Source organism: Homo sapiens, chromosome 14 (assembly GCF_000001405.40).
Source record: "Homo sapiens chromosome 14, GRCh38.p14 Primary Assembly".
Classification (NCBI taxonomy): domain Eukaryota; kingdom Metazoa; phylum Chordata; class Mammalia; order Primates; family Hominidae; genus Homo; species Homo sapiens.
This window is the reverse complement of record NC_000014.9, coordinates 31,878,079-32,851,865: the sequence shown is the minus strand read 5'-3', so window position 1 is coordinate 32,851,865 and position 973,787 is coordinate 31,878,079. Positions and strand designations below refer to the sequence as shown.

The 973,787-nt window shown below is 38.8% G+C and overlaps 2 protein-coding genes, 4 long non-coding RNA genes, 2 other non-coding genes and 5 pseudogenes across 24 annotated transcripts, besides 25 other annotated features; 6 read left to right on the top strand and 7 right to left on the bottom strand.

The window, feature by feature from the left end:
- Positions 1 to 14,181: 14,181 nt before the first annotated feature.
- AKAP6 (A-kinase anchoring protein 6) lies at positions 14,182 to 522,568 on the bottom strand. 15 transcript variants are annotated; one of them, XM_047431969.1, is made up of 17 exons: positions 522,458 to 522,568; positions 511,388 to 511,480; positions 511,082 to 511,131; positions 506,499 to 506,567; positions 418,049 to 418,406; positions 316,061 to 316,312; positions 304,867 to 306,636; positions 274,624 to 274,746; positions 252,360 to 252,456; positions 251,074 to 251,237; positions 173,407 to 173,555; positions 155,756 to 155,876; positions 119,266 to 119,412; positions 115,984 to 116,208; positions 77,973 to 78,188; positions 27,051 to 30,464; positions 14,182 to 22,018 (listed from the first exon to the last, which is right to left on the bottom strand). In XM_047431969.1, the coding sequence occupies exons 5-16, from the start codon at positions 418,370 to 418,372 to the stop codon at positions 27,093 to 27,095; spliced, it is 6,960 nt and encodes a 2,319-aa protein (XP_047287925.1). In that variant the 5' UTR covers positions 418,373 to 418,406; positions 506,499 to 506,567; positions 511,082 to 511,131; positions 511,388 to 511,480; positions 522,458 to 522,568; the 3' UTR covers positions 14,182 to 22,018; positions 27,051 to 27,092. The 15 variants fall into 15 exon arrangements, with proteins under 15 accessions (XP_047287925.1, XP_047287922.1, XP_024305523.1 ...); XM_047431966.1 differs by lacking the exon at positions 506,499 to 506,567 and having other exon boundaries at positions 251,074 to 251,240; XM_024449755.2 differs by lacking the exons at positions 506,499 to 506,567; positions 511,082 to 511,131 and having other exon boundaries at positions 251,074 to 251,240.
- Positions 37,974 to 38,703: an enhancer, noted in NCBI's record as "OCT4-NANOG-H3K27ac hESC enhancer chr14:33282369-33283098 (GRCh37/hg19 assembly coordinates)". NCBI's record gives its function as "activates a minimal SCP1, AML or CMV promoter by ChIP-STARR-seq in primed H9 embryonic stem cells {active_cell/tissue: H9 hESC(primed)}" and the evidence as "EXISTENCE:reporter gene assay evidence [ECO:0000049][PMID:30033119]".
- Positions 38,704 to 39,433: an enhancer, noted in NCBI's record as "NANOG-H3K27ac hESC enhancer chr14:33281639-33282368 (GRCh37/hg19 assembly coordinates)". NCBI's record gives its function as "activates a minimal SCP1, AML or CMV promoter by ChIP-STARR-seq in primed H9 embryonic stem cells {active_cell/tissue: H9 hESC(primed)}" and the evidence as "EXISTENCE:reporter gene assay evidence [ECO:0000049][PMID:30033119]".
- On the top strand, positions 191,361 to 195,349 carry LOC124903298 (uncharacterized). Its single transcript, XR_007064109.1, has 3 exons — positions 191,361 to 191,449; positions 191,981 to 192,017; positions 195,261 to 195,349. It is a non-coding gene; the product is annotated as an uncharacterized LOC124903298 (long non-coding RNA).
- Positions 194,489 to 194,558: an enhancer, noted in NCBI's record as "active region_8241". NCBI's record gives its function as "activates an Ori minimal core promoter by ATAC-STARR-seq in GM12878 lymphoblastoid cells {active_cell/tissue: GM12878}" and the evidence as "EXISTENCE:reporter gene assay evidence [ECO:0000049][PMID:35858748]".
- MTCO1P2 (MT-CO1 pseudogene 2) lies at positions 366,744 to 367,773 on the top strand (annotated as a pseudogene).
- Positions 366,789 to 367,083: a silencer, noted in NCBI's record as "tiled region #11725; HepG2 Repressive DNase matched - State 23:Low". NCBI's record gives its function as "represses a minimal TATA promoter and a strong SV40 promoter by Sharpr-MPRA in HepG2 cells {active_cell/tissue: HepG2}" and the evidence as "EXISTENCE:reporter gene assay evidence [ECO:0000049][PMID:27701403]".
- Positions 409,227 to 409,525, bottom strand: RN7SL660P (RNA, 7SL, cytoplasmic 660, pseudogene; annotated as a pseudogene).
- Positions 453,309 to 453,603: a silencer, noted in NCBI's record as "tiled region #7175; HepG2 Repressive non-DNase unmatched - State 10:DNaseD". NCBI's record gives its function as "represses a minimal TATA promoter and a strong SV40 promoter by Sharpr-MPRA in HepG2 cells {active_cell/tissue: HepG2}" and the evidence as "EXISTENCE:reporter gene assay evidence [ECO:0000049][PMID:27701403]".
- Positions 520,309 to 520,603: an enhancer, noted in NCBI's record as "tiled region #12143; K562 Activating DNase matched - State 5:Enh". NCBI's record gives its function as "activates a minimal TATA promoter and a strong SV40 promoter by Sharpr-MPRA in K562 cells {active_cell/tissue: K562}" and the evidence as "EXISTENCE:reporter gene assay evidence [ECO:0000049][PMID:27701403]".
- Positions 564,936 to 565,136: a silencer, noted in NCBI's record as "peak2134 fragment used in MPRA reporter construct". NCBI's record gives its function as "represses an SCP1 promoter by STARR-seq MPRAs in K562 erythroleukemia cells {active_cell/tissue: K562}" and the evidence as "EXISTENCE:reporter gene assay evidence [ECO:0000049][PMID:32103011]".
- KIAA1143P1 (KIAA1143 pseudogene 1) lies at positions 579,563 to 580,521 on the top strand (annotated as a pseudogene).
- Positions 580,522 to 608,572: 28,051 nt separating this feature from the next.
- LOC100533787 (endogenous retrovirus group FRD member 1, envelope pseudogene) lies at positions 608,573 to 610,532 on the top strand (annotated as a pseudogene).
- Positions 645,407 to 645,566: an enhancer, noted in NCBI's record as "active region_8240". NCBI's record gives its function as "activates an Ori minimal core promoter by ATAC-STARR-seq in GM12878 lymphoblastoid cells {active_cell/tissue: GM12878}" and the evidence as "EXISTENCE:reporter gene assay evidence [ECO:0000049][PMID:35858748]".
- Positions 647,882 to 648,426: an enhancer, noted in NCBI's record as "H3K27ac hESC enhancer chr14:32672646-32673190 (GRCh37/hg19 assembly coordinates)". NCBI's record gives its function as "activates a minimal SCP1, AML or CMV promoter by ChIP-STARR-seq in primed H9 embryonic stem cells {active_cell/tissue: H9 hESC(primed)}" and the evidence as "EXISTENCE:reporter gene assay evidence [ECO:0000049][PMID:30033119]".
- Positions 648,427 to 648,972: an enhancer, noted in NCBI's record as "H3K27ac hESC enhancer chr14:32672100-32672645 (GRCh37/hg19 assembly coordinates)". NCBI's record gives its function as "activates a minimal SCP1, AML or CMV promoter by ChIP-STARR-seq in primed H9 embryonic stem cells {active_cell/tissue: H9 hESC(primed)}" and the evidence as "EXISTENCE:reporter gene assay evidence [ECO:0000049][PMID:30033119]".
- Positions 648,597 to 648,703, top strand: RNU6-8 (RNA, U6 small nuclear 8). The gene has a single exon (NR_104088.1). It is a non-coding gene; the product is annotated as an RNA, U6 small nuclear 8 (small nuclear RNA).
- Positions 648,613 to 648,792: a silencer, noted in NCBI's record as "silent region_5659". NCBI's record gives its function as "represses an Ori minimal core promoter by ATAC-STARR-seq in GM12878 lymphoblastoid cells {active_cell/tissue: GM12878}" and the evidence as "EXISTENCE:reporter gene assay evidence [ECO:0000049][PMID:35858748]".
- On the bottom strand, positions 649,715 to 649,821 carry RNU6-7 (RNA, U6 small nuclear 7). Its single transcript, NR_104084.1, has one exon. It is a non-coding gene; the product is annotated as an RNA, U6 small nuclear 7 (small nuclear RNA).
- Positions 650,070 to 650,129: an enhancer, noted in NCBI's record as "active region_8239". NCBI's record gives its function as "activates an Ori minimal core promoter by ATAC-STARR-seq in GM12878 lymphoblastoid cells {active_cell/tissue: GM12878}" and the evidence as "EXISTENCE:reporter gene assay evidence [ECO:0000049][PMID:35858748]".
- Positions 650,210 to 650,269: an enhancer, noted in NCBI's record as "active region_8238". NCBI's record gives its function as "activates an Ori minimal core promoter by ATAC-STARR-seq in GM12878 lymphoblastoid cells {active_cell/tissue: GM12878}" and the evidence as "EXISTENCE:reporter gene assay evidence [ECO:0000049][PMID:35858748]".
- Positions 692,138 to 774,562, bottom strand: ARHGAP5 (Rho GTPase activating protein 5). 2 transcript variants are annotated; one of them, NM_001030055.2, is made up of 7 exons: positions 774,431 to 774,562; positions 757,480 to 761,364; positions 734,579 to 734,726; positions 705,526 to 705,603; positions 701,833 to 701,964; positions 699,338 to 699,443; positions 692,138 to 697,245 (listed from the first exon to the last, which is right to left on the bottom strand). In NM_001030055.2, exons 2-7 carry the CDS (start codon positions 761,194 to 761,196, stop codon positions 696,918 to 696,920), a joined length of 4,509 nt encoding a protein of 1,502 aa, NP_001025226.1. In that variant the 5' UTR covers positions 761,197 to 761,364; positions 774,431 to 774,562; the 3' UTR covers positions 692,138 to 696,917. The 2 variants fall into 2 exon arrangements, with proteins under 2 accessions (NP_001025226.1, NP_001164.2); NM_001173.3 differs by having other exon boundaries at positions 734,579 to 734,723.
- Positions 723,795 to 724,745: an enhancer, noted in NCBI's record as "NANOG-H3K27ac hESC enhancer chr14:32596327-32597277 (GRCh37/hg19 assembly coordinates)". NCBI's record gives its function as "activates a minimal SCP1, AML or CMV promoter by ChIP-STARR-seq in naive H9 embryonic stem cells {active_cell/tissue: H9 hESC(naive)}" and the evidence as "EXISTENCE:reporter gene assay evidence [ECO:0000049][PMID:30033119]".
- Positions 774,209 to 774,503: a silencer, noted in NCBI's record as "tiled region #9862; K562 Repressive non-DNase unmatched - State 1:Tss". NCBI's record gives its function as "represses a minimal TATA promoter and a strong SV40 promoter by Sharpr-MPRA in K562 cells {active_cell/tissue: K562}" and the evidence as "EXISTENCE:reporter gene assay evidence [ECO:0000049][PMID:27701403]".
- Positions 774,209 to 774,521: a biological region, named in NCBI's record as "Sharpr-MPRA regulatory region 9862".
- Positions 774,302 to 774,521: a silencer, noted in NCBI's record as "silent region_5658". NCBI's record gives its function as "represses an Ori minimal core promoter by ATAC-STARR-seq in GM12878 lymphoblastoid cells {active_cell/tissue: GM12878}" and the evidence as "EXISTENCE:reporter gene assay evidence [ECO:0000049][PMID:35858748]".
- Positions 774,882 to 775,141: a silencer, noted in NCBI's record as "silent region_5657". NCBI's record gives its function as "represses an Ori minimal core promoter by ATAC-STARR-seq in GM12878 lymphoblastoid cells {active_cell/tissue: GM12878}" and the evidence as "EXISTENCE:reporter gene assay evidence [ECO:0000049][PMID:35858748]".
- On the top strand, positions 775,167 to 776,447 carry ARHGAP5-AS1 (ARHGAP5 antisense RNA 1 (head to head)). The gene has a single exon (NR_027263.1). It is a non-coding gene; the product is annotated as an ARHGAP5 antisense RNA 1 (head to head) (long non-coding RNA).
- Positions 776,448 to 794,485: 18,038 nt separating this feature from the next.
- On the bottom strand, positions 794,486 to 809,260 carry LOC105370440 (uncharacterized). 2 transcript variants are annotated; one of them, XR_943727.2, is made up of 4 exons: positions 807,837 to 809,260; positions 803,985 to 804,062; positions 801,584 to 801,989; positions 794,486 to 794,943 (listed from the first exon to the last, which is right to left on the bottom strand). It is a non-coding gene; the product is annotated as an uncharacterized LOC105370440 (long non-coding RNA). The 2 variants fall into 2 exon arrangements; XR_001750712.1 differs by having other exon boundaries at positions 801,584 to 804,062.
- Positions 830,394 to 831,593: an enhancer, noted in NCBI's record as "MED14-independent group 3 enhancer chr14:32489479-32490678 (GRCh37/hg19 assembly coordinates)". NCBI's record gives its function as "activates an origin of replication core promoter dependent on BRD2, BRD4, P300/CBP and CDK7 cofactors, and independent of MED14, by STARR-seq in HCT116 cells {active_cell/tissue: HCT116}" and the evidence as "EXISTENCE:reporter gene assay evidence [ECO:0000049][PMID:35650434]".
- Positions 854,647 to 854,847: a silencer, noted in NCBI's record as "peak2133 fragment used in MPRA reporter construct". NCBI's record gives its function as "represses an SCP1 promoter by STARR-seq MPRAs in K562 erythroleukemia cells {active_cell/tissue: K562}" and the evidence as "EXISTENCE:reporter gene assay evidence [ECO:0000049][PMID:32103011]".
- ZFAND2AP2 (ZFAND2A pseudogene 2) lies at positions 887,152 to 887,306 on the bottom strand (annotated as a pseudogene).
- Positions 900,512 to 901,131: an enhancer, noted in NCBI's record as "H3K4me1 hESC enhancer chr14:32419941-32420560 (GRCh37/hg19 assembly coordinates)". NCBI's record gives its function as "activates a minimal SCP1, AML or CMV promoter by ChIP-STARR-seq in naive H9 embryonic stem cells {active_cell/tissue: H9 hESC(naive)}" and the evidence as "EXISTENCE:reporter gene assay evidence [ECO:0000049][PMID:30033119]".
- On the bottom strand, positions 901,572 to 907,013 carry LINC02313 (long intergenic non-protein coding RNA 2313). Its single transcript, NR_146544.1, has 2 exons — positions 906,758 to 907,013; positions 901,572 to 901,777 (listed from the first exon to the last, which is right to left on the bottom strand). It is a non-coding gene; the product is annotated as a long intergenic non-protein coding RNA 2313 (long non-coding RNA).
- Positions 906,532 to 907,731: an enhancer, noted in NCBI's record as "CDK7 strongly-dependent group 2 enhancer chr14:32413341-32414540 (GRCh37/hg19 assembly coordinates)". NCBI's record gives its function as "activates an origin of replication core promoter dependent on BRD2, BRD4, P300/CBP, MED14 and CDK7 cofactors, with strong dependence on CDK7, by STARR-seq in HCT116 cells {active_cell/tissue: HCT116}" and the evidence as "EXISTENCE:reporter gene assay evidence [ECO:0000049][PMID:35650434]".
- Positions 916,665 to 917,321: an enhancer, noted in NCBI's record as "OCT4-NANOG hESC enhancer chr14:32403751-32404407 (GRCh37/hg19 assembly coordinates)". NCBI's record gives its function as "activates a minimal SCP1, AML or CMV promoter by ChIP-STARR-seq in naive and primed H9 embryonic stem cells {active_cell/tissue: H9 hESC(naive and primed)}" and the evidence as "EXISTENCE:reporter gene assay evidence [ECO:0000049][PMID:30033119]".
- Positions 916,869 to 917,163: an enhancer, noted in NCBI's record as "tiled region #2273; HepG2 Activating DNase matched - State 5:Enh, and K562 Activating DNase unmatched - State 12:CtcfO". NCBI's record gives its function as "activates a minimal TATA promoter and a strong SV40 promoter by Sharpr-MPRA in HepG2 and K562 cells {active_cell/tissue: HepG2 | K562}" and the evidence as "EXISTENCE:reporter gene assay evidence [ECO:0000049][PMID:27701403]".
- Positions 948,982 to 950,181: an enhancer, noted in NCBI's record as "CDK7 strongly-dependent group 2 enhancer chr14:32370891-32372090 (GRCh37/hg19 assembly coordinates)". NCBI's record gives its function as "activates an origin of replication core promoter dependent on BRD2, BRD4, P300/CBP, MED14 and CDK7 cofactors, with strong dependence on CDK7, by STARR-seq in HCT116 cells {active_cell/tissue: HCT116}" and the evidence as "EXISTENCE:reporter gene assay evidence [ECO:0000049][PMID:35650434]".

Genomic DNA, 973,787 nt, shown 5'->3' with positions numbered 1-973,787 from the left:
TCTCACACCAGTTAGAATGGCAATCATTAAAAAGTCAGGAAAGAACAGGCGCTGGAGAGGATGTGGAGAAATAGGAACACTTTTACACTGTTGGTGGGACTGTAATCTGGTTTAACCATTGTGGAAGTCAGTGTGGCGATTCCTCAGGGATCTAGAACTAGAAATACCATTTGACCCAGCCATCCCATTACTGGGTATATACCCAAAGGATTATAAATCATGCTGCTATAAAGACACATGCACACGTATGTTTATTGTGGCACTATTCACAATGGGAAAGACCTGGAACCAACCCAAATGTCCAACAAGGATAGACTGGATTAAGAAAATGTGGCACATGTATACCATGGAATACTATGCAGCCATAAAAAATGATGAGTTCATGTCCTTTGTAGGGACATGGATGAAGCTGGAAACCACCATTCTCAGCAAACTATCGCAAGGGCAAAAAACCAAACACCACATGTTCTCACTCATAGGTGGGAATTGAACGATGAGAACACATGGACACCGGAAGGGGAACATCACACACCAGGGACTGTTGTGGGGTGGGGGGAGGGGGGAGGGATAGCATTAGGAGATATACCTAATGCTAAATGACGAGTTAATGGGTGCAGCACACCAACATGGCACATGTATATATATGTAACAAACCTGCACGTTGCGCACATGTACCCTAAAACTTAAAGTATAATAATAATAAAATAAAATTTAAAAAAAAGGGAATTGACATCCAGAACACAACAACGATGCCCACTTTCACCACTGTTATTTAACATAGTACTGGAAGTCCTGGCTAGAGAAATTAGACAAGAAAAAGAAATAAAAGGCCTTCAAGTTGGAAAAGAAGAAGTCAAATAACCCTTGTTTTCAGGCGACATGAACTTATATTTGTAAAAACCTAAAGACTCTGTCAAAAAACTATTAGAACTGGTAAACAAATTCAGGAAAGTTGCAGGACAAAAAATCAACCTAGCCAGATCAGTAGCATTTCTATGTGCCAACAGTGAACAAAAGAAATCAGGAAAGTAATCTAATTTACAATAGCTACACATAGAATAAAATACCTAGGAGTTAACTTACTAAAGAAGTGAAATATCTCTAAAATGAAACCTATAAAAGATTGATGAAAGAAACTGAAGAGGACACCAAAAGATGGCAATACATTCCATGTTCATGGATTGAAAAAATCAATATTGTTTAAATGTTCATGCTACCCAAAATAATCTACAGAGTCAATGCAATCTCTATCAAAACACCAATGATATTCTTCATGGAAGTAGGAAAAAACAATTCTCAAATTTATATGGAATCACAAAAGACGCAGAATAGCCAAAGCTATCCTAAGCAAAAATAACAAAACTGGAGGAATCACATTACCTGACCTCAAAATATACCACAGAAATAGTAGTTAACCCAAACATCATGGTACAGTCATATAAACAGACACATAGACCAATGCAACAGAATAGAGAACCAAGAAACAAATCCATACATCTATAGTAAACTCATTTTTGACAAAGTTACCAAGACATACATTGGGAAAAGGACAATCTCTTTAATCAATGGTGCTGGGAAAACTGGATATCTATAAGTAGAAGAATAAAACTAGACCTCTCTCTTTTGCCATATACCAAAATAAAATCAAAATGAGTTAAATACTTAAATCTAAGACCTCAAACTGTGAAACTACTACAGGAGAACACTGGGGAAACTCTCCAGGGCATTGGACTGGGCAAAGACTAGCGGCCAAAGCAAAAATGGACAAGTGGGATCACATCAAGTTAAAAGACTTCTGCACCGCAATGGAAACAAGCAACAAAGTAAAGAGACAACACACAGAATGGGAGAAAATATTTGCAAATGAACCATCTGACAAGGGGTTAATAACCAGAATACATAAGGAGCTCAAACAACTCCGCAGGAAAAAATATATAATCTGATTTAAAAATGGGCAAAAGAACTGAATAGATAATTTATAAAAAGAAGACATACAAATGGCAAACAGGTTTATGAAAAGGTGCTAAACATCATTGATCATCAGAGAAATAAAAATTGAAACTACAATGAGATGTCATCTCACCCCAGTTAAAATGGCTTTTATCCCAAAGACAGGCAATAACAAATGCTGGTGAGGATGGGGAGAAAAGGGAGCTCTCATCCACTGTTGGCTGGAATGTAAATCAGCACGACTATTATAGAGAATAATTTGGAGGTTCCTCAAAGAACTAAAAATAGAACTGCCATATGACCCAGCAATCCTCACTGCTATGTATATAACGCTCCCTAAAAGGAAATCAGTATATCAAAGAGGTGTCTGCACTCCTATGTTTATTGAAGCACTATTTACAATAGCCAAGATTTGGAAGCAACCTAAGTGTCCATCAACAGACAAACGGATAAAGAAAATGTGGTACATATACACAGTGGAGTACTATTTGGCCATAAAAAAGAATCAGATCTTGTCATTTGCAACAACATGGGTAAAATTGGAGGTTATTACATTAAGTGAAATAAGCCAGGCACAGAAAGACAAACTTTGCACATTCTCACTCATGGGTAGGAGCTAAAGATTAAAACAATTGAACTCATGGAGATAGAGAGTAAGACAATCGGTATCAGAGGCTGGGAAGCGTAGTGGGGGTCAGGTAAGGGGTGATGGCTAATACGTACAAATATATACCTATTTGTGTGTATTATATATACAATGTATATATTGTATATTACATATTGTTTATATTATGTTACATATAATATATAATAGGTACAAAAATATAGTTACAATGAATGTGGTCTAGTATTTGATAGCACAGCAGGGTGACTACAGGCAACAATAATTTATCATACATTTCAAAATTACAAAAAGAATATAATTGGATTGTTTGTAACTCAAAGACAGGATAAATGCTTGAGGTTATGGATACCCCATTTACCCTGATGTTATTATTATGCATTACATGCCTGCATCAAAATATTTCCTGTACCCCATAAATATATACACCTACTATGTACCCATAAAAATAAAAAATAAAAAAAAGTAAAATAAAGTGAACTGACATCCACAGCAGGGTAACTACAGAAAGAACCAGAGTAAGGTATACAATGCAAGTCAGTATGACCGTCGTCATTCTGAACTAGAGTTCTTGAAAACAGTAAGGGGCAGTGGTCAGAGAATTAATCTGCTTAAATCCAAGATTGACTTTAGACAAGTTCCTAAAAGTTCCTGAGCTCCAGTTTCCTCAGCTATAAAATGGAAATGTAATGTATCTACCTGTTAGGTTGCTATGAGAATCACATGAAATAATATTTGTTAAGCACTATTAATTTAATAACAGCTGTGATCAATATTAGTATCGATAGTTTTATTATTTCAGGCCCTTTTTCACATGGTTTTCTCATCTGTCTGTTAAGAATAATTGTAACTAGTATCAATTGACTCAGCTTATAATGGGAAAATACACAAGACTTACTGTGGACTACAGTAAGAATTGAAGAAGCCCGTATATATGTACACAGTGATAGAGTTTTATAACATAATTTGTCAAACTTTGATTTCTGTATTTTTAAAAATATGTGAATAAATCACAGCGAATTTATAAAACCAAAAAATAAAAGAAGAGTAGATAAAATAAAATGAAATCTTTAGTAAATAAGAAACCAGCCCTGAAATAAACGATAGAAAGAATCGGCCTCATTTATGTGAAAAAAGACTGACAAGTGACCGGCTCAAAGCTTCAAAGATAGTTTTTCTGAGAATGTTGACTTTCATTTATGAGAAGATAAAAGTGCTGACTGGAGATATTGGAGATCAAATTGGGCAACATAAGGACTTTTAGACACAAACGATGTTCCCACAGCAGGACAGTCTCTCAACAGAGATAGTATAATAATGGCCTCTAGAAATCTTTAAACATTAACAATCACTGTTCTGAATGTTTAGTAATTAAATCTAATTTCTGGACATGAAAAACTGGAACTGATAACCACTTTCTACTCCAAAACTTTGATTTTATATATCACAGACCGAAGCCTCCCAAACTTAGTTAAGTGGAACACCAGAATGCAGTGTTACTGTTGTGCTGAGGTTGGACCTTCTTAGGCCCATGTTGGGCCCCCAGGAGGGACCACAGGGCCAGTCACCACAAGCAGCCTCCTCCATTTACCCCAGAGTATGACACCATCTCTTATGTATGCCATGAGGCAAAAAACATAAGGAATCGTAGACTTGGATGCATAATGTACTGAAAAATAACTGGTATCTAAATTCAAATATATTATCAATCAACTGAAAGCTTTTTGGAGGCCAAATACAATCCCTTTGTATACATAGGGGAGCCAGAACAGAAATGAGAAAATTAATGAATTTATAGCTTCCATTATTCAGACCGTCTAGGTGTTCTTTGTATTTTTCTCAGGAAAAGGACATTAGAGGAATCCAACTGGGATATTGCAATGGCTTGGCCAAAGTGACAAGGCCTGTATCTCCATGGCAAGTGCTGACAGAGCCAAACCATTTTCAACAATCCATACCTTGAAAGTCTCAAGTGATATGATTCCAAATTTCCTTGACAGAAAGCCAAAACAACTTCTTGAGCTGAAGGACACAGATCACATTCATCATGTTCTTTGAACTTTTGTCTCTTTCTTCTGTGCTTCCAAATTGTTTGGTTAGAAACTTTATATTTAATCATGACTAAAAGAAGGAAATACTTTTCCATGTATTCATCCATCTACCAGTCATTCATTCTTTCATCAAGCAAACATTTAGAGAAGGCGTATATTTATAGAATGACTGTGAAAGCGTTGAAGAATCTAATAAAATAGAAAGCTAATTCAAGCCATAAGATGTATGCAAACCTAACTATAATATAAGAGCATATAAAGAAGAGGCCTGAGGACAGATTAGGAAACAGGTTGTGGACAGTTGGGAGAGAGGTAAGAAATCAGCATGCAGCATACATGTCTGTGGATAAAATGCAGTCTCTCAATCAGTTAGGAGCACTTTAAGACTTTTCATGGAATTATTGATCCATCATTGGTCATTGAATCTATAAAGAGGCCTAAGTGTATGATCTCAACATAGATTCCAGACTTATAATTCTCTCTTGGAGCCATTACTGCTGGCAATATGGAACAAATTAACGTGGATAGGAAAGGCCTTCTTTTTGAGAGATGAAATGTCTATCTTAAATGGCATAAAACAGGGCTGGATCCCAAGTGCCCTCCTTTTAATTTTATAACTGAATAAGTTGGTTGTCTTTAGATGACCTAGCCACAGTGCGACAAGTACCTCTCATGTGTTGATGACATGCCTTCCTATATGATCACAGAAGTGGCTCTGACAAGCAGTTCAACCCACTGGCCAAAGTATATCAGGAAAAGCTGCTAAATATTATTTTTTCTAAAACTGAAATAATTAATTTTGGCAGACACACTTTGATGTCCAGATGGATAATATCAAATTATTCGGCTCAACTGACAGCCATAGTTAGTTCCTAAGGACCCCAACTGGTGATTTACCTGGTTAACCCTTGCGATGCAGTTGCATTTTACAGGAGTCATGTTAAGGATCTTCTCTAGTCAGGACAGACCTTTGGTACTGCTTACCCTCAAAAGCTTTCAAGACAGGCCAACTCTTTTGTGCCTTGTGGTACAGAGTTACGGCATTTGCATCAACAATTTGCGCAGACCCCAAAGTGTTTTGTGAGCATTGCACTTGATCCCTTTGAAAGTGCTCATTTGGCTCACTGTTGAGCCACAGGTGAAGTGACCTTCCATTAAAATAAAAATATCAGATAAGTCTGTTTATTTTCACAAGGAAACAACACCCTTGTCATCTTCACTTGGGATCTTTTTTCAGTCAGCAATGTGGGCTATCTGTGAGTAGAAATGGATAGTAATCTCAATTTCGAATTGTCTATTATTAATCTCCTGTCAAAAGCATAGCTGAAGCTAAGGGGGCCACCAATCACTCATCTTCAAGATTCTCCAAAATGCAACCATATTATGCCTTAAGTTCTCATGTAAGCTTATTCTATGAAGTAGCTCTATGTGGACTTCTTATAAAAAGGATTTAAATTATAGTATTCATCATGTCATTCAATGACCCTTAAAGCAAGACATATAGGGAGCATTCCTCCCAAAGTTCAGGTGCAAGAGAAAGTTGCTCCTTTTATTAGACAAAGAGTACTCCCATTGGTCATTTTTTCTCTTTACTTTAATGGGTAAGAAGCTCAGAGTAAATTTTTATGCTCAGTTTCAGTATTTGTTCTCTGTCTGGATTTTCATATCATTATTCCTTCACTACTTTTATTTCTTGGCTTGTGTCTTTCATTATATTAATGGTTTCCCACTTAACCATGATTTTTATTGTAAGCTGCCCCACATCACACATCACCTTTGGAAGTAGGCAGTGTCTAGATGCATATGAAAAATATTTCTTCAACATAGACTGGATACTAGAGCAGGCACCCCCTGGAGGACTGTCTAAAAGTGTGGTCAGTGTAATATCTAGAAAAGAATAACTTGGTAGTTATTCTAGTAATTCTGCAGATTCCTAGGCTCTATGCTACGTCTATTGAATTAGAATCAAGGTAGACTGGGAATCTGCCTTTTTGCAAGCAACGCAGATGAGTCTTCTACACACTAAAGACTGAGAACCACTGGCCTAGAATCATTCTCCAATTGATCCACGAGTTAATTGTGTCTCCCCAAGTTGGAAAATTGCCTTTAAGATGAGGATATACCTTATGTTTCACCAGCATTGTTCGCAGGTCTAGCAGGGGACAAATTTAGATATTCACTGTCAGTGACCCACAAATGAAAAAGGAATTAGGAAATATATATGTCTTTCTGTCTTTCTTTCTCTCTCTTTCTTTCTTTCATTTCTTTTTCTTTCTTTCTTTCATTTCTTTCTCTTTCTTTCTTTCTTTCTTTCTTTCCTTCTTTCTTTCCTTCTCTCTCTCTCTCTCTCTCTTTCTTTCTCAGAGACAGGGTCTCACTGTGTCACTCAAGCTGGTCTCAAACTCCTGGGCTCAAGCAACCCTTTCACCTTGGCCTCCCAAAGTGCTAGGATTACAGTCATGAGCCACCACACCCAGCCAGAATCAGGAAGTCATAGCCACCATGTAAAAATCATAGGAGTCTTGTCATCAGAGTGGGAATGGAAATGAAAAGTATTTAAAAGGGTTTCAAAATGTGGGGAAGAGCTTCAACCAGGACCTTTCTAGACACATTAGGGGATTTAGAGTGAGAGAAAGGAGGGGAGAGAGAGAGAGAAAAGAAGGAGAAGGAGAAGGAGAGAAAAACATCAGAGATATCCCAGAGTTTGAATCTTGAACAATTAGGAAAATGTGAATGCCATTACCTGAGATGGGAAATGTTATATGTAAGAGTAGAAAATCATGTTTGATTTTAAAGTATGAAGTCCTAAGGAAACCACCAAGTGGAAAGATGGACCTAGACCTGAGAAAAGTCAAGTTTAGAGATGAAATGCTGGAACTTTACACCTCGAGGTGAGCAGATAGTATAGGAATACAGAAATAACTCAGATAGGAACTACAGAGTGAAAAGAGAGGAAAGCTAAGAAGGAAACTGGAAGACATTTAGTAGATAAGGAAGGAGACACGTGTCAAAATGAAGGAGGGAAAAGAGAATTTTAGGATTCAGAAAACAAGAAAAAGGACTCTCAAGAAAGGTTTCAAGCACTAAAAGCTTCTTTGTGTTGGGTAGGATTAAGATTTCCTGAGGCATTGTGGTTGAGCAGTTACAGGAAAGGGAAGGGAGCAGAAATAGGACTGCAGAGGAAGAATGAATGGGAGGGATATGGCTAAGATGAAACTCTGAGAAGTCTGATTGTGTAGGGTGGACAGATGTGATGGTAACTCTACAGGGAAGGAGGGTTGAGGACAGGGCTGCTACTAGACTTTACAGTGTCTTTTTGAAAACTAAGAAAATGCATCCCTTCCTCTTGGAAGACATTTTTCAACATGTGAGCCAGCATGACTTGGCCAGATGAATATTGGATGGATTTCATCCTGACTGGCCTCTCCAGCTAGGAGTCTTTATGCAGTGTGCAAGCCCATGCTTAAATATCTGCTGCCATCCAAAACTTTCTCTCAACAGTGCGTGCACACTGCACTGGCCTAGGGAAAGTAGCCAGTTGTTGGCAGAGTGAGAGGGGCATCAAATTTAGTTAAGGGACAGGAGAATAGGGGTAACTGCCAGAGGAAAGTCAAAGAGAAGCATGAAAAGATGGACTTAAAGCACAGTTGCTCTTAGACAATGAACACAGCAGATATGGTCATTTATGCCAACACCTTTCTTGAAAAGTTTTTCTCATGTCATTAATCCTTTCACATAATACAGGCATGGAATGAAATCCAATCTCCTTTCATATTTTTTAAGGACCTCAAAAAGGTTGTGATATCAGTGTGTGTCACATAATTATAAAAGACTGAGAAAGATATCTATGAACTAATGTGGAGTGATTTCTAAAGGATATTAAATTTTAAACTCAAAGACAAAAAATACATTTAGTATGATACTTTTGAGGCTAGAAAGAAGGAAAATACAAAAATATACATATATCTCCTTATTATTACAGAAAGAAACCGAAGAAGAATCAGCCAGAAACAATGAATTTGTGTATTTACAAGGGCTGGGAGGAAATGGGATGGAAGAGATAGGGAAGGCAGTGATGGTTGTTTGAGTGCAGCTTTTTGTATAGTTTTAAGTTGGAAAGCACATGTGTTAGTCCATTTGTGTTGCTATGAAGGAATTACCCTGAGGCTGGGTAATTTATAAAGAAAAGAGGTTTATTTGACTCACCGTTCTGCTGGCTGCACAAGAAGCATGACTCCAGCATCCACTTCCAGTGGAGGCTTCAGGAAGCTTTCACTCATGGCAGTAGGCAAAGCAGAAGCAGGTGTGTCCCATGGTGAAAGAGGAGGCAAGGGAGATGCCAGGCTGTCTTCCTTCCTTCCTTTTTTCCTTCCTTCCTTCCTTCTTCCCTCCCTCCCTCTCTCTCTTTCTTTCTCTTTTTCTCCTTCCTTCCTTCCCTTCCCTTCATTTCCCTTCCCCTTCCTTCCTTCCTTCCTTTTGTCTCTCTTTCTCTTTCTTCTTTCTTTCTTTCTTTCTTTCTTTCTTTCTTTCTTTCTTTTATTTTTCTTTTTTTTCTTTCTTTCAACAGGATCTCAATCTGTTGCCCAGGCTGGAGTACAGTAGAGTGATCACTGCAGCCTTGACCACCTAGGCTGAAGCAATCCTCCCCCTTCAGCCTCCCAAATAGCTAGGACCACAGGCATGTGCCACCACACCCAGTGTCTAATTTTTTATTTTTTAATTTTTTGTAGAGACAAGGTCTCACTGCATTACCCGTGCTGGTCTTGAACTCCTGGGCTCCAGCAATCCTCCCACTTTGGCCTCCAAAAGTGCCAGGATTACAAGCATGAACCACTGCTCTTTTTAACAACTAGATATCATGTGAACTATCAGAGTGGGATTACTGCTGGGAGAGCACCAAGCCGTTCATGAGGGATACACCCCGGCCCACCTCCAATTTTGGAGGTCACATTTCAATGTAAGATTTGGAGGGGACAAATATTCAATCCATATCAGCATTCTACAGGTTCAAAAAATAAAATTAGAACAATAAGAATGGGAGGGAAGAAAAAAATAACCTAAACTGAAAGGAAACTGGAACAAATGGACTTAACTTTAATTATTTTAAATGAATGCCATAATTATATTGAAGGGAATAAAGAAATGAGGGAAGAAAGGAAGAGAGAAGGAAGGGAAGGGAAGGGAGGGGAGGGGAGGGGAGGAGGGGGGAGGGGAGGAGAGGAGAGGAAGAGGACAGGAGGGAGGGGAGGGGAGGGGGAGGGGAGGGGGAGGGGAGGGAGGGGAGGGGAGGGGAGGGAAGGGAAGGGGAGAAAGAAACCAATCCATGTAGCTTATGAACTTTGGAACACAGTATTTAACCACACACCCTTAGTATTGAATAGCACTTGGTATTTGGGAAGGGGAGGGTAGGAGATGGGATAATTGTAAATGAATCCTGAACTCTTTTAAGTAGGTTGATTATAATGGTTTTTAAGCAATTCTGACACTATTTTAAATGTATTATGCTATTTAGCAAATGGGTATATATGTTGATGTTGTTATCCATGGTTCTTATAGTGAAAGAAGGGAAATACAAATATGGAATCAGGGAAGTAAAGAAAGAATCCTGTGAGAATGGACTAAAATTGGAGACATTGATGTGAGCTCTTGATTTCTAAAATATGTGTGTATACACATTTATATGTGTGTATGAATATGCCTTTGTGCATATAAAATTGTATATATGTTTACATTAATGTGTATAGAAGTTCACGTATTTCCTAACCTTGTTGGCTGAAAGCATCAAGAAGCAAAGATACCCTAGTAGCAATAAACACACCTAACACTAAAATCTTGGCCTCTAATGCCAATCCCTATTAAAAAGAACCAGGGATCCTCAGAGACATGGCTGATTCAAGAGTTGGGACACTTAGGTGCAAGACCAGAGCACTTTGTAAGAAATTAAGAAATTGTTTAAAAGAGGTCACAAGGATACAAGACCCAGATTGAAGAGGCTCCCACTGGCCAAACCTGGGACAATTTGAGCCCAAAATAATTTAAGTAATAAATTATAAATAATTGGGGAAAAGGAATTCATAAGTTTCTGTCTATGATAAAGAGGTAAATAAGTAGGAGTGAAGGAAGGGATTTTACTGGGTAATACAAAGGGCCAAGTGATAAACGTGGACAGAGTACTAGAGTTGGAAAAACAATTTCACAACCATCTTGGTAAAGACTGATTAGACAAGAATTACCCATTGATGCTAAATATAGGAGAAAACTTGAAGAGGGCAGGATATTTGCATGGTTTTAAAGCATCTCTCCACAAAATGATCAAAATTAACATAACCTACGGGGGACAGATGGACATTGCATTTCTCCAGATATGATACTCTGAGGAGAGACCACCACCCATGCAACATTTCTGCTGAGAATGCGTAAATTCAATCTCATCCCAAGGAAAGGGCAAACAAAAACTGAAGAAAAATCTTGTCAAAAAGTGTGTGTGTGGGGGGGGGTGGGGGCGGGGGGGTCTATTCTTCAAAATTGTCAATGTCATAACAAGACAAAGAAAAGCTGGAAAAATGGCTCCAGATTAAAGGAGGCTAAAGAGATACGACACCTAAATTTAATACCCAAATCATGTACTGAAGGGGGGGAAATGCTATAAAAGATATTATTAGGAAAACTCACAAAATTGGAATGTGAAAGGATTCGATAGAAATAATGCATCAATGGAAATTTATAAAGTTGATAACTGTACTATGGTTATTTAAGAGAATATAAGTACATACGCATTAGGAAATATACAATGAAACATTCAGGGATAAAAGGCCATGATGTGTGCAACTTACCTTCAAATGGTTCAGAAAAGTAAAAAACAGATAAATACATAGACTGATAGAGAGACAGATACATAGACAGACAGGTAGATAGAGTTCATAAATGATAAAGCAAATGGGGTGAAATATTAAGAAAAGGTGAGTGTGGTTAAAGTGTACTATTTTTGGTTTTACAATATTTTATAAACCTAAAATAATTTTTAAAAAGTAAAAAAACAGTTGTCATTTGTTATTTTAAATGTTTATAGCAGATGTCCTGCCAGTGGTGAAAGTAGCAAATATGATGCACAAACTGTGCTATCTTAGGAAAGCAGCTCTTGAAAATAATGAGAAAGTTTGAATTAAACTTTTTGCGCACCGAGACTTTAGTATTTACTCTTAAAGCCAGAATGTCTTTGGGAGGAGAGGGGTGAAGTCTCATGTAAAGAAGAGTCACATAATAGGTGGTAGGAATACAGCAAAACCCACATTTTTATTTCACTAAATTGAAATTTATACTTCATAGAATTCTCTCTCTCCACCACCTCAGATATTAAACAAAATACACAATGAGAAGTTGCATGTTTTAAAGTATTTCTTGAGCAAAATGTAATGATAAAAATGTATGTTCGTACTAGAACATTAATCTCATTCTTCATAATGAAGTATTGCATTTTTCTTTCATCAGGCTCTGACCTTTAAGGTGTTCCTGTTGTGTGTGTTTTTAATGCCTAACTTTTCTGGAAAATGTGCAGAGGTCATAATGAGGCATAATTATATACAGTATACAATTTTCTTTGGCCTTTTTCAAGCGCTAATTTAGCTATCACTTCTCCTATAGAATTTTTATAAGAAATCCTTTTTAAAATGAAAGTCCTTTCTTCAGTTTTGGCATGAATTATATATTTAATAAGCATTTAATATAGGCAGGAAATTTAGCAAGGTATATGTGGATATTAAATGAGCACCATTCACTATAGTAATCCTCCCTTATCTTCGAAGGATACGTTCCAAGACCCCCAATGGATGCCTGAAATCTGGGATAGTATGAAATCCTATAGCTCAACCATGTTTTTCCCTACACATACATACCTATGATAAGGTTTAATTTGTAAATTAGGCACAGAAATTAACAACAACAATTAAATAGAACAATTACAACACTATACTGCAACAAAAGTTATTATACACTGTGGCTGTAACTTTTACAGTTTGTAACAGCAAAACTAGCTGGGATTTCTTTTTCTGCCTTCACAATTTCATGGATAGAAGATTTGCTCTTACCATAGATTGCAGCAACCTAGGCATACTATTTGTTATCTTTCCTTATTGAGAACTTTCATCTTTTCATTTAAAGGAAGCACTTGACAGCTTCTCTTTGGCATATCCGAATTGCCAGCATCACTACTCTTGCACTTTAGGTTCAAGGGTTGCTTCAACTCAAGCACTGTGATATCAAGACAGTCGCTCTGATAACCAAGATGCTACTGGGTGACTAATGATGGGCAGCACCTACAGAGTGAAGACACCGGACAGAGAGAGGATTCGCCTCCAGACGGGACAAGGAGGGACTGCAGGAGATGTCATTAAGCAACTCAGAACTGTATGCAATTTAAAATGTCTAAATGGTTTATTTCTGGAATTTCCCATTTAATATTTTGGGACTGCAGGTAACTGAAACTGCATGCAAAAAGAGACTGGGTAAGGGAGGACTACTGCAAATCCTTATTTATCTCGATTGCAAATGAGATAATTTCCTTATTATATAGAATGGATAGCACCAATCACAGAGTATTGTGAAGATTAAATTGAGTATGTAAAGTGCTTAGCACAGTGCCTGGCATATAGCAAGCACTCAAGGGATAATGATTTATTAGATTGATTTAAAAAATAATATCCAGAGTATGTTTACTTATTTAGCCTGATTTCCTATAATTTACTCATCTACAACACTAAACAATAATTGGTAATCATATGGTGAAGCTGAACCGTCAAGGATTAAGTTTTGTTTAAAACTGTTTGAGTTGCCAGTAAGTCACAAATGAGTTAAATAATCACACCCTAAGGTTGATAAGAATAGTCTGTTGTCCAATCATTCTGAATCAAACAGAATCTGTTTTGTCTTTTTAAAAAAAGTTTTACCCACTAGAGCATTATTTCATTCCTATAGAAAATGCCTCGGCTGGGCGCGGTGGCTCACGCCTGTAATCCCAGCACTTTGGGAGGCCGAGGTGGGCGGATCACGAGGTCAGGAGATCGAGACCATCCTGGCTAACACGGTGAAACCCCATCTCTACTAAAAATACAGAAAATTAGCCGGGCGAGGTGGCGGGCGCCTGTAGTCCCAGCTACTCAAAAGGCTGAGGCAGGAGAATGGCGGGAACCCGGGAGGCGGAGCCTGCAGTGAGCCGAGATCGCGCCACTGCACTCCAACCTGGGCGACAGCGAGACTCCGTCTCAAAAAAAAAAAAAAAAAAAAAAAAAGAAAATGCCTCAACCTGTAAATGATTAGTGATTTAACTTACTAAAAAATATTTTTAAATATAGTTTGCATGGGAAGATGTCACTGGTAAATTACAAAAGAATATATGGAACTTAGAACACTGATAGAAGTGTTTAGGAAAGAGGCAAATGGTACATATGTAAAAATAGAATTGTTTCCTGAAAAGTTAAGGCGTTTTCACTTTATAAAACCTTGCCGTAAGCATCATTAGTTATTTGAGATCGGCAGGGATAAGAGCACAAATATGAAGAATGATTTGATTTTCACATCATTTTAATGACAAGATAAATTCCACCAACTTGGCTTTCTATATAAAAAGACACTTTAAAATGAAACATATTTGCAAGCAAACAAACACACACAGAGGGAATTATTTGTTTTGAATTGCTGACTTAGTGTAAGTAACTTGATCAACTAACGGAACCAAACTAATTCTATAAACCTTAGAGTATTTTTTATAAACCAGTGGTTAGGGAATATTGGGATTTAAAAGAGGATCTTATGCATTTTTATGTTCCTAATGCCTTCAATCATTTTAAGTCCTTGAATAAATTTCACTGAATAATATTTGTTTTACGTCTGTAATGGCCCATTTGTTTATAGAGTTAGGTGTCTTTTAAAATGGCAGGTTAGGTTTAAGTAAGGACAAAGAAATGTTTTAATAATTTCAGGATTGTTTCTTATTACATCATATTTTTATGCATTTGTGTTAAATTAATAAAATCCATTATCATACATCTTAATGGTATGGAAAAATTACCAAATCTACATCTGGTGATCCTAGTCAAACGTCCCCATATAAAATGAATAAAGAAGGGAGAAAGAGCAATGGTACAGTCTAAAACGTTGATGAACATGACAGGTTACAAGGTATAGACACAAAAGGCTTTGGGTTTATCTGGAAAACCTTGATGTTCCATTATCATATGGCTCTGTAGTTAACAGTGGGCAAAGCAAGTTACCTCGACCAAGTCATCAGGACTGGCTATTTTTCCAACATCACTTTGAGGCCAAGTTCTGTTCCATTTTACATTTGCTTTTTGAATTCCTTTTTTTCTGAAGAACACACCAGGAAGCTCAAGTTCTTTGTGCCTGTGGATTACCTGGGGCAGCACATAAATGCACGATGGGGTTGATTCTCTTGTTCTTTGGGAGCCATCTCCCAGGTTTGGGAGCACCTCATTTCAAGCAAGAGAGTGCAAGCCTCAATAGCAGTGGCTCTTAAATATGGTGTCACAAGGGGTTTGTAACCCATAATAGAGTACCAAAATTTTGGAATACTTTTTTGAGTATGAATTAGATTGGCTTCAAAGTTACCCTTAAAGTAACGTCACTCCAATCTGCTGCCTTAAGATACTCTGCTTGAGTAGGAGAGAATGGGGCAGAGTATTCACTGGAAATTGTTTACTAATGTTTGGCAAAAGCCTGGAAGTGTCTATCACCTCAATATTTGTGTACCCCCAAAATTGGTATGTTGAAACCTAATCCCCAATGTGATCGTATTAAGAGATGGAGCCTTTGGGAGGTGATTAAGTTGTGAAGTCTTCATGAATGGAATTAGTGCTTTCGTAAAAGGGGCCCAAGGGAGCTTGTTCACTGCCCCTTCCACCAGATGAGGATGCAGTAAGGTGCATCAATGAAACAGAAAGTGAGCCCTCCTCAGACACTGAATCTGCTAGCATCTTGATCTTGAACTTCCCAGTCTCCAGAACTTTGAGCAGTAAATTCTGTTGTTTATAAACAACACAGTCCAAGCAGTCTGGGCAGACTAAGACAGTCTTACACGTATGAACACATTCCAACTCCTGTGTGTTGCAATGGAAAAGAGACAAAAGAGTTGCTTTATGCAGGCAATGATTTACTTCAAAATGCAAGGACAAATAAGCTCTGCGTAATTTCTGCTTTGGTGAGAACCCATTAATCAAGGGCCAGAATGGTCTTACGGCATTGGCCAAAATGCCTTTGCCAAAGAAACCATACTATTGTGGGCCTGACCTGCCCATGTCATCCTATTATTTTACTCTGGAAATGCAAATATGTGGCAACTCTCAAACTAAAGGGCCATTGTTATATAGAAGGTATGTGGCTGCTTTTAAAAAAGAAGTGGCTATACGGTTTCCTTGAACGTTCCCTTCCCAGAAGTGTGGCAGTGCTATCAAAGGTGAATTTAAGAAAGAAAAGAAGGACTATTCTTTTTGAACATCTTCTTTTTAATTAGAGTGTCCACCTATGGCCACACCAGGGTTTGTGGTGAATACTTAATTCCTTGGTAAATTCAGCAGTTGGGAACTGAAGGTGTACTATATACAATATTTTGATCATGGTTTTGCCTTTGAGTTGAAAAATGAATTTGAAAAAAACTGACTGTGAAATGGCCTGAATTTAATTCCTCGGATTGCTTTAGAAAAACATTTAAAGAAAGGATTCCAGTTTACTGGTGCATGGAAGTGAGTTTGTGTCAATTTTTCTGATGGTTTTGATTGAACTAATTATTTAGTCTGTAATTGACTAACCCTCTAAATCAATCAAAGCCAGGCAGTAATAGTGAACTAAATTTAAATCCTTAAACAAACTGTGGATGTGAAACAATCTTTAAGTGCACTTTATTTTTTAAGGTAATATGAAACAAGTTGAGAATGCAATAAAATCTAGGAAGTAAAAAGAAAAAAAAAACACAACTATTGCCGGTGTTTATGTCTTACACTGAATTTGCAAATGGAAATCTATCCTAAGAAAATGTGTCGGAATTTAGAATATCATAGACCAGGGATCAGAAAACTTTCTGTAATGATCCAGATAGTAAATGTTTTAGGTTTTGCAGGCCATATGGCTTTTGTTGCAAGTACGTAACTTTGTATAGTGTCAAAGCATCCGTAGACTATGGAAACAAATGTGCGTGGATGTGTTCTAATAAAACTTTATACATGGACACCAAAATTTAAATTTCATATGATTTTCACATGTCATGAAGTATTCTTTTGTTTAACTACTAAAAAATGTAAAAATTGTTTGAAGCTCGTCAATTGTTCAAATGGGTCAAACCAGAACAGGCAACGAGCTGAATTTGGCCCACGTGCCACAGTTTGCTGACCCTTGCCTTAGATGGATGAAGCATGGGCTGAAAGAGTAAGCTGTGAACTTTAAAACATATCAGGAATGTCAGTTATTCAATCAATCTTCATTAAAGAGTGGCTGTGAATGCAAAGTCACCTATGTATTTACTTGACAAAAAAAAGTTTACCCTGAGTTTAACAATGAGAAAACAACTAGACCCATCAAGATTGTGGATCATTCTGCAAAACTGGCCTGGACTTTTCAGAACTGTCGATGTTATAAAAGCCCAAAGAAAAATAGAGTAAAAGCACAGGGAAACTATGCAAGATTTAAAAAAAAAAAAAAAAAAAAAGACTTGGAAACTAAAAGCAGTGTGTGATCTTTGTTTGAATACTGTATTAAAACAAAAACAACTATAAGAGGACATAATTTGGGTAGTTAGAGAAACTTGAATATAAACTATCAGGTATTATTGTATTAATATTACATTTTTTTTTTTGAGACAAAATTTCACTCTTCTTGCCCAGGCTGGAGTGCAGTGGTGCAATCTCGGCTCACTGCAACCTCTGCCTCCTGGCTTCAAGCAATTCTCCTGCCTCAGCCTCCCAAGTAGCTGGGATTACAGCTACCACGCCTGGCTAATTTTTGTATTTTTAGTAGAGACGGGGTTTCACCATGTTGGCCAGGCTGATCTCGAACTCCTGACCTTAGGTGATCCACACGCCTTGGCCTCCCAAAGTGCTGGGATTACAGGCGTGAGCCACCATGACCAGCCAATGTTACATTTCTTGAGTATGAAGATGGTATTGTAGACTTGCAGAAGAATACCCATGTTCTCAGCTAACACATGCTGAAGTATTTGCAGATGAAGTATCATACTCTACAATTTAATTTCAAATGATTTAATCATACAAAAAAGTGTGTGTGTATACAGAGATGAAGTAAATATGGTGAAATATTAACAATAAATGAACCTGAGGGATGAGTACCAAGTATCTTTGTTCTACTCTCAACTTTTACATAGGTCTGAATTTTTTCAAAATGAAAATTGAAAAAAGAATATGTAGAAAAAAATATAGCGGTAAATTTAGTTGGTTCGATTTATATTTAAAATATAAGAATTATATGACACTTGAAAAGTGAGTTTTTCTTTAAAATTCTAAAAAATTTCAACTTCTTTTGGAAGCTAAAGCAAATTGACTTGTAAGACAGACCTGGATCATTTCATTGATATTTTCATCTAGTTTGTTTCTAGGAATTATAGAATGGGTGAAACCTAGTCCGGATGAACCAAACACAACAAAGTCATCAAACTCAGGTTTCCAGAAGCCCTAAATTTAGGTTGTTCTGTGTTGTATAAGATGCATATTTATTCAGTGACCAGAAATCTAACAAATATTTTTCTTTCTGTAATTAAAACCACTTTACTTTTTCTGGTAGTCAGATCCAGATGATTTTTTGTATACCGTTTTGCTCACTAGATTTTCTTAAATGTAGAGAAACTTCATCAGAAACTAAATGAGGTCATCATTTAATTGAGACAAAAGTCATAATCACTCTATTCAAGGACACAAAAGGCACTTTCAGAAGAAAAGCTGTAAACCTTTGGAGACAGATACCATGTGTTAGTTGCCTTTATATACCTAATGCCAAATATAGTGCCTCACATAGGTAGCCATTTAATAAATGTTTGCTGAATGGCTGAATAAATGAATAAATAAGCGGAGGGAGTGCCCTACTTGGAAACAGGTTAGGTTTGTATTCGATGTAAGGAGAAGATTCCAGATGACTTAGGCACTGGACTGGGCCACTGAAGGAAGTCATGGATTCTTATTTATTTATTGTTTGAAATTTACAATAATAGAATAAACATATCTTGAATATATTTCTAGAGAAAACTTCGCACTTAAATGTTCAGATTCTTTTCTACATGTATGATGATGAAGACAGTTCCTTAATGTGAAGAATTCTGTCTGTTAACATTCAGTCAGGTTGGAATGGATCTGAAAACCATGACATATGAAGGGCAGTTGAGGAAACAGTGGTTGGGAGATGATGAGTAACTGGCCTTGATTATCTTCAGGGTTGCCATGAGAAAGAGGGAGTAAAGATAATCTGGGCTGCTCCATAAGACAGAACAGGGTAGCGGGGTACTAGGCAGATTTTAGCAACCTAAGAAAGAACTTTCTAACAAAGAGATATGCCCAACAGTGGAACAGTTTGCCTTAACAGACAATGAGCCACTATCACTGGAAGTGTGTAGGCAGAGTTGGTGTGATCATTTTCTAAGGGTAATTGGGGAGGTAGTGCCTACATGGGGTGGGAGATTGAGGCTATTTTTCTTCTTCCAACCTGAAAAGGCATTGTTCAACAAACCTGAAAGTCATTCTACAAATTTAGTGTTAATACTAAGCAGATAATTAACAAATACTTTCAATACTGCACGGTCTTCCATGAGCATGTAACAAGTAGGTAGAACATCATTGTCAGTTTGTTCTTTGAATGTTTTACCAGTCGATGTAGACTTGACATTAGTTACTACCCAAAGAAAATTTAGGTTGTGTCAGTATGTAAAATAATACCATATCCCAACAGAGGTCTAGAATGCCCTTAGAAATTTCAAAGACTCTAGGATTTGTTCTTTCACTACATCCTGGGCCACTATACTTGTGTACTCTGTTATTGCAAACTTAGCTTATTTTCTCCAGCTGCCCCCTAACTAGACAATTATCTCTAATCTCTTTCCCCCATAATCCTCTTGAACACTGCAACTAGATGTCTGGCTAAAACCGCTTTTGAACAAATTACTACCTATTAAGAAGCCTAGAATAATTTATCCATTTAGAAATACATATGGAAAAGATCAGAAGGGGCATAAAAATACAAATAGTTATTAAAGTGGTAGAATTACAGATAAGCATCGTCTAAATGATCTTGGCGTGGCACTAATGATAAATAAAATCAGGTGCAAAACAGCCTGTACAAAGTGTCCTTATTACCTAGCATTTTACATACAGAAGCTCCAAGTTAACTTTTTAAAAGACCTTCCATTAAGTCCTCCCAATTTACTTTTTCTTCTATTACCCCTGCAATGAAGTTTCATGAATATTCCACTAACTTTCCACTCTCTGCAAGCCCTTTTTCTTCCTCCTTGTACCCACTGCTGCTTCTCTCATTGCGCTTCTATCACTACATTTGCTCTGTTCCTCAGCTCTGCAACAAATACTTCATGTCATTTGCGTGTTCACTTGTTCCTAATGCAGGACAGCCTTCTGAGGGCAGGGCTTTGTCTGTTTGTTCAACATTGCATCTTCTGGATCTAGAATAGTGCCTTGCAGATAAAAAGTGTTTCTGAACTATCTGTTGAATGATTGTCATTCCTGTGACTGCATGAACCCACAACATTCTTTACCTTTTAGAAATTTGATATATATTATCTATTGTGACTTTATATTGCATTGTACCTCTTTCTAGTTGTGTCCATGTTTTAGTGTCAAAATAAAGGGATAGATGTCACCATGTCACCTAATTTAATCCTTTAATTCAGTAAATTTTTATTGAATACCTACTGTGTCAGGCACTTAAGTAGGTGTTACGATATAAATTTAAAACTGCATTTAACAGGAGTCAGTAAAGGCCAGATGAAATATTTCTTTGTCAATTTCTTTTACACATATAAATATACCTGAAATCTATAAATAATAGTCAAATTTTCTGTACTTTTCTACTAGCTTTCTATCAAACTCATTCAAAATAAATATTTAAAATAAATTAAGACATACAAGGTACCTGAAATCCAACATTAAATCATTAATGATAAGTGGAAATAAAAAATCTAGTATAAATGTTTATTGGTTTAGGGGAACTGACATTTAATCATTTGCTGTTCCAAGATCTTTATAGTGACCAGAAAGATTTTGAAAACTGAAGGCTTTACGTCTAGTCTCTAGTTTAGGTAATGTTAAGCCTCTTAAGCAATATGAATATGTTTGGAAGCTGCTACATGCTATACTTTTTCAGAACCAGATGCAACAATTTGGTAAAGAACATAGTAGAAGAGATCACTAATTTTCCTTTTCCCCCAATAATCTGTGTTTATTATGCCAATTTTAATTACCATGCAATCTAATGGATTTAAGGCTTATATTTTCCACATCACTAGACATCACAAACATGAAAGCATTTTATACTGTCATTATACATCAATGTTTGTACTTGGTTATACATATATACAGAAATTATTCACACATCTTAACCTTGCTATTTCCTCCTTTCAAACCAACATAATTTTACCGTGAAAGCAGCTTTTTAATAAATGGTATAAGAAATACAGCAAGGCACACTTTTTTAAAAAACTTTTTTCTCATTACCACCTCAAGAAGCATAAAAAATGAAAATGTTGTACATAATTCAATAGTAGAATGTCACCAGTTTATAATATACAACACCATATGGTTGTTTCTTGAAATGCTGCATAGATTATTTTTTAAATGAAATAAATAAAATGGCGCTTTTAATAGTTGCTTAATTTTGAAAGAAGGACCAGTGTTTCTTCTCTATGCTGCAACCAATTCAAATGTTGGCTTTTTAGGTAAAACTCTTTCAATAAACACAGTCATTATACCGTTAAAAAAAAATCCAGATTGATACATGAAATTGGTCAAGTACTGGTGGGGGGGTCATTCTAGACAGGAGAATTTAATGGACTACCAGTTGGTGAACTGCAGAACTTTAAAGAGTGGAAGGGAAGGGAGGAGGCAAAGAGAAAAGTCTAGCTGGAGAGAGAGGGTTGGTAGAGGTAGCTTGGGACAGGAATCCATGGGAGAACAAGCAGCTTTGCTGAACTTCAAAGACGATCACCTAAAGAGAACCAGCGCACACATTCAGATCACAAGGCTTGTGTGGAGAAAACACATTTGGAAGGAAGATTCATCTTGGGAGAAGTCAATGTAATAAACGGCAGTGACAAACGTGATGGAACCAGAGGCCAGCCCAGGGCGGGAGGATGAGGCCACCCCTGAGTTGCAGCCAGGCGTATCTACAAGAAACAAAAAAGTGACAAGAAAAGGTTTCAGAAATGTATTTTTCATTAGCAAAACCAAGCCCTTTGAGGAACCATTGAAGGCTGCAATTGTGGGACTACTTGCTAATGTTCTGAAATATAAAGATACATAAAATATAAATAATTTTAATAGCCCAAGCTTCACATTACTGACAAAAAAAGTCTCAGCGTAGATGTGAAAAATACATTGATTTTTTTTTTTTTTTAAAAAGACGTGGTTTCAAAGAAAACAAGAAAAATCATCAAGTTTGACCTTTTCTCTGGATGTCATCCACTCTTTTGCCTGTGCACTCAGTTTGGAACATCAAAATAGCTTCAAACCAATATGAAAATGTGAGGCCACTGATGCCAAGTGATGCGGCAAAATATTTACAATGTACAATGATTCCACAGACTGGGAGCTGATAGGCTCTCAGGCTTAACCCTTCCTGCAGTGATTTTATGCATGATATCGAACAATTCCACTATTGTATAGTGGTGAAATATTCACAACATTGTGATTATCCTAAGTGTTTCAGCCTATAAAAAGATACAACTGGGGCTTCTAGCTCAAATAGTAATGCATTTCATTTAAGGTACATACAGCATTGTGGAAACGAGATGGATTCAATTATATTTGTACATCTCATGGCTATGATATAAATTTCTTCCAAACTTGATCCATTCTGCCTGTTTCTAAATGGCTAAAAGCAACTGGTCAAATGTGAGGAACACCTAAATACCAAGTTTAGGCAATGCAGGATGCAACTATTGTAAGTCCCCCTGACCAGCTCTCAAAGAAAGCAGGCTTTTGCTTGTCTGGGCTTAAACTGAGTTCTGATTTCTCATATCAGGTTGTTTTACTGTCCTTCAAGAACGAATATGCTCTTTGTCTTGCTCTCTGTTTTTCTACAATCTTTCAACTTAAGAGCCAGAAAAACCTTAACAAAAAGTGGTTTGGCTGGAGCCATGGGGAGTTGGAGAAAGAAGAAAAATTAGATAAAGAACTGGGGGAGACAGACAGAAACAGATGGGATGAAATTTGGTATAGTAAAATAATGCAGTAACACAAGAAAGCCCAGTGCATTGTTCAAATGCTGAGGACATGACTCATTTGAAATCTGGCCACAGAATAGGGATTCCCTAGGTGAGGCAAATCTGGTCTTACTAAATGCTGGCATTTAAATTCTCTCTAGGTAATCAATTCTTTCAACTTGGCCCACTTGGAAATGGGCAGGCCAATTGGCTGAGGCACAGATCTGGGGTGTGAGAGTGTGTGTGTGTGTGTGTGTGTGTGTGTGTGTGTGTGTGTGTGAGAGAGAGAGAGAGAGAGAGAGATAGATGATAGGTGATGCCCAGTAACATCCTTGTCATTTAGCATAGCAGGGCTAGTTATTCAGAAGTGCCAGATAATTTAAAGACACTTCACATCCAGCAAAACATTGGTTTATTAAAGTGATTTTAAAGGTAAGTTTGATAAGATTATACCTGTATTGTCTAGTGCAAAATTCATACACAATCACCAAAGGTAGTTTCTTAAACCTAGTTGACCAGCTTTGGAAAATATTAAGCACCTAATGTCAATCCAATTAACAGAATGGGAATTGTGCTGTGTGCATGAGAAATGTTTGCTCTTACAGCTTTCTCAGTTTGTAAAATCTGAGCAGCAGCATTTAAAACTCTTTATGTGCGTACTTGAGCATGCACAAATACAAGTAATTGCCTAAAATCTAAAATCTACTGGCCACCAACTATCACATTTACAGACCAATAAAGTAGAAAAGGCAATAAAGCTAAAAAGTTCTAAAGGAAATATATGCACTGTAAGTAAATACAGCTCCTCAACCCACCCCCCAAAACACCACACTCATACACATACACATAGTAAAACAAAACCCCAAATCACTAGAGCAGACCAAAAGGAAAAGAAAAAGCACACACTGGCCGCATATGATGAGTTAAATTTTTATACCACGGGATTTATCCAGCCTGAAGTTTAGGGTTAAACCATTCATCAAAGATCAGAGGCTTATGATGAGGATTATGAAGAAATAACTGTCAGAATACAGCAAAAAGATTAGCGCAAAGTACATCTCTGAGGCAGGTCCTAGGAGGCACTCCAGACATACATTATGTGCTTCCTCCAAATTAGGCAGAAAGATCTGGATCTATCCAGTTACCTTTCCTTTGATGTGATTTGCTGTAACTGACCCCTCTATTTTTATAGAAACATGACACAAAAATGAAAATAGTGAAAAGCACAGCAGTATGCCTGGAAATCAGTGCAAATGCATACTGTTAGATCATGTTAAAACTTCTCAAGCAGTTTCAGTGGGTTTTTAATTAGAACACAGTAAATAAAAAACATTTGAAAATCTGGAAAACATTTTTGTTACTGTTGCAGACTCTATCTGCTATTCTAAGTTATATCTCTTCTGGGTGGCATTATAATCATTTCATCATCTGAAAACTTAGTTCTGGAAAAAAAAAAAAACCAAGCAAATGGAATTTGGTGAATTTTACTGTCCTGATAAAAAGAGCATCACCACTGATGGTTTTCAAATGTCTTTAAAAAGCACAGCTTTTTCTTTTTCTTTTTCTGAACTTGTAGTAAGAACAATGACAACAATTAAGCTCTTGTAGACATGAAACCTCATATTTATCAAACAATTTTTACTATGTATTCTTGACATTAAATACTGAAGGCATGTCAACATTTTGAGATTAAATAATTTGTCCTGGTTGATAGTATTTTAACAATATGTGACTATTTATACCCAGTTATCCAATGCTAACGTCTGGTAAAAATTTCAGGCATCCAGATGTTTTGTCCACATGATACTGAAAAAAATCCTGAATAGGACCAGTAAATATGGCTATTTAAATGGCTCTAGGCCTATAACAAGTCACTTGGGGGCGATGTGAGTTCTGCAGAAGTAAAATCTGGCTGTTTCTCCCTTTGCCCGAGATAAGGCCAGGCATCACCGGGGCTTAACAAAAAATACTGCTGACTGGCAGACGGGCTGGCTGCTAGTTTGACATTGTCCCTGCTTGTAAAATGTGAGGGTTACACAGATCCACCAGCACATTCACTTCCTCCAAGTCTAAAGATGGAGCTGCTCATCATTTACATTTCATTTCAATTCTACGTCTATGTAAGAGAGAGAAGAAATTCCCAGAGGATCAAAAAAGGGAGAGTGCTTCGCAAAGGCTTCTCCAGTGCCAGAGCTTCTGGAGCTCCAGATCTCAGCATGACTGGTGACTTGAGGGTCACAGTCACATGATGTCATGCTCAGAGTGGTGTTGCTTTCAAGCCTTTATCCCCTTTCAGAAAACAAAATCAGCCAGGCTCTACCAGCCCTTCTGCGGAGGTTGGCAGAGCCAGCAGTACAATCGGTTCTAATAGGACTTGTTTTGAAGCAGCTTATGGAATTGCAGTTACTCTCCCTTAATGGTCAGTTTTACTGCATACTGATGGAGAATGTGATTATAGGGTGGACATGTTTCACAGAAAATACATTTCTCTCTCTCCTACTTTTGTTCTCACTTGCAGCCAATTGTAAATAGAGTCTGAAACACAGAAAATTAGTTGAGCTATATTAGTAAGTGGGATGCCTTTCTTCAATTTTGCATACTGAGTTTATTTTTAGGGTATATATGGTATAGATGCCCCCCCTTAGTCCCCATTTCTAGCAGCTCTACACAGAATCACACATTTTAATAAGCTTAGGGCACAGGTGTTGCAGGAAAAAAAAATAATGATGTTTGCCATTCATCTTTCAAATTAAATAATGTGTTTTTAAATAGTAACTTTTTTCATAATACATTATGGGAACAACATTTATCTGTCACATTTTAAAAGATGTATTTGTAATAAATGTAAATTACTTTTAGAAAATCAGTAATTAGGCTCATCAAAAAATAAACAATCTGCCACAAAAAAGATAATCTTTAGCATAGTTAAGTATAATAACTGTTATTTGAATAAGTTAACAAATTAGGGTAGATTGCTTCTGTAATTCATTTCCTATAGCACGAGTTTAGGTGACGGCATTAAGCTTCTGGAGTGGGGGGTGGAGGTGGCATTAGGCATCTCATACTTGGGTGAAATATGACTCTCACATTTGAAAGCTCAAATTTTCTTTAAACTTGATTGAGAAAGCATATTCATCACTGGGGCTTAGAAATGGGAAATAACAGAATCTTTGTGTCACTTTTAGAGACATATCATCATCTTGGAATTATCGATCAATAGCTGTCTTATTAAATGTGAAGAGTGGAATGACTTTCTTAAAAAATTTGATGGAAATCAGCCTGTCACCTTCAGGCAAAATTCAAAAATTCTGTTTTTATCAAAACGCCATTAACTTGTCATGTATTCTCTCTGCATTTGCTTTCTGAGCCTGTTCTCAATCTGTATGTGGATAAATAAGAGCCTCTTCTTTAACATCAACTTTCCCCTCCTGTTTGAATCCTTAGACATGGCCGTGATTAGGAGTTGTGACAGCACAGTCTTCCACTGGGGAAGCAAATGTGACGATAGTTACATTAGACAGAAGCATAAAAGGAAGGGCCAAATCAGGAGATGTGGCCTTTAGCCTAATCATTGTTCATCTGCAGGCACTGAAGAGAACGGACAGCTCTCTGTGCAGGAAACTGAAGTGGAGAGCATTGTTACTATGCATGCATTTTGATCATGGAGTATAATTGCGATTTGGATAAGCTTTTTATTCTCCCTCAATGGAAGAATTTGAGGCCTTAAATTGTTCAACTACTTCCTCAAATTTTGTATTCTTGCCAGAATTATGTAATAAAGATAATGTCACTAAGAATGTCAATTTTCCCTGTTTTTTTTTTCTTTTGCTTCACAGTTACTTTCATTGTTGAGAGCATTTCTTCTACCTAAATGTCTTATTCAGATAACTGTCTGCCGTAACTGGTCATTCTGACTAGCCTTTTCTCCTGCCATGGTTTTGCTGACCTGAACTCAATATTTTAAATACATATACGGCATGAGGACTATACGTACCTTTCAGTGAGATGATTTTCATGCTTGGGGAGGGGGTACATTCTACCTATGCATATTTCTATGTCGTTTTTCATGAAGGTTTAGAAGATTTTCTTCACAGGTTAAAGTTTTGGGGCTGGGATGCAATGCGGCCTTGTCTGTTGGCTGATTTGCCTTCAAGGAGAGGTCTTGAACTTTAGATTTGGCTGAAGCAGCATTATGTTCTTCTGGCATTCCAGATTCACCTGGTTTTCCGGAACTTTCCTTTTCACTGTCAAGCTTTGAAGGAGTAAACTCTAAGTTTTCTGCACAGCCACTGGAAGTTTGGGGCAAACCATTCACTTCCTTTCCAACCTCAGCTCTTTCCTGAGAGGAAGGACTTGAAAGAGCCACTGTATCTGCATCATCAGCTGAAAGAGAACTATCACTGAACTCAGAAGAACATGCTGTTGCTTGTAGTGGCATTGCAGCTTCGCTGGGAACTGCAGATTCATTTGGAGGAGCACTAGAGAAACAAGGCTCCTCTCCATCAGAGTCACCCTCAACACAGGCCTCAAAAAAGCATTCAATATCTTCCTTGTCATCTAAGCCCGAGTCAGTGGTGTCTAGTGGCAATGGAGTGCTGCTTTTCTCTTCTATGTAATTGGTGACCTCCCCACAATCACTGTCATGAGATGAGAGAGATAAGTACGAATAAAAGTCCCCTTTTCTCAGCTGGATGGGCCGGTGAGAATGCTCCAACACTTTCTCCTTGATTTGAGTTAATGAAGTAGGAGCAGCCACCTCGTTTTCAGGTTGAGATTTACTTTTTAGGGCTGTCGAAGCCATGTCAATGATTTCCTTAACAAAGTTGTGTACTGAACAATCTTCGGCATCTTTTTGATGGAAAACATCTGGCTCACAGTTGCAACAGGAAATGTTGCTGATAGAAGCATTTTCCTCTGTTCCGTTTTGTTCAAGTGCTAGGCAACAACCAGCAGATTTTCCAGCCATACTCGGTGCATCATCAGATGATTTCAGTGCATCAGAGTCTTGTCTGTTGTTAAACCTGGTTTCTAAAGCCAGTTCTGAGAAAGACTTCTCAGTGGGAGTAGAGGCAGTGCTTTGATTTTCAAAATGGTGGTGATTTGGACATTTCTTTGGAAGATGTCTAACATCTTGGGAAACAAATTCCTTGCCAGCAGTATTTGAATCATCTAAACTATCCATAAGTGCTTTACACTTACAATGCTCACTCTCTGAAATCTCTTTCCCATGTGAACCAAGATTTTCTGATACCTTTGAAGTCACATTCGGTTTTCCCTTTTGCCTTTCTGGAATACCTTCAATATTGCCATTTTCCATGTCAGCCACATATGGATCTTTATTAACTTTGAAAATAGTTTTCTTATTTTCACGCTTTGTCCCTAACTCATGGGTATGAGATGAATTCTTACCATTTCCATTATTTTCAGAGACACGTTTTACAGAGCCATTTAGAAGGGTCTCAATATTCAGAGTATCAGAGGGATTGGTCATCTCACTGCTACTTATATCTTTACTGCCCTTCATCTCATCACTGACATTGCACCTTTTCTTATCTCTTGTCAAAGACAATTTTGGCCTAATCCAGGTCTGTAATTCATTCTTTATGTAGTCTAGCCCTGACATCAAGGTGCAGTCTTCATAAATTTCATCATCTGTTGCAATACTGGAGTCGTCATCCTCATCTTTGATGCACAGCTCTTCTTCAGTCAAGGTAAGGGTAGAGCTGGAGAGCAGGTCGCTGTCATCTTCATCATCAGTGCAAGCAGAGGTGCAAGAGACATTAACAATCATGCTGACATTGACATCGCTTTCATCAGCCACTGAACGAGTCAGACGCTTCCTGAACGATGCATTCGATTCCGGGATCTTGTTCTTGTGTAACACAATATCCTCTGAGCAAAGAGAGAGCTCGTCACTGCTGCTAAGTTCTGTTAGAGATGCCGCTGAGTCTTCATTGATAGAAGATGCTATGTCCAATGACATCTGGCCAGTAAAGGACATCTTTTGGGAACTGCTTTGAAGAGTGATATCAGAAACACTTCGTTTTATCTTTTGCTCTGAGGGGCTCTGGATATTCTCCAAACGATTCAGGAGATCTAATGTTCTTTTACTTAGTTCACCAACTGAGCCACTGCTCACGCTTATATCCCCAGAGCTGTGACAGCTAAAGAGATCTTCATTGCTTTTATAGGAAGTCAACCAACTTTCTAAAGAAGTGCTTCGCTGGAGGCTGTCACTGCCATTTTTAAAGATGCCCAATCCAAATAAATCACCCCCTGGAGAAAGGGACTCAATAGATGAACTATGAGATAAAAGGGAGAGCTGTTTGGCATTCTGCATGCCAGTGAATGTCTTTTCTATATTGCCACTTTTATATGAAATGCGATCCATTTCATGAGATGCACTTGCCAAAATCCTTTCATGGGGAGGTACATCTGGTTGTAACTCTGTAGTCTGATGTTTAGATTTGCATGATTTTTTATCAAAATAAAAACCACGAAGCAGGGGATCCTCCACATGCGCTTTTTCGCTTTGTGACTGTTTCATTATCATTGGTAATTTGAGTTTTGAGCCTTGGAGGTATGAGTAATCATAAAATGTAAACACATCATGTTTTCCTTGTAATTCTTCTCCCAAACAGTCAGGGGTATGTTTGGTAATACTGTTTAAATCTCCAACTTTTCCATTTACACAACCCACTGGTGAAATGGACGACTGAGAGCTATTTGGAAGCTTAATGCTTTCCCCCTCATCTGTAAATTTTTGCTTTAACACGTTAACTGCATCTCCCATTTGTGGGTCCAGATGTTCAGTTTCAAGGTTACTTGGGGACCCATCCACTGCATTGAGCAAGCACATTTCAGAGTTGGTAGTGGTTTCTGTGTCTCCTTCACTGACAATTCCACTCTCACTGCCTGAATTCTGGCTCATGTCTCCTCCATGACATGCGCAGGGCTTTACCAAATTGGAACCACCTAGAAGATCTGGCAAAGATTTGGTAGATGAAAATGAAGAGTCTTTACTGAGACTCTTAGTTAAAACATTAGGCTGTGTCATGCCAGTGACCTTTGGATTGTTTTTCAGAAATGGCATGTGGTTGTCCTCATAGAGTTCAACATTGTGGAGGCTGTACACCTGGTAAATGTGTGGACTAGAGGGGGCAGTAATATTTGAGGCATACTGAGATCCCCCATGGTTATCAGCCTCCTCGTCATAACCAGGGTCCTCATTACTTGTCTCTCCAAGCTTCAAGGAAGGGATAACAGGTTGGAGTTCTTGATCAAGGTCATTTGATTCCTCATTCAAACTAATTAACTTGTTACTTATGTCCATTTCATCCCATTCCAGGGCATCCTCACTCATCCCATTTAGGTCCATCAAGCCAGGATCAATCACATTCAAAGTCTCCTGTGTGAGAGAAAGAAAAAGAAAAGGAGAAGAATTAGGGAACACAAGCATGAAAATTTTATCCATTGAAAATCTCTCAGAAGACTCAGGAAAGAAAACTGCCCCAAGCATGGACTTGAAAGACGGCCTAATTATCAACTCTATTCCTCTCTGAAATAACACCCAGAAATTACTGAAAGAGGCTTTTCTATCAATAGTAATTTGTTACTGAAGGCAATAACATAGACTAAAATGTAAGATTATTATTGTCAAATTGTAATTTATGGAATTAGCCATTTCCTATTGATTCATCTACATTTTGAATCTTGGATAGAGTGAAAACTATCAGGTGAATGAAGGTAAAAATAGTACAGCCTATGACATCTCCTAAGGTGCATTCACACTGATACTATTTCAGTTCTGGAGTCCATAGTAGAATACTATCTGCAGCCACACATGGCAAACTCCTTCTTGCCTCTATTCCTGGGTTCTCCATTTTAAGCAGCTTTTGCCTGGGGACTTAAAATAGAGTTGTAGCCACCATGTAGAGCACTTCATGGGCCAGAGGCACATGACTGTGTACCCCCCCTTCCTCTGTGTTCCTATTCAGGGATCTGTCTTTTCAGACTGTGGCCCTGCTCCCAATCAGACATAAGACTAGCAACACTTGACTATTCTCCTTAGCTGTATCTTCCTAGACCCTGAATGCTCCAGGGCAATTTCTTAGTCAAAGTTCTCTCAGCCCCTTTCTTTCCAGTCTCTATCTGTGACAGAGACTTCACTTTGGTCCTTGTTAACTTGGCTCACTACTTACTGTTAGTCCTTCCCCCATTTCTGATAGACAGGAACCTCTCACTCCAGCCCACACCAGCCCCAGAATAATTATTTGAAGACTTTCCTGACCACCCCAGGATGAAGTAGCCCAGATTCCCTTATGCTGCTCTCTGCCTGCCCACTTGGGACCCTTGATGTTTCCTTGGACTTCTTGGCTCTGCCTCTGTTTAGATAGAGCTTGACATATTTTGGGACACAGTAGCTGGCTAGGCTCCTGGACTCTGTTCAAATTCCTTCACTGTCCTTACTTGCTCTCCAGCTGTCTGAATTCATGCTAGAGCCAAGAAAGATTATATATATATATACATAGTGCAGAACTTGATGGGCTCACCTACAGACAGAAACACAAACAGAACTTCTAAGTTCAGCTTATGCTTATGCAGCGTAGCCAAGCAGATGAGTATGGCACTAGAACTTGCAGACTGGTTGAAGGGCTGACTTTGCTGCTTACCATATGCATGACCTTGGACAAGCTGCTTAATAACCTTTCTGAGCAACAGTCTCATTGCCTGTAAAATGGGGATAGCACTGTCAATTTTTCAAGATCATTCTGAGTATTAAACAAGCTAGTGCTTGCGAAGTGCTGAGAAGGCAGACAGTATTAGGTGGCCATACATATATATATATATGTATTTCTTTTTTTGACACAGTCTTGCTCTGTCGCTCAGGCTGGAGTGCAGTAGTGTAATCACAGCTCACTGCAGTCTCAACCTCCCAGGCTCAAACAATCCTTCCGCCTTAGCCTCCCAAGTATCTGGGACTACAGGTGCGTGCCACCGTACCTGGCTAATTTTTATTTTTTGTAGAGACAGGGTGTCACTATGTTGCCCAGGCTGGTCTTGAACTCCTGGATTCAAGTGATCCTCCCACTTTGGCCTCCCAAAGTGCTGGGATTACAGGTGTGAACCACCACATCCAGCCAGTAGCTATAATTCTTAATACATGCAGAATCGCTCTAGTGTGGTCTTGAGTCAATTCATAAAGGGTTTCCTCTGCCTGCTTCATTCTCTTCTTCACATCATACCTTCCAATTTGCTATTAAAACCACAAGGGATTCACGACTTGGCAGAAAGACAGAGGTATCACACAGCATAACAGGCTAGCATATTTGTATTAATGTCAGAATTATTTTAACTGTCTGGTTGAAAAACAGCCCATGATGCTTGTATTCCTCAGTAGTGGGGAAAAAGCGTCACCTGCAGCATGTTAGCAAACTTTCCTAAGAAGCCCTCAATCCTTCCTGAAACTAATAGTTAAAGGGTACCACACAAACACATTAAGTATAAAATACCCATTAGCACTTTATTATACTGGGTATGTAAGAGATTATCTGTATAGCCTACTTAAGTTTAAGAGTCCAGTTACAAGCTAAACATTAATTAAGGGAAATTTTTAAGTTTTCTAAGAGAAATCTTTCCCACTGCCAATGTTACAGCAGTTAATCTAGTACCCAGCAATCATCACAGTGGCTTAGGTACGGAGTACATTCACTGTGATGAATTTTTATTAGAATTTCTGTTTATTCTTTGCTTGCTGATAAAGGAAGTACTAATGACCAGTTAGTACGGCTAATGAATGTTAAAATCTTCAGCTGTAGGAACAATCAATCAGTCTAATCAAATAGTATATTAATTTCAAATACTATCTTGGCTGACACTGTACTCTGAGAGTGCTAATAAATAATTGAATTAGTCTTTCAAAGGAGCTCTTTTTGTAACTCTCTGGTTGACTTTAACATTTAGCAGCACAGATTTTCCACAAGGATCCCAAACCTAGGGGCTCACATGGAGAAGCGGGAATTGTGCCATCTGGATGGGCTGGGAGCTAAGCCCAAGTGGCACCTGCAAGTCAGACTCATCTTCCATGACACAGTCGTTTTCTGACCAAATGCTGCCTTTACGGCTTTACGAATTCAAGCCTAAGAAACTATAAAATTTATAGCAGCACCTAAAGGAAAAAATTCCTTTGCTCAGTAAAATATAGTTGGCCCTCCATATCCATGGGTTCCAAATTCATGAATTCAACCAACTGCAGATCAAATATATTTGTAAAAAAAAATTTCACGGTTACAAAAAAAAAAAACCCAAGTTTTCCCTGTGTCAAGTGATGTGTAGGCATTGTATGAACTACTGTAACTAATCTAGAGATGATTTAAAGTAAAGAGAGAGGATGACTGTAGGTTATATGCAAATAATAAACCATTTTATATCAGAGACTTGGGCATCTGAGGATTTTGGTATCTGTGTGTGTGTGTGGTGGGGAAGGAACACTGACAAACAGCTGTAGTTGGAATGGAAAATTTCCATAGGAAAAGATTAAACTTTTGGATGTAATACTGTTCTTTTATTAACTCTCTGCTCTTATAAACCTCTTATATTTATTGTGATTTCTGAAAATTTCTTGTATGGCAATTCCAGGAAATATCTGACAGGATTCATTAGAAAATCATTCACTTTAGACTTTAAATTTTTTCATATTAAAGAAGTGCTACTCACTCTGCCCTCGCTCACTCCCTTCCTGTTGTGGATTAAATTCTGTCAATATTTTCAATAAAATCTCCATTTCCTCAGGATTTAACTTCAACCATAAAATATACCCCTGGGGCAAGAAAGTGGGAAAAGTTTCCAAGAAAGATGTTAGAGTATTTATATAACTAAAAAAGTTCTCTTTGGGAAAAAAAAGATTTGCATATACAAAGATGTAACTGATAGGAAAATTATTTGGTTGAATGCTCTCTTTGATGATAGCCCAACACAACCAATAATGCTCAAGCTAATCAAACGTTTGTTTTTGTTGTTGTTGTTTTCCCAGAGGAGCTATTTGGTACTTTTTAAAAAAGGCACAATGTTCCTGTCTTTGATATAGTGATAAATCTAAATGAATTTAGACAAAATCTAAGAGTATTTGAATGAGACCAAATGGATAGGGAGTAATAAATGAGGTTCCAAAAGACAGCCTGCAATTCCAGAAATAATTCTGAATTAATTCATGCAAGGGTCTTCTATTCATAGACTTGCTGCATGGGTACAGAATTTTGGCCCAAACCAAGGCATTATATAAATAATTACACACACACACACACACACACACACACACAAACACAGACACACACACACACACACACACACACACACACAGCTATACAGATCTGCTCAAGAAACAAATGGAATTAAATAATGCTAGTTTATTTTATTATTTTTACACTTGGAAGCATTTTATTTATATTAGCACAACATATACAGAGAAAGCAATAAAAGTGGTGGAGAAATGATTATGATGATGACAAAAAAAGAAGAACCAAGATTCCAACCGTGGCAGGTAATACCCATCTCAATTAATACCCTCTGCATGTGTATGGCTTTAATTGAGTTAGGTCTCCCATGATTGCATTTCCAGGATTTTCTTACAATTTTAGCTTAAATGGTGGGTGTGTATAAGAGATGAGAAATACTTTATTACCTAAAGAGTAAAGATAAAGGAACTCGACAGTCTACAAAACAATAACCTAATAGAGAATTGATGTAGCCGCCTCTAGATACCTTTAATTTCCTTTCAAAAGTTGCATCTTTTGAAAGATTTTTTTCTAAAAAATCTCAAAAAGACTAGGATGAACTGAATGTTACAGTCAAACTTCTGGTACTCAGAATGTGCAGAACCTTTAAGAAGGTTTTGTAATATGTGCTCCCCCTGTTTATTCTAGATCCAGGAGTTTATTGGGCAGTACCACATGCAAAAACCAGGCAGGAGAGATTTATCTGGAGAAAAGTAGAACACAACAATAACATATAAATAAATAAAAGTGACAAAAACATAAGCAGCAATAACTGTAATTGAATAAAGGTGTACATATTTACCCCAGGGTGAAAAGCAGAACACACAGGTTTGAGGGGGTGATGGAGAGGTGGGAGAAAATAACATATACCTCAGTATAGATGAACCAATTTAAACTAGGGGAAATGCCAACATTCTATACTCTGCTTTTCTTGGCACCCTGTAACCCTGAACCTAAACCAAAGTGTCTGAGCATTAGTTACATAATTATTTTCCTAAATTAGACTTAGGTAGAAATTTTATAAAAACAAAAACAAAAGCAGGACAGGTACAGTGGCTCGTGCTTGTAATTCCAGCACTTTGAGAGGCTGAGGCAGGAGGATCGCTTGAACCCAGGAGTTTGAGACCAGCCTGGGAAACATAGTGAGACACTGTCTCAATGTAAAAATTTTTTAAAATTAGCCAGGCATGGTGGCATGTGCCTGTTGTCCTAGCTACTCTGGAGGCTGAGGTGGAAGGATTGCTTGAGGCCACGAGTTCAACACTGCAGTGAGCCATGATCATGCCACTGCACACCAGCTTGACAATACAGCAATACCCTGTCTCTAAACAAACAAACAAACAAACCATATAAGAGCAATGACAAACAGCTGCTTCCATCTCTGAAAATGGAAAGATAACTTTTAAGAGAACTCTGAGTTTGTAGTACTCTGCCTCTTATTGAGCAGAGAATGGATTCAGAGTCAGCAAGAAAAAACATAGAATAAAATAGAAATTAGGATAAAAAGAATAATGTTCAATGTTTATCAGCCATTTTGCAACTGGAGGAGGTACTCATACAGGTTTGGGTTTGAATCCTGGATCAGCCCTCCCATATGTTAGCTGTGTGATCCTGGACAAGTTATTTAACTTCTATATGCCTCAGTTCCATCATTTGTTTATCTTGGGACAATTACAGTACATTGTATCTGCCTTATAGACTGTTGGGAGCTTTAAATTACTAAAATGTACGTAAAGTCCTAGGGGAGAGCCCGGTACACAGCAGGGGTGGAATGACTGGCAGCCATCAGCATATATATTCCCTCTGGTGAAGTGAGGAGACGATAGTATGGCTGAATCCTAAATAACCGTTAACAGTGTTTAAGACTGGAGGTTGGTTGACTAATCTCTTTGGTACGACCAAAGAGTCAAAGAAAGAAACATTGATTAGGCCCCTTACTCACCTCTACTGCACTGTAAATGAGGTGATACATTTGTCTTTTCATATCCTAGCTGGACTTATCCCACAAAGATAACCAAATGAGAAAAGACACTTGCCCAGTCCTCAGCAAGGCCCATAGCTCAAGAACTTTCTATTTCCTGAAAATAACCTTTTTTTAAAAAAGGCAAGTCCATTGTCTGAAATTCTATCACAACTGACCCATTAGAGCAATCAAATCCTGCTCACTATCTATCAGATTGACAACAATGTTAAAGTAACTTGTCTCAGTTCAGAAAACGCTTTGAAAGTCTATCTCACACTAATGATCAAAAACTGTTCTAGTGAATGCTCTTTTTCAATAACAAAGCTGATCAGAAACTCAAAACAGACAAGTAAAATCCAAAGTCATCTCACAAATCTCACTAAAATCAGTACTGACACGGACACATTTCCTAGTCTTGACTACACAGATAATTCTGAAATAGTTGAAAATGAAAAATCCATTAGATGTTGTTTTAAAGTAAGTTTTATAACAGTAAAAATTGCCTTTGTTCTCAAAAGGGATCAGGGACAAAAGGGAGTCCAGTAATGGGAAGCAGGGGTTTTCTTCCCATAAATAAACTTCATGAGGACAGGTACTCTGACTGTCCTGTCTCCACTAGAGCCCCAGTACTTAAAATAGTGCCTGGCATGAAGCAGCTTCTTAAAAAGTGATTACTGATTGCCCAGGCATGGTGGCACATGACTGTAGTCCCAGCTACTCGTAAGGCTGAGGCAGGAGGACTGCTTGAGCCCAGGAGTTCAAGGCTGTAGTGAGCTATGATTGTACCACTGCATTCCAGCCTGGATGACACAGTGAGACCCTGTCCCCAAAAAATAAAAAAGAAAGAAAGGAAAAATTTACTGAGTGATCTGAAGGAAAAAAGTAAAAAGACTTGCCTGTTGTCTCAAGAACTGTTGAAGGGATCTGGAGAAAGGTTCTGAGGGTAAACTGTGCTGTGGCAAAATCACGTGGAAAATCCCTGACTTTCAACTGGTGCAAACTCTCAGTTGTAAAAGCTAATAGCCTCAAAAACATGTTTCATGAAAGAAGCCAGACATAATAAAGTCATATATTGTATGATTCCATTTATATAAAGTATCCAGAATAGGTAAATCTGCAGAGATGAATGAGACTGGTACTTTCCAGGGCCTGCGGGCGGGGAGGAAGGAATGGGATGCAACTGCTTTACAGGCTTGGGGTTTCCTTTTGGAGTGATGATAATGTTTGGAAGAAGTGGTGGTTGCACAACATGGTGAATGCCACAGAACTGCTCACTTTAAAATGATTTTAAAACTACTAAATGCCACAGAACTGCTCACTTTAAAGTGATTAACTTTATGTGAATTAAGGGAAAGCCACTGAATAAACGAAGAGAAAATCATCTGTAACCTTAGAGAGGGCAGGTGCTAGAGGCCAGTGCATGAAGAAACAAGTACAGGATGTGCTAGAAGGTAGCCTGAAAAAGTCCAGCTTCTCTGGCAAAATTTGAGTTGAAATTAGGAGTGTGGCCCTGTCAGGTACTGTTCAACACCTTGTTTGTCCCAGCACCAGTCTTGGAAGGAGAACACAATTGGAGAAACCACAGAGGTCATAGAATGTACAGGAAACCCTTCAATTGTTCTAATACCTCTACCCTCAAAGCACAGTAGCCCATCTCAACTCTACATAACAACCGCCCCCTGCAAAAAAAAAAAAAAAATCCTATCACTTTTGAATTTGATTTTGTGTGTGAAGAATAAGTTGCAAAGACCTTGAATGTTCTATAAACAGGATGATTGTGAAGTTGTAGGAAGGAATTCCGAGAAGAAAGAGCAATACAAAAAAATATAAGGATTTCTTTTCTTCCCTTTCTTACTGTAACTTCAGGTTCACTGGAGGGGCTGCCCACATAAGTGCTATTTTGATTAAGAAGCTGTGGTATAATAGGAAATATATTTGGCCTTTGTCCCAGTTCTCTGGCACAGAGCCCCTAAAGCCCTCGGAATTTCCTAAGCGATAGAATACCTTTTGTTATTCATAATGGCCCCTTTTGATCACAACAGAGTTTATGCTAATGAGAAAATTTAGGGCAGGGTCCTGAGATAGCCTCAGGTTGGGGGTGGTCACCAGAAAGACCAAGTGATTAGAGGGCTGGAACTTTCAGCTCCACCGAAGGACCTCTGGGAAAGGGGTTGGGGGGGGGGGTAGGGTTAGAGATGAAAACTGTAACTACTCTTCTTGAACAAAGAGATTTGATGAACTTCTAGGTTGCAGAACACCTGGAGATGCTAGGTGGGTAAGGTACCTGGAGAAATGTGGAAGCTTTGCCCGCCCCCTTACCCTGCACATTTCTTTTACGTCTGGTTTTTCTTGAGTTGTATCTTTAAATAAACTGGTAAATGTGAGTAAAGTGTTTCCTTGAGCTCTTCTAGCAATTCTAGCAAGTTATGGCTAGAATAACCTAAGGAAGGGTTGTGGGAATTTACAGCCCGTGGGTCAGAAGGATGGGAAATTGCGTGATTGGCATCTGAAGTGAAGGCAGTCTTGTGGGACTGAGCCCTTTCCCGTATGGGATCTGATGCTAACTCCAGATAGACACTGTCAAAGTTGGATTAAATAGTAGAACACCCAGCTCATGTCCAGAGAGCAGACAGTAGCTTGGTGTAAAAAAACCCCACACATTTGCTGTCTGAGTGTGTGCAGAGAAACTTTTAAGTGTGTGTAGAGAAACTTTTTATAGAGAAGCAATATATTTGTGCCAATAAATCAAAGAATTAGATACTGTCATAATTTCTAAAGAATTCTCAGGTGCAATAACCTCAGTGTTGATAGTATTATAGGTAGGTGGCAACAGATGAATCCCTTGCATCAGGCTCTGTTTTTCTTAAGCAAGTTAATTCTTGTGCAAATCATTATTCATAGTTGTTAAGCATCTACTGTAGAAAAAAGTTACTTTCCCACCTAACTCTGAATGTTTCACTAGAAGTAACTTGAAAAATAATCTACTTTTCACTGGCAAATAAATTATCTTGACTGTTGCTTTACATGTCAACACACTGAAATTTTTATTACACTGAGAAGAGCCTGAATAGGAGAACTGGTTTATTTTTTGTTTCTCAGTCACTATATTTGGTGTTTCCCTGGAATTTCCCCCCAGAGTTTCAAGAAAGTACCTAAATGTAGGACTGTTTAAAATGAATTTTTTAAAAATTTAGGAAGAGTTTTTCAATTAAAAGAATTTCTCTTTCTTACCTCTTTAGTATTACATAGAACTGAAACAAATAAAAGAAAGTTCAAGAGAAAAATAACATCAATGAAGTTGTAAAAATCCCAACTGCAATGAAATGGTGGCATTTTCTTCATTCTACCACATGGTAAATCTGTTTGAATGACAGTGACAGAACCACATGCAAAGTTGCATACATTCTTTTCTCCCAATGATAATATCTGGCCCCATTTTTTTTCCTGACATTGCTCAGGGATTGACATAACATGTGAGTTTTATACCCCTGGATGTAATTTTTGCCTCACCTTTGCCTAAGGGAAAAGTATACCCTTCTCCCTCCTTTATGAAAATGATCTTACGTTAATAAAAACTTACATTTTTTAAAACCTACAATGCATATTGGTAGAAAAGAGAAGGTGAATAGTCATGTAAACAAGTGAAGTTTTCTAACATACGAATTTTCCTGTGAGATAGACATAAGGTCCCAACTTGCAAACTCAGTTTCAAGAACACAAGATTCTTGGCATGATCCCGAGGTAGTCGAAGGTACAAGGAGAGCTTTGCCAACATGTGGGTTTACCTGAAAAGCCTTATATCAGATAATAGAGTTCACTCACGTTTAGGAACCGTGCCCTTTACAGTTCTGATATAAGGCTTCTCAAGTAAAAAAGCAACTGTCCACTCTCCAGACATGAGCTGGGTGTCTTACTATTTAATCCAACGTTGACACTATCTATCTGGAGTTAGTATCAGATCCCATACGTGAGAGGGCTCAGTCCCACAAGACTGCCTTCACTTCAGATGCCAATCACGCAAGTCCCCATCCTTCTGACCCATAGTTACAGTTGTAACCTAACCATGGGAACATATTTTATTTATTGAGAGCCTCTTGTGTCTTCATTCTCAATGAGGACAAATTGGGAGCCAACATTATGTCATTACTGTTCTTGTTTGCTCCTCTCAAATAAATAGAGTATGATTTTTGTTGTTTTTTAATAATGAGACTATGATTACAAGTCATTCAGAGAAAAAAAATAAAATGTTGGTCAGTTTGAATTAGCAAATTAAGAATGACCAAAAATGGCACACATTATCTTAGTCTGTTTTTCAACTTTTTTTTTTTTTTTCCTGAGACGGAGTCTCGCTCTGTCACCCAGGCTGGAGTGCAGTGGCGCAATCTCGGCTCACTGCAAGCTGCGCCTCCCGGGTTCATGCCATTCTCCTGCCTCAGCCTCCCCAGTAGCTGGGACAACAGGCGCCCACCACCATGCCCGGCTAATTTTTTGTATTTTTAGTAGAGACGGGGTTTCTCCATGTTAGCCAGGATGGTCTCGATCTCCTGACCTCGTGATCTGCCCACCTCAGCCTCCCAAAGTGCTGGGATTACAGGTGTGAGCCACCGCACCCAGCCAATCTCTTTTTCATCTTAACTAAGCCTGTCAAGGAAACTTGTCTTGCTTTCCTCATGCTTATCATTTGATTGGCCCAGGGTTTAAGCTAATTAATAGGTGGGTCAGCTATGAGTCATTTTCTTAAGATGGTCTAATCCTTGTTCTACATCTGATTTTATTTCATTTAACGTATCTGTGCTTTAATAGCCTCTCATAAAGATAACTGCTTTTAGATTTAGAGGAGATTAAAAAGCCTCAGAATTGCCAGAACACCTCTGTTGAGTCCCCTCCATAAAAACGACTGGGAAGTTCACAAGTTACACTGATGCTAGAAAGGTTGCTTGAAATTTTAGGATGAATTTTCCTAGAAGGCAATACACATTTTTGAAGTAAGTTTCCAAGAGATTTTATACTCTGATTCCTATGCTAGAGTCCCTAGACACGTTAAAAAACATAGACTCCCCTGGGAGGGTTTCTTTTTGCGACCTCAAGGGAAACACACTTAGGATCCTGAGATCCAATTAAATTTAAGAACTAAATCTTGACTGGAATAGAAGTTCTTGTCCTGGGCTCTTACACGGGCTCTTGAGAGTTTTAAATGTCAGGACCTTAATTCAAACTGTAACCCAAATCAAAGATTCCCAAATCAAAGAAATGCACATTTCAATATAGAGAAAAAGGATTTCAAAATGTGAATTCATTTTGTAAATTAAAAAAAAAAAACGAGCATTAGGGGGTTGGGGTCATTTTAATCTCCTAAAATTCTTTGCAAAAAATAATCAAAATAACTACAAGTCCCAAACTCTAAGATATGGGGCCTTGAGCTAGCAACTAAGAGACTATGACTGAGTTGATCGCACAGAGATGTAAGACACTGACCTGCTAGTGGAGTTGATTACCTGGGCCATGCCTGCTGAATTTATTTCTCCAGGCACTGGACAATGGTGGCATTTGTGAATATCTCTGCTTTGCTTGCTTCCAGCGCAGAGTGTAGGATACTTTGCACTACCTAAAGCTTGGTTGCTTTTTTCTCTTAATAAATAGCGAGCAATCAGGGAAATAAAATACCAGGTGACCTCCACCTTTTACCAAATCAACAATATTTCTCAAAGGCCTATTCTCCAAGACATTCTCCTGGCAAATGTCATGGCTGCGATTACTGAGCACAAGGAACACTTGGATAAACGGAGATCCCTTATGTTTACCTGCAGATAGTTTCCATCCTAAGCTGACAAAGGCTTTATTTTTTTCTCTCTAAAATTGAAGCCCCCTGCTCCCAACCCCACCAAATTAATCATTTTCCTTCGTTATTTAGTAAAGCCACTAGATGAGCTGTGTGTGACTCCATAAACTTTAGGAACTCATTTATTACGTTGCCTGATCAGACCTTGCATTTATTTACACAGTGTACCCATAAAACCCAGCTTTCATTAGTGCTGGGGAGGAACAGTCCTGCTCCCTTTGCTGGGGAAGGTGAAGCTGGAGAAGATAATTAACCATGAAACAATAAGGAGGCTTGCTGGGTAAGCAGTAGTGTGAAAACAGTTACTCCTCACAAAAGAGGGGAAATTAGCTTGCTGGATAAAAAAGGAAGTGTCAGATTGAAGACTGAAAGGCCTGCCAACAGAAGTAGATAGCTCTATGCATCATTAATGAAATTTTTTAACACTTAAACGCCACAGCTGTCCACATTTAAATGCATGTAAATGCCATGTGTTTCCAGAGATTAATACGCATGTTAAAATATTTCTTTCCCCTTAAACTTCTAGCTGTTGTCTCTGTCTGTTTTATTTCACCTACTTTCTTTCTAAGAATAAAAATGCGCCAGCTTTCTCAGCTTTATGTCCTCATTTCCAAAGCCCACGTACACTGAGCATCTTAGAGATGGGCAGCATGCTCATTATATTTTAACAAACACATTATTTTACATTCATAATACTGATATTTAAGTAAACAAAAAGTTTGTTTTGATTTTGCTGCTTCACAGAGTGAAGACTTATGATGTGCGTTTCCTTTCAAAACTTCCTCCTAGAGCATTAGTGCTCCCTGAAGCAGCCCCATTTTGGCAGAAATTCAGTTCTGTGCAGTGCCAAAAGAAATAGAATAAACAAACACTGCTCCATGCAGCTGGTGAGATAATTTACATATTACTGCACACCAAACATGAAGACCTGAATATGGATTAGAGCTACGGTGATGACACAAATGTCATATAGATAAAGAGAAACAAAATTCAACACATCGTTGTTTATTTTACCACTGCTACTGTATGAGTGCTGCTCAGAAAGAAAAAAAACGGAAGAATTGCTTTTGGAAAATTGGACTCCCTTCCCTATTTGAAGTGGGTTCTTTCGGACCGTAAAACAAGAAAAGAAAGGAGCAAAAAGCATGGATTATTTCGGATCTCTTAATATTCTCTACTTTTGCTTTGTGAGTTAAAACAATTTTAATGTGCATCAATTTAGACGAGGTGAGTTAGTAATCTTACAGGAATGACCTTTAAAATACAAAAACACCTGAAGTTTTACCCAGCCCTTTCTCCACCCTTGATAATTTCAGCTGAACACTGAGATTTTTAACTCAGAATGAGGTCCTTGGTTAGGAGGTGGAGTAGGCAATACGGGCCCATAAAAGTTCCATCAGGAAATAGCATCTCATGGACAGGAGTTGTCTTAGAGTGCTCAGCTAATGTGTCTTCTCTCTTCATCCCTGCATGTGCAGATTTATGCAAATCAATTGACCCTTTCTGACCTCAGCTAGATGTATAGGTGTTCTAGGAAAGAAGGGACAGCTCTCTGGATAATTATTGCTGTTAACTCCTTTTCTAATTATTGGGGATGACAAGATTCAAGAAAGTAACACAAATAATAATGATGGTGATAGGGTGAGGAATAAAGAGAATGTGAGATGTTTTAGTCCACACCAAATTAAAAATTCTTTAACCTGCATTGGACAAAGTTGACTTTTCTATATATGCAAAACTGCTCTTGAAATGCGGTTATTTTGGGAGCTTCTAGTCCTTTAATCTTTACAGGTACAGTGTTATTATGACCACTCTTTCTCAAGCGTAAAAACAAAGGGACAAGTCAGGCCCACATAGGTGAATCTAGTTATGTATCACTAAAGTTTAATAGTTAAGGAATGATCTTTAAAATTTAGGAAACAAACAATGTGAGAAGGTTCAAGGGAGTTGGTGATATTTCACGAGGTGAGTGAAAGTCTACTTCTTTTCTATAGTATTTGAAAAGTTATTGGACAGGAAAAGTTCTTTATTTCCACAACTCTAAAACTCGAGAAATGGAATGATATTGCCACAAGAAAAAATAGGTGAGATACACAAGAAGAAACCATTATTAAAAAGGCAATTTAATATTCTCACAGAGTCTCATGAAAATTGGTGAAAAACTCATCACTAGACTTTTTTCAGAACAGAAGAGACAACCATGTACTTAGGATAATCACATGAACCACTTTCAAACCAAGCTTCCTAAAACAAATCCTTTGGTTTTCTTCCCTCACTAGAGAACAAAAACAGAACCTAAACCCAGAACTTTCAGTGGATATTTTCTCTTCTAAATTACCCTGACTTTAAGGCATTCCATAATTTTGTCACATAAAATGAGTGAAATTTAAATCTTTTTTTTTTTTTTTTGAGACATGGTCTTGCTCTGTCATCCAGGATGGAGTGCAGTGGTGCAGTCATAGTTTACTACAGCCTTGAGCTCCTGCACTCAGGCAATCTTCTCCCATCAGCCTCTTGTGCCACCATGCCTGGCTAATTTTTTAAGTTTGTATGTAGAGGTGGGGTCTCACTACGTTGCCCAGGTTGGTCTGGAACTCCTAGCCTCAAGCGATCCTCCTGCCTTGGCCTTCCAAAGATGTGGGATTTTATATATATATATATATATTTCCCCCCCTTTCTTTGAGATGGAGTCTCGCTCTGTCACCCAGGCTGGAGTGCAGTGGGGCCATCATGGCTCACGGCAACCTCTGCCTCCTAGGTTCAAACGAGTCTCCCACCTCAGCCTCCCAAGTAGCTGGGACTACAAGTGTGAGCCACCATGCCCAGCCAACAAATATTTTTTGAATAATGAATGAATACATAAATGTGGTTTATACTACCCTTACCCCAATCTCTCAAAATTCAATCTTAAACTCCTTTAAAGATTTCTCTGCTAACCCAGATCTCAGTGATTTCCAGCTTATTTGATTCTTGCATTAGAGATAGAATCACATAATTTAGCACTTGCATTCATTTATGCATTCAACAAATGTTCACTGAGTTTTTTTGTGTGTGTAGGGGGACAGGGTTTTGCTCTGCTGCCCGGGCTGGAGTGTAGTGGTGCAATCTTGGCTCACTGCAACCTCTGCCTCCCAGACTCAAGCAATCCTCCCACCTCAGCCTTCTGAGTAGCTGGGACCACAGACACACACCAGCGCCCCTGGTTAATTTTTGTATTTTTAGTAGAGAAGGGGTTTTGCCATGTTGCTCAGACTGGTCTCTAATTCCTAGCCTCAAGCAATCCACCTGCCTCAGTCTCCCAAAGTGTTGGAATTAGAGGGGTGAGCCACTGCCCCAGGCCTCACTGAATATTTATTACATAGTACTGCCCAAGCACTGAGCAGATAAAAAGGTGAATCAAGCAGACTCACCTATCAAGTATCTAACAGTTTTGTATTTAGTTTTGTAATTGGTGCTGTCATTTCCATCCCAGACATAGTTTGGAATAACTACTGTCTCATCTATGTCAAAATTATCTTGCAAATTCTTTGGGTGTGAAGCTCATGTCCCGTTCTATTTCTGTGTAGGCAAATCCCAGAACAATGCTGAGCATATGGCAGGCACTCAAATGGTACTTCTTGATTATCTGCCCCCAGGTTCAGTTCCTTTCAATCCATGGAAACATACAACGAACCATCCTTGCAAATAGATTAAATATTCAGAATCCAATATTTGCATAATCAGCAGTGATACATTAATAGTACTAAGGCTATAGGAAGAATAGTTAATCAATACTAAAATAGCCTTCATACCATGGCCTCATGAGTTTGCTTGTACTGTATTGCACTGCTACTCTTCTCTATGCAATAATTAGCTTTTTCAATATTGGTATTTCAATGTTAACCCCCTGGATGTCTAAACATAGCATCTTTTGTTTGATATTCTGCAAACTTACCCATTTATATGTTAAAAATTCATAAACACAATTCAAGGGAAACAACAGACCTAAAATATTAGAACTAAATGAAAAAGAAAATTGGAGTAAATCTGATCTTCTATAGAGGGATAAGAAAATTATTTGACCCCAGTGGCATTTCCACTTAAATGTTTTCTCTTTAGTCAAAATTTAAATGTGACTGCTGCTTCATGATCAGGGAGTTGATACTGAGGCTTAATATCCATTATTTCTAGACCAATGCTTCTCAACCTTTTTCAAGTCATAACACACAGAAAATGTTATCATAGATTTGCATACTGGGAAGGAAGTTGCTCACCGCAGAAGGCAAATAGCCTATAGTTCTCCCAGGTCTCCCCTTCCCCACCCATCTCTCCTCCTACACGCAGGATGACAATTTCAATATCTTAGTCCACATCTAAATGAATCATGGTACATGGCTGGGCAACTCTGCATAAGATAAGTATAACTAGAGGTTTCTTTGGTTGGCAAAACCATGAATATATGAGAAGATGAAGGAATAGTTTAAGTAGTTCAATGTTGCGGGAAGTCAGGGACCCCGAACAGAGGGACCAGGCAGGAGCCGTGGCAGAGGAACATAAATTGGGAAGATTTCATGGACATTCATCAGTTCCCAAATAATACTCTTATAACTTCTTACGCCTGTCTTAATCTCTTAATCCTGTTATCTTCGTAAGCTGAGGATGTACACCTCAGGACCATTGTGATAATTGTGTTAACTGTACAAATTGATTGTAAAACATGTGTTTGAAAAATATGAAATCAGTGCACCTTGAAAAAGAATAGAATAACAGCGATTTTTAGGGAACAAGGGAAGACAACCATAAGGTCTGACTGCCTGTGGGGTTGGGCAAAAAGAGCCATATTTTTCTTCTTGCAGAGAGCCTATAAACAGACGTGCAAGTAGGGAAGATATCTCTAAATTCTTTTCCTAGCAAGGAATATTAATATTAATACCCTGGGAAAGGAATGCATTCCTGGGGGGAGGTCTATAAATGGCTGCTCTGGGAGTGTCTGTCTTACACGGTTGAGATAAGGACTGAGATATGCCCTGGTCTCCTACAGTACCCTCAGGCTTATTAGGGTGGGGAAAAACTCCACCCTGGTAAATTTGTGGTCAGACCGGTTCTCTGCTCTCGAACTCTGTTTTCTGTTGTTTAAGATGTTTATCAAGACAATATGTGCACAGCTGAACATAGACCCTTATCAGTAGTTCTGTTTTGCCTTTTGTCCTGTTCCCTCAGAAGCATGTGATCTTTGTTCTGCTTTTTGCCCTTTGAAGCATGTGATCTTTGTACCTACTCCCTGTTTTACACACTCTCCCCTTTTGAAACCCTTAATAAAAACTTGCTGGTCTGAGACTCAGGCGGGCTTCGTGGTCCTACCAATATGTGATGTCACCCCCAGCAGCCCAGCTGTAAAATTCCTCCCTTTGGAGGGTCTGGCCTGCAATGAGAAAGGTTATGTGCCTGGAGAAGCAGGTAAGATGGGATAATCAGATAGTGTTTTTGAAAGATTACATAGGCTTCAGTGTAGAGAACAGCTGGAAGTGGGTAAAAGTTGATGTGAGGAAGGCAATATTACAGGCTATAGGTAAGTGGCACAGATAAGTGGTACTGATAAGAATAGGAAGAATAACAACTAACATTTATTGGATACTTTCTTTGTGCCAAGCAATATCCTAAGCACTTTATAGGTATTAACTCATTTATGAGAGATTCTGGTAGGTTGGGCTAAGGTGGTGATACTGCAGTTATACAAAAGTAGATGGATTTACGAGCTCTTTAGAAAGTAAAACCAATCAGACCCATTAACGGACTAGATGGACTGATAATGAGTGAGTTGCCAAGGATGACCCATGATCTTGGGAAAGATTGAAGAGATTGTGCTATCTCTCCTTGAGAGCCAGAATAATGGAGAAGAATCAGTTTGTCAAGGAAGATCAGCAGTTTTGTTTTTGACAAACTGAGTTTGAAATGCCTTTAGGAAACCTCAGTAGAGCTGTGGAGCTGTATGTATGTGTTTAGAGCTCAGATGAGTAGTTCTTGAAGTTATGGGCATGAGTGAGATTGCCTAGAGCGAAAGAAGAGAATGAAAAGAGCATCTAGACTCAAAAGCTGGGTAGAGAAAGATAAACAGAGAAAATGGAAAGATCAATGTAAACAAAAGTAATCAGACTTCTAAGAAGTATCTCCGAAAAAAAATAAGAGTAGTCAGAAAGAAATTTGGGAAGAGGAGGTATTTGAGCTCGACTCTGGGAGTTAAGTAGGATTTTTAGAAGAACTTTTCTTCTATAAAACGATGCATTTTACAATTCTGTAGGAATTTTTTTAGCGCAGCAAAATATAAAGAAGAAAATAAAAATTATTCTTAATAACCCAGAGATAACACCTGTAAATATTTGATGGCTTGTTATGTATACCCGACATGATCAGCATTATATGCATATCTGCTTTTCATTCTTTGTGCATCAAAAATATTTGTTTTGTTTTTTTTTTTATAGAGACGGGGTTTCCCCATGTTGGCCAGGCTGGTCTTGAACTCCTGACCTCAGGTGATATGCCTGCCTTGGCCTCCCAAAGTGCTGGGATTACAGGCATGAGCCACCGTGCCTGGCCACAAATATTTCTTAATTCATAAAATATTTCCTTTTAAAAAATCTTTTAAGACAGATCTAAAAAATCTTTTTTAAGACAGAGACTCACTCTGTTGCCCAGGCTGGAGTGCAATCTTGGCTCACTGCAGCCTCTGCCTCCCGAGTTCAAGCAATTCACCTGCCTCAGTCTCCTGAGTAGCTAGGATTACAGGCATACACAACCACGCCTGGCTAATTTTTATATTTTTAGTAGAAATGAGGTTTCACCATATTGGCCAGGCTGGTCTTGAACTACTGACCTCAACTGATCTGCCCATCTTGGCGTCCCAAAGTGCTGGAATTACAGGTGTGAGCCACTGTGCCCAGCCTTCATAAAATATTTTTAAGAAACGTGATTTTTAAGGATGTTAAATACTCTTAAAGGCTTACTTAAAACCCATATTGTTAGAAATTCATATTTCCAATTTTTTTTGGTTTTGTAAATAAAGCATGATGAATATCTTTATATGCATAGCTCAGGTTATTTTCTGAGGGTAAATTTGATAAAGATAAATACTAGGCCAAAGGGTGTGAACACTTTTCAGGATATTGATAAATAGCTAAAGATTATGTGAATTTGCAACCGATTGCTACCTCTCTAACACTGAAATTTGTCTTTAATTTTCCCTCTTTTTGATGAGTAAACAAATAGCAAATGACAAACTGCCACTTTGCATTTCTTTCACTACTATTTGGATTGGATATTTATTTATAGGTTTAGTAACCTTTTGTATTTATTACTTTGTGAATCACTTGGTCATATCTTCTGCCCATTTCTGGGATACTTAGAACCAACTGGATAGGTAGGCTATTCTTGGGGCAAAATATTTATATAGTCACAGTGGTACCAGACTATGGAGGCTTGGAAGATTATGAACTTTGATTTACAAGCAAAATGAAGCCAAAACATATCCTTGCTGAGTGGTATAACATAATTACAATAAACAAAAAATTCCCAAACTGAAATGCAGAGAAAAAAGTAAAAAGAATAAAATATCCCAAGAACTGTGGGAAAATTTCTAATGGTATAACATACATATAATTGGGATACCAGAAAGCAAAGAAAGGATGGAGTAGAATATTTGAAGTGAAATGGTTGAGAGTATTTCAAAACTAATGACAGACAAATCTCAGAGCCAGGAAGCAGGATAAATACCAAAAAATCTATGCTTAGGCAAATCATACACAAATTGTAGAAAATGAAAGACAAAGAGAAAATCTTAAAAGATGCCAGAGGATAAAAAACTGTATCCATAGAGGAATAAGGATAAGAACTACAGTGGACTTCTCATCAGAAATCATTCAAGCAAGAAGAGAGTGAAGTGAAATATTTAAAGTGTTATAAGAAAAAAACCACCAAACTATAATTCCAAATCCACAAATTCTCCTTCAAAAGTGAGGGATAAATAAAAACTTTCTCAGGACAAACAAAACCTGGGTGGTTTCATTGCCAACAGAACTGCCCTACAAAAAATATTAAAAATAGTTATTTAGGGAGAAGGAAATAACAGAGGTAAGAAACCTGGATTGACATAAAGAAAGAATCCTCAGAGAAGAAATAAATAAGGTAAAATCAAATCTTTCAGTTCTCTTATTTTTAATTGATCTAAAAGAAAACTGTTTAAATTAACAGTAGTAACAACGTACTGGGTGATTAGGCCATACATATGAATAAAGTGATGACAGCAATGTTGTAAGAAATGGGAGGGAGGAATTGAGTATACTCTGTTATAAGTTAACCGCACTATACATGCGAAGCAGTATAGTATTGTTTGAAGGTAAACTCGGATTTGTTTAAAATGTTTATGGCAAGCTCTAGGATAACCTCTAAATTTTTTAAAGAGAAATATAATTGATACATTAAAAGAGGAAACAAAATGAAATGAAATAAAATGTTCATTTAAAATAAAAAAAGCAGAAAAAGAAGGAAAAAAGAAAGAACAAATGCAATGAATAAACATAGTTACTAATGTGATAGATATTAATCCAACTATATTAATAATCACTTTAAATATGAAGGGTCTAAATAATGCAATTAAAATATAGAGATTGCCAGAATAGACAAAAGAACAAGACCCAACTATATGCTGTCTATACAAACTCACTTTTTATTTATTTATTTATTTTTGAGACAGAGTGTCACTCTGTTGCCCAGGCTGGCACGTAGTGGTACAATCATGGCTCACTGCAGCCTGGACCTCCTGGGCTCAAGTGATCCTCTCACCTCTGTCTCTTGAGTAGCTGAGACCACAGGTATGCACCACTATGCCCAGCTAATTTTTGTATTTTTTTTGCATAGATGGGTTTTTGCTATGTTGCCCAGGTTGGTCTCGAATTTCTGAGCTCAAGCAATCTGGACACTTTGGCCTCCCAAAATGCTGGGATTACAGGCATGAGCCACAGCAACTGGCCCACAAACCCACTTTAAATACAAAGACTCTGCTATGTTAAAAGTAAGGAGATGAAGAAAAAGATAGCATGCTAACACTAATCAAAAGGAAGCTAGAGTGTTTATATTAATTTCAGGAAAAGCAGATTCAAAACAAGGAAAATTATCGGGGACAATGAAGGGTATTACACAATAATATATGAGTCAATTCTCTAAGAAAACATACAATTCTAAACATGTATGCACAAAGCAATGGAACATATTAAAATATGTGAAGCAAAAATTGAAAGAACTGCAAGGAGAAACAGAACACCCATTATTATTGCTCAATATTGCTTTTTTCTTTTTCTTTTTGAGACAAGGTCTCACTCTGCTGACCAGGCTGGACTGCAATGGTAGGATCTCAGCTCACTGCAACCTCTGCCTCCTAGGCTTGAGCAATCCTCCCACCTCAGCCTTCTGAGTAGCTGGGACTACAGGTGTGTACCACCATGCCTGGCTAATTTTTGTATATATATATTTTTGTATATGTATATATAGATGTGTGTATATATATGTATATATATGTGTATATATATATGTATATATATGTGTATATATATGTATATATGTGTGTATATATATGTGTGTATATATATGTGTATATATATTTCTATATATATATTTTGTATATATATATATTTCTATATATATAGAGAGAGAGAGAGAGAGAGAGACAGGGTTTTGCCATGTTGCCCAGGCTGGTCTTGAACATCTGGGCTCAAGCAGTCCGCCCACCTCGGCCTCCCAAAGTGCTGGGATTACAGGCATGAGCCACCACACTCAGCCTATTGTTGGATATTTCTACACCTCTCTTTTGGTAGGTGATAGATCCAGCAGGCAGAAAATCAATAGGTACATAGTTGAACTGAACAGCATTATCACTTGACTTGATCTAATTGACATTTATAGAATACTTGATCCAACAACAGAAGAATACAAACATTTTTCTCAAGTTCATATTGAACATTCACCAAGACATACTACAACGTGGGCCACAAAACACACCTTAACAAATTTAAAAGAATAGAAATCATACAACGAATGCTCTCCGACCATAATGAAATTAAACTAGAAATCATTAACAGAAAAGTAGCTGAAAATTTCCCAAATATTGAGAAATAAACAACACATTACTAAATAACACCTGAGTTAAAGAAGTCTCAATAAAAAATTTAAAATATTTTGAACTAAATAAAAACAAAAATACAACTTATCAAGATTGACGGGATGCAACAAAAGTAGTGCTTAGAGCTTAGAGGGAAACTTACAGCATTAAGTGCATATATTCGAAGATAAATTTAAAATCAACAACCTAATCTCCCACCTTAGGAAACTGAGAAAGAAAAACAATTTAAGCCTAAATGAAGCAGAAGAAAAAAATATTAAAAATAAGAGCATAAAAGTCAATGAAATGGAAAACAAGGAAACAGCAGAGAAAATCAACTATATCAGCCAGTACTGAAAGGGATACATCTAGAATAATTCAACTGGTTTAGCTTTGGCCCACTCTTGCTGAAAAGGAGGAGAGCAAGGATAAATGAAGTCTAACATGAAATCCATCACTTAAGACAGGATTTCCTCCTCTATTCACTTCTCTGTCATTTGTTCATATGTTTACTAAGCAAAAATATATTGTCTACTATGCCACACAACGTATTATTTCTAGACAATTACAAATATAAATAAGACTTAGTTACTACAATAGCATAACTAAACTAATAATAGCAATTAACATTCATTGACTATGTGGCAGCAGCTGTTCAAAACAGTTTTTACATATTAATTCATTTAAACCTCCCATTACCTATGAAGCAGGTATTATTTTTTTTTTTCCAACTTTTATTTTAGGTTCAGAAAGTACATGTGGTTTTGTTATGTGGTTAAATTGCATGTTGCAGGATTTTGGTGTACAGATTATTTTGTTACCCAGGTAATAAGTACAGTACCTGATAGGTAGTTTTTTTATTCTACCCTCTTCCCACCCTCCATTCTCAGGTAGTCCCCAGTGTCCATTGTTTCCTTTTTGTGTCCATGTGTACTCAATGTTTAGCTCCCACTTATAAGTAAGAACATTGTGGTATGTGGTTTTCTGTTCCTGTATTAATCCACTTAGGGTAATGGTCTCCAGTTCCATTCACATTGCTGCAAAAGACATATCTCATTCTTTTTTATGGCTGCATAGTATTCCATGGTATATATGTACCACATTTTCTTTATCCAGTCTATTGTTGATGGGCATTCAGGTTGATTCCATGTCTTTGCTATTGTGAATACTTCTGTGGGGAACATATGTATGTATCTTTACAGTAGTATGATTTGGGAACATACCCAGTAATGGGATTGCTGGGTCAAATGGTTTTAAGTTCTTTGAGAACTCTCCAAACTGCTTTCCACAGTGGGTGAACTAACTTACTTTCCCACCTGCAGTGTATAAGCTTTCCCTTTTCTCTGCAACCTTGCCAGCATCTATTATTTTTTGACTTTTTAATAATAGCCATTCTAACTGGTGTAAGATGGCATCTCATTGTGGTTTTGATTTGCATTTCTCTAATGATTAATGATATTGAACACTTTTTCATATGTTTGTTGGCTGCATACATGTTTTCTTTTGAGAAGTGTCTGTTCATGTCCTTTGCTCATTTTTTAAAAGGGGGTTGTTTGTTATTTTCTTGTTGATTTAAGTTCCTTCTAGATTCTGGATATTAGACCTTTGTCACATGCATAGTTTGCAGATCTTTTCTCCAATTCTGTAGGTTGTTTGCTCTGTTAATGGTTTTTTTTTTTTTTTCTGTGCAGAAGCATTTTAATTTAATTAGGTTCCATTGGTCAATTTTTGCTTTTAGCATCTTAGTTATGATGATATCTTTGCAAGGGCCTATGTCCAGAAAGGCATTTACTGTGTTTTCTTCTAGGGTTGTTTTTTTTTTCTTCAACTTTTAAGTTTATGGGTACATGTACAGGATGTGCAGGTTTGCTACATAGGTAAACATGTGCCATGGTGGTTTGCTGCACAGATCATCCCATCACCTAGGTATTAAGCTCAGCATCATTAGCTATTCATCCTGATGCTCTCCCTCTCCTCTCACTGCCCTCTGAAAGGCCCCAGCATGTGTTGTTTCACCCACATGTGTCTATGTGTTCTCATCATTTAGCCTTTTAGCTCCCACTTATAAGTAAGAACATGCAATGTTTGGTTTTCTGTTCCTGCATTACATTGCTGAGGATAACAGCTTTCAACTCCATCCATATCCCTGCAAAGGACATGGTCTCATTCCTTTTTATGGCTGCATAGTATTCCATGGTATATATCTACCACATATTCTTTATCTAGTCTATCACTGATAGGGTTTAGGTTGATTCCATGTCTTTGCTACTGTGAATAGTGCTGCAATGAATATATGCATGCATGTATCTTTTATATTCCTTTGGGTATATACACAGTAATAGGATTGCTGGGTCAAATGGTATTTCTGCCTCTAGGTCTTTGAGGAATTGCCACACTGTCTTCCACAATATTTGAGCTAATTTACACTCCCACCAACAGTGTAAAAGTGTTCCTTTTTCTCTGCAACCTTGCCAGCATCTGTTGTTTTTTTATTTTTAACAATAGTCATTCTGACTGGCGTGAGATGGTATCTCATTGTGGTTTTGATTTGCATTTCTCTAATGATCAGTGATGTTGAGCTTTTTTCATATTAGTTCACTGCATGTATGTCTTTTGAGAAGAGTCCTTTGCTCACTTTTTAATGGGGTTGTTTGATTTTTCTTGTAACTCTAAGTTCCTTGTAGACTCAGGGTATTAGACCTTTGTCAGATGGATAGATTGCAAAAACTTTCTCCCATTCTGTAGGTTGTCTGTTCACTCTGATGAGTTTCTTGTGCTATGCAGAAGCTCTCTTGGTTTAATTAGATCCCATGTGTGAATTTTTGCTTTAGTTGCAATTGCTTTCAGTGTTTGACGAAATCATTACCCATGGCTATGTCCTGAATGGTATGGCTATGTCCTGAATGGTATCGCCTAGATTTTCTCCTAGCGTTTTTATAGTTTTGGGTTTTACATTTAAGTCTTAATCCATCGGTTGAGTTAACCTTTGTAGATGGTATAAAAAAGAGGTCCAGTTTCAATTTTCTGCATATGGCTAGCCAGCTGTCCCAGCACCATTTATTAAATAGGGAGTCCTTTCCCCATTGCTGCTTTTTGTCAGGTTTGTCCAAGATCAGATGGTTGTAGGTGTGAAGTCTTAATCCTGAGTTCTCTATTCTGTTCCATTGATCTACGTGTCTGTTCTTGTACCAGTACCATGCATGCTGTTTTAGTTACTGTAGCCTTGCAGTATAGTTTGAAGTCAGGTAGCATGATGCCCCCAGCTTTGTTCCCTTTGCTTAGGATTGTCTTGGTTATTCAGCCTCTTTTTTGGTTCCATATGAATTTTTAAAGTTTTTTTCTAATTCTGTGAAGAATGTAAATAGTAGTTTAATGAGAATAGCATTAAATCTACAAATTACTTTGGGCAGTATGGCCATTTTCATAATACTGATTCTTCCTATCCATGAGCATGGAATGTTTCTCCATTTGTTTATGTACTCTCTGATTTGAGCAGTGGTTTATAGATCTCCTTGAGGAGGTCTTTCACTTCCCTTGTTAGCTATATTCCTACATATTTTATACTTTTTGTAGCAATTGTGATTGGAAGTTCATCCATGATTTGTCTATCTGCTTACCTGTTGTTGGTATATAGAAATGCTAGCAATTTTTGCAAATTGATTTTGTATCCTGAGACTGCTGAAATTGCTTATCAGTTTATGGAGCTTTTGAGCTGAGATGATGGGGTTCTCTAGGTATAGAATCATGTCATCTGCAAACAAAGATGATTTGACTTCCTCTCTTCCTATTTAAATGCCCTTTATTTCTTTCTCTTGCCTCACTGTGCTGGGCAGAACTTCCAGTACCATGTTGAATAGGAGTGGTGACAGAGGGCATCCTTGTCTTGTGCCAGTTTTTAACAAGAATGCTTCCAGCTTTTGCCCATTCAGCATGCTATTGATTTGTCATAAATGGCTCTTATTATTTTAAGGTATGTTCCTTTAATACCTAGTTTATTGACAGTTTTTAACATGAAGGGATACTGGATTTTATCAAAGGCTTTTTCTGTATCTATTGAGATAATCATGTAGATTTTTGTCTTTAGTTCTGTTTATGTGATGAATCACATTTATTGACTCACATATGTTGAACCAACCTTGCATCCTGGGGATAAAGGTGACTTGATTGTGGTGGATAAGCTTTTTGATGTGCTGCTGGCTGGATTCAGTTTGCCAGTAGTTTATTGAGGATTTTTGCATCTACATTCATCAAGGATATTAGCCTGAAGTTTTCTTTTTTTGTTGCATCTCTGCCAGGTTTTGGTATCAGGATGATGCTGACCTCACGGAATGAGTTAGGGAGAAGTCCCTCTTTTTCAATTTTTTTGGAATATTTTCTGTAGAAATGACACCAGCTCTTCTTTGTACCTCTGGTAGAATTCAGCTGTGAATCCAAATGGTCCTGGGCTTTTTTTGGTTGGTGGGCTATTTATTACTGCCTCAATTTCAGAACTCATTATTGGTCTATTCAGCGATTCAATTTCTTCCTGGTTCAGTCTTGTGAGGGTGCATGTGTCCAGGAATTTATCCATTTCTTCTAGATTTCTAGTTTATGTGCATAGAGGTGTTTATAGTATTTTCTAATGGTTGTATTTCTGTGGGGTCAGTGGTAATATGCCCCCTTATCATTTCTGATTGTGTGTATTTGATTGTTTTCTCTTTTCTTCTTTATTAGTCTAGCTAGTGGTCTCTTTTGTTAATTTAAAAAAAAATAGCTCTTGGATTCACTGATTTTTTGAAGAGGTTTTCATGTCTCTATCTCCTTCAGTTCAGCTCTGAATTTTGTTATTTCTTGTCTTCTGCTAGCTTTGCGGTTTGCTTGTTCTTCGTTCTCTAGTTTCTAGTTGAGATGCTAGGTTGTTAACCTGAGATCTTTCTAGCTTTTTGATATGGGCATTTAGTGCTAGAAATCTCCCTCTTAACATAGCTTTAGCAACCCAGAGATTCTGGTAAGTTGTCACTTTGTTCTCATTAGTTTTGAAGAACTATTTGTTTGTTTGTTTGTTTGTTTGAGATGCAGTCTCATTCTTTTGCCCAGGCTGGAATGCAGTGATGCAATCTCAGCTCACTGCAATATCTGCCTCCTGGGTTCAAGAGATTCTCGTGCCTCAGCCTCCCAAGTAATTGGGATTACAGATGGGCACCACCATGCATTGCTAATTTTTATATCTTTAGTAGAGATGAGTTTTCACCATGTTGGCCAGGCTGGTCTGAACTCCTGGCCTCAAGTGATCCTTCCACCTCAGCCTCCCAAAATGCTGGGATTACAGGTGTGAGCCACTGCAGCTGGCTAGCAAATAACTTCTTGATTTCTGCCTTAATTATTTACCCGAGTCATTCAGGAGCATGTTTTTCAATTTCCACGTAGTTGTGTGATTTTGAGTGAATTTCTCAATTTGACAGTGCTGTGGGTCTGATAGACTGTTTGTTATGATTTCAGTTTTTTGCATTTGCTGAGGAGTATTTTACCTCTGATTATGTGATCAATTTTAGAGTAAGTGCCATGCAGCACTGAGAAGAATGTATATTCTGTTGTTTTGGGGTGGAAAGTTCTGTAGATATCTATCAGGTCCACTTGATCCAGAGCTGAGTTCAGGCCCTGAATATTTTTGCTAATTTTCTGTCTCAATGATCTGTCTACTACTGTCAGTGGGGTGTTACAGTTTCCCACTATTATTGTGTGGGAGTTTGAGTCTCTTTGTAGATCTCCAAGAACTTGCTTTATGAATTTCGGTGCTTCTGTATAGGGTGCATATATATTTAGGATAGTCAGTTTTATTGAATTGAAGCCTTTACCATTATTTAATGCCCTTCTTTGTCTTTTTTAATCGTTGATGGTTTAAAGACTGTATATTCTGTTGTTTTGGGGTGGAAAGTTCTGTAGATATCTATGAGGTCCACTTGATCCAGAGCTGAGTTTGGGTCCTGAGTATCTTTGCTAATTTTCTGTCTCAGTGATCTCTCAAGTAGTGTCAGTGGGGTGTTACAGTCTCCTACTATTATTGTGTGGGAGTTTGAGTCTCTTTGTAGGTCTCCAAGAAATTTCTGTATGAGTTTGTGTGCTTCTGTATTGGGTGCATATATATTTAGGATAGTTAGCTTTTTTTTATTGAATTGAGCCCTTTACCATTATATAATGCCCTTCTTTATCTTTTTTAATCTTTGCTGGTTTAAACTCTGGTTTGTCAGAAACTGGGATTGCAACCCCTGATTTTTTCTGTTTTCCATTTGCTTGGTAAATTTTCCTCTATCCCTTTATTTTGAGCCTATGTGTGTCTCTGCATGTGAGATGGGTCTCTTGAAGACAGCATACTGATGGGTCTTGGCTCTTTATCCAGCTTGCATTCTGTCTTTTAATTGGGGCATTTAGTCCATTTACATTTAAGGTTAGTATTGTTATGTGTGAATTTGATCCTTTCATCATGATGATAGCTGGTTATTTTGTGGACTTGTTTATGTGGTTGCTTCATAATGTCACTGGTCTGTGTACTTCAGTGTGTTTTTGTAATGGCTGGTAACATTTTTTCCTTTCCATATTTAGTGCTTCCTTCAAGATCTTTTGTAAGGCAAGCCTGGTGGCGATGAATTCCCTCAGCATTTGCTTGCCTGAAAAGAATCTTATTTCTTCTTTGCTTATGAAGCTTAGTTTGGCCAGATATTAAATTCTGGGTTGAAAATTCTTTTATTAAGCCACATGATTATCTCAATAGAAGCAGAAAAGGCCTTCGATAAAATTCAACACTACTTCATGCTAAAAACACTCAATAAACTAGGTATTGATGAAACATATCTTAAAATAATAACTATTTATGACTAACCCATAGCCAATATCATATTGAATGGGCAAAAGCTAGAAGCATTCCCTTTGAAAACCAGCATAAGACAAGGATGCCTTCTCTCACCACTCCTATTCAACATAGTATTGGAAGTTCTGGCCAGGGCAATCAGGCAAGAGAAAGAAATAAAGGATATTCAAACAGTAAGGGAGGAAGTCAAATTACCTCTGTTTGCAGATGGCATGACTGTATATTTAGAAAACCCCATCGTCTCAGCCCAAAAACTGCTTAAGCTGATAAGCAGCTTCAACAAAGTCTCAGGATATAAAATCAATGTGCAAAAATCACAAGCATTCCTATACACCAATACTAGACAAAGAAAGAGCCAAATCATGAGTGATCCCATTCACAATTCCTACTAAGAAAATAAATACCTAGGAATATAACTTACAAGGGACGTGAAGGTCCTCTTCAGGGAGAACTACAAACCATTGCTCAAGGAAATAAGAGAGGACACAAACAAATGGAAAAACATTCCATGCTCATGGATAGGAAGAATCAATATCATGAAAATGGCCGTACTGTCCAAAGTAATTTACAGATTCAATGCTATTCCCATGAAGCTACCACTGAATTTCTTCACAGAACTAGAAAAAACTACTTTAAATTTCATATGGAACCAAAAAAGAGCCCACAGAGTCCAGACAATCCTAAGCAAAAAGAACAAAGCTAGAGGCATCATGCTACCTGACTTCAAACTATACTACAAGGCTACAGTAACCAAAACAGCATGGTACTGGTACCAAAACAGAGATATAGACCAATAGAAAAGAACAGAGGCCTCAGAAATAACACCACACATCTAAAACCATCTGATCTTGGACAAACCTGACAAAAAGAAGCAATGGGGAAAGGATTCCCTATATAATAAATGGTGCTGGGAAAACTGGCTAGCCATAAGCAGAAAACTGAAACTGGACCCCTTCCTTACATTTTACACAAAAATTAACTCAAGAAGGATTAAAGGCTTAAACACAAAACCAAAAACCATAAAAACCCTAGAAGAAAACCTAGGCAATATCATTCAGGACATAGGCATGGGCAAAGACTTCCTGACTAAAACACCAAAAGCAATTGCAACAAAAGCCAAAATTGACATATGGGGTCTAATTAAAGTAAAGAGCTTCTGCACAGCAAAAGAAACTATCACCAGAGTGAACAGGCAACCTACAGAATGGGAGAAAATTTTTGCAATCTATCCATCTGACTAATAGGGCTAATACCCAGAATCTACAAGGAACTTAAACAAGTTTAGAAGAAAAAAACGACCCACCCCATCAAAAAGTGGACAAAAGATATGAACAGACACTTCTCAAAAGAAGACATTTATGCAGCCAACAAACATATGAAAAAAAGCTCATCATGATTGGCCATTAGAGAAATGCAAATCAAAACCACAATGAGATACCATCTCATGACTGTTAGAATGGTGATCATTAAAAAGTCAGGAAACAATAGATGCTGGAGAGGCTCTGGAGAAATAGGAACGCTTTTATACTGTTGGTGGGAGTGTAAATTAGTTCAACCATTGTGGAAGACAGTGTAGTGATTCTTCAAGGATCTAGAACCAGAAACACCATTTGACCCAGCAATCCCATTACTGAGTTATACCCAAAGGATTATAAATCATTCTACTATAAAGACACAAGCACACATATGTTTATTGCAGCACTATTCGCAATAGCAAAGACTTGGAACCAATCCAAATGCCCACCAATGATAGACTGGATAAATAAAATGTGGCACATATACACCATGGAATACTATGCAGCCATAAAAAAGAATGAGTTCATGTCCTTTGCAGGGACATGAAAGAAGGTGGAAATCATCACTCTCAGCAGACTAACACAGGAACAGGAAACCAAAAACCACATGTTCTCACTCACAAGTGGAAGCTGAACAATGAGAACACATGGACACAGGGAGCAGAACATCACATATCGGGGTCTGCCAGGGAGTGGGGGGCAAGGGGATAGAGAGCATTAGGACAAACACCTAATGCATGAGGGGCTTAAAACCTAGATGACAGGTTGATGGCTGCAGCAAACCACCATGGCACATGTATACCTATGTAACAAACCTGCACGTTCTGCACATGTATCCCAGAACTTAAAGTATAATAAATAAATTAATTAAGAAAAGAAAATTATTTTCTTTAAGAATGTTGAACATTAGCCCCCAATCTCTTCTGACTTGTAGGGTTTCTGTTGAGAGGTCCACGGTTAGTCTGATGGGTTTCCCTTTGTAAGTGACCTGGCCTTTCTCTCTGGCTGCCCTTAACATTTTTTCTTTCATTTTGACCTTGCAGAATCTGATGATTATGTGTCTTGGGGTTGATCTTCTCATGGAATATCTTACTGGGGTTCTCTGCATTTCCTGAATTTGAACATTGACCTGTCTTGGTAGGTTGGGGAAGTTCTCCTGGATGAAAGCCTGTAGTATGTTTTCCAACTTGGTTCCATTCTCCCTGTCTCTTTCAAGTACCCCAATCAGTTGTAGATTCAGTCTCTTTACATAATCTCATATTTCTCAGAGGTTTTGTTCATTCCTTTTTGTTCTTTTTCCCTATTCTTGTCTGCCTGTATTATTTTAGAAAGATAGTCTTCAGGCTCTGAGATTCTTTCCTCCACTTGGTCTATTCTGCTATTGATACTTGTGATTGCATTGTGAAGTTATCATGTTGTGTTTTTCAGCTCCATTAGGTCAGTTATGTTCCTCTCTAAACTGGCTATTCTGGCTTTCAGCTCCTGTACTGTTTTGTCGTGATTCTTAGCTTCTTTGCATTGGGTTACAACATGCTCCTGTAGCTCAGCAACATTCATTATTACCCACCTCCTGAAGCCTACTTCTGTCAATTCAGCCATCTCAGCCCCAACCCAGTTCTGTGCCCTTGCTGGAGAGGTGTTGCAGTCATATGGAGAAGAGGCACTCTGGCTTTTTGAGTTTTCAGTATTCTTGCATCGATTCTTTCTCATTTTGTGGGCTTATCTACCTTTGATCTTTGAGGATACTAACTTGAACGGGGTTTTTGTAGGGTCTTTTTTGTTGATATTGTTGTTTTCTGTTTGTTTTTCTTTTAACGGTCAGGCCACTCTAGCATAGGGCTGCTGCGGTTTGCTGGGGGTCCACTCCAGGCCCTAGTTGGCTCGTTTTTTCCTGTAACTGGAGGTTTCACCAGTGAAGGCTGTGAAACAGCAAAGATGGCAGCCAGCTCCTTCCTCTGGAAGCTCCGTTCCAGTAGGGTACTGACCTGTTGCCGGCCCAACCACACCTGTAGAAGGTGGCTGGAGACCCCTGTTGGGAGGTCTCACCCAGTCAGGAGGAATGGGATCAGGGATCTACTTAAAGAAGCAGTCTGGCTGCTGTTTGGTAGAGCAGGTGTGTTGCGTTGGGAGAGACCCTTCCGCGTCCAGACAGTTTGTATTCTCCAAAGCTGGCAGGCTGGAATGGCTGAGTCAACTGAACTGCAGAGATGGCAGCTGCCCCTCCCCACAGGAGCTCTGTCCCAGGGAGAGATCAGAGCTCTGTCTGCAGAACCCTTGCTGGAGTGGCTAAAGCCTCCACAGGGAGATCCCACCCTGTGAGGAGGAATGGATCTAGGTTCCGCTTAAAGAAGCAGTCTCGCCATAATCTGGCAAGGCAGCCGTGCTGCATTGTGGAGGACCCTTCCTTGTTCATACGGTTTGTATTGTCCAAAGGTGGCAGGCTGGAATGGCTGAGTCTACCGAACCACATAGATGGTGGCCGACCCTCTCCCCAGGAACTCAGTCCTGTCTCAGGCAGACTCCAGCCTGTTGTTGGCTGGCTAGAATTCCAAGCCAGTAGGTCTTAACTTGTGAGGTGCCGTGGAAGTGGGGCCCGCAGAATGACGCTGCTTGGCTCCCTGAATTCAGCACCCTTCCTAGGGATATGAATGGATGGATTTCCCGCCTTGCCAGGGATGCCAGGGCCAGAATTGTAAAACTCCTGGGTCTCTGTTTGTGCCTGAGTGGCTGCTTTGCTGAGACGCCACACAGCTCTGTGTCTCGGACCCAAAGACCTGGTAGTTAGTGGGCTCACAAGAGGATCTCCTGATCCGCCGGTTGCAAAGATTCATGGGAGAAGCATGGTTTCCTGGGGGGGGTTGCACGCTCACTCACTGCTTCCCTTGGCTGAGGGTGGGGGTTCCTTTCGCTCCGTGCCACTCCCAGGTGGGCTGTTGCCCCCACCCCCTGCTTTTCTTCATTCTGCATGGGTTGAGTTGTTTGCTTAGTTAGTTTCAATGTGAGATCCTGGATATATAAGTTGAAGGTGCTGAATTCCCTTGCCCCTTTTCATTCCTTTCCGTGAGTTCCGCGGCCACAGACCACGGCTGCTTCTAATTGGCCATCTTGAACCTCCCTTCTAGGGTTTTTATAGTTTATCATTGTTATCTCTATCTTACAGATGAAGAAACTGAGGCACAGAAAAGTTAAATAATTTGCCATGATCACACAGCTACTAAGTGAGAGAGTCTGGCTCTAGCTCTTAATCACCATATTGTATTATAATACTCAAGAAAATTCCCAGCTTTCTTGAAAATCTACTCTGTCTACTGGAAACTGTCACATTAAGGATACATGTCTTATATTCTTATATTTAATACCAAGCCCTTCATGTGTAATTTAAAAATCATTTCTTCCTTCCCACCTTCTTTTTTTTTTTTTTTTTTTTTTGAGATGGGGTCTCACTCTGTTGCCCAGGCTAGAATGAAGTGGTATAATTACGGCTCATTGCATCCTTGAACTCCTGGGCTCAAGCAGTCCTCCTGTTTCAGCCTCCCAAGGATTTGGAATGACACATTTGTTTTTGGCTGTAATAAGTGGAAACAGGAGGGAGGGCATATAGATCTCTATGTAATGTACTTGCATATATTTGAAAAAAATGGTGAGGGATTTATAAAAGAAAAATAAATTTATTGGAGATTACTTTGAAAGAGCTTTTTGGTATTTGAAGCTTACCTAGAAATACTCTAAAGAAGAGAGCTGTTTTTGACATGCATAAAGACTTTTTTTAACAGCGATCTCTCTTGTAAGTAATTAAGTACAAGTAATTACATAATTACTTGATTATGTAGCAGCACTAAAATTTTACAGGAGGTTTTTCACTTAAACTCTAGCCTTATAAAAATAATTGCCACAAGTCAAAATTATTTTCTAAATGTAGTAATTCTTTTTGCTTTTAATTTTTTTGGGGGGGGTGAAATCTAGATCTATTTTTGTTCAGCAACCAAACCCAGATAAATATGTATTTAATAACGTGTCACTGTGTTCAGATACTGACTTAAAAACTTAGAATGAATCCCCAAGTTACAATGGCGAGGTACACCTAGATGGGAAATGAAATTATAAGCTGAGGTCACAATCTAGAGAATTTCTTTGGTCATACATTTCTGAAATCATTCGTCAGATTAAGATAAGAATGCTATTTATCTTAATATATGCATCACCAAATAATAAGATTGAGAGGCAGAAAAAGTGTGGGGTTCCCCCCCTTTCTTTCATTCTTTCCTTTCTTTTGTAAAGTGAGCTGTCTGATCATTGCAAATTTCCTCGAGTTCTTAGAACTCTAATTAAAATGTGGTAATTGGTTATGTTACCTCAATTACCATGATGCATGGACATTGATGCAAAGTGACACCAATTGAATCCTTTGGGTGTTTTACCCTGGGGCCATCCCATTTATCGTGGCCTTATTATTTTCAATTATGTGGCTAGATGTGTTATGTATTTTTGGGGCCAATAAATGTGTAAGGTTTCTCTAGACACGATGTTCTGTTTTCAATGCTGGAGTTCTGGAGTGCCAGAGCAAAAGAAAAAAATATATTTGTACAAAGAATAAAAACTTAAAACCCTAAATTCACAAAGGATTCAAAAGCACACTCTTTGAAATAAAAATATTTCAAAGGAATCCACATTATTTCTGTTTAAAACATTTAATTGAAAAGCAAGAATAATTTACTTGCTACTGATAACTACTTGTCTGAACTCAGAAAACAGTGATAGGACTATTCAGAGGACTTATATGAGAGTTAGAGAGGTAAGAAAACAGACAGGAAAGGCAAATTTTTCTTGCTTTTAAGATAAAGGTTTAGGCTGGGTGCTGTGGCTCATGCCTGTAATCCCAGCACTTTGGGAGGCCGAGGCAGGCAGATCACGAGGTCAGGAGATCGAAACCATCCTGGCTAACACGGTAAAACCCCATCTCTACTAAAAATAAAAAAATAAAATAAAATAAAATAATTAGCCGGGCGTGGTGGTGGGCGCCTGTAGTCCCAGCTACTCAGGAGGCTGGGGCAGGAGAATGGCATGCACCTGGGAGGTGGAGCTTGCAGTGAGCCAAGATGGCGCCACTGCACTCCAGCCTTGGCGACAGAGCAAGATTCCGTCTCAAAAAAAAAAAAAAAAAAAAAAAAAAAGATAAAGGTTTAGGTCTTTCAGAGGGCTAAGTAGAGCTGAAATGAGTATTTTACAGATGTATATTATCAGAGATCTGTCCTCAGAGCGAACATGAAAGTAACAGTGCACCAAAATGGTTACAGAACAAAGTGTTTTCCAATGGGGACGCTGCTGGCATTTGTGGAAAAATCTGTCTGCATACGGGGTTGTTTCATGCATTGTTACTGTCTCCCCAGATGCACCCACTCAATGGCAGTGGTGTCCTCAGTTGTTAGAAATGACCCCAGAACATTTTCCTAAAAAATCTGGGAGTGAATTGGACATTACTTGGGGACATCATCAATAAATGTAATACGACACTTTGTGAAATCATTTTCATTTTCTGAGAATGATACTTGTGTCTTCACCAGTTTTTTTTTAAATCACATTCTCATATTTCTGAAAACTAAAGAGAAATTTGTGTCCTTTTACTTATTAGTTTATGTCTTGGTTGGTTTGACTATGTCCAAATAAGTATAGCATTCGTTTATATGGTACAGATGACGTAAGAATCTGAACTGGGAAAGTTGTGAGAGAAAGAAGTTGTCCTGTACAAGATCTTTCAAAGACTGGCAAAGCAAGGATATTTATAGCAAAATCCCATACTACTTCCAACCAACACTCAAAGAGCCTTATATTTACAACACTTTGCAAGTACTTCCCCAACTAAGCTTCACACGTATATTAACTGTCAGATCAGTTTTCCCTTCATTTTCGTCTTTGGATTCAAGAAAACTGCCAACAGGAAACTCAAGAGAGTTTTACATAGAACTCATTCTATTACTTTTGGTAATATTTTAAAAGTAAAAAACATTGAATGATCATATATGATGATGTTATCCAAAGTATTTCATTCTTAAAAATATATATTAAAAATCTAAACTGTAACTTAATAATTATTCAAACTTTCTCAATTCAAAATTTAATTTTAAATTTCAATTATTCAAAAGAAATGTTTTCCCTCTCAAGATTTACTTTCTTTATTCTGTTATTTCTCATTCTTTGGTTTGAAATTTTTCCAAATAATACCAATAGTTAATTCTATTCATGTATTTCTTCTGATGAATCCAACTCTTTATGTAAGAGCCAATTTTCATTGGAAGGACATGCAATAGAGAAAAAAGAGCCAATGAACAAGAATGGAGGGAAGCACTGGATTTATTTCCAAATGGTGTTCTCTAATTCAATCCAGTCTAACTTGAGTCTGCAGATCTTTAATATGTCATGCCAAAGTCCTCAGAACTGACTAATGAATAGAAAACAGTATATTAACAAAAATTACTGTGCTATCAATCATTTATATGATTCTTCTTGTATTCAATTCAAAAAGGAATTCCAGGCAGTCTCCAATAAAAAGAATAACAATATAAATCATTAACCAAGATATACTAAACAACCAAAGTAGTCTTAGGGGGAAGAAAGGCAAGAAATTGTTGTCAATAAACCCTTTAAGAACTAAAAGAACTTTACATCTTGGAGTCAGATACGCCTGCGTCCACACCTTTCTCCGCCTACTGGCTGCATAACCTTGTATAATTTATGTAATCTATCAAAAATTTAGTTTCTTCATCTTTGGTTGTTATGAAGATTAAATAACACAACATATTAAAAGTGGTAACACAGCAACTGAGAAACAGTACATGTTCAATGCTGTTAGCAAGTAATACAACAGCCCCACTCTCTTGGTGAGTGACACTTAAGATATGCCACATGGCTTTTTAGAGGGATCTCCAACAGTAAGTTAGACAAACAAAACTAATATGGAAAAAAGTTAAAAACAGAAACATGTCTCCTCACAATGTATAACACCCTCTTGTGTTAGCAATTTTGCAGATTCCCCTGAGGAAATTGTGTATACTAGACTGAACCTGTTCAGTAGAGAGGTTTGTTAAGATGGCATTTGAGAAGAGAAATTTGATTTGTGGTATATACAAATCACTGCTGGAAAAGTGTCCTTCTTACTACAAATTCCATAAATGTCATGAGTTTCTGTGAAGCATGTGTGAATTTAATAAGAATTCCCATGGACTTATAGGAAATGCTTAAATAAGTGTCAGTGAACTATCAGTGGTCAACCAATTCACACAGCAGCCCAAATCCTCTTCTCTAGTTTCTCTAGCACATTGAAACAGAAAGTGCTTGCTTACGCCTTTTTCTTAAAGTTCTCATAAGAAATTATTGCTTTTCATAGCCCATTTAGATATAATTTTTGACAATTAAAACTTCTCCATATGTCACATGTGATACGAAAATTTGATCCATAATTTTCCAAAATATATTGAAAATAGAATCACCTAATTTCCAAATCTAAGTCACTTAATTTGTATTTATGAAAGTCTTGTTCATTTACTTGATTTAAAGGTGGCTGCATATGTACCATTCTTATCATTAAAGAAGGCTTTGTCTTAGAGAGGCAGTTTAGGTTGTTGATTCAGGACACTGACTCTGAAGCCAGAGCTCCCAGGTTCAAATCTCAGATGAGTTACAAACCAGGTGGTAACTCTGGAAAAATTGCTGAAATTTTCTTTGCCTCAATTTTTTTCTTCTGTAAAATAGAGGATAATGGCACGTAAATTATATGGTTATTAAGAGTCTTAAAGGACTGAACATTGCCTGATATATATCAAGTGCGATGTGTTAGCTGTTATTAGCATTGTTTGGTTCTTCAGAAAAGGAATGCCCATTTTCATTTACTTATACCAAGACAAGGATACTCACTGCCAGGCTTCAGGGTAATCTATCAACTCCTTTGTAATTAAAATTCTGAATATGTGTTTTTTTTAAACAGCTTTATTGAGGTATAATTTAAATAAAGTAAATTATACATATTACAATGTAAAATTTTATGCTTTGATATAAGAATATGCATACAAAATGATCACTACAAACAAGATCATGAATATTTCTATCACTCCCAAAAGATTTCTCGTTACCCTTTATTATTGCTCCAGTGATCACAAGATTTTACCCTATGATTTTTTTTCTAAAATTTTCTACATTTTACATTTAGGTCAATTATTTATCTTGCTTAATTTTTATATGGCACATTATACGGATCAATCTATGTCTGTGCATATGGAAATTCAATTGTTCCAGGATCATTTGTTCAAAAGACTATCCTTTCTTCATTGAATTGCCTTTGTACTTCTATTAAAAATTAATTGACCATTTATGTGTAGCTCTATTTCTGAAATATTTATTTTGTTCCATTGATGTATTTGTTGACCTTGACAGCAATGCCATACTTTCTTGACTACTGTAGCTTTATTATAACTCTTGATATCAGGAGGTATAAATCCTCCAATTTAACTCATCTTTCTCAAAGTTGCTTTGGGTATTCTATGTCCTTTGCATTTCCAAATGAATTTTAGAATCAGCTTACAAATTTTTACGAAAAAAAAAAATCACAGAGATTTTCATTGGGATTACATTAATTCTATAGATAAATTTGGGGAGATTTGATATCTTAATATTGTATCCTCTGATCCATGAATTCAGTATAGTCCACTATTAATTTAGTTATTATTTGTTAATAATTTCTCTCAGCAATATTTTGTAGCTGTTTGCATACAGTTCTTCCATATCTATTGTTAGATACATCCCTAAGCATTTCATGTACTATTAATATTATAAATTGAATGTTTAAAAATTTCAATTTATGACTATTTATCAGTAATATCTAGAATATAATTGACATTTATATATTGATCTTGTATCCTATAACCTTGTTAACTTCCCTTATTTGTTCTAGTATCTTTTTGTAGATTCTGTAGCAGTTTCTACATAGATGGTGATGGAATCTCTGAGTAAAAATAATTTTGCTTCTTAATTGACAAATGGCATGTCTTAAATTATTTTTCTTGCTTTATGGATCTGGCTAAAACTTCCAATACAATTTTGAATAGAAATGGTGAAATTGTACATCTTTGCCTTATTCCTGATCTTAGAGGAGAAGTATTCTGTTTTTTCCTATTGAGTATGATGTTAACTGTTTCTTAGCTGTGGATCCCCATTATTAAGTTTTTCCTTAGGTCTTTTCTTCCTTTCTTCCTTTCTTTTTCTTTCCCTTCCTCCCTCCCTCCCTCCCTCCCTCCCTTCCTTTCTTTCCTTTTTTTGAGACAGAGTTGCTCTCTGTCACCCAGGCTGGAATACAGTGGCGTGATCTCGGCTCACTGCAACCTCCACCACCCAGGTTGAAGCAATTCTCCTGCCTCAGCCTCCAGAGTAGCTGGGATTACAGGCGCGCACCACCATGCCCAGCTAAGTTTTTGTATTTTTAGTAGAGATGGGGGTTTCGCCATGTTGACCAGGCTGGTCTCGAACTCCTGGCCTCAAGTGATCCACCCACCTCGGCCTCCCAAAGTGCTGGGATTACAGGTGTGAGCCACCACACCTGGACATTTTTTCCTTAGGTTTCTGAGAGTTTTTATCAGGAAGGATATTGGATTTTGGCAAATGCTTTTTCAGCATTGAGATAATCAAATGGGTTTCCTGAGTGTGCAAATACGATGAATTACATTGATTGTTTTCAAGTATGAAACTACGTATTTCTAGGCTAAACCTCACAATATCATGATGTAGTTTCTATTTTATATACTTTTTATTTGATTTGATAAAATTTTGTTAAGAATCTTTTTATTGACATTCATAAGGGATATCATCCAGCAGTTTTCTTGTATTGCCTTTTTGACATCTGGGTAATGCTTGCCCAAGGAATGAGAATGAAAAATATTCTTTCCTTTTCAATTTCTGGACAACTTTGCATAAAATTAATATTATGTATTCTTTAAATGTTTGGTAGAATTCACCTATAAAGCCAACTAGGTCTGAAATTTTCTTTCTGGGGAGGTTTTAAACTAATGACTCAATGTATTTAGTAGACAAAAGATTATTCATAAAATTACCTTCATATTCTCTTTTTTTTTTTTTTTGAGAGTAAGTTTCACTCTTGTTGCCCAGGCTGGAGTGCAATGGCGCGATCTTGGCTGACAGTCTTCTTTCAGTATTGGTAGAAGCTGTAGTGATGTCTGTCTCTTATTCCTGATACTGATAATTTATTTTTCTCTTTTTTTCCCTAATCAATCTAGCTAGAGGTTTATCAATTTCATTGGTCTTCTCAAAAATAACCCCAGATTTTCATTTCATTGATTTTTTTCTTTATTATTTTTTCTGTCTTCTATTTCACTGATTTCTGCTTTGATTTTATTATTTTCTTTCTCCTATTTACTTTGGGTTTAATTTGGTCTTCTTTTTCTAGTTTCATAAGGTGAAAACTAAGATCTTAGTTTTGGTGGCATCCCACAGATTTTAATATTTTGTTACTATTCAATTAAAAATACTTTCTAATTTCCCTTTTCATTTCTTCTTTGGCCCATGAGTTGTATATAAGTGTGTTATTTAGCTTCCATGTATTTGAGGATTTTCCAAATATATTGCTATTACTTATTTTGAAACTAATTCTATTATAGTCAAATAACATACTTTGTATGACATGAGTTATTTTAACTTAAAAAAATAGATATGGAGTCTCGATATATTGCTCAGGCTAGTCTCAGGCTGAAGCCATCCTCTTGCTTCAGCCTCCCAAAGTGCTGGGCTTACAGGCATGAGCCACTGCACCTGGCTGAATTCTTTTAAATTTAAGACTTGTTTTGTGGCTCAGAAGAGAGTTTTAGTAGATGTTATGTGTGCACTTAAATGTATATTCTGCTGCTGCTGGATGACATGACTGATTTTTAAATGTATATATTGTGTACGACATGATGTTTTGATACATGTAGTGAAGTGACTTCTATATTCAAGCAAATTTACATATCCATCATCTCAGATTGTACATTAGATCTCTAGATTTTTTAATAGGACCATAACTCCAACTTCATATCTTTTGACCTACATCTTTCCATTTCCCTTCAGATTCTCTGTTTCTTTCTTTTTTTCTTTTTAGATTCCATATATAAGTGAGATCATGTAATATTTTTCTTTCTGTGTCTGGTTTATTTCACTTAGCATAATGTCCTCCAGTTTCATCCATGTTTTCACCAATAGCAGGATCTCCTTTTTTTTTAAGGCCAAATATTACATTGTGTGTGTATATGTGTATAAGCATGCATATATATATATATGTTTTTTTTTTCAATTTCTTTTTCCATTCATCTAATGGACACTTCAGTTGTTCCCATATCTTGGCTATGATAAATAATGATGCAATGAGCATGTGACTAAAGACATCCTTATGAGGCAGTGATTTCATTTCCTTTGGGTATAGACCTACAAGAGAGATTTCTGGGTCATACGGTAGTTCTATTTTCACTTTCTTTAGGAACCTCCATACTGCTTCCCACAGAGGCTACACCAATCTACATTCCTACCAACAGTGGACAAGGGTTCCCTTTTTTCTACACCCTCACCAACAATTGTTATTCATTATCCTTTTGATAAAAGCCTTGGATAGAGTGTTTTAAGTGCCAATTAAATTGCTTTATAGTATCATTCCAAGTCTTTTATATCTTTACTGATTTTTCTGGTCTATCAGCTATTGAGAAAAAGTAATGGAATCTCTGCCCAAAATGGTCTGTTTTTGTTGTCTCCTCACAGTTGTATCAATTTTTGCTTTATGTATTTTAAAGCTCTGTTTTAGAGCATAAACATTTAGTAATGTTGTCTTCTTGATTAATTGGCATCTTTATCATTAAGAATGAGCTTCTTTATAATTTGTAATCTTCTTTGCTCTGAAATCTACACTGTTTACTATTAATACAGCCACTCCAACTCTGTTTGTGTTAGCTTAATATATATATTTCCATCTCTTAGCTTTATTATATCTTTATGTTTAAAGTGGGTTTCCTTTGTTTTTTTTTTTTTTTTGGTCCTGAGACAGAGTCTCACTCTGTTGCCCAGGCTGGGGTACAGGGGCACAAACACTGTTCATGGTAGCCTCAACCTCCTGGGCTCAAGTGATCCTCCCACCTGAGCCTCCTGAGTAGTGGGCAGCTGAGACCACAGGTGCACTGCCACCATGCCTGGCTAATTTTTTATTTTTATTTTTTTGTAGTGACGGGGTTTCACCATGTTGCCCAGGCTGGTCTCAAACTCCTGGGGTTAAGTGATCCTGCTGCCTCAGCCTCCCAAAGTGCTGAAATTACAGGTGTGAGCCACCACATCTGGCCTAAATTGGGTTTCTCATAGGCAACATGTAACTCAGTAGAGCTTTATAAACCTAATCCGATCATTGTTCCTTTTTAATTGGGGCTTTTAGTCCATTCCCATTTAACAGGATTATTTATGCAGTTGTTTTAAGTCTTCCATCTTGCTATTCTTCTATTTATTGCATCTATTTTTTATTCTTTTTCTTTTATTTTTTTTTAAATGATTCTATTCATTTCCTCTGTTGGCCTACTCATTATAGCTTTTTGTTATGTTTTTAAAGAGTTATAAGCTAGGCATGGCGACTCATGCCTGTAATCCCAGCACTGTGGGAGGCCAAGGTGGGAGAACTGCTTGAGGCCAGGAGTTTGAGACTAGCCTGCGCAACATAGCGAGATCCCATCTCTCCAAAAAAAAAAAAAAAATTGCTGGGTATGCTGGCATGCTCCTGTATTCTCAGCTACTTGGAGACTGAGGCAGGAGACCTGCTTGCACCCAGGAGGTCAAGGCTACAGTGAGCCATGATTGTGCCATAGCATTGTAGCCTGAGCAACAGAGTAAGACCCCGTATCTAAAAATACAAACAAATAAAAAAAACCCAAAACCATATATTTTATCTTATCACATGTCTAATTTTTTCTTTAATCCTCTTTTCAAAAAAAAAAACTTTAAATGATATTATACCACCTCACATAGAATAAAAACCACATAGTTCCTGGCCGTTGCAATATTTTGTTGTCATACGTTTGACTTCTACATATGTTATAAATAGACAATAAGCTGTTATCAACTTGATTTAAGCAGTCTATTACCACTTAAAGAGATTTAAATAATACAAAAAAAATTTCATAGTAACCCACATAGTTACTATTTTCAGTCTTCTTCATTCCCTTGTGCTTATCCAGGTTTCCATCTGATATAATTTTCCATTTGGTTGAAGGACTGCCTTTAACATTTCTTGTGGTACAGGTCGATGGGTAATGAATATCCTCAGGTTTTAATGAATGAAAACTATTTTGTCTTCATTTTTGAATGATATTTTCTCTGTATATATAATTCTAGGTTATTTTATTCCACTATCTTTTTATTTTTATTTTTCTGAGACAGGGTCTGACTGTCATCCAGGCTAGAGTGCAGTGGCACAAACACAGCTCACTGCAGCCACAACCTCCCAGGCTCAAGTGATCCTCCTGCCTCTGTCTCCCAAGTAGCTGGGACTGCACGCATGTGTCTTCAGGCCTGCCTAATTTTTGTATTGTTTTGTAGAAATGAGGTCTTGCTATGTTGCCCAGGTTGGTCTTGAACTCCTGGCCTCAAGCAGTCCTCCCACCTCAGCCTACCAAAGTGCTGGAATTACATATGTGAGCAAGAGCACCCAGCTTCCACCTTCCTTTTATTATGGGATTCTAATTCTAATCTTCAATTAGGCTGCTTGAAGATACCTCAGAGCTCACTGATGCTCTGATTTTATTTTGCTCTGTCTTTTTTTCTTTCTGCTTCATTTTGCACAATTTTTATTGCTATGTTTTCAGGTTTACAAATTATTTCTTCTGTGATGTCTAATTGGCTGTTAATCTCATCCAGTGTATTTTTCATCTCAGTAATGATAGTTTTCCTCTTTATAATGTGATTTCAGGTAGATATTTTTAATGTCTCTACTTAATATGATCAATATTTTTTCCAGCTGCTTGAACATATGGAATGCGGGTATAATAACTTTTAATGTTTTTGTCTACCAATTCTATACTCTGTGACATTTCTGGATCAGTTTATATTGATTAATATTCATATTCACATCAGCTGACTATTCCTGCTTCTTTCCATTCCTGGTAGGTTTAGATTGGATGTCAGACACTATAAATTTTATAAATTTTAACTTGTTGTATGTTGGGTATTTGTATTCCTATAAATATTCTTGAGCTTTGTCCTGGGAGTATAGTTAAATTACTTTGAAACAGTTTGATCCTTTCAGGTCTTGCTTTTAAGTTTTTTTTGGGCAAGACCAGAGCAGCATTTAGTCTAAGTTTGCCCCATTACTAAGGCAAAAACTTTTCTTGGTACCCTATCACATGCCTTGTGAATGATGAGGGTTTCTACTATGAGTGAGGGAAAAGGGAATGATTTCTAGCTCTGTGCAAGCTCCAGGGAGTGTTCCCTCTAATCCTTTCAGGTGGTTCCTTCTGCTGAGTACTTGAGAGCATCCCTCTGTATATCTCCGGTGCGCCCTGTCTGTGTAGCCCTTTCCTCTTTGGCACTCTGCCCTGTAGCAATGTTAGCCACTTTAGCCTCCTTAGACTCCACTTAGAGACTGACAGTCTCCTTGAGTTTAGGAAACAGGTCTGAGAGTCTGGGGAGGCCTTATTAAGCAAGAAAGATTAAAGATCATCTTCTTGGTGTTCTTATAGAAACATAACACTCAGCTACTTTGTGAAAAAATGTAAAAATTTAGAATATAGATACAGTAACTCCAAATCAAATGCCAGAATGAAACAAAATTTATTAAATGAACACATGTACTCATTCATTCAGCAAATACTTATTTGTAGACCTACTATGTGCAAGTATTTCCCAGGCCCTGGGGGATATAGCAGTGTATTAGTCTGTTTTCACACTGCTGATAAAGACATACCCAAGACTGAATAATTTATAAAGAAAAAGAGGTTTAATGAACTCACAGTTCCATGTGGCTGGGGAGGCCTCACAATCATGGTGGAAGGCAAAAGGCACATCTTACATGGCAGCAGACAAGAGAGAATGACAACCAAGTGAAAGGGGTTTCCCCTTATAAAACCATCAGATCTAGTGAGACTTATTCACTACCATGAGAACAGTATGGGGGAAACCACCCCCATGATTCAATTATCTCCCACTCGGTCCCTCCCATAACATCTAGGAATTATGGGAGCTACAATTCAAGAGGAGATTTGGTTGGGGACACAGACAAACCATATCAAAGAAGTGAAAGTCCCAATGCACAAGCAAGGATGAAATGGGAGTGGGGACATATGATAACTGAAGAGCCAACTTAGAGGATTCTGATTCTCTGCAAAGGCAGCCTCCCACATTGGCAACTTCAAAGCAACCTGGACTCTTCACTCAACCAACAGAGATAAGAAGCAGAGAAATATCTCCCACTGAATGATGTACCCGGTGCTCACAGTATTTGTTGGCATTAGACCACTCTCTTCATTCCTTTTCTGACAGAGATTTTCAACTTTCAGCACAGAGGACCTTATTTGCTACCTTCATTTTTCCAGTCTACACATTCAGCAGTCACCTTAAACAAAAGGAAACACCTTTCTCTGTTTGGAATTTGTATCTACCTGTATGTAGTAGCTTGAACCTTTAAGAAGCAGCCAGGGTTGCCTCAAAGCTAAAGCTTGCCTTTACCATAGAAGTAGAATAAAAGGCTGAGTGCAGTGGCTTACACCTGCAACCCCAGCACATTGGGAGGCCAAGGTGGGAGGATCGCCAAGAATTTGAGACCAGCCTGGGCAACATAGTGAGACCATGTCTCTACAAAAAGTAAAATAAAAATTAGGCAGACATGCTGACACATGCCTGTAGTCCTAGCTACTTGAGAGGTTGAGGTGGGGGGATCACTTGAGCCCAGGAGTTTGAGGCTGCAGTAAGCTATGATCAGGCCACTGTACCCCAGTCTGGGAGATAGAGAAAGACTCCATCCTTGAAAAAAAAAAAAAAAGGATAAAAATGTCTACATCTAGTCTGCAGAGAACTGCTCTAGAACCCCTGATCATACGATTTCAAATAAATCCTCAAAGAAACACAACTTTGCCTCCTCCAAAGCAGTTTGAATGCTTCAAAAATTTCACAACTTTGCCTGCTGCAGTTGATTTTTGCATATATCTTATGGCCACTACCACGATTACAGGCTTAAAAGTATAGAAAGTAATAATAATAATCTCATCTGCCCTTCCAAACACTCTCAAAACAAACAAAAAACATGCCAGCTAAATAGCTTTACAAAAAAACAGGTCATTTCAAGAAAAGACATCTAATTATGTTGACTCTGATTACTAGTAATAACTTGGAAGTCTTAAGAAATTTAACAACTTCAGCTTAAAACAATTAAACAGAACTATTGACGATAAAATCACCCCCTAGACTCAATATATCTACAGATGCAAAAAGAATTAGATGGCTTGCTGATTCATTGTCCCTTCTGTTCCCAGTCCCAAGTGCCTAACACGTCAAAGAGCAGATATTAAGGCTTCGTTAAAATCAGAATTCATAGGAGGATTTTTCATGATTTTTACATTTGATTTTTCAATTTTGGATCCTGAACTTTCCAAAGTTATAGAACTGAAAAATATAAACATATAAGGAAAACTTTCCATTCTATGTATGTATGTATGTATGTATGTATGTATGCATTCCATTTATATAAGTCAAACATGGGAGTTGGGCCTTCAACTAATAGACATTGACCTCAAGGTCATTTGGAGTATGCAATCTTTTTTATCGATAAATTCTTTCCTAAAGGATATGAAGGCTCTCTGGACAAATATGCATCGTATATTACAAGGAAACAACTTCTAGTTATATCTATTTCCTTCATCTAGCAACAGCTTAAACCTGTACTCAATTTGGAAAATCCTTAAAAGGAATCTCTACTCACCACCTTGAGCACTGCATTAAAACTCTAAGAGGAAACTTGCCAATTCTCAGCAATGTAACTATCAGAAGAAGCTCTAAGCAGGAACACTAGGAGATTACTGTACAAATAGATGATGTTAACTCATGTCATGTCAGGGAAAAGTAAACAATGTACTTTATTTCGTTGTATTATCTGCAGAGCATACACATTACTCCATATGCTCTGACAGTACTAAGCTACTTTCTAGCAAAATATTCATGGGTTATTGTATGATTAATGAATATTGTTAGTGAAGGAATGATTGAAAGAATTAATGGCTTAGGTTGGTAAGGTTAAGCGAAATCTCCATGTGATTTTTTTCAAAAAGACAATGAGGTACACTAAAGGAATTTTAATAAAGCAAATAAATGTCAGTGTTATGACAAATGGAGTTTCATTTAGTGGACAGCTAGTTCGTAGTAAAACTATGAGCTTTAGTTAGTTAAAACCACTTGTAAGATGGCAAAACCACTTTAAGTTAGTTAGTAAAACCATTTATAAGATGAACACCGTTTCCAAGCCTGAAAGAATTATTTTTTGTCTGAGAAAATGACAGACAATTATGCTTAAAAAAAGCATCACTCACAGATTCCTTTCCCATCTTCTTTTGTAGACGTGTTTGCCACTGGACGGCTTGCATGACAATGGCTTCCCACCTTCTTTCAAGATTTACAATGATCAGCTGCATGGGCTGGTGGTCTGCATTCAGATTGCAAGTCTCCCGGTCATCCAAAAGATGCTGGCATAGTCGCAGAATGGAGGCAACTCCTCGACGTCGTTGCTTGATTTCACGACAGAGGGACTGCAACATAGAGAGAAACCAATCTATGAGTGTTTATAGGGCAGAGTTCCCTAAAACATGAAACACCTTCTTCCATCATAATTTCAAATTGTAGTGATACACTCAGCTACCAACAATAGGACAAGAAGAGCTCTGATGTCCCTTTTAGAATGGAGGCCTCCTACAGAAGTCCAATATGCTAAAGAATTTAGCTGCATCCCATTCCTCCACACTTTTCACTGATTTATCCCTCCGAAATGTAGGGTCCTCCCTAGACACCTGGGTAATTAACAATTTCTAGCCTAATGAAATAAATCATTTAGGTCACATGAATGCCAAACAGATTGACATGCTTTGACATAAGGTCGAAGGAAACGCAGAAGATAGAAAAATCCTCCGAAAAGAAATAGAATTTTTCCAAATTTACTCCTACATTCTTTGGAGGCAAAAAGTTCAGTTTTCTACTGGCTGAGAACAAGTTAAACAAGATTGCAAAGAATTTTTATATATAAAATCTATTATCTGAAAAAAAAAGATAAGCAATATTCCTCTTCCAAAGCTTGATTAACAAAGCAATAATGTTCTGAAAGCGAAAATTAAGATACTGGATTATTACTGCACTATTTGTTGGTTGCTGTGTTTCTTTTAATAGACATTCACACTATTTAAGAAGGACATGCCGGCACCAAAATAGCATTTTGCCCCCAGAAGCATTTGTATTGCTGCAGTGACCCTAAACTGAATGATTCAAGCAAAATAGTGGGTACACATGTCTAAAAATATTATATCCTTTCTTTGCCTACAGATAGTGTGTAAGTGATATTCTAATTCGGAGCCTTCAGGAGAAATGATGATTATATCCACAAACATCACTGAATTACTAATCTCCTTCTACTGCCACAATTGGACTGTTCTAACAGTTAACAGAGTGCTTATTAATCAACAAGGGTAAACAAGACAATGCAATTTCATTTAGTGTGAGAGTTTTAATGCCTGAAAGTATTTGTGCTTAAAATGTTAATCTAGATAAGGCTTCATTAGAAGAAATCTTAAAATGATTAAGTGTGGTGCGCTGAAATGTGCTTGGAGTGGGGGTATCAGATCAGCAGGTGGACATTTCATACAGATGTCCCACTTACTGATATAATGCATGCTAGAGCCATTTAAATGACCCTGACTCAGTAATGGCTGGAATTCTATTATTTCTGTAATGAGAGAACTCTGTACCTTTAATATTTCTGAATTTTAAATAAGGTGAATGACAAATTCCCAAACCTCTATTTATGGCAAAATATGACTAGAAATTTTATTATTCAATTTATACCAGCGCAGCAGTTTCAGTTATGTTTCTTGAACTTATCCTTATTTATTTTCCTAGAGTTCATTACTATTTTCCTATATAAGTCCTGATATAACCACCATGTCTGACAAATTTCTTTACTGCTGCTATTAATTGGTTCAGTGCTGAATGAGGAGAAATCCCTAAGACATTCAAAGATAAAACCTAAGCCTACTAAGGCAACCAGCATTGTTACCATCTCTTCCTACAACCCTGTCAAATGTCTCCCCTCAACCCCACGTGCATGTTCTCTTTCTCTCTCTCCCTCTCTGTCTCTTCTTTTCACTCAAACGCACAAACACACACACACACATCCACACACACCCTTCAATTTATCTCTTGCTCTAGAACGACTGTTGGGCAAGTCAAACTATGAAGGCCACCTAATACCTGCCAATTTGGGGCCCAATATTAAACACTTCAAGATAACATTACGGCCAAATGAAATTGGCCCAAGTGAGTCCTATAAATATTAATATTAAGGATTTGGGGTTTTCTTTCTGTTTTGTTAACTTGTTAAGCGTAAAGGCCTAGAAAAATCAAAAGAGATGTTTCTGTGCCATAGAACTGAATTTTGCAAAACTGTCTTTAAAATAAAGTTAACTAGCATAATAACTGTATTTCTTAAGCCAACAAAAAGTCCCAAAGTTCTTAGCCAAATGAAAATTTGCAATGGATGGCACTAAAGGTATGTGCAGAGTTAGCACAGGCCACATCAGGCAACATTTGCAAAGCACCCCAAACAGACTTCATTCACCTTATAGGCATTTTCAAAGTTCTGAAACAGGACATCTGAGGTTGCTAGGAGAAATTTTTCATAAAGATCATTGGCCATAAATTTTTTTGTAAGTATCTAGAATGTATCCAGTATTTTAAGTATCTAGGTGATCCCCACTCCTATCTTAAGATGAATAATCAAGATGAATACAGTGGTTTAAAAACTAAGAAGGCAATTACTGTTGATATTCAATATCTGATTTTTGGATATTCACAATTCTGCAGGGTTTTTTTTTTTTTTCCTTTAAATGAACACAGGGCTTAGTCTACATTCTGAATTAAAAATTTATCCTACATGTGCACTTGGGAAATAATGCTACTTTTAAAAAGGAGGGGAAAATTGGAAATTTTACATGACCAACATATTTTTCAGTACTTTTTTATACCTAGAAGATATAATTAATAAAATAACATTTTTCTACATAAATGGGCTTCCATGACAGCCATTAAAATATACATATGCATTCGTAATCAAAAATTCATAATAAAATCAGTGGATGTGCTGGCAACATTTCTTAGAATCAGTAGTTTATATTAATTCCATAATAAAATATGCATAGATAGAAACAATTATTATAACTATCTTTGGCTTCATTTCAGAGAAAATGTGCTTTGAAACAGAAACTCAAGGTAAGTAACCTAAGTAAAGCACAGAAATAAGACAAACACATCCCTACCTCCCTGATCTCCTCAAATGTGTACTGCACTTTCCATATGCTAGGCACCGTTTCAGGAATGAAGCTTTCAAAAAGGAGCAAGTTCCCTTTTACCCTCAAGGAGTTGAGAGTCTACTGGAAGTAAACTATACAAATAAGTATAATATCAAAGAGGAAGGTGCTAACAGAAGTATGTGCAAGTTGCTATTGAAGAGTCAATGAAATATTCAGGGGAATGGTGTGAACCAGATGGACCAAGATGGGTGGTGGTGGTTACATGGGTAGAAGGCTGAGAGGTATGTTAAAGTGGAAAACAAGTAAGTAGCCTCTGGCAGTGGGAGTGCCTGGTGTGTTGGGGAGAGACAGTGAAGCAGCTGAGCTGGAAAAGGAAGTAGGAAACAGAAAAGTTTGAAATGCTTTTCATTATTGCCATTTTTAAGCATTTTCCTTGATATCTAATGAGATCATGTTGGTTCCCATGCATAGTCATATTGCCTTCCTAGAAAACTATAAAGAAGAGGGAAACAAAATTTAAAAAGAAAGAAAAACACAACTATCAATATGCCTAAGAAAGGGATTGCAAGTGCTTTTATATTTACCTATAATTTGATAATCTTTAGGCAATTTCGTCTTGCAAGGTTAAATCTGTTAGAATGGAGGTCATTATCTGTCTTTTTTCCCCCTTTATAATGATCTCCGATCCACATTATAAGGTAGTTACCAACAGGCTTAAGGCTTTTGTTTCACATTTGTAAACCGTCAATTTGATTTTCAATTTACCAGTGGCAATGTGCAGGGGTGTTTTTTGGTTTATCTGGGTTTTATTCCTCTACTGACTTCCTCTGTCACTCTTTTCAACTGTTTAAACCAATCATATTATTGAGCAAATGTGCAATATTATTCCTCACATTGGCTTCAGTTTAACACCATTGAAGTTAAGACTTTCAATACTGGTATTTAGTCTTCATTATATATCAAATATGTGCATATATGCAAACAGATAGATATTTACTTATATTTACTTGTATACACATACTTGACATTGAATGTCATATAGTTTATAAAAGGATATAAATAAGCTTATAATAAAAGAACAGCTTTATTTACACCAAGAACTGTTACAGCAAATGAGATGTAAGAACCAGATCAGAAAAAAAGAGAGATGAGAAGGAAAATAATACTTTAAAAACACCAAAACTAAGTATATATTAAAAACAGAGAGAAACAAATTTAGCTGAGAAACTCCAAAGCAATTTGTCTCCAATATTTATTACATAATTTAACTTTGTAGGTTGATTAAACATCATTAGGTAGGCCAATATGAACAAAGTGGTGGGACTTTAGCTGATCTGTTAAAAAAAAAAAAAAAAAAAACCCATGAAGCAATTCCCACTTTCAGACTTCGCCTTCTAAACTGATCAACTGTTTAACATCAGTTGAGCATGGCTTCTATGTGGCAAGCACAACAAAGAAGGTATAATCTGCATATATGATAATGTACCTGCCTTCAATCTAGCTGGAGAGAGAAGGGAAGTGTGAACAAACACAGGTGACTTCTAGTTTAAATATTATCAAGAGGGGCCAGGCGCAGTGGCTCATATCTGTAATCCCAGCACTGTGGGAGGAGGAGGCAGGCGGATCACTTGAAGTCAGGAGTTCAAGACCAGCCTATCCAACACAGTGAAACCCCATCTCTATTAAAAATATAAAAATTAGCTGGGTGTGGTGGTGGGTGCCTGTAATCCCAGCTACTCGGGAGGCTGAGGCAGGAGAATGGCTTGAGCCCAGGAGGTGGAGGTTGCAGTGGGCCGAGATCGTGCCATTGCACTGCAGCCTGGGCTACAAGAGTGACACTCTGTCTCAAAAAAAAAAAAAAAAAAAAAAAAAAATCAAAAGAGCAGCTGCATCCCCTAGTTGTAAGTTTCCTAAAATTTTCCATGTGTTTTGCTGTCTCCTCTTTGTCTGCTACCTATGACCAGATTTTCTACAACAAGGGTCCTCAGAGTACGGTGCCCACGCCAAGCAGTATTCACATCACCCAGAAACTTGTTAGAACTGCAAATTCTCTGATGCTACTATACGTCTTCTGAATCAGGAATACTGGGGTGATGCCCAATGAACCATGCTTTAACAAGCAAGCCCTATAGGTGATTCCAATACATGCTAAAGTTTGAGAACACTAGTCTACAGGAAATAAAGAAACTTAGTTTTTAGGTAAGAGGATTAATCTAGCTGAGTAGACTTTTTAAAGTATAAAAATAGTAATAGAAATTTTATGTTCTAATTCTGGAATGAAACTGGTAGCCAAGAGCCTAGGGACCACAATTGTTGATGATCAATTACTTTCCTATTTTTATCAAATGACTGAAAAGAAATGAGTGAATCAATGAATAGATCTTTTCATCCAGTGATATCTTTATGTTACTAGTATTTTCTTGATGATCTCCAGAATTTCCAGTGCAATTATGTATTAGGTCATTTGGATCCAGTATTTGGTGATTTTACTCTTTTTTGTCATTTTTATCAAATAAGTCATTTGCTAATTAATGACTCTAATACATATGGCATTTTGCTAAGCTAAAAAGAAACTCTGCTCCCAGAAAGCACACATAATAAAGCAAAACAATGATGATTACTTGGAAGGTACAAGCTATTCAGGTACAGATAATGTTAATGCCTGAAGCTATACTCTAATAAGAAATAGAGCAAGTGGGGAAAATAAGAGGCTATTCTGGTACCTCTATGCTTCTTTAGAAGATGCATTTGTCTGGCTGCTTTGGGATCATTGTTTTGTGGGGGAAGGTTGGCAAATGATAATTTTCATAGCAAATAAGCATTCATTGGGCACCATTTATGTGCCAAACTTTATACTTTTCATTATGGAATTAGTGTTGGTGGATAAGAGGCATGTAATAAAATGTACCTGTTCTTAAGAGCTGGTGGCAAAGAGAAGACACTGATTCCTCAAAGTGAGAGAAATAAATACGAGGCAAAGGTTTTCTGTAAGACCATCAGGTTGTAGTAGGTTCTAAATAAGGTAAGGGAGGTGAATGTGCTTTGAGAATAGTGAGGCCATGACCCAAATGTAAGGTGTGATTGATATATATGCTAAACTATGGGCACTGAGTTTGAGAATAAAAAAGATCATTATTAACTGGAGTAGACAGATTAGGATTCATGGGACTAAAACCAGGCTGTGAAAGTTGCTGAAGGTAAGAAAGGTGGAGAGAAGAGAGGATAGGCATTACAGGTTGGGGAGCACACATTTAAAAAGGCCAAGAAGCCATAATTTTTGTAACATTTTAAAACAAGATGGAAGTTCAAGTGGGGTGTGGTAATAATCATTATTCAAGTATTGATCTATCCATCCAAATGTACTTATTGAGTGCCTTTTATTTGCCAAGCAGTGCTCTCAGTGGTGGGGATATAGCAGTGAGCAAGACACACAAAATGTCTACTTTCATAGAATTTACATTCACATTTGTATGCATGTGAATGATGAGAGGCTGGAAACAAAACATGAAATATACAAGAAAATATCAGATAGTGCTAAAAGCTATCAAATAAAACAGGGTGATATGACAGAAAGTGGCTTGGGAGTTATTTTCGTTTGGGTTTTCAATAAAGCTTCTCTGAGAAGGTGACTTCACATAATAACAAGTTCAATGTAGAAACAAAATATCACCTAGTGTTCTGATGCTGTAATAGTGTAGACAAGATAATGTTCATACAATCAAGACTAATTTATGCCATAAAAGACTTCTTTTACAGTTAATTATGGCATATTAAAGATTAAATATAAGATACCTTTCAATAAAATAAGTAAAATTAAAAAGCTCTGGTATAATTAAGTCAGGAAAGAATAGTTTTTTCAACAAATGGTGCTGAGACAACTGGATATCCACATGCAAAAGAATGAATTGAACCCCTATCCCACACCATCTACAAAACTAACACAAAATGGATCATACTCTTAATTGTAAGAGCTAAAACTATAAAAATCTTAGAAGAAAATATAGAGGTAAATATTCATCATGTTGGGTTAGACAATGATTTTGTAGATATTACATCAAAAGTAGAAACAGCTTTTGACTTCATAGGCAATGGCTTCTTCTTTATGACACAAAAGTATAAGCAACTTTTGGGCTTCATCAAAATTTAAAGCTTTTGCACTTCAGATGATACCATAGAAAAGTGAAAAGAAAAACCACAGAATGGGAGAAAATATCAAGACCAGTAACTCAATTTTTTAAATGGACAAAGTATTTGAATAGACATTTCTGCAAACACATACAAATGGCAAAAAAATATGAAAAAAGGCTCAACACAATCAGTCATCAGATAAATGCAAATGTAAGCCATGATTAGATATTACTTCACCCCCTAGTAGGATGGCTAAAAAGGAAATAACAAGTGTTAACAAGGATGTGGAGAAATTGGAACCCTCATCCATTAGTGGGATTGCAAAATGGTGCAGCCACATGAAAAAACAGTATGACATTTCCTCAAAAAGTTAAACATATAATTACTGTATGATCCAGCGATTTCCTTTTGAATATATACCCAAGAGAACTGAAAACATATGACCACATAAAAACCTACACACAAATATTCATAATGGCATTATTCATAAAGCCAAAAAGTGGAAACATGTCAAACACCCATCAACTGTGAGTGGATTAAAAAAATGCAGTAAATACATATAATGTAATATTATTTGGCATTTAAAAATGAAGTACTTATACATATCATAACATGGATGAACCTTGAGAACATCATATTAAGTGAAAGAAGACAGATACAAAAGGTCACATATTTTACGATTCCTTTTATATGAAATGTCCAGAATAGGCAAATACATAGAAACAGAAAGTGGAATAGTGATTGCCATGGCCTCCAGTGAGGGGCAAAAAGCGAGCTAATGGGTAAGGGGTTTCTTTTAAGAGTGGTGAAAACATTCTGAAATAAGATTTTCTGGTATGTAAATTATATCTCAATGAAAATATTATTTTAAGAAAACCTCTTGGTAAGGCCAGAAATATATTATCAACCCCATAAATGATTATACAATCAGAGAATTTACCATTCTGCTAGGGTGTGTCATACAACAGATGCTAATGATATAACTAATACCATACAATCACTATGGTTCTGCAACCATGGGTGGATACAAGGATTAATTTACCAATGCAAACTTGTAGGTTTTTTTTTTTTTTTTAAGTTATGGCTATAAAATGTCCTCGGATAGAGTCATTACTACATTATACATACATTCTGCCATATACATCTATGTATTTCTGCCAACAGATCAGACATTCTGCTGTATGATAAAAATAATGCAGTGTCATTTTTAATATAGCTGTCCTACTCCTAGAAATAGCATAAAACATAAACATAAAAGTAAACATAGAAGACTATGAATCTGAAAGAGGAGTTAAAGCAAATGTGGGAAATGAAGAATGTTAACTAAATCTAATTATTGCAGTGATGAATTTCATATATAATCATATACATCTTATGAAACTGTAATCTATTGTGGTGTTAGTATCAGTGCAAAAATGAGAGACCTGACATATCAGATGTGCTTCACATACTTTACCAAAGATCATTCTGAGTCGACTATATGCATCTGAACCAATACAAAATAAAAATAATGTTACATTCTCTTCAAATATTTCATCAAGATTCACTTGAAGCCGGGTGCGGTGGCTCACACCTGTAATCCCAGCACTTTGGGAGGCTGAGGCAGGCGGATCACGAGGTCAGGAGTTCAAGACCAGCCTGACCAACATGGTGAAACCCCGTCTCTACCATAAATACAAAAATTAGCTGGGCGTGGTGGCATGTACCTGTAATCCCAGCTACTCAGGAGGCTGAGGCAGGAGAATTGCTTGAACCTGGGAGGCAGAGGTTGCAGTGAGCCGAGATCGCACCACCGCATTCCAGCCCTGGTGACAGAGAGAGATTCCGTCTCAAAAAAAAAAAAAAAAAAAGATTCACTTGAATGCAAAATAATAGCCTATAATCATTGGGACTTATCAATTGCTGGAGCACTATTTTAAATAATATTTTCTTGGTTATTTTCACTAATCTCCAGCAGTAATGACCAACATTTTTTGTATATTTATGTGTGCCACACATTTTAAAAGGTACTTTATATGTATTGAATCATTTAATCCTCACAGCAACACTACAATATGTGTGTGTGCGTGTGTGTGTGTGTGTGTGTGTATTATTGTCATCTATCTATTTGACAAACGAGGAAATGGAGACACAGAGTGGTTAAGTAGCTGACCATAGGTACACAGCTAATAAGCAACAAAGGCAGGATTTTAACCCAGGCAGCCTGAATCCAAAGCTGATTCACAAAAACAATATGCTACATTGCTTTTCATAAGAAAGCTGAAGAAGCCTGTATGATTTCTACATTTTCAGACAATCTTGTCCCTGATTTCTAACCAGAAGTGGCCATAGCCATAAAGTTATTGTTAAGACAGCCAACAACCTCTTTCTGCAAAGGGAAGGAGATTGAACCTTTTTAGAGGTCCAATCTTCACAGGCCTGCAAATATGTAACAGTTAGTAATCTATACAGAATTTAAGCTCAGGGTGGTTATAATAACAGGGATGGGAAAAATACTGATTCATTCATTGAACAAATATTTATGGAACACTTTTCATAATAGACAGTGTTGTAAGTACTTCAGAATTTCAGTGAACAAAACAGACAAAACCTTTTCTCAAAGACCTCATATTCCTGGGGACAGTGGGAGTAATCTCTTTCCTGAGGAAGATGTAAATTATATAAATAATAAAGAAGAGATTAAAAAGGTAGGAAACATTCATTTAGGCAAGTGATTATCAACATTTCCAGCAAGGGGTCAGAAGCTCTTTTGGTCCTGATAGCTCTATTCTCTAGCCAATTATGTGTTTAACTATACCTTGCATATAAATGTTGCAAATAAGAATTTGTATCTTGGAATTGTAAGAAGTAATTCTTCAAAATAGCAAAACATTAAAATACCTCAAATGAAGTATGAATAATGACTTGCATATTTTAAAGAAAATATAGGCAAATGACATCTGGGTGTTTTAACTGATTACAAACTTAAAAGACAACGTCAGCCAATATAGAGATTCAGCTCAGTTGCAAACCCTGGAACTTAATCTATATTGAAGCTAAATATTCTATAAGCATGCAGTGAAGTGCAAAAAATAGCAATTGAAAAATGACATGATTAAATGGCACAACATGCAATCATTTGCTCTCAATTATATCAATGTATCTTCTTCATTTCTAGGAGTCAGGCAGAAATATTGTTTTTTAAAAGCCTCTATTAAATTGGTCACCAATAATAAAATAGATGAGAGTCCTAATAAGCTCATTTACATAACATACATCATATACTACAAAACTATTCTCTCCAAATAGTTTTGCTCATAGATTTGTCTCCTGGTTGTCATGAGTCTTTGCCACATTAGCAGATTTTAAAAGCATAACACTGTCTTCAGGACCATTTGTAGAAAAACGTTTATGAAACTTTTCTAGTTAACCCTTGGCAGGATCCTTATTGCTAATTATGGAAAAGGTATTGATATAATATCTTGGCTGTCACATTTTATTATGGTGATGGTAGAAGCAGAATCTAAGTTTGACATTTTGGAAATATCATCTAATTGCAAGTCAGAAACAGAGAATGACAGTTTTAAGTAGATTATGACTTCTTTCAAAACAGCAAACTGGTTTATTCAATGTAAAAGCTAGATTTTAAAAATAGCATTAAAGCTTCCTGAGTTGGTTCACCAAGCATATTTCTATTGGCTCTTGAAGAGGAGTTGGGTAGTGTGCCAAAATAGTTTCGACATTGTACATGATATTATAAGTCTAGATTCAAACACTAAATTATTTCTTATAACCATTTAAAATAAAAATATTTTCAGTAAGTCTTTTCATTTTTAAGAAAAATTACCTCCCCTCTGTTTGTTTACCCAGTCCACAAATAAGTGAGGTCTAAAGTTACCGCAATCACCTTTACCTCCATGGCCTTATTGAACTGACCTTTTGACCTAAAGATCTTAATTTTTCTTGCCATCTGGTATACTCACCAATCAAGTTGAATCATTAAGGGCAACCAGGATTATTAATTAATACTGTAAATTCTTGAAGATCCTTGGATGAATAGATACATCAAGGGAAAAGAATCATTCTTTTACAAACATTCACAATTTTGTTTTAATAGTTTGTATTTTTTTCTGTTGGAAAAAATATGTATTAATTTTACTTGGAAAGGGGCATTTCTATTCCTCTTGGCTTTTGTGTAGCTGAGGGCCAAAATATAATAACCATTCTAAAAATGTAGACCCTCAGTGAGTTATCCCACGAAAGCTGCGGTTATCTCTGTGTGGCATTCTTTAATTTCTTTGTTACTTTCCCTAAACTAAGTTACATACTTTTAAATATGTTTGTTTTTAAGAGTCAAGCTCAGTGGCCAGTCAAGCTCAGTGTTTAGTTCATATTCACATGTAATTAATAATATGTTATATCGTTCCTTTTCTAAATTAAAAACACTATTAAAATTCCAGACATATAAAACAATATGAAGATTAAGTTACTCTAAAGAAAACTGTAATAGCTTACAGATTGCTTGTATCATTACTAAAATGCTGGTATCTATTACAGAGTCTCCCTGGAATAAAGTATGCAATTTTAGCAATAATCTGTTAAAAACATGTCCATTATTGTTAAAATGCTCAAATAGATTGCAATTATAGGAAGGTAACTTTTAGTAGTAGGGGGAAAAAGGTGCTGGATATAAACACGACTTAGCCATTATACTACAAAATACTTTTCCTTAAAACCCCACAATCACACTTTTCCTAAGCAGATAAGCATTAATTGCCATTTATTTTTATATTATTATATTTTGAAATCTATTTACAACACCCACTGTGCTTTTTATCTTTTATTGATTCTGTGGGAATTAGTTCAAAGTAATTCTGGGGAATGGATGAAGGCATTTTCCTTCTCTAGATTATTTGTTGATCCTAGCTACCTGAAATCATCTTTGCTTTTAATAGATCTTGGGTATTCACTGGTCAGGTCAAAGGATATGCAGGACAGTCTTGAAGAAAGGAAGGAAATGATTCAGTATGAGAGGGTACGGTGCCATACACCCCGTCAGTAAACTCTCTGAAAAAAGAATCATAATAAAAGGCCACAAAAGGGTATGAAATAACATTAAGAAAGAAAGCAAGAGAACACAGGAGCTAGGATGATGACCCAAGAGGAATTCCTAGGGATAATGTAGAACACACAGGCGACCTGACTCATGGGAGAGGACAGATTATTTACTAATTAGTTTCATGACTTGCTCAACCCTGCTGCATGGTATTTTTCTTGCTCTCTCATCCATACGTAGTTGGCTATTCTCCACCCTTCTCCTCTAGCAAGCCTTATTTTTCCAGACTTATTTTTAGCTAATATATTCTTAATTTTCTAACAAGCCACTCCTAGAACTCGTCACAAAGTTCAGACTGTTACTTGAAGTATAAACGCTAGGAAAAGGTATTTTAGGAAAGTTTTCCTATTATTCCAGAATGCTACAGAAGGGAAATAAATGGATTCAAGAACTCTAGGGACATAACAAGAATGCAGGAAGAGAGTCAAGCATGGGGAAATAACACCTCTAAAAAGAAGGAAAATGATACTAGAGAGAAAAAGTCAACATTAGAAAAGACATACTGTTTATTCATTTACTCCTCTGTGACTCGGAAGAGGCAAAGGTAGAGATGGCTTTATAAACTTCATATTTCTGTTTTTATTTTCATAGCGTCTAAAATAAATAGTACATTTTCCTATGAGTTCGGACCACTGGGTATTTGCTTCTTAGCTCTTTCCTTTCCGTTTGTGGTGGAAGCTCAAGGCAACTTGATTCCTTTTCACCAGTTTTCAGTATTCCCAGATGTGTGGTAATACTCTCAGGGTCATTTAGAAGTTTAACCAATACATAACAGCAAAATACTCTTCAAATATGATATTAGGTAGTAGAGAGATATTGACTAAATATTAGTCAACTGGTAAATTGTTATAATGATTATTTAGCTTCAAGCAGTATTTCAACCCTGTGAAAAGGAAATATAATAACTTCATTCATCAAACACTCTTATAGCTAAAACAAAGTGAAGATCTAGGAGAATTTTTCAAGACCATTTTCTTGAATAAAGCTAATTTTCCTTTAGAGGAATAAATTTTATTTTCTTCTGGGAAAAGACACCACACCTCTCTCCTGCCTGCTCTCTCAAAGAAGATTGAATACACGGGAGGGTAGTACTTTCATTTATGCCATCTAACATTTTGGCAGCAAGACAGAACACAAGTCACTAATCATAAAGGTGTTTTATTTGAATATCTGAGAAGCAATGTGGATTGAAAAACAAACCACAACTTAAGAGTTTTCTCCTAGTTTGATAATAACTACTTGTGCAATCTCAGGTAAAACATGTAACTTCTATGTGCCCTCCATACTCTTTCTCTAAAATGCATTGATCCTTTAGGCTCTAACATCTTCTGGGATCAAATATTATATAACCTTATTCTGAGACAGGATAAATGTCCTCTGGTGATCTAAGATGGACTTTTAAAAAATAATTATAAAATACAATTTTGAATATCTCTCACATAAGATATAAGTTGGTTCTCATCTTCTCTGATTAACTTCTAGGGGTGTCAGAATATTAATTTCAATATGCCTTTATTGCTGGCTTTAACTGGATAAGTGTGTTGTTGCAATAATTTGCATGAAACAACCTTGTTTGGTCTCAGATTCCGTTCATGTCTTGGTCGTGTTCTAACACCTTCAAAGTCTAACTCCAAATAACATTATAGTGAGAACCACATGCGTAAGCAAAGCAAACAAGATTGAAAATGTAACTTCCATTGTTGCTTTGATAAAGTTTTGAAATTTGTTGCACCAGTATTTTATTAAGAGTTAGAATGGCATGTGACATAGTTTGGACAGCTGTCCCTGCCCAAATCTCATGTTGAAGTGTAATCCCCTATGCTGGAGGTGGGGCCTGGTGGGAGGTGTTTGGGTCATGGGGGAAGATCCCTCACGATTTGGTGCTGTCTTCATGACAGTGAATTATTGCAAGATATGGTCATTTAAAAGTGTGTGGCACCTCCCCATCCCCCTTGCTTGCTCTTGCTTTTGCCTTGTGTTGTGCCTGCTCCCCCTTTGCCTTCCACTATGATTGTAACTTCCTGAGTCCTCCCTAGAAGCTGAGCAGATGACAGCACCATGCTTCCTGTGAAGCCTGCAGAACTGTGAGCCAATTAAACCTCTTTTTTCTTTTTATAAATTACCCAGTCTCAGGTATCTCTTTATAGCAATGCAAGAATGGCTTCATACAGCATGACTAAACAGACACTCATTGGCTCTTTTGCTGGTGGTCTTGGCTTGGATAAGGAGTAAATGGGTCTTGAAACATCCTTCCATTTCCTAAAAGTCATTTCTCCCAATCATGACTAAAGAAAAATAAAGAAGGATATTTTGAGAAAAGGCAGAGGGCACGAGGAAAAAGGCAGAGGGCATGATGGAAAAGAGGAACCTAGGTTACTGCCTAGTCTATGCTTCTCAAAAGAACATTCAACATCAAACCTTTCAATCTATTATTACACTTATCCTAATAATATTAATTTCAAAAAAGAAAGAAAAATATCCTTGAGAAAAAAGAATGTGATATTCTAAATGTAGAGGGTATAACTTGGGATTTAATCAGCCATTTAGAGCACCAGTAAAATTAAAAGAGATAAGTTAGGCCATTTTTTTTCCCAGATGGGAATAATGATTTATGTCTCCGCCCTCTCTGAGAGGTTTTGGGAGGATTAATGAGCTAATGTCTGTAAAGCTCTTTAAGCTCCTTGTATGGAGGTGCAACATAAACACAAGGTGAAAAATGTTAGCAAACTCTATGCTGAGTTGAGCTCCCAAAAGTAAAGCCCCTGGGAACGAGAAACTGTTGCAAGTTGAGATGGTAAATCTCTGAGTTCCAATGCCAGAGGAGCCTTGGTCTGTTGTCATATGTGTTTTTAATTCTGTTTAAAATAGTACTTAGTAGTATTAATAAGCATTTCTATATTTCCTATTAATCATAGTAGCCCCTGTGATCATCATTTTTTGTTTGTTTGTTTTTTTGAGATGGAGTTTCACTCTTGTTGCCCAGGGTGGAGTGCAATGGTGCGATCTCGGCTCATGGCATCCTTCTCCTCCTGGGTTCAAGCGATTCTCCTGCCTCAGCCTCCCAAGCAGCTGGGATTACAGGCATGTGCCACCACGCCTGGATAATTTTGTATTTTTAGTAGAGATGGGGTTTCTCCATGTTGGTCAGGCTGATCTCAAACTCCTGACCTCAGGTGATCTGCCCGCCTCGGCCTCCCAAAGTGCTGGGATTACAGGCGTGAGCCATTGCACCCAGCCTCATTTTTTTTGTTTCTATGCATCAAATGATACAGGTTTATTACCTATATTTTACAGAGTAAAAATTGGGATGTGAAAGTTACAAAGCCATCAAGGATAACCCACAAGAAACCAATGGTTCAACGTTACTGGACTATGGCCTGGATTGGTATTCTGATGTAGGCTGCCAGCTGGCTCTGACTGTGTGATCCTGGGTGAGTCATTTAATTTATCAGAGATTTGGTTTTCTTCTCTTCGGAATAAGGAGGCTAAGTTAGCTAGATGAGCTCAGGTATCAATTGGTGAGGATATTCTACCATCTTCTAAGCACTTCTTGAGTATCTAGTGACTCCAAGGCATTGTCTATAATACTATAAAGGGCATGCAAAACAAATAAAACTTCAAGATACTTTCTAAAAGTTTATACTTTAGTCTGTTGACAAGATACACAGACTCATAAGTACACATATTTGAATAATATTCAAATAAGCACACAAAACAACACAGGAATTTCTTCCATCGCTTATCTCCAGGCCTCCACACATGCATATATTGTTCTGTTTCGTCCCCTCCACTTCAGATCTCATTTTATAGTCACTTATTCCAGGAATTTCCTCACTTCTCTTCACGAGAAAACACCCAAGCCCTCCCAGGAATGTCTTGTGCACTTCCATAGCACACTATGTTAACTCCCATCCAACCACATCCACATCCTACTCAACTTGCATGTTTCACTGTCTGTATCTCCGTTTAGCCTGTGTGTTCCTTGGAAGAGGACTATATATGGCTCACCACAGTATCCACCATGCCCAGCACTTGACACAGATGTTTGCTGAAGAGAAGGGTGTTGAATAAATTAAAAATATCTCTACTTATACTCCCCAAATCATCTTGAACTAGTTCTCATTTCTAACTACCAGAACCTCTCCATTCTTACATACATTCTATTACTTACAATGCCTTTCATTAAACATTCCCTTCCTTATTTAAAGGGGAGCCTGGGCTGATCCAACAGTTAGCATTCCAGGGACAGATGGACTTTTCATGGGAGTGAGGCGTTCTCAGAAGACCTCCTCCCTCTTCCCCACCCCTACCAACAAACCAGTTCAGAAATCCTATCATCTCTAACCTAGCCTCCTAGGAGGATGTCAGCAAGATGGCAAAATAGGACTTTCCAGTGCTCATCCCCTAAACAGACACATCAATTTGAACAACTATTCATACACAAACATACCTTCACAAGAGCTAAGGAAACCAGATGAGAGATTACAGCACTTGGGGGTAGCACAGAGACAAGAAAAGATGTATTGAAAAGGCTAGGAAGGAAACTTTTACATTATAGCTGTCTCTCCTTCCCCAAGCCTCGGCAGCACAACATGGAAAGACACCCACCATTTGAGGCAAGGAGAATGAATTGAGTACCTGACTTTATCTGGGACTCTAGCACCAGGCTAGCCCCTACAACCCCAGGCACCACTCTGGCCTTTGCAGCCCCAGACTACAGCTTGGCACTCATGGACCCAGTCTCCAAGCCTCCCCCACTGTCAGGCTGGCACATGCACACCCCAGCTCCAGGTCAGCACGTGCAACTTCAGACACCAGGATGGCACCCGTGATTCTAGGCAGGAGGCTGCTATCCACTGTCCCAGTCTCCAGGCCAGCCCCTGCAGCATCACACTGCAATGGACTCACAGTCAAAACCCATCCCAGGAGACCCTAGCACCAGGACAGCTACTGGGGAACCAGCCTTGGAGGCCTATTCCAGCATCAGGCTGGCCCCTGTGGCCTTAGGCTCTAAGCTAGCTCCTGCAGAGATAGCCTCCAGGCCATTATGCACAAACCCAGCCTCCACGCCCTACCCTGCAGAGCAAGGCTTCAGGTCAGCATCCATAGCCCCAGGTACCAGGCTAGAACCCATGGGCTGAAGCCAATGATAGAGGTTCCAGACCAACGCCTCATGGACCCAGGCTCCAGGCCAGTCACTGTTGCCTTAGGCTCCAGTGTGCCCTAATATACTCCAGCACTGGGCTGATACCCACACACTCAGGCTCCAGGATTACCCCTGTGAGCCCAGGATCCAGGCTCACCCTAGTACAGCTCCAGAAGCCAGGTCCACCTCCATGACTCAGACTCCAGGCCTATCCCCAAAGACCCAAGCACTGGCCTATCCCAGTGTTAGGCCAGCCCCCACAGACTCAGGCTCAAGGCCCACAGAGTACCAGGTTGACACTAGAGAACCCTGGCTGCACCCAGCCACCACAGACACAAGCTTCAGGCCTGTCCTGGTAGATTCTAGCTCCAGGCTCATCCCAGTGGACCTAGCTCCAGGCATGATCCTATAGACCCAGGCTCAAGGCAAGTCCCTATGAATCCAGGTGCCAAGCCCACCCACCTGCTGACCCAGGTAGCAGGCCAGCCTGGCCATGGACCCTACCAGATGTCACACTCAGAATCTCTAGACCAATTGACTGGTGAAGAGTTTTCCCTGATGAAGTGAGTCTGTAAAGACTGGAATAGGTGGCTACTTCTTGAAATGTGCAGGCACAAATGCCTAGCCCCAAGGATCACAAATAATCAGAGAAACATGACAGTACCAAACAAACAAAATAAACCATGAGTTAGTGGCCCTAAATGTCTTCTTGGCAAATAATTAAAAATAATTGTCTTGGCTGGGCTCATGCCTGTAATCCCAGCACTTTGGGAGAATCACTCGAGCCCAGGAGTTTGAGACCAGCTGGGCAACATGGTGAAACCTTGTCTGTACAAAAAATTCAAAAAGTTGCTGGGTGTGGTGGTATTCACCTGTAGTGTCAGCTACTCAGGAGGCTAAGGTGGAGGGAACCCTTGAGCCCAAGAGGTTGAAGCTGCAGTGACCCAAGATCATGCTGCTACACTACAGCCTGGGAGAGAGAGTGAGATCCTGTCTCAAAAATTAATAATAATAATAATAATAATAATAATTGCCTTAATCTCAGTGGGCTACAAGAGAACACAAATAAACAACTAAACAAAACAAACAACTAACAAAACTAACAAACAACAATAAAATTAAACAACTAAACAAAATCTGGTAAGCAATACACAAACAAAACTACAGTTCAACAAAAAGAAACAATAAAAATGAACCAAAGAGAAATTTTGGAGCTAAATAACATAATGACTGAACCAAAAAATTCCATAAAGAGCTTCAACAGCAGACTCAAGAAGAAGAAAAAAAACCACAGAGCTTGAAAACATTGTTTGAGATTACCTAGTAAGTAGAACAAAAAGAAAAAAATAATGAAAATGAGTGAAGAAAGCCAACAGTACTTATTGAGCCACACCAAGTGAACCAATGCATGCATATGAAAGTCTCAGAATAAGCAAAGCCAGAGAAGGGGGCAAAAAGCTTATTTAAAGAAACAGTGAGAGAAAATTTCCAAAATCTGAAGAGGGACATGAACATTCAGATCTAAGAATCTCAAAGAACCCCAAATCAATTAAATACAGATATCTTCACCAGGACAAATTATAATCAAATTCTCAAAAGTCAAAGACAAAGAGAGAATATTGAAAGCAGCATGAGAAAAGCAACTCATTATTTACAAGGGTAGCTTTAACACTATCAGCAGATTTTTCAGCAGAAACTTTGCGGGGCAGGAAAGAGTGGGAAGATATATTCAAAGTGCTAAAGGAAAAGAAAGTATTCTTGGCAACCAAGAATACCATATTTGGCAATGATGTCCTTCAGAAATAAAGGAGAGATAAGGATTTTCCTAGAGAAATAAAAGTTGTGGAAGTTCATCACCACTAAACCTGCCTTACAAGAAATGCTAAAGGAAGTTCAAGTTGAAACAAAAGGATGCTAAAAACATGAAAACACATGAAAGTATAAAACTTAGTGTAAATGTAAAGATAAAGTCAAATTCAGAATATTCCAATAAAGTGGTGGTGCATAAATCACTTGTAACTCTAGTATAAAAGGTAAAAGACAAAAGTAATAAAATAATTATAGCTAAAATAGTTTGGTAATGAATACATTTTACATTACATATGTAAGATATGTGAATTGTGACATCAGCAAAATGGGGGAGGAGGAGAAGTTAAAATGTAGTTTTTGTATGTGGTCACAGTTAAGCTGTTAACATCAGTTGCATACTCCATGCAAATGGTAACCAAAAGAGAGCAGGGTGGCTATACTTTTATCAGACAAAAACTTTCACAAGAGACAAAGATGGTCATTTTATAATGATAAAGGCGTAAATTCATCTAAAGGATATAACAATTATAAATATATATGCACCCAACACCAGAGCACCTTTATATCTAAAGCAAATATTGACAGAAACGAAGAGAGAAATAGCAATACAATTATAGTAGGAGCCTTCAATACCCTGCTTTCAATAATGGACAGATCAAAATTCCAATGACTTTTTCTATAGAAATAGAAAAAATAATTATAAAATTTATGTAGAACTACAAAAGACCCTATAGAGCCAAAATAATATTAAGCAAAAAGTAAAAAGCTGGAGAGATCACACTTCCTGATATCAAAATATACCACAAAGCTATAGTAATCAAAACAGCATGGTACTCACATTAAAAACAAACACATGTAGTCCAACTGAACAGAAGAGAGAGCCCCAAAATAAATCCACACATTCATGATCAATTTATTTTCAACAAAGGTAGCAAGAACACGCCATGGGAAAATAACAATCTCTTGAATAAATTGTTGGGAAAATTGAATATCCACATGCAGAAGAATGAAACTGGACCTTTATCTCACACCATATACAAGAATCAACTCAAAATGGATTAAAGACTTAAAAGTAAAACATAAAACCAAAATTGCTATAAACTTTCCCCCTAGAAAACATAGGGGAAAAGTTTCTTGACATTGGTCTGAACGAGTTTTGGGATATGACCTCGAAAACACAAGAAACAAAAACAGATTGATAGAATTACATCAAACTAAAAAGCTCTGCACAGAAAGGAAACAATCAACAGAGTGAAAAGACAACCTACTGAATGGAAGAAAATATTTACAAACCATACATCTGATAAGGGGTTAATATCCCAAATAGACAAGGAACTTAACCAAACAGCAAGAAAACAAATAATCCAAATAGGCAAAGTCCCTGAACAGATATTTCTCAACAGAAGACAGGTTTATGAAAAAATGCTCAACATCACTAATCATCAGAGAAATACAAATTAAAGCAATAAGGAGATATCACCTCACACCTGTTAGAATGGCTATTATCAAAAAGAGAAAAGATAGCAAGTGTTAGCAAGGATATGGAGAAAAGGGAACCCTTGTACACTGTTGTTGGGAATGTAAATTAATATAAATATGGAAAACAATATGAAGTTTCCTAAAAAAATTAAAAGCAGAACTACCACATGATCCAGCAATACCACTTCTGGATATATATCCTAAGGAAGTAAAATCAGTATGTCAAAAAGATGTCTGCACTACCATTTTCATTGCATTATTCATAATAATCAAGATATGGAAAAAACCAAACTGATCAATGGATATAGAAAATGTGGGATAAACACATTCATACACATACACACACTTACACACACACACATAATGAAATGCTATTCAGTCTTAAAAAAGAAAGAAATCCTGTCATTTGTGACAACATGGATGAACCTGGAAGACATTATATTAAGTGAAATAAGCCAGGCACAGAAAGACAAATACTGCGTGATCTCATTTATATGTAAAATTTTAATAAATTGAACTCAGAGAAGAGATTAGAATGGCAGTTGCCAGAGACTGGGCTAGGGGATGGGGGTGACAGGGGTGAAGAGATTTTAGTCAAAGGGTGACAAAGTTTCAGTTAGAAAGCAAGAAAAATGACAAGTATATGAGGTGATGGATATGCTAATTAGCTTGATTTAATCATGTCACGACATATACATATATCAAAACATCACAATGTACACTGTAAATATGTTCAATTCTTATTTGTCTGTTATACCTTAATAAAGCTGGGAGGTGGGGGGTGGAAATCCAATCTCTTCCCTCTCACTGTAATTGTCCCATATCAAACCCTCAGGGCATATCACCTAAGTTACAGAATAGCAACCTCCTAATAGGACTTTCTCCTTCCAGGTTGGTTGAAACATGCTCTGCAAGACCACCCTCCTGCTCTGGAACACTGAGGACATCCCTGGTAAATTAACAAAGAGTAGGCTACTTACTTTGCTTGCAGCCCCACTTGACATCAGACAGTTTACCCTATGCTTCAATATCAATAAACAATTTGCTATTCCGCACATATGGTGTTTCTCATCCCTGAATTTTAATAAAATTGAAGAAAATCTACAATTTCCCTTTGGTTTTTGTCTCAGACTGAAATATCTGTACAGGGAGCCATTTATATAATATTTCAAAGAGGATCTATCTCAACACCCAGTGTTAGAAAACAAAAACTCCTTAAAAAGGGACAGAAAAATCAACACACATCAACAGACACTGTAGTTCAAATGAGGGCCCAATTTGAAGACTCAGAACAATACTGAAATAAGTTAATACCAAAAAAGAGAAAACAATTCATGTCTTGAAAATATGCACAAGGATATTGCATTCATGGCACTGAGATAAGTTGGTACTTTTGAAGACAGAACAATTTAAGATCAGTAAAGATTGTATAAAAATGAAAAGAACTTCTGTTGAATTAAAAATTGCAATGAAAACAATGAATTACAAAATTAGGTTCTGCAGAAACAGAAAACAAGCTTGAGAATTCTACCAGAAGTCCCTAGATGAAGAAACAAAAATAAAAATAGATTTTTTTTTAAGTGAAGGCAAGATCTGGGAGATTCAATATGCGCAGAGCAGGACTTCCAAAAAGACGAAACTAAACATATAGAGAAATTACGATAATCAAACAGCGGGTAAAACTTTCCTGATCTAAAGCAGGATTTTCAAAATCATTTAGGACTCACCAAGTTCCCAGCAAAAAAAAAAAAAAAAAGTGAAAAGAGACAGATACCTAGTCCTACATAAATGAAACTAAAACAAAAGCTACAACTCACACATAAAAGAGAAGCATATCTTCTCTTTAATGACTATAAATTCCAAAAGAATCATTAGCAATTTTGATGACAAAAGATTATGCTGCCCTTAGAAAAATTTTATATTCAGCCAAGCTATTGTTTATATGTGAGGTAAAAGTAAAATACATTTTCTGACACACAAGGGTTTGGAAAAAATACTAGGAATGGACTTTTCCTGTGAAAATTATTAGAAGATGATCCAATAGCCAGTACTAAAAATACATTTTTAGTGGAAAGTTGTGATATGAAAAAAACTGAAGTTCAGCAATGAAAATAATATAATTAATTCTGAATTACTTTTATTTTTATTCATTAAAAAAAATTATTTAGCAACCCAGTCCCACTATCTTGCCCAGGCTAGAGTGCAGTATAAAGAATGAACAGGCTGGGTGCGGTGGCTCACGCCTGTAATCCCAGCACTTTGAGAGGCCAAGGGGGTGGATCACGAGGTCAGGAGATGGAGACCATCCTGGCTAACATGGTGAAACCCCATCTCTACTAAAAATACAAAAAAATTAGCCGGGCATGGTGGCAGGCGCCTGTAGTCCCAGCTACTCGGGAGGCTGAGGCAGGAGAATGGGGTGAACCCGGGCTTGCAGTGAGCCGAGATCACACCACTGCACTCCAGCGTGGGTGACAGAGTGAGACTCCATCTGAAAAAAAAACAAAAAAAAAAAAACAAAATTAATTTAGTGACCCAGTCCTGCTCTCTTGTCCAGGCTACAGTGCACAATTGTAGCTCACTGTACCCTTGAACCCCTGGGGTGAAGCAATCTTCTCACTTCAGCCTCCTAAGTATCTAAGACTACAGGCACCCACCACCACACTTAGATAATTGAGCACAATCTTTTTTTTTTTGTAGAGATGGGGTCTTACTATGTTGCCCAGGCTGGTCTCAAACTCCTGACGTCAAGTGATCCTACTGCTTTGGTCTCCGAAAGTGCTATGATTACAAGAATGAGCCTCCAAGCTAGACCTGAATTACTTTCAATATAATGCAAATGTCAAAAGAAATACTTGAAGGTGTGAAAAAGGACATAATTATATTAGTAAAATAATCATAAAACCTAAAAATTAAATCTAAGATTATATAATATCAACAAAAATAGGGAAATAGGCTGGAGGACACAGGAAAAAAAAGCTCATTTTTAAATTGTAAAAGTGGCATCTGATTCAATCTTGGCACTGTAAATAAAGAAAATACGTAATTAAAAAAAATCCTTCCAATTCACTGCAGTGGAAACAAAGAAAATAACATTCCATGTAGCAAAATATTTAAACTAGCCCATAATATAAGCTTTGTGGTATTGCTAAAACTCAGCCCAGTGCCTAAATGAAAGAATGTCATAAGATGAAAAAAGATCAGTAATCTTAATCAAGGAAATAAATATGAATGGGCTTAATATTCTTATTAGAAGATAGAAACTGTCAGATTTGGGTAGAATGCAATTTGTAAGAAACTTGCCTAAAATAATACAATGTGGAAAACTGATACCAAAAGGACAGGCAAGGATATACTATAAGCCTCTACATATATTGTGAAGGACTTCAAGTTACCTAAGAGATGAGAAAGGAAGAGGCTAGGCCTATGATTGTAGGGTTTCTGGTTAGTCCTTCCAGATTCAAATCCTCCATCTCTTCAACTTGGTCATTAATTTTAACTGAGAATTGTATGTCTTACATATCTTATAGATCTGTACATTTGTTTGCCATCACCGCACTAGCAGTTTATTAGTGTATTTCTTTTCACTTTAAAAACGACTCAATCAAACAAGTCTCTGTTAATTTATAAGCCAGTAAAAATATATTCACGTTATCAGTATGGCTATCCAGGCTGAAATTCATAAATGGGAAGACTTTTTACTTCCCTCTTTGGGCCAGTGTCTGTGCTGAATATTACAATGCTAGAAAGGAAATGGGTACAAAGAGAAAGACTGCTACCGTGTGCTAAAGGCAAGAACACTGCAATTTTAGTTCAAAAGATGCTTCTTTCCTTTTGCAGTATCATTTTCGATGAGGGAAACATAAATCCTGGTATACAGAATTGGCTATTGGCTGATCTACTTAAAATTTTGTGCCAAGCTGAAAGTGCTGTTTAAAGAAATTAAATGACATCTATAATTGAAAAATTTACCAATGGAAAAAGGTAGCTCTTACAGAATCACAAGAAGGCTAGCGTTGAAAGGAATCTTCTCAATCAAAAAAACCTAAATTTATAAATAGTCTCAGGCAAAGAAAACTTACTTCCTGAGATTACACAGCTGAAAGTCCTAGGTCATAGGGTTGCCAACTAACAGAAACTAGTGATGATACTCAATAAATACTATTAATTGGCCAATTATAAAAGAATCATGTTGTAGTAAAAGTTACAGAAGATGAATGGCAATTCAATATGGTCATTAAAATATAAATTTTGTTTCTCTCCTTAAATGAAGGTCTAATTGTGTGTGTATATGTGTGTGTGTGTACACTTGTGTGTGCACTCATAATGCAATAATTTTGGAGAAACAAGAGGTAAAAAGAGGGTTTACAAAAGAAGGTCATGGAGACAGAAGTTGGAGTAGAAAATGGACTCGAAGTAAATGGTGTGCCGCCTTGCTCAAAAGAGGAAAAGTAGCCTGAAAGTGAAGACCCACCCTTAATAATCTGGGACTTGGTTTTTACCACCCCAAAAGAGCTCTTCCTTCCCAGGTCAAAGGGCAAACTTGGGAGGTATACTGACTATCTCCTTTTTTCCTAGTCTTGGGAGGGAAAAAAGTTCTCTTATGGTTTTATCTAGGTAGTAAGCAGGTCAATGATCCAATTAATAGATAATTCAGTTCCTAGAGATCATACAACTCACCAAAGTAGGTGAAACCCCAAGGAATTTGCTTTATCTATTTACTATAACCCTGCTTTATTAAATGTTAATGCTTTTTTGAAAGTACAGTTTCATGCTTTAGAATTCTAATGCTGACTGCTAAAATATATTGAGCTCTTAGTAGGCAGGCCCTATTTTAAGCAGTCTTCATTTATATATTGTCTCATTTAACACTCACAACCACTTCTTAAGGTAAGTAATATCATTATCCCTGTTTGTAAGATAAGAAACCTGGAGCTTTCAGGAAGATGATCTGTCAGAAAGAGGTAGAGCTAGGACAAACCCAAGCAACTTGAATCCACACTTAAGCCTCTAAACTATGATGGATCAGATTCACTGTTCCCATCCTATACTTACTTGAGTGGAGAGCACTGAGATACCTTTGCAATTATGTTCTTCCAGTTTTTTCCTTATTTGAATGTACTAACAAAGAAAGTTACATTTAAGTAATTTAAGAGATCAGTTAAGAGTAGAAACATTCATTCTCTGGTTTCAGAGGCCAAATGCTGTTCTGTCTGATTTTCAAGACAATAAGTAAAGATGGGTGAGATCTCTCTTTCCTCTTTCTAGATTAGCATGACAGCCCTTGACTTCCATGAATCTGGTCTGTCTGACAGCAGCAGTGCAAACACCACATATAAAATGAGTACACAGCTGTATCTCTGCCTTCTCAAATCAAGGGCAGAACTCTCTACTTCATAGGAATCATTCAGCATCTTCTTCTAGCAAAATATGTAATCAGAAAGAATTGGGCTGCTATTCCATTTTCTTTTACTCTAGAAAACTGCACTGGGACTGCCTGTAAAAATGTTCTGTGGGTTTTCCCACCACCCTCAGACAGTAGTGTGAATAATATTTATTTATATTAAATCTACCTTTGAATTTCAACCTTAACCCAGCCAATTTTTCTTATAAGGCAGTCCTGAACTGTATCCAATTATTTAAAATTATTTCCAAAGAAGTGTTAGGTGACGGGTTTTTAATATGTGGTGGGGAAAAAACCTAATAAAAGACTGTTGATGAATATACGTGGTTTTCTTTTGATGGATATACGTGGTTAATATAATAGTTTTTTTAAATGTATCTATGATATGTAGAAAGGATTAAGTCCTGTTTGATGTCTATTGAATTTGAAAGTGTTTTGTATGCTTTTGTTATGGTTAGACTGAGTTACTGTAATTCTTTATTTGCAACTTTGCCAACAGCAACATTACTAAGTTTGTAATGGCTCCAAGTTAGAGCAGCAGGGATGATCCAGGCACCTGTAGGAATCATGGCTACTTTTCTTATACATCAAAACTGCTAAAACATTGTATCCTGTCTTTCAAACTCATCTCCTTTAAATGTGGTTTTGGGGTCAGAGGAAGTGAGATTACTTATGATACCATTTGAAATTGGTTATAGTGGACATGAGAAATTCCCCCTAAAAGACTTGATGAAATTGGTCTTATTTTTATTTCTGAAAATTATGCACTGAGGTTTTAGGAAACATTTCTTAAAGCATATGAACTGCTTAGCTCTTTTCTTCCTTTATTCTGTAAAAGTAAATCAGTGATACTCCTTTTCAGAGTAATTACTTGTCAATGGTGCACATTTTATTGTTAATTTGAAATCCTTTTAAAGGCCCTGTTCTATAAATTTTAATTTCCAAGACTTAAAATGTTGACTCCCTGACTTCCTCCAGCCGGCTGTCAAGTATTCAGAATGGAATAAGGAACAAAAGAGCAAACTATGTGCTTTTCTCTTTCAAGTAACAGATCTTTGACCTAGGGACTTTTGAGTCTACATAGGGGCAGATTCTGAAACGGTTTCTAGGTGTGACTATTGGCTCTATCACTTACTAACTTTATGACCTTGAGTAAGTTACTTCAATTTTCCCCACCTCAGTGTTCTCATCCATAATAGCGGATGGGGCAGAGCAAGATACCAGAATAGAAGGCTCCCTAATCATTCCCCTTGTACCTCTTGACAAGTACACCAATTTAATGATGATCCACTCTGACTGTCTTGCATCTCAGATACCAGCTCAACCACAGCAGGATAGGGCAGCAGTCAAAATTTTAAGGCCCCCGTTCCAGGACCTAGCTCCCAGATGACATCTCTAGACATGATCCTAGGCCAGAAGGAAACCCACTACCTTGAAAGGAAGGTCCAAGTCCTGGCAGCATTAATCACCTGCTAACTGTAGACCCTTTGAACCCTGAAAAACCAGCAGTAATACCCAGGTACTATGTAGAGGGCCTTGGATGAGTCCCTGAGACTTGCGGCTTCAGGTGAGACTTAGCAGATTTCCATGTGTGGTGGCTACAGGGCAAAACTCCTTCTGCTTGAGGAGAGCAGAGGGAAAAGTAAAGAGGACTTGGTCTCGCATCTTAGATATCAGCTTGGCTACAGAGGGGTAGAGTAACAAGTGGGCTCTTGGGGTCCCCAATTCCAGGACTTGACTCTTAGATGGCATTTCTGGACTTGCTCTGGGCCAGAGGGGAGCCCACTTCCCTGAAAGGTGAGTCCCAGGCCAGGCAGCATTCACCATAAGCTGACATAAGAGCCCTTGAATCTTAAGGGAACATCGGTGGTAGTCTGGCAGTACTCTCCATGGTCTGTGCTGGTGGCCATAGGGTGAGGCTCCCCTGGTTTTGGAAAGGGGATGGAAGAGTGGGAAGAACTGCATCTTGTGATTTGAGTGCCAGTGCAGCCACAGTAAAACAGAACACCTGGTAGACTTCTAAGGCTTTCAACTCTAGTCCCTGACTCCTGGAAGGCACCTCTTGGACCCAACAGGGGCCTGGGAGAACTTGCTGCCCTGAAGGGAAGCACACAGGTAGAGCTGGCTTTGCCACCTGCTGCCTGTAGAGCCCCAGGGCCTTGAGTAAACACAGGCAGTAGCCAGGGAGTGTTTGCAGCAGGCCTTGGGCGGGACCCAGTGCTGTGCTGGCTTCAGGTCTGAACCAGCACAGTCATAGTGGTGGTGGCCATAGGGATGCTTGTGTCACTCCACCCCCAGCTTTAGGTGGCTCATAACAGAGAGAGAGACAGACAGAGAGAGAGAGAGAGAGAGACAGAGAGAGAGAGAGAGAGAGAGAGAGAGAGAGAGAATGAATAAATATTTGTTTGGCAGAAAGTAAGGGAAAAAAACAAGAGTCTCTGCCTGGCAATCCAGAAATTATCCTAGACGTTGTCCAAGACCATCAAGCCAGTACCTCTTTGAGTCTGCAAGAACTACAGCATTACTGGGTTTAGGGTGCTCCCTAAAACAGATACAGCATAGATCACAACACCCTAGTCATTTCAAATATCTGGAAAGCCTTCCCAAGAAGAACAGGTACAAACAAGCCCAGACAGTAAAGATTACAATAAATACCTAACTCTTCAATGCCCAGATACCGAAGAACATCTACTAGAATCAACACATTCCAGGAAAACATGACCTCACCAAATGAACTAAATAAGGCACAAGAGACCAGTCCAGGAGAAACAGAGATATGTGACCTTTCAGACAAATAACTCAAAATTGCTGTGTTGCAAAAACTCAAAGAATTCAAGATAACACAGAGAAGGAATTCAGAATTCTACCAGATAAAGATTAAAATAATTAAAAAGAATCATGCAGAAATTCTGGATCTGAAAAAATGCAGTTGGCATACTGAAGAATGCATCAGGCTTTTAACAGCAGAATTTATCAAGCAGAAGAATTAGTGAGCTTGAAGACAGACTATTTGAAAATATACAGTCAGAGGAGACAACAGAAAAAGGAATAAAAACAATGAAGTAGGCCTCCAAGGTCCAGAAAATTGCCTCAAAAGGGCCAATCTAAGAGTTATTGGCCTTAAAGAGGAGGTAGAGAGATAGGAATAGAAAGTTCATTCAAAGGGATAATAAAAACAAAGAACTTCCCAAACCCAAAGAAAAATATCAATAAGTACAAGAATATTATACCAAGGACCGGGTGCAGTGGCTCATGCCTGTAATCCCAGTACTTTGGGGAGGCCAAGGAGGGCAGATCACGAGGTCAGGAGATCGAGACCATCCTGGCTAGTGCAGTGAAACCCTGTCTCTACCAAAGATACAAAGAATTGGCTGGGTGTGGTGGCGGGTGCCTGTAGTCCCAGCTACTCATGAGGCTGAGGCAGGACAATGGTGTGAACCCAGGAGGTGGAGTTTGCAGTGAGCCGAGATTGTGCCACTGCACTCTAGCCTGGGTGACAGAGCGAGACTCCATCTCAAAAATAAAATAAAATAAAATAAAATAATTAAAAAAAAAGAACAGAATATAACACCAAGCAGATTTAACCCAAAGAAGGCTACCTCAAGGCATTTAATAAACTCCCAAAGGTCAAGGATAAAGAAAGGATCCTAAAAGTGGCAAGAGAAAAGAAGCAAATAACATACAATGGAGCTCCAATATGGCAGGCAGCAGACTTTTCAGTGGAAACCTTACAGGCCAGGAGAAAGTGACATGACATATTTAAAGTGTTGAAGGAAAAAAACTTTTTAACCTAGAATAGTATATCTGGCAAAAATATCTTTCAAACATGAGGTAGAAATAGAGACTTTCCCAAACAAACAAAAGCTGAGGGATTTCATCAACACCAGACCTGTCCTACAAGAAATCCTAAGGGGAATACTTCAGTTAGAAAGAAAAGGACGTTAGTGAGCAACAAGTAATCACCTGAAGGTAAAAAACTCACTGGTTTCAGTAATTACACAGAAAAACAGAATATTTTAACAATGCAACTGTGGTATGTAAACTACTCATATCCTAATAGAAAGACTAAATGATGAACCAAAAAAAAATAATAACTACAACAACTTTTCAAGACACAGACAGTACAACAAAATATAAACAGAAACAACAAAAAGCTAAAAAGCAGGAGGAAGAAGTTAAGGTGTAGAGTTTTTATTAGTTTTCTTTTTGCTTGTTTGTTGGTTTATGCAAACAGTATTGTTGTTATCAGCTTAAAATAATGGGTTATAAGATAGTATTTCCAAGCCTCATGGTAACCTCAAACCAAAAAACACACAAATGGATACACAAACAATGAAAAGCAAGAAACTAAATCATATCATCAGAGAAAAACACCTTTACTAAAGGAAGACAGGAAGGAAAGAATGAGAAAGAGAAGACCACAAAACAATGAGGAAACAAATAACAAAATAGCAGGAGTAAGTCCTAACTTATCAATAATAATGCTGAATGTAACGGACTAAATTCTCCAATAAAAAGACACAGAGTGGCTGAAGGGATGAAAAAATAAAACCCATTGATCCGTTGCCTACAAGAAATACACTTTGACTATAAAGATACACATAGACTGAAAGTATAGGGACAGAAAAAGATTCCATGCCAGTGGAAACCAAAAAAGAGGAGGAGTAGCTATGTGTATATCAGACAAAATAGATTTCAAGGCAAAAACTATAAGAAGAGACCAAGAGGGTCACTATATAATGATAAAGGGGTCAATTCAGCAAGATGATACAATTTGAAAGATGTATGCACTCAATACTAGAGTACCCAGATCAATAAAGCAAATATTATTAGAGCTAAAGAGAGACATAGGCCCCAACACAGTAATAGCTGGAGACTTCAACTCACCCACTTTCAGCATCAGACAGATCTTCTAGACATAAAATCAAGAAAAAAACATTGGATTTAGCCTGCACTATAGACCAAATGGATCTAATAGATATTTTCAGAACTTTTCATCCAAGAGCTGCAAAATACACATTTTTTTCCTCAACACATGGATCATTCTCAAGGATAGACCATATGTTAGATCACAAAACGAGTCTTAAAACATTCCAAAAAAAGTAAATAATATCAAGCATCTTCTCTGACCATAATGGAATAAAACTAGAAATCAATAACAAGAAAAATTTTGGAAACTATACAAACACAAGGAAATTAAACAATACACTCCTGAATGACCAATGGGTCAATAAAGAAATTAAGAAGGAAATTGAAAAGTTTCTTGAAACAAATGATAATGGAAATACAACATACCAAAACCTATGGGATACAGTAAAAGCAGTACTAAGAGGGAATTTTGTAGTTATAAGTGCCTACATCAAAAAAAGAGGAAAAACTTCAAATAAACAATATAACAAAGCATCTTAAAGAACTAGAAAAGCATAAGCAAACCAAACCCAAAATTAGTAGAAGAAAAGAAATAATGAAGATCAGAGCAGAAATAAAAGAAATTGAAATGAAGAAAAAAATACAAAAGATCAAGGAAATAAAAAGTCATTTTTTTAAGTTCAACAAAATTGAAAAACCTTCAGGCAGACTAAGAAAAAGAGAGAAGATCCAAATAAATAAAATCATAAATGAAAAAAGAAACATTGTAAGTGATACTTCAGAAATTCAAAGGATCATTAGTGGCTACTATGAGCAACTATACGCCAATAAATTGGAGAACCTAGAAGAAATGAACAAATTCCTAGACACATACAACCTATCAAGATTGAACCAGGAAGAAATCCAAAACCTGAAGAGACCAATAACAAGTAATGAGATTGAAGCCATAATAAAAAATCCCCCAGTAAAGAAAAGCCAGGGACCCGATGGCTTCACTGCTGAATGTTACCAAACATTTAAAGAGAAACTAATACCAATCCTACTAAAATTATTCCAAAAAATAGAGGAGGGCATACTTCCAAACTCATTCTATGAGACCAGTATTACCCTGATACTGAAACCAGACAGAGACGCACTAAAAAAAAAAAAAAAAAAAAAAAAACCTACAGGCTAATATCTCTGATAAATACTGATGCAAAAACCCTCAACAAAATACTAGCAAACCAAATTCAATAATACATTAAAAAGATTATTCATCACGACCAAGGGGAATTTATCTGAAGGATGCAAGAATGGTTCAACATATGCAAATCAATCAATGTGATCCATCATATCAACAGAATGAAAGATAAAAACCATATGATCCTTTAAACTGATGCTGAAAAAGCACTGGATAGAATTCAACATCCCTACATGGTAAAAATCCTAAAAAAAAAATGGGGATGGATGGAACATATCTCAACATAATAAAAGCTATATACGACCGAGCCACAGGTAGTATCACATTGAACGGGAGAAAACTGAAAACCTTTCCTCCAAGATTTGGAACATGGCAAGAATGTCCACTTTCACTGTCACCAACATAGTTCTGGAAGTCCTAGCTAAAGCGATCAGACAAGAGAAAGAAATAGAGGCATCCAAATCAGAAAAGAAGATGTCAAATTATCTGCATTTGCAGATATTATCTTACATTTGAAAAAACCTAGACTCCTAAAAAACCTATTCAAACTGATAAATTCAGTAAAGTTGCGGGATACAAAATCAACATAACAAAATCAGTAGCGTTTCTATATGTCAACAGTGAACAATCTGAAAAAGAGATTAATAAAAGTGATACCATTTACAATAGCCTAAAATAAAATTAAATACCAGGAATTAACCAAAGAACTGAAAAATCTCTATGATTAAAATAACAAAACATTGATGAAAGAAATTGAAGAGAACACACACAAAAAAAAAAAAAGAAAAAAGGAAAGACACTCCATTTTCATGGATTGGAAGAATCAATATTATTAAAACATCCATACTATCCAAAGCAATCTACAAATTCAATACAATCTCTATCAAAATACCAATGACATTCTTCACAGAAATGGAAAAAACAATTTTAAAATGTATATGGAACCACAAAAGACCCAGAATAGCTAAAGCTATCCTGAGGAAAAAGAATAAAACTGTATACCTGACTTCAAAGTATACTACAGAATTAGTAGTTAACCAAATAGCATGGTACCAACCTAAAAATAGACACATAGACGAATGGAACAGAACAGAGAACCCAAAAATGAATTCACACACCTACAGTGAACTCATTTTCAACAAACTTGCCAAGAACATACACTGTGGAAGAGACAGTCTCTTCAATAAATGGTGCTGGGAAAACTGGATCTCTATATGCAGAAGATGAAACTAGACCCCTACCTCTCACCATATACAAAAATCAAATAAAAATGGATTAAGGACTTAAATCTAAGACCTCAAACTATGAAACTAATACAAGAAAACATTAGGGGAAATCTCTAGGGCATTGATCTGGGCAAATATTTCTGGGGCAATACCTCATAAGCACAAGCAACCTCAGCAAAAATGGACAAATGAGATCATATCAAGATAAAAAGCTACTGCATAGCAAAGGAAATAACAAGATGAAGACACAACCCACAGAATGGGAGAAAATATTTGCAAACTACCCATCTGACAAGGGATTAATAACCAGAATATACAAGGAGCTCAAACAACTGTATAGGGAAAAAATCTAATAATATGATCAAAAAATGGGCAAAAGGTTTGAATAGCCATTTCTCAAAAGAAGACATACAAATGGCAAACAGGCATATGAAAAGGGACTCAACATCATTGAGCATCAGAGAAATGAAAATTAAATCTACAATGAGATACCATCTCACTCCAGTTAAAATGGCTTTTATCCAAAAGACAGGCAATAACAAATGCTGGCGAGGATGTGGAGAAAAGGGAACTTTTGTTCACTGTTGGTGGGAATGTAAATTAGGACAACCACTATGGGGAACAGTTTGAAGGTTCTCCAAAAAACTAAAAATAGAGCTACCATATGATCCAACAATCCCACCGCTAGGTATATATCCAAAAGAAAGGAAATCAGTATATTGAAGAAATTTCTGCACTCTCATATTTGTTGCAGCACTATTCACAATAGCCAAGATTTGGAAGCCCAACCTAAGTATCCACCAACAGAAGAATGGATAAAGAAAATGTGGTACATATACATAATGGAATACTATTCAGCTATAAAAAAGAATGAGATCGTGTCATTTACAACAACATGGACCGAACCAGAGATCATTTTGTTAAGTGAAATAAGCCAGGAACAGAAAGACAAACATTGCATGTTCTCACTTATTTGTGGCCTCTAAAAATTAAAACAATTGAACTCACACATATAGAGAGTAGGGGGGATGGTTACCAGAGGCTGGAAAGGGTAGTAGGGGCAAACAGGGTGGTTAATGGGTACAAAGAAAAAAATAGAATGAATGAATAAGACCCAGTATTTGATAGCACAACAGGGGGACTATAGTCAATAGTAACTTAATTGTATATTTTTAAATAACTAAAAAAGTATAATTGGATTGTTTGTAACATAGAGGGTAAATACTTGAGGGGATGGATACCCCATTCTCCATGACGTGATTAGTACCCATTGCATGTCTGTAACAAAAAAACTCATGTGCTCCATAAATATATACACCTACTATGGACCCACGAATTTTCAAAATTTTAAAAATAAAAATAAAATATAAATAGCAGATCATACTATAATATGTCTCAGGATGGTGATGAGGAATAAGTAAGTGAATGCAGGTAAAACATTTAGAAAGTGTGCCTCATACATATTAGGTGTGGTTGTTACAATTATTAAAATAACTTTTTGTCCCCCTAATGCAATTGTAGCATGGTCTCCTTTCTTTAAAGATGACACAGACTGTATCTATTCCCATGCTTATAATAATTTTTGTAATCTAGAGCAGGGTCAGGAAACTATGGCCTCTAGGTCAAATCAAGCCCACTGCCCTACTTTTGTAAGTAGTTTTGTAAATTAGTTTTATTGAACACAGCCATACTTATTCATTTAGATATTGTCTGTGGCTGCTTTTGCACTATGATGGCAGAGCTGAGTAATTCATACAGAGATTATACTATTATCCGGCTTTTACAGAAAATGTTTGTCAACCCCTGATTTAAAGTAAAGCAAAGTTTCAAAGTGTATTTGAAAAGTCAGTGAATGACAGGATGGGAATTTGTACTTAAAGACAATCATTTTCCCTCTGTCTCTGCTGCTGGTTGCTATGGGGATTCAAATGAGTCACATTACCTTTCCACAACTCAAATTCTTCATTCATAAAGATAAATACCCACACATATAAGAAGGTCATCATAATTTTCTGACTTACATAATTAGTGTATATTTTAAGTATAACAATATGCATAAAAGTGCTTGGTCAAATTTAAATTATTAAAGCAGATTTCGGTTATTAATCATCAACAAGGTTATTAAATCTAATCCACTCATTCACCTTCTTGATGACAAAGTCTTGTAACAGGTCTAAACTTGCTCTTCCTCGACTCGTTTTGGGACCAGGCCAGCGCTGTGGCCTTCTTTAGCTGGTAATGAATAATATCTTCCCATTTGGAGTCTTTAGAATAATGAATTTGGTTATGGGATACAAGGAACATATGATTAAGTAATTATTTTCTTTTCTCTCTGAAGGGTCATCATTAAAAAGTAGTGCTTTCCAGCCAATGGCATTGAAGCTGCACACACACAGCTCAAAGGGACCCTTTGCCAGCTGGCCTCATTAAATCCCTGACATACTCTCCTGCATTTTGTTATCAGAGTGTGTTCATTCCTTGATAATTCTGCATTCCTATCCCAGAGCTCTTAGGACCACACCTTCATGTTTCTTCCCTCTTGCTGAGTTTGGACTCTTTCTTTGTTGGGTAGAATTTTCTTCTGTGTCTAATCCCATATTTCTCATACGTATTGCTTAAAGAAAAGGAAAATGTTCCACAATTGGTTTGTCCTTTTTTCTGAAAACTGAAGATCCTGATCCCTTGTCTCATCCCAGACCAATCTATTAGAAGGAAACGCAGTTCTGTCTACAAAGCTATGGGTTTTCCTTTTCATATGCAGCACCTTCCCTTCCATTCTCCTGGAGAGTACATTGTAGTTTATCTGTCATTACTCTTAGTGTCATATAAAGGACTTCAGTTATGTTAAAAGGCTGAGGATTTATAGGATAAAGAATCATAAAGCTAAACCTTGTAGATAAAGCCTGTCCTCTTCTGTGTGACCAGTCATGGCAGGAGACCTTTAGGAACCCACGAGAGGCAGAGCATGGCAGAGGGTTTCCCATATGTAAAAAGGTTCTTCAGTCACTCTCCTGTCTGAGCTGTTTCATCACTTAGAAAGGCAGAGTGTACCTGTTCTTTGGGTTTATGGCAAGTAAAAAATTGTTACTCTGTACATGCTTATTACCAATTATAATTTTGACAGGTTACAAACATTATATTACGTTATTATTATATTACAAACATTTGCTTCCATTCTTCCAGTGAATGTGGTAATACACAGAACACTGGATTAATCATATACCAAACACTAAGAGTAAATAGCTCAGAATTATTTAAAATTCTGGCTAGGAAAAAGATTTATTCCAACAGTCATGAATAAAATTTTCTTTAAAAACAATAAAAAGGTGCCATTATGCTAGATCCCCCTAACTCATCTGATCAAACTCCTCAAGGTCAACTTTAGAAAGGAACTAGTTTCAAGTCATAAAGAAAAATCATCAGGGCTCCATAATCTCAAAAAGTTTGAAAAGTTTCATTAAAAGATCTGAAGATTCCATCTCCCTGCAGTAGAGGTTAGGATGGGTCAAGTAGAGATAAAACAGCAAATCACCTGGGTATTAGATTTTAGACCATAAACCCATTTGCTTTGGCAAGACACTTTAACTTCCAGTTTAGTCTGTCAGTTAAGTGGCAGAAGAGGAGGTTTTCAATGAAAGCAAATTTACAGGTGTGCAATGCAGATAGTTTATTGGGAAGTATTGTGGTCTTGTCTTTGAGGGTGCCTCCACTAGGGTTATAGAGGTGAGCAAGATGACTCTGCCTGTTTGGCAGAGAGAAGGTGAATCACATGTGACTAAATTTTCTGACGGATTACTGGATGATTGCAGGCAAGGTGGGATGAATAAAACCTGGTCCTACGATGCTTTGAGAAGAAATGGTTGCTTGGTTCCAAAAAGTTCTTTCCTTCTTGGTTTTCCTTTTTCTCCTCTTTAAGATTTCTCATGATGAAGATTTATTGCCACCAAATTCAAATTCTGCAACCCCAAAGCCTCAGGCCAGCACTAGCCAGAACCCAAATAATGACTGCATTTATGGAAAGATTCAAGCAGTATGGGCTAGGTTGGGCAATAGGGGAAAACATTCTAATGTTAAATTGCTTTTAAATAGATATTGTGTAAACAATAGGAACAAACCAGGGGAAATGCCTCTCCATGGACATACAGTGAAAATGAATATTGTATTGCTCAGGTTGGTATATTCTATAATGGAATATGCCTGTAATGTGTGAACTTGTTTTACATTATTTCTTCCCTCCATAAATAGTTGACTCTTTCATATGTAAAAATTATGTTTCCTTTTGTTAGCAGTAATGGACTTCGATTAAATCATGTGTTTTTATCATATCAATTTGTGTAAGTATTTTTATCCAAGTTATTTACAGAACATTTAGGTCTGTCCTTCAAAGGCCTTAGTAATCTTTAGTGTTTGCTGGTCTGCTTTTAACTCATCAAAGTCCTCCCTCAACAAGCATTGCAAAAAACACACATGCAGCAGAGATTTCCCCTCTACAATGTATATGTGATATGCTTAATGTTCATCTTTATACACATAGAGACATATAAGAAATGTGGAGGTTGTCTATAAATTCAAGGAAACATTTAGGTGCACAGTGATACACAGATACATGGGTATAATACTTCATGTACTTGATAAATATTTCATCCCTACCATAAAAAGAGCTTTTTATCAACTTTGATTGTTTTTTTATTACCTTAAAGTATTGCAGTTGTTTCTCAGTATTCATTGTTCCTTCCTTTTCTTGTCTCAGACAGGAATTGAAGATGAAAAGCTCTGTATCTCTTAGCCATCCTTTCAGTTCTTTGATCCTGACCTCCAGCTGCCTTACCAGGCTTCCACTTTCAGGAGAGAGCAGGTCACGTGGACTCGACCCACTGTGCCCTGCCATTGTGTCCTGGATCTTCTCTCCTAGGGTTTTCTAATGCATCAGATTAAAAAACAAAAAATAAAACAAACAAACAAAAAAAAACCCCACGAACAACAAAAAAACAAAAACATAGATTAACTTAGGTACCAAAAACACACCACAGTTTTGTTGGTAACGAGAGCCACCTGGAAGAGTCCATCTATACCTGCCACCTCACTACTGACATTCAGTTCAGATTAGGTCATTGTTCCATTTAGTATTCGAATTCTCAGTGCAAGTTGTTCTGAGTACCAGCGGATACTTAAGAAGACCTCATTCACTTACTTTCCTTTAATAGAAAGGAGATTTAGCCCATAGTTCGCAAGATAAAAATTCATTTGAATTTTTTGGTCACAGAGAAAAATTCATTTGAATTATCATGATAGGAGTTTATAGTAAAAAACTCTCCACATAAAATGTCCAGGAGATGTAAGTTTAATAAATATACTAAAGAGGCCAAGAGTAGATCAAACACGGAGAATTAAATTCCATTTTTTGTTTTGTGACATATTTCCGAAACCATATAACTAAAGGGTTTTAAGAAAAGGAAGCCTCCTTGGTGATGTTGTTGATTTTACCTGACTTGGAAATTGTTCAATCCCACAATTCTTTCCATTTTGCATTTCTGGATGCTGGACTTTCTAATACCGAATATGTGTTAAAATAATCCCCAATTCACTACACTAGAAGCCTACTTAAATTAACCACTATGGCAGGAGAGTGTTGTCGGGGAGGGCTGTTTTCTTTTTTTCTTTTTGGTGGAAAGCAGTCCCAATCAATAGGATTTAAATCTATAATGATGCATTAAACCTACAAAAATAAGCTTTAAAACATAAATAAAATTAAGTCAACAAACATTCATCTGGTGTGTAGTGTTCTGTAAATAGTATCTTTAGGAGACTGTAGCAGAAAAATAGCCTTTCTTGGCAACACCCTTGTATTTTCATGGTGAAAATACTGATAATTTGAAGACCCTCAGTGGAATCCAGATTTAGCTATTGTTTTTACGCTGTAACAAAAGTAGCAGCAGGAGGTGAAATCAATGCCCTTGGAGGGTAGGGTCACAAAAAAGAATTTATTGCCACTTTTTTGTTCTGGAACAGTTTGCAATCATAAATTCTTCATAAACAGAATACTTCAGAGAATGGTCCGTCTTCATAAATATACGACAGAGGACATCAATTTCATTTAATTCACAATTTGTGTCAGCACAGCAGATGCCAATGCCTGCCTTGATAGGGTTGTTTAATATGCAATTGAGACAGAGTAATATGCAGCACAGGGGACACAATTTCACAGATTAAACTGTACGCACCACTGACATTTCATTCTAATGTATTTCCATTCCACACTGTTCACCTTAGATGAAAGTAATATTAAAAACCATATACCTCTATTTTACTATTGTTAGAAGTTAAAATCCTTGTCTTTAATTTTTTTCATGCCAATTAAAATGTAATCATGCCAATTAAAACAGTATGCCTGGTGGTGTTAGTGTGGTACAGGATTTAAAAAAATCTTCCCTCACCCTACTCTCTCACTGCAAACCTGCATGTTGTATTTGAATGATGTTTTTGTCAAAATGGCAACTATTTTTAAAGTCTCTGATTCATAAAGGATAGCTAAATATTATTTCTTTTTTCAAAATAATGTTGACTTAAAATTCTGTTGAGGAAGCAATACATGTGACATAACTTAAACAATTTTCTAAAAATATTATTGTTATTTATCAAATTACCAATGGATATATTAAAATGCAATGTAAACAGACTTATCGCTACTTTATCAAGCACATAAGGTTGCCATTCTTATCTATGTAGTAAACAACCTTTTAAAATGTCATACACTAACCACATTTCTCCTGTTTGAGATCAATGAATGCTGTAGAATACGGCAGGTTTTGATTTAAGTCACCGTATTATAAAGTGAAAGCCATTAATTATTATTAAAAGGCAACAATATGTTAGATGAAAAACTTTTAACATTTTAAGTTACTTTGCACAACTGCAGAGTGTAGTGAATTTAAATGAGAAACAAGGACTTAAACCTGCAGTTTTTTAATCTCCTAGATTAGGCATGGCATAAACAGAATACTGGCATTCCTCCAAATCATCAAGGTACATGAAGAGCTTTTTATTCAAAATATTTTTGGAGTATTATTTATCTAAAATTTTTTTTAAAAGGTAGAAAAATGGAAGGCATGCAAAATTATGCTCCATAACTGACATCGTCCATACTTGGCTGTTATAATTAATTATTTAGGTAATTGACAAATATAGCTTACCCTTGATTTGAAGTGAAGGCAATTTAGGAGAGAAGCTGATGAAAAAATACAGTTTAACTTTTCTCTCAGCTGTCTTCCAACAAAAGGACAGTACTGTCTCCTGCACAGTGCCATCCTGGTCTCTGGGTAACAGAATCTCTATATTGCCTTTTTGCCAGATTCTTGCATCTCAGTCTTTGGCTGAGACCCAGCCCATCATTGCGTGAAATGAATTACATGAAACTTTTTTTTTTTTTGGCTTTTGTTAAAAGTGAGCTGGAAATTGAGGCACAAAACACAGGCTGATTCAATTCTGCAATTCAGATTTGGGTCAAATTTGCATCTTTGTTTTGGTGGCTTTAGTGTGACTTGAAAGCTGTAGTGACAACTCCACTTTTCATCTTAAGGGTACAGTAAATAGTTAAACAGTAGATGTCTCTCACATGTACCTTCAGAATAAATTCTATTAACATTCATTCAAGCATGACAGTCAGTATATATCAGATATACTGTATTATAGTTGACTTGGTGCATACCCATAATACATGGCATATTTTACTTACTTTTTCATGTATTAAAGAACCAAAATTATTAAAATCTGAGAGGGGACAAGCTCAGAAAAAAAAAAAATCAACAGAAGAGGAAAAGCAGTGTCTTTCCCATAATAGCATGAATAGCTTGTTTGAAACGTAGGTAGTGAATTGAAAGAGAGAGATATTTGTGCCTCAAATTAGAAATCGGACAGAGTACTTCACTACGCAAAAAATGTACACATAACCTACAAACAGTAATAAAAATGCAAATACCCCAAGCAGTTCCCATTTTTCATTAATTGAATCCACTTTTTCAAGGAGATCATTTGGTAGTAAAACGCCACCTTTCTTCAAAGCTTCAACCTTACTAAGCAGCTCCGTCTTTTTCAGGTGTCTGATGGACATTTCCACACTGTATCGCTAAAATGAAAAGAGAAAAAGAGATATCATTAGGGAGAGAGGTGTTCTTAGAAAATCATTGAACACAGAATTTGTGATGCTTACGAGCATTAAAAGTTTTTGTTCCCAATAAAATTTATGGGGAGGCTAAACCTAAGTACTTTGAGTAGATGAAGAATATTGCTGAATATATTATATACACACACACACACACACAGTTATTACATTTAGTTGACTAAGATTTACTTCTTAAACTCAAGTTTATACACATATTTGATCTTTAAAATATTCTAAATAGGATAGTAACTGGTCTAGGGGGGTTTAATATTACAGTTAATTTTGGCCATTATTTGGTTCCAGAGTGCTGTCCACCTCTCATCTCTTCCCCTAAAGGACCAGTTTCAAAGTGAAAGAAAAAAAATTATTCATAAAGATTATGTAAGTTATCTGAATTCTCAGTTAACATTTTGTTTTCATTTTCTTTTCCTTAAAAACTCTGTGTGGGCTTGGAGAAAAGGTACATATATAGAGAAAAAGGAAAGCCAACATTTTAGGAGTAGTTACAAATCTATGCTTCTTTATTGATTACTGTAAAATATCCCCCAAATCATAGTTGACTACAGAACCCTCTCCCCCAGTATGTATTATATTCTAACAAACTGCCAAGAGAGTCTCTCCTAAAAGATGTTTTGCTGGAGATAATGTAAGTGCTATTTAATGTGACAGTTACTATGGTGATTCTCTTCAAATAACTCTATTTGGATAACTCCATAGTTAGTCCTATATTATGGATAGCCATAAATGACTATGACTGTACTTTATAAATGTACATGTAAAAACTCCTCTGAGTAGAAAATCTAGATTCTGGTTAAAATATTAAACATATTTTACATTTTCAGCACATTTCCAAGATATAATAGCAATTTTAAAACTTTTTTCTTCCAGGCACCAAATTTAGGTCACTGAGTTCCATGGTAGTATTTTGTTCTTTTGCCCTACATGACCAACGGTGCCCTAAGATAAGCACCTTTATCAGAGTTAATGAGAAAAACTTTTCTCTGGGCAAATAAATAAATCAATAAGTTCAAATGTCCCCAAGCACTTGGGTGATTTCACTCACCTTGAAAACATGATATTATATAAGATCCCAAACAAAAATACAATTGGAAGCAGATTAAAGGAAAAGAAGGTATGAAATCACTGTTTCGGTTAATAGATCTTCAGCATTTGCGTGCATATGTTTGCATACTTTTAGCTTCATATTTTAATCTTTCATTTACACTAAACATGCACATCACTTGTATTATGTAAACTTCTCCAAATGTTAGTCATTTGTGGATCACAGAACAAAATGTTTTAAATGAGGTGATTTAAAGCATTTCATATTATTAATGAATGTTGATCAGGGTGTCAGAGTATCCAAAATTACATGAATATGCATAGTGGAGAAAATCAAGGGTTGCTTTAGAGCGCTTTTAGAATCTGGCCTGTGATACAGGAGAAATTCTGATTGCGTTTTCTAATGGAAGGCAATTACCAGGACCATGTTACTCCAGCACTTAGGAAACACACTGTCCACTTGAATTTTCTGGATTCAATATTCAGGAGCATTCTAGAAACCTAGATAGTGTTTTATTTGTCAGAGCGATGATTGGAGGAGAGGACAATCTGCTTTATGTAATCAGGTTCCCATCTAAAATGATATAGCTGACAAAGATTTACATAATTAATTTGGTAAGATTTCCACATAATATTGGGGGAACCAGTATTTCAGGCAGGCAGGAAAATCTTATTCAAATATTTTACTTATGCCACATGGTATTACTCATTGACAGAAAGAGTCCTCTGGCTGTGCCACTTGGGAATGGCCTCTACCAGTTATCCCTTTAACTTGTGACAAGCTCATCCCCCCCTCTTCACCCCAACTTTAAACAGCTCTCACACAGCACATCAGTCAAGAAAGGAAACAGCTTAGATGTGTCCCATAAAAATGATAGTCTTACACAAATAAAAATATAAAAAGCAATTAATTTAATTTTAGATGTAATAAACCAATCTTCTCTGTTAAATGCGTATAAGTAGTCACTGCAATAGCTATTATAAAAGGTTATTACCTTTAAAAGAAACTTGTCTTTATGTGTGCTCTCAGTCTTTGTCACCATATAGCCGACTGTCTAAACAGCTTGATTTAAGATGTGATTGATGGACAATGCCTTCAAACTCTAATACAAAAGCTAAGAGTATCTAGTTAATTGTTAGATGTATTGATATATGGATGAAAGGTACTAAAATGTTATATAATTTAAGGTGAAAATATTTATTTTAATTTTTGAAGCATATTGAAGGTTAAATCTAATATGTTTAGGGGCTCAAGCTGTATGTGTAATAATGTCAGGAGCTTATATTTTTGTTGATGCTAGTATGTTTTTGCTCTTCTGTCTCTTAACATCTTTTCAGAAGCATTAGACTCAGAAAATCAACTGCCAGCTCTATCAGTTTTCGGTCATCCTATCAAGTGGGGCTACTTTATCCTGTGGTGAGAAGATAATTTAATCTTCATATTCATTCCACCCACAGCAGTAAGTGAGCAGAGGCTGCCCCATTGTGTCCTGTAGTCTGGGGATGTTATGATATAGACTACTCTTCAATAGGCAAAAATGAGATTAGCAAAGTTAAAGTCAGAAAGCTTTTCTTGAGTGCTAAGGTAAATAAGCATCCAGTATTTAATTTCCCCACAGCACCTGCTGTGGGCCTCTCTGTCTAGTCAAAAATAAAATATACTCTCTTGAAAGGCCATATTTACATTATTAAGTGTATTTGCTTGGCCAATTCAATTTTGACTAATGAAGCCTCCTAATAGATATGTGAATGATCTAAATTAAAGACACAGGACAGTACTATTCTAAATGCCATCCCTGTGTATATAAATACAAAGAAAAACTTTTAAAAAAAGGAGTTAAAAATAACTACAAACTCTAGCCCACCATTTTAACTAAGAACTAAAGAAGTTGTAGAAAATTCTTATTGAGTACTTACTTTTAGCACAAATGCTAAAACTGAATTATAAAACAAAGCCAGCAAAAACAGGAATTTCTGAAATAAATATACTTAGAAATGCATGAAGACTTGATTGAGATAACTTTTTTGACAGTTACGCTAAAGGCTTCCCCGCCACACCGAAGTCCCCCTCCTTTTTTTTTGTTAGAAATCACACCGAAAATTCTGCCCAAATGGAGACTGGAACAATGCCTTGAAACAGTGTTAATTGTCACCATGGAAACCAGAAGAATAAGCCATTTTGAAACTGGTATAGAAGGCACACATTGAGCAACTCAAGCATTTTTCTGCCTCCCTCAATGTTAAGGAACAAGATGCCTTGTCACTGTGAGGTCAGAGAAAGAAAACATCATGAAAGGGTTGTAGATGCTCACTGTCTGGTAAATAAAAAAAATAAAAAATAAACTATATACAGCTAATGCTATAAGACTCTACCGAGTGAATCTTTTTGAAATAGAGGGATCATCAAAAGATGGCCAGGATTGGGGGATGGCTTCCACCTAAGCAAAACTTGAGGGCTATATTATGTGAACCTTGCCCCCAAAGCTCCCTGGGAATTCTGCTGTTGTAATAAAACTTCAGAAGAGGAAAGAAAAAAGGCAGCATGATGGAATTCAAAATAATGCTCTAAAAGCACACAGAGAGATTAAGACATCCATTGTAAGACTTTTGTATGGTGCTTCTGTTGGTTATGCTGAAAAGAGACCAGACATTGCTGAACAGAGAGTGAAGCTTTGGCTGCGAGAAACACACAAATTAAACTAAAGACATTTCTTGATTATTAGAATAGGGCTGTTGTATTCTGTGTCATCAGGGTTTGAGCATTTACATCTTACACCATATTACTTTTAACTGAGCTTCAGTTGACTTTATATTAGGAAAAGTTAAAACAAGGAAAATGATCTAGTTATTAGAATGACAGGATTGAATGTCTTTCCTGGTACAAATATAATGCCACAAACACCTGTTTATCCAGCAAGATCCCCTTTCCCATATATGCATGATTGACTGATAGATACGATTGATAGATAGATAGATAGATAGATAGATAGATAGATAGATAGATAGAATACACTGAGAAAATAAAATATATCTTACTTAGTCTATCAGTAAGAAAGCAAATGCTAGGAACATACCAAAACACCAAACTACTGGCAAAATAATGTGTGAAAATATGCATTTTTGCAAAAAAAAAAAAAAAAAAAAAAAAAAAAAAATCCAGGGATGTGTCTATTTACAACTCTCACGTGTTTTCTGGCTAGTGTTTGCCCTCCTCATTCGAGGCTTCATGGTGGCCCCTCAGCAAGTCCATGCCTAATGCCATTCAGTGGTGAACAAAGAGTCTTTTTATATAAAAGTCCAGGGTCCAAGCTCAGCTGTCCATGCGGAGTGCAGGAATCTGCCAGAGGCCAGTGTTGCCTGTGCAGCAGCTCTTGTGCTGCCCCGCTTTTCAGAAGACTTGTGTGTAGCATCTCATAACGCATATGATGCTGCACATGGAGTCAGTACCACCAACACTTCAAGAAGATGTTCAAAACTGAAGAAAAGGGTTCAAGCCCAAGACAAATAATAGTTGTTATTTCTTGCAAACTCCTTGTATTTTACCAGTAGAATTTATGGTGAGTAATTGCATAGAGAAATTATAAAGACTCCTACAATTGTCCTTGTAAATTAATAATAGGTTTTCCTGATTGGGATAAATTTGCTGCTGAGCCTTTGGAAAAATTAAAAAGTGCAATGTCATTTAAAATTGCCAGAACTCGCACAGCAAATGACACCTGAGGTTAAGAATTGAGTTTTCCCCCTCTTCTAGCTTATTCCATTTGCATGATCTGGAAATCACATTACACTGGCCATGTACTGTTAATTGGACATAGATTGCATTATCTTTAATATAAATCAAACTACAAATATTAAAATGAATTGCAAATTCCCTAATAGAAGATCATAAAACAATCTTTTTTAAAGTATCTGCCATTAATAATTTAATTCCAATCATACCACTCAGAAAACTTAAGTAGGAGACCTGGCAACTTATTTCTCCAGTCATTTCTTTTAAATAACAAATATCTAAGCCTTTAAAAATAAATATAGCTAGACTAGAAGTCACTGTTACAGAACAAAAATAAAAACACAAATAACTGAAAACTTTCATGTCAATTTCATAAAAAATACTGCATAAGGACGCCAAGTCTACCTGTCTCCTTTCTTTCCTTCCCATGTCAAGGGTGAGAAAAAAGTCTCCTATAGGTAAAATTTAGTAAGTTTAAGAACTATCTTGATCATACCCTGTAAAATTATAATATTGATTATTATTTTTCTATTTACTTTTTAAAACGGTTCTCTATCCCCTTAGATATTTCCATAAATTTGATATCCTTCTGAAGCCTTTGTATGGCCTTTAATGAGTTTATATTAAATATTTAATACTGTTTAGGGCATATCCACTACTACCAAAAACAGTCATATTCCCAGCAGTCCCACTGTTTCAGGCAGAGGACTTGATTGATCCTCCTAGCCTGAATTGAGTAGAATGAAAAGAAGCAGTTGGAAAATAGCTGCAATCATTTAATGCAGATGACCTCTGACAGCCCCGCAGCTCTTCTATCTGAACAGAAATTTGCATGGGGTCTCTGTGCAGAGGAACAATGTAACCTAAATGGTAGACAATCTTTATTCTAATGAAGTGGGTGTCAAGGTCAATGTAAAACTGCAATGATAAATGGTGCACCACTAGGCAAGAGAAGTTGCATAGGCATTGTAGTGCTTTCACATTAATTGAAGACTGAAATGCACTGCGTGAAAAGCACAAGCCTCTCTTTTCACCATAACGTGTTAATGCGCCAATACCAAAATGATCTCTTCAAGATGTTTGCCTGTTGACATGTATCTTATTGCAAAAATAACACAAGTATAAAATTACGGCAAAAAATGGACATTTTTAGAATTTAGTGTTTTCCTGGAATCAAATTACAAAAATTAAACAAAACGCTCCCAAATGATGTCCTGACACCTAATGTAATTCCTTTGATCCCTTTTTCTTTTCTTTTTCTATTTAGACCTGTCTTTAATTAGTTTCAACCAAGCAACCTTTTACAGAACCCTTCATTTGGGTACTTTCATGTTGAGCAAACTGTAAAAGAAGACTGAGGAGAGAAGAATCACTCAAATATTATTTTTTCCCCTCACTTCTAAGTTTTCTCCTTAGTCTGCAGTAAAGATCTTCAGGTGTTGTTTGTCCTGAATGAAAATGTAATGAAAAGTCTATGGTGTGTAAAAGAAAATAACTATTTTCTAGTGTGGGAACTAGAAAACCTTAATCTGGTCGTTGGAAATTGCCAAAATGACTGCACAGAAATAATTACACCATGACTTCAGTTGGTCTAGCAATTTTGTGGCAGTCAATATTTTTCATCCCATAAAAATAAGGATAGTAAGCTGCTTTTTAAAAATCCTGATCTACTTAAGCCTGTAAAGGGGACATTGTTTGCTAATACACTCATTAGCAACCAAGGACTTTAACTTCATCAATTAAACAGGAAATGGAGTTGCATCATTTAGTTTCATAATTTGCTAAAATACGGATAAGAGCATATTATTAACCATTCAGGAAACATTTCCAGGCTCAACTCATAATACCTTATAAACTGCATTTTTATGGTTGATATTTTTTTCAGATTCTGGTAGACTCTATGATATAGCTACATTTCCAACACTACACTTCCTGTTACGAATAGATTTTAATAAAGCAATTACAGTTAGAATAGTCAGGAATGGTCTGTAGGTCTGCAGTCTTGGTGACAGAAGGCTATTAATATCCTTTACTATAAAATAAATGATATTGCTAGTCTGCAACTCTGATGTAAAAACAAATTGTCTCAAACGGAAATCAACATTCCTGAAATGGTAATTCAGAGAAAAAAAAATCTCAACATGAAGGAGGATAGTGAAAAAGAAAAAAAAGTTACTGATGAAACTGTTTAAAAAACTGTACAGCTTCATCTGTGTGTGATTTGTCAGGTCTGAAGCTTTGACGTGCCCAAGGGGCAGACCCCAGCGGGGAGTAGGCTGCCGAGCTAAATAGCTGTGAAAGAAGTCTTAATGTAGGATGGAATTCAAACTAACCTTGACATGACCTCGGGAAAAATATGCAAAAAGTAAAATGAATGCTCTCTGCAAGATACATCCTAATTTTGTGGTAGAGCTGGTTAGTTTTACAAACATAACTGAGACCTTAAAAGAAAAATAGAAAGCTAGTAAAAGGGGAAAAGTTTAGAATTCAGGCAAAAAACGTAAGCAGGCATGTGTTACTGTGAAGGCATGTGAACCATTTGGAGAGAATCCAAATAAAAACCCACACTGAACAATATTGTTGTCAGCCTGTCTATTCAGGAAAATTGTTTTTTTTTTTTTTTTTTTTTTTTTTTAGGTTGAATATAAATGACACAAAGCCAAGATGCCAAGATTACATCATTGCATTACAAAGTCTGTTGTGGCTTTTAGCTGAACAAGCCCCACGGATCTATTGGTTTAGGACAGTAATTCAGCAAGGAGGTTTTAATGTGCTATTTTTTCCTCCAGTGTCAATAAAAAATAGAGAAATTTAAGGAAGAAATATCCCGTGTGCTCTCTAGTCTATTTCTTGCTTTTGATCTGTATTTGATAAGCTGAACTCCAGTTTTTGTTGATGCATTCAGTCCTGATTTGACTCTATTATAAATTTTGCCTGTTTTGAAGTGATCGGCTTAGTAGGAAGGCATTTGCTCTAACTCCTTAGCCAAGAACTGGCTAACTCACTGGATATATGGAAATTTTAATTGAGTGTCAACTTGTATAGAAATTCAATCCTATTATCTTCTCAATGCAATTTTGTAGCAATACCAGTTATTTACTACACTACTAACCAGATTTTAAACATAATTAAATTGCTAAGAACATACACCCAAAATCTAATGACTTAAATCCCTTCACCAAGGATGTGAATTCCTGGATCAGGCGTATGCACTTCCAGTAGATTTTCATAAGCATAAAGTGAGCAGATGGATGCAATCATTTAGAAGCACGGAGAGTTTTACTGAATACCTGTTGAACAACCATATGTAAAGATCATTGTTTAATGGATGTTATGCCATAGGTCTCTTCTTTGGTCCATTCTTATTAAATATTTTATTAATGACATAGATAAAGAAAATATGAATATGGCATATTGATCAGATTGGCAGATTATACTAACGTCAATGATCAATAAAGTATAATATGCATTTTAGTTCAGAGATCATAAACTCAAATACCTAAATGTAGCAGTATGCTAGTAAACTGGTTCTCTAAGGAAAAAAAAAGAAGAAGAAGAAGAAAAAAAGACCTGATTTGTAATGTTCGTTGATTTCCCTGGTGTAAATACTCCCACTGTGGCTGATTCCAATCTACCAATGGTGGTTGCTGCTGGTAAAATTCCTGAATATTTAACAATATGCTCTCATAAGTCAGTATTAGCCAGCTCCAACACCTCACTACCAGGCAGATGATATCAAGGAATTGAGTAGGGCAAGGATAAATCCTCTTCTCTCTTTCATATTCTAACTATTGCTACTGTCATAAAAAAGAGAACTATTTTTTTAAATAAAGACAATGCATAAATGTGACTATTACTAATATCTAATATCAGTAAGAGATAAGCAGGCATAGTGTGAACTGTGGAGGATGGGAGAGCATATGCCTCATCTAAAAGGGGCAACCCTTAACTCAGTTCTGCCAGCTATTACCCTGTGGAAATACGGCTTCAACATGGGTTCAGTATGGCAAGACATATACATTTTAAAGCCTATACACACACACACACACACACACACACACACACATAAACACATACGCACACATATATATATTATGTGAAGTCTCAAAATTGTTCTATGTTGCATTAAAACTTTTTAACACTACACAGATCAAACTATGTCTCTGGATATGAATCTGCAGGCAACTACTTTATAATATCTATTTCAGATGATAATAGACTCTAAAAGGAACAAAACATGCTGCCATAATGAGTTAAATCTAAGAAGGAGAAATGACAAATGTAAAGTCAGGCAGAGTTAATAACCACCCCATTTCACCCCACTACCCCCACTCCAAAATGATAAAAAGTTTTAAACTGCATAAAGAATGGAGGTAACAAGGCTTCACTTGCCTTTAGGTTCAATGTGAGTCAACAGACAATAGAAGGTAGATGTAAATTTTTAAAAAAGTGAGACAGGAGAGTTCCCTTGACCCCTTCACAAGACTTGTGATAGAGGTGTGGCTCGTTTACTCGGCCACTTGCAGTTAAACCCCTTGCAGGAGGGGGAGCCCGCAGGTGAGCGGGTGCAGGAGCCAGGGCAAGTGACTTTGGGTGTCAGCAGGAAAAAACACTGCACTGGCCCGCGGCAGCATCTAGGGGTTGCCCATAACCTCTGGAGCCTCAGAGGGCACATGTTACAAACAATGTTCTTTTAGCATTTGCCATCCATGGATGGTGTTAAACAGCTTAGCGAAGAGTCAGCTTGATAGCCTTTTTGGGTTCCTGCACCCGGTGCATCCTGAATTCTTGTCCAGCATCCAGGAAGAATTAGGTCACACAAATGGATGGAAAGGTGATGTATGTGGAAGATTTTACTGAGTGATGGAAGTGGCTCTCACTGGGATGGGGAGCTGGGAAGGCGATGGAGTGAGAAGATAATCTTTCCCTAGAGTTTGGCCATCCCTGGCTGAACTCCTCTCTGTCCCCAGCCAGCCGAACTCCTCTTAACATTCAGACACTTCTCTTCTCTCCTTCTGTGCTGCACTGCTCTGCTCTGCCAGTGGAGCTTGGGGTTTTTACGGGTACAGGGTAGGGGGCGTGGTGGGCCAGGGTGGTTTTGGAAAAGGCAACATTCGGGCAGGAAAACAGGAATGCATGTTCTCATTTAGGGCTGCGGTTCCAGGCTTGAAGGTGGAGCCCTTGCCAGGGACCCTGCCCTCTTCTACCCAATATTTCCCTGCTTCCTGTCCATATTGAAAGGAAACATGATTTTGGATTGAATTAAGAAAAACACAGGGTTAAAAAAAGAAAGGTAATGGATATATTAGTTTGACTGTGATTTGCTAGGCCCCAACCTTGTACTGCTTGCATTCCATTTTCCAAAAGGGACCTAGACAATGTATTAAATGTTCCAAAAAAAAGCACTTCAGTAAGGGAGAAGATTCAATACTTCCCCAAGGGTCAAGCTGTTGAATGAGCTAAAGGTATTCAGCTAAGAGGGCAAATAAAAGTTAGAGGTGAAAGAAGAGAGGAAGGACATGTTAGAAGATTTTGAATATTTAGAGGACTTTTGCATAAAAAATATTAATTTGTTCCATCTGACCTCAGAGGTCAGACTGGGGGTCAAATGCTGAAGCTTGAGTAGGAACACAGCATGAGAGATAGTGGGTTCCCATTCATCAGAGGTGTTCAGGCAGAGATGAGAAGTCTACCTGGCTGGGATATATTATGGGCAAATGAAGCATTGAATGAGGATTGGCCTGGGAGATAGAGCCTAAATTTCCTCTCTGTTTTAGAAAGTTGAGCTTCTTTGGATCCACATTCATAAGATCAGCCATAACAATTACATTATCCCAGGTAAAAGAAATGCCAAGACTGAAAATCACCAAGTTAAGAAGAAGCTGTCACTCGCTAGAACAAGATTCAGAAACAAGATTCTCATGCAGAAAAACCTGAGAGAACAACAATGGAGCAAAGACACAACCACATAAAATGTAAGCTGTATAATCTAAGCTAAGATGGGCTACAGAGAACCAAAAGAAAGGGCAGGGTTAACTGAAAATTCTAAAACTGTCTTCAATCCATCCTACTTTAGAGAGGCGTTTCATTGAATTTGAGGTACAGAATGAAACTTTCAAGTCTTTTTATCTGATAAATACAGGAGACTTCTACTATAGAATTTATGTGGTTAGGTTCATATTTCAACAACGTCCTTCCTGTAAATTTTTTTAAAAGACATAAACTTCAAGATAAATATCACCCTCAAAAATTTCCTTCATCAATACAGACTTTCTTCGGTAGATATCGAAGATGTGCATTTTAATCCTTGCTACCAGCAGCATGGGCATAATTGCAATTTCTCCTCCATGCTATGAAACTTCAGAGTTGTGCTATATTACATTGAAAATCTACACATCTCAAAGGGTTTTCTGTGCATTCCAATGCACTTTAGTGACGATGTGGATCATTGCCATAATACATCATGACTACTCTAATTATGGTTTCATTATGATGCACCATATCAGGGCTGTTGTAATGTCATGTCTGCACATAGTAAAAATAGTTATGCAATTATGTAATATCTGTCAGAGTATGCAATGTAGGAAGGAAAAAAGACTTGAGGCGCAGCAATTAATGTAATGAAACTCAGTTTTCTCCTTTAAAAAAGGTTTCCAATGTAAAAGTTTCATTTATTTTGTTTTCCATTTCCCAACCTAAACAAACACCTCTAAACACAGCTATTTCTGTTGAATTTGGCACTACTACATAATTTTTTAAAGTTTTTTTTGAGACAGGTTCTTGCTGTGTTGCCCAGGCTGGAGTGCAGTTGGCTATTCACAGGCATGATGAACACACACTATAGCCTTGAGTTCCTGGGCTCAAGTAATCCACTTGCCTCAAGCCTCCTACGTAGCTGGGACTACAGGTGCATGCCACTGCACTCAGCACAACTACTTAATTTAGAATTTTCTAATAACACAAAATAAGATGAAAAGGAAAAGAAAAATCTTTGATTCTAGCTGTTCTCCAAACATAACAAAAGAAAACACTTACCTAATATGTGCTATAAGAAATCCAATAACAAGTTAAGTGTAGTAAATTAAAGTCCACTGAAGAATTACCATTATGCAAACTTCAAACACAACAGTCACATTCTTCTATCTTCCATGACCTCTTGTGTGGACAGACTACTATTTGCCTAAAACTTGATTGACCATCTATCTCCTAAGTTAACTATGATAATGAAATGAGATAAAGCAATGATATGCATATTTACATCTCTAAGCTACTAAAACCATAAATATTCACTTGCCTTTAGTCTAGGTGCTAAAATATACCCAAATATCTATAAAAACATAAATGTTATTTGCCTTGTAAATTTGAAGAATAAACTTTAAAAGATGGTGGCTATGTCTTCTTTAGTTGACCACAGAGTATCTTGAATATTTGAGACCCTCAGAAAGCCTTGAGTCAGTGAATAGTTTCTCAAACTAAGTGATGTATGAATTGCTGTTTGTTGTTTTAATATACAATCAAAGGAGAATTTATGTATCATAGGTTACCACATATCTTTATAGCTGAATTATAGGCCTGTTCAGTGCAAGTATTTATAATGAAAATGCTGAAGAAGCCTGAACTATGGATGTGTATGGTTGTGCAGCAGCAGCAGCCATTTCAAATATAGATTTATTTTTAGCATTAGGAGGCACCAAGTTTGTTTAAATCTGGACTTTTTTTTTTCTACAATTGCAAGTAATGTTAATAGCACACTGTAAATGTGAAGGCTAAGTGTGCAATGTCAAAATAGACTGGATCTCTCTGAAAATTGGAAATTCAGGCTTTTCAAACATAATCCAGATGTTTGGCTTTTATTCAGATTTCAAGAAAGAGGGAACTAATATGATATAAAATTCATACATGCATATTTCATTAGTGCCTTTTGTATCACTGAATTAAACATTCTGAAACGTGCTTTTCCCAAATCACATAGAGTTTTAAACCAAAGCAGTTGCCAAGATGCTCCACACCTCAAAAATAATGCCAAATTAATTTCATAAGGAAGAAACTATATATTTCTTATGTTAACTCTGTTGATATTTCCTCAAAGAGATATCTTGCTTTCTCTCTGAGGATAAGAAGAAAAATGAGAAGTAGAACACTGTAACCATTGTAGTTTATCAAAAAGGTGTTGCTGCAGAACATGGTGACTTTTGAAATCTATGAGAATCAGTTGCCTAAATAAAGGCTGAATGTATTATCGCCCTTACTGTCATCATCAAAAAACTATCTTTTCAAGTTTCATGCAAATGGGCATTCCCCAAGGACTAAGGACTCCAGCACTGAGAGGCTGCACCCAGAATTTACCATGCGATGGTAGGTGTTAAGACAGAGCTGATCAAAGCATTTCCAGGGTTGCCTGTTCCCAAAACACAATGCAAGTGCCATTATACCTTTATGTATTCACATTGTGACTTTTTTTTTGGCAGAGTATTTTTAATTTTCAAAGGGTTTTCACATCTATAATCTTAACAGATCCATAATGCTATGGAGTTTTTCTTGGTGACTGCTCAAATCCCTGTATAGTGAAAATATCTGATTTCTTATGCTACTTTTTAAGAATATCTCTGGTGCCTTCACTTCAGATGAGGATAAGTATGGTTTCAGAATTAGATTATAAGCTTCTACAAGGGACTGTAGGAGGTCAGAGACCACATGTCATTCACTCTTTACCCACTGTAATTCTTAGCATTATGGTTTAAATGTAGGAGGTTGTTGGAAAATATTTATTCATTTGAATTTCTCCCAAAAGAAAGTCCAGGCAGATATAGAGAGCTGTTGAAATATATGCCAGATACAGTGTTAGTACACAGAAATGAGTACAGTGTGATTGCTTTATCTTTGAGCTTCATTTTCTGTGAAAAACTTATTTGGTGAAACATCCAATACAGGAATATTATTCTCAATTTTCAGACAGAAACCATGAACAAAGTTAATTGTTTATCATGGCCATGAACGGTTAACACAAGAAAAGCTTCTGTGAAAACCTATCAAAGAAAAGAGGAAGGTGGCAGTAGTTCTTTGAATATTTTAAGGGCACCTTTTATGAGGCAGTGTTTTCTCATAGCAAGAACATTTGATCAGAATGCGAAAGGCTAAGTCTAATTTTTAGTTCCGATACCAGTATGCTACAGGCTTAAAAACCATTCTGTTCTACCCATCCCCTGACCCCTTGGGCCTTTTTGTTTCTTTTGGGTACCTACCCATATTTGTCAGAAAAATATTTTGACAAAATAAATTTTAGAGATTTTAGGCTTTAAGGCTTAAACGCTGCTGCTGCAGCCTCAGAAAGCTTGACTGTCATTTCAATGGATTGTTCTTTTTTTTGCTGTTCTCCTATGGCAAGCCCATGGGGAAAGTTAGTAATATTACTTCTGTCTTACAGATAAAAAATTGATACATAGAAGCTAAGTGACTTGCCCAAGGTCAGTAAGATTGTACTAAAATCCACAAATAGAATTTCAGGAGGAATTTCAGCTTAGCTTGGTAAGCCATACTACTGCTCTTGAAAATACATCTTTAGATCTCAGTCCAGAAGTCTGAAGAAATTGGTGGGCCCTAAGAGTATAATGTAAATAAAGTCAAGAATGCCATACAAAGTGACAATGGAGTGGCCAACACATACTTAAGAACCCTACTCTTGAACCTCTTTAGCCAGATTCATTTGGCGTAGGCTCATCCTCAAAAACCCAACAGATTTTTAATAGCCTGAGGTTGAGGCTAAAAGGGCAGATAGGAGAGTTCTCACTGATGGTCATGCCTGTCACTCAGAAGAATGACAGTTCACAGTTTAAAGAAGCTCTAGGGTACAAGTGGAAATTTGTTGGTATAAACTAAGACCATAGAGAACAAACCTTGGTTATAACTGCTTTTGAGCACTTTTTCAGCTATGTAAAGGAGTCTGCTATAAATATTCAAAGAAGTTTCTCTTACATCGAAGAGAAACAGAATGTGTGTGTGTGTGTGTGTGTGTGTGTGATAAGAGACAAGAGTGATAAAAGTAAAGAGGAGGAAGAAGTGAAAATTTGGAGAATGTAATGATGGAGATGCATAGATGCATGGAGAGAAAGTTAATAAGTAAATAGGGGAAGTTACAAAGGTTTCACCAGATAGGAAAAACAATTCCTAGTCTACAGGGAATAAATCCTAAAAACTACATAAAAATAAACAGCATTGCAGAAAAGGAAGCAAATTACAGCTGGAGAAAAGGTCTTAGTGAATGGCTTCCCTGAAATAAACAGATGACAGAATATGATGTTGATGACTTAAACATTTTGCATAAAGGCTGAAAAAAATTCATTAAGAGGATATTAGAACCAAAAGAAGCAGAAGTACAAGGATGTGGCCATTTAGCACAGCTTATAGCCACAACAAGGGATAACTTTTCAAGAAGATGTGAGTACCAAAACATGTGATTTTTGAGAATTTTCCCTAAGCACCTTCACTGGGCACCATCAATCCTGCAACTGTTACTTCTGCCTTTGTTCTCTTGGTGGCTTGCCACCTGATCCACCTGATCCACCTGCTCCAGGGAAGGTCATTTCATATTTCCATGGTCATCCCATCTGCAAAACAGGGACAAAGCTATCTTTGCCACTTGTCTAACACAGGTATTTTAAGAGGTAAATAGATCATACTTGTAAGAAATTTTAGATCCCGATATAAAATACACCATTAATAAGAAGTCTTTGATTTTAACACAGATGAGTTTTGTAATAAGATTTTTTGGTTTGCTACCGATGTGAAAGCAAGACTGCAAATTTCCCATGGTTTTTATTTTCTGTCTTAGAAATAATGTATTGTAACTATTGTTATTAGAGATTGGCCATATTAGAGAGTAAAAGAAATCACACATCAGGGTGAAGTCATTAGAAAGGTAAATACAGATAGATAGATAGATAGATAGATAGATAGATAGATAATGTATACCATATAATATATAATTAATATACATTATATAATGTAGATAATATATAATTATATATATTATGTATTTTCTAAAAGACAGGAATATATACATATTTAGAGAGAGTACATAGTATATAGTATATATGTAGTATATACTAAATACATAGTGTATACTATAGCATATACTAAATACATAGTGTATACTATAGTATATACTAAATGTAATTGTGGTTTTTGCCATTAAAAGCAATGGCAAAATCCCAATTACTTTTGCACCAGCCTAATAGGATATAGTACGTAATACATACAGTGCATATATATATACAGTGACAAAGTTTTACTATTTTTCTTGACTCTTAATGAAGGGAGGAGGGAGCTTGTTGATATTACCTATTAATACTACTTCTTAAAACCTATACATATGTAACCATTTAATCGCTCATGAGTGATTAAACATAAACATGGTGACAGAAACCATGCCAAACATTTTAATTTGTAAATCAATGAGATAAAAGGCTATTGATTAAGAAAATTAAAAAAATTAAATATATGCCTGGAATCAGACTGCCCATATTTAAACTTTGCTTGCATTGCTTACTAGCTGTGTGCTTCCCTGTGCCTTAGTTGCTCATTTGAGAATACTGTTAATACTTCATTAGGTTGCTGTGAGGATTGGATAAGCCAGTATCTGCAAAGATCCTAGAACAATTTCTGTTACATAGTAAAGACCATATACAAATGTTTGTTCAAAATTTTCTTAGCATGCAGAGTTGCATGCTAAGAAAATATGATCTCTGGCATAACTTTTCTCATCTCTTTTATGCCACTAATTCCTTATTTGTATATATAACTTCTCTTCACTATATGAAACATTGAATCTAGGAATTCACTAGAATTTTAAAAAAAAATCTTTCCTTTTATTGACTTTCACTGAACACATGGGATAAAAGCTATATGGTTTGTCACTGATTTTCCTCTTCTCCAGTTTGTCTTCCTGTTTTTGGTAAAATCCTAGGAACATGCCAAGCTATTTCCTAGATCTGAGGTTTTTTTCCCCCTAAAATGCATTATTTTGCAATGCATCTATCTCTATTCCAGTTATTTAAATTCTATCCAGTAAGGTTCAGTTCAAATATCATTTATTCCATGAGGACTTTCTAAGAAGACTAGCACTTATTTTTCATACCACATAAATTTGCTATCTTTGCTATTATTTCATGTTTTTTCGTTTTGCTTTTCTAAGTAGATTATAAATTACTTAAGGAAAAGGATAACCTCCCTTTATTTGGTTCTCCACAGCACACCATAGTATCCTAATGAATTCTTATTGTCTCATCCTCACAGTCACTAAAATGAGATAACATCATTCCTTATTCCTTTTAAGTAAAAGTAAAATAATTAGACCATTAATTCCTGATATATGTATTAGATGGACATATGTAATTTTCAAAATATATGTGATAAAATAAGAGAATTCAGGTGAAAAATGTCTTTGTGCTTAAACACACAGAAAGTGATGCAAACTTCATAAATTGTTAGTTGAATTTGACGCCAATTAGTACAGTTTGCAAGGTAGAAAAATTTGTAATCATTTTTTCCTCAAGCAAATATGAATCTGCCTTCGACCATATAGCTCTCCAGAGAAGCCTCCCCAGTAGGGAATTTGAAATTAGAGTGATTGCCTGTCACTAGGTCTCCCAGGGTGTAGACTTCGAATTCAAACGTGAGTCTGTTCTTTACCAAAATGCCTTAGGGACTATTCAGGTCCTTTCCTCATAGACAGCTAAATGTCTTTAGTCATATTTGCCATGACATCCAATGTGACAATTCAAATACTGTATAAACTACCAATGTGTGTACCACAATACAAGCAGAAGGTAAGAAAAGGTTGCTCATATATTATGAAATGACTTAGTTTCAATGGAAATGTAAGTGAATATATCTGTTCCATGCTGTGAAAAAAACTGAGGGGCATTTGGTAATTCTGCCTAAAGAAGAAGGTAGAAAAATTAAAATGTGTGGAAAATAAGACGTCAAAGAGAAAGCTGAATTTCCATTACAGGCAGCAAAAGACACTGCAGAGAATCCAATGGAAGTTATCTGCCACTGAAAAAAAGTAAAAGGAAAAGGAAAGTGTCTAAGAAGTTTCATAAAATATATATTTATGTTTTTATGGTCTGAAATGAACCAAAAGCAGTGTAGTATTTAGAAATTATACACTTTTTATGGTACTTTAAAAAAAATACAGGCATACTTGGTTTTATTATGCCTTACAGATACTACAATGTTTACAAATGGAAGGTTTGTGACAACCCTGTGTCAAGCAAGGCTATTGGCACAATTTTTCCATAGCATGTGCTCATTTTGTATCTCTGCGTTACATTTTAGTAATTTGGTCAATATTTCAAATTTTTCATTATTATTTTATCTGTTATGATGATCTGTGACCAGTGATCTTTGATGTTACTATTGTAATTGTTTTGAGGCACCACAAACCACACCCATATAAGACTGTGAACTTAATCCGTAAGTGCTGTGTATGTTCTCATTGCTCCACCCACCAGCAGTTCTCTCTGTTCCTCAGACCTTCCTATTCCTTGAGACACAACAATATTGAAATGCGGCCAAGTAATAATCCTACAATGGCCTCTAAGTACTCAAGTGAAAGAAAGAGTCACTCTAAATGAAAAGCTAGAAATAGCTAAGCTTTGTGAGCAATTCAGGTAAAAAGCTGAGATAGTCTGAAAACGAGGCCTCTTGTGCCAGTTAGCCAAGTTGTGAATGCAAAAGAAAAGTTCTTGAAGGAGATTAAAAGTGCTACTCCAGTGAGCACATAAATGAAAAGAAAGTAAAACAGCCTTATTGCTGATAGGGAAAAAGTTTTAGTGGTCTAGATAGAAGATCAAACCAGCCACAACATTCCCTCAAGCCAAACCTAATTCAGAGGAAGGCCCTAACTCATTTTAATTCTATGAAGGCTAAGAGAGGTGAGGAAGCTGCAGAAGAAATGTTGGACACTAACAGAGGTTGGTTCATGAGGTTTAAGGAAAGACACCATCTCCATAACATAAAAGTGCAAGGTGAAGCAGCAAGTGCTGATGGAGAAGCTGCAGCAAGTTCTCCAGAAGATCTAGCTAAGATCATTGATAAAGGTGGCCACACGAAATAACAGATTTTTCAGTGTAGACAAAACAGCCCTCTATTGGAAAAAAAAAAATGCCATCTAGGACTTTCATGGCTAGAGAGGAGAAGTCAATGCCTAGCTTCAAAGCTTCAAAGGAACGGCTGACCCTCTTGTGAGAGGCTAAAGCTGTTGATGACGTTGAGTTGAAGCCAGTGCTCATTTCCTATCCTGAAAATCCTAGGGCCCTTAAGAATTATGCTAACTCTACTCTGCCTGTGCTCTATCAGTGGAACAACAAAGCCTGGATGACAGTTTATCTGTTTACAGCACAGTTTACTATATATTTTAAGCCCATTGTGGGGACCTATGGCTCAGAATAAAAGATTCCTTTCAAAATATTACTGCTCGTTGACAATGCACTGGGTCACCCAAGAGCTCTGATGGAGATGTACAAGGAGATTACTACTGTTTTCATGCCTATTAACACAACATTCATTCTGTGGCCCATGGATCAAGGTGTAATCTTGACTTTCAAGTTGTCTTATTTAAGAAATACATTTTGTACGGCTATAGCTGCCATAGATAGTGATTCCTCTGATGGATCTGGACAAAGTCCATTGAAAACCTTCTGAAAAGGCTTCACCATTCTAGATGCCATTAACAACATTTGAAATTCATAGGAGGAGATCAAAATATCAACATTAACAGGAGTTTGGAAGAAGTTGATTCCAACCCTTATGGATGACTGAGGGGTTCAACACTTCAGTGGAGGAAGTAATAGCAGATGTGGTGGAAATAGCAAGAGAACTAGAATTGGAGGTAGAGCCTGAAGATGTGACAGAGTTGCTGCAATCGCAAGATAAAACTTGAACAAATGATGTGTTCCTTCTGAAGAATAAGCAAAGATAGTAGTTTCTTGAGATGGAATTTACTGCTGTTGAGAATGCTGTGAACACTGTTGAAATGACAGCAAAGGATTTAGAATATTACATAAGCTTAGTTGATAAAGCAGCGGCAGGGTTTGAGAGGATTAACTCCAATTTTGAAAGAAGTTCTACTGTGGGTAAAATGCTATCAAACGGCATTGTATGGTACAGAGAAATCCTTTGTGAAAGAGCCAATTAATGTGGCAAACTTCATTGCCTTATTTTAAGAAATTGCCGCAGCCACCCCAACTTTCAGCAACCACCACCCAGATTAGTCGGTAGCCATCAACACTGAGGCAAGACCTTCACCAGCAAAAAGATTATGACTTGCTGAAGGCTCAGATGATCTTTAGGATCTTTTTGCAATAAAATTTTTTTAAATTAAGTACATTTTTAGACATAATGCTATTGCACACTTAACAGCCTACAGTATAGTGTAAACGCAACTTTTATATGCACTGCGAAACCAAAAGATTCACGTGACTTGCTTTATTATGATATTTGCCTTATTATGGTGGTATGGACCTGAACTTGCAATATCTCTTAGGTATGCCTGTATTATATTTACCCATGAGTTTGTTCTTTTAGCCTGTGAAATTAAGTCTTAAAATTCTGATTTTGTCCAATTGCTTATAGGCAAAGTCAATTACTAATTGAAGTAATCTTTGATTTTTTTCACCAAAGAGAAAATACTGAAGTTGGAATGGACCTGAGAGACACTGAGTCCACCCCCCTCACTTTACAGATGAAGAAAATGAGGCCTGAGAGGATAAGAATAATTGCCCGAGGGGAATCTGGCCTCCTTCTCCAGGGCTTTATCACATGGCTTCTCAATCTTCCTTTGCTAACACTGGTCTTTAGTGAAGCTTAAAAATAAGATCAAAGAAAGCTCAAAGGGGGATCTATAGAATAAAATAACATAAACTGGGGCACTGAGATGAGGTCCATCCATTCCCTTCAAGGGAAATTAACATATAGAGATCTGAGCCTCTTTGGCCTTTGTCTTTTCCTGAGGAAGCTTCAAGATCAGTTAACTCTGTATACCTATGAGAGTGGGACTGAATCATGGCGAAGCTATTAGTGACAACCAAGCTTCTTTATTAAAAATCCATTTTGGTGTATGTGTGTGTGTATGCATTTAAAAGCATTAATTCATTTTATAAAAAGGTCCGTGTGAATCTATTTATGTTTCAAGGCCAAACATGAAGTGTAGGGTTCAATGAACAATTTCAGAGCAGTCAAGCCGCCAGAGAAGTGCCTGTGAGCACAGTGACAACCACAGTTGAAAGAAATGTATAGGATCCACTTTCTGATTTTCTTTGGTTACCAGAAGCACAACAGAGTATAGGAGGCCACCTGGTGGTGACATGAACCAATTAATCATTTAATGTTACACTGAAAAGCAAGCAAAACAGAGTTTGGGTTGTTACAAAAGGAAAATTAGAACCTGGGGCAAGAGGATCATAATCAACAGATATTACTGCAATATAGCAGATAGAAAATTGAATTGGGAAACCATTCAAGTCTGTACAATAATGGATATTCCTAAAGCGTTGCCATAATAGTTATTATTTATACCAGGGATTAGCGAACATTTTCTGTAAGGAGGCAGATAGTAAATAGTTTAGGCATGCTGGCCACATGGTCACTGTTCATGCTACTCAACTCTACCATTGCGTAAAAGCAGATATAGATATTTCATAAATGAATGTGCCTGGCAGTGTTCCAACAAAACTTTCTTTTAAAAATGAGTGGTAGGCTGCATGTGACCTGCAGGTCATAGTTGTCAGCCCCGATTCTGTTTTATCTTTTGAGCACATACTATTTACCAAGGACCAGGTGAAGCCCCTATATACATTACTTCATAGAATCCTAACAACAATCTTTCAAGGTAGGTGTTATTATCCCTACTTCCTACGTTTAACAACGGAAGCCTAAAATGTTTCAATGATCTGGAGGAAAAGGCACTAAGCCTCATTCATTAGAAACGCTTTGTGTAGCGCCATGGCTGTTTTTTTTCGTCTGTGATTGCGCACCCTTGTTCTCAACCTCCCTCCCATTTATCTTGCAGAGGCTGCTTTCGGTTTCCCTCAGTAGTGACTCTGCTCCTGTTTCTCCACCTCATGTTCCCTTGAAATGTTGTGTGTCTCTTAACATCTTTTTCTCCATCACTTCTTTTATGTTTAAAAACTTTATGTCAGTTTTCATAACAACAGATGTAAGCAAGCATGAAAAAGAGACAAAAGCAATGTATTAAAAATAGATAGCCACATATACAACAATAAGCCAAGGAAACTGTCATATTGTGTATGCTCCAAATGGAATGTGAGCCAAAAACACAATGCTCACTCCGACATAAATAATATATTACGCATCCACTGGGAGAAGAAGTAGCTCTGTCCCTAAATGGAAGAGGTTTTTTTTTTTTTTTGGGTCCATTTTTTATGTCATGTTCTTTTTCTTTTTAAATTTTTTTAAAGGCATATACTGTAAGTCATACCATCTCAGAAAAGCTACAGTCGTCTTCCAAACCATCCATGAACTATTTTATTAACTGTTAATAAGAGATAGTTGAAAAACCTGATGGAGAAATCCATGGAGCTTGTTAAAGCCTCTCAGATATATGGATTTACCAGCAGTCTTTCAATATTAGCATATTTTCTGCTACAAAAGAGGATGGAAGTGGTTTCAGTTAGATGGAGTGTAGACAAAACTGAAATAAATGACTTAAAAAAATTTTTTTCACCAACCAGTTTTGAGCACCAAAAAATTTTCTAACTTGAAACTGCAAAAGCTTGAGAAATGTGACTATACAGAAAACAGAAGAGCTAGTTACAGAGCATGGATTCTGGCTGATTTGACAATTAATACCACCAACAGAGAGGATTTACACTAGAAATAAGAAGACTTTCAGGAAAGGGAGAGTTAAACATTTTAATGGAAGGCTGTGGAATTCCCTCTGGAAAGATCTTTAATGGAGGACAAATTCTCTCCTATATGGAATGGATAAAAACAATCCTTGAAAGAGAAGGAATGAAATGAAGGTCTTTTCAAGGTACTTGCAGTCCTGGAACACCACTGAAATTCTCACTTTCCATGGAACTAAATAACTGTACAAAATCTCTTAGAGATCAACTTTGGAATATTCAGGAGAAGAATCATTAAGTAGGTGATTCAAATCAGAAAGTATTTACTGAGTGCCAAATATTACCTAGCACTGGGGAGATGTCCACCCCACCAGGGTATAGTTCTGAGCAGCAGTGTGGACAGCAGACGGGGAACACAATTATTCACTTCAGATTAAAAAAAAAAATCGTTGTGCTCCAATGCTCCAATCAGCTTTCTGGAACTATTTCCTGAACTTGGTGAGCTCAAAACTCCCACAAGAGCTGGCTGTCACATGAGATTTCTGGCATTACTCATGGTATCCCTGGATCTTTTTGTAAACAGAAAAGGCTTCTGACAGTGTTTCCATACTTTATTTCTTTTTCTAACCCAAACTTGGACGGATGGAGCCTAGTGAAACTATCATCAAAACTTGGATTATAAGATGCTAGCCAAATTTGAATTCTTTTGCGGTATTTCCAAGTTACAGAAAATATTTCAATTAGCTTAACCCTAGAGACTCATTTATACTTAAGTTAACATGAGGATTTTGGCTCCTGGTTTATAAGACATTACTTCACAGAATGGGTCTTTAGTACCACCAGGCAGATGAGAGTGAGGAAGAGGAGGGAAAAATCATACAGACAGGAATGTTTATCATGCATATTTTCAAACTGCAGCATGTCAGCTGAGGAAAGCTAAGGAGGAAGGACAAAGTTCAGTGGGAAAACAGTAAACCCAAAAGGATGTCAAGGTGGACACAAAGAGGGCCAAGAAGTGAAGTGATTACAAATCTGTCAGATGCTAATTTGAAATGATGCATCTTGTAACATTTTCTTAATTGTTTAAAATCATTAAAGTTCACAATTAATCACTAAGTAAAAAAAAATGACTAATGGCCATATATGATTATTTCTTAAAATTATGAATAGTATAATACTTTTTAAAAATGAAAATGTGGGAGAAAGTTTCAAAAGTGTTTCAGCCCTCTCCTGGTATTAGAGCAGTGACATTTAATTTTTAAATTTCCATATTCTGAATTAGCTAGCTACGGCTTTGGGAAGATAAGTCACTCTTTTACTCTCTCTCTTTCTCTCTCTTGCTCATTCTCTCTCTCTCTCTTTCTCTCACATGTGCACATGTCTCTCCCTCTCATCATAAACTTGGACTAAAGAGCCAGCCCAAGTCTAAGTCCCTTCTTGTTTTCCTCACTCCCTTACTGACGACATTTTCGGAAGCACACACTCATCTGAAGTCGTATCTAATTTTCTGCAATGAATATGTCAATAAACTCTCCTGCCAACTATGGTACAAGTACAAATTGTGCTTCTATACCTACCATTTCTAATTACTGTTGATATTCACCTACATCTATTGTCTGATTTTTAGGTTTCACATTTGCACAGCACATGTTACCTTCACATGTATAAATAATCATACCCGTATGTATCTAAATATTCAAGAATACACCAGAGAATACTATGGTTTGAGAGGCTGGAGACTAGCCATAGAATTATGGTGATTAGTTGTGGATTTCTGTACCATTTATGTCTCAGACATGGGTGTCTTTGTCCTTCCCTTCCTCTCTGCCTTATTCTTTCCCTACTACTTTCTCTTTCTCCCTGATATCAACCTGGCCAAGCCTGAGTACTCTTGGTATTAGGAACTGTCTTTACTGCACTTTGGTTTTGCCAGGAGAGAAATTTTTGTTTTATATATAAAAGAACATAAAGTTTTACATTCAATTATCACAGCATAAAAATAGACTGTTTTGTTGAAAAAGTAATGAATTGATAGCATAGTTCTGATTAATAGAGTTTAATTAACTATTGAATAAGCCTTGTTGAAAATATGTGTTTCAACATATATTTATTGAGTTTCTATTATGTGCCAGGCACTGTGCTTGGCACTGGAGATACATTAATAAATAATCAATAAATAACACGAATCCTCCACGTGGAGTGTGAAGTCTAACAAAAAATATAATCAATCATTCTCAAATTTGGCCTACTAAGTCCATATTTATGATCATTATTTTAAAATATGCATTTAACTAATAAACAAGTATTCACAGCTGAATAATCCCCAAGAAGAACTTTCACAGGGAGGCACTTTTGAGTACTAAAAGGGATAATACTGTTGTAATGAAGGTTGTAAAATCCAGTATGCCAAGATTTGTAACATGGAAATGTGCTCCAGACTGAAACTTGGCATATATGAAGGAATTTTGTACAGTTATTTATATATGCATGATTTAAATGTCTTGGGACTATAGCATATCTGATTCAAGGAATCTGGTTTCATTCAAATTCAATCTTGGTGAAAGATTTTTTTAAATTAAATAAGTTAATACTTTGTATACGTGTATATATGTATACACACATAAATGTATGTGAATAAACACATTTTATGTGTGTGTACTTCCTCCACAGACTTCCCAGTTTTTAAGGCTAAAATGAGATGACAAGGGGGATATTAAAATTCACACATTTTCTTTATGTAAATGTCTATAAGCATATGGAATCAACTACTTAGGAAAGCAGCTGAAATAGTAAGTTTAGATGAGTTTCAGTAGGGTATAGCTATCCTTCTGGAGAAAGGCTAGAGCTCTGTGGTTTGAGAAACTTTAGAAGTGAAATTGAAATCAACCCAAAGGCCATAAGAGCATTAGCCTGGTTGTTTCTTTCCTAGCTTGCATGTGTGTGTAGTGTGTTTGTGTGTTTTGTGTCTTATGTAAATGAATCAAGGTTCAGCAGGAAGACCACTCCTTCCTTCTTTGCTTACCCCAGTGTGCCTCATTAGGGATAGAGTGTCACAGAAGTGCTTAGTTTAAGAATGTATGAGTTTCACAAAAGCCCACATTATTAAAAATATGCTTAGGAAGGCTCTTGTTTCTGAGAACTGAAACTGCTTCCTCAACAGGACTGCAAAATGGTTTTTCTGCAAATGATATTCCTATAGAGCATCTCTCCATGGGGACCCTCCTTTAGTAACTTCCTTTGGCATAACGGGATCCAGGAGGTTGAATCATCTGAGGGCAATGCTGCCTTTAGTGCATCTCCCAAAAAGCATAAATGTTTTCATCCTTAGCTTTCCTGAATCTAACAAAATGCAGGAGGCCCCAGTGAGGCTCAGCATGGCAATACTTGCCCAGGGTATTGAGGTGCTTAAGAACATTTGGGGGCTTTCACAGAACAGCCTGATGATTAGCTAAAGAGCCAACCCAAGTCTATCATCTTTTCTTTGCAGATATACCTTCTAACATTTCTTTCTTCTATCTTAGCACAAAAAGTTCATACAGAGGGAGGAAATAACGTTCTTGCAAGAATCTACCTGTTGTAGAGAAGATGATATGGGGCAACAATGAGCAGGCGAGCAAAAGACCATGAGCATTGGAGCCACCCAGATTGGGTTCAAATCCCAACTTACTTAGTTCTTGTGGTAGTTATTAGCACAGCTCCACAAATATTTCTAGCTTTCTGCATTTCAGGCACATGGTAGGGCTGCATTTCCCCCATCTACTTTGAAGTTGGTTGTGGCCATGCAATTAGTTCTGGCCAAAAAATTTTGAGTGGAACTGACATGTGTTTCTTCCAGGTAGAAGGCTTAATGGCCAGAGTGAGACCCGCTAGAGCTCCCTTTTCTCTCTACCATAGTAAGGGAATATTTAAGACGGTGGCTGTGCCATTAGCCTAAGTCTAAGAGTGAGGACAATGCCAAGCAGAGCCAATAGCCAACATGTGATGGACATGTAGTATGCATGAGAAATAAATCTTTGCAGCTTTAAGCCTCTGAGATTTGGGGCATATTTGTTATCTTGGCATACCCTAGCCTAGCCTGACTAAGGGACAAGTTCTGTGCCTTTTTAGGCTAGCTTCCTAACCTCTTTATGTTTTTGGCTCAGGGTCTATGAATTAAGGAAAATAATCAAGATCCCTGTGAGCATTAAATAAGATAATGTGAATGGGGCACTGACACAATCAAATTTATTAGTAAAATCTTACTATTTGATAAGTTTCTTTCTCCCTCTATCCTACACCCATCTCAATACCAGAAAAACACACTCACATATACATACACATAAACACACTTCTCTTTTTATCAAATGTTGAAGAAGATAACATCTGTTTTTGTTCCCTTTTCTGGATTTCTTCTCTCTACCCACTCTCTTCCCTTCCCAATGCCTTTCTATTTTAGCTAGATATTAAAATTGATATTTAATTCAATATCATTCTCCTGCGCCTTCCCCACAGAATATCTGCATTCAGTAGAGTGCATTCTTCTTTACCCCAAAGAAATGAATCTTAAGAATGGGATTAAAGGCAGTATGGTCAGTTGGTAATGCAGCTAGCTGGGTTGGAGAATTCCCTAATACTCCAAATTGATATCCCTAGGACAACCACAAATGTGCTTCTTTCCAAAGTTAGACAATGTTATGAGATACGGACATAAAGGAAGTTAATGAGTTTAATGTGAAAGCACTATGGGAAAACTTTTCCCTTGCGCCTTACCATCTATTCTGAACAGGTACCAGGACTTCTTTTGAAATAACTGAAACGTTACCTAGGTACCTTTTAGCCCCACATTCCTGCTTTAGGAATACATTCAAGAAGTTCTAATAAACTATAAAAACTAGAACGATGATAAAAGACAAATTATTTAGACCAAATAGCATATGTACCTTATACATTTCCTTGTGGTTATAATTATGATAACCAATGCCTTCCTGATGTAATTACATGGAACATTAAGCCTATCATTTATCTTTTTTATATTAATACCTCTTTGTCAATGATAATATTTGGTTTTCATCTTTAAATTTTGATACTCTTTTTTTAAACAAAATAAATAACCCCATTCATACCATAGCTGTCTGTAAAGTTTAATCATACATCATATAATTTTTTGCCAGCCTCAAACCAGATTAGCCCCAATATGAATATAACCACTAAAGATAAGTAATTTAAAAACAGGACATACTAAAAAGTAGGTGAGGGTCACTGCTATGAAGTCACTAACCTGAAACATATACATAGTTTTGAGTAGTTCAGGAGCCAAAGATGGCAGTGATCCAAAAACCTTTTCTTATCAGAAATTTAAATGTTCCTCTACTTTCTTTTCTAGAAACTAGAAAGAAATCTACAAATATCTGGGGCTAAAGCAAAAGCTATCAGCTTAACAAAAGAGGGAATACTACGCATTCCCATCTAATTAAGTAAAAGTCATTTTTCAAAAAATTAAAGGCTGAAATTTTTTGCAACTTAATCCAAAATTTTATTAGCAAACTCTAATTATTATCCTGATTGGAAGTAATAAAATCTCCCAAACAGGTCAACTAATTTAAGTGCTATCTGTAATCATTTGGATTTTAACATGATGGTTATTACTTATTACCCTGAAACCAAGCAGCACAATGAGATATTGATTACTTTTAACCTTTAGATCCAAGGATTCAAGAAAGGTCAGAGGAGGGGAATACTCTACCTCTCTTGGCTGGCAAACGGATAGCCTTCAGGAGAATTCAAATGATTCCCGTTGGCCAAGTACATCCAAGATTAGTTTATTCTCTAGGCTAACAAGAAATGATGATACTTTAAAAAATAACACTCAGCACATATTTAGTGAGCATTACATTTACATAACCAACGGCCTCAGATGTGCTTCACATCACAGCAAGTCTCAGACTGTTAACCCTTTACCAAGTTTTGTCTGTGGAAGCCTCTTTACTGAAATGAGATAGTAAATATAGGAGCATTTATTGGAATAAACTTATCTCATTGAACTCAGAGTTCTTAGTAGATTCCAAAAGGCTGAATACAATCATTGGCCACTGTTGGCCACTAGCATTTCTTTTGGTTTTCTTTTTCCGTGACAGCATTTAGAAATATTTTTCACATTTGTGCTGCTAAAAGCATGAGTTCTAGGTAGGGTCCAGCAGAATTACAGGCAAGAGAAACATAACTGTTATGTGTTAGATTAATTTGCAGAACACTTGGCATTATTATTGCCAAGTCGTCAAATTGTTCCAAGTTGTTCCGGAAGGTTGTTATTAATAGTATGTTTTCTGAGGAAAGTTCTGTCTACTTTTGGAACTGCATTTCTGTTGCCAAGGAAACTCCTTTAAGCACAGTTTTCTAGGAGCACACTGCTGCTTTTGTTTGCCAGTGTCCTATTCATATCATCTAAGTAAGCGTTTTACGTGCTCCAGCCTTCAGTCCCAAATGTTGAAGTTTTAGCCCATTTAAGTTGCTTTTTCAAACATAGCTAATGCCTGCTATGATTTCCCTCTCTCCCTTTCTCTCCCCTCACTCTCCACTCTCCATCCAAGCCCCCCTCTCCCCGCCTTCTTCCCACTCTGCCTCCAACATGCCCAACTCTTACTATTCAAGTTTTATTTTTTTAAACAGTTGCATTAGGGCAGATAGTTTTCACAAGTTTTTGATAAATTAACTTCAATTTGAATAATAATTCCATAGGTTGTAGCATTAGTCCTTCAAGTGTTAATTATCTTTTCACTCTAAAATTAATGTACTCATTTCCTACTGACTCCTGTACCCCATTTATTGAAGTGCTGAGGAAAACATGTCATTGAGTCCTGAGCCAGCCCTGTTGTGATTAAGCGTGGTCACATGGCCCATCTCTGCCAAAAGGAGGGCCCTGAGAAAAGGTGACAAAGACAGTGATTTCCTGTCAGCAAAGAGTACGACAGGGCTGTCTAGAAGTGATGCAAATGAGGGGAACTTTCCCCACGGCTCGTTTGATCCACTCTAGGCCAGAGCCAGCCAGGCCAGGGAGAGAGGGAGCAGCACAATGCCTCAGAGGCCAGCCCAGAGAGCCAACGCACCTTCCGGACAGTAGCTCACCCGCTAGAGACAAAAACTGCTGGCGGGGCTTCCCTTCCTTGCCCCTCCACACACACAGCCAACTATTTCTTGGCATCCTATTCTCTTAACATCTTTTTTTTTTTCTTTTTAAAGAAGTGATTCAAATAGGAATTACAGGCTCCAGCATGAACAGTGTTTCAAACATTGTTGAGAAACCACATTCATCTACTTTTTCTTCCCCTAAACATTTTCAGGATAAGTTTTGCCCTCTCTCAAAAAAAGAAAAAAAAAAGGAAAAAAAATATATTCAAGTATTCATAGCAAACACTGATTCATCAAAGCTCAAATTAATATGACAGTTAATCTAAGGACTTTTCAAACTTTAATAAAAATGAAACAACAAATTCATTTCTAGATAAGCAGTGGAGACAGTCTAGATCTTTCCATTCTGATCACTTTTTAAATGACTAGATAATGTTATTTGAAATATTATAATGAATTTAAGCATATTCTTCTTATCTTAATGGAGTTTTAATCTAACATACTATTAAGCTATACAATTAATCTACCAGGAAAAGAGGTAAAAAATTACCATTAAATTCTTGTGCCTGATATATCTAGAACATTTTTACCTTGACTGCTTCAATAACTGTAATTTGTTTCATTTTGAACATCAGGGTAGAGATGTAACATTCAACACTGAAATTCCAATATAAGGCCTAATTAACAGAATTTAATTTTTTGACTCGTCCTTCTATTCTGTACACCACCATGTGAATTTTTTTTTAAAAAGTTAATGAATTGTCTTCTATTTCAAGTTTAGCTACTGTGACCTGGACCATGAACCAACCTAACATTACACTTTTAGGGGCTCAAGTTTAGTCATAAGAATATCAAATCACATCGGAAATTAGTTAGATCAATTTGGTCCAGAACAAAATAAAAGAGAGCTATTCCAGAAAGCTGAAATGTGTGAATTTATGAAATACAGGAATAGTGTGATTAATCTGTTTTCTGAGATTAGTTCATATCTATGACATCATTTTGATATCAATAGTTATAAAATAGCAAGTCAACTATGTTCCATACTTCTTCTTGTACTCTATATTTCCTATTCCTCAGAATTTCTAATTCTATTCCACACGTATTTATATTTAATAATTATTATGGTTAGAAATTTATTTACCATACCATTCTAAGCCCTTGTATTTTAAAAAAATCCTAAAAGAAAATGTTTTCACATCTAAGTATCAAAACAAAATTTCTTCAAAGGAAGTATTATCTCTTTTTCTTATAGAAAGTATACATTTTGCAACTGGACACATTTCCCTCTTTGCTTTCACTACCAGGAAACTCAAAATATAACATTGGGATCATGTTTTAGTAACTGTGTAGGGCTTTGCAGTTTATATACAGGCATATTAACTCTTCTTACAGATGCAACTTCTAGTCTATGTATATTTTCTCCAGTCTGATTTGTATTTATGTTTTTAAAATATTTATATTATTTTCATGTTGATTCTTATAAATAACCCCAAATTCATAGCAGGGTAAAAATGTAATTGATCTGTTTAGTAGCCATTGTATTATATAAATGAATGGTCCTTTTCCTTTTACACAGAGGACATGTTTGGACTTATATGAATGAAGCCATATGAGTAACTAACCTACAAAATTAAGTACAAAATCTTTAGTATAAATTCTCTGAAAGTACAAAGATCTCAGTTGAATTGGATACTTATTTAGTAGTATTTTTAAGCTGGAAGAGTTATTTTTAACCCTTTATAAATCATGTACAAATCATGTTGCTTAACAACGGGGTATGTTCTGAGAAATGTATATCCCTGCTATAATCTCTCCCTTTCTCCCCACCTCACTTTCTGGTCTCCATTCAAGCAGTGTTTCATGATTTTGTCACTGTGTGAACATCCTAGAGTGTACTTAGATAAACCTAGATGATAGAGTAGATGGTAGAGACTATTACACATCTTGGCTATACGGTAGAGCCTATTGCTCCTAGGCTACAAACCTGTACAGCATGTTACTATACTGAATACTGTAGGCAACCGTAACACAATGGTAAGTATTTGTGTACATAAATATAGAAAAGGTATAGTAAAAATATAGTATTATAATCTTATGGGATAACCATTGCATATGTAGTCCTTCAAAGGCCAAAAATCTTGTTATGCAGCCCATGACTATAATCTAATATTTTATTGATGAGGAGCAGGTAAGCTATCGTTCAAGGAACAAATATATAAGTGGGGTGTTTCAGTGAGCTTCATACTATCTGAAAACTCTTGTTTAATTATAACAATAATCACCAGGCTGCAACTTCTGAATTTGGCCCTTGAAATTAACCCTTGGAGTCTGGAATTCCAGACCAACTTCGGATCACTAGGAGATCTGTCATCTGTGCTCTGTAGGTAGCAGCGAACTGGCAGTCCTTTGTGCATAGGTAAGGAGCCTCTGATAGGGCACACCCTCACCATACTACAATGTCAGCTGTACCTGCTGGGGAGGACAGTGCAGCAGCAACAGCAGCAGTCTGAGCTATAACTCTCTAAACGTTGAAATGCTTCTAGGTCACTCAGTCTATAACACTTAGAGAATGGGGGAGGAGGTGTCATGAGCTTCCCCAAGCCCAAGAATAATGCCACCTTTGATCTGTAGAAATGAAAAAATGGAGCTTTTCCTTCACAAGTGGGTTTTAAATATTTCTCCATTAATAGTTAATGCACATGCAGACCAGCAGAGTGACAGCTCCCTGTGATTATGAATTCTGGCGTCGTAACTCTAGTCCAAATAGGAGCTGAACTTTCAAAATCATAGTGGTTACTTTTGACAAATTAAATTGTCCTACTTAGGAAGAGAGGAGGAATGACGAGAAAGAAAGTGAGAGAGTGGGTGCAAATTCTCCTTCGAGGTAATTCTCAGGTTGAGGAAGAAAAAATGAGAAAAGACTACATTTGTGTTTTCTAGGCTGACGATATTGCCAATGTTCATTAGAAAATAGATATAGAAGGCTCCTATTCAGAGGTAGAGCAAGACAGATAAGGGGGAAGGGAAGTCATTGGCAGTATAACTCACTGTCTCAAAACAAAGAAGAAAGTACATTTAAGGGAATGGTTAGTTTTTAATAGGAATTAGGTTGCTCTTGAGACTGCAGTTTAAAATTAACTCAAAAAATGATCTTAAATTTCTAACAATATAAAAATAACAAGAAATAGTTCAAATAGAAAGTCCACTTTATAGCCCATTGCAGTATTAATTAAGGTTTCTGAATGATGTTAAGTTGTACTAATGTAGTCTTTGCCCATTAAATCCAATTATTTGTCTTTATAAATTCCTTGTGTATTTTGCTGGCTTTGGATTAGCCTAAATATCACAATAGATGCTGTACTCAGGATATCTGCTGAGTGGATAGTCTAGGGTTTCTGTATTTCATACAATCTGTAGTTTCATGTTTAGGAGGTAAGGCTAGCTGATTTTCTAGTGCAAATCAGGATATAAAAATATATAGGTAAAGTCAGGAAGGTAATGCCTAATGTTGAAAAAGCTAAATAAGCTTCACTCTCACTGACTAGCATCTTATTAGATTTTATCTAACCTGACATTTCTAAACACATACCTTGGGGATCAACCTAGGACTTCATAAGTGCATGAGTCAGGGTTTGGGCATAAATACTCCAGGAAAGGGGTTGAGTGATGAAATACAGAGAGACACCCAGGGAGAGAAGAACAAAGGTTTTAAATGCTCTAATAGAAGGAATAAAGATTCGGTCCTGCTCTACAGTTTCCTAGGATTTTTGCCATCACTCAGCTGAAGATCTCCCTTAGAAGTTTCACCTCATCCTTTTCGTTAATACTAGGGATGATGAGCTTCATTTTCATCCTTGATTTTTAAACTCACAACTGTTGGTTCAATATCAGCTATATAAAGTGTTTGTTCAATAACGTTTACAGTACAAGTTTAAGGCATTTTCCTTGTTGTTATATAAGTATTTTAAGAAACAAAGATGGTATAGATATGTTGAGATGGACTGGGAAATGCTGTAAAATGGGTTGGGAGGTCTCGTTGAGTTGTCACAATGAGTGGGGAACATGAAGAGTAAATGTTCTGTAGTGTAAAAGACAGGCCCACAAACTAAAAAAAAATTGTTTCGCCCTAAATGTCAATGGTGCCCTTAATAAAAAAGGTTAATAAAGCACTGGTATCTTTTGGGGTCAACAAATACAAAGATTAGAGATAAATAAGGTAGTCTCAAATTGTATTTAAAACCTGGCAAGGCCTGGGCACCAATTGAAAAGCTTTACTCCTTCAGGGGTCTCTATGATCAACAGACCATAAATACCCCTTTCTCAAGGCATCAGTTCAGTTGATTCCTGGAAAAGCAGATTAGAACAGAGGAATAGGATATTGAAAATGTTGACTTAACCTGGAAATCCCTGAGGATTCTTGAGAAGACATGAAATTAATTCTTCTCATCAATTTTTCTAATTTAGGAGCCACCTGAAGTTCTACATGACTCCTCAGTCAATATCCTCAGGGTTATTCTGGAGGCTTCCAAGCCTCTGGAATAATTTGGGAGTGCACATAAAGAAAGACCCTACAGACTAGCAGCATTTTCTACTGGTTTCTAACTCAATCTTTAATTTTGCTTATAAGCCAAATGTAAAGTTAGTGCTGGTCTAATGAGCAGAGCTATGTTAAGCACCTAAAAGCAGAAGAATGGTGACAGGACGTGAGTCACAAATGAAAAATCACAGTACAGAAAATGTTTGGAAAAATACTATAACCCAGAAGTTCTGAGTGGGTGGAATAATGGCCTTCAATATGCCAGAATGGGAATTTTCAGGCAAAGCACTTATAAGGAAACTGCAAGAAAAAAGAAGACTGCATTTTTGTTCAATGATTTCCTATTAATTGTGATGTAAATTATATGAATGTGATTTTGACAAAGAATAGCACTGTTTCTGAAAAAATAGTGGCTTATGTGCAAAATAAAAAATGCATCAAGAAGAAAAGAAATATTATTTGGCATCATGAGTGCAATAAAGTCCGAGATAATGGCTTATGGTTAGGTAACCTTTTATATTTTTCCCATTTGGCTCAATTCTTAATACTTAAGTCTTAGGGATAAAATATTTTTCTATCACTAAATTAATAGAGATTTATATGCACGTTTTCATATGTAATTCCTGATCCTGATGTGAAATGTGAAGTCATCTAGTTTTTGTTAAATTAGGTTGAGACTGTTACTGTAACAATATGTTATGCCAGAAGATATATTAGATAGCTGTGTTGTTAATGTGGACAGCTACCCATACAGGAAACAGCTAACAGTCAACAAACTCAATTAAGGTTGGACTGCATTCTTTAGAGAATAAAATGTCCCCATTTGCTGGGTCCCTGGGGAGCTTATATCTTCTCTTAACTGAGATGATTCCTAGGGGACACTAATTAAAGTCAACCAGACCCTTGAAAAGTACAAATATCTCTCTTTAGAGGAGGTAAAAGTTAAAATCATTTATTAAAGAACGGTAATTTAAAATGATACCATTGAAGAAGAAAGAAGGCAACTTTTATTTGACCTTGAATGTACTTCTTATTCTATAAGAAATTTTTAAAAACTAGAAGGTAGTTGTTTCTTGTCATTATACTGTTGCTGATTCTGTGGTTAGTTATTAATTTTATTTTTTATGATTCACAATCTGCTCTTTGAAATATGCCATATGCTCAAAGCAATTCAAGGATGACAACTGTCAGAATTACTCCAATAAAAATTGCCTAAATGAGGAAGATTTACTGCAGTCTGATATTTCAGTGGAAAGTCCCTCTTCCCTCCCCCTGACAGCTTTTGCAGGCACTGTGAATCCTGCAACCATTTTTTTTTTTTTTAGGCAAAATCACATGATTGCTTTATAAGAACTGCTAAGACTATTTAAGTAGAATTGGTAAAATACAGTAGGTTAAGGGTGAATTAGCAAACATGGAAAACAATATAGATAGTTATTAGATGGATTGCCTACAATCAATACATGAGTTTCAAGCCAGTTTTCTTAAATCACATGGAAATGTATTGACTTAATATGACAACGTCTGCTCTATGTATCACTAATAAACATTAAATTGGATGAGGCCTGTACTTTGGCAGCAGCAAGCCAAACCAAAGGCAAATTTCTTTTTTCCCTGGGAAGATCTGAGGGGTAGATAGAATCCACCTGAGTGCTCCAATCGTACCACGTTTTGTTAAACATTACTAGTCCATTTATCCTTCATTTTGTTTCAGTCTATTTATGAATGCAGTTTCATTTATTGCTATTCATCTTGAAGATAAATCTTTGTCCTTCTATAGAATTACAGCAAATAGAATGTGATAAAGGGAACTTTCTTGCAATTATGATGTCGGTGCAGCCTGTCAGCACACAAGGGATGGAAATGAGTTTGGGGACAGGGAAGGGAATTCTAATAGACACCATGATACATACAATGAACGAAAAGATATCCTGAGAGAGAGAGAGAGACTTGTCAGGCTAATCAGATCTTCCACAGCAAGGTAAAGGCAGGAAGGGTAGCTCTAACCTTGTAAAGATGCTGCTGCTGCTCCTCTGACATCATCAGGTCGTGGCTGTCCATCACAAGGGACTCCATGTCAATCAGCCAATCCCAGAGCTCCTGATATTCTGAATCAAAGTCCAGAAGCCTGAAGATAAGGCGCAAAATGTAGTATGCATAAATACAGTGTAGTTGTTAAAATCTTATATTAGAATAATATATTCTTGAAAACCCATGATGTTTCTAGTGTTATCTACAATAAGAGAAGAGAAAATTTCTATGTTGTTACACACTGGGCAAAATAGAAACTCAAACCTGCGACACAGCCACCTCTTAGATTGTGAAAACGTAATATGCAATTCCAATGCTCATACCTGAGACACGTTATGGCTATTTCCATTTGCTAACCCTTTCTGAGGATTTGCAGCACTTGAACAAAAAGATCACCACTGCATCCTTAAAAAAGAGCACTGCCATTTAATAGACTGAGAAATAGAGAGTCAGTGACTTGTAGAAGGTTACATGGTCCTGAATTTTGGGTAAGAACAGCACTCTCAAAATTGGAACCCCTTTCCCCTCTACTAGATATTCTACAGATATTACTTCCTAATAGATTTATGATTAAGAATAACAATTTAACTAATTTCTGTATAAGGATCACTATCAGCTCCAAATATATTGATATATACTATCAGATCCAAAATACTGTTTTCACTGGGACATCACTCAATCATTTATCTGTCCCTCTGCTGTCTATCTGCCTATCTCTGCAAACATATATCCTACATTTATTGTTATGGATGAGTAGTCAGCATTTCAGCTTAACACTCAGAGATAGGCTTGAGTGACTCTGGTAAGCCAGTGAGAACCAGTGGCAGATCCAGTATTAGACAGGTGTTCCCCACAGACACGTAGGAAACAAAGGTAAGGACAGGAAGTCAAAACAATGAATCTTTGAATAGCCAGCAATCATTAAAATTCAAAGGAGGATCACTATGGTTTTCAACAAAATAAATCATTAGAATAAGGAGCTTAAAAGGATTAATGTGATTCTCTATTGAAAGCCTGGTGAATAAGTAAAGCCCAGATTCTTCTAAAACACTGTGATCTGAAAATGAAAGTACAGAATGAAAAACTATGACTTTGTCCTTTACCCCTCAAAATCACCCCACTAAAAGAAATCCTACAGTCTTGTGAAATTGTAACTGAGCAAAACCCTATCAGTACTAATGAGGCAGCAGCCTCAGGTATGAATCTGAATTTTTCAGTTGAGTATTTTATTACTACCTGTTCTTGTCTCTGTACATTAAACGACTGCTTTCCGTGAAAATGAAAATCCACTTTTAATAACTTATAATTTAATCTTAATAGATCTGTCAAAAAACTTAAGGTGTGCCTGGTGATGGGGTGGGGGGGAATAGATCTAGGATTGCCTATTTTATTTTAATTACTTTATCATAACTATAAAGATCCTTGATTAGAACTATAAGCACCCAAGGGCAAGCATCAACATTGGCTAACATGTGGAGTTTATTAATAAATGTTTACTGGATGCCAATGACGGTTATAGTTGATGTAGTTAAAACCTTTAGTAAGGCTATGGTGGCCTAGAGCAGTGTTTCTGAAACTACAATGCACATACGGTGAAACTGATCATCTTGTTATGAAGATATTGATTCAGTAACTGTTCTAGGGTGGGGCTTGAGATTCTTCATTTCTAACAAGTGTTGGCAACACTGCTGGTCCATGGACCACGCTTTTTTTTGTTTTTTTTTTTGAGACGGAGTCTCACTCTGTTATCCAGGCTGAAGTGCAGTGGCACAATCTCTGCCTACTGCAAGCTCCGCCTCCCGGGTTCACACCATTCTCCTGCCTCAGCCTCCCGAGTAGCTGGGACTACAGGCGCCCACCACCACGCTCGGCTAATTTTTTGTATTTTTGGTGGAGAAGGGGTTTCACCTTGTTAGCCAGGATGGTGTCGATCTCCTGACCTCATGATCCGCCCACCTCGGCCTCCCAAAGTGCTGGGATTACAGGCATGAGCCACCGCGCCTGGCCCCATGGACCACACTTTCTGAGTAGCAAAGACCTCCAGCATATATGTGAAATCTGAACTAGTATCCCATTTCGAAAGACTAAAACAAAACAAAACCCGACCACTATAAAAGAGACAAATAAAAAATAAACCATCTGGTTTTCTTTATTGACTCTGTGACTAATAAGGAATAACTAATAAACATTTCCTTGAGAGGTATAACCATTTAGAAATACTTCCTGAATTACAGTCCCTATTTCTCTCTCCTTGCACCCTCCTATATTTTAATCATACAGACAGAAAAAGTGGAATGCCACCCACAAAATTAGAAGAGTATCTGATTCAAGGGATTATTAAAGCAAAGGGGAAAGGAAGAGAAAGCTCACCCTTTCCACGTCAGAGGATTTGGAGAATAAAAAATAAGGCAGGAGGAGCAGGTGCTCAGATGTGTGTTCTCCTCTCTCCTGGCCTAAGACCTAGAAAGGAGGCATGTGAGACAGGTTGAGAAAAAAGCCCAAAGCATAAGGATGTCAACTTCATTTCCAGGTCAGAACTCTGCGAGGAAATTGCCTCATATATTGTCCCCACAATAACCTGGAGTGGGGATGTTGTAGACAGAGAGAGATCTTCGGTTAGAATTCTCTTTGCTCTGTTGTTCTCTCATTCTCCCAAGAAGAGACTCCAGGGTTCTTGAGAGGTCAGCTGGTGAACTTGACAGAGGCATTGCCATGACAACAAAGGCACAATGACGGCCTCTCCCCAACAAAAGGAGAGCCAGGTGGGCCTCTCAATCCAGACCACAGAGAGTTGGCAGGGTCAGTGAGGGCTGAGTTGAGGCTTAGTCAGCAAGAAATACCACCGGTCCCTGACCAAGCCAAGAGGTAACAACATAAGCTAGACCAGCTACAGCCCTCTGTGGGAGGAAGCCTCATAATATCCTTGACAAGACCCATTTCAATAAGCCCAGCCAGACTGTACCTAAGCACTGTGTTAAGCCAGGGGACTCCACTGCACCCCAGAATTACAAGATCATGTAAATCCCTATATGCTCAGATGTCATCTTGGAGAAAAGAATGGAGACAAATAGAAAATCTGAAAAACAGAGTATTGATCCCAAGAGAGTATTTCCTAAAGAGAATGTTAATTTATTAGAGAGGCTATAATGTGTCTAAGAGCCTGAACTCTGATCTTAAAGCAAGTATTTTTCTTGCTTTTCTAGGAAAGTGTGAGTGTAGGGTGCCTCATAAAAATGATCAATTGGCAAGACAAAAGAAAGAAGCTTGTTTCTTTTTCATACATGTGCACCACTGAAAAAGAAATTTTGATTATGACTAAGAAATTCAAGGGCAAGAGATAAATTTATTATCTTTGCATCCTCAGTGTCCAGCATAGTCCCTGGTGAATGATGATAAATGAATCTAGATAAAGAAAACAAAAACCTTCAGTGGGGCAAGAATGACTTCAGAAAAGCAGCATGTGTCAGCAGACACAACAGTATCTCATCGCCAAAGACCAATACCAATACAACCAGTGCAACATGAACAGGCTGCTTTACTCATTCTTTACGTGAGATTTTGTTTTTACTATATTAAAATGGTAAATTCACTTACTTAAAATGATTATATGTAGTAGATGTTAAATCAATGTTAATTGCCTTCCCCTTCCTTTCACCTCCTCCTCTTTTTATAGTGAAAGATAAAGGTTTATGAACATGAAAATTATTAATGAATAGTTTTCAAATAAATTAAAAAATATATAAAATAATAAAATGTTCTGAAGCATGGGAATTTTTTCACTGGCTTTTTAGCATGCATTTATATCTATTGAACTGTTTCCTTCTATTATTCTCCTTATCATGGGCCTTCGAACAAAAGTCACTTAAGACTTTTTCTCAAACAGTCTACACTGGAGACCTGCAAGTAGCAAATGAACCTAATACAGATACTCACCCTTTATCCAGTCTAGTTTGTTTTCATCCTAGCTGAGAATATTTAGACTTGATACTTGATTTGTTAGATACAGTAAATGCCTTGGTACCACATTTTGTTTCATTGGTACCCAATGAGCACCAATGTGCTAAACAACAAATTCTCACAAAGTCTCAAAACAGAAGACAAAAACTTTTTTCTTAAAAGTATTTGTGCCTGATTTCAGATTCTTGGCCATGTGTTAATCCACAAGTTGGAAAAGACCTGAGATTTTTCCACATTTAGTGAAATCAAACATATAACAGTGGCAAATCAAAGCCAGGCACAGTGGCTCACACCTGTAATCCCAGCACTTTGGGAGGCCCAGGCAGATAGATCACCTGAGGTCAGGAGTTTGAGACTAGCCTGGCCAACATGGTGAAACCCCGTCTCTATTAAAAATACAAAAATCAGCCAGGCATGGTGGCACATGCTTGTAGACCCAGCTACTTGGGAGGCTGAGGCAGGTGAATTGCTTGAACCCAGGAGGCAAAGGTTGCAGTGAGCTGAGGTCATGGCATTGTACTCCAGCCTGGGCGACACAGCAAGACTCTGTCTCAAAAAAAAACAGTGGCAAATCAGAAATAAATTATTGAATTTCTTTGTAGGTGCTTTTGAAAGATTCTGAAATGACCACAATTTAATGTCCCCAGTATTATAGGAAACTTCTTAAGTAAGGAAAGAGTTCACTTTCTTACATTTATATTAGCTGCAAAGGTGTGTTTTTTGAGTGATTTTATAAAAGACAATGTGCTCCAGGAAAAGCTCCAGCTACTCTGCAGGAAAACAGAGAAGATCATGAACAAATGAATTTATCAAGGGTAGGGGAGAACTAGTTAACAGTTCTATATTCCCTTGGAGAATATGCTGATTCTATCAGCTGAATTCAGAACCAGGATCTTCTCTTGAATTTCTCATGACAACTGCTCTCATCTCTCTCTTTTGAAGGGAGAGAGGTGATTAAAATTGTGGTGAGTAGCTTATAATCTTATAGGAATACAAATATAAGAACTATGAGTCCCTTTTGGAGGGACTTTCCTCATAAAATTTTCTTTGTAATTATGCTTGGGTTTATGTCAATGCATTCACTCTCATTTGTGAGCTCCTAGATGTTAAAAGGCCTGTTAGGATACCATTGTAATACTCTATGAATATGTTACATTTTCTATGAAAGTGTTATAAAGCAAACTCATATATACTCTATGAAAGTGTTATAAAGCAAACATTTAACCAAAATGTATTCTTTTTGATATTTCTTATTTAACTTGCCATACACTTGATCTTAAATGGGTTCACAATAAAGGAGTTGGACATTCTGATGTAGGTAGCTTAATCATGTTATGGGGAGAAAAAGTCTTCTAACTTGAAGTCAGTTTTTCTTAGACAAATATAGAACTATAAATGTATTTGTTTTATAGTTTAAGCATCTAAACAGACAAGGCTATAGAGAAATAGATGTGCGAAATTTTTCTTTAGTGTTTATTTTTAAGTTTGGGTTGAAGCACTATGGGTAATTGCTCTAAGTATTTCATAACATCTTACCCACCATTTTACTTTGCCTTATTTAAGGTTAAAAAAGATTCCAGGGCTTTTATAAATAAAAAAATACTAACAACCTTATTTAGTATCATTTTTCTGCAGATTTGATGGTAATATATTACTTGTGAGGCCAGCATAGTTTAAGAAATAATCCTTCCTCTAAACCCTGATGGGAGTTATATTTGACTAGCTAAGTGTTTGAATACATAAATGCATTCAGCCTTTGGTATTTAAAGTGAGCATCATTAACTCAACATTTCAACTTAAACTTTGCTTAAACGATAAAGTTTCACCCAAGTGAAATCAATGGGAGGTGTGTGTGTGTGAATATATGAGGTTTCAACTGGGCTCACTAAGGAATTTTGATGAAAACAGACAACCAAATTAAGAAATCATCAAAATAGAGCAATTATTGGTTGAAAAAAATATATAACACTAAAAGTCCTCACAGGTTTTCTACTTAAGGCTGAGTAATCGTGTGTGTGTGTGTGTGTGTGTGTGTGTGTGTGTGTGTGTGTGTATTTTGGGGCACTTAAGAATACATCTTTTGTATGCTTAATATTAATTCACACTAGGACATCTAAAAACACCAGACTGGTTCCTGAAATACCACCTGTCTATATTGGGAGTTCTATTAAATGATCCAATTTTCCTAGCTTCTTTAGCATATTGATTCCTTCCCCAAATATTCACTAAGTGTTCGCTGTTCACATTATTTGCCTAGGAAAGTTTGCCTCTGGCTTTCAAAAAAGACACGTAAAGGAGTGGTAACAAAATCTTGCAAAAATATAGTTTAAGTATTTTACTGAAGTAAAATACTAATAATAGATCAGAATTTCCCATCATCCTCTACTCCATGTGTCATATAAGCACAGAAGGGAGATATAATAGTGGTGCCTGTTATATCTCCAACCATAATATCATCAAAGAATAAAATGTAGCTTTCCAGACATGGAATCTGATATGCACAGTTGCATGTACAATCCCTTTCCACTCTAAACATATGAAAGTGTGGACACTAATTTACTATTTTGAATGAAAATTCATGAGCAACTTCCTCATGAGAAAAGCAGCCTGCCTTTGCCATTAATAAATAAAAGGAATATGGAGTTCTTTCTAGCAGTAATTTCCTCAGTTTTTATATATACCTACGTACATGTGAACAGGTCTAAGAAAAATAAAATCAAGCCTACAAACTTGTTAATAACTGGCCCCACTTTCTCGTGGACCATCTGTCCACCAACACCTATTATTGAAATAAAAAGCATAAAGCACCAAGATAATCCATTAAAAATTCTAACCAACGAGATAATCTATAACATTAGAAACATCAGTGTAGATTTCTGGGTGTATTTAGAGGATTCTGTTACACTATCAGGAAGTCAAAGGCTCATCCAAATTTTTAGATAATATGCTGGACTAAGTTCTAGCCAGGGAAACAGAAAACATTCTGAAGAATTTTTAAATCAGTAGTTGGAAGAACAAATGGAAAAATGTACTTCAAAAGACAAAGAGATGATTTTTTTAAAAGATAAACCGTCCTATGTTATCATTTGTGTGTTAAGAGGGGAATGGATCCAAACCTAATGGCACACTGGTGTGAGTTGGGCAGTTCACCATTTCATAAAAGGATTACCCTATTCTAGGCCTCACTAGTTTTCCAAGATGTAATAGGCAATATATCAACAACCTGTAAATAATTGTCTGTTGCCCAATCCTAACAAAAGCCTGGTAGCACAATTAACATGAAAAGTTATCCTTTATTCAGGCTGACCCTACCCAGAGAGTGCTATGCTTGGACTACAAGATTTTAGTTACTTACAGAACTGTTCTTACTGAATTGTGCTTTGACATCACTTCTGCAGCCTACACCAAAAAACTGCTTTGGGGATTTGACTTCTCTTGCACGGGTGTAGTATCACAGACACCTGTCTCTGCCTTAAAGAACTACAGGAGAAATTCCTCTCAGGTCTCAACAGCATAAGAAGTTGTGCGTCATCTGATATAGATTTATTTTTAATCATAGGACACTATGAATTCTCTGATAGATAAAATTTCATTTTATTCTTTGGGTATGGATAGCTCATAGCCAAATCATAGCCCTTCTTGAGGACATACATAACATACACATTTGTTTATTTTCTTACTTTACTTTTTCCTAAATTATTTCAGTCTAATATTTATTCTATTTTACTGTCAATATTTTTGTAAGTTGACTCAGATCCTTTGTTGAAGGAGATAGGGAAATGAATAAAGGAATACATTTTAAAGAAAAGAGCTAACCTCAGTATACTAAAATGAAATAAATCAGATTTGTTTTAGGTGCCTTCTCATTGTCCGTGTCGGCAACTTTCTCCTTTTATCAATAGGTCCCATCAACTCCCCAAAACAGTACAAAAATTGATCATTGTTATCATGAAAGACGTGTGTGTGTGGTGTGTGTGTATATATATACACACTATATTTTATATATATACTATATTATATATTTATGTCTTCATCAGTTGACTACACTGTTAACTTTGAAGTCATACTTCTCCCAAAAGCATGCTTCTCCCTCTCTGGTTTGCCTTTTGTTGGCTCTTGGCATGGATGTCATCAAATTAGCGAAGTCTAGGTCTACAATCGATTTAACGTTATTTCACATTAAAGGGGTGTAATAATATCATGACCCAAGTGAATACATTTCTACTGGTAAGATTTTTTTGTTTGTTTTAGTCCAGAAAGACCTATTTAAATACTTACATAGTGGTCAGAATATCATTTATCCAGGAAGCAGCCAGGCACATTTTAATCCTTTTGACTGTAGCCTACATTGTTACCTTACTATTTAACAGTTCCAGAGCACAAAAAGGGCCTGAATTGAACACTGATCTTCTATTAGACTGAGGTAAGGCAAGAGTCAAGGGAAGGAAGTAGAAATGCTGGATGGAAATAAGATTTCTTTGGGTTGTCTAGTGATTTAATCTATATGTGAGACTGTTATCAACATTGGCACACATAAGAATAGCACATCATTTTATGGCTGGTGTGCACCAAAAAGAAAACACTTTATGTAGCAGTGTTCTAAAAATACCCACCGTGTAGAAATTCAAAATGGTCACAGTGTGTGTGTTTGTAAGAGAGAGAGAAAAAAAAAAAAGAGAAAGAGAGAAAGAGAGAGAGAGAGAGAGAGAGAGAGAGAGAGAGAGAGAGATAGTTAGTATGACAGAGCATGAATATTTTGGCATGCTGCTCAACAGAAAACCAGAAAGATCACCCCATGGCAGGAAATCCAGGGTGATTATATCCCTTCTCATTTGGTTAAAGTCATTTGACATATCGTATTGCTTAATTAATTTAGATAAACAAATTTGGTCTTTAATCAAGTGATATTTTAAATCGTGATTCATTTGTTTTCACTTGTCAATATCACTTCTCTTTGGGGATGTTATATTTGTATATACTTTCACACACATATAGAGGCACTTCTTTTCCTAAAAGAAAATGAACTCCTCTTTCCTGCCAAACTTTTAGCCTATAATCCTATTTTAATTTAAAGTTCATTTTATTCAGCCTGTTGTGCTTGGGATTAACCTGTATATACTGTTTCTATTTGGGAAGAAAATTTATACTAAAGCCTTGCGTGATGAGGGATGAACTATTCCTGTGTTCTCAGATACAAGGCATAAACCTCAACTGTATCTCTATCTGTAGACATTGCCCAATTTCATCCACAGCCAGAGGAAGTCAGGCATACAGCTGATGAGACTGGGGTATCTTCTGGAACTTCACCACAGGAGTGGAAGTCCCTAAAAACTCTCTTGGAATCCTTCTAATTCCAGGAAGCAGAGTCAGAAATCACCTCCATGATCTTCTGCTTCAACAGCATCAAACTATTTGTAGTAAACTTCAACACATTCAGATACTCCCCCTACCTAGTTCCTGTCTTATGGCTGAAATCCTCTCCCTCCCTCTACATATCCCTCTTCTACTTTTTTTATTTATTTTAAAATTTTTATTTTTAATTTTTGTGGGTACATAGTACGTATATATATTTATGGAGTACATGAGATATTATGGTACAGGAGTGCAATAAGTAATAATCACATCATGGAAAATTGGGCATCTATCCTCTCAATATTTAGCCTCTGTGTTACAAACAATCCAATTATACTCTTTTCTTTATTTTAAAATGTACAATAAAGTTATTATTGACTATAGCCCCCCTGTTGTGCTATCAAGCGCTAGGTCTTATTCATTCTCTGTGTTTTATTTTAACCCATTAACCATCTACACCTCCCCAACTCTGATGCTCTACTACCCCTTCCCAGTCTCTAGTAACTGTCCTTCTCTGTCTCCATGATTTCAACTGTTCTGATTTTTAGATCCCAAAAAATAAAGTGAGACCATGCAATGTTTCACTTCTTGTGCCTGGCGAATTTCACTTAACATAATGACCTCCAGCTCCATCACGTCGTTGCAAATGACAGAAGTTCATTCTTTTTTATGGCTGAATAGTACTCTATCATGTATAAGTGCTATATTTTCTTTATACATTCATCTGCTGATGGACACTTAAGTTGCTTCCAAAGCTTGGCTATTGTGAACAATGCTGCAACAAACATGAGAGTAAAGATATTTCTTTCATATACTGATTTCCTGTCTTTGGAGTATATGCCCAGCAGTGGGATTGCTGGATTGTATGGTAGCCCTATTTTTAGCTTTTTGAGGAACCTCCAAACTGTTCTCCATAGTGGTTGTACGAATTTAGATTCCCACCAAGTGTATGAGGGTTCCCTTTGCTTTACATCCTCGCCAGCATTTGTTATTGCCTGACTTGAATAAAAGCCATTTGAACTGCACAGACCTCTTTTTTTTTTTTTTTTTTTTGAGATGGAGTCTCGCTCTGTCGCCCAGGCTGGAGTGCAATGGCATGGATATTGGCTCACTGCAAGCTCCGCCTCCAGGGTTCATGTCATTCTCCTGCCTCAGCCTCCCTAGTAGCTGGGAGTACAGGCGCCCACCACCATGCCTGGCTAATTTTTTGTATGTTTAGTAGAGATGGGGTTTCACCATGTTGGCCAGGATGGTCTCGATCTCCTGACCTCGTGATCCGCCCGCCTCGGCCTCCCAAAGTGCTGGGATTACAGGCATGTAATCCCACCGCACCCGGCCAGACCTCTTCTAATGGCTAAAATCTATGCATCCTTTAAGACAGCTCAGATGTTCCCTCCTCCACTAAGCCTTCTTGACCCCTTTCAGCTAGGCTGGATTAGGTAGCCCTTCTCAGTATTCCCATAACACTCTGTATCTTAAATTTTCCCCTTTCTTAATTAAGTAATTTATTTTTTGAGACATGGTTTCAGTCTGTCTCCCAGGTTGGAGTGCAGTGGCATTATCAAAGCTCACTGCAGCCTCAACCTCCTGGGCTCAAGCAATCCTCCTGCCTCAACCTCCTAGGTGGCTGGGACCATAGATGCAAACCACCATGCCCAGCTACTTAAAAAATTTTTTGTAGGTTTGGTAGGGGGGGGTCTTACTATGTTACCAAGGCTGGTCTTGAACTCCTGGGCTCAAATGATCCTCTTGCTTTGGCCTCCCAAAGTGCTGGGATTACAGGTGTGAGCCACTGTGCCCAGCCCCGCCCATTGTTCTATAAGGATGTATCTAAATGTCTCTCTCTCTCACTACACTGAATACCATAGAGATTAAGTCTTACGTATCTTTTTCATTGCTAGCATCTCATACTACTGTCTGCAACACAGTAGTTGGAAAATAAATATTTCGTTAATGATTTTTCATATTATTTATTGCATTCTAGGTATTTTAGATATTTTCCTACTATTGCATTTCCTTTCTCAAAAAAAAAAACATGAAGTACACTAGGATAATGATTCTCATTTTATAGACTGAGATATCATATCTTGGTGAGGTTAAATGTCCCAATCAAGGTTCCATAGCTAAAAAGTAGCAGAGAGCTAACTTGAATTCTATTCTTAATTTTTAATCTAGTTTCTCTCTCTCCTCTTAGGAAATTAGACTACAGTGAATGCATGACTTACCCCTAAAAATAAACATTATTTGTGTAGTTGGAAGCAATCTGAGCAGACTCAATGCAATCTTATATCTAGGATCAGGAGCTTTTTACCTACAGCTTTAAGAGAGAAAATAATAGTCAACCGTACTCCTCAATTCTGTCAATCAAGATACTACCTGGAATTCTCAATGGTGTAGTCTTTATTTTGTAATTCTTGCATATTACAGCAGGAAAAACTCTAACTGAAATGAAAATGTTCTGCTTACCTATAGTTTTAAAATAAGCATTCCTTAAAGACAATGTTATGTTCACCTGGCAGGGAGGGCATAGTTTACCACAAGGTAAATTCTTGGCTCTCTCAGCCTCTGCTACCCCATAGTTACCACACTGTCCTTAATGTTGGCTGAGGAAGCCAAAACATTTCTGAGCTCCAGTTCTGCTTCCTGGGTTTTTCTACTTGGATGCTTCAGAGACCATGGAAAGAACTATGTCTCAAATACTCTGCTTTTCCTCCCTGTTATTCTTCCTCTGCATTCCCCTCCTCAGTGAATGCCACATCTGTCTCCTAGAGTGCCCAAGTCTGAAATACGGAGGTCCATTCTCAAATAGCCCCTCCCTCAACAACCCCATCTACCCAGTAACCAAGGTTTGTCAATGCAGCTTCCTTCTTTCAGTTTCTATTGCTGTTGTCTTAGCTCAGGGACTATTTCTTATTTGAATGACTGGAAGAGCCTCTTATCTGAGCACTGTCTAGCCTAGGCCTAACCAATCTGTTCTCCACACAGTTAGCAGATAATTGTTGCAAACTACCAATCTAGTCATGCTGGGCATCACTTAGTGATTCTGGCTGTTTGCACACACTGCCTCCTCTGTGAGAAACACCCTTGTCATTTCTGACCCTGGGCCATCCTCCATGACACTTCTTCTGGAAGGTTTTCCTGATTTCCATATACCTATCACCTTTTGTGTCCCACTGCCTCTATGTCCCCAGTGCCTAACACAGCCTGCACTTAATAGGTGCTAAATAAATATCACATGCTGGATGACACCAAAGTCATTTGAATCCAAGTATTCCTGTTTTCTTTCTCTTTGAGCCAATAACTGGGGCATCAGAATGGTTCCTTCTCCCTCACTCTCTTCATCCTGTGGACCACTGAGGTTTACTGATACTTTCTGGCTTCAGTCTCCATCTAGTCTCCACATGCTCCATTAACTGTCAACCTAAAAGTCTCTAATGCCCAAAGCGGTGCTTCTCAAACTTCAGCATTAGATTCACCTGGGAGGGGCTGGGTGCGGTGGCTCACTCCTGTAATCTCAGCACTTTGGAGAGCTGAGGTGGGTGAATCACTTGAGGTTAGGAGTTCGAGACTAACCTGGGCAACATGACGAAACCCCGTCTCTACTAAAAATACAAAAATTAGCCAGGCATGGTGGTGTGCACCTGTAATCCCAGACACTTGAGAGACTGAGGGACAAGAATCGCTTGAACCCAAGAGGCGGAGGTTGCGGTGAGCCAAGATCACGCCACTGCACTCCAGCCTGGGCGACAGAGCAAGGCTTTGTCTCAAAAACAAAAAAAAAAGGAAGAAAAAAGAAAAAAAAAGAATCACCTGGGATGCTTGTTAAACAAAGATTGCTGGTCTCCACCCCTAGACTTTCTAGTTCAATAGGTCTGAAGTGAGACCTAGAAATGACATTTCTAACAAATTCCTAGGAGATACTGCTGCTGGTGGTCCAGAGACCATACTTTGAAAACCACTGAAGCAATGGTTCTCAACTGGTGGTGAGCATTAGAACCTAATCACTATCATCTTCTTCTGCCTACTGAATCAAAATTTTCAGTAGGGTCGGGCAGGCTGGCTTTTTTCTACTTAAAAGCTCCACAGGTCATCCTGATGCACTATCTCGGTTAAGAACCATGAATTCAATGATTAACTTCTGGCTCTGGACTTCACCTTCTTCCAAAGCCTTATTTTCCACACCTCCTCTAACTTCAATCCTCCTCTTCAGTCCTATGAAACAGCAAGCAGTCTGATGATTCCAGACCTTTCCTCCCTTTTAGCCCCAGATCAGTTTTATTTATTCATTCATGCATCCATTCATTTACTGGGTACCTAGCACTTGCCAGGCACTGCGCCAGATGCTGGAGAGAGTGCAGTGAACATGAAAGATGCAGCCCTGCCTGCGAGAGCTCATCCTGTTTGCTCTAAGTTCCCTAGCATTCTCTATTTCCCCTTCTCTCTCACTGCACAGATCAGTATCGGCTTCATGCCACACTCTCTTGCTAGACTGTAAATTCAATGAAGGCAGAGACTGTGGTATGTCTTTGTAGGTGCTCAATATGTGTTTTTCAGGTTAAATTGAGAAGCACTTCTGCCGACCTAGCCCTCTTTCAAAAACCATCTCCAGAGCCCTCTCTCTCTGCTGTCTTTCCTGACCTGCTCTAATTCTACTTGACACAGTCAGAATTGAGCTCTGCCTTCAATGAGCCCTCCCCTCTTCCCTACACATATTTCTAACTTGACACTTAAAATCCTTTACTCCACGCTGTTTACAGAGATCTGGTTCCTCCTAACAAACTGTGAGCTTCTGAAATGTAGGAACCATTTCATTTCCACCATTTTAATCTCTGCACTTCATAGAGCCTGACATATAGAAGGTACTTTAAAATGTTTGTCAAATTCAGCCTGGGCAACATGGTGAAACCTTGTCTCCACTAAAAGTACAAAAAATCAGCTGGGCATGGTGCCCCACCCCAGTAGTCCCAGTGACTCAGGAGGCTGAGGTGGGAGAATCACCTGAGCCAAGAAGCTGTGGCTGCAGTGAGCCAAGATCATGTCACTGCACTCCAGTCTGGGCAATGGGAATGAGACCCTATCTCAAAAAAAAAAAAAAAAAAATTTGTCAAATTAATGAATGAGTTAATTTTGTTTTGATTTAAACCTGCTCTGCAATGTTTTGCCCAAACTTCTGTGTGGTTTTAATGAACTCTACTTAAGACTTCCATTTCTCCATAGTAGGAAGATACCTTAGTTCAAATTTCATACAGTATGGAATATGCACAACACCAGATTTGGGGGAAAAGCTTATTAAGAGTCCAGATAAATCCTTACAGAGAGGGCAAAGAGTGACTTTATAGATTACCTTCTGCATTCTTGACCCAGAGTGCTGAGTCGAGGTCTTAGCTCCACTTTAAACTTTCTATCTTTGCCTCTCAGTTCTCTCCTTTACACAGACTGAAGAAAAGACATGGTTTTTAATCTACACTGAGTTCTGACATCAAGAATGATACTACTTAGCAAATTAAACTGAATCTTTGAAATTCATTAGAAAAATAAAGTCAGATAACCTCTCAATAGGAAAAGGTATCTGAAAAAGAGATGGTTATACTTTACAAAATATACAGAAAGTAATTGTTCTTGATAAACTATGCTCAGAGCATCATGCCATGCACATAGTAGGCCCTCAATGAATATTTATTGGATGAAAAAAAGGCAACTGATAAGTGCTTTCACCTAAATTGAAAAGCACTGACTTTTGCTACTGTTGATAATCACCGGAGACTCACACACTGCAGGTCCCTCCAGGAGCTATGGTTCCACTTTGGGATGCTGGAGCCAGTGCCAACTGTTCCCCACAGGTGAACAAACTCTGTTACTAGAACTCATACAGCCTCACATACGTTCAGGGAAAATCTTCCTATCACATATATTCATAACTGCTAACCACACAATTCATAGTTGTATACTATATAAGCTGTGATGTATCACCTTGATAACATACCTTTTTGTCAGGCTAAAGAGGTTATATATTCATTTCTAAAAGTTATTTTGGTTACATAAAATTCTCAGAAACTTAAGATCACCATTCAGTGTAGCAGCTCAGTCTTCCCTGGAGTAGTCTGATTCATTTTTCAGCTACATTAGTACATATAATCTTTTTAGCATGCTTGTAGGCATGAGAAGGAAATAAAATGATACGAATTGTATCACCAACTTAATTTTCTCTTTAGTGTATTGGATATATGCATGTGGAATGAAGATCCTTGAAAGCCCACACCATTCCCACAATTACTTATTGGAAACAATGTTCATTCTATGTAACAAAAAGAATGATTAATGAAGTTTATGTATCATTGGAGCAGATAATTTTACAAAGCTACTTTCTTAAGGCTTTAGAATTAAGGATTTGACTGTGGGAACAGACAGTTTTAAGGGCAGGACACCCCAGATAACCTCACTCACATGCATTTCTCAAACAATGCTTTTCTGTATGTAAACAGAAAATAGAAAGGAGTATATGGTTTTTGTCCTTAGTATTAAATAGCTGGCTTTCTTTCAGTGCACTCTTAAATTTCTGCACAATGCACAGCCTTCAGCACCCCAAGGAGCATAAACAAAGGATATCAGGCAAGTTCACCTACTCCCACTTCACAGAACAATGCTTGTTGTTAACTAAGCAATTCCCAGGGCAGATTTATGATTTGTGGAGCCCAGAGTGAGTGCTCAGATTGGGTCCCTGGAATCTGGGGTCAGAAGCACGTGGTACTGCTCAAACCCCAGGGCTTTTACAAAACATGAAAATGTGACCTAAAGTTTGTGCTTGCATGTACACCAGAGGCTATTTAGGCATTTAGAGAAATTAAAGCACATTAAGGCCTCAAAGCAGTTTATTGTTCATGCTTCAAGATTTAACCTTTTCTTTCTTATTTGCTGCTATGTTTTTCCTCTGGTGAATAAATGACTACTGAATCAAGTAAGATGAATTGACTACATATATAATATGTCTCATGTATTAAAATATACTGATGGAGCAACAAGTTATAGAAATAGGTAAATGTGAAAACTTGAAAACTCCCTTTTCATTTCCTAAACAGAATTATGACTCTCAATTATGACTCTGAATGACTAAGAATACAGGAGTTATTTCCTATATTCTTAGACAATGGGTTTTTACAATAAGAAAGAATTTTTCATCAGTGTACTTAATTTATCCCAAAACTTTATATGAGGATTGTAGTTCCAGTCAGAACTATAAGCACTTTAAAAAAATAAATGCAAACCAGTGCATGAAAAGGCCTCTTTCCTCTTGTCACTTTAAGAAATATTTTGGCTAGAGTTACATCCCATAGGTTTATATAATGTTATTAACATGTAATGTAACTTTGGGGAATAGTTTCTCCTTTGTGCTGTCTGGTACAAGTCTAAAAGTAAAATAGGTTACTGTTTCCATTTTTATGAGCATAACTATTATCAAATTATTAATACTCTGAAATAATTCAATTTCATCACTACCCTTTTACTCTCTAAAATCACCTATTAAATATTACAATTGGGCTGGAAAAAAGAAAAAATATATACACTTTTTAAAAATATACATATATACACACATATATTTAGCTTTGTAAAATTATCTGCTCCAATGATATAAATACACATATATTTAGACAACGTTCACATAATTTTAAAAGTCATTTGGAATTATCTAAATATGTGACTTGACTGTTCAATAGTATGAATAGTTAGTATAATATAAATACAGCTGTATGTCTCAGGCTGAATGAAATTGTTGATGGGTCACTGAAGGTGTTGGGTCCTTTCACATACCATAGATAATGCAAGAGCTAGTCTATTCCAATTGACTTCATGTGAAGCTAAGTGGCTAGCCCATGGTCTCTAAACAATTATTAAATTTCTACACTATTCAGGAAAATTATGTTCTTCTAAGTTTCCAAAATGGTTCTGGTGTTTAAAAGTCCTTAAATAGGCTTTAAAATAAAATTGTGAAACCTAAAAAAGAGCAAATACAAGGAAAAAATTTATAAAGAAGACAGATCAATACTAAAGGCACATCGTAGTCACAAAAACACTTATAAAATCACAACGCTGTATTTTAAAAATTAATAATGAGTCAGAAAGTTCTGGGTTAGATGGCAGAGGCTGATGAAATCCACAGTCTTCAATTCTGGCACAAATGGAAAAGAACATTAATGCCTAGTCTACTGAGCTTCTCCTTGTCGGTTTGCTAAAGAGGAAATACCTTCCTAACACCTACCAGTGGAAAATCATTGAAAAAATAGATTAGTGAGAATAAAACAACAAAAAGAATAGTTCCCTACCCATTGCTTCCCACTGAATGAACTTTTGACATATCAGCAAACTCTTCCTTTCGCTTGCTGCTGCTGGTATACTGCTCGCTGTACAGCTTGAGGGACATCTGCTCAACAGCATCTCTTTGTGCTTCCAGGTAGCATAGTTGAACCTCAGCCTGGAAAGAGAAACAAAGAGAAATTGCTGTTTTAATCCAGAAGGAATGCATTTCAAGTGAGGTGTAACAACTCAAAGAATGGGAATTCTTCACATCATTATAGTGCTCCTTTTCGAGTTGGATTTAATGGGATCAGTTGGGCATATTACAGAATTATATTTTAGATCTGAATCTTATAAGTTCCTCCTTAAAATATGACCTGAATAAATGAACCCTCAGAAGACTCTGTAAATATCACAAAATATCCCTGAGATCATAATACTGTATGATAAGACTTTACATAAAAATTCTGTGAAATTCCTTAATAATGTTCTTCCTTATGTTGTCACATATGTAGCACTTATTTTTTAAAAATCCCCCTCCAACCCACACATTTGCATGGACACATATTCTAAATATTTTTCTACTATTTTCCCTATGGAGAATAAAAAAGCCTAGTGTTAATTCTAATACCTCTTCAACAATCACAATAGACTTTACTACATTTTTTGGTTGTCTGTGTTACTGTCTTAATAATTTTAAAGTAATGCAAACAGTGATTTTATTTACATGCAGGTTTGAATTGTTACATCTTTCATACTTAGGGCTCACTGTAGTAAAGGAGAGGTAGTAAGTTCACCATGCTGTTTTCTATCAAACCAAGGCCAAAAGAATGCTGAATAATATTTGGCATGAAACTGTATTGAATAGATGCTTTATTTATTGCAGCTGTTGTGATTCCTGTGGCTTTCAGGTTCCCTAGAACATCAGATGAGACCGAGAATGATATCTTCTCAGGGACATGCTTGGCCATAGTAAAGGGAAAGGAGCAATGCTGAGTTCATGTACATTGTAGACCAAAGGACTCTTCTTTTGTGTGCTTCACTAAATCCAAGCATGCCCATTAACATTTCTGATAAACCTTGAAATCTCTACTTTACAATTTTATTATATATTCTAGGAAGAACATTTCTGGGTCAGCTGTTGAGTAGTCGCCAGAATTCCATAACACGTAAGAAGAAAAGTTGGGCCAGATGTGACCTTCTACTCTTAGTATCCACAGCTGACCAAGGCCTTTTGCCTGATCTCTAGTTTTATAGCCTCGACTACGGAGAAAAAGTGAATATTATAAAGTGGCAGCTGCTTAAATTCCAAATTAGGACTCTATAAAGGAAATGGGTAGCCTATGAAAAATGAGGTCTTGCAGGCCGGGTGCGGTGATGCATGCCTGCAATCCCAGCACTTTGGGAGGCTGAGGTGGGTGGATCACTTTAGGTCAGGAGTTTGAGACCAGCCTGGCCAACATGGCGAAACCCCGTCTCTACTAAAAATACAAAAATTACCCGGGCGCATGCCTGTAGTCCCAGCTACTTGGGAGGCTGAGGCAGGAGAATCACTTGTACCTGGGAGAAGGAAGTTGCAGTGAGCCAAGATTGCATGACTGCACTTCAGCCTGGGCAACAAAGTGAGACGCTTTCTCAATTTAAAAAAAGAAAAGAAAAAAAGAAAAATGAGGTCTCAAACCATTCCAGAATTCCTATGTTGTTGCTTTTTATAAGTACTTAATTATGAATGCTCTGGTTTGCTGAGAAAGAACTTAAAGAAACACTGCTAAAATAACTATAGTTATATAATTGAAGTTTCAGGAATCAGATCAAAACTGCAATCTATTTGTTGGTTCATGTGAACTGTTCTTGCCCAAACTAATTGACTTGAATAAGAAGACACTCAATTGGATTAAGAACTATGTCAAACACTATAAACAAAGGATAATGTCATATGGAGTACATTCAGCTGGGAGTAGGGGGTATGGCTGGTGGGAAGGCACAAAGAAAACGCTAGATCTAGTGATGTTAGTATCTTTATTGATGATGTGGAAGAGGAGGTATGCAGAATGTTAACAGCACATATAGAAGACTGCCAACTAAGAGGTTTGCAAACATCATGAAACCTGAAAGAATAATAACTACTGATGTAATAATATTTTATTTTTAAAAGGATAAAACTAAATGTAAAGAGTCAACAATCAGAAACACAACAGAAAAAATCTTTTAAAAGAACATACAAATTTTTATGAGAAAATTGAGATTACAGAGATATTGAGCAATAGTCAAAGAACAATACTCCTCTCAAATGCCACCCCTTTACTTCCACTGCAAAGCCACAAAGTTTAACGAGTATTATACCCACACTAAGTATTCCACTGACCCAATTAGAATAATGCATTTGTGCCATTAGGTACCAAGGGACGTGTTTGATATCTAAGGGTTCCTGTTAGTTTTTAGCCATCCTAAGTCACAAGCTTGATCATGATTCATTCTGGGTAATGACCTCACAAATGTGTGCCACTGGTCACAAAAACAATCCTAACGAGAGAAGTCAACTTCATCTAGACTCAACACCATTACAGAAAAATAATCTGCATTCATCTCTGTAATTCTCAGCCATTTCTGTGTACAAAGAGATATACTTCACATATGACAGGGATATGTGAAAAGAAGTTCAGAGAACAAAGCTGAGAGTAACTCGAAAAATAGTCACCTTACAAAATGATTGAAATGTTATAATCTATGACTTTTACTGCATAATATCTCACAAGCATTTGTCAAAGGAAACTTCCCTGCACTAACAAGGAGATGAATTAGATGGCCCAGGTCTTTCTTATCCATCTCTATTTCTATTTCTGTTTTCAGTGATTCATTCCCAAATGAGATGATAAAAATAGAACCAAAGTAGTTCCTCCTACTAAGGTTGAATGGCTTTGCCAGTCTAAATCTTTCTGCAGACTATCTTAACTTTTTATCAGACTATATTTTAGTCCAAAGATAAATTTTTAAGAGAAAGAGTTGAAGAAAATTTAGTTCTTTAAAAACAGTAACAATCTCTGGTTAAAAAAAATTATTAGCATCTATAACAATGGATACTTTAAAAAGTGACTATATTTTACACATGGAAACTTAGCATGATTAAATAATATTTAAGATGCACCATCAAAATACTTTGGCAACTTACTCATTAAATAGGGGGTTGGGGAAGAAGACTCGGTGATGGAATCCCCTCTTCCCTTCTAGGTCACTAAAAGACCCATGATGCCATCAATAGGAGTAGGAATATAGGAAGAGCAATTCAAGTGGATGGGAGAAATCGGCTGGATTTATATGAGTCTATTAATTTAAGGTACTGGTGGGATGCTCAGAATGAGATATTCAGCAAGCAAGTGGAAATATTAGTACTGAAATACAAACCTACAGGCAACGGTTGCCATTAGGAGATGAAGTGTGAATGCCATGGGAGAGAGCTGACAATGAGAAGAGAAAAAAGATCAGTTTTCACTTACTGTAGTCTAGGCCTTCATTACCACTGGCTCACCCAGTATAATGGATTATCAGTCATTCTCCCTCCCAAAATTCATTTTATTTATTGTTCAATGATCTTTTTGAATGACAGTTGACATCACTGGTGTGTTGTTGTTTGTGGGCTCAATTCTGGGCCACTTTTCTCTATCTATACTCTCTTCCATGGCTTTAAATGCCAACTAAGTAGTAACGCCTTCCAATCCTCTTCTCTAAGCTGCATACTTATATATCCAACCAATCACCTCCAATCACCTGACATCGCTACTTGGGTTTCTTTAGACCTTACTATTTAAAACAGAACCCTTCATTCTCATCCTTACCACATCCCCCAAACCTTTCTGTACTTAGGCCTTTAAATAAAATAAAACCTTTCGTTTTAAACAAATGGTACTGTCTATTGCTCATGTCAGAAACCTGAGAGTCATTCTTGACTCTTCCTCTTCTTCATTTCCTTTAGCAGGTTATTCCCTAAGTTGTTGACTCCTCTTCTAAAATGTCTCTGCAGTCTCCTTCTCCAATCTGCACTGCTTCCAGCCTACTCCAAGCTTTCATAATCTTTCACCTGCAGTACAGCAAATATCTTCTAACACGTATCTCCCTTCGCTCATTCTTAGACCTCTAATCTCTTCTCTTATAGTGGCCAAAGTAGTCTTTATAAAACATGAGCTGGTTTTAGACTGCATTCAGACCTAAAAAACAAAATTCTACCCATGGCCTAGGATATTTGGTTCCTGCTGACCTTAGGCCACGTTTCCTACCAGTCTCCCTCTTGATCACCATGCCCCTGTCATCCTTGCCTTATTTCAACACTTTAAACATTCTAGTTCTTTAAACAGCCCTTTCTTGCCTCAGGACCTTTGCACGTATTGTTCCCTTTCACTGGAACATTGTCTTGCTAATGTCTTCTCATCTTTCCAGCTCTCAGCTGATATGCTACTTCTCAGAGAGGCCTTGCCTAACTTATCAAAAGTAGATCCACTCTATTTTTCCTCTATTTCATATCCAGATTAATTTCCTTCATAACACATATCAAAATTTAAAATTCTTGCATTTGCTGGTTTACATTTTTTTCTGTCTCTTTTTCTAGACCCCAAACTCCATAAAGGATTGTTTCTGTCTCCTTTGCCATTTTGCATTCCCAGTACCCTGGCAATATCTGGAACATGACAGGGGCTCAGTAAATAATTGCTCAGTGGATGAGTTGTACATTCTTGCATTCATCCATTTATTATTATTATTTTGAGATGGAGTCTCACTCTACTGCCCAAGCTGGAGTGCAGTGACACAATCGTGGCTCACTGCAACCTCCACCTCCCAGGTTCAAGCGAATCTCCTACCTCAGCCTCCCAAGTAGCTGGGATTACAGGTGCCTGCTGCCACACCCAGCTAATTTTTGTATTTTTAGTAGAGATGGGGTTTCACCATGTTGGCCAGGCTGGTCTTGAACTCCTGGGCTCAGATGATCCACCTGCCTCAGCCTCCCAAAGTGCTGGGATTACAGGCATGAGCCACCACACCCAGCTGCATTCATCCATTTATTACTCATATGTTTACTGAGACTTTCTCATATCTCAAGAACTGTACCAAGAACTGTGGGAACAAGGAAGAAGAAAACTTAGTTACTTCTCCTGAGGCACCGCAGTGTGGTAGAAGAGAGAGCCATGCCAACAGATAACTACAAGTGTCCAAGTGAAATTATTGTAGGGAAGGATGAGAAATAAAAATAATTTATTGTTTGAAGGTGGGGGTTGGGGGTATGGAGCAGAGGCTTGACAGAAGTGGCATTGGAGCCAAAACTGAGATAATGGGTCTGACCTTGTCAGGTGAAGAAACAGATAGATATCTTCATAGACAGAGTAACTCATTTGTTCAGGGGCGCAGAGTTGTGAAAGGATGTGGCATGTTCAGAGAATGGTGGCTGGAGCTTTGGGGCATTTGGATATAGAGGCTAAAGTGGATAGACGATGGAGGATGCCAGGTTAGAAAATTTGTATGCTATCTTGGCCACAATGAAGTGCCAGCGGAAGCTATTGTCATTTCTGTGATGGCCTTAATCTTCCTCTATCTCTCTTTTTCTGTCATGACAAGATAGTCGCCTAATGGATTAGTCCAAATATGCTGGTATAGCTCCTACTGGCTGGTGTACTTGGAGAAAGTTGCATCAAGAAGTTGAATCAGCAGTTCCTATCAGGCTGGATGCCCACCATACCAAATAGTGGGAATGCCTAAGAGATTCTAGTAACTAGTACCTCTGGTAAACTTTTAACATAATATTATGGACTGAATTATGTCCCCTCACCCCCAAATTCCTATGTTGAAGCCCTAACCCCCAATGTGACTATATTTGGAGATAGAATCTTTAAGAAGGCAATAAAGGTTAAACGAGGTCACAAGGGTGGGGGTCCCAATCCAATAGAATTGGTGTCCTTGTAAGAAGAGGAAGAGATACCAGAAGTGTGCATGCACAGAGGAACAGCCATATGAGAACACAGCAAGAAGGTGGCCATCTGTGAGCCAAGGAGAGAGGCTTCACCTGAAATCAAACCTGCAGACACCTCAATCTTGGACTTCCAGCCTCCAGAACTGTGAGAAATAATTTCTGCTGTTTAGCCACCCAGTCTGTGGTATTTTGTTATGGCAGCCTAATCATGTTAGAAATGCTGCCTTCTCATCTGAGATTTAATACAATTGCTTTGCTATTTATCAATAACAGCATGTTTCCCCCCTTTATTTTGTATGCATTTAGCACCTAAATCACTAGAGATACTCCTTTTCAAATTCAGACTACAAATTAATACTTAATAATTTAATAAGGACACAAAATGCAGTTTGCTAAAATATTTTATGGAAATTTGGCTCGGTATGTGGTGACCCAAATTCAATGCCTGGATCATTACTCAGTCATATACTTCCCTCTGATCTTGTGTGTGTAACTAATAATAATATAGTGTATAACACATTTGGGGGAGGAAATTTCAGTCAATCTAATCAACTCGAAGGATTAAACACATAAGCACTTTTATAATCACATATAGACCTAATGCTTTATCTTTGTCATAAAAAGCAATTTTTAGTTTGCTTTTTGCTAATTTGACTGATTTATCACTTCACGTCCCAGAATTCTTTGTTGGGTTAAGCATCCTGAAAATATTAAAATCCATTTTACTTTTTCTTAACTCATACCATTGTAGATCTCCCTGTTCACTCATACTAGACTTCGTAGTTCTCACCACCTCTACTACTGCCTATCTGCATCTGGGTGCACGTCCTCTGCTATTCCTTCTGTTTCTACAGAAGCTGTCCATATTTCTAAGGCTAATCCCTTGCATTTTGGTACCAGACTTCCCTGACCTACACAAAGATGATCACCCCCCAAAATTGCCTTTCTTTCCTGCATCAAGTTTTTTCTTCTCTACTGTATTATTCCTATTGCACATTAGCCCAAAAAATGCCGTTGTTTTTCCATCGGTAAAAAAAAAAAATAGAGAGAAAAAGAAAAATAATCCATTGCCGCCAATCTATCTTCTAGTCATTTTTCCATTTCTCTGTTCTCCATTATAGCAAAACCATTTTTACTTGAATTGTTTATACTTGCTGTTTACAACAAACCTCCTCTTTCTCTCTTGAACACACCCCAATCAGATTTTGGTCCACATTCCTCATGCAGTGGTCAGTCCTTGGTCCTCAACCTAGTCTAGCCTGCTTCAGCAGGGCTGGTGGGTGTGCTCTCGGGGCATTTGCTTGTGTTTGCACGACAGCTCAGTCCCTCACTTCTCTCAAGTCTTTGCTGAGATAACCTCTTGCATCCAAGTCTTCCCTGACCTGCTACTTAAAACTACAACTCACCCCCACCCCTAGAAATCCCTATCCTCTTTCCTACATACTTATCACATGTAGCTGAACATGTCACTTTTTTTTATATTGTCCATCTTCCCTCAGTGAATTGAAAGCTCCATGAGGGCAGGAGGTTTTGTTTATGTGTTTACTGCTTTATCCCTAGCACCCAGCACAGCATATGTGATAAGACACTCAATACAAATTGAATAAATTTTACTGAGTTTGAACATCTAAAATGATTTCAAATGTACAAAGAAATAAAACAGTTAGTTTGAAGGCTGAAGCCTCAGCTTCATTTTAAAAATTGTTGGCTTTATTCTCCCTTAAGAAGGAGACTTTTTTCTTTGACAGAAAATAAAATAATTGAAATATAGAACTTGTTTACTATTCTTCCCAGGGAAAAAAAAAAGAAGAAAAAAAAGCTTCTTTAATTCATGAGCCATTTGGGCTTTTGGAGGAGACACCAACAATGGCAGAGTTTGTATTTGGAAGAGTCCACACTAGCTCAAGATCACAGGGATCCTTCAATATAATGGGAGGAAACCCTACTTTTTTGGTAATAATTTTGTTACTGGGGACATTTTCCTTCTTTTACTACACAATCTTTTTTACCTTCAATGCAGTATATCTAAGCACCTGTCTTTTCCTTTGCTTCCTTACAAAAATACTTACTATGTTTCCCTTCTTTCCTCCTAATAGTATCCCCTTTAGCAACTAGTCCAGAATGCTTCCTTCTTCTGGAAAGACCTTCAGGTCTCAAGACCCTCATGGACCCTCCCAAGGACTTCCAGGGTTGATTAGAATCTACACTTGGTGATATGGTTTGGCTGTGTCCCCACCTAAATCTCATCTTGAATTGTAGTTCCCATAATCCCCATGTGTCATGGGAGGGACCCAGTGGGATGTAATTTAATCCTGGGGGCATTTACCCTCCTGCTATTCTTGTGATAGTTTTCATGAGATCTGACAGTTTTATAAGGGGCTTTGTGATAGTTTTCATGAGATCTGACAGTTTTATAAGGGGCTTTTTTTTTTTTTTTTTGAGACAGAGTCTCACTCTGTCACTCAGGCCGCTGTACAGTGGCAAGATCTTGGCTCATTGCAACCTCAGCCTCCTGGGATCAAGCGATTCTCCTGCCTCAGCCTCCCCAGTAGCTGGGATTACAGGCATCCGCCACCATACCCAGCTAAGTTTTGTATTTTTAATAGAGACAGGATTTCACCATGTTGGCCAGGCTGGTCTCAAACTCCTGACCTCAAGTGATCTGCCCATCTCAGCCTCCCAAACCGCTGGGATTACAGGGGTGAGCCACCATGCCCACCTATGTTTTCCCCTTTTGCTCGGCACTTCTTCTTGCTGCCGCCATGTGAAGAAGGATGTGTTTACTTTCCTTTCTGCCATGATTGTAAGTTTCCTGAGGCCTCCCCAGCCATGCAGAACTGTGAGTCAATTAAACCTCTTTCCTTCATAAATTATTCAGTCTTGGGTATGTCTATTAGCAGCGTGAGAATGGATGAATACACTTGGAAATATCTACTCTTTTGTTTGGCAGAGTGCCCATACTCATTCCAGGATTTAGAATTATTACCTTTCCACTGCTTTTTTCTAAGATCATGTTTATTTTGTGTGTTTTTGCTTTTGTTGTCATTGTTGGTGGTTCATAATTTCCTAAAATAACTCACCTTATTCTAAGTGCACTTCCTTTGTCCAGAAACAAACTCTCTACAGGCATTTATTCACATACCATGATTAGCTACATTCTAGCTAAATACAAATAACATTTGGTATTACAATGAATGAGAATCTCATGTTGTTCTTCTAGTCCTGCATGGATGCCAAAGCTTCCTTCTACAGAATCAGAGCAGGGAGTCATAGGACTAAAGGAGCAATGTATTTATTTGGAGTAAAGTTGATTCAGGCCCTTCATTTATTCATTCAACAAATACATCTTGAGTGTCTCTTAGGGGTAAGACATTGTGCATGATACAAACAAATCTGGATCAGACACAGTATCAACCCTCAGGGAATGTATAACCTAGAATCACAGAAAAACTATACTACATAATAGTAGCTCAAATATTCATTCAAGGGTAAGACCAATATTATACTTCAAAGATATTGCCAAAGAAAGACTTACTAAGTTTGTTGGAATGTTATTTTAATTATTGTATAAGAGAGTTCTAAAAGTATTAAAAAATGTAAATATCTTCCCTTGTCAAAAATTAAGTATATATCAAAAATTTAATAATATCAAAGTTATTTCAATATTATTACTCAGCAAAGACCACTGCATATACTAATCTTTGTAGGTTAGGATATAAAACTAATCATAAAACTGATCATAAAACTATTATCAGAAGACTAATCATAATCACAAAACTAATCATAAAACTGATCATATTGGCAGTTCCAAAAAAACCTAGCCTTAGGTTCTCAAGGTTTATTTACAAATCTCATGTCTAATAAAGTCAGGACAACTGCAAAAGATAAATGATTTAAGTAAAAAATAATACATTACTTTAAAAATTCATTTTTATTTCTATTGACCTGTTGTTTGCAAATTATTAGAAACATTCACTATAATGTTTAGGAAATTCAATTTTAAAGCTGTTTCCTTAATGATATTTGTTAAATGGTAAACATTTAAACACAAAGTTGAGAAATTAACATTAACACCATTTCCATTATTTCTTCTTTTTGTGCATAAAGAAAAACATCCTTTCCTCCATTTTAATGACAGATGAGATGTTTATTAAAAGTAACAGCAACAAAACACCTCCACCTAACAAACATGAAGAACAAATATATCAAACAAACATATCAAACTATTGCATTTGTGAAGAGCTTTTATCTACTACCACCCTCTCCTTTTTGTAATGCCTGTAGTTAAAAATCATTAAAAATTCCGCATTTTATGTCATGAGCTAGGGTGGGAAGGGAGTGCAAATATACTGTGTGGACTGAAGACGATGATTAGAATTTTTGATGTCACTCCATTACTGTTTCCTTAGCAAATCTCTGCACAATGACATAGGCATCCTCTGTTTATATTCTATGGCAGCATCCTTACTCCCATCTTCTAAATTCCTCTACAGCAAATCCTTATTTACTTTCTGGTAGAAACTAAACATCAAAGATGTATAATAGGAAGATACAATCTTAGTTTCTCTTGCCCTGTAGAACTGGCACTTCCTTCCTAAGTACAATTATGCTGGCAAACACTGCTATTAACTCTATGACTGCAAGACATGCACACTAGTTCCTCTGAAATTCTATAAAATAGTTGTCCTTAAATGGTGATAGAGAGAAAAGAATGAAGCAGGAACAACAAGAATTACTTTACATACTAATAATAACAATTTATTTATCAAAACAGAACCAAACAAGTGTGCCTTTATACTGTTCTTTTAAAAATTTAGCCTCCTAGGGTTCTAATAATCAGGACCTATGGTTCAGGAATGCACAGTAGCACTCAGCTCAGTGCCTATATCCTCATTTCAAAGAGAATCATTCAAACCGACACCCACCCTGTCAAGAATCTCGACTTTGAGCTGCTAATGTAGAATAAAAATCAATATAAATTTTGATCATTTGATGAATATTTACTTCTTTCTTTAGTATTTGGGGATTTAGAATTGAAAAGTGCTGAATCAAGTCATTTTATTTTTTTGTGTTTGTGCCAACACCAATTTACTACCCTCCAGAAAGTTCCTGAACAAGATGTCTCAGGTGGCATGCATGTTGGTTTTTCCTGTCAATCATAACAGTGTGTCAGTAGGGAACCATAATCATTTCCCTTTCATACTCTTAGTGTTCCAAAAAGGAATATTTTGATTACTCCCTTGGAAAAGGTAAACTTTCTCATTTAGACACACTATTGTAAACCTGGGTGTCTGTTGTTTTTGGCATTCAGCTGAGCCTAAATTGATACAATCTATTAAAAGTTAAACACTCCATTTTAGGCTCCGAGGGTCATGCACGATAAACAGAATTTATAAATGGGTTCCTCTACAAGCAAATTTCAGTATTACCCTCAAAACAAAGAGCTTTTATAGAAGCTGCTATATTTCTCCATGCATTTTCTGAAAAATAACAAGAAAATATCAACTGACTGCTTATATAGCAGAAAGACATCACAATAAAAAGACTTCACTTTTTATTATAAATGAAAAGAAAATGCACTATAGACAAATGACATTAAAAAAGCTTAGCAATTAAAATATGATTCCTGTGTAAGGCTAGTTACATGAGTAGAGGAGCATACCACCATTTTCATTATAATTTGATATCTGTAGCAAAAGATTACTATTCTTACAAAATAATTCCATAGTGATTTTTAAAATGATGGTCTTTTCCAATTTGAAAAAAAGCCTAAATTAATTGCAAGCACCAAAAATGTAAGATATCCTCATTAAAAAATCTTATATATGACATAGTGGCATAAGACTCTATATTAAGGATGCATTTTTGATGGTTCCTTATAAATTAAATAAAAATGACAGCAGCTGCCTTTCTCAAGAATGATATACCCCTGGATAATCACTAGATATTATGTAGACAGATGTTTTAAATAAAATAAAGTATTTAGATTGCTAGATATGAAGGCAATTATAGGATGTCTTTGTTAAATTACATTTTTCATTTTTGTGAGAGGGGAAAAAAAGAATTGTCCTGGAAACAGTACCAACAGGAAATGATCCTATATCTAAAACAGCTGGAGACTGTAACTAATATAAATTTACTTGAAAATAAAAATGCTGTGTGCCTCTGGAGACATGCAGTAACATGCCATAAAAACAGATGAGAATATAAAAATATTTAAAAAGGAGAAAATACATTTTATCGAGATATTATACTGAGATGTGAGCCACTGATAAATGACAAACATATAAAGATGAAGAAAAGACAGAAAAATCAGATTAGCCATTTTAAAACTTATAATAGATATTTTATTTAAAACTATATTTGTAGAAAATATCAAAAATATTTTTCTTAGCAAAACCCTTTGCTTTTTAATATATTGGTTATTAACCAATTTACTGAAGTCATAATAATAATGTAAAGGCAAATAATTGTGTTTACTTAAAATTCTAATGGAAGCAGAAGATGCGTACTATGAGTAAGTTAAGGGCCTTAAATGTTAGATAAGAATATTCTAGTAATTCTCAAAGTCATATGTAACAGCCTCCACACAAAGGCTCCCCACTACATGTGTCCATCTCCACCTATCCCCATTCTTGTTAGCTGCTGAATTGGAAAGATATCTGATATACTAATTCATACCAAATATACACAGGCATTAACATCTTGCAGTGTTATGATATATACTGGTTTTCATCCAGAGCTCCTGGCTTCTAACTCCCATAGCCATTCCTTGGTTATAATGCTGGGTGTGTTAGGCCTCAGGGGCAGCCTCTGACTTTCTGCTCTGCTTTCACCTGCCCTAAAGCAGGACTCTAATGTTCGCCTGCCTTTCTGATTGTGAGTCTTAAGACTCTCCCATGAGAGGGTCCCACCCTATACTGTGGGGGAATGAATGCTGACATCATGAAGATTCCATAAAACCCCAAGAGGACAGAGTTCAGTGAATTTCCAGATAGCTGAACACATGGAGGTTACTGGAGGGTGACACGCCCAGGAAGGGCATGGGAGCCCTGTGCCCCTTACCCTATTTCTCGCCCTATGCATCTCTTCATCTGTATCCTTTACAATATCCTTTATAATAAATCAGTAAATGTAAATAAGTGTTTCCCGGAGCTCTGTGAGCTGCTCCAGCATATTAATCCAACCCAAAGAAGGGGTCATGGGAACCCCAACTTGAAGCCAAAAGTTTGGCACTTTGATTAGAATTTCTGGAGGGCCGAACTTTCGACTGGTGTGTTGGGGGTTGGGGGAAGTCTTGGGGACTGAGCCATCAATCTGTGGGATATGACACTGTCTCTGGGTAGATAATGTTGGAACTGAATTAGAGGCCTCTCAGTTGGTGTCCACTGCTTGGTGTATGGGGAGAACTCTCCCCACCCCCAAATATGGTCACAGAAGTCTTCTGTATTGATGATTATTGTGGTGTGAGAGTAGAGGAAAATCACAGTTCAAGTTTTCTCTACACATATCTTAACACAGAACATCTCCAAGTACATGAATTTCAATATTCTTCACTTAAAGATTGAAATGCATTAATCTACAAGACACTTTTAAGAAAAGCTATGGGTGGAAATCTATTTGCACAGCAGGGGTGAGTAGAGCATGAAAAAGTACCTCCAAGTCTTGAGTGTTTACCTCTCTTATCTATGCCTGAGACTCATCCTGGTCCAGTTCCTAGGGGTCTGGATCTCAGACAGGAGTAGACCATGTGAAGCTGAGACTTCCTATGGGGCCCTAATTTGCACAGTCAGAGAAGATCACAGAGCTTCAGAAGCTGGTGTATGCATGTCAGCTGGAGAGAAGACCCAATAAAGGAACACAGCGTGAACGGAATAAAGGCAGAATGGAAGAGGAAGGTGAAAAGAGCATGCGTGTATGATGAATGTGAATAACAATTATCACAAATATACCCATAGAACCCAAAAAGGAATGTTCTTAAACAAAATTGTGACTTAAAATTCTTTTGTAGGCTGACACTGCAGTAATATTTTCAAAAGTAAAACTCTAGAACCTAAATTAAAACTCAAAAAACATAACCAATATTCTTCAGTTTTCTCTACAAGTTCATCACATGTTAAAGGAAGCTACAGTATTTTCTGGTAGATCTGTGACAAAGCCACACACAAGCACACACACAAGCATGCACACACATACACACAACTCTACAACAATGATTCCCATGAATTTGTATCCTCTTTATCACTGTATAGATTGATCATCACTGCTGCTTAGACCTTGTAAAGCTTGACTTATTGCTTAGCTGTTCCTGAAAATTCTCACTACCTCTTTGCTATTATATTCAGAGGAGACTTAAAAAATACAAATATACATTTTTTTTCCTCTTCAATGTCATGGTTCCTATCCACTAGGCATATTGATATTCTAAGTAAGAGACAGGTTAAGCAAAATGATATCCTCCTGCTTTATCTCACTTTTGCTTATCTCAGTTATTATTTTTTTTCTGCTCCTTCTTTATTTTTGGGCTAGAGTGAAAACTCTTCCAAGCCAAAAGACTAATTATAAAAAGGTTCCATAACATTGATATTGTCCAAAGCAGACACATTTCAACAAAAATTGCTCCATTTATTATACTATTTCCCCCCCTTATGTAGGAAGACAACACAATGGTAGGTATTAGATGCTATGCTCAAAATCTATTTAAAGGAAAGATCTGACCTCAGCCTCAACCAGTGTGTTGCAGACATACCTCTCCTTGGGTATCTGAGTCTTCCAGGACTTGCCTTCTTTGGCCTTTGCTGTCCATCACGCCAGCCTCCTCCCTAGCTGCTCTTGCCTTTGCCCACACACAGATTCTCAGGTTCTTTCCATTTTAATTCCTTGAATGAACCTAGCTCCTTCCCACCTTGGACACGTTGTTTCTTCTGCCTGGAATTCTCCTCCTATCTTCTTCATGTGGCTAGCACCTATATATGCTTTAAGTTTCAGTTTAAGTGTTACTTCCCATGGTGATCTGTCCCTCTAATATAAAACATATCTCTCTTCACCTTATAGTACACAGGACTCCTCTGTCCTATTAGATTTTAGGCTCCCCAAGAGTATGATATGAACCAGATTTCTTTTGACATCACCCACAGATTCCTGACCCACAGCAGACACTCAATAAGTATGTACTGAAAGAATGAGTGAGGCAAGCAGGGGGTCTGATATGGCTTATTTCCATCTAGGAAGAGCTGAAGATACTATTTTTAAAATCCTTTTAAAAGGGAAGGCAGGGAAAGTATAAGGTGAGCCTGGGATATCTTCTTGTACTAGAAAACAAAGAAGCATTCCTTGACTAATAGGGATCTGTCAAAAGGACACAAGTGTCATATGAAGAGGCTCCCTTTTGGCAAATGTGGGAAATATAAGCACTAAAAAAGAAGAATTATTGTAATTGATTGTTGTATATTGAACAAATAAAAATCAATTAGCCTATAATTATACTGAAAAGAGAAAAAAACATGCCGCCATTGAGGGTGACAATTACACTAACTTCTTACCACCAAAATTGGTAAATAACGAGAAAAGCATTTCACTTACTTTTTAAAAGAGGAACTATAGCTCATCTGATGTTGGTAAGAGAAAGTCTACAGGAAAAAATGCCAAGTAAAAATGTGGGAGAAATAATAGAATTAGGATACCATCATTTTACCACCCCTAAAGAAAGAATTGATTCTAGCAAGAATCATCAATGTATTCTAAAACTCTTAAGCAAATATCTGACGGAAAACAGAACATTCACAGAATGCCCAAGCATTATCCTACAGATTACCTGCTAATTATAAAGAAAATCTCATCTATAGAAAGAGGTACTGTGTCTGGCCATCACCACATTAGCATCACAAACAGTGGATAGCCTGGCATAATGGGATGCCATTTGAAGTACACATGCCAAAAATGTTTAATCTGAATCCAAACAAGCCTCTGGACCACATTTCTAGTTTGTAGGGAATAGTGAATAGAGGAAAAAGTTAAGAGACACACCACGAGGAGACAATCAGACAAATCTAGAACATGAAACATTCTGATGATTCATCTGGTTTCTTCAGATTGGTATTTAACAACTGCTAGGACCTCAGTTTGAGTGAGGTTCTGAGATAGAATGAAATGTGTCAGAATAAAAGACAACAGTGAGAAATGAAGTCATGTTTTATATTGGCAATCTGCTACTTCACAGCTTGAGAGTCAGTCCTAAGAGAGAAGTGTATTTTTTTAAAATGACAAACATTCTACTGTTAGTCAGAATCCCATGCCCAAAATGAACCTCTCTGCCATTTTACAGGATATTTAAAGAGAACTATAAAATTTTATATTTTACATAATTATTTATATTTTATAGTTTCATTCCAAATAATCTATTATACTATGAAAGAAGTATTGATTTTGTCCTTTTATTTGCAAGAGTATGCAAATTAACAGATTCATTGGCTGTGGTAATCCTGGGTTCACCTACTTCAGTTCACTGTTCACTAGGTACCTAGATAAATGCTTAAATCATCATTGAGAGTCATATTCTGCTTGATCAGGAATCACTTGGTAATAGGATATTGATACTTTGATAATAACATTCATACTTTCATAACTTGTGATTTCATGTATATTATCTCATTTGATAATCCCAACAACCTTGTGCTATGCACAGGTAGATCAGGTGTCATTATCCCCATTTAGCAGATGCAGAAGCCAGAGGTCAAATAAATTACTTTGTCCAAAGTCACATAGATAATGAGAAGAAGAACCAGGGGTTTCTGGCTCCAACTCCAGTGCTTTTCTACTCACCATCCTAGGTATTGCCTCTAACCAGTAGTCCTGAAACCATGATTTCCAGTCTCTAGCTAGTCCCTGACTGAGGCTGCCAGCACAGACATGGACAACTAAAAGAGCCGGGGTATGGCATCAAGTCTACTGAGTAAGGTATGTACTTGGGTCACTTTCTGCAAGGCCCAATGTACTTGTCTTATGAGTCTTGGACTTAATCGAAACTCTCTGCTCCCACTGCCTCCAGGAATGACACTGATTCTGCACCTTTGGCAGTGTGCACAATCGTGCATTCCTTGTCTGCACACTCTGATTACCGTGCCCTGTTATAGCTTACCATGCAACCGCTTTGTCACTCCTTCCCTTTAAATATCCAGGGTGTGGTAAGCAATGAAGCCTCATTGTGAGAATTTTTCCTTTCCAATTCTGATTGCTAGTTCCCAATCAGCAGCAGGATTTATTATTATACAATTATCACGATTTACTGATATGTAGGATTTATAGGAGGTCCTGTAGTAATTTAGAAATTTAGGGCTGGAGTTGCAGCACATGTTGAGCCCTTGGCTTCTCTGCATTTTGACTTCCTACTATTCCTTTCTGGAGACACTATCCCTGTTCCTTCTGACCTCCTTTCTACCTATTTGTCACTATTTCTCTACATTTCCCAAAATGAAATGTTACTCTCCCAGTGCTGAGTCTTGAAAGATAGAGAGGTCATGAAAAGTTAGGTGATCCTTGTGAGAAAGCAGGAGAGGGAGCAATGAGATATAGACACACAAGGACAAATGGCTGGAATTGGGAGGGGGGGGGGTGGCGGGGAAGAAAATATATAGAGCTAGAAATAGCCAAAAAGCTTTTTAAATTTTATCTAGGTCCCAGAAAAGCCATAAGATAGTAAATTAAGAAACAGGAATGGTGAATTGAGTTGTTAAATACTCCACTTCCCTCACCCCAGTTTAATTAGCATTTCCATATTCTCTGTGAACATCTAACCTTTCCATATACTCTCAGAATCTCACGTTTTAAATAGTATTCATGAATCGAATATCTACCTAAAGTAGATTCCAGGTCCAGATAGGCCTCACAAACTCCTTTAAAAAGTTTGTTCTTATTTAGAACCTGGGGGGAAACAAATGAATGTTCCATAATTCATTTGGCCAGGCTCTAAAGTCACTTCTTTTCAGAATTCCCTCAAATTCCTGAACTAGAATTTATTGCTCTGACGAACTTCTTCCTCCCACCAACCAACACATTGAAGTTTCTTTCCAGGCTTTTTGAGTGATTGCCCACAATTAGGAACAACCCAGCATACCCATTAGGTTGTCACTTCCTACCAGATGTTGTCCAGCTGTTCTCAATTTCTTTTTGCTAATGCTCTGCCATCTGCTACCTTAATGGTGGCACAATGGGGAAAGGCTGCTTTGGTGACTTTGCTCTTCAAGTTATAAAGACCTGGCCCATTGCCTCATCCTGGAAAGTCTGATATGCACATCTGTCACATTCCTCCAACTGGTTGTTGCATTTATTCCATCTACTAACTAGCCAATGTTAAACCGGTGTGACATGAAATATGTGAGCTCTCACTACCAAATCTAAACCTGCATCACTCTTCATTAATGGACACATTCACGTCTTATTTCCAGCTATCATAGGTTCTGCCATTAAGACAACAGCTAACATCTTCTTGTCCAATCAATACGATTCCCTTTTACCTTTCTTTATATATATATTTTTTTTAACCAGCATGCCAATAGCACATCAGTACAGTAAGCAGTTATGTGTCTTTTGTGTCACCTTGTCGGTTACACCTTATACATGGAAATCTTATGTTTGTTTGTTATTCTCTACAGCTGAATGAAGACAAATCTTAGCCCTCTGAGACTGATGGTAAGTTATCAGAGTCAAAGTCTGCCAAGGCACAGCAGTTATCAATGCAGATTTCCAGGGACTGTAAATCAGTGTGTAATCTATTTGTATATACTTATTGAGGAGATTATTGCTCCCTTCAATTATGGAAACTATTTTTCTGAAACCATCATTATGCTAGATGTCGAAAAGGTTAGTACCATTAGCTCATAATCCCTTCCAAAGGCCCAGTGGGAATGGTTGTTATTGGGACTTTGGCAAACATAAAAATAAGTTCAGGAAAACTGATATCCATACTAATTACAATGTACTTGTCTCCAGTAATCTATATTTTTAATTAATTATTTTAAGATTTGAGCTGTCACCACGTGATGACTCCATGTCTTATCTTCCGAAATAACACCAACCCTTGATGGCTCTCTTAGATGGACAGCTTGTTTAAAGTATTTGTGCTTATGGTCACAAGGCAGATCTGCTTGCAGTACAGTCAGAATACAAATCTAGGACCAAAAGAGGATGTTAACATCATCCCTGACAGCACAAACACATGTTCTTTGGTTTCATAACACTATTTTTACTTGAACAGGTAACTTCTTCCCCATTCCAGCTTAGATTTAACAGAAATTAATGAAAACGCCAATCTTTTATTTGAAAAGCAATAAGATCTCAAACAGCAGCTTCATGTTTTACTTGGAGCAGCCATGAATGTAGCAACAGCGGAATCATCGTGTGCTAAAAGTTCACTCATATCCACTTTAGTCAATAAATGTACTTACTGGTTTTACAGACATTTAAAGAGTGTCTTCAACTTACAAAACATGCTAGTGTCTTGTCAAATGTGCTTGTCTTTGTAAGTGATAAAGACAAGGTGCTTCTAGTTAGCAAAGGACACAAATTCTAACAACTAACTATAATACAAAACAGAATAATATAAAATAAATAAGAACAACAAACTGAAGCTCTGGTAGTTGGTTGAGAATTGGAAAATACTTAATGGAAGAAGTGGTGTTTTCACTGGGTCTTGGTGAGTAAACAGAATTTTGGCCAGTAAACAAGAAAGAAATATAGTTAGGCTTTTTTTTTTTTTTTAAAGAAGACTTTAAAAATGAACCTACCAAACTCCACTGTGCTTCATATAATCACTGATATTTTGCACCCCTAAGAGTGTTATTTAAGTTTTCAATGCAGTTAATTGAAACCCTACTAGATGCAAATCAAAAGTTTCAGCCTTAATTGAGATATTTTGAAAATTGAACCCATTGCTTCAGGCAGGTGCTACATGAGATTCCATTAATATAGGTAATTAACATTAGCCTCTGCTTTAATTAACATGCATACTTTAATTAGCAAAGCATTAACCAACATTAAAAAATCTGATCTTCATGCATCACAAAAAACTGCAAAGTTATGACTACTATGTTATTTTTCTCCAAGGTTGTAAATCACAAAACAGTGATCACTTCTGAAGTACACATCAAATTTAGAATATTAAACAGGGAGATATGTACAATATGAGTGAAAACATCATTAAAATAAAAAAGGATGCTCTTTAGAAATTATAGAGCCAACAGCTTTCACATTTTAAACAGGAGTTACATTGTAATCTCTCAATGATCATTTGCAAGGCAGGAGACTTTTGGCTTGAAAAATCCCCATAGACTGTCGTCTTCCTTATATGTAATAAATCAATCACTATATAGAGTAGCATTATCTATGTGACCATCTACCTCCTAACCTCTTCTTATCTTTCTCAGGGATCAAAGAAAGCACCAGTTTCTGAAGACATTTAATACCTGAGGTCTCAGACTAGCACAAACTTCATTTTTAAAACAATCTACGTTGCCTTGTTTTATGTTTAAGATCCAAATGTGCTAGACTAGTTCTTTATTGTCAATCTACCATGTGTGCGACCACCAACAATTAAGGATGACTTTTGTTAAATATAAAATTGGCATTCATGTTCTTTCCTTACTATGATAATTAGATGTGCCAACTTTCAAATCCTGCTCATATGCTGTATAGATTTTTTTTATTACTTTAATGAAAACAGCATCATCATTATATGGAATAGAAGTACTGTAGAAATGGTATCCATGTAGCAGATCATTGTATTCTTTTATCCCAAGACATGATAAAATTATGGTAAAAAAAAAAATGGTGAGCTTTTAAAAACATGTACACTCACAGAAAAAGTAATCATATCCTTCCTGATTAAGCATTAAGAAAAACAATCATAATACTGCAGATAGATCAAAATTAAAAACAACAAAGTCTCTAGTAAGCCCGTGCTGGATATAAGGCAATATTTAGACACAGAGAAATCTGAAAGACCATGACAAAAAGTGTCCTGGATCTCATGAGCTTTCGTTTAAATCTAAACTGAAAATCTCAAAAATTAGGTCCATTGTGGTAAATGTTGGTGTAATGAGAGAAAAAGAGCTAGGGAGCAGCACTCACAGATTTGTAGGCTCATTTGCTGCTTTAAGCTGTTACTAACATTGGAATTGCTTCCATTGACTCTACCGAGGGTTGCGCTTCTCTCTTCTTGTTCCTGCCACGGGTTATTTCATCACAGCCACTACAGGGTCAGCATGAGTCAGCATCTTCTCTGTACTCCTTTTCAACTAACAAATGGGGAAATGAATGTTTCTTGGGTTTGCAAAGCCATACCCCAAGTTACAGTGATTTTCTTGACCTTTTTCCCTATGTCAAATCAGAGCCAGGGCTCCCAGGAGATCATGCAGGATCTGGCCATTCTTCTGGATCTGCGCTGAGGGCAGTACCCTGTAAATAGGTGCAAGGACACCTCTCAGTTCTGTTTACGTGAATTTGTGGAGTCTTTATCAAATTCTTCCCCTATTCTATAAACTGTATTATGACAAAATTCCATATATTGGATTGCCATATGTCAGTACTATTTATGCTCTGCTAATTAAATTCAGTTGGGCTTTCACTCAGGAAAGGTATAAGCAGGATAAACAGAGAGAAGCATATTTACAGCCAGGGCTTTAAGAAGCATAGAACCCTGCTTTATAAACATGTGACAAACCCTCACGAACTTCCTTGTAGGTTTTAAGTTCATAGGGCCTTCCTTAGAGAAGTCCTTCAGAGATGTAGGAGTGGAACAATAGCATCAACTACTGAGCCATTTACTTAACTGGGTATAAACACAGGCATTTACTTAACTGTCAATAATATTTAAAACAATTGCCTATGAGCGAAAGATTGCTCTACACTAAACGTATGTATTCCCCTTCATTCTAGGTCTCAGAAAGTAGTCTTCAGATTACCAGCTTCAGAATCAGCTGGTGGGTTCACTAAAATGCAGATTCCCAGGCCCAGTGAGGACTGAATAAATCTTAGTTTCCCAGGTGAGTCAGTTTTGGCTGGCACTCCCAGGTGATGCTTATTCAGAGTAAATCTGGAGAACTGCTAAGAAGGAGAGAAACCACTGTCTTCTATTTCTCATACTACAGGCAGTGGTCATGAAAGTGAGCAAAATACTCTGTACCTAATCTCATAACTTCTTTGTAGATCACTGTGGGAGAAGAAAATAGGTTTTGTTGGGACACAGCTTTCATTAAATAGAGTCACCTTTGATAATTAACTAAATTTGATGGGCAGATAATAAAAGTCACATAAAACAGAAAGATTTATGTTTATGTTTAATATATCTTTATAGTCATACACGCTATAAATATTGCTTCATGAGTGCATTTTAAGCATGAGATTTTTCCAAACACATTTATTTAAAAAAATCCAAATTAGTTCTGTTGGTATTCTACTTTTAATACTTACTTTATCACTAGATGGCTAGATTTTTATTATGTTTCATGTCAACCAACTCTGACTTTCACTGAAATATCTAGACGAGAGATATTTATCTTGAGAAAAACAGATAGATTTATCTTAAGAGAGACAGATCTAACATACATTGACTTTCTTTAGATTTCTGATTATATTCTATAACATGATCACCATAAATCTGGGACAATATGGTCCATGCAACCTACCTAGACAAAAAAGTTAGATTGGTAAAAAACGCTTTCCCCAGTCTGACCCTAATCTCCTTTTAAAATTTTATCTCTCATTACTTTCTACATAACCATCTTCCCCAGGCAATTTGTCTATTTATCACCAGCTCCCAAATAGAAAGGCTTCCTGACCCTGAGTTTTTGCAAATATTTCTTCTGCATGAAACGCTTTCTCTAATCTGCTCTCTTACTTCGATGAAACCAAAAAGTCCTCTAAGGGCCAACACGAACAACTCTTTCATTTCCCCAATTCTATGTCTCTATTCATCCACTATGTATCACTGACCACCTTGCATTGGCAGAGATCTATCTGCTAGTCTTAGCTTCCCAACTAAATTATGAGCTTCTTAAAGTTAAGGACTTCCCAATATATTTAGGACCCTGCCTGACACATCAGAGTTACTTGAAAACTTGACCTCAACATTTAAAAAGATTTACTAAGAGATTCAATAATAAATTGTTCAAATATACCATATGGTTTAACACTTAGTATCAGTTACAGTTAACATCTTGCATCTACGCTCTAGTGGAGAAATCACATCCAGTTTCACACAGTTTACTGGAGACATCAAGGTATAAGGAAAATAAAAGAATGTTAATGACTAGGTAAGTAGGGCCTTCATACCTTAACTGAAATAAAATTCATTTCTGTGGTGATACAGTCATTCTTTGGTACAGTCAATTGTTTCCTAATCTGCTGCATATTCACTCGTCTCCTGATAGTCAATATTTTTACTTCATTAATCAATTTTACTCATTAATATCTTATTCCTATTTGACGAATTTTTCTGAAAACAACTTCTCAGTTGTGATTTCCTCATGAAAATATTTTACCACCCAAAAATTGTGTAATAAACAAGATTGTGGTTGCAAATTCTGCAAACATTATTTTGTGACTTTATAGAAGTCCTTAAAGCATGATTTTTTTGTATCCTTTATATATTGTGTAAAAATAGCTCCTTCATAATACTTTTTTTTTTTATTCCTGAGACAGGGTCTCGCCCTGTCACCCAGACTGGAGTGCAGTGGTGCAAACACAGATCACTATAGCCTCGATATTCCAGGCTCAAGCTATCCTGCCGCCTCAGCCTCCTGAGTAGCTGGGACCACAAGCATGTGCCACCATGCCCAGCTAATTTTTTTTTTTTTTTTCAGTAGAGACAAGGTCTTGCCACGTTGCCAGGCTGGTCTTGAACTCCTGAGTTCAAGCAATCCCCTGCCTCGGCCTCTGAAAGTGCTGGGATTGCAGGCCTGAGCCAGCTGGCTCAGCCCATAATATTTCTAATTGTGTACAAGGTATCTTTTAAAAAGACTATCAGTCTGGTATATTTCACCCTACCTAATTAATTCACAGAATTGTGTGTTTTGTTTTGATTTAATTGGTTTGTTGCATTTGTGATTGGTTTCTTTTCAATACATTTTCTCACAGAGAAGAAAATTTTCATTTTAGTCAATGCCATTTCATTCCACAACAGAACATCCGCTAGGGTAGCCCTCAGGGTATGAGAAATATGCTGTGGGACTGTGTCAGAAAAACAGACCCAGAGTTTCAGTGGTGCAGGCTTCAGAGTCCAATTCTTGTGAAACTAGAGTTTGTAATGGCTTCACATAGCTCCCCCAGCCAGTTGCAAACAACACACCAATATTAAATTGAGTATGACATTTTTTGAAAGAGAAAATTACACAGCAGATATATAGCTGCTAAAAATTATGGGCATTTTATAGGGCAAAGTCTGATTTTTAATAAAGATCTGAAATAATGACTTTAAGTTTGAGCAATTAGTTAAGAGTTTAAGGTACAATGATTTCAAATTAGACTTGTGCGCATGGCAGAAGAACCCAAATGGCCCAAGACATGGGCCATCTGATTTGCTACTATGAGTCTGTATAGGTTTTTAATACGCAGAAACTCAGAAAGTGCCACTCATTCAACTTACATGAATGTGAAATGATGGAAATCAATTACTATGTTTTTCTGTTGAACTCAAATCATGACTATAAATAAAAATGAGGCAATATTTTATTTGCCCTAGTTTTACTAACACAAAGACCAGAGAAAGCAAATGAACGAATACAAACTTATTACTTAATACTTCTCGATTTCATTGTATTCTTCAAGATAATTATTATTATTCCCTTTTTATAGATAAGAAAATTGATGACAAACTGTACTAGGCAATTCTTGCATTGCTATAAATACTTAAGACTGGGTAATTAATAAAGAAAAGAGGATTAATTGGCTCATGGTTCTGCAGGCTTTACAGGAACCATGGTGCTCAGCTTCTAAGGAGGCCTCAGGAAACTTACAATCATGGTGGAAGATGAAGACGGAGCAGGTGTGTCACATGGAGAATGCAGGAGCAAGTGAGAGAGTGAGGGGAGGGGAGGTGTCAAACACTTTTAAATGACCAGATCTCATGAGAACTCACTATCAGAAAGATAGCACCAAGCCATGAGTGAGCCCTCATAATCTAAACACCTCCCACCAGGCCCTGCCTCCAGCATTGGGGATTACAATTCAACATGATATTTGGGTGGAGTTCAAATCTGACAAACACATAAATCCAAACTATATCACAACACTTATTAATAAATAAAAGGGAAAGGAGAAAAAATGGCCAAACATGGTAGCTAAATTTTTGATGACAGAATACCTAACTCGAGGCCAAACATATATGCCAACTAATTGAGTGACTCTTCCACACTTTAAATGTTATGACATGCAAAGTTGTCCCTGGCTGTAAATAAGTGGTGGATTTATTTATTTTTATTTTATTTTATTTGAGACAGGGTCTCGCTCTGTCACCCAGGCTGGAGTGTAGTGGCACAATCACAGTTCACTGCAGCCTTGACCTCTTGGCCTCAAGTGACCCTCCCACCTCAGCCTCCTGAGTAGCTGGGACTACAGGAATGTGCCACCATGGCCAGCTAATTTTTAAATTTTTTGTAGAGATGGGGTCTCCCTGTGTTGCCTAGGCTGGTTTCAAACTCCTGGGTTCAAGTATTCCTCCCACCTTGGCCTCCCAAAGTGTTGGGATTATACGCATGAGCCACTGCACCACTCTAATGATGGACATTTTAGAGATGTGCATTCAGAAAGAGGAATGGGAAGAAAATAGCAACTCAGGAGAAAGGTGAGCAAGCCTAGGGGATAGCAGTAGAGCTGTAGCTTGAATGGAGAGTAAAGTCTTCCTGGCTGGAAATGAAAAATTAATCTGGTGTGATGGCTGGCAGTATCTTTAAAGAAAATGCAAAATATATTTGATTTAATCTGATATGATTATAATGGATGGAATTTCCTTGTAAGAAATTTTGTGATTTTATAAAGATCAGAAGGCAAAAGAATGCTTAAAAATAATCCAGCTCCCTGATATTCTGGATTTCTAAGAAAGTGAAGGAAAATTGGGTAAGAGGCAGGTGGAGTAATCTAGACATAAATAGATAAAGGCCTGGGCTCCTAGGCCAGGTGGGGAAATAGAAAAACATAATCAGGCCAAGAGGCCTAGTCGAGGAAGATGCAGCAGTTCTTGGTGGCTGGTGGCTCCCATTTGGGAACAAAAGGGGAGAAGAACAGTGAAAATTATTTTCAGCTTCTATTGCTAAGGAGCCTGGCATGTTGGAAGGATAAAATGACGGAAAAGATGGGAGAAAAGAAAGTGGTAAACTTCATTATTATGGAAACTTTTAGGTGACAACAGTATATAAAACTAGCAGTCTTCTAGAGTCAATTGAGCATGGAACCATAGCATGCAAAGTGGGTGGACACTAAACCGAAGATGTAGATCCGGACACCACTGCCTATAGTGGTAGCTAAAATCATCCCAAATGATAAGATTCCTAAGGGAATATGCATACTATATAAGGAAGAACAGATGGTCTAGAATCCACAGCCAAAGGGTGGCAGGAAAAAGAGTACTCAATAAAAAATGGGCCTAAGATGTAAGGGGACCAAAAGGAAATTGCAATGATTTATTGTTAATAATCTCAACAGTAAGTGGATGTTCTACAATACATAGAGGTACAAGTAATCCACACTATGGTTTGAATGATGGTGTCCCCTTCAAAATTTATGCTGAAACTTACTCCCCAATGCAACAGTATTAAGAAGTGTGGCCTTAGGGAGGTAATTAAGTCATGAGGGCTTAGCATTCTTATATAAAGATTCAAGGTCAAAGGGAGTGTGCTCTTGCTTATCCATTCCTTCTGCCATGTGAGGACACAGAGTTCACCCTCTCTGGAGAATGTAGCCACCAGGCACCATCTTGGAAGTGAAGACTGGACCCTCATCAGACAACAAACCTGCCAGTGCCTTGACCTTGGACTTCACTTCCCAGCTTCCAGACTGTGAGAAAATAAACTTCTGTTCTTTATAAATTACTCAGTCTCAGGTATATTATTATAGTAAAACAAACAATGAATACAACCCTACATAGCATAGCCTAGACTATCCGCAACAATTAGATACTCCATTACCACCATAGTGACAAAGAGCCGGTCAAACAATTTAGAAGAGTGATGAACCTATTAAACCCATGATTCTTGGCTGCCGTGACACTACAATAATCATGAACACCTTGCTTAAAAACTAGAAAGTAGTGGGAATGTGGAGGAGTGAGCAAGGCAGACGTTGCATAGTTTATAATTGTGTCAGTGGGTACCCAAGGTGGGAGCCATTAAAATATATGTTAAAAGGCAAAGAGGCCTGCACAGATTCCTATGACCAGTCAGTATGAGGAGCACCAAATAACCTACACAAGTCCCAAAGCCCTCTGGTTCTTGCAACACAATCTCTAGTTGTCTCTCTGTATTTCAATCAAAGATGGAATAATTGGGTATCATGGATACTTTTTTCCTTCATATGTCTTACCTTACGGCTTAAAAGAAGCAAACTTTACAATCCTCTTTGGTGAGTCACAAGGACATTTATAAAAATCTACATTTATAAAAATATAAAATAGAGTAAATAGAGTTATCAGAACTACCCAGCCTAAACAAGTCTTTTAAACAGGTTTTGTTACTTTCTCAAAGTATTAAAAATCTATGCATAGTCTAGGTAAACGCAAAACAGGGTGAACAATGCCGCTTTCATTATTATTCCACCTCTTGGGGAACCCTGGTCCAGTTAAAACACATTTGAACTGGTCATTGGTTTACTTTTCTTTTTTAGGTGACATGAATTTTGGTAAATTAATGGTATTTAGCATTTATTTTTATTTTTTTATTTTTAAACAGAGTCTCACTCTGTTGCCCACGCTGGAGTACAGTGGCATGATCTTGGCTCACTGCAATCTCCACCTCCCAAGTTCAAGCAGTTCTCCTGCCTCAGCCTCCCAAGTAGCTGGGATTACAGGCATGCCACCACACCCGACTAATTTTTGTACTTTTAGTAGAAATGGAGTTTCACCGTGTTGGTCAGGCTGGTATTGAACTCCTGGCCTCAAGCAATCCGCCCGCCCCAGCCTCCCAAAATGCTGGGATTACAGGTGTGAGACACTGCGCCCGGCTGTATTTAGCATCTAGAAGTCAGAATGCCGCACTGGTATGTCTGAAAGACAAACCGCTATGCGTTATGTTGGGCTTCTTGCATGGTACACAGCTAAGGTGAATTAGGGGGAAGCAGCACAGGTTAAAACTGGATATCCTCATTTGCATGAACCACTACTTTAGTGTTTAGGGAGTTTCATTTTAGAAAGGAAGAACTAGAACCCAAAACAAGTTATCTTTTTTATCTCTGAAATTTATAGCTGTGAGACAAACTCAAATATACAAAATTAAAATAAAAATCCAAACCCTAGATAATTAATTCAACATCTTTATTGGGGAAAGGAAGAACAAGAGCCCTTTTCAGCCTCTGTTTCTAAAAGTGATCTATATAAAATATGAGCAGTGTGTGCTGCCTAGAGAAATCCAGTGTCACCATCAAAGAAAAGGAACTTTCCTCTACAACACAATCTTGTGCCTTCTCGTCATTTGTTAAACTGACTTAAAACCATTTACCAAACCAATTGCAAATCTAGCTTAGTGATCAACCAGCTCTTACTTTTTTATATTATTCTGATGAAATGGAGGTTACTTCAAAAAAGGGGCTATATATAAAATTAACCATAAATTATGTAAAGTGATTTATTATTGCACATTTGTTCCATGTTTGCATCCTAAATTTACAGACTAAAACTTATATTTTATTAATTCATATTTACAAAAAAAGAAACAATTCATAAGATTTGCAGTAAGGAAAAAGATGTCAGTTTAACTTTATAAATAATAAACACAAAATAACAACAAAATTACATTGGAGTTTATTGTAACTTTTCACTTTATGCCTTAGAAATATAAAGAAATTTCTAGAAATTTAATGAAAACTTTGTAGCATAATTAAATGTAAAATAAGTTTTAACATGCATTTCTCCTGCCAATCGGCATACATAATAGGAAAATGGTAGAGAATAGGTTAAACAGTCTAAAAGGATTTTAACCTTAAATTTGACAGAAGTTAAATGGCTGTGACATTGGGTTCTTCTGCTTTATTCCAGCTAGTAATCCACCCTCAAAGTTCCTGTCAGGTAAATGACCTTGTATTTCATTAACTGATAATTAAATGGATTTATTCCACTAACGGTTTTAATTAAAATGCTAGAAATATTGATTACCCCTCTCATCCTTATTCCCCCAGATGAAAAAAAGGTTTTAGGAATGTTTATTTAGAGAAGACAGAGAATTAAATTAGATTGAATCTCTATGAGACCCGAAGACTGGTTCTTTCATTTCTGCTGCTCAAGCAGAAAAAGGTTTCAATTTTTTGATGTTTGATTAATTATTTTGAAATCCATTTATGCTTACCTTGGTGTTTAATTAAAAATGTCATTTTTAGCATAATTAAATTGGCTATCTGTGGAAGACTAACTTCAAACTTATATTTTAAAAATGCAATGTCTTTTTTTTGGTAAAAGAAACTTTTTAGTTATTTGCTTTTTCAGTAGAGGTACCGCCTCATGAATGAAAAACTAAGGAGAGCTAGAGCTTAATTGGATTTCCTACATTTGAATATTAGGCCACATATGCTTATGACTAGTCTAAGTTTATTTGGCTGTGCTCTTTAATCTATTAGTGATTCATTCATCCTAACAAACACAGAGTATGCTTTTCCAAATGTGTTGGATTTCATAATGTTTACACTGACAAAATGTACCTCATAAAAGCTGTCTTCAGCATGCCTGGGTGCTTTTCTACAGCACTGATTCAAGTAAGCTAAGATACAGTTTCTACTGTCAGTTCTGTCAAAGCACATCTAGGCAATTGGAAACCATTTTCACTAAACATCAGAGCTGATAATGACAGAGTGAGAAGTGTAATAAACAAGAAAGGAAGACCCAATCCTTCTTGCTTAAGGTGCTTACCAAGAGGAATACCCTCCTATGTGCTCACCAAAAAGGCAATTCTGAAAATGATCACCGCTATTATTAACAACATAGTGCTAAAATACTAATTTCTATATAGGCAAATCATAATTCACAAGAAAGCCACAACCTGAGAGACAACCAATAGAAACAGAATATTACTCAAGAATGAGATATTTTTATTGTAATTTTTAAGCAAATCCAGCTCAAATAAACATTTTTCTAAAACGTCTGTTTTTGAAACAATTCCTTCTAAATTCTCCTCCAGCTAAGTGTGGGACTTAATGCATAGCTGGAAATTGCTGAAGTCACAGAAATGGGAACACATACAATTCTCATGCTTATGATACTGAGGCGAACTAACAGCCTCCTTTTGCATTACTTTAAATGAAAAGACAATTAAGGGAATTATACTGATCTAAAGACTCTTGATAAAGCCCTATTTTGGTACACTTCCTTTTGCACAATTTGCATTTTTTATATTGCTTAATGGTATACCTTTTTAGGGAATACTCTTGTGATGGAGAAAAGCCCGTACAGTCATGCTGATCATATGATACTTTGAATTGTTTGATTAACTTCAGGAGGGCTACTGATTATGTTTGTGCTCTGAATAACAAGGCATATTTCATAGAGTTGGGCAGACTAGAATTATGTTGGCCTAATGTCCCACAGGCATGAAGTCCTGTGTTTCAATTGCTCCAAAGAATAGTAACTTAGCACTCATGTGGTGCCAATATCTGTTGCCTAGATTTTAGCAGTCTGATTTCAACATTGTGGATTTTTTTTAAAGACTTAGAAATCATTGATGCCCCTTTATCCTGTCTTATTCATTATCAGAAGAAAACTTTGGCCAAAGCTTTTGCTAGACAGCTGCACTTAAAAGCTGAAGATGCCACTTAAATTCCGCTCAGTCTTCCTATTAGAAGATAAGGGAAAAGGGTAGGATGTATCCATTGGCAAAAAGAAGACTGCAAAAAGTGAAAGTGAGAGGGATTCTCAGCTCTTATTTTTCTTACCAGTTAAAGGAAACAGAAATGGTCATGTACCTCAGTTTTCTCATCTACCAAATGGAAACAATGCCTAAGGAGAACAATCTTCCAGCTCTGAAAGCACTGGCATCTGCAGATCTGAAGACCAATGAATACCATTTCTGAAATTACAATTGCATCAGAGGTTCAAATTTGCACAGAAGAACAAAGACTCAGAGATAAGGGATGTTGGCCTGAGCTAATATATACTTGGAAATTGTCACATTTCATTTTTATAATAATATATGAAGCACGGTTTTTCATAATACCTACTATTCCTGGTATTTAAACAGCATGCACTTGTCAAGATTACTAATGGTTCTACCATAAATTTACTTTCTTGACTATTGTTTTGGGATACAGTGACATGGTATGCCCTCAAATGCATATGGAAATACTTTCAAGATATCAAAATAGTTGTAGTGCCTTTCCTATGAACTTTAAGAAACTAGCAAGATTAGTAACTTTATTTTTACCAGTGATATATGACATATTTTAACTTGTCTATATACAAAAGTAGAGCTGTTAACAATTGCAACTTTCCTCAAGTATGCCATGAATCACTGTACTCCTTTTCCCTTTTTTCATGCACCATTGCCACTACCTTACCTTCAGCAGTTTTGCTAGATTTCAATGAAGATGGAACTAGAGGGCACACATTAGAATTTTATATCAGTTCAAGAAGGGGAGAAAAGAAAGACATATGAAGCCCGAATGACATTCATTGAAGGTTCCCTAGGGAAGATAACACATGTTTTTGTCTCTCACCTGCTAGGCATGCTAAATCAGTGCAATGATAAGCTAATTTATGAAATATATTTCATTGAAATCTGGACATCTTTACTGTTGCTAGTTCAGCCATTAGAATTTCAGGAATAATGGCAGCCTAATTTTTAAAACATAAAAGATTTGAATTTTCTGATATAACGCTTATGGTAGATCTTGCGTGCAGCTTCAGATTTCTAACGAAAATAATTGTTACTACACAGTTGCTTAGCCTAAACTCAGAATCTCTATTTATGTCTCTCTGAAACTTGTCATATTAGTGTTGAATACCATTATTTTTTTCATCACAGTGTCAAAATGATTGGGTTTGTGAGAATCTATATATCTGTTATGTACTATTATAGATCTATTATATCTTATTATGTATTATATATTATTATAGGTGTTCTCAGATACACAACTGACCTTTAGTTTTTTAAATGGTCCTTTATAATGTCTTATAGCTCCAATGTCCAAACTTAGCTTTTTACCCACTTTTTCAATACTCAATATTGACTCACTTTTCTTCAAAACTATGACTTTAACAAATCTATCAAGCAATCACAACCAGAAGAGTTGGCCTGCAGATGATAAGATGATTCCAGTGGTGCATGCTTCCATGTTTCCAGGTGGGCACCATTAAAATATAATGCCATCATGGTAGCCCTTGAAACCAATCTTGTTTCATTAGCAATAGAGCAGATAGTTTTTCATATAATCAATGCTTTCTCCGAGGAATGGCAAATTAAATGTGGATCAAATTAAAAGCATCTAAGCATAAAATTAGAGTCAAAACAAGAATTTTCCATTAAAAAGTGCTATTCAGCCTTGTGTGATATTTTTCTCAAAGACTCCTTTTCCCTGCCAGGCTCTGATCCTCCTGCCAGGTTCCCAAGAATTGTGTATAAACAGTGTCTGCCTCCTTTATCACCCACCTGCTCCTCTTGCCAGACTTACTTGAATTCAACACAGCCCTGGTTTGAGGCATGTGAGCTCATCAATACAGGAGTAAGTTCCCCTGTCACTCATTCTAGGCAGTGCCATCAAGAAATATACAATGTAGGTGGGTGTGGTGGCACAAGCCTGTAGTCCCAGCTACTCAGCAGGCTGAGGAAGGAGGATCACGTGAGCCCAGGAGTTCAAGTCCAGCTAGGGCAACAAGTGAGACTCCGTCTGTAAAAAATTAATAAATAAATTTAAAAAATAGAAACATAAATGACAAGAGGAGCCCAGTTATGAAATAGATTGTCTGTTTACCCACAAATATATTGACAATCAGCAATGATGGGAAAATAAATGCAACAAACATTACTGATAGCTTAATGGGATTCACATAAAATATTCGAGGTTGAAAATGTCCTCGGTGCTACGTTGCTCTTTTAAGTGTATTCCTTCTAGGACGAAATAGCTTTGCCTAATACTATATATACAAAAAATTATTGGGTTTTTATTTAATAACCTAATTTTCCTATATACAGAGTCAAAATTTAAATAGAATCTAACCTTTTAAGATCAGGTCCCTATAAAAAATAAACATTCTTTTTCTTTAGTTAGATAATAGCACCACCTTTAGCTGTGTACTAATGCATGTTTTATAGCAAAGATGATAGAAGATTTAGGCTGGTCACAGAAATAAATCCATAAATGAGAGAGGACTGGCTTGTAACTTCAGTGTTTGAATGATCCATTGATTATGGTATATATACCCGTTAGTCTGTCAAAGACCAGAAATATCATGCTGGCTTTTTAGAAAAGCAGAGGTCTATCCTGACAAAGACTGAAGGGAATTTTATTGGGTAATCATATGGAGAACTATTGAGCTCTTTGTGAATGCAATCAGGGACATTAATTGAGAAGGACAAAAATAAATTATATATTTAGAGAAATGCAGACATTTCAGTTTGTGATGGTTGGTGAGGAGAGAGAATAGAGAAAAGGAAACAGAGGCAGAGAGAAACAGAGGCTAAGGGATTAAAAAAAATGTTGGTCCCCAAAATGCAATAGAGAAATAAAGCCATCCACGGCCTTGTTATACAGACTTTGTGCAACTTTATAGCAAACTAGGAAAAAAGATTTTGAGTACTTAAAACCTTTTTTACTTCCTAGGTCAGCAGAACTCTCAGGAACATCCTAGAAACAAACTCCCCTGGGCACTATTTACAGAGATCAAATGGATGTCTCAAGAAACCAGCACCATGTTAATTCTTTGCTCCAGCATTGCCAGATACAACCTAGCTAGGTTAGAAATTACTGACAGCTTTCCTCTCTGATGCTAGCCTAGATACACTTGGTAGAGAGAGAGAGCAATGACCTTCACAGAAAATGTCACTTCTCTGGATATTATCTGACAGCATTTGGAGTAGCAATTTCTTATTCCTAACACCCCTTCAAATTCCTGAAGAATAACTCCAACTCCATTTGGACTAAGCTCTGTGTGGACATTGCACTTACAGTGCCTTTGTATCATTCTGTGGCAAATAGTAGATCACCAAACAAAATCAGACCATTTAACATCAAATGATCTGTTAGAAATGGTCTACTCCAGCAAACGTCTCATCCTCAAGGGTCTGCAACTGAGTAACTTTCATAAGTCAAAATTATGTGCTCTCTAAATGTACACACATGAGCATCACAAGACTCATTAATATTTCAGTGTGTCAGGTGAATATATCTACAAGAAATAGGGGGAAAAGGCAAATAACTGCAGTCAGCATTATGAGTTTATTTAAGCCTACAGATTGAATCCTAACAGAAGATGAAGAACTATGCATTTTTAATTTCTATCTCAGATGGCTTAGTCTGAGCAGAGAATCAAGACTAAGTATCAAGGTCAGTACAGTTCACATGTCCATTTTCATAAAGGACACGTCTCTGTCTTTATGTCTTCCTGATGACATACAGTTGGCATAAGGAAAACCTGTAACTCTTGTTAAATAGCTCAAATATTTAAAAACAACAACAAAGAAAACATGCTCATAAATCAGGAGGGAGAAAAGGAAAAGGGAAAAGGAGAAAAGCAGGTGATAAAGAATGTATGGGCCAGGTGTGGTGGCTCATGCCTGTAATCCCAACACTTTGGGAGGCCGAGGCGGGCAGATCACAAGGTCAGGAGTTCAAGACCAGCCTGACCAACATGGTGAAACCCCGTCTCTACTAAAGATACAAAAATTAGCTGGGCATGGTGGTGGGTGCCTATAATCCCAGCTACTCAGGAGGCTGAGGCGGGAGAATTACTTGAACCCGGGAGGCAGAGGTTGCAGTGAGCCGAGATCATGCCACTGCACTCCAGCCTGGGTGACAGAGTGAGACTCCGTCTAAAAAAAAAAAGAAAAGAAAAGAATGTATGAAGAAAATGAAGAAGGAGAGGCAAAACAAAAAGAAGAGAAGGTGGCAAACAGAATACCTTTCTCAAGATAATATCCATCCTGGTAGATGGGTTTTACCATTGATTCCTGCTTTCTACTTTCAGGGCTAGAAGATTTCAGTCATCCATTAGGACAACACAATGATTAATAGAGTCCCTTTTAAGAGATTCAGAGCATTAATCTTACTTATTACATTTGTTTCATAAGAGTTATATTGAAATGTACAGATTTGCTCTAGTTGTCCTAGTAAGTCTCGATTTATTCTTTTATGCTGTCATGAAAACTTTTTTTATTGTAATGAAAACATTCTAATACTATGTGAAACTCTAATTGTATTGCCAATTTCCTTGTCATATGGTATTCCCATGGTACAGTATTAATACTGATATACTTTAACTGTGCTTCATGTATAAATTTATACACACAAAGGCATATCCATTTTTTAATGGGATTTACCTGAGTAATGTTAATAGGGAATCACACATGTAAATCCTTGTGCATCGAAATGAAAATATATCTCTACATATTCTCAAATAAGGTTTCTTGAGGGATCATTTAATGTTTATGGGGAATTCATTTATATTTGTAACCAATTCTAATCACCTGAAGGTCACAGCATGTGGAGTATTTTTTAAATGCTCCTTTCTGCGGTGAATGAACGAAACAGACTATGCTCAAATTTGTTGCTCTCCTCTGAGCCCATTTAAAAATGAGATGCCTAATTTTAAGGACATTTTCCCTCTATGTAAAAAATAAATCAACTTAGTGAAAGAAAAAACTATACAGCTGCCAAGTATATGTAAGTTCAAAAGTTTTTATATTGCCTGAAATAGAGACGCATGAAATTACATTAAAGTTTTAAACAGAAACAGAAGTTTTCAGCCAACGTAGATCAAAATCTATTAGCGATAAAATTGTTTTGACAAAAACTGTGTAAATACAATGCCACTGGCTGCAAGCCTATTATTGAATGCAAGTGGAAAATAGGAAGAGCACTCCTGAAGGGGCATTGCTAAAGTGACACAAAATAAACACAACCATTTTGGTATAATTTTTCACATTAATTATGTTCTCTTATCATAGATGTATAACTAGCCAAGTATAACAACAATAACAAGATAGCACTGAAGTTATTTTGCAAACAGGAAAAAGCAAATAAAATAATACTGATATGCTAGTTATTAGATTACTAGCCTTTTATCTTGTGGAATAGCTTCCCTGAACAAGAAGACTATATTAATCATTTCTATTCCTCCAAGTAAATGATGTTATACTTTTGGAAAAATAATGTTAACAGTCTTTTTCCTTTAAGATATCTTCATGTATTTGCCGAGTTGCCATTTCCAAATCTCTAGTCACTGAGAACATTTTCAAAAACAACTTCTAGCATAAGAATATTCATTTTTTTCTCTTTCCACATTAAAATGCAATCCCCTAAAAACGTGTTCCCCTCCCCCATTTTCCTTAGATGGAATTTTTGTACCCATTCTTCACAATTTTATCAAGGAAATACCTAAAAATTACACCATTTTTAGTTTCCTCAAATAAACTGGCCTTTCCTTAAGTTCCAATTGTAGCTCTTGTTATTTCTCTCAGGGTAAAATTTAGGGACCACATGAAATTCAACCAGTCTCCATCACCAGTCTTCAAGGATTGTCCTCTGGAAGCCATTGTTTCTGTTCATTGCTCTTAGAAACAAGCCCAAATCTTAAGTCCAATAGACTTAGTTAACATAAGTCCTTCAGCTTTACTTAAAAAACAGCAAGAAAATTTCTTTTCTTTTCTTTTCTTTTTTTTTTTTTTTTTTTAGCAGGGTTTCACTATTTTGCCCAGGCTGGTCTTGAACTCCTGAGCTCTGGCAATCCTCCCATCTCGGCCTCTCAAAGTGCTGGGATTACAGGTGTGAGCCACCACACCCAGTCAAAATTTTCTTTTTCTTTGGCTAAAAGGTCCTAGTTTTCTGATTTCCTTTCTTGTATTGTATATTATTGTATATTCCACTTCTTCCATTTATATAATTTGCATTCTTCTTTTGCTTTCAGTTCTACCCTCTGAACACTAAGCATACCAGATTTAATCAAATGCACACCTGATTACTCATTACCATCATAGATGGAGAATGGGCATGTTTTTATCAGTCCCAAAACATTTTCAGTGAAAAAAAAATTCACAACGACCTTCCAGAGAGTAGAAGAGCAGTAATCTATTTCTCCTGCAGTCTCATTAAATATGGTATCCATGATGTGCCTTGAAAGAAATCTGAGGATTCTCTAGGTGGTACATCCAATTGCAGTAGTTTATGAAAACACATCACCAAAAGGTCATCAAAGGGAAATGGCAGCAGCTAATGATTCCTCACTTATGTATTTTACATCTTCAGACTTTTGTTTGTATATTTCTTTGTTTGTACATTTTTGTTTGCATATTTCTGTAACAGAGTCCTATGCTACTATTACACAGATTCTCAGTAGTATTTCTGTGTCATTTCTGAATCACATTCTTTGAAGCTTAGCATTCATAAGATTTAGAACCTTGATCTCTTTGGAGTATAAAAGGATATCAGAATATACTACTGGAGGTACCTAAGATTCTCAGTCAATCGAGGGTTATCTGTAAGGGCTAATGTGAGCACAGGCAAGAGCAAGTTGGTCTCTATTTACAATGTGAGGCATGTTGAATAACTGGCTTATTTTAAGAATTGATTACAACAGGTGTTTACATTTGCATTTTATTTACATAGACATTTATCAATTGTTACAAAAGAAAATTGTTTACTTTCATTTCCTTAAAATATGAGAATAAAAGACACGTTGAGAAGAAAATTGGCAGATCATGGACCCCAAAAAGAAATAACAGAACTCATTCCTCTCTAGGGCCTAAATCAAAGCTCTGGAGTGATTTTAAAATGTTTTTAAAATGCTTTTTAAAAATGATTTAATATAGTGAGTTGAGATACATTACATTAGATATAATTAGACCTAGACAGGAAAGGTGGTTCTGAGAAGCTAATGAAATATCATTAAGGTTGAATATAAGATTGTTGATTAGGATAAAGCTAATCCTGATTAGGATAAACAAGATAGGAGCTACAGATCTTATTTTTCCTCTTATTTATTTTATGAGTGAAGAAGAGGTGTGCTATCTTGCCTTTATTGAAAATAAAAAAAATGAAGAATATTATTTTTTGTATTCTGTTAAAATACTCTACCATAATAATGTCTTTTCCATTTTATTTCTGGGAAGGCATTTGCCTTGAGATGTATCTATATTAAGGTAAAATATATTAACAAAAATGGAGTTTACTTGCTGTGTATTTTGCCTTCAGAGTGAAGAACTACAAGGCCCCAAGCAATCTGGCTGCTCCTTCCATCCCAAATCTCACCCCACACCCAGTCCTACTTGCACTCTCTTCCAGTGCCATGGTCTTTCTCCAGTTTCATAATCACTAATACTCTTTCAGCCTGAAGACATTTTCAGTCCGCAGCCCCTTTCCCTGTTTAATGTCTAATCATTGTTTAGATCTTCCATTTTGCTTCCTTGGTGAACACTTGCCTAACCTCCCTGAGTGGATCAAATTAACTACTAGTTCTTCTAACACTTTGGACTTCTCCCTTGTGGTATTTTTCACAGGTGCAATTTTTTGTTTATTTGTGAAAATGTGATTACACTCTATCTTCCTCAAGCCTCATGAGGGGACAAATCCTGTCTGGTTTTGCTCACTATTGTTTCCACAAAAGCTTGGTGTGATTTCCAGCACATAGAAGATACTCAATGAACCCTTGACAACTGAATGAATAAATACACATATGAATGATTCTTTTTATTGGGATTGTTGTGCTATATAGACACATTTCACTTACTGTCACCCCAATAGTGCTAAATAGACAATTAATCATTAGCTCTTGTCTTGAGATAGATGAAGATGGCTATAGCATCCTTCCTCTAAAAATCTGACATATACTTGAAACCTTCTATTCTCTGAGAACAAATATCTCTATTCTTTAAGCACATATCAATGATTAGCCACAAACCATAAGTTCACGTACATTCATGCAAAAACAACGCAGATACTTCTGAATCATCTATAACTCCTTTAATCATCTTCAGGGCTTATTCCTAAGTGTTAATGGGTCATAACATTAGTGTGAACCACTCAATAGCAATAGCATTTAAATATCATATATTGTTTGTATGTCAATTATCCATGCTGTTGAAAGAAAACCAAAGTAAATCCTATATATATATGAAGTCACCTAGATTTTGAAATTTAGGAAGTGTTATTGCTATCTCAGAACCAAAATTCCCACTAAAACACACTAATTCATAAAGCATTTCATATTCTTTGTTTTTCCCCTATACTTCCATAAGATATCATTCATTCCCTCATTTTAGTCTATGTTTTTCTGGCATTATAGTTATATTATGTTGTATATTATAGTTATATATATTATGAATATTAACAAGTCTGTTTTCTTATCTATAACAATCTTAGGAGTAGGAACCAGGTTCTGTTCATTCTATACCACCCTTTACCCTCTACCCTACCAACAACCAAGAACAGTGCTTTGGTAGTTAAAACTCAATATATGTGTCTTATATGGAAAGGAGGAGAAAAAGAGAGGGAAAGAGAAAGAAAAAAAGAAAGAAAAGCGGTCTTCCTACTTATAATACCATTTTGTTTGGATCAGGCCATTAGATAATATCAACTTTTGCAGCAGTTATTTAACAAAAACAATTTTTTAAGGTTTCATGACAATATGCAATCATCTCCTGATTGTATGCTCATTTCTTCTCACTATTTCTCTCCCTCAAATATCTGGCTGAAATGCTAATACACGGTGAAATAGGAAAAACACTGGAAGCAGAAGAGAAAAAGAAACAAAACACTGGCATACAAAATAGAGTTGAATATATTGTCCGTTAGGCCACAGGCTGCTGACATTCTCCAGTGCCTCTGCCCTTATCAGAATGGAAGTTTGGGACCAGTTAACTCTACTATGCCTCTCATCCTTGCCGGTCTTCATCAGTACTCAAAGAGAGAGACCTTCTTATGTCTTTTCACTTACTCTCACCCAAGTAGTGCTCCCAGCTCATATTCCCCCTTGACATCCCCACTAGCCCTTTCCTTAGATGTAGAGGCTGCTCGGTCTTCCTCTCTCCACTCACCATAATATGCACAAGACAGTCAGTCTTTGTGTTCTTATAGCCTTTTCCAAGCCACTGTTTCTTTACCCTAATTTAAAAATATGTCCTTTGAAACTCATACTGAGTGTCTCTGTGTGACTCACTACTGGATTCATTGGTTGAAGATTATGGCACTTGCCCTGGGATCTTTGTTTCTCCCTCCTCCACCCACTCCCATTCTGCTTCCGACAATTCCAGTGTAAGTGATATTGATTCTTCCCACATCCCAGTTTCTTGGCTTCCTCAGTTCCGATGACCTACACCATTCTGCAATCAACTCCCATTATCATATTTTTGCCATATCTAGAATGTAAACTCCCATGTCCCACACTGTAACTACAAACTGATTCTCCCAACTCCCACTCTCCACCCTCATCTCATTGTTAATGCACTTATTCTTTCCAGACAGGTCCTAAGTAACTCTAATCCCTGCCTCTATATCAGCTCTCTTCTGCATTCCTGTTTTTTCAACTTAGATCTCATGGTTCATTATACCAATCTACCCCTTGTCACTACTTCTGGACTCTTGACTTGATTGCACATAGTCTTATATGTTACAAATACCCCAAAACAAAAACAAAAATAAAATAACAAAAAAACTTATCAAACATCTCCCTTTGGCTATGATATTATTTTCCTCCTTCCCTTCACAGTTAAATATCTTGTTAGAGTCATCTATCTTTTCTATAATTCTTCACTCTAAATTTTATTCCTGAACCTGCTACAATCTGGCTTCTGGCCTTCAGAATCAATCCTTCCTCTAAAATTACCTATCTCAGAATATAATGCTATTCACTCATTACTTCTTCAACAGCCTGCGCTGACTACATTCTTGCTTTCTTCCCATCAGTTACCCCATTCTGCTGATGTATTATGACATATCATAAGCTAATATTTATGAAATGTATTCTACGTACTAGGCCCTATGTTAAGTGGTGCTTTACATTTAATCCTTCCAACACAACCTATGGAGTACACAGTAGGAATAGTATTCCCATTTTACAGATACGGAAATTATAAATAGAGATGATAGGCTAGGCCAAGGACTTTTTACCTCCCTAACATCTCTTGGATCCATCCTGTCTTCTCTATATTGTCAGCGTTACTGCTTTGAGGCTCCACCTTCTCACTGCCTTCCCTGACTCCATTTTGTGTCCCCCAACCATCCTCTGCACTGCTGTTAGAGACCCCTCTAAATTGCACAGCTGATCATGCCACCCCCTGCTTAAGTACCTTCACAAGTGCCTCTTAACTATCAGTGGTGTCACACAAGTCCGTTCACAGTCTGCTCCTCTCTTGCCTCCTGGCCTCATCTTATGCCACTTACTCCTACTCCTACAGCCCAGTGGAATTACTTATTGTTTTCCTGCTAGTGTCATGCTGAACACTTTCTGAAGGCATTTTCACCTGACTAATTTTTATTCATTCTTTAAAATTTGATTCCAGCACACCCTTTCAGAAAGCTATGTGATTCCCAGTGTAGACATCCTTCTCTACCATTATGACTTACCACACTGCACTCACAGCACAGAGCTATATGTCACTCTCTCACACTCAGCTATGAGTAACTGTAGGGCTAGCAGGAACTTTCCCATCTTTGAACCACGAATGCCACTCTCAGCACCTATCTATATAGAAGAACTCGAATATTTACTTCTCAATCTCATCTAATTTAGCTGCCTTGATTTAAACTCACACATCAAAATAATGTTTTTCAAAATCTATCATACACCTAAGGAAATTTAAAAAGTAATTTTCCGGTACAACAAATTATGTTTTGATAAGTTAACATTCCTAATGAAGACAGCACCCATGAATCTGGAGTAAAACAGACATCATTTGCTTGTTCTGATGGGCAAGCAATTTGATTGCCAGCAATTATGTTGTATATGTATAGATGTTTCTGCACATGTACCATTTGCTGCATTTCAAAATCTGTTATTTTTAAAGGTATAGATTTTTGGTTTAAAATGTATAATAGGGAGCACGTTTATTTTAACTAATTTTAAAAATAAGTGCAAAACATTTCTGGGCAAAATACAAAGTCCTTACAAATACTAGTCTATATACAACTGGGAGAAGAGACCACTATTTGCATGTAAATCAGTAAGCTTAATAGTGGATTTCAGTCTCTTGAGAACTATCTAACATAAAGCAATGAATAAATTGAATGGTGCTGCACTGCTCTGACAAAAGCTAATAAACATGGCTTTATAATATCCTATTCTTTGAAGTAATCTTCTCTTCTACCATTATTTGGTTTAACCTATATATTCCTACAACCTTCACACATAGATTCATACTTTTAAAAAATAAGTTACAATTAATCACTCATTTTCAACATTCTTTATGTGTTTATTAAAATATGTCCATTGAACACATAATTTTCTCATAAAAATGTTCAACATTCTTTTCTCCCACTATAATTATCAATTACCTTGAACATATCCACTGTCTATTTTTACCAGTGTTATTTCAGTCAGATTTTGTGGTAATTCATTAATCTAATCTAGCTACAACAGTAGCTCCCAGCTCTAGGACAGCTTCCTAGCCACAGCTAAATAAATAAATGAGTTCTCTGTTGAGGGTAGTACTTTCTAAAATTACTTTCGATTTCATAATTACAGATGGATCAGTGATATGCTTGTATCATGTGATCCTTTCTTTTTAGTGATTGATACAAATTAGAATGGACAATAAAATATCCATATGGAGCCCCAGTTACTTATTTTGTCCATAACTTATGTAGATGTTAATCCCTGAAGCAAGGATTTTTACTCTAACTATGACTCATACAGCAAGCTTTTCGTAATTCCCTGTTCTTCACAGTTGCATAGAATTGGCAAGCTGCTTTTCCTTGCTCCTATTCCCCTACTAAAATAAATTGATTCCCAGAGTTTCCTGGAAAAGCTGTAATTTTATTTTCCAATCTGAAAATAATTAATAAAGTACTCAGCAGTGGGTCTCAAATAATACAACTTGACCTTGGCAGAACATACACTTTATTTAGCTAGGAATGATCTTCTCTTTCAAAATTCCCCTGATTAAACTCAGCAATACTGAGGGTCACTCTTGAGTTTACACTGAAAACTAACCCCATGATGGGTACACCAAAATCTCAGAAAGCGCCGCTAAAGAACTTACTCATGTAACTAATCACCACCCGTTCCCCAAAAACTTATTGAAATAAAAAAATTAAAAATTAAAAAAAAAGAAAAGAAAACTAATCCCAGTACAAGCCTCACTTAATATGTTTTTATCTTAACACCAAACCTCTTGTTATAACTACAGGATTCTTTCAAATTTTAGGTCTATTTAGGAAAAGACTTGGATGACATGACAGATGTCAACAATTTTCAGAGCTGCTTAAAAGTAATATTCTATTAAAACTATGGCCATTTCTGCACTGACTGCACCCCTACTCCCTATCACCACCCCTCCAAAAAAATAACTGGCTCTCAAAATGAATAACCTCAACAGGGTAAATATTATCGATTAATTAGACTGGATAGCCATGATGTCCTCAGCCTATAGGATACAGAGTAGGTTTAACTCACTGTTTGCCTTCAAGAAGATTAGAACCAGGGATAGCCTAATTCACAGGAAACAACAATGAGAAAGTAAAAGACACTATCAAAAAAATTGTAAGGGAAGACTTCATAGAGAAATAAACTTTGAACTCAAAGTTGAAGTTTGGTTAGGATTGAGATAAGTCAGAAGGCAAAAAAGCATTCCAGATAAAAGCAACAACCAGTTATCACTTCTTGAGCATTTACTATGAGACAGGTACCACACTAAGCATTTTATATGCCTAACATCAGTTAATATTATAGCCCTGTGAGTTGGGTACTCTTATTATCCTTCTTGAATTATCCAATTTTAAGGAAATTGAAGCTTAGATAGGTTGAGTAACTTGTTCAAGGTTACCCAGCTAGTTGGCACTGGGACCTGGGTTCAGTCCCAGGCTGAATCCAGAAGCTAGTTTTAACCACTGTATTCTACTGCTCTAAGCAGATGTGTAGAGATTGTGAGACAATGAGGAAACTGGCTCAACTAGTGATGGAGGCTGTGTGGAGTAAAAACAGAAAATAAGTTTGACACAGAAATTAGACTATAGGCTTGCCTTGGAAATAGACAAGTTTCACATTTAAAATAAGGAGCCATGGAAGATTTGTAAGCTTCCTTATTTGTGACACGAACGATATTGGAGGAAGACTTAGAGATGGGAGACATGAAGAAGTGCAGCCTGGTTTGCTGAGGTTGGGGAAACACATGGTCAAGCCTTTGGTTATTGTATTTGGTAGGCTTTGCTGCAGTAACAACCCTCCAATGTTAGAGGCATAGGAAAGCAAATGTTTACTTCTCACTTACATTACATGCCTGCTTAGGATGGCTGTGAGTGGGTTGCGGGTTTTCTCTATCTGTCTTCATTCTTCATTCCTGGATGCAGCTCCTATTTGGATATGCTATTCTTGTGTCAGAAGGAAAAGAGCCAGAGAGCTAGCGGAGACATGCAATGGCTCCTAAAGCATCTGCTCACTTACCATTGTCCAAAGCTCATACCAGCCAAGCTAAAAGTTGATGGGGCAGGGGTGCATCCTCCTCCACAGGAGGCCTGCAAGTCACATGGTAATAGACAGGGGTGTATAATCCTCTTACAGAAAAGGGGAGTGAATCATGGGAACAACAATGCAATCTACCAGAGTAACCCTGTGCTTTTTGCAGATGCTGTCACTATAAATTAAAGCAACAGACCAAAATGAGTAAACTTCGTAGAAGGGGATGAAATCTCTTGTTTTGCCTGGATAGAGGGCTCTGTCCTAAAGAGAACAACTACTGTTCTATTTCCATATTTTCTGATGTAAAAGCCTTATGCTGTATGATTTTATCATTTTGTGCTTAAAAATCTGTCAAAGACTGAAATGTGAATCAAAGACAGTTTATATGAATTGATGAGGTGGATATGAATCCTTTATACTGTTTCATTACAATTAAAATGAAATTAAATTAGAAAAAAGTAAACAGAGAAAAGACCCAGTTAACATGTGTCCATACTTTCTTGATTTTTCTATCCTAGATAGCATTACATTTAGAATGATTTTACTTGCTGATTCTTTGTGGCTGCTGATCCGATAAATTATTCCAGTCTCATACAAAATATATGTGATACAAATGAGTGATAGTTAAGAATCAACTAATCTAACCACATTTTGGTACAAACAAGTTACCCCCAAATATGCAAATGATTAAATCAAATAAAAATGATGTTCTTAGAAAGTCATTTCCAAGCCTTTCTTTGGAATTTTTTAAAACATATAAAGCTAGAGTCTGAATCTTAGCTTTATGCTCTCTGATTGGTTTTTCCTGTCCCAGTCTCTTGCCCCTGCTCGTCATTTATAGCTTTCAAGTCCTTTCCAAAAGGTCAGTGTTTCTATGGTCCAAAGCCCAGATTTTTGATCCCCTTTTCAGTTCCCCATCAAGCTCTCCTGTTTGGATTCTTGGATATAGATGCACATCTCTGCAAATTTATCATTTCCTCTGAGCATAAAGTTTGCTGATACTAGAACATTCTCTTTAAAGATTAATTTTGCCTGACATTTAATTAGAAAATGGTCTCTCTTCTTTCTTGCAATCCTACAAAATATTTTATAGGAGAAGCCCAAGTTCTCCCATGACACAAAACTTGAAAGTCTAGGGAAGACAACATATTAGGATGTATGGTAGGCATTAAATACTTAATAAACATTCATAGAATAAATGATTAGACAAAGGCTAAATGAATTGACTGATCATTCCAGCAGTTAAGATCCCCCTATACAGCAAGAGCTCCTAAACTTTTATATAAAGGCAATTAAAAATAATTCGACATATGTTTTTCACATAAGATGCTCACTAAATATTTGTTATTGTTTACCTGGACAAGAAAGGAAAAGTATAGTAAATGGTTCATAGCAAAACAGACATCCCAGTTACAACATCACTTCCTAACCTCCCTCATTAAAAACAAAAAACAAACAAACAGACAAACAAAACACCAAAAAATGTTTATAAGCCTTGAGGGAAAAGAATGAATATACTGCTGAAAATCCTAACATTGGGAAGAGAAAGTTGTCTCACGTCCATCTTCTAAAATGCCTTTTCCTAAAACTCTGTAGAATGCTAATACAATGTCATCAAGGTCCAAAAAGCCTTCTTTGGTATTATAATGATCTACTACATGTCACCATGCTTATGAAAGAACATTAACAACTCACAGCCTAACCACATCCAGAGTGTATTATATTTGCTTTCTTAAGACCTTTACCTAAATTGACAATCAAAATGTTGTTGTAAATTTTAAAATCATTTTAAACATCTCATTTACGTGGCAACTTCAACAGCTTATTCTAAGGCTACTTTCTGCAGAGTAACTCAACTAGCATCATGAGCTACATCTTACTGGTAAAATGCTATAGTGCTGGGTTCAATCATAGCAAAGAAATCTGAAGCACTGGAAGAATATAAATAGAATCCAATCTCTGTATGCGGTAATTACTGCTCTCAAGAGATCAATAAATGTATTTCTCCTGGTTTTGTACAACTACACAACTGTAATATCCAGTGTTTACTAACTTTCTTGCCATATTTGTAAAACCTATTTAAAATATAACCAATCTCAGCCTTAAAAAATTATAAACTATTCAATCATGAAATCCAATCAGGAAATCATAAAGTTTCCAAGAAGGCATTCTGGAAAGTGGAAAATCGATAAATATAAAACCTGTCATTATAACATCATGAGTTTGTTTGCATAAGCACAGAAGTGGTGCTAATCTTAATCTTACACACAGGGTGCTAATCTTAATCTTATATACGGGGCGCTCAAAGAATAATTTTTTAAAAATAACATGGTAAACAACAGATGAGGTATTTCATATGCCATATGAAATTTTAGTAAAATAAATATGAGAACAAATCTCTCAAACAAAACAAAATGTTATTTGTGGAAAATGAGACATGGAAAGTATATTTCTTAATAAAAATATGAAGTATAAAATATCTTGATCTAATTTAAATCTCTCCATGTAATCTGTGAATTTTTAAAAATTCAACAAAACTATTAGCAGTAGAAAGAAAGACCAGAAGGATCTTCAGAATGCTACATCAGAATGCTGTAATGGCTACAAAAGAAGCCAGAAGAATATCTGCTGACTACATCAGAATGTTAGCCAACCTTGTCATTTGGTGGTAAGATAGTTGTGATTTTATTTATTTTGTATTATTTTCTGTACTTTCCAGGTTTTCTTCAATGAGCATCTATTACTATTAATATCATAAAGAAAAATAAATTATTTAAAACATTAAAAGAACTAACCCCTTTGTATCAGGAAAGGGTTACATTGTTACATAGACTTTACACATGCCATGTAGAAGGGCTTACCTACCCTTTACCTCAAATTTCAAAGAACATTAGAGGCTCGCATAACAGGTTATAATTTCACTTCTGTTGGGATCATTGCTTGCTTCTAAGTCCTAGCAGGTGACAGCCTTGATAGGAATTTTTTCTCTCTGGTCCAAAAGTATCTCCTTTTTTCCCCTGAACTACTGTAAAAATTATTGCAAAATGTCTTGGAAAATAAAATCAATGCTGATACCCAATTCCATTGCATTAAAAAGTTTTTCATCAAATTCTACAAGTAATGCATTATATTGCCTTTTTTTCCTTACAATAGCAACATGTGGTAATTTCCAACATACTGTTATTATAGTTGAAAAAAAATCTTGCATTCTCTAATGTTGAACAATCAAATAAGCTGCTTATATTCTAACTGGGACTTTATTTCTAATTCCAATTTAAAGATGGTTTGAAGTAAATGAAGTGGGCCTATGAAATAAGATCTTCTCAAAGCCCAAGTTTAAGATGAAATGAGATCTTCAATTAAAACGTCTACGTGTTAAATTGTGACAACTTATTTAATGGGAACAAGAAGAGGCAGTTGAGAGCTGGTACTTTGGCCTGTACACTGGAGAAGAAAAATTCACACACCAGAATACATTTCCAGATCCCACACAGAAATGGTCATTTAAACCCAGCTATTGGGAGGCAGTTTTCTTTTCCTCTCATAATGAGGTCATTCCAAACTAACGCTTTAGTAAGTCAATGAATTATGGCAGAGTATTATCATTCTTTTTTAAAAAAATTTAATTTTCTGTAGAGACAGGGTCTTGCTTGTTGCCCAGGCCGGTCCTGGCCTCAAGAGATCCTCCTGCCTCAGCCTCTCAAAGTGTTCAGATTACAGGCATGAGCCACTGTGCCCGGCCAGAGTATTCTCATTCTTATAAAAGACATAATTTCAAGTCACACTGAAGTATTGAGTTATATTTAAAAATCCAGGTTCTAGTTCTTCTGGCTTCCTGACCAAAAAAAAAAAAAAAATGCTTATATGCAATTAGCTTCACTTGAACTTCTCATAATCTTACTTGTACATTCTCTTACTAGCAACAAAGCTTAGGGTTGGCCCCTCACATTTATAAGAGAGACCCACTTACAGCTGAGCATCCACAGATGTGTGGCTAGTTCAAGCGCCCAGTTCTACAGGCTCTTGGGGGAAAATATACTCAAATGGCTTTCACATTGTGGAAAAAAAAAAAAAAACATGACTGCCTTCTTTCTTTTTCTTTCCTTTTTTTTTTTTTTTTTTGAGAAACTCGCACTTCAGCAAAACACATTGTTATGCTGTGTTATGATGCATGATGTTTTCATAGTAATGTGACACGTTTAAATGACAAAATGCTGGCTATCTACCAAAAATGTAAAATAGCTTAAGTTCTTTTCCAAAGGAAAAAAGGCCATTATCAATTCTTCTAGCAAATATCTTTGCTGTAAATGGCAGCCAACCAACTTAACAGCGAATCTTCATAAAGTTTATGATTACAAAGAAACAAAGGGTTTTAGGTATGGACGATTTTGTTTATGAAATTGTTCACTACCCCAGCTCCTTCCTTGTTGGCTCACAGAGGTAAAATTATGAACCTCGAAATTATCTTTCTTTTGTTCCTGGAGGAGTAGTAATAGAAGATTCCCTCCTCAAACGGCACATCCCTCCCATTTCTCTAAGAGATCTGACTGCAGGTGGGTGGTTATTTTTATTTAGAAAACAGCTTATTTATAAATCACGAATGGTAAAGTTCTGGCATTAACTTTCATTTTTATTTGGCTTAACTTAAATATTTTAACAAAGTGTTCATTTTATTCTGACTTTTCACAGATACTGCTACCTTAATAGAAACAGCAACACACAGATGTGTTTAATTTTTAGGAAAGATAACATTCCTTAAAATTTAGAGAAAAAAAAATCTGGTGTTTTGGACTTTTTTTCTATTTCCATTGAGTTGCAGAGAAAGGAAAAAAGGAAGGAAGAGAAAAAGGGAGGAAAGGAGATATATATTATGTTTAAAGGCCTGGCAAATGCGTGCAAATCTAGCCATATAAACAGGCCTTTTCACCTTAAAAAAAATAAAAATAAAGGCAAAAACAAAAGACAGAACTTCCTTCCTTTCTTTTTTTCCCTAAACCTTTCAGTGGTCCAGGTTAAAATTATTTCCTAGAAATCTTTCACCCAGCCCTAATTCTAATAGAAGACTTCAGAGCAGCTTGTGTCTAATAACAGCTCTGTGGAGGCCCTTGAAATTCTAATAAAGACCCATCAACCTATCAAAAGAACATGTAATTTTATGTTCATTACTTCTTGGTGCCCGACTGTAGAATTTGGATGGTTGCACCTCAATTAAAAGTTGAATTGAAGTTAATATCATTTAAATAAAAACTTCAATAAAAAGTTAAACTTCTATTCTTAATAGCTTTAATACCCTCTAATGACTGCTACGGTCATTACCACCAGATAACTGACCTCCTTGACCCTTTCCTCACTGAGAAACCTGGCAACACAGTCAATTATTTAGCAGTAATGAGCACTCTGTGGAAGATTATTGTGTAATCAAGTACTTTGACTTACCACTTCTGTTATCTCCATTCTTCAACAACTGTTGCATTTTTCCATTACAGGTTCTTCTGTTTCTAAAAGAGAAAGCTGCTCAGGCTCCACATCCACCCCGCGTCCTTTGCCCTGCCATATAATCCTTCGCCATATAATTGGCAGAAATTTTAGATGTAATTAAAATGGTGTGAATTAGAGAGGTCTACTATTTGTGGACAGTAACTGCTGCCTGTTAAAGACCTTAATCCCCACCATTTGAGACCACTCTAAAAAAGAAAAAAAAATGAAAGCTTAAAAAGGAAGTTAAATGTGGCTTTCTAGATCTCTTTCTAACTGGGCTTTGCATGTGGTGTTAAACTTAGAAGTGTGGGAGACACAAAGAAAAGTCCAAACAGGTGATTTTAACAAGAGAGACTTCCAGGAATCCTTTAAGAACTTAATTTCCTGTTTTCCTTTCCTGGAAACTGCCATGAACTGAGGGTTGTGCTAGAAAAAAGAGAAGAGACACTAACCCATTGTTTTGCTAAACAATGTCTTGGAAGGCTCCTGAGAAGACTGAGAAATTCTCATTCCATAATATATATTTTTTAGGGGTACTGTTTAAGGAAAAAGAACAAACTCCTCATGATGCTGTGAAATTTTATATCTTAATGAAGAGTGGGCTGAGTTGGTAGCAAATAATTCTAATTTGTGGCAACTCAAACCCACAATCTTGGAAAAACAAAATAATACCATATATTGATTAATTTCCACTAATTTTCTTACAAGTCAAACTGGGCTACAAATTGAAGTGAAGCAATCCTGATATATGAGATACCCCAATTCAAAGTTCATTTATTTCGTTTTTCTGATTTTCACGCTGATTATTTACTTTAGTAAGAGATTATTCAAAGAATAAAGGCAAAATAATCTTTGATTCCTCTAAGGACAGATACAAGATGAATGAACTGAGCATTTGATGGTACATTCAGATGTAAGCAAAATAACTTATTAACAAAGATTTTTCCACTAGCATAATGTGTTGCTCTGAGGAAATATATAATCTCTTCTTCTATAAGTGTGTCAGGTATGTTTATATCTATAACCATGTTCATAAAGCCACAAATGTAGGGAAATTAAGTTGACAGTCTAACAATTCAGTGATTCCCAATTTCAAGATTAACAAAGTAGAAAGAAATATTGTTCATCCATTTGCCAATAAAGCAGCACCTATTACATGTTGTGTGAGGCACTGGTAAGAAAATGAAGATGAAAGGTATAGTTCCTGCCTTCAAGGAGCTTATAATCTAGTGAACATCATAGGATGACATATGTGAGAAACCACACCGAAGCAATGTGCTGAGGGGATGCATCAAATGCGATTAATTTTGACTGAGGGAGAATTAGGAAGAGCTTAATGGGTGAAGCAGTATTTGAACTGAATTTTGAAGAAATAGAGGTTGGATGAACAGAAAGTAGAGAAGAGCACCCACCCTGAGGAAACATCACACGTGCTGACTTGGACCTGCGGCTGAGTAGTGTTGGAGAAGCTGTGAGCAGGTCCAGTGGACTGAGGTATAGGAAATGCAATAGAACTAAGGGCCAATGAGCCTGGAGAAGCGATTTCGTGCTGGATCAAGGAAAATTGTCAACATCTTTTTAAGGATTTTGAGTTTATTCATTGGCAAGGCTTCTGAGCTGGAGTTTGAGTGATCCAACATGTATTTTAGGAAGATGACAATGAAGGTAGAGTGATTAGTATATTTTAAAAAAAGGAAAATTGAAGCTGAGAGCCAATTAAAAGCCAGTGACATAACTCGGCCCTAGCACTGTACATATGAAAGACCACTGGGGTTGGGGTAGACAATGCCAACATTAAGATTATAGTAAACAAGTCAGAATACACTTAGAAGCTCTTCTGTAAAATAAAAATTATTTGCGATGCAATGATTCTATATGTGAGAAACTAGGTTTCTAAGTAAGTCTGCAGTCCTATCTGACTTGACGATGAGGCCTGGACCAAGTATAACCAACCAGTGGGTATGAAAATGAGAGAAGACATAAGGGAAAACATCTCTGTGGCTCCACCAAATGTTAGTGCTTCCACGTATTTGTAAATAAAACCACCTTTGAACCATGCTGGTAAGAACCCAAGTTAGACACATATTTTGCCACTATAATGGGCTTCTTATTTAGTCCCTTTTGGCCTCTGTATATGTTAAACTAAAGCCAGGCTGAAATACAGTCACCTAAATAGCACCTGGAATGACCTCTGAAAGGCTGGTGAAATATTGTCCCTTTGGTTTAAAGGGTGCTTAACTCATATCTTTCCAACAAACGCCAGGAGCAGAAAGAGAAATGTTCCACACACAGCTGGTGCACAGGTATGACCACAGGTGAGGTTTCCACAGACCAAAAAGAAAAACTGTCAGGCAAATATTTTTACTACACTGAAAGAAAATGGAGTAAGAAGGGTTTTTTTTTTTTATTTGTATAAAATATATTGTTCTTCCAGGCTGCAGTGAAATAGTTTCTATTTAATTGCACAGAAATCCTAAGAAGGTTACAGCAGTGAAACATTAAAATTCTAAGGGCAACTAATAACATTAAAACTTTATAGCCCCAGATAGAATAATTTAGACAAAAACAACATGAACATATGTTTTGTGTAATAATAACAAACATTTATAGCTGTCAAGAGAGAAAAACACAGGTTTATGCACACCTTAATGGTGTGCAGGGGTGAGCATGAGTATATTTAAAACATAATATATTACAAAAATGACAGCAGGCATGGCTCTTCTGGGTACTATGTTAAATCAATGAATAAATTACCAAAAGTGAGCTGTGGCTGTTTGGATGTGTAATTGAGCTTAACGTATGTAGTGTTATTTCAAAAGAAACTGTTCAAGGAGTTTCCAGCCCAATCCACTCTGAATCTATCCTAGGCAGTTTACAAATAGCAATAAATGAAACCTTTTCACAGTGGGAAGGAAGTTTACTTATACACATTACTTAAATTGAGGAAAAGTTAATTTTAATATGCTTTGCAGGAATTGAAAACAAACTTATAATAATTTGCTTATGTTCACCAAACTGGAAATTGAAATGTTAATATTTGAATTTAAATTTATTTTAATTATTCACTGTATGACTCACAAAATCACTAGGAATTATCTGTTCAACTTAAAACAAATACACACACAAACCCTTCATAAATATATGTTTATTATTCTACTTGTTTTAATTACACGATTTGAATGTCACACTTTTTCAAAAAAATTATTAGGACTACAGAATATAAAATAAATTTTAAGCTTGTTTGTGCCAACAAGTTAATAGCAATTGGTAATAACTGAGCTGCAGACAAAGCCATTAATGTGATTTTTGAGAATAAAAATAACTTCTCATAATTTTCTTCCTAATTATAGGGTTGTTTGTCTTACTTAGCACTCTACCAAAGTATTGTGAAACAGGGAAAGAAGTATGTTTTCTTATATTTCTCTGCCTATATTTTTCTGGCCTTAATTGTCTCATACTCCTCTGTAATATATAAAATGCTCTGACTCTTTTACATAGGAAATCTGAAATAAGATTCCAGAAGAATTAAATCTTGAATCTTTTGAATTATACATCTTGCCAGGTAGCCAAAAGGGCCACTCAACAACTATATTTTCTCTTTAGGAGACTGCAACTTTAAGCAATTTAAAATGTTATTATGGGCTTAGGTAACAACCATCAACCATGCTGACTCCTTATTTTTCATTTCTTTTCTGTTAATGGGTCATTATATCATGGCAAATGCAGGATGCAGAAATGTCATATGTTTTAAGAAAAGAAGACTATTTTTCTTGAACAGCACATTTTCCTCTGTCCTATTAGTCCTGTGCTTTGTTGTCATTTACGACCACCTAATACAACAAGTATCTTCTAATACTCTCAGCAATTGTGTAGGTCCTTGACTCAAAAATCCAAAGACTTGCTTTTCATTATGCACTATGTGAATATCTTCTAATACTAAAAATAAGTTTTTACTTACCAAGATCTCTTTTTTTATTCCAAATCATAATAGTTAGATAGGAGGCCATCCCGCTGCATTTTCAGCACCACTTTTACTCATGTTATCACTGTTAATTCACTTTGCCACTCTACTCTCTTCTCCCAAAACTTTGCACAAACCAACCCATTTGCTGACTCTGCCAAACACTTATTCCCCCAGGGTTTCCATGCTTCCATGAGCAGATGATGACTAACACAGTCGGGGCAGTCAGATGCAGACAGACAGTGGAGCCCACTTACTGCTCAGTGCTTGTTAGGAGACAAAGATATGAAAATTATTAGGACAAGGAATACGGCTTTATGAACTGGAAGTTTAAAGACCTGGCCATATATGCTGAAACAGGTAAAGCTACCTAGAAAAATTTCCTTCTCTCACTCTCTTCTGAGTCTTCTCTAACTGCAAATTATGCCACGGTTCTCTGTCTCCAGGCTTGACCCCACAGAGGCATCACTGGTTTTTAAGCAGCAAGTGTCAAATATTTTGCAGAAGAGAATTTAGTGAGGCTTTTATGGGCAATGCCATAAGGTCCAGAGACTTTCTCTGACTATATTCATTTTAGGTGACTCATTTTCCTTTCCTGATTTAAAGTGAGTCCTACAGAATTAATGGGTAAGAAGTAGGGGGATGTGGGAAGTGAAAAGGGATAAGCAGGTAAGTCATTGTTAAGTCACCAGCCAATTGTCATGTTTCAAATATTAACCTATGGATACTAGAACTAACAAGAGTAAATCATAAGCACACAATCAGGGAAGCAATTTATTCTAGATCTCTAAATACATGTTAATTAGGTCTTAGCATCAAAGGCTCTTGACGAAGTATCATAATAATGATTTCCCACTAACAACAACAACAAATATTGAAAACATATTTCAAGATTTCAGATCCTGTATCTTTTAAGCCTCAAGATCTCATCACCTTAGGGTTTAATGCTGGAGCTTAAAAGTAGGAAGTCACAAACTGAACCTGTGGCATCTATAGGACCAGTATTTTAGCACTGAAGAGAAAGCCCAGGAATCATAGGATAGTGTGTGGAAGGCATGGCCTGTGCGGGGACTGATTTTTCACACACCCTACCACTACCACCACCACTGGTAGCACCCATGGTCCTATCGTGAGGCATCTGGCTCTGATTATTGGTGCCTCAAAGTGGTTCTCTCCAGGTTCTACTTCCTGTTTTTCTTTTCAGATTCATTCTCTCTGCTTCCTGTTGTAAACTCAGTCTTTACTTTAGACTGAACCATTAGTTCTCATGCCCACCTTCACCTTGGGTGCTATGATCCTCCTGTTCTATGTCCCACTCAAAGCTCCTCACTGTAGCCCAGCTCGTGGCCACAGCTCCCCACCTGCCTTTGCATGAGAACAAGAAGTCAGACTCCCACCCTGACAGCAACTATATGAGTTTAGAAATGTTGTATAGAACATTATTTGTCTTCTTAGCAACCAACTCCGATAATTTCATATATTTCATCTAATCAATTCAATAACCCTTTGAGGGAGGGAGAGAGGATTATCATTCATTTGCAGATGATGAAACAGATGCAGAGAAGGGATTCTTTAACTTCCTGGTCCCTAGGGTCAGCACCTTATATTTTTCTTATGGCTTATGGTTATATGGGCTTATTTGAAGCTCTCAATTATCTAGGTCTGTAATTATGTCTATTTGTCTCTATTATTATATCTAGTCTAGTCAAATCCTCCCCAGTGAAAATAACAGATAATATTGGTCTTGAAAAAAACATTAAAGTTTTCTTTCAAAGCATTTCAATCATTATATTATCACTACTATATCATGTGATATATTATTATAGTTTATTTGAAAGCTCATCAAATCAACATTCCCTTTCCTTGTCATCAGAATTATTTAAAAATATTGGTGACATACATTAAAATTATGAAGCAGTAAGTAGCTAAAACGAAATAGTAGGAACTAACTAGATAGTAGTACAGTGGTACATTCCTTCTTTCACCAACTTTTGGAATTTTTATTAAAATTAATGAAATTTTCAGGTACATTCTATTAAGGAATGATAATCTTACAAAAGTTATAGGAAACAGGAAAATAAATTTAAAAGGATATATGCCTTATTGAGACTACCTACATATTTGACTGTCCCCTCTGGGAGCTCAATAACAATTATAATACTTAAATGAAAATTAAGTGTTTAAAAATTAGAGTATTAGTACATCTGTCACACTTATCATTAATTCATAACTGGTATGCCTAGGATATCAGTGAGCTAACAAACTCATAAATAACCCTGCTTAAAATGTCCAAGTATGCAGCAACATAATAATAGTGGGTGACTTCAACTCTACTGATAGCACTAGACAAATCATTAAGGGAGAAAGTCAACAGAAAGACACTAGACTTAAACTGCACCAGAACAAATAGACCTAACAGATATTTACAGAACATTCTACCTAAGAACTGTATAATATACATTATTCTCGTCAGCACATGGAACATTCTCCAAGATAGACCATATGATAGGCCACAAAACAAGCCTCAATTTTTAAAAAATCAAAATACTATCTTCTGTAACTTATCAGACTACAGCAGAAAAAAACTAGAAATCAATCCAAAAAACCCCTTAAAATTATACAAACACATGGAAGTTAAATAATCTTCTCTTGAATGATTTTTGGGTTAACAATAAAACCAAGATGGAAATTTAAATTATTTGAAATGAATGATAACAGTAACACAAATTATAAAAACCTCTGGGATACAGCAAAAGCAATGGTAAGAGGAAAGCTCATAGCACTAAATGCCTACATCAAAAAGTCTAAAAGATCACAAATTGACAGTTTATTGCCACACCTCAAGAAAGTAGAGAAATAAGAACAAACCAAACTCAAACCTAGCAGAAGAAAAGAAATAAAAAAGACCAGATGAGAGCTAAATAAAATTAAAACAAGAAAAAACACAAAACACCAATGAAATGAAAAGTTAGTTCTTTGAAAAGAAAAATAAAATTGACAGACCATTAGCTAGATTAACCAAGAAAAGAAGCCATAAGCTCAAAAGTCAAAAGAAGAATAAGCTCAATTAGAAACGAAAATGGAGACATTATGACCAATACTGCAGAAATACAAATGATCATTCCAGACTACTATGAATAACTCTATGCACACAACTAAAAAATCTAGAGGAAATGGATAAATTCCAGGGAACTTATGACCCTCCTAGCTTGAATCAAGAATAAATAGAAATCCTGAACAGACCAATAACAAGCAGTGAGAATGAATCAATAATTAAAAAAAAAACTGCCAGTGAAAAAAAGCCCTGGGTCAAATGGATTCACAGCCAAATTCTACCAGATATTCAAAGAACTGGTCACAATCCTATGAAACTATTCTAAAAGATTGAGAAAGAAGGAATCCTCTCTAACTCATTCTATGAAGCCAGTATTACCCTAATACCAAAGCCAGAAAAGGACTTAACAAAAAAAGAAAACTACAGACCAATATCTCTGATGTACATAGATGCAAAAATCCTCAACAAAATTCTAGCAAACTGAACCCAACAGCACATCAAAAAGATAACTCATCATGATCAAGTGGGTTTCATCCTGAGGACACAGGATGATTCAACATACACAAGTCGATAAATGTGATTCATCATATAAACAGAATTAAAAACAAAAACCACATGATCATCTCAGTAGATGCAGAAAAAACATTCAATGAAATCCAGCATCCCTTTATGATAAAAACCCTCAACAAACTAGGCATAGAAGGAACATGTCGCAGAATAACAAAAGCCATATATAACAAAGCCATAGCCAATGTCATACCGAATGGGGAAAAGTTGAAAACATTCCCCCTGGGAACTGGAGCAAGACAAAAATGCCCACTTTCACCACTTCTATTCAACATAGTACTAGAAGTCCTACCCAGAGAAATAAGGTAAGAGAAAGAAATAAAGGGCATCCAAATTGGAAAATATGAGTTAAACTATCTCAGTTTGCCAACGTTTTGATCATAAAGAATCCTCCAAAAGACTCTTAGATTTGATAAATGAATTCAGTAAAGTCTCAGGTTACAAAATCAATGCATCCAAATGAGTAGCACCACTATACACCAACAATGGCCAAGCTGAGAATCAAATCAAGAACTCAATCCCTTTTATAATAGCTGCAAATGAAATAAAATAAAACAAAATATCCAGGAATATACTTAACCAAGGAGGTGAAAAATCTCTACAAGGAGAACTACAAAACACTGCTGAAAGAAATCATAGATGACACAAACAAATGAAAATACATTCCATGCTCATACATTGGAAGAATCAATATTGTGAAAATGACCATATTGCTCAAAGCAATCTACAGATTCAATGCAATTCCTATTAAATATCAACATCATTTTTCACAGAATTAGAAGAAAAAATCCTAAAATTCAAAGGGAACCAAAGAAGAGCCCAGATAGCCAAAACAATCCTAAGCAAAAAGAACAAATCTGGAGACATCACATTATGTGACTTCAAATTATACTACAAGGCTATAGTAAACAAAATAGCATGGTACTGGTATAAAAGTATATACATAGACCAATGGAACAGAATAGAGAATCCAGAAATAAAGGCAAATACTTACAACCAACTGATCTTCAACAAAGCATTCAAAAACATAAATTGGAGAAAGAACACACTATTGGTGCTGGGAAAACTGGATAGCCAAAGTAGAAGAATGAAACTGGATCCTTAACTCTCACTATATACAAAACTCAACTGAAGATGGATGAAAGACTTAAATTTAAGACCTGAAGCCATAAAAATTCTAGAAGAAAAACTAAGAAAAACTCTCCTGGATGTTGGCTTAGGCAAAGAATGTATGACTAAGACCCCGAAAGCAAACGCAACCAAAATAAAAATAAATAAATGGAACCTAATTAAACTAAAGAGCTCCTGTAGAGCAAAAGAAATAATCATCAGAGTAAACAGACAACCCACAGAATGGGAGAAAATGCTTGCAAACTATGCATCTGACAAAGGACTAATGTCAGGATTTACGAGAAACACAAATAACCAAGAAAAAAAAAACAAATAATCCCATTAAAAAGTAGGTAAATAATATGAATTGGTATTTCTCAAAAGAAGATGTACAAATGGCCAAGAAACACGAAAAAATGCTTAAAATCACTGATCATCAGGGAAATGCAAATTAAAATCACCTTACCCCAGCCAGAATGGCCATTATTAAAAGGTCAAAAAACAATAAATGTTGGCGTGGATGTGATGAAAAGGGAACACTTATACACTGCTGGTGGGAATGTAATTTAGTACAATCCCTGTGGAAAACAGCATGGAGATTTCTCAGAGAACTAAAAGTAGATCTATCATTCGATCCAGCAATCCCACTACTGGGTATCTACTCAAATGAAACAAAGTCATTATATCAAAAAGACAGCTGCATGAATATGTTTATCACAGCACAATTCACAGTTGCAAAGATATGGAACCAACCTAAGTACCCATCAACCAATGAGTAGATAAAGAAAATGTGACATACATACACCACGGAATACTACTCAGTCATAAAAAAGAACAAAATAATGTCTTTTGTACCAACTTGGATGGACGTGAGGGTTATTATTCCAAGTGAAGTAACTCAGGAATGGAAAACCAAATACCTCTGTCCTCACTTGTAAGTGGGGGCTAAGCTATGGGTATGCAAAGGCATACAGAGTAGCACAATAGACATTGGCGACTCAGAAGCAGGGAGGGTAGGACGAAGGAGAAGGATAAAAGAACTACATATTGGGTACAATGTATACTACTCTGGTGAAGGGTACACTAAAATCTCAGGTTTCACCACTATACAATTCATCCGTGTAAACAAAAACCGCTGGTATCCCTAAAGCTACTGAAAAATTTTTTTAATGGTAGAAAAAAGTAAAAATAAAATTTCCAAGTACAGACATAGTAGATTGCTTTGTTTTTCTTTCTTTTTTAGGCTGTGAAATGCAAAGATATAAAATATTTTGCATTAAAAAGTAGCTTTCCCTGTGTTTTATTTAATTGTTCTAGCTTCTATCATATAATGAAATTTAATTAAATCAATTTAGTCCTAGGTAATCTCAAAGAGTATGAATCAACTCACAAAAAAGGAACAAACGCTTAAAGAACTAAAAAAAAAATGACCTGAAGGGCTGGGTGTGGTGGCTCATGCCTGTAATCCTGGCATTTTGGGAGGCTGAGGCAGGCAGATCACTTGAGGCCAGGAGTTTGAGGCCAGCCTGCCAACATGGCGAAACCCTGTCTCTACTAAAAATACACAAAAATTAGCTGGGCGTGGTGGCACACACCTGTAGTCCCAGCTACTTGGGAGGCCAAGGCACAAGAATCACTCAAACCTGGGAGGCAAAGGTTGCAGTGAGTTGAAACTGTGCCACTGCACTACAGCCTGTGTGACAGAGCAAGACCCTGTCTCAAAACAAAACAAAACAACCTAAAGGACACACGTAATTTAAGGGTTTTGATTTGTGTTATAAATTGTTTGTCACTCAACAAGCATTTTGTTCAAGAATAGTCTTTGAGGGATATATTACGCTGAGCATTGCAGTGTGCAGAACAATGAACAGGAAATGGTTCCCCACCTTAAGAAGAATGCAGCTTGAGGAATATCTTTAATACAAAATTCAAAGACAGAATGTGATAAGTGCTATAAATGAGGTACAAATGCTGTGGGAATTGATAAAATTGAGAGTCATTTTGGTATAGATGGCTACTGGGTGGCAGACAGACCACCGAGATAAACCCTGATAATGGGGAGGATTAAACAGGTGGAGATGAGCAAAGATAGGGAGCTGAACAAGAAGAGCATAGCAACAAAAGATAAACTGGGACGTTTTGGAGACTAGAGGTACCCTCATGTGGCTATGGCAAAGGAAGAAAAGGGAGCATCAAAGGAACAAGGCTAGAAAGGAACTTTATAGATAGGCAATGGAAAGCCACTGAAGGATTCTGGATAGGAGAGGCACATAAAGTGCAAATGGAGAAGAGGCAGGAGAGGCACCGACAGTAAGGTTAAATTCAGAGGCTAGTTTTAGTACTATGTCCCATGGTACCTGTGAGCTTTGCAGAGGTCAGAGATAGGGAGGGCTACAAAAGTCGCAGGGGACAGTGAGCAAAGGGCAAAGCCCCCAGGTTTTCAGTTAACTGAAAAATTCCAACTGAATCAACTGAAAAATTCCACTGAGTTTATAAAACTCAAAAATTCCACTGAGTCAACTGAAAAATGCCACTCTGTTTATAAATATATACATATATGTTGGGCTTATAAGTAAGATTTAGTTTGAAAAAAGAGGCTAATTTTTTTTTAGTTTTATTTAAGTTCAGGGGTACATGTGCAGGTTTGTTATACAGGTAAACCTGTTATTGGGGTTTGTTGTACAGATTATTTTGTCATCCAGATGCTAAACCTTGTACCCATTAGTTATTTTTCCTAATGCTTTCCCTCCTCCCACCCTCCACCCTCCAAAAGGCTCCAATGTCTTTTGCTCCCCTCTATGTGTCCATGTGCTCTCATCATTTAGCTCCCACTTATAAGTGAGAACATATTTAGTTTTCTGTTCCTGTGTTAGTTTGCTAAGGATAATGGCCTCCAGATCCGTCTATGTTCCTGCAAAGGACATGATCTCTTTCTTTTATATGGCTGCATAGTATTCCATGGTGTTTATGTGCCACATTTTCTTTATCCAGTCTACAATTGATGGGCGTTTAGACTGATTCCATGTCTTTGCCATTGTGAATAGTGCTGCAGTGAACATACACATGCATGTGTCTTTATGATAGAACGATTAATATTCCTTTGGATATATACCCAGTAATGCGATTGCTGGGTTGAATGGTAGTTCCATTTTTATCTCTTTGAGAAATCCCTACACCGCTTTCCACAATGATCAAGCTAATTTACACTCCCACCAACACTGTATAAGTATTCCTTTTTATCTGCAATCTTGCTAACATCTGTTATTTTTTGTCTTTTTAATAATTGGCTAATAATTCTTAATTAAAAGCCACCAATCAATGATTTATAGAAAGGAATCTGAGGCTCAGGGACTTATTTGGTAACCAAGAAGTCATGAGGGAACATTGATGAGAATAATTTTAATAGCGTTAGTGTGAACAAAGTCACCATGTAGCATTAAGTTGAGAAGAGGTTAAAAAGTAATGGTTTAGGCTGGGCGCGGTGGCTCACGCCTGTAATCCCAGCACTTTGGGAGGCCGAGGTGGGCGGATCATGAGGTCAGGAGATCGAGACCATCCTGGCTAATATGGTGAAACCCCGTCTCTCTAAAAATACAAAAAATTAGCTGGGTGTGGTGGCGGGCGCCTGTAGTCCCAGCTATTTGGGAGGCTGAGGCAGGAGAATGGCGTGAACCTGAGAGGCGGAGCTTGCAGTGAGCAGATATCGTGCCACTGCACTCCAGCCTGGGTGACAGAGCAAGACTCTGTCTCAAAAAAAAAAAAAAAAAAAAAAGTAATGGTTTAGCATTGGGGGAAACATGTAAAAGGAAGTATTGTGAGATTCAATAGGTAGAGAAATATTCAAATTACATAATACTCAACAGATTACAATATTTCATTAAGAGAGAATTTGTTTTTGTCCCTAATAACAGAAAATTTCAGCTCCAACTAGAGGAAGGTTAAAAAAAAAAAAGAAGGAACTTATAAGAAGTGCTGAAGGTCAAACACCTCAAGAGTTGGTTCATTCAGCTGTTCAATGATATAAAGAACCCATTTTTCCCCTCTGCCATCCTTGGCATATTAAGCATTATCCTTGACCTAGCTCCATTTATAGTGACAAAATGGCTATAGCACCTCAGCTTGTTACCCTTGTGAAAGCATCCAGAGCTTGAAAGGGAACCTTTTCTTCTTGTTTATCTTTTTTTTTTTTTTTTTTTGAGACAGAGTCTTGCTCTGTTGCCAGGCTGAAGTGCAGCGGCACCATCTCGGCTCACTGCAACCTCTGCTGCCTGGATTTAAGTGATTCTCCTGCCTCAGCCTCCCAAGTAGCTAGGACTACAGGTGTGCACCACCACGCCCAGCTAATTTTTGTATTTTTAGTAGAGACGGGGTTTCACCATGTTGGCCAGGATGGTCTCGATCTCTTGACCTCATGATCTGCCCGCCTTGGCCTCCCAAAGTGCTGGGATAACAGGTGTGAGCCACCGCACCCAGCCTTGTTTATCTCTTTTTGAGAAAGAAAACCTTTCCCAAAGCCCCATAGACTCTCTTCATATCTCACTGGCCAGAAGTGCATCAATTAGCTGTGCAAAGGGAGCCCTTATGGTTGCCTCATGGACTAACTGTGATTCACTGGCTGGGCTGGGGAATAGGGTCCACTTCACCTGGACCACACACCATGAAAGAAAGTAGTATGTGGACAAAACAGGTGATGCTGTTAGGACAAAGGAGGAAAATGGCTATTGGTTAGGCAGTCCACAATGCCTGCCAAATAAAGCTTAATAAACATTATTTGATACTGCTGTTGCTGATTGTATCATTAGTGCAACATCCCCAACACACTCCCTTTTATGATGAGAAGTATATCTGTACTTCCTAATATCAAATTTTACCACTTATGAGAAGAAAGAACTATTGATTGCCTTGGAAAATTACACAAAACAAGAGCTTCTATTTCAAGGCATTGCACAAGACTGTTATGAGAGAAAGTCTGCTTAAAATGCAGGCTTTCCAGAGATTTCATCTTCAAACTCTTCTACCTGATTTCCCTTTTGTGTATTAGCCAATGGAGCATAGTCATTAAGCTTTTTGTGTACAACTGAGACAAAAAGTATCTGTAGATAATGATAAAAGATGCTATTTGCCAAAGGTCTGAAGCAGGACTTCAACTGAAAACCACCACACAATTGGAAAAAATACAAAAATAATAACAAGGAAGAACACTTAGAATATCAAATTTATTTTTATTCAGCGATATCTTTGTTCACATTACTGTTCTCTTTGTCCTGTATTATACAGTTAATAATTCTTAGCCTTCACCAAAAATGAGGGGAAATTTTCAATTACTGATTAATAGTAATAGTTAAAAAGTTCTCACTAGGAAATGAGATGATTTCACTCTAAAATGCAACCAAAATTAGTAGCAGCACTATTTGATGATAATTTTGAAAAATACATTTTGTTTTCTGTTCAGTCATATTTAGTCTAATTGACTTGAGAGAAAAAAACATTGTGTCCCAAGAACTTCATTTAAAAAGCTGGGTAGTGGTGCCCAGAAAGTTGCCATTTTAAACATGTGTATACACCTCTCAGAAGAGCTCGTTAAGAAGAGGAACAATGTGTGATCAAAAAAGTGGTCAGTGTGAAGGTGCTTGCTGGGTGTACGACAGGCCAGGTAAGAGAACCTCCAAAGTCTTAAGGAGGAAAATTCCAACACAGTAAGCAAGTTGGCATTACCCTACAACAGTCATTATCACTGATGCTATTGAGCCCGCTTAGCATCAGAATCACAAGTTTATATCATACTATTATTACCTTACTTTCAGCTAGAAAAGAAATGAAAGCTTTGGGGATGAGCAGCAGAAAAGAAGAAAAGAAATGAGACAGAGGAGTTTTCCAAAATTCCTCATAATTCAAAATGCATAGCCCCTCAAGTTATGAATAAACTTCAGAAGGTTTAAACACTGAAAGTTCAAATATGTTGATGAAGCTTAACTAATCATTTTCTAGTCTCAAAACTGGACCAAAAATTCCCATTAGAAATGGTCTAATTCCCTTAAAAATGAATGGTTTTAGCCACATGAAAGCATCCAGTGAAATTCCGTATTTGCTCGTCATCTATCTAATGATAGCTTGAGTATATACACGAGGTATCAAGTGAAAGACAGCAGGGAAATAAATGCCTGAGTGTTTGTGTTTGTGTCTAGTATAAAACAGAGAGACTGTGTTCCAGAAAAGCGACCCAGGTCATTTTACAAAGAAGAGAGCTCCCCAATCATATATTTCCTACAAATGTCTAGAAGTGTATAAACTACATTATGTTAGCTAAACCTCATTCATCATTTACTAGAAGGATGTGTATGTACACAAATTGCAATGGACCAAATATAATATGTCAGAAATTAGACTTTGATAGCGATTCAAATAGTGGTATGATCTAGTTCTGCCCTTTGAATTTATGTCAATTTAGAGACCTTTACCTTCTCAAGTTCAATCTCACCTAATCTTGTTAGAGAGCTTTGGAGCAAAGACTACAAATTTCATCAACCAGTGTGCTGGTCAGCTACCAAGTCATATTAGATGCTTTTAATGTTTTTCAAAGAAGCAACTCAGAGTATATCCTTTCAGCAAGGCTGTTTAAACAAAGGTTTTAAAAAATCTAACAATCTATTAACATAACCAACTAGACCTGCCTCAAGGAAGTATGAATATAATAATAAATTCACACTATAATAAAATCACATATTTAAGGTACAAATGCCTAGTTATTTGGGAAAAAATAGGTGAAATGGTTCTTCTAAAAGTTGATTTAAAGATTGTTTTATTTACAAAAAAAATAACAAGTGGCAAAGAAAATGGGAGAGAAGTGTAGAAAGGAAGAACAGATGTTAAGATGGGATTGTGCCATGATTTACACAGCTAAGATAAAGTATCATGAAAGATGAGATGATAAAGTAGGGTTCTGTCTTTAGCTTTAAAAAGGATATTATAACTACACATGATATTATTATAATCAAACAAAATTTACTAAAATACATTTTAAAGCTGAAATAACGTGTAAAGTGAGTAAAACAAAGCTTAGGAGGTAGTTGCTGCCCCAAGGAGTTTGCGGTCATGATGGATGGTAATCACTTGAAAAGTTAATTATGAAAGATATAAACAGAAATTCAAAACCACGATGAAACTGGTGTTTTACAAGGCTGTGTGAGATTAATCACCAAATGTAAGGTACAAACAGTAAATGAGAAGTTTAGAGGGCACAGTGATCACACAGGACTGGAAAATTTTAGGAAATCTCTTTTGAGAGGATAGGATTTGACTCCTACTCTGTTCTCTAGTCCCTCCTCAGCTTCAACCCTCCCTCTATTCAAATAATTGCTCCACTGACTAATCTCATGGGGTTTGTCTTCATTCTAAATTCTTTGGCTTCCTTCCCTCTTTCTGTCCTAACTCAGAAGATGTATCCTCCTTTCCTGAAAATCACAGATCCACTGATTCACTTCCTTTCCTTGTCTGAATCATTGTAGCAATAACTATCCATCTTTCTTGTCCCTGAAACTATCTTCTTCAAGTGTCCCTTTTTCACTAGTCCTATTCTTCAGTCTATAAACATGCTAAGTTCACTCTCGCTCCATGAAAAGTTCCTTTGACCTGCTATAATACCATTCCCCAGCTGCCAGCATTCTGGGCAACAGGGCCTGAAAGTTTCACTCCTCAGGTTGTAGATTCTCACTTAATCCCCAACTTTAATATGGTATCCTGGCTCTCAATTACCCTAGGCTTTCCTTAAAGTTCTATTGCACATCTACTTTATTCTCACACAATAGTCTCTTGTTAAAATCAACTTCCAAGGTTACAGCTATTATTTCTATTTGGACTACCAAACCTACATCCTTAACATTGACCTCTACTCTGAGCTTCAGGCTTGCATTTTCAACTGTTACACAAGAACACAGAGTTGATTTTCAAGTTTCTCCTCCTTACTAAATCTTTGTTCTCAAACTTTCCTGTACTTTAGAATCACCTGGGGAGGTTACAAAAATATCTATGCCCAGGTTACACACCTAGATATTCTTATTAATTGTGCATCAAGGTCACTGTACTAAACAGAGTTAATTATCTTCCCTTTCAAAGCTATTCCTTATCATAATGTGTCCAACCTCAGTTAATGGTAATACCATTCTCCTAACTGCTCATGCTCAATTCCTTTAAGTCATCGTTAACCCTTCCCTCAGGCTCCATCCCCTAGATACCAAATCCTATTATTTCTTCTTCCAGACTATCACTCTTACTTTTTTCCTTATATTAGAGCACAGCCACTGCTTTGCCTCGGCCTGCCTTTCATTATTGTAGTAGTTTCCTAATTCATTGTCTTGACTTTCAGTTCTTCCTCTTTCATCCTGCCTTTGCCATCTGTTTTCTATGACCAAATTCAATCATTAAAAACACACAGGGCACACCAGTAAAACACAACTCTTCAGCCTGATATCCAAAGCTGTCCAGTATATAGGTCAAACTTTTTCAGTATCTATCTTTCACTAAGTCCTCATCTCTTGCTTATAAACACATGGATACTGTATGCTCAAGAAGCCAAACTATTCACTGTTCACTTTCGATGTCCCTCATATTTTCCCTTTTCCATACTTTTGACCATGCTATTTCCTATGTTAGGAATGCTCTCCTTCCAACATCTTTCTACTACCAATTTTGCCAAATATTAGAGACCTCCACAAAATCCATCTTCTCTTAGGCCTTCCCAGGGCCCATCAGATTGAAATAACGTTCCCTCTCCCAGTTTCTGTATCTCTTGTATTCATCGCACAGTCTGCCTTAATTTAGAACTACATTTGTGCACATCTGTCTCCACTGCTAGGCAGTGAGCAAGAAGAGGTACAGTATCCTGTCCAGAGCTACATCATCATGTTGTAGTTACATTTTAAATATTTATCTATTCTAAGGATGAATAAAAGCAGTATAGATGGAGGGAATGAGAAAAGCCATGAGCAAGAGCAAAGAACAAAGAAAAGGAAAAATACATTTGGAAAAGGGTGGGTAAACTAGAAGAATTAAGAAATAAAACATTGACACAAATCTTAACTAAGCAGCTAGAATCAAATGATGGGCTAAGAAGTTTGTCCTTTCCCTTGTTATGGAGGGTGTCTAAGAAGACTCTCTCAATGATTATCTACTCCGTTTGGAACCTAAGTTTTTTTGTCAGTAAAGGGAAAGTAATAATAGGAGTTAGGACTCCTGGCATTGTTGGGAAGAATGAACAAGCACACCCAGGTAAAAGGCTTTACATGAACCTAAACTATAGTAAGCCCGTTGTGAGTGCTAACCGCATTAATAGAATATGTTATATAAACACACCCACACACAATGGTTACACAATAATATCTAAGATGTCAAAAGTAAAGAAAGTTTTTCTGCTTTTGATTTCCAGAGACTGAGAAAGGAATGAACGTGTGTGTGTGTGTGTGTGTGTGTGTGTGTGTGTGTGTGTGTCAGAGAGAGAGAGAGAGAGAGAGACCTCATGAATACACTAAGGTCCATGAAACAGACTTGGGCAGCCTGTGGAACCAATGCCCCTAAAGACAGCTGAGGCAATGTTTTTTAGCTTCTACCACATTTCACTGGACACATGCTTCGTTCTTTAATCTTTCTCCTCTGTTCCTTCACTCTCTTCTTTCTAGTCTCTCTTTTCTTTTGTCTTAGTGTCTTGATTTAGGCTTCCTTTTTTCCCTCTCCCTCTTCTCACTCAGGGAGGTCCACAACCTTGCTGAGCTCTGCAGGAGGCAAAGCTAAACAAGTGTTGGCCTCTGCAGGCCAAATGAGTATAAAAATGAGAAGCCACTGCCCCAGTCCAATGCAAAATGGCCTGGAACCTGCAGTGAGATGGTCCCTGAGCTCTGCCCGGCGGGACCTCCAATCTAGTTAATGTTTCCTGAGAAACATAAACCTTCATTTAGGCACAGTGGGAGCTAAGACTGGGAATGTTCTCTGAGTACAGAGCAAAGAGCAGTACAGTACCTTAAAAAACACTCTGTCTCTGGCAGCATCACAACCACATAAATGGGTATATTCCAACTGAATTCCAAAGAGAAAGAACAAGCAAAATGTGGACAACTCAATGCCATTTGACTACACTAGATGGGAGAGGTACTCTGGGTGTGAGAAAAGTTAAACAAGCATTTGGAGTATTTAGGGTGCTGAGTGCAGGTGTGTGTACATTTGAAAGCTGCCATTTAATAAGAAGGCCTAGATGACTCAATAAACCCAAAAGCCAGAGCGGAGTAATCCCTTTAGCAGGCAGGGCTCTCCCAGCTCAGCCTGCTCCCCTGCCAGAAACAACACATTCCAGGAAAAAGTGTAAGTCACACACTGAGGTAATTGTTTCACACTTTCAAAGAATTTACTTATTAGTTTTAAAGTGTTTTTTAGAAGCAATTCTGTATTTTGCCTTCTTTTTTTGTGCTTAAATACTTACATTAATAGATTTTTAAAATGTTTGACCTCCACTACCTAGCACAAAATGCTTCTAATGTGTTTACTCTATATTATATTTAAAATTGATCAGACTGAGGTACAAAATGTGAGATCTGCCAATAAAAATGGCTGCTTTCCACAGACTGTAAGTTTGTAAACAATACCAAGCATCTTTTCAACTTTAGTTATTGCAGATTCAGAGATTAGGCATTCTTGGACTAAATAGGAAAAAAGTAAGCTACCTATTCCTGTCAATGACTTTTCCCTGTGTTGATTAGAGACACCAAAGAATTTTACTCCCAGATTCTTGCTGAGCCAAATGTTTCTATTCTCAAGGCCACCAGCAATGGAAGTATAGTGTGAAAAACAAAATAAGCTATGCTTTTTTTTTTTTTTTTTTGAGACAGACTCTTGCTCTGTCACTCAGGCTGGAGTGCAGTGGCACAATCTCAGCTCACTGCAAACTCCATCTCCCAGGTTCAAGCGATCCTCCTGCCTCAGCCTCCTAAGTAGCTGGGACTACAGGCACACACCATGACACTTGGCTAATTTTTTATATTTTTAGTAGAGAGGGGGTTTCACCATATTGGCCAGGCTTGTCTCCTGACCTCATGGTCCACCCACCTCAGCCTCCCAAAATGCTGGGATTACAGGCATGAGCCACTGTGCTCGGTCTGCTATGCTCTTATACACTATATAGACCAAGAACATTAGCTGTCCTTTGACCTAGTGTATATTTTTATTTTCCCAACCATTTTTTTCAGTCATCTCAAGAGAGTGGCAGACCATTAAAAAATTCCTCATCTTAGATCCACCCATACATCTTATAATATGCAAATTTAAGTGCTTCAAGGAGATTAGAGAAACTATTTTCTATTGGATTCGATAACAAACTTAGTAACCACACTGATCTTCAAAGAAGTAACTCACTTTTGTTTCTGTCTTTCAAAAAATATTTTTGAAGAAAAGTTGCCCTTCTGATAACGAAAAAAAGGGGCTATTGAAAAATCCACAGTAGCAGAAAGAGTTCTCCCTAGGTACTGCAAATCAGGACTATGTTTATATAGTTCAGCAGGAAAGGAACCAGATCGGATACTGGCTTTTAGAAATATTTCTGCACAGAAGAGGTAGAATTGATAATGTATTTACTACTCATTTGCTTGCATCAAGAACCCCATTCCATTTCAATCTGCTAACATCCTAATTAAGATGATCTGAATCTTAGGTAATCTATTATTCTAGATCTCAGATAGCCCAAAATACATTAGACAAGTTGTTACACTATGTGCTTACACTGAAATGATAAGACCACTAAGCAGAAAAGCATGTCTTCTCTCATGTCTGGCCTGGCACTGGGCAGAGTGCAGAGTTCTCTGTCAGCACTCAATAAATAATGGCCAGGCCTTGGCCTGCTGTTTTTCTTTCCATTACTTTAGGCACAATTTAGTCTTACTAGATCATTTCTGGTTTCTTTCGATAACATATACCTGTGCTCTTGTTTGCATGAGGAAGACAGCAAAGTGTCTCAAGCAGTTCCTTACAAATATGTGCATCAGTATATGTGGGACTGACGACACATAAATGCAGTTCCCATTGATTGCATTAGCACTGTTTCGGAAGATCTTATATTAAGGAACATGCTAACTACATAAGCTTCTGAGCCAGAAAAGAAAAGAATGCAGATCCAATACTTTGTCTCACCAATGCTGTGGAAGAATCAGGATCAAGTTCTATTCTAAGAAAATATTAGCCAGTTGCGCTCTTACCCAAAACATCTTGCCAAGAAGCTCCCCAGATCGACTCCTTTATACCCCTTCAGTTAAAGAAAGTTACCCATAATTCATTAGCATAGATACTGGGTTAAGACTTGGGCATCTGGTAAACAAACAAACAAAAACACATGCTAACACTAGACTTGCCCTCTCTTGACATCTAAATAAAGGTCAGTTGGGTATATTGTAAGCAATATACCCAAGTCAAAGGCCACATAGATGTAAATTCTCAGCCAATATCTAACACTTTCATTCATAGGGCTGAGCAAACATATATCAGGAATATCCTTAAGCTTGCTGTTCTGTTATTGTTGAACAGATAACATTGATGACCTTCATAGTCTGATATCCATTTCCAAAGGAAGATGACTTCAATCTAAGAGCCTCAAAGAAGACAGATAAAATGAGCACAATCCTAGAGTTCAAAGCAGCTAACTCTCTGTCTCCTTTCACTAAAGAAATGAAGATGTTAGTTGGGACTCAGGCTAGGTCATCCTCGTAGTAGCTGTAAAGTTTTCTGAATTTACAATAAAATCTTCAAATATTCTTTGTTCTGGAAACTTATCTGTTTCTTTAAAAAGGGTGAAGGAACTGTTGTTGCATGCTTTCAGTGATGTAAGGTTGGATAAGTCATAGGGGGAAATCCTGGTCTCCATTATAAGACACCTGTAATAATGCATGCTTCGTAAGTGAAAAGTAAAGAAAGAGAAGATAAGAACATTTTAAAGGAGACAATGTATAAAATTTAAAGATGCTTTCTTGCTTTCAGATTTTTTGTTTTTTGCCTTGAAAGGTCAAAAAAATGTAGCTTTTGTTAGGTGTTGTTCACTATGTTTTGAAATCCCTCCAGCTGTAGACCATTAAAAAATTGAACATACTGAAAGCCTAATCTGAAGTGATAAACTTTCACCAATCTATCTTAAAGTAAAAATATATAATTATAAGCATATTTTCAATTCTTAGATGTGAGTGCTGAAGCTCTATTTCTAGAACTGGTGAATTCTATTCTCTATTTCCATGTATAAAAGATCTCACAGTCCTGGGAAAACACTTTTTTAAAAAATGAAATACAACAAATAAGGTATGCTGCTGAGTCCTAGGGGAGAAGTTTCCCAGAGTCTTTGAATTTCCTCCTATCCTCCTTCTTTACAAGATTTCTAAAACCAAGTCCTTTTCTGCAGTCTCTCAAACAAGGTAAAAAAGAAAAATACCCCCTAGATATATTCCTTAGATTTTCTATTATGCTTCTCAAGCTCCCAGTAGCTTCTGAAGTAAACCTAAGATGAATTCTGGAGTTATGTATTATCATGTTTTAATTTTAATTCCTCTTTAGGTCTAAGATGAAATAGATGATCATAACTGCTGTGCTTGGAGATGCATTTCATGGCACAATTTGTACATGACCTGTGCAAGGTCACGTCATGGAAAGAGGACTGACATAATGGCTAAGAAGCCAAATCCAGCTTTTAGTCATGGAGAACTTCAGGGTAACCTATTTAAGCTTGCTCGATTTATTGCAATATGACAATAAAAATTTTGGCTTAAACAATATGTTCAGGTTTATTGTGTATAGAGACCTCACTCTGGCTTGGATTATATTAATAGAGACATAGGAGGAATTATTGTCAAATCACTGATCATTAAGGATCATTTTTTGTCACATTGTTACGTCTTGGTGCAGTCTGTGGCAGGCTGGCCTACTCATCATCTGCAACAAGGTCCCAGGTTCCAGCCACACCACAGTTTTTACACCTCTCTATCTTTGTATATGCTATTCTCTCTGCCCATTATTTTCACCTTGGCAAAAATCCTGTCTACCTTTCATTTAAAACAAGAATGCCTCCCTGTAAATTGTTCTTTGATAGCCCAAGGTAGGGTTAGTTATTTCCTTCTCAGTGTATTTATAGCACTTTGTTCCTATCTCTATCAGAGTATTTATCAGATCCATTATAATATTTGTCTATTATTTATAATTTATTAAAATTATTTGTCTCTAGAAAATGAAGGCTTGTCCATTATCCTCAGCAAACTAACACAGGAACAGAAAACCAAACACCACATGTTCTCACTTATAAGTGGGAGCTGAACAATGTGAACACATAGATCCAGGGAGGGAAACAACACACACTGGGGCCTGTCAGTGAGGGGACAGGTGCGGGGAGAGCATCAGGAAAAAAAGCTAATGCATGCTGGGCTTAATACCTAGGTGATGGGTTAATAGGTGCAGCAAATCACTATGGCACATGTTTACCTATGTAACAAACTTGCACATCCCGCACATGTACCCAGAACTGTAAATAAAACAAGAAAATGAAGTCTTGTATATTTACTCCTACTTAGGATTTACTATGTGCTAGGTGCTGTTCTAAAGCACTTTAGGTATGTCAAGTCTTTTAAATCTGTATCACAACCCTTTGAGGCAGATATTATCATTACCTCTATTTTATAAATGAGAAAACGGAGGCACAGGGAAGTTAAATAATTTTCCCAGGAACACACAGCTAGTAAGTGCCAATCACTGAACTCAAGCAGTCTGGCTTCAGAATCTGAGCCTTTATATTATTATTATATGTGTTTGCCCAAGGGAGTAAAAGAAGCAGTTCATAAACATTAAACAAATAGAAAGCATGAGCATTCTGATTTTTTCATAGTTTCTTAAGCTTAAATTAATAAATATATTTTCTTTGTCTTAAATTGATTTCACATTCATCCTTGAGTATGGATGAGTTCATTTTTCCAGAGAAAATTCAGCCAAGATTGTGGAGAGAGAACTAGTTGGGAGGTAGAGGCCTGGGGTTTTGCTGGCTCAATCATGTCAAGATCTCAAACTCTCAGAGCCTCCTTCAACTTCTGCATCTGCGGATACCTACAAAAGCCTCTCCTTGTAGCTGCTTTTAGATGCACTATGCTGTGCACATAATGTGACATGAAAATGCTCTAGAATAGAAATACTATTAAAAAGGAAAGCACGAATGTTATTCTTGGTAAGCTGATGTGACTCAAGGTATTTTCACTTTTGGAATAATGTAAGTGGAGGGTTTTTGTTTGGTTTTCTCTTAAGAAGTAAGGCACCTTAATCATTAAGAACCAGATATATTTATTTTTCTTCTTGATATTTAAATTCATATCTCAAGTCCCTTAGCCCAACGTCACCTATTTTACCTCTTATCACTTTTTAATTCTTATATTTTTAAATGTATTCTTATTTTTTTATTTATAATAATTCTTGCTCGTTGAGAGGTTTGGAAAATTCAAAGATACTCAAAAATATATCATTGTATATCATAGGTATCCTCCAGTATTTCCAATTCTCTTCTAAAACATTATTTTTATGGTTATGTAACCATAACATTTCATTAGAATGAAATTTAGCATAATTTAATCAAACCATTCTTATTTTAAACATTTCAGTTGATGCCAATTGTTTGCTATTATAAGTAACAATGCAACAGACATTCTCTTATTCACGTTGGGTGAGGATCATGTAGTCCCTGCAGGAAAAGGGTCTTCTTGGTGCCTATTATAGAGGTTCTCCAAGAGCTTATTGGAATGCAGATTCTGGGGCCCCACCCATGAGGTTCTGATATGGTCTGAGGAAGAGCCTGGGTAGGCAGGTCCTCTTTTTGAGAAATGCTGACAATGTTTCTCCTCTGATAATACTTTCTCCTTCTCACTGTGTTATCAACTTCATTCTATCTCAATGCCTCCCTAAACAATAAGGTGATTTCAAAGTGTCCACTTCAAACTGGCCCTGGTGAATGTACTCCTTTTCAACATAGCTCTTTCATTAATTTAGGTCATTGTGCCATCTCTGCAGTCCACTTCGGCATACTCCCACCCTAGCCCCACTCATCCCACCCCACCCACTCATGTCCCATACCACAGCCAGTAAGAGGTTTTTAGAGTGCAACGCAATAATGTCACTTCTCTTCTTACTCCAAAAGCCTCCCCTTGTCCAACAACAGGGCACCCAGCTTCCCTTGCACACTTCTCCCTTTCTAACAACACTGGCCTGTTCACAGAATGACAATCCCTCCCTGATACCCTAATCTAGATCACTTCTCCTGGCCCAACCTCTTGTGACTCCCTTTTCTTTCCTTTCACGGCACATCACAATCTGTAAAGGCAGTTATTAAAATCTGTTGCTCACACTTCACCACAAGCTTCATGAGACAGGCACGGAAGCCAGCTGTTCATCTCTAACGCCTGGTCCCACACTTGGCCCTGAGCAGTGCCAGTGAAAGGCAGTATGCTAGGTGGTGATGAACACGGGCTCTGCGATCAAAGGGCTCCCAGCTCTGCTACTTAGCAGCTGTGCGACCTTAAGGAAGTTACCTAACCTCTCTTTGCCCTCCTTTTCTCCATCGGGGATTAAAATAGAACCACTTAAAAATTTGTCATGATAATTAAATGACATAATACAGAAGTGCTATAGAATAGCATCTGGCATGTAAAATGTAGCCAACACAGGATAGCTTTTAAAAAGTAGGCCCTCAGTGTATTCTTGTTAAATAAACAAAATACAATGAAGCTTTTTTAAAGTGATTTTCCCAACTCAGCCTCCTGAGTAGCTCAGATTATAGGCGCATGTCACCATACCCAGCTAAAATTAAGATTTTTGACTTGTTTTTTAGAGACAGGATCTCTCTCTGTTGCCCAGGTTGGAGTGCAGTGGTGTGATCCTAGCTCCCTGCAGCCTCAAACTCCTGGGCTGAAGCAATCTTCCTGTCTCAGCCTCCTGAGTAACTAGGACTGTAGGTGCATGCCACCATGCCTGGCTCATCTTTCACTTTTTGCAGAGATAAGGTCTTGCTATGTTGCCCAGGCTGGTCTCAAACTCCTGACCTCAAGTGATCCTCCTGCCTCAGCCTCCTACAACAAGTTTTTAACTGTGTCGTTTCTTATCATCTTTCCTCTCCCTACTTCCACACACAGCCAAAGCATTAGCCCAGTGAACTTCTCCCTACAGCCTACTCCTTAAAATAGCTCCGAGTTTGCCCTGAGAAATGTGCTGAATACAGTCTCCACTCTACATTATTAGTTCCAGCTTTGATCCTTTCATCACATCACTTCCTAAAATATGTGCTCATGTGCCAAGCCACCTCTCCTCCTTCCTTCAAGTACTTCCTGAAATGCAACCTTCTTCATGGAGGTTTCTTTAAGTGAAACTGAGCTCATCATTCTATCCTCTGTTTCCAACAAATAAGTTAAAGGCGTTGTTTGAGATTCAAAAGCTGTAAATTGTCTGAGCTTTTCACTGGCTGCATGGGTCTCAACATTGCAGGGCTGGATGGGTTTCTCCTCTGCCTGCATTTAAAAATGTGAGTCTAAGAGGGCAAAGTATTTGTTTAACTTGCTGTGTATACATTTAGCACAATGCCAATCTACATGGATGCTGAATAAATGTGACTTGATGATGATTTACTTACTTTGTCCAAGCCAGGAATAAAAACCATGAACTCTTAAATATGTTTCCCCCATGTTACAATAAGTTTTATTCTGGATTTATTATGAGGCAGGTTTTCTGTGTTTACTTCCACAAAGGAGCAGATGCAAAAGAAAGGAGTGATTACACGAAAATATCAAATTAATAACATTATTTTCCACATTATGAGCCCAAAGATACCTTTAGAACAGTGCCAGTCTGTATCAAAAGGTGCCTCATTTAAAGTTCAATTGCATATGTTTTATGGGTTATTTTGGACAACTAAAATGAATAACCAAAACACATCAGTACTCATTTTTAAAGTACTTGTTGTATTCGGTGCTTGTACCATTATGGAGAACTCACACTTGGAGCAAAAAGATTTGTAGCAAAGCATATGACCTTCTTCCCACTACAATGACCATCCCCTAATTAGGCAATGCATCTGATAGTCATTAACAGGAATGAGATAATGAATCACTTTCTCTCTTCTTTGTTAATTTGCTGTAACCAAGCGGCTAATGGATGTCAGAGCTGAGTGATTGCACTGATTATAGTGATTTATAGTTGCAACAAAACAATTTAAAACCATTCTGATTATTCATGTTAAAGATGCTTTATGTTTTGTTTACTAAATGTTTTATGTCCCCCTTTCTCTCACCCTTAAAGTACTGTCCCCCACCTACCCTGCCACTTTTCAAAAAAAGACCTCTTCCTGGAAAACTTGGAAGTTGAAGGCTTTATTGTTTTAAACTAAGGCATTTCATTTTGTTTATATATATATAGAGAGAGATATAAAGTTTACCCAGTAGAAACAAAAAGCCTTAGGGTTGGAAAGAAAACTTCAGTGGTGCCTAGTTCAAAAGAAGACAGAAATAAGAGGAAATAAGGCAAACTTCAAGCCACTTACCTTGGGGCTTCCAGTCCCTTCCTCATCCTCCACAGACACATCAGTAGCCAGTATCTCGGCTTTGATGGTATCCAGAGCCCTGAGAATCCAGCTGTGCTGCCGTTTGATTTGCCTCTGCAGCTCCTTCCATTGACTTGCAATCATCCGCAGCATGTCCTTCAGTCCTTCTCCAAAAGGAGGGGAAAGCAGAAGTTGTGGGCCTGAATGAATCTTTACTCATTATTTTTATTTAGTAAATTAGATGGCTATTTTAAACAATATAAATATTTTTAAATGACCATTACCATCACCTGCCATATCAGCATTTGTCACTCAGAATAGAGACAGGCAATTCTTAACATGAGGTATAAGGACACAAAAATGTGATAACCACATAGATGACTGGCTTGGAAACTGATTTAGACTCAGTATATTGACTTAAAAAAATACATGAGGAACAAAAATCACAATGTATAAAAATTAATAACATTACAGTTTCACATTCCAAATAAAAGGCTCTGTGTGTATCTGTGTAGAGACTTTATAATGATAAAAATTGTCTATGGAAATAGGTAAAGTCAATTCAATGAGAAATACAGTAAATAGGCCAGAATTAAGACGGCAGTCTTTAACATTAGTAAATCCAATTAATACTGTCTTTTTCCTATTTAGCTGTGCTAAGCTCAAACCTAGAGCCAAACTGTAAGTATCCTGTCTTACAGTCTTCTATTATCAGGATAAGTATAACCAAATGACAAAACTATTTTTTATTTATAATCTGTTCCTTATAAATATATTAATACTGGGGTAAGAATTGGTTGAAGGCCAAAAACTCTGCTAATGCAAAGACCAGCAAAGAACATGCAAAATGTTCTTGTGTGTGAAGCGGCAGGGAAATAATTTAGACTGCTTGCCTTATATCTGTAATGATATCTATAAGTACCCTAATGCGTATGCATTATAACTATATATACAGTTCTCATTCATTGTCTTAATGTTATTTCCAGAGCACCTACATCAAAAAGCATGTCAATGTGAAGTTTTCAAGAATGTAATTTCAATTGAAACTCAGGCAAACGGCAGCCCAAAATAAAATGAACAGACCATTTGGAGGCAGTATTTCATCTTATAAGTATCACAGCATTGTATGCAGTATATGAAACATTTATAAATCTTGAAGGTCAATCTGATAATGTAAATATTAATAATACATAAGGAAGTGAATATATGCAGTAATTTACAGCAATGCTTCTTCATTCTTAATAGTCTGGAGACGTAAAGACTTGCAATATTTCAGGAGGATTTACCTGCTTTGTGAGATGCAATAAGCTCAAGAAGTTGGTGTCCTTCCTCCTCCACAGCTTCCTTGAGAGCACAATGACTGTCTACATTCAACTTAAAACTCTGCAAGGAAAAATATGAACATTAAACCCTGGCAAGGCAGTTACACATAAAACATCCATATAAAATTACTTGCTACTTTTTATCAAGAACCACACAGCCCAATTTACCCAATAGACAAACTAATTTGCAATACTAAAAGCTATTGATATTTGGGATCTGGGCTCAAAATGTTTCCATTAGATTAGCTGAGTGCATCTGTTTGGAAACAGCTGACAAATCTAGAAATTCATTAGGTTTTTATGAAAAGTCACATCCCGTAGGCTATATCAAGAGTAGCAGTGTTCTATAAAATATACTGAATTTCTGCTAGCACATATGAGCTCTTTTCTTCATTTTTTAGAAATGTTAGTGATAGCACTATTTATGAAACCATAAAAAATTGGCAGCATAAAATATATTAGCCTTATGTGCACATATATAAATCCATTAATATAGTAGGGTTTGATTCAGTTCTGTTTCTCAGATATCACACAACAAAGAACACAGTTGGAGATTCAGGTGTTGCACTGAGGAGTTAAATGTCTTTCAGATCTTTGCTTTTTAAAAGTTTATTCCCTATAATATGACACTGCCTTGTAAACAAATACATCAAGCACAATCCGGCATTTTTCACTCATGATAGTTATCCAAAAGACAAAAACTGCTGTCATAGTTGAAATCTAACTCAGAGCCATTTCTTTCAGGGTGCCTTCCCTAATGCTTTATGTGGAATTAATTACTCCCCCCTCTCCGCTCCTTATATCTGCTTCTATTGTAAAATTTATCTTACTATATGCTGCTTTATTTCTATCCTTGGCTACCAAATTATAAGTAATTTGAAAAATTGCCAGTTTTACATTTATCTCCAATTCATGTCACATACAAGTTGTTCAATAGATGTTTGCAGGAATTGTGGATATCCATTGAACAATAACACTCTGAAGGGGAAGGTTTCCATTTAAATATTTCAAGAAACATAGATGGCTTTCCAAAGATTTTTCCATCTCTGTGATTACTGGAGAGTAATCACAGTAACCAATCTATTGAACCAATGGTTAATTTGGGGGGTGAAAATTCATTTCTTGACTAATTGGAGCAAGCATGGATTTTGAAATACTGTGTGGCCAAATTCTGGCATCTCCATGATAAGTCTCCAAAATATATATGTTTGCTCTCACTAAACATTTATTGAGAAGGTCTGCACTGCACTGTACTTGGTATTAAGAATATTTGATAGAAGTTTGAAACGATACAGTTCCAGGTAAAATATAATTTTGCGTTAAAGAAGTAAATCAATCATAAATTGTGAAATCATGTATTCATTCATTCATCCACTTAGAAACTATGTACTGTGCCCATTCTATACACTGTGCTGGGCAATAGAGATTTAGGGAATATAAAGCACGGCCTCTGGCCCCAAAGGGCAACTGAACATGTTACTAGAGAATGAAGTGTAGCCTGAGTCATCCTGGGTGGTCAGTGGTGAGTCTGAACTCTCCTTTTCTTAGCAGAGAAAATGGATCTTTTTAAAGTTCAGAATACTGAAACAATGATCAAAAGAACCTAGAAATGAAGGAGATAGAGATATGCAGATCAAGCCTTGAAGTATAAAGATAAGAATTATAAGTTATTATAATTGTAAGTCATTATTAAAAGATGAGTCCAGAATGATGAATCATTTCATCTGACTAGAGGCATAAGATACAATAAAGTTTCAGCAGCCAATATAACAGAAAGTGACAATATCAGGTTTCCCCAAGGCTGTTCACTATTTCTTGTACTGTCCTCTTTTAGCCACAGGTATCTGGTTGAATAAAATAAAATATGGCAATGTATGGGAAGCCTCATACTTCTGATCAATCCAAACTATATATTACCTATGAAAAATTAAATGTTTGTTATTTTATAGTCAAAACGTGCCTGCACTTACTTTTTGCCACTGCCACGGACATCCTCAACTCTGAAGCAATGCCATGCAGAATGAGATACATGTGTGTTTTAGGGAGCAGGGACAGGGTAAAGAGAACACTTAAGATCACCCAAGAGCACCAATATTTAGGAAGAAACTTATTGTAGAAATTTTCTCATAACTGTAAATTTAGCCTAGGGCTCTCTTTGATTCACTGTTTACTTACAATAGACCTGTTTTGAATAGTTGGCAATCATGAGCTTCCAAAGAGGTGCATGATGTCTATGTCTCAGAGCAAATGGGAATCTAAGGAACCGTAAGTAGGTTGAATAATTTGATATAATTGAAGCCAAGAGTATAGAATAGATGCAGCTGGAACTGGCTCTGCTTCAAGATGACATGGAAGCATTTGATTAGGAAATTGGAAAAGATGAGGTATTCATTATTAGGAAAAAGATAATCTGATAAGCTCGATGCTGTAGAAAAGAACCATTTAACATAACTATTACCCAAATGGTACAATATTGCTTGATTTTCAGGTGCACCCATTAACCATTAATAATATCAACTAAGGAATTCACAATGAGCCTCTGAGAAGGCAGACGAGCAGACACATTAACAAAATTGTCAATGAAATTTCTGGCTGCTAAAGGATTCTATAATAAGCTCTCGCCATTTTGTCCCCACCTTTTCCCAAGGGAAGGAAGCTTGGATGAAAGGGTTTTATTTTTTTGTTGCTGTTCTTTCCTTAAACTTGATACTTGAACACATTTCCATTATTCAGCAATGCCCTATGGTGTACAGTCCCTCTGCAATATCCATAGCACTCCCTGAAAATGCAGAGCATTCTCTGAAGAACAAATTTATGGCAAGAATATTGCCATAGGCACGTACCATGGTCCTATGGCACTGATTATATGAAATTCCATAAATATGAGTAATCTGGTTCCTGGATGACACCAGGTCTTTTTTAGCATCTTTAAAGCAGCACGTAGATGAATGACTAGAAAAGGATAACTAAGGAAATGGAAAAACATGATGACTGAAACAAGCACAGGATTATCAAAGATTCACCAATGGGCATTTCTATTACTATAACCTCTAGCATCACCAGCTTGCATATATCTGGATGTACTACTTATTGGCAGGACCAAACTTTGAGAATTCCCACTGATTGTACTTTGGTCATGATCAGATTTGCAAAGCAGATAAAATAATATGTCTAATCCTTTCCACTCATATTTCTGAATAGCCCAGTTGGATAGTCATGTGGACATAAAACCAAGGAAATATACGCCTTGATGGAAACAGATATCCTGGTACAAGAAAAAGTGGGAAAGATCATAAGCACATTCAAAAGCTTAAATGTCCAGAGTGGTTCAATCTTAGTAGTATCAAATCACGAACACAGACTTTCGATCACCTGATGGAAATACTGTTAGTTTTGCCAGGTGCACTGAGTTCCATTAGTCTTGTGATGTTCATGAACAAGCAGAAAAGCCAAAAAGAGAGTCTTTTCTGGTCTAATTTTTGTTTTTTTATAAGACATAAATTCATATAATAAATATTTATTGAGTAGTCTTTGTCAAGCCTATAGATATGAAAGTTAACAATACACAATCCTTATCCTCAAACAGCTTATATTCTATTGTGTAAAGGAGATAAGAAAACAAGTAGCTTTATAAGACCCAGCGTAGAATAAATGTGTGATTAGGGTTTAGTGTATAACACAGAGTGGTCGGGCCTTAAGCAAACTAAACAGTGATATGCCTTGCCCAATGGGATTCAAGTTTTTTTAAAAAATTTTATATAGGAATTATGCTGACCAAGCAAAAACAAGGCTAAATTAGCTGGGTGTGGTGGCATGCACATATAGTTCTGGCTACTCGGGAAGCTGAGGCGGGAAGACTGCTTGAGCCCAGGAGTTCAAGGTTACAGTGAGCTATGATCATACCACTGCACTCCAGCCTGGGCAATAGAGCAAGACTGTGTCTCTAACATAAAATAAAATACAAACAAGATGGAAGTTTATATTCTGTATAATAGCTGGATAGGGTTTGTGGGAGCCCATGCTGGGATCCAGGTTCAGCAGAGCCTAGCAGGGAGCTTGTGGAGAAAGAACTGATTTGTACACGGGCCTGAAGATAATCCTACATTATAGCATGAAGCAGGGAGCCACAAGCAGCTCAGTGTGGCTGGGGCAGGGTGCAAGCAGGAGAGACAGCAGCTATGGCTACACAGGACTTGACCCCAAGAACCATGAAAGAGTCATGGAAGAATATGCCAGTGACATGGGAGAGTGGCTGGTGCAAATCTGTGATCTAGAAATCTTTCTAGCTGTTGCATATAGTGTTGATTTTTAAAGGGCAGACTGGAGACAAGGAAGCCATTTAGGAAGCTGCTGTGGTAATACAGGCCAGATGTTTCTGCGTGCTCATATTTTTTTTAATTAAAAAAGGTATGCTTTTCCTTCTAAGTGAATAGAAGAAAAAATGGAGAAAATCTTCTGTCTTTTTAAGTTTTTCTCAGTGCGTGAGAGAAGCATGTGCCAGAATTTAGTTCTTTGGCTGTTCTGATGATAAATACCAGAGGTTATTAGTCAGGAGTCTCCAAATGTGAAAGACATATTGAACTGATGAACTTTTACTCCCACTGTCATTTTAAAGAGATGGTATATATGCTGATGAATAAGACACTTGACGACACTTTTTCTTCACACAAAAGATTTTTACTACCCTAAGAAAATGAAAACTTGCCTTTTTACAAGGGCAGGAGGAAGAATGTGTGTTCAGTCAGAAAAGCCAAGCCTTGAAAAGTCACCTGCTATCTGCCTCAGGCCATCTCTGCCCAGGCTCCACTCTGAGCTGTGCCCAGAACCACTCTCCATTCTCAGAGGGGCTCCTGGGGGAGAAGAAAGCCATGATCCTCTGTGTAGTTTCTCTTCTCCTCTCCACAATGCCATCCAAAGAGGATGGGCAGAGGTACCAGTCCTCAAAATATATCTTTAAAATGCCATATATACCAAGAATCGGAAGATTTCTATGAGTAAGCATTTAAGAACCTCCTGAAAACTTGATCAGACATTAGATAGCCATCAAAATGAAGACTAAACAATCATATGGAAAATACATAGAACATGCCACAAAAAATGAAGATTCCAAATTGTATCTATGATAAAATTACATATATGTAAGTAAATAGTCTTAGTACTTAGAAAAAGACTGCAAAAAATACAACAAAATGTTAATATAATTTGTACAGGGTTGAACTTGGAGTTACCATGGTCTGATCTTATGGAACAAGTTCTGGGTGCTTTAGTTTTCTGAAATATAAAATGGAAATCATACTATCTAACTTGCAGGCAGCTGTAAGAATTAGAGATAATGAATGTAAAGCATTAAAACACGGAGAATTGGAGATAATAAATATAAAGCGTTAAAGCAGTGCCAGGCAATGAGTGAGGCTAAAAAAATCATTACGAATTTTAAAATTCATTTTCTCTATTTTCCAAATAGTCTACGTAATAGATGGTACTTTGTGACATTTTCAGGTGATAAGGGTTCTTTATTGTTGAGGTTCTCTGAATTCCTCAAGGGCAGATACCAGGTTTCCTTTGCTGTGTGCTTCTACCCAGCACAGGCCTTCCCACAGAGGACCCCCCAAAACATAAATGCTGCTGTATGAGACATGGGGAAGAGCAAGCCCAGACTGATAATCCAATGATTGGGTATTCCTTTTGCCTCAAGTGTGTGCCCTGGGATGAGTCATTTAACCCACCGTGGCTTCTATTTCCTTATTTATCATCCAGGCATTTGGACTCAATATTTTCCAGCCCTTGAACACTTTGGTTTTATCTTCTCTAAGCCAGGCAGTTAAGCATAGGCAGCTTGGGAGAATTTTGATTTATTTTAAATCAGAGCATTTTCAAAAGGGGAAGAATCCCAAAGGCTATCTAACCACTCATCTACCCAAGGGCAGCTCTGTCTCTCAACCATCCCAGGCAGATGTGTCCCTTCTATTTTTAACCACCTCAAGGGAAGTCTCTTCTAATGTCTCATCCTGAGTCTGCAACATTTCTTGTAAGGAATTTAAGAGCTCTGTGAAGAGCAGTGTAAGCTTCCCACTGCTTCACATTCTTTTGCCAAGTCATCCCTCCAGTGCATGGGTTGGAAATCAGAAGCACTGTGAGAATATTCCAACAAGACCCACACATCCAATCAATCAACAAACCCTGACCATTTATTTCCCCTTCTTCATCTCTCCTTATTGACTGACACTGCCTTAGATTCAGGCTTTCATCATCATCCCTTGCCAGGTCAACTCGAATCACAACCCTCCTCAAAACTAGACTTATTTCTTATTTGTTGCATGTCTATGAAGGTGCAGGTAGTGTCTTAAGCTTGAAGGATATGGCTATAAACAAGATAGACATGGTCCCTGCCCTCACAGAGCTCACAGCTGTGTGTGTGTGTGTGTGTGTGTGTGTGTGTGTGTGTGTGTGTGTGTGTGTTGGGGTGGGGGTAGGGGACACTGTGTAAACAAGGAATTGCAGTCAGCTGTGTCAAGAGAGTTATGACATGCTGTAGAATGGGGCTGTTGACAAGCAAGGGCTCTGGAGCAGGACAGCCTGTGTTCAAATCCTGGCTCCTCCATCACTCACTGTGTAGCTTTGGCCAACCTCTGTGTACTCAGTTTCTTCATCTATAGATGACGGGAAATGTTAATACCTACTTCATGGGGTTTATTGTGAGGATGAAATGCCTTGATACATGCAGAATGGAGCCTGGCATACTGCAATAATGCAAGTGGCTTTATTATACAAAATGACCTTCCTACAAAACAGCTCTGACATTAAGACTCTCCAATGGCTTGCCAGGGTAGAGAATAAGACCCAGGCCCTGAGCATGACCTACAGGGCCCTCTGAGATGCCAGCTAATGCAACTTCACAGGCTACATATCTGCCTTGAAATGTACCTGGATTGCTTAAAGTTTCCAGCTCACACCAGCTGTCTTGCTCCGATTCTACTCTGGCTGGCACTTCTGCCTGGCAAGCTCTTCCCCTTGAAAAGCCCTGGGCATCCTTTAAGATTAATCTCAGGTGTGACCTTCTCTAGCAAGCTCTCCCTAACCATCTTCCACCTAACTGGTTTCCCCACCCTTGGCACCCATAGTACTTGTACAGAGCTCAAACCTTCACATACTACGTTGTGTTAAAATTATTGATGTGTCTGCTTCGCATAGATGAGTTCCTTGAGAGTAGAACTCTTTATTTTACTCATTTTTGTATCCTCAGTGTCTAGGACAGTGCCTGGCACACAGCACATAACTAGCAAATGTTCAGGGAAATGAATGCATGGAGATTTGTACAAAAAACCTCCCATGTAACTTTTAAACAGCTTGTGGCATTTTGGGAGACACTGATACAATCACTCTTCACTTGGAAGTAGTTGATAAATGTCCCCAAATTTTACTCAGTGAACACCATGTAAATGAGCTGTCATGTTCCTTCACTTACAAAATTACTTGCCAATTACAGTTAGATGATCCCAGCGTAATTGCCATGTAAACTGTACCCTGGCTGAGATAGCCCAAATCATCAATTAACTTTGCCCTCTCATCATGTGGTACTTACCACATAATTAAATAAATGGTCAGCCGCTACCACAATTGTCTATTTCCCCAACAAAATGAAGTGGCTACATTTGTCATTGATTTATCAGTTATGACAATCTGTAACACACCTCTAGGTATAAAAGCAGAAGCTTTAAAAAATAAAAGAACTCTGTACTCTTGAGAAAGATGTTCCAAGTTTTTGATCAAAAAGATAAGCATTATAAAACCTTTGTTTTCCTTTTGAAAAAAAAAAAAAAAAGAGAAGACACTGAGATATGAAGACAAAAAAATCCTCCTTCTTCCTGAGGAGACTTTCTTCCTGAAACCTCAGACAATAAAAACATTTCCAAGAATTTGAAAGTGAATTTAGCTCTTCAAACAAGTTACACAAGTTACAATTTATTTCAAACAAACAGTTGCTTTTTTTTTTTTTTTTGGTGCAAAGTAGATGCATCTTACTGAAGCTGACATTCTTTTCTGATAGACTGGCTAATATGTTATGCAAGAATTAGATAGAAGGGAGAGATCCTGAATGTTGACGGTGGCTCCAAGTGACAGAATTTTCATTTGCTTCTCTGGATGCCATCTCCACACCTGACACAGGTAATCACATTCACTTCCCAGCATGGCCACATTAGGCCAAATGGATTCCCAAACAGAGGTTCTGTCTAAAGGGACCATTTGACTTCCAGAGGCCCTGATTGAAAAGGAGGTCAGTGCTGGCCCAAATATTTCTCTACCCCCTGAGGTGGAATAATTGATGTGCAGCAGCCCCTACAGATGTGGATTCACAAGAGTGATAGATTGATATAAGTATATTATTCACACGTACAGCTGCTAATATACAGGTCCCAGTGCAAACACCAGGACTTAAGAATATTATGTGGATTTAGGACAATCCCTGAAGGACTCCAGTTCCATTAAAAATTTGTTTGGCAGCCTGGGGCAGATCTATTCCAACTCCCACATGTTTCATGCATTTGAGAGGGGGAACCAAACCACTTTAAAAATAAATTTAATAAATTTTGTAATGTCAAGTTATTAACATCCTGTCTAGTCATACCGTCTTCATATTTTAAAACAGTAACATTTACCTCTGAAATTAAAAAACATTCAAATATCGGAGTTAACATTTTATCTGAGAAGACATTCCTGGTGTTTTTTGTCAAAGGCGATAAATTGCATCCTGAAAACAGAAGAAAATATTCCTATTTTTCCCTCTAGAGATGTTTTTCTTGTCACAGATATACCAAACAATACCTAGAAAGCCCTGTGACAAGTCCATTTTGATTTGTAAATGGTAGAGGAAATAACTTGTAGACATGCTCAGTTATCGTTTGATGATTTATAACATTTGTTAGAATCTGTTGCCCACAGTGATTCTAACACTGCTTTTATAAATGTTCATTCATTCATTTAGCAGATTTTGTTTGTTTGTTTAGTTTTGTTTTGTTTTGTTTTGTTTCTGAGACAGAGTCTTGCCCAGCCACTCAGGCTGGTGTGCAGTTGTGCAATCTTGGCTCACTGCAACCACTGTGAGCCACTGTGCCCGGCCTTAGCAGATATTTTTAATACCTATCATGCATGTGCAAGGCTAGGAGTTGGGGGAGACACCAAAGAGACAAAAGCCATCCCTCAAGTAGGTGACAGCATCAAGAGAACAGCTGAGGGGAGGGTGGGCAGGGAGAATCTCAACTTGTCTAAGAACACCCAAGCTTCTCACACCAAATGTTCTTGGGTCTCTAAGGAAGATTCCCCCAAATGATAAAAGCATGCTCATCCTCACATAAAACATGTTTATTTCACCTTCACAACAACCCTATAGATATAGAATAGGCATTTTTCTGGCTAATGTAAAGATCTAGAATTTTAACTTAATATTATTTATATCAGGTGAATTATTTCAAGATTCCAAAATTCCACATAATGCAATAGAGAAGTAGGGTAAGCTCATGAATCTACACATGGAGAGAGATTGTAGGTGACCACACCCCAGCTCATGTGAGTCTCTCATCCATGCACAGTGTCCTTCAGCCTGTGCATGGAGCCTCATAGTGTGAGGCTTGTCTGTAAACTTTTTCTTCAATGCTTTGTATAATACTGCCCTAAATAGGAAGTGCTTAATAAATGCAGTGTTTCCCCGGCATTCTAATTAAAAACAATCATTATTTCCTAAAGAGAAAAATAAAGTAATAAATTAGTAAAATATCTGGGCACTAACAATTTTCAAAACAATAACTACTGGGTATTATGGCCCAAGAGTCCTTAAACTGAGACAGGCAAAAAGTACATTCCCAGGTGCTTTAAACAGTGCAGGAATCCTATTTAACTGAAAAGGGAAGCTAACACTATTTGTCTTCTAGATGCACAAAATTAGAGTTACATGAGTAAAGGAATGTAGTCCAAGACTTTCATATGTCCAAACTGAGCCTCCTACGCTACCATTCCCACATACCAACCTCAAAATGCCTGTATGCTATAAATTTCTGAAAGACCCTTCCATCCCTGTGCCACCAAAGGAAGAAACTCAAGGCCAGGATTTGAGTGGTATTCCAAGTCCACCAAAGAGAAGTAATGTTGCCACTTCCCACTAAACTCTCTGCGACTACCCTTAAACTGGTGGGAATCAAGGGGGACAAGCAAATGGGACTTCAAAGCCCGTGTAAGGCCACCAGCCTGCTCATCAAGGCTGAGGGAGGTGGGGGCAGTCCAGTGAAACTCTCATAGCTCATGCTTTTGAAGTTTGATCCACTGCTCCCATTAGCTGAGCAGCACAGCCAAATGACAGCTGCTGGTCTTGTGAAGCTTAACTTGCTGGGGCCTTGGCTGCCTATGGAGATGCTGGGAGAGATGGGCACCAGGAAGTGGGAAAAAGAAAACCCTGTCATCTCTTAACTTCAAGCAATGAAAAACGGAGCAGAGGTAGAGACAGGAAGGCAAGCAAGAGAAAAACAGCTGAAAGTATTTGGGGAAATTTTCCTGTATGGCTAAAAACTCTGTAAGAAGTATATTGGTTTTTCTTATGAGACAAACGAAAGCTGTTTAATCAGAAATATGATATAACATGAAGATCTAAAGAAATACAGATGATAAATGCATGCATATATCTTTGAGAATTTTTTTAGACACTTCATAATTAAATTGAATCTGTTTTTATAAGTATTTAGTATAATGACACAATAAGGAAACATTTTCAAACCCTTCACGGATACCAAGACTGTAAGCACTGTCTGTAGGAATTTGGTGCTTCTGTGCCACCATGTGGCAGTCACCTAAAATTGCAGGCATCAATCTTAAAAGGAACAACAAAGTTCAGGAAGGTGTGTTTTAAAAGTCTACTACTATAAACATGGCCTCAAAACTCATACACACACAAACGCCACTCATTTTTCAGGACTTAGAGAAAAAGCTGTCCCTGAAGTGGACAGATTGATTACAGAGAGTCTCTGAATTGCTGCTCTAGGCAGACACAAATGGGACAAGGAGGAAACTCTCAATTGGTGTTACAATAAAGTTCATTGAGTATTATTTGCAAAAGCATAAATAAGAAGGCAGTTTGAATGCCCATCATCATGGAAATGATTAAATAAACTGTGGCATATCCACACAATAAAATATTAAGGAGCTGCTAAAATGTGCAATAGATCTTCATATACTGATAGAAGAATATCTGTGACATATTTAGATAGAAAAAGCCAGTTGTTGAACAGCATGTATAATATGAACTAAATAATCCTTAAAGTGTATGCATTTTTCCATAAAAAGGTTCAAAAATGTATAGAACTATTTACATTGGTTACCCAAGGGAGGGTAAGACTTTTTACTTTTAATTTTATGCTGTTTAACACAATTTGATTTTTTTCCAGTAAGTATAATTTAATGTTTTTCTTTAAGCAAAGTTCCATAATTATAGAAGTTGTATAAAAGACAGCTTGCTCCACCTTTACCATGTACCCCTGATACTCACTGTACTTGTACGACATTTGCCCCTTCTTTTCCATGTAAATACTACTTATAATATCACGTTACCTGGTTTCACACACCCCTGGAATGGTCCTAGGGTCTTGGTCCTGCTCCATATACAGATAGAGAAGCTCTCAGCAATTTCTGCATCCTTTACTACACTCAAATCTTGCCCAGCTGTAGAGCAGTGGGCTGTCCTGTGCTATAGCCTTAGGGGAAACTAGGACAGACAAAACATGTTGGTCATGAGATTTCTGACTAGAAAAGAGTGAGCCTCAAAAAGAGAACGGCTGGCATGTCTCTCTAATCTGTTCCTCTTTCTTGAATCTATTCCCTCTTCTCTATTCTTAACTACCCCCACCTAGCCCTGATTCACCATTTCTCTCATTACTCCAACATTCTTTAACCCACTCATTTGATTATAACTACCCTGATCTTAAGCTTGTTCCTTCCTAGTCTAAGTAAGCAAACTCCCTAGAACACACTGGTCTTTCCAGAACTGGAATCCAAACGTGCTTTTGCCCCCTAGTAGAAACCCGTTACATGCTTATTAGCCTGGCCCTCCATGTCTGCCTAACCTTTGATTCCTCAAACTGTTGAGATATCCGTATGCTTTTAGAACAGAACCCCAGAATACTTTTTAAAAATTTCCTATTCACAGAGAAGAGACTAATTTCCTTAATATATAGAAAGCCCCTATAAATCCTGAAGCAAAAAAAACAATGACCAACAGAAAAACAGGCTAAGAATTTTAAAAATAGTTCTCAAAAAGGAAATACAGATGACTCTAAAAACATGGAGAGATATTCAATGCCACTTAGAAGACAAGAAATACAAACTAAACTACAGTAAGATGCCATCTGTAACTATCAGAGGGACAAAGTTCAACAAATGTAATAACATACTCTGATAGCAAGAATATGCAGAAATAGGCACTCTCATGCATTGTTGAGTATAAACTGGTAAAATCTCTATCAAGGACAGTTTGGTAATACGTTACAAATTTAAATATGCTTAAGCTTGACCTAGAAATTTCATATGAAAGGTATTTGTTCTAAGGATATACTTATAGTACCCAACATGATGAATTTCCAAGGATATTCACTAAAGCATCATTTGTAATAGAAAAAGACTGTAAACAACCTAAATTTCCATCACAAAGAACTGGTTATGTAAATTATGGCATATTTGTAAGTAGAATACTATGCAGCCATCCAAAAGGATGAAGTCATTCTATATTTATTGACTTCGAATTATTACTAATAGAAACTACAGGAACAAAGTTAAGTACATAGATATATTTCTTTGTGTTTTTTGAGACAGTCTCCCTCAGTCGCCCAGGCTGGAGTGCAGTGACGCAATCTCAGCTCAACCTCTGCAACCTCTGCCTTCCGGGTTCAAGAAATTCTCATGCCTCAGCCTCCTGAGCAGCTGGGACTACAGACACGCGCCACCACACCCAGCTAATTTTTGTGTTTTTGTAGAGACGAGGTTTCACCATATTGGCCAGGTTGGTCTCAAACTCCTGGACTCAAGTGATCTCCCTGCCTCCACCTCCCGAACTGCTAGGATTACAGGCATTAGCCACCATGGCCAGCCTGTTTCTAAATACCTGAAATAAATCAGAAATGATATAATGAAACAAGGAACATTGGTTGCCTCGAGGGAGGAGAATCAATGGGAACATGAGTAAAAAGGGGACTTACTGTTGACTTTAACCTTTTACTCCCTTTCTTTAATTTTTTAATTTAAACACAATTCATAAAACTGATAAAAGCTTGCCTGTACCAGCATATCCTTCAAATACTATACCCAAATCCATTTTCTTTCATGCACAGAGTTATTCTCTCACCTAAGCCACGAACCTCATCCAGTTAATCTATGAAGGCTGACCCTACCCCCATCAAATATATGGTTGATTTCATGTCGTTCTCCTGTTTTAAAACAAACCCGGACCTTCAATGAGTCCCCATTGCCCCCAGAGGAAAGTTTAATCCATTAAAAAGACATTCAAACTCCTTTACCACCCAGCCCCAACCTGTGAGACTCCAATCTAGTCTCAGCTACACCACATGGCTCACCATACCTCTCTCACCAAGCTTATAAATTTTCCTCCCATCTCCCATCCTCCCTTCCCTAACAAAATTACATATGGCCTTTGAGGTCTATATCAAATTACCTCTTTGAAGGTTCCCTACTCCCAGAAAGAACCAATAAAATTTTTCTCTGCACTCCTAAGAATACTTTGCTTATCCTACAAGAAGTTTACTGATTAAAATTGTTAGTCATTTATGGGTCTATAGATGACTACATATAATCTATCGTTACCTCTCTTAGACTGAAAATCCCTTAAAGAAAGAAACCAAGCTCATTCATCATGTATTCCTAGCACCTAAATAACCACTCACACTTACAGTTGTGTTGTACATACACACACACACACACACACACATATATATAGTTCATAGTCACCATTTTCCCCCACAGTCCTCATTTATCAAATTGAATTAAGAACCTTGTTTCTCCAAGGCTATTTCTATGTGGTTGGTTAACGTGTGTCCAGAATAACACGGTGCTATCTATGCAACTATACTTCCTAAGTTTAAGCCAGGCTCTTGTGGTTGATTGTTTTTCCTACATCTTGCACAGCTGTCTGGTATTGGTTTGACTTCACTTATTCTTACTGAATATACTGATTGGCTGCAGATAAAAGAAGCGCTGGTTTGTCTCCTTGTGAATGATTACATTTGATGAATTAGGTATGCATAACAACTTGGGAAATCAGAGTTACCATTTCAGGAGCAAATGGATATGAAATAAAATCTCTAGAGGGGGAAACTGCTGACCTGCTCTGCTGCTTTACTCTTAATTCTAAGGATACTATAAAATCTCTTAAAGGGGAAAAAAAAAAACTAGTTACCCAAGAACTATTTATGACAGTTATTCACTATGCTTCTATTTATTATGCTTCTACTCAAATATAGCTTTTAGTAACTCTGTTTCTTAAGGCAATAAAAAAGGTGTTGGGGAAAATGGCTTAAATGTCCATCAACAGGTGAATGGATAGAACAAATTGTGGTATATCCATACAATAGACTACTTCTCAGCAATACAAGAGAATTAATAATTGATACATGAAACAACATAACATATCCCAAAATAAGTACACTGAATGTAAGAAGACAGACCGAAAAAAATACATATTGTTTTATTAAATTTATATAAAATCCTAGGAAATGCAAACTAACCTAATAGTGTCATAAAGCAGATCAAGGATTGCTTAGGGATGGAGTAGAGGCCAGGGAGGGGTAGGAGGGAAGAATTACAACGTGTCATGAAGAACCTTTTGGGTGATAAGTATGTTCACTATCTTAATTGCAGTGATTGTTTCATGGGTGTATATATTTGTCAGATTGTCAAAACTCATAAAATTGTATACAGTAGTCCCCTTTATGCATGGTTTTGCATCTTCAGTTTCAGTTACCTGTGGTTAACCATGGTCTGAAAATATAAATGCAAAGCTCCAGACATAAAAAATTCATAAGTTTTAAATTGCACGCCATTCTGAGTTGTGTGGTGAAGTCTTGAACCATCCTGCTGTGTCCCACCTGGGGCGTGAATCATCCCTCTGCCCAGCATCTCTATGCTGTATATGCTACCTGCTCATTAGTCACTTAGTAATCATCCAGGTTATCAGATCAAAGACATGGTATACATGAGGTGTGGTGCTATCTGAGGTTTTAGGCACCCATTGTGGGGCTTGGAACACATCCGCCTCGAATAAGAGGGACCACTGTACTTTAAAATGTGCAATTTGGGTAGCAGCCAAGATGGCCAAATAGGAACAGCTCCGGTCTACAGCTCCCAGCGTGAGTGATGCAGAAGATGGGTGATTTCTGCATTTCCATCTGAGGCACCGGGTTCATCTCACTAGGGAGTGCCAGACAGTGGGCGCAGGACAGTGGGTGCAGCGCACCGTGCGCGAGCCAAAGCAGGGCGAGGCATTGCCTCCCTCGGGAATCGTGAGGGGTCAGGGAGTTCCCTTTCCTAGTCAAAGAAAGGAGTGACAGATGGCACCTGGAAAATCAGGTCACTCCCACCCTAATAATGCGCTTTTTCTGACGGGCTTAAAAAACGGCGCACCGGGAGATTATATCCCGCACCTGGCTCAGAGGGTCCTACGCCCACGGAGTCTCGCTGATTTCTAGCACAGCAGTCTGAGATCAAACTGCAAGGCAGCAGCGAGGCTGGGGGAGGGGCACCCGCCATTGCCCAGGCTTGCTTAGGTAAACAAAGCAGCCAGGAAGCTCGAACTGGGTGGAGCCCATCACAGCTCAAGAAGGCCTGCCTGCCTCTGTAGGCTCCACCTCTGGGGGCAGGGCACAGACAAACAAAAAGACAGCAGTAACCTCTGCAGACTTAAATGTCCCTGTCTGACACCTTTGAAGAGAGCAGTGGTGGAGATCTGAGAACGGGAAGACTGCCTCCTCAAATGGGTCCCTGACCCCTGACCCCCGAGCAGCCTAACTGGGAGGCACCCCCCAGTAGGGGCAGACTGACACCTCACACGGCCGGGTACTCCTCTGAGACAAAACTTCCGGAGGAACGATCACACAGCAGCATTCGCGGTTCACGAAAATCCGCTGTTCTGCAGCCACCGCTGCTGATACCCAGGCAAACAGGGTCTGGAGTGGACCTCTAGCAAACTCCAACAGACCTGCAGCTGAGGGTCCTGTCTATTAGAAGGAAAACTAACAAACAGAAAGGACACCTACACCAAAAACCCATCTGTACATCACCATCATCAAAGACCAAAAGTAGATAAAACCACAAAGATGGGGAAAAAACAGAGCAGAAAAACTGGAAACTCTAAAAAGCAGAGCGCCTCTCCTCCTCCAAAGGAACGCAGTTCCTCACCAGCAACAGAATAAAGCTGGTAGGAGAATGACTTTCACAAGTTGAGAGAAGAAGGCTTCAGATGATCAAACTACTCCGAGCTACAGGAGGAAATTCAAACCAAAGGCAAAGAAGTTAAAAACTTTGAAAAAAATTTAGACGAATGTATAACTAGAATAACCAATACAGAGAAGTGCTTAAAGGAGCTGATGGAGCTGAAAGCCAAGGCTCGAGAACTACGTGAAGAATGCAGAAGCCTCAGGAGCTGATGCGATCAACTGGAAGAAAGGGTATCAGTGATGGAAGATGAAATGAATGAAATGAAGCGAGAAGGGAAGTTTAGAGAAAAAAGAATAAAAAGAAATGAACAAAGCCCCCAAGAAATATGGGACTATGTGAAAAGACCAAATCTACGTCTGATTGGTGTACCTGAAAGTGACAGGGAGAATGGAACCAAGTTGGAAAACACTCTGCAGGATATTATCCTGGAGAACTTCCCCAGTCTAGCAAGGCAGGCCAACATTCAGGAAATACAGAGAACGCCACAAACATACTCCTCGAGAAGAGCAACTCCAAGACACATAATTGTCAGATTCACCAAAGTTGAAATGAAGGAAAAAATGTTAAGGGCAGCCAGAGAGAAAGGTCGGGTTACCCACAAAGGGAAGCCCATCAGACTAACAGCGGATCTCTCGGCAGAAACTCTACAAGCCAGAAGAGAGTGGGGGCCAATATTCAACATTCTTAAAGAAAAGAGTTTTCAACTCAGAATTTCATATCCATCCAAACTAAGCTTCATAAGTGAAGGAAAAATAAAATACTTTACAGACAAGCAAATGCTGAGAGATTTTGTCACCACCAGGCCTGCCCTAAAAGAGCTCCTGAAGGAAGCACTAAACATGGAAAGGAACAACCGGTACCAGCCACTGCAAAATCATGCCAAATTGTAAAGACCATCGAGGCTAGGAAGAAACTGCATCAACTAACGAGCAAAATAACCAGCTAACATCATAATGACAGGATCAAATTCACACATAACAATATTAACTTTAAATGTAAATGGACTAAATGCTCCAATTAAAAGACACAGACTGGCAAATTGGATAAAGTGTCAAGACCCATCCGTGTGCTGTATTCAGGAAACCCATCTCATGTGCAGAGACACACATAGGCTCAAAATAAAAGGATGGAGGAAGATCTACCAAGCAAATGGAAAACAAAAAAAGGCAGGGATTGCAATCCTAGTCTCTGATAAAACAGACTTTAAACCAACAAAGATCAAAAGAGACAAAGAAGGCCATTACATAATGGTAAAGGGACCAGTTCAACAAGAAGAGCTAACTGTCCTAAATATATATGCACCCAATACAGGAGCACCCAGATTCATAAAGCAAGTCCTGAGTGACCTACAAAGAGACTTAGATTCCCACACAATAATAATGGGAGACTTTAACAACCCACTGTCAACATTAGACAGATCAACGAGACAGAAAGTTAACAAGGATACCCAGGAATTGAACTCAGCTCTGCACCAAGCGGACCTAATAGACATCTACAGAACTCTCCACCCCAAATCAACAGAATATACATTTTTTTCAGCACCACACCATACCTACTCCAAAACTGACCACATAGTTGGAAGTAAAGCTCTCCTCAGCAAATGTAAAAGAACAGAAATTATAACAAACTGTCTCTCAGACCATAGTGCAATCAAACTAGAACTCAGGATTAAGAAACTCACTCAAAACCGCTCAACTACATGGAAACTGAACAACCTGCTCCTGAATAACTACTGGGTACATAACGAAATGAAGACAGAAAAGTCAGGAAACAACAGGTGCTGGAGAGGATGTGGAGAAACAGGAACACTTTTACACTGTTGGTGGGACTGTAAACTAGCTCAACCATTGTGGAAGTCAGTGTGGCAATTCCTCAGGGATCTAGAACTAGAAATACCACTTGACCCAGCCATCCCATTACTGGGTATATACCCAAAGGACTTTAAATCATGCTGCTATAAAGACACATGCACACGTATGTTTATTGCGGCACTATTCACAATAGCAAAGACTTGGAACCAACCCAAATGTCCAACAATGATAGACTGGATTAAGAAAATGTGGCACATATACACCATGGAATACTATGCAGCCATAAAAAATGATGAGTTCATGTTCTTTGCAGGGACATGGATGAAATTGGAAATCATCATTCTCAGTAAACTATCGCAAGGACAAAAAACGAACACCGCATGTTGTCACTCATAGGTGGGAATTGAACAATGAGAACACATGGACACAGGAAGGGGAACATCACACACTGGGGACTGTTGTGGGGTGGGGGGAGTGGGGAGGGATAGCATTAGGAGATATACCTAATGCTAAATGACAAGTTAATGGGTGCAGCATGCCAGCATGGCACATGTATACATAGGTAACTAACCTGCACGTTGTGCACATGTACCCTAAAACTTAAAGTATAATAATAATAAAATAAAATGAAGAGTGTGACTAAAGGGAAAAAAATGTGCAATTTATTATGTGTTAAATATACCTCAATAAAGCTGTTTTTTTAAGTGTAGGAGGAAGACAGAGGTGAGAGAAGGGAGAGAGATAGAAGTCTGTCCAAGAACATACCTATACAATTCTATCTTAAAGTGGTTTTCAAAGAAGAGGGAATGTTCAACACTTGCAAAATACCTTTCCAGAATGATATTTTCCTGAAAATGTCATTTTCTAGGCAGGTAGGAATTGTATTTTTGAAAGGAGCAGCCAGGTTGCAAGCAGATGATTAATTATCATGGAAAATCATTGATGTATCATTGCAATTTCACAGTGTTTCTTACAGTTAAAATAAAGCTCCTCCATATCTCTTATAAAGGTATTATAAAGCTTTAATTGATTTGTGTTGGTGAAAACCCTTGGTACCATCATGGAAAATAACTGAATTAAGTATCAAAGTATGAACATACAACTTTGAGTATGATTTTTATATTTTTCTTTATAATAAATATTGGAGGTTGCCAGCTAGTCTAACACATTAATAAACCAGGGAAGACTCAGACCCTAGAGGCTTGCATATCTGTTGATTTAATGTCAAATATAGAGTCTAGAGAGATGTTTAAAGAAACTTGTGTAGCTACCTCTACTACTGGATAATCTTGCAAATACCACTTGCCCCCTCATTAAAAAACAATAATGACTTATGCACGGTTAACTAAAGAATACAAATCTCTAGGCTTATTCATACATTTTCTTTTATGGGAAGGTTGAGAAGAATAACTTATCATTAATTCAGCATGACAGTAAAGAAATACAATAAAAATGACAATATTGATCAGGAGGACAATATAGACTCATATGGAAACAGGAAAACTAAGAATTTGATTGAAAGATGTTTGAGCCACAGGCTGTATCTAAAGTAACAGACACAGCATCCAGTGTAACAGTAGCTCTTGATTGCGCTTTAAGAATATCATTCAGTGGCAATACACACACACTAGGTCTTCAGTAACTGTTAGACATTATTATTCATTATTTTGGAAGTCAAATTTGAGACTGTAATTTAACATCCAGTCAACAGGTCTGTAGATCAAAGTCCCTCACTATTTGCAAAGTAGAAATAAAGAAGATGTTCTATGATATCTCTATTCCAATCAATATAATCAGACATGGGATAGTAGAGAAAACTCATCTAAGAAAATGTTGATCATTAGGCAGAAACAAGACTATTCTTTAAGAAATAAATATCTTAAGAAGGACTCTTTGCTGTGGATCTTTATACTGGTGGCCCACAGCAAACTGGAGAATAACTTCCACATTTTGGGATGAAAATGTCATTACGAGGCAGGTACAGATATTGCCGTTCGTTACGGTCACCTATAAAAAGCTGGCAATTTGTAAGGCTAGACAGAATACAGAAGTCACTAGCCACATGTGGCAATTTAAATTTAAATATGTCAAGTAAAATTAAAAACTCATTTCTTCAGTTGCATTAGCCACATTTCAAATGCACAATAGACACATGCAGTTAGTGGCCCCCACATAGGAGAGGGCAATATAGAATATTCCATCGTCACCAAAAGCTCCAGTGAACTGCATTGGGCTAGAAGGAAGTAGAGGCTAACATAAGGATGCCAAGTAAGAAACCCTGTAATACTGTATTTGAAAAAGAGAGTGCTCATTGGTTACAAAGAGGCCATATCATTCAACCTCCAAAGGGGAAAAAGGGACCTTGGGTCCATACTCTCCTAGCCCGGCTTTCAATAAATAGTCCAGAGTTAAAGTGCTCTTCATGCCCTTGTGCCCTCTGGGACCTCAAAAACTAAATGTGTGTTTTCCATAAAATATTAAGTCAAGAGAAAGTAAGACAGCACACTTAATGTGAAATAAAGTTCATATACTCCTGTTTAAACACAGATTAGAATTTCTGTCAGAACAATGCCAGTGAAAAGTTGACATTCTAATTAATACAATTTACATCATAAAGCACTGAATATCTTTATCTTGCTATTATGAAATGCCCTCTTTAAAAAAAAGTTGAAACTCTACTCAACAGGGAAATGAGTACTAAGGACAGTATATAAAAACCCATGTACAAGAGAGGTGGTTAGGGTCACTTGCATTTTTACACACCATCGACTCAGGTCTCTAAAAAGGGAAGCAATACACTCATCCTCTACCACACAGTTTTGTCATTCTTTATCATCTGCAAGGCTATTTGCATGCAGCAACAGGATTTTAAAGCTGTTTTTCTGTTATATAAACATGCTGCAAAAAACAAACACCAAAACCTGAAACATTATCTCTTTCCCCTCTTTTCTCCCTCTCCATCTCTCCCTTCTCTCTCTCACTTAACATCATAGAGAACAACAGTTCTGGAACCCTGTGAACTCGCATACAGGTAGGACTCCCACATAATGTTTATTCAATCCAAATTCTGAGTGTGTAAGAGGGGCAGAAAATCAACCCCACAGTTGAGTACCCAAGGATTCATGTTCATTGCCTTTGTCAATTTTATGCTATCAGTGAAAGGAATAAAGATGAGATCCTTACAGCTTGAATTTTCATTTCCTATGACACGTGCTTTTTCTTCATGCTTTATCACACTCCACTACTTAGTTTCCACCCCTTCATAATTGATATCGGCCATTTGAAGCATTCAGTAAAAACCCCACGAGGTTCATCGAATGTCCCCCAGTCTATAATTCTTGCTTTTAACATTCAGAAGCAAATTCATCTGAGTGTTTTCCACTTCCCCTCCATGGTTTTCTCTATGCACAGGGATGAGTGTAATGACAGTTGTATTAATTATATGCTGAAAAACCCACATAGCAGCAAAAATGATGGAGATCATCATTTTAAATATTTTATTAAAATAACCCAGTGTAGAACAGATAATGTAGACCCTCTTGATAATGAGAGGTTCATTAATTTTACAAGAATTCTAGAAAGCTTAGAATGGTCATCAAAATCATCTCTTTCATTTATTTGTTTTTAAGAAAGGGAAAACCTTCAGTTGCTGCTTTAGAGAACAAGGGTCTAATAAAATTTTCTAAGGTATTTTTAAATAATTACTTATCCTTCCAGGAAAAGCTTTGAAAAGGTAGCTTGAAACAGAGATGATTTAGGTTTCATAGTATTACTTGAAATGCCTGTAAATTTTCATCTTCTGTGACCCATTAAAATTTGGTTTCATTGACATATAGTAACCTTTGATAAATAAAATTGATATTTCTCATAAACAAACAAGCAGTACATTAAAATCCTTTGATTATTGACAGCAAGAACAACACAATCTTGCCTACCAAGTGTGTCTCCAGATACAGTTTAAGGTCATCCATCTCTGCTTTAGGGGGAGTCCAATTTTCTGTAGTTTCCATGGCTTCATTTAACCATTGAATGAATTCATCCAGTTTGTTTACAAACCCCTTGTGAAAGGAAAGAAAAGGGGAAAAAAAGGGGCAAGAAAGGCATGTTAGTTGGTTATTCTGTAAAAAGCCAATATTAAAAGTTCCAAATTTTATCCATGATCAAATCGATCCCACCGCACTCCTATCCTAGTTTCATCTTTGCTGTAATGGAATTTCCACTATTCCTGGACCTGAACTCTTACCAAAATGGGAAAGAAACTGTCAATGCTTCCCTCTCAGTTTTTCTCTAGAATCACTTTTCTGAGGAATTTGGATTGGATTGTGGGGTGTCACTGTATGGGTGACCTCAAAACATCAAAACATTTCTGGTGTCTGACAAGCATCCCCCTGCCAAAAAATCAGGTCAGGTCTGCTAGGAACACTCGTTGGCTTTGGGGGATTGCCAAATCCTTTACAGGGATTGGCATTCCTGTAAAGATGTTGTTCTTCACCCAGAAGCCTGTGGAGTTTAGTTGCCATAGCTGAACTAGAAATATATTTCAAAATTACATAAGTATTTACAGGTCCTTGGACGAGTTCTGTCCACAGCCCAAATGTCTGTGTCTGAGCCTGTGTGCTACAAAGGAAGGAAGCGTAGAAAGTGGGACCAATGAACAAACATAAATACTTGACTTCGGGTATGTACAGACATAAAGATATATTCTTGGCTAGGAAGCACAAATCACAATAACCTTGCAATTTTTCAAATAGTGGTTATAAAATTTTATTGGCCATTTAGAAGTATACATCTGTAGAAACAGAAAATATTTTGAAAATATGAAAGCCCAACTGCAAACCTAAGTGAAAGAAATGGGGCTGGGCTCCTGCTTTCCGTGTCTGGGTAAACAGCACCACCTGGAGGTCATAAGGAGCAAGGGCAGGCTTCCACACATAACTAGGAATGGGTTGAGATGCCGTTTCCCTATTAAACTTAACCCATTCTTCAGATGTGCCTTTCAAATAATCTTGATTAATATTTTTAATGCTTAACTGAGGATGTCCTGACACTGAAGTGGAAAGAGGTAAAAGTAAATATTTTTTATAATGTTTATCACAAGCTAGGTTTTGCCATTAGGGTTTTTCCTAGATAATATTTTAAGATTCATAAACCTTTAATTCAAGCAATTAGATTACCTCAAAAAAAATCATGAGAAAAAGAGAAAATGGAATTGTGGAGAGTGGTAAGTAAAAAAACAAATAACACTCAGGAACACAAATTGTTTATTAGAGGGGGACAAAGCAGAGATGTGGGCACAGAGTCCCATAGAGTCAGATCATACCATACTGCCATGCTCTGGTGTGTTGCCAACCTGTTTAGATAGAGCTCAGTCTATCATCCCACATAGTGGTACATCATATGGTTTCCCATATTCATACATGTTTCCAAAAGCTTTTCCTATTGAAAATCTCTCTATTGTACCAAGTCTCCAAGGAGAGTCACACCCAGGGATACATATCACAACCAGATTTCACAAATGCAAGATTTCTCATTTATATTCTTTCAAAAATCTATCCCAATTGGTTAGATTTGATAAAACTAATGAGAAATATCATCTTAGAGACATCATAATCACAAACTGAGACCTACACAATTGCAATTGGCTGAGCTGGGAACTATATGGTAGTTTAACATTCCTCCAGTCCTAGACTCCAACCCTAAACTGATTGACAACATCATTGAGGTTTCTGTTGGTCATCACTCAGAAGATTTTCTTCCAGGTGAGGTGAAAATATGTCCAACAGAGAAGGTTTCAGAAATTTCATACAATGTATTCCCTTACTAAGTGAATTTTCTGGTGATCTACCAAACTCAGCCTTTTTTTCTAATTTTCTCATATTGCAACTCTTTCCAAATGCCAAGAATCCATGCAAGATCATTCATTTTGCCCCTTCTCCTATCTTCAGGGTATCAGTTTGTCTGTTCTTTCGCCTTTCCTGCATTTGCATAAATTTGAGAGTTGCTTTGCTTTTCATTTCCTCCCAAATACTTGACTCTTTTAATATCGAAGTTACACTTACTCAAGCTCAGTCTTCTCAGTAGAGTGTCCCATGTGTTCAAAATGTTATTTCCTAAACTCCTTTATCTGGTAGACTACCTAGGGATCAGAATATTTCACAGGTTCATATCTGACTTGATGTTTACCATAGATCCCTTCAGATGTGTACAGTAAATCTGTGAGCAGAAATAAGGGCAGAGTCTGTTAGAACTCCAGTCCTAATTCTCGATACTCTCATAATTAAAATTTTCGTGAAAACTTAAGAGACCCTTTGCTGACCAGATGGACTTACAGAAGTATTGTCTGTCATCTGTGGATGCTAGTCAGAAAAGCAGAATTTAGATGGTTTATAAATGGGAGATGAAAATAGTACTTTATACTTCTTGCAGCATTAAACAGTTTTTACTATTGTATTTAGAATTGTGTTGTTATATCTGTACATATAAATTGGTTTGGGGAGAAAATTAAGTCAGAAAGTATATTATTTAGGGAACAAGTGGTTAAATCCAAGAAGATAAATAGTGAAAGACGTTATTTGAAATGTAACTAGTTAAAAAACCATGCACTATCTTCTCCCCTTCAAAAACAAACACAAATAACCTGTGTGTGTATGTCAGTGCATGGTTGCTTCATCATAAAAGTTAGTCTTAGCCAAAAAGCACTAAACAATGTGTCAGGTTTCCTAACAGAACCATGATTACATAGTTAGCTGAAATCTGTGAGATGCAGATTAGACAAAACCCATTGGTCCTGGGTGAACATTTCCGGATGGCACCTCTGTGTATCCCAGCCAGATAGCAAAACAAGGCTGTCTGATATAGGGGAAACAGGAGTCCTCTCAAGGATTCTCTCTGGGTTTCTTCTGAGTTATATCCCACCCTCACAACTTTTTATTTGTTGCACATTTCCTATCTCTTTTCTTGCCAATACTAAAAAGTTTCATCACTCACAATAGAAACCTGAGATATCCCAGTGTTCCGAACTTATAATAAAAGCTAAGCACCCCGTCCCTTTAGGGAGATCTAGCTTTCGACCTCCCTTCCTGCTTCTATGTGTAGCCTCAAGAATATAAACAGAAATCATGAAAGAAAGCAAAATTGGGGTCCATTCAATTCATGATACCTTTATCACATGCTATTTTTCCACTTCACTCAGCCCCCTCTATCTGTGTACTATCACCGGGTTTCTGTGTACAGTGGACAGTGTACTAGGTACTCTCCCCCTATCAAGAGATGTGCTTAGAAAGACCAAGAAAGTGCCCCTCTATACACAGACCATGTGGATGTGCAGGTGTATTCACATTTGGACACACACAACAAATACTTGATGCCCATTTTCAGAAGCTCTGCTGGCATCTTTGTGGTGTGAATGAAAGAAAATAAGGATGACATACGAAAATGGAAAAAAAATTTAAAAATTATTTTGAAACACAGATCAAATCCTAATGCAACAAATATTGGTCATTTATTTTTTCATTTAACATATATTTATTAAGTGCCTTCTATGTGTGAAAAAGCACACTACTAGACATTGCTGAAAATACAAAGATAAATATCATTGTGGCAAAAATTTCAGCAGAACATATAGCATGTCTAAGGCCTGAATTCAAGTAATTTTAATAGTCAAAAAAGATTACAATAAATAAAGAGTTGGGACACTCTTCTGGATATTGTGAAATTATTATATCTGTATCGGAATTCTGTCTGTAACCAAGTTTGTTCTCACTCTTAGTATTGGCCTACCTATGTGTGTTTCTAATATTCTGAATTCAAATTTACTTCTCTGGAAAGTCAGAGGACTATAAAAATCAGATTTTCTTCATGATATAACCCAATGCCACCACTGCACTACATGAAAAGTACATTTTATGCATGTTCTACTCTCTGCCACAGGCTGAATTACAAACCTTTGAAAGGCTGCATTTTAGCCTTCATTGTTCAAACTCCTCCTGCTGTATCTGTTCAGTGTCTTTCCTGTTATTTTCTACCAGTGTCCTTATTGTCCCTTTCTGCTGCTTCTTCCATTACTTTTCTTTGCCTCCCTGACAAGCTGTCCAGGAGCACATGGAGAGTGACCTAGTCCACAAGATCCTGTCCTCCTGCCCACTCTCATGGATTAACTGTTTCCTTCTTTGTCATGCTCCTATTTTATACAGGCTTTGAGAGTCTGTAGACCCTTGTTTGGCACCAAGCCAGGATTCAACCCCCAGGAGAAATCCTGGTCATCAAACAGAAGAAAATGGAACAGTGGTTGGCCCTCCTACCAGTGGTTGTCAGCATACCTCCTACTTTCAAATCATTTGCATTTTGAAAGTTCCTTCGTGAGGGTAAAAAGTTACTTTTAAACTTTCTAAAACATCAATCTCTTTAAAGACTAAGAAGCACCGTGAAAGTACATGCAAATGTATACTTACTGGTTTGTGAAAAATAATTTGCTAGAGGCTTTGGCTGGCTAAAATACACTTGAAGATGATTTTCACAGTGAACACTTACAGTCAAATCTTGCAAAGTGCTACACTCTCCCAACAAGTTAAGAATACTCATTATTTCTTTTCCTAACTCTTTCTCCTCTACAACAAGCCTTGTTTGGTTAAATATAAACTGTCTGGGCGGTTACCTTTGCCCTCTGGCAAGGCTGTCATATGGAGCTAGAATAAAAAGGAGGGCCTTCCTTGTGCCATATATGGGGCCAGGGAACAGCCACATAATGGAAAACAAGATATGGCCCCTGCCTTGTGGAACTGAAAGTCGAAGGGTGATTTTTAAACGGGATTATATAATTATAGATTAAAATAAAGTGGAAAATTCTGTCTCTACAAGAGGAAATGGGAAGTATACAGCAGGAAGTAAATGCTGTGTTGTCACCACAAATCTTCGAGATGGTGTTGATTATGGTCATTTTACAGATGAGGAAACTGAGGATCAGAGAAGGTAAGTGACTTGGGATTTGAACATGGATCTCACTCCAAAGTCTATTCCTCCCACTGTACCACACCACCCTCTAGAAACAGTGTTCCTGCAGACAAATTATCAGACCCAGGTCATGGAGAAGTAGCATTTATTCCCAGTTTTAAAGTCTTGGCACTGAGATAGAATTCGCTGAGTCCTAAGTCTCCTACCCTTCTCATTCACTATTTTCTGTTGTTTTTTTCTAAAACAGAATTTGTGATGAGACTAAATGCTTAACAAGAAACACATTTATTTTTAGAAAGCAAAGATTACTGTAAAGTTCATTTCTAAGGCACAGAAAATTTAAATGAAAAATTTAAGGGCGTTACATGCTTGAATGAGCCCATTCTACCAGTGCTCAATTACAGATGGGCTTGACTCAGTTTAATCACAGAGGACATGGCCCTTAGTTCTCAGAAGGCAGTTGAGCCACCCTCCTGAACTGCTAATTCCTTTTGGTATTTGCTGTTTGGAAGTGTATGTGAATGTGTGTGTATTCATCCTCAGAGTAATTCATATTTATTAGTGGACAGAGAAATTAGGCATGATGTCTGACTCAGTCTAGATCGAGTTAGCTGCCTCCACACAGAAACTTGCTGAAGAGTATCAAAAAAGTGAACTATTTTCATTACATTTTATGTATTTATTTATTCATTTATTTTTTAGAGACAGGGTCTCTTTAGAGATAAGGCTAGAGTGCAGCGGCATGATCATAGATCACTGCAGCCTCCAACTCCTGAGCTCAAGGAATTCTCCTGCCTCAGCCACCTGAGTAGCTGGGACTACAGGTGCACACCATCACACCCAGATAATTTTTTTATTTTTATTTTTGTAGAGATGGGGGTCTCACTGTGTTGCACAGGCTGGTCTCAAATTCCTGGCCTCAAGTGTTCCTTCCACCTCGGCCTCCCAAAGCAAAGGTATCACAGGCACGAGCCACTGCACCTGGCCTATTTCACTATATTAAAAAAAAAAAAAGTCAGCTTCTGCTGTTGAACCTTTTAAACTATTATGCTCTCATCTGGACAATTCTAGCTGAAACAAATAACCCTCAGATGGTACTCACTATGTGCCAGAACCTGTTTTAAGTATTTTGTACAAGTAGATCATTTAAGTCTCATAATGGCCCTGTGAGGTAGGTACTATAGTTATCCCCATTTTACAGATGAGAAGAGTGAGGCCCAAGAGGTAAGGAAGTCTGCCCAATACCCTACAGCTAGAAGGTGGCAAACTCAGTACCTGAATCCAGAAAGCCTCACTGGCACCGTATGAAATCATGAACAGTCAGATGATTTAACAGCTTGACTATGACACTTGCAGGAATCAGAAGAGAAGAACTAAATGAGGATTAATTTGGGGGGACATGGAAGGGTATATTAAAAGAGGGGAAAAAGTGCTTCTCATAAGCCAGTGTGGCTAATGTTAAGAAAACAGTTGCTACAGCCAGACAAAACTGAATTTGAGTCATTTAGTTTATACCTAATGACTTAATGTCTCTGAACATTAGTTTCTTCATCTGTAAGATGGGGACAGTAACATTCACCGTGGGATTACATGAGGACAATCGGAAAAGTATAGTTTAAAGCCTGATGTAAAACAAGAGCTTGATAAGTGATTATTTAAAAAAAATCATTCCTAATTCACAAAAGTTCCAATTTCATCTTTTATCTCAAAATTGTTTTATTATTCACTAAGTCTACAGCACTGTACTAGGTGCTGGCAATGAGATGGATTTTAAAAGTCCCCACACGGGCCAGGCGCAGTGGCTCACACCTGTAATCCCAGTACTTTGAGAGGCCGAGGTGGGCAGATCACAAGGTCAGGAGATAGAGACCATCCTGGCCAATATGGTGAAACCTTGTCTCTGCTAAAAAAAAAAAGAAAAAATACAAAAATCAGCTGGGCGTGGTGGCATGTGCCTATAATCCCAGCTACTTAGGAGGCTGAGGCACGAGAATCACTTGAACCCAGGAGGCAGAGGTTGCAGTGAGCCGAGATTGCTCCACTGCACTCCGGTTTGGTGACAGAGACAGACTCTGTCTCAAAAAAAAAAAAAAAAAAAAAAAAAGTTCCCACACAGTCACAATATAGGGGGTGGCAGCAAATGCTCTGGGCATTTAGAAGAGGGAGTCATGGCTTTCACCTCACATGGTCAATGAGACAGCATGACGGGGGCAGCATCTGAACCCGCAGGTTAGCAAGAATTTCACCACCCAGCTACCCGACCAGTGGATCTGGAGGGCATCACGTTTCTCTACTAATTGTCACAAGTTTCAGAATAATCTGACTTAATTTTTCAAAACGGGCTACATTCTTTGGAGCCTATCTTTACATCAGCAATGGGGCTACCAAAAAATAAGAGCTAAAGGACATCATGATCCTCTTATCCACAGTAAAGGTTTGTTTAGGCTCTAAATAAGGTAAGTAAAATTAGAACCTTTTTTAGAAAAGTAAAATTAGAACTTTATTTAGAAGCAAAATTATGCATTGAGATTTTTACATACATATTTACCAACATATATAATCTTCCGTTTTTGGGCATAATTCGTTATACACATAGTTTCTACATAAAATGACTAGATTTAGATTTTTGCATAACAACACTCAAATGCAATTTACCTTTCCCAACCAACTAACTATATACTTAATGTGCCACCAAGGCCCAGGGGCTCAAGACAAAGTGCTAGAGAGTTAAAAGCTGTGCTTTGGACTCTACTACCTAACTTATATACCCACACTCCTACCTAGAAAATCCAACACAGTACGAGTAATTGACAGAAGAGGAAAGATCGTGTATGCTTTTAGAACAAAGATTGAAGAGAAAATAAAATGGTTTCAGTCAGTGTTGACTGTGATGCCACCAAAAAAACTCAAATACTGAAACGCCCAATGAAATATTTAGCTTCTTTTCTAAAGGTTGAATGAGAAGGCTTTAGAATATAAAAATATTCCTGATAAAATTGTTCCAGAATAAAGGTAAAAACTGTCAGTGGGAAAGAAAGAGCAAAATGGCATGGAATGGTATTATCTAAAGCTACCCAGGTGGGAAGTTCTATTCTGAACTCAGCATCATGTAGAAGGAATATTACACTGAATCCACAATTTCTTCAAATACTATTTATAGTGGTTTCAACTGGGAAAAGAAGAACCCAGAAAGATTCCTAACTCTTATGATGGGAAAGGGATTCATCTAACAAATCTAGAGATTTTGAATTCAGTTGCTCCCTATGGGTTTATAAAAAGAAATTATCAGTCATTCTAAGGGCAAAACAAGATTGGAATGCATATCATCAAAGTCTAATAAAAATAGGTACAAATAAAAAAATGGGAATAAACTGGAACAAACAATAGGTTAACATTAACTGAGCACTTACTACACACCAGGCACTTACATAATCCTTACAACAACCCTATGATACAATATTACTGCACTCTCCATTTTATAGTGAGGAAACTGAAGCACAGACAAGATCAAACACTTTACAAGCTCCCAACATTGTCAGGTATGAAGCTGGGGACCCCTCATTCAGGTAGTATGACTGCCCCAAAGCTTGGCAGACTTGCTCTAGGTGAGACCTTGCTTCAAGCACCCCCAATCCTCCAAGACACTGGATAAGCAGATCAGATCATCTTTATCTGCCTTTAAGTCTCAAATGAGCACCTGAGATACTCATAACTTAGAATTTAGGATTATGATAGTTTAATGGTTTAATTGTAGGTTTTTCATATCTAGTATTATAATTAACAATATTTAACATTTAGGTACATCTACCATCTATCCTACTAATAACTTGTGAAGTTATTGAATAGTCAAATTTCCCCATTGTACAGATGAAGAGGCTAAGGCATAGAGAAGTTATGTAATTTATTTAAGGTCCTATAGCTATTAAGTGGTTATTAAATAGTTTTGTTCCAGGGTCTAAGCTCTGGACTACTGTGCTATATTCTCTCTCTAACCAGATTTGTTCCCACAAAGTCCATAGAGAGGAAACAAAGGACAGTCACATTCTCTGTTGTTCACTCCTATTTTCCAAGCTTCTCTGAGAACCCCAGCTCTTGTCACAGTTCAATCATTCCTATCAGAGCCCTATTTTAGATCATTCTTCCTGTACTCTGTGCTCTCTCTTTTCAGCCTTTCTTTTCTTTCTTCCTTGACTATTGTTGTTTTGCCTCTTTTTTCTCTTTCCTCTTCTCCAGCCCCTCCCCTCCTTTGTTCCCCACTCCTCTGCTCTCTTCCCCCACTTCTCCTCTTTTTTCCACTTGCTCATTGTTTCTTTCTTTTTTCTACAGTTCAAAGTCTCCTCCAGCCTTGCTAGGGCTAATCAATCACTTTAAATAAACATTTCTGGACATATCTATAAAGTTTTAGTGAAAAGGGCTGACTCCTTGACACTGAAGTACAGACCTGAAAATGTTGTTTTATTCCTTGTTTAGATTAGCTCTAAATACTTTCCTGATTAGTAAGAACTCTTGCACATCAAATATCTGGAACAAGAGTGAGTGTGGCTTGATGGGAGTATTTGCAGAATACTAAGATTATTCAAAAGATTACATGTGATTGTTGAGTTGTTGTTTATCTAAGTACTCTAAATTTCCTCCAGGGAATATATAACAAAATTATTATTCAGCAATAATAAAGTTATTATTTTTAGAAAAAAAATTGGAATTCCATGTGAAGAGTTTATCATACTGAACGAGCAAGAAAATGCTACGGCCAACTTTCTACCAGAGAGCTTCAGGGCGGCAAATCAGTAAATGCTAACAACTCAACCAATGTACTGTCATGGGAGCCAAGAAGACAGAAAACAGTATTATCTAAACACATCTGTTTGGAAAGGGGTAAAGGAGAAAGAAAGGTTCCCATAGAGATTAGAAGCACAGACCCAATTTTCAAAAGGCTCTTAGAATTAATCTAGTTCAAAGCTCCCTCCATTTTACAGATGAGGAATCTGATGCTCAGAAAAGGTAAGTAGGCTGGGCACGGTGGCTCATGCCTGTCATCCCAGCACTTTGGGAGGCCAAAGCAGGAGGATCATTTGAGTCCAGGAGTTTGAGACCAGCCTGGGCAATATGGTGAGACTCCATCTCTACAAAAAATAAAACACTTGCTGGTCAGGGTGGTGTGCACCTGTAGTCCAGCTACTCTGGAAGCTGAGGTGGGAGGATTGCTTGAGCCCAGGAGTTCCAGGCTGCAGGAGCTCTGATTCACTACTGCGCTCTAGCCTGGGTGACAGAGCAAGACTCTGTCTCTAAGAAAAAAAAAATTAAGTACTTGACAGATAACATTCACTCACCAGTAGGTAGCTGAGCCAGAAGAACTTAGGTGCTGTGTAATCAAGTACGCAGACCTAATTGTTCATTTTTAAAGTTTTCATAGACATCTTTTAGAAAAGATTTCTAGAGGTCAAAAAAAAAGTACAGAACTAGAGTTTTTAAGAATAATGTAAAACTTCAAAGTACTATTGGCTTAGCAAATTGAGTACACTATTGGATAGCACTAGGCCAGCTGAAGTAAGGACTAAATTGCCTTTTTTTGTTCGAACTCCATGTGTATGAGTAAACATACATGTGTGTATTAAGTTGTTTATTCAAAAAAAATTTATTGAGAGTTTACTATGTATCAGAAATTGTATTAGGCCCTTGGGACTCACATACACATAACCCAGATTCTTCTCTTAAAGGGTTCAGAGCAACATAAAGCATGAGATGTATGATAATGCAGACTCATGGTTCTTGAACTTTTAATCTTGAGTCTCCTATTCAGAATTATTGAGATCCCCAGAAAGTTTTTGCTTCTTTGAGCTTTATCAATATTCATTTTAACAATTTAAAAATATGTATTAACTAAAAATAATAATATATATTAACATAAATATATGAACATTTTCAAAAACAGTGAAAAGAATGGCATTATTTTAGCTGTATTCAAATCTTATGAATGTCTGGCTTAATAGAAAATGGCTGGATTTCTATTTCTACTTCTGCATTTAATCTATTACAATATCACGTGTTATGGAGCTTCTGGAAAACTCTGCTATACACAGAATGAAAGTGAAAAAGGTAAATAACATTTAGTGTTGATATGAAAATAGCTTTGACCTTGTGGACTCCCTGAAAGGGTCTTGAGAGCCCCTACAGGTGCCGAGACCATACTGTGAGAACCTCTTGCTGTAGATCATCCCAAGTGCTCAGGAGCCATTGAAAAGACATGTAACTCACTCTTTGGGCATCAAGGGGGACTTCCTGGAGGAAATCACAGGAAATTGAGCCCTGACAGATAAGTGTAAGTGATTCAGAAAAAGAATAGAGGGGACTAAGAGGAGCAGAGAATGGCATTCCTAAAATGAAGCCCAAGAGAGAACAGCTTATTCTGAGAACTCTCAAGTAGCTGATCCTGGCTAACTAACACTCAAAAGACAAATACGAAACACTTAGAAATGAGGTTGCAGAGTCTGGCCAGGAGCTAGGCCACAGACAACATGCTCTGTAGTTTGTACTTTATCCTGAAGACAATGGAATGGTCATTAAAGTTTTGATGCAGAGTGTGAGAGAATCTGATTGGCTTCTTAGAAGACTCACTCTGGCTGCAGTGTGGAAAATGATTGCCAGTTGAAAGGCTGAGAGCAGAGAAGCCAGTTAAAAGGCTGCTATAGCACTCTGAAGAAGTTGATAAGGCTAAACTAAAGCAGCTCAGTGGACATGGGCAGAACCTGCTAGGTTATAGAGAGTACTCAAAGGTAGAATGGACAGGACTAATTGGATTTGATGGATGATGAGAAAGATGTTAGAATCTGGGATGACTGCCAACTTTCTATTTTGGTTGGAGGTACCATTCCCTGAAAGAGGAAATACAAAATTCAGAAGGAGAATTTTTTCCAGTTTTTCTTGAAGCATTACAAAAATAGTTTTGCAGGAAGATCATGAATATGATATTATGTATCATAAATTTGGTTTCTCAACTTAATCAGTTGAAGCATTTAATAAGACAGCTAGTTGTATAAGCCTGGAACTCTACAGCAAGATCTAGTAAGAGAAAGCAACATACAGGGTGTACTAAAGACCATGGGCACAGATGAGATAGCCTAGGAACAGTACGTAAAGGGAAGATCCACCTGTGTCATCTACATTATGAGGCCCAAGAATGCAATGCACTCAACTTTGTTCACTCTGTCCGTCATTCTGTTGTCTATCTCAATGATTCTGACACTGGCTGTGCCTCAAAATCAACTGTGAAACTCTTTAAACATAAACAGAATTCAGAGAAAAGGGATTTCCTCAAAGTCTCTCAAGGATAGAAAGATAAAGAGCCAACAGCTGCAGAGCACTGGAAACATTTAGTGTTGATCTTGGGAAAGAAAGTATTTGCTGCCACTTTGTGACAAGCTTGCAAGATCTGGTAATAACCAGGAGACAGGATGTTCTAACAGGAAGTACTGTGGCTTGGGAGAGACAGATTCTACTTGTAAAATGAGGGCATTGAGCTGAATGATTTTTCATGCCTTCTGACTGTTAACATCTGAGGTTCTTGCATATAGAGCTTCCTTCAAAGCCTGAGACATTCAGACAACTTGCCCCTCTTCCAATTAGGGAACTGATCTTTGGAGTCTTCCACATACCCTCCCAATGCCTTCTACTCCATTCACTATATCTATCCTTCAAGATCAAGCTCAAATGCTCCTCTCCCAACAAATCATCCCAATCTATTGCTGCCTTTCCAATACACTTTCTCAATCTTCGTATATTTAGCAATCAGGGGTTTGAGGGACAGTTCAAAACCTATTACAGGCCCTTCCTTTTTCATCCCTTAATATACTGTAATGAATCTACCTCTAGGTAAAGAGTTCTGTAAGAATTATTATTTATAAGCATATAATTATAAATATGTATTATAAATACAGTCGGCCCTCCATATCTGTGGGTTCTACATCCGTAAATTCAACAAAGCTTGGATTGAAAATATTTTCTTTAAAATGGATGGTGACATCTGTACTAAACATGTATAGACTTTTTCTTCTTGTCATTATTCTCTAAACAATACAGTATAACAACTATCTACATAGCATTTACATTATATTAGATATTACAAGTAACCTAGTGATAATTTAAAGCATACACAAGGTGTGTAGGTTATATGCAAATACTATACAATTTACATAAGGGACTTGAGCATCATTGATTTTGATATCCACAGGGGGTCTTGGAACGAATCCCCCACGGATACTGAGGAACGACTGTATGTATAAATACCAATTATAAATAAATAAGTATATATTATTCATAAGGTTGTTGTGTGACAAAATTATAAATTAGAATGTTGTTTGTATTTGTCTGAACACACATGCATAGCATAAATTTCCCTATATAAACTTCCTAAGATGTCAAAGAAGTACATTAACTAAAATTATTGGGCCACTTAGAGGAGAATTATCTCTAATACAATTCAAGAATCATCTGACAAGGCAGGAAGACAAGGCAGAGTCTTACAGAGAAGAGGGTGCAGGAACCTGGGGTGGCCATCACAGGTCCCACGAAGGGCGAAGAGCACCCTTAACCACTGTGGGTGAGAGTTGTATGGGAGGCTGAAGCTCCATGATAACCAAGGTGGCTGAAGGTGGAAGGAAAAAACAAGGTGGTGGCATTTGATGTCAAAAGACCAGTCATCTCTATACAAGGAGCTGCTAAGACCTGACCCTTCCCCCCCCACAGTACTAATAATGAGAACAACAATAACAACCACAAGAGCTAACATTTATTGAGTGTTTACTACATGCCAGGTACTATTCTGAGCTCTTTACACATTTTAAGACATTTAATCATGACTCTCTGTGGCAGATATGATTTTTAATTCTCCTTTGCAGGAGGAAACTGGAGCACGGAGAGGTCAAGTCACCTGCTTACAATAGCACAGGTATTGTAACACAGGTGATAAGCTGAGACATGGTTTACACAATATGGCTCCAGAGCCCACATTCATAGTCACCATGCTTCACAACCATCCAGCACCAAAGAATGCCCTCACCCATTAATATGCATTCCCCCAGAAATCTCTTACTATGAATGTATCTTTTCCTTTACTGTGGAGTTCCATCTACTAATTTTCTGAATATTCATCCTTTTGGTACCATGAGCAAGGTGGTTTTGGAAGTTCTTCCCAGCCATGTTTCCCTTGTATAAAAGTGTGTCTAGAAAGTGAAATGGGCACAGATATAATTCTTCATGGACCCTACATCCTATTAAGAAGACTCTGGTCAACAGTCTTCTTAACAGGAATAAATACAATGGCATGCACCAAACAATATAAAACTTTAGATGTAATAAGGATAGGATAAGGAAAATAGCTTTAATGAAACTTTGTGAGGTGAATGTGATTACTACACTACAGAATCCAGCCTGAAACTTTATTTATTTATCTATCTACCTATCTATTTATTTATTTATATGGAGTCTCGCTCTGTCACCTGGGCTGGAGTGCAGTGGTGCAATCTCGGCTCACTGCAAACTCCGCCTCCCAGGTTCAAGCAATTCTCCTGCCTCTGCCTCCTGAGTAGCTTGGACTACAGGCACCTGTCACCACACGCAGCTAATTTTTATATGTTTAGTAGAGACAGGGTTTCACCATGTTGGCCAGGCTGGTCTTGAACTCCTGACCTCAAGTGATCCACATGCCTCAGCTTCCCAAAGTGCTGAGATTACAGGTGTGAGCCACTGGGCCTGGCCTGAAACTTTACTTTAAAAGACTACCGATAGTCTTCTCTATGCTATAGAAAATAAATCAAAAGCAAAAGTATTTCTGTTAGCTCAACTTGTCAGTTTTATTTTGGGGCTCAGGTAGGAAGAAAAAAGAGTATTAGATCTCCAATTATGACTCCCTCCCCACCCACACACACATACGCCTTTCTCAAGCAAGTAGTACTAGTCTCTAGACAAATCCAAAAATATGAGTATCATCTATAAATGACACCTTTCCAGTTTTTCTTAAAGCATTAAAAAAAGAAAATACAACTTCCTTTATTCCTAGACAAAACATGAAGGTAAATAGTAAAGCCACTGGGCTTCCTAAAAAGCAATGCACTGAGCCTCATCAACCTGAGAATGGAAAGCGTATGAAGCAGATATTACAGGCAGCACCTTTCCTGGATAAAGTTGCTTAATCACCATGCAAAATTCAAGCCTATCATTCTTAGATAGAAAATTCTATAACCTCAGACAGGGCCTGACATCATGAGTGACCTTGAAACAGAACCCACACTCTTGAAATGATTTCCCCCCATATTGTCTGAACAGAGCACAAGCCTCAGTGCTGATGGGTAATTTTAAGGCATCACAATGACAAGTCTGCCAAGGCAAATGTTTTTAACTGCTTCACTTAGCTGACCTTATTTGCCATAAATTCAGGCTAATCCATATCTAATTCTTACTGGGTAACTCACTTGTTTACTGTCACCACTGGCCCTGGTCTCTTGGCATCTTATAAACTCTAGCCAGGCCCCAAATTCCTCAAGGATGTCTGGCTCTTGTCATATTACAGTGCTAGGAATGCAGCATGAATGGCTCATTCCTCCAGGCTCGTTAATGTCACAGCCTCACATTCACTTACCATTAGGATCTTCTAAGGGAAACTTGAGTTCACCCAAAGTTCCAAGGAACACAAAGTCAGCCATGTTGAAGTGATATACGCCAAGGAATATTGTACAAAGAAATGAGTGCTTCTCTTAGTTATTCCTCACAGTTAGTCTCTCATAAAATTTCAGAACAGAAAAGTATTTATAGGTCATTCAATTCTATTCCTTTATTAATATTTATTTTTTAAAACTGAGGCTTGCGAGGTTACATTTCCAAGGTCACGATGCTACTTAGGGGCAGAATTAAGGTTCTTACCCTAGTTATTTCTAATATATATGGTGCTAATTCCCTAGATTCATAGGAAAAGTCACAATAATAATAAAACTAATATTTATGTAGCCTTTAGATTTACAATGACCCCTTTGCTCTTTGTAGTTTCATACAATAATCTGAGCAAAGGCATGACAAACATAATTAACATCTCATTTTGAAGACTAGAAGACTTATACAGTAAGCTTTAAGTGACTTATTCAAGTTTTCATAATTAAAATGAGGGATTGTGAACTGAGCCCAATGTTTAAGTTCTATATCCTTGAGTAAATTACTAACTTCTGTCTCTTCTAATTTATAAAATGAAAATATAATGTAACAGTGTCTGCATCAAGGAAGAATTTTTTTCTTGAGAATTAAATGAAGTGATGTACTAAGTGAATAAACCCCTTAGCATTCTGCCCGACAGTTTGCAAGGGGACAAGAAATAACAAAGTTTTGTTTTGTATTTAAATTGTTATTTTTCTGAAACATCCTACCAGCAACACAAAATTATGACTTCGGGATTAAAGATAAAGAATAATTCACTAAAGTTCCAAGAATCATTTTAGTTGAATTTAAAAATGCAACGCTAAAAAAATAAATAAATAATAAAAACGCAATGTTGAGTTTATCCATCTTTTGAGTTTCATCACGATAGTAATATTTGCCATCAAATGCAGTTAGGCACTGTTATCATCTTAATACAAGATATTATTGCATCATAACCTTTCCATACGAAGAAAATTACAAAGAACTATTTTCACCTTGATGTTTAAAGCTGCAAACAAAAGGGCAGATCATCTTCCGTATATATTGCAGAGGCCAACAGCCATATGCAGTGACTGGATACAGCCTCACGGTGGTGCTAAATCATCACTGATAACAACTCAAGACCCATTGAAAGCTCTACAGAAACCAAACTGAGGCAGGACTGAAACATTCCTAATGTTAAACAGCAAGGAATTTGCTTTGGATCCCTACGGTTCTTCTGGACCAACCTTGCGCAATGATCCTGACATGTCTCAACAAATCCATTAGCAATGTTAATATACAGTTTTTGTCCTGGCATTGCAACAAATAAAATATACACAAAAGATTTTTATTATCCTTAAAAAGAATTGTGCAGCCTTACCTTTTAAAATGTTATGTTGACTTAGAATTCCCAAACTGGATTTGGGCCCCATTCATCTACTGTGTATCTTAAGTTTATGTATGCCTTGGAGACATTTGTTAAATTCCTTATATCTCCCAGCCCCCAAATTTCAGCTTGAAATTTCAACTCTTTTTGACTCCTTTCCTCTTCTACTCTCCTATTTAAAACAGCCACAAAATTTTATCAATTTGCCCTTTATAATATCTCCCACCTATCTATTTCTTTCTTCAGTCAGCTTCCAGACCCACAGTTCAGACCCTTTTACCACATGTCTAGGCTATTTCAATAACCCTTAAGATTAGGCTTAGAGGAGATTGCACCACTGCCCTCCAGCCTGGCAACAGAGCAAGACTCTGCCTTAAAAAAAAAAAAAAAAAAAAAGATTAGGCTTAGAGGACTACCTCCCAACCGCAACTGTACATTACAATTGCTTGAAGAACTTAAAAAATACCCAACCCCAGGGATTCTGATTTAATTGGTCTGGGGTGGATAAAGAGGTTTTTTTATTTTTTTAAAGCTTCCCAGTGATTGTAATTTGCAGTCACAGTTGAAAATTACTGCTAGAGGTGTGCCCAGCATACCACAGTCAGATTAACCTTCTTAAACTACCAACTCTCTGGGCCAAACATTTTAAGTAGTTTCCCATCTTCGCAAAGATTGCGAATTAGTGACTTAAAGTCCAAACTATCCCAAAGATGTGTTTTTATTTGACCTATTTAAAAATTGTTCAGATCCAACATCTAAAAATTGGGAGATGTCACATAAAACCCAGATTTCTTCCTTCTTTTTAAAAATTCCAAAATCTTGGCACAAATGGCCCACATTCCCATGCAACTATCAGCTGGAGCTGAGTAGTGGCTGCCCTTAAGACATGTCACATATCTTCCAGGTGATTCAGTCCCATCACTCCCCATTTACAGCTGGCTTTATGATTCATTTATACTATCTTCCTGGCCTCTTAATTTTAGTTTGTAGCCCTGATCTAGAGAATAAAGTTCAAACTCAATGATACGTTCACTTACTCATTCCCTTAACTACTCATTTATTCATGCATTCAATAGTATTGATTTTGTGTCTATGCTATGCAAACACTTGGAATTCAAAGTCCCTCATATCTTGGCCCTATTCTTTCTAACTTCACATTCACCTTCCTCTAACAAAGTTATTTCTAACTAGTAGTTAGTTTACGAGACACCTTCCTCCCAATATTCATAGCTTAGAGGCTAATTTCCAAAACGCCTTTGAGGTCAGGTAATGCTATGTGACAAAGTGGGCCAGTGGGATGCGAGCAAAAGTGGCATGTGTAACTTCTAAGTCGTATCCATAAGAAGAAAGGTGGCTGCCCTCCATTTTCCCCTTCTTGTGAGCTGGAATGCAGACATGGTATTGGTGGTGAGCCATAGAAGAGCAAGAGGGAGAAGCAACCTGGACCTCAGGACGACCTCTATCTTCCCTCGACTGTCTGCCTCTAGGTAAAAGAGAAAGAGACTTCTATCTTATTGTATTTTGGGGTCTCTTTGTTTATAGTGGCTTAGCCTATACTCCAAAACACCAACGATTTCTCTTAACTATCACCCAAACATACCTTGAATATTCTTGCCCTCCACCCTGGCATATGCACAAGTTCCTGTCACTAACATTATGCCTCCTCATCTCTGCTATATAAATTCTACTCATCATTCAAGGCCCAGATCAAGTATTCCCTCTCCTGTGATGCTTCATCAAGCTACATTTGTATTATCTTCTTTTTTCTGTTCTCCCACTGCATGAATTTTCCCTTGGCACTTACCAAATATTGTCTTATGTAACAGACACAGAGCCTTGAATTATGTTGCCATATCTACCTCAAGTACTACATCCAGGACCTAAAACAAAATTTTAGATTGTGCATCATAAAAATTAAAAAGTATTCAGAGTTTCTACAGTATTAAACTTCTATACTTTTTGTTTAATAATTATGTGCACTGTCAACTCATGTTCAATCTGTGATCCTTTAGGATTCTTGAATCTTCTCATTTTAATTACAAAACTGAACCTACCCAATTCTTTAAGAATCTGGCTTTTTCCTTGGTATTTAACTAAATCCTAGTTTTCTTTATTCTTGTATCTAAACAATTCCTTGACTTTTTGGATACATATTTCAAAGATTCAGAAATGCACTGAAAAGATCAAGGGCTCCAGTTTGAATGGTAATGAAGAGACAACTCATAGTGTCATCATATTTGGAATCTGAAAGTCTCTAGGACAACACTAGAGGAAGAAAGTAGAAGATACTCTCAAGGAAGGAAAGTTAAAAAAAAATGGGTGACAGAGAGTGAAAACTAGATCCAGAAGAAAAGTAAAGAAAAGCAATGGGAAAGAAGATAAAAGGAAGAGAGAATACAGAGACAAGAGGAGGACTAGCAACTGTGAATGAAAAAGTTAGCATAAGGGAAAGGCACATGCAAAATGGAATGCCAGTGAAGAAAAGTGGAATTCCATAGCCTCAAGACGCTTCCTGATAAGGATACTCATAAGAGATCATTATCAACATCCAAGTAGTGTAGAGCACACTACCACTCCATCAACACTAGGAACACTGGTGCATGGTGGGTATAAAAGAAACATCAAAGGCAAGTAAGAATTGAATTTATAGCAGAATCGTGATTGCAAGTTACTCTGTGGGTGAATAAAAAAGGATACAGCTGTGTTTCAAATGGGACTTATTTGAATCTCAAATCCAGTAAATAATGGCTAGACAGGACTTTTTTTAAAAGAGTAGGCTATAATGGGCCATGCGGCGGCTCCTGTCCATAATCCCAGCACTTTAGGAGGCCAAGATGGAGGATGGCTTGAGCCAAGGAGTTCGACACCAGCCTGGGCACATGGTGAAATGTTGTCTCTACAAAAAATACTAAAATTAATATGAAAATTATCCAGGCATGATGGTGTGTACCTGTAGTCCCAGCTACTGGGTAGGCTGAGGTGGGAAGATCAACTAAGCTCCAGGAGGTGGAGACTTGACGTGAGCTATCATCACGCCACCACATTCCAGCCTGGATGACAGAGTGAGACCCTGTCTCAAAAAACAAAAACAAACCAACAAGAACAAAAAAAGGGCTCTCAAAAGTATTTTTTTTTTCCAAGACAAATTCCAGAAGATGACTTGGTCTTAGCCTTGTAGCTGTGTCTTATCCTAAAAGAAAGCCAAGAGTGAGACCCTTAAAATATGGGTGGGAACTACATTGAAATTTAAAAAAAAAAGAGAGAGAGAGAACTCAAAGACCTAAACATAAGACCCAAAATGATAAACCTCCTGGAAGAAAACACTGAGGAAAAACTTCATGATGTTGGGCTTGGCAGTGAATTCTCGGTTATGGCACCAAAACCACAGGCAACAAAAGCAAAGATAGATAAATGAAACTACATCAAACTTAAAAACTTGATGCATCAAAGGACACCACCAACAGAGTAAATAGGCTACAGAATGGGAGAAAATAATTTGCAAATCATACATATAATAAGGTGTTAATAGTCAGAATGGGCTAGGTGCGGGGGCTTATGCCTGCAATCCCAGCACTTTGGGAGGTTGAGGCAGGTGGATTGCTTGAGCCCAGGAGTTTGAGACCAGCCTGGGCAACAGAGTAAAACCCTGCCTCTACAAAAAATGCAAAAATTAGCCAGGTGTGGTGGCGCATGCCTGTAGTCCCAGCTACTCAGGAGACTGAGGCAGGTGGATCGATTGAGCCTGGGAGGTCAAGGCCACAGTGAGCTGTGATCATGCCACTGCACTCCAGGCTAGGTGACAGAGCAAGACCCTGTCTCAATTAAAAAAACAAAAAAAGAATATATAACGAACTCCTACAACTGAACAACAAAACTCAAATAACGCTATTAAAATATGGGTAATGGATGTGACATTTCTCCAAAGATGATATACAAATAGCCAACAAGTATATGGAAAGATGCTGAACATCATTATTCATCAGAGAAGTGGAAATCAAAACCACAATGATCTATCACCTTACACCCACTACAATGGCTACTATTTTTGTTTAAAAAAACCTAGAAAGTAACAAGTATTGGCAAGGATGTGGGGAAACTGGAACTCTGTACTCTGTTGGTGGGATTGTAAAATGGTGTAACTACTTTGAAAAATAGCATGGAGATTCCTCAAAAAATATACATGATCCTCAAAAAAAAAAAACATCCAGCAATCCAATTTTTGGGTATATACCCAAAAGAACTGAAAGCAGGGTCTTGAAGAGATAATTGTACACCCATGTTCACAGCAGCATTATTCACAATAGCCAAAGGTGGAAGCAACCCAGATTGTCCACTGGCAGATGAATGGATAAACAAAATGTTGAATAAACACATAATAGAATATTATTCAGCCCTAAAAAGGAAAGAAATCCTGTCACATGCTACAACATGGATGAACCTTAAGGACATGCTAAGTCAAACAAGCCAGTCACAAAAAGAAAAATACTATATGATTCCACTTAGAGGAGATACTTAGAACAGTCAAAATTATGGAGATAGAAAGTAGAATGTTGGTTACCCGAGGACAGCAGGGAGAGGGAAAGGGGAGTTGTTATTTAATGGGTATAGAGTTTCAGGTTTGCAAGATGAAAACGTTCTGGAGATCTGTTTTACAACCATGCAAATATTCTTAAACTGTGCACTTAAAAAATGGTTAAGATAGCACATTTTGTTATATCATATTTTTACCACAATAAAGAAAACTCAGAAGGACATGATACTTCTTAATGGCTGCTATCATCAGTATGAATGCTAGGATGCGTTCCTCTGGACCCATTCTACCTCTTGGAAAAGAAATGTAAAAATGAGTGCCAAGTTAATCTCGGGGGAAAAACTTCTCTACCTTCATTATACACAGGTACTAACCACCACTTCCCAGCTCCATCTCTAGCAAGTGCAATGGTAGCCACATTTGTGCTGCTACCACAAAACTGGGAGCATACTTGATTGCAATTTTACAGTCTAGTTACAAAGAGGAAGAACTCAGCTAAATATTTGCTGCCATGAGTCCAAGATAACTTATGTGCAAGGACATCCTTAGCTGGCACCGAAGAAGTTTGTTAAATTAGATTATAGATGTCTCTAGGACAAAATACAACAGCTAAGTCATTGAACTATAATCAAGATGCTCTAATTTGGCATATGAAGACATTTACATCTCTTGTGGACAAACAGGCTCAGCTATGTCATGCATCCATCGATTCTGTATCACTGAGTCCAACTTGACTAAGTCGTATCTTCCAGGACAAGTTTTGAGAATTTAATGGCAGCAGGAAGCCCAAAATGTGAGAGGCGGACCATGCGCTATATCCCAAAGGACAGATCTCCTGAAATGCTTCACTGAGATGGCATACCCTGTGCTGCTTTCTGTCAGCTCCCATAGGAATTATACAGCTGTTAACCCAGCATCAATAATTACCCACCTTATACAAGTGGCTACTTACCAACCAGTTCATCTCTCTTCAGGTCATGAGGAAGAAGTCACACTGTTCATTTACTAATCTAGTAGTGGTCTGTGGGCTTCATAAATCGATTTTATTTGCATATGTGATTATTGTCTAAATTCCCTGGCATTTGACTATATCTCATGGAGAAAACCAAGTTAGCTCTGGCATCCCAGCTGGAATACCAGCTCTCACACTTTGCAGCATTATGACCCTGAGCAAGTCATTTGCATTTAAGCCTGGAGTCCTCATCTGTAAAATGAGACCAATAACAGCTCTTCCATATGCTTGTTATATAAATTAAATGAAAGAATCTACTTCAGATCCTGGCACACAGTAGATGCTGATCAGAAATTATCTCCCTCTCTTCTTCCTTACTCAAGAGCAGGGGTCAGCAAATTTGTTCTGTAAAAGGCAAGAGAGTAAATCTTTAATCTTTTTAGGCCACATGGTCTCTGTCACAACTATTCAACTCTGTCACTGAAATACAAAAGCAGCCACAGACAAACACCATGGCTGAGTTCCAATAAAATAATATTTTAAAAAGCAGGTATTGGGCCACATTTGGCTCACAGGCCATAATTTGCCAATCCCTATTACTTATACCACATATGTCCAGGTATCATGCTAAGTTAATTTTTCACCATTCTGTTTGATTTCATCTGTTCCAGATATATTCTTCCCTTTTATCTCCTTATTGCTTTTATTCTATTTCTTGAATGTATCGGAACAAATGTGTCTGTTTCCATTACTTGACTTCGCTTCTGGCTTTGAATTTTAGGCCTTGAGAAGTTCCCGTAGGTGTTGAGCACTCAGACCTAAGATGCTCTAGTAATTTATTCACACAATGGGTTCTGGGTAAATCAGCCAGAGTTAAGCAAAATCCCCTCAACCCTCAGAAAAAGATTGGGAACAGACCATCCCTTGGGAACTCAGAGTTTACTAGGAGTTTTTATTTGTGGAAAGGGAATGGTTACAACTGATTCCCCAGTTTTAAAAATATTGCCTTAAAATTTTTGTTTTCATTGGCTTATATATGTAAAGGCCTTCTTAAAAAATATGTAAGTACTAAAAACAATAGTGATCACATATGGTGAAGTGAGAATTCAAGATGGAGTGATAAGGATGAGAGGGGGATTTACTGAGTATTTTTAAATGTCTATGATTTAAAACCATGTGAATATATTATCCAAAAATCAATTTTCCCAAAGAATAAAGAAATCTTGGCCAGGCGCGGTGGCTCACGCCTGTAATCACAGCACTTCGGGAGGCCAAGGCAAGTGGATCACAAGGTCAGAAGTTCGAGACCAGTCTGGCCAACGTGATGAAACCCCGTTTCTACTAAAAAAAATACAAAAATTAGCTGGGCATGGTGGTGGGTGCCTGTAATCCCAGCTACTGGGGAGGCTGAGGCAGGAGAATGGCTTGAACCCAGGAGACCCAGGAGGCGGAGGTGCAGTGAGCTGAGACCGTGCCACTGCACTCCAGCCTGGGTGACAGAGCAAGACTCCATCTCAAAAAAAAAAAAAGAAAAGAAAAAAGAAAAGAAAAAGAAAAAAAGAATCTTTTGTTTTACAAAATTAGTCTATTATAAGAAAGATACAAATGTGAGGGGTGGGGACTGACAGGAACCTACTGGAGATTCTATCACAGCCCCACACTCTCTTGCAGTTACTGGGCTTCTATGTGCCTCCTGCCTTCTGCTCTGTGTGACTCAGAGAAGACAGAGTGGAGGACTCTGCCATGATGAGTTAATGGACTCCACTTTCCATTTGACAGAAGTGGAATTAGAAGCAGGATATATTTTTCAGTATTTTATCATTCTTGATACCAGGCCATAATTCTCCCTATGAGTTCCACATACCCTCCCTTCTTTCTCAGTGTGTCCACATTTACATAGTCTTTCTAGCTACTTCAATCTCTCTTGCCACTTCTGCCTTCAAATAAGCTTCAATTTTTTAAAAAAGACTTTTGACTTTACTTTCAACTACTGCCCTTTGCCTCATATTGTGTTTTCAATACAATTCCAGGAAATATTAGGAATGATTGTTTTTTACTTCTTAATCACCTATATCTACTTTCACTCCTTCATTAAGTCTGTTTTTTTCCTAAGGTCTTCATTAATTATTTCAAACAAATCTAAAGGTTGTTGGGTTTTTTCCCCTTAGTCTTTATTATTCTTGATCTATCTTTTGCAAAGAACAAAGCTAATGTCCATTTTATTTAGTATCTCTTTCTCTCTCTCCATGTATTTAATACCCAAGAATTCTTTCTGTCCCTTCTGATCCCCACAACTGGATCTCTTCCTTGTTCCTGTCTCATAACTGAGCTACAACTTGAATCTCAGACATCAGTCCCTCTGCTTTTCTCCATCTAGTCTCCTTCTTTTAGGGAATTCATCTATTCCCAAGTCTTTATCTTGTGGGAGGAATAAAACAGATGGTGGCCTGAAGCCTGGCTCTGTAACTTATTAGCTGTGCTGCATAGGAAAAATTGTTCGTTCATCTTTCTAAACTCAGTTTCCTCTGTTCTAAAATGGGGATTCAGTCATTCAGTAGTCTTTATCGAGCAATTACTGTACACCAGGCATTGTTCTAGGTACATGAGATTCATTAACAAACTAAACAGATAAATATTCCTGCCCTCACAGAGTTCCCATTCTAACAGAGGGAGACAGACCAAAAATAATAAATATACTACATTAGAAAATTATATAAAATTACAGAATGTAGGCCGGGCGTGGTGGCTCACGCCTATAATCCCAGCACTTTGGGAGGCCGAGGCCGGCGGATCACAAGGTCAGGAGATAGAGACCATCCTGGCTCTCACGGTGAAACCCCATCTCTACTAAAAAAAAAAAATACAAAAAATTAGCCGGGTGTGGTGGCAGGCACCTGTAGTCCCAGCTACCTCAGAAGGCAGAGGCAGGAGAATGGCGTGAACCTGGGAGGCGGAGCTTGCAGTGAGCCGAGATCGTGCCACTGCACTCCAGCCTGGGCGACAGAGCAAGACTCCATCTCAACAAACAAACAAACAAACAAACAAACAAACAAAAATTACAGAATGTGGTGAGATCTGTAAAAGAAAGAAAAGGTCAGATTACACCTTTTTTTTTTTTTTTTTTTGAGACCAAGTCTTGCTCCGTTGCCCAGGCTGGAGTGCCATGGCACGCTCCCAAGCTCACTGAACCTCCACCTCCCGGGTTCAAGCAATTCTCCTGCCTCAGCCTCCCAAATAGCTGGGATTACAGGTGCACACCATCACACCTGGCTAATTTTTGTTTATTTAGTAGAGATGGGGTTTCACCATGTTGGCCAGGCTGGTCTCAAACTCCTGACCTCAAGTGATCTGCCCACCTCAGCCTCCCAAAGTGCTGGGATTACAGGCATGAGCCACGGCGCCCAGCTGGGTTACATCTTTTAAAAGATGGTCAGAGTAGTCCTCTCTGAGAAGATAATATTTTAGCTGAGACTTGGAACAGGTGAAGGAATTATAAATGAGGGCATCTGCTGGAGAGGATGTAGACAAAAGCAGCTGACAATGATCCTAAAGGCAAGAAGCATGCCAAGTATGTTCTAGGAAAGGGAGTGTAGTGAGCATGGGGAAAAGTCATTGGAAAGGATGTCAGAGAGGAAATCAGGGAACAGTCCATGTAGGACCTCTGAATACAATGGCAACCCTCTATTGTGGAGTTTGGAGCAGAGGGATGACATAATCTGATTTATCTTTTAAAAGGATCACTCTGGCTACTCTATTGGAAATAGACTGTAGTGAGAGAAGAATAGAAGCAGAGAGACCAGTTAGGAGGCTACTGCAGTAATCCAGGAAGGAGGTGATGGGGGCTAGAACCAGAATGGAACAGGAGAGAAGTGGTTAGTGGTTAATTTAGGATTAAAAACCTACCTTAGAGGGTTGTTATAAGAATTTTATGGGAGAGTTATTATAGGTAAAATGCCTAGCAGATGCCTTCTATAAAGAAGATATTAAGTAATATCCTCTGTCATTATATTTTCCAGGCAGAATGGGTTCTCTGGGTCACTATAAGGAGGAGACCAAAGCTAGAGTGTGATAGCCAAGGCCAGTTGACCTGGAGGTTGGCAGCTGCCCTCATCTGGTGTAGTAAGGGAGAGCATGCGGGAGAGCGCTGCATATCATAAAGTCATATACAAATTATATGTAGCCAAGCGTGGCCATTTATATGTCATCAAACAAGAAACCATTAACAATTATCCACCATTAACAATCAAACCATTAACAATTTCCAGCTGGCCTGAGGAAGGAACTTGATCTTCTTTTAGCCTCTTCCCTCATATCCCAACTCCAGTATGGGATTTTTCAACTGCCTATAAACCATTTCTTCTTAAAAGTTTCATCATATGCTATCTATGCACGGTTTTTAAAAAATTACCTGCACCACCTCTACTTCAAACCAGCTACTCATCCAAATGTTTCCTTCTATTAAAGACACACCAGTCTCCAGATGCTGAAAACCTAGCTGCATTTTTGTAGAACTGTGGAATCAAATTGGAAGTTGGTATCATAGTCATCATCGGGTTAAAACATCTCTTTACAAAAGATGAAACAAGGCTCAGAATGGAATATGCCAAGCTGTGGGCCACACCAGGCTTTAATCACTGAATGGCTCCTGAATTCTTTCTAGCAAGGTCTAGAACCAGTTTTCTGGACTCATTCACTTTTTCAACACTCCCCTCCCTTCCTCTTGCCTGATCCACATCACAGCAGTTCCTCAGGTTGGCTGCCACAGGCCAACACCTCTGCCCTGGTCACCGCCATGTCTGCCAGGACCATCTTTCTGTTATTGCCAATTAACCCTTCTGGAAAGACTACTAGAGACCAGGGCCTACACTGCTTTAAGAATGCTGGTTATGGGTTCAAATCCTGGCTTTGTACTTACTAGCTGTGAGGACTTGAGCAAGTTTCCTAATCACATACTGCCTTAGTTTCTTCATCTGAAAAAATCCTCCCTTCCGGGACTTAAGTAGGGTAAGCCACGTAAAATACTTAGTACAGAGCCAAACACAAAATAAAAGCTTAAGAAGTATTAGTTATTACTGTCAGTCCCTTTCAGAGAAGTTGCTGTGGGTGCCTGGTGAACAAATTCTAATTGCCTTGGCGTGGCCTTCATGGCCTTTCCATACCTACTTTAGGTATGGAAACTTTCACTGATCTCTGATGACAAACCTTCCAACCAGGACAGCTCTCTTTGTACCCCATATCCATGCTCATTCTCATTTCTACCTCTGTGTTTTAGTTTATGCTCCTCCTACCTGAAACGCCACCTTCCTTTTCCTTTATCTGTCTGAATCCTGTACATCCTTCAAAGCTCCACTTAAGGTTTAGTACTTCACAAGAACTGCCCAGTCAAATTCTAGCTCCACTGATATTATTACTACTCTACAATACCACAGTTTTTATATTCGGTACTTATTGATCACTTCCTCATGGACAGGAATGAGGGCATTTAGTTAATAATATGGGCTCTGGAGCAGACTGCATGGTCTCTCTCAGCCTGTCTCCTCAGCCATAAAATAAGGTTAATATCAGGGTTGTTGTGAGGACTAGATACACGAATACTTGATATATGTTAATGATGATTAATATGTTATTACTGCTGTATATTTGATAACTTTTTCCTCTTTGTTTATAAACCTGCATTTTCTTCCTCCAGGTTATTCTATCCATATGCACTATACCTTTATCCAGTGTCTAGCACAATGCTGGTCTCAGAGTAGTATTCGACAACGAATGGATGTAAAAAAAACAAAAAACAGAACAAAAAAAAATTAGGAGGAGTGCCCATGGCAGTTACATCAATATTCTCTATCCAGTCTGAATGGGTCCTGAACTCTTTCTTCTCTCCTATCTTATAGTTTCCCGGCGAAGGAGAAACTACAACCCCTTTCAGGGAGGCAACATGATACTATAGAAGAAAACTGGACTAAGAATCAGAAGACGTGAGTTTGCGTCTCAGCTTCCTACACAAAAGGTCTGTCTGGTTTGTCTGTCTCTGTCTCTGCCTGTCTGTCTGTCAGTCTGTCTATCTGTGTCTGTCTGTTTGTCTCTATCTAGCTACCTACCATCTCTTTATATCTATCTATCTATCTATCTATCTATCTATCTATCTATCTATCTATCTATCTATCTATTTTAGCTTGAGAAAAATCACTTAAGCTCATGGAGGCTGTTTCCATCTCTGTAAAGCGAGAATAATCTGGCATGGCCTGCTTCCTTCACAGGACAGCTGTGAAGATCAAGTAAAAAAAAAAAATGTATGGGCCACGCACAGTGGCTCACGCCTGTAATCCCAGCACTTTGGGATGCCAAGGCAGGCGGATCACCTGAGGTCAGGAGTTCGAGACTAGCCTGGCCAACATGGCGAAACCCCGTCTCTACTAAAAATACAAAAATTAGCTGGGCATGGTTGTGGGGGCCTATAATCCCAGCTACACGAGAGGCTGAGGCAGGGTAATCTCTTGAACCTGGGAGGTGGAGGTTGAAGTGAGCTGAGATGGTGCCATTCCACTCCAGCCTGGGCAACAGGAGCAAAACTCTGCTCAGAGGAAAAAAAAAAAAAAAAAAAAAGCATGTGGGAGAGCGTTGCATACCATAAAGTCATACACAAATTATATGTAGACAAGCATGGCCATTGATATGTCATCAAACAAGAAACCATTAACAATTATCAAGTCAGCTGGATCTACTTCCAATGGCCTCCTGAGGAAACGGCCATTACCACAGTAATCATAGTGAATCTCTTTGCCCAGATGCCTCTTAAAAGATCAAATAATTACTTATACTATGGAGCTCAGTCCTGAGATTTTTTTTTTTTTTTGAGACAGGGTCTCACTCTGTTGCCCAGGTTGGAGTGCAGTGGCATGACCACAACTCACTGCAGCCTCAACCTCCTCAGCTCAAGCAATCCTCCTGCCTCAGCCTCCTGAGTAGCTGGGACCACAGGTGTGTGCCACCGCTCCTGGCTAATATAGAGATGGGGTCTCCCTACATTGCCCAAGCCGTCGGTCCTGAGATTTTTGATAAGTCTGTCCTCAAACATTACGTCATATCTAGTAATTTGTTCAAAAGTACAGATTTAGCCAAAATGTCAACTTCACATCCCAGAGTCCATGGGTGGTACATGTATAGGTAATATGGTTATTAGCCAGAGTTCTCAAAGAGGAGGAAGAGTAAAGAAAAAAAAGATCCCTAATAAATTAGAAATGTCTGGTCTATTTCTACAAGAAGTTAACATTGGAGATGTGGAATGTATTCTGGAGTCAGAAGAAATGAATAAAAACACTCTGGGGTAACTGGAATAGTCTATGCATATATTCCTGAGCTACTTGTGTGTGCACAGCTATCATTCTATTTAATTTTGTATTAGATCCAAGGGGTTCCAGCATTCATCAGTAGTCATGATAGATTTGAACAATTTCAACAAAGAATTCTATACCAGGCAGGAGCACATCAAGCTAATGCACTGACAAGGGCAATTCCTAGTGATTCATACTCTTTGTCACATGCATTGATCATTGTGCTTTTTCTTTTCTTTCTTTGGAGAATCAGATTTATCAAAAATAGCCATACATTTTATAATAGAGTGTAGGAGTGTGACCTTCTCCCAGCAATACTTCCAAAACTCAAGTGAGAAATCATTCATGTTAAGAAAACCACCTTACCTCTATTTTTTCCCATATGGCTTCATAGTTGTCTTGGTGCTGAATATCTTGCATCAGTTTCTGAATTAAAGCTGATTTAGTGGCAGAATGGCTCTCATTTTTCTCAGAGGATGAAGCTCTTTCTGACTTCTCATCAGCATACTTTTTCATGCCAGCGAGAGGCATACTGGACTCCTCATCAGAAAGAATGTCACTCAGGGGCCCAGATTCAATGCTCTCCCCTAGTGAAGAGGCTATGTCACTAGATGAGCTTGGAGACACCCTGCCTAGCCTTGTATGCTTCTTTTTGACATGATAGGTTGGATAGATTTCAGAATCTGAATTCATTTCAGACAGTTCCCAGTCATCAATATTCTGGATGGTTTCTCCTCTGGGTTTCTGAGGCAGAAGCTTTGTTAGGTTTTCCAACTTCAAAGCCAATACTTCTGTCTGCTTAAGGTGAGAGGGCAGTGCTAGGTATTCATCAGAGCCATACCAGGCCTCCACAACCTCACCATTCCTAGTGACGTGACTTGGAGAGGAGGCTTGACCTTTTTTGCTTTTGTGTTTTGAAAGAAGTGGCACCGGAGACATGATGTTGTCTGAGCCAACAGAGGATTCACTGCTCTGAGTAAAAGCTGGTGAACTGGATGTTTCTGACTGCAATTGCAATTTGGCATTCCAACTTCTCTGATTACAAGGCTCAAGTGAGGATGTGGAAGCAGAATTTGTTTGTGGCCCCTCTATGGCCTTGGAAGTATAAGAAAGCTCTCCATTTGGCACTGCTGAGCTCTTTGTATTTTTAGCTTGTTTGCCTGAACCAGTCCCCCGTTTAGGTGTTCGGCATGGAGGCACCTCTTCTGAGGTCTTGTGTGGCTTTTTAAGTCGAGATTTCTCTTTATAGCAGTCGTTAAGCCTTCCCAGGCTGGAAGAAATTTCTTTAATGTGAAATTTGACTGTGTTTTCAAGGTTCCCATTCCCCACCTTGTGTAAACACTCATAAGACTGGCTGGCAGCAGAAGGGCTGTTGGGGTAAGAAGACTGCAATACCAGGCAAAGTTTGGATCTGTCAGGAGGATCTACTAGCGAAGGGGTGCTTCTGCTCATCTCAGGCTTTAGATCAACCATTTGCCTCTTTCCACCATTGCCTTTCAGATCATTCTTAAAAGTTTCCTCTTTAAGAAAAAGTCCTCTTTTTGGCAATGTAGGCTGCGTGGGAGAGTCCTCGTTATAATTAAAGCAATCTCTGATGGTTCGTTTGGGGGTTGCATTTTCACAAGGAACAGGCTGCTGATTCTTTGCATCATGATGGGAGGAGGAACTGGATTCTTGCTGCACAGTCTCAGAGGAGGGTTGAGCAGCATTTGTCAGAGCTTCTCCTGAAGATGATGACACCCCCAGTGTTAAGCCTGGTTGCTCTTCGACTGCAGAAGCATTGTCTTCCTCACATCCACCTTTGTCGTCTACTGAGAGAGATACTTGAGATACCTCCTCAGTAACTGCTTCACTGCCATTGGTAGAGATAGAGTCAGCAGCTACCGTAAGTAAACCAACACTTCGGATAAGCTCAGGAAACTCCTTTTCCATCTCACTGTAGCTCCAAGAGTCAAAGGGTTTGGTTTTGACTTGGCTAGAGGTCATGTCACCTAGCCCACTGAGCAAATCCTCACTTGGACTGTAGTCAGACAGTTCGAATGCAGTAATGCCACAATCCAGAGACAAGTAATTTTGAGAACATTTGATGGTTAATTGTCCTGAGTCATCCACTTCTGTTAGAGAATCAAGCCGGCCCTGAAACAGACAATGGCAATGGTTTCAGTAAATGCAACATCAATTACAACATCAGCTGCTATGTAAATGAAATTGCAGTACAGGGCACTATAAAGGTCAAATGTATTGGTCCCTATTGCTTGTGGTTTGACATACACAAAGGGATATTAATCAATTACCACATTGCTTTATATAGTATCTTGTTCTTAAACACCTGAAGATTTTTCACTAATCTGGAGTATACAGCCTTAACAGAAATGTCAAGAGCAAGCCAAAAAAATCCATTCTTGACTTAATTTTCAACTTAAAAATAATATATTATTCATTTAATAAGAATTTCATAAACAAAGCCTTAAGTAATACAATTTCTGGGATCAAAATAATGTAAAAGTAAAATCTCCACGAATGTCTGTTTTGCTTTTTGCTATCATTCCAGTACCTACCACAGTGGCTAACTCATGGTAGATGCTCAATAAATATTTTTAAGTAGAATAATTAATTATAATAAGCCAGTTGTGTTAAACATATATTGATGAATCAAAGGAAGGTAAACTACTGAATTTGCAAATACATAATAGTTCAAGACCAGTTTCTGTTTGGCCCCACCCTTTTGAAGGAGAAAATTAATGAATGTCCAAACTTTATCATTAGAGATAGCATCAGCTCCTCCCTCTGCATGTTTTTCTCCCCAAGTCCTGCTCCCACTGGTGTTTGCGAGCTGTTAAGTGCCCATCTTTCTTACTATTCATAATTCTGGATAGGCTGATTTGATTTAAAACTCCCTCACACTAAAAAAACAGCATTACGATTAACTATTTTTAATTTGTTAAATCTTTAATTCTGTAATTAAGGCTTTTGTCCCATTACTAATGCAGTTTCTGATTTCATACAACAAATGGGAAGATTTTCACTGATGATTTGTTTGGGGTAGAAGAGCCCTGGGAACTATCCTATTTTGCCTACTGGCTAAATAACAGACTGATCTAACCTAGCCCCCTTAGGAAATGAAAAAAGAAAACTGAAAAGTGAAGGGTTGTTACATCCCCAGATCTCCTTTTTTTCTGGAGGAAGAACTGTGGTGAGCCAATTGAAGCTGGATTCCATGTGGCTGCTGGACCCTGTGATCCTTTCAACCAGGTTTTCCCAGATCTGGCTTCTCCAGGATCTTATATCTGGTTTTACTGCTCATTTGTTTGTTTTTGTTTTTGGAATGTTCTCTCCCTTCAGACCTTCACCCTGCCTTTATCTCCTACTCCACTCACTCTCATTCCATAACATCTAGATAAACAGACAAAAAGCCTTATTTAACTTTTCTAAGCCTCAGAGTCCTCATCTATAAATGATGATGGTTGATTACTACAATTACTTTTTCATTTAATCCTTAAAATTTTCTTCTGCCGTCTGTACTATTGTCCCTTTCTTACATAAGAGTAGCTTGGACCAAAAGATGACACCGGCCCTGGATAGAGGCTGTCCCCAAAGTCTGTATTCTGCCCATTAGATATTACTTTAAACTGGCATGCCCCCACCTCCAATTCGTTTTCCACACTGCCACCAGAATAACCTACACAAATTGCAAATCTGTTACTTCTTTGTTTAAAGTCCTTTAGAAGCATCCTGTTGTTGTTAAGTTAAAAATCCAAACTTTTCCTCAAAAAGGCTAAAAATTGAACTACCAATCCCACTAATAGGTATATATCCAAAGAAAAGGAAATCAGCATGTCAAAGAGATATCTGAACTCCCATGTTTATTACAGCACTATTCATGATAGCCAAGATATGGAATCAACCTCAGTGTCCATCAGCAGGTGAATGGATAAAGAAAATGTGGCATATATCCACAATGGAATACTATTTTGCCTTCAAAAAGAAGGAAATCCTGTCATTTGTGACAACATGTATGAGCTTGAAGGACATTATGTTAAGTGAAATAAGCAAGGCACAGAAAGACAAATACCACATGTTCTCACTCATATGTGGAAGCTAAAAAAGTTGAACTCAGAGAAGCCAAAAGCAGAATAGTAGTTACTAGAGGTTGGGAAAGGTAGCGGGTGGGAATAGCTAGAGGCTGGTTAATGGATACAAAATTACAGCTAGATAGGAGGAATAAGTTCTGGTTTCTATAGCAGGGTCAGATGACTGTAATTAAAAGCAATTTATTCTACATTTTCAAATAGCTAGAAGAGTGGATTTTGAATGTTCCCAACATGAAGACACAATAAATGTTTGAAGTGACAGGTATGTTAATTTCCCTGATTTGATCATTGCATTGTGTGCATGTATCAAAATATTACACTGTACCCTATAAATATGTGCAGTCATGTGTCAATTAAAAATAATAAAAACAAAAAATGACACACTTCAATGCAAAGATATATTGCTTTAATATTTGAAGATCTTCCAAGTATATGACTGAAGACAGAAATCAACGATGTCATAGATAAGTATTTTTAAAACACAACCAAAACCCTTTCAAGGCCAGGCCCAAAGAGGCCTTTCTTATGCTATTCTCCCCTCACTGGCCACACGCGGCCACAGTATCCTGCTTTCACTTTCTGAAAATACCATGTTCCCTCCTTCCTCAAGGCCTTGGCACATGCTGCTTGCCCTGCCTGGAAAGCTTCCAACCTATACCCCTTAACTAGTTGACTCTTCCTTATCACTCAGATTTCAGCTTAAGTTTCACTTTTTCAAGATTCCAGATCCACATGTAAGTCAGAATATTTTATTGTAAGCCCTGCTTTCTCTTTAAGCATTGATCTCAATTTATAAATAAATACTATTGTGATTATCTGATCAATTTGTTTTTCCCACTAGTTTGTAAGTACTATGACAGTATAAATCACACAGAAAATGGTTGTCTTACCAGGGTACTCGTAGCACATAGCATAGTGATCTGCACACAGAATGCACATATGTTGAATGAATGAATGAATGAATGACAACATTTTAGAATGTCTCTCTATGCCTTCCTATAATTTCTTTCTCTGATTACATAGTTTTAGTTAACTCCAATAATTAAAAGCCCAAGTTTCGAATTCTGGCTGTAGCACTAATTAGCTATGTGACCATGAGCCAGTAGCTTGATGTTGCTAAGCTTTATTTCCTTCATCTATAAAAAGGAAATGATAAGCCATGCCATAGGGGTGTTGAGAGGCTTAAAGGAGGTAATATATGTAAGATATGTAATATATGTAAGTCTAGTACATGGATGAGTGCTCAATGAATGTTCACTCTTATTACGTTATTATTTTTAATAATGAAGTATATTGAGGAGGAAAGTTTCAAGATGAGAGTTATTGCTAACACTAAATTATACTGCACAAAATAAGAAATCAATCTCAACAAAAATCACCTAAATGGAATTGTATAACTTTTGTGCTTCATAACTGAACTAGAAATCAGTCAGCCAAACAAAAGTTATACTTTATGCAATTTTTAAAAGAGTAATAGTGAGATTCCCAATTCAAAAGCAGGTTGTATTTTCTTTAATCTTTTCATTGTTCATTACTCAGAACTTATTCTTTTACAGAAATAGTATTATAAAACGATGGTTAAATTCCAAAACTATCTCATAAAACCTATTTAAATTAATATGTAGCTGAAATTTGCAACATGATTTTCTGTTACATTTATCATGGTTACTGCACCGCAGTGCTTATATGAGGTTATAGAAAAGTATTTATATGATAGATTTAAAAAAAAGAAATTTGAGAGTCCAGGTAAAAATTAGACTCCAAACTGAAGTGTCAGCCACCTGCCTTTGGACAAGCAGGGAACATGATAGTCTTGCAAATATATTTGGTCCCCATTCTGGTGGTTATTGCACCTTAAGACCAGGGTACTGTCTTGCTCGAGAATAACTGATGCTCAATCAGTGATGTTACATGAATATATTGAATATATATATATATATATATTAGATGAATATATTGTTTACTGAATACATCTCAGAGAATAAAGTATAGCTGCCTTTTCTTAAATCTCTAGCCAGTTCCTGGTTTAGAAAAGAAAACGCCATACTCAAAAACACTTAATGCTTCAGAGGAAGCTCTCTCCCATCCTGTCCCACCATATCAGTCCGGCCAACCATCTCAACTAGTGAGTAAATACCATCTTAACCAGTGAGACAGTTGAGTGATTATCACTTGTGGGGTAATAACTATTTTTTATTTTTATTTATTTTATTTCCATAGGTTATCGGGGAACAGGTGGTATTTGGTTACATGAATAAGTTCTTTAGTGGTGATGTGTGAGATTTTGGTGCACTCATCACCCAAGCAGTATAAACTGCACCCTATTTGTAGTCTTTTATCCCTCACGGGGTAACTATTTTTTATTCAAACTGTATTTTTTAATGCAAAAAAAAAATCCCTCCCTGAAAAAAAAAACAAAGCAAAACCAAAAACAGTATATAGTATTTCACTATGCAGAGGCAATTGTAAGAAAAGAAAGTTCTCTAAAGTTTCTCAGAGCAGATGAATGAGTTTTATCTCTGAAAATATTGCTTAGTAATACTAATGTTTTTAGTTCTGTTGCTTCCCTCCACATCATCTTCCCAGATAGTTTTCTAACGTGTATACATAATAAAGTCTCAGGAAGATATGGAGTTAGGGGTGTTGCCTGTTGGTTTTACTGCCCTTATTTCAGAAATATCACATGTAATTGTGTAGTACTTGTAGCTGGGTGAGAGCCGCCTAGCCATGTACCCACTCCACTTAAATATACCTCCATTTAACATGTTATGAAGCAGGCCAGGCGCAGTAGCTTACACCTGTAATCCCAGCACTTTGAGAGGATGAGGCAGGTGGTTTGCTTGAGCCTAGGAGTTCAAGACTAACCTGGGCAACATGGCAAAAGTCCATCTCTACTAAAAATACAAAAATTAGCTGGGCGTGGTGGCATGTGCCTGTAATCCCAGCTACTGGGGAGGCTGAGGCAGGAGAATTGCTTGAACCCGGGAGGCAGAAGTTGCAGTGAGCCAAGATCGTGCCACTGCACTCCAGCCTGGGAAACAGAGTGAGACTTGTTCTCAAAAAAAAAAATAAAAAATTAAAATATATATATATATATATATATATAGAGAGAGAGAGAGAGAGAGAGAGAGAGAGAGAGAGAGCGCACGAGCAAAGAACACCCCTCCTTTTTTTTTTCTAATTCTAAGCAAGACATTTTACTCTGTTCCTTTTCCATAATTAACTGAAGCCTAGTTCCAAATGCCTTCTTAGATCTTTCTTTTTGTTAACACTATGTTTCGCCACCAACTGAACATGAAATCTAACATTCGTAACTTAGAGATGCGGAGATCATGAGTCCTCAGACCTGTGGGGGCTGTGGCATTCTAGTAAGAGGCCCATCAATTTACATGTTAGTCTACATGGACTAGACTTTGTCAGATTCCTTTCAGCCCTACCACGTTGGGATTCTATGATTCCGAATGCATCCCAGAGAACAGCAGTTGATGAGAAGAGCAAGTAATGACAAGCAACTGTGAAGTACAACAAAGGTTTGTTTCTCATAGGCAAGGGGAAAACATATACAAAAATCTTTCAATATTTTTATTTACACAATATTAATAGTTCTTAAGAGAACTTCCATTTTCTACTTGCTGAAATTATGAATCAAACAATTAATCTTCATGATTAATTCCCAGTTTATCAAACTGAAATTATGTCTCCCTCTTCCACATCTAAAGCAGGGATTATCTGTATTATTTAATTCAACTAATCAGATTTTTTTACAGCAATATGAACTATGTGCTGTGGGAGATACACAGATGAATATAATCTGGAACTAACCCTCATGTAGTTCAAAATATAGCACATACTTTGGCCTGATACAATTTGGCCCATTATAAGTGCCAGTGGAGGAACCCACAAAGTGCTATGTTGTGAGCACTCTGGAAGGACCAATGCATCCCCACGCAGAAGGTATCATTTAGGTAAGTGCTTACCACACCATCTAGCACATGGTAAGTTCTCAATCAATGTTTCCTATTGTGTTGATATTATTAAGAGTTATCACTCTCTTATCACCTGTGTGACATTACCTCTCTTGACCCCAATTCTCTCATCTGTAAGATGAATACAATCATAATACCTGTAAATTGAGGATAACAGCACTTGCTCTGCCTACCTCTCAGAACTATGTGAGGACCAAAAAAATTATGAAGGTCATTTCTAACATGTGTTATTCACCTTTGAATGCATAGAGTCTTATACATAGTAAGAAACCAATAAATAGAGAAGATAGAAGGAAGAAAGGCAGGGAAGAAACAATAATTATTATTAAAATAGAAATCAGTTAAAAACTGGTTTTGTTTTATTTAAGTACACCTAGATTTATATCCTTAAATATTCACTTAAATTCTTCTTTTTTAAAATTTAAATTTAATTTTAATTTTTAGTTCTGGGGTACATGTGCAGGATGTGCAGGTTTGTTACATAGAAGTATTCACTTAACCTATTCTTAAATTCAATTTTTCCATCTATAAAAGGGAACTACTTTTAATATCCCTCACCTTCCTTCCTAAATGAAACAAATTTAAAGTGCTTATCACAATGTCTGGAATATAGAAAATTGCAGAACAACATATTTTTTAAATAGTTTTGAGCTTTGCCTTCAAGTGTTCTTTATTTGTTTGTTTAGTTATTGACTAGTTTTATTTTAGTAAGGTATTGGCCAATTTTTTTTTACTAGATATGGTCTGCTCCATATTTAAATAAAGAATAAAGTTCATATATTGTTTTTTCAAGAAGAGAAGAAGATGGAATTTGCCACTCTCCAGAGTTTCAAACTTGCTCTTTAATATGGCTCTGAAATTTAACTAACTTCCAGAAAGAGAAAAATGAATCTTCCTTTACTGGAAGGACATCTACTATTCTAATTTACCAGTGCTTTTTAAATTTGGGTGTTTTTTTATTTTGCCATTTCCCTCATCATTCTACAAATCTTTCATAGTTGAATTTATTCTGAGAAAGCTGATAATTTTATCCTAATTATCTTCCTGCTTTTTACAATTCCATTGTGCTAGCAGAAATAAATAAAACTAAGCAGTCTTTTAAACATCCTCATAGAGTCACACTAGACACACAGAAATAAAGGATCAGAAATCTAATTTCAGGAAGTATGGTTATAGAGGCAGAACTTTAATTCATAGAAATATATCCATAAAGCGGATAACTGAAAATCTACTGTTCCTTTACCCCTCACACAAAAATTTTCTGCAATCTCTACAACAGGACTAAAGACTGACTTCAAACATAAGAATGCACTAAACTGCTTCCAATCAAATCCATTCATAATTGCTGAGTTCGTGTTGTGAGAATAGATGCTACTTATTGTAAATTCACAACACAGTTGTAAAAACAGTGGCCAGCAACAATTACCGTCCATGGCTCTTCATCATTTATTGAGCTACTACTTCATGAATGATACAAGTTCAATTAAGTGTATGATGAATGTATTCCACAGAACAATAATAACAACAAACCCTAGAGCACTGCTATATCTCCAGCTCCTACAACAGAGCTGATTATCAATAAATGTTTATTGATTTAATAAATATATGATTTGAATCAATGATTTTTAATCTCCTTCTAGTAGTAGAAAGCAGGCAGATTTGATCACTGACCAGCATTGGATGTTGGACAGAGCACTGGGTGTTGGACAACAAATGGGGAAGGGGGAAGAAAAGAATATATAGACTTGAAGATGCCAGGTAGATATCTAAAGAAAGATCTCTCTAGAGGTTATACAAACCTTCCTCATCTCTGATCTCCATTAGCACATTCTATCAAGGATATCAGATTTAGGGCAAAGTTGGTCAGCTTGAGATTCTTTGTAGTCTCCCATAACCACAACAGTCCCAGTTGAGAACCCTCTAGGGATCTAACTTGGGAGGGATGGCATCTGGGAACTAACACGCAACTCACATATTCATCCCGTGGTTACTCTACTGAAGTCCTGCCACAGTAACAAGGAGAGCTAACTGAAAACAAAGACTGTGACTTAAAGTTAGAGGTAAGCCTAGTCGATTTTGATTCCTATAGACTTCTAGGCACTGCGGAGAGTTTGCCACAGCAAGAAACTTTATTTTGAATAAACAAAAATCAACAACAATAAATGATTTATGAGAATAGGCACAGATTTGTTTGGTGTTGTTGATAATGTTGGAGCCACTGAAACATTAATGTCAATAAATTAATGAATTATGCAACACTCATTATAAGGCCTTTTAATCTCATATATTAATGTAAGTGCCTTATAAACTTGTAGAATATATGTTTTCCACAAACTAATAGTAGAACACTAAACTGGGTATTAAGAGCCGAAGGACTAAACACACATGCCTGCGCGTACACACCCACCACTCCCTACATGCAACGTATCCATATATGGTATCCGTACATATATGTATACATACAGCCGCTGCTTAGCAAGCAAAAACACTTTTTTTTCTATAAATATATGTCCATTGTATTTAAGAATGAGACAGTTCACTCGAATTCAGATGTACAGGGTCCATTCTTAAGTTATTCATCAAGAATAACAATAAAATCTTTCAGGTACTGAATATAAATAAGAAAAATCAAATATATTTTGTATAATATTCTAATGTCCATTTGATTCACTGTATCTAGAATGATTCTTCTAAAACATGAATCATGGGAGTTTGCTGAACAAACACTTCTTTTGTCCTCAAAATGAAGTCCAAATCTCTTAATATGGATTTAGAAAGCTCTTTATCTTCATGATCTGACCTCAGCTTACCTATTAGCCCAAATCCCGCCTCCTGGTTCCTTGGGCTTTTTGCTCCAGTGCTACTGGCAGCTCTCTGGGCCTGCCATTCTCTTTCTTATCTCTGGGTATTTGATAATGCCATGTCCTCTGCCTAGAACATGTTCTGCCTCTGTTCACCAGTCTATTCCTGTCTCTCCTTTACGTCTCAGGTAGAGTCATTTCTTTTGGAAAGCCTCCCATCTGAATTAGGTGACTCTTTCTCTGTCCTCCAATGGCATCTTGTAGACTTATCACAGTTTGGCTTGAATGTCTATTCACTTGGCTCCATTTTCCTCTAGACTCAAAGCTACTTGAAGACAGAAACCATGTTTTGATCATTATTATATTCTTAGCACTGAGTGTCTGACACATAGTAAGTACTCAATACATATTTATTAAATAATTGAAGAGGAAAAGGAAGCCAGGTTAGCATCAATAACAATGAATGGCATATGTGCAAATTACCAGGTATGAGCTAACTCTGGTCTAAAGCCCCATTCATATTGGAAGTGCCCTAGCTTCTAGTCACTATGCCTAGATTCAAAGCCCATCAGGGCCTGCTTATTTACCTACAAAGAATTCCTATCCTACATCTCTAAACTGAAAACATTCTCAATTGGTCATACCTGGAAATGCATTGCTTAACTTCAAGGAAAACACTCACCTCTTTTGTCTCTTCAGAGAAAGCTTGCAGAATGTCCGTCTGCCTAGTGTAGTTGCCATTGGCGTCCTGCAGACCTTGCAGAATGCGCTCCCGCAGAACCAGCACTGAGACTCGAAGCTGGTGCCAGAGGAGCTGCACTGCGTGGATGTCCACTATCACGTTGACAGAGTAAGACAGCAGCTTTAGGGAGAACTCTGTTTCAAGGAGGGCATGGATTTGCTCAACATGATCAGAAATATCTTCACAAATGTCCTGCAGTAAAGAAAAGCAACATATGTGAGGACTACTTTGCCTTATCCTGGAGGGAGGTGAGGGTAGTAGAAAAGTACACTCTTACCTAACACCAATTATCAGGGCCAACAGTAGCACATTGGATACCTGGGGCCTTTGTTTTAGTTCAGATACCCAGTTGCAGGCCATATTCCTGTGCACTGGGCCTTCGGTCATTTAGGTAAATCAATCTTTTTCTAAACCACACAAATCCTACTATTCCATCAGATGCCCAAATTGAAAGTCAGCCAAGGTGAGAGGTGCATCTCTCCAATTCACTGCTCTCTTTTTTATTGTTTGTTGGGTATTCTGGAAGGGAACCAGTGGCTGTTTTATTTGCTAGCACTAAGCTACACTGGGCACACAATATTTCAGGTTAGAAACATCACCTAGACACCTTTGAAGAAAGATAACCTAGAATGTGTGCTTCATAGGCACTCTCAGCCATTCTCAATGAACTACGGGGTATTTGATGTAAGGGGCAATTGTCACTCTCCCACAAGTATACAACTTAATATTCAAATTCAGTGTTTTTTTTTTTTTTTTGGTTTGTTTTTGTTTTTTTTTTTTTAGATAGAGTTTCACTCTTGTCACATAGGCTGGAATGCAATGGCGCAATCTCAGCTCACTGCAACCTCCACCTATCGGGTTCAAGCAATTCTCCTGCCTCAGCTTCCCAAGTAGCTGAGATTACAGGCGGCTGCCACACGCCCCGCTAATTTTTGTGTTTTTAGTACAGACGGGGTTTCACCAGGTTGGCCAGGCTGGTCTTGAACTCCTGACCTCAGGTGATCCACCCACCTCAGCCTCCCAAAGTGCTGGGATTACAGGCCTGAGCCACCGCACCCAGCCTAAATTCACAGTGGATATCGAAATTTTCAACCCACACTTTGCAAGCAGAATCACTCTTATGAAACAAAGCCAGAAAAATTCCAAAGATGAAAAAAGACAAAATACAATTTTGTTTCGTTTCATGCAGACATTTTAAACAAAAACATTACTAACTCAGTCTCAGTCTCCTTGACACATACTATTAGGTAGGAAGATTTGGTATCTGACATGTCACTTGTTCTTACAAGTTCCCAAATTTCCATCGTGCTGTCAGAGGCCAGCAGCATGAAATGAGTGGCATCAATGGTAGTATTTACTTGGACAATTTAAGAGACCATTAAGCATCAAAATGATGGTGTCAGCTAAAAGGGCTCAGTTGCTCGTTTTTAGTTTTACATTAGTGATTTTTTAAAACTGAGCTTTTATTTATGATTTTTGTTAAGACCAAAATTTGAAGATAGCATTTGAGTTCTGAGCCCTACCATCAGTGTCAAAACGGTCATTCTATGCTGGAAACATAACCTTCTGATTTCATGTAATTCAGTTACTTTTTTAAAGAGAAAAATGAAAATATATAATCTGTATTTAAAAATGTACAAGGGAAAAAATCTATTGAAGAATGATAAATTGTGCTAAATTATGAATATTAATTGTTGTACAATTCCAATGAGTGCTCCAATATTAGTTCTTGAAACCCAAGAACTAATTGGTGACAGTGGTGCAAACTGGTGATTATAACTTGAAACAGAGCAAAAGTTTAAACTAGATGAACTTTGAAGCACTAATTAGGTAAGGTTCTCCCAAATGTGACCCACAAGGTAATGCAATCCAAAAGAAATTTAGGGCAAAAAATCTATTAGCCAGTGCATGGGAACCAATCACAGCCAGATTAGCTCGTCTCTGCTGGCCTCATCACAAAAGAGCAGGGCTCTCACTGCTATCATCAGATATTCCACATTGCCCGGGATTTCTGGTTGGAGCACCTACTTCATGTATTCCCCACACCTCTTGACCACTACCCCAAAATAAATGCCTGTATCTTTTGTCCTCTTAGGATGTTCATTTCTGTGTTGTTCTGTGCCACTTTGAGAAACTCCCTCCCTCCCACGGCTGAGTTCTTCCAAATTCTGTACACTTCCCCCCATTCTGTTGTAAAAAAACACTCCTTAACTTCTTCACAGAATCCATCTACTACCTGGACTCACCCAAACCTGATTCTGCCCAAGAATCCCACTTCCCCTGTTGTCCTCCCAGGGAAGGCTGCTCATTCTCCCAGTCCTCACCTGAGACACTATAGTAGGGATGATGGGGGAAAGGCTGGCCTCAATGCCTTTTAGCCACTTTGGCACTTTCTGATCATTACTCTTTCACTCTCATACTAACACCCTTTTTTCCCAGTAGGTGCCTAGTCTGATAAACCTTACCATCTTCCTCCCTCATTGCTGTTACCTACATTCTTCCCTTTTACTCCTCTACATTACACTGAAGAATGCAAGTGGTTCACATTTCACTCTCTCTATACCAAGCATGGCGTTATCTTTGGTAATGTCAGTATTGACAATGATGAACCAACCAACATGGTAGCCTCAGATTTCCTTTACTCTACAGCTCCCAGGACCTTCATATCCATTCCACTGGGACAAGTCTCTACCCTAGCTCTACTGTGGACTTCACTATCACTTCACCTGTGTAACAATATCAGAAATTCCCCTATGCCACCAACCTCTATTTGTTCAACTTTTTCACTCCTGTCTCCCACTACAGGTGCTCTTCAGCCTCATCCATGCCACCAGCTTCTCCAGTGACCCTTTCCTCAAATACTACCCTCCTGCTAGCATCTATGGGGTATGCCTCTGATATGGGGAGCATCTATAGTTATCACTGTTCAACTACTATCTTGGCAGTAGTCTCCACTCCCTCATACTCCTGATTCATAACTCAGATTTGTTAGCCTCTGTCTCTGGCATCTCACTTTGATGCTAAAGATGCAGAATATCTTACATACCTAGGAGAGAAAAACACTTGGGTAACCTTTATGCTACCAGCTCAGAATAGCCATATATACATTTCTCATCTACTCCACACCATCCTGCAATACAAAATGTTACATAGAGACTTGGCACCACGAAAGCATCATGTAAAAGCACATGCCATCTGTTCCTCTTATACATGATTTGGCTCCTTTGTAATAGATGTAGGAACGTAGTCAGAACAAGGTCATGGGTCAAGATTGCCAGGAAACTATCCAGGGAAAACAATATATAAAGGGCACTAAGGTATCATTGGTGCCAGTTAACTTAGGTTTTCACATCCTACTCCCTACATAACTGGGCAAGGTAAATTGGCCCCATTCCCACAGAAGCAGATGGACCCCTAAGGGGAAAAAAACACCCTTCCCATAAGTGCTGACCTACCAAAGTAGATATAATGATGGCAAATAAACACATTACAAAATCTTCAACTACATAAGCCAAGATGGAAATGTAAATTAAAACCACAATGAGATACCAGTTTACACCCGTTCAAATGCCTAGAATAAAAAAATTACTGACAGCACCAACTGCTAAGGACTTCTAGAACAACTGGAACTCTCCTATGCTGCTTATGGGAATTCAGAATGGCACAGTCACTCTGGAAAACAGGTTAGCAGTTTCTTATAAAATTAAGCATACAATTACCAATATGACCCAGCAATCCCACTCCTGGGTGTTTATCCAAGAGAAATGAAAACTTACATGCACACAAAAATGAAAAGAAGCTCCACCCACAATTGCTAAAACCTTCAATAGGTAAACTGATCATGGGTAAGTGGTCCTTCAATGTGTAAACAGATAAATGAACTATGGTATGCCTATACACTATGCAGCAGTTTTTTAAAAAGTGAACCACTATACATGTAACAATTTGGATAAATCTCAAAGGCATTACACTAAGTGAAAGAAGCCAGTCTCAAAATGTTACACACTGTATAATTCTATTTATATAAATAATATTCTCATAAGACAAAACTATAATGATAGACAATAGATGAGTGACTACTAGAGACTGGGGATGGGGAGGGCATGATTCTAAACTGATAGCACAAGGGAGTTTTGCAGACTGATGGAACTGTTTGGTATAGATTGTGGAGGTGTTATGCAAATCTACACATGGGTTAAGCTGTACACCAAAAAGAAAGTCAACTCTGCTGTATGATAATTTTTAAACTAATTACAGGAAAAGCAGTTTATAGTCTCAGTAAAATACACATAAAATTCATTTTGGATCACATACTGCCTTCGTATTCTTGAAAATTACAAAAAGCACAACTCTTTAAAGTCATGACGGTACTGTGATCATCAGCACTAATTTTATATAGTAATTCTGTGTAGCTCCCATATTATTTTCTAGCAAGTATAAAGGAAAATGAAGCTAATCAGAAGCCCATCTCAAAGTGAGTTAACACAAATGACAATGGTTAACAATATCTTAAAAGTTGCATAAGATTTTTTTCCACAGATATTACTGTGCTAATGTGGGAAAGTGACCCTCTACATTGCTTTGTTTAATTCACATATAGCATAATAGCACCATGGCATGCAGTACTCACAGACCAAAATGTATTGAATACATTATGTTACCAATTGCTGACTTCACTCAACCTTCCAGATACCTTGCTGTCTCAAAATTGAAGCTGCTGTCTCCAGTCAATGAGACAGGAATCTTCTGTGGTTACTGAAGCAGCTGATACAAACACTGAGGTGACCTGAGACTGTTTACAAATAAACTCTAGTTGGCTGAGTCCGTTGGTTTTTTTGTTTTTTGTTTTTTGTTTTTTGTTTTTTAAATTGGGTTGTATGCTTATGTGAGAGGGGTACCTTTTCCTTTTGTAAAACATATTATTGTACACTTTTTCATTGTATCTTATTTCTTCTAAACAAATACAGGGATGTTAAGGTAACTCATATATTTAACCAGTATGTCCAGTTTTCACCAGCTAGAGACAGAAATGAGGCACCCTTCTTGTGATTGCTCTGAATGCTTACTGTAATAACTCTTGAGTGTGACTTCTCAGTTCCTGCTAATTGTCCCTGGGAGACGATCTCTTTGCTGCCTCATCATGAGGCCATCATACCCTTTCTCAATCACTCTCAAAACATCTTAAAGGTTTCCCTGTGAAATTACAAATGTACATGGATCAACATTCTGCCAAGGTGCCTCAAATTGCCAATCTCCAGGGCTCCATGTGCATCTGGAAGGAAGTCTGCCCTCCCAGCAACATCCTCACCCAGGTACTGAAGCAACACTTGGCACCTCAGTTCCACAAAGTTGCACAAATGCAATCCTCTAAAACACACACACAAAAAAAAAGAAGGAAAGAAAGGCAAATTCCCCTAATGTCTGGGTGAGGTGGCTCATGCCTGTAATCCCAGCACTTTGGGAGACTGAGGCAGGAGAATTGCTTGGACTCAGGAGTTCGAGACCAGCCTGGGCAACACAGGAGACCCCATCACTATAAAAATTTTTAAAAATTAGTCAAGTGTGGTGGCACACACCTGTGGTCCCAGCTACTTGGGAAGCTGAAGTGGGAAAATGCCTTCAGCCCACGAGGTGTAGGCTGCAGTGAGCCATGATCGTACCGCTGTACTCCAGCCTGGCCAAAGCAATAAAATAACCTGTCTTAAAGCAAGAACCTGTCTCCAAAAAAAAACTGTCTTAAAGCAAGAACCTGTCTCCAAAAAAAAAAAAAAAAAAAAAAAAAGTTTCTTTACCCATATGTTCACCATATGTGTATGTGTTTATTACAGAAAGCTAAAAAGAGATTCTGACCTAATACATGTATTTTATATTTTAAAATACAGATTAAAGAAATATCACAGTTAGTTGCAATAAAACTCACAAGTAAACCTTTGAAATTGAAATTGCAACTTTATACAAAAAATCTTCCTATTGCAGAGTATAATCTTCAGTTGACTATCAAAATCATACTTTCTCCAAAAACAGAGTGATAGATTTCCCTATGGCAAAATATTTTTATTTCCCCAAAAGTGAACTATCCCTCTCAGTAAAGGAGAAGTACAGGGGAACTTTCTCAACTTGATAAAGAATATCTACAAAAAACCTATAGCTAACAGCAAACTTAACAGTGAGAAACTAGAAGTTTTCCCGCAAAGACTGACAGCAAGGCAAGGATGCCTCCTCTCAGCACTCCTTTACAACATCATACTAGAAGTCCTAGCTATTGCAATAAGATAAAAAGAGGAAAGAAAAGGCATAGATTTGGAAGGAAGAAATGAAACTGTCTTGTTCAAAGATGACATGATCGTCTATGTAGAAAATCTGACAGGATGGAAAAAAAAAGTAGACTCCTGGGACTAATAAGCAATCATAGCAACGTTGCAGAATATGAGGTTAATATACAAAAGTCAATTGCTTTCCTATATACCAGCAATGAACAATTGGAATATGAAATAAAAAACACAATACCATTTATACTAGCATCCCCCCAAATGAAATCTTAGGTATAAATCTAAAAACATATGTACAAGATCTATATGAAAACTGCAAACTCTGATGAAAGAAATCAAGGAAGTAAATACATGCAGTGGTATTCCATGTTTCTGGATAGGAAGACTCAATATTATCAAGATGTTAGTTCTTCCCAACTTGATGTACAGCCTCAACTCAGTAAAAAACCCAGAAAGTTATTTTATAGATAACAAACTGATTCTAAAGTTTATGTGAAGAGGCTCGGCACGGTGGCTCACACCTGTAATCCTAGCACTCTGGGAGGCTGAGGCAGGTGGATCACCTGAAGTCAGGAGTTTAAGACAAGCCTGGCCAACATGGTGAAATCCAAACTCTACTAAGAATACAAAAATTAGCTGGGAGCAGTGTTGCATGCCTGTAATCCCAGCTACTTGGGAAGCTGAGGCAGGAGAATCACTTGAACCCAAGAGGCAGAGGTTGCAGTGAGCCGAGATCACGCCATTGCACTCCAGCCTGGGGGACAGAGCTAGACTCTGTCTAAAAAATAATAATAATAATAAAGTTTATGTGAGGCAAAAGACCCAGAATATCCAAAACAATGTTTAAAAAGAACTCAACGGGGGGACTAACATTACCCAACTTCAAGATTTACTACAAAGCTACATTAATCAAGACAATTATATTGGCAAAAGAACAGACAAACAGATCAATGAACAGAATAGACAGCCTAGAGGTAGGCCCCCATAAGTAACAGTTAACTGATCTTTGACAAAGGAGCAAAGGCAACACAATAGAGAAAAGACAGTCTTTTCAACAAACGGTGCTGGAACTGGACATCTACAAGCAAATAATAATAATAATGATAATCCTAGACATTGACCTTACACCCTTAACACAAATTAACTCAAAATATATCACAGACTTAAGGGTAGACCTACTAGACAGCCTAGAGGTAGACCCACATAAGTAATAGTTAACTGATGTTCGACAAAGGAGCAAAGGCAACACAATAGAGAAAAGACAGTCTTCTCAACAAATGGTGCTGGAATTGGACATCTACTAGCAAGTAATAATAATAATGATAATCCTAGACATAGACCTTACACCCTTAACAAAAATTAACTCAAAATATATCACAGACCTAAGGGTAAAATGCAAAACCATAAAATCCTATAAGATATCATAGAAGAAAATCTAGATTACCTTGGGTTTGGCAATGACTTTTTGTTAATAGATACAACACCAAAGGCACAATCTATGAAAGAATTAATAAGCTGACTTCATTAAAATTAAATATTTATGTTCTGTGAAAGACATCATTAAAAGAATGAAAAGACAAGCCACAGACTGGGAGAAAATATTTGCAAAAGACTTATGAAGGATCATTATTCAAAATATATAAAGAAGTCTTAAAGCTCAACAAAAAGAAAACAAACAACCCAATTAAAAAACAGTCCAAAGACCTTAACAGATGCCTCACCAAAGAAAATAGACAGATGACAAATAAGAATATGAAAAGATGGTTCCATATGATAAGTCATCAGGGAAATGCAAATTAAAACAATGAGATACCATTAAAACAATGAGATACCATTACATAATCATTAGAATGGCCAAAATTCAGAATATTGACAACACCAAATGCTGGTGAGGATGTGGAGTAAGAGGAACTCTCATTCATTGTAGTGGGAATGCAGTTTGGTGGTTTCTTACAAAGCTAAACATATTCTCACCATAAAAACCAGCAATCGCACTCCTTGGTTTTTACCCAAAGGAGTTGAAAACTCATATCCACAGAAAAACCTGCACACAGATGTTTATAGCGGCTTTATTCATAATTGCCACAACTTGGAAGCAACCAAGGATTGCCAAAACTTGGAAGCAACCAAGGAGTTCAGTAGGTGAATGGATAAACTTTGGTATATCTAGACAATAGAATATTAGTCAGTGCTAAAAAGAAGTAAGCTATCAAGCTATGAAAAGACATGAGGAACCTTAAATGTATATTACTAAGTGAAAGAAGTCAATCTGAAAAGGCTACAAACCGTACTATTCCATTTATATGACATTCCGGAAAAGGCAAAGCAGTGGCTCCCAGACCGTTTGGGGCAAGGAGGGAAGACTAAGTAGAGAAGAGGATGTTTATGGCAGTGAAACTGTTCTATATACTATAAAGGTGGATACACATAATTTAATATTCCTCAAAATCTATAGAATGTACAAGACAGAGTGAACCCAATGTACACTATGTACACTATGGAATTGGGGTGATAATGATGTGCCAAAGTAGGTTCATCAATTGTAACAAATGTACCACCCTAGTGGGAGGTGCTGACAATGTGGAAAGCTATGCATGTGTGGAAACCTTAATGCAAGGGGATATAAGGGCTACCTCTGTGCCTGCCTCTTAATTTTGCTGTGAATCTAAACTGGTTACAAAAATACTATTTAAAAAAACACAAACTAGACTACCTCTTCTTTATTTTTCCTCTAGCAAATACACTTTTCTAATAAGCCTAGTTTCTTCTTTTGTCATATTAAGAATTAACTATAATGGGCTGAACATGGTGGCTCACACCTGCAATCCCATCACTTTGGGAGGCCAAGGTCGAAGGACCCCTTGAGCCCAGGAGTTTGAGACCACCCTGGGCAATGTGGCAAAAACCCATCTCTACAAAAGATACAAAAAGTATGCAAGCCTGGGCCAGGCACTGTGGCTCACATCTGTAATGCCAGCACTTTGTGGGGGCTAAGGTGGGCGGATCACTTGAGTTCATGAGTTTGAGACCAGCCGGGGCAATGTGGTGAAACTGCATCTCTACTAAAAATACAAAAATTAGTGGGGCATGGTGGCAGGTGCCTGTCATCCAAGCTACTCTGGAGGCTGAAGCAGGAGGATCACTTGACCCCGGGAGGCAGAGGTTGCAGTGAGCTGAGATTTCGCCACTGCACTCCAACCTGGGCGACAGGGCAAGGCTGTCTCAAAAAAATAAAAATAAAAAAATTATCCAGACCTGGTGGCATACACCTGTAGTCCCAGCTACTTGGGAAGATGAGGAGGGAGGATCACTTGAGCCCAGGAGGTCAAGGCTACAGTGAGCCATGATCACACCACTGTACTCCAGCCTGGGCAATAGAGTGAGACCCTGTCTCAAATTTAAAAATAATAAAAAAAGAATGACCATAATGGAGCGCAGTGGGAATAATCCTGACTTTTTATGATAATCACAGAACTTCTCTCCAAAGTTTGAAGAACTCTATAAACAGTAGTTATTCTTTTTAGTGCTAAAATTATGAGAGTGTGATGACTAAAATGAGCTAATTTATGTGGAAATGATTTGCTATTATTATTGGCTGTTACTCATCCATCTCCCTAACTAGACTGTATCTTTCTAGAAGCAGGAAATGTGTCTTATTTGTCTTGGTTATCTATAATGCCACACTGTTAGGACACCGCCATACAGATGCAAAGGATGTTTGTGAAGTCGAATTCAATTGGATAAAATATTGTATTTTACAAATTAGAGGTAAACCCCTAAAAAGCAAATAGTAGCTTAAATTTCTTTCTGAAGTATATTTACACTAATTGGCACTTACTCAGCAAGTAATGTCAGCAGTCACTGACATTGGGTCACCTCCTGCTTTGATTAGGAGAGGGTCTGAAAAAGCGAGCAGATTTGGAAGCGTGGAAGAGATGATAGAAAGAGAATGATGAAGATGCAGAATACAGTCTTGGAAGCATTCACACTTCTGCCTTCACGTCTCTGAAAGTCTCCTCTGCCTTCAACTGAGAAAGGACCAATTAGAAGTTCTGTCAGGATATACCTGGCCATATACAAACGTAGATTGCTTTGCTTTCCATGCTTTGAAAATTTTTTGCATAAAATTGTTATTAAAAAGCTTCAGAGGATTCATTTATTGAGCTATCACTTTAAATACCTAATACCAGGCTCTGACTTATTTGACCAGGAATAAACCCTAAACAAAAAGTTTGGAGGAAAACTGACCATTGTTATTGTACACTGGAGAAATTGTTTTTCTAAGCAAGCTACTGCTTAGTCATTCTTGCATTCAGTATTCTACATGACACAATGCAGGATCAAAATCTGAGTTCATTCACTAAAAAAATCATGGCTGTGGTCTTGACTCTCAATAGCTCTTCTGGAAATTGTTCAGAATATCTATACCTTCCCCAAGACATCTTCATAGAACTGATTTTTTTTAGCAGTGTTTCAGGTAGAAATTAATAGAGAAGACAGTGGTGGTTCTTACCTTGCAGTGTGCTTGTTAACCATGCATATTCCTGGGCTACTCCTTTTCAAGACAGCTAGGGCCAAAGAACCTGCATTTTCTTAAGCATGTGATGGCCATCATGCTGGTGTTCTATGCACCACACATTGAAAAACACGGAGCCAGAAATGGGTCATCTGTCTAGGCTGACTGATGCTGAAGTGGGAACTACGTGCAAGCCTGCTGCTAAGCACTGTAAAAGCAAAAGCTCCCAGCACTTGAAAGGTAGCCCACCACTGATATTACACAAATATATCTACAGTAGAATTTACATTCTTTGTGCGCCAGAAAACAACATTCCATAACTTTATTTACCCAGTACTGATAGTGTTGTAATAATCTCTAGGGCAGCATCAGGTTTGTGGATTTTTCTAACATGCCTTCTCTTTTGCTTTTTTGTACACTTTATCATAAAATGAAACAAATGACTGTCTCACACACACAAATAAATATATTTAATATATGTATGTAATATATATGTATATAGTAAATATGCTATTTACATGTATACCAGATGTTTATATATATGGCTTAGTAAATTATTATAAGGAAAACACTCTTGTAACAACCACCCAGGCCAAAATTTAGAACTTTACCAGCCATCCCCACCCCAGAACTGCTTCCGCCTGTCCCCTTTCCATCACAGAGGCTTCATCCCTCCAAAAGTGACCACTATCCTGATTTGCACAGCAATCATTCCCGCACAAGAGTACCTGCATATAATAATTTACTTTTGCCCAGTTTTTATCTTGATATGTCTTTTAAGTCTCTTCTCCATTTTTTTTTTTGAAACAGGCTCTTGCTGTTTGGCCTAGGCTAGTCTCAAATGATGTGCCCACCTTAGCCTTTGGAGTAGCTGGATTATAGGCACGTGTTACCACACCCAGCTTAAGTCTCTTTTAATCTGTTTTTCTATCTGTATTTCCTTTTTCATACAATTTATCTGTTGAAGAACTTCGGGCATTAGACCTGCAGAGTTTTCCACAATTTGGATTTGTTGATTGAAGCCACATGAAGCAATCCAGCCTGCCAGTTATTCTGTCCTCTTTACTTTCTAAAAACTGGCATCTGGATCCTGAGGCCTGATTCACCTCAGCTTCAATTTCTTTGACAAAACAGTAAGTACCACAGTCTTTTTTTTTTTTTTTTTTTTTAATCAGGAGGAGTATTTAACTTCATGGCCAGGCATGGTGGCTCACACCTGCAACCTGGCACTTTGAGAGGCTGAGGCCGGCAGATCGCTTGGCTCAGGAGCTCGAGACCAGTCTGGGCGACAAAGTGAGACCCCATCTCTACAAAAAATACAAAAATTAGCCAGACATAGTGATGTGTGCCTGTGGTCTCAGCTATTCAGGAAGCTGAGGTGGGAGGATGGCTTGACCCTGGGAGGCGGATGTTGCAGTGAGCTGAGATCACATCACTGCACTCTAGCCTGGGCGACAGAATCAGACCCCGTCTCAAAAAAAAAAAAAAGAGAGAGAGAGAGGTATTCAACTTTGATTTTTGTTCTTTTTTCGATAGTTGGTGATATCAACTATTTTAGTAATTGCTGGTCAGCGGTGCCTAGATCTGTTAATGTATTGGGAGTTGTAGCATGATGATATTCTTTTTTTAAAAAATTCTACTTTAAGTTCTAGGGAACATGTGCACAACGTGCAGGTTTGTTACATATGTATACATGTGCCATGTTGGTGTGCTGCACCCATTAACTCATCATTTACATTAGGTATATCTCCTAATGTTATCCCTCCCCCCCTTCCCCCACCCCAAGACAGGCCCCGGTGTGTGATGTTCCCCACCCTGTGTCCAAGTGTTCTCATTGTTCAATTCCCACCTATGAGTGAGAACATGCGGTGTTTGGTTTTTTGTCCTTGGTGATAGTTTGCTCAGAATGATGGTTTCCAGCTTCATCCATGTCCCTACAAAGGACATGAACTCATCCTTTTTTGTGGCTGCATAGCATTCCATGGTGTATATGTGCCACATTTTCTTAATCTAGTCTATCATTGATGGACATTTGGGTTAGTTCCAAGTCTTTGCTATTGTGAATAGTGCCCCATTAAACATAACGTGTGCATGTGTCTTTATAATCCTTTGGGTATATACCCAGTAATGGGATGGCTGGGTAAAATGGTATTTCTAGTTCTAGATCCCCGAGGAATCGCCACACTGTCTTCCACAACGGTTGAACTAGTTTACACTCCCACCAACAGTATAAAAATGTTCCTATTTCTCCACATCCTCTCCAGCACCTGTTGTTTCCTGACTTCTTAATGATCACCATTCTAACTGGTGTGAGATGGTATCTCATTGTGATTTTGATTCGCATTTCTCTGATGGCCAGTGATGATGAGCATTTTTTTCATGTGTCTGTTAGCTGCATAAATGTCTTCTTTTGAAAAGTGTCTGTTCATATCCTTTGCCCACTTTTTGTTGGGGTTGTTTGATTTTTTCTTGTAAGTTTGTTTAAGTTCTTTGTAGATTCTGGATATTAGCCCTTTGTCAGATGGGTAGATTGTAAAATTTTTCTCCCATTCTGTAGGTTGCCTGTTCACTCTGATGGTAGTTTCTTTTGCTGTGCAGAAGCTCTTTAGTTTAATTAGATCCCATTTGTCAATTTTGGCTTTTGTTGCCATTGCTTTTGGTGTTTCAGTCATGAAGTACTTGCCCATGCCTATGTCCTGAATGGTATTGCCTAGGTTTTCTTCTAGGGTTTTTATGGTTTTAGGTCTAACATTTAAGTCTTTAATCCATATTGAATTAATTTTTGTATAAGGTGTAAGGAAGGATCCAGTTTCAGATTTCTACATATAGCTAGCCAGTTTTCCCAGCACCATTTATTAAATAGGGAATCCTTTCCCCATTTCTTGTTTTCGTCAGGTTTGTCAAAGATCAAATGGTTGTAGATGTGTGGTATTATTTCTGAAGTCTCTGTTCTGTTCCATTGGTCTATAACTCTGTTTTGGTACCAGTACCATGCTGTTTTGGTTACTGTAGCCTTGTAGTATAGTTTGAAGTCAGGTAGCATGATGTCTCCAGCTTTGTCCTTTTAGCTTAGGATTGTCTTGGCAATACAGGCTCTTTTTTGGTTGCACATGAACTTTAAAGTAGTTTTTTTCCAATTCTGTGAAGAAAGTCATTGGTAGCTTGATGGGGATGGCATTGAATCTATAAATTACCTTGGGCAGTATGGCCATTTTCAGGATATTGATTCTTCCTAACCATGAGCATGGAATGTTCTTCCATTTGTTTGTGTCTTCTTTTATTTCATTGAGCAGTGGTTTGTAGTTCTCCTTGAAGAGGTCCTTCACATCCCTTGTAAGTTGGATTCCTAGGTATTTTATTCTCTTTGAAGCAATTGTCAGTGGGAGTTCACTCATGATTTGGCTCTCTGTTTGTCTGTTAGTGGTGTATAGGAATGCTTGTGATTTTTGCACATTGATTTTGTATCCTGAGACTTTGCTGAAGTTGCTTATCAGCTTAAGGAGATTTTAGGCTGAGATGATGGGGTTTTCTAAATATAAAATCATGTCATCTGCAAACAGGGACAATTTGACTTCCTCTTTTCCTAATTGAATACCCTTTATTTCTTTCTCCTGCTTGATTGCCCTGGCCAGAACTTCCAACACTATGTTGAATAGGAGTGGTGAGAGAGGGCATCCCTGTCTGGTGCCCGTTTTCAAAGGGAATGCTTCCAGTTTTTGCCCATTCAGTATGATATTGGCTGTGAGTTTATCATAAATAGCTCTTATTATTTTGAGATACATCCCATCAATACCTAATTTATTGAGAGTTTTTAGCATGAAGGGCTGTTGAATTTTGTCAAAGGCCTTTTCTGCATCTATTGAGATAATCATGTGGTTTCTGTGGTTCTGTTTATATGATGGATTATGTTTATTGATTTGCATATGGTGAACCAGCCTTGCATCAAAGGGATGAAGCCAACTTGATCTTGGTAGATAAGTGTTTTGATGTGCTGCTGGATTCGGTTTGCCAGTATTTTATTGAGGATTTTTGCATTGATGTTCATCAGGGATATTGGTCTAAAATTATTTTTTTGTTGTGTCTGCCAGGCTTTGGTATCAGGATGATGATAGTCTCATAAAATGAGTTAGGGAGGATTCCCTCTTTTTCTATTGATTGGAATAGTTTCAGAAGGAATGGTAGCAGCTCCACTTTGTACCTCTGGTAGAATTCGGCTATGAACGCGTCTGGTCCTAGACTTTTTTTGGTTGGTAGGCTACTAATTACTGCCTCAATTTCAGAGCCTGTTATTGGTTTAAGAGATTCAACTTCTTCCTGGTTTAGTCTTGGGAGGGTGTATGTGTCCAGGAATTTATCCATTTCTTCTAGATTTTCTAGTTTATTTGTGTTGAGGTGTTTATAGTATTCTCTGATGGTAGTTTGTATTTCTGTGGGATTGGTGGTGATATCCCCTTTATCATTTTTTATTGTGCCTATTCGATTCTTCTCTCTTTTCTTGTTTATTAGTCTTGCTAGCGATCTATCAACTTTGTTGATCTTTTCAAAAAACCAGCTCCTGGATTCATTGATTTTTTGAAGGGTTTTTTGTGTCTCTATCTCCTTCAGTTCTGCTCTGATCTTAGTTAATTCTTGCCTTCTGCTAGCTTTTGAATGTGTTTGCTCTTGCTTCTCTAGTTCTTTTAATTGTGATGTTAGGGTATCAATTTTAGATCTTTCCTGCTTTCTCTTGTGGGCATTTAGTGCTATAAATTTCCCTCTACACACTGCTTTAAATGTGTCCCAGAGATTCTGGTATGTTGTGTCTTTGTTCTTGTTGGTTTCAAAGAACATCTTTATTTCTGCCTTCATTTAGTTATGTACCCAGTAGTCATTCAGGAGCAGGTTATTCAGTTTCCATGTAGTTGAGCAGTTTTGAGTGAGTTTCTTAATCCTGAGCTCTAATTTGATTGCCTTGTGGTCTGAGAGACAGTTTGTTATAATTTCTGTTCTTTTACATTTGCTGAGGGGTGCTTTATTTCCAACTATGTGGTCAATTTTGGAATAAGTGTGATGTGGTGCTGAGAAGAATGTATATTCTGTTGATTTGGGGTGGAGAGTTCTGTAGATGTCTATTATGTCTGCTTGGTGCAGAGCTGAGTTGAATTCCTGGATATCCTTGTTAACTTTCTGTCTCGTTGATCTGTCTAATGTTGACAGTGGGGTGTTAAAGTCTCCCATTATTATTATGTGGGAGTCTAAGTCTCTTTGTAGGTCTCTAAGGACTTGCTTTATGAATCTGGGTACTCCTGTATTGGGTGCATATATATTTAGGACAGTTAGCTCTTCCTGTTGAATTGATCCCTTTACCACTATGTAATGGCCTTCTTTGTGTCTTTTGATCTTTGTTGGTTTAAGGTCTGTTTTATCAGAGACTAAGATTGCAACCCCTGCTTTTTTTTTGTTTTCCATTTGCTTGGTAGGTCTTCCTCCATCCCTTTATTTTGAGTTTTTGTGTGTCTCTGCATGTGAGATGGGTCTCCTGAATACAGCACACTGATGGGTCTTGACACTTTATCCAATTTGCCAGTCTGTGTCTTTTAATTGGAGCATTTAGCCCATTTACACTTACGGTTAATATTGTTATGTGTGAATTTCATCCTGTCATTATGATGTTAGTTGGTTATTTTGCTCGTTAGTTGATGCAGTTACTTCCTAGCCTCAATGGTCTTTACAATTTGGCATGTTTTTGCAGTGGCTGGTACTGGTCGTTCCTTTCCATGTTCAGTGCTTCCTTCAGGAGTTCTTGTAAGGCAGGCCTGGTGGTGACAAAATCTCTCAGCATTTGCTTGTCTGTAAAGGATTTTATTTCTCCTTCACTTCTGAAGCTTAGTTTGGCTGGATAAGAAATTCTGGGTTGAAAATTCTTTTCTTTAAGATGTTGAATATTGGCTCCCACTCTCTTCTGGCTTGTAGAGTTTCTGCTGAGAGATCTGCTGTTAGTCTGATGGGCTTCCCTTTGTGGGTAACCCGACCTTTCTCTCTGGCTGCCCTTAACATGTTTTTCTTCATTTCAACTTTGGTGAATCTGACAATTATGTGTCTTGGAGTTTCTCTTCTCAAGGAGTATCTTTGTGGCATTCTCTGTATTTCCTGAATTTGAATGTTGGTCTGCCTTTCTAGGTTGGTGAAGTTCTCCTGGATAATATCCTGAATAGTGTTTTCCAACTTGGTTCCATTCTCCCCGTCACTTTCAGGTACACCAATCAGACGTAGATTTGGTCTTTTCACATAGTCCCATATTTCTTGGAGGCTTTGTTCGTTTCTTTTTACTCTTTTTCTTCTAAACTTCTCTTCTCGCTTCATTTCATACATTTGATCTTCAATCACTGATACCCTTTCTTCCACTTGATCGAATTGGCTACTGAAGCTTGTGCATGTGTCACGTAGTTCTCGTGCCATGGTTTTCAGCTCCAACAGTTCATTTAAGGTCTTTTCTATGCTGTTTATTCTAGTTAGCCATTCGTCTAATCTTTTTTCAAGGTTTTTATCTTCTTTGCGATGGGTTCAAACATCCTCCTTTAGCTCAGAGAAGTCTGTTATTACCGATCCTCTGAAGCCTTCTTCTCTCATCAAAGTCATTCCCCATCCAGCTTTGTTCCATTGCTGGTGAGGAACTGCTTTCCTTTGGAGGAAAAGAGGTGCTCTGATTTTTAGAATTTTCAGCTTTTCTGCTCTGGTTTCTCCCTATCTTTGTGGTTTTGTCTACCTTTGGTCTTTGATGATGGTGATGGACAGATGGGGTTTTGGTGTAGATGTCCTTTCTGTTTGTTAGTTTTCCTTCTAACAGTCAGGACCCTCTGCAAGTCTTTTGGAGTTTGCTGGAGGTCCACTCCAGAACCTGTTTGCCTGGGTATCACCAGCACAGGCTGCAGAACAGCAAATGTTGCAGAACGGTAAATGTTGCTGCCTGATCCTTCCTCTGGAAGCTTCGTCTCAGAGGGGCACCCAGCTGTATGAGGTGTCAGTCGGCCCCTTCTGGGACGTGTCTCCCAGTTAGGCTACTCGGGCGTCAGGGACCCACTTGAGGAGGCGGTCTGTCCCTTCTCAGATCTCAAACTCCGTGCTAGGAGAACCACTGCTCTCTTCAAAACTGTCAGACAGGGAGGTTTAAGTGTGCAGAAGTTTCTGTTGCCTTTTGTTCAGCTATGCCCTGCCCACAGAGGTGGAGTCTACAGAGGTAGGCAGGCCTCCTTGAGCTGCAGTGGGCTCCACCCAGTTCGAGCTTCCAGGCTGCTTTGTTTACCTACTCAAGCCTCAGCAATGGTGGACGCCCCTCCCCCAGCCTTGCTGCTGCCTTGCAGTTCGCTCTCATACTGCTGTGCTAGCAGTGAGCGAGGCTCCGTGGGCATAGGACCCTCTGAGCCAGAAGCAGGATATAATCTCCTGGTGTGCCATTTGGTAAGACCACTGGAAAAGCACAGCTATTAGGGTGAGGTGATGCCCCGCCCTGCTTTGGCTCACACTCCATAGGCTGCACCCACTGTCCAACAATCCTCAGTGAGATGAACCCAGTACCTCAGTTGGAAACGCAGAAATCACCCGTCTTCTGCGTCACTTACACTGGGAGCTGTAGACTGCAGCTGTTCCTATTCTGCCATCTTTGAACAGCCTCCAGCATGATGATATTCTATCATTTTGTTTTCATTTATTAGCTAGAATAACTTCAATAGAAGATGCTTCCCTTTATCAACTATTTGCTCATACAGGTAAAATTCATAAAGGAAAGTTAAGATAAATATTTGATTCTTTAATTTTCTTTAGCTAGTTTTCGAGGAAATGAATTGATTCTGTCATATTCAGAAGGTAACCAACTGGTCGTCTTACTTGATATCATTGCATACTCATGGATTTAAACATATATGATCCACTTTTGATTCACTGCAGTTCTAACCTTATTGAGAGTTGCCCATCTTTGGCCAGTGGGATCTCCTTCAATCTAGCTTCAAGTTGACTATTCTGTAATAGTAATCTTTGATAGCTTCTTTGCTCATCTTGTATGTGATGTAAAATCAGATATTTTTCTAAGAAGGCTTGGTTTCCTTTAATGGGAAAAGATTTTTCAGACCACCATCAAGGCAATAGGGCTGTTCATTACTACTGAATTGGTCACTGTGTCTAGGCTTTTTTCATTAATAGAGCTAGGAAAAACATGTATTGAAAAATAAAACACCTATGAGTTCACAATTGATATATCCAATTCAAATTCAGGAATACAGGGTTTTTACCTAATATCTTCTATAGTATATCCGTATTTCCTTTCTTCCACCCCAAAAATTTGTGGTAATAGAATTAGAAGATCTCATACTTACTTTTCGTTTTATTTCACATTACATATACGATAGTTTCAGAATAGCAATACTATCTTAATACTACTACTAGTACTGGTACTGAAGCGAAAGACTAGGACAGGTATTTATAAGAAACCTGATCAAGGTGCCTTTTTTCAGCACAGAAGAGAGGAGTTTCACCTCTGATTTGTCTTTATCTGGTCTTTGAGAGCAAACAACTTATATCCTAGTCTCACTGTTCACCACAGTTCATATTATACAGTTTTAAAAATTGGGAATTTATAAGTTCCTTTACCATCTTCAAGGTCCATCCAGAAGGAAAAAAAGGCTCAATAAAAATATGACAAAAACACGTGATCATTAATTCTCCTCCAAAGAGGGAAAAGCCCTTTGGTTTTAGAAGGCATACCCTGAGAGGCTTTCTGCCTCAGCAAACCTTCTAGTCTTTGCAGATCATCACAGAATACGCAAAAAGGACAAAAATCACTGAAGATAGTCATCAATGATATACCAAAGAAACTCAACTCTAATGCTAGGTATGCCAGGTGAAGCACTCTTTTGTTTTTCTTTCCAATGTAACTACTGTAGGTCACAGGGTTATGAAGATGGGTCTTCTCTTCAAGCAACAGACTGTAAGCATCTCTTCATTCACCATCTCACATGGCAAAAATTATGCAATTTATATATTTGCTTTGTTTGTTCAGTGGTGTATAGGTCATTTCTGTCTATGTCTCTTTGCCTTAGGAAATTCTTGTAGGGCAAGCACTTTGTCTATTTTGCTTCACAGAGTTTAGTACCACATGTAAATGAAGTCTTAATACATACTGATGTTACCGATATTGAATTCACAAACCATGAAACGAAAGCTTCAAGATGATCATGAAAAGAATATATGAAGCAAAAAATGTATCTAGATCACTTTGCATCACGCTAGGCATCAGAGAGTCTGAATTCTTGGCCCCTGTGTGTATTGGTTATCTGTATCCCCATAGATTGCTGAGCCTCAGTTTCCTCATCTATAAAGACAGTGCTAGATGGGTGACCTGTACTCTCAAGCCCAAAGATTTTCTTTTGTTTTCTTTCTCTTTTATTTTGTGTACTCCACCCATAAGACAGCCCAAGCTTTAGTTACCCAGAAGTTTTTACATATCTCTGAAAAACCTTGTAAAATTACTGTTATTTCTTCCAAGTAGTAGAACGAGTACTAAGTGAGAATCAGAAGACTTGAGTTCCAGTCCTAGGTACATTGAAAGGTATCTCTCTGATATAGTTTTGCTGTGTCCCCAACCAAAATTCACCTTGAATTGTAATAATCCCCATGTGTCAAAGGTGGGGCCGGGTGGAGATCATTGAATCATGGGGGCAGTTTCCCCCACACCGTTCTCTTGGTAGTGAATAAGTCTTATGAGATCTGATGGTTTTATAAATGGAAGTTCCCCTGCACAAGCTCTCTTGCCTGCCGCCATGCAAGACTTGCCTTTGTTTCTCCTTTGCCTTCTGCCATGATTGTGAGGCCTCCCAGCCATGTGGAACTGAGCCCATTAAACCTCTTTCCTTTATAAATTACCCAGTCTCAGGTATGTCTTTTTTTAGTAGCATGAGAACAGACTAATACATTCTAGGACTCCTGCAGGTCACCCTGCCACAGGCCCTGAAATAACAGTGCAGATCCATACCACCAAGCTGAGGAGGAAAGGTCTATGGTTCATTCAGAATGAAAGTTAAGACCCCCACCTTCACTCCAGGATTAATGTCCTGAGAGGCCCTTTTTGTTGTGTTTTCCTTAGTTGCTATGCTGGGTTCAGGCCATTACTCCTCCACCCTCCTACTTATCCTTTCCCAGGCAAGAGGTATACACAGATTCCTTTGAGTCTCATTTTCAACTCCCTATACCACCTGTTGCTTTTTCTTCATTACAGTCATTTAAGATTTTATCTTGTAAAGAATCTATCAATATCCATTAGCAGTTTAGATTTGTTTTATCTGATGTAAATTTCTAGTAACTCCATTGAAATTCTGGAGCGTTTCAAGGTATAAAGGATCTTACAGGTTAATTTACAAATGCTTTCTCCTGACCTATTCATTAGTACTTTTTCTACTGGGAGAAAGAAGTTAAGGAAATCAAAGTTCTATTTGGGATTTCATTGCTGACTCATTGTATGACCTTTGGCAGCTCTTTCTTAGATGTACTTTTTATCTATTTAGATCAGTAAGACCATGGCACAGCTTCTAAGGATGTGTTTCTATGCCTTCCTCCCCCACATAAATAAATATCCACAGCAACTGGCTTGACTGTTGATTTGTATTTAAACAACTACAGTATGTCTGTTGAGAGCTAATATTATAGACACAAGTTTTTAGGTCTCACATCTGAGAGTCCAGAACAGGAAATGAAGCCTCATAGGATCAAAGTCCTTTGGTTAAGGTTCTGAAAATTAGATAACAACAAATCCAGATTCTGAAGCCAGTATCATTCTTTCATATCGGGTAGATGGGAAGGCAAGCTGTCGATTAACCTTTGGAAAGCTCCATTACCTCCCATTGACCCAACAATTTTATTCACAGGATTCTTTTCTAAGGCAATAATGAATTTACCTACTGAAATGCTGTCAAATACTTGTTTATAATGGTGAAAAATTATAAAAAGAGAGATGAGTTTAACATGATGTGGTATTCCACATAATGAAAAAAAATGCACAGATGCTAAAAACATTGTAAAATATATTTAATCGCATCAGAAGATGTTCAAGGCATATTGTTACCAGAAAAGAAGTAAGTTATAAAAGAGTTCTATATAGAAAAAAAGTATAGCTATGTATACTAAAGTAAAAAATATGTCAAAGCTATTCATAGTATTTTCTCTAGGTGGCAGCATTACAAATGATTTTTATTGTACTGTTTATCTGTATGTTTAAAATTTTTCTCCACTAGAGATGTATTTCTTTTGTGAGAAATAAGAAAAAAAATAAAAAGTTAAACAACCAAGAGGTTAAGTCAGTTCCATGGCAAAACAACAGTCAGGGAATGCATGTCAAACTATGCACAAGAAGGATACAAAGTATAATATCAAAGCAGGCAACTGAATTATACCAAAGCAGCAGGATCCTCAGATTCCCAGCATTCTTTTTGTGTAAGCAGGGATCTCTCACTCCACAGTCACCCTCATTCTTTTAGGGCTCTATGTCAGGTGGCCAGGTAACATTAGCCAGGTATACAGATAAATAACATATCATTAATTCTGGTTACTAGGATTATTAACTGTGTTTGCTCTGATTGTTTTTTCCTTAAGTTTAGCAGAATTGAAATAAAGACATAGGTAAGGAAAATACACTTATTAATCTGAAATAAGAGTGGGAATGTGAACCTTACTCACTCCATCTCCTTTTTAATTTGATTGATTGCTTTGCCCTGGAGTATAGCTGAATAGATTACCAATCCTCTTCTACATTTTCATATAAACCCACAAGGGAGGAGATAGTTCTATGGACAGTTTCCATCACTTGACAAAGCAAGATCTTGTTTACCTCCTGGAGTGACCCCAACACCCTAAGATACAGAATCTTCCACTTTCAAGCCTTTGAGTAATTACTGGGGGAGTAAAGACATCTGAGAACTTAGTCCTCCCTTGGGGATAAACTTTGCATGACTAAAATTTCAGTCCTTCAAAATTCCTTAGGGTTTATTGCAACATATAATTTTTGCTAATTAGTTTATATAAACTTATGTTTACTTTCACTAACCCAAATAATTTGTACTGATAGATTTTCAATCTAGAACATTTTCTGGAAAATTTATTGCTGAGCATTAGAGCCTAAATTAAAACACAGAATCCAGCTTATGTCTGAGTTATGAAAATCTATTTTGGTATTTTGCCTGCTCCTTGCTTGACTGACTGTCCGTATTATAACTACTCTTCAGCAAGCCCTAGACATACAAAGCAAGACTAAAGTTATCGAATTCCAATACTGTGGTTTTAAATCCACCCTCATTGCCCTTTTCCAGAGGCCCCTCTGGGAAATAAACATGGATCAGAATAGCATATCTGACCACCAAGTACAGTAATCATTCATTATTAATGTCCCAATGTCACACCAAAATGGAGGATGAAGGGTTCATTCAAATAATCCTATAACATTGGCTAACATCCCTCAAAGCACTCAAAAGTGCTTCAGTTTTGAAATCAGTTGCCAGCTAAGAAACAAATTCAATTTCAATGCACTTTCTAAACCTCCAGATTAATTTCGTCTATAAAGTAATTTTTAAACTCATTGCTTACTTAGATTGACCATAAACTTAGTGAGAAAGAACTTTCTTCTCTCTGATTATACACACAGAATTCTACTCATATCAAACAACGAGTGGAGTTTCAGAAGGCAAACAAAAGGAAAAACAGAATCAAAAAATTAGCTCTGAGTAAATATAAATATCAACCAAACCTCAAGTCATTTCTTTCAACATTAATCAACATGATTAAAAAGCACCCCTCCACAGTACCCTAAATCTTATGCCCATCCCACCACTATTTAACTACAGACAGAAACCATCTTGTGAATGTCTAGTGAAAATCCAAATGTCTACAAGTAAATTAACAAGTAAAGTAAGTAATAAAATTAAAGAAACAAAATGAGGGACAACTGAGCTGGAGATACAGAAAATATGCATAAGACTATGTGAGAGATTTACAAGGATGGGACAACTTATATGATCTCTCTATGATTTATACTTTACCTGCTTCCAAAACAGAGGGGAGAAGGCAGGTGACTTACAAATAGTAAGGTACACTATTAAAGATAAAATTTTAAAACACAGGAAAGAGAAAGATGAACGAGACATTTAAAATGAGATTATTACTGCAATTCAGCACTCAGTTTAGCTCAGTGAAAAGAGGAAAAAATGTGTGGCCAAAAGTAGACGGCCGAACAAAAAGAACTGGTATGGGGAACTAAATATATAAAGGGGTTATCAATAGTTAATACAACCTGTAATCCTAGCACTTTGGGAGGCCGAGGTGGGTGGGTCACCTGAGGTCAGGAGTTCTAGACGAGCCTGGCCAACATGGTGAAACCCCATCTCTATTAAAAAATACAAAAATTAGCCAGGCGTGGTGGCACATACCTGTAGTCCCAGCTACTTTGGAGGCTGAGGCAGGAGAATTGCTTGAACCCAGGAGGTGGAGGTTGCAGTGAGCTGAGATCCACCACTGCACTCCAGCCAGCCTGGACCACAGAGTGAGACTCCGTCTCAAAAAAAAAAAAAAAAAACCAAGAAGGTAGCAGTAGATGATTTCTGTAAACAGAATGAATTAAAGAAAGACCTGAAACACTGAAACAAGAAAGATCTTGCCTCTTTGGAATTGCATGGCATCTTTGTGACACTAATCAGACTCTGGAAGACAGAGAAAGCTAGATGTACAGAGGTCTGGCCTGAAAAGAGCTGAACTCAATAATCAGAGAGAAAACACTGACAACAAGGAAATTCCTAAGGAAAATTTATTTCTGAAACTAGCAAAAAAATGGACCCTGCAATTAAACTTTGTCCGTGTTGCTTGTCCATTCACTTACACTGTATCAAGGATTTGTGCTCCAGGACTGCTCACACAAATGTCAACAATGTTCTAACACTCTAAACAGATGATAGAGGGTAAGTGTGGGATGATTTTGGTCAGAGGAACGTCTTCTCCTCCTTCTTCCTTCAGGTTGGTGCAAAGCTCAAGATCATCAGTGACCCCAAGGAGCCCTCGGTGTTATCACAGAATCCAAACAGTAAGGATTAGATTGGCCAGCATGACTCCAGAGATTTCACATAACTAGAGCTAACACGAAAAACTAAATGAATGCTTCCTTGAAATGAACAAATATTCTGTGATCATATGATGAGGGCCAAGAGGCCATCTTGAAGTTAGAAAAAGTAGTTAAGTACCAAATTATAATAGCATTTGTTCTCTATAGAAAGAATAGGTCTATCTTAGGTGGAAAACATTGGTACAGACACAGCTTAAGGTCTATAAGTAGGCTATATAAGTGGTAGAACAAAAGCTTAGAAAAACCATGTGAGCACAAAGTAAAAACAAGTATACAGAGAAATTGTATCAAAATATCTCCAGGGAATAAGATTGTAGGTAATTCTTCATATATATATATATACACATATATATATGTATATATATATATACACATATATATGTATATATATATACACATATATATATGTATATATATACATATATATACATATATATACACATATATATATACACATATATATACACATATATATATGTATCCATATGTTTACTTATATAATTTATTATAGGAACATGGAATACTTTTTAATAATTCGGTGGCTTTTTGCTTGCCTGTTTGTTCTTTGGCATATGCAAGATCTAGCATTTTAAAAATAGAAGGCAATGATGAGTGCATTATAGCAGAGAGACACTATTAGTAGTCATGGGAGAAGAGCTGGGCAGAGGGAGGAAAAAATAACACAAAGGCTTTTGTGTAAGAGCCCTGGAATCTGGTGCTAGCCAGTGCTAGATCCCCCTTTAAGCGCTCCGCCCACAAAGTAATACAGCCAAGTCCTTGCCCATCAACTGGCCTCAAAACTTCCTTTAAATGTAGCCAGAATACATTTTGTTTTTCAATCTGCATGAGGTCAGCTGCACGGTGAGGCAGCAGCTAGGGCTTATGGAATGACAGAGATTTCCGGGAGAGGCAGCTTCAACGGGAATGAAGGAGCGTCAAGTAACATACGGCAAACGTAAATAGACACCAAGGTTGGAATGACCGGACCCTTGAAAGGACTATAAACAGCCAGCAGAGTCCCAGCAGGACTCTATTTGCCTTGGAGCCAAACCAAATCTGGGAGTTCTGACCACGCTGGCTTCACCAAAGGGCAGACAGTGCCCTAATCTACCCTAAGAAGGAGACTGGTGTCCTGGAGCCACCTCCTATCTTGTGCAAGACCTGGACAAGACACAGGACAGAACAGTGTAATTTAAAAGAGTGCACCCACTCCAAATGTATGGTCAAGGAGAATTCATAAAACACACATACCACACAAATGGCCAATGGAAGGATTTTTTTAAACTTTTTTAAGAAATTATTTTGCCATAAAAATAATGTGAGTTCCTTACAAAAAAAAGTTAGAAAAGATAAGACAAAAAACTAATAACAGACTGTGTCCATCTTGTTTACCACTTATCCTTAAGAGCCCCAAACAATGCTTGGTACAAAGTAGGTACTCAATAAACAAGCCAAGGTGGGCAGATTGCCTGAGCTCAGGAGTTTAAGACCAGCCTGGACAACATGGCGAAACCCCGTCTCTACTAAAAATACAAAAAAAATTAGCCAGGCGTGGTAGTGTACACATGTAATCCCAGCTACTCAGGAGGCTGAGGTACGAGAATCGCTTGAACCCAGGAGCCAGAGGTTGCAGTGAGCCGAGATCGCGCCACTGCACTCCAGCCTTGGAGACAGAGCAAGACTCTCTCAAAAAAAAAAAAAAAAAAAAAAAAGAGGCAGGGCATGGTGGCTTACGCCTGTAATCTCAGCACTTTGGGAGGCCAAGGCAGGATCACAAGGTCAAGAGATCAAGACCATCCTGGCCAACATGGTGAAACTCCGTCTCTACTAAAAATACAAAATTAGCTGGGCATGGTGGTGCACGCCTATAGTCCCAGCTACCTGGGAAGCTGAGGCAGGAGAATCGCTGAACCCAGGAGGTGGAGGTTGCAGTGAGCCGAGATTGCACCACTGCACTCCAGCCTGGCAACAGAGCGAGACTCCGTATCAAAAAAAAAAAAAGTAGGTACTCAATAAACAACCACCGAATGAAGAGTAATCAGATAAATCACTAATAATCCTATTATTCATATAAAATGGTATATAATTTTCTAGATCATATTCTATATTTGTGTTTTTCTAACTCAATAACATATGAATAGTCTCCCATGTAAATAAGTATGTTTCATAATTCCGTATGGCTGCCTAGTATTTCATTTTATGAATGTTCAACATTTATGTGGTCAATCCTTTGTAGCTAGACATCTGGCCTTGCAGTAAGTGTCATTCTCTTAAAGGCACAAATATCCTATTGGTCAATCACCAAATCCTGCTGAGTTTTTCCTTTTGTTAGAATGTAAGTTCCACAAGAATAGGGGCCTCTTCTGTCTTTCCTGCAACCGGATCTTCAGAACCTAGCATAGTTTTGATGATCAACATAGAATGAATAAACAATGGTTCTAGTGTCTGTCTCCTTTTGATTTCTATTTCAACTACCCTGTTCCCATATGAACTATCAGCATAGCCTTCAAGCTGGTTTCCTTCCTCCAGTATGTCTAATCCCTTTTCCCAAGGCAATCATTCTTCACTGAATTTAATACCAATAATTACCTCTTTCACTATGTGATGAATTCCCTCTTTCATTATGTGATTTTCTTGTTAAGAACAACCTTAAGGACTGTTAGGATAGATTCAAAAGTCCTAATTCCAGTTTATCAAGGATCACCATAAAAGAATCACAAAATACTTTAAAACAGGAAGCCACCTTAGAGATTTTTTTAGTCTGAAAGCATCATTTCACATCACAGATAATTGAAGTAGAAGATTCAATGATTGCCAAAGACACAGACCAGTTAGTGACAGAACTCAGGTCTCTGGGCTTGCAGGCCATGGCTTGTTCCTTTCTACCATTATCAGCTGCTTCCCAGTCTACCTTGCCAGCTTCACCTCCTACCCAGATCCTCATTTCAGAGAACATGGGTTTCATACTATCCTTGAAATAAGCCTGACTCATTCTGGTTCTTGCCTTTTGCTCATGGCATTGCTGTTGCTTGCATCATCATCCTATCCCTCCTCTGTGCTCGATCAAATATTTTTCAAGATCCAATTTAAGCCCTGTCTCCTCTACAATGCCTGTCCCAGGCCACACTGAATTCTTTGTCCGCTGATCTCCAATAGCACTTGACTGCATCACTCATTCCGGCACTTAATTATATGTTGCCTTGCAATGGTAAATATTTCACAGCTGAGTGAAATACCTTGCTGCGTGTGTAGGAAGGAAAAAAAGGATGGAAATGGAAGAAAAAAAAAAAACCACCACAATGTGCTGAATCAGCCAAATACATTCTGATGCTCAAACACACCACTTAATAAGCACAACTACCCAGCCATTGCATTTTGATGTTTCCAACACCCTTATTTTAAATGTAGAAGTTAATTTGAGGCCTGTGTTTCTGTTTTGCTAATTGTAAAGCCTTCCACCTTAAGATTATTTCTTACATTGTGAGATACTGGATGGTAAAGTCTTTGAGGGGAAGAATTGTACCTTACTTATCCTAGTGATTACTACTGTGCCTTGTGCAAACATTAGACTACAAATTTTGGAACAGGTCTGATTACTTTTCTATAAGTAATTCTATAAATGCCCAATTGAGGTTTGCTATGCTATAATTACCTGACTAATATCACTGACAAATAACAAGCAATTGTTGGATAGATACAGACAATATGTGTATAACTGACTAAGCTGGAAAGAAGATGGTCAAAAATTTTACTCAATCTTGCCAGCCAACAAACAAAAACCCTCTAATATATTTAATTTATCTTATGCTAGTCACCAGTGTCTCCTTCCTTTGTATAACTCAGGAAAAAAAATGATTTTTAAGCATTTACCTAGACTTTTTTTCTTAATGTTTTCCTAAGAAGTGTGTGTGTATATGTGTGTATGAATGTGTATAATTATACATGCACACAGAGAAAAAGAGATGCGCAATTTTTTTGAGGTAAAAGAACTAAAATGAGGGGCTGGGTGTGGTGGCTCACACCTGTAATCCCAACACTTTGGGAGGCCAAAGTGGGCAGATCACTTGAGGTCAAGAGTTCAAGACCAGCCTGGCTAACATGGTGAAACCCCGTCTCTGGTAAAAATATAAAAATTAGCCGGGTGTGGTAGCAGGTGCCTGTAATCCCAACTATGACAAAAGTCATAGTTCTTGAAATCCTGGCTTCAGGCAATCCTCCTGCCTCGACTTCCCAAAGTATTGGGATTACAGGTGTGAGCCATGACACCCAACCCAAAAGCCACAGTTCTATTTGTTCTGTCGTGATGTAGAAACTGAAAATAAAAGACTACAAAGAGTAGCAAATGCTCTACTATGGGGTGACCAGTCCCTACCACATCTATATCAACTGTTCCCTGTCCCTTCCTCCAGAATTTCAGTCATGCTTGGTTGTAAGATCTGGCCTTGATTATGTATGCATATGTGAGTATCTAGACACACCTAGACTTATCGGCCATTAGGTGAGGGCAGTCCATTCATTAATCAATAAATCTGTGAATGGATCAGTTATCCAGCCCCTGATTCAGAAACACATAAACCCAAACTTGTTTAGCTATATCAATAATAAATAACAACTTTATGGCATTTGCAGTTTATTAACTTTTTTATGTGTATATCTCATTTTATAATTATTATCATTATTATTATTATTTGAGATGGAGTCTCACTCTGTCACCCAAGCTGGAGTGCAGTGACATGATCTTGGCTCACTGCAACCTCTGCTTCCCGGGTTCAAGTGATTCTCCTGCCTCAGCCTCCCGCGTAGCTTGAACTACAGGTCCATGCCACGACGCTTAGCCCATTTCTTATTTTTGATCAAGATTAATACCCAGCTTAACCCTGCTTACTTACCCAACACTTGACCCTTAATAATTTTTGCCTGTTTTTTAAAAAAATCTACCATAAAAAGCATGAAAATTAGCCACCATGTAAGACTTTCAAAGAAAAATGCAAAAATGTCTAAAGGAGATTTCAAAAAATGAATTCTCAAACTACTGTGCATATTATCAGACTGTAATTGTGAAAAGAGCTACAATTATTTGATATAAATACCGTATGACTTCTTAACTAAGTAGAATCATCTCTATTTATATATACCTCATAAATAAAAATATACATTTTGCATGTAACATAATACTTTACACATAACACTCAAGTGATACTTTTTCAATAATTTTTCATAAAGACAGAATAAGTATTACTAATTTTCCCTTTTGGCTTAGGCTCCAATATGGCTTGGCACAGCATTGTTCTTATTTCTGTCTTTGTTTAAAATTTTGATATTTTGTTCATCATGGATTTGGTTGCATTAATTTTGGTTTTCAAAAATACTATATTAAAATATCATATATCTTGATTACCAAGTTTTTTTTGTCATCCTCTTAAATTTTGTGCCTGAGAAGTCCCTCATTTGCCTCACCATAGATGCAGCCCTACCTTGGCCAACTCACTGATTCAAGGCAGATACGAGATATGTGAAAAGGAACTTGCCTGCTAAGCCTGGCCAACATCAGCCACCTTGAGTCAACTGCAGTGGTTTGTCATATAGAAAGAACCAACTGATAATTAACACTAACAATTATAGGTCTATACAAATTAAGTACTTGGAGCTAGTGGGCTCTAAGAGTTATGATTATGTTATTTGAAGTTTGCTGTGCCTATCTGGAAAAATTAATTAGAGGTTATAGTAGATTGTACTCTTCATTTCTAATATTCAGTGCTCCTCCCTATGAAAGGACTGTACTTCCTTGCACCATTGATATCAGGCTTGGCCATATGACTTGCTTTATACAATGAAATGTGAGCCAAAATAAGGTAGCTGGAATTCTAAAAGCCATCAATTGGTTCTGTTGTCACGCTTTCCTGTCTGATTTCAGAAGACTAGTATATCCCAGATGGAGCCACTCCTTTAGTGTAGTCCCAGATGACAAAGACATGGAGCAGAGCTGAGGCCTACCCTAATGGGTATGTAACATGAGCACGACTGTATCTTATTGTTGTCAGCCATGAAGATCTGAGAGTTGTTTATTGTGACAAAATAACTTAATGAAAGGTAATGGGACCAGAGGAGTAACTATTGGGAAGAAAAAGGTAAGCCTACCATTATTCAAAGATGATATGATTGTATATTTGGGAAAACTCAATAATTGACTAAAAATTCCAAAAAGCAAAAACATTCAATCAGATAATGGAATAAAAAATTAATATCTCCAAATGGCCAGGCATGGTGGCTCATGCCTGTAATCCTAGCACCCTGGGAGGCCGAGGTGGGGAGATTACTTGAGCTCAGGAGTTCGAGACCAGCCTGGCCAATATGGCGAAACCTGTCTCTACTAAAAATACAAAAATTAGCCAGGTGTGGTGGCACACACCTGTAGTGCCAGCTACCTTGGTGGCTGGGGCAGGAGAATTGCTTGAGCCTGGGAGGCAAAGGTTGCCATGACCCAAGATCATGCCACCACACTCAAGCCTGGACAACAGGGCAAGACCCTATATCAAAAAACAAACAAAACAAACAACAAAAAAATTAATACCTGAAAATCAATAGTAATAAAATATACAAATAACAAGCTCTTTTTAGCTATAACTGAAGGTTCCATTAACAATATAGCAATAACAAAGATAAAATACCTTAGAATAAACTTAAGAGAAATGTGGAAGACCTAAATGAAGAAAACTTTAAAGTACTATGGAATAATTTTTTAAGAAGAAAAATTGAATAATAAAATATATTATTGGATAGGAAAACTCCATATCCTCAAAATAGCAACCTCACTAAGCTATTTTATCAATGTATGTGTATACTTATAAAATAATTAATATATCAATATAATGCATTAATATATGTTAATATAAATAATAACAAACTTGCCTTTTTATGGGGGGAAGGGTTGAAAGGTAGGATGGGAAAGAGTTGGATTCTAACAAAAAAATGGACAATAGGAATAGTCAGACAAAACTGAAAAAAGGGCAATAAGGGCAACCTAGTCTAGCAAATATTAAAATATATTGTAAAGTCTCAGTAATTAAAACTATGTGATTGAGACAAGAATGCAGACAGATAATTGGGAAGAATAAGTCAAAAAATAAACCCAAATATATATACATGAGTATTTGGGCATGTGATAAAGGGGGCATCTCAAATCAGTGAAGAGTAACAACTAGATAAATATCTGACAAAAAGTAAGTTGGATCCATTATACATCTTGATAAATCCCAAATGTATCAAAGATTCAAAAGGGGATCAAAATGTAAAAATTACTAGAAAAAAAAACCCTGTAAGTTACATATAACCCTGTAGTGAAGAAAGACTTCTGAATTCAAAATCCAGGGCCATTAAAAGAAAGATAAATTTGACTACAGTAGAAAAAGAAAAGGAATGCATAGTAATGAAAAAAGATGCCATAAGTAAAGTCAAAAGACAAATGAAAAACTGGTAGAAAAAATATTGCAGCTTATACCACACAGCTTATCCCCATAATAAATACAGAGCTCCTATAAGTCAAAAAAGAAAAGACCAACAACACAACTGAAAAATAGGGAAAGGATATGAGCACAGTTCATAGAACAAGTAACACAAATGATCGTTAAACATATGAAAAGATGCTCACTTTTCTCACAGTAAAAGAAATATAATTTTAAGCTACACTAAAATATCATTTTCAGACACAGAGCAAAAAAAAATTTCATAACACAATCTATGGGGAAAGGCACATGAAATAGGCACTATTAAGTATTCCTGGTTGGACGGTAAATTAGTGCAACCACTGTGGAAAGCAGTTTGGCCATTTCTATTAAATTCCAAATGCATATACTATATATATTGACTAGCAATTCTACTTCTGAGAATTTATGTATGCAATATGTTTACATTTTTTGTGAAATGACTTATGTTCAAGCTTATTTATTGCAATACAGTTTGTAATATCCAAAGATTGGAAACAGACTAAATGTTCATCAGTATGGTACATTTATTCAGTAGAGCACTACACAACTATAAGAATGAGGATAATAAGAAGACTTTATATTCTGACGCAGAAAGATCTTCATGGTGTATAAAGTTTAAAAAGCAAGGTGCAGAACAGTATGTATAGGATAAAACAGGAGGAAAACTAAGAATATATATTCACATTTGCTTATAAATGCATATACAAATTCTAGAAGAATATGCAAGAAGAGAAGAATGAGTACCTACAAAGTTGGGTTACAAAAGGGAGAAACTGTTAGAAAGGCCAGCTCTCTGCATTGGAGTATAAAAGGTGGCGTTTTCACTGTATATCTTTTCATATTTTTAAATTTTTGGCTCTGTAAATGTATTTCATATTCACAAATATAAGACAGACAGCAACAAAAACTCTAAACCAGTTTGCCGTGGGTAATTTAAAGCTAAAGGGCAGTGGTCCAATTAAACTGTCTTCAATAAAAGCTGCTCTTGATGGACACTTGTGTTATAATCAGTAATCCATGGAGAGCAGTCACTCTTTACCACCAGTCTCCTTTGAGGAATATTTATCTCATTTCTCCATCTAAAATATCTCCTTTCATTTAAGAAATAAAACAGCTTATCCAAGCACTTCAGTTCAATAATTTCACCATTAAGAGCACTTCTGTTACTATTCTTCTAAGCACTTTTAAAAAGCTAAAAACTTCAATTGAACAGACTGTTCATTATAACATAAAATACAATTTATACATTGATTGAAATGGCTTGATGAGGACCTTAACAATCTTTTGCTTTGAATGAGGAGCTTCAGTATGAGGAAGGAAAAGGCCCACTCAAAATGATAATGCAATGCTGAAAATAGTACTATTAGTTAAACGATCCAGTAATAAGGCATATTTGCTTCATTATACTGGGCGCTTATCATTTTCTAAAACAGAAGTAATAGGATACTGTCATTAAGTCAGAGTACAGCCTAGGAGAGCCAATGTGATAAAATATTGAAGACATAGGTTTACTGCAAGAGCTGCATCTACATGCACAGAGTTAAAGGGGAGGTTGAAGGACAAATAAAGGAAAGAAAGAAGGGCAGTCTGATGGAAGAAATATCACTCCAGAGAGTGAAGACCTCGCATCTACTTACATTTTCTCATTAACAAGAGTGTCAGTTAATCTGCCTGGGCATCAATTTCCTGATCTGTAAAATATGGTAATAATAATACCTTATGCTGTGGTAAAGACTCTACTCTGTACTCGCCAAACCTATTTTTTTTTCCTCCTGGGCACACAGCTAAATGACATTTTCCAGGTGCCCTGGGCAGTTAGTTAGATCAGGTCATATGGACTAAATACTGGCCAATGGAACGTGGGTAGAAGTGATATACTTTGGTGCCAGGTTGAATCCTTAAAACTTCCTTTGAGATATTTTATGTACTCTCTTTTCCTTGTCTGCTGACTGGATTCTGAAGATCGAGGATTCTGAGGTCCTAGAAAAATGAACCTCTAGATCTGTACTGTCCAATGTGGTAGCACTTGAAATGTTTTTGCTAGTCCAAATTGAGATGTATTCTAAGTATAAGATACACACTGGATTTCAAAAACTTTGTGTGCAAAAAAGAATTTGAAATTGTTTATTAATAATTTTATATTAATTACATGTTAAAACAATATTTTGGACAAATTGGGTTAAATAAGAGATATTAAAATTTATTGTGTTTTTACTTTCTTGATTTAGAAAATTTAAAAATCGCAAGTATGATTCATTTGTGGCTTCTACTGTATTTTTATTGGACAGGGTTGCTTAGGAGGGAAGGAACCTCAGTCCTTGAATAACTGATAGAGCAGAGCTTTCCAAATACTTTGGTGTGCCACAGGCTAGAATGCACTTGCAATGGGAAACTTCAGGGCTTGACCTTTGTTCTTTAAGAGTCCATTTGAAGGTTCCCTGTATACATACCTGCCCCAGTTAAGGTAAAGGAAAAAGGAACTTGTTTATACCAAGTCAGGATAAAGGGAATGGGGGAAGGTATCTTATGATATGGTGGTGACTATGACCATCATACCTGTAGACACTAGAAACATCTGGCATAACTAGCAAAGAAAAAGAGAAAAGGTTGGGAGACACAAAGATCAGTCAAGAATACACAGCCCTTTTGATACAGACTTTTCCCCATATATGGTAATTAAGACTAAAGTACAGAACTTCTCAGGGAAGCTTCTGTACTCAAATCTTCACCATTCTAAGTAGTATTAGCACCTACACTGGCAACACCATACCAATTCTGGGTAGATATGCTGCATGAACACAACTTCAACCATTGGCACCTATGCATCCCATATAGTAAGTGTGCCCTCCTTCCAACCAGGGACTCTGGGGAAGTATGCTCAGCGTCACAGAGTGACAGAAGTATAGGAAGTGATCATTGGTTCACTATTGTATTATCCCTCTGTCCTTGTAATAAGAATCACATTCAGACATAATGCAATATTCATTTTAAGCTAGATGTCAATAAATAATCTTATCAAGTAAATACTTCATGGCAATCTGCCAAATGAACAGGTCATGGGTTATGTGTGGGTAACTACTTCTCTACAAAGCACATTCAAGTATTTTGTTAGCAAGATCATTGCTTAAAATAATCTGTTTATATTTCCTGCTGATAACTTCATGGATCATGCTGATGAAACATGTTAAGTGAGTTTTCCTTCCCTCTTCTCGTCTCTCTTTTCTTGAAAGTAAAGACCTAGTCTAACTGGATAAAGTACAAAGATCCTGGAAAAAAGAATCAAAATCTGAGTTTTGGGTGTTTCTTAGACATATCAATTACAATTAGATTTTTATAGATAAGAGCTAAATATAGATATATTGTTTTGGTACATACAAATACAAATTCTTACTGCAAAGCTTTAGTTTTTTTAATCAGGTACATATGTACATATTTAACAAGTTCTATTCCTAATAATAGGTCTTTGGTATGAATGAGTATTCATCAACTAAAATTGTCAGAGTTTTAGGTTAAAAACCATGTAACAAACTAATACTGTGTCTAATCTCGCTCTCTTTTTAAGTGATTAATGATTGAAAAATTAAACATGTAAAATATATATTAATAATATTCAGTATCATTTTTAGTTTTATAATACATACCAATGATAAGATTAATAAATATTATGTAAATATCTCAACCATCATGTAATATATTAATAGTGATATTTAATATTATTATTACAGTGTCAAAAATGTTATCCAAGTTCTATTCTGAGCAACAATAACACTGCTTTGTATTATCTACCATATTTATCTTCTAAACAGTGTAAATTATAATACAGAAAGATCTGTCTACATAAGACTAAAATCAAACATCATCCAAAACTGAAGGAGGGAGCAGAACAACTTTCCTAATTGTATAAAAAATGACAGCCCAGGCTGGGCACAGTAGCTCATGCTTATTATCCCAGAACTTTGGGAGGCTTAAAAATTAAAATTCCTTCTTCCACTCTTTCTCTCTTTTTTTTTTTTTTTTTTTGCTGTTACACTTATTTTTTATCATGTGTTTTAAGTTTTTGTGTTGTGAAATATAGCTTGATAAAAGTTGATAAATCATAACAAATAATCATAAGGTGAACACATGTGTAACCACTACTCTGATAAAGAAATTGAACATTGCTAACAGCCAAGATGCTTCACTTTCTTCAGGTAATACCCAGTTCATGAAAGGGCTGAACAACAGCTCCAATTTTTTCCTATATCCTCCATGGTACCAGGGGCAAATATTCATTCATTTATTTGTTCAACAAATATTTACTGAGTGCCAACAATGTGTGAGTACTCCACTAGGTAGTATGTGCTACATAGAGTATGGAAAGCAAAGGAAGGGTTCCAGTAAAACCCCAGACATGGACCAAAAAAAAAAAATTATTGAAGGTATGCTGATTACAAGGTAAGTGAAGTTTCTCAATGAATGGAACAAAGTATAGATTACAAATTAATTGCTACCTTTTTGGACATATGTAAATGAAGTTAAATTGTTTTTGGCTCTTACACCTTGAGAGATCTTGTGAGGCCAAGGGATGTCCTCTTACACCCTCCCGCCCACTTACCCCTCTGCCACATGATATCTTGAGTGCACCAGAACTGGGAATAGTTCTCGCTCCCTGACTACAGTAGTTTCTTAAGGGCAAGACCAAGTAGTGTTGCTCATCCTCGAATTCCCAATGGCTGACCTACAGGAAAGCCTCAATTAAAAAAAGCAAACAAACTGGTGGATTAATGAACAAATATTTGCTACATAAAATAGTCAATATCTAAAATAAAAGTTTTAAGGCCAATATCTAAAATAAGTTCTGTTGTGGAATTTTCCCTTAATATAAAGAAGTCATGCCTTAAGATGTTGATATACATATTGATATATTTGATTACTAAATAGTGCTTAGAATTCTAAGTGTTAAAGATTATTTTAATTTTTAAGGTATCTATAGAAGCTAGAGTTTCATATGAATGACTGGAAAAAAATGGCTCCTGCACCTAACTCAGGAGACATTAATTGTTATATATTCAGGACTGATATTCAGCCAGCATGCACCAGTGAAGCCATACCTTTTATATCTGGCACTCATTCTAATTGGCCAGTGCTCATTTCATGCTAAATGTTAAGTATATGAAAATCTTGCATTATGTGGGCTGTAAAATGACAGTCACATGACAATGGAGGAGGAAGGACTATAAAAGCCATAACATTGTAGAAATGGAATTGTAGAAGGACGACTGAAAACTATCAGTGAATTCTACTTATACCTTGATTAATCGAATAAGTATTTTAATAAATTAGTTTCACAGTTTTTACATAAATACCTTAGATTGAAACTCCCTAAAAAAGAAAAGACTTTCAAAGAAAGCTGAAATGGCTATATTGACATGAGAAAAAGTAAATTTCAGAGCAAAGACTATAACCAAGGATAAAAAGGATCATTTTATAATGATAAAGGGATGAGTTCATCAAGGAGCACAACAATCCTAAATGTTAATTCACCTAATGAGACAGCTTCAAAATACATATAGCAAAAACTGAAAGAACTTCAAGGAGAAACAGACAAATTCACAATTTTAATTGGAGATTTTAATGCCCCTCTTTCAAAAATTGATTGGAAAAAAATATATATATATATAAAATCACTAAGGGCATAGAGAGAAGATGTGAACAACACTAGCAACCAACTTGACCTAGTGCCATTTTAGGTAAATTAGGAGAGTCAACCAAAACAGTAGAATACTTTCTTTTCTACTAAAACAGTAGAATACATTCTTTTCAAGTGTCTATGGAACATTTCCCAAGATAGACTATGATCATAAAATGAGTCTCAATAAATTTTAAAAGATTCAACTTATAAAAAGTATGTTCTCTGACCACAACTGAATTATAGAAAGACTTTTGGAAAATCCCCAAATACTTAGAAAAGAAATAATGCACTTCTAAATACTCCATGAGTCAAGAAAGTCAAAATGTAAATGAGAAAGCATTTTAAATGAATGAAAACAAACATACAACATGAGATTCTCACTAAAAGCAGGACTTAGGAGATAATTTATAGCACCAAACACCTATATAAACATGAGGAAAGGTTTCAAATCAATGACTTCAGATTTCACTCTAGAAAAGGAAAAAGAACACTAAGATACTATGCATAGAGAGACCCTAACACTGTGACACACATTCGATTACTGGCAAGCTATCCAGAGGATGAACTTTCTCAAAGATAACCCCCAAATCCTGCTAAATATCAACTCCCAGCCATTGAGGATGTATGCCCACGGTCTCCGGATCTCAAAAACACCGTAGGCAGCACTTGGCAGAAACATAAGTTCTTTTTAAGAGACCAAACAAAGAAGTTAAGAATTAAAAGAAGGACATAACACATGCATACTGGATTTATTCACAGGAAGTAACTCTGGATGATCTACTTTTTAACTAGACAGCTCTCATACTTCAATTATAAGAATATATTTGGTTCATACGACTACTGTTGGGCACTTAAGGCTAACCTTTCATTAATATGAGTTAATGTTCATTAAATAACTAGGTTGAGCCATACAAAATTGCCATTTTTATAGGTCAAAAATTGTCAAATATTGGCAATTTCATATGGTTCAAGCTAATAATTCCTGAGGCTGCAATACATTAACAATATGTTAGATGGGTAATAATACTGCAGCTTTTCAAGTATATTAGTGACATTAATATACAAACAGTAGGAAAATATTCTTTTCAACTTTTTTTTTTTAATCTCAAGTCTCAGACCATGACCCTTCTCTCCAGAAAATCTTTCTCCACCGAAGGCACAATTTAACATCCAATATATCAATAGGCCACTCCCAAATCCCCTTAGACATCCTTCTAAGGACCCCCAAGGGCTTCATGTGATCATATAATATACATATATATACACATGTACATATACATGTACATCTGTGTGTATACTTCAAGATCATAAAAATGCAGTTTTTGTTCCTGAGAAACTTATCCAAAGTTATGCACCATCAGTGAATCTCAATTTAAGAACCTGACATGCAAAAAAGAACCATCAAAGCATAAATTTAGTTGTAACTCTCTATTCATTTTATACATAGATTCCTTAAAAGTGATCAGCTTTCCAAGTATGTGTTAAGTCATTCTAATTACAAAACCTGATTTACATGTTTTAGGAATATGTCTGTCATGTGACATGAGGTATAAGTTTGAATAAATGCTGGATTAAATAACCTAATCAGGTAGAAGTCCCAAAGCATCATTTACAGCATTCACATACTTATTATACAGCATTTGTATACTTACTTTATGTGCCAGATACTTGAAGCCAAAACTAAATTTGATACTTTATAATACAGGTCAACATTGGGGTAAGAAGAACAACAATATTGCAGCAATTTATGTTACTTACACTGATACGGGCACAAACAGTAGTTTAACTGAGTTTATTTGGAAAAGAGTAGTGTTGATTTTCATCTTACTCTTCAAATAAAACCCAGACCCTATTAAGCAGTTTAAAAAAATAAGAAAACCATATGTTCTGGAATATACTAACAGGCTTAACATTTTCTCCCACTGTTTCCCACAAACACAAAAGCCTGCCTTTTGGAACAAGAATAAGGAAAATAAAACAGAAAAGAGGAAGGTAAATTTTAAAGATGCATTTTACCACGCGCCAGATAAGTCGCACTTTGTGTGAATGCTCTCAGCCTCCCTTATGTCCTAGAATTTAAGTGAACTTGGGTAACAACAATACGAAGACGTTCATTTGGCATACTGTCTAGTTAGGGAGTGAAGCAGTGTCCACTAACATAAACGTGCTATGTGCAGGAGAGAGGCTTGAGATTCTCATGCCCAACTCTGAAACTGAACAGTTTAATGACTTCTGTCAGTCTTATAAGGAATGCCAGATAAACAACAGCCTACCTGAACTGCACAGCAAGAGGTCCAAAATGTGGTGTGGTCCTAAACAGGCTGCTGTCACTTCATGTCCCTCAGCCAAGCCATTCGCTTCTGTCAGCTACTCCACCACCAACCAACAGGTTGAAAGCAGAGCAGAGAAAGCCCAGATCTTGTAACTCAAGTCGATTTGGTTTTTCATCAGCTGTCTCTAGTTAACCAGCTTTACAAACAGAATCTAAAACATAACATATGACTTTCTTTCCATACCTGAACACTTAAGGTCTAACTGCCTAGACACTTGTTATGAACTGTAACTATAGCAAGGTTTCAAATCCTCAGTCACTCAGCTCCCAGACTGCTAAGTGGAATTTCATTCCACATGTGCCCCCACAATTAACAGGGTTATTTTAGGCACTGACCTAAGTTCTCAGAGAATGTAAGCTGATGGCAAAGGGGTGTCTAATGTGTCAGTTGCTTGGTTACAATAGAAAGCTCACATGTAAAGCTTACAATCTGTGTGCAGTGCTTCCTCAACACCCCACAACATGGGGTGTAGTTTACTTTAGCTGACGGGAAACACTGAAGTTATACACCTATCTTTAAAAACCCACAGAGAGCTTAGACCCATCACTAATAAACATAGAACTATGACAGTTTTGTTAGAGATGTGGATTGTTAGGGAGCATAGAATTCAAGAGAGGCATGCAAGTGACTTGGACAGCTGTTTTACGGAGCAATTTCAGATTCCGACTGCAGTATCCAGTCACATAGTGCATCATTCCCCAGGAAGTCCCAGTGAAAGTAAACTAACTGCCCAGAATCCTATAAAGAATACTCATTCCCTTCATAGAGAAAACTATAAATACAAGAATACTCTAAGCATTTTTCATAATTATGAAACTTAGTTCTCCTTTACAATGTGACACATAGCTACTAAAGCATGCTACCTCTAATAAAGTACTCCACTGACTGGCTAATATGACTGTTTTGCAGAAAAGAAAAGAAATTAGCAAAAAAATAAACAGTGGAAGGAAAACGCATAGTGCCTCCTTACGATGTGAGTTCCTCCATGCCAGCACTGAGCATTCTGAATCCCAGAAGTAACACAGGATAAATTCACAAATCTTCCAACTTCATCATCAACACCCTACTCATGGTTTCCACAAAAGTCAGAACTCCAGGACAGAGTCTGGATTTCCAGGAAGGGGTGGGCATAGCTAGATATAGGGAAGAATTTCCTGGGTTGGAGATTTGCTGAGAACTACTTGTAGAAAGAATGACTCAAATCTCATTATGAGAGAAGTTGAAATAAAAGGGTAAATTAATCTGTCGTGAATGGATAGCCATGGTCTCCCAAAAGAGAGAACACCAAAGTGGATAAAGTCTGAAAGTCCCTTCTCTTTCCTTGGCTACCACTCTCTCAAACTTCCTGACAGTCAGTTCAATGGCCACCTCCTCTAGAAGCCTCGTGACTCTCCTTGCCTGGCTTAATGACCCCTCCTCAGTGCTCCCAGGCTTTGCCTCTGCCTGACATCTTAATGTTCTCTTTACCTCCCTCACTCCCCAACTAAGAAAACCATAGTTGGCAGTCGCTATGTCAGGGTCATCTCTGCAGAGCTGGTTTAGAACAGCACTGGGCCCTTAACAAATGTCAGTGAATGTTTGCTAAATGAATGAATTCTGGAATATTATAGAATCAATGGAGCACACATAGCTTGCTTCTGGGTTCAGCAAGCTACCCCCAACCAACTCCCAGTCTCCTGAGATATTGTTAGTTCAGAGTGACCAGCAGCCCTGAGGTGACATAATGGATGTCATGTAGGCTTCATTATAAAATACATTATAAAACTCAATGAATATTTGATGAAAGAACAAACAAATGATCCAATCGCATATCAAATCTTTTTAGTGTGCCTTAGGCCGGGTGCGGTAGCTCACACCTGTAATCCAAGCACTTTGGGAGGCTGAAGCAGGAGGATCACTTGAGCCCTGGAGTACAAAACCACCCTAAGCAATATAGTGAAACCCCATCTCTACAAAAGAATTAAAATAAAAAATTAGCCAGGTGTAGTGGTACAAGCCTGTTCCCAGCTACTTGGGAGGCTGAGGTGGGAGGACTGCCCAAGCCCTGGAAGTCAAGGCTGCAGTGCACCGTGATCGCACCAGTATACTCCAGCCTGGGTGACAGAGAGAGACCCTGTCTCAAAAAACAAACAAACAAACAAACAAAGAGTGTGCCTTAGAGCCCATTCTCAGCCTCAGTCTTAAGCCAGGTTTGCTCCAGTCACTTCTGACGATAAATTAGAATCTACCTTCCTCAGGCCAAAAGCCTTTCAAACATAGTTCCTTCTCTGACAAACAGTTACCCTTTTTCTCCAGCACCCCAGTTCCGACTTTCCACAGGCTGAGGTTCTTCCATTTGTGATAATAATACAGAAAGGCAAGACACATCCCATAGTCAAAGCAAATTCACAATGTAGATTAATCACAGATTATAATGGTGGCATTTCATTTTTATGGTTTTCATAAACACCAGTTTGACATAAACTGGTGGCACTTTAACCTTTAAATTATTTGAATATCCTTTAAGAATAAGAAAAAGGCATATTTTCTAATAGGAGTGGCAAAAGTATTTGGACCACTGGAATATCTCTTAGGAGTTATTTTTTTCATCACTAGATTTTATCTATATTAGATAGCACAGCCCATGGAGAATTTTTTTTAAGAGAGAGAAAGATAATCCCAGTTCTGTGGTCAGTTATATCCTGGCAGGGAAAAAAAAGGAACATGTACTTCACAGGGATCTATTTTTAATTCTCATTTAAATAGCTGTCAGCTCTTGCCAGCACAAAAGAAGAAAGATGACAAAATGAAGACAAGATTTTCTGACTAGAACCAAGTATTAACATCAGTCTGGAAAGCTATGCTTATTTGAAACATATTCCTAAGAGAACTTAAGAAAAATACAAACATAATTTTCCATAAATCTGCCACACACTGAAAGTTATGTGAGGTATATATATATATATGCATGTATCCAAATGCCTCTCTCTCTCTCTCTCTCTCTCTCTCTATATATATATATATATATTACAATGTAGTTTGAGAAGCACAGTGATATCTACAGAGTGTGTCAAGAGAACAGGAAAAAGAGGAGGGACACCTAACCCAGAAAAAGAGAGAGAAGGCAATTAGAGGAGGTGAGGCAAAGCTGAGTTCTAAAGGCCAAGTAAGAGAGAGCCAGACATGGGCAATGGGAGAAAGCATGCAAGGAGGAAGGGGCATCACATGAGATGTAGAAGGATAGTATGAGGTATTTTTGTTGAGGGGGCTGAGAATAACAGAGAAGAGCTTAGTTTGCAAGGGTGGGAATGAGCAGAGAGTCAAGAGATGTAACTGGATAATAAGATAACCCTCACACTTCAGGCTAGTACAGAGGAAGGGATTTCTAGGATCACAGGTTGCATGTATCTTAATCTTGAGGGACTTCTACAGGCCTTTTAATGGTGGAGAACGTCAATTAAAATGATTTAGTTAAATCGGGATTTAGTTTCCCACTTGAGTCATGAATCACTGCAGATAAAATCAATTGTTGCTACATAAAAATTACATAGTTGATGTCTGAGATTATTCTACATAAAATTTGTACAACCTAATATGGATGTTGGTATAAACATAAGATTAATTTTTAAAAGCAAACAATATATTTTAAGGCAATGATTCAGAATCACAAAGTCACTGGAGTTGGAAATATTCTGGTTCAATTTCCTCTTCTTGTAAAGGAGGAAATCAAGGTCCAGAGAGGTTGTCATGTGCTCCAGTCATATGCTGGAAAGGGGTAGTCCCTGAACAAGGACAGAAGTTTCTGAGTATCCCACATCACACATTGCCTGCCTTCAGTATCTGCCACAGGGAGGACAGCCACATAACATATGTAATTTCATTCTATGGGTTATAGAGAGCCACTTTTGGATTTTAAGCACAGTACCAAAAGTTTGAGCGAGATTTGTATTTAGAGAGATCTTTCCTTGTTTTGATAGAGGAATGACAGTAGAGGTCTTTTCAATAACTCAGACAAATTATAACAGTTAGACCTAAGCAAAGGCAGTGGAGATGGAAAGGAGTGAACAAATTATATAAACATTGGGAGATAAAATAGACGTAATTTGGTAACCAGTTGGACATTGTGGGAGAAGATGCATAGAAGTTAGGATAAATAACTCTTCATTTCTTGGCATGGGTAATTGATTAAACCAGGAGGAAGCATCTGGTGGGATACATATGAAGCAATTAGGGAGAAGGGAGATTCTGCCCAGCTTTTGAGATGATCAGAATTAATCTGAGATTGGTGGGGTGACAGATGCCACAGCCAGATCACCTCAGCAACCCTTAGGATATTAAATGTCTTTTCTGGTATTTGAGGTAGCTTGTGCTACCTTTGTTCCTCCCAGAGGCATCGACATAAAATTATCATCACTATTCACTGATAATACTATTTGCACTTTGACTGAATCTTAAATTGCCAATTTATATTATTTCTTGATATTTCCTTCTGATTATAGCAGACTAGCCTATGTAGACCAACTACCTCACTGAGAACAACCAAACAAGCTAGACAAATAAGAATCAGTTCTGAAGATATAGTATAAATATTCTCATAGAGAATGCAAATTTACAGAAGTAAGACATTTGGCACCATTTTCCCCCTCAAGGTCTTTGCAGATGTATAAGCCGAATCTAGAGCTTAAGAAGCTAAACTGAACTTCTAGCCATTTTCAGTGCTGCAGGGACAAAAACTGGAGCTCAGAACCCACTAAGGAGGAGAGGCCCTGGTAAAAATTTAGGCTTTCAGAAGGACCTCTAAAGGACCACTTCAGAGGAGTAAAGGTAAAGGTAAACTAGAAGTAGACCAGTCCTCGTAAGATGAATTTGGCTATAAACTATGAATATAACATAAAAGTTATATATCCACGTTGGATTGATTCATTCCAGGAAAGTAAGGTCTGTTTCATGTTTGAAAGAAATTTTTAAAAATTATATGGTGATCTGAATATATTAATTTTTAAAAAGTGTTTTATAAAAAGGCAACATTCACGGACAAACCTCATAAACATGTTGAGCAAAAGACAGCAATGTCAGGCCTCTGAGCCCGAGCTAAGCCATCATATCCTCTGTGACCTGCACATATACATCCAGATGGCCTGAAGCAACTGAAGATCCACAAAAGAAGTGAAAATAGCCTTAACTGATGACATTCCACCATTGTGATTTGTTCTGCCCTATCCTAACTGATCAATGTACTTTGTTACCTCCCTCACCCTTAAGAAGGTTCTTTGTAATCTCCCCCACCCTTAAGAAGGTTCTCTGTAACTCTCCCCACCCTTGAGAATGTACTTTGTGAGATCCACCCCCTGTCCGAAAAACATTGCTCCTAACTCCACTGCCTATCCCAAAACCTATAAGAACTAATGATAATCCCACCACCCTTTTGCTGACTCTCTTTTCAGACTTAGCCCGCCTGCACCCAGGTGAAATAAACAGCCATGTTGCTCACACAAAGCCTGTTTGGTGGTCTCTTCACACGGACACGTGAGACACAAAAGAATATATGTGGCATGACTATATTTATTTGAAGCACCAGATCAGGCAAACTATATTATTTAGAGATGCCTACATGGGCATTAAGACTGTAAAGCAAGGAAATGATGATCACTAAGTCAAAAAGTATATTACTTAGGAAGGGCCACAGGGTATTCCACGTACTCTTCTCTGATCAAGAGTTTCTATTTTCCTTTCTCTGGCAAAGTTCTATTTTTGTTTTTTAATCTAGGTAATTACAGGTCAGGTGCTTTCTGTAAAGTTTTTTTAATTAAAAACATTGCATATACACATATGTAGCAATTTAAAAACAAGAGAAAGGGGCTGGGCATGGTGGTGCATGCCTGTAATCCCAGCACTTTGAGAGACTGATTGGAAGAATTGCTTGAGGCCAGGAGTTCGAGACCAGCCTAGGCAACATAGAGAGACATCATCTCTATAAAAAATTTTAAAAATTAGCTAGACGTGGTGGCATCTGCCTGGAGTCCTAGCTACTTGGGAGGCTGAGGCAGGAAGATCGCTTGAGCCCAGGAGTTTGAGACTGTAGTGAGCTATGATCACACTACTGTACACAGCCTGGGCGACAGAGTGAGATTGCAGCTCTAAAAATTAATCAGTCAATCAATCATGAAAAAGGGAATACATATTGTTGGGAATAAAGGAAGACCTGAATAGTAAAATATACTATGTTCTAAATATAGAGACTCAACACTATGGAAATGTCAAGTCTACCTAAATTCATCTCTAAATGTAACATCATCCTAATGAAAACACCAAAAATATTTTATTTGATACTAGACAAGCTGATTACAAAATTTTAATGGAAAAATAAGCTATAAAGACATAAAACCAGGGGATTACCGGGAAAGATGGCCGAATAGGAACAGCTCCAGTCTGTAGTGCCCAGCAAGACCAACGCAGAAGGCGGGTGATTTCTGCATTTCCAACTGAGATACCTACCTCATTTCGTTGGGACTGGTTAGACAGTGGGTGTAGCCCACCAAGGGGAGCAGAAGCAGGGTGGGGTGTCGCCTCACCTGGGAAGCACAAGGGGTCAGGAAACTCCCTCCCCTAGGGCCACGAGTGAAGGACCGTGCTATCTGGTCCAGATACTATGCTTTTCCCACTGTCTTTGCAACCTGCAGACCAGGAGATTCCCTCCAGTGCCTACACCACCCGGGCCCTGAGTTTCAAGCAGAAAACTGGGCGGCCATTTGAGCAGATACCTAGCTAGCTGCAGGAGTTTCTTTTCATATCCCAGTGGTGCCTGGAACCCCAGTGAGACAGAACTGTTCGGTCCCCTGGAAAGGGGGCTGAAGCCAGGGAGCCAAGTGATCTTGCTCAGCAAATCCCACACCCATGGAGCCCAGCAAACTAAGATCCACTGGCTTGAAATTCTCTCTGCCAGCACAGCAGTCTGAAATCCACCTGGACAATGCTCCAGCTTGGTGGGGGTAGGGGCGTCCACCATTACTGAGGCTTGAGTAGGCAGTTTTCCCCTCACAGTGTAAACAAAGCCACCAGGAAGTTTGGACTGGGTGGAGGCCACCACAGCTCTCAAAAGCTGCTGTGGCCAGACTGCCTCTCTAGATTCCTCCTCTCCGGGCAGGGCATCTCTAAAAGAAAGGCAGCAGCCCCAGTCAGGGGCTTATAGATAAAACCCCCACCTCCCTGGGACAGAGCACCTGGGGGAAGGGGTAGCTGTGGGCGCAGCTTTAGCAGACTTAAATTTGCCTGCCTGCCAGCTATGAAGAGACCAGCGGATCTCCCAACACAGCACTCAAGCTCTGATAAGGGACAGACTGCCTCCTCAAGTGGGTCCCTGACCCCAAGGAGATACCTCCCAGCAGGGGTCGAGAGACACCTCATACAGGAGAGCTCCAGCTGGCATCTGGTGGGTGCCCCTCTGGGACGAAGCTTCCAGAGGAAGGAGCAGGCAGCAATCTTTGCTGTTCCTCAGCCTCCGCTGGTGATAGGCAAACAGGGTCTCGAGTGGACCTCCAGCAAACTCCAGCAGACCTGCAGAAGAGGGGCCTGACTATTAGAAGGAAAACTAACAAACAGAAAGCAATAGCATCAACATCAACTAAAAGGATGACCACACAGAAACCCCATCCGAAGTTCACTAACATCAAAGACCAAAGGTAGATAAATCCATGAAGATGAGGAAAAACCAGTGCAAAAAGGCTGAAAATTCCAAAAACCAGAATGTCTCTCTCCTCCAAAGGATCACAACTCCTCGCCAGCAAGGGCAAAAAACTGGACAGAGAATGAGATTGACAAATTGACAGAAGTAGGCTTCAGAAGGTGGGTAATGACAAACTCCTCTGAGCTAAAGGAGCAGGTTCTAACCCAATGCAAGAAAGCTAAGAACTTTGATAAAAGCTTACAGGAACTGCTAACTAGAATAACCAATTTAGAGAAAAACATAAATGACCTGATGGAGCTGAAACTATTCCAAACAATAGAAAAAGAGGGACTCCTCCATACCTCATTTTATGAGGCCAGCATCATCCTGATACCAAAACCTGGCACAGACAACAACAAAAAAAGAAAATTTCAGGCCAATATCTTTGATGAACATTGATGTGAAAATCTTCAATAAAATACTGACAAATCAAATCCAGCAGTACATTAAAACACTTATCCACCATGATCAAGTCAGCTTTATCACTGGGATGCAAAGCTGGTTCAACATACACAAATCAATAAATGTCATCCATCACATAAACAGAACCAATGACAAAAACCACATGATTATCTCAACAGAGGCAGAAAAGGCCTGGGATAAAATTCAACACCACTTCATGCTAAAAACACTCAATAAACTAGGTATTGATGGAGCATTTCTCACAATAATAAGAACTATTTATGATGAACCCACAGCCAATATCATACCGAATGGGCAAAAGCTGGAAGCATTCCCTTTGAAAACCAGCACAAGACGAGGATGCCCTCTCTCATCACTCCTATTCAACATAGCGTTGGAAGTTCTGGCCAGGGCAATCAGGCAAGAGAAAGAAATAAAGAGTATTCACATAGGAAGAGAGGAAGTCAAATTATCTCTGTTTACAGATGACATGTTTGTATATTTAGAAAACCCCATCATCTCAGCCCAAAACCTCCTTAAGCTGATAAGTAACTTCAGCAAAGTCTCAGGATACAAAATCAATGTGCAAAAATTACAAGCATTCCTATACAACAACAACAGACAAACAGAGAGTCAAATCATGAGTGAACTCCCATTCACAATTGCTACAAAGAGAATAAAATACCTAGAAATAAAACTTACAAGGGATGTGAAGGATCTCTTCAAGGAGAACTACAAACCACTGCTCAAGGAAATAAGATACAACACAAACAAATGGAAAAACATTCCATGCTCTTGGATAGGAAAAATCAATGTTGTGAAAATAGCCATAATGCCCAAATTAATTTAAAGATTCAATGCTATTCCCATCAAGCTACCATCGTCTTTCTTTGCAGAATTAGAAAAAACTACTTTAAATTTAATATGGAACCAAAAAAGAGCCCATATAGCCAAGACAATCCTAAGCAAAAAGAACAAAGCTGGAGGCATCATACTACCTGACTTCAAACTATACTACAAGCATACGGTAACCAAAACAGCATGGTACTGGTACAAAAACAGATATATAGACCAATGGAACAGAGCAGAGGCCTCAGAAATAACACCACATCTACGACCATCTGACCCTTGACAAACCTGACACAAACAAGCAATGGAAAAAGGATTCCCTATTTAATAAACAGTGTTGGGAAAACTGGCTAGCCATATGCAGAAAACTGAAACTAGACCCCTTCCTTACACCTTATACAAAAATTAACTCAAGATGGATTGAAGATTTAAACGTAAGGCCTAAAACCATAAAAACTCTAGAAGAAGAAAACCTAGGCAATACCATTCAGGACATAGGCATGGGCAAAGACTTCATGACTAAAACACCAAAAGCTATTGCAACAAAAGCCAAAATTGACAAATGGGATCTAATCAAACTAAAGAGCTTCTGCACAGCCAAAGGAATTATCATCAGAGTGAACAGGCAACCTACAGAATGGGAGAAAAATTTTGCAATCTATCCATCTGACAAAGGGCTAATATCCAGAATCTACAAGGAACTTAAACAAATTTACAAGAAAAAAAACAAACAACCCCATTAAAAGGTGGGCGAAGGGTATGAACAGACACTTCTCAAAAGAAGACATTTATGCAGCCAACACACGTATGAAAAAAAGCTCATCATCACTGGTCATTAGAGAAATGCAAATCAAAACCACAATGAGATACCATCTCACACCAGTTAGAATGGCAATCATTAAAAAGTCAGGAAACAACAGATGCTGGTGAGGCTATGGAGAAATAGGAATGCTTTTACACTGTTGGTGGGAGTGTAAATTATTTCAACCATTGTGGAAGACAGTGTGGCGATTCCTCAAGGATCTAGAACCAGAAATACTATTTGACCCAGCAGTCCCATTACTGGGTGTATACTCAAACGATTATAAATCATTCTACTATAAAGACACATGCATACATATGTTTATTGCAGCACTATTCACAATAGCAAAGACTTGGAACCAACTCAAATGCCCATCAATGATAGACTGGATAAAGAATATGTGGCACATATACATCATGGAATATTATGCAGCCATAAAAAAGAATGAGTCCCTTGCTAAGGACTCATTTGCAGCTAAGGACTGCAAAACCCCACTCTGCATCAACTGAACGCAAATCAGCCACTTTAATTAAGCTAAGCCCTTACTAGATCAATTGGACTTAAACCCATAAACACTTAGTTAACAGCTAAACACCCTAATCAACGCTTCAATCTACTTCTCCCGCCGCAGGAAAAAAAGGCGGGAGAAGCCCCGCCAGGTTTGAAGCTGCTTCTTCGAATTTGCAATTCAATATGAAAATCACCTCAGAGCTGGTAAAAAGAGGCTTAGCCCCTGTCTTTAGATTTACAGTCCAATGCTTCACTCAGCCATTTTACCTTATCCCACTGATGTTCGCCGACCGTTGATTGTTCTCTACAAACCACAAAGACATTGGAACACTGTACCTACTATTCGGCGCATGAGCTGGAGTCCTGGGCACAGCTCTAAGTCTCCTTATTTGGGCTGAGCTAGGCCAACCAGGCAACCTTCTAGGTAACGACCACATCTACAATGTCATCGTCACAGCCCATGCATTTGTAATAATCTTCTTCATAGTGATACCTATCATAATCGGAGGCTTTGGCAACTGACTAGTTCCCCTAAAAATCGGTGCCCCCGATATGGCATTCCCCCGCATAAACAACATAAGCTTCTGACTCCTACCCCCTTCTCTCCTACTTCTGCTTGCATCTGCCATAGTGGAAGCCGGCGCCGGAACAGGTTGGACAGTCTACCCTCCCTTAGCAGGGAACTACTCCCACCCTGGAGCTTCCGTAGATCTAACCATCTTCTCCTTGCATCTAGCAGGCATCTCCTCTATCCTAGGAGCCATTAACTTCATTACAACAATCATTAATATAAAACCCCCTGCCATAACCCAATACCAAACACCCCTTTTCGTCTGATCCGTCCTAATCACAGCAGTCTTACTTCTCCTATCCCTCCCAGTCCTAGCTGCTGGCATCACCATGCTGTTAACAGACCATAACCTCAACACCACCTTCTTCGACCCAGCCAGGGGAGGGGACCCTATTCTATACCAACACCTATCCCTTGCAGGGACATGGATAATGCTGGAAACCATCATTCTCAGCAAACTAACACAGGAACAGAAAACCAAACACCACATGTTCTCACTTATAAGTGGGAGTTGAACAATGAGAACATATGGACACAGGGAGGGGAACATACACACCAGGGTCTGTCAGGGGATGGGGGGCAAGGTGAGGGACAGCATTAGGAGAAATACCTAATGTAGACGACAGGTTGATGGGTGCAGCCACCACCATAGCCCATGTATACTATGTAACAAACCTGCACGTTCTGCATATGTATCCCAGAACTTAAAGTACAATAAATAAATCTGGGGGGCACAGTGGCTCACACCTGTAATCCCAGAACTTTGGGAGGCTGAGGCATGCAGATCACCTGAGGTTGGGAGTTCAAGACCAGCCTGACCAACATGGAGAAACCCCGTCTCCACTAAAAATACAAAATTAGCTGGGAGTGGTGGCATATGCCTGTAATCCCAGCTACTCAGGAGGCTGAGGCAGGAGAATTGCTTGAACCGGGGAGGCGGAGGTTGCAGTGAGCCGAGATCATGCCATTGTGCTCCAGCCTGGGCAAAAAGAGCGAAACTCCATCTCATAAAAAATAAATAAATAATTTTTTTAAAAAAGACACAAAACCTATAAGAGAAAAAAAATCAAACTTCACTATAAAACTGTTTTACATTCCTACTTGAAATAGAAAATGCTATAAACAAAGTTAAAAGATAAACAGCAAACCAAGAAAAGTATTTGCAAATATGCACACTATTTTCTACAAATCAAAAAGACTGGACAAAGTTCACAAAACCTTCATAAAGAAAAAGTATTATAATAAAGATTATACAAAAGAGAATACAACTGCCTTTTAAATATATGAAAATATTTTCAACCTCACTTTCAATAACAGAATTAAAAATTAAATCACACTGAAATACCATGTTTTACCTATCAGATTAGCAACATTAAAATATTGGTGAGGATGTGCTGAAAGACACATGCTGATATCTTGCTGGGAAGAATGTAAATTAGTGTAAGATTACAGAAAACAATTTGGTTATATCTAACAAAATTACCAATGCAAGATACATATATATATATATATATATATACACACACACACACACAGACACACACACACACCCTTTGACCCAGCAAAATACAATTCTAGAATTTCTCACAGATATAGTCACATTACAGAAGAAATCACAAAGTTATTCACCACATTACTGGAAATAACATAAAACCTCCATTAATAGAGGACTAATTAAATTGTGTTTTTACATACGGTAGAAAACTATGCAGTTGTTTACAGCTCATAGTATTCTTATTTGGGACGTTTTCTGAGTTGTATTGTTATATTAAAAGTCTGTAATACATTTATGTAGAAGATATATTTCCATTAAAAAACAAGATAACTCATTCACTCATAAATATTACTTGAACATATTTTCTGTGCCAAGCACTTTTCCAGGCCCTTGGAATACAGCAGAGAACAAAACAGGAAAAGACAGTAAGTAAATAAAATATAGTATGTATCCAACAGTGTTGATTGCTCTAAAGGAAAAGAAAAGCAGAACAGTAGTGAGGATGCTGCTTTATATAGAGTGGTCAGGAAATAATCTCTGACAAGTGACATTTGAATTGAGACCTAAAGGAAATGAAGGTTGAGACAGGAGGGTATCTGGGGGAAGTATATCCCAGGAAGTCAGAAGAGCAAGTGCAAAAGCTCAAAAGTATGACTAGTCTTAATATATTTAGAGAATGGCTAAACAAAACTGAACAAAAGGGAGAGTATAGGAGATGTAGCCAGAAATGTTGGCAGTGGGAAGAGAGGGGCAGTTCACACAGAGCCATTGCAAGAACTTCAGGCTTTTATTCTCAGATAGGACACCACCAGATAATGTCACAGGTTGTCTTCCTGAGAAGGAGATTCAAATATGGAGATTAGCGTGCAGGAAGTTTATTAAGGAGTTATCTTGGGATGACCCCCTAAGCAAGGGGAAGGAAGGAAGTAGGGCTGAGGAAAGTTGTGCTATAATACAGTCTCAACTAATGGGCCAGTCCACCCACATAAGGAACTTTGAAACCAAGAAGGCCCTTCAATTTGTTCCAAGATGGAACAAAGGAGCCAGAATTGTATAGCTCCCATAACAATGAGTCCTTAAGTATGGGATGAAAACTGAGATCACAGTGAGAAAAGAGGAAGTGGAAACAGTAATTGGAGATAATTTTTCAAGGATTACTGCTCTAAAAGGAGCAAAGAAATTGGGTGGTAGCTGGAAAGGAATACACAAGTCAAAGAAAGTTCCTCCTCTTTCAGGCTGGGAGATGTTACAGCTTGCTTGTTTACAGAAGGAAATTTATATGGTTTTGCTGTGTCCCCACCGAAATCTCATGTTGAATTGTAGCTCCCATAATCCCCACATGTCATGGGAGGGACCCGGTGGGAGGTAATTGAATCATGGGGGCAGTTTTTCCCCTGTTGTTCCCGTGATAATGAATAAGTCTCATAAGATCTGACGGTTTTATAAAAGGGCAATTCCCCTGCACATGTTTTCCTGCCTGCCACCAAGTAAGGTGTGCCTTTGCTTCTCCTTTGCCTTCTGTCATGAATGTGAGGCCTCCCCAGCCATGTAGAACCGTGAGTCCATTAAACCTCTTTTTCTTTATAAATTACCCAGTCCCGGGTATGTCTTTATTAGCAGCATAAGACCAAACTAATACAGGAATACAGGAATGATGCCATTTGTATTTGCTCTGGAAGGATGTATATGAAATTGATAGCAATGATTGCCTCTGGATCATTGGATCTGCGAACTGTGAGGCAGGAGAATAGGGGTAGGGAGAAGTGTCCTTTCAGTGTTTACCATCTTGGAATTTTATTTCTTTGCATGGATTATCTAATCACGGGTTATAGATCAATCAATACTGAACAGATAAAGTAGATCTTTATATATGGATGCAGAAATAGATCCTAAAATATACAAAGTAAGAGAGTTGGCTACATAATAGTAATAAATGTTTTAAAAATTATATAAATATGAAATATGGACTAAAAGTCTAGAAGAATACAGACCAAGTTGTCAATAGGAGTTATCTCTACAGAACATGAAAAGAGAATTCTCACTTATCTGTTGCTTGATGTTTTTTGTAACAATCTTATACATCAGAAAGAAATATGTATTTCATATTTTTAAAGTGTCTTTACCATATATTAATCTGTAAATATGAATTGTGTGTTGAAGCAACAAGAAAACCAACTAGACATTTTCCTGGACCAGTAGGATCTTCAGGCTTGAGTGGGCAGAAATGAAGGCCCAAGGAGAATAAGAAGAATCAGACCTGGGCATAAAAGTATATTGAAGTCTGGCTCCTGAGAGTTTGTCTTGCATCACTTTACATACCAAACCTCACCTACCATAGTGAGACCTAAATTCAAATAAATGATAAATGAAAACAGATTTTTAAAAAACTTTGGGTTCTAAAAATATTCTGGCTCCATTCTGGTTTATACTAAATCACCAAACTGCTTCCTTCCCTCAGAATAGTTGCATGAGTCATTTTACACAAATATCTACAAATTACAGTAAGAAATTCAACATCAGAGCACATAACTGACCATGAATGGACACCTTCATCATGACTACGGCACAACTTTTTAAGAAGAAAGTCCTTTGGATCCTGCATACTGTACTATTGTTTCAATCATTAGACTTGAGGGCTTAACCCAGATCTTTCATTAATGCAAGATCCCACATTAGAGAATTTACTATTCAGGTCAATTGTGAATTTTTTTCCTCTTCAATTGTGACCCCAGCATTTTTAGTTGGGGCTATGATTTTTTTTCACCCAACTCTAAAGAACTGTTCAACTGCTTCTTCTAAATATCTGATATAGGAGTTAGTATTTTTCTCTCAGTCAAGCAGCTCTCTATCATTTGTTTGAATTAGGAAATAGAAGTTTAGCAAAATACCTCAAAGACAGACTAGTAAGAGACACAAACCCCAACTCCAAGGTCCAATTCCCTTACATTTGCAGAGATACTGTTTTCTCCTCTCACAACTCAAGGCACCCAGGAAATCCTAAATCAGCCCCACAGGGCCTACACCATCACACACCAGTATGAGGAAGGTAAAGATTTGTAATCTGCCTTAGCCCATCTGGACAACTATAATAAAATACCATAAACTGGGTAGATTATAAACAATACAAATGTATTTGTCACAGTTCTGGAGGCTGGGAAGTCCCAGATCAAGGTGCCAGTAGATTCAGTGTGTGGCAAGGGTCCTCTTTCTGATTCACAGATAGTGTCTTCTTGTGTCCTCATGTGACAGAAAGGCAAGGGGTCTCTCTCAGGCCTTATAAGGGCTCCACCCTCATGATGTGACTACCTCCCAAAGGCCCCACCTTCTAATATATCTCCTTGGAGGTTAGGATTTCAACATATAAATTTGTAGGGGGACACAAACATTCATACCATAGCAAAACCCCTTAGTAATTAATTTAGTAGAGATTTTCTGAGCATAAAAGTTGTGAGAAAAATAAATATATAGGCCCATCTATATGACACACAAAAAACTATTCAGGAAATAATATTAAGTTAAAGAAACAATGTATAAAATTGTTATAGAATCTGAGTCCAATTTTTTATTACATGTAAATAATTAGAAAAAGTAAATATATCAAAAATGGTAATAGTGGATATCTCTAGTGGTCCACTGATTATTTTTTATTTTCTTCTCATTTTTATAAGAATATGTATTAATCACACAATCAAGAAAACAGTAGAAGTAATTTTTAAAAGCAATTGTATACAACACTGAAAATCAATCAAAGTGAGGAGTCGATGTTTACTTGGTGTAAGTCATATGTGGTCCACTGATTATTTTTATTTTCTCCTCATTTTTATAAGAATATGTATCAGTCATGTAATCAAGGAAAACAATAGAAGTAATTTTTAAAAGCAATTGTATATAATACTGAAAATATCAAAGTGAGTCGATGTCTACTTGGTATAAGTCACATGTTCCTAAGTCTAAACCCTGAGTCAATGGAATTCCTTTTCAGAAAGCATTCTCCCTATATTCCTAGGAGTCCTTTAACATGTCAAATTCTCATCTCCTCTCCCCCCAAAATATTTTCTTCAGCTCCCTCTAATTTAAGACTATCTCTTTCTTTGTGGATACTAATTTTATTCTGAGTCAAAGGGGGGACACAGTAGAAATCAGGAATTCTTGGCCATTATACCAAGGGATCCTGTTTATGCTTCTCTTCCATTTCCTATCTCACACTAACCATTTTCTCTTCCTCCATCTGCACAGCCAGTCTCTATCCATCCCCATTTCCTGCCTAAAAGAGTGATAATCATCTTTCTTTATATTTAGTCATCACAATGTAGTTTATGTGTTCTAGGAGCTCTCTATAAAATCAACCTGAATGTTCACCTTCTTTCCCCTGACGAGCCTTGAGCAGACCTATATTTCAGGCTAAATCTAGTTTTCTCCTTGCTGATTATCTCTTTCTGGCATCGAATTAAATTTTTGTTTTTTTTATGGTAGAGGTCTCCTCTGATGTGTCTTTTACCACATTTGGTTTTCCCTCGGAAGACATTTAGCCCATCTTTGATCCTTGTCACCCACAGGCTGTTAGTGTTACTGCTGCTGCTTCACATCTTGACTCCAGTTGGAGCTTGGAATTCTCCTTTTCACTATTCACTTAATCATTCAGTCATCTGTTTAGCAGATGGACCCGCATTTCCCTGACATCTATTCCATAGTTTCACAGATCTGGGCATGATGTCTTCCTGACACATCTGATGGCAATCACACAGGGACTTGGCTTGTGGGCACACGTACGTGTGTGTGTGTGTGACTTCTTGGCAACAACATTCACTAATGTTGGCTCTTAATCACTGAATAAGAGCACCCAAAACTCCATACAAGGCAAATGCTCAGCACATGCCTTTGCTCTGAATCTTCAAGTTTGCTTTTGGCATTTAGGGCTGATGCCCACTATGTCTGTCAAGCTATGTGAAAGATTCACTAGGGAGGCTCAACCCCAGCCATGCAATGCCTGTTGACAGGAGAATCTAAGACTCTCTCATCATTCTAGCTATATTTATAAAGTGCTCACTATGGCCAGGCATCATTTTAAGCAATTTCACAAATACTATCTAACTTAAGGCTCATTGCACCTCCATGAGGTAGATGCTATTATCATGACCATCATTTTACAGAAGAAGAAAATGAGGCACAGTGAGCTGCTTTATGTAACCCTGTAAGAAATGGAGCTGGAATCTGAACCCAGACAGTTGGGCCCCAAGAATCAACTCTCTTAACCTCCATTCTAAATTGCCTCTCAGCTGTAGCAAGATTGCTATAAAGAAAAATGCTTCATTACTGAAAAGATCTGGCTAAATATGATTTTTGGAACCAAAGTAATAAATATGCCAGAAGGCATTTTTGCAAGTCGGTGATACAACACCGTCTTGAAATTGCAGCACTAAATTCATTTGTTAGGACAGACATTCACATACATATAACAGCCAAGTTGCCTAAGAGTTGAGCTCCAACCTGCCAGCCTCAGCCACTGCTTGGGAGAACTGCGAACCCCAATCTCAGCTTTCCTCTTCAGTTGCTTCTATGTATAAGATGGACCCAGGACCCCTCTTAAGGGCCTGCTATCCTCTCTCCCACACCCCTTCAACACCGCCAGGCATGGAAATAAAGGAAGATCTGGAGCTCCTTCAATGGAAATTCCAGGCACCTAGCTAGCCCTGAGAAGTAAATGAGCAACTTGGTAAGCAAGAAGGTAGCAGTAGCTTAAAACAATAGCCAAGGAAGTTAGGGTCATGAGATGTTCCCTGTAGAAATTAAAGATAACATCTTAATGTGAGTTGTTTTTCAGAAACCCAGACCCCTTCCAAATGGATCCACTGGCATGTAGACCTCAGATAAAAGGGAACTGAGGACTGAACTCTGACTGCTGTTCTTTGTTCTAAATTTCTTCCTGAGGAGCCTGGAAGAGGTCATACCCATGAGCCAGAGCTAACTTTCTTTTCTGCTGATCACAAATTTTTAGATAAAGCTTCATCTCCTTAACCAATTGCAAATCAGGAAACCTTTGAATCTATCTATGACTTGTAAGACCCCGCTTTAAGATATCCCACCTCTTTAGGCCAAACCAATGTATAACCTCTGTGTATTGATTGATGACTTTGCCTATAACCTCTGCCTCCTCACCTTTAAAAGGCCTTACTTGTAAGCCACTGTGGAGGCTGGGTCTTAAGTGTGAGCTGCTGATTCTCCTTGCTTGGCATCCTGCTATAAATGCTTCACTTTCTCTTGCAGCAATCCCTATGTCAGTATTTGGCTTTGCTACACCAGGCAAGGGGATCCCAGTTTAGTTTGGTAACACTTACGGAAAATCCCTCCCTATTATTTTAGCACTGTGATTCAGAAAGATCTTCAACTTGCGGCCCGGTGTCTGAAGGTTTTAATCTTTATCTGACACAAGTCAAATATGACTAGATAAAATTCGATGGGAAACAGGGCTAAAATCCAGTAGGAGACTTGCATTCTATACAAAAATCTTATTGCAATATATCTTTGAGGATAATGCACACAAGGAAAGTTCAACTTAAACCTCTTCCAGATCCTACTTCGCTGTTTACTTATGTCCAAGTAGGGTCTGAGATGACTTTGGGGGCTTCCAAATAAGGAGGCACTATGCATTTCTCCCCAAGCCTCTCAACTCAGTAAGGAAGTGCTTCTATATAGATCCATCCTCCTTGCCTAGCCTTCTATGGATAAAGATTTTTAAAACTAATCATTATAAAAACTTTAAGAGCATGAGGTCAGAATTTTTGTCACTTGTGTTTACTGCTATGCCAAGAATAGTTTGACATATGGTAGGCATTAAATATTTGTTGAATTGATAAATATAAGGTCCTAGAAAATATATCACAAAAATATGTTTAAGAACAATATATTGTTTATTTCTGCATATAAACATGAAAATTTAAAGGTACCAAATAGATAATAATTATAATATTATACAAGTACTGCTAGTTAAAAATGTACTTAAAACATTTTTATGAGTAGTTAAAAGAGCTGAAGGCCAGGCGCAGTGGCTCACGCCTGTAATCCCAGCACTTTGGGAGGCCGAGGCGGGCGGATCATGAGGTCAGGAGATCGAGACCATCCTGGCTAACATGGTGAAACCCCTTCTCTACTAAAAAAAAAATACAAAAAAATTAGCCGGGCGTGGTGGCGGGCGCCTGTAGTCCCAGCTACTTGGGAGGCTGTGGCAGGAGAATGGCATGAACCCAGGAGACGGAGCTTGCAGTGAGCAGAGATAAGCCACTGCACTCCAGCCTGGGTGACACAGCGAGACTCCGTCTCAAAAAAAAAAAAAAAAAAGAGCTGAAAATGATTTCTGTCTGCAGACTCTGCTCATCAGATTAAGATGTAAGGATGCAGGTGAGCAGGTTGGTTGCATGCCAGTGCTGCAAAGAGAAGCTGGTTTTGCTCGATCTTCCACATTGACAGAATTCATAGCATGCCTTTTTGGAAGCTTTGCTCTGCATAGAATTGTCAATATGCACCTGCCATCAGTCCTTCAAGACATCTTGCCCAAAATATCACCTTTAAAATAAGAACCCACAACAAAAACTAACATTCACTAAAAAGGATTAATGGAGGGGATGCCTGAATCAGCTGTAGCCAATGTGAAGGTAGAATGGTGTTGTAAATAAGAGAGCAGAAGGCTTTAGAGATGCCCTGAACATCAGCCTTAGCATTATTATTATAATAACAACTGTGGGTCTTTGGAAGAGAAGCTTAACCTCTGTGCCTCAGTTTCCTGTGTTGTGTGTCAGGACTAGGACCCACATCACAGGATAAGGACAAAACATGATAGTGCATGCAAAGTATCTGACATATAGTAAGCGCTGAACAAAGGTTCACTGTGATTATTATACATCCATAAACCATTGAAAGTAAATTATAGACGAGTACTACACTGAGATGTACATTCCTTTGTATAAGGAATGTTCATCAGGCTGTAGCTCTACGTATGTATTTCCAGAGAGAACATTTAAAGAAATATACTTCCTGTGTCTCAAAAGTACAAAACTGAGAACAAATGTGCTACAGCTGTGGAAGTGAACATATGTACACCTCTCCCAAATGAATGGTAGGTTAGAATTTTCATCCGTTTTGCCAAGAAATTCATATAATTCCTATTCTCCAAAGCAAATAGCAAATAAACAAATTTATAGAAATTTAACAGAGAAATCTGGAATCAGAACAAATTTTGGAAAATGAGTGAAGTGCAAATATCAAACAATTTCTAAAATAAATGCAGGACCAAATGAACTGGAAACATATTCCATGAAGGAAACTTAAATCCTCATCCCCCTTGGGGAAAAGTGCTAGTTTCCTGCAAGATTCAATCCCTATTTCTTTAATGTGTGTGAACTATAAGCCAGCCCCACCTGGAATTTAGTTTGATTACAAATAAGTTTGTCAGATTGTTTACCTTGAAATCTTTCTTCTCTCCTAAAGAATTCTAAGAATGGTACTCGCAGTCACTCAGCTTTTTCATCAGAGAACTTGCTTGTATACAGATGTTGAACCATGTGAGACTACCATTCAATTGCCTTTGACCCACAAAAACAGCAATTTCATATGGTTCACTTATTCTACGTTGGATGGAAGTGGTCTAGGAAGATTTGAGGGGTTAAGGAAGTGGCTCCATAAAGAGAAGATATTTATTCCTTGTTAATGAATTTCACCTCCTCCAAGTTGTTGTGTCACAAAACGAAACACGTGTTGAGGAAGTAGAATCGCTTCATGTGGAAAGAATTAAATTCTCTTAGCATTGATGAAAAAAGACAGTGGGCTGGGCACCGTGGCTCACACCTGTAATCCCAGCACTTTGGGAGGCCGAGGCGGGTGGATCACCTGAGATCAGGAGTTTGAGACCAGCCTGGCCAACATAGTGAAACCCCGTTTCTACCAAAAATACAAAAATTAGCCAGGCACGGTGGTGCATGCCTGTAATCCCAGCTACTTGAGAGGCTGAGGCAGGAGAATCGCTTGAACCCAGGAGGTGGAGGCTGCAGTGAGCTGAGATCGTGCCACCGCACTCCAGCCTGGGTGACAGAGATCCTGTCCCAAAAAAAGAAAAAGAAAAAGAAAAAAAGACAGTGATGCTCACATTGAGAACAGCAGCAGATCCATGACCCAGCTGTATGAGGTGTCAAGGAAGTGTAACTATTAACCAAACGAAGAAAACAGTGGTGTCCTGCCCAATGTGCTGGGATGAAAGCCACATATGTGGTGGATGAACAAGTTATTCTGAGAAACAAGACCAGGCAGTTACCTACCATCTAAAGCACTAGAATGTCAGTCCCCCCGCACCTCCCGGTAATCCACACCCCTTCAAATGAACCTTGTCCTGGCAGGTTTACTAGAGTTGCAAAATGCTTGGATCTGCAGGAATGCAAGCAGCAAGCACCTCACCCCACTAATTTGGCATTTCAAGCTCTTCTTCCTTTCTCTCTTTCTGCTTTGGAATTTTCATTAGAGTATGACATTTGACTCATTCTGAGAGCAAACATTATATTTTCTGGCTTTTCTAATTTGAAAAACAGATGGTCTCCTCACTGGCCCTAGGGAAAAAAGAAAAACTTGTTTTAACAATTTCATCTGGCTTCTACTTCTCATTTTCTAGTTTTCAAACATGTAATTCTATTATTACCTGTTGTATGTGAGGCTGTGGGCAGCCTCTGAAGTAGTAGGCTTCCTGCACAGCACTATGTCTGAGGGCCACACCTCATTCTCTCCCATCTTCACTGCAGTCCCCATCCCCATTGCCCACAAAAAGCAAAGTAAAAAATAACTCTAAATTATCATCTATGTTATAAGTATTGCTTCAAAACTTGTGATAAGAAAGCTGTAGGTCAGTCTTAGAGAAAATACAAAAACACAGAAACTGTTTTTCACATTATAGCTCCAACATTCCACAGGGATTTATATTTAGGCAAATATGTGTGTTTGGGTGAGCTTCTGGGCTCAACTTTAATCATTCTGAGAGAGAAAGAATCCAACCAGTTTAAACTAGATTTTCACTCTTTGTAACCCATGTGGCATTCCAAACATTTCTAAGCATTAGGATTACATCATTTTCTCTTTTTTTTTCCTTTAATACAAACAGCCATTATATTCTATTTTCACGACCTTTAAGTTCCCAATATCAAATTACCCAGCTGTTGTTTCAATCTCTCTTAGTTGCTAAGAGATGGTGATGGTGGCAGACCAGACCGATTTTCTTCAACATAGAATTGCAAGCTGACATAAGAGGGAACTAAATTCAGCCAGAGCACAATGAGCCCAACAGTTGGCAGCCAGGCTGTGTGTCTTTTCCCAGCTGCAGGAGACAGTTGGTGCAGAGAACCTCGTTGCCATCTCCCTGCCAACATCACTGCCATGTTTTCATGCATTCTCCACAATGCCTCTCAGCAAAGAGGGGCATTGCCATTTGCATTACAGGGATCAGTCTGCTGTAATATCGCCTCTCCTAGAATTAAGTTCTGTGGCTAAAGACCATGATCTTTTCTGGGTCAAGCCATTCTTTAGTAATAATAGAGAAAACACTTCTATTGAATGCGGTGGACAGCATTTATACTTGCCCTCCTCCTACCCCACCTTATGATCAAGACACTTATTTACCCCACCTGCTAAGCAGTGTTGACTGCTTATTGCTCTCAGCTGAGACCCTCCCTGGGACTTGCCCTCAGCTGCCTCACCCAAGGTCATGCCCTTCCCTGGGAGCTTTCCACATCCCATGTCTGCTAAATGGGAGGAGGTATAAAGCCTGGGGGAAAAGGGGAGCCACTTTAGAGTTCTGGGTAGGAATACTGCCATCTCTGTCACAGCTGCAGTTCAACTCCTCTCTCTGGTTGATTTACTTCCCTCACCTCTCAGAGGTGCTTTTCCCAAGAACTCACCCCAATAAACCTCCAGCATGTAGATCTCAGAGCCTCAGAATCCGATTCCTGGGAACCCAAACTATGACAAAAAGTAAATTCTCAAACCTCTCTTTTATCTTAAGGAACAATCCACTAGGTTTCTGTGTGCTGAAGTCTGAAAGAAATCTCATAGGGACTATTTTTCTTGGTTTACTCACAATTGTGCCAGCACAAAAATCCTGACCCAGAATGCTTAACACGCTGCGTTATCTGTGCTTCCTTAGCACAGATAACACAGTGTCCAGTGTCTTATTAGCCAAACTCCAGTCTAGAAGCAATGTCAACAGAATTACTGTTAAAATGGAGGTGAGACAGATAATAAAAACAGTTTATACCATGGATGGAGGTACATGTCTCAATGAACAATAACTGTGCAATGAAGATATTAGCTATAGCCCTGGTGGGGGGTACAGGATTCCACCTACCCAAATTGGGTGAGAGAATGTTGAAAGGGTTTACAATGAAAATTGAGTAAATGTATAATACACTTAGGAGAAAAGACAATGGCCTATGAAACTAAGTCTCAGCTCTCGCCATGGACTTGGATTCCCCCACTGACAAGAAAGACTTAAACTATTAAAAGGTTCAGCCTGCTAATTCACAGTTTAGGAAGTAGCACTATGATCTTGCTTTTGGTCCACAATTTCTTATTACTACCACCGTCCATAAACGCATTACAGAACTGGTCATGGATCAGATGACTTCTACTATCTTTAGCTGTGTGACTATGAAACACTAGGAAAATGTAGAAATACAGAGATAATGACATAAGCCTAACCCATGGTACTTAGTGCTAACTTTGGCAGTACATTTTATGATTATGGAGACAATCTTGGTGTTTATTATTTAAAATTATTGAAACGTTTTTAAAGAATCCAAAATACAAAACTGCCTTGAAGTTTTAATTTGAAATGTTGAATGGATATCGGCCATGATTTTAATAAAGGTAAGAATTTGATTAATTTTGTAATATGAAAGAACCTAGTTTATCATAGTTATAAATTTGGTTTATTACATTTTCAAAACTGGCCTAAGTTCACTGAAAGATTTGGCCTAGTTAGGTTTCTAAGTCTATCCTCATGTATCTAAAGTATTTGAGATTATTAGATGGATTAAAGGTCTTAGGAAAATTAACTAAATTTGTGAATGACATTCATTTGTTAAACTTATGAACTAATTCAACATTAACCAAAAATCAAATGGCTGTTACTGCTCTTGTAGTAAACTAACTAGATTTTTAAATAGAAGAAAGAGATGGGTAAAAGAAAATTTAGACTTAAGAAAAATCAAGCTTTAAATTTTCCAATTTATTCATAATTCTAGCTCTAAGTATTGCTTTCTACTTCAATTGTCAGGAATTATTTAAGCCTACCTCTATTGTCTGTTCAAACTACGATTCTATCATACCGAACTTAAATATTTTGTTGGCATTTGCATGCCCTAAAATTTCAGAGCTGGCAGTTTTCCTCTCAGCTGCTTTAAATGGCTCCCTGATTACTTTCCCCAGAGATGAAGCTGACAGATCCAGTGGGAAAGGACTGTGCCTTCTTTGTTCAGTTGCTGATGTGAGCCCTAACGACAGCAGTGATACAATTTACATTCAATAAGCCATGAGTCAGAGAATATCATCTAACTTTTTATGAGAATAAGATACTGTAAATTCAAACTTGTAATGAAAGACCTTACTCTTGGTTTGACTGCTGTTCAGTCTTCTGGCAGGGATGGGTAGGGTGGGATACAAGAAATGCCTGAAACATTGCTTCTCAAATCTTAATGTGCATCTGAATCACCTGGGGATCTTGTTAAAATGCAGGGAGACAAGAATCCTGCATTTCTAACAGTTCCCAGGTGTGGCCCAAGCGTCCAGTCCACAGACCACACTTTGAGTAGTAAAGCTCTAAATATCAAATAGCCTAGTTGATGTTTTGTGGGTTTTTTAGTGATGAAGATTCTGTTGAGGGTGGAGGAAAGGGAGTGATGGTATGTAAGTGCTAACCCTGGATCTAATATGACATCATTTTATATTAGTAATTATATTCAGAAGACTTGATGTTTTACCACTTAATATTTGTTCATTGGAAGAGCAACTGAACTTAAAGCAAATCAGTAATTTCCCAACATCTACAGCCTATTTTATTAGAAAATAAAAAGATAAACATCTGATTTGAAAAGCGATAAAATATGTCATATATGCATGTCAAGCATCAGTTCTGATCTTTAGGTAACTGAAGGCATAATCTTTCATTTTGGAAACAGACATAATGCAATCTCTGTATCATAACTTTAGAAACATCTCCGAGCAGCATGTCTGGCTGACGAGCCAAGACAAGTATAATAATAAAAAAAAAAAATTTGTGACATTAAAAATATCAGATCTCAAAAAAAAAAAGACATTCTTTTAACTAGCGAGGCAAAGAAAAATGGGAAAGCTATAAAAGCTTGTTTCTTTATCAACAGTAGGTGGTGCTACAATACAAGTAAACAGTAAATGTACAGCAAGTACTTTTCTTGTCAGCATTCAAATAATGATTTAGTTATTATTACACTTTCTTACAGATCAAGATCAAAACTGTCTTGACTTTATTATACAGATTATTGGACATGTTTTCAAAAGTTTTCTACTACCAAGAAACGCTAGGAATCTACTGGTAGTTTAATATGTCAAATAATCTAACTTTTTTTAAATGTATAAACTTTTGTGTGCCTATCTTGTTTTTAATTCTTCTTAAATTACTTGGGGGAATGCTAGTGATCATAGTTTGTTATACACTGGCATACCAAGGAGGTTGTGAAAATCTCCTCCGTTGGAGACTGTTGAAAAGCAACACAAAACCCTCTATTGCTTTCACAGGACTTCTTCAAAGCAAGTTGATGAACTTTACCAGGCAATGCCTAGAAATTATTTCCTGGCACAAAGTCTAGTGGCAGGACAGGAAAACACTTCCCCAGAGTTGCAACAGTTCTCACAGTACACCCCATGAGTCAGGGAGGTATGACAAAACAGACGAGGGATCAGCAAATTTTCTAGTGGAATGCCTAGTTAATACCTCTTCCAATAGCATTCATTACTGTAGAGTTTAGGACAGTTTTTCACACATTCCACTAGGCAGAGATTAATTTGGACTAAACCTACCTATTATTCATATATTATTAATAATCACTTAAAACAGATGCTCTAAAATCAGTATCCTAGAAATAATAATTTTGATGAAGGTGGAATAAGATTGTTAGAGCAAAGGGGGGCAAGTCCAATTAGAACGCAGGACATTTGAGGAATGGCAAGTCTTTGGAAGTGGTTGTGTTTCTGTCAGGGCTTTGATGAGACGAAAACAACATAAGGATATGGAGTACCTGGGAGAAAGAATGGAGGGACAAAGATGGGAGGAGGGAGGACAATAAAACATAACAAAAACAAAAATCCTGATTTGCGCTTTTGTCTTAAGTCATGGTAGCACAGATGTGTAAATTGCCAGGCTCTTTGTAACACTTGATCTATGCAAGAAAGGTAACATCCTGCAACATCCTGTGATTACAGGATGTCTAAAGACAGAGATCTAAACTTGAATCAACAAAGTCCCTGCCCTCAAGAAGCTCCCAATCTAGTGTTTCTCTGCTATACTTACAGAGGTGGGCTAACCTTTACTACATGAAAGAGCAAGGCATTGTCTCACAGGACTTTGGTCTATTCACTTCACAGATATAGAAAGCAAGTCATCCAGGGATGAAAACTAAGTCCCACAACTCAAAAGGCACAGAGTAGGAAATATTTTTGGCAAGAACTAGCTCTTCTGAATATGTCATTTAATTTTCTCTTCATTAATGTCATCAGTAAATATTAACAGAGTACCTACTGTGTTCAAGGTGCCAGTGTTTCTCTTAATCATTTTCAGTAGAAAAATCACAAGTTTTTCTAGATTCTGAATGCTGCTGTCTGGGCTCCTATCCTAGGGCTGCCTTGTGACAGCTCCCTTTGCTGGTTTAGTTTATCAGACTCTTTGAAAGGGAGATGACAATTAGGGTGAAAATGAGAGAGAAGCAACAATATCTATAACACATACAAGAACAGAAGGGCTGTAACCAGCAATTGAAAAGTCCCTTGATGACAAAGACTAGGGAGAAAAGGGAATATAGAAGAAGGGGATGAAAGGTGAAAAAAGAAGAAAATAGAAACTAAAAGCAAATAAAACCAAGAAAATTTAACATGTAATGGCAAAAGAAAAGAAACAGAGAGGTGCATCCTGAATGGAAGCTGAGGGAAATATTGGGGGTCTCATTGAAAAGTAAAATGTGTGATATTGCAGGAATTACAGACCAACTTCTTGGGATTCTGACCTCTTCCACACTGAAGATCAGAGGACAGGGAAGAGTTATCCAAACAACCAAAGAAAAGAACCATCCTGCTTTTTAAGACAGCATGGTTTATAGACAAGCAGAGACAAGATAGTGTCCGAGGATCCAGACTGGATTCCTGATTCTGACAATTTAGTTCCATGTCCTGGGGCAAATCATCACCTCTCTAAGATTCTGTTTCTTGTCCAAGAGAGTAATAATGCTTCACTACAGGTTTGTGAAAATCTTTATATAAATGGTAGTCATTCCATTTTTAAAACTTTTTATTATGGAAATTTTAAAACATACAAAAACAGAAAGAAGAGGATAATGAACTCCCATGTACCCAACACCCAGCAATAACAGGTATTAACTGTTGTCCAATCTTGTTTGTTCCTACCCACTCCCCCAACCTCAAATTAATTTGAAGCAAATCCTAAGCATCCTAACATTCTGTTTAAATAATATTTCAGTACATATTGCTAAAAGATAAGAACTCTTCTTTTTGTTTTTGTTTTTTTTTCCTTCCAACTTTTATTTTAGGTTCGGGGGTTCATGTGCAGTTTTGTTACATGGGTAAATTGTGTGTCACAGGAGTTTGGTGAAAAAATTGTCTCGTCACCGAGGTAATGATCAGAGTAACCAACAGGTAGTTTTTCCATCCGTACCCTCCTCCCACTCTTCACCTCAAGTAGGCTCTGGTGTCTATTGTTTTCATCTGTGTCCATGTATACTCTTTTCAAATACAACCACAATACCATTATTATACTTCCATAAAAATTAATACCTTTATATTATCAAATGTCCAATATATGTATATATTTCCTCAATTGTTTTGTTTTTATATATATACATATATATTAATGAATTAGTCTTGCTAAGAAAGAAAATATATATATATATATATAATCTTGTTTTTACAGCTTATATTTTGAATCAGGATCCAAAAAGGGTCTACACATCGATTGGTTAATATATCTCTTTTTTTTTTTTTTTGAACTTTAAGTTCTAGGATACATGTGCAGAACGTGCAGGTTTGTTACATAGGTATACATGGGCCATGGTGGTTTGCTGCATGTATCAACCCGTCATCTAGGTTTTAAGCCCCGCATGCATTAGGTATTGGTCCTAATGCTCTCCCTCCCTTTGTCCCCCACCCCCCAACAGGCTCTGGTGTGTGACGTTTCCCTCCCTGTGTCCATGTTTCTCACTGTTCAACTCCCACTTATGTGTGAGAACATGCAGTGTTTGGTTTTCTGTTCCTGCGTTAGTTTGCTGAGAATGATGGCTTCCAGCTTCATCCATGTCCCTGCAAAGGACATGAACTCATTCTTTTTTATGGCTGCATAGTATTCCATGGTGTACATGTGCCACATATTCTTTATCCAGCCTATCACTGATGAGCATTTGGGTTGGTTCCAAGTCTTTGCTATTGTAAATAGTGCTGCAGTAAACATACATGTGCATGCATCTCTATACAAGAATGATTTATAATCCTTTGGGTATTTACCCAGTAATGGGACTGTTGGGTCAAATAGTATTTCTGGTTCTAGATCCTTGAGGAATCCCCACACTGTCTTCCACAATGGCTGAAATAATTTACACTCCCACCAACAGGATAAAAGCATTCCTATTTCTCCACAGCCTCGCCAGCATCTGTTGTTTCCTGACTTTTTAATGATCGCCATTCTAACTGGTGTGAGGTGGTATCTCATTACGGTTTTGATTTGCATTTCTGTAATGACCAATGATGATGAGCTTTTTTCATATGTTTGTTGGCTGCATAAATGTCTTCTTTTGAGAAGTGTCTGTTCATATCCTTCTCCCACATTTTGATGAGGTTGTTTTTTTCTTGTAAATTTGTTTAAGTTCCCTGTAGATTCTGGATATCAACCCTTTGTCAGATGGATAGATTGCAAAAATTTTCTCCCATTCTTAGGTCGCCTGTTCATGCTGATGATAATTTCTTTTGCGTGCAGAAGCTCTTTAGTTTGATTAGATCCCATTTGTCAATTTTGGCTTTTGTTGCAATTGCTTTTTGTGTTTTAGTCATGAAGTCTTTGCCCAAGCCTATGTTCTGAATGCCTAGGTTTTCTTCTAGGGTTTTTATGGTTTTAGGTCTTACATTTATATCTTAATCCATCTTGAGTTAATTTTTGTATGAGGTGTAAGGAAGGGGTCCAGTGTCAGGTTTCTACATATGGCTAGCCAGTTTTCCCAACATTATTTATTAAATAGGGAATCCTTGCCCCATTGCTTGTTTTTGTCAGGTTTGTCGAAGATCAGTTGGTTGTAGATGTGTGGTGTTATTTCTGAGGTCTCTGTTCTGTTCCATTGGTCTATATATCTGTTTTGGTACCAGTACCACGCTGTTTTGGTTACTGTACCCTTGTAGTATAGTTTGAAGTCAGGTAGCATCATGCCTACAGCTTTGTTCTTTTTGCTTGGAATTGTCTTGGCTGTGCGGGCTCTTTTTTGGTTCCCTATGAAATTTAAAGTAGTTTTTTCTAATTCTGCAAAGAAAGACATGGTAGCTTGATGGGAATAGCACTGAATATTTAAATTACTTTGGGCAGTATGGCCATTTTCATGATATTGATTCTTCCTATCCGTGAGCATGGAAAGTTTTTCCATTTGTTTGTGTCCTATCTTGTTTCCTTGAGCAGTGGTTTGTAGTTCTCCTTGAAGAGGTCCTTCGCATCCCTTGTAAGTTTTATTTCTTGGTATTTTATTCTCTTTGTAGCAGTTGTGAATGGGAGTTCACTCGTGATTTGACTGTTTGTCTATTGTTGATGTATAGGAATGCTTGTGATTTTGCACATTGATTTTGTATCCTGAGTCTGCTGAAGTTACTTAACAGCTTAAGGAGTTTCTGCGCTGAGACAATGGGGTTTTCTAAATATACAATCATGTCATTTGCAAATAGAGACAATTTGACTTCCTCATTTCCTAATTGAATACCCTTTATTTCTTTCTCTTGCCTGATTGCCCTGACCAGAACTTCCAGTGCTATGTTGAATAGGAGTGGTGAGAAAGGGCATCCTTGTCTTGTGCCGGTTTTCAAATGGGATGTTTCCAGCTTTTGCCCATTCAGTATGATGTTGGTTACGGGTTTGTCATAAATAGCTCTTATTATTTTGAGATATGTTCCATCAATACCTAGTTTATTGAGAGTTTTTAGCATGAAGGGATGTTGAATTTTATCAAAGGCCTTTTCTGCATCTATTGAGATAATCATGTGGTTTTTGTCATTGGATCTGTTTATGTGATGGATTACATTTATTGATTTGCATATGTTGAACAAGCCTTGCATCCCAGGGATGAAGCCAACTTGATTGTGGTGGATAAGCTTTTTGATGTGCTACTGGATTCAGTTTGCCAGTATTTTTATTGAGGATTTTCACGTCAATGTTCATCAGGGTTATTGGCCTGAAATTCTCTTTTTTTGTTGTGTCCCTGCCAGGCTTTGGTATCAGGATGATGCTGGCCTCATAAAATGAGTTAGCGAGGATTCCCTCTTTTTCTATTGTTTGGAATAGTTTCAGAAGGAATGATACCAGCTCCTCTTTGTACTGCTGGTAGAATTCGGCTGTGTATCCATCTGGTCCTGGGCTTTTTTTGGTTGGTAGGCTATTAATTACTGTCTCAATTTCAGAACTTGTTATTGGTCTATTCAGGGATTTGACTTCTTCCTCGTTTAGTCTTGAGAGGATGAATGTGTACAGGAATTTATCCATTTCTTCTAGATCTTCTAGTTCATTTGTGTTGAGGTGTTTATAGTATTCTCTGATGGTAGTTTGTATTTCTGTGGGATCAGTGGTTATATCCCCTTTATCATTTTTTATTGTGTCTATTTGATTCTTCTCTGTTTCCTTCTTTATTAGTCTTGCTAGCAGTCTATGTATTTTGTTAATGTTTTCAAAAAACCAGCTCCTGGGTTCATCGATTTTTTGAAGGGTTTTTGTGTCTCTATCTCCTTCAGTTCTGCTCTGATTTAGTTATTTCTTGTCTTCTTCTAGGTTTGGAATTTGTTCTTGCTTCTCTAGTTCTTTTATTGTGATGTTAGGGTGTTGATTTTAGATCTTTCCTGCCTTATCCTGTGGGCATTTAGTGCTATAAATTTCCCTCTAAACACTGCTTTAGATGTGGCCCAGAGATTCTGGTACACTGTCTCTTTGTTCTCATTGGTTTCAAAGAACTTATTTATTTCTGCCTTAATTTCACTCTTTACCCCGTAAACATTCAGGAGCAGGTTGTTCAGTTTCGACGTAGTTGTGCAGTTTTGAGTGAGATTCTTAATCCTGAGCTCTAATTTGATTTCACTGTGGTCTGAGAGACTGTTTGTTATGATTTCCATTATTTTGCATTTGGTGAGGAGTGTTTTACTTCCAGTTATGCGGTTGATTTTAGAATAAGTGCTATGTGGCACTGAGAAGAATGTATATTCTGTTGATTTGGGGTGGAGAGTTCTGTGGATGTCTGTTAGGTCTGCTTAGTCCAGAGCTGAGTTCAAGCCCTGAATATCCTTATTAATTTTCTGTCTTGGTGATCATTTAATATCGACAGTGAGGTGTTAAACTCTCCCACTATTACTGTGTGGGAGTCTAAGTCTCTTTGTCAGTCTCTAAAAACTTGTTTTATAAATCTGGGTGCTGCTGTATTGGGTGCATATATGTTTAGCATAGTTACCTCTTCTTCTTGCATTGATCCCTTTACCATTATGTAATGCCTTTCTTTGTCTTTTTTTTTTTTTTTAATCTTTGTTGGCTTAAAGACTGTTTTATCAGAGATTAGGATTGCAACCCCGGGTTTTTTTTTTTTTTTTTTTTTTTTTGCTTTCCATTTGCTTGGTAAATATTCCTCCATACCTTTATTTTGAGCCTATGTGTGTTTTTGCACGTGAGATGGGTCTCTTGAATGCAGCACACCAATAGGTCTTGGCTCTATCCAATTGGTTAGTCTGTGTCTTTTAATTGGGGCATTTAGCCCATTTACATTTAAGGTAAATATTGTTATGTGTGAATTTGATCCTGTCATCATGACGCTAGCTGGTTATTTTGCATATTAGTTGATGCAGTTTCTTCGTAGTGTAATTGGTCTTTATATTTTGGTGTGTTTTTGCAGTGGCTGGTACTGGTTTTTCCTTTCCATATTCAGTGCTTCCTTGAGGAGCTCTTATAAGGCAGGCCTTGTGGTGACAAAATCCCTCCACATTTGCTGTCTATAAAGAATTTTATTTCTCCTTTGCTTATGAAGCTTAATTTGGCTGGGTGTGAAATTCTAGGTTGAAAATTTTCTTTATGAATGTTGAATATTGGCCCCCACTCTCTTCTGGCTCACAGGGTTTCTGCAGAGGGATCTGCTGTTAGTCTGATGAGCTTCCCTTTGTAGGTAACCTGACCTTTCTCTCTGGCTACCCTTAATATTTTTTCCTTCATTACAACCTTGGAAAATCTGACGATTATGTGTCTTGGGGTTGCTCTTCTCAAGGAGTATCTTAGTGGTATTCTCTGTATTTCCTGAATTTGAATGTGGGCCTGTCTTGCTAGGGTGGGGAAGCTCTCCTGGATAATATCCTGAAGTGTGTTTTCCAACTTGGTTCCATTCTCCCTGCCACTTTCAGGTACACCAATCAATCATAGGTTTGGTCTTTTCACATAGTCCCATATTTCTTGAAGGCTTTGTTCATTCCTTTTCATTCTTTTTCCTCTAATCTTGTCTTCACACCTTATTCAGTAAGTTGATCTTCAATCTCTGATATCCTTTCTTCTGCTTGATTGATTTGGCTATTGATACTTGTGTATGCTTCACGAAGTTCTCATGCTGTGTTTTCAGCTCCATCAAGTCATTTATGTTCCTCTCTAAAGTAGTTATTCTAGTTAGCAGTTTATATAACCTCTATTCAAGGTTCTTAGCTTCCTTGCATTGCATTATAACATCCTCCTTTAGCTCAGAGGAGTTCATTATTACCCACCTTCTGAAGCCTACTTCTGTCAATTTGTCAATCTCATTCTCCATTTAGTTTTGTGCCCTTGCTCAAGAGGAGTTGCAATCATTTGGAGGAGAAGAGGCATTCTGGTTTTTGGAATTTTCAGGGTTTTTGCACTGGTTTTTCCTGATCTCTGTGGATTTATCTACCTTTGATCTTTGAGGCTGATGGCCTTTAGATGGAGTTTTTGTGTGGGGGTCCTTTATGTTGATGTTGATGTTGTTGTTGCTTTCTGTTTGTTAGTTTTTCTTCTAACAGCCAGGCTCCTCTTCTGCAGGTCTGCTACAGTTTGCTAGAGGTCCACTCCAGACCCTGTGTACCTGTGTATCACAGTGGAGACTGCAGAACAGCAAAGATTGCTGCCTGCTCCTTCCTCTGGAAGCTTCGTCCCAGAGGGGCACTGGCCTGATGTTAGCCCGAGCTCTCCTGAATGAGGTGTCTTTGACCCCTGTTGGGAGGTGTCTCCCCATCAGGAGGCACGGGGGTCAGGGACCAACATGAGGAGGCAGTCTGTCCCTTAGCAGAGATGGTGGGCTGTGCTGGGAGAATCCCTCTTGTCAGGATCAGCTGCTCATTTCAGAGAACAGGCAGGAACAACTAAACCTGCTGAAGCAGCAACCACAGCTGCCCCTTCCCCCAGGTGCTCTGTCCCAGGGACATGGAGGTTTTGTCTGTAAGCCCGTGACTGGGGCTGTTACCTTCAGAGATGCCCTGCCCAGTGAGGAGGAATTTAGAGAAAAGGTCTGGCCACAGCTACTTTGCTGCACTGTGGTGAGTTCCGCCCAGTCCAGACCTCCCAGCCTCCTTAGCACTGTCAGGGGAAAACTGCCTACTAAAGCCTCAGTAATGGTGGATGCCCCTCCCCACACTAAGCTTGGTAGTCCCAGACTGACCTCAGACTGCTGTGCTGGCAGCAAGAATTTCAAGCCAGTGGTTCTTAGCTTGCTGGGCTCCATGGGAGTGGGGCCCGCTGAGCAAGACCACTTGGCTCCTTGGCTTCAACCCCCTTTCCAGGGGAGTGAGCTGTTCTGTCTCTCAGGCATTCCAGGCACCCATGGGGTATGAAAAAAACTCCTGCAGCTAGCTTGGTGTCTGCCCAAACAGCTGCCCAGTTTTGTGCTTGAAACCCAGGGCCCTGGTGATGTGGGCACTCGAGGGAATCTCCTGATCTGCAGATTACAAACACCGTGGGAAAAGCATAGTAACTGGACAGGTAGCACAGTCCCTCAAGGCTTCTCTTGGCTGGGGGAGGGAGGTCCCCACATCTCCTTGCACTTCCCGGGTGAAGCAACGCCCCACCCTGCTTCTGCTCACCCTCTGTGGGTTGGACCCACTACCTAACCAGCCCCAGTGAGATCAAATGGGTAACTCAGTTGGAAATGGAGAAATCACCTGCTTTCTGTTGCTATTCAGCCATCTTGGCCAGTTAATATATCTCTTATATCTCTTTTAATCTGTACCTTTCCTCTCTCTCTGTCTCCCTCTCTATCCTGGAAATTTTGTTGAAGAAACAGGGTTGTTTGTCCTGTAGAGTTTCACACAGCCTGGGGTTTGCTGATTGCAGCCCCATGATATTATTTATCTAATTCACTAATTCACATTCCCCTCTCTCTCTGTCCAATTCTCCTGGAAATTGACAGTTAGATCTAAAGGCTTGATTATATTAAGTTGTATTTTTCCTTTCTTTTTTGGCAAGACTAATTTATTGATGGTGTTGTATGGTTTTGTCAAGAGTTGTATGGTTGTCTTTATTTTTATGTTTTTTGAGCAGCCAATCACTGCCAGCAGTCCTTACATGGATATTTCTCCCATCATTCTGATTACCTAACATATATTCTCCAGGAGATTCCGCAGTAACTATTTATGGGAAAAATATGTCCTTATTTCTTGCAAGTTTGTCTGTGGCCTTTATACCTGAAGTTCTATGTGGCTAAACCCTTAGCTCCCATTTTCCATCCCTGAGTATCCTAAATACGTTACTCCACTGTCTTCTGAAAAAAAAAAATCAGTTGACAAATTTCGGTGACAATTTGATATTCTTTTTTCTTATTAATGACTTGGCTGTTAAGACTGGATGACCACTGAATTTTTTCTTCTTTTTTTTTTTTTCCTTTTTGTAATCCAGTGATTTTTACTTTTCTAGGTAGATTTTTTTTCTTATATGTATGCCTTTCCAATAAGAAATTTTAAATCATTTAAATCTTATTTCAGGGAAGTGAAGATGTTAATATTGGTTCTATTCCACTGTTTTTGTTTTCTTTCTTTGAGATTTCTATTATGTATGTGTTGAATACTCTTAGCAATCTGTCTGTATCTATCACTTTTTCTCAAAACCTTATCCCTTTATTATTTATTTTTTTACTGAATTGTAGTAAACATACAATAGAGTTCATCATTTATAAGTATAGTTTGGCAAATATTCATAAACAGCTGTATGACCAAACTCTAGAACATTTTCATTGCCCCAAAAAGTTATCTCATGCCCCTTTGCAGTCAATTGCCTCCCCCTTACCCACATATACATAATTCAATCTCTAGCAACCACTGATCTGTATTTTGTTCCTATGTTTTGCCATCTTTTAGAATGTCATCTAATTGAACTCCACAGCACATAGTCTTTCTTATATCCGACTTATTTCATGTAGCATAATGCTTTTGAGATTAATATTGTTGTATGTATAAGTAGTTCAATTATTTTTATTGCCAAGTAGTGTTCCTTTATTAATAACATTTTCTCTATCTTTTCACCAATCGATGGATATCTGGGTTGTTTCTAGTTTGGGGCTATTACGAATGTCTTTCCTCCCACCCATACTTTGTTTTTCTTAAACTAATATCTGTTGCATTATTTTGTCCTTGCATTCCTTCCTTCTAGCATAGTCTTCATTCCTGAAATTCTTTTTTCCTTTTATTTCTAATTCTTTCCTGACTTTACCTCTCTGTTAAAATCTTCCTTCTCTTCAATTATCATATTTCTGAGTTTTTAAAATTCTGATTCATGTTTTTATTTCATAGCTTCTATCATTTTCTCAATTGTTTTTGGCTCAGTTGGAAATATTAGGTATCATTTTCATTTATTTTGTGGGCATTTATTTCTGGCATGCTTTTATTGTCTGCAAAGATGTTATTCTGCTCCTTAACCTCTTTTGTAAAAAATAATAACTTTGTATGGTAATCAACTCTTTATGTTGTTCATTTTCTTCATTCCTATTGTGACTACTAATAATACTTTCAGCGACATTTACAATTACAAATAATATAGGAAAACTTCCTAAGAATATATAAAACTAAGTATAGCATCAGCAACATATATAATTATACAGCTTCTGTCATCTGCAAAAATTAGGTAACATCATTACCACTCATGAATTTTTTGAAGTCAGTATTTATCCTTACTTTACTGAAGAAAAAAACAACATACCAGAAGTTAAAAGCTTCTTCAAGTTTATAGGGAGACAACATTACAACTCTCAGCTCATAGTTATTGGAGCATATATTAAAGATGTACATAATTAGAAAAATGATCATTATCTTAATCTAAAAAATTGTTTTTTCTAAGTAGACTTTACTTTGGGCACCCTTCTTAAAAATGAAAGCAAATTTGAAATAATTATGATGCTAATGCAGTTCTAGGGTGGTAAAAGAATTTCCATCCTAAACAAATTAACTTTCTTTTATATACTTATATGTATTTGCCAAGGCTTTTCACTCACACTAACTTGCTATCAAGTAGGCAGATAGAATAAGATATGACTTTGGTCATTGGAAAATAACTGTACCATAGAATGTCTGATGTAATCCCAAAATGTCAGAGTAAATAATTGTGAGTTACTGAAATGACCAAGTCAGCTTTGCAAAATTAGGAGAAGGAGGTCTCAGGCAAGTGAATGGAAATGTTTAAATTTTTTACTTTGGCATGATATGGGTCCCAATTATATAACTAAAGTTTATAACATCTCTATCTAAACAGAGATGAAAATGCCAATGGAACAATTCAGAAATTTCATGTTTATGACGTAGATGAAAAGCATGTGGTCTGGAGACCAGGCACCGTCTGTGTAGCTTCACCAGGCGCCTGAACTCTATCAGGATGTCAGCGCCAGCAGCACACAGGGAGGAATTTCCAGCGTGGTCATCATTCTGTTTGGTTTTGCTCTCTCATCTAGTACTGTGTTGAAGTTCTAAAGTTGACCCTTTAATTAACAAGAAGGTTAAGATTTTTTTTTAGTTCAGCCTCCCCTAGCACATTACTGGGTATGATGGGAGAGGGAATACTCTCACCATATTTGTTATATTAAGAACTCTCAGTTACCCAAGGCAAGTTTCTAATTCTGAGTTACCTCTATTCCACACCAGGGCCATTTGAAGCCAAACAGTGAAGAAGATGTAATAGGGTTCAGAATCCTCAAGACCTTACCTGATACTGCTAAAAATGTCCATTGCCAAGGGAGCTTCAGCCTTTCCCCCTTTCCCACTTGATCAATATCTACCTTTTCTATATTGGATTTCCTCAGGCCCTACTCAGTAGATACCACTCAGTAGTAGTCCAGCCTTGTCTTCACCAAGAAACGTCTATTGTGCCTGTTCAACAAATTAAATTTATTCAGAAATGATTTGTTTTTTTCCATTTAATCAGTGACACATTTAACTGCTGCTCAGAGTTCCCTGACTAATATGATATAAGAGATGCTAGCTACCTTGTGGATTTGATATAATTTCAGACAGAGGGCAATAAAAAAAGTCTGTCTATGAAGTTACATCTTGGCTAAATTTATAATTTCCATCCCATATTTTGAAGTTTTAAAAGTATTTTGAAGACTACCATTTATTTCAACATCATAAGTTGAAGATCATTGATTTTTTCATATAAATTATTTCTCCTAATGCATGTAATTCCCTCCTCTTGGGTAAGTTAGTATCTTCCTTTGATTAAAAATGCATAAAATTATTAGCACAAAAGAAACAGCACGTCCATTAAGAGTTATATTTGGGGTCCTTGGACAAGATCCTCTTCTCTGACTCTGGTCACGACCAGTCCTACCTGCCAACCACAGATACATGATAATTTAAGGTACCTATTTTGAGACAGATATTTTGACCCAGCCATTTGACAAACCATTATCGAATGATAACATGTACTTGATTGACTTAGATTACACATCCACAAAAATTTCAATTTGATAGCATAATTCACTTTAAAAGACTTGTCATCAGCTAAATATTTTTGTTATTTGATAATAAAACAAAAAATTTTGCATGTTTACTTCTGAAAACAGTTGTATTTGGTGATTTGTTTAAATAGTATTATAGCTTTGTGCTTGTATTTTGGTTTTTGTAAAAAGATTTTGATCTCTTTGGTTTTTTTGAAGTCAAAATTAAACTATATTTCTGTGGCCTAAAGACAATATTTCTATTTTTTCTTCATTTTGAAAGATTTGACAAATTAAGTAAGATGGCACTAATGACATTGAAAGTAGTATAAGACTGCTCAGCATTAAAATTAAACCATGGTGAATGTTGCTTTTCATATAAGACACCGTGAAAACATTTAGGCCAATTTCCATGGATCCCATCGGTATTAGCACTATTACTGTTTCTGCTTTATAATCAACTATACTCATGTATTTATTAAGTCTAGCCATTTCTAAATTTTTGAAATGCATATATATCTGTCCTTTACTACATATGCTCCTCTACCACCGAAAAAAAACAGAAACAAATAAAATCTTCAGCTCTTAAAAAAATCACCAGGTTAAGATTACAATAAAATCCCTTCTTCTAATCAAAGCAGCCACTCCAGAATGTCCTTCTTTGGTGAATCACCTTTACCCCCAACCCATTTATCTAGGCAGATGCATAGTCAGTAAATTCAGTCATTTGTTTAGGATTTATACTTCAGTACTTCCAAAGTAGGTTGGGGGCAGGTTACAAGTGTTATATAATTTTAAAATAGGACAGAACTGATAAAAACAGATCAGAGTAGATCTAAAGAAAATAAAGAGGACAGAGATTACAAGGTTTACCATATTGTTCCCCTAGCAACAACATCACAAAAGAAAATTTTAAAGTGAACCAATTTTGCTTCAAAAGAGGAGAGGGCAAGCAAATTTATTTTCAAATTAATTTTCAAGGAAGAATCTCAGGATTTTGAGTAAATTATGCTTGATGACAATTTGGCAAATACACTGAGACAGTATTCCAATGGATAATTCTCACATCCAAATCATCACACTATCTAATTGCTGCATGTTCAAGAAAAATAGACAACCCAATTTTTAAATGAATAAAAGAAAGAAAACAATTTAACATAAAGAAGCACTTACATTGGGGAAAATAATCTTACTCATTTCAAATCTAAAATTATATGCCTATTTATATATAGCAAAAGAGAAATCTGAAATTTAAAAAGCAAAACTCTTTAAAGACCTAAATATGTGTATTATCTGCATATTTTCATATCACATACAAATCAAGTTTTTGGCCAGGCATGGTGGCTCACACTTGTAATCCCAGCACTTTGGGAGGCCAAGGTGGAAGGATTGCTTGAGACCAGCCTGGGCAACATAGTGAGGCCCATCTCTAAAAAAAAAAATTGTTTTTTAATTGAAACAAAAATAGCTGGGTGTGGTGGCCCACACCTGTAGTCCCAGCTACTCAGGAGGCTGAGGTGGGAGGATAGCTTGAGCCCAGGAGGTTGAAGCTGCAATGAGCCATGGTCATGCTACCACATTCTGGTCTGGGTGAAAAAGCAAGACCCAGAATGAAAGGAAGAAAGGGAGAAAGGGAGAAACAGAGGAAGAGAGGAAGAGAGAAAGCAGGGAAGGAGAGAAGGAGGGAAGGAGAGAAGGAGGGAAGGAGGGAGGGAAGGAGGGAGGGAGGGAGGGAGGGAGGGAAGGAGGGAGGGAGGGAAGGAGAGAAGGAGGGAAGGAGGGAGGGAGGGAGGGAGGGAGGGAAGGAGGGAGGGAGGGAAGGAGGGAAGGAGGGAGGGAGGGAGGGAAGGAGGGAGGGAGGGAAGGAGGGAAGGAGAGAAGGAGGGAAGGAGGGAGGGAGGGAGGGAGGGAAGGAGGGAAGGAGGGAAGGAGGGAAGGAGAGAGGGAAGGAGGGAGGGAGGGAAGGAAGGAAGGAAGGTCAAGTTTTCACTGTAATTTATCTTCCTGCTGGTCTGCTCCAGCATTAGTCCTTGCCTCATGTGACCTCATTTTCTACTGTTTCATAGTTGAAAACATTAGCAAGTGCAAGACCAACTACTGCTTTGCATGTAAAGCCTTGTGGCACGGGAGTCAGGCATGGCCACATGAGAAGCTGAGCTCTGCCCAGAAACCTTGCGAGCCTTGCTATAGAAGGACAAGCATTCTCATCGGTTGTGTTCTAGCACATGACTCGCTGAAGGGGGTGTTCCCTTTCTAAATATAAAAGCTCTGCTGCTTCATACAAGACCTAGATGCAAAGAAATAAAAGGGCCATCAATCTCAATTTCTCTTAGTTATTTATTGCTAGCTTCTATCAGATATATTTTTTAAAATGCCAGTGAAAAGAGAGATCCTGAGGAAGGTACCTGGGGATAGATTCAGGGAATGGACTTTGAGACATGTTCAGACAGTTCTGAGAGGACTTGGCCATCTGGTTTGTTTTGCAGGCTGACTGAAATCTCCTGCATAACTTGAGGCCATCCGTACTCATGGTTTCTTCATGTAAAGTCATAAAATGAAATGAACTAAAGTTCAGAGATGAGCCAAAGACAGACAGACTCTGAGAGCTTTACCAAATAATTCACTTCTAAGGAATGCTGTCTAACTTGGATGCCATTCATGAGAAAAAGATTTTATTTCTAATTTGGCTTAAAGAGTCAGTTTGAAAAATTCGGCCGGGCGCAGTGGCTCACGCCTGTAATCCCAGCACTTTGGGAGGCCGAGGCGGGCGGATCATGAGGTCAGGAGATCGAGACCACGGTGAAACCCCGTCTCTACTAAAAATACAAAAAAATTAGCCGGGCGCAGTGGCGGGCGCCTGTAGTCCCAGCTACTCGGGAGGCTGAGGCAGGAGAATGGCGTGAACCCGGGAGGCGGAGCTTGCAGTGAGCGGAGATCGCGCCACTGCACTCCCGCCTGGGCGACAGAACGAGACTCCGTCTCAAAAAAAAAAAAAAAAAAAAAAAAAAAAAAAAAAAAAAAGAAAAGAAAAATTCTATTATCTCCACAGGAATTTCAAGTGGCTAATAAGAATTTAGTAGCCTGACTTTCAAATAGCCCAGTAAGCCTATACAGGCATTGATTTTAAGAATACACTTCTAGATAACTAATAGTTATCAAACTAGATTACAACACTGGCTTAATTTTCATCTGAGGGATAGAGAAAAAATCCCGCCACCTCGTGACTATATCATTAGAGCTGTGGGATATAGAGGAAAGGACGCTGGATAGAGGGTCAGAGGGCTGAGGTCTAACCTAGATTCTGCCACATGTCAGCAGTTTGAACATGAGAATTCAACTTCTCGGGGCCTCTGCTTTCTCATCTGTAGAATGAGGAGTGGAGCTGGATGATATGTTACCCAATTCTCAGATTAAAACAAAAATTATCCCACTTCTCTAAATGTCCTTGAATGGAAAATCCTACATTCATATTGGTGTGCTTATGTCTACAATAATAAATTATGTTTCTGAAGCTAGGATTCTCTTTCCCATGAGGAAGTCTTTAAAGCTCATGTTACCACCATTCCTTATTTTGAGTGTTAAACTAAGATCACAGAGGATTCAGGGTCTCTGACTTTCATCCTTCCAACAACGGATGGCTTCATAGTATGAATACTATACGTGACAGTAGCACTTTCATTTTTTAAAAGTATTTACATGTATTATTTAATTTGTATCTCACAGCTACCTAGTAAGGTAAATGGTAGATACTATTATTCCTATTTTGAACAGAAAAATTAAATGAGACTTAGAGAATTTCAGTCACTTGCCCCAGTACATAAGAATATTCACAATCAACCAAGGAATTGTTTATTAATATGGTCTCTGGAGCACAGTTCAACAACATGTACTAAAATGTAAAACATGCATAGCCTTTGACCAAGCAATTCCTTTTCCTTCTTTTTTTTTCTGTAGAAACAGGGTCTCCCTATTTTGCCCAGGCTGGTCACAAACTCCTGGCCTCAAGCAATTCTCCCTCACCAGCCTCCCCAAGTGCTGGAATTACAGGTATAAGCCTCTGTGCCCAGTCTGACTAAGCAATTCCAATTTTAAATATTTTAGACAAGTATACAAAGATGTATTCTCAAAGAAAATAATCACCACACTTTTTATAATAGGGAAAAAACAGAAGCAACCTATATATCCATGAATAGGAGACTAGGAAAATATATTAAAACACAGCCAGGCAGTGGATTAATATGCAGCGTTAAAAATTATAGCATAGGCTGGGCATGGTGGCCCACACCTGTAATCCCAGCACTTTAGGAGGCCAAGGTCGGCAGATTGCTTGAGCTCAGGAGTTTGAGACCAGCCTGGGCAACAAGGCAAAAGCCCATCTCTACAAAACATATAGAAAAATTAGCCAAGCATGGTGACCTGGGTGTGGTGGTGCATGCTTGTAGTCCCAGCTAGGAAGCTGAGGTGGGAGGATTGCTGGAGCCCCAGAGGTGAAGGCTGCAGTGAGCCGTGATTGCACCACTGGACTCCAGCCTGGGCAACAGAGCAATACCATGTCTCAAAAAAAAAAAAAAAAAAAAAAAAAAAATGTAAAGAAAAGAAAAAGAAAAAGAAAAATGATAGCATAGAGTTATAGTTGGTAAAGTAGAAATATGGCCACAACTTACCTTTGATTTGGAGAAAAGGGGTGGAGGAAGTAGGGTTAAGACATCAATCAGCACTATCCAATAGAATTCTATACAATTTGGAAATCTTTGCTGTCCAGTACAGTTGCCACTAACTACTATTAAAAGGTGGCTAGTGTGACTAAGAAATTGCATTTTTTTCAGTTTTATTTCATTATAATTTATTTAAATTTAAATAGCCACATGTAACTAGTGGCTACCATATTGGGCAATGCAGTCAACATAGATATTTTATGTGTTATTTTATAATAAAAAATATTAAATGTTTTGTTTAAACAACAACAAAAACAACCAACTTGTGTCTAGGAGACAACTAGAAGATACAGAAATAAATTAGTCAACGACAGCTTTATCTAAAAAGCTGCAATGCCTGCAATATTAGGCCCAAGTGCACATTTTATACACATAGTTTCTGTACTTTGGCATAACTATGCTAATTTGGCAAGTTTCCTAGATACTAGTCCACATACTAGGAAATAAATAGCTGTATACAAATAAAGCTATATCTTTTGTGCAAACTCTGCAGAACAGGCCAGAAAGAAAAATAAATGGAAGGAAGCAGAAAATGGGAACTGGAACATTGAAAGTAGGATCAGGTTTTTTAAAAAAGGATAATAAATTATTCAACTCACTAAGTGAATATGTAGTAATTAGGAAGCTCATGTTTTCTTCTTATGAGTTTTGATTATATCAAAATTACTGAAGCAACAAAATATCTTATTTTCTTGTATACCAGCCAGTATAAAATTTAGTCTTGATGAATCATGCAAACTAGCTAAAGGCTAATCTGACTTTCAGACCTGCACAAAGTAGGAGACATGTTTGTTTGTTCATAAGTATTTCCAAATTCCAATCCACTTGCAAATATAAAGCAATAGAGTAAACTAATTTTTTCCACTACCAGATATTAGATAGATAAAACATAATAATAAAGCCACTTTCCTCGTTTTGTTATTTTCAACATTTTACTATTATAAATGATATAGTAAACATATTCACATAGAAGGGATTTTTTCTATATTGGGATTTAAAGAAGCTTTCTTAAAGACCAAATTGGCCCAAATTGTAGCATTCTTAACAGTAAAACTATAACTAACCAAGGCCCTCAATTAATTCGATTCCTCCCTCCTTCTACTTTTTAGAAGGAAAAAAAGAAACCTCAAGAAAAGATATTGAAGCAAGGAGCAAACTTGCAGTATAAATCTCTTAATACATCCAAATCTGTTACTCTTACGTGAAAATGATATTATAACTGATGACTTCAAAAACTTCAGTATCATTAATCCTGAGAAAGCTTTAGGTATGTTCAGTACTATGCACTTGATTTTTGAAAGAGAAAGTATACTAATACACAATAAAAATATAGTACAATGGAGAGTCAAACTTATTTTTATCTCATTGTGTTAACTAAAAATTTCAAACAAAATATGCCCTGCCCCTTGCAGGCCTTGTTAAGTGAGGCTATATTTCCTATATTTCATTGTGTTTTAATGACCAAAACCAAATTATAGAAGAGTGTATTTTGATTGGTAGCATATATAAGTTGCCACAAATCAATCCCTCTCCCTCTCCCTCTCTCTCTCTCTCTCTCACACACACACACATCCCAGCTCACCCTACCACAGTCACAAAATCAGCAAGCAGTATTTGGATTGGGATAGAATCATAATCAGAACTACTAACATTTCATGTAGCATCAGAAATTTCAAAATTCTTCTAAAGAATGATCTTGATTTTTACAACAATCTTCAGAGGTGAATATTTACAGCTAAGGAAATTCAGGTTCATAGAAATTACTAAATTGCCTGGTGTCCAACTTCTAGTAAGTAGCAGAAACAGGAGCAGAACTAGGCCTGCCATCTCCAAATCCTGGGGGCTTTCCACTCTGCCTCACTCCTGGAACCAGCCAGCAGGCAAGAAGGAGGCACGAGGGTAGGCATGACAACTGACTATCACTAATTTGAAGAACTCCCATTCCAGCCATTAAAAGCTGGCTGACACTAAAGAGGCATCAAGCTTTTATTGCTCTCAGTGTGCTTCTGAAATCTCTGAGGCAGTTTGAACTAAATTAACCACTATCAAGAAAAGGGGCCAGGACATCTCAATATGCCCTATAAATTCTGGAAGACAGCCCCAATCTAGTTTCAAGAATACCTTCCACTATTTTAGCAGTTACTACCTACTTGCTTGGAATCTAATTTGTTCTACTTAAATTAGATTATCAGTCCTCAGGCCATATGACTCAAAGTAAAAACTGGCAGTTGATTGGCAGGGCCTCTTTCTGAAGCATTTCCCTTCCCTCTTTATGGGACCAGAGCTGTCTTCTCCATCAAAAAATCTTTTCTAAGAAAGTATTTATTCTTTTCCTTTTTCTTTTTTTTTTTTTTTTTTTTGAGATGGAGTCTAGCTCCATTGCCCAGGCTGGAGTGCAGTGGCACTATCTTGGCTCACTGCAACCTCTGCCTCCTGGGTTCAAGCGATTCTCCTGCCTCAGCCTCCTGAGTGGCTGGGATTAGAGGCGTGCACCTCCATGCCTGCCTAATTTTTTGTTTGTTTGTTTTGTATTTTTAGAAAAGACAGGATTTTACCACATTGGCAAGGCTGGTCTCAAACTCCTGATCTCAAGTAATACACTCACCTCGGCCTCCCAAAGTGCTGGGGTTACAGGCATGAGTCACTGCACCAGCCTGGTATTTATTCTTGATGTAAATGGAAGTGAATGCATTACTTCTCCCAATGACATTAATTTTTAATGCCTAACTTCTAATTATAGAAAGCCTTTGTAGAGGGTAAAGGAAATTCGGACATTGTAGAGCAGACTGGAGAGTTAATTTGTCAGGGTGATGATCTCTCCTGCAATCTCATCTTCTACCTGGGAATGAGAGCTTCCCCAAAGTTGCTGATGCTCATGTATGTGAGGAAACCTAATGCAAACAAGAATCCAGGTATCTATCTTTTACTAAACATTGTAGAATCAAGATTGTAGAATCAAGTATGCATTGCTAATATCTCCCTTTAGAATAATATCTCCCTTGTAGAATCAAGATTGTAGAATTAAGTATGCATTGCTAATATCTCCCTTACTCTCTCAGGATCTTTCCATTTTGAAATCAGGAAAAAAGTAAACTGAAAAAGCAATATGATATAGTATACTACAGGTATTAACTTGGAGTCCCCCATGAATGGGTTTCAAAGGGTCTCTTGATATAGTATGCAAAATATTACTGGCACATGTGTGCAATGTCTTGAGAAGACAGTTTATAGTTTTCATCATATTCTCAAAAAATTACCAATCTAAAAAGGTTAACACACACTTTAGGATTAGAAAGACCTAGTTTTTATTCCTAGCTCTACCACTTTGTAGTTGTGTGATTTTAGGCAAGTAAATTACCCTCTTTGTACCTCAGGTCCCACACTAGAGGGCCAGATATTATTTTAAAGATTAACTGAGATAATTCATGTGCTTTGAGGAAAACAAAGCATAAAGGATAGGTAGCTCACTCGAATTATTACTAGAAGAGTAAAGGACTTGAGAAATTTTAAGAGGAAGAAAGGGTCCTCACCCAGATGCAGAAAGAATAGATTGGGGATCAAGGCCACAAACTTGGCAACAAATTTACAGTTTGCTTAGGGTGTACTTGGTTATTGTCACGAAATGTTAGGGTTAGAAGGTACTCTGTAGTTCCCTCCGCTTACAGTGATGAAGCTGAGACCCAGGAAAGGGAGGCATTGCCACGTTATAAAGTTAGTAATAAGATGTGGATGCCAGATTTTGGTTCTAGTCCAGGCAATTGAGAACAAAGAGAAGCTGCCACTGAAGTATTGTTATCCAACTACAAATGAAAATCACTCAACTTTACCTCATTTATAGATGTTTTTCCTTCCCTGAAAAAGGACCTTTGGTCCGGGGCATCATTAATCAAAATGTCCAGTGCATTTCATTTCTAGTTCTTCCCATTTGCTGTCCTTACCACAGAAAAAGCAATGTGCATGGGTAGATTTGTAACTGATTTAAATATGTCGGTGTACTTGTTTTAACCTTTGAAACCAAGACTCCCACTGTAGGAGCTGTTAGAGAGAAGGCCATGAGTGAGCACATCCTCTCATTTGGACAGATAATGGATGTAAATGAATGATTAAGTTGCCAACTAGTCCAAGATGGAGGGAGATGCATAATTCTACTTTCTCTCAAACATGATTATGTGATACACTGATAATTTTGAAGAGTTGAATTAATAAAAGACTTTCAAAGGGTTTCAAAATTTAACTTGACCCAAACTTTAGGTCGTATTAACTAGAGTCTGCTATCTTTGAAGAAACTTAATTAAGGTTACCCAACATCTCATTCTTATTGTTTAAAAATGTCAAATTTTGCTCTGGGTTAATTCCAGGAAAATTCTGCTTTTTTGGCCGAGTCCTAACTCCAAAGCTTCTATGAACAATTACACTAATTTTTAAATACTTGTGAATGAAATGTCCTTGGGAAGTTATGGTTATTTTTAGTACGCCAATGCCACTTAGAAAGAACAGAAGGAAAATTTAAAATCATAACACGAGGATTCAGTCAATTAGTTGACCAAAATAGAATTTGCAATTTTATACAAAAAAGTAGGAGAAACTGCCCTTAAAAAGCTCTTAGCTTTGTTTGAGGAAACTAGAAAACAACATATGAAAAAAGCAAATGAGAATGCAAGGTAGTAAACACTGGTGCTAAATTATGTATCAAGAGACAAGGTGCTCTCAGAGCAGTGCAGGCTGAGTGTGCATGAAGTTTTTTAAGTAGAGAGACGAGTTGTTTGCTAGGCCTTGAATCACTGGTTTTAAGTCAAATATGGCTGAGAATAGTTGTAAATATGGAATTCATACTGTGATGCCTAGCTGGGGTCATAACATGAGGAGAGGAAAACATAATTATCTTAAATAGTTTCATTTCAGAATAAGAATTTTTTGCTATCTTTGGGTAACAAATCTATAAAAAATCAATAAAAGACCACAAACAAATAATTTAAGTGTGATGAGTAAAAAAATACCACATTTGCTTTTTAAAATAAAAGTAGAAACCATAAAATTCTATCAAATAAATACATTGTCTTTATAAAGCCTTGTGCTTTAAGTGTCAATAAACTTGTTCTGGAAACCTGCAACACATTCATGGAATTGCATTTTTAAAGATGTACTGAATTTTAAAGTAACTACATTAAACAGTTATAAAATATTTATACTTTTGATCCCGTAACAGACAAAAAAAATAGTTGCTTGTAGATCTATAGGAAATCTAAGCCTAATAATCTTGAAAATTAAAAAAAAAAACAGATGTCTACTAGCTCTAAGAAAACTTATCATTTTCTAACAATCTATTCTTACATGTCTATAACTTAATCTATGATAGTAAAAATAAATTTTTTTTTGAAATACAGATATCTCAGGTTTATAACTACTAAGAAGAGATACATGCAGATCACAAGAAGCAGAAAGGAGAAAAATGAAAAGGAAACCTTGTATCCTACATATACAAAATGACATCTTCTGTATTAATCCATACAAAGTTTAGATTCATTTTTATTTACCTAGCTCGTTACTCATTATAAAAGAGCATAATCCAACAGATTATGGGATAACTACCAGAATTAACACATTTATATAGAATTGAGCACATCAAGTCCATATGGTATTTAACAAATAGTTTTTGCCATTATAATGAGGTAACTGTGTACCCACTTATACAAATCCTACATTTGTCTATACAAAATATTGCACAGAAAATTCAAATAAGCTAAAATACACCATCTTTGAATCTCTTCTTATGGTAATGACATCAAGTTATCAACCAACATAATTTACCTTTAAATATTCTTTGATGCATTATATATAAAATTGCCAATAGAACTTTTGAGGTGAGGCTTTCTCCCTCAAATCATTCCTAAATACAAAATGTCCAGCACGCCCAGGAATCTGATTCACACCCTCAGATTTCCAGTATAGGTATGAGAGCTAGCTTTCCCTAAGGAAGATCTGCCAATTATTTAAAGTCTGTTAGTTTGTATGTATTTAATCAACAAAATAAAGGAAACAAATTGTATGCTAATTGTCTCTGGATTTCAAAGTCATACAAATGTATCAACAAAAATAGGTACTTATGGAATAGAAAAAAAAACAGCTGGAGTAGTAATATCTCAAATTGAATGCTGTGTCTATGATTATGTTATGACAGACACCATATGAAAATAAGGGGAGAACTGGCAGGGCACAGTGGCTCACGCCTGTAATCCTAGCATTTTGGGAGGCCAAAGCAGGCAGATCACTTGAGGTCAGGGGTTCAAGACCAGCCTGGCCAACATGGCAAAACCCCGTCTCTACTAAAAATACAAAAAAAAATTAGCTGGGCATGGTGTCACATGCCTGTAGTCCCAGCTACTCAGGAGGCTGAGGCAGGAGAATTGGTAGAACCAGGGAGGCAGAGGTTGCAGTGAGCCAAGATTGCATCATTGCACTCCAGCCTGGGCAACAGAGTGAGACTCCATCTCAAAAAAAGAGAAAAGAACCGGAAACCCACAAAAGGATTAACCAGCTTAGCTGGCAAGATGGTTTAACCAAGCAGATGACATTTTAGCTATCATTCAGAGTACGTACAGCAATTTTTCCAGGCAGAGAAGTTTGGGGTAAAGAATAAGGTAATTTCCCAGACAGAGAAGAAACCATATTCCAAGGTATGAATTTCTGAATGAGCATGGCTTGTTACAGATGCAGGAAGGAAAATGTCGAGAGAAGGAACAACAGGCCAGCTGGTCTAGATTTTCAAGGAACTTAGAGGCCATGCCCAAGCATTTGGACTGTGGGAGGACAGATAGAAGCTAACAGAAGTAAACACTGCACTTAAATGTATTATGAAACAGCATTTTATTCCTAGTTACTTCCAAGATAGGAGCATAGATACATACATAAGAGGTAGTCTCCTATGTGGTATTACTCGAAGGACTCAAGAATCACCCTTAGTGACAATCTCTCTCCTCATCATGCCTGACTCTCACTATTACAGAAATAGATTCCATTTTCCCTTTGCAGAGGTAAATGTTGAAGATGCAGCTGTTGTTAATACTACTGCTTGAATTACTTTATAGAGGCTTTTAATAGAAATTACATTTTTGGAAAAGAGGAAAAAATGCAAGAAGCACACTGAAGACCTTCTTCATAATTTGCCAAAGGCCAGTTTGTCAGACTTCTGAACTCATTCTCCAGTAGACCTTATAATTATTCCCTCTTTCTTGAGAGAACAGCAGATCACTTCCCATATTGAATTTCACATATTCCTTCTCCATTTAATGATATATTTGGCAAATCTTCCTTATTCAAATAATGAAGAAAAATGGTGCATTAAAGTATCACAGAACAATAGAAGCAGCTTATACCAGAAAGCCAACTGATAACAGCCACATTGTTAAAGTGGACAGAGAAGAGATTTCTATTCAGTTCCTTTTTATTCTATTCACATTTATACAAAGAAAAAACAACCCTCAGCCCTAATACCAAGTGACAAGAGACATATAAGTTCAGTTTGAGCGTGACGAGAGCAAATTAAACTAAGAAAACCAATTGCCTCTAACTCCTCTGCTTGCTCTCTGGTCTGATGAACTTTTTCTTGCTTCCCACTTCCACCACCCAAGCCCAGCTACTCTGCATCACTTACTCAACAGCCTCATAACTGTCTCACATCTCTCCCCTTTCCAGACTAACCTGAACACACTTGCAAAATCACCCTAAGACACAGTTTTGTTTTTTTACCACATTATTGCTTTATTTGTGGGTGTCTTTATGACTACCTTAATCAAGACCAGACTTCTCTGAGCCATTTTAAATTTTTGTGGTCTTTCATAATGTGTTTCCACCAGGCTCAATAATATGTATATACCTCCCATCATGCCTTGGCTCCAGACAAGAAAAGAACCATTCTGTCTTTCATATCCAAAACACCTTTGCCTATACAAAGATGTTTGTGTCTCTCATGACGATGTAAAATAGCCACATAAGGCCCTGCAGGTGGTACACTGACAACTTCAACAGGTGTCTTTCATATGTAACCCGAAAAACCATAGATGGGCAGCATAAGATAGTACATTTAAAGTATATAGGCAAGTATCTGGCATGTACTTACTCCCTTCCTTCCCTTTGCGTATACTGACTTTATGAAGTTACTTGAAAAACTGAAGAAGTTCAAACAAATCATGTGGAAGCCCTCGCTCCTGAGGGGAAAAAAAAGTGTATTTAAATCCTTGGCTGTCTGTTTGGAAGGAAAGGGAGAATGAATGGAACAAGCAAGATGTATCCAAAAGCCCTCTGCTCTGAAGCATCTCCTTCCAGGTGTTGTCAGCTTTGGCTATGCAATGGAATCACCTGGGGAGTCTTTAAAAGACTGATGTCTGGGTCCAAACCCAGATTCTGACATGACTGCTCTGGAACATGGCCTGGGCAATGAGTTGTGTGGGGTTTTTTTGTTTTTTTGTTTTTTTTTTGTTTTGTTTTGTTTTGAGATGGAGTCTTACTCTGCTGCCCAGGCTGGAGTGCAGTGGTGTGATCTCAGCTCACTGCAACCTCCATCTCTCAAGTTCAAGCAATTCTCTGCCTCAGCCTCCTGAGTAGCTGGGATTATAGGCGCCCACCACCACGCCCAGCAAATTTTTGTATTTTTAGTAGAAACAGGATTTCACCATCTTGGCCAGGCTGGTCTTGAACTCCTGACTTTGTGATCCACCTGCCTCGGCCGCCCAAAGTACTGGGATTACAGGCGTGAGACACCACGCCTGGCCGGACAATGGGTTTTTTAAAGCTTCCCAGGAGATTCTACTGTGCAGCCAAGGGTGAGAACCATGGTCTCTAACACATGCCATAGCTTGAAATCAATTGATTTGTTAACATTTATCATTAAAGATGTTCATTTCTTGTTCCACTCACCTCCATGTTAGGATACTAGTCATTCACATCTTACTTCCTTTTCACTTTAATTCTATTACGTTTCCCCTCTTTTGAGATGTAAAATTTTGAAGACAGCAGAGTGGGCAAGGTAGCAGCATAGGTACCTTATTCAAGGTAGCTATGACAACCCTACTCAAAGGGACCCCAGGACTTCATCTATGTCCCCATTTCAAATCACTCACATTCCTACTTATGATGAATTAAAATACACACAGGTTGGATCTTCTTAATAAAATAAGCCCCCCACCCTCATATCCGTTCCTCTTAACTGTCTAATGTAAGAAAACCAGAATTTTTTTTTTTTTTTAAGAGACGGGATCTTGCTATGTTGCTCAGGCTGGAGTGCAGGGGCTATTCACAGGCGTGATCCCACTACTGATCAGCATGGGAGTTTTGACCTGCTCCATTTCCAGCCTGGTTCAGTTCACCCCTTCTTAGGCAACCAGATGGTCTTCTGCTTCCAGGAGGTCACCATATTGATGCCAAACTTGGTGTGGACATCAGATTGGCAGAGAGCACTACTGCCCAGGACTCCTGGACTCAAGCAATCCTCCTGCCTCAGCCTCCCCAGTAGCTGGTACTACAGGCACATGCCTCTGTACCTAGCCGGAACTATTATGCTTTATAGCCACTCAAATTTCTCACATCTGTACAAGGGTATGAAGCCAGTGCACCAAAATAGAAAGAATATTAGACTTGAGGCTCAAAATACATGGTTTGACTCCCAAGTTGATCACTTAACCTTTTGAGACTCAGTCTCCTCATTTCTAACAGAGGGTGATTGTGAGGATTAAATAAGATACTATAAGTAAGACTCCTAGTATATATTAGATACTCTATGAATGCAATTGAAATGAAAACTCTCAAGGCAAGGAAAGAGTTAACTCATATCCTACCTCTGGTGGATGCCCCTAAAAATATCTAATCCTGTGAGACCACAAAAACAGATAGCTATTGTTGTTCAGTGAGAGCTCATGGTGACATTATTAAACAAACATCTTTAAAAAACCCCAATAACACTTCTCTAATCAAAGTAATGCCAGTTTCTTTAGATTTTTCTCAAAATCCTTTTATGAAATGTATTACTTTCTCTAAACTGTTTTCATTATTTCTTTCAAATTGTAAAACCTGTATTAATCTTCAGTTTCCATGCTACTTTTGCTAATGAAAAATTACACAGCTATACAATCTGTTAGACTGAGCCACCTTGACAAATAATGCTCTCATTCTGAGCTCTAAATACATTAGTGCATGTGGCTAAGGTTCATGTATAGCCAAAGATCTTCTGCGATAATGTGCCAGGAACCACCAACATTAATTTTTCTATATCTTAATCAAGAGTGTTCATAAGTAGTCCAAAACAGGTGCTAGGTCTGAGGCTTATATCATCTCCCCAAATCATGATGAAAATACATCAATCATTCAACAATCAAAAAAGGATTTATTTAGCACTTAGCCTGTTTTCCAGCATTGGATGGGGAAGAGAGAGAGAGATAATTATTCAACAATTAATTGAGATAGACTTTTTCCCACATAATTGGGTCTTCTAAATATCTAAAATTAGCCATTCAAACATCAGACATCCTTCTTATTTCAACCATTTTTATTAGTTGATGATACCAAATAGTCTTACACAATCTTAGCACTAATTGTAGAAAAAGCATTTCCACTAATAACCACCATAATGAAACCACACTCTCTATACACTTGACCACTAGTATCCAACTTCCCTAAGAAGACACCCTAAGGAAAATGTACAGTCAGTCATTCAGACTACTATAACAAAACACCTTAGACTGGGTAATTTATAAACACTAGAAATTTATTTCTCATGGTTTGGAGGCTGGAAAGTCTAGGATCAAAGCACCAGCAGATTCTGTGTCTGGTGAGAGCTTACTCTCTGCTTCCAATATGGCACCTTGTTGCTGCCGTAGCTCCCTGTAACCTTTCTTTATGAGGTCACTAATTTCATTCATGAGGGTAGAGCCCTTATTATTTAATCAGATCCTAAAGACCCCACCTCTTAATACTATCACATTGGCAATTAAGTTTCAACATACGAATTTTGAGATCATAGCACCCATCCACCAAAAAAAGGATTACAGCCATAAATCTGGGCTTTGGGAAAATAATAAATGTTACCATCCTCATACCCATCAACAAATACATCAACCTCATCTTCCAATTTTCAGAGATTTGGGATATGCTTTTGGGGTTGCTGATTTGATGGGTATTTCGTGTAAATTTTAATCCCATATAAGAATTAAAACAATAATGTTACACAAACAGCACCAGATTACATTTCCTTGCATAATATGTTCCAAAATTAAAGTATATATCAAAGATCTTGAAGAAAGTTGGGAATGGCCTAAAGCAGTCACTATCAAACTGTTATGGCGTTGATTCAAAAAAATACATTTTTACACCATGACCAAGAACTTGGTTTTAATTAAATCAAGTTTTTTTTTTTAATACTTTAAGTTCTAGGGTACATGTGCACAATGTGCAGGTTTGTTACATATGTATATGTTCGCCATGTTGGTGTGCTGCACCCGTTAACTGGTCATTTACACTAGGTATATCTCCTAATGCTATCCCTCCCCACTCCCCCCACCCCATGACAGGCCCCAGTGTGTGATGTTCCCCACCCTGTGTCCAAGTGTTCTCATTGTTCAGTTCCCACCTATGAGTCCATCAATAATAGACTGGATTAAGAAAATGTGGCACATATACACCATGGAATACTATGCAGCCATAAAAAAGGATGAATTCATGTCCTTTGTAGGGACATGGATGAAGCTGGAAACCGTCATTCTGAGCAAACTATCGCAAGGACAGAAAACCAAATTTTACAACATAGCACTTATCATTATTCATGAAATCCTTTTCTAATTCATTGTTTAGCTCTTTATTTCACTAAACTGATTTCACAACCTGCTAAATGGGTTAAGATCTATTTGTTGAAAAATAGTGATCTAAAGGGCAAAAATGAAAATAACTACTCTTCGCAGAAAAGAAAGATATTTTGTCTTCAATCTTAAACCAGGGCTTATTATATTTAAGATGTGCTGGAAACCACTCAAAGATGGTATAAATTGAATGCTTCGGGCTTTAACACACAGTCAAGTTAACATTAAGATCAGAATCCACCGAGCCAGTAACTTTTAATGTCAGAAGTTTAGTTCCACTCAGAGTTCCTTCCCCTTATCAAGAATTTATGAGAATCCAAGGGCATGTTTTAGATATGCCCATGAATCAACCCTGGCTGTTGCTCACTGTCACGACTATGGACCCTAGACACCACAGTTGTCACCTTGGTGGCACCACTGCCATCTGAGGTAGCCTTACTAGTTATGCTCCAGTAGTGGGAGAAAGAGAATAATCCTTCCCTTTTGCACCTGCTGAACAAGGGGAAAGTTGGCTTCAGCCACTGGGGAGGTCCTCCAAGTCACAACCATAGCCCTTTCCCCTCATTAGTTATCCACACTGCCCTGGTGCCAGCCCAGGTTCCAGGCCTGGGAACATACTGTACCACAACTCACCATCCCCTTTCCTCCCCACACTGGGGCAGACTCCTTGTCCCATGGTGACAGAGAATCCTCTCCTAGGAGCCCCATTATCCTTGGACTTCCAACATCTTCTGTCCATAAGGTCCATCTGATGGTGCCAAATCCCAGCTGTGGAGAGGATTCAATCCTTTTTCCCAGTAGGCCCTCCAGACCCCATGTGATCACTGGGTATGTGCATTAACTTCAGATGTCCCAGACATCTCAGTCTGGGTACAGCCCAGTCAGAACATCTTGTAAACAGAGTCTCTGTTGACTACTCTAACTTTGAGAGTCATGTCACAATCAATCAAAGATACAGACCCAAATCTCATGTGGAGGTGGCTTAGGACAGAATCTACCTAATGTGGGTTTTGGGGGAGCTGATTCCAGAAAGCCACTTCAAGGCTTCTGTCTGTTATCCAGCCATATCATTTAGCCTATGCTAGCTAGCCTACACCTTGCCTCTTTCCTGCTATCACGTTTCCAGGAAAACAAATAATATTCTCCCTGAGAAGACTGTTAATCAGGAAGCAGAGATACCTACTTTGCCTTTTTAGCAACCAAATACATTCACCCAAACCAGAGGTCTCAGTTAAAATCAAAACCTTTAAAGGTTCTTGATCTGGTTTTCCTGTACAGCACAGCTTCTGAATCCAAAGAAGGCGGAGAGATTCTAAATTTGGTTCAGCTGGTTTCTCATACTTCTTACTGAAGAATATCTGGAAGCTAAGAAGCAAAATATGTAGGTTTCATTTTCAGTTTTAAAAATGATGCAAAAAAGTACTCAGTATAATATATTTCATTGTTTCCAATTTTCAATCTCTGCTTTTATTCACTCTCAAGAATAATCACTCCCCCATGGGAACTTTATAACAGTTGTCTGTAGTTCATTCTGGAGGTAAAATTTCCCCTAAGAACTTGGAAATAAGGGAGATAAGAGTGGTCTCTGGGAAACAGACTTTAGGATCAACACAATGACCAGAAGATAAAATCACTTTTAAAGAAAAAGAGTGTCTCTGGGTTTAGAAGACCTGAGAGTATGCTTATTAACCGAAATCATTACCAAAGAAGGAGTACAACAAAAAGGGGGATGTGAGAGGGGCCAGGCACAACCATTTACAGAAGAAGAACAGACTTTCCTGGGCAGACTCCCCAGACAAGATCCCCCAGATTTCTGAACCACTCACAGACCCTTCCTAGTGGGAGAGCAATGCCCCAAACATATTGGGCCTTGATTCATCCAATGCCTTTGTCCTAATTCAATCCTCATTGAGCAGCCTTCCTTATGTGACTTGCTGTGCAAGCCTGTCTATGGGGAAAGAAGGCACTGACCACATAGGCTTGGACTCACCTATACAACAACAGGTGTGAATTGAGTCCTAAGTGCCTGGCCCTGTCCTAGACAACAGACATACAATAGAAAACTTGACAGCTCAGGTCCTTAGGGAAAACACAAACAAGCAAATAAATAAATAACTGCAGCTAGTGATAAGAACCATTAAAAAAATAATAAAGGCCACGCCTGTAATGCCAGCACTTTGGAAGGCAGAGGCTAGAAGATCGCTTGAGCCCAAGAGTTCAAGACCAGCCTGGGCAACATGGTGAAATCCCATCTCTACTACACAAAATACAAACATTAGCTGGGCATAGTGGCATGCACTTGTAGTCTCAGCTACTTGGGAGGCTGAGGCAGGAGCATCTCTTGAGCCTGAGGGTCAAAGGTTGCAGTGAGCCCAGATTGCGCCACTGCACTCCAGTCTGGGTGACGGAGTGAGACCCTGTCTCAAATAATGATAATAATAATAATAAAGCTAGGTGATGGACTAGATAATGGCTGGGTGGCAGGGGTTTTAAGAAGAGGGATCAGGAATGGCTTATTTGAAAAAAGGACATTTAATTAAAGAGCTGAGACAGAGCCTACCCTAAGCATTTTTCAAAAGCATTTTCCAACTACGTTTTTTAAAAAGTTATGTATTGACATGATGGTAGAGAAGAGCATGATGAAAAGACTTAGAACCAGCAGTGTGAAAGGGAGTATGAAGTGTGTAGACAAGTTAGGTAATGAGTAGCTTCTTTTTTTGTGCTTGCCCCTCATCAAACACAGCACAGACCCTACTTCCTCACTGCCAATCCCTGCCCAACCCTCTCCCAGGCTTGCATCTCCAGATATTAAACATGACTGTCCCTCTGGCTGATAGCTTGGTGAGGATCCAGAATCTGCCATGTAACAATGGGGAAAGAGAGCTTCTCCGCAGAAGGAACAGGAAAAGCTGTCAGACAAGAACAAACCCAATGCTTCTTTGGAACTTACAGTGAATCTGGAGCTTTATGAACAAGGAGAAAAGTACAGGAGCCAGGATCAGAGGAACAGCCAAGAGCAGAGTCACAGGAAAAAGCTTTAGTTTTATTGTAAGTCCAATAGGAAGCAAGGAAGTGACATGACCTCATTTACATATTTATTACTTTAGTTTTTTGAGACAGAGTCTCACTTTGTCACCCAGGATGTAGTGCAGTGGAGCATCAGCAGCCTCAATTTCCCAGGCTCAGGTGATTCTCTCATCTCAGCCTCCAGAGAAGCTGGGATTACAGGTGCACACCACCATGCCTACTAATTTTTGTATTTTTAGTAGAGACAGGGTTTCACCATGCTGCCCAGTCTGGTCTCAAACTCCTGGGCTCAAGCAATCTGCCCATCTCTGCCTCCCAAAGTGCTAGGATCATAGTCTTGAGTCACCATGCTTGTTTACGTATTTAAAAGATCCCATTGGCTACTGGGTGGAGAATAAACTGCAAGGCTAAAGGTAAAAGAAGCAGCAAGATTAGTTAGAAAGTTCTAAAAGTAGCCTAGGCAAGCAGTGATGTGGCTTGACTAGGATGGCAGCAGTAGTGTTGGAGAGAAGAGAGTAACTTTAGGGCATATTTTGGAGATGGATTCCCAGGACTTGTTGATAGACATGTATGTGGAGTGGAGAGTCATGCTTTGGCTTAACAGAGTAGTGACGTTTACTGAAACTGGTAAGATTGGGAGAGGATTAACAGCTCTTTGATGGGCTTGAGATGCCCACTAGAGACACAAGTGGAGATTAAGTTAGGCAGCTGGGGCTCCTGGGAAAACACTGAGATGAACATATAAATTAGGCAATTATCTGTGCCTAGATGATCTTCAAAGCCATGGGCATTCCCAGCCTTGAGATGGTTATTTTTCACTGTAAATTAATAAATTGGGTAACTTATCAAGGTAGTAGGAGCCAAGTTAAGATGCCCCATCACAGCTGGCCATCCCCAGTCTGGGCCTGCCCATCTGCTTTGCCAAAGGCCTCAGTTGAGAGCTGCTTCTACAAGGTTGTTTTGTTGTGTTTCCACATATAAAACTCTGTGCCCAAGTTCCCGTTTATTCTTATGATCAACGTGGAAATCAGAAAAAGTGATATTTATTTAAAATATTTTTGAAAAAATGCATGACAGTGCTTATTTGGTGGAATAAAGAAATATTATACGAATAAAAGAGAAACTTAACTAAGTAGATTAAGCGATATAACCAAACACTTGTGTAGACCTTTTTTGAGGCCACATGCAGTAACCAGAGCTCCTTGACTTTGAACTCAATGTGGAAAGGCTCTATTGGTTAAGTAACCTAATGAAACTAGTACCCCGAAAAGTCATGATAGACATCCTAGGATAAAATGAACATAGGACAATTTATATTTATCCCCTTAATAGTTATTGACTGAGTAACTACTATGTAATTACTGTGTTGACTTCATGCCCTCCTGGGGCTCCTTTCTCAGCAGGGGAGACAGACCACACTAAGGGATGGAGCTGATGGAGGTGGGTGTGAAATACCTTTTGACCAAGGTAAGAACGTGATAGGCAGTTCCAATGAGAAAAATACATACAACCCTAGAGTTGGTTTCTCAAACACTAAATATAACCCTATGTTAATTGTACAAAAACTTTACATTCTTATTTGGAACTAAAATTTAAATTTTCACTTCCAAGTTGTTAATGTAATTCAATAAAGTTAATTGACTCATTAATGTTTTTAATAGCCCTTAACAACACATTTTTTTTACTGAGACTTCTAAAGATATTTCCCTTTATTGTCCCCACCTTTTCTATGTAAGTCTGAAAGATTCCAGAAAGCAGTAGTTGACTTTCCTTATAAACCTAACCCCCTATCTACTTATGGGAGCTACATGTAAGGGTAGCCTTGGAGGGGACAGAGAAGGGAAGGGGGCAAAGCAGAGCCTCCAAATTTCTATTTCACTTTAACCTCAAGGAGTTGGAGACCTGCTATTCTGATTATACAAACCATGTTTCACAGACTGAGTCAAATCACTCCCTGCTGCAACAGCAGAAAGATGGCTGGGGTTTGCATTCTGTTGAAGCTAATTCCTAGCCATCTCTCTGTTGCCTTTTTGTACTTTTTTCCCTAATAACCTGTAGAAATCAGACACTAGACCTGCTCAACCTGGGAGAAGCCCAGTCACCTTTAAGATTCTGGCTCTTTTGTTCTCTCCCCCGACCACACTCATTTGAACACTTTCTGTAATGGGGCAGCTGGGCTCTGGATCTGCTGAACCAGCCTGAGAAGGCTGAGCCTGCTCTGCTCTAGGCTCTATGCTTCATTTTAAGTGCTCATCTTTCCCACTCAGGCTGATGGCTGCATCCTGTAAACCATTTAAGTGTTAAGATCCAAGAATGTTTGACCTTTCATTTCAGATTATTTAGGATGAACCAGTTTAGGTAAAGGAAGTTTCCTTAGTGTTACTTCTAATTGACTAGAAATTTACCATGGGGTTTGTGGCCAGTGCCCTGATTGGTTATAAACCTGTCTTGCTCTGCAGGTCACTGACCTGAGTGTGTATTTCCCTCAAGGACCTGGGAGAGAGGAGTGACTATGGCAGGGCGAGGTTCACCTTATCTTGAAGTCCCTAGGCCAAAAACGCTATTAGTAGTACTCTTTACTAGCAACTCCATTTCATTATCACCAACAGTCAGGCTTTTAAAGGGCTTCTGAGTCCACAGACTTTTTTTTTAAATGTCTGAACTTTAGATGAGTTGTCATAAAATCACCTTTGTTCTACATGAAGCATTGTGCCTGGATGAAACAACTCATTGTAAAAGAACATTGCCCTTCCCTACTATGTCAGAATTCATTGTTTGCCACAAAGGCAGCATCAGCTTCAACTGAAGATAACAGTCACATACAAATACTCACAATCACAGCTGCATTTGATATTTTACCTATAAGAGTCTTTTATTAAACCCTTTGTAAGAGTTTTTAAATACTTTTATTCTGTGTAACTTATTTTGATAACACTGCACAAAAATACCCCTCCCTTTCCCCATTTCTCTGCACTATCACCAAAGGCCAGTTGTATTCTAGATAATCAGCACATGTAGTAAAATCAGAGAAGAATTAATTATTTCCATGTTTATCTCTAAAGATAATGGTTTGAAACCTGGTACTGTGCTTTTCTTCCTGGACAATTCCTCACTGGAAATTACAGAACACAGTCTCTAGGTGCCACAGCCTTTTGAAAACTTCTATCCTGAGAGGATCACAGACCTTGCCTTACCTTTAGTTGAACTAGATGTACATCCACATGCTTGCTGTCCGAATCCTGCTGGACTGAATAGGTTAGGTCTCGGACCCTCTCTGAGGTCATCCGGAGCCAGGTCTCAATTTCAGGTAAGTGGAGGACAATCTTCCAGTCAGCCCCTGTGTGTAGTGGGGGTGGCTTTTCATACTGCTGGTCAGAGTCCATGTCCTTCATTGCCTCTTCTCCCTCACCCTGCTCCACAGTGGGTGTCATGTTGATGGCCATGGGTGAAGCATCAGTAGCCATGGGATCCAGGTCCTGTGACCTCAGGGGGGAAAGTGTCACGCTCATGGTTAACATGGAGAAGTCTAAACCTCACTTCTTTCCAAAACAGCTGAAAGGCAAGAGGAAAGAAGAAAGCAAGAGTCAGTCAAGATTGCCAAATAAAGAAATGATACTTCACAGAAGAAACAGGATTTCTAAATTAAGCCAGATTTCTAAATTAAGAAACCATAGCTCATAACAAAAACAGAAAGAGGTGTTTTGATTTTCTACATGGTAGCCCCAAGAGCCAGGAAATAATATGAACATAAAACCACTGTGATATTGACTACTCTCCCCCCACCGCCCCCATCTATTCTTCCCTTATTTCTTAGTAACAAAATCCTGGTTTTTAGCTGTTCATATTCCTGCACAGAATTTAAAACTACATTCCCTATCTCCCTTGCAGCTAGGTGTGGCCATGTTCTGGCCAATGAGTGGAATTGTTGTGTTGAAATTCTGGGAGAGCTGCTTACAGGGAGCTGACTCAATTAGGAGGGGCTCCCTTTATGCCCTTCTACTTTCCTCCCCTTCTTCCAGGCTGTAATGTGGACTTGATGGCTAGAGCAGCTGGCAACTCAGACCCAGAGAGGCCTTTGCGTATGACGGGTAGAGGACGGTGGAGCATGAGGGTAGAAACACGGGTTCCACTTGATACCGGAGGAGCTACCGTACCAGGTCTGATTGCTGCTCTGTACTTCTTTTATGTGAGAAAAAACCAAACTTCTATCTTGTTCAAGCCAGGATTATTTTGGGCTTTTCTACTAGAAATATTCAAACATCATTTTGACTATAAAATCAACATATTCAATACGTGGGACAGCTACGTGGGAAGATGTTCTAATCACAAAAAACACTGAGCTGAATTCAGGAGATGTTGCTCCTTTCTATGATTTGTTAGTTAAATAATAACCTGTGACAATCCCAAATCTTTACTTTCCTAGAAAGTATAAATCATGGATTGTACTGAATAGATCTAATTAACTCTCAATCTAAATTACATTAATATTTGGTTATATGGAATTTTTAGAGGCTTCTGGAATTTTAGGGGTAATAAATTGGTCTGAAATACATAAACAGTAAAATATTAACCAAATAAGTTAAAATAACATAAGTGTAATTCATCAAAAAGTAAGGTGGCATTTTAAGATGAATTTAATTAGTTTAATTATCCAGCTATTAAATTTATCTTTCTTCTGGAACGAGTCTAGTATAAAATATCAACTTTTAGGCTCTTATACTTTAAAATAAATAAGCACTATTTTTAGTCTCAAGAGCAGCTTCTTCTACTCAAGGCAATGAATTTATTTTTCTTTTATACTTTTTTTTCGGGTTCTACAAATTCAAGTTAGTTTATATTGTTATTTCCCCAAAGATGAAAGGTGACTGACCTAAAGATCAGAAATTAAATGTGATTGTCAAAAAGTGGTTCATATTTGTACAGTAACAAATATTCAGCAAAAAAAAAGAAAAGCAAAATTATTTTTACATACCAAAATAGAGGGGAAACTTTTTAAAATGCTTCCAATTTGACTAGAAACATGTATCTTTCCATACAGGAATGAGGAGTGGAAATAAAAAAGACTTGTTGAGTTGACAAAAGCCTTAAGACTAAGTTACTCCTATGACATATTTTTTCAGAATCTTTCCAATACTGCAGTGTAATCCTTTTCCCTAATTTCTCAGGCATCTAACTTTTGAATTCAATGGTGAGGAGAAGGCCAGACGTGGTGGCTCACGCCTGTAATCCCAACACTTTGGGAGGCCGAGGCAGGCAGATCACCTGAGGTCAGGAGTTCGAGGCCTGCCTAGCCAACATGGTGAAACCCTGTCTCTACTAAAAATACCAAAAATTAGCCGGGTGTAGTGGCAGGCACCTGTAATCCCAGCTACTCAGGAGGCTGAGACAGAAGAATGGCTTGAACCCGGGAGGGGGAGGTTGCAGTGAGCTGAGCCGAGATTGCACCATTGCACTCTAGCCTGGGCAACAAGAGTGAAACTACGTCTCAAAAAATAAAAAATAAAAAAGAGAATTACAGATAAATTTTTAAAACAAAGTTATTTGCAAAAAGCAAAATATATGTTATAAAGTAGGTTTATCACTTTGATACCTGCCTTAGAGAATGGCTTCAGGCTTCAATTCAACAGCCTTCGCCACCTGAATGCAAAAGGCAGAAATCCATACCCCACACTTTTTTTCTTTCCCATGAATATAAGGCAGATACCCCATATTTTTAACCATGCTTGCATTCAGTTTTACAAGTAATAATAATACTAGACCCAGCTATTAAAACAAAAAACAATCAGAAGATAACAAAATTTCACTGAGAGGGATAAAACTCCAGGAAGAGTGAGCTACCATACCACTTCTTCATAAACCATACCCCAGCCTCAGGCTGATTCCAATTTCTCCAATTTTTTTTTTTTTGAGATGGAGTCTCACTCTGTTGCCCAGGCTGGAGTGCAGTGGTGCCATCTCAGCTCACTGCAAGCTCTGCCTCCCGGGTTCACGCCATTCTCCTGCCTCAACCCCCCAGGTAGCTGGGTCTACAGGTGCCTGCCACTATGCCTGGCTAATTGTACTTTTTTTAGTAGAGACAGGGTTTCACTGTGTTATCCAGGATGGTCTCCATCTCCTGACCTCGTGATCCGCCCACCTCGGCCTCCCAAAGTGCTGGGATTACAGGCATGAGCCACCGCACCCAGCCCCAAATTTTTAATATTTAAAAAAAATTATTAATCGACCCACTGCCCTCTGGGGGTAAGTTTAGAATCACAATGCTATAGAAGGAATCTGATACATAAAGGTTAATAAGGTTTCTAGGTCAAGAACTTAGAACTGGTTATAAATGAAGACACTGGTGTCACAGTGGTTCCCTCTTCTAAGAAGCCAGAGTCACTGAAACTAGAAAACTGAATGCTGAGCCAGGGCAGCATACAATGAACTGTTTAAGCTACACTGACACATACACACTCACCGCAAAACCCTGCCCCAAAGCCCTGCACAACTGAAAAAACAGTGCTTAGTCACCGTGTTTTCTCTGAAACTCCTAAGTCAAGGCAGGGCCTTCTTGGGAATACACATCCTACCGTAAACTAAAAAACACACTAAAGAATTAGCTTATGTCCCAACCTGCAACATTTCCATATATACCATCAGTCCACGCACTAAGCACACTGCAGTTTTATATGATTTGGGGCAAAATCCTCCATACATTTCTTGGCCTCAGTTTCTTCATCTGTAAAATGACAAAACGGAACTAGATAGTCAATAGGATCCCATTTGCCCTAAGAATCTGTGATTGCCTAGGGTTATTTATCCAGAGATTTCAAAGCTGTTGGAAGTTTCCTGCCTATCTTGAGAGCTGTGTAGCTACTAAATGATGGTTCTCCATTTTGTCAAAGCCTACAAGTATTATTGATAGATGTGTCCTACTTAATGAAAAGGAATAAATTACTATCATGAAAACAGCGTTTTGTAAGTCATTATTTACACGTTTTGTGTTGTTAATTCTTCCCAGAGGAACAAACATGGGAGATTCTCCCCTCTAGAAGTTTGCCACTTAAGACTGACAAAACAGATGTGGTTATATATGTAGAAGACAAACCAGAATAAAATAAAAATATGAAACAAAAGCATAGCTGGAGAGGAGAAGATGTGCATCCTATATGAGTCAAGTACAAAGAAATCTTACATTCAAGCTGCCAAAGCAAAATTTTCCTGTAACTATAAAACTTCTAACTAGATGCTATGTTTCCACATTCAACTGATCAGACTACACACAAGAGAATTTCTATAACCCATAGAGATAAAACAAAGCGTGCTTTACTCAAGTTTCATTTCAACTTCTATTTACTTTCCTTCACATATACCTTTGCCACTAGGAAAAGAATGGTATATGTGTCATTAAGCACAGCAAGCCTGGGTAGTAGCATAAAATGGATTAATTGCCCATTTTCATGAAAAGCAATTACTACAAACATTTTTCAATTTTTAGTAGTTCACATTTAAATGTAGCATATATGGATGGTCATACTCTTTTTCTGATTTTAACAAAATCACATCTGATTTTAAAGATAAATTATAATTTTTTAAAAATGCTTCAAATTGTAGAAACGTATAGTAACAGTCTTTGTGAATATTTTTCTTGTTCTTATCAGGACTATTCAAGTTTCTTTCCCATCAAACTAATTACTCCATTTGAATGCAAACAGAAAGCAGGAAATTGAGCATGAGTCTATATCTGTAAATAATATAAGATTTGAATTCTTGTTTACAAGTCATCTTGAGATAAGATTCCTTTCTAGTCACAGAGACATTTTTTTAAAAGCTTAGACTACAAGTTCTGATGGTGAAAATAAAAAAATTTGATCAAGTGCACACAGGTGCCTACCGAGTTACAACTCTGGCTCCAAGACGGTGTGAAAGGAGTGATCAGACAGCTTTTTGGAACCCAGTGACCTCTCATCTCCCTCCCCCTAATCAAATGCTTGTCTGCGGCCACCTTTCCAGCATTAGCGATAATACCACCTTTATCCCAGCTGCTGTTAAAAATAACATCCATCAAATCCCTTCCTTTACACAAATCCAAAGAAGAGGCAATAATTAAAGTGCAATAGCTGAAAGCAGTAATGATTTTAAGGCTTTTTTTTAAATTATAAAAGGGTTTTTCCACCTTATTCTATTTATCATCCTATAGAAACATGCCATGGATGGCTTACTAACAAGGACTGTTTCTGCGATCTCATGTCCACAAGTTTTGGGTTGGAGCTTGACGCTAGCAGAATGCATTCAACTTGAATAAACAAACACATTTAAATCAGAAAAGTTCATTCGACCAAATCAGGAGACAAAAAAGTTCAGCTACATCGCCATCAAAGCTTCCCACCTCTCTCTCCTTTCTTTTACAATTTTCTCTCTTAAATAAAAGAACAGAAAAGCCGGGTATCTTGCCTATTGTACTCACTGTAAATGGTTTTTTCCCTAACGGCCCTTCAGGATTAATCATTTGGCTCCTCCTCTCCCCGGTGTTTCTCTTCTTGTGGCCAAACAATATGAAGGCCAGTGTCGGGGCTGCACCATGCTGGCAGGACACTGGTGCCAGTATAGAGTACCAGCTTCATACTCTCTTGGTGGCCTAAATCTCTTGTGCAGAGAGGGCTGCTATGCAGTCCCTATTTGGAAGCTAATGTATAAGCTCCAGGATTGTGCAGTCATAGGCAGACCTTTTGCAAACAAGCAGTGATGAGTGGACCGAGAAAAAGGAGACAGTTGCCAAAACAAGGATCACTATGGAAAAGAGTCTTTGGGTGGACAGAGCGCTTCCAGTCATGGTTCAGAAGAATCAAGACTTTACTCTCAAAAACCCCAGCAATCTTAAAGCAGGATAAATTAATAGTACTGTGTTAACATGACTAGCTGACAAAGCCAACTTCAGCCAAATAGATTCCTGCTCTGTCTCAGCAAGAAACTGTTCTTTCCATGTAAGAGCATTATCATGAGTACAGTTTGAGAGGCAGTCTTTTCATCATGTAAATCAACTCTAAGCCTAAATTCTTATTCTCAGTCTTTCTGTGCCCTGCTTATCCTGAAAATATAAGCAAGTGATTAAAGCATAATTCTAGTCAAATTAACAGATGTGCTTGCTACATAGCACTTATTACAGAACAGAGGTAGAAAAAATTATATTAAGCATCACATAAGTTTCCTTTTTCTCCCACTTCATTTCTTCTCTTACATTTTTATAACCACTCTTCATAGAACCTATTCATATGGACACTGAATTTAGAAATAAAAAAATCCTCTGGCCTGTTTCAATTTTTGTCTAAGGTTAGCTCTCATGATTTGATTGCATTAAGGAGAAAGAAACTCCAGAGGTGTACCCTGTATATGATTCCAGGATACCAGATTGGGCTTTGCAAAGAAAACACAAAAACAAATTTAATAAATTGGTTAATTAAATGCCACTGCCTAGCCAGATGAATGAGGATCTAGTTCGTCACTTAGTTTTAAATCTTGCTGCCTGCCTACCTCCCAGGCCTTTTGTTGGGTCAAGAGCTGGGAAACTTTAAATGGCTTTCAGCTCTTAAATAGAAGAGGCAAAGAGTTGCTGCCAAGTATTAAGTTAAATCTGTACTTAGGGAAAAAGTTAAAGTGGCTTCTGTAAGATGCTCCTAAGGAAATGTCCATAATTGCTGCCTGATGCCTTCTCCTCCTTTGCTCTCTTTCCCTGCCCACCCCAATGCCCTCCAGCACTCACGCAGAGTAACACTGTTTAGTGAGATCACTGCAGTAGCCCCAGATTAATCTCACTTTCTAATCCTCTTGCAATAACAGGCCAGCCTACAAGTGGATGTCAGTGAGGAGAAGGACTGCAAGTGCCCCAGGGGGGAAACAGCACGTCAATAGGGGAGCCCAAACAGATTTCCATAATTTAAAAGATCTCGGTGTTATCACTGGTGTTTCTCTCTCTCCTTTCCCCTCTTGAATATTTCCTTTTGTACAGCTGTGCCCCTCGGCAGATGGGTGATTACATTCTGCTAATCACTTAGAGACCACGCACCATCTCCTGGGTCTTTCCTCAAATACCCGCTAACTCCCTTGCCCAGAACACAGTCTGCTGTCAACCATAACACACTTAATCAATCATCTTCTCCCCTCAAACCTTCCTCCTACCCCTCTCCCCAATTATTCAGATCTTCCCATGGCAGGGATATCCAGATTGACTCAGATAGTCATCATGCCTCCTGTATTTTCTTTCCTCCTCTACAGCAGTCATTTCCTGTCACAGAGAGATTCATTTGACTGCTTCAGGCAGGCAGCCGCAGTGGCACCCACGGTCATCAATATGTGGACCTGGACTCAGTGAACACTAATGAGCATTCATACTTCTCACCCTCATCCCAAGTTGCTAAAAATCACCTTTAAGCATTAGGCAGTCACCTTTCTATTGTTCAAGAAATTGTCATGACAGAGACTGGATTTGTAAAACTTTAATATATAATTTGTACAGTTGTTGCCTTTGTCAATGCTATTAAGGTAAAGGAAATGAAACAAGATTCATTTCAAATCAACTGACATTTAGTGGTTAGAATTTAAATCAACGGACATTACTGAAAATCAACTATATAAAAGGTATTCTATGTATATGTGACTCTTCATATTCACCCTCAAGGAAATTATAACTTTATAGAAACAATCTCTTTCTCACACCTCTGTCTCTCCTCTCCCCCTCTCTCCCTAACCCAAACACATACTCACACCTACTGCACCAACAGGCTATGCTCAAATACATGAAGGGCAAAAACAAACAAACAAAAGCCCAGTAAGGCCCCAGGGGTGTCATTAATCCTGAGTAAAGGAAAGATAAGTGCGAACCTTTACTAGAGAAGGTAACATTTCAGATGGCTTATAAAAATGGGTCTGGGATTCCCTACTTAATAAATGGTGCTGGGATAACTGGCTAGCCATATGCAGAAGATCAAAACTGGACCCTTCCTAACACCATATTCAAAAATTAACTCAAGATGAATTAAAGACTTAAATGTAAAACCTAAAACTATAAAAACCCTGGAGACAACCTAGGCAATACTATTCAGGACATAGGCATGGGCAAAGATTTCATGATGAAGACACCAAAAGCAATTGCAACAATAGCAAAAATTGACAAATGGGATCCAATTAAACTGAACAACATCTGCACAGCAAAAGAAACTATTAACAGAGTAAATGGACAGCCTACTGAATGGGAGAAAATTTTTGCAAACTATGCATCTAACAAAGGTCTACTATCCAGCATCTATAAGAAACTTAAACAAACTTACAAGAGAAAAACAACCCCATTAAAAATGAGCAAAGGATATGAACAGCTTCCTTCCTTCCTTCCTTCCTCTCCTTCATTCCTCTCCTTCCTTCCTTCCCTCCTTCCCTCCTTTCTCTTTCTCTCTTTCTTTCTTTCCTCTGTTGCCCTGGCTGGGATGCAGTGGCACAATCTCAGCTCACTGCACCTCTTCCTCCTGGGTTCACATGATCCTCCCACCTCAGCCTCTCAAGTAGCTATGACCACAGGCACACACCACCACACCTGTCTAATTTTTGTGATTTTTGGAGAGACAGGGTGTCACCATGTTGCCCAGGCTGGTCTCAAACTCCTAGCTATTGGCCCACCTTGACTTCCCAAAGTGCTGGAATTATAGGCACAAGCCACCGCATCCAGCCAATGAACAGACACTTTTCAAAAGAAGGTATACATGTGGCCAACAATCATATGAAAAAAAGCTCAACATCACTGATCATTAGAGAAATGCAAATCAAAAACAAAATGAGACACCATCTGACACCAGTCAGAATGGCTATTATTAAAACGTCAAAAAAAATAACAGATGCTGGTGAGGTTGTGGAGAAAAAGGAACACTTATACACTGTTGGTGGGAGTGTAAATTACTTCAGCCATAGAGGAAGTCAATGTGGTGATTCCTCAAAGACCTAATGACAGAAATACTATTTGACCCAGCAATCCTATACCCAAAAGAATATAATTCATTCTATTATAAAGACACATACATGCATATGTTCATTGCAGCACTATTCACAATAGCAAAGACATGGAATCAACCTAAATGCCCATCAATGATAGACTGGATAAAGAAAATGAGGTACATATATACCATGGAGTACTATGCAGCCATAGAAAAGAATAAGATCATGTCCTTTGCAGGGACGTGGATGGAGCTGGAGGTCATTATCCTTAACAAATTAACACATGAACAGAAAACCAAATACTGCATGTTCTCACTTATAAGTGGGAGCTAAATGATGAGGACACATGGACACACTGAGATGAACAATATACACTGGGGCCTTTCAGAGGGTAGAGAGTAGGGGGAGGGAGAGTATCAGGAAAAATAACTAATGGATACTAGGCTTAATACATGGGTGATGAAATAATCTGTACAACAAACCCCAATGACACAAATTTTCCTATATAACAGACCTGCACTTGTACCCCTGAACTTAAAATAAAAGTTAAAAATAAACAAAACAAATTTTTTTTTAAAGAGAAAAAGGGTCTTATTTAAATAAGCAGAGATGGAAGGGAGGTGAAGGAATTCTAGGCTGGGGAAACTGCATGGATAAAGATACGTCAACACCAAGAAGCTGGGAGAATCAGCAGATAATTGAGTGTTGAAGGGAACAGGAAGCTTGATGGGGCCAAGAAACAGATTAAGCTACAAGGTAAGTTGCTGCCATATTATAAGAGGGATGAGAATGCCATGTTATGGAGTTTGGAATAAATCTTTCAGGGAGCAAGAATTCTAAAAAGATTGTCAAAAAAGAATAATTCAATTACAGTTGTATCCTAGAATGGTACAGGAAAGTCAATACATGCACTCTTACTTACCAAGAAAATGAAATAAGAAATCAGCATTATGAGAGGATCAACATCCACTTTTCCAAGCAAAGACTTTATTAACACAAAGTGTAACCTTAAAAACCTCTTCCTAGCCCAGAAAGAAAAGATAGAGAAAGAGAATGAATACAAGTTTGACTTTTGGATCAAAATGATTAAAAGAGTTCTGCACTCTGTCCTACCTACTCCATTAAATATAAAAAGAATTCTCCATTTTTAGTTATCCATTAACCCTACTCACAATCTTAGCATTATAGATTTGAAGTGGAAAAATTTTAAGGATCATTTCATGCAATGTTTCTACTTTTTTTCTTGTTCTAAAATTATTTCTAAATTAATTAAAGAGTAATATATAAATATTAGTTAAAACGTTGTAAAAATAGGCAAGATTGAAGATAAAAGATCCCTCTTTAGCCCCACATTCCCCACAGTCAACAAGCGATAAGTAGCTATTTATATGTTGTGACCTCAATATGTAAAGTAGGAAGAAAATCAGCCCTAAGAGAAGGGTCATCTTGAAAGATTCTGAAGTCTGAATTAGTTACCTGTATTACAATTCAGCAATATAGAAGTATTTGCTAATTTAGCATTTACCAGGTGTTAATAAGTATTCTACAAAAAAGTTGTTAATAAAAATAAGTTATGGCTAGGCATGGTGGCTCATGCCTGTAATCCCAGCACTTCAGGAGATGAAGGTGGGGGATCAATTAAGCCCAGGAGTTCAAGACCAGCCTGGAAAACATAATAAAACCCCATCTCCACACACACACACAAAAATACAAAAACTTAGCCAGGCGTGGTGGCATGTACCCGTAGTCCCAGATACCAGGGAGGCTGAGGTGGGAGGATCATCTGATCCCAAGAGGTCAAGGCTGCAGTGAACTGTGATCTCACCACTGTATTCCAGCCTGGGTGACAAAGTGAGACCCTATCTCAAAAAACAAACACACAAAAAATTAATTGGGAGAGGCCTGGGCAATTTCTGATTAAAGATGGCCAACTGAATACACAGACCTAATTTTTCTCCTTCCAGAAACCCTACTAACACTACTGAAAAAAGTTTTTTGTTAAATATAACCACTCAAGAATAGGAAGAAAAACAGTATTTTGGAAGCCAGAAATTAGATGAATAAATGATAAATGACTTAACCAACTCACAAAAACTAAATCTTAAGACAGCAGTACAGAGAACAAAGAACCAACCTGATTTTTACTTCAGAATCCTTAAAGTATTTTGAAATTGATGGAACCAGGTACCTCTGGAAGTAGAGATGGAGGGGTGTGTAGGGAAGAATTACCTTTATCTAAAGAAAAGTTGGGCCTTTGCCCCAGCTCCCAGGAGCTGGCATTTCCCAAGTGTTAGGAATATCTGAGTTAATTATGATGGGCCCCTTAGACTATACCTGATAAGTGTATGCTAATAAGGTGACTCAGAATGAGGGCTGGCCAGACAGAAGGACCAACCATGTGGTCAAAGGGTTGAGGCTTTGGGCAACCATGTGGGTGGTGATTCAATCAATCATGCCTATGTAATGAAGCCCCAATAAAAACTATGGACATTGAAGCTTAGACAAGCTTCCCAAATTGGTGGTATTCCATGTGCATTGTCACACATCAACAACAGAAGGGTAATACATCCCTGAGGGCCTGGAAGATTTCTCCCAGCCCCAGATTCTTCCCTACATGTTCCTTCCTGTGGCTGGCTCTTATTTGTATCCTTTTGCTACAATAAAACTGTAATGATAAGTAATAGCACTTTCCTGAGTTCTATGAGTTGTTCTAGTGTATTATCAAATCTGAGAGAGTCTGTGTGAACTCTCAACTTTATAGCCAGTTGGTCTGAAGTGAGGATGGCCCTGGGGACCCCCAAATTTGCAACTGGCATCAGAAATCTTGGGCAGAACTGTTAGTCTTGGAGGTCTGTGCCCTTAACCTCAAGCTTGGCCTAACTCCAGATAAAGAGACAATCATATGTTAAGAAGATTAATCTTGATTTTTAAAAATGTTTAAAAATCAGCTAGAACTATAGGTCTCTCCTTACTCTGTGTTGCTGGGTAGTTGCTTCCACCCCCAGTTCAGACAGAAGACTGGAGGTTTATTACCTAGAAAGAATGAATCACAGGGTCTCTGGACTGGCAGATGCCATGCATAGTTGAGGAGTATTCTGAAAACAGGAGGATTCAATTAATGCAGACATTCTGAATGTTGAGATCCCCAGCCCTCTTCCCTGATTTGGCTCCTCATACACTGGGAGCAATTCCTTAACCCTCCAGTCGAGAGACTAGAGGTTCCCTCTCTAGGAGATCTGATCAGTCCAAGAAGACAAGATACTGAAATTGGCACATCCAGATTACCCTACAGTGACATTCAGTCAACAGGCCCACCTACACATTCAGAGCATCCAATCAGCTTTCTAGTCTTTTACTCCTAAATATGAGCGGGCAGTCAAGGATTAGCAGAGATTTAGGGAAAGCTCCAATTTGTATAACAGAGTCACAGCAAGCAACAAAAATCTCAACCTGGAGGAAACACACCATCCATGGAAAATATGATTTCGGTAAAAAAGAAAGATTATCAGAGATAAGATATTATATCCATAAAATAAGAAAAAGATGCTATATTTCAAAAGAAATATTTGCGGAACAAAAAAAGGACTCTGGGAAAATAAAAGTATGTATAATAGCAAAAATGAAAATCACAATATAATAGCTAAAAATAAAGTTGAGGAAATCTCACAGAATGTAAAGTAAAAAGGTAAATAGATATAAATTAGGAGAGATAATTAGTGACTATTGCAGGAGGTCCAACTTCTAGAGGAAAGGAGTTCCTGAAGGCAAGAGGAAAGAGAAAGGAGGAATCGTCAATGAAATCTTTCAAGAAAATGAAGGACATGAGTTGCCAAATTTAAAAGACCTGCCTAGTGCACTAAAAATAGACACACACCAAAGTCACATTATTTGAAACCTCAGAAGATGCAGGGAAGTAAGCTTTGGGGTGGAAGTAGAGGCATATACAAAGGATGATAAATCAGATTGATTTGGATTTCTCAACAGCAACATTAAAAGCCAGAAGACAATTTGTTTTACATAAGAAAGAAAAATAATTCTAACCTAGAATTTCATACCAAGAATAATATAGACTAATAATCAATGAGAGGGTAGAATAAAGGTATTTTCAGACACACAAACACACACACACACACACACACACACAAATCAATCTCCTGCACACTTTTCTTAAAAGATACCAGAGGCTATGCTCTGCCAAAACAAAGGAGTAAAGCAAGAAAGAAGTAGGCACAGGATGAAGCAACAGGAGGCCCACCTCCCCAGAGTGAAGAGGAAGGGAAATCCCAAAAGGGCGGCGGTATACTAGGCAAGAAGGGCTTCCAGTCCAGACTACAACAGGTCAGAAGGCTCCTGTCAAGACTGCTTCAAACAGATGATGTTGAGAGAAAATCTGATGTAAATGAACATACTCAGAAGAGATTTACCCAACTAGTAGAGAATTGGGGGTTGAACTGGAGATAAACACATAGAAAACTAAGCACACAATAATAATTATAAATTCCAGAGAGAAACCAAAAGTTGTTGGAAAAATAGAACAAAAATCATATTCCTCTTTGTGATATAGCTACCAACTGCACTTAAATAGTGTTAATAATTTAAACACTAAATGCTGCAATAACCCAAAATCATGACATAGTTTTATAGGAAGAAAGGAGGGATGGGAATTGTGTGCATGTGCAAGTGCATACCTATGAGAAAGTGAGAGAAAGAGAGAGACAGGGTAGGGGAATGAGCTACATAAATTCTCATCTTTTACAGTGAGAGGTAAATAGATAAAGCTAAGGAAAAAAAATACTCAGGGAGTAGCCATACCATCCTATTGTTTCAAGATAGAGGTAGTTACCAAAAGTATCAGCTAAAAGATGAAAAGTGTTGCCTCTGGAGAATGGGAAATGGAAAAGAAGAGAGGCTGGAGACTGTTGTGTATGTTAAGAAACCTCAGAATTATATGATTTAACTATTTGTATGCAAACATAAAGCTTAAAAAATACCTAGATTAAAAAATGAAAGAACTTCTTTATTACAGGACAGGGTTTTAACACTCTCAGGTACATTGAGCATTTCCAAATGGAGGATAAGGAGATAGAGTGCATTAGTTCCAAAATCTACTTTACTATGAAAATCATTATTTTTTGTTTTTTTTCTTTTGTTTTTGTTTTTGTTTTTGTTTTTGTAGAGAATGTCATAAGACTGGGTGGGGTACAACTTGGTTGATATTAAATTTAAAATGCTAAAATTTCAAAATTGTGTCTATCCACTCCTAAAACATTGTATTTTTTTTTAATACAAAATGCTCACTGTGACTCAAATCAATAATGAGGTTGCATTTGCTTCATTCAATCCCTTCAAGAAAGAACTGCTTCCTGTGAAATAAGCCTGATCTCAGGATGAAAACCACAGGTGATTAAGTGATCAAGTTGAAAGTAAGGTTATTTCAGTATCTGCCCCATGAGTAGATATATTGTGGAGTGAATAACTTTTATTTTTTAAGACAATTGAATCAGGCTGAGATATCAAATAATACGTTAAGCCACATCTGTCAGCTAATATTACATTTGTTTTTGCTGTTCATACTGCAACATGAGAACACATCAAATAACTACTCACACTGCTGTTCTTTCATAAACAGAAGACATTTCATGGGTGATGAACTTTCATAAAGAGCACGATTTTCAAAAGCATTATTCCTATTCACTATTATTTCCTACTCACTATAGACTCCCAGACATGTAAAAAGAGTTTGCCTTAGAAGACTCTGATGTCAGATTTTAAAATACTAACAAGAGATAGCAAGGGCTGTTAATATCCAGAGATTTGATGTGATCAGAGATCCTCCCTCTGAATATTCTTTATTACAGAAAGAATAATAAAGGTCTTCTACTATGTCGGCTTTTCAAAGAAACAATTTCAGCAAGGTAGAACCTATTATTTCAAATATTTTCTAATGGTTTTGCTTAAAATGCATCAATTTCATTACAGTCAAGCATTTCAGCTTAATTAGCCACCTAAATTGAAGGTGAATGCTTGATAAAGTATGAATTGCTTCAAGATGAATTGGTATTTTGAAAAATAATCCCTAGAACAAGTAATTTAAGTTACATATCATAGATAAATAATTTGTTACATAAAATGCGTATTTTCTAGTGGAAACTAGACAGTACGAGCTTATAAATATTTTTGTTCTGTTTAAGCTGGTAGATAATAAAAGCATGGGACACAAACCAGCTCAATACAAATTCACCTTCAATCAATTTGTCTCTTTTTAAATAATTATTTATTATCTTGCTCAATGAAATAAATAGCAACAATGAGAACCGCTGAGTAAGAGCTAATGACTGAAATGCCTCTAAAAAGAATCCAGTAGGTCCTTCATCAACCCTAGAAAATTAGTTATAGATTAAATATTACCAGATACTTTGCCAACTCTTCCATCCAGCAAAGACAGAAACAAGATTTTTTTTAAAATTTAGGTGTGTCTCTAAGTCACAGGAATATAAGGGACGGAATGCTGAACATTATAATAGGTCAACCCATATTCTCTCCCCTCTGCCATGAGAGTGCTAAGGCCTAAGATAAAGCAAAGACCCATCAGCCATTTGCTTTTATTACTTACCACTAACCAAAGTCTAGCTGTGATGTGTTAGGAAGGAAGCAGCAGTTTCTAAGCAGGGTCATGATTTCTGAGCCTTTCACTTTTTGCCCTCCTTTGCCCTCTTGGATAAAACTTTAACATCCCAGCACTTGAGCAGCTGGCTGCCATCCAAGAGTGATTCAGACGTTTGGAAGGTAATTGTCCCCTATGCTTTTTAATTTTTCATTCTTTCTCTTTGTTAGCAATAGTTTCTCATAATTGACATGACACTCAGAAACAACTGGTCCTTTTCAATAGCCTCTAGAAATCATCTATTTATAATTTTCCAGTTAATGCTTCACAATCATCTCATGACATTGCTACTGTTGGTCTTACTTAGTCATTTGCAGCCAAACGCAAATGAATCTCAGACAAATTCTGCTTGTCATAACTCTATTCATTGTGCTCTTTGGCCTAATCTTATCATTGTTAATAGTTCCGTATGATTCAGACACTGATTTGGATACTCGAGGTCCTCTGACTGAGTTTCCTAAACAAGAAATGATACTTCACATGCCTGAAAATGAATAATCTAGAATATTTCATTAACATTCAGCTGACCAGTTTTAAATAAGAGCAGTTGGGATTGCATTCAATTAAACTGGAGTCTATAAGGTAAGAGTTTTATTTATTCTTTTAATTTTTTAAAATACAAAAAAAAGCCTGAAGAATATGACTTTTCTCTGTGTCAAATGTGCAAAATAACATAAAAATTTTAAAGAAAAACTTAGATTTATAAGAAGGCAGAGGAGTATATCGGCCTGACAGTTTTTACACTACAGTTAAGCAGAATAAAAGGTATTTATTGAGCCTCTCACTTTGTTTAGTACTCCCTTGCTGAGCTCTGGCTAACAAGCAAGTCAACATTTTTTGTCCCTCCACCCTCCAGAAATTTCAAGTCCAGGAAAGAAAGAACTGGCAGCTTCCTTGTGTATTTACTCCTCAACTGAATTTTACAGAGAAATACGTGGAGAAAAACTGATCTTGAACCCAAAGAAGTCTCTGTACTTTTAAACTGAGATTCTCAGTCTATATGTATATTTTTTTAAAGTATCTGCCTATCGTTTCATAGGGATCGCATAACAAGATTTATATTTAACCCTGTTAAAATATGACAAGATTTATATATATTTAAATATAACAAGGCTTATAACAGGATCTCTGTGTTCAGGCAAGGTTACTACAAGATTTAGAATATTTCTCTTTATGAGGACAGAACTTTTAAAAATAGCATCTTGGATTCAGACTGTGAAGCAGTCACTTGAACTAAATAATATCGTTTTTTATTATTCAAAAAGTAATCAAGGTAATCCCAGCACTTTGGGAGGTGAGGCGGGCAGATCATTTGAAAACAGGAGCTCGAGACCAGCCTAGCAAACACAGTCAAACTCCACCTCTACTAAAAATACAAAAAATTATCTGGTTGCAGTGGCACATGCCTTTAATCCCAGTTACTCGAGATGCTGAGGCATGAGAGTCGGTTGAACCCAGGAGGCGGAAGTTGCAGTGAGCCAAGATCACACCACAGTCCAGAACACCAGCCTGGGTGACAGCAAGACTCTGTCTTAAAACAAAACAGAAAGAAGTAATCAAGAAAAAATACACTTTGTGAGACTGAGGCGGGCAGATCATTTGAGGTCAGGAGTTGGAGTCCAGCCTGGCCAACATGGTGAAACCCCATCTCTACTAAAAATACAAAAATTAGCCAGGCATGGTGGTGGGCACCTGTAATCTCAGCTACTCGAGAGGCTGAGGCAGGAGAATCACTTGAACCCGGGAGGCAGAGGTTGCAGTGAGCCAAGATTGCATCACTGCACTCCAGCCTGGGCGACAGAAAAGAGATTCCATCTCAAAAAAGGAAAAAGAATAAATAGACAAATTGGACTTTATGAAAGTTTTAAAATTTTGTGCATCAAAAGACCATATCAACAAAATAAAAAGACAGCCTGTAGAATGGGAAAGAATATTTGCATATATCTGATAAGGGATGAATATCAAGAATATATCAAAAACTCCCAACACTCAATAACAACAAAAGGCCCAATTCAAAAATGGGCAAATAAACATTTCTTCAAAGAAGATGTACAAATGCCCAATAAGCACATAAAAAGATGCTCAACATCACTTATTAGGGAAGAATGAAAATCAAAACTACAAGGTATTGCCTCATACTGACTGGTATGGGTACTATCAAAAACACACAAACAGAAAATAATTAGTGTTGATAAGAATGTGGAGAAATTGGAACCTTTGTGCATTGTTGGTGGGAATGTAAAATGGTACAGCTACTTTAGAAAACAGTATGGCAGTTCCTCAAACAATTAAAAATACAATTACCATATGGGCTAGCAATTCCCCTTTGGGTATATGCCCAAATTGATTGAAAGCAGGGTCTTAAAGAGATATTTGTACCCCCATCTTCATAAGCAGCATTATTCACAATAGCTAAAAAAATGAAAGCAACCCAAGTATCCATCAACAGATGAATGGCAAAACAGATAAGCAAAATCTGGTATATACATACGACAGAATATTATTCAGCCTTAAAAAGGAAGGAAAATCTGATATAGTCTATAACATGGATGAACCTTGAGGACATTATGCTAAATTAAATAAGATGGTCACAAAAAGATAAATACTATATGATTCCACTGATATGAGGTACTTAGAGTAGTCTAAATCATAGAGACAGACAGTAAAATTGTGGTTTCCAGGGGCTAAGGGAAGAATGAAATGGGGAGTTATTGTTTAATGGTATAGACTTTCAGTTTTATAAGATGAAACAAGCCATGAAGATAAATGGTGGTGATGGCTGCACGATACGATGAATGTAGTTAATACCTTTGAACTGTACACTTCAACATGGCTAAGGTAATAAATTTTATGTTATATGCATTTTACCACAATTTTTTAAAAGTAGAAGAGAAAAGCACTGAGAAATAGAAAAGAAATGTTGTTAGCAATGTAAGTATGGATAGATAAAAGTATCTGTAGATCTAAAACATATAAACTAAGTTAACTTAAAGTCTCAAGTTAATACATGAATTAATTTTAATTAAAAAACAATTCCGGATACAACCTAAAAATAAAAGTAATGAAAGTCTTAAGATAACAAAGATAATTCCCAAATACTGATTGAGTATCTGCTCAGTTAAGGCACTGGTGTAGGCACACATATACAAACCTTAAGACACACGTGTGACTGCTTACAATAGCACTGTAGGATGACATCATCCATTGGCTTAAAGAGAGACTTATGTACCAGTGTAATGCAATATCTCCCAAAGAATTTGTAAATCGTGCTGATTTAGCCCACTCTTCTTGTCTTCTACTTCTTTTCCATCAGTATTGCCAGTTATGTCTCTGTCCATGAAATATTTAAGGAGAAAAATAGCCAAAATCTCTTTCTTAGGTTATAATCAGATCCATTAGCTCTATGCAAAACTAATTGGTGGGTTAAAAATACATAATGTAATTACTTGTGCTTAAAGCGAAACAGGCATCCAAATTTAGTTATTGGAACAAAGGCAAGCTAAATTCAGTGAGTGCATTAGCCTGGTGAGTTATTCAAGGTCATTCAGTGGCTAGGGCAAAGCTAAATAGAGGCTGAATTGCCCAAAAGTTTAGGTTTGATCATTCTCTTTTAAACTTGGCTATAAAGTGAAAGGGCTTCAAATTTTTCCTCAATGCTTTGTGTCATCTTAATAAACACTGCCTACATAAGGACAAAAAAATGTTAATTATATACATATATGTTCAAAATGAAAATACCCATTCGAGTAGAGCTACTTCAAGTCAGCTGTTTCCCATTCAAATGCAAACAAAAAGACCAATTCATTCAGCTGTAAAATTTCATAAGGTGAGCTCCGATGACCAGCGGGAACAGTATATCCTAACACAATTCTGACATAAATATAAATAATATTCAGAGCATCATTTCCTGAAACATGGGTCATGTAATACCGGTTCTGCAAAGTACTTTAAGAAAATGTTTGGAGGTTGATACATCCAGGAAATCCTGCTTACACAGCCCTTAAGAGAGATATGCAGCTCACATTAGTTCCAAGGAGTCTTCAGAAACTTGTCATTTTTCTGTAATTCAGTCTTTTCCAAACATACATTTCTTTATTAACAGAACCAGCACTCCCTGGTATACACTTTGGGGAACACTGCTCTAAAAAACTTCAAGTATTCATTGTATTCAAATACAGTGTGATTCTAGACCTTATGAAATCAAAAGCAAGAGGCCTTTCTTATACTGTCTCTGAAACCTTTGACCTCAGCAGTCCCCACTTCATGGCCAGGCTTACTCGACCTCAAGCTACCAGTATGTAAAGGAGAAAATACTGAAGGTTGTGCTGGTTTCTCATTTTATTTACCATCTAATTTCAACTCAATCTCCCATTCTGTTTTTAATAAGCTTATGTCCCTTTCAACATTCTCTAAGTTTCAGGCTGGGATTCTATTTCTGGCATTCTAGATTCTGGCTAGCCAAATTCCTGACTACCTTCTGACACTGGACTCTTTTGTACTCAGTGTATAGCTTTTACCTTTGATCCTGTACAGAAGCCTGACAATTTAAGTCTGTCTCTGCTTTGGGCTCATCCTCCCTCCTGCCTGTGATAAAATTAATAAAGGCAAACTTCAAACTGTGACAAGGAGGATATGCTCCATAGAGACAGAGACATCCAATGATGTTTCTTGCAACTTGGATTCATCCATCAATCAATGAAGAAATGCTCAAAGAGCTCCTTCTGTCCTCAAGACATTATGCTAAGAGCTATGGAGAATTTAGCAGAAATCACAATGGCAGGGCACTTTATTTTGAGTTAGGTTTTGGGGAGGAATTGGCCCAGGAAGCAAGGGAGAAATTTGTGATTCAGTAACTGTGAGGTTCCTCCTTCTATGGCTGTATATCACAAGGATTTAAGAATGGTTTTTGGCAAGGCACAGTGGCTCGTGCCTATAACCCCAGCGCTTTGGAAGACAAAGGCAGGAGATCACTTGAGCCCAGGAGTTTGAGAGCAGCCTGGGCAACAGAATGAGACCCATTGCTACAAACAATTTTAAAAAATAGCCAGGTGTGGTGGCACATGCTTGTGGTCCCAGCTACTCAGGAGGCTGAGGTGGGAGGATCACTTGGATCTTGAGAGGTCAAGGCTGCAGTGAATCATGATCCCACCACTGAACTCCAGCCTGGGCAACAAAGCAAGACCCCATCTAAAAAAAAAAAAAAAAAAAAAAAAATTTCAATAAATACTTTCTTTTTGTCCCTAAGACCATCCCTGACCTTTCTGATGCTATTCTTACATAACATCTTTTGGTGATAAAGATAACATACTGTTAAAAAGAAAGGCATTTTTAAAACAGTATCTCCACTCTTAAGGACCTCTGGATAGCCTCTAGAGTAGAAATCTAGAAGACACTGTATATAAAATGGCACATGGTGAGATTGATTATCTTGTTTACAGTGAAAATCCCCAATTTCAAGATTGAGAAAAAAGTGCAATGTCTATACCTACTCTCAGCCCACCATACCATCTTTTTTCTTTAACCAAAGGCATTTGTATTTGTTAAGAAATATAGGTCTAGACCAAGGCAGGTTGCTGATAACATCATCCGTGGTGTGTGTTATTGATCTACTATGCATATGGGCACATTGCATATGCTGATTTGTTTTAGGGGAATCATTTCCTGGAGACTTGAAGAGTGTAACTATTAGAAGCTCCTTTGAAGTACACAGCAATGAACTTGTAGCTTCACTTCCTAAGAACTCAACAGAGCCATAACGAAAGTGAACAGTAAATTTCTTTTGGCTATGGCATCTGATAAAATAGAGTCCCTTCATAGAATGCATAATGCCTGCATTATTTTTGTATACATAGCCTTGCCAAAAGATGCTCTTCAAAGTTAATGCTACAAAAGGGGAGAGTAGTAAGTATTGTGTCAATATTATGTACCAAAATTATGACGTATGTCCAATTATCATGGAAACATGTCATGTAATTTATTTCCAAAAGATACAAAAAAGATTATAACTCCTTAAAAGCAAGGATTGTGTGACACAATTTTGCATCCTACATGGTGTCTCACTCAGACTCTTCTGCATAGCAGGCATGTGATATGCTTGTACTGAATATGTAAATGTGTCAAGGAGTGAGTGAGACACTGAATGCATGAATGATTCAATTAGTGAAGAAATAAAAATTCAATAAAGTCTTTATATAAATCAGCTGGTAGACAATTGTATGCTACCTACTAAATAAGAGGGTGTGAAATAGTTAAAGAGAAAAGAAAATCCAGAAAAGCTGAAAGTAACTACTGGAAAATGTTTTTTTGTTTGCTTGTTTTATGTAATAAAGGAACTTTTGAGGTAGCATTCAATCTGGACTCTGCCTCACAAAAACCAAGATCCTGACAAATCCATTCTACTTACCAATGTGTTTTTTTTAAAGCCATTTCCTGGTATTAGCTTGTAAATGAAGCAGCTATCATTACGGAAAACATATTAGAGAAGAAAAACTAATTTTCTACTTCTGGTAAAGACAGAAGATCAAATGTTCTCATTAGCCTCTGCTCCCTCCCAAAACCCATAAAAATATCACTAAAGAATTAAAAAAAAAAAAAAGAGTAAGAGAGATGGTAACAACAAGAGGATTTTGGAAACCAGAAAATAAATGGGCAAGAAATAATTGATTTAGCAGATCTAAGAAAGCTAAATCCTAAACTGGCAGTGGGGAAACTGAGAGTCAATCAAATTTATAGGTAGAGCCCCCAAATGCCCAAAAACTGATGACATCTTGTTCCCCTGGAAGAAGGGTGAAAGTGGGCCTAAACCTAAGATAATCACCTGGAAGCCAATTTAAGAACCAGCTAAAACCCCAGATTCCCTCTCTTGGGAGTCTGCCTCTCTATGCAGAGAATAAAATAGAGGGTCTCTAGATTAAAGGATACCAATGTTGAAGGCAGGGACACCTTACCCTAAACTGGGAAATTAGGTCAACATATGCTTATTAAATGTTTAAATCCTGTCTTCTTCCTCCATTCAATTCCCAGAGTGCAATCAGCAGGTGGGAATCTCATCAAATCTAAAGGAAATATCTAAAGATATTGGTGGAAGGATGTTCCATCAATAAACAGCCCATATCAACCTATATAGCAGGATTTCTCAATCTTGGCACTTTCGACATTTGGGACCAGAAAATTCTTTGTTGTGGAGAGCTGTCCTGTGCATTGTAGAATGTCTAGTAGTAGTACCTGTGGCCTCTACTCATTAGATGCCACGACCTCTCCAGTCATGACAAACAGAAATGTCTCTAAATATTGCCAAATGTCCTATAAGGAGCAAAATCACTCCTGGTTGAAAATCACTGCTTTATAGTGAGGCTCATAGCTGACAATTCCCTCTCATATACTCAGAGTTTCAAATCAGCTTCTTAGATATTAATGGATACTAGTTCAAGTTATGCATGGTTGAGCACAGATGCACTTACAATTTATGCTTGAATTAACAATTTAAAAAGCATAGTGTGATTTAGCTGTTTTCAACTAAGATTATTTTATGAAATCTAAATTTTTAAAAAATCTTTCTAACAACATCATCTAAAGTTAAGAGTATCCCAAAATAATTAAAAAGTAAAAAACAAAAACAAAAAACCTATTAATATGGTCTACCTATGGGCAATAAATCGAGATTTACTTTACCCCATAAATATCTAAATAGTTTGCTCTTTCTCACTCAAGGAACATTTGTTATCTTAATAATAATCTTTAAAAAAAAGTCTCATTATACATGTCAATGAAAAGAGTCAAACTCTATAAAATATTTGAAGAGATTTATTTTGAGCCAAACGTGAGTGACCATGGCCTGTGACACAGCCCTCCGGAGGACCTGAGAACATGTGCCTGAGGTGGTTACGGCACAGCCTGGTTTTATACATTTTGGGGAGACATGAGACATCAAACAAATACATTTAAGATGTACATTGGTTTGGAAAGGCAGGACAACTCAAAGTGGGGAGCTTCCAGGATATAGGTAAATTTAAATTTTTTCTGGTTGACAATGGGTTAAGTTTATCTAAAGACCTGGGATCAACAGAAAGGAAATGTTTGGGTTAAGATAAAGGGGTATGGAGACCAAGTTTTATTGTGCAGAGGAAACCTTCAGACAGCAGACTTCAGAGAGAATAGGTTATAAAATATTTCTTATTGGACTTAAAAGGGTGCCTGACTCTTAGTTGATTATCTCCTGGATCTGCAAAGAAAAAAAAAGGAGGGGAAGGGGATTCTCTACAGAATGTCGATTTTTCCCAGAAGAGGTGACTTTGCAGGGCAGTTTCAAGATATGACAAGGAAATATATTTGGGGTAAAAACATTTTGATTTCCTTCCTTATTTGTTATGTGATGTTATGCCAGAGTCAAGTTGGAAAGCAGGCCACGTTACACAGGGTTAAATAAAACCCCTCTGATGAGACTTTATGGTTTGCAGGGCATGACTCCCTAGGTTCCTTAGGTAGGATTTGGGCAAAATAAGAAAAAAAAGGCCAGAGTTTAGTCCTCATACATAATCAAGAGAAGTGAGTAAACCAAGTGGACTCTCCTGGAATGCCTCTGAGGTTCTGGTCTTTAAGAGATGAGCATCTGACATCAGTTGGAACATGTAGAATTTTATTACCTTTCACATTGTTTACAAGTTTTATTGTCAGTTTCAAATTAGAAGAGGAAGAAAATCTTTGTTATTAGGCCATATTACTATGTGAAATACATTTTGAATATAAGGAAAAACTTTTTAATGAGAACCACACAATTTCAGATAGAAAGGAACCTCAGAAGCCATCTGTCAACCTCCTGCCCAAGGAAGGAATCACCACTTCAAGAGTCCTGGAACATGTTCAAGGATAAGGGGCTACTGTTTTTTGAAGAAGATGGTTCAGTTGTGAATCACCTAGAAAGGTGCCCAAGTCTGCTTTTATAACTTTTATACACTAGTCTAGCCTTTAAAGGGGAAAAAAACTGTTTTTCTCTCTAACTCATCTGTTTCAGTTCAAGAATTCTGGGCTCCTTTGTCATCTGTGTAGTTCTGTAGTCCCTAAGATATGTCTAAGCCTGTATCTAACTCCCTTCAAACATCCTAGTCATCTAGGTAGCTGGCATTTTCAAAGTGAAGGGCATCTTGTATGAATTAGTTCATATGCTAATCTTTTTTGTTTTGTTTTGGTTTTTGAGACGGAGTCTTGCTCTGTGGCCCAGGCTGGAGTGCAGTGGTGCAATCTTGGCTCACTGCAACCTCCACCTGCCAGGTTCAAGTGATTCTCCTGCCTCAGCCTCCTGAGTGGCTGGGATTACAAGCGTATGCCACCATGCCTGGCTAATTTTTGTATTTTTAGTAGAGACAGGGTTTCACCATGTTGGCCAGGCTGGTATCAAACTCCTGACCTCAGGTGATCCACCTGCATCGGCCTCCCAAAGTGCTGGGATTACAGGCGATATAGGGGTGAGCCACCACACCCTGCCTATATAAACTAATCTTATTGGGTTATATCAACTAATCATGCCACACATGAAGCCTTTCACCAGCATTTTCCTTGCCATGGATAAGAAAGCCCCACCCATCACCAATATCCCTCCATCAAACCATGATCTACATTCCTACTCCAAGACCATTAGAGTGAAGGCACAAAGATCATCTACCTTCCCTACACATATCTCCTACTTGGAGATATTTCTAGACTAGAGCAAAGAATAGTAACTCTGGTTACAATAACAGACTAAGGTCAGGTCACACTCAATTTACTTGTATTCTTAAGAAAAACTCCACAGCTGATACCTGAGCTCTCATCCTTATGTTTAGAGTGGTTGCTCATTGAAAATTATATAATTTTATAAATTATATATTATATATTATAAATTGTATAATTATATATAAGCTCCCAGTAATTAAAACCATCACCCAAAACCAGTCCGTCAATTACTCTGAACACTGAAAACCTTTTTGTACAAATATTATTGCTAATCTGAGACCTATTCCTTTCTTTTAATCATTTTTACGTCTCTGACCCAATTGAGTAAAAGTCATTTTAAAGTTAAATTTACAACTACGTTTACAAGACAATGCAACATTTGAAGAATCATTAAAATTTTTATTATCCCTCAGCAGATTTTTGTTCTTTTCCCCTCCTTCCCTGTTCATTTCCAGTTGAAGAATCCTGGCTCCCAGCCAGCCAGAGTCTTGGAGGAGTTCTTGTTCAACCACCCACTCCCCGCTGCTAGCCATGGTGTGGCAAACAGAAATTTTTACTCATGCCATGATAACTACCTTCTTAGAAGTTTTCCTACCTCCCTTGTGTTACAGTCTGGGGGTGTTAGAAAGCCAATTATTTGCATGGGTTATGGAAGATTCTGACATCCCCTAGAAAGAGCCTAATCATCTGGCACTTTTCTGCACATCATCTGGCAATAAACACCATCTGCAGTTCAGCAAGGAAACTCTTTGCTGTGCCGTAGGATGTTTCTAAACTCCTAGCGGTCATTAAAAGCAATTATTTTACCCAGATTCATTCCTCCTACCAGTGTAGAAACCCTTCTCCTCCACGTTGATACATCCTAATCCAGAATCCGTGGGGATTTTGTATGGTTTCTGTGTGTTTGTGGAGGTTGGCAACAAGAGATGAGTACTACTCCACTGCTCTAAGTCTACATGGTACCATTTGATAGAGAGCCTGTAAGTCTAAAACCATGGGTTTCCTGAAAAACACTAGGAACTGAAATGAGAAGGAGAGATAGATCAGGAAGCGGAACAAAGGAAGAAGCAGAGAAACTGAAAAATTCAAACCACCTCACTAACATGCAGTAAATATCAGTTTTAGGAGCTCTGAAAACATGCCTGCACATCTGTTCAGGTCAGCCTCCCCAGATTCCTCTTCAGACTGGGCCAGGTAGGCTCAGACTCTGCCCTCACACTCATTGCTCTGTGGAGGCTGAGGCTCCTTTCTGAGCCTGTGTGGGGATCTCCTCACACATAGCCGAGCTGGAGAGCTGATGCAGCCCAGGCCTGAGAACAGTGGGGACTGGATGGTTTGTCTAATTCTCTGAACATAAACTTGGCAGGAGGTCCTTTGGGTTACTAAGCAACTGAACATCTGACATGAAGCCTATTAACAACCTTTTCCATAGATTAGTAAAAGTTCCCAGAACAAATTCATGTCTGGTCCAGTGAAGAAAGAAGAAGGAAACAGGGGTAGCCAAGAAGGGGATGGGAAAGGAAAGCCAAGATGGAAAAAGGAACCAGCCTGTCCTGTGACATGTGGACGTAGGAAGATGAGGAAGGCACATAAATGGAGGCACTTGGGTGAGAGTTGGAGGCATCCAGGGAAGGAGAATATGAATAAAGTATGGTATAAAATGATCCAGAATGGCACTTGCCACAAGCTCTAGGAAGCAGTCTTACGGCAAAAAGAGAACTTCCAAGGTTTTCATTTGTTATGTAGAATTATAGATCTTTCTTCCATTTTGTTATAATCATCCCCACTCAAGCACTCACCACAAGTACATGGCTGTCACAAAAATCTGTAAGGATAAGACACTAATGGGCTTGACAATTTCATGAAAACAGATAAGGAATGACTTGGAAAGTTCTCAATTTATAACTTAATGTCCTGGGTAAGCTGCCTTCCTGCGGCCCCTAGATTCACTCTCTTTCTTTTCTACTTTACTTTGCTGTGCCCAGGGTATAGACAATAAGGGACTGAATTGTTTGTGGAGAATTGTAAAACAATAATAAACTGACCAAAAGTCAACTTGCTTTTTATTAACACCAGGGCTAACATTCTTAAACTAAGAATTACTGCAATTTTAACAACATATAAGCCTCCAATTCTCTCTCTTTTTAAAATTTTCTTTATAAAAACATTGTATTCCCCAGGCCCAGTGGCTCATGTCTGTAATCCCAGGACTTTGAGAGGCCAAGGTGGGCAGATCACGAGGTCAGGAGCCCAAGACCAGCCTGGCCAACATAGGGAAACCCCGTCTCTACTAAAAATACAAAAATTAGCTGGGCATAGTGGCACATGCCTGTAATCCCAGCTACTCGGGAGGCTGAGGCAGGAGAATCGCTTGAACCCAGGAGGCAGAGGTTACAGTGAGCCAAGATCACACCACTGCACTCCCTCCCACCTGGGCAACAGAGCAAGACTCTGTCTCAAAACAAACAAACAAACAAAAAATTGTATTCTATTCTACATGGAAGCTAATTCAGAGAGCTTTCGTTACACTATCAGTCCTGACACACTTAAAGCCAGCTACACTCCTTCCCAGGATACATTCTAAGGGTCTAGAACCATTCAAGTTTGCTGCAGGAGCAGTTCCTACCTCTGGCCTCCAGAGTGCTACCTATTCCTTGTTTAAACAGTAGATTAGAAACTGATTTTCAAAAGGAAGAACTGAAACTTGAGTTATATCAATTCTGTCATTCTTCATGGACACTTGGAATTTTTAATTTATGTTTAAAATTTAAAAGAGTGTGTATTAGTCAATTCTCACACTGCTATGAAGAAATACAGGAGACCGGGTAATCTCATCACAGTTCTGCATGACTGGGGAGGCCTCAGGAAATATTGCAATCATGGCAGAAGGCACCTCTTCACAGGGTGGCAGGAGAGAGAATGGGTGCTAGCAGGGGAAAAGCTAGATGGTTATAAAACCATCAGATCTCATGAGAACTCACTATCACAAGAACAGTATGGGGGAAACTGCCCCCATGATTCAATTACATCCACCTGGTCCCACCATTGACACGTGGGGATTTGGGGATTATAATTCAAGATGAGATTTTGGGTGGGGACACAATCAAACCATATCATAATGAAACAGAGAATGAACTGCAAACTGAAATCTGAAATATTTTTGTTTGGTAAATGAAAATTTGAGATTATACATGAAATATTTTACCAAATTTGAATAATGTCAACATTGTAATTTAGTCTTTTAAAATTGTCAATTATATTTGTTGTGAAATTTAAGAATGAGTCAAAAAAACAATCATTATGACATCATTATTGAAAATAATTTTGTCCTGTACAAGCAAGGGGAGGGGTATTTAAAATGATCTGCTCTAGGTGTCAGCCAGTATGGAGCATGCAGAAGCAGGAAGAAGAGGAAGGTACATAAATGGAAGCACTTGGGTGAGAGTTGGAGGCATCCAGGGAAGGAGAATATGAATAAAGTATGGTACAAAATGATCCCAGAATGGCATTTGCTGCAAGCTCTGCCCTCTGCCCTCTGGCTTCTGATTGGGTTCATACAGGACCACTGGCTTGAGATTAGGAAAAGAGAAGAGTGAGGTTAGGACATTTATCCCTTCCCCTCCCTGCAGGCTTGCTCTAGTTTGCCAACATACTTTGACTTAGACCAGAGGTCACAGCTGTCATCAGGGGCCCTCCCCACACAGCTAGTTCTCAACATTCTCTCTCTCTCTTCTCTCTTCCACCCTCCCTCCCTCCCTCCTGGAATACAGTTATTGCTTGCCCATCTGTCTTGCCAGTTCAGACCCAGGGATGGAAAGACACTGCCCTCACCTTACTAGCCTAAGAATATTGCACTACCCTTTGTACTTTTCCTATACCCAGCCCACACCTTTATAAATTTAGTTTTATTTTAACTCTGAAAATTACCCAATTTTCATGTATCAACTATTTCCTGCTGACATTCTGACTAATATATATATATATATATATCTCCTGACTCCTCATAACCCCACTCTCCATCACTCTTCATTATCCTAGACATCAAGTGGAAAATTTTCTCCTCCTTAAATATGTATATTCTAATTCCATAGGCTCTGAGGATCATGGAAATGGAGCAGTTGATATTAGTTATTTAATTGCAATTTCACTGATCAGGGAAGAGTGGGGGAAATATCACAGGATGTGCACTTAGCTGAGGAATCTGCTGCAGCACAGCCTTCTAAAAAACACCCTCCCTTCTCAAATGCTTGACAGTCAACTCATAAAAGTAAAATCTGACAAACTGCCTCACTTAGCATAAGCACTCCCCCAACAAAAATCACTTCAGTATTTTTTTCTGCTTCTCCAAAAGGTGGGGATTAAGAATTCTAGGATTAACCAAAACCTTTCATCATTTTAAAGGGGTTAATATTAAGGCTAATGGAAAGAATTAATTCCAGGCAGCAGTGACTTCAATCTGTCAGAATCCTTTGCATTTCATTTTTTCCTTTTCCAAGTTAACTACAACTATAAAGATGACTAAAAGACTCTACTAAAAGTTTTTCTTAGAATATTTTTGTTAATATTTTTCAAAAAAAATATTTCATGGGATAAAAAAGTACATTCACTGAAATTCAAAGGATCTTGATTCTTTAGCCTGGTAATCTTTAAATGACTTAAATACCCTCAGAGCGTGAGAACTTGATTTCAAAATGCCAAGCAAACACAAGAAAGAAAACTTAGAATTACACCTAGCAGACAATAAAACCACATAATTTCTGCAAAATAATTCAACAATCTGATCTGACCTCAATGTGATGACTCAGAAGTGAATTTGGTGGTGAGAAGGGCTGCAGAAGATACATTTACCATGGCTAATCGGTATTCATGAAAATGAGAGCTACAGTTGAACAACAACAAAAGCATCAGCAATATTAATAGCTAACACTTACATTATGTTTACTGTTAATATGTGTGCAAAGCACTGCTTTAAATGTTTTTCATGCATTGATTCATTTAATCCTCAGAGCAACCCTGAGAGGTAGATCACTATAACTATTCCCATCTTACAGATGAAGAAACTGAGACTGGGAAGGTTTAAGTTATTTGCCCAAGGTCACACAGCTAGTAAGTAACAGAGCTGAGATACAAGCACAAGCTTGGCTCTGAGCACATACATCTAACTACCATGATATACTGTCTCTACCAGAACTTCAGAACGCAGTCCTTTTAATGGTGTGCAATTTAAAAAATACAATCAGTCTAATCACAGCACATGAATTCAATTTAATCTCCATTTCTCTTTCAGGAACAACAGTTAAAAATGGGAACAGAGGTATCCCAAGAGAACTCTTACTGCTATAGTATTTGTGAGGTCATGACAGTATTATCAACATCTCGGGACCTATTAATAGTTTTGTCAAGAAGAAAAGAAAATGAATAGCCTAGTTCAGTAATTCCCCTCATTTGGAAAGGAATCAAGAACCCCTTTGTGATTCTGTTGACAGCTATGGTCCCTCTCCCAAGAAAATGTCTACTTTGCATTCAATTTCAATAAATTTCCAGAAGCCTTGATGTGCATCCACAGGTTCTATGTGAGAAAACCCTCTTCTTGGATGATTTCTAAGTCTACAGTGTTGTATACTTCACAGGAATAAAAAATCAACCAACCAGCCGAGCGCAGTGGCTCACACCTATAATCCCAGCACTTTGGGAGGCCAAGGTGGGCAGATCACTTGAGGTCAGGAGTTCTAGACCAGCCTGGCCAACATGGTGAAAACCCATCTCTACTAAAAACACAAAAAAATTAGCCAGGTGTGGTGGCATGTGCCTGTAGTCCCAGCTACTCAGGAGGCTGAGGCAAGAGAATCGCTGGAGCCCATGAAGCAGAGGTTGCAGTGAGCCGAGATCACGCCACTGTATTCCAGCCTAGGCAACGGAGCAAAGCTCTGTCTCAAAGAAAAAAAAAAAAAATCAACCAACCAACCAACATTTATTGAGCAACTGCTATGTGCAAAACACTGCAGTGGATCTTGTGTGGATAATACAAGAAAAGATATTATATAATCCCTGCCTTCAAACAGCTGTATAGTCAAGTTTGCAAAATAAGACAAGAGTAGGGACATTAGTTCTCCAGGCACTCAAAAGAAATATCATTTCTAGCTTGGGTTGTCAGGCAAGGCTTCAAAAGAGGTCATGAACTATGAATTGGTCTAGATAAATTATTAGGATTGGAAAGAAAGTAGGAAAAGGCATTTGATATCAGGAAATAATAAAATTCTTCATTTTAACACTTACCTGAATTTGTGGGCTGAAAAATTTAATTTTAGGAAAAATGCTGTATGTTAACTATAACTAAGAACTTTATTTTCTGACCAGATAGTGTGCCTCACGCCACATCAGTACAATTTGTTCACCTTAGCCCAGCTATCTGCTGAAAAGATATCACACAACTGGAAGCCCCTGGCCTTCCTTCTCAGAAGCCAACTAAAATGTGCATTGCACTGTTTACCATGATAAGAATACCTGTCAGTAGAAATTGATTTGAGGTTCTTAACTTACCTCTCCATGGCCGGAGGAGCCAACAGAGAGAAATTTATTTTTATTCCAAGGTGGCTTTGTATCTCATTAGCAATCCCATAAGCCTCCGCCCTTTTTATTCAACTGTCAACAGTCCTTGATGTTCTGAATAAAGAGCTGTCCAAACTAGGATTAAACAGAAGAGGAGGGAAAAAAATCACTGTTCTCATTCTGAGATTCCATGTGGAGGTGCTAAGCTAGTTCAACTCCCTAGAGAGCGACCTTTTTATTTTCTTTGCAATCCTGGTCACAATTCAGGATTTAGGCATTTGCATCATGAGGCTTGATTCCTGCTACAATTCTTTCCACCAAAAATACAACACAGTAGCACAGAGTATATTTGAAATTCCAATAAAATCAATGTTGACTTGATTGGGAAATTCTGAAAATTAGAATTAAAGTCTAAGGAGAGACAGATTAAGTTATTAATTAGCTAGGGTTGCCAGAAAACAGCAATATATAAAAAGAGAATATAAGGAAGACGACTTCCTGTAAAGCTGTCATCATGCATTCAACTAGAAATGGATCCTGCAGTCCCACATGTAGAAATGAGATGAAAGTTTGGAGTAGCTGCCTCCTTTCAAGAGATTCACAATTTTGAAGTGTTACAGCATATTCCCAGAGGGCTGGGTGAGATTGTGTGTGTGGTGGGGTAAAGTAGAGAAAAAAGTGTCACAGAAAATTAGTAGTTCAAAAAAAGAAATAAAAAAACATAATTTGAAATGAACTTGCTTCGGCACTCTGTAGCTGGGGGTGGCAGGTAATAAGACTCAACATACCCATATGATAGTTGTACCACTTAGAATCTTTGGGGCTACAAGTAACCAGAAAACCCTGACTCATTTCAATTTTTAATTTTTTTTCTATTTATGGAATATCTCACATAATGAAATAACAGAAGTAGGGCAGGACCTAGCCAAGGAAGAGCTATCAGGATTCCTTCTCTGCTCCCCTGAGATTCTCCTGGCTCTGCCCCTATACCCTAGATTAGCTTCATTCTCACGAGGAAGGTAAGAGGCCTGTGACAGTTCTAGGCATCATGTCCTTACATGACAATGTCCAGAGGAAAACAGAACCATTTTTTTCTATGCCTTTTTCTCAAGATTGAGGTAAACTTTCCTGGAAGCCCCCAGCAGACTTCCCCTCATCTCTTCTGGTAGATTTAGATCGTATGCCCATTCCTAAACTAGTCTCAAGTGGAAAGAATAGGATTATCATGACTGATTCTTATATTGTGGTCCCCAGGCCACCAGCAGCATTTGAGAAAAATGCAAACTATTAGGATCCACTCCAGACTTACTGGATCAGAATCTCTAGAGTTGAAGCACAGCAGCAGAGCAATCTGTGTTTTAATAAGAATTCCAGGAGATTCAGATGCACTTAAGTTTGTGAACCATTGGTTTGGAGCAGAGTGGAATGGATGTTGGATTCTCAACCACAATGAGGACACTGGTCAAGGAGTCAGCAATTAGGAAGACCACAACTATTAAAATAACCTGAGTCACTTTTGACTAGCATTATGACATTTATGAATGCTTACTGTCTTTTTTTTTTTTTTTTGCTAAAAGTGGACTAAATATCTTGAAATACTCCTGCCGCCAAGCACCTGGAAATGCTGCATAAAATATAACCAACAATTTTTTAAATGTATAAACTCTCAGGAATGAAAAGTGAAACCCTCAAAGTCCCAACAAAAAGAGAAATCTGGAAAACAAGGACTCAAACTTTTGTAACTCTAAATGTCACTGCCAATCTAAGTAACAAAGGGTCTTGTGTGTAAATGACACATGGAGTGGCCACAAGGTAGGGTGATAAAACTGAGATTCTTATGATGAACCAGGACCCTAGAGGTCTATATCCTCTGAAAACAGGTGGACTGGAAAAAAAAAAAATCCACCCACAGAAGTAAGCAACAAGGAACCTCCTCTATCTCAGGCTGAGCTCTGGGTGAAGGGAAAAAAATTTCCCCTGAGAATTTATAACCACAGACCTGCCCTCATGTGGGTTTGAGATACAGATTTACACTACTACAAGGGCAGGTAAACCCCAAGCAGATAAATTAACATGAAAATGGATTCCCAGATGTCATTGCTGAGGTCCTGGTGGAAGAAAAGAAGAAGCCTCTTGGTAAGAACACATCCTCAAATAAGGTCACACAGGATTCTCACAGATAACGAAAGCTTGCAACCTTAACTCACAAAACACCTGGGGAAACACAGCACCATAACCAAGGCTCAGCAGAAAACAGCAAAATATGAACTTCACATAATAGAATTATCAGGAAGAGCTATAAAACAAGCTGGTTTTAAACTATTATTATAAGTCTAAAAGGGAATTAAAAACGAGAGAAAGGAATAGATACTATTTTTAAAAAAGAACCAAGCAGATTTAAAAGAGATGCAAAAGGGAAATATCCAGCTTCTATCATCCTCAACAAGAAATGTATGACCTCAACAAGAAATCAGCCTGGGCTGGAAGAGAAGTTGTCAGAGAACCTGAGGAAGCTTGAGGTTATTCTCAACACTTTGTAAAGTGTTCTATAATTTGGGTATCTAGGTGGGGAGTCCCCAGAAGGCCCTGCTTGAGGTGGTATCCAATGTGTACTCCTACAAAGACATGAAAAGATTTATCCCCATTCTTTCCTGTAATGTGACAAGACACTGGATGACAGCTAAATTACTGCTGATCATATTTTTGAGAGTATGGGGAGAGCATTTGAGAAAAAGCTTTGTGAAACCTCTTGATCTGCAGAACCTCTTTATCATGTTTTAACCTCTCAGCTTAATAGTTATATTTTATGATACTTCACAACAAAGTCCAATCTTTCAGAATTACCATATTAAACTCATACCTCTGTATATTTGAATGAGTCTTCTTAATCAAACTTATTGTAGTTTTTGCTCTGACTCCCTAAATAAGAAGTGTTTCATTTAAAATTTATTTCTAGTAACTTGTAGAAATATAAGGGCAGGCCAGGCACAGTGGCTCACGCCTGTAATCCTAGCACTTTGGGAGGCCAAGGCGGGTGAATTGCCTAAGCTCAGGAGTTCAAGATCAGCCTGGGCAACACAGTGAAACCCTGTCTCTACTAAAATACAAAAGAAATTAGCCAGGTATGGTGGCATGCCTGGTCCCAGCTACTTGGGAGGCTGAGGCAGGCAGGAGCATTGCTTGAACCCAGGAGGCGGAGGTTGCAGGGAGCCGAGATCACATCACTGCACTCCAGCCTGGGCGACAGAGAAAGACTCCATCAAAAAAAAAAAAAAAAAAAAAAAAAAACAGGAAGAAAGAGAGAGAGAGAGGGAGAGAGGGGGAGGGGGAGAGAGAGAGAGAGAGAGAGAGAAAAGAAAAGAAAGAAAAGGGCAAACATATAGTGTGTAAAGAGTACCATCAATTTGCTCCAAATCAAAATTCAATTATATTATTGGAGAAATGCCACTATAAAGGCCTACAGTTTGACAATTATCATGTGTTTACATATTCACAGAGACTGTCCCCTCTCCTTCTGCTGGCTAGACCCAGGAGAAGCCTGGAACCATGGGAGAGGCCTCAGTACATGGTGTGGATGGCTGGAAAGGACAGGAATGTATCAAACCACATCCATCACATTTAATGTTTCTGTCTTAATCCATTCCTGGCTAAGGGAAATGCCACTCCTGTAGATTCCTCTCTGCATTTCCAGCATGTATGAATCACTTGGCAAAACCTGATGTTAAAAGAAATGCAAAGAGTGGTAAAGCCAAGAAGCCCTTGTCTGACCCTGCCTCAAGGTAAATAAACACCTGGTTTAAACAGAGGCTTAGAGGAAGCAGATCCTTCCAGCCAAGGAGAAGGCCCCACACACACAATTTCCTTCCATCACAAATCAGAGGCAGAGCCTCACTGCATTTGGGGCCACTATTTGCTGCTTGGAAGAAAGCATGGGAGCACTCCCAGCCCTTGCACAATACCAATTATGTTTCTCATTTAAGAAACAGTTATTTGTCTGAATGCAAACTACATAAAGGGCAGAGGGAGTTCTCTTCTCTTACAGAGTGATAGTTTATTTATCTGAAACACAGGAGGTTCCCCTGATTGTAATCTTTGAGTTGATGTGTCCACAGAGGGAGTAAATATTTGAAGGAAAAAGCAACATTGCCAGACTAGTACAGCACTATCAGAGATTTATTTTGTGGATAGTATGAAAAGTAAAAAGAGACAGGTGATGACAGGTTTTCAGAGCAAAAGCCAAAGCCTTCAAAGAGGAGACCTCAGTGTTGCATTTTCCCCAAAGGAAAAGTTGCTGGAGCTTCTTAGCAAGGAGGTGAGCTCTTATTTACATACTCATCATCCTGGGCTAGTTTTGGCCTTCCTTATATTGTACCTACCCTTGCCTTAAAATATCCAGCCACAGAATGTGGCAAATAGTGCTTTCTTTCCAGTGAGTTAACCAAGAATTATTTCCAGTGAGTTAATTCTGCATTACTGAGTGCCTATAGTGTGCTTAGAAGTGTGTGTTAAATCCAATTGGGGAATAAAGATATTCAAGTCATATGCTCGCTCCTCATGGAATTTACGGTTTAAGAAGACAATAAAAAGTTTAGCCAGGAACAGTGGCAAGCACCTGTAGTCCCAGCTACTCAGGAGGCTGAGGTGGGAAAATCACTTGAACCTGGGAGGCAGAGACTGCAGTGAGCTGAGATCACGCTACTGCACTCCAGCCTGGGTGACAAAGTAAGACCCCATCTCAAAAAAAAAAAAAAAAAAGACAATAAAAAGTGTTTTGATAACTTCTGTACCATTATGTGGGTTTACCTACTCAACCTGCTTTGAGGGGCCCAATGGCTGTTCCAATGAATAGCTAGAGCTCACTTCTTGGCACCATGGCCTTGCCCACCACCCTTGGCTATCCTGGCATAAAAGGCAGCATGCTTGGAAGTCTAAGGTAGTGGTTCTCAAAGTGTGGTCCTTGGACCAGTAGCAACAGCACCATTGTGGAACTTTTTAAACATGCAAATTCTCAGGCCTTCTCCAGAGCTACTGAATTGGAAGCTCTGGGACTGAGTCCCAGAAATTTGTGTTTCAATAAGCACTGGTCTAAGGAAACTACTTTTTTGTTCTCCTACCTGCCAAATTGTCTTTCACTGGCCCTAGTTTCCACTTTCCACCTATTCAACATTAGAGAAGTGTTTTTGTTTGTCTGTTTGTTTGTTAATAAGTTAGAACACTTTAGGCTGCAAGTCACAGCAGACACTTATCAAACTAGCTTAAAAAGTGAGAACATTTATTGACTCATGTAACTGGAAAACCAGCATAAGGGTGAGTTCTATGGTTGACCTAATCTACCAGCCCTGGCTTGATTTCCCCCAAATTCCATTAATTCTGCCCTCTTCTGAGGGTTAACTTCACCCTCAGGCTCCCAGTGAGATGGCAAGGGCAGCTCAGTCTCACATCTGCATACAAAAGCCTCCAGAGAAAGAGAGAGAGAGAGCTTACTTCTGGAAACTCTCACAAAAGAGTAAGGGAAAACTTTCCCAGAACTCCCCAACACACCTTTCCTTTCCTGTTTTATCACTAGCCCAAACAGCAGCACATACACATTCCTGAACTGATCACTGGCAGGAAGGATGGGATTGATCAATCAGGTCCATACCTGCATCTAGGGGTGGAGTCCACCTGCAGAGGCACCTGCTCCATGTAGAAATGGGGTAGATGGCAAAAGAAAGTCAGGGTTCAGTTAGGAAGGAGAAAGGAGGAATGACTGATAGGTAGACAACCCCAAAGTTAATGAGTTTCTTAATGAGTTTCCAAGGACATGCTTTTAGGAAAGGAAGTCATCTGCTCTTGACATGGCAGTGAAAGCTAAACACCATGAGGCTGGCAAGCCATGACCACAAACCCCTCAGCATTGAATTGCAATCAGTCTGGAGTGAAATTTATCATATTTCACAAGCAAACTCAAGTAAGTGAAAAGGAAAAACTATTTCCTTTTTCTTTCTCCTCCCATCATTCTCCCTCTTCTCCCACCCTGAAACAATTTAATTTTAAATTAAATAGTAGCAGTCTTTTGATCATTTCTTCACTGATATATATATATACACATTATAGCTCATTAATGACATATTTCTCTCACAAATAATGTATCCTAGAACTATTTCCATAGATTACCAGACATTAAGTATAGCAGCAATTCTAAGCCAGGCACAGTGTTAAGCAAAGAATATCTAATGATAAATAACAGTGGGTCCTCATCTCTAGGACTCATGGAGTAGTAGGGACAGACACATGAACAAATGGACATAATGCAATATGCAGTGGGCAATAATAGAAGTATGCCCACACTATATATATGTTACAAATGCCAAAGTAATGAACTCCATCTGAGGTATAAGGGATGGAGGTGGTAACCCAGGAAAGTTTTGAGGGATAAATAGGGGGAAAAATAAGTGTAAGTTTTTAGATAATCCTTAGACATCAACATAGAAAACAAGGCATAAACAACATAAGATTACTTCTGGATAACAAAGCAGGTAACTGTCCCAGAGCAGGATGTTCTTTCTAGCTTAAAAAGTGAGAACATTTATTGACTCATGTAACTGGAAAACTAGCATAAGGGCGAGTTCTATGGTTGACCTAATCTACCAGCCCTGGCTTGATTTCCCCCAAATTCCATTAATTCTGCCCTCTTCTGAGGGTTAACTTCACCCTCAGTATCCCAGTGAGACGGCAATGTGAAAATGGGGCACTGTGCCTCACTTTCTTGTGGGGGCTCAAGGGCTGTATCTACCTGTTATGAGATGTGTTGAAAGTAACTTGCTACTAATGATAAAGTACTAGAATATATTATACAAATAATTCAGAGCAGGTTCTCTAAGTTATTAATAACTTAGAGCAGGTTCAAGGTTATCACTATAATCTTGTTATTATCCTCTGCATTCTCATGTGCTTTCAGAGGTGAAAGAGAAAGAAGATGGAGTTATATTTAGCCTGCTTGGAACTGAACATATTCCTGGGTTTCCCATTATTGTATACATGGGATGAGCAGGGTCTAAAGGCCCAGTGGGAAAAGGCTAGGAGGGCAGCTTTGGGATAACGCCATATTACTACTTAATTCCTGAAGTTAACTCCTAAATTGTGGTAACCAAGGCCCCTGAGAAGGAAACCAAGGTGGCCCTGAAATGTTTCAGGATCCACTCAGTGATGCTATTTAGCAGACACAATTATTTACACGCACAATTTGTTTTGCCCCATAATTTTGCAGAGATATTTTCCTCCTTTTCCTTTAGTTTCTAAGAATGGCAAATATATAGCGCTTAATATAAAACTAAACTCATAGCTACAGGTCAGGAACTACTTCTCCATCTTAATGATATAACCAAAAATCACGGTAAAACTACATGTTTTTGCTGACTAGGAAAGGAACCAAAGGTCACCCCAGTAAAAACAGACACATGCAACAAACAAATGCAGCACAGCCAAGTTCAGAAGTAACTGTATGAGTGTCTATACATGTGTGTGTACATTTAGGCATAGAGAAGAGAAAGGGAAAGAGAACTACGAACTGATGTGAATATAAATTTCTCTCAGAGTAGGTAACCTTGATTGTTCTTTGGTCTATTTGTCACGTGCATCGGCATCCCCACATTTTTTATTTTATTCTTTTTGAGACTCTGACACTGATGTTCCATCTCACCTTGTAGAAGTACAAGACCACAGGTCGTACTCTACTCCACCCTATGGCTCCAGTTTTGGACCTTTATCTCCCTAAAGTTATAACCATACTTGCCAGGCTCCTTTGGAATCTTAAATCTTTGGAAGCATAAAGCATTTGAGTCAAGCAATCAGAGAACATATCTCTTGTGAGTGACACTCAACACATCATGGATGTTCAATCAATTTTTTTGATGATGGTAGCAGAAAATGTCCCTTGGAAGAAGAGCATCAGAAAAACTCCTCCTGAAAGAGAACTACCAAATAGCTTTCAATTTAATATTCTACTCAGATCTCACTTTAATGAATGTATAATGCCAGTTGTCAATTTCATACTCAAAAAGGCAGAATTCATGCACTATATTATGTGTAATCATTTAACATGACTCTGTAGGTGAGAGCATTTGATGATTATTATTGATTTTAAATATGTCATAATTAAAGTCAGGGGAACCAAGTTGAAGGTCAAAATTTGCTGTGTGATTTCTTTTCATTTCTTTCCATTTAATTTCTACCCCTAATTCTATTATTTACTTATATTCAAATTTGCCAGTTGGAATTAAAACAAATAACTTCAAATACATGACAAACCTGAAGTGTTTACAAATGTATGTATCTCTTTAGAAAAAGAGTACTTTCTTCTCTATTATTATTGGTCGTGTCCAAAAATAATAATAGCCAAGAAGATAACTAGAACCTGTATTTGCCCTTAAATCTCTCCCCATTATAATTTTTCTTCTTAATTTTTTTAAATTTTAACTTTTCATTTTGAGTTACAAAAGAGTTGCAAAATAGACAAGAAAGTCCAGTAAACTCTTCACCTAGCTTCCCTGAATGCAACATCTTATACAACCACAGTACTTGTCAAAACCAGAAAATAAACACAGATGAAATATTATGAACTCATCTACAAATCTTATTCAGAGTTTGCCATTTGTCCCACTAATATGCTTTTTCTGGTCCAGGATCTATTCAGGGTCATTCCCTGCATTTATTTGTCACGCTTCCTTAGTCTGCCCCAATCCAAGACAGTTCTTCAGTCTTTGTCTTTTATGACCATGACAGTTTTGAAGTGTACCAGCCTGTTATTTTATAGAGTGTTCCTCTATTTGGGTTTGTTTGATCTTTGCTCATGATTAAAATCAGGTTATACATTTTTGGCAAGACTGTCATTTAATGATATTAAATACCCTTTTCAGTTTATCAAGGCAAACATGTCAGTATGTCTTAATATTGATAATGTTAACTTTGGTCACTTGGTTATGGGGTGTCTGCCAGGCTTATCCAACATAAAGTTACTGTATTTCTCTTTGAAATTACTAGGCATTTTGTAGAGCTATATTTTGAGATTATGCAAATACTTTCATCCAATTGTTTTAGCAACCAGTGATGATTCTTGCTATAACTATTATTATTATAGTATTTAATAAATGGTTGGCAGTTTTGAGGGTAATATACAGAAGAAAAAAATTAAAAATTAAAAAATAATAAATGGTGATTTTTCTATTTCCATAATTTCTTCAACATTTGTTAGAGTTCTACTGTAAGAAGAAATCTCCATTCTCCCAGTTTATTTATTAATTTTAACCCTACAAACTCATGGATATTTATTTCAGTCTATGAATTATAATTCATTACTATCATAACTTATTTTGTGGCTCAAATTTGTTTTCAATTTGGCCAGTGGTTGCTCTTTTAACTGGGCTCCTATATCTACTTGACACATCCCAAACATTTCTTGAGCACAGCTGTAGTTTCTGGTGTAATAAGATGCTCTAGGGTCATCTTATACTTTCTCAGCCTCAGTCCTGGAATCAGCCATTTCTTTGAGGAGCTAAAGTTCCCTTTATTTGGAAAAGGTATTTAGAAACCAAGATCTTAGCTAGGAGTGCTCATGGCTACTGGGCTTTCACTGTTTCTAGGACTCTCAGTGGACAGAACTGGAAAATATATGTATGTATACTAAAGCCATGCATACACAAGCATTTGTATCTATTTCTTTATATTTGTGTGTATATATTAGAAACCATGAGTTCATATTCACACCTCCAATTCTAATCCATCACAGAGGTCATTCCAGCCTTCCTTCTTCCCTTATTTGTACTTTCTTCCTCTGACAATGTACTTAGTTTTCATTATATTATTTACTGCAATATATTTACTTAATTGCTCTAAAGGACACATAATTTCAAAATTGCTAACCCTGTGAAAAACAAGCTATTAACTAAAGAACATTGTGTGCAATTCTTTCACCTTGTAATATATAATCAAAAACTGTTTTCCAAAGTTACTTAATTATTTCCTTCACTATCCCATTCACTGTTGTTATATTATTCATGTGTGATAGTTAGGTTCATTTATTACTAGTTGTTTTCCACTTTGGGTTTCCCCAAATCCTGGATGATTTTTTTTTAAGTAAGTGAAATATTAACATGGTTCTAAAAGTCAGAAGTATATAAAAAGATATATTAAGATAAGACTCACTCCCACTTCATCTCTTCTCCATTTCCATTCCCCTCCACTTTTTCCCTCCCATATTAGTCCATTCTCACACTGCTATAAAGAAATATCTGAGACTGGGTAATATATAAAGAAAAGAGCTTTAATTGATTCATAGTTCTACAGGCTGTACAAGAAACATAGTGGCTTCTGCTTCTGGGGAGCATCAGTAAACTTACAATCATGGCAGAAGATGCAAAGGGGTAGCAGTCACATCTTACATGGCCAGAACAGAAGCAAGGCAGTGGGGTTAGAGGTTCCACACACTTTCATCAAACAACCAGATCTCAAGAGAGCTCACTATCACCACAACAGCACCGAGGGAGATGGTGTTAACCATGAGAAACCGCCCAACCAGAGTCCAGGTGGACCACAGAGCTGCTCTCTCAATTGCCCAATGGTCAGGGAAGAGCTGATTCCAAAGAATATGCTTTGAAGGAAAGCAAACCTCTTAATATACTGGATTTTCACATATTTGTTTAGAAACATGTAGGAACAGAGATAACTAGAGCCAAAAAGGATATGAACTTCCAGCTACTGCTGTTGAAGACACTGCAAGATTTCCCAGTTGGTAATAAAAGCCTGGGAGGGGAAAAAGCTGAAGACTCAAGACCAAGACATCAGAGAAAAACATCTAAATAAGACAAGCGCAGAGACACTCCAGCCAAGGAATTTTGCAACTTCCAAATCAGGAGGCACTAGAGATTGAACATGAGAATGCTGTTGCATGTTATCTGCTATTTGCTTTAAGCTGACATTGAACAATCTGAGGTTCTTTGCACTTAATCTCTCAACTGCTTTTAACAAAGTTCCTATTAAAGCACCTGGTCTTGTGTCATTGAGGAGTGACATCTGGGTCTCAGGGAACAACTGTAGGTCCTGTACCCGTATTACAGAGAAGCAGCCTGCACTGGTACCTAAATAAGATATTTTCCTGCTGGGTGAGGCACATGCTACATTAGTAGCAAATGCAACGTTTAAAAAACAGAGACAACTAGATTCTTGGGGGATCATGGCGGACAGGAGGCAGGACTAGATTGCAGCTCTGACTTGGATGGACAGAGCAGCATATGGAGGCTTGCGTCGTGAATTTTTGCTCCAGAACAACTTCAGGAATAAATCAGGAAACCTGAGAGGACCCACATACCCCCTGAAGGCAACACATTGCTCCTGCAGGACCCAGGAGACACTTCAAATACTGTGCTGGTTTCCACAGCTGAGAGACCCACAGATGGTTCACATCACAGGACTCTGTGCAGACAACCCCCAGTACCAGCCCAGAACCTGGTAGACTTGCTGGCTGGCTAGATCCAGAAGAGAGATAACACTCACTACAACTCAGCCCTCAGGAAGCCACATCCATAGGAAAAGGGGGAGAGTACTACATCAAGGGAACACACTGTGGGACAAAAGAATCTAAACAACAGCCTTCAGCCCTAGACCTTCCCTCTGACAGAGCCTACCCAAATGAGAATGAACCAGAAAACCAACTCTAGTAATATGACTAAACAAAGTTCTTTAACACCTCCAAAAAATCACACTAGCTCACCAGCAATGGACCCAAATCAAAAAGAAATCCCTGATTTACCTGAAAAAGAATTCAGGAGGTTAGTTATTAAGCTAATCAGGGAGGTGCCAGAGAAAGGTGAAGCCCAATGTAAGGAAATCCAAAAAATGCTGCAAGAAGTGAAGGGAGAAATATTCAAGAAAATAGATACCATAAATAAGAAACAACAAAAACTTCAGGAAACAATGGACACACTTCTAGAAATGCAAAATGCTCTGGAAAGTCTCAGCAACATAAATGAACAAGAGGAAGAAAGAAATTCAGAGCTCGAAGACAACGTATTCAAACTAACCCAATCCAACAGAGACAAAGAAAAAAGAATAAGAAAATATGAATAAAGCCTCCAAGAAGTCTGGGATTATGTTAAATGACCAAACCTAAGAATAATTGATGTTCCTGAGAAAGAAGAGAAATCTAAAAGTTTGGAAAACATATCTGGGGGAATAATCAAGGAAAACTTCCCTGGCCTTGCTAGAGACCCACACATCCAAATACAAGAAGCACCAAGAACACACGGGAAATTCATCGCCAAAATATTATTGCCTAGGTACATTGTCTTCAGGTTATCTAAAGTTAAGACAAAGGAAAGAATCTTAAGAGCTGTGAGACAAAAGCACCAGGTAACCTATAACGGAAAACCTATCGGATTAACAGCAGATTTATCAGCAGAAACCCTACAAGCTAGAAGGGATGGGGACCCTATCTTCAGCCTCCTCAGACAAAACAATTATCAGCCAAAAATTTTATATCCAATGAAACTAAGCTTCATATATGAAGGAAAGATACAGTCATTTTCAGACAAACAAATGCTGAGAGAATTCACCAATACCAACCACCACTACAAGAACTGCCAAAAGGAGCTCCAAATCTTGAAACAAATCCTGGAAACACAGCAAAAAAGAACTTCTTTAAAGCATAAATCTCACAGGACCTATAAAACAAAAATACAACTAAAAAAAAAACAAGGTATACAAGCAACAAATAGCAGGATGAATAGAATGGTACCTCACATCTCAATACTAACATTGAATGTAAATGGCCTAAATGCTCCACTTAAAAGATACAGACTTGCAGATTGGATAAGAATTCACCAACCAACAATCTGCTGCCTTCAAGAGACTCACCTAACACATAAGGACTCGCACAAACTTAAGGTAAAGGGGTGGAAAAAGACATTTCAGGCAAATGGACACCAAAAGCAAGTAGGAGTAGCTATTCTTGTATCAGACAAAACAAACTTTAAAGCAACAGCAGTTAAAAAAGACAAAGAGGGACATTATATGATGATAAAAGGCCTTGATATCACAATTCTAAACACATACACACCTAACACTGGAGCTCCCAAATTTATAAAACAATTACTAACAGACCTAAGAAATGAGATAGACAGCAACACAGTAATAGTGGGGGACCTCAGTACTCCACTGACAGCACTAGACAGTCATCAAGACAGAAAATCAACAAAGAAACAATTGATTTAAACTATACCCTGGAACAAATGGACTTAACAGATATATACAGAACATTCCATCCAACAACCGCAGAATATACATTCTATTCAACAGTGCATGGAACTTTCTCCAATATAGACCATATGATAGGTCACAAAACAAGCCTCAATAAATTTAATAAAATTGAAATTATACCAAGCACTCTCTCTCAGACCACAGTGGAATAAAACTGGAAATCAACTCCAAAAGGAACCTTCAAAACCATGCAAATACATGGAAGTTAAGTAACCTGCTCCTGAGTGATCATTGGATCAAAAATGAAATCAACATGAAAATTTAAAAATTCTTCAAACTGAATGACAATAGTGACACAACCTACCAAACCTCTGGGTCATAGCAAAGGCAGTGTTAAGAGGAAAGTTCATAGCCCTAAACACCTACATCAAAAAGTCTGAAAGAGCACAGACAATCTAGACCTCAAAGAACTAGAGAAACAAGAACAAACTAAACCCAAACCCAGCAGAAGAAAGGAAATAACCAAGATCAGAGCAGAACTAAATGAAATTGAAACAAACAAACAACAACAACAACAAAAATACAAAAGATAAATGAAATGAAAAGCTGGTTCTTTGAAAACACAAATAAAATTAATAGACCATTAGCAAGATTAACCAAGAAAAGAAGAGAGAAAATCCAAATAAACTCAATAAGAAATAAAATGGGAGATATTACGACTGACACCACAGAAATACAAAAGATCATTCAAGGCTACTATGAACACCTTTATGCACATAAACTAGAAAACCTAGAAGAGATGGATAAATTCCTGGAAAGCTACAACCCTCCTAGCTTAAATCAGGAAGAGTTAGATACCCTAAACAGACCAATAACAAGCAGCGAGATTGAAATGGTAATTTAAAAATTACCAACAAAAAAATCCAGGACCAGATGGATTCACAGCAGAATTCTACCAGACATTCAAAGAAGAACTGGTACCAATCCTATTGACACTATTCCACAAGATAGAAAAAGAGGGAACCCTCCCTAAATCATTCTATGAAGCCAGTATCACCCTAATACCAAAACCAGGAAAAGACATAACTAAAAAAAAAAAAAAACTACAGACCAATAGCCCTGATGAACATAGATGCTACAATCCTTAACAAAATACTAGCTAACTGAATCCAACAACATCTCAAAAAGAAAATCCAACATGATCAAGTGGGTTTCATGCCAGGGATGCAGGGATGGTTTAACATATGCAAGTCAATAAATGTGATACACCACATAAACAGAATTAAAAACAAAAATCACATGATCGTCTCAATAGATGCAGAAAAAGCATTAAACAAAATCCAGCATCCCTTTATGATTAAAAATATAATAAATAATAAACAATACATATATTATAAATATCATAATATATAAAATATAATAATAAAATAAAAAATGATAAATATAATAAATATAATAAAAGCCATCGATGACAAACCCACAGCAAACATAATACTGAATGGGGAAAAGTTGAAAGCATTCCCTCTGAGAACTGGAACAAGACAAGAATGCCTACTCTCATCACTTCTCTTCAACATAGTACTGGAAGTCCTAGCCAGAGCAATCAGACAAAAGAAAGAAATAAATAGCATCCAAGTTGGTAAAGAGGAAGTCAGACTGTCACTGTTTGCTGATGATATGATCATTTATCTAGAAAATCCTAAAGATTCCTCCAGAAAGTTCCTAGAACTGATAAAATAATTCAGCACAGTTTTCAGAAACAAAATTAACGTACACAAATCAGTAGCTCTTCTATACACCAACAGCGACCAAGCTGAGAATAAACTCAAGAACTCAACTCCTTTTACAATAGCTGGAGGCATCACATTACCTGATTTCAAACTACACTGTAAGGCCATAGTCACCAAAACAACATGGTACTGGTATAAAAATCAGCACATACACTAATGGAACAGAATAGAGAATCCATAAATAAACCCAAATACTTACAGCCAACTGATCTTCCACAAATCAAACAAAAACATAAAGTGGGGAAAGGACACCGTTTTCAACAAATGGTGCTGGGGTAATTGGCTAGCCACGAGTAGGAGAATGAAACTGGATCCTCATCTCTTCCCTTACACAAAAACCAACTAAAGATGGATTAAGGACTTCAATCTAAGACCTGAAACTATAAAAATTCTAGAAGATAACATTAGAAAAACCCTTCTAGACATTGGCTTAGGCAAGGATTTCATGACCAAGAACCCAAAAGCAAATGCAATAAAAACAAAGATAAATAGCTGGGACTTAATTAAACTAAAGAGCTTTTGCATGGCAAAAGAAACAGTCAGCAGAGTAAACGAACAACCCAAGAATGGGAAAAAAATCTTCACAATCTGTACATCTGACTGTGGACTAATATCCAGAATCTACAATGAACTCTAACAAATCAGTAAGAAAAAAAGAAACAATCCTATTAAAAAGTGGGCTAAGGATACGAAGAGACAATTATCAAAAGCAGACATACAAATAGCCAACAAACATGAAAAAGTGCTCAACATCACTAATGATCAGGGAAATGCAAATCAAAACCACAATGCGTTACCACTTTACTCCTGCTAGAATGGCCATAATTTAAAAATAAAAAAATAATAGATGTTGGCATGGATGTGGTGAACAGGGAACACTTCTACACTGCTGGTGGGAATGTAAACTAGCACAACCACTCTGAAAAACAGTGTGGAGACTCCTTAAAGAACTAAAAGTAGAACTACCATTTGATCCAGCAATCCCACTACTGGGTATCTACCCAGAGGAAAAGAAGTCTTTATATGAAAATGATACTTTGCAGAAACGTGAAACCAACCCAAATAAAGAAACTGTGAGATGTAGATAGATAGATAGATATAGATATAGATACATATGATGAATATATGTATTATATATAATATATGAACTGTATATATGAATATATGTATAATATATAATATATGAACTATAATATATGACTACATGTACAATATATATGAACTGTGATATATATGATATATGTGTAAGATATATATCATATATATGATGAATACTATATATATCACCATATATAGGAATACGATATATCATATATGATATACATATATCTCATATATATATGATGAATACTACTCAGCCATAAAAAGGAATGAATTAATGGCATTCGTAGCAACCTGGATGAGATTGGAGGCTATAATTCTAAGTGAAGTAACTCAGGAATGGAAAACAAAACATTGTATGTTCTCACTCATAAGTGAGTGCAAAGCTATGACGATGCAAAGGCATAAGAATGACACAATGGACTTTGGGGACTCGGGGGAAAGGGTGGGAAGGGGGTGAGGGATAAAAGACTACAAATAGGGTGCAGTGTATACTGCTAGGGTGATGGGTGCAACAAAATCTCACAAATTACCACTAAAGAACTTACTCATGTATCCAAACACTACCTGTTCCCCAATAACCTGTGGAAATTAAAAAAAAAAAAAGAAATAAAAATAAAAAACAGAGACATTTAGTTGCAAATAAAAAATAACAATCTTAGTAAAAACAGAACTTCTGTTCAAACCAATGCCATCAAAAGATAAAGGGGAAGAATTCCTCTCCTTTTATGGCTATGGGACCTGAATTCTGGGGCTTCAAAGCTTGAATCAGAGTAAACATTTAAGTAAATGCTTCCAATCTGCATAATGGATGCGGCTTTTCTCTCTAAAAAAAATGTCTCTTACATCTACCCTTTTTTTTTTCAGAGTGTCATGAGGCAAGATGGAGTTTCTTATTGAAGGTGAAGGCCAAGCAAGACCAGCGACAGCATCATGACAGGTGAAGCACCAAAAAAGTAGTCTAGAGCTTTTTATCATTTCAAATTTGCTCCTTGCAGATCTCCCTAATGCCAAGCAGATCAAAGCATGGAATATTCATAAAACCCCATTAATTCCATCAGCACCCATTACCATAAGTTGAATCAATTTTTGCAACTGGAGCTTTCATTATAGGCATCATCCATATCCCTCCACCCACCCTAACAGACCCCATTTTAATCTCTCCCCACCCCTGCATATATGAGCACAAAATGTTTTCAGAATTTACGTACACTTCACACCTTGCCAGTGACAATCATGCCCCCTAAAACCAAAACAAGTAACAATAATGTGGACTTTGTTCTTTTCAGGGAGCTCATTGAAGGGTGGAGCTGAACCCCCACAAAGCAGGATAAACCAGTTCCTATTAAACCAATGCATCAGAGACACTGAAATAACACAAGTAAACACCAGCCTGAGGCTAGGAAACTGAGGTTCTGGTCTTAGCTCTGCCACGTATTAAACAAATCATTTCTCCTCTAAAACTCAAGAAATGGCATTGAGGTCCCCTCTGTTACCAAAATTCTATGATTCTATGACTTCTTGTAGGTAGCCATTATCAGCTATCCTTTGCTTCTCTCCTCCTCACATGACTAAGCAACAACAAAACATGTGACAACTTTAGAATTTCCCACATTTTAGCCCCCACTCCCTCATGAGAATTTTTCTAGTGGTCTTAAGATCATCCTGAATACTCTGCAGATTAGGGCAATGTAAGACACAGAATCTTTACCCTAGAGACTTTACCTATTGCTCCGGTATCACGAAAATTTACCGAGTAAAGAAAGAAAGCCCTCCTCCCATTATTCTAGCAAGAAGGGAACACACTGACCAAAGATTCATTCCTCTTGGGCCTATAGCCTCATTTCAACAGTTAAGGGATTTTGCGCCATCATAGCATTTACCAAACGTAAGCCTTTAGTTAGCAGAGTGCTAACTCTTAATCAGGTGCTCCTAATTCCAGCACTGTACATCACATTACTGGTGGCTGTTTGTGCGTCATGAACCAGTCCATTAACAGCCTACCCTTGGTCACTTACATGCACAATGGCAAAAGCAGAGAACACTGGAGTGTTCATCAGAACTTTAAGTTCTCAAGGCAGCAGATATGGTCAAAGATGCTCACTTTGAAATCCATTAGCAAAGTGCCGCATGAGAGATTGATACTTGGCCTCTCAGTAATGCTGTTTTCCTCTAGGATTGGAACAGATGATGACCGTTTCTTGAGTTAAGCAAAAGTTGGCTTGCACTCAGGAGCCATGTTTAAACACCAGAATTACCTTGAGTTCAGGGAGATGCTCCCACAAGGAGAGGCCCAAGAAAACTGAGATCAACCAAGGAAAAGCAAATGTATGCTCCCCATCCCCAGGGAGCTCCCAGAGCAGGCCTGGGCTTATTGAGTAAATTGATATGCAGAATTACTCATGATATTTAAATTTCTTTCCAAATGCTCCCAGTTGAATTTATATATGTTACATCACATGATGTAACTCCACTGTAATGTCACTAAGGCAAGCATACTGAATTTTCTGGGATGGGCCAAATTCAGATATTTTGTCTCAGCCTCAGAGTATGTGACACGTTACAGGTTTCAGAGACTGCAGTCATTCTAGAAAATAATACAGTTCTTTGAAAGATAATTCACCCACTTTTTCAGACTAGATTAGGAAATGACATGGTACAGTCATGACAGGTACAGTCCTGTCTTGTTTTCTATTAAAAAGCCTTGATCTATTACTGTGGCAAGTATATGATATACTATTTTTGACAAACAGTTAAATAAAAGATATTCTTTTAAAGTTATTTTAACACAATTCTTCTTTTACACAACTAAATATTTTGCTTATATTTTGAAGTAGTTTCATCTTCAGCTTCTCTCATTACTTTTCACTGGGACAGAAACACACACACACACACACACACACACACACACACACACACACACATAAAATCTGCCCTCCTGATTAGAACCTCAAAATTCTATCTCTAATTCTAGAATGAAGCATAATCTTTCTGAAGCAGTAATTTTTTTAAACCAGGGGTTGTAGGGCTCTGGTGATATAGGAATTTTGAAGCTAGTGTCCAGAGGGTAAGGCTGGTGGAGATACCAATGGTGTGCAGGTGGTGGCAGCAGCACTCTTTGCGGGCCCACTCTCCTCAGCCCAGCTGCTACCACATCTCTCCTATTCCAGGCAACCACATCCAAATCACTGCATCCTTCCCCTGTACCACAGTTTACTCCTATTGGTACAGTTTCTTTCCCATGAAAAACAAAGCTGGTATACACTTCCACACTCCCCATCTACCACAGGCAGTAAAACCCAGCAAGCATCTCTCAAGAATTTTCTCTGGACATGCCACTGTAACTGGCACTTGAATCCTGCCAATTTTTCATTCTGAGATGAAAAGATGAAAAGCATAAGGACATCATGTCACTGGGCACAAAGCACTCAACAAATTTTCTAAATTGAAGTATCTGCCAATGATAGCTAACATTTATTGAGCACTTACAATGTGCTGGGCATTCTACTAAACATTTTCATGAAGTAGCTCACTTAATCCTTATTATAACCCTATGCAGTAGAAATCATTATTATCTTCAAATGATAGACAAGGAAACTAAGCCTCAAAGACAGTGTGCAACCCGCCCAGCGCTCACACAGTGAGAACATGGTGGGACCAGGACTTGAACCTGTGATGTCCCACTCTGATGCTGGTACAGAAATGTCCTCAATTCAGAGGCTCCCTCTGAAATCTTACTCTCAGACAGAGGGGTAGGCTCCAAGCAGAATTCCAGAGACAAATTCCCAGCAGATGGCTTAACTGATGAGAGGACCAAAAAGCACTAGTATCAGCAGAGAAGTGAAGGAATGGAAACAGCAGCAAAAAGAAAAGACAGAAAGGGAAACCAATGTTTGCTAAGGACCTGCTAGGTGACTCACAATCTTGTAAGGTATTACTAATCCCCTTTTCACAGATAAGATTACTGAGGCCCAGAAAGTTAAGTAACACACCAAAGGTAAGATAAGTCAGGACTCCACCAAACTGGAAATGAACAGGCCGAAATTTTCATTCATCTAGGAAAAGAGAGGGAAGAGACGAGATCATACAGTGAGTAGTACTTTGGACCTGAGGCAGGTGAGGGTTTGAGGATGGAGGTGAGGAGAGACACTGGTTAAAAACCAAAGGAAGAATGTGAGGAGCCTTGGGTACACAAGTCATTAGAGGAGGGTTTGGGGCCAGATGAGGTAAGTTAGAAGAAAAGGAGGGACAATGAAGCAGAGAACTAAAATAGAAGGTTTATGGAGGAATAGGGGTAACTAAAGGAATGGCCAAAAAAGCAGAAGATGTTGATCTCTTCCTCCTCTTCTCTTCCTCCCATTCTTTCTCTCTAATGTAAACTTCACTGTCTCCTAGTTCCCCCACTGCTCTACCTCCAGATCTTAGTCTTATTTTTCTTTTCCTTTCCTTTAATGGCCCAAACAGTGGAACCAAAGTATACTTTTACTTTATATGTTGATTGAATAAAGTCATATGCTCTCAGTTAGTTTTTAAATTAACTCAAAAGATAGTTTTCTATCTCTACCACTACCCAGAAACTTCACTGAAACTAGAACCAAGTTTCTCTTCATAAGTAAATATGAATATCTCCATAAATATCATAAGAAGACCTTACTGATTTTTTTTTTTATTTGAGATGGGGTCTCACTCTGTCACCCAGGCTGGAGTGTGGAGGTGCAATCTTGGCTCACTGCAACTTCTGCCTCCCAGGTTCAAGCACTTCTCCTGCCTTAGCCTCCCGAGTAGCTGGGATTACACGCGTGTGCCACCAGGCCCAGCTAAATTTTTTTGTACTTTTAGTAGAGACAGGGTTTCACCATGTTGCCCAGGCTGGTCTCGAACTCTTGGCCTCAAGTGATCTGCCCCCATCAGCCTCACAAAGTGCTAGGATTACAGGCATGAGCTACCATGCCCAGCCGATATTTTCTATTAATACGTATCTTTAAATTTGTCTTATTCCTACCATAGACTAGGTGCTCTGAGGGCATGTTTCTTCCACTGAATTGTAATTTTTAAAAATAGGACTTTGGAGATTTGTTTTATGTATAAGGCCTGCTAAAAACACTAAGGAAAAAAAAAACTCTTTTGTAAGAGGGTCTTAAGTGAAATATTCACTGAAATCTGAGAAATCTTGAGAAGTCGAAGTTCTAAAGCAGATGGTTGCTCTCTATAACTGACTACAAGTGGTTTTAATGGTAGCGAGTTGCTTTTCTCACGTGACAGGACTCTAGCAGCAAATAATTCTGGAGGTGGTACAGAGGCTTGGGGAAATCAATAAGGACCAGCACTTTCTATCCTTCTGTGTGTTGGGATTGCTTTCCCTTATGAGAGGCAGAAATTTTATAGCTTTTCTGTCTATATGCCTCTTGAAGGAAGAATCTGTTTTAAAATATTTTACTAATGTCTGAACCACCGACTTTGATAACATAAAACACAACTTCAAGCCCAAATGTAAGTAGAAAAGACCTTTCAAAATCTTCATTCATTTATTCAGTCACTCACCAAACATTTGCTAGTTTGTACCTGATCTGAGGTAGGCACTGGCAGGGAGAGTGAGAGATAAATAAACTATAAAATGTTGTCTCTAGGAGCTTTCATTCTGGTGCAAGAGACACATAAAAACAATTTACCACAGGTCGCTCGATCATGTACTACAAGTAAGGAAAGAACGGGGGGCCGGTGGGAACTCAGAAAAGGGGAAGTTACTGCCTGAAGACACTAGGGAAGCCTTCATAGAAAGGATAATCCCTCTAGTCTTGAAGGATACACAGACATTTGCCAAGTGCATTTTCAATGCCAGGAGCAATAGGCTCACAGGATAGAAAAGGAGCTAGAGATTCAAATCAGATAGTAAAAGTCTTTAGATGCTCAGCAGAGACAAATGGGTTTCTTCAGTCTGAGAATGACATGGAGAGCTTCAAATGTGAAGAAGAAAATTTGCAACATTGTAAAGACAAATTTATATAAGGAAGTAGCCAGAGAGAAGGCAGCTGTGGTCATCTCCAAGATGTGATAAGTGACTAGATGAGACAGAGACAGAGAGGAGTAGAAAAGATGGGCTGATTGTGAATTTCTAAGGCAGATGTGACAGGGTTTGATACACGATTAGAGGTGGAGTGATAGGGAGGAGACATTGTCAATGGCAATTCACAGATTATCAGGCTAGATGGAAGCTAGATGGAAGGTGATATCATACCTAGAGACTAAAAATAATGTTCTTGACAGGAGTTGCTGAGCTCAGTTCTAAAGTGTTGAGTTTGAGGTTCTGAGAGGCATCCAGGTCAAGATCCAGTCAGAGATACGGAGCTCAAGCCTATGACCAAAGTCTACATACCAAACAATGATGGAGACACCCTCTCATAGGAGGGGCTGACATCATTAAAGAGGATCAAAGGGGAAAGGAAAAGAAGCAGGAAGCCCAAGGAGAGGAGGGACAGGAAGTGAGGAGCAGAATGAGATATGGGGAGAGAAAAAGGAAATGAGAGAAGAAACAGTCTTTATACTTTACTCTGATGTAAAAGTATACATCTATCTCAGGCTTCCTGGCTCTTCCTCAGGCAACTCTGTGTAAAATAAGACAGCAGAATAGAAACAGAGAACCTGTATTACAGAGGACGGTTGACAGCAGCAAAGAAGACACAGGAAAAATGAAAATAGCTTTCTACCTTGCTCCAAAGTATTTAATGAGATTTTCTTTAAAAAACTAAGTAGTCTGAAGTAATTTCATACTGAAGAAAATAATCTTACACTCATGGCTGGGCGCAGTGGCTCACACCTGTAATCTCAGCACTTTGGGAGGCCAAGGGGGCGGATCACCTGAGGTCAGGAGTTTGAGACCAGCCTGGCCAACATGGTGAAACCCTGTCTCTACTAAAAATACAAAAAAAGTAGCCAGGCGTGGTGGTGCATGCCCGTAATCCCAGCAACTCCAGAGGCTGAGGCAGGAGAATCGCTTGAACCCAGGAGGCGGAGGTTGCAGTGAACCAAGACCGCACCACTGCACTCTAGCCTGGGTGACAAGAGTGAAATTCGGTCTCAAAAAAAAAAAAAAAAAAGGAAGAAAGACAGAAAAGAATCCTACACTCTTCAATTGTCCTTAAAGAAATTGCTCATTGCTCTATTAGATAAGTATTAGTTTCAGTTATCCGGAAAATTCACATAGATGAGATGTCTGTGAGAGTGTCAAAATAAAAGTATTTCCATTTATAAGTATTATTTTTCCCCAGCTATTTGAAACAAAAAATACTATCCTAAAAAGCAGTTACTAGTTTTGGTCATCTTAATAGCTTTGTAACACTAGAAAATAAATCAAACCAGTTTGAAAGTCACTTTGGTGTGCAGCCTAATAGATCATGCACATGAGGACAATCAATAAATATTATTTCCTGTTATGATTAGGCTGGTCCCTCTTCCCCAGCAGGTACCCAGTCCTCAGCCACTTTCCTCTCTTCCAGAAATGAGCTCCCACTGACTTCAAAGGAAGCTTTAAAAATGGATTAAAGCAAAGATCATATATGGACTTCAAAGGGAGCTCTGAACACACATAAGATATTTCATGGGGGAAGGGATGGAGATGGAAATTTTGTTCCTCTTATTATTCCATGCTTAATGAATACCACCAGCATTTTCCATGTATTCAGCCAAAGTGTATTTCTTCCCTTTGCAACACTTTCCATTTCAATGACATAATAATAGTTGTTTATTTTAGAACAAAATCTAATACTTGCTCTAAATATTTCAGTATTATTATAGTGATGCTAAATGTTAGTTTTTTCCCCTATATAATATGGCAGCCATGACAATTAGGTTTTGTCATACCATGCAAAATATTGCCATTTTAATTACATACCATAATGTCACTATGAAAAATTTTGAGAGTTACTCTTTAGAGCATAATGTTCTTTTAGTATACACAGCCAGATCTGATTCTCAAGACTCTCTTTCTCTCCCCAAATGCAAATAATTTAATAAGTTTAGAATTTTCAGTATAAGTATTCACCATGTCTACTGCCTCTCTGCATAATTTTCAATATACCACCACCACCACCTTAACATATGCAAATTCAAATAACTTACTCTTCATGGCATTGAAGAGACTGTGAAAACAAGAAAATATACTCCAAGTACAGTTTATCTTCTCCATAAAAAAATCTCAGACTCATTCTAAAATAATAATTATGATTACTCAGGGGCTCTTAAACAAGTATTGTAAGTTAATAAAACTCCTACAGAGCCCTCTGAACTCACAAGATTCTGGTGTTCTCCAGAAGTAGGGCACCCAGCTAACAAATAGTCAAATGAAACTTGAACACAGGTGTGGCTGATGTCTGTGTAGGAGGAAAGCAGTGATTTTTACCCAAATGGGCAGCCCTTTTCTAGGAATCTCCACACTCCTGTGACTGTACTCATAGCTGGCCTTTCTCTCAGCATGGCACCCTGGCTTCTCTCTCTCTCTCTCTCTCATGCACGTACATATATGCACATTTCCACATGGGAGTGACGAGCCACATGATGCAAACAAAAAAAAATGTGGGAGGTTGTCAGAGAAGGCTCTCTTCTATTCTCATGGGAAAAACAAAAGAGGACATGGCTGAATGTGTTATACAGTTCAAAGGAGACAAAGATCAGACACAACATCACATTTGATTAAATTCCATATAAGGCCTCACAGTTGAAATAATGAAACTAGTGGAACTGCTGCCAATAGTAAGCTAGAATGAGCGAGAGAAATAATTGCATCAAACCAGTAAGAAAGGTTCAAAGGGTACGCATAGATAGGCACTGATTTAGTTAGGAAATCCAAGTCCGACTTTAAATTATAAGACAAGACCAGAACCACTTAGGAAAAGTGATGTTTCCAGGACCTACTGGTATATTCCATATGCAGTCATGACAGAAATAACCAAAATGTTGCCTTCCTCAATTTACTCCTCACCTAAACCCAAAAGCAAACAGTTCAAATGAAAACAAAACCTGCAGGCTGGGCGCGGTGGCTCATGCCTGTAATCCCAGCACTTTGGGAGGCTGAGGTGGGCGGATCACATGCGGTCAGGAGTAAGACCAGCCTGGCCAACATGGCGAAACCCCATCTCTACTAAAAATACAAAAATTTGTCAGTCATGATGGTGGGCACCTGTAATCCCAGCTACTCAGGAGGCTGAGGCAGGAGAATCACTTGAATCCAGGAGGCGGAAGTTGTAGTGAGCCGAGATGGCGCCACTGCACTCCAGCCTGGGCAACAGAGTGATACTCTGTCAAAAAAAGAAAAAAGAAACTGCAAACATATACCCTTCTTATTCTCAGATGAAAGCCTGGTTTGAGTATAACTTTACATCCACATTTTGAAACAGATAGTTCTTTTGTCTGGTTTTAATAGAGAACTTAGTTTTATTTAAAAGAATAAGTATTAATTTTCTCTGTGTTTTATCCATTTTGTTTATTTATTCAATAGACACTGACCAAACATTTATTATATGAAAGGCACTGCAATAGGTCCTATGTAAGAACCCAAAATGAAACAGACGTAGACTCCATTTTCCTGGGGCCACAGGAGGGCTACTACAGGGCACAAATAATGATATTGCAGGGGAGGATGTAGTCTATGACCACCACGAATAAGACACAGATAAAGCTTATTATATCTCACTTAAAAGCAACTAAGGAAAAGTAAAAACTAATTTTCGTTGAAGTGTTTCAGAACCCTAGTTCTGAGGGGAAGTTTATAGATTTTCTAAGGGAGTGGGGGGTGCCCCAAGGTCAAATAAGTTCAAATAACTTTGGAAAACACTTGGTAGACAAGTTAGAATAGGTTCTTTACTGTAGGACTTCCCAATACCTTTGATGAGCTAATTTAACTCGCAAATTTCCAAGAGGATAGTAGAGTTGGCAACATTTCTCAAATTCATTTGACTACAGTACACTTTTTTTCAGAGCATCTCATGGAACTAGTGATCTACAAAATACTTTGGAAGTCCTAGTACAGTTTGAGCTTGTGCAGAAAATATGGAGCATTTTAAATTGACCAATCTTAAGTAAGTGAAGAAGACAAAGTTGGAAAGGTAAGTTAGAGTCATATCACGGATGACTGTGACCTGCTGACTACTCTCTCCTGGAAACTCCCTTTCCTTAGCCACTATGTTAAGGCAAGTCTGAATGACTTTGGCTCAAAATCTGCTCTGCCACTCACTTACTAATCTTAAGACCTTCAGCAAATTATTTTTCTTTCCCTGATTTTCCTTATTTGCATACCTATAAAATAGGGTTGTTAACAGGAAGGATTCGATGAGCCCATGAATATAAACTACTTATCATACCTGACAAATAATAAATGTTATTTATCTTTCCATCTGGGGTGATTCCCTTTCCTGCCTTTTGAATAATCCCCTCTGCTTCCTTAATTGACACAGCATTTTCTTCAGGTTCCTTAAATATAGGCTTTCCTTAGAATTCCTTTAGCCACTTTTTTTTTTTTTGCTTACTCTAAATGTTCTCCTTTAGTGATAGCTTCAATTCCCTAGCCTGATACACTCCATATCTACAAACCTAGCCCTGATATTTCTCTAAAATTCCAGAGAGTACTTCCAAACAACACCTGAACATGTGTACCTGAAATGTCCTACAGGTACTTTGAGCTTATCATGTTCAAAACTGCACATAGTATCTTCTGTTGTAGTGTACTTCCATACTTCTTTTCCCTTCTGTATTATGTGTCCCATTATCAAACACCCAGTCGTCAAAGCTAGAAAACCTTGAATTCATTTTTTACTTTTTCTATTCTCTCAACCCTGCCTTTGCCTCCACTACTTCCCTCCCCACATTTGGGTGATCAACTGATCCACTGATTCCATTTCCAGATTATTTCTTGAATTGATTAGTACTGTTTCATTCCTACTACAGGCTTTCATCACATTCTTATCACCTCTCATTTAGATTTATGAAATAGGTTTCTAATTTGTTTCACTCTTCCAGTTGATCCTCCACACTATGATGTTTCTTAAATACAAAATTGATTATCTTATTTTCATATCTTAAAACCTACAAAGATTATAATTTTTCTATCAAATACCTTAAACAAACAATGAACACTAGTTAATGATAGTCATGCTGAAGTATTTAGAGAGGAATGTACTGAAACGTACAATCTGTTTTGAAATGTATAAAAAATAAAATGAATTGATGGATTATAAAGGGATAGATAGGTGATTAAACAAGTTTAGCAAAATGTTAATAGTACAATCTAATGGTAGTTATACTAGTACTGATTGTAGAATTCTTTCCATTTTATTTAAAAATAAAATCTATACTTTAAAACTGTTCATAATAAAATGTTGGGGAAGGAGGAGTAAAACTATGAAGGCTCCGGGTTGTCTACAGGGTAGCATCCAAATACCTTAAGTAGGCCCTTCACAACTTGGCTCCAATCTACCACTCCAGCCTTCCATCCTCCTACTGATTTGACCCTATGTTCTAACCAAATGGAATGAATCAACATCCCCTTAATGCCTTATAGACTTTTTTGTGGCTAAGCCTTTGTCATCCTTCTATCTTTGCCTGGAAGAGCCTTTCATTATTTTTCTGTCTGGCAAATGTCTAATCATTTTTAACAGCAGCAGCATCTCCTCTGGGATGACTCCCCGGACAAAGTTAACTGATTGATATTCATTCTTTGTCTCTCTGCCTCTCTCTCTCTCAATTGCATTGTAGCACTTACCGTGTTGAGCTGTGATTAATACTTACGTATGTGTTTTTCCCAACTGCACTAGCTGCTCCTTGATGACTATCTCCCAGTCTTTGTATACACAATACCCAGCATATCCCAACACATTCTAGGTCCTCAATATGTCTCTGAATTAAACTGAACACCAGACTAAGAAGTATGCTATTCCTTACGCAAAGTTTTAAGTTGCTGTCTCTGGGCCTTTTTACTTTGCTCAGTGGCAATCTGTCTGTCCTCTGTTCCATACGCCAGGGGTTTTTACTATCGCTCATCTTTAACCAGGGATAAGTATATCAGCTGTTGTATTTAATCCAAATGGGTTACATACATTTCAAATCTGTCTTCTATAATTATGGAGTAAGGGTTTTTCTTCCTATAAAGACTTTTACGTGTGAGGAGAAGTTCACTGACAATTAGCTAATGCTTGGTCTATTTCTAGAAGTGCTAAAAATGACCTTATGGAACCGCCTTTGCAAAATTATGACAGACAGTGAAAGAGATCTAACTTAACTGACTGCACCTTGCTTCTAATCTCCAAGCTGTCCTTGTTGATTCCTGGGCATAGGCTGAACTAACTTCGGGAGAAACTTAGTTTACAGTTTAAACAAAGACAGTAACAGCCCTTTCCCAAAGCAGACCTCCTTCTTGCCTGGGGACTAGATTGCCTTTGTAGGACTCACATTAGCCAGAAGATTAAAAATTATGGTTTAGGAGTCATGCAGCTGGAGGCTACAAGATTCCGACCCTCCCTAAACTGCACCTAAGATCAGTGCTTGAGATATTTTGCAGCCCCTGCACTTGATGGATCAGCTGGCACCACCCAGATCAATAAACTGGCTCATCTGATCTTCTGGACCCCCACCCAGGAAATGATTCAGCACAAGAAGACAGCTCTAACTCCCTATGATTTCATCTCTGACCAATCGGCTCTCCTGGAACACTGGCTTCCCCCACCCACCAAGTTATCCTTAAAAACTCTGCTCCCCAAATGCTCAGGGAGACTGATTTGAGTAATAATAAAACCCTGGTCTCCCGCACAGCTGGCTCTGTGTGAATTACTCTTTTTCTATTACAGTTCCCCTGTCCTGATGAATCGGCTCTGTCTAGGCAGCAGGCAAGGTGAATCCCTTAGGCAGTTACACTTATACCCCACCCCCCCAAAAAAGCCATAAATTTTGAAATGAAATTTATATTATAAAGAGCTAGAACCGTCAGACTCTGAAACATCAAAAATTCTCTCAAAATTTCTACCAAGGATTGTGTCTGACATCATCTTTTCCTAAAACAAGCAACAATTAGCAATAGTACTTCAACCACTCACTTAATTTCCCCCAATCATTCTCAGTATTCTCAAAAGAAAGTTTCCAAAACTACCCAAATCCCATAATGCTCGCTCGCTCTCTTTCTTTTTCTCTCTCCTCTCTCTCTCAGACACACAAGCACATGTGAATACACACACACACACACACACACACACACACACACAGAGCAACAAAAAGATGTAGAGGTAAAACTGAATATACCATTCATTCTTCCAAGGTAATGTTATTTTGCTTGTGGGGTTCCTAATTCCTCCTACTAGTGTTTTCAGAAAAATTCTTGCCAATTAATAATTTAATGCTTGATTCCAAAAATCTGAATCTTGCCAGTTCCTCTACTTTGTCTCTAGCTTCCAAAAATTAAAAAAAAAAAAGTGATCTTAAAGAATTATATTGCTATAAAGAAGCTTTACTCTGTTAAAAAATATATAACTATTTTCAGAGTTCATTGTTATGGCCATTTGATTTGGATGACTAGTACTTCTTACCCATTACAAACACTACGTCTGACCCATTAAATTGACACTGGTCCAAGTTTCACTAAACTAAAACATCCCCTCCTCGGCCTGCTAATGGTGTATTTCTTTATAAAAAATCTTAACTAGTGACTCAGAACTCCTTTACAAAGAGTCACAGAAGCCACAAAAAAAAAATGCATCACAAGTAAAAGAAAAAAATGTTACATTAATAAATACTTAGTATTTACAAAGTGGTTACAATTTTGATTTGCATAACAAGTCTTCCCCAGTTCCCAACCTGTTAGCCACTCCTTCCTCAAGCTAGCCTCCTCAGGACCATGTGCATCCTTCTGTACAGCAGTTTATTTGTTCATCTCCTCTGTGAGGCCCTGACCCTTGTAGGAGCATTCTATATCCCCAGGGCACAGTACAATTAAGGAATAAAGTAGGTACTTATAAATATGTGTAGGGAAAAAAAAAGAGAAGGAAGGAGAGAAGGGAGGAAGAGGGAGAAGGAGAGAAGAAAGAAAAGAGAAGTAGAGAGAGAAAGAGAAATAGGAGTGAAAGAGTACTAATCTGCATATCTTGCAGATGAGGAAACCACCCTTCAAATCAGGTAAGTGGCTTCCCTAAGGAGCTTCCACTCCACCCCACTACACCTGGAATCTTTGACTCCAAGCTACACCTTAGTTCCTTCTAGTCTCCACATTTGAGGTACCCTGCCTCTTTCTAACTTCCTCTTATGAGATCATTCTTCAAAAAACAACAGTTAATCCCACCTTTTCATGAAGCTTTTCTCACCTATTTCAACTCCCCATGATTTTTCCCTCTACTGCAGACCAATGTCACCAATTTTTATAGAATCATTTTATTTTATTTAGAAACAGGGTCTTGCTCTGTCACCCAGGCTGGAGTGCAATGATCGTAACTCTGCAGCCTCAAACTTCTGGGCTCAAGCAATCCCCCAGCTTCAGCCTGCTGAGTAGCTAGGACTACGGATGAGCACCCCCACGCCCAGCTAATTCTTTTGGTTTTTGGTTTTGTTTTGTTTTGTTTTTGTTTTGTAGAGATGGAGGTCTCACTATGTTGCCCAGGCTAGTCTTGAACTCTTGGCCTCAAGTGATCCTCCTACCTTGGCCTCCCAAACATACAAACATGTTAACACTTAAATAAAAACAAATAGTAGTCTTCATGTGTACATTTTATGTATTTACCTATCCTTTTCTCAGAAAGATTTTAAGGTGACTTTTGACATATGTGTGTTCTAGCTCTATAAAATGCATGTATATTCACTAGGGGTTGGGGTTATGGTGCATATGTCTTACTTATGATGTTTTATCAGTCACAGAAAACAAGACAAGAATTTATTTTTAGGACTTAGTTACTTTTCCTGTTTCTGAAGTTCTCTTGCCACAGTTTAATATACACTCCTCTACTTCTCAGTACTACTATTTAAACTAACAAATAACATCCCTCAAAAGAAATCAGCCTGAGTGAGTTTAAAAAGGATGATCTGTTCACTCAGTTCTGCACCTTCAGGAATCTACTGAAATTAAAACCAAGAGTCATAATGAGTCACTCCTCTTCCTCTTACACAAGGAAAGAGCAATCATGAATGGAATACACAACGAATAAGGCAGGTCCCTCCAGTACTAAAATCTGCCCAAGTCTTTTCATGCCAGCAAAACTAAAAAATTCTAACCCCAAAAAGATCTTTAATCATTTTCTCATTTTTTTCCATTTTCAGAGCCTTCATAACAGTAATGTTTTCAGCTTTAAGAGAACTTACCACCACTCCATTGTTTACAGTGTAGTAAAAGATTTATCTTATGCAAGTTGCTCAGTCTTTCTTCCATTTCACCAGCACTAATACAGCCACTGGTTTCTTCCCTGATCAATTAATAAGTTGTTAACGGCAAAGCCTCAGAACCGTGCAATAAAAGACACTGCAGAGCTCTGCTAATGGTCACATATCAGGAACAACAGTTCTGGTTTGTAGGGAATCAAACTCCCTCATTATTTGTGTTCACTTCTGGTAATTAAGCATTTAAACAGCACTTGACATTCAGCAACCATTTTTATAAGCATTCCTCTTAAGAACCTAGAACACCATCAATTCGATAGCACTGTCTTTGTAAGGCACAAACTGATGGTGGCTAAGGACCAAGAAAGCTTCTCCCTTCTGTGTGAAGGTGATGCTACTCCCCTTAGGGAAACCACTAAGCTTCTTTTCCAACAGCAGTTTCTGGTTTGTGCTAATTTGTGGACAGTCTTTCTGGTCTCCTCTTGACAGATGGCAGGTGTTTCAGAACTTTGACCCTGTCCTGAAAATGCCAAGCATCATATGGCCAAAGTGGAACACAACATACTGACTTAGAAATAATGGTCATGTAATGACCCCATGTTAAGCTGCTCTAGGAGGTTATAATTTTTTGTTTGTTTGTTTTTGAGATGGAGTTTCGCTCTTTTCGCCCAGGCTGGAGTGCAATGGCGCGGTCTCAGCTCACTGCAACCTCCACCTCCTGGGGTCAAGCAATTTTCCTGCCTCAACCTCCTGAGTAGCTGGGATTACAGGCTTCCACCAACATGCCCGGCTAATTTTTGTATTTTTAGTAGAGATGTGGTTTCACCATGCTGGCCAGGCTGGTCTCAAACTCCTGACCTCAGGTGATCCACCCACCTCGGCCTCCCAAGGAGGTTATGATTTAAAGGGAACTTACACATTTTGTTTTGTTTAAATCATGGAGAACAATGAAAAGAACTATTATTTATATTTGGAGCAAGCCAACCACTAAAGGAATAAACTCAGTGCTTAAAATGGATTGTTTTCTCCCTCACCTGTTGAGGAAAAGATTCTTTAAATGAATTTAATAAATGTACTGTGCACTAACCACAAGCCAGCACTTGGAAGAAAACAGTGACCCAGGATCAAAAGGATGATCACTGTGAATAAGTTGTGTCAGGCTAACTTCCTCCTACTTCTTTGTTTTTAACAAGTTTGCCAAATTAACGGTTTAGAAAATGTAATCCATATGTATACCTATCTAAATTTCATCAAATATTTTAACTATGTTGATTGAGATGTGGACAAGATAATGGACAACAGGAAATCTGTAACACATCTAATGACTTTGTCTAACAGTTACCGGTTTCTGGGTCTTTATCAGTCTGGAAGGAGGTTTTTTTGGTGCCACACTGTATTAATTGTCCCTTGCCTATTGTGAACAGATCTTTCCTTTAAGAGCTTCTCAGATCCATTCACTTCCTTCCACCTCACTGCATATCTTGGTAGCAGTCCTGGCTATCTTTCATCTGGGTCCCTGCAATGACCAATCTCTGCCTCCAGTCTTGCTTCCCTCTGGTTTTTAACCACATTTGAAGAGTGCCCATCTTTCCTGATTTGCCCAGTTTATGCCTGTTGTCCCAGAATAATTATTAATAAAGCCCGTTCATTCTCAAAAGTGCCTCCATTGGGTGAAATTATATGCCTAACTTTAAAGAGTATGATTCTAACCACATCACTCCCCCACTTAACACTTTCAGTGGCTTATCCCTGTCCTTAAAGTCCACATTTATTCAGCATGTTTTTGTTTTTTTTTTCTTCTTCTTAATATCCACTAAACTATAAGTTTCAAGAGGGCAGGGATTATTTAGTCTTATTTTGGTCTTATTTGATAACTAGCAAAACCCCAGGGCCCATAACAGCACCTAGTACATAGTAGGTGCTCAAACACATGTTTAATTATTAGCTTGTAAGGGGTCCACGGTTTGGGCACTGCCTACCTATCCAACTTCATCTCTGCCCTCTATTCACAGTCTAATCTTCAGTCAGATTGTACTGTATTCAGTTCCTTTCTCACCTCTAGACCTTTGCGTATGTTGGTACCTGTTCCTCCTTCCCCCACCTCTACCTCTAGTATCCCCCTAATCTCCTGCCTAATTCCTTTAAAGTCACTTCCTTTTGGAGGCCTTCCCCAACCCTCTAGTTAGGAAATGTCCTCGCACTGTGTATGCCCACATCACTCTGCACTTCTCCTAGACTAATACTCATCATACTTTACAGCTAACAATTATTGGTCTCTCACTCTGGTAGTCTGTTTGTTCTGTGATCACACTTATACATACTTCCAGCACCCAGTACAATGTCTACCACCTGAGATGCAATTAATAAATAACTGCTGAATTAACGAAATAGGCTGATACGATCTTAAAGGTGCCATATAAAGATGAAATGGGATGATATTCCTCCCTTATCTGCAATGGATTATGTTCAGTTCTAGGTACCATGTGTTAAGCTCCTGCCTCCTCAGAGAAAAGCAATCAGGAGGATTAATAGAGTGCTAACCAGAAATTGAGATGAGAGAGAGAGAGAGAGACAGAGGGAGGGAAGAAATGAAGGATGAAGGGCCTTCAAATTTCTAGAAAAAAGATTAAACATGTTTTGTATGACCCTGGCAGGACCAATAGAAGAAAATTAGAAAACAAGAAGTTTGGGCTTTTTAGCAGTCAAAACTACCTGAAGATAAATGTGTTGTCTGTGAGGCACTGAGTTTCCTGTCTCCAGAAGCATTCATAATAGGCCAAACTGTGAGTTGGTGGAGATGTAAAGCTGGACTATTTTTAGTAGTAAATAGCAGAGAAGAAAAGTAGTAATGAGTGAAGTAGCTAAGCAGCTTGGAAAGTCAGATTGGAAAGAAAATCCAAAAAAGGCCCCAGTGCATACCTCACTGAGCTGGCTGGGAATTCATCCCTGTCCCCATTCCACATGTCTATGAAGGAAAATAGGCTGGATTAAGTAGAACAAAAGGGAAGACTTAGTAAGCAGGATACTAATGGTGATGTAGTCACTGAAGAGAAAATATGAATCATAAAAATGCAGTTGATGGCCATCCATTCCTGTTTAAAATATAATAAAAATGTACAAATAGATATTGAAATCAGTAGTCAACTTTTGATAATAACAAAGAAAAAGAAAAATCTATTCACTTTAATTCTAGGTGAAAAGAAAGATCTGATCTTTTACAAAATAAATAATATTTGATAATGCTAATGTTCACAAACTTAGCTCCTGAACAATTAATAATTTTTAAAAAGCAAGGAGATGGAGTTGACATCCACTTAATTCTATGAGCACACACACTTCTAACCACTTCATATTCTTAAATCATGCTTTCAGTCACTGATGTAGAAGTGCGTGAATTATTGAGCCCTGCGTTAAGACTCCAGGAGGCAAACTGACGACACTGATCTATGTTTTGGAGGCTTTTTGTTGTTTTGTTGACTTAGTGGAGCAAGAAAGAAATTCCCAGCTGCCAAGTCTGAAGAAGTGGGTGGGACTCTTTCATTCATGGGAGCCAGTCCAGGGGAGTAGACCACTGTTCCCAGGAGGGCTTCCAAAACAACTTCTGAATAATTCATGCTCTGAATTGGAGCAGCCCGCAGCAAGGAGTTTTATAATGCCCTCATGTTTGACTACCATGCAGGCCCTTTTCAAGAACCTATTCCAGAGCTTCATGAAGAGGGATATCGGCTGATTTATAAAACATGCTGGAGTATGACCTGGAACTTATTTCCCCCCAGCCTCCTCTGAGCTGTGCTATAACCTTGCATAAGTCTGTCTTTCTCTGAGGGGGACAAGTCTGAGATTTGAACACCTCAATTTTCACAATTAATAGTTTGGGCTAAACATACTAAAAATAAATGAAAATGCTTTTTACAGCTTTGATGACCATACCACTTTCCACCACTACTCCCCAATACACACACACACACAGACACACACACACAGAGCATTTTCAAATCCAAATATAAAGAGAGAAAGATTTCACTCTCTAGTTAGAAAAGAAGCACAGCAAGAGATAAAATATGCAATGCCAGTTAAAGTCAACATTCTAAAACCTAGAGGGCTTGGTTCTCAGGACAGATTGTCTTACTCTCACAATAGTATTCTAAAGACCTTGGACTGAAGTCAGAGAGTATCTGCCAAGGATCACAGACTTCCCCCACAACTCATCCCACCCACAGTCACTACCAGCCACTGGGTGGTGTAGGAGACAGGCTATCAGCACACACTCTGGGAATCCATCTGGATGAGACTTTTAACCCATGAGGGACTGCCCCACAAAGAATTAACTCCCAGGAATCCTCAGCATGAAGCTCAGTTCAAATGTAGTGTTCTAAGTGAAGAAGGACTTGTTAGCTAATAAAATAATAGAGTCTGGCTATCAGGCATCAGGTCACTGCAAGTGGGCAGCGACAGGATGAACAGGGGAATTATGGCATGGTGCCTGAGCACAGGTGGCTCTCTTCATGGAGGGGGTGCAAACAAGGAAGGGTAGGAAAGAGAGGAAATGGTAGTGGGGGGAGGGTAGGGACAATGGATTGCTGTTTAATGTGTGTGGTTTTGCTTATATGTTTGTTTCTTTTAGTGGGAGAGACGATGAGAGGGTTTACCTCCTAAGGGGCAGGACTAATAAAGAGAAAGAGAGGTTTGAAGATACAGGGAAGAAGGGTTTGACCAGTGGGCAAGGAACCCAGGAAGCAGGAGAGAGGTGGACTAACTGCAAACAGGACAGGGACACCTGTCCCCTAAGGCAGAAGGAAATAGTAGGTAAAAATGGTGGTTAGCAAGTCTGGGCCAGCCAGGAAGCTGAGATGTTCTCACTCGATGATCAAAAGCTGCTCAGTGAAGTAGGGGGCATGGTCTTCCTCCAGGAGAAGTGGGGAGGTGAGATAATGGGGAGGGGTTTGAGGCAAAGTTTGGACTGGCTGCTGAGAGAACAGGAAAAAGATTGACCAGGAGGATGGCCTGGTGGCCCAGAGGCCCTTCTGACAGTCGACTTCGGTACAAGTGGCCCAGGAGTGGCACCCATGGGAGATTATGGTACAGGAGAGAATGGGGTCCCTGGGGGGCCAGGGCTGCAGGGAGAAGCTGTTCAGAGGAGGTTATACAGATAGGAAAGAATTGGGATCAGTAATCAAGAGGATTAAATGACCACCCAAAGCACACATTATATGGTCGGTTCCAAAGGAAAGCTTGACAGGTCCTGGGGGTGTCAATAAGTCCTGGTGAGACATCAGACACCTTGGATGGCAAGTTCCTGCCAATGCTGTACAAAAGGGAGAGACCCAGCATAAAGACACAGTGTGGAAATGCATTCTAGGCTACAGAAGACTCCTAATTGGAGAATCTCTCTCCCTTTTCTCCTGCGACTTAATCATTAAAGTAACTTTATTGTCCAGACATGACTCACTTGACACAGTTACTGCCATCCTGTAGCTCAGAAAATCACTGCAGAGATTAGAGAGATTCCAGAAAACCCTGGAAGCAATTAGAGAATATGGCACTGTGTCCTGTCATCTGTAGCATCTGTTGAACAGTGAGGGAGTCCAGGTGGGGACTCAGTGCAAGCCTACCTTGTTTCAATATGCTAACTTGGGCACACAGCTTAGACTCCTTGAGTGTCAGCTTCCTCTTATGTAAAGTAAGGGGGTTGGTCTAGGTTCTAGCTAATTTCTAAGCCATTCCCTGATTCTATTATTAACTATAATTTCGTCCTTAACTCTTTTCTTATAAATTACATGCCTGATTCCAGAATCAAAGCATCTCTGGCAACCTAAATCTACCATTTAGAAAAGGGACCCCACTGTGGCTGTCACGATTTGCTGTTCATGTTGTCAATTGTCATCTAAAAAAGTAGTCTTCCTAACTGGGACTTCTGGAATATAAATTGTGGGAAATGATTAAAAAATCCTTCTCAAGATTTTTCTTTGGAGTAAAAATCATATCTCCTTTCCTTGAAATATCTACACTTCAGTCGGGGCAGGGGACAGCGCCGAGATAGGAAATGGGTAGTATTGGAGTGGAGAGGGAGGATATGGTCTAAATAAATAAAAGGTTGAAAAATACCTCCAGTGTGAAAGATCAAAAAAATTATAATTTACCTTAGACAAAGGGATAAATTACTTAGATATTCACCAAAATAATCCCACTACCCCCCTTTCAACAAATTGGGTAGGGAACTGAGGGGGAGCACTGAGGTTACAGCTGCCAGTCTACAGTCAGATAGACTACTCTGCCCCTGCCCATCAGCAGCAACCACACTCTACAAGCCAGTCAAATTTTCCAAGGGTCCTGGTTGTGGTAAAATGTAATATGAGGTTACAATGGAAACTTCTCTGTATCAATAGCTAGAAAAATCCCAGAAAGTACTATAATGAACTGTTCCAAATCCATTTCATTTTTGACATCAATTTATTTTCCCCCAAAACCTGCCTTCTTTCTCCTTTCTTCCTTCGTTTTCCTGCTCAGCTTTTACAAAAAGCAATCCAGATTCATTGTCTCTACATCCTCTCCCCAGTGTAAAGCAGCTTACCACGCCACGCTTGCTTCTCCTGTTCTCTCTCCTACCACTCAGATGAGATATGATACTGAGTGAGACACACAGCCCCCTGACTTCATCCTTCTTACAGTCTACTGGGGGAAACCAGCTAATTCCTTTACAATGCATCTCCTTCCATTACTTTCTTGCCTAGGCAAATGTTACTCCCTCACCATGGAATGAACGCCCACTGCTCTCTTCTTTCCCTAGCAACCACCTATTCGCCTTTTTAGTTGAAGCTCAGATGGCACCTTGTGATGGTTAATATTGTCAACTTGATTAGATGGAAGGATGCAAAGTATTTTCCTTGGTGTGTCTGTGAGGGTGCTGCCAAAGGAGATTAACATTTGAGTCAGTGGACTAGGAGAGGCAGACCCACCCTCAGTTTGGGTGGGCACCATCTAATCAGCTGCCAGCATGGCTAGAATAAAGCAGGCAGAAAAAAAGTGGAAAGAGCAGACTTGCTGAGTCTTCTGGCCTTCATCTTTCTCCCATGCTGGATGCTTCCTGTCCTTGAACATAGGACTCCAAGTTCTTCAGCTTTTGGACTCTTGGACTTACACCAGTGATTTGCCAGTGGCTCTTGGGCCTTCAGCCACAGACTGAAGGCTGCACTATTGGCTTTCCAACCTTTGAGGTTTTGGGACTCAGACTGGCTTCCTTGCTCTCAGCTTGCAGACAGCCTATTGTGGGACTTCACCTTGTGATCATGTGAGTCAATACTCCTTAGTAAACTCCCTTTCATATATACATCTGTCCTATTTGAACTATCCCTCTAGAGAACCCTGACTAATACACATCTCCTCTGTGAAACCTTCCTCTACTCCCTCTGGTAGACTTAAATGCTTGTTTTCCCATGTTCCCACAGCACTTAGTACATAGTCAACATGGGATCAGTAGTCTAGAGGGTTAACTGACCACCCAAAGCACACATTATATGGTCAGTTATTGGTAGGGGTTTTATTTGTTAGTTTGTTTTTGTGCATCTGTTTAATCATTAGGGCAGTAAATTCTGTGAGGGGAACATGTGTTTTCTCTCTGTAGCTCCAGTGCCCAGAAGAGCAAAAGCTACAAACCCCAAAGTCATCTTTGGCTTATGCTTTTCTGTCTTTCATCAAAGTCCTACTTTGATCAAAGTCTTGACATATACCTCAGAAGTACTGGCTCTCTCTACTGCTCTCCAGCCCCAAAGTCACAACCTCATGCCAGCCCTTGTCTTGTCTCACCTGACCTATAACATTCCCCACTTCCAGCCCTCCCCACACTGACTGATCTTTCAAGTTGTCAAAAAAGTGATTTTCTAAAAATAGATCTGATTGTGCAACTTCCCTATTCAGTAGGATAAAGTCTTAACTCCTTAGGATGGCTCCAACTCACCTCTCCAGTCCCATGTCCTACCTCCCCTCTGTAACTTGCCTGTCCCTACCAGCTATTTATTTACTTAATACCTCAGTTACATCACCTGGTACAGGCCACGTTTGCTCATGCTTCCACACCTTTGCATGTGCTCTTCATCCTACCTGAAACCCCACTACCACTAGTCTATTCCCTCTCCTCCTCAAACATACATACAAGCATGCACACACACACCTTTTCCTGGAAAACTACTATTTGGGATAAGAGTCCAGCTCAAATGTTGCCTTCTCTCTGAAGCTTTTCCCGAGTCTGACAGAGTTCATTTGCCACATTTTACCCACATTACTTTGTATTAATGTGCTGCATTTTAATTCTGTCTATGCACCTGTGTCCCTTAACAGTACTGTAAACTTACTGGTACCCATGATATACTTTGTTTATCTTTGTAACGCACACAAGTCATGTAGTACTGACATATAGGAGGTTCTTAATAAATGTTTTTACCACTGCTGAAGATTGTTGTGGGGTCTTCATGCCTGGAACTATGCAAAAATTAAATATAAAACATTTAACCTGAAGGCTGGGGCCACTCACTGGTCTACAGGTAGAGGGAAAGACTAGACAATCCTTCAAGGACCCTCTCAGTTCTAGTCTGATTCTCACAGCATTTACTGAATACCTACAATAGGCCAAGCACTGTGCTAGCTAATTGTTTAAAATCAATCATTTTATTCATTTCTTACAACAAACCTGAGAGGTAGGCAAATTATTTCCATTTCAATGCTGAAAAAAAAAAACTCAGAAAAGACTTGCCCAAGTTCCTGCACTCACTCAGCAGAAGAGCCCCCGCAACCGGCATACAATTCAACAATAAGCCTGCACAACAGGAGGGGAGCCCTTTTTAAGCAGTGAAGGATAGCAACACCCCACTGATTCTCAATGAATGGGAAAGAGCAATCAACTGATAATAAATGAACAAACAGAAATCAAATTATTTTTCCTGTAGCCCAAGTGAGCTCTGGTCTCTGTTGGGATTGAGCCTTATAAAGTGCAAAGCAACTTTAATAAAAACCAATACAAATTCAATCCTAATCATAACTGCAGGTAGAAATATCCCCTACAGGAAGGAGAAAGATTTCAGAGGCAATGAATAAAGCTAATTACTCCCTCATATCATACTTAGCAAAATCCAAAACAAAAAACTAGATGGCCTCCCTTTAATGTTCCCCTGATTCACTACTTACTGTGCTTTGTAACAGCTACCAACTTCCCTGTTTGCCACCTCCTTTCCAGCACTGGCCTCCTGAACTTGTTTTTCACTGACTGATGCTTCCATGCTTCCATGCCTTTGCATGTGCTCTTCATCCTACCTGGAACCCCACTACCAATAGTCTATTCCCTCTCCTCCTCAAACATACATACAAGCATAAGCACATGCATGCACACACACACACCTTTTCCTGGAAAACTACTATTTGGGATAAGAGTCCAGCTCAAATGTTGCCTTCTCTCTGAAGCTTTTCCTGAGTCTGACAGAGTTCATTTGCCACATTCCCCTCATCCTCCGCATTCCCCTCATCCTATGCCATTTATAGCAGAGCCTGACATTGATTCCTTGATCTCACTAGGTTCCACCTGTCCAATCTAAGATGACCCTCCAAAGCTTCTCAAATATATATATATATGTATGTTCAGGCCTTGTGCAGTGGCTCACACCTATAATCCCAGCACTTTGGGAGGTTGAAGCAGAAGGATCACTTGAGCCCAGGAGTTCAAGAGTAGCCAGGGCAATATAGTGAGACCCCCATCTCTACAAAAAAAATTTTTTTTAATTAGCTGGGCATGGTGGCACGTGCTTATGGTCCCAGCTACTCAGGAGGCTGAGGTGGGAGGAACACTTGAGCCCAGGAGCTTGAGGCTACAGAGTTGTGATCATGCCACTGCACTCCAGCCTGGGTAAGAGGGCAAAACCATGTCTCAAAAAATGCATGCACACACACACACACACACACACACACACACACACACACTCAATGGCCAAAACTGGAACAATCTGGGCAATGTATTAAATAATAAATAACCATAGTATTGGATTATAATTCAAGAATAAAATAAATATCCGTGAGCCTATACTGATATAAACGATTGAATAAATAAATGCAGGAGTGAAAAAATTCCTTACAGAAAAATTTCAAATAATAAATGTAAGGGAATGAGGGAAATAGAAAATCACCAATATAACAGGTGATTGCTACAGGCAAGATCTATTGATGAATGCTACAATCAATGGGTAAAATTTTTAGGAAAAAGAGGATAGGCCAGGCGCGGTGGCTCACGCCTGTAATCCCAGCACTTTGAGAGGCCAAGGCGGACGGATCCCTGAGGTAAGAAGTTTAAGACCAGCCTGGCCAGCATAGTGAAACCCCATCTCTACTAAAAATACAAAAATTAGCTGGATGTGGTTGCAGGCACCTGCAATCCCAGCTACTCAGGAGGCTGAGGCAGGAGAATTGCTTGAACCCACGAGGCGGAGGTTGCAATGAGCCAAGATTGCACCACTGCACTCCAGCCTGGGTGACAGAGCAAGCCCCTGTCTCGAAAAAAAAAAAGAAAAAAGAAAAAGAGGATAACTGCATATCCTCAAAATATCTCCCGCCAGATTTACTAATGACTATGGTGCTTTTAACAGGAATCCACAGATTCTTTGATAGACCTCCCTCCAAGAGGTAGAACTCAATTTCTCTTCCCTTGAGTGTGACTGAACTCAGTGACTTGCTTCTAAGGGACAGATCATAGAAAGGGAAAAATATGAATTTTAATGACAAATACCATATTAACTGTGTGATCAAGGTTAAAATCACCAGTAATATGTTGTATGGCTATTACAAGCCCTCTAATCTGATGTGATGAGAAAGGTACATCACTTTTGTGTTACCCTCCCAAAAACTGATAACCTCAGCCTATTCAGGAGGAAACACAAGACAGACTCAAATTGAAGGACATTTTACAAAATACCTGACCATTAGTCTTCAAAAGTGTGAAGGTCATAAAAGACAAGGAAAGACAGACAAATTACCATAAACTTGAAGAAACTAAGGACATAGGGTAACTAAATGCAATGTAGGACCCTGGATTGGATACTGGAACAGAAAAGAGGGTATTAATGAAAAAAAAAAAAAAGTCTATGCAGTAGTTTAGTTAATAGTAATGTATTAATTTCTTAGATTTGATAAATATACCATAATTATGTCTGATGTCAATATTAAAGGAAGATGAGTGAAGGGTACATATGAGAGCATTCTTTATTAGTTTTATAATTCTTTCATAAATAAAATTATTTTAAAATAAAACATTTTTTAAAGTATGACTTTCCTTTTTTCTGCTTTTTGTATGTATTTTACACTTCTATTTAAAAATTGTTTTTAAATTGAGCATGTTTTTCTTCAAAAATCAGAAATAAACAGGAAAATGTTCATTTTTAAAGACCAACTTTTTGGAAAAGGCTCCTCTCAGAAGGATAAATTGCTCTTCATCCTGTACTTCCCCAAAATTTTTTTTGTACTAAAACTCTACTGTAACACTCAGTTTATCCTACTTTATTTTAGAGTTGTTATGCGTCTCTCTTTTTGGCAACTCTACAGAGGCAAGGGCCCTTTTAATCCCACGCAGCACTTAGAATCCAATAAGTGTTAGCTGAGTTTTTGTCATGGAAGGAAACCTAATAAAGGCCAGTCCCTGAGCCAGCCCTGGCTTTGGGACCAGCCTGCCAGATGCTCATTTCTCCAGACCTCCTCTGCACCTGGGACCTCAGCAGGTGTCTGCTCTGCTCTGATGCAGCGTTTTACCAGAGCTCTAAGGCCAATCAGTCCAACAATGATTGAAATCTCTACCATATCTGCTTAATATTGAAAATACATCCTGTATGATGATTGACCCTTAGCAGTAGGCTTCTCATGCTGATGCAGGCATCTTTTAATCTGACTTACATCTCATCGTTTTTCCTCCCTTCTCACTATCCCCTGAGGAAACCCACCCACCACCCGAGCTCCAAAGTAAGCAAGCCCATCTACAACCTGCACGTATCCTCAGAATGTTTCATCCACCTCCCAGTGTTATTGGAATCATGGCTATCCTGTTATGACAGTCCTCTTGAGAGGCTAAAAATCAGAATACACCTACAGTCAACTGCTCTGGCTCACTGCATACCTAACCCCCCCACCCAACACAGGTCAGAAACCAAACTGGGAAAAAAACAAGGGAAATAAAGTGTATCCAAATTCCTTTAGATCTAAAACTTCATTCTTTATAAGAAAATAAGCAAGAGTTCATTTCATTTTTATGCCAAGAACAAACAGTTTTTTGGTTTTGTGTGTTGAGCATCAACCACAGGATTTGCACAAGAACAGGATTCCAAGTTCTGAACTAAGCAAGTGTAAGAAGTGGCAAAGACCAAATTCTAGCCACAACTTTTGGTGCTTTACCACAGTCCTAACATTTGTAATTGGAAATATATCATAGAGTTCCAGAATAGGAAGTTGAGAGGGGAAGGTATACCCTCTGTGGAGCCATAGTTAATGCACATGATGTTTCAGAACCCTTGAGGCTTTAATACTTTTCAAGCCAGGTAAGCAACAACCTAAAGATGGTGCTCTTTGATGCCCTCTTTCAATTCTGTAGGACACAATGGTCTAGTGTGGTTTCAGAGTCACTTGGATGTGCTGAAAGTTAGCTTCTTCTTCCTCTCAGTAAAGTGCAGCTGGTATTTTTCCTTTTTCATCTGAAAACCTTCACTATCATTTGAACAATAAATAACTGGTAGCAAAACCACATACAAGGAGAGAATGCTCATCCCCTGGCTAAGGCAGCCATATATGCTACAATGCAGATTGTGCATTACACACGGGCGCCACTACTAACAGATGTCCTTCACATCACAGATACCACAGATTTGCAAATTAGTGTGACTTTCCAGAAGATGGCAGTTGAAAGTACCCTATTCCAATTAAGTCAATCTATTATGACAATTTCCTAAAGGTGGATGTAAGGTGTTTCGAGAAAGGAACGTCTTTTTCTAATTTTCATAAAGGTGCCACATGTGTTAGTAGCAGCCAAGATTTGATTGTATGCTGTAAGATTGTCTTCTGTTCAGTAATTCTGTCTCTAAATTTTTAAACATCAGTCCACAGTAAAGACTTGCACATATTCCTGACTTTTTTGGCTATTTCTCTAAGAGTTTCCACTTGCAGTAAATCTAACCTCAACTCGATAAACATTTATAGATGTGATATGGGAGAAAAGAACATCATACAAAATAATAATGTATCTAACTAAACAATAACCTTAAAACAGACATGGTTGGCTGAGCTTTTATATATAGAACTCATACCAGCTTTTAAGATGTCTACATTTTCATTTTCCCTGCACAGCAACAGTTCCTCGACCTAGTTTCTCCACTAAAGAGGTCCAATTACGTTACATGGTAAGACTAAAATTTTGTCCTAAATTTAGAATGGAAGAGACTCATTAATTTGCTCTTATCCTTAAAACAAATACACTCTCTGTGTGAACTATATGACAGTGATTTTTTTGTAACACTAAATATGTCAAAAAATATTTGTTGGCAAAAATGACTACACATGGTAAGAGTTCCTATTATGCTAAAAACTAGAAACACATAAATAAATAGAATATGGTCCTTTTCCTCAAGAATTTTATACTTTAGTGGCAAAGAGAAATATATGAAGACATGATTATAATTCACTGTAATATGAATTTTACTAGAGGCATATGTCCGGTGCAAGCATGGGAATGAAGAAGGAGTGTCAACTACATGTGAGGCATCAAAGAAGTTTCCCCAGGAGACAGCACTTGGGCCCATCTTGATAGATGAGTACAAATTAGCAAGTGAGCAAGGCTAGGGGATATAATAGCCTGTGCAAAGGTTTAGGGCATGAAAAATCAAGCGACATGCAGAAAGTCCAAATATGTTTAAATGGTTAAAGCAAGTAGTGCAAGCAGAAGGCATAGAGTAAAGGGAATATGGACAGAACAAAGAGGCAAGAGATGGAACCCATCACATTGCCTGTGGAGGGCTTTTTATGACATACAATGAACTATGAATTGCAACCTGTAGGCAAAGGAGAGTCATTGAAGATTCCCATGTAAGGAAATGATACACTCAGATTTTAGAACCTACCAGCTTTTTAGAATTATTCTGGCAGCAGTATTAAGGGAGTACTGAAGGGAACAATACTGGAAGTTAACCACAGAGCAGATGAGAGATGAGAAACCCCCAGGAAGAAGAGGTATAAGAAGCAAACGCAGGTGTAGACGTGTAGAGGGGGAGATGCCTGTGAGACAAACAGAGGAAGGTCTCTGTATATAGATGTCCAGGCTGAGGATATAAACCTGTGAGTCCGCAAGACATGGATAGTAGGAGCAAGCCCTGGTATGGATGAGAAACCCTAAGGAGAGGACTTAGGCAAAGATTCTTCACCTAGAGTCCTAGGACTGCTGAGGATTCTATGGATAGAATTCAGGAAGTCTGAGAATGTGAAGGGGAAAAAAATATGTTCTTGTTTTCATGAACTAAAATTTCTCTCAATTATTAATACAGGAAACAATTCAAAGAAGTATTAGCAGTACTTGTGATTAAATCACAATACCTGCCAGGTATGGTGGCTCCCACCTGTAATCCCAGCACTTTGGAGGCTGAGGCAAGAGGATCACTTGAGCCCAGAGTTTGAGATCAGCCTGGGCAACATGGTGAAACCCCGTCTTTACGAAAAAAATATATAAAAATTAGCCGGGTGTGGTGGCAGGCGCCTGTAATCCCAGCTACTTGGGAGGTTGAGGTGGGAGGATCACTTGAGTCCAGGAGTTCGAGGCTGCAGTGAGCTGTGATCACATCACTGGACTTCAGCCTAGGTGACAGAGCAAGAACTTGTCTCAAAAAAAAAAAGAAAAGAAAAGAAAAGAAATCACAATACCTGTGATCACCAACAGAAATCTCAGATATTTTCATATCACATTAAAGTTATTAAAGCTATCTTGAAATAGCATTTATACTCATTATTGGTTCAAAATTATGGTAGTTGTTAGGCCCACCACTAGATCTTGTCTATTGTGTTAATAAAAAAGCACAAATATTACTATATCACAATTTTTAGAAATATTTTTCTAATTACATTTCAGCATATTTTGATTTTTTTGTAATTCTATGCATTTCATTCAAAACATTTAGAAACACTGGAGGGATTTAGAGGCCTCCCCGTCCTGCCAGACGGTCTGTGGCACAATTCAAGAACATCTGGGATGAGAACAAGACCAAGAGAGAAAACTTAGGGAACAAACATTTATGTAGTAGGGCTTGGAGCCGGTGAGGGGACTAAGAATAATGAGGTAGAGAGGTAAGAGAAGAACCAAAACACTGCAACATTGCAGGATTTACATACAACAACAGAAAATTTCAAGGATGACATGGTCTATACTATAAGAAAATAAATTATGTAAGTATTGAAATGTTTCCCTTTAATTTACCAATTATAGTTTGTATCAGTTAGAATCCTTCTTCTGTAAGCAACACAGCCATCTAAGGTACGTAAAAAGAAATGTATTGAAGGAATATGAGGTAGATCACAGACTCCAAGGAAAAATCAAAGAATTAGTCCATAGAAAGGACAGGAAATGAGGATGTCCAGGAGAACTAGGGTAGCAAGCAGGAAATGTCACCATCTGTCGTTCCCCTGACTTGTCAGCTTGGCCTGACTCAGGGTCATATGTCCACCCCTGGGCTGGGAGAAAGCAGGGCACCTGAACTGAACTGACAGTTAGTTACACCAGGATCCACAGAGGAGGGCAACTCCCCGGGATGGCATGCTGCCAGAAGGCAAAAGGACACTAGGCAAACAGAAGCACATGTCCACTTCAGGAGGTCCTACTGGCAACCTTATGACAGCAGTTTCAGTGTAAGGGGGCATGAAATCTGGATTGCTTTAGTTTACGAGCTGACTTAAAGTAAGGCAGAGAATCCCACTCTGTCAAAAAGCTTGATTATGAGAAAGAAAAATAGAATAACAATAAGAAAGGAATGCAAGATCAAGGGAGGGTTGAAAGAAAGATTTGAGCATACTTACAGATAGAGGAAAGAGCCAGAGCAATAGGATAAGTTTAAGATCTGGATAAGCCCTGGAAGATGGGTTGAATTTGCATAGAAAGAAATTACCATTGTCGCTTACCATGCCAGGCACTTATTGTGCCAGACACCACGCTAAACAGAATTCATCAGCATTATCTTTTAGTACTGCCAGTTTAGGTAGTATAATTATCCCCATTTCACAGAATGGGGTAGCAAGATTTAAGTAAATTGTCCAAGGTCACACAGCTATAGTGGCAGAGCAGGGAACAGGTAGCTTTCCCTGCAAAAATTGTTACTTTTTTTTTTTTTTGAGACAGGGCTCTGTTCTGTTCCATTGATCTATATCTCTGTTTTGGTACCAGTACCATGCTGTTTTGGTTACTGTAGCCTTGTAGTATAGTTTGAAGTCAGGTAGCATGATGCCTCCAGCTTTGTTCTTTTGGCTTAGGATTGACTTGGCAATGTGGGCTCTTTTTTGGTTCCATATGAACTTTAAAGTAGTTTTTTCCAATTCTGTGAACAAAGTCATTGGTAGCTTGATGGGGATGGCATTGAATCTATAAATTACCTTGGGCAGTATGGCCATTTTCACGATATTGATTCTTCCTATCCATGAGCATGGAATGTTCTTCCATTTGTTTGTATCCTTTTTTATTTCGGTGAGCAGTGGTTTGTAGTTCTCCTTGAAGAGGTCCTTCACATCCCTTGTAAGTTGGATTCCTAGGTATTTTATTCTCTTTGAAGCAATTGTGAATGGGAATTCACTCATGATTTGGCTCTCTGTTTGTCTGTTATTGGCGTATAAGAATGCTTGTGATTTTTGCACATTGATTTTGTATCCTAAGACTTTGCTGAAGTTGCTTATCAGCTTAAGGAGATTTTGGGCTGAGATGATGGGGTTTTCTAGATATACAATCATGTCATCTGCAAACAGGGACAATTTGACTTCCTCTTTTCCTAATTGAATCTCCTTTATTTCTTTCTCCTGCCTGACTGCCCTGGCCAGAACTTCCAACACTATGTTGAATAGGAGTGGTGAGAGGGCATCTCTGTGTCTTGCTCTGTCCACCAGGCTAGAGTGCAGTGGCACGATCTCGGCTCACTGCAACCTCTACCGCCCGGGTTGACGCCATTCTCCTGCCTCAGCCTCCCGAGTAGCTGGGACTACAGGCGCCCGCCACCACACCCAGCTAATTTTTTGTATTTTTAGTAGAGACAGGGTTTCACCGTGTTAGCCAGGATGGTTTCGATCTCCTGACCTCATGTCTGCCCACCTCGGCTTCCCAAAGTGCTGGGATTACAGGCGTGAGCCACTGCGCCTGGCCAAAAAGCCATACTTTTAACAATATTTTTCCTCTTTCTATAAAACCCAGAGAAAGGAGGTAAAGAAGGGTGTACCAATTTGTAGGTTTGTACCAAGGAGGTAGGACATGGAAGGGATTCCTATCACTTAGCTTCACTGTTCTCTATAGGTAAGTGCCAGCCACTGGTGGAGAAATGGGAGGTTGGCACCCCAACTAGAATGGCTATTATCAAAAAGACAAAAAAAAAATGCTGGTATGAATGTGGAGAAAGGAAACCCTGATACACTCTTGGTAGAAAAGTAAATTAGTACAGCTGTTATGGAAAACAGTATGGAAGTTCCTCAAAAACTTAAAAATAGAACTACCATTCCAGCAATTCCACTACTGGGTATTCATCCAAAGGAAATGAAATCACTATGTCAAAGAGACATCTGCACTCCCACGTTTATTGTGTCACTATTCACAATAGCCAAGATACGGAATCAACCTAAGTGTCCATCAATGGATGAATAATGAATGTGGTACACATACGCAATGGAATATTATTCAGCCACTAAAAAATGAAATCTTGTCATTTGCAGCAACATAGATAAACCTGGAGGGCATTGTTAAGTGAAGTAAGCCAAACTCATAAAGACAAATACAACATGATCGCACTCATTTGTGGAATCTAAGAAAGCTGGTCTCATAGAAGTACAGCATAGAATGGTGATTACCAAAGGCTGAGGACAGAGAGAGGGAGGGAGAGATGGAGGGAGATTGGTCAAGGGGTATAAAATCACAGTTACATAAAAGGAATAAGTTCTGGTATTCTATTGCACAGTACAGTGACTAGTTAACAATCTTGTATATCTCATAATAACTAGAAGAAAGGATTTTGAATGCACTCACCACAAGGAAATGATAAATGTTTGAGATGATGGATGCCTTAAATACCCTGATTTAAACAGTACAAAATACATACTTGTACGGAAACATCACACTGTACCCCCCAAATATGTATAATTATTGTATCAATTAAAAATAAAATAAAACCAAAAAAAAAAAGAAATGGGAGGTTGGGAAAGGCACAGTGAAGCTAACCAATGAAAGACTGTTACAATCTGGGCTAGGAATGAGAGAGAACTGGCTATGATAGGAGAAAGGGCCTAGACACCCACCCCCTTCACACACACACACACACACACACACACACACAAACACACACACACACACACACACACACACACAGGGTCTCCCAAGACTACACAAAAGCAGTGCCCACAGCTGTGAAACTCTCTATAGCTTCTACATCAGGGCTATCCAGCAGGCATGGGAGTACTGGAGACAAACCCAAGTTCAAATCACAGCTCTGCCTGTTACAAGGAGAAATGAAAAAATAAAGAAAACCTGTTAATCCAAATAAATTAGATTAGTAATTTATTTGGATCTGAGATCAGATAATCAGTGGTTACCATTCTTATCCTGTCTGAGCCAGAGCAAAGGAATGCTTTTAAATTTTATAGATATAATTGTGTATGTATATATAAACATATACATACACACACATATATATTCAATTTCTATCACTAACAACTTCGGCTAGCTAGCATTCATCAACAAAGATCAACCAGCAACATCTTTCATAATTCTATGTATTTAAAGATTAATACATTTCTTTTCTTAGTCTTTACTAAAAATCTACCATTCCAAATGTTTAGAGCACAGCAGGTAATAATGTTTTTGTTTTTTTTTTTTTTGAGATGAAGTCTTGCTCTGTCTCATCCAGGCTGTGCAGTGGTGTGCAATCTCGACTCACTACAGCCTCTGCCTCCAGGGTTCAAGCGATTCTCCTGCCTCAGTCTCCCAAATAGCTGGGACTACAGGTGTGTGCCACCACACCTGGCTAATTTTGTATTTGTCATAGAGATGGGCTTTCGCCATGTTGGCCAGGCTGGCCTGGAACTCCCGACCTCGGGTGATCCACCTGCCTCAGCCTCCCAAAGTGCTGGGATTACAGGCATGAGCCACCATGCCTGGCCCAGGTAATAATTTTGACTAATATAACACAAATTTAGGAACACCTAAATGATTCTTTTAGACCTCTAGGTTAGAAGAAATGAAAAACTATTTAATGTCTATAAGATATATATCTAAAATGCTTAAAAATAAAGTAAGATGTAGACTCGACAGTTTGATACCTTTGTGGAAGCAATATTCTCTCTCAAACATTTAAAAATCATCTGGAAAATCACTATATTCTGTCTGAAAACCAAGTTCGAGATTCCGGGTTTAGTAGACAAAAAAAATAAGCCATAGGACAGAATGAAAAGCAGGGTTCCAGATTTAAAATATGTACCTACACATCATAGAAAATATCTGGGAAAACATATGCCAAATTGTTAAGCTATTTACCTGTGCTATTAGAATGGGGTAGGCTTGGAGTTCCTACTCAGAGAAGTTCTACTTCTCATCCTACCATCCTCTGATTTTTAAAAAATAAATCTGTATTACCCTGTTAAATCTTCAACTATTTATACATATATATATTTATTTACTTATTCATTTAATACATTTTTTATTTTGTTATAATTTTATATTTAGAGAAAAGCTGCAAAGATAGTACAGAGAGTTCCCATACCTCTCACCCTGTTTCCTCCATTGTTAACATCTCATGTTATCAAGGTACATATGTAAAAAGTATAAAACTGATCTTAGTACAGAACTATTAATTAAACTCCAGACTTTATTTGTATTTCACCAGTTTTTTCATTAATGTCCTCTTGCAGTCCCAGGACCTAATCTTGAGTACCACATCACATTTAGTTGTCATATGTCCTTAGTCTCCTCTGGTCTATAATAGCCTTTTAGGCTTTCCTTGTTTCTCATGACCTTGATAGTCTGGAGGAATACAGGCCAAGTATCCCTAGAATGTCCCCAGTCTCGGTTTATCTGATAATTTTCTGATAATTAAAATGAATTATGGATATTTGAGAAGAATACCATGGAGGTGAAGTAGTACTCTTCTCACCACATCACATTAGGGGTATACAATATCCACACAACATCAATGGTGACATCAACCTTCATCACTTGGTTAGGGTTATACTTACCAGGTTTCACTACTGTAAAGCTACTATTGTTCACTTTCATATCCTGTTTTCTGAGAGCAAGTCACTAAGTCTAGCCCACCCTCAGGAGTGGCTTAAACTCTTCCTCCTAGAAATGGGAGTATTTACACATATTATTTGGAAGTTTCTGTAAGAAAGATCTATCTCTTCTCCTGTTTATCTATTTATTCAATTATTCATTTATATTAGTATACACTCATGTATATTTATTTTATATTTTAACTCAATACTACATTATTTATTAGGTGTGGCCAGTAGAAGCTCTTTCAGCTTGGCTCCTATGTCTCTTCAACAGCTCCATCCTTTTGTTTTTTGAACATTTCCTTACATTCTTGAACTACATGATACTCACTAACACACATCTAAAATGTTTCCCTGCCCCTAGTATTAGCCATTACTTGAAGGAGCCCTGATTCCTTTTATTGATGAATGGTGTATAGCACCAAGGTCTGGGCATTAATGTGTTCCTTCAACTACCCTCAAAGTTTGTTGAAGCTTCGAGTTAGTGTATATCGAGCACTTCCTAACACAGAGCCTGACACATAGTAATCACTCAATAAATGAAAGAATCCATCATTGTTATTATTTTTATGCACATTTGTAATAAATTTGGAATTTCCAGCTGCTAATCCAAAATTGTATCCTATTACTCACTGCATCAAGCCCTGACATGTCCACAGATCTTTCTATATTTCTTTCTATATTTCTGAGGCTAAGGACCACAGAAGGCCAAGAAATAGACGCTCTCCATCCTCTGGACCGGAAGTCTGCATTCTTTCACCATAAAACATTTTCCCTCCTTTCCAAGCATCTATGCAGAACAATGAAATCAAAAGAGCTTTGTGGAAAACATCTCTTGTGATCTTTTAGTTTTTAAGTTTAAATGAAATGTTTTGAAAGGCACTAAAAAGAAAAGAAAAAAAACTCCTATACACAAGTCAAACTCTCTTTGGATCTACAGAGTTCAGTTTTGAATTCCTGTCCAAAATAGCTTTTGTTTTGAAATACTACAATGTCATTGCTTTGGAAATGGCCATTGCCCTACAGATCTATAAAATGCCCCTTTAAACAAATCCTGTACGTCAAACACCAATGTCATTGTTCTTATTGAGTAATAAGTACTAGAGAATCTCTTTTATGAATTATAAACCAGTAACAAAGGTCCTAGAGGGTGATTTAAATGGTGCCTCTACCTCAAGCACTCTGTCTGGTTAGAGGGGCTGCCGGGAATCCCACGGTATAGGAACCAGATGGGAGTACTGAGAGATCTGTGAAAAGGACCCTGGGACTCACAGGCTGGCCTCAGCACACAAGAATAGGAATAAGTAAAAAATTTAGGGCCACTTGGCACCTCTCAGGGAGTTATCTGGGCCCTGCAGAGTGTTGGGTGGGGAGCAATGTGGAAAAAGCACCCTGGTTTAGCATGTATCAGAAGCCTAGAGGGTCCAGGGCAAAAGCACTGCAAAAGAAACACAATGGGGCTGGGCACGGTGGCTCATGCCTATAATCCCAGCACTTTGGGAGGCCAACATGGGTGGATCATTTGAGATCAGGAGTTCAAGACCAGCCTGACCAACATGGTGAAACTCCGTCTCTACTAAAAATACAAAATTAGCATGCGTGGTGGAGCACGCCTGTAATCCCAGCTACTCAGGAGGCTGAGGCAGGAGAATCACTTGAACTCAGGAGGCAGAGGTTGCAGTGGGCTGGGATTGTGTCATTGCACTTTAGCCTGGGCAACAAGAGCAAAACTCTTAAAAAAAAAAAAAAAAAAGAAACAAAAGAAAAGAAAGAACCCCATTCAGACAAAAGTCTTTTGAGTTCTTCAGTATCCACATTCTTCTTACTAAACATTCTCAGTTTGGGATTCCTGCTTTTTACGCCCAGTATCTTAAAATGTGCTAATTTTACACTGGTTATTCTTGCTCTATCCTAAAACCTACATTCTTCTGGGCAAGGCCAGGTGATCCCTGCCATAGGCTGGAACCTCTAAAATCCCATGGTACCTGTCTAGCATATTTCTGGTCTGGCCCACCTTGAACTTCTCACTTTTGCTCCTGGCATGGTCCCACCCAGCTGTGTCTTCCAGGTTCTTGACCTGCCCAGCACTTCATCTGTATCTTACTATCCACAGCAGCCCCTGCCCTTGGGTCATGGCCTTCAGGGTCCATGTGGCTACACACAAATGTCCCTCAGGGCCTAGAAAATGTATCCCGATTTCCTTGAGGAAAAGAGTTATAAGAACTAAAGCAACTGAAGTTACCTTTGGAAAATCTAAGCAAAGCCTCATAAATCTGATACATACTGTCTTTCCTCCCCTCAGGAAGAATTACAGGAGGAACCAGGTCAACAGAAGACACAGATTCCTTACTTTTTAACGTTGGACTATTACTATTAATTAAACTTTAGGCTTTTTAAAAAGTGGCCAAGGGCCAGAGTGCCTCAATCCCAAGAGGTCAGCATTGGAAGTGACCATATAGTCAGGGGCATTGGTATTACAAAGACAGCATGGAATTGAGAGTCATTTACATTTGGGTTCAGTGTCTTATCCCCACTCACAAATTGAAAAACTTTAGGCAAATCATAGATCATAAGCTTCAGTGTCTGTAAAATGATAATCCAATGTTACAAGCTCTGTAATTTATTTTTAAATACTTCATTCTAATTGGTTTGATATATGTGACAATTAATTTAAGTTTCATTTCTAGGCAAAGTCAGCTAAAGCAATGCCTGAAATGTACAGTCCGAAAGTGGGTGTGTGTGTCAGGCAACAATACATCAGAAAGGGGATGGACTCACTCCTACTTCAGTCAATAACCATTACCATTTAGCAAGCTGAAAGTTTAGAAATGGGTTTTACCTGGTGAAATTAAACGTATTCAAGACATATGGGTTAGCTAAAATAATTTAGAAACATGTGTAAGAAAAAAGGGCAAGACTTCTCTGATGCCTCAACTTTGTACCCTTGAGTGATGTTGCCTGAGACTTAATCCCTAATCTGTCCTTGTCTCCAACCATTGATTTAAAAGGATTTCTGATTTACATACAAAGGATGCAGAATCCTAAATAGAGCAAAGCTTTTACTTTTTATTTTTTACTTAATATATAGTTAGAGCACCTAAAACAAAATAGAGCTGAGAGTTCATCAATCTATCAAACAGACTGTATGAAATATTTTGTGCCTGCTTTGCAAATTAATGCTAGTCTAATAAATATCTCTATATGATATTTTGGTCTAAGGCTTGAATTCATTACAGCTTGGTATCAAGCCTATAGAAGAAGTAACTATCACCACCCCAAACTTTTTGGGTGGTTACTGTGATTTCCAAAATGAAGCTGAAATCTGAGTGTAACCAAATTGGCTTAAAGAAATTCTCAATTTCTGGCTGGGTGCGGTGGCTCACGCCTGTAATCCCAGCACTTTGGGAGGCCGAGGTGGGTGGATCACAAGGTCAGGAGATCGAGACCATCCTGGCTAACATGGTGAAACCCCGTCTCTACTAAAAATACAAAAAATTAGCCAGGCGCGGTGGCGGGCCCCTGTAGTCCCAGCTACTCGGGAGGCTGAGGCAGGAGAATGGCGTGAACCCGGGAGGCGGAGCTTTCAGTGAGCCAAGATAGCACCACCGCAGTTCGGCCTGGGTGAAAGAGCGAGACTTCGTCTCAAAAAAAATAAATAAAATAAAACAAGACATTCTCAATTTCCATCCTTCATATCCCACAGAGTTTTTGGGAAGTTACAAGTGAAAGTGCTTGGTAAATTCTAAAATGCAATACAAACATACTGTCTCAGAAAGATGTTTAATTTGTACAACTCAAGTTCCTCCATGGCTCACCAGCCTGGAAGTTCAAATGGAGTAACATTTTTGGTAATGTGCTACATTTCTCTCCATCTTTATTTTAACCTCCTTATCAGAGTCTTAGCTCCCTGAAAACAGGGCCCTAAGTAGAATCTCATGAAGCTCCAGCATGAATTTCACATGTATGCACACTCACTGCATCATGGGCACCTTTACCAGGAAGAGCTGTTATTTCTGGGCACTGCCAGGCCCCTCCCACTAATGCTCTAGAGTAGTGGTCTTCATGATGGGGGACTCATCATAAAGGGGGATGCAAGGCAAACCTTTGGGGTGTGATGAAAATATTAGAACTTCTGTTTAATTTTTATTTTAACCTTTCAGATTTTTACTTCTATATGTTTTGTAAAATATGTAAGACATTAATACATGAGAGAGCTCAGACATTTTTTAACAGATAAATATGTCAATCAAAACAGTTTGGAAACCTCTGGCTTCAAGCATCTGTGGATAGAGGGAAATATGCCTTTCTCCCTCTTATACAATATACTCTCCTGAGGGCTATTGCAGCAGTGGTCTTGTGCTCAAATGACATACAGATTCTTTAGTGGAAGAGCTCTTACATTCAGCCCACTCACCCCTCCCCAGCTTTTCTAGGACTCAGGCCAGAGTCCAGGGAATGGCTGAGACAGGACACTTCCTCATGACCCACATAGAAACTGACATCAGAATCACTCCACCCTCTGGTGATCAGAGCTTACTGTGGCTGACTCCACCTTTCTTAGGATACTTTCTCTCTAGGAACCGCTTTTGACTCTAGTATCAATACACTGATGGGACAGACCACCAACTCATCACAGATACAGGGCAGACATTCAGCAGACATGCCCAAACATGTCTGAGGCTCAGTGATGGAGATAATTCAAGCTCAGATGCTACTGGCTACATCACAGCTGACAGCCTAAAGAAATACTAACCCCTCATTGCTAAGTCATGTAATCATTTCCAAGGCAATTTTTACCTGTACCTGTGGAAAAGCCTTCAGGCAATTTTGTTCCTTGAGAGTTACCCCTGTGTCTGCTTACACATTCAATACCTGTGGGAAAAATGTGAAGTTAACTAGATACAGCATTTTAACACCTGTGTATGTGATAGACTGTGTGAACTGAATCGGTATTAGAGAAGTAAATGCACATTTTAAAATATGGAATTTCCCTTGACAACCTTGTGTTTTAACTATGAATTTTAATATTCATTGGCCCTAAAATCCCTTCTATGAAAACATTTCCCCAAATTAGAAAGGAAGCATAGAAAAAACAAAATTTGATATATAAATATTCATTTTACACAGCCATTTTTTGACATGCCCTTCCAAATCCCATCCAAGCCTCCTCTCTGAGCCTCATCCTAAACACGTACTCTCTATACCATCATTCTGCTTATATATACTCTCTCTCTTTTTTTTTTTTTTTTTTTTTTAAGACAGAGTCTCACTCTGTTGCCCAGGCTGGAGTGTAGTGGTGCTATCTCGGCTCACTGCAACCTCCGCCTCCCAGGTTCAAGAGATTCCCATGCCTCAGCCTCCTGAGTAGCTGGGATTACAGGGGTATGCCACCACACCCAGCTAATTTTTGTATTTTTAGTAGAGACGGGGTTTCGCCATGTTGGCAAGGCTGGTCTCAAACTCCTGACTTCAAGTGATCTGACTGCCTCGGCCTCCCAAAGTGCTGGGATTACATGTGTGAGCCACTGCGTCCAGGCCTCCTTATGTATATACTCTTATACTCCACTTGCTTAACACAGTGGTCACCCATACTCAGGAATGCCCTTATCTATACCCAGCTGAAATCCTCAGTCACTCCTCAAGGCTCAGGTCAGATTTTACTTCCTGTTTAGACCCTGAACCCTGACTGAATTAACTGCACCCTCATCGACCTTCCCATAGCTCTTTGTATTTACTGGGACTAATTAGGTGGTTTTATAATTTCTCTGACTCCCCATTATCTTGCTCAGCTACGTATGTTCTGCACAATCATGGCACAATCATGCCACTATGTAGGCATTAGATCAATGCATGTTGGATTGGTGTTATATTCAGGACACTGCAAGAATCTCTTGGTCTTATAATCACTACTTGTCTGGACAGCTCCCAGAACATCACAGCTAGAATGATGACAACACTGTATGGATGGATCATGGGACATGGCCTTGGGCAATGCCTGATGGCAGGCTCCAGAAAGAGCTTCTAGACATCCATGAGTAGCAAAAGGGACTGGGAACACAGGGAGAGTAGGTCAAACTGCACCTGTCCCCAGTTTCGCACAGGGGCCAGCTCCTTGGGGAATACAACAGCCAGAGTTTTTGCCAGAGGTGCTTCCAATTGCTTGAGGAGACAGACTTACACATGTGAAACAACCTCAGAGTATATGAACAAGTAGTAAATCATGATAAAAAGCATTATTGCTTTAGGAATTCAGAGAACGTTATGACCACAGAGAGCTAGAGAAAAGGCAAAGGTTGTAAGAAGAAACTGGGGTTTTAATGGGGTGTGAAGCATGGGCCAAGCAGAGATACTGCTAGTCTCCCCAGTTCTTTACAGTTGATACAGTTGTTCCTAATTTCTTTTTTTTTTTTTTTTTTTTTTTTTTGAGACGGAATCTTGCTCTGTTGCTCAGGCTGGAGTGCATGGCACAATCTCGGCTCACTGCAAGCTCCTCCTTCCGGGTTCACGCCATTCTCCTGCCTCAGCCTCCCGAGTAGCTGGGACTACAGGCGCCTGCCATCATGCCTGGCTAATTTTTTGTATTTTTAGTAGAGATGGGGTTTCACGGTGTTAGCCAGGATGGTCTCGATCTCCTGACCTCGTGATCCACCCACCTCGGCCTCCCAAAGTGCTGGGGTTCCTGTCTAATTTAAGGAGGAAGCAGGGCAGCTGGAGTAGATTATGGTACAAGACTTACTTGACCACCGATATGCCACAGGTCTGGAATTGGAACAGAAACTCTCCTAAAACCAGGGCAAGGCAGGCTGACCACCAGTTAGCCCTCTGCTTACATTCTGAATAATCTGGGTCTCCACTAACCACTCCAGAGCACCTCCTGTATCCTAGGCACTCTGCTAGGTGCTTTACACACGTTGTTTCTAAGTCTTGACAAGGAAGGTATACTTGACAAGGAAGGTACCGTGAAGAAAATAGGACCCAGAAAGGTTAGGCAAGTTTCCCTGGGCACAGAGCTAGTGGGGGTGGGACTGAGATTTGAACCCAGAAGATCTAACTGGCCCCAAGCCCAAGCTTACCAACATCCTATCTGCCTTCCTCATGGGAAAATCGTCAAGGGGAAAAAAGGTCTTTTAAATTCTCAACGGGAAAAAAGGTTGCTGTTTTGTTCTATTGTGAACATTAGTGTGCATAACAATGCCAGGGTTGTAGGCCATGGAGTTAAAACTGGCTCCTGCCTACTGGAATTAATTCCAAAGACAAATGATAATTGTGCAAAAAAGAAATACATTCTGGTACTGAAGTCAGCACTATGTAATCCCCTTGAATTAGGATGTAGTAACTTTACATATCAATTTGGAGAATTCTCCGATCAGACAGAATTTTATTTCAAAATTAAAAAAAAATAACAAACCCTTTCTGTCTAGGATAACACATCTCTTGTTCAGTAGAGTCTCCATCCAGCGCTGACACTGCATTTTCTTCCTCTCTTTACCACAGTGCACTAGCTACACTGGATACTTGAGGCTGTCCTAGACATGGGCTTTAACAAAGCTGGAAAAGGTTCAAAGAGCAGCAGAAAGATCATGGAGATAGGAGGGGCTTCATGAGAAAATGTCTAATAATATCAGTTGTATGGTTTAGAGAAAGGGAAGGCAGGAAGTAGAAGAGCATGACCTAGATCTATCACACAATCAAAAATTATATGGGGTGATCTTAAGCTCATTTTTACCAAATCCCAGTCACTTAGAAACAAAACAGAACTTGGTGACTCAACAGGACTTAGGTGAGGGTAGACATGGAAGAGAGGGCTTAGGATGACTCCCAGTCTCCACCCTAAGGGCAGGGACTGAAGACAATTCTTAATTCCAGACAGGAAGTTCAGAAAGGATGAGATCATTTCAGGTGTGCTAAGTGAAAAGTGCCTGTGGAAGATTCAGGAAAAGACATACAGAAAGCAGGAGAAATACAAGTCTGAATCTGGGAGAAAATAATCAGAGGCTAGAAATCTGAATTTATGAGTCATCAGCACATGGAAATAGAAGAAGCCATCAACAAGCATAGATCATCCAGAGAAAAGGTAGAGACTCAAAGATTTGTCCCTTCCAGTCTGGTACCAGACTCATGGACTCAAGAGAGTTATTTTATTTATGTATTTATTTTCAGAGACAGGGACTTGCTCTGTCACCCAGGATAGAGTGCAGTGACATGATCACAGCTCATTGTAGCCTCAGACACCTGGGCTCAAGCAATCTTCTTGCCTCAGCCTCCCTAGTAGCTGGAATTACAGTTGTACACCACTACGCCCATCTAATTTTTTACTTGTTTTTTAGGGACTTTTTTGCTCAGGCTGGTCTCGAACTCCTGTACTCAAACAATCCTCCCTCCTGAGCTTCCCTAAAATGATGGCCAGGCCTGAGCCACCACATCCAGCCTGAGAGTCATTTTAGACAAAATAAAACATTATTCTGGGAGCCAGGGGCATTCTTCTCAGCAAGCTTGAGAGGCAGGCATTATCATTTTTATTTTACAAACAAGGACACTGAAGCTCAACAAAACTCAGCAACTTGCCCATGGTCACAATGTTGGCAGTATAGAAGCAGAATTCAATCCCCAATCTATCTTTCACCAAGGACCCTGTGTGCTCTTTGCACTACTTCACTAGTTCATTTAGGGACTGGCTCTCATCACTGAGTTATAAAAATAGTAAAGACTAACATTGCTATGATAATGAACAAATTATTGGAAACTGTTATCAAAGTATCATGAAACTGTTAATATTTGGCCATTTTTTGACAACAACAATGGAAATTCCATACCGTTTGACCTAACAACAGCACTTTCACTTATATTTTATGTGAATGTCTACAGCAGCAGTGTAAATTTCTAAAGAAATTCTATACCCAATAGGAAGGGTAGAGGGGAACCAAATACTTCACCCAACTCATTAACAGCAAAAATATGTTGTGGCTAAAAAGAGAAAAAACAAATAGAAACACAAATTTGCAAGATAAGGAAACTCTAAAAAAATTTTCTTGTGAAAGATAATAGCTTGTTAGTTTAAGCGAAACTTTATGTGTTGACTTTAGGTTGACCACCAAAAGTATTATGAAATATAAGCTAATAAAACACACAAGTGTGAAATATAAATGGTATATAAATACTATTGTCTGAATGTTTTGCGTTCCCAAAATTTATATGTTAAAATCCTAACCCCCAAGGTGATGATATTAGGAGGCAGGGCCTTTGGGAAGTGATTAGATCATAGGGTGGAACCCTCATGAATGGGGTTAGTGCCCTAATAAAAGAGGCCCAAGAGAGACTCTTTATCCCTTCCATTATGTGAGCACACAGCTAGAAGGTACCAGCTGTGAACCAGAAAGTGGACTCACCTGACACCAAATCTTTGGTACCTTGACCTTGGACTTCCCAGCTTCCGGAACTGTGAGAAATAAATTTCTGTTGTTTACAAGCAACCCAGTTTATGGTATTTTGTTATAGCACTCCAAATGAACTAAGATAATAAATTAAAATATGTTTTCAGGTACATGAGCACACTAAGGAAATTTAAAATACTCTGTGGAACAGATTTTTGGAAAATCCTAAGACTAAACAAACAATGGAGAAATATGGAGAACCCTGTAAATGAGGCATAAAATACTAGAGCTATCAGGAAACAAAAATCATTTAAATTTTACCCTTTTGTTTTACTGTGGAGGAAACCAAGATTCAGGAAGAGTATGTCAGCAGGGACTAAAAATTCAGGTGCCTTACTCCCAGTCCAGTGCTCTCTGAAATAGATTAGAATAACATGCTATTTGAACACAGTAATGTATTTGTACATTGCAACTGACCATGCCATATATTGCAGATGCAAGAAAATTTTCATGAGGTATAATTTTTATTTTGTAGCATAAGGTTGTTGAAAGTATATTAAATATGTTTTATTTAATATATTAAATAACATTTAATAAAAACAAATATGTTTTATTATCATAAAATAAAAACACTGAGTTTTAAATTTTAACAGCATTACTTTTTCTTATTCAGCTTGTTATGATTATGGTATAACCAGAACACTGCCTTCTCCCAAGATGTCTTTCTACTGCTTTTGGATATTGCTTGTCTTTTTAAAGAAAAAGGCATTCTAAAAATAGGATACTGTCAAAATGGTTTGAATTTCAAGGAAAAAAAAAAAACCCTAACACCTGCTCCCTGAGAAATAAATACTCAGTTCAAAAGTATGACATTTAGAATATGCCTTTGGTACAAAATTCAGCTGCAGATATCCACTTCAAAGATTGTTTTGAATCTAATTCAAAATAAGTATAGAATTAGGCTCTCTTAATTATTCCTTCATTTATGAAGCTGTATGTTCTTCATGAAACAACTGTATCATTGTGTTCCTGTGCTTTGCTCTATTTCTCATTAGAGCATTTTTAATAGCAACAGAGAAGGGCTGACTGTCATGGCTTATCACTCTCCCTATCTGAAACTTTCATCAAAGAGTCTTTCAAATTCCACCAATCCATCAATCTGAGATTTACAGCTGGGGATTCATGATTTAAAGGAGAATAAATAACCCTGTTCCTGAAGGGGACCCAAATTCACTAAAGAGAGAAAGGAAGAGACAACCACCAGTAAAAGAATCAATGTATCTTTCAAATGACCTGTGAAACCCCAGCTTCCTCATAGAAACCCTTTAGAGAGGAGGACATCAGAGCTTCCCAGGCAATATCCCTGCTTCCAATAGAAGAATTTAGAATAATTGGATGGTACATGATACCCTAACCATCAGCCACAAGAATTTCTTGGCATGCTATCTGGAATAGCAAGAATAACTCAAGGGTGTTTATACCTTGAAAAGGACCACTGCAAAAGAGAGTTAATTTTTTATTACTGAATACAATCATGTGGCCTCCTCTCACAGGGTTATGTGGATTCATTTACTCTCGTAACAAATGTTTATTGAGCACCTACCATATGCCAGGCACTATTCTGGGAGCTAAGGAAACATCAATGAACAAAATAGACAAAAATCTCTGCCCTTATACAAGTTATATTATACCAGGGAGAAACAAACAAACAAGTAAAATGTTTAGTTTGCAGAAGGTGATAAGTGTTATGAACAAAATTTAAGCAGAGACAGGAAATTAAATGAAATAATATATATGCTTGACACAGTATAAATATTTAAAATATATTAAAGAGTTCTTCTCTTAAAAGCTCTAAGAATGATTTTCTTGGTTTCAGGGCTGGAGTTGAGGAGAAATTGCATTTTCTTCTTGAGAGAGTAATAATCTTACCCCACTACTTCTAAGTATGTGAAACAATAACTTTCATTTATCAAATTCTCACTTTGTGCCAAAAACTTTACATAAAATACTTCATTTCATCCTGTAAAATGGATATTCTCCTTACATATGGGGAAAAATGAGGCTCTAAGAACCTTAAGATCATAACTCTAATAATTTTATAGTAGAGCTAAGATTCAAAGGTAAATATACCTGGCTCCAAAATCCACCCTGCCAGGCTCTGTTTTTGTTCAGTGTTTAGGTATAGGGTGTCAGGAGATGGAGTAAGTCAAGAAGGGAAACATGATGATTATTCTCATGGTACTGCCTATTCCCTGCTCACCTTCCCTACCACTAATCTCTTGCTCAGAGAATTTCAGTCTATATATATATATGTATAAATTGCTGGATGTTAGGATTCCAAATCCAAAATGGAAACCCCCTATTTGATGCAAGCTATTGCAAAAATATCACTTTAGATTTGGGCATGTAACATTTCCACCACCATTTAAGGTTCTAGAGTAGACTTTTTTTGAAAGCTTGTTTTCTCCTCAAGCTGGTTGATGGCACTCAATTTACTACTTCTTGTTTGGGTATCTGAGCATATATGGTATTTAGGCAGGATGGTGTTAAGGTCTAAGAACCAGAGAAAAACATCATACCAAAGATAATAATTTATGTTATTTTCTTAAAGAATTTTTTTTAAAGAAAAACAAAATATATGGGTATATTCACCTTTACAACAAATCAACCAAATGATATTAACTAAAGCAAAAAACAAAAGGAAAAACTCTCTAAGTAAACAACAACAAAAAACCAAACAAACACAAAAAAAACAGAGTAAAACGTGTCTTGTTTTGTTTGAGCCAGGGTCTTGCTCTGATGCCCAGGCTGGAGTGCAGTGATGCAATCATGGCTCAATGTAGCCTGGACCTTCTAGGCTCAAGCAATCCTCCCCCCTCAGCCTCCTGAGGTGCTAAGACTACAGGCATGAGCCACCATGCCAGGCCTGTTTCTCTCCTTATGCTGGTTATGTTATCTTTTTCTCCATCCTCTGCCTTTCAACTTATTTTCAGTTTAGTCAAAATTCAAATGTTTAAAAATCCTGTTATCCAGGAAGGGGAACATCACACACCAGGGACTGTTGTGGGGTGGGGGGAGGGGGGAAGGATAGCATTAGGAGATATACCTAATGCTAAATGACGAGTTAATGGGTGCAGCACATCAACATGGCACATGTATACATATGTAACAAATCTGCATATTGTGCACATGTACCCTAAAACTTAAAGTATAATAATAATAAAATAAAATTTTTAAAAAAATCCTGTTATCAATTATTTATTACTAAATGAATATAAACCATAACATCTTAATTCACCAATCTGATTCTTTATTTGTTCTCAGAGGAATCATATCTTTTTGTGGTAGTTTTTATTGTTACCTTTGTTTTCAGATCTGTCCTTTTTTCTTGGAGAAGCTGCCCTTCTGAGGCAGGTGTTCCTCTACAGTGTTCTAGAAGCTGTGTGCTCCTACTAGCCAAGCCTGAAGAAATGTGCATCCTTCAGTTTCTTCTTGTGCTGCCCATCTTCTCATCACCACCCCCTTATTCTTATTTACTTTTAATTTAAAATGAAATGTACCAATAACCCTAAAGGACAAATTTTTTAAACTGTACTTGCACGCCTGTTTTCATTGTTGCATATAGTCTTCTACCACATCATATACCACCTCCCCTGCTGTTTCAGTTATTTCTAGTTGATTCTCCATATAGGCTGCCTGCAAGACTGACTAATAGGAGTTTTAAAAGGTCATTCCCTTTCAATTCACACAAAGACAAAAACAGATTAAATACAAGGAAGTATTTGAATTAACTATTAAAAGCTAAAAGCAAGCGGATTTCTTCCAAGGGACATATCAGAGAAACTGCAGTGTCATTTGGTTTTCCATGGGCTACTTTTATGCTAATGTAATAGGAATAAACAGTGGCAGGGAGATGAGGGCCTCAGGGGCTGCTGGTGGGGAGGACTGTAATGAGTTCAGAACAGTCCCAGAAGGTAACACTGATAAGAGACGAGGTGGAGTAGTAACAAACTATGAGCACTCAAGATGGAGAAAGCTGAGAAAGGGCTGAGAAACAAGAATTTTGAGTGGGCCAGCAAAAGTAATGAGTTATTAGACAAACACTTAAATCAAGAAATTGGATGAGAACAGAAGATGAGAGAGCCTCCACAGATATGCTTGGAGCTCCATGTCAAGGTATGTTCAGAAAAAAGGAAGAACTAATCATGACCATCTGTATGCACAGCCCAGCCAACACCATGTTAAATGTATGTCAAGTTCTCCAAGTAATATACATGTGTGTGTGCCTATAGTCATCGTTATTTGTAAAATGTTTGTTCTCTTAGCATATGATATTGTACATGGTAGACATCTGATGCATTTGTCAATTGTTGACTACTGGTGAAATTATCTGAAACAGATAGTTTTACAGCTTGTACAGTGATGGACATAGTGAGTATCAGAATTGTTCAGGGGTACAAGGTCTTGTATTCCTGGGGCTTGATCCTTGAAGAAGACTCTATTCTTAGGCTTCTAAGAGGTGGCAAGAGCCCTTTCTGGATTTGTCAGGTTCCTGTTTACTCACACAGTAAAAAAAAAAAACTTACCTTTTTCCTGTGCAGCAAGTGCCATCATTCATACCCATTTTCTAACAACTCTCTGCAAATCTGTAGATTAATAGATTAACACAGCCACTTCTCACTGTGACATGATGGGTGGGAATGTTTCACCCACCATAAGGTCCAGGAGTTGGTCACCAGCATCTCATTATTATAAACAGTAATGGCAGATATGGACTTCTGAACATTAGCATGGCTGGAACTACCTTGCTGGAGAAGGGTTCATTATAAATATTGACTATAATTCCCTTTTAAATTGAAAAAAAAAAATGAACTTTTCCTGTAGTAATATAACCTCGAATTATAGGCCCTCTGGCCTCCTGGAGAGAGAGAATTAAAAAAAAAAAAAAAAAAAAAAAGGAGAAAAGGATAGTATTAAAAAAAAAAATACCCAGACAGCATAAATATGTTGTGTAATTTAAATGAGAGTTAAACAAAGCAGGTGATAAAAGTAATCAAGTAGTAAACAAAGGGCAAGAGAATTAATATAAACATTGAACCAACAGGATGGTTAATTAGCTTGCTTTGCAAAGAAGATTTGATTTCTCCCCTGAAAGCAATGGTGGTGACAAATAAACCTCACCTACCAAATATCTTCAAGTATAATGTAATATATCCCCCATTGCCTATAAAAGAAATGCCACTGAGTTCCTTTGCATGCCACTGAATTACCATCTACAAGGGCCTTGCTCTGGGTTGTTTTGACAATGGTCCCTTAGTTTTTCTAAGCACTACAATTTCTATTTGAATTGTTCCAGAGTAGGAGGAAGTGGGGAGTCTGAAACTCAAACATCTACAGGGCTCAGGCAGTATCAGTGGGGGCACCAAAAGGGCCATATGGGACTGGCTACATAAGGTCCACTGTAAAATAAAAATGTGGAGCCTCTTATTAAAAAATTATTAAGAATTCCAAGATGGTTACAGCAGAGTATTAAACTAAGTGTGGGCCCTTCTCAGTGCAGGGCCCTATGCAACTACACAGGTTGCACACCCATAAAGCCTGCCCAGCAGCCATACAAAACAAGCTGCAGGCTAGGTTTAGCTCATGTATTAGCCAGTTTGAGACCCCATTCTAAAGGCTCTACTAGCCAGGTGGGGTGATGTGCACCTGCAGTCCTAACCACTTGGGAGGCTGAAGTGGGAGGATCGTTTGAGCCTAGAATTTCAAGGCTGCAGGGAGTAATGATTGCACTACTGCAATCTAGCCTGAACAACAGAGTAAAACCCTGTCTCCAAAAAAAAATCTGAAAATAAAATAAAGGTTCCACATTCTCTCCCTACTTACCCTTGTGACTCAAAGCACACCACTGCAAGATGGCTGGAAGAGTTTGGAGCATGCCCCATGGCTGAAGAACAGAGAAAAATATGGCTGGTGGCTTATGAGGAAAACAAAGTCTGTCCTTTATCTTCACCAAATCTTAAAGCCAACTCAGGAATTCAATTACTGACCGGTATGTGCTCGTGGAGAAGAAACTGTATGCCTTATTAATTCAAACTGCAATAGTCCCCCTCATTATCAGGGAATATGTTCCAAGACCCCCAGTGGATGCCTGAAACCATGGATAGCACCAAACCCTACATATACTATGTTTTTTCCTATACATATATACCTGTGATAAAGTTTAATTTATAGATTAGACACAATAAGAGATTAACAATAACTAATAATAAAACAGAACAATTGTAACAATATGCCAGCATCACTAATCTTGAGCTTTGGAGTCATTATTAAGTAAAATAAAGGTTATTTGAACATGGGCATTATGATAGCGAGATAGTTGATCTGAAAACCAAGACGGCTATTAAGTGACTTAACAAGCTGGTAGCATATACAGCATGGATATGCTGGACAAAGGAATGATACACATCCCAGGCAGGACAGAACAGTAATGGTGAGAGATTTCACTGCACTATGCAGAACAGCGCATAATTTAAAACTTATTGTTTATTTCTGCAATCTTCCATTGAATGTTTTCAGACCACGGATAACCATAACCACAAAAGGCTAAATCACAAATAAGGGCGCGGAAGGGGCTACTGTACCTAAAACTCTGTTGCCATGGCCAAAGTCCTATATGGATTGCTATTCCTCTGAAAAACCACACTCAGGGCCCATCTACAGAGTTCAGTCAATATGATTGTTTCGAGAAATGCTTCCCATTTAAAGCAATACTGTAAGGCACACTAGGGCGATTAGATGAGACTGAAGGTAACTGGTATACCTGTCCTTGTACAACTAAGTGTGTAGTTGGTACCTTGTATGATACATACCTCCATCAGCAGGCTGGCTGGAATGCTCAATTTAGAGGGCTCTCTGGACAATTTTTAAAGGTGATGAATATCTTTTATAAAAACAAAAATATCTCTCCTTAACTGATCTGCCACACACATTTCATATTTCCATATGTCAAGTTTGTCAACTGAGATAGACATGCACTATTTGACTGATTATAATTTTATTTCTCAAAATAGTTTATACCAAAAAAATACTAATTGCCATATTGGTCTTGTCCACATCCAGAAAGATTCTAATCCAAACCCATGCAAGAAAAAAAAAAGTTATTATTTAATGCAGTAAGTTTACCTCCACATATAAACCATATAGCTATATGTACCTATACAAATGTGCACAGATAATGGGCTTCTCTAATAACACATGGAATAAAAAGTAAATAGAAATAGTATTGCAGTATTAGAGGAAATAAATTATTTTACCAATTTACCCATTTTTCCCTTCCCCTCTAGAATGTAGCTGGGGAAGAGATTTGCATCTGTCTTGCTCATTGCTATAGATTCCCTGACAATGCCTGGCATATAGGAGATATTCAATAAATATTTATTGAATTGAATTGAATCCATGCGATCAAAACAAACTGCCATTCATGGGTTCTAGGATTATAAATAGAAGAAAATCAGAGACATGTAGCAAGACCACCAACTTCCCTAAATTCCACTGGCTATTTTATTTCCTAATTGGAACCTAACTCCTGTAGTCATTGTACCTAGCAGCTTTGATGCTTTCTGATCAGCCTCTCATTCCTGTACCTCATGCAGACACAAGCTTGGGCCTCTTTGGAGCAGGTTAGGACAAAGGTTAACTTCTTCCTGGAACCTAGAAAAGGCTAATGAGCCCTGTGGAATAATATTTCTAAGTATTCACCATACAGGAATCAATATCAACATGCTGTCAGTGTGTGCATTAGCCCCACACTCAAACAAAGAACAGCCCTTAGAGCCCAATAATGACGCTGGGCGTGGATAGCTGGGGATGAGCAAGATGATACAGAAATGACTATATCAGCTCTCCTCAAACACAAGGCTTCCAGGTTATTACACAAGACTGTCATTCTTGTACTTTGTCAGAGATAGACAGAGTTTGGTTTCAGCCACTGATACATTCAGCAAAATAAATCCTCTATCTTCTTAACCTAAGAGATAGATTCAGATTACACTTTCCAGACTGTGAGAGAAGTTTCTGCTTCTGTTCTCAACACCAGGTTGAGAACAGAACCTGGTGCAACAGCAGGGAATACAAACATCTTAAAGTTAACAAAGCACCACAAATATAGCTGATAAGACAGGTTTATAACAAAGCTGAATCATTACTGACTCAGGTAAGACCTGCTTTGAGTGCAACTCCATCATGCCCACAATTATTGATGTAACATTTTCCATACAGAGATCCTGCTAGAAAGTTATATCAAGCAAGGGCAGTGGCAAAAGTCTAAGCATCAACTCTTCATTACTTAAATCTCTGGGTACAAAGTAAATATTCACATCTGATCAAGATTCATGCTCATCCTTACAGTGAAATCAACCTTAGTGTTGCAAATGACATTTCATTCTACATATGAAATCTGATTTTCCAATTAGAATGAGGAGGGGTGGGGTACGTGTGATAGAGTATAGATGACTGATCTGTATGGTATATACAGTAAAGATGTCATAAAACTGAGATGGCCGTGGGTAAGCATGTGTGCTGCATAGCCAGATCGCAATGGTTTGGAATCCTGGCCCAATCACTTATTAACTACATAACCTTAGCCAAGTTTATTCGCCTGGCTAAGGACTGGTTTTTGCAAAATGTGAATAATAACACCTAATCCTATAAAGTGAGATTATTACTCTCTACTTCATAATAATAATAAGGGCTAAATAAGATATACACAAAACTTAATTCAGTACTGATACACAGTAAGAACTGAATAAATGATAGCTATGATTGTTATTATGATTATTATTTTTATCATCCCTATGCGGCCTAGTTATCGGCAAAGAATTAACTTCTTTGTAACTTTGTAATGTATTTGTGAAAGCCATGACCAAAAGTATAGAGGACATTAACTTCTTGTGAGGCTTCCATGGCCTAAACTCTGTCCAATAAACATGGTCTTGATGATCTATCATTACTGTGAAACAAAATTCCTTAAACTGTAGAAAGTTTCAGTGAGGCACCAATAAATACAGCCATAGAGAAATCTCTCCCTTCCCCTATACACACACACACACCATCTACCCCTTGGGGATATATTAAAACTAAGACAACTGAAATAGCCTTAGCCAGTAATTAAGACATGCAGCTAATCAGAGAGCAGCGCAGGCTGTGGCCCTCTACAAAGAAACGAAGAAACAAAACATTAGGATGATAGCTCTCATTACCAGGGCTTTGTTCTCCTGGAGCAAAAAGAGCACAAAAGCATAAAGTTGGAGAACTGTAATTGCATTTTGAACATTTGCGGGGGGAAAAATTACAGGGTTGTCTGAACCGGGAGGATGTTCCACTAGATAACTGCGTCAGTCCACACCCACCAGCGCCCTTCCCCACCCTCAAAGCATGACTCCACTTTTTCTAACACTGCCCTTAAGGAATCTAGCTTTTGTGACTTCCAGTAATTGAACAAATCAACCATGATGAAGCAGCTGAAGAGCACTTTAAACAAAAGAGACAAGAATTAAGCAAACAGAAAACTCATTACAATGCTGCCTTTTGCTTTTTTTTACTCCTAGAAATTCATGTTACCAAACAAGTCTTTCTTCATTGCTCTTCTTCAGAAATAATACTTTAAGAAAATTCTAAAAGGCACTAAGTGATTTTATCCAGATTTATAATCTAGCTACAAGACATACTTTCCCTTCCCCCATCACCATCTAGCACTCTTCCCTGTCACCTTAGAGCTTTCGACTTAGATGTGTTCACACCCAGCAGTCCCAGCAGAGCTTTCTGCTCACATTATATGACATAAAAAAGCAGGCAATGAACAATTCATGCTTCTAAGTGCTTGCGATAAAGCCAGGCTGAGCTGACCTCTCCCATCCTATACAGCTGCATGTCAGAAACATAAGCTTAAAGGACTGAGAGTAGCAAGCATGTGCGTGATGTGGTATAAACAAACAAATTAAAACCTGAGGCCTTTCCTCTGGCTGGTGCCTAATGGGACTAGCATACTTAACTCTGTGCAAAAAAAAAAAAAAAAAAAAAAAAAAAAAATCACTCCAAGCTAGCTAAAGGTATTGCTTTTCCTGCTTTCCATGATATATCTCTTTAGCCCCAATAAACAGACTAAAAGAAGAGGAATTCAATGGTTGCCATTCTTTCGTGTAAGACTTTTTGAGTAAAAACTATCAATTTGGCAGCATTAAGCCACAAGACCACTCCCTGATTCTAAGTGGACATATTGATCAATTGAACTGACATGTGCCTCCTCCTTTCTCTCCCCTAGTAGCAATCAGCTGTACCAGGGAAATCCATTTCATTTCCCAAAACAAAAGGCAACATTCTGCTCCTTATCTGACACTGTCAGACTAATTTTTTAGAAAATAATAATAATAATAAAGATGCCTAAAAACAGAGCTAGGAGTTGAAATGAAAATGATACGTGTTTAGAGTTTTGGAATTGAGTTGAGGTTATGACTGAGTCCAGAGGTCTGTAATCCCTACAACCACTGAGGACCCTGATATTTATTCATCATACCCAGATTTTTGTTAAAGTTAAGCAAGGGATGGCAACACCACTGCCACTTCAGAGGCTCTCCCAGGGTTACCCTTCACTGCAACTGCCGCAGAGAGGAGACTTGTTCCTTTCTCAGTTACAAGTCAGCCTGCAAACAACTCCAGCTATTTCAGAGACTAGCTAGAGATGGAAAAATATGTGGCAGTCTTTCAACTAACTCTGAAGGACATGGGTTGAAGAACTACCATATAGATCAAAAGGCTCAAATAATTTCATTTGGTTTAGGTTTTTATGCTTTTAATAAATTCTGTCTTGAATATGCAAGAGATCCCCTTTCACATCAGGGTTATGTCAAATGCTTATTCAGCATTTGTTCCTTGCCATGAAGAAACTGAAACCCAACCGAGGTAAATAATGAATTTCATACTGCAAATCACTGAATATTTCATAATTCACAAGAGCAAAGAGGGGGCCAATTAGCTCTGCCTCCCAAAAAGAAATCTATATTTTTACAATGCTTAAATACTGTTAACTACTCATTTTAAAGCTTATCTGGGGTTTTGCAATTGAAAAATCATCTTATGTTTATGAAAAATTCTGTAAGAACACTTAAAAATAACAGACAGAGCTGGAGCAAGAATAATTCTACATATTTTAATTCCTATATGACTCTTACAGGCCTTTGTCTTAACCCGGCAGCCTGAAAAACGATTTAGGTAAAACAGCCCTTCTTTCCCCAGTCCATTTTAAGCAGAGACAACATCCCCCAATCTCCGCCTTAGCAGACACCGACTAACCAACAAAACAGCCGTGCAATTAAGGCCCAGACATTTAACACTCACCATCTCCTGATCCCACCGTCTTCTTTTGATGTTTACAGCACATCTGTAGGATGCAATACTAGGAGATGCCTTGTTTGACCTGCTGCATGATGCTGTGACATCAGTTCAGATGATGCAGCTCATTATGGGAAAGACTGCTGTTGCTATGGCAACTGGGATGTGCTAGGAATCCTTGCTGCATTTCCAGTGGAGCCTGAGACAATACGGAAGCCCTGTAAGAAACAGACGATATGCAAAATTTAGACCAAAGGAAGAGGATTCCTCATTGGACTAAAATCCATAGGTTTAAAAGGGATTTCCCTGAAAGCATTTTGGAAAAAACAAAAATTATCTCCCCCTTTGTTGTTATACATTTAGAAAAAAAAGGTGGGAGGAGAAAATAGAATTAGTACTAAGCAAATAAAAACTGAAATGTACAATGTTTCCTTATTAGACAATTTGATCACTTTTTCCTCCCTGGTCAGCACTGGGATAGCTTTTTAAAAGTTATTAAAAAGAATTTTTGCTCATCTGTCAAAGACCAAAAGAACAAAACAGCGAGCACAAAAATAATTAAAAATGGAATATAAACAGCTGACCAAATGACTCTAACTCTCAAGTAAACAAGTTTTAATTCTCAAAACATGGGCAAACCCTTGGCCAATGAAGTCTGTCCTGGTTATTTTCCCTGATGAACACCAACCCACAGAACCTTCCCATGCAGAATAAACCCAGCTTTCACCTGGTCATCAGATAGGCAGCAAAGGGAAGTTTGGAATCTAGAGGGGCACAACACACCACCCTCAACTTCTACTGACCCTTCCTTTGGCCTGCAGGGAACCCCTCCTTCTCATGGCCAAAACGCATGTGAGTCTTTTCTGGGATCAAACCTAGTGGTTGGAACAAGTAGCAGACCTGCTAGAAACTTCCTAAATCGTTGGCATTCCAAACATTGGGGTCTGTTTTCTTCTTTTCTGAACAATAAAACTGCCTACCACACAGATTATTTGTGCCCCTCCCCAACCCCAAAAGCTGGAACTGTGTGAAAAGCCACATTTAAACAAGACACGGTAAGGCATTTCTCCAGTTGGTAAAAGAAAAGCAAATCTAAAGCAATCACTTCTTTCCAGTCCTGAGCAGAAATCAACGTCATGTGGTGAGAACTGGGGAGAAGGAGATATGGACAGAGCAGCCTATGTTTTGCATATTTAATATTTGCAGGCCATTGATAGAGAAAAGCAGAATCAAGTTGACCTGTATCCACTCCGTCTTCACAACTCTGAAAAAGAACAACATTCCAAAAGCTTAAAACATGAGACAATTATGTTGTCTCCTCCTGCTTGAGATTTTAAAATGGCACTGTTAACCACCAGCATAGGCGGTGTGGGATGAGTGGCAGAAGGAATTCAGGCAGTGTCTCTGTAAACAGGAGCTAATAAAATGCCTGAGAAGTGCCAATATCCCAGCAGCGTGCACCATCAGCCTCGCACAGAGCAACCCTGCCCTAGATGGGAAGACAGACTTGTTCTTGCTTCATCTAGAGAGGAATTAAGAGACCAAAAGCAGGAGGTGAATCTGCCTGCTTAGGTCCTTTGTGGCATCAGCAGAGCCTGACTCCCTCCCTTTATCTTAGACCTCAGACCACATGCCACACACAAGGGGAGAAGTAGCAGGCAGCTACCCCAGTACAAAGAGTACAGATCTGAGAGTCAGGAAACCCAACTGTAAATGTCAGGTCCTCCTAGAGCATCTGTGTGATATCAGGCCAATTGATTAACTTCTTGGGGCCTCAAGTTTTTCATCTGCAGAGATGATTGATTTAGCTAATAACCATAGTTTTCAGGTTTTTCATTAGTAATATAACCTTTCTTTTAATGATACAGATCAAAGCTGGACTGCCTTGGTTGAGGCAAGATAAGAAGCCCAGAGCCCAGACTGATGAGCCATTCTCAACCACTGCCTCCAACCTCATTTGCTGTAAGCTGACTCTTTAAGATACCTCTGAAGAACCCTTCAGTCTCTGGAGAAGATAAAGAGACATGGACCTATTACAGAACAAGATTAGTCTTTCCAGAGCTGAAATCCACATGCTATAAAGAGGAGAGGACAGGGTGGGAGCAGGTGTTCCAGATTTGAATATGGCTTCTCAAGATGGTAAGAATCTTGTTAATCTTTTTTGCCAGAAGCAAGTCAATCATTTGATGGGAAGAAATGGATGGCTCATCAAACCTGAGGCCAGGTCAAACTTTTAGCAACCTGGACTAGCTAAATTGCTTGCCCACAAAATGGCACTCACCAATGAAACGGAAGTAGAAGTGGAAACCATCAACTCCAAAGGTGGCTAAGACCAAGTGTCTCTTCTTCATGTTTTCCTGTCCTGCTAGCTGGATGCAAAGAATCCAGTGGAACTCTGAAGCCCAGAAAGATAATGGCCACACATTGTGGATGGAGCCTGGGTCCCTGAATGACTGCATGGAGCTCAACCATCCTCTCCCAACTACCTATTGACCTACACTGGGCTGCAATGAGTGAGAAACAAACACCACCAAGATTTTGGGGTAGTTTATTCTGAACAAATTATCCATTTATAGATAAAATTATAATTTAATAAAATATAAATTTTCTAACAAGATTATATTATATATCATTATTTATGATAAAGTGACAGTGTTAAAAACATGTTCCTTTATTGCAGACTTTCTTTTTTTATTTTATATTACTTTAAGTCCTGGGATACATGTGCAGAACATGCAGGTTTGTTACATAGGTATACATGTGCCATGGTGGTTTGCTGCACCTATCAACCCATCATCTAGGCTGTAAGCCCTGCATGAATTCGCTATTTGTCCTAATGCTCTCCCTCACCTTGCCCACAACCCCCCGAAGGGCCCTGGTGTATGGTGTTCCCCTCCCTGTGTCCATGTGGTCTCATTGTTCAAATCCCATTTATGAGTGATAACATGCAGTGTTTGATTTCCTGTTCCTGTGTTAGTCTGATGAGAATGATGGCTTCCAGCTTCATTCTTTTTTATGGCTGCATAGTATTCCATGGTGTACATGTGCAACATTTTCTTTATCCAGACTATCATCGATGGGCATTTGGGTTGGTTCCAAGTCTTTGCTATTGTAAATAGTGCTGCAATAAACATACATGTGCATGTGTCTTTATAGTAGAATGATTTATAATCCTTTGGGTATATACCCAGTAATGGGATTGCTAGGTCAAATACTATTTCTGGTTCTAGATCCTTGAGGAATCGCCACACTGTCTTCCACAATGGTTGAACTAATCTACACTCCCCAAAACAATGTAAAAGCGTTCCTATTTCTCCACAGGCTCTCCAGCATGTGTTGTTTCCTGACTTTTTAATAATTGCCATTCTAACTGGCGTGAGGTGGTATCTCATTGTGGTTTTGATTTGCACTTCTCTAATGACCAGTGATGATGAGCTTTTCTTTCATATGTTTTTTGGCCACATAAATGTCTTCTTTTGAGAAGTGTCTGTTCATATCCTTTGCCCACTTTTTGATGAGGTTGTTTTATTCTTGTAAATTTGTTTAAGTCCCTTATAGATTCTGGATATTAGACCTTTGTCAGATGGGTAGACTGCAAACATTTTCTCCCATTCTGTAGGTTGCCTGTTCACTCTGATGATAGTTTCTTTTGCTGTGCAGAAGCTCTTTAGTTTGATTAGATCCCATTTATCAATTTTGGCTTTCGTTGCAATTGCTTTTGGTGCTTTAATCAGTAAGTCTTTGCCCATGCCTGTGTCCTGAATGGTATTGCCTAGGTTTTCTTCTAGGGTTTTCATGGTTTTAAGTCTTTAATTCATCTTGAATTCATTTTTGTATAAGGTATAAGAAAGGGGTCCGGTTTCTGTTTTCTGCATGTAGCTAGCCAGTTTTCCCATCAGCATTTATTAAATAGGTTGCAGATTTTCTAAGAGTTTTCAATCTGCTAATATGCATTGAGACTCTCCTGTAGAAATATAGTATGCAGTATTTTCCTAATTTATATTTAATCACAGAATCCTTTTTTCATAGACTAATGTTCCATTGGGTGTCCATCTGCAACATAGTAAATATGACTGTAAACAGCAATGAGCTAGAACACCACTAAACCTCCAATTCAGCCTGCGGCTGCAGAAGAAGGAAAAAATAAAACTTCTCTCACCTTCAGCACAACTCAGTCTGCCTCCAATCTTTCTCTGCCATCCTGAACTGACAAGACAGAAATCTGGTAGTATCATTTGCAGACAGCAACATTTATAGAAATGTTTCCTCCTGGTCATTTTTTTCCTATTTGTAAGTAGGCATTGGCTATAGTTTGAGTGTTCCCTCCAAAATTCATGGGTTTGGTTTTCTGGGTTTGGTTTTGTTTGTTTGTTTGTTTATTTGTTTGTTTAAGAGGAGGCATCTCAATATGCTGCCCAGACTGGATTCAAACTCCTGAGCTCAATGAATCCTCCTGCCTCAGCTTCCCAAGTAGCTGGAACTATAGGCTCATGTTGAAACTTAATTGCCCTTGTGATGATACTTAAGAGGTGGAGCCATCGTGAATAGACTAATACCACTATCATAGGAGTAATTTAGTGACTGCAGGAGTTCAGCCCCCTTTTTCCATCTCTGCATTCTCACCCTCTCACCATGTGATCTCTTCCACAATGTTATGATTCAGCAAGAAGGTCATCACCAGATGCAACCCCTTGATCTTGGACTTCCAGCCTCCAGAACAAATAAACTTCTTTGTATATAGATTACTCAGTGTTAGATATTGTTATAGCAGCAAAATATGAACAAAGACAAAGTTGTATTCCAAATTCTTATTATTTCAAAAGCAAATTAGTATTATTTCCAAATCATTAACTCATGATGTAAACATACATCTTGTGTTTGCATGCTAGGGTTTTAAAAAATCTTAAAGCCATTTCTGAAAATGCAGCAGGCCTGCATCTCTTGGTATACAATGAGAAAATTTGTAGATCTGAGGAATGTGTCTGTTAGTTAAGGAAGTACTAATGGATTTCACAGCTAAGCTGCTAAATTACTCTGGCTAAATATAGTTGTGTATGTCTTATTCATTTGAACTCTAACTGAATATTCCTGACTGCAGATGACCTTCTATGTGGTTATTCAAGACCTCTCTCTTGAGGTTTCACCTTCCTCTAATGCCTTACATTCCTGGGCATAAGTTGACCAATTGAGGAAAGATGGGAGATGGTATAGGGGAGGTTTTCATGGGCTAGGTCTGGAAGTACCCTTCTTCACTTCCACCCCACATTCCACTGGTTAGAACTTGGTCAAATGGCCATACCTATTGCAAGATAAGCTGGAAAATAGAATTTAGCTTTGTGCCATGAGAGAAAAGGAAACAGCTAAAATGCATAGTTATCCAGTTCTGCCACATCATGAGATCAGGAATATGATCCTTGCTTCAGGCTGCATTTTACCTATGTGTCTGCAATACCTTCACTGAGTCTTCTGAAGCTCAACTGAACGTTCAGGTGTATAAGACTATCACAGTCAACATTTGGCACCAGCCTACTCAGAGAGTTTGCCAACAGAGCAGCATCAGGCATTCCTCTTCTCTGGAGTCTTGTGGTAATCCATGGAACAATCTATACAGTGTCCAAAGCTATTCTATCTGGCCCCCTGGTGACAGTTTAAGAACTCAGGTAAGAACACATTAGGCAAGTTCAAGAGTGCCCGGCCTTGAAAACCTCATTCCTCACAGGAACCAATATCTTTGTAACAACTTCATAGGCATAACTTCCAGATCCCTCCAAGAGACACACCTGGTTACAAGAGTCATTGCACTCAGAGAAGCCCAAAACTACAGCTTCTTCTTAGAATTTATAGTTATCTCAAACTAGCTACTAAGGAGGGCTTACTCCTCATCTCCCATTTCAGATGTAGCCAGGGAATATAATGAATGGAACAGGGCTATGACAGAGTAAACAAACAGCCCGTCTTGGAGAGCAGAGTCAGGGCCAGACCAGGTAAATTCCCCTTCTCCAAGGCAGTCATTTTCACTAACCAAGGGTCATTTTTACCCTAACCAATGTTACCCAATAACATGGTTGACATTTTACTGTTTTCAAGGGAACAGAGTTACAGAGTTAACCAAACGTCAAAATCTTATGCAGAAGGAGAAAGGGTTTAGTGAATCCTCTACCAATAGCGCCCAATTTTGGCTTTAAAAAAGACCTTCATTCACAAAATAGAAAAGTATTCAAACACTCTAACCACATGCCTATATGATCATAAGCCCATGCTGACTGTGGATGCTGCTTCAACCCATACACTTTCTATGTTTTCTGAGAGTATTTGGAGGCCAAAAATATTTGGACATCAGATATTTAGGCACAGTGCATTTGTGTGGCTGCTATTGTTATTGAATGCTCATCATCCCTCTGCTTTATGTAGGTAGCCATGTAAAGAAGAAATTATTACCTGATGATTATCAATCATTGGCAATCAGAACAGAACTTGCAGCAGCAATAATGGTATACAAATTCAGTTATTTTGTTACCTAATTTTTGCATTTATTATTTCCTCTTAGATATCACCTTTTCTACACTCAAACTTACATGCTTTGGGTGGGAATCTAACGAAAGGAATGGAGTATGTGACCCAATCAATCTTAAGCTAATCAGTTTATTACTATTCCCATGACCCACGGAAATTAGTTCAGAGGTGTACATGGGATACCATTGAAGCCACTGAGAAGCAATGAAACATTTTACTGAAAATCACTATTGGCTCCTGATTTTGAATAGGAAAGGATGTCAAGTCTAAAGTTGCTCATCCATTTTGTATTCATGAATGAAGAACCTGTCTAAGAATAAAGCCAACACAAGGAGAAGAGCAGAGCTGAGTTGAGAGAAAGGAACACTTTCCTCTCACCACTTATGCCAGAAATCAGCCTTACTCTGGTTCTGTTGGTTATGAGTCCAAAAGTCCCTGTTTCTGCTTAAGGCAATGTATGGCTTGGAGGTTCAGTCACAGTAAACAGAGGCCTAACTGATTCACAAAGTCATCTGAGAAATTGTGTAATGTATAAGTAGGCACCAGTAGCATGCAGCTTCCTAGGAAGGGAAAAGAAAAGCTATTAGGTCCCAGAGGGGTTCACAGCCTCAGAGCTGAGACCCTTCAAAGGGTTAGGTTCAGGGCCAGAACTGGTAAGACCTACTCACAAGGTAGATGCAAGATATTATCCTCCCTTACTCCTGAACATTCCCAAATTTATGATAGTGACCACCATCTCAATGAGCTTGAGTTCCATTCCTCTCCTTTCCCAGGCAAAATTTCCATTGGCAAAGACGAAAACCTCAACAAGCCCAGGGAGGGTAGATCAGATCTTGAATGAACATTAGATTTGGAATCTGAAATAGACCTTGGGGTGATTTTGCCCATAGAAACTTGCCCTAACCAGTTCAGAGATTTCTCTGACGTCCTTCTGAATTCAAGATTTTCTCTTGTCTGACTTTATGGAACTTTATAGTGTTTTTATTTGTTTTTGTTTTTGTTTTTGTTTTGCTGTTTTGAGACAGGATCTCACTCTGTTGCCTAGGCTGGAGTGCAGTGGTGCAATCACACTTCACTGCAGCCTCAACCTCCCAGGCTCAGGTGATCCTCTCACCTCAGCTTCCTGAGTAGCTGGGACTATAGATATGCCAGCATGCCCAGCTAATTTTTGTGTTTTTTTGGAGAACAGGGTTTCACCATGTTGCCCAGGCTGGTCTTGAACTCTTGGGCTTAAGCAGTCTGCCTACCTCAGCCTCCCAAAGTGCTGGGATTACAGGCATGAGCCACCACACCTGGCCGACCAGTGTTTTGCTGTTTCATTTTGAATTTAACTACAAACACAAACATTTGACATGGAACCTACTGGCTTTAATGTGTTAATGGAAGCACAATTGTGCTGCTAATTTATACAGGCAAAGGAAAACACTGAGGACGAACATATTAGACAGGAGTTTACAAGCTTTTTGAACTGGGGCTTTCCTGTTTTAGCATTCGATGTTTTCATAGGTCTTAATCTTGCCTCCTCAAGTACACAGCTCTTTATGGTACTGCTATTTTGGTCACACTCCTAGGCATAAGCAATTTCTTAATAAGTCCTTCTTAATTCTTAATTATTTGAGAAAAATAGCATTATTTCTATTCCAGGCAATGATAAGCTTCCTGCAAGCTTTCTCTTTATCACCCCAGTGTTTGAAACGTTGTAAGATTCTACTAAGGTTTATATGTGTAAATCTTTATCCCTTCCTTTACTGCCTAAAATACCAAAATATAATTTGCTACTGAAAAGATTAGACCTAAAATGACAAAGCAAGTCAGCAAGAAAACACCTACTATGTGTCATCAGAGTTCTTATTTGCAGGAAATAAAGTGGTGCTCATGATACCTGTTTTCAAGTTATTCACAACTGTCTTGTAACTAACACAGCAATTTCACCCAACAAGTTCTTTCAATTTAGTCTCTGCCCCTTACCTGAGAAAAAATATTGATAATCAATCCTCATTTACAAATAGTCTCCCAGCATAAACAAATTACATTATAGAAAAATGGAAATTTCCAAGATAATTTTAAAGGCGTTCCTTTTTCTAAGGAAAATAATTATATCATGCTTACAAGGTAAAAATCCTTCAGTAATTAATATATTAAAGGGTACACTACAACAAAATCACAGCAGCTCTAACAAAAAAGATTTACTTATGGGGTAGAAACATTTTCTTTAGTGAATAATCCAGTTTGACAAATACACTCTTAAAAATCAGCTCTATGAAGTGTAGGGTTGTACACTATTCACAAGTCTTTCCATTTGCTAGGGTTCTATGAAATAAACAAGAGCTGAAATCCTACATCCTATGATAAGTATCAACTTCCTTTTACCTCTAGCTGAGACTTTACATCAGCCTGCCTTGTATTCCACTAAACAGATGTTTGTCTGTCACAGAAACAACTTCAACCTCCTTTGGGTCAAGAACTGTCTTCCAGAGTAGCATAGGTTGTGTAGCAAGCACTTGTTGGGCACCTCGCCTAGTAAATGTTTTTATCTGAGTTTGCCAAACTCAGCAACTTAATCCTCCCTCCTATTCTCCACCCCTGGCCAGTTAAAGACATGCAATCAAAAATTCCAAAACCAGCCAAGTGCATTGGCTCATGCCTGTAATCCCAGCACTTTGGGAGGCTGAGGTGGGTGGATCACCTGAGGTCAGGAGTTCGAGACCAGCCTGGCCAACATGGTGAAACCCTGTCTCTACTAAAAATACAAAAATTAGCTGGGTGTTGTGGCACATGCCTGTAATCCCAGCTACTTGGGAGGCTAAGGCAGGAGAATCACTTGAACCCGAGAGGCAGAGGTTGTAGTAAGCTGTGATTGTGCCACTGCACTCCAGCCTGGGTGACAGTGCAAGACTCTGTCTCAAAAAAAAAAAATTCCAAAGTCAACAGTCAAACATAAACATGTGTGCATATAAATACACACACATGCACATATAGATTTAAAAATATATGTGAGAATGAATTTTTGCATATAATATCAATCTTTCCTTCTCATACTAATGACATCATTTTACATTTGTTTACTAATTTACTACTGAAATAAACATTCTGTCAATATACTTATTATGAAAACATTTCACAATAATACAAAATATTATTGTTCATAGAATTCTTCTGAAAAAGATTACACAGACACAAACATAAAAGTAAATATATAATACATGTCACAAAAAGAACATATACAATAATACATACATTGAGATATAAAAAGAACAAAATCAAGTAATAAAATCATTGCTTTACTCAGTTCTATATTTATAGTGCTTACTTACCCAGCTCTTATTTGGAAGTTGGCCAAAGAGATCAACCTTTTTCCCAACACTATAAGATTAAAACAATTCAGGACCTGTTTTACTGGCATGTTGACTTGGCTTAATGTCTTTTTTTTTTTTTTTTTTTTTTTGGAGACAGAGCCTCACTTTGTCACCCAGGCTGGAGTGCAGTGGCCTGATCTCAGCTCACTGCAGCCTCCACCTCCCAGGTTCAAGCAAGATTCTCCTACCTCAGCCTCCCAAGTAGCTAGGACTATAGGCATTCACCACCATGCTGGTTCATTTTTGTATTTTTAGTAGAGACAGGGTTTCACCATGTTGGCAAGGCTAGTCTCAAACTCCTGACCTCAAGCGATCCGCCAGCCTCGGCTTCCCAAAGTGATGGGATTACAGGCATGAGCCACTGCACCCGGCCTTGGCTTAGTGTCTTAAACCACCTAAGAAGTGTGGTGTAACTGAAGCATACCCACTGTGGTTGACCAGCACTAGAATAATGTGTGGTTTAGGATTTGAATTGTTAATGGGATGCTGTAGAATATCACTAATATACTATACCAGGTGAGTTAGACTGAAGAAAAAGATGATGTCCCAAGGTGAAAATGAGCCAGCACTATTTACATATGTGATATTTCAAGTGTTGATCTTAAAGCAGGTAAATACTAAATCCCCACCCCCACCCAAAGAGGGGCCACTCTGAACTCCTGAGGAAGCGCTATTTCTGGTGCTCTGTAAGGCTCCCATGCACTGCAGGCTTTGAAAACAGCTTTGGAGTCCTCTTCCTCTGCAGGCACCAGCCTTATGAGTAACTATCACTCAAATGGTGGGATCTGAGGAGAATCTGAGTCTAGTTTGCCCTACAGTCTCCCTCACAAACCTGCTTTGGTTCCTAAATTACCTCAGAATTCAGTCCACTCAGTTGGAAGCTAAGGAAGCTTTTAAAGGATAGGTATCACCGTCGGCCATCCACAACCACTGATATCTGCAAAGCAGCACATGCTGTGGGAAAGATGCTAACTAGACTAGTGGGAAGGTAATTAGGTTGCACTAACTAGCCACGGGAAATCAAAATAACTGCTCTGCTTACCTAACATTGCTATCATCCACTGAGAAGTAAAAGGCTGTATTTGTGTTTTAAGGGAAAACGGAAACCAGTAAAGGGGCATAGAAAAGCAAAGAAAAAAGAGGGGAAAAAAGGGGGAGAAAAGGGACTGAAAGAGATTAGGGGAAAAAAGGAGGAAAAAAGGACAGGGAAAAGCGAGGAAGGAAAGGAGAGGGGAAGAAAAGGGGACCAACAGGGGAAAATGGAAGGAGACGAGCAAAGAGAAGGGAAAGAGGTAAAGGTTGGGGGAGGAATCAAAGAAGGTAGGCTTTAAAATCTGAATTTCTTTCTGGACGTTACTCCCACCTAAAATCTGCTCTGGGACAAAGAATTTATCTGGGCTTTATGTTTTTTCCCCTCTGGGAAATGGGGATAATACCTGCCTTACAAAATTATTATAAAGATTAGCAATCATAAATCCATTCGACAAATCTTTATTGAGCATCTACTATGTACCAGTCACTGTTCCAGGTGCTTGGGATACATCAGTGAACAAAACAGGCCATGATCCCTGTCCTTGGGGAGCTCATATTCTAGTACAAGTTAAAGTATCCAGCATGGTGCCTGGCATATATCAGACATGCAATAGATATTGGTTAACATTTTCATCAAGACTAATAATGTATAAGGTGTTATGAAATGTAAAATATTATTCTTAGCCCAAATTAATCAGATTAGCCAGATTGCATTCCTATGGAGAAATGAAACTTAGAAGAGGTAAACTTTGATGTGTAGGGGAAGAAAGGTCTGGCAAACCAGATGGTGCCTGGGAGAGACTGAGGTAGAGCCCTGTGTACCCCAGGAAGGACAGCCCTGCATCATCAGTAGGAGGAAATTGCTCTTTGACCAGAAACATCCACTGTGTACAATTAAATGAAGAGAAATAAACTACCACAATACAGATGCTCCTTGGCTTACAATAAGGTTACACCCCAATAAATCCATTGTAAGTTGAAAATATTGTAAATAGAAAATGCATTTAATACACCCAACTACCAAACAACATAGCTTAGCCTAGCTTACCTTAAACATGCTCAGAGCACTTACATCAGCATACAGTTGGGCAAAATCACCCAACACAAAGCCTATTTTATAATAAAGTGTTGACTATCTCATGTAATTTATCAAATATGGTACTGAAAGTGAGAAACAGAATGGTTGTATGGATACTCAAAGTACAGTTTCTACTGAATACATACCACTTTTACACCATCCCAAAGTCGAAAAATCATTAGTGAAACCATTGTTAAGTAGGAGACCAGCTGTATTTGAGCTGCTATACTTATTTTCCTAGACCCCCAGGTTATTCTAAAGATCAATCAGGACTAAGAAACACTGAACTAAATAATTAATGTGTGAATAATTGAGAGATACTTTGTCACACTATGTGAAGTATAAGTAGATAATTAGTGTACATGAAGAATCAACCCAAACTTTGTTTGGCTAGAACAGGAACTTTTGAGGTTTTCTACTAAGCATGACATATTTGCATTGACATACTTTCTTTGTTCACTTGACTTATAGAAGGTGAGGGGGAGTGTGCAAGATAAGGCTAGATAGCGGGGCAGAATGGATCTTAAATGTGCCTCACAGAGGGCTCATTCTAAGGGGAGCCATTTAGCATTTAAACCAGGAAAAAGCATAATCTGAATACTATTCTTCTAACAGAGTTTCCAAATATTTCTTTCTCATTTAGGCTTCCTATAAATGGGCTATTCTTTTTGTTGTTGTTGTTTGTTTGTTTCTTCGTTTGAGACAGAGTCTCACTCTGTTGCCCAGGATGGAGTACAGTGGCATGATCTTGACTCACTGAAACCTCCGCCTCCCAGGTTCAAGTGATTCTCTTGCCCCAGCCTCCCAAGTAGCTGGGATTACAGGCGTGCACCACCACGCCTGACTAATTTTTGTATTTTTAGTAGAGACAGCATTTTTCACCATGTTGGCCAGGCTGGTCTCAAACTCCTGACCTCAGGTGATCCACCCGTCTCAGCCTCCCAAAGTGCTGGGATTACAGGTGTGAGCTACCACGCCTGGCCGGGCTCTTCTATTAATCTCTAAATTGGTATGTTTCTCTCATTTTTAATTTTATCTAGAAGCTATCTTTTAATTGGAGTGGGCAAAGGTTTCTTGAGTAATATCCCACAAACACAGGCAACCAAAGAAAAAATGGACAAATGGGATCACATCAAGTTAAAAAGCTTCTTCACAGCAAAGGAAACAATCAACAAAGTGAAGAGACAACCCACAGAATGACAGAAAATATTTGTAAACTACCCATCTGACAAGGGATTAATAACCAGAATATATAAGGAACTCAACTCTGTAGGAAAAAATATCTAATTATCTGATTTCAAAATAGGCAAAGACCTGAATAGGTATTTCTCAAAAGAAGACATACAAATGGCAAACAAGTATATGAAAATATGCTCAACATTATTGATCATCAGAGAAATGCAAATGAAAACTACAATGAGATAGCATCTCACCCCAGTTAAAATGGCTTTTATCCAAAAGACAGGCAATAACAAATGCTGGTGAGGATGTGGAAAAAAGGGAGCCCTCATACACTGTTGGTGGAAACATAAATTAGTATAACCACTGTGAGAACAGTTTTAGGGTTCCTCAAAAAACTAAAAATAGTGCTACCATACAATCCACACATCCCATTCCTAGGTATATACTCAAAAGAAAGGAAATCAGTATATCAAAGAGACATCTGCATTCCTATATTTATTGCAGCACCATTCAAAATAGCCAAGATTTGGAAGTGACTTAAGTGCCCATCAACAGAGGAATGGTTAAAGAAAATGCACTGTATACATAAATACACAATAGAGTACCATTCAGCCATAAAAAAGAATGAGATCCTGTCATCTGCAGCAACATGCATGGAACTGGAGGTTGTTGGTTAAGTGAAATAAGTCAGGCACAGAAAGACAAATTTCACATGTTCTCACTTATTTGTGGGAGCTAAAAATTAAAACAATTGAACTCCTGGAGATGAAGAGTAAAATGATGGTTACCAGAGGCTGAGAAGGATAACAGGGGGTTGAGGGGAAGTGGGAATGGTTAATGGATACAAAAAACAATTGCAAAGAATGAATAAAACTTAGTATGTGCTAGTACAACACGGTAACTATAGTTGGAAATGATTTCATTGTATATTTTTAAATAACTAAAAACGTATAGTTGGATTGTTCATAACAGAAAGGATAAATGCTTGAGGGGATGGATACCCCATTTACCCTGATGTGATTATTACACATTGCATGCGTATATCAAAATATCTCATGTAACCCATAAATATATATACCTACTATGTACCTAGTGTAAAAATTAAAAATAAATAATAAAAATTAAAATAAAAGCTATTTTTTAAAGACAAACTCTCAGCTTAAACTATTAAGGAAGCATATGCATGGAAGAGGTAGAAGAGTAAGGCATTCAAATATTTTAATCAAATATGAGTTACTTTTTGACCAGGAATCAAACCCAGACTGTGGTAGTGAAAGTACAGAATCCAAGCCACTAGACCACAGGGTGAAGTATCTTTTGAGAAAGGAATCATAAATGAGATTTTAAAAATTATTATTATTATTAACTATTATTATAGCTATCTATATAACAGGCATGGTCAGGATATGTATTAGCTTATTTAATCCTTAAGTAATCCTGTGAAAGAAGTATTGAACCTCATTTTACAGACAAGGAACAGGGGCCCCCAGAGCTGCCCCAGATCTTGCTGCTATAAGTAGCAGAGTCAGAATCTGAACCCAGATGTGCTAACTACAGAGTCTATACTCCTAACCTTCAAGACACCACATATAATCCCCAAACTGTATTTACCTTTGGAACTCACCCTCATTAACACCCTCATTACCCACCTTCATTAACACCTGTCCAGGCATCTTGCCCTCACTACCTCTGTCCCCAGCAGGAGCACAGAATTTAGCCAGTAGTGGAAAGAAGAGGCAGCACTCACTCCAGTAATCCATAATATGTTAGCTACATACATAGAGAGAATACTGTGTCTTAAACATCTTCCAGTGAATCCTCACATTTTAGAGGCCACCAATTGAAATAAACCTTGCTTAAGAAAACTTTGTTGGTACAGACACTGGTGGACACCTACTAAGTTTTCAGTAAAGTCTTGTTGATCAAAGCAATCGGCAGATTTCCAGACTATTCAGCCACCAGACCAATTCCCACTGGGTATTCATTTGCACACAATAGTACCAATTACTGCTCAAAGGACGAAGATGCTATAAAGATGACGCTGTTAATCAAAGTCAGGATGGCTGCACAAAGTACGCAACATGGCAAACAGACAAGGAAGTACAATCTCAATATTTGCTATGTTGCCCTGGCATAATTTTCAGGCTCCAGGCCTGTGTTAATTTGCAGGATTAATGTATAAAGACAGAGTCAGTAAAACAACTGTTGCTCCGTAGAGAAGTAGAGCACAGGGCAAGGAATTGGGAGCCCTGAGTCTCACTCCTGTAACTAGCTCTGAGGTTCATCAATATTCTCTCCTTGTGTTTGTTTGTTTGTTTTTCATGATACATGCTCTGCCATTTCTGGGGAGTATTGTAAACAGAAATGTGCTTTCTGAGTTTAAAGACAGTGTAATGAAAATGGCATAGGTTTTAGAGCCCAACATACCTAGGCTTAAATCCAAGCTCTGCCATTCACTTGTTGTGTGAACATGGGCAAGTTGTTTGCCCTATCTGAATCTAGTTTCTTCATCTATTGAAAAGGGATAGCAAGGCCTATCTCCTAGGATTGTCAAGATAACTAAATGAGCTAATTATATAAAGCATCTGGCACACAGTGGTGCTACATAAATGATAATTATTGCTTGCCAGTCATTAGTTTAATTTTATGTAGACTAAACATCTTGAAGGCTTAGACAATGAATTGTTTTAAATCCCTACAGCATCTAGCATAGAACTAAAAATGTGAATGGTGACTGGTAGCAGCAGTAGCAAAAGGAGCAGTATTAGCTGCAACAGAATCAGCTGCAGCAGCATCAGCAACAATCATTATTAGTGCAGCAGATAGCAGCAACAATAATAGCAGTAGCAATACTAGTAGGGCAGCAATAATAACAGTTGCAATAATTGCAATGCTGTCACAGCTTGTTCCTTGTTATGCTATGGATTATCTATCCCTACAACAAGAAGATAAAGTCTTCCATGCAAATAAGCATTGATCTATAGGCACTTTGATCAATAAGAAATCGAGCAAACTCTACAAGTTGAGGAAGCTCAAATGCTAATGGATGTTAAATACAGGTTTCTCCATTCTAGTCTAGTAAGTTATCATTCCCACTAGTACCAAATGCAGCATCTTTATGCCATTATTAAATGTAGAAGACACTAACGAAATAAGCTGGTAGAATTTTGAACAGAATGGCAAACCTGATTCATTTAATATGTGAGGAGAAAAGAATCCTGGCACTTGTGCTCTCAAACTTCAGCCTAGATCGGATCTTTCTTTTCTGACTTTCAAAACTCCCAAATCTTAAGAGGCTATACTCCTGCAGGCTCGAAGTCATTTTTCAAGTATCATAAAAGGAACAGAAAGGCCCAGATCACCAGCTGAATGAGAGGCCCAAGTTGGTCCAGGGTACCTTGGGGAAAATGACAAAGAGGTTGGGAGAGTGACCAGAGTGCAGACAAGAAAATAAAATACTGGATCATTCCTCCATCCATCCTCCCATGCAAAGTTTTCTTTCTATGGGGAAGATTTTAATCATTGCTTGAGAAAGTAACCAAGAGCATAGATGCACCTATGCAATGGAATTTCCTCTTTTTCTTGCATTCCTTTTATATATGGCTTCCCTTAGGGAAAATGGAGGAGGGGAGGAAGTTTATTTAACAATATATACCTGGCTATATGTTTAAAAAGAAAACAACTGCAAAGAGCAAAATGTGAGCAAAGCTTGATCATGAACCACATATTTTTTAAAATCCTTCCCATAAGGGCAATTCCAAAGGAAAAAACACACTTTCTGCTTAGCAAATGTGTATATAAAGACACTAGTATGCCCATCCCAGTAGATGTATACAAGGCTCAGCACAGTAAATACAGCACATGAAAAACGACAACACACCATGAAATAAATATCCTAATGAAATAAATTAATTCGAACAAAATATATCAGGAAAACTCTCACCACTACTGGATAGTATTTTTATTAACATGCAGGTGAGAAACAACAATTTGCCTTTTGAGAACAAACAAGTCAGAAGCCCTGTTTTCTGCACAGGCCGATGAGCTCTCCACTACCCTGCATCTTCCTCTTCCCTCAGTAATAGGAAACCGAGGTCACAAAGAAGATTCCATTTGGCCGAACCCCAAAGGGAGGAGCAGTTTTGATCAGAACTCTCTGAGCAGTCAGACCAAGGGATAGAATGCTCGAGTTCTCTCCAGTTCTGCAGTGGATACACATGAGTAGTGATCCTGGGAGTGCCACTGAAAGAAAGTGTTCACAGAGCAAAACCTACCTACCATCTCTATCCCATCATCATGTCCCCGAGGTCAGTAAGGGCTCACAGATCTTGAAACTTCCTGTGGCCACCACAGGAATGGATTTCCTGATTCTAGATTCCTAACTTTCCCAAGCTCAGTATTTGCCAACAGTGGGCCTCAGCTGGGTAATGGAAAAATACAGAAAGTGGTGGCATCGAATGCATATGTACTGGCAAATAGCCATCAAATGGCTGATTGTGAGCCAGGATGAATACCTAAGTACAAGGATCTGGATTAACAGTTTCAAGTTCAGTCTAGTAACATGGTTGTCTCACAGACAATGTTGGCAAAGACCCCCTCATCCCTTGTTGGTCCCAAAGGCAAGTAGTGGCAGGGCAGAGAGAATAAAGTAACCTACTAGAAGCTGAGGGAACACTGGGGCATAGGATGAGGCAAACTATGCCCACCCCCACAACAAATACCCACTAGTTATTTGAATGATAAGATCTGGAGTTACCAGCTTGGGCTGAAGCAAAGTACTCATCCCTAAAATAGACCTGGTGGCAACCCACAGAACATTCTGTAAACTCTAAAGCACTATATAAATGTACTTGTTATCTTTACTACTGTTACCAAAGAGGCAACATCCAGACCCAACCATTTGGAAATTGTGTTTTACTCATTTTTGTTTTTAAGCTATTAATGGTCTCGGTGGTTTCTTCATTGAACTTTGGAGCATTTATTAGTCATGTCAAATATTCTCTACAGAAATTCTAGAGCAATCAATCAATCAATGAAGGGGGAAAACACTTTTAAAAATGTGTCTTTCCCTCTAAAAGACATTGAATTTCCATTACTAAACAGAACACTTACCACACAGCCTGAAATATTTATATGTGGATGACTTTACCAATATTCAAGGCTATTCCAAGCAACAAGGAGTCAGTTCTTTTATTACAGCTCTATGACCTAGAGGGCTTACAAAACAAAAACTGTGCTCTGAATATTATTCCTGCTTCCACCCATTACATACACAGAAAACACAGTTCTGGAAGCTTTAGTATAGGAGTTTTGTCCTTCATTTCAGCCACTTCAGAGATGCAGAGATCCAGCTTCAGAGACTAAAATATTGCACTATGCAATTCAGTACTAGACTCAGGCAATGTAAAGCATAATGTGAGTTCTGACCACTCCTAAGATTATCCAATATTTGAGGCATAAAATCTGAGTGGAGGGGATGATGAAAGGGAGGCTAGCATGTGAGTACTGGAGGCAATTCTATCTGCTCAGATACAGGGACTTGAATTCTCTTTGGAATAGGCATAGCCGTTCTTTAAAAAAAAAAAAAGAAAGAAAGAAAAGAAAAGAAAAAGAACCCTAGGTTACATCTACCAATTTTTCTTGAAGAAAAATGTGAAATAGACCGAGTGCGGTGGCTCACACCTATAATCCCAGCACTTTGGGAGGCCAAGGCGGGCGGATCACAAGGTCAGGAGATTGAGACCATCCTGACTAACACAGTGAAACCCCGTCTCCACTAAAAATACAAAAAATTAGCCGGGCATGGTGGCAGGCACCTGTAGTCCCAGCTACTCGGGACGCTGAGGCAGGAGAATGGCTTGAACCCAGGAGGCGGAGCTTGCAGTGAGCTGAGATCATGCCACTGCACTCCAGCCTGGGCGACAGAGTGAGACTCCACACCAAAAAAAAGAAAAAAAAAAGTGAAATAACCTAAATGCAGTTGTTTCAAACTAAAAATACAAGTATTTTGTTTGGTAGAGAATATTTTCATTTTGGGTTGAGCTTGCATGTTTTTTAGAGACATTTTTGTCATTTTTTTTGGAGGGGAGTTATGGATTGAGACTAAAGTTCCCCTAAAGTAAGTTCACAATCCTGGGATGAGACAGAGACTTGGACAAAACATAGGGACTCAGAAAGTCAACCTTAGACTTGGAGGAGAACTTCCTTCTCTTTCTGGACCTTGGAGCACGTATGCTTAGATTCTTATGAGTAGATATACTCAGAGCACTGAATATGTGTATCATCAGCTGGCCTCTGCCACATAGAAACATGCAGAAAACTAAGCAGGCAGGCACTAGAAAGGTTTCTGAAGGTACCCTAGCTATGTATGCTGAAGGTACCCACAGTGCTATGGACTGAACTGTTCCCCACTGCCACCGATTAATAGGTTGAAGCCTTAATCTCCAAAGTCACTATATTTGGAGACAGGGCCGATAAGAAGATAATTAAGGTCAAATGATATTTTAAGATTGGGGACCTGATCCAATAGGATTAGTGTCCTTTTGTCACCAGAGAGTTCACTCTTTCTTCACCACGTGAGGACACAAGGAGAAAGCAGCTGTGTGCAAGTCAAAAGGAGGACTCTCACCAAAACTGAGTTGGCCAGCACCTTCATCTTGGACTTCCCAGCCTCTAGAACTGTGAGAAAATTAATTTCTGTTGTGTAAGCCACCCAGTTTATGATATTTTGTAATAGCAGCTTGAGCAGAATAAGACACACATCTAGTAACTGTTTCAGGATGCTTTTTGTATTGTATTGGTTTTATTATTCCTTCACCTTAAGGGGTCCTGTTAAATCTGACAGTATAGCAGACCATTCGAGTATTTGAATGGCTAGTATGCTCCAGGCACTGCACTACATAAGGGAAAATAATGATAAACAAGATAATCACAGTCCCTAACCTTATGAGAAGTCTAGAGTGAAAGATATTAAACAAATACATATACAAGTAAGTCATGACAATTGTGACAAGTGCTATGAAAGAGAAATGTTTCCTGCACATATGAGAGCATACTGTAATCTCTGCCATGCTGTGCAGAATTAAGGGAAGATGCTGCTCCTTTTGTGGCACAGTAAAGAACGGGGCAAGGCCAGCGTGGTGGTGGGGGCACCCACAGCATGTAGGAGATCAGAGATTTCTGGGTTATGGGGCATGATGGCAAGAGCCAGATGGCAGCTTGATGAGGAGACTGGAACACTAAACTAAAAGCCCCATGAAGGCAACAACAATCTCTTGTTCACTGCTGCATCTAAGGGGACACTCAATACGTACTTGTTTGATGGACAGATGGATGGATGGATGGATGGATGGATGGATGGATGGATGGATGGATGCGCACAAGTGACAAGACCAGAGGGGAAAGCTCAGAAATAAGTGGAAGATAATCTGAGGTGACTATAGTCCTATACTTCAGCATATAAAAACACAAAGTGGCTGTAATAAAAATAGGAAGAGAAAGTGACACCTTATTGTAATTTCCAGGGACATTCCGGTAACATTATACTGTGATTTGTTTGTGGGGCCATGTGAAAAAATGTCTGTAATAAACACCTATTATTTCTGTCCAACAAGCATTTCCAAAGTTTCCAAGGGATCCAAAGATTCCTTTGGAAAAGAGGATCTAAAATTTCCTTTGGGAAACCACCCTCCACCATTCTCCAGTCATATGGTTTCCATGGAACTGATTCCATCCCTAGCAACAGGGGGGTCCTGGACTGGCTTATAATAATACCATACCCATCCCTGTGGCTACACTGATTAGTTCCAGTATGGCACATAACCCAGTCACAGCCAAGAAAACATATTTACTTTTCTTCTGGAATTCGTAATGTGAGGATTAAATCACCAAGTGAGCCAGTAAAGCTGACAGCTAGACAAAGCAAACATAGAGACAGATCCTGGTGATAATATTTGAGTACTGGATCAAAGTACACTGGCAGCAATAAATTTATGTGAACCAATAAATTCCCATTTTGCTTAAAGCACTTTGGGTGGGTTTTTCTAGCACTTGTATTCTAAAGAATACTAATGAACACACACATGCCTTGCTCGCTCTGTCCTCCATTATCTTCCAGGCTGAAACAGGTTGGGTCACAGGAGCTGTGGATCTCCCTACCTTATGCCTTTCAGCAAGGGCTGCTGGGATTTCTCTGGCAGATCACCAGTCACCCTGCCATGAGTGAATGTCCTGGGTAGGGCTCCCTATGCCTTTATGATTAAAGGCCCCAGGTTACAACTTGCCCTCCCTGCATCTGTTTCCTATGGCAGGAAGGCAAATGCCCCGTAAGAGATAACTGGGGAAATTCCTAGACTTGAAGCTCTGTTACTGTTGCAATAACAGATTTCAGCTTTTTCTGTCCCCACTCTGTCAGTATCACAACTACTCAAAATCAAGAAAGAAGAAGATTAGGGACCCAGTAGGATTACAGAAACAAGGAGCACAGCCCCCAAAGGCAGAGGGGCAGTTTCAACTCCTCTTACACTGCACCGTAGCCCAAGATTAAACAACCATGGCCCTTTTTCCTTCAGTTCTCCATCACAGATTGGTAGCACAGTCTATGATGAGAAGATGCTACGGGCTGAACTGTGTCCCCCCAAGATCATATGTTGAAGCCCTACCCCCAATATAACTGTATTTGGAGATAGGGCCTAAACAGAGATAATAAATTTAAGTACAGTCATAAGGGTGGGGACCTAATCCGATGGGACTGGCATCCTTACAAAAGAGGGAGAAACACCCTCGAAATGGCCATGTGAGGGTGTAGCAAGAAAGCAACTGTCCACAAGTCAGGAATAGAGTCCTCACCAAAAACCAAATCAGCTAGAATCTTCATCTTGGACTTCTAGCCTCTAGAACTGTGACAAAATAAATTTCTGTTGTTTAAGCATCCAATCTATGTATGGTATTTTGTTATGGCAGCTCGAGCCAATTAATACATAGGAGGTTACACAGTAGCCCCTTTATCTGCAGTTTTGTTTTCTGCAGTTTCAGTTACTTGTAGTCAAGCTCAGTCCAAAAATACTATATTTTGAGAGAAAGAGAGACTACATTTACATAACTTTTATTAAGTATATTGTTATAATTGTTCTATTTTATTAGTTATTGTTAATATCTTATGTGCCAGATTTATAAATTAAACTTTATCATAGGTATGTATGTATAGGAAAAAAACATAGCATATAGCATATACTGTATAGGGCACAATTTCAGGCATGCACTGGGGGTATTGGATCATATACCCCTCAGATAAGGGGGGACTACTGTAGTTACCTAAAGCCAATAGGAGCAAACTGTGAGGATACGTTGTCCAAAAAGCTAATGCAATCTCAACCTGCATTGAGAAAGGAATAAAGTAGTATTGATGGACAATAATAATCATATTTTACTGTACCAGCCATAAAAAAAGACAGTCAGTAGCCCAGCCAGGGTGATGAGTCACCATTGATGAAAATTGGAGTTGCTGGCTTGGAAAAGAGGAGGTAGTTGTTTTCAAGTAGCAAAGCGATGTCATAAATAGGGAGCTAACCTTGTTCTGCGTACCTCAAAAACTAGATCAATGAAAAAAGGAAGGGTAAAGCTGGTTTTAGGTTAACATTGGAAAGCTGACACAAAGAACTGCCCAAAAATTAACAGGGTTTCTCATTGGGCCAGTGAGCACTTTATTACTGAAGACAGACAAGCAGAAGGTGAGTAAGGAACCCTCAAAAATATTAAGTTACTTAATATTAATTAACTCCCACTGTGGGGCATAAGGTTGAACTATAAAATCTTTATTTCGTCTTCCAACATTATGATTCTATCACTAATTAGTAATCAAGAACCAGACTACTGGTTTCAAATTCCAGCTCTGTCATTTACAAGCTGTGTAACTACCAGCAAGTTACTTAACACCTCTTCATCAGTTTCCTTGTTTGTAAAACTGTGGCATCAAGAGTATCTTCTTCATCTTATGGTGGTAAAATGAGTTAATGTATATAAAGAACCTTCCAGGAACCAAGCACCTGGCCCACGGGAAGCCCCCAGTAAGCATTAGCCATTAGCCATTATTATTAATAGTTGAATGACAGCTTTGTGCTCAGTCCCATTATAACTAAAATTGGATACCAAAATATACATGTGGCCCTGGTTCTCAAGACTGATATATGAAAACAGGAGCAAACAATGATAGCCACCAATTTTTGAGTTCCTACTACAAATTTAACGCTATAGTGTTTTTTGAGCAACCAGCAAAATAAGTATTACCATTCCCATCTAAGATTTAAAAAATTATAAAATTAAATAATTTGCAGCTAGTTACAGGAAGATGGTAAGCTTTTTCAGGCTCCAAGGGGTGGGCTCTTTCAAGTCTGGTAGCCATCTCAAAACTAGCCTGTTCCTTTCTATTACCTAATTTTATCTTTGCCACACTCTCTTAGGTAAATAGAGTGGACAGTATCATATGAAAGTTGAACATATAGGCTCTGGAGCCAGGCAACCTAGGATCCGAAGGCAGCTCTATCATTCATTAGCTATATGACACTGGGTAAGTTACTTAACTCAGGGCTCACCTCCTTCACTATAAAATAAAGAGGATGATAAGAGCACCTGTATCAAAGGCTTTCTGGAGGATTAAATGAGCTAATACATAGGAAGTACCTGGCACATGGCTAAGTAGCTGTTATTGTCATCCCAGTGATGGATAAAAAAACTAAATCAGTGAAGAATCTAGACCACAAATCAAGTTTGTTGTTTCTCAGCCATTTTTCCACTAGGTCATATGGCTGTACTGATATGACATGTTAGTGTTTTTCTTCTAAAATAAAAGACAACAAATTATATTTCCACAAACTCAAATATTCCTAACACTGAGCCCTTAGTCAAAATGATTATATTTCTACCACCCTACAAAGTTCAAATACCCAATATGTTTTAATGCTAATGACTTAATCTCTAACCATAAAAAAATAGGTCCCTGATTGCCCCTTTTCTCCCCCTCCGCTGCCAGCATCACTCAGTAAAAGAAGGAGCCTTCTGGTCCTCCTGGCCCAGCCACAGCTTCCACAGTCAAGGATACTTTCAGGCCTCAGCACCCTACTTCCTGCCCTGCTACACATTTGAACATGTGGCTGTTACAGAAATCCTACTTTCCTCACATCCAGCTTCCATTTTCTTTACTAAATGGTGGAGTTTTCATTTGGTGATCTTTCCAACGATTCCTGGTAGACTTCTGAACAAACCCACCATGGGCAAACATTTCCTCTTAGTGAAACTCCTTGTCATCCTGACACTGATTATTGTTTTTCCTTATTGTAGCCCTTGATGATGGCAAAGTAACACTCACCCCTCTCTTCTATTGTGACTTAGGGACCAGAATGACTAGTCCTTGAATTAAAAAAAATTTTTTTAAAGAACCACTGGGAATTATTGACAGTACCTATTCTCCCCCCTTTTCCTCCCTCACTCTCAAATCAGGCCTCTGACCCACATTTTCACATACACAATGGTGTTTGTACCAGCCTGGGGATGCCAATTCCATGCCCAATCTTGCTCCCCCCATATGGCAGAAAGGGCTGCCACCATGGGACAGCTGCTGAGCTGTGCTAAATCCTGTATGGAGTACTTGTGGCCCAGAGGGTGTCACCTCCAAGATGTTCAGGGCTCCATCTCTCCCTCCCTGTCTGCCTATTATGCTTGGAAGCAGGCGTGCAGCATAATCACCCCTGTCTCTCCTGGATCCCTGAGGGGAGCCTCCTCCTCAGGGTGGAACGTCTGTCATATGGCCACTAGGCATCTGGTTTTAAGCAGATTTTTGTTGAGAGGTGAAATGGTGCCAGTATTGTACTGTTTCCCTTCCCTGTGGACATTTGTCAGAGTAAATGACAAGAGTAGATTAGCCCATTAAGGATCTGAGTCCCACCGGCTAAAATTTTGATTATTTATATAAAGGATCTTAAGCTTCATGTACTAGGGATCCCTTCCAGTGTTAAAGTGTAGGGGGGCTTGAGTTGTCTTTCAGAGTTTATATTCTTGTCTGGGTGCCCCTACAGTCACATATTTTGCAACCTATAGTTGGTTTCATTTTCTTCCTTACAACTACTCTGTGTCCTTGTTACTGATGTGGAAACATTTTGTACTTCAGACTCAGGTTGATGAACATTGAAGCTTTCAGGCTAAATCAGCAAGAGGCTGAGAAACAGGTCAAAAAGGTCATCTCTTCACTCAGCATCAGAAAGTGCTGGAACTGGAGGACTGACAAAGCAGTATGGTTGGGGACAGATACAAAAGCAGAAACCAAAAGCCTAGAAAAAAGTAACATTGTCCAATGATATGAAGAAAGAAAGGAGAGAAGGAAGGGATAGAAGGGAGCAAAAAGAACGTCCATTGTCGTGTTTGCTCAAAAAAAAAAAAAAAAAAAAGAATGGTGAGAGAGGGAGAGGGAAGAAGAAATGAACATTTACTAAGCGTCTACTGTGTACCTTATAGTACACAAAACCTTACAAGATGATTCCATGTATGTTTAATCCCCACTAGGACCTAGTAAGAAAGATGGCACCCCATTTTTACAGAAAAGTAACTTGCCTGGAATTGCTTAATTTTGCTAACAAATATGATATAGGACCTAAATTCAAGTGTGGTCTATATAAAATCTCATTCTTTTAAACGAATCACTTTCTAAGTCTAAATGATTGTTCATCCTAAGCCACTGAAAAAAATGAATATAACTATGGATACATAACATGTTAACATTTAGAGGAAGCTGAGTGACGGGTTTTTTGGAACTCTCTGTACTAGCTTTGCAAATCTTCTGTAAATCTAAAATTATTTCAAAATAAATAGTTTTTCTTTTAATGAAGTAACTGCACTTCACAGAGCACATGTAGCCCACACAAGGAGCTGGTGATATTGTGGATTGAAAGTCCAGTGACTTAAGGATCAATAAACAAACATTATATAATTTACTCACTGTCCTTTTGACCTCAGATGCTAATAAGCCCAAATGTTTTTTCTCACTAAGATTTAAAATAAATGTTTTAAAAACTGCTCTCAACCTTAAGATATTTCCCAACTAAACCTGCTAATGTTGCTAATTTAAGCATAGTATGAAAAACTGTAATTATTTACAATGCCACATGCATATAATGATTATACCTCACTGCTTTGAGATATATGCCCAGGGGCCAGGTACAGTGGCTCATGCCTGTAATCCCAGCAATTTGGGAGGCTGAGGTGGGTGGATCACCTGAGGTTAGGAGTTCAAGACCAGCCTGGCCAACATGGTGAAACCCTGTCTCTACTAAAAACTGCAAAAATTAGCCAGGCACAGTGGTGCGCGCCTATAGTCCCAGCTACTCGGGAAGCTGAGGCAGGAGAATCGCTTGAACTCAAGAGGCAGAGGCTCCAGTAAGCCAAGATCATGCCACTGCATTCCAGCCTGGGCAACAAAGAGAGACATCACAAAAAAAAAAAAAAAAAAAAGAGAGAGAGACAGAGATATGCCCAGGAATCTCATTCATATTGTAAGCAACTAAATATTGTAAAAAAGTAAGTTGCAAAAGAGTATATTATAGGGTCGATTTTGTCTTAAATATATAATATATACAGAATATATATTCTATTATGACAGAATATATATTATATAAAACAGAGAAAGAAGATGTGCGCCATTTAAGCTTTTGGAGTGATGCTATGGTTTGAACACGTCTCCCCAAAATTCGTATGTTGGAAGCTAAGACCCAATGTGATAGCATTAAAGGATGGCACATTTAGGTGGTAAGTCGTGTGGGCTCTACCCTATTAAAGTTTTATGTGTTAACATAATCTTTTCAGATATTAGACAAAGAAAGAATACACAGATCCTTCAGAGGACACAACCAGGTGAAACAGAGTAACAGCCAACTAACTTTGCTGCTACTTTTCCTGCTACCACTTTTTACATTTCTAAAGGGATATTTTAGAATCCTGTCTTTCTTTGGGGGATGTTGCCCTTCCATCTTCCGTGTGTTACTCTTAGCCTTGACATCCTATCCTGGCCAAGGGGTAGGTATATAGACAATCAAGATCTGATCCTTTCCCCCAGGAATTGGAATATTGGGCCAACGAAGGAACAGATGGAAGGTTAGTGGAACTCATCCATTCTGACGACAGCAATCACTTTCTGTGATCCTTTCTGTGAGTTCCACCAAAGGAACTACCTGGAGCTACCATGGCTTCTATACTTGTGAGATTCTGTTTTCTGTAACCATGTGAGCTTCACAAATCTATTTAATAAATTTATTTTTTAAAGTTAGTCAATTTCAGTTACAAGCAAACTTAGAGGATCAGAACATCGTATTTGGAAGGCATCTTAGAAACGACTTAATAACAATGTCTCTTACTTCTAAACATTATGCTGTAATTAAAGAAAATTATTTTAATTGTTCTTAGTCTTGATATATGGAAAGTCAATATTTTGACCTTGAGGCTAACAGCACTCTTGTGTAAACAGTCCCTGAAGGTCTAACTGTATGCCTAGGAAGGAAAGAACACAGATATTACTGAGTTCCAGTGGGCTTCGCCATAAGCAGAAAATTTCTTGGCTTGAAAAAGATGAGGGGGAAGCTATGTGAGATCAATTTTAGTGTAATTTATCCCTACTGAAATGCAGATTTCCCTACTTGAATTAGCTACACACAGATATTGTTTTTAAAATACTTGATTTCTACAATGACACAAGAAAAGCAATCTCAGCAATCAAGATATGCAAGTTTTGTTGAGTACACATGGACACAAAGAAGGGAACAACAGACACCAGGACCTACCTGAGGGTGGAGGGTGAGACCAGGGTGAGGACTGAAAAACTACTTATCAGGTATTATGCTGATTAGCTGTGTGACAAAAGTATCTGTACACCAAACTCCCACAATATGCAATTCACCTGTGTAACAAATCTGAACATGCACCCTTGAACCTAAGAGTTGGAAAGAAAAAAAAAATGCAAGTTTTTTTCCTTATTAAACAACGAAGGCAAAAACTGACTAAAATCTAAGGAAAGTTGAATGATTAGGCCTCAAGTGAAGAAAGAGGCTATTTTCACAGAGCCAGTTTGGTTTTGCTTACCCCATCTCTTTTGATTTCAAAATAATAATTACCAATAAAAGGGGTGGGGGGGCAGAGAATCAAGATTATAGAAACTCTGGTGTAGTCAGAAAATGACTAGAGTAAGCTACAATTTTCCAATTGTGATGTAACATGGTTTAAGGGAGCACAGTTCTGGAGTTAAGGAGCAGAGAGGAACCTTTCAAGCAGAAATTCTTGTCTTCTAATAGACCCTCTGAATCTCCCTCTTCCATTTCCATTGTCATGTGGGTAGTCACTATACTAAACCAGATTCAGGTGTTCCTTATGTGATTAATTGCTATGTAACTCATTCTGCTCTGCCACCTTCAAATTAGTAAGATCGTTGTTCTCCGTCTTGTGTTCTTTCTCGGGCTTCTCATGGGCTGTGGTGAATGTGAGAGCATCCCATAATGGGGGCCTTAGGCCCACAGGAAAGAGTACCAAAGAAGAGCAGTTCTCTTTTATAATCTAAACACCCCAGGAGTATCACGTCCAGTTGTTAGAGTACATAATGTTTCTCACTCAAATAAGATCTTTGGCTCTGGTCACCTCTAAGATCTCAGGTCTGGGATTATCCCTAGTAATGACCCAGGGTCTGAATGCCTCCCTCCTGGCACACCACACCCTAAAGAATAAAGCCCCCCAATTCCCTGTATTTTCAATTGATGATCTGCAGCACAATGACTTAGAGAGAGAGAATGGGAAAGACCAAGGTATGGTGGTCCAGGCCAGCAGGCCTGCTTTGGAGGCAGCCAGCAGGCTGGGCTGGCAGCCACTCAGAGCCTGCTGCTTTCCACCAGGGGTTTTGCTGACCAGATCAGAGCAACACTCGAGAAGGCAGCAGCTGTGGCTAGAGCCAGCTCCCCTAATTCCTTCTTAGCTAATGAACTGGAAGGATCCAAAGGGAGCCAAGGAAGAATGGGTCCCCTGGGGCATACAGAGAGGCCTCTCCTTCCATGAATTTTCCATTTTTAATTAGGCTTGATGGTCTAGTCAGAATAAGACTTTTTAGATAAAATGTCATAGTGAGCAGGGATGTCCAAGGCCTAATTCATCAGATCCCCCAGGATCTCAGACCCAATATTCCCCCTGGTTAGACCTCCTGACTTGCTTTGATGGAGCCAAAAAATAAATAAATAGGGTATTTTAAGTATTTTTTTATTTCAAAAGGAATACATGATAATTATTAGAAATCAAAAAACACTTTAAAAATATATAACAGAGAAAGAAAATGTGCCCCATAAACCTACCTCCCCAGAGGATAACAATTATGTTTATTTAGCTTTTCTAAATAGATATACAAAGATACCTGTGTGTGTTATTCGGTATATGTTAGATATTTAAGACAAAATTGACCATATAATATACTCTTTTGCAACTTACTTTTTTGCAGTTATTATAGTTACTTATAGCTCTATCTCATTCACTTTAATAGCCGAATAGCATCTGATTCCAAGTTTATGCCTTTATTTGACCAATCTTTTACCAACTAGTAACACTGAACACTTTTCAGATGGTTTTAGTAAAACAAATTCTTGATAGAGGAATTGCTAGGTCAAGGGAATATATATTTCTGTGTGTGTATGTGTATTTTTTTCTATTTTAATAGACATTGTCAAATTGTAATATTTTAATATTTTGTTCACTATGTTTCCAAATCAACTCTAGGGCAAGTTATTTGAATGATATGGTCATGAAATAAAATCACCAGAAAAGTTCCTGCCTAATAAGAATGATACAATGGACTTAGGGGACTTGGGAGGAGAGTAGGAGGGGGTTGAGGGATAAAAAAACAATACATTGGGTACAGAGCTCACTGATGAGGTGAAGGGTGTATGAAAATCTCAGAAGTCACCACTAAAGAGCTTATTCATGTAACCAAACACCACCTGTTTCCCCAAAAACCTACTGAAATAAAAATGATAATAAAATAAAAAGTTCCTGCCTAGATAATTGTTTTCAACATCTAGGCATGTGGCTATGGAAACAGTCAGCATGACCATAAGCAGAGAATCCACTCAAAATAGACAGAGCTATAAATGTCTATGTGAACAGACAAATCACTTGTATAATTTTATATTCAATTTCTGATCCTGGAAAATATTCACAATTGTACAATGTTAACTCTTTTTAAAATACAAATCCTGCCCCTCTATGTTTCTATAAAAAATTCAGTTCCAGGTAGTCTGGAAACCAGAAATAAAACAGGATCTATAAGGAAAAAAAGATAACGTTCCCCACTCATGGCATGAAAAAAAGAATGGGTCCTCTGAAATAAAATAAATATGAAATGAGAAAGGTCCTCTACCTGACAAACAGTTCACTTAGGTAGATGCTAGATGTTCCTGCCCTGGGCATGGGATCAGGGTGTCAGTGATATCTCTGTCTTTACACTGGAACAGATGGAGAAAAGAAACCAAAAGAACCAGCCCCAAACTGCTGCTTCTTGGGACCGCAAATCTGCAACTCACCCAAAATTCAGCTCTTTTTTGCCTGCCTAACTTCCCTCGCTCCATAAACAATGGGGCAGGTCTGTATCCTCACTTTCCTAAGTCACTGCTGAGCTACCCTCTCCAATACACAGTAGCCTGGATCCAATCCCAATTGGTGTGTGTGACTAGTAGAGGTCGGTATGGCAGCTTTTGACATCACAGGAGCCAAGTAACACCATGGAAGAAACAATTGGTGCATCCATTCTCATCCAAGCATGTTTCAGTCTTCATAGACTATAAAAATTGTAGTATTGTAATAACAGGAAAACAAAATAATGTGCTGTATGGATGTGTTTGGGAAACAGCAATATAAATTTATTTAACCTTATATATCTACTTTTTCTACTCACAACTTAAACGTTTTAAAGTGTGGTGCAAAAGTAATGACTACTGATTATACTGAAGCTCTGTGTAAACTGAAGATAATACAACAAAAAGCCAAAAAGAAGGAGAAGGAAAGGAAACTTCTAAGAGTGGATAGACTTGGGTTTTGAATAAGGTAATTTGGGGAGTCAGTACCTTTCTTCATTTTCAAATTAGAAATATGATACAATTAATTAAGTAATTTATTGGAGTTCATATAATAATTTGATGAGAATGCTGATAATCACAGTTTTAAGTTAAATTTGACATAGAGAATTTAAAAGAGAACAGTATTCCGAATGCCATGAGCAGACATCAATGTTAGCATACAAATGCTTACATAACAGTTTATGTATATAAACACACACCTTACAAATAACTCCCTAAAAAAAAAAAAAAAAGGAAAGAAAAAGTGCTGTTTTACCACCATGCCCTCTTAACATTTTGTTTAATGTAGAGACAAATTGGATAATCCCTCTCCCTAACAGAAAATATGTGAGTGTGTGAATGTGCATGTATACATACATAAACACAGCCTACTGTTTTATTTCAAGTCAGTGTATTTAAATGTATTATCTTGTAATATACCTACAATAAACTTTACTAAGGAAACCCAAGCTTACTAGAATCAGTCCTAATTTTTTTAAATTAAACTAAAAAAAAAGGGTTTTGGAATCATACAGAACCATGTTCAAATCCCAGTTCCACCATTTACTCTTTTTTTTTTTTTTTTTTTGAGACGGAGTCTCACTCAGTCGCCCAGGCTGGAGTGCAGTGGTGCGATCTTGGCTCACTGCAAGCTCCACCTCCTGGGTTCACGCCATTCTCCTGCCTCAGCCTCCCGAGTAGCTGGGAGTACAGGCACCCGCCACCACGCCCAGCTAATTTTTGTATTTTTAGTAGAGATGGGGTTTCACCATTAGCCAGGATGGTCTCGATCTCCTGACCTCATGATCCACCCACCTCGGCCTCCCAAAGTGCTGGGATTACAGGCATGAGCCACCAGATGGAGTCTCACTCTCGCCCAGGCTGGAGGGCAGTGGCACAATCTTGGCTCACTGCAACCTCTGCCTCCTGGGTTCAAGCAATTCTTGTACCTCGGCCTCCAGAGTAGCTGAGACTACAGGTGTGCACCACCATGCCTGGCTAATTTTTGTATTTTTAGTAGAGATGGGGTTTCACCATGTTGCCCAGGCTGGTCTCGAACTCCTGACCTCAGGTGATCCACCCACCTTGGCCTCCCAAAGTGCTGGGATTACAGGTGTGAGCCACTGCACTGGGCCTCACCATTTACTCTTCAGGACTTGAGACAAATGAGTGCATTTGGGATGTAAAGGGAGACTCTAAGGCATGGTTTTCTCTGTTGTACATTGGAGACTACTCCCCACAAGCTTGTGATGTGAATTAGTGAGATGAGGACACCTACCATGTGCCAGACAAATCCTACGCATTCAATAAATTTTTTCCCTTCCCTTTAATTCAAACATGATTTTTGCAAAAATGCTTCCTACATTTATTAATAAGTACATTTATTAATAATTGACTATAGTTAATATTGTTGATAAACACAATTTGAATTTTTTTGCAATATTTGCCTTGTGAGATCATTACTCTGAGTTAAATATATAGCCACTTAACCTTAAGCACTATGTTGTGTTGCATTTACCAACCACAATAATTCAGAGAGAGGGAGTTTATCCTAAGTGACCAAAAAGTAATATCAAATGTAAAACGGACCGTAACCAGGATTGTTAAAGTATTATGTATCATTCCTGTTCACTGAAGAGAAACAAATGACTTAGAGAGTTGATTTTTAAATCACTCATATGCCTTAGCACAGCAAAGAAAAGGTAAACAAAGGAAGCCGCCTGATAAAACACCTGAAATATATGGTTTTTTTAACTAATACTTTCCCTTTCCCCAATATGCTTCCAGAAAACCAAGCCCTTGAAGTTTTAGTAGAGGCCCCTAATCAATGCACATTACCTATTCTAATGTTTAAATCTGCCAGTGTTTTAAATGTTAAAAAAGTTCAAATGCAGGGGGAAAAAAGCCAGGAATAGCAACAGATACTGAGTACCTCAAATACTGGAATCTGAGTAAGACTGAACAGGCTTTAAAGAAAGATCAGAAGCAACAAGAATTTGCGCAGGTTCTGTTCCTCCTTGATGGATCTGGATCCCACTCAGAGTGGTGATTCCAGCTTATTCTTGCTCTCTTGCATTTTGTACTTTGTAGCCATCTTTCCTTCCCCGCCTACACTGTATCCACAAGCTTCAGTACCAGACTTGAAGATGACAGCCTTCCAGATACTGCTTGACCAGCTACCACAATTACATAAAGTCACATCCCTATAACAAATCCCTCATTTATGTATGCGTATGTGTATACATGTAAGTACATGTATGCATCTGTATGTATAATCTGTACATATATATGCATTGTGTGTGTGTGTGTGTGTGTGTATATATATATATGAAGGGACTTATTACAAGGATGTGGCCTTATATAATTGTGGAAGCTGGGGATCAAAATATATATATATTTATCTGATGGAACCCTGACTGATAATAACATCCATACATTTAAAATATATTATTTTTCTTTCCTTTCTTTTCTCTAGATATCTCAAATCTTTTTGCCCTCTTCAACATGAGGTGAGGGCTAAATAATTAAACAGAAAAAAACACCTCTCTCTCTCTCCTCTCTGTCCTTCAGTTTTTTTCGGTCAATTAGTGGATAATTAGTGGCCATTATCATGGTGACATTATAGAATAAAGTATACCCAAAGCCATTTTCTACCTTTCTTGTTACCAGAAACCCAATATGATTCAGGTGTCAGAAGCCCACTTTCCTCACAAAAGCCTGGGCCCTCCTCAGCCCCAGGAGATAGATTTTTTTTTTTTTTTGAGACGGAGTCTCACTCTGTCACTCACACTGGAGTGACTCACTATCTCGGCGGCTCACTGCAACCTCTGCCTCCCGGGTTCAAGAGATTATCCAGCCTCAGCCTCCTGAGTAGCTGGGATTACAGGCGTGCACCACCACCACGCCCAACTAATTTTTGTATTTTTAGTAGAGACAAGGTTTCACCATGTTGGTCAGGCTGGTCTCAAACTCCTGACCTCGTGATCCACCCACCTCGGCCTCCGAAAGTGCTGGGATTACAGGCGTGAGCCACCACGCCCAGCTGGAGATAGACCTAGTCCAAGCATTGATAATTTATTTTCTTTGCCAGGGATTAGGTGAGAAATGAGCACGTAACATAATTCTGGAGAGTGAAATGATGGTAAAGCTTTAGGAAATTTTCCCCCACTCCTTCTTAAAAGAAGAATCAGCCCCTATTCAGTCTTCAGATGTTATTGTGTGAGGAGATGGTATCTGGATCTATTGTAGCTCTTATGGTAGGCAAATGACCCCCACAGATGTCCTCATCCTAATCATCAGGACCTGTGAATAATTAGGTTACATGGAAAAGGAAAATTAAGGATGCAAATGGAGTTAAGGTTGCCAGTCAGCTGACTTTAAAATAGAGTAGCCTGGTTTATCCAGGTGGGCCCACTGTAATCACAAGGATCCTTAAAAATGAAAGAGGAAGGCAGACAAAATTGGTGCCCTGGCACAGGGAGATGTGACTATGAAAGAAGGGCACAGAAAAATGCAACATTGATGGTCTTGAAAATGGAGGAAATGGGCCACAAGCGAAGGGATGTGGACAGCCTCTAGGAGCTAGAAAAGCAATGAAATGGATTCTTAGAGCCTCCAAAAAATAATGCAGACATGGGGACCTTGATTTTGGCCAAATGAGACCCATGTCAAACATATGACCTACAGAAATAGCATAAACTTGTACTGTTTTAAGACACTAAATTTGTGCTAATTTGTTTCAACAGCAATAGAAAAGTAATAGAGTACTCTTTGACTACAATGCTGATCCAGTCGAACTCAAGAAATCATTGGCAGGAGTAAAATAAGGTAGAAGAGATCTGACTTATCCTTGGGGTCCTAGTTGACCCAAATTCAGTACGTTCAAAATAATTACTAAAGTAAACATAGACCACATTACTAGCCCAGTGTAACACTCCTACTAAATTCTGCACTTACGGATTGCTGTGTCCAGTTCTGAGCACCATACTGAAGAGGAACACTTACAAACTGAAGTGCTCATGTGACATCACAGGAACATGACAGCCCTCAGGATGCTTGCCTTGGAGGAGACTTGAAGGAAGGCAGTAATATCTATAATCCTTATGAGGCTATCATGTGAAAATGGAACTGAGACCGTGTTCTCCCTGGGACAAAATAGAACTCATAGGTGGAAATCACAATATATGGAAAAGCTTTTTATCAGTAAGAGATGAGCACCGTTGGAGAGTGCTGCCTTTGGATGTCGAGTACTCAGTGTCACTGGAAGAGACTCCTAGATACAATGGGTCTCAATTACCTCTTCTAAAATCCCTTCTAAGTCTAAGTCTTTATTGATGTATATTTTAAGAAGAGTTTTAGAGAGTAGCACAGTGCCTAGCATGTAGTAAGTACTACATAATTATGTTGAATAATTGAGTAAAGTAGGTACTATGGTCTGAATGTGTCCCCCAGCCCCCCAAAGTGATGGTATTAGAACGTGAGGCCTTTGGGGAGGTAAGTCATGAGGGAAAAGTGCTCATGAACAAAATTGGTGCCCTCATAAAACAGGCCCAAGCTTACCTTCTCTTTCCACATGAGGACACAGCTAGAAAATGCATCTGTGAACCAGAAAGTGTGCCATCACCAGACACCAAATCTGCTGGTGCCTTGATATTCTGGAGACTTCCCAGCCTCCAGAACTGTAGGAAACAAATTTCTGTTGTTTATAAGCTACCCAGTTTATGGTATTTTGTTATTATTAGCCCAAATGGACTAAGACGATAGACTTGGAGGCGTAAGTCATAGAATGCAAAATTCATCTCCTTTACACTTTGCCTATGTTAGTGGTTCTTTGATGGGCATTTTTGGCCTTTAGAAACAGGTCTGAAAACACTAGCAGCCCAATTATCATTAACAAGCACATAGTGTCCAGGCATTCCAATTGTTTTTTCTCACTCCAGTCTTTCCAGAGCCCATAGGGAGCCATAAAATTTATTTTGTTACACCTCAGATGGTCTCAAACCAGCAGTCACACATCAATCAAACCTAGCTATTCATCATTCTGTGCAATCCTCCAGTAAAGACAAAACAATGAATTGCTTAACAAGTAATATTTGGTGGTGATAAGGTTGAGCTGTATCTTTGTATTTATCCCAATGTTAGGACCCTTTTCAAAACTTCCATTGAGGACTAAACCAAATAACTATGTTGATTTGTTGGCTTGTCCAGATTCCATGCCTTGTTTTACCCTTTTGGTTCTCCTAAATCCAAGGCTCCTCTGATTCAGAGGGTTTTTTTTTTTTGTTTTTTTTTTTGTTTTGTTTTTTGTTTTTTTTTTTTTTGAGACGGAGTCTCGCTCTGTCACCCAGGCCGGACTGCGGACTGCAGTGGCGCAATCTCGGCTCACTGCAAGCTCTGCTTCCCGGGTTCACGCCATTCTCCTGCCTCAGCCTCCCGAGTAGCTGGGACTACAGGCGCCCGCCACCGCGCCCGGCTAATTTTTTGTATTTTTAGTAGAGACGGGGTTTCACCTTGTTAGCCAGGATGGTCTCGATCTCCTGACCTCGTGATCCACCCGCCTCGGCCTCCCAAAGTGCTGGGATTACAGGCGTGAGCCACCGCGCCCGGCCCAGAGGGTTTTTGTTATTTTCAATTTTGTTTTGTTTTGCGCCCAGACATTAGTTTTAATTCCCTTATATTAAATATTAAATTGCCTATATTAGCCCATTCTCATGCTGCTATGAAGAAATACCCATGAATGGGTAATTTATAACAATAAGAGGTTTAGGCTGGGCATGGTGGCTCACGCCTCTAATCCCAGCACTCTGGGAGGCCGAGGCAGGCAGATCACCTGAGGTCTGTTTAAGACCAGCCTGGCCAACATGGCGAAACCCCATCTCTACTAAAAATACAAAAATTATCCGGGCATGGTGCACATGCCTGTAGTCCCAACTGCTTAGGAGACTGAGACAGGAGAATCGCTTGAACCTGGGAAGCAGAGATTGCAGTGAGCCGAGATCATGCCACTGTACTCCAGCCTGGGTGACAGAGCAGGGCTCCATCTCAAAAAAAAAAAAAAAAAAGAAAAGAAAAGAGGTTTAATTGACTCACAGTTTTGCATGGCTGGGGAGATCTCAGGAAACCTACAATCAATCATGGCAGAAGGCACCTCTTTTCACATGGTAGCAGGAGAGAGAATGAGTGCCAAGCAAAGGGGGAAAGCATCTTATAAAACCAAAAGATCTCAAGAGAACTCACTACTACAAGAACAACATGGGGGAAACCACCCCCATGATTCAATTATCTCCACCTGGTCCCACCCTTCACATGAGGAGATTGTTACAATTCAAGGTGAGATTTGGGTGGGGACACAGAGCCAAACTGTATCATTCTGCCCCTAGCCCTTCCCAAATCTCATGTCATCACATTTCAAAATACAATCATGCCCTTCCAACAGTCCCCCAAAGTCTTAGCTCATTTCAGCATCAACCCAAAAGTCCAAGTCCAAAGTCTCATCTGAGACAAAGCAAGTCTATTCCACCTATGACCCTGTAAAATCAAAAGCAAGTTAGTTACTTCCTAGATACAGTGGGATTATAGGCGTTGGGTAAACACACCCATTCCAAATGGGAGAAATTCACCAAAACAAATGGGCTACAGGCCCCATGCAAGTCTGAAATCCAATAGGGCAGTCACTAAACCTTAAAGTTCCAAAATGATCTCCTTTGACTCCATGTCTCACATTCAGGTCACGCTAATGCAAGAGGTGAGCTCCCACAGCCTTGGGCAGCTCCACCCCTGTGGCTTTTCAGGGTACAGCTCCCCTTCTGGCTGCTTTCAAAGGCTGGCATTGAGGAAGGCCTGCAGCTTTTCTGGCACAAGGTGCAAGCTGTTGGTGAATCTACCATTCTGGGGTCTGGAGGATGGTGGACCTCTTCTCACAGCTCCACTAGGCAGTGCCCCACAGTGGGGACTCTTGTGTGGTGGCTCCAACACCAACACATTTCCCATCTGCACTGCCCTAGCAGAGGTTCTCCATGAAGCCTCAACCCCTGCAGCAAACTTCTGCCTGGAGACCTATGTTTTTCCATACATCCTCTGAAATCTAGGTGGAGGTTCCCAAACCTGAATTATTGATGTCTGTGCACTGGCAAGCCCAAAACCACATACAAGCTGCCAGGGCTTGGGCCTTCCATCTTCTGAAGCAATGGCCTGAGCTGTACCTGGGCCCCTTTTAGCCATGGCTGGGATACAGGGCACCAAGTCCAGAGCCTGCCCAAAGTAGAAAGCCCCTGAGCCTGGCCCATGAAACCACTTTTTCCTCCTATGCCTCTGGGCCTCTGACATGCCCTGGAGACATTTTCTCCATTGTCTTGGTGATTAACATTTGGCTCCTCATTACTTATGCAAATTTCTGCAGCTGGCTTGAATTTCTCCTCAGAAAATGGGTATTTATTTTCTAACACACTGTCAGGCTGCAAATTTTCCAAACTTTTATGTTCTGCTTCCCTTTTAAACATAAGTTCCAATTCCAAATCAATCTTCGTGAATGCATAAAACTGAATCTTTTTTTTTTTTTTTTTTTTGAGACCAGGTCTCACTCTGTTGCCAAGGCTGGAGGGCAATGGCACAACCTTGGCTCATTGCAACCTCTGCTTCTGGGTTCAAGCCATTCTAGTAGCTGGGATTACAGGCACCCACCACCTAACCTGGCTAATTTTTGTTTTTTAGTAGAAACAGGGTTTCACCATGTTGGCCAGTCTGGTCTCGAAATCCTGACCTCAGGTGATCTGCCCGCCTCGGCCTCCCAAAGTGCTGGGATTACAGGCGTGAGCCACTGCACCCAGCCAAAACTGAATGCTTTTACGAGCACTCAAGTCACCTCTTAAATGGTTTGCTGCTTAGAAATTTATTCTGCCCTAGACACAAAAAAAAAGAAAACATCAGGCCAATGTCTCTGATGAACATCAATGTGAAAATCCTCAGTAAACTATTGGCAAACCGAATCCAGCAGCACATCAAAAAGCTTATCCACCATGATCAAGTAGTCTTCATCCCTGGAATGCAAGGAATGTTCAATATATGCAAATCAACAAACTTAATCCATCACATAAACAGAACCAATGACAAAATCACATGATTATCTCAACAGATGCAGAAAAGACCTTTGATAACATTCAAGAGCCTTTCATGTTAAAAACTCCCAATAAACTAGGTATTGATGAAACATATCTCAAAATAATAAGAGTTATTTATGACAAATCCATAGCCAACATCATACTGAATGGGCAAAAGCTGGAAGCATTACCTTTGAAAACTGGTACAAGGATGCCCTCTCTCACCACTCCTATTCAACACACTATTGCAAGTTCAGGCCAGGGCAATCAGGCAAGAGAAATAAATAAAGCGTATTCAAACAGGAAGAAAGAAAGTCAAATTGCCTCTGTTTGCTGATGACATGATTCTATCTTTAGAAAACACCATCATCTCAGCCCCCAAACTCCTTAAGCTAATAAGCAACTTTAGTAGTCTCTGGATACAAAATCAATGTGTAAAAATCACAAGCATTCCTATAGACGAACAATAGACAAGCAGAGAGCCAAATCATGAATGAACTCCCATTCACAATTGCTACAAAGAGAATGAAATACCTAGGAATACAGCTAACAAGAGATGTGAAGGACCTCTTTGAGGAGAACTACAAACCACCACTCAAGGAAATCAGGGAGGACACATACAAATGAAAAAACATTCCATGCTCATGGATAGGAAGAATCAATATCATGAAAATGGCCATACGGCCCAAAGTAATTTATAGATGCAATGCTATTCCCATCAAACTACTACTGATATTCTTCATAGAATTAGAAACACTTCTTTAAATTTCATATGTAACCAAAACAGAGCCTGTACAGCCAAAACAATCCTAAGCAAAAGAACAAAGCTGGAGGCATCATGCAACCTGACTTAAAACTATACTACAAGCCTACAGTAACCAAAACAGCATGGTACTGGTACCAAAACAGACATATAGACCAATGGAACAGAACAGAGACCCCAGAAATAACACCACACATCTACAACCATCTGATCTTCAACAAACCTGACAAAAACAAACAATGGGGAAAGGATTCCCTATTCAATAAATGGTGCTGGGAAAACTGGCTAGCCATATGCAGAAAGTTGAAACTGGACCCCTTCTTTACATCTTATACAAAAATTAACTCGAGATGGATTAAAGATTTAAATGTAAAACCCAAAACCATAAAAAACCCTAGAAGAAAACCTAGGCAATACCATTCAGGACATCAGCATGGGCTAAGATTTCATTACAAAAATGTCAAAAGCAACTGCAACAAAAGGCAAAATGGACAAATGAGATCTAATTAAACTAAAGAGCTTCTACACAACAAAAGACACTATCATCCGAGTGAACAGGCAACCTACAGAATGAGAGAAAATTTCTGCAATCTACCCATCTGACAAAGGTCTAATATCCAGAACCTACAAGGAACTTAAGCAAATCTACAAGAAAAAAAAACCATCAAAAAGTGGGCAAAGGATATGAACAGACATTTCTCAAAAGATGACATTCATGCAGTCAACAAACATGAAAAAAAGCTCAACATCACTGATCATTACAGAAATACGAATCAAAACCACAATGGGATACCATCTCATGCCAGTTAGAATGATGATTATTAAAAAGTCAAGAAACGATAGATGCTGGCAAGGCTGTGGAGAAATAGGAACGCTTTTACATTGTTGGTGGGAATGTAAATTAGTTCAACCATTGTGGAAGACAGTGTGACAATTCCTCAAGGATCTAGAACTAGAAATACCATTTGACCCAGCAATCCCATTACTGGGTATATACCCAAAGGATTATAAATCATTCTACTATAAAGACACATGCAAACATATGTTTATTGCAGCACTATTTACAATAGCAAAGACATAGAACCAACCCAAATGACCATCAATGATAGACTGGATAAAGAAAATGTGGCACATATACACCATGAAATACTATGCAGCCATAAAAAGGAATGAGATCATGTCCTTTGCAAGGACATGGATGAAGGTGAAAGCCATCGTTCTCAACTAATTAACACAGGAACAGAAAACCAAACACTGCATGTTCTCACTCATAAGTGGGAGTCAAACAATGAGAACACATGGACACAGGGAGGGGAACAACACACACCCGGGCCAGTCGGGGGAAGGGGGTGCCGAGGGGAGGGAGAGCATTAGGACAAATTGCTAATGCATGTGGGCTTAAAATCTAAATGACGGGTTGACAGGTGCAGCAAACCACCATGGCACATGTATACCTATGTAACAAACCTACACGTTCTGCACTTGTATTCTGGAACTTAAAGTAAAATAAATAAATAATATAAAAAGTTAAAAACAATAAACTTCTTCTGCCAGATACCCTAAGTTATCCCTCTCAAGTTCAAAGTTCCACAGATCTCTAGGGCAGGGGCAAAATGCTGCCTATCTCTTTGCTAAGGCATAGCAAGAGTCACCTTTATTCCAGTTCCCAAGAAGTTCCTCATCTCCACCTGAGACCACCTCGGCCTGGACTTCATTGTCCATATCACTCTCATCATTTTGGTCAAAACCATGTGACAGTTCTCTAGGAAGTTCCAAACTTTTTCGCATCTTCCTGTCTTCTTCTGAGCCCTCCAAGCTCTTCAAACCTCTGCCTGTAACCCAGTTCCAAAGTCGCTTCCACATTTTCGGGTATCTTTATAGCAGCACCCCACCCTCTATGGTACCAATTTACTATATTAGTCCATTGTCATGCTGCTATAAAGAGACTGGGTAATTGAGACTGTGTAATTTTTAAAGAAAAGAGGTTTAATTGACAGTTCTACATGGCTAGGGAGGCCTCAGGAAACTTAAACAATGATGGTGGAAAGCACCTCTTCACTGAGTGGCAGGAGAGAGAATGAGAGCCAAGTGAAGGGGGGAAGCCCCTTATAAAACCATCAGATCTTGTGAGAACTCACTCACTATCATGAGAATAGCATGGGGGAAACGACCCCCCATGATTCATTTATCTCCATCTGGTCCTGCCCTTGATGTGTGGGGATTATTACCATTCAAGATAATATTTGGGTGGAGACACAGAGCCAAACCCTATAATTGCCTTTTGTTATTTCTCTCTAAAAATGCAGATAACTCTAGTTCAAAGTGGGAATCAGAAGATAACATATTGATTGCTTTCCTAGTCCTGGAGGGACTGAGGCATCGAAGCTGAGTAGTGCAAAAGGGAAAAGAGTGACAAGTAAGAAAACAAAAATACACTGCACTACTCAAAACCACAGGGTTATCTAGGCTTCACTTGTGGTATCACAGCTTGCTGAGGAACAAATTTTAGAACAAATTTAGCTGACAAACCAATTCTAGAAACTCCTTGAGTGCACTCTCATTAATGGTCTGCTTCTCTCACAATGGTGGATACTGCTCCTGGAAGCATTTTGTATAATGTGACTCTATCCCCTAACTGGACAAGAATAAGCACAATGTCTAAGCTAGACCAATCAGAATCCATTTACCAATATTTGAACTAAAATAGTCAAGAAGAGAAAGACAGAGACAGACTGGCTTAGTCTCTTGGGATGCCTCCTCTAGTTACCATAAATATAACCTTGGGACCTGTGGGCTGGCCATCTTGCACTTGCTATGTAGATCAAAAAGGCAGAGGAAACAGGCTTACAAAGAGAATGAAGAAGCTATGCCAAGAGGCAGCATTGGTGGGATTCCAGGCTCTCCATAGGCCTGGATGCATTCTTGCTCTGGATTACTTGAGTTGCCCTTGTATCTTGAAAATTATTTTTTCCTTAACTAGTTTTCGAGTCTGTTTCCTGACACCAAAACAATCACAGTAGTACACATCTTTAGTGGGATTTGTAACGTATCAAATTGGCTATGCTGAACTACATTTCCCAGAATTCCCTGTCCTGTGTATTTCTGATGAGCATCAGAGACAGAATGATTCCTGTGGGCAATTTAGTGTACAGAAATGATGCAGCAGCCATTTTTTGCTCACACAGGTTGCTGCTTACCTCTGCTGTTGCACTTCATTGGTGTGAAGCAGCAGCTGGGCCTACAACTTGCTCTACTTTCCCATGGATCTTTCTTCAGCTGCTCCAGTTCCTGGGCCAGGTGTATATGTTTATCTGTGTAACAAAGAATTCTAAATGTTACTTTTATCGATACATTATTTTATCCTGTTGATACTAGGCCCATCCCCCAACCTATCAAAATCATTTTGATTATCTGTCATTGTGTACATTAGCAACCTAAGCTTTGTTATACCTATAATCTGACTCCTTGTTGTTTTCCTCATACTCTTCTTATTAATACTTCTGGAGGCCTTCCATCTTCTAGCAATCTATTAAAGGCATTGGGCAATAATGAAATGAGATCTAATATATTAATGTACTGCCCCTTCCTATTCATTTAAACCAGTGTTTCTGAAGATAACAACAGCTCAAAGTAATGACTTCTGCAGAAATGGAAATTTCAGTCACCAGATCAGGCTTTATGGCAAAAGAAGGCACCAAGGTAAATGTCCATCTATTGTGACTACTCTTGTGGTAAGCTTTGGCCACCACACCAGAAAATGAGAAGCCCCAGCTTCTCTTATCTCTTAACATGGTGAACACTCCTGACCCTTTTATTTTCCTTTCTCAGAACTGTAGGATAATGAAGTCAGGGAAAGTATCTGATTTGTTCCCAGCCTTATCCCCCACATCTTGCATATACCTTGCACCAAAATGTACTCAGTAATGTTTGTTGTTTTTTGCTTGCATAAGCTTGCACAAAACCCATTTTGACATGAAGGACTCAGAAAATTTTAGCCAATCCTGAAAAACTGCAGTACAGACACCACACTCCGAGTCCACAGCAACAGACACATTTCCAGCACTGACTCATAACATTTGGGAGTAAGAAAGGGAGAGAAGAAAGGAAAGATGATTTACTCCTTATCAAGCACAAAATTCCAACTTAAAACTAGAGGCTAGTCAAATAAATTGTTATCCTTAGGCCCTTTTAATTGGTCCTTGAAATTAATTTAAATTAAAATATACCACTTAAGAAAAATGAGTGTAGTAAGTTAACTGTTTATCTAAGAAGGGACAGGGAGATATAAGATATGTAGATAGTAAGATACATATATAGAGATCAAAAAATACAAAGTGGGCCAGGTGTAGTGGCTCAGGCCTGTAACTCCAGCACTTTGGGAGGCCAAGGTGCGCAGATCACTTAAGCCCAGGAGTTAAAGACCAGCCTGGGGAACATGGCAAAAACCCGTCTCTATAAAAAAAAAAATACAAAAAATTAGCCATATGTGGTGGCATGTGCGTCTAATCCCAGCTATTCAGGGGATAGTGGAAGAATCACTTGAGCCCTGGAGATTGAGGCTGCAGTGAGCTGAGATCATGCCACTGCACTCCAGCCTGGGCATCAGAGTGAAACCCTGTCTCAAAGAAAAAAAATGGCTATCTATAGAGGGAAGAAAGGAATAAAGTGGAGGAGACAAGAATAAAAGCTAGACTTCTTTGCATACACTTTGTTTTGTTGATTTGACTGTGGAATCACGTAAACATTTTATATCATTATAAGAAAATATAAATTTGTAAAAGCAGTCCTTTCATGTTAACAGTCTATACTTTAAAACTATATACTGTATGATCCCATTTATATGACATTCTGGAACAAAGCAAAACTACAGAGAAAGAAAACAGATTTGTGGTTGCCAGAGATTTGAGGGTAGGGAGAGGAGTGATTACAAAGAGGCTCAAGGCAATTTTAGGGAGTGATAAACTGTTCTATATTTTGATTTTTGGTGGAAGTTATATTTATGCATTTGTCAAAACTTATAGAACTATACATTAAAAAGGATTAGTTTCATGGCATGTAAATTATATCTTAATTGAAGAAGTATAAAAAAGCAATCCTTAATAATAAAAAGTAAAAAAAAGAACCTAAACATATGTACAGTTGGTGGCACTACCATCAGAAACAAAGCATTTCAAGTAACTTTAAAACACAGTAATGCATCTGGTCATTTTTTTGGTGACACACTCAAATTATAAAAATAACTGCAAACAATTTTAAAAGTTTTAAACCAATCATATTATTGGGAGTAGCATTTGTAACACTACTCTCAGACACCTGTGTGTTTAGCATGGGATAAGGAAAATACGTACTTACATTGGTGTTAAGAACAGATTACAATATAGAAGAAAGGAAATATGGATCAACAAAATTAAGCAAAAACCCTATTTTTTTATTAGAAGCATCAATGCATTTTATCTTAAAAAAATTTTTCCGCTATCTGCCCACTGAAAAGACCTAGAAATAACGACCAAACTAGATAGAGGCCACAGGTAACCACTGTACCCAGGTAATGGTCTCTGAAATACTTCAGGACTCCCTGGAGAAATGGCAGATTCAGGTCTAGAGCAGGAAATGTAAAAGATGAGCCTGGAACAACTTGTTACACCAGAAAATAAGCAAGTCATCAAACACTACTGGAGTTGCAGTTAAAGGACCCAGGAGCCAACTTGAATGTTCCCACTGGCAAAATATGGGAAGTTTAGGCACCAATAAGGATTATACCAGCAATGGATTAGAACAAAATACATATGTTTAAATCTGTAAGTTCATAAGGATACTTTCAAAAGCTCTGGTGATTACTGATGCATGCTGGGGAACCACTTCACATTTTTAAAGCTGGTCAATAGAGGGAAAGAATCAAGCATCTCTCCTGCCTTTCCTTTGTGAATTGTAGCTCAGAGAATGCTAGTAGTAGTAGTTGAAGGGAAGTTTTTCTTTAGCTGTAAGTATTCCAACTAATAAAGGAAGAAGTAAAAACAGAATATCCCCCTTTAGAATATGCGGAATATGCCTTATGAAAGTAGAAAATAATCATCAGCAGTTGCTAACATCCTCTTAAAAGGCTCAATATCAAATGTTATATACCTCCTGGTAGAGTACCCAATACAATAATCTATGAAGTATCTGAATCTGATCAACCACTAAATTTAACTAACAATTTTTTCTTTTTGAGACAGTCTCACCCTGTCACACAGGCTGGAGTGCAGTGGCACATTCTCAGCTCACTGCAACCTCCACCTCTTGGGTTCAAGAGATTCTCGTGCCACAGCCTCCCGAGTAGCTGGGATTACAGGCATGCACCACCATGCCTGGCTAACTTTTGTATTTTTAGTAGAGACAAGGTTTCACCCTGTTGGTCAAACTGGTCTCAAACTCCTGACTCCAAGTGATCCGCCTGCCTTGGCTTCCCAAAGTGCCAGGATTACAGGTGCGAGTCATCACACCCAGCCTTAACTACCAATTTATAGGAAAAACAGGGCACAGAGGGGTACATGCCAGCAACACCATGGAGATGCAGTCAGAAAATACAGACCATGGGAACTCTTCAGGCCTGATTACTTCAACAACAAAAAATTTGCAAAGGGAAAAAAAGACATGGAGGTGGGTGGGACCATAGATTAAAATAAATGTAAGAAATGCAATTATGCCTAAAAGAAGCCCAATACCCATTAGTGGTCATTATCATCACTCCTTCATTGCCACCCCAGTGCTAGGCAACCACTAATCCACTCTCTGTATTCTGGATTTACCTATCCTGAACACTTCACACAAATAGAATCATACAATATGTGGTTTTTTGTGGCATCTGGCTTCCTTCCCCTAACATATTTTCAAGGTCCATCTATGTTGTATTATCAGTACATCATTCCTTTTTAGGACAGAATAATATTCCATTGTATAGATACATGACATTTTATTTACCTATTCATCAGTTGATAGGCATTTAGGTTGTTTCTACCTTTTGGCTATTATAAATAGTGCTGCTATAAACATCTGTGTGTAAGTTTCTGGGTAGATATATGTTTTTACTTCTCTTGTTTATATACCTGGGTGTGGAATCTCTAGGTCATATAGTAATTCTATGTTTACACTTTTGAGAAACTACCAGACTGTTTTTCCAAATGTTTGCACCAATTTACATTCCCACCAGCAGTGCAAAGAGATCCAATTTCTCTACATCCTCACCAACCCTTGTTATTATCTGTCTTTTTTATTCTAGCCACCCCAGTGGATGTGAAGTGGTATCTCATTGTGGTTATGATTTGCATTTCCAATGATGACTCTTTAGTGTGCAGAGAAATCATTTTTCTTGAGCGTTTATTACTGAAGGTGAGGAGAGAAGACACTTTTGAATTGAGAACAAATTGTTTCACACTTCAAAAAAATAAGGTGAAATTTTTTGTGTGTGAGGGACAGTCAAGATGGTTTTCAGGAGCAAGAACTTATTTAAGAATCTATCCTGTAAGGAAAAAAAGGTGAAGAGCATGAGAAAATAGGGTAGGTATGTCTTTTGGTCATAACTTGACACCAAAGAATTACAATGAATAAAAACTTTTACTCCCAAGAACTGATTTTTCAATCAAATAGTGTCAGAATGAGCAGAAAACTCCTAAATTTAACTGACAGAAACAAGGGACGGAAGGAATTGGTGGGTAGGTGGATAGGTGTAGTAGGTAACATTTGTGTTTTGAAACATTTCTTATTGAAGTTACAGCTGAGGAGTCTGAAACTGGATTAACAGAAAGGAGATACCATCAAAACTCTCAAGTTGACTAGAGAAGAGAATTCCAAAAGTGTCACTGTAATGTCTTGGTATGCTAAAAAGTTGGAAAAGGACTTGGAGAAAATTTTAAATCAATATTTAGAGAAATCTAAGAGATTCACTATAACATAAATTGTCTAATTCAGATAAATTGACAGAACAAACTCAAACATCCCAAGACCACCAGATTTTGACATTCTTGATGTAGTGCTTAACTAGGTGAGCCTCTCTAACATGAGAATATGGAGTAAGCCATCCGGTCTCACCAAAAGAGGAGGCAAACTTTGAAAAATCAGTCTTCACAAGTGACTGCTTATGTACTCTCTCTCTCTGTTTTTTGTTTGTTTGTTTGTTTGTTTTTTGAGACAGAGTTTCACTCTGGTCACCCAGACTGGAGTGTGATGGCGCCATCTTGACCCACTGCACCTCCACCTCCCAGGTTCAAGTGATTCTCCTACCTCAGCCTCCTGAGTAGCTGGGATTAAGAGCATGTGCCACCACGCCTGGCTAATTTTTGTATTTTTAGTAGAGATTGGGTTTCAACATGTTGGCCAGGCTGGTCTCAAACTCCTGACCTCAGGTGATCCACCTGCCTCAGCCTCCCAAAGTGCTGGAATTACAGGCATAAGCCACTACACCCTGCCTGTTTATGTACTCTTTAAGGAAAACTAGAAAATGGAATTTAAGAAAGGGGACCTACCAGAGGCCCAGAGAAGAAGTTATGTTAGGGTCATCTTCCTAGAATAAGAGGAGAAATCTCTGGCATTTTGTGTTAGAATCACTCTTTTGATAAATCAAAGATAATTCAGAAAGAGGAAAGTTTTGTATACTCCATGAAGAAGACAAAAACGTAAAAAGAGAATAAGACAGAATTAATGGAGACATCCAGAAAGATGAAAAAATAAAGTTTCAGTAAAGAATATCTTTCTTAGGAATATAATAGACTAGACAAGTCTTTGAAATCTATTGAAAGATTTTCCAAATATAGAAAATCAATGGGACCAAAAATATTTCAGCAAGAGGTAGGTTAACTACATATCGGAAGGAAGAAAGGAAAGTGAAAATAGGATGATGTCTTTGGAGAGAGGAGCCAAAGAACAAAAGATGGGAGGAAAAAAAGCAGGGGTGTAGGGGAGTAATTTGAGAATCACTTGATTTACTCAAGGAAAGGTTGACATGAGCTTCTACAGCTTTTTAAAAGTGAGAATATAGACAATAAACGTAGAAATGTCACAAAATCATAAGAAAATAGAGGTGAAGAAAATGTTTTGAGAAATTATCATCTTGAAGAAAAAAGGGAAGGAACATCAATGAAAATAACCATTAAGAAAAAAGGTAGCCTATCTTTTGGAGGAAAATAGAAATGAATAAAAATACAGTCCGGGCATGGTGGCTCACGCCTGTAATCCCAGCACTTTGGGAGGCCGAGGCAGTTGGATCACTTGAGGACAGGAGCAGGAGTTCAAGACCAGCCTAGCCATCATGGTGAAACCCTGTCTCTATTAAAAAGCAGAAAAATTAGCCCAGAGCAGTGGCACGCACCTCTAGTCCTAGCTACTCGGGAGGCTGAGGCAGAAGAATCACTTGAACTCGGGAGGCAGAGGTTTCAGTGAGCAGAGACTGTGCCACTGCACTCCAGCATGGGCAACAAGTGAGACTCTGTCTCAAAAAAAAAAAAAAAAAAAAAAAATGAATAAAAATGGAGAAATTGATAGTTTAAAGCAAATAATAATTGTCACTTAGAGGTAAAAATATAGATGTTTTTCTCAAACCTTGAATTCTGACAATTTTTTAAAAACTTATTTTTCTTTCAGCAAAAAAATCACGGAAAATTGTAAATACAATTCCTCACTACCACAAATTATGCAGGTTGACAATGTTTATTCTTTCCCTCAATTACATACAAGGCTTTTTTTCCTTTCCAGCCAAAAATCTTCAACCAATTCATTCTGTTGATTGTTTCCTTTGCTGTGCAGAAGCTTTTTTGTCTGTAGTCTTACTTGCAGAAAGAAATACTGGATGATTCCACTTATGTGAGGTATCTAAAATAGTCGAACTCATAGAAACAGAAAAAATGGTTGTTCCCAGAACTTGAAAGGAGGAGGAAATGGGTAGTTGCTGTTCAATGGGTACAGAATTTCAGTTACACAAGATGAGTAAGTTCTAGAGATCTGCTGTACAACATTATGCCCATAGTTAATACCGTATTGTACAGTTAAAAATTTGTTAAGAGGGTACATCTCATGTTAAGTGTTCTTACCGCAACAATAATAATAATAATTTTCAGCCGAAAGAGGTATAAAAACTATTTCCCTCAAAGTTACCACAATTAATACAAGGTAGGCAATTCCTTCTGTCTGCCCTGTTCAGGAGAGATCTGAGAACTACGATCTCCATAAATGGAGAGATACTCATCTTTATAATCCAGGCAAGTACATGATAGGCACTCAACAAACAATAAGAAATCAAATGAACAGAAAAATAGGCATGCACCTAAAATGCTACTTTTTCCTTGAGATATCACTCAAGATTTCTGTCACATCAAAGAATAGCAAGAACTATTTTTAAATTCAACTAAAGGAAAATATAATTCAATTAAACAAAATGCAAAGCTTCTCAGACATGGATCGATTTTTTAAAATATTATCTTTTGACAGATCATGAAAAGAAATTTCAGAATTAAAATCCTGGCTATTACTGAATAGGAATACAAATAACCATTTTGTTACCTAAGATTAGAAATAAGATAACACCTAATTCATTTTCATCTTTCACTGCATTCACCAGCCTTAGTTAAATCCTGTTTAGAGGCTCCTTTTTGAACAATGCTGCCAGGAGCGCTTTTTATTACAAGTTTTGTAAATTGACCTGGAGACAATTAGGTCTAGTCAGAAGCTTGCACAATGACCATAATTTTTTATCAATAGAAATCTCTCTGCATTTTTAAATAGGTTAATAATTATATTCCAGATAACGACATCTTTTTTTATCTGACATCTACTCTATTTGGTTAGATACAACGTGGGGGAAGGAAGATTTTAATTCTAAGTATGACACCCGAAATAGGCTGCCACATGACATCAAAAATCTCTTCTTGTACTAAATGAAGCAAGATAAATCTAACTGTCCCTGTCATCATTCACGAGCATCCATCCCTTGCCTTACCTCTACCATACAAAAAAGGGGGGTGACAGAAAAAGATAATCTATGGCATGTATTTGCGTGCCTCCAGCCACTAGACTCCGAGTCCTTGAAGGCACAAACCAAACATGATTCTCTTTGATCTTGGCCCTGACAAAAGGCCCTAACAAAAGTATGCTTTTGATTTAGCTTGGGTGAAGATTGGTCAGTTTTGAATACAAGATTCTAACCAGACAGTAAACTGTGAGGACATTTGTTGTGGTCCCAGGCAATAGGGTTTAATATTCTATTTAGTTTCCTAACCTGGAAAGCCTGTTCTTTCACCCATCAAGCATTAAGCATCTTCTAGAACCAGGCACTGTTACATTGCTTCAGATACATAAGATAGTAAAATTCCTTTCCCCGATAGCCTACATTCTATTGGAGGAAGACAGATAATAAAAATTAAGTATAATAATTTATATCCTATGTTAGGTAATAAGTGCTATGGAAAAAGAATGGAATAAAGCAGGTTAAAGGGGATCAGGAATGCAGAGGAGAATGACTGTGATTTTAAATAGGTTGGTCAGAGTAGGCTTCCTTAAGAAGGTCACATCTGAACAGAGACACAGAAAAAGTGAGAGAATGAGCCATGAGAATATTTTGGGAAAGGCAGCAAGAGGAAACAGTTTCTGTTTTCTGCATATGGCTAGCCAGTTTTCCTAACACCATTTATTAATAGGGAATCCTTTCCCCATTGCTTGTTTTTCTCAGGTTTGTCAAAGATCAGATGGTTGTAGATGTGTGGTGTTATTTCTGAGGTCTGCTTCTGCTCCATTTGTCTATATCTCTGTTTTAGTACCAGTACCATGCTGTTTTGGTTACTGTAGCCTTGTAGTATAGTTTGAAGTCAGGTAGCATGATGCCTCCAGCTTTGTTCTTTTTGCTTAGGATTGTCTTGGCTCTATGAGCTCTTTTTTGGTTCCATATGAAATTTAAAGTAGTTTTTACTAATTTTGCAAAGAAAGTCAATGATAGCTTGATGGGAATGGCACTGAATCTATAAATTACTTTGGGCAGTATGGCCATTTTCACAAGACAGATTCTTCCAATCCAAGGGCATGGAATGTTTTTCCATTTGTTTGTATCCTCTCTTATTTCCTTGAGCAGTAATCTGTAGTTCTCCTTGAGGATGTCTTTCATGTTGTGTAAGTTGTATTCCTAAGTATTTTATTCTCTTTGCAGCAATTGTGAATGGGAGTTCATTCATGATTTGGCTCTCTGCTTGTCTGTTATTGGTGTAAAGGAATGCTTGTGATTTTTGCACATTGATTTTGTATCCTGAGACTTTGTATCCTGAATGAAGTTGCTTATCAGCTTAAGGAGTTTTCAGGCTGAGATGATGGGGTTTCCTAAATATACAGTCCTGTCATATGCAAACAGAGACAATTTGACTTCTTCTCTTCCTATTTGAATATTCTTTCTTTCTTTCTTTCTCTTGCCTGATTGCCCTGGCCAGAACTTGCAATACTATGTTGAATAGGAGTGGTGAGAGACGGCATCCTTGTCCTGTGCTGGTTTTCAAAGACAATGCTTGCAGCTTTTGCCCATTCAGTATGATATTGGCTATGGGTTTGTCATAAATAGCTCATTATTTTGAGATAAGTTCCATCAACATCTAGTTTGTTGAGACTTTTTAGCATGAAGAGATGTTGAATTTTATCAAAGGTCTTTTCTGCATCTATTGAGATAATCATGTGGTTTTTGTCATTGGTTCTGTTTATGTGATAGATTACGTTAATTGATTTGCACATGTTGAACCAGCCTCGCATCCCAGAGATGAAGCTGACTTGATAGTGGTTGATAAGCTTTTTGATGTGCTGCTGGATTCAGTTTGCCAGTATTTTATTGAGGATTTTCGCGTCAATGTTCATCAGGGATATTGGCCTGAAATTTTCTTTTTTTGTTGTTGTCTCTGCCAGGTTTTGGTATTAGGATGATGATGGTCTCATAAAATGAATTAGAGAGGAGTCCCTCTTTTTCTATTGTTTGGAATAGTTTCAGAAGGAATAGTACCAGCTCCTCTTTGTACCTCTGGTGAATTCGGCTGTGAATCCATCTGGTCCTGGGATTTTTTTGGTTGGTAGGGTATTAATTACTGCCTCAATTTCAGAACTTGTTATTGGTCCATTCAGGGATTACACTTCTTCCTGGTTTAGTCTTGGGAGGATGTATGTGTCCAGGAATTTATCCATTTCTTCTAGATTTTCTAGTTTATTTGCATAGAGGTGTTTATAGTCTTCTCTGATGGTAGTTTGTATTTCTGTGGGATCAGTGGTGATATCCTCTTTGTCATTTTTTTATCATGTCTATTTGATTCTTCTCTCTTTTCTTATTAGTATGGCTAGTGGTCTATCTATTTTGTTAATCTTTTCAAAAAACCAGCTCCTGGATTCATTGATTTTTTTGAAGAGTTTTTCGTGTCTCTATCTCTTTCAGTTCTGCTCTGATCTTAGTTATTTCTTGTCTTCTGCTAGTTTTTGAATTTGTTTGCTCTTGCTTCTCTAGTTCTTTTAATTGTGATGTTAGGGTCTCAATTTTAGATCTTTCCAGCTTTCTGATGTGGGCACTTAGTGCTATAAATTTCCCTCTTAACACTGCTTTAGCTGTGTCCCAGAGATTCTGGTACGTTGTCTCTTTGTTCTCACTGGTTTCAAAGCACTTCTTTATTTCTGCCTTAATTTCATTATTTACCCAGTAGTCATTCAGAAGCAGGTTGCTCAATTTCCATATAGTTTTATGGTTTTGAGTGAGTTTCTGAATCCTGAGTTCTAATTTAATTGCGCTGTGGTCTGAGAAACTGTTTGTTGGATTTCTGTTTTTTGCATTTGCTGAGGAGTGTTTTACTTCCAGTTATGTGGTCAATTTTAGAATAAGTGTGATGTGGTGCTGAGAAGAATGTATATTCTGCTGATTTGGGGTGGAGAGTTCTGTAGATGTCTGCTAGGTCCACTTGGTCCAGAGCTGAGTTCAAGTCCTGAATATCCTTGTTAATTATCTGTCTCATTGATCTAATATTGACAGTGGGGTGTTAAAGTCCCCCACTATTATTGTGCTGGAGTCTAAGTCTCTTTGTAGGTCTCTAAGAACTTGTTTTATGAATCTGGGTGCTCCTGTATTGGGTGCATATATATTTAGGATAGTTAGCTCTTTTTGTTGCATTAATTCCTTTACCATTATGTAATGCCCTTCTTTGTCTTTTTTGAACTTTGTTGGTTTAAAGTCTGTTTTATCAGAGACTAGGATCGCAACCCTTGCTTTTTTTTGCTTTCCATTTGCTTTCTAAATATCCCTCCATCCCTTTATTTTGAGCCTATGTGTGTCTTTGCATGTGAGATGGGTCTCCTGAATACAGCACATTGACGGGTCTTGACTCTTTATCCAATTTGCCAGTCTGTGTCTTTGAATTGGGGCATGTAGCCCATTTACATTTAAGGTTAATATTGTTATGTGTGAATTTGATCCTGTCATCATGATGGTAGCTGGTTATTCTGCATATTAGTTGATGCAATTTCTTCATAGTGTCACTGACCTTTATATTTTGGTGTGTTTTTGCAGTGGCTGGTACTGGTTTTTCCTTTCCATATTTATTGTTTTCTTCAGGAGCTCTTGTAAGGCAGGCTTGGTGGTGACAAAATCCCTCAGCATTTGCTTGTCTATAAAGAATTTTATGTCTTCTTCACTTATGAAGCTTAGTTTGGCTGGATATGAAATACTGGGTTGAAAATTCTCTTCTTTAAGAATGTTGAATATTGGCCCCCACTGTCTTCTGGCTTGTAGGGTTTCTGCAGAGAGATCTGCTGTTAGTCTGATGGGCTTCCCTTTGTAGGTAACCTGACGTTTCTCTCTGGCTGCCCTTAACATTTTTTCCTTCATTTCAATCTTTGAGAATCTGATGATTATTGTGTCTTGGGGTTGCTCTTCTCAAGGAGTATCTTAGTGGTATTCTCTGTATTTCCTGAATTTGAATGTGGGCCTGTCTTGCTACATTGGGGAAGTTCTCCTGGATAATATCCTGAAGTGTGTTTTCCAACTTGGTTCCATTCTCCTCGTCACTTTCAGGTACATCAATCAATCGTAGGTTTGGTCTTTTCACATAGTCCTGTGTTTCTTGGAGGCTTTGTTTGTTCCTTTTTATTCTTTTTTCTCTAATCTTGTCTTCATGCCTTATTTCAGTAAGTTGATCTTCAATCTCTGATATCTTTTCTTCCTCTTGATCAATTCAGCCATTGATACTTGTGTATGCTTCACGAAGTTCTCGTGCTGTGTTTTTCAGCTCCATCAGGTCATTTATGTTCCTCTCTAAACTGGTTATTCCAGTTAGCAGTTCCTGTAACCTTTTATCAAGGTTCTTAGCTTCCTTGCATTGCATTACAACATGCTCCTTTAGCTCAGAGGAGTTTGTTATTACCCAGCTTCTGAAGCTTACTTCTGTGAATTTGTCAATCTCATTCTCTGTCCAGTTTTGTGTCCTTGCTGGAGAGGAGTTGCAATCATTTGGAGGAGAAAAGGATTCTAGTTTTTTGGAATTTTCAGTGTTTTCACGCTGGTTTTTCCTCATCATCGTGGATTTATCTACCTTGCATCTTTGAGGCTGATGACCTTTAGATGGGGTTTTTGTGTGGGGGTCCTTTATGTTGATGTTGATGTTGTTGCTTGTTGCTTTCTGTTTGTTAGTTTTTCTTCTAACAGGCCCCTCTTCTGCAGGTCTGCTGTAGCTTGCTGGAGGTCCACTCCAGCCCCTGTTTGCCTGGGTATCACCAGTGGAGGCTGCAGAACAGCAAAGATTGCTGCCTGCTCCTTCCTCTGGAAGCTTCCTCCCAGAGGGGCACCAGCCTGATGCCAGCCAGAGCTCTCTGTATGAGATGCCTGTTGACCCCTGTTGGGAGGTCTCGCCCAGTCAGGAGGCATAGGAGTCAGGGACCCATGTGAGGAGGCAGTCTGTCCCTTAGCAGAGCTGGTGTGCTGTACTGGGAGAATCCCTTGTCAGGACCAGCTGTTCTCTTCAGAGCCTCTGAAGCTGCTCCCACAGCCGCCCCTTCCCCGAGCTGCTCTTTCCCAGGGAGATGGGAGTTATATCTGTAAGCCCCTGACTGGGGCTGCCGCGTTTCCTTCAGAGGTGTCCTGCCTAGTGAGGAGGGATCTAAAGAAGCAGTCTGGCCATAGTGACTTTGCTGTGCTGTGGTGAATCCCACTAGGCCAGACCTCCCACCCTCTTTAGCACTGTCAGGGGAAAACCAGCTACTAATGCCTCAGTAATCGCAGATGCCCCTCCCTCAAGCTCGATCGCCCCAGGTCAACTTCAGACTGCTGTGCTGACAGTGAGAATTTCAAGCCAGTGGTTTTTAGCTTGCTGGGCTCCGTGGGAGTGGGACCCACTGAGTGAAACCACTTGGCTCCCTGGCTTCAGCCCCCTCTTGCTAGAGGAGTGAACAGTTCTGTCTCGCTGGGGTTCCAGGCACCACTGGGGTATAAAAACTCCTGCAGCTAGCTCAGTGTCTGCCCAAACAGCTGCCCAGTTTTCTGCTTGAAACCCAGGGCCCTGGTGGTGTAGGCACACAAGGAAATCTCCTGATCTGCAGATTGCAAAAACCGTGGGAAAAGCATAGTAACCGGCCAGGTAGCACAGTCCCTCATGGCTTCCCTTGGCTGGGGCAGGGAGGTTCCCCTGGCTCCTTGCACTTCCCGGGTGAAGCGACACCCCACCCTGTTTCTGTGTGCCCTCCATGGGTTGGACCCACTGCCTAACCAGTGAGATGAACTGGGTACCTCAGTTGGAAATGCAGAAATCACCTGCCTTCTGCATCGGTCTCGCTGGGAGCTGCAAACTGCAGCTGTTCCTATTCGGCCATCTCCTTGCAGACTTTTTTTCTGTTATTGTTTTCTTGATTTCATTTTTGGATGCTTCATGTGTATGTTGATTTTGTATTCATTTATTGGTTGTAACAGTTTGTTAAGTCTTTAAAGTTTTCTACATATAAGATTATGTCGAGGTATCGTACGTGCGGCCAGCCGAGCCGGCGTTTCTGGCCCGCTTCAAGGAACGGGTCGGCTACAGGGAGGGACCCACCGTAGAGACTAAGAGAATTCAGCCTCAGCCCCCAGATGAAGATGGGGATCACAGTGACAAAGAAGATGAACAGCCTCAAGTGGTGGTTTTAAAAAAGGGAGACCTGTCAGTTGAAGAAGTCACGAAAATTAAAGCAGAAATAAAGGCTGCCAAAGCAGATGAAGAACCAACTCCAGCCGATGGAAGAGTCATATATCGAAAACCAGTCAAGCATCCCTCAGATGAAAAATATTCAGGTTTAACAGCAAGCTCAAAAAAGAAGAAGCCAAATGAAGATGAAGTAAATCAGGACTCGGTCAAAAAGAACTCACAAAAACAAATTAAAAATAGTAGCCTCCTTTCTTTTGACAACGAAGACGAAAATGAGTAAGTGTAAATATTTTGAATTCAGTCTACTTTGAAAGTATATGGAGTGTTCATTAAAATCACATTTTTTTCCTATTATAAAGATACTACAAGTTCTTTATAGAAAGTTTAGGAAATAGAGAAAAAAATTTAATAAACTACATCTATTCATCAATACCCCTCTGACTTAAAATGCCAACTCTATAGAAATTAGCTAGTATTAACATTTTGTTATTTCCCTTGTGTGGTTGTATATATATGTAAATTATATTTCTAAGCAAAATACATTTTTTGTGTGTGTAAACAAAATTTTATAAATACAACTGTATTGCAAATGTTCTTTGTCCTGCTTCTCACTTGACATTGCATTATGAGTATTCTTCCAGGTCAGTAAATTTCAAAAACCTGACATTAATAGCTACAGATAATTTCATAAACATCTCATTGTATCTTTTTCATTAGCAATAGCTCCACTTTGGGTGGGGGAGATGATAATGTGCTTTGTTAAAAATACCTCCCCAACTCCTGCTAAGGGTGGCCATGAGACTCAGCTCTGGCAAGTTAAGAAATACAGGTGGAATTCTGCTTGATAAAGCTGCTGGGTTTTTTTGTTACAAAAGGACAGACTTGGCAAGCATGAGCCTTTGCTCTTATCTTTTCATCCTACTTGGAGTGCAGAGATAAAACCTGAGTACCAGAGCCACTTTTAGGCATAAGGAAGGCAGCCATGTGCTTTGGGTCATGTTAGTAAAAAGACTCAGAGCTTGGCTCCTTGCTGACATGCCTGGAGGAGCTGCTACACCAGCTTGGATTGCTGACCTCTGACTTCTTGGTAGTGAGAAGAATAAACACTGTGCTTAATTAGGCCTCGGTCAGGTTTCTCTTATATGCAGCCAAATGCAGTCCTAAGTAATACAATAAATAACTGGTCAAACTGTTACTGGTGGAGGGTGTCCAGGTTCTTGGCATTTTGGACAAATAATTGAACAAAACGCACAAAGCAATGAATATCCTCTAGAGGTTTGCCATTGGTTACTTGGCGTACACCCTGTGTAAATGAAGTAGTGGCCCGTGACCTGTCTGATTGGTGCAGAAAGTGACCAATCAGAGGCTGAAGTGAAGTTACAAAGTTATACTCCTGTGTAAATGAGGACTTGGCTTATGACCAGTCTGATTGGTTGCAGGAGGGGACCAATCAGAGGCACTTTCATGTTTCATCTGCAATGCAGAAAAGGCAAGGGGATTGCAAAGGGAGTAGCCTCTGATCCTTTTGTTACTTAGGTATGGAGAGGTGGGGTTTTCCTTTTGATTCAGTTCTAGGAAGTCAATGTGAATCAGCCTTAGGTTCCCTGTCTCCAGACCCTATTCTCCTGCCTCATTTTCCCCCTGAGAGACGTGATCCTCGTAAATCTTTACGGGAGGCTGAGAGACTGAGGGTCTTTCTTCTGTAACTGCTTCATGCTAACTTGGGACACAGTCCCTACCTACTGGAGATCACGTAACTCTCACCCTGCTTTGTCTAGGGGAGACAGGGTAGCTTCTTGATGGCCGGTGGTGTCTTTACCTGAAACTGGCTAGAAATCTTGTCACATGATCATCTAACTTGGTGGTCTCTAGGCAAAAGGAAATGGATTTGGTTAAAAGATTTAACAAATATGGTCCAAAAACCAAGGCAAATATAATCATTAATAATGGGCTGGCCAAGGGAGGGAGCCATGAAACCCAACTTAGTGCCCTTTAGGTGCCCCAGCTGTTGTCATATTTTAGAGGCCCAGTCAGCTAGTTTTCAGGTGGTGTCCCTTACTAATCCTGATTGGCTGACATCAAAACAGCATTCTTCTTCTAGGAAAATACATAAGCCACCTGTTTCAGCAGTTAGGAGATCTAGTCCCCTTCAATTTTGCAAAGCGACCACTGCCAAGGAGCCTATCTGAATTTGTAAGGTGACAATACTTTGAGCAATGTTATCCAGGCTTTCCATAAAATCCTTGGACAAGCGTTGGTAATAGGATAGGGAAGTTGCAATCCCGCTAACTCCCATTCCTACCCCTGCTGTTATTCCTAGCCGTTGTGTCTGGTGGTTGCAGTTAAAGGTATAATGAGGGATTGGTTGTTGGGAGCTATATTAATTTAGGGACATACAATATTTCTGTCTCCAGTCTACCACTTCCACCAAAGACAAATCACAGCAGAACCGACCTAACTTCAAAATAAACTTCAGTCCCGTATACTGGGCCTGATTACCCACACAAAGTGCAACAAGAATCATTGTCCATATAGACTCTCCTAGATTGGCTTTGCTAGAACATTTCACAAGGCCATTTCAGTCAAAGTCCTGAGAAAGTAACCGGTTTCAATTGTGCCCTATTACAAAAGAAAACGTGGTTATTAACTTTATACAGACAAATGCCATGAATTAAGAATATTCATAAATAGTTTACAAATTCTGGAGAAATTAGAATACTCAATACACTTAAAGTGTATTTCAAGGCTATAAATAGCTCAAAATAAAAAGATTATTCAGACTCTGAAAAAACAAAAAGAAGTAGCAATATTTCAAACAACAAAAGCCATACAAATTATTTCAGTCTTCCATTAGTTCATTTCAGTCCATGTAATCAACTCCTGCTCTACTTCATATTCATCTTTATGAACACATCAGCCTTTCAATTAGTGCCTTGGAAGTTTTCTGTCTAATCCAATGGCACACTCTCCAAAGTTACCAGAAACCTGCATTCAAGAGTTCTTTTCATGAACTCCAAAGAAGTAAGCCTTGGACTGTAGCTGATTATAAGTCACTTTTTTTTTTTGAGAAGGATCACAGCAAAACATCAATTATGGATGACAAAAGTCTTAAGACAGCCATAAAGACACAGTTGACAAATGTGGCTATTTCTGTGGCTTACAACAATTTAACATAATCATTACAACATATATTAAGACATATCAGAATTTTAGAACTCTCATACAATCCTGGAACACATATTAACAACAAATCTCTATCAGTATAACCCAAAGGAAGCTAAACACCACTTCACACTTGACAATGTTTCCTGTATAATTCAAACATTACAAATAAGCCTAATATGTCACTCTTGAACTTCAGGAAGCCTAATATCCAAAAAGTTAGTTTAGGGTCAAAAGTTTTTGAATTAACTTTTTTCCATTAGTATGGTCATATCTTTCTTACTAATTTGTAAGTTATGTAATTTATCAATTTTTTTGTTGTTGTTCTGTTTCCCAACCTCTATGTCAGATAAAGAATCACCCAGGCCAGACACAATGGCTCATGCTTGTGATCCCAACACTTTGGGAAGCCAAGGTGGGAGAATTGCTTGAAGCCAGGAATCTGAGCCCAGCCTGGGCGACAAAGCAATACCCCTATCTCTACAAAAAATAAAAAATAGCCAGGTGTAGCGACACACACCTGTGGTCCCAGCTGCTCGGGAGGCTGAGCAGGAGGATGGCTTGGGCCCAGGAGTTCAAGGCTGCAGTGAGCTATGATTGCGCCGCTGCACTCCAGCCTGGGCAACAGAGTAAGAACTGTCTCAAAAAAAATAAAAAATAGAAATAAATTTTAAAAAAAGAATTACCCATATTCTCTTTGTTTTTGTTTATTCACATTAACCTTTATTCTATCTGGAATTTATTTGAGTACACTTTTTTCTCAAATAATCAATTGTCCTAGAACCATGTGTTTCTCATTTGTTTGAAAGGCCATCTAGTGAGAGATTTCTCCAAATGTTGGGGTAGGGAAGGGAGGGGAAGCACTTTAAAGTCTGAGCCTTTACAGGTGATTCCTCAAGACCCTGCTTAATCCTAATAATTTTCCTCATTAGTAAAAGTCAGCCCAAACTGGGGGCTTGTTAAGATCCTTACCAGCCACATCCATCTGAAATTATGAATTTCAAAGTATCTTACAAATTTTGTGCCACATTATCTTTTTTAAGTTTGTTTTGTTTTGTTTTTTTTGGGACAGAGTCTCGCTCTGTCGCCCAGGCTGGAGTGCAGTGGCGCGATCTCGGCTCACTGCAAGCTCCGCCTCCTGGGTTCACACCATTCTCCTGCCTCGGCCTCCCGAGTATCTGGGACTACAGTCGCTCGCCACCACGCCCGGCTAATTTTTTTGTATTTTTAGTAGAGACGGGGTTTCACTTTGTTAGCCAGGATGGTCTCAATCTCCTGACCTCATGATCCACCTGCCTCGGCCTCCCAAAGTGCTGGGACTACAGGCAGGAGCCACCGCGCCTGGGCCTTTTTTTAAGTTTTAAGTACCTACAAAGAACACTGAAAGGTGATGTGTGTGGATGAGCTAGGAAGACCTGAAATAGGCTCTCTCTAAATTAATCAAATTAATCCTGAAGCCATTCTGCAATAATGTCTTTAATGTATACTCACTTGTTATAGAAGCCAGGGTTTTTTCCCCTAATTTGTATCATTGCTATATGTGTTATTGTACCAAACTACACTGTTTTAATTGCTGTAAATTTTAATATGTCTTAGTATCTGGGTGTGGGAATCTTGAAAGCATGGAGTTTGTGTTATTCACCACTGTATTCTCAATATCAGAAGAGTATCTGGCCTACTAAGTGCACAATAAACATAGTTAAAATGAAAAAAAAAAAAGATTATGTCACCTGCAAATAGAGATAATTTTACTTCTTCCTTTCTTATATGGATGCTTTTATTTTTTATTTATTTATTTATGTCTTCCTGCTCTGGCTAAGGTTTCCAGTATTACATCAAAAAATAAGTGGTGAGAGTGGGTATCTGTACCTTGTACTGGATTCTAGAAGGAAAGCTTTGTTTTACCCCATTGATGATAATGTTAGCTGCAGGCTTTAGATATATCACCTTTATTGTGTTGAGGATACTTACTTCCATATCTATTTTGTTGAGAGTATTAATCATAAGTGGATGTTGAACTTTGTCAAAGGTTTTTTCTGCCTTTGTCAAAGGCATTTTTCTGTCTATTTAGATGATCATATTTTTCTTTGATTTTATTAGCATGTTGTATCACATTGATTTGTATATGTTGAACCATCCTTGCATCTCAGAGATAAATCCTACTTGGTCATGGTGTATGATCCTTTTAATGTGCTGTTGAATTCAGTTTGCTAGTATGTGCTTGAGGATTTTTACATCTATGTTCATCAGAGATATTGGCCTGTAATTTGCTTTTCTTATAATGTCTTTGTTTGGTTTTGGTATCAGGGTGATGCTGGCCTCATAGAATGAGTCTGAAAGTGTTCCTTCTATTTTTTGGAAGAGTTTAAGAAGGATTTGTATTAATTCTGCTTTGAATGTTTGGTAGAATTCATCGGTGAAGCTATCTGATTCTGCACCTTTTTTTCTAGGGAGATTTTTTACTACTGGTTCAATCTCCTTATTTGTTATTGGTCTTTTCAAAATTTCTATTTCTTCTTGAATCAGTTTTGGTAAGTTGTATGTTTCTAGAAATTTTTCCATTTCTTCTAGTTTATCCAGTTTGTTGGCATAATAGTATCTTATGACTCTTTTTATTTCTGGGGTATCCATTGTAATAATGCTCTTTCTTCTTGAGTCTTTTTTTCTTAGTCTAGCTAAGGGTTTGTCAGTTTTGTTTATCTTTTCCAAAAAACAGCTCTTAGTTTTGTTTTTCTATTCTCAATTTATTTCTGCTCTAATCTTTATTATTTCCTTCTTTTTGCTAGCTTTGTGTTTGGCTTTGGCTTATTCTTCTTTTTCCAGTTCCTTGAGATGTAAAGTTAGGTTGTTTATTTGGCATCTTTCTCTTTTTTTTAATGTAGGCATTGATTGCTATAAACTTCCTTCTCAGTATTGCTTTTGCTGCATCTCACAGGATTTGATATGCGGTGATTTTGTTTTCACTTGTCTTGAGATAGTTTTGAAATTCTTTTTTTATTTCGTCTTTGACTTAATGGTAGTTCAAAAGCATGTTGCACAGTTTCCATGTATTTGTGAATTTTCTGGTTTTCTTGATGTCTTTTCATTCCACAGTGGTCAGAAAAGATGCCTCAAAAGATTTCAATCTTCTTCTACTTGTTAAGATTTGTTTCATAACAAATGGCACGTGTTATATGCTAACATGTGATATATCCTTGAGAATGTTCCATGTGTGCTTTAGAAGTTTATTCTTCTGCTGTTAAATGGAAAGTTCTGTGTAGGTCTGTTAGCTCCATTTGGTCTACAGCATTGTTCAAGTCAGCTGTTTCTTTATTGATTTTCTGTCTGGATGTTCTATCCATTAGCATAAGTGGGGTAGTGAAGTTCCCTACAACAATTGTATTGATGGCAATTTTGGTCTTCAGATCTATCAACATCTGTGGACATAATTAGGTGCTGTGATGTTGGGTGTGTATATAATTAAAATTGTTATATATTCGTGTTAAATTGACCCTTATATCATTTAATAATGACCATCTTTTTCTCTACAGTTTCCAACCTAAAATCTATTTTGTCTGATATAAATATAGCCACTTCTGCTTTATTTTGGTTACCATTTGCATGAACTACATTTTTCCATCCCTATAATTTCAGTCAAGGTGTCTTTCAATCTCAAGTGAGTTTCTTGTGGACAGTATATATTGTTTTTTAATCCATTCAGCCACTCTATGCCTTTTGAGTGGTGAGTCTGTCTAATGGATTTACATTTAAGGTAATTATTGATAAGTGAGGACTTACTATTACCATTTTGTTAATTGTTTTCTTTTTTGCTTTTATTTTCCCTCTTTTCCTCTTTTGCTTTCTTCCTTTTCCTTAGTTCCTTTTATCCTTATTTTTTGTTTACCTATGGTAGGTTTTTTCTTTATGGTTAGCTTGAAGATTGCATAAAATAATCTTGTAGTTATACCGTTTAGTTTAAGTTGATAACTTAATTTCAATTGCATACAAAAACACTACATGTTTACTCCCCTCCTCCCACACACACTTTGTGTTTTGTAGTGAGAGTTTGTTTCTTTTTGTATTGTGATTCCATTAACAAATTTTTATCTTTTAACTTTAATATTAGGGTTAAAGTTAAATTATGCACCACCATTACACTGTTACATAAATATTTGTATGTCTATATATTTATATTTACAGTGAGATCTATGCTTTCATATGCTTTTGTGCAGCTGATCGGCATGTTTTCATTTCTATTTTTAAAACTCCGTTAGGGATTTCTTGTAAGGTACATCTAGTGGTGACAAACTCAATTTTTGTTTTTCTGAGAAAGACATTAATCTCTTCTTTTTTAAAGAACAATTTTCCCAGGTATAGTATTCTTGGATGGTAGTTTTTCTTCTTTCAGTACTTTGAGTATATTATCCCACTCTCTCTCAGCTCACAAAGTTTCTATTTAGAAATCTGCTGCCATAAAATTTTATGGGGATTTCCTTATTTACAATGAGTTGCTTTTCTCTTTCTGCTTTAAGAATTATTTTTTCTTGACTTTAAACAATTCAAGTATAATGTGTCCTGGTGAAAAATCTCTCAATGTTCAGGCTCTTTGGGGTGTTTTAGGCATCATGGATCTAGATGTTCATTTCTCTAATCAGATTTGAGAAATTTTCTGCCATTACTTCCTTAATTAAGCCTTATGCCTCTTTCTCTGCTTCTTCTGGAACTCCCATAATACGCATATTGTTTTGCTTAAAGTGGCCCTAAAAGTCACTTCAGATTTATTAATTCTTTTTTTGTTTTGTTTTGCTCCTCTGACTTGGTCATTTCAAATGATCTGTCAAGTTTACTGATTCTTTCTTCTATTTGACAGAGTCTGCTGTTGAAGCTCTCTACTGAATTTTTCACTTCAATCATTGTATTCTTCAGCTCCAGAATTCATTTGGTTCTCTTTTATGGCATCTATCTCTTTGTTAAACTTCTCATTTTCTTCATGTATTATTTTCCCAATTTTTGTTTAGTTGTCTATCTGTATTCTCTTGTAGCTCAGAGTTTAAGATTACTCTGAATTCTTTGTTAGGTAATTTGTAGATATCCATTTCTTTGGGGTCAGTTACTGGAAAATTATTGTGTTCCCTTGTTGGTGATATGTTTCCTTGATTTTTTGTTTCTCATAGCTTTGCGTTGATGTCTATACATTTGAGGAAGCCATCACCTCTTCCAGGCTTTGGATGGTTTCAGTGGGGAAGGACCTTCACCCATGGATGAGTGTGAGGGTATTGTCTGGGTGGACCATGGCAGTTCCAACACTGATGAGGTCATAGCACTGTAGTTTCTTGCAGCTCCATCACCTGAGGTCAGTGTCAGCTAAGATTGCAGGTGTCTTCAATGGCAGCAAAGGCTATTGAGATCTTCAGTGGTGAAGGCCGCTGGAGTCCTCCTGTTCTCTTTATCCCCCATGGCCAAGGGAATCCTTCTTGGAGCCACATCCAGGGTCTGGAGCACAGGCATGCATGGAGTGATTGTGGCTCTGGAATCCAGGGCCCAGGTGTACCCACTATGGTGGTGTCACCAGTGTGTGAAACACAGGTGTTCTTAGAACAACTATGAAGCTGAGGAGTGCAGGCACATCTGCTGTAGCAGTGGTACCTGTGTCCAAGGTGCAGGCATGTCCACGGCGGTAGTGATGCTGGTGTGCAATACACAGGCACTCATGAAGCAATTGAGAGTCAGGGTCTGGAGCACAGGTGTATGCAGAAAGACCAGGGTACAGGCATGCATGCAGTTGCCAAGGGGGTGGAGTGGTGTCTCCAGCCTGAGTGGTGCAGCAGCAACTCCTTCTCAGCGGGCAGGAGGGCAGGCGTGCAGCAGTGTCTCCTTCTCCAGGGGGCTAATAGCAGTTGTGATGACTGCTGAGGTCCTTTGCAGAGCAGTCCACTGGGAACCATGGTGGCACCCACTCCATGGCTGATAGTGATATTGATAGCCCCCACCCTTCTCTTTTGTTCTTATCTGTTTCTAAATGTCTCAGTTATGCTGATCTCCTCAGCAGTATTAGTGGAGTGCAACCAAAGAAGGTCCTTTAGGCAGTCCCTCAAAAAGGCTGGGGAAGCAGGTTGCTCACCCTGCTCTACTTTGCTCTATGAGGGGAACTCACAGGCCTGGGAGTGCTCTCTTGGTGCTGAGCTATGCTGGCCTGGGGAATGAAATAATGCAGGCAAAATGAAACTGTTCTTCCTAGCCTTTCTGTGCAGTGCAGTTATTCTCATGCCACCCGTTGTTTTTTTTTTTTTTTTTTTTAATTCTCCACTATGTTGCTGCAGCTTCTTTTTTTTTTTTTGAGATGGAGCCTCGCTCTGTCGTCTCCCAGGCTGGAGTGCAGTGGCGCGATCTTGGCTCACTGCAAGCTCGCTGCAGCTTCTTAATTGGACTCCTGGGCTCTCCTAAAGCTATTTTCATTCATGGATAGCTGTCTAATTGTTGTGTTGTGGAAGGACTCTGCCATCTTGCTGACATGACTCTCCACTCTCCCCCAGTAAATCTCTTGAAATTCTAATTCCATCTTGACATATATTCCCAAGAATCTGAACTGGCACAGGAAGGGAGATTTAAAAATTCAGTTTTAGAGATGGTAATTTTGAGATACCTACTAGACATACAAGTGGAGATGTCAAGTTAGATATACAAGTAGACTTAAGGAGTGATGTTTGGTTGAGTCATATAAATTTAGGATCCATCAACATATAGGTAGTATTTGAAGCCACAAGAGATCACAATGGGAGTGAATATAGATAAAGAAGCCTTAGGACTGAGTCCTGAGCACAACAATTTAAGAGTCCAATAAGAAGAGTAATCAGCAAGGGTGACCAAAAACAGTGACCAGTGAGGTAGGAGAAATCCAAGAATGTGAAATCCTGAAAGCCAAGCGAAGAAACTATATCAAGGAGAAGGGAGGAATTAATCATATAAAATGCAACTGATACATAAAATTAGTTGGCAACAAGAAACTGACCATTGGATTTAACAAACTGGAAACTGCCTGTGATCTTGGCAAGAGCAGTTTCAATGGTGTGGGCCGTGGGGAGAGTGAAAAACTTGAATGCAGTTTTTAAAGAATAGAGGAAGGGGAATCAGAGACCACCAAAAGTAGACAACTTTTCCAAGGAATTTTGCTGCAAATGGGGAGGCAAGAAAAGAGTTGATTTCTGGAGTGGAAAGTGACTCAAAAAATGATTTTTTAAGATGAGAGACAAGTTTGTGTGCTGACGGAAGTGTCCTACTAGAGAGGAAGAAACTGATGATATATGAAGAGAGGAGAATCTCCGGAGCTATGTTCTTGACTAGGTGAGAGGTGGTGGAATCCAATGCAGAAGAGGAGGAACTGACTTTTGACAGGAGAATGAACAGTTCATATGTAATAAGAGAGTGAAAACAGAATGCAGGGGTACAGATGTTGGTAAGTACATGATTGAGAGCATGGGTCTGTGGGCATCCTTCCTGACAGCTTCAGTGTTCTCAGTGAAATAGGAAGCAATGTCATGAACTGAAAGCAAGGATGAGGAAGGGAAAGTTAGTAGTTTGAAGAGAAGATGCAAATGGTTGTTTTACTGACAATACATAAAATGTATAATAGACAATATCCAAAGTATTCTTAGCTTACTTTGTGTATCTCTTTAAACTCTCTTGCCTGTGAGGAACTTTCTATTTTTTATGAACATTCAGTGGGACTAGATTATCCAAATACCATCTGAGGCACTATCTCATGGAATCTACCACAGCCAACATTAGAACCCATTTGATTTAGTTTATCTCAATGCTGCTGGATGAGAGCTTACTAGAAGACTTAAACATGACTGCTGCCCTATAAATGTAGGTCCTGAAGCCCCTCTTTTCTTGCCCTTCCCTGGCATTGTGAAATACTCTCAGGGAACCAGGTTAGTGACAATAATAATAGCTGAAATATGACCTTAAGAATTCTTGAAGGTAGATATGTATATGCATGAGAATGTGTGTGTCTGTATTTATATCAATGCCCAGTTGCTATAGGGCATATGTGTGTGTGTGTATGTGTATGTGTCTGTGTGTGTGTGTGTGTGTGTTAATATCAATGTCCAATTGCTATAGGGCCTACCATTCCCTGCCATCTTACATCTAGCGTGGTTTACTAGGATATTAACTGCATGGCCCATGAAGGTACTTAAAGTCACAAGACTTCTTTCAAGGGATAATAAAGGGAGTTAAGAAAAACTAAAATAGGCCAGATGCAGTGGCTCATACCTGTAATCCCAGCACTTTGGGAGGCCGAGACGGGCGGATCACGAGGTCAGGAGATCAAGACCATCCTGGCTAACACAGTGAAACCTCATCTCTACTAAAAATACAAAAAAATAGCCGGGCGTGGTGGCACATGCCTGTAGTCCCAGCTACTCAGGAGGCTGAGGCAGGAGAATTGCTTGAACCTAGGAGGCGGAGGTTGCAGTGAGCCGAGATCGTGCCACTGCACTCCAGCCTGGGCAACAGAGCAAGACTCCGTCTTAAAAAAAAAAGAAAAGAAAAGAGAAAGAAAAAGAAAAACTAAAATTTTTGTAATCTTTAATATAAATGTCCATATATTGGACACCTGGTTGTAACTGTAGTATAGTTCTAGTGTTAACTACCCACCCCCACCTCACAGATATAGATGCATATTCCCCATTCGAATATTACAAGTCTTGATCCTCTTTCATCCTCCTGGTGATGCACCCATCTTCTTGCTCAGTTTCAAACTGATTTGTTCACTCCTTGATCCCATGTTGGTAATTTTCTTTGGTATCATACATAACCTTCTAAATATAGAGCCCCTCATTCCCCGTCTTCAATTTGGGATTCAAGACACAGGCAAGACATTACCAATTATGTTTCCATGGCTCATGACTGAATAATGTGTGCAATACAGAAATCTCATGTTTGGGGTCCCTTTTGCATCTGGTTCCATCCCTAATTTATAATATGTTTGGGCATGAAAAGATTATCTTCTAGTTTACATGCATGCTGCTTACAAAACTGCCAAGTTACTTAAACTGCCTTCCTCAAGGACTGTTTCCTGTAAAAGTCCCCATTTAGTGAAAGATCAAAAGAACCACCTGCTGCCTGGGGCCAGAGCTGAGTTGGTTGATGAGTCATGGCTTATCTGTTTAACTCTTTCCCATTTGCCAGATGTGAGTGACACTACCTCCTCTCTTAGGAAGCAGAAGAGGAAACATGGCATGATAATGAACATCTGAGACATTTAAAATAATGAGCTTTTGCTGTAATGAATGGAATGTTAGAAATCATGTTCTTAACATGCAAAAGCTAAAATGAAAGGTCAGTTTTTCTGTATTGAATCAGTAAGTGAGAAAATGTTTTTTGACTGTGGTATTAGAAAGAAGGCAGCATTCTGACCACACTCTTCCTCCTCCTAAAGCTCTAAGAACACTTGTGATATTTTGTTGTGGTGGGTGGCTAAGATATTTGAATTTTTGAGTCATGAGGAAATTGAAGAGTTAAATCTCACTAGCTCACAGAACCAAGCAGAAAGATAAATGCAGAGTTTAAATGTCTTTTCTCCTTCTAAAACAAACAGTGCAGAGTCAGGCATTTAAGGCAACTTCCATTATAGTAAATTTTGCACAAATAGGGTCTAGAGTATGTGTCCTACAAAACTATTCCTTTTAGAAAATTAATAATCAACAAAGTAACAATAGATGGCTACTACGATGCAAAAACAGAAGTAGTCCAGAAAGGACCCCCTTTTCTGGAATTAGCTTTGTACCCAAATAGAATTTCATGTTTACAGGCCAAGGGTCTGAAAGAGAAAAGCTAAGTTTCTAAAGATAAATGGGTTAAAAGCTGGGGAGTCTGGATGGCATCCCCTGAGATACCATTTACCTGGCATCAGGAACGTTCAGTTTTTGAGTCAAAGCTATGTCTACGGTATGAGACAGACAGGTGTTGTTTTCAGGTCCTTCAGCAGAGGTTCAATTTCCTGGGATGCCAAGGGAGGAAAGTTCAGGCCAACTCAGCTTGTCTTTACTGACAGCAGGCCAAACTCTAGTGACGATCTGATTTGGAGAGCCAAGAAGTCTTAGTTTTGATCTTTGGTAAGGAAAAGCTGAGACTCTGGCCAAGTCAACAGAAAAGGGAAGAGGCCAGGGTGGGAGTAAATCTTATGAGATGATGCCTGCCTACACACTGGGAAGGCGTGTCCAGTTTGAGGCCTCTGGCTTGCCTGCTTACACTTAGGGCAATTACTGAGCTGCTGTTTACTAAGCCTTTACATAGAGGATATATTCATTTACTGTGTCTTTGACATGCTGTTTTAAAACATCTTAGAGAGGGGTCTTACCAGTGACAGATGACCCTGAGCTCAAGAACAGGGTCCTGTAGCTTTTCCAGAACCCTTTCCTGGGAGGTCTAAATCAACCTTCTGCTTTGCTTAATGTCAGAAATAGGAGGACGGTAACCAGGCTGGGAGCCCAGTAAAAGGCAGCTGGCTTCAACTGGCCTGTGGAAGTTGCTTTCTCTGTAGCATATAACTGGACAGACATATGGTGTAACAGTTTAAAGCACAGGCCATGAAGTCAGAAATGGGTCAGTTCCCAGTTCTGCCATTTTCCAGCTTTGTAAATTTCAGTAATTTTTAAAATCTCTGTAAGTTGGCTGGCCACAGTGGCCCACACCTGTAATCCCAGCACTTTGGGAGGCCAAGGTGGGCAGATCATGAGGTCAAGAGATGACCATCCTGGCCAACATGGTGAAACCTCGTCTCTACTGAAAATACAAAAATTAGCTGGGCGTGGTGGCACGCGCCTGTAATCCCAGCTACTTGGGAGGCTGAGGTAGGAGAATCACTTGAACCAGGGAGGTGGAGGTTGCAGCGAGCCAATATCGCGCCACTGCACTACAGCCTGGCGACACAGCAAGACTCCGTCTCAAAAAAAAAAAAAAAAAATCTCTGAAAGTCACTCTCTCCTCATCTGAAAAAAATGGGAATATACCTATCTCACAAGAAATAATAAAATAAAATAATACATGTAAAGTGTTTTGGCATTAAGTAAGTTGTTAACATCTGTGTTATCCTTATTACCAGTAGAACAATGAATTGAGAAAAAGGGAGACAGGAAAGTCATTCTTGATCTGTGATTCTATTTCTCAAGTTTTAAAATAGGAACGTGAGTATTCTACCCATTTACCTTTACCCATGAGTTCTTTACCATTTACCTGAGATGACAGAAGTGAATTTCATTAGGACAGAAATACAAGATGATGTCATTAATTAGGCTATCACCTGAGGAAACCAAGATACTATCATTAACAAAAGGCTATCACCTGAGGAAAGATGGCCTTGATATTTGTCTGCTTTCTAATTTTCTTATTACATGAGAATTCGCACTTTCAGTTTGTATTTGTCACGTGCTGAGATTTTAAAATGATATCAAAATGTCTCTATAAAGAAATAAATTTTTAAGAAAAGGAAAAACCAACAGGTGATGAAAAATGAAGCCTCCACATGGCAAGACTTTGCTGAGTCACTAGGCAAACTTTGATCAGGTCAACCTCAGTGAAAAAGAATTTAAACTGACCTAAATCTATCAGAAATGAGATCTCTTTTCTCCCCCTCTGGGGAAAAAACAAAACAAACAAACAAACAAACAAACACCAAAACGGGCCAGGCGCGGTGGCTCACGCCTGTAATCCCAGCACTTTGGGAGGCCGAGGCGGGCAGATTACCTGAGGTCAGGAGTCCAAGACCACCCTGGCCAACATGGTGAAACTCCATCTCTACTAAAAAAATACATAAAAATTAGCCGGGCATGGTGGCACACGCCTGTAAACCCAGCTACTCGGGAGGCTGAGGCAGGAGAATTGCTTGAGCCCAGGAGAGGGAGTTTGCAGTGAGCCGAGATCGTGCCACTGCACTCCAGCCTGGCTGACAGAGCAAGACTCTGTCTCAAAAAAATAAATAAATAAATAAATAACCAAAAAAAACCTAAAACCAAAACAAACACATTTTCTTACCAAAGTTCTGATGCAAAAGCTAACAACCCCACAGTGTTTCATTTTTGTTGAAAAAAAAAATTCTACAGTTTATTACCTTTCCTTGAAAATAATATATACAAGGTCTTAAATATTTACCAGATGATGCAGATCTGCCAGGGTTTTCAGCCAAGTTTCAAAGTTTTATGAAGTCACTTCTTGGACATATTTCTAACAATCTGGCCCATGAAAATTAACCGGGGAAGATATTTCCACCTTCTTCACATGGCCTTGAGCTCACAGTCTCTGTGTGTGCCCATAAGAAACCCACACCCTATAATCATAAATGTCCTAGCTCATTCAAAAGCAATTGTTACTACTGATAAATAAATACACACAAACAAAAGTTTATTCTTTGGGAACATTCATTTCCAGTGAAGACACCATGTGTTCTGGCTTCAGTACAAACTCATTTTCCCAGCCTCTACCTACTTAGATCTCAACTATCTGTTCTCTTTAAATATCTTCTCAAAAATAAATCTCAGTTCAGGTTTTCTACACTAGCAATTTTCAATTTAGACTCCATAAAGCCAAACACAAAACCTGTCTCAATCAGAGTAGATCCACATTTTTTCTTTAAACTTTACAATTTATTTAAATTGAGGCTGTAAAACATTTTTTAAAAATAATATTCTTCTGTAATTATATCCCTTAATACAGAAGTCTGTTTCATTACTTCAGTTGATAAAATTATTTAAATTAATCATAGATATTAAAATGTCTTATTCCCATTTAAAAATCTTTCAAAATTATTGTGTGCCTCTGAGAAATTTCAAATAACAGGGAGGCTGAGCCTCCACATCCTCTCCCAGTTGCCTTGAGGGTCTGGCTGCCAAAAATCTAAGTCTTGCCCATGGGAGTCCCACATACACATCCATCCAGGAAGGTCACATTCCATCCAGAACTCCAGAGGAACAAAATGATCCAAAGGGGTGCAAAATCAGGCCAACCATTTACTCTAGACCAAAATTTATCTATAAAACAGTGACCCAGTTAGTGAAGAAACATTATCCTCATTCCACCACACTATTATTTTTGTGTTTCTATGTGGGTCACAGCACAGAAAAATCCATGGAGAATTTGACAGGGAAAATAAGGAAGTTACAACTGAGGATTGTTGACCCCACTTTTCTGCCTAAGTTGTCAAATAAAGGGAAAGGTAAGACTGACCACAGGGAGTAGCAAACTGCATTTGGCCAGACTTTGGTATTTTACAGATAGGAAAATATATTAAAAGAATTAGGGAACTGATTTACATTTGCTTTTTCTTTTGCCAAGCAAATATACGTTTACAGTGATAACCCTCATCTCTCAGAATCATTCTGTAAAAATGCATTTTAACACTAAAAAGGAGGGAGACTATAATCTCAGGAAAAAAAGGCCATTCTTTTCCTGAATAGGTCAGTTGGCCCTCTTATAGATGTCACAACAAAGGTGGCCACCCTGCCCCCTACTTTGGATTTAATGTTTTGTTTTGTTTCCACTTTGAACCAGTTTAAAGTATTTCAAGGCGATCCCAGTCAACATACTGGATACTCAGAGGAATGAGGCCAGCGCATGATGTGAGCGGGGCTCACAGAGCAGCCTGGGCCTGAGCAGGGCTCACAGAGCAGCCTGGGCCTGAGCGGGGCTCACAGAGCAGCCTGGGCCTGAGCGGGGCTCACAGAGTAGCCTGGGCCTGAGGTGGCTGGCCGTGAGCTCAGCAGGCTGAAGGGGAAATCCCTGTGGGATAACTCTAGTTGCCAATTAGGGAGATCCAACAGAAAACCAAGCACACCACAGCATTTTGTGAGTTTTCCTGTACTCTGCCCAGTCCTAGAAGAGGGCTGAAGGAGCCAGATTACACACCCTCCCCTGCTTTGCCAGCCAGCTTCCCAAGCGTGGTGATCCTTCTCCAGCAGGTGGCAGAACACACACATAGAAAATTACAAAGCTACCCAAGGTTTCTGTCTTTCGGTTGGTCCATTGTGTTACTTCTTTAAAAGTTAGCCATGTATAGTAAGAAATTTTGCAAACAAAAAACCTACTCATATTCCATCCTGGAATCCTGTTTACACAGGTACTTTGGTCTTCACAGGGAGGCTGAAACCTGCAAAGAGGAGGACCACAAAATAAAGAAAATCCTGGCCAATAAACTATGAATACCAGAACCCACATCTTCCAGCTGTTAAAGAACCCAGCAAATAACTCCTGCATTTCACTTTGTCGCCCACACTGGAGTGCAGTGGCATGATCGCAGCTCACTGCAGCCTCAACCTCCCGGACTCAAGAGATCCTCCCACCTCAGCCTCCTGTGTAGCTGGGACTACAAGTGTGTGCCACCACTCTCGACTAATTTTGTATAATTTTTGTAGTGATGAGGTCTCACTATGTTGCCTAGGCTGGTCTCAAATTCCTGGTCTCAAACAATCCTCCTGTCTCAGCCTCTCAAAGTGCTGGCATTACAGGCTTGAGCCACCGCACCCGGCCTCCTGCATTTCTAAAATTTCTAAACCCAATGAAAACTTTCACTAATCTTCATCACATGCACCTATAAGGGTGTAGTTACAAATTGTCTTTTCTAAAGAAACCCATGGATTTTACATTGCCTCTTTCCAAGGAGAAAAGTCATACAGTATCCAAAGTTACACAACGGGTCAGGAGAACAGCCCAGAATACCTGTCAGTGTCTCTCGATTGAAGTGTTTATTCACAGAAGCAAAGTCATGTTTAAAGCTGAAAAAGTATTTCCTAAAATATACTCTAGTTGAATATTTCAGGTACAATAGTAAGTAGGTCACTTGCTCTCTAGGATTCAAAGAATATGGGCCTGCATTACTCTGTTTCTGCCCTGAACAGGAAAGTTAAAAGGAAACACTGCACAACAAGAAAATCCACAGCACACAGCTATTTAAGCAGCTGTGGCTTGGGGGTCAGGTCTATCACTGAAAGCTTTATAGATAATCTTCAAAACTAATTTGACCCACAAAAGTAAAACCAACTGGGCTTTCCCAAAAAATCTGCAAAAACCATATTCATAGTATCACCCTCCCTTCCAGATAATTTATAGTCAGAAATTGAACCCAAGAATAAATGCCCTAGAAATATTTTTTTAAATAGCCTAAATTTGACTGTCAAATCATGTTCCTTCTCCATGTTTTTTTTCAGTGTCTAATCTGGTCCTACTCCTACCCCCAAATAATTTTCCAGGGGTCCCAGGGGTGCCCCATGCTCTACACACCTTCTTTTTTTTTTTTTTTTTTTGAGATGGAGTTTCGCTCTTGTTACCCAGGCTGGAGTGCGATGGCACAATCTTGGCTCACTGCAACTTCCGCCTCCCGAGTTCAAGCAATTCCCCTGTCTCAGCCTCCCAAGTAGCTGGGATTACAAGCATGCACCACCACGCCCGGCTAATTTTGTGTTTGTAGTAGAGACGGGGTTTCTCCATGTTGGTCAGGCTGGTCTCAAACTCCTGACCCCAGATGATCCGCCTGCCTCGGCCTCCCAAAGTGCTGGGATTACAGGTGTGAGCCACCGCACCCGGTCCTACATCTTCTTGGATGCTATCTGCCACACAAAATAGAATAAGAGCTAGAAGGGACCTGACAGGAATACAGCTACTTCTATAGATAAGGAAAACTTGGTCCTGAAACAAACTCACCAAGGCTACAGCTTGCTAGTCCCAATATTGTAATTCCACCCCCCAGTGTCCCATCCCTCTAGGTCTCATCAGGTCATTCATTTTCACTAGAAGTAAGTGTAGGTCAAAGCAACTGGATTCATTACTACTCCTCTCAGAAAACAACTAACAAGGGGTTTTGGTTGAGAAATTTCAGAAAAAAACTGGTTGGTTGGTGGGGAACAATTTTGAACGATGGGTACTTTCCATGTCCTCAAATCACATTCTGCCTGTAAATAAATCACACTTCAAAAATACAAACATAAGAACTGATCTGTAGTGACCCGCTTATTGGCAACTGTAAAGAATGTAAGCTGCATGAGGAGAGAAACTCTGTTTTATTCACATCTGTATTTCCAGTATGTAGAATAGAAGCTGGCACTGAATAGCAGCTCAACAGCAAATATTCGTTAAATGAACAAAATGAAGAAAGCATCCCTCTTTTCTTCTCTCTATAGTCCATCCCCACCCCCATTTTGTTCTCTTAAGGTCTAGTTTCCTTAATCAAAACTATGTTCTGAGGTAAATATCTACCTGTCATTTATACTTTCGTAGCCTTTAAGTCACTGCTTGGAGTGTTTGGAATTTCAGTTTCACATCTAACAAAAGGCTTTGAACCCCCATCGCAGGTCTCCAGTCTCAGCCAACAATGGAAGGCCTTTGTGGCCAGGCCTTTCTGCACATATGGCCAAGATTTGGATTCTTTGGAAGAATAGCAAACTATTCATTGGAACAGCTCCCTTCCCCAGTGACCTCTTGATTCCCTCCTGTGGCTCTCCTTAGCCTTCATATCCTTGTAAAGTAATCTAAAACCCTATCTTCCTGCTGTCTTTATCTTCCTTTCTCAGCTGTCAAAACCTGGAAGACATGCTGCTGTTGCATATTTAGCCTCAACTATATTGTTTAATAAATGCCAAGTTGCCAGTTTCTCACACTCCACTCTATGAAGCCAGAACACCTCACCTTACTGAGTTAACCAGGAACCCATGCTCACCCTATAATACACTAGGGGGTGCTGTTGCTATATCCAGACCCAGTTGCTGTAGCCCGACTGGAAACAGGAAAAGGAAACAAGGGAGCCTTCAGGGTCCTGAGAGACATTTCTAGATGGGCCACTCTCTGCACAAGCCCTCAGCACAGTTCCTCAGAAGCAAAGAACATTATACCTTACCAAGCCACACAATTCCAGAATGAAGTTCACAAATGGTACAAAAAGAAGGGAGGGCTGAAGATCTCCAAGCGAAAGGCTTTATTGTAAGACTCATTAACATACATGGGCCTACACAATCATATTTATGCCAGCTGCTAGATGTGAATAATTAATGCTCACCCTGCTACCAGTTAAAACTCTGTTTAGACAATCAAGTGGCAAATACTGTCAGGCAGAATCGGATACAACAAATGCAATCATAACAGGCGAGAAATACTTGAGTTTATCACTGATTTTCACAATCATCTTTCCTTGTATGTGATATCTAAGACTTTGGGAATGAAAGTTTTATATACAAACAAATGAGTATCCACCTCTCTCAGCCCGCGGCTTGGCTGCTGCACAAAGCTTCCAAGCTGCCAGGGAAGCCTCCTTGGCCTCACTTAACTCTTTGCTGAAATGACTGGTAGACCCCATATGACAGAGAAAGCTCTCACATACATCAAAAAGGCTTTTGGCCTTTCAAATTTCTGAATAAGTCATCATGAAAAAAGAAATATTTTGTTGGGTTTGTGGATTTTTTTAAGATAAGTTTTAAAATGTGCATTTTAAAAAAATTATCTGAACGAGACCCTCACCTAACAGTGTGAACGTTAAACATTCCCACACAGAGAAGAATGGATCTCCACCAAGGGAAATATGTCTGGTATTAATCCAAGAAGAAACAATCTAGCTCACCCTCCCTGCCCCACAAGCTAGGGTTTCATACCCTTTGTGGTATGATTTGCAGTACTCCTCACAAAATGCTAGTAAGAACTCATTAATGCTAACAATTGAATTGGAACTATCTTTGGCTCCAAAAGCAACCCAGCCAAGCTAGAAACTTGAAGGATCCCAAAGTAAATCAAGAGGAACTAAGACAAAGGTGCCATTCTAGGGCCAATCTTCACAGAATGGTTTCCCTTTTGCCCTGAATCCCATCCCTAAAAGAGACCGAATCCCAGCTGTAGCTGCATCATACTTTCAAATGAAATGCAAGGCATTTCTGAGCCCAGGTTTTTCCACAACGACTAGATTGACATTTCCACATAAAGCTCTACAAACGAGGATTAATATGTCACACTTAATAAAGAGTCAAGGGAACTTATGGCTCTCAACATAATTTCTGCCTTCAGATACCCAAAAGATACACTCCATCAGCTACCAGGGCTGATTACTTCAGTTACATAACCCAGGCCCACACTAACCTAGAGAGCAGATTACAATGGGGGAGGTTGGTGGGTGTGCTGGAAGGTATCGTTTGAAAAAATCTTAACTCTGAAATAGCTACTCAGAAAAGTCCTTTAGGGGCACTCTGCTCAACTTCATTGGGAATCATTAAGGTTAACATAATCATATACCAAAGAGAGCACACAGATGGTTAACACCAATATATCCATGATCCAAGGTCCTGATAAATGGCAAGTAGTTATTTCCAGTCTTAGTGCTAGAGTATGTAGCTAGGCACACATGAGCAGGGCAGGAGAGGTCCCCCACCACCCCCAATGTCAGGCAATTGTTAAACTGTCTCTCTAAAATAATAAAATAATAAGGATTGGTCACAACCAGTGACAGGGAAAGGCAGTCTCCCAATAGATAAAAAACACCTGAAGCTGGTGATCATGAGCTGGGCAAGTGGGCTCAAGCATTTGCACTAAGAGGCAAATGGCAGAGTTTAACTGATATATGACCTTTCTCTAGGAACACTCAACTGGTAAGACCTCAAATGAGCACGTGCACAACTTCGGCACACACTGCATGTGGCCCCTCCCAAGTGCTGGCAGGCCATTTTGCATATGGACAGCTCACCCCAAGGAAAACTCAAGGGAGGACAGATGCACCCCAGAAGCATGCCACTGTATAAAACCCCAAGTCAAAGGTCACACAGGGCACCTGGATCTCTCAAGTTGCTCATTTGGCCCTCTTCCAAGTGTACTTTACTTCCTTTCGTTCCTGCCCAGAAACTTTTTAACAAATTTTCACTACTGCTCAAAAACTTGCCTCAGTCTCTCACTCTGCCCATGCTCCTTGGATGAATTCTTTCTTTTGAGGAGGCAAGAATCGAGTTAGTGCAGACCTGTATGGATTTGCCACTGCTAACATACTTTGGTGTGTGACTCAGATATGTTCCATAGTGGTAAGACACCTCTATGCCTCACCTTTGGCTGAAGGTGTTCAACTCCCATACATGGTTTCCCTCTCCTCAGTTTCTCTCTCCTGCTTACTAAGCAACCCCCAGAACGAGTCCTCTCAGCCAAAGAGGCTCGGCTCCTCACTGAGCTGATCTCTCAGCTCACCCTGATGGGTGGCTCATGGGGGTGGGAAGGACCTTGGAGTCTGCACCAAGTAGACCTGAGACACTAAAGGCCTTCCTGAACAGGAGGCTTGCAAGAGTCATAGGGCTGAACCCTAAGACTGTGCAATGTCTGGGGTTTCCTCTGCTTTTTCAACGAAAACTGGCTCTTTTCCAAACGCCTGCACCACCTACTCTCCTGTTATCTCTGTGTATATTCTGAAATGGCCTTGTACACCTACAGGACTGTCCGCCTTAGGGGCAAGTCTGTCTCTTCTCTGTTTTCACTTCACATGACACGACTTCCTTCTCTGCCTTAAACACACACTCCCTATTATTCGTGCAGCCATAGCTCTTGCTGTGCTTGCACAGCAGTGAAGAAATGGGCTCCCTTGCAGATGTCTGTTGGCTCACTGATGGGACACACACCAGTTGGAACCCCAGCTCTGACAGCTCCTTATGATTTGCCATACGCTTGTCATTCCTATTATGCTCCAGGGCCAAGTTTTTGGTGGCTTTTCAAGCAGTTCTGCATAGGATCTCACTCTGTGGCACTTTAAGGACTCCACCTACTTGCTTTTTTGGGGGTTAGCAACCCTTTGGAATGAGGGAAAATTCTTCCTTTGCCATCTGTGAGCCCTTATCCCAAACCCCAAGTCCTTCGGAGGTTCCTCCTTTATGTCAAGAAGGTACACAAATATTGCCCTCTCAAATTCAAGGGCTGCTGTTTTTGTGAGCATATGAGGCTTTCCGTGAGTATCCCCCTTGCTTCCTCCTGCTTCCTCCTGGAGCAGAGAGATTGTCCTACCTGTTTAAGCATTTGTTCTGCAGATTACCCTGGGAGGATGAAAAACCCCAAATACAAATTTTCTTCCATTTCTCTAATCACTTCCATGCTCTCAATATACATCAAGACCTTCAAGGTCATATTCAAAGAAAGGGGAATTCAGTCCCTTGTAGTAATTTGCTGAAAAACAGGCTTCTCATCTACTAAAAAACATGGGAAATGGGATTATAAGAAAAGAGATAATCATTTTGTGCTAGAATTCTCCAAGTGAGAGTCACTGTAAGGACATGGAGACAAGGATATAGGCCAGCTCAAGGTCATAGGTACAAGAGACAAAAGTACCCATAGGACAGAGATAAAGGCTGGTCCTAGGCTATAGGCACAGAACAAATTACCATTAGAACAGAGGTGAAGTCAAGGTTAGTAGTACCTGGTAAGAATAGTTCATTCCAGAACCCCAAAGATGAATAGGGGGTCCCTATTTACTCTGCTATCTCTTCTGTTCTCAAGTGGGTAATTGTGATGAGACAGGATCAAGGTTAAGGGTACCTGGTAAGACTGGTTCATTTCAGAACCCTAAGGATGAATGGGGGATGCCCTGTTCAGGAAAGGATGACAGGGAAATAAGAGGGTATGCCTTCTTTTTCCTTTTTGTCTCCTCTGTTCTCTCTTCACAGATGGATAATCATGTCTCCATACCACAGGACACACCCCTCAGAAGCATCCGCAAGAACAGGGAAAAGTTTGACCCCCAAACGCTAAAGGTTTGGATTTATATTTTTCTGTAACACAGAAAAGGTTAATATTTTTCTATAACACAGCCTGGGTTGAATACAAGCTCCAGGACTAGGAATCTTGGCTAGCGAATGGAAGCACACATTTTAGTACAATCTATCAACTAGATTTGTTTTGCCACTAACAGGGAAAAGGGACAAAAATCCCCTATGTACAGGCCTTCATGACTCTAGAAAATAACCCTGACCTTTGTTGGGCTTATAAAATGGATCCAGGGATGATAGCAGCCATAGTCAGGCAGCCCCCTCTGGTTGGTTTGGGAGACCTTTTATAAGGTTTACCCAGGGCTCAAGCCCCAGAAGAACCAAGGACAGAGCTTAGCACAAACCCCACTGCCCCTTCTACCCTATTATATCCAAGTCTCCCAGCCCTGGTGCTCTCCCCTCCCTACCCAGGGCCATCCTCTGGACCCCACCCTCTTAAGTATGCCCCCTTCAGGAGGTTAATGACCCTAGTGTACCCACCAGAGTCCAGACTGACTGCAAGACCTGAGCCAAATTAAAATGGAACTAGGGAAGTTTCTGGAGGACCCTGACAAATACATCAAAGGGTTCCTGTAAACTGGGCTTAACATTTGAACTCACCTGGAGGGACCTCTCAGTCATACTAGGGTAAACACTGTCTAAGGGAGAACACGACTACGTTATGGAGGCAGCCCAACAATTTGTAAACACAATGTACATGACTGACTCTGGTGGCTACTCTGTGGGGTCACCACAGTTCCCCAGGTCAACCCCAATTGGGAATACAATAACCAGTGGGGTATGTGGGCAAGGAACCACATGTTTCTCTGTCTGGTAGAAGATTGAAAACTAGCAGAGCAAAGCCTGTGAACTATACTAAATTTGCCTTAATAAATCAAGGCCCTCTTGAAAACCCCACCACTTTCCTAGAGAGGCTATAAGAGGCCCTAGTGAAACATACTAACCTAGACCTAGAGACACAAGTAGGGTAACTGGTCCTAAAGGGCCGTTTCCTAACTCAAGTTTCCTAACTCAAGATATTCAGAAGAAACTCCAAAAACTAGCACTAGGCCCCAACACCCCTACACCTGACATCCTTAAAATAGCTTCCTTGGTCTTTTACAACCAGGACCAGGAGGAAAAGGAAAGGGCTCAGCAAAATGAGAGGCAAAAGGAAAAGCTCTACTGGTTGTCCTACAAGTCTGCCAGCCCTTTCCAGGTTGCACTCAGAATACTCTCCCAGGTAACTGCCATCAGTGTGGGAAGCCAGGCCACTGGAAGGCAAACTGCCCCGATGGGACAAAGGGAAGAAGCCCTGCGCGGCTTGCCCCCTCTGCCACAAGCTCTGCCACTGGAAACAGAACTGCCCTGAGGGCTGAAGGGTCCCAGGGACAGAATCTCAACCCTGATGGCCTTGAGCTAAAGGGGCCCTATGCTCTGGTCTGCTCCCGGATTGAACATCACTATTGAAGGGACAGTGCCAAGGGCTGCTTTGGACGTGGCAGGTAGTACTATAAGTTTTCTTTTGGACATGGAAGTGGCCTGCTCGGTGCTTATCTCTTTTCCTTGGCAATTATCCTCCAAATCCTCCAAATCCGCCAGGTGATGGGGGTAAATGGAGTACCCATAACCCAGAGGTTTACTCTTCCTCCATGCTGCCTATGGGGGAAAACTGTCTTTGCTCATTCATTTTTAGTGTTGCCAGAATGTCCTCTGCCCCTTTTGGGTAGAGATATTTTGCGTAGACTCAGGGCTCAGTTAATCTTTCCTCCAGGGCCAACACTCCCTTTCCAAATGCGATCTTATGCCTCAAGGAAACCACACACAAGGATGAGCTGCCCACAGACCTTCCCAATAATCCAGAGGTCCAGGCCCCAGGAATACCAGGAAACACCATAATGGCAATGCCTGTAGCAATTCAGCTTAAAGATCCTTCTAGCTATCCTTGTAGAAGTCAGCTTCCTCTTTGGCAGGAGGCCAAAGAGGGACTTTGGCTGCTGATTGAAAAATTTCTAGAACATGAATTACTACTACCCTGTAATTCACCCTGTAACATGCCTATCTTACCTTTTAAAAAGAGCAATGGAGAATACAGGATGGTCCAGGGCCTGCAAATCAAAAAAGAGGCAGTAGTCTCTATATACCCAATAGTCCCCAACCCATATGTAATTCTAGCAGAAGTCCTTCAGATGCTCAGTGGTTTTCAGTCTTAGATCTCAAACTCACTTTCTTTTGTACCCTCTGAGACCCAACTTCCCAATTTCTATTTGCATTTGAGTGGGAAAATGAAAAAGGAAGGAGTCAACAGCTTACCTGGACAGTCCTTCTACAAGGCTTCAGAGATAGTCCCCATTTGTTTGGGCAAGTCTTAGCTAGAGATTTGCAGGACCTAATTCTTGAGGTGGGGAAGGCATCTCCTACAGCACATGGATGACCTATCAATCTGCTCCCCTACAAGAGTTAGGAATCCAACATCTAGTCCAGACACTAAATTTCCTCACAGACAGAGGGTATCCAAGGACAAGGTATCCAAGGCCAAGGCACAGCTACCAAGTTAAGAGGTCCAATACCTGGGAATAATCCTGACCCCCAGAGAACATAAGCTCTCCCCAGAACAGATACAAGCCTTCCTTAGTATACTTACCCCAACCACCTGATAGTAACTTTGCACTTTTCTGGGGATCACAGGATATTGCAGACTTTGGGTACTGGGATATGGTGGAATTGTTAAGTCTTTATATCAGGCACTAAAAGAAGGGACTGATAGGGATCCATTTCTCTGGGGAAGGGATCAAGAGCAAGCCTTTAAACAGCTAAAAACTGCCCTCTCACAAGCCCCAGCCCTTGGGCTACTCATACTAACCAAACCATTTCAGCTTTTCATCACTGAAAGGCAATGTGTAGCCCTAGGAGTTCTAACTCAAACCATTGGGCCAATCAAACATCCTATAAGTTAATTTTCAAAGAACCTAGACCCAGTAGCACAAGGATGGTCACACTGCCTCAAGGTAGTGGCTGCAGCAGCCATCCTACTCCAGGAGGCCCTCAAAATCACCATGGGACAGCCAATCCTGCTCCTGATGTCCCACCAAATAGGCCCCTTATTGGACATAAAAGGACCACAATGGCTCACTGACAACAGACTGCTGAAGTCCCAAGTCTTGTTGTTAGAAAACCCACAGTTGAGTGGTGCCCCACCCTTAACCCAGGCTCCTTATTGCCACTACCAGAAAAGGATAACTCAACACATTCATGTTGTGAGATACTTAGTCAAACGTATGTCAGCTTGGAAGACTTAAGAGATCAGCCCCTAGATAATCTGGATGGTTTTCAGATGGGAGTAGCTTTGTCAGAAATAGAATTAGATATGCAGGTATGCTATAGTGTCTCTTCACCAAATTACAGAGGCTAACGCTCTGTCCCCGATGACCTCAGTGTAATTAGCCAAACTCATCACACTGACCAGAGCCCTAAAATTAAGTGAAAGGAAAAGAATAACCATCTATACAGATTCCAAATATGCCTTTCTGGTGCTTCACACCCACCTGCCTGTCTGGAAGGAAAGGGGGTACCTAACAACTTGGGATACTCCTATTAAGTACAGGCCTCAAATCTCAGAGCTATTAGAGACTGCTCATTTGCCCCAGGAAGTGGCAGTAGTGTACTGTAAAGGACACCAGAGGGGCTCCAATGAAACTGTATGGGGAAATAGGTTAGCTGACCAACAGAAAAGAGGCAGCCATCTCAAAAGATACCTTCATGGGACCCTTGCTCCCCTCTCTCCCCAGTGAACTGCCCCCTCTCCAATAAGGAATAGATTGGGCCCTCCAACATGGGTATAAAAAAGAAACCAGTGGATGGTACAGGTTGGGAGAACTTCTCTATCTACCTAAAGACTCCAAATGGAAAGTCAGCAAGAGTTTACACAACTCCTGCCACCTTAGATAGGACAGTCTATGGCAAATTTGTAAACAGGTGCTCAGTGGGAAGGGACTAGACAAAACTATTCAATAGGCTTGTCAAGCCTGCACCTTGTGCACCATAAATAATCCCCAAAGACAGAAGCCCCCTCCATTAATAAATCCAATACAAAAGAGAGGTACATACCCTGGGGAGGACCGGCAGATGAATTTCACTCAGCTCCCTGCATGCTGGGTGTAAGTATCTCTTGGTCTGTGTAGACACCTTCAAGGAGGGGTAGAAGCCTACCCCACAAGGACTAAAAATGCACAGGAGGTAGTTAAATTCCCCCTAAAGGGACTCATTCCCCAATTCAGGCTCCCCAGGTCATTGCAAAGGACAATGGTCCATCCTTCATTTCCCAAGTAACTCAACAGGTTAGTAGTGCCCTAGGCATAAAGTGGTACTTTCACTCTGCCTGAAGACCACAATCTTCAGGAAAAGTAGAAAAAACTAATCAAACCCTCAAATGCATCCTCGATATATTCTGTCAGGAAACAACACAGCCATGGGTGGACCTCCTACCTTTAGCCCTCCTTCAGATTCATATTGCCCCTAAGTCTCCCTTCAATTAAGCCTCTTCAAAGCCTTAATTGAAGCCTTCTATGGTAGACCATTCTTATATTTAGACTTATTACTAAATGAAGAAACTGCCAAAATCACCCAGTATGTCTCTTTAGCAGGCTTCCAATAGGCTTTCTGGGAATATGGATTACAAACAAACCCAAAATCAGAAGGGAAAAAATCTCCACCACTATATCCTCCAGGCTCACTAGTTCTCATTAAAGCTTGGAAGGATGGAATTCCGAATTCCCAACTAACTCGAATCTGGAAGGGCCCCTTCACTGTGCTATTATTACCCCCGCAGTCATTAAAGTACCAGAGATTGCCAGCTGGATACATCGTACCCAAGTGAAGCTGTGGAAAAGCCCTGAAACATCAGAACTGGAACCAACACCCTCAGTTATAGAATATACTCGAGAGGCACTGGAAGATCTGAAATTCCTCTTTAAGCAAAAAGATAAGTAATGCCCTCAAACATCCTTTCACCTCAAAGTAAGGTGATCTTAATATTAGGAATTTTACTCACAATAGCTCTGGTTGTTATCACTATTTTCAACCTAACTTGTACACCACCAGGAATTCCAGTGGCAGCTTGCTTTGTGACCAATTTCTCTTTTTTACAATCACCTTAGGTCACCATGGGCCTACTCCTGCGGGTTCTCATTCTCACTCCTTTACTAGCAGTGTATTACCATCCTCATTTCCTGTTATTGGCAAAAGCTCAACAATTGCTCCAAAGCACAGAATCCCCTTACTCCACCAATTGCTGATTATGTACTAGCTCTTCCGCTAAAACACCAGGAAGAGCTTATGCAGCCTCGCCCAGAGACTGGACAAGCATAGAGGCAGAATTACATATTTTCTATCAGTGGGACCCTAATCTGAAAGGGATGTTCAAGCCTGCAAGCCTTCTTGCAAAAGTAAAGCAAGATTTCCCTGATATCCACAAGGAATCTCCCATTTTCAGAGCCATCTTTTCTAATATCACTTTAATGGGAATAGCCCCTATCTGTGTTACAGGTACATGGAAAAATGGAATGGATATAGGTGCTCTCCCCAGTACAGTTTGTAGTGTTACTCTCACTGTAGATCCTCATCAACAAATTTACCGAACATACATCTGCAATGAATTTTGCCATCAACCAAGATTCCCAAACCTCCAACTATTACCTTTCCTCAGGGAACTTTGCTAGATAAGTCCATCCAGTTTTGCCAGGGATGCCCAACCTCATGCAGTGCTCAAAATTTCTGGTTTTGGCCTGCGGATTATAACTAATATCTGCAAATTGCCAATCTCAACTCTACAGCAGAATGGGCTCTACTGGACCAAACTTGAAATTCTCTATTTTGGGAAAATAAAACCAAGGAAACTAACCAGAGCCAAACCTGCATCCCATTCTCAGCAGGCATGAGTATGGCCACCAGCTACCTGGGTGTGTCGGTAGCCTTGGGATTTTTTGGAGCTGTCCTCACCCCCTTATTTTGTTTGTCCATATCTACTTGTCTTAAAACCGAAGGAGCCTTCTGTCTTTGTGGCCAATCTATTCACCAGTGCCTCCCCACTAACTGAACTGAAGTATGCCCAGACGTCCTCAGAGTCCCTGGCAATCTGTCTCTTCCAGTAGCAATCCATGGGCATTTCATCTTGCCCAGGATGAGGAGGGCTATCCAATTAATTCTCCTTCTCACGGGACTCGGCATTATAGCTGATACAGGAACTGAAATTGCTAGAATTATAAAGTCCTTTTTAATCTATAGCCAACTCTCAAAGGAAATACCCAACAACATTGATGCCATGGCTAAGACCTTAACAACCATGCAAGAACAAATAAATTATTTAGCAGCTATAGTCCTCCAAAAATCATCAAGGGCTAGACAGGTTAATGGCAGCACAGGGAGGAATTTGTTTAGCCTCAGATGAAAAATGTTGCTTTTAGGTAAAACAATCAAGAAACGTACAAGGCAACATCACACAACTCCCAAATCCAATTTACGGGAACAAGCCTCTCAGGGTTCGTTAAATTGGGAAGGAAACTAGAAATGGTTCAACTGGGTTCTTCCCTTTTTAGGCCTACTTGTTAGTCTCCTACTTTTGCTCCTTTTTGGTCCATGTCTTTTAAATCTAATAACCCGATTTATCTCCTCTCATGTTCAGGCCATCAAGCTCCAGATGATCCTCAGTGAGGGATACCGTCCTCTCAATTTTCAAGTCATCTTTCTACAGAAGAGTCCTAGACTGCCCATCAGTGGCATGACAGAGGCAAAATCCTGCCTGTATCCCTTAGACCTGGCTGTATACCACTTTCACCAACCCATAGAGCTACCCTGCCCTGACAACTAACAAGAGACCAAAACCCACAGAACAACCATCAGTGCCCCTCTGTCAGCAGAAAGCAGTTACAGAAGACTGACCTTTATCCATTCTCCCAAAGAATTGGGTCTTTGACTCTTTAGGGAGGAAATGTTAAAGTAGATAGCTAGACAGACATGAGCAGGACAGGACAACCCTTGCTTCCCCACAAACACACACCAAGGAATGTCAGTCAGACAACCATCAGGTAATAGGCAGTTGTTAAACTGTCTCTCTAAAATAATAAAATTATAACAGCTCACAGCCAGTGCCAGGGAAAGGTAGTCTCCGAACAGATAGATAACACCTGAAGCTGGTGATCAGCAGCTTCCTGATACGCTCTCAGGAGTTGGGTTAGTGGACTTAGGCATGCACACAAAGAGGTAAAATGGCAGAATTTAACTGGTATATGACCTTCCTCTAGGAACACTCAACTGACAAGGAAAAACCACCTCAAATGAGCATGTGCACAACTTCAATAAACACACTGTGCATGCAGCCCCTCCCAAGTGCTGGCAGGCCACTGCAAATGTGGACAGCCCACCCCAAGAAAAACTCAAGGGAGGAGAGATGCAATACCCCAGAGCATGCCAACATATAAAACCCCAAGTTAAAGGTCAAACTGCAGGGGAGGAGCCAAGATGGCCAAATAGGAACAGCTCCGGTCTACAGCTCCCAGCGTGAGCAACACAGAAGATGGGTGATTTCTGCATTTCCAACTGAGGTACCGGGTTCATCTCATTGGGGAATGCCAGACAGTAGGTGAAGGACAGTGGATGCAGCGCACCGTGCACGAGCCGAAGCAGGGTGAGGCATAGCCTCACCCAGGAAGCGCAAGGGGTCAGGGAATTTGCTTTCCTAGTCAAAGAAAGCAGTGACAGACGGCACCTGGAAAATCGGGTCACTCCCATCCTAATACTGCGCTTTTCCAACGGGCTTAAAAAACGGCACACCAGGAGATTATATCCCGCACGTGGCTCGGAGGGTCCTATGCCCAAGGAGTCTCACTCATTGCCAGCACAGCAGTCTGAGATCAAACTGCAAGGCGGCAGCAAGGCTGGGGGAGGGGCACCCACCACTGCCGAGTTACCTGTTTGATTAGGTAAACAAAGCAGCTGGGAAGCTCGAACTGAGTGGAGCCCACCACACCTCAAGGAGGCCTGCCTGCATCTGTAGGCTCCACCTCTGGGGGCAGGGCACAGACAAACAAAAAGACAGCAGTAACCTCTGCAGACTTAAATGTCCCTCTCTGAAAGCTTTGAAGAGAGTAGTGGTTCTCCCAGCATGCAGCTTGAGATCTGAGAATGGGCAGACTGCCTCCTCAAGTGGGTCCCTGACCCCTGAGTAGCCTAACTGGGAGGCACCCCCCAGTAGGGGTGGACTGACACCTCACACGGCCGGGTACACCTCTGAGACAAAACTTCCAGAGGAACGATCAGGCAGCAGCATCTGCGATTCACCAACATCTGCTGTGCTGCAGCCACCACTGCTGATACCCAGGCAAACAGGGTCTGGAGTGGACCTCTAGCAAACTCCAACAGACCTGCAGCTGAGGGTCCTGTCTGTTAGAAGGAAAACTAACAAACAGAAAGGATATCCACACCAAAAACCCATCTGTACGTCACCATCATCAAAGACCAAAGGTAGATAAAACCACAAAGATGGGAAAAAAACAGAGCAGAAAAACTGGTAACTCTAAAAATCAGAGCGCCTCTACTCCTCCAAAGGAACACAGCTCCTCATCAGCAACAGAACAAAGCTGGACGGAGAATGACTTTGACGAGTTGAGAGAAGAAGGCTTCAGACAATCGAACTACTCCGCGCTACAGGAGGAAATTCAAACCAATGGCAAAGAAGTTAAAAGCTTTGAAAAAAAAAATTAGACGAATGGATAATTAGAATAACCAATGCAGAGAAGTCCTTAAAGGACCTGATGGAGCTGAAAACCACGGCACGAGAGCTATGTGACAAATGCAGAAGCCTCAGTAGCCAAAGCGATAAACTGGAAGAAAGGGTATCAGTGATGGAAGACGAAATGAATGAAATGAAGCCAGAAGAGAAGTTTACAGAAAAAAAAATAAAAAGAAAAGAACAAAGCCTCCAAGAAATATGGGACTATGTGAAAAGACCAAATCTACGTCTGATTGGTGTACCTGAAAGTGACGGGGAGAATGGAACCAAGTTGGAAAACACTCTGCAGGATATTATCCAGGAGAACTTCCCCAATCTAGCAAGGCAGGCCAACATTCACATTCAGGAAATACACAGAATGCCACAAAGATACTCCTCGAGAAGAGCAACTCCAAGACACACAATTGTCAGATTCACCAAAGTTGAAATGAAGGAAAAAATGTTAAGGGCAGTCAGAGAGAAAGGTCGGGTTACCCTCAAAGGGAAGCCCATCAGACTAACAGCGGATCTCTTGGCAGAAACTCTACAAGCCAGAAGAGAGTGGGGACCAATGTTCAACATTCTTAAAGAAAAGAATTTTCAACCCAGAATCTCATATCCAGCCAAACTAAGCTTCATAAGTGAAGGAGAAATAAAATCCTTTACAGACAAGCAAATGCTGAGAGATTTTGTCACCACCAGGCCTGCCCTAAAAGAGCTCCTGAAGGAAGCACTAAACATGGAAAGGAACAACCAGTACCAGCCACTGCAAAAACATGCCAAATTGTAAAGACCTTCAAGGCTAGGAAGAAACTGCATCAACTAATGAGCAAAATAACCAGCTAACATCATAATGACAGAATCAAATTCACACATAACAATATTAACTTTAAATGTAAATGGACTAAATGCTCCAATTAAAAGACACAGACTGGCAAATTGGATAGAGTCAAGACCCATCACTGTGCTGTATTCAGGAAACCCATCTCACATGCAGAGACACACATAAGCTCAAAATAAAGGGATGGAGGAAGATCTACCAAGCAAATGGAAAACAAAAAAAGGCAGGGGTTGCAATCTTAGTCTCTGATAAAACAGACTTTAAACCAACAAAGATCAAAAGAGACAAAGAAGGCCATTACGTAATGGTAAAGAGATCAATTCAACAAGAAGAGCTAACTGTCCTAAATATATATGCACCCAATACAGGAGCACCCAGATTCATAAAGCAAGTCCTTAGAGACCTACAAAGAGACTTAGACTCCAACACAATAGTAATAGGAGACTTTAACACCCCACTGTCAACATTAGACAGATCAATGAGACAGAAAGTTAACAAGGATACCCAGGAATTGAACTCAGCTCTGCACCAAGAGGACCTAATAGACATCTACAGAACTCTCCACCCCAAATCAACAGAATATACATTCTTTTCAGCACCACACCACACCTACTCCAAAACTGACCACATAGTTGGAAGTAAAGCACTCCTCAGCAAATGTAAAAGAACAGAAATTATAACAAACTGTCTCTCAGACCACAGTGCAATCAAACTAGAACTCACGATTAAGAAACTCACTCAAAACCACTCAACTACATGGAAACTGAACAACCTGCTCCTGAATGACTACTGGGTAAATAATGAAATGAAGGCAGAAATAAAGATGTTCTTTGAAACCAACAAGAACAAAGATACAACATACCAGAATCTCTGGGACACATTCAAAGCAGTATGTAAAGGGAAATTTATAGCACTAAATGCCCACAAGAGAAAGCAGGAAAGATCTAAAATTGACACCCTAACAGCACAATTAAAAGAACTAGAAAAGCAAGAGCAAACACATTCAAAAGCTAGCAGAAGGCAAGAAATAACTAAGATCAGAGCAGAACTGAAGGAAACAGAGACACAAAAAACCCTTCAAAAAATTAATGAATCCAGGAGCTGGTTTTTTGAAAGGATCAACAAAATTGATAGACCGCTAGCAAGACTAACAGAGAAGAAAAGAAAAAAGAATCAAATAGACGCAATAAAAAATGATAAAGGGGATATCACCACCGATCCCACAGAAATACAAACTACCATCAGAGAATACTATAAACACCTCTACGCAAATAAACTAGAAAATCTAGAAGAAATGGATAAATTCCTGGACACATATGTCCTCCCAAGGCTAAACCGGGAAGAAGCTGAACCTCTGAATACACCAATAGCAGGCTCTGAAATTGAGGCAATAATTAATAGCTTACCAACCAAAAAAAGTCCAGGACCAGATGGATTCACAGCCAAATTCTATCAGAGGTACAAAGAGGAGCTGGTACCATTCCTTCTGAAACTATTCCAATCAATAGAAAAAGAAGGAATCCTCCCTAACTCATTTTATGAGGCCAGCATCATCCTGATACCAAAGCCTGGCAGAGACACAACCAAAAAAGAGAACTTTAGACCAATATCCTTGATGAACATCAATGCAAAAATCCTCAATAAAGTACTGGCAAACCGAATCCAGCAGCACAACAAAAAGCTTATCCACCATGATCAAGTGGGCTTCATCCCTGGGATGCAAGGCTGGTTCAACATACGCAAATCAATAAATGGAATCCAACATATAAACAGAACCAAAGACAAAAACCACACGATTATCTCAACAGATGCAGAAAAGGCCTTTGACAAAATTCAAAAACCCTTCATGCTAAAAACTCTCAATAAATTAGGTATTGATGGGACATATCTCAAAATAATAAGAGCTATCTATGACAAACCCACAGCCAATATCATACTGAATGGGCAAAAACTGGAAGCATTCCCTTTGAAAACGGGCACAAGACAAGGATGCCCTCTTTCACCACTCCTATTCAACATAGTGTTGGAAGTTCTGGCCAGGGCAATCAGGCAGGAGAAGGAAATAAAGGGTATTCAATTAGGAAAAAGAGGAAGTCAAACTGTCCCTGTTTGCAGATGACATGATCGCATATCTAGAAAACCCGATCATCTCAGTCCAAAATCTCCTTAAGCTGATAAGCAACTTCAGCAAAGTCTCAGGATACAAAATCAATGTGCAAAAATCACAAGCATTCTTATACACCAGTAACAGACAAACAGAGAGCCAAATCATGAGTGAACTCCCATTCACAATTGCTTCAAAGAGAATAAAATACCTAGGAATCCAACTTACAAGGGATGTGAAGGACCTCTTCAAGGAGAACTACAAACCACTGCTCAAGGAAATAAAAGAGGATACAAACAAATGGAAGAACATTCCATGCTCATGGGTAGGAAGAATCAATATCGTGAAAATGGCCATACTGCCCAAGGTAATTTATAGATTCAATGCCATCTCCATCAAGCTACCAATGACTTTCTTCACAGAATTGGATAAAACTACTTTAAAGTTCATATGGAACCAAAAAAGAGCCTGCATTGCCAAGTCAATCCTAAGCCAAGAGAACAAAGCTGGAGGCATCATGCTACCTGACTTCAAACTATACTACAAGGCTACAGTAATCAAAACAGCATGGCACTGGTACCAAAACAGAGATATAGATCAATGGAACAGAACAGAGCCCTCAGAAATAATGCCACATATCTACAACTATCTGATCTTTGACAAACCTGACAAAAACAAGAAATGGGGAAAGGATTCCCTATTTAATAAATGGTGCTGGGAAAACTGGCTAGCCATATGCAGAAAGCTGAAACTGGATCCCTTCCTTACACCTTATACAAAAATTAATTCAAGATGGATTAAAGACTTAAATGTTAGACCTAAAACCATAAAAACCCTAGAAGAAAACCTAGGCAATACCATTCAGGACATAGGCATGGGCAAGGACTTCATGTCTAAAACACCAAAAGCAATGGCAACAAAAGACAAAATTGACAAATGGGATCTAATTAAACTAAAGAGCTTCTGCACAGCAAAAGGAACTGCCATCAGAGTGAACAGGCAACCTACAGAATGGGAGAAAACTTTTGCAACCTACTCATCTGACAAAAGGCTAATATCCAGAATCTATAATGAACTCAGACACATTTACAAGAAAAAAACAAACAACCCCATCAAAAAGTGGGCAAAGGACATGAACAGACACTGCTCAAAAGAAGACATTTATGCAGCCAAAAAACACATGAAAAAATGCTCATCATCACTGGCCATCAGAGAAATGCAAATCAAAACCACAGTGAGATACCATCTCACACCAGTTAGAATGGCGATCATTAAAAGTCAGGAAACAACAGGTGCTGGAGAGGATGTGGAGAAATAGGAACACTTTTACACTGTTGGTGGGACTGTAAACTGGTTCAACCATTGTGGAAGTCAGTGTGGCGATTCCTCAGGGATCTAGAACTAGAAATACCATTTGACCCAGCCATCCCATTACTGGGTATATACCCAAAGGATTGTAAATCATGCTGCTATAAAGACACATGCACACATATGTTTATAGCGGCACTATTCACAATAGCAAAGACTTGGAACCAACCTAAATGTCCAACAACAATAGACTGGATTAAGAAAATGTGGCACATATACACCATGGAATACTATGCAGCCATAAAAAATGATGAGTTCATGTCCTTTGTAGGGACATCAATGAAACTGGAAACCATCATTCTCAGCAAACTGTCACAAGGACAAAAAACCAAACACCACATGTTCTCACTCATAGGTGGGAATTGAACGATGAGAACACGTGGACACAGGAAGGGGAACATCACACACCAGGGACTGTTGTGGGGTCGGGGGATGGGGGAGGGATAGCATTAGGAGATATACCTAATGCTAAATGACGAGTTAATGGGTGCAGCACACCAACATGGCACATGTATACATATGTAACAAACCTGCACGTTGTGCACATGTACCCTAAAACTTAAAGTATAATAATAATAAAATTTTTTTAAAAAAAAGGTCAAACTGGGCACTTGGATCTTTCAAGTTGCCCACTTGGCCCTCTTCCAAGTATACTTTATTCCTTTCATTCCTACTCTAAAACTTTTTAATAAACTCTCACTCCTGCTCAAAAACTTGCCTTGGTTTCTCACTCTGCCTTATGCCGCTTGGACAACTTCTTTACTCCAAGGAGGCAAGAATCCAGTTGATGCAGACCTGTACATATTCGCCACTGCTAATATTAGTACCCTGAAGTTTTACTCTTTAAAAACACAGGCTGGGTGCAGTAGCTCTGTAATCCCAGCACTTTGGGAGGTCAAGGCGGGCGGATCATGAGGTCAGGAGATCGAGACCATCCTGGCTAACACGGTGAAATGCCATCTCCACTAAAAATACAAAAAATTAGCTGGGCATGGTGGTGGGCATCTGTAGTCCCAGCTACTCAGGAGGCTGAGGCAGAAGAATGGTGTGACCCCGGGAGGCGGAGGTTGTAGTGAGCCAAGATTGCACCACTGCACTCCAGCCTGGGTGACACAGCAAGACTCTGTCTCAAAAAAAAAAAAAAAGAAAAAGAAAAACACAAAGCCTTGTAACTAATGCTGTCTAGAAACCTTCATTTGCAAAATGCTGATTGGTTTGAAAAATAATGGCAGAAAACATGTTTTAATATTATCGGCTACTTTTTGAAAATTGGTTTTTATTCATATAATTTCCTCATTCAAACAGTGAAAATTAAAAGTCCTGCCTTCTTGGTAAATTCAGCAGTGATTCTTAACCCTGTTTGCCCATCAGACTCAAATGAAAAGATTAAAATACCCTGGCCCTGACACCACCCCAATAGATCATGATTTTTAATTGGCTTGACGCAGGACACAGGTATTGGTATTTTTTTCAAACTCCTCACGTGTACATCCAGGTTCAGTACCATCAAACTGATATAGAATGAGAACTGAATTTAGGCCCATCATCTGAACATAATTAACTGCCTTCTCTTCACTTCCCCATATCTGAATTTTATTCTGCAAAATGACGTTAATCAAAGGTCAATTCTCCTGACTGAATATAGTTAAGATAAAACTATAATCATAAAGAACTCTGAAGTAATGGAAACAAGGAAGTGGTTACTGTTATCTTGATATTTGAAACCAATTGTTGGCATTGCTGACAATGAAGCCACAAGATTTTGATTATCATGAGATTATACAGCAAGCATGCAGCAAATCTATAATTTTGAGGTAGAAATATATTACATCACCTTACCCAAGAATTTATTGCATTGCAGAATTTACCATTAAATTCAAACAAAGCAGCAGCAGAGGGACAGACAAACAAAGAAGTAGTAGAGGGACAGAGAGAAGAAAGGGATATGAGAAGCTTGGACCATGAAAAGTCTAAGCACACATCCAGATGATAGCAAAGCGCCTGAGAAAGAAGCTATTAGTACCAAGGCTTGCCTGCCTCTCCTTTGCTTACTCTTCCCTTCCTACATCTCCCTGAAAAGCCCATGGACTAAGTGGGGTTCCTTACTGAGACCATAACCCTCAGATTGCCTCTGTCCTCAACAGTGGAGAGAAGTCAGCCCCTCACTGCTGGCAGAAGTTAGATCCCCCTAGAATCTAAAACATCACTTAAGATCAAATCAGATTTCAGAAGTGAGAATCAATAGACTGAACCCTAGAATCAGGATTCTCTGAGTCTCAAAGCAGCTTCAGAAGAAGAGGGCAAGTGGCACCTCCAGATATGTAAGCTCTGCACTGGCAAATCTCACCTTCTCTGAGAATGAGAGTAACAGACCGACTTGGCCTGCAGAAGATGGGATGGCATACTTCCACTCTCACACACCAGGAGCATCACCATGACAGTAACACAGCTGGCTACATAAGGACAAAACATGAGAAACACCTCATACAATAAGAGATATGCAGAAAGGTGGCAGGTATGAGCCTGTGTTGGAATTTCACATGGGCAAAAGTCTCCAGCTCCTTCCAAATATATTTTTACTGACTTAATTTGGTCAGGATTTTGGTGATACAGCTTAGCAACCAGCACAAAGTAACTTCCCTATCCCTTCCTTCAATACATCCACAACTCCTAATTCAGGTCTTCTCACTCCTTCCCAGTCAGGGTAAGCTCCAGGTTTTCAGTTTCCTAAACAGGGCCTGGGCTACTGCAATGATTCTTCATGCAGTCATGATTGAACTCTTGTTTCTAGGAGACTGAAGCAGGCTTCTAATAGCCACCAGTTATCAAGTACATGTTATGTTGATAGTTTATCTCTATTTATCACTATTTACGTTGATAGGTTATCCCTATTTTACAGAGAAGGAAGTTGAAGCACAGAGAAGTTGAATAATTTCTGCCTGCAGTCACATCATTAGTAAGTAGTAGAGCAGGCTTTCAACTCAAGCGTGTCTGATCTTTAAAATAATAATGGTGGGTTCTTATATAGCATTAAGTGCCAGGCACTGGTCTAAACACTGTAAATACTAACTTACTCAATCTTCACAATAACCCTAGGAGAAAGGTACTATTTTTACCACTGCCACTATACAGATGAGAAAACTGAGGGGTAAAGTTCAGCAACTCTTTTAAAGTTGCAAAGCTAAAAACTGGCAGCACCAGAATTCAAACCCAGGCAGGCTGGTTTTAGCATCCATACAGGCCTTACCCACTGCCCATACTGCCCCCTCTTGCTCTCTGTAACTGGTTCTTTCTATAATCATTCATTCAAATATTGCTTAGGCCCCTACTATGTACCTAACACCTTACCAGGAATTGAAGAAAGATTACCAGTATTTGACAGGATACCTCCCTCAGAGAGCAGTAATCTAGATGGGCAAAACCAGTGAAAGAATATAAGAAGGCTGTTACTAAAATGTGAGGTGAGGCAATGCATGCTAGGGTACCAGGAGGACTTGAGCACTGGCACAGACAGGAGGGCCTCACAGAGCACTGAAGGTGAGTTTCCAGTAGGGAGAATAACATGTGAGCAAAGATGAAAGTGAAGAGAAGGACTGCAGGAGGAAGGAGGTAACCCCTTCCCATGCCAGGCTCTGCATTCCTGTTTCACATGTATTATGTATCTCATTTAGTCCTCCTGCAGGCCTATGAAACATCCTTAAAAAAGAAAATGAGGTGCAGAAATTCCAGCAATTCATACATGATCACACAACAACCAAGTGACAGAGCTAGGTTTGTCTGCCTCCGACACCCTTTCTCTAAACCTGGAACCTTTTCACACAAGCAAATGCCAACCGATGAGGCCAGGGTAATAGGCAAACGTTGACAGGGCCAGGAAGAATCTAACCATTCTGATTTCTAGAACCCTTAATGGGCTCTTTGTCTTTCTTCCATTCCCCAGAGGAGGAGTACCTGCATTTTCAACTTAGAAATCTCCTCCTACGGTGTTCCCACTGCAAATAAGCTTCCTCTCTACAGACTGACAAATAGTGATTTGCCTATTTGCAGCCCTCTAAAGCCAGCCAAGCCAACCAGAGAATGGGCCTGGCTAAAGCAGGCTCTGGCTCGTGGATCCAGTTGGTGAGGGGATACAGGCCAGGCTTAGGGAAACTCAAGGATCCCCTAATACAGCTCCTTTCCCTCCTAACAGGGAAAAACTGAGGCCCAGAGAAGGGCATGAGTCACTCAAGGCTGTACATTCCCCTATCCCCAACACACACAAAAAAATTCTTAACCCCATAAAAGTGCTTTGGCAAGCAGGGATCTGAAATTCCTGCAACAGCTTGGGGAGGAGGTAACTAAGAATCTGCCTTCCCACATAGTCTGTCTTTAGACTCCAGTGCTGCTAAGAGTAACAAGTACAAATCTGTTTACTTAGCAAGGTTGAGGCTTGACTCAAATTTTGTGTTGTCAGGATGGGGATGGGGGTGGAAGGGCATCTAAATGTGAATCATTAGATCTTAATCAGCAACGTGGGGAGTGGGATGTTTTGGGAAAGTGTACCTTCTTGAGCACCTTGGACTTGCTTTATTCCCTCTCCAAGGAAAGTAGGCCTGATGGTACAGCAACCCCTTGCAGCCTCTTATAAGAGGCTCATAGTACTCATCACTGCCTATAACAGAAATATAGATGTTGTGATGCTTCTGCCTGTACCCTTAGGTGGCCCTCTAAACAAGCTTTAAGTAGTACACCTAACTGCAGCAAAGGAGAATCTGCTGGTCAAAGAGCAAAAGCAGCACCTATTACTTCATTGTCAGAGTGTTTAAAATGTGTATCAAGGTCATTACTCATCAAATTTTCCCTCTGGGAACAGATAAAGTCCGTTGTTCTTTCTAAGGCCAAACGACTGTGTGCTGCCTGCCATTAATATTTCCTGTCACTCTTCAATTCCATTTTCACTAATCATCACATTAGACCATAGCCAAAAGACGTAACTTTAAAAAAATGTGCTTACCTTAATGTGCTCAGAGTATTTATAGGTCAATTTCCCTGCTGGTTACTATTAGCATAGTTTTATAATGTATAAAGAGTATTTCTTCTCATTCTCTTTAACATTAGGTAAAATCCTCAGAGGGAGCAGAACCTAGATATGTTTAAATAAAACAGACCAATGACCTAGGGCTATAGCATTCACACAGCAGTGGTTTGATATGCTTTTTCCCCCCCCTATTCTAGGACTTACTGACCAAAAGCACACTGAATTATTTAGGAACCTAGAGACTGGATGACCCAAAGGTGAGGAAGGTGGACCTTTCCCTCTGTCTTTAAATTCTCTATTCCCCAAGTATGCCTCTCTGTGTTTGCCTTCTAGCTCTCTGGCTACTCACAGTTAGGTTTATTTTGTACCTCCCTTTCTGCCAAGACAATAAATGTTGGTATTTCCTTGAAAAAATGCATCTACTCCCATATCTATTCCCATATCTACATCATAAACTCCCAAATTTGTACTTCAATTGATAGCTCTCTTCAGAACTTCAGGTCCATTCATCCAACTGCCACCTACACATCTCTAGGATGTCCCACAAGCTCCTCAAACTCCAACTGTAGAAAACTGAACCCACTGTTTTCTCTACCACCTTTCCTCACCCATTTCTTTCTATGGTCCCTGTCTTATTGATGGCACCACACTCCATCACTGCCCAAATCAAAGACCTGGGAATCATGCTTCACCCTTTGCTCCTCCTCACCCAAACTTCCTCACATCCTGCCAATTCCCTCTCTTGAATCCATCTACTTTTCTCCACTCACTAGCCTAGTTCAGGCCAAAATCCTCATTTCCCCAAATTGCAATAACAGCGCCCTTACCTGTCTTCCAATCCATTCTTTACATTAAGCCCAGTAATCTTTATAACATATATATCTTAGCATGTCACACCCCTTGCTAAAAACCCTTCTGTTACTCCGCTCTGTTTTAGGGTGAAGCCCAAATGCCTTCACCAACTGAAGAGACCTGTACAAGTTGGCTTTCAGGCTGGGTGTGGTTGCTCATGCCTGTAATCCCAACACTTTGGGAGGCCGAGGTGGGCGGATGGCTTGAGGTCAGGAGTTCGAGACCAGCCTGGCCATCATGGTGAAACCCCATCTCTACTAAAAATTAAAAAAAATTAGCAGCCAGGCACGGTGGCTCACGCCTGTAATCCCAGCACTTTGGGAGGCCAAGGCAGGCAGATCACAAGGTCAGGAGTTCAAGATCAGCCTGACCAACATGGTGAAACCCCATCTCTATTAAAAATACAAAAAAATTAGCCGGGCATGGTGGCATATGTCTGTAATCCCAGCCACTCAGGAGGCTGATGCAGGAGAATCGCTTGAACCCGGGAGGCGGAGGTTGCACTGAGCCAAGATCACACCACTGCACTCCAGCCTGGGCAACAAAGTGAGACTCCATCTCAAAAAAAAAAAAAAAAAAATTAGCTGGGCATGGTGGTGCACGCCTGTGGTCCCAGCTACTCAGGAAGCTGAAGCAGTAGAATTGCTTGAACTCAGGAGGTAGAGGTTGCAGTGAGCCACGATTGTGCCACTGCACTCCAGCCTGGGCAACAGAGTAAGACTCCATCTCAAATAATAATAATAATAAGTTGGCTTTCATATACCTCTCCAGCCTCATCTCTCATCAGAATTCCTTCACATTCCATGTTTCAGCCACACTGAATCTCTTTCCTATTCTCAAACCTGCTGCCTCCTGGCCTTGCTAGAATCACAGAATTGTAGAGAGGAAAGCGACTGAAAGATACCAGAATCAGAACTCTCCACCAACTTGCTTCTTACCTTCAGAAAACTCAATCCAGTTTATTATTTATTGAGTGTCCACCAAGGGTAAAACACTATCTTAGTAGCTGCAAAGAAACTTAATGAGTAGGTCCATGTCTAAAGAGTATGCAATCTCATTGCTTTTCTTAAACTTGAGTTTAAAAGTTCAAGTTCCTGAAATTTAGCTCCCTTCCTCAAACCTAAGTTCAAGTTACACTAGGAAACGACCTGTCCTTGACTAAACTGGCTTGAGCCTATATACAGTTTTACCAGAATAAAACTTCCCTGTCAATCCAGAGCCCACATATCTCCTCGCAATCTGTATACTTCAAGAGAGCCTTCCAACATAGCCTCACCTGGCTGTTTAAGCTTACATTAAAAACTCTCTAGGTTTCTGTTGGCTTTCTCAGCTGTTGCTGAAAGCACTACAATTGGCATCAATCACCAGGGATTCTCAGGAACTAGAAACTCTGCATTTAGTAGGTATATTTTGTTTGGTATCAGTCAGGGCTGAATAAGAATTTTTTTTTTTTTTTGAGACGGGGTCTCCCTGTCACCCAGGCTGGAGTGCAGTGGCTTGATTTCTGCTCACTGCAACCTCCGCCTCCCGGGTTCAAGCGATTCTCCTGCCTCAGCCTCCTGAGTAGCTGGGATTACAGGCACGTGCCACCATGCCTGGCTAATTTTTTTTTTGTTGTTTTTAATAGTGACGAGGTTTCAGCATGTTGGTCAGGCTGGTCTTGAACTCCTGACCTCGTGATCTGCCCGCCTTGGCCTCCCAAAGTTCTGGGATTACAGGTGTGAGCCACTGCGTCTGGCCAGGATTTTTAAGTGTAAAATTATGAGGCCCCAAAAAGGGCGTGGAGGCAAGAGCCATCCAGAAGAAATTTAATAGCCAGCATTCCTGAATTGCTCCTCATGACAGAACAAAATGATGGAGCTAGGCAAAGACCACCTATCTGGAATCAAAGGGCTGTATTCTGTGTCTTTGCTGATTCGGGAATGTGCCTTGATAATGGAGACAAAGATCTTGGTGGTAGTTTTCCTTCTTCTTGGTAGGCTTAATATTACTACCGTTGAAAAAAGGCAACCACTCTGGGCAAATAACAAAAAGTCTCCCCTTCCTCCTGACTGACTGAGGGAAGGGGCACATACTTGGGTGACTAGAGATGGGCTTTGTGCAGGGACACTGCATGTCCATGCAGACTTGGTCCTTTATGACACCTCTTTGCCCACCAAATTCATGGCTTTCACTACATAAATACATGAAATACTATCTCAAGTTTCTTAACACCCAGACCTAAAAAAGAGGGAGTTGACTTTCCAAATAGAGAAAGTGGCTATAATACATTTTTGCATATATCTTATGTACTTGGAAACTCATTTGAAGTTCCCTAATGCTGCACTATCTTCATTTGTTCATAATGGCCCATCTCTCACCATCTCCATCAGTGAAGCAGAAATTTGTATTGCTCTCAAACACAACACAAATAGAATTCCCAGCAACCGGAGTTTTATCCAGAAACAGTAATGAAACATAATAATCCCAAGCTGACAAGAAGCCCAATGACTATTAATAGAGAGAAACAATATGAAAGTGTCAAATAGGGTAGAAAGCAAGCTACAGCTGGGTTGAAACACTAACTTATTAGGAATAGAATGTAGAATCAAGTGGCAAATTGTCCTACGTCTTATTTTCTTTGCTTTTTGTTAGTCCTGATTGATCCCCATCCAGTTCACGATGGGACACATACTAGCCTAATTTGATTTGGGAGCCAACAACCCAGGTTGTCAGATGCTCCTGTTAAGGCAGGTCCCAGGCCCCAGTTTGGCTGAGTGTTCCTGGGTCTAAGATACCTTTCCTACCATCCATTGCAAAGTGGGGTTGTGTGTATATATTAGCAACAGCAGTAAGCATGACAGTGAAAAGATTAGATGTGGCACCAATTCCATGTTTTACCTGCATCTTTAGAGGACTGAAGATTCTGCTCCGAGGGTAACAGAAAAACCCCACAGAACTGCACATGGAGTGACTTTCATATTTTCCAGACTTTCTGGCAAGGCCTTATTGCTCAAAGGACATTTGAGTGGTTAACACTCAAGTGGTTATACTGCATTCCATCTAAGAACCTTTCAGTGAGTCTTTCAGTATAAGGAAGCATCAAATAAAGGAACTACTGATTTACAGACCAAAGATATGTACTGAGTTTAGAAACATTCAATTATCTTATCTGTGGAAAACAATGTACTTAGCACCAGCATGAGGAAGAGCTTTAAAGATGACAGAGACACAAGAACACTCCCCTCAAGGAACCTTACAAAGGAAAGAAACAGGCATTAACACCAATAGAAAACAAGAGAGGAAGAGAGTCCAGATGTCAGGGGCTGTGATTGCTGAAAGAGAACCAAATTTGGAACTTGCCATATCATCAACACCTTTTATGTATTTTTCATTCCTCTAGAGTAAAACCTTATCTCTTCTTACCTGTCAAGAAGAGAAACTACAATAAACAGAAATATGTGCCTTGGGGAAGATTTGTCTGTACTCTTTTGCTATTCCCTGGACAGAGACCTGGAGGCCTATTTTCAAATTAAGTTGGTTATGATGTGTGTGAATGATACGGTTAGTAAGACAAACTAGGCAATAGATCAAAAAGATAAGAAAGACCCACTAAGGCAAGACTGTGATCCACCTGCCAGCAGTTACCTGAGTTCTATAGCAGGGCTAGGAAGGACATATACCTATTGATCCAAGAAAATGGCACCATAACTGCATGCCCCAAGGCTCTGTCAGTATTTAAACCCTGGGGAGACAGTAATTGTGGTCCTGGCAGGAAAGCCTGTGAAACCAACTGCAGAGCTTCCCAGTATACTAGATTTGAAAATAAGAGGCTTTGCTGATAAGACAAGTGGAGCATTGAAAGTAACTTGGGATACTGAAAATCCTCTGCCAGACTCAATTCAGCTTGATTGTAATTGTTGACTCCAGGCCTATCTCTGAAAGACATCAAACACAAAAAGAAAAAAAAAAATCTGAGAAAAAAAACACAGCTTATTCCATTTGGGGGACAGAAATTGAGACATGTAACAGATGGAATGGGGAAGGGCAAAGGGCTTAATAAGATTCACTACAGGATTAGGCTTTCGTTTGATTAAAACCAGCCTATGCAGGGCAGAGGCAGAACAAAATCACACGGCTCTGACTCATCATGCTTCAGCGTGTGCAGCCACCACCAGGGGGGCAAGACCAGGTGGAAGCCATATATGCACAAGCCCTGCTAAGCAGAATCATAACTGGTGGACTCGGCTCTGAAGGTTTTGCCTTACTTTTCCATGTTATGAAAGTCTAGGCTGAAGAAAGAATAGCTCATATGGTACTAACATAGAAGCTGTCGGCTTTACATTCTCAGTGCCTAATGCAGTGGCAGATGCATCTGTGCTTGAATAACTGTTTTTGAATGAGCAAAGGCCTAACCTCTCAGTTATGTCCATGAGGTCCGGGAGGATGTATAGGTATAGTCTGTGACTAAATGTTCTGATCTGACAGTCCCATAACTTTGTAGCAGCATAATCAGTAATGCCCCCTTTCATGTGCAAAAGTGTGTCAGTTTTCAACTTACCAAAGACCTCTCCCAAAAATTAGTGATAATAAAGAGAAGGAAGAAAAGAGAAAACCTATCTTTCTACAAATAAATAAATGAAAAAATAGCTTGAGTAAGGTCTACATGTGGGTAAGGAGATAGAGTTTCAGCTCTGTGAATTTTTCTTACTATCAGAAAAAAAATATTGACTTATGTGCTTGCTTTTTTAAGCAAGCAGTCTGATTTACTCCTGGGACTTATATCTATTTCCATTTATTTAGATTACCGTTTACACCAGCAGGATTCAAGAACAATTCTATTTTGTTCAAGACAAATCATCGTTCACTCTGGGAAGCCCAAAGACATCATAAAAATAAAGAGATGTAGCAGGAAAAAGGAATGTTAATAAGAACTGGATCCACTAATGGGTTGGGATATTTATGTTTTTTACCTTTTATATTTTACATAAATTTTTTTCAACCTTTCTCTCAGACCACGAATAGGAGTTTATTATCTGGTGTGTAAACCACTTGTGAGCTTCTGGTATGACTGCTAACAAGAAAATAATATTTTCTTTCTTAAGAAAACAAAGCACAAGACTCATTTGGCCATATCAAATGCAGGACTGAACTAGAAACCTTGAAAAAATAAACGCAATTTCACATAGTATGGCATAAAGTTAGACTCTGAAGATATGGTTTGGAATTCTACTCTGTCTATTCCCAAGTGGCCTTGGACAAATCTCTTGGAGCCTCAGTTTCTCATCTGCACAATTAGGGAGTTGTTTGCTAAAGCTCCATCCATCACTGAAGCTCTATGAGTCTCTGACTTGATCATTTGGTCAGTAAGAACTAATTTCTCCCATCAGCCTTTTAGAGAAGATGGTTCGCTCCCATTCCCTATGCCCACATGCTACTAGTCATCTTCTAACACTCTGAAAAATAGCCCATGGAGGGGCATGGAGGCTCATAACTGTAATCCCAGCACTTTGGGAGGCTGAGGCAGGCAGATGGCTTAAGCCTAGGAGTTTGAGACCAGCCTGGGCAACATGGCAAAACCCTGGCTCTACAAAAAATACAAAAATCAGCCAGGCATGGTGGTATGTGTCTGTAGTCCCAGGTACTCGGGAGGCTGAGGTGGGAAGGATTCCCTGAGCCTGGGAGTCAGAGGTTGTAGTGAGCCAAGATCGCACCACTGCACTCCAACCAGCCTGGGCAACAAAGTGAGACTCTGTCTCCAAAGACATATAAAAATAGCCCCTGGGAAAAAAAAATAAAATAAAAAAAAATAAAAATAGCCCCTGGGATCTCTATGCTCTCTCAATGCCCCCATCTTTCCCTGAATCTGATGCTTTGGATTACACAATTCCATCAGAGTGACTTCTAGTAAATGAAAACTCACCATGCCTGGCTATACCTTGGCTATGGGCTCTCTGAGCACAGCAAAATATTTCAGATCAAAGATTCCATCTGTCTTGAGCTAGAAAATAGTGTCTGAATAACAAAGTTTACTGCAAATTAGCCAGCTCAGGTCCACTACTATGAAATAAATTGGTCAGTCTTCCATGTCTTCCAATATATGTTCAATGGATTCAACAATACAGCAATTTCAACCCCTCTCCTCCTCAGCAAAGAATATTACTTCATTCTACTTACCTAGAAAGGTGCCAACATTCCCTGACTTACTACTTACACCCATTGATTCAAACCTGACTCTTAGATGCGTTTATTTAAAAGAGCCTAAGCAAAGCCTAAAAGTTATTCATTTTCCATTAGTGAGAGTGGATCTTCCAGGATTTTCTGCAGTGACCTTTGTCAACCTGGTTTAAAATGGTGGTCATGATTTGCTAGTAGCCTCTGTTCCTGTGAGGTGGAAACACTTTTATATAGTCAGGCCCCCCAGGGGGGCCTGGCTTTAAACACCTGATTTTAAACATCACTTGGAGATTTCCTGAAAGATCCTTCATAGTACTATTTCTTGGAATTGTGGGGACTGTGAAATAAGATGATGTATTTAAAGCACACAAAGCCTGCATTACAAGAACTCATTTTTTTTTTCCAGTGGATGGGAAAGTTACCTTAGAAGAGGTAGATTGCAGAATTTCTTTTGATGATGATGAGGAAGGATTACTGTGAGTAGGTGGTAAAATGGTAGGGGTAGGAAAGAAGGAATTGAGGCTTATATAGATAGAAAAGTAGAAACGAATGGGAACAGATATAGAATAAAACACGAACACAGTGTGCGAAAGTTCTTCCAGACTCTAGGTTTTCAACATCTCAAATGGCACATTCATGAAAACTTTACTTTCTGGTGGGACTCGAATTCCATCCTCATTACAGAACCTGTAATCTACCTACAAACTTCCCCTTTCTGCTCTCTAAACGTGGCGGTCATAAGAACACACTCTTTGCTCCCTAGTTCTTATGCATAATTTCTCCATCTCCCCCACAGTACCAATAGCATTCACATCTCTACATTTGATTTCTGTAGTCTAAGTGGAAACAGATACCTGAGATTCTATTTTACAGGTAATTTGGTAAATTCCATAATGTCAGGGCCCATGCCCATCTAATTCTCCAGGAATTGTATCCACCACTGCTCTCCTGTATTCGACAGCCCATGTTTGATATTTTCTTTATGGTAATCATGGGAGGCATATATAGACTACAGCATTTGCTCTGTGACTAGCTGAAAACAGCTTCCCATTCAAACATTGTCCCACTCCAAACATCAGTGTTTTCCCCCATCCCTCACCCTGCTGGTAAAATCCTTTTAGCCAAATAAAATGCTTCCCAAAAGATAAGTTCATCAAAAGCCCTCACAACTCTAAACATTAGTCTTGCTAGGCTGACTCATCCTTCCCCCACCCCAGTTATATAAGGTAGATTCCTTGTGGTCCCTCAATCTCATACCCTTGTCCCTACAAGCTGGTTTCAAGGACAGTGGCTGGTACAAGATATTCTTAAACTGACACTCCCAACTCAAATCTACCAACCACTACCTTAAACCCTTGGATTGAATAAATTTGTTCCCAGTGTCTTTTCCTTGATTTTCTTTCTCTAGCTTCCTCTGTCCTCATAATTACTGTTTTTCCTCTTGAGTGCAAATGAGTCTTTCCTTCCTTATGTCATCTCCTAAACCTCCCTGAAGGAATTCTCTTGTGAGTTCTGGCAATTATAAAAAGTAGCAAGGGGCCAGGTGCAGTGGCTCACGCCTGTAATCCCAGCACTTTGGGAGGCCGAGGCTGGTGGATCAGGAGGTCAAGAGATTGAGACCATCCTGGCCAACAGGGTGAAACCTCATCTCTATCAAAAATATAAAAATCAGCTGGGCGTGGTGGCACATGCCTGTAATCCCAGCTACTTGGGAGGCTGAGGCAGTAGAATTGCTTGAACTTAGGAGGCAGAGGTTGCAGTGAGCCGAAATCACGCCACTGCACTCCAGCCTGGTGACAGAGCTAGACTCTGTCTCAAAAAAAAAAAAAAAAAAAAAAAAAAAAGTAGCAAGGATGCTAAAGATCAGTTTTAAAAAAATGAAAGTAAGTGTACATTTGGTTCTGGAAACCACATGCTTTTATGCTATCTTAGTCACTAGCAGAGAAGGGTTCCTTGACAAGGAATCAGGCTATAATATTACTTAATACTTAGTATCAAGGCAGGACTGCAAGGTGATATTTACCATGACTCTCCTTGTACCAAGGGCTGGATTTCTAGCAACTCCTTCCCTGGGGCCAAAGTCTAATACTTTTATGGCCAAAAGAAGTTATGTAACAAGTCAGAGGAGATGAAGGCGGGAATTAGATCCAGGTCCAAAGTGTCAGTGGCATTGTGCACAAAAAACTGACTCCTAGAGGGAATAAAGGTCAAAGCTGATCTGACCACTTGGCAGTTTGAGGATGTCATTAGTTGGATAAAACGTCTGAAGTCTGGCCGGGCGTGGTGGCTCACGCCTGTAATCCCAGCACTTTGGGAGGCCCAGGCGGGCGGATCACCTGAGGTCAGGAGTTCGAGACCAGCCTGACCAACATGGAGAAACACTGTCTCTACTAAAAACACAAAAATTAGCTGGGCGTGGTGGCGGATGCCTGAAATCCCAGCTACTTGGGAGGCTGAGGCAGGAGAATCACTTGAACCCAGGAGGTGGAGGTTGTGGTGAGCCAAGATCGCGCCATTGCACTCCAGCCTGGGCAACAAGAGTGAGACTCCGTCTCAAAAAAAAAAAAAGGCTGAAGTCTAACCCATTCAAAAGGGGTAGCTTGCACCTCATCTGCCAGCTCTACACTGAAATAAGAAAGGAAGCCCAGCTTCTGACGCTTCTTCCAGCAGTCAGTAGGATGGCTTGACAACCAGCACCAGACCCTAATCATCCCTTCACCATACCCCAGTGGGAAAGTATCCCTAGTACAGGGTTCAACAACACTCTGTCTCTAAGGGTGACAAACAAGAGGTTTACAAGCTAGTTTAACTGAGGTGAAGGGAGACCTGGAAAGAGGCAGTAGATGTGTCCTTGGATGGCCACACTTGTCTAATTGACGTCTTTGTGTGAATTACAAGGTTCTCATTCTGGGCCAGGTGCGGTGGCTCACACCTGTAATCCTAGCACTTTGGGAGGCCAAGGCAGGCAGATTGCCTGAGCTCAGGAGTTCGAGACCAGCCTGGGCAACACGATGAAACCCCATCTCTACCAAAATATGAAAACTTAGCCAGGCATGGCAGCATGCACCTGTAGTCCCAGCTACTCGAGAGGCTGAGGCAGGCGGAGGTTGCAGTGAGCCAAGATCACACCGCTGCACTCCAGCCTGGGCAACAAGCAAGACTCCGTCTCAAAAAAAAAAAAAAAAAAAAAAAACCCTCACTCTGGATGGACACAGCACCATGCGTGCACAGCTTGGATGGAATGCTAACTGGATTTTGGCCCCCATGGCTTTCTATACTTGGGAACAGTGCACAACACACAGCCACACAGTGCTGCCCCATTCCATAGTTCAGAACTAGAAATAAATTAGGTTCAAGGCAGTGTTGAAAAAGATAGTAGGTCTCATGTCTGGGTCAGCCCAACCCAAAAGCAGCCTTCTCACATTCTTCTGCAGACTCCTCTGGGGCATCAGTCCGTGCCATGTGAGCTAAGAGAAGAGGGTGTTAGGAGGAGCAAGAGTGGAGGGGACACGGTGGCCCTGCCAGGACTCACACTCAAGCCAGCCATGTCCTAACCATACTTTGACACAGCCACTGAGGCCCAATACACACCCATCATCAGCTCAGTCACCACCATCTGTCCCTGAGGAAAATTATAGAAGAACTCATGCTTGCTTATTCTGGGATACATTTGGGGATCCAACAATGATATATGAAAAATCAGGCTGAATGGCATGGTCACCAATTAAAAACAAATAGGGAAAGGCATGCAAATCAGGATCTAACGGATTCTAAAAGAAGAGGAATGGGACTACACCCATCCCATCACTACTCCAAACACCAAGAACAGATAAAACGTAAAAAGATATTTAAAAGGGATGCTCTAAAGCAAGATAATGATCTCTTTTGGCCCAACTGATTTCAGCTCTTCAGGATTCATGGGAATTCCACACATGGTGGGTACCCTGAGCCAAGCTCACTATGAGAAATCAGGACTATACCAGTGTCTCCCACCCATCCTACCAGTGACATAAGAGCTACTACAGCTGCTGCCTGACGTTTAAGCCTCCTGTGAAGCTTCAAACAAAGGGAGACAGAAGGAAACTGTCACAGTCCTGAAATTAAAGTAACTTATCCTGAGCAAGCTGCCACAAACGCAGGGACTGGACTTGTGACCTATTCAGTCCCCACTACCCATAAAATACCTGGTTCTGAGCTGACATTCCAGGGGGACTAAGGGAGAGACAACCATTCAGGAAGGAATGAGTGAAGAAAGAGGGAAAGAGGGACACTCTCTAAATGAAGAAAACCAACAAATGTCAGCCAACACAGCAAATGCAATGGAAAAAATAATCCAAAAAGGGTATATATATTTTCAGGATCTTCACAGAGATAGTGGAAGGAATAACATTCATTTAAAAGATGAAATGAAAACATGCACAAATGAAATTAGAAGAGGTAAATGAAAAATATGATAAATGAAAAATACAGAAACCGAAAAGCTTAATGAATTAGATCACCTCTAGTCTGTACACTCTCAAAAAAAGATTAGGGAATTGAAAAACTATGCTGGGAGTACACTACTGAGAAGGAGAAAAAATTATGAATGGGCAGTTAAGAGACATGGAGAATATACAGATACCCTTCAAAATATAATCAAGTGCAGAAAAACAGAGAGTTGGAATTAGAAGGGCAGCAGTATTCAAAGGATTAGTGGCTAAAAATTTGCAAGAACTGAAGAAACACAAGAAACCACATTTCGAAATGCATTCTGTAAAGCAAGGTGAATCAATAAAAATAAATTCACAACCATAGTGTGTTGTCAAACTACAAAACATTGTAAAAATTACTAGAGAAAAGACAAATTCCTATGAAGGAATGACAATTAGACTGACAATGGGTTTTCCATCAGCTACAATCAATGCCAAAAGAAAATGGAGTATAGTTCCCACATACTGAGAGAAACTAATTATCTACCTTGAATTCTATATGTAGCTATTTAGGCATAATAGACAAACAGAGTTTACCACTCACAGACTCCCACTGAAAAAAACATTTAAAAACTGAAGAATGCACTTCAGGAAGAAACAATCCAGAGAACAATGAGGAGAGAAATTGACAAAAATATAATAGTGGTATATTTAATTCTTAACCATAAAAATAACTATTTTGTGGGGTTTTGGGGGGGTTTATTTAAAGGTAAAATAAAACTCTAGACAACAACAAGAAGAAAGATACGTGGAGTATCTGTACAGGGGGAGGGGAGGAATCAATAGATTATTTTCTTATCCATAGGAGAAGAGATATACTGAATAAACACAGGCCTTATAGACATTTCAAAATTGAAGTATGTGTTAAAACTGTAAGGACAACTAATAAAACAAGAAAAATACATCATATATATTCCAAGCCAACAAAGGGAATGAAGGGGAATAGAGAAAAAAAAATCCCACAGAAGGTAGAAAAGAAAAAAAAGGCAGCAAGGAGAAAGGGTGATTGCGGCAGAAGTGCCCAGATGTCTGCCAAAGGTCTGTGTTCCTCTACCACGTGAGGGAGGGTCGTTGGAAGTGGCTGCCACAGTAACTTTATTTCCTAGGTCCCTCTTGCATCTAGGTGGGACCATGTGACTAGTTCTCATCTATGAAATGTGAGAGGTGACATAAATTACTTCCAGGCTAATGTGGTTAAAGAAGCAGGTGTGTCTACTCCACTGCCTCTTTCCCTTTCTGTGGTGATTATGCACCCCACACATACGGAGTGACAGAGCCACTAGATGGAAGGAAGGAGCCTGGTTTCCTGAACGACTGCAAGGGGCAGACCATCTATCCTATCTGTGCCACTGACTGGATTTCACATGATAAAATATAACTGCTTTATATTTTAGATAAAATATAACTGCTTTATATTTTAGATAAAATATAACTGCTTTATATTTTAGATAAAATATAACTGCTTTATATTTTAGATAAAATATAACTGCTTTATATTTTAGATAAAATATAACTGCTTTATATTTTAGATAAAATATAACTGCTTTATATTTTAGATAAAATATAACTGCTTTATATTTTAGATAAAATATAACTGCTTTATATTTTAGATAAAATATAACTGCTTTATATTTTAGATAAAATATAACTGCTTTATATTTTAGATAAAATATAACTTTTATATTTTATAATATACATAAAGTATAATTATTTTATAAACTATATAAGTATTACTATATATATAAATATTAAATATAATTATTTTATCATGTAAAATCTAATCTTCAATGTGCTGAGCCACTGAGGTCTCCGGATTAATCTGTAACCTCAGCCAACACTGCCTTAAGTAATATAAATGGTAAACAGGAAACACAAAATAAGCCAAACATATCAACAATCACAAAAATGTAAATAGATTAAGGCAGGAGTTGGCAAACTATAGCTGGCAGAACAAATCTACCCATGCCCATTTATTCACGTGGCCTGAGGCTGCTTTTGAGTAGCTGTAACAGATACTGTATGACCCACAGAACCTAAAATATTTACTGGCTGACAGAAAAAAGTCGCTAACCCCCAGATTAAATCTACATATTTTAAAATGGAATGAGATTGGTTTAATTTTTAAGATCTGAACAATGCTATTTATGACAAACATAATTTTGAAAATCACACCAAAGACTAGAAAATACACAGAAGGATAAAGATATTCCAAGCAAATATTAACCAAAAGGATACATACTTAGCAATATTGATACAATATAAAAGTTAACCACAACTGCATTAATATGGATAAGTAAACTACATTAAAAAAGTAAACTACATAAAAATAAAATTAAAAAGATATACCCACAAAATATAACAATCTTGAACTTATAAGTGCCTCATTACATAAAGCAAAAATAAGAGTTACAATGAAAATTTTTTCAGAACTATAAATAAAGAGGCAAATCTTACCACAAATCTTTCAGAAACTGATAAACCAATAAATTTTGGTTAAAGAAGCAGCAGTTAAAAGATTTGAAAGCTGTGAGAGAACAGGTGAGGGTTTCAGAACCACCCGAGGGGCTTGTTCAAGTAACACATACACTGCCCACCTTATCCAGAGAGAAGAAAAGTGAGAGATCCTTTGAGAACAACTGATTCAGTATATCTCTTTGATTGTGGAAGAGGGGCATACCTTAGGGGTGTTATGCTATTGTCTCAGTATGATTTGCGCTGCTATAACAAAATACCTAAGACTGAGTAATCTATAAAGAAGAGAAATGTATTCTGTCACCGTTCTGGAGGCTGGAAAGTCTAAGATCAAGGCATCAGCAGGTTCAGTTGTCTGGTATGGTCTGATCTCTGCTTCCAAGATGGCACCTTGAATGTTGTGTCCTCACATGGCACAACATTAAGCCCTCCTTTAAGCCTTTTTATAAAGGCACTAATCCCATTCACAAGGGATGGAGCCCTCCTGACCTAATCACCTCTTAAATGTCTCACCTCTTAACAGCATTACATTAGCCATTAAGTTTCAACATTTGAATTTTGGAAGTGGAAGGGACACATTCAAACCATAGCAGCTATGATTGAAAAATTAAAAAAAAAAAGGTTAAGAACTGTCTTTCTCCAGGTGGGGAACAGCAGTCAATCTCAATGATAAGTGCTCTGAAAAGAAACATATGTTGATTTACCAAGTATTTAAATCGTTTCCAACACGAGCTTCTCCATAGCTACCAGGGATATAAAAGGACTGGAATAAGAAGAACAAAACATCTGTTGTAACAGTGATCAGGTATCTCTCCTGAATTTCTGAATAATTGTTCCTAAAATTCAAAATGGGTAAAAGCTTTGTCTTATTATTACAGATTCAGTTTAACTAAATAAGAACGGCTCAAAACAGGTAATATTTTTTAAGTTGTTCAAAACAATCTATATATTGACCCAAAATGTTGGCCATCCAGCTTTAGGGAAATTTTATCAACAGACAATGTATTAAAAGGTACTCCATTCCCTTTAAAAGTTCAAGGTCCAGACCGGGCGGGGTGGCTCACGCCTGTAATCCTAGTACTTTGGGAGGCCGAGGCAGCGGATCACGAGGTCAGGAAATCGAGACCATCCTGGCTAACACGGTGAAACCCCGTCTCTACTAAAAATATAAAAAATTAGTAGGGCATGGTGGCGGGCGCCTGTAGTCCCAGCTACTCGGGAGGCTGAGGCAGGAGAATGGCTTGAACCCGGGAGGCGGAGCTTGCAGTGAGCCGAGATGGCGCCACTGCACTCCAGCCTGGGCTACAGAGCGAGACTCCACCTCAAAAAAAAAAAATAAAAATAAAAATGAAAATAAAAAAAATTCAAGGTCCAGCCGGGCTCAGTGGCTCACGCCTGTAATCCCAGCACTTTGGGAGGCCGAGGCGGGCCGATCACGAGGTCAGGAGATCGAGACCATCCTGGCTAACACGGTGAAACCCCGTCTCTACTAAAAATATAAAAAATTAGCCAGGCATGGTGGCGGGCGCCTGTAGTCCCAGCTACTAGGGAGGCTGAGGCAGGAGAATGGCGTGAACCCGGGAGGCGGAGCTTGCAGTGAGCCGAGATGGTGCCACTGAACTCCAGCCTGGGCGACAGAGCGAGGGAAAAAAAGTTCAAGGTCTCAGCCTGGCCAATATGGTGAAACCCTGTCTCTACTAAAAATACAAAAATTAGCTGAGTGTGGTGGCGGTTGCCTGTAATCCCAGTACTCAGGAGACTGAGGCAGAAGAATCGCTTGAACCCGGGAGGTGAAGGTTGCGGTGAGCCGAGATTGTGCCATTGCACTCCCGCCTGGGTAACGAGAGAGAGAGACTCGGTATCAAAAAAAAAAAAAAATAATAAAATAAAAAAAAAATAAAAAAAGCTCAAGGTCAAAGTTCATTGAGCAAAATAAATCTAATTTAGTCTAAGGAAACCATCAAAGGGCAGTTTAACTCTGTGACAAAATAGAAGAATGGAAGTTCCTCCTCTAATCAGCATCAGTCCATTTGATTTCCCTTCCCATAAGCAACTCTAGCCATTGCTTATGGGAAGGGATTTATAATAATGTAGTCAATGTAGCAAAATCTCCTTTACCAAAGTAAGTTCTGTGACCATTGAAATTTCTAATGAATATATTTTGAGAATATATCATCAAAGGCAAGAGTAAAGAAATTGTGTGTAAATAATGGACTGTAGGCAATATTTTGGAGTAATGAGGAGTGCAGTTGATAGAAAAGAAAATTCTAATGTGGAAGGCAGAGAATCACTACTGTTTCTTAAAGAGATGAGTGACATGGTGAAAATGGTGTTTGTACAAATGGCAGACAATTATGCACAAAAGGGATTACAGGAAGAGGAGAGAAGCTAGAAGACTTCTGTTTTGGGTGGTGGTTCTTTTTTTTTTTTTTTGAGACACAGTCTCACTCTGTCACCCAGGCTGGAGTGCAGTGGCACATTCTCAATTCACTGCAACCCCCACCTCCCGGGTTCAAGCAATTCTTATGCCTCAGCCTCCTGAGTAGGTGGGATTATACAGGTGTGCGTCATCAGGCCTGGCTAATTTTTTGTATTTTAGTAAAGATGGGATTTCACCATGTTGCCCAGGCTGGTCTCCAACTCCTGAGCTCAAGCAATCTGCCCACCTTGGCCTCCCAAAGTGCTAGAATCCACAGGCATGAGCCACCACGCCCAGCCTTAAAGCTAGAAGACTTTTGGATAGTTCAGGTATGAGGCAGTGTGGGTGGGGGCTTAGAGCTCCAAGAGAATGAGATGTAATGTGAATGAAGCCTGGAGAGGAGGAATCAACTGGACTTTGTGAATAACTCCATGAGAGAGGAGGAGGAGGCCCAAGAAGAAAGGAGGAAGGCAGAATAGAGGAGGAAGAAGATGACTACATTTTCAAAACTTTGGTCCAGGCAAGGTGACAGGGAAAAGAAACCTGTATTGACTTGTGGAAGGTTAGTTAGTTTTAGGCTCCTGGAATGTAAGATTAAAAAAAAAAAAAAAAAAAAAGGAAAGATTAAAAACCAGGCCAACAATTGGAGAACACAGTGATTTACAAAGGGTAGCTAGCCCACAGAGCCCTGCATCAGAATCCCCTGGGTGCCTGTTCAAATACAGATTCCAGGGCTCCTCTCCAGACCTACTAAATCACAGTTCCCAGTGCTGGGACCCAGGAATCTGGATCATATGAGTTCACAGAAGGGACATACTGAGCACACTGGCCTGTATCCCCTATTGAACCAGAGATGCACATATGCACACTCTGTATACCAAATCCCAAGTGGCTAAGCTTACCCAAGGTTATTGAAGTGGAAGCAGGATCCAAGCACTAAGGCTGGGGGTCTCAGTGGTTATGGGTTATGGGTTATGGATAGAGCAGCCAGTGAGGGATACAGAAAACAAGAAGTTTATAAACTTAGCATGAACCAGGATTATACATCACAAGAATGAGGACGTTTCTAGTGGAAGCATCATTGGATAGTTGAATGTTGGGTTTTGCCCCACCCCCCCCATTCTGAAGTACTAGGTGATTATACTGGAACCTTAACAGCTGACTAAGAATACAGTTTGAGCCTGCTGATACTCACTCTAGGCAATAACAAAGATCAATTGGCTAATAGTAGGTACAAGTAGTAAAACATTTAAGTCTTAATTTCCTCAAAGAGACAGCAGATCTTACCTCTCTCATTTTCATCATGTATTTAATAAACAGGACCCAAATGTACAAAACGTTTGTGTTAAAAAAATTAAGAAACATGTTAAACAGATAATACCTAATATTCTAAGCTTTGGGTGGCAGGGAAGGTGACTGGCCCTAAGTTTGCTTTCCCTTAAAGTTACACCGTTTCCTTTCCAATGTTGTTGTTTTTAACTGGTCATAATTTCCAAGATAACAGCTGACTACTGGGTTGTATTCCTCAGCTTAAGAATTGTAGGCAAGTGCTCTTCAGGATGTAGTGAAGGTCTCTGATGCAAATGCCCAAATGTTTTTGAATTAATGAATTATAAAAATCCGGCCGGGCATGGTGGCTCACACCTGTCATCCCAGCACTTTGGGAGGCCGAGGTGGGCAGATCACAAGGTCAAGAGATGAGACCATCCTGGCCAACATGGTAAAACCCCATCTCTACTAAAAATACAAAAATTAGCTGGGTGTGGTGGCATGTGCCTGTAGTCCCAGCTACTCGGAAGGGTGAGGCAGGAGAATTGCTTGAACCCAATAGGCGGAGGTTGCAGTGAGCCAAGATCGTGCCACTGCACTCCAACCTGGAGACAGAGCGAGACTCCATCTCAAAAAAAAAAAAAAAAACTAAAATAAAAAATAAATTTAAAAAATTCCAATCACCGCAAACCTTAAAACTGAAAAGTTTCTCACCGCAACAACAGCAATTTACACACCTGCTATGCTTTGCAATGTAAAGGCACAAGCGTTTCTCACAGATCTTTCTGTCAACCCTAAAAGGCAAGCAGGGTAGTTATTATCCCCATTTCATAAGAGAATGTGGGTTGTTCAAGGGCTGGGACTGGGGTTTGAATTCTGACCATCAGACCAAAATATCGTTCCATGACACCCAAAACACACAATTAATTAAAAAGAAATTTTTTTCACTCTGTAAAAATAATTGGACAGGAAGATTTGATTAATAAGTGTTTTACTTGCAATTAACACTATCAAATATGACAACAGGGGCAGCCTCAGTTTTTTTGGTAGATTGAAACTTAGACTTCTTGGTAAACAAAAACCTTCATGAGCTGTGTGAATGAACAGAGTTGATGGGGGGAGTGAAATCACAGCGTCAATAAAGAGATGTGAAATGTAAAGGCTTTATGCACCTTGGGTCCTAGCATGAGAAATTAACTCCTACCCACCTTTACAACCCAGGAATATACAGAGCCATTCCTAGAAGCAGTGAGGCTGGCCCATAGAGGCGATCATGTAGGAGGGCCTGAACAGCCACCAGGGGAAGAAGTGAGTGGAGGCTCATAATAGGAGTCCAGGGGTGTGTGTCACTCAGACCCACTGTTCTAGAATGATTCAGGTTAAACCTAGCTAGAGTAGAAGTGGCTAAGATTAAAAAGTTAATTACAGGCCAGGCGTGGTGACTCATGCCTGTAATCCCAGCACTTTGGGAGGCCGAGGCAGGCGGATCATGAGGTCAGGAGATCAATACCATCCTGGCTAACACGGTGAAACCCTGTCTCTACTAAAAATACAAAAAAATTAGCCAGGTGTGGTGGTGGGCGCCTTTAGTCCCAGCTACTCGGGAGGCTGAGGCAGGAGAATGGCATGAACCTGGGAGGCGGAGCTTGCAGTTAGCTGAGATCACACCACTGCACTTCAGCCTGGGTGACAGAGCAAGACTTCGTCTCAAAAAAAAAAAAAAAAAGTTAATTTCAAAGAATAATCTCATTAATAGCTTCCTAAGACCCTGAGAACCCAAGACAACATTGTTTTGTGATACTGATTGCGCTGAAGAGCAGCATGAGAAGACATCACGGTGTAGAAGTTATTTCTGAAATCGCCCCCATGTGAGCAAACCCTGTCTCACCATGAAGTAAGTGAGGTAGAGTCATGGAAAGATGTTGTTACAGTTGTGTGACTTTATTATACATTATTTCATTCAGAAAGTATTGAGGTCAGACTTTGTGGCAGGCATTGTTGTAGACAGTTGGAATACAGCAATAAATAGAACAGATGAAGTCTTGCTCTTTGGAAATGTTATTCTAGTTGGGGAAGACAGAAAGCAAGCAAAGAAATAAATACGTGTGTGATGGAAAGAGCTGCCACGAAAAAAGTAAAGCAGGATAAAGGGAATATGACTTGGCAAAATGCAAGTTGTGTTTCTGCTTTAAATCTGTTTTTATAAATCATTGAAAATCCATTTGAATAATCTTAGTAGTTGTGAATGTTGAGGATCATTTCATAATGATAACAGAATCAATTCATCAAGAAGACACAGCAATCCTAAATACGTATGTAACAGGAGAACTTCAAAATACATGAAGAAAAAAATGTCAGAACTGAAAGGTCAGATTGAGAACTCTGGAATTACAGCTGGAAATTTAAACAGTCCTCTTTGAATAACTGATGAAAGATATACAGAAAATAAGGATATGCATGATTTGAACATTATCAACTAAGTTGGCTAAATAACCCATGTGACAAAGAAAAATATTTAAAAATATAAACACAGTACAATAAAATTTGTAGGATTTAGCTAAAGTAGTGCCTAGAAAGAAATGTATGGCTTTAAATGTTTGTATTAGGAAAGAAAAAAGGTCTAAAATTAACAATCTAAACTTCTACCATGAGAAACTAGAGAAAGAAGAGGCAATTAAACCAAGAGTAAACAAAAGGGAGGAAATAATAAAAGGCAGAAATCAACAGAAAATGAACAATTCTATTTTGGGTTTCCAAAAAACCCAAAAACTGGTTTTTCAAAAAATGTAATAAAACTGATAAATTTCTGGCCAGATGGATCAAGAAAATAAGAGAGAAAATACAAAATACCAACATCAGCAATGAAAGAGACTACACTACATATACTATACTACAAAGATTAAAAGAAAATAAGGTAATATGAAAAATTTCATGCTGCTACTTTAGGACAAAACTACTGTTTTCCTTGGAAAAAAACAGAAGCACATACAGAGTTATATTTCTTTGAAATAGCTGTTTCTAAGTGTAGTCAACCATGTAACTATCACTTTTAACCAAAGTAACTTCTATTTTGCAGAGAAAAGTGGGGGGCTGGATAATTGTGAACTGTCACAACCCAGCATTTTATCAGATTAGCAGAGGTCGTCAATATGCATAACACAACTTTCTACAGTGGCTAATATCCCTAATACAACTTCTCAAAGTGGCAAAAATAAACACGTTCCTTAATATGACCCAAAGAGATAGCCTGTCTATAGCACATAAAAATAAAAAGCAAAAGTAAAGCTATAATTATGCTTAATAACTAATATTTTAATTGTTACTTAGAAATTATCTAGATATGCAGTGATTTTTCCATTAACTAGCCCAATTTAAAACCGATCCAAGACTTTAATTTACATAGATCTCGGAAACTTATCTTCAATCTGACATGCTACAGACCAATGACTAACGAAAAGTTCACCAAAACAAGTATGCAACTTGGTCAAACGCAAATTTACATTTTTCATAAGCAAGCATTAAGTAGAAGTAATGCAAGCTTATTTGATCAGTAAACCTGCATACACTTAGAAAAACATACCCAGGCACAATAAAAATCTACACTTATATATAACACTGATAAGCCAAAGAAGACACAGCTGTTTTTACTAAACCAAATTAATACAACAGTCTAGTTTACCAAAGATTTGCCTAAATTATGTGAATTTGAATTCTTAAAATGTTCCTAAGCTGGTTGCTTTTGGAATACTTTTTAAATCTAGCACATTGAAATTTTTAGAAATTCCATTTCTTATTTTCTGGGCATTATTGGCATACTATGCTTATGTAAGCATTTATTCATCTCTTAAACCAGCAGTCTCCAACTTTTTTTGGCACCGGGGACTGGTTTCCTGGAAGACAAATTTTCCCTGGGGTTGGCGGGATAGACGGTTTGGGGATGAAACTGTTCCACCTCAGATCATCAGGCATTAGATTCCCATAAGGAAGGTGCAACCTAGATCCCTCACAATCACAGTTCACAATAGGGTTTGTACACCTATGAGAATCTAATGCTGCTGCTGATCTACCAGGAGGCAATGCTCGCATGCCCTCTGCTCACCTCCTGCTGTGCGGCCGGGTTCCGAACAGGTCACAGACAGGTACCAGTCCATTGCCTGGGGGCTGGGGACCTTTGTCTTAAATCAATCAGAACCGGACTCCTTTAATGTAGGAGATTTCATAATCTAAGTTGTTAACACCCTCTGGATTTAGGAAAGCATTACACATTCATATAATGAGAGATAAAGACCTTTCTGAATTACAAACATGCAGACATAGAGTTTATAGCTTTAATTCTAAAATTTCACTCACGGGTCAAGAATAAACACGGAAGCACAAAAAAAATTACTAATTCAGATATCAAAGAGCTGTTCCCCTTCTTGATGGGCACAATATTCTTAATTGATTTGAGCCCAAAATGGACAAAAGGTGTATAAACAAGACTAATAAACTAGTTTCTCTATAGTCTGTCACCCAACAGAGACTAGATCTCTATAAATATTAATCCATTCACAGAGCTTACCAAATGATTAGACCATGACACCAAATTCCCAATCATTGTTTCCACCCAGTACAGCAGACACACTGGCTGGCTGGAAGCAAAACAGAGACAAATCACAAACTTAATAGAGAAAAATATTAAAATTAGAAAAACAGAGTCACCAAAGTTCTATTGTCATTTGGCAGCCAAGAAAAAAATGTGTTTGGGCTTTAAGCAGCCCACAAGCTAGTCTGGTGAAACGTATATCTGGTTTTGTTAAGATGAATCCAATAGACAACTCATTGGAAGACCTCCAAACTTTTAAAAAGACAATTTTTTTAAAAAAGTGGATAAAATCATGCCTCTCATACACATAAAAAATGAACACACGTTAAAGATTTTATCACGAATCAATGCGGAAACGCAGGAGACGTTACAACTAGTTCAAAAGAGAAATAAAAAAATTATGTGGAATAAAGGAAGGTTGAATGTGCAAATGGAAGCAAAACTGGGTTCTTCCATAGTGGTGAAGAGAAGTCAATTGAACTTCCAGTCAGGAGAGAATTTGCACAGCTATAAACAGAAATTATTAACTGCCATCAGTTATCTACAATCTACAGAGTTGTAAAATAGCTTCCATAGAATGTGAATCAGATTTTGTATTTTCCAGACAATCCAGTTTTCTACCTGGGCACAAATGTTTTTTCCATACAAATAACATCTATTTGTAAATAACATTTTTCTGAAATAACATTTCAGAAAAGTGGATGAGTGTATATAGAGTTAAATTTGTAGTAATTACAAGAAATTAAGAAGTTCCTCTCTGACATGGTTTTTTCCCTACCATAAAACAGAACATGAGGTTTACACATCTTCTACACATTAGGGAACTGGTTGCCATGAAAGGGCTCCAAGCACCAAAATATCTCACATCAGCTTTACCAGAGTGACTTTCTCATTTCATTAAAAGTAGCCATTAAAACACAGATAGGTCATATGGGTGATATGCCAGTGATTCTCTGAATACAGTGGCATAAGTCAATCCTCTGGAAACTGTAAGAAGTTGGGTCTGGGAATCTATCACTAAGAAAGCTTGAGAAATACTGTTCTAGTATATTTTAGTTTGTGGAGTTAGTTAGCAGAGCCCTGAAGAAATAAAACCCAGACTGATGAGTCTTTAAATATCCTTACAATTGTAAGTGGGACATTTAGGAGGAGTCTTGGGGAGCCAGTGGGTGCATTATGAGGGAAGGAAGTATGGCCATAAAAGGAAGCCAGTAGCAAAGAAAGGGGCCTGGTGGGGAACTCGAAACAAGCTTCACCTGATGTAGTGTGTCTGATGGAAAAGAAAGGAGAAGAGAGGAAAGAAAGAAGGGTGCTGACAAGCCCAAAGAAGATCTTATAAAGGCTGAGAGCTCACAGGAGGCGTGGAGAGAAAGAGAGAGGCAGAGGGAGAATGCAGAAAGATATCTCACAGACACCCCGGCCGTACTCAGGACAATTAAATCAGAATCTCTTTCCAGGCACAGTGGTGTGCACCTGTAAACCCAGCTACTTGAGAGGCTGAGGCAGAAGGATCATTTGAACCCAGGAGTTCCAGATCAGCCTAAGCAACATAGTGAAGACCCTGTCTAAAAACAACAATAACAAAGTCAGAATCTCCAGGGGAGGACTCAGTCACTCGTATTTTTAAAAGCTCTTGTGATTGCGACCTGCAGCCCAGGTTGATAACCTTTGTTTCCCACCTGGAGTTCACCAATTTCACACCAGGTGACGCCGGTCATTGATGCTGTGGTTCTAAATGACTCATCTGTTCCTTGCTAAAGAGGATGTGAGGATTTAGGATGAGTTTCTTCTTCTTTTTAATTAGAGCAAAATTCCTGAAGAGGAAATGACCTGTGGTTTTTGACTTTCAATTGTGTCACATCACCAAATGTGCCCTTTCTGTGAGTAAAAAGAACAAGGTCAGCTTTCCACTTAGTGTGTGCTGTCTTGTTCTGCAGTCAAATGAGCAGAACTCAGAAATATAATTGTAAAATGGCAGGCTTGAGGTCTTTATCTTTTTCTTTGCAGTTTACTGCAAATAGTATGACCTAGTAATACTACAAATGGTGCAGTGAAAACAGCAATGAATTCGGCATCAGAAGATGGTAGGACCAGTGGCCAATCTTGCCCAGGGAGGTCACTACACTTATATCAGCCTCAGTTTCCTCTTCCAAAAAATAAGATACATCTCTTTGGATCTAAAATGTCATTGATTGCGAAATGCACCATAGTTTTACATGTCACAAAGGAAAGGCAGTTGTTTTATTTCAGTTAATGTAAATCGTTAAAATTATTATGTTTATTGATGAGTTCAAATGTTCCAGAATATAAAAATAAAACATTTGTCTCACTGAAAAAATCCTTTAAATAAATTTCTTAAAGCCAATTTGTTAATAATTCCTATTAAGTAAGACTCATCGTGAGGGTGGTGGGGGGAGTGCGGTGGCTCACGCCTGTAATCCCAGCACTTTGGGAAGCTGAGGCAGGTGGATCACCTGAGGTCAGGAGTTTGAGACCAGCCTGGCCAACACGGCGAAACCCCGTCTCTACTAAAAATACATAGCCGGGGCGTGGTGGCGCACGCCTGTAGTCCCAGCTAATTGGGAAGCCGAGGCAGGAGAATCACTTGAACCTGGGAGGCGGAGGTTGAAGTGAGCCGAGATCGCACCACTGCACTCCAGCCTGGTTGCCAGAGTGAGACTCCGTCTCAAAAAAAAAAAGACTCATCGTTCTCAAATGAGTCAAATCATACAAAATATTATTTAATTAAATAGCCACCTACCTCATAACTTTCCTATAAGGATGTGATAAAGAACACTATTTCCTCCTAAAAAAAAACGTGATTGGAAATTCATATATGCTTAACCACGGGTACTAACACTAGAGTTGTTTTTGTCAAAATGCAAATACGGCATCTTAAATATTTTTGAGTTTAGCAGAAGCCAATAATGTTTTAATGTTGCAAGTGTGCAGTGTGAAGACATGCTAAACTCACAAATGTTTAAGATCTCATATTTGCATTTGGCAAAAACAACTTTAATCTAGCCTAATAAAAGTAATTTGTTAGAACGAGTAACCAAACAACTATGGAAAGCACCTGCTCATGGGATCAAATGATCCAGAGACTCAAATGACATCAACACTCTTTCCTAATTTCTTTCCCTGATCCTATTATTCTCTCAATTCTCTTCCATGGGATACAGAACTTGGCCACCACAGGCCAGGGGTTAAATCCTTATAACTCACAAGTAAACTTATAACTCACAAACTCACAATGTTTGTTTATAAACATTGGTTAATGGGTACAAAGATACAATTAAAGAAGAGGGAAAAAATTCTGATGCTCTATTGCACGGTAGGGTGAAAATGGTTAACAGTAAAATTTTGTATACCACAAAATAGAAGAGAGGCTACTGAATGTTCTCACCACAGAGAAAGGATAAATGCATGAGGTGGTGGATACACTACCTTGATTGGATCGTTATACAACATAGATATGTATCGAAACATCAAATTGCACCCCATAAATATGTACAATTACAACGTGTCCTCAAAACAAAACAAAAAGCAAGCAAACCACCAGACCAGACCTTCTACTTGGCTTGTTCATGGGTGTATCCTAAAATCATTAAAGGAAAGATTTCTGGGAGACTTTATAGTGTGAGGGGTCAGACGGCTGACCGCACCTGCACCCACAGGTCAGGGGTAGGCATCACTCACACGGGGACAGCCAGCGGATACACTACTCTTGCTGAGGTGCAGTAAGCACACACCCTACCACTGTGTTTGAAGCCGTGCGGGCGTCAAAACAAAACACAACACAACCAGAATCTAATGAGTCCATTACCCCTAACCATAAATTTTCAAGAAACATGGAGGCTAGAGAAACAAGTTAAACGACACCATCAGTAAGTAATGGGCCAAATCCCAAGATCTGCGACAATCCACAGGGCAAATATCCCTCAGTATACGAATGACGTGAAGAAAAACGAGGCGAGGGCAATTAGAGGACAATAGACACCCAGGGTCGTAGCAACCGAATACAACCTGGGACCTTGTTTGGATCTCTATGACAATTCGACTGTAATAAGGAATTTCTGAAATAAGGAAATTTGAAAGTAGACTGAATATTAGGTGCCATGAAGGAATTACCTTAACTTTTCTAGGTGTGATAATGGTCGGTTAATTACTTTTTTAAAAAAAATTACTCATCAGAGGAAGTTAATGGTGAAACGACCTGTTCTAAAGGTGCGCGCCGACCCCGGGCCGGCCCTCTCGGTGCCGCAGCAGCCTCGTTATCGGGGCGTCTCCAGCTCGCCTGGGCGCTGGACCCCGCCGCGCGCTCAGAGGCGGCCGCAGCATTGGCAGCTCCCGGCATGCTCCGCGGGCTGAGCTCCGCGGCACGAGAACTCAAAGCCCCCGGCCTGGGTCCTACGCGGGGCCCTTTACCCAGGGTGCCCCGGGCGCTCATTTGCATGTCCCACCCAACAGGTAAACCTGACAGGTCATCGCGGCCAGGTACGACCTGGCGGTCAGAGCACCAAACATACGAGCCTTGTGATGAGTTCCGTTGCATGAAATTCTCCCAAAGGCTCCAAGATGGACAGGAAAGGGCGCGGTTCGGTCACCGTAAGTAGAATAGGTGAAAGACTCCCGTGCCTTATAAGGCCTGTGGGTGACTTCTTCTCAACGTGCTCGCTTCGGCAGCACATATACTAAAATTGGAACGATACAGAGAAGATTAGCATGGCCCCTGCGCAAGGATGACACGCAAATTCGTGAAGCGTTCCATATTTTGCGCAGTCTGTCAAGATCATTTCAGTATCTGCTAATTAGTACTAAGGAAACAGTGTGAATCTAAGCGAAAACGTGTGGCACCCAATGACGAAACAGTGGTTTTCATTACAAAAAATTTGTGAAATCTATGAAGTGGGAACGAAGCAGAGTCACCCGAGGAATGTTGTGTGCGAATAGATCGTTAATACGCATTTTGGAAATGGAAAAAGGTCACCTTGTGCCTTCTTCATTGAACTTTTCATTCTGAAATAGACTTACGGTCTTGTCTCACCAAACAACACAAACTCCAGAGCCCCAGCTTGTTTGGCTTTTGTTCAGTAGAAGACCAACTGGCATATGAATTGTTCAATAAATCCTTACTAAATCTTTCCTAACCTAATAAATCTCTACTAAAGGAAGGAAACATTAGCGCTCATTTCTTGCGCCTACTTTGTGCCATTCTCCATCATCTTAGACCTGAGTGCTTACACCCTTTCTCTTAGACTGCGAGCTGCACAAAGGAAAGGAATGTTACTAAGGGCTGGTATTATTGGAAATCAATGTTGGCCTTTGCCTATAGATTCAAGAGCTCCAGGACCCATGTGAATACTGGCCACAAGTAGCAAGCCCATCTGGATCTGTTTTCACGAGTCTTCTGTTTTCATGTATCCTCTAAGAAGTACTTAGAAAGGGCCGATTTACATAAATCGGACAGATTCTGTGATGGGAAATTTGATTAGGAGGAATGTTCATTGCCCAGCCTGAAAGCATATTTTAATCAATGAAAACAAGTATTTGGACGCAGATACGAGGATCACCTAGGTAACTTAATAGTAACGTAACTAGGCGCCTCGAAGATGGAGGCTGTCGAGGAAGTGTGCCCACTGTGCGACAGGACTGGTGGGAGGCCCGGACAGCATCGTAGGTGTCTACTGGGCCAAGCTCGCGAGCAGGAAAATGCAGGCCCCGAGAGATCTTGAACAACCTCTAGGAACACCACCGTATCTTGCCCAACGACCTTCGTTGAACCGCGCAAAATATGGAACGCTTCACGAATTTGCGTGTCATCCTTGCGCAGGGGCCATGCTAATCTTCTCTGTATCGTTCCAATTTTAGTATATGTGCTGCCGAAGCGAGCACGCAAATAAGTCCGTCCCCAGGTCTTATAAGGCACGGGAGTTTCTCATTTGTTTTCCTTACGGTAACCTAATCGAGCGCTTTCCTGTCCATCTTGGAGCCTTTAGGAGAATTTCATGTAACGGAACTCATCACAAGGCTCGTAAGATTGGTGCTCTGACCGCCAGGCCGTATCTGGCCGCGACCGATCTGTCAGGTTTACCTGTTGGGTGGGACATGCAAATGAGCGCCCGGGGCACCCTGGGTAAGGGACCCCGCGTGGGACCCAGGCCCCGGGGCTTTGATTTCTCGTGCCGCGGACTTCAGTCCGCAGAGCATGCCGGGAGTCTGGCAGTCCGTGCGGCAGCAGTGGAGCGCAGAGGACAGGGCCGGCCTGGAGCGCTTGGCGTCTCCCCGAAGTCTCTCTGAGAGCTGGGGAGGCGGTTGGCCCGCTAGGTCACTAGGTCGGGCAGGGGTCTTCCCCCAAACATGGAAGTTTTCACCGATATTTCGCCGGTGACATTGGGGCCTTGTGCCAACAGACTTTGCTGAAGTGAACCCAAAGTTCAACCCTCCGGGAGAGTCCTTGCAACGATTCGGCCACTCAGTTCTGGAGCCGTCGGCACTACATTCTAAGTTGCGGTGGACTCCACTGGCATCTGCGTGACTATCTCCGGCCGGTGTGCATAGGCGCCCGTCGGGTCGGGGGCTGAGGACCTTGGACAGGGCGGCCACACCCCTCTCGTACAGCAGCGCCTCTGTCCATTCTGCGCAGGCGCCTCTGGGGTCAGGGACGGAGGAACCCGGGCGAGTAGCCACGCCCCTTCACAGGTGTCTTCCCTCGACCGCTACTTTCGCCCCTGGCAGCCAAACACAGGAACGCTGAAAAACAGGCTGAGAGGTGGATTTGAGGAATTACATCGTTCACTTAGAGTTGAACTGGAGAAGCATTCTTGTACGTCCTTATACCTCCCTGCACTCTCATCCTAACCCTGTTAGGATACAAAAGTACGGGACAGACCTACTCGTAAGAAATACTGTTAGTGTTAAATATTCTGATTTTTAACTACAGCAAAAATCGTACTGTTCAAGTCATATCCCTGAGCGTTGTGAGATGAGGGCCAAAGATCAAAGCCTCTGGTATTTATTTGGTTACAGTATTTCATATATTGAAGAAAGTAAAGGGCAAATGTTTGCCTGTGTTGCGTTAAAACGGCACGTTGAATGAGGAATATGGCACATTTACCAATAACTGGAGTTTTGCTTTTTCTCCTTCCTGTGGTCGTTTTACCCCTTCCTGTAACAATATTTTGAAGTAAGAACCTACTAAAAATCAGTAATTGAGAAAAATTTTAATTGGTATCCAATTTTCTGATGTACCAAAAGAAAATAGTGTGAAATCATATACGAGTTTCTGGTATTGCTGAGCCAAAAACAGAAAGAGGAACAGAAAGTTAAGCCCACAGGAATTATTGCTAACCCTATGTTTTTCTGTGTTTGAGGTTATAATTCTTTTCTTTCACAGCTTTTGAAAAGTAATAGAAACACTGTTCTTTCCCCCTCAAAAAAATTAGGCAAAAACGACATTCCTGTTGAGTTAAATTTTCCAATTACAAATAAAATGTGCTTTGATATATTTCTTCTAACGCCCTGTCTTTCCAATAAGCTATTTCTGCTTTGTGACTTCAAAGCTAGGAAGCAGTAAATTGATGTTCAATTTTATGATTGTAGAAGTATATCAAAATTCTTTCATGTTCTCTCTTAAAAACCTTACAACTAATCAGTTTATTAAAGGATACATGGTTAGAAGAATCTATAGTTAGAAGGACGATCAGAGTTACAGGGTCATGAACTTGATGTCCCTACAAGCTATATGCGCCTTCAGAGTTAGGCTGCATTCCCAGATGACGACTTATAAACTCTTTCCATTCTGAAAAGTGGGAAAAGACTTAGCACATACAAGAAAAAGAAATGTTTGAAGGTTGGCAGGAGATAAATCCATTAGGGGAGAAAAATCTTTATAAATGGTCGTAGGCCTGGTGAGGTCCCAGAGTTTTGTGAGGCCAAGGTGGGAAGACCCCTTGAGACCAAGTGTTCAAAACCACCTGGGAAACTTAGTGAGACCCCAGCCTCCCTATCTCTCTCTATATATAGCTATATCTATATCTATCTATATAGATAGATAGATAGATAGAAATAAATACAAATATATATTATATTTTATACAGATATATTTATATATTTATATATAATCTAGATATATATATCTAGATTATATATTTATATCTAGATACATATTATATATATTTATAGCTAGATATATATCTAGATATTTATAGCTAGATATATATCTAGATATATAAATATATATTTTATATATATCTAGATATAAATATAGATATATCTATAAAATATATATCTAGACATATCTATATTTATATCTAGATATATATATCTTCAGGTATATACACCCAGTATATACCTCTCTCTATATATATATAAATATACACCCAGTATATCTATATATTTGTATAGAGGTATATACTGGGTGTATATACCTGAAGATTACCTAAAGTTAGTTTAATTATTAACACGATTTTTAAGCTATTTTTAAACTTTCAGTCTTGAATTTATAGTTAGACCATTGGAGATAAAGAAGAAACAAGGCTTCTCATTGTGTTTTATTTATATCTGTGTGGGACTCTGTATACTGGGCATGCATATATATATATATACACACACTCGGCCCAGTGGCATGCTCCTATAGTCCTAGCTATTTGTGAGGCTGAGGATAGCTTTAGCCCAGGAATTCAACGCTGCAGTGAACTATGATCAAACTGCTACACTCCAGCCTGGGTGACAGAGTGAGAACCCTGCCACTAAAAAAAAAAAAATAAATAAAGTAAGTTGTTTTAAATGCTCAGATGTGTACAGAAATAATAAGAAAACTTAATTTTAGAGTTAGGGCATTACTGAACAATGTAATGTTAAAAGAGCTAAAACAGAATTTCTCACAGGTGATTTATGTATGTCCTCTTTTAAAGCACAGAATTCTCCCAAGATCTCCACTGTTACTTAAATTCCTTCTATTGTTCTTTAAATAAATATAAACACAAAACAGCATAAACTCCTTTCTCCTATAGCTGTTACACAGCTCTAAAACAAAAGCAGATTTACAAATTCGACATGAAAGTACAAATCAATAAAATTCAAATTAACAGCATTAATTTATTAATGTATTGCAGAAGATAATGCAGTTTGAGTTTGCCAACATATTAGCCATATCTCTTTTTTTTGGAGACAGTCTTGCTGTGTTGCCCAGGCTCACCGCAACCTCCGCCTCCCAGCCTCCAGCAATTCTCATGCCTCACCCTCCCAGGTAGCCAGGATTACAGGCATGCACCTCCACACCCAGCTGATTTTTGTATTTTTAGTATAGACGGGGTTTCACCATGTTGGCCACACTGGTCTCAAACCCCTGGCCTCAAGTGATCCACCTGCCTTGGCTTCCCAAAGTGCTGGGATTACAGGTGTGAGCCACCATGCCCGGCCTAAAGCTGTATCATTTAATGCAGCATGGGGTTAATATAACAGTATAATTTAAATCACCACTAAATATATATCCAATCAGATTTTGCTGAAATTTGGAATAGGAAAGATTACCTGAAGTTAGTTTTAATTATTAAGACTATTTTAAAGCTATTTTTAAAGTTTCAGTCTTGAATTTGTAGTTAGACCATTGAAGATAAAGAAGACACAAGGCTTCTCACTGTCTTTTTATTTATATCTGTGTGGGACTCTATTTGGCAAATATTGCAACAATTGTTGGCAAAAGAGAAAAAGATTAATGGAGATAGTCTGTGTCCTCAAAAATTCCCTCTCACTCTCAAAACAGGGCAGACAGGTTTCTGTAGTGAAACAATTCTGACACAGGCATCACACAGCTTGTGGTTTTTCAAACAGGCTCAGCACCACATCTGCCATATGAATGAGGCTTGAGAGGGCAGAATTTCACAAGGTGATTAGTAGATACCAAAAGTCACTCATTCACACCATTTCAAAGTTAATCATAAGTTGAATTTTATTATTTTTCCATCCTGTTTTCATTTTAGAATATTCAAATTACTGTTACACTTTTATTGGTACAACGTGTCTGAAAGCATTTGGCTTTCGCCTGGTACAAATATATCACTTACATTATTCAATCTGTCCCTGTTCATTTCTTATTAGCCCCTACAAAGTAGTACATTAGTCAGTCGTGTTATTTTCATTATGTGAAATGAAAGTATTGATTTATTAAAACCATAAGAAACTTGGTTTTCTTGGTAAAGTCTTGGTCATTGGAAATGTTATTCTTGTATGTATTATCACTGAGAAAAAGAAATTTTGACCTCATTAACAAGTAATTCAACATAAGCATGGTGGCAGACACTAGCCATTGCTGTCATTTAGATAGCAGGACATGCCCGCCTAATAGCAGCCAGTTACAAACACTGTCACACTGACAATCTGTTAGCTAAGTAAGATGGCATGGCAAACAATGAAGATTCATGTTGAAATCTCATGACAATATTTAGTTATAAGGTGAATATTCAGATGTTTTAGACCCTGCCTATTTTAATATTTTAAGATGATCATCCCAATAAAAAACTATTTCTAAAAATCCTCTAGAGAATCCTCTAACCCTTAAGAATCTGTCTGAAGACTCCAAGAGGTTCTAGATCCTAGTCTGAGGAACACTGTATAGGCTGATACGGAAAACTTCAGTTCCTGGAATTTGTGTATCATTATATTTATTCTTTCCTAGAGGTAATAACTCAAGAGTTAGAAAATGTGGTGGAAGAGTGTAATATTTATTAATCAACAAATACTTGACAGGTATTTTACATACAAGATTGCATTTAGTATTTGCAATAATTCCGACATAGCTATTACCCATTCTACAGCTGAGGAAACTGATGCTCAAAAGAATTATGTACCTTGCAGCTGGGCCTGGTGGCTCATTCCTGTAATCCCAGCACTTTGGGAGGACGAGGCGGGTGGATCACAAGGTCAGGAGATGGAGACCATCCTGGCTAACACGGTGAAACCCCATCTCTACTAAAAATACAAAAAAAATTAGCTGGGTGTGGTGGCGGGCACTTGTAGTCCCAGCTACTCGGGAGGCTGAGGCAGGAGAATGGCCAGAACCCGGGAGGCAGAGCTTGCAGTGAGCCAAGATTGTGCCACTGCACTCAAGCCTGGGTGACAGAGCGAGACTCCATGTCAAAAAAAAAGAATTATGTACCTTGCTTAAATTCATACTGTTAATAAAAGCAGGTTAAGGGAAAGACAACGTTCAAACTAAGGATCCTCAGAATCCTAATCTCAACCTTTTTCTATTATTCTGTGATTTCATTTAACATTAAAGATAACCAAATGCTGTATAGCTTTAACAAGGAAAATTTTTATGAACTGATTTGAAATTCAATCAATACATAGAACATAATAAAAAGGAAAATCTTCAGTCAAGTCTATGTGTTCTAGATTATGAAGGAAAATAATTCAATATCAGACCACCTTCCAAAATGTTTCCGGGCTACCTTCTTTAAACTACTGATGCTTACACATGAAATGAAAGGTAATATAATTGTCATAGAAATAAAAACAAAGGAGAAAGCCTGCAACTATAAACAACAATAATGAAATTATCCAAGACACATCATCTGTGCCCATGTTAGTCTCCATTAATAGAAATGATTCAGAATTGTCTTTGTGTTCAGTTTTCGAATAAAGTGACTAAATAATAATTTAATTATTTAAATGCATGTTTCATCAATCAAAATCACCTTTATTTTAGGCAATAAACTTTTGTTTTAATAAAATAGTTTTCATTACAGGATCCCAGGAGAGTTACATAGATAGAGTCCCAGCATTTCTGAGAGCTTCTACAAAGGTAGATAAAACTGTTATCTTTTTTGTAAGTGCACAAAAATTAATTTGGGACGGGAATTCTAAAAGAAAACATAGGAAAATAATTTTGCAACCTTGGGCTTAGCAAAGATTTCTAAGACAAGACACAGAAAGCAGAAACCATTAAAAAGTTAATAAATTGGAACTTCACCAAAATTTCAAACTCTGCTCATTAAAAGATACCACTAAAAAATAAAAAAAAAGGCAAGCCAGAGACTTGCAGAAAATAATCATAATCAAATATCAGAAAGAGGAACTGTATCAAGAATAAATCAGGAACTCTCATAACTCAACAATAAAAAGAAGAACCCGAAGAAAATATGGGCAAAAGTCTTAAACAGACACTTCATCAAAAAATATACAAATGGTTAGTAAGAAAATGAAAAGATAATGTCATTAATTATCAGGAAACTGCTAGTTAGTGCAATGAATACAACACCTACTAGAATGGCTAAAATTTAAAAGACTGATAATACCAAATATTGGCAATTATATGGAATAACTAGAACTCTCATACATTGTTGGTTGGAGTGTAAAATAGTACTTCTTTTGAAGAACTATTTGGCACGTTTTTATAAAGATAAACGTACACGACTGGGTGCAGTGGATCACGCCTGTAATCCCAGAACTTTGGAAGGACGAGGCGGGCGGACCACAAGGTCAGGAGCTCGAGACCATCCTGGCTAACACAGTGAAACCCCGTCTCTACTAAAAATACAAAAAAATTAGCCGGGTGTGGTGGCGGCCGCCTGTAGTCACAGCTACTCAGGAGGCTGAGGCAGGAGAATGGTGTGAACCCAGGAGGTGGAGCTTGCAGTGAGCCAAGATCACACCACTGCACTCCAGCCTGGGCAACAGAGCGAGACTCTGTCTCAAAAACAAAACAAAACAAAACAAAACAAAAACAAAGAAAAGATAAACCACTTACTTACACTGTGACCCAGCAATCCTACTCCTATATATTTGTCCAGGAGAAATTAAGACATATATCCACAAAGATTCATATATGAACATTTACAATTGCTTTATTTGTAACAGTCTCAATCTGGAAACAATCAAAATGTCCATCAACAGGAGAATGAATAAATTGTGATATATTGATAGAAGGGAATATTACTCAGCAATAAGAAGAAACACAGTAGTGGTATGCACCACATGGATGAATTTCACAGACATATTTCACAAAAGAAGCCAAAAATGAAAGAATATATATTGTGTGCTTCTATTAATATAAAGTTTAAGAACAAGCAAAGCTACTCTAGTAGTGATGGAAAACAGAACAGCAATTGCTTAAAGGCAAGGGGGAACGTGAATTGACTAGAAAATGGTACAGAGGAACTTTCTGAAATGATTTAAAGCTCTATATCTTGATCAGCATGTAAGTTACATGTGGGTGTTGGGTATATTCATTTGCAAAACACATCAAGTATATACTTGAGATCTGTGCATCTCACCAGTATGAATTATATCACAATAAAAAAAGCATGCTTAAATAAAAAGAAGAGATCATCAAAAACAAAAAACAAATCTGTTGCTGAAGTCTAATGCCAAAGGATTTACTGTTTCTAACCAGTGTACCATGGTTTTTGGAACTTTGTACTCTACCTGTACCCCTTCACTAAACATGTATTGATCCCATCATTATAAGGTATTAAGCTAAGCTGGTAGACATTGTGTCCGTGGAGGCGTCAGTCAAGTTGAGTCAAGAAACATATAAATATACTTCTAAAGTAGTTCACTGAATGCTTTTAACTTATATTAATTCCTTTATTTAATAAGTATTTACTGAGCCCTTATTTATATGCCAGGCAATGTTCTAGGCACCAGAGGTTCAGCAGTGACCATGACACTGCACCCCTTGCCTCATGGGAGTTTCATTTGACTATGGAAGAGACAGATAATTTAAAAGTATACAAATAGGCCCAGTGCGGTGGCTCACGCCTATAATCACAACACTTTGGGAGGCTGAGGAGGGCAGATCACCTGAGGTCAGGAGTTTGAGACCAGCCTGGCCAACATGGTGAAACCCCATCTCTACTAAAAATACAAAAATTAGGTGGGCGTGGTGGCGCGCACCTGTAATCCCAGCTACTCGGGAGGCTGAGGCACAAGAATAGCTTGAACCCGGGAGGCAGAGGCTACAGCAAGCCAAGATTGCACCACTGCACTCCAGCCTGGGCAATAGAGTCAGACTCCATCTCAAAAAAAAAAAAAAAAAGGATACAAATAAATGAGGTAATTCCAGATGGTGAAAAATACATTGAAGAAAATGAAATATTTAGAAAATGAAACATTTGATCACATTTTACTCATTTCTGAGGAAGGGTGTGTGAATCACATATTTGCCTGTCATATTAACCTTAGCGCCATTGACTTCAAAGATCAACTCTCACATACTTTTATTCTCACTGTGCAGTGAAAACAGTTTCAAAATGAGAACATGAGGCCATATTTTACCAGTGCACATTTATGTACATCTTATTTTCTTACATGCTCCTTTAAAAAGGACAGATTGACAATTCACCAGATCATTACACACAAATTAAGAGCATGTAGACGGTGTGTTTAACCAAAGCACATCACACTGTTAAGATCCACTATGGTCCCTCAATTTCACTGGGAACTCTCACTTTTTTCCTCAGGGCTCAAGTATTTAGAGAGTTATACTTGTAAGTGACTAGAGATTTTTAAAACCTACTGGCTTGAGATAACTCATGAAAATCAGACTACATACGAACCCCTCATCCATTATATCATGCATAGTATAGAGAGTAAAGGTTTCATACTGTAGAGGTCTTATTAGCACCTAGTACATTGGAATTGTTTGAGAGACATACAGCTGTCCCACACTATTTCACCAGCCTATGCATCTGTTACCACTCAACATTATTGTTGCTTTTGATCTTTTAATGTTTATATTGGTTCTCATCAAAATAGAAACAGAGATACCAGACATTAGAATTTTAGCTATGTTTAACATCATTGAAAAGCTAAAATTGTAGTTATCTTGACTAAAATCTCAAATCTTGTCATAAAGCCAGCTTTCTCAAAGCCAAGCAAATCTGTGCAAGGCAAAACATGGGTGAGATTATTTCCTATTATTTTAATTTCTACTATGGTTTATACCATTTTGAGAAATGGTGTTATCTTTCATTAAACTCTATTAGGACTTCATGGAAGATAACAGGTGACAAGCGTCATTAGTCATTGCCTGCTTGGAAACAGAGACGCTTCCAGGAGGCAACACAGTCAGCCTAGTGGCTTACTGGCAGAACTGAAGTTACACCAGAGTGCTGAGTTGTCCTTTCTGGGCTAATCTTCTGGCATCCCTTCTATACCACACAACTCATATAACTTTTGCTGATTGTTAGTTGATTCTATACATGATGAAAATCTATATTTATGTTCATTTGCCTTGCAAAATAATGATGACAGTGCTGGTAGCTCTCGAGAAACCTAGAACAGGTATTCAAGTGGAGGCAAGCAATTGAACAGAGAAGGACACTCAGGCCGCACAATCGCCTGAACAAAAAGAAAATTAATAATCAAAATGACCACTTATATAAGAATGAAAATGAAAATGGACCCCTACAATTTATACAGGAAGGCTGAGTTGGGTTTTTCCATTCTATTTTATGAAAACATATCCAGCGTGCTCGTAATCACATGAAAAACAATCACTTGTGTCTTTTTAAAGCAGAGTTTGAAGCTGATGGCAGATGCAGGAGAATGCCTGTTGATCAGATCTTGCTTCATGTTTTCCAGCCGAAATGTGTCATATTCTAGACTGAGAAAATAACTCCAGGTCGCCCTCCTTGGATGGCACACATGATGATGTCTGAAGTCATCATAGAATGTTGTATCCTCCTTGGTCCTTTCTCATCATTCTGAGATACATGGTTAGTAAAGGACCCCCTTTTGGTAGATCACATGGCCCTTAAGCCTTTGGAGTTGTTAGAAACAGTGCTTTTGGGCAGGACGTATCTGGAGTTGAATCTCAGTGTGCCATTTACTAATGTGGTCCTGGGTAAGTTATCTGTGCTTCCCCAGTTCCTTGAATTGGACGTAAGACCTACCTCCTCACATTATTGTAAGATTGAAATAAGATGACATTTGAAACATACCTGGCTCATAAAAAGTACTCAAATAACTATTGGCTCATTTCCAATCTGCTGCTTTCTCGTAATTCTTATCGTACATTGCCTCATAGAAGTAGTTATCCGTGTTATGTTTTATCTTTACCCCTCACTAGACTATAACCTCCCTAATGGTTGGGATGACAGCTCACTCATTTTTGTGTCCCCTGGACCTCCGCCACATAGTGCCTTAGACAGAGCGGGCACTTGGAAACTATATATTGAATGTTATTTTTTCTAACTCAGCATATACTCAGCAATTTAGTGAAATAAAACCATAGTCAAAATGTCCAATGATGTCTCTTTTCTCCATTAGGTCAGCTGCTTTTATTTTTAGAAGGGTCTTTCTGAGCATTCTCTTAGACTGATGGCCATTTACTGCAGGCAAGCAATCTTCCCAGGTTAGATTGGACTATCTATTTTCACAATTCAGATGAGGCTTTGCTTTTATCCTGAGTTTGTGACATGTATGTTTAGATGAGCCCAAAGAGTAAAGCAGCCAAACTATTCCACCTTTTGTCAACTGAACATTCATTACCGACACTGGCAGATTTCTAGTATGGCTGACTATATACATGACTCTACATATGACTATATGTATGCAAATAAAACATATACATAGAGTTTGTATAGTCTTTTATAAATAAAATATATTTTAGTGAAACCTAAATGTGTCCAAAATTCTTTGATCCAAGAAAAAGAAAGTTTAAGTTCTACAGAGGTAAAATCAATGGCAATTCTATAAATACTTCGAAGAGCCAAAATGAAATGAAAAAATCAGTCACATTGAGCTATGCTTTGTGCATTTTACCTTGAAAAAAATTTAAATAAATTACATTAGACTTGAATATTTATGAATTAAGTACAACTTTTCTTTCCTTTACCTTTCCCTTTGGCTCTTTGACCTTAGAAAACCTCCATTTTCTTATCTCACGGGGCTGTTTTAGGGATTAAATGAGATAAGTTTACACAATCCCCAACACAGTGCCTACTACACATTACAAACTCAAGTGTGTGGCAGGCTGTACTGCTATTTATGGCACACCATAAGTCTGGGACTTCCTTTTAGTGAAAAAAAAAAAAAAAACAAAGGAAGTGCTCAGCAAAAATCAAGCCAGGAACTTCCCAATCCCTTCTCCCTGAGCCCACAGACATTCCAAATATCTTTGTGTTGACATAGTGTAAGAATTCTGGTCCCAGCAAAAGTTAGCAAGAATATTACCTTGAAACAAACAAACAAACAAAGATACCATCTTGACGGGAGAAAAGCAAAGAAGGGATTGCCAGGGTTGGGGGGGCACTCGGAAATTCTAAGGGCTACAGACAAAAACACTGCCTTGGCCGGGTGCGGTGGCTCATGCCTGTAATCCCAGCACTTTGGGAGGCTGAGGAGGGCGAATCACTTGAAGTCAGGAGTTTGAGGCCAGCCTAACCAACATAGTGAAACCCTGTCTCTACTAAAAATACAAAAATTAGCCAGGTGTGGTGATGCACACCTGTAATCCCAGCTACTCGGGAAGCTGAGGCAGGAGAATTGCTTGAACCTGGGAGGCGGAGGTTGCCATGAGCCGAGATTGTGCCATTGCACTCCAGCCTGGGTGACAGATTAAGACTCCATCTTAATTAAAAAAAAAAAAAGATACCACCTTGGGGGAAAAAAGCAAGGAAGTGATTGCCAAGGTTGGTGGGGGCACTCGGGATTTCTAGGAGCTGGCAGTATTCTAGATCTGGGTTGTGGCTACATGGTTTCACTTTATGATAATGTCAATGTTTTATGTACTTTGCTGTATGTGGGCCGTATTTCACAATGAAAAAGATTTAAAATGAGGGGTGTGTGTGTGTGTGTGTGTGTATGTGTGTGTGTGTTTTTTTAAAAAAAAGAATACCTTCTTGGATTTTTAGAGTGTTTTATGCTTCTCAGAAGGCTTTCAAACAGGTGACACACTGTGAATCAAATAGGACTTCCTCTATTTGATACAAAGATGCTAAAAGAAGTATCTGAGGTTACATTCTGCTAGTTCCTGATAGAGCCTGGGGTTTAGGACTAAGATGTCCTAAGTTTAGAGTTCTGTTTACTTCTCCAAACTTTCTTCCAAACCAAGATGTGCACTTTGTACCAAGTTAATATTATGCAAACTAGTATCTTAAATAATTTTAAAATTATGAAATATTTCAAACCTATAAGCAGGTATAGAGACTATAAGGAAAACCACATAATCTTATTTACTTATCCAATTTGCCTCAAACTTTGAAAAAATAATAACATTGTACATATATCTTAGACTCTGTGTACCTCTCCTGGCTTCCTTTCTCCACAAATTTCAGTTCCTGTGAGTTTAAAAAATAATTTTCCACATACGTATATATCCATAAACAATGCGCAATATTCTTTCCCAGGGTTTAAAATTTTATTTAAATTGTGTCATATTACAATTATAATATTCTCCTGCAACGTTATGGTTTTTGTTAGTTTTGACTCAAAATTATATTTTTTCTATTTACCATGCTAATTCATGTAACTGCTAGATAGTATTCCCTGCCTGAATATAGCATCATTTTTTTTTTTGAGATGGAGTCTTGCTGTCGCCCAGGTTAGAGTGCAGTGACGTGATCTCTGCTCGCTGCAAGCTGCACTTCCCAGGTTCACGTCATTCTCCTGCCTCAGCCTCCCGAGGAGTTGGGACTACAAGTGCCCGCCACCATGCCCTGCTAATTTTTTGTATTTTTAGTAGAGATGGGGTTTCACCTTGTTAGCCGGGATGGTCTCGATCTCCTGACCTCATGATCTGCCCGCCTCGGCCTCCCAAATTGCTGGGATTACAGGCATGAGCCACCGCGCCCAGCCTATAGCATCATTTTAAAATTTATTCACTCGGCCAGGCGTGGTGACTCATGCCTGTAATCCCAGCACTTTGGGAGGCCGAGGCGGGCAGATCACGAGGTCAGGAGTTCAAGACCAGCCTGGCCAACATGGTGAAATCCCATCTCTACTAAAATGCAAAAAATTAGCCAAGCGTGGTGGCACGCACCTGTAGTCCCAGCTATTCTGGAGGCTGAGGTAGGGGAATCGCTTGAACATGGGAGGCAGAGGTTGCAGTAAGCGGAGATCATGCCACTGCACTCTAGCCTGGCAACAGAGCAAGACTCTGTCTCAAAAAAATAAAAAAATTTATTCACTCACAGAAAGAAGACTTAGGTTGTATCTATTATTTTGCTACCAAACAAGACTGATGAAAACATTCTTATAGAAGAGGGGTTGGCAAATTACAACCAGTGGACCAAATCAAGCCTGCCACCTATTTTTGTGTGCTGTGGTCCACGAGCTAAGAATGGTTTCTACTTTTTTTTGAGACACGGTATTGCCCTGTCACCCAGGCTGGAGTACAGTGGCCAAATCTCGGCTCACTGCAGTCTCGACCTCCTGGGCTCAAGCCATCCTCCCACCTTAGCCACCCGAGTAGCTGGGACTACAGGTTTGTGCCACCATGCCTGGCTAATTTTTTGTGTTTTTGTAAAGGTGGGGTCTCACCATGTTTCCCAGGCTGTTCTTGAACTCCTGAGGTCAAGTGATCCACCTGCCTCGGCCTCCCAATGTGCTGGGATTACAGCTGTGAGCCACTGCACCTGACTGGTTTTCACATTTTTAAATGGTTGAAAAAATTCAAAAGAAGAATAACATTTTGTAACACATGAAAGTTATATGAAAATCAAATCCCAGTGTCCATAAACTTTAATTGGAACACAGCAATGCTATTTATTTACATATTATCTAAAACATTCACAGCAGAGCTGAGTAGTTGTGCTAGAGATCATGTAGTCCATAAAGCCTAAAATACTTGCCACCCAGCCTTTTACAGAAGAAGTTTACTGACCCCTATTATAGAGGTCTCTTAATGTATATATGTGAGAGCTTCTCTAGGATACATTTCCAGAAGCTGAATTATTGGGTCTTCAGGTACTAGAATCTTCAACCTTACCTGATGCAGTCTAATTGGTTTCCAGATAATTATTCCAGTTCACACGACCACAAGCAATATATGAGAATTCCTGTTGATTTACTTGGTAATCCTTAATGTTATCATATTCTAAAGTTTGTGCCAGTCTGATTGGTATGAAACAGTATTCCATTATGATTTTTATTTGCATTTCCATGATTACTCAGGAGAACAACCATTTTTTCCACAGATTTACTGTCAGTTGCCTTTTCATAAACTTTTGTAATTTTCCTTTTTGGTTATCATTTTCTTATTGATTTTCAAGAATTATTTATGTATTCTGTAATACTAATTCTTTCTAGGTTATGTTGGTTACTAACATCTTCTCCCTGTGTTTTTGAGTCTCATCTTTTAACCTTGTTTGTGGTATCTTGTGTACAAATATATATTTGAATATAGTCAAATTTGTTAGTTTTCTTTATGGATTGTATAGTATTTTTTTCTTTTTCTTCTTCTTTTTTTTTTCTTTTTCTTTTTTGAGATGGAGTCTCACTCTATCACCCAGGCTGGAGGGCAGTGGTGTGATCTCGGCTCACTGCAACCTCCACTTCTCGGATTCAAGTGATTCTCCCACTTCAGCCTTCCAAGTGGCTGAGATTACGGGCATGCTCCACCACACCCAGCCAATTTTTGTATTTTTAGTAGAGACGAGGTTTCACCATATAGGCCAGGCTGGTCTCGAACTCCTGAGCTCAAGTAATACACTCGCCTTGGCCTCCAAAAGTGCTGGGATTATAGGGGTGAGCCACCGCATCCAGCCAATATTTTTTCTTATCTAAACATTATTCCTGGCTGGGCACTTTGGCTCACACCTGTAATCCAGCACTATAGGAGGTCAAGGAAGGTTGATTGCTTGAGGTCAGGAAACCAGCCTGGCCATCACGGTGAAACCCTGTCTCTAGTAATGATACAAAAAATTAGCCAGGCCTGGTGCACATGCCTGTAGTCAGCTACTCAGGAGGTTGAACCTGCGGAGCTTGCAGTGAACAGAGATCGCACTGCTGCACTCCAGCCTGGGCAACAGAACGAGACTCCCTCAAAAAAAAAAAAAAAAAAAAAAAAAAAAAAAAGGCCAGGCACGGTGATTCATGCCTGTAATCCCAGCACTTTGGGATGCAGAGGCAGGAGGATCACCTGAGGTCAGGAGTTTTAGACCAGCCTGGCCAACATGGTGAAACCTCACCTCTATAAAATTAAAAGAAAAATTGTATTGTTGCATTCTAATGCCATAAAGATAATCCTCTATGTTTTCTTCTAAAACATTTGTGAAGTGATAACAAGCACTTATCTAACTACCTAGGTCAAGATGAATAGAGGACAGTTACTAACTTCAACTCCTACCTGTGCCACCAGAGCATGGAGTAATTCTAGCCAGCAAAGGAGACCATATTGGAAGAGTGAGAAAACAAGATAATAACTAAAAAAATATATATTGATGACCTTGACTGGGGGAGTGGGTGGAAGTACAAGCTGCAGGTGCAAATCATAGAGGTGAGATGTTAAGTTAATGGGAGACAGGAAGTGAAAATGAAATCATTCTTTCAATAAGCTTGGCCATAAAGGAAATGAAAGCTGCAGAAGCAGATATAAAGTAAAAGAGCCTTTTTTTGTTTTTTTCATTACAGAAACTTGGACATGTTTATATGTTGATGGCAAAGAGTAGAGCACAGAGTGAAGATTCAGGGATGAGGGGAGATCATTGATGGAGGCAGGTTCCTGAGGAGGCCAAGGAGGTGGGATGGAGACTGTATGGCAGGGGAAATCTACTCTTTCTCTTGCTGTAGTTACACCTCCCTGGGCTACCTCTCCCTCTTTCCTTTGCCTGTCAAAAAGCTATACATTATTTATTAAGACTATCTGGTATTGGCACAAAAGATGGACAAATAGATTAATAGAACCAAAAGGGCACCTGATTTATGACAAGGTAGCACTGAAGGGCAATGGGGAAAGGGCAATCGCTTCAGTAAACAATATTGGCAGCCAGACGTGGTGGCTCATGCCTGTAATCCCAGCACTATGGGAGGCCAAGTTGGACGGATCGCCTGAGGTCAGGAGTTCAAGACCAGCCCGGCCAACATGGTGAAACCCCGTTTCTACTAAAAATACAAAAACCACTGTAATCCTAGCTACTCAGGAGGCTGAGGCAGGAGAATCACTTGAACCCGGGAGGCAGAGGTTGCAGTGAGCCAAGATTGGGCCACTGCACTGCAGCCTGCATGACAGAGCAAGACTCCATCTCCAAACAAACAAACAAACAAACAAACAAACAATAAACAATATTGACTCAACTGTATCTGTTTGCAGAAATCTTAATTTCTACCTCATGCCATACCTGAAAATTATTTCCAGATAGAATGTGTATCTAAATATAAAAGGTAAGATAATAAAGCTTCTAGAGAATAATAACATAAGAAAGTATGTTACTGACTTTGAAGTAGAGAAGGTTTTCTTAGACTGGAAGCAAAAAGTATTAACTATTGATAAGGAAAAGATTAGCTACGCTAAAATTGGGGATTTATGTTCATCCCAAAAACATCACCATTAAGAAAATGAAAAGGTAAACTCATGAGTAGAAGATATTTGCAATACATATAACCAACAAAGGGCTCATATATAAAGAATTCCAGCAAATCAATAAGAAAAAGACAACTGAAAAATGGGCAAAACACCTGAACAGGCACTTTACAGAAGAAGATATCCAAATGGCCAATACACATATGAAAAAGTCTCATTGTTATTGGTCATCAGTGAAATGCATATTAAAACTATCTTAAAAGGCTGGCACCCAGGGTTGGCAGAGATGTGGAGTATTCTAATTTTCATACAATTCCAGTGAGAGTATAAATTGATGCAACCATTTTGAAAACTATTTGTCAGTATCTGTTAAAGCTGAACGTACACATACTCTGTGATCCAGCAACCCACGTGTGTATCTACACATGATTATGCATAGAAGCATTGTTCCTAAAAACCCAAATATCTTGTCTTCAACAAGAGAATAAATTAATTAAGAAATATGTATTCAGAGCCACAACAACATAGATGAATCACACAAACATAACGTTGAGTGAAAGAAGCCAAACACAAAAGAGTCTACTCTGCCTCATTTTTATGAAGTTCCAAAACTAGTCTACTGTGCAAAACTAGGCAAAACTAGTCTACTGTGTTGGAAAACAGAATAGCCATTATCTTTTAATAAGGAGTGTAGAAAATGACTAGGCATATGGTGGGCTTCTGGAATTGTGATATTCAATCTATTTAACTGTGTGGTAGTTATACTGGTGTGTTTATTCTTCAATAATTCATCAAGCTATATACTTCTAATTTGTGCACTTTTCTACATATGTGTTAAACTTTGATTAAAATGTTCATTGTGAAAAATTAAAGCTATTATTCTGTCATAAACAGTGTCATCCACATAAACATTTTGTACTTTTCTACTTACCTTACGTACATATCTAGTCATTTCTCTATTAATCTTGTTCTTCTAATTGGAAGTATGAGATTAGAGGCTGACTGCTACTTGTCTTTTGGTTTTCTGAGGGTCTTTGCACACAGCAGGTGTTTAATAAATGTTTACTGAATTGAAACTTTAAATGATATATTAGAACTCTCTCTGGGAAGTTTTCGGCAAACATGTCATCAAACAATTACTACTGATTCACCCTTCTTCACCAACTGATCCTCTCCTTTATAATGTCCTAACATGAGACAAACATCCACAAACACTAAACAATCTATTACTGTTGCTTTGGAACATAACTATTTTGAAAAAGTTTCTCTAAGTGTTGCAAATTTTTTTCTGGGTCCTGGACTGGTGGGTATATGATCTATGGGTATAATTTGTCCATATACAGAAGTCAGGGACAGCAGCAAAATAATTTTTAATTGTCAGAATATTAAATATGTATCTAAATGCTCTACTGAGAAGCCAAGCTGTCTGTTCACTAGAATAAATATCTTTTATTCTTCATTTAAAAAGATGCTCTTATCCACACTGCACCACAAGGCCATCTGCTCTAAGCTATTTCTTCTAGTAAGAGTGAAAATGTGATGGATCCATCCATCTCTCTCTTTTCAAGGCCCATGGTTATCATATGTTGCATGTGTTTGCAGGAAGTCTGATGTGAGTTAAGTATACCATTTGTGACCACAGACCATGGCTAAGATAAGAAGCTTCTGTAACATGTTGCTTAGGGATACACAAAACAAAACCAAAAAAAAAAAGTAAAATAAGAAGCTTCTGTAGAAAGGAATATATGAAGTTGGCCTCAAATACAACATATCCTAATCAATTGACCAAATCAGGTTTTGTTAACTATATTGCTGACAGCAACTTTTTTGTGCAACCTTGCCTTCTAAGAGAGTCCTCCCACTTTTACTGGAGTCTGGATTAGGTGACCTTTTCTGAGCTGTCACACCCCCCGGGGAAATAACACTGAACTGTAATTTTCTCTTTATTGGTCCATCTCCCCCTCTAGATTATGAGGACCTTGGAGATCACATCTTTTAAAAAAATATATCTCCAATTTCTAGCATCATATTTGGCACAAAGTTGGCATTTACTAGAATTACATATTTGAATGACAGTGTTAACTGCAGACTTGATCTGTCACATTCCTGACTTAACAAGGCTCCACTGTTAATATTTAGCCATGCCTGGAGACTAACTGTTAACTCACAAATCTGAATTTGTAGTGAGGTGTTTAATAGTAGAATTAAACTGAACATCTTGGAAGCAGAACGTGAAAGGGTATTGATTGCTAATCACATAAAATTAGACTTCTGTTTCTGGCATATGAGAGCCAGATACCCTGAGGAATTCTCTTGGAACAGAACACCAGGGGGAAAAGATTTTAAATAATACATAAGTATTATTTAAAAATGTCTATGAATGCAGAGCTGATCTGGCAAGAAAGCTACCCCCAGATAAATAACGAACATTGGAGATGATATATGCCTGAAGCATCTGACAGTTTCTGGTGGCATGAAGATTTTGGTTTTCACTAACTGCATGCAAGAGTCAGGAGACAAAACTGAAGGTTTGTAGAATGTAAGAAGTCAAAATAAGACCTCGACATAAGCTGAGACTCTGAAAGGCATCATTTTAGTGGAAGGATGAACTTGGGGGAAACTCTCACCACATAGAAGATGATAATTAGGGAACATGCCAATCTCAGCCTTATTTATAAATAGAATGGGAAAAAATGTTCTCTTGAGTATGGGTTCCAGGACTGAATTCATATTAGATAAATTGAATTTTAGTTTAAAGTGCTGCCAGGTTGACAATGATTATGTTTAAAAAAATAAGAGGGTATCGAGGGTATACCCAAAGAACAACAGACAATAAAAAATTATCAAGTAGATAGATCTAGTAAAAAAAATTAAAGACAACATCTAGAAATGAGATGTGAAACTAAGATCAGAAACTCAATGATTAGATTAAAATATCAAATTGTCCATAATTAAAAAGAGAGTTACTAAAATAGAAATTAGAATGAAAAAAAGTACACAGAATATAGCACAAATATATTAAAACTTATATAAAGGAGAGGTTACACAACCTGGAGAATAAAGTGAGAAGTTCAAAATACATTTTTAGAATATAGGTATATTAGTTTGCTAGGACTGCCATAACAAAATACCACAGACTGGGTGACTTAAACAACAGAAATGTTCTCACAGTTCCAGAGGCTAGAAGTCCAAGATCAAGGTGCTGTCAAGGAGGTTGGTTTCTGGTGAGGCCTCTCTAGAGTGTAGACAGCTGCCTTTTCATTGTGCCCTCACATGGCCTTTCCTCTGTTCATGTGGAGGGATTGGGGGGAGAGTGAGCACAAGTATACTTTGGTCTCTCTTCTTCATCTTATAAGGACACCCGTGCTATTGGATGAGGTCCCACTCTTACAACTTCATTTAACCTTAGTTATTATACCTCCCTAAAAGCCGTGTTACCAAATACAGTCACACGGGGGGTTAGGGCTTTAACATATGAATTTCGATGGGATGAAATTCAGTCCATAACAATAGGCAAAACTAGATAGAACAGGAAAAAAGACAATATTTAAAGACATAATTGAAAACTTTTAAAACTGATGTTCAACAAACATAAAAAATCTAAAGCAGTATAAATGAAAAGAAATACTTGCTTTGACACATCATACTGAAACAATAGAATACCAAAGACGAAAATAAGATTAAGGACAAATAATGAAGACAGATTATCTACAAAGGAAGCATTATTATGACAGCCAACTTCTCATCAGTTTCAATGGAAGTAAAAGATAATGGGATAGTATCTTCAAAATTCACTGCCATTAAAAAAAAAAAAAAAAGTGAAGCTTGGTTGTGGTGGCTCATGCCTGAAATACCAACAGTTTGGGAGTCCGAGGTGGAAGGATTGCTTAAACCCAGGAGTTCAAGACCAGCCTGGGCAACACAGTGAGACTCCATCTCTACAAAAAAAAAAAAAAAAAGAAAGAAAGAAAGAAAGAAAGAAAAAAGAAAAAATTTAGCTGAGCATGATAGTTTGTACCTGTGGTCTTAGTTAGTCCTGAGGCTAAAGTAGGAGGATCCCTTAAGCCCAGGATTTCAAGGCTGCAGTGAATTAGAATCTCGCAATTGCACTCCAGCCTGGGTGACAGAGTTAAACTCTTGACTCTAATTTAAAAAAAAATTAAAGTATAAAACTCACAGGTCTTATAAAACAATTTCACAAAGGAGGATGAGAAACAAATCATATGCCAACACAAGAGGACTCCATCAAACCACAAAGACAAACAGAAAAAAAGAAAGGGAGAAACAAAGATTCTTGGAAGCAACTAGATAATAACATTATGACAGGAACAAAACTTTACATATAAATATTAACCTTGCACATAAGTTGATTAAATGCTCCACTTCAAAGATATAGATTGGCAGAATGGACTAAAAGAACTTCAAAATTTGAATCTCCAAAGCCAGTATTACACTGATACCAAAACCAGACAAAGACACATCAAAAAAAGAAAACTGTAGCCAATATCAATGATAAATATTGATGCAAAAATTCTCAACAAAACACTAGCAAACTGAATTCAACAACACATTACAAAGATCATTCATCATGACCAAGTGGGATTTATCCCTGTGATGCAAGGATGCTTCAACATATGCAAATCAATTAATGTGATACTTCATAACAACAGAATGAAGGACAAAAACCATGTGATCATTTCAATTGATACTGCAAAAGCATTTGATAAAATTCAACATCCTTTATGATGAAAACCCTAAAAAACCCCTGGATATAGAAGGAATATACCCCAGCAAGAAGAGCCATATATGACAGACCCGCAGTTAGTATCATACTGAATGGGGAGAAACTAAAATCCTTTCCTCAAAGATGTAGAACTGACAAATATGCCCATTTTCACCACTATTATTCAACGTAATACTGAAAGTCCTAGCTAGAGTAATCAGACAAGAGAAAGAAATAAAGGGGATCAAAATTGGGAAGGAAGAAGTCAAATTATCCTTCTTTGTGGATGAGATGATCTTATATTTGGAAAAACCTAAAGACTCCACCAAAAAAAACTATTAGAACTGATCAATAAATTCAGTAAAGTTGCAGGACACAAAATAAACATGCAAAATCGGTAGCGTTTCTATATGCCAACAGCAAATAATCTGAAAAAGAAATCAAGAAATTAATCTCATTTACAATAGCTATAAATAAAATAGAAGAGCTAAGAATTAAATTAACCAAAAAAAGTGAAAGAGCTCTACAATGAAAACTATAAAACACAGATGCAAGAAATTGAACAAGGAAACACAAAATTGGAAAGATATTCCATGTTCATGAATTGAAAAAATCAATATTGTTAAAATGGTCACACTACCAAAAGCAATCTACAGATCTAATGTAATCTGTATCAAAATGCCAATGACATTCTTTGCAGAAATAGAAAAAAAATCCTAAAATGTATATGAAACCACTCAAAAAAAAAAAAAAAAAAACTCAGAATAGCTAAAGCAAAAACAATAAACCTGGAGAATTCATATTACCTGACTCTAAATTACACTACAGAGCTATCATCACCAAAACAGCATGGAACTGGCATAAAAACAGACAGATCAGTGGAACAGAATAGAGAACCAGAGAAAAATTCATACATCTACAGTGAACTTATTTTTGACAAAGGTGCCAAAAACATACATTGGGGAAAGGACAGTCTCTTCAATAAATGGTGCGGGGAAAACTGGATATCCACATGTAAATGAATGAAACTTACCCCTATTTCTCACCATATACAAAAATCACACCCAGGTGGATTGAAGGCTTAAATCTGAGACCTCAAACTATGAAACAACTACAAGACAACATCAGGGACACTCCCCAGGACATTGAACTGGACAAAGGTTTCTCGAATGGGGCTTGTGCCCCACAAGCACAGGCAGCTAAAGAAAAAATTGACAAATGGGATCACATCAAGTTAAAAAGCTTCTTCACAGCAAAGGAAGCAATCAACAATGGGAAGAGACAATCCACAGAATGGGAAAAGATATTTGCAAACTATCCATGTGACAAGGAATTAATAACCAGAATATATAAGGAGCTCAAAGAACTTTACAGGAAAAAAAATCTAATAATCAAACTAAAAATGAGAAAAAGACCTGAATAGACATTTCTCAAAAGAAGATATACAAATGGCAAACAGATATATAAAAAAGTGCTTAACATCACTGATCATCAGGGAAATGCAAATGAAAACTACAATGAGATATCATTTTACCCCAGTTAAAATGGCTTATATCCAAAAGACAGGCAATAATACATGCTGGTGAGGATGTGGAGAAAAGGGAACTCTTGTACCCTGTTGGTGGGAATGTAAATTCATACAGCCACTATGGAGAACAGTTTGAAGGTTCCCAAAAAAACTAAAAATAGAGCTACCATAAAACCCAGCAATCCCACTCCTAGATACATACCCAAAAGAAAGGAAATCAGTATATCAAAGAGATATCTGCACTCCCATGTTTATTGCAGCACTTCATTATAGCCAAGATTTGGAAGTAGGCTAAATGTATATCAACAGATGAATGGATAAACAAAATATGGTACATATACACAATGGAGTACTATTCAGTAGGCTAAGTGTCCATCAACAGATAAATAGATAAACAAAATATGGTACATATACACAATGGAGTACTATTCAGCCATAAAAAAAAAACGAGATCTTGTCATTTGCAACAACATGGATGGAACCAGAGGTCATCATGTTAAGTGAAATAATACTTGCACAGAAAGACAAACTACATGTTTTCACTCTTTGGGGGAGCTAACATTTAAAACAATTGAACTCATGGAGATAGAGTATAGAAGGATGGTTACCAAAGACTGAGAAGGGTAATGGTGGGAAGGGTGAATAAGAAGTGGGGTTAATGCGTACAAAAAATAATTAGAAAGAATGAATAAGACCTAGTATTTGCTAGCACAACAGGGTGACTGACTACAGACAAAAATAATTTTATTGTATGTTTAAAAATAACTTAAAGAGTATAATTGGATTATTTGTAACACAAAGGATAAATGCTTGAGGTGATTGATACTCCATTTACTCTGATGTGATTGTTACACATTGCATGCCTGTATCAAAACATCTCACGAACCCATAAATATGTATACCTACTATGTGCCCACAAAAAACTTTTTAAAAAATGAATCAACTATATGCTGCTTACAAGAACTCGCCTTATTGGTGAAGACACAGACTGAAGGTAAAGGGGTGGAAAAAGATACTGCACACAAACAGAAAGCAAAATTGAGCAGGAGTAGTTATATCAGATAAAACATACTTTAAACCAATAGGAATAAAAAAAAAAGATAAAGTCATTATATAATGAGAAAGGGATCAATTCAACGAGAAGATTTATCAATTCTAAGCAAGTATGTACCCAACCACTCACTGGTGCACCCAGATTCACAAAACAAACATTACTTGACCTAAATAAAGACATAGACAGCAATACAATCACAGTGGTGGGAGAGCCTCAACATTCCACTGACAGCGCTAGACAGATCACTGAGCCAGAAAATCAACAAAGAAACACCGGGCCTAAATTTTAGACCTAAAGGACCTAACAGACATTTACAAAACATTCTATCCAACAACAGCAGAATATACTTAGTTCTCATCAGCACATGGAACAGTCTCCAAGATAGACTGTATATTAGGTCAAAAAACAAGTCTCAGTAAATTTTCAAAAAATCAAAATCATACCGAATATTTTCTGAGACCACAGTGGAATAAAACTAGAAGTCAATTCCAAGAGAAGCTCTCAGAATCAAAATTATATAAATACGTGGAAATTAAGCAAACTATTCCTGAATGATTTTTGGACAAATGACAAAATTAAGATGAAAATTTAAATATTTTTCTCGAAACAAGTGAAAACGGAGACACAACATACCAAAAGCTCTGGGATACAGCAAAAGCAGTGCTAAGAGGGAAGTTTATAGTGTTAAATGCCTAAACCAAAAGAATAGAAAGTTCACAGATTAACAACCTAACATCTCACCTCAAGGAGCTAGAAAAACAAGAACAAACCAAACCCAAAGCTAGCAGAAGACAAGAACTAACAAAGATCAGAGCAGAACTAAATGAAATTGAGAACAAAAGAATACAAAAGATCAATGAAACAAAAAGTTGGTTCTTTGAAGTGATAGAATTGATAGGCTAGCTAAACTAACCAAGAAGAGAGAAGATCTAAATAAACATAATCAGCAATGAAAAAGGAGACATTACAATTGATACCACAGAAATACAAAGGAGCCTCAGAGACTACTAAGAACAACTACACACCAACAAACTAGAAAACATAGGGGAAACTGATAAATTCTTGCAAACATACAACCTCCCAAGATTGAACCAGGAACAAATAGAAATCCTGAACAGACTAACAATGAGTAGTGAGACTGAATCAGTAATAAAAAATCTCCCAACAGCAACAAAAATCCCAGGATGAAATGGACTCACAGCTGAATTCTATCCTATAAAAAAAGTCCCGGTACCAGTCCTCCTGAAACTCTTCCAAAAACTTGAGGAGGAAGAAATTCTCCCTAACTAATTCTACAAAGCCAGCATCACCCCGATGCCAAAGCCAGACAAGAACACAACAAAAAAAGAAAACTAGAGACTAATATCCCTGATGAACAAAGATGCAAAAGTCCTGAACAAAATACTAGCAAACTGAATCCAACAGCACATCAAAAAGATAATCCACCACAATCAAGTGGGTCTTATTCTAGGGATTCAAGGATGATTCAACATTTGCAAATCAATAACTGTGATTCACTACATAAACATAATTAAAAACAAAAACTATCCCAATTGATGCATAAAAAAGCATCGGGAAAAGTTCAGTATCCTTCATGATAAAAAGCCCTCAACAAATAAGGTATAGAAGGAACATACCTCAAAAATAATAAAAGCCATCTATGACAGACTCGCAGCCAGCATCATACAGAATGGGCACAACTTGGAAGCATTCCCCCTAAGAGCCAATACAAGATAAGAATGCCCACTTTCACCACTCCTATTCAATATAGTATTGGAAGTTTTAGCCAGAGCAATCAGGCAAGATAAAGAAATAAAAGGCATGCAAATTAGAAAAGAGGAAGTCAAATTATCTGTTTGCTCATTATATAATCTTATACCTAGAAACCCCTGAAGAGTCCTCCAAAAGACTCCTAGATTCGATAAATGAATTCAGTACAGTTTCAGGATACATAGTCAAGGTACAAAAATCAGTAGCATATCTATACACCAATAACAATCAAGCTGAGAACCAAATCAAGAGGTCAATCCCATTTATAATAGCTACCCCAAAAAATTAAAATCCCACCTAGGAATATATTTAACCAAGGAGGTGAACGATCTCTGCAAGGAAAATTACAAAACACTAAAGAGACACAAACAAATGGAAAAACATTTCATGCTTATGGATCACAAGAGTCAATGTTGTTAAAATGACCATACTGCCCAAAGCAATCTACAAATTCAATGCAATTCCTGTCAAAATACCAATGTCATTTTTCACAGAATTAGAAAAATGATCCTACAATTCATATGGAACCAAAAAAGAGCCCAAATACCCAAAACAATCCTAAGCAAAAAGAACAAAGCTGGAGGCCTCACATTACCTGACTTCAAATTATACTACAGGGCCATAGTAACCAAAACAGCATGGTGCTGATATAAAAATAGACATATAGATCAACAGAACAGAATAGAGAACCCAGAAATAAAGCCACATGCCTACAGCCAACTGGTCTTTGACACAGTAGACAAAAACATGCACTGGGAAAAGGACACCCTATTCAATAAATGGTGCTGGGAAAACTGAACTGCCATATATAGAAGAATGAAACTGGACCCCTATCTCTCACCTTATACAAAAATTAACTTAAGACCTGAAACTACAAAAATATTTGAAGAAAACCTAGGAAAAACTCTTCTGGACACTGGCCTAGGCAAAGAATTCACGAGTGAGACCTCAAAGGCAAATGCAACAAAAACAAAAGTAGATGAATGGGACTTAATTAAATTAAAAAGCTTCTGCACAGAAAAAGAAATAATCAATGGAGTGAACAGAAAATCTTAAGAATGGTAGCAAATATTTGCAAACTATGCATCAAACAAAGGACTGATATCCAGAATCCACAACGAATTCAAGCAGCCCAACAACAAAATAACCCCATTAAAAAGTGGGCAAAGGACATGAACAGACGTTTTTCAAAAGAAGACATACAAATTGCCAACGAGCACATGAAAAAATGTTCAACACCAGTAATCATCAGAGAAATGCAAATTAAGATCAAAATGAGATATGATCTTATGTCCGTCAGAATGGCTATCATTAAAAAGTGAAAAAAATAGATATTGGTGAGGATGTGGAGAAAAGGAAATGCTAATACACCGTTGTTGGGAACGTAAATTAGTACAATCTCTATAGAAAACAGTATGGAGATTTCTCAACAAATTAAAAAATAGAACTACCATTTGATCTAGCAATCCTACTACTGGGTATATACTCACAGGAAAATAAATCACTATATCAGGAAGAGTCTGGCACTCTAATGTTTACAGCAGTGCTATTCACAATAGCAAAGATATGGAATCAACCTACGTTGTCCATCAACAACACTGGATGAAGAAAATGTGATACACATACACACACACACACACACACAGACACACACACACCATGGAAATCAAAATAATTGATTCAGCCATAAAAAATAATGAAATCATGTCTTTTGCAGCATGTGGATGGAAATGGAGGCTATTATCTTAAGTGAAATAACTCAGAAACAAAGTCAAATACTGCATATTCTACTTTATAAGTGGGAGCTAAATAATGTGTACACATAGACATAGGGTGTAGATGGACACACTGAGGACCCAGAACTGTAAGTGGCTGGAAGGGAGTGGAGGATGAAAAATTACTTAATGGATACAATGTACACTATTTGGGTGATAGTTACAATGAAATACCAGAATTCACCACTACAATGTAGCCATGCTACAAAACTGCACTTTTATTCCCTAAATTTATTTAAAATTTTAGAAATCAACTGTGAACCTAGACATGAATACCTAATGAAACTATTTTTACAACAAGTGCAATATCTATTTTCTGACAAACTAAAACTTAAAAATTATTTCTAAGAGAAATTCAAAAGAATATATTCCAGGAAGAATAAAAATGAATCCAGAAGGAAGATCTGAGATGAAAAAAAGAATGGTGAGCCAAGAAGATAAATATGTGAGTAAATAAAAACAAATGTTATAATAATAATGTTGATTACCTTATAAGATTGTAACTTAAAGCTAAAATACTGGAAAACAATAACATATATTTGGGGATGGGGGTGATCAGAGTTATAGATTATTTTAAGCTCTTATAATGATCAAGAAAAGGATACACGTATTGACTAACTTTGGAAGTTGTTAGGAAAATGTTAAAATTTCAAGAATAACACAAAAAAATAGACATAGAGTGTACAAATTTACAATTAGTAGAGGAGAAAAAAAATTCAGTCAAAGCCAAAAGAAGGCAAGAAAAGAAGAAAGACAAAGAGGGAGGGAGAGAACATGGAACAAGTGGAAAGCATAAAACGAAATGGTAAATATGAATTCAAGCACATAAATGATTACAAGACATATAAACAGGACTCTTTAATCCAAATACAAAGAAACTGTCACCCTGGGTTAAACAAAACTTCATCTCAATGCCATTTACACAAGCAGCATCTAAAATTCGAGGACACACTATGGTTGAAAGTGAAGGGTAAAAAAAGACATACCCAGCAAATGTTAACCAAAAGAAAGCAGCAGAACTTAATAATGCACAAAACAGATTTTATGTCAAAAGGGAGAAACAGGGCTATGGAGAGGTATTATAGGATAATAATATTATCTACCAAGAAGTTTTAACAATTATGAGTTTTTATGTACCTAATACAAGGATGTCAAATTATGTAAAGAACGACAAAACTTAAGGAGCAACTGGCAAACTCCAGTTCTGTAATCACATGGAAAAATTTAGCAGACTTATCTTAGTAATTGATAACAATAGACAAAAAAATTCTGTAAAAGTATCAAAGGTTGAAGGATACCACAATTGAATGAACTTAATATAATGAACATGTATAGGCCACTGCATCCAAGAATTAGACACCTCACATCTTTCCAAGTGCCTGTGGAAAGAAAAGTGACCACATATGTAAAATATATCTCAACTAATTTCGAAGAACTGATATTAGAAAGACTATGATCTCTAAAAAATTAAACTAGAAACCATAAAAAATATAACTACAAATCTTCTGTACATAAAATATTAAAATGCTTCCAATGAACATAAAAAATTAGAAAATATTTCAAAATAAACAATGATTAAAAACATATCAACATTTATGAGATACAGCTAATGTGCTACCCACAGGAAAACTTACTGTAAGTGCATATTAAAGAGAACAGAAGAACTAAAAATTGTCTCAGCAAACAACTTGAGGAATTAGAAAAATAACATGACAACCCCAAAGCAAGTAGGAGGGAAATGATAAAGATAAAAGCAGAAAATAATTAAATGAAAACAAAGACACAGTAGGAAGAACTAATAAAGTGAAGGGTTAAGTTTTTAAAAACACAAATAGGCTGGGCGAGGTGGCTCACACCTATAATCCAAGCACTTTGGGAGGCCTAGGTGGGAGTATGGCTTGAAGTCAGGAGTTTGAGTCCCTGTACTCCAGCCTGAGCATCAGAAAAAGACCCCATCTCTAAAAATGAATAAATAGAAACGTTAATAACATCAGCACACTTTTGGTGAGACAAAAAGAGAATAGGTACAAATAATTTTTTTTTTTTTTTTGAGATGGAGTCTCGCTCTGCCACCCCAGGCTGGAGTGCTGTGGCGTGATCTCAGCTCACTGCAACCTCTGCCTCCCAGCTTCAAGCAATTCTCCTGCCTCAGCCTCCCGAGTAGTTGGGATTACAGGCGCCCACCACCATGCCTGGCTAATTTTTGTATATTTAGTAGAGATGGAGTTTCACCATGTTGGCAAAGCTGGTCTCGAACTCCTGACCTCAGGTGATCCACCCTCGTTGCCTCCCAAAGTGCTGGGATTACAGGCGTGAGCCACCGTGCCCGGCCACAAATAATTATGTTTAGAATATAAGGGGGGACATTATAGATTTAGCAATAATACAAATTATGAAAAACTTTGTGCCAATAAATTTGTAAACTTAGATGAAGGTCATAAATTTAGGAAGAAAAATTCTTAATCCTATCAGATTGATATGATTACAGAATGGTGTAAATTGGAAATTCACTAAGAATATTCAGGCTCACACCAAAGAAGGGATCTCCTTCAATTATCATTTAGATGATCCTCCAAGATTGTTTGAATACTTCCTGACCAGAAAAAGAAAGATGGACAGAATTCTCAGGTTTCATGCTAAGCCTCTCTTAGAGTGTGGAAAGACAAATATTATCTGAGGGTAGGAGTGAGGTGGGAAAGGACTAAGTATCAGCACCCACCCCGTCAACCATGAAAAGCAACACAAGAATTCTATTAGTGTTCTTAGTGAAAGAATAGCCCACTGCTCTTCTTTCCATTATTTTGTGCAACCTCAGAAATTCAAAAGTTTCAGCCTTAATTTTAGAGTTGGATTTTTTCCAATTTCATCAAAACTGAAGCAATATCAGCTTGGCAGTCTTACCTGTCACTTCCTGATGCAGTAAGAATGCATAGCGTTGCGGACGTTATCACGTGACTGTTTCGGGAGAAACAGCTCTACCCAATTAACAAATCAAATGATTGGAGAAGTGGATGAGGCTGTGCAAAACATGGGTTTTGAAGTCAGAAGAACCAGGGTTCAAACCCACCAAGTATTTTGCATGGTTGTATGAATATAGCATTGTTAATAGGATTACTAGACCCAGTACAGAAAGTGTTTAGCCTGTAGATGCTCTATAATAAGTTCTCGTCCCTGCCCCTTCTCAGTGTTGGTGGAGATGAAGATGTTTCTAAATGGACGCTTCCCATAGGATCTTTCCTAGGAGATTCTATACATCACATATTTAGTAACCCTATTGTTTGGACAAAAAGTTCAGTTTCCAGAAATTTTGCATTTTTAGTTTATCACCCTTCCCAGGAGGCTGGTTAACATTTTAGTCTGGTTAGTATAGAAGAGAATATCCTGCTTTCTAAGTGGCTGTGGAAGAAGACAAAGGAGCATCAGTGAAGTGGCTGGCTGCTCACGACCAAGAGGCTGCCCCTATGGTTTTGTGTGTGTGTGTGTGTGTGCATGTGTGTGTTTGTTTGTTTGTTTTGAGACAGAGTTTTGCTCTTGTTGCCCAGGCTGGAGTGCAATGGCGCAATCTTGGCTCACTGCAACCTCTGCCTCCCAGGTTCAAGCGACTCTCCTGCCTCAGCCTCCCGAGTAGCTGGGATTACAGGCGCCCACCACCACGCCCAGCTATTTTTTTTTTTTATATATATTTTTAGTAGAGACAGGGTTTCACCATGTCGGCCAGGCTGGTCTTGAACTCCTTACCTCAGATGATCCATCCACCTCGGCCTCCCAAAGTGCTGGGATTACAGGCATGAGCCACCGCGCCCTGCCAAAGCTGCCCCTATGGTATTCTTTTTATGTCAATAAATATACATGGAAAGGCACTTTTGTGGGACTGGTCTGCTTTTTATCTTTAAAAATATATTCCCCCCTTATGGGAAATGTATTCCCAGTCTAAACAACTGACTTTCAAGAAATAGTTCATATCTGACAAGTTAATCTTTGAGCACATATTGATATCAAGTTATATTTAGAGTCTAGAATTTCCAGGCCTGTAACTCTCAACATTGGTGTTTTTTTTAACTGTGGAACCTAACCTGTTACTGGGTTGTGAAGTGACAACCTGCTGGAAAGGATTGCAACGACAATTAGTTCGTTATATCAATACTAAAAACATACAGAAAAAATATTAGAGAGCAAAATATATAGTAAGGGAAGGTGTTGTTTGGGAAACTTTCACATCTGTGTTATATGTGTGAGTGTATAGGTGTGTGCGCACGTATGCATACTGGGTCATAATGTCAAAGGTATTACTTTTGGAACTTTTTGATCTTGCTCATTTGAAATGAAAGCTGCAGCTTCATGTAAACTGATAGAAAGATTTGGATTTCTTGCCCAGTATATGGGCCAGGGGCTAAGATTTTCTCCTGTGGCTGAGAGCCCACAACACATACCTCACACACATACCCACACATACAGTAGGCAGTTCCCAGTGTTCAAACTGGTTTGTAGGGGAGTTTGGGGGTGCTCAGAATACATTATGAAAGAGAAAGTCTTATCGAACCAGCCCACAAAACCTCTTTAAATTAAAATGTGCTGCCACAATAGTACTAAACACCCCAAGAACCGTGGGCGACAATGTTCCATAGGGACAATGCAATCATTTTCAATTTAGGAAGTGAGAGACTCACTAAGCTATTGATAAATGCTTAAAGCAGTTATGTGTCTGAACTCAGCTGTCTTGGGGTGAAATGTTGGAGATTTTTAGTGTTTCTTCTCTCTATATAATATGACAGTCCAACATCTTACTGTGCAGCCTTCCTCTCCACAATGGAGTCGGGTGTGTGGGTGGAGGGAAGAACACAAACTTAATGCATTAGTTATGAGCCACTTTCTACATCTACTCTCATTGGTTGGTTCTCTTCACTCTTTGCTATCCCAGAACAATTCTGAGTTTTCTTGCTACAAAGATAAAATACATTTCTGACTCAAGAGACTATTGTCCAATATAGAGAATCATCAATTTAGCCATAATATTATAAAATGCTTTTGAATATTGATACTTTTAAATGTTACTCGCATTTGACTAGAGTTAACATTCTAGACTGGGAAAATGAAAATTAAAATGCCAGGTATCAAAATTTGAAATGTTTGGTTAGCAAGGAGTTGAGAAAGCTTAAAAAGGGAGAATAAGAGTAAAGAAGATGAAGGAAATGTCTGCCAAGCCTCCAGCCTGGGTGGTATTTCCTGTTGGAGAGCAGATGGTCGTAAAGAGATAGTACTCCTTGTGGTTGATTACAAGATTGAGAATTCATTCTGATTTGGCCATGGCCTCACTGCGATAGATGATGCATTTGGATTTTTGACATGAATTGTGCTCTGTACAAACTTGAGTCCCAAACTCTGGAATTTATTACCTAAGACAGGGTCTCAGTTTCCACTCTCATAGAATAGGTACAATTAGATCTCTGGACATTGTGAAAAAGAACTTCAAGGCCAAGCGCGGTGGCTCGCGCCTGTAATCCCAGCATTTTGGGAGGCCGAGGTGGGTGGATCATCTGAGGTCAGAAGTTCGAGACCAGCCTGGCTGACATGGTGAAACCCTGTCTCTACTAAAAATACAAAAAACTGTAGCCAGGCATGGTGGTGGGCACCTGTAATCCCACCTACTCAGGAGGCTGAGGCAGGAGATTTGCTTGAACCCGGGAGGTGGAGGTTGCAATAAGCCGAGATCGTGCCACTACACTCCAGCCTGGGCGACAAGAGCAAAACTCCATCTCAAAAAAAAAAAAAAAAAAAAAAAAAAGAAAAGAAAAGAAAGGAACTTTAATACTCATTATTTGCAGTCACCGAAGCTATCTAAAATCTAAAGCCAGGGTCATTTAGCTTTCTCCTACAGGCTCAGCTTTGCCTCACATTCAAGGATGGGTGAATTAATTAAGGAATCCCTGAACTAACATATAGCAGCTCTCAATCGACCCAGTCTAGGAAATTGTCCTACCTCAAACTATCCATAGCTTCTAGACATTAGGCTCACATGTAGTTCCTTATGATTAAGCCATTGCCTGAATTCTAGTTCCAGTATCTAAAAGGCTGCCTTGTGTCATTATTTTTTCATTTCCTGCTCTATTATTCCATCACTTGGCCCTCATCTTACCCTTGCTAATACTCTGGGGTACTAGAGCCCTGACCTTGAACCCAGCCCCATGGCAGCATGCATTCTTCTTAGAGGTCTAGGCCAGCTTGATCAGACTACTACTTACAGCCATCCCTAGTCTCTCCAAATGCATCTTTCCCGTGCCGCTTCAAAACACCTGCGCTAATCAGCAGGCAGTCCCACACCTGAGGCTTTGCTTTCCTTGCTCTAGGTTCCTACTTGCATACTAGGGTGACCAACAGTCCCGGTTTACCTGGGACTGCAAGGATGTAGGACTTTCCTGGAATGTGGGACTTTCCATGCTAAATCCAAGAAAGTCTTGGGCAAACCAGAATGAGTTTGTCATGCTGATTCAGCAAGCCAGTTTGTCTTCTTGCTAAGTTCTGATTTGAATTTGTGCCTTCATTCAAGGACCTCTTCTTGTGCCTCATTGCTATGTAGGAGGTTGTTGATACAAAGATCTATTACCGCCTGAATACGTGTGTCAGAAATCAGGTTCCCTGGGAAGCTGACTCAGACACAGATTAGCATATGGGAATGTTATTATGGAGTGCTCTTGTGATAACACCTGTGGGCAGTGGCACATTGGTTTTGCTGATTTGTGGGCCTTGCTGATGTCTATGGTATAAATACCATGACTGATTTTAAGCTGCCAACTTGACATCAATCAGCTTGCAAAATCCCTGCAAATTTAACAATTGGCTCCCATAATGCAGTACAAACCAGCTCCAGGATCCCCTTGCCAATGATGAAAAAGAAAGCAGGATTGAACAGAGGGAGAAGGTGGGCTATGAGGCAATCACAACACAGGCCCCAGCCAACTGCACCAGGAGGTCTGAAACCAATATGGCCCTTCAGTATTATCCCAAGTTGGGGTGAAGGTGAAGTCTTGTTACCAGGCATCACTCTCAGAGGTTAGAGAACTGAGTTTTTTCATTGCTACAGTGGGGATGTGGGCAGTGTGGCATGGCATCCTCCACAGCCCACCCTTTCACAGCTCAGATCACATTTCCTTATAAGTTCTGGGAGCATCTATTCTTCCTTTGTAGTGGGCTTCTTTTTCTGGGGGAAAACTTATAAGAAGACTAGCAGTGGGACTCTAGTGTCTATAGAAACCACAGCCATTCTTGAAGCCACAAATGATCGTCATAGTCTTTCTCCTCTACATTCCATTGCAGATTGCCCTCACCCTGAGCTAGCACCTCAGGTAGTACTAGTATTCAGGTGGTACTAAAAAAGGAGTACCAAGAGACACTCAGGTAGATCACTTGAGTGCCAAACATATTCCTTCTTGGCCCCACTGTGTAACAGCAGTTCTCCTTCCCCCTGATGATTAAGATTAATTACCCCTGTCAGGATGGTGATTATTCTTCTTGTGTGCTAGATCACTTGGCATTGAAGACTTAAGTCACTGGTGGTAGCTGTAGCTTACATTTCAACAGTGTAAGCATTCCCCCTTTGGGAAACACAACCTCTAAATTCACAGAGCCCAAAGTTATAGGAACAGGAAGCACAAACTCCCCAAGATGATCACTAGGAGCAACCCCGAGGTTTCTGAACTCATGCATTCTACCTATTATTGGTGGATCAAACACTCTGTATCACTCAGTGAATCCATACTGAGAAAATGTGTCTTTTCCAATCAAAATGAGTCGCTACCCCTTTCAGAGTGGTACAAAATAATCAATACGCTACCAAGTAGTTGATTTGTCTTTTTGAAAGATTATCTCCTTGAAAAATGGGACTGTGGACTCTGTTGCTAGAAGACTGGACAGGTTGGAAATTTGGAAGCAGCGGTAGTAAGATCAAACTTGGTAATTGGGATCGTGTGTGGTTAGGCCCATGAATAGCCTCCAGCCCTGCCATCATGGCAATTCTGTTTGTGTATCCATTGTGCCAGCACTGGAGTGGCCAATGTCAGAGCCTGGCTCATGTTAACCAGTCAAGTCATTCTGTCTAATTGGTTGTTTAGTGCCTCTTCCATGGCATATGCACTCTGATGGACATCAACACCCAATACAAAGATCTTCACATTTTGCATCCACTTCAATAAGTCCATCCACATGTCTCTGCCCCAGGCATCTGTGTTCCTAATATTTTAATCCTTGATCATTTGTCATTGTCCATGGGTCTGTATATATGCTGAACTTGAGCCACTTCTTTTTTTATGAAAATGGATAACCAGGTAAACCACCTGAACCTCTGCCCACCAAGAGGATTTCCTCTCACTGCTACCTATTAATACCACTCCTAAGCGAAGTTGAAAGGAAGTTTCAGTTCACTTTTGGCTTGTACCTATGTACAAAGACAACCCACTTATGAAATGAGCCTAGATTTTTTTTCCCTCTTCCATCATCTGGTTATGTGGGTCCTCCGTAAGCAGCCTATGTTAGTGTGAGGTCTCTGGGAAGTGGACACCAAGACAGAGTTGGAAATGCAAGGTACTTATTGAGGGTAACTCCTGTGAAAGATAAAGAGAAGTGGGGGCAAGGGTAGGCAGGGAAAGCCTGTTAGGCCAGTAGCTTCTGGATGATGTGATAACTGATACAACCAGAGGGTCCCATGGTCATGGGTGCATTCCTGCACTTCTTTCACTGGATGCTATGTTATGTGGGATTGTATGTTTATTGACCTAGCATTCCATTAAGTCCTCAGATAGTGGCGCTGCTGAGGTTTGGGGGATAGGAAAAGACAAATTTATACCTGGAATTAATGTTTATTCTTGGGCAAATGAATCCTGACCCTTCCAGGACAGAAGAGGCCAAATGTAATCAAAATGTCAGTAAGTAGCTGGTTGGTCTCCTCAAGAACAGTTCCATATTGGAGACTCACCTTTGGTCTCTCTTGCTGGTAGATTGGATATCCAGAAAAGCTGAACCAGCCTGATTCAGTAACTAGGTCAGGCTCATTCAGTGAAAGTTATAGCCTCATTCAGTGAAAGTTAGGCCCGTATATAGCCTCCGCCACTGCCTCAGTGGCCACTCTGCTCATGAGCACATTGTGCCACAGGGGTAACTAATGACAAAAGCTGGCTAATGTCAACTGGCTGAGTCATGTTGTCTATTTGGTTAGTCAGTGCCTTGACCATAGTTTATGCTTTCTGGTGAGCATTACTATGTAATATACCCTCCAAAATTTATACTTCATGCTCATTCCCATATGGCCATCTATATTCCTATACCCCAGACCTCCTCATCACGGATTTTCAAGCCCTTTCTCTTCCAGGCCCTGACCAGCCAGTTAGGCTATTTGCTACTGCCTATAAATCCATAGATGTTCTCACCTCAGGCTACTTCTCCTCTACACAAGATGGATGGCCAGGAGTACCACTTATAGCTCTGCCCATTGAGAACATTTTCCTTCACCACCGTCTTTCAAAGCCACTCCTAACAGTGTCTATTTCCTTTTCTTTTATGTAATGGTCAGTCAGGTGTGGCTGCAAGAGGAAACACAGGAGAGGCTCAGGAAAATAAAGTTCATTGTACTCACAGGTCCTAGAGACAGGAGGCATGGCATGCTATGCAGGGCCACGTGGGAAAGATGCCAGTATAGCCAGAAGGCAAAAAACAGACGCGAGGGGAAAGCATTAGGTCAGAACCTTTACTGGGGTTTCTGTGCGAATGGCAAGGCAGGGCAGGGTGTACAGTTGAGCACTGGCTAGTTTCAATAATTCGGGTGGACTCTAAGCTATTGGAGTGGTCCCTAGGTGTCCGGTACCTGGCTCTTGAATGATTAAGGCAGGGGAATATTGTTTCCTGGGGAGTATGGGCAGGATAGAGGAGGTATGGCTCTGGGTTGGTTAGTTTGTGTGTCAAAGATATGTTCCCATCTTGTAAATCAAGCTTGGGCTTTTTCTCCTCCTTTATCTCACCATAGGAGGCCCCTCATACAACCATAGGGGTGAACTGAGGGAGGTAAACACGAGTAGTGGTGGTGGGTGATCTGTCTGCTTATGTATTAGGTTGAGGCAAAAGCAATTGCAGTTTTCACCATTAAAACTAATGGCGAATGCCAGGCGCGGTGGCTCACACCTGTAATCCCAGCACTTTGGGAGGCTAAGGCAGGTGGATCACGAGGTCAGGAGTTCAAGACTAGCCTGGCCAACATGGTGAAACCCTGTCTCTACTAAAAATACAAAAATAAATTAGCCAGGCGCTGTGGTGTGCACCAGTAATCCCAGTTACTCTGGAGGCTGAGGCAGGAGAATTGCTTAAATTCGGGAGGCGGAGGTTGCAATGAGCCATGATCATGCCACTGCAGTCCAGCCTGGGCAACAGAGCAAGACTGCCTCAAAAAAAAAAAAAAAAAAAAAAAAAAAAGGAATGGCGAAAACTGCAATTACTTTTGCACCAACCTAAATAGCTTACTCGTGCTGGGTAGTCCGATTTCCATCTTACAATGCATTGGTGCTGGGCCTGCCTATCTTTATGAATTGATGGGTCTAACAAAACCCACTCATTATGGGCCACTCCAGACACATGGCCAATGTTCATTTCTCTACTAGGGTCCAGGAACATACCAGGAGCTGTTTTTCAAGTAAGAGAATACATTTCAATTAGGAAAGAAATTTGATTATCAAGATTATGTTGCCCTCATAAAATGAATTAAAGTGTTTTTCTTTTTTTGTTGTTGTTCTACTGAAACCTTTATAAAGGATTTGTGTTATTCCTTAATTAGTAAAATCCACTTGCAAAGTCATGTGGGCCTGTGTAAGCAAACTATGAAATTACAAATTCAGTTTAATAGGTTTCAGACTATTTGTGTATTCTACTCTTTTTATGTAAGTTTTGATAGGTTGTGCTTTTGGGGGAATTTTCCTATTTCCCTCAGAGTTCACATTGGAAAGTTCTTGCTAGTCCAAGAGGGTAGTAACAATTCAAATATATTAGCATGTTTATAATACCATCTTTTTCCTCTTAACCTCTCTGTATCCTTATAATTTTGGTATGGCCTTTGTGAATAGCCTGTAATTTTGTTGTGGTTTTTTTTTTTTTTTTTTTTTTGACTCATCTGATGTCCCATTCAAATATTTATTTTTTAATTTGATGCAATGCTTGGGTTTAAATGTACAATATTATATTTTTGTTCTATTTGTCCGTTGTTTCCTTTTATTTTCTCCCCTTTAAACATTTTCTGTTATTCCATTTTTTCATTCTTACTGGTTTGAATGTTACATGCTTCTTACCATTATTTTAGTGGTCACAATAGAAATTACATGCATCCTTGACATAACAAAATCTAACATTAATTGGTATTACCCTCCTCTGGGAGAAGCAAGGAATTTCCAACATGAACTCTAGTTACATCTCTTGCAGTTTAGATACCTTATTTTAGTTCATTATGTATTTAAATCCATAATGTTTTTGTCTTGTTTTCATATTAGCACTTAGATTTAACCACATATTTGCCATTTCTGTTGCTTTTTATTCATTCTTATGTATCAACATTCCACCTGGGGATAGTTCTCTTGCCTGAAAATCTCTTTTCAGTATTATTCCTAATAAACCCTCGGATTTATAAAAGTATAATTCAGTATTTCATTGTAGGAGAATTTTCTACTTTTCTTGAAAACAACTTTGACATTTTTAAAGGTGATTTCTGTTAGACATTAAATTCTAGGTAAAGATACCATTTCACTATATTTTCGTTTCTGTTTTGATTAGGTAGCTTTTAGTGAAGTAGTAGAATTTTGAAAGTGATTTTTTTCTCTCTGGTTGCTTTTAAGATTTTTTCTCTCTGGTTTTCAGTTCTATTATAATATGCTTAGGTATGAATTTTTCTTTCTTGCTTGAGATTCAGAAGCTTCCCCAAATCAGTTGCTTATCTTGACAGCTATGGAAAGATCTCAGTAATTATCTATCAATATATTGCTTTTGCATCTCTCTGCTGTTTTCCTGCGGTGTTAAATTTGATAAACATTTCTTATCTTCTATATTTTCTGTTCTTGTTTTATTCTATTTTCTTCTCACCAGTCTTTCAGTTCACGAATTCTATCTTCAGCTGTGAGTAAGCTGTCACAAGAACATTGAGTTCTTGATTTCAGCTAGTATTATTTTTGGCTATATAACATTGGAAATTTTTCTGTAATTTTCCAGATATCTGCTAAATTCTTCATCTTGACTTTTATCTCCTTGGACTGAGTAAGCATATTTTAAAATCTGTGTTGTCTTTGATTCATATTGTCTTGTCTCCACACATGCCTTGTTATTTTGTGGTAAACATCGTTTGCAAAACTATAGAAATACTTTAAAGCTTTAAAAGGTCTTTAATTCCAATTTCTGTTCACCTATGCCTGTAGGACACCATCAGATATATTGTCATCCTCTTGGATACCTCCTCCAGAATTTGCCAAAAAACTCAAGGAGAAAGTGGCCCCCAAAACAGGCTCACCTACTTGGGTGTTATTTTCTCTCCCAACTTCTGGTTGTAATTTTGTGCTTACTGGCTTTCTAATGGCCTTCAAATTGATTTTTTTTTTTAAACAATTTTCTCCATTTTGTCTAGATGCCCTCAGTTGGATGGTTGGTCCAAATCATCTTACATTACTATAAGTGGAACTTCCTTCTTGTTGCTGTTAAGTCACTTATATTCTAACTATATGGGAATTTGGCTTTCTCCAAGTAAAGGTGGTATGAGACAGCTGTAAATATCTGGAAGCTGTGGTTAAAAAAATGTATAAACAAATTTGGCTTCTTTTAAATTCCATTTGAGTATTCACAAAAAATGCTTCAGGTCACACAGACCAATTTTGGTACACTGAAGTTAGGGGACTATGCAAGAAGTTAACCATGAGCTAGGATCATTGGGGGCCATCATGGAGGCTGGCTACCATTCAATAAGCAAGTTTAGTTTGTGGCTGACAGCTTTTCCACACTCAGTATGTGATAAGTCTCCCTTCAGTATGACATTATGGTGTACACTGAGTTGTGACTTCTGGCCAGAGTGAATGCTCTGATATGCAGTCAGACCAATTTATAGGTGAAGGCCCTTTCAATACATTCATAGGTCTTTCCAGCCTGAGCATTATGGCAGAGATACGTAATCTTCTGTTGACCTTTCCCACCGCAATATTTAACACATATATATTCCTTGCTTTACAATGGGACCAAGTTCTGATAAACCAATTGTAAGTCAAGGAGTGCGCTGAATGTGTATGGTTTTCGCACCACTGTAAAGTTGAAAAATCTTGAGTCAAACCAGTCGAAGTCGGGACCATTATAAAATTTCTCTCCGGGATGTTTGCTGACATTGATTGAGGTGTTACTTGGAAGAACTTCCCACAATTACTCCATTTATGTTTCTCTACATTATGAATTCTCTGACCTTCAGTCAAATTTATCCTCTGAATAAAGGCCTGCCAACAATCGGTACACATATAGTTTCCCTTCTATATGCATTCTCCAAAGGCACCTAAGCAGACTGGTTAGTGATGCCTACACCTTGGAGAGACCACCAATTAAATAATCATCACATACTTTTAGATCGATTATGGACATGATTTTGTTAAGTGTTAATAACTTCATTAATCTATGCCACAATTTATTGAAATGTTGTGTGGTCATGATTAATGTACAGAATGTGGAGATGTAATTACTGCCCTGAAAAATCTTGTGTTATCCTTAATAAGGCTGTTGAAAACAAATCAGTTCTGATGTGTACAACTGTATCACCAGTCCTACCTTCCAGATAGTTTTTGTTACTAAGAGCTTTTAAAATAACCGTTTCACATAGCTCTCCTTATTTACTTATTACTAAGTAAATGAAAATAGAGAATTTCCTTTGGAAACAATGGCAACAGGAACAGAGGGTAATTATCCTGTGTAAAATTTTACTCCAACCGATATTATTTTGAATTATCTATCATAAAATATTCCACATAAAGTTGGAGGAGATAATTTTATTAACAATCTATGCCAGGGACCAGCCAATATCTGTGGGTCAAATCTGGTCTGCTGCTAGTTTTTTACAGACACAATTTTATTGGAACACAGTTATATTCCTTTCATTTCTGCATTATGGCTATTTGTGCACTATAGCAGAGAAGTGCCACAGAGATCATATGGCCTGCAAAGCCAAAGACACTATCTGTCCTTTCCCCAAAAAGTTTGCTAACTCCATAAAAATAATCTAAATGGATTCTAAGGTACACAACAGTCATTTTTTAATTAAAGTACTAGATATAACATTTTAGTTTGTTATTTACATTTTTAGAGCAGGGTCTCCCTTTGTCTCCCAGGCTGGAATGCAGTGGCTTGATTGTGGTTCACTGCAACCTCCGCCCCCCCAAGGTTCAAGCAATTCTCATGCCTCAGCCTCCTGAGTAGCTGGGGCTACAGGCGCCTACTACCATGCCAGGCTAACTTTCGTATTTTTAGTAGATGTGGTTTTGCCATATTGGCAGACTGGTCTCGAACTCCTGACCTCAAGTGATGTCCCTGCCTCAGCCTCCCAAAGTGCTGGGATTACAGGCATGAGCCATCATGCCTGGCTTTAGTTTATATTTTAAAAGTACATTGCTGGTAATGTTTCTCACTTCAAATATTACAGACCAAAAGACATTCAGCAGCTATGCCTGTGACTGCCAACAAATGAAAAATCTCTAAGTCAAATTTCCAAGAAGGATATCTAAAGACTGTATTCTCTCAGATAGGTATTTTTTATCCTTTCACCTACATTTATAAACAATCCCAAATAATAACAGTATGATAGTGTGTACAGCTTCTGATTTTACTTATTTTACGGAATTAAACAGAAGTCTACTTCTTAGAACACCTAAATATTTATTTGGATAAAATAAAATAACAAGAATCTGGAGAAAAGAAACTAAGAGCCCCAAAGTTAAAGCTGGTAAAATAGTTCAAGAACTTGCAGCAAGTACCTAGAAAATATTAAATGGTTAGGACAAAACATTCACAGTTCAAGGTCCCAAGAAAATGATCTGGTGAGCAAATACATATACACACTTAAAACTAATCTGGATGAATTAGTGAAGCAATGAATAAATAGGTCAATTACTAAACCCACATAACTTATTCAAATAAAATCTAATACAAAAAATAAACTTAAAAAAATAGGTTAAAACACTAAATCTTAACTAAAATATTAGGCAAACTAGAACAGGAGGGCCGTTATTAAATTGTTCACAATAACTTACTATTTGAGACAAAACTGAATAGAAAATCTGAATTGTGAGAATAAACAAGTTGTTTCTCAACTACAATTATTTGACAGCTACTCAAAAAGTGCATATACTGCAGGTCTTAATACTACTAACTACTGGTAAAAATGACTAAACCAGAACTGCCAGCACCAAATTAATTTCAAGGGTTATAATTTTATGCATTTAGTATTAACTAAAATGCTAATTATCATTGGTTAGCTTTTCAAAATCATACTGCCTACAGAATTTCCACAAAAGACTAATTTCACACAATTTAATTAAGATGTGAATATGAGATTCTGTGACTCTTCCCACTCCTCTCCCCCTGACAAAGAAAACTCATATAGTGGAGGAAAAAATGGAGTCATGCAAATAGGACAATGATGAGGATCAATTGAATAGTGAAGACTCCCAAAGTTAATTAATTAGATTTTAACTGCTTCAAAAAGACCAGGGTACTTGGATCACATCAAGTAACTGGATGTTGGAATATGAGATTAATGCTTGTACAATCCTCTCATTGTATGTAAAGATGCTATCCTAAGAAAATGATTTGAATAGTATCTTCCCTTATTAAATCTTAGAAAATTTTACTTTCAGGTATTTCATAACCTGAAAAGGCTAAGAACTTCCAAGAGTTCTAATACAGTAAAAAAATCAACCATGTCCCATATGTATTGAAACAAATTAGAAACTGTTAAGAATTTAAGTACCTTGAAACTACTAAATTCAAGATAACACAAAGATTCATGTTGAACAGACCTCACCAGATCCAGACTGACAACATATACCACAAAATTTGGCCTAATAGTCACAAACCATGAAGACACAAATATATTCGTTAATATTAGCAGCTCTGCTATAACTAGAATAGTTTTCAAAATATTTCCAGTGGCTCTAAAGAATGTCTAGCCACAGCTCAAAAATCACATCCAGGTAAGATCTTAGTCTTAGAAATCTGTGCATTATCTTGTTTTCCTGATAATTTAAAAAATCAAATTTTCACCTATATACATCCCCAGAAAAAATTTTGAATCTCCTTTTCAGGTACAGTGAAAATTCAATAATACATCTCCTTAATAAGATTTCCATCATATTGATAAATTTATATTTTTATTTTTCATTTCACTTGAAAAAAATTAGCTAATTTTTACCAATGAAATGGTAAAAATAGAGGCAACTATAACTTAAAATTACACAGCTTCTTAATGTTTTATTCATAGCATTCTTTATACATCAGAAGCTTCACTGATATTTAATTTACTGCAGCATCCTGTAGGTGAAGCACAAAAATTACATTAAACAAAGAAACAAAAGCACTTTTGACTTTTTAAAATTATATGTGTATTTATATCCAGTTGACAAATAGCATCACAATTATTACTGTATAAAAAACTAAAAATCACCATGGAAGCTAAGGCCTAAATTCTCATTCCAATTGTTCCCTTTTGTTGATACCTAAGAGATATTAATTAGATTCCAGTACCTCAAAAAAAAAAACAAACCCAAATAAACAAAAAAACCCAGGTCTACATTATTTACATACAGTATGGGAAAAAAAGCTGCTTTTTGGCTAACTTAGATTGCGGTTACCTGCAGTATTTACACTGTAAATGTTAAGGGGAAGAAGCACTACTAACAAATACCATTTAAAAAAAATATATTGTGCCTGGAATTTTATTCTTAAATTAGTTGTATATCCTAATAAGTGTCTGTTGAATAGAATTTGACTTCTAATAAATCTACTGAAAGTGTGAAACAGAGTACCACTATGCTTCTTTATATTGCTAATCTAGATCCTGTTAGGTCCAATATTGTAGTTAACTATAAGCACTGAACCTTAAATGAAACAATGGCAACATGTGTGTAGATGAAATTTTATTCAGTATTGTAAAATATAATGCCTTGATGTTTACTCACAATTATGAGACTATCCTATTCTTTTAATCCTTTAAGAAGTCTCATATGATAGGTCCCTAAACAGTGAAACCTTCCAGTAACTTACCAGAAAAAAGTTTAATTATGTTATTCTGTTCTTAGATGTTTCTAATATTTAAAAGCATATCTAAACCCTTGGCAAAAACAAACACAATCAATTCAGTGTAACAGACTGAGCTTTAAACTGTACTTTAATTTTCAATAACTGTAACCTACTGGTTAATTGAACCAAACGTAGAGTATTTAAATGACTCACTATGAAGTGTGTCAAATCAATGATAGAATGCATAGAAAAGTGGAGATAAGTTTGGGGGAAGGTGCAAGGTGGGTTAATGTGAAAAACGGTAAATGCCAGTTTTAATAACAAAAATGGTACTAAACGCAGATGAACATTAAATTAATACAGTATAAAAGAGAACAGCTTAAATAAACTGGTATTCACATATTACAATAGCAAAGTTATGACAGAATGAACTGAAGACACGAACAGTTTTGAAAATTCTCTTTTCAGCCTACTTCCAAATAGAAATAGTCAGGCTTTTTTCCTGTACATAGTTTGATGCTTTGTCTATACCATATATAGTAGAAAAATAAATTCTTTAGCAACCTAGAAACAGTTTATAAAACTCTTAAAGTTTAATTTTCTTTGCCAGACATGCCAATAGTTAAACTGACAACTATAAATTAAAGCTATATAGACAATAGGTATAAGTAATATAGAACAGGTTAAGAATACTACATTTACCGGATTTTTTTTTAAAAATTACTGTACTTTCTTAATTCCTGTGTGCTTTGCAATAGGAATAATAGGGACTTTGTTTTCTTAGAAAAGATAACATGTAAGAGTATAACACAAATAAGATAATTTATAATATACATGTACTTCAACAGCAGCCTGGTTCATGCCAACATCTTGGTTCTGAAGTTAAAATTGGAAGTACAATACCTAGAACTTAACAGTTGGGAGAGACAATATTTATTTTAGGAAAAAACAGAGCAAATCAAACTCTTAGGAGCCTTGAATCTGAAAATCATCTATTTACTATAATACACATAAGATAATCTTAAATTGTAGTATGAATTAAGATAACATTGACCAAATAATTTTTTTCTTTACTACACAAAATATAACCTAGTGAAATTTACCTGTGCCACCTATTCTGAAAATTTTATCCATAATTTAGTGTTCTGGTTTTATCTTCACTAACAAAATGTTTACCCCCAAAAGCAGCAGTCACTTATAGTAATTCTGGTACCAACATCAAAGGAAAAAATTGGCTTAAAAATGGTGCAAAAGCCATTTTGGATTTTAGTACAACACATCACAGAAAAGAATATGAATACAAATTTGTAATATAAACACTCCAAAGAGTCTGTCAGTACCCAAAGTATTTTTATTGCTATATTAGCAATGGGTTTTTTGGATATTTTTTAAGGGCCACATAAAAATAGATTCAAGGAACAAATTAAATTGAAGTCCTAGATTTAAATGTTTGGTTTAAAGAATTTTCTACAACAAATTTCATGTTTATGTATGAAAAGTTATATAACCTTATATGAAAATGTCATGGAAGTATTTTCTACACTATACTAAATGTGTTCCCCAAGAGGGAAAAAATTAAAATATCTAAAATATATTAGATTAAGATTACAAGACCATCATAGATCTTTTGAACATGCATCTGTTTACAGAATTAACAGTATACAAAATTTTTATTTCATTATGGACCATAAAGAAATGAGTTGGTGACAACTATCCTTTGCACAACATTATCAACTCACTTTAGCCACAAGCATGTCCTTGGTATGTGTGTAAAAGAAATAGGTTCATTTATCCCTCATCAAATCATCCACGGGTTTACTTGGAAGTAAAGATGAAGGTACAGAAATGTGAAATATGTCAAGTGTATTTTTTCTTTCTTTCAAACAACATCCCAAGCATGGCCTCAGTAGCCTGAAATTATAAAATACTTAACTGGGCTTTTAGTTATCTACACCGACTGCCAGAATGTAAATTAAGTTGCCCAAATTAGCACATCAAATAACAAAATCAGCCAGAAAGCAGGCTGAAAAGCATTAAATGTTTCATATAGGTGAGTTTTTAAATCATTTAATTTCTATAGAAAAATTTTATTCACAATATAAGGTGACAGAAATTGCCACAGGAATGATATACTGATTGCAATAAGGTTGCATGCAGCAGCAGCTTTGTACTTTATAGCTATTTTTGTTTATAAAAATTAAACCTCTCCAGTCATGCTTATCACATGGTCTTAGATTTGTAATGTAAGTGAATAAGGAATACCATCTAGTTCAAAGAGAAAATGTAATTTTGAATGTGAATTATCTGTATGAAACATGAAGTATACTACTGAACCCTGAAACATGCATGTCTAGATTTGCTTTTTGTCCAAATCCAGCCTGTTTGCAATCACTTCCTACTCATATAATACCAAGAGGATCCGTTTGTAATTGTGGTTGTATCAGCTGAGGTTGCAATGGTGGCGGCAACTGAAGTGGCACCATTGGTTCCACCAACTGTCCTGGGTTTGAAGGTGGTGGAGGAGCCACAATGTTTGTCGTTTCTACAATTTCTCCATTGTAAAAGAAAAACTGACACTGCTGAATGAATGTTTCAACAACAGATTGATGAATCTTAGTAGTAGACAGAAACTCTCGATTTTCAAAATCAGGTCTCATCAAGGTTGGCCAAAAACAGATGGATAAGTTGTCTGCTGTCATTAGGTTGATTTTATGTTGCTGACTAACCCTGAAATTATGAAAGGAAAAAACATTTAGAAATCAAAACTCATTACAATCACAGAATTCCAGAGCTAGAAATGATCTCAGATTTAATGTTACCTTTTATCCTACTTCAAACCTGGGGTTTAAAAATTTGCATAAAGAAGCATCTTTAATTCGTATGTAAAAAACTTTTCCTGGGCCAGGTGCAGTGGCTCACGCCTGTAATCGCAGCACTTTGGGAGGCTGAGGCAGGCGGATCACCTGAGGTTGGGAGTTCGACACCAGCAGGACCAACATGGAGAAACCCCATCTCTACTAAAAATACAAAATTAGCCAGGCGTAGTGACAAAGCCTGTAATTCCAGCTACTTGGGAGGCTGAGGCAGGAGAATCGCTTGAACCTGGGAGGTGGGGGTTGTGGTGAGCCGAGATCGCGCCATTGCACTCCAGCCTGGGCAACAAGAGTGAAGTGAAATTCCGTCTCAAAAACAACAACAATAACAACAAAAAACCTTTCCTGATGTGACAAATTGTATTGAGTTTCTGGCAACAGAAACAACAAATTCTAATTGTATATGTAACTTCTTTGACTACTGTGAGAGATGAAAAACCAGAGTATGCTCTCTCAACTAGCTTTGGAAAAATTACTACCATAGGTGTTTGACACTAATATCAGGCTAATTTTCCCTTCCTTCCTCTGTTCCTCTCTTTTTTTTTCCTCTCTCTTTCTTTCTCTCTCCTTTCTTCCTTTTTTTTTTTGAGAATCAAGTCTCACTATGTTGCTCAGACTGGTCTCAAACTCCTGGCCTCCAGCTCCCCAAAGTGTTGAGCCACCGCATCTGGCTGAGAATTTTTAACTTTCAGAAAACCTGGTTGCAGCAGGTGCGGTAGATCACGCCTGTAACCCCAGCTCTTTGGGAGGCCGAGGTAGGCGGATCACAAGGTCAAGAGATCAAGACTATCTTGGCCAACATGATGAAACCCTGTCTCTACTAAAAATACTAAATTTAGCTGGGTGTGGTGGTGTACATCTGTAATCCCAGCTACTCGGGAGGCTGAGGCAAGAGAACTGCTTGAACCCAGGAGGCGGAGGTTGCAGTGAGCTGAGATCATGCCACTGAACTCCAGCCTGGCGACAGAGCAAGACTCCATCTCAAAAAAAAAAAAAAAACCTGGCTGCTAGCATTCCATAAAACAATCTTTTTTTTTTTTTTTTTTTTTTTTTTTTTTTTTTTTTTTTGAGACAGAGTCTTGCTCTGTTGGCCAGACTGAAGTGCAATGGCATGATCTCAGCTCATTGCAACCTCCGCCTCCCGGGCTCAAGCAATTCTCCCGCCCCAAGCCTCCTGAGTAGCTAGGATTACAGATGCTCACACCACGCCCAGTTAATTTTTGTATTTTTAGTGGAGATGGGGTTTCACCATGTTTCCATGGTATTTTCTCAGGGAAAGGTTATAAGAAATGTTAATACAATTTTATACCACATTGCTAGTAAAAAGTAAGCTTTAAACATTGGTGAATCCTCTTTTAGGAGGTACCAGCTGAAATGTACTTGGTTTGGGTGTTGATACTATTAGTTTAAAAAAAAAAAAAAACAAAAAAAACCATACAGTTCATTAAAATGCCAGTAGAAAATATTATGAGGAGACTTTTCAAAAAATTAGTACATATACTAAAATAGTTCCATTCAGTCCTCAGAACAACTTTGTGAAGTGTTGTTATTTTCATGTTTATAGTTGAGACAATCAAGACTTAGGAAGAATAAGTCATTTACCCAAGGTCACAGAACTAGTAATTTTTCAAACCAAACCCTGTTCCAACTCCAAATAGGTCAATCTGGTTAGTTATCTGAGTGTCATTTCATATCTAAAATTCTAAGATTTTACAGAGAATGTGGTAAAAAGGAAAATATACTTACCACACTTACTATTTATATAATAATTACATTACAAAACTAATCATATATCTTTTTAGATATAAATTAGAAAAACAAAATTCAACTATATGTTTAGTCTGAGTCCCCTTTTCTATCTGATAATTATCCAATTTATAAAATTTACATGTTTGAAATGTGTAGTGCATTTTATTTGCCAAAAAACCCTAAAAAAATAAAAATACCTGTTTAGATGTGTTATCACGTATCTGAATACATCATAGTTTACAGGATGAAATTTCTTAACAATTTCTTTCAAGGCATGAAGACGTTCTGTTTTATCCGGGATTTCTGTAAAATTAAAACAGTGAAGAATCTGTGTAAAACTTACACATTTAAAAATATTTGATAAAGCTTCCTGCTATATTTACTATAACAGTCAAGAATGTGTTTAAAGCATATTAGGATAGGTAAACAAAATCAAAGAAAATGTTCTAAAGCAACAGTCCCCAGCCTTTTTGGCACCAGGGACCAGTTTTGTGGAAGACAGTTTTTCCACAGATGGGTGGGGGGATGGTTTCAGGATGATTCAAGTGCATTACATTTATCATTAGATTCTCATAAGACGTGCACAACCTAGATCCCCTGCATGCGTGGTTCACAATAGGGTTCCCACTCCTAGGAGAATCTAATGCCGCACCTAATCTGACAGAAGGTGGAGCCCGGTTTCCCTTATCCAACTCCTCACCTTCTGCTGTGCAGCCTGGTTCCTAACAAGCCAGGCTGTGTGGCCTAGGGGTTGGAGAGCCCTGTTCAAAAGAACCTGCTAAATTATGTAAATTAAGAAATCACTTCAACTAACATTATCTATTTCTATTAATGTCATCATTTATTACTATAGCCTTTTTATAAGGAAAGCTAATCACTGAAGACCAAAGTGACCCAGCATTGACAAAATGGGAAATGGTACGTTAGCAATTTACGTAACTAGATACTGATTTATAATTAACTAATTACTTATAAATATGTTAGGCTCTTAACATTTATGCTACAGAGTAACTATTTTAGGCTTTGTGGGCACACTTACTCAACCCTGTGTTGTAGCACAAAAGCAGTAACAGACAACATGTAACAAACGGGAGTGGCTATACTCCAATAAAACTTCTGAAATTTGAATTTCATGTAATTTTAATGTGTCATGAAATTTTCTTTTCTCTTGGTGTAAAAACGACTCTCAGCTTAAAAGTCTGCCAAAAACTGGCGATAGCCTAAATATGGCCCTCGGGCTATAGATTCGCCTATACTACAATTACTTGTAATCCATTTTGCTTATCAAAGATTTTCCTTTACAGGCAGTTTAAGTATTTAACTTACTCTCCAAATCTATGCAATTATGAAACAGAGTAACTAAAATGTGGCCCTGAAATAAATGAGATAGAGGGTGCTTTCCACCTCTTCCTTATTTTGGAGACCAGTGTGCACACCACATCATTATGGTAGCATAACCAATTACTAACAACATTTCATTTGTTACACATTACTTCTAAATCAGTCCTCAAAAATTTCCTAAGTAGGAATGTTCTGAGGTTCCTATTAATGGTCAATAGATAAGAACATCTAAGCTATCAATTAAGCCATTTTCCCACTTTACCTGAGAGTACGTATATATAAGGCAACTATACCTTGTGACAATATACAGAATTAAAAAAAAGAATCACTGAGAACTTAGAACAATACGAAGTAGTCTCATCTAAAATAACCTGAAGACTTGCAACCAAAAGGAAATAGTAGAGAGAAGTATTTAGCAACTGTGCTAATTTTTTGTCACTGAGAAATCATGTGGATGAAACTGATGCCCAAACAGACTTTAGTTCTCATTTTCCAGATAAATGAATATCTGTTTAGTGGAAACATCTGAATGAAAGATGCCAAAGTAGGAATAAATACTAAATAAATATCATGTTCTTTCCCAAAATGACTTACAACACATGGTCTGCTATGGTTTGAATGTTTCCCCCAAAGTTCTTGTGTGGGAAACTTAATCCCCAAGGCAACAGTGTTGAGAGGTGGAATCTTTAAGAGGTGACTATATCATGAGGGTTTTGTCCTCATGAACAGATTAACGCTGTTATCTCTGAAGTGAGTTAGCTATTTTGGGAATGAGTTCCTGATAAAAGAGTAAGTTCAGCCCCCTTCTTGTCTCTTACTCTCTGAGTGTGCTCTCTTGCCCTTCCACCTTCGGTCATGGAATGACTTTGCAAAAAGGCCCTCACCTGATGAGGCCTCCTTGACCCTGAACTTACCAGCCTCTAGAACTGTAAGAAATAAATTACTTTATAAATTATGCAGTCTGTAGTATTCTGTTACAGCAACATAAAACAGGTAAGACAAAGCCAAAGTAAATTTCTTTGACTTACAATTTGAAGAATTTATTTAATTTTCTTACAATGCCCTTAAGTTTGAATTAAAAACACAAACCTCAAACTTCTAGTACAATGATCTTCTAATTTCTAGGAGCATTTAAGTCACCTAGGGGGCTAGCTAAAACAGAATATTCCTGGAGGCCATCTCCAGGGATTCTGATTTTAATTTAGAGGAAAATGCCTTTAAGAAATAGAGTTCTAGTTAAGTTAATTTTTATTAGCTACATATTCTAGTACATGATGATTTTAACACTTAGCAATCAATATCCAAAAACTGCCATTATCATCCCTCTCATAAAAAGGAGGTTTATACTTACTTGCTGCTTCCAATAGTTCTGGATGAAGAGAATATGGAATTAAAGGATCTGGCAGATCTGCAAAGAAAGCTTTAAGGGCTCCAGCTACAGCATTTACTGTTACTTCCATTGACACTAGATTGATATTATGATCTACAAGACAAAAATTAACATTTTAAATTATATAATAAAACTTTATTATAGAAGCAAGCTAAATGGTTACTTTTAGATCAAAAGATAACTTTAAGTCTTGGGCCACTTTTCTTTTTCTTTTTTTTTTTGAGACTGAGTTTTACTTTTGTTGCCCCAGCTGGAATACAGTGGCACAATCTCACCTCATTGCAACCTCCACCTCCCGGGTTCAAAGCAATTCTCCTGCCTCAGCCTCCCGAGTAGCTGGGATTACAGGCGACCGTCACCACGCCCGGCTAATTTTTTGTATTTTTAGTAGACATGGGGTTTCACCATGTTGGCCAGGCTGGTCTCGAACTCCTGACCCTCAGGTGATCCACCTGCCTCAGCCTCCCAAAGTGCTGAAATTACAGGCATGAGCCACGGCGCCTGGCCCCACTTTTCTTTTCAGGCTTACAAACTACACAGATCAGGGAAAAGACAACCAAGCAATAAGCCTTTTCTGTTATAATAAAAAAATGCTGTTAGGCTTATTAGTATATTGAGGAACTTTACTAATATCTATCTTTTTTTTTTGTTTATACAGCTATTTAAAAGAGGCCACAAGAGGCAGGTGAGGTGGTGCGTACCTGTAGTCCCAGCTACTCAGGAAACTAAGGTGAGAGGATCACTTGAGCCCAGGAGTTTAAGTCCAGCCTGGGCAACATAGTGAGACCCTGTTTCTTTGGAGGAGGAAAAAAAAAAAAGAGGCCATAAGTAACTAGAAAGAAAAAATAAATATGCATACAGGTTGATCTGAAACTTGTTCACTGGAACATTTCGTATCTGGGATAACTGCTAAGTAAAATCCACATACTCCAAAATTTGAAAAAAATCTGAAATCCAAAATACTTCTGGGCCCCAAGAATTTTGAATAAGGGGTACTCAATTTGTATAAATTCTAATTTGGACCTTTTAAGCTTACAGTTCAAAATTTTATGTAAAATGGTTTAAATTTAAGTAGTTGGTGAAGTTCCGACTAAAAAAATCAAGAATGGAACATACTAAAGGTGTATCATAAGGTTAATTTGCTATCAGTAAATCACTTTAATATAAAAAATAGGCCAGCAAAAAGAAAAAAAATTTCCCCATCACCTAGAGAGAAGCATTGTTTACAGTTTAGCATGTTTCCTTTCAGCCTTTCTCTGCTCATTAAAAAAATTGCCAAATCAATTGTTAACATTTTGCCCTACATAAACAATTTTAATGGCTGTGAAATATTTCCTTAGATTATACAATTTACATAATATTCTATTACTGAACATTTAGATTTCATTTAAATATATTACAATAATATGAAAATGATATGATGCTATGCTTTAATACATACAAGCTTATTTCCTTAGGCTACATTCTTTGTAGTAATAGCTACCCAATGAACATTTAATATGGTGCTCGGAGAGAAAACTCTTCATATGCATTATCCCATCATCCTTATAGTTACTCTCATCACTCCCATACTAGACATGAAGAAATTGAGATTTAGAAAGATTAACTTGCCAGAGGCACAAAAATAGTGGCAGTGGTGGCAGGACGAGAAAACAAAACAAGAAAGTCAAACTCAAGAGCCTTGGTATTAACTATAACCATGCATTCATTACTGGAAGTGAAATTCTACCAATTTAATACCATTGTCTAAACAGTTTTTTAAACACTATAGATAGATATACATAGATAGATAGATAGATAGATAGATAGATAGATAGATAGATAGATAGATTTCTTTTTTTTGAGATGCAGTCTCGCTCTGTCACCCAGGCTGGAGTGCAGTGGTACAATCTCAGCTCACTGCAACCTCCCCCTCCTGGGTTCAAGTGATGCTCTCGCCTCAGCCTCCCAAGTAGCTGGGATTACAGATGTGTACCACCATGTCTGGCTAATTTTTTGCATTTTAGTACAGATGGGGTTTCACTGTGTTGCCCAGGCTGGGCTAGAACTCCTGAGCTCAGGCAATTCGCCCACCTTGGCCTCCCAAAGTGCTAGGATTACAGGGGTGAGCCACTGTGACTGGCCAATATTTTTTAAAAATGGGATACTAGACTATACGATACTCTTTGGCAACAAGGTGTGTTTTTGTATACACACAGTCACACACACACACGCCACTCAATAACTGATGTTTTGCCACTTCAACAGGCATAAAATCTTTATTTTACATGGCTTCTTGGTATTCATTCTACTTATTAGACCTGAGTGGTACCCCCCAACACCCCTTTTAAAAAAAACTTACAATACTGCAAGGAAGAGCCTTGTAAGTATATCTTGGCATGCTTATGCAAAGACTTCTGTAACACATTCCTAGAAGTGGAATTTCTCTAGCAAAGCTATCTGAATCCTGATATTCACAAACTGCCTCTCAAAAGGCACCTACAACCAACAGCGTACAAGATACATGTTTACTTACGCTCTAACAATTCTTTTCATTCAAATAAAACAAATAAATATAATCCTTTAATTTTTATCATTAATAGAGGCTAAGCATATTTTCATGTATTTATTGGTTGCTCTCTTCTGATGTGAATTACTTAAGCTAGGTATGTCACACCCTGTTTTAGCCACATGTCATACAGAATTTTTACATTTTTGTAAAATTTTAGCATGTACATAGTCCAGTCTATCAACTTGGGTTCATGCTTTCTAGGTTTCATATCAAGTTTAGGCTTTTCTTTACTCTAAGACTATAAAAATATTCACTCATTTTTCTCCCTAGTACTTATGGTTTTCATTTTTTACGTTTAAATCTTTAATCGCATATAGAATTTACTGAATATGAGTAGAAAATTCGGCTTTTTTTACTCCTAATGGCTAAGATGCCGATCAATCATAAGTCAAATTACTGCTTTTCTAAATCTGGTGATGGATTTATACAGGTTCAGTCACAGTCTTTTATTTGTGAGATAGTTTAATGTATTAGGAATACGAAATTTGGGAAGAAACTCGGAGTATATGCTCCATAAAATATCTAATCTGATATCAAAATATTGTACAGTATTCCCTTCAGTCTTAGTGTAAGAGATAGTTTCTTGTTATTTCAAAAACAAAATTTATTCTACTGCTTTCCATTCCTTCCAGGCCTGATGGACTTTGCTTCAATACTGAATGCCTGCTTTTCCAGTACCTCCTTTCTTATTTACCAAATCCTCTTCTGTCTTCATACTTACATTAAAAATTTATACAATATTGTATTTTCTTGACTCAACTGCCTCGTTTTCAATCTTTTCTTCTATTGCAATTGTATTTTAGAAGTTTCTTATCATCTATTTCCTCTTATAAATCCCTAGTACCAAGTCCCCTTAATTCAAAGGCTCTAAAAGTAATCAGTGACTTCCTTGCTAATGTAAAGAAAACAGGCTTTCCCTAGCTGTTTTGTACCTTTACTGTGGTATCTATTTTACTTAGTGCTTCTAATCTCACTTTGAAACCCTCTCTCCTCAACATCCATATCCTTAGGAAGTTTTCAAATGAAAATCAATCTTCTCACCATGAATTCTAACAAGGAAAACATAAAACAACAATTTTTATTTCACATAATCATCTTCTTACCTTGATCAAACTGCTTTTGAATATTGTCTTGGTCAGTTTTATTCCCGCTGACACGGTAGAGTCCTTCGGTACATAACCCTAAGAGAATAAAGAAATATGCATACTTTAATAAACACATATATATCCACACGGCTGGGCACAGTGGCTCATGTTTGTAATCCCAGCACTCTGGGAGGCCAAGGTGGGAGAACTGCTTGGCCCAGGAGTTTGAGCCCAGCCTGGGCAACACAGGGAGACTCTGTCTCTACAAATAATAAAGAAAAACTTAGCTGGGCATGGTGGCATGCACCTGTAGCCCCAGCTACTCAGGAGGCTGAGGCTCAGGCTCCCCACCTGAGCCTGGGAGGTCAAGGCAACAGAGCAAGACCCTGTCTCCAAAAAAAAACCCCAACCAACCAAACAAAAAACCAATATACATCTATAACAATAAATGTACTTAATCTTATGTACAATTTCGTTACAAATTTATAGTGGTAAAATATTTGTAAGAATAAAATATTTTTTGAGCATTTTAAAAAAGTAAGTTCTTAGTGGACTGTTTTCTATTTTAAACCATTTAGGACATTCAGCTCCTGACAAAATGAATAGACTTATTTCTCCCTACTCTCCCACTAAATACAGCTAAAAACCCTGAATCTAACATGTAAAAAAACCAAACATAAGTAGTCTGTGAATGGTGGAGAGAAGAAGGCAAACCGGCTAATGACTTAGAAACTTGAAGAACGACATGACAGTAAGTTCCCTGATTTTTGAGGGGGCAGGCAGAGGCTCATATCATGACTGGGCGTTGGAGAGGCCTGCAACCCAGAAATACTAATAAGGCAAAAACACCACCACCACCATACCCAAAACTAACAAAAACAAAAAGATAAAACCCAACAACAGCAACAAGAAGTCTGCTTTCCCTAGTGAAAGGATTAGAAGAGGTACAGCCTAGCAAAACAAAACCTTTTTGACTATAATTGCCCTACTCAAGCCACAGAGCATGGAGTCCCTCCTCACTCTTGTCAGTGGAGGCCAACTGGGAAGCCTAGACTTCTACTGCTGCCAATCAGTAACAAGGAGTTCTTTACCCTTTCTGGAGTGTCAGCAGAGGCTGAGTCGAGAGCCTAAACTTCCACCACCAATCCTAGGTAAGAGATGCCCTACCTACCCCACCATGCTATATTATCAGTGAAAGCCAATGGAAGCCAACAGGAGTCTGAACTTCCACTCCCACCTTGCAGCCCTCCTCCCCTGCTGGTGCAACGTCAGAGGAGGCCTGCTTAAATAGATTTGAGTAATATTCCAAAGTCTCTGAATACGATATCCAAAGTGTCTATGAGATACAATAATAAAACAAAAGTCCCCCATATCAAAAACCAAGAAAAATGTCAACTTGAATGATAAATGACATTTAACAGATACCAACACAATGGTGGCAGTTATGGAATTATTGAACAGGACTTTAAAGCAGTTATTATACAATGTGCAATTACAAACACACTTGAAACTTGAAAAATAGGAAGTTTCAGCAAAGAAACAGAATATATAAGGAATAACTAAATGGAAATTTTAGGCCAGGAGTGATGGCTCCCGCCTGTAATCCCAGCACTTTGGGAAGCTGAGGTGGGTGGATCACTTGAGGTCAGGAGTTTGAGACAAGCCTGGCCAACATGTTGAAAACCCACCTCTACTAAAAATACAAATATTAGCTAGGCATGGTGGTGGGCGCTTGTAATCTCAGTTACTTGGGAGGCTAAGGCAGGAGAATCACTTGAACCCAGGAGGCAGAGGTTGCAGTGAGCCAAGATCACACCACTGCACTCCAGCCTCGGCGACAGAGCGAGACTCCTTCTCAAAAATAAATAAATAAATATAAATATAAATAAATGAATAGAAATTTTATAACGAAGAAATACAGTGACAGAAACAACTCACCAAGTGGGCTCAATAGCAAGATAAAGATGACCAAAATAATAATAATAATAATAACTGAACTTGAAGATAAATCAATAAAAATTACCCAATTTAAAGCCAGGCATGGTAGCTCACACCTGTAATCTTACCTCAAAATAACTATACTTCATTGTTCTCTAGATAACATTTATCCTGACTTTGTGAATGTATTCTTTTACAGAATTCTTATTACTCCATGTATATCTATATATCCCAGTTGAAACATTTCTTCCTCATTGACACGTTCCCTGCTATCTCCAATTAGACGCAATTTTTTCTTCCTTTGCACTCCTGTAGTACTTTATCTATAGCTCTATTACTACTCAGTAAAAGTCATAGCAGGAACTTTCCATCCCCAGGGTTCTTCACACAGTGCAGTGGTTCTCAGCTGGGGGCATAATGCACCTCAAGGAACACTTGGTAATGCCTAGAGATATTTTTGGTTGTCAAAATTGTAGGAAGGCTATCTAACAGGCAGTGGCCAGGAATGCTGTTAAACATCCTAGAATGCAAAGGACAGCCTCTAACAACAAAGAATTAAATAGCCTCAAATGTCAATAATGCTAAGGTTGGGAAACCCCTTCCACAGTGATAAACATTTATTATTATTTGTTAAATGGAGATTATAAGGCCCTTAACTATCCACACTAAAATCTTGCCCTTTACTCACTATTAACAGTGATTTCAAAAAACAAAAACAGACTAAATTATCCAGCTGTGAATTATCCAAGTTTTATATGGCCTTAAATCACCCAAAGTATCCATCCTGGACCTCCAAGCAATAAAGGGATTAGAAACCTATCCCAACATTCCCAAGCTAAATATAAAATTTTAGTAATGTAAAATAATGTTGCCTTTTGGCTGGGCACGGTGGCTCATGCCTGTAATCCCAGCACTTTGGGAGGCCAAAGCGGGCGGATCACGAGGTCAGGAGATTGAGACCATCCTGGCTAAGAGGGTGAAACCCTGTCTCTACTAAAAATACAAAAAAAATTAGCCAGGCGTGGTGGTGGGCACCTGTAGTCCCAGCTACTTTGGAAGCTGAGGCAGAAGAATTGCTTGAACCTGGGAGGCGGAGGTTGCAGTGAGCCGAGATCACACCACTGCACTCCAGCCTGGGCGAAAGAGCAAGTCTCCGTCTCAAATAATAATAATAATAATAACAACAACAACAACAACAACAACAACAACAACAACAACTAAAATAATGTTGCCTTTTAATTGAGTACCTTTTTTCCCTTTCATTAGAAAAGGTCACTAACCCTTAAGTAACCCAGAGTATTACTGATATCTGAAGTTTTAGAATGGCCTAAGTTTTATTTGAGTTGCTAACAGATAAAAAACCAGGGTTTCACTGCCTGTTCCCCTACACCTTCAGGGTGACATAATTATTTAAGTCATAAAATAGATTACAAAGGGTAACAGAGATGCAAGGTGTATAAATAATCCATAAATTTGATAAATGTGTCCATGGGGAGTGATGTCACCAAAAGTGGTGGATAAGAGAATTCCAGGACTCAGTCCCCCAACAAAAGCGACTAATGAGCTGCCAGAAGGGTCAGAATCAACGTTTGCAGAACTCTGTAATCTATTAAAAAATTACAACAACCAGTAATCATCTTGGTGAAGAAAGCTTTAAATTACCTCCCATCCCCTAATACCCCAGATTAGTGACAATCATGAGGACAGTAGCCTGCACTGTGGGTGTGGGTTACACAAGTGCCAGAGAGCAATACCAACCTTATTCTGAAAGAACTGTGGTCATGGATTTCAACCTGTCTTTTGGCTCTCTGAAGGGAAGGCACAAGGGCTTGCCTTTGTTTCACCCACAAGACTTGGAAAGTGTTGTTTTTCCCTTGGCTCCAGATATTTAAAGAAACTAACAAATCACCGCAAAGTGAATAGAACAGACTTCAGTGGCAGCAAATGGCAAAGAATACAGACTTCACAAAAATAGTTTACAGAAGTCTCTAAACAAGCAAACAACATAAACAACACACAGCAAAAGCAAACCCTGGTGAGGGGAAAGAATTTCATTTCCAGAGCTGCCATATTATAATCTTTTAAATGTCTTTATTTTCAACAAAAGAGGCATACAAAGAAACAAGAAAGTAGAGTTTATTACAGGAAAAAAAGAAATTTAGAGAAAATGTCCATTGCATTTACTAGACAAAGACTTTAAATCAAAAGTTCTTTTAAAAAATCACAAAGATCTAAAGGAAACCATGAACAAAGAACTAAAGGAAACCAGGAGAATGATGACTCAACGAACTGAATATCAATACATACACAGAAATTATAAAAAGACGCTAAAAAGAAATTCTGCAATTGAAAAGTACAATAAATGAAAAGAAAACTTCACCAGAGAGGTTGAGAGGTTAACAGCAGACATGAGCAGTCAGAAGGAGTAATCAGTGAATTTTTAAAGACTGGTTGAGATTATCCAGTCTGAAGAGAAAAGAGGAATGAATGAAAAAACAAGAAAGAAGCAACTGTCACATATAAGGTATATTCAATAACATTAACAGCCTATTCGATCTTCAGAAACCATGGAGGTTAGAAGACAGTAGAATGATATATTTAAAGTGTTTAAAGAGAAAAAAAACCCTGCAAACCAAAAATTCTGTGTCTGGTAAAACTATGTTTCAAAAATGAAGGAGAAACTAAGATACTCTTAGATAAACGAAAGTTGAGAGAGATTGTCACTAGTATACATGTCCTACAAGATATGGTAAAGAGAGTTAAGGAAGTTCTCTAAGCTGAAATGAAAGGGCACTAGACAGTAACTTGAAGCCATACAAAAAAATAAATAACGAAGGTTATGGCAGCTAGATAGGCAAGCATATAAGCCAGCAGTATTTCATTTTTGATTTATAACTCCTTTTTGTCCTGGTATGATTTTAGAAGTACATAAAACAATAATTACAAGTCTATGTTAATGGGCATAAAATGTATAAAGATGTAATTTCTGACAATAACAAAGATGGGAAATGAAGCTGTAAAGGAGCGGTTTTTGTACACTTTTGAAACTAAGGTGCTTTCAATTAAAACATGACTATTATAAATATGTTAATTGTAATCTGCAGGGTAATGACTAAGAAAATAATTTGAAATCTCCTATTAAGACAGAGATTAGTAGAATGGATAAAAGAGAAAAACAGCATCCAACTATACACAGTCTATAAGACAATCACTACAGTACCAAAGACACAATATGTTGAACGTAAAAGGATAGAAAAGTACATTCCATATAAATAGTAATTAATAAGACAGTGGGAGTAGCTATCCTAGTATCAGAAAAAATAGACTTTAAGACAAAAACTGTTACAAGAGCATAGAAGGACATTATACATCAGTAACAGGGAGACTCCATCAGTAAGATATAATTATAAACATAAATGCACCTAACAAGAGTCCAAAATACATAAGGCAAAAACTGACAGAATTGAAGGGAGAAATAAACAATTCAACTATAAAAGTTGGAGACGATAGTAGTCCACTATAATAATGAACAGAACTAGACAGATCACCAAGGAAAACAGAGACTTTGAACACTAAAAACCGACTAGACCAAACAAACACACAGAACACTCTATCTAACAACAGCACAATATACATTCTCTTTAAATGCACATGTAACATTCTGGAGGAAACACCGTATGTTAGGCCACAAAACAAGTTTAAATAAATTTTAAAGGCATGAAATAATAGAGAGTATGTTCTCTGATCACAAGGGAATAAAAACAGATATAAGTAACAAAAGAAAAATTAATAAATATGTGAAAATTAAACAACATTCTTTTTTCTTTTTTTGAGACAGAGTCTCACTCTGTCGCCCAGGCTGGAGTGCAGTGGTATGATCTCTGCTCACTGCAAGCTCCGCCTCCTGGGTTCACACCGTTCTCCTGCCTCAGCCTCCAGAGTAGTTAGGACTACAGCATGCGCCCGCCAACACACCTGGCTAATTTTTTTTTTTTGTATTTTTAGTCGAGACGGGGTTTCACCGTGTTAGCCAGGATGGTCTTGATCTCCTGACCTCGTGATCCACCTGCCTCGGCCTCCCAAAGTGCTGGGATCACAGGCGTGGGCCACTGTGCTCGGCCAAACAACACATTCTTCAACAGCCAATGGAACAAAGAAGAAATTACAAATAAAATTAGAAAACACTTCTAGATGACGATTTAGTGGGTGCAGTGCACCAGCATGGCACATGTATACATATGTAACTAACCTGCACAATGTGCAGATGTACCCTAAAACTTAAAGTATAATAAAAAAAAAAAAAAAGGAAAAAAAAAAAAAAAAGAACAAATAACCTAAAAAAAAAAAAAAAAAAGAGAGAGAAAAGGAAGTGGAATATACAAAAGAAAAAAAGATCTGGCAGGAAATTATATTGGCAAAATTATTTTTAATCACATATGGTATTATCCTATTGTTAGCAATGTCTGGCATATAGTGGTTTTAAATAAATGTTTTCTTTTTATTTTTCTTTTAGAAAAAAAAAAAGAAAATACTTTGACATGAACAAAAAGAACAATATACAAAAACCTATGGGATGCAGCCAAAAGATTTTCAGACGGAAACCTGCATCTGTAAAAACCTTGATTTAAAAAGATTCCAACTTTAAGGAACTAGAAAAAGAAGACAAAGCTAAACCTAAAGCTAGCAGAATGAAAGAAATAATAAAAATTAATATAGAGATAAAATAGAAAGTAGAAAAACAATAGGGAGAATCAAACAAAACCAAAAGTTGGTTCTCTGAAAAGATTAAATTGACAAACCTTTAGCTAGATTTACCAAGGAAAAAAAAGAGAAGACTCCAATTACTAAAATCAGAAATGAAAGTAGACACATCACTAATGAAATATACAGATAAAAAGGGTTACAAGAGAATACTATGAACAATTGTACGCCATCAAATTAGGTAAGTTAAATGAAATAAACTTTTTTAGAAATATACCAACTACCAAAACTGATTCAAGAAGAAACAGAAAATCTCAACAGCTCTATAAACAAATGAGCTTGATCTAGTAATCAAAAGCTCACAAAAACAAAAAAGCCCAATACAAGATATTTTCACTGATGAATTATGCCAAACCCTTAAAAAAGTATTAACAATAATTGATCTCAAACTCTTCTAAAAAACAAAGAGAAACACTTCCTATGAAGCTGTGATTACCCTAATGCCCCATAGCCAGATTAAAAATACAAAGTGAAAACTATAGGCCAATATCCCTTACATATACAGATTTTTAAAATCTTCAACAAAATACTACCAAACCAAATCAATATTAATTGAATATTAAGAATAGAATATTAAGATTATACATCATGACCAAGTAGGATTTATCCAAAAAAAGCAAGGGTAGTATGAAATATGGAAAACAATTAGTCTGATGGGCCACATTAATAGAATAAATCAGCAGGGGGTGGGGGGAACCATATGATCATCTCAATTGATGTAGAAAAAGCATCTGACAAAATTCATCACCCTTTCATGATAAAGTCACTTAAGCTAGGAATAGAAGGTTATCTTCTTCAACACGATCAAGGACATTTATGAAAAATCCAGAGCTATATACTTATTAGCTGTGATGAAATATGGTGAAAGAATCAGTTTTCCCCTAAGATCAAGAACAAAACGAGTATGTCTGTTTTTGCCACTTCCGTTTAACATTACACTGGAGTTTTAGGCAAGGAAAAATAAATAAATAATATCCAAGATGGAAAAAAATGAAGTAAAATTATCCCTATTTACAGATGACATGACTTACATGCAGAAAATCCTAAAGAATCCACAAAAAATACTAGTAAGAGTTGGCCAGGCGCAGTGGCTCACGCCTGTAATCCCAGCACTTTGGGAGGCTGAGGCGGGCAGATCACCTGAGCTCAGGAGTCTGAGACCAGTCTGGGCAACATGGTGAAACCCCATCGCTACTAAAAATATAAAAACTAGCCAGGTGCAGTGGCACCCACCTGTAATCCCAGCTACTCGGGAAGCTGAGGCAAGAGAATTGCTTGAACCCAGGAGTGGAGGTTGCAGTGAGCAGAGATTGCACTGCTGCACTCCAGCCTGGGCAACAGAGTGAGACTCTGCCTCTAAAAACAAAACAAACCACAAACAAATAAAAACTAGTAGAAGTTAATACAAAATTCAGCAAAGTTGCAGGTTACAAGATCAACACATAAAAGTTAGTTGTATTTTTATACTCCAGCAATGAGCAATCTGAAGATGAAATCAAGAAAAAAATTCTATTTACAACAGCATCCTAAAGAATAAAATACCTAGGAATAAATTTGACCAAGAAGGTACAACACTTGTACAATGAAAATGACAAAATAGTGTTGACAGAAACTAAAGATCAAGATCTAAATAAAAGATATCCTGTGTTTGTGGATTGGAAGGTGAAATTTTTTTTTTTTTTTTTTTTGAGACGAAGCCTCACTCTTGTCCCCAGGCTGGAGTGCAATGGCATGATCTTGGCTCACTGCAACCTCCCCATCCTGGGTTCAAGGGACTCTCCTGCCTCAGCCTCCTGAGTAGCTGGGATTACAGGCGCCTGCCACCACGTCTGGCTAATTTTTGTATTTTTAGTAGAGACGGGGTTTCATCATGTTGGCCAGGCTGGTCTCGAACTCCTGACCTCAGGTATCTGCCCACCTCAGCCTCCCAGAGTGCTGGGATTACAGGCGTGAGCCACCCCACCTGGCCCGGAAGGCTAAATATTTTTAAAATGGCAACTTCTACCCAAATTGATCTACAGATTCAATGCAATTTTTATCAAAACCTAATTGGCTGTTTTTGCAGAAATGGAAAGGAAAATCCTCAAATTCACATTCAATTGCAGGAAACTCTGTAGCTAAAGGAATCTTGAAAAAGAAGAAAAAACCGAAGAACTCTATGCTTTCTGATTTCAAAACTTACTACAAAATTACAGTAACCAAAACAGTGTGGTACTAGCAAAAGTATAATATACAGATCAATGGAATAGAACTGAGAGCACAGAAATAAACCCATGTATCTATGGCCAACTGATTTTCAACAAGGGTGTCAAGACCATTTAATGAGAAAAGGATACTCTTCGCAATAAATAGTGCAGAGACAGGCGAATATCCACATGCTTAAGAACGAATTTAGATCTCTACCTCATACTAGATACAAAAATATATTAAAGACCTAAATGTAAGAGCAAACCCTATAAAACCTAGGGATAAAGGAAAAAGTGATAAATCTTCATGACCTTGATTTTGCCAATAAATTCTTATTTATGATACCAACAGCATGAGCAACAATATACATCCAATTTATTTAAAAATAAATTGGATTTCATTAACATTTAAAACTTTTATATATTAAAAGATATTATCAAGAAAGACAACCTACAGAATGGGAGAAAATACTTGCAAATCACTTACCTGATAAAAGTCCAGTACTAGGAATCAACTTAACAACTTAACAAAAGATAACCCAATTTAAAAAGGCCAAAGACTTAAAAAAAAAAATTTCTCCAAAGAAGGTACACAAATGGCCAAGACACACATGAAAAGATGCTCAACATCATTAGTCAACGGGAAATGGAAATCAAAATCACAATGAGGTATTACTTCATATAATTTAAAAATGGAAAACAGCAAGTGTTGGTGAGGATGTGGAGAAAATGAAACACCTGTACACTGCTGATAAGAATGTAAAATAGTGTAGCTGCTGTAGAAAATAATGTGGTGCTTCTCTACTAAGTTAAACATAGAATTACCGTATGATCCAGCAATTCCACTCCTAGGCATACACCCTCAAGAATTCAAAACAGGTACTAAAACAAATACTTACACAAACATTCACAGCAGCACTATTCACAATAGCCAAAAGAATGAAAACAATCCAAATACTTGTCAATGAATAAACGGCTAAATGTGATATAGCTATATAATGGAATTTATAAATCATAAAAAGAAATAATGTACTGATACATGCTATAATGAGGATAAGTCTAAATAATATGCTAAATGAAAGAGCCATACACAAAAGGTCACATTTTGTGATTTCAGAACATGAAATTCCCAGAATGGGCAACTTAAAGAGAAAGCAGATTGGTTGCAAGGGCTGTGAGAGGAGTGAACTGAGGAATGACTTTAATGGGCACAGGATCTCCTTTTGGAGCAATTAAAATATTTTGCAACCAGAGGTGATGGTTGCACAACATTGTGAATATACTAAATGCCTCTGAATTATATACTTTAAAATGGTTAACCTTATGTTATATAAATTTTACCTCAAAAAAATTCTAAAAGCCCATGCTGGGAAGAAAAAAACAAAACAAGAACTAGTAGTAGTATATAAACTTATTGAACCTAGCTCCCACTGAATTAAAAGTACATTCTTATGTTTGATTAAGTATAAAAACTACAAAAGGAGGTCCATGAGTAAATGGTAAAAATCATTATTTCAAGAAAACTGCACAATGCAATATGCATTTTAACACAGTAAAACATATCCTACATTCATCAGTTATCAAAAAATTAAATAATTATTTGATCATTTGGTAATGTAAAATTAAAAATTAACTAGGCACTATGCTCACTATACTGGACTCATCAGAGTATCTCTTCTGGAAATTTGGAATTAGAATTCAAAGATATGTGGTTAGGCTTAGCATGTGGTTAAAACTTAGACCTAAAAATCGGCCAGGAGTGGTGGCTTGCACCTGTAATCACATCACTTTGGGAGGCCAAGGTGGGTGGATCATCTGAGGCCAGGAGTTTGAGACCAGCCTGGCCAACATGGTGAAACCCTGTCTCTACTAAAAATACAAAAATTAGCTGGGTGTGGTGGCATGTGCCCGTAAACCCAGCTACTCAGGAGGCTGAGGCAGGAGAACTGCTTGAACCTGGGAGGTAGAGGTTGCAGTGAGGCTAGATCACGCCACTGTGCTCTTGCCTGGGCAACAGAGGGAGACTCCACCTCAAACAAACAAAAAAACAACTTAGACCTAAAATTCTAGGATCTGGTGAACAGACCAGGTGAGTCTAGACATAAAAAAGAAGAGAAATGAAAAGAGAACACTTCCTGGTTCTGGCCCAATAGATGAGTTGCTTTCAGCTTCTCTAAGTTACCTTCATTCCAGTTAAATGTATTTTTTGCATTAGTGTTTGCTGACTAGCAACTAAAATAATTTAAACCAAAAAAGCCTCAATTCCTGGGCAATGAAAGTTTGGTATTTTTTCTTTCTAGGCACTCAATACTTTTTAATAGGAAAACTTTGGGAGTGATGAGACAACTGGATTGGAAGGAACAAAATAAATGCTATATACTGAGTCTTCCCTGTAAAACAGATGTTAAGACAAACAATGCTGGGAATGGACAAGCATGGGCAATTAATGGTATGTGGGCACAATGGGTGAAAAAGACAGATTAATGAGATACCTGAGGCCTGGACAACTGGGAGAATTAAATATAAGAATGAAATATAAGAACACTCTGGAATGTGAGAGATAAAGATCTGGGAGTCATTCTTGTAAACGTGATGGCTCAGGCCCAATAGCAAATATAAATCAGACATGCATAAATGACATCAACAGTAAACGGAATGGCTATAAATTACTCAAACTACTTAAAGATACACTTAGGATAAGCAAAAGACAAACACATGAAGACATACTATGATGAGACATTGTGATGATATTTTTATTTCAAACAAGATTTAATGTTCCTTAAATGCCCACTCTGTGCTGTGTTTAGAGTATGTATGTGTGATACAAGACATAAAATATATTGTCCCTGATACTGTATAGTTCAATAGGCCGGCTATTTTGAGTTTTAAAACAACAGCTGAAGTAAATGTGTTCATGCTGTTTTTAATGATGCATTACTAATGGGGCTTCACTTAAGCTAAGTGAAGTGAGATTTTTCACATGCTAAAAAGCTGATAGGGATGAAGTAACATCAATAGAGCAAGAGTTTTTTGCGGTGATACTTGACATTTCAGGCACAATGCCATTACAGGAATAAGACAAAAAGCAGTATTTTCTTTTCTCAATTTATCAAAAACGAGTTTCTTAAAATTCCATGTGGGGAGGGGGATACATATATTATGATAAATTCAGTTTATTGAACTAAAATGTGTCACTACTTTCTAGTCAAATAAAATTTAGGAATATTCTGCAAAAAAAGGCTTTGAATTTTTTCATGAAAAAATTCATGACATGAAAACATACCCACAAGATTAGAAAACTATTCTAAATTAAAGAAGACTAAAGAAGTATGACAAGCCCACTTGATCATGGTGGATAAGCTTTCTGACGTGCTGCTGGATTCGGTTTGCCAGTATTTTATTGAGGATTTTTGCATTGATGTTCATCAAGGATATTGGTCTAAAATTCCCTTTTTTAGTTGTGTCTCTGCCAGGCTTTGGTATCGGGATGAAGCTGGCCTCATAAAATGAGTTAGGGAGGATTCCCTCTTTTTCTATTGATTGGACATCCCTGGGATGCAAGGCTGGTTCAATACATGCAAATCAATAAATGTAATCCAACATATAAACAGAACCAAAGACAAAAACCACATGATTATCTCAATAGATGCAGAAAAGGCCTTTGACAAAATTCAAAAACCCTTCATGCTAAAAACTCTCAATAAATTAGGTATTGATGGGATGTATCTCAAAATAATAAGACCTATCTATGACAAACCCACAGCCAATATCATACTGAATGGGCAAAAACTGGAAGCATTCCCTTTGAAAACGGGCACAAGACAGGGATGCCCTCTCTCACCACTCCTATTCAACACGGAGTTGGAAGTTCTGGCCAGGGCAATCAGGCAGGAGAAGGAAATAAAGGGTATTCAATTAGGAAAAAGAGGAAGTCAAACTGTCCCTGTTTGCAGATGACATGATTGTATATCTAGAAAACCCCATTGTCTCAGCCCAAAATCTCCTCAAGCTGATAAGCAACTTCAGCAAAGTCTCAGGATACAAAATCAATGTGCAAAAATCAAAAGCATTCTTATGCACCAATAACAGACAGAGAGCCAAATCATGAGTGAACTCCCATTCACAATTGCTTCAAAGAGAATAAAATACCAGGAATCCAACTTACAAGGGATGTGAAGGACCTCTTCAAGGAGAACTACAAACCACTGCTCAAGGAAATAAAAGAGGATACAAACAAATGGAAGAACATTCCATGCTCATGGGTAGGAAGAATCAATATCGTGAAAATGGCCATATTGCCCAAGGTAATTTATAGATTCAATGCCACCCCCATCAAGCTACCAATGACTTTCTTCACAGAATTGGAAAAAACTACTTTAAAGTTCATATGGAACCAAAAAAGAGCCTGCATCGCCAAGTCAATCCTAAGTCAAAAGAACAAAGCTGGAGGCATCACACTACCTGACTTCAAACTATGCTACAAGGCTACAGTAACCAAAACAGCATGGTACTGGTACCAAAACAGACATACAGACCAATGGAACAGAACAGAGCCCTCAGAAATAATGCCACATATCTACAACTATCTGATCTTTGACAAACCTGACAAAAACAAGCAATGGGGAAAGGATTCCCTATTTAATAAATGGTGCTGGGAAAACTGGCTAGCCATATGTACAAAGCTGAAACTGGATCCCTTCCTTACACCTTACACAAAAATCAATTCAAGATGGATTAAAGACTTAAATGTTAGACCTAAAACCATAAAAACCCTAGAAGAAAACCTAGGCATTACCATGCAGGACATAGGCATGGACAAGGACTTCATGTCTAAAACACCAAAAGCAATGGCAACAAAAGACAAAATTGACAAATAGGATCTAATTAAACTAAAGAGTTTCTGCACAGCAAAAGAAACTACCATCAGAGTGAACAGGCAACCTACAAAATGGGAGAAAATTTTCACAACCTACTCATCTGACAAAGGGCTAATATCCAAAATCTATAATGAACTCAAACAAATTTACAAGAAAATAACAAACAACCCCATCAAAAAGTGGGCAAAGGACATGGACAGACACTGCTCAAAAGAAGACATTTATGCAGCCAGAAAACACATGTAAAAATGCTCACTATCACTGGCCATCAGAGAAATGCAAATCAAAACCACAATAAGATACCATCTCACACCAGTTAGAGTGGCAATCATTAAAAAGTCAGGAAACAACAGGTGCTGGAGAGGATGTGGAGAAATAGGAACACTTTTACACTGTTGGTGGGACTCTAAACTGGTTCAACCATTGTGGAAGTCAGTGTGGCGATTCCTCAGGGATCTAGAACTAGAAATACCATTTGACCCAGCCATCTCATTACTGGGTATATACCTAAAGGATTATAAATCATGCTGCTATAAAGACACATGCACCTGTATGTTTATTGCGGCACTATTCACAATAGCAAAGACTTGGAACCAACCTAAATGTCCAACAAGGACAGACTGGATTAAGAAAATGTGGCACATATACACCATGGAATACTATGCAGCCATAAAAAATGATGAGTTCATGTCCTTTGTAGGGACATCAATGAAACTGGAAACCATCATTCTCAGCAAACTATCGCAAGGACAAAAAACCAAACACCGCATGTTCTCACTCATAGGTGGGAACTGAATAATGAGAACACGTGGACACAGGAAGGGGAACATCACACACCGGGGACTGTTGTGGGGTTGGGGGAGTGGGGAGGGATAGCATTAGGAGATATACCTGATGCTAAATGACCAGTTAATGGGTGCAGCACACCAACATGGCACATGTATACATATGTAACAAACCTGCACGTTGTGCACATGTACCCTAAAACTTGAAGTATAATAATAACAAAAAACAAAAAACAAAAACAAAAACAAACAAACAAAAAGAACATGAAATGGTGGTTGCCAGTGGCTGGAGGAAGGGAGAAATGGGGGGGTTGGCGTTTCATAAAAATACAGTTTCAGTTTTTCCAAATGCAAAAGTTCTAGAGATTGGGTGCACAACAATGTGAATGTATTTACTACTGAAATGTATATTTCAAAATGGTTAACATGACACATTTTACGTTATGTATCTTTTAATACAATTATAAATTGATTTTAACAAAATTAACACAATTAATACAAATCTTAGAAATGCAAAAATAAAATAAAATAAAGACAAACCTAAAAAAAAAAAAAAAAAGAAGTATGACAAGAAAAGTAATACATGATTCTTGCTGGGACCTTGGATTGATACAACAAAAAAGCTCTAAGAGGACACCGTTGAGACAACTGGGAGAATTTGATTACAGACATTATATTAGACAATAGAATTGTATCAATATTAAATTTCCTAAACATGTATTTATTTTGCAGTTATGTGAAGAGAATGTTCTTGTTAGTGGGGAAATCTATGCTAAATGACTTGGAGGTGAAGTGTCATGCCGTTTTTAACTGAATTTCACATTGTTCAGCACCTCCCACCAGCCTCCCAAAAAGCTGGAGAACTGTGGTAAAAAGTTTACTCGGTGAATCTAGAGAAGGGTAAACAAATGCTCAATCATACTATTCTTGTAACATTTCTAAAGGTCCCAAAATTTTGAAAAATGTGAGAAAATGAAAACAGGCTGGGTGCGGTGGCTCATGCCTGTAATCCCAGCACTTTGGGAGGCCGAGGCAGGTGGATCACAAGGCCAGGAGTTTGAGACCAGCCTGGCCAATATGGTGAAATCCCATCTCTACTAAAAATGCAAAAATCAGCGGGGTGTGGTGGCACGTGCCTGTAGTCTCAGGAGGCTGAAGCAGGAGAATCGTTTGAACCCAGGAGGCGGAGGTTGCAGTGAGCTGAGATCGCGCCACTGCACTCCAGACTGGGCGACAAAGCGAGACTCCATCTCAAAATCAATCAATCAATCAATCAATCAATCAATGCCAGGTTGGGCATGGTGGTTCACACCTGTAATCCCAGCACCTTGGGAGGCCGAGGTGGAAGGATGACTGGAGGTCAGGAGTTCCAGACCAGCCTGGCAACATGATGAAACCCCTTCTCTATTAAAAAAAAAAAAAAACCCAAAAAATTAGCCTGGTGTGATAGCAGGCACCTGTAATCCCAGCTACTCAGGAGTCTGAGGCAGGAGAATCACTTGAACCTGGGCGGTAGAGGTTGCAGTGAGCCGAGATCCCACCACTACACTCCAGCCTGGGGGACACAGTGAGACTCCATCTCAAAAAAAAAAAAAAAAAAAATCCCTTATGAATGCAAGGGATTCAACAAACAAATTTACTAGGTAAATTGGAAATATAAGATGATCACTTAAGCTGCTTAAGATATGTGGTCATATATATATATTTTATTACATATATATTTTATTACATATATATGTATTTACTTCAGAGGCAGAGTCTCACTCTGTTACCCAGGCTGGAATGCAGTACTGTGATCATGGCTCACTGCAACCTCAAATTCCCGGGATCAGGCAATCCTTCCTTGGCTTCCCAAAAGTACTGGTATTACAGGTGTGAGCCACTGTGCCTGGAAGTGTGGTCATACAGTCAAAGTGAACTGCATGGCTTGTTTTTCTATAGCCATGATATCCCCTGTTCTGGTTCAAACACAGAGTAACCAGAGGTTTAACCAAAGTTGAGGTTTTGCCAAGTGAATAAAATGGTGGAAATTTCGAGGAAGTATGCAAGGGAGTGAACATAAAAATGGATTGAGAAATATCCAGACAAGGTAGGGCAGGAGAAACAAGGGATTGATATTTAGTGAAAAAGTGTTGTAGTGATTAAAAAAAAAAAAGTGGGAGTTCTTGAAAGCATCAAGTGGGAAAGCTGAAGTTTAAACAAAAAGGTTTTACTTAAGGAAGTTGTATTTACTTTAGCAATAACACAAAGATTCATTCATCCATTTTCATCCCATATTGGGGTGGTGAAACAAAACACAAGTTTTAGACCAATATACAGAGAAGGCTATTAATGTTTATCCTTCTAATCCACTTTTACCAAAAATATAACTGCTACGCTTTAAAGATAGTCTCTATTTCTTTATAATTCATTTGTCATAGTGGGGCGTTCCAGATTAACTGCAACCACATGCAAATAAAAATTCTGGCAAATACAGTAATACCTCAGCTATCTGGAATTTGGTCACCTGATCACCTACTCTAGCATAACTGAAAAAAAAATGGGAACAGAAAGGACTACAAGTAGCCAATAATATGTCACAAAGCCTTTCCACTAAAATATATTATTTACTTATAAGAGAAACACCTTAGGTTTTTCCACAGATTCTATCTAACCTAACCAAAAGCACAATTTAACTCTGCCATATGTTTTCCTGACTCACAGCAGATTAGAAGTTGCAAACTAGAAAAGCAAAAATGAGATACACAGCAGCAGGAGGTATACTGACAATAAAGCAGGAGGCTGAAAAACTAAAAATGCAGAAAAAAATTTAGAAAGCGTAAGTCTCTAACACAGGAATGCCTCAGTAGATTCTGAAGACAGTGCACTTTTAAAACCAGGGAACACAGTCATTAAATATACCATTCTAAAAGTAGAAACACTTCCTAACTCCTATGAGGTCAGTAGCATCCTGACATTAAAGCCAGACAAAAACACCACAAGAAAACACAACAGACCAGTATCTTTTATGAATATAGATGCAAAAGTCTTCAACAAAATACTAGCAAATAAAATCTAACAGCATATTAAAGGGATTATATACCATAATCCCAAAAGCATTTATTCCAGGAATGCAAGGGGGTTTAATATAAGAAAAATCAGGGCAGCGGGATGGAGCAGCCGGGGCCTGGGGCTGCCTGCCGGGCGGCCAGGCGCGGCGAGCCCAGGGAGGCAGCGTCCATGGAGCAAAAGGAATGCCAAGATCCTGCCCACGCAGAGGCGGGCCAGCCTCAGCACCGATAGCCGACACGCAGATAGCAGAGCCATCCTTGGAATGAGGAAACCAGAGCCCAGCGAGGTGAAGGGACTTTCTCAGGGTCTCATGGTGACAAGGCGGGCCACGCCCTTGCAAGTTGGTGTGAGGATGAACCTGTTTGGGAGCCCAGCCCATGCTGGAGTGCAGTGGCATGATCTTGGCTCGCTACAACCTCCACCTCCCAGCCGCCTGCCTTGGCCTCCCAAAGTGCTGAGATTGCGGCCTCTGCCCGGCCGCCACCCCATCTAGGAAGTGAGGAGCGTCTGCCTGGCCACCCATCGTCTGGGATGTGAGGAGCCCCTCTGCCTGGCCGCCCAGTCTGGGAAGTGAGGAGCGCCTCTTCCCGGCCGTCATCCCGTCTAGGAAGTGAGAAGCGTCTCTGCCTGGCCGCCCATCATCTGGGATGTGGGGAGCGACTCTGCCCGGCCACCCTGTCTGGGATGTGAGGAGCGCCTCTGCCCGGCCGCACTGTCTGGGAGGTGAGGAGCGTCTCTACCCGGCCGCCACCCCGTCTGGGAGGTGAGGAGCGCCTCTGCCCGGCCGCCACCCCGTCTGGGAAGTGGGGAGCACCTCTGCCCGGCCGTGACCACGTCTGGGAACTGAGGAGTGCCTCTGCCCAGCCGCCCCGTCTGAGAAGTGAGGAGCCCCTCCGCCCGGCAGCTGCCCCGTCTGGGAAGTGAGGAGCATCTCCGCCCGGCCACCCCGTCTGGGAGGTGGGGGGCGCCTCCAGCCGCCCTGTCTCGGGGGTGGGGAGGCCCCTCTGCCTGGCCACCACGTCTGGGAAGTGAGGAGCCCCTCTGCCCGGCCGCCACCCCGTCTGGGAGGTGTACCCAACAGCTCATTGAGAACGGGCCATGATGACGATGGCGGTTTTGTCGAATAGAAAAGGGGGAAATGTGGGGAAAAGAAAGAGAGATCAGATTGTTACTGTGTCTGCGTAGAAAGAAGTAGACATAGGAGACTCCATTTTGTTCTGTACTAAGAAAAATTCTTCTGCCTTGGGATGCTGTTAATCTATAACCTTACCCCCAACCCCGTGCTCTCTGAAACATGTGCTGTGTCAACTCAGGGTTAAATGGATTAAGGGCGGTGCAAGATGTGCTTTGTTAAACAAATGCTTGAAGGCAGCATGCTTGTTAAGAGTCATCACCACTCCCTAATCTCAAGTACCCAGGGACACAAACACTGCCGAAGGCTGCAGGGTCCTCTGCCTAGAAAAACCAGAGACCTTTGTTCACATGTTTATCTGCTGACCTTCTCTCCACTGTTGTCCTATGACCCTGCCAAATCCCCCTCTCCCAGAAACACCCAAGAATGATCAATAAATACTAAAAAAATTAAAAAAAAAAAAATCAGCCAGGAGTGGTGGCACGCACCTGTGGTCCCAGCTACTTGGGAGGCTGAGGCAGGAGAATCACTTGAACCCAGGAGGTGGAGGTCGCAGTGAGCCAAGACTACACCACTGTACTCCAGCCTGGGTGACAGAGTGAGACTCTACCTCAAAAAAAAAAAAAAAAAGATATCATATTTCCTGATTTTTTTTTTATTGTGGTAAAATACACATGACATAAAATTTACCACCTTAACCATTTGTAAGTGTACACTTCAGTGGTATTAAGTACATTCATATTGTGCATCCATCACTACCACCCATCTCCAGAGCTGTTTTCATCTTGCAAAACTGAAACTCTGCACCCATTAAACGCTCACTACTCCCCCCCCAAAAAAAGAAAAATCAATCCATGTAATACATCAATAAATGAAAGAAAAGAAAAATAACATGATTATCTCAACTGACACAGAAAAATAATCCAATAAAATCCAATGTCCTTTCATAATAATAATCATTGTCATCACTCAACAAACTAGGAATGAAAGGTATTATGAGTTGAATTTTGTGTCCTAAAAAGATATGTTGAAGTCTTAACCCCCAATACCTTAGAAGGTGACCTTATTGGGAATAGATCATTGCAGATGTAGTTAGTTAAGGTAAGATGTGGTCATTATTGGAGTAGGGTGAGGTCCTTAACCCAATATGACTGATGTCCTTATGAAAAGAAGAGAAAACACACCTGCGCACGCACATGGAGAATGCCAAAGGCAGAGATTGTAGTAATACAGCTGCCAACCATGGAACACCAGGGATTGACAGCCACCACCAGAAGCAAGAAAGAGGCAAGGAAGGTTTACCTAGAGTCTCAGAGGGAACATGGCCCTGCTGACACCTTGCTTTCAGACTTCTAGCGTTCAGAACTGTGAGACTCCATCTCAAAAAAACAAACAAACAAAAAAAACCCACAGCTGATATCATACTCCATGATGAAATAATAAAAGCTTCCCCTGAGATAAGGAACAAGACAAGCGTGTGCTCTTTTCACAACTGCTATTCAACATTGCACTGGAAGTTCAAGCCACAGCAATTAGGCAAGACAAAGAAATAGAAAGCATTCAGATTTGAAAGTAAAGGTATCCCTATTCACAGAAGACAAACATATATAAAAACCCCCAAATACACACAAAAAATAGAGCTAATAATTTGGCAAAATTTCAGGATACAAGATCAACACACAAAAATCAGTTCTACACACCACCATAAACATCCATAAACATGAAAATTAAATTAAATTCCATTTACAATAACATTCCAATAAAATACCTAGGAATAAATTTAACCAAGGCAAGACTTGAACACTGAAAACTACAAAACGGTACTGAAAGAAATTAAAGACAAATAAAAAAGACATCAAACATTCATGGATTCGAAGACTTAATATTGCTAAAATCACAATACTGACAAAGTAACCTACTTAGTGATTAAAAGGAAACCTTATCAAAAGGGATAAGACAGCTAAAATTAATACACATACAGAACACATACAAGTGTTGGCAACAACATGGAGAAATTTGAACCCTTACACATTGTTGGTGGGAAGTAAAATGGTGCATCCACTGTGGAAACAATTTGACAGTTCCTCAAGAAGTTAAACACAGAATTACCATATGATCCAGTATTCTACTCCTAGGTACCCAAAATAATTGAAAACAGGTACTTGAACGAATAGTTGTACACATGAATGTTCACAGCAGACTGTTCACAATAGCCAAAAGGTGGAAATAACCCAAATGTCCACCAAACGATTGAAAAAGCAAAATGTGTGTGCATGTATGTATGTATATACACATAATGATACATGTTACAACACAGATGAGCCTCAAAACAATAATGCTAAGAAGCAGAAGAAAAGGTCATACATTGTGTGATTCTACTGATATGAAATATCCAGAATTAGTAAATTCAGAGAGCCATAAAGCAGATTGGTTACTGCCAGGGACTGGAGTAGTGGGGAAATAAGAAATAACTGCTTAATGTGTACAGGGTTTTCTTCGGGGTAAATGAAAATGTTCTGGAACTAGATGAGGTGGTGGTTATCCAACACTGTGAATATACTACCTGCCACTGAACTGTACATTTCAAAATGGTTAGTTTTATGTTATTTATGAATTGCACCTCAGAAAAAGCAATGTAAAAAAATCATTCTCATTCAAATGTTGATAATCATGCTTCTTAGTAAAATTTTTCTTCTCCCTAGTGTTTTAGGGCTCCACTCTTGTATAGCCTGTTTGCACTGTGAACTTTTCTTCCTACCACCCTAGATGTCTACCCTGAATTATATCACATATAGTTTACATTAATATCTAGACACTGACAATTACCAAAATCATATCTAAAGACCAAACCACTTTCCAGAGATCCATAGCCATATATACAACTGTGTCTTAGGCTTTTATATGTCCCACAGGCACCTCGGAAGATTTAACATGTCCAAACATGAATGTACTATGAAACTGCCATTTCTCATTATAACTTCTATTTTCATTAATGGAATGCCATCTACGGTCACCCTAACAGAGCAATCTGAGAGGCACTTCTGAGCCCTCTCTTTCAACCCAATATCTATCAGGTTTATCATCCTTATTAACTCCTCAAAAAGACCTATTATTCCCTTTCTCTTCAGTTACTCTCTTCTGCACTATCCCTTTTTGTCTACTGTAAACATATTAATATTTCAAGGGTCATTTCCCAACTGGAACCTAGCACAACTTATTAAGATAGTACTATTATAAAAATAGGGACATCTGCTTCCACCATGATGCCCTGGTTAACTGCTGTGGAAATTGCCCTCCCATAGTAAAAAACTAAGGACTCGAAAAATTATATGAAACACCAGTTTTCAGACACTGAACACTGATCACTGAACATGAACATTAATCACAGTTCAAAACCATGATCCATGAGGGAAAAAGCAGCAAATGAGGCAAGCTGTCTGAATGCCCCAACGTAGTGTCTGGAGAGTTTTGAGGTGGTAGTTAGTGATGGGAGGTGGAATCACAATGGTCTATGAGAGCTGAAGAGAGAAGAGAGTTCAGAAAGACTGAGAAGGCTAGAATTTGTGGGGTAGAATACCAAAAAGATGGAGAAATACACAGAGAAAGAGTATCGGATATGCAGAAGAGTCTCTGGGTTCTTTGGTTGAATACTGCACATATATGAGAGAAAACTTCTTGAGGCCAAGAGCTGAGAATAGTTCAAGTTTTATTCTCAGAAGATCTTTTAATATAAATGGGGCACAGGGTCAAATCTAATTTTATTGTAGGTATAAACAAGTATCAGAATAAAGGCTGCTCTAGATCTGCCATACAAACTTACAATCCATCTTAGAAAGGACCAAACTGATTCACAAGGTACTTAACACATGAAAAAACAAATCAAACATTCTTAACTATTTTTTTCTTTTTCTCCACCAGCCAAGGAGAAGCACCGAGCAAATCTAACATTCTTTAAAGAAACACTAATAACATCATCCAATAAAAATTCAGAAGACTAAATAATGTAAAATTCAGAATTCTGACATCAAAACTATCAAAACAAGAAGCAGAAAAATATAACCCACAAAACAACAAAAACAACAGAAAGAGGCCCAGAAATGATATAGAACAGAATTAGTAAACCAAAAATCTTAAAATGGCTATTATAAATTTTATATGCCCAAAGACATATATACACAGGAAAACATCAATATAATGGGTATAGAAATGAACACATAAAAAGAAAGACTTAAATGGCATTTCTACATTTGGCCATACAGAAAAAAAAAGTTTTAAACAATTCCTAGAGGTCTAACACACGAATAAGGAGTGGGAAATGGAAGAAGAGATAAAAATACTTCAAGAAATAATGGCCCCAAATTTTCCAAATTCGAAAATTATAAACTAAGAGAGCTAAGATGCTCCAGAAACCTCAAGCAGATGTCGTTTTTAAAACACACATACTAAGATTATTAAAATTATGTGATAATTTTATTATTTTTAATAAAATTGCTGAAAACTAGAGAGAATAATCTTAAAGTATTGGGGGTTGAGGGAGAAAAGAGAATACATCCCATTCAGAAGAACACAGATAAGAATGAGCAGAAATCTCACTAGGTATGAGATATCATAACAAGCAGTCTTTAAAGAGATGAATGAAAAGCAAGAAAACCCATCAGCCTAAAACTCTATACCCAGAAGAACAAAGTTCAAACAGTCACACTTCTTGATTTCAAAACTTACTACAAAACAATAATGAAAACAGACAGATAATATCATGTATGGACAGACATACAGATCAATAGAATATGAGTCCAGAAATAAACCTTCACATTTATGGTCAACTGATTTTGAACAACTGTGCCAAGGCAATTCAGTAGAATAGTCTTTTTAATAAATAGTGCTTATATAATGGATATCCACATGCAAAAGAATCAAGCTGGAACCTTTCCTTAAACCACACACAAAAATTAAGTCAAAATGGATCACAGACCTAAATGTATGTGATAAAACCGTAAAACTCTTGGAAGATAAATGGAATAAATCTTTGTGACCTTGGATTAGGCAAAAACCTTCTTAGACATGACACCATGCACACAGTGACAAAATTTTAGAAACAGACAAAATGTTCTTCATCAAAATTGAAAACTTTATCCTTCAAAGCATATCTTCAAGAAGTTGTAAAAAATGACCCACAGAATGGAGAATATTTTAGCAAATCGTATTTGAAAACAATTTGTATCCAAAATATACAAAGAGCCCTTAAACTCAACAGTAAGACAAACAATCCAACTAAAAAGAGGGCAAAGGATCTGAATAGATATTTCTTCAAAGATGTGCACAAAAAGCCAATAAAGCACTTAAAAAGATGTTCGGCATCATTAGTCATCAGGGAAATGCAAATCAAAATCATATGAGATACATTTCACATTACCACTTATATGACTATAATCAAAAAGAAAAATAAACATTGGCAAAATGTGGAGAAATTGGAACTCACACTGCTGATGGGAATGTCAAGTGGTGCCACCTCTTTGAAAGAGTCTGGTAGTTCCTTAAAAGGCTAAACACAGATCCAACAATTCCACTCTTAAGTATATACCCAAGAGGTGAAAACATATGTCCACACACAAACTCTGAAAGTAATGTTCACAGCAGCACTCTTCACAAGTTAAAAAGTAGAAACAAACCAAGTGTCCATCAATGTAAAATTATTCAGCAATAAAAAGAAATTAAGTACTGATAGGTGATACAACATGAATAACTTGAAAACTATGTTAAATGAAAGAAGCCAATCACAAAAGACCACATTATATATTATTCAATTTATATGAAATATCCAGGAACAGGCAAGCCTGTAAAGGCAGAAAGTTGATGGGGGGGTGAGAGTGGGGAATAGAAAGTGATTGCTTAATCAGTATAGTATTTCTTCTTGGGATGATGAAAATGTTCTAAAATTGATTGTGGTGAAGCTGGTACAACTCTGTGAATAAACTGTACACTTTAAATGGGTGTATTGTATAAAGTGAATTATATTTCAATAAAGCTATTACATAAAAGAGAATTCTAATCTAAGAAAATATCTTTCAAAAACAAGGACAACAATCTGTTTAAAGCAAAAATTATAAACATGTATGGTGATTTTAAAACATTATAGATTTAAAATATATAACAACAGAACAAGGCATGAGAGAAGTATACTGTTCTAAGGTTCTTATAAAACACATTAAAGTGGTATATCACTTGAAGGTAATCTATAAAGATGTATACCACATTAGAAATGAAGATACATAAAAGCATAAGTAAAGAAAAAGATATATCACAAACACTACTCAAAGGAAAAAACATTGGCTATATTAATACTAGGCAAAGTAGACTTCAGAACAAACATATGTGGGAAGATTGCTTGAGCTCAGGAGTTTGAGACGAGGCTGGGGAAAATGGCAAAACCCTGTTTCTACCAAAACCAAAAAAGGTGGCTGGGTGTGGTGGCAGTCCCAGCTATTTGGGAGGCTGAGGTGGGAGGATTGCCTGAGCCGGGGAGGTGGAGGTTGCAACTAGCTGAAGTTACACCTCTGCACTTCAGCCTGGGTGTTAGAGAGAGAACCCTGTCTCCAAAAAAAAAAAAAAAAAAAAGACATAATCCTAAATGTGTATGAAATTAAAAGATCTTCAAAATACATGATGTAAAATCTAATAGAACTGAAAGGAGAAACACACAATCTACAATCATGATTGCAGATTTCAACAGTATTCTTTAATTTTACAAAAGTTAAACAAGAAAAATAGGATATAAAATAGGACATACAGGACTTGACCAACACACTCAAAGAATTTGATCTGACATTTATAGAACCCTTCACACTATAATAAACATTCAGTTCAAGGTCTCATTAAACTCTTCAATAAACTTAACCTGGAATCAAACTCCTTGTTTTTCAAATGCAAAATAATTAAACTAGAAATGAACAAAAAAGATGTGGAAAACCACCAAATATTTAGAAATCTAATAACCGATGAGTTAATTTAAAAAAAAAAAAAAGGAAATTACAAAGTATTTTGAATTAAACAAAAATGGAACACAGCATATCTATATGGAATACAGCTAAAACAATGCTTAGAGGAAAATCTGGACCATTAAATATTTACACTAGAAAAGAAAACTGGTCTAACACAGTAATCTAGATTTCTATTTTAAGAAACTTCAGAAAAACCAAAGAAGAAAGAAACAAGTAGAATTCAATAAATTAAAAAATGGAAAAAAAAAGGAAAATCAATAAAAGCAAAAGCTAGTCCTTTGAAGTGATCAATAAAATTGATAAACCTCAACCACAACAAAAAAGACACAATTTAGTAATATCAGGGAAGAAAGACGTCACTACAGATGCTAGAAGGCACTAAAAGGATAATAAGGAATTTTATTAAAAACCTTGTCAATTTAGATGAAATGAATGAATTCCTCAAAACACACAAACAACCAATGCTTACTCCAGAAGAAATAAAAAATCTGAATAGCACTATATCTACTAAAGAAACTTAAATTAAAAACCTCCTCACAAACAAATTCCAGGTCGAAATCACTTCACTGATGAATTCTACTAAAATTAAAGAAAGAAATACTACCAATTCTACATAAACTCTTCCAGAAAATAAACTTAATCTATGATGCCAGCTTTTCACTCTGATACCAACCAAACAAAGACACTGCAAGAAAAGAAAACTACAGACTAAAATCCTTCAGGATGCAAAAATCCTTAACATTTTAGAAAATGAATCCAGCAATACATAAAAAGGATAAAACATGACCAAGTGGTATTTATCCCAGGGATGTAAGGTTAGTTTAATGTGAAAAATCAATGTAATTCACAATCCACAGCAAAAAACAATCGTAAGATAACCTCAACAGATGCAGAAAACCACGTGACAAAATCAACACCTATTTTGTATAAAAACTCAGCAAACTAGGAATGTTAGAGTACTTTCTCAACCAGATAAAGTTCATCTACAAAAATCCAACAGCTAACATTATACTTAATAAAATAATAAAACACCAGATGCTTTTAGCGGTGAATGAAAATAACTTAAATCTTGATTGTGGTGGCAGTTACATGACTATAGATTATAAAAATTCATACTGTACGATTCAAACTAGCAAATTTTATTGTATGTAAATTACATCAATAAAGCTGATTCTTAAAACTGTCAATATTTTCTTCATGGTTGTTCAAGAAAGGTTAGTCTTTTAAATAAGAGGACTGATTATAACAACACAATTACTGATCATTTATATCACTACATCTAAGGATCTATAAACAGCAAAATATCACAATCTTTAAGTAATGAGTATCTGCAATATATTTACAAGTTGAACCTTAAATATAAGAAGGTTATGCTACAGTTCATTTTGAGAGCTGTAAATTGATGAAATTTAGATGAAATGAACAAATTTCTCAAAAGACACAAACAATCTCGTAGGCAATTAGGAATTTCTGCTAAAACTGCTTAATAGTTTTAAAATCAGTAATAAAATCAAACAATATACTATAACGACAACAAAAGAACTAGTTTAATCTTTTATTCTATTCTACAGTCTATGTTATCTTTCTACCAAAGCACTTAAATATATAAATCGCCTGAGAGTTGACCTAAACTAATTCAAGTTGTTTTAAGAATTGGACTAGACCTGCATTTTATCCTATATTTGGAATTCATTTATTTTCCTCAAACCGAATCACTCAACTACTAAGAAATATTCAAGAAATAGAAATTTTAAATAATAAATGTACAAAACACTAATCTATAATTTTATTATTGCTTTTCAATCACTAAAGGAAAGTATGTTCTAATTGTTCAGTTGTATCCATAGGCTTAATTATAATACTAGAGAAAATGAGAATTCTTTAAATCCAAAGCAGGAAGCTAATATTTTAAGAACATTTGCATTTCTGCTACATTAAAGGTGGACAGAAATATAGACAAGAAATTTTTCTAATAACACTTCTCAAGTATTTGCTGAAGGGAAAAATAAATGATAAAGAGCATATTCAAATGTAGCCTCCATAAATTAACACTTATTAACTGAAGGCAGAAGACACATGCCATTTCAACTACAAAGCTAGTGGATAATGGAATTTCTTCTTTCTTTTTTTTTTTGAGATGGAGTCTCACTCTGTCACCAGGCTGGAGTGCAGGTGGCATGATCTCGGCTCACTGCAACCTTCACCTCCTGGGTTCGAGCAATTCTTCTGCCTCAGCCTCCCAAGTAGCTGGGACTACAGGCACAAACCACAATGCCCAGATAATTTTTGTATTTTTAGTAGAGATAGGGTTTCACCATGTTGGCCAGGATGGTCTTGATCTCCTGACCTTGTGATCCGACTGCCTCAGCCTCCCAAAGTGCTGGGATTACAGGCATGAGCCACTGCACATTCTACCCTCTCATTAAGACTGAAAGTGTCAACATTCCTTACCAAATAGATAACTCAATATATATACAACTTAGCTGATAAACCGAAGGGCAAGGTGTACATGTGAAAAATGAGCATGATTTTTTAGCGAGAACAAGAGTATCCTACTTTGTTTTTTAAACAATGCTTATCTATCAAGGGTTCATTAGTAACAAAGCCAAAACTGACTTAGCTCATGTTTTCAAGCCATTAAAATGTGTAGTACATTCAGTCACTAAGGTTTCATGGTTAACTCGTGTTCATTTTAAATGCACTCAAAAACAACAATATTCTGTCCCTATTTTCCACCTTTAACTTGCCTATTTTGTTTAGTTTTGAGATTACATTAGGCAAAGTAAACATAAGAGCAGGCTTGTTTTTAAAATAATGAGGATATCTATGCATTCTTTAAAAATACAACTCAAATCATATAAACCATGTCAAGCTAGAACTGAATAAATAGTAGCATCACAAATAGAACAAGCTGCCTTTTACGCATTTACAACTATTGCTGTAAGTTTTAAAAGAAAAATCCATGTGTAAAATGGGTAATGAAAGTAAACAGCATTGCACTTAAAAATATGGAAAACTTCCACACTATTCAAACCATAACTATATCTCTTCACTAAATAGCATAACTTAATAAAGTTATTCTAAATTCCAGAATAAGGTAAGTTTAACATTTTAGTATTCAACTTAGCCATTTATTACTTCAAGAGAAGTCCAATAAAAGCATTACTGGTCAACAACAAAAACTTCTTTCAAATATCAGATGGTTACCTGATCAGATGGAGTTAATACTAAATAATCCTAATAATGAGAACTATATTAACAAATCACAAACATTTGACAAACTGTTGGTGTATCAAAAGTGAAATTTAAAATCAAATCTCTTGCAATGATTCTTCTATCCTACCTGTATCTTCAATAAATTCCACACATTTCTCAACAAATAGTGGTATGGGCTTCTCAGCTGTAACCAGATCCTGGAGGGGCATCCCAAAGTAATTACTTTCCCAATTTCTACGTGTTGGTGGATTGAAGTTCTTAGTTTTCTTTTTCTGCTATAAGAAAACATATTTAAGTTAACACTATTAAAATTAATTTCAGAATAATAGTAATGAGCAATGTAAATACACGGTTCGGATCAAAAGAAAAATTTTATAGCCACATCCAACCTAAATGTCCACCAATATGACTCGCTAAATAAATTTTGCCAGAAGTAGCAACTTGATTGGAGACATAAGTGAACAGAAAAAAAAATGGCTTATTGAAAGAAAATATTCTCTTTGGAAAATAACAGACTTGATAGGTCAGGAGAGAATAGAAAATATCACTTTTCAATGCCAACACAAGGGACAAACTAGGGGCAAGCAATACCTGATTCAGTTTAGGTGTGATATATTAATTTCATTTGGTCTCTTGAAGCAGGTCCGAGTGAGTTTTCTGTGTCTATCTATATTTGTAAGAACGTAAGAGCTCTAATTATTGATTGCATAATGATGCTATATAACTCCATGAACCGTTAGTTCCATCATTTGTCCCTTATTTTTCCATTTTCTTCCTGCCTACTGATGCTTTTTATTTTTATTTTATTTATTTACTTATTTTGAGATGGAGTCTCACTCTGTCGCCCAGACTGGAGTGGAGTGACGCGATCTCGGCTCACTGCAAGCTCCGCCTCCCGGGTTCACGCCATTCTCCTGCCTCAGCCTCCCAAGTAGCTGGGACTACAGGCGCCCACCACCACGCCCGGCTAATTATTTTTTTGTATTTTTAGTAGAGACGGGTTTCACCGTGTTAACCAGGATGGTCTCGATCTCCTGACCTCGTGATCCACCCGCCTCGGCCTCCCAAAGTGCTGGGATTACAGGTGTGAGCCACCGCGCCCAGCCTTATTTATTTATTTTTTTTTGAGAGGGAGTCTTGCTCTCTCACCCAGGCTGGAGTGCAGTGGCGCAGGGTCTAGGCTCACTGCAAGCTCCGCCTCCCAGGTTCACGTCATTCTCCTGCCTCAGCCTCCGGAGTAGCTGGGACTACAGGCGCCCGCCACCACGCCCAGCTAATTTTTGTATTTTTAGTAGAGACGGGGGTTTCACCGTATCAGCCAGGATAGTCTCAATCTGCTGACCTTGTGATCCACCCGCCTCAGCCTCCCAAAGTGCTGGGATTACAGGCATGAGCTACTGCGCCCAGTAGCTTTTTTTTTTAGACGGAGTCTCGCTCTATCACCCAGCTTGGAGAGCAGTGGCGCAATCTCAGCTCACTGCAACCTCCGCCTCCCGGGTTCAAGCAAGTCTCCTGCCTCAGCCTTCCAAGTAGCTGGGACTACAGGCGCCTGCCACCACACCACATGCACCACCAAGCCCAGCTAATTTTTTTTTTTTTGTATTTTTAGTAGAGATGGGGTTTCACCATGTTGGCCAGGCTAGTCTCGAACTCCTGACCTCATGATTCACCTGCCTTAGCCTCCCCAAGTGCTGGGACTACATGCATGAGCCACAGCACCCAGCCGATGCTTTTTTTTTTTTTTTTTTTTTGAGACGGAGTCTGGCTGCCACCCAGGCTGGAGTGCAGTGGCGCGATCTCGGCTCACTGCAAGCTCCGCCTCCCGGGTTCACACCACTCTCCTGCCTCAGCCTCCTGAGTAGCTGGGACTACTGGTGCCCGCCACCACGCCCGGCTAATTTTTTTGTATTTTTTTAGTAGAGACGCGGTTTCACCGTGTTGGCCAGGATAGTCTCCATCTCCTGACCTCGTGATCCTCCCGCCTTGGCCTCCCAAAGTGCTGGTATTACAGGCATGAGCCACCGCTCCCGGCCAGATGCTTACTTAAATGTTAGGATAACATTCATAAGTAATGTACAAAACATTTTCAGGATAGTAAAAAGACAAAATTAAGTAAGAATTTTCACAGTTTAACTTCAATGTAGCATTAGAGGGAAAATGATTCTTAGCCAAAGAATGAACATCTCAAAAACTTAAAGAAGTATTTTTGGGAATCAAACTACTGAGGAGATTCTGATTCACTCTCTAGAGCAGGGTATAGCAACGATTCCTACAGATGACTCTACTGTGCACATCCCATTGAGAGTTTCTGAAGTATACAAAGATGGGCAAGTTTTCAGAAATTCAGAGGATATTAGGCCACTTTTATTGACAGCCCTTGTTGGTTTTTCAGTTTAATCCACAAATTTTTATTTTCTCTGGCATAAATCACAAATCCATTAATATTTGTCATATTTGTCGTACTGGTTTTCAAATTGGACAAAAAGGTATCATTTTTAATCAGAAAAATGTATATGTGTGGGCAGGGGAAGGCGCACAGGCAGGGCTTTCAATGCCTGAAAACAATAGTCTTCATCTTAGTTTCTCATTATTTCTGGAAGTCTGTCTTTTGAATGCATACTTCAATGTATTCTTCTGAGTCTCTGAATATCTTAAATATCTTAAATACTTAATTAAATCCTTTCAATTTCAGGTCACTCCATCCAGCAAACTCTCAGAGCTCATGAAACCTAACTTCTAAATCCTCTTATACCATCATTCTCTGGTGATGCAGATTATATGCAACTCTGTTAAGTGCAGATTAAACCAAACACAACTAGGTGTCTGGAATGTTATCAAGGGGGCATTGGAGTGTCTGTTTCTGGCTCAAGACCTAACTCAGCAAGCCAAGGGCAAGTCAAGTGGTGTGGATCCTTATTCCTTAAATGATCCCTCCACTTCGACCACCACCAAAACAGAACAACGTGCAAGGAAGTGGAAATGAAGAGACTATAACCTCAAAGTTGAGGCAGGGGTACACTGGCTGAGTTCTTTTCTTTCTCAGGAACACAAAGGTGCATTGCAGCCTACCAACTATTAGCTATATTATCATTTGATTAGAAAAATGAAAACTGAAGCAGATGTTTTCTGTTTGGAGATAAATGCAGTGGTAAAAGAGATTACACTTGGGTAGATTTTTTTTTTTTTTGAGACGGAGTCTAGCTCTGTGGCCCAGGCTGGAGTGCAGTGGCGTGATCTCAGCTCACTGCAAGCTCTGCCTCCTGGGTTCACGCCATTCTCCTGCCTCAGCCTCCCGAGTAGCTGGGACTACAGGCGTGTGCCATCACGCCCAGCTGATTTTTTGTATTTTTAGTAGAGATGGGGTTTCACCGTGTTAGCCAGGATGGTCTCGATCTCCTGACCTCGTGATCTGCCCGCCTCGGCCTCCCAAAGTGCTGGGATTACAGGCGTGAGTCACTGCGCCTGGCCTACACTTAGGTAGATTAATGAAAATGGCAATGCCTAGACTATGGTGGGAACAACAGGAAGGAAGGGATCTTAACAGTCTGTAATACCATCTGAGGAATATAAAGTTTTAAGAAAAACAAACTAGCTAGCCAACTCTAAATGTTCCAATCACCTCTTAACTCCTTTTCTTAGCACTAGCATTTAGGAGTCAATTTAAACTTTCCAATGATTCTGAAATAATCCTATCCCTGTCTGTGGGGTCACAGGAAAGAGGAAAAAGTGAAGTCTCAACCTTATCCAGACAGCCCTGAATACTTAATTAAAATAAAATTGGGGGTTGTGACAGGAAAGCAAAATTATAGATTCTCTGGCTTATGCCAGTAAATACGTCCCAAGGTCCATAAAGTTATAAGGGCAAATTATTTAAATCTGCAGTTACACCAAGATTCAGAGCTAGCAATCTAATGTAATGAAAGGCTAAGTAGCTTATATAAGGAACTTCTGGCCAATTCAAAAGGGATACTTTAGAAATAAAGAACTGCTCTGACAGTCAAATTATAATCCATACATATAACAAGGGGAGGGGAGCCTATGTGACTTCTAATTTTTCCACTAATTAATGACACTGCTACAAAGGAAAATTCTATGCAGAAAAATAAAGTTTTGGATTAGACACTCCTATACTAGCTTTTGTGATGAACAAAAATGTATACGATTCCTTTTTTCTGTAAGTGATAGTTCTTAATCATTTACGCTTCAAGGTGCTCTTTTAAAACATGTGACTTTTGAAAAACTCTCCACAAAATTCTGATAAGCACCCTTTGGTTGAGAGTTCCTGATGTGTAGCTATAAACTTGTAACAACTCAAAATGATTTATGTAACTAGAAACCTATTTCATAAACTAAGACTAGATAATTACAATTGCTATAAAATGCCATCAAAGTTCTGAAATGTAAGAGAAAAATTAGTAGCATGGTATTTTATTGTTTATATCTAGTTTTTGATAAACCTTTAGTTAGAAATGGTACCTCTAATAAAATAATTGGGCCAGTGGAAAACAAATTCTGAAGTATGAAAATCCAATTTTTTTTTTTTTGAGGCGGAGTCTTGTTCTATTGCCCAGGCTGGAGTGCAGTGGCGCCATCTCTGCTCACTGCAAGCTCCGCCTTCCGGGTTCACATCACTCTCCTGCCTCAGCCTCCTGAGTAGCTGGGACTACAAGCCCTGCCACCATGCCCGGCTATTTTTTTGTATTCTTAGTAGAGACAGGGTTTCACCACGTTAGCCAGGATGGTCTCGATCTCCTGACCTCGTAATCTGCCCGCCTTGGCCTCCCAAAGTGCTGGGATTATAGGCGTGAGCCACCGCGCCCTACCGAAAATCCAATTTTTGATTCATTACTACATTCATTCATATCTGAACTTCTACTTAAATGCAAATGCCGTCTTTTTTCTAGCCACTTAAGTGAATTTCTTATCTGCAAAAGCACATCACAGTAAAACAAACATTCCATTCAGCAATTACATCTCTTTAAGTGTCCAACATATTAAAAACTCTCATTTGTATACGTAAACATGACTAGGAAGAAGAAAACAGCCCTTTCCAGAAACTGCTCTTCCTACTTAATACCAGCAACACAAAGGGTCACCTCAGCAACATCTTCAAATAAATACTACAGTAACATTTTTAAAAAACCAAACACCTCAAATGCTTCACCAGTAACCAAAAATTGAACAAAACTTGAGCAGTGAAATGCAGTTTACTAGGCTCTCAAAGAACCAGCTGTGGAAACAAGAAAACTGGATCTCTATTTTCTTACATGTGATTCTTGAAATTAAAAAAATCAAAGAGGCCAGGCGTGGTGGCTCACGCCTGTAATCCCAGAACTTTGGGAGGCCGAAACGGGCGGATCGCAATGTCAGGAGATCGAGACCATCCTGGCCAACATGGTGAAACACCACCTCTACTAAAAATACAAAAATCAGCTGGGCATGGTGGCGTGAGCCTGTAGTCTGAGGCAGGAGAATCACTTGAACCCGGGAGGTTACAGTGAGCTGAGATCGTGCCACTGCACTCCAGCCTAGTAACAGAGCGAGACTCTGTCAAAAAAAAAAAAAAAAAAAAAAATCAAAGAAGAAGCGTGACAACAGATGAAATGTAAATAAACTGAAAGAAAAAACTCATCACAGAAACAAAAACCTGCTTAGAAGTAGCAAATAAAAGATTCAATATAATTGAAAAGATCAAAATAAAATGGAAAAGACCATCAGAGAGTTCCTTTTCCTGCTATATCATTCTTATTATACACACCACAAAACACTGGGTTTTGCCCTCATTTAAAAAAGAAGTCTCAATCTTATACTCCCTTTTGCAGACAAACTATATACAAATAATCTATAGAAGATGTCGCCAATTCCTCTCCTTCCATTCATTCCAAATGCACTCAAATTAGTTATCACCCTCAAAACTCCACTAAATCAATCTGCTCTTATTAAGGTCACCAAAGACTGTTTTCTATAATTAGTTCTCAGTTCTCATCTTGACTTTTCAGCAGTCAGTCTCTTCACTGGACTTCTAAAGAGACCACCCCTGTTATCTTACTTGCTCTCCCCTTTTTAGTCTCCTTTTCTGGTCCCTCCTGATCAACACTGTAATGTTGTGAATATCCTCATCAGTCTCTGACTGTCTTTTGCTGCTGTTATTTGAGACAGCATCTTGCTCTGTACTCAAGCTGTAGTGCAGTGGCACGATTATAGTTCACTGTAGCCTTGAACACCTTGGCCTTAATTCTCCTGCCTTGGTCCCCCAAAGTGCTGGAATTACAGGTTGAGCCACAGCCCCAGGCTCTGATTGTCTTCTTTTTTCCATCTATACTCACCCTCTTGGTAACATCATCTATATGCTGATAAGCTAAATTATTACTTCCAGCGCAGCTCTTTCTCCTGAAGCCTAAACTAATGTAAAACACCCTAACAACATCAGTTTAAAGTCTAAGAAAAACCTCTCATGCTTTCCTTAAAATGTAATCTATCTGCAGCCTTCTCCATCTGTTTTTGGGAATTCTATCCTTTCAGTTGCTTGGAATACAAATCTTGGAGTCATCCTCTATCTCCTTTTTCTCTCATACCCTACTTCCAACTGTTAAGCAAATGGAGAGATACAGAATCTACTTACTTTTTACCATCTTCATTGTTAACTCCCTGGCCCATAAAGCTATCATCATTTCACATATATGGATTACTGCATCACCTGCTTAATATCCCCTGCTTCTACCATCATTCCCTACAGGCCATTCTCTACAGAGAGCTAGAATGTTGGCTCCTTGAATAGACATGTACAATCTGCATGCCTTGGACTCCGCTCCTTTACATTTTGACCTAATTTCCCTCATCATTTACGCCTTCCTCAAGTCACATGGTTTCCTTGCTATTTTAATATGCCAGGAATGCTCCTGCCTTGCACTTTTGTAGTGGCCGTTCCCTTTACCTTCTCAATGAGGCCTACACTGACCACCCTATTAAAAATTGTAATCCAATCCCAGCTACTTGGGAGGCTGAGATGGAAGGACAGCTTGAGCTTAGGGGTTTAAATTCCAGCCTGGGCAACACAGCAAGATCCCATCTCTTAAAAAAAAAAAAGCAAAAGCAATCCTACTGCTGTCTTTCCCAGCCCCTCCCCAGTACTCTGTTCCTCTTACCCTGCCTTTTCTCTCTACAACACTATGTAACTACTCACGTATCATCTTTTTTTTTTTTTTATCTCCCCAGCTACAATTTAAGCTCTACACAAGGGCAGGAATTTTTATCTGCTTTGTTCATCAACATACCTCAAACATCTGGAACACTATGAAATAAATTAGTACAAATGGTCCAGAAAGAGATACTTGAGGTCTCTTCTAAAATAATGAGCTTAATTTGTAGATTAAACGACCTTACTATGTACCAGGAAAAATAAACAACAAATAAGAGTGAATCAACAAGTTAAGGGCATATCATGCTGAACTTGGTAAGCTACAAAGAATCTTAAAAGCATCCAGGCAGAAGAAACAAATGACCAACAGTGGGGGGAAAAAAAAAGCAGGACAGCCTCAGAGTTCTCCGGAAAACTGGAAGCCAGAAGACTCATCTACAGGAATGTTCACGGGAAACATGTGTCAAGAATTCTTAGCCAGTATGTCATTTAGGCATGTATAACTCGCAACTTACACATTTTTTTAAAAAGTTTGCAAATATGTAATAATTATATTTAAATTATAATAGTTTCAAACGCCTGAAAAATCTTAACCACATGATACAAAATCAACTAAAAAAAACTTACACTGGAGAATTTATGATATGAAAAATGTAACAGTGAACAATGAATATTGTAAAACTAATTCTAATTAACAGTGGTATGGCTATTAATATAATTTATAATTTTGTAGGTAAAGCTATAAAATGTAAAAATAATCTGATAACAGGCCAGAACTAAAAGCCTCAACCTACCCTATATAAAGGGAGACGAGCGAATGAGATATGAGAGATAATATAATTACACTACTGCATAACAGGTACAATAATATACTATTTGGGAGGTGGAATAAAGATGGTAAACTGAAATAGGAGTTCAATATATTCAAAGATAAAAATATGAAGTACATAAATTAATAGCTCCTTCCTTTTTCTTTTTTTCTTTGCTAATGAAGAATAAAAACTAGAAAACAAGAAAAAAGGAAGCCAAAATTTATAAAATAAATATAAATGTAACAGGATCAACTACAACAAAAAGATTCTCGGGCTTAGTGTAAAAGTAAACCCAACCAACCACATGCCATTTAAACAAAGGACTCCAAAGAGTTAAGTAATATATATGTATATTTTAAAAGAGCAGTATTAACATTGGAGTTGCTAAGGCAAAAAGCCTTTAACCATACAAGCAAACTCACTTGACAATGATCTAGAATTCAATCTATCAAGCAGCAACAAATTATAGCAGAAATAAGTAAACTTCTATGGAAACCAAGAGTTAGCAATTTTAAAGGATCTCCTTTACTTTGTCAGGTCAAGTATGCCCAAATTAAGAATAAGCACTGAATGTTGATTTTAATAGATTCACACATACACCAGATAAATTTTAAGTCTTATAAACAGTATAATCCCATTTCTATAACATCATTTATATTCATGTAAGTATAGCAAAAATTATATAAATTTTAATCCTTCTCTTTCCAAAAAGGGAAGAGATCTAAAATCATATTTTACTCCAATGACTTTCAACCTGAGTTTCCTCTGGTCCCTTTATACTGTCTCATACTTGAGACTCTCCACATATCCCAGCATATTCTGAAATTAAAAAAACCCAAGTAATACAGGCACTACCTACCTTCCTCTCCCTTCCTAATGGCCTGAAATCACATTTAATTGAGAAGCAGAAAAAATAGGAACTCCCTCATATTATTGCCAGGACCAATCTAACTATAACCCTACTCTATTTCATCTTTTCCCTCTATAATAACTGCAGTACCTAAATCCTGATCACAGGATTACACATTACCTAAATCCTGATTCTCCTTCCTCTCTTTCTTCTCCTTCAGAATCACTCCTATTCCCCATCACTTTTCTCCTATAGCATCAATTTGTCCCTCTCCTATGAACATATACTCTCCAATCTCTCTCATCTTTAAAAACAAACACAAAAACCCTCCTTTGATCCCACATTGCCTTCTAGTTACTGCCCCAATTCTTGCTCCCTTTCACAGCGAAACTTCTTGAATGTCATCTACATCCATTGTCTCTACTTTTCCCATTCCAGTAACTCTTCAACCCACTTCCATCTGGCTTTCCCTACCATTCCCTTAAACCGCTTGTCACGACCAGATACTATCAAATGAATAAGAAACTTTTTTCTTCATCCTTGATCTCTCAGCAACATTCTTTCTTGAACTTCCTCCCTAAACACTTGATCTGTTAGCTCCCATATCATACTCTTCACTAGCTTTTCTCTTTTCCCACTAAGGATTTCCTTTCAGTTTCATCTACCAACAACTCTTCTACCCAAACTCAGTTGTGAGTTCTCCCTTCTTCTCTAGCTGTACTCTGCCCTTATGTGAATTTATCTAATCCCAAAACTTTAAATCCTTTATACATCCTGATAACTCTTCCTCTGAGTACCAGACTCATACATCTAATTTTTAGACTTTGATACTTCTACTCATTTGTCAACACAGATATTTTAAACATAAAAAGCAGTTGTCTTTATTCTTTCTAGTCTGAATCCTTTCACCCTTAGTCTTTGCTATCTTAGTAAATCTACCCAACTGCTCAAACCATAAACCTAGGAGTCAACCTTGGTTTTCTCTTTTCCTTTACTCTCCACAGCAAATATATCACAAGCCCTATTGGTACAACTTCCAAAATACTATTTAAAATCTGGTCACATTTCCTTTTGGTTCCTGTAACTGGCACAATATATACAGCACATGGTAGATACTCAGTAAACATTGACAGAAGCAAACAACTAAAAACAGGCACCAGAGGAAAGCCTTCACACATAAGATTTCTGTTAATATACGAAGTACTATTGGCTTATATACCATTTATGGTAACAGTTTCATTTACCTAATTCTTCATTCCTATAGGAGTTACTAGACAGGTATGTCTAAGCTTAAGCATCCTAACCTAATCAGGATTCATATGAAATAATGATTACTCACATCATCAAGTTACAGGAAGAATAGCCAACTGTATGTGAATTCACTTGGAAAAAAGGTGGTGTACTTTCAACAGTCTGTAAGAACTGAAGAAATTACTATACTATGTGCATAGCATGTTAGTTTGCTGTAAAGGATATTAAAAATCAGTGGAATTTAAGGCCCTTGAGAAACATATAGTCTGTTATAATGAAAAAACACCTCGCTACCAGTCATTAATAGCACATACAAAATAATATGCGATTAAATGTCAAAATAACTAAATTTAAGACTTAAATCTGGATTCAAAGGGTAGAACTTATATAGGAATGGATGAGGTCAGGGACATTTTCAGAAGTTAGAAAGGATCTAGTGCGTAAGTCATTTACTCATCTAAACATTTGGGTGCCTACTATATGTCGGGATGAAGACTATGAAATCACCAGAAACTGCCATTTATTTACTGCTTACTATCTATTAGGCACTTGTTAATACTATGTGCATAATCTTAATCTTCACAACAGCTCTGAGCCAGCTACTATTTTCCATCTATTTTGATGTACCTGGAGCTTAAGAGTACGTGTGGGAATGAATAAGGTTAAAAGGTCAGCAAAGGCCATACTGCAAATGGCTTTAGATGCCTAACTCACGTATTTGGAACTTTATACAGAGGTTACAAATACACTTTGTACGGACAGGGATCAGGCACTTCTATTTTAGCACTGCCCCCCAGAAAGCAACATAAATAACAGTTTGAAAAAAATGGTGAATGGAACACGGAAACCTAATTTAAAAAGTTGCTGCACCACAAATATTGGTGAGGATGTGGAGAAACTGGATCCATCATACATTGCCAGTAGGGATTTAAAATAGTATACCCAGGCCGAGTGCAGCGGCTCATGCCTGTAATCCCAGCACTTTGGGAGGCTGAGGCGGGTGGATCACGAGGTCAGGAGTTCAAGACCAGCCTGGCCAAGATGGTGAAAGCCCGTCTCTACTAAAAATACAAAAATTAGCCAGGTGTGGTGGTGGGCATCTGTAATCCCAGATACTCAGGAGGCTGAGGCAGAGAATTACTTGAACCTGGGAGGCAGAGGTTGCAGTGAGCTGAGATCGCGCCACTGCACTGTAGCCTGGGCAACAAAGTGAGACTCCATCTCAATAAATAAATAAATAAAATAGTATACCCATTCTGGAAAACAGTTTGGCAGTTTCTTATCCTGTATTCGAATGTTCATGACAACTTTATTCAAGATGGACAAAAACTGGAACGACCTGATGTCCTTCAACAGGTTAAAACACTGATGTATCCATATTATGGAATATTATTCAGCAATAAAAAGAACAAACTGTTGATGCACGCAACAACTTGGCTGAATCTCAAGGGCATTATGGTAAATGAAAGTCAATCCCAGAAAGTTATATGCCCTGTGATTCCATTTATATAACATCCTTGAAATGACAAAATTATAGAAATGAAAAACAGAGTAGTGGCTATCAGTGGTTAGGGATGGGTGAGGAGAAGGAAAAGCATGTAGTTATAAAAAGACAAAACAAGTTAATTTGCTAGTGGATGGAACTGTTTTACATCTTGACTATGGGAGGGACACACAAACCTATACACATGAAAAACTGCAAAGAACAAAATATACACATGTACAAATTAGTACAAGTAAAACTGGGGAAATCTGAATAAGATCTGTAGATCATATTAATGTCAACACCCTGGCTGTGATATTGTACTATAGTTTTGCAGGATATTACCATTGTGGGAAAATGGGCAAAGAGCACATGGGGTCTCTCTTTTTTTTAAAAAAAAAAACAATAGCATATGAATCAACAATTAGCTCAAAATAGAATCTTTATTTCTTTAAAAAAGGTATTTGTGATAATGCAGGTAAGAAATAATGACAACCTCAACTAGTATGAAAATGGAACGGAAGCAACACATTTTATAGCAGAATAATGAATGATAAACAGTCGAGTATGATAAATGACAATAGCATGTAGCTCTGGCCCACAGTTAACATAATCCTGAAAATATATTCTTACCCAATCACGGTGAGGCTGGGGAAGAAAACGCTATGACCTATATGGAAAACCCTACCTTTCTTATTGAACAGATACAAACATGCCTTGTATGACTGACTTCTAGAACTGCATAGACATTTTTTTCAAGACATAGTCTCCTACACCAGGGTTTCTCAACTTCAAGATTATTGGCACTTTGGGCTGTATAATCCTTTGTTGTGGAAGATGGCCTGTGAATTCTGCAATTCAGTTTAGCAATTCAATGTTTAGCAGTAACCCTGGCTTCTACCCACTAGATGCCAGCAGCAACCTCCTACTTCCAGTTGTGACACCCAAAAATGTCTCTAGACATTGCCATATGCTTCCTGGAGGGCCAAACTGACCCTGGTTGATAGCCACTGTGCTAGACTAGTAAAAACAAAGACCAATAACTCAAGTTTGGGAAATAGCTACAGATATATTTCTGAAAAGCCTGAGAATTTTAACTTTAAAAAAGGTCCATACACGACTCAAGACTGAGAAACAATACTGCAGGTTATACAAAGTTGAATGATAACCATAACTGCCCTCAGAAAGGTTATAACATAGAAAAACAAAATTAAACTACAATATAAAGTGATCAGGCAGTGAGAAGCAGCATTACATTATAGTTTAACACACTGGTGTAAGAAAGAAGCCTTCAGGGGACCCAGCACTCTAAAGGTTTATTTAATCCCTTTTTTAAGCCTATAAAAGCCGTAAGTGCTGGCTGAAAGTCCAAACACACTTCAGAAAACTTACATTGTGAAGACTCTCTCACACCCTTTATGCTAACACTAGGTGAAAAGAGGAAATAAAAAACAACAGAGTAAATAAATGTGGTCTAGGTTTTTGTACATACTTATCAGGCAAACTAATTTTAACCTTGACTCAGGAACCTTTATTCTCTAAGATAACATCTTCCTAAAAAGCATTTCAACATATATTATATATGTGGCAGATATTTTATTAATGCCATTAACAACTTAACAAAAAATAAACCTGGAGTCACTTGGAGAAAGTTCTAGCAAAGCAACTAACTATTCAAGTGAATGGGTGGATTTCTACCCAGCTTCCCCAAATTTCAGTGTCTTCCTCCTCCCTCTCATCTTATACAAGGAGTTTCTTAAACTGGGATCCACAGGCCTTTAGAAAGTATTTGAAACCGTTAAAACTCCAGTAAAATTTTGTGCATGTGCATTTTTCTAGGGAAAATACCCAAACCTTGACTCAGATTTTCAAAGGCTAAGAACAATTTCCAAAAAGTTCAAAACAATTGTTATACAATGTATGCAAGTTGTACCCTTTATTTTGACTACGATACAATCATAAGATCTCTTTTGTCATATCCTTATATTTTGTTGTAAGGATTCTAAACATCAAAAATTACTACTATTTTTAAAAAGCAACCCTCCTATGCTCTGGGGTTTCTCTTCTTTAAAAGTCACAGATTAAGCCCTATTTACTTGAGTACTCCATCCACACTTTAGCTGAGATGACAGGAAAACATTACAGAGCAAGAAATCATAACACTGCATCTACTGTAAAAAACCTCTCCTAGGATTGACACAATTTGTAGTATACAAAATTTTGGTGTACATAAATTGGCAAACCTATAAATTTACCTATAGTCTTGCAATAGTAACAACTGTCCATTAACATAAGAACACAATTATCTATGTTACAGAAGTGCCTCCTTGACACATACTTAACATTTACTATTAATCTGCTGCAGAAATGAGTAACTTCAATAATCTGTACTATGCTTTTACAAAATATTCAGTACGCTGCTATAAACACTAAGAAAAAGTTTGTATAGAAAGCCAAATTTAAATTAGCGAAAATGTATGCCACTGACATAATCTTTCCAATTAAGTCTTAACAAAATATATAAATCAGAAATATACTTTAAAAATTAACCATCTAATTACATTTCAATCTGAATTTGAAAAGCAATAAATCATGATCAAATGGACAACACAGAATTCAAAGAAATGGCAAATAGTAAAATACTGCCAGAAATACTTGCACTACATATCCACACTTATGTTATCATAAATTGGTGTAGCCAGCACCAAAAATGCTGAAGAAACAAATTTTAACTTTATGAGAAATTATAGAAACATCACAGATCTAGTTAACCAGGTAGATCAATTTAGCCAGTTACCCAGGAAGAAAGCAATAGAAATGGTACTGAAGAAAGCCTAAGTAAATTCTTTCCAGATGAGATGAAATATGAGAAAGAACCAGAAGTCTGGCTAAACTTGTTGAAAATATAAAACATATTTAATTTTCAGCAAAATCAATTTTATTAGACTGAATTTCTTGAAAGCAGAGCCAATGAATGACCAAGTCATCCCCATATTAGTTTCTAACAGTGTTCAGGCACAGTAGGCATTTACCAAAATGCTTGTTGAATAAAATGAGTTTTCCTGAGTCAAAATAAATTGTAGTTAAACACATGAACAGTTCTTTTACAAAAACAAAGGCCATACATTTATGCTGACTTCAACTGATCACACTATGACACAGAGTACTGTGCTAGGCCATGGAGATCAACTATAAACAAGATACAAATCTTGCCTGCAGTAGACATTGTGGTTTTCCTATCTTAGAAATTATCTTAATTTCACAGAAAGCCAATTTCACTCAGAGCTCTCAGGATAAAGACTAAAACCTAAACTCATTTTTCTTTGTTTTCGAGACAGGGTCTCGCTCTGTTGCACAGACCAGAATGCAGTGGTGCAGTCACAGTTCACTGCAATCTCAAACTCTTGGGTTCAAGTGATCCTTCGGGGCTCATCACTATGCCCAGCTGAGATTTTACATTTTTGTAGGGATGGTGTCTCACTATGTTGCCCAGGCTGGTCAGACCTAAATTCAGTTGGATAATTCTACTACCCTGGACAGACTGTATTGGTTAGGAACAGGTGCAGGACCTAACTCAAGGCAGACTAGAAAAGATGCTGGTTGAAGGGTCTAGAAAAAAACCTTTCTCATTCTTTTGAACACACTTCCTGTACAAAGGTGACTCTCACTTTCTCCCCTAAGGGGATGTTTTCAAGGTAACAATGGATAAAATGAATATTCCACATCAACTCTGAAGAAATTAAGCAAGGTACAGAAAATAGGTACAAAAAAGAAAATGTGAAACTTTCAAGCACTTCAAGACTTTGTTGAATAAAGAATCTTTGCTCATTCAACAAAGTGTAAGCCTATCCCATCAGATCTGTAAGTATTGCCTTCCTATAGTAAGCTTTTTTTTTTCTTTTTGGAGTCTCGCTCTGTCGCCCAGGCTGGAGTGCAGTGGCACGATCTTGGCTCACTGCAACCTTCACCTTCTGGGTTCAGGCGATTCTCCTGCCTCAGCCTCCCAAGTAGCTGGGATTACAGGTACACACCACCACGCCTGGCTAATTTTTATATTTTCAGTAGAGACGGGTTTCACCATGTTGGCCAGGCTGGTCTTGAACTCCTGACCTCAAGTGATCTGCCTGCCTTGCCCTCCCAAAGTGCTGGGATTACAGGTGTGAGCCACTACATCCTGCCTGCTCTTTCTATATAGTAAGCTTTTTACACCCAGTTTTTTTTTTTTTTTGGCCTTCACAAAATTCTTTCAAGAACCTAAATCAGGTTCTCTCAGATGTGAACACTGTCAACCTAATGACTGTCAAGAGGTTAAATGATACACACTAAAAAACAAAAAGCACGCTTTTCTCATAACTTATGCATTCTGATATAGACAAATGACAACAGAAACATTTTCATATACTTCATTACTTTTATAACTGGAATGAACAATTTACAGATAGAGTGAGGTTCTAGAAATCAGAAGTCAATGCTAAACCTAAGATTTACTATATTAATATAATGGCATGGTATGAAGTCATGATTTGCTAATATCAGATTAATACCTTGTGACTCAATATATACATATTAACATTTATCTAAAACATACTTATTTTGGTTTTATTCTTCTGCCAGTCTCCAAACCCCATTACAGTGGCTAAAGCAGCAAAATCTTTTAAGACACTAATTGATGGTGGATTTAGATAAGAAGGGAGCAGTAAAATACAAAGAAAAAACACTGATTAGAAGGAATACAAGTTGGTAATTGCTAATATAAAGAGGAGGAAAATATTCAGGGCCTGGAATAAGACAGGAAAACAATTTAAAAAGAAGTTAAAAATAAAAAATCATCTGAATACCAGCTTATACTAATACACCATAAAATTCACCAAGTATTTTACTATTTATCTTAATCAAGCTAAAAATAAAATAGACAAAATAGATACTGAAGAAAGATCAAACCAACTTAAACACACGTGTTTAACACACTCCTTGAATGTGTTCAAAACTGGCAATTTTATTAATAATAATACAACTCAGATTTTCTCAGGAAATTTCAAGCAGTTCTCTTAAAGGGCTGCTTTTCAAACACTAGTAGGTTACTAAATTAATTCAGATTTTAAGAAGTAAAAAAGTACTTCTTTTTTCACTGTAATAGACTAGAAAATCAAAATAACATATACAGTTGTCCCACAGCATCTGAAGGGCATTGCTTTCAAGACCTCTGTGGACACTAAAATCCGAGGACACTGAAGTCCCTTATATAAAATGGTATAGTATTTGCATATAATCTATGCATATCCTTCCATATACCTAAATCATCTCTACATTACTTATAATAACCTAAAACAGTGTAAATGCTGTGTAAACAGTTGCTACGCTGTTTTTTAAATTTGTATTATCAAGCCAGGCATGGTGGCACACACACGTAGTCCTAGTACTTTAGGAGGCCAAGGTAGAGGACGGCTTGAGGCCAGGAGTTTGAGATCAGCCTGGGCAACATAGTGAGACCCCCATCTCTATGACAACAAAAAATTAGCTAGGCATGGTGGCTAATACCTGTAGTCCTGGCTACTCAGGAGGCTGAGGCGAGAAGATCACTTGAACCCAGGGGTCTGAGACTGCAGTGAGCTCGATGGTACCACTGCACTCCAGCCTGGGCAACACAGCAAGATTACATCTCATAAATAAATATCCATTTTTGTTATTGTATTGTTATTTTTGGTAGTTTCTTTCCTGAGTATTTTCAATCTGCAGTTTGTGGAATCTGTGGATGTGAAACTCACGGATACAGAGGGCACAATGTACAATAAAGTTAAGTATTCTTTTGTGAAATTGCATTTCAATTATGTAGAAATATTTGTGTATATAATGGGTCATGATTTTAAAAAATAATTCTCATTGCCAGTTACAATCAAAAACATCTTAGAGGTTTTGTTACCATAACTAACACTAACTTCATTTGGGTATAAAACAAAAGATAACGAAACCTAAAGGCTTCTGATTGGTAAGAATGACAACGAAGCTCAGTTTAAGACAAACATATCTGAATCTTCCTTAGATGCCATTAATGCCCAAAAGCTATGGTTTTCCAGGTATCAAGGAATCTGAGAAAACATTCCTAAACTATGGCTCAAGCAAAGCACATAAACTTAAAATGAAAAATTATAGGAGTATTTAACTTAAAAATGAGTCAAGAAAACTAATCCAGCAAATGGGCAGAGGACCGTTCTGAGATACAGACTGAGTATATTGAGGTATTTCAGGCCTGATGTACGTTATAATACTATTTATTGAGCACTGCTCTGTCAGACACTTGAAACACTTATTTTTAATTTCTACCACAACTCCAAGGGAAGTATTATAATTCCTAATTTATAGGTGAGGGAACCAGCTAAGAAAGGTAAGTGGTTTATTCTTTCTGTCTACTGTTTTTAAGGACCATCTCTGATAGTTGGCCATTCCACACTGACAGATCCTCAAAGGTCTGTGTTAAGCAATCGTCTGTATTCACTCCCTAGGAGATTTCATCTATTACCATTTCTAGTTCACTGTCTCCTATGTATCTACAACTCAGACTTCTGCCGATGACCCGTAACTTCCTACCTGATTGACATCTCCACTTGAACTATAAAACCAAAGTTATAATTGTTATAATTTCCACTCCTCAACTCCAAACTTGGCAAATTTCTAATGTTCTGTATCATGAACAGCACATTACTGATGAAGCTGAACAAGCTAGAAACATAGGAGATATTTTTCCCATCTCATTCATTATCCTCACCTCCCCATATGCAACACATCCTATGCGTTTTAGGTATCTCTCATATCCATTCCATTCTCCATCGCCAACACTCTCCCTCCCAACTCCAGCTGCTCCAAGTTTTCATCATGATTCGCTTAGATTACTGTAATATACTAAACGGTCTTCCACAGCCTCTCTAGCCCTCACTCAACCCATTCTTCACACTGTAACCGAGTGATCACAAGAAAGAAATCTATTCACTCTCTATGTTCAAATTACTCTTAGGCTAAATAACAAAAATCTCTAACATTGGTAACTAGTCTCAGAGTCTGGTCTGCATTCTCGTCTCTCCTTATACTACTCTCTCCCCTAGAGAGTCAGCAAATTATATGGCCTGGGGGCCAAATCCAGCCTGCTGCCTTTTTTGAAAATGGTTTATTAGAACACGGCTATGTTCATCGGTTTACATATGGTCTATGGCTGCTTTCATAGTATAACAGATGTGACCAGGTACAACAGACTATATGACCCTCAAAGCCTAAAACATTTACTATCAGGCCCTTTACAGAAAGTTTATCAATGTCTGCCCTAGATCAATGACTGAACACACTGACCTCCTTTAAGAACATACTGTTCCTCTCCCACCACATGTACATCCTATGTATTCAGCATTAAATATTCTCCATTCTATGTCACCAACCCCCAGTTAACAATTTAGCTATCAGATCTGACTAAAAATGACTTTTCAAGAAGGCCTTTCCTCACCATTTAGATTAGCGCATCCTAATTCAAACTAGCCACATTTCAAGTGTCCAATAGCCCCATGTGGCTAACATGTTTGAGAGACAGCAGTAAACCAGAGGTCTGTTTGTTTCCAGACTCTATTATATTGGTCGATATGCCTATCTGTGTGCCAGTAACACACTGTCTTGAAGTTTTATATTATATGATAGAATGAGCATACACACTACCACCATTCCACCCTGCCTTTCTTCTTCAGAAGTGTCCATGCTATTCTGTTAATAAGCCCTTTACTCTTCCATTTATCAAATCAGCATGTGAAATTTCTTAAAAACTTTTGAAACTTCCAATGAAACAACACTGAATCTAGAGCTCAGTATGAAGAACAGTGACTTCTCTATGATATGCCATATTCATGGACAGGAAGGCAATAGCTCTGTCATTTATTTAGGTCTTTTTAATGTCTTTCAATAACATTTTGTACTTTTCCAATACAGAGGTTACACATTAATTATTCCTGGGGACTTGATAATCTGTCATGTTTTTATAAATGGTGTCTTCTGTAATTACTTTCTCTAGTTTTCTGTTGGTAATGTATAGAAATGCAACCTATTTTTGATTACTGATCTTATATCAAACTATTTTGTTAACTCTAATAATTTATCAGTAGATAAATACTACTTTAGTAATACTAATCCTTTTTGGCCTTTACATTGATACTCATTATTATGAGCTAATAGTGACAATTTTGTTTCTTCCTTTCCAGCACTCATGCTTTTCTTTTTCTTATCTTTTGCTCTGAGTAGGATCTCCATATAACACTGAATAGAAGTGATGTTTTATTTGCCTTCTTTTTGATTAAAAAGGGAATGTATTTCCTCATTTAGGATGATAGATGATGTTTATTATAAATTTTGCTTGTCTGTGTACACGTTTTCAAGAAAGTTCTTACCTGTTCCTAATTTAGCAGTTTTCCCAAGAATTGTTAAATTTTATCAAGTCTTTCTTCTGCATCTATTGTCATTATAGTATTTTTTCTCATTTAGTTTGTTGATGAGGTAAACTACATGTACAGATTTTTCTATTAAAAGCCACCCTTTGCACATCTGATATAAATCCAACATGGATATGATTTTCCTTTTACATACTGTTCAAGGTTTTTCTGCTATTAAATCCCCCAAAATCCCTTATTTAAAACCCTTGGAATAAGCTATGTTTCAGAAATCAAACATTTCTAGTCACTAGTAATAATGCATGGTGCAAAAACTGGGTATTTTTTAACAACCTTAGCAAACTGAGTGTCAGCATCCAGTATTCAAACACATTCATGTTTTCACAGTGAACTGTACAGATACTCACTCTAAACAATGATTGTAAGCAGACTTACATCCATTCAAGTCAGGTTTTGCCATCAATGAGAATAGGCCAAATCAGGTTGTGCTGCCAAGTTCTTAAATCTTTGGTTTTCAGAGGTTAGTCGATTTCAAAATTGAGGTTAAGGGTCTGTAGACCTGTATTTAAGACTTTGGCACGTATACTCATAAGTAAAATGGAACTATAATTTTCCTTTTTTAAGCCATTCTTGTCTGGTTTTAGAATTAAAGATAGATGACTTAGAGAATAAACCTAAGAATGTATTCCCTTGTCTTCTATTCTCTGAAACAATTTATGTAACATTGGAATGATCTGTTTTTGAAAAATCTGCAAAATTGTCTGGAACTAGTATTTCCTTGGTAGGAAATTTAACTACTACTTCACAATTTATTTAATATTTACAGGATTATTTGAAGCATATTTGTTTAGGTAAATTACATTTTTCCAGGACTTTGTTCATTTTGTTTAAACTTTCAAACTTGTGGCACGGAATTGTTGATAGTATTCTCTATTATCTTTTAATCTGATCTATCTGTAATTATGTTCTCCTTTTTATTCAGTGCTTATTTATGCCTTTTTTCTCACATCACTATTACCAGAGGTTTGTCTATTCTATTTTTTAGTCTTTTCAAATAATCAGCTTTTAGCCTTTACTTTTCATACGGTCTCTGTAACTCTACCACTTTACAACTGAATGCCTAAATCTGCCTCCTGACTAAAAGTATACAAAATTATACTAATACTGTAATTAGAAAGACTATGCAGCAGTATGGAAAAATATGACTGTACTACTGCTATTAAAGAGAATGTTTCTGTTCTTAGGAAATACACAATGAAATATTTAATAGCAAAAAGAGTCCACTATCTCCAACTTAATCTCAAAGGGCTTAAAAAAAAAAACAAACCAATAGACACGAAAACACACACACACGTGCGCACGCACACACACAGCTCCATCAAGTGGGGCAAAATGTAGATAATTGGCAAATATGGGTAAAGGATATATGGATTCCCCTTTTACTATTCCAACTTTCATTGAAATTACATCAAAATAAAAGGTTACCAAAGCAATTAGGCTTGTGAACAAAAATGGAAAAAAAAACACAAAAATAAAAGCAATTTAAAAATGGAAAGGCTGTGTTTTTTCTTAATAAACATTAAGTAGTTTTAGTAATATAAACCAATAAAGAGAAAAATATTAAAGTTTTTGTCAGTGATAAAATGGTACTAGTGATAACAGGTTAAGTGTGAAGAGATGCAAGAGAGTAGCATGTTATGAGTTGAGTATGTGCTGTAAGTCTAGATCAGTATTATTTTAAAAGTTTACAGCTGGGCGCGGTGGCTCACGCCTGTAATCCCAGCACTTTGTGAGGCCAAGGCAGGCCTCGGATCATCTGAGGTCAGGAGTTCAAGACCAGTCTGACCAACATGGAGAAACCCCATCCTACTAAAAATACAAAATTAGCCAGGCATGGTGGCACATGCTTGTAATCCCAGCTACTCAGGAAGGCTGAGGCAGGAGAATCGCTTGAACCCGGGAGGCGGAGGCTGCGGTGAGCCAAGATTGCGCCACTACCCTCCAGCCTGGGAAACAAGAGCGAAACTCCATCTCAAAAAAAAAAAAACAAAAAAAAAAAAAACAAAGTTTACATGCCTTTTCCAGAAAATTTGCTAACGACAAAAAAAGGTAATACTTTAACTTAAACTTAGAAAATAAAGCAGATTCTATTCAACTATAATGGGCAGTTACTATATTTAGGAAAATTACCTAGAATAAGCTTACTCAAAATATCGACACCTTTAATTGGGTATGATAAACAGCAGTCAGCTGTAGAAAATAAATATTGATAATTTACAAGATTATGGACTTAACCTATGAAGAAATGACCAACACATTAGCATAAAAGCCTACTGAATGCTATCTTAAGCCATAAAATCCTTAAATACAAGTTTGTGTGCAATTAAGTGTCAAACAGTATTAGAAGTGAAGTTGCTAAAATACCACTGTGAAAAATATCTAATAAAAGTCAAAATTATTAAATACAACTTTAACAGCATTCATATTTAGGTTTCAAATGCCTAATACCATTAGATGGATTAATACCTACTGAAAATGTAAAAGATGAAAGAATGCTTGCTATTTGTTTAGAATTCTGCAATTCAAATTTCAGAAACCTTTCTGTATACCTTCAGGTAGTATACCACCATCTGCAAAGAAGCTTCCTGGAAAAGTTAATAAATATCCAAGACTGTAAACTGTTACAATTTTATTGTATTATTAATATCCTTGAGTGAGACAGGTATGTCAAATTAATACCGCAAAACTGGTAGGGCAGAAGGGAAAAACAGAAAAATAGGATGATTACAAATGGAAAAATTAAGAACAAAATCACTTCATATCTGGGTTTCTGTAAAAAGAAAAAACACATTCACCAAGAATTTTTATGCTGAAGAATATGAAATCAAACTCTACCCCAATAAAGCACAAAAATAACAAAAAATCACTTATCCCCACAGAATACTCAGAAAATTAAAAAGGGCTACTAATTATTATGTATGGAATGAATGAGACTAAATTCTAACACTGATGTCAGTATTTTAAAAAAGTAACAACAAGCATTTTTATAAACATCACTGACCTTAAGTTAACCTTACCTTTTTATCTTCTTTCACTTTGTGGGTTTTCTTCTTCATCTTCTTATCATCTAACTCCTGGTCAGAAGTGATTGCAGGATTATCAATACCACCTTTCCAAGTTTCAACAGGAGAAAGAAGTGGATCTTCTTCACTTCCACGATGTCTTCCTTTTCTTTTTGTTTTAGAAGTGGTGAAAGCCTCATCATCACTGGCATCTGAATGTGTTCTTCTATAGTATGACTTGGCTTTACTAAACAAGGTTTTAGATTTATATTTGTATTTTGAAGGCCTCCGTTCCCCATGACTTTTTGAGGTTCTATCAGAAAACCCATTTTCTTCATCTCCTTGGGTGTTATTTACAAATGAGTTTCGAATTTTAATACGATTTTGACTATCATCTGGGACAACATAAATCTCATCAGAATAGCCCTTCTGTTTGAAAATTGTATCAATGGGTTCCGCATAGTTATCTGAAGGATCCATATCTTCAGGATGTGCCAAAGGCACCCGGGAAGTCTGCTTTCTTGGATTTTTACCAATACCAGCTTCAATTGTTTTTAAAAGGTTTGGATCGAGTTTTTTCACATTTGTCTTAGGTACAACTGGTTTAGGTTTAATAGGTGGAGGCACTTTATGGTTGCGTTCATGGTCATGACAGTTTGGGGTACTATGAATAGGATACTCATTTCCTTCCAAATCTAATCTATATCTGGAACGGTCACTAGGTGTTGGAAGCAACTGTACATCATCCCCAATTGGACTATAAGGAGGTGGTGCTTCTGTGTCATCATCTGAATCAGGGTAGTTATTATAGGGAAAACAGTCTCTGGGAGATGGTAGAAAAACATCTTCACTTTGATGGGTTGATTCCCTTGTATTATCAGACAAATAAGAATTTTCTATCATATTTTTTTTCTCTAGAACATCACTAAAAAACAGAGTAAAGACCTCAGTTTGCCGATGATACTGAGATAAAGAATACAGTGCTGTAAATTTAGCAGTGATCTCAGTTGCAATGTGTTCTCCTTCAGTCATTAACTCTTTGATAGCCTCATTTTCAAAAAAATCTGCTTGGCTGTCAGTAACTGCCACCAGCTGTACAGGAATGGTGTCTTGAACTTCTGATAGAAATGCTCGAAGCATTCCCATCGAAGCTTTCCGTTTTGCAGAGTAAACTAATATATACCCATGAACTAGTTCATCTTTTCTTACTCCAATTGAAGAGTGGTATGATAATATTGTGATCTGTATTCGCCTCCTTTTTTCACCAATGATTTTATCAAGCATTAGGGAATTATTCTGTCCAGCTTGAGCAGCACTGCAAGAATGAGAATCAAGGAAGGGTGAAAGAATAAGATCCACACTAAATGGATCTCCACACATGGCGCACATGACAATTCTCAAGTCAGCTTCTGATAAGTCCTTATTGGCAGGAATTGGGCTCACCACATCCAAATTGTGTTTAACTGATTCCAATACTCCTCTGAGAGCTTGCTTTATTTGGGTTTCATTAAATTTACGAGGATATGTACCAGCAGGTACATCTACAAAAGGACATTGCAACTTGTTTGCCAACTGCTGCCCTTGGTGCCTGAGAATTGGTAGATTCTTACTAATGGAATCTCTCTGATTAGCCAGAATTAATGTAAATGGAAGATTAGCCATGTATTTATCTTTTCTGATCTGAGAAGCTTCAGTTCTTATTTTCCCAATAAATTCCCCAATAAAACTCAATGACTCAATGGAATTAAATACACAGAAGCACCCATGTGGTTTAAAGGCGGCAGTCCATAACTGACTCAAAAAGTAAGGCGATTTGGCATCAACCGGCCGAAGATCAAGTTCATAAATTTTTCCATCTAAGGCATACTCATCATCAGTGGATTGTGTCCTTATCTCATTTGCTAGTTCTTGGGCAAGGCCATCCTTCCCTAAAATAAAAAGGTTAACTTTATCTATATTGGTACTATCGTGATATAATCTTAAGCGGCCATGATCCAACTGTAAAAGACTACTAGCAAGTAACTGCTCCACTTTAATGTCTGTACAATTTTGGCCACTAAGACATGTTTCTTTAGTGGGATGATAAACAAATCCTATATGCTTAAGTAGAAGGGATTCCCTATCAGGTGCAAGTTTCTGTAAAGCTTTATATCTAGGTTCTTCACTCAGAACTGTATGAATTTCACTCATTTTATCTGAACTAGGTGTTGCATTAAGATCTAAATCATAAAAAAGTTCAGAATGCTCAAAAAGCATTTCTTGAAACTCTTCTTTGGCTTTTTCAACTATTTCTCGCTGATGCCTACCATATACCTCTTTGCTATCAGCCTCAGTGATATATTTGTAGGCTTCATCCTCCATAACAAAGCACATAACTTCCTCCCATGGCTGCCCTGGTGAAATGAATTGAATTTTTTCCAAAGTCTTTTTGAATTTTTCCTTCATTTCCACCCTCCTCTTCTCGGATATCAGATGCTGTACATGGTTCTGATAGACTTTTTCAGCTTCTAAAGTGCTCAGGAGGTCAAATGGAATCCGCCTATCATTAATTTTGTCTATATGGTCAGTTTCATCCCAAGGAGTTTTTTCTAGCACCACAAAACATAACTGGAAATCTGCTCTCTTTTCCATTAACTTCAAAGCTTCTGACCAATTCAAATGTTCAATCTCTTCTAGATTTGGCAAAAGAGTGTTAAAAGCTCTTGGTAAAGTATTTATATACTCTTCTCTCCTTTTTCTTATATGTTCCTGTTTAAGTTGTTCTATATGTTTTGAGAATGTATTTCTGGCCTTTCTTGTTCCCTCTAAGTTGATGTATTCTTCATAATCAGGATGATTTTTTAATTTATTACTAACAGTTTTCCAAGTTGCATGATAATCTCTCACAGTCTGCACAAGTTTTTCAAACTTATCTGTTGCTGTGACAACAAGTTGTCTCTGTGTTTTATAAGCATCCAAATAGGGAATAATTTTAGGCTTGCTACGAGTTTTATCCAACATTTGTACCAGTGCAGTAAAACATGTTTCAATGTTGACATTAAATCGTGCTGATGTTTCCACTACAAGAAGGTTCTTTTTATTTGAAGCAAATGCCTGAACTTCTCTAAGATAATGATCCACGCATTCATCACATTTAGTTGCTGCTATTATTACAGGTTTTTTTGATTTTGATAACTGGACAAAAAGGTTATTCACAAATTTAAGTTGATCATCAAACTTCCTATTGCATCCTTGACTTACATCAATGCATAATAAAAATCCATCTACGTTGAGCTTCCCTTCAGGCATTTGCTTCTGTTCAAAGTCTTGTTCTAAGCCTAGCTGATCAGTGCAAATGTACATTAGTTTTTCTGCTGACTGCAATTTAGATGCAGCTGCACGTTTTATATATGGTTGCAAATTCGTACTCCGATGAGGCAAGAAAGTCTGGTCATCAATGAACTCTGTTTGTTCAATGACATGAATTTTGCATTCTACTCCATCTTCACTATTTTGTATTATGTCACCCCAGTACAAAAAGTGATCATTGTTTACTACTCGTCCTCCAAAGTCAATGGTGCTAAGCACAGAAGTATGCTCTGGATAATATTCATCTGCTTTTGAGCGTACAAATCTATTGCACAAACAAGACTTTCCAACTCCACAGTTACCTTTGTCTTTTTCAGTCCCAGAGAGTCCAACTATACTGATGGTATAGGATGGGGGACGAGGCTCTTTGTTTTTTGCCATCATAACTCTCTTCTCATGTCTCTACATTCATAAAGGTAACCAGATATGCTTCTCATTCTGAAAATAAAATCATCTCAAAATACAGATCCCAAATTTCAGAACTGTATTTGGTTCTTTGTATTTCCCTCATTTCTGTGCAGAAACATCTTCAAGATCATAGGGATCATCTTCCTATAGAGAGGGGAGAAAAAGAACAAATCTTAATCACAAATTACATACACTGAATTACAATAAAGATGTTTACAACAAAGCACCATACAAATTAATAATAATGATACATGTATTTTAAGAGGTAACTACATAAACAGTTTATGATTTACTGTTATAAATACAAGATGACCTCAAAATTTAAGGCAAACCTAACAAAATACAAAATCTAACATAATGTCTCACAAACTTTAAAATAAACCTCTATTAAACCAAATGTGCATTTTACCTCTAATTACCCCTTCCTATGAGTTTGAAGAAACAGCTAGTCCTTTCCACTCCCTTAATTTTCCTGCCTTCTGTCACTGGAGGCGATGCTGGTGATAACTAAAATGTACTAGTTGACTTGCAACTCCCTCACAACTTAAAAATACAAAACAACCTGCTTTTTACATTATAGGGTTCCTTAAAACTTATTCCTTAAAACAGAATTTCATAAGAATTTGATAAGATTTTAGAATATACAAATTTTTTGCAATAAATTTCAAGTCTTTTTTAAAAAATCTACCAAATGTTATACCCCCCCAAAATTAAGAATATTTAAATACTTAAGAGAAAACAGAAATAAGTGAACACTTAATACAAATAATGATAGCATTTACATAGATCACTGCTTCTTAAACTAAGGACCAAATTTTATTTCAAACCTATAAGACCAACTGCAAAATATAACGAAATTTATTTTTACATCGAAGCCTTGATTTTTTATTAGATTCAAGAAACTTAAAACTGCCAAACTGTTCCTAAACGCTCTTAATTTCTGGATATACTTCCTCTCATAATAGTTACAAAGGGCACAAAGACCACATTTTGAGTAGCACCAAGCTAAATAATTTTAAAATGATATATCTGAGACAATCTTTTAGAATTATTTGATATACTAGCAACACAAGATAACTTTTAAGAATTGCATAAAATTTAATTTTGATTACTTGTTTTCATGTAGGTAATAAATTGGTCTTTTAAAAAAGTTTTTAGAGATTTTTCACATTCTTTTGAGGCCAAATTAAAAGAACTGCATCATTTCCACCACCTCCAAATTTCATAAGATAGGAAAAAATCACTAGCAACGTACATCAGCACATATGAAAAGTATCCTCAATCCAGACAAAATAAAGAACAAAAAAAATCTAAGAAAAGTAAGAAAAGACCACTTCCTCCCCTCTCCCACAAATACCTGCTTGTCCACTGACCTCTGTTGCAAGTAAACATCTATTTCAATTACACCGAACATATGTTACACTAACTAATGGTGAAGATAAACTGTGCTCATAATTTAAAATCTTGACTAACATTTCTGATAAAATAATTTTTAAAAATAAAATTTCAGATTTATTCTCATATTTTAGAAGTTTATTCCATCAACCTCAACTAAATATTAACTTTAACAGTCAGCCATCTGACAGTCAAACAAAATATATATTAGGTTCACTTTTGTAATAAATATTACTATATTGAAGTGGCAATACAAGGAAGTAGAAACCACGTGTAAATACAACTAATTTCAAAATCCGACTCCTATCATTTACTAGTTGATGACAACAGTAAAGCCCTACACCTCTTAAGACAGTTCCTTCATCTATAAAACAGAGCTATATCTATAAATCATTTTTTAAAATGTGAAGTGCCTAGCCAAGGGGCTTAATAAATATTAGTTCCAGTTCTTTATTTGATTCTTGGAACCATGGGAAGCTGCTTAAGATTTATGAAAAATAATGTGATGAGGCTTGTGACTTACAAATATTTATGTGGCAGCAGTGTATACATGTAATAAAGGAAACTAGGGCAGTCCCGTTCAATCCTATTAACTTTTTTTATTAAGTAAAATGTTTACAAATCTTAATCTGGCCCAACTGAAAATCTGTACCTAGCATCAGCTTTAATGTTCTTTACCTGAACTGTGTAAAAGAACAAGTGAACACTTTATTTATGGATATTTACAGAGAAGAAAACATAGTATATTCTAGACAACAAAGTTATATACACAGTGATAGAAATGGAACTTAGTATGGAAAACAGCACAATGATTCCATATCTAACAATTAAGGAAAATATTGAAAACACAAGAGAATACAAGATCTATTCTTTTTTTTTATTAGAAAAGCAAAACCTGCAGATGATATACTTTAAAATGTACATCAAAAGAAGACTTATCTGGTGATTACTTCGGGGAATTTTTACAGTACAGTAAAAACACTACAGTTACATAATGAAATATAACTCTTTATTAAACAAACATCTATTCTGAAAACCAAGAGTAATTCAAAGACATATAAAAGTAAAACCGTCCCTTGTCTTCCAGTCATATATGCTTACCCAAATAATATAATTCTGAATACTATTACTCATTAAGACTCACTTCTGCTCTCCAATAGCATAAACCCCAAAATACTGAGATATACTCTATATGTTAAGATAGAAAGGTAAAGTAGAAATGAAAACACTCTATCATAAAATGTATTTTTAAGGTTTCAGAAACAAAAGGGTCTTAAATGAAGAGTGGAGGCATTAAGTCATGACCCTTTCATTGGTCACTGAAAACTGGAAAGCTTTTTGACAGAAATAAAACTATAATGAGGCTAAAATTTAATACTAAGGCTTCAACACATCCTAATTAATTTGACAGTGGCAATATGAATCTTAAATGTTCAAGTTTAAAAATAAGGTAATTTCACATGACTTCTATGGTTTCCACAACAATTCACAGTAAAATGCCCATTAGATACAGGGAGGAACATCCTTATTCTTCTAACAAGGCTGTTAGGCAGACCACCTGCTGGTATTTTGAAATCAACTCCAGAGCTTATGTCATGAGTCACCATATAGTGATTTTCAAACTGTGACAGAAAAATTCTTCCACCTAGATGTGGGAAGGGTGTTGGAAGAATCCTTCCAACTCTCACCAGAGGAGTGCCTTCCTTATCTGATTTATAGGTTTACTTAATTCAAGAGGCTTTGGTTTGAAAAAAAAAAAAGCGGGGGAGGGCGGGCGGGGGAATAGTTTGAGAAACCCCAAAATAGAAAAAAAAAAACTGTTGTCACCTTGCCCTCAAAAGGGTTTGGCTATTTGTTTGGATGAGTATGGTATTACCACCTCAATGGACAAAAGATCTCATGAAGTTGGCTCTAACAGGTTTTAAGGGAACTTCATTTCAAACACTGAGATAGTTCATATATATATACAAATTATCCATTGGCCCCTTACAACCAGATCAAAACTGTCCTCTATTAGCCAAGCAATTTTTTTTTTCAGTGCTAAGAACAAAAAAAATTTATTGTTTTTTTTCATGCTCCCACTAATAAACTAATGCCCAGTGTCTTCAATGATATGAAGGCTGTTTGAGTTAACTTAAAAATTCCTTTCAGTCTTAATATCTATGTCAATCATGCACATCTATTTTTGATGTAGGCTTACTTTCATGCAACTTGTTCTTATGATATCTAGCACCATGTTTATTTTTACTGATGAAGAAACCAAGACAAAAGTAGCAATAACCTACTAGAAATTATAAGGTTAGAAGGAAAATCTCTTCATTCCCAATCTTTTACTTTTTTAAGCAATAGTGCTGCTTTTAATAGCTTGCAATGCAGTCTCTCATTCTGCCTTTAAGATTGTCTTTAGGATAATCTTATAGAAATTATCTATATCCTTATAGAAATTAAAATTGTGTCAAAACAAAACTATGTTCACAACTAAGTTTTCTAAGGTATTTTACTAGACCATTCAAACACTGCATCCTCCTTTGCAAATCAAGAAAAAAAAAGTTCTACAAGGAATCTAAAAAAATAAAATCTCAATAAATCAGAACTAAAACATGTACCTTTTCACAAAATTGATGCATTCATTAATAAAAGGTATATATTTAAAAATATTTTATGCTTTTAAATTATACCATGTCAGGAAATTCCTAATGGTCCTATCTTTAAAATATATCCTTAACTTTTCAGTTTTTTCTACTTTTACTGCTCTCACCCATCAATATCTCTGGCCCAAGATTACTCCAAAGTCTTCTAAACTAACTCCTCTGCTTCACTTCTGCTCCCTTTTCCCAGTCTATTCATATCAGAGCAGCCAGAGTGCTCCTTTTAAAACATAAATCAGAGCTTCCCATTCTTTTGTTTAAAACTCTCGAGTACTGCTAAAAATAAAAAGCAAGTCCTGTCAATGGCTTACAAGATCTTCTCCAACCCTCTCTCACCTCTCTGGCCTCCCCTAATACTATTCTACCTTTCTCATTCTGCTTCAATCACACTGGAGGAAGACAACATGCTAAGGCATGTTCTTTGCACTTAACTTTTCACAATATCCCCAAAGATCCCCACTGCTAACTCTTTACCTTCCTAACTTACTATACACCTTATTTATGTCATTAACTCTATCCCTCTCCGCATCCCACTCTTAATAAAAGAGTCACAAGGCACAAATCTTTATTTCACCAGTATATCAAAAGCCTACAACAGTGCCTCCCACATAACAGCTACTAATTAAATGCATAAATCCTAATTTAAACTCAAATATTTAGTCAAAAATGAAACCATGAGAATGAAAGCTAACTACAATCTATAATAATGTACTTAGCCAGCATAACAATCTAATTTTATGACATCTTAAAAAAATTTTTTTTCAAAAGTGAAGTTGAGTACAACCCCAAATATAGTTAATTCAAAATTTTTGGCTGTTTAAAGACTTTAGTAAAATCACAAAATTTATGATAAGAAATTATATTTCCAAGACCTAATCACACAGAGGGAACTTTGTAATTACATGCTCTATCTTCTTTAAATCAAATAACTATCCCTTATGTAAACAAATATTCAAAAGAAACAAGAACAAAGCCCAAAGATTATCATATATTCTACAATCTTAGGCAAACTTTTTGCAAGCAGCTGAAGAATAAAAAAACAACTGCACACTAAAAGATGAATAATTTGTTCAGCAGCAATAGAAAACAACAACAAAAAGATGAACAGAGTGTAGTACTGATGCATTACTTTACTGTTTTTTGTTTGTTTTTGAGATAGGTCTCCTAATCTGTCATCTAGGCTGGAATGCAGTGGCATGATCATAGCTCACTGCAGCCTCGAACTCCTGCGCTCAGGTGATCCTCTCATCTCAGCCTCCTGTCTAGCTGGGACTCTAGGCATGCACCACCACACCCAGCTAATATTTAAAAATTATTTTTGTAGAGAGGGGTTCTCCTTATGCTCCCCAGGCTGGTCTCAAACTCCTGGGCTCAAGCAATCCTCTTCCATCAGCCTCCCAAGGTATGGGTATTACAGACGTGAGCCACCTCCCAGCCTGCCTTTTCTTAATGTTGCTATTTCTGGTAAATTTATCAATGCTGTGAAAAGTGAGAAGAAATCAAAAAGTCATTCTAACACACATAAAATAGCTAAGTAATTCAACAATGTAATACCTGTAGGAGAGTAACTCATATCCCATAATCTGTCTTTTTTTTTAAATAGGGTGTCACTGTCACCCATTCTAGAGTACAGTGGCAGGATCATAGCTTACTGCAGCCTCAAACACCTGGGCTCAAATGATCCTCCTTCCTCAGCCTTCTAAGCAGCTGCGACTACAGATGTGCACCACCACACATAGGTGATTTTTAAATTTTTTTGTAGAGAGTCTCACTATGTTGTGGTCTCAAAGTCCTGGACTCGAAATAATACTTCATCTTTGAACCACAGTTTATACCAGAAAGCACACAATTTGTATGTGAAATGAGCCCTAAAAAGTCATTATTCCTATGAATTAGTCTTGAAACAAGAATATAATCAGGCAAATGAAGAGAGAACCAACCTATTAAAAATTTGAACAATTTACGTGGTGACTAAATAACGTAGAAGCATTGGGATTTTGTTTTGGAATCAAATCTCCAGCAACAGTGCCTGATACACAGTGAGGGCTCAGTAAATATTTCATGAATAAATGACTCAATCTCCAGACTAAGAATAATCAGCTTCCAAACCGCTGGGTAATCCTGAAGTCACACTTGTAAACACAATTAACAAAAATTATGTACTGCTTTGGGCCCATTACATCTAGTACAGCAAAATATACTAACATAAAAAGTCCAGTTTTTTTCCCCAGGACTATAATGTGATCATTAACACACAATAGGGGTATATAAACAGTAAGTCTAAAGGTGTGTAGTACTTCAAGGAGGGTCCAAGTAGGCAGTACTCTGGGAGCTCCGCAAACCCACGCAGCAAAGGTAATTCTGCTTTTAACCATTTTTATCTTCTGATATTTCAATTTGTTTGAAAAAAACTTCACTGCTGAAAATATGTGAAAAACCAATGACCAAAACTATTCCCAAACACATTAACTTCTACCCTATTATTTAATGTACACCCTACTCTGATAACATGTTATTTCCCTGAGGCCTTGGTGTGCAAGTCATTCTAAATTCTTTCATTTCTGTATGGGAAACAGAAGGATCAAAGGTCATCCCATGTTCATCAACCTAGGTAAACAACTATAAGTATTTATTTACTGTGCTTAGCTACTATCAGTTTAACTTTGTCAGAGATTTTCAATGTATAAAGGTACATATAGGAAAGTCTACCAAGCCAGTAACTATGGCTTGGTAGTTCACCTTCCTTCCAGTGTCTGAGTCCTTTTCTCTCCACCTTGGAGAACCAAGAAGTGGGGAGAAGGGCATAATTTGATATGCAATATTACAATGCCATATAGTAGAGGAACCGTCATTTTCATCATACAAACAACTTTAGATACGGCTTAACAATTTTTAAAATGAGAGCACCTGATTGAATAAGAATATCAACAAGAGGTGTAAGCTTTAAAGGAAGTATGGATTAAGGGAAAAAAAGACTGAAAAGCACTTTCCACACTACATTAAAAAGCATAATAATAAACAGTACCATAGCCAAGGAGATAAAGGCAATGTGCTATACCATGGTACTAATAAATGCAACAGGAATTCAAAGAAATGAAAGTACAAGTTGAAATAACTCAGGGTTTGGAAAACTTTTTCTGTAAAGGGCCAGGCAGTAAATATTTTAGGCTTTGCATGCTGCACAGTGTCTGTCACACTACTCAACTCTGCTGTCATACTGCAAAAGCACTCATAGACTGTACTTAAATGAATGATCATGGTTATGTTACAGTAAACTTTACTTAGGAAAATTTGAATTTCATGTAATTTTCACATATCACAAAATATTCTTTTAATTTGCCCCCCAACCATTTCAAAATGTAGAAAGCCATTTTACAAAAATAGAGAGTAGGCAAGATTTGGCCCAGAGGCCATAGTTTGCAGACCCCTGAAACAGATGAATGGTTTCAATGAAGAGGAAGGATTTGAGTGAACCTTAAAAAATAGACGAGATTTGGATTGTAAAGTCGTCTCTCCAGGTGTACAATTAGGGTAGAATGGCTGACCACAGTACCCATGTTGGAAAGAAATACTGTTTTGAACATATAAGTTATGACCCTAGGTCTCAAGGGAAAACAAGAGTTAGACTTTGTCATAAGCAATAGAGAAGCCACTACAGATTAGTCTAGAGGAGGAATACAAGACTGGGCACAGAGCCCAAGAGATAGACAAATACTACAGGCTAAATGCACGTGAACTATCACAGAATTTAAAAGAGCAATCCAGCCAGGTGCAGTGGCTCATGCCTGTAATCTCAACACTTTGAGAGGCAGAGGCCAGCAGATCACTTGAGGTCAGGAGGTCGAGACCAGCCCGACCAACATGGTGAAACCCCATCTCTACTAAAAATACAAAAATTAGCCAGGCGTGATGGCGTGTGCCTGTAATCCCAGCTACTCAGGAGGATGAGGCAGGAGAATAGCTTGAACCCAGGAGGCGGACTGCAGTGAGCTGAGTGCCACTGCACTCCAGCCTGGGTGACAGAGCAAGACCCCATCTCAAAAAAAAAATTAATTAATTAATCAATAAAAGAGCAATGCAAGACAAAGAGAGCTTGGTAACTGGCTACTAGACATAAGAAATACAAGGCAACACATTAAGCCAGTGTTTCTTAATGAAAAACTAATCAGTTTCAGCAATAGATGGTGGTTCATTTCACTTTCAGGTGTTATTTCCAAAGACAAATGAAACCTCGGTAATGAAACAAGGCAAGTTCAGGATTATTAACATAAATTTCAGCATCATAAACTTCAGAAAATTACCTATGAGACCATTTGGTGTAATACTCTTATTTTCTAAAGAAAACATATGAAGAATTAGATACTTGGTTAATACAGAAGAGTAGAAATCTAGATCTTAAATTCTCTAGATCAGGGGTCCCCAACCCCGGTCTGGTAACCATCTGTGGCTTATTAGGAACTGGGCTGCACAGCAGGAGGTGAGGGGTGGCCTGGAAAGCGGGCATTACCACCTGAGCTCCGCCTCCACAGCAGCGATAGATTCTCAGAGGATCAAGAACTGTAGGTTGCTTGCTCCCTTTGTGAATCTAACTAATTAATGCCTGATGATCTGAGGGGGAACAGTTTCATCCCAAAACCATGCCCCCGGTTCCGTGAAAAAACTGTCTTCTACAAAACCAGTCCCTGGTACCAAAAAGGATCGCTGCTCTAGATTATAGTAATGTTAATTTTTTACTAGTTCTCTAAAAGAGATATTACCTTGGCTCTGAAAAGGTAAGTATAAAAAGAAACAATTTTGAATCAGTAAAAGAACATGATCAACAGAAAGAAAATGAACAAATTATGCCATATCAGAAGCCAAGGTGAGAGTTTTTCCAAGGCTGTTTGACAAACCAAATACAGTAACTAGACAAATAGTTATGCCAACGTTACGTGTTTATTTCTACATCACCCCTTCTATCACTCTTGCATTAATACCTTCTCCAAATCTTTCACTCTGGCTCATAAGGTACAAAACTGATGCTCTTACATCTTTTTTTTTTTTTTTTTTTTTTTGAGAAGGAGTCTTGCTCTGTCGCCCAGGCTGGAGTGCAGTGGCGCGATCTCGGCTCACTGCAAGCTCCGCCTCCTGGGTTCACGCCATTCTCCTGCCTCAGCCTCCCAAGTAGCTAGGACTACACATTTTTATATTTTCTTCCCATCTGCTAATCTGTCCTCTACTTACCTGTGCTTTCAGTCCACACTGTCATTAACTTCCCTAAATGTCTTTTTCCCCCTTCATTATCCCAATTGTATGCTACTTCCAAGTAATACTTTCCTTTAGCTAAATAACTTTCTACTAACTTTTAAATCAGTATGTAATCCAAGTAACACTTCCTTTAGCTAAATTCCTTTCTACTAACTTTTAAATCAGTATGTACTTCCCTAAATATACCTCAAATTCTTAAAGTGTCATGCTTGCTGTCTCTCCACAGAAGTTAAAAGATCTTTTAAGGGAGCAATATTTTATACTTTTTGTATCACTCAGTGCCTAGCTGCTCAATAAAATATTGGTCAGGGATAATAAAATAGGCTAAATCTAATCTAACACTAGAAAAATGAATATCCATTTTTACCATTAACTCTTCATGATGAAAAGCTTGAGACTCTAAGCAAGTAACATACTAGTCATTTTAACCACAAAATTACAAGGTTATGCTCTTTTTCCCAAGTAATAATTCTATGAAGTAAAACACAGATATGACCAAGCATCAACAATCTGTTTCATTTCCCTGCAAATCTAAAGTACTGTAGACAGCTTCCAAAACACAGTGGGGGGAAAAAAAAAATTATCCTTTTTGGTCTCTCTTACATCTAAACTCCTGCTTGCAATTAAAACTCAAAATGTTTCTTCTTCTATGAATGATTCCCAGAGGTCCTGAGGAAAACAGGCATTCTCTTTCCTGCACCTCTTAATACTTTTAACTATTTACTCCTTTATACAGCTTGAGCTATTATACCTATATCTAATTTATCTTGGTATTTCCAGGGCTAGGCACATAGTAAGTGCTAAATAAAAGTAATCTGAACTAATGAATAACGAATCAGAGACTTAAAAAAAATTAATGCAGATCAGTTTTGTTTTTTTTTAAGGGGAATTTTTTTTTTAACTTTGAAGTTCAGGAGTAGATGTGCAGGTTTGTTTTAAAGGTAAACTCATGTCAAGGGGGTTTGTTGTTACCCAGGTATTAAGCCTAGTACCCATTAGTTATTTTTCTTATATTTAAATAATAAATATTTTTCTTATATTTAATTAAGTTAAATATTCTTATATTTAAATACAATACACTTAATACATGAAAATAGAAGCTGTCCTGGTTTGGGAGGGTGGGTTGTCATAGGAAGTCTCAAGGCATCTAGGAAAAAAACCCACAGGAATCCAAGGAACAGAGTTTGAAAACCAATTAAAGTTCATACTTAAAATTCTTAGCATTGAAGCATTTTTCTTAATTTCTAATATGGTTTTTCCTATTTCAATAAAATAATCGACAAAAGCCTGCACTTAAAACAAGAGCCTGATTACTCAAATTACTGAATGATGAATCTACTGATGTTTCTTCACAGGTCTTTTAGAAATTAAATTCCCTTGGTGTACTTTAAATATATAATACAAGTATCTTTTAGGAACATAGACATCACTAAAACAACACTGTACAATGCTTCTTCAGCCAATTATATTACTACACACCTTCTTGGTATGCAAAGAAAAAACTGTGGACCATACAACCCAAATAAATAGTTCTTAAAATAGTATCTATGGAAACTACAGTTGCGACAAAACTTATTCTGTAGCTACCAAGAAAATCTCTATTATGCCATTTCATATTTAAGAAGTGACCACTAAAGGCCAACACTCATCTTACATCCTGCCAATGTTGGTAAAGTTTAGTAAAGTCTTTATGAGACCTAACTTTTTCTTCAATTAAAAAAAGTGAGTTAGAAAACTTATTATCGCTACTTCAAATCCAAAAAAGGAATGCAAATACAATATTCATTCCTTAAATAATCTTAACTTTCAAGGTCAAAATAACTCTCCAAAAAAATGACTGTGCTAATATGCTTTTCAAACACAAATAAGAAGGGGAGACGGTTTTCAAAACATTTAGGATAAGTATCTTGTGACAGAATTAAGGTAATAATTTTGCAACACATTTTAAAAATTGCTAAGGTCGTTTAAATGGGGAGGGACACTACAAAACTCATAAAGATAACAGAATTCTGCCGCAATTCTTACATCAAAGTGTAACCCACCTCACTCCCCAGTACTCTTAATAATTAATGTACAAAGAATGGCAAAATAAGACATGTTGATCTAGGTTTAAAAACACAGCCTACACAAGACAACCAAATCAATAGTTATTTAATCATCTGTACCGTCTGATTCTGCTTTAAGTCAATTAGATCAATAGTGCTATTTCTTGAAAGTTACAAGCATAGGTATGCGCAGCCTTTCACTCCAGTGCGTTTAGTCATAAATTGCTCCAGTGTCTTTGCAAGTTTTTGGTGACACATACTTACCGCTCTTTGTACTACAGATAAAGGTAATGGAGGTCAATTAGTATACAAAGGATAGATGAAAGCAAAAAATGAGAAAGGAATTTAAAATGAAAGCAAAATCTTACTCAAGAAACTATCTAGTAGGTTACCTAGACGGTTAGTAATACTTATCTACAAACACTGAATAAGAATACCGTTTTATCGTATTACAGTACAAATAAACTAGAATTGACAGCAAAAGGTTTCATTAACGTATTTTTAAACCAAACATTATTCCAAATGTCTAATCGCTGCATCTAGATGAAATTTTTGTTAGGAGAACCATTTTAAGTGGAAATGTAGAGCAAGCTCCCATGAAGTGAACGAGATCCTTCATGCGGATAAACACCACCTAACATTCTAACTGAATACTGGTTCTGGATTTAAGTGGAATTGACAAACTCGCCCCCCGCCCCTACCTGTAGAAAGCAACATAAGCAAGTACTAGTAAATACAGCGAAGCATTTTGCTGTTTTACACCTGAACATTTAAAAAAAAATTCAGTTTCCTGCCTATCACAAAGGAAAAAATAAATGATCGATAAGAATTTAAACTTAAAACGTAAGCACAAACCCATCTATATGCCTATCTTGCTCTATCTCAAAATATTTGAATTCCCATTTATTAAGCGATGGCCAAATCCGAATTTCTATCACATGGTAGAAGTATAAGCGTCTCCCCTACAACTTTTTCGGGATTTTACTAAACGGCCTAATAACAGTTTGCCCTTACTTCCGTGCACCTTTCAACCTCAGCTACACCCCGAGCCTCCAGCTCTCTTGCATTTCTAATAACGCTGAAGAGGGAGGGTGAGAGGGAGTATTTCTGTGTGGATAAGTGCGCGCGCGCTCCCGCGCGGCTCCCCACCCCCACCCCGATACTTTTCTTTAGTGGAAAGAGAGGAAGAATCTGGAGGTTATTCTAGCGAAAACTCAGTATCAAAGCCTCAACCCAGTCGCAGTCAGCCCATAGGACTCTGGGCTCTGGATGCGCAGTGCAACTTCTCATATCTTACTCCAAGCTTCAAAGCAGATGGAAAATTGGTGAAGAGAACCCAGGGAGGAGTCGAGGAGATGAGGGAAAGTGAAAGGGCCGATCCCCCCTACAAGGCGTTTAAGTTTGCAACCGAGACTGTGTTTCCGCGAATCTGCACCCGCCCCGTGTACCCTTTCCAGGTGGAACTCGTTAACAGCAGCAACCCGGCCAACGGACACCGCCACCTCCCCTCTCGACGGACCACCCGAGACTCGAGCAAGTGAGGCGGCGGGCGAGAGCGGACGCCTGGCGGGGCCGGCGATCCCCGGCCAGCATCAGGCCTCCGCCGACCCTGGCCCCGTCACCTGTGGAGAAAGCACCCCCTCCCCCGGCCTCTCTGCCCTTCACGCCGAACGTATCCCTAACGCTGCAGCTGCTGCCCGCCCGGCCTGCGAAAACCGAGCGCAGCGCCAGGCTCCCCTCGGCGGCCGCGGGGCCCCAGCCCCTTCAACTGGTTACAACCGGCAGCGGCGACCGAGCGGGGCAGCTAGCCGCAGGAGGGTCCCCGTCCGGGAGGGGGCAGGCAGGCTTGGAGGAGCGGGGTCCGCAAGGTCCTACCTAACAACGTCGGTCTCCTCCGTCTCCTCCTCAACGGCAGCGGCCCCGGCGGTGGCGGCGGCAGCGACATTCCTGGGGACCGCTCCCGCCGCCGCCGCCTCCTCCTCCACTCTCCGCTCGCCTCTCTTCCTCGGCGCGCTCACCGAGCGGCGCGTCCCTTCAGCCACCTCCCCCCGCCCTCCCCGACACACACGCCCCGAAACCCTGAGCCCCACGGCTCCCGCAGCCAGCTCACCCACCCTCCCTCCCTCCCTCCCCGCCACCAGCGGCGGCCCGTCCCTCCCCCCTTCCCCAGCGCCCGCCGCCGCGCCGGGCTCAGTAATGGCGGCCACTCGGGCTCCCTCGCGCTGACGGATTTCTCTCCCTCTCTCCCGAACTTTACCTCAGCATCTCTCCCGGCGCGCGCAGCCACACACCCGACCGGGGGCGGAGCGGCGGCGCGGCGGCGCAGCCTGGACGGGACGCGCGCGCGCGCGCGAACCCGCGCTGCCCTCCCCACAATCCCCCGTCCCCGCCCCTTCACCTCGCGACGCCTCCCGCGCCGCGCACCCGGCACGGCCCCGCCCCTGCCCTCGTCTCCCGGGAGCCTGGGAAGGCGCGAGCTATCCAGTCGGAGGGAGGGGGACGAGCGCGCGGGGCCGCGTCCTCGCTCGCGTCCCCGCTCCCTCCTCCCCTCTGCTTCTCCCTCCCCTCCACTCCCCCATTGGCTTCTACCCCTCCCCCTTCTTCCTCCGCCTCTCCCACCATTGGTTCCCTCCCCTACTCCATTCCTTCTCACCTTTTCCCTTTTACCCATTGGCGTGAGTATTTTTCCTCAGCTTCCCTCTTTCTCCGTATTCTGCTCCTCCTCAGTCCCATCCTCCACGCTTTGGAAGCTACTGCCTTACTGCCCGGAGCGCCGTCGTCCCCGAACCTCCCCTGCTTCTCCCTTTCCTTCTGTTCCGGTTTCTGGTCGTAACTCAAGAGCAAACCACCGTACTGCAAAGGAACCAGATATTGTGCTCGCGGTTCCAAACCGGGCATGGGCACCGAATGCTTCTCGATAAATCCCCTTATGGTCTCTGAGCATTAAAGAAAGCAAGGGAGGAAAACATGCGCCCAAGCTCGTTCGCAGGAACATGTTCGCGTGTCTGCGCCTGTGTGCGCAGCCAGTTTTCTGGCTGAGGATCGCTCGCCAACTACAGACATCACCCGCCCAGGACCCGGTGCCACACTCACCCAGAAGACGAAACTCCACAGGAGCGAGAAGAGGAGTCCATTTCTCCGTCGGCTCGGCACGGCACGGGGATGCAGGCCCCTGATTCAGTACGTTCTGTGAAAGTGGAGCGAGAAGCCAAGACGTGGATCGAGAAGCCCCGTGGGGCGGGTCTCAGGGTGGCCCAAAAGACCCCTGTTCACGCCACTACCAGCCTAACTTTAGGAACTGTCGTCCACCTGGCTTTTATTATACTGCCTTAAACATATTCACTTTTTTGAGACTCTAGAAATTTCACAAGTTTTGGGGTAGAGCACACTGGGCTTTGGGTGTGTTTCTCATGAGGGCACTGACGCTGAATGGTGCAGTGAGAAAGGACGGTAGAAACCACTGCCTTTGCTTTTACCATTGAAGAAACTGAGGTCCTGTGACTTTCCCGAGGTCATCGGAATCTGCCTTGCACAGGAGACTTAAAATAGTTGCCAGCAGATAAAAGAATGAGCAAAACCACATCTACTCCAATTTGTTAAGTCTGAAAGAAAGTAATTGAGGGGGGATTCCTCTTTGGGGAAATATTTATTTCCTGCATTGAAAATAGTTTAATGTTAGTAAACATATAAAAAGTATTTTAAATTCAAGTTATTCTTTATTTCTTATGTTACATAAGGTACTGAAGTTAGCCAAGGTTGCTTTTGTGTTATAATGATGCAGCTGCTGCCAACCAGAAGTACATTTACGGTCTGTCAGTAAAGAAAACAAAAACTGCCTGTTGGTAAAAATCTATTAGAAAATATTTGTCAGTAAATTTGTCACAATATTCCAGCAGAAGTTCTGTTCGTTTTTCCGTCTTCCTGCCCTTCATATTTCTCAAAGGTAGACTTAATAAAGGTAGAAGAGACATTTCTAATTTTTCTATATATCTCTTGCTCCCTAATTTCTAAAAGGCATAACTAAAATGCTTTATTCGAGCCACTCCCTTGCATCTGAACCCTACCTACCAAGTAGGTTAAGAGTAGGTTAGGTAAGGTCTGTAGCTACTTCTTTCTTTCAGTTACAAATTGTAGGTGGGAAAGAAGGATGCGGAAGGAAACTTGCAAGGAAAGCAAACAGAAAGAAAAAGAAGTAAAAAAGGAGAGAAGGGAATTTGGTGGGTGGTCCAACCATCAAAATGTGGTACTAATGCCATAGGTATCTACACCACTTATGTAAGTTGGAATGTTGATGCATTCCAACGCATGTTTTTATCTTTGTACTGAAAGCCCTTAAGAATACCCGAAGTAAACATATAAAAAGTATTTTAAGTTCAAGTTATTCTTTATTTCTTATGTTACGTAAGGTACTGAAGTTAGCCAAGGTTGCTTTTTAGTGTTATAATGATGCAGTTCAAAGTCATAACCTGAATAAGATGTTAAGTACTATAGAGTGTACACCCTAAAGATACCTTAAAAATTATGTCCTAAATAATCAGAAATTTTAATAATCATGGACATGTATCAACATAAACCAAAGCCAAATAAATCAGGGCTTCTAAAGAAAACGTTAAAAAGGTGTAATGTTCAGTTATAGGACATGATACTGGAGGCAGGGAAGACTTGAAATCTCATTTATTTTCTTATAATGAAGACACCAGAAGACGTTAAAAAAAAAAAAAAGATCACGATTTCCAAACAATGATTTTCATAGTCGACATTATTTTCAGTTCTTTATCTTGATTTAGGGAGCCTGGAAATTTAGGACTTCGTTTCTTATTAATACTAATAGTCTAAAGGTGTTTACCAGTACAAATAAGTTATTGTATGTAATTTGCTCTTCTCAAAAAATAGAGTTTTCTGTATCAATAAAAATCTGAAATGGGGGCCACAATTCTGTGGCTAATAATGCCTATATATCCATAAATAAAAGGCATCAAAGAGCAGGAGGAAAAATATGTAAGATGGCATCTTTAAAAATTGATCAGGAGCCAAGACTTCAGAGAAAAAGCTTTAAAACACCCACCCTCCCTACTCAAAAGGATAATTTTTAAGAAAATAGGTAACTTATTTACACACACACACATGCGCGCGCACAAATATCGGACAGAAATGGAAATGGAATAAATATTAACAAGCCCTCTCAAATCAACTACTCTTCTTATCTAGAATAAAAAAGTTAAGCCTCTCTTCTGCTGTACTGGATAATTAAAATAACTGGACTCTTTGTTCCTCGTTTACTTTGAAAAAATTAGAATAAGATTTGTCAGGCATTTTCGGTTTTTAATTTAAATTTTCTTCATAAATCTCTAGTTCTTCATCACATCCTAATAAAGTATTAATATGCATGGTCTTTTTGAGATCAAAAGACATGACAGTCATAAAAAAAGTTATCATAATTCCAGCTTCTACCATTAGTGGTAATACTGCAATATTCAAATGTTTCATATGTTGTGGCTTCAAAAGAACTTACCCTATAGAGGCAGCTACACCCCCTGCTGGAAATCTTTGATCATAACAACTTTGGCTTCTGTAGTCTCAATCAGGAACATATGAAAAGCCAAATAAAGGGCCTTACCACTCATGACAGAATTGACCAATACTTTAGCCTGTCTGATACAAGACAGGCTTTTGGAGAACAACCTATGTCAGAATATCACCTTGATTACAGACAAAATACACAAAGAGGATGGAGAATAATGATGTAAATAGCTAAATAGCCAAAACACTTGTAAGATATTTGCTTAATTTCCAACTGTATTTCCACTCTTTACCTTATCCCCATCTCCTGCCTAGACTTCTCTTTTTCTCTCTATCTCATACAATTAGGCCTACTTGAGGGGAGGAAGAAGGCAGGATAAGATGGGATATTAATCCTTCAGCTAGGCAAATAATGGTGTATCAATCCACAGTAGCCATTTGCTGCATTAAGGTGCTTAAGGGCTTTCCCCAAATTTGTTTTATGGGTACCAATGATATTTTCAACATGAAGAAAAGGTGCTAATTATGTCTTGGCTGTTACTGTAGAAAATATTTTGACAAGAGTTAAGGTAATTGTGAGCATGGGACTGGAACAGGAGGAAAGTAGTGCATTGACCTTCTTGGCATTTTGTTCCACACAGCCTTGTTCTGTTGATATTCCAGAACTGTATTTTCAGACTGAAATCCCAAAGATGGTATCAGAGTCTAGCTTTAAAATGTCATGCTCATGAAACTCTAGTCCTAGGACATAACTGAAATACTGAAAGCAGCACACTATTTTTAAATAATTCGTATTTTGTAAAGATTATTTGTAATGCAGACTCCTTTTAAAGGAAAAACAATTCATTCAGATCCCACCAGCACAAATACTTTAATTAGACAAAATCTTCAAGTTATTTCCTCTCACAAAAGGAGGTATTGTTGGGCCATCTGGACTCTCTATTGAGTTTTTATGAAAGATCACAGCTTGAATTTAATCAACCCCAATAAAGTTAACCCCATAAAGCTAAAAAATAATTGCAAGAATTGCTAACTGAAGGATTTGAATTCTCTGTTTGAGATTGTTACCACTGTCATTTGTAAATCATTACAATGGGAAACAGGAACTTGTATTGCTTGACTATTTAACCTCATGAACATAATTTTTGTGAATTTCCCACTCTATTTAGACCAAATTTAGATTGTGAGTCTCTCTACATAGGAATAACAAAATGAATGTTTGGCTCTATATAATAACTAGAAGATCATTAGTAGAAAGTTCAATAAATGTTTGATAATAATAACATGAAACACTCTAGGTTTTATGGATTTCTGTGGATTTGTGGCTAACAGAAGGCTTTAGATTATATTTCGAAGTGCCAGCTGAGATAATCACTTTGGAAAATACAAATCATTTAAAGAAATCGCTGAATTCACCTGTGAAAGTTGAGTTAGATGTCCTTCCTCAAGTACAATCGACATATTTCCACATAACATCTCTCTAGTAGGTAAATGTGAGTTACTAACAACAAATAACTATAGGTCTGAAACATCTGGAAACATTCTAAAGAACTGGTGCAGTATAGTTTCTGAAACCAACGATAAAGTGGCTAATCACTTCTCAATTAAGTCTCTGTCGGTTTTCCCTATTATTTTAAACTAAAATAGATGGTAAATACTTATTTTGCCAATTCACATGTTGCATTTTCTTCAAAAAGGCAAAAATACAACTATTTTTCTAGTTCAATAAATATATACATACTTCTAAATACAGAAGGCCCCTGACTTACGATGGTCCAACTTAAGGTTTTTTGTCTTTACGATGGTACGAAAGCAATAGTGACAGCATTCGGTACAAACTGTACTTTAAGCACCCATACGACCATTTTTTTTTCACTTTCAGAACAGTATTCCATACATTACATGAAATATTCAACATTTTATTATAAACTAGGCTTTGTGTTAGATGATTTTGCCTGACTGTAGGCTAATGTAAGTGTTCTGAGCATGTTTAAGTTAGGCTAGGCTAAGCTATGATGTTTGGTAGGTTAGGTGTATTAAATGCATTTTTGACTTTACAGTATTTACAATTTATGATGTGTTTATTGGGAAGTAACCCCATCATAAGTTGAGGTGCATCTGTACTTCTGTATGTCTCAAATTACAATGTGATTCTTTTGATGAACACATAGCTTCTTTCATATACATCTGTTATACAGTGAGGAATAAGAATACTCACCTTCTTTCTCCAACTAGGCTTCTTACTCCTCTTCGGCACAGCCCAGGACAGGCCTATATCACATACATCATTTGTTTCTGGTTCTAATTCTTATAGGAATAGACATTAAATAACTTTTTTATGCTATGCCACAAAATATTTATATTAGTTATTCTGAGATTTTACAAACATGACAATAATGTAAAACTGATGTAGCAAAAGCATATAAAGAGCTATATGTATCCTATAAATTAAATTCTTATAGAATTAAATTTAAAAGGAAGCAATTATTTAAAATGATATTTTAGAAGCATGTATTTATTGAGGTAGAAAAATAGTCATAATACTTTATGTGGGAAAAAATGGTACAAAGCAATAAAAGCTGTATGTTGCTGTTGTTGTTGTTGCTGTTTGAGATGGAGTCTCACTCTGTTGCCCAGGCTGGAGTGCAGTGACTCAATCTTGATCTCAGCTCACTGCAAGCTCCGCCTCCCAATGGGTTCACGCCATTCTCCTGCCTTAGCCTCCCAAGTAGCTGGGACTACAGGCGCCCGCCACCACACCCGGCTAATTTTGTATTTTTAGTAGAGACAGGGTTTCACCATTTTAGCCAGGATGGTCTTGATCTCCTGGCCTCGTGATCCGCCTGCCTCGGCCTCCCAATGTGCTGGGATTACAGGCGTGAGCCACCGTGCCCGGCCTTAAAAGCTGTATGATTCTTATAAAAAGAAAATGTCTGAAAATAAGATGACAATATTATTGACCAACATGTTATTAGAGATTTTAACTAGATGGTGAGATTATAGCTAATGTTTATTTTTTTCTGTCTGTGTTTTCTAATTTTCTACAATGAACATAGTATTTCTTGTACTATAAAAATTTGAATTATAGTGGGGTTGAAAATTGAGAAAGGCAAAGAGACACTGTACAAGGCAGGATAAGGTAAATTGTCTTGAAGCAACTGGCTGCCTACCATGTATGTCTCTATTTTCTCTTTTACGCTTCTCTTTTCTTCTCTCTTTTTTTACCCCCTCCTACTCTTACTTTAGGTGTTTTTTCCTTTTTCCTTTCCTTTTACTTTTTAATTCTCTGTCTTCTTTTCCTTCTCTCTTAATTATCTCTTGGGCCTCTTACAGGCCACATTAGGTATTGCCTGGTTCCGTTTGTGGCAGTCTGTGATATTGCCTGGAATGAAATGGTCTATGCAAACATCTTCTTGCCGCCACTGGATTGTATTGACTTTAATGACCTTTTAAAAAGTTCTTTTACAGCAAAACATACCAAGCAAAGAACATACATTTTATTATCCTTTTATTTTTAATTATGTAAATGTGCCAATCAGTAGCATTGCCTATATTGTAGGTGGTCTCACTGCAACTGTGTTGAAAAGCTTTCAGATATAGACAATAGGTAGTTTTCTCCAGTACTGATAAAGCTGAGCTGATCTTTCCACCTGCTTTAGTCTTTCCTTTTTGGACCACAAGGTTTATAATAAAATGTGTCCCATCTGGATTTGTTGACACTTGAGTTACCTTCGAATTCCACCACATCAGTAACTAATGGTTGCTTTTCCAAGTTGGGGCATTTCTTTAGTAGAGCTCCTCCTCTATCTACTACATTCTCCTTAGCAGAGCACAATCAATTACCAGCTTAAAGAAAAGGTAAAACTGTCTGACTAAAGTGCAAAGTAATTATTATGTACACAGTAGTCTGTAGTGGAAAGACCACTGAACTGGGGAGTCAAGAAACCTGAATTTTATCTCAGGTTCTGAAACCTGAGATAGTGGTGGCTAGGTGGCTAATCACTTCACAGTTAAGTCTCTGTTCGTTTTCCCTATTATTTTAAGCTACGATAGATGGTAAATACTTGTTTTGCCAATTCACATTTCTGCATTTTCTTCAAATGCAAATACTGTGTGATCTTCAGAAGTCACTGAATCTCCCTGAGCTGGTTTCCTCATCCACAAAATGGCCCCTTTGCTGCTCTAACATTATTTAGTTTGAAGTGATTTTGCCCAAAGACCAGGCTTCCTTCTTCCTGGTTTACCCTAAATTTAGCACCTACCTGTACCCACCACCACACCTAGAACAAAGCTGTTACCTTTTGCTCCACCTTTGGTTTTGTCTACGGCCCTTACCCCATCCCCCTCCACAAAGATAATTTTTTATCGCCATATGCATGAAACCAAGTAAATTGATATTCATCCAAATCCCATACCTAAAGTCTATTTCATTCGATTTGGATCTCCGGAGTTCCCACAATAAACCTGTCCCATTCACGTTATAAAGCCAGTGATTCTGGACCCTCCTTGCCAAAAGGTTGCCTTGTACTTTCTAAGCCCATGGTTCTTTCAATTTTCTAAATTTATTCATCACTTTGCCCCCTCACCCCGCCCCAGCAGTACAATCGAGAGCATCCAACAGCCCATCCTAGGCCCCCTATATAACCCTGTTTAGTAATCTATTCAGGCCATACCTTTTGTCCCTTATGCACGTTTATAGCTAGTCCCATTTTCATCCTTAGCCCCAGGCAACCACTACTCTACTTTCTGTCTCGAGAAATTTGCCTATTCTGGACATTTTGTATAAACTGAATCATACAATATGTGTGATCTTATGGATCTGGCTTATTTTACTTAGCATAATGTGTTTGAGGTTCATAAATGTTTTAGGATGCTTCAGTGGTTCCTTCCTTTTCATTGCTGAGTAGTACTCCATTGCATGGATATGTAGAATTTGTATATCCATTCACCACTTAACTGATGTTTAGCTGGTTTCCACTTTTTGGCAATTATGGATTATGTTGCTCTAAGCAACCAAATATTTGTGTACATATGTTTTAATTTCTCTTGAGTAGATACTTACAGGTAGAACTGATGGATCCTATAGTCAATTTATGTTTAACCCTATAAGAAAATACCAAACATGTTTTCAAAATGGCTGTATCATTTTATATGACTGCCAGCAATGTATAAGGGGTCTAGTTTCTCTATAATCTATAATATAGTATGGCCAACACTTGTTGTTGTCTATCTTTTTTATGATAGCCATTCTAGTGGATATGAAGTGGTATCTCATTGTAGTTTTATCTATCTATCTATCTATCTATCTATGTATCTATCTATCTATGTATGTATGTATCTATCTATCTAGAGACAGGGTCTCCCTCTGTTGCCCAGGCCGGAGTGCAGTGGCATGATCATAGCTCACTGCAGCCTCAAACTCCTGGGCTCAAGTGGTCTTTCCACCTTGGCCTCCTGATTAGCTAGGACTACAGGCATGTGCTGCCACAACTGGCTAATTAAAAAAAAAATTATTTTTTGTAGAGACAGGGTCTCGCTTATGTTGCCCAAGCTGGTCTTGACCTCTTGGCCTCAGGTGATCCTCCCACCTCAGCCTTTCGAAGTACCAGGACGACAGGTGTGAGCCACAGCATCCAGCCTCTCATTGTAGTTTTAATTCATATTTCCCTATATGACAAATGATGTTTGGCATCTTTTTATGTGACTATTAGCCATTGGTATCTCTTTTTTGATAAGTTATCCATTCAAATCTTTTGCCCATTTTAAAATTGGGAAATCAGTCTTATAATTGAGCTGGGCTTCCTTGAATTGCAAATTCTTTGATTGAATTTTTAAAACAAATCCTTAAAATGTTTTTCTTAATGCAGTGATGACTTTTTTTGTATTTTTATTTTTATTTTTTGAGATGGAGTCTTGCTCTGTTGCCCAGGCTGGAGTGCAGTGGTGTGATCTCAGCTCACTGCAACCTCCATCTCCTAGGTTCAAGCGATTTTCCTGCCTCAGCCTCTGGAGTAGCTGGGACTACAGGCTCACACCACCACACCCGGCTAATTTTTGTATTTTTAGTAGAGACGGGGTTTCACCATGTTGACCAGACTGGTCTGAAACTCCTGACCTCAAGTGATCTGCCCGCCTCAGCCTCCAAAAGTGCTGGGATTACAGGCGTGAGCCGCTGCGCCCGGCAGATGACTTTATTTTAATATTTTCCCTGTACCACTTCCCAAGAATCATTTTCTTGCATTAGCAGTACTTCTTTTTCCCAAATTGCAAAAAGTTATTAAAGATAAAATGTCATTGAGTAAAATACTCTCTTTGAGGGCATTCTTACAGTCATTCTATTTCACTGGTAACATGTGGTTGTTTAGACCTTCCCTTATTCTTCCTTCCTCAAACAGGATAGCTTCATGCCAGTTATCCTATTTGATTTTGTTGTAGAAGCCGTGCATTCATTCTATCAGAAAATCTAGGTGAAGAACTATTAAACAGTGAGCAATACGCTACCTGATCCACTTACAAGTGGATTCTCCATCTCAATAACATGAGCCTTGAGCGGGACTTTTTAGGCATATCAATCAAAACTGAGTGACTACTATTAACCTTCTTTTCCTTGGTGCCTAATTCATTTTCAGTTAGTAAATGTCTCTGAAAGTGAGTTAACTCTTTTAAGCCAACAGAATACAAATTTAGTAGTAGTTCAAAGTGATCTTTTCATTTGATACCTCAAAATAATGCCATGCCTTTTAATATTTTGTGGTGTGAGGCAACTTCTTGGCCCCAAAGAAATCATGTGCCACAGTGGTTTAGGAATTAGAAAGAAAAGAGGTTACTGCAGTTTGGATACTCAGTTCTGATTTACTGTGTGTACATCTGCAGTGTGGCCCACAGGTTCATATTATTGTGGTTAGCATCCCAAGCGTCATCCTAATTCTAATAAAAGAGCTCTGGTTTTGACAGTATTCTGTATGTTTGCTTTGTAATGGAACAGGCTGCTGACAATTCTTTGAATTTACCTGAGGGTAAAACTCCTCACCCTACCCCACTTCTCCACTAGTCACCTCATCAGTTAACTCAGTGTAATCAACTGTTGCAATCCACCATTCAGATTTTTAGCTAAATCATCACAACAGATATTTGCAAAGGTATTTTTTGATCGGCTGCCATTATGTACACCTGCAACTTACTGAAAACTCTTGTCTATCAAACTCTCCTAAAACTCAGAGAATAAGTACTCCGTAAGTTACTAAGAGGAAACGTCCTCATTTGAAAGTGGAGTCTTGCTACAAAGTAGCAACGCTTTGGGAATACTGACAATCTAGAGCTCCAGGAACACTCCTCAGTCCCCTTAGTCCTATTACACTGATCCAGATCTTAGTTTTAGTTTTTACTTTAATTTTGTTGAGAGCTCTTGTTTTAAAGTGGTATGTGTTAAGTATAAGCTGGTAACAGGGTGATTCATTTTAGTTTATTCTGCGTTATTTTATATATGAGATCTACATGTGGTTTTATATATTCTGGAAATTCCATATGGTCCCAAATTTATACAAATATTAAAAACAAGTATGGCCTGGGCAACATGGCAAAACCCCATCTCTACAAAAAAATATAAAAATTAGTCGGGAGTGGTGGTGCATGCCTGTACTCCCAGCTACTCAGGAGGCTGAGGTAAGAGGATCACTTGAGCCAGGAGGTTGAGGCTACAGTGAGCTGAGATCACGCCGCTGCATTCCAGCCTGGGTTATGGGAGTGAGACCCTGTCTCAAAAAAAAAAAAAAATTAAATAGCCTGGAAAGAAATATATCAAAATATTAACAGTGGCTATCTCTGGGTAATTTTCTTTAAAATATATTCACCTTATATATTGTCTTATATATTCATTTTACCTTCTTATATATATATGTTCTTATACATCTTTATACTTTTTTAGAATTTAAAAAAGAAGGTGTTTTTTAATGCTGCACATGTTAATCATGTCTTCTCATTTAAAATATTCCTCAAAATTACAATGATTGGTAGAATAAAAACACGAGTTAGGAATCCTACGTAGACTTTCTCTTTAGAGTACTACTTTGAGACATTCTCTCATTCAACAACCATCAATTTGCACCCACTCTGTGCCAAAGACAATGCTCCAGCCAGATACATAAAGATGAAAGGCACGATGCCTGCCTACAACAAGCTCATTTTCATGTTCTAGGATTGGATCTTAACTGAGAAATTGGCCCATAGATTACATTTCTGTTACAGTATAATAGCTTCATCATTTACAATTTCTCATTTTAAACATGACAAGCATAATAAAAAGAGGTGATAGATAGATAGATAGATAGATAGATAGATAGATAGATAGATAATAGAGTCTTGGAGAGTGACAAATTTGAACAGAAAATAATACTTTATCAAATTGACCAACTAACTTGCTCAAATTACTTATGTGATTAGTGTGTTTTCAAAACTCACATTCTGAATGTTAGAAGCACTTTGAATCAACTCTGTTGTTTTTCTTTTCTACTGTCAGATTTGTAGACTCATGGTTTTGTTTTTTGCAGTCGTTAAGGTTAGCGCCATGCCACCAAATGACATACAGGCCATTCTGAGACTGAGCGAAATATTGTTTTAACTGGCATATAACTGTTTTTATTTGGGTTTCTGTGGAATTTGAAAGTCTGCAACTCATCCAAAATAAGAGTATTCCACAAATTCCATTTCCTAACAACCATCCCTCCTTCATATACTGTTTCCATTTCTTTCAATGTAACTAAATTTTTAGCAGGACATTCCAAGAAAAGTTATGAAGGGAGGTGTTTTAAGACAAGCAAAACACAGAATTCGTCCACAAGTCCTCCTAGTGGTATTAACAGTACAGTAGTAGCAGCAGAATCAGTGGTAATAGTAGTATAAAAATAAAAATCATAATATAGTCAAACACTTAAAACATCAACCCTTTTAAATGACTTTAGGAAATTCCAGAATTAAAAATATCAACACTTGTACATGTATTGGTTGATTTAATACAAGTAATATTCATAATTCTTTAGTAGTATGTGCTATTTCTCAGTTTAAAGAAAAACTCTTTTTCTATGTTCCCCAATTTTTAGCCTACAAAATCTGTTTTTCTTTCCTTTTCTGTGTGTGTGTGTGTGTGTGTGTGTGTGTGTGTGTGTGTGTGTGTGACAGAGTCTCACTCTGTTGCCCAGGCTGGAGTGCAGTGATGTGATCTCAGCTCACTGCAACCTCCACCTCCCAGGTTCAAGCGATTTTCCTGCCTCAGCCTCCCGAGTAGCTGGGATTACAGGCGCACACCACCACACCCAGCTAATTTATGTATTTTTAGTAGAGACGGGGCTTCACCATGTTGGCCAGGCTGGTCTCAAACTCCTGACCTCAGGTGATCTGCCCATCTCGGCCTCCCAAAGTGCTGGGATTACAGGTGTGAGCCACCGCACCCAGCCTGTTTTTCTTTTAAGTGCAAAAATTTATCGGCACTCTAAACATTTTAAATGCAAGGAGAGGCCAGGTGCAGTGGCTCACACCTATAATTCCAGCACTTTGGGAGGCCTAGGTGGGAGAATCTCTTGACCGCAGGAGTTCAAGACCAGCCTGGGCAACATGGTGAAACCCTGTCTGTACAAAAAATTCAAAAATTAGTCAGGTGTGGTGGTGCACACCTGTAGTCCTAGCTACTTGGGAGGCTAAAGCAGGAGAATCACCTGAGCCCAGGGAGGTCGAGGCTGCAGTGAGCCATGATAGTGCCACTGCATTCCCACCTGGGTGACTGAGACTCTGTCTCAATCAACGCAAAGAGAAACTGAGGGACAGATTCTGCTATGGAGAGAAAGCCTTAAATAAGACCTTGGCTTGGTGTGGTGGGTCATACCTATAATTCTGGCACTTTGGGAGACCAAAGTGGGAGGATCGCTTGAGGCCAGGAGTTTGAGACCAACCTGGGCAACAAAGTGAGACCCCCTCATCTCTATAAAATAAATAAATAAAATTATCTGGGTACTGTGGTGTATGCCTGTAGCCCCAGCTACTCAGGAGGCTGAGGTAGGAGGATCTCTTGACCCCACATGTTTCAAGGCTGCAGTGAGCTATGATTACACCACTGAGCTTCAGCCTGGGCAATAGAGTGAGACCTTGTCACTTAAAAAAATTTTTTTTAATTAAGAAAAAAGAAAACTCTGGCTATATTTCAATGTAACATTACTCCTGCGGCATCTTGTTTCCTGAGAAATTCCGCTAATGGCAGCTCCCCATACGGGAGCCAGTCTCTTCTGATGTGCTAGTTAAACTCAGGAAAATTAATGGTTATGAGGCATATACATCAAGGCGAGCATAGAACCCACAGAATATAATAGCAGAGGAGACACTGAGAACATTCTGATTGTGACTGTCCAGTTGGTTTGCTGAATGGTAATAAGTGTTTTATTCTGGTCCTCGTTTCATCTGGGAAAAAGCCTTGGCATGTTTTTTCCAATTCTGTCTTTGTGCAGGCTCGTGGCAGGATGTTTTATTATGGTGATATGCTGCTGCTCACTGTCTCTTCACTGAACACAATTTATTTTTATTATTTTTGAGACAGAGTCTTGCTCTGTTGCCCAGTCTGGAGTGCAGTGGCACAATTATAGCTCACTGCAGTCTGGACCTCCTGGGCTCAAGTGGTTCTCCCATGTCAGCCTCCCAAATAGTTGGGACCACAGGTGCATACCACCACAACTAATTTTTAATTTTTTTGTAGAGATGAGGGTCTCACTATGTTGTTGAGGCTGGCCTTGAACTCCTGAGTTCAAGTGATCCTTGACCCTCGGTCTCCCAAGTGCTGAGATTACAGGTGTGAGCCATCGCACCCAGACTTGAAGACAATTTAATACAAATACTTCTGAGTACACTAAATTATGGGAAGTATGCTCTGTAAGAACTGGAGTGACTTGAATTCTTTTGCTTGAGAAAAAGAAGACTATTTTTGAGCATATAAAGGATGCTGTGATGAACAAAAGAAAATGAGCTTACACTCCCATAAAGTTAAAAAGAAAAAAAGAATGTCCTGACAGTGCTAAGTATAAAAATTAGACTCCATAGCATTTTGTAGGCTTCTCTAGAGGTGTTTAAAAAAATCAGAGAAAGTCAGGTGTGCTGCTGGTAAGTCAGGATAAAAGACGGTATATGTTCCTATGATAGATACTTAAGTGAAAAATGCCATTAAAACCAAATGTTCAATGTATCTTAACATGCCTATAAAACAAGGAGATTACATTTCACTTGGTATGAGCTCGTGGGAAATAGTGCTCTAGTGGCACATTGTACATACCGATATCAAAGTACTTGTCATATTATAACATTTCATTGGGTTATTTGTCTGAGTTCTTGGTCTCAGACTAATCTTTGCAACAGTACTACAGGTCCTCTATTCCCATAGTTAATAATAATAATGATAAATAATAATAATAAATGAGGGATTAAGTCATCATCCCGTTCCATATTTGTAACTTTTTAAAAAAACCTACACCTGCTCAGATAACAACATATTTGTGACATTTTGAATCATCCAAAGTTTAATAAATAGGCAGGAGAAGGGATGCTGTGCCATGCCTACCAAACTTTTCATATTCACTTCCAGAAATGTCAGTAGTTTCCATGTGGTATTTCGTGTTTTGACAAAATGTGGGACAAATACAAAATGACAAAAAAAACTCCACAAATTTCTTATCATTTTAAAATGAGCAGATTTTGTTCATTCTAGTGGCATTTAGGTACATTTGAAAAATAGTGCCTGTGGGACACTGTATGTGAGGTCTCCAGACAACGCTTGGTATGCATATATAAGGATTCCTAGCAAAAGTCTCAGGGATCTGGATTAACAGGTTCAAAATAACACCCGGAGCTGAGGAGACCTGGATCTGCAGTAACTCCCTGAACACATATGAACGTATCTTCTCTCTGAATCTTAATTTTCTCATCCATAAAATAAGGAGGTTGAATGGACTAGCTGCTCTTTCAGAATCCTTTGAGCTCTAAAATTTCTTTGATTATATCAAGCCCTTTATTTAGCAACCACAAGCAGTGAATTTAAATGTCATAAGTGGATGTAAATGTCAATATGTGGCAATATTAATGATTTTCATGCTAGGGAAATTGTTCTTATTAAAAATCTATCAATATTCCTATACATTTATGTTTAGTGAACCCATTATAAATATTAACCATGACTATTCTTTTTTGTTGCTGTTTTGTTCTATTTTGTTTTTTTGAGATGGAGTCTGCTCTGTCACCCAGGCTGGAGTGCAGTGGCACTATCTCGTGTCACTGCAACCTCTGCCTCCAGTGTTCAGGAGATTCTCCTGCCTCAGCCTCCCGAGTAGGTGGGATGACAGGTGTGCACCACCATGCCTAGCTAATTTTTGTATTTTTAGTTGAGATGGGGTTTCACCATGTTGGCCAGGCTTGTCTTGAACTCCTGACCTCAAGTGATCTGCCTGCTTTGGCCTCTGAAAGTGAGCCACCTTGCCTGGCCAAGCATGACTATTCCTAAACAATGTTTTATCTTTTATATTTCATTTAGGCAACGTCTTAGTCTATTTGGGCTAATATAACAAAAATACCACTGACTGGATAATTATTAACAGATTATTTTTGACAATTCTAGAGGCTGGGGAGTCCAAGATCAGGATGCCAGCAGATTTGGTGTCTGATAAGAGCTCATTCCTCATTGATGGCACCTTCTCACTGTGTCCTTACATGGCAGAAGGGGCAAACAAGCTCTCTTGGGCCTCTTTTATAAGGGGATTAATCCCATTCATGAGGATTCCACCCTCATGAACTAGTCACCTCCAAAAGGACCCACTACTTAATTCTACATATGAATTTTGAGGGGACACAAACATCAGACCATAGCAGTCAGTACATCTTAAAATTAGGTTTCAACATTTTTATCATTATATTTTATATGGAAACATTGAAGTCTGTCCAAAAGATTACACAGGAAGTCAGTGACAGAAATCATAACAGTGCTCTCATTAGGAAGTAATTTCTGCAAAGAATGCTAAAATAATCTGTTTATGCTCTCTTCTTAGTAATAAATTATTGAAATAATAATTGGTGATTTTCTTCTCTAAAATTAACACTTTCATAATTACTGATTACTATTAACACAGCATTTTCCTAGTTTGTGCTATTTGATTATAATTGATTAAAATATTATAATTGCTGTATCAAGGTTTGTCTATGCTTTTTAAACATTGAGGTTGAACTATACCTTAAAATATTGTTTAATATTATTATTACTTATGTAAATAGCATCTGCAAGAAAATTTTGGGAGTAAATGAGTTCCTAAAATTCTAATAAGTGCTTTCTCAGTAAATTTCAACAAATTATTATACTTTTTAATTTAAAAATATCAAGTCACATTTAATTCTAATGTTTATAGAGCTATTTGATATGTTCACTTTCCTTCAGTAATATGATTCCAGAGTTATCATTAGCATTTACTTTATCCTTTTGACCATGTTTCTCCTAAAGTGTGTTTATATACAAAACCAGCATGACTTTATACACAAACACACATATTTAATATCTAAATGCCATGCACAGATTTCTTCTTTTTCTTGATCATTTTGTACTCTCAGTGGATATTCAGGTAGCCACAGGAATAAATTTACTGTATCATTGTAAAACCTAATTACAGGAAAACATGTTTGTCTTAAAATACTGGGAGTCTAGAAATGAAGGGATTTCTACTCAGAAATTTGGGATAGACAGCGTTTTAAAAGCACCTGAGCACTCACTGTTCCAGGAAGAAGAGTAGCTTTCAATTTGGAGCAATGGAACTACTGTCCAGAATAAACCAGTACCAGTTTAACAAGAGCTTAGTGTGTTTATATTTCACCCAGGTATAAAACATTGCATTACGAAGCTAAGAAGTCATGTCAAGCTAAGATAAGCATGACAAAGGTCCAGGGATTTAGCTGGCCATGGCAAGGAGAAAAATAGAGCCTAAGAAATGAGGAACTTAAACCTAGAACAATTCCACAAAGCCAGGGAGTATGGCATTGAGACATCTGTCACCTCAGCCTGCCCTTCTTTTTACCTTGTCTCATTTCTGAATGAAGTAGAAAGACTGGACCACATTGTAGGCCCTATAAGGGGTCAGCCCCCTTCACAGTCACCCTGCTGTGTGGAGATAGATGCATTTATGGAAACTTGACTCTTCAAACCAGAGGAGCAAGCTTTGCATACTGATTAAGCACTTGCAGATTTAAGGCTGCTGAGCAGTCTCTTCGAGAAGCTTTCCCAGGATTGCTTGGTGGAATCAGCAGAGGAGGATTTTCTTCAAAAATATACTGAGTAGGGAATGGTTGAGATACAAACTGGAAAGCGCTGCATGACATGATTAGGGTCAGAAGCAACTCATTAGAAACTCACAAGGGTATAAATAGGCGTTGATTGGCCACTGCACGATGAAGAGGAGCCAAACAGGATTCTAGACATAGACACAAATACAACTTCTCAATTCTTTAGTTGAGAAACACTACTATAGTTTTAAAGACTAAAAGAAAGATCAGAAATTAACTTCAGCTTTATATAATCACACAGGAAGCAATTAAATGAAACAAGACAACTTGCTTGTTCAGAAATTAATTTCTATGCTAATCTTGAACCCCAAATTTTTGCTAATCCTGTTTTACTTTAATCACTTTTACAAAAGTACACACACTTAACCATGTTTTCCAAATGTCACTGTTTAGCAGTTTTCACAACATATTTAGTTCTGATACAGAACTTATCATTCTTATAATCATCCTAACAAATAAAAAGGGCAATCAAACCTAAACGCAATCACACACAAATTTTGAAATGCTTCTTGGTACAGGTGCCCCAGAAAATTTTTATACATCAGTTTGGCCCAGTCCAATTAATCAGAGGACCCTGCAATAAGCCTCTGGAATCACCTCTATGGGCTGAGGGGGAATCCGACAAATTACCAAATGATGGACGGACAATTGCTGTCATGATGCCTTTTGGCCCATCAGCAATCACTAGATCATGCAGAAGTCATTTTCCAAAGTAATGGTTATTTCCCTCTACACAAAGTCTTAAAAAGGTATAAATAAAATGACTATAGCTTTAATATGGATTCAGACAGGGACCTCTAAACCATCCTTCTTCCTCTAGGTTGAAACACACGTATGACATCTGAGAAAGAACTGTTTGTCCAATTAGTTTACTCAATCAATTGTTCATTCATCCTTTCATTTAACCAATATTTACTGAGTGTTGGATATTGTGCTTGGTGCTGAAGATATTAAGATAGAGACAAATCCCCTACCCTCGTTGTTTAATGTGAGAGGCAAACAGAAGAACATCAAACTATAGTGTTAATCACGCTAGAACACTTTTCACTGGGTGTGAAGATGCACTGAGGAAGGCCTCCCTGAGGAGATGAAGACTAGCCAGAGTCTGAAGGAGGAGAGAGAGCCATCACAGTGAACAGAGTAGGGAAGAGCCAAGGGACAGGCACTTGTCTAGAGGGTATAGAGAGGGGGCAATTTTTAGTTTTGATTTAATTTCATTCTGTTCTTATTATCCATCCTTTTTAATGAAAAAAAAGTTAAAAGAAATAAACTTAGTAGGAAGCATTTGGAAAGCTGAACTGTGACTGCACTGAACTTCAGCTCATAGTTTTATTGCTTCAGGCCAGGGAAAGGAGTCGGTAGTCTCCAAAGACCCGTTTTCCACTTTAAAATTTTCTGATTTTTGAAGCTGTAGAACAGGCCTAACAATAAAAGTGATAAAGAAGATTAACTTGCATTTGTGACTATAGCAGACAGGTTAGGTAGGAGAGGGTGCAGGGATAATACAGGAGGAAGTCCAGGAAGCATGGTCAAATGGCCGACAGTTAAGTCATCTTCCAATATTTTTCCAAAACTCTATGGCCCTGGTTCCTCAATCCCCTTTGAACATTATTTATAACTTTCCATGTGAGAGGTTGCAATATATCCCCATTCTTAGAAAACTCCATGCCCATTTAAAAACACAATTCAAAACATGACCACTACAGTTGTAGCCTGAATGTCTCATTTTTTCAACACTTTAAACGTCAGACTTCTTAGATGTCTCTCTTTATCCATTAGAAGTGAAATCATGGAAGCATTTTTTTTTAAACCCCAAGATGGGCAAGGTGGCTCACACCTGTAATCCCAGCACTTCGGGAGGCCAAGGCAGGTGGATTGCCTAATCTTGGGAGTTCGAGACCAGCTCGTCTCTAATAAAATACAAAAGACTAGCCTGGCATGATGACATGAGCTGGTAATACCAGTTACTCAGGAGGCTGAGGCAGGAGGATCACTTGAACCTGGGAGGTGGAGGTTGCAGTGAGCTGAGATTGTGCCATCGTACTCCAGCCTGGGCAACAAAGCAAGACTCTGTCTCAAAAACAAAAACCAACCAGCCAACCAAACAAACAAAAAAACAGAAAATATACATCAAATTTAGCAGCAATCCTGTCGTGGGGCTTCAATAGAACTGGATTGCAATTGTCTAATCTACTGAAAAGTACTTTATTCCATTTTTGCCTGCCTCTTCAAATCCATGCCATGGGATAATTTTTTAAGGGACTACTTCATTTGAATAGTTAAATTATCCTTGGACGTTGCACAAGATAGAACAAATATAAAACTGAAACTGAACTCAGCATTAAAACAAATCATTATGATAAAAACCCAAGTAATAAGACATCATTAAAACTTTCTGATTAAATTAACAGAAGTGGCACAATTTTTCCTTTGTCTTCCTTCTTTATGAAGCTAAAGCTTCTTTATGATGACATCTGAATGTATTTGAGGGATCAGTCAAACCAGGGTAGAGTTCCAACCTCCTATTAAACAGGGAAGAATAACAAAACAAAGGGCTATTATTATTAAGTGTTGCAATAGACAGTTCAAAGTGGCACTCAAAAAATTGGTATGTCCTTTAACCATTTATATGAGTAAGTATATGTATATGTACATATATCTATAAATTTAATATATGGGAAAAGGTTTGGATAGATGCACACTTGCAGAGGAAAGTGGATAGAGTGCAAGGAAAAGGGGTAAGGAGATGGCAAAGAAGAATTTGTAACTTAGGCTTTTATGCTGTTTAAATTTTTATGATTAAAGCTTGTTTAAAATTAAAAAACATAAAACAAAACCAACCAAGTCTGGGAGTCATGATTACACCACTGCATTCCAGCCTCAGCAACATAGCAAGACCCTATCTCAAAAAAAAGAAAGAAAGAAAGAAAGAAAGAAAGAAAGAAAGAAAGAAAGAAAGAAAGAAAGAAAGAAAAGAAAGAAAGAAAGAAAGAAAAGAAAGAAAGAAAGAAAGAAAGAAAGAAAGAAAGAAAGAAAGAAAGAAAGAAAGGAAGAAAAAACAAAACATACCAAACCAGTATGCATCAATTATTAATCAAGAGAAAAGAACAACATTAGTGGATATGGTGGCTTGTGTCTGTAGTCCCAGCTACTCTGGAGACTGAGACAGAGAGGTACTTGAGCCTGGGAGGTAGAGGCTACAGTGAGGTGTGATTGTGCCACTGCACTCCAGCTTGGGTGACAGAGTGAGACCCTGTCTCAAAAAAAAATCAGGCTGGGCGCGGTGGCTCACGCCTGTAATCCCAGCACTTTGGGAGGCCAAGGCAGTTGGATCACCTGAGGTCAGGAATTCAAGACCAGCCTGGCCAACATGGTGAAACCCCGTCTCTAATAAAAATACAAAAATTAGCTGGGTGTGATGGCAGGCGCCTGTCACCTATAGTCCCAGCTACTCAGGAGGCTAAAGCAGGAGAATTGCTTCAACTTGGGAGGCAGAGTTTGCAGTGAGTTGAGATCGTGCCACTGCACTCCAGCCTGGGTGACAGAGCAAGACTCCGTCTCAAAAAAAAAAAAAAAAATCAATAGCCAACTGATAAATGGAAATGAATGAATAGAGTCTAGTTTAGACTCAGTGACACATCAGGGTATAGACCAGAGCTCTGCTTTAAAATCTGTTAAAAAAAAAAAAAAAAACCAAACTGGCCCCAGCACTTTGGGAGGCCAAGGTGGGAGGATTGCTTGAGGCCAAGAGTTCAACACCAGCCTGGACAACATTGTGAGACACTGTCTCTATTAAAAAAAATAATAATAATAACAAAACAAAACAGTACAACAGTAACAAAAAGCCTAAAATAAAGAAAGTTAGGGTCCATAGCATACATTAGAGCAGGCGTACTAGAAGTCTATTGGAAAAGGTTGAAAACTATCTTGGTAGCAGCTTCTTGTTCTTTTCTTGCTATCAGATAAGGTACTTTCAAACATTGAATTAGGTAACCCAAAAGCATAACATCTCTGATTTGGTATGCATTGCAACTTTATACTATACAGATTGCATCATTTTGTACTATGTGTCAAGTATGTCACTGAAAAGTCATAAAACACATGCATTTTACCTGTGATAAATCACCTTGACTAGGTCACAGAAGAAGTAGATTGCATACTGCAGAGTTTTCTAAGTGCCATGTAAGAGCCCTGAAACTTAGTGACACTTCTCTTATTTTTCTGACATGAACGACACATACCATCAAAATCATGGCCCCATCTCACATTTGTTACATTTTTGACAAGCAATTTTCATTCAGTAATGCTTGTTCATGTATACTTGCATAAAACAAAAGGAGACATATAACAGTTTTTTTCATTCATAATTGTAAAGGAGTATTCAACTATATACTGTATAATGCTGGTCATTTCTTAGAATTAATGGAATTAATATGATAATACATAAATAACTAAACTATAATAACATTTTATGTAGGGATTTTTGTTCCATTGTACTCAGTTGTACCTAGTACTTAATTCCCTCATTTCCTCCCTTTTCTTCTTTTTTTTCCCCTCCCATATTAGTCTGTTTTCACTCTGCTGGTAAAAACATACCTGAGACTAGGAAGAAAAAGAAAGAGGTTTAATGGAGAATTTGCAGTTCCACATGGCTGCAGAGGCCTCACAACGATAGTGGAAGGCAAGGAGTAGCGAGTCACATCTTACATGGATGGCAGCAGGCAGAGGGAGAGAATGTCCAAGGAAACTCCTGTTTTTAAAACCATCACATCTCATAAGGCTCATTCACTATCATGAGAACAGCACAGGAAAGACCCGCCCGCATTGTTCAATCACCTCCCACCCGGTTCCTCCCATGACACATGGGAATTGTGGGAGTTACAATTCAAGATGAGATTTGGGTGGGGACACAGCCAAACCATATCACATCCTATCCTTTCTTCCTGTCTTCCTGCTTTCCATAAATATGTATTAAATACCTATTATGCAGCAAGTAGTATGCTGGGTACTGGGAATCCGCAGATAAATGTGACATAATCCCTGCCTTGGATGAGTTTACATTGCAGTGGGGTAGCCACATATGTAAACAGGTGAATCTGAATAAAACATGGTGTCACAAACAAAATCTTGATGAGAAAGAGAATAATATTAATCGGGCATGCCACACACCATGTTAGATTTTTTTTTTATTATTAATAGCACCAGTCGCTCTGAACCTAAGATGTTTTATGTACATTATTCACTTAACCTCACACTTAACTTTCATACCTTCACATAAGTATTTTTACCTTCTTTTTGCAAAAGAGGAACTTGAATTGCAAAAATATTAAATTATGTGAACAAAATTTCAAAGCATCTAAGAAATAATTGGCAGTACTATTAGGATGGTAAACTATAAACTTGGCTGGATTAATTGGCTTGTCAACACTTGCTCCTGAACTAGAACATGTTGTCAAAGCTCGCTTTTAGACAGACAGAAAGAGGCTGCTATAGTTCATTACAAGGAAATACAGTATTTGTTTTAATCATTTTATTTTGTACTTCAAGTATAAGAAGACAATAGTATCATTTTATCAACAATTAATTCAGAATAGAAATGTATTGATAATTGGGTAACTAAATTTTCCTGAGAACAAAAGCACTGATACTCTATATGGAAAATAGAGGACTCTAGAAATGCTATTGAATGATGATATAGTTTGGGTATTTGTCCTCTCCAAATCTCATGTTGTAATGTGATCCCCAGTGTTGGAGGTGGGGCTGAGTGGGAGGTGTTTCGGTCATGGGGGAGGATCCCTCCTGAATGGCATAGTGCTCTCACTGCTGTAATAAGTGAGTACTTGTTCTATTAGTTAATGTAAGATCTGATTGTTAAAGATTCTGAGACCTCCCTCTTCCCTCTCTCTTGCTCCCTTTCTCACTGTATGACATGCTAGCCTTCCTTGCTTTTCATCATGAGTAAAAGCTTCCTGAAGCCTCGCTAGAAGCTGAGCAGATGCTAGTGCCATGCTTCCTGTACAGGCTGCAGAACCATGAGCCAAATAAACATTTCTTTATAAATTATGCCGTCTCAGGTATTCCTTTATAGCAATGCAAAACAGACTAACACAAATGGCTTATCTGATCTCCATTTTACCAACATTCTTTAATTTCACAGTTTATATGCATCCTTATAATGGGAGATAATTTTCTTCCTTTTTGGGGAGCAGTATTGGTATAGTTTCTACAGCCAAGAAGTATCCAGAGGTCTTAAGGCCCTGTAATTTTTTGAATATTATATCTTATAAGCTTTTTTGGGAGTCGGGGCTGGCATTTTATAGCTGGTAAAAGTGAAGAGCTAAGAGTATTAACTAAAAGGTGAAAGAAAGGACAGTTAATGAACCTTCCTCCTAACTATAATATAGTTTAACATTTTCTCTTCTTTTTAAATATACATGAAAGATACTTTGTCTGCTTCCTTCTTTCCTTACAACAAACATATATTAAACACCTATTGTGTTCCGGGCTTTGTGCTAGATACTGTGTGTACAGTGAAATAGCTCAGAGTCTAACAAAGATAGGCCTACAAAGAGATTATTATATGATAGTAGAGGTACCATTGAGCAGTCAGCACAGTTACCATGTTATAGACACTGTATTATGTGCTTTACATGGATTATTTTATTTAATACATAAAACAACTCTGTTCAGGTGGATACTAATATTGTCTCCATCTTACGAATGAGGACAATAAAGCCAACAGAGGTTAGGTACTTGCCCAAGATCACACATCCAGAGAGTGGCATTGCTAAGTGTGTTTGTATTTTAATTACTACAGGATGCTGCTGTAATAGTGATATAAACAAACAGCTGTGGGAGCCCGAAAGGGCTAAAGGGGACTTGGCTTCCAGGCAGTCCAGAGATGCTTTACAGAGGAGACCACATTTGAGCTCTACCTTGAAAGAAGAAATAGAGGAAATTCACTGGGTGGAGAAGAGTGGAAGAGCATTCCAGGCTGTCAAAAAAAGATATGCTAAGGCACAGAGGTGTAAAAGGGCATGGCAAGGTTGAAGAAACAGTTCAGGATCTGTAAGAAATCAATACACCAAAAGCCAGATGTGGAAGATTTGCATGCTTCAACAAGGAGCTTGGTCTTTATCTTCTAGGCTGCAAAAAACTAAGCAGGTAGAATAAAAAGTGTGTGTGTGTGTGTGTGTGTGTGTGTGTGTGTGTGTGTGCTTTAAGTGGGAGCTGAACAATGAGAACACATGAACATAGTGAAAGGAACAACACACACTGGGGCCTGTCAGTGTAGTGGGGGAGGGAGAGCATCAGAATAAACAGCTAATGCATGCGGGGCTTAATACGTAGGTGATGGGTTGATAGGTGCAGCAAACCACCATGGCACACGTTTACCTGTGTAACAAACCTGCATGTCCTGCACATACATGTATCCTGGAATTTAAAATTAAATTAAATTAATTTTTTTAAAGTGTGTGTATTTGTGTGTGTGTGTGAGTGTGCACGCATGTGTAAATAATGGTTACAGCAATGTAGAATGCCAGCTAGCCTACCAAGTTTACCCATAGCCTACCTGAGATTCTACTTCTGGGGACTAGAACTAGATGCTGAGAGGGCAAATAAAACTAGGTAATAAGGGAAGTTTTATTTATGTTCACACCTTATCATGCCATGTTATTATGCTAAGCATTTATACATATATTATTTCAGTTGATCCTCACAACAACCCCAAGAAGTTATTTATTTCTCTATTTTGAAGAGGAGAAATCTGATTGTTAAGAAAGTGATCTGTGGTCATATATGTGATCACTAGCTAAGGTGAAATCTAAACCACCCAAGTCTGTCTTCCTCCAAAGTCCAAGGCCTTTCCACAGAGAACATGTTCAAGGACACTACAATTTAATGGTTCCATTCATTCCAGTTTGCCTTCACTGAATTTAAATAAATTGCCTTCAAGAGCCAAAGTACTAAAGCAGCAAATGGACATGATAAAATAAGGGTCACAAAGCAGATCTATAAAATGCAGGACTAGTTAAAGCTCTTTTTAAAAATATGCTTTATATTTCACCTTTGTTGGCATATTGCCATCCTCCTAAAAGGGAAATTTCTACAGATGAATATGTCATTTGCATTAGCGGTTTTGGAAACTTCCAAGAAAACTATGATTTGAATAAAAGGATGTGGCATTGGAGCAAAAATTACACTTAGCTTTACCTAGCACCCAACTCCCAGAATCAAAGTTATTACCAAAATGATTTTGAATAGGCTGTGTGCATTTATCTGCATATGTATATACACACACACAAAAGCATTTGCATGTGCACATACACACAGTGTCTGTTTAGGGAAACCATACTAGCCCACTGCCCTTAAGACCTGTTTGCAAGAACATATTCCTGTGACTGAATGCCCTTGATACCACAGTATATCAAGTTTCACATTGCTGTGGCAAAGTGCCATTACACTTCTATTATCATTCATTAAGTTTCACAAATGGATTGGGGAAGATAATCCACATGGTGTAAGTGCCATGTAACTGTTAGTTGCTCCTGTTGCTATTTTTATTACTCACCATCATTATCATTATCATTACTTTTCAAATAGACTAGCATTAATACTACCGGGGTAGACCCTAACACCTTGTTTGGAGGGTGTAGCCATAGCAGGAATCTCATATGCCTTTGCCCAAAGAAGTATCTTCTTTTATCTGAAAAGGGCATTTTCTTCAGATAATCAGATTGGCTCAATCAAGCCAATAATCATTCCATGATTTGATTTCCCTCTTTCAGTTTGTCCCCTCTTCTTCCTTTCTTTCAATGAGTATCTTTTAACCCTGATGTTTACTTCATCTATTTATTCAGTAAATATTTACTGGGTACCTACTCCAGGACAGACCCAGTTCCAAATGCAGTGAATAAAGCAGCCAAAAACACCTGCCCTCAGGAAGCTGCTATTCTATTGCATTGGTCATGCCACACATCAGATTGTCAGTCAACCTGAGGATGCGTGTCAGGCATTCTTCCAGGACCTAGGATTGGCAACAGGTGAAGAGTGGGGAGGAGAAAAGACCAGGCCTCTAGACAGCCCCCAGTCCCTACCCGTACCCTCCTGCCACACCAGGGTGCCAGAGGGGAAAAAAAATTCTCCTCTTGTCACGCTCACCTTTGTGTGATCCCCTGGGTTGTTACTGCCGCTGGAGTCTCCCAACTCTTGCAGTTGCGGATGTGGCTCTCTTACTTTCCAACAAGCAGATGCCTAATACCAAGCACCTAGGATACAAAGCTTTACCTGAGGAAAAATCTGAAGATTTGAAGGAACTGAGGGCATTTTACGTGAAAATCAGGACTTCTGGCTGCAGGCCCTGTGTAGGCACCTTCTCATTAGGTTAGAGCCCATGCTGCAGTCTAGGAATCCATCCACACACAACCCACCTCTGCTGAGCGAGAAGCCCACGTTGGCAATGCCTGAAGGGCACTATCAGGGAGACTGAATTTGACCTACTTCATACTCAGATTCCATCTCTGTAGGATCTTAATGAGCTTTATTCAACCAAATCTTCTCAGTTCCCCTAAAAATTGAGGAAGGAAACAAGATTCAAAATGATTCATTTAGTATATCCTTTTCTTATGCAGTGTTGATTAAAATCACTGTTTTTAAGCAAGGATATTTCATTATAAGAGCCGGAATGGAAACTGTCTAAAAAATAGGTAAATTAAACTCTTAGAAAACACAAAAATGTTATTTTGGCCAGTGATTCAGCCACATCACTTCAAATCAAATCTTTTACTAAGAGTAATAACATATGAAGAAAATGGATGTTTTGAGTTGCATTTCTTATTTTCTCTTTCCTCCTTCTGGTGGAGGTGACTAATGAACAATGAAATGGCCAAGAGGTAGGCAGGAAGCCACAGAGGTGAGGAGGAGGAGCGAAAGATAGGAATAATCCACAAATAGTTGCTAGGTCTGAAACAATGAGGAATTCAGTGTATTTCCACTTTACAAGGTAAGGGAAGAGGAAAATAATAGTTATGTTAGCTTAGGTAATGACAGTAATTAGTAGTTGCATGCTTTTAATAGGCCAGGCCCAGTGCCTGCACAGTATTTTATTTCTATGATCTCTCAGCAGTTCTGCAAGGGTGGCATTATAGTTATTTCGAAGAAGAAAAATTGAAGACTTAGAGTGTTCAGTAAGTAAGTTGCCCAGGCCCACATAGCAAGGTTAGCCTGGAATGGAACCCAGATTCAATGCCCTTCACTTTCACCATAGGTCTCCTCTGTACCAGTCCTTAGAATCTAGTGCAAAACAGTACAAATTCCCCAAATGGGAAAATGTTAACACCTCAGTTTAAAACATATTAAATAACATTCTAGAGGAATATATAGGATATCATTGGCCTATGGAATGTAAACCTTAGTGTACATAAAAGTTATCTAGAGAACTTGTTTAAATGGCATATTCCTGGGTCCCACCCATGGAGATTGAGATTCAATCTGTCTGGGAACCTAGGAAGAGTCTAGGAATCTACATTTTCAGAAAGCATCCATGTGATTAACAAAGGCGATCCTCAGATCATACTTTGACCTTACCCCAAATTGTGAATTCTCAATTTACCATTCCTTTGCCTCAACCACTTCATTCTAATGTATATGAAGCTTTGTCAATTTGATAGTCTAGTGTAGCTGAAAAAAATACAACACTGGCGTAAAGAAGCCTAGGGTTCTAGGTAAAACTCTGTTGCTAACAAGTTGGGAAAACTCAAATAATTTATTTGAATTTGGTGGGCTTTTTTTCCTCACATGTAAAATTAAGCATTTCATACACCTATGATTTTATTTGGCTGAAGTAAGCCAAATTTTTAAATAACAATCTATAGAGCCTAAACATCTCAATGGTGACATGTAAGAAGCAAAGTCTACTTTATTTATAAATTTGTAATATCAACAAAGTGCTTCCAAATATCATGCATTTGGGAGAAGGAAATGGGAATCCAAAGATGGAAGCAGATATAACTTAAATTATATCATTAAGGCAATTCCGTTGTTTGCTTAGCAATGGATTTCCTCAATCGGGTAGTTGCACCTGTAACTAAGAATGTTTCAAGTATATGGTATTTCCAATCTTAAAAATCAAGTTTTTGTTCATCTTAAGAAACAAAAAACAAAATCCTGCATGAAATAAAAAAAATTTAAAAAGGCAAAAAAAATCAAGTTTTTGCATAATAATTCGTTCTAATTTTCAATAGTATCTTGAAGTTTAAAGCTATTTTGAGCTTGTTTTTAAAAAACTAAAGATACCCCTTGATTTATATTAATATACCACTGGATGTTAAAAGCACAGGTTAAGAATTGCTGATTTATATCTTAGAGAAAAATGCTCACAGTATGGCATATTGGGTGGTTAGTGTTCATGGAGACAAACTTAATGAAATGAGTCACACAAATGAAGTCACAAGTTATAAATGAGAAGGAAGGCCACTGATGCAAAAAATACATAGTTCTAAATCAATGAGGAAAACCACAAAGTGAACTTGTTGTACCGTCAGAAAATTGTATATATATTTACCTCCCTTGAAATATTCCTCTTTGCTCTGTGACTTATTAATACCTTCCCAGAAGCCACTAATTTGCTTCTTCAAACACACTAATTTGGCGGCAGAATTTGGTTGCAGAAAGAGACAATAAAAAAATGTATTATTACATAGGAATTCTGAATCACTAGAAACAAAAGAAAAAATTCACTCAATTGTGAACTAAGTTAAGATGCACTACTTACAGCAATGTTGAGAAAAACATTAATTTCACATTTAGATAGTGTATAATATTTCCTCCAACATTTTGCAGTATAATTTAACAGCTCTTATTTAAAAAGGAACTTCTCAACTCAATCAATGCCAGTTTTATCTCCAAAGCTTTCAATTATACCACATTCCCAAAAGCAATGTATTAAGTAAACTCAATGCATTCATAATCTTACATAGCCTGTATAGCATAGTAGAGTCATTTAGGGAAGTGTACTGAGATTATTTTGCATGTATCACAGGGATAAATATACTTTTTCTATGTATTTTCTAGCTATTTCTTTAGCAAGATCTTGGAGAGTTCATAAATTGACTTTGACTTCTTCAGTTTATGATTTTGCAGCGTCCAAGAAAGATAAAATGTTTCTGCTGCAGCTAAGGAGGATAATATTGCTACAGTCTATTTGCTTGTAAGGTAAGCTCAGAAGTCAAAATGAAAATGTTACTGTTTTAGGTCAAAAATTCTAAGAAAAACAATTTTTAAAATATGTATACTCATCTTTAATAACATCCATGAATTCTATGCCTTAAAAATCCAAAGGAACTGGTGCATTTCTGACTTAAAAAAATTTCAGCCAATAACCTCTAATTCACACACAACCTAAAATATGAAACACCAGAACCAAACCACTGACAAGCCGTCAAAGGCCAGCGAGGCACCAGGCTCTGTAGATGCTTAAGCACCTTCCTCCTTCACATTTTTCTGCATCTTCTAAAGTGAGAAAACAGTTCTGTGAGCCTGAAAGGGGCTGGTGGAACTGCAGAGCTCTCTTTACCAAGTCAAATTAGATGAGTATGCCCCCTGTGGACCAAGGACTTCTATAATTATGATTTTCAGAAATCATTGGAATGCAACTTGGCCTGCAAAATTTGCATTTAATTACCTAATTTCTTAGAGACTCTGGCCCACTTAAACAATTTTGGGTATAATTATGGTCTAAGGATATCCTATCAATGTTGAGGGAAACAGAGAGACAGGCCTCAGTTGGTAATGTGTCTATTTTGTAAATTGGTAGACGAAGTAATTCTGAAGCATAATTCTGAATAACTCTGGTGTCTGAAAGGCCAGAAGAAGGAAGAAGGACTATCAAAGTAGATAAAATGTATTAATTACAATGGCAGCTAAAATTTATCAAATGTTTGACATGAATGATCTTGGTTAATCCTAATGGTAATCCTTTGAGCTAAGGATAAGTATATATTCTGTTTTACAGAGAAGGAAACTGAGGCTCAAAGAAGTTAAGCAGCTTGTCTAAGGATTCACATCTGGTAATAGCAGAATCAGCTTTTTTTTTTTTTTTTTTTTTGAGACAAGGTCCTGCTCTGCCACCCAGGCTGAAATGCAGAGGCATGATCTTAGCTCACTGCAGCCTCAACTCTCTGGGTTCAAGTGAACCTCCTGCCTCAGCCACCCAAGTAGCTGGGACTACAGGTGCTTGCCACCACACCCAGCTAATTTTTAATTTATTTGTAGAGACAGGGATGTCCCTATGTTACCCAGGCTGGTCTCGAACTCCTGAGCTCAAGCGATCCTCCCTTCTTAGCCTCCCAAAGTGCTGGGATTATAGGCATGAGCCACCACACCCAGCCCAGAATCAGAATTTAACCCAGGCAGCTGGGTTCCAGATCTGATATGTTTAAAAAGTATGACATACTACCTTCCAGAAGTGAAGAATAGAAAGGAAATTCCTCTTCTGTTTCCATAAATCCAGCTCTACAACAGTTAGCTTATCTCTGCCTACACATCATTAGTAGCCAAAGTAATGAGACAATCTCCAAGGTAAGCATCATAAAATGTTCAAATGAGATTTAAATAAGAAACTTATATTTTTAGTTTATGCTACATTGTGCTTTACTAAAGGCAATTTATTTCATTCAGTACTTCAGAAGCCATACTATTAATTTTGGAATGTGAAATTAGCTAAGGAATCCTGGGATTCCTTACTTGTCCTATTCAATCTGTTACTCTTTTTGATAGATATTTCTCTAGCACCGAGGTTCCAAAATTTGGGGGCATGGAATTACAGCCTCCGTGAACACATTTCAAGTTGTAAAGCTCCTTGCGAAGGGGTGGGGAAGACAGGGCAACTCTCTATCTAAAATGTGGGGGAATTGGCCATAAGACAAATAGAATTCTCTTTCATATGACTCTGACTGGGAAAATCTCACTGCCTGGAGATGCCTAGAAGAAATTTCTTGCCAACTCTGACTAGGGAGCTTGGGATATCCCAGCAGCACTCCTTCAGCAGTGGGACCCTTACAGTCCACCCCTCACCTTTAAGGACCAGTGTTTCTCAGCCTGAGTAGAGATGCTAAGGAATCCCAGGAACCCTGTGCAATTCCTAACATCTTAGGGGCACAGCTAAACAGTGCACACTATTTTCTTCCCCAGCCTTTCTATTCTGAATTTTGGGGTTCTGTGTTATCTGCAATCACACAGATCTCAAGCTTTGAAAAGTGACAATGACCAATTTCTCTTATGATCCATTCATTTAAAGCTTGTGGTCAAACAGACAAAGAAATGACTGAAAAAGGCTGGAAAGCTTAAGAACGTTTTATAAATTATGTAATATATTAAATTGCCTAAAAGCGCATGTGCCTTTTCAAAAGATAGCATCCTTGTTTTTAATCACGTTCTTATTGTCTAGACACAAGTTCAGCCTATATTTCATGAAACATTATTTCCTTATCTGGCAATGACTTTTCTTGAACCTGTGGTCAGATTAGAAGGTTGGGCAGATGGTACCTTCAATTTAAATACAATGTTTGCTCTACCTAAGAAGAGTATTGACTATAAAAGTCACAGGCTCCGGACCATTTCCTGTGGGATTTTTCCACTATCCTTCCAATTAGTCAAAATGATGTTTCTCTAAACATGATCATTTATTTTTCTCTGGAGGGTTGCCTTCCATACCGTTCAAGAAAGATAATTCTGGAAAATAAAGGAAGCTTTCTACTCTCCATGCCCTGGTCCCGTGCAATATTTATGATTAATTGCAGCCCCTATGAATGAATGACGAAAGAAAAAAGCATTTAGTTTCCTTGTTCTCCTCACATAAAAAAGCATTTGTTGCAATTTGGGTCCCAGCCAACTTTCATTGTTTAGGCAATAATTAGTCAAATTATAGCAATCACTAACAATCATAACAGAAATCATATAATTGTAATTTAGACCAATGACCTTGGACTTATGAAAATAGGATGTGGGGTATTTAATTGGATAATGTTGCACTATAATTCTATACCTATAAACTCTAGGTTTTTATATTTGTTGATTAATTTACAATACCCTGAACCTAAACATTTCTGAAAGTGACCAAACAATGTAAGTTCCACAAAAGATCCAAATAGCATCTTGTTGCAAACAAACTGAGCCATATTAGAAGTAAAATAAGACTCTCATATAAATAATGACTTCAGATATTTCAGAAATGTGAATTGATTTGCAGCAAACACTTAAATTGAACTGTTTTGGGAAATTGGGTCCAGTTTAAATTATTGAATGATTATAGCAAATCAACATATTTTCTAATCAGAGAAATGCTGAATCTGTTCAATACTTATCTCAGTAGAGTTCACCTTTAAAAACAGAATGGATTACACAGACAAAAACAAACCTCAAGTTGGATACCTCCCATCAACAAAACGATGAATAAAAGACTCTTCCAGCACAGCAGGCAAATCTCCCCTTTAATAAGTAGCCAAGAAAAAAAGCAATATTTCAATGTTTGCTTTCCTTCCTCTAAGGGAGAAGGTTTCACTATGACTTATTTTACTTCCTTTTGATTCTGTCCTATTTTCTTGGCTGTCACAGACAGCTCCAGTAGCAACATGACAATACCACTTTGCACTTGCCGAAAGCGCCTTTTCTCTAAAACTCTCAGCTGTGGTCTATGCGAGGAGAGTATAAAACAGGGGAAATGATGCAAACATTGAAGTTCATCCTGTCATTCAAACATTTTGAGAAAAGCAGAATCATCTTAACCCAAGGCTGGGAATGAGGGACACCCTCCAAAAACAAAACAAACACAAATTTTTTTCCCAGAGTTCATGCTTAGTATCCTTGAGGCCTCTGGCAAGATTTATCATTATCTCGAGCTCTGGCTCACATATAAAATAAAGCAATGTCCATTTCCTTATGAGGATGTGAAGAATAAGTAGATTGCCTTTTCCAAAATAAAAGTTGGAGGTAAAAAAAAAATTAGATTGCTGGAATTCTAAAAATAAGCCTTAAGTGGGTACCTAGAGAGAATCAATCTTGAATGCGTGTTTCTGGAGTAGGGAAAACTCATATATCTATATAAAAAGAAAAGAAAAGAAAAGATGTACTTGTCCAGGGAAGAAACACCTCACAACAAAAAATGTTTCAAAATAAAAGTTTTCAAAAGACTGTTAATGCTGTCTCTCCGTATGTGTGTGTGTGTGTGAGTGTTTGTGTATACACACACATCTATATCTACCTATACAGTATTTTTTAATGGAAGAAAGAAAACTTTCTTTACAAATATCAGAGCTATCTGATGTATATTTAAGGTTGTTACTTAAGGTTATCATCATAAGACAGAGATTTTGGACTCACCAGACATCTGATGAGTGAGTGCCTGGATTTCGAAGATTGGTGCTCACCCCTTTCCTCTTAGCATTTATAATGACCTTCAAAACTCAGAGCAGTTTCCTCTTCACATTTTGTCAAAGATACAAATAATTTATTTCAGAGTTTATCAGCTAATTAGAAGAGTTGGTGTGTGGGGGTTGAAAATTTCTCATCCCAGTTTTTGAATTTAATGAACTTGAACCAAAATATGCATAGCAACTATCTAATCCCCTATTATAAGAAAGCACAGGGAAGAAATAAATCTACTGGCATAATCAGAAAGAACTTTTCTTACAACTATGAATTTCTTTTAGATTAAAAAATATGTTTTTTCAAAAAGAGATTACAAATCAGTATATACAGTACCATTCTGTTTTTGGTTTGAAAAAATACACATATATACAAGTCAAATACAGCAACATATAGAAGGATAATATATCATGGCTAAGTGGGATTTATCCTGGGAATGCAAGCCTGGTTTAACACTGAAAAATTAATTAATATAATTTGCCATATCAACAGACTAAAGAAGAAAAATCACATGATCATCTCAATATTCATACAAAAGCATTTGAGAAAATTCTACATCCATTCATAATACTCTCAGCAAACTAGAAAGCAAAGGGAAATTACTTAACCTTTATTGATTAATAAAGGGTGTTTACAAAAAACCCTACAGCTAACATCATATTGAATGGTAAAAGACTAAATGCTTTTCCCCCAAGAACAGAAACCAGATAAAGACTCTCACCACTTCTGTTCAACATTATACTGAAGGTCCTAGCCAATTCAATAAGGTAAGAAAAAAAATAAATGCATGTAGATTGGAAATACTACAATTTTGTCTGAAGATAAATGAACACATCTAAAGATGTTCAATGATATTAGTTATTAGGGGAAATGCAATTAAAACTACCATATTATATTCCTTCATACCTATTAGAATTGCTTTTTAAAAAATGATCATAGTGAGTGCTGGTCAGGGTGTGGAACAACTGAAACTCTATACTTGCTGGTGGGATATAAATGGTAAAGCTGCTCTGAAAAACAGTTTGACATTAAACATGTACTTAACATATGATCCAGCAATCATATTCCTATTACTCAAGAGAAATGAAAACTTATTTCCACACAAAACCTTTACTTGATTGTTGTAGTGGCTTTATTCATAATTGCTAAATACCGGAGACAATGCAAATGTTCTTCAACTGGCAAATGGAAACAAGCTGTGGAACATGTATACAATGAAATATTACTCAGTGATAAAAAGAAATGAACTACTCATATGTGCAATAATATGGATGGATCTCAAATGCCTTATGCTAAGTGAAATAAGCCAGACTCAAAGGGCTACATCCTGTATAATTCCACTTATGTGACATCCCAGAAAAGGCAAAGTTTTAGGAACAGAAAATAGATTGGTTGGTCACCAGGCGGCTGAAAGTAGGAATAAGAGCAGGGCTTGACTACGAAGGCAGCAAAAGGAATGTTTTAAGGGTGATAGAACTGTTCTGTATCTTGATTGTGCTGGTGCTTATATGACAGCATATATGTGTTTGCCTAACTCATAGAATGGTACCCCAAAAGTGTGAATTTTACCGTAAGTAAATACAGTAAACTTAAAAAGTGAATTAGCACACGCAGATACAAACATAAAAGGATATATATCAAAATACTGATGGTGATTATCTCTTAGAGATGGTATTACTCATGATTTTAATTTTCTTCCTTGTCCTTTCCTGGAATTTAAAAATGATTCCCAATCAATAGGTATTATTTTCGTTTCTATGGGGAAAATAAAGTTGCGTTCCTTTCATATATTGAATGTGAGCCTCCAGACCTAGTGAAGACGGCAACTGCCTCTGGGAGACTCTTGGATACCAGTTTCCCTCCCCTTTTTCCCTCCTGTCCTTTATCCTTTACAATGATTTCAACATATCAGTCCATGAGTTCAAGAAGCTGCAACTGTTGCCAAATGCCTTTTCAAGCAACCCCTAATTTCTTTGCTGCCATTTGAGTCTATTTCTGACATACTAATAAGATTAGGCAAATATTTACTGAGCCCTTACATGTGCTAGGCACTGCTAGGTGTTCTACGTGCAATATCTTATGCATCTCTAACACAGCAACCTTAAATGTTGTAGTTTTTCTGTCCTCAATTTATAGATGCCCATGGTCACAAGCTAACAGAGACAGAAGCTGGATAATTTCAGAGTCTAAATTCTCAACCACTGTAGTGAAGTGAGGTGGTTAAGGAGCACAGCATCTGGAGGAAAGCTGCCTGGATTCTAAAGCTTGGCTCCCTTTAGTAGTGGGGTCTTGGGGAAATTACTTATCTTCTCTGAGTCTGTTTCCTGAGAATAAAATAAGGATAATAGTAGTAACTACTTCATCAGTTGGTTAGGAGGATTAAATTATATATGTGAAGTGCCTGGTACATAATAAGTGTTGTCGTTAATCCCACACCCCAGCCCCAAGTCTTCTTCTTTGGGTGTAGCAAGGACCTTCAGCTTCCATCAAGGTGATTTCTTAACTGTTCAGTAACAGCACCAGGCTCTTCTTGCCTCAGGATCACTGGTGTATTATTCCCTCAGCCCAGAACATCCTCCCTTCTCTTTTTCACCTTCTGTCTTACCCTAGCCTGCAAGGCTCAGTTCAAGTTTTCCTCCATCCAAAACAACATTGCTTCGTATACTTCTTTCTAAGTGGTCACAAATAGTTTCATCGGCATTAATTTTGTCTTTGATTAAAATGGTCATCCAATAAAGTAGTTTGTAGCCTCATGTAGTTATTTAAACTTAAATTGATTAAAATGAAATGAAATTAAAAATGTACTTTCTTGCTGTGCACGGTAGCTCATCCCAGTACTTTGGGAGGCCGAGGTGGGCAGATCACCTGAGGTCAGCCTGGCCAACATGGTGAAACCCCAGCTCTACTATAAATACAAAAATTAGCCAGGCATGGGGCGGGCACCTGTAATCCTAGCTACTCAGGAGGCTGAGGCAGGAGAATCGCTGGAATTTGGGAGGCAGGGGTTGCAGTGAGCCGACATGGCACCACTGCACTCCAGCCTAGGTGACAGAGCAAGACTCCGTCTAAAAAAAAAAAAAAACCAAACAAACAAATCACTTTCTCAGTTACGCTAGCCACAGTTCAAGTGCTCCCACGGCTAGTGTCAGCTATATTGGATAGCACCACTATTGAGCATTTCCTTCGCTATAGAAAGTTCTATTGAGTGCTTGTCTAAAATGTAAACAAGGGCAAGAACTATAGCTAAAGCTCTGGAAACCCAGCAGCGCACAACCCAATGATTACATAGGAGGAACTTTGTTGAGTACTTGTGTTTTGTTTTATTGATTCACCAAGGGGTTTCACATTTGATGGAAAACCTAATGTGGGCATGATCTTTTGACCTAGGCTACAAGTTACTGATTGATTAAATCATTCACCCAATTTTAACTTTGGTCTTGAAGGATCAAATTTCCAAAAAGCCAAGCCCATCTTTCCTTTTTAGGATAACGCAATAATTATTCTGTCAATGACCCCTTCAGTTAGGAGCTGAAGTCCTCTATGACACACACAATTCATACAGAATTTTAGATGGGAAGCTACCTATGTTAAATAATCTTTTGCAAAACCTAACCTAAAATAATTCTCTTAAAGTGAAAAGATTTCCAAGTGCTTAGCAAATACTGCCCTGATAACTTGCAGCATTTCAATAAAATATATTCACCTTATTTTAGAGGTGAAGAATCAAGGTCAAGTGATTTACCCAAGGTCACATTTCAGTGCTACTTCTGGATCCAGTTCCCTCTGACACCTGAGCCCCTAGTTTCTCTCTTTGCTGAATCCCAGAGTTCTAAATCACTCCCATACCCTTAGGGCATTTTATGCCCACTAATGATACCACTTATTCTGAGTGTCTACAATTTGTAAGCTCTCTGCAAAAGCAGCAAAAGCTGAGGCTGCTGCATACCCCCCACCCCCCCACCCCATCATGTAAACATCTTGGCTGTATCCCAGCTGAGTCACTGCCACCGAGTAAAGGACTCACAAAAAAAAAAAAAAAAAAAAGAAAAAAATCAGACCAAGCTTAAAGCACTCCACTAAAGCTGCTGCAGATAAGTAGGTCATTAAAATATAAAATATAAAATTAGCAAAACAGCATTTTTCCCCCACCATATGCTAAGAGGTTTCACCAAATGATAACACATACAAAAAAATCCATATACCAGACAGGAGGGTGAAGTGAGAAAGTGGCTTCAGGGATACATTGATTGAGATACTCAAGCAAGATAAATTGCTTTTTGATAATTAGATTTGAGGAAATCTTTTTTTTCTTCTGTGATTCCATTGTTGTATGGAATCACAGTCTACTGCAAAAAGACTTAACATTCTAAGGAGGTAGAGGTCTTTCTCCATGTGCGTCATCTCTTTGTGCTTATATCAAAGACATTATGATAAGAATTTTCATAAAATTTTTCTTAAGCGTATTTGCCAAATATTTTCAATGTTAAATGGTTGAGTTTTTCAACCAAACTATAATTAAGACTTGAAGAAGAAAATTATTCCAGGGTACATCATTATTTACATTCCAAAAGAATAAAAGGGGGATAGATGTGAGTTTCAACAAATGAAATTAGCAATATGAACCTGATTTAATATTTTAGGTATTCCCTGATAGCTTCTGGAATCATGGCATAAATAATGGCCCCAATTATTAAAACTGAGAAATTTAACAAGGCACAAGATCAAAGTGCACACACACTGAGCTAACTTCACACTCATTCCGTCACAATTACTAAAAAAATGCTTTCAGCTGGGCTTGCACTTTGAATTAGAGGGGATTTCTTAACTGACAGCAAATTTATAGTCTTTCCTTATTGCAGCAAATTTGCTTGACTTTTGGTCTTTATGCTGACATTTTGACAAACTAGTACTCCAGTTCCATCGAGAAATAGCATGATAATAATCTATGGCAAACACGCGCAAATTTTAAAAAAGAGACAAATAGCTGGATAACACAGAACTCTCCAGCATCAGAAAAAATAATCAACAGTACAACAAAAACTTACTGGCAGCCTCTTTGCTTTTGTCCCTTTTGAAATCCTCCTGACCACCCCCATCCCCTGGGAGGTATGTTGGATCTTTTCATTAAAGAGATTGGAATAGGGAAGGAGGAAGAAATCGATTCAGAGGACATAGACTGTGATGAAGAGATAGAGAGAAATAGACACAGAGACAAGGGGGAGAGATAGAGAAGCAGAGAGAGCCCAAGACAGATGATGTGGAAAGAGGTGCAGAGAGAGAATTAAAACTTCTAATGTAGAGTTAGTTAGTGTTAGGTTGGGAGTTGAGTGTAATATTCTACTGGGAAATCCAAGAAACAGTGAAAAGAAGATGGATGTACTCAGCTGAAACTGATTCGCTCAGAGGGCCAGTCATATTTTCCCCGACATTTCACCACATTGTGCCTTCTGTTCATGCTCAGGGTCTCTCTTCTGAGCAGCAGCATCCAAACTTGGAGTTTTCACTCATGATGTTCCAGTCAGGTCAGTCTCCAGTGAGTGAAGAATACTAACTTATAACCTCACAGATATTTGGATCAGGAAGTTATTTTTCATTTGAAAACTCAACAGCCTGAGCTACTCATCCCCGACACAATTATGTAGCACATATGCCTGGTTGCTCTCAGATCCTGGCATTTCATTAATTACTACAAGAGATGATTGCCTCTTACACTTTGATTTGACAAGGCATCCTCTTCAGTGAAGCGGTAGATAGAGATATTGTAGGATCAACTGATTCTGGGGGGTTGACGATATGAAGCAAGGGTTTGTGTGATTTGTTCCACATCTGGGGACATTGGCCTATTGGTTATTCACACCAGAATATACTGAGTATCCTGGTGAACTTCATTTTTAAATGCGGACCAATAGTATTTATTGTGCCCGTGGTTCTCACACTTGAGCATTCATCAGAATCACCTGGACTGGAGGGCTTGCTAGAACACACATTGCTGGGTCCTCCCCCAAGAGTTTCTGACCCAGTAGATCTGGGGACCACCTTGAGAACCGTTGACCTAAGCAATCCTGGGCTATTTACGAGGAGAATGCTGTGGGGAAAACTGATATGTTCAAGGATGCAAAAAGGGAAGAAGATGCCTCCTCTAGACCAGCACTTTTTAAAGTTGAAGGTGCCCTATGAATGCAGATTCTGATTGACAGGCCTGGAGTGGGTGCTAACATTCTACAGGCCTAACAAAACTCTCAGGGGATGTTGATATTGATGCTGCTGACTCAGGAACCACACTGAGTTTCAAGGCTCTACGTTAACCAGGGGAGTGTTTCTCAAAGTATATCCTGAGGGCCATTTATAAAAAAATCATAGGGTTGTTTGGGGGAGTGAAGGGGATTGTTATTAGTGCAGATTCCTTGGTCCACCCCTAGATATACTGTATTAGAAACTCTCTAGAGATTCCTAGGTGGATCCTAGGAATCTGCATGTCAAAGAAGAGTTTCTTACATTCTTCTACAGATTGAGAGAGAACAAGGGACATCAACAGGTGGATATTCAGAGATCAGTATTTCCAGGCACTGTCTACTTGGGTCCCTAGTTATTTTCTCTGTCTTAGACCTTCTACCATCTTTTTTATTTTTATTTTTTTTTGGCTGTTGATGACATCACCGGAAAAGGTAAAGAGAATTTTAAAAGAAGGGGTGGAGCCACGTGCGGTGGCTCACGCCTATAATCTCAGTACGTTGGAAGGTTGAGACGGGTGGATCACTTGTGGGAGGCTGAAGTAGGTGGATCACTTGAGGTCAGGAGTTCGAGACCAGCCTGGCCAACATGGTGAAACCCCGTCCCTACCAAAAATACAAAAATTAGCCGAGCATGGTGGTGCGTGCCTGTAATCCCAGCTACTCAGGAGGCTGAGTCAGGAGAATTATTTGAACCTGGGAGGCGGAGACTGCAGTGAACTGAGATGGCACCACTGCACTCCAGCCTGGGTGACAGAGCAAGGCTCTGTCTCAAAAAAAAAAAAAAAAGAGTGAGGGGTGAAACTTCTAATGATCTGTTTTACTCTGCATTAGCCAAAAATTCGTAGGGGAAAATAAAATGGAAACCGAAGGCAATGTTTTAAAAAATTTCCATTGAGTTAAATTTTTTTCTGTCTTACCTATCCTCTGTTTCTATAGGCAACCACAAATTGTTGTCTAGACTGCTTTTGTTAGTGGTAAGTGAAAAATATTTTTGTAATGATTATTTAATATTTTGCTAAATCCAGAAGACAGGAACTGTCTGCCAGCAAGTGCCATATTGAAGTTTCCTAAACACTACAGAAAATAGAAATTATTTACAGTTAGCACTCAACATTGGCAAACAAGTCATGCTATTAGAGATGTATTTGCATATGTTATATTAAGAAGCATGCAAATTTATGTGGAAAAGTACATATAATTGGGCATAATTAATCATTTCTACCAATGATAAATATCCCATTTCCCAATATTGCCATCCAATCCTCCCTTTCTTTTGAGCATAGATATGTGTGTTTCTAACCTCCTGGGATGGCAGCATTATGTAAAATACCTCTCCCTCCACCCTCCAGTTCTGTACCTACATCTACATTTAAAGGACTAACCACTGGATCAATTTCATGTTTTCATTCAAAGACTAAGAAAATAAAGTTCGAACGGTAGTAAAATATGGACAGTTGTTTCTAATTATTGTTCTTATTGTTAGGACCATCCAGGGAGCTTTCTAAAAGTTCGGATTCCCCAACCATGTCAAGATTCAGATTCAGTTGGTCTGGGGTAGGCCAGGAAATTTATAACATTCCACGTGACTCAGACATTCAGCTAGGTTTGGGCACTACCAGTATACATAAAAGAGCACTGGACAGAATCAGGGAACTTCAATAATATTGTAGTTATTATTTTTGCTGTTAATAGTATTTGTTAATATTAGTTTTCTTTCTGTAAGACATTTGCAGATATCTGTCAGACATTTGTCAGACTAAGCACTTTACATACATTATCACAGAATTATCAAAATAGCCTTTCATCTCACGGATGAGAAAACTAAGACTTGGAGAGGTTAAGTGATTTGCCTAAAGCCACAGAGATAGTGAGTGGCAAAGGCAGGAATATGGTTTTATCACTGAGTAATATGTAGGTCATTTAAGTAGTTAGGTGAGTCATTTAAATTATTAAGTTTTCTCATTTGGAGATGAGGGGCATTGGACTCGACACTAGATCACATCTAGGCTTCCTTGCAGCTCTAATGTTCGCTTCCACAATTGAACTAGAAGACCTGGTTTTTGGCCTTCTGGAGCTCAACATGCATTGTTAAGCTTCCTCACCGTCCTTCCCATTTAGGTATAAAGCACCACTTCACCTATGGCTCCTCATTTTCCACAGAGCAAAAACTCCTTCAGAACAGCCCTAATCCCTCTCTCGAGCTTTGGCTCCCAGTGCCTCAGGCACACCCCCGAAACCTCTAGTCCACTGGGTAACAGGTGTTTTGAGCTCCATGCCCTTGCTCAGTGTTTGTCTCAATGCTCTGCCCTTCTTGGTTCGATGGAATAATCCTGCTCACTCTTCAGAGACAACCCACACGGCAGCAACTCTTTTGTAAAGACATCACTCTTTTCCTGGTCAGAATTAATTTGTTCTTTTAAGATTTTGTTTTGTCTTGTGTTACAGATAGAATGAACTTCAGACCTAGCTCTCTGGCAACTTCACTTTCAAATATCCTGTCAGCTCATCCACATAAGCATGCCAGTACTTGGCAGTCTTGATGTAGACAACATGGCAACTGTAGTTATGGCATATATCCCAAGAGGGGTGGGAATTATTTTCCTTTTGGTGAGATTCTATAGGGCTGAGGCACTTACCTTATCTGACTCTTCTTTCATCCATCCATCCATTCATTTATTTGCATATATGTTAAATTATGTATCCCAAATTTAAATTGCCTATACTTGGCACATAATAGACTCAATTTTTGTTGCATTAATATTAAACGCTTTTATATGACTCCCTTAGATAAATCTTTTGCAATCAGTTTATTTTACACCACCACTCCTGCCATCATGGATAAAAACTGTTTCTTCTGAATAAGTAGGTAACCAAGTAGCAAAAGAATGACAGCATTGGAAAATGAAAGGAAGGACAAAAATGTTATATTTGATCAGTGCAGGCTCCTGGCATAATAAAAGAGACAAAGCTGATGTGTTTTGGTTAAGACAACAGTGAAGGCCATGCTTTTCAACTGGACCTGTGCCCAGCACTGCTTTGTAACAAGCCTGGAAAAGGAGTCAGAGCAGCACGCCACCAATGTGACCTGTAAGACTAAGTGAAGGTAAGCAAGGGGCCACCAAAAGGTCCTCGGGCTAGAGCCATCCAGCTCACCACAGAACAGGGTGGTGGTATTCAGTGAAAAAAATCTGGTAGGCTTCTAAAAGGGGTTTCTGTGCACTTGGACACCAAGAGAACAACATGCATAAAGGGGATAATTTTACTCCATTCCAAATCGTCTTTTCACAACTCATTGTTGCTTGGTAACTTGTAGTAGCTATCACCGACTTCCTAAGGTCTTCTTAGGCATCTCCCGCTCTGGGTTCCCAGACTTCCCCCCATTAACTACCAGGCTCTGGTTTCCTATGATTGTATCTATTGCTCACTCTAAACTGAAACTCTGTGAGGATAAGGATTAATTCACTTTGGTATTCCCAAGGAAGGCCTAGCAGAGACATGGCAGCTACTCAATGTATGTTTGATGAATTAATGAAGGGAAAAATTAGCCACCTGTAACTATCACAGGTAGTTCCTTTAGTTCCTTTTAATGAACAAGGGAGACTTTTAGAGTGGGGAGTGTAATGTTTGTGTTATCCTGATGAAAATGTTGGTTGTTTCAGACTAGAAGTAGGTATCTTACCCTGGGGAGGTCTAAGCTTAGTGGCAACGAGGTAGAAAGGATCAAAGCCTAGGAGGCCTAGTTGGACAAAATCTCCTTTAAAACAGAGAATATCAGATCTCTATTATCCCAGTCATGGCTGGAAAATGGTTCTCGTTCTAATTTTATTATTTGTTTGTTTGTTGTTGTTGTCATTGTTGTCTTAGAGACAGGGTCTCGCTATGTTACCCAGGCTAGCATGCAGTGGCATGATCATAGTTCACTGCAGCCTCAAACCTGGGCTCAAGGATCCTTCTGCCTCAGCCTCCCAAGTAGCTAGGACTCTGGGCATGTGCCACCACACCTGGCTAATTTTTAATTTTTTTTTTTTTTTTTTTTTTTTTTTTTGAGACAAAGTTTCGCTCTGTCTCCCAGGCTGGAGTGCAGTGGCGCAATCTCGACTCACTGCAAGCTCTGCCTCCCGGGTTCACGCCATTCTCCTGCCTCAGCCTCCCATGTAGCTGGGACTACAGGCGCGCGCCACCATGCCCGGCTAATTTTTGTATTTTTAGTAGAGACGGGGTTTCACCGTGTTAGCCAGGATGGTCTCGATCTCCTGACCTCGTGATCCGCCCGTCTCGGCCTCCCAAAGTGCTGGGATTACAGGCGTGAGCCACCGCGCCCGGCCAATTTTTTGTTTTGTTTTGTAGAGGTGGGGTCTTGCTCTGTTTCCCAGGCTAGTATTAAACTCTTGGTCTCAAATGATCCTCCTGTCTTGGTCTCTCAATGTGCTGAGACTAATTCTGATTTTATTCTAGTAGGATAAATGTTTCCTTTGCAAGGGTTTGTCCCCTTCTTTCTGGCTTGGGTGAGTATCCAAAGAATTTTTGTAGAGGTAGCAAATGGTCTTCTCCTTGTTTCAGATGAGAAGTAAGATATTGATGCTTACTCCCTCTTAACCAGGGCCTGGAAATCTTGAATCAATAATTTCAAAGACTAAATGAGATAGCCTTTGCTTTATTATGTGTTTTTCTATTTCACTATCCATATACCTTGCTATTTTCTTTTTGCAATAATCGGCAATTAGCTTTCTGTTATGCTCTATTTAGAACGGGGGATGCATTTCCATTGATCGTCTACTTGAATATTGTATACTTACTCTGTGTTTGATGGAACCTATGTTTTTAAAAAATAGGTGGACACAGATTTCAATATTTTCTTGTAGGGAAGCAGGGAACTCGTTTTTGAGGCTTGCATTAGGGGCTAGTAGCAAGTCATAAAAATGTTGACTTTTGACATTCTCTCAGCAAGGCCTCTAACACATTCTAAGTCAGCTTCACTGTGTCACAGTCAGAAATCATAGATACGTGATTCCTGCCTCAGCTCTATTAAACAAGATGATATATTTAAAAACACATGGTCTCTGGTGGATGATCAATACATTGACTCTCTTGCTCTTTTTTTTTTTTCATTTCCCATTCATTTCCCTAAGGCATGCCTAAAGAATATGACCCAGCCGAAACTCAGTCAGTAGAAGTGGAAGAAAAATAATGATGTGTGTGTGTGTGTATGTGTGTGTGTGTGTATGTGTGTGTGTGTAATGTTTCTCTCTTCTGTGCGAGAGAAGAGAGAACATTACATAAACTATAACACTCCCAAGTTCCTTCTGGTTGGGAAGTTTTAAAGTCAAATTCGATCTAGATTGAGTTTTAAGGGAGTCTTTCAATGCTAAAATATAACAAAGCATTTATGAAAGCTTATCTACATACAAATGGTTTATACCTTCAAAGGATATTTTGTTCTTTCTAACATTCAACAATCCTGACCATTTCAATAGGCCATATGCAGAAAGTATAATCCTCCTTTCCCTACTTTATTATTTCTGATAGTGATAACACAGACCAAAGGATCATCAAAATTGGGCCCTGGATTTTTTATATTCTTCAAAGGGAGATATCAAGATAAAGTATACACTTTTAAAATCAGCTTATCACTGACAAGTCACTCTTTAGACTACTAAAGTTGCAAGAACTTCCACAAACATCATTTACTGTTTATAGAAAAAATTTAATTGTTATGGTAAGAAGACAATAATAATGTAAGACTATTCAGAATTGTTGACAGGCATAATTTACAAGACATTATGCAGTACTTTGCAACTCCATCACCTCTCAATCATTTGAGTTCCGATTGTCCACCCTGTGTATGGTTGAAATCTTTTGCGACTGCTTGTCCTATTAGACCCAGAGGTCCTTTCTCCAGACTCTCTAGGGCATTGTTTCTCAAACTGGTTTTATGCAGAGTACTAGCCTTCAGGATGGTGGAAGAGACATAGATCAGAGTGATTGAAACCATATTGGTTATGGGCATTAGCTTTAGATGGATCAATGACAAGGTATGCAATGGACCCAGGATACCGATTAATCCAGTTCCATGAACACGATGTCAAAAACATTTGTGAAGTAGACTTCAATGCAGATATTGTCCTAGCTCTGGCATTTCCACCTCCCTGATTTTTAAATAAGGTACCCTCTCTGATCCTTAGTTTCATTATTTATAAATAAGCATGATAAAACAGTCCCTGTCTTGCTAGTTGTTGTGAGAATAAGATAATGTATGCCAATTTTTTGTTTATGTATTTGTTTACTTGTTTATTGTCTGTCTTCCCTCTACCTCACCCTCAAGGTAAAAATCAGGAATTTTACCTTTTTCATGGAGGTATCTCCAGTGCCAGGAACAATGTGGTGTACATAGCAGAGTTTAACAAATATTTTTAAAATACATAAATAAAAAAACTAGTACATGAAATGTTCTTAGCATGATGCCTGGCAAATAGTATGTGCTCAATAAATATTAACATAAAAAACAACCTACTTCTGTGAGATGTTTCTCAAATAAAGGATTTTGTGCAGTTATATATTAAGAAGACTGAGATATCCTTCAGGGAAGAAATTGGTATAACTTATTTTTAGCTCCATATACCCATGTTATTTGGCCACAAAACCCCTTCTTCCCAGGTATACCTGTTAATTAACATTCTGTAACATTAGTGTACCATTGAACATATTTTGGGAAATAATGAATTAGCCTAATGTCCCTATTTTAGAGGTAAGATGCCCAGATATTAAATGGTTTGCTTAAGTCAAGTAACCAGCAGCAGAAATTCCAAAACTAGAGGCAAAGCTCCCATTTCCCGAGCCTGTGTCTTTACCCAGCCAGGTGAGGAGTGGTGTGTGGGCAGTGACATTGTATGTCAGCATTAGAAGGTAATTTAAATCTCACCTGCATTTTTCAGCATTGAGGCCTGTATCAGACACTACTGCTGACCCACCTCATATCCTTTTTTTGGTTAATGGGGGCCTCTTTGACACCTGAGCGTAATATACCTGCTGGCCAGCCTTCAGGAATGTGCAACCTGGAAGTAGAAGGGTCTTAACACCCTACAGGGCAACCCTTGGCCAAAAGAGGATGAAAGTTAATGGGTAAATGTTTTCTCCTCTTCTGCAGGCAGATAACTCTGAGACGCACTCTGTGTCCTTTGAGAGTCCTGGTAGGATCAATCCCAGTTGCCCACATCATTGACATAGGCCACAACTGAGCAACGTGGCAGTATAGGCAAACTTTCCAAATTCCCAGCTTTTCTCCTTTCCAGTCATTCTGCCTTTTCCCAGGTGTGTTACTCTTTCGCTTACTATTGAAAACAGCTGTGTCATCTCTTGTGCGCCCATTAAGCAGGTGCCATGTTTCACACCAAAGGTGGCTGCGATTCGGCAGGCGGGGGTGTAAAATAGGAAATAACGTCTAAATATAAATCGGACTAGAATGGAGGAGGCTTCTAACAGATGAGAGGTGCTACGACGCTCAGTGCTCTGTTGATTTTTTTCTCGTGAGTTTTCAAGGATTTGGCGAAGGCATGAGTATAATGTGTTTACAAACATACTCTGTGTTTATGATGCCTGGTTTTTCTGTTATGCTGAATAAAAACAGGGAGCTACTCTTGGTTTGGGAAAACAGTGCAAGCTGAGGTAGTTTCCACAATGTTTCAGCAACTCATTGAGTAACCTACCAGAGCCCCAGAGCTTTGAGCTGTAAGCCTGTTTTACTGCTCTCAGCCCCCAAGGCAAGAAAGGGAGGCAGTGTAGCTTTATTAGTTAAACTGCGGAAACAAATAGACCCCCAAATTCCAGTTTATTTCTAGCTCATGTGATAATATAATCCAGGTGCTCTTGTTCAGCAGTTTTCTTCTGTTGTGACTCAGAGACCTGGACTTTTCCACAATGTGCTTCTGTTGTTCCCTGGAGCCTTGTGGTCTCGGCATTGAGCTGGCAAAAGAGGAAGTTGTGAAGCAAGCATTTTCAGCCCACAGGTGACACTCAAAACCAAAATGCATATCCCACTGGCAAAAACTAGTCACATGGCTCCCCCTGGAAGCAAGGAGGGTTGGGAAATGTAGTGACCAGCTAGGTAGAGACTTCCCAGCAACAACTGTGTTCTGTGGAAGGTGAAGCACCACTGTAGGGGAGCATCTAGCCATCTCTGCCAGGTACATTTGTCAGGAATGCCAGTTCTAGAGCCTGGTGGACCTGGATTCAGACCCCAGTATGCCATTGACTAGCCCTGTGAATGTGGGCACATTATTTCACTTCTCTGACCCCCTCTCCTCATATGCAAAATGATGATAATGGAAGAATCTGTCTCGCAATGTTGTCATGGGGTTTAAATGAGATCGTGTACATACGACTCTTGTCACAGTACCTGGCACATAATGAGCGCTCAGTAAATGGTAGCTGTTTATTATTATTATTAGAGATGAGGTCTCACTCTGTCACCCAGGCTGGAGTGCAATGGGGTAATCATAGCTCACTGCACCCATGAACTCCTGGGCTCAAGTGATCCTCCTGCCTCAGTCTCCTAAGAAGCTGGGACTATAGACACACACCACCACATCTGGCTAATTTTTTTAAAAAATTTTTTGTAGAGAAGGGGGTCTTGCTATGTTGCCCAGACTGGTCTTGAACTCTTGGCTTCAAGTGATGCTCCCGCCTTGGCCTCCCAAAGTGCTAGGATTATAGGCATGAGACACTGTGCTTGGTCTGTTTTCATTATTAACTATGAAGCAATGCTGCTATCTCACTCGGTGAGATGTGTCAGTTTCCTTCGGTTTGCAAGAGACTACACAAGTTATCTCAGTTAATTTGAATTTGGTTTTTTTAGAGACACAGAAAATAAGAGCAGGAAAAAAAAATCTAAGCAGCCAAACAGCCAGCTTATTGGCATCAGAACACTGCATAGGTGACATGAAGGGCTCTAATTGTGGGACAATAGTCCTGGAAGCTCAGGAGCACCTGTCCAGAGGACATTGGCTGCCCCACCCACAGGACTCAGCTCTTCTCTGGCTCAGCATCTTTCTTTCCTGCTGCTTCTGACTGGCCTCTCTGCTTTTCTCAGCATCTCCAGGTTTCTTCTCATTCACAGCTTCTATGAGCTTTTTGTGCATCTTGGCTTCTTTGCCATTGTGTTTTCTGCGAGTCTCTGTTGATGTCTTATGCTCAGACACTGTGAAAGGATTTGTTAGACAGACCTTATACAATAAAGGGCACCTGTCGTTGGTCAGAACCCAGAGCCAGTCCACCCAGGATATCAATGGTTACTTTTCTTCCGGGTGTAAATCTGACTCAACAAGCTGTGACTACCATAGTGGGGATATAGCATACAAACATCATGACGTGGTGTAAGAAAATGCTTCAGTGCCTCCTTGTTGAGAAAGGAACAGTGCTTAGAGCCGACACTCACAATATGAATAACAAGGTAAATCATTAAACATTTCACTGGTGAAAATCTTCAAATTTATTATCTGCCTTCAATTTGCCATGGATTTGCTTGGTTTCCTAAATCTTCTTAGGATGAATGCTTAAAAGTGAAGTATATACCTTCTTACCCCATCTGAAAAAAGAAAAAAAAATGAAGTATGCAAGTCACTGTCACTTAACTGGTATCCCTGGCTAAAGTTTGTCTGCATTGGGCTGGACACGGTGGCTCATGCCTGTAATCCCAGCACTTTGAGAGGCTGAGGCGGGCAGATCATGAGGTCAGGAGTTCAAGACCAGCCTGACCAATACGGTGATGAAACTCCCTCTCTACTAAAAATACAAAAAATTAGCCGGGCATGATGGTGAGTGCCTGTAATCCCAGCTACTTGGGAGGCTGAGGCAGGAGAATCACTTGAACCCGGGAGGTGGAAGTTGCAGTGAGCCCAGATCGCGCCACTGCACTCCAGCCTGGGCTACAGAGCGATACTCTGTCTCAAAAAAAAAAGAAAAAAAGTTTGTCTGCATCTACCCAACTTCCACACTTCTACCAGAGTTCTTATCCCCATGTAAGTCTGGTTATTTTACTTTCTTACTTAAAACTCTGAATTGGTTCCTTTCTAGGTATAATATAAAGCCCTGACTTCTGAGCCTGCTGCCCTTACTCATTTTCTACCCTTCTGTGCACTACCCTTCCACCAATGTCCCACCACACTGAATTTTCTCCATTCTCTTTCACACTTTTGTGATCACACATATGCTGTTCTCTGGTTGGAATGCTATTCCCTACCCCATCACCCCTTGGTAAATGCCCATCTATCCTTTAACACCCAACTCAATCGACACCTTCTCTCAGAAGCTTTCCCTGATCTGCCAGTCTCCGCCTCCCCCTCCCCCGACACACCCCTATGGCTGGATGAAATCACGTGTCCCTTCACCAGATCCCCATACCCCATAAACAGACCCCATTGGTGGTGTTGATTATTTTATATCCTGGTTATCCAAGTGTCCGTCTCCCAGGCACAACTGTGAGCCTCAAAGGCAGAGAACATGACTTATTCGTCCTTTACACTGCCAGGGCTCAAGAGCACATCCGTCTTCTTTAGCCCCCAATACCTGGATGTTAAATTTTATTGGAATTCAAAACCCTGCTGCCACAGAGGGATCTGGAATATGAAAACAAAATCCACTCATTCTCCTGTGTGTGTTTCCTATGCAGGATCTTTACTTCTGAAGAATCATTTTATGGTCAACCACACTTAATCTATTCTACAGAGTACGAAAGAGAAACTAGTCTACATTTTCCATAAAGTAACATGGCAAGAGGTCCCATTCCTAGGTCTAGGAGAAGCGTTTGATTTGCTATAAACCAGGTGATTTTCAAATGTCCTCTCTTATGATTTTTCTCTTCATGTAAGTGTCATCATCCAGGGAGCAATGACGTTGTGAAGATGCATTAATTGGAGACGTGGGCTGGAATGTTTGAAGCCACATTTCTCCACATACACACAGAGTCTCTTCAGGCTTTTGAAAATCAACTTCTTATTCTTGGGCCTCTTTTCTCCAGAGGGACTCTCCCAATTTGGACTCTTTCAGAGAAGCTGGCATTTGGAAATGTGTGCGGAGCTGGGATGGTTGTCACAATGATGGTTGTCGCAATTATTTAGTGGGTGGGAGCCAGGGATGCTCATACCATACAATGCATGGGACCATCATACAGATCAAATGTTGTCCCACCCAGTGGGAACAGCCCTCTAGGTGAGAACTATTGAGTTAAGGGATATGTTTAAAGTCCAAATGGAAGCTCCTGTCTCAGTTTTAAGGACTTCTGACTCAAATAAATTCATAGTTATTTCTTCTATGTCGAAAGTGTGTGCTTATATCAAATTCACTGGAAACCACAGACTTTTAAAAGAATCAACAGGAAAAAGCATTTAGCATGCCATCTTGCTAGTGAAAAAAAGACAGAACAGTGGAATAAAATGGCCCTTTCTTTGAAATGCATTTAATTTAATAAAACACGAAATTAAAGGTAGGATAGTCTCGTCCCTATTGCAAAATAACCTGCAGAGTGAAAACTGAGACATGCACAATTTCATTAACCTTCCATTCATAATGCATAATGCATGGAAAATGCCATTTTAACATCCAACTGAACAAGGCTATTTCCATGCCTTGAGAGGGTTTCACATATTAGCATTATTTGTCAGTGAGGATACAGGAAACAGTATGAAGAAAAAAGGTCCTGGTCACACAAAGCGTTTATCCTTTTCATAGTCTATTTTTTGAATGAAGATATTTTTCTTATTATATAGTGTTTTATCTCTTTGTTAAACATTCTTAGCAGCATACAGAAAAGCATGTCAGTAAAATTTGGAAATTTTGTTAAATCCTGACTCAGAGTGTGTAGCATCATTGAACGTTAGAACTTCAGAACTTCAAAGGTCCTGGAGATCACAAGCTTCAGAGATCATGGAGTCCATAGGATCATGGATTCCTATTTTGTAGATCAGAAAACTGAGGCTCAGGGAAATTAGTGACAGTGGAGGTGATAGCTCACTAGGGCCCGGGAGAGAAAACAGAGCTGGATAGGTTTGCTTTGTGAGTTCTCAGTGTCTTCTCATTGCAAACTGTCTTCAGTGTACCTTTAATTATTTTCTGAATAGACTAACGGCAGTTCAAAACCCTGCTCATTTTATAGCATTCCTTAGCTGTTAGTACTATTATAATGACCAAAAAAGAGAAAGAAAAATTGGGGCAAAAATGAACAACCTTGCAATTTATAAAACTGCAAAACATAACTGTTATAGGAAAGGGGTCCCAATCCAGACCCCAAGAGAGGGTTCTTGGATCTCCCACAAGAAGGAATTCAGGGTAAGTCCACAGTGCAAAGTGAAGGCAAGCTTATTAAGAAAGTAAAGGAATGAAAGAATGGCTACTCCTAGACAGAGAAGTCCTGAGGGCTGCTGGTTGCCCATTTTTAGGACTATTTCTTGAAGATCTGCTAAGCAAGGGGTGGGTTATTCATGCCTCCCCTTTTTGGACCATATAGGGTAACTTCTTGATGTTGCCATGGCATTTGTAAACTGTCATGGCTCTGGTGGGAGTGTAGCAGTGCGGATGACCAGAGGTCACCCTCATTGCCATTTGTGTTTTGGTGGGTTTTGGCTGGCTCCTTTATTGCAACCTATTTTAATGGCAACAAAAGCCAAAATTGACAAATGGGATCTAATTAAACTAAAGAGCTTCTGCACAGCAAAAGAAACTACCATCAGAGTGAACAGGCAACTCACAAAATGGGAGAAAATTTTCGCAACCTACTCATCTGACAAAGGGCTAATATCCAGAATCTACAATGAACTCAAACAAATTTACAAGAAAAAAACAAACAACCCCATCAAAAAGTGGGCGAAGGTATCAACAAGGTCTTTATGACCTGAATTTTGTGCTGACCTCCTATCTCATCCTGTGACTTAGAATGCCTCAACCATTTGGGAATGCAGCCCAGTAGATTTCAGCCTCATTTTACCCACTTCCTGTTTAAGATGGAGTTGCTCTGGTTCACATGCCTCTGACATAACCACCTAACATTTGAAAAGTGTGTCATATTTTATTAAAATATTGTGTTGCATTGAAATACAGTCATTGCGCAAGGATGCAGCATCATTTACTTTCTCCGGCTTTAATGTGTTGGAACAAGCCAAGCACATCCCTTGGTGCCCACCTCTTCCTCCATCCCCCAACATGTCACTTGCAAATGAATTGTACACCTAACATTTGCTTTGTGCAAGGAATTTTAAACCCAGGAAACAATACAGTATGTTTTAGTATATTATAGCAATAGGCTTCAAGTTTAATGAGCTTTGGGTCTAAATGTAGCAATTAGGAAGTCTCTTCAAGCTTATAAAATGAGATTCTACCCAAGTTTATAAGCAGGTACAATAACACTTGGAATGTAACTGTGTCAGGTATCTGAGAGGCTTTTTTCGAGCATATGTAGAACAAATTGCCTACGTAATACTCCTCCTTCCTTCCCAGTGTTTTGTTCCACAAACACTGACACTGGAACAAAATGTCCCTATCTGACAGGTATTGCAACATTTTGGTAATTAGCTTAAAATACAGCTGATTTGTCCTCCTGCTGCCTTCCCCTATGGCAACCAGTATCTGAAAGCTTGTTTTAAAGCCATTCAACAAGCACAAAGAACCATACCTGTTGCATCTGATTTCCTCCCCATTAAATCAGGATGAAGAATTTAGTAAAAACTGCTTATGCACAGATACTCCAGTGACTGCATGGAAGATAAGACTGTGAGGCTGCTGGCATTTTCACCACTTCTAGCTGGTTGTCAGTGGCATCTTGGCTTTTCTCTCAATGGCAGTGAGCCAAATAGCCCAGTGACCTCGGCCTTTCACCTAAGGGTCCTTAGTGTACCAGACCTTTCCCCTGTAACAAAGCCCATTGCTACTTTTGTAACCATGGTGGACGCTATCGGTTGGCTATTCAACTGACCTTCACAGCCCCCATCTTCCTTAAGGTTGAAATAGGCAGTTACTTGTATTCTCTCAGCCTCCCTTGCTGCCAGGCAGTCATGTGACACAGGTCTAAACAATGACACATAAGGTAAGGTGTATTGAGGTGCTTCTGGGAAACCTCTTCTTCCTTAATGGAGAAGTGGTTTGACACCGTAAGGGCTCTGGAGCTGAACTGCCAGAGTTTAAGTCCCAGTTCTATCACTTCTTGCCTGTGTCATACTGAGAAAGTTAATTCTGCTTTTTATGCTTTGTTTTTTTTAATCGGCTGTAGAATTAAAACCTACAAAGTGCTCAGGATAGCACCTGACATAAAGTAAATGCCGAGAAAATGTTAGTTACTATTATAGTTAATAAAAAAAAAAAAAGGCATGTGATGAGCATTCTGCTTCCTGCTTTTGGAAACGGCTTTGTGAGGTTAGGATGCCTGGAGTTATGGCAACCATTTTGTGACCAAAAGGGGACCTGGGACTGCCTAGCTCAAGATTTTCTTAAGTAAACGAACTATAGATATAGTGGATTTTCTGTTACTAGCTGCAGGACAATCCCATCTAATATATATATATATATATATATATGTATATATATATGTATATATGTATACACACACACATATAAAAATTATATAGAAGCAGGAAGCAGAATGCTCATCACATGCCTTCTTTCATATATATATGTATATATACACACATATATACATATATACACACATATACATATATACACACATATATACATATATACACATATATACATATATATACACATATATACGTATATATACACATATATACATATATACATATATATACATATATACACACATATATATACATATATATGAAAAATATATATATAATATATATTTTTTTGTGAGACAAGGTCTCACTCTGTCACCCAAGATAGGGTATGGTGGCATGCTCACAGCTCACTGCAGTCTCCACCTCCTGGGCTCAGGTGATCCTCCACCTCAGCCTCCCAAGTAGCTGGGACTACAGTGTGAGCCACCACGCCCAGCTAATTTTTACTTTTTGTAGAGATGAGGTCTCACTATGTTGCCCAGGCTGGTCTCAAACTCCTGGATTCATGTGATCCTTCCGCCTCAGCCTCCTAAAGTGCTGGGGTAATAGGCGTGAGCCACTGCACTCAGCCATCTTGTCCTTATTAAGCCAGGGTTTAAGCCCTGCCTTCTCTGGTTCTAGCTGCTCTGTTGGCTTTGTTCACCATGTACTGCTTCCTCCTCTAGTAGAGATGAGATGCTCCCTCCTAAGAGGCTCAGACTGATTTTCTTTAATCTGTCCTGGGAGCATTCTTAAATAGACTGTGGGCCTAATAGCAGCCTCATGTGTGGAAATCAGGACTTAATGGGGGGAGGGTGTGTAATTAAGCCCTCGTCCTACTTCAACTGAGCAGGATCTAGTTCTGCAGGCCTTCCTGGCTCCCATAGGGCTGGCTGCAGTATGTAAACATCTTATGGGAGGCAGGGGTCCCAATCTGGCTGCTACTGGGATCTCTCTGAGAGAGGAGAAAGAAAGAAACTGGTCAAGAAGGGAGTTAGGGTGAGTCCTCAGTTGAATTCTTTCAAACAAAAGAACAGCCTGAAAACTCAAGCTGCAGGCACAGATAAGGGAACGTGCACAGGGTGGGGGGCTTACCTAAGATATGTCCACAGCTGCACAGATAAGAAAGGCTACACAGGTGACTTGCCCAGACATGCCCGCAATGGAAAAATCCTGTCCTCTAGCACATGCTCAGTAAAGGGAACAAAGCAGTATGGAGTAACTCAAGCTAAGGGCCCACATGCGCACTAGAATGACAGGGTGGAGCTACCAGAAATCTGTGCCTTATGCAAATGAGACACCCAGCCCTCAACAGTTTCTTGTAAAAGCCTTTACATTGAACTGTAAAAGCAGCAACCTTCTTCCGGGCTCTATCGCTGAGGCGGAGAGCTTTCTTCTTTCACTTATGAAACTTTTGCTCCAACCTCACCCTTTGTGTCCACGCTCCTTAATTCTCTTGGTTGTGAGACAAAGAACTCCGGGTGATACCTCACAATGAGAGACTGCTAAATTGTTGTGCATTGGCGAGACTATAACATCTTCAACCTCCAGGTGCCATAGCACAGAGGCTCTGCTGGGAATCCAAGGCCACCATGTGAGGGTATGGAGGGGAGGATTGAGTGGCCCCTAAGGATCCCAAGTGCTTTCTTGCCAAGATCACAGCAAAGCTGCTCCACCTGTGCCCCCCAGTGCACTTCTGTTTCTTCTGGCAAAGTTTGTTCTCCATGCTTCTTTGTTTTCCAGATCATATCTGGGCAGACTGTTCTAAAAAATGTTGAAGACAATGATATTGTAGAATGACAGAGGAAGGAAGAATTATAAAAGTAGAAACTCTGGGACTCCCTTTTCTTTAGAAAATTGGCTTCTTGTTGGGTGCCTTACTTTTCTGTTTCTATATCCAACTTAGATGATAAGCCCCTAAGGATTTCTGTGGTTCTGTTCCTCACTGAAACCACTACAAAATTACAGTAAAAAATAAGGATAATGAAAAGAGGATCACTTCATAGCCTTCCTCGGTTCTGGAATTAAATCCAGCTCAGGTCAGGAATGAGCCATGAGATCCAGTAGTTTTCACCCATTATCAGACTTCAATAAAATTATTTTCAGTATTTCCAATGTAGACCTGTAGATGGTTTTCTATCATATAAAATTCAGAATGACAAAGAAGGTTATCTAGAGAAATTTAGAAGAAAGAAAGATACATTCACCTATTGCCTGAATCAGTTTTTATTTTTTAAGCATATCAATGTATTTATTATTTAGCTAAACACCCACATGATGTCGCATGTAAGGATCAGCACATTGCCATGGGCCCCATTCTCAGAAGAGAATGGACCCTTCTGGGGTCCAAGCTGACATGAATAATTTAGGTTATTAGGGTGCTGGTTAATGAATTGTCCCAATGTTTGGGCACCCTATGTCCCTGCTAACTCCCTGGCAGGGCTTCCTTGAGAGAACAGTTTAACTCAATGTACTTAATAGATATATTTCCATGTACTATGAGATGACTCAGGGCTGGACAGTAACCTGGGTTTTTAGAACAATAAGAAAGAAAAATGGAAGCTCGTCGGTGGCTTTTCCAGCCCACAGTGTTAGCCTTGCCTAAGCCCTCTCTCCAGCTAAACAACCGTTTTCCCCCCAGTGCTTCCTGAGTCCTTATTCCTTTTACTGAGAAGCCAGAAAAAGAGGTCAGCGCAAACGGGTGCTGAAAAGAAAAAAATCCTGGCTCTCTTTTAACCAAGAAAAGCAGAGCCTTTCTGAATTCTGGCTCTGACACAGAAAAGCCCTGTCTCTAAGTCCCTGCTCGTGATGATTGCCTGGGGACTTGTCAGAAAAGTATTCTGGCTGATATTAACTGCCACGATCACGTATCCCGGGAGAAACACTTTCAAAGAACCCAGAGCCAGCTTTTTGGAAGCAAGTAGGCCAAGCAGCCTACTATACATCAAGTTTAAGTGAGAACATTTCTGTAAAAAGACTTTAAGACCTGCAAAGTCTTAGGTGTGTGCCTCGTACTGTGCCCAGCCCTCGAGCACTGAATGTAGAAGAAAACTCAGAAGACACGCTTCCTACCCTCCTCACTCCCTCCTAGAGCTTAGATTCTGGGAGACAGACAGGATCATTCTGTGCAAAATAATTAAACAATTAAATGTTTGACTGTGTGGCTGTAAGTAGAGTTATGCCAGGTGGCCATGAGAGACCACTGGGACTGAACTTGTCAAGAGATGGTTTGTGGAGAAGCCACAACCCCCATGGCTGGTGTTCTGTCAGGGAGATCACAAATTGGAAAGGATCAAGATGGGGCAACTTGTTTTATACACAAGGGATATCCATGTGGGTCAGGAATGCAATCAGACAACTTGTGTTGGTTTGACTCAAATTTTGAACTTAGTTCAAGATATGATTTATAGCTTCAAACACTTACCTACAAACACAAAGACACCAACAAAACAATTTGATTATTTAAAATAAACAATTGAGAGCTGGTTTAACTATAGCATGTGGGCTCATAAGAACTAATACGTTTGAGGTTCTTTTCACTATGAAGATGACAAGTCAGGACTTTAGTTTTCAGGAAACAAACATTTATAGCTTTGGTCACCTTCTTGCTAGAGAAACAATAGGAGGAGGGGCTGAATTCATTCCATCCATGTCTTTCACTTTGTCTCGATTTCTAAAGTAGTGAATGAGTTTTTAAGCAGCAGTTGCTGAATTCTTCTTTGCTTTGTCCTGACATGCAGACAATCTAAGAGGAAAATCAAGTCAGGGAAGTATTTAGAGAAGAATGCTGATGCCTGCAATTTGCTTTGAAATCGATAAAAAGATGGATTATTGGGTAAAGGGATGGATAGATATGTAGATATGTGACAAAGCAAGTATAGTAACATATTAATGATACATATAAGGCTGTGCATGTAAAATTATTTTAATTTCCAAATTTACTACAAAAAATATCATAATACTATGGTGGGAAAAAACTGAATCAGGGTTTTCTTTGTGTTGCCCTTTCTTCTAATAGTTAAAAATCATTATCTGAAAGGACACATAAATAAAAAAGCTTGGACTAAGTCCTAGACATAAATGAAAAGTAATAATTGTGTGTGTTATGTGTTTAAAGAACCCTCAAATCTATCTCTACTAGCCAACTGTTGATGCTAGGTATTCTGCTATTAGAAACACAGTCTTTTGAGCTAAGGGCTTATTCTGTAAAAACCTCTTGGAATTCTTGGAGAACTACCAGATTAAATTCAATTCGTCATTAATACTCTACTGCAAATCAATTTAAGTGATCACTTCAAAGTAATACAGAGCTAAAAGGTTTGGAATAAAGGAGAGGGAGAAAGAGAACATAAGCACCAAATGTCTTAGGGGAGGAAAGGGAGATGCTGAAAGATGATCTGTAGAGGCATTAAAGATCAACTTCACCTTCTTTACAGGGTTACTCTGGGCCAAACTAAATCCTGATATTAGTGTTTGCTGCTCTTGAATTCTATATTTAGAATTTCTGAAGCTCCAGTGAAGGTGTCCTATGGCACTTTAAGAAGGCTGTTGAACTGCCTTTCTGTAGTTCTTGCTGCTTGATACTAAGGACTGAAGCCCAAATCTTACTCCACAGGGGATGCTGTGGACCATGGGCTGTTTATCTGTGGTTAGGTTTAAACTTTGACTTACTTTCCCTCTATGGAGGGGAATATTTTCTTTTCTTTTCTCCCTCTGTTTTTTTTTTTTTTTTTTTTTTTTTTTGAGACAGAGTCTTGCCCTGTTGCCCAGGCTAGAGAGCAATGCTGTGACCACAGCTCCCTGCAGCCTTGATTTCCCTGGCTTAAGCAAACCTGCAGCTTCAGCCTCCTGAGTAGCTGGGACTACAGGCATGTGCCACCACACCTGGTTAATTTTTTAATTTACTGTAGAGGTGGGGTCTCACTATGTTGCCTAGGCTGGTCTCGATCTCCTAGGCTCCAGCAATCCTCCTGTCTTGGCCTCCCAAAGTGCTGGGATTACAGGTGTGAGCCACTGCGCCTGGCCCATATTTTCATTTTTTACATTACTCTATTTTTCTTTCTTTAGAGACATTTTTTCCTTAGCTGGTTTCTTCAGAAAGTAGAGTCTGAGGCAAGGGTTTACGTGCCACGATTTTGTTAGGGAGCATACATTAAGGATCGGGAGAGAAGGATAAATAACGTGAGACAGAAAAGGAGATAAAACCAATACAGGTACAAGGAAGTGTATTGAACTGGCTACCACTAAGGACAACGGATTGTTTGATATCACAGAGTTATCTTCAATGAAGCCATGTAAAAAATGTCTCAGGAATGTCTCTTTCGGTGAGAAAACGGGAAGAATTTATCCCCTGCTCCCATATCTCATTGGTCAAAGGCTCATTCTAATGGGTCCATTCTCCTGCACTCCCAGATGGTACAGGTGTGAGGGTTGCTGTGAATTTCTATGCCTTGTTATCAAACAGAGAAACCTCAGAGTAACAGGTGAGAGTGCATGGGGTGGGCATGAGGCAAAGTGCCATCTGGTTGTGCCTTCAGGAAGCTGCTTGCTGAGGTGACAGTTGGCACAAGAGACGAGTGAAGCTGAGAGGTCTAAAGTGGTGAGTGAGAACAGTCTAATGAGCCCACCCCTCACACCACGCAGCCTGCTGGTGCCCTTCATTATCTGTTTCACTTGGTACACTCTGGAGCCTCTATTTTTCTGAGAACAAGATGGCCATTTTTCCCTGACGGAGGAGGTATGAGTATAATCTGTCGCAGAGTCTCCTTCAAGATTGTGGTAGTTGCATTTCCAAAAAGGTCCAAGGCAAGAGGACTAGTGAAGCAAGATGCAGTCCCTCCATTATAGCTGATCCTAAGGCCATAATTGACATCTGCCATCCCCTACTTCTACCTCCCATTTTAGATTTCTATCACCCTTGGTCAGCACTTTGCCACTGATCTGCACTGCTTGCCCAGTAATATGATCAAGACCTACATCAGCAAGAGGCCTGAGGTCTGTATTGCTTTGTCTTTGGTCTGTAATTGCGACAATTACCTATTTTTTATGGATACACCAAAACACATCCTTGTGAATCAGGTGGATTCCAGACATAGTCTCCCCTGCTCACATTGTGCAGAGCAACCACGGCTCCTCGTGGTGTTCAGGACAGGAACTCTCTTTGCTTGCTGATCCACCAGGATGAGTTCAAAGTAACCCTGTGGCAGCTGCAGTTTTAAGTGCAGCATAAACCTTATTGATCTCTGGGAACACGTGCTTCTAAGCCTGGAAAATTCTAAGTTTGTACAAATGGAAAACACAAATTCCATAAGAAGGTCACTGGGAGTAATGATGGCCAAAGCCATGCCTTTTTCCCAGACCCATGTATTCTAACTACTGGGGCCCATATATTAGCTGTTAGTTCTACACATATATTGCATGCCCAAAGGAGAGTGCTCCAACTTTGTGGCCTATTTTCCTTGAGCTGGAGTCTTAGCTGAGCTTTCAATAGCCCATTCCACTATTCTACTAGACTGGCTGCTTCTGGATGGCGAGGTCCGTAGTAGATGCTGTAGTTATGTGCCTATTGTCACCACTCTTTTGCTGTTGCTGTAAAATGGGTCCCCTGTTCATAGGTAATGCTGTTGAAGGCTACCATACCTATACTTATCAGGCATTGTGAAAGGCCTTAGATGATTATGCCAGTGGAGACACTATGGGAAGGAAAAACAAATAACCAATATGTAAAATAGGCAGCAATTCCAGTAAAGATGAATTGCTGCCCCATTAGGGTAGAAGGAGTAAAACATAACCGTCTGGCCATGAAATGGCTGGCTGGTCTCACTGAAGAATAGCATCATATCAAGGAATCCATGTCAGTCTCTATTTCTGGCAGTGACAATGGGGACAGTATCAGCAGCCTTGATAAGAAGCAGCCCATACTTTTGGGCTCATGGATAGGCTCCAACCTTGCTACCTTGGTCACTCTGTTTATGAGGTCGCTGCAGAAATGCTGGGGTTGTTGAGGAGAGACCCTTGCTTATCTTCACCGGATCAGTCATCTGTGCCCCCGGTTGTTGCAATCCTCCTCTGTGGTGGATATTCTTTAGTAATCTTTAACATTACACACAAAGATCTGCACAATTTGCCTCCAGTCCTATAGGCCAAGCAATATGTCTCTTCTCCATATCTTCTTGCTCCATCTGGGGAGCCATCGTCTAAGAAACAGTATAAATTACATCTCAAGGACGGTCTGGTGTCTTGGAATGGGGGGAAAAAAAGAGAGAAAAATTGCTCCACCAGCTCTTGTTTTCCACTGGTTAAAAGTTTAACCCACAAGATTGTTAATTTTCTTGTCCATACATGGACACCCAGTGGAGTCCTATGTCTTTGTGTCAACAGGGAAGCTGCAGGAAGAAGGTAAAGGGTTTACAGTACAGTTATGAGGCTAGTCAGTGTTAGACTATGCAGAGCTGGTCATTGCTGTAGCAGGTGGAACAAGACAAGTGAGGCTGAGAATATCTGAAGTGAAACGTAAGTGTTGGATATACCTCTCAAAAGCACACTTCCAAAGAAGTGTGACCCAGCTCTCTCCAGGATATAGAAATCAATGAAGCAATTTCATTCTTAATATGGAGTCCATTCTTAATACGGACTCCATCTGCATGACTCCCCCTCCACAGCCCCTCACCCCGTAGGCAATCTTGGGAGCCTCAGAGGATGTCTCAAAAGTGTTTGAGATTCCTTCTGGGCCTGTGCTTACGGTGACAATGCCTCTGTATGCATCCTGTTTCCTACACTGCCAGCCTTGGCCCCTCCAGCATGATCCCCTGCTACTGCTGGTACTCTGTTCTAGAGGCCAGCCTTGTTAAGTGCCTTGGCCATGTAGCTTACATCTGCAAAGAAAGAAAATGGTGTTCTCTCTTGCATCATGCTATGTCAGGGGAGAGGCCTGCTCCTGCAGTGGAGTTCTTTGGGCTCCACGGTGTTACAGACTTTGGTGACACAGCATTGCCAGTTTTATTTTTTTTTTCTTCTCTCCAGGGCTAGCATACAACACAAAGATAATTGGGCCAGGGTGGATTCAAATAACAGCTTTTGTGCTGAACCAAGGGTCATTACTCCTTTTGATCCTTAAGTCCTATTGCTAAGCCCAGCTTGCTGTGCCAGAATTTTTCTTCCCCCAGGATAAATTTTCTCCTAGGAATTGCACAGCTCTTGCAATGTAGTATTTGATGCATCTTTCTCCCTCTGATCTCCTCCAGTTTGCTAGAGGACTTTGTACAATTTTTTTTTTTCTTATTCTGTTGGCCAGGCTGGAGTGCAGTGGCACAATCTCAGCTCACTGCAACCTCCGTCTCCTGGGCTCAAACAATTCTCCTGCCTCAGCCTCCCAAGTAGCTGGGATGATAGGCATGTGCCAGCACGCCCAGCTAATTTTCGTATTTTTAGTAGAGTGGGGTTTCACCGTGTTGGCCAGGCTGGTCTCGAACTCCTGACCTCAGGTAATCTGCCCACTTCAGCCTCCCAAAGTGCTGGGATTACAGGCGTGAGCCACCACGCCCAGACATACAAATTCTTTATCCAAGAGGTTCCTGAGGACTCTTATAAACCAGAACTACTGAGGGATGGGGTGCCACTGAAACTGCCCCCACAGGGTTGACAAGAATTGCATGCCAGGTTCTAGACAGAAATATAGTTATAATTTAACATCAATCAGGCTGTACTGTGGCCCACTTCCAGTAAAAGTCACTAGATGCTGACCATTTGCATTCCCATTGTTTCTATAGATAGGATTTCTGACATTAGGGCCATAAGACTGTTTAAAAATTGATTTGCATCCCCATTGTTCCCACAGACAGGATCTCTAACGTTAGACTCATAAGGCTTTTGTTGAAGGATCACTTAAGAGTTTTTTTAGACCTGAATTCCAGCAACCAGTTTGAAGACTCCCACAGGGTCTTACTATATTTCTGTAAGCATGCAATTCTTGTCAACCCTGTGGGGGCAGTATCAGCAGCACCGGCCCTTAGTAGTCCTGGTTTATGAGTCCTCAGGAACCGCCAGGAATGGGATCAGCATGGGAACACGGCTTCTTCATCTCCCTGTTCCACGATGCCACTCTGCACTCTTCGACCAGTCAATGATCTCCACATTTCAGCCTACTCCCAAACTCCTAAAAACCCAAACCCCAAATTCCTTGGGGAGACGGACTTGAGGCTTTCTACCATCTCTTCATTCAGTGACACCACAATTAAACCTCTTTCTCTGCTGCAACTGGGTGTCTCTGAGTATTGACTTGCCATGTACACCAGTCAATGACTCTTTTATGGACACACTACTGCCTTAATTCCTCCCACCAATCATATCTGACCCTCGGTTCTGGCCCCACCCTAGAGCTTCCTAATTCTTAGGAAAGGAGAACAGAGAAAATATCTCTTACACACACACACTCTCTCACTAGCAGGTTAGTGACTTAAAGGTTTAAATTGGAAGCCATGTTTTAAGAACTCCTATTAAATGTTTACAAAACTTTTGTATTTGCACAGCATCCTTTCCCACTGTTCCCACTTTGATAATCACCCCCTCATTGGTTTTTGGTACCACTCAAGTTAAAATATTTGGGTCTTTGTGATACACAGAGACCAGGGAAGCAGAGAAAGGTCTACAGGAAAATGTGCAATGGATAGCCTCCATGCCCAGGTGCCAGTCATCATCCATCACCACCTCTTAGGAGATGGAACCCAATGGATGGTCCCAACACAAAGGAGATGCTTATTATTCCCTGCAAAATTATCATGGATCTCAGGCCCTGTCTTTTTAGACTTTGGGTGGAAACTTCCCCTTTGCATTTCTGTTGTCCCCTGGACAAAGGAGATGGAATTTTATGTCAGCCATGATTCAAGTTAGTCAATACAAACCTGGCTGACACACTATTGAAGAAAGCATTTTATATGATGCTGCAGGTAGGTGTGCCCTGGAATTTTAGCTGCCTTCAGCTAAAATACTCATGTAAATGCTCACTTCAAAATGTATGTGCAGGTCAGATCCTGGGACAGATGCCAAGATGCTGCTAATATTGTTTTGTTAGGCCATGATTCTGTGGTGGTTTCTTAAATGCAGTCTTATTGCCATCTTCCTTTCAACAGCACTGGGCACACAGTTGGTATTAAACATGCTTATTAAAGAACTGGATGAAAGAAGTAGTGGTAGAAATCATCTCTTAAATTAGATGCCACGATTTGGGGATCTTTTCATTTTTTTAAGGATACAGAAATTTTCATTGTAGGAAACACTGGAAAGAGAATTGATATAGAGCCCATTTGAATATTGTCTAGACATTGATAAACATGGACTAACACACAATCACAATTCCAATGTACAAAGATAGGGAAATAATATAGCTATGTCTTATTTATCATTTCATTTGGATGTACTTCTATGCTTTAATAAGTTACAATATTAGAGCTGGAGGAGATTTGCCAGATGCAAAAACTGAGGTCTAAAGAAATGAAGTGACTTGCCCAAGGTCACACATTAGTTAGTAGCAGGTTCTGGACCACAGTTCGGACGTCTCAATGCCTACTGGCATTTTCTCTTCTATTGCTTGCTCATAATGAGGCTTTCTCCTTAGCTGTATTTTTGCTACCATATCACACGAATGTCTCCCCCTTTAATTTTGAAGTCCACTGTGCCAGAGGCGAGCCAGTCTCACTCCTTGAGAAAGGCTGCTGAAAGCAGTTTTTATTTCACCTATATCACCAGATTTTAGTCATTCTCTGGCTTAATAACATCTCTGATGAATTGGTGGAAACACTGCTGTCTGAAATATTTCTGAGTCACAACACAGCTCTGCATTTCACGAACTATGCTAATTTTAAGAGGGGCAACATTATTGTGGAAACAATTTGCTTAGAAATGCCATGAGTTTCCCTTCTCTTCTTCTTATCTTCTTATTTTTTTCTCTCTCTCTCTCATCACACACATACAAACACACAAACCCCAATTATTTCCTGCCTTCAAAGGTCTAAAAAGGAGCTGGAAAATTATCCATGTTCTTCCCCTTAGACCTGACCACACCTGTATATCTCAGATACGAGCAAATGTGGCTGTTTGTACAGAGAAATCCTCCCTCAGAAGCGCCTTCGGCTTCCAATAACTCTCATTAGGACTGAGGCCCGTGTGAGTGCATAGCACACATAGGCACAGTGTGGGCAGCCAAGCTAACCAGAGAACGCCCCCAACCCCCACCACTGGAAGCCCACTAAAGGCAGTGCAGATGGAGAGGGGTAAAAAGTTAACCCACAGCTACGTTTTCTACACACATAATGCCGGGCTCTATCAGGAAGCTTTTCCTGGGAGACAGGCCTGAATAGTCACACTGGCTCAGAGCTTGTTTCTGGTGAAAGATTCTTTGAATTTGTCATACCATCTTCTTATCAAGAAATCTTTCCTATTCTAACCTCTCACAGGAAAGGTCATTGCTATCACTTCTCACTGACCACTGTGAACACACAGGGGAGGAGGTGACTATCTCTGAGTCACTGTTGACTGTTAGCTTCCTCCAGGGCAATCATCTTCCCAAGAAAGGCACATCTGTCCTCTTACTATGATCTAGCAGCTGCTGATGTGAAATCTGTTGAATAGACCTTTATTGAGAGCATCTGTGTGCTGAACTCTTAGTAGATGAAGATAAATAATGTGAACCCTGCATTTGAGAAACTTATGATGGAGTAGAAAAGATGATATCACTAATGATGATGGTAATAACGATTAGTATATGCCAGGCCTTTTACTAACTCATTTTAATTCCCACATCTACCCTATTAAATATTATTTGTAAGGAAGCTGAGGCTCAGAGAGGTTATGTGACTTGCCTAAGGTCACACAGCTAATTAGTGACAAAGCCATACTGCCTTTCTCCAAAGACCATGGTGCCAACCACTGTGAAAAAGCAGACAATTTCAGCAGGTGGTAAGAACTGTAGAGGAGTGTGTTCAAGGCACCTTGGGAGCACAGAGAGGCCATCTCACAGTCCGGGGAGTTAGAAAAGGCTTCCTGGAGATGTTCTCTGAGTGGCCTCGGGCCCCAAATCCCTCATCCAAAGGCAGAGTGACTCATGCAGTCACAAAGGGTGGTCATCACCTCTACCTCCACGAAGCCCATTGAGTCTCCACCCACATTTTCCTCCTCCACATCTTGGCTGGACGTGACCTGCCCAAATTGCTGTTGGTCCTCGTACCAGACTCTTCTTCAGTGGGATTTACCCTTCTTATCCTTCTGCACCCTGGCACCCCCAACTCGGGTGGCTCAGTTTCTGTACAGTCTAAAGCAAGTAAGAGAATTGGCTGCTTTGGCTGCTGCCTCCCTTTCACCATTAAGTGAACCCGAGTGGCAGGGGAGGAGAATCAGTGCATTGAATCCGAATATATCTGGGATGGAGTGACTCCATTACAAACGCATTGTGTCATATTTGAACAATATAAGGATTCTTTCCTTCTCTCTGAGAGCCCACAGCTGCAATATTTCTATGCTGCTTTGCAGACTGTTATCACAGTTTTAATGAAGTGTAGTTGGTTTGAAGTAAAGTCTGTCAGTTCTCATGAAAAGAATTAAATTTTGGTCTTGCACTGCATATTCAGCTCTAAAACAGGACTCAGGGCTCATTATTCAGCAAACAGTAATTTGTTTTCATCCCCAAAATATTAATTGTGCTGCTGCATTTTCACCTGATGGGATGATGAGCTCATTATTGAGAAGGGTTTGCCCATAGGAAACGACTGATTACAATTATCTAGAAACCAATTGCTCAGAAAGAATTTGAAAGGGCCAGACATGGCAATGCCTAAGGGGCCCTCAGCTGGAAAAAGAAAACTAATTACCATTCACAATCTAGTGACATCCAAGGCAAACCAGTATGACCATTAGGATGTTTAAAATATTTGTAAAAGTTCTCTGGGGGCACTTTGTTTTGTAGCAATAATTAGTGATTATGAACATAGGGCCAGGGAATAAAACAAGGTTGTTTAGGACAACCCTTAATCTTCAATTAAGCCTATATGTCAAATGGGTAAAACTATCTCTCTTCTGGCTTATAGGTTGCCAATAACTTTAATCTCAGAGGTCTGCACATAAATAGCTGCTCAATAAATATTTGTTGAATGAATAAACAAATCTGAAGGCCTGTTCTGGCTATCCTGGCTTTTCCAGAAGTGATTTTCAACCAGACATTCTACTGTAGATTCCAAGAAGCAATCTAATTTTTCCAACCACGGCTCTGGAAGGTGCAGAGAACATGATTCATAAGGGAAAAAGAAAGAAAGAAAGGGAGAGAGAAAGAGACAGAGAGAAAGAGACAGAGAGAAAGAAAGGAAAAAAGGAATGGAGGGAGAAAGGGATGGAGGGAGAGAGGGAAGGAGGTAGGGAGGAAGGGAAGGGAATGGAATGGAAGGGAAGGAAAGAGAAGAAGTAAGGAAGGGGAAGGGAGGGAGGAAGGAAGAGAGAAAGAGAGAAAGGAAGGAAGAGAGAAAGAAAGAGAGAGAGGGAGGAAAGGAGGGAGGGAGGGAGGAAGGAAGGAAAGAAAAGAAAAGAAAGAAAGAGAGAGAGACTGGGCATATTGGCTTATGCTTGTAATACCAGCACTTTGGGAGGCTGAGGCAGGAGGACTGCTTGAGGCCACGAGTTCGAGGCCAGCCTGGGCAACATAGTGAAACCCTGTCTCTATAAAAATAAAAATAAATTTAAAAATTAGCTGGTGTGGTGGTGTGTGCTTATAGTCCTAGCTACTCAGGAGACTGAGGTAGGAGGATCACTTGAGCCCAGGAGTTGGAGGCTGCAGTGAGCCATGATCATGCCACTGTATTCCGGCCTGGATGACAAAGCGAGATCCTGTCTCAAAAAAAAGAGAGAGAGAGAGAGAGAGAGAAAGAAAGAAAAGAGAGCTATTAGGAGAAGATAAGGGACAGGGAAAAATAAAAGGGGTTGCAGACAGTCAGGAGGGACAGGAGAGAATATAAGAGGAAAGAAGGGCAGTGGGGTGGGCAGACTGAAAAGAGGAGGGTGACTTGGGAGAGCAGGCATCTAGTAAAGCAGTTAAAGGCCTAAGAGCAGCTTTAAATAGCTCTGAGTTCATCAAAAACAAGTGATATGACCTGGTAGTCTCAATAAATGAAAAGCAGAAATAGCCCCTTGGGAGGAATCTGTGTCTCTGGTGGTTTAACAGACTAAATAAAAAGGTTAAAAGAAAGAAAGAGAGAGAGAAAAAAAACGGTCTCAGCTTAAAAAATCTGTAGTCTTCCTAGAACTGTCAGGGAGTTCACTTACACAGTGATGAGAAAGGCCCTAGTTTCCAAAAGGGACTTTTCTAGAGAGAGACTCTAAAATAATTGCCACACCCACAGGTTAGAGCGCTGGTTGTGGGGAAATAAAGTCTGCTTATGCCAGAAAGCAGACCTAACTTATTCAGATAATATAGACTCTTTCCTTCTGTGAAATTTGGCTGGTATCATTGCTTTGTATACTGGCCACCATCAGAATTATGGTTTTGCCTGCCCTGCGCAGCAACTTAAAATGCTCATAATAGGCAAGTTCTTCATTATGTCTAACCTATATCTCTCTTGCTTTAATATAAGTTTCTTTTTTTCTCTCCAGCCTCATCAGAGGAGGAGATTAATTAGTGTCTATCTTCTGTACAGTATATTCCTTCACAGTCTTTACTCATTCATTAGCCTTCTCCCCCAAGGAAAGCTTTGAAAAATAACTAAATAGATAATGAGACCTGTTCCTGCTGCCTTTTTCTAACAAATCCTAATACTCAGTATTACGGACCTGCCATGGAGAAGAGAATCACAACAAAGAAATTTTCAGATTAAGAATTAACTGCATATTTCTTAAGCATTTGGTATAGATTAGCACCCAAACATTAACCACATAGTCTTCCAAACATTTTTATAAGACTGATCCAGGCAGGAATTATCACCTCCACACGAGGGAAGAAAATAGAACTGTTCCTTTCCCTAGCAGGTTATCAGCACAGCCAGAAGAAACCCCCAGTGTCTGGGCTTGAACTTTCTTGCCCTGCCTACAGCCCAAAATATCCTTCAGAAAGAAAAATTCTTTCAAAATGGGCATGTCTTCAAGTTAAAAGTCCAGAAAAAAATCTCAAGGAAAATCTGAGAGCCACAGCCACAACAGGCAGCTTGTTCCCGCTCTCTTGGCCATTCTAACTCTTCCCTCCACCTCCCGACTCATCCTCCCGTCATGCCAGCTTTCTCACCCTGAAATCCTCTTTCTCCAGATAAGAGCCTTTGCAGGAAATGCTCCAGCCATTGAATTGGTTCATAACGACAACTTTCTCAAAATTTTCCATTAAGCACCAGCTGCTCTTTAAGGTAAACTGAAGAGAAAGGTCATCGTCTTTCTTGCTGCTTAAACTAGAGCATGACTCAGAAGAACAAATACGGAAGAGATGGTGGTAATCCCCACATTATTTTTTAATATTCCACGTGCTACCGCAGGGCCCACACAAGACCCAGGACTAAAGTAAGTCTTTCTTTCCTTATGTAACTGTTTACCTTTGCACAGACTCTCTAAGCTCCCAAGATGTGCAGGTGCCTGCAGAAAAGGCACTCCATTCCTCCTCCCTCATACTAGACAGAAACCCACCAGGCAAGACTGGCTTCCTCTGGGTCAGGGAAGCAGATGCCCAAACCCACGTCACAACAGAAAGTGTGAAGCTGAGTGTGGGAGTGTGAGCACATCGTCTCCTAGTCAGAGAAGGTGGTAGAGACTGCGGGGAGATGAAAAGGCCCTATCCCCAACCAACACTGCTTCCCAGGCTCAGCAGCACCTGTGAAATGCCGTCATTAGAGATTCTTTGCCTTCCATCTTCTGGAACAAACCACACCGTGAATCATTAACAAGCCAATGGGAATTTGCTGATTAGATCACTCCCTCTGGAAGGGGGTGGGCGGAGGGAGGAGGTGCTCCCAGGTGCCCAGGCTGCTAGACATGGGGAAAGAAAGGTGGGAGGGCATAAAGGTGGGCTTTTCCATCAGCAATATTGCCCAAGCCCCAAGTAAGAGGATATAAACTGGAGCTATGGAAGAAGTGGGAGCAGGCATCCAGGTCACTCTCCTCGGTCCAGGCAGTCAATGGTTTCTAAGACTCCATGACTAGTTTCTCCTCACTGGCCTGTTAGACTGGCACACCATTTAAACACACACTCAGAACAGTTCTGCTCTCAGAATGCACCCCTCACAATCTTGATCTGCGGCCCTGGGTTTCCAGTATGGGCTTTCCCTGGGTACGATGTCAAGTTAGGTTGATAGAATCAGCTTTGGTACTTTGGCAAGGAAAAAGATTAAAGAAAAAAAAAAAAGGAAATTTGATACCTGCCCAGCTACCTTTTGGGTAAGTAGGATCTACTTACCCAGTGAAGTGTTAGCTCTGCCCACTTAGTCCTTAACAGGCTGCATGGGCTGGAAGCCTCCTTTATGCTTCAAATTCCTGATAATATAGTGTCCAATTGACAACTTCCAAAACATGGCATGTGAACTCTCTTCTTGATTTTACGGCCGGAATTTCAGAAGTGATTTCAAGTTTGATTGCTGAGTTTTCATTTTCTATGGATTTTGGCAAGCCAGCGTGCCCGACAGTGTTTTCACCTGCTAGCCCTTACCCCTGCTGGTGAGCATTTCAGACTGAGGCAATCCCTTCTGAGCCATGGGGTCTCTTGCTTCGTTTAAAAGAGCAAGGCTTCCAGGAATCAAGCCTGTAGGAATCGCCTACAAGCCTGTAGGCGAACCTCTAGGTTAAATCATAGCCATTTGTCTTCAGCTTTGGCGGGTGTTATGATTTCCTCTCAAGTGTTCTCCCTTTCCCGGGACATCCCCGCAGGAAAATGTATCCTCAGCCTTGTGGTGGAATGCCTCCTAGAATTTGCCAGGTGGTTCAAGTGACATTTCCAACTAGAGAGGAGAAAAGCAATGGAATGGGAAGCACATTCATAATTAAGTTTTTCAAGGAACTGGCCAATTATTCTTCTGGCCATGGTATGTTTCAAACAGTTGCATTCACATTCTTCATTTGGGGCAAGCTGTCTTTGGTCATCTCCGTTGACATGGGAAATTGGGTAATCTGGGCCATTTGGGCAAAATCTCACCTGTGTCTGAGTCATCTAGGTTAATGTAGGAAACAGACTAGAATTTCACCTGATATATGTCTCTAGATTCTGTTTTACTTTGAAGACATGGCTTTTTAGAAACAAGTGGAGTCTCCCAGGTCTATCTCACATGGATTACCTGAACCAAGCTGGTCATATTACGAAGTTGAGAAGGGATTAGCTTCTTGCTTGAATTACTTTAATTTTTTCTCAGTTTTTATCCTACTTAAGGAAAGATGGAAACTCCCCGTCTTCTTTTATGCTCATTATTTCCACTCCAAAATGAAAAAGGAAGAAGTTGGTGACCAAATGCTTTTGACCTTCTCTGTCTCAGAACGTTCTGCATAGTTCTATCCAGAGAGGACAGAGGCTGTGTCGATTCTGCCTGGGAAAAACTGAGACAAGTGGGTTTCAATAATGCACAGCTTTTCAATCTATTAAGGGGGTAGACACATGGTTGTTTATCGTACATAAATGACTGAGAATTGGCAGGTACTGCCATTCAAATGATACCAATATGAGCGCACAGGATGGAAAGGAGGAGCAGTGGTGGTGGCAGCAATAAAGTGATGACTCATTAGACGATTGCATCCTTCTCCCCACAGACACAAGACCACATTTCTGTTGGAATCACTACTCGTTTCCATGAGGCTGTTTCTCAAACCAAAGCACAGTACTGCCCCCTTGACAATACATAGTCATGTGTCAGGTACTGGTAGCCAAGGGACAAACAAGCCCATTTTCCTGCAATACAACTTTTATCTCAAAGATCTGGGGGTTGAGACATATCAAGTGACTTAATTGCTGATTTGAATAATTTTCTATTTAAAAACAATATATTATGAAGTAAAGTATAGCATGCTAATGTATTTTTAACACAAAAGGGGAGAGTGGGCCAGGCATGGTGGCTCACGCCTGTAATCCCAGCACTTTGGGAGGCTGAGGCAGGTGGATCACCTGAGGTCAGGAGTTCCAGACCAACCTGACCAATATGGTGAAACTCCATCTCTACTAAAAATATAAAAATTATCTGGGCATGGTGGTGCACACCTGTAGTCCCAGCTACTCAGGAAGCTGAGACAGGAGAATTGCTTGAACCTGGGAGGCGGAGGTTGCAGTGAGCTGAGATCGTGCCACTGTACTCCAATCTGGGTGACAGGGCAAGACTCTGTCTCAAAAGAAAATGGCGGAGGGGGAGAGTGCACCCAGATTTTCCCGCTGAAGTAACTCTTCTGCTAAGTGCCAGGCTTCCAGGGAGTTACATTTCCTTGCTCCTGCAGGTGGGGTACTTGGGCAGAAACACCTGAGAAGCATATCCTGCTCCATGTAACAAAGACTCCCTGCCATGTAAGTGTTCTGAGGCTGCTCAGCAGCTGGGCTTCTGGTGGACAGGCCTGACCCATGCATGCGGCTGAAGAGCTAGTCGCATGACATTGGGCCAAAATGAGCCATTCCACTCTTCCTGCTCTAAATAGATCCCCACTGTCTGTCTGTTGCTATTGCTTCTCACTTGACAGTAGTTATGAGGCCATTAGTAGAAAACAAGAATCTGCTCTTACCCCATCTGCATATTGGACAAGTCCTGCACTATTTAGCTTGTGAGCCCTGATAAGAAGCCAGCACAATCTGCCCATTGACTGCTGACCTTCTTTTCCAGTCCCAAGTACCAGAGCCTCCTGGCTTAGACTCTAATTTTGCATGTCGCTAGCTGTCACCAATTGAATCCCTTTCAGTTGCACCTGCATGGTACTTGTAAGAGAAGAGAAAGGGCTCCCATTGAGCTAATTCAAACTTCTGGCCCTCACACTTGTTCCACTCTTGTGTGTCTTGGGAATCTCTAATTTAAAGCCTAAACATGTTTAAAGAATGCTGTTTTCATGCCTCCACAATGCACTGTTTATTCTGACCTATACTCCTAGGAACATGGTGGGTACTTCCTTTATATATATTTTTTTTCCAAAGAAGGAGGCTAAGCAGTGATGACTGGGCTCTTTTACCTTCTCCTTCATCATCATGGCCTTGAGGTCAGCTATGCCTGCGACCCGGTCTTCAAGGAGGGTTTGCAATAATCTCTGGGTTTAGCACCTTAAATATCTATTCTGGATCTGGTTCTCCCATTGTTGGTTTTAAAGTAAAGAAACTTACTTGGGACATGAATAGCCCACTGCCATATTCCCATGAGGGCTTAACACATTTAAAAATTGTGACGATAACAGAATATTAGATGCCGTGATGAATTAGGAAGTTCCGATGCCAATTTATAACGTAGCGAGGTTTAAGAAGAATTACTATAATAACTCTTGCTACTAGAACTCCTTTGGTGAAGAGAACTAACTGCTAAGTTCCATAAAGGTAGGGACCTCTTTGAATACCCAGTGCCTAGGTCAGCACTGGCGCATAGTAGGTGCTCAATAAATACTTGTTGAAAGAAATGAATGCATAAAAAACATATCAATGGTCCATTTGGATAGACCAAATACAGCATCTGGAAGGAGACAGCAGAACAAAGGAAAAGCTAAATGGTTACGCATAAGAAAACGGAAGGGGCTGGATGTGATGGCTCACGCTTGTAATCCCAGCATTTTGGGAGGCCTCACTTGAGGTCAGGAGTTCAAGATCAGCCTGGCCAACATGGTGAAACCCCGTCTCTAATAAAAATACAAAAATTAGCCGGGTGTGATAGTGGGTGCCTGTAGTCCCAGGTACTTGGGAGGCTGAGGCAAGGGAATCGCTTGAACCCGGGAGGAGGAGGTTGCAGTGAGTCGAGATCGTGCCACTGCACTGCAGTCTGGGCGACAGAGTGAGACTCCATCTCAAAAAAAAAAAAAAAGAAAAAAGAAAAGAAAAGAAAAAAGAAAATGGAAGGAAACTGGTCCTTATGAGAGAAGATAAAAGGAAGAGTGAGAAGGCTAAACAACACTTAAGAAGGCAGGAATGGATATTTAAACTCAGGTATGTACTGAAATCAGTTTTAAGTTGTTTATGTTTCAGGGGGCATAAAATACCTCCATTTTCCCATATTTATATAAAGTCTGCCATACAGGCAAATGTCTCAAGTGAGGGCTTTCCATTGCTTTATTTGCTTAGTGGCAAGCAGTGAGAGGTGCTGAGTTTCATGTGTGGGAAACACCCGATGAGAAAGGCCTGTACACATGATGGTTAGATGATCCATAAACTATTTTGCTTGAAGCAGGAACCAAGAGCCAGAGATACCACCTCCTCCTTTCCCTTCTCCCCCAGTTCCAGGAACGTTTGGTTTGCATGGATTACACCCTGCACGTGAGGGATAGGTTTCATTTGATCCCACTGGCATCTAATCATGGTAAGGAACGACCTACTTCATTGGTGTCTGGTATTGCTCAAGACTTGTTTTTTCTTTGAGGGGTGGTCAGAGGGAGGGAGAGCATCAGGAAAAATAGCTAAGCTAACGCATGCTGGGCTTAATACTAGGTGACAGGTTGATCTGTGCGGCAAACCACCATGGCACACGTTTAACTATGTAACAAACCTGCACATCCTGCACATGTATCCTGGAACTTAAAATTCAAAAAAAAAAAAAAAAAAAAAAGAGAGAGAAACTTGTTTTTTTCTTTCAACCCTTCTCATTATCCTCCTCTCCCATTGTTATTTATAATGTCTTCAATAATTTTCACTCTTATGAAAAACGAAAGGTTGCACTAGGAAGAGAAAAACAACAAGGTGAGAAATCTGTGCAATTATTCCCAAAATCTCTGAGACATTTAGGCCCAGGATTGTCACTTATGAAATCTATTATTGTCTTTCGTAAGACCCAGTTTAATATAGGTTAGAATGGCTTTTGAAAAGGGCTTATCTTGAATCCAAATTAATAATTAATTGGTGTAAACAAATATGATGAGAAGTTATGACAATATCTAAAACTTCAAATGAGTTTTGTTCAATAAAAAAATCTTTCAGATCACTGAGGAAACGTGCTTTTCCATCTCCAATCACCTCAATCACTATCATGGATTACTGTGATTAAAACAGTAACTCTCTCTCCACCATTGACTATGATAATAGGTGTCCTTTATCATATCTCTTTATTGAAACCTTTAAAAATGAATTTGATTAAATTTGAACTTATGGGAAACTTGAATACCAAGAGACAGTTTAAAGTTAAGGTTCTTAAAAATTATTTCAGGCTTTTCTCCAAATTCTCCAAAGATTTTTCTTAGGACAATATTATGGAAAATAAATAGGGAGAGGAGACCTCTGGCATTTGAGGATTTAACAGTGGCATACTTTACAATTTCTGCTACTTGTGAGTTCTACGATAGAGACAAATTTTTCATTTTGAACCTCATCTTAATGTGGCTCTGTTGTTCTCTACTGCTGTGCTACTCAATAACTTTCTAGAAATGACAAACTTTCTTGAAAATTGGAAAGGTGGTTAATTCATGGTGTGAAGGAAGGTACAAGAAACAGACTATCATTGGAAATGTGGTTCTAGAAAAACCTGGACTCCCCAAAGTAAAGAGAAACAATCACTTCAAATATTAAGAAGTTGTCTGCATTTCTCAAAAGAGGACATACAAATGGCCAACAGGTATATGAAAAACTGCTCAACATCATTAATCATCTGGGAAATGCAAATCAAAACCACAACGTGATATCATCTCACTCCAGTTAAAATGACTATTATCAAAAAGACAGAAAATAACAAATGCTACCGACGATGTGAAGGAAAAGATTTTTGGTATGATGTTGATGGGAATGTAAATTAGTACAGCCACTGTGGAAAACAGCATGAAGTTCCCTCAAAAAACTAAAAATAGAACTACTACATGATCTAGCAATCCCAGTGCTAGGTACACATCCCAAAGAAAGAAAATCAGTCTACCGAAGAGATACCTGCGCTCCCATGTTTATTGCAGCACTATTCACAATAGCCAAGAACCTAAACGTCCATCAATGGATGAATGGATAAAGAAAATGTAGTATATATACACGATGGAATATTATTCCACCACAAAAAGAAAGAAGTCTTGTCATTTGCAACGACATAGATGGGACTGGAGGACATGATGTTAAATAAAATAAGCCAGGCACAAAAAGACAAGGTTGCATGTTCTTCCTCGTATGTGAAAGCTAAAAAAAATTGATCTCATGGAGATGGTGAATAGAATGGTGGCTATCAGAGGCTGGGAAGGGAAGTGGAGAAGAGGGTGGATAAAGATAAGTTGGTTAATGGGTATGAAAATACAGTTAGGTAGAGGGAATAATAACTGGTAGCACAATAGGGTGACTATAGATAACAGTAATTTACTGTGTATTTCAAAATACCTAGAATAAATGGAATATTTCTAACATTCCCATTAGAACTGGAATGTTCCTAACACAAAGAAATGATAAATGCTTGAGATGATGGATATCCCAATTACCCTGATTTAATCATTATACATCATATGCTTTTCTCAAAACATCACATATATTCCATAAATATGTACAACTATTATATATCCATAAAAATTAAAAATAAAAATAACAAAAAAGAAGTTGTCTGCTGGCTCCGAGTTTAAAAAAAAAAGATTCAGGTAGAATCATTTTCACTATCAGTCCTTAGCTGAAACTTTAACCCACAGGGATGCTATAGCAGAAGCGACATTATACTCAGATTCTATTTCCTGCTCATCCACTAGCCAGCTGTGTGAATTTGGGATACTTACTTTGCCTCTCTGGTCACTGTCATTATCATCACTACCATCATGGCCAGCATCTAATGAGCTCTTTCTATGAGTTAGGCACTTTGCTAGGATTATCTCATTTAAAGCTCACAACAACCTGATGCAGTAGGCATATTACTATCCACAGAAGCCAATAATACTGGAGGATAACAGCCAATATTTATTGAATGCTTATCGTGAGGGGGTATTATGGCAAGAGCTTTAAATGCATCATTTTATATAATCCTTATAATAATGCACGGAGTCTTATGAAACCTCTATTTAACAGATAGAAAGTTGAGGCTTAGAGAGGCTTATTTGTCCAAGGTGACCACAGCCAGTAAGAAGTGAAGAAGGATTCTGAAGTAAAAATTATGTGACTCTGAAGCTCAAGATCTTAACCACTAGGCTCTGCTGGGTATAAAAATAATCATACTGAAAATTAGACATTTGTCTACAGATGTGGAGTTCCTTATATTTACATAAACACTGGTGTTGGCATTCTTATGTCACTTAATTGGTATATCATATAGACAGTATTTCACATTGGCAAGGCCAGACCTTGGATCGATTTCCTCGTAATTTTCATGGAGCCAAACTCAGTGTGGCTTCCTAAATGTGGCCCACAAACACTTCGAGGACAGCTAGTTGAAGTTCAGGTGGTAAAAATACTGACTGTTAAGCTGGTTTCATCCCTGACTTTAGGTGGCACATAAAGGATTGAACCTGTGCTCTGATCGAATTAACCATGTACTTTATCCAAAGGAACCAATTGCCTTCATCAAATCCTAAGTGTTAACTTGAGCAATTTCATTTTTTGTACCCTGGCAAACAGATGGCAAAAATCCGTGTTTCTGACAATTGAGCAAACTTTCTTTTTGCCTTTCTTAGCTTGCAAGAGCAAAGGAACAGAAAATGGAAATTCACTAGGATGAGTAGAAGGCAGATTTCTAACGTAGATGCTCCAAATCCTACATATACACAGTCTCTCTCTCACACACACACACACAGGCACATGCACCACACAAATACACTCACATGCCTTGATATGCGTGCACACACACACACACACACACACACACACAGCCCCCAGTAGCAGAACAGCAGACAAGAGTGACCAGCGATTTGTCTATCCCAAGAACACAGTGGGAGATTTGGTAATATTCCACTTTCATGCATTTTTCTTTATGGGATCACAGGTCAAAGTTTGGACTTTTCATAGAAGACACAGAAACAAATACAATCTGTTAGACTGATTGTAAATCTGGGAAGCAGTTGTATCCAAATTATAGTTATTAGTGGTATTTCTGTCTCTGGGGAAAGATAAATTACATTCAAGTCCATTACTTAGCAGAGTTGTTACGCATTTAGGAACTTAATTTGGGGACAGTTTTGATTTTCTTTGGAAGAGAAAAGACAGAGTCATCCTTTGGCTGAAGCACAAGTATTTTGGGTTCTAATCGGATATCATCTTCTTGTGCAAGACTGGCCAAGTGTCAGTCTTTTCTGGCACGGGTGGTGCCGATGAAAAGAGGAGGCACACGCAGGGGATTTGTTCTCGGCTTCATAATGATACTCTTCCTGTATCTGACATTCACTAAAAATAACATCTGAATGAAGGAACTGGGTCACCTGGTGACATTTTTGGTAGTAGCGGAGCATTGTGGGAGAAAGCCTTTATGTTTTCACGCAGAATTGCACAGGTTCAATGTGTTGGGTTTATGCAAGGCACTTCCAGAGAAAGCTAAGGAAATGCCTCATTTGGATCTTCTCAAAGCAAAGGAGAGAGGGCTGCACTTCTGGGGCAACCTGAGGACACTCCCTCACAGAGGCAGGGGCTGAAGAAGATAAAGAAAACTTTAGGCCGGGCGCGGTGGCTCACGCCTGTAATCCCAGCACTTTGGGAGGCCGAGGCGGGTGGATCATGAGGTCAGGAGATCGAGACCATCCTGGCTAACACGGTGAAACCCCGTTTCTACTAAAAAAAAAAAAATACAAAAAATCAGCCGGGCGTGGTGGCGGGCGCCTGTAGTCCCAGCTACTTGGGAGGCTGAGGCAGGAGAATGGCATGAACCTGGGAGGCGGAGCTTGCAGTGAGCCGAGATCGCGCCACTGCACTCCAACCTGGGAGACACAGCGAGACTCCGTCTCAAAAAAAAAAAAAAAAAAAAAGAGAAAACTTTAACATCCCATTTCAATTCTGCAATTCTGTATTTTTTTTTCCATGTGACACACTGGCCCCAGTAAGTAAGTGAATCACTCAATTGCTTTATCTCTCCTAATGCACTTGTTTCCTTTTCCAAGTACCAAAGTACAAGCCGCAGATTATTTTAGTGTCACATGGCTGGAGCGAAATTTATTTAGAGCCTTTGAAGACAGAAGATACTTGTAGCCTAATTCCCAGCTCCAGGAACTGTCAGGATACCTGGCACATAGTAGGGTTCAGTAAAGGTTGTTGAATGAATAATAATAATCCAAAACCTCCTCCAGCCTCTCTGATGTATCTTCCACTGCTTTTACCCTCACTCAGTCAGCCCATCCCAGCCACATGGGTGCCCTGGCTGATCTCACACACATGAAAGCATTTGTCTCCTTTTGCATTCACCGTGCTTTGGGCCTGGAATGTTTCCCCCAAGTATTTGTGGGATTGGCTCCTCTACTTCCTAAGGTCTCTGTTGAAATCTCACCTCATCAGTGAGAACTTGTCATTTCCTTCACTCCTCCGTGATTCCCCACATTCTTTCATCATACTTACCAGTGACTGATATAGTATATATTCACCTGTTTATTTAATATCTTCATCTTCCCACTAGAATGTGAGCTCCATAGGAGCAGCGACTTTGTCTTGTTCATTGCTGGATTCCCAGAGCTTAGAAACAAATACTGACTGAGTGAGTGAACAAATGACTGAATGGATGTTTTAGTCATGATTCGTCTGGTCGACAGCAACACTCACTCAAGCAAGCTCAGGTAAAGGGGATTCAACTTAATAGGAAGAATCTTACAGAAATCCAAGAATAGGAATATCGGCCAGGCGTGGTGGCTCACGCCTGTAATCCCAGCACTTTGGGAGACCAAAGTGGGTGGGTCACTTGAGGTCAGGAATTCAAGACCAGCCTGGCCAACATGGTCTTTAATATAAAAAATTAGCCGGGCATGGTGGCAGGCACCTGTAATCCCAGCTACTCAGGAGGCTGAGGCAGGAGAATCGTTTGAACCCGGGAAGCAGAGGTTGCAGTGAGCTGAGATTGTGCCACTGTACTCCAGGCTGGGTGATAGAGCCAGACTCTGTCTGAAAAAAAAACCACAAAGAGGCCGGGCACGGCGGCTGACGCCTGTAATCCCAGCACTTTGGGAGGCTGAGGCGGGCGGATTACTTGAGATTAGAAGTTCAAGACCACACTGGCCAACATGGTGAAACCCTGTCTCTACTAAAAATACAAAAATTAGCTGGGCATGGTGATGCACACCTGTAATCCCAGCTGCTCCAGAGGCTGAGGCAGAATCGCTTGAACCCAGGAGGCAGAGGTTGCAGTGAGCTGAGAGGGTGCCACTGCACTCCTGCCTGGGCCACAGAGTAAGACTCCATCTCAAAAGAAACAAACAAACACACACACACACACACACACACACACACACACACACACACACACACACACACACACAAAGAAACAAAACAAAGCAAAACAAAGGGAATGTTGACAGCCTCCTTGGTAGGGCCTGGCATCCTGGAGGCAGGAACTAGAGAGAGCTGCCAGGGCAGGGAAGATCTTGCTTCCAGCACTGTGCCATTACCACATTGCACACCTTCTCCTCTCATCGGCTACCTGTTTCCTTGAACTTCGGCTTGTACCATGCCACATGATAGTCCCAGCTCTGAGTTTGCCTCATCACCTCTCTATTGGCTCTCTCAGTCTCAGTTTATCAAAAGAGGAACCAATGGTCTCAGATCATCTCTGCAGGCCTGGCCAGCGGCTCCTAGTCTCTAACTTCTCACCTGATGGGCAGCTGCCCTCCCTGGGTCCATTCACCTGTGCTGTGGCGCAGGCAGCATGTGGTCTGCTCCTCATTCAGAGGTCACTCGAGGGACAACTTCTAAAAGGAGCAGGCCATTGACCTCACACACACCATCCTCCTCCTTCTCTGGGATGCTCTTTTAACTCCTACATTCCCCTTTAAAGGCTGTAGGAGGCTCGCCGTACTTTTTACATTTGTTTGACCGATGTTTTAAATCAGTTTTGCTCAAAAGTGCTTCAAAAATTATAATATGTGTTAGTTTAAAGACTCACAGTTAACGTGGAACCAAATATCACATGAGCGCTCTTTTTGTCCGGGGCTTCACAGGCAGATTCTCAAAGGAATCTGACAAATACAGTTGATGTGGCAGGTCCTGCACCACTCCTGGGCTGAGAGACTGTCACAGACACAAATGGCCAGAAATGCCATATGTAGGAGGCATGCTTGTCTTCCCAGTTAGGAGGACTGTCTGAGCTTGGGAGAAGGAATACACTGAGACAGCTATATTTAAAGCAAAGAGCCTGGCAGCAGACAATTATTTTGTTTGGCTCAGAAGCTGGGAGCTAAGTCTCTTGAAAGGTGTGTGATTAATCCCTTACATGTCCTCTTTAAGTTTCCTCTCAAGCCCAGGGTTTGTTTTCCTTTCTGGTCTCAAGAGTGTATAGTGGGGGATCCTGAGCTAAGCACACTGAAGGCCAGCATGGACCCTGATGATGTTCCTGGCTGTTGCCCTCAGTGCTCTGCAGAAAGCAAGCAACAACAAGAAACGTGGCAATGACCCCGGGAAGCCCACAGGAGCATTCAGCAGATCAGTCAGTCACTCTCACTCTGTGGCTTTCACAAGTGATAGCCCCTTTGGGCCTCAGCTTCCTTATCTCTAAATCTCAGTGTTATCAGGATCAAAATCTAGGTGACACATGGTGTGTGGAAAATTCTAGGTTTTAAGCTTATCAGGTAAGGGACTTTATCTTTTAGAGCAGGGATTGACAACTATGGTCCAGGGCCGAGTCCAGCTCACTGCCTGTTTTTTAATGAGCTACAATCTAAGAAGGGTGTTTACACTTTTAAATAGTTGGAACGAATCAAAAGAATAATAATATTTCATGACACGAAAATTATATGAAATTTTAATTTCAGTGTCTGTAAATTAAGTGTTTTACTGGAATACAGCCATTCTCATTGGTGGTTATATATTGCCTATGACTGCTTTAGTACAGTGACAGAGAAGCTGGGACAGAGACTACATGGTCCACAAAGCCTAAACACATTTTCTGTCACTTTACAGAAAGAGGTTGCCAACTTCTGTTTTTGAGCATGGAGCCTGGGTCACCCACACCTAGATTCAAATCATATACCCCTTCCGACCTGTGTGACCTTGGAAAACTATTTAACTTTTCTAAGCCCCAGTTTCCTCATCTGTAAAATGGATGAAAACAGTCTGTATCTCAAATAGTTGTTGGGAGAAATTGAATGAGATCATCATGAAGCACTATGGTGGTGATAAGCCCGCTCAGGCTTATCATAGTACTGTCTGGAACTAGAGTACATTTACTCACTTACTCACTCACTCACTCACCCACCCATCAGGAAATCCTTTTGGATTTAGCTTTAAAAACATATCCAGAGTCCTCCCTTTCTCTCTCCTCTGCCATTCCTACCACTCTGCTCTGAGGCACCCTATCATCTGTCACCTTGATTATTGCCTCATCCTTCTAACTGGTCTCTCTGCTCATTCTCCCAGAGCCTATTTTTAGTACAGCGACTAGAATGACCCTTTAAAAAGGTCAGGTCATGTCACTGCTCTGCTCAAACTGTCCAGTGGCTGACCATCTCACGCAGAGTAAAAGCTGAGGTCCTTATGATGGCTCACAACTCTCTACCTGCTGTGTCCCACCCTACTGCCTTTGACCTCCTTTCCTGTTACTCTCCCCATTACTCACGGTGCTCCAGCTGCAGGGCCTTTTTGCTGTCCTCAAATGCACCAGCAGTCTCTTGTCTAAGGCCTTTGTCTGGTCTGTCCCTTCCATCTGGATGCTCTCCCTCCAGATATCTCTGAGGCTAACTCTCTCAACTCCTTCAACTGTTTCCTCAAATTTCACTCTTTGAGGAGATCTATCTTGGCCACCCTGGTTAATCAGCACTGCTTACAATCAGAACTGTACCCTTCCAACATTCCAATATCCCTTGCCTTTTTACTTACTTATTTATTTTGTTTTTATTGTTTGTTCCCATTCAAATGTAAGCGCCATGAGGGCAGGAATTTTTGTCTCTTATGTTCAGTGATGTATCCCAAGCATCTAAAACAGTGCCTGGTAGGTACCCAATAAAATTTGGTGATTGATAGTTAATGATCTAATATTTTATAATACAATAGTTTTTCCCCCAGACCCAGAATCTGCCTCTCATTGAGTCTGCCAGGAATCTGACCACCTTCTCGAAAACCTTTGAACCAATGGCTTAGAGTCTATAAAGGAAACTGTGGGGGAAAACTTCTTCCTCCTCAGGGAAATCTGAGAAAGGCCAAACTGCACCCCAGCAACAGCTGTACCCTCTGGTACAGAAATGACTGCGGTTCCTGCTCACTGAAGGAGGATAATCCAGCATCAGACTATTCAAACTCTTTCACTTGCTTTGTTTTTGTGCCAGTATTATTGACAAGATCTGCATAACTTGAGCAAAGGAGTGGAGAAAGACAAACCTCAATAGCAGTGATTTTCCACCTTGCATAAAAGATCTGGCAGGAAAAAGAGTTTGAAATATTGACAAGAATTAGGGGTAGAGTCTGTGAGTTATCCCATTTACCCCAGATAATGGTGGGGTCATATTATCATCACCTCTAGGAAGGATGAAAGAAAACTGTGATCTCCTCAGGTTCTGTACCCTACCAAGCACACCACAGGTACATCATACACATCAATCTCAAGAAGGAGGCCATCGCTCACTCACAGACACTCAGTTCCCAGTTGTCATGCAGTAAGGAATCCTGTCAATATTAACAGGAGACATCCCCAAGGCTCTACTCCTCTGGCATATGTTCCATGAGAGACGGCTGTGGTCAGAGTCATCATAAAGTGTTAAGTACATATGAATCATAAATAGTGATGAATAGCCACATTATAAATTGTGCAAGCCTTGTTTTACTGGGATAAGATTTATACCTAAAGATACTGGAAGTGAAGTCTCCCTCTACCCTTTTAAGACCTCAGAATACTTGGCAATAAACAAAGAAAGGAAGTGGCCTGGAGAATTTATTGAGCAAAGCCCTTGACTAGACACAGCTTAGGTCATTCCTAGTGCTTCTCTCTATATAAGGCAGAGTAGGCTCCCAAGGTGATGCATGGACTCTTTCTTCATCTTCCTCAAGTGTTCTGTTCTTTTTCAATTTGGTATTTAAGGAAAGGAGCGGGGGAAGGAAGATTCTTAAGGGAGAGCGGAGTGTAGACTGCATTTCTGGGCTTCTCTTTAGAACCTGCATGTTTGAGGTAAAGCTTGAATGCTTCTAATGAATATAGAATTATTTACTGATGTAGAGCAGGCATCTACAATATTTTTCCAACCATCACTTTCGTGAGTGTGCTTAAAAAAAAAAGAAAAAGAAAAAAATAAGCCAAGCTGTTGCTCCTCCCTGCTCCTGCCTAGTCAGAACATAAGGAACAAAATAAGTGAAATCTTCATGCTTTATAATGCCCTCTCGGCAGTGCCCCCTTCACCCTGGGCCAGTGAGTCTATTTGCAAAGCTTATTTAAGATGAAAAGTGAAATGCAGTGAACAAGCTGTGTTCCTCTGCCTTGATGAATATTTTCTAAGGGAACTTTGACCAGTCTCAAACTTCTTCACAAATTCAAGAGGAAAAGGCATCAGGCTTCTAAATGGCCTGGATCAGGTTTCCATAGTAGCTTGGTTAGACAACAGACCTTTTTCCAAGAGTTATGCAGATCTTGTCAATAATGCTGGTGCAAAAACAAGAAAGCCAACAATGAGGTCTTGTTCATTTTGAGCTGAGTCATGAAAAATCGTGCACTAAAACCATCCTTGGAGAAAGACCTGATTGGTAAAACAACAGCCACTAAACTTGGAAGGAATTTCTGAAAGGAAATGTTACCCTGAAACGTACTCTGAAAGCCATTTAAAGCGATGAGAGATTTAAGAAAAATAATTTGACACCACACTTCTCAACCTCATAAAACATTTTAGAAATGAACTCATTAAAATAATTTACAGCAGGAACTAGTCTCTTAAGTCTCAATGGACAGTCTGTCTGACATCACGGTCCCATTTGTATGATTCATTTTTTTAAAAAGGCATTCTTGCCAGACCATTAAAAAGTAAAACAATTAATTACTTTTATGATAGTTGGTTGCCTTCTAGTTCCTCGTTTTTCTCTTCCGGGAACATTATCACTCATGCAGCCTTGCCTGGTATTTCTCCCAACACATAACAGAATGCTCTCTGTACATAAATACAGACCATCCAAAACCTGCAAAATGAAGCCCTTATTTCTCTGGGCATTACAAATTTCATACTGTTCCTATCTGGTGTTGCTTACAGTTTTTGTCTTCTGCTTCAGGATCTCTTCACAGCAAGCAATTATTCAAACTGACCTGCAATACCATTACACCAAATGTCACCATTTATCCCAACAAATAGGAAAGCATTCGTTAAGAACAGAGCTGTTTTCATTGGTCCCCTCTGAAAGGAGACAGTGAGAAGGTTGTGGTGATGCAGAGTAAAGGATTAGGAAATTATTCCTTCGGAGACTGTTTATCTGCCTCTACCTCCAGGGAAAAGTCAGATGCTATCTCATTCAAAGCAAGTCTGGTTTTCATTTTGCAACCCCTTCCTTCTCCCTTCCTAATCTTCTTTATAATTAGAGAAAAAGTAGAAAACCACCGCTGTTGTATGTTTTTTAATTGCTTACTATAATTATTATGACAACAATTGCTGGGTGGATTTCCATCTCTGATGTTTCACCACAATGAAGAAAACAAATCCTCTTATGAACATGATCTCATTAGTTCCCATAATGACACATTATTCTGACACGAAGCGAGGTCTAAGAACTTCAATACTCACTCTCTTTACAGATGGGGAAAGTGAGTCAAAATTCTGGGAAGCAGCAAAGCAATTATCCAAGCTGGAATTAAAGCCTAGCGTTCTAAATGCTCATTTAGTGCTAGTGCTACCCACAATGATTCTACATTTTATAAGCAGGGAATAAATAAATAAATATAAGCAGGATCAGCCAGGATGAAGTGAAAATAAAAATAATTCCATGGAGTTTTAACAGCTTTTCTGTAACTTTTGACTGCAGCTCTTTGCCTGAAGTGTAACATACAAAACCAAAAGAGAGTAAAACAGAGCATACTGAAATCTTGACACCTCTCAAAGAACTAGATGGTTTACCCTTTTACATAGGAAGCAAATAAAGGAGAAACTGTCAATGACTGATGGGAACACAGTACAAAATTTAAGTTAGTGGTTTATTTTTAAAGCTTGTATAATATGGACTACAAAGGGCATTTTTGAGCCATGCAAAGGTCACCCACACACTAGTCCCTTCAAACTAGCTTTTTCTTTGAGATGAACCTTCGGTTTGATCTCCTCCATGAAGCCTTCTTTGACTTCTATAGCCTGGAGTAATTTCTATCTTGGCTTAATTCCTACAGCGCTTTTCACCTAAACCGTGATTCTAGTTAGACTGTATTTCACTATATGAGACGAAAACCAAACACTAAAACCATCTCAAGTAAAAAGAGAGTTATTGAAAGGATACTGTAGACTATTATAGGAATTTAATATTAGAAGCACAAAGAAGACTGAACTGGAAAATTCTCAGGTAGAATTCTATAGTTTTCCCTCTGCCTCTGGAATATTGCTATTTCTCTTGGTGTATCTACCCTAGTCTCTCTGAAGACTGCTCACCTATGGTTCTTACTCCTTCATAGCCACAACTTGGCCATGACTTTGGCTTGACCTAGTGCCCATTCCATTGCCAACTCGACATGATCTTACTGGCCAAACATCTACTACCAACTGACTGCAATCTCTGAGCCTCTTAATTCAAATCCTTAGTGGGAAATCTCACTGGTTAAGCCCTATCTATAGGTTGGTACCCTTTGGGTTAGGCATCCGATTTTAGTCCAGCTTCTGTGACTTGGGTGTGTGTGGGGAATCGTGTTTGATGCAGAGGTGCCCCTCCAGCTAGAAGGGGAAGGTAAGCCAGTCTTGCCTCATCTATTTGTTCCGACCAGGCTTAGTATATAATCATATTCTGCCTTGCCTTCATATTTAACTCGTTTTCTATGTGTGACCTGTCTTTCCTGATACAACAAAAGCCTCTTGATCTCAGGCCCTGCCTTATTTTCTTTATGCCACTTTCAGAGCCTTATAAATGGGTTATCAAGAATATTTGTGGAACTGATTTTATCTTTAAGAAATACAAAATGTAGACTCTACTTAGCTATTTGATGAGTGAATTAATGGTGTTACATTTTCAATTGCAATATTTTAAAAATATTTATTAAAGAAGATCACAGATAACCATATTTTTCTTTATAGAAGTTTTGTCTTCTCATTGGCAAGCATCACATACAAGCAAGTATGTGTGTGTGTGTGTGTGTTTAACCATATTTCAAAAATAGTTTTAAGATAATGTGTTCAGAGACTTTAGCGTCCCACAATGACAGAATAATGGACACCTGACTTTCCTTCCCACTAAAATAAACTATAACAATGAACAAAATATACGAGGCCATTGTTTTTGGAAAAAGAAAAACAGTCATCTATATTAGGCTGTTCTTGCATTGCTATAAAGAAATACAGAGACTGAATAATTTATAAGAAAAGAGGTTTAATTGGCTCACAGTTCTGCAGGCTGCTTAAAAATTTCCACTGCCAGATACCCTAAATCATCACTCTTAAGTTCAAACTCCCACAGATCCCTGGAGCATGAATAGAATGCAGCCAAGCACTTTGCTGAAGCCTAACACACATGACCTTTGCTCTAGTTCACAAATAAGTTCCTCATTTCCATCTGGGACCTCATCCGTTTGGCCTTCATTGTCCATGTCACTATCAGCATTTTGGTCACAATCATTTAACCAGTCTCTAAGAAGTTGCAAACTTTCCCTTATTTTCCCTTCTTCTGCTGAGCCCTCCAAACTCTTCTAATCTCTGCTCATTACCCAGTTCCAAAGCTGCTTCCACATTTTGAGGTATCTTCATAGCAACGCTCCATTCCTTAGTACCAATTTTCTGTGTAGACCACTCTTGTGTTGCTATAAAGAAATACCTGAGACTGGATAATTTATTTAAAAAAAAAAACAACAGGTTTAACTGACTCACAGTTTTGTAGGCTATACAGGAAGCACAGCACCAACATTTGCTTCTGGGGAGGCCACAGAAGCTTACAATCATGACAGAAGGTGAAGGGGGAGCAGGCGGCTCACATGGCTTGAGTGGGAGTAAGAGAAAGAGAGAGTGGGAGATGCCACACACTTTTAAACAACCAGATCTCATGTGAACTCATTCATCACCAAAGGAATGAAGCTAAGCCATTCTGAGGGATCTGCCCCCATGATCCAAATACCTCTCACCAGGCCCCACCTCCAACACTGGGGATTACATTTCACATGAGATTTGGTGAGGAGACAGGTCTAAACCATATCAGCATCATAGGACTGTAATTCCTGACAGAAGGGAAACATGAGATGAGCCCCACAATTTCCCCCGCTCTCTGCCTGGGACATATTCTTGCCACAGCACAGGGAAATGAAATGAAAGCAGAGTGAACAGGTGAGGCAGAGATTCCAGGCTGCTAAAACAGTTGGAATTTGTGATCCTGGGTGCTAGAGAAGCAACTGTGCAGAGGGGAAGTCTCAAAAGTCTGAGTGAGAATGCACCACGGATCCTTGCACAGGTCAAATCTTCACGAGGCCTAGCACAGATCGATTGCCGCAAGGTTGAAAGGTGAATGGTAATACCAGAGGTTGTGTGGTGCTGGGAGATATTGGAGTTTCCCAGTCTAGAATTCAGTCAACATTGCAGAAAAACGGTGCCTTAGGAATAAAGTCTCTACTTAGAAATAGGAACCTCAGGAGTAAGGACTGTATCACAGAGAAAGAGCATACCTAGGACTAAATCAAAACCAAAATAGATCTTTCCTAACATAGAAGAAAAGTTAGCCTGACAGAACCAAAAAAGATCTACCAGTGATTTAACAAGCCACAATAAAACTCAATACTCAACACATAGCCTAGCATTCCTATAATGTATCATCTATAATGTTCAGGCTACAATAAAATTTTACTAGACACACAAAGAAACAGAAAACTGTACCCAAACTAAAGAAATAAAGAAAAAAATAAGAAAAGAATCCAAGATTATCCAGATGTTGGAATTATTAGACTATGACCTTAAAGCAGCTACTACAAATAGGATCAAACACTTAAAGTAAAAGATAGTCAAAATGAGTATACAGATGTGGAATCTGTGCAGAGAAACAGGAAAAACAGAAAATAAGTAAATGGAAATTCAAAAACTGAAAGTACATATATGAAATGAAAATTTTACCAGATGAGTTTAGCAGCAGATTAGAGACTTCAGATTAAATGATAAATACACTTGAAGAGAGATAAATAGAAATCATCCACTCTGAAGACAAAGGATAGGCTTAAAAAATGAACAGACCTCAGTGGTCTATGGGACAATCACATCTAATATACATACAACTGGAGTTCCATGGAAAAATGATAGAAATAATGGAGCAGGAAAAACATTTGAAGAAATAATAGTCAAAATTTCTCCAAATCTGATGAAAAGCATCAAACTACAGATCCAAGAAACTCAGTAAACTCCAAGAAGGATGAATACAAAGAGAACTACATCTGGGAACATCATAATCAAACTCTAAAATCCAAAGATAAAGAGACAATATTAAAAGCAGCCAAGAAAAAAAGAGATACATTACTAGTAGAGATGGGATGTTTGTGTCTCCTCCCAAATTCATAGGTTAAAATCTAATCACCAACTTGATGGTATTTGGACATGGGGTTTTTGGGAGATCATTGGACATGAGGGTGGAGCCCTGATGGAGGGGATTAGTGTCTTTATAAGAAGAAGCCAGAAAGCTGGCTTGCTCTCTTTCTGCCATGTGAGGATACAATGAGAAGTTAGCACCAGCAACCAAGAAGTGGGCCCTCACTAGATACCAGATTTGCCAGAGCCTTGATCTTAGACTTCCTAGCCTCCAGAACTATGTGAAATAAATGTCTGTTGTTTAAGCCATCCAGTCTATGGGAATTTGTTATAGCAGCCTAAACTGGCTAAGACAATTACATATGGGGGGAAATTACACATATGATTACCAACTTCTCATAAAAAATATTAGAGGCTGGCAGACAATTGAATGGCATCTTTAGAGTACTTAATAAAAGAAACACTATCAACTCAGAATTTTATACCAAGCAAAAATATCCCCCATAAATAAGACTGAAATAACTTTTATAAATAAAAATGGAAAGAAATGAACACCAGCAAATATGCACTAATAAAAAAGGCTAAAGAAAGTTTTTCAGGCTAAAGAGAAATGACACCAAATGGAAATTCAAATCTGCAGGAAGGAATCAAGAGCGCTAGTAGCCATAAATATGTGGATAAATAAAAAACATCATCTTTTAACACTTTCCTTTAACTTCTTTGAAAGGCCACAGACTGTTTAAAGCAAAAATTATATAGCTTTATCATAGAATTTATATCCTAGATAGATACAAAATATATGACAAGAATAGCACAAAGGATAAGGGCATGAAAAGTGGAACTTTACTGTGATAAGATTCTCACATTTTACATTAAGTTGTACAATATTACTCCAAAGAGACTGTGAAAATTAGGAATTCATATTGTAATTCCGGAGCAATCACTAAACCAAACAACAACAACAATACACACACACACACACACACACACACACGTATAGCTTTAAAAAAATTAGTAGGAGAATTGAAATGGAATACTAAAAAGCATTCCATTAACTTAAAAGAAGTCAGAAAAGGAGAAACAGGAACAGAAAACAGATGCTACAACTAAACAAAAAAATAATGAGACAGTGTACTTAAAACCAGTAATTATGTTACATGTAAATGAACTAAATATTCTGAGCAGCCACCCACCTGGGACTAGTGGGGAGCCAGGAGAAGCTTCCTAACACATGGAAAGAGTGATACAATAAGAGTTCCTGGGGGATCCACACTTCCCACTGGAACCTTTGCAATCCTAGGAATGAGAGAAGCCCTTTGACACCCTCCTCTCAGTCTCTAGACTGACACAGCCAGCCACCTGGAGTTTTTGCAGAGGCACCCCTCAAGACCACAGGGAGCCCCACAGTCCCTGAATCCCTGAGCAGCCCAGTACCAGCTGCCATAATGCCAATAGAGGCTACAGTCATGGTGCTGGGAGGCAGTCCGACCACCCCACTCCTCCTTGCCAGAGAAGGCTCCATTCAGCTTCCAGCACAGCAACTGTGCCCCCTGCTTGAATTCTGTGGGTGGGCACAGCTCTGTGTTCCCTTGGGAAACACACTGGTGGCAGATCTTGTGACTCCCCCTGCCCCCACTGTGCCTAGTCAGGCAAGTCTTGCTGGCTTGGGCTTCCAGTGTGGGTTCAGGGAGTTCCACCCCAACCTGAATCCTGTGGATGGGCATAGCTCTGTGTTCCCCAGGGAACTGCCTGGATGGCAGGCTGTGCATCCTGTCCCCCATTACTCCTAGCCAGGGAAGATCCACTGGCTTGGTGGTATCCAAGTCAGGAAAGAGCCCCCACTCTCAGAACACTGAGAGAGGTTAGATGCTTGGGTTCGTGGGCTGGTGCAGGAGCAGAGCATGCCTTCCTCGGCAGGGCCAGCCCAGGAAGCAGGTAGGCTGTCTGTCAGCCATGGCCTTTCCCCAAGGGAGCCCTGTGGCCCAGAACATCTAACAAAGTTAACACAGGGGTGGCTTCAGTGATTGGAGGGGGCTAATCCAAGACCCAAGAGTGAACCCAGTGAGGAAGTCATCTCTCTCTTCTGCCCCACCACAGAGCACTACAGCAAATGTGCTAAAATACAAAAGAGCCACATGGCTAAGGGCCTATCTGCTAGCCATCACTCTTTAGTGCCATCTACTGTACTGGATCACAGCCCTAATTAAAACACCAAAAATATTTTGCCAGTATACAGCACCTGTGAACCTAAGACAAGAATTCAGCCACAAATAAAGATCCTGTACAGAGCCTTGGCCCTCTGAAAGCAACCAGAAATGAAGCCAACTAACTATACTCAACTTACACCACAGTTAAAGGAACAACAGCCGTCTCAGATGAGAAAGAACCAGTACAAGAACTCTGGTAATTCAAAAAGCCAGGCTGTCCCCTTATCACCAAATGAGCACCCTAGCACCGCAGTAATGGTTCTTAACCAGATTGAACTGACTGGTGGCTCATGCCTGTAATCCCAGCACTTTGAGAGGCCAAGGTGGGAAGATCACCTGAGGTCAGGAGTTTGAGATCAGTCTGGCCAACATAGTGAAACCCTGTTTCTACTAAAAACACAAAAATTAGCCAGGTGTGGTGGCACATGCCTGTAGTCCCAACTACTTGGGAGGCTGAGGCAGAAGAATTGCTTGAACCTGGGAGGTGGAGGTTGCAGTGAGCTGAGACCACGCCATTGCACTCCAGCCTGGGTGACGGAGCTAGACTACGTCTCAAAAAAAAAAAAAAAAAAAAGAAATGACTACATGTCAGATATAGAATTCAGAATCTAAATGGCAAGGAAGCTCATTGAGATCCAGAAGAAAGTTGAGACCCAATACATAGAATCCAAAGAATCCAGTAAAAACAATCCAAGAAACGAAAGGTGAAATAGCCATTTTAAGAAAGAACTAAACTAAACTTTTGGAAATGAAAAATTCACTATAAGAATTTCATAATACAGTCAGAAGCATTAACAATAGAATCGACTAAGCTAAGGAAGGAATCTCAGAGATTGAAGACTTGGTCTTTGATTCAACTCAGTCAGACAAAAATAAAGAAAAAAGAATTTTAAAAAATGAACAAAACCTCTGAGAAATATGAGATTATGTAAAGTGCACAAATCTATGACTCACTGACATTCTTGAGAGGAAGAAGAGAGAGAGTAGGCAATTTGGAAAACATTTTTGAAGATAAAGTCCATGAAAAATTTACCAATCTTGCTAGAGAGGTTGATATGCAAATTCAAGAAATGCAGAGAACCCCTGTGAGATAATATACAAAACAACCATCACTAAGGCATAGGTCATGAGATTCACCAGGTGAACACACAAAAAAAAAAACCTTAAAGGCAGCCTGAGAAAAAGGTCAGATTACTTACCTAGAGAACCCCATCAGGCTAGCAGCAGATCTCTCAGCAGAAACCTTACACAGAGAAGAGATTGGGGACCTGTTTTCAGCATCTTCAAAGAAAAGCAATTTCAACCAAGAATTTCATATTCCACCAAATTAAGCTTCATAAGAGAAGGAGAAATACGATCCTTCTCAGACAAGCAAACACAATAGGAATTCATTATCAGCAGACCAGTCTTACAAGCTGTCCTTAAGAGAGTACTAAACATGTAAGTGAAAGATTGATACCTCCTACAACAAAAACACACTTAAGCACATAGCCTACAGACAATATAAAGCAATATACAATAAAATCTACAAAACAACCAGTTAACAACATGATGACAGGATCAAATCTCACATATCACACATCTCACATATCTTGTTTCTTATGCAAATGTCTGCAGCAGGCTTGAATTTCTCCCCAGAAAATGGGTTTTTCTTTTCTATTACATCATCAGGTTGTGAATTTTTGAAACTTTTATGCTCTGCTTCCTTGTGAATGCTTTGCTGCTTAGAAATTTCTTCTGCCAGTTACCCTAAATAATCTCTCTAAAGTTCAGTCCCACAGATCTCTAGAGCAGGAGCAAAATGCCACCAGTCTCTTTGCTAAATCATAGCAAGAGTCACCTTTACTCCAGTTCTCAACAAGTTCCTCATCTCCATCTAAGACCACCTTAGCCTGGACTTCATTGTCCATATCACTATCAGCCTTTTGGCCAAAACCATTCAACAAGTCTCTAGAAAGGTTCCATACTTTCCCATATTTTCCTGTCTTCTTCTGAGTCCTCCAAACTGTTCCAACCTCTGCCTGTTACCCAGTTCCAAAGTTGCTTTCACATTTTTGGGTATCTTTATAGCAGCACCCCATTCTCTGCAGTACCAATTTACTGTATTAGTCCGTCCTCATGCTGCTATGAAGACACACCTGAGACTGAGTAATTTATAAAGAAAAGAAGTTTAAAGGACTCACAGTTCCACAACCTGGGGAGGCCTCAGGAAACAATCATGGCAGAAGGCACCTCACAGGGCAGCAGGAGAGAGAAGAGAGCTGAGTGAAGGGGGAAGCTCCTTATAAAACCATCAGATCTCATAAGAACTGAGTAACTATCATGAGCACAGTATGGGGCAAACCACCCCCATAATTCAATTGTCTCCACCTGGTCCCTCCCATGACATGTGGGGATTATCGGAACTATAATTAATGATGAGATTTGGGTAGGGACACAGCCAAACCATATCAGACCTAATAGATATCTACAGAATACTACCCAACAACCACAAAACATACATTCTTCTCACCTGCACACAGAACATATTCTAAGATTGACCACGTGCTCAGTCATAAAGCAAGTCTCAATAAATTAAAAAATACTGAAATCATAACAAGCATACTCTCAAATCACAGTGTAATAAAAATAGAAATCAATACCAAGAAGATCTCCCAAAACTACACAAAAACATGGAAATGAAACAACTTGCTCCTGAATAACTCATGGGTGAAAATTTAAATTTAGGCAGAAATCAAAAAATTCTTTGACATTAATGAAAATAGAGCCACAACTTACCAAAATCTTTGGGATGCAGCTGAAGCAGTGTTAAGAGGAAAGTTTATGGTGCTAAATGCCATCATTGAGAAGTTAGAAAGATCTCAAATTAATAATCTAACATTGCACCTAGAAGAACTAGAAAAAAAGCAACTCTAAAACTACCGGAAGAAATTAAATAACTAAAATCAGATAAGAACTGAATGAAATTGAGATGCAAATATCCATATAAAAGATTAATGAAACTAAAAATTTGTTCTTGAAAGAATAAACAAGATTTAGACCACCAGCTAGATTAACAAAAAAAGAAAAAGAGAAGACCCAAATAAGTGCAATAAGATATAACAATGATGACATTACAACTGATCCCACAGAAATACAAAAGATCCCCAGAGACTATTATGAACACCTCTATACACACAAATTAGAAAATGTAGAGAAGGCCGGGCGCGGTGGCTCACGCCTGTAATCCCAGCACTTTGGGAGGCCGAGGCGGGTGGATCACAAGGTCAGGAGGTCGAGACCATCCTGGCTAACACGGTGAAACCCCGTCTCTACTAAATATACAAAAATTTAGCCGGGCGTAGTGGTAGGCGCCTGTATTCCCAACTACTCGGGAGGCTGAGGCAGGAGAATGGCGTGAACCCAGCGGGCGGAGCTTGCAGTGAGCCGAGATCGCGCCATTGCACTCCAGCCTGGGCGACAGGACGAGACTCCGTTTCAAAAAAAAAAAAAAAAGAAAAGAAAATGTAGAGGAAATGGATACGTTCCTGGAAACACACAACCTTCCAAGATTGAACCAGGAAGAAAGTGAAAACCTGAACAGAGCAATAACAAATTTCAAAACTGAATCAGTAATTTAAAAAAACCTACCAACCAAAAAAAGCACTGGACCAGATGAGTTCACAGCCAAATTCTACCAGATGTACAAAGAAGAACTCATACCAATCCTACTGAAACTATACCAAAAAATGGAGAAGGGGCTCCTCTTTAGCTCATTCTATGAAGCCAGCATCATCCTGATACCAAAATCTGGCAGAGGCACAACAAAAAAAGAAAACTACAGGCCAACATTCCACCGTGTTTGGAGATTTCTCGGAGAACTTAAAACAGAGCTACCAACTGACCCAGCAATCCCATTACTGGGTATATACACAAAGGAAAACAAATCATTCTACCAAAAAGACACAGGCACTCATACATTCATTGCAGTGCTATTCACAACAGCAAAAACATGGTATCAACCTAAGTACCCATCAATGGTGAATTGGATAAAGAAAATGTAGCACATACACACCATGGAATACTACACAGACATAAAAAACAATGAAATCAGCCGGGCGTGGTGGCTCACGCCTGTAATCCCAGCACTTTGGGAGGCCGAGGCGGGCGGATCACGAGGTCAGGAGATCGAGACCATCCCGGTTAACACGGTGAAACCCCGTCTCTACTAAAAATACAAAAAATTAGCCGGGCGTGGTGGCGGGCACCTGTAGTCCCAGCTACTCAGGAGGCTGAGGCAGGAGAATGGTGTGAACCCGGGAGGCGGAGCTTGCAGTGAGCCGAGATGGAGCCACTGCACTCCAGCCTGGGTGACAGAGCGACACTCCGTCTCACAAAAAAAAAGATAAATAAAAAAAAATAAAAATAAAAATAAACAATGAAATCATGTCCTTTGCAGCAACATAGATGCAGCTGGAGGCCACTATCCTAAGTGAAATAAGGTAGGAGCAGAAAGCCAAATACTGCATGTTCTTACTTATAAGTAGGAGCTGAACATTGAGTACACATAGATGTAAAGATGGGAACGACAGACACTAGGGACTACTAGAGAGGGAGGGAGCTGGGTACGGGCTGCAAACCAGCTACTGGACACTATTCTCACTACCTGCACCCCACATGTCAGCATCATGTGATACACCCATGTAACACACCTACACATGTATCCTTCGAATCCGAAATAAAAGTTGAAAAAAAAAAGTGAGACCCAGCTATATACTATCCATAAGAGATCAACCTGAAATATAAAGGCAGAGATAGGTTAAAAGTGAAAGGATAGAGAAGATAGATATGTAAACAATAAGCATAAGAAAACAATTGTGGTTTATTAACATCAGGAAAGGTAAGGAGATAAAAAAGGACATTTCTTTTCTTTTCTTTTTTTTTTTTTTTTTGAGACAGAGTCTCACCCTGTTGCCCAGGCTGGGGTGCAATGGCGCAATCTCAGCTCACTGCAACCTCTGGCTCCCGGGTTCAAGTGATCCTCCTGCCTCAGCCTCACGAGTAGCTGGGATTACAGGCGCGTGCCACCGTGCCTGGCTAATTTTTTGTGTCTTTAGCAGAGGTGGGTTTTCACCATGTTGGCTAGGCTGGTCTCGAACTCCTGACTTCATGATCTGCCCACCTTGGCCTCCCAAAGTGCTGGGATTATAGGCGTGAGCCACTGTGCTCAGCCCAGGACATTTCTTAATGATAAAAGTGTTGTTCTGATCAGAAAGACATAACAATTCTAAATGTGTATTTATCTAATTACAGAGCTTCAAAATACTTGAAGCAACAATAAGCAGAACTAAAGATAGAAATAAGTGATCATGGTTGGAGATTTTAACACCCTTCTCTCAGTAATTGTAGAGCAACGAGATACAGAAATCAGAGTGGATAAAAATAATTTGAACAAAACTAACTTAACCCAATTGCAATCGTGAAAACAGTCCACACAACAACTGAAAATACATATTTTCTCAAGAGCACATGTAATGTTCACTTTGAAAGACCATATGATGGGCCATAAAATAAGTCTCAATAAATACAAAAGATTGAAATCTATCTTACAGAGCATGTTCTGGAACTATAATGGAATTCAATTAGACGCTTTTAGAAGACTGTTATCTGGAAAAATGCCTAAATATTTTGAAACGAAACAATGCATTTTAAAATAACTCATAGAGTCAAAGGAAAAGTCACAGGGAACATTTAAAAATGTTCCAAAGTGAATGATTATGGTATACAACACATCAAAATTTGTGTGATGCAGCTAAAACAGTGCATAGAAGGAAATTTATAGCCTTAAATTTAGCTTATGCTAGAAAATAAGAATGATTTAAATTCAAAAATCTGTTTTCACCTTTTAAAGATAGAAAAAAGAGCAAACTAAACCAAAGTAATTTGAAACAAAGAAACAAGAAAGAACCTATCAATGAAATAGAAAGCAAAGAAACAATAAAATTAACATAGCCAAAACTGGTTCTTAGAAAAGATTAGTAAAAGTAATAATACCCTAACATGATTGATCAAGAAAAAAATGAGAAAATACAAAATAATTCAAATTAGGAATGAAAGAGAGAGAAAAAAAAGAAAAAAAGAAGTAACAACAACAGCCAGGCAAGGTGGCTCACACCTGTAATCCTAGCACTTTGGGAGGCTGAGATGGGCGGATCACTTGAGGTCAGGAGTTTGAAAGCAGCCTGGCCAACATGGGGAAACTCCATCTCTACTGAAAATACAAAAAAATTATCCCAGTGTGGTGGTGGGCACCCTTAATCCCAGCTACTCGGGAGGCTGAGGCAGGAGAATCTCTTGAACCCAGGAGGCGGAGGTTGCAGTGAGCTGAGATCACACCACTGTACTCCAGTCTGGGAGACAGAGCAAGACCCTGTCTAAAAAAAAAAAAAAAAGTAACAACAACAAAAGAATGAAAGAGAGGATGGCACTGTGGATTTTACAGACATTTAAAGAGAATAAGGCAGTATGACAAAATTTTCATGCTAATAAATTTGGCAATTTAGAAGTACTGGAAAAATTTCTTTAAAAAACTCCAATTGCCAAAAGAAAAACAAAAATAAAGAGAAAAATTTTACTAGTCCTGTGCCTATTAAAGAAATTGAATTTGTAATTTAAAACTTCCACAAAGGTAACTTCAGGCCCAGGTAGGGCCTGAAATTTTTTACAAAAATTTCTCTTAAACATTTAAGAAAACAATCTTACAACCATCAAGGACTTTAAAGATGCAGAGTAATGATTTCTACCACATCCCCACTCAACTTTCCTATTTGACTGTACAGACATCAGATGGATCTTGGATAATGACACTCAATTACCGTAATCTTAACCAGACGGTGATTCTAATTGCAGCTGCTGTTCCAGATGTAGTTTCATTGTTTGAGCAAATTAATACATCCACTGGTACCTGGTATGCAGCTATTGAGCTGGCAGGTGCCTTTTCCTCTATTCCCGTCAATAAGGACAACTAGAAGCAGTTTGCTTTCAGCTGGAATGGTAAACAATATACCTTCACTGTCCTACCTCAGGGATATATCAATTCTCCAGGTCTATGTCATAATTTAGTACATGGGTAATGTGATTATCTTTCCCTTCCAAAACATATCACACTAGTTCATTACATTGATGATATTATGCTCACTGGAGCTACTGAGCAAGAAGTAGCAACTACTCTAGACTTATTGGTAAGACATTTGAGTGTCAGAAGGTGGAAATAAATCTGACAAAAATTCAGGGACCTTCCACCTCACTGAAATTTCTATGGGTCCAATAGTGTGGGGTATCCTTCACCATGTAAGGTGAAGGATAATTTGTTGCATCTAGCCCCTCCTACAATGGCAAAAAAGGCTAATACCTAGTGGGTCTCTTTGGATAATGCAGGCAATATATTCCTCACTTCAGTGCACTACTTTGACCCATTTACCAACTGAAACTGAAGAGCAGCTAGTTTTGAGTGGGACCAGAACAAAAGAAGGCTCTGTAGTAGTCCAGGTCACTGTGAAAGCTGCTCCGCCACTTAGGCCTTATGATCTAGCAGATCTGATGATGCTTGAAGTGTCAATGGCTGATAGAGGTGCTGTTTGGAGCCTCTGACAGGCCTGTATAGGTGAATCACAACAGACTCTTAAAACTTTGGGAAAGTCTTGCCATCTCCTGTAGATAACTACTCTCTCTTTGAGAAACAGTTTTTGGCCTGCTACTGGGCCTTAGTAGAGACTGAATGCTTAACCATGGGCCACCAAGTTACTATCTATGCAACCTGAGCTTCCCAATATGAACTAGGAGTTATCTGACCCACCAATCCATGAAGTTGGGTATGCTCAGCAGCACTCCATCATCAGATGGAAGTGGTATATACGAGATCAGGCTTGAGTAAGGCACAAGTAAGTTATGTGAAGAAGTGGTGCAAATGCCTACGGCCCCAACTCCTGCTATGCTACCTTGTCTCTCCCATCCCACCTCTATGACCTCATAGGGAGTTCCCTACAATAAGTTGACTGAGGAAGGGAAACCTCAGGACTGGTTTACAGATTGTTCTGCATGAAATGCAGCCACCACCTGAGAGTGGACAGCTGCAGCACTACAGGCCCCCTCTGTGACATTCCTGAAAAACAGTGGTGAAGGGAAATTCTCCCAGTGGGCAGAACTTTGAGCACTGCACCTGGTTGTTCATTTTGCTTAGAAGAAGAAATGGTCAGAGATATGAGTCTATACTGATTCATGAGCTATGGCAAATGATCTGGCTGGATGGGAAGGGACTTATAAGTAACATGAATGGAAAATTGGTGACAAGAAAAGTCTGAGGAAGAGGTATGGGAGTAGTCTTCTCTGAAGGGGCAGAGAAAGTGAAGACATGTGTGTCCCATATGAATGCTCACTGAAGGATGACCTCAGCAGAGGAAGATTTTAATAATTAAGGACATAGAATGACTCTTTCTGTGGATGCAAGTCGGTCTCTTTTCCCAGCCACTCATGCCATTGCTCAAAGGGTTCATGAACAAAGTGGCCATGGTAGCATAGAAAGAGGTTATGCATGGAATCAGCAACATGGCATTTCTATTCACCAAGGCTAATCTGGATACAGTTACCGCTGAGTACTCAATTGGCCAGCAGCAGAGTCCTTGATATGGCACCATTCCTGGGGTGAGCAACCAGCTACTTGGTGACAAGTTGACTACACTGGACCACTTCCACCATGGAAGGAGCAGTGATTTCTTCTTACCAGAATAAATAATCTGGATATGGATTTGCTTTCCTCGTGTACAGTGATTCTGCCAAAACTATCATCCATGGTCTTACAAAAACGACATATCCACCATCATGGTATTCTACACAGCATTGCTTCTGACCAAGAAACTCACTTCACAACAAATTAAGTGTGGCAATGATGGTGGTGGTGGCTCATCTGGAGGGGCTGCTGTGGAGATGCCAGCTACAGTGGGAGAGGCGTGGGCCAGGGCTGTACACTCTGTGGAGCCGGCAGGGTCCAGGAACAGATGGTCCCACCAGGAGCCCCACACCACACCGAGTTGGTGGAGCAGGAGCCCACGCTCCCGGGTGCAGCTGCAGCTGCCCCTGCCCAGCTGCTGCCCATGACCCAGGCATCCATGAGCTCTTGGAGGCCCAGGAAGCTCCCTGCCCCTGCAGGTCCAAAAGTGCCTGCTCCTGCTCCCTGGCCTCTCCCCACTCTGGGCGCCTATTCTGGTGCAGAGCATGGTTGTAGCTGAGCCCAGGCACTGTCATGACCCAGCTGGGTGTGCGTACACTTGGGGTGGCACTGACACGCCAGCACTCCCACCCACTGCCTTAGCTCCTTCTGAAACTTTGGGCACTGACAAGCTCAGGGATGGAGGTGGGGGGGTGCTGAGGGCAGCTTGGCAAGGGCCTGCAAGTGCCCCTCAGCACAGACAGCCTGGGCACTGCAGATGGCATGTTATTGGCGGTGGGAGGCAGACAGGTTCTTAGGTAGGAAGGGGCAGGTCCCTGGTGAAACCCCACCTTCAAGCTAGGGACTGCCTAAAGCACAGGGGCCAGGCTGCCAGTTCCTGCTGGAGTCCACCACCCAGGTGAGAATTTAATTGATTCCTTTAGGTCAATTAAATAGTGCTTTTTCCAGGCCCTCCCATGGCTGCCCACGGACCAATCAGCATGCACTTACTCCATTCTGAGCATATTAAAACCCCAATCTCAGCCAGACTCAGACACTCCTAGGGATGACCTGCCTTTGGGAAGGAGCTACCCACTTCGGGTCTCCTGAGGGCTGTTCTGTTACTCAATAAAGCTCCTTTCCACCTTGCTCACCCTTCAGTTGTCTGCATAACCTCATTCTTCCTGGACACGGGACAAGAGCTCAGGACCCACTGAATGGCAGGAGCAAAAGTGGCTGTGACACATTCCTGGCTGGCTTGCTGAGCTGCAGGCAGTGACATCCTCCCAGACTACAGGAGTGAAGAGTGGCAACCCTTCTGGGGCCCAGACGTCAGGGTTCCCCAAGCCAGAGCTGCTGTAACACTATAGCCGTCCTGCCCTCGGCCAGTGCTGGGTGGCCACCCTACATGACAGGAAGCAGTGGCAGGGCCAGGCCAGTCCAGGAGCTGCAGGTTGGAGTGGGGCAGCAGGACTGAAGGAGATGTAACACAAATGGGCCGAAACATGCCCCCCCCCATAAACACACCCCTGCACTGCTCGCCATGCTGCAGACAGCGAGAAGGAGAGAAAAGCTGCAGCCTTTTCTGGGGGCTCAGATCTCAGGGGTCCCTGAGTCTGGGATGTGACATGCTGTAACACCCTCTTTGGGGTTCTGATGTTCCTGGCATCTCTGAGCTTTTAGGTGCTACCGCATTCCCAGGTGCCTGTAGCAGAAGCCGCTTGCGGTATGCCTGGTCCAGCCACAGCCTTGCTCAGATATGGGCACCTGTGCTGGTGCCTGGAGCTGCCCACCCTCCCTCAGCCATCATGCCTGGCTGTGCACAGTGGCTGGATCCTGTGCTTGCTCGCTCACACATCCCTCATCATTCCATGCCTGGCTCACCCTTGGCAGGCATGGGATCTGGGCCAGTAGTGCAAGCCACTGCAGCCTGCTAGGCCAAGTGGGCAGAACGAGCCCAGGGGGGATGAGCAAAACCCAAGCAGAGATGCCACCAGCCACAGAGGTTTCTGGCTGGCAGAGTGACACCCTAAATATCCTGTGACAGCAAAGGACCTATGCTTATGGAATTCACGGGTATTACTATGTTCTCCACCATTCTGAAGCACCTGACTTGATAGAATGGCAGAATTGCCTCTTGAAAACTCAGTTATGATGCCAGCCAGGTGGCAATACCTTGCAGGACTGTGGTAATATCCTCCAGGAGGCTGTATATGCTTTTAATCAGCATGCAATGTGTGGTGTTCCTTCTCCCACAGTCAAAATTCATAGGTCCAGGGATCAATGGGAGGAAATAGCACCAGTCACTATTACCTCTACAGCTCTACTTGCAAGACTTTTGCTTCCCATTCTTGTGACCCTGTGGTCTGCTGGTCTAGAAATCTTGTTTTTAAACGTAGAAATGTTTCCACCAGGAAACACAAGAATGATTTAATTGAACTGGAAGTTATGACTGTCATCTGGCCACTTTGGGATCCTCATAACTCTGAGTCAACAGGCAAAGAAGAAGATTACTGTACTGACTGGGGTTACTGGTCCTATCAAGGAAAAATTGGACTGGTACTACACTACTGAGGTAAAGAACAGCATGTCTAGAATAAAGGAGATCCTTTAGGATGTCTCTTAGTACTACTGCTATAGACTGAATGTTTGTGTCCTCCTAAAATTCATATGTCCATAATCCCCAAGGTGGTGGTATTTGGAGGTGGACACTTTGGGAGGTAATTAGGTCATGGAGGTGGAGCCCTCATAAATGGGATTAGAGCCTTTATAAGAAGAGACATAAGAGAGATGATCGATCTCTCTCTGCCATGTGAAGGTACAGCAAGGTGTCTATCTGCAAACCAGGGCAAGATCCTCAACAGGAACCAAATCAGCCAGTCCCTTGATCTTGGACTTCTCAGCCTCCAGAAATGTGAGAAATAAATTTCTGTTCTTTAAGCTACCCAGTTTTTGGTATTTTGATTTAGCAGCCCCAGCTAAGACAACTACCATTTCCTAAGATTGAAGTCAGTGGGAAACCACGACAACTCAACTCAAGCAGGACTGCTAATGCCCCAGTTCCTTCACGAATGAGAGTTTGGGTCACTTCACCAGGCAAAGACTACAACCAGCTGAAGTGCTTGCTACAGGTAAAAGTAATATGGAAATGGTCATGGAAGAAGGTAGTTATAAATAACAGCTATGACTATATGACAAGTTGCAGAAACAAGGATTGTAATTGTTATATCTCTTATTTTGTCATAATAGATGTGTATGTATATATCTAATTTAATACATATTTTAAACATTTTTGTTTTCTTCCCTGTCTTAGCCCTAGATCATCTACTATAACATGTATTAGTAATAGTTAACATTACACCACAGTATTTAAGTTACTGGATATCATAGAGAAGAGTGAACATCACCCAATGCCTTCACATCTTCACTGGGGGAAAGATCTGTGCATTATTGGATATATATATATACAGGATAGTTGTATAATGTTTGATGGAAGTATGGCTTTGCTGTTTTCTTTATTTGGAAACTGAGTATGGTTTAAGGCGTTATGGGAGCTAAGCTGACAAGGGGTAGACTTGATGGTGTTTTATGTGTCAACTCTACTAAATAATAGTTCCCAATTATTCAATCAAACACTAATCTAAGTGTTGCTCTGAAGATATTTTATAGATTTAACATCTACAGCCAATTGCCTTTAAGTAAAGGAGATTATCCTCAATAATTTGGGTGGGCCTAACCTAATCAGTCGAAAGACCCTAAAGCAGAACTGAGGTTCCTCTGAGGACAAAAAAACTCTGCCAGTGGACTGAAGCTTCAGCTCCTGCCTGAGCGTTTCCAGCCTGCCCTTCCTGATGGGCTCCCCTACAAATTTTTGACTTGACTAGCCGACATTCACAATTGGATAAACCAATTCCTTATAGTCTACCTATCTTTCTGTCTGTCCACCTGCCTAGCTAAACACACACACACACACACACACACACACACACACACACACACACACACACTTGGATATACATATATTATACATATATACATATGTCCTATGGTTCTTTCTCTGGTGGAACTCTGATTGACACTCCCAGCTCCTCTTATGAGACCAGAAAACCATGAAACCAATATGCAACAAAAATATAGAGGAAAAGAAAATTTCAGACCAATATCTCTCATGAATATAAACACAAAAATTCATAATAAAGTGTTAGCATACCAAATGCGGCAATATAGAAAGGATAATACATCAAGGTCAAGTAGGTTGATTCCAGAATTAAAGTTGGTGCAATATATGAAAATCCATCACTGAAATTCATCACTTTAACAGAATAAAAGAGAAAAGCCATATCATTGTCTCAATAAAACAGCAAAAGCACTTGACAAATTCTGCATCCTTATGTAGTAAAAATTTTCAGCTAATGAGAACTAGAAGGTAACTTTCCTGAGTGTGATAAAGAACATTGTAAAAACCTACAGTAACAAACATTATACTGAGTAGTGAAATACTGGCTGCTTTCCCCTAGAGAACAGGAACTAGGCAAGAATGTCCATTCTTATCATTTCTAGGCATCATTGAACATAGAGATTGTAACCAGTGCAATAATGCAAGAAAAGAAATAAAAGGCATAAGGATCTGAAAAAAAAAGTAAAACTGTCTTTATGTCATATTACGAATTTGTGGCATAATTATTTATGTTGAATCATGACTACCATTTACTAGCTTTTTGATCTTGGGCTAATTACTTAGTGTAACAAGCTTTCTTGTCCTTAACTGTAAAATGGTGATACCAAATTATGAGCATGAAATGAAATAACACACATAACGTGCTTAGCCACCATGACAGGCTCATGAAATGTTAGTGCTGATAATGACAGTGGTAGTGGTGGTGGTAACTTAAACCATCCAGGACTTTATCCAGAGTTTTCACCTCTCTATGTCTTAATTTCCTTACATGTTAAACAGTGACAATAATATTGCTTGCCTCAGAGGGTTTATGAGGATTATAAGCAAATGCACATAAAGTGCTTAGAACATTGTCTGATACAAAATAAGTGCCAAAAAGCACTGCTACTTTTATTATTTCTCTAATTTTATGTTCCACATGTAGAATGATCCAATATTTTGAAATTGTTCTCTGATAAGCCACCCTAATAGAAAAGACTTGGGGTTCAATCTTCTTGGTGAGAAATATAGTGAAACTTCTCTAGAACCCTAAGGTAGTTTGTAGCCAAAGAAATTTAATCAGATTCAGTACGTATTTATTGAATACCTACTGTATACCAGACAGAGCTAGGCACATTTTATTCTCCTTTAAAATTTTAATCTCTTTTAATCCTTAAATAAACTTTTAGTTGGGTTCCATCCTCAGGCTCATTTTATGGGAATCTGAGACACAGAAAGCTTAAATAATTTGCCCCAAGTCCCACTGCTTGTAACTGGCTGAGTTAAATATCTCTAAGGCCTCTACATCAAGCGTTCCCATTGCTTCTTAGTCATGTACCACATGAATAGCTCCCACTAACCTCACCAGATTGTGTTTATTCTTTGTGTAGAGATAAAATTAGTTAGTCCTGAGCATTTATTCTAAATGTCCAAATTAACACTGCAAGTTATGTCAAATGAATCCAAACTGTTGCTGGGGGCGGGGGAAGAGGGAGGGAGTTTTCTCTCCATCCCAAGTGATTTGGATCAAGACCAGACTTTCTGCCCCAGCTTTAAAGACTCCATGCTATGAGAAAGAGAAATCAGGGCCTATAGTAAATGGAGTCTCACCAAACTCCATTCCCAGTTCTGGCCAAGGAAAAAAAAAAAAAAAGCAGCAGCTAAAAATGTAACCTGTACTGGAGCTTGCACAAAGTCAGCTTTCATTACTTACTGCTACATGTTGGTCTAGAAGAAATATTTCATTAACTACACTCTTGCTGTAGATGTTATCTAGTTGCCATAGAAACTTTGGAAGAAAAGCTTGTTTTTAACCCTTGGACTAGGTTTGCCACCCAGTTTTATAGCTCTATTTAAAGAGCCCCCTTGTTATTTTAAACGCTTCCCCTTCTGCTCACCTGTTTTCTCCTCCTGTTAGACAGCTGGACAGAACCTGTTCATGACCTTCAAACTGCCACTTATTGTGACTTCCAAGGCACAATTCCTGAGGGTGGATGGCTACAGCCAACAGTGCTTTTCTGTGTTTATCTGTGAGATGGGCTCTGGTTACAACAGCTTTTTTTTAAAGCTGAAGTTTCACTTTATCCAAAATAAAAATGAACTATCCTTTTCGTATTGCTTCAGCCAAGCAAACTTCTCCACTTAGCCCAAGTCTTTATAGAAGGCATCACGAGTCCCCACCCAGCTCCTCAGATAGCTTCCAAATTGGAAGTGTCTGGTTTCTAGATGCCCTAAGTACTATCCTTCCACTGGCCCATCCTCACTTCTCCTGGAGTTCCCAAATACAACACTAGGACTGCGCTTGCCTGTACAGCTTTTTCTTCCCTGGAGAACACATACACATCTCAGAACGGTTTACACTAGTGGGTCCCCAGGATGTGGGCTCCTGCCTGTCTCCCTACTGGGTGACATCTTTTCAACACTGTCTCTTTGTTCTCCTGCCTGGGGGCTCAATTTGGCACATATGGAAATTCTCATCTGGTTGCAATTGATTTTTTTCCTCAGGAGAGAGGTGGGTGTTGAACAACTGGGTTATATTTAGTGGGGTCATTCAGGGCCTGGCCTTGCTCTGGTTGGAGGGAAGGTTGAAGAACAGATGTTGGACACTTCCGGAAGCTAGAAAGTGTTAACCTGTGGAGGGCAGGATTCTTCCAAGCTCTTTTAATTTTGGTCATGATGGAGGTGTGGTCAGGTCCCATGGCTGAAACAATTTCATGCAAATAACACATTGCCCCTGCAAAGGCAGATCCTGTCTCCCAGAGAGGAAGTGAAAGTAGGGCTTCATTGTGTCCAGGTCATGACTGCTACTCAAGTGGACTTAACCCCTCAAGGTGAGGATGAAAATTAGGTCCAATTACTAAGGAGCTTGAAACTGCCAGGCAATTCCACCTCGCAGGAGTGCTATCCACTCAGGAGGACGTCTCATTTTAGAGCTCTCTGTACTGAATTTCTGCATTATGGAGCTCCAGAGAAAAGCTTGGATGGTTCCCACAAGAAGATTCATTGCAGCCAGCTCTGTTTCTGTGATTATCAAGTAACCACCGAGATTAGCCAGCTCATCAGTGAAACACTCCCTGGAGATGCAAGGGCTCCAGGGTTGCCAAAGACAGGCAGTATCTCTCTGCTAGGAAGTCCAAAGGCAGTAACTGTTGCCCACATCTGGCTCTAAACTGACACAATTCCAGGTAAGCCTTAGATGTGGGCAAGGAGGAATTTTGGTGCATCTCTGAGCTAGAAACTTCTTGTTTGCTTTATTTCTGAATGCCTCTCATGCCTCAGACAAAGCCTGGTGCATGGTAGATGCTGAACAAGTATTTGTTAAATGTGAATTAGGGTTTTTTTTTTCTTTTTTGCTATAGATCATAGATTTCTTTTTGAAAATAATGACTTTATTGAGATATACTTCACACATCATAAAATTCACCCTTTTAAAGTGTTCAATTCAGTGGTTTTTAGTATATCCACAGAGTTGTACAGCCATTACCACTATCTAATTTTAGAACAGTTTCCCCACCTCCTCTAAAAAACTGTGTACTCATTCTCCTCTTCCCCAAGACTTTGGTAAACATTAACCTACATTGTGTCTCTGACCATAGATTTCTGACCATTACATTCAACAGTTTTATGGATCTCTGTATGAGCACACAAAGCAAAATTTCTACCAGGGTCATGCTCTTCAGAAAGCATTGCTTGTATTTTCCTGGTTCTAGCTAATTCTGTCTCATCCTTTCTATCACTTAAGAGAACAGATGGCTTAAGCCTTCTCTAGGCCAAGGCTGTGTCTCTGTATTGCCAAACATGTTGATGAGCACTGAAATTCAGCCCAGAATCACAATGAAAGCAAATGTGAAATACCTGGACATCGCCAAAGTACTTCAGGCATTTCCCCACGCTCTGGCACTATTTAGCAACTGCATGGGTCACCCATTCTGGTGGGTGACCAGAAATGGCTCTTACCAGAAATGAAATTTGGGTATGCCAGGTCAATAACAGCATGTCAAGCTTGGCCTCAGAGGGTAGCATTGAGGCGGCGGCAGCAGCATTAACTGTGGAATTCACATGAAAAAGCCCCAAGCACTGTTTTGGGAGGAAGTTCCCAATCTGAAGCCTGGGGGGTTAGGTTGCCCTGGGAATAAGGGGCATAGCCTGAAGGTCTCAAGCCCAGGGCAGAGGTGGTCCAGGAGCCATGGTGGCAGCCAAGTACTGAGCACTAGAATCTGTGGAGGCTGAACAGGGTGAACAGGATTGTTCTGAGAATTGTTGCCAAATAGCCTATGGCTACCCCAGTCAGATTTATTAGCCCAGTTTGGCAGTTTTTGCCTGAGAGCATTTTAAAGGCACTACGGGATCTTTGACACTGGGAACTAAAAATCACTGACAGGATAATAATCCGGAGGAAGTAGTTCTTCCTTCAACAGCTTAGCCTCTTCAGAAAATGAAAGTTGGTAAGAAGCATTCTCCAGTTCCAAGAACATCATGGAGGCTTCCCTTAGAGAAAGTGGTGAAGCTTCATGTCATGTCATGTCTATAGTTGGTGGTTAAATGTGGTTTTTCCAGACTAGAACATGGGCTTCTTGCAAGGAGAGTCAATGTCATTTTCATTTTTGTATCCCCAGTGCCTAAAAGTGCCTGGCACATAATAACCACTCAATAAAGACTTAGTGAGTGAATATGTTCCTGGGCCCTGTTTCCAAGATTTCCACAGAACTCAGGGGCAAAAAGAGTACGCTTCCTCCAAAAATTGCTATATTGAGGAGGATAATTATGATAAAATGTAAATGTGTACTTTTAAATATGCTACTCTTATCAGGGGAAAAATGATACTGCACATCCAAAGGGAAAGTATGTGAGCTGAATAAAGATTAAAAACAAAACAAAAAAAAAAACACTGAAAGCTTGACATAAGGCCAAGGAAACAAGCTTACTGCTAGTGCAGAGACAGCAAATTCCCTTCGTGCATGTAGGCTCTCTCCCTCCCAAGGCCATGAGGGCACTGCTAATCAAGTCTAGGCTACTCTCTCCCTCCAAACTGAGGCTAACCTTGGACTCCTTGTCAATGCTGTATTTCATGTGGTCACTACCGGGTGGTTGGTGTTGATACACACGATGTAACCTAGTGTTAGCTGTGGCTGAGCCCGGGTGTAAGAAGGACAAGGCCAGTGACAGCTCATCTAAGCACGATGAGGAGGGGACCTGGGAGGAGCCTGCTGGGCTGACTGAGATCATCAGGTTGGCTCCAGCTCTCTATGCAGGTTGTTGGGTATGTTCAGGGCAATTTCAGCCGCACTCAAGGAAGAGCCCTAGGGCTGGATCTGAGATCCAGTCAGAAGAAAAAAAGTCTGGGTTTGAAGATAAGAAGACCTCAATTCCAGCTTTAGCACTTACTAGCTGTGCAGCCTTAGGTGCTTACTTTCACTTTCTGAGCAACTGTAAATCACTTAAATTACAGTTTCTGAGCAACTGTAAATTTGGGATACTATTACTTAAGTGTTGTCCTAAGAATTAACAGTATATGTAAATAACTTAACATATCAAACATAATCAATAGCGTTAAATCTGTCCATCCTAGGCAAAGATGGAGGCTGGTGGTTCTGTTCCTATAAAGTACGCAACACAGGAGACGTCAGTGTAAGAGACAATTCTGGACTCCTGGGTTTCTAGATGTCCAAGTCAAAGCCCTTTCCTCTTCTTGATGTCTCTGCTGTCTCAGCTTCCCGCAGGCTCAGGATGGGGGTAGGGGAAGCGGGTGGAGGCAGAACTCAGCAGGCTGATGGGCCTTCCGACTCCCAAGGCCCTAAATGGAGTCAGAGCCTTGAGAATCGGAAGGCCCAGCCACCAGCTGCGCCCTGCCTTCAGGGCCGCTTTGGGGGTCACTTCAAATGATGCACAATTTGGAGAGAATTACAATCATTTTGTTGGGAGGTGACAACACCATGAGAGTCTGAGGGGGCAGGAAGAATTAAGGACAGCCTGGCAGGAAGCCATACCACGTTGGTGACCCTTGTTACTGGGACTGTTCCAAAAGACATTCTAAGCTGTTTGCTTCATGAATCCTCTTCCCGGCTCAGAAAGCACAAGTGTGTTTCAGAGTCCCTTCCCAACCTTCTCCCCTTCCTCATGAGCTCTGGGAGCACCCCTCTGCTGGGCTCAGCCTCTGGCAGCTTCCTCAGCCAAGCCCTACAGCATGCCAGGAGGTAAGATCCAAAACACAATTGCAACAGCTATAGCAAAGGCTGAGCAAACAGCCTTGAAATGAGGATGAAAAGCTGAACGGGGGGAGCAGGCAGGCGGTCCGGGAATGACACCAGAATGATAAATCATGGCAAGGAGGCCCCAAGTTCTCCAGACCAAAAGCTTAGCTGGGAGTGATGGTGCCCAGGAAATGGTTAGTCTCCCTGAGCACATACTTGAAGAGTGGCTCCTTCTCTTTTAAAGTAAGGTGTCGATGTCAAGGTTGTTAAGACCACAATGAAACACCACTGGAAGAAAGTGTGAAAACAGGACCATGAAACCTTAGAGTAGGCGGTCAAAGGCTGGTATATTTAAAAAAAATAATTCTTCCTCAGCAACCACTGGTACAGTCTGCTGTACCCTGCTAAGCACCTGGACTTCAGGTTCTACTTATGTTACTGCAAGTTCTAAGCCAGCGTCATCACAGCCGAGAGTCTCTTCTCAGCCAGCTTTGATGGTGGGGCGGCTCCCACGTCTGCAGCTGTGGTCCAGAGGATGTCTATGATGAATACAGAAGTTGCCACGACACTGGGCACAGCCATCTGCAGCATCTCTTTCTTCTTGAAGCATCCTTCTTTTGAGCACCAGTATGTACACAAGCAGTTCCAGTACAGACTGGCATGAGGATGCTCTGGTGGGGGACAGCATGCCATGGGAGCACATAATGAGGGCAACTAACCTAGCCCTGGGAGACGATGAAAGATTTCCCAGAGTCGGTGTTTCTTAAAATAAGACTTTGATGAGTTAGTTGGTTAGGGAGTCTAGGGAGAATGAGAGAAGAGTAGCTTAAAAGAACTGAAAGATTTAGTGTGGCTTGATCATTTGGTAGGAATGTCACCTTGGTTTCTCTCTATTTATTTAAAATACCTCTATGCCATAAATAGTTAGTAAATGATAATGTAATTATCTGTCTCTAACGATTTATCTATCCATCCATTCATCTATTCTGTACCTTGTTCCAAAATGGATATAAGCTGACTTAAAGATGCTTAACTAGAAGTCAGTAGAGAAAATGAGTTAAATGGAATAAGGGTTGGAGTGTGGAATGGAGACAGAGGGAGGTGAATTAGCTAAGTGTATGCCACGAAGTGCCGTGTACTTGCTAGGCGTAACCTGGGTAAGTGTGTGAGGATGCATCTTTTGTAAGATCTCTGTAAGTTTTGATTCCTGCCTGCCTATGATGTTTGAGATCATGTTGCTTACAAATGGAGGGTGGGGAGGAAGAGGGAGGAGAGAGGAATGGATTGGATGCTCACTCACAGTACACTCCCGTCCACTGGTTCCACATGCTCTACTGCTATTCATAGTATTTCTTTTTCAACCAAAACGTAGGAATAATCTGACTGCCAAGCTATTGTGGATAAAATGAAGAGGCTGCCTATGTACAAATCAGTATTCCCTTCTGTTACTGAGAGCCAAGGGGCTAAGGCCTATCCCAGCTGGGTTTTCACATGTGCAGATTAGCAGGGCAGTTTGTTCCTTGAATAGAAAGAAGACAAGATTTATACATCACCCATTCCTCAGAGCATGGAGTCAGTCTGGATGTACTGGTGTTTTATTATGCTGCTTCTGGATTATTTATTTAATATTGTTCCATTAAATTTTAAAGAACACAAGTGGTTTTACAAATAAAACATGAAATGCCAGGGTACAAAAATGGATGGTTAATTTAAAAAAAAAATATTTTTAAGTTTCTGAAGGAACTGAAGTATGATGCCTGTGTGTTTATGCAGGAGAACAGATAATATTTTGTGACTAAAGATCCTTCTAGTCACATTGAGACCTGTGAATACAGAGGCATGGTGCTGCCTAGCAAACTGAGCTCTACCCTAATTTGTCTAAAAACCACAACCTTCCATTCCCGTGCAGAGTAAATGGCTAGACTTCAGCATCTTATGCTAAGTATTCAGGGCACACACATCAAACTTGTCTTTGTTTTCCATGGGGATGGCAAAAGGCTGTGAAACACACTCAAGGGCCCACAACTCTATTGACTGGTTTGGAAACAGGAAGGCCCTGGCTGTGATATTCAACCACATTAAATGACCAGCATTATCCAGAGCCCTGCAACATGAGTTAATTGTGCTTGCCGGGCTTTGAGGCTGAGAACACTGGAGAAAGGCTGTGCGTAATTAGGAGCTGGCCTCATGAAAAGGGCTTCGCTCACACCACATGCCCAGTTTTTGTCCTCAGAGGAGGGTGCCAATCTGAGAAAGGGTGAGCCCCTAGGGATATCCATTTATAAAGAATTTTGAAGATGTGTGACTATCTTGTTACAGTGAATTTGGGGTGGGGAAAAGATTCCTAGTCAGAATTTAGGCCATGCCACTTGCAGGTGATAGACTCATAGAATTCTGCTGGTGACCACCGTGCACAGTGAGATACAGGCTCCTATGCTGAGGGATTGAGATGTGTTTTTCTAATAAATTCTTCCCAGTCCAATGTGAATTGTTTCCAGGTACTTAAATGACTCAACGACTTAATATTTCATTTTAAACCATGCTCTGCACAGGAAACAAGGTTGACATTATTAGGATTTTCAGATTTAACATGTGCCTCATCCAGGTTATTTTCAAACCCTGAGGTGGCATTACAGAAATATTTCTTATAAATGCTAAATAACTCACATTGTTCTTTAGAAAGGCAGAATCAGTCTTTTCAATGGCTTGAAAAAGCCTTGAAATGAGGAGAGTATGGAGAATTTTAGCACTCTTCAGACATAAATATAATCCCTCTGAATGGGGAGCCTCCCGCCCATTTTGTCAGCTTTCATTTGCCAGACCGGAAGTTCCCTTAATTCCTGGGACCCTTTAGCTTGTAATTTTTTCAATAGCCAAATATATTCCCTTTTATGAGGATCCCAATAATCTCAACAAGCTAACAAGCTTTCAGTCCCTCTCTAATCTTGATGTGGTTGTGATCTCCAAGCAGACTCTATTATCTATCATTCAGTTCCACCAATCCGGCTGTGGATTCCTATGCTCAGAGCTCTGAGCAGGCGTAGGTATGCCAAGACCAGCTGTTGTGGCTTAACCATGAGCAAATTCAGGACTAAGCATGTGAAAGGTCCATCTGATTCAATATTCTTGCCTGACAGACAGTAATCTCATCTCTACTTGAAATCCTCACTCTTTGATAAGCGAGTCTGCAACAGCTGGACATCACTAATTACCATACAGGTCTCCCACCCCTCACCCAGTGGCTCTCCTTCTGTCATCTCATATTCCTCACATATCCCTGGTGCAGCTCTCTCCATGATCATCATAACTAGTTGTTTAGATATATTTTTTCTCTGCTGAACTCCTGAAGGCAGGAGCCCTGTCTTATTCATCTTTGTATCTCCATTGTCCCCGATAAATGCTGAAAAGAAATGAGCAATTCTTCTTTCTACTTTAGCACTAATCCACCTCACTCTATCAGTCGGCCAAATCAATCTACTTAACTATTCCATAATTCGATATACATTTCTCCGACTTGTCTGTAAACATATCATAAAAGATTCTGTCCAATAGCCTCCTTAAACCCAAATGTATCCCCCTGATCTTTGGGTTTAATATTTAATATGGCTTGGATGTGTGTCCCCTCCAAATCTCATATTGAAATGTGACCTCAGTGTTGGAGGTGGGGCCTAGTGGGAGGTGTTTGGGTCATGGGGGCAGATCCCTCATGAATGGCTTGGTGTCTTCCACTCAGTAAACAGTCTCACTCTACAACTTCACATGCCATCCAGTTGTTTAAAAGAGTAAGCTAAAAACACAAAAAATTAGTCAGGCATGGTGGCACGTGCCTGTAGTCTCAGCTACTTGGGAGGCTGAGGCAGAAGAATTGCTTGAACCAGGGAGGCAGAGGTTGCAGTGAGCCAAGATTGCGCCACTGCACTCCAGCCTGGGTGACAGAGCGAGACTCTGTCTCAAAAAAAAAAAAAAAAAGAGTAAGTGGCTGGGCGCAGTGGCTCACGCCTGTAATCCCAGCACTTTGGGAGGCCAAGGTGGGCAGATCACTTGAGGTCAGGAGTTCAAGACCAGCCTGGCCAACATGGTGAAAGCCCCTCTCTACTAAAAATACAAAAATTAGCTGGGCATGGTGGCATGATGGCACGACTGTAGTCCCAGCTACTCAGGAGGCTGAGGCAGGAGAATCGCTTGAACCCAAGAGGTGGAGGGTGCAGTGAGTTGACATCATGCCACTGCACTCCAGCCTGGGTGACAAAGTGAGACTCCATCTCAGAAAAAGAGTATGGCACCTCCCCCCACTCCTTGCTCCCTCTCTCACCATGTGACATGCTCTTCCTCTTCTGCCATGACTGGAAGCTTCCTGAGGCCTCGCCAGAAGCATATGTCAGCATCACACTTCTTGTACAGTTTGCAGAAGCATGAGCCAAAATAAACCTCTTTTCTTTATAAATTACCCAACCTCAGGTATTCCTTTATAGCAATGCAAACAACCTAACACCAAATTTCAATGAAAAGTAAAAATGAAGTTAATTTGTGATCATTTATTTTTGGTGAATGCATATTAGAACATAATAATCATGTCTCCCCTTTTCACATATTTTAACAAACTGTTTGATAATCTGTTCCAGAAATTTGCTGGTAGCTAATGTGAAGATTATCAGCCTGTAATTTCCAGAATCTACCTTTGAAATGTGAGGTAACAATTTTCCTTCTGATCTGTGGATATTGATTCTTCGGCAACTTGTTCAAAGACTGTTAAAAGCAGTTCCTCCGTCATCTCTTTAAATTGTTTTGGTTCTCTGGAAAGTAAATTTATCTGATCTTAGAGACTTGAATGCATTTCAAATGGCTAGCTGCTGTCTATATCTTTGCCCTCAATTGGGGCTTCACTCCACCTCTTCAGGACGTGTCCCCACTGACGAAGGGAAACAAAAGTCAATTCATTCCTGCCCATTGAGACACTGTGACTCTGGGATGTGGTATGTGGTGATTGCTAGAAAGAGAGCTGCTGGAGAATCCTGCCAGGTTTTGGCAGAAGTGGATTTACCGTGAAGCTAAGGAAGTTTAAACTTCAGAATCTTCATGAGTTTTGTATTATTTTTCTTAAAATTGGTCTGCCAGACTGTGTAACCCGGATCTGTCCCTGACTCTTGTGTAAGCTCAAACATTGTAACTCTACAGGAGCAGTTCTTATGGGCATTATGATAACCAGCCTATCAAAGCAAGACATGAAAATCTAGGGGTGCTTCATGGGCTAAACAGGAGGCTTAAAATACCCAGTGCTGATATCAACATTTTACCAGGCATTTAGGAAATCCACTTAACCTCATGAGTCTTTCTTTCTTTTTTTTTTTTTCACCCACAATATGAGGATGATAATCCTTATTTTAGTCTTAGTTGACATTGAATATTGACCCATTATGGGTATATGCCACCTTACAACAACTTGGTAAATAAAAATAAATATCTGTTGACATTACATACACACACATACAATAGAAAAATTAACTTGGCAGAATGACCATTTACTCTATGAAGGAATTAATTTAACTGAGTACAGAATAAACAAAAAAATAAGATTTATAGTCAGGAGAACTGATTTCCACAAGCCAGGAAGCAGCAGCTGGTTGAGCACATTTACTCAATCCCTGTAAGTCTTAGTTTCCTCGTTTGGTAAATAGAGATGACAATATCTCCTCACAAAGACACTATGAAAACTGAGATCCTATATACTACAATGTTTCGTAAATTTTGGAAGTAATTTATAAATGTATGGTGTTACTACTACCCTTTAGTCATTAAAATTATGATTGACTTACAAAAGTTCAATGTACACAAAATTTTCTAAAGCACAAACTATACATATTACTGGCATTCATGCAAGGCAGGAGTTAGAAATTTAGTGAATGACAATGCAAATATCAAATGCTATACAAGTTGGGAGCAGTGGCTCACACCTGTAATCCCAGCACTCTGGGAGGCCACTCTAAGCCAGGAGTTCATGACCAGCCTGGCCAACATGGCAAAACCCTGTTTCTACAAAAAAAAAAGACAAAAATTAGCCGGGCATGATGGCGCATGCCTATAGTCCCAGCTACTCGGGAGGCTGAGACAGAGAATCACTTGAACCTGGGAGGAGGAGGTTGCAGTGAGCCAAGATTGCGCCATGGCACTCCAGCCTGGGTGACAGAGCAAGACTATCTCAAAAAAAAAAAAAAAAAGATATACAGATAAATATCAATTTTAAAAATCAATGAGGCCGGGTGCGGTGGCTCACGCCTATCATCCCAGCACTTTGGGAGGCTGAGGCGGGCGGATCACGAGCTCAGGAGATCGAGACCATCTTGGCTAACACGGTGAAACCCCATCTCTACTAAAAATACAAAAAAATTAGCCAGGCGTGGTGGCGGGTGCCTGTAGTCCCAGCTACTCGGGAAGCTGAGGCAGGAGAATGGTGTGAACCCAGGAGGCAGAGCTTGCAGTGAGCCGAGATCGCGCCACTGTACTCCAGCCTGGGCGACAGGGTGAGACTCTACCTCAAAAAAAAAAAAAAAAAAAAAAAAAAAAAAAAAAAAATCAATGAAATATCCTTTTTATAAAGCAAATCTCTCCAGTCCAGACCACACTTCTCTTGTTTTGCAGAGTAGAAATGTTAGTGATGTTGGGAGTTACACTGGGAGTCCAGGATCATAGATTTGTTATCTGACCTTGTCAAAAGATAAACATTCCTGGCCGGGCGCGGTGGCTCACACCTATAATCCCAGCACTTTGGGAGGCCAAGGTGGGTGGATCACCTGAGGTCAGGAGTTCAAGACCAGCCTGGCCAACATAGCAAAACCCCATCTCTACTAAAAATACAAAAATTGGCTGGGCATGGTGGTGAAAAACTGTAATCCCAGCTACTCAGGAGGCTGAGGTGGAAGAATCACTTGAACCTTGCGGGGGGAGGCTACAGTGAGCCGAGATTCTGCCACTGCGCTCCATTCTGGGCAACAGAACAAGATGCCGTTTCAAAAATAAAAAATAAAAAGAAAATAGACATTCCTTCAGTCCCTTTTTTAATGTGCCTCAAAGTCTGGGATATTTTGTTGGTACTACCCCAGACCAGAAAACATCTCTCTAGATTCTCACCGAAGTGCTTATGCCTGAAATTCTGTCTCCTTTTGTTTGCCCCATAATCTTACAAGCTTGCAATTTAAGGATGTCCCTCCATTCAGAAAAACAACCTTGGAGTTGTCAGTTGCCCTTGAGATGCTTAATCTCCTTTGTGACAGAAGGAATTTTGCACCTGTTCCCTTTCAGAAGTTGCCAGAAGATTTGAGAAGCCTTCAAGCCTCTTAGAGTTTTCCAAGCACCTAGCTTGCAGGATTAATCTGTTGAGTTGGAAGGCTATTGCTTGACTTTTCTTAGCTCAGTTTAACAGCAATTTAAACATAGATTCCTCTCCTTACAATCTGTTGTTCTACAAGGAAGGCCTCATTTCACAAAGTCCCATGCATAGTGGAGCTTCTGGGCTCAGTAGAGACAACTGCATTCATTATCGCCAGCCCTGACTTCCAGTTCAGAGAGGAATCCTGTTTCAGTTCATTATCTCTCTGAGTTCCGGCTTCATCAGTCTCCATTAGGAAGTACCTTGCCTTTCCGCCAAGGGGCACCGAAGGTGAGTGGCCCAATTCCCTACCACAGGTGCTGGCTGCCAGCAGCCTCCTCCCTGCTAATCACTTCCCTCTCCACCACCCTGTCTTCTGGAGGCCAAAACCCCATCTTCCTCTTTAGGGAGAATATGTCTTTTCCTCAGAAATCACCCTGACATGCTGGGCCTGAACAGCAGACTCTTTCCGTACCTCCCCATTCCCTTTCATTCAGTGGGCCCCAACCATTTGGCACCAGGGACTGTAAGACAGATTTTCCACAGACAGGGAGTGGGGGCAGTGGGGAGTGGGGAATGGTTTGGGGATAAAACTGTTCCACCTCAGATCATCAGGCATTAGATTCTCATAAGAAGGACGAAACCCAGTTCCCTCACATGCTCAGCTCACAATAGGGTTCGTGCTCCTATGAGAGTCTAATGCCACCGCTGATCTGACAGGAGGCAAAGCTCAGGCAGGAATGCTCACTCATCTGCCACTCACCTCCTGCTGTGCAGCCCAGTTCCAGACAGGCCATGGAACTGGTCCCATGGCCTTGGGCTTGGGGACCCCTGCTTTCATTCATTTGCATATTTTAAAATTCCTGCCATTGAATGTTACCTCACCAGGTCTCTTGTTGCCTCACATAAAACCCTGGTTTCCAAAATGATCCAGACTTGGTGTTTGAGCATCCTCTCTCAGCATCTCTTCCTGATTATTCAACCCATGTCTTTCAAAGAAGAAAAAACAAGGAAATAAAGAAATTAAGACCAATTGTGGACAGAGAGGAAACAATGGAAGAGTAAAAGAAAAACCAAGATGTGGGGTGAGAATCTTAGGACACCGTGAGGGGGTGGGCACTGGACGCTGAATCAGGAACTGTTCCAAGCAGGGCAGAGACTATCAGCTCATGGACCAGAGACATGTTTCTAATTGGCATGAAAATTAGGCTCATCAATCCTTGATTTTATGTAACAATCGAGAAAGTGGAACTAAAATATGCTCATGTTTGTGGACTGGTGGGGCTTTCTCTCATCTTCACTTTTGTCATTTCTTTCCCTCCTCTCAGTTTTCTAAAACAAATTAAAAAACAGACCCTGTTTAGCCAAAACACGTCAAAGATTTGCCAGGAGAAACAGGACACACACATGAGTAGTAGAAAGGCATGTTTGTTTTGTAGATTCTCCAGTCTAAGAATCTAAACACTCCCTCGGCCTTGCACAGGAGAGACTTTATGTCATCCCTTACTGGGTGGCGTCAAGAACCAGAATCTTTTTTTTTTTTTTTTTTTTTTAAGAACCAGAATCTTTGGGATTCATCACACACCCAGTGGAGCAGATCTCCTTCCCCTCACACACCAGCTTTGGTTGTGCTTTCCCTCCCAACAGGCAGCCCCTGTTCTCCTGTTAAAGCACCACCTTCAGGCCTGCACAGAGAGCTGAAGTATCTGGGAATTTCCAACTGGGGGAGGAAGATAGGAGTCATGCCTAAACAACAAATGACTGTTGGTTGCAGGGGTGTAAATGACTTCAGCTCTTTGTTCACCCCTTCCCGATGATGATGACTCTGATGCGTGATCTTCTCTGTCTCCAAGAGTGCCTCTGTGGGACTTTGCTTGATACCTCTCTATACATCCCCCCCTGATCCCACTCCACCACCAAATTTTCCTGGAAATGCTTCCTAATAAATCAATTTATCACATGATTCCTTTTTTCAGAGGCAGCCTCTGAAGAACAAGACACTCTAGAACAGAGCTAAGAGGTTGCAGGGAGGGAAAAGAGAAGAATCTCTAAGAGGTGGTAGGACAGGAGAGGTAGGAGGAAAATGAGAGAGAAGGGCTTGACATATGGACTGAAAGGAGCCTTGATGGACAGCTAAAGAAACATTTTGTACCATCTTCCAGATCCCTTGTGTCTTCTAAGAAGAAGCTGTGTGTGCATACACTCACATGTGGGTGTACGTTTTTCCCTCTCTCTGGTAAAGGACTGCGTTGCATGCCCTTCAGATACAGGCATAACTGAAGAGTTGCATATTATTTTATTCTAAAATATATATTCTTTATACTTTCCTAATTTTGGCAAAAAACAAACACAGGCATACCTCAGACACATTGTGGGTTTGGTTCCAGATAACCACAGTAAAGCAAAGATTGCTAAAAAGCAAATTTTTTCGTTTCCCAGTGCATATAAAAGTTATCTTTACACTATAATGTAGTCTATTCAGTGTAATAGCATTATATCTACATACCTTAAATGTACATACCTTAAATTTAAAAATACCTTATTGCTAAAACATGTTAACTATCATCTGAGCCTTCAGTGAACCATAATCTTTTTGCTGGTGGAGAGTCTTGCCTCTATGTTGATGGCTGCTGACTCATCAGGGTGGTGGTTACTAAAGGATGGGATGGCTGTGGAAATTTCTTAAAATAAGACAATGATGAAGTTTGCCACATCAATTGACTCTTCCTTTCAGGAAAGATTTCTCTGTAGTATGTGATGCTGTTTGATAGCATTTACTCACAATAGAACTTCTTTCAAAATTGGAGTAAATCCTCTCAAACCTTGTCACTGCTTTATCAACTAGGTTTATGTAATATTCTAAATACTTTGTTGTCATTTCAACAATGATCACAGCATCTTCACCAGGAGTAGTTTCCATCTCAAGAAACCACTTTCTTTGCTCATCCATAAGAAGCCACTCTTGGCTAGGCGTGGTAGCTCACACCTATAATCCCAGCACTTTAGGAGGCCGAGGCAGGCAGATCACCTGAGGTCAGGAGTTTGAGACCAGCCTGGCCAACATGGTGAAACCCTGTTTCTAATAAAAATACAAAAATTAGTCAGGGTGGTGGTGCATGCCTGCAGTCCCAGCTACTCAGGAGGCTGAGGCAGGGGAATTGCTTGAACTCAGGGGGCAGAAGTTAGTGAGCAGAGATTGTGCCACTGCATTCCAGCCTGGGTGACAGAGTGAGACTCCACCTAAAAAAAAAAAAAGAAGAAGAAGCCACTCTTATCTGTTCAAGTTTGTAGCAATTCAGTCCCACCTTCAGGCACCACATCTGCAGTTACTTCCTCTAGCTATGAATATCCTAGATGCCATCTTCTGATTTCAATAGATGGCTTTTTCATCTACATTGAAAATCTCTTGTTTCGTGTAGCCACCTTCATCAATGATTTTACCTAGATCGTCTGGATAACTTGCTGCAGCTTCTATATCAGCACTTGCTGCTTCACCTTGCACTTTCATGTTATGAAGATGGCTTCTTTCCTTAAACCTCGTAAGCCAACCTTTGTTAGTTTCCAACTTTTCCACAGCTTCCTCCTCTCTCTCAGTCTTCATAGAATTGAAGAGAGTTAGGGTCTTGCTCTGGATTAGGCTTTGGGTTAAGAGAATGTTGTGGCTGGTTTAATCTTCCATCTAGACAACTAAAACTTTCTCCATATCAGCAATAAGGCTGTTTTGCTTTCTTATCATTCATGCATTCACATTTAATTTCCTTCAAGAGCTTTTCCTCTTTATTTACAACTTGGCTAGCTGGTTGGCACAAGAGGCCTAGCTTTTGGTCTTTCTGGGCTTTTGACGTGCCTTCCTCACTAAGCTTAATTATTTCTAGCTTTTGATTTAAAGTGAGAAAATGCAACTCTTCCTTTCACTTGAACATTTAGAGGCCACTGTAGGGTTACTCATTGGCCTAATTTCAATATTGTTGTGTCACAGGGAATAGGGAGGCCTGAGGAGAAGCAGAGAGTTGGGGGAATGGCTGATGGGTAGAGCAGTCAGAACATGCACATTTCTCAAATAATTCACCGTCTTATATGGATGCAATTCATGGTGCCACAAAACAATGACAATAGTAGCATCAAAGATCACTGATCACTGTAATATATATAATAATAATGAAAAAGTTCAAAATACTGCAAGAATTACCAAAATGTAACACAGAGACACCAGGTAAGCACATGCTTTTGGAAAAACGGCACAAATAGACTTGCTCATTGCAGGGTTGCCACAAACCTTCGATTTGTTACAAAGACAGAGAGGGAGAAAGAGAGAGAGAAGAGAAAGAAAGAAAAAAAAGAAAGGAAAGAAAGAAGAGAGAGATAAAGAAAGAAGACAAAGAAAGAAAAGAAGAGAAAGAAGAGAGCGAAAAAGAGAAAGAAAGAAAGAAGGAAGGAAGGAAAGAGAGAGAAAGCGAGCAATATCTGTGTACGGCAATAAAGTAAAGGGCAGTAAGACAAGGTATGCCTGTAGCTTTGACAGGAAATAAAATAAGTGAAAACACAGTTTAAAGAAATAGCATTATACGAGCCTTTAGCCAAGTAACCTTAGGATATTAAGACAGGACTAGGGGACAGGAATGGAGAGGTACCTCCTTTCTGGCTTCACATTTGGTCTGCCCACCCCTGAGCCATGAGGGCCAGCCTCAGCTCTGCTGTGGGTCTGGGTGCCAGTGCTTTACAGTATTAATGCGTTTGACTCATGCAACGATCCTCTGAGTAGGTATCATTACTATCCTCTTTTCACAGATGAAGAAATGGAGGCATAGAGAATACAGCAAAACTCTACTTTTCCTACTTCACAGAGTTATTGCTAGGATCAAATAAAACAATGTATGTGAAAATGTTTTGACAATGCACAACAGTGGTGTACAGTATGATCTGCCCAGTGTAGTTATTATTGACCACATTCACATTTGCTTTCAGGGTTATAGACCAATCCTTGGTATAAATGATCTTTCCCTACAAGTCTTACAAAACAGAAAGACTGCATTCCTGCTGACACCTTGATTTTGGACTTCTAACCTCCAGAACTGAGACAATAGATTTCTGCTGTTCAAGCCACCTAGTGTGTGGTACTTTGTTACATCAGCCCCGGCAAACCACTGTAGCCTCTCATTGAGAAGCTGCCCCACTCCCAGCCTAATAAGAAGGCAGGAGACCCCTGTGGCCCCCAGCTTGGGTCCAAGCTATGGGGGAAGAGAGTGGGAAGGAGTTCTGAGCCAAGGACAACCAATCCACAGAGAGATGACTCGGCACCATTACATTCTTAGAAAATAGGAAGCCGTAGTGGGTGGTGGGTGCTAATTCAGAAGTTCATGTAGACCCTGGCATGTGGCTGCTATTCTGGGTTGTGTACAAGATGAGTAAACAGAGGATGCTGGTCACGAGAAAGCAAGGAGGACAGAAAGAGGCAAAGAGGCCACGGGGTGCAGCCGGGCTCTAGTATTGTCCTGGTTTCGCCCTTCCTGAAGCCAGACTTCTCTGGGTTCCACACGTGCACATCCTTCAATAAGCGTCCCTTCCTTCTTTCCTCTGGTAATGACTTCTTTTTCCTGCACTAAAGTGGCCTGAGTAGGACAGCTCAAAAAGAAACCTGCAGAATGATGCCTAGTAAAACAGTGACATGGACATTTCACTTGGTCCGGCCTCCCAAGTTCTCATTTTAATCTGAGAAATAGTGGAGTGGGTAAATTCAAAATCTTAAAAATTGCTTTATCTAAAAGGCCTAAGATATGAGGCATGAATTAGAATTGTTTTGGAACCCTGTGGCAAAGTATAACCCCAAAACAGGGAGGAAGAGAGGGGTAGGAGAATGAGCACATTGGTGGGCTGATGCTTGAAATGGTTCTGGGAGCCTAGTCCTAAAGAGCCTCCTAGACCATTCTATTAAACAGTTTGACCTTTTCCTAGAGAAGGGGAACAACCCAAACTGATATGCATTTTAGAGATTAAGATATCAGCAGGGTGTCAAACAGGTTGGAGGGAAACAAGACCGGAGGGAGGGAGTATGATTAAGAAGCTGTTGCAGGAATCCAGCCTCGGGATGATGAAGGCCTGAGATGAAGGTGGGACCCTGGAAGGGGAGGCAGGAAGAAACGAAGCTAGGAGACATTAAGGTGGTAATGTTCAGGGAGCCTGGGGCATGTGGCGTGGAGGGGAAGGAGGCATGGGGGAGGATATACTCTATGAGGGGACTGGAGGGAGAGGCAAGCCCTGAGGCCTGGGGCGGAAGAGCCAGGCAGCTCTTCCCTTATCACTGCAAGAACCAGTCCCTGACAGTACGGCCCCATCCCTAGGGGCTGATCACATAAGCCGGCTCCCCAACAGCCAGAAAAGCTGCTTCAGGCTGCTGCCTGCTTGGAGCCTCGCACTAGAGCTCTGTGTTTACACATTCGAGAGAATCGAATCTCACATAATCATATATGTGACAAAGGCCTCCGCTATAAGCAACATTAATGAAGACAAATGAATCAGCCAAATGCTGCAGCTTGCACAGCAGCACACAGGGAGGCTGCTTTGTTGGGGGAGCTCATTTCTGGCTGCGGCTCTTGCCTTTCCTGACAGAGATGTATGAGGAGCCTCCCACGGAGGGGGGCGCCTCAGCCACCGCCCCCACAGCCCCAGCTAGAGGGCAGGCGGTCAGGGGGCTTTGAGGGAATTTTCAGAAGACTCTCAGAACATGTTTACACATTTTTATGAAAGTTATCTTAGGGGAGACAGGCAAATAGAGATTAGTTGGATCCAGTGGTCTCATAGTGTTAACTAAACAAGCTCCCTGCATCCTGGCAGTTGCCGACTGGGAAAGTAGTTATGAGAATTCTCATCCCAGCCAGCGGGTAACCACGCCCCAGTAACCGCGCCCCATTCAGGCTTACTGAGTGCCTGAATCAGACCAGGATGGGGCTCGGCTCTGCAGAGTCCCCTGCTCGCCTGTAGGCCATTTGTATTGTTCTTCCCATCCATTTCTCTTTGTGACAGAAGAGCAAACACTCAACTTTGAGACTTTTACTCCAACCTCTCCTGAGGGGATGACAGCCCATTAAAAAAAAGGCATTTATAAATCAAGTGGCATGAGACTGGAGCTGGTGAAGTGGCCGTGGCTCTGTCCTGGCTCTCGATGGCTATGTTTTGATGCTTACCAGCAGCTCAGACAACCTCTAGAGGTGGAAAGATGGCATTCTCATGTGTTTCTGGTGAGAGGACATAAAAAACTGCACCCTGAAAGACAGATCTGCTTGTTGTGGAAGCATTTGACCCTGGCAGCAGGAAATCCCGCCATCCTTTCAGCGTTTGCTCTGCGTAATTCAAGAGATGGCAGGAAGGACAAGCTCTCCCTCGTAAGGGATGTCTCCGGCAGGACATTAAAAAAAAAATGTACCTTATCAGAGTCTAAATGAAACATTCTCAGAAATTTCCTGACACAAATTAAACAAGCCAATTTTATTAGATCAGTATGAAGGGGCTTGAAACTAATTAATCAATGTAGAGATCAGATCAGCCAATGACAGTGAGACAATGGAATGAAAACTTGGCAGGTCAGTGAAAGGCCTGGATTCAGACAGGGAAACAACACTAGGTTTCATTCCCCATGGAAGAAATTCCTATTGCTCAGGAAAAGACACTGAGCTGGGTGACAAATCCACTGTCATCAGCAATCTTCTTCAGGGAGTATGCTCTTAATGACACTCAGATTGATTTTCCATTCCTGGGAGGAAGAGAAGGAAGTAGAAGTGATCAGAAAACGTAAATATCTTTTAATAAACCTGGGCAGGCTGCTGGAAGAATACATGTATACAAGAGAAATAAACAATAAAAACAGTGCACTTGGGGAAATGAGTTTCCAGCATAAACAGAGTAACTATGAGTCAGTAAAATTGGAATGAAAACAGTGTGGGGCATCTTCTGATAGGACTTAGCAGCCACACCCTCTCAGTGGAGGCAGAGGGAAACTCACAGGTAGCCTTGGGCTCATCTCTCAGGTTCCAGTTTCCTCCTTCCCTAAAACAAAGGGTTGAGCCAGATGAACTCTGTGGTCCTTTCTTTCCTAAAGATGCTACTACTATTCAATACTCTTCCAGAGCTACCCTGAGAGGTGGCCAGGTCAGCAGTGACTAAAAGCTGGTGATGACTGTGTTGTGGGAGTACAGAGAGTAGGGACTCCAAAATCAAAGCTAGACCTGGTCTCACAAGCACTCATCACTTCATTGATCAGAAGCCTCTCAAAACCTAATCAAATTGTAGCACATTATATTATACTTGCATAAGACCATGCCAGCCATGTGATGGTTCAAAATGTACACATCCCGCATGTCCCCTGGAATGGTGAAAAACACTCAACTTTTGGAGCCAGAAAAAAACTGGATTCAAATCCCTGCTGCCCCACTAGCTGGTGTTGTGATTCTACACTAGTCACTGTCATACAGCAAACTATTAGTCAGCCATTAAGAAGAATGAGGTGATCTACAGGAACTCACATGGAAAGATGGCCACGATATATTATTTAAAAGTAAATAGCAGACAATTGCCAAAAGGCAGAAGCAACTCTGACGATGGTTACATAGGTAAACTAAATGTGATATATACATACAATGGAATATTATTCAACCATGAAAAGAAAGGAAATTCTGACACATCCTACAGCATGGATGAACCTTGAAGACGTTATGCTAAGTAAGCCAGTTACAAACAAATACTGTGTGATTCCATATATGAGGTACTTAAAGTCGTGAAATCCATAGAAACAGAAAGTGAATGATGATTGTCATGGTCTAGAGCGAGAGGAGAATGTGGAATTGGTGTTTTAATGGGTACAGGGTTTCAGTTTGGGAAGATGAAAAAAGTTGTAGAGATGGATGGTGGTGATGGTTGCACAACATTGGAAATGTACTTAATGCCACTGAACTATACTCTTAAAGATCGTTAAAATGCTAAATTTTATGTTATATATATTTTAGGACACTTAAAAAAGTAAATGACAGAACAGTAAATACAGCATGATCCAATTTTGGTTAAAAATTGTGAATCTATATATTGTCTACGTATAGAGGGAAGTCTGAAAGAATATATACGACAACAGTAATAGGGGTTACTCCAGGGGAGTAGGATCAAGAAGGGGTGGTAATGGATGACACAATTTACAAGTTTCATGTGCCTCGAGACATGAAGCCTTGTGTTTGGTAGGACAATGGCAATATATTCTGACTCTCAAAAACCTCTCTGTCTCAAAAGGAAAAGGTATTCCTCATTTTCTGGTCCCTCTTTCCGGGGATGCTATCTATGACTCCCCCCAGCATTTTTTTTAAGCCAAATACAGTCTAAACTCCTTAGCCTGGTATTTAAAGCCCTATACAACTGGATTGCAGCCAGACTGTTAGCATTCCTTTTTAGCTGCCTCTATGCACCAGTATAGCAACATTCCATGTTCCCTGAGCAGTTTTTTGCCTCCACGGCTTTAAGCCATTCCCTCTATAAATTGTCATTCCTTCCAATCTATGCCTGCAGATATCTTGTCCATTCTTCAAGGATGTAGTCTCTGAATCCCTTGGTGGAAGCAATGTCTCCTCCTTCCCTCAAGGCAATCATCTCATCTCCCAGTCCTGGCTTGCTTGTATACATACATGTCTTCTCTCCCCTCAGGGACCCTGTGTTCCTTGAGAGAAAAGGCCATGCCTTATGTAGCTCAGGAATGCCCATGACACTACAGTGTAATTACACAACTGCAACAATGATGATGGTGCTGACAGCACCACGCAGTGTCACCTGCACAACCATGAGAGTGGGTACCTCCCTAAATTTTGCACCCTAGGCACTTTGCTCACCTCACCTAGTCCCAGCCTACTACCATTCATTGAATGCCTTCACTGAGTGCGTCAGGCACTGTGCTAAGAAAAGACATGTATCACTTCACTTTATCTTCACAGGAGTTTACTACGTAGGTATTACCCACATTTTGCAAATGAAGAAACCACAGCTTAGAGATTAAGTAACTTGCTTAAGATCACATTGCAAAAGTGGGGATTTGAACTCAGGCTTGACTGATTCCAAAATGTGTAGTTCCAATAATTATAGCCCACTGCCTTATCAGTATACTTGAGAACACAGTAGGCATTCAATACTTGAGAACACAGTAGCCATTCAATACTTGTATGTTTAGTGAATTTAATTGGAGAGAGGTCAGCATGCTGCTGGAAGAGCACAATGACTGTCACCCTGGTCCTGTCACAAACCTCACACTGCTCTGGAGTCCTTTGACAGGGGTAGGCACCAGAAGTATCAGCGTCATTCCTGCTTGCAGCTTTCGAAAGAAACTCCATCCTGGTTCTACTGTTAGGCCCAACTACAGCTTCCCCTCACTCTCTTCCTCAATCCATTTCAGACACCCATTTCTCTCCAACAAAAACCCGGCGCTGAACTCATCTCTATAGATGGTGAAGTCAGGAAAGAGAGTGGGAGTGGCTATGAAAACCTCTCAGATTCTGACCTCAGATGCACAGACATGAGGGAACAAGCCCTGCAGACCTGACTAAACCTGGTTAACCTTTTGTGCTGTCCAAAGCACCGATGGTAAAGAACGCCAGAGGGATTCTCAGATGCTGAGAACAGATTCCAAGAGCTCTGAGAGGCATGGAAGGAGGGGCCATGTGCTGCCGGGAGAAGTGAGGACCTTTGTGATCAGTCCTACGTCAGGGGCAGACGGCCCCAGTACTTAGGTCTATCCAGGCTGGCACTGTCCACGTGTGGCCATTGAAATGTGGCTGGTGTGAATTGAGATGTGCTGTAAGTGTAAAACACATGTACGATTCCAAAGACTTAGCATGAAAAAGGAATGCCAAATATCTCATTAATCATTTTTTATGTTGATGACTGTTAAAATAAGATTTTGGAGGGTTAAGTTAAATAATATAGATTATTAAAATTAATCTCACCTGTTTCTAGTTTTTTCAATGTGGTTATAATATATGAAGTTACATAAGTGACTCACCCTTGTGCCCTGTATTATATTCTCACTGGACAGAGCTGATCTGTAGCCCCAGACTGTTTCAGACCATGCCTTACCCCACCAACCAGGGTCCAGCTGCTGGGGCTCAGCTCTATCCTAGCTTGGGTCTCTGCACAGTGGCAGCTTTGGTGACCAATATACTCTGTAACTGCTGTAATTTAGGGGTGTCCCTGACTCTGAAGCCAACTGCAGAGGTTGAGAATAAGAAATAACTACATTTTCATGCATTCACTCACATTTCTCCTCCCAACCCACCACTCTAACTGTCTTTCTTTTAGCACAACTGTTGTAAATACATGATCCCCAGAACAGCAGCATCGCATCACCTGGGAACTCATTAGAAATGCAGATTACCAGGTACCATCCAGAAACTCTGAATCAGAAACTGTGCCCAGCAATCTATGCTTTAACAAGACCCTCCCCACGAGGACATTATTCTGATGAATTCTAATGTTTGAGAACCAGGGTCTTAGGGCACTGTTTCTGAAACTTTGTAGTGTATTAAAATCATGTGGGGTGCTTTAAAAAATTCCAATGCCCAGGCCACACCCCAGGTCAAGTAAATCAGGTTCTGTGGGGGTAGAACCCAGGCATCGGATGGATGTTTGGAAAACTCTCCACTGATTCCAATGTGCAGTCACAGTTGAGCCCCATTGCCTAAGGGTAAAGAACTCAAGAATATTAGTCGGCCATTTTCCCTATGGTGGAGAGCCTGTAGCTTTGAGCCCCGTAGAGAGAAGCCTTCCTGTGGGAGGAGAAAACAGTGTGTAAAATGAAGAAAGGGGCCAAACTGGGCATGCCTAAGCTTCGAAGGCCTCTTTCATTATAGGCTAGCTGCTGTAATGAAACAGGCAATTGCACCTGAGATTTTTCTGAAGTTGAAATGACCACGTGGAAAGGGAACAGCTTCTCTCCACAGTCCATCAAGAGGGGAGTGGCCAATGGGCCGCTTGGAGGACAAAGACCAGGGACACGCCCATTATCTGAGGCTTCAGGTATATTAAAATGAAGAAATCCCCAAATAGGGTTTCAAAAATTGTGATATACTATATTTTAGAAGTTTACATTTAATAAATTAAGGCTTTAACACGTGTAAGCTTTAAAAAAAAAACGCACAGGGTAATATAACCATCCTATTCACGGGATAATGGCAGGATTAATCTTAAAAATTCATGGGCCTGGTACCAAAATCAGGCATAAGTTTAAAGCTGATGATCATTTCCATCTTTTCAGTCTTATTAGCATATCTTCAGAGATAAATTTTTAAAAATCCAAATGTGAAGTCTCTGTGAGTGTGAGATCCCTGGATGAAAGGCCCTCCTTTGCCATGCCCCTGGGGCAGACTAAGAGGACCGCTGGAAAGAGATCCTAAGTGTGGCCCTGGAGCAGCTGTGAATGATTAGGTTGTGGGAAGACAACTGACATCTGGGTGCCTTGCGGCAGCCTGACCAGGGAGGTGGTGTCAGGGAAGCCAGAGCACCCCCCTTCCTCAGTGTGTTCCAGAGCAGTACAATACCTGCCTCCCTACACATAATGGATGCCTGCCCACCACCCTCTGTCCTCAGGCACACTTGGCTGCTGACAACAGGAAGTGAAACAGCCACACCCTCCTTTGACCCTATTAAGGTAACTCCTAGTTTGATACAGAGGCTTCCGGGGAGGGAAAGAAATAAGGGAGACACTTACCTTGTGCAGCACCTGCAGTGCTGTTGGTTTATAAAAGCACGAAATCTTCTGTCCCAGAGGCTGGACTGGGCTCATGACTGCATGTGAGATTGTGCTTTGGGAAGAGAAAGCAATCCCAGACTGAACAACAATTTTCTGGTGGCAGGTGCATCCATGAGGAGCTGCAGTCGGTCCCAGCAGCATATGCTTTCTCCTCTGGGAGGGCAACTCGGAGACGTGCAGACTAACGGGACCACTGGCTGCAAGCCTCAGAAACCTCTCAGGAGGTCCCTGGCAAGGCCTGTGGTATCTGGGCAGTGCAGGCAGCCTGGGCACCATAGGACAAAGGGGCGGGGAGTGGGGCAGGGAAGAAACAGCACAGAGGAAACAGCACACCTTGTTCTCATTGACTCGGAGTCAATGGCTGCCCACAGACTCTATTTCCTGGAGATTCAAGCCTCACACTGTCCTGTCCTCTCCCCTGAGTAAGTCTTCCAGAGAGTAAGAGCCACACCCAGGCAGAGGTGGGTGAGGCTGGGGTTCAAAGTACAGAGCCAGCCCTTTTATCTCATAGGCAGAGGAAATCATCCACTGTAAACCCACAGCGTCCTCCACCAGGGCAGCGTTTGATTCCTCCGTCTCATATCTCCGCTTGCCTTCCCTGTGGGTCAGTAGTTCCTGAGTTTCTCTAGCCTATAGAAAACATGAGGAGGAGGAGGAGAGATGGAGGGGGAGGAGGAGGAGAAGAGAAGGGAAGAATGAGCACATGGACTGCCCAGCCCCAGCCCCATGGCACCAGCATGGTAAACACTTGGAGGGAGGCCAGCCGTCTGGCGCCTCCAGTCTTCCACATCACCCCAGCCAAGATTCAGACCTGTATATTCTGGGCTCTTTCTGCCCCATTTCACCCAGGCTTTAAATTACCCAGACTTGGGTCTGGGTTATTCTATCCAAAACTTTCCTCTGAAATCTAGATTGTGATGCAATGTATACGTTCTCTAAATCAGATTTCTGAGGACTAAATGCCAGACCGCGTGGCGTAGCAGTCTGGCTGCAAACCATTTCCGTCAGCCCAGCGGAGGAACGCACAACAAGGTGCTCATCCCCGCAGCCGTGCACAGGAGACAGCAACGGTCCAGGTAAATTAGAAAGGCCTAACTTGAGCCAGCTAGTCATGGCAATTTAGGGAAAGTAAGGACTACACAGAGGCTCTGGGACGGCTTGCGGAATCAATGCCTAAGTTGCTGGATTGCTCCTTCTTTGGCTATGGAGCTAGTGGTTCCAAAATCTACCCCTTGATTCCTTAAGATGGAAGACCATTTAGACAAGCTGAGCCAAAACCCAGAGTCTTGGAACAAGCCTGTAACAATAATAGCAGCAGTAATGACAATGATTTTTAATATTCCTTGCTTAACAAGTGCTGGCCACAGTTCATGTTTTACATGGATTTACTTGGGGAATTTGATCGCTGGATCGAGGTGAGGACCATCCTCACTCCTCAGCTCCCCGGAGGACAGTCCCTTCCCCTCTGCTAGTCCTTTGACACAGACCCATTTTGACTTTTCAACTTCAACATTCTAGTTCAAGTCTTGGCCAGCTGTCAGCCTGGGCTTGTTTCTTCTCATCACAAGAAAAGAAACAGGGCTGCGAAGAGTAGCAAGCCCCTGACTGCTGCCCTTAAATGAGCTAGCCTTTAGGAGAAACACCCGAAGGTCAGGAGGCAAGCACTGTTTGCTCATGGCTATTGTTCCTCTGGGGAGCTGTGAGGGTGGGGTGAGTGGGGGAGGGTCTCTCATTTTGTGACTACACAGTATATAAAAAGCTGAAATGAAAATAATTCAGAAATTATTGTTGTCTTTATAAAACAACCTGTTCTGGGGTACCTTTCTGTACTTCCCTAAGTATATTTAAAACACAATTTTAAAATTCAATTTAACAAAGCCCCATCAAGACACATGCACTGCATCGTGCACATCTGTATAAATGCTCTTAAAGTGCAGGTTTGCATGAACCTTATTTTTCTAGAGGAGTGTGTCCTCTTGGGGAAAGAGGGAAAGAAGGCAGTAAAAATAGCATCGTGTCGCTGCTGACTGTGCATTGGCCACACAGCTAAGCACAGAGTGCCTAGAGAGCTTTGGCAGGATCATCACATGTTGTCCTCACAACAGACCCATGAGGGAGGTATCTCATCCCAATTTACAGATGAAGAAACTGAGGCTCAGGAAGATCAAGTGACGTCTTCATTATCACACAGCCATTAAGAGCTGAGCTTGGTGGGAACTCAGGCTTCCGCGACTCTAAAGACTAGAACTACAGACAAGCTGCAAAGCAAGATCAGGTCAAGATATTCTCCAAAGTTATATCCCGTGGCTCCTCAGTTACAGATGTGATTGCAGAATCCTGCCACTTCTTTTCTTTTTGGTCTCCTTGTTTTCTCAATCCAGTCAGAATGAATTTTAGATGTGTCCCAAGTGCAGTCTGCCTTCAGCCGCCGAGCCACTCAGACACTTGGAGCTAGCCCAAGTAGCCCAAGTAGTAGGTCTGTGAATAAACGTCACTTCTGGAATCATTCTTCAACAAGTACAACTTGACTAGAGAGACTCAAATACCTGCACTGGTCCCAAAGAGCCATCACCCAGTGCTGCCAAGTCTGACCAAGATGCATCCTAGCTAAGGAACCAGTCACACCACTGGCTCTCACGCCATGCCTGAGAGGAGCACAACAGGAGTTTCTCCAGGAAGCTTCCCAACGTTCAGATGAGTTGCTCTCCATGTGGATTCAGCATCCTGACGAGCTGACACCAATTCCAGGCCTGGCATGTCTAACAAATGCAGCATTCAAGCCCAAGACACTGAAATTGTTACCTCATGTTATAAAGGACCTGAAGCTGCATGCAATTAGCACTGCATCTGTGAGACTTGGGAAAGACAACTGAGAGAACAGGGTCTTAAAAAGACTATTTTGGTCCATATGGAAAATTGGTGTGTTGCATGCATGGTAAAATCCTTTCAGATATATTTTTAAACCTTATGTTTTTAAAACTGGGGACTTAAATATTATTATAGGAAAAGCAGCATGATTCCTTTAACATCAGAAGGAGATCTGTAAGTTAAAAAACTGTTGGAACCTTGTAAAGAAATTAACATTGTGAATGAACTCAGGCATTAGTGCAAATTAATCAAACTGCATACATTATAATTTTTAATCAGTCATGGAATTTCAATACTTGAAGGGACCTTGGAAATCATCTGTCCCAAGAGCAAGAATTATGGAAGATAAATGGGCAGGTGGAGAAAAACCTCCTGGCTAGAGAAAGGCACAGAAAAAACAAAGAGTTGGGAGACAGCATGCACAGTGGTTTGAAAGCTCAGGGATTTGCACACACAGCCTGGGTTCGAAGCTCAGCTTTGCTTTTTGATGGCAGTATGAACCAGGCTGAGTTGTTTGACCCTCCTATGTGACAGTTTATAAACAAAAGGTTATTCTGAGTCTTAAGAGAGACCATCCATAGAAAGGGCTTAGTATGGTCCCTGGGATACCATATGGTGCCTGGGACATCAGTGCTGAGTAAATATTAGCTCTATAGAAAAAGGAATTTTACAAACATAATCTGAGTGAGCCAGACTGACACACTATGTATAACTGTGGTCTTTCTCTTTTATTTGGCTATGAAAGAAAAGCAAAATGCAGTATATTGAAGCATTCAGATTTCTGACCATGAGAACAGGACATAATACCCAAGGTCTTTTTTGGAATAAAAAATGATCTTCATAAAAGGGAATCACATTTCAGCTGTAAATAAAGTCAGACCTAATAATCAAGAAAAGAGGGCCCCATGGAGATGGTGAATCACGTATATGAGTAGGTGAAAGCTGCCTCCAAAGGTCTTGATGCAAAGCTGTCCAAGGTTTAGAACTCTGGGCACATTTCTGGCCAAAAGAGGTTCAAAATCATCATCCATGGTGTTCTGTTCTAGTCTTAAGATGGAACTAGTGCTGCATTAAGTGTCTGATTGGGAAAAGTTAATGGTTAACAAATAAGATATAACTCTCTGGGACATCTTGATATAAATTTAGTTTAGCCTTATAGTATAACAATTATTAATTATGCTGAGGGAGGGAACATAGATTGGTGGAAAACTTGTAGGCTCTGGAATAGAACAAATCCTAGAACTGTCAATTGGTACTGTGAGATCTTAAACAAGAGATACAATGTCTTCAACCTCAGTTTCCTCATAGTTGCCATGAAGGGCCAGCACAGTGCTTGCCACACAGCTGGTACCCAAGAGGCATTCATTTTCTCTTTGCATTCATTCTACATTTGTTATATTAAACAGCTCTATTTTTTTTAATTTAAATAGGTTTTTGGGGAACAGGTGGTGTTTGGTTACAAGAATAAGTTCTTTAGTAATGATTTCTGAGATTTTGGTGTACCCATCACCTGAGCAGAGGGGGTGGGAGGGGGTGAGGGATAAACAGCTCTATTTTTGGGTGGAAGAAGAGGGCTATACTTGTTTGACTCAGTTTCCAATACAGATAGGAAGCCCAGCAGTTCAGACCAACACTAAGAATAGACAACACTCTATTCAGCAGCAACACACCTGAATTACAGACACGGTGTTTGTGTGGGAATCAGCTCTGGGCTACTAATTTCCCAAACCCAAACCTATAGTGGCAGAAAAGACAGCTGTACTCAGAGCAAGAGACACGTCTTCATCCTATTTCTGTTACTAGCTAGCCTTTTTACCGTAGGCAAGCCACTTAACATTTAACCTGTGTGTCTGGCTCCAAATCTACAAAATGAGGGCTTTGACCAGATAACATCCAAATTTCCTTAGAGCTCTCAAAATTCTATGTTTTTATAGTTTGGGTTCATGCTGTTTGTTAACGTGTGTGACCACTTCTACTCCAAAAGCCACAGGGCCCTGCTCCATGTCCTCCACCTTGGTTCAAGCCATGATTTTTTTCCTAGGTTAGCGGCTCCATATTAACAGCAGTTGCACAAACAGAATCTAAGTGAGCGAGGCTGCCAGCTGTCACTACTGTATCTTCTGCTTACTCTGGAGATCAGCCGAAGCTGTGTGATCCCAGAATAAATGGATCTGCCATGAAGATAGGATTTTACTGCAAAAATGAGTTTTCTGATGGGTTTAAAGCCACAAAAATACTCTGAAGGCTGTTTTATACCTAAATCATGCTATATGAATTAAAAAGTAAAACACAACCTCTCATACCTCTTCAGGTTTTAGTTTCTTGTGGCTGATATAAATTTCACTTAACTCCCAACTGACATACGCAAAAACATTTTTTGGGGTCAGAATTCAAAATAAAATAGGGGCACATGCCAATTGTAACCCCATACAAACCAATGGGGGCAAGGGCTGGTTTTATAGAATGTTAAGCACCTCATGAAACTAAAGGTTTGATTCATCACTGTAGCTTTATAGTTTCCTTGACACTTAGCAGTGTTTTGTACCTAGCAGGCTGGAAGCTGTTTGAAGGCAGAGATGATACTTCATTCATATCTAACATAGTGCACTGGTATATTGGAAGTACATGTATTATCTGGCATAGTGCACTGGTATAGCATAGTATTATCTAGCATATCATATCCAGCATAGTGCACTGGTATATTGGAAGTACATTAGTTTGCTAGGGCTACCATAACCAAATACTGCAGACTGAGTGGTTTAAACAACGGAGATTTATTTTCTTACAAGTTTGGAGGCTAGAAGCCTGAGATCAAGGTGTCAGCAGGGTTAGTTTCTTCTAAGGCCTCTCTCCTTGGCTTGTAAAAGGCCATCTTCTGTCTGTGTCTTCTCGTAGTCTCCTCTCTATACACACCTGTCCAAATTTCCCCTTCTTATAAGGATACTAGTAAAATTGGATTAGGGCCCACCCTCACTTTAATTACGTCTTTATAGACATATCTCCAAATATAGTCACATTCTGAGGTACTGAGGGTTAGGACTTCAACATATGAATTTGGGGTGATAGGCGGGACAATTCAGCCCATAACATATGCTGAGTAAGTAGTGTATGCATAAATGGTGGATGGATGGATGGATGGATGAATAGATGGATAGATTAATGGATGGATGGATGGTTAACAATCAGGTGATCAACAAATACTTGATGCATTGAGTAAATTCACACAATCACTTGTGGAGACTGGGTTTTACTATAATATCACCCCAAAGATTTTAAATTATATATTTTAATCCAGCCTTACAAGAAAGTTTAAAAATCATTGCCTATCAAATTCTATCAAGCTAACAAAAAAAATAGCCACACCCAGACTTACGAATGCCATTTCCCTATCCTAATCATTCCCATCTTTAATGACTTCCTATAGCTGAGAGAACACCAGTATTTGCCTACAACAAATAACTACTACTTCTCCCATGAATACCTACATACTTAAAAACCTTCACATTAAGAAAACAGAAAGGAGGCCGGGCATGGTGGCTCACGCCTGTAATCCCAGCACTTTGGGAGGCTGAGGCAGGTGGATCACTAGGTCAGGAGATCAAGACCATTCTGGCTAACACGATGAAACCCCATCTCTACTAAAGATACAAAAAATTAGCTGGGCATGGTGGCGGGAGCCTGTAGTCCCAGCTACTCAGGAGGCTGAGGTAGGAGAATTGCTTGCACCCGGGAGGTGGAGGTTACAGTGAGCTGAGATCACACCACTGCACTCCAGCCTGGGTGACACAGCAAGACTCTGTCTCCAAAAAAAAAAAAAAAAAAAAAAAAAAGGATTAAGAGAACAGTTTTAGTTAAATCTGTTGCCTGATATTTCATTGTTTGATTGCCTCTAACTGAACCTGGCTAGTACTTAGTTTCTAGGTTGCCTTAACACTTTGATTCCATTCAACAAACTACAGAAATGCCCCATAGAATTGAAGGTAAGAGGAAATATGCCTACCAGGGACCTCAAGAAATCTTCCTTCTGATTCATCTGGTCACTGCGAGTGTTTGTTACATCTCTAATGATATAGAAAGTCATAAGCCAACCCTCCATCACCAACGTTCCTTCTCTATTTTTCTGTCTATCAAATGAAGTTGGTCATATGTAAACCTATCAAGGGAGTTGTAGGTGCACACCTAGACAAGGGTCAGAGGAGTGCCTGAGCTCCCCTGCCCTGACCTCAATGCCCTGAGTCATGTTGCTGGCTGCAGTTCTGACTCAGAGCTCCCACAGTATCAGCCTACATCATGACAGGAAGTGCCGCCAGAAGTCATGCTCAGCTCTACTGAATGAACTGTTTGTCACAGCTAGTATGAAACTGATTCACTGGTGTCATGGGACCATGTAGGCACTCACTCATTCATTCATTCATTCATTCATTCTTCAGTCATCCATTTCCTACTGGAATCTTGTCTAACAGAAAAGCTATAGCATAGCATCTCTTGAAACAACTGTGATAATTTTAAAAGTCCTGTTATGATTTATACCATTTTTGTCCTTAAAAATTATAACAGAGCAATAGATGGGTTGTGTGAGTTCTGTCTGTATAATATGTGATTTAGGTATTAAAATTTAAAGACAAATTTATGGAGGCCTTTTGTCTGTGACAGTGATGAATTATCTTGGCTCTGACCCTTGGGCAAACTGGCTACACTAAACTTAGAGTTCACACATGCAGCGGTTCCTCTGCTGCCTTCCCCGAGGCTTCCTGAGACAGATAGTATGAATTAATATTTTCTTTTTTTTTTTTTTTGAGACGGAGTCTCGCTCTGTCGCCCAGGCAGGAGTGCAGTGGCGGGATCTCGGCTCACTGCAAGCTCCGCCTCCCGGGTTCACGCCATTCTCCTGCCTCAGCCTCCCAAGTAGCTGGGACTACAGGCGCCCGCCACTACGCCCGGCTAATTTTTTGTACTTTTAGTAGAGACGGGGTTTCACCGTTTTAGCCGGGATGGTCTCGATCTCCTGACCTCGTGATCCGCCCGCCTCGGCCTCCCAAAGTGCTGGGATTACAGGCGTGAGCCACCGCGCCCGGCCTGAATTAATATTTTCACAGGCATTGCTAGGCATGATGTCACTTGATTTTGGCTCCAGGTGGAGGATGGGGCCCATGAGGTTCAAGGTTCCCCACTCCGCAGAGTTTTTTCCCCATTCCTACACACCCAGACATTTGTATCGAGAATTGATCAAAATGCATTCATGTGCTATAACTTCTTGTCAGGGATTCAAACCAAGTGATTTCTGACCTCTCTCCATCTGCCTCTCTTTTAAAAATATGTTTTAATTGTCTTGTTTTAGACATGTTTTATTGTAAATTACTTCACATTCTTTTTGAGAATAGGTGGCATGTAAATCATAGTTGAAGAAAAACCTTCAAGCCAGCATAATATTCCCAGAGCACAGAAAGCTCAGTGGGGAGGGGGCAAGGAGAGGCTGGTTGCCCTTGGGCCCACCCATTAGGTGTACCTGTCACTCCCACCATCAGGCTCTGTTCTCTGCAGGCTGAGGGATGATGGAAGAACAATCCAGAGGTCTGTTAGGAGCCCCACTCTGTCAGAAGCAGAGCATCCAATTCACTCAGGCCTTGCTCTACTGACAACTTCATGTCACAGAGGGACAAGGATGTTGTGAGGGAGCTACTGCTTGGATCTAATTTTGGCCATTAAAGGTGAACTAGGTGGATAACACAATGGAATCGACTGGCACTTAGACAGAAAAGGACCTTGTCACTATGTGATTCTCAAGAGCCAAGGAAGTGAATGCAAGCCGTCTATGTTCCTGAGACTGCAAGAATGAAGAACTCTACAAGTCCAGAGAAAAGAAGGTGATTCAGTGGATTAAATCTCAGAGGGCAGCAGAATGTGGAGGTTAAAGTACACGCTCAGGAATCTGGACAGACCTGAGTCAGGCTCTTGGCGCTGTCCTTACGGCTGTGCAAATGTCACCTCTCTGTATCTCAATATCCTCATCTGTAATCGTGAATAATAAGACCTACCTTATATGTCAACATTGAGAATTAAATGAGATCACATATATAAAGCCCCTAGTATGGTTTACTATTATGGTGAACACTCAGTAAAGGTTATTATTGTTGTTATTATTGTTACCATTATTGCAGACTTCCTATATGTAAGGCACAAGGCTAAATGCTCTTTGATTCCATGGTCAGAGACTCTAATCATGTAGAACTTGGTTCTAGAAAGACTGGAGGCTCCACCTAATTTAATTCTGACTCTACTCTGGAGAGGAGGAAGAGAGGGAACTATCCAAAAAAATTACTGTCTCCAATGAGCTTATATTTTACAAGGACACTCACAAAGGCAGGAAGGAGGAATTTGCAGCCAACAGCAGATACAAAGGAGTGGCATCAAAAGAAAGAATCAAGTCACGGAAGTAGAAGGCTGGGGCACAGGAGAATGCACACATAAAATACACCAGGAGCCACTGGGGTGGGTTCAGAACAAGAAAAAGAACAAGAGAAGAGTTTGGCCTCCTGCTGGGGGCAGATGACACAGTTAATTTAGAGATGATACAGTGAAAACAGAATTACTCAACTCCTAGTTTGCTTCCATCTTCTTTATCAGGAATGACCTTCGAGCCAGAAAGAAGAACAAAAATATGGCCAAGAGGAAATTAAAGTCTGTGATAGTGAGGAAGTAGGAGGAGAGCACCTGGCTGCTGCATTTAAGTCTCCAGCCTCAGATGAATTACATCTCAGCACCGTCTATACAGGCACCCCAATACTCACTGCAACAGGAACAGTAAAATAAGCAGCTCTAGGACCCTAAAATAACAGGAATTCATTTACAATATCTGACATCTGAAAAAAATGGAAATATTATAATATATGAGACTTTATGAAGCATGGTAGAACTTGCAGAAACTTGCAGAGGGGCAAATGTCTCCGTTTTATTAACAGGGACTTTTAGCAAAATTCTAACGCAGCTTAGACACCTTGTGTTGACCCAGGAAGATGAATGCTGGTCAGACTAACCTCATCTCCTCTCTGACAGGGTTCCTCAGGTAGTAACTGTTCCATTGTCTAGTTAGAAAATGGTGACAAACAAGTCAGCACACTTTCTTTGTGGACAAGGTAGAGAAATACAAGCTCCATGATAATACAGTAAGGAATATTCAGAGGAGCTCAGCTATAATCCGCTAAAAGGACTGGAGAACAGGATAATATTATTCTGTACAAAGATGTGAATTGGCACATGACTTGGTCTTCAGTGCCTCTCTATACAAAAACAGTAATGATCTGCAAGACAAAGGAAGTTTGCTGACATCTGCTGGGAGAAAGATCAGGAGGCAGCTGGTGAGGTGGAGGAGGGGTTGAGAGCTCAGGCTGCGGAAGTAGAGACCTGTTGGAATCCCAGCTCTACCACTTACTAATTGTGTGATGTTAAAGAAGTTACTTACACTATCGGACTCAATTTCCCTATCTGGAAAGTGGAGATAATGATTGTATATACCTTACTATATGAGGTAGATTAAATTAGTACGTAAAGCATTTAGAATAGTACCTGATTATAGAAATTATCATTATAAATGGGATCCCATTATAAATGGGATCACTTTGTGTCAGGAAGTGATGGAATCTCACAAGATGAAAGCTGTAAAAATAAGATATTGACTATAACTTACACTACCCCAGAAGGAAAACAACCTAAAAGTCTAACAATAGGAGACTTATAGTACATACATATGATAGACTATTACAGCCATTAAAATCATGTGGCAGGCAACAAAAGCAAAAATAAACAAGTGGGACTACATCAAATTAAAAAGCTTCTGCACAGCAAAGGAAACAATCGAAATGAAAAGGCAGCCTACAGGTTGGGAGATAATATTTGCAAACCATATATTTGATAAGGGGCTAATATCTAAAACATATAAGGAACACACACAACTCAAAAGCAAAAATATGAATAACCAGATTAAAATATAGGCAAAGGACCTGAATAGACATTTCTCCAAAGAAAGTATAAAAATTACTTTTTATACTTTCATAACCAACAGTTATATGAAAAGGTACTCAACATCACCAATCATCATGGAAATGCAAATCAAAATCACAATGAGATATCATCTCACACCTGTTAGGTTGGCTATTATAAAAAGACAAGAGATCAGTGTTGACAAGGGGATGGAGAAAAGGAACCCCTTTGCAATGCGGTGGGAATGTAGATTGGTGCAGCCATTGTGGAAAACAGTAGGGAGGTTCCTAAATAAACTAAAAATAGAACTGTAATATGACCTGGCATCCTCTTCTGGGTATATACCCAAAGGAAATGAAATCACCGCCTCGTAAAGATAACTGTGCTCTTATGTTCACTGCATTATTCACAATAGCCAAGATATGGAACAACTAAAGTTGTCCTTCAACAAATGGATGAAAACAGAAATTGTGTTGTGTGTGTATATGTATCTATAGATATCTATAGATATCTATATATATCTATAGATATATATACACAATGGGATATTAGTCACCCTTAAAAAAGGAGATCCGGCCATTTGTGACAACATAAAAAGGACATTATGCTAAGTGAAATAAGCCAGACATAGAGAAAATATTATATTATCTCACTTATATGTGGAATCTTAAAAAAATCAAATACACTGGGCGTGCTGGCTCACGCCTGTAATCCTAGCACTTTGAGAGGCCAAGGCGGGCGGATCACAAGGTCAGGAGTTCAAGACCAGCCTGGCCAATATGGTGAAACCCTGTCTCTACTAAAAATACAAAAATTACCCGGGCTTGGTGGTGGGTGTCTGTAGTCCCACCTACTTGGGACGCTGAGGCAGGAGAATCGCTTGAACCCAGGAGGCGGAGGTTGCAGTGAGCCAAGATCGTGCCGCTGCACTCCAGCCTAGGAGACAGAATGCGACTCCGTCTAAAAAAAAAAAAAAAAAAAAAAAAAATCAAATACATAGAAGCAGAGAGTAGAACAGTCATTACCAGTGGCCAGGGGTGGGAGAATGGGAAGACGTAGATCACAGGGTACAAATAAACAAGCAAATAAATATGTACATAAATAAAAATACAGTCATGTTACAGAAGACTAATTACTCTAATAAGGAAAATGAATCAGGGAAAGGGAAAGGAGAATGATGGAGGCAGAGGTACTGTTTGGGCAAGGTGGTCCCTGAGAGAGGGTATGGGATCAGGGGCTGAAATGGACTGAGCCTCGTAGCGCTGGGGAAAGCAAATGCTCTCAACAGGAAAGGGCTTGAGCTGGAAAGAAGCCCTGGAGATGGAGTAGGTAAGCAGAGGGGAGAACAGAAGGAAAGGAAGAACGAAGCTGGAGAAGGCCCATCACACAGGCCCCTGCAGGCCAGAGTAAGGAGCGATTGGGGTTTCATTTTACGTGATATGGGAAGCCACTGGATGACTCTGAGCAGGAGAGAGTCAGGATTTTAAAGGATCACAATGGTTATTTTTTGGAGAACAGAGTGTAGGGGAGTAAGAATGGAAGCAGGGAAACCAATTTTAGGGGATAGTAGTTTAGTAGTTTTACAGTAGTTTAAGAAAAAGATAGAGGTGACTTATGTTGGGAAAAAATGGTGAAAAGTGTCAGACTCAGGATATATTTTGAATGGCAAACAGCATGATCCTAATTTTATAAAAAAGAAGCACATACACATATTGGAAATATACATATGCAGATATTAACAGAGGTTATCTCTGGATCATGCTGTTCATGGTAACTTTGATTTCCTTCTTTGTACGTTTCTGCATTTTCAAAGTTTCCACAACAAACTTGTAGTATTTAATCAGAAAAAAAGAAGATATTTTTGGAAAAGGTATCTCTTTTTTTTCTAAAAGGAAAAATGAAAGGCAGGCCAAGTGAGGTGTGGACGAGCAACAGCCTAAGTAAAGAGATGTCAAGGATCTGACTGACCATAATTTCAATACTGACAGTGTAAATGACTAGCAGAAATAGTAATGTCTCCTAAGATATACTAATAATATTAGTATACTATTATACTAATATTAGTATTATTAAACATACTAGTAATAGGACATCGTGCACTCTGGGGAGGCAGGTGATTGTCCCCTTCCACTCTGCTTTATTCAAGCCCACCCCTGGTGTAGCATGTACACTTCTGGGCACCAAAATCTAAGATCCAATTGAGGCTGGGTGTGGTGGCTTGTGCCTCAGCTGGATCTTAGATTGGATCTTAGATCCCAGCATTTTGGGATGCTGAGGCAGAAGGATCACTTGAGGCCAGGAGTTCAGGACCAGCTTGGCCAACATAGTGAGACCCTGTTTCTACAAAGAATAAAAAAAAAAAAAAATAGCTGGGCATGGTGGCTACTTTAGAGGCTGAGGTGGGAGGATTCTTTGAGCCCAGGAGTTTGAGACCTTAGTGAGCCATCATTGCACCACTGCCCTCCAGCCTAGGTGACAGAGTGAGAACCTGAAAGAAAGAAAGAAAGAAAGAAAGAAAGAAAGAAAGAAAGAAAGAGAGAAAGAAAGAAAGAGAGAGAGAGAGAGGAAGGAAGGAAGGAAGGAAGGAAGGAAGGAAGGAAGGAAGGAAGGAAAGAAAAGAAAGAAAGAAAGAAAGAAAGAAAGAAAGAAAGAAAGAAAGAAAGAAAGAAAGAAAGAAAGAAGGAAAGAAAGAAAGAAAGAAAGAAAGAGGCCGGGTGCGGTGGCTCACGCCTGTAATCCCAGCACTTTGGGAGGCCGAGGCGGGTGGATCACGAGGCCAGGAGATCGAGACCATCCTGGCTAACACGGTGAAACCCTGTCTCTACTAAAAAATACAAAAAATTAGCCGGGCATAGTGGTGGGCTTCTGCAGTCCCAGCTACTCCAGAGGCTGAGGCAGGAGAATGGCATGAACCCAGGAGGCGGAGCTTGCAGTGAGCCGATATCGAGCCACAGCACTCCAGCCTGGGCCACAGAGCGAGACTCCGTCTCAAAAAAAAAAAAAAAAAAAAAAAGAAAGGAAGAATCCAACTGAACTAGAAGAGAACAGTCAGGACTGGGAGGGGACTTCAAAGCATGCACTGTAATAATGGGGGTAGTTACTACCCAATGAGCACCCACTCTGTGTCAGGCACTTAAAAAATGTGCAGTATTTAAGATATGAGATGCTCACTTGAATGGAAGGAAAAGGGTGGCAAATGAACATTTTTTGAACACTTAAAGAGCCAGTGCGAATCACTTTTCACACTTTATTGCATCCAATCCTCACCACAACACTCTGAGATAAGCATCTCTGTTCTATAAATTTGAGTTAGGGATACAGTATTGCATCGCTGTGGGCTCTGGAGCCCAAGAGGCTGTGCTCAAATTCTAACAGATATGTGACCTTAGCCTTACTACTAAGCCTTATTCCTAAGTCTCAGTTACCTCATCTACAAAAAGGTGACCTTTTTGTAGATGGGGTTGTTTAAAGACTAAATTTGTTAATATATTACAGCACTTAGCACAGTACTGGGCAAATAGTAAGGTCAATAAACATTAACTGTGATTGTTAAAAATGTGACTAAGATTACCCAGTGAGTAAGCTGGGGAGCCAGTGGAGAACAAAATAAGCTGAGGCCTCTGGGGATTCATTTGGTGAAGTTTTGTCATAGGGAAGAGGTTCCTACTGACATCAGGAAGTAGAACCAGGCTGGGTGAGTTGGTTCATGCCTGTAATCCCAACAATTTGGGAGGTCAAGGTGAGAGAATCACTTGAGGCCAGGAGTTTGAGACCAGCCTGGGCAACACAGAGAGACCTCTTCTCTTAAAAAGAAAAAAAATTAAATTAGCCAGACATCATGGCATGCACCTTCCAACATTGTGGCCTGCACCTTCCAAGCCCTAGCTACTTGGAAGGCAGAGGCAGGAGGATCACCTGAGCCCAGGAATTAGAGGCTGCAGTGAGCTATGCTCTCACCACTGTACTCTAGCCTGGGCAACACAGCAAGACCCCATGTCTGAAAAAAAAGTAGAACCAGACCCAGTGAACAGAAGTGTAACAGGGTATCTGGTAGGAAGCAACCTGAAATTAAATAGCTGGGTAATGACAGTTACTTTTCTGTCTAAGTGGACACCGATCTTCCCCATTTGGCAAAGAGTCATTAAGGGGCCACTCTTACTCATGATGCTGTGAGATATTTAACACTCTGTTGCCCTGGAGAGGACAGTCTAGTAGAAGTTATATGTGGCCTGACAAAGCCTGCCCCTCCAATACCCCTGTTATGCAGAGCTGGTCTCTGATGAAAGGCTGAACAATTGCAGGGAGGTCAAGGAGCCTCCTAGCAGGAGACATTATTAGAACCTTCCTGATGGGTTAGGATAGACCCCACAAGAAGCCTGGAGGAGAAAAGGACATCAAAAATTCCAAAGGGGAAACTCACCATGAGAAAAGGGACAGTCTAGACTGATGATCCAGTGTTACCAGCAGGATTAAGGGTACAGAGGTGTGAGAAGGCTGGTCCCATGTATCCCATGGCTGAGACTAGAAACTCTTCTGGTTGTGGGTGTGATTTGAGAACAATGACTGAGCACTATGAACTAAAAGAGCTGTAATCTTGAAGTCCAAGTCCTAGGTCCATGAAGAAGACCTAAGTCAGTGAGAGAATCCCTGCAGCAGTGGGGAAGTGGCTGCTGGCCTGTGTAGAGCCAGTTTTCAATATTACCCCACAGGAAGAAGCAGCAATATTGGCAGACCACTTGGACTGCTCAGTTTTTTCTCCGCTTGCTTTTAGAACTGGGACTTAGCCCTTTTGGAATGAATGAAGACCAGAGTGTTCTTGGCAATCTTGGATGTTTAGAAGAGGTGAGAGGCGATAGGGCCTTAAGAGAGAGATACTGGGCTTCCTATTAGTATTATCAGGAAGATGTTCTGGCAACTAATAGGGGAATAAAAGATATATCTATTATTTGTACTCCCCAGGTCATTAAAGTGGGTTATATCATGGGTTATATCAGTTGTATATAACTTAATAAAACTGAAATAAGCTTAATGTTAAGGACTTTCTAAAAATCAGGATTAATAATAATAATAGCAGCTAGTATTTATTTGGTGCTTACTATATGCCAAATTCTACCTCCCTTAGCTCATTCATCATCACAAAACCCTATGAATGTGAAAGCAACACAATAGTACATGGATGAATAAATGGATAAACAAAATATGGCATATATATATATATATATATATATACACACACACACACACACACCACATACAAAGGAATACTATTCAACCTCAAAGAGGAGGGAAATTCTGACATATGCTACAAAATAGATAAACTTGGAAGACATTATGCTAAGTGAAATGAGCCAGTCACAAAAAGACTATATTTTCCATGTATATAAGGCATTTAGAGTATAAAAAATCATAAAGACAGAAAGTAGAATGGTGATTCCCAGTGGCTGGGAGGAGGTAGAAATGGGAGTTATTGTTTAAGAGGTATAGAGTTTCCATGTTACAAGATGAAAAGAGTTACGGAGATGGATGGTGGTAATGATTGCAGAACATTATGAATATATTTAATATTACTAGACTGTTCACTTAAAATTGAGTAAGATGGTACATTTTATACGTATTTTACCACAGTTAAAAAAAAAATGTTAGGGGAAAAAACCGGCTATGAGGTAGCAGTTGTTTCTATCACCATTTTACAGATGAGGAAACTGAGGCAGAAAGAGGCTAAAGTATCTTGTTCAAGGTCACACAGTAGACATGGGTGGAACAAGAATTACATGACAGGGCCTCCTGATCACAGAACCTATTCTTTTACCTCTGTCCTCTTCTCCCTTTCTGTAAAGATGGAGAGATACAATGCCCCATGGGGATGCAGTTGATGGGATTAGAATAGATGGGTGGTTGGACTATAACACCTACAAAATCCATTTCTTTGCTGCAGCACTTCCTTCCAACCTTTAGAATTTGTGTGCTTCATTTAGCTCTACAGAATTACTATCAAAATGAACTGTTTGCTATGGTTGGAAAACAAGCTTAGGAACTACTGCTAAGGAATATAAAGATAAACCACATACTGAGATGCATTCTAAGTCTACAGGTCAAACCTATTACAACAATCTTTAGAGAAACAGCATTTGTTCATCCAACAAATATTTATTACATGCCTTCTATATGTATTGTTCTAGGTGCTTGGTATATAGCAGTGAACTAAATGGACAAAGATCTCTGCTTTTGTGGATTTTACAGTCTTGTGGAGGAGAGAAAATAAACAGTAAACCCAGTAACTCAGTAAATAATATAGTACATTAGGAGGCAATAAGTACTTGATCACAGCTGCAGTTTTAAATTAGGTTGGCAGGGGAGACCTCATTGAAAAGGTGACATCTAAGCAAAAGCTGAAGGTGTCAGAGGCAGCCACGTGTGAAGGAAGAACATTTCAGGCAGAAGAAATATCCAGGGCAAAGGCCTAAGACAAGAGCCTGTGCGGCTGGAGTTGCTACAGGGAGGCCCATGTGACTAGGGCAGAGATGGGGAGGGGGTGAGGAGTGTGAGGTCGGTGCAAGCAGTGAAGGAGGGGTTGATTATACAAGTCTTCCAGGCCACTGTAAAGACCGTGGCTTTACACTGAGTGAGATGGGGAAGCATTGCAGGGTTTTCAGCAGAGAAGTGACATGATCTGACTCACACGGGATATATGAAAACACACCGTATTTAATATTGTTTTGACTTGAAAAGATTCTTTATCACTGAGATCACTGCTCATGAGGAAATGGAGCTTACATCTAAGCAAATGTCATCACTATGTGCTGAGAACCCCACTGATCCTGTGAGTGCAGTGGAAGGAGAAGGAGTTGGGGGAGTTGAGTAAAAACAGTTGTGTCATTTTTTTCAAAGAGCTGCTGGGAGGAATAACTAATAACAATAGCTGTAAAGGTCACTGCAAATATTAAGTGCTATCAAATGCTAACTATTATTTAAAAATAGAAAGCCTGTCATTATTCTTTGGCCCAGGAGTCAGGACCTCTGGCAGCCTGCACGCCTCGGCCAGCCTGTTAATGTTTCAGTGCCTTTAAAGGACTTTCCCATCAGACTATGTTATCTGATGGCTGTGTCTCCCATCTACAGCTATGGTGGGAGGAACTGAGCTATTTACCGCATATACTCTGCAACAAAACACAATCCTGAGGGTAGGGGTTGATGAGCATTTGTTTTTTGTTTTTGCTTTTTTAAAAATCATTAATTCTTAGGCTGCACTTACAAAACTCCCTGAAAGCACTGAACATTTGAATGAATGACATGGGTTTACATGTAAAAAGTTCTTGCAGCGAGTTGTTTACACCAATCTATTGGGTCATGGAAATTTTGCTCAAGATTTGTTTGTGTGGGAATAACACTGAAATACTAGCTTGTCGGAGCCAGCTTTGAAACTAACACAATGAATAGCTATTGTTCTGACAGAATATCCGGCAGCTCATGTCTACATACACTGAAGATGACCTTCCTCTTTAGAAATAGTTCCAATCATTATATATATATTTTAAAGTGTTATTGGTGTACCCAATGTTCTAGGTGCCTGGGGAGAAGGGACATTGTATAAAGATATTTCAGTTTCTCTCCTAAAAGGATTCCACAGCTACTCTATTTGGTAAGTCAGGTTGCCAATATTACACATTCCTGGTATGAAAAGATATGTTACAGAGATAGAAAATAAAGAAAGGAAAAGGTAAGCTTGTCATTTAACACCTATTAAGTACCAGGTTCTATGTTATGATATCATTTCACTTCACCAGCACAACCTAATGAAAACAGATACTGTCCACCATTTTGCAGATGAGGGACTAAGACTTAGATTATGTCACTTGCTAACTTTAGTTAAGTAACACTAATTTAGTAAGTGTCAGAACTGGGATTTGAACTTTGTGCTGTTGATTCTAAATCTGTGCTTTCCCACCACACAGACCTGCGGTCAAGAAGACTGCCACCTAGTGGGTATGACAAGACTTAGGTATAGAAATCATCTGGAGAAAAACACAAGCAGCACATAACCAAATGTTTAATCCACATGACTCCAAGACACCTGGGTTTAATTCTACAAACAAGTACAAAGGCCTACAAAAAGCTAGGCTTTAAGCAGAGTACTTGCAGGGACATTAATGGAGTAGAAGAACTAAAGGAGGTAAAGATTTTTCTATCAATGACATATATGCCTCAGATAATCCAAGATGACTGAGAAGAGAGGTGCAATGTTGTAGGCCCAAGATGACACTGCTCACTTTTTGACGTGCTAGGCCCATTCATTTCTTACACCTAAAATTCCATCGTCTACAAGCCAACAGTCTTGCGTGGTGAGATGTGAATAAGTCCTATGCAGTAAGTCTTCACGCATTAAAGAAAATGAGAATCAGAGGTCACAAAGACAGTTGTAGCATCCATAGATAATGATGAATATAAGTCTAAAATGTGATTGAACACCTGTTAATGTTTTAGGAAATCTTTAGTTCCTAGGATGCCTGTCCTGTTTTTTGTAATCCACTGATATCCACTCTGGGAATGGCAATCGTGCTAGTTACGAAACTATAATCTCTCAGCTCTAAACTTCTATGCTCTGACTTGTGGCTCTGGGCTGGGACTCTCTTGCCTGCTGGCTCCAGAGTAGGCTCTGTCAAGGAGTGCTAGACAGAGACAGTAAGGCTGGAAAAGGAAGAAGGAACCTGCCTTTTTCTGTTTGCTTTCTGGTTGCTTCCTACTTGTCACTGCCTCTGCAGTCTACTTCTTTACCCTGGCAGAGGCAGTTCATTTGGTAGCAACAGTTGATTCTAGTTTGCAGTTTCTCTAATATTCACAAACTTCATAGTGTACAACCCCCACCACCATCCTCCCCATCCCCCAAAGCTTTTTAAGTTTTAATAATTCTGACCTCTTCCCATGTCCCTCTAGTTCTAGGGCTGTCCTTCAGTTACTACCACCATGAATACTGTAATGTACTCTTTGTCTTTTCAGTTCCTCCACACCTAGTTAACAATTCTTTATATTAAATTCTCTCTGTTAAAATAATTGATGTGGTTTCTGTCTGTTGACTGACATATAATTAATTTCACTGTTATTTAAATTAAAGCACATTGGAAAGCTATTTAGTGTATGCTAAGGTCCAACACAAATGTTTGGAATAGGAATATTTAGTTAATCTCCTGCACATAAGGCTGATGGTTCATGTCCAACTGACCATGTCCCTGCCTGGTTTAAGACCTTACAATGACCTCCCCATTCCATAATGGATAAAGTCCAAACTCCTAGCACCAGGCTCTCCATGACAATCTCTGCTCCTCTCCAGACCCATCTGCCTCAACCATGCCTTCTCTGAACCGACCATGCTGTTTTTCATACTCCATACCTTTGCCTAGGTTGTTTCCTCTGCTAAGAATTTATCTGTCAAAGCCCAGCTCAGGTGTCACCTCTTCTAAAAAGCGGTGTCTTCCCTGTTTTTATTTTCCTTCTAACAGCTAAACACTCCCTACTCTGTACTCCTGGTACTTCTAAGTCTAAATGTGCTCTCCTATCAGACCACAGGCTTCTTGAGGCCAAGGTAGACATCATATTCTATCATGTTTTAGTACCTGGTATAGTGTGGAGCACTCAGTAGGCCCTTAACTAATGTTTGGTGACTTAGAATTATCTGTAACTTTTTCATTATCCAAGTTTCTTGCTACCCAATTGAAGCATAGAGTTAAACAACAACTCAATGTTCAGAGAATTTTAAAACTCATTTCCTTTCCTCTTCCATTGGGATGAAACACTTCTCCAAATCCAAAGCTGTATATATTTGCACTAGGTTTTATCCTAGGAGGTGAGGACATTATAATCTTAGTACAGCACAAGGAGAGCTGACAGCACCCTGAGTGAAAAAGGTAGAAATGGCATTCCAGGATCTTGGCTAAAAGGAAAGTGTCCCTCTGGCCAGGGCAGGCCACCAGTACTGAGCAGTCCTCACAAAACTCTTCTTAAGTCAAATATGATAGCCATCTCGCAAGAAGTTATGTGATTTGCCTAACTGGAATCTAGAACTCAGCTCTCCCCTGTCACCAGCAGTGGGGATAAGAATGTTACTCCTGGGAGGCCAGGGGTGGTGGCTCATGCCTGTAATCCCAGCACTTTGGGAGTTTGAGGCAGGTGGATCATGAGGTCAGGAGCTCAAGGCCGGCTTGGCCAACATGGTGAAACCCCGTCTCTACTAAAAATACAAAAATTAGCCGGGTGTGGTGGTGCACCCCTCTAGTCCCAGATACTCGGGAGGCTGAGGCAGGAGAATTGCTTGAACCCAGGAGGCAGAGATTGCAGTGAGCTGAGATCGTGCCACTGCACTCCAGCCTGGGTGACTGGGTGACAGAGCAAGACTCTGTCTCAAAAAAAAAAAAAAAAAAAAAAAAAAAGTTACCCCTGGGAGTAACTGGTCCAAACACCCTAGTGTGGCCAAGGGTCCCTCATGGATTAAGGGAGTGGCAATATTCCCAAATTAACTATGTCATTGGGGCAATAGGATTTTTTCTGTCCCACATCTTGAAAGCCATTTCTCCTGCTGCTGGCTAGTCACACATGTGCTCCACTACCTTGTGGTTTCCTCAAAGTGTGAAAGTGCCAAAGGAGTGTACATGGCAATAGATAATTGGAACCTGGAGGCAAGTAGCAGGCAGCACAAATTTACTCTGACCAAGGCTGCTGGATGCTCAACATTTTGAAGGTGAGGCTAGAAAGGAACAAAACCAAAAAGAAGCACGGTTTCTCTTTGGCCTATAATCTATCTCTTGGTCTTTCAACATGTAAATAGTAAGCATCTGTTCTTGTATGGGGAAGAAATGTGAGTTAGTATGGTCAGAAATAACTGTGAGCTTTCCAAGACAAATAGTAGGTTTTTACTCACAGAGATGGATTTTCACACTTGCAGGCATCACAAGGACTCAATCTTATGGAGAATAAATAATTACATGGCCCTACCCCAGGAGTAATTACATCTGTCAGTTTCTGTGACTTTATTTTCAGGAATCTCTGCTGAACAATTGCATACTTATTTGTTCTTTAGCATGTTAATATTGAAACTTTGTGTAAATCTGATTGTGAAAAATCAATTTGAGAGAAATACATTTGGTTTGGTATTAAATATAATATGGAGAATGAACTTAGTTAACAAAACAAAAAGATATACATTTCCTAGTCCAATGTGATACACCTAAAGAAACGAGCTAAATTTTAATATTTCATCCTTGTGAAATGTAGAGCACTTCATGTGGGGTATGAACTATTTTTAAAAATTCCACAGGAGAAGGGCAATGAATGGATGGTGGGCTGAGTGTCTTCCCTTTGCCCATCCAGGTCCATTCTCCACCCTCTCCACTCTGAGCACTGCCCCGGGAGCCACAACCTATAGACCATGTCAATGGGCTATCATACTTCCTAGCTTCCCACTGGGTTCTGCCAATGGGGATCTTAAAGGAAATAGGCCTCCGCATTGTCTATGGCTAATCGCAATCCCTGCCTTTAGAGTTGCTTCAGGTTGACTGTCCTTGATTTAAGGTCACTTCTCTCAAGGCAGCCTTCTCTAGATTACAGCCACCCCTCCTCCATGCACTGGGGCCCAGGGTGAGGGCAGCTTTGCTGCTCTTAGCCCTGGGTTACTGCACTACCCCTGTGGTTCTCCCCTGCCCCACCCACACACCCACCTGCCAATGAACATCTTGTAAATAGTTCCCTTATAAATAGACTCTGATCAAATTATCTTAATTTCAGTGGGCATCCCTTTCCTGTTAGGAACTTGAATGGATAATTCTATACTGCTCAATATTGAGGGGTAGAAACATTCCAGTCTTTTATTGGAAGTCTCCTTTCCAGAAAGTGTGGCAATTTACAGGGGTGCCATTCAAAATATTGAACCTAATGCTCCAGCAGGGTCCTGGAGCCCTTGCTGTACCAGGCATTATCCCTTTAGTGGCTGGATTATAGTAAAATCTAGAGGGTCCCAAGGGAGGAGCTGGGGCAGCCGGGGCAGATTGCACTTGGAGGTGTCAGGATGATAACTATTTACCGAACAACATGAAAACGTGTAGTGTTTCAGCAGCTGGTGCATCCCAGCTGAACATTAGCCCAAGTAACGTGCCTACCTATTTTTACCTTTACCTTAGTAATTTCAACCAGAAAGTTCATTTCTATGGTTACTTAACATACTCTAATGGCAGCACCGCAGCTGAAACATTAGCAGGGAACAGATGTTGCCATGTACATATAATGAATGAGCAACACATTTTTCATTCCCTCCCCCCACACCCCAAATCAACCAAGAAAGGACCAATTTTAAGCCTGTGGCAGAACGGGTAGCGTACTGACAAGCACGACATATGAACCAAATTTCAAAGGCTGCCCAGTGCTACCAAGTGATTTTTAGAACTGTGACATTTGCATCAAAGATTGTGTCTGTACTAAGCATTTTGTATCCCTCATGACAGTCCTTTTAATCCTGGACTTTGGTTTTGGAACTTACTTGTGTGAGCATATAAAATAAAGCACTGTTTGATCCTTAGCCACATACAAGACATTTCTTCATTCTTTTAGAGCTGATCCTGTATAATATAATTGGTTATTCCTCCTCTGAAATATAATTATATCACATATTTTTATATTTCCTTCTGCTGCTTCTGTGGTGACACCATTTACATATCTCAAGTGATTAGTCATGAAAAGGAGCCATATGCTTATAACACATACTATCTGGGTTTTTAATCCTGTTAGCTTAAGCCATGGACAATTAAATAAACTCCTTTCTCATTCATTGTGTTGCAAATGCTGAATAACTAAACTATCTTGCTAATGAAGCACCACATTTAAGAAAATGAGACATCTAATGATTTTACCAGAATTTAACGGTGGATCTTTAGCTACATGACAATGGTTTAATGAGAAAGAATACCCATTCCAGGAGCTGGTGTTGCAAATAATTAACAGGGTGACATAACAGGATTGGGCAGCAAACACAGTATGTGCGCATATATGTCCGAGATGCTAAGCGATACAGGATGGACTAAGCTGCAGAATAAAATATTCGGACTATCACAAATTATATAGTGCTGTACACAAGTCATGTATTTAGTATGAATGTCCAGGTTAGCTAATATCTATAATAGAATTCATACATTGTACTTTTGTTTAGGTTTCTATTCCAAGGCTAATTGAGGATGAAGAGGATATCCTGTCTTAATATGAAGATATGTTCTTCAAAGTTTATTTGTTGAGTATGTTTCCTTAGTGTAATACATGAGATTCATGAAATCAAACAGTTTTCCCTATAAAGAAAAATATTATGCCACAAGCCTTTAATTAAACCATCACCTCTGGAAATAGAAAGGTAAATAGAAATACAATTAATTGTGCTAACTATTCTTCCCCGAGGACATTAGCCAGGTCTTCTGGAATTATTTAGAATAATATTAATGAAACAGAATTATCAAGCTACATCTGGTACTTTTCAATCTTATAAAACATTTCCAGGAAAGATGGGTACTTGGTTCAGTAGTGAGTAAATTCTTTCAACATTTTTAAGTATATTGTGTCAAAATTCTCTGAGAACCATGGCAACTCCAGGGTCATTGTTAGTTTCCCCTGCCAGTACATTCAAAAACACACCATACAAAAGATCCCAAGACAAGGAAATAAATAAGCAATCTTTTGGTTTCTACTAAAAAGTTAGTTGTTCTGGGAATAAAATGTACTTTTACCCAAACTCCAAGTGGGAAAACTCAATCAAAGTGCAGTAAAAGCGTAAGGTAAAATAGGCAGCAAAGTAAACCCTTGACTTCTAATGCTGCTGACAAGTAGCTGCTGACCACCCAGAGACAATTACAGAAGCCCCTACAATTCATTACCTCAGTCAAGTTAATTCCCATTTATTCCTAAGGAGTAGAAGCTATAAATTTTCCTGTAAATGTGCTGCCCTAGCAAATCTGTGACCAGAAGACGCCAACACTGCTTTGGCAACAGCCTTGGCTCCCCCATCTGACAGCACTCCAGTTCTGGGACTGCCTTTCTAAAATAGTCTTAGGGGACTTTCTTTAGTTAGAAGCACACAATAACCAATTCAATAAAATAAAAGCATCAAAGCAATTCATTTTCCAGGTTAAAAAAGATACTGCTGACATTACAGTCTCAAAAAATTCAGATACTGAGCCATCTGGAGTCTCAGTGTGGACTGCTTGCAATGAAAACAGATCATCAGGAGGTGCACAAGTCAAAGGGTCTTCTGAGGGGACAGTCAACCCCACAGAGATCACTTCTATGATATTCCTGGCAAATGATTCCACTGTCAGGGAGGCTTTTGCAAGGCAGTCCACGGCTGCTTGGGTCAAACTGACAGTTGTTTAGATGGATCTACAACATTCATTCCTGTAACGCACCCTTTGGGTCTCACTTTTCGTTTTTCTTGGGAAATAGAAAAAGTCTAGCCTGCTTCTCGCTTAGAGCTCTGCATGAAGTTGCTGCCTACCATAAAGTCTTCTTTAAGCCTTAGCTCTTCATTCCAAAAGAACAAATGCTTATTGGCTACCTCTATCAGATTAAACATAGGGGGTTCAAAAATCCCCTATGTAGCAGACATACATAATTAAACTTAATACAAGAAGATGACTGCTATATCCACATAGAAAGCCCTTTAGAAACTGCTTTTTAAAGTGTTTTTAAATTTTTTCCCATAGCAATATAAACTTTTTCACAATCTTATGGGAACACAATACACAAATCAGACTGAAGCAGAGCTGCTCTGGCTGAAGGGGGATGAGGGGGCTCAGAACCTCACCTGCTCAGCCTCCCTCTATTCCGTTTAGAGGCCCTAGAAACACCCCTGGGAACCCCAGGGACCCATGTAACAGTGTAACAAGCACTGCTCTAAAACTTGAGAGGAGGGTGAAAGTAACTGCTGGTCAGATGTAGAGTGATGGGGAGGGGGTGATGGTATAAAGAGCAGGTAACAGAGAAAACCTCCCTAAAATCAGTGGCATTTGGTGATACAGAGGTTATACCACAGAATGGAACAAAATTATAGAAGTTTATAATGAGATTATTGCAATAGGTGAGATGATGCAAGCTTGCTGGCAGGCTGTTTTGGGGACAGAATTAATAAGAGTTGCTGGTTGTTGGATTAAAGTAGAATTCTAAGATAATAGCAACATTTCTTGTTCATTCAATCATTTAATGGGCATTTGCTGAGAACCTAATATGTGCCAGTTACAATTTAGAGATGAATAAGAATAGTTTTTGCCTTCAGACAGGTTACAGTCTAGTCAAATGAGAGGGACAGGTAATTTTCTTTGTTTGTTTTTTTGTTTGTTTGTTTTTTAATTTTATTATTATTATACTTTAAGTTTTAGGGTACATGTGCACAATGTGCAGGTTTGTTACATATGTATACATGTGCCATGCTGGTGTGCTGCACCCATTAACTCGTCATTTAACATTAGGTATATCTCCTAATGCTATCCCTCCCCCCTCCCCCCACCCCACAACAGTCCCCAGAGTGTGATGTTCCCCTTCCTGTGTCCACGTGTTCTCATTGTTCAATTCCCACCTATGAGTGAGAACATGCGGTGTTTGGTTTTTTGTCCTTGCGATAGTTTGCTGAGAATGATGGTTTCCAGTTTCATCCATGTCCCTACAAAGGACATGAACTCATCATTTTTTATGGCTGTATAGTATTCCATGGTGTATATGTGCCACATTTTCTTAACGCAGTCTATCGTTGTTGGACATTTGGGTTGATTCCAAGTCTTTGCTATTGTGAATAGTGCCGCAATAAACATACGTGTGCATGTGTCTTTATAGCAGCATGATTTATGAGGCAGGTAGTAGAACATGAATGGTAGGCAATATTGTGGAAGGTGTACATGATGGTATGAGAGCATAAAGAAGTGGGAGGCAGATACATGTACTGGCTCCCTGTACTTTATTCCAACCTCCTTCTAGCATGCCTTTCTGCTTCTTTGGGACTGGAAAACTAAAGACTACACTTCACAGTTTCCTTGCAGCTCCATTTCCCCTCATGGACCTAGCCTCTGCCAAACAGAAGCAAAGACTGAAAGACGTGGAACATGTGTGTGGCTACCATGAGGGAGAGACCATCTATTACTTCTGCCATTGTTTAGACTGACATGCATGGCTGTGGAGGTTTTTGATTCTTCAGTGACAGTGGTGCCAGTGTTTGGCCCCTGGCTTCCTAGACACTATGCTGACATGGATCTCGGCAGAGGCAGTATGGACCTAGAGCTAAGAATTGTGGTGGCACCTTCCTTCTTTTCTGGCTTCCTGATCATGGCAGAGGCAGTGATCCCTTGGTGAGCTGGTTCTGCAGTGTTAATTTGAGGGTCACTCCTGGAAACCCAGCCTATAGTCTGCTCCTCTAACCCTTCCAATAATTTTATAAGTACTTAATCCTCCCAACTCCCTGCCTTTTTTTTTTAAAGCTAGCTAAATAGATTGTTAGCTGCAACTAATTTCTAACTGAATCAAAGGGATATTTAACACAGGCTAGAGGTGGTCAGGGAAGGCTACCAGGAGAAGATAATGCCTGAATAAATCTTAGGGGTGAGTAAAATTCAATCAGAGAACCAGAAAAAGACATTCCAGGCAAAGCCAGGAAGGTAAGAAGAGAGAGAATCACAGGGTATGGTGGTGCGTGGCTGTAGTCCCAGCTACTCAGGAGGTTGAGGCGAGAGGATCGCTTGAGCCCAGGAGTTTGAGACCAGCCTGGGCAATGTTGAAAGACTTCATCTCAAAGAAAAAGAAAAAAAGAAAAGACAGAAAATGATGTGCTCAGAGAAGTGCATAGGATTTACAAAGGGGAATGCTAGAAGGTAGAAGCAGAAGGGCAGGCAGGGACACATTCATGAGAGCCTTGTGTCAGTCTAAGCAACTTAAGAGTTTTATTTAGAGGAGTTATTGGAATGTGTAAGCAAAGAAATAATATAAGCATATTTGCATGTTAAAAAGACATCTCTGCAGAATTGTAAAGTGTAGATTGGTGCAGCTGGAGTTTAAGTGGGGAGACTTAACAGGAGGGAATTGCAATAATCCTGGCAAGAAATATTGAATATTGTGAGATTAGCTAAAAGACAGTAGAAGTAGGGTGGTGGGAACAGATTTTAGAAGTAATAAGGAAGCAGAATCTTTAAGACTTTAAGACCATCTAGGCATCAAGGTAGTGTGAGTAAGGTGTTGTGGAGGATGGCACTCCATTTTCTGGCTTTTGGCCACAGGTGCATGGTGGTGCTATTTATGTGTATATGGAATAAATAAGGGGGAGTATGTTCAGTGGGGAAGATGAATAGTTTAACTTTGGATATGAGAAATTTTAAGGAGCCTGGGACACAACTAAGTAAAACTGTAAGTAGGCCTTGGGATAGATGAGTTTGGAATTCAGAGTTCAGTTTGATAGTCCTCTCATATAAGTGGACAATGAAGATGTGGCTAAGATGATAGGACAATGGGTACCCTGAAAAGAAGGCAGGGTTCACATGGATGTAGAGTGTCCAGTGATAAGACAGTGAGGCTCAGAAGAGTGAGGAAGTAGGAGGCAGGTGGATGGTGAGAGATTTCTTAATGGGTACACTGTACATTATTTGGGTGATAGATACCCTAAAAGCCCTGACTTTACCACTACGCCAATCTATGCATGTACCAAATTATACTCGTACCCCATAAATTTACACAAATAAAAAAATAAAATAAAAAGAAGGCAGGGCTAATGACAGCCCTGAGAATAACAACCGTATCAGAGAAGCCTAGAAAAAGACGGGAAGATTGGGCCAGAAAGATAAGAGAGAGAAAAGAAAACGGTATCTTGGAAGGCCCCGGGACAGACTTGAAGAATGAAGAAGTGGTTTAATGTCAGATGCCCCATAATGGTCAATATAAGCATATGCACACGTGCACGCGCGTGCACACACACACACGCACACACACACACACACACATACACACAGAAACTGGTTTTTATAAGCTATAAGCAAAAGTAGCTTAATGGGAGAGTTGAGAAATGCATTTGACAAAGAGGAAAAAGTAAGTACTAGAGCAAGGCAAAAATATCAAAGGCTGCTTATTTTCTTCAAGAAACTTAAATGTGAAGGGAAGAGAGGTAAGGGAGTTGCTAAGAGAAGACATGTATGAAAGTTTTTTTTAATTGGAATGTCTCACAATAACGTGCAATTATTGAGAACTTGCTACATGCCAGGCACTGTTCCATGTGTTTTACATTAATTCATACAATCCTTCCAGCCACCCTATGAGATAGGTACACTGTTCTCCCCATTTTACAGAAGAGGAAGGTGAGCAACAGTGAAGTTATTAAACAAAGTAATTTGTCCAAGGTCACAGAGTTAGGAAGCAGCAATGCCAAGGTCCATACCCAAAAGATCAGGATACGGGGTACCTGCACAGCCTTGGGCTTTACTGCTTCTCACACCTACAGGATGAGCAGAAAAAGCGGAGGAGAGGAAAAGGTTGAAGATGCTGGAGAGTAAGGCATTTGCAAGGAGGCTAGATAAGACAGAGTCCTTAGGAGGTAGAAAATAGTGAGAATGAATACAAATGATAAAAGTTGTAGCTGCAGGGGTCTAAAAGTAGATGTTGTATACACTAGACCTCCTTTTTTTCTGTCCAGTAAGAGGTAAGAACATCTACTCAGTGAGACAGGACATGGTAAAGTAAAGCCCTTGACATGAGCAGTGAAGGGCTGAGATAACTGCTGGGCACAGGACAACAGCAGGCATTACTGAGAGACAATTAAAGAACTGATGATCTGTATAGGGTCGCAGCTGAGGCTGGAGCTGATGAGTTTTCACTGCCCTCACTCTGCCTGACGGGTGATTTTACTGAACAGAACTTTTGGGGTGACAGAAACTGGGAGTTTTTCAAAGTGAGGGAAAGTTAAGAAAATTAACATATTGGAGGGGCCGGGCGCGGTGGCTCACGCCTATAATCCCAGCACTTTGGGAGGCCAAGGCGGGTGGATCACGAGGTTAGGAAATTGAGACCATCCTGGCTAACACGGTGAAACCCCATCTCTACTAAAAATACAAAAAGTTAGCCGGGCATGGTGGCGGGCCCCTGTAGCCCAGCTACTCAAGAGACTAAGGCAGGAGAATCACTTGAACCCGGGAGGCGGAAGTTGCAGTGAGCCAAGATCTCACAACTGCCCTCCAGCCTGGGCGACAGAGTGAGACTCCGTCTCAAAACAAAAACAAAAAGTTGGGCGTGGTGGCTCATGCTTGTAATCCCAGCACTTTGGGAGGCCGAGGTGGGCGGATCACCTGAGGTCAGGAGTTTGAGACCAGCCTGACCAACATGGAGAAACCTCATCTCTACTAAAAATACAAAAAAAATTAGCCAGGTGTGACGGCACATGCCTGTAATCCCAGCTACTCGGCAGGCTGAGGCAGGAGAATTGCTTGAACCTGGGAGGCAGAGGTTGCGGTGAGCTGAGATCGCACCATTGCACTCCAGCCTGGGCAACAAGAGCAAAACTCCGTCTCAAAACAAACAAAAACAAAACAAAAACAGTATATCGGAAATAAATCATAATATTAATTTAACAAACACTAAATGGTAATTACTATATGCCAGGCATTGTTCTAAACATTTCTAAATATTAACTCCTTTAAAAATTATCATTGGGATGTCAGTGAGATGGCCAACTAGAAACTCTTAGCTCTCTCCCCTACTCAACAAAACCCTCCAAAACAACAAACAAACGACATTTTGACCAAAATAACTAAAGGAGAGTCCAGAGAACAGCAAAGAAGCAGAGAAATCATGTAAAGCACGGAATCCCAGGATGGCCACATAGAGAAGGGAAGGACACACCTTGCCTCTGCCACCCCATCTCCCCGGGTGGAATCGGCTCAGAAGTTGGAAGGACTCCTTGCAGGTAAGAGGTTAGGCAAGAGGACCCCAGCAGCCCCCATCACCACCGTGAACACCTGCAGTCTTCACTTCTGGAGACTCCAGTAGTCCTCACAGGATCAGAGTCCAGCTGTGGGGACTCCCTGGAGTCCACACACTTAGCTACCCCCAGAGAAAGAGCCAACACTGTGTCCTGCCCCTCTGTGGCCCATGCTGCCACTGCTCTGTGCCATCTTGGAACCAGAGCCACTGCTATGGTGTGTCCTGCTCTGGAGGCAAGCAGCCATTACACCCCTCCATCCCTGAGGCTCGACTACCACCGAACCATGCCCGACCAATAGCTCACCATCCCAAAGCTGAGCTGCTGCAATCTCCTACCCGCTAGGGCCAAGCTACTATAGACCTGCTCCATTCCACCCAACCCAGTCATTGGTACATCCTCCCCTTACAGCCAAGCGGCAGTTTTGCCCCATCCCTGGGGACCTGGAACATTGAACTACTGGAGCAGCCACACCTCTGACCTGGTGCTACAGCTGAAGCAGTGCCCCACCCTCAGGGACTTCGGGCATCCTGCATAGTGGAATAGTTGTACTTCCCAGCACAAAAGGAGGTACTGCTGAGCCACGTAGCTGTGCTTTCTGGGACTGAGAAGACGCAGTGTTTCACATCTCAGGAAATCAGAGACTTGGCTGGGCTATACCACCCTGCTCTCCAGGCTGCAGCCAAAGTACCCCACCTATATGGAACTAGATTAGCCCCACCACAGTCCCAGCGAATGAGGTATCCCACCTCTCCAGGGAGTGGTCATTGCTGTAGTGCTCCCCTCCCTCTGGGGCCCAAGATACAGCAACATCTTGCAATTCCTGGGTCCCTGCTGCTGCTGTACCTGGTCTCACAGAGCCTGGGCTACTGCTATGTCCCACCATCCCAGGGCCCAGAATCACCACTACATAGTACCTCATTTCTCAGATCCCGAGTTGCCCCTGTGCCTTGTTGGTTCCAGGTTCCAAATTGAAACTGTTCCCTGCTCTTCAGGGCCCAAGCCTCCAGAGTATACCCCTTCTTCCCCAGAGCTGTGTCAGTGCTATGCCCTGGCTCCCCATGTCAGAACTACAGCTACATCTCAGGCTTCTGGGCCCAAGCTGCTGGAATGTGGCTCAGAGCAACAGACCTTGGCTTAGTGAAAGAAATGCATCGGCTCGTGCCTTGGAGAGTGAACCTTCATGGCAAGTCCCAGGTGATACAGTGGTTTCACAAGACCTTGAGACCAAGAACCCAGCTCCACAGTCACTCGGAGCACCTAACCCTGGATTGCAGTGCTGCTGTGGCTGCCTGTGAGTCTTCCAGACCCAATATGAAGAGATCCCCTCAGCTAAGATTTCCTACTGTGAGGAAGACTAGACAAAAGGATCCCTGAAGCACTTTCCCTAATAACCTACTCAGCCATGATCACTGCCACAAACTCTTGCAGCCTAGGCCATCTGAGGCACTCACAGTCATTGTTAACATAAATAACAACTGAAGAAGCTACAAAGAAACTACACCACTAACCTACACAAAGCCAGAACCACCACACTCTGCCCAAGTGACACCCTTAGGCCCTCTGGAGGTAAAAGTCTTTCCTTACAAAAGCCACTCTGTTAAGTTTGGAATAGGTAACTGCACCACTAGATGAGCAGACATCAATGCAGGGACACAAGAAACAAGGAAACATGACACCACCAAAAGAACACAATAATTCTCCAGTAACTGACCCCAGGAAATTTACACAATGCCTGAAAAGGAATTCAAAATAATAATCTTAAAGAAACTCAATGAGATACAAGAGAACACAGACAATTCAATTAAATCAGGAAAACAACACATGATCTGAATGAAAAACTCAACTAAGAGATAGATATCTGTATTCATCTGTTCTTGCATTACTATAAAGAAATATCCAAGACTGGGTAACTTATAAATAAAAGAGGCTTAACTGGTTCATGGTTCTGCAGGCTGTACAGGAAACACAGCAGCATCTGCTTCTGGGGAGACCTCAGGAAGCTTACAATCATTGCAGAAGGGGGAACAGACACATCATATGGTGAAAGCAGAGGCAAGGGAATGAGGGCAGAGGTGCTACACACTGTTAAATGACCAAATCTCAGGAGAACTCACTCACTATCATGAAGACAGTACCAAGGGGGATGGTGCTAAACCATTTATGAGAAATCTGTCTTCATGATCCAAACACCTCCAACCAGGAACTACTTCCAATATTGGGTATTAAGAGATTTGGGCAAGGATACACATCCAAACAATACCAATATCATACAAAAGAACCAAACAGAAATCTTAGAGCTGAAGAATTTAATCAGTGAGATAAAAAATAATAGAGAGCTTCAGCAGCAAACTAGATCAAGCAGAGGAGAAAGAATCTGTAAACTTAAAGATAGATTTTTTTGAAATGACTCAGGAGAAAACAGAATGAAAAAGAGTGAAGATGGCCTATGGAACTTATGGGACACCATTAAATAAATTTTGCATTATGGGAGTTTCAGAAGGAAAAGAGACAGAGAAAGGGACAGACAGGTTATTTAATGAAATAATTGCTGAAAACATCTCAAGTCTTGGGAGAGATATGAACATCCAGATTCATGAAGCTCAAATGTTCCCGAGTAGATTCAACTCAAAGAAGTCCTTTCTGAGGTACATTATAATCAAACTATCAAAAGTCAAAACAAAGAGATAATTTTTAAAGCAGCAAGAAAAAAGTGTCAGGTCACATATAAGTGTATCCCCATCAGACTATCAGTGGATTTCACAGTGGTAAGTTTACAATCCAGTAGAGAATGGATGATATATTCAAAAATCTGAGAGAAAAATCAAAGAAAAAAGAAAAAAAAACTTGCTAGCCAAGAATACTATACCCAGCAAAGCTGTACTTCAGAAATGAGGGAGAAATAAAGACTTTCACTGACAAGAAAAAGCTGGGGAAATTAACTGCCATTATACCTGCCTTACAAGAAATGCTCGAGAGAGTTCTTTAAGCAGAACTAAAAGGATGATAATTACTATCATGAATACACATGAAAGTATATAACTCACTAGTAGAGGTAAACACATAGTCATATTCAGAATACTCAAATGCTGTAATGGTAGTGTTTAAATCATACATACCTCTAGTATGGAGGTTAAAAGTTGAAACATAAAAAATGACCAGGATAGTCATTAAGGGATACACAATATAAAAGATGTAAGTTGTGACATTTGTAAACTAAAAATAAAATTGAAAGCCCCCAACCAACTGATGGACCCTCCTCTTGGCCAAAGGCATTCCAAAGTTAACCTGAAAAACTAGTTCAGGCCATGATAGGAAGCAGAGTGGGCCATGCCTTATTATTCCCTTCTCCCTTTTGGAATTCAGGCACAGCTGACTAGCATTAACATTAAAACAGATGTTAAGACTGACAAAGCAGACTATTCATAGCAATAAGACATCAAATTCCAGCCTGACTCTAGTATAGCATCACATGACAGATAGCAGACCCTAAAAGAAATCAAAGTATTTTGCCCCAAATTATATTTCTTTGATATATTTTGAAATGGTCTTGCAAGCCTGTCTCTTGTGAGGAAAATATACTTTATGTAGACAATCCTCATTTCTTTCCATGTCTTTTCCCTGATCCAGGAGAGAATTAACTGAGTCTGGCACCTTTTTTAGGTCTGATAAGAGCTCTGAAGCCTGCTACCAGGAGGTTTCACTTGCATGATAAAACCTTGGTCTCCACAACCCCTTCTCTTAATCTAGACATTCCTTTCTATTGATTCCAGGTCTTTAGATAATAACTTTTTCAACCAATTGCCAATCAGAAAATCTTTGAATCCACCTATGACCTGGAAGCCCCCTGCTTAGAGTTGTCCTGCCTTTCCAGATCAAACCAATGTACATCTTATACATATTGATTGATGTCTTATGTCTCCCTAAAATGCATAAACCAAGGTGGAGCCCAGCCACCTTGGGCACATGTTTTCAGGATCTCCTGAGGGCTGTGTCATGAGCCACTGGTCACGCATATTCGGCTTAGAATAAATCTCTTCAAATACTTTACAGAGTCTGATTCTTTTTGTTGACACATCAAAAACATAAATGATGATGGAGACTAAAAGTTTAGAGTTTTTCGTATGTGACAGAAATTATCAGTTTAAAGTGGTAGATTATAAGATGTTTTCTGTAAGCCTCATAGTAACCAAAAAACAAACAACAAAAAAACTACAGGAGATAAACAATAAAAAGAAAGATATCAAAGCTTAGTACTACAGAAAATTATCAATTCACAAAGGTAGACAACAAGAGAGGAAGAAAGGAACTGAGCAGCTATAAAACAACCAGAAAACAAATAAGAAAATGTCAGTAGTAAGTTCTTACCCATCAATAATAACCTTGAAGGTAAATTGATTAAATTATCCAATCAAAATACATGAGTGTCTGAATGGATTAAAAAAATAAGATCCAACTATATACTGCCTAAAAAATAAGAGACTCACTTAAGCTTTAATGACACACACAGGCTGAAAGAGAAGGGATACAAGAAGATATTCTATGCAAATGGTAACCAAAAGAGAGCAGGGATAATTATTTTTATATCTGATAAAGCATATCAGACCAAGAAAAGAAAGAAAAAAGACTGGGCATCCAAATCAGAAAGGAAAAAGTAAAAATGACTACGAATTCAGTAAACTTACAGGACACAAAATCAACATACAAAAATCAGTAGCATTTTTATACATGAATAACATATATAAGAATTTTTTAATTCTTAACTGAAAAATAAATAAAGAAATTCCATTTACCAAAGCAACAAACAAAATAAAATACCTAGGGCAAATTTAACCAAGGAAGTGAAAGATATGTACACTGGAAATTATAAAACATGGATGAAGGAAATTGTTGAAGAAGACAAATAAATAAATGGGAAGATATCCTGTGCTTATGGATTAAAATAATTAATATTGTTAAAATGTCCATACTACCCAGGCAATATACAGATTCAATACAATCCCTATCAAAATCCCAGTGACATTCTTCACAGAAATAGAAAAAAGTCCTAAAATTTGCATGAAAACATAAAAGACTAAATAGCCAAAACAATTCTGAGAAAGGAAAACAAAGTTAAAGACATTACACTTCCTGATTTAAAATTATACTACAAAGCTGAAACAGTGTGGCTCTGGCATAAAAACAGACACACAAACCAGTGGAACAGAATGGAGAACCCAGAAATAAATCAAAACATATATGGTCAACTAATGGTGCCAAAGGACAAAATGGGGCAATGGCTTTTTGGGTATTACACAAAAAGCTTAGGCCACAATACCATTCTGCCCAAAGCAATCTACAGATTTAATGCTATTCCTATCAAAACACCAATGTCATTTTTCACAGAATTAAAAAAAACTATTCTAAAATTCATACAGAACCAAAAAAGAGCCAAAAACAGCCCAAACAATCCTAAGCAAAAAGAACAAAGCTGGAAGCCTCACATTACCTGACTTCAAGCTATACTATAAGGTTACAGTAACCAAAACGGCCACATCATGGTATTGGCACAAAAACAGACACATAGACCAATGGAACAAAATATAGAGAATCCAGCAATGAAGCTACACACCTACAACCAACTGATCTTTGACAAAGTCAATGAAAATATGCAATGGGGAAAGGACTCCCTATTCAATAAATGGTGCTAGGATAACTGGCTATCCATATACAGAGGAATGAAATTGGATCCCTACCTTTCACCATATACAAAAATTAACTCAAGATACATTAAAGACTTAAAGACTTCAAACTATAAAAAACCTAGGGCCAGGTGCAGTGGCTCACACCTGTAATCCCAGCACTTTGGGAGGCCAAGGCAGGCGGATCACCTGAGGTCAGGAGTTCGAGACCAGCCTGGTCAACATGGTGAAACTCCATTTCTACTAAAAATACGAAAATTAGCCGGGTGTGGTGGCGGGAGCCTGTAATCTCAGCTACTCGGGAGAGATTGTTTTGGCTGTTGGGGCTCTTTTTTGGTTCTGTATGAATTTTGTAATCTTTTTTTTTAATTCTGTGAAAAATGACATTGGTGTTTTGATAGGAATAGCATTAAATCTGTAGATTGCTTTGGGCAGAATGGTATTGTGGCCTAAGCTTTTTGTGTAATACCAAAAAAGCCATTGCCAAGGCCAGTGTCCAGGAGATTTGCCCCATGTTCTCAAGTGAGGCAGGAGAATCACTTGAGCCCAAGAGGCAGAGGTTGCAGTGAGCCGAGACCATGCCATTGCACTCCAGCTTGGGTGACAGAGTGAGACTCCATCTCAAAAAAACAAACAAACAAACAAACAAAAAAAAAAACCTAGAAGAAAATCTAGGAAATATCCTTCTGAACACTGACCTTGGCAAAGAATTTATGACTAAGTCCTCAAAAACAATTGTAACAACAAAATTGACAGTAGGACTTAATTAAACTAAAGAGCTTCTGCACATCAAAATAAACTATCAACAGAGTAAACTATCAACAGAGTAAACAGACAACGTTCACAATGGGAGAAGATATTCACAAAACTATGCATCCAACAAAGATCTAATACCCAGAATCTATAGAGAACTTAAATAATTCAACAAGCAAAAAAATAATAATCCTGTTAAAAAGTGGGCAAAGAATATTAACAGACACTTCACAAAAGACATACAAGCAGCCAACAAACATATGAAAAAATGTTCAACTTCACTCTTTATAAGAGAAATGCAAATCAAAAGCACAATGAGATAACATCTCACACCAGTCAGAATAGCTATTATCAAAAAATCAAAAATAACAGACATTGGCGAGGCTGCAGAGAAAAGGGAATGCTTATACACTTTGGTGGGAAGGTAAATTATTTGTTCAGCCACTGTAAAGCAGTTTGGAGATTTCTCAAAGAACTAAAAATAGAACTACCATTTGACCCAGTGATCTCATTACTGTTACATACCCAAAGGAAAACAAATCATTCTTTTTGGTAGATATGTTTGTATGTTCATTGCAGTGCTATTCACAACAGCAAGGGCATGGATTCAACCTAGGTGCCCATCAACTGTGGACTGGATAAAGAAAATGTAGTACATATATACCACGGAATACTATGCAGCCATAAAAAGAATGAAAATCATGAAAAGAATGAAATCATGTCCTTTGCAGCAACGTGGATGCAGCTGCAGGCCATTATCCTAAGCAAATTAACACAGAAACTGAAAACCAAATACCACAAGTTCTTACAAGTGAGAGCTAAACACTGAGTACACATGGACATAAAGATGGGAACTACAGACACTGAGGACTACGAGAGGAGGGAACGAGGCACAGGCTAAAAAACTGCCTATTGGGCACTATGCTCACTATCTGGGTGACAGGATCAATCATACCCCAAACCTCAGCATCATGCAATATACCCATGCAACAAACCTGCACATACACTCCCTGAATCTAAAATAAAATGTATATATTTTTCTAAAAAGCTCAGGCCACAAAAGCAAAAATATATAAATGGAACTACAGTTGACCCTTGAACAACATGGATGTTAGAAATGCTAACCCCTGCACAGTCAAAAATCCACAGGTAACTTCTGACTTTCAAAAAAATTAATAGTCTACTGTTGACCAGAAGCCTTACTGATGACATAAACAGTTGACTAACACATATTTTGTATGTTATATGTATTATATACTGTATTCTTACAACAAAGTAAGCTAGAGGAAAGAAAATATTATTAAGAAAATCATAAGGAAGAGAAAATATATTTAATATTAATTGAGAGTGGATCCATCATGAAGGTCTTCATTCTCATTGTCTTCACATTGAGTAGGCTGAGGAGGAGGAAGAAGAGGAGGGCTTACTGTCTCAGGGGTGGCAGAAGGAGAAGAAAATCTTCATGCACCCATGAAATTCAAACCTGTGTTGTTCAAGGGTCAGCTGTACATCAACTTAAAAGCTTCTGCAGAGCAAAGGAAGCAATGAACAAAATAAAATGGTATCCTAAGAATTTAGAAAAAAAATTTGCAAACCATATATCTAATAAGGTGATAATATCCAAATTTTATAAAAAGCTCATACAACTCAGTAGTAGAAAAACAGATACAGTTCTTGACTTAACAACGATTTAACTTATAATTTTTCAACTTTAGGTTGGTAGGAATATAATACACATTCAGTAAGCTTCTCCACTTATGATCATGTTCCAGTATTGTAAGTGGAAAATGCACTTTTGATTTAGGGTATTTTCAATTTACAATGGGCTTATTCAAACACAACCTAAGTCAAGGAGCATCTGTAATCCGATTAAAAAATACGCAAAAGACTTGAACAGACATTTCTCCAAAGACATAAAAATGGCCAACAGGTATAGGAACAGGTGTTCCTCATCATTAATCATCAGGGAAATGCAAATCAAAACTACTATAAGATACCACCTAACCCTGTTAGGATGGTTATTAATAAAAAGGCAAAAGATAACAAGTGTTGGCAAGGACGTGGAGAAAAGGGAACTCTTGTACATTGCTGGTGGAAATGTCGATTGGTAGAGCCATTATAAAGAATAGTATGGAGACTTCTAAAGAAATCAAAATTAGAAGTACCATGTGACCTAGCAATCCCTCTTCTGGGCATATACTAAAAGGAAATAAAATTACCACCTCACAAAGATATCTGCACTCTCATGTTTATTGCAGCATTATTCACAATAGCCAAGATATGGAACAACCTAAGTGTCTGTTGACAGATGAAAGGACAAAGAAATTGTGGTAGATACAATAACATTGAATATTATTCATCCCTAAAAAAGAATGAGATCTTGCCATATGCCACAGCATGGGTGAGCCTAGAGGACATTATGCTAAATGAAATAAGCCAGACACATAAAGAAAAATATTGTATTATCTCATTAATATGTGGAACATAAAAAATTTCAACTATACAGAAAGAACAAAACAGTGGTTGTCAGGGATGGGGCACTGGGGAGAGAAAACGGGAAGACATAGTTCAAGAGGATACAAAGCATCAGATGTGTAGGATGAACAAGTCTAGAGATCTAATGTACCCTATGAGGACTAGAGGTAATACAATTGTACTGTATATAGAATTCATGCTGAGTTAATTTTAGCTGCTCTTGCTACAAAAACAAAAAAAAGGGTAACTATGTGAGATGATAGATATGTCCATTTATTGCACTATGGTAACCCTTTTGCTATCTATATGCATCCTATAACAACATTTGTATACTTTAAATATATACAATAAAATTTATTTAAAAATTTGTATAATAGTCATTTACATTTGTTGCTGTCTATGAACTTCATGCTTTTCTAAATCACATGCAGTCCTCACAACCTCCCTATAATGAAGCTGTTATTCTCATTTTATAGTCAAGGAAAGTGGGGTTCAGACAGATTAATTAATTTGCCCAAGATCACATGATTTAACAAGTGGTAGAGCCAGACTATGAACCTGTGTTTGGGTCTCTAAAGCCTTTGCTTTCCATCACTGCAGCACATTTTTTCTATATAAAATGAGGTAATGAATAAGGTATTTAGGGCAGATAGAGGAAGACATAAAGCCAAAAGGGGATGATTGTCTGCTAAAAAATGGAGGAGACTCAGGTGGAGGTCTTGGCGTGTTTCAAGGTATTTGCCCTTCCTCGAAGGGGAATAAACTGAAAGAGTAGAAGGTTGGGGTCAAAGAGTGGTATTCCATAGTTTAGGATTTCAGAGCTAGAGCAGGGGCCATGAGTCTGAAGGCAGCTATGCTTACCACTATACCACCAACGTACCACGTGATGGGTCTGAATTGAAGGGTGTTTGGGTAAGACCCTGGGTGAATGTGGGGTCTAGAAATGACAGCAAGAAGGCAGCTTCTTGACAGGTACCATGAGGCTCAGAGGAGGAAGGGTTTTTGTAAGAGGATGAAGAACCAGTGGGTTAGAAGGGGCTGTGGGGGGACTGGGGACAAACCAGCCAATTCCTTCCCCGCCGCCTCTTTCACAACTCCACTCCCTCACTCATGATAGAATTAAATGATGAATTTATCTAGGGTTAAATGATGAATTCAACACAATCCAGATGAGATCAATCACGTCCAAATGTGTCATACATACACAATGTCTTCCCATATCAGCCATAGAAAGAACAAGAACTTTGTATAACCCAATCAAGGATGTTTCTATATTTAATAAATATTGATTGAGCTCATATTATATGCCAACAAATGGTACTCGGGAAACAGAAAATAAACAAGAAAAACAAGGAAGGTGGTAATTGTTACAGGTAAAAATAAAGCTAGTTAAGGGAATAGGGAGTAAAGGAGAGGGGAGGGTGTACATATTGCTATTTTATAAGGGACATTCTGGGAAGACCTCACTGAAGGATGACATTTTCCCAGCCTTGCAGATATCGAAGAGAAGATACAAACATGAAAAGCATCCAAGGTTTAAGGTGGGTGCATGCTTGGTGTGTTCAGGGAACATCAGGAAGGCCAGTGTAGTTGGAGCAGAATGAGTGAAGGGAAGAATAGCAGGAGTAAAGATCAGGACACAAGCAGAGCATGCAGGGCCTTCTAGAACACTGTAGAATTTTTTTTCCAAATCATTAGCATGGTTTCACTCTTATTTTAAAAGGCTTATTCTCACTATTGTATGGCAAACAGTGTGTGTGAAGTAGGAGTTAGGGAGGAAGGACGCCATTTAAGAAGGTATTGCAAGAATCCAAGTGGAAGAAGACAGAGGCTTAGACCAGGGTGCTTAGCAATGGAAGCGGTGAGAAGTACTTAGATTCTGCTTATATTTTGCAAGTAGAAATGATGCAATGTGCTGTTAGATTGTAAGACTGGCAACCTTTATGATGGCCCACAGTGATCTGTACCTCCCCCTGCATGTAGGTTTGACCTAGTGAGTCACTTCCAATGAAAGGAATATGGCAAAAGTGATAGTATATCAATTGTGAGTTAGGTTATAAAACGTGACTTCCGTCTAGCTGCCCTCCCTCACACTCTCTCTCTGGCTCACTCTGGGGGAGACCAGATGCCATACTGTGATCTGCATTTGGAGAGGCCCATGCGGCAAGGAACTGTTGTCTCCAGCTAACAGCCAGCAAGAACCCAGGGCCTGCCAGCAGCCACATGTATCAGCTTGGCAGTGATCCTCCCTAATCAAACCTTGAGGTGACTAGCCCTGGCCAATGCCGGGATTGTAGATTTATAGTCTAAATGAGACCCTGAGCCTGAGATCCAGCTAAGCCATGCCCACATTCCTGACTCACAGAAACTGAAGTGTAATATTTGTTGCAATAGATAATTAATATAGGTTGGATATAAGAGAGAATAGTTGAGGATGACGCCACAGGTTTTGGCCTGTGTAACTGGCACCTGGAGTTGCCATTTACTGGAGAAGGAGCAGGTTGAGACGGAGAAGAAGCAGCAGGAATTGTTCTGGGTGGGTTAAATATAAGATGACTAGTCAATGGAGATCATGAATATGCAGTTGTACATTCAAGTCTGGAGTTTGAGGAGGAGATCTGGGCTGTTCCAGCCCTTCATCCATTTTTCTATTGCTTTGTTTACCTTTTTCTTATTATCTGTGGGAGTTGTTTATATTATACAGATACAGGTCTTTTGTCAGATATATGCATTATAAATATCCCCTACTCTGTAGCTTACCTTTTCACTGTGAAGAGTGTCTCGATTTACAGTCTAAATTTTAATGCAGTTTGACTTTATTTCTTTCCCTTTAAGGTTAGTACATTTTATGTTCTGTTTAAGAAACCTTTTCCTATCCTATGGTCATGAAGATATGCAAAAATATAAATTTGAGTATAATCAGCTTTCTGGATAAGAAAACCTATGGAATGACTATAGAAAGAGAAGAAATCTAGGACTTAGGTCCAGGGCATGCCAATGCTTAGAAAACAAAGGGGTGAAGGCAACTGGCAATGAAACTGAGAAACAGTAGATGGCCAGGTAGGTAGGAGGAGACAACTGAGAGAGAGCCCCAGAGTTTCCAGGTGAGGGTATTAACACTGACTCATGCTGCTGATAGGTGGAGAGAATGACTCAGAGTGGGGCACCAGATAAACACTGTTGGAATGAGCCTGCGTACAGTGGGGGAGGGGAGCTCTAAAGTCTGATTGGAGTAGAATGGGAGAAGAAGTGAAGACAAGTACAGACCACTCTTTTGGAGGAACTATGCTGTATAGGAGAAAAGAAAAACGGGGTGGCAGCTAGAGAGAGATGTGCAATCAAGGGAGGAATTTTTCTCCATGAAAGATGTTACAACAAATGTGTAATAGCTCATATGTGTACAGCTAGTGAGAAAGAGCCAATTGAGGAAATAACTGATGTGAGGAGAGGCGGTTTAAGTGCTTGAACAGCATCCCTGAGTTGGCAAGAGGAGATGAGATCCAGCGTACAAATAGAAGATAGAGTCAGGGATGCAGTAGGCTGATATATGTGGTTGCAGAAGCAGGGAGTTCCTCTCTGATTGCCTTGCTTTTCTCAAGAAGTAAGAATCAAGGCCATCTGCCGAAATGAGAAGCAGGGAATTGTCAGAGTCAGTGACTGTAAAGAAATAGAACAGAATGTTTGAGAGTCCAAACTGTGGCCACCTGAATTCATATTCCAGCTCTCCTACTTGACAATTGCGTGACCTTGGACAAGTTACTTAGCATCTCTGTTTTCTCAGCTTCTACATCTATGAAATGCAGATGATAACAGTACCTATCTCATAGGGTTGCTATGATTATTAACTGAATTTATGTACACGAAGCAAGGTTTTACTTCTATGACAGACAACATTGAGTTTTTGGACCTGTTATATTAAGGCATTTAGGCCTTTCCCTGGAATACATATTAGTTTATCTCCCATGTGGTTTAGGGGAAAGGGAGGCCTAGACAACCCAGTGAGCATTCCCTGTGACTCCTGTACACCACGATCCTCACTCTGGCTGGATGTTATGCTGTCCTGGGAAGTTTCACAAAAATGCCCACGCCTGGGCCCCATCTTCAGAGATTCTGATTCTATTAAGCTAAAGAGGAGCCCATGCTGGTACTTTTGAAAAGCTCCTTTTGTGAATGTGACGTGCAGCTCAAGCTGGGCAGTGCTGGTCTACTAGGCATATCTATGCTGTGGAGATGGGTGGGCCAGCAGAGTCATACTCTTGGAAACACCTTCTTCATCCAATAAACTCTAACTCTACATCTACAAAGCTCATTTCTAGATTTATTTTGGTTCTCTAAATGGTTTTGTCAGAAGACGAGAGTATGTGTCAGGGTAATCCAAATGTCTACTCCAAGTGGCAGTCACCTTCTCATTCTAAATGAGGACAGTAACTGTGGTCATGTGCAGTGGAGCAGCTCTCTGGGGTCACAGACAAGACTGTCTCTGGACTTACAACTGAAGCCTCCTCAGTCCACGGACCATAGGGAAGGCCCTAAGGTGGAGTCATCTTCTCAGGCTCATCTCTGTGCACAGGTCATCAGACCTTTCCCTGAAGACCCTTCTAACTCCAGGAAGTGAGTAGCCAGCCTTGAACACCACATTTCAAAAAACTGTAAGAGTGAGAGGAGGGGAGAGGATGCTCTCACATCTATGATGTTGGCAGTGACATGGATGTAATTTCTCACAGCCTAGAACCATGGTTCCTAATGCATGGCCCATGGACCACATGTAATCAATGCCAAATTATAATATCTGGAAGTAGGGCCAGAAATCCACATTCTTATAGGCTCGCTGAGAAAATATTATGTACTATGAAGTAAGAGAATCTAGAGAGTTGAACTGACTGACTTCTAATCAAGATAATACATGATGGCATTACTAGTACCAATACTAGTGGCATTACCCAAAGGTGAACTCTGTTTCCCCCAGATTAAAGGCTTTTAGTATTGAATTTCTTTCAGTGTTTTGCTTTTTGGGTTTCTGTTTTTAACTCCTTTTCCCCCTTCCACGCTAAGAGAATGGCAATTATAGCTTAGAGCTTGTACCTTCCTTATTTTTATTCCTTTAAAGTAGTAAGAATAGATTTTAATCGAAGCTTAACAAAAATACTCATGTCTGGTTATACTACTGCAGTAGGAAAGAGGGTCCAGTGTGAACTGAACCCAACTTCAACTTGCGCAGAGGTAACCGGGTGTTTTTATTTTTAGGGTGTATATATTTATGGGGTACCTGAGATATTTTAATACACAACTATGTGATACATATATATACATATACAGTGCATAATAATCACATCAGGGTAAATGGAATATCCATGGCAAACTCTTTTAATATTTTTATTTTTATTCTTCTGGAAGTTGTCTCCTCTGGATAATTTGTTGGATAAAATTAAGAAACATTGCTGTTTCTTAATTTATCAATGAAAGCAATTTTAATAGACTCCCTAATATGAAAGACAAGGATTTTGTTTATACTACCTCATTCCTCTCTCTTCTTAGTGTTTTAATTTTTTTAAGTTTTTTAAATTGATAACCACTATAACATAAAATAACATTTAAATCTCTATTTCATTTTACACAAAATTTGATATCCCGTTTTGACTCCCCATCTTTCCTTCTCCCTTCTATATCCCACCTTGTGTCAGGTCCATTTTGACTTTAATATTGACACTTTTTTTTTTTTTTTTGTAAAGACAGAGTCTCGCTCCACCTCCCAGGCTGGGGTGCAGTGGCGCGATATCAGCTCTCTGTAACCTCTGTCTCTCGAGTTCAAGTAATTCTCGTGCCTCAGCCCCCTGAGTAGCTGGGACTATAGGCACCTGCCACCATGCCCAGCTAAATGTTGATAAATTTGTCAACAGATGAATCTTCAATATATGTACCTGCCTCCCCACATTCCTCTGTCCCCATTTTTGGTTCTCCTACTCACATCTGCCTTCCATAGGACCTGTTGTCTCTCAACTCAAAGCTTCCTCCACTGGGCAGGTGGCTCCCTCATCCTCTGAAACTCATGCTAGACTATTGTTTTTTCTTGCCTCTCATCTGTCAACTCACTCTAAACTACTTTTCTTCTTCCAGATACTTATTAAAATGTCTCATTCTTTTGTAAACCCCAATTCCATTCTCTTCCCTGTTATAGGTTTATTCCTTTTGGTACTTTTTATTTTATTTGGATCTTGGGAGTAATGGAAGATAAATGTGTGCACCCAGTCCATCTTCATGAAGCAGATGTCCTGTGACTCACTCTATCAAACAAGGAACTGGACACTCAGTTGTTTTGCATCTCACTCACTTCCAGTTCCCTCTTAATTATGTTTGTTCTGCTATTTCTCATTTGAATACTATTCTTGATAGAACATGTGTTAACTTTTCTTTGTCATCAGTTTATAGCCTACTGATCTTGCATACATGATTTAAAAATCTATCATATTACAATTGAAAGCATTTTTTTCCCCACATAGCTCACCCTAGCTATAATTCTTGAATGTTTGTCCCACCCTTGAGTATTTAGCTTTGGCCATACCTCAACCTCTCCTTTCATTTTGAATCTGACTTTAAAAAAATAAAGTAAAACCTTTTTTAAAAAAGTTACACATATGGTATTTAATAAATGTAAATAAGTATGTATCAGTAGGCTCTATCAGCAATATTCTTCAAACTTGAAGTTATTGAACAATGGATAGAAAATTCTAAATACTGCAATCCCAATACTTTGGGAGGCTGAAGCAGGAGGAAATCAGCAAATATAGTAGATAACTTCTATTAAAATTTTAGTTTTTGTAAGTCTTGAGAAGGACAAATGTCCTTGGGATAATTTTTAAAGAAATACTTTATATTTCTGGAGAAGTTTTAGGTTCATAGCAAAATTGGGAAGAAGATAGAGATTTCCTGTGTACCTCCTGCCCCCACACATGCATAGCCTCCCCATTATCAAGTTGGGGGGAAGATGAATAGATGGAATACAGAAGTTACTATAATGATAGATATATGTCATTATACATTTGTCCAAACTCATAATGAACAACCCTAAGAATAAATTCTAATGTAAACTATGGACTTTGGGTGATTATGATATGTTAGTGTGGGCTTATCAATTATAATGAATGTATCAATCTGGCAGAGAATGTTAAAATTTCCTTTTTAAAAGTAAGTAAAAGCAAAAGGTTGAATATCTCATTTCCAAAGACGAGGAATCTGCTGCTCTATAAGCCAATAACTAAGGGAGTCAGTTTTTAAACTTTTGGTCTTCTGCAATGTGGAGGCATAGCCCTGTGGTTAAGATGGTCAGCTTTAGAACAGGACTGACTGTATTCAAATCCTGGCTCTGTCACTTGCTGGGTGTGTGATCTCTAGTAAGATACCTCACACGGCAGAAATTAGTGAGCTGTTTACCAAATCCTTTTCTCTTTTCTTCTGAGGATACAACTAGACTCTTTCCTAGCCTTCTTGCAGTGAGGAGTGACCACATGATTGCGCTCTTGCCACTGAAATGTGATTGGAAATTTTACCAGTACCAGGGCTGGTCCACAGAAACTGCACAGGCCTCCAGTCTCTCAATTGTGCTGGCTGCTGGCTTGATAGGAATGTCCAGGGCAGCCCTGGAAGCCATGTGTTAAAGACAGCAGGGCCTCCATCAGTGCCTGAAATGGAAACCTCCCCCCATCCCCACTGGTGCTGCCAATAGAATTTTACACGATTACAAAATAACCTTTACATGATGAAGAAATAATCTTCCCTTTTGTGAGATTTCAGGTTTGTGTTAGAACAGCTTGTTTTAACTTAATCAACATACTTTTCTAAACTTCACTTGCCTCTTCAGATAATTCTAGTACATGGTGCTGTTAAAAAGACTGAAAGAGAAACAATGAATATAAAGTGTGCTAATGCATCATGCCTAGCAAATGGTAAGTATACAATAAAGGTTCATTACTTATTATTCTATGAAACCTGTTGTTAATTACCATTGCCTATTATGTGCAATATAATAGAAGGCTCTCATATACATTCAAATGCCCACACTGGCTGGGCACAGTGGCTCATGCCTGTAATCCCAATACTCTGGGAGGCCGAAGCAGGAGGAATTCAAGACCAGTCTGGGCAACATATTGAGATCCCATCTCTACTATTAAAAAAAAAAAATTAGCTGGGCATAGTGGTGCTTGCCTGTAGTCCTGGCTGTTTGGAAGGCTGAGGCAGGAAGATCGCTTGAGCCCAGGAGTTGAAGGCTACAATAAGGTATGATTGTGTCACTACACTCCAACCTGGACAACAGAGTGCAACCCTGTCTAAAAAGAGAGAGAGAAAAAAAAGCCCACTCCTCGCAGCCTGAAATTCCACCATTCCTTTATGTAAATCAATGCCTTTTCCTTTAAAGAGTAACTTCCACATTTAATCATAAAATTAATGTGTTTATATGTTTATTGCAAAAAATTTATAAAATAGAAAACTTAGACTCAGGCTGGGTGCAGTGGCTCACACCTGTAATCCCAGCACTGTGGGAGTCTGAGGTGGGCTGATCACAAGGTCAAGAGTTCGAGACCAGCCTGGCCAACATGGTGAAACGCTGTCTCTACTGAAAACACAAAAATTAGACAGGTGTGGTGGCACGCGCCTATAATCCCAGCTACTCAGGAGGCTGAGGCAGGAGAATCGCTTGAACCCGGGAGGTAGAGGTTGCAGTGAGCCAAGATCACACCACTGCATCCATCCTGGGTGACAGGGCAAGACTCTGTCTTAAAAAAAAAAAGAATCAAATATTGATCATCTATAATCCTATCATCCAAAGATAATCACTGCTAGCATTTTGAAATATGTCATCCCAATTTTTTATTATTTCTGCTATCATTAAGTATACGTATTATGTATTACTTTTTTCCACCTAACATTTTGCCTTGAACAGATTCCTATGTGTTCAAATATACTTTAAAAAGACATTTGATGATGACCCATTAACTTACATAGAGCATGTAATTTTTTCTATAAAATTAAACAAAAGATATTTGATGAGTGCTTATGGATGTAAAACAACTTATTTAACTATTATATGGATATATCACAATTTACTTAATTATTCCTTTATTGAAGGATATTTTTGTTACTTCTACCAGAATGCATAATTCTAGAATAAACCTCCTGGTACATAAATCTTTGCCTCTAATTATTTGTCCTTTCTGCTTTCATTTTCCTTTTTCTGGGCTTCTTCAAAACAGAATTTTTAAAAGAATTTTTGACTTCTCTAAATGATACAATAACTAATTCTTATTTCATCTTGATGTATGTTTTATATGCTTCTTTACTATTTCTTTTGTTGTTGTTTTAAGAACAAAAATACCCTTGGAAAAGTCCATAGCTCTTTTCTCTGAAGACTTCCTGTTAATACATTTATCAGATTGTTTGATTTGCAGAAAGGAAAAACAAAGCTGTATGTAAATCCTAGAAACCAGAAGTAAAAGGAATTCTGGGGGAGTGAGGAGTGGAGAGGAACAGAAAGTGGACGTGAAATTGAAATAAAATCTCTGCATACCTCAAAATTCCACACTGAGGGGAAGTCTCCCCTTCTGCTGTCCCAACCATCCCCGGTAGATGAGCTACCATATTTCTTCCATTTATAATCAATCAGATTTTAAAAAACTGTGAAGCACTGGGATCTTGTGGGAGTTTTTGCTGAGCATATAAATAGCATTAACAAGAGTAAACAATGGCATCAATGAAACATAATCCTTGCATTGATCATCCTGTTTACTGAGTGGCTTGGGTCAGTGTCTGTAGATAAATTAATAATGGTTTTCTCTGTCTCTGGCAGCTAACACAATGTCAACTCTTCAGAGTAGGGAGAGGCAATATTCCCCTATTACATGTATCTTGGCAAAAATGGCTGCAAATGCATAGGAATGCAGTTCACAGCCTTCTTTGGAGGTTTCTATGAATCACAGTTTTACATTCCCACAGCTGGAGTGAATCACGAGTCTGCGACTTATACAAAAGAGTTATTATCTAAGGCAAATGCTCTTTCATCTCATTTGCATTTACTTCCAAATTGTTATCTGTCCCCTTGGGTGAAGGTCTAATTACAGGTATTTATTGGAATGATTGTGTGGCTCTGCTTTCCCTCCAGCTTCCATCAAAGTGTAACATTAAAATGATGGGCACATGTTCGCCTTGCTAACCGTCCTCATGCAAGGGGTGGTCACTCTCCAAAATATCCTCTTCAAATAAAAAGGGTGACAATATGGGGTACAATCAAGGTCCTAGCAGGAAACAGATGGCACACTCAAATTAGGTTAATTCATGGAGGGTTTCATGAAGAGGCTATTTACAAAGGTTTGGGCAGGGGGTAGCGAAACCACAAGTGAGAGCACGATACCCCAAGGCTGGTAAACAGCAGGCAGTGACCAGCCCTAGGCCTAACTGCTCAGAAAGGAAAGGATCCTGAGGAGATGGCTGTGTTGACTTGCCTTTGATAGAGGGATGCAGTCAGCCCTGGACTACGCTGAGGAATCAAACACTCTGACCTTGCTCTCCTCTCTCTTCAGATCTGACAACCAGAAGCCAGAGAGTAGAAGGGCACATACAAGTCATTCTCCCAGGGCCGAAAGTGAGGGAGGTTGGGGAAGGTGGAGAGTGGATACTGAGAGGTACATGGAAGCTGGCTGGTAAAAGTGGGAGGGCCAAGAGTTCAGTCTGGATGTGCCAGATATATGAGTTCAATTAGTCACCAAGAAGAGGCATCAGGTAGGCAGCTGGATCTATGACTGCAGTTCCAGAGGAAGGCCTGAGCTGGAGATGCATTTGGGACTCACAGGCTTTTTAAAGCCACAAGGCTGATCACAAAGATTATCACACTGTGACATACATCACACGGCACTGGGTGGAGCCATGGGCGTCAAAGCTTGACTGCAAAGAGAATGGGAGAGAGAAACAGACACTGAGTGTGAACAACTCTTTTAAATAGTTTTTGCTGCAAAGAAGAGAAAGAAAGTGGGGAGCAGCTGTTAGGGGAAGTAAAGTCAAGGAAAGGTCGACTTTTTTAAGAAAGGAGAACTAACAGTAGGTTTGTATGCTGATGGGAATAATCCAGGAAAAAGAGTAAAACTAATGGTAGAGGAGAGGGAGGACTATGGCAAGGAGAAGAACAGAGTTCCCTGAATTAGGGGGCAGCTGCCACTCAGCTCCAGCCAATGGTTTACAGTCCTCTCGTTTCTCAAGAGAAGTCAGAAATTGGTGTTTTTTTGTTTTGTTTGTTTGTTTTTAAGCACGAAGTCTCCTGATATTTAGCAGGAGATATGTTGACAACTAATTACATTTTTTTTCAAACTTTCTGAAGTTGAATGAAACTCGTCTGCAGGCCACCGGTTGGCAACCTCTCCTAGATTGCTGACTTTGGTTCCTTCCATAGTTATCAGGTGTGGCCTCCTGGTTTAGGGACCTCTGAAGGTCACTGGCTATTTACTGTCTAAAATCTTTGAACCTGTAAGTGCCCCTGCAGTGGTGCTTGGCCAGGGTGGCTAATGATATAGTCCCTGTCCCCTTCACAAAGGGCAGCGGAACTGAGGTTGCCAGACCTAGCCGCACATCCTATACTTAAGTCCTCACAGTTAATACTTAGGCTTCATGTATGCTGTTTACCTCCTCCCGCCTCCTCCTCACTGAGGAAACTATTATCTGCAGGCCAATGCAAATAAAGGTCACCAAGACACACTCACGGGCCAAACACTGAATGCTGGCATGCTGGAAGGGTTGATTGTTTGTAGGCTCCCAGCTAATAAAGGAAATGCCAATCAAAGGGGGCCTTCTCGCCTGCTCCCAACTCAAATGCAGCCCTGGCTGCCAGTGAGAGCTGCAAGCAGGACAGCACTCAGATTTCTGAGGATGCCTGGCACCTGCACAGAAAAATCGCAGAGTCTGGTGATTTGACAGTCTGTCCCTGACCTGGGGAGGACACAGGGCCTGCTAGCCAGGAAGGAAGGAGTGCTGACTTCAGTCATATGGCAGGCTTCCTCCAGAGGCAAGAGTGAGGAGGAAACCCCACCTTGTGAGGGCTGCTGTGTTTTTATATGCACATGACTAATCTTTATGACAGGGTTAAATCCCAGACCTCTCCAATTTTCCCCATGTGAACATAGCATTAAAAATGTTTCTCAGGTCACAGTGCTGGTTTCCCCTTGTGGCACCTGCCTCCTCCTGGAAGTGTAATGTAAGCCTCAAAAAAACCTGTATCTTAAATATTTCTTCTCACTTAACAATAAGTAACTCAAGCTTTAGGTGAGGCAGAGACAGCTTTTATCTCTGAACCATTCCACTCTCACTCCTCTTTTGGTTTAGTCCTATGTAGAACAAGACAGGAAATGGACACACCATCCTGTCACACCGCTAACCCCTCCGTCCTCAAATCTACCTGGCAGAATAAAGGGAGGGAAAAAAAGGAGCAGAGAGTTCCCCATCAGAAACACTTTTCAAGGTCTCCGCCATGGAATCCAAAATAGTTCTTCCTGTTCTAAGTGAGAAGGAAACTGGTGGAGCAGGGTGGTGGGGGGCAGATTTATCAAGAGCTCCCTATGAGGGGAAGATTCTGGGAAGACAGCAGTAGTGGCAAGCATAGTCTTTCAATCTCTCCAAGTCCCCACATAAAAATAGGAAAACAAGATAGCAAAACCCAAAACCCATGGACAACACTTATAACAAAATGAGATGAAGGGGTATCCCTCTGAGCCCCCAAATATAAGTGAGTAGAAACAAACTACCAGAAATCCCTAAACCTGCATGGGGCCTATCAGTGCAGGAGGAAAAAGAGGAAAGCAATGGGGACTGTGACTTATGAACCTGAGAACAGAAAAACCACAACAGGTATTCACTGGAAAACAGAGGACCAATGTGAGAAGAGCAGTTGAAACTGGGAGGTGCTGCCCTCTCCAATAACAAGTGAATGCAAGTGGCCTGCAGTGAGAAGGGGTCTCTAGCAACTCCCCAAACCGATCAGGCCCCCTTCTAGGACAGGGGCCATGCTGCGGGGAAGCTGCTGGAGTGCAATCAAAATGGAGCAGAATAGGGACAAGAGAGACAAAGGAAATGGAGAGTTCAGACCAAACTGAGGGAGAGGAGCAGAGCCAAGAAAGCTCAGAAAGCAAGCTGCCATATTTGAATACTACACAAAAACAACAAAAGGAGCCGAGTGAAGTAAGAAAAGCTGCTCTGAACCCCTCCTCATTCTGAAGTTTAGAAAAACTACTTTTACTAAAAATGAGCCATAGAAAAGTATCACACAAGATACCACACAAAGTTATTACAAGGGGAAAGAATATGAGCTGAATAGCATTCCACAGGCAAAGAAAGCATGCTGGAAAGGCACGCCCACAGAACAACAAAATTGTCAACTCACACTTCAAAATGAGTCGGACGACATTTTAAAAATGATAGAAAACCTGAATGAAAAATCAAAACTAGAAATACACAGAAATGAGGCAACAAAACTCAAAAATTAAACATATTTCAGAAATAAAGAACTAGAAGAAACACAATAGCACAAATACACAACAGATAACGCATTAAGACAAATATGCAAAAGAGAAACATTTTAAAAATCAAAAAGAAATTTCAAAAAACAAAAAAGGATTCAAGAGAAAATGAGAAAAATTAAAGATATGCAAAGGAACTCCAGCGCACTGATAATAAGAGTCCCTTGCAGCATAAGCAAAGCCAATGTGAGGGAACAGAACAAATACTGAAAACTATAATTCACAAAAACTCTTCTAAATTTAAAAAAGAAAAGACTTAAAAGTACACATTGAAGAAAACACACCATGTACCTCAGAATATCATCCCACAATGACCAATAGCAAACCACATTCTAGTAAAATATACTGTTAAGAAAAAACAAAAAACAGGAAGAAAGAGGGGAAGGGGGCAGAGGGGAGGAGAGGAGAGATCCTCTGAGCACCTAGGAAAAGAACATATGAATTATAAGGGAAGAAATTAAATTGCCATTCGTTTTTTCCACAACGATGCTTTTTGCCAGAAGGAAATGGAATGATATATTTAAGATATTCAAAGAAAGAACGAGCCAATAATCTTATATCAAGCAAAACTCACTTTCAAGTATAAATGGTACAAACTTATCAATTTGCATGCAAGGGCTCAGGGAATATCATCCCCAAGAACTTTTCTTGAGGAACATGACTAGGACAAATGACCAGACAACCAAAGTGGCTGACATTGACATTGAAAATGGCTGACATTGGCTAAGGATTGCTTTATACTTTATGGAACTATGACTATGAGAAGGCTAAAAACAACACAAAGTTCCACTACTGAAAAACAGTGGAAAGGGCAGATTCAAATTATATGCATGTATGTATGTATGTATGTATGTATGTATGTGAGTGTCTACGCACATATACCTTTCCTAGCTCTGTCCACTGAAAAGGCCAGGAAACAAAGGCTGATCCAGTAGTAAAGTGCATCCCTACACCACATATGGCTTTAAAGTACAACTTTTCACTAAAAGAACCTGGGGCTTATTAGAGAAATGGTGGATTCCAGGTGTGACACGGGAAGTTTCCAAGATAAGCCTAGAACACTTCATCATACAAGAAAGCAACGAAGGCCAGGCATGGTGGCTCACGCCTGTAATCCCAGCACTTTGGTAGGCCAAGGCAGGCGGATCACCTGAGGTCAGGAGTTCAAGACCAGCCTGGCCAACATGGCAAAACCCCATCTCTACTAAAAATGAAAAAAAAATTACCTGGGTATGGTGGCGTGCGCCGTAGCCCCAGCTACTCAGGAGGCTGAGGCAGGAGAATCACTTGAACCCAGGAGGTGGAGGTTGCAGTGAGCCGAGATCATGCCACTTCACTCCAGCCTGGGTGACAGAGAGAGACTCTATCTCAAAAACATAAATAAATAAATAAATAAATAAATAAATAAATAAATAAATAAATAAAAATAAAAAAGAAAGCAAGGAAGCAATAAAAGACTGCTTGATTATAAGGACCTAGGAGACACTTTGAAGAGGCTTCCACTAGCCCAAGATGAGATAATTTGAGCTTCATAATGATAATAAATGCAATGTATTGAGACATATTAAATAGGTTTAAATCCATGAGTTCTTAAGTGATTTTTTAAAAAAGGAATTGGTCACCTTTGAAATGTGACAGAACCACAGTAGCTCTTCAATATCCACAGGAAACTGGTTCCAGGACCCCAAGGATACCAAAATCCACAGTGTTCAAGTCCCTTATATAAAATGATGTAGTATTTGTATAAAATCTACACACATCCTCCCGTATACTTTAAATCAACTCTAGATTATATGTAATACCTAATACAATGTAAATGCTATATAAATAGTTGTCACACTATACTGTTTAGGGAATAATGACAAGAAAAAGGTCTGTACATGTTCATTACATACGCAATCATCCCATTTTTTTTTCCAAATACTTTTTGGTCTGTGGTTGGTTGAATCCAGAGATGTAGAACCCACAGATATGGAGGACCAACTGTAATTCATTATATTGAGAATAAGTAAATAAAGGGAAAGAATCAAGCATTCAGCCTTCTTTTCCTATGTGAACTATGCCATTGATGTATTGATAGTAAATGAATTATCTCTGTATAAATATATTCCAACTAATAAATGGGAAAGACATAATAGAAATAGAATGGCATCATTTTGCAACCCAAATGAATTAATAGATGTAGACATTAAGCATAACAACTGTTCCTATCACAAAAAGAGAGACAACCAGATATCCTGTGCCTCCTATGATCTTGCCAAATACCACCTAGAATCTTGCCAAAGGGGTAAACAGGAATCTGATCCAGTGTCTGGATCCAGTTGCCAATTTCCAGGAAATACAGAGGAAAGGGGAACGTGTTGTACTGCACCAAGAGACTGCAGGCAGCAAGACCCAGACTCAGGGAAACTCTAAAGGTCAAATAGCCTGGATTCTTCCACATAAATTTTAAGAAAGCAAAAGGGATGAAGAGCGTATCTGTAAATTAAAAGAGACCTAAAGGCATATCAGATGTTAAAAATGATCACGACTAAACAATAGTGCTAAAGACACACAAATGCAGGATAACATTATAAAAATGCATCAAATGATTATGATAAAGTCAGGATATAGTTACTTTTGTGGGGAAGGAGGGACCTGTGATTGGAATGAGGTACATGGAAGGGCCTTCTGAATAGATAACAAAGTTCTACTTCTTGCCTGGGCTATGATTTCAAGAATGTTTACCTTAAAATACTTATTGTGCCGTATGCTTGTTTTGTGTTATTTTAAGTATCTGTGCTTTATTTGATGACGATGATTATGATGATGATGAAGGAGGAGGAGAAAAGAAGAAGGAAGAAGAAAAGAAAGAAGGAAGAAGAACAGCTCACTAAAGCTTAAATAAAGTAGATTGGTCTTACTAGCTGGCAAAAAGGCCTCTAGATTGAGAGTTAACTTTTAAAGCTTGACATCTGGCAAATAAACAGTAAAAGCTGAGGCCCCTCAATTTCCATTAAAAACAACTGAGACATATAAACAGGATTCTAAGACAAGGAATATAATGGAACATTCCATTTTCTGGTCAATCACTGAGTAAAGGAAATAACATAATTGCCTGTTCAATGGGTTAGGGGTTAGTGATCGTCTATGAGAAAATAAAAAAGGGGGATTAAAAAGAGGAAGGAAAAAAGAGAAGAACAGAATAAAGATCAAATTTGGTGACAGGATGGACCTCTGAGCTCCCACCTGAAAGGGCTTACCAGCTGCTCTGCCTATGCAGTAGCCACTCTTTTATTCCTTTACAAAAGAAAGAAAAGAAAGAGAAAAGAAAAGAAAGAAAGGAAAAGAAAGAGAAAGAAGAGAAAAAGAGAGAGAAAAAGAGAAAAAGAAAAAAACAGAAAGAAATAAAGAGAAAAAGAAGAAAGACAAAGAGAAAAAGAAACAGAAAGAAAGAGGCAAAGAAAGAGAAAGAGAAAGAAAAAGAGAAGAAAGGAGAGAAAGAGAAAGAGAGAGGAAGGGAGGGAGGAAAGAAGGAAGGAAGGAAGGAAGGAAGGAAGGAAGGAAGGAAGGAAGGAAGGAAAGAAGGAAGGAAGGAAAGAAGGAAGGAAGGAAAGAAGGAAGGAAGGAAAGAAGGAAGGAAGGAAAGAAGGAAGGAAGGAAAGACGGAAGGAAAGACGGAAGGAAAGACGGAAGGAAAGACAGAAGGAAGGAAGGGAGGCGTTCTCATCTTTGTAGGTAGAAGCAGAGTCTGGTGCAGGGTCAGGAGATGGGAACAATTCCCCACCAAAGACTATGATGTCTAACCAGAAAGCCAGATGCATTTCCCAGGAAGCTGATGGACCACCAGCACATTCTTTGATTTCCCTGAGGGGAATGAAGATTATCAAACCCTCCTGAGAGAAGTATTAATTAATATACTGGGTAATTACTGTTTTTATGTCAGGAGATAGTGCAAAAACTACTTTAACTGAGACAGGTCAGGAAAGCTCCAGATAATTTTGCAGACACCTTTTGAAAAGAGTTGTAAAAGGATGAGGAATGGAAAGAGGGTGTATGACCCTCCAGAAAAACACAGACATGTTCCAGTCCTCACTCTCAAATCTTGTTTCATCTAGAGCTGTGGTCAATTTAACCGGGGTACTGTGCTACAGTTATCTAAATCTTGATGATTTGATAGCTTTAAAAAATCTATAAAACAGAAATATTTTATCCAATTAAAAAGAAAACTTCCCATCAAAAAAATGTGTTAACCTCTAGAATAGATTACTAAGGGAAGTTCTGTCACAAGAGCCCAAAGAATCATGTATTCAGAATCCCCTAAGGTGCAGGTGCACATGACGACAGGTCAAAGAGATGCCTATGGTGTCTCCCAAGGAGATCATGATTGCCCTGTTCCATCACTGCCCAGGTGTGCTGGCCATCACAGGAAGGCAGGAGAGCATGGTGGCTGGAGCAGACATGTATCAGAAAGATTTAAATTCAAATCCTGGCCTTTGTCGCTTACTAGCTCTGTGACTGTGGGCAAATTAATTAACCTCTTCAAATGTTCATTTCTTCATATGTAGAATAAGGAAAGTCATCACACCTATTTCATCAGGTTGTTGTGAAGATTGGCTGTACTTTATTTGTAAAGGGCAAAATACCTGACACTCAATAAGAACTCACTAAATGTGACCCATTCTCATCATTATTATTAACATCACTGTCATCACTGGAAGGAGGGTCTGTTAAGGAACATGATGGTTTAAACCAGCAGTTCTCAAAGTGTGGTCCCCAAACCAGCAGCATCTGTGGACTCAGAAATGCAAATCCACCTCCTCACCTTCCAACCCCAGACCTACTGAATCAGAACCTCTGGGGTAAGGCCCCACAATCTGTTTTAACAAGCTCTCCAGTCATTCCAGGCATATTAGAGTTTAAGAACCACTGACACAGAAAAATCATATGTTGAAGCCTCTTGCAAACTTTAGCAGCCAGAGGCAACCTTGAGTTTTCCAGGAAGGCTGCTAAAATTCTGCTTTTTCATTGACTGAAAAATAATGAACTTGAAATCTAGCCTTAATTTTTCAGCCAGTGATGCTGAAGACAGAATTCCTGCCTGATGACCCCCACTAGCCTTATAAGTAAACTGAAGGCAGAGATTGTGGTTTGCCGCCTATGTATTCCCCAGTATCTCATACACTGTCTGACAGATTGTAGACACTGGATAAATATTCATTGACTGAACAACGAATGAAGAGTTAGTAGAAAGCTAGAGACAATTACACCATTCAACCAGCAGATAAATGCACATCTAAGGGAATCTAATTCCGAATTTGGTTTAACAAATACATGCTTTCTAGAACTTAGAGGACATTCATTTCTTTGGTTTAGTCAGCAACTTAAATATATTTTATTCAAATGTATGACTTCCAATTGAAATAGAAAAAAAAGACTAACAGTGATTTTTAAAACCTCAAATAACTAAATCCCCAGTGAAACTGAATTTGGGCCAGTATTGTCAGCCCTGAGGTTAAAGAGGCAACCAAAAGAAAACAAATGGGAATAAAGGATGTAGTTATTGCTGTAACTCCAATTCTGAGGCAAGATCCTGGAAATAAAGAGTGAAATGACTTTCTCCATGTGTACATATATATTATAGTAGAAGCATAAATTATTGCTTTTATCCTGAAGAATGACAAAATCCAGATTAATCAAAGGAAGATAAATAGACTATACTGGATATAATTTATTAAGGCTGGAAGATATAAAAATTTTGTTTTAGGAAGGAAGGTTTCAATAATTCTATATTTCAATTAATCCATATATCTCATTAAACATGTATCCCCATTAATTAAAGTTTAACTGTTACATGTTTAGAAAGCAGGAATCAAATTATCAAGTAGAAGCATCACATTGTCATAGAGAAAAGTATCTTTTCGTTTAAGAATTAGTACATAAAGCTAACAACTGCCATTCCAGGAGACATAGGAAAATTAAATACAGTTTGGCACCCATCCTCACTTATACCCTGTACAGAAAAAAATTAAAGTAATAAAAAGAATGTCAGCGGCACAGATGCCAGGATCATCCATATTTATCTTCCTTCTTGTATTTGACCACCTATCAGTGCAAACAGCCCTCAGTAAAACTGAATTGGTTTATCAATATTCTCAGCAAAGCATATTTGGTTTCATCAATATAAGATCTATTGCCACCAACAGATCTTGAGAGTCTGGTCTCCTGGCCTGGGAACTTCACCTCTCTTAGAGAGCTGCCACACAGAATGAATGAAAAACATGTTATCTAGAACAGTTCTATACATTAGATAAAAAGAAAAAAGAAAAGTGAATGAATGAAAGTGGTTCCTTGGTGGCACTTGATAAAATAATGTAGAGTTAATAAATGAATTAATAGGGAAGGTAGAGCCTTCATTTTTTATTTTTGGCTTAGTAATAACAAGAGACCCTCAGGCGCTTAAGGAGCACTGTATTAGTCTGTTCTCACGCTGCTATGAGGAAATACCCAAGACTGGATAATTTATTTAAAAAAAGAGGTTTAATTGACTCACAGTTCTGCATGGCTGGGGAAGCCTCAGAAAACTTACAGTCATGGCAGAAGGCTCCTCTTCACAGGGCAACAGGAGAGACAATAAGTGCCAGCAGGGGAAATGCCAGGTGCTTATAAAACCATCAAATCTCGTGAAAACGTACTCACTATCAGGAGAAAAACATGGGGGAAGCCGCCCTCATGATTCAAGCACCTCCACCTGGCCTCACCCTTGACACGTGGGGATTATTACAATTCAAGGTGAGATTTTGATGGGGGTAAAGAGCCAAACCATATCAAGCACCAGGGCATTAATTTGTAAGTAGCTCTTAGGACATTCCTAAGAGCTTAACTCACTCTCAAGGAGAACTCACTGACTCATGCATTCATTCACATATTCATTCATTGAGTTCTCTTTAATTTTGTATTTAGGTGTACCTTTAGATGTACTTCAGTATTTCAAAAGTAGGACAATTGACTTATCCACTTTTCTACGTATTCTATTGACTTTTTTTTCAGTGACTGCAAACTCTTCAAGGATTTCGTTCTTGTAAGACACTTAGAAGATCTCTGTTCACTCTCCAACCTTCATAAAATTATTAAAAATACTTTTAAAAAGTTCCTCATTTTAAATTTCACAATGTTTTCATTCTTTATTTTTCCATTAAAAAGGTTATTTATACTTTATAGCAGTGGTGTTCACAATCACGTGATAATGGAAGAAACTGCAATACGCCTTAAAGAGTCAACATTGTCTGCTGAATCTTTGAAGTTAAGAAATTTGGAAGCTGAAACATACAAAAGATACCTAAGATGCTTCAGCTTCCACCAGCATGCCAATGACTCCCAGAGCTCTATCTGCAGCCCAGCCTCTGTTCTGAGCTCCAGGCTGGATAAGGAGCTGGTTTCCTGACACTATTACTCTAATGGTATAGAGGTCTGCAAGGCTTCAAATGCTCAGCATTCAAGTGTGTGCATGTACACACACACACACACATGCATGCTTGCCATTTGCCATCATTAATTCATAAAATGGAATTTAAGAGTGGGCCTTTGTGTGAGAAGTGAGCCAAGTTCTCAGTCCAGAGATATACTTGGGAGGTGTCTCAGCACATGTTTTCTTCCATGCTTGTTTCTGATGCTAACCAATGTTGCAAATGGCAACTGACAATTCCAGACCCTCCTAGATGCCTGCAGAACACTTAGGTCCTGTCCTCATTATTCTCTCTCCTTGTTGACTATCATTTAAAGAAGCAATGATGCTACATACTTACATTAACTGATGAATAAACAGACAGAGGTTTTTTTGAGGAACCTTGGGTAACGGTTCTGTAGAAACTATATACTTGACCTAAATAATAAAACTGGTTGGTTGGTGACCTTAGAGGTATTTTCTCCTCTTTTTAGTTCACCAGCTTCTGAGTCTCCTTGTTTGTGACGCACGTCAGACCATCAACAGTTAGGCAAAGATGGTAAGATATTATAGTACAAAGAGACTGACAGACTGCTAAAGCTACCACGAGTTAGGACTTATCTCTGATGAGTGTGTATGGTATTCCTGCTATAACAAGACAATTTGAGTGGGAACTTTTCAGTTACATATAACAAATCCCTTTTGTTTAAATGACTGGTATTAAGGTGATTAGCACTGTTCCTTTTGTTTTAACAACTTATATGATGAGAAAGGAACCCTCATGATCTGGAGGGGAGGGAATACAGCGAGTAAGTCAGACTGTACAACCTATGCATAATAGAAGCCCCTCAGGAGGTCACAATGATTACACATTGCTCCATTAATTTGTAGGTAGGCTGAGGAAGATAAGGGACATTCCCAAGAATTTAACTCACTCTCAAGGAGAATTTACTGACTCATTCATTCATTCACTGAGTTCTCTAATTTTGAGATTTAACATGGCCACAGTCACTTATCATCTTCCTCTTCAAACGTCCTGCTACTTTTCCTATTCCCATCTCTCCATGACTGGTACCATCTGCCCAACCACATCCAGATGTCCTGCCTTTTCTAAATCCTACTTAGGTTTCCTAGCCTGAGTTCTGGGGTCAGATGTAGGAGTTGAAAGTGGATATTTAGCAGGTGAGGCAAGTTGAAAGATGGAACAGCCTACCATGGAGGGGGCAGGTGGAGTTAGGAGGCAGGTAACTGGTAATGAACTGTGCCCTTCAAAGAGACTCTAGTAGTGAGCTAAGCATTTCTGGCCTATATGGGTGGACGATGTACGTCTGGAGGAGATCCAAACTGGCCTCCCACTCCACAGAGACAAGAACTGACTGAAATGCTTTTTTGTACAGCTTCTTGGTACACCAGAGGGTATCAGGAAGTCCTCCTGGAGATTTGTAATTGCTACGAGCATTGGCTGGCGGCTGAGAGGCTAGCAGTGAGAACTGCAAGGTGTCATATTAGACACAGGGCCACCAAAGTCCTTAGGAACTCTACAGTTCTGAACAAGCCATGTTATCCAGCCAAGCCGCAGATACAGGAATTGAATGCAGGCCTCTCCAGCCACTGCCACCGTCTTCCACCCTGAGGAGAGTAGCCACCAGAACATGTGACCTTGAGGAGTATGAAGGTCAAAGCTGGCATGCTGAGTTCAAATTGAGGCACAAATTAAAGAAACAAGGTGGCAAGTGGAAGGCAGAAAATGGGAAAATGGGGCAAGGAATCAAGGCACCAGAAAGTCAAAACCAAGAAGGGGCAGAGTTGCTCTGGATGGATTCTGAAGACTAAGTATAAATGTCTATGGGCTTTTTTATCTGCTCCTAACATTCTCTGATGTGGGCAAGCCAAGATTATTCAAATGGTTAGGACAGGGATCAAGAGCAGCAAACTGAAGGTGGTTCATGCCTGAGATCACAATTTTCACTGCAGAGTAACAGGTAAGTTCAACTGCTGAGAGAGAAAGCAAGCGAGAGAGAGAGAGAGAGAGAGGCAGAGACAGAGACAGGGACACGTATGGGTCAGGGACTCATAGAACTGTTTAGGTCTGAGACAGCCACTGTGGGAGTGGAGAGGGAGCTGACTGAGGACACACAAGCACTTCCTAGCAACGCTGTGGGCCCATTTGAAGCTGGAGACCACACATTTGTTGTAGCACCATTACACCTGAGTTTGTGGTTTTCTTGTATTGAGCAGTTTTAGAAGCAGCAGCAGATTGCAAGAGTGATACAAGCTTTGGCATTAACAAAGCAAATGCAGTGGTTACACAATAAGTTAAGGGAGTAAGGGAGAAGCAAATGAAATCATTCACTGGGTACATCTAGGTTGGAAAAGAAAGGAAGGTATGATTGTTAATTTTGTGTGTCAACTCGGCTGGGCCACAGTGTTAGATATGTGGTGAAACATAATTCTGGATATTTTTGTGAGAGTGCTTTCAAATGAGATGAATATTTAATGAGTGGACTTTTAGGAAAACAAACTGTCCCCCATGATGTGGGTGGGCCTCATCCAACCAGCTGAAGGCCTGAATAAAGATTGAACTCCCCTAAACAAGAAGGAATTCTGCCAACAGACAGTCTTTGTATTTGAACCACAACACTGGATCCTCCCTGAGTCTCCATCCTGCCAGCTCATCTTGCATATTTTGGACCTCTCAGCCTTGGTAATCATGTGAGCCAATTCCTGAAAATAAATTTCTCTTTTACTTCTATACACATCCTATTGATTCTGTGTCTCTAGAGAACCCTGACTAAAACAGAAGGTAAGTACGTAGAGAGGAGAAGGACAAGGTGACGGGACATCAAGGCACCAGAGTCCTGAACAGCACATTCAGTGAAGGTAATGGAATGTGGGAAGGATGAAAATTACTACACTCACTGTTAGGAGAGTTTCACATTTCAGATGAAGAGTGGATTTGAATGAGAACAAAACCAGAGGTGTAGAGGTAGAGAACTTGGAAACTGAACAGGCCTTTGAGACGCAGGCATTGGATGGGCTGTCCACATGCACATGAAAGCAGTGCATCAGGCTTGAGCATGAGTTTGAAGCAGAGAGAGAAGAGAAAAGATTGCAAGCCAGGATGTCAGCAGACAGGGAGGGCTGCCTGGTAAAATTCTTCGATATCATCTGCAGCAAATGTCTAACTCCTTCGCATGGCATGAGTGCTCTGCATAACCTGGCCCTTTGTACCTTCCAGCTCAACTTTTCTCAGTCCAGACCAGCGAGTCATCAGCCACGCTGACCTTGTCTGTGGTCTGGAAGCTCTCATCATGCAACTTCTGCACATTCCATTCTTCTTGCCTGGCATTCTGCTCCTGGCCCCAACCATCTCTATATATACTGAAGGCTTCAAATAAACCCAAAAAGAATTCTCAATTTGATAAACATTCCTAATATACCAAAGGCCATCTGGGTAATTGTCTCCTAAAGGTTAGGAAAAGTTCATCCTATCCTTAGTAATTAGTTGTTCCTTAAATAAAGCAACCTTCACTTTTCTTGGAATTGTAGTTTCTACAAATCCTTTAAAAAGTTTCAGGCTACTCAATCTCAATCACATCCCAGTATTTGAGCATTGTGGATTCAATACAGGTAGCATAAGATAATCGTATTAATTACTTGCAGAGATGATGATAAGCCTGCAGCAGGTGACAACGAGTGGACTCACCTCCAAGCTCTTCATTTTTTGCATACCTGTGTCCATTGCCATCTCTCTGCCAGATTTCCAGTTTCAATGTTTAGTGCAAATATATGCTTTTTGCACTGACTTCTTGTACTAGTCTTGATTTTCTTCCTATAGCCTTTCTTGAACTTAGTATGTGATTTTAAAATTGGTGAATAATATATGAGCCTGGTTTTAATGTTTAAAGTATGAGGCAGTTCAATAAACAGATGAGGAGATAGATGCTCCTCAATTACATTGATTCATGGCTTTCCAACTGATAACTAGATCAGAGACTTTGGCAACAAAATTCAAGGAATGAGGCATTACATAAATAAATTTTTTCCTTGGCTGAGAAAAATTTACCCCTTGGACTCATTTTCTTCCCTCCATAATAATTGTATGGGGATGGGGACAGACGTTAGGGGACTGGAGCAACTCCACAGCAAGAGGCTACCCTCACGTGTTTGTTCATCTTCCCAAACCACTGTCACCAAGTTCTCCCTAGTGATACAGAGAGCATCATTACACAGTTCCACCTGTGGATAGTCTTCAACAGGTGACCCTTCTTTTTACAATTAAGCAAGCTGAAGTTCTTCATGGCAGAAATATGATTTCTTTTATGATTATGAAAAGTATGATTATTTTCTTCCTTAAACTAATTGTTTTCTTCCTTAAACTAAATTCGGCTTCCTTCTTCCTTCCTTAATAAACTTCTCATTCACCGTGAAATTGAAAACACAGCCTTTTCCTGATGACCAGATGGCCCAGCAAATTTAATCACTTCAAGCACTCCACACTTCCTCTCCACTACCCTCCATCCATGGTGGGGAAATGAAGAAGCAAATTCCTCATTTCTTCCAGATGCCAACCTCTCTTGTGAACTTCCCCCAACCACTATTATAAAAGCCAGATATACATGAGCAATGAAGTTGAAGAAAGAAAATATTTCTTTTTTTTTTTTTTAAGGCAGATTCTCGCTCTGTCGCTCAGGCTGGAGTGCAGTGGTGCGATCTCAGCTCACTGCAAGCTCCGCCTCCTGGGTTCAAGCGATTCTCCTGCCTCAGCCTCTGGAATAGCTGGGACTACAGGTGCGTGCTACCACACCCGGCCAATTTTTTGTATTTTTAGCAGAGACGGAGTTTCACCGTGTTAGCCAGGATGGTCTCCATCTCCTGACCTCATGATCCTCCTGCCTCGGCCTCCCAAAGTGTTGGGATTACAGGCGTGAGCCACTGTGCCCGGCCGGCCTAAGTATTTCTTTAAAGCTATAAAATAAAACAAATCTTCCAAATGAGGGAAATGGTAAATAAATAAAATAAGTCAAAATTATATTCTTGATTAATGTTTAATTCAACAAGAATGCCACTCAAATTCATTCTAATTTATCTGGAATACTTGTTTGAATTAAAATGTCCTTTCAAATTCATATCTAGTACTCCAGAAAGTAAAGCAAATAAATTTTGATGGATAATGTAGGGCAATGAGTATAGAGTCTTCCCCACATCAATTGATATCCACTTAATACTGTGGGCTCTTCCAGCTAATAAAGGCTTGTCCTGACTTCCTGAATATGTTTTCCTTTGATGGTCTTACCTAGGCAAATTTATTGAAGTTTCCAAACCTGTTTGTTCCACCTGGAAAAAATGAGGCCTTTCGACTTATGAAAAAATATGGGGAAAGAAGTCATGTTGGTAAAGTATTTTCAAGCACAAATAAATTAACTACACAAAGAGGAAATTATTCCCATAATTTGTTCTCGCATATCATCAGGAAATCAATCCCCTCCCCTTTCTCAAACCAATTTTGGAGATGGTGACTAATCTTATTTACATGGGGACTGATAACTCCTTCATTTACTGCTTAAATAACAGCATGCTAGAGTGGCTATGAACTGTTAAGGAAAATTGGTTTGCAATAAGGATCTTTATTAACAGAGTTGTTCAGTGAAACCAAAACTGAAGTGGCAGCATCTATTCTGCATTTGGAAAAGATGCTATTAGAAAATGCACAAGCGGCGAGGGGCAGTGGCTCACATCTATAATCCCAGCACTTTGGGAGGCCATGGGGGGGCCCATCGCTTGAACTCACGAGTTCGAGACCAGCCTGGGCAACATGGTGAAACCCAGTCTCTACAAAAAATACAAAAAATAGTCAGGTATGGTAGTACACGCCTATAGTTCCAGCTACTAGGGAGGCTGAGGTGGGAGAATAGCTTGAGCCTGGGAGGCAGAGGTTGCAGTGAGACCTTGTCTCAAAAAATAGAAGAAAGAAAATGCACAAGCAAGTCACATACACACTTGTTTCTAAAAGCTGAAGACACTAAAGCATTCTAAAAAGCATGGCAATAAATCCATCATTCAGAAACAAAAGTGGATTATACAGGTTCCAGCCTAAATGTTTACATGGCATATTTTCCCATCCTTTCAATACTCATTTTATAAAAAGAAATTTGACTAAAGAGTTCCTGTGTCCAACCCTTTTCTAATAATAAATGGTTATTATGAATCTTCATTTTGATAATTCACTGTAAACCGTTATTAATCAGAAGCCTCAGATAGATATAAAAAGATTGTTTCTATGAAAATTCCTCACCACAAAAGA

Coding starts and splice junctions, on each gene's coding strand:
- AKAP6 (XM_047431966.1), bottom strand. CDS start 418,372: ATGTTAACCATGAGCGTGACACTTTCCCCCCTGAGGTCACAGGACCTG. Junction 316,313..418,048: donor TACATCTAGTTCAACTAAAG/GTAAGGCAAGGT, acceptor TCTTTACTGCAG/GACATTTGTGAAGATATTTC. Junction 116,209..119,265: donor AAAAATGGGAACTGCTTGGG/GTATTTGCATTT, acceptor CTGATGCATTAG/AAAACCCTAGGAGAGAAGAT.
- ARHGAP5 (NM_001030055.2), bottom strand. CDS start 761,196: ATGATGGCAAAAAACAAAGAGCCTCGTCCCCCATCCTATACCATCAGT. Junction 705,604..734,578: donor GGAATTTATTGAAGATACAG/GTAGGATAGAAG, acceptor TTATTCTCTTAG/GGTTATGTACCGAAGGACTC. Junction 697,246..699,337: donor GTGATAACACATCTAAACAG/GTATTTTTATTT, acceptor TCATAATTTCAG/GGTTAGTCAGCAACATAAAA.